This window comes from Mustela erminea, chromosome 8 (assembly GCF_009829155.1).
Source record: "Mustela erminea isolate mMusErm1 chromosome 8, mMusErm1.Pri, whole genome shotgun sequence".
Taxonomy (NCBI): domain Eukaryota; kingdom Metazoa; phylum Chordata; class Mammalia; order Carnivora; family Mustelidae; genus Mustela; species Mustela erminea.
This window is the reverse complement of record NC_045621.1, coordinates 86,533,866-87,628,731: the sequence shown is the minus strand read 5'-3', so window position 1 is coordinate 87,628,731 and position 1,094,866 is coordinate 86,533,866. Positions and strand designations below refer to the sequence as shown.

Genomic DNA, 1,094,866 nt, shown 5'->3' with positions numbered 1-1,094,866 from the left:
AAAACAATGAGATTATCAAGAAACCGGTAAAGAAAGTCAAGAAACAAAACACAGGTTATTTGTAAGACAACAAAATTGATGAGCCTCTAACTAGACTAGACCAAAAAGGGAAAAAAAAAGAGAGAGAGATAGAATACCAATAATATGAAATGTTGGGGGTGGGGAAGGAATGTCACTACAGATTACATAGACATTTACGAATCAAAGTTTTTTATGTTAAAAAACGTGTCAAAAATGTGATGACTTAGATGATAGACATTTTCAGAAAGTCACAAACTACCAAAGATTACACAAGAAGAAATAGATACCCCAAGTTACTTCTGTTTTTAAGTAAATTCCGTTTTTCCTTAAACATTTATGATTTCTGTCCCCCAAAACAATAACAACTCCATGCCAAACGGCTTTACTGATGAATTCAACCAAACATATAAGGAAGAAATCGTATCAATTAAATGGAAGCATCTCTTCATTATATACTTACTACAAAGGAAAAAAATAAAAAACTTCACAGCTGAGGAACCCAACTGACATCATTTTAACCAAGGGACTGATTAAAGTTAACTTTATCAGTAATAGGACAAATCCACACAAAGCACATCTTCATGTGATGCACCAAGAAGAAAGTATTACTTCTTTACTATTCCTGAAAAAATGTATGTAACAGAATTAAATCATATTGTACAAGGTAATTATCGTGTTCTCTACAAAATTATCAATGTCATGAAACACAAAGAAAAACTGAAGAAATCCATACCTCAATTCAGCATGCCTGGAATGAAATTGACTATTTCTCCCCAAACATGTTATTACATCTGATTTTTTAAATTATAAGTAGTGGGAATGCCACACACCACAGTTCCACAGAAGATCAATCAGAGGATGACATTTTATTGACCGTCTTATTCAGTAACATCTAAGTTTATGAATTACTAAATTCTGCTAATTTTACTTCTGAAATATTATTCAAATCCACTCTTCATATTTTTATTTCTTTTTATTTATTTAATTTAAATTCAATTAATTAACGTATAGTGTGTTAATTTCAGAGGTAGAGTTCAGTGATTCATCAGTCTTACATAACACCTAGTGATTGTTATATCACATGCCTTCCTTAATGTCCCTCACCCAGTTACCTCATCACCCTACCCCACATGCCTCCAGCAAACCTCAGTTTGTTTCCTATGTTTAAGAGTCTCTTGCAGCTTGTCTCCCTATCTGATTTTGTCTTATTTTATTTTTCCCTCCCTTCCCCCATGATCCTCTGTTTTGTTTCTTAAATTCCACATGTGAGTGAAATCATATCGCAATTGTCTTTCTCTGACTGACTTATTTCACTTAGCATCTATCTACGTCTAGCTCTATCTACGTCATTGCAAATGTCAAGATTTCATTTTTTTAATGGCTGACTAAATATATATATGTATGTATATATCACATCTTCTGTATCTGTTCATTCATCAGTGGACATCTGGACTCTTTCCACAGTTTGGCTATTGTGGACATTGCTGCTATAATCATTAGGATGCGGATGCCCCTTCGCATCACTATGTTTGTTTGTATCTTTGGGGTAAAAACCTAGTAAAGCAATGGTGGGGTCTTGGGGTAGCTCTATTTTCAACTCTCTGAGGAAACTCTAATAATTTTCCAGAGTGGCTATACCAGCTTGCATTTCCACCAGCAGTGTAGGAAAGTTCCCATTTTCTCAGCATCCTGGCCAAACCTGTTGTTTCCTGACTGGTTAGTTTTAGCTATTCTGACTTATGTGAGGTGGTAGGTATCTCACTGTGGTTTTGATTTGTATTTCCCTGATGTCAAGTGATGCTGAGCACTTTTTTTTTAAGATTTTTTTTTTAATTTATTTATTTGACAGACAGATCACAAGTAGGCAGAGAGTCTCCCTGCCAAACAGAGAGCCCGATGCGGGGCTAGATTCTAGGACCCTGGGATCATGACCTGAGCCGAAGGCAGAGACTTTAACCCACTGAGCCACCCAGGCACCCCTGTTGAGCTCTGTTTGATATGTCTGTTGGCCATTTGGATGTCTTCTTTGCAGAAATGTCTGTTCATGTCTTCTGCCCATTTCTTTATTGGATTATTTATTCTTGGGTGTTGAGTTTGTTAAATTCTTTATTGATTTTGGATACTAGCCCTTTATCCAATATGTCATTTGCAAATATCTTCTCCCATTCTAACAGTTGTCTTTTGGTTTTGTTAACTGTTTCCTTTGCGGTGTCAAAGCTTTTGATCCTGGTGAAGTCCCAATCGTTCATTTTTGCCCTCGTTTCCCTTGCCTTTGGCAGTGTTTCTAGGAAGAAGTTGCTGCAGCTGATGTCAAAGAGGTTGCTACCTGTGTTCCTCTCCAGGATTTTGATGGATTCCTTTATCACATTGAAGTCTTTCATCCATTTTGAGTCTATTTTTGTGTGTGGTGTAAGGGAATGTATGTGGCTGTCCAATTTTCCCAACACCATTAGTTGAAGAGACTGTCTTTTTTCCATAAAACATTCTTTATTGCTTTGTCTAAGATTAGTTGACCATAGCGTTGAGGGTCCATTCCTGAGTTCTCTGTTCTGTTCCATTGACCTATGCGTCTACTTTTGTGTGAGTACCATACTGTCTTGAGGATTACAGCTTTATAATAGAGCTTGAAGTCAGAATCGTGATGCCATCAGTTTTGGTTTTCTCTTCCAACATTCCTTTGGCTATTAGGTTCTGTTCTGTTTCCTAACAAATTTTAGGATTATTTGTGCCAGCTCTCTGAAAAAAGTTGATGGTATTTTTAAAGGGATTGCATTGAATGTATAGGTTGCTCTAAATAGTATAGGCATTTTTACAATATTTGTTCTTCCAGTCCATGAGCATGGAATGTTTTTCCATTTCTTTGTGTCTTCCTCAGTTTCTTTCATGAGTGTTCTATAGTGTTCAGAATAAAGATCCTTCACTTCTGGTTAGGTTTATTCCTAGGTATCTTATGGTGTTTGGTGCAGTTGTAAATGGGTTCGACTCCTTAATTTCTCTTTCTTCTATTTCAGTTAGTGTTAGTGTATAGAAATGCAACTGATTTCTGGGCATTGATTTTATATCCTGCCACTTTGCTGAATTCCTGTATGAGTTCTAGCAATTTGGGAGTGGAGTCTTCTGGGTTTTCCACATAAAGTATCATGCCATCTGCAAAGAGTGAGAGTTTGACTTCTTCTTGGCCAATTTGGATGTCTTTTATTTGTTTTTGTGTTTGATTGCTGAGGCTAGAACTTCTTACTACTAAGTTGAACAACAGGGGTCATAGTGGATATCCTTGCATTGTTCCTGACCTTAGAGGAAAATCTCTGTTTTTCCCAAGGAGAATTATATTCACTGTCGGCTTTTTATATATGGCTTTTATGATATTGAGGTATGTTCCTTCTATCCCTGCACTGTAAGAGTTGTGATCAAGAATGGATGCTGTACTTTGTCAGATGCTTTTTCTACATCTATTGAGAGGACCTTATGGTTCTTGTCCTTTCTTTTATTAATGTAGTGTATCACATTGATTGATTGATATTCAGATGTTGAATAAGCTTGCAGCCCAGGAATAAATCTCACTTGGTTGTGAGGAATATTTCTTTTAATGGACTATTGGGTTCCGTTGGCTAGTATCTTGGTGAGAATTTTGGCATCCATGTTCATCAGGGATATTGGTCTATAATTCTGATTTTTGCTGGGGTCCTTGTCTGGTTTGGGGATCAAAATAATGCTGGCTTCATTAAAGGAATTTGAAAGTTTTCCTTCCATTTCTATTTTTTGAAGCAGCTTTTGAAGAATAGATATTAATTTTTCTTTAAATGTTTGGTAGAATTCCCCTGGGAAGCCATCCAGCCTTAGGCTCTTGTTTAATGGGAGATTTTTAATTACTTCTTCATTTTTTTTTTTGCTAGTTATGGGCCTGTTGAGGTTTTCTATTTCTTCCTGTTTCAGTTTTGGTAGTTTACATGTTTCCAGGAATGCATCCATTTCCTCCAGATTGCCTAATTTGTGGGCATATAAGTTGCTCATAGCATGTTGTAATATTTGTTTGTATCTTTTCAATGTGGGCTGTGATTTCTCCTCTTTCATTCATGATTTTCTTTATCTGGGTCCTTTCTCTTTTCTTTTTGTTAAGTTTGGCCAGGATTTTATTGATCTAATTAATTTTTTTTAAAGAGCCAGTTTGTGGTTTTGTTGATCTGTTCTACTGTTCTTTGGGGTTCTATTTCATTGATTTCTCCTCTAATCTTTATTAATTCTCTTCTTCTGCTGGTTTGGGGTTTATGTGTTGTTTTTTCTCCATATCCTTTAGGGGTAAGTTTAGGTTGTGTATTTTAGGCCTTTCTTGTTTAGCCAGTGATCTATTCTTAGCCTCTAACTAGTTGTTTTTAAGAATTTGTGAATATTTTAAATGTGTTCAACTCATAATTTTCCTTCCCCTTGAATTCCCAATATGAATTTCCCAATATGCCTTTATCTGGAAAGCAAATGCTGATGAGAAAAATTTGATTTGACTCTATAAAATTATATTTATTTTCTTCACTTCATTCATTTTAGCCTATACTTTTTCTCATTATATATCCCAATTTTCTGGTATCTCTCATCCACACTAAAACAATTAGCTGTAGCTGATTTGTTGGGCTACATTATTTCCTTTATTTGCCTTAGTATTTTTGAAGAACCTTTCTCTTCTTCCTCCTACTCATCTTCACCATTTTATCAACATATATCAATAGCAATAATAAAATGATAATAATAATATATCATTATTAAGTACCTTTTATGGGTCAGAACTCATTTTAGGTGTTTTACAATGTTCTTCTGTCACTAAACTATTACTACAATGAATGGCATGATGAAATGAATATTATCAAATTCAATTTATCAATAAGAAATTGAGAACCAGAGAGATTAGATAATTTATCCAAGGTTTTATTGTTAATAAATGGAGAAACCTGGATATGTGGAAAGAAAAGTCAGACTTCAAACCACATTTTATAGGTTTGTATTTCCAGAATATATTTCCAGAATATATTTCCAGAATAGATTTAATTAAAAACAAACAAACAAATTCATGTATATTGAGGATTTTCAAGTGAACATTTTATTATAAAATGGTATAGAATTTTAGAAGGCTGAGTCCAAAATTACAAAAGCAGAATGTAAGGAAAGAAACAATTTATTAACCAAATAGAATCTAAATTTGAGTCTCTGTCCATGACAACACTATCTAGCCTTACACTTCTCTCATTCAGTGGATCTCTCTGGGGCTCAGATTTTTTCCTCTTTCAAAAAGGAAAACATTGTTTACCTGCATGAGTTTTGTAAAGATGATAGCTGTTACCGTTATTTCAACACAAAATTTTAAACCAAGAAAGTACCGGAAGATGTTAGTAAACCATGTGAACTTAATATATGTATATGAATGTATGTATATATATATATATATATATATACACACACACACACATATATATATATATATATATATATATATATATATATATGGTTTAGAACAGGGTCAAAGTTAAAATTTTTTAATTTACTTCCCAAAAAAGTCATTCAACTAGTTTTTCATAAGGTGATTTTTCTGAAGTATTATATATCAATACATACTAAGAAATCAATTAAGAGATTTCTAATCTGGACAAGATGGTTTACAGTTGTTTTTCCCTGACTCTCTCCTCTAAGGACAACTTTATACCCTGGAAATGGTATGAGATGAACTCTGAAGAATGGTAAGAAGGACACTGGGATTGGGGGGAAAACACAGCAGCAGCAAGGCATCTTGGTTCCCCACCCAACAGAAGGCGGCCACCCAGATCCAGCATTTCTCAAATCTAAACTGACAACAGAAGGCAGGTCATTTCTCCCCAAACAGAATTCCCTCTGACAAAAGCAGGGAAGCATAATTACTAAAAAGATGGCCAGTTGGAAGCCCTACCCCAAATAAATAGCCAGGAGAGGTTTCTCATTTCCCACTAAGCCTGAAACTCCCCTTATCCACCAAGAGGTAACCACGTGGGCAGGCAGAGTTGGAAGGAGAGCCAATATACTGCAGGTGGTCTGGTTCAGGAAGCCTTATTGTACCTGCTGTACCCACACTCACCTTCTCTGCCGAGCAAAGGGGAATGGGCAACTGGAAATGGGAAAATGGATGTAGCCACATTAAGTGGCCTTCCTTCAGGAAGTCTTTTTGCTTCAGTGGAACCCAGATTCTTTCTCTCTGCAAGAGTCACTGGGTTGGGCTAGTGGGATAAAGAACCCAGCTACATCAAGGGCTCAGTGTGAGAAGCACCTATATCCCTGCAGGCACAAGACTTTCCTCTTCTATCCAGAAATACCCTGGAATAGAGGAATCCCCATAGGACAGTCCCACAATACCTTCCCTGCTGAGAGATACCTGGCAGCCAGGACTAAGGAAATTTCTTCCAATGCTGAGGCAGCACAAACAAGAAATAGCTTGGAGACACTGTAGCAACAGCTGAACCAGATTGATCAAAATAATACCACAAAGCCTCTGATAATTAAACTGACATTGGTACCAAAGCCCACAAATATGGACCAAGCCCCATGTATTAAATCTGTCCCCTAAAATTAAAAAAATAAAATGTCAAATAGACCCCAGATTCTCCTAATATAAGAGACAGAAGGTCTAGGATACAATTAAAAAAAAAAAATCACCCATCATAGCAAGAACCAAGGAAAAGCAACTTGAGTAAAAAAAGGCAATCAATCTATGCCAACACCAAAATATATCATATGTTGGAATTAGCTGACAAGACTTTTAAGGCAGCTGTCATATAAAAATATTTCAACAGACTATTATAAAAACTTGAAACAAATAAAAAAATAGGAAATCTCAACAAAGAAATAGAAACCATAAAAATAAACCAAACTGAAATTATAAAACTGAAAAATATAATGAATAAAAAATCTTGGATGAGCTCATTTGTAGAGTGGAGATGATAGACAATAGCATGAGTGAACAATATAATTGATGCAATCTGAAAAATAGAAAATAAATAGAAACAACAGCAACAGAAACATAAGCAGAGACTCAGGGACCTGTGAAACATAATGAAAGGTTCAATATTTGTATCACTGAAATCCTAGAAGAATAGGAGAAAGAAATTTGGACTGAAAGAGCATTTTAAAAAATGATGGCTGAAAACTCCCCAAATTTGGTAAAAGACAAACTTACAGATAAGGAGCTGAACAAATTTTATACAGGCAAACCCAAAGAAATCATGTCAGGACACATCATAACTGAATATTTAAAAACTAAAGAAAAAGAAAAAGAATTGAAAACAGCCAAGATGGATGGCATATTACCCATAGGGAATACCATTTTGGATTGGAGTGGATTTCTCATCTGAACATGTGCAGTCCAGCAGAAAGTGCCACAATATTTTCTAAGTACTGAAAGAAGATGACTGTGGTTACTAATCTTATAATATCTGGTAAAACTATCATTTAGGAATAAAGAGGAAATAAAGACATTCTAAAATGAAGCAAAACTAAATTTGTCACTTGCAGAGAGACAGATTGGCCAAATGAAGTTTTTCAAACAGTAAGGAAACCATAAAAGAAGGAATCATGGAACATCAAGAAGAAGGGACAGTGGGGAGAGAGAAAATAGGGGTACATACAATAAGCCATTCTTTTTTTCCCGAGTTTTATAAATCACATATGATGATTGAAACGAAAATTATAATACCATCTCATATTCAAAACAATGATATTTAAAATTGAGACCTAAATGGAAGTGAGATTTCCACACTTCACTTGAACTGGTGAAATATTGATGCCCGTAGCCTGCTGTAAGTCACATATATGTATTTTAATACTCAGAGTAACCACTATGGAAACTATACCAAGGGATACTCTCAAACACATTTTAAATAAATCAAGATGGAATCTTAAAAAATATCTCTACAACCCCACAGTAAAGCAAGAAGAGAGTAATGTGGTATAAGAACCAAGAGCCACAATTAGAAAGCAAATAAAGTAGCAGATTGAAACTCTGACATATCAATAATTATCTTAAATGTAAATGCTCTAAATACAACAATCAAAAGACAGATTGGCAGAATGCACCCAAAAGGATGACTTGAACTATATACATGTTTTGTTCAGCAAAGGGCTAACAGCAGGTTTGAAGTGGTTATCCTTAAAAGAACCAGCTTGTAAGACTGGCCCCTACCTGATGTCTGGAAACTTGGTTTTCTCTAATAAAAATGTCCCTCTGTGCTCAAACTATGTAAACAATATGGTCTGTACCAAACATCTGCTTTTTTGAGGGGTGGGAGGAGACTGGAATTTTGGTACACACCCAGCAAAAGATGCCTGCATGACCAGTTGCCAATAAAAAAACTCTGGGTGCTGAGTTTCTAAGGAGGTTTCCTGCTGGAAAACTTCCCACACTTGTTACCATAACACTTTGAGGAACTAACCACTCAGTGTGTTACTCCACTGGGAGAGGACTTTTCTTCAAGAGCTGCACCTGATTTTTTTCTGGATTTTACTTCGTGACTTTCCCTTTGATGAATAAACCCTTTGCTCTAATATATCATAGCTGTGAATCTGACTATATGCTGAATCTTGTGGATACTGCTAACAAATCATCACATAAAGGTATAGTGTTGAGACACCTGGACACATGCTGCTTATGAGAAATGAGCTCAAATTCAGCAACAGAAGTAATTTGAAAGTACAGATCTCTCTCTCTCTCTCTCTCTCCACACACACACACACACACACACACACACACACACACACACACACCCCTCATGCAAACATTAAGCAAGAATAGCAGGAATAGGTATATTAACATATAATAAAGTAGATTTCAGAGCAAAAAAATATGAGAGACAAAGAGGGTCATTACATATTGATGAAAGAATTAAAATACCAGGAAGTCATATGAACCTAAATATAAACACATCAACCATTGGGAGAAACTGGGCAAAATATTCAAGAAATCTCTCTGTATATTTTCTGTAACTGCATGCAGATACACATTTATCTCAATAAAAGTTTTAATTAAAGCTAGAATATAAAAGTCAGTCCAGAAGGCATGTCATGAAAAATATTTTGGGTTGGAAATCCTTGCTCAGTTAGTGTTACAAAGAAATAACTTGATTCATTTTCTTTATTTCATTTTCTTATAAGAATAATGCTGGGTTCACCTGCAGTGAATTTGTCCCCCCACCCCAACCCAAAATTTTAGGATTTCCTATGTAACTAAGTTTTGATAATTTTTCATTCACTGTGTTTGATTCGGGCCTCTGTAATGTGAAAGTATTTAAGAAATTTTCTTGTATCGATACTATTGTTATTATTAATAACTTTCTCTGACCTTTCTAATAGTTGAATTTTTTTTATCTTTTATCTTTTATGTGATATTTTTACTTAAACTTATTTTTATGTCTTACATTTAGGGAGATTTCTTCAAACATATTTTTTAGTCTTTTTATATTTTGCTTTTAGTTTCCAGGAAACTTATTTTGTAACTATTTCTTTTTCATAGTACCTTTCTTACTGGATGCAATATATACATATATATGTATATGTGTATATGCAAATATATATTCTCTCACTCTATCTGAAAATTTAAATTAGAATTTTGGTTTGTGTTATTTAGTTTTATTTATTTTTTTCTGTTTCCTAATTTTTATCTGCTTCAGAATTGGTTTTCTTTTGTTTATCTTGGTCTTTGTCTTTCATGTTAGGATCTTATGACAGTTAATTTTTCATATTTAAGTGAGCCAAATAAAGGTTGATTTACAGATATGTATACTTGTGTGAGTTTTGTCATCTGGAGAATCTATCTTCCGGATGAGGGTTAGGCACAAGGTCATTTTGCTAGGGAACACTTAAATGCAAGAATAGGAATGGAGGCACTTATGCCCATTAAGTCATCCTAATGCCAAGTAAGTCATCTCCAATTTAGTTTTATTTAAAGCAATGAAACCTAATTTTAGATTGTCCCAGTTGTGTGGTGGAACTGTAGACAGGCAGGGACAACCATTCCCATGAACTTGTAATCAACACTACTTTGCACTCCTGCCTTTGTAGCCTGGCAAGGCAGTTCAGCTAGCTCATCAGTTACAACCCTTTTTGCTTGTCAACTAAACTGTGGCTTTCTCATATCATCAGTCAATACTATGTCTACTGTTTTCTGTCTTCTAGAAATTTACTAGCATTTCTCATTTTTTCACGGCCTCCATTTGGTATTTTTATTGTTGTGGTTTATACTAGTTAGTATTTTACCATTATTTTAATGATGTGTCCAGATAAAGAGGAAATATGCATTTGTGTTGTCTGCAATTTTCAAACATTGGTCACCATTAAAGTAGTCTTGACATAAAAAATATAACTGTTGTACATTTTACCAATGGTAATTTAAAAATCAATAAAAATTTCTCTTTACCCACAGAAATATAATCAAAAACTAAAGCCATAATTAGATTTTGCCAAGCTAACAAATAATTAAATCATGGATTTCTTCTGCTTTACAATTCATGTTTCTTGTGATTTTTAGCTACTAGCTTTTCGTGATTAAAATAAGTAAATTCATTTTCTTCCAAAGTGTTTTAAAATCCTAACTAGAAAGAGCTTTGTTTATTTATAGAAAAGTGCTTTCCTATATTGTATTTTACTAAGTCAATGCTAGGCATGCAGTATTCAATCAATTAATACTTCTTTGTAGAAAAGCACAACTGTGATTTTTAATGTGCAGTGATGTGCAGTTTTGTGTTCTGTGAATCTCAGTTGGTTTTCTAACATCATCCCTCCCACCCCAAAATCAATCTCCCTTCCAACCTTGTCATAAGTTTCACTGACAGTAAAGTCTCTCATCTCATTGGAGCAGAAAAGTAAAAGCAGAATCATTGTTTGGAACTACTGGCACATTGTACATTTATTTCATTTAGCTCAAGAACCAAAACATCTAAGTCATCTTAACCATGCCCATAATAGCAAAATATCTTCTGAACCCTTCAATCTCTTAACAGCTACAAAACTTCAATTATGTACTTTTTTCCCCTTCTTCCTGACATCCTATTTCTCACTGAGGCCATTTTGCATATCTGTGTTCCTGATTAGAAGATGGAAACAAAGGCAATGTTGAGAATAATAACCTAGGAGTATACTTAAAAATACACTCCTGATTTAACCACTTTTCGTGAAGGCTTATGGTAGCATATAAATTTATTTATCATTTGGAGAGCTACTATTAACATTTAATTAGCAGTGAAGGAAGAGGGGAACAGAAATTTTGTGTTAAGGCAGCTTGACTTTGAGTAACTAAACACTGACATGGTAGCTTTCTCTTATTTCTCTTCATAGTTACCAAAAAAAAGGGGGGGGAGTGAGGTTTCTCCAAAAAAAAAAAAAAAAGTGTAAGGCAAAACAGTAAGTTAATATAATCTTGTAGTTATAAAATCACTGTGAAGATCTAATTCTCTAATTCAGCCTTAAACCAGGGAATGGCTTATTTTCCATGGTGTGGATTATAGAAAAATAAAATCCTAATTTAATTTTATCTTGCCAGTAGACCTTATAGTTTGGAGGAATCAGGGTGGGGTAGGAAAAGTGTCTAGGTTGTTCTAATATTTCTTAAGATTATTCTTTTTTAAAAACATTTATTTATTTATTTTAGAGAGAGAGAAAGAGAGTGAAGGGGGGGGCACGGCAGAGGGAGAGGGAGAGAATCTCAAGCAACACCCATCTGAACACGTAGCCCAATGTAGGGCTCAGCCTCACAAACCTAGGATTGTGACCTGAACCAAAACCAAGATTCAGGTGCCTAACTGACAGAGTGGCTTGGTGCCCCAGGGCTTTTATTCTTATTTCTTAACTACAACAACTAAATGAATAGTTGTTATTTTTGGCATTATCTCTGTTTTTATATCTAGAAATTTTATTTCTTGCTCAGGTAATAATTACACTAAAGCCTCTTATTTTCATATAAACTGTGTTTTATTCAGAGGGGCCAGCTACTATTAATAAACAATCCTAAAGTATCCTAAAGTATAATATACTTTAGGATAATATAAAGTAGTATCCTAAAGTATAATATAATAAGAACTTATTTCTAGCTAATATCACAGTCCTAATCATGGGGCTTTGCTCCACGGTGTTATTCAGGGGATCTTTCTTTCATCTGGTTTTTGTTTTGTTTTGTTTTTATAAATACATCTTTGAAAGTGGTTGAGGGGAAGAAGGGAAGTAGCTGTTTTGATCATTAACATCATTCTTAAAATAGTTTATTGCTTATTTCAATCTGATAATCAGGATAGCCAAAAATCTAGCTCTGTAACAAAATGCTATAATTCTAAATATGCTTTTTTTTTTTTTTTTTTTTTTCTCAGCTGTATTTTCAGTGTCAGGCCATGGTCAGCAGGATTATGAACTTTCTCCCTTTATTCATTTAAAAAGGGAAGAAAAGGGATGGGAAGGGACGGGAAGGGAGAAGGAAGGAAGGATGGAAGGGATGAAGGGAGGGAGAGAGGAAACAGAAAAGAAAAGAAAAAGAAGGAAAGAAATAAGAAAAAAGGAAGGGAGGGAGGAAAGGGAGAAAAAAGAAAAGAAAAGAAAAAGAAAAGAAAAGAGAAGAAACCAGTCTAGGCTGGCTTCATGGGCTTAAAACCTATGTAGATGGAGAAGTCTCCCCAGTCAAAAAGACACTGTGCTCAGTTCTGCTTTTGACATCCTGAAATTTTTAAATATTTTGTCTGGTGTCATATAAGGTAAGTCAAAGGGCAGGTGGAGCAAGTGCCCAGACAGAGCTTTGATGTACCATATGTGTGCCTCTTCCTTTTCCTAGCAGCACCTTTCCATTCACACGTTGTTCATAGTGCCCAGGGAACACAGAATTATTCCTGTTAGCCGGCAGAGGAGTCAAGATGGCGGAGAAGTAGCAGGCTGAGACTACTTCAGCTAGCAGGAGATCAGCTAGATAGCTAATCTAAAGATTGCAAACACCTGAAAATCCATCAGCAGATCGAAGAGAAGAAGAACAGCAATTCTGGAAACAGAAAAACAACCACTTTCTGAAGGTAGGACTGGCGGAGAAGTGAATCCAAAGCGACAGGAAGATAGACCCCGGGGGGAAGGGCCGGCTCCCGGCAAGTGGCGGAGCAATGGAGCACAAAATCCTGACGGAGCATATTTTCCTGGGGTTGTTGCCACCCTTTTAGTATTTTACTTGCTCCTTCATACACCCTTATCTGGACAAAATGACAAGGCAGAAAAATTCACCACAAAAAAAAAGAACAAGAGGCAGTACTGAAGGCTAGGGACCTAATCAATGCAGACATTGGTAATATGTCAGATCTAGAGTTCAGAATGACAATTCTCAAGGTTCTAGCCGGGCTTGAAAACGGCATGGAAGATATTAGAGAAACCCTCTCGGGAGATAGAACAGCCCTTTCTGGAGAAATAAAAGAACTGAAATCTAAACAAGTTGAAATCAAAAAAAGCTATTAATGAGGTGCAATCAAAAATGGAAGCTCTCACTGCTAGGATAAATGAGGCAGAAGAAAGAATTAGTGATATAGAAGACCAAATGACAGAGAATAAAGAAGCTGAGCAAAAGAGGGACAAACAGCTACTGGACCACGAGGGGAGAATTCGAGAGATAAGTGACACCATAAGACGAAACAACATTAGAATAATTGGGATTCCAGAAGAAGAAGAAAGAGAGAGGGGAGCAGAAGGTATACTGGAGAGAATTATTGGGGAGAATTTCCCCAATATGGCATGGGAACGAGCATCAAAATTCAGGAGGTTCAGAGAACGCCCCTCAAAATCAATAAGAATAGGCCCACACCCCGTCACCTAATAGTAAAATTTACAAGTCTCAGTGACAAAGAGAAAATCCTGAAAGCAGCCCGGGAAAAGAAGTCTGTAACATACAATGGTAAAAATATTAGATAGGCAGCTGACTTATCCACAGAGACCTGGCAGGCCAGAAAGAGCTGGCATGATATATTCAGAGCACTAAATGAGAAAAACATGCAGCCAAGAATACTATATCCAGCAAGGCTATCATTGAAAATAGAAGGAGAGATTAAAAACTTCCAGGACAAACAAATCAAAACCACAATGAGATATCACCTCACACCAGTCAGAATGGCTAAAATTAACAAGTCAGGAAACAACAGATGCTGGCGAGGATGCGGAGAAAGGGGAACCCTCCTACACTGTTGGTGGGAATGCAAGCTGGTGCAACCACTCTGGAAAACAGCTTGGAGGTTCCTCAAAATTTTGAAAATAGAACTGCCCTATGACCCAGCAATTGCACTACTGGGTATTTACCCTAAAGATACAAACGTAGTGATCTGAAGGGGCACGTGCACCCGAATGTTTATAGCAGCAATGCCCACAATAGCCAAACTATGGAAAGAACCTAGATGTCCATCAACAGATGAATGGATAAAGAAGATGTGGTATATATACACAATGGAATGCTGTGCAGCCATCAAAAGAAATGAAATCTTGCCATTTGTGACGACGTGGATGGAACTAGAGCATATCATGCTTAGTGAAATAAGTCAAGCGGAGAAAGACAACTATCATATGATCTCCCTGATATGAGGAAGTGGTGATGCAACATGGGGATTTAAGTGGGTAGAAGAAGAATCCATGAAACAAGATGGGATTGGGAGGGAGACAAACCATAAGTGACTCTTAATCTCACAAAACAAACTGAGGGTTGCTGGGGGGAGGGGGGTTGGGAGAAGGGGGGTGGGGTTATGGACATTGGAGAGGGTATGTGCTTTGGTGAGTGCTGTGAAGTATGTAAACGTGGCAATTCACAGGCCTGTACCCCGGGGGATAAAAATATATTATATGTTTATAAAAAAAATTAAAAATTTAAAATTAAAAAAAAAAAAAAAGAATTCCTGTTAGCCTTCCCAGCTTAGTGGACCCAGCATTTCTTGGGACCTCTGCATCCTAACTGGATCCTCTAATTCTTGGTAGCAAATGATAAAAGAGAAACATAAGAATTAGGAAGTTTTTAACTTAACTTAATTATTTTGTTTTAGTGTCCATCCCCCAAAGCAGCATATATCATCTCTTTCAATGTCATTGGGCAGGCCCTGGTCCTATAGTTTCAACAGGAACATCTACATAATTTGGGGGCCCAGTAGAAAATGAAACTGTGGGGCCTCTTGGTCAAACATTATTGAGAATTTGGTGAACTATAACAACAGAGCATTAGGCCAAGCACATGCCCTTCTTAAGTGCAGATCATCCAAGACTGTATAGTCCACATGCTCTGGTAGATGGCCCTAAGTGTCACTTAAATTCCAGGGAATCTGAGAAATGTGGTTCAACTGTTGTAACCTAGTGATGGAGTTTGTAAGTATATTACCAAACAAAGGATGCTACAACAAATTGCCACAAACATAGTGGCTTCAATAATACAGATTTATTATTTTATAGTTCTGAAGGACAGAAGTATGAAATGAATTCCACTGGGCTAAAATCAAACTGTTGGCAGAACTGTGTTTCTTCCTGGAGTTTCTAGGGAAAATCTATTTGCCTTTTCCAACTTCTAGAGACCAGTGCATTCCTTGGCTCATAGGCTATTCTTCCATCTTCTAAGTTTTCATCTTTCTCGTGATCCTTCTCCAGTCATATCTCTTTCTGACCATAGTTGGGAAAGATTATAAGGACCCATTTGATTCTATTTGCCTACCTGGATAATCCAGAACAATCTCTTCACTTTAAGGCCTTTAATTTGATCACATTTGCATGGCTCTTTTGCCAAGTAAAGTAACATACTTACAGGTCTAGGAGATGAGGGCATGTATCACTTGGAGAGACAATATTCTGCCACCACAACAAACTTATGGCATTGTTTCCATTACAGCTTGCTATCTCATGAGAGTTAGTATAAATTATTTCTTTAATGAATTCTACCCAAAGAAGTTGAGTTTCTGAAAGTGATTAGTTCTGTTTAAGACAGTATTTCATCATGGAAACTATGGCTCCTCTGATGGTTCTGGTACTCTTTCCTTTGTACATTCTCCCTAAAATGTTTTCCTTTTCAAGATCAGATGACTGCTATTTTTTTTTTTAAGAATGCCTGTGAAATCACTCGGTCCTAGATCTATTTCTCTACCTTTGTTGTGCCTAATCTTATTTCTGAAAAAAATAAAAATAAAAAATAAAAAATAAAATAAACAACCCCCCCCCCACAAAACTCCAGCTATCTGAATTACACAAAGATTGACTTACTGAAGTGGAATCAGGATGGGAGAAAAAGATGGAAAACTGTGTGTATATATCCTAAGTCCAAGAGTTAAATCTTGTACCCAAAAGTATTTTCTTAAAATAATCTCTTTTCTTTATGTTAAATGCAGTTGTTTTGAATTCTGATAAAAATGTAGCCTGCCAACTTATGCAGAGATTTTTTAAATCAGTTCATTTGGTGCCCCTCAAAAGCAATAAAAATTCCAGTAACTTTCTTCTCATTTTTTAATTAGTAGCAGCAAAATTTGTGAGATGTTTAAGGGCATGTTCAGACAATGTAGTGGGGTTACAGTGAGAGGAATATCTCATTTTATTCTTCCTTGGGCAACTTTGATTTAGTTCAAATACTTCTGAAAGAATGAAAGTCCCACTTGAATGCCTTCTGCTTGATTTCTACTACGCTTCATCTCTTGTTTCTTTATTAATAGGAGAATTTAGAGAAAGGATGAGTATTCACATTTAAAAAGGAAGAGAGAAATTAGAGTAGCAGTTCTAGACATTTTATTCTCCCCTCATTTCACCTCACCTGTGTCAGAAATAACAATGGGCACTCTGTAGGACGAGTTCACCAAATACAATCTCTGGTAATGGCTAAAATGTACCTGTAGGAAAAAGAAGAAAGATGACCCTCAGGTGCAAGTGACATCAAAGACCATGTTTGCTTATCAAGAAATTTTCATAGCATCAGATTAAAAAAAGGAAAACTTTAATTTGCATAGATTTGTATTAGGATAAATCATTTATATACTTTAGTATTAGACAACTTTCACGAAATTTTGCAATGATGATAACTAACCCTAACATCTTTTATTTTTTTTAAAGATTTTATTTATTTATTTGACAGACATAGATCACAAGTAGGCAGAGAGGCAGGCAGAGAGAGAGGAGGGAAGCAGTCTCCCTCCTGAACAGAGAGACTGATGCGTGGCTCAATCCCAGGACCCCAAGATCATGACCTGAGAACAAGGCAGGGGCTTTAACCAGCTGAACCACCCGGGCACCCCTAACCCTAACACCTTAACAGCATATAATCACATTAGTTTGATTCTTGCTTGATGTCTATGGCTGTCATCTACTTAACCTCTACTTTATATGCCATCACCTTTCAGAACAGAGTCAAACTAGAGAGCCCCATCAGAAACATGCTATTTTCATGGCAAAAGGAAAAGACAAAGATAGATTTTTTTTAAAAAAATGATTTTATTTATTCGTTTTATTTTAAAGAGAGAGAGAGTGTGTGCAAGCAGGGGGAGGGGCAGAAGGAGAGGGAGAGAATCTCAAGTAGACTCCATGCCGAGCACGAAGACCAATTAGGGCCCTGAGATCATGACCTGAGCCAAAACCAAGAGTCAGAGGCTTAACTAATTGGCCACCCCAGAACCCCAAGAACAAGATAGTTTGTGGAAACAGACAATAGCACATGAAGCTTCCTCTAAGAATAGACTTGTGCTATGTCTAGCTCATTTTATTGGCTGAAGTAAGCCACATGGACACACTTAGCACTGAAGAAAGAAAATACATTTTACCGGGCACCTGGGTGTCTCGGTGGGTTGGGCCTCTGTCTTCGGCTGGGGTCATGATCTCAGGGTACTGGGATTGAGTCCCACATCAGGCTCTCTGCTTAACTGGGAGTCTTCTTGCCCCCCCTCACATGCCTCTCTGCCTACTTGTGATCTCTCTCTGCATGTCAAATAAACAAATAAAATCTTTAAAAAAAATAAATTTTACCTACAGTGAGCTAATACAAGACATATAGCAATGTGCCAAGATATGTAAACCTCTAAGACAAAAGGAGAAAGAGATGCAAATGATTTGGAATCACAATGCAGTCAACCACACAAGTAGTAAAAAGGAAGCTATTTTCTTTTTCTTAAACTACTGAGTTCCTTCAATTACATCCCCTATGTTATAAAAGTTACAGAAATTATTATAGTAATTAGAGTAGAAACATTTGTTAATTTTTTATTAATTATTTTTATTAACATATAATGTATTATTTGCCCCAGGGGTACAGTTCCATGAATCATTAGCCTTACACATTTCACAGCACTCACATCACATACCCTCCCCAATGTAGATAACCCAACCACCCTCTCTATACCCCCCTCCCCCCAACAACCCTCAGTTTGATTTGTAAGATTAAATTCTCTTATGGTTTGTTTCCCTTCCAATCCCATCTTCTTTCATTTTTTCCTTCACTATCCCCAGCTCCCCTACCCTGACTCTCAAATTACTCATATCAGGGAGATTATATGATAATTATCTTTCTCTGATTGACCTATTTCACTCAGCATAATACCCCCTAGTTCCATCCATGTCATTGCAAAGTCAAGATTTTCTTTTGATGACTACGTAGTATTCCATTTTGTGTGTGTGTGTGTGTGTGTGTGTGTGTGTGTGTATACCACATTTTCTTTATCCATTCATCTGTTGATGGACATCTAGGTATCTAGGTTCTTTCCACAGTTTGGCTATTATGGACATTGCTACTCTAAACATTCGGGTGCACATGACCCTTCAGATCACTGCATTTCTATCTTCAGGATAAATACCCAGTAGTGTGATTGCTGGCTCATAGAGTAACTCTATTTTCAACTTTTTGAAGAATCTCCATGCTGTTTTCCAGAGTGGTTGCACCAGCTTGCATTCTCACCAACATTGTATGAGGGTTCCCCTTTCTTCGCATCCTTGCCAACATCTGTCATTTCCTGACTTGTTAATTTTAGCCATTCTGACTGGTGTGAGGTGGTATCTCATTGTGGTTTTGTTGTATACGCCGGATGCTGAGTGCTTTTTCATGTATCTGTTGGCCATCTGAATGTCTTCTTTGCAGAAATGTCTGTTCATATCCTCTGCCCATTTCTTGATTGGATTATTTGTTCTTTGGGTGTTGAGTTTGATAAGATCTTTATAGACTTTGGATACTAGTCCTTTACCTGATACGTCATTTGCAAATATCTTCTTCCATTCTGTTAGTTGTCTTTTGGTTTTGTTCACTGTTTGCTTTGCTGTGCAGACACTTTTGATCTTGATGAAGTCCCAATAGCTCATTTCTGCCCTTGCTTCCCTTGGCGATGTTCCTAGGAAGATGTTGCTATGGCTAAGGTCTAAAGGTTGCTGCCTGTGTTCTCCTCAAGGATTTTGATGGATTCCTTTCTCTCATTGAGATCCTTCATCCATTTTGAGTCTATTTTTGTGTGTGGTGTTAGGAAATGGTCCAGTTTCATTTTTCTGCATGTGGCTGTCCAAGTTTCCCAACACCATTTGTTGAAGAGACTGTCTTTTTTCCTATTCTTCCCTGCTTTGTCAAAGATTAGTTGACCATAGAGTTGTGGGTCTACTTCTGGGCTCTCTATTCCGTTCCATTGATCTATGTGTCTGTTTTTGCACCGGTACCATAATGTCTTGATGATGACAGCTTTGTAATAGAGCTTGAAGTCCAGAATTGTTATGCCACCAACTTTGGCTTTCTTTTTCAATATTCCTCTGCTATTTGAGGTCTTTTCTGGTTCCGTATAAATTTTAGGATTATTTGTTCCATTTCTTTGAAAGAAATGGATGGGATTTTGATAAGGATTGCATTAAATGTGTAGATCTCTTTAGGTAGCATAGACATTTTCACAATATTTATTCTCATCCATGAGCATGGAACATTTTTCCATTTCTTTGTATCTTCCTCAGTTTCTTTCATGAGTAGTTTATAGTTTTCTGAGTACAGATTCTTTGCCTCTTTGGTTAGGTTTATTCCTAGGTATCTTATGGTTTTGGTTGCAATTGTAAATGGGATTGACTCCTTAGTTACTCTTTCTTCTATATTGCTGTTGTGTATAGAAATGCAACTGATCTCTGTGCATCAACTTTATACCCTGACACTTTACTGAATTCCTGCACAAGTTCTAGCAGATTTGGAGTGGAGTCTTTTGGGTTTCCCACATAAAATATCATATCATCTGCAAAGAGTGAGTTTGACTTCTTTGCTAATTCAGATGCCTTTTCTTTCTTTTTGTTGTCTGATTGATGAGGCTAGGACTTCTAGTACTATGTTGAATAGCAGTGGTGATAGTTGACAGCCCTGCCATGTTCCTGACTTTAGGGGAAAAGCTCTCAGTTTTTCTCCATTGAGAATGATATTCATGGTGGGTTTTTCATAGATGGCTTTGATGATATTGAAGTATGTACCCTCTATCCCTACACTTTTAAGAGTTTTGATCAGAAAAGGATGCTGTACTTTGTCAGATGCTTTTTCAGCATCTATTGAGAGTATCATATGGTTCTTGTTTTCTTTTATTAATGTCTTGTATCACATTCATTGATTTATGGATGTTGAACCAAACTCGCAGTCATGGAATAAATCCCACTTGGTCATGGTGACTAATCTTTTTAATGTACTGTTGAATCCTATTGGCTAGCATTTTGGTGAAAATTTTTGCATCCGTGTTCATCAAGGATATTTGTGTGTAATTCTCTTTTTGGATGGGATCCTTGTCTGGTTTTTGGATCAAGGTAATGCTGGCCTCATAAAATGAGTTTGGAAGTTTTCCTTCCATTTCTATTTTTTGGAACAGTTTCTGGAGAATAGGTATTAATTCTTCTTTAAACATTTGGTAGAAATCCCCTGGAAAGCCACCTGACCCTGGGCTCTTGTTTGTAGAGAGATTTTTGAGACTGCTTCAATCTCCTTACTGGTGATGGGTCTCTTCAGGTTTTCTATTTCTTCCTGGTTCAATTGTGGTAGTTTATATGCCTCTAGGAATGCATCCATTTCTTCCAGATTGTAAAGTTTGCTGTAGCTCATAGTATGTTCTTATAATTGTTTGTATTTCTTTGGTATTGGTTGTGATCTCTCATCTTTCATTCATGATTTTATTTATTTGGGTCCTTTCTCTTTTCTTTTGGATAAGTCTGGGCAGGGGCTTATCAATCTTACTAATTGTTTCAAAGAACCAGCTTCTAGTTTTGTTGATTTGTTCTATGTTCTTTTGGTTTCTATTTCATTGATTTCTGCTCTGATCAATATGATTTCTCTTCTCCTGCTGGGTTTAGGATTTCTTTGTTGTTCTTTCTCCAGATGATTTAGGTGTAGGATCAGGTTGTGACTTGAGACCTTTCTTGTTTCTTGAGAAAGCTTGTATCACTATACACTTTCCTCGCAGGACTGCTTTTGTTTTGTTCCATAGATTTTGAACAGTTGTGTTTTCATTATCATTTGTTTCCATGCATTTTTTCAATTTCTTTAATTTCCTGGCTGGCCCATTCATTTTTTAGTAGGATGCTCTTTAGCTTTCATGTATTTAAGTTCTTTCCAACTTTCCTCTTGTGATTGAGTTCTAGCTTCAGAACATTGTGGTCTGAAAGAAGAATGATCCCAATCTTTTGGTACTGGTTGAGACCTGATTTGTGACACAGGATGTGATATATTCTGGAGAATGTTCCATGTGCTCTAGAGATGAATGTGTATTCTTTTGTTTTGGGATAGAGGGTTCTGAATATATATATATATATATACATATATATATATATGTATATATATATATATATTCCATCTAGTCCAGATCTCATTTAAGACCTATATTTTCTTGTTGATCTTTTCCTTTGATGATCTGTTCATTTCAGTGACAGGAGTGTTAAAGTCCCCTACTATTATTATATTACTGTTGATGTGTTTCTTTGATTTTGTTATTAATTGGTTTCTATAATTGGCTGCTTCCGTGTTAGCGGCATAGATATTTAAAATTGTTAGATCTTCTTGTTGGACAGACCCTTTATGTATGATATAGTGTCCTTCCTCATCTCTTATTAGAGTCCCTGGCTTAAAATATAATTGATCTGATATAAGGATTGCCACATCAGCTTTCTTTTGATGTCCTTTAGCATGGTAAATTGTTTTCCACCAACTCACTTTAAATCTGGAGGTGTCTGGGTCTAAAATGAGTTTCTTATAAACAGTATATTAATGGATCTTGGTTTTTTATCCATTCTGATACCCTGTGTCTTTTGACTGGGGCATTTAGCCCATTTACATTCACGGTAACTATTGAAATACATGACCTTAGTGCCATCGTATTGCTTCTAATTTCACTGTTACAGTATATTGTCTCTGTTCCTTTCTGGTCTACTATTTTTAGGCTCTCATAGTTTAGAGGGCCCCTTTAAATATTTCCTGTAGGGTTGGTTTGGTATTTGCAAATTCTTTTAGTTTTTGTTTGTCCTGGAAGCTTTTTAATCTCTCCTTCTATTTTCAATAATAGCCTGGAGGGATATAGTATTCTTGGCTTCATATTTTTCTCATTTGGTGCTCTGAATATATAAGGCCAATTCTTTCTGGTCTGCCAGGTCTCCATGGATAAGTCTGCTGCCAATCTAATATTCCTACCATTGTATGTTACGGACTTCTTGTCCCAGGCTGCTTTCAGGATTTTCTCTTTGTCACTAAGATTTGTAAATTTTCCTATTAGATGATGGGGTGTGGACCTATTTTTATTGATTTGGGGGAGGGTTCTCTGTTTCTCCTGGATTTTGATGCTTGCTCCCTTAGCCATATTAGGGAAATTCTCTACTATAATTTGTTCCATTATACCTCCTGCCCCTCTCTGTCTTTCTTCTTCTTCTGGAATCCCAATTATTCTAATATTGTTTAATCTTATGGTATCACTTGTCTTTTGAATTATCCCTCATGGTCAGTAGTTGTTTGTCTCTCTTTTGCTTAGCTACTTTATTGTCCCTCATTTGGTCTTCTATATCACTAATTCTCTCTTCTGCCTCATTTATCCTAGCAGTAAGAGCCTTCATTTTTTATTGCACCTGATTAATTCTTTTTTTTTATTTCATCTTCATTAGATTTTATTTCTTTTATTTCTCAAGAAAGGGATTTTATTTCTCAGAAATGGTTTCTCTAACATCCATGCATTTTTTGAGCTCAGTTAGCACCTTGATAATCATCATTCTGAACTCTAGTTCTGACATATGATTTTCCATATTGATTAGGTTCTTAGCTGTCGGTACTGCTTCTTATTTTATTATTATTATTATTACTTTTTGTGGTGAGTGTTTCTGTTTTGTCATTTTATCCTTATAAGAATATATGAATGGGAGAACAAAATACTAAAAAGGTGGCAAAGTCTCCAGAAAAATGTACACTACCAAATTAGAAGAGACCCAAATCTGGGGGAGAAGAAAGGGGGAGAAATGGAAATAAAATATATATGCACACACACACACACACACACACACACACACACACACATACATGTATTAGACTGGTGAATGGAAAGAGCCATCCACTTGATTTTGGCTGTATTCTGGTCTTTTAGAAGAAACCACCTCCCAAAATTCTAAAGAAAGAAAAATTTATATATATACAAAAATAAGGGCAAACATGATGAAGGGATGGAATATGACTGTAAAGCTGAAAATTTTTTAAAAAGTTGAAAAAAAGGGATTGATAAAATTTGTTGGAGAAAAAAAAAAAGAATGTGCTCAGGCTGGAGACCAGAAAAAAACAATGTGCTAGATTTAGGGTATATTTTGATCTACTAGAAGAAATTGTATCCTAAAATTTTAAAGAAAAAAAAAAAGCCCTATATGTATACAAAAAATAAGGTTTATACAATGAAGAGATAAAATATGACTATAGCAATGAAAGTTTAAAATTTTGTTAAGATAAACTAGTTAAAAAATTAAAAGAGGAAAGAGGAAAAGTTATAAAGTAGAATAAGAAAAAAACATAACATTTTAAAAAATTTAACTTTGCAAGATTAAAGGATCATGGGGAAAAAGCCATGAATTCTATACATTGCTTTCCCCTAGCTCTGGAGTTCCACTGTTCTCCTTGATCAGTGAGCCTGGTCTTGGCTGGATGTTCTTGCTCATCTTCTGCGGGAAGGGCCTGTTGCAGTGAGTATCACATGTCTTTGCCCAAGGTGGAATTGCACTCCCCTTGCCAGGGGCCAGGCTAAGTATCTGCTTGGGTTCACTCTCAGGAGCTTTTGTTCCCTGAATGCTTTCCGTAGAGCTCTGGAAGACGGTAATGAGAATGGTGGCCTCCCAATCTCTGGCTCAGAGGAGCCAAGAGCTCGGGGTCCCACTCTTCAGTGCACCCTCAGAGAAAAGCTGTCAATCCCTCCCATCACCCAGGTCTCCAGCCACACACTGTGCTCACCTGGCCTATGAACGAGCATTTCTATCTCTGGCACACAGCCCCATTTGGAGTCTCCAAACCCAGTATATTCTTGCTGCGCACTCCTGTTCTGCTCCTCCTGGAGGAGGAAGTAAGGAATCTCTCTGGATCTGCCAATTGTGGGGTCCCTGCTCGAAGAGTGGTGGCCCTACTGTGCCTCAGATCATGGTTTATGGTAACCACTATTTGAAAGCTCACTCCTTGGCTCCATCTCTGTAGCCAGCTTCCCCGCTCTGATACCTGGGAGTTCCACCACACTGAAACACTCCTGATCTTTCTGTGACCCCACAGAACCTGAGACCACACTGTCCCTATAAGGGCTCCACCCCCGCTTAGCCTCTGGAGAGATGTTCCTCAGTGGAGCAGACTTCTAAAAGTTCTGATTTTGTGCTCTGCTGCTCCCATGCTTGCCAGGACCTGCCCCTCCCACCACGGTCTATCTTCCCCTCCTTTTGGATTTACTTCTCCACACCTCCTACTTTTCAGAAATTGGTTGATTTTCTCTTCCTAGAATTTCTGCTCTTCTTCTTTCCTATCTCCCGTTGAGTTTGTAGGTGTTTGGAATGGTTTGGAAACTATCTAGCTGAACCCCTGGGACCTGATGTCATTTCAGTCTGCTACTTCTCCACCATCTTGCTTCTCCTCCAGAGTAGACACATTTTGATATGTTTAGGGTAATTATAAATTTAAAAAGCTAGTGTAAAATTTAGAGAAAGCTAGAATATTCATTGCAATACTACTGTTTTCCACCCTAGGGAGAAAAATACTTTAATACTTGCTCAAATACTTGCTCTTCTTTAGAAATGAATTACTAATTTATTGCTTGACTGTTAGCCCATGGAAGCAACTACATTTCTCAGACTTCATTGCAATTAAGCTGGCCCATTAGGTGTAAGTGGGTGGTGACAGATGACACTTAAAAATTCCTTGAGGATGGGACAGAGGGCTAATGTGCACCTTTTTGCCACCACTCCCTTGCATTTCCTTCTTCCTATCTAAAACTAAGAGCTGGTGGTGAAAATCTGTAGTTATTTTGGGCTTTGACTTTGAGAATGGAAGCTGAGTGCTAAATTCTTGAGGCTAACTATTAAAGGTGTGTTCATCTTTGCTGGCAATAAATAGCCTTCCTATTAGTCCTGGAGGGCTTACCTTTGTACTTCTTTTATGACAGGACAATATAAACTTCAATTTTATTTGATTTACTGTGATTTTCCATTTCTCTTACTAGCACCTGGGCACAATTATTATATGTTACAAGACTTAATTAAAGAATATTGATTAAAAATTGAGACGAGCTCACTGCAGCTTTTCTCACATAGACTTGTACGTATGGCTTAACTGGGAAATAAAATGATGCAGAATAAGAGGCCAAGGAGAACAAAGCAAGAGTATAATGTCCAAGACCAGGAAAAAGATTGAAACAATGCTATTGTTGAGCCCAATGAGTAAAACTAAGGAAATGGTATTGTAGTAAGTAAGATTATGTCTGTGTGAACCTTAAACATTTAGCTGTAATGATAGACATAGATATAGTCTTTTGTTATATATGGATACATATAGATTCAATATATAAATAAATAAAAATCTCTTATTTTTTACAGATAGGGTCAAATCAAAATGACTCCTCAGACACATACAGTGGGACACTGTAGAACTATGGGCCGTTAGTTAAGCAGATTGATATAATGTCTTTGGGCCACTTGGCACCACTGTCAGCCATTTGTTTTGCTTCTATGGACTTCTCAACAATAGCTTCTCCCAAGCAATGGGCACTGTTCAAATGGTTCTATTGGTAATGGGATTGGGGTTCACGAACACATGAGTGCCCGTTTTTTAAAAAAAATCTATTATTCCAGCATTTTTTTCCTCTATTAGTTCCTATTAGATATAAAACCAGAAAAAAAAAAAAAAAAAGAACTTCTCATTCCATTCTGCAGAATCTCTGTTCTAAGTATTCAGGATCCTTTCGAAACAGTGGGCTAAGTGGGCCCATCTCAGTATTTCTTAACTCCTATGATGTGCTGTCTTTGTCTATGCCCTGATTTTGTCCTCTCTCATTTATTCATCATCAGTTAAAGACAGCAAATCTAAGAGGCCTCCTAGTTGCTAAAAATTTTAACTGTTTAAATCTGCCAGAGCATGTATCTGAATTTAATATAGATTGAGAGAAAGAGCAAGGAAAAATATTCTCAAATGTCATGTCAGGAAATATAATACACCAGCATGATTTAATCTAAAGCAGGTGTAATCAGCGCACATAAAGTGATAGGTCCACAGAGGATGTTGACAACAAATTATACAGTTTTTTTAAAAGATTTTAATTAATTTTAATTGCAGGCAGAGAGGATTAATGGTAAATCCTTGTTTTAGTTTTTCATAATCATAAAAATATTTCAATGTGTCCAGGGAGGAATTGGAAAGATTTGATTGGTTGAAGTAAAGAAAGTATCATTAGTGTGTGGGGTTGGAACATGAAGAAATGAGAAGAAGCAGGAGCAAAAGGAGGTAGAGGAGGAGGAGAAAGAAGAGTATGTGAAGTTGTGTTTCAAGCAAGTGAGAGGGTGAAATGAACAAGTGTTGGAGGTGAGCAAGTGAAAGTTGGCTGAAGACCATAGGGTAATAAAGGAGCTGGACTTAAGCAGCTGGCTAAGGCCAATAAATCAGTGTGCTTTGGCTACTTGAATATTTGCATTAGTTTCTACTGACTGGAATTAGAAATTCACTTAAATATTTCAAAGAGGATGTGAACTAACACAGGGTTTGGCTAGTATTAACATCCTGGTTATGTGGAGATGTTTAGGTAACATCTTGGTTTTGTAGTGTGCTTTGGTGTTTTTATCTTAATGACTAAATGTACAATACTTTTGTATAATTGCCAAATAGTGGTAGATTAAAAATATTAAATAATTCTTAAAATGAATCTCCTGTCAGTCAATTAAATATTTTAAATCTTTTTAATATAAAGAAGCTAATGTTTTATTTGTACTTACATTCCTTTTTCTCCTGGGGAAAGAGGAATAATTATATATTTTTCCTACTTCAGAATCTGCCTCTTAGAAGTGTATCAGTTGCATTCAATTTCTTGCAGCTAAATGTGTCCATTTAAAGTTATTTTCTGTATTTACATTGCTGATGCTACTTAGCAGAATAGCTGGGTATCTTGTTGAAATAGAAATGTCCACACCAGACTCTTTTTTCCTTTCAGAAGTGATTTCAAGCCTGATAAAGAAAGAAATAGATAAAGGCAGCAAAGCACTTGTCATTTTTTTGTAAGTGCTGCACTTGTTTCTTTCAGGCATTTGGGAAAGGACTGAATATATATTATTTGATTTGTTTTACTATCTCTCGAAGTACATTTGGTTTTGTGTATTTTAAACAGAGAGACAGAAATGACTTGATAAACAATATCCATCAAAACAACTTGGAAACCACTTAAGACGTTGGTCTTTGTAAGAAGTCAAGATAGCTTTTCCATCCAAGTGGCTCTGAGTGCTTCTGTTAAAAGTATCTAGCAGGAAGGAGATGAGGATGGCGGTAAAGCGAAGCAGAAAGATTTAAGTTGGAAGTGGGATTTTAAATACTGTTAGTGCCTTTCAAAAGACACTCCAACCAGTAAGCTCCTTCTTGATAGCAATGGATTGTCAGTGTTTGGTCTGATGTTAAAGCACTGTTGAAAAGCTCATTAGCTAAATAGGAAATTCTGTTTAAAATAACAAACTTTCAGATGTTGTAGTTGATTCAAAGTGTCTTGCTCAAGGAAGATACTCAATTTATGTACATGAGATTGCTTTACTACTTTTCAGAAGACTAATGAGGACTTTCCATGTTGGAATATATGAATCAGCTTTGAAATATACCATGGCAAATATTTAACAGGAAAACACTGATTAATAAAGGAAAAAAAGAATGGATACTGCTTCAGTAAAATAATGGAGATTCAGGAATTTTGTAAAGAATGATCTAACTTGAAATTTGGCCAGAAAACAGTGCCTGACATACACCCACACCCTTCTTTGGCAATATGTTCTCTGCTATTTTAAATGGCCAGGAACAGCTGTAACATTAGTTTTGTAGCTAAGTGATGAGAAAAGGATTGTAAAATCAGTGCCCTGAATTCTAATCCTAAGCTTCCTATTTATTTTGTTTATGGGGTTATTTAAGTTCTGGACATTAGTCTATTTTGTGGAGGTCTGAAGGGCTTAATTGGTGTAATATAATTATTAAATTTTTCTGCCAAGTCCCAGTAAATTAGGATGACTAATCCATATGTAGTAATGATCATGTGTGATAAGAATAATACGTATGATCAAGAGTAGATGGATAGGGCGCCTGGGTGGCTCAGTGGGTTAAGCCTCTGCCTTCGGGTCAGGTGATGATCCCAGGGTTCTGGAATTAAGCCCTGCATCAGGCTCTCTGCTTAGTGGGGAGCCTGCTTCCCTCTCTCTGTCTGCCTCTCTGCCTACTTGTGATCTCTGTCTGCCAAATAAATAAATAAAATCTTTAAAAAAAAAAAAAGAGTAGATGGATAAAGAAGTGAAAGGAAACTCAGTCCTTTATCCTACAATCGGGGTAGAATTCAAAGGCAAACCCCTCTACTATCTCTGGAACCATCACAAAAAGTAGTACTGTCCCCCATGAAAGTCCTATTTTCAGTTGCTGCAGTTCATCTCGGTGTGTTCTCTTCCCTAAATCAGCTCCCCTCTTGGGCACAGTAATTCTCCAAATTTTCATGCTAAACTTTTGACCATGAGCGGCATGCTAGGCAGCAAAGCAGCATGATGGCCCCTCAACCACCCACCTGATGGACAGCATGATTTTCTTTGCAAGAGTAAGTGTGGCTCATTTTTGCAAACTGAGAAAATCACATTTTAAATGTCTCATCTATGGGCTGTTTGGAGCTAATTTGAGACAGTGCACTTCTCTAAGGCTTAAGACTTAAGTAAACCTTAAAATTATCCAGCTGACTTAGAGCACTGATAGATTCTGCCTTGTGCAAGCCAGTAGTCTACACCCTTGATCATATTCTTTTATTCCACCCATCTCTATTTCATGTCTCTTAATAAACAAAACACTCGATTAAAGAAAAAAAAAGAGAGAGAGAGAGAGAGAAAGAGACAGTAAGGGAGGGCGGGAATAACGAAGTTACTCCAGCAGCTTATAAAAAAAAAAAAAAAGATTACCTGTTATCTCTAGGTTAATATTTTCAGTGGCTATTTTAAAGTCTATTTCTTAATTTGAACTCACAGTAGCATTAGGTACTATTAATCCTTCTCTCTCTCTCTCTCTCTCTCGAAATTCCCTTGGCTTTCATGAACAATATACTCTTCTGATCTACTACACCGCCCACCTTTCTCACCCATCCGTGTTAATCTTTACTACTCTCTTCTTTTTTTGTAATTTATGTTTTTAAAGATTTTATTTATTTATTTGAGATAAGGCACACAAGCATGAGCGGTGGGATGTGGCCCAGAGAGGGAGAGGGAGAACCAGATTCCCTGCTGAAGCAAGGAGCCCGATATGGGACTTGATCCCAGCACACTGAGATCATGACCTGAGCCAAAGGCAGACGCTTGACTGACTGAGCCACCCACTCAGTCTAAAAATCTTCTTAGATTTTTAGATATCAGAAGGCCCTAAGATTTAGTCCTCTTTCTCATCTTTTTATTGTATTCTTTCTTCCTTGGCAATCCCATTGACAACCGTGGTTTTGCTTTTTAATTTCTTTATCTCAGAGATCATTTCTGAGTTCTAGACCCATATTACCCTCTTTCTGTAGAGCAACTGAATTGGAATATTTCAAAGGCAACGCCATTTCATTATATCCGAAGTTGAACTCAGTTTTTCTTTAAATATCATGCCCTCCTCTGACATTCTGTATTTTAATAAATGTGGTCATGCTTTATCAAACTAAGAAAATTAGAAATTCAGAGGTTCTAATTCTTCCTCTTTTTAAATTCTCCATACCAGATCTATTTCCCTGTTCTCTGTTTATATTTTCTAAATACGTGCTCCATCGTAACACCACAACTCTGGTTAAAGGCTCTTATCTCACCTGGACTACTAAAATAGATGCCATCTCATCTTCCCCTTTCCCCTCTGGACCACCTTGAATCTGTTCTTACATGGAAGCCACAGTGATATATTTTAAATATAAACTTATTTGTGTTCTTTTCTACTAAAACTTTTCAAAAAATGACCCATTATTCTTGTGACAAATATGCATTCAAAATTCAACTCCTGACTACCTTTTAAGATAATTTTAGACCATTCTTCCTCTCTCTTTCTATATTTCATCTATAAAAAAAATCTTTAAATCTAAAAATTCCACTTTGATCTTTCTGTTCATGCCATTGCACCAGCTCCAACCATCTTCTCAGATCCAACATCTTTCCCAGGTGAACCTAGCCCCTAGCACCTTATATAGCTCCATTCTAGCCTCTCATGACTCACAGTCATTTCTTCTTTGTCACAATTATTATAACTTATAATTATACATGCATCCCAAATTAGAAAATGAGCTCCATAAAGTGATATTTATATCTACTTCTATTCACCTGAATGATAACCCAGTGCCTGAAATACACATATTAGACATTGAAGATTTTTTTTTTTGAATGTCCAAAGGAACAACCTGGTTTATTTTGTATATCATCAAGATGAACTGCATCAATACATTTGTTCCGTGTTCTCTCTGTTCCCCCACTTTTTCACGTGGTAACTTTACTTTAATAGCATCTTTCTTCCAGTGCTGCCTCAGTGTCTTCAATGATCTATGAGGGAGCATAACACAAGTTTAAGAATATGTTCTCCGAAGAGGGATGTGTGGTTCAAATGACTTGTCTCCTTTCCTAGCTTTGGGAAACTTAGTAAACTACTTAGCTGCTCTGTTTTAAGTTCATCTGTAAAAACAGGGATTAATATTGATTAATATTGATTTATAAGATTATGTGAAAGTTAAATAAAATTGTATTTAAATCCCTTGGAAAACTACATGATATATGTTCAATAAATATTATCAAATGTTTTCAATCATATTTTTCATGTATTGGAAACTCTGAAGGGATATACAGGGCAATACTGGGGGGCAGATACTCTATTTTGGAGAAACTGGTTGGCACAAACAGTTTCATAGTAGAAATTTGGAATCTGTTCAAAACACTAATTTTACAAAATTATTTAACAATGCAGTTTTCATAAACATTAAGGGGAATACAGGAAAAAGATACTATCCTAGATTTTTAGGCCCTACTAAGGAGAAAAATGACAAAATACTGGTCAGCAATTCATCTTTTGTATAAATGCCTGAAGTTTATGCTTAAGTTGTAGCTTTGACTTGGTTATCAGACTTACAGGAAAAATTACTTAATTGGTTTCTATAAAGAACATGCTTATTCTAGACTTGATTTTTAAATAGAATATTCATTTTGATGAGGATTATTACAGTTGCAGAATTTTCTAGCTTACTTCAATATGTTTCTGAAAAAAAAAATTACAAAGTCTAGAAATAACCAGAATAAGAGGCAATTTATATAACAGTTGAATTATAATAAAACATGGTAGGTATTTTGCATCTTTTCTCTGATAACACTGAAAATTATTTACTCACAATTATCTTGTGGGTTTTCTGGGGTATATTTTGAATTGGTTACTATAGTTAGTTTGTTCTTGCAAAGAATTTTGCACTGCAGACCAATAATATAGACATACAGGAAAATACTTAATACTTCCCTTGTTCTAAGTTTAAATAGCACCCGAATCTACTATAGTCATCATTTGGTTGTACTATTTTCCTTTACCTTTTATAGCAATATTATAGCTTGAAGGCAGCTTCAAGTGTCTTTTGCAGAGATAGAGACAATATAAAAAATAAGAGTATATGACAGTCACGGACTCCACTGAGATTTTTGTCTTGTCTCAAATATATACTGCAAGGTACCAAAAAGTTATAGTTTTAAACAAAGCTATAGGCAAGAATAAAAACAATGTCAAGTATGGAAATACTATGAATGTTAAAATATTTTGGTTAATTTACATATATCCATATTAATAATTACTAATAAATTTATATGGCCAATTAACATATAAAAAGATAGTCAACTTCATTACTAAAAACATGTTCACAAATTTAAAAAGCAATATAATTTTAACCTAATATGTGAAAATATGTAACAAGATCATAATATACTGAATAGAGGTTTATATGTACTTACAAACTCAGTTCATGTACATAATACAACCTACTAAAGGACAATTTAAAAATACATATTCAAGGAGCGTCTGGGTGGCAGGTTAGTTGGTTAATTGGCTGACTTCAGCTCGGGTCATGATCTCAGGGTCCTGGGATCGAGTCTCATACTGGGCTCCCTGCCCAGAGGGGAGTCTGCTTCTCCCACTCCCTCTGCCTTTCTACCTCCATCCACCTGCTCATGCTCACTGTCTCTCAAATAAATAAAATCTTATATATATATATATATAATGTGTTAAAATATATGTGTATATATGTATGTATATGCATATATGCATATAAACATATATATATTCACAGACACACATAAAGTATTTCAAATGTGAATGCTCTCAACCTCATTTTTTATTCTTAGAAAATTTTAATGAGTATTTTTAGTTGTAGGAAATACTTATATAAGAAGTTTTTTTTTAAAAGCTACAAAGATAGAGTTCCCATACATCTCACACCCATTTTCCCCTATTATTAAGATCTTCCTTGGTGTGGTGCATGTGTTAAAATTAATATTGTATTGTAATTAATATTGTACTTAATATTGGTATTTAATATTGTAATTAATATTGGTACATTGTGATTAACTAAAGTCCATATTTTATTCAGGTGTCTTTGGTTCTTTTTTTAAGATTTTGTGTATTAATTTATTTGAGAGTGAGAAAGAGAGAGAAGGAGTGGTGGGGAAGGGTAGAGGGAGAGAGAGAAGCAAACTGCCAACTGAGCGGGGGGGCCCAATGTGGCCTAATTCCAGGACCTTGACTAAGATCATGACCTGAGCTGAAGGCAGACGCTAACCGACTGAGCTATCCAGGCACACCCAGATATCCTTGTTTTTTTATCTAATGTCTCCTTTCTTTTCCAAAATCCCTTCCATGTTATCATATTACACTTGGTCATCATGTCATCATGTCTCTTTAGGCTGAGTCTCTTGGCTGTGAGTTTCTCAGACTTTTCTTATTTTTCATGACCTTGATAGTTTTGAGGGGTACTGTTAAGGTATTTTGTAGAATGTTCCTCAATTAAGATTTGTCTGATTTTTTTTTTCCATGATTAGACAGGAGTTATGTTTTCTTTGAAAGGAAAACCACAGAGGGAAAGTCTATTTTCATTACAAATATATGTACTGTCAGCACAACTTATCACTATATGTTAAAGTTATAGTGGATGATCACCTGGATGAGGCAGTGTTAGTCAGTTTTCTTTACTATAAAGTGACTCTTTTTCTTCTTCCCATATTGGACTCTTTGGAAGGAAGTCGCTGTGTACAACTCACCTCCTTGATGATAGGCATTTACATAAATTATTTGAAATCTTTCTGCATGGAAGATTTGTCTGTTCTCTCCCATTTATTTATTTTTTCAATAATTTATTTACATTAGTATGGAGTCATGAAAATTTCATTCTAATATCATTATAATAACACAATTTTGAAAATACTTTAAATGTCCATCATTAGGGATTGGTTAAATAAGGTATGAAATTTTAAGCAATGGAGTATATCAACATATATATTGACATGGAAAGATATTATAATAAGATACTTATTCTTAGGAAAGTACATTTTTACCAAAAGACAAATAAAATAATATATATGGATGAGTATATTTATATGCGAGTATATTTTTAAAGATCTGAGATGAAAGAAAAATGTTGAAAGTGATTATATGTAGATGTTGGGATTATGGAAATACTTTTAACTTTCTGTATTATATAATTTTAAATATTTTTGTTTGGATAATTTTCATAGTGAATACATCATTTTTGTCTTTAATTTTTTTTCCACATTGAATTCTGTTTTAAATGCCCATTACTATTCACCTTTGCACAGTTTTACTTTCTTCTTGCATTCTATATAGTGACAAATTATTGCCTTAGTCCTGTTTTATTTAAATAAATCTATCCACCCATGGAATGGAAAGATCTGCTATTTGCTGCGTGTACTAAGTGACATGTCCTTTGCATGCATCCTCGGACTTCATGATGCAAATAGCCGTGTGTCATTAACATCATCATCATCATCACAGGAATGAAATTCCTAAGACTAAAACTTGCGATGAGTCCCACAGTTAGTAAAAGGAAGAGTCGTCAAGTTTTGAACAAGGACATGTTTCAATCCAAAGTTCATGTTCTTAGTCATTACATGCAGGAACACTTGCTCCTACAGAAGACTGCCCCCACTCACTTATTTAATGCCACCTGCTCTCTCTACCTTGTCTTTACACTTTATGTCAAAATGCTCTCCATGAATCCCCACTCATTTAGTAACTCATCCAAAGGAGTCATCGTTGTGTTTTCCCTTAAATTTCTTTTTTTTTTTTTTAAAGATTTTATTTATTTATTTGACAGGCAGAGATTACAAGTAGGCTGAGAGGCAGGCAGAGAAAGAGAAGGAGGAAGCAGGCTTCCTGCTGAGCAGAGAGCCCGATGCGGGGCTCGATCCCAGGACCCTGGGATCATGACCTGAGCCGAAGGCAGAGGCTTTAACCCACTGAGCCACCCAGGTGCCCCTTCCCTTAAATTTCAAATGTATTCATGAAGAAGTACTGCCCTCTGATTCCACACACCTATAGTTATGAGTTGGATGATGTTGCTAACAAATTGGGGCAGTATCAGACCATGTTATTACAAGTCACATTCATAAAAGCACAGTCTGTTGTACTGGTATGCTATATTTGTGATGCACCTAGAGTTTTTCATTAGCTGTTAATATTAACTCCAAAGAAAGAGAAAATATAACCCTTACCCCTTTAAAAAGGAAAACATAATTTTTAAAAATGAGTTACCCCTTCAAGAAAGAATTCTGTTTTAATTAAAGGCTAAGTATGAAGTAGTCACTCATTCTTTTTGTTTGGCCAGGTTTAATAAATTGTCTGTGCACCTGAATATTTTAAATACATTATGATCACAGACCTTGACATCTGGTGCAGTTGGGTCATGAGCGAAAGTCTTAACTGAGGTTGCATTATATAATACTCTACCATACTTCAGCGAGTTTTGCGTGCAGTTTTTTCCTGACACCTGAGGCCCTAGGAGACATGTCTCTCACTCATATTTAAGGACTCTGTATTCCTCTTACCCCTTTGTAAATACAAGTTTTAAATTTAAGTTTTAATGTTCTTCAGTTGCTGTTAACATGTTTTAGGTTAATTGCATGAAGTCATAAAACATGGCCAGTGTAGGAGATAGTTAAATTTCAAAAAATGAAAACTGCTGTTAATTACTCAAAATGTAAGTTCATAGGGAAATAGCTAGCTAGCTTTCTTTTTTTTTTTTAAAGTTTTCTTCCCCTGTTAGCTCCCCCTCCAACACAATATCTTGACGTTACATAATTCACAAGTCACATAACACAAAACTCAATGTTATATCTAATTTTGAGATATTTATTCATTTTCCTAGCAGTGGAGGTGATAAGAATCTTGTATTATTGAAAATGCTACTGATCACAATGGGTTTGCTCGCATTTTATGGGAGAGTGGGAGTGTTATTAGGTAATATTTTATATTGTCAGTTTACCATTGATAATAAATACGGTTGTTCCTCTCAACCAGTCACACACCTTAGATCATGTTTTACATTAGACATATGATGTTCATCAATACTTTGTGGAGATGGTCTTTGAAAAGTGCTTAATTGGGGACGCCTGGGTGGCTCAGTTGGTTGGACGACTGCCTTCGGCTCAGGTCATGATCCTGGAGTCCCGGGATCGAGTCCCGCATCAGGCTCCCAGCTCCATGGGGAGTCTGCTTCGCTCTCTGACCTTCTCCTCGCTCATGCTCTCTCTCACTGTTTCTCTCTCAAATAAATAAATAAAATCTTAAAAAAAAAAAGTGCTTAATTGTTGTGAACAATAAAAGAATAATAATTAGACAAGTTTCAGCCCTCGTCCACTTGAGTCCACTTAAAGTTTCTGTCAGTTGAGGAAATCTAAATGTGTATTAAATTTGTTATTGGAATACTTATGAATTATTCTCAACTTAGTAAAGAAGTTTAACAACACAAAACCAAAACAGAAACCCCAACAAGCTATGAAGTTCTGTAGGACTAAAGCATGATAACACTGAAATTATAGCAATTATCCCTTCAAATTGTGCCCCCAAAATGGCAGAATACAATCTTCCATGTGGAGGCAAGAAACAGGAGAGTTGCATATTTAACATTATGCAGAAAACATGTTAATAAGTAAGTTGCAAAATGGCATGAGTAGCAGATGAGAAGGCATTTAATCAACCAGTGTCAAACAATATGCTGTTGTGGTTCAGAGCCAAGAATTTTGAAGTTCATCTCATTTAATACTCATGACAATTAAGGGAAGTAACTGCTATTACCTTTATTTTACAAATGAGAAAGCTGAAGCCAAAGGTCATTCTATGTAAAAAAAAAAAATGGGTCAAAGTGTTAAGGAAACAGATCTAGGCAGAGGATGTCAAGAAGAAGGAAAAGGACCTCTTAGAGATTTCTAAACTTCTACAGAAAAAAGTGTCTTTTTATTTTTATTTTTTTGTTAAACTAAGAGACTTGATCCTCAGAAATTTACATATGTAGAAGTCAGCAATTACTAGATAAAAACAATTCTTCCAAGAGCTAAAAATCACAAGCCTCTATGAAGTTTCCTTAAAAGTTGCTTAAGTGATTCTGCCTCCCGTCTTAAGACCATGTGGCCGCAAGACGTTTAAAAACAAATGAATCACATCATTGAGCAAGAAGTCTCATTGATTACAATATTTTTAATGCTCCAAAGCATGTCACTTTGGGCCCCTTCCTCTATACCCACTGTCACATAATTACTCTACTGAAGTTTTTCTACTTGTGCTGTTACTTCAGGGAATGAAAATAAATGAAGTGGAAATGCATTGATGGCCCTGGTTAGTGAAGAGGTCAAATGAACTCCTGGCTCTGCACTTTGCAGCTACAGAAGGCAGTGGCTTTCACAGCCAATAGTCCTATTAAAAACATCTGTGACACAGGAAGTGGATAGTTGGTTCTTTGGGGGTTCCAGGAGCAAAAAGAAATGTTAATATCGTTTTCATCATTTCTGTACAAATGATCTTCTTACTGTTAATTAAGCAGGAGAGCTACAGAGGCAATGATAGGTTTGGCAAAGATAAACATTTCCTTTAAAAATATATGTAGTTTTAAAAGAATTACCATGTTTAGGATTGCCAGATTTAGCAAATAAATCTATAAAATACCCCGCTAAATTAGAATTTCATATAAACAATGAATGATTTTTTTAAGTATAAGTATGCCAAAAAATATTTAATAGTACATACTTATATTTTGAAAATTATTTATTGTTTATCTGAAATTCAGATCATCTAAGGATTCTATATTTTATTTGTCAATGCTACTAGAAAATGTATCGACTAGAAGACATTTGGAAAATATGGAAAATAAGATGATAGCTCAATAACACTTCAGAAACAAGAATGGATATATCAAAATAAAAATCAAATATATTAGCCTATGAGTTACCATTTTCAAGGCCAAAGCCTATTAGGCATGAAGGAAATGTCAGTTCCCTGAAATAAGGGTGAGGTGGCTTCTCTCTTCCCTGTTTTGTAGAGGTAAATGCTGTACTTTCCATAAATGATGTTGCTTTACTGCTGAAGATACAAAGGCTCACATATCATGTCCATTGCATCTTCTGGGTTTTCTAATCTTTATTACTGAGAGGCATTGGCTGATACTTATTTAGTTTTGACTTCAGACTTAATTTTGGTCAGTGTTTTTATGTATGCATAAGGTTTGTTTTAAAGGACTTAAACTTAGAAATTAAATGGCATTCCTGATTTTTTGTGTATGGCTGTGCCATTTACATTTTGTAATTTTGGCAGATGAAAAAATGAACAAAAAGGCAAATTTTCAAAAAACTCAATGAACCTTGTACCTTTAGACTTAATAAGAATGAGGTTCAAAATATCAGCCTAGCTGGAGATGAAATGACAAAGACTATCCACTCATGCTTATGAACATACACTTACTTGCTAAATTTAAGAGCAGCACCTTGCCTACACCCCTATTTTCTCATTGGCAAACTGATAGACAATATAGAAAGAATGTCAAAGCTGGGTACACTCCATGACATTCATGGGTTTCTCTGAAACATTCACAAGCACATGTCAGAGAGGCAGGACAAAAAGGTGGCTTGTTACAACAATCTATATAGAAGACCAGGACTTCATGCCTCAGAGATTGACAAGCATTCAGCTACTGGTCTGGAGAATGAGGTTCGAAACTGGAACTAAGTTTCCCTGAATCCCTAGCCATATGTATTAATTAACTCTGTCCCCCTCTAGCAAGAGTCTCAGAAGTTTTCTATCCTTCAGTTTGAGATTTTCACAATTAAATCATCTTCTACCCTGCTGTTAGGCTATACTTTTATTTATAAATGGTATTCATGTTTGGGTATTGTGTTAAAAGCTACACAAAAACACCAGGCCTATTTTCTCTCATTCATCATAAGCAAAAGTTGTTATATCTGGTTAATATTTTTTGCCCTCGTAGACCTCATATAGAGAGACATGTAAATGGATACACACATAAAATTCCCAATTTTATATATGCATGTTTAGTATAATTACATTCATAAAAATATTTATTTTCAAATGATTTTGCTGAATTCCCAAGATGATGCAGACAATAACTCCATCTTGGAAATATACTCCTGTTTAGAAGATTGAGAATGCACATTTGTAAATTTGTCACACTTTGGTCACATTCTTCTGTGCCTCATTTGGTTGGTGTTTGCCTAGTAAGCTGCAAGTCTCCAGCAAGAGCATGAGGCTTTCCTTGGGCAACTGTAGGTGCTCAATGAATAATTAATCACCAAATGAAGCTGCAGCAATTACCAGGAGGTTAGCCACCAGGCATCTGCTACTATCATGTGCTAGCTTGAGAGGAAAATAACTGACTGACATGAATTCGAGTAATTTCCAATGAAATTAGGACCTTCCTTTAAAAAAAAAAAAAAGTTGTGCTGCTGGAATCATTCAATAATAATAATAGTAAAAGGAACAAGAGAAAAATAATCAGCATTTTTTCCCAACTTTTAAGCAAGTGAGTTGATAAAAAGCCATTTGTTATCATCCATAAATGCATTTCCAGACTTTATCATTTTCTCAACTTCCCTGATGCTTTTTTGGCAGTTGTATTCTCCCCTCAATACCTCCCCATCCATTGTAGCCCCTTACTATACTGTAACAGTTTTGAGTTACTGTGTCTTCCTGAAACATTGATAATTTCCACCTCATACATTGTAGTGCTTACAACTAGGAAGGGAAAATTGTGATGTGTCATCATCTTGTCTTTAAGAGATTTCATTTGCAGAATTCTCTTAGTGCATATCTTCCTGTTATACTAAGTTAGACAACTGGAATACCACATTATAACCTGGCAAATCCTAACATATTCTAAATCACTAGCAAGAAGATCAAATAAAGGATACATAAGTTTGCTAGTCTGTGGTTAAGTGGGGGAAGAGGGGGAAGGCAGCAAATATAGAGAAATGATAGAGGTTAGAAATTGTGTTCTTTGAATAAAATTGGCACAACTGTGTTGGAACATTAAAACGCACTGGAGATACAAAAAGGCCAGACAAAGGAACACTGGAATCAGATAAATCTCTTCATCACATAACCAGAAAATGTGAAAGAACTGATGCTGAGGTATGTCAAAAGTATATTGAAGAGTTGTCTGAAACTTTTTATCACCCCCAAGCCTATGATTCCTTTGAGTTCTCTGGTCATCAGTTAGTCTGTTGTATGGGTCACAATATGTCACCTGATCTTCTGTCTTCTGATGGAGTAGATTTAATTTCTAATCAGGATAAAATCTGTATGAATTGCTTAAAATTGTCTTCTTTGAGACTTCTTGATCACTGCCTCCCCATATGCTTTCCTGGCCATTTTTCTTTTCCATGTTTACTGGTCTGAGGTGTCCTTTCTATGGGAAACCCAAAGGCAAGACACTGACTTCCGGATCTTTGACCCTCTGAGTGTGTGGCTCAATTCTCTGTAAGCTCTGGATCTCAATAAAAGTTTTCTTTGTCTTTTACTCTTTGTTCACCGTCCAAGCTAATATACATAAAAATGCTTATGAGGTTTCACATTGAATTTTTAAGTTAAACTCAAATGTTGCCAGTCATTTGAAAACTGGTTCTTCATTATCCCTCATGATGCAAAGCATTAACCAAGCCAGAGAGGTAGGTAAGGAAGTGGTGAGGTATGCAAGGATTTTTCCATAGAAGTGATTTGTAAAAGCATTGCTCTCTCTCTTTTTCAACAAATATCTGTCTTTAGAGAAACTTAAAAGTCACACATTATTTTCCTAGAGCGAATGCTAGAAAATATTATTATTAAATTTAGAGTATATTCATATCTTTAATTATAAAATAAACATCTTACTGAAGCGAGATTTTAGAAAAGATGACTCCAGTGGCACCTGAGTGCCTTGGTCCCTTAGGTGTCTGCCTTTGGCTCAAGTCAAGATCTCAGTCAAGGCCCTGGGATTGATCTCCACTTCATGCTCCTTGTTTGCAGGGAGTCTGCTTCTCCCTCTACCTCTGTCCCTCTGCCCCACTCATGCTCACTAGCCCGCTCTCATATAAATACAATCTTAGGGAAAAAAAAAAAAGAAAGAAAGAAAGAAAGAGAGTTGATGCCAACTTCTCTCAACTTTGTTGAAGTACCATCTACCATAAAATTCACACATTTAAAGTGCACAACTCTGGGGCGCCTGGGTGGCTCAGTGGTTGGGCCGCTGCCTTTGGCTCAGGTCATGATCTCAGGGTCCTGGGATCGAGCCCCACATTAGGCTCTCTGCTCAGCAGGGAGCCTGCTTCCTCCTCTCTCTCTGCCTGCCTCTCTGCCTGCTTGTGATCTCTCTCTGTCAAATAAATAAATAAAATCTTTAAAAAAAAAATAAAGTGCACAACTCAAGGATTTTTAATATATTTAGAGTTGTATAACCATCATCACAATCGATCTAGAATATTTCATTAATCCAAAAAAGAAACTCAAACTCCTTAGCTATCATGTTTCAACTCTGCCTACTTCTACCTTTATCCCATAGGTGACCACTAATCTACTTTCTGAACAAATTTGCCTTATTCTGGGCATTTCAAATTTTTGTGATTGTCCAAGCCATCTTTTTTCTTACGGCTCCCAGTGTTGAGGGTGCGCCAATACCTGTCAGTGTCCCATGGGGGAGGATCACAGTCAACACCTGGAAGCAAGCTGATGGATTACTTCATCTCCTCCCTCTGTGCTGGGTCTGGGTGTTTCATCTGGAGGGTGGAAGGGTGCTCTTGGACCCATGAATAAATAGCCTTTTTTTGTTTACTGTAGTCCTATGAGACTTGAAAAAGCAAGCTCCATTGACTATTAGAGCCAGATGACCTAGAAACCTAGAAGCCTGTCCCTTAAGTGGCAGCCACAAAAGCTGGGTTGTTGGCGGTGTGTACAAGGTCCTACTAGGGAGACATCGGCTATTTGGAGTGGGCTTGAATGAGAGGTAAAAATGGTGTCTGCTGGCTTTCTTGTTCCCCAGAGAGGATCACAGATAGCTCCCAGATGTGTGCTAAATTAGAAGCTTGACCTCTGGCAGCAGCTTTTAAAGTATGCAAATAGTCCTTTTTCAGGAAAAGACTAGGAAAGGGGATTTTGCTTGCTTTCTCTGTGTTGAACCCTTGGAGCATAGCCACAGTAATCCAGGTTAGTTCGAAGAAAGGTAGGCGGGGACAAGGGGCTCTCAACCTAAGAGGAAACCATCCTTAAAAGGATTTTATGGTAGCCTGTGAGGAGCCCTCCACTCTTTCCCCTCTGATAGGTAGATGACAAAAACCTGGTTGGATGACAGGCACAGGGAGGTTAATCAGATTAGAAGAGCCCATCATCAAATCCATAAAAACCCCTAGACTTAGAAACTTCTGTGGCAACCTTTTTAGGTCCCCTCCCTCTTCGGGAGCTTTGTACTATTGCTCAATAAGCTTTACTGTCGCTCAATAAACTTTGCTTTGCTGCCCACCACTCTTCATCTGGTCTACTTCCTCATTCTTCCTAGCAAAATGACCAAGAACCACAGGCACTGAAGGAAAAGAAACCCTGCAACAATGTATTCTTGCGAGTCTATTAAGAGCAATGTTTTCTGGGATGCCTGGGTGGTTCACTGGGTTAAGCGGCTGCCTTCAGCTCAGGTCATGATCCCAGGGTCCTGGGATTGTGTCTGGCATTGGGCTCTTTGCTCAGCAGGGAGCCTGCTTTCCCCTTGGCCTGCTGCTTCCCCTCCTTGTGCCCACTCTCTTTTTCTGACAAATAAGCCAATAAAATCTTAAAAAAATTTTTTAAAAATGATGTTTTCTGTCATCTGTGGGTATCTGGATGTAAGTTCTGTTGGCTTTAAGAACTAGATGTTTTGGGGGGACATTTCCTAGGTGGGAATCTTAAAAGTTGGAACTTTAGAGGTGGGGTCCAAACCCATCATTCCTCAGAAAGAAGCTGGGAATTGTAAGTTCCTTCCTGATTGAGGAGTGCAGGGTTTGGACATGGTCTTTCAATATAACCCCTAATTATGAAGTACTGTGGTCATATACACTCCAGTTATGCACATCTCATTTATGCTATTTTGTGGAATTAAAAAAAAAAATTAATCGAGGGCTCCTGGCTAGCTTAGTCGGTACAGCTTGTGACTCTTGTGTCGCTCTCGCCAGCAAGAAAGACTAGGAGACCTCAGCGAAGCAAGCTTTATTTCTGGGTAGCTGTTGGGATCTCTCTCTCCCCCGCCCGCGCATGTCTATATATACCAAGGTTGCACAACCAATCACTCGCAGCCACATAGATACAAAATCTTAAGTTCCGCCTACTGGCTCGCATCCAGCTGCCATCTTAATGGCGTGTTTACTTTCGGGCAACGAAAAAGTCATGAGGCCCCCACCGGCCCAGCCAGAGCAGCTCCGCATCGTCGCCACCTGGCGGCGGCGACAGCTTGAGGCAGTGGCGGCCGAGGCAACGAGCGGGCACGGTGGAGCCCAAAAGCATCACCGCGCATACGCTACAAGCCGCTCGGGCACCGACATCTCCCCCTTTTCTTTTATATTAGGCATGCAAGGCAGGAGATCGTGCCTGTCTTAGGTTGTCAGCTGCCATGAACATGCTTACCTGTCATCGGATAATTCCCCCTGGTTGGAGAACTCCTGGCTTAGGTTGCTATGTGCATGCAGCCAATCTTACCCGTCATTGACTACCGATCTAGCGCTGCCAGCCAGATTTGGGGACATGTACCAGCTTCCAGTGCCATGCAAGCTTGTACTAGCGCCAACTGTTGCCTACATTGTTGTTTATGTAATGATGCAAAACGGCAGAACATAAGGATTTACAACAGATACCCAATCCCGTAATGAAGCTATGTCAATCTTATCTGCTTAACTCTTTCCACGGATTAGCAGCAATAGAAAGGTCATTATTGGCCATGGAGGTTATGCAAAGTCCAGAAAGTGATTGGATGCATCCGGTCGTCAATAGTTTCTGGAGAATGTCCACTTGTTACAGATGTGGTGAGAGCTACAGCCGCTGCCGTTGCTGCAGCTGCAGAGGCTGCTACAGCCGCAATAATGGCTGCAGTGATCCCAAAGTCTCTTTTATGTCTTGAGAGCAATACAGGTGAATTGTTACAGGAGGGAGGATGGCGGACTCATTCGTCAGTGGCATGGGGAATGGCCAGGCTTTCACTATTGCCCATTGGTGCATCTGTTGAAGGGATGCTGGTGGCGCCAGGATCGCTATCAGGCCAAGCATCAGGACGGGGCGGGCCTTGTTGATCGATTCTTCTAATCAATCGCTCCGGGACCCAGATAGGCACTTGGGCATCCTGTGGAAAAAGACAAACAGAACCTCGGTGCCATCTTAGGACCGGGTCAGGGCCTCTCCATTGGCCCGTGAGTATATCCTTCCACTTTGCCTGGGCTAGAGTGCATTCGGTAACCGCCGCATGCCTGTCTGCTGCAGATGTACCATTATGGTCCAAGGACAAAAAATTTAAAATGTAAAGGGTGAGAGATGTAAGATCACGGGGTGACTTGTAGTCATCCCCTATTCCCCCTTTTCTTATTTTTTGTAAGCATCGTTTGAAGGTGCCATTGGCGCGTTCAATTATTCCTTGACCTTGTGGATTGTAAGGTATACCTGTAGTATGGACTATACCAAATTGACTTAGGAACTGATGGATAGATTTTGATGTATATGCAGGTCCATTATCTGTCTTTATTTGTTTTGGGATACCCCAATCTGCGAAGCATCGTAGGCAGTGTGTGATGACTTGTTTTGAATTCTCCCCTGTGAGGGGAGTAGCCATTATGATACCCGAATAAGTGTCCACTGATATATGTACGTACTTTTGTTGCCCGAATTCAGGTACATGTGTGACATCCATTTGCCATAGGTGATTAGCTTGAAGGCCTTTGGGATTTACCCCTAAGGAAGGCTGAGGGAGTAATGTGGCACAATTCCCACAGGTCCTTACTATATCTCTTGCCTGTTCTTTGGTGATATGGAATCTATATCTTAAGGTATTAGAATTCACATGCCATTTGCTATGGAACAGCTTCGCCTGTTCTAAGGTAGGACAAATGAGTTGGAAACGACTATTGTGGTCTGCTAGAGCATTGCCCTCGGATAATGGTCCTGGTAGGCTCATATGGGCTCTGATGTGATCTATAAAAAATGGTGCAGTGCGCAGTTGCACAACCTCTTGTAGTTGCCTTAAGATCCATGGAATAGGTGAATCACTTAAGGAGAGGATGGCTGTTTCAATATTTTTTGTTGCATTTACCACATATTGACTATCAGAAATAATGTTTAGGGGAGTGTCTGAAAATCTTTGGAGCACTAGGAGCACTACTAGTAGCTCTACTTGTTGAGCCGACCTGGCAGGAACTATGACTGGGTTCACGATTCCATTTATGATATAAGCTCCTGTGCCCTCTTTACTTCCATCTGTAAAGACAGTAGAGGCTTCTTTTAGTGGTGTCGATCTACTAATTTTTGGTAGTATGAATTCAATACCCTTTGTGAATTCTATAAGTGGGTGTGAAGGATAATGATTATCAAATTCTATTGAGTAAGAGGTGGTCAGTATCGCCCAATCATCTAGGGTAGCACATAGTAGGCGAATCTGTTCCTTAGTATACGGCACGATGCAATTGTCAGGTATGATTCCAAGAGTAGAAATACAAACAGTGATCAATTTGTTAGCTAGCATGGCTACTGCAACTGGATATGTTGTGATTATCTGAGGAAGAGTGTTTGGGAGGTACAGCCATTGTAAGGGCCCACCTTGCCATAGCACTCCAGTAGGTGAAGAAGGGGATGGAATCACTATGGCTTGGACTATCTGGTTAGGATCACATCTATCTGCTGAAGTCAAGGCAAGCCTGTCCTCCAAAATTTTCAAAGCCTGTTTCGCCTCCAGAGTAAGGCTCCTAGGAGAGTCTAGACGGGCATCACCCTTCAGAATATCAAACAATGGTTGTAGTTCTCCTGTAGTTATTTTCAGGTAGGGTCGGATCCAATTTATGTCCCCCAATAACTTTTGGAAATCATTGAGTGTTTGTAATTTGTCAGTTCTAATGGAGGCTTTTGAAGGTTTTACCATGGTATTGTATAGTTTCATGCCTAAATAGTCTTTGATGTTGGAAGCCTGTATCTTTTCGGGGGCTATAATTAACCCCCATGAATTTAGCTCCTTTTGTAACATTACTAAGGCTTCTGAAACTGTAGTAGAGTCAGATCCACACAACAATATGTCGTCCATGTAATGGTAACACATTAAATCAGGGTAAGTCTCTCTAATAGGCTGTATGGCTTTAGAAACATATAATTGACACATAGTGGGGCTATTAGCCATGCCCTGAGGGAGGACAGTCCACTCATATCTTTGGTTAGGCTCTGCATGATTAATAGAAGGTAGGGTAAAGGCAAATTTAATCGTATCCTCAGGATGCAGAGGGATAGAGAAAAAGCAATCTTTTATGTCAACCACTATTGATGGCCAGTTTCTCGGTAAGGCGATTATCATGGGTAATCCCAGCTGTATTGGTCCCATGTTCTGCATTTGCCTATTAATTTCTCTAAGATCATGTAAAAGTCTCCATTTACCAGATTTCCTTTTAATAACAAAGATAGGTGTATTCCAAGGTGAGGTAGAAGGTTTCATATGGCCCGCCTCTAACTGTTCCTGTACCAGGGCTTTAGCAGCTGATAGTTTTTCGCTAGTAAGGGGCCACTGAGGCACCCAGCAGGGTGTATCTGTCTTCCACGTTATTTTCATTGCCTCAGTGGCCCTTACCGAAAACCCAGGCCTTGCCCCTTATATTCTGAGGTGAAAGGGATGGTGTCTATTTTACCTTGCTCCTGTTTCCCTAACCCTTTTCCTGGTATGTATCCCATTTTTTGCATCATAGCTATTGATCAGGGGCTGTATATAGTTTCAGTTGTCAGGCGGACGCTCATCTGTTCCAAAACGTCTCGTCCCCAGAGGGAAATAGGAATATTGCAGACATAGGGCTGAAAAGTTCCCCTATGGCCTTCGTCATCCTCCCACTCAAGGGTAGCTGCACTTTGATCAGGACTTTGAGCGATTCCTAAACCCCTGAGTGTTTGTTTTGCTTGTGTTAGGGGCCATCTCGGAGGCCACTCTTGTTGGCTGATGATGCTCTTATCGGCGCCCGTATCCAGTAACCCTAAAAATTTCCTTCCTTGCACTTTGAGGGTAATTATGGGCCTATCAGTCATATCCAGGGTCAGGCATGTTAGGTCAACTCCCGTAGGCCCCAAACCTCTCGTACCTTTTTCTTTTCCTTTACTGGGAAAGGCTTCATGATGGCTAGGGAGTATGAGAAGTTGAGCTATCTTATCTCCTGGGCTAATTGCAGTAACTCCCCTTGGTGAAGACACCAGTATCTTGATCTCTCCCTCATAATCTGAATCTATTACCCCAGGGTGAACTATCAGACCTTTGAGATAAGTGGAGCTTTGGCCAAGTAATAAACCTACAGTACCATGAGGGGGGCCCCCTCTTAGATCGGAGGCCAATGCTTGAATGCCCATCTCCGGAGTTAGGACCATTTGGGTGGCTGCTCTGATATCGAGCCTTGCTGATCCAGAGGTTGCGCGCCTTTCTCAGAGGGAGGATACCACGTCCTGGGCATTTGCGTTAATGCCCCATATATTTGTGTTGGGCCCCGGGGCGCGGGGCCCTGCTTCCCGTTTTTTGAGTAATTGGATTGAATCCAGTTATTCAGTGGCAGGGGATTTCCTTGAATATCTCTCTGGGACCTACATTCATTAGCCCAATGATTCCCTTTACGGCAACGAGGGCACAACCCAGGTGCGGGCTTGACTGGTCTAGGAGGTCCTTTACCCTTTGGACAATCCCTCTTAAGATGACCGTCCCTTCCACAAAGGAAACAAGCCTTGGAAGAACTCCTGGTTCCTCCATTGAAACTTTTTATCCCTTGGGCTACTGCTGCTGCCACAACTTGGCCCTGAACAACTGTATCAGTGATGTCTCGACACACTTTGATATATGTAATCAGGTCCTTAGACTTCCAAGGGCGGATAGCCTCTTTACACCATTTATTTGCTTGTTCATAGGCTAATTGTTTAACAAGGGGCATTGCTTGGTCCACATCCCCAAATATGCGCCTTGCTACTTGGAGCAGACGATCTACAAAGTCAGCATAGGGTTCATTAGGCCCCTGTAACACCTTGGAAAGTTGTCCCTGCAAATCGCCAGAACCCTGTATGGTCTTCCAAGCCCTAGTGGCTGCAGCTGCTATCTGTACATACACCCCTGGGGGGTACCCAATCTGATTGTTTTGTCCCACAAATTGACCTCCTCCCATGAGCATGTCAATATTCCAGTGGGGATTCCCTGACGCGGCGTTACACCGGGCAGTTTCTGAGCTACACTCTTGCCAAGCAGTTTTCCATATCAAGTATTGTCCACCAGACAGAGTTGCTTTTGCCATGTTAGTCCAATCGTCTGGGGTAAGGTTCATGCTACCGACTGCTTCCAAAAGTGAAAGTGTATAAGCAGCCTGTGGCCCATAAGTAGTGACTGCTTCCTTAAACTGTTTAATAAGTTTGAAGTCTAGTGGTTGTTGAAACCTCTGTTGATTTTGATCTTCTAACACTGGGTATGCAAGAGGGGAGGGTTTAGTAAAGTCCGTAATGTCCCTCCATCCTGCATTTCTACATTCTGGACAACCGCATGCCCCTCGGGAGCATGAAGTGTTATATGGTGGCGGCCATTCTGCAGGAGGCGCTATAGGCCTACATTCAGGGGTAGGAATTCTTGACCTTCTGACAGAGGGCGCTAGGGAGTCATATTTTTTCATGGCTTCGCCAAGCTCATCTTCAGAGGAGCTCTCCTCTGAATTTTCTCCCCCTCTGCTAGATCCTGCCTTAGAGGCTTCTCTGACCTGCTCCTCAATAACATTTTTAACCGTTTTATGGTTAGAGTCTAGCGGAGTGCCGTCAGCCTTAAGCACCTCCGTCAATAATCCTCCCATCTTAGTAAACTTTGATCCCATTATTTCTTGTCCTATGCCTAGGAACCCTTTTACTTCTCGTCCTATACTTAGGAACTTTCTCACTTCTCGTCCTATACTTAGGAACTTTCTCACTTCTCGTCCTATACTTAGGAACTTTCGCACTTCTCGTCCTATACTTAGGAACTTTCTTATCTGAAATTTTGTGCACACTTACCGGATCGTTGCGTTCACTGAGCACTCCTCGGTGTAGGTTTCAGGTTTCCCGGGTTTCGGCACCACTTGTCGCTCTCGCCAGCAAGAAAGACTAGGAGACCTCAGCGAAGCAAGCTTTATTTCTGGGTAGCTGTTGGGATCTCTCTCTCCCCCGCCCACGCATGTCTATATATACCAAGGTTGCACAACCAATCACTCGCAGCCACATAGATACAAAATCTTAAGTTCCGCCTACTGGCTCGCATCCAGCCGCCATCTTAATGGCGTGTTTACTTTCGGGCAACGAAAAAGTCATGAGGCCCCCACGGGCCCAGCCGGAGCAGCTCCGCATCGTCGCCACCTGGCGGCGGCGACGGCTTGAGGCAGCGGCGGCCGAGGCAACGAGCGGGCACTGTGGAGCCCAAAAGCATCACCGCGCATACACTACAAGCCGCTCGGGCACCGACACTCTTGCTCTTGGAGTTGAGTTGATCTTGGTCTTGAGTTCAAGCCCCATGTAGGCTGTAGAGATTACTTAAACAAATAAAATTTTTATTTGATAATACGAAATGCAAAAATAAAAATCTCTACTTGAAATTCATATATCAAGGCATTACTGAAAAAAATAAAATCCCAGACTGGAAAACTGAAGTGTGTGCTTGAAAGAAAAAAAAAAAATCCCAAATCAAAGGAGTTAAGTGAAGTATTAAAATTGGTAGAAATTAAATTGATGAATAAAGTGTCAAAATTATCACTTCCAATTAGAATGGAAAGCATGGACATTGACATTGATATTCCGGAGGTGGGTGAAGGTTAAGCTTCACTGGTATCAAATAAGTAGTAAGTAGTAAGTAGTAGTAAGTAGTCTGAAAGTAGTAAATGAGTGTTTTTGCAATATCAGAAATTTTAAGGACATTTTTCTCTCATGCAAACTATAAGGAAAAGCTTCTTTATTGGACTGCCAGCCTTGAAGATTACTATGTATATTTCCTGGATTACTTAAAAAGCATTCCTACCTAGCAGGGACCTGATGCTGGTGTCAAATCCATCCTAATCTCTGTTTTTGAAAACAAAGTTTTGTTGGAACAAAGCCACTCCCATTTTTTGACAACAGTCTGTGGATGCTTTCACCCTGTGTGGCAGAGTTGAGTAGTTGTGACAGAGACCCTATAGCCCACAAAGCCAGTATGATTTTCTGGCCTTTTATAGAAGGTTTGTCAATGTCTGTTGCACAGTAAACTTTTTTAAAGTTAGTGCATGGGAAGCCTGGGTGGCTCTGTCATTAGGCCTCTGCCTTTAGCTCAGGTCATGATCTCACGGTCCAGGGATTGAGCTCCGAGTCAGGTTCCTTGCTCAGTGGGGAGTCTGCTACTCCCTCTCCCTCTGCTGCTCCCCGGCTTGTGTGTGCACTCACTCTCTCTCTCTCTCTCTTGCTGTCTCTGTCAAATCAATCAATCAATCATCAATCAAATCTTTAAAAAAAGAAAAAATAAAGTTCATATCACTTTTAAAATTGGATAACTAGGTTTTGTCATCTCAATAAATTTAATTGTATGTATGTTAGGATAGAAATGATAAAGGTAAGGAAGGAAAAGAAATAAAACCTTTATTGCTTTGGGACATTGCTGCTAATGACCAATTTCATGTTTACAATGACAAATCTCTGCAACACTCCACCAGACACAGTCTGCATTGAAATAAGGTTGCTGCAGTTAAATCAGTCTGGAATTATTTTCCCTGAAAATTTAGTATTTGGCCCTTGAAGTGAGTTTGATGAGACCAAGGGCTAAGCCTAGACAAATTGTTTCTATTTCATGCCATGTCAGACACCCACGGTTGGAGTTTTGGACATTCTCTCTCCCTCCCTCTCTCCCTTTCTCTGCCTTTTGGTCTCTGAGTCAGTCCCTCTCTTCCTTTTTGTCTTTCTCTTCCTGCATCTGGTCCTCTCAGTCTCTTTGCCTCCTCTCTCTTCCTCTGCTTTTTGCCGTCCTTCCTAATTCACAAAAGCCACACAAATTCAATTGCTGCGGCTTTGTTTCTACACTGTAACTTTCAATATTTTATTAGAAACCCCAATTGAAAGCTGCCTAATGATCCCAGGAGAAGCCCCTCCCAGTTTCACATAACCTCTAAACAATGTTCCAGAGGCAATCTCAGAGGGCCCCAGTGGAGCGGGCACTGCAAAGCCACCGGTGCAGGGGCAGTTGAAAGTAATATGCATTTTGGTTCCTCCTCTTTGCGTTTAGCACAGCCATGGGGTCCTACAGACGTTTGCTCCTGGTACTGCTGGCTTCTCACTTTCATTTTTATTAAAAAACTAACAAGGAGCATTAAGCAGCTCCCTGTTTAATTTCCCATAGAAAAGCAATAGTTTCGAGCAGCCCACTGGTGGAGGGATATTTAAATGCAAAATGCACAGCTGTGCCAAATGTATGCGCCCGAGCAAAAAGGGTTTTTTAATATGACAGGTTAATACCATGGATTTTTATTTCATTTGCCACTGAAACAGCTAATCAGAGAGAATTGGACCAGTGGAAGCAGAGGTGAAATTGGGTAGTTGTTAAGAGACAAAAGATATTGCTTGTCAACCTTCTATGGTTTTAGTATTATGCTCGTGAAGTGCTGCAGAATGGACCAAAAGTTATCCCAGTGAGGAGATGTGTTCTGACCTACCTTCACTTAGCTGAGCCTCTTGAAGCTTCCTCTGCAGAGACACTAAGTGAAAACCCCATTTTCACCCAGCCACGTGCTCAGGCCCTGCATCTGTCCTACCCAATGGGGGAAAATTTATACTAAAGCAAAAGCTAGAAACAATCACACAGAGGAAATCTTTAAGTCTTCCTATCAGTTTGAACACTTGGCTTCCCTTTGGCTCTGGGTAAACAGACACATAGTAATGTGAATGATTGTAGAAAAGAGAATGCCCTAAGCACAGATTTCATGAAATCTCTATATAAGCCAGGCATCATGTCAGAGGACCAGCTTAGTCCAGCCCAGCTTTAGAGGAGAACAATCCTTTAATTACATTTTTAACAGATGTCCCTGTTAAGCCACCCCACTTCCTTAGGCCAGGTTTCCATAATGACCTTTCTTTTTCTTTAGTTTGGACCATAGGCATCCTAGTGAAAAACCTTATAATGAATAATAATGCCTCCTGATAGGAAGCTTGGCAAGACCTCTCAGTGGTATTTAAGATCTTAGGTAAAGATGCAATTATGATGTTCACACCCATTAGGTCTGTTTTTCCTCCTAAAGAACAAGGTTTTGTCAACAGATGGTCAAAAAATATCTTTCAGTGTCAAAATGAATATTGACAAGTATGCTCTGAATTGTCTCTTTTAGAGTTTTTGCTTTTACTTAAAATGAATCTGTGCTCGGCCCTGGGGCACTTTCTCTGACATCACTATTCAAGTTCTATTCAAGCATTCAGTTTCTGAAGTCCAGACCCACTGCCACCTAGATCCCATTAGAATACAACTATAAAGTTTTCACACTTGTGTTCTATTTTTCAAATATTAGAAAGGTCAAGTGATTAGGGTTTAAAAGAGGCCATAATCCACATATCTGAGGGGATCAAGGTGTTAGAAGTTCCTAAGCAGTAGACAGATTGCTACAGAGTAAAGGAAGGAAATGTTTTCCATGAATTTGTTGACTTATGGCTCAGGGAACAGTTCCCTTGCTTTCAAATTGAATCATTTCTACTCTGTTACTCTTGACGAGCATCATGAAGGAAACATCTGAGGATCTGAGTGATGTTTTCAACAATAAATGGAAAATGGCCACTTACAAATGACTGCTTTCATACAGATCCTTCTTCTGTTAGCTAAGACAAAAGAAGTTAGCTTTCTAACATGGTGAGCAGAAAGAGAGAGAGAAAGAAGGGAAAAAGGAAAGGTAAAAGGAAAATGTATCTGTAGAAATTAACTACGGAAGGATTGATCTAGGGGAAAGGCCATTATATTTCCAGGGGAGGAAGCAGATCCCTGGAGTTTTATTAAGTAGACACCTGGTATATGGATAACTCTGAAATGGCAATGCCATCTCTTGTGGTTAAATGGTGCTATGCATGTATAATGCAACTTCTGAAAGCTAAGCCCAGAATACACATGGATAGCAATATTTGCTGCCGTTTGCCAGTGGTTATTGCATGTCACATTAAGTGTTTTGTAAAAAAATGAAATTCAAGTTTTTGTTTAGTGTTTAACGTGACATAGGTCAGTATGAGAACAGCTGAAGAATGATACTTGAGTATTAAGCCTTCTATCTAGAATCCGATTACTATAAAGTCATAGTTCTTCCTACTTACACTTTCTTCTCTCTTAGTCGGTGCTCTTGTCCTTTTGGTATGAACTCTTCTTCCCTCTCCTCATTCCTAACCACACATAGTCTGCACGCTGATTCAGTAGCCCTTGGTCCAACTCCAAATCAGCACAATTGAGTTTTCTCCCCAGCTTTACTGGGGTATAACTGACAGATAAATTGAAAATTTATTTTCATCTCTGAGTACAACAATAAAAGTTTACAAACACCCCCCTTCCTCCCTTTTTTCAGTAAATGTAAACAAGCCCTTCCTGCCAATTTACATGCCTAAAGTATTCATTTTTTTTTTCTGCTGGAGAGCTACACCAATGAACTTTTCCAAAGCTCAGCTTGTGTCCTTAATTTAAATAATAATGCTAGGAAGTAAATCCCATCTTGATCCACCTGAATGAAAAATGGCTCCAACAGCACAGAGGTCTGTTTGGCCAGCCTCTAAGTTCCTCTCCAGGTCTGGAATACACTTAGGCTCCGAGAATAGCTCAGTCCCCTTGAGCACAGTAAAAGAATGTTCACAATTAAGCCCTACAATTTATTTACTTATAATTATGCTTGTCTCTGCAGATTGCCTTTTCCTTAGCTTTTCAATGCCTGACTCTAAAGGCATTGTGTACTTTTATAGGCCCAAGTACCTTTTTAAAACTTTTTAAAAGTGGGCTTAGTTGTTCTACTAACAAGAACGTACTTACCCAGAGAAAGTGAGTAAGACAGGAGTTACTGAAGTATTAGAACTCTAGGTGATAACAGCAATGAAGTTCTAATTTGGTGAAGTCAAAGTGGGGAGTTTCCATCTACATTTTTGGTATTTTATTTCTTCAGCTTTACCCCTTTTTATAAAATGCCTACAGGAAGAAGGTAACATCTAAGAAGTAAAAGCATTTATAACAATCTAAAGTGATTTATTTATTCTTTAGAGAAAAAAATCATTATCTGAAATTAGTTGGAAGTGACATCAATGATGCATGACAAAGGAGGCATGTTGTACATATTTTGCCTTCATAGAGGGGACAAAAATGGAACCTTTGAAAGCTAAACAGAAGCAAAAGCTTTATTCCATTTTTCTTCTTAATATACTTTATCCTTTTGACAAATTCACAATATCATAATCTAAACTCCACTTCAAAAATATGGTTTGATTTTGGGTATACCCATGTTTCATGTTGCCCATCTGACACTCTTCTTCTCCTAGTCCTCTTTTTCTCCTTCCCCGTCTTCCTCTTTCCCTTCCTTTTTGTTTTCTTCCGAGAATGAGAGTCAGTCTGTAAGGATGCACATCTGTGTGTTTGTGTATAAGGGAAAGAGCATGCCTCTTCAGACATCCGACTTTGGGAATTTCAGGATCTGGGATCAGGTCAGAACCTGGAATTAGTTGGAAAAGACAAAAGAAATTTTTTGGCCAATAAACAACATTTGAGAACCATGGAACGTATGATTCTGCCAAGCATCAAAGAATATGCTAAACTTGATGGACAGCTGTTCAGTTGACTGTGCGAAAGAATCAAAGCGTGTAGATTCACTGGTTAAACTTATGAAAGCCTTCTCAGCCATGAGCTGTTAAGGGCAAACCGGAGAGAACAAAACAACAAGGGCTGAATAATACTGAGGCTCATTTCCTTTTCATCAGAAAGTGTTCACCTTCAGGACCTAAGAAGCAGTCAAACTGACCATTTGAGATAGGGATTGTCTATGATAACCACCAACATCAACCTCTTGGTGTTTGTTTTTATTTATGTTTTTATCTTGTTGTTCTTGTCTTCATCATTCCTAATTTTAACATTCTTCTTTTTTTTTTTTTATAATGGAAGTGCTGTGTATTTCTCATACAAATGTAGAAGACACCTATGAGAAAAAAAAAAAAAAAAGGAAAAGAAAACCGATACAAATTGGTACCACATGAAGACAGTCACTTTTAAAAAAATGTTAATTGATGTTTTGACTTGCTCCTTGGTATGTTCTGGATATTTCTTCCCCAAAACATTGACATCACCTCAGGTAGAGACTTCATCTTACATACATTCCAAAAATAAAATGAGAGAGTTGCAAAGGGCAGGAATTTCTGTATCCTTCTATCAACATCACAGAATACAGAAATAAGTAGAGAAGCTCTAAGTAGAACCAATGAAGGTTTGCAGATTTATTTAGCAGGGAAGAATAAGAGAACTAAAAAGCAATGAAGACATACTGATTCAGAAGGAATGTGGTTACCCATCCAGCTCTCCACGTTGCTTGCAGCTATGCTCAGCCTAATCACATGGAAGACATAGTAGCTAATAGTCAACTGCACCTCCAAAGCATAAATCTTTTTAGCTCCAGAGACAAAATATCTCAATAATGTGTGTGAGGAAGATGAGAATAATAACCGTATTCAATACCTACAGAGTATCTGTGCACCCACGTCTATCCTGGCAAACAATAGTCATGAAATAATGGTTGGTCCTAGGTTTGTGGGAGATTGGCATGGAAAAGGTCATAGGTGAGATGGCATGATAGCTGCATTAGAGTAGCATGTGCAGTGTATCATAACCATATTCATACAATGTGTTCATTTGAGGCTTCAAATACTCATTTATATTTAGTGCATTCTGTCTTAAGGATGTCTAGTTCATTCTCTGCATTCGTAAGGTCTCTGCCTTAAATGCCGTCTCCTTAGAGATTAATTCAGGAAATTTTTTTCCTGAATTCAGGAAATAATTTTTCCTGAATTTTATATTTTCAGTAGGCCACCACCACATACCCGTTTACTGTCCTTTGATCTTAATTTCTTCATAGCTGTTATCATCTGAAATTATCTTATTTGGCAAATTGTTCATTTGTTTATCTCTCATCTTTCCCCCAAAGAATATAAACCCAATGTCATCAAGGAAGTTGTCTATGTTCTTGATCATTGTATTACTAGATACAGAGCTTAAAATATTGCCTAGAACACAGCAGGTGTTTGACAAATACTTATAATAAAAACTTAAGTAAAGTGGTGCCTGGGTGGCTCAGTGGGTTAAGCCTCTGCCTTCCGCTCTGGTCATGATCCCAGGGTCCAGGGATCGAGCCCCACATCAGGCTCTCTGCTCAGCAGGGAGCCTGCTTCCCTTCCTCTCTCTGCCTGCCTCTCTGTCTACTTGTAATCTCTGTCTGTCAAATAAATAAATAAGGCCTTTAAAAAAAAATCTTAAGTATAACCTTAAGTAAAACCAGAAAACAAAACAAACTGGATGAATGTAAGAGTCATAGTGTCACTGATTATTTTGTCTTTTTTTTCTCTATTCTGAAAGCAATGTGTTAAAATTCCCTGCTGTTATTGTGGATTTTTCTTTCCGATCTATACTTTTTGTTTGTTTGTTTGTTTGTTTAAAAATTAAAGAGATTTTATTATATGCATACGGATTAAGAATTGGGAAGTGGAGAAGGGTATCAGAGGCAAAACAGCCAACAAGTACTCATAAAACATTTGACTTTGAACCAGTTTACCATCTTTAAGTTCTCTTTTATGTCTGTGTCACCTTTCCCACCTCTTCCTTCTTACCCGATATGCAAAGAGTCAGGGCTCAAAGGTACTCAGAGAACACCTGTTCTAGACTTTCATAGCCCTTATGTATAGCGAGGAGATCAAAACAAAGACTTCATACACGTTTCAGCTTATCAAATGCAGAATTAAGCAGGGGGAAAAAAAGCATGAAAATTGTATCTTTGTTTGTTTGTTTGTTTGCTTCCTTTTCACACAAAAAATAATAATATGGAGAGGAAGCCGTTGTTGAAACTTGCATTCTGCATCCTTCAAATAAGCATTGCACTCTGAGGAGGAAAGCAATGTGTTTTATTTTAACTAACACATGACATAAAATTTCTAGTTGAGTCATGGAAAGAGTGAAAAAGAGGAGAAAAATGAGCCAGACAGTGAGACGGTGCTGAATGCACAGATAATAAGGAAATGGTTTCCTTGGCAACAACAGCACTTTGGAAGGTTTCAGACAAGAGTACAACTGGGTACAAAGTATCTGATTAAAATTTATTGCAGGAGAAGGAAATTGTGCAAATTTAACAGTTTCAGAATATGCACTGTTAATCTGAATGTGATTGAGGAAAGTATATATATATATATATATATATATATATATATATATATGTAATTGTTCTAATTGATTTTATTTTATCTGTTTTGGTATGAAGTAGCATTTGGGAGGCCATATTAATCTAGCAAAGGAAGTTTTAAAGTAGTCAAAGGATATTTATACTTGATTTGTGACTTAAAAATCAAAATCCTTTGACAAAAGCAACAAAGTATATATCTTTAAAAAAAATTCAGACCTGTTATGAGACTCCTAATATCTCCTTTAAACTCCATTTGTTTAGAGAAGAATAATATTCAGTCCTCTTCATTTTCGGCCATCAAGAATAAGAATTATGGGTCATTTTCTATACATTTAAAAATAATCCATGCTTAGCATTTAGTTTTCAAAGCTAAAATGGGACTATAGATCATCATGATAAAAACCTATTGTCTAAACTTGGCACAAACAATGTCAACTGGTCGTTCTGATGGGCATATTCTATTACATACAATGATGACAACTTGGTATTTTTCATTCTTAGGCACTGTGCTACATGTTGCATACTATAAGGATATAAAGAATAGAGGGTTACTGGATCTCTAAAATGTTGCCAGTTCTGGGGAGAAAATTTTAAATGTCTTAAGCTAAGATGAATCTTAATAATATTTTAAAAATCCTGTTTTATATGCCTACTTGTTCACAAAATAATGTTTATTATAAAATAATTTTATAAGGATAATTCTGCATTCTAAGACTTATTTGACTGGCATTGATATGTAAGGAAACTGTGCCATTCAATTCTCATTTACCTCACCTTCCGTACTGGAGGTAAGCATAGGAACTGGTGAGTGAGCTTTAGTTCCTTTTTATCTGTGATTAACCACTGAAGTTTTCTGAGAACTCAGCATGCCTAAGATGTTAACCCCTAAATAACAGAAGTGATATTTCTATAAGGAAATTGAAAGGGGGAGCTCTATTAGCTTTTTATAATGTACAAGGTACACTTGGAGACTTTTGCTGAAAAGATGTAGAAAAGCAGAAAACATTTTTATTTATTAATTATGTCCTTAGTTACAGCTAATATTAAGAAATTTAAATAAAAGAAATGTATGCTTATACTTAATTTTAAATTTTAGCTCTCTAGGAAAAATATGTCAGGTCAAAATTTTAGCAAAGGGCCTGGTTTTGACTAATATAAATGATTCATTCATCCCTAATATGAGCAATTTCTAATGAGTAGAAAGCGGGAAATAAAATTAAAATGTTCCCAGGTGGTGGGTATTATAGAGGGCACGGATTACATGGAGCACGGGGTGTGGTGCAAAAATAATGAATACTGTTATGCTGGAAATAAAAAAAAAAATTAATAAAAAAATAAAATAAAATAATAAAAAAAAAAAAACTTTAAAAAAAAAAATGTTCTGCAGAACAGTGTATGGGTACCCGCATTTTCTTTCATTTACTTCTATTTCTGGTAAATTGTATGTAAAATACCATTGGTAAAAGGACAGTGGAATTTCTAATTCCACCTCTTTTATAATTATATTGGCAAATAAAGTGCTCTTGCCTTTGACTCTGAATTTTTACCATTAATTTTTTAGTTTATTTAAATTCTCATGTTAAAAGACTGTTATTTGTGAGTGAAAAGTCCTGTGCTTGGGTAGAATATAAACTTTTTTCCTCCATTTTATGAAATTGGTACAGTGTACAGATCACTACCACCTAAGTTAATTGAGTTGTGATTGAAAATCTGATGATTTATAGAGATGATTACTAATGTGCTCATTTCTAGTAATTTTCAGCATGATGTCAAATTTATTTTATTAGAACTTTTTTTTAAATTTTTATTTATTTTATTTGACAGAGAGTGAGACAGCAATAGAGGGAACACAAGCAGGGGGAGTGGGAGAGGGAGAAGCAGGCTTCCCGCTGAGCAGGGAGCTCTATGTGGGGTTCCATCCCAGGACCCTGGGATCATGACCTGAACCTAAGACAGCTGCTTAATGACTGAGCCACCCAGACACTCCCTAGAACTTTATTTTTTAAAAAAAACTTTATAGAGCACCTACTAAAGCCTTAATATTTGAATGGATACTTAGAATCTGAATAAGACGACTAGAGCAAGGGCTTTGCTCTGAAAGAAATTACATGCTCCCTAGGGGAAAAAGATATGACTGTCAAATTACTTTCACATCTCTGGGCCTAGATAAAAGTTAATAGTGTACCTAGTCATTAAGGTCTATCTGAAATGCCACTAATTCTATACCTGCACTGACTCATCCAGCTAGATACACTCTTGCACTATGTTTTCTTCCCAGTAAGATTATTCTTGAACTGATTATCATCAACGCTAAGATGTGCATTGTTTTCAGTTATTATCATGTAAGATCATTCCCATCAGAGAGATACTGAAAAGTATAGTAACAGGAGTAAGAAGGGACTTTTCTGTAAATCTTTTTGAGTTGAGCTGAAAATAGTGTTGCATCTATTTCTATGGTGTCCTAGGAAGCACAAAGTATGAATAAACAAACAAACAAGCAAATAAATAAATCGATAGATAGATAGATAAAATTTCATAAGCCAAACTGGTCTCTCCCTTTAGTCTGCTACATCAAAGCTGGGTGGTTTTCCTGAGATCAGTAACCAGCAATGTTATATAGTTTCAAAAGAGGGTGTATGATCCTAAAAACCAGAGGGAACTTCAGAATATTTATATCAATAATGCATAAGAGACAAAAATGGTAAGAAATACTCACTAGATTAAAAGTTCCATGGGGGGCGGGTGCGCCTGGGTGGCTCAGTGGGTTAAAGCCTCTGCCTTCTGCTCACGTCATGATCTCAGTGTCCTGGGATCGAGCCCCACATCGGGTTCTCTGCTCAGCAGGGAGCCTGCTTCCCTTTCTCTCTTTCTGCCTCTCTGCCTGCTTGTGATCTCTGCCTGTCAAATAAATAAATAAATAAAATCTTAAAAAAAAATAAAAGTTCCATGGGGGCAGAAACTATACTTTGTTCTATTTACAGCCAGATATCCAATGAGTCTTGCACTCAACAGGGAGACTGAATGAATGAAATATTATGAGTTAATACCAATTTGACTGTCATTTATTATGAGCTCACTCATGACTGCCTATTTTGTAAGTCATCAGGAGGTGACTCTATGTGTCTTTCATTCTAGTATGTATTTGTCTTTCCACCTATGTGTTAGTAACTGAGTCCAGTGTTTGGTGAGAGTCTAGTATTTTTAATGGTGGTCACAAGAGAGAAGGTGATTGATCAAAACATCAATTTTTAGGTTTTATTCACTGACTAAAACATGTTATTTGGTTTTGAGAAGTAACATTAAAGTTTTTCACTAAAAATTTAGTATTTCTAAGGACCTTAAATTTTATTATAGCTATGTTAATATTATGGGTACCAAGATATATTTTGAACTCTGACCCCTCTAACTAGAGGAATTTTACCTTGATCTAAACTATTTTACCTAAGCTCTTATTTGTATGTAATTAGTTTAAAATATCTTCAGAAGATAGAGGATGCTTTGGCCTACATTAAATTCAGAGATCCTTTCTATTAGTTTTTTAGACAAATAAAGCTGTCTGAAATTCAGTTCTAATGAAACACTCTACTCAAGGGCTTTGTGAAAGTAACTCTATTTATAACATGTCCTTCTGGAAATTGAAAGCAACCTCTGAATGGTACAAAGCTTCAAAAATATTGTTGAATGCTTCTTTGTCATTGTTAAATAAATACTGATAGGCATCAGTATATTCCAAGGAACTTTCAGAATTAGTATATGTAAGTATCAGGAATTCAATCCTAACTACACATTGGATTTAAGGATGTCTCCAAGCTAATATAGGTAAAATAAGTTATCTTCCTTTTACATATATGAGTTTTTTAAAACCAGCATATAAAAGTAATTTTGTATTAATTTTTGGAAGGAACAGAAATGTATGTTTTGGTTTCTCAGTAGGTTCCACAATTTCTGATGCTGAAAATGAACCACATGTTTTAAATGCATCAATCTGTAATCTCGCTTTTCTAAAACAATAGTAGACCCTTTTTACCTAGGGTCTTTGATTTAGCTTAATGACCCTTCATTTTCCATAAGTTCACATTTAGGATCATTCTCTCCAGTAAAGACCAAAATAGACATGACATGAAACCACATTATATGCCTTGGGTAGTCACCAACGCTTAAGGGTTTTGTTTTCTTTTGTTTTGTTTGTTTGTTAAAATTTTCCTCAGTAACTGTTCTTTCAATTATAGGAATACACAGTGACAACAATGTGGATAGCACAATTCTTTTCTTAAGTGTTTTGGTATTCTTACTCATTGTTTTCTTTTATATTATTTTACTGATAAATATACTAAGCTTAGGGAACAACTTATCTTTGCAGTCTCATCAGTTTAAAAGCTACATTTGATTTAATTAATAGGAGGAGTTTATGGGAAAAGCTTTTATCGATGGGCATTGGTTTAAGATATCTTGGCCTTTTGAGAATGATGCACTATAATAATTGGTCTAAGATCATGTTAGAGAGGGCAGGTCACTTTATATTCTCTCCCAACTGATAGAGGAGTCAGGTGAGGTTGCTTCCTGACATGGCTACTATTTATTTTGTCTGATATTGCCGACCTGAAGAAGCTATTTCCAGTATTACTGGGACCCAGAAGATATAGTCACTGACAAGCACAGTGTAAATATAGAAAACAAGCCAATTTCTTCTTATGTGGACCTCAGTTTACCATTAATTTTTCATTCTTGATTACATGGTAAATCACATCTATCAAATCCATTTTGTTGTCATCTTGAAAAAAAGGCAGTTGTGTGTAGTCATCAGGCTAATTATTGTTCTGGATGTAGGGAATCTATAGTCTACCTCAGGTTTTGAAACAGTGAGCCTTTGGCCAAATAATTTTATGCAGTGATTTTCAACTTGCACTGCACACTGTAGTCACCGGAGCATCTTTTTTTTTTTTTTTTTAAAGATTTTATTTATTTATTTGACAGACAGAGATCACAAGTAGGCAGGGAGAGAGGAGGAAGCAGGCTCCCCGTGGAGCAGAGAGCCCATGCGGGGCTCGATCCCAAGACCCTGGGATCATGACCTGAGCCGAAGGCAGAGAGGCTTTAACCCACTGAGCCACCCAGGCACCCTGTCACTGGAGCATCTTAACAAATCAGAATGTGCCCGACTGATTTCCATAGCCAGAATTTTATACTTCTTTGATTTATTTTTAGAAAATTTCCTGGTACAATCTTGATACATTTGGTATTGGGTTTGTTTGCTTTGCAAATAGACAATAGCATACTTAATCTAAAATTGAGAGGTCAAGAATAAATATTTAATTCATATCACTTTTAATAATAAAATGTACTTCCATCTTTTAAGTGATTTTGAAGCCATAGATAGACACTTTCCTTAAAGACATTTTGTATCCTCATTTTCTTCTTTAATGAAGTACTTACAATCGAATCTGAAAAACAAATGGAATCAGGTCTAATCCCAAATAAGATTCTTTTAGAGGGTGTAGACTCCTGATTCCTTTACCTTTTCTGTTAAAAATATACCTCTAAATGAAGATTTAAATGCGTTTTTCAAATTATTACCTAAAAGTTAAAAAAAAAATTTCATTAGCTGGTTATTGCATAATATATACCTTTTTACTATTATTCCATTGAATTTCTGAGTCTTTTAATTTACAGATTGCAGTCAGAAGGAATTATCAGTCTACAACCTCTTCTATCTGCAATATAGTAGGGAAGATATATACTAATAATCTTATGTATATTTTTACTGTATTTAACAGATGAGAAGAAGATTGTCTTGGACTCCAGGGATCTTAAAACCTAACAATAGAAGACATAGCAGTTGTCACTTCAGAAAATGAAAGAAATCTTTAATTAACCAGGTAATTAAATTACATGAAGGAGGGATAAAGTAGAGATTTTTTGTCTCAGAAAATGGAAAAGAGCAGAGGGAAACTGACATATAAATCATACATATATAGGGGCACCTGGGTGGCTCAGTTGGTTAAATGTCCAACTCTTGATTTCAGCTCAGGTCATGATCTCAGAGTCCTGAGATCATGGCCTTCCTCAGACTCAGCACTGGATATGGAGCCCGCTTAAGATTCTTTTTATGCCCCTACCCCCTCTCTCTCCCTCTCTTAAAAAAAATTTTTACACATATCGATTTAACTTCTCATGCCTTTCAATCTCTGACATATGAAACTATCTATGTCATCCTGATCTCATTATTTCTGGCTGTACCTTTTCCCCACACTATATCTAACTATGTGCATTTGCATAGGGTATGCGTCTCAATCTCCTTTGATGGTTCCAAATTCTCTTTATTTCCTGCTGAATTTGCACAAATCATTAAAGTTGATCAAAAAAGTCAAGCTGAGGATCATATTTTTCACAGTTTACACCAAGGAAGTTAATTTAAAGTTGAAAATGAAACATATATGATCAAATTAATGGGGAAACAGAAGCTATTAGAATCTCATCTCTAATATAGGGGAAGCTGCTGGACATAGACACAATCGATCTTTACCTGATAGAAAAATTTAAGACTTTCTGGAGATGAAAATGTCTTTTTGCCTCTTTGTCTATATCTTTTTGTCCTGTGCTTATCCACTAGGTTCATTGTATCAGTTACTATCAAGCTATTTTTTAAACTTCTATTTCACACAATCATAAATTTTTGAGACAAGAAAAACCTCCAGAGTCTCAGTCTTACTTCACCTCTCTCCAAAAAGATTTTCTTCTCACAATCATAGGCTGCAAAAAATGTTCAGAGTATTTCAGGTAAGTGTTCCACATATACCAGAACCAGATGCTATGTCACTCCTTATTTTCAGTCTTGAATGGAAAATTGTCATACTTTCATATCTTCTTGAGAATCTACCTTTTGATACAAACTTATTTTTTGCCACACGCACTCACAGATTTATTCCATGATTTCACTTTTATTCCATTATTTTTATTTCATGTTTTTGTATACATATTTGCTTTCTACTTCATTTTAATCAGTTTTCCTTTCGATTTTTCCTCCTTACAGTGTCCACCAATGAAAAATCTAGAAAGCTCTGTATCCATTGCTATTTGTAACCTAGAAATTACATATTGTCTCAGAATAGAAAAGAACTTAAGCTTAAATTACCTGTATCTATATTGTTTATCTGTTCTGAAATTCTCTATTTTATACTTTGTTATATTGTCTTTGCTTTTTAAATCGTTCAATTCAATTAGCACTTATTAATTCCCTGGTAATTGATGACATTTCACTATGGGTTGAAAGCATAGAACAATTGACCCTCAGGAATTTTACAATCAAATGTCAATATGCCACAAGCATCCATCAATTTAATTTGATTTAAAGTTGGCTTTTGCTAGTTACTTGAATACACCAACAGTTAATGGTTCCCTTCGGCGAACTAAATGTGAATAGTTATTATCCTTGCAAGTATTACTCCTGAGGTGAGAGAAAATGTGAGCTCTTATCATAGATACCCTCACCAACCCTGCCCACAACCTTCTCAAGACCTGACCTTACACATATTTGAAAGATATTTTACCATCCTTTCTGGTAGATAAGAACTTAAATTTAATTATAGTAAGTCCAAAATTATAGCTTTTGGGAAAGAGTCACATACTAAATCCAGGCTTATAGATAACCATAAAATTGAAAAAGTTGGTACTTAGACCAAAGTTAGAACTGACTTTTAATACCAAGTTATTGAGCAGCCCATTTAGATTAAGGGAAAAGCAAAACATTTCACTCATGGATTGCACTTTCTTTTTGAAGATTGGTGCCTTATTTTTTTTTTGTCTATTTCTTCTTTGAAAGATGTTATAAAATAACTTCATTATAAAATGTGTAATGTGTATAGTTGGTGAAGAAAATAAAAAATACATAAATGCTATTCAGAGTCATTTTTCAAATGCACCATCCCTAATCTAATATTCCACAGATTACAAATAACTTAAGTAAAATCTGCTCAGCCAAAATTTCTATTGTTTTCCATCATATTGAACGTGCACATCACAATAAAGCCTATTGTATTCTTATTGATGCTATTAACATTTTATTTTGAATATACTTTATTTCTGAGGTGTGAATTCTTTCCCTTTCCAATGGATTAATATTGGGAAACAATAAGCAAAACTTAAAATGCACCTATTAGAGAACTAAAATTCTGTAGGATAAATCATTTTCCAGAAGAGAAGGGAATGTTGAATATTCCATCAAGGTTCATTTAAAAATTTTCTATCTGCTGGACCTAGCCTCTTTGAAAACGACATCTTCTTTCATTCTTTTACTTTTCTTTCTCTTGGCATTTTCTTGCATCTTCACCTCAATCATCATCATAGCCAACACTAATTGTGCTACTTATCATGTGCTGGACACTGTTCTCACTGCTTTCATGTATTATTTGATTTACTATTATTATCTACACAAGGTAGATATTATTACCACTCTCCCTTGCACAGATTAGAAAAGCATATAGAGATTTACAGTTTTTCTTCCCACATCCCTATTTCCTGGAAACCCTCAGTCATTTTAGAATAGATGAAATTTGCTCAAGCTTTTCTTGAACAAAAACAATTAACTTAGGATTTAAAAAGCATAGTTGTTAATAGGATATGAGCACAATTTATGGATCTCTCCCTACTTACTACTTAAGTATGAATCTGGCCCTCATCTGAATAAGTTCAAGAACTCAGTGTTCAGCTCACTCAGAAAATGATCAGACCAGATCCTCTCTGGCATAAAAATTCATTCCTGTTAATCAAATATATAAAAATATCTCTGATACAAAAAAAATCTCTGATACATCAAAGTGTCAATGTATTAATTTGCAATAAGAAATTTAATTTCCTGGGGGCGCCTGGGTGGCTCAGTGGATTAAGCCGCTGCCTTCGGCTCAGGTCATGATCTCAGGGTCCTGGGATCGAGCCCCGCATCGGGCTCTCTGCTCAGCAGGGAGCCTGCTTCCCCCTCTGTCTCTGCCTGCCTCTCTGCCTACTTGTGATCTCTCTCTCTCTGTCAAATAAAATAAATAAAATCTTTAAAAAAAAAAAAAAGAAATTTAATTTCCTGAGCTACAGTGATATTTGCACTGACTAGAGTAAAGATGAGGACTAGTCTCATCCTTGAATAGCAAGGAAGGAGGGATGTGTAACTTACAATTCATATCTTATTAACACCAACACCATGTTCAGGCTCCCCTGGAGACTCATCCTAGGCACCCAACTGCCCTTTTATTAAAGAATTTATTTATTTATTTATTTATTTATTTTTTTTTTTAAAGACTTTATTTATTTATTTGACAGAGAGAAATCACAAGTAGACAGAGAGGCAGGCAGAGAGAAAGAGAGAGAAGCAGGCTCCCTGCTGAGCAGAGAGCCTGATGCGGGACTCGATCCCAGGACCCTGAGATCATGACCTGAGCCGAAGGCAGCGGCTTAACCCACTGAGCCACCCAGATGCCCCTAAAGAATTTATTATTCATAATCTCCTCTAGTTCCATCCTGCTTTCCATGACTATTCTCATATTCCTTAAAATATCACTATGCCATCATTCTGATTAGCTAATATCCTCAAAGTAACTTTTATTTTTTGTTTCCCTCCTTTCTTCCATGCATCTCTTTTCCCATCAAGGTAAGACTTTCTATTTTTCTGTATCTGTTGTAACATCTTTTGGTTTCCATTCCTAATGTTATCACTCTGATAAGAAATGTCACTATATCCTGTATAGAAAGTTATAATAGTCCCTGAAGTGGAATACCCAATAAGTTGTCTCCATTGCCACAAGATTCATTTTCTTAAAGTATAACTCAAATAATGTTATTTATTGTCACCGTCTCCCCCATTGCCTACTGAATTAATGAATATATTTTTAAAAAGCCTCACAGTTGAACATTCAAGAATGTTCAGTACTTTACTAATCTTCATACACCATTCATGGCTTTCTTAATTAACTCTACACTTTTTGGATTTACTCATTCTTTCCTTTTCCTAGAATAATACCCCTTCCATCTCTTGCCTACTGAAATTTTTATCACTCGACAAGACCATTTAAAGTCATCTCCTCCCTGGAGTCTTTTGGAGTTTCAGTAGAAGGATATCATTTATCCCTCCTTTGACTTCTCAAGGGACTACATTTTTACTTTTCTCACATATTATTATTCTTTCTTACATTAGAGAGATTTTGTAATCATTTGTGTTTCTAATAGTCCACTAGATCACAGCTTCTAAAGATCAAGGTCTATGTTTTATTCATTTTTGTTTCCCTATATTATCTACTTAGTAAATATTTAATGAAAGAGTATCCCATTTTAAATTAAATAGATCAAAGTGAAGCCCTGGGAGCCCCGATTTTTTGTTTTATTTTATCTTGAAACTTCATTTTTCTGACATTTCTCCCACCAAGGTTTATACTTTCTGTTTCAGCCTAATTTCCCATTTAGGTGAACAGCTTCAACCTATATATGAAAAATTGTAGGCAGTGGTTCCTGTCTAGACAGTATTTCATTGTCTTCAGCAATATTTGAGTCTACGAGGATCATCTTTATTTATTTATTTATTTGACAGACAGAGATCACAAGTAGGCTGAGAGGCAGGCAGAGGGAGAGGAGGAAGCAGGCTCCCTGCTGAGTGGAGGGCCCAATGTGGGGCTCAATTCCAGGATCCTGGGATCATGACCCGAGCTGAAGGCATAGGCTTTAACCCACTGAGCCTCCCAGGCGCCCCTAAGAGGATCATCTTTATTAAATGGATGCTATAAAGAGATGTAGTTTAAATGGAAAGTTAGTCATTTTTTAAATTTTATACATTTGAAGAATATTATAATAATGGTTCTTCTCAGTTTTCCCTTAAGATATCCAATGTCTTCCAGGGTTAAAATAATTTTAAAATTAAATTTAATTATCCTTTCACTCAGACACCATGGGCTCTTTGGAATTGTTTTTGTTTGTTGGGTTTTGGTTTCGTTTTGTTTTGGTTTTGTTTTTGAGGGGTTTAATGTAGTAGATGTCCTCTGTAGTTTTCCAAGTCAACATTTGGTAAGAGAAGCTGCTGAGTAGAGAGCATATGTAAGGAATTGAGATGTGCAAGCTCTGCATTGGGCATCTAAGTGCTTATGGTTTGTGCTCAGATATAGTGCAGTTTCGCCAATGAACTCAGAAAGCAGAGTGGGTATTTGGCATGTTCCTTTCCAATCTGTTTCAGTGTATTTTGTTCATGGTATGGACAGTCTTCAAATTTTTTTGTTAAAGAGATGAAATCTCACTGTACACAAACAGAGAGAATTATAACATGTCAGCTAATTAAAAAAGATGTCAAACTAATAAGAGTACCCTTTATTACAGGCACATATGGAAAAAAGCTTCTTGAAAATGTAATTTCTTTCCATTCTTTTAAATCAATGAAACATTTCCCTCCTAGAAGAATCTTGATATGTGTTGAAAACCCCTTTAGGAATCCTGCAATTTAATATACTTTATTCAGCTAAACATATTTTCTGTGTGTATCTACTAAAACAAAATTTGGGGCTTATATTATACTTTCTTTTCTCCATTTTTTGAAAAGACAAACAATAAACCCATGTCCAGTTTTGTTATTTTTTGTTTTCTTTTGATTTTATTAGATATAGAATTCATAGTTTCTCTCTCTTGCTGTCTTTGTCCCTTTAGGATTTAGAACTTGAAAATAAAATTATGAAGTGCTAAAGAAGGTCAAGATAAGTTAGGAAATGACAGTAAGTCTCATAGTATCTGGTCACTTGCCTCCTTTTCTTGTGCCACAAGGTAAGCAGTGCTCACTTGCAGGAATTAAATTTGAATCTATCTATCCATATATATTATATATTATGTTATGTACTATAATTATATATATATAAAACACACTTTTAAATATATGTTATGATATATATGTTACTATAGTCCAATGAAAAGGCACAGACTAGAAATTAAGAAACTCTCCAGTTTTTTTTTGGCATAGCTAGATGCATGTGCTAGCATACCTCATTTCCTCCATGATCAAATATGTAGCAAAATTTATTTGCTTTAAGTTTTTATGAGGTTCAACTGAAATATAAGCCTATGTACTGTGCAAATTCAGGTGGAGGCAGCAAGTTGAATTATAAAATAGAAGAGGGAAAAGAAGTTAAGTAGCTGAGAGGGAATAGATAGAAAATTTAAGAACATCTCCAATAAATAATTATCTTCTCAATTAAATTTACAGCATGATATTTCTAAATAAATCTTTCCTATACCTGGTTTCTTTTGGAGGTCAGTCAATGAAGACTGATTACAACATGTAAGTACTGATGATGATACTGATTGATGAAGGATGGAGCATATAGTTAAAGCTTATGTAAAGGCTGGGATAACTAATAGGATGATGGAGAGAAAGTAAATGTTGGGAATATCCAGGAGGTCCTTGAAGTTCTGAAAGCACTCCCTAAAATTTTTTAAAATTTTAAACTTAGGCTCTTATAGAACCTAGAAAAAATATTATTAAAAAAGGTGTAAAGTCATAGAGGCAAATAAAGAGCTTATTAAAAAAATACAGTCACTGGCAAATTCCAAATAAATACAGCTATATTATACTATGGATCCCAAGTTAATACCCCCTAATCTTTCAAAAATATTTCTAAAGCAAGGAGTGACTTCTTTTCATTCTGTTGTGTAACATGAATCAGTTACTTGTGATAATTATTTGACATCAATATTCACACCAATATCTGTGGTTTCCAACTGCAGTTAATCAAAAGTTAATATTTTAAGTACAAGTCTTTCTTCATCATCTCAACATATATTGAAACATATCTCCGTTACTACTAGTGAGTAGCTTGTTTTGTTTTGAGTTGCCATTAGACTAATTCCCTGCCACCCCGACCCCCAAAATAGGCTACCATGAGATGGAAGCAAATAATGCTTTCAAATCTGAGAATACTGGGTAAACTTACTTGCTTGTGAATTTTACCAAGAGGAAGCCTGTTAAAAGCTTCCCAGGCTTAGGCAGATAGGAAATACCTTTTGGAATGAATGCTATGTACAGCACTCCCCTCCATCACTGTTCTCCCTTCTTTTCCCAAAGGTCATCTCCACTGACCATAACTTTAGGCTGCAGTACCCAATACCCAGACTAAACAATCTGCAAAGTAACATGTTTTTCCATGGCCTTACCGTTTTATGCACACTAGCTAATGGTAGTTAATAGAGTGATGGTGCAGAGCCTTATTTTGTGTATAAATAAAGGATGCATAAAATCACTATGCAGTGACAGGGATAAAACCAAAGATACTGAGGAACTCACTGGAATATTTGAAAATGGGATTTGGGCATACATGCAAGAGAAAAAGGAAATGGTTGGGGAACAAAATCCACAGAGTATCATGATGGAGAAAGTCAAGGCAGTACAAATTTTAGCCACTTTTCTTTATAAATATTACACAGTGGTTTTATAAGGGGATGCATCTTAGTTGTGATTTTCTTACCAGTGCAGAGAAAAATTTCGAGAATATTCTCTGAACATTTTTCTTAAGCGAAAAAAAACTTAGTTTTGCTTTCTTTTAACATGCTTTTTAAATTGTATGTTCAAATATCATATTCAAGTAGTATTTGTAATTTGAATTTAAAAGTTACCATGTTGTTGATGGAGCTGAGATAAAGCCATCAAAAGCAGGACCTTTCTATTGAGTTCTACCAGCACTGCAGTGGGGTGTGGAGTGACAGTATCAAAGAGAACAGTCGCAGTACTGTAAAATATGAAAAATGATACATACTTTACATAACAGCCAAGAATCATCTTTAAAAATTGAATTGCTGAGTTGTATTTGTTCTGTGCTTTACAACTGATCCATTTGAAGCTAATGGTTCAAAGGGATCCCCCAGTCTCCTTTACATGCACACATTGCTAAAGACTATTTTTTGGTGCTTTTCCAGATATTGTGCTTATCTTTCAGTATTAAATTTCGTTTCAAAGATATATGTTCACTAAATTATGCAATGTCTAAGGAAGCATTTAAATTCAAACTACTGTATTGGGATATTTGGAGCAAAACTAAAATTGTATTTTTTTATGCTGTTTTTTCCTTTGGCATCTTAAGAAAATCCATGTCTCTGACGGAGTCCACATACTGCAAGAATGGTATGCCTTCTTTGTAATTTATCACTTTCTATATGATGGAAAGTCTCATTTTCTAAAAGAAATATCAGAAAAGTGAAGGAAAGCACTTTGTACATTATTTTATCATTTTACCAAGAACAAAAAGGATGGTTTAATACTTCCTGTAATTCCATTTTTGCCTTCTGCATACAAAGTAAGTTGCACAAGTTCAAGATTAACAGATCCTAATTGAAATGCTAAAAGACAAATATACAGTGTAATTATCCAGTTTGAAGTTTAACATTTTTTGAAGATATTTCAACATGAAAAAATCTGTTCAGAGACTTCTTAACACATGTCATATTATAGAAAGAAATGAGCACTGATTTTTCTAGATATTTTCAGTGCCTAACAAAATATGGTATTTTATCTTGACTTTGTAACCAAGCACCATATTTTTTAACAGATGCCATTTCTCTTCTGATTACTGTATCCCTTTATGAATTACCTCAGTTGGGAAGAGGAGGGGGAAAGCTTTTCAAGAAAAAATAAATCTATGCACCTGAAACATGCTATGTTTTGAAGATAATAAAAAAATGTATGCACACAATAATTTATCTTTGCCAATTTGAAAAATCATCAGATCTTTAAAGCCAAAATACTGAGGTCTTGGGAGATACCATAAAACCACTGGAGTAGTATATTTATATTTCTAAAGGTGGTATTCTTCTACCCCAGTAAAAACCTTCCCGTATGCAAACAATAATGGCAACAATGTAAGTTATCTATAAAATATTATGTTTTTATTATAGCATTGTTAAAAAGATGTTCTGGGTTACAATGCTGTTAGAAAGTGCTATCATGTTGTACATATGAAGTCTTCTAATTAGACTTGTCAATCACTGATTGATTACCACCGTAAGATGAAAGAGCAATTGCATCCCAGCAATTATATTATCTTAAGGGTACAAAATGCAATGTTCTGCTCTCAGCTGTCAGCAAGATTTCACTGAATGGAGGTCTGTTCTATCACCACAGGCTGTTCATAGGCCCTTCTGAGGACCTAAATGGAACATTAAGCTCTAGAAATATTGCTCCTCAAAAGAAAATATGTAGTAGATTGAAATTGACTAAATTTCAGTTGGTGAATGAGAAATACATGGCATTGCAGCTTCACATTCTGTAATTTTAGGAAAATAAGGTCCTTACAAACATGCAAAATGTCCCTAAGTGTTTCATACTCCCACACTGGTTCCCTTCTCAGCCCTCCCCACCCCTCTCCCCGCGCTGACTCCCTTTCTCCACATGTAAACACTTCCATTGCTGTGAGAAGACATGAGCGTTTCATATATACTGAACTTTGCTTCTTGGCTTTTAGAATTTTAAAATACTCAGTGGATATTTCTATTTCTAAATATAGTCTAGCAACAAAAGTATTCTTTTTTTCTCCTTTTCCTAAGGACAAAATATTATCAAGTCAATAATTATTTAATAATGATTCAAGATTAGTTATTAAATACCGCTTTTCACTCCAAAGCAAACTCTTTGGGGGATTAAAGACTTTCCAGTAGCATTGTTTTAGGTGTATCTTTCAAATCCAAAGTGAAGAATATGGTTTAGGAGAAGTATATGGTTTAGGAGCTCTACAACCATGATACTGCTAGTTCCTGTCGTTTTAAATATTTGGGGGAATAAAACAAATATCTAATTTGGAATGTGGAAGAGAGGTTTTTAGTTAGAGACTTATTATGAATTTACCTTTTTTGCTTCCAACCTTCCCAGTAAGGAATACTGGATGACCACCTAGTTACTATCGCTGTGAAATAAACTTACACCCAAAACTGGGAGTAGAAAACAGCACCATTTTCTTACACTCAAGGATTCTATAGGCCAAGAAATAGGATGGAGCACTGCTTCGCAGTGTCTGGGGCTCATCGGAGAAGATCTGAACAGCAGGAGACTAGAATTATTTAGAACTTTCTTCTCGTGCCTTCCTTGTACGAGGGATGAGATGACTCAAAGATAAGCATAGCCGGATCTGTCAACCAGAACACCTACAAGAGGCTTTCTGTGTGGCTTGATATTCTCACAATATAATGGCTGGGTTCCAAGAAAGAATGTGATATGAGTGAGTGTGAGGATGTGGAAAAAGCTATATGAGTTTTCATACACCAACCCCAGCCACATGGGATCACTTCTGCTGGGCTCTATTAGTTGAAGCAAATGCAAACCTCACTCACACAAGACAAGGAGACATAGAACGACCTCTCCTGGGGGGAGGCTCAAATAATTTACCACCATTTTAAAAAGCCAACAAAATTTCACTTGGCCACAAATTATTTATATTTATCACATGTACAAAATAAAACAGGCTCTCCCACGACTCTCAAAACGCCTAAACTCTTTATGGAATTAGGTTCAAATTCAAAAGCCAAGATCTGGTCACTTAAATATGGTCCAGGTATGGGGGATGCTCTTCAGTGTGATTCCTCTAGTCTAGTCCTGGAGTTCAGTTTCTCTTAGACTTCAAGCTGGTGAACTAAAGAAATGTGGTATCTTGCTTCACACACCCAAAGTACAATAGTGATGTAGGCATAGGCTAACTGCTAGGAGACAGATGTAGAGAAGGGAGAAGCAGAGGGACAGGAAGCACACAGAGGTCACTGTCCCATTACATTTCTAAGATCCAGCCAGTATAAATTGCCAGGCTCTGGATTAGAGCCCAGTCCTATCCCTTGGCTCCTGGCTATGGAATTCTCCAAGGTAGTCAGCTCCACCCTGCAGGCCCTTGTTGTCCTCTGTGGTCTGTCTTTTCTGGGAAAGGCAGCCCGTATTTGCAACTGTGTAGCTGTTTCAGCTTGAATCCTGCCTGGAAAAATAGGGAGTTCAAAGCGCCCCCCCTTTTTTCATTTTGCTCTGCTCTTACCATCCAAGCTGCAATAAAAATCTTTAAATTTTGTGTGTTTCTCATGTGCTGATTTATCATTCATTTCATTAGACAAAAGCCACACCTACAAAACTTTCTCTCTTGCACTTGCTGTAAAGGTGCTATAAGGGGAAATAAAAAAGTAAACCCTAAGAGTCTTAGAACCTTCAGTGTTCAACAAAACAAGTCCAAAAGAGACTTTATACACTAAAAGGGTTTATGATGCACGTCTTAAATCTTTCAGAGTCTTACAAAGTATGTTACTGTTATCCATTGTTTAATTTTTAGCCTGAAACCGTACTTTGCTGTTGCATCTTAAATTTGCTTTGAGACCTTTCAATACTTGAAAATATTCTGCTGGCAATAGTGGGTGTGGTTCCATAAAACATGCCACTCGAATATCTTGCTAGATGAAGCCCATCGACAGATAAGCCCAGGTGCTGCGCTCAGAATCTACAAGGTAAAGAATGAGCCCATGTCTCCCATGGGCTGGTCTCAGCAACTACGTGTGGCAGGCTTACTAAATTAAGCACATTCCTGTGAGAGGAAAGACTTCTCTCAGGAGACTTTGGCTTGAGGACTCATGAGGCTAGTAGAAATTCCTTAGAACTGTACTATAGTTGGGTAATCTGACTACTCCACACTTTTTCTCTCTCTCCTTCACAATGGACAGACCTGACTCACAATCAGATGTTTTCCCCAACAATTCTGGTTTCCCTACTCTTTTCCCTCACAGTATTTACTTGAGTAATTCTCTTGCACATTTGATCCCTAGAGTAACTGAATGGCACACATGATATTGAAAGTAAAAAATTCACAGTGGAAAGGTCAGGTAGAAAACTCTGAAACTATCTTCCTAAAAACAACATCATATCCTGGAGTGACTAGAGTTTAGAACTAATGACCTAAAAGGTGCAAGGGTTTTATTATATATAATCTCCATTTAATTCACCAACATGACCCCTGCAAGAATTTGATAGATTCTGAATAATGACTATAGACTACTGAAGGCTTAATGAAGTAGTAACCCAGATTACAGCTGCTGCACCAGATGTGATATCACCCCGAGAACAAATTAGCAAGACTTCAGGTACACTGCATGTGACCATTAATTTAACAACTGTATTAGATTCAGATTACAAAGGGATATCAAACGGTTTGCATTCATGTCAGTTAGACACCAACATTCATTTACAATTTGCCCCAGGACTATGTAAATACTCTTTTTTTTTTTAACCATAATATACTCTGAAGATATCAGTTCTGCCTGGACATCCCAAAGAACAGTACACACATCATTACATTGATTATATCACACCGGTGGGGACAGATTGAGTAAGAGGTGGCTTGTGGTCTACAGGACACATAAAGACCCATAAACCACAGAAACTGAGAGATAAATGCTACAAAATTCAGAGACCTACCACTTCTGTTAAATTTTTAGGGTTCTTCAGAGACAGGACAGGATATTTCCTTCAAAATAAAAGATGCATTGCTGTGTCTTATGTGCTCCATGATAAAGAATCACAGCATTTGGTAATAAGTCCCTTTGGGTTCTGGAGACAATGTATGTCAGACTTAGGAATACTGCTTCACTCCATCTACAGAATAACATGGAAGACTAGTTTTTCATGGGGCCTGCAAGCATCTCTGTTACCTGTAGCCCGACCTCAGTTTTCTTGGAACAAAGGAGTTTCCTTTTCCATGAGACTTTCAAGGCTAAAACCAAGAAAGAGCTAGACAAACCAATGTGATTGATCACCTAGTTGGGGCATAAAATCTGGCAGCCACTGCAGTGTTGTAGGCATCAGCAAAGGGGAAAATGTAGGGTAGAGCTCATGGTAAGCCCTAGTAAGAGAATAAAAATGCAAACCCCTGGAATTATGGGGGAAAGCCATGCCATTTCCAGCAGAGAATTATATCCCATATGAGAGTGAGAGGAGTTTAGAATGGAGAGCAGAGGAGTGACAGGATGATGCTGATGGCTCCAGGAGACGCTACTGTGATGGGGGTTATCATTCATCTCAATGACCTCTCCCTCTAAGTTTACTCTCAGGAAAAGAGGTCCCAGGGAATCATAGAAAAGCTGCTCTTGGCACATGTATAGAAAAGTATACTGTGCAGTACAAGCAGTGAACTGTGGTTGCTCAGAAAATACATAACCCAGATTTCCTGCCACAGGGCGTCTAATTGACAGATGACCACCGTCTGTCTGCCACTGCCGCCACTATTTTTGTACCACAGTCTTAATTCCCAGCAACTTTGGCCTGGCTAAAATTTCTTAAAACTGCACTATCGTCTAAGATTCTGTCTCTGCTGTCTTCTTTCCTTTTCTCTCTCCTTTACAGGTGTCATGCCTGTGTCACCGTCTACCGCCTCTCCCTCCCTCCGGAGACTCCCTCCTCTTTTTACCTTACAGTCATTTTGAGCCTCCCCTTCCCCCAACACACACACATACCACAAATCTGTTATAGGCTAATCTTTTTCTGACATCTGCTTCTTGGAGGACTTGAACTAATGCATTGCGGGTGGGTTGTTGCCTTTTAAAACCAGAAAATCCTGATTCTCAGTTTCTCTATGTTCTACTTGAAAAACTAAATAAGTTCTCTTTAGCTCATCACTCTCTGTTCTCATCTTACAGTGCATAGTTACAGAATATAATGGACATTTTGAACTTGTTGCCTAAAAATCTCCTTAGACGGATCTATCAGGTTATTAGGTACTTTGTCTATTTTTTCCATGTTACTGCAGGTGCTTGTTGTGCTTAATTCCTCATCATTATGTAACAAGAAATCTGTTTTCCTCCAGCTTCCAGTAACACCTTCCTTACATATTTTTGAGCCATTCCAACAACAATCTCCTCAAGGCCTACTGAGGCATCTCCCATGACCCAGTTCCAAGGCTAATAACATGCTTTCAATTTTTGCTTTATTTCTTAAATTTTTGTTTTATTGTTTTATATTTTTGTGTTTTATTTTATATTTTATTTTTATTTACCTATTTTTATTTATTTTATTATTTTTATATTTATTTATATATTTTTAAATTTATTTTTTATTTATTTTCAGCATAACAGTATTCATTATTTTTGCACCACACTCAGTGCTCCATGCAATCTGTGCCCTCTCTAATACCCACCACCTGGTTCCCCCAACCTTCCAACCCCCCACCACTTCAAACCCCTCAGATTGTTTATTTATATTTTATTTTATTTATGCTTTATTTATTTATTTATTTATTTATTTATTTATTTATGCTTTATGACTTTAGCCCATCTCAAGTTACCACATTCCATTTGAATTGTTATTGTTGCATATGAACCCATTTCCAACTAAGGGCATACAACATGTTTTTTTCTCTACTAATGAGACTACACTGTTTCCCCTTATGTAACTCAAATCCAAATTTTTCAAACTTCCCTTGTCTCTGCCTTGAAATTTGATTCTTATCTTTCTCTTATTCTTAACGCCAGTTCTCTTTTCTAGAGAGTTCAGTCCTTCCTAAATGCCTTCATAATGCCTAAATGAAATGGATTTTGTCTTTCTTCTCCATCAATCATGTTTTTGCTATGACAAATGGTTAAAAACCCAACTTTTCCAAAAAAAAATTGTCCTAACCCATCATTTCATGGTTCTTTCTCTTTGAATTTCTAAGTCTCCATGACATGTATGTTTCTAATCATATACCCTGTTAGCTAAATGAGAATGAGATACTCATTCCTATTACTTTTGTGTTATTTAAAATCTATTCCTGGATTAATAAATTGATTTTGTTTTGTTGAGCATTTTTGTGTATTTGATTTTTTTTTTCCTAATTCATGATGTTGATCTTCCTCAGATGTTTGTTGCTCATTAGCTGTGTGCTTTAGTTTGGGAGCAGAATTCTCCCATTTGCATTTTAGGCTGTGTGACCTGCCATGTTGGCTATGACATCCTATTTGGATCCTTAGCTTATTGGTGTTGTGGTAAATTTCAGTTGGATGCCTTGAAAAAAAAGTTGCACAAATTCAGTGCCTCAGAGAAATCCTCTTTATTTTGGTCAAGACTTTATGCTCATTGACCAGTTTTTACATTTCTTTTCTTATAATTTTTGTAGGTTGGAGATGGCAGTCAGTGATTTCATTGTGTGACCCATCTGCCATTTTTTTAGTGAAATTTTCTACTGTATATTTTATGTTATCTTCCACATTCTTGATAAGGATTATATTTTCATGATCTTGGCTTTCACAGTAGCTAAAAGAGTATCTTAAATGTAGTAAATGCTCAATGAATTTTTTTGAATGATTTAATTAAATATCATAGTTCTAATTCATGGTTTAATTCTGACATCTTGGAAATACAGTTTTAAACTGAAATGAAACACAGTATCCCCTTGGATCTAGAAAATGAGAAAATAATCGTAACTAGAGATAAATTTGTATATTAAGATTCACTTCAGAGAACACTATAGTTTTAGATTCAGTCTAAATTTCTCTAGCTCTTCAACTCCATTCAAAGCTCCATTTTACTCCATTCAAAAAAAAAATTATAGAGACTAATGTTTTTTAGGTATTGTTCTGGATGCTGAGTTTATAGAAATAGAAAAAATAAAAAAATAAATATCCTGCCATCAAGGAGTTCGTATGTGTTAGAGCACTGAGATGTTTTCAAGGAGGCAAGTATGCTGGAAGAGGAGTGAGAAGAACAAAAGCAGATGATGGGGTCGGAGAGGTTGTGAAAGAAAGATTGGGTAGAAACTTTAAGGCCACAGTGAAGATTTTGGTTTTTAATCTGAGCTATATGGGGAGCCGCAAGAAGATTTCAATAGGGCAATGACATAATTTTACTTCTATTTTAGCAGGATTACTCAAGTTTCTATGTAGATGCCAGGCTGCTATGTAGCTAGGAGCCTGGAAGAGGTAAGAGAAGAAGCCTCGAATGCAGTTAGGGTGTCATTGTCATTATACAGATAAGAAATGACGGTGGCTTGGTTCAGGAGCAATATTATAAAAGTTGGTAAGAAGTGGGCAGATTTGGGGCTAATCACTGAAACGTGAAGAATGAAAGGAGAGACGGGTTTTAGAAAAAGATCAGTGTGTGCTTTTTAAATGTCCCAGAAGTAATATATTTTATTAACTGAAACCATAAGGGTAAAGGAGAGTGTTCTAAAATTCTTACAGCCACAAGAAAATTTCTCTCCCATTTCAAAAGATATTTCAGTTTCCAAGCCTTTACTAGAATGGAATGACTACTAGAAGGACAAATGCTGTGAATGATATTGTTGCCTAGTGCCTCTATGCAATGGCCATTACCTTCATTTACTTTTACACTCCCCTATAGCAGTCATTTTCAAACTTTTTGATCCCAAAACACTTCTACCATCTCAGAAATGACTGAGAACTCTGGGTCCAACAAGGAGTCAGAAACCACACAGTATTTTAAATAGTGGAGGTTCAGTATAAATAATTATTATCAAGCTTTTATAGTAGAATAAATATAAAAATGTAAAGGTAACTCAGAAAGGTACCTTGGGGCTAGAATTCCTGAAAAAGGGTAAACTTGAAAAGATAATCCTGTCCACAGAGTTGGGGCTCAGACCTTGTTTAAGATGGTCTGAACAGCCAACTGGATGGTAGAAAATTTTGCTGAGTTCCTTGGCAGAGCTGGTCGAGAGTCACTGGACAAGGTATTAAGGACCCTCTGAGGAGCAAGTGAGCTGAAGCTAGTAGCCAGGCTCTTAGAGAGAGTCAGAGCTTCAGTGCAAGAACTCTAAAACCAGGAACTGGCCAGGCCTCCTTCTTTACAAACCTAGAATACTCTGTGCATGGCTGTGTGAGATGAAGGTAGGGTGGTCTGCTCCCTAAATGGCAGCCTGATGGGACCTCTAGCATGTACATGTATGTGCAGAGCTGAAGAGGGAATGCAAGGAACAGTGATTTAGGTTAGCCTGCAGATACTGCAGTGTCTGGAGGTCCTAGCTACACCACTACTGCCTAGCATTGAAAGTCACAAAAAGCGTGTCCTCCAGAAGTCTGGCAATGAAGTCACACCAGAAGCAGGAAGGAACACCTCCTCCACCTCTAGTGTCACTCCAGTGTTCTCATAGACCACGCTTCACTTCCCACTGACTGGCAAAGGAGAAACATTTAGAAGGAACAACTCTATTATCACAGAGAAGGCAAAAAGAATGAATTTGAAGCTGAGAGATCATAAAGTAATAATCGGCACAGACCCAAAGGAGTTTGGTTTATGTGGGTTAAATCTAGTATAAATTAATACTGAAAATTTTTTAAAAATATTTTTTAACTTACTTAAACTGATAATAATAAATCCACTTCATGTTTACATATAAACATATTTTTATGAAAAAATATTTTAAAAGTATAGAGAGAAGGATAACATTGACATATTTTAGATTTCTTTGATGTCTGGTTTGAAGGAAGACAATTGGATTCTTATATCTGCTTCTGCATTAAATCATTACAATATGTTGTTTTGGTTGTAGTATATTGAAAAAAATAAAATTCACCCTCATAAAAATATGTAATTAGAAGGTGGAAGAATATTTAATAGTCTTTTTGTATGATTATGGATAGTTTTCTTTGATATAACACCAAAAATTGATGAGGTAGTTTCTTAAATATTGACTACACTGCAAAATCTGAAACCATATCAATGAAACTTTCACACTCTATTGCACTAATATTCACTGATCAATCTTGTAATCTGAATAAACGTTAGCAATATATGACTTTATAACAATGTGTTGATCATTTGGTAAATACAGGTTCATTGATTTTTGCAGCTCTATTATTGACATATTTCATAATGGCAGATAAAAGTTTTCCAAAATTCTAATTTTCTCTTGAAAACTCAATTTTTCCCTTTGGTAGTATATACTGTCAGTTGCTTTATTCACTTGTTTATTTTTGAGAAAATATCGGACAAATGCGTAAATATCAGTTTGTCATTCTTTCAAGGAAAAATGATATTTCATGAAGTTTTTAGTTCAGTTCACAACTTAATCACACAAGGGCTTTCCTTTAGTCAATTATTGTACTCAGTATACTACAGAAGTACTTTATGCACACTTTCCATTTTGTCATACAGTATATTAGAAATAGGTACTCAAAAGCAAATATTTAATAAAACTAGTGCTTTTTAGTAATTTATAACTGAGAACATTTATAACTGAAATTGTCATTGTATTACTGCCAAATTGTAGCAGTTACTACTACAGTCCTACTTAACTTTTAGTATACGCCTTGATTCCTGCTAGGGCCCCAGCAGTTTTACCCACCATTACTTTTAGCCATTATTCTTTTCTTCATAATTCTTTTCTATACTCCCATAGATCTTTCAGTGTACTTCTTTTACTGCATGTACCTTACTCACTCTTGAATCATGTCTAATGATGTTTCTGTCTCTACCATATTCCCAAGCACCCTGAAGTCAGGTTTATATTTGATTTTACTCCATATTCCACTCCAATGATGCTAGTGATTTCCATTTAGTAGTAGTATAATAAGCACTGGTTGAATGGGTAAATAAACAGATTTTTTTTTTCCTAAACAGAAGACAATGTATGTTACAATTTTGTTGATGATCATTCCGACCAAGTCCTTCTGTACTTAAGCTATCTACGGTGTCATGTTTTAATAGATGTGTGCACTATAATTTACATTTACCAATACATAGGAGTAATCATTTGCCTACAGGAATATATACATGTGTGTGATTTTATTTTAATTATTGATTTATTCCTCTGTATCTTGTATGATAGAGTTCCTTGTGGACAAGGAATATGTCTTATGAAAGTTTAGTGTCTAGCCTAGTACCTTGTATGTATGAGTCATTCAAAAATTGATTGCTGCTGAGTAAATAAATAGATTTTTGCATAAAAAACATTCACACATTAAAAAGAGGCAATAAATGGTGCTGGAACAACTAGGAAATCACATGAAAAAAAATTAATCCAGACATAGACCTTACATGCTTCACAAACATTAATTCCAAATAGCTCACAGGCCCATATGCAAAATGCACAACTTTAGAACTCCTAGAAGATAACATAGGAGAAAACCTGGATGACCTTGCATTTGGTGATGACTTTTTACATATAATACCAAAGGCAAGACTCATTAAAGAAATGACTGATAAGTTGGACTCCATTAAAATTAAAAACTTCTCTGTGTAGAACACTGTAGAGAGAAAGAAAAGACCAACAACAACAACAAAAAAAAAAAAAAAAGAAAAGAAAAGAAAACAAGAGAAAGAAAAAAAGGAAAAGACAAGCCACAGATTGGGAGAAAATACTTACAAGACTTCTTTGTTAAAATATCATTATTCAGAACACACAAAGAACTCCTAAAACTCAACGATGAGAAAACAAACAACCTTATTAAAATATGGGCCAAAGGCCTTAATAGGCACCTCACCAAAGAAAATACACAAGTGACAAATAAGCATATGAAAAGATCATATGTCATTGGGAGTTACAAAGTAAAACAACAATGAGATACCACGACACTTATTAAAATGTTCAAAATCCAGAACACTGATAACACCAAATTTTGGTGAGGATGTGAAACAGCAGGGACTCTCTTCCATTGCTGGTGAGAATGCAAAATGGTATAGTCACTTCAGAAGACAGTTTGCAGTTTCTCATAAAACTAGACATACTCTTAACAATTCACATCATAAAACTAGACATACTCTTAACAATTCACAGGCGATTCACAGACCTGTACCCCTGGGGCTAATAATACATTATATGTTTATAAAAAAAAATTTTTTTTAAAAATCAGTGGTTGCCAGGGGTTAGAGGAGAGGGAGGAATGAATAGACAGGACAGAGAGGTTTTTAGGACACCAAATTACTCTTTATGAAACTACAATGCCACATGATCATTTTTACAGATACATGTAATTTTAAATTTGTCCAATGCCATAGAATGTACAACACCAAGAGTGAATTCTAATGCGATAATGGTATGTCAGTGTCAGTGTAGATCTATCAGTTGGCTCAGATGTACCATTCCTGTCAAAATGTTGATAACCAGGGAGACTATGCATATATTGGGGCAGGTGGTATATGGGAAATCTTGGTACTTCCTGTGCAGTTTTGCTGTTAACCTAAAACTACTCTAAAACATAGTCAATAAAAAAAAAAAGAAGAAAGGAACTTTCCTTGTATGATGGTGCCCACTGAGTATAATGCATACTATATAGATTACAAAACATATTCACATATAAAATTTTATTTTCCCTTATGATAAGCCAATTAAGTATAAAGCACAGATGTTATTCACCATTTCCTTCAATTGTAATTTCTCTACATTTATGCCATTGTTAACCAGTTTTGCTATTACTATTAAAGATTAACTTTTGGTAAACCTTTGACTGCATTATACATGTATACAAATGAATGGATTGATAATTAGTTGAAAATTTATGGCTTGATTACACTATTGAAGTTATAGTAAGAACAATAGTTAACATGTATTGATTATGCACTAAAAACTGTGCAAAATTCTCAGTATTGTCTCATTTATTTTCTAACAACTGTGTATAGGAGGTTATACAAGTATATTTTCACATAAGGAAATTGAAGCATAGAAATATCCAATAATTTACAGAAAGTTACAAAGTAAGCAGCTAGAACCAGGGTTTGAACCCATATACTCTATTCCATTATGCTCCTAAATACCATAACATAATGTCACCCTTTTTACAAAAATAATCATTAAATATTGAAAACATGATATTTTGCTAAGCATTCTAAATCAGACACTGATTAACCTTTTAACGGTTTGTAGCCAAAGATGACAATTTTGCAGATGAAGAACATACAGGTGGAGTTTGCATTGGCCTAAATAGCATGTTTTACATGACAATATGAAATTAAATAATTGTAGGGATTTAAATTCCACTGACTTATATCTCCCCTCTTATAGTAATAGACTAATAACCTACTGGGTCCTTTTTTCACTCAGCACTACTTTCAGGAGTCCCCAAGGGGTGTTAAATACGCTTATTAAACTATCTTCTCCCATCAGATATTGGCAGGTGTGATGGTTATGTTTATGTGTCATGAGAGGGTTTTTGGATGAAATTAACATTCACGTTGGTGAACTTAGGGTAAAGCAGAATGCCCTCCATAGTGTAGGTAGGCCTTTTCAGTTGAAGGCTTAAACAGAACAAAAAGACTGGTTCCCCCAAGCAAGAGATAATTTTCCAGTAGGTTGCCTTTGGATTTCATCTGCATCATCAGCTCTCCTGGGTCTGCAGGCTGCCTTCCCACACTGCAGATTTTGGACTTCAGTGTCTGTAATCACTAGGTAATTCCATATAATAATTTTTTTCTTTTCCTTTCTTTTCTCTCTCTCTCTCTTTTTAAAGATTATTTATTTATTTGAGAGAGAGAGAATGAGAGAGAGAGTGAGAGCATGAGAAGGGCTAGGGTCAAGAGGAGAAGCAGACTCCCCACCCAGCAGGGAGCTTGATGCAGGACCTGATCCTGGGACTCCAGGATCATTACCTGAGCTGAGGGCAGTCGCCCAACCAACTGAGCCACCCAGGCACCCTTGTCTTTTCTTGTCTTGTCTTTCTTTTCTTTTCTTCTCTCTTTACTCCTTCCTGCCTTCCTTTCTTTCTTCCTTTCTTCCTTCCTTCTTTCCCTTCTCTGAAGAACACTGACTAATATACCAGGCCCCATAATCAGTGACCTAGCCTGTCATGGTGGTTTATCTACACGTGATTTGTGACAAACTGGAGCAAAAAGTCACTCCCTTTCATGCACTCTTCTGCTGGAGAGCTCCCAGAGCAGACTTGCCTGGAACTCAGTGTTTTACACCGTTTTTCTGTAGAGTTGTTGTTGTTGTTGTTGTTGTTGTTTTGTTACAGTCCTCTTTCTCCTTGGGATCTATGAAATTGGGCTTGAATTACTCATCATGTTATAATCAGATTATATCTGACTGGGTATAAACTCTAGTTTAAACAGTTAACTCTCATGCATAGCTACTTCTTCTCTTGGGATAAGTTATTTCTCTCTGTTACTGTCAGGTTTGTGTGTTACACTCTTTTTCCAAGACATGCTTCAGATATGTCTGCTCCCTAGTAGAGTTCTTTCCTAAGGATAGCTTCAGCTGCCATGCAAAGAAAATTCTTTTAGGAATATACACCAGGACTCTAAGAATGCCCAAGTATGTCTGAATTTCAACAAAGGTAATATTACCCAACAAAGTTAATATTTCTGCAGTATGCTACAACATGCTGCAGAAATATTTCTTACTTTTGTTCTAATTCCCAAGACATTAATAGTCTGTGGGAAAATTAACCCTCTTGTATCCTATATGATGTAACATTTTTCCATTTGACACAATGATACAAATGACATATTGATACAAATGATGTATCATTTTTCCATTTGACCAGATGGCAATAAGCACAAAACACTAGAAATTCCACTAACTTCAACTTATGAACATGGAAAACTATAGTTTCACCCAAATTTTGTCTATGTAGGATGAGTCTTCTGCATGAAGGGTAAGGACAAATTCTGTTATGTTCTGTGAGGGAGTGATTTGATAAACATGTATGATGTGTCATCTGACAGGTAAGCACATATTTATAGGGACAGTGAGGTAGAATATGATATCTGAACTGTCCCCCAAAATCTGATGTACACACTAATATTAATCAATAATCTATAAAAAGATGAGATTAGGAAGAAAGAGTAAGAATGGAAGAATAAGCAATCTAAAACAAAAGTTCTGTTTAATTTTTTGAGAATGAACAATGACAACTAATTTGGGTTTAATGTTTAACTAGGTAAGGTCACAGCTGAATTTTTGGTTTTCCTCCTATAATTAAGTTTTCTACAAAGAAGTAGAATTTTAGAACCTATTTGAGGATCAGAGAAGAAAATGTACTTAGCACTCCAGGGGGTAAAAAGAAGATTCTCCATTAAGATAACTTTCTACCACCTATTCATTATCTATCTTACAACAATAGCCACCTCATCAGTGACTCATCTAAACCAAATGTGCGAAGAGTGCAACAAGCTCTGAATAGATCAAATACTTGTACTCCATTTGCTGGTATTAAAATACAGGTGTTAAGGTTGAGGAAATAGAAAATAAAAAAGTGATGGAAAATTTGCTATAGTTGTTGGCTCTAAGGAGTTTCCAAGTAAACCAACCTCACCTCACCAATCTGTTGTTCAAACAAATGCACTCTACTGTGCCCTCAGAGCTATGTCTACTCACCTTAAGGGTGCCCTCCAGGTGATCTCACGAGGTAACAGTAATGTACATCTGCCCGTGAGTTAAGATAAACTTCTACTACCTTATATTGGATGTGTCAGTATTTAGCTGGTATTATGGAGGAAGTATTTACTTGTTACTAAATTCTTTATTCATTTTTAAATCTCAAAGTATTATTGTTATTATAATTACAAAAAAATTACAATTATAATTAAAATTACAATTACAAAAAATTACAATTACAATCACAGGCAAAAATTATTAGTTAGAGAACCCCCCCCTTTTTTATAGAAAAAAGCTGTTTATGATTCTGTGTGCTAAAGCTTCCACACTAAAAGTTACCCTTCAAGTTAATGATACTGTTTTCTTAATAACAACTTATGAATAATACGCTAGTTTTGAACATTTCAGAGTTAATTTTAAATGTATTTAAAATTTTAAACTTTTAATATACATTGATAGATCTTTAAGAATAGCATTTGAGGGGTGCCTACGTGGCTCTGTCAGTTAGCGTCTGCCTTCAGCTCAGGTCATGATCCCAGAGTCCTGGGTTCTCTGCTCAGTGGGGAGCCTGCTTCTCCCTCTCCTTGTGCACACCCACCCCCACTCATGCTCTTTCTCTCTCTCAAATGAATAAATTAAAAAAAAAAATAAAAAAAGGATAGCACTTGAGTGTAGTGTAAAAAATGGCTTTCTTTGGGACACCTGAACGGTTCAGTCGGTTAAGCGCTGACTCTTGGTTTCTGCTCAGGTCATCATCTCATGGGTCATGGGATAGAGCCCTGCATTGGACTCTGTGCTCTGTGTGTCCCTCCCTCTCTGTCTGTTCCATTCTCTCTCTTTCTCTCAAAAAAAAATTTTTTTTAAACCTTTCTTTTGTATTGTAACAGAAGTTATTTATTGTTTTAATATGTTAAAATTTTCTTACTCTCTTTACCTTCATCAAGGGTGCACAGGTATATCTCTTGCTAATGCCAAAAAGCATTATTTTTCTTCTCCATATTTATTTTCTAGTCTTTCATTGTTATGATGTTTCCATTCAAGTGCTCAGTCTTACTATCCACAACTCTATTAATATGCAATAATAATAATCATCAGAAGAATTAGCAGTTTCAGGGGTACAGGTCTGTGAATCATCAGTCTTACACAATTCACAGCACTCCCCATAGCACATACCCTCCCCAATGTCCATCTCCCAGCCACCCCATCCTCCCCACCCCCCTCTCCTCCACCAACCCTCAGTCTGTTTCCTGAGATTAAGAGTCTATTATGGTTTGTCTTCCTCTCTGGTTTCATCTTGTTTCATTTTCCCCTCACTTCCCCTAAGATAGGCTGTCTTGTTTCTTAAATTCCTTATATCAGTGAGATCATATGATAATAAGTCAATCAGAAAGACAAAACATCCCATTTTGCCCCTCATCACATTCCTCTTAGTATTTATTTTTGTCTCCTTTCAAATAATCCTTTCATGCCCTAGGGCAAGCACTACTGATCACATACCTTATAGCCATTCTTCCCCAACTTTTCTTTGTTAATCTAACCACAAATTTACTTAGACCTCAGGTGGCCACCTGCTTTAGAAAAAGAGTGTCCTCCTCAGACCTAGCTAGAGGATGAATCTTGATTACTGAATATCACGGCTACTTCTCTCAAGCCTGAATTAAGAAGGATTTAAGAAGGATTTTTTTATATAAGAATAGTGTTGAGGATATCTAGGGGCTTCTGGAAAAGATTTCATCCCTCTTAGGAATACATTCTCTTTGCCTATTTTGACATTTCAGTGGTTGTGTGAGGGTGGTATGCTGAAGGCTCATCAGTAACACCAAAAGAGTCAAGTCTAAGGACATTAGCTGGTAGGAAGAAGACGCTTGCTCAGAAAGATTAGAGGAATTGGGTGTTTGATGATATCAGTTAGCCATTGATTTAATGAATTGTGGAACCTCCTCCCTTGGGACTCTTGGTGCATGAGGTCATGTGATATCTAGTGTCTAAGCAGGTATGAGTTGGGAATAGTACCACTTGCAGCTGAAACAATTCTATTGATACATCTTACATTTAGGACCCATGCGTATGTATTATCAGCTTTCACTTTAGCGCCACGACTTTAAATTTTTTAAGGGAAATGTTAAATCCCTGATCTCAGAGAGACCAGACATTGTTGCAGATAACTATTGGTCAGGGGCTATAGGGCACATTCTATAAGAATATGTACTGCTTTTTGCCTACTAAATCTGAAATCAGGAATTTCCATCCACCTTTGGTAACTCTACAGTTAAGCACTATATTTTAAAATGTAGAAGACTGAATAATGTTGAAATAATTAGATTTTTAATTTGGATATCATCATAGAAGAGCTAAAATTATCTTTATATATACATATTATTATACATTCTTTACATTATAAATACTTCAGACTAATCTATAATCTGTGTCAATATTATGCAAATGCTGAGATTCATAACCTAGATGTCTCACTAAATTTTCGGAGAACAACTAGGAAACTGCAGAATTTCTTGTTAGAACAGATGGTCTTTTGATTAATGCTTTAGTACATAAGTCTACCTCTGTTGAGTCATTTTAACAAGAAAGTGTTTAAGTGTTCCACCAGTTGGCTGGTTAAATTAGCAACAGGCTCCAGTTAAAGTGTAAACCACAAGCATAAATCCATTTAGTGACCCATGAGCAAGTGAAACTATATCTGCAAGAGTATTTCTAATAGGGATGATAGTGATTTAAGATTTCAGAAAGCAGCATGAAAATTTTCTCATTGCTTTAAATTCCTAGCCAGTGGCAATTATTATGTGAGACAGGTCTATGTTAAAAGTAGTTATTTAAATATTTCAAACAAATTAGAAATAACCAAAGTAATCAAAGTCCTTTGGATTTAGTCTTCAAAATGTTCTGAGGTAAGAAATGAAACGTCTCAACACCAGATTTAAATCAATGGAAATAACTAGAGGAATGATATTTTCAATTCACATATTCATAGTTCATTAGGTTTAATAGTGTGAAAATGTCATATTTGGTATAGTATTGGCATTACCTACACATCCCCTCCCATAAACAGCCAAAAACTTTTACATTCAAATAATTCTGGTAAAAAACTTTAAATTTGAAGTTCAGTTATGAACCCAGTTATTTTCTCTTAGAAAATCTAAAAGCTCTAGAAATTTATCCATTCAATTTCAATATAGTTCATTTCAAAGGTCTTTTTATAAAAATGAAACCTTTGAGATTAAGCTTTTCCCAACTGCTGCTTTCAGTTTTACCATATTACATAATTTTGCTAAAAAAAGCAACAACAACAAAAAAAGAGGCTCTTAAACTTTTAACCTTGTCCTATCGGCTAAGTCATAAGTTATCTGTTACTAGTGCTTTTTTATATTACCTGGAAAGAAGTAAATGCGGTGGATAGGTTTAGACTTCTCTGAGCATGTTGCTGGTGGATCTGTTGGTTTCAAAGTAAAAAGGTATATGCCTTGTACTACGTCCCAGCTTTTCTTTTAGTATCTTTATTAGTTTCCTTCAGCTTAATTACTTAATGATAGTGTAATTACTGAGGACTAGTAATGGTCCTCCATTATTGTAGTCTTCCAAAAGCCCTGGTTCTTTTAAGAAACTTATTCATAGACATGTGTGCTTTCCTAATTCTTAACTTATTTTAGCCCCCCAATTATACTTTGATATATTTGTTGGATGTCTACATAGGTAAAGTTAAGCGTCAAGTGATACTGAAGGGAGGAGATAAAACTGATAACTCAGATAAGAATTAGTCAGTACAGATCAGGCTACGCTATCTAACAATCACAAGGGTTCTCTGGTTTAAGGAAACAAAAGTTTATTTCTCTCTTGTACATAATCTGTTTTGGATTAAGACAAATGTTTAGGACAACCAGGGCCCCAGCAATTGAGACTGAACTGATCTAGGACTTTACCATATCAGCATGAGGCCTTGTCTGTTCTCACGTTAGGAGAAGAAAGAGCTTAAGAGTTATTTGTTGGCTTTTCCAAGCTTTGGCTGGAGGTGACACACATCACTGCTGCCCAAAGTCCACAACTCAATGGTAGTTACAGGGTCAAGGGGAACAGAAATGTGGTGGTACAGATGGTATGTTGGGCAAGTGCAACTGTGGCTGACATAGTGGGAATTTGAGAATAGTCATCCTTTTTAATAACAATGACAATGGCAAACACTCTACTAATGTTTCAGAAAGAGGTGTGAATGAATAATGGCAGGTTATGAGTCAGAGGTAAGCGATTAGTACTTGGTAAATTGGGGCTTCTTTGATTCATTGATTTTATAAGTTCTTTTTACAGTAGGAGGTAATAATTTTCATTTTGGAGAATATTAACGAATTGGATAGTAAATACATGTTAATTCTCCACTTGACCTTATAGACCTCACTTTCCTCCTCTTTTTGTTTACACTGCATTCATAAAACAAAAATTTAAAGAATAAAATTTGCCTTTATTTCAGAAGACATACATTTTGTATATTGGTTTAGTGAATCATGACTTTTAGACCCTCAATATATCTTATGATTATATGACTATAGGTGGGAAAATCAAGAAAGCACCTATAGTTTAAATGACTACCATTACTCTTGAATTTAAGCACATAGCTGGCTCTATGTCCACTGAATCCAAGTCCTGTGTTCATATCTTGCTTCCCTCGTCCTATAGTTTGAAAATATCTTCCTGTATGTTCATCTCATCCACTACATAGAAAACTCCTAAGGTCAAGCAACATGGATTTTTTGGTGTATGTTTGATCTATATTACATGGATTATGTATATGATACAGGTGTTTGGCCAGGAATTTAGTGTCTTCTGTATTCCAGAGGTCTAAAAAGGCATTAAGTCGTGTTCACACTCATGTATATGCTAATGTCATCAGGTCCAGGATCAGTCTTTTTTTTTGTTTTTATTTTTTACTCAAGTAAATTTAACATGTACTAGTATAATAGTTACAGGTGTATAATATAGTGATTGAACAGTTCTATACATTTCTCAGTGCTCATCAAGTACTCTTAATTCTTTTTATGTATTTCACCCATCCTCCTGGCAACCAGCAATTTGTTCTCTGTGTTTAAGAATCTGATTCCTTTTTTGGGGGGAGGGGACTTCTTGCCCCCTTAGTTTGTTCATTTGTTGTATTTTTTAAATTCCACACATGAGTGAAATCATATGGTATTTGCCTTTTCTTAACTGACTTACTTCACTTAGTATTATATACTCTAAATCATCAGGGTTGTCATGTGTTGTTGCAAATGGCAAGATTTCTTTCTTTTTGTGGGTGAATAATATTCCATTATTTATCTATTTATCTATCAATAAACATTCAGGTTGCCTCCACATATTGGCTATCATAAGTAATGCTGCAGTAAACATAAGGGTGCATATATCTTTTTGAATTAGTATTTCCATTTCTTTGGATAAATACTCAGTAGTGGAATTGGATCATATGGCAATTCTATTTTTAATTTTTTGAGAATGTCCATACTCTTTTCCTGTGGCTGCTCCAATTTGCCTTCCTCGCCAGCATTTCCAAAAGGGTCCCTTTTTCTCCACATCCATGCCAACACTTGTTGTTTCTTGTACCTTTTATTTTAGATATCTGACAGGTGTGAGTGATATCTCACTGTGGTTTTGATTTGCATTTCCCTGATGATTATTGATGTTGAGCATCTTTTCATATATCAGTTGGTCATCTGTATATCTTCTCATGTTCAATAGTTTTTGAAAGATGGCTGGCATTCATTATTGATTAACATATGCACTACAATTATAAACCCCTAGATATGATAATTATCCAGGATTAACTACTGATGACAAGAAGAAGAGAATGGGAGAGACACTGTTGTATACATGTTGCTTACATTTTATGATGTAATATTCAAAACAACCATAGTAACAAATGAGTTTACTAGCTCAGAGAAGTTGGGTAACCTTCCAAAGTCAGTGTTAAAGCAGAGATTTGATCACCTGTCTACCTGACTCTAAATGTTGTGTTTTTCCTCAATCTTATAATGATTCTCCTATAAGAATATTTAGTACTCTAGCAAATAAAAACATCATCAACAAAAATTGCATGCCTTCCTTTCCTCTTTCCTTAACATACTATTTACCTTCATACTGAATAGGGTTTTTTTTTTTTTAAGATAAAGGTTTATTTTGAGATAACTGTAAATTTGTACATAACTAGAGAAAATAGTACTTAGTAGTAGTAGTAGAAAATAGTACTATACAGAAAATAGTACTTAGAGACCCTGTTTATCTTTTCGCCAGTTTCCTCTAATAATTATATTTTGCAAAACTATGGTGCAGTATCAAACCTAGCATACTGACAGTGAGGCAGTGAAGACAGCATTTCCATCACCATGAATATCCATGATGTTACACTTTTGTAGCCACACCTAGTTCATTCTAGCCCTGACTTCCTCTGTAACCCCTGGCAATTACTAATCTATTCTCCATTTCTAGAATCTTGTCATTTCAAGAACTTGAGTAGGAACTTTATCCACCCTTGCCAGCAGTAAGCCCACCAGTTGACATTCTTTTTAAATAAGTTTTCAGTGCATAAGAATTATTGTTTAAATGTTTCCCCTAGACTCTGCCTCTGCATTTTTCTTCTTTAGTTGGGAAAAGTCAGAGAGCATAGCTGTCTTCCTGCTAAGTAGACATGTTTTGGAGAAATAATGGAGTTTGTGAGAGTGGATCTCTCTCTTAAATGTATACCAAAAAATTATAAAATGAACTATATTCTGGGATTTAAAGGGGGGGAAAGATATCCTGCTAAATCTAGTTAAATCATAGTTCTCTTTCTTTTCCAGAAAAGACTCTTGTGGAAATTTCTTTTTTAGTTTCTAAACTGGAGGTCAACGACATTTTTGACAAAGGAAGAGTTTTCAATATCTACTAATTTGTTTATAATAAATACATATTCATCAAGTGACTTATCAAGTAAATACATATTTATCAAGTTAATTTTTTTGAATTTTTAAATACTAGACACTGTAGTAATTGTGTATAATTGAAAATGTATTTACTGCTTCTTTTCAATTTTTAGTCAAAAAAGAGAGGGCACAAGGAGATACCATGAGAGCAGAAGAAAGAGGAGTCATCTCCTCTCTATCACCTCAAACATAACAGGATGAACAGATTCCTATGCTGTAATCGAATTTTCAGTTTAAGCATATTGGGACACAGAGCAGATCACTGTCTGGGCCAGAGCAAGAAGCCAAGTACTTTTCTATTTACTACCCACATTGCTAGTGTCAAGTTTGTATGTCAGTCTTTTACGTTTGTTGTTTCACTGAAGTGGCATGTTTTTCCAGCCAGCAAAAGTTACTGATTTGCGGGTTTAGGAGTGAAGCAGAGACAAGAATTTTTAAGTGGATCTTTGTGCTGAATGGGAAGTCGCTTTTTAGTATATTCCTGATCTACACTGTAGAGATTGCTTATTTGGTACAGTAGACCTGATCAGGAATCCACAGTCTTAGATAATGTAAAGTTCTAAGGAACCACCAGAATGTGTTCACACTTACATATATGCTGATGTCATCAGATACAGGTTCAATATTTTGAATCTAAAGTAGAGAAGCAGGCAAAAGGTGCCTTAAATTAAGGAAGAAGGAGTGACATCACAAAGATGGTGACATAAGTTGTTCCTGACTTCTGTCTCACAATAAGTATAACTGACAACTGTTTACAAGTAAGATACCACTGAGAGATCCTAGAACACCAAGGTGAGGCTGAAGTAATCCTCCCCTGACCCTCCACCTGCAAAAAAAGGCCAAGAAACACTGCATTAGAAGGGTAAGAGAAGGGACACTTGGGTGGCTCAGTGGGTTAAGCCTCTGCATTTGGATCAGGTCATGATCTCAGGGTTCTGGGATCGAGCCCCACATTGGGCTCCCTGTTCAGCAGAGAGCCTGCTTCCCCCTCTCTCTCTGCCTGCCTATCTGTCTACTTGTGATCTCTCTCTGTCAAATAAATAAATAAAATCTTTAAAAAGAAGAAGAAGAAGAAGAAAAGTAAGAGAAAATGCTACACATTGAACACATTGTTCCTCCCTTAGGCCAGCACATCACCATGCGGAGAGGTCTCCCTTAAGCCTCCAACTTCTACAGTGGGAAAAGAAAATTCAGGGGGTACAAACAGTCCCTGAATTGTGGGCACCCTTACCTTACTCTGATCTTGCAGCCTGGATATTGCAGAGGAATCTTGGAGTTCAGCTGCTGAGACTGTGACAAAGAAGAGAGAAGGAGCTGGCAACAGCCAGCAAATGGATATTGGCGTACCAAGTTCATACCTGCAGTGCCCAAGTAATAATCCCAACTGGGAGATTTGTTCATTTGCAGAACTAAGATGGGGATACACCCTGCCCAGGGAACTTGTTAGGGATCTTCCTGATTTGGATCCTCAAGGTGTTTTCTAACCCTATCTCATCAGAATGGCTGGTGATAACTCCTGGAATCAGTGTAGCCCACCACCACTTGAGCTAAGAGGAGGACATATAGACAATAATACATCAAAAGACATACACAAAAAAAGACAGAAGAAACAAGGAAGACTGGATCTACAAAACAACCACAAAACAAAACAAAATGACAATATTAAGTTCTTACCTATCAATAATTACTTTATTTTTTTAAAGGATTTTATTTATTTATTTGGCAGATAGAGATCACAAGTAGGCAGAGAGGGAGGGGGAAGCAGGCTCCCTGCTGAGCAGAGAGCCTGATGCAGGACTCGATCCCAGGACCCTGAGATCATGACCTGAGCCAAAGGCAGAGGCTTTAACCCACTGAGCCAACTAGGCACCCCAATAATTACTTTAAATGTAAATAAATTAAATTCTCCAATTAAAAGACATAGAATGGCTGAATGGATTAAAACACACACACACACATGCACACACATACACACACATGATCCAAAAACATGCTGCCTAGAAGAGACTCACTTTAACCTTAAAGACACACACACACAAAGAGTGAAGCAATGTAAAAAGACATTTAAAACAAATGGTGACAAAATAAAAGGTGTTGTGTGTAACTACACTTAAATCAGATAAAATAGATTTTAATCTAAAAATTATAAAAAGATACAAAGTCATATAGTGATAAAGGTGTCAATACATAAAGAAGATACAATAGTAAATACTTACACCACCAGCATTGTAGCACTTAAATACATAAAGCAAAAACTAATAGAGCTAAAGGGAGAAATAATATTAATACAATAATAGTTGGGAGCTTTAATACCTCATCTGCAATAATGAATAGATTATATAGAGAGAGAATCAGTCAAGGAACAGTGGGTTTGAATAACACCATAGACCAGGTGGAATTAATAGGCATATATATAACATTGTATCCAACAATAACAGAATACACATTCTTCTCAAGCACACATGGAACATTTTCTAGGATAGACCATACTTTAGACCACAAAATGAGTTTTAGCAAATTCAAGAAGATTGAAATCATACCAAGTAGCTTCCCTAACCACAATGGTATGAAACTAGAAATCAGTAATGAGAAAAATTTCCAAACACATAAAAATAATAAACAAGACTGTCCTGAGCAACAAATGAATCAAAGAAGAAATTAAGGAGAAATAAATTTCATTGAGACAAATGATAGTGAAAACACAATATATCAGAACTTGTGGGATGCAACAAAAGCAGTTACAAAAGGAAGTTTTATAGCAATAAATAGCTACAGTAAGAAACAAGAAAGATCTCAAATTAACAACCTAAGTCTACACCTTAAAGAGTAAAAAAAGGAAAACAAATGTAGCAGAGTAAAGAAATAATAAGGATTAGAACATAAATAAATAAAATAGAGAATAGAAAAACAAAGAAAAAGATTAACCAAACTAAGTGTCGGCTCTTTGAAGAAATGAAAAGCAAACAGAAAAACCCTTAGCTAGACTAACCAAGGAAAAAAAAGAAAGGCTCAAATCAACAAAATTATAAATGAAAAAGACTTTTTATATTTGGTACCACAGAAATTCAAAAGACCATAAGACACTACTATGAACTAAACACCAACAAACTGGACAACCTAGAAGAATGGAAAAACTGTTAGAAACACACAATTTGGGGCACCTGGGTGGCTCAGTTGGTTAAGCAACTGCCTTTGGCTCAGGTCGTGATCCTGGAATCCTGGGATCGAGTCTTGAATCAGGCTCACTGCTTGGCAGGGAGTCTGCTTCTCCCTCTGACCCTCCCCCTTCTCATCTCTCTCTCTCAAATAAATAAATAAAATCTTTTAAAAAAAAAAGAAACACACAACCTGCCAACACTGAATCAGGAAGAAATATAAATATGAATAGACCAATTAAAAGTAATGATATTGATTCAATAATCTAAGATCTACCAGTGAAGAGAAGCCCAAGGCCTAATGGCTTCACTGGTGAATTTTACCAAACACTTAAAGAATTAACACCAATCCTTCTCAAACTCTCTAAAAAAATCAAAAAGGAGGTAATACTTCCAAACACATTTTCAAGGCCAGTATTATCTTGAGGTCAAAATAAGAAAAGGATACAAGTAAAACAGAAAACTATCAGCCAATATCCCTGATGAAAAGAGATGAAAACAATTCTGAAGAAAATACTAGCAAACTGAATAATACTTCAAAAAGATCATATATCATGATCAAGTGGGATTTATCCCTGGGATGCAAAGAGGTTCAATATACACAAATCAACCAATGTGATACACGATGAATCAAAGAAATGAATTATGTAAAAATCTCAGTAGAGGCAGAGAAAGAATTTGACAACGTTCCATATCCATGCATTATGAAGACTCTTAGCAAATTTCACATAGAAGATACATTTTAGCATTATAAACACAATATATGACAAGCCCATAACTAACATCATACTCAACGATGGAGGACTAAAAGGTTTTCCTCTAAGATAGGAACAGAACAAGAATGCCCACTCTTACCAATCTTAATCAATATAGTTGTAGAAGTCCTATGTAGAACAATCAAGCAAGAAAGTGAAATAAAGTTATCAAAATTGGAAAGGAAAAAGTAAAATTATCTCTATTTGCAGTTGACATGATATTTTTATATATGAAAAATCCTAAAGATTCAACCAAAAAACTCTTGGATCTAATGATGAATTCAGTCAAGTTGCATGATACAAAATTAACACACAAAAATCAGTAGCATTTCAATGCACTAACAATGAATTTTTTGAAAAGGAAATAAAGAAATCAATCACATTTCCAATAGCACCAAAAATAATAAAATACTTATGAATAAATTTAACTAAGGAGGTGAAAAATCTTTCCTCTGAAAACTAAAAGGCATTGGGGAATAAAATCAAAGAAGATGCAAATAAGTGTAAAGGTATCCCATGTTCATGGATTAGAAGAACTAATTTTATTTAAATGTCAGTAGTGTAAAAAGTCATCCTTAGATTCAAGCAGTCCCTGTCAAGAGATTCCAACAACTGTTTTTTTTTTTTCACAGATTTAAAAATAACTACCTGACTAAATAAATAAATAAAACAACTGAAACTCATATGGAACCACAAAAGTCTCCAAGTAACCAAGGAAATCTTGAGGAAAAAAAAAGAACAATGTCAAGGTATACTGTAAAGCTATAGTCTTCAGAACAATATGGAACTGGCATGAAAATAGACAGTAGAACAGATCACAAGCCCAGAAATAAACCCATGTATTTATAGTCAAGTAATATTGACAAGGGAGCCAAGAATAGTCAATGGAGAAAAGACAGACTTTTCAATAAATGGTGCTAGAACAATTGGATATTTACATGTAAAAGAATGAAACTGTACCTTATATTTTAAACTACTTAAAAAAAAAAAAAAAAGAAACTTCAAATGGATTAAAGACCTAAAATTTAGGACCTGAAACCATGGAACTCCTAGAAGTAAATATAGAAATAAACCTCTTTCACATTGGCATAGGTAATGCTTTTTTGGATGTGACACCTAAAGCACAAGCAACAAAACCAGAAATCAACAAGTGAGACCACATCAAACTAAAAAGCTTCTATACCGCAAAAGAAAGCATCAACAATGTAAAATAAATAAATAAATAGATAGGCAGACAACAACAACAAAAAACCCACAAAAAAACCTACAGAATGGAAAAAAATATTTTCATGTCATATACCTAATAAGGAGCTAATATTCAAAATATTTAAGGAACTTACACAACTCAACAGAAACAAACAAAATCCAATTTAAAAATGGACAAAGGACCTCAATAGACATTTTTTTCAAAGAAAATATGTGAAAGACCAGCAAGTACATGAAAAGATGCTGACCATCGCTAGTCATTTGGGATATGTAGATTAAAACCACAATGAGATATCACTTCACACTTGGTAGAATGGCATCATCAAAAAGACAACAGATAACAAATGTTGGCATGAATGTGAAGAAAAGGGAACTCTTGTGCATTGTTGGTAGGATTGTAAATTGATTCAGCCACTATGGAAAATATATGGCAGTTTCTCAAATAATTACACACAAAACTACTATATTATCCAGCAATTCTATTTATTATTGAGCCATAAAAGAAACAAGGAACTTGTACCATTTGGAACAACATGGATGGATGTGAAAGGCATTATGTCAAAAGAAATAATTCGTAGAAAAACAAATACTCCATGAAAATCACTTTTAAGTGGAACTTTGAGTCATAGAAAAAGATCAGACTTGTGATTATGAGATGGACATTGAGAGAGAGAGGAAATTGAAGGTAGATAGGAAAAAGGTGCAAACTTTTGGTTATAAGATAAATAAGTACTGGGGATTTAACATACAATATGATGACTAGCTGATTCTTCTTTATGATATATAGAAAAGTTAAGAGAATAAATCCTGTGATTTATCATCACAAGAAGAAAACTTTTTTTTCCCACTTTTCTTTCTTTCTTTACTTTTTATTGTATTTATAGATACAGAGAAGATGGATATTAGCTGAATTATTGTGGTAATTATTTCATACTATGTCAGTCCAGTCATCATGCTGTACTCTTTAAACTTCTAAAGTGATGTACCCCAATTATTTCTCAATAAAATTGGGAAAAATTAAGAAATGTTCTATTGTTTCTGGGTAAAATGTGATTGGACTTTTCTAAGCCAGTCAGTTATTCCTCTGTGTATTTGGGCATTAGCTGGATTCTTACCTATCCAGAATGTTGTCAAGGTATTTAGGATTTACACAGAGGATTATACTAGAAAAGTAATGAATTCATCCTAATATGTAAAGGAACAGAAAATCAGAGAGTCATAGAACATTACAGATTTAAGAAATATTTTCTTGTTAGTATAGAAGAAACTAATTTTAAATTTGGAAAAAAAAAAAGCTACTATTCATTTGAGTGAACATATATGCTTGGTTGGATTTGAAATCTCAAAGCATACAAAATGCAAAGTTGAATTTACTTATTTATTTGTTATTTATTTATTTATTATTTTATTTATTTATTTGTGAGAGAGAGAAGGGAGGAACAGGTTGGGGGCTGGAGTGGCAGAGGGACAAGTATGACTGGAGGCTCCATTCCAATCCCTGAGATTATGACCTGAGCAGAAGTCAGATGCTTAACTGACTGAACGACCACACAATAATTATATGTGTTTATAATTAAAATATTTTGTGTTGATATTTGCAATTTGGGTAAAGTTAGGGTCTATTTTTGATTGGAAAATTGAATAAAAGAGCTGCATTAAAAATGTGATTTATTTTTAATTCTTTAATCAAGAGATAAAATCCATGTCTTCACCCTTTCAAACTGAATGGGCCTTTGCGACTGCCTTGACAAATAGAATGTGATGAAAGTGCTGCTTTATGACTTTCAAGAGTAGTTTAGAAAAGGCCATGCATGTTTTTCTTGGGACACTGGTATGGGAGCATTAAGCCATCATGTACTAAGTTCCAAATACCCTGAGCTGCTATATGGAGACAGATACCATGTAGGGAGGGGGAGGGACCAGCACCAGGTGCTTGAGTAAAAAATTCTTCTCTATATCCTAGTTTCAGCCAATGTCTGACTGCTACCCAATGAGATGAGAAAGAACTGGCCTACCTCAGTCCTAATCTCCAAATCTGTGAGCGAATAAATGACTGCTATTGATTTAAGCCACTTCTGTGGAGTGCTTTGTTACACAAAAAGAAACAACTAGAACACACAGACATCTCACTATTATGCATGCTTTACATAATGTTTAGTCATCAACTTGCAAAGAAGAAAATTTGGTCAGTTGATCAGTGGTTTGTTTTTCTTAGCTCTAAATATAATTTTCCATTAAGTTCCTAGAAAGAGTACATTTTTGGTGACTACCTGGAACTCTTCATGTGTGAATTTATATAAATAAGTTTTACCCTTAATTGTTAGTTTTTAATCTTGTGAATTTAAATAAATAAATTTTGCCCTTAATTGTTAGTTTTTAATCTATGGTATATTAACTTCAACCAATAAAACCCCAACTAATAAAAAGAAGATTTAGATAGATGATAGAGTTAGAGATATTCAGACAGAAGCAGAGATAAGGATAGGATAGAGATTTCTGTCCAAATACTAATCAAATCCCTAGATTAAAGAAATGTTTCATTATGTGTAAGAATAGGGCAAAGCAAGATTTGTAGTGCTGACAAACATGAATGCCTCAGTTGTTAAGACCCTGGAGATGAATAACCATTATAAGAAGGAATGAATGTCAAAAAAGTGAATAGTGAGCCAGTGCCCAAAACTGTGGGTGAGGATTTATCAACAAGTCAGGTTATTGAAGCACCTCCTTCCCACTGAAGCTATCCAAATAACACATCCTTTTCAATATGTCGTTGGACTAACATGAGTTAAAGAAATAAAATCTTAGTATTTCAAATATAACTTATTAACATATATTTAAGTTCTTTTACTTAATGTTTACTCATTTCATGCAGTCAAATATACTATTTGACTATATTTAAATATACTATCAGTATTATACACTACCAATTAATTAAAATATTGATAAAAATAAACTTTTTAATTTTGTAGCTTGAATGTTACAATAACATCACGTATAATAAAAATATTGCAATATCCTACACAAAAGTGATAGGAAAGTAATTACTTCTAATTAATTATTTCATAGATTCCATTTTCAGATTAAAGTAGGAATGAGGTAAAATACCTATATTTACTCATGTAACATTCAGCATCTTCTAAATATATCGGAAACAAAGAAAAGTATGAGAAATCCATATTTTTCACTAGTATAGAAATAATTTTAAAATAAATCAACATTATCAAAATGAATAAAAGTAAGAAAATTTCAAATATTCCATTCCTTTAAAAATTTCTTATGAACTTTAGTTCTGTGCAAATCAATTTTATATATATTCCTACATGTACATATTGTTGTATTCCATTAGATATTTTAATATAATCCTGTTAATTGTCTATATTTTCTATAATTTTTTAATGACTAAAGAGATTGGTTCTCATCAAGACTGTCTCTGAATTCTCATTGATTGTTCTGCTTTGGATAATGATAAATTTAAATGAATATTAATCTAAAAAGGATAGTAATAATTTCTAATTTGAAAAATAGATCTTAGCTTGTAAGGCAAAATTTATCCTCTAGTTATTTCTTTGGTGTTGTCCTAAAACCTCCCATTCCTTACAGGAATGAATGAAATTCATTTTATTAGGTGAACAAGAAATTATTTACAACAGTAAAAATTACAAGGTGATAAATATGAATCATGTGAAAGTTTAAATACCACAACCAGTGTTAATTACCCATCCCCAAGTGATTATTAGAATTAAAAAAGGAAATAAAAACTGAAAGTTTCAATATATGACATCCTGATAATATAAATTGTACAGTACTACAGTATAAGAGTGCCTCCAAGTGGCATTCATCAAAACTCCATACGAAAAACTTAAATACAAGAGCTTGAAGTTAAGCATTAGTGACAGAAGACCCTAAAGGAACACTATCCCTCTTTTCTTTCTGCTTACTTAAGATCTACTCTTCATATTTATAATCTAGTTTAGAGGAAATTCCTAGAGTATTTTTAAACATCCACGCTTAAGCCCTATTAATATTCAGAATTCTTGATTGTTTTTAAAACGTTTTTTAGACTAGATATAGTGTTTAGGTAGCTGATAAGTAATTATTTCATTTCCATTAAATTTGTACAGTAGAATCTGTTATTAGTAATACTGCCCTCTTTGCAGTGTTTCCTTGAAAATATTATCTATATTGCCCAGACCTAGTGTATAGCAGGGACAAAGGACTTATTTCTCACCTATAGAATCTTAGAGTCATTGGATCATCTAATTCCATCTCTCCAATTTAATTACAGGAGTTTAAGAAATTTACCCAAGGTCATCCTGGTTGATAATTAATGGAATGTGCCTGACAAGACTTATAATTCAGTATGTTTTCAAATATAATTGCTATGACATCAAAAATAGAGCTCTTCCCCATGCCCTAAACAAATTCATTTTTAGTAGTTTTTTCTTAAGTATTTTATTTACTTACTTGACAGAGAGCACAAGCAGGGGGAACAGTAGAAGGAGAGGGAAAATCATGTTCTCCACCAAGTAGGGAGCTCGATGGGGGCTGGATGGGTGCTGGATCCCATGATCTGAGCCAAAGGCCGACACTTAACCCGCTGAGCACCCAGGCGCCCCAGTATGTGGTTTCCAATTGAACCCTAGAACACCAAATAAATTTAGAAGTTACCTAAGGCAAAACACTCAGTAACTGACAAATGTACCAAAAGGTTCTAAATAGGCTTTAAAAAAATTACTGTGTAGTTTTGGGGACTTATTCAAGGTTTATGTCACAGATATATTTAAATTAGTAGAGCAGAAAGGATTCTAAGATAGTAATAGGGCAGTTGAGCTTAGAACATAACTTAGAGTTAGATCTGTTTGCTCTAAAAAGATAATCTTTGTAGGGGCGCCAAGGTGCTCAGTGGGTTAAAGCCTCTGCCTTCGGCTCAGGTCATGATCCCAGGGTCCTGAGATTGAGTCCTGCATTGGGATCTCCTCCTCAGCAGGGAGCCTGCTTCCTCCTCTCTCTCTGCCTGCCTCTCTGCCTACTTGTGATCTCTGTCTGTCAAATAAATAAATAAAATCTTAAAAAAAAAAAAGATAACCTTTGTAGTGAAAGTTTCAAACTCATTTCATTTGTAAATACTACTCTTTCCATTATTTTACCACTCTTTTCATGATATTTCTTCCAAATTTTATGTTTTACTGTTTATTTCCCTTCTTCTGTTTCATATAAATGATTCCAGGAAGGTATTCTTCTCTCTTTTCCCAAAGGTGTCATTTCAATGCTATTCTTTCCTAATTCTTATTCCTTTTCCCCTCTTAATTGCTTTTTATGGGTCTTTTTCTTTCTCTCCTGCCACTTCATCTACAACTTTCTTGGAATGAGTTAGCCAACATCAATAACAAGATTTAAAGTTATGTCTCTACGGGGCTATAATGTAGATATATCCAGAGTATTAAGTACAGAAAAGTGCCTGTAGATTTTCAAATAAATGTGTGAATATCTATATATGTAATATAAACTATTAACTTTTTAAACTTTTGAATGTCATGCTATAATATCTATGGAACTTATTTGTCGTGAAATTAGAAAACATGTTCTAATTTAATATTTACTGTTATTTAATTGCCAACTGCCTTTTAAAGGTTGAGCTCACACTGTATTTCCATTAATTTCTTCAGCTGTATCCCATTTTAAATATTAAATGTTTTAACTTCTTGCCAAGATCCTATTTGTTTCAAGTAGTCTCAAACAATGACCATTGTTTTAGTCATGTTTTCACTACCTGCCAGTCTGAGCTCATCTCAGAATTTCATTAGTACACTATTTGCTCCGACATCATTAATGAGGTTTCAAATAATCCCAGACTGACATTCATCCCTATGGCACCCAGAAAACATGACATTGTTTACCGTCATTCTCATTCAAGCCCATTGTCCAGATTTTAAACATTTCAACAATGCTCAATGCAAAGCCAATTTAAATTAACTTCTCTGAAAAAAAATTGGTAACTGAACTTTAATGAGGCACATCAAAACTTAGCTATAATTAATATAAAAGCTCTTCTACATGTCTATAGTTGTTAATCTTGCTTATTTCTCCCATGATTAACTATTCATTTGTTTATTTTTCCCGTACTGAGTTCCTCAGATATTTTCTTTGATATTTGCATTCATTTTGTTAGTGATGAAAGATACATGTCAACCTTCATAAATATTTCAATGACTTTTAGTTTGGTAAAGATTACTTAACTTTTCATATTGCATGCCAAATAAACCCAGATGGTATGCATATATCAGAACTAAATACATATAATTATAAAGTCCAAATTAATATTTTACCACATTTTTGATGACTTTTTTTCAGAACAAGGAATAAACTGAAAATGAATAAACCACATATTTTCTGGGCTTATGCTAATTAAATATAGCAATTTAATTCTTCAGAATTCAAAATTCTAAGGATAGAATCCTTTCTAAAAAGCAAAAAAATATATATGGATTAAACTAAATTATAAGATACTTAATTAACCATAATAATAATTATTTATTTATATTTATGGACTATTTACTTTTCAACCAGCTGTCAATATTCTATACTACATGTAAAAAAATGTAAAATTACTATTTTGTATGCACTAAATGAACATATTTATTATATGCACTAAATGATGTTGAAATAAAGATAAAGAAAATATATATTTTGAAAATTATGGTTGTTAGAAATTACTCAACAACTACTATTTGGTTATTATCTCACAGATATCCTAAAATCTGCGAAGATCTTATCTCCCTAAATACATTTAAGAATATTCAAAGACAGGAGTATATGCTATTGAAACAAATGCAGTGTTTTTCACTAAATAGATATTATTTGTTAAGTGACTGATATTAGTTGGCTGTATTCCCTGTAATGGTGGTAATCTACCTCTGAGTAACTAAATTAGTCAATTATTGAATTAAAATATCTGAGATGTGGCCAGTTATAAACTCTCTAAATGAGTTGTGAGTCAACAATGTTTGAGAATTATTGTCCTACAAACAACATGAGCAATGAGTGAATGAGTGAATGAAAAATATTTAGGTGCTGTCTAAGAGCTCTTGGTGAATAAACAGCAACAATAAATCTATCGAGCTTAGACAGAATAACCTCAGAATATTTTTGAGTTATTATCAGCCTCAATACAATGTGATGACAGAGAATTACTCAATTTATCTGATTAAATTGTCTATGTTGACTGAATATGATAAATATTGTAGCTGTTTAAAGACGTAATCAAAATGTCAGATTATAAATGATTTGTCTTATATTAAAATGACAGTAAAAGCTAAGAACTGATAAGAAATGTATTTATGTTCATTTCCAAAGATGTAAAGGTATCTATATTGGTAAAATTGATGTCAACAACTGACCTGGAAAATTAAGTCAAGACATATTGACAAGATATATCTGAATCTTTTGGCTGTCTCTCGATTCCAAAATTAATACTCCAAAATGGGAATTAGCTAATTTCTCCAATTGTCACAGTAGTAGAAATGTAAAGAGTAAATGTAAATTAAAAAAAAAAAAACTGCCATTAGTTCACACTTTATATTTGAGAGGATTTGTGGAAGCAACATGGTTTAGTCAAGAATATGAGTTTGAAGAAAGACAAATTTATATTTGAATTCTCTTTATAAAACTTGTTATTGCAGTGACCTAAACCAAGTCATTTCAGTTTATTTTCTCTAAAACAGAACAATAAAACCTACTGTGGGTGTAGATTGGGAGTTACTACCATATAGGATGATTAAATATGATGATAACACAATGTCTGAAACCTACTGGAGGCTTTGTGTATGTTTAGTAATCATTTCAAAATTGTGACTTACAACAATTACAATGATAAGAACCTAAAGACACCCAATTAATGAGGCACCGGGGTGGCTCAGTCAGTTAAATGTCCGACTCTTGATTTCAGCTCAAGTGGGTTCCATGCTTAGCAAGGAGTCTGTGAGACCCTCTCCCCCTCTCTCTGCTCTTCCCCCTTCTTGCACACATGCTCTCTACCCCAATAAATAAATAAATAAATAAATAAATAAATAAATAAATAAATAAAATATTTTGAAAAATACAAAATAATAAAGATACTACAGTTGAGGGACTAATTGCAGAGAGCAACTGAGGTTTTTCTCTGCTATAATTAAACATACAACCTTTTCTTATGTGGGTAGGATTCAGTGAGTTCACAACCTCTTTATTTGCTTCAATAAAATTTGTAATTCGTGATTTTGTTCCAGCAGAAATGCTATACTGAGGAAGAAGCAGATGTCAGGGCAATCTTCAGACATTCTGTGACTTGTAGCCTCTGTAGGGAGTACTTCTACAGAAGGAAAGTGGCTTTGATTAGACAGCCTAGTGGGAAAAGGTCCCTTTTGCACTGATGAAGACAGCCTATCTAATGTTTTAATTATTAGGTAACTGAAAATTGGCTGTTGGGGCATTAAGATATAGCTAAGAGGATACTAAAACTAAATAGCACACAGAGCTTTGTTGTCCATATTAAACATTATCATTAATATTTACATTGAATTGGGGCACTTGGGTGGCTCAGTTAGTTAAGTGGCTGCCTTCAGCTCAGGTCATGATCCCAGGACTGGGAATCGAGCCCCACATCAGACTCCCTGCTCCATGTGCAGCCTGGTTCTCCTTCCCCACTGCTTGCGCTCTCTCATTCTCTCTCTCTCAAATAAATAAATAAAATCCTAAAAAAAAATTATATATATATATATATGTATACACACACACATTGAATCAAAATAATTGATACTAAAAGATTGTAAATTACTTCTGCTTATGAGCCTCAGACATGGTCCGTAGAGGTCAAACCAATGACATATTTTACATAACTAATCTCATTATTTCATCAATGTGCTAATTATCTCAATATATAATCACAAGATGATAGTGATTGAAATACCAGAAACAGCCTTAACTATATCTTCAAGAATTGTGCAATTTTATCCAAGTTTGTATTAATATTTGTAAAGCAATTAGAAGATAATATAGAAAAAATATACGTGGAAAGAAATCCTATAGGAATTCAAGGGGAAAAATTCATAGGGTATAACTTGGGAAAGTTTCACAAGGAGGTGAGACTTTAATTAGAGAATGAGTGCCATGTAAAATAATTTTAAGTCATAGTTTTATTTCCCAACTTTGAACTTATATTCACATTTAGGAGGCTTTCACAATATACAATTTGGAGTGCAATTTGACTTTGAAACTCTTAAGTGTTACAATTTTGCAGACTGTGAGTCAACAAATTTAATAGAGAAGAAATAGTTAAATAAGGTCCAAAAAAAAAAGGGAGAAAAAAGAAAGACAACATGTTTAAGTGAAAGAACGTAAGGCTGTATAATAGAAGTGAAATTTGTAGTTCCAATGCACATCAAGTAATAATATTTAAGGACAAATTCCCGTTACAAAATAAATCAAATACTAAATATATGAAGAAAGAAGAATGAATCATTTAAAATATTAACAAAAAATTTAGGAAACAAATCTAAAAGGCATAATTTTTACTACAAAGAGAAAAATATATGTAGTAAGAAAATATCTTTGGCAATAAAATATAAAGGGAAGTCTTTATTGTTATTAATGAAATTGTATAATATATTTACAGATTAATTATCTAATGAAGATAAAGCTATTTGTTTCCACAGAAATTTTGTGACATGCTTTTTTTTTATTATTATTTTAAGAGAATAATCCTGTGTATCTATGAAAGAAAAGCCATTTATTTTTGGTCAAAATGCATCTGTGAGGAAATAATTTAGATGTTAAAAACAAACAAACAAACAAACAAACCCAGGTTGATATCACTAAATTTGGCTGACTATATGTTCTGTTCAGCCTTAATTTTCTTTTTAGGCTGTTATAAATTCCCATCTGTTAATCTTTAAAAAAAAAAAAAGACATAAAAATAATGATTCTTGGGTGCCTAGGTGGCTCAGTTGGTTAAGCATCTGCCTTCAGCTCAGGTCATATTCCCATGGTCCTGGGATAGGGTCCTACATTGGGCTCCCTGCTCAGCAGAGAGTCTATTTCTCCCTTTTTCTCTTCCTGTGCCTCTCCCTGTGCTTATGTTCTCTCTCTCTTTCAAATAAATAAAAATCTTTAAAAAATGGATTCTTCATTGGAAAATTTAATGTGTATTTTAAAACTTTTCAAAATGTGAAGTTAAAGTTATTCTGATGAAAAGATATCAGATAGCAAAATCAGAGAAGAAATCTTATATAACACAAAAAATAAAAAGTAAACCATGATATTTAAAATTATCTGACTTGAGGAAATTGAATAGAAAGATTTTAGACTGTATTTATTTAGTTATTATGAATTTGTGTATATGTTTGTATACAATAATAAATTTTATGTCTGTGTAATGCAAGTTAAAAACCACCTCAAAATTCTGGTTCGGAAAGATTTATAATCTTCCAGAGCTGAAGATATAACTTCGATAGGTATCAGGAATTGTGAAAACAGAGTTGTCACAATTTAATTACTTCTGTCATTTCCAGAACTGGAAAACCCAATAATATCATAAATCATTCTATAGTGGAAAATACCAAACATTTACATACATGTACTAGATATGACTTAGCAGCAGACCCGCTAAATGCCTACCTTCTATAAATTAGGAATTAGGAAATTATCTTCACTCCTCTTGACATCTATTTCTGCACATTTTTCTGCATCATTTCCCAGGTGATCTTATTCTATCCCTTTATAAATCAATTATTTTCTAAGCATAATAACCTTGCATTAAAACAAGTAGCCGTAGACATTTTAGTGTGAACTCAACAGAACCAACATTTATTGAAAACATAGTATTGCTAAAAGTAGTATGGATAATGTGGGAACTTCAAAGATTAACCACATAATTTATTTGCTTTCAAGAATATTGAAAGGGGGTAGATATAGATATAGTTACGGATAAAAACATATACATATCACAAAGTGTAACTTGCTGTTGACCATCAAAGTGTTTTAATTTTGTATAACAAAGAAGCAACTGATGAGGTGCCTGGGTGGCTCAGTCAGCGAAGCATCTGCCTTTGGCTCAGGACATGATCTCAGCTCCATGTCAGGCTCCCTGCTTAGTGTGGAGCCTGCTTCTCTCTCTCTCCCTCTGCCCATCTCCACCTCCCATTGCACTAGTTCTCTCTCTCACTCTCTTGATCTCTCTCTCAAATAAATAAATAAAATCTTTAAAAAGGAGAAAAAGCAGCAGCAGCAACAGCATCTGTGGAACCACAGAAGGAATTGTTTTGAATCCACGGTGGGGGGAGGGGGGGGAGAGTGCTTCAATCATCGCATATGTAGCGTTTGAGAGGACTCTTAGGGAATGTGTAGCTTTTAGTTGGTGACATACAAAATTCAGACAGGAGATATGAATGGGAGAGAAGGAACTCCAGAACATATTTTTTGAAGGTGTGGGGACAGAATATAGGATTTATCTTTTGGGGTAGAAAGGAGGAGTGTGAATATATTTTAGAGCAAGAAGCTCTTTCTGTAGCTATTGTGTATAGTTCTCCTGTCAGAATTATAGGACCATTTTTCACACCTCACCTTGAAATACTGCTAGTATGTCTACTATGCTGCTTTCAAATTTGGTGAGTCTGTCATATGTACAACTTTCATTCAGAAAACTGATTATCAAAATGAACAAACTCACTTAGGTTTCCTTTGATTATAAGTAATTTTATTTTAGCTAAGTTTTGGAATTTTCTTTGGTTAGATTTGACTAAGAAGAAAATTGAAACCTGGGGTCAACTTTATTTTAGTTGAGCTTCACAATACAGTCAATTGTTTTTTTCTTTCCAGTGTAATCTGTTTAAGCAAACAGCTTTCAGACTTACACAGGCTATGTAGATTTGCATTTAGCTAGGAAAAGCTGATGAAACTCCTATTCAAAAGTTGGAAATGTTTCACTTTCTAGAATTTAATATGTATTGAACTTCAATATGGTCATCTATAAAATTTTGATGAAATTGCCCAAGATGCACAGGGCATTTATTAATTGCTCATGATAGAATTCAAAATTTTACTCCTATGTAAAATTCATAATCAATTGAAATATAGTTGACATACAGTATCATATTAGTTTCAGATGTATAAGATAGTGATTAGACAATTATATACATTATGAAACGCTCACCACAGTAAGGGCACTTACCATCTGTCACCATATAAGGTTTTCATACATAATCAATTATTTTTATTTATTGTTTATTTATCTATTTTTTATTTTATTTATTTATTTGACAGAGAGAGCCAGAGAGAGAGGGAACACAAGCAGGGGGAATGAGAGAGGAGAAGCAGGCTTCCTGCTAAGCAGGGAGCCCAGTGCAGGGCTCGATCCCAGGATCCTGGGATCATGACCTGAGACAAAGGCAGATGCTTGAGCCACCCCCCAGGCGCTCCTCATAATCAATTATTTTTAAATTTATAGGTCTCAGGTGGATAGCACTTATGACCCAATAAAAATATAGTGGGTAAAATTGTATCATACTCAAAGAGATGCAAGGAGTAAATGAATGTGAGGCTGCATTGGCAATACAGCCCCACACTCTAAAAAGCAATCTTTTCATGGTTTTTCTGCCTGCTTTGCAGAGATCACATGGAATATCCAAGAGAGACCATATTGTTAGCACAGAAGGGCATTTAGTGTCTATTCAAGTCTCTTTAACTTTTCAGCAGAAAACTTGGTAATAACTTTGTAACTAGCTGGTGCTATGCCTGTGACTCTCATTTTTTTTTTTTTTTTTCCTTTTTAAAAAAAGATTTTATTTATTTATTTGAGAGAGAGAGCACCAGCAGGGGGAGCGTCAGGGAGAGGGAGAAGCAGTCTCCCGCTGAGCAGGGAGCCTGCCTTGGGGCTCAATCCCAGGACCCTGGGATTATGACCTGAGCTGAAGGCAGATGCTTAACAAATTGAGCCACCCAGGTGTCCCTCTGACTCTCATTTTCTAATGTGTAAATTGGAAGCCAGTGAAAAGAAGCATAACCAGCACTGCCTATTCCTAAAAAACCAACCCTCTCTCCGACCCATTTTACATTCTGCAATACCCATTTGAACATCCATGATGCATGAGGACTAAATGAATATTTTCAGAAATACTCTCTAAAAATAGATGAATGGATAAAGATGTGGTAAACACACAGTGGAATATTATTTGGTCATAAAAAACAAAATCTTGTCATTTGCAAGAACATGGATAGATCTGGAAGATATAATGCCAAGTGAAATAAGTCATATAACAAGACATGGAGGACTTAGAGAAATGGGTCCAAGGAGATATAATAATGAAAGGGCATCTGTCTTAGAGATGGTGAACAACAATGAACAGTGGTTCTCAAACTTGAATGTGAATGGAAACTATGGAGTTACTGCTCTGAATCATTAAGTATAGAGGGTCTTTTTTTTTTTTAAGATTTTATTTATTTATTTGAAAGAAAGAGCCATCACAAGTAGGCAGAGAAGCAGGCAGAGAGAGGGAGGAAGCAGGCTCCCCACTGAGCAGAGAGTCCGATGTGGGTCTCGATCCCAGGATAATGAGATCATGACCCAAGCCAAAGGCAGAGGCTTAACCCACTGAGACACCCAGGCATCTGAAGTATACAGGGTCTTAAGACTCTGCATTTTCATTAAGCCTTTGACAAAGAAATGCCAGTGTTGCTGGCCAGTAGACTGCACTCTGAGTAGCAAATGATAAGAGACACTCAGAAAACCTGGGAATAACCAGTGAGGCATGGAGACAGGGAAAAGATTTTTCATATATGTGCCCAAGCAGATGTGATACAGAACCTCACTGGGATCAGAAAGAATATTAAATTCATGCTCTGTTATGGCAAGACTTGCCACCCAAAGTAATTTACCAACCACACAAGTTGAGCCTTGATTCTGGAAATTACTCGGCAATTGATATTTTAGCTAAAAAATATCTACCTCTTTGTAGGCAACCTACCTGAATACCTAGAAAAACACCAGGTCCTAAGAAGAGATAAGAAATTGAAAACATTGAGAAGGAAGGCAGAATTAAGAAATGTGAATAAAAAAAAGTGATTAAACTATTTTCTGGAGAAAGTATGGTGGAAAATAAGACTGAGAAGATAACTGCTTTGGTCATCTGCATATAATAAAAGAATGTGGTTTTGTTTTGTTTTGTTTTGTTTTTCTTTCTGAGCTCCAGAATATCACTTTCTTTTTTTACTGTCCAAATATGTTTCTTTAAATTTTTTTCTGATATAACTTATTTGCTTCAAAGATTCATTTCTTTTTCTTTAATTTGTAGTAATATTCCCTTTTTGTATCACCAGGTAAGGACAGTCTATGAAACCCCAAACAGTGGACTTGGGCAAAGCAAGGACCTTAGGCTTTTCGGTTTTCTCCGGGCAGATCCAAAAGTTCTTATGCTCATTCAGCAGTGAATTAATGACACAGTCAGGACCAAAACTCAGATTTTAAATTCTCATTTCACTTCTCTCTTCACATTATCAAATGCCTCTTATTTATTTTATTTGGGTGTGATATAAAATCAAAAGACTTGGAACTAGAAGAGCTGGGTTCAAATTCTAGCTTGGGTAATCTTGGGAAATGTAATCTTTCTGAACCTATTACCTCATCTAAAAAATAAAGATAATTGTAATATTTCAAAGTATGGAAGATTATATAACATTTGGCTATCTATCAATTACTATATAAGAATAAAAATTACAAAAATAAAAAAATTAAAAATTTAAAAAACAAGTTACAAAAATAAGAATTATCATCAGGCATTTAGGTTGCTCTTATGTAAATAATCTACTGGGGATCATAAATTAATGTTTCTAATGCTATCCTAGTATGTTTTTATTAACCATTTTTCAAAACAAACCTCTCATTAATGAATTTATAATCCAAATAAAGGTTGTCTATAATTATTGTCTAAAAATACCATGTGTATTCCATACTAGCTACTATAACAACCTCTTCTTTTTTTTTTAGATTTTATTTATTTATTTGACAGAGAGACACAGCAAGAGAGGGAACGGAAGAGGGATAAGCAGGCTCCCCGCTGAGCCGGGAGCCCAATATGGGGCTTAATGCCAGGATGCTGGGATCACGACCTGAGCCGAAGGCAGAGGCTTAACCCACTGAGCCACCCAGGCGCCCCTATAGCAACCTCTTTTATGTTAAATATTAAATTTTTAAGAAGGTCTAATTTATTTTAAAATATGTTATTACTCATTTGTTTTTTATTAGGAATAGTTCTTCTTAGTGTTCTTCCCAGTGCTTTGGTGCCTAAATCCAAATATTTTTCTCACCACCCACAAATCTAGATTGAGGTTAACCACTTTTTTCCGATCTTTTACAAATATTGCTTCTGAAATTTCTCCTATAGAATTAGACAACAACAGGAATGAAGGTGATTTGATACATAAAATATTTTAATTTTCAAATAGTCGTAAGATTTAAAGTTCCATTTTGAATAAATGATTTCAACAATTACATTGTATTTCTTGAACAGCAATCCAACTCAGCAATCAAATGACTGAAATTTGACACTTTTGAACTGTCTCACTAATATCATATGTAGGTTAAGTTCTTTCTCTGTGGGGAAAAATATTATAAGAGGATTCCAGGATCTTCCGCTTGCAAGATCAAATAGAGAAGAGGCAAAGGAAGCTATAGAGAGGACAAGTGAATCAGCACTCACTTTCATTTCTGGTCATGGAAATACAATGGGAAAAAGGAGAATTTTACAAAAAATCCTCCACTCAAAGAAATACACAAGCTGAGATATTTCTAGCTGCAGTTTATTTCTAAACCAGTGAGACTGAAAGGCAAACTTCCTCAAACCCTTCCTGTTCCTCTCTGTTTAACTACTGACTACGATGAAATGTTTTAGGGTATTTTAACTCTTTGACTAAAAAGAAAAATTTTTAAAAAATCTACTTACCTATATTCATAAAGGTAATATTTCTGGGAGACCATAATTAAGGAATAATTTTCAAGATCTGATGGTGGGTTTCTCTAAAACAACAAAAATAAAAGAAGGAAATTTAATTACTCCATATCTGCCAGTTTTTTTCACATAAGCCTATGAAGTAGCCATTAACAATAAAGAGTATATGAAGAAATTGAGGGGCACCTGGGTGCCTCAGTGGGTTAAAGCCTCTACCTTCAGCTCAGGTCATGGTCTCAGGGTCATGGGATCCAGCCCTGCATCAGGCTTTCTGCTCAGCAGGGAGCCTGCTTCCCCCCTCTCTCTCTGCCTGCCTCTCTGCCTACTTGTGATCTCTCTCTGTCAAATAAATAAATATTTAAAAAAAAGAAATTGAGACCTAGTAGGTTATATAATTTGCCAAATATCATGCAGCCATTAAGTGCAAGAAGCTTGGATTCTCCAAAAACAATGGTCAGGTCACATTTCTTTTTATCCCCAGATATGTCATTACTTTTATGATGTCACAAAATCTTTAATCTTTCTGACTACAATTTATGCCTCCCTAAAATGAAGCTGTTTCAGTAGAAGCTCTCATTCTGCTTTGTAACTCTGTGATATCATGAGTCTGGCCGGGGCATACATTGATAGAATAATTGGCCAGTAATACAGGGTCGTGGCATCATCTCTGAAGCTTGCCATAAATGACCTGAATAAAGAAAACCCAAATATAATAACAGCTCCATTATAATTCACTCAGTAGTGTTCCTTTGACCTGAGAGAGTTAACATACCACCCTGAATGCCTTGTCTAATATCAGGCAGTAAATGAGGCATTTGGGAGATGGAGATCAGTGACATCCCTGCATGCACATCAATTGTACAATAATTAACTAAAACCAAAAACCAGGAAGTTCAAAAATTGAAATGCTCTCCACTGCACTTTTCTATCACCAATCATTGTTGTACATTATTGTACAGGATGTACTTGTGATTGAGGAGAGAAGCCTTGACAATTTAATGAAGAAAAGATAAAACACAGTAATCCTATAGAAGGAAAAGCTGGTCTCCTATTTATCAACAAATGCATTAGGAATCTTCCATCATTAAATTTTACATCAATAATGGTATGAAATGAAAAGAAATAAGTGCCAAATAGGTTTCCTGGTACAACTAAGGTTTTAGAAATTTAAGCTCTTATACTCATGTAAAAAAAAACAAAAATCCTCCTGATCTGTGACCTAATTGTACAGTGATATTAATAGGAATGGTTCTGTAGTTCTTAATCAAAAGTTGAAATCGATAAAGGATTTTCCTGAGTAAAAACTACAACATATGTCCCAACAGACTTGCACAAATAATATGTAGCATTTTTTAACTTATAAGGACACATAAATTAAAATACCACTGTTGAAATCACATAGTTCAGCAACAGAGGAAGCAAAATAGCTTAACAAACAGAACACACACACACACACAAAATGTATATTTTAAATATAGGTTCTTTAATTAAACTTCTGGAAGAAAACAGAATGGAAAATTTTGGACTAACCTTCAAAGATTATAAGGTAATTCTGTAACAGCCTTCCAGAATATCAGTAGATGAAGAGAGGCTGCAGATTACTTTAACCTCAAATTATCTGTATTTCCATCCTTAAATAAAAATAAATGCATTGTAAAACATTTTGCTTTGCTCTGCAAGTATTCAATTTCATATGTGAAATCATAGCCATGATGATGTCCCATATTCAGAACAATGTAATAAAAATAACAAAAATACAATGTTTAGCTATAATTGTAGAAAATTAAGATTTTAATTTTTAAGAAAAACTTACTGGATTTTAGTATTAATATGAATAATATTATTTTAAAAGTAGTTGTTTCAGTAAATTTTATACCAATTCTATAAATTAAAAAAAATGTTCAAAAGTTTTGGAGCTTCTCTTCATTGCTGTAACTCAGAACCAAAGGAGAAAAATAATCCGTTTTCTTCATTTTGTTTTCAATAATTTTAATCACCATGCTGATACATTTCATTCACAAGTTTGGACCCGAGTGGTTGTAGAATCTTTGGGAAATTATTTTTAATTTCACTGAAGTTGCAACAGACAGAACAGTAGAATTTGGTGAAAGTATCTTCCACTTCTGGCTAGGTTAAACTAGTGGGCAAGTGGTTTAAACTGTCAGACACTTTTTCTTAACTTCTAGGTGAAAATGAAATAAGTACTGAAATCAAAGAGCTGTGAGCATTGTAAAACAGCGCATTAAGAGAAATGTTATAAGATCTGTAAATATCTATAATTGATAGTTACTAATATTAAGGAAAAAGTTATTTTTTCCCATTTTATGGATTGATAGCAGGAATACACTTCTTCACTCCTAAGAATTTTCTTCTTACTAAGACTACTGAATAAGCCCAACTCCCAGACTCTTTGTGCAGATGTGTCCACATAAAGTGACTTAACTGGAAGTTAAATTTAGGAAGACTAAGTAGATACGGCTGTCCCTGCGCTACCTGTTTTCCTTCTCTTGCTGGCAAAGTAAGTTCTCTCTGCTCCTCTCTGCTTCAGGCTTTGAGGAGGGCTGTTTAGGAGGGCTACTGTGCAGGGCAAGTCCGCTGGATGCTGAACAGCTCCATCTGGCTGGGCGGGTCTGCATATTTCTGGGACTTATTGAGAAGACTGATTCGGCACACACGTTATGCTCTCTCCCACAAATCAGGCATTATCAGATACAAAGCGACAATTTAGCATCCATATTTATATTTTATAATCTCAATTATACCCCAATAAAAAAAAAGTAAAAAATAATTCTCTTCTTCAGTCCCAGGTGGAAGCTCTCAACATAGATATTGAACAGAATATACTGTAAACTCTCAAGGTAATTTGAAATAAAAATAAGAAAATGCATCACTAGCCCTGAGAGAGATTCAAATTAAAACCACATTGAGATATCACCTTACACCAGTTAGAATGGCCAAAATTAGCAAGACAGGAAACAACATGTGTCGAAGGGGATGTGGAGAGAGGGGAACCCTCTTACACTGTTGGTGGGAATGCAAGTTGGTGCAGCCTCTTTGGAGAAAAGTGTGGAGATTCCTCAAGAAATTAAAGATAAAATTTCCCTATGATCCTGCAATTGCACTACTGGGTATTTACCCCAAAGATACAGATGTCGTGAAAAGAAAGGCCATCTGTACCCCAAAGTTTATAGCAGCAATGGCCACGGTTGTCAAACTGTGGAAAGAACCAAGATGCCCTTCAACGGACGAATGGATAAGGAAGATGTGGTCCATATACACTATGGAGTATTATGTCTCCATCAGAAAGGATGAATACCCAACTTTTGTAGCAACATGGATGGGACCGGAAGAGATTATGCTGAGTGAAATAAGTCAAGTAGAGAGAGTCAATTATCATATGGTTTCACTTATTTGTGGAGCATAACAAATAGCATGGAGGACATGGGGAGTTAGAGAGGAGAAGGGAGTTGGGGGAAATTGGAAGGGGAGGTGAACCATAAGAGACTATGGACTCTGAAAAACAGTCTGAGGGTTTTGAAGGGGTGGGGGGGTGGGATGTTGGGGTACCAGGTGGTGGGTATTATAGAGGGCACAGATTGCATGGAGCACTGCATGTGGTACAAAAATAATGAATACTGTTATGCTGAAAATAAATAAAATAAATTTAAAAAAAGAAAATGTGTAAAAACAAATTGTTGAAATTTGTTACAAGCGTCTCTTAGTGACTCCTGATAAGCATAACACTTAGATGCTGTCCATGTCCTAGCAGAAATGTTTCAAAATTAATTCAGAATTACAATAATCTTTTAATTTTGTCAAGGACATAAATGTTTTTAGAGTTCTATGTTCAAAAAAAGAAAATACTATAACATTTTATGTGTACATTTGTGATTGTTTGTTTTCCAGATCAATAGAAATATAATGCTAACCATAAATGTGTATTTAAAGTTTCAATCCCTATAATTTAAATTTTCTGGTAGTCACATTTAGAAAGGTAGAAAGAAAAGATGTAATTAAATTTATTAATGTATTTAACTGACTATATCCAAAATACTATCATTTAGCATGTAATCCATATAAAACATTCATGAAAAATAATACATTAATTTTTTTCATATTACTTTTTCTAAAGTCTATGTGTATTTTACATTTATCTCAATTTGGACTAGCCACATTTCACATGTACACTAGCCATATATGTCCTGACAATACTGCTCTTGGTAACAGTGCAGGTGTTACCTTAACAGAATACTGTATCAAAACATCAAACACAGAATACTATACCAAAACATCAAACACACACACACACACACACACACATGCACAAGCACACACATGCACACTCAGGTATATTAAAGTAAAACCTTCGTTAACCAAAATGAGTGAAGAATGAAAAATTCAAATTGAATGCGTTTGATTGACTTATGTTTGGGATGGTTTTTTTTCCTGATATATTTGATACATAAAAATATTTATAAAATATATATATGATATATAAAATATATATCAATCCTCTTCCTTTTCTTGATTAGGTGTTATTTAACAAAAATAATTATATATTTAATATGTAGTTAAGTAAATATTTAAATGAGTGAAATGATGAACACTTTGTTTGTCTGTCTGTTGTATGTTTTGGAGGAGAAAGAGGAGATGCTTATGGACTGATTTACCTGCCATGCAATCTGAACTCATATTAATTAACTATATTTTTTTCTCCAGATTTCCTGCAACACAACTGATTGTTCATCAGAGCAGCTTAAAACGTCTCAGAGAGATTTAGTACAGTTGGGAATTCAGCATTAAGTTGGTTTTAATCATTATATTGAAGATCATTGCACTGATTGATTCACTAAGCATTATTCCCTCAAATTTTGAGGCTTCTTGAAAAACGAATGTACGCAGAAACTAAAACTACAACTAGATCAAACTTAGAGAAAATATAGATCAAGTCAAGACTAGGGAATCTTGGGATATAGATGTGCTTGTCATAGTGTTCTACAGTTACTCTCATAGAGTACAGAATTGCATTGTCTTTGCGGCAGCTTGTACAATTGCTTGATCACTTATATAATATTTGGTAAGGAAAAATGTTCTGGTGTCTCAGCGATACAAAAGTTTTCTCCAACTCAGATCTAAAATCAGACTTAACACTTAATTTGTCTGAGTTTTTTTCATCCATTCTTACTCCTAAGCAACCCTTCCAGAAAGACCCAAGGGCAGAGATAAACACCTGCTTGGCCTAGGTCCACCCTGCCCTCCATCCTAAAATCATAAAAAGACTCCAGCTGTACTACTTCCTGGGCAGGGGGAAGGGAATTCTTTCTGAATATTTAAGTATCTATAAATAGTTATGTAGTTTTCTGATTAAAATTTTTCTGTAGTTTTTGCCATCTTGATGCAAATCTTTAAAAATATCTTTTAAAACTATATTTAATTGTTAGATTCTATCTCCTGGAAATAAATCTCAAAATAAACTTCAGAAGCTGTGAAGAATGGTTTACACATGTTATGGCTGTAATTAAGTTAAAAATAAAGGTATGCGTATAAAAGTACTAAAAGAAGTCAAGTGTTAGTGTCATTGTGTTATGGAATATGGTTGTGTTGTTTCTTTATTTTGGGATTTGATTTTATTACACAATAATAAATCATAAACTTCATAAAATAAAATGAAATACCTATGGATATGTACATCAAATAAGGCACAGTGACTCAGAAATTATTAAAACACATACACCCCGCAATACAATCTGATGTTAAAACATAAATTTACAGTTTTAACAACTCCCAGAAATTTCACTCCTCAGTGCATAGCTTTCAGTATTAACATTGTCATTGTTTGGGGTCAAAATACTTAATCCCTATTTCAAATAACCTTCCCAGCAGAACTTGTTTTGCTTATCCTCATTCTTTTACTTCCAGGATAATATTATCTTTCAACAATTGTATATTCTTATATTTTTCACAGTGATTATGATTAAATTGTAAACTTGAACACAAAAACATAGTGCATTCTAAAAACTAATTATGCTAACATCTACTCAGTATGACTACTAAGGAAAATTCTTAATACTTTTGCATGCGTTCATTTATTCAGACAGGCAGGAAGGCAAAGTGATTATATTTTTGTATTTTTCCAAGTTTTCATATTGAACTGTTTTAGACAGACAGAAACAAAGAATATTGTAATATATCCATGTTCCCACCACCCAGATTTAACAAGTGCTATCATTTTGCCATTGCTGTTTCAAGTCTTTGTTTTAGAGATATATAGTGTTTCCTAAACAGTTAAAGCTTCCTACTCTTGTATTTACCCTTTATCCTCTTTATCCAAAGGTAATAACTATCCTCAATTTGTGGAGTTTCTTTCTAGGTATGGTGTCTAGTTCTAGCATTCTATGTTTATAAATAATAAATCACATCATTCTGCATTTTTAATTTGCATAAATAGCATATATGTTTTTGTGACTTATTTTATAGCACATTAGGGTTTTCAGGATTATTCCAATTAACCTGCTGGATCTAGCTAATCTATTTTAGTAACAATTTAATAATTCATTTTTCTAGTCCCATATTGATAAGCACTTTTTTTTTTCAGTATTGTTCCAAAACAACCAATATCGTAAGGAAGATCACAAACATCCTTATAATATACAGGTGACAGAGTTTCACCAAAGTAGGCACATTATATTTTAGAATATGTGCTGCCAAAGCTAGCATGGTAGGCACATTATAAACAGAAATTCTGGATTATGCAAGATGACCATCATCAGTTATGCTAGATAATGTCAAATAAAAATCCATAATGATTGTGTTAAGACATACTGCCTCCCACCATGTATATTTGTACTTATCCTCAGATGATCTTTCTGAGATTTTGACCGGACTCATAAATTAATATAGGGATCATTAATATATTTCTATGATGTATATGTTCAGTTGTTATGAACATGACACATGTTGGGAGGACAGTCCTCTATGGCCCTCTTGGATTCCTGCTACAAACCTTGTGGATGTGACAAGAATTCAGGGCCCTAACTGCTTTCTGGTAGAACTGGGAACAGATCGTTTCTCAGTGTTTTTATGTAACTGGTAACTCTAAGAAAAGAGATAATGCCTCCTCTCAACCCAAAAAACAAAACAAAAAATTCTTGCTTGGGGCGCCTGGGTGGCTCAGTGGGTTAAAGCCTCTGCCTTCAGCTCAGGTCATAATCCTTGGGTCCTGGGATCGAGCCCCTCATCGGGCTATCTGCTCAACAGGGATCTTGCTTCCCTTCTTCTCTCTCAGCCTGCCTCTCTGTTTACTTGTGATCTCTGTCTGTCAAATAAATAAATAAAATCTTTAAAAAAAAAATAAAAGTCTTGCTTACTGCTTTCAGTGAAAGCAGTGGATCCCTAAATTCTGTGTCCTTCTCCTATAATTCAGCCCACCTGCGTGTGTGCAGGCATCTACCTGTCATATCACTGTCTGGTCTTGGGCGATGAGGGCAAAGGGACCAAAGCAAATACGGCAGCATTCCTGCTGCTTCCTTAGTTGTAATCATTTGATCTCCAACTCGGGAGCCTTGTGCCTTTTGCCAGAATCTATGCAATAGCATCAGAGTAATTTGGCCTATTTTAAGGGGGGTGGTAAAGTAAGTCTTAGAGCTGATAGCATGTATTTTATTTATTGACGATTTGTAACCCTCAACACAAATTATAATTTTCTGTATAAAGGACTTACACATCTTCTGTCAGAAGGAAGGAAGGGAAGGAGAGAGAGAAGAAGACAGGGAAGGAATGAGAAAGGGGTGGAGGGAGGGAGGGAAATCGGGCCATGCATTGGCCAAATAAAACACATCTTTCGATCAGATTTGGGATTATGGTCTGCTAAATTGCCTCCACTGTGCCAAACTGTCCAATATGTGTTACACATGCTTTGTGCAAGCCTATATTATTCCCCTTAGCCCGTTTTATTGCAGTTATTTGGTTGCATTTGTTTTTCTTACTGTTACTCAAGAGTAGATACTCCATACTGATCTTAACGTAATTTATATGCTTGGCATTTGGTATATAATGTGCATATGTTATCTTTCACATATTCACTTATCAAGTGCTCTCTTTAAAATTGTGAAGTCTTCGAAAATCAGCTGTCATGGAATTGCCTTCGTTTCTATCTTACCAATTGGTATAATAGAGAATTCTCTGTGTGTAGTCATAAAATAAATGCAACTGACTGACAGACTGACTGATTATCCTAGTTGGAAGCATATTTTAAGATGTTCACAGCAGTTATTCTCGCTATTTACAATGATTATAATCATAATAATCACTTCCATTTGTATAATGTTTTATATTTTCCAAAACCCTTTGTATATACATTATTTAACTGGATCTCTTAGGAAGTCTGGACCTACAATAATCAACATAAATATTATCCATTTGGCAAGATAAATTGATTATGTATACTTTTACACATAAGATTAAAATAAACTAACATTATGCAAAAATAAAAAAGCAAAGGACACATTTGCTTGTTATTTTACCTATGGTGAACATTAATCTAAATCATTTATGTTGACTTTGATAAAGCTACATCTGTTTATAAAAGTTCTTTAATCTGTTTTACAAAGCAAGTTGCCCCTAGGGTATTGTTAGACTAAGAAAATAGGGTAAAACTATCCCATCTTTTCAGATTTTGAATTAGATAGCTTTGCTTAGCCACAATGTCTTAGGGCAGGGAATGTTACCATTCTCAACTTAATTTATAAATGTGTTCATAAGTGGGTTTTTTTTTCCTTCTTCTTCTCAACCCATTTGTAATATTGCTTACTACACTCAAGGTCTAAAATGTTTCTATGCTCAATCATCTTAAAGTGTAAAATTGTCTCTCAGTTTGAAGATCGCAAAGATGGACTGCATCTCTGAGAATAATTAATATCTGGAGACCCAATTTAGTTCTTTTTGTTCTAATGTTCAGCAAAGATCCTCATTTATCAATGTATGTTTCCCAGGTGTCACATTGCCATCTTAAAAGTAGGTCACAGGAAGAACACTATTGACTTTTAAGGCCTAGTATTCAAAGATGCTATTCCAGTGAAATTGCGTGTTCACAGAACAACGGCATCTAAAAGGTCATTTTATGGTAAACCACAACCACCTAATAATGATGACAGAAATCCAAGAAATGTTTCAAAATGGTAGAAAAACTGTCTTCAACTCAATAATGTATTTTACATTACATTTCAAATCTGGAGAATATATTTATGTATGCGTAGTAACTCTCAGCCCAATCTCCTTAAAGATAACACTTATCTTTAATTCATATGAATATGATGTCTATTAATATTTTAATTTAGAGACTATGTTTTTAGTAATGTATGCAAGGTCATTGAACGCACAGTCAGGTAAATTAACGAAAATCTGTCTTAATAGGAAGGTTTGGCATAAGCAACTTTATATTAGGAAAGAAATATTGGTAAAAGACATTAAAGGAATAAAGGAAAGAGGGAAGGAAGAAAAGGAGCAAGGAAAGAAGGAAGTGAGGAAGGAAGAGAGAGGGAGAGAGGGAGGGGGAAAGAGAGGAATGAGAGCCTAATTCATACATACCTTATCGAAATGCGAATCAAAGCAAATGTGTCCTCTACAGCAGGTTTGCTTACATATCACCAAGTAGATGAGAGTTTTGAATTTTGTGCGTTTCCTAGTAAAATAAAGAAATTACATTGTTTGATTCATTTCAGTATCCTAGACTGTTGCCTTTTGATTTATTTGTATGATAAACTAGTCAATGCCTATTCTATCCCTCAGTGTCCTTACTTTAAAGGGACACAGAAAGAAGGAACACGTCCATGGGGTGCCTGGATGACTCAGTCAGTTAAGCATCGGACTCTTGGGATTTTTTGGTTTTGTTTTGTTTTTAAAGATTTTATTAACCCACTTGACAGACAGAGATCACAAGTAGGCAGAGAGGCAGGCAGAGAAAGAGGGGGAAGCAGGCTCTCCACTGAGCAGAGAGCCAGATGAGGGGCTCATCCCAGGACCCTGAGATCATGACCTGAGCTGAAGGCAGAGGCTTAACCCACTGAGCCACACAGGTGCCCCCCCTCCACTCTTCGTTTTGGCTCAAGCCATGATCTCAGGGTCATGAGACTAGCCCCGCGTCAGGATCCATACTGAGAATGGAGCCTGGTTGAGATTTTCTCTCTCACTTTCCCTCTGCCCCTTCCCCCTTTTCTTTCTCTCTCCCTTTCAAAAAGTTCTAGAAATTTAAAAAAAGTCTATTAAAAAAGGAACAAGCTCTGACCTGAAGGAGATCATAATCTATGGGGAAAACAAGTACAGAAATAAGAGTAATTCTAGTTGATAGATACTAAAGCAGAAAAATTATAGGTTATTTTGGAACACTCAAGGATTTTTTCCCTTCATGTATTTCCACGTGTGGTCATTAGTATGACATTTTTTAATACAGAGCTACTGTCTGAAGTTAGGGCAACCCTCAGAAAGACACAGAATTTTCAAGTCCAAATAATGCTATTTTCCAATAAGGAAGAGGAATTCCTCCAAAGTCTAGTATCATATTCACAAGATAGTTGTACCTGGTGTTGCAGTCAAAATTCTCCACAGAAACAGAACGAGTGGGATGAGCATGTGTGTATTAGCATGTGCACAGGCATACCTCATTTAATCGCGCTTCGCTCTTACTGCATTTTAACAAATTGAAGGTTTGTGGTAATGCTGTGATAGCACCATTTTTCCAATAGCATTTGCTCACTTCATGTCTCTCACATTTTGGTAATTCTCATAATATTTCCAACCTTTTCATTAATATTGTATTTGTTATGATAATCTTTGATCATTGATCTTTGATGTTACTATTGTATATTATAGTTGTTTTGGGGGTGCCATGAACCACCCCCATATGAGACAGTGAACTTAATCATCCATAAATGTCGTGTGTTGTTCTGACTGTTCTACCAACTAACTATTCCACCATCTCTCTCCCTCTCCTTGGGCTTCTCTATTCCCCAAGACAATAATATTGAGATTAGGCCAATTAATAGCCTTTCAAAGGCCTCTAGGTGTTCAATGGAAGGGAAGCGTTGCACATCTCCTGCTTTAAATCAAAAGCTGGGAATTATTAAGCTCAGTGAAGAAGATGTGCTGAAAGCTTAGATAGGCTGAATGCTAGGCCTCTTGTGTTAAACAGTCAGCCAAATTGCAAATATAAAGAAAAGATTCCTAAGGAAAGTAAAAGCACTACTCTAGCGGGGCCTGGCTGGCTCAGCCAGTGAAGCATGCAAATTTTGATCTCTGGGTTGTAGGTTTGAGTCCCATGTTGGGGCTTAAAAATAATGAAATAAAAATACTTAAATACTTAAAAATAATAAAATAAAATATTTTTTTTTAAAAAAAAGTACTACTTCAGTGAACGTAGGAGTGATAAAAAAGTGAAACAGTCTTCTCGCTGATACAAAGCAAGTTTTAGTGGTCTAGTTAGAAGATCAAGCCATCCACCACATTAAGTCAAAGCCTAACCCCAAGCAAGACTCTTCAATTCTGTGAAGGCTAAGAGAGGTGGAGAAGCTGCAGAAGAAATGTTTGAAGCTGGCATGAGGTTTAACATAAATGTGCTTGATGTGTTGCAATATTTGTTTTATTATGGTGATCTGGAACTGAACCTGTAATATCTCCAAGATATGACTGTATGTAAATATATCTAGATATGTGTGTGTGTGTGTGTGTGTATACATAAGGAATTGGCTTACATGATTGTACAGGCTGGTAAGTCCAAAATCTGCAGAGCAAGCTGCTGCCTGTGATGCAAAGAATAGTTGATGTTGCATCTCTGGTCCAAAGGCAATCAGTCTGAAGCAGAATGTATCTTCCTCAGGGGACTCTGGTCTTTTCTCTCAAGACGTTTAACTGATTGGATGAGGCTTACCTACATTATGGAGGGTGAAATGCCTTATTGAAATTTGACCAATTTAAATATTAATTGTATCTTAAAAAAATACCTTTACAGCCACTTCCAGACTGATGTTTGACCCCAAACTGGCAGTTGGGGCCTAGCCAGGGTGACACATAAAATTAACCATCACCCTAGCTGAAATGTATTCTCTGTATTTATGGGTGTTTGGGCTAATAATTTCATGTGGAGGGACTTCTGCTAGAGCAGTACATCTATCTTCTTTCCCTAATATTTACAGTTCCCAGAAAAGAAGTAAGAATCTGACTGCCAGTGGCATGAGTATATCTATGCTTCTCATTGATGGAATTAATCAATTAAAAATATGAAAATACTGAAGACACGTTTTCTGTCTTTTCTCCATCTCAGGCACATGGCAATTCTCGTCTGGTACTAAAAGTGAACTCTTCTAGTATTGAGACTACAGAGAGATGCATGGTGTTAGCATGTTCTTCTCAATACAGATTTAAAGACCTACTCTTCAGTCAACTTTGTTAATATTGCAGCTAACATTTTGAATTCTATTTGCCTTCTATAAATTGTCACTTAAATTCACGGGGAAAAAGTGTACATATTAGTGTCCTAAAACCAAAGCAACTTGGTCTTTGTCTAAAACCTTGGGAAAGAGACAAAGACTGGCTCTTGATAACCACAATAACAAGTGGACATCAGTTTCTGGAGAAGTCATGTGGGTTGCTTTAGGTTTTCACCTAAATTAGTACAGCTGACATGGGATTGTCTCAGTGGGTCATTGCAGTTTATGGGCATTTTGTCTGCCGTTGAGTGACTATCATTGTAGACCCAGGAGCATCGGTTAATAATTAGGAACTGGCCTTGGAGGAGCTACATCTTAATAAGGGGAGAAGAGACGGAGATCTTTAATTGGTCTTCACTTGATTCTTACACACACCAAAATAAACACCCCTGAAGCCAATATTAAGTTACACAGAATGGAGTCTTAAAGTCTTAGTTAAAATTTCTTATATTAAAGCCTTTTCAGTGAATGAAATAATTTTCAGCTACTTTTATTGTATTTCTCAGTCAGACCTACAGCCCTGGACCTTATCTTGCCAAAGGAGTTTAAATTACAGAGCAATATGGTACTCCATGCCAGGCTTAGTTAATCAGCACTATAGCAGCTGTCCAAATTCTGTTTATCTAATGTTTAGAGCTGTTATCAGGATCAGTAAAAAGAACTGTGGAGAAATTAACCTCTTAGAATTACGTATGTCATCCACAGCGTTAGGAGTCATACTCTATACGTGATCTCAAGTTAGTTCCATATTTATTATGTATATAAAGATTAGCAATAACTTTAGATTTCAGGGACTCAGTTTACAGCTTCATTCAGGAATCAGAGAAAAAATTTACTAGTGAATGTATGAAAGGAAATGGGGATATTATTACATAAAACAGTGGCCTTCATTTATTTTTTTTTAACTTTTGCCCTTGTATGTCCAAAAGAATTTTGAGAACTTGTACCCTCAAATAAAACTTTAGATTGATAGTCAGAATCTGTTTATTGGTTAAACTAGTTGTGAAGATCATAGTTTCAGTAATATTGTAGGAACTGACACTTTAACATAAAATAACCTTGTTTAACTAGAATCAATGAGATCTAGTACTATAATACTGTGATGACTTAATGCCTATCATCTTTAAAAAATGTAAAATAAATAAGCTTCATTTTAAAAATGAAAAATTTTACACCATTTCTTTTTTCTTTGAACTTGTATTCCCATTCAACTTCTGCCATACAATTTTGTTGAATATACATATTTTCATGCTTAAAAGACTCTTGTATGCTATCCATTGAATTCCCAGCATCAACAAAAACATACATATAGCTAAATTTTTTTAATTGAAAAATTTCTCTTTGCCATAAGCTCTAAGTTTACAAGTTTTAATTAAATTATTCTTATAGCTATTTCCTTGAATTGAACAAAACAATAGAAATGTAATATTTGACAGTTACTCTTTAAACCTTGTTAAAAAGTATTAAATCTTTTATTGGGATAATTATAACTTGTAATTTTAGGTAAATCTTTAATTGGGATAATTGTAACTTGTAATTTTAGATAAATCTTTTATTGGGATAATTGTAACTTATAATTTTAAGTAGTTTCGTATACACAGATGACTCATTTGTGTCTAAATAAAAAAAAGCAGAATTTAAGGAGTTAGCCTAAATTCCATGTTTATCGTTTACTGTTACTAATGTACACGCTAAAAAAAAGAGGTTGTATTAACAAATGCAAAGTATTGTTTTGCTTTGTGGAAGTTTGTTATTTTTGTTTTGTTTTTTTATTTAGTAGTAACTCAATTCTCTCCTGAAACGCATGCCAAAATTCACATAGGCATTTATGATTGACATTATTAATGGTATATTATCTGACAAATTGATTACTTTCCCCTTTAATTTTACTGAAACTAGAGAATCAGAAACGCCATTACTTGTAAAAATAGCTAGGTAATCTGTCTTGAAAGATATATCCTAAATCACTGGAAAATATGTCATTGAGGCATTAAAATAAGTTTATCACATAACAATTATCCTGTTTAGTTGATTCTATTCATTTATCTTTTCTTCTTTGTTTTTCTTTCTCTTTTGCTTTGAGAACCTTGTTAATCAATTACATTTCAAAGTTGTGAAAGCTGTCTAAATTTCATTTCAACACATTCTACCAAAAAATATACATAATAAATAGTTTTTTTTTTTTTCTCAAAGTACACTTTTATCAGAATCCTAATACCAGAAATAAGGGTCATCTCATTCATTGAACCTGAGTCCCACCGACCTTAATTATCAAAATTAACCATTATCATTATCAAGTTAACCAGCCAATCAGAATTAATTTAATTATACAAAGAATCTAATATTATTTTCTAATATAAGTAAATATGTTAATATGATTTAAGGAAGTGTAAAAATGATATATAAAAAATGATATATAAATCCAATTTGTGACATATATTGCTAAAATTAGCTAAATCAAGATTAAAATTAATAGTGTCTAAAATAATTAACCTAGACTTTTTCGTAATAAGTTGAAAAACATAAATAATCCAACATTCTGTTTCCTATAGTCTTTAGTACCAAAAATTTGTGTGTGTGTATATATATATATATATATATATATATATATATATATACACACACACACACATATATATTCCCCCCCGAAATGAAGAATATAATAGGCACTATGTTTGTTGGGTAAATGACAGTGCATAACTGTGTTGACTGCTGGGGTACAACTTTTATTAGTAATAAATAAGAACCATGTTATAAAAATAAGAACCAACACAGAAATAACCATTAAGACATCACAATCAAACCGTTTGTATGTATTTAATGAAAAAAGAAAGATCTATACTATTTTTTAAAAGATGTACACATTTTAAGACTTTTTGTTAATCATTTAAATGATAATATGGTTGTAAATAGAATGAGCATTTCATGATATGTTTTGATAAAACGATTTAAAACATCTGATTATAACATATTCACTGAATCTGGTGGAATCATACAAAATATCTGTCTGTCAGTTTTCTTAAACGTAACTTGGAATATTTGATGGTCCTTGAAAAATGTTCTGATTTTATTTAAAATAACCAATATCACAAGCAGTACTGTTTCTTCTGTTAGAAGTTTTTGTCAAAGAGCCATCCCTGTGACCAAGTATTAAAATAACTGAAAATAATTTTTATAATCAAAGACAATAAAAATCATTTTTACATTCATAATTTTTAAACCAATGTTGTCTTTGCTTTGATCTTACCAGGTTTTTGCACATATATGGACCATGGAATTCATGAAGTCCCTAAATGAAAACTGCCATCAATTTTACTGTTCACACTACGTGAAGCATCCAGTTTAGAATATCTCAACAAATCTCCCCATTTTTAATATCTAATATCTCTAACATTTCTAATATCTCCGCATTTCTAAGTAATGCATTATGTAAAAGATACTGCATTCTTAAAACGCTAATGTAGATTTACGGAACTTTCAATCATCGTTAAAAGTTTTCAACATGGATGGGACTAGAGCGTATCATGCTTAGCGAAATAAGTCAAGCAGAGAAAGACAACTATCATATGATCTCCCTGATATGAGGAAGTGGTGATGCAACATGGGGGCTCAAGTGGGTAGGAGAAGAATAAATGAAACAAGATGGGATTGGGAGGGAGACAAACCATAAGTGACTCTTAATCTCACAAAACAAACTGAGGGTTGCTGGGGGGAGGGGGTTTGGGAGAACGGGGTGGGATTATGGACATTGGGGAGGGTATGTGCTTTGGTGAGTGCTGTGAAGTGTGTAAACCTGGTGATTCACAGACCTGTACCCCTGGGGATAAAAATATATGTTTATAAAAAATAAAAAATTAAAAAAAAAAAGTTTTCTCCAAAAAATTTTGTTTTAGTTGTCTCATGGTTAAGATCTCTCATTTTTACTTCCAGAACAGAGCATAGCTGCAAAATTCAGGATGAGAAATCCTCTCCCTTTTGTAAAGTGGAAGGACTACTATGAACTCACTAGGGAAAAGAATACATGAAAGTTGAGAAGGCAGAAAGTATGCCCCTGGGAAGATTTCTGTGTAGCTCCAGGAGTTCACACATCCCATTTTAAAGACCATTGACTTTAAAATACTCAGAGTACTGAGAATAAAAATACAGGCAAGACAAAAAATTCTCTGAAAATACTCAGTGTTCTTTGATGGAGGAAGGAAATAGCTTAATGGAATTATTACAGGCTCAATGATAAATAAAGCAATTACATAAGTCTGTGTTTGAAAAGCTCAATCTCTATCAAGCAAGTGTGCTGGAATGTAAATGCAATGGGTTTGGTTTTAAAAATATATTTCAATACAACTCTCAGAGAAGAAGCAATGGGGGAATGATAGAAATATCAGAAAGAGAAGGCTATTTTTTTTTCTTAAAAGAAAGGATGTAATGTTATAGGACAAGCCTGAGGTGAGGTAAGGAATATTAAGATGTGCCTCAGTCCACTGCTGCTGAAGATACGATAAGAAAAGGGGGAATTATTTTAGTTACTATTATGTATGAAAAAAATGCATGGGGATCAATGTTATAAAACCAAAAAAGAAAGGCAAGACCTCAGTGAGGAGACAAGCCCCAGGTACCAGATACTCAGAACTGTCAGGAAAATGGACCGGAAGAAATTTTCACTAGATTAAATATGAAGGAGACTATGTCAGATGAGTCCTGCTAGCTCTGGTTGCCAAATTACAACCCTTTTAACTTCGCAGAAAGTCAGAAATGTCCCAGCAGCTACACCCACAGAGCAGGTACATTATACAAAGATAAGCTTTCCCACAAGGAAACTTTAAATAAGGCAAATGTTCTGTTATAGTCTCATGAGATATTTCTTCCCCACTGGGTTTTAGTTCACGATTTGCTATCTTTGGACAACAATGGTAAGCTGACCAATGAGGCCATGCCCTAGAAGAGTTTGCTTCTTCCCACGGATACTTGTCGAGGCTCTCCTGTGGTTTTCAGCAGGAGGAGCATCAATTTTCTGTTCTATGTGATGAAGTACTGATTTCTGGGTAGAGTATTTTTGCCTCTGACAAGACTTTAGCAACTGGAAAGTTACTTACATTTCTAAAATGTATGATGGGAGCTTGTACTGTGCATTTGTATAGCCAGTTGAAAGAGTTAATACTGTTAGTACTCCTTAAAAATTAAGAAATGTGAGTTTGCATTGCACTAGTCTAAATTTTGAAAGTGCTAAAGAGCACCTAGGTTGTTGCTACTGAAAAGACTCCAAATATACCCAGGTTTAAAAAAAAAAAAAAAAATCTATTCTGACTAAGAGAGAGCAGAATAAGAAATTGGGAATTTTTTTCAAACTTTATTTTTTTTTAAAATCTGTAATTAATTACTCTGGACATTGATCATACTTTCACTTACGAGGAATGGAGATTTCATTTGGGTATTAAATTCCTTTCTCAGAATGTAATTCAAATCATAAGAATCTCTCTGTGGTTGGCATCTGTGTTGCATAACCTCTGTTGAGTTCTGTTGCACAGAACTGGATTCTGGACACAATTTGGACACATTTTGAGAGGAGGAGTAATAAACGACACCGTTTGGGTCTTGGAGTTAAATATATTAATGTTATTTTATGGCCTACTTTAAAATTTTCTCACGATTAGAGGTAAACTGATGGCTAGTGTCTCCCCCCAAAATACAAAACAAAACAAAGAAAAGGAGCAAACCTAGGAACCGTGGGGAAGCCTAGCCAATTTCTGGTCTCTTCCCCTGGTGGGCCAGCCATGTTTGACTACAAACCTAATTGTTAAAGTCTAGTGAGAGAGAAGAAAGTGTAAAGTATTGAGTAAGTGTATGGGGGACGGGCACTCATTCAGTACTCCTCCTATAAGTATAGAGGAGAGCAAAATTTTACTCTACCTCCCAGGTGGAAAAGTAATAGAAGAAACATTTCCAGCTGCATTGTACCCTCACTCATTCTGCCCCACGGAGGAGTGTCTTGTTTGATTAATGACTTCAGCAGAAGAAATTTAATTTCCTTTTATTCTGTATCCTTTTCTATATTTGCCTTCCTGTGAAGAGGTTGCATTTTGCTTGTTGCTTCAGGGCAGGATGTGGTCATCCAGGTGGGTCAATAACTGAGTAGATCAATCTGCTAAATATAGGGTTAGCTCACTTTTCCCACAATGATCCAAAATCATGTTCTTACACCAACCTAACTAGCAGTAAATGTAAATATGTCTGATCCCTAAATGTTTGATCCATGTCTGTATTTCAACTAGTTATGAACTCAGGAGGACACAGTGGGGATGTTATTGCTATTCTGGATAAAATACAGAGGTTTTGGTACTATGTGTCAACTAACTGGGCTTACTAGTTCCCTATGCCCTAGAAGTCTCATTGTTTCCAGCTAAGTGCTACATCTATTCTTTAATTTTCTCATGATCACTTTTTAATGACAGGCAGTATCAGTGCAAAACCTAATGTCTCTTGCCTAGAAACATCAAAACCATACATGAATGGTAACAGGGAAAAAGGAGAAAGTTTGGTTTCTAATAAAAAGTAGTCCGAGAGCAATATTTAAAAAGTTGCAATTATATCTATTGAATTTTTATTCAAATTATGAAAAGTCAATACTTTGTTCAAAAGGAAATAGTTATTTTCCTAAATTCATCTTACTCCAAAGTAATCAGCAGTAAAGAATGTTTTTTGACAAGTAAAAATCTCTGATTTAAATAATAACTTCTACTTTACAAACTCGACCTGGTTTCCATCAAAAAGACAATGGTAACATTTGTTAACATTGTTAATTTTTTAAAATAAATCACACAAATTGCAATAATTATACATGTGTTCCTATTGAACACATGTATAATTATTTTAAGCTAATGAATTTAAACTAATTAATAATTACCTTTCTGTTTTCTTCTGTCAACATCTTGCCCTCCAATTAAGAGATTTAGTACTTTTTAACTTATTATACGTATGAATTTTCCTCTTTAGCAGGACGCTTTGGCTGCAAGGAAAAGAAAAATCTATGAAACGCAGCCTAAAACCTAACACATGCAACAAAAAATATGAAGATTGTGTGGTCCTCCAAAATGGACCTGTCAGCAATATCATTAAGGTCCCAGGTTCTTTCCATGTCTCTGTTCAGCCTTTTTCAATGATTGGCTTATCCTCTAATTACTCTATTTTTTATCCAAAGAGAGCTACCATATGTTCAGGTGTCACGTGCATATAGAAGACAATATCCCAATCCAGACAAGTCTCTTTATTCACATGCATTTTTTTTCCAAAAACAAGAAAAAATTTTTCAGAAGTTTCCAGTAGAGCTCTTAATACTTTTGGCCAGAATCAGATTTCCTACACCTTTCTAAGCCAATAAAGGAAAAACAAGATGAATTATTTGGAGTGATATTTAAACATTCAACAGTCAGTATAGCATAATCACCTATCAGAACAGAAAATTACTAATTAAAATGAACAATGGTCATCAACCGTATGCATGAATATTCAGGTGTTTACTATCTATGTGATGGCACTAGGAGGTACTTATTATTTGCTTAGACTAATGGTTCTTAAATTATATTCCCTGAACCAGCAACTTCAGCATCATTTGTGAACTAGTTAAAAATGGAAGCTCTCAGATCCCATCTTAAACCAACTGAATTAGAAAAATCTGAGGGTGGGACCCAGCAATTTGTATCTTAGCAAGTTCCCTAGGTAAATACAATGCATGTTTGGATTGTGGATTTAGCCCAATCATAATCCCTAACCTAAAATGCATGGTCATCAGATAAATACCTGAATTACGTAATTATTATAGCCAGGTACTATAAAGCTAAAACTAATATTCTAATATGAAAAAAGAAATAAAGGGAGCAGGTATTAGATAGGAAACCAACGGTGTTTCTGTCATATTCACCCTTTCCTTTGTATCTTTAAAAAATACCTCCCTTTAAAAATATTACCTGTATTACAGCATGCATTGCAAAATACAGAAAAGTAATGAATAGTGGTCATATAACACACAAATTAAAGTAGAAAGTTGATCTGACATTGTGGTTATTTATTTATACTATGTTTGCTTAAAAAACCTGTAGTGAAAATAATCATAAATAATTATAGCTCTTTTTTTGTAATGATTATGTTAAGATAAAATAAGCTAGAGATATTTCAAACAGAAGTGAGTTAATAAGTTACCCGATCCTACCAATAATTACTGAACACCTATTACATACCTCACTCTATGGTATACACTAATTAAGTTGCATTTCTTCTTAAACCAGTTCAAAAATATACTCCTTCAATGTAAATGAATAGGAAGGGAATATTATGGTGAAGGAATCTCTCAGGTCCAAAATTCTTGGGGTCACGGGCTTCTTCTTTGGAGAGAGTCATTGCTTCATCATTGATTTATTAAGAAATGAAACAACAGTGATAGTCCTAGTATAGAATGGTTTAATACTGAGCACATGTACATAAAACGAATACTATTTTACTAATCTATAATCTCTTCAGTGGTTTCTGTCACCTTTTATGAACTCCCTGGAGGGAGTTACTTGTGATAATGCTTCTAGGGTGAGAAGCATTTTCAGAAGTTCAGATTTGCACTTCATTCCCAATTTCCCTACAGAGATAGGAAGATCACAGTTTTCTTTAAAAGAGATGTAAGTTAAAGAAAAAAGGCAAACTTTAAAGCTTTCAGGACATCAAACAGAATAATCAAATATTTTATAAAATATATATCTGATATGTCAGCCAATATGTGTTTTCAACAGAAGAAAAAAGTTGTAAAAATCCTCAAACAACAATGATTTTCAGGCATGCAAATTTAAATGTTAACTTTGGGCTTATTTTAATTCTACTGAAATATTTAAACTAGTTTTATCATATTGCTTCTTATTTCCTAACCCCTTTGACAAATACTCTTTACACAAAAAGTGAGACATTTGCAAGCTGATGAATCATTATCAATTCATGAGGTATGAATATGCAGTGAAATTTGCAGCTAAAGGATATTAATAACTTGCAAGTTTGCAATTATTTGTTAGAGTTCTTCTACCCAGCAGGTACTAGAACTTTGAACATTTTGAATTTGTCATATATTAATATTAGAATTTACCAGATTAAATTAAAAATTTATGGATTAAAAATTAGGTTAAAAGTATTATATTTGCTTATACATTTCTCCCTCATGTAGTCTTATTCCCATGCTCAATTTTAAGAATTCAATGTTTTGATTCAATTCTATGTTTTTCTGTTAAATTATCAAATATTTAAAAAGTAAGAGTCTTTCTAAAGTTTTAGCTAACACATTTGAAGAATATACAGTTATTCTGTTTGCAAAAAATGTAAGAAATCAGACTTGCAGAAGTATTAAAAACAGACTCTACTCTCTCCAGCCAAATTTCAGAGATTATACTTGAACAAAAATTTTGCTCATGATTGTGGAGGCTAAGTACATCAAGCTTATTCACTGAAAATAGCAACTCTACTAAACTGGAGAGAATGCATTATTTTATATCTTGCTGAAAAAAAATCTGGAATTAAAGTTGTAAATTGATATTGATTATAAAGTATCCTGATTCTAGAACTATTAAGATGTATAAATACTTTGGCTCTAGACTGATGCAATAAACTATGTTATAGTTGGTATTTTTCATTGCCATTTTTCTCAGAAATAAAAAAGACTTACGCAAATTAAGAGTGCACTACTACTAGAAAGTGTATTACGTTTTTGGAAAACTTTTTATTAGAACGATATCAAACTGCACAGTTCAGATTTTTAACTTAGTTTAATCCATTACTTTATGTTGAGTAAAACCTATACTACTAAAATGTTTTGTCAGAAAGAGTTACTTTAAGGTTCAGACCTAACAACACCACAGTAGCTCATCAACAATTTAGAATCTGGGACTAAATCAGAGGTCTAAATAGAGAGGGTCTTTTTTTTTTTTTTTTTTTTTTTTAGTTTATTTTTTATTTATTTTCAGCATAACAGTATTCATTATTTTTTCACCACACCCAGTGCTCCATGCAATCCATGCCCTTTATAATACCCACCACCTGGTACCCCAACCTCCCACCCGCCCCCCGCCACTTCAAACCCTTCAGATTGTTTTTCAGAGTTCATAGTCTCTCCTGGTTCACCTCCCCTTCCAATTTCCCCCAGCTCCCTTCTCCTAACTCCCCATGTCCTCCATGCTATTTGTTATGCTCCACAAATAAGTGAAACCATATGATAATTGACCTTCTCTGCTTGACTTATTTCACTCAGCATAATCTCTTCCAGTCCCGTCCATGTTGCTACAAAAATTGGGTATTCATCCTTTCTGATGGAGGCATAATACTCCATAGTGTATATGGACCACATCTTCCTTATCCATTCGTCCGTTGAAGGGCATCTTGTTTCTTTCCACAGTTTGGCGACCGTGGCCATTGCTACTATAAACATTGGGGTACAGATGGCCCATCTTTTCATGACATCTGTATCCTTGGGGTAAATACCCAGGAGTGCAATGGCAGGGTCATAGGGAAGTTCTATTCTTAATTTCTTGAGGAATCTCCACACTGTTCTCCAAAGAGGCTGCACCAACTTACATTCCCACCACCTCTCTTCGATAGAGAGGGTCTTAATCATTGCTTGTCAATGGCTCTCTATGGCCTACAGGAGTAAAGTGCAAACCCTCAGCACCATCTATCTGCAGGCTGGGGCCACATCTGTACCTCCCCATGACATCTCATCTAAGCTTCTCTGTTGTACTCCATACTACCACCACACACAGTAACAGCTTCATATTTCTGTTTCACAGGTGCCCTTCCACTATAGACTCCATGGAATATTCCTCTCCATATTTCTCCTCTCCAGGTAGCACTTCTTCTCTGAAAACTTTCCTAACCTACTTATAAAAAAGCTTCCCCTTAGCCACAACTGTTTCTGGCACCTATTTTATAGTGTGTGTGTGTGTGTGTGTGTGTGTGTGTGTGTGTGTGACTGTCAGCCTGTCTGTAAATTCCTGAAAGGGCAGGATAATGTCCTTCATCTCTTTTTCTCCTTTAACAATCACAATGAGATGTACATAATCAGCATTCAAAGAATCTTTTGAATTAATAATTATTTAATTGAATCAAATCTATACACACAGTTATACTTCCATCAAATAGATTAGATTCAAGTTCCTTTTCAGAATTAATTTTTTTTTAATTTCTTTGTTTCATCGTGAAAATGATAAGGCATAAGCATTCTTTTTTTTCTACTCGAGAAAGGACATAAGTGATCCTTTCCTAACTGAAGAGTGAGATACTTGCTTAGGACATCATTTTCGAAAGGAAACTTAGATGCTTTGTTATTAAATTTTCTGTCTTTTATTTAGATAGTATATATATAGGATGATAAAGAAGTAATTTATTTTCAGTGAGATTTTTAAGGGAAGTAAGGGACAGAAAGCTCTAAGAAATGTCTTAACAGATATTTCTTAGGACATAACCAAAAATAACTCCACAAAATTTCTCTTAGGTTGAATTGGAATTCAGATTTTATTTTCTCCTCTCTTTTAAAAATAGAAATGCAATAATGCAGGAGGATATGTAGGATTCTCCATTCGACACAAATATTGCCTATTCACACTTGCTCTAACAAGGAAACATGCTTGGCGTGGCTGCTTCCTAATGATGATTTCATTTCTTTTGACTAACACTCCTGACCAAACACATATTCTCCATCACTGTATAAAAACCACCAACTATTTATTCACACCAGCTCTCTTTCTTCTTATACTCTTTCCCTACCACGAAGAGAATAAGACTTTGAAAATACTTTCATTTCCTTATATCCCCACCAAGAGACAAAACTCTGGGAAGTCCTTTATTTATCTACTCCATCCCCACTCAGCAGTTTGCTGTGATTATTTAGTACTTTCAGTTTCTTATAAAAGTTTGTTTCTTCTACTTTGAGAAGCCATAACTTGGACTGATCATATATTTTTAGTTATTGTATCTTTGACCACCATTCACCACTGCATTATTTTTCTTCTTTTCCTTTCATTGAGATCACTGATCTGGCTAATTTGATGTTTGCTAAGAGTTTTGCTTGAATACTAAATATGACGATAATACATGTTATGAAGGCTTATGTATTTTCCAACATTTCACAGCTATGTGAAAGCTCTCTTAGCTGGGTAGAATATTCTTGGGTTGAAGTCCATTGGTCTCAAGAATCTATATTATCTTGCAGTATCTCAGGTCACTGAGGAAAAATTATGTTCCTTTGCTTATAACTTGAGTCTTCTATGTGGCAGACTGTACGATTTTTTTTAACCTTGGAGTTCAGGAATTTTTCCAGGATATACCTAGGTCTGTGTCCCACCCATACTGTCTGAAAATCAGTGAACTACAGTAATTTGCACACTCAAGTATTTGTTTACACCAGGGGAATTTCCTTCTTTCTTGGTTGAGTTACTGTTTTTCTTCCATCTGTTTCTTTTTCTCCTTTGGAAACCTCTATTATTCATATCTTATGTCTTTTGTACCCATATTCTTTGTCTCTTTACTTCTACTTCATGATTGTCATCTCTTTTATTTTTGCTCTGTGTTGTGAGGTATTCTTCTACTTGATTTCCCAGACCACCAATTCAAATCTCAAAAGTGATAATCTTTCCTTTTTATTTGTTCTTTGAAATGTTTGTTTAGAAGCATATTCTTTTACTTCTAGTAAGTTATTTTTTGTGTTGTGTTGACTCTCCACTAATAGGTAGATAGATAGATGGAGATAGATACATAGGTAATATATAGAGATAGATAGAAATGCAAATGTTGATATAAATGTATGAAACTGGAAGTATAGTATGCAATTATTGTCTGGATTTCCCTATAGCATTAAATATGTTTATGAGATATCTTTTTTATGGTTGTTTCTGTTTTACTAATTCTTTAGTACAAGTTACTAAATGTTTTGGCTCTTATTAGTGTTTTGCCGTTTTGACATTTCTGTGGTAATCCTGCTAATAGTGCATATTCTAGAAGTCAGTATACATGTGTGTTAGTATCTATGTGTTGAACAAGGTATGGGGGAATTTTTTCTCTGGTTACATTGTCCATTTTATGAAAAATTTATTTAATAAATCCATACTACTTTTATAATAGAAAAATTCAAAGGTTAATGTAAAAGCTTAAAAAATAACTCTGTTTATAGTACAACTTTAGCTACTTCACTGTTTACATATTTCTCAGTTCATTTCTGACCAGCCACCCTTTCTTTGATTACTGCCCTCTATCATTTGTATACAATTATATAATCTCTTCAGAATGGAAATTTCTTCCAGGTTAAAGACTGTTTTTTTTTTCATTTACATAGATATCACAATGTTAAAATGTTGCCTTGAAAAATGGCAGATAAACAAACAAGAAAGATGAATTAACAGATAAAATTTATACAAGATAAATTAATAGCTAAAAAGTATTCTTCTACGTTTCATTGTTAATACTGTGACCAGTTTCCATGCAAATGTTAGTTATTCAACATTGGTGAAATTCAGTGCTTAGATACTTAGATACTTCTTTCACATGAAAATACCCTAAAAGTGCATTCATACATGCATCTTTTTATATTTCTCATTTATTCATTTATCCATCCAACAATGATTTATTTATTTATTTGTCAGAGAGAGAGCGAGCACAGGCAGACAGAATGGCAGGCAGAGTCAGAGGGAGAAGCAGGCTCCCTGCGGAGCAAGGAGCCCGATGTGGGACTCGATCCCCTAGGTTCCCTGCGGAGCAAGGAGCCCGATGTGGGACTCGATCCCCTAGGTTCTTTCCATAGTTTGGCTATTGTGGACATTTGTGGTATAAAGATTTGGGTGCACATGCCCCTTCAAATCAGTACATTTTATCTTTAGGGTAAGTGCCCAGTAGTGTGATTGTTGGGTTATGGAGCGGCTCTAGTTTCATCTTTTTGAGGAACCTCCATGCTGTTTTCCAGGGTGGCTATACCAGCTTGCATTCCCATCAACAATGTATGACCGTTCCCTTTTCTCCACACCCTCACCAACATCTGTCATTTCTTGACTTGTTAATTTTAGCCATTCTGACTGATGTGAAGTGATATCTTCACTGTGGTTTTGATTTGTATTTCCCTGATGTCAAGTGATGTTGAGCAATGTTTCATCTGTCTGTTGGCCATTTTAATGTCTTCTTTTTTTTTTTTTAAAGATTTTATTTATTTATTTGACAGAGAGAGATTACAAGTAAGCAGAGAGGTAGGCAGAGAGAAAGGGAAAGTAGGCCTCCCACTGAGCAGAAAGTCTGATGCAGGGCTTGATCCTAGGATCCTGAGACCATGACCTGAGCCGAAAGAAGAGGTTTAACGCTCTGAACCACCCAGGTGCCCCTTGAATGTCTTCTTTACAGAAATGTCTGTTCATGTCTTCTGCTCATTTCTTGATTGGGTTATTTGTTCTTTGGGTGTTGAGTTTGGTAAGTTCTTTATAGATTTTGGATACTAGCCCTTTATCTGATAAGTCATTTGCAAATATCTTCTCCCATTCTGTCAGTTGTCTTTTTGGTTTTGTTGACTGTCTCCTTTGTTGAGCCAAAGTGTTTGACCTTGATGAAGTCCCAATAGTTCATTTTTGCCCTTGCTTCCCTTGACTTTGGCAATGTTTCTAGGAAGAAGTTGTGCAGATGAGGTCGAAGAGGTTGCTATCCGTTTTCTCAAGGATTTTGATGGATTCCTGTCTCATATTGAGGTCTTTCATCCATCTTGAGTCTATTTTTGTGTGTGGTGTAAAGAAATGGTCCAGTTTCATTCTTCTGCATGTGGCTGTCCAATTTTCCCAACACAATTTGTTGAAAAGACTGTCTTTTTCTATTGGGCATTCTTTCATGCTTTGTCGAAGATTAGTTGACCATAGAGTTGAAAGTACATTTCTTGGCTCTCTATTCTGTTCTATTTATCTATGTGTCTGCTTTTGTACCAGTACCATATTGTCTTGATGATGACAGCTTTGTAATAAAGCTTGAAGTCTGGAGTTGTGGTGCCACTAACATTGGTTATATTTTCAACATTCCTCTGCTATTCAGGGTCTTTCTGGTTCCATATCAACTTTAGGATTTTTTGTTCCATTTCTTTGATGGTATTTTGGTAGGGATTGCATTAAACGTGTAGATTGCTTTAGGTAGCATAGACATTTTCACAATATTTGTTCTTCCAGTCCATGAACACGGAATTTTTTCCATTTCTTTGTGTCTTCCTCAGTTTCTTTCATGAGTACTTTATAGTTTTCTGAGTACAGATTCTTTGCCTCTTTGGTTAGGTTTATTCCTAGGTATCTTATGGTTTTGGTTGCAATTGTAAATGGGATTGATTCCTTAGTTACTCTTTCTTCTATATTGCTGTTGTATACAGAAATGCAACTGATCTCTGTGCATTGATATTATATCCTGATACTTTACTAAATTTCTGTACAAGTTCTAGAAGATTTGGAGTGGAGTCTTTTGGATTTCCCACATAAAATATCATATCATCTGCAAAGAGTGAGTTTGACTTCTTTGCTGATTCAGATGCCTTTTCTTTCTTTTTGTTGTCTGATTGCTGAGGCTAGGACTTCTAGTATTATGTTGAATAGCAGTGGTGATAGTTGACAGCCCTGCCGCATTCCTGACCTTGGGGGAAAAACTCAGTTTTTCTCCATTGAGAATGATATTCGTGGTGGGTTTTTCATAGATGACTCTGATGATATTGAAGTATGTACCCTCTATCCCTACACTTTTAAGAGTTTTGATCAGGAAAGGATACTGTACTTTGTCAGATGCTTTTTCAGCATCTATTGAGAGTATCATATGGTTCTTGTTTTCTTTTATTAATGTCTTGTATCACACTGATTGATTTGCGGATGTTGAACCAAACTTGAAGCCCAGGGATAAATCCCACTTGGTCGTGGTGAATAATCCTTTTAATGTACTGTTGAATCCTATTGGCTAGCATTTTGGTGAAAATTTTCGCATCTGTGTTCATCAAGGATATTGGTGTGTAATTCTCTTTTTAGATGGGATCCTTGTCTGGTTTTGGGATCAAGGTAATGCTGGCCTCATAAAATTAGTTTGGAAGTTTTCCTTCCATTTCTATTTTTTGGAACAGTTTCAGGAGAATAGGTATTAATTCTTCTTTAAACATTTGGTAGAAATCCCCTGGAAAGCCACCTGACCCTGGGCTCTTGTTTGTAGAGAGATTTTAGAGACAGCTTCAATCTCCTTCCTGGTTATGGTCTGTTCAGATTTTCTATTTCTTCCTGGTTCAGTTGTGGTAGTTTATACGTCTCTAGGAAGACATCCATTTCTTCCAGACTGTCAAATTTGCTGCTGTATATTTGCTCATAATATGTTCTTATAATTGTATTTCTTTGGTGTTGGTTGTGATCTCACCTCTTTCATTCATGATTTTATTTATTTGGGTCCTTTCTCTTTTCTTTTTGAAAAGTCTGGCCTCAGGGTTATCTATCTTATTAATTCTTTCAAAGAACCAGCTTCTAGTTTCATTGATTTGTTCTACTGTTCTTTTGGTTTCTGTTTCATTGAATTCTGCTCTTATTGTTATGATTTATCTTCTCCTGCTGGGTTTAGGCTTTCTTTGTTGTTCTTTCTCCAGCTCATTTAGGTGTAGTCCTAGGTTTTGTACTTGAGACCTTTCTTGTTTCTTGAGAAAGCTTGTATTGCTATATACTTTCCTCTCAGAACCACCTTTGCTGTGTCCCACAGATTTTGAACAGTCGTGCTTTCATTTTCATTTGTTTCCATGAATTTTTTCAATTCTTCTTTAGTTAGCTGGTTGACCCATTCATTCTTTAGCAGGATGCTCTTTAGCCTCCATGTATTTGGGTTCTTTCCAACTTTCCTCTTGTGATTAAGTTCTAGCTTCAGAGCATTGTAGTCTGAAAATATGCAGGGAATGATTCCAATCTTTTGGTACCAGTCGAGACCTGATTTGTGACCCAGGATGTGATCTATTCTGGAGAATGTTCCATGTGCACTAGAGAAGAATGTGTATTCTGTTGCTTTGGGATAGAATGTTCTGAATACATTTGTGATGCCCTTCTGGTCCAGTGTGTCATTTAAAGCCTTTATTTCCTGTTGATCTTTTGCTTGGATGGTCTGTCCATTTCAGTGAGGGGGGTGTTAAAGTCCCCTACTATTATTGTATTATTTTTGATGTGTTTCTTTGATTTTATTATTAATTGGTTTATATAGTTGGCTGTTCCCATGTTAGGGGTATAGATATTTAAAATTGTTAGATCTTCTTGTTGGACAGACACTTTAAGTATGATATAGTCTCCTTCCTCATTTCTTATTATAGTTTTTGGCTTAAAATCTAATTTAGCTGATATAAGGATTGCTACCCCAGCTTTCTTTTGATATCCCTTAGTATGGTAAATTGTTTTCCACCCCCTCAGTTTAATTCTGGAGGTGTCCTTGGGTCCAAAATGAGTTTCTTGTAGACAGCGTATTGATGGGTTTCGTTTTTTTTAAAATCCATTCCGATACCCTGTGTCTTTTGATTGGGGCATTTAGCCCATTTACATTTAGGGTAACTGTTGAAATATATAACTTTAGTACCATTGTATTGTCTGGAAGGTGACTGTTACTGTATATTGTCTCTGTTCCTTTCTGGTCTACTACTTTTAGGCTCTCTCATTGCTTAGAAGTCCCCTTTCAATATTTCTTATAGGGCTGGTTTGGTGTTTGCAAATTCTTTTAATTTTTGTTTGTCCTGGAAGCTTTTTATCTCTCCCTCTATTTTCAATGATAGCCTAACTGGAAGAGTATTCTTGGCTACATATTTTTCTCATTTAGTGCTCTGAATATATCATGCCAGGTCCTTCTGGCCTGCCAAGTCTGTGGATAAGTCTGCTGCCAATCTAATATTTCTACCATTGTATGTTACAGACTTCTTGTCCCAAGCTGCTTTCAGGATTTTCTCTTTGTTACTGAGAGTTGTAAGTTTTACTATTAAATGATGGGGTGAGGACTTATTTTTATTGATTTTGAGAGGGGTTCTCTGTGCCCCCTGGATTTGATGCTTGTTCCCTTTGTCATATTAGGAATATTTTCTACTATAATTCACTCTGATTTACCTTCTGCCTCTCTCTGTCTTTCTTCTTCTTCTGGAATCCCAATTATTCTAACTTTTTTTGTCTTCTGGTATCATTCATCTTTTGAATTTTCCTCTCATGGCCCATAGTTGTTTGTCTCTCTTTTGCTCAACTTCTTTATTCTCCATCATTTGGTCTTCTATATCACTAATTCTCTCTTCTGCCTCATTTATCCTAGAAGTAAGAATCTTCATTTTTTTATTGCACCTCATTAATAGCTTTTTTGATTTCAACTTGGTTAGATTTTAGTTCTTTTATTTCTCCAGAAAGGGAATATCTAATATCTTTCATGCTTTTTTCAAGCCCAGCTAGCACCTTGATAATTGTCATTCTGAACTCTAGTTCTGACATCTTACTAATGTCCTTATTGATTAGGTCCCTAGCTGTCAGTACTGCATCTTGGTTTTTTTGTTTGTTTGTTTGTTTTTTGTTTTTTTTTTTTTTTGAGGTGAGCTTTTTGCACCTTGTTGTTTTATCCAGATAAGAATAGGTGAATGAGAGAACAAAATGCTAAAGGGGTTCCAATGATCCCAGAAAAATATATGCTAACCAAATTGGAAAAGACCTGAAATTAGGGGTGAAGAAAGGTGGGAGGGGATATATATATATATATATATATATAGATAGATACAATGTATAGATATATATATATATATACATCCCCTCCCACCTTTCTTCACCCCTAATTTCAGGTCTTTTCCGATTTCAGGTCTTTCCTTATTTCTTTGTATATATATAAGTTTTTCTTTCTTTAAAATTTTGGAAGGCAGTCTCTTCTAACAAACCAAAATACACCCAAAATCAAGTGTGGCTCCATTCTATTCACCAATCTAAAATATCTATCTATCTATATATATATATAGATAGATACAATATATATATATATCTATATATAGATATATGATATCTATATATAGATACAATATATATCTATATATAGATACAATATATCTATATAGATAGATATAGATATATAGATATATAGATAGATAGATATAGATACTATATATATATCTATATATAGATATATGATATCTATATATAGATACAATATATATCTATATATAGATACAATATATATACAATATATACATATACAATATACATATACATATACAATATACATATACAATATATATATCTATATATAGATATCAATATATATAGATACAATATATATCTATATATAGATACAATATATCTATATAGATAGATATAGATATATAGATATATAGATAGATAGATATAGATACTATATATATATCTATATATAGATATATGATATCTATATATAGATACAATATATATCTATATATAGATACAATATATCTATCTAGATAGATAGATAGATAGATAGATATTTTAGATTGGTGAATACAACGGAGCCACACTTGATTTGGGGTGTATTTTGGTTTGTTAGAAGAGACTGCCTTCCAAAATTTTAAAGAAAGAAAAACTTATATATATACACAGAAATAAGGGTAAACAGAATGAAGGGATTGAAGGGATGGAATATGACTGTAAAAAAAAAAGAATTAAAAAAGATTCTAAAAAAGGAATTGATAAGAAGTTGGTTGAGAACAGAAAGAAAAGACAAAGAAAAAGAGGAAAAACTGTGATTAGGCTGGAAACTAGAACAAAACCATGCACAAGATTTAGGGTATATTTTGACCTGTTAGAAGAAACTGTATCCCAAAATTTAAAGAAAGAAAAATCTATGTATACAAAAAAAAACTTAAATACAATGAAGGGATAGAATAGTCTATGACAATGAAAATTAAAAAAACGTTTTTTAAAAAGGTATTGATAAAATAGTTTAAAAAGTTTAAAATAGGAAAGAGGAAAATTTTTTTAAAAAATAGAATAAGAAAAAAATAAAATTAAAAAAATTTAGCTTTGAAACACCAAAGTATAATTGGAGAAAAGCCATGAAATCTACACATTGCAGTCCCCTGGCTCCAGAATTCTGCAGTTCTAACTTATCATTGAACTTAGTCTTGGCTGGATGTTCTTGCTAATCTTATGGTGGAATAGCCTATTACAGTGATTCTCAAATATCTCTGCCCCAAGCAGAATAGCACCACCCTTTCCAAGGGCTAGTCTAAATAATCTGCTGGGGTTGCTTTCCATATAGCTTTGGAGGAGGAGAATCAAAATGGCAGTCTCCCAATCTCCAGTAAGGAGAAGCCAAGAGCTCAGAGCTGCACTCCTCGGTGGGACCTCAGAGAAATGCAGTCAATCACTCCTGTCTCCCTGGTTTCCAGCCGTGCTCTGAGCTCACCCAACCTATGATGAAGCATTTGTATCTTTGGCATAGAGCCCCATTTGGAGTCTCTAAACCCAGCAGATTCCTGCAGAGGAAGAAGGAGGGCTCCCTGAATCTGCCACCTATAGGGTCCCTGCTGGAAGAGCAGTGACCTGACTGTACCTCAGATCATGATTTAAGGTAACCCTGAGATGAGAGCCCTCTCCTCAGCTCCATCTCCGCAGGTGGCTTACCCTCTCTGAAACCTAGGAATTCTGCCAACCCAGGCACTCCTGGTCTTTTTGTGACCTTGCAGGTCCTGAGAACACACTGTCCCTGTGATGACTCCACCCCCCCCCACACACACACACACTTAGCCTTTGGAGTATCCTCCTCAGTGGAGCAGACTTCTAAAAGTTCTGATTTGCCACTTGCCAGGAGGCAGCCCCTCCCCCAGGGTCTCTCTTCCCATATATTGCCTTGGATTCACATCTCTGCATGCTCTACCTTCCAGAAAGTGGTCAGTTTTCTGTTCCTAGAATTGCTGCTCTTCTTTTTGATCTCCTGTTGAGTCTGTAGGTATTCAGAATGGCTCGATAACTAGCTGAACTCCTAGGACCCAACAATATTTAGGTATCCTACTCCTCTGCCATTTTGCTCCTCCCCTCCAATCCCTTCCCTATCTTTCTAAAATGAGAAATATTCCAATGACATTCTTCTATCTCTCTTTTGCATCTTACTGGCCTGGTCTCCTCTAATGGTTCCACATTCCATTCTTCTCATTTAATCTTCTCTCGTTTAGCAGTTCTCCCAACTCTATACTTGAAATACCATTCCATCACCTATCACATGTTCAGGTACAATAACTCTGTTTATCCAAAAGAATTTGGGGGAAAAAAATAGGTCTTACTCTTTACTCGTTTCTGCCCTCACCAACATTCTAAAAAAGACTGATGCTTTGGGTTAATATTAACTGTAATGAAGTCTGCAGAAAGTTTAAAAGAAATCTTTTATCATCAGAGTCAGAGTCTCTAATTAACTTGGATGGACTGGATGGGTGTAAAAAAAAGGAATATGTGGAGCATAACAAATAACATGGAGGACATAGGGAGATGGAGAGGAAAAGGTCGTTGAGGGAAATTGAAAGGGGAGGTGAACCATGAGAGACTATGGACTCTGAAAAATAATTTGAGGGTTTTGAAGGGGTGGGGAGTGGGAGGTTGGGGGAGCCAGGTGGTGGGTATTATGGAGGGCACGTATTACATGGAGCACTGGGTGTGGTGCATAAACAATGAATTCTGTTATTCTGAAAAAAAATTTTAAAAAATGGAATAAGGCCTAATTTCTGCCATCAGTTGTGAACTGAAGTGATGTTCCTGTGTGCAGACTGAGCAATACCATAGGGCTGTGAATAGCCTCAAGCATTCTAACAGTGATGCCAATCATGGGAAACAACTATTGCCGTCAGATTATGGAAGAGCAAAACCACACAGGTAACTATATTTTAATACTCAAAAGTATTATATACTTGAAAATGGTGAAACACATTTGCAAGTGTAATTGGTTTGTATCCTGGTTTTTGGTATTTTCATCATTAAGAAACAATGAATCAGGCCTATGGACAAAATTTTTCTCTAGGGCTATGAAAGCATTAGCTTGAGCCTTTTGACTTTAGTACTCCCCTTGGTGTCCTGACAGTGAAGACAGAAAAGGTTTACATATGTAGTATCAAGCAGTCAATAGGAATAATGTCTAATGAAGACTACCACTTACTGTTATGGATGCCTTCCTAGGATCAACAGTCTAAAGGGAAATTATGTGCTGAATCCACCTAGACAACTCATTTTTCTTGGATGCATTTGAAAAAGAGAGAGAGAAAAAAGAAATACCTCATATATAAAAACAAAATAATTTTGTGAGAAAGACTATCTTCTTGCTATAGAGTATCAGCCATGCAGTTAACAACTTAAATTCTGAAATACTACTAATTCTGTGTAATGTAATATTGGAAGTGACATATCATTATGTCTCACTAAGAAACAAGCAAAATTCTTAACCAGGCTAAGGAAGTGTTCTCTATTGGTTCAGTCTGGATTATCTCTTTGACTAGCTCAATATCTTATATTTTTCAAGAGCCAGAGGGTTCTCTCTTGGAATGGCAGGGGGTGAATTGAATCAGTACACTGTATTGTATCTAACCCATATAGAATTGAAAATAATTTCTAGGTTCTGGGTTGCTCAGGATTTACATTCTAAGTGCTGTTTTAATTCCAATTAAATATAACACAGTCCATTGCTTATTTTTCACTTTACAGAATGTTAATTGCCTTTTGAATTTAAGAACACTGTCCTTGTGCACCACTATGATCCTCAAGCATGTCCCTCCTAACTTTGTGTCTGTGGACAATCACTTCCATGTTCCACTATCAACTGCTGAAGAGGGTAAGTTCTGTGGCCCCTTGTTTTAAGATTCAGACTGAAAAATTTTCCAAATCAAACAAGTTATGACCCTAATATTATTAGTCTAACTCTATTAAATTGTCTCCCTTTAACTTTGATTTTTTTTCTTCCCCTTTTCATATCTATGGCTTCATGTCTAGGCTGTTTCTTCAGTTTTCAAGTAACAGGAACCTACTCAAGTTAACTTTACAAAAACTAAGAAATGTAGGGTAAAACTAAAGCTGTAGCTCACAAACCTCAGGGAAAGGTAGAGATGCCAGCCTTCAGGGGAGAGGACTAAAAAGGTATCAGGAATTAAGACAGTTCCTCTGTAGTCCCTTTGGTTATTCTCATTCATTTTATCCCCCTCCTCTCCGTCTTCCCTCACTCTTTCAAATCTGAATCATTCTGAGAATCTTAGTTTCCACTCTCTGTGACTTCTTCTGCTCTTCCTTTACATGGGAAAAAAATGTTTGCCTAACTGCTTTGTAGTTTGGAAGTTTCAGTTCAGAAAAGAGCCCAATTTGACTAGTATCTCTGAATTCTCAGTTCAAAATTTCTGCTTGATCCAGGTGTCCATACCGATTGCACATAGCTATGTCCAGGAAAATGAAGTCACTCACAGCTATCACCCACAGTGCCAGGACCCCCACTGTTAGCTTGGCAGACAATCTGAAAGGTCTTCATTACACCATCTAAATACAAACCAAAAATTTTTTTCTCAAAATGTATCAAAAATAAACAGTCCTAGGTCATAAAGGAAAAAAAAAAAAAGAAAAAGAAACAGTTTCTAGAACTACTCTAGTCAAAAAGTATATTGATGCAAGTCAGTTTTCAGACACTGAATTTATATGACTAGGGTAAGTTTGTAGCTTCTTCAGGAAAAAGTCCCAACCAAGCAGCCTAAAGAAATAGAGGGCTAATATGTAAGATTAGGGATTCTGTAAGTTCCCACAGAGAAATTAATACAAAAGTAATATGAGGAAATCAAGCAATAGTTTCTTCTTTTGAAAGTGCTTGCATTCAAATTAGAGTGTGAGGCATATGATATAACAAAAGAACCATATTCTTCAGTTTGAAGTCCAGTGTGAAGTAGTATGACATGAATTAGGATTACTAGAAATAAGGGAAGTCAATTATTAATGTAGGTGGTAAAAGTTGTGTTGAAGACTAGACTTTATCCAGGCCTTTTGTTTAGATGTAGGATTGGCAACACACGAAGGGAAGCGAGATGGGGATAAACAAGACGAGTGTTACAAGAGTGGGAATGAAAATTGTGTGGACAGTGAATATAAGAGAAAACAAGTCATCGTCAGAGAAAATGTTGATAGGGCGAGAGTATTGTCAGATATACTAATTGCACAATTGTTCATTGTTTTCCTCTCTAAAACAATAAGAAAAAAAGTACATTTTTAGTATCAACAACTGGTTTTTGACATCAAAATGCCATAACCTCATACATAAAATATCACTGATATTATTTCAGTTTTTACCAACAGAAGGGGCTGGGAGTGGCTAAATGTTTTCATAATTTTCCAAATGGGTCAGTGACATATTAAATATACTAAAATGGATTTTGTTGTTATTATAATGCCCAGAAAATTATAGATGATTTATTAAACAGAGAGTTGGTAAGCACTTAGAAAAGAGTGGAGTTTTCATGCAACAAACTAAATTTAACCTTGTGTTTCATAAGATTTCCAAATAGGAAGATAAGACAAGTGCCGTAATGTAACACATCTTGATCACAGCGCGAGGTTCCATAGTGGCATAACATCCTTCAGAAAAGTGTGTCAGTCTTGAGGATCAACAAGAGAATCTAATTCTGCTGTTTAAACAAACAAAACCAATAGAAAGGTTACCCTAAAAATAGCTGATTAGAAGAAACCACTTTTTCCCAAATGCTCGAGCATAAATCACAATTATTGGGAGAGAAGATGAATCAGGTTTGGAAATCAGGTACAAGGAGTCTCGCCCAAAGCCAAGGCACAGGTCTAGTCTTCAGAGGAAATCACTGTCACCGGCAGTCTGAGCCCACTGATGCTGTGACAGAGTCGCGGGATTTTCCTTTAGGAACACAATTTTGTCTAGTGGTTAAGTATATGAGTTTTTAACAGGCTTTCTGTCTCCTTGGTAGCTATACAGCCTTGGGCAAAACATGTGTTTTCTTGTCTGAGTCACATGAAAAAATACCCAACTAAGATGGTCATTATATAAATAAACCAAACTGTTTACCATAGTACCTGAGACATAATAACTGACCAGGAGGAAGAGTAGTGTAGTTGTTAATTTACTCTATTTTGACCAGTAGAGAAGCATGGCTGGGGGATAATGACCTAATACATATTCATAGCCCGTAGGAAATATTAATTCTATTACGCATTGCTCTTGTTAGGTAATACACAGTGAAACAGAGTAAAACTTAATCTGTATAGCTCCATACATGAGATAGGAAAGAATAAACTGGAATTACAGGGAAATTGATTTCAGGTCAATATAGGAAAAACCTCCCTAAACAGTAGAGAAATAAGGAAATAACGTGCTTTTGAAAATCCAGCAAATGAGAATGGCTTTATTTGAAGTAATAAGAACCATAAATATCACCAAACAAAAGTTAAATGAGTATTCTTAATGATATTTTAGAAGCTCATACATTTTGTAGGATTTTAAATGCCCTTAAGGTCATTTCCCATGATGAGTGAATTGGCTTAGGAATACCCACCTACACTTGTGAAACATATTCTACAAGTTCATTTTGAAAAGAAGGAGGAGATTGGGTCAGCCAACTGCTAACAACCCACACAATATACTTACACAGTATTCAAGAATCTACTTTGTGACACATTAAATACCTTTTGTCTTACTTAGAAAGTTCTATTAGTGCTGCAGGAAAAATAACAATAAAATAAAGTTACCCTAAAAATCTTTTTACTTTGATGGCCAGCTTTGGAGCTTTTATGTTAACAGGAGTGAAAGACATACTTTTATAATATTTTACACATAGAAAAAAAAACTAGTGAATTTTTAGTTACCTTTTGAAAAGAATATCAGAAATTGAATGAAAATACATGGAGCTTTCAAAAATTAGGAGCAATTTATATAGTTTGATATCGATACCAAATTTTACTATTCTCAAATAGCAACATACCTTAAGGAATTTTTTTTTTTTTAAAGATTTTATTTATTTATTTGACAGAGAGAGAGGCAGGCAGAGAGAGAGAGAGAGAGAGGGAAGCAGGCTCCCTGCTGAGCAGAGAGCCCGATATGGGACTCGATCCCAGGACCCTGAGATCATGACCTGAGCCGAAGGCAGCGGCTTAACCCGCTGAGCCACCCAGGCGCCCCTACCTTAAGGAATTTTTAAAAGTGACTAATAAAGGAACTTTTTAAAAAGATTTTTATTGACTTATTTGAGAGAGAAAGAGAGAGCATGGAGGGGTGGGAGAGAGAGGGAGAAGCAGACTCCCCACTGAGCAAGGAGTCCTCTTGGGGCTGGATCCCAGAATCCAGAGTTGAAGGCAGACATGTAACCAACTGAGCCACCCAGGTGCCCCAGAACTTTATTTGTTTTAATGATCTTTTAAAATAAAGCAAATTATTCCTCTCATATGAAAAATAATTCTGGTTTCAAGAAAGTGCTGTAAAGACTATTTCCTAATCAAAATGCAAGGCAAGCTATGAATAGTATAAAATTAGCATTCTATTGATTTTCAAACAATTTCCCTTTCATGTGGAGAAAGCACATAGGAAGAATTGTTTTAGTGTAGATGAAGTCTTATTTTCTTCTAACTTATTTGTAAAGGAATGTGCTGAAATCTAAGAATATTTGGTTAAATTCTAGAAACAAACATGTAAGTTTCATTCTACCAGCCTGCTAATCTGGAAGAGTTATTTATCTACAAGGAGAATTACAGAAGTCCTAACAATAAGAAAGTCATGCAGTATAGAAAACAGCTTTTAATAAAGTATTGAGTTGGTGTCTTGCATTCTCCATTCAAAGACACTGGGACCTTGCATAATCTGCCCTTTCTTCCAACCTTTTCCCTGGAAAACTGTAGGTAAAATATCTTCTAATCAATTGTATTTCTTTTTTTTTTTAATTTCTTAAAATTTTTTATTACAGTAAACTCTACCCCCAACGTGGGGATTGAACTCAGGATCCTGAAATCACGAATCACATGTTCTATTGACTGAGCCAGCTAGACTCCCTTCAAATTTGCATTTATTTTTTTATTTATTTTCAGCATAACAGTATTCATTATTTTTGCACCACACCAAGTGCTCCATGCAATCTGTGCCCTCTATAATACCCACCACCTGGTACCCCAAACTCCCACCCCCTGCCCCTTCCAAACCCTCAGATTGTTTTTCAGAGTCCATAGTTTCTCCTGGTTCACCTCCCCTTCCAATTTCCCCCAACTCCCTTCTCCTCTCTAACTCCCCATGTCCTCCATGCTATTTGTTATGCTCCACAAATAAGTGAAACCATATGATAATTGACTCTCTCTGCCTGACTTATTTCACTCAGCATAATCTCTTCCAGTCCCATCCATGTTGCAACAAAGTTGGGTATTCATCCTTTCTGATGGAGGCATAATACTCCATAGTGTATATAGACCACATCTTCCTTATCCATTCGTCCGTTGAAGAGCATCTTGGTTCTTTCCACAGTTTGGCGACTGTGGCAATTGCTGCTATAAACTTTGGGGTACAGATGGCCCTTCTTTTCACAACATCTGTATCTTTGTGATAAATACCCAGGAGTGCAATGGAAGGGTCATAGGGAAGTTCTATTTTAACTTTCTTGAGGAATCTCCACACTATTCTCCAAAAAGGCTGCACCAACTTGCATTCCCACCAACAGTGGAAGAGGGTTCCCCTTTCTCCACAACCCCTTCAACACATGTTGTTTCCTGTCCCGCTAATTTTGGCCATTCTAACTGGTGTAAGGTGATATCTCAATGTGGTTTTAATTTGAATCTCCCTGATGGCTAGTGATGATGAACATTTTTTCATGTGTCTGATAGCCATTTGTATGTCTTCATTGGAGAAGTGTCTGTTCATATCTTCTGCCCATTTTTTGATATGATTGTTTTGTGTGTGTTGAGTTTGAGGAGTTCTTTATAGATCCTGGATATCAGCCTTTTGTCTGTACTGTCATTTGCAAATATCTTCTCCCATTCCGTGGGTTGCCTCTTTGTTTTCTTGACTGTTTCCTTTGCTGTGCAGAAGCTTTTGATTTTGATGAAGTCCCAAAAGTTCATCTTCGCTTTTGTTTCCTTTGCCTTTGGAGACATATCTTGAAAGAAGTTGCTGTGGCTGATATCGAAGAGGTTACTGCCTATGTTCTCCTCTAGGATTCTGATGGATTCCTGTCTCACGTTGAGGACTTTTGTCCATTTTGAGTTTATCTTTGTGTATGGTGTAAGAGAATGGTCGAGTTTCATTCTTCTACATATAGCTGTCCAGTTTTCCCAGCACCATTTATTGAAAAGACTGTCTTTTTTCCACTGTATATTTTTTCCCGTTTTGTCAAAGATTATTTGCCCATAGAGTTGAGGGTCCATATCTGGGCTCTTTACTCTGTTCCACTGGTCTATGTGTCTGTTTTTATGCCAGTACCATGCTGTCTTGGTAATCACAGCTTTGTAGTAAAGCTTGAAATCAGGTAGCATGATGCCCCCTGTTTTATTTTTGTTTTTCAACATTTCCTTAGCGATTCAGGGTCTCTTCTGATTCCATACAAATTTTAGGATTATTTGCTCCAGCTCTTTGAAGAATACCAGTGGAATTTTGATCGGAATGGCATTAAAAGTATGGATTGCTCTAGGCGGTATAGACATTTTAACAATGTTTATTCTTCTGATCCAAGAACATGGAATGGTCTTCCATCTTTTTGTGTCTTCTTCAATTTCTTTCATGAGTGTTCTGTAGTTCCTCAAATACAGATCCTTTACCTCTTTGGTTAGGTTTATTCCCAGGTATTTTATGGTTCTTGGTGCTATAGTAAATGGAATCGATTCTCTAATTTCCCTTTCTGTATTTTGATTGTTAGTGTATAAGAAATCCACTGATTTCTGTACATTGACTTTGTATCCTGCCACGTTGCTGAATTGCTGTATGAGTTCTAGTAGTTTAGGGGTGGAGTCTTTTGGGTTTTCCATATATAGAATCATGTCATCTGTGAAGAGAGAGAGTTTGACTTCTTCATTGCCAATTTGGATACCTTTTATTTCTCTTTGTTGTCTGATTGCTGTTGCTAGGACTTCTAATACTATGTTGAACAAGAGTGGTGAGAGTGGGCATCCTTGTCTTGTTCCTGATCTCAACGGGAAGGCTACAAGCTTTTTCCCATTGAGGATGATATTTGCTGTGGGTCTTTCATAGATAGTTTTGATGAAGTTCAGGAATGTTCCCTCAATCCCTATACTTTGAAGCATTTTAATCAGGAACAGATGCTGGATTTTGTCAAATGCTTTTTCTGCATCGATTGAGAGGTTCATTTGGTTCTTCTCTCTTCTCATATTAATTTGTTCTATCACATTGATTGATTTGTGAATGTTGAACCATCCCTGTAGGCCAGGGATGAATCCCACCTGGTCATGGTGGATAATCTTTTTAATGTGCTATTGAATCCTGTTTGCTAGGATCTTGTTGAGAATCTTAGCATCCATATTCATCAGTGATATTGGTCTGAAATTCTCCTTTTTGGTAGGGTCTTTGCCTGGTTTGGGGATCAGGGTAATGCTGGCTTCATAGAAAGAAAGAGTCTGGAAGTTTTCCTTCTGCTTCAATTTTTTGAAACAGCTTCAGGAGAATAGGTGTTATTTCTTCTTTGAAAGTTTGGTAGAATTCCCCAGGGAATCCGTCAGGTCCTGGGCTCTTGTTTTTTGGGAGGTTTTTGATCACTGCTTCAATCTCGTTACTAGATATTGGTCTTTTCAGGTTGTCAATTTCTTCCTGGTTCAATTTTGGGAGTTTATAGTTTTCCAGGAATGCATCCATTTCATCTAGGTTGCTTAGCTTATTGGCATATAACTGTTGATAATAACTTCTGATGATTGTTTCTACTTCCTTGGTGTTAGTTGTGATCTCTCCCTTTTCATTCATAATTTTATGAATTTGGGCTTTCTCTCTTTTCTTTTGGATTAATGTGGCCAATGGTTTATCTATCTTATTGATTCTTTCAAAAAACCAGCTTCTAGTTTCATAATCAATTGTATTTCTATAAGGATGTTGGCATATTATGAATCACTATGCAAGAAGTAGGGTACTATTATTTCTTTACTGTAACTACAGAAATAAAGTCTCAGAGGTACATACTGGTTTAGTGGAATAATTTTCTGAAACTGCTTTACATCTTAGTACTCAAATGCTCAGAATTTTAGGCACATAAAAAGTTTAAAGTAAAAAAAAATATATATATATATGTGTGTGTATATATATATATATATAACTTAGCACAAGTTAAAGGGACTTTATGAAATAGGTAATAGGAATTAAGGAGGGCACTTGCCATGATGAGGCCTGTGTGATATACCTGTTGTATCAAACCAAGCCTGTTGTATCGGTATATTGTACACCTGAAACTAATATTACACTATATGCTAACTAACTGGAATTTAAATAAAAAATTTTAAGAAAGGGGGAACCTGGGTGGCTCATTCGGTTAAGGGTATGCCTTTGGCTCAGGTCATGATCTCAGGGTCCTGGGATGGAACCCCACATAGGGCTCTCTGCTCAGTAGGGAGTCTGCTTCTTCCTCTGCGTCTCCCCCAGCTCATGTTCTCTCTCCGAAAGAAAGAAAGAAAGAAAGAAAGAAAGAAAGAAAGAAAGAAAGAAAGAATGAATTTAAAGATACAAAGAAACCTAGCAATAACTTCTGAAGTTATTATGTTAATATATCAAGCATATACTGAAAACATGAAAGAATAAGGGAAACCATTAAAAAAAGCATCTGATCTTCATCAGAGGATGAACCATCTTAAAGAATTGCACCATTATATTCATTGGGGGGGTAGATACAGGTTTACAGTAGCTGTGACTGGCCTAAGATAGTAAGGAAAAGGAATGAAGTTTATTTTAGGTCTGTGTTACTAGGTTTATTTTTCTTACTCCAAGTTTTTTTTCAAGATCCTGTGGTATCTTCATATCTAGCATATGGATCCTCTTCTCACAACTATATAAAAACCAGTGTGGAAAAGATGATTTGATTCTCTTGTCTTTTATGTTCCATGTCTCTCTATTCCTGAAGACACTCAATCATATACGGCCCTAAATAAAGCTGCCTGTTTTCCAGTCTTTCCTAATTGCTCATCAGAAAATATAATAGAATGACTAATTTTATTCTAAGGCAACATCTACAGTCCCAAATGTTGAGAGACACCAAATGTGTTAGTTCCAAAGACAAGGTATTAATCACTAAACATGTCTATGGATGTGTCTGTCAAGATATTAAGCAAAATAAATTTAAAGAGTAAAGAAAGGGAATATAATCATACAATACAATTATGAAAAGAAAGACAAATATAAAGAAGATATAGATAGGCTGCCTATAGGCCAATAAAAGGGAGAGGAAAAGAAATTAAAGAAGGGCCTAGAGCAGGTCAGTGCCATTAAAGCTTGCTCTGGTTCCATAAATAGCACCATAGATTGCCCACTCTGTACTGGAATGCAGTAAGGATTATATGCAAGAATAACTGCATTGTTGTATATTGTATTAGATTCCCCAATTAAATTAGGAAGGCCTTTTCCAAACTTAAAATTGGTTATTATTGTTATCATGTAACAATACAAATTGTTTTTGTACGTGAGCTCTACATCTATCTCCTTTTATCTAATTATATGTAAAATTGATATGTTTAATTTGATCACAGATTAATTTTTAACAATTCTTTTGGCTTAAAAGTGAAAAATTATTACTTACTTGTAGAAGTCAGATGACAGGTTACATTAGAAATGTGACCTTTGTTCCAAATAAGCAAATACTGCTGGGTCCAAGTTAAGCCAATTTTCTTTCAATCATCACATAAGTTACAAAGACAACCAGAAGCATCTTTCTTTTCTATATTTGGTATCATCAAGATGCTCCAATTGACTGAATATATTATGTTAGCACCAAATCTTGTTGCCAAGAGCTTTATCCGACAACCTCCGCATTCCTCACCCAACCATCTGTTTTTCTTGGTCCTTAGTCATAAGGAAAAAATTCTAATTTTTTGCAACACTCATATCAAGCTAACCTAATAACAGATTTCCATTGACTTTAGAGAATACTCAGCACTTGCATTCTTACCCATGGTGTGTGAAGAGAGATGTGAAAATGATTCAGAGAACTATGTAAATGAAGTAGTGTTGCCATTGGGAGCAGATACAGATGCCTTCACTCTTTAATACTCTGGATACCATGAACTAAGGCCAAACATTCTCATGTACTGAAACACATTGCAGGATAAGCTATTTTTAGGAAAGGACTGGAGGTACAGGCTGACTCTCAACAATGTACTCCAGTAAATATGTTTTCACATATCATTCACTTCATTTGACAGTAAACACATACTGCAAAAAAATTTGCCCTTGTGAATCCATCAATCATTAAAATTATTACTGGCCTAGATATCCATGATTTAATTACACAATACATCGACTCTCATTCATATCTAATAGCTTCACTCTGCTAACTCTTTCTAACATTTTCTTTCTCTAAACATATCACTGACTTTTATATATTCAAGTTTATGAACCCAGGCCATATCACATGAAAAATAAGTTCTCATATAGGTTTTATAATTATTTTAGCTTTGTTCAGTCACCAGAAAGTTAATGAAGACCTCCTATATCCTCTGGCTATGCATAGGCTAAGATATAGGCTTGTCACTTAAGCAGCTTCCACCCCCTTTAGAGATTATATATTGCGCATTTTTCTCTTCAAAAAGGTGGGAAGTCCTCTTCAATAGCTGTTGAGTATTTAATATCTCAATAAATAGTTTGTTTGGAAACTCAGGCACAACCCCCACGTTAATGGTGAGAAGAATAAATTAGCCAAGTGAATGGTTCTGTGAAAACACCTTCTTTTCAGCCATACCCATGTTACTGTATTCTTGCTTATTCATCATGGACTCTCACTGCATTTGAAATAATTTGGAAATAAAGATCAAATCTATTCATCTTTATTTTCCTCTAGGATCTAGTACAGTGCGTGGTACATAGAACAACATATTCAAGAAAAGCATTTTCTTGGCTATGAAGGAGAGAAATTAACTCAATTAAGCCTCTAAATGGCTGCTCCTTAATCATCCATAGTCTACACTAAATCAGTTTTGTGATTCTGTCATATTTCTATGTCATTACATTGTTCTGCATAGCAGCAGCATTCCTTTTGTTGTTTTTCCTCTTGACTAGAAACATTTGATCAAAAGATCTACAATTATAAACAAATATTTATCATCTTGACAAAAGAACATTATTATTCCATTCAGACAGCAACCTCTGTAACTGAGAGTTACGATAGACATCTGCAGAAATAGTCCATGTAAGTTCCAGTCAAGGCATTTGTGGATTTATTGGAAATACTTTCAAAATGGCTCCAGTGGTATATGAGATAGTGATAATTGTTGGACCAAGCATTTATGGTTTTCTGCAGTCTCGACTACTTTAGAAAACTTAGTAATCATCCAAAGTTACTCCCTATGAATGATTGCAGCCTTCTTTCAGGCATTCAATGCAAGCCTCATTGATTCTCTTCATGATTTATTAAGCCAGGGCACTTTTGTGGTTAGCGACAGAATTCAGATTTCACTGTAATATCTTTTGTAATGGTTTTCTAAAAACTTTATGGAAGAGAATGAAGATGTATATTGCCTAAATTAAGTGTGTACTTATTCAAACAAATGTGACCTGTTTTCAGATAATTTCAAAACTGCTCATAGTTAATGCCTACATCAGATATAGAATTATTTGACTTTAAAGTAAGCTTAAACATTTATGCAAATGGATTGCCTATATTATGTATATTAATTTTAACTAGGACTTGGTCAGAAAGAGAATGGCCCCATCAATAATGGCCAAGAGCTAGGAAACAGGTGGGTTAGAATATTTGGAAAGTCTATGGAAAATGGGCACTTATCCTCCAAGCGGATTCTGTTTAAGGAGTTTGCTAGGCAGTTGTCCTCAGAGGGATCTGAAAGCCAGTAGGGAAGACTCCACCATAAAGAGGAGGAACAAAAAAGAAGCTATTTCCCTGGAAAAATAAAGGATAGGAGAATGAAGGATTTGGGTTTAGTAGAACTTGAATATTACCCAAAGGACTGAGGAACAGCCCAATTATATGCTGATACAACAGGGTTGCAACAATTGGAAATGTAGCATAAAACAAAATCCTGGTCATAGTCAATGAAAAGTCCTGTTCTTAGTCCTGCCGTGTTAACCTCTAAGTAAGATCAAAAGCCTGGCTGACTGGAGTCTAAAAAGTAACTAGTAGCCCAGAGATTTTTTTTAAACCAACATAGGCCCCAAGATAGGCCATTTTGGCATGAAGATAAATTTGAGGTAAAAAGCAATCAAAACCCAACATATTTAGGAAAACCTCTTTACCCCCACAACTGCCAAAAAAAAAATGTAGATAGAGGACCTGCTCCAAGAGAGCTATTACCATAGAGGTAAATACACTAGGACATGAACTAGGTACTGTAGACAGAGAGAAACATAGCAAGGCCTGTTTGGTCAAAGTTCTCTATGTCCCAATTTTTCTGAGTGACCCAGCAAACATTTGTTTGCCAAACATTCATTCTTTTTCATCTTCCTCTAAATTGAATTTCTTCCCTTTGAAGTCCTAGAGCCCTACCCCTTGTCCTTAGTTCATAATGGCATATATACTTTCAAGTGGCCTGTTATTAAAATGTGTATGTCTGTGTGGCTTCCTCATATATGTATGAAATTGAATTTGATTTTCTTCTATTAATCTCTCTCATGTCAGCTTGATTCATATTCCAGGTAGAAGGACCTTGAAAAGTCAGGAAATTCTTGCTCCCTGACACCTACCCAAGGGTTTTAGATTCTATTCTATGGAAGAGCTAATTTACATGAGAAACTGAAATGACACAGCAGCAAGGGTCAGTGGGCTGTAAGAGCTGATAACTTGACAGACTCAGCATTCATTGCATTTACTGCCTAAATAAAGATTATAAAAAGTTAAAGGCATTTAAAACAGAGAAAGAGATTATAAGACTTCAGACGCTATCTTAAGTTCCTTGTTTGAAAATGCACAAAAAGATCATACCTTTAGTTTGCAATCTGTTTTGCTTTGTTTTGTTTGTTTAAGAAAAAATACAAAGGAATCAGGAATTTTCTGGCTTTTCCAACAAGACGGGGTGTTGGATAGAGGAAACATTTGTACCTGAAATAGAGTAATAATGGAAGTGTCATTTTCATTGTCTTTAAGTTATCAAGGGAGGGGTCCCTGAGTGGCTCAGTGTGTTAAGCTTCTGCCTTCGGTTCAGGTCATGATTCAGGAGTCCCAAATCCAGCTCCACATCAGGCTCCCTGCTCAGAAGGGAGTCTGCTTTCTCCCTCTGACCCTCCCCCTTCTCACACGCTCTCTCTTTCTCTCTGTGTCTCAAATAAACAAGTAAAATCTTTTTTAAAAAATTATCAAAAGAATGAACTCACTACCTGGAGAAAGGAACTGAAGGAAAGAGAGTGGGAGAGACAGAAAGTGACAGAAACCTTTGTGGTCATTTTCTTTCGCCTCTAAACCCACATCACGATTGACCTTCATTACTGTATCACTGTGTGTCACTCTTTCATTTATTGTGATTTTTTTTTCTTCTAAAATGTCATTTTTTGGAATGAAGGGAACAATAAAGAAGAGAAAGTAGAAAATAATGCCCTGAAAAGAAGTATTATTAGCTTTATTAGTGAAATGACTACATTTTCCTTCACCTTTCCCTACCTCTTTTAGCAATGCAAACCTGCAAAATCAGTCCACAGCTGCACATTGGCCCTCCCCACTCCGACCTAGGTATGAAGGAATCGGTGTGTGGTATGGGCACATAATTCAGAAATAAGATTTCTGAATGAGATCACAGCTTCTATGAAAAGGTTAATGAAACCAGGGCCTGCTGTGAAGAGCACATTACTTTATGCACAATAGTTGTAGGGAGGCTTCATAATAAATTATAATTAGCCTTTTCATAATGCACTTCACAAGTACCATTGATTTTGATAACCAGCTTTTTGAGATACTCAATATGTTTCACACCTCAAGATATCTAAAACATAAATAAACAAAATAAATCTGTACTGACCATCAGATCTAAGCTCTGTAAGAAACCATATGTAGAATTAGTAGGAGCAGAATCAGACTGAGGACGCCAGAAATTTTTGTGAGTTTATAAACATTTTATAAACTGATTAATTTGCTTGCCCTTCTTGCCAGCTGCCTTGAGTTTTCTCTCTCCTCAGCAGTCACAAAGATGCAAATATAGTAGCCTCATTTTGGATGCAAGAAGATGAATCTAGGTCATTAAATAATTTATGCTCTTGGGGCAGATTTACACCCTTCTGAACTCTGTGGGAAGAAGCTCAAATCCTTGCTTAGGTTTTTGACTTCAGAGTGTGACCCTTGAGCCAGTGTCTCAAACTGCCTGAATCTATTGTATCATCTATAAAAGCAGGAGCAACAAAATCTATTTTTCTATTCTTATGGATGTCGCTGCACATAACAAGGGTGTATATACTATAGCTAGAAAAGATTAAAATTTTATAAAAACACAAGATAGTGGGATTAATTTTGGCATTCTAAATCACTTATTTCTCTAACACTGAGGCCACTTGAGTCTATTCCTGAAATATTACGAGAGCATTTTGAGGATATGAATTACTCCTGCCAAGCTAGAAAAGGATCTTAATTATAACCGTAAGAATGAAATCTTTATTCACTCAATAAATATTTATCAAACACCTACTATTAGGTACCAGGAATTGTATTAGTTGATGAGTACGATGGTGAATGAAATAAACATAATCATTACCCTGATGGAGGTTATATCTAATGGTGAAGCAAACAATTTTATAAGAATTTCACTTAAATGATTCCCCCCTTGAGAATAAGTTTTTCTATGAAAAGCAATTATATTTTAAATTTAGGCCTATGAACATAGAACGATAAGAAATTTAGAGTCATTCAATTTTTTCTTTGAGTTAGATCTTTGATGACAATATATAGAAGAATAAAAGATTAGAAATCATAATACTAAACACACACTTTTTTTTTTGACATTATTTGAATATATATTTGGACAAAATTTTTCAGCTAACTTATTTCTACAGTCTACCAAGACAAATATAAGGGAACAAAAAGACATCGAGGCTGATTTATAGCTCATCAAAATCATCGCACTGGTAGAGATTCATCAAGATCAACTGAGTAATGGTCTGACCAAGTTAGTGAAAGTCAACATAGTGCTGACATAGCACATCTTAAACTCAAGAATGATAGCTTTGAATTGGTGGCTAAGAGAACTGATACTACATTTGCCTCAGTAAAACCTCAATTCACTGGACATTAAAGGAAAGAAGACTATGTCCATATCAGTTTTTCCGATTAGCAAAAGGATAAGCAGAAAACTTTTCCTAGCAGAAATTTTTGCATTTTCCTTCCTTAGTAAGTGTATAAATGATTTACTCTTTCATGACTCAGGTTCTTGTTTTGCTTCAGGTTCCTCAATTTATCTCCAAAGAGCCATTGAAGAAGCCACTTTATATTAAAGACAAAAATAACCTTTAGAGGTATTTTATACTTTGTGAAAAATGTGGTTGATAATTTTGAAATAAAAGTTAGATGAGAGAGATAATGTGATGTAGTGAATAAGCAGGTACTATGAGGGCTTTGAGTTCTCTAACTTCCTAAATTCTTTCTTTTTTTTTTTTCATTATTCCAAAATTTTTAACTTCCTAAATTCTTAAGTGTATAATATTGGGTGGTACTTCAGTTTCCTTATTGACGAAATTAGAATGATCATATTATCTGCTTCATGAGGTTGGCATAAGGATCAAGTAAAGGAACATTTAGAAAGGACATTGTCTTAGTACAATGCCTGCATCAGTTTAGCATATATAAGTGTTTATTAAGTGAATAATACCAACAGAGACAAATAATTTTCTTAGGTGACTCACAAATGGGTTCTAAAGCTGAATGAAAACAAAACAAAACAAAAAAGATTTTAAAACATATTTTGAATAAGAACAGTGTCATTAGAATAAGTAAATGACCCCTCCAAAGGTGGGCACTTAGAGGAAAACATTAGTTTGAATGTATAAGTAGAAGTATGCTTCTTAAAAGCTATTTTATTTCTCTTGAATTCCACCCTATATGATGGCCTAGATATGTCTGCTAATCATATCAAAGATTTCTTGTTGTTTAACTTCTTATGGAAGAGGAAGGGAGCTTTGAAATCTGATGACAAAATTGAGACCCAGTAGATTAGACACAATAAAGGTTCTTCTTTTTTTCAAATTAACAAAATGTCATTAGCTTTGTACCTAAAATCAAAAATGAAAAGGATAAAGTACAGTTATTAGGAATCAGAGCTAGAATTCATGAAAAATATATGGAAATATAGGAAGACCAGAATTATTTAGCAGTTGTGGGGGTGTGTGGTTATGTTTTGTAGAGGGCTTTCTTGCTAAAAATAACACTGTATGTCACAATTCATATGACTTAGAAAATATTGGAACTCTTAGGTCAACCCAAAAATCAGAATTTTGGAAGCTTCATTTTAAGATTCAATTGTGAGAACTGGTGAATTTAGAAATATTTCATATTTTAATTTCTTAGGGTATATTTTCCCACTTCCAGGAAGTAACAGGGAAAATGAAACTTTATCAGGAGAGAGCAGGGGTGGGGTGTTAGGGAATTTGTTTTGTTTCTAATAAAACACTAAATAATCAACTTTCTTTTACTTTATTTTTATTTTATATATTAGTCTGTGGTTTTTATCGTTATTGGAGCCAGAACTTAATTGGAGACTTTTAAAAGGTAGAAATGATATGTGCACTTTATCATGTAAAGATACAGCACATGAAGACCCTTCTAGGAAGTAACAATACTGAGCTCAGGGGATTGGAAACTCTTAGTGGAATTAACGGTTGTCAATTTGCTGAATAACCCACTCCACCCTGCAAATAAAAATGTATCACTGCGAGGCAAAGCTAATAATGCTGACATCATATCCTATCATTCTCTCTCCCCTCATTCCGTCTGCCCAACCCACTCTGAGATTATTGCTTTCTTGAATTCACTAAAAATCCAAAAATATATAAACAAATGTATATAAGAATTAGGTCACACAGCTGTGGAGATGCAAATAACAAATCTTCAGGGTAGATTAGCAGGCTGGGGACCCAGGGAACAGTTGCAGTTTAAGTTCAAAGGAGATCTGTTGGCAGAATTGCCTTTTTCTGGGGAGGTCAGTCTTTGTTCTATAAAGGCTTTCGACCCATTGGCTGAAGTCCACCCACATTATGGGGGTAATATGTTTTACTCAAAGTCCACTGATTTAAATGTTACTCTCATCCAAAAGCATCTTCACAGATACATCCAGAATAACATTTGATCAAATATCTGGGCACTGTTACTTAACCAATTTGACTCATCAATTAATCATCTTATCTGTCGTATCCCATTCATGACCATTGCACTATTTCCAACAACCATAATATTCCTTCTTCATAATATCCCTTCGCTCCCTCTCTCCTCTTCTGGTCTTCTCTATCCTCTATTTACTCCATGGTACTTATCACTACTTCACTGATAAAAATACACCCACTTTTTTTTGTTTGTTTTGTTTTTTGTATGTTGGTTTTTGTGTAGGGCCTAATTTTTCCTATTAAAATGAAATCAGAGATGTCTGTTTTGTTCACTGTTGCTAACTCTTCACATATAGGCACTCAAGCGTTCATTAAAAAGTAATAATAATGAATGAACATATGGACCATATTGTCTTCAATTAACTGATTTACAATAGGAAAATACCTAACTGCTTCATTAAATAGAACATCTGTATTTCATACAAATGTTGAGAATAGATCAGACAGCTCTCTTCAATGGACTGTATTGTTACTCTGTGCCACTAGCCACATAGTTCAAGCTATGCAAAGAGAGTCTTCCAAGGAGAGAACCCTGTTAGAAGCTCTGTTACTCCCCCTGAAAATTCTCTTCTCTATCTCAAATATATTATATCAGTCAGAATTAGAATAATTGATTGCCAGGGTTACAACTTGAACTGGCTTAAGCAAAAATAGGATCATACTGGCTCATATCAGTAGAAAAGAACAAAAGTTAGTTGATTTAAAAATTAATCGACTAGATCCAGGAGCTCAAAAAATGTGAATAAGAATAAGCAGTATACTCTGCAAATCTCAGCTCATTTGTTCATTCTGTCCTAAGTCAGGTACTGCCTTTGTGGTGGCCTTCATGCACACAGCTCATCTGGCAGAAGAGAAGAAACATAAAAATACCTCTTTTTTTAGTCCCTCCAGAAAACACTTCAGGATTCGCTCTGATTGAGGTCATATAAATGCTATGTCCATCTCTGAAACAATCTGTTTATATAAGAGGCGACGCTCAATTGAGCCAGGCCTGCTTTACATTCTCTACTGCGGTTGGGCATCAAGGAAGCTCTACTGAAGTGTCACCATATCAGAATGAACAAGTGAATTTTTAAAAATAAGCTTTCTATTTTAGAACACTCTTAGATTAAAACATTGCAAAGATAGTACAGAGAGTTCCTATATACTCTATACCCAGTTCCCCTTGTTTTTAATGTCTTACATTAATATGGTACGTTTGTTACAATTCATGTGCCAATATTGATACATTGTTATTATCATCATCATCATCATTATTATTATTATTTCTGAGAGAGAGAGAAGGGGAGGGGCAAGAGGGGAAGGGAAAGTCATTATGCAGAACCCAGACTTAAGGTGTAGGAGTTATGCTCCACCTTTTTGAAGATAGTGTATCTCTATAAATTATTTGGTATTCTTCTGCATATATATTCTGCAAAAGGCTATTTGTCCTCCCCCATTTTTTAATTTAATCAATAATTTATTCATTAATCAGTATAAACCCATGGATATTTATTTTATACTTAGGTTATAGTCCAATAATACATTATTTATTTTGTTGCTCAAATTCTTACAGCTGTCACCACTGAGAGCTCTTTTTATGTCCTTTTGACATAATTCCAACATTGTGGGTTTTTTTTCAGGATTTTCTTATTTTATGACGTTACACAATGCTGTAAAACTGGATTTTAAGGACAAACTGGAATTAAGATCAGAAAAATGGTGAAAGCATATATGTCCCAAGAAGCCCACGTGAGTTTGTAATGTATCAAATCCTTTATATAATATTAGACAAAGAGAATTTCTATGAAATGAGCTCAGATTTGGTTCTGTGATATGTAATGTTTTGTTTTTATTTTTTCTATCAGCAAATTCTGAGACTATGAGCTTATATATGCCAATGACTATTACACAGAAATTGTTTATTTAAGAAATGTCTTTGCATAAATAAGCTTTGAGGGTGACATTCCAACTCACACACTAAGCTCCATATTGATTGGACTTCTTTCAGCCTACATATCCATATTTCAGTATTTCCCACAGATGTTTTAAAAAAAAGCTTGATATTTTAAACAGTAGACAAAATAATTCTTCCTTATCCATTTTTAAGTATCCATATAACTTAAAGTGTTCATTTTTAAGAAAATATTTTACTTCCTAACATATCCACAAATTCTGTATTATCACATTTAAATAGTAAACCACCCATTTTATTGCATCAATGCTGATTAAATTGCTTCAGGTCTAGATCCTAGGGTATAAATTCTTACTGTAACATAGCAAAATAAGGCAGAAAAAGAGAAACTTACTGGGCCAACACCAGTTCTGTAGAGAATATGAACTTGGTATTTATTATTCTCTGGAACCCAGTCTAGTGTTGTTTTTAACCACCCAGTCCATGCTCTGATTCCTACCAATGATTCAGGCTCTGTTTATCCTCAATGTATGAGTATAGAATGACTGTTTATCCTACCTGCAGTCCCTTAGTCTGAAGTCATTTTCTCTCAGAAGCATATATTTACAGTTTCTTAGCCAAAGATTATTGTCTCGTAGAAAACTTCTATCATCTACAAACAAAATACTTTTCGATTTACTGTAATTTGAATGCCTTTTTTATGTATTAAAATAGTAATTATTGCTTGTTATAATTTTCTACTGGCTTCAGAAAGGTCTTAACATTATTTATTACTTTGGAGTCAGTTGAAAGAGAGGCACATCTCTGGATTCCTGGCCAATGGGATTGCTCTTATGGAAATCTGTGTTTCTGAGACAGTTCTTAATTTCTGTGTATATAGTATACCCACAACTGCATGACTCTCCAAGGTCATGTTTTGCCACTATCAATAACCTGTGGGCTTCCAGCCACCTTGGAAAATTCATCTCTGTGCCTTTCCTCTTTTGTGTGTTTCTCTCTCAGAATATCTTCACATTAATTCTTGGTTGATGCCTTCTAGGGCTTCATTCCCTGTTTGGGGTCTGTTGACAGTATTCCATGGATGACTGACCTGAAGCACTCTTATCACCTATAGCCAACAAGAAAGCTCCTACTCTTCCTCAAGGCCAGCTTTCGAAAAGAGGTTTACCAGAATGAGGCAGTTAAAAAACAGTAATCAGGGGCACCTGGGTGGCTCAGTGGGTTAAAGCCTCTGCCTTCGACTCAGGTCATGATCCCAGCATCCTGGGATCGAGCCCAACATTGGGCTCTCTGCTCAGCAGGGAGCCTGCTTCCTCCTCTCTCTCTGCCTGCCTTTCTGCCTACTTGTGATCTCTGTCTGTCAAATAAATAAATAAAATCTTAAAAAAAAATTTTATTAAAAAATTTAAAAACAGTGATCAAAGAATGTGTGTGTGTGTGTGTGTGTGTGTGTGTGTGTATAAGTGATGCTTTGAATAAGATGGTATCTTGTTATGGGATCAAGAAAAAAACAAAACAAACAAACAAACAAAAAAACTTGTGTTTTCACTTTAGAATTGACCCAATAGGGGCATCTGGGTGGTACAGTCGGTTAAGTGCTGGAGTCTTGGTTTTGGCTCAGGTCCTTATCTCAGGGTCTTGAGATCAATCCCAGGTAGGGCTGCAAGCTCAGTGCGAGGAGTCTGCTTGGGTTTCTCACTCCCTCTACCCCTTCCCCCTGTGCCCACTTGCACGCACATGTGTGCGGGCACTCTCTCTTCCTCTCTCTCTCTACGAAATAAATCTTTAAGTAAAATAAAATAAAATTGGCCCAACAGTATAATTTTGGGGGTAGGAAGTAGGATGGTTACACTTCCCACAGCCTTAAATAAAGATTCAGGGAAATCCTATGACTTCTGCTATCACTGAAGGATGTCCATGGGATACTGAATATCAAAAATACAATTTTAGTTAAGTAATTCCAATTAGAAAGCTGCATGTAACAATCAAATATTTACAATTTACTCTGGTGGATAGTTAGCTATGGAGTGAAAGTGGTGGTTAGCAGACTCATCAACCCTATTAGAAATATCCCTCCGAAAATCAGAAGCAACATAAAATACCACATCAAATTAAAATGAGCAAACCTAAAAGTTAGTTGACAATAATAATTTATTTCATAGAAATATGAAGCAAGTGAAAAAAAAATTGAAATCCCCATTAAATCCTTTTATCTTATCTTACTCAACCAGTTTAAAACCCTTCAGTGACTCCTTAATATCAAAAGAATTATGGTCAGCTTGTCTAGGAAGCTATAAAATATTGCATGATTTGGCATTGAATTCCTTCCTATCTTCACTTCTCACCAAAACTTTCTTTGTATTCCTTTGTTATCAAAACTCACCATGCTATTTCAAAGCTGTCATTTTCTATCATGCTGTTTCCTCTACTTGGAAAGTATTACTTCTAATATAATATAGCCAGTAAAAATTTCAACTTATGATTGCTGCATATTTAGAAACTTGGCTATCCCATTATGTTCTGTTTTTTCATTTGTTATGTTTTATTCATTGTTATATCCTAAGTGTCTAGCGAAATGTGTAGCACCTTCCAGACACAAAATAAATGCTTGCTGAATGGGTAATTAAAATAAAATAACAAAGGCAGTATGGCAAATGTTAACAATATGCATACTTAACTACTGATATTAATGTAACACTTGTACCTAGAGTAGGTTGAGTGGTGCCCTTCAAAATGCCATACTCAACTAAAACCTCAGACTATGACCATTTTTGGAAATGGGATCTTTGCAGATATGACTGAACTAAAAGGAAGTCATACTGGATTTGGTTGGACCCAAGTCCAATGTGCAATGTCTTTGTAATAGGACAGGAGACAGAGAAACAGAGGGAAGAAGCCCATTTGAAGATGAAGGCAGAGATTGAAATGATGCAACTCCAAGGCATGGAATGCCATCAGAAAGTAGAAAGAGGAAATGAAGCCTTCTTCCCTAGAGCTTTCAAATGGAGCACGTTCTTGCTGATACCTTGATTTTGGACTTACAGCCTCCAGAAATGTGAGGGAATAAATTTCTATTTTTGTAAAGCACCCAGTTTGTGGTAATTTGTATAGCATTCCTTCTAAAACTAATAACCAAGAAGTAATTTTAAAAATTAATTACACCCAATATAGATTTTCATTATTAAAGTGAATTTTGGAGATGTCAAAGGCAGCCTTTGCCTTTGCTCAGGTCATGATCCCAGGGTCCTGGGATCAAGTTGCGCATCAGGCTCCCTGTCCAGTGGAGAGCATGCTTTCCCCTCAGCCTGCCATTCACCCTGCTTGTGCTCATTCTTTCTCTCTGAAAGACAGAAAAATAAAGTCTCATAAAAAAAAAAAAAGGAAAAGAAAAGAAAAGAAAGAAAGAAAGTGAATTTTCTTTTTGTTCATGCATGCCTATATAAATATCACTGCATAATAATGCCCTTTGGTGATGTGTGCAGCTTAGCCCTCAACCCTCATTTGAACCCTAACATGTAAATTCCTCTTCCTAAAAACCATAATTCCTGAATCCAATGCGTACTCCCACCCATTCCTAATGCCTAGATAGTCCTATATTTCTTATATTTCCTTAAATTTCCCCCCATAGATCCTCAATTCATTCCCTCCGAGGTGTGTCCCTATCTGGAAAGTCTTTAAAAATTCTGTGTTTTCTGCAATTTTTTTCTGTGGTAGCATACTTTACAAACTCATGTTTCTTTCCAAAGTCTCTTATTCTCTTTCTTTCCTCCTATAGCTGATGTTGCAGTTAAAACATTTTATTACCTTTCATCCAGTCATACCATGCTGTTCTGTACTTGAAAGCTAAAATACCACCAACGAAAGAAGCACAGACTAATGGAATAATGGAAGAAAAAGAAAAAAAGGTAAGGGAATGATTGGAAACTGGAAGTTTTATAAAAACTTTGCTAAAAATCGCAATTCTGAAGAGGACTGCCATTTCACTGTCAACACTGCTATGACAAATACTAATGGCAAGAGAGGAAGTATGGAGGGTCTTGTTGCTCTTCAAATATAAAGCTCAGAGAGGGGCGCCTGGGTGGCTCAGTGGGTTAAAGCCTCTGCCTTTCGTTCAGGTCATGATCCCAGAGTCATAGGAACGAGCTCTGCATCGGGCTTTCTGCTCAGCAGGGAGCCTGCTTCCCCCTCTCTCTGCCTGCCTCTCTGCCTACTTGTGATTTCTCTCTGTCAAATAAATAAATAAAATATTAAAAAAAAAAAAAAAAAAGGCTCAGAGAGGGCATACGAGGGTGAGGAGCCTCTCAGAGGAGGGTTTGCTAACTGCAGGAGGTGACTTCAGCTCTGCAAATGGCTGACTGGGTATCCAGACCAACTCTTTGCTCAGGAGCTCTAAGAAGGTAGGGCAGCATATAATGGTTATCAGACAAATAATAACAAGAGTTAGTAAGGGAGGGAACAATTAGAAATCTTCTGAAAGTCAAAAGAGGCGAAAACCACAGAGACAAGCCCCGCATGTGGGGCTGCTCAGCGCTACATTTGGTACTTTGTAAGGTATTGCAGAGTAGGTCTTTACTGTTATTAGTTTAAAGCTTGGAGCTGCCACCTTTTCTTAACCGTGTGATCCAATATATGCCTAGGTTATAGAAAACAAAAGACTGAGTGGAGGTCTCTTCTATGTGTACGGAAATGGCAACATTTCTGCCTTGCAATCTAAAAGTTGTCTATGTTCTCACAGAAAAATGACACACATACGCAGGAAAGTAAGAAAGACATCTGAAAAATAAAATTAAAATTAATAGATTATATTAAAATTCCCTGGCTCATTATTAGCTGAAGTTATAGGACAATTAAGTGATGTCTACTCATGTCTAGTATCCCCAATGTGAGGTAGGTACAGAAAAGTGAAATTTACTTCTGTAAAAACACTCCAGCTTCAATTTACTGAACAATAAAACAATACTGTGGCTATACCCGTCTTTTTAGAGCGGACAGATCCAAGCATAGTACCAGCCTCAACTCATACCAAACAAATATTTATTGAAGAGAAAGTAAAATGGCATTGTAATGTTTGTAATTATTTCATAAACCACTAAGAGATGGCCTCAAGATCATCAAATGCATAGACCGAGTAGCCTGAGCTCTTTCTCAGAGCCCCTTTTGGGACTCCAACTAGGGCACTGTGATGACTTACTGACACTATTTCAAAAAAAGGACATGGATTCATCAGGAATCCAATTTGTTGGAGGTTAATAACATTTAGCATTTGCCTGCAGAGGTCTGTTAGCATAAGATTTAGAAAATGTGGATAACTTAGACACTGATGAAAGGGAAGCTAAAGAATGCCAAATTTAGGTGTGCCTCTTCAATGAGCAATTTCTATTAAGAAAAGACTATAAAGAGTCTCTGAGTATAGTTATTAGGAAAAGGATGAGACCCTAGAACCACTATACTTTCCTAAACTAAGAAACTAGACATGGCACGTTATTAACATTTTCACATTTTGAAATGAGGTTTTTATTTATTTCCTGACATTCTGTTGCGACAAGGTTAGGTCTTCAATTTTCTCTCCTGTATTATAAACAAAAGGGTACTCCGCAAATGCAAAAGACGAGTCAAAACTGATAAGATTCAGTATTTGTATCTTTAATAACATGTTAAGAATTAGCTAGACACATTGATAGCACTGGAGAAGCCTGTAGAGAGAATTTATATCATTCTAAATTGTTCTAAATAAAACAAAAGGGGATATATTCAAAAATAGAAAAATAATTGATTTCAAGTCAAACTTAAAATTCACAAAGCAAGTTAATATATTCTATAACTACTTGAAATGCTTAATTGCAATTATAAAATGATATTGGGGAAAAAACATACTAATGTTGTCCTGTATTAATAAAGAAATTAGTGTTTACAAGTTAACGCGGAAAGAAATAGAGTTTGACATAGTAACTGACTTAAATTATTATTCAACACATTTACCAAGCACTGCCAAAATTTTGCTAAGCAAACCTTATTGAATATCTGTCTTAAAAATGCTTAAATCAATAAGAAAGACAAAGTTTATTTGACTTGTAGTCAGATACTAATTCTACTTTCACTTTTTCTACAGGCTAAATAATTACAATTAACCACTGATTAATGTTGTAGTTAATGAGAAATTAAAGCATTCTTCCATTTTCTTCCTAAATCGAAAACAACATTTAGCTAAAATATATTTCACTGTTGACAGGGAAAGCAGAATAGTGAGCAAATATTTGTTTAAAGTTAAATGTTAATTTCAATCCTTTTTATTTTAATACAAAAATGTATTTTAAGCCCTTAATATTATTTCCAGGAGTATGAATATTTTAAAAATATATTTCAATTTGTTTTATTCTCAAAAGAAAATGATTAGATCTCTCAGAATCATTCAAGACATTATTTTTTTTCTAAATAAAAATCCATTATAATCAAAACAAAATTTTTGGAGAAGCTGACACAATCTTTAAAATAATATATTTACCTTTTATTTTATTTTCTTTCTTCAACAAGTGATTTAATTGCATTGTTTAAAACCATTTTAACTGGTATACGGTTGAGGAAAAAAATTGGGGAGATTTTGAAGATCAAGTTTATCTATAAGAGCAACGATTTTAATTATCACAAGATACTGTTGAGTGCTAGCTCAATTCGTTGGAGAAAGATCATGATCTTAAAAAGTCTCTTCATGGGGTGCCTGGGTGGCTCAGTGGATTAAGCCTCAGCCTTCAGCTCAGGTCATGATCTCAGGATCCTGGGATGGAGCCCACATCAGGCTCTCTGCTCAGCAGGGGGCCTGCTCCCCCTGCCCCGCCTGCCTCTCTGCCTACTTGTGGTCTCTGTCTGTCAAATACATAAATAAAATCTTTAAGAAAAAAAAAGTTTTTTCACTGTAACTTCTATAAGCTTTGACAGAATTAGCTGTTTTCCATACAAATTAGTTAACTAATTTCAGTGACAGAGTTAGATGAATTGAAAACTTACTAACACCGTGCTTTAGCACCAAATTCTTTTGTCACTATCAATTCCACCTTACCACCTATCTTAATAGAGATTCTATTTATTATGTGGGTGGAGAGAAGAGTTAAAAACATGAAGCATTAAACTGATCATGTTTTCTTTTCAGTGTCTTTGTTTCCTTTTGAGTCTTCACTACAGAATGAACAAGGTTGAGGAATGGTAGCATATTATGAATCTTCCATATTTATATTTATTTACCAATTTCAATGGATTATCCAGTCCAATGCAGGCAAGTTTTGATGGGGAAAGATTCACATTTGATGTCCTTGCACATTCTTATGTCACCTTTCTTTTCTTGGCTTATTATTTTATCGAGTGCCTGAGACCTTTATTCTGCTCATTGGTACCCAGAATTCCCCATTGTCACACACAAGTAGCATTTCCTCTTAAGTTAGAGCTATGCTTTTCAAAAACAGCATACTTCACAATTATTCTTAAGGAAGATAAAATTTGAGTCCCAGAGATGTTCAACATCTTACCACAGGGATCACCCTACAGGGATAATTTTTGTGATTATCAGATTTCGAACTATGTACTTTCTACTTACTCTCTTATATTCTGTTCTTTGATTAAAGGTCAGTGAAATGCTTTAGGGAGATGATTCTACACACCTCTAGAGAATGCCATTCCCAACGTAGAATAGATAAATAAAAACCCTGGAGTTGTGCAGTGCACAACATATGTGACCATACATGCTCACTCTGATGTATAACAAAAGGAAAGAAAAGAAAAGAAAGAAAGAAGGAAGAAAGAAAAAAAAAAGATTGCGTAGATTTCAAACAATGGTAATTAATGATTTCATGCAAAGGACTAGAAAGGAAACATCAAGAATGACTTTAAAACTTTAATTCTGAAAGATAGCTTTAATTTTAATAGAATAAAGGGACACAAGAAAAGTGGCAGCTGTGGAAAGGAAGATAATATGTTCATCTTTAGATACTTTGGATTTGAGTACACAGAGTACCTGTAGATAGATGTCTGCAAAAGATAGCTAGAATTATGGTGCTGGATCCTGAGAGAGAGAATCACTGAAGATTTGGATAATACCCACTGACAAAGAAGTAAAAATTGAAGTCATGGTATTGCCTGGAAATGGATTAGAGAAAATAGGAGATGCTCAAGTATGGAACATTGGGGAAAGATGGCTTGCTGTTCAGAGAAGTGAAAAGGCCAGACTGCAGTGTTAATAAATAAGGTGGAATCAAAAACTTGACAATGATACAGACATCAAGGAATGGGAATCTTTAAGGCAGAAGATACAAAACCTCTATGAAATGATACCAGGAAGAAATAGAGGATAAAATCCAAAAAAGATAAATTCCAAAAAGGAGCTCATCAGTAAAAATAAAATAGAATAAAATAAAACAATAAAGTAAAATAAAATCTACACCAAGATGTGCATGCGATCTGCTAGACTCACTTTGCTAAATGAATTTTCCTTCCCAATAGTCTCAAAATATACCATGTATTTTAGCCTGTGTCTCAAACACTTTGCAGATAAGATATATCCATTTAATAAGGGTGTTCAAGGTAGTTTGAGCTTGTCAGAATCTAGAAATCAAAAGAACTACTATATCTAAGACTCTATAATTCCAGAGTTGAAAAGAACCTGGATTTGACAGAAGGAGGTAGGCAGAGAGAAGGAAGAAAAGAAACAGAGTTTCCTTTATTTACCCTCTTGCCCTTTCCTTAGTGGTAGGAAAAGCTGAAAAACGAAGTTATGTTTACTGCCTGTCTCACATATTAAAATGTAAGCTTCCTGAGATTAAGGGTTTTTGCTATTTTGTATTTCCAGCATCTTGAATTGTACCTGACACCAAGCATAAATGCTGAATTAGTCTTTGTTGAAAACTTAGTATTTTTTTTTTTACATTGACCTTCCAAAAGTCAAAGTCCTAAAGATTTAAGGGTGGCTTATTTGATCAAATGTGATTCTTTATCTTATTCACTGTGTATAGAACCTAATCCCTACATAAGCCAGGGCACCATGATTTTGGAAAACTGTTTATGTCCAAAAGTTTTGCATGTACTCACATAATACATATCCAGCATAACACACAGACGACAAGCATGAAGACACAACCACTGGCCATCATGTCGGCAGAGTAGAAAGGAAAATTTTTAACAAAAAAGAACTAAGGTCTAATAAATTAGAAATATCAAAAAAGAAAAAAAAGAAAAAATATTATGAGATTTAAATGTTTAAAATGCATTCAAATCTGGCCCTGGTACTTTTCAATTTTAAATATTTTTGTGGCTTCCTTAAGATTTTTGGTATTCCATGTAGTCCATGAAGTCCTGCGTCATCTCATTATGGGCTACCCTCTTAAAATTGCATCTGAAAGGTACAGGTTTTGAAATACAAATTGCATATTTTCTTTTTTCTGGAGTCAAATCCATAGATTTCCTCAAATTTTAAAAAATAAAGTTAGACTTTAGACAAATGAAGATTTTTTAAAATCATGCTTTATTTTTACTTATACTCAGTCATTTTCATTTATTCAACAAGCACATATATGCTAAGAATATATATTAGGTGTATGCTATGTGTTCCAGGTAGGCCCTTGAGATAAACATAAACAGCAAATAGATGCAAGTTATTCATGCCCCTTTACATAGAATCTATTAACTAATTAATATCTGTAAGTGTTAAAGTTTTTAGTTTGGGACCAAATAGTCCTCTAAGTGTTTTCATCAACATTTCTTCACCAAAATTCAACTCAAATCATGTTCCAATGAATTCAAAATTTATTAACACAGAGATAAAAGCCATTCAATTACATGTTTGTGGAATTGTATTTAAAGAACACAAAACATTCATTTCTTATTATGTGGTGTAATATCATAAATTATTGATAGCTCTCTTTTTACTTATTAAAATATGCAGCATTTGGTTTTGATATTTTAAGTGTTTTACACATTCATAAAAATAAAATAGCACTTAAGAGTTGTTATGATCTCCAGCCTAATCCTGATGTAAATGTGTAAGTTTCCTTCTTGCAAATTAATAAGAAAAATACATAAAAACAAACTAATTTGAAGTCGTTCTTATCCCCTTTCACTCTTCATAGTGCTTCTTCATACTTCTATGTGTTAGGAATGTTAGCTCTCTTCGTATACTTAATGTGCTTCTTATTACTCTGTTTACAGAATATTAGTCTTGTGACATAAAGCATTATTACTCTTGTGGACAGTTTTTAAATTTCATCATTGTTTTTCTGATGTATGAATAATCAGGTCAAAGATCTGTCTAAAGCCCTTATGAGTTAATGGCTGTTGGTTTCAGATTTATTTTTTCTCCTTTCCACATTTCTTAATTCCATAAAACATGGTAGAGATAGGAGTAAATTGTGATTCCATTCCCTTTTTCCTTTTTTTTCTTTTTTTATAATTTTTCTACCAAGTTGGCCCTACACATCCTGTGGTGATAGTAAAAAGTGAAACTCTATTTTAATGGAGAGAAAGATCTTTATTTGTTTTTTTCCATGGATTCATGACTCATTGAACTTTTTTTTCCATGATAAACTAATATTGAAGCAAGTGCTTCAATATTAAGGTCATTCTTATGTAGTTAAAATGAACATTGTCTGCGGAACCCGGCATTGCATTTATCATCAAATTTATATTGTTTTGCTCTCAGACCAAATCATTTAACTGGTGGACCTCTAGCTAAATGGTTTTCGTTAAATATATGTACTTCATTTATTTTAAATACTGCTCTTAATCTGCCTGTTAAACACTGAGAGTATACTTTCCTGCACACATCCTCCTCCTCTTTTACTATGTGTGTACTCGAGCACATTGTAAGTCCATTTATTGGCTTCTTAACTAATACTTTATATATGTTAATATTATATGCTCTAAATCCCAGAATATTGTTATAATCACTCTACATTATCATGATTCATTTAGAATTATTCCCAGATTCAAATTATTTGCTTTTTTTTTCCTTGATTCATCTCCTAGATTCCCTCAGAATAATTTATTTTCCCTACCTGAAGAGCAGTTCTTATAGTTTCCTTTTTAGGTTTGTGCAGAGGTAGAATTGTTTACTCTTTGTATACAGATGTTTTTATGCTACCTTCATTCTTTTTTTTTTTTTTAAGATTTTATTTGTTTATTTGACAGAAAGAGAAAGATCACAAGTAGGCAGAGAGGCAGGCAGAGAGAGGCGGGGAAGCGGCTCCCTGCTGAGCAGAGAGCCCCCGTGCGTGCGGGACTGAGTCCCAGGACCCTGAGATCATGACCAGAGCTGAAGGCAGAGGCTTAATCCACTGAGCTACCCAGGTGCCCCTATGCTGCCTTCATTCTTAAAAGTGTTATCCGCAGTGGAGAAATTAAGCTTGGCAATTGTACCCTTTAGCATCCTGAAGATGCTCTACCATCCTGGGACCACTGATGTTATTAGGAACCATTCGATCTGGCCTTTGAGGTTAATCTCTGACTGCTTTAAATATTTTATATTTTATTTTCTTCATCAGTTATCGGAAATTCTCAGCCATTTCCTCATCAAAAATTTCTTGGTGGCCCATTTTCGCTCTTTTTTTCTAAAATTTCAGATAAAAGATATTAGACTTTCTCAGTGTCTCCTCTCTTACCCCTTCTTTATATTTTGGCTCTCTCTGCTTCCTTCTAGCTCTGCTGTGTCTAACTTGCTATAAAATCATTCATCTTCTTCTTGGTTTTAGTCATTATATTTTTCAGTTCCATGATTTCTAGTTGATTCTTACTCGTATATGCAGTATCCCTATTTATAGCTTCCAGTTCCTTTCTCTAAATTTTAAATTCATTTTTATTTCCCTGAACACAGGGGGCATAATTATATTACAGTTTATATCCAACAATTCCCATAACCAGACTTTGTCCCAATCAACTTCTGTTAAGTGTCATTCTACTAATTCTGGTTTGTGCATTTTCATTCTGCTATTCGCTTTATTATCTTTGTTTCTTTGAACAATTATCTTCAGAAATAATTTGAGTCCTCAGATATTTCCATATTCTTTCAAAAATGAGTTTGTTTTCTTTTGCCAGGCAGAAGCATGTGCTAGCCCACCAAATGCAGAGCAAGGGAGGTTGCCCTAGTGTTGCTATCTTCAGCAATCACTTAATATTAACTTGCATATTTCCAAGTCAGTGACTTTCCTGAATGATACATATTTCCTTCATGTGTCCTGAGGATTGGCACAATTTTTCAGTAGAAAGGTGGTAGTGGTGTTCTAGTTCTCAGACGTGGTTCTTGCTCTTGGTGGTCCAGGATTCTGACCCCTGTTATCTGCTGCCCCTCAGCTGTCTGGTATGATTGAAAATGACTGAAAATGCTCCTAAAAAGTGGCTCATTCTCTCCCTTATTATTAGATGAGGACCTCAGTGTATTAAGATGCTTTTAGGTCCAACTTTTCAGGTGCCTTTGATAAGAGGAGCTCAGAGTCACCTAGTTCATCATTTACTGGAAAATGATTTCTTTCAAATGTTAGTTTATCATAAAGTTTATTCATAGACATATTACATTTAGAATTTAACAATTTATAAATCTATATTGAGATATGAAAACTATTCATAGCCTCTGTCCTAACAATTCCTTGACAGTTTATTCTAAGGAGATACAACCCCCTTCCCCACCTACCACTGATTTATCCCACACAATAAGCTATGGGAATGCTTTATACAAAAGGATATTGATTATAACATTTTACTAAATTCTAAGAAAAAAGGGAAACAAATGGCATATCAAATAAAAGGGAATAGATGTGCTATTTATGATTTATCCATACAATGGGTTAATACTTAACAATGAAAACTAATATTTGCTATAAACATGCTATCTAATATCAAAATATGAAATTTCATAAGCTATGTGATTAACATTTTATAAATAGAAGAACCAAGATTATAAATCAAACACACTAAAAAGACATGGGGCACCTGGGTGGCTCAGCTGGTTAATGGTCTGACTCTTGGTTTTGGCCAGGTCATGATCTCAGGGTCATGAGATCGAGCCCTGAATCAGGCTCTGTACAGTGTGGAGTTTGCTCAAAATTTTTTCCCTCACTCCTTTCACCCCTCTTGCTCATGTTCTCTCTCTCTCTTAAATAAATAAATAAATTCTAAAAACAAAACAAAACAGAGACAGAACACCAGAAATCTGTATACTTATTCTGAATGCTGATTTGTATTTTCATTGATATCTTTAGTATTTTTTATTTATACAATAAAACCATACAACTCTTAAAATCAGAAAAATATTATTGTAGGTCTTTCTGAAAGAAAATATAGCAAAATACAATTAGTAATTTTATTTGGGTAAAGGGAATTTCAGGATCCCCCCCCCTTTGTCCAATTTCTTTGCATTTCATAAATTCTCTAAGATTAGTATGCCCAGATTTTGTGATCAAAATAAGATATAGTCTATTTCAGGAATGCTTGGGTGGCTCAGTTGGTTAAATGTCTGCCTTCAGCTCAGGTCATGATCCCAGGGTCGTGAGATGGAGTCCTACATAGGACTCCCTGCTTATTGGGGAGTCTGCTTCTTTCTCTCCCTCTCCCTCTGTGTGCTCTCTCTCTCTCTCTTGCTCTTACTCTCTCTCAGATAAATAAAATCTTAAAAAAAATAAAAAAGATATAGCCTACTTTAAAACTAAATGCTAAAAAATCAGTCTTTATTCCTTCCTGAAAATAATGTTGCAGATGCTCTTTTTTACATTACATAAAGCTGTCCCTAAAGTAAGGTTAAAAATTATTCAGAAGGACATGTGGTAAAGTTCTGCAAAGAATGTTCTAGGCAAATGACTATCTGTTAGAGTTTACAGTAATAGTTCACGAAGGTAATCAACAGGAGCTGGCAGAAATTTATTTTCAAGTTCTTCTTTTTTTTCCTCAAAATCTGTTTGGCTATTTTGCACTTACACCATGTAAGTAAGCAGTTTAAATAAAGTCCGAGTTAAAAATTTCATATGGAATTAATTTTTCAGTCACTTCTTCAATGTAAAATATAGCTAAAGAAAGGACAGCAGTCTCTAAAGGCTTCATATTAGAAGTAAAATACTTCCTGCTATTTGAAAAAGCAAACTTTCTAGAACATATCTTTTGTGCAATAAATACCATAATGGGAAAGAGTAATATAAACTAGTTACATAAAGGTACGGCCTTCTGCTCACGTAATGTGCTTCTTTCTTTTTGTGCATTCTTAAGTACTTTATCTCATTGTAAATGGTGAAAGAAAACACGTTTTTAATTCTTCATTATTGACTTGGTATCCAAGTCTCATGTTGTCCTAATCGATCAACTCCTATTAATTCTAGCTTTGTGTCCTGAGTCACTCCTGACAATGCCCACAGTTCTGTTTCTGATGTTGCAGTTATGTAATATTCATCTTGCATGGTATTTATAAAGGTACAGGTTTTAAGTTGTTTGCAATTGTCTTTAGTTACCAAAATAAAACAAACAAAACTGTATTACGCCCTTGAATTGTGTCTTGCATGCACTGCAAGCTAATTGTGTCCTCAGTATAAGGAAATAAAGGCTAACTAAATGGGCTACTAAGGTGGTTTGACTTGTTTGGAAAACAATGTCGTTCTTTGCAAACTAATCTGGTACAATTGTAATTTTTACTTTCTTCATAAGCTCACTTTTGATACATAAACAAATCAATGAATATCCTTATATCCTAAATTTATCAAGATTTTTTAAATCCTGTATTCCTCACAAAATTTGTTGACCAGATGGACCTATGACAAACTTGAAAATGAAAGTTTTAAGCACAAATACCTTTTTTTATGACTTAAGATACTTTACAAAATCAGTCTTTCTATCCATTCATTTATTAGTACCCCACCTTGTCTGAAAGATTTTGAGATATATGTGTAGGTGTGTGTGCATGTTATGGGATACAAGTATGAATAAAATTAAGGATTAAGAAAAGTAGGTTAAAGGAAAATAACACAAGGATAGCTGGAGTCAAATTAATGTGGCATTAATGCATGAAAAGCTCACTGAAGCGTTCTATGTATTTGTTGGATGAGGAATATTTGACCCCATATTTGACCCTAAATTAATTAATTCACATAAAATTAGTCCAGTAATTAAGGTGAAGTAAGAAACATGATGAATAAATAAGTTAGCAAGAACAAACAAAGAGTTGTTTAGGAGAAGTATCATCCTCTCTGATACTAAGATCAGAGAGAAATTACTTTTGTGAATTCTCAGGAAAAGCATGCTGTGTTATCTAAACAATTTTTAGAGCAATAAAGCAACTAGTTTCATTCACTCTTTCCTATGTAGCAGGCTCATTCTGGATAAATGGGAAAAGACCATTACTTAATTCAGGAGAAGCAGCTAGATAGGGGGATTTGAGATGAGTGAAACTCAGTTTATAAGCTCTACTCTGGTCTAGTTTACTTCAAGGCTCCTTCAAGGTTCTTTTCTTTAAATAAAAGTTCTCCCTATCAAGACTTTCAGTCATATTAAAAAGCAGTGATTCCAAGATTTTAATCCTTGACCAGTAGCTATTTTAAGGTTTCAAGTCAAGCAAAAAGTCACAGGCAGCTATTAGTCTATTGAGCTGACATACAGGTGACATGAACATTTGAAGTTGGAGTACCCTAGAAAGGATAGACCTGAAGATGGGGCCACTGTTCCCTGGCCACTGTGCAGAAATGAAGGAATACTAATGGGATGGATACAGTGGCTCTTAGGAAGTAGTTATGAATAGAGTCACAACTGGTGCTGTAACTTACAGTATGTGGGTGGAGCTCTGCATGACGCTCTCTTTGCTCATATGTTGCCCAACAGGATTGCTTCTGTGGGGGTTTGTTGGCACCTTTTCCTAATTCACACACAGTCTCTCTAGAATTCAGCATTGGCCAAGGTAATATGTCTTAATAGATTAATACAGGCAGTCCTTACCTGGCTCTGAATGCATAAAATTCAGTAACAATGATTTAGTTAAGTAACCACAGTCCCCCAACAATACAGTGTAAGTTTCAGTTACAGTATTGTGAGTAATTAGACTACTACAAACTTCAATATTAGCTCTTCAGTCCACAGATCACTAATTAAATAATTGACGTGCATCATGATCACTACCAACTGTGCTACTTGCTTCAAAGTTTGTTGGCGATTGATTCCTGAGTATCAGTTAACAAGTCCACATGCAAACAGCAAGGTATGTAATTATACTGACTTCTTGTCTCACTGTAGTAGATCCAGATGATATTTTACAAAATGGATAATTGAAAGGGAGATTGGTCAACAAGATCAAATGCTGGGGAAGAAAGGAAAAGAAGAAGGAAAGAAAGAAAGAAGAAAGAAAAAAAGAAAGAAAGGGAGGGAGGAAGGAAGGAAGGAAAAAAGAAAACAAAAGAGAAGAGAAAAAAAGAAAAGAAGAAAAGGAGGATAACATTGGAAGTAAAATTTGAATCAATGTAAATGGAGTTATAAGAAAAAGCTGAGTGTGCGAAGGTTGACACTGGGACCACTCAGAGAGTGAACTTGTTAACAAAAATGAGTAAAGCAGTTGTGATGGAAAGGATGAAGATGTCTCAGGGGAAGTGATGCCATCAAAAACTGCATTTAGGAACTCTCAAAGATACATCATAGCACTGAAGTATAAAGAGTAAAATGTTGGAAACTGACCAAACTTTGAAAGGAGTAAGATAATTCTCCAGAGCATAGAAAAGATGTTCACTTCATATGGTAAGTAACATGAAAAGAAGGAAAGAAAGTTGTTCAAACAACTCATGAGATTTTTTTTTAAGATTTATTTATTTATTAGAGAGAGAGAGAGAGAGAACGCGTGTGCATGTGTACATGAGTGGGGGGAGGGGAAGAGGGAGAAGCAAAAGCAGACTCCCCCCGCTGGGCAGGGAACCTGACCAGGACTTAATCCCAGGACCCTGAGATATGAACTGAGCAGAAAGGCAGACACTTACCAACTGAACCACCCAGGTGACACAAGATAAGCTTTTTTAAAGTAAAGAAATAAAACATTTTAATTTGCAATGTCTCTAATGTTTCAAATTATAGCATACTACATCAGTGTTAGTTTCACTAATTTTTCATATATCCACACATTTTAACCAACAGTAAGAAAACTTTTAATGTTTTGACAACAAATTTTAAAGCCCACAGAACAACGATAATTTTCCCATGGATTATTAAAATTGCTTTACACAGTTACAGCCTGTGTGGTCATTTTTATAGTCCCTCAAAATGACCACTTCAAGTAAAATCTCATCACCTTTTGGTTTAAGGGCAATTATGGTTGACTCTATTTTCTAATATATGTCTAGGTTCTCAGTAAAGATTCTGGTGAACCATTAATTATTTGACTGGCTCCAGGACAAGTTTAGTATCTGGAAATAATAATACAACTTGTTGGCTATTTGCAGAGACTCTGAGCAGGACCGGTACATTTACTGACATGTGCAATCCAGGTAGTTAACAAAAGAGGAAATTACAAAGACTAATGAACATTTGAAGATACTTAAAATTGCATTCAAAGAATCAGTCTATAAAACAGTGAGACATTTATCAGACTATAAATGTTTTACCTAATTATTTATTTGGTAAAATATGCATAATCAGGAAAAAGCAGACAAGTAAAAGGTAAAATTAACACCACAAATGAGCACTGCTTGAGACATAACAAACTAGTAAAGTTGTTTCAGGGAGAAATATCTGGATTTCCAAAGACCTAATTTCACTTTTAAAACTTTGCCTTTGGGGCACCTGGGTGGCTCAGTGGGCTAAAGCCTCTGCTTTCCACTTGGGTCATGATCCCAAGGTCCTGGGATTGAGCCCCGTATCAGGGTCTCTGCTCTGCAGGGAGCCTGCTTCCTTCTGTCTCTCTCTGCCTGCTGCTCTGCCTACTTGTGATCTCTGTCTGTCAAGTAAATAATAAAATCTTAAAAAAAATTTTTTTGCCTTTAAGAAAAAATTGGGGCACCTGGTGGCTCTGATTAAATGTCTCCCTTCTGCTCACGTCATGATCCCAGGGTCCTGGCATGGAGCCCCGCATCAGGCTCTCTGCTCAGCAAGAAGTCGGCTTCTCCCTCTCCCTTCCCCCTGGCTCATGCTGCCTCTCTCTCTCTCTCTCAAATAAATAAATAAAGTCTTTAAAAAAATAAAAAGAAATCATTATGAGTTTGTGAAAAAAGATTATACATAGCTATGCTCATTTTTACAGTATTTATAACAGAGAATGAAATAAACAATTTAAATATTCAATAAGAAAGAATTACTAAGTGGTAATGTTTTCATATGATGAAATGTCCTTCACTCATTGCAATTCTTAAAAGTCCTGAAATTCACTTTTGTAGACATCAGTGCTCCATGAAATAACATGGAGAATAGTATAAGTTCTATACACTCTAAGAGGAAGTTGTAAGGATGTAGAAGAAACTGATAAAAATTACTTAAGACAAGAGAATAACTACAGATCAGTGCTTCTCAAATTATGTATGGTAAAAAACCAGTGTTACTATTTTCCTTTTAATCCCAAATCACTGTAGACAGATACTCAAAAAAAAGAAAGAAAGAAAGAAAAATGTAAACCTCTAATAAAGTAAATTACTAGAAAAATGAAATAAAATGACATGTTAAACGTGCTATTTTTATTAGATTATGTCACATTTTTTACAAGTTTCTAAACACTCTCACTTCTTACACTTACCAAGTGTTCAGTGTCTCTCAACACCTTAAAATTATTGAGTATAACTGCATTTCTGAGGAAAATGGAAGAAGCTGAGGTATGTTTCAATGTTCTAGTTGTCACTGTTTGCATCAATTATGCTGTAGATATCACACCAAAATTAACTGTGGTAAAATTTATGTCTCTTAAAAATTACGGACTTATTGTATTTGTTTTTCTGGACCTCGGAAACAGAGTTGTATTAACCATATGCCTCCTTTTTTTGGCTCACGTTGATCTGAGCAATTTCTCTTTTGTTTTATTTTAATTTTGATTCTCTTTTGTCCCAATTCCCTACTCCCATTTTTCTACCTACCAAAGATGGCAACCGTTTTAACATGTTAGGGAGGTAGGGAGGTAGGTAAATATAGGTAAATAGATGGATGATAGATAGATAAATAGATAGAGCTATAATATCCCCTATTTATTTTTTTTGAATGTATCTTTTTAGGGATACCTGGGTGGTTCAGTCAGTAAACGTCTGCCTTTGGCTCAGGTCATGATCCCAGAGTCCTGGGATGGAGCCCCACATCAAGCTCCCTGCTTAGTGAGGCCTCTGCCTGCTGTGTCTCCTGCTCCCACACTCCCCCCACCTTGTGTTTGCACTCCCTCTCTCTTCTCTGATAAATGAATTAAATCTTTAAAAATAAAAAATAATTCTTTTTATTTATATACTTTCTTATATGTATTTTTGTGTGTTTTTAATTTTCTTTTCTCTCAGTACCATCTTTTTTTTTTTTTGGAGCCTGACGTGGGGCCAGGACCCTGGGATCATGACCTGAGCCAAAGGCAGATGCTTAACCGACTGAGCCATCCAGCTGCCCCTCTATACCATGTGAAGATCTGCCTACATCACTGTCTGTACATACCAGTCACTGTTTCTGGGCATGCTACAACGTGCATTTAGGATGCACTATAACTTCAAATACTATTTTCCCCTTGAGGCATTGGACCAAAATAACCATAATGCATTCACATAAAATAAATCAACAAAACAAAAAGAAAACCCTTGTTTTTAAAATTAAACAAAGCTCTTTCGTGTTCTTCAGCTAAATTATATAACATGCTAAAATAAGAAATCAAAGATTAGTCTGTTCTGGTGAATTACAATAATCTTCAAATGGTTTTGCACTTTAGAACCCAGGTTTATAAGCCATTATTTTTCCATACGCAAAGTTCTGAGAACAAAAGGTCCTTATCTGTGTAATTTTAAGGATGCTTGTTACATTTCTAGAGAGTTATTTAGAGAACTAAGCATTCTAATGCTTAGGCATGCTTAGGATTCTGGACGAACAATATAAAGAAATAGATGATAGATTCACCACATTTTGACAATTGGGTCTTGGCAGAAAAAATTTGGATGATTAAATACATGCTTGATATGACCCATTAAATTAGTCAAAATTTAAAGCAACTTAAAAGAGTTAAATTTCACTTGAGTTAATGTTCGACATAATTTTGTAATGGTTTTTAATAATAATATGCCATAAGAATATATTTTATATTTTTTGTTTTGTTTTCTACTATAAAAAGAAACAAGTCTTTAATGATATTAAGAAATTGTGGATAAAATAAAAATAAGGCAACAATGCCAAGACTAGTTACCGAACCCACTACAGATGGTCGCTGGTTTATGATGCTTTGACTTAAGATTTTTTGGCTTTATGGTGGTGTGAAAGTGATATGCATCCAGTAGAAATCATACTTTGAATTCCGAATTTTGATCTTTTGCCAGACTAGTGGTACTTGATAAGATGCTCTCCCGTGTTGCTGGGCAGCGGCAGGGAGCCACAGCAGCCAGTCAACCACCTGATCACGAGGGTAAGCAACCAGTCTGTACCTGGAGAATCATTTTGTTTTCATTTTCGTTAGAGTATACAATAAATCATTTGATATATTTAATACTTTATTATTTTATAATAATATTATTATTTTATATATTATATATTTATATATTACTATATTTATATATCATTATATATTTATATATTATTATAATTGATATTATAATTTTTTTTTCCCCAACCGTTGGCTAATGCAAGTGTTCTGAGCACATGTCTGGTAGGCTGGGCTAAGCTGTGGTTGTTCAGTAGGTTAGGTGTAGTAAATGCATTTATTACTTACATTATTTTAAATTTATGATGGATTTATCAGGATGTAACTCCATGACATATCAAGGAAGTTCTGTAGCTATGAATTCTTAAGAGAGTAAAGATAATTACCTTTCTCCACTAGCATCTAGCATCAGGCCAGGCACATTGGGCATACACAATTAGGTTTGATAATTTTGCTTAATTAATAATATTTGTCCTTTGGATTTTTAGGATTTTAGAAAGGAGGAAAAATTTGCAGAACTTGGGGAAAAGAAAGTATGTGACATTGAGGATATAATATTTAATGGTAGAATCAACATAGAGAAATGGTTCACAAGTGTACAGAACAGGAAATTTGAAGTAGGTGGTGGCAAGGAAACTTATGCTAATCAATCATCTTAATTGTAGTTTCTCAAGTAGGTTCCTTGAACCACAGAACATAGGAAATATTTTGAGTGACTGTTTTCTTCAGTGAGTTCTATTTAAATGCATAGGTGAAAAGGTAAATTCACAACCTTCAGTGGATGCCTTACAGCAACAGGAACTAAATCTCACATGATATTCTACTTGGGAAAGACCTAGAGACTGATATATATGTTATTTATGAATATATCTGTATTTATCTACATATTTATATCCATATCTATATAATTATCTATATACATGTCTATAACTATCTATATCTTATATATTTGTGTATATCTATCCATGTATTTATCTTCCTTGCTCTTGAGAGAGAAAAAGAAAGAGAAGTTATCTATTTATAATGAGAAATATGACCATTTCGTTTATCAGCTACTGATCAGCGTTTCTGATTGCAGCAGGCAGACCTTACATATAAAGGCTGATTATTATCAGAAAGATGGTTCTTGGAGTATAAAGTAATAGTACCATTGAGCCATAAGGACCTGATTTATATCTTTCCCAAATAAGACAGACTTGTTGCAAAGACTGAATGATTACTTGAAGCCCAGAGCACATTCTCTCTTCCCCGAGGCTTAGGCATGCTGCCATTGTTTGTTTTTCTAACTGCTGTCTTTTTACTGCTTTCCTGTAAACCTCTCTTTCAATGGAAGCACCCTCTTGTATATCTTTCAGATATAGATATCTCTTGTACATATTATTATGCTGAAAATGTGTTTGACTTAACTTTCTAAATAATATGGCTTGCAGGTTTTAAAGAAGGGGAGCCCTTCCCAGAAGCTTAAAATGTAAAATCTCTAATTGCATATCACATTTTAAATGTGATCTTTGCTGTGATATTTCAAGCATTTCATACATTTTTACTTTGTTCTTTCCCTTCTCTAGTGAACAAACAGTTGACAGGCTTAAGTCTAATGAGCATCTATTTGGGTCAAAATATTCTCCACTTTTGACTCTCCTAATGAATTTCAACTTTCACCTCAAATGTATTTAGGTTAAGAGCCCTGTAATCCGGGGCGCCTGGGTGGCTCAGTTGGTTAAGTGACTGCCTTCAGCTCAGGTCACGATCCCAGGGTCCTGGGATCGAGGCTCACATTGGGCTCTCTGCTCCTTGGAGAGTCTGCTGCTCCCTCTGACTTTCTCCCCTCTCATGCTCTCTCTCACTGTCTCTCTCTCAAATAAATTAAAAAAAAAAAGAAAGAGAGCGAGACCTGTAATCCTTATCATTAAAACCAATACTTTCATTTGCTATTTTTACTCATTTAATAAGATAAATTTAAAAATGCAGTAAAACAGTGGCTTTAAGTTTTTCTTGAGTAGAATCATCTGTTATTCAAATGACATGTGAGAGGAAAATTACTGTGTTGGAAATGCAGGGAGTGCCTGGAGGCCCAATTGCTTGCTGCCTCCTTTCCTCCAGGGCTTGCTGCAAAGAAATTTCCAAGGCACACCTGTGGTGCTGGACTGCGAGGTTTCAAAATGACTGCAAGACCCACCATCGATGATACATACAGTATTAAGATAGAGGGATGAGTCAGGTAGATGCCTGGTCTGTACGGCAGTGTTAAGCGTTTCCTTTCACGGCTGTAACAAATGGCAGCAAACTCAGCGACTTAAATAATACAAATTTATCAATTTACAGTTCTGCCTGCTAGAAGTCCAACCTGGAACTCACTGGAACTAAAATCAAGGAGGCAGCAGGACTCCATTTCTTTCTGGAGGCTCTAAGTTTTGAATCCATTTCCTAGATGACCTGGATCTTGGCACAATTCAAGTTCTTGCTGCTGTAGTACTGAAATTCCAATTTGCTTGCTGGCTGTCGGCTGGCAGCCTTTCACAGCTTCTAGATTCCACCTCAGTTCTGCGGCTGGTAGTCCTCTTCCTCCATGTTCAAATCCATCAGCCGTGGTCCAGAGCTATTTATGCTACGAATCTGTCCTTCTTTCCTCATCATCTTCTTACCCACCCAAAAGAAGTTTCCACTTTGAAGGATTCATAAGATTGGGCCAACAATGCAAAATAATGCAAAATAATCTCCCAATCTCAGGATAATCTCAAGGTCTGCATTCATCATCAAATCTTAAAGCCATCATCAAATCTTAAAGCAAATCTTCCATTTGCTATGGAAAATAACTTATTCACAGGTTTCAGGGATTGGAGTATGGACATCACTATTGTACTTATTGTACACCTAACAGTGTTTGTGTAGTTATTTGCATTTGTTTCTAAAGTGGAAGTTTTGTGATTTTTTTTTTTAATCTAAAGAGCTTCTTTAATCAATTTTTATGTCTTAGATATTCTAATTTTGAGGCTTTACCCCATGGTTTGGTTAATTATACCTTGCTTTTCTGTTAATTCCTAGTGGAGAATCTCAGGTCTCTATTTCCAATATTTTAACTGAACAGAAGTGGGGCCAACTTACGGTTATGTGATGTACCACTGAAGCGGGAGAGTTCTTGTCTCGTGGAGTTCAAGAATGAATCTTGCAGACAGAGGAGAGTGAGTAATTCAAAGTTTTTTATTAAGCAAGGATACAGAAAAATGCTGTTGGGGTGAGAGGGGTCTTAACAGGGCTGTCAATGTGGGCCTCCACTGACAGTCTTTTATTTATAACTGACCACGGAGCTTGTGGCCTTATCATTCTTATGATGTCTTGGCTGGAGTAAGGACTGGTGATAACATCTTTAATGGCTTACTTCTTTTTTAAGGTCTGATTATTCTTTTTTGGTCATAGGTGACTATCCTAAAAAAAAGACACCTCCTCCTCCCTGTTCCCATACACACACGCCTAGGGCAAGGTGGTCTGGTTTATTCACTTACCTCTGGTTTCCTTATACCTCAGCATTTTGGGAATTTCTGTGAGCCTGATCCCCTAGCCCCCTACCTATCTCTCCCTATCTAGTTAGTGCCTGTCCCTTACATATTCCTCCCCCGGAAATTCTAACCCTAACTGCCCATAGGGAATGCAATGGTAACTGGCTCTAGCTGCTTCCTGCCGAAATGGGGCTCCAGGAGGTGCAGCAGTTAGAATCTATGCAGAGGTCATTCAAGGGCCTGCGGAATGGCTCCAGGGGTTCATGATAGATAGCAAATGGTACATGGATCAGCACAAGCAAAGGGATAAATATAAAACAGGTGTTAGGCCCCAAATTGTGATCACATGCCTTAGATAAGATCCCCAATTACCAATTCTGTCAAATAGATCAGTGCTTATCTTGATCTTATTTAATTGATCACAAATGTCCCCCATTAATTGGGACACCTTGCAGGAGTTAACTGTTAAAACATTGTAATGTTAAAATAACACATGTGAGGAAATCCTCACTCCCCAAGTGGTGTAGCAGTACAATCAGTAGTGGTGCCATTCTCAAGAAGTCCTTCTCTGGGGTGCCTGGGTGGCTCAGTGGGTTAAAGCCTCTGCCTTCGGCTCAGGTCATGACCTCAGGGTCCTGGGATCGAGCCCTGCATCGGGCTCTCTGCTCAGCAGGGAGCCTGCTTCCTCCCCTCCTCTCTCTACCTGCCTCTCTGCCTACTTGTGATCTCTGTCTGTCAAATAAATAAATAAAATCTTTAAAGAAAAAAAAAAAGAAGTCCTTCTCTGACTTTACTTAATTCTTGAGTAGGTGGATCTAGTGCTGGGGAAATTTCCTCAAAGTCCTGCTGAGCAAGCATACTGCTTTGCTTATTTTATGTTGTAGTACTAATGAAAGTCCTGGAAGTCCGATAGGGAGCTTTGAGGCTCCTTTTACCAAGAGGGATGTTGTATGCTTGGCTAAAGCCTTTGTTTTCAATTGCACCTCAATAGAGGTGGCTTCTATGATAAATATGACTAAAAAATAAAACCATTAAGAAAAGGGGCGCCTGTCTCTGTTCAGCAGAGAGCCTGCTTCCTCCTCTCTCTCTGCCTGCCTCTCCACGTACTTGTGATCTCTGCCTGTCAAATAAATAAATAAAAATCTTAAAGAAAAAAAAAAAAGATTCTCTCTCTCTCTCTCCCTCTGTGCCTTTGTTCTTCCTGCTATAAAATACATAAAAAAAAAAAAAAAGAAAGAAAGAAAAGGGGTGCCTGGGTGGCTCAGTGGGTTAAAGCCTCTGCCTTCGGCTCAGGTCATGATCCCAGCGTCCTGGGATTGAGCCCCACATCGGGTTCTCTGCTCTGCGGGGAGCCTCCTTCCTCCTCTCTCTCTGCCTGCCTCTCTGCCTAATTGTGATCTCTGTCTGTCAAATAAATAAAATCTTAAAAAAAAAATCAAGAAAGAAACCCTCTGTTTGAGATCCAACCTTAACAATATCCTAATTATAAAAATCACTGGCAAGAAGGGGAAGATTTGTCTCAGGAGATAAGAGCATCCCTAAGTACATCATCCAATCCAATTGTAAAGAAAGTGAGGTCATCCATTATCTCCATGAGTCTATAGTTAACCCCATGTAATGGGGGGTATGCTCTGGCTTTAAAGAAATGATTTTGTCATCCCAGCCACATAGAACTGGTAAAGGTGCTAGTTGAGTTATTAGTCATTGGCAATCAGTCCCCTTTTCTCTTTCCAGCGGTTTAAATAATCATATGCCCATGGGTTCCTATTATTTTCCCCACAGGATAATAAGCAAGAAGGTTACCTATACATGAGCTATTGTGGCAATGTCTCTGAAGTTTACCTCAAGTTGTCTAGCTTAGGCAAAGTTGTTTGACTGAAAGACAATAAGAACTAAAATTTAACATCTGCAAAGTATGTTATTGAAACATAATTTTTCTCCCAATACTAACCCTCATTTTTTTTCAAAAGATTTTATTTATTTATTTGACAGACAGGGATCACAAGTAGGCAGAGAGGCAGGAAGAGAGAGAGGAGGAAGCAGGCTCCTCGCTGAGCAGAGAGCCCAATGGGGGTCTCGATCCCAGGACCCTGGGATCATGACCTGAGCCAAAGGCAGAGGCTTTGACCCACTGGGCCACCCAGGCACCCCTAACCCTAATTTTTAATCAGAAGAGCCAAATCAGGACTAATTTCTTTGTGAAACAAGTCCGGTTTTAATAAACCTGGCCTATTTACATAAGCTCCACAAGAAGAATGATAGATCATATAGATTTTTTTTAGAATCTGCTTTGCTGGGACTCCTACAAGGAGTCTCTAGATTGAACTTTTAGGAGCCTCTCCAGAAGCCAAGCCAAGTACTTGCCATCAGACATGCCTGCAATTCCTGTAGATTTGGGTAGATTCCTCTTCAGGAGGTCTCCTAAGTATCCTGAGGGGTTCCTGCACCTTCTAGGAAGACACATTCTTTACTCACCTGGTGAGGCTGCTGGGAACTCTGTAAACAAGGTGTCAGGCCAACATTTCCAATGACTTGATGACTCCATGTTTTATAAAGTCAACATTGGTTCCTCAAAGTCGTCTGGTCATATCGAAGTCTATGTGTGTCTCTCAAATATGACATTCCAGTCAAAGCCTTGGTAAAACAACCCATGTTTCCAATAGTGTCCTGTTACAAGGAGAACAGATTCTTATTGAACTTATGCAAATGACTATGATTGCCATGGAAGAAAGAATACTTACTGAGACCTTTTGAATTTTGGAAGATTTAGGTAGAGAGAAAAATTAAATGCTTCAATTTGTTTACAAATGAATACTTTATCACACTTTCCTAAATCCTAGATATCTTAAGAGAAAGTTTCCTTAATCTGAGAGAGCAAACATTAGAGAACCAGCAGTATTTCAAACAAGAGGCACAAAACTATAATCATCTTTTTAGTTCATTTAGTCCTGTGTTACTATTCTTGTTTAATTTGAATGCAACTTTAGTTACCTTTGGAAATTTTATCCATTTCAGTTTGATTTTAAATATCTCAAAAACCTGTATTTTCCCTAAAGTCCTCTTTATGAACCTCCTTGAAAATGAAACTCATTTTGCAAGAGAATAAGAACAATTATAAATGAAAAAAACTTAGAATGAACATGGTTATAAGATCTGATGATTGAGAGTTTACAATAAAGCTGGCAAAGAAATCAGGTTATTTTTGTGACACATAACACTTCAGTGATCAAAATATCAAGTGATAACCTTATATTAAAACATATTAAAACCTTAGGAGTTGCATATCATCTCTAGAATAGTCATAACACTTACCCAAATGTAACCTTAGGCTTATCATTTGTTTAACAGTGCTTCTGGAGTAACTTAACATATGAAATAAAATGGCCTAATGAGGCCAAGAGACTTCATTTACAATTTAAATCTTGGGGAGTTTGTTAAAACCATAGAAAGATTTAAAGCACATCCTAAATAGGATTACAGATTATTACAAAACTTAATTTGTTGAACCAAGGTGACAATAAGATATTCCAAAGGCAAATATATAGGCCTATATAGTTGTTAGTAAAACTTAGCTTCTTTAACATCGAGAAGTTTTATTTAAGTGATCAAAGACCTGTTTAAGGCAAAACAGACACTGGTTTTTCTGGGCAGACAATGAAAAGAACAAGAAACTTTGTTCACATTTTCTTATCAAGAGCAGACCGATAATTCAAGAAAACTTCGTCTTTTGAACAGAAAGAAAAGCAGAATTTCAATCTTATACCCTTTACTTTTAAAATACCTTCATTTTAATCTTAGTCCTTCCTGACTACATGTAAAATTCCTTTCCAAAGTTTTCCCTACAATAAACTTACAACTTTCCTTTATGTTAAGATTTTGTCCTAAACATTTTTCTCCAAACAACTATTCCCATTTCTTGGATCATTTTTTAAAATATAGCTTTGCTTCCTTTATTTCCATCGGTCTGATATAGGAAAGACATTAGAGTTCAAAGCCAATGACCAAGAAAGAATTCTTGCGATGTTTTTGGTGGAAAAGCTTGGTTTTATTAAAGTATGGGGAAGGAGCTGTGGGCAGAAAGAACTGCAATGGGGTCACAAGGGGTGCCCATTATATGCTTTCAAGTTGGGAGGGGGTTAAAGATAGTTTAAGTCTTTAAGACATTTTGGAAGCAAGGTCTTGAGGACCTTCAGAGAGCTATCTATTGTTAGAAGAAGATCATTTATTACCCTTTAATAAAACCTTAGCCATGAGATAGCCATCAGATGTATATTGGTGGGTCGTATGCTTAGGGGATGATTGCCAATCATATCTTGGGTGGCTTAGAGATAAAGGAAGTTTCCAAAAGAATTTTTATATGTTAAAGAAGGTTTATAGGACCCTGGGGATAGGGGTTCGACTAAGATTGCCTTTTGCCTTTAGCAAAGTATCAACAAGGAGGCAGTTGAGTCCTTAGAGGAATGTCACTTTTCCTGTTTCAAGGACTTGCCAATGGGCTGTAGGTAGTAACGAAATTTAATAATTTCTCTTCAGCTTTTGTTTTCCACATCAAGTCTTAAACATTTAGCAGAACTTTAACTCTTAGAAATATTAATGTCCAGTGAAAATTAAGTAGTAACCAATTGTGAACACCAGAATTCTTTAGATGATAAATTTAGGAATCAATTAAGCACAAAACGTGTTTACCAATATTTACCAATATTTAGTTTCTCTGAAATAAGAAGTTAAAAGCACAAACCTACATCTGATAATCAATGCTTTAGCACTTTATCCCATTTGTAAACCTACCATGTTTAACCCAGATATCTAATGAATTGAATCCTACTTATCATCCAAGAAAAACTCTAAAGTTTCAGGTTATCAAAGACTTTGAAGGCTATCTTAACAATTACCCATGAAAACTTTGAGACAGACAATTAACCATCATTTTAAGTCATCTTTTTGCTAACAAATTGCAACAGAGGAACAGAAGCTTACTTGACCTTTAGCAAACCCTGATAGAATAAAAGTTTTATATTTAATGCTGATAATTTTAAAGACATGTCTATCTTACTTAAACCAACAAACTTGTTAGTTTAAATAGTGATAAGTTAGTTAGATAATAAATTAGTTTAAACGTCTCACCTAGGCCCACTTTTAAAAGTCAATCAGTTTTATCCCCATTGTCATTTTTACCTGAAACACTGGTGGCGAAAACTGAAGTGAGAGGTGTATACAGACCACACCTGAGGTGGTGCAGAAATGGGGAAGGGGTGGGGGGGGGAATTGGCAGGGACAAAAGAGGTGAAGTGCAGTAAGAAGGCAGAAGCAAAAGGTTTCTGGTTCTAAAGCTCATCCACTTGGACAGATGAGCAAACACCATGTTCTTCCACTAATAAGTGGAATTAGTCAGTCCATGTCCGGCTGGGGAAGACAGGGGACTTCCCCGAAACCAAGAGAGTTTCAGTACCTGCTTGAGAATATTCCTTTAAGTCCCCTACCTGAGGTAGACTAACCACAGTTGTCTCCAATTCTCCACAATTCCAATTTCTCCACAGTTGTCCCAATTTTATCTGGGAAATAAATGAAGCTGAAGCCCCCATATCTTAGTAGGAGGAACAGAGAGAGAGAGTGGGAGTCAATGTCCCCTTTGCTAGGGATGGCCTGTGTTTCCTCTAGCAACCTGGGTTTTTTTGGAGGAGTCTTATTTGAATAATTATCCAATAGGTCAGGAGGGAGTTTATTGGTCTGGTTACCACCAAACATATTCTGCAAAAGGGCCTTAGGTCTGGGTCCTGATTGAGAGCCCTGAAAGTGTGAATGGACCTAGGATACCTCTGTCTATTCACCCTATTTCCTGCAGGAGAGACCTGATAGATCCCACTGAGGCCTTGCAGAAATTGTTACAGGAGCTCAGTCCTTTCCTAGATTTGCAATCCAAATTGTTCTCAGTGGGTTCAAAGGCACCCCAAGGGAGAGTCTTTGGGAACTGAAGAGACCATGCCTTGCCACAGAGGTCACACCTTATTTTACCTAGCCTTGAAGGACTACCATGTTTAACATATGGAAAATACTAGAAAAGTTTTACAAGGGCAAATTACCCAATTTTCCAGTACCCAGTCCAGAGAAGTCCCTAGGAAGCATGGTTTGTTTCCCATCTTGAGATCCCAGTAGGAGTTACCCTGTACCTATTATAGAGAGGTAAATAAGAAAGTGTCCCTACATTTCAGCTTTCCCCTGTAAACCAAGATGTCCCATGGTTTCCTACCCAAGGTGAAAGAGTGGCCTAAAATCTTGGGTTGCAGAGGGCTCAGGCCAGTGGGAATAGCCACTCTCACCCGTCAATCCTCTGATCCTTCTTGTCTCCTCTGGATTTCCCAAAAAAGTCTGGCCTATTCATAAGGGGCTTAGCAAAGTTAATAGTTTAAACTTTAATATTCTTTTTAGAAGGTTAAGAATGTGAATGAAACAGCTAGGGTCTCTCAGTGGGAGGAGAAGTGTGCTGCTTATGAATGATGCTTCCCCAGGTGTGACCCCCCAGGGCTGGTCTCTATCCTTTCACGTGTCTTGGAGACCCCAAGGTCACCAATGGTAACCAAAAGGCAGGTTCAGAGTGCTGGATTGCCTGCCAGTACTTATGTGCACTCCTCAGATGAACCTTAAACAAAGCAGGGAATCCTTTTAATGATCTCATTCTTTAGCACTGTCTTGATTGAGCTCTCATTATTTGGTCAAATAAATTCACTTGTATTCTTAGTTCCATGATGCCTGATCAGTCAGGCCAATTATAAGCCAATTTCAATTATGCTTCCTCACTTTACCCCTTGAGCACTTTTCCTGTCCGTATACTCGAGGTGCCATTTGTAAGCGTGGCTCTGTTGGAGGGTGCAAACCCCTGAGATTTAGCATCATCATAATTTCACATTTTGTTGTTGGAACAAGAAAGCCTCAACTATAGGATCCATTAAAGTCCCAGCCACTAATACAATCAACTGAGGAATTGGCAGGGTGTTTTTAATTTCCTCCTTAATCTCCTAAGTATTCCAATGGGAGTAAATGCCTAGGAAACACGGGGCTGCCTCCAACTTGTCATATAAAGAGATAGCTCTACTGCTGCTTACCAATAATTTGGATTTTAATTCTTGGCCATGGTTAAACCTAAATTGTGCCTAACAGAAAAATCATATGTGCTACCAGGTAACAAAAATTAGGAAAAGATTCTCCTCCTGAACTAAGTTCTCAGGAAAGATACTTTTGAAAAAGTCTTATATGTACATGGCAACATTCTTCCTGCAGTGAATCTCTGATGAAAAGGGCATACTGGTCACCAGAGATTGAAAGGGCCCACTACAGGCAAGAGCTCTGAAGTAGGAAAAGGAATTTTGAGAAAATCCGATGAACAGAAGGAGAACTGGGTAAGGTTAGGCCAACATACTCTTCTTTTGAGGAAGGGGGATTGACCAAACTTTTGTCTGGAAGCCTGTCATTTGATACTTAAGACCAGCGGCCAAGCTATTTGCCTTTAACTGGCCAACAGGTACCCAGTTTTGTTGTTTATTAAAAGAAGAGGTTTTCCAAGGGAGAGCCATCTCCTCAGAAAGAAAAGAGTCCACTTTTACTCACCCTTTGATGGCAGTGTTCTCAGGTTTTGGCACCAAAATGAAACCGGAGAGTGAGGTTCTTGTCTCACAGAGTCAAAAGAATGAAGCTCATGGACAAAAAAGAGAGAGTGAAGTGATAGAGTTTTATTGTGCAAGGATACAGTAAAAAGCTCTCAGGAGTGAGTTGGATCTCGACAGCGTGGCCAATGTGGGCCTCCACGGACAGTCTTTTATTTAGAACTGACCAGGGAGCTTGTGGCCTTATCATTCTTGTGATACCTTGGCTGGAGTAAGGACTGGTGACTTCTTTAAAAGCTTACTTCCTTTTTAGGGTCCAGTTATTCTTTGTTGGTCACAGGTGACTGTCATAAACACACACACACACACACACACACACACACACACACACACACCCCACATGCCTAGTCTGGTTTGTTCTCTTATCTCTGGCTTCCTTACATCTCAGTGTTTGGGGGATTTCTGGGAGCCTGATCCCCTAGTCCCCTGCCTATCTCTCCCTGCCTAGCCCAGGGCTCCCTTACTCACCATCAGCATAACAAAGAAGCATGCATTTTAGATTTGTGGCTGTCAGGTTGATCCATAACAGACTATTATCCTTTCTGCCAGCAATTTAGCCATAAGAGACTCACACACACATGCACACACGTACGCATCCCCGTACATATGCGTACATGCACACAGACACACATACACAACGTGGACAGTTACTGAAGTGGTAGAATTGACCCAGAGAAAGGCTGACCACAGTTTTGAATACACTGATGGGCCAAATTTTGACATGCTTATCTGAATCTAATTGGAAATTCAGATCTCTATACAGTCATTTACCCTTAAGTTCTAAGCCATTGCATTTCATCTGTTATTTATGATCTCATTTAGAGTTCAGAAAAAATCCAATACTTCCTGACACATCTTAATTTATACTTTTACCTTTAAGATCTGGTTACTCTTTGAACCAAGAGCACAACATTTATTCATGTGCACAGACGTTATGAACCACAACCAAAGGTGAATGAATGCACTTCTACAATAAATACGGAGTCATTGGTTCAACCTTGGTTTGAAGAGTGATAAAAACAGCACGACTCTTTCGAATGGTTTTAAGGGAGAATTTTCCCATGGGATTGTGGTTTTTGGCCAGCCCCTTCCTAGCATGAGTAGAGAAGGAAGGTGGGGATCCTAACAGCCATTCCAGGGTTCCTCTTGTTAGTTCTGGTCCTTGGAGACTGATGTGTGGCTGCCTACGAGAACTATAAAACCCAGCAGCACAACACTGAATATACCTAATGTGCTAATAAGAGAGAGAAAAACTTACTTTCTTTTTTTTCCTCACTTGGAATACTGAAGGGCAATAGGGCAGCTACCAGCAAAATGTCCAGAGACAAAGATCTAGCAACACAGAATTCGAAAGGTACATTTTCAAAAACGGTAAGCGCATGATATGCTTTCCTTGCATTCTCTAGGGGTAAGCTATTTCTCAAAAGCCAGTTCCCACTATGACTGGTACCTTTGGCCAAAATGAAATACTCAGTCTTTTGCACTCAGCTAAAGGAATCTGTGTATTCAGGAAACAGTGACTGAAAAAATTCAAGGCATCCTGATCAGCTACTGCCAATCACCATTTCTCACTCCACAGGGATTTATTTACTCAAAGGAGAGTAAAGCTTCGGGTCTCCCTTTAGGGAAGTTTCCTTCTCACTGCTAGAATAAGTCCAAGTAGATTCTTGACTGTCCTCTAAAATCCTGACAAGCAATGTGGAAAGCCAAGAATAGCACATTTCTGAAAATGGAAAATGTGCATAAGTAATAACATTATATAAGCTAAAGTTCACAGAATTTATTGAATGTAAAGCATTAACACTACATGTGTTTGGAATATCTCAGTTCAAAGGGCAGAATTTTAATGACTATCACAAATACAACAAGTACATTGTACATGATATGCATTGTTGCTTTCAAAGAGATTGATCCATTGTTGAATGATAAGAATGACAAAACAAGCTTCCAGCCCCAAAGGGTCAAATTCAGAAACATTTTGCAAAATCTCTTTCAGATTCACCTCAGACAATTGCATTTTAGGAATGATTAAATCAAAGTGTCATGATGCGAAGAGAAATAATAACAAGCTCACTTGGTAAACCTGTCATAGCAGAGGGAAGAATGAGATGATCTATTCTGAAACTAAAAATCTTTTTCACACGTTAGGAGGGGTACTATCAGGACAAGTTGAGAGTGAGGGAGTAATTATCAAATTTCAATCAGCTTTTCATTTCCATTCACTGGGCAAAAAAAAAATTCTCACATCCTGATTTGAGAAAGCACAATGATTTATTTTTTTAATGATTAAGTTATTCTAGAGGAAGAATAAACAGTGAGCCCCATCAACACTTAGATTAGTAGACTTTTTTTTTTTCCTTTAAGAAATGGGCTGAACACTAGTTGTAACACCATTACGATAGGCATCTGGAGGTGAGCATACAAATACCAATCAATTTTATCAGCATCTGGTAGATCTGAAATTTCTACACCTTTTTTTTTTTTTTCCTACTGACATAATTGTATGCTTTAGTGCACAGCTGTAAGAAAGAAATGAAACTCTTTTTACCTGTGAAGACTTATTCTGGTTCATTTGTGAAACTCCAAACTATCCCATACTGAAATAGTTTTAAAATATTTTTAGACCCTCATATCTATGGACAATCTACTTGGCTTGTAAAATTCACATGAGCCTTGCATTCAAATTTTGTATATTTTCATTGCTTCCATAACCTTTTCTCTTCTCCCATTATGGTATAGGTTAAGAGGACATAAGTATGTGTTAGAAGTAAACACTTGCAGCATAATATGTGTTAGCATTCCTTCACAAATAAATATTCCCCTGAAGAGCCAAACAGAGTAGAAAGGGCAGATAGAATGCATTATGCTTATTTAGTTTCATTGCATCATTTTATTTAGGGCCTAAAATGATCCCCTTAGCATGACTCTGTTTTCTTTTGGTCTTAGAAATTGCACATTGAGTTACTGAGGTCAACTTATCTCTATACAGTATCCTAAACCAGTGCCATCTCTTAATTAAACATAACTTTCTGGAGACAAGAGGTAGAGAGCAAATTTATATAAATCATACTGAAGTCTGGGAGCATTCTGGATTTTTTTCCTTTTCCTCATGCCCAATATTTAATTTGACAATAAAAATTCCTTTCATGTTGGCTTTCTCTGCTTTGTCTTCTAAGGCTCTAGCTTTAATCCAAGCTCTCATTATTTCTCACCAGGATTATGACAGTAATCCACCTGGTCCCTCTGCCTCCAGTCTTTATATTTATTCCGTCCTCTAAGATGATACTATAGCAATGTATCTAAAGCACAGATTTATTATTTTTTCTATCTTGTTTAAATCTTTTGATTACCTGGCTAATTCCTTGCTTGTTCACAATGACAGCGACTCTGTTCATGGTATTAAATAGCCCTTGGGCATATAACACCCGAGCACACAAGCAGGAGTCAAGCAACATCCCTTGAGCTGCCAGGACATGGAGTCTTCACAAGAAAGAACTTGAACACAGTCTGCAGTAAAAATCCAGATCTATTCAGTCACATCTAATGGAGAAGAACACATAGTAACCTGATTTTAGGAAGTACCAGCTGGGACCCAGAGAGAAAATCTCAAAGAAAAGAATGAATTTACCAATATAGACTCTATCCAACAGCAGGGACAAGTGTTTGCTAATATCTCTTAGCTATTTTTTGAGATGTGTGGAGAAGCCAAACTTGAGTCCTTTAAATCCAGCTATGTGCCCCACCCTCAAACTTATCTATGCACCCTTGTAAGGATGAATGCCTTGTAGTAAAACCCTATGTAATTACGTCAGTATGAATCTCAGGATCTCTAAAGCTAGGTATATCCTTTTATTAGTCAAACACTTAAAGAAATAAGCCTTTTCAAGCTTCTGGTTTTATATATAAGGTACAGGGATGTACATTAGGGATGTAATGTACAGCATGGTGACTATAGTTAATAATTCTGTATTGTATATTTGAAAGTTGCTAAGGGAGTAAATCTTAAAAGTTCTCACAACAGGAAAAAATTTATAACTCTGAATGGTGATGGATATAGCCAGAGATAAATGCATAGGACCACTAGCAGAACTAGCAGACATATTAATGTCCTGGGATTCAGAGGTAAAGAGAGACAAAACCAGAAATCACAGATAGTCATTTTGGAAACATGTTTATACCACATCCAGCCATTTTTTGAGAATTTCTAAAGGCACAAGAAAAGGAAGGAGGTTTTGGTAGAAATGATTGAGATAGCAACCTGACCTTATATCAGTTAGAATTTTTATCAGTTAGGATGATTTGGCTGAAAGTGAAAAAAGACATTTTGGTAAAAGACAATATGGACAATATGGCTTAAACAGTGAAGGTATCTGTTATCTCGTCACAGGAGTCCAAGGGTAAGTTGGCTCCTAGATTGTTAATTCAGGGGCTCAGCAATATCATCAAGGACGTAGACTCTGTGAAACTTTCTGCTCATTCGACTTCAGAATGTCACCTTGATCCTTCAGCTCACACCTTTTATGGATAAAGCAGTTGCAGACATCACCTTGTCATCTAAAAGTAGAAAAAGTGCTTCTTTAAGATCAGGGAAAATTTTCTCATACATATATACTCAGTACACCCTTCACATCTCATTGGCTAGACTAGATTATATGCTTACTTGAAATTACTTACTAGCAAAGGGAATGAGAACATCAAGGTAGATTCAGACAAATTTTGACTCAACCTAAGGAAACTAGGCTCTCATTAGCCAGAGCGATAGGGCAGAAATTATGGTTAGGTAGGCACAAATAGTGTCTGCAAAATCTAGGAGTCGCAAAGCATTGTGATCCGTGATTTGCAAACTGGGATTCTGATTCATAGGTCTGGGGTGGGGCCCAAGGTTCTTCGTTTCTAACAATTTCTCAGGCGATACTGTTGCTGCTGTTCCATGGATCACACTGTTAAGTAACAAGAATTTAGGTGATTGACCTAACTTTTTATTTCAGTGGCCTCAATAACCATCAGAATAAAGTCCAAACTCTTTAGTATGTCTGCTATATGCTGTCCTTGATGACATTCAATCTTACCACTTAATTCTCTTTGCTCATTATAACCTGAGTATAGGCTGTTTTCCCATATGGTCATGTAACATGATAAGAGCTATAAGAATTTAGTCTCCTATGGCTTTGTGCTCTCACATTTGCTATTTCCTCTGCTTATGATACTATTTCTTATTCTTTCTCCTTATTTCCTTTCTTCACCTGGATAAATAAATAAATTTTAGCAGTCTTCTTTAAATCTCAACTCTTCAGATCCTACTATGTGTTGTTAATGCCTTCTTTAAATCCAGTGACTCTATAATTATAAATCACAATGCAATATAACGATTTTCTTACTTTTTTTTTTTATAAACATATAATGTATTATTAGCCCCAGGGGTACAGGTCTGTGAATCGCCCAGCTTACACACTTCACAGCACTCACCATAGCACATTCCCTCTCCAATGTCCATAACCCTACCACCCTCTCTCTTGCCCCTCCCCCTGGCAACCCTCAGTTTTTTACTTTTCTACCTCCTCCATTAAATACTGGATTCTTCAATGAAAAAGGTATTCTAAATATTGCATGATTAAAATAAATAAATTAATCAATTAATTAATATTGCATGATTAATACAATGTCTGATAAAGAGTAAATAGTGACAGTTTTTAATTGATTAATTAACTTTCCCTAATATTCTGTATCTCTCATTCAGGTCTATCTATCTATATAGGACATGGCCCTCACCAGCTAGGTAACATAAGAACTGGAGTCCCATCCCCCCATTATAGACAATTACCTGGGATTATTGGCTTTGTTCTTGCTTTCACTCTACCTGGTTTTCATTCTTAACTTTCTTAGTTTCCTTCTTTACCTTTTCTTTTTAAAAATTTTGTTCTAGTAGTATTAAGAATATGCAAGTATTCTATAAATATTTTATATATTTTTTTTTGTATTGTGTAAATGTTTTTGTACAAATTAATGAATAAATCTTGACCTTAATGGAGCTTAGAATCTACTAAGAGATCTAAGATATGTGCATCTTACAAATCTAATGTATGATTGAAAGTGAGAAGTTCCATAAAAAAGAAATGCGTAGGGGCGTCTGGGTGGCTCAGTGGGTTAAAGCCTCTGCCTTCGGCTCAGGTCATGATCTCAGGGTCCTGGGATCGAGCCCCGCATCGGGCTCTCTGCTCAGCGGGGAGCCTGCTTCCTCCTCTCTCTCTGCCTGCCTCTCTGCCTACTTGTGATCTCTGTCAAATAAATAAATAAATAAAATCTTTAAAAAAAAAAAAAAAGAAATGCGTAAAGTGGTATGGGAGTTCAAAAGATATTCTAGGTAGGTTATCAAAGAGGTGTCAACAGGACCTTTTTTCAAGCTGCTGGATTGAGGGTCTCTGTTCTTCAATGACTGCATGTCTCTCACTTCCTTGCTGTTGATCCTCTGCTTGGGGCAACTCAAAACTTGGCAGTTGACTTTCATTAGAGTGAGCAATGAAGAGACAAGGGAAAAGGTGGCAAGATGGAAGCCACATACTTTTGGTAAATCTAATTGTGGAAGTGATATCTCATCATCTTAACCGTATTAATCATTAGAAGAGAGATACATTAGGTACAGTCCATATTCAAGGGGAGAAGATTACATAAGTGTAAATACCAGGAGGCAGATATCACCTAGAGACTGCCTGCCACATACATACCTCATGGAATTTTCATTAGAAATGAGACAAAACAACAGCAAACAAAAATAGAAAGGCAGCACAGACCCACCTTGAAACAATTCAAATGGCTGTTTTTCGGAAGACACTTTGGAAGGAAAGACAAAAGGAATAGTAAACAAGAAAATTGCAAATATGAGCAAATCTAAATGAGGGTTGACAGTATAAAACAACAATAATAGTTTAATGACTAATATGGAGTGTAATTTAAAAAACCTGAGAAAATTGTAAACAAAGGAAAATAGCAAGACATTAAGAACATGTAAAAGAGAAGCAACTGAAAATAAATTTTCTAAGACCTTTGTATGGTTTTTGAGTTTCCTAAATCTAAGTATGCATATTACATTTTAGTGGTAACCACTGAAGTAAGACATAAATGCTGTTGTTTCCAGAATAGTAGAATGAGTCTATGGCTATTTGTTTGGTGGAAAGAAAATATGACTATAAATAAAACCCAATTAGTCCAAAAAACACAAAAAATATGAATACTGGGAGACATGGAAAAAGCAAGGTAAACAGAAATCATAGAATGATAGAAAATGAAAGGTTTGGAAAGAAAGAAAGTACAAAGTAAAAGAGCTACCAATTAAGCAGAATCCATAGAAGATAGCACGGGTTACATAGAGGTCCCAAGGGAAAAAAAGCAAATCAAAACTAATGACCTGCTACATTTCACTAGTATGATTAGAAAGTTGACTTGTGGAAACAGTCAACAAAACAAATAGAATGGGAGAAGATATTTGCAAATGACACTACAGACAAAGGGCTGATATCCAAGATCTATAAAGAATTCCTCAAACTCAACACACACAAAACAGATAATCATGTCAAAAAATGGGCAGAAGACATGAACAGACACTTCTCCAATGAAGACACACAAATGGCCAACAGACACATGAAAAATGTTCATCATCACTAGCCATCAGGGAGATTCAAATCAAAACCCCATTGAGATACCACCTTATACCAGTTAGAATGGCCAAAATTAACAAGACAGGAAACAACATGTGTTGGAGAAGATGTGGAGAAAGGGGAACCCTCTTACACTGTTGATGGGAATGCAAGTTGGTGCAGCCTCTTTGGAGAACGGTGTGGAGATTTCTTAAGAAATTAAAAATAGAGATTCCCTATGACCCTGCAATTGCACTACTGGGTATTTACCCCAAAGATACAGATGTATTGAAAAGAAGGGCCATCTGTACCCCAATGTTCATAGCAACAATGGCCACAGTCACCAAACTGTGGAAAGAATCAAGATGCCCTCCAATGGACGAATGGATAAAGAAGATGTGCTCCATATATACTATGGAGTGTTATGGCTCCATCAGAAAGGATGAATACCCAATTTTTGTATCTACATGGATGAGACTGAAGAGATTATGTTGAGTGAAATAAGTCAAGCAGTCAATTATCATATGGTTTTGCTTATTTATGGAGCATAAGGAATAACATGGATGACATAGGGAGAGGGAGAGGAGAAGGGAGTTGGGAGAAATTGGAAGGGGAGATGAATCATAAGAGACTGTGGACTCTGAGGAACTAACTGAGGGTTTTGAATGGGAGGTGGGTGGGAGGTTGGGTGAGCCTGGTGGTGGGTATTGTGGAGGACACATATTGCATGGAGCTGGGTGTGGTGCATAAACAATGAATTCTGGAACACTGAAAACAAATTAAAAAAAATAAAAGTAAAAAAAAAAGTTGACTGTGATTTAATCAGAATTAGGGAATATGAGATGGATTGCTATTTAGTGAAAATGCACAAAAACTTCAGTTTTGAGGATTTTATTTAGGATTCAGCAGCATTTCCTGAACAACACTACTGGTTGAGTCTGAGTTGCCTATGGCACATCCAAATGAACTGTTCATTCAGAGTACAGAAGCATGGGTGTGTGCAATAATGGGAGAGTTTCTTGTCAGACAGACCATTGATTAAATCCCAGTTTTTACCTTTATTAGTTGTGTGATTTGGACCAAATTACTTTAGTGTTTCTAACCTCAGATTCTTCAACTTCATGATGGCCAAGAATATCACTGTTGAAAGAATTAATTCAACTAAACAAGATAATGAATATAAAATGTTTAGAACAATGCCTGAAACACACTGTGTGATTATTTTTTTAAGATTTTATTTATTTATTTGACAGACAGAGATCACAAATAGGCAGAGAGGCAGGCAGAGAGAGAGAGGGGGAAGCAGAGTCCCTGATGAGCAGAGAGCCCAATGTGGGGCTCGATCTCAGGACCCTGGGAGAGGCTTAACCCACTGAGCCACCCAGGTGCCCCACACTGTGTGATTTTTAAAGGAACTTATTTATAGTCAAATTCTATTCCCTTTAATGGCCATGATTTAAAAAAACAAAAAACAAACCTTATAAATAACATTTTATTCAAAATGCGGCATAAAATGAAACCACATCTTGAATTTAATTGTCCTTAAAACAAATCTACTTAAAGGCTAACATACTATGAGGTTTCTGTTGAAGTACCCCATCATGTGGGTCATATTTGTTAACATTTTCTAGGAGAGTGCTGTCATGAAGTCATATAGTTCTTTGCCACCAATACCAGATTTCTACTCAGGGTTCAGAAACAGTTTTTCAGATTTTATAGTATCAGACAAGCTTAACCAGGAGATCAGCAATTCAATAAATTACTAAAATTTCTTAGATCATTCATTTGAATAAGTAATATAGAATATATGAAGCCAGCACATTTCTATTATTCTTATCTTATATAAGAGGGAGATGACAGCTTGAAAAACTTCAGTTTGTATATGAATTCATGTCTTCTCAGTGAAAATATAAACTGAGATAAAGTCATCTAATGTAAGAGAAGGAACCTAATTAAATTTTAAAAAGAAAAAAGAAAGGGAGATACTTCAAGACAGTGTACTGTTCTGGCAAGAATACTGGGTAGCCTTTGACCAGGGAAATTATGCACTAATTTCAGGCCCACTTTCTTTCCCTTTTAAAAATGTTTTGTTTTTTGTTTTGTTTTGTTTCTTTTTTATTTAAAGATTTTTATTTATTTATTTGAGAGAGAGCACAGAAGGAGAGGGAGAAGCAGGCTTCCCTCTAAGCAGGGAGCCCCATGTGGGGCTCAGTCCCAGGACTCTGGGATCATGACCTGAAGCAAGGACAGATGCTTAGCTAACTGAGCCACCCAAGCATCCCATCTCTTTTAAAAGTTTTAAAATAATTTCAAACTAGTAATTTCATAAAATAAAGATATTTTCTTACATTATCATAGTACAATTACAAAATGCATTGTCTTTTTTATCTCATTTTCATTTTTGTCTCAGACATTTCTCTAGAAGTTTGATTTTGGTCCATTTTATATCTACCTGTTCTCTACTTAGCTTTTTAAACATAAGATACTGCTATAATACCTTTTATATGACCATTCTGCTAACTCAAAATTCTCTGTCACTCCTAGGTCAATTTTATAAGTTAACTTTTTATTTTGAAAGAGTTTGACTCACAAGGTATTGCAACAATAGTGCAGAGATTCTTCCTCTAACTTTATTCATTGATAATACCTTATATAACCATAGTACATTGTCAAAATGAAAATTGACATTGAGACAATACTATTAACTCAATTAGAAACCTTTATTGGAATTTCTCAGGTTTTGCATATATTCTTGTGTATGTGAACACTGAGTAAGGAGAATGGTTCTGTGAAAGTTTGTCACATATATGGATTTGGCTAACAAAACCATACAGAGGATAGAGATTGTTCCATACACATACAGAGAGAGAGAGAGAGAGAGAGAACCTCCTTCATATTACCATATTACTCTTTCTTAACCATTTCCTTTTTCCACCTCTAATGTCTTACACTCACTGTTGTGCTTTCCATCACTATAACTTTGTCACTTCAAACTTGTTATGGAAATAAAATAACTCAGTAAAACCCTGAGGTTAGACACATGCAAATAAACATAAAAAACACATGTTTCTAAATCTATCTTTATAGTTAGATTTCTATATCTATCATCTATATCTATATAGAACCGATTTTTAGAAAGCTCAAATCTCTCCAAATGACTTAGCTTTAGGAATGGCATTGCTCTTACTTAGGATTTGGAGAATATCATGATATTACTGCTTATTTATTTAACCATTACTTTAGATGGTTGTTTATGCAGTGGGCAATTATGCCTTTGGTTTTTCTAATTGTCTGATTTGTTGCTTTATTGGTTAATTTTGGGAGAAGGGGATTGGAGTTTCAACTAAGGATAGCTTAGTGCATTAATTTGAAGAAGCTCTCTCAATTATTGCAAAAAAAAATCAATTATTGAATTGTGTTAGAATAAGATAGGTCAAATATGAAAGAGAGACTATTACTTTCATATACTATAGCAAAAAAATAGCCAAAATATTTTCTATTCAATAGGAAACACCCTATGAATATTGTTGAATAATTGGTAGAAAGCTGGTAAATCCTTTCATAGATATGATTTAGATGAACTAATATATTTCATAATTCACATAGTTTAAATACTTAACATTTAAACTATGGTATTTGAAATAGTTTATATTTGTAGTAGTCAAACCATTACAAACACATTTTGGGGACTTAAGTAGTTACATTTGAAAGACTAGCAATCAACTTGTTAAATTTTTTGAGACTGTTTTTACTTGTAATTAACTAATAATTTTAGGAAGATGATCTGTAGTTAAGGTAACACGGAACAGAAAGTGGATAGTGTAATTATAAGAAACCTTGCCCTATATGGTCCTGTTTACCACAGTATACTGTGTTTGCTTTGCTCCTATAAGCATCGGAATGTAAATATGCTTTGACCTTCTCTTCTTTACCTTGCTGAGAAAAGTAATTTCAATAGAACATTTAAATTCTCTGAGAATAGTTTTCACAAATACAGTTGTAACTTATGTTTCTATTACTGTGGTCCAATAATCTATAATTCCTGACTTATTTCTCTATACAATCACTTTAAAGCAAAGTAAAATGTAAAATTGATTTCAAGAGAGATGAAACTATAAAAACATTATTTTTTTGTAGTATTCCAAAGTCTCTCCTGAACCTATTGTGTTGAGAAGATTTTATGTAGTACAGGAATATTTTCATAATGTTTATTCAGAAGATGTATGCAGATACTATTATTAATTCATTTTTAAAGGTACAATACTGGTGTACAAGTAAAGTGGTGAGGTACTTAAATTCTTCCATTATTACAGAATCATTTCTTAGAAAAATAGTCACATCACTTTAAGCACTTTCAGCCCTGTAGATTTTAATCTGTATACCATTCTGCAATTCTAAGGGTAAAACTTGCCAAAGTAAACCTATTTGACACAACAATATTGTGGAATGATAACAGATTTGATTTTCTTTCCATAGCTTTTTTTTTTTTTTTATACAATTTTAGTCTTTTTTTTTTTTTTTAAAGATTTTATTTATTTATTTGACAGACAGAGATCACAAGTAGGCAGAGAGGCAGAGAGAGAGAGAGGAGGAAGCAGGCTCCCTGCTGAGCAGAGAGCCCGATGCGGGACTCGATCCCGGGACCCCGAGATCATGACCTGAGCCGAAGGCAGCGGCTTAACCCACTGAGCCACCCAGGCGCCCTCCATAGCTTTTTTTCTTAACACCTGGATCTACCTATTAACTTAATGGCATCCATTGCATGTGTAGATGGGGTTTGGGAGGTAGGGGGCACAAGTGAAAACTAAACAACCAGCTGACCTTCTTGAGAGACTATTTTAAAAACTCATAGCTCATCCTGTAGTCTTAAAATGAGGCACTTTTAGATTTGAATAGCTTAACTGTTTGAAAAAACTGTGGAACTATGGGGTTTTTTTTATTTTTTATTTTTTAAGAAATTATTTATGTAAAAGATCAAGAGAACATACAAACAGGGGAGAGGCAGAGGGAGAAGGAGACAAAATCTCAACCAGATTCCATGCTGACTGTGGAGCCTGATGTGGGGCTCCATCTTATAAACCTTAGATCATGAACTGAGCTGAAACCAAGAGCCTGGCACTCAACTGACACTATCACCCAGGTTTCCCTGAAAAAAGTTTCAGTGTTTCATCGCAGTTTCCTACTTTTGTGTTTTCTCCAAAAATCAAAGCACATCGTTTATACCATAAACAAAAATGAAAAAAAAAAATTGATGGTGGTATAAGAGTAATTTCTGGTTACAAACTAAGACACATAGTTTAAAGGGAGAAGAGAACTGTGAGAGCAAATTAGGTAACTTTGAAGTCCACAAAATGAGACCTCACCCTTCCTCACTGGTTTTTATTCCCCAGGCTTCCTGCTATGGTCAGGAGTAGTTGACCAAATACCAATAGTTTGAGGGAAAGTAACTGAAGGACTGAGTTCTTAGTTTCTTATACTGGAGCCTGCAAGAAGAAAGTTCCAAGAATAAATGTCAGAGTAGGAACAAGCATATAGAGATCCCTACTGCCCCCCAAATTTTCTTGCACTCAGAGAATCACAAGAATGATCCTCAACCTCCACCCCAAGAAGAGCAGAGAGATGTCTAAAGGCTGTATATTTGATATGAGAAAGGTTCAGGAAGTCTAAATATTCACAGTGATAGGACCCCAAAGGCACAGGACCCCAAATTTGAACAATGGAATAGGAGGTTATGATTAAAAATCAGTGGGAATCATACACCATGGTAGAAGCCAAGAAGATGTTTGTTGATGTGAGGAAGAGTTATTTTTCTTCTATATGAGAATAATATGTGAGCCCTTTACTGAAATTTCTCATTTCTCTCTCGAGATCTGTTCTATTCTGCATTGCCTTGGACCTAGAGGCTTACTTGTATTGACCATCTCATTTGGGCTCTGTTGCCATTTGGCTCATCCTTGGATTTGGACAATAAAAAGCACTGACAAGAGTTGAGAGAGAGAGAGAGAGAGAGAGAGAAGGATAGGTCAAGGTATTTAATTACATTCTCCATCTCCTCCCTCCATAACTCATCTCACTATATCTGTTCTTCACAAGACAGACTTTGGCTATGACTATCTTCTTTTCTATGATATATGACTATTCATTTTCAGTGGGTTCCAGTTATTGACTTTCCTATTGTTTCTTTAGGTATAGGGATAGTAACAACTTTTCCCTCTCCAAATCCCTTAGTGATTCATCATTCCCTATTGATACTCCTTAAACTTACCCACACTCTGTAAATAATCCCATCTTTATATTATCTTCCTTTACTCTCTTCCGTGTGTCATTTATCACCTGATCTTGAGTTTAGACTACCATATGGCAAAAATAGTAGGAAAGGTGAAGGTCAAAGTTACTGAACTGATTAAATATTTATCAAGAAAACACTAGAAGCCATGAGTTTCTTTTGAATCAGTAGATTATTTTTCTACAAATAGAGGAAATGCTGTACAAAAACTAAGTGAAGTTCTATTAGAAATATAAAGAAACTTCACATTTTTTACATTTGAATATATGGACCTGAAAATTCCATCAACTACATACAAAAGTATTGCTTTTCAATTTTGTTTTGAAAGTAGTTTCAAAAAATAAATTTTGACTCATTCCAAAAGATATCCTTTCTTAATAAATTCTCTAGATTATTTTTTAAAGTTACAAAACTATAATATTAGTCTCAGATCAAATACTCATTTGCAGATAAATTTTCTCAACTTATTTAGAACTTGTTTGTAAAATCTATATTAGAGCTTAATTGTATGCTTAAAGAATCATTTGTGATCCAGAAGTAGTACATATGCAATTATTATTTTCAGCTTGGACTAGTTTTGAATTTACAGGCTATTGATTTACTGGAGTTTATTTAATTGGATGACTTACAAAGATTGAAAATTAAACCTACAATGTCTTTAAACTCAGTACCCTTGAACTGTGGTTTTCCTTTTCAAGGAGATATGTGAGCACACATAGATGTATATATGTGTGCATTTCTCTGTGTGCAGTTGTGTTGAGCAAACCCCAAATAAGATAAACCCAAAGAAATCCAGGACAAGACACATCATAATCTAACCTCTGAAAACTAAAAGCAAGAAAAAATCTTGATAGCAGCAGAGAGAAATGATGCACTGCTTATTTAAGAACACCAATTCTAATGACAGAGGATTTCTCATCCGAAACCGTAAAGGCCAGAAAAAAGTGGCACAACATTTTTCAAGTGCTGAACAAAAATAACTGCAAATTCTGCAGCTGATGAAAATATCCTTCAGGATGAAGACATTCTCAGATGAAGGAAACCAAAGAGAATTTGTCACTAGCAAATCATTAAAAAATGACTAAAGGAATGTCTATAAACAGTAAGGAAACTATCACAGAAGAAGGTTTACTCTTTCAGAAAAGAAAAAAAACCTCTGGAATGGGTGAAAATAAAGCTGAATAAAACAGACTATCCTTCTGATGGGTCTTAATACATATTTGATGATTAAAGGAAAAATTATACTTTTTGATGTGCCGTTTAATATATGTAGAAGAAACAACAAAGTCTATAATATTATAAAAGTAGGGAAGGTAAAGGAATCTAAATGGAAGTAAAATTTCTACACTTCGCTTGCAGTGATCAAACATCAATACCAGTAGACTCTAAGTCACATAATGTATGTTATATTATCCTGAGTGACCACTAAGAAAATAAGACACAACAATGTACTGAAAACGCTAAAAATAAATCAGGACGGGCCCCCCCATCTTTTGAGTGTTAAAATGCACCAACAAGGTGGCATAAAAGGAGAGGTATTTCAGTGTTTCCCTGTCAAGCAATGAATTCATGGTCTGAGATGTCCTAACTAGAGAGCTCTACATGAGCTGCCCATGAGTTTAATGTTAGATTTCAGATGCACAGGACAAGTTAACAATAAAAGAAGCAGGAAATTCCCACCAGGAATCCCATGGGGTGATATACAGTCACTCTAAATTTAGTCATGAAAAGTCAGCAAATAAAAAAATGGTGACCAAAAATGTCGAAATGCCAAGATCAGCAGAAATACAAAAAAAAAAAGGGGGGGGGGAGTTATACAATGGAATACAATGTTATACAAATACAAAGTTATACAATGGAATCTTTTTTCTTTGTTTTTGTGGTTAAAATATTAGTGTGTGTTGTTGGCCTTTTTTACTTTTTAAGTGATGATTCTTGTAGAAAAGTGATTCATCTTCACCATTCATACTTACTATTTGGGGAATCAGTGCTGCCCAGTGTTTAAGAATACAGGCTCAAAAGCAGTTTACATGGATGAATCCAGAATCTGCTAATTCGTAACTTCTCAAACTTCGTGTGATATTAACTTCTTTCAGGTTTAGTTTGCTCATCGGTAAACTGGGGATAATCATTGAGGTGCTCATCGATTAAATCAATGATATGTATAAAACGATCCAGTATCTTCTTGGGAAAGTATTTTTTGAAAATCAGTCAACTTTTTAATAAACATCTACAATGTTTATTTAGAAATATTTAGAAGGTGGTTATTTATTTAGAAGGTGGTTAAAGTCTTGACTTCCCTTTGGAAATTTACCTTCACTCCTATGTACCCTTTGAATCCTGAACAAAACAACTAGGAAATGACTCATTGTCACTTGGAACCTGGGTGAAACAGTATAGCAGAATCAAAGAAAATGCAGGCCTGCTTTGGAAAGAGTATCTCAAAGTATGTCCCCTACCTAAACTGAGTCCGCGCTGTCATGTGGAACAAAGAATAGCACATAGTTAATGAGTATATTATATGGCCTTTAGAGAAAATCAATGTAGCAAAACATAAAATAGTTTGAAAAAATACTGTAGAATTATAATGCTTACTCAGTATTAGGAAGATAAAGAAAAGGGATTACTTGGAAAGAAATGATTGCAAAGAAAAGCAAGCAATAATTTTTCTCACAGCTGAAGACCATACAATAAAAGACAAAAGCTGTCTCTTAGGCAGAATACTATGAATTCCAACTATGTACAGTGGAGAAGCTGACAGAAGACTAATTTCTCAAGAAGAAAATGTTTTAAAAATTAAGCACCTAAATCAATATGTCATTCTGGTTTAAAAGGAAAAAAAGTAGCATCTGGGGAGTGCAGTTTTATTTTTTAATCAAATGTAAATATAAAGTCAAAGTTCCTTTGCAACTTTAAGTGATCAATGTTACCATGAGTGATTGCTGTAATTTTTATTTTTGTTAGGCACACTTTAGTGAAGGAGTTAACTCTTTGTTTCTGGTAGTTTTATCAATAGTATGATCTTATTTTAGAATATTCTAAAATGGTAGAAACATTTGTCATTGTAGAAAAATCCTATTTATTTCAAACAATTTACAAAGTATTGACTCTATAATCAGAGGCTAATTTTTTTATAACTCATTTTAAAAATTAAAACATCAAAATTAGGAGTTCCCTTTTTTTTAAGATTTTATTTATTTATTTGACAAAGAGAACACAAGTAGGCAGAGGGGTTTATATGTGTTTTTAGTACAATATATATGTATTTTTCTTTTACCGAACATGAAATGATGTCAAACTTGTGAGATGAACAAGAGATAATTCATAAAATCACTTGAATAAGTTTCTCATTATTTTTCATTTTTTCCCTAAATTTCTAGAAATCTTAGTATATATTCCTTTTCCTTTTATTAAATTTCATATGTAAGTTAAGAAAAGATTTTCTATAACAAGTTCTGAAGTACATAAAACATAAAATAAAAAGAATATAAAGAATATAAAATAAAATAAATTTTATTCTAAACTGTCATTTGTTATTACATTTGCTTAAGAATATGATGACCATGTTTTAATGTTAGTAAACAAAAGGAGAAGTAAAATCTAGACAATACCATTCTCTTTGCATAGGACAGAGATTAATGTCATGCTTTGGACTTGATTTGGGATATTATATTTCAATTTTAAGAAACCTCCAATTGCATCTATAACCAAAGAAGCCCCAAATTCTCTAGGCACTAAAATTACTCTTTGCTTTAAGGTCTAAATAAAATGATTCAAACTGGATCTTACGTTGTTGCAGGAATTAGAATCCTGTCTTGAAAATTCATAAAGATGAGCTAGAAAGGGGAATACAGATGACTATATTCTTAATCTCCCTCACTGCAAACTTCTTTCCCCAGCAACTAGGTGACCATCTCCTACTATGCTATGTTCTATAACCAGAACACATGAGCAAAAGTTCTCTAAGGCAGGGCAATCACAAGGCTAAAACAAAATGTATAAGTTAATAAAACTTATCTAAGATTTGGGGGATGGGGTAGGAAGTTGGTAAGAAGAATCACAGCATGAAACAGAAAACAACCAAATAGTCAATGCTACACATAGAGTAGAACTATGAACACAGAGAGCCACATAGATGAACTCAAACACATGATGTTAAGTAAAAGAAGCCAGATTCAAAAGGTATGGTCCAATTTATATCATAGGCAAAACTCTACAGAAATATAAACGCCAAAACTATAGGGACAGAAACAGATCAGTGGTTGCTGGGGTAGGGGAAGGGAATAGACCACAAAGGGACATGAAAGTTTATGGAGTGAAATGTCAGATACTTTGTGGTGATGTTTACTTGGCCATAGACATTTATCAAAATCCATAGAACTATAGAACTAAAAAGAAGGATGTTTGCTAAATGTAAGTTATACTTCAATGAACCTCACTTTAAAAAAAATGAATATTGTGCCGTATTATTTTTCCTATCCCTTACCTGTACCTTCAGAGGACTGCCTAGAAGTCCTCTCTTCATGTAGCCCTAACCTCCTAATTGATTCTTAAACCAGAAATTCCAGCTCTCCTTACTCTTGGTTCCATTTCCAGGATCCCCAAATTTGTGTCTTCCTAATCCCTTCAAAATCCAAATGAATCATTTTGCTAAAAGAAAAAAAAAAAAAATCATTAGCAGGCTCAGACATTTTTGCCAATGTGATTGAGCCAATCATAACTTGCTCCCGTTTATAACCAAAGACATTTTGAAGTGGCTCTTTTCCTTTTTACTCCCCCCCCACACACACACACAAATAAAACAGCCACCTTTCTCAGAGGGGGATTTACTGCCCATCATTGACATCTCAAAGGCCTGTGGAAGCTTCACACTCAGTCTTCCTTACCAGTCTCTGCAGTCCCGGATGTACTTTTAAACAAGGGCTCTGCTACCAATGCTTTCCTTCCCTGACCAGCACTTTCAAGAAAAAGCAAAGGATTAAGTGCTAGAAAATTCATCTCCCACTTGAAATTTCTCTACAAACTGTCACGTCTGATTGCCCAGTCTCTTCAGTGACTAGGCATATTAATTGTTCAAAGGGCAAAAAGAACATGCTGCATTAATTTGTCCATTTATTTGCTCACTTTCCTCCATAGATTACTATTTAGATTTATTTTATATTTTATATTCAGAACTGATTCCATGTTAAGAGAAGAAAAATTAGTGTTAATCCAAGGAAATGAAAAATTTAAAAACTGCATTGCACGGCTACCTTTGTAAGTATTACGTGGTAGTCTTAAGCTTACAGATACAAGTGAGAAGATACTATATCCCCAGCCCCTCTGGCCCCTCACGGCCAGCCTTGAGGTGCCATGCCTTTTGGGAGATAACTCTCCATAGTACGTGTCTCCTTAACAAAAGGCCTTGACACCTATGTTAGAGGTTGTCTTATCAAGGATGTTAATATAGCAAAGGGAATTGGAAGATAGTGTCTCCTAGAGCAGTGAGAGATTTGTTTCCTGATCAGAATAATCAAAATAATGTCTCCCTTCAGTATGAAGTTTGGACAGGTCGGCTAGGAGCTCCCTTGAAAAGACTGGGGTTGCTAAGCCAGGAATACTTAGCTGTGACACAAAGACACTCCCTGCACGCCCACATCTGGGCCACCCCCTGTGGTATTTAAGGGCAAAAGGGGAAAGGATGTGACCTCAAAGCTCATGGTGACTGCAGTGCCCAGAGTAATGAAGTCTTGTGTTTCCCACCCATGAGTCCCAGGTCTTCTGCCAGCCTTCACAATACTGTGGTGATCTAACTTATTAACTGAGAAACAGCTTCAGCTCTCAGACCCTTTATGGTTCTCAGTAGTATGATACCCACAAATCTGTCCAGTTCAGATCTGTGGGACTTTGGGTGAGCTCATGTCACCTGCAAGCTACTGGGCCAGAAATACTGCCCAAACCACCTACCTACTGCTGTATCAAGACTGTTGCCACAGCTACCCTCAAGCAACTGCTCTTTCTACTATTCCTCCCTGGGCCATTCCCTACTGGATTTTTGAACACTGCTACTCAAAACATTGATGCCATCACCAGTGAGTACCCAGTTCAGGCCTCCTGAGATGCCCTACTGTAAATTGGTAAGGACACAACTTCTCTTTTCCTCTGTGGCTCTTCTGTACATATTTCACAATAGGATTGCTTGGTCCTGGAGCTGTTCAAGTTCATTTTGATTTTATAAATAAATTGGCTTTTTTCTCCAGGGTAAATATCCAGGATTAGCTGTTAACTAATTGAGGTGGGTTAGTAAGGCCAACATGGTATAACCAGGATGATTCCTCCTCTCTGGTTCTCCATCTTATTGCTGAGTCAAGCCTAGTTTGATGTGCACTCTCTCCCTTGGCATACATTCTTTACCAGAGGGCCTACAGTCACTGCTAAGTCACAGAAATATGAATGCTATTGTGGACTGAATTGTGTTCTCCCAATATTCCTATGTTGATGTCCTAACTGCTAATATGACAGTATTTGGAGATGGGACCTCTAATGAGGTAATTAAACAGTGTTGTAAGAGTGGAACCCTAATCCAATAGGACTGATGTTTTTATAAAAGAAATCTCTCTTTATGCATGATTTATTTTTCCTCAGTGAAGGCAGTCTATAAATACCGGATACTAGGTCAAATATGGAGGGAACTCTTCATGGAATATATCCAAAGTCAGGGACCTTTTTTTCATTGTTATTTGTTTATATGTAAGAGAAAAATGCAAAAAGAATAATTTGTAGAAATATTGAAGTGGTTTTTATCAAATGTTCAAGATGATCTTGGTTTGTTTGCCCTCACATCTATTTCTTGCTCTTTCTGACTTCTGCTCTGTTCACAGGCTGCATTTCCTAGATTTATTATGTTCTATTAATGAGGGATCAGGAGAAGCCAGAGTATATCTCCCCCTCCCTTTCCTCAGCTACTCCTCCAATAGCTCCCACCAGAAAGCCCTAATGGATTCCAGCCTCTGTTGGACAGTACTGAACTCTACACTTAAACATTGTCCTCCTCCCTTTGTCTCAACAAACTACAGGTAGTAATGACTTCCTACTATTGTTAATATCCGTTACCTCCCCATTCTGTCTGCATCCCCACCCCCCATAAAATCAATTCCTTAGAGAAAATCCTCTCTGTTATAAATTCTTTTTTTATTGAAGTATAGTTGACACAATAAATACTTTAGTTTCAGGTGTACAAATAGTGATTCAATAGCTCTGTACTCCATGCCATGCACATTACAGATGTAGCTAGCATTTTTCAACTTATTCATTTTATGACTGGTAGCGGTCAATTTTTAAAAATTTTTGCTTATTTTTTAATTTCTTTTCAGTGTTCCAGAATTCATTGTTTATGCACCACACCCAGCTCTATGCAATATGTGTCCTCCACAATATCCACCACCAGACTCACCCAACCTCCCAACCCCCTCCCCTTCAAAACCCTCAGTTAGTTCCTCAGAGTCCACAGTCTCTCATGATTCATCTCCCCTTCCGATTTCCCCCAACTCCCTTCTCCTCTCCCTCTCCCTATGTCATCCATGTTATTCCTTATGCTCCATAAATAAGCAAAACCATATGATAATTGACTGCTTGACTTATTTCACTCAGCATAATCTCTTCAGTCTCATCCATGTAGATACAAAAATTGGGTATTCATCCTTTCTGATGGAGCCATAACACTCCATAGTATATATGGAGCACATCTTCTTTATCCATTCGTCCACTGAAGGGCATCTTGATTCTTTCCATGGTTTGGTGACTGTGGCCATTGTTGCTATGAACATTGGGGTACAGATGGCCCTTCTTTTCAATACATTGTATCTTTGGGGTAAATACCCAGTAGTGCAATTGCAGGGTCATAGGGAATCTCTATTTTTAATTTCTTAAGAAAGCTCCACACTGTTCTCCAAAGAGGCTGCACCAACTTGCATTCCCACCAACAGTGTAAGAGGGTTCTCCTTTCTCCATATCTTCTCCAACACACGTTGTTTCCTGTCTTGTTAATTTTGGCCATTCTAACTGGTATAAGGTGGTATCTCAATGGGGTTTTGATTTGAATCTCCCTGATGGCTAGTGATGATGAACATTTTTCATGTGTCTGTTGGCCATTTGTATGTCTTCATTGAAGAATTGTCTGTTCATGTCTTCTGCCCATTTTTTTTGACATGATTATCTGTTTTGTGTGTGTTGAGTTTGAGGAATTCTTTATAAATCTTGGATATCAGCCCTTTGTCTGTAGTGTCATTTGCAAATATCTTCTCCCATTCCGTGGGTTGCCTCTTTGTTTTGTTGACTGTTTCCTTTGCTGCGCAGAAGCTCTTGATCTTGTTGAAGTCCCAAAAATTCATTTTGCTTTTGTTTCCTTGGTAGCAGGCAATTCTTAAAGTAGTTTTAAATTTTCTTATTTAGATCCTAATTGGATTATTTATTTTCATGTTTTACTATGCTCTGCCTTATTCTATATAAGACTTAAGATGATTTGGGGAGAAGTGTGAAATAAGAAAAGATATTAAAATTTTGAAGTGGATTTTTTGAAGTTGGAAGATGATCGAAAATAATTAGATAAAATAATGTCAAAAATAAGCTAAACTAATGAACAAAATTGATCTATACATTGGCAGTAGATGACCTATCAATTTAGTTCTAAACATTCTGTTGGTCATTGTCAAAAACAGAAATGGTCAGTTAAAAAATTCAAAAGTAGGTGGAGAGGAAACGGAGTCTATTGCTTATTTAATTACTAGGATCTACTGTTCTTTGCAACTTCTGCTTATGGTATTTATAAGAGCATTTACCATTTTATTTAAATTTTATTTTTAAGAAAGAAAGCACTGAAGCATTAGTGTGTCCTCTAGGTTTGCTTAGTGCACTCAAACTGAACTGTTCTCCACTGTTCCTGGATGAGATTCAGTCCAAAGATCCTCTAGGATGCATCTTGGCCATGCGGAAATTACAACATTGTTAGTCAAGGTGGGTTTTCATTCCTTCAGTGTAAAAATTCCGCCAGGATTGCTTCATGTTAATATTCCCAGCAGAGCTTCAGTTTTTTATTGAACAACAATATTTGTCCATTTTCCTCAAAACAAGGAAAGGATGAAATAAAAATTAGCCCTTACACAATGACAAAAATACCCAGGGATAAGAATAGCTTCCATACCCAGTGAATTGATCAAATTTAGGTACAGCTCTATCAGACTACTGGACCAGATTTTACCCTCTTTACTCATGGAGAGGCTTTTTCTTTGGCATTTGTAGACCTTTCCCTTAACAGGGATATCAGTAACTCTGGCTGTCAAAAGGTACTAAAGCATTGGATACTACATGCACAACTTTTATTGTTTTTCACTAATACTTAATATTTCACAGTGCCCACAATACCACATTATTTATTTATTTATTTCCCCTATTATTATTTTCAACATGGACATTTGTTGTACTGTACAAGAATTTCTTTAGGATGTATACTTAGAACTCATTTTTCAGGGTCATTAGAAGACATTAAATATAGACAGATTACTTTCCAAAATGGCTGATCCAGCTTATATTCCCATCATAAGACAAGATTTTTAAAATTTATTGTTTACATCCTTGTCAATGTTGTTTTATCTAATTTTCTAGTTTTTATTTACTAAAAGTGTAAAGAAATATTTCACTGATGTTTGGCTTTCTTTGACTAATTATGAATTTGAGAGCATTTTCATATTCTTTTAAGTCAATGGCACTTCTTTGTGAATCAATGCTGATCTTCTTTACCAAATCTCTAATCAGGTTTGCCTTTCCCCCTTGCTTGAATACCCAACTTTTGTAGCAACATGGACGGGACTGGAAGAGATTATGCTGAGTGAAATAAGTCAAGCAGAGAGAGTCAATTATCATATGGTTTCACTTATTTGTGGAGCATAACAAATAGCATGGAGGACATGGGGACTTAGAGTGGAGAAGGGAGTTGGGGGAAATTGGAAGGGGAGGTGAACCATGAGAGACTATGGACTCTGAAAAACAATCTGAGGGTTTTGAAGGGACGGGGGGTGGGAGGTTGGGGTACCAGGTGGTGGGTATTATAGAGGGCACGGATTGCATGGAGCACGGGGTGTGGTGCAAAAATAATGAATACTGTTGTGAAATAAAAAAAAGAAAAAAAGAAAAAAAAAAACATAAATTTTCATTATGTTAAATTCTAAGTATAAGATAATGGCAGTTCCAATTTCTCCTTCAGCCCAAGGGTATTCAGTAATCTTTTTTTACTTCAGGTGAATGGATTTTTAAACCATCTTTTAATTCATTATAAACATACATGCACATATACACAAACTAATTTAGTGTGTTTGTGCATTTAAAATTAACAAATTTGACCTCAAAATATTCCTACAAGATAATTATATTCAATATCCTTGTTTTAGAGGTAAAGAACTGAGGAATAGAGAAGTTAAATCTTGCCCAGCGTATAAAGCTAAGAGATGGCCAAGTCAAATTTGAACCCAGTGCTTGAATCTAGAGCTCAAACTTTCACTATGACATCCTAATACAAAGTCAGTATTGATCAAACATGCATAGAGTTTCTTAAAATGAAACTTTGGTAAAAAATAAATAAGTAACAAGAGAGATGAAATGTGATTTCTGAGGGAAATAAACATATCTTATTTTGATACCTCAAATATAAAATGTAACCATCCATTTCTAGATACTTTTTGCAGATACAAAATTAGAAGCTGTGTGACCTATTTAATGAAAATAAGTATGTAGGTGTAATAGACACATTTAATAACCTATACTCAGAAGTGATGTTGACTATTTTTGTTGAGATAAATTTCCAGTAAAATATCCAACGAAGTTGCCATTTAAATGGTAATGCTAATAATTACATTCTGGGTTCACACTTCACTGAATGGCATAATTTATTTATTTCCCCTGTGGTTAAAAGGGAATGCTTTTTTGTTCATATGAGGGCTCTTGATTATCACTTTTGAAATCTTGTTTAAAAACCAGTTTGAATGGAACAACTAACATCATTTTTCAGATGGGATTAAAAAATACTTTTTTTTCTGTTACTCAGATAACCATCCATCCTGGGAAACAAAGCATCTTCTTAGTATTACTGCCAGTAAAAATCATACAATTCCCAGGAAAGAAAAAATAGACCACCATGAGTAACTGTGAAGTATATTCTTTCACTGGTGGCTAGACTTCAGTACCTATGATCCTTACTTAATCTGTCATCTCTGAGGAAAATAAATAAACTCAATGTAAAATTTTCTGTTTTAGTTTATATCCTAAGTGTAGAAACCAGCATGCACTTGTCCAATGTATATAGGTTCATCACTATGCAAATAAATGAATGAAAACTACAGAAATATTGCATGTAATGGATACAAAATTTATTATGGGATAAGAAGTTTTAAATTTTTTGATGTGAACTCCAAAATAGAAACTATGTGAAAATCAGAAGTCAGAAGCTCGGTCACAGTTTAAACATAATGCTCGGTCAAGTATTAAACATAATCAAGAATTGTGTCAATGTTCAGAACTCGAGACAGCCTTTACAAGGTGTCCACTCTCCTAAACAAAAAAATATATTTACTAATTTACGTAAAAAATGTCTAGCAGGCCTTCACTTTAACGCTAGTGATTGTATGCTTGTTGAGGGAAAAAATGTGGAATCATTCATCTCACAATGTTTAAAGACTTTTCACATAGCCAGCACTCAATCAATAAACCAGACAGAATGAAAATATTCATAATACATATATCTGACCAGTAATTTTTATGCAGCATATGTGAGGAACTTTTACAAATCTATCCCAATAAGAGAACAATCTAATAAAAAATGATGAAAGTCATAAAGATATACTGCATAGAAGATTTTCAAATGCCAACATGTTCTATAGACATCAGGAAAATGCACATTAAACCAAAAAATGATGACATTTGTTACCCACTAAAATTGCCAGAATATAAAATACTGATACTATTAAATGTTTGCAACTATCTAGAGTAACTGAACATTCCACATACATGGCTCACGGGAGTGTAAAATAGTACTACTGCTTTAGAGACCTGTTTGAAGGTTTATTATGAATGTAAACATGTATCTACCCTATGTCTGAACAACTAAACTACCAGATTTTTATCAAGGAAAAAAATATTTATGTTTACAAAAGAATGGTACATGAATGTTATAGAGAACTTCTGTTTTATTGTCAAAAACTGGAAACAACCCAAATGTCCATCAACAAGAGGAATGGTTAAACGTACCACAGGATATTCACACAACACAGGGTTCAGACTACAACATGGAAATGAAGGAAGATATGTGTGTGTGCGTTTTTGTGTGTGCATGTATATGTTTATATATTGGATATGTATTTATAGTATTAACATATAACAATTATTGAATTTTATTTATTATAAATTTAGTTTAAATGATTGTTTAAAACACAGATATGGTTATCAATGCCCAATGGTTATGTAATGTCTAGTGCAAAATAGAAATGCAGGGACTCATTTAAAAAGCAAGGAAACAGCACCATTACTGTTCATCTTTGTGTTGCAGAAAGTCAGTTTTAAGTGCAAATAACAGCATTTAATAAATAAGTGGAATTACTGAAGTTACCCAGTTCATATTTCATGACTGGGACATACATGTGTATATTGTTCTTACCATAATGGTGGAAAGGTCACAGAGTAACTCAACTGGGTTTATTTTAATTTTTGATACAGTATAGTCAATCAATACTCTCCAAATTCGGTTTGCTCATTAATAAGTCACTGTTAAAAGGCAAAAGAGCTACGGGTTTCCCCAATATTTTCAATTTTTTTCTCAATGTCATCATTTTCATAAGTGGTTGGCTAATAGAGGGAAGTGACAAGACTAAGAAAGAATATGTGAGGAGTCTAGCTGTTCATGTTTCTTTGAACACTGTTACCTTCTTTCTGTACTAAAAACAAATTAAAGTGTGGCCTCTCAAGGCTGTCAGCAGTCCCACTTAGAGAGTCATAGACATAACATCCTTCTTCTGTACTTACTTTAAGTCTTACTGAACTTCATGCATTGTGATTCCAAACAGAATTCTGTGCTCATGGGACATCACAAAACCTGTATGTGAATGGGGTGACAAGGATTAACAGCAAGCATACATATAGCACTTATCTTCTTCTGCTGATATGGATGTTTCATTGTCCCATTGGACTTCACTTACAAAACACAAGTCCAAAGATAAAATTTTGATGAATTTCAAGATGGTGACACCAGAACATTAAGCCAAACATAGGTCCTTCTGAACTTGGGACCGTTTGAAAAATTGTATAGGTCACATATTCAGGAAACTGCCCTGAATACAAAGATAGATGATAGATAGATAGATAGATGATAGATTAGATAGATAGATAAATAGACTGATTGACCTAGGGAAGCCTCTTCAAAGGGTAAAAGAAAGCTCAGAGAAAAAAGATGTTGAGAAGTGTTCAAAATATAGATACATGTTGAGGAGACAAAGGAGTTTGAATGTGGGCTTTACAAAAAAAGGAAATAAAAACTACTCAAAGTTTGGGGCCTGGAAATTGAGAAAGATGGAGTTAATATTTAATCAAATAAGGACAGAAGGAGGTGGTTTGAGATATGAGAGATATTGGAAGTTCAATTTTGAATATATGAAGTTTAAGTGCCTATTCTACAAACCCATTATACACCCAAGTGTAAATGTCATTCAGGCAGTTGGATACTTGAGTATGAAGAACAGAGAATACTGTAGTCAACACAGTCATGGCATGATATTTAAAGCCATGAAAAGTGAGAAAAGCTGATGTAGGGAATAGTATATAAGGAAAAGAGAAACACTCCAGTATTTAGAGATCAAAGAAATGCCATGTGACCTACAATGGGAACTTGAAAACTGCCTTTGGCAAATGACTTAATCTCTCCAAATGTGTTCATTTAATACCTACTTTTAAGATGGCTAGTACTATCTAAACTATCTTAAGTACCCAAAAATACTACCTCCTTATTCCTGCCAGTGTGTCTCTATCCTCTGATTCATTCCCCACAGAACTAAAAAGAACAAAACAAATGAAAACAAAAACCTTAATCATTTCATTTATTCATTTGTATTTCCACTGTTGGCCTTCAAAGTACTGGTCAATTGCCCAGAACAGGAAATATGTCTTATTCACCTTTGTGACTTTACCATTGAACTCACTACAGAAAGGAAAGAAATTAATATTTTTCTTCGAAGAATGAATATATTCTTAGCAAATGAGTTCATTCAATTGCCCTAGAGAAGTCTTTACTGTAGTTTCTACTCCTCAGAACAATCAGGAATGTAACCTGTAAAAAACAATGTTTTACATTTCTCACAGTATGCTTGCTTTAACTTGATGAACTAGAAGCGATTTGAAAATAAATTTTTCATATTTTTCCTCCCTGAGTTAAAAGAAATGAGAGTAAAATCTTTAAACATGATAGCACTTATGGGAAATAAGTAACTCTTGCAACCTACTCTGAGATCTAACTTGAAAACTAAATGTTCTTTGACATTCTGTAAGATTTATAAAATGTCAAGATAGCCTCCACTTTGATTAGTTATTCATAACTTTGAAATGTTTCCATTTATCATTCATGTTCATAAAGAACCTCTCTCTGTTTTCAGTGTAAAAACAGACTTTTGCATTAGTGAGAAATTACATAATTGTGTGAAAGAACTAGACACTGAACCTAGGAGAAGAATATTATATCTACCCCTGTTCAAAGCTGCAAATCTCTGATTTGAGTTGTATACAACCAAGTCAAAATGCTACATGGATTTTGGCTTTATTATTTGCCTTTCTTGCATAGCTTTTATCAATGGCTAACCATTGAAAATATTCAGAACTTCCTAGAAACTAAAAGTTAAAAAATGTTCCTTAGGGTGCCTGGGTGGCTCAGTGAGTTAAGCCTCTGCCTTCAGCTCAGGTCATGGTCTCCAGGTCCTGGGATCAAGCATCAGGACCCACATCAGGCTCTCTGCTCAGCAGGGAGCCTGCTTTCCCCCCTCTCTCTCTGTCTGCCTCTATGCTTTGTGATCTCTGTCATATGAATAAATAAAATCTTTTAAAAAAAAGTCTTAAAAAAATCTTTTAAAAATCTTTAAAAAAGTAGTTAAAAAATGTTCCTAATATTTCTTTCAAATGGTCTTTACCCAAGCAGGTATCTTTTTGATTAAAGAGATCAAATGGCTGTGATGCCTATGAATACTGGCCATCCTAGAGGTGACTTCAGGACACAAACAGGAAAAATGAAACCTCTCTGAACATATAAACCAGAAGGATTGAAATGTAAAGAATTGGCCATGGGGTGCCTGGGTGGCTCAGTGGGTTAAGCCTCTGCCTTAAGCTCAGGTCATGATCTCAGGGTCCTGGGATTGAGCCCCACATCAGGCTCTCTGCTCAGCAGTGAGCCTACTTCCTCCTCTCTCTGCCTGCCTCTCTGCCTACTTGTGATCTCTCTCTCTGTCAAATAAATAAATAAAATCTTAAAAAAAAAAAATTGGCCAGATATATGATGTAATACTCCACAACAACAGCAACCAGGAAACAGGAGTCAGAGAATCCAGACATTCATAGTAGGAAACCACCATGTTACCCACCACCAGACAAAGGGACTAGGACTCAGGGATCAACATTACTTGGTAAAAGCTAGAGCATGTTCATACTGAGTGGTCAGCAAATTCTTTCTATATAAGGCAGTGGTTCTCAAATTTCATGTGCATAAAAGTCATACTGCTTAAGATGCAGACTCCTAGGACTTACCTCCAGAGAATAGGATTCCATAGAATCTGATTCAATGGTATTAACCATAGGAATATGAATTTTCAACAAATATCCTTGGTGATTCCAATATAAGTAGTCCATGGGCCGCATTTGTAAATATATTGTTAAGGAGTGATTTTTCGCAGAAGGTCTAACTATAACAAAACTTCTTGTTGAGAACAAAATGTTGAGTGGGGAGTCATAGAGTTAGAAGATGTTCAGAAAAGAAAAAAATTTTTTCATGCATCCGTTAAAGCCTGGATCTTCCATCTCCTTTTCTTAGACCCCTAGCAAATCCCATTCCACATATCTCAATTTAAACATTTGTACATAAAAATATATACTAAAGGATTTCTTAGATTGCACATAATAGAGAAAACCTCAGGTCACTTCAGGATTAGTATTAAGTGACTCAAGAGGATAAAAGTGAAGAAAAATATTTCAATGACTGCACAGCTGCTACTGAAAACTGAGATTGCAAATTATTACTTAAGACATCATATCTAACACGAGGATCTAACAGAAGATCCTGTGATCCAATTTTTTAATTCTCTTCTTATATAAAGGGGTCTGCACCTCAGTTCCTTTGCCACTCTTAGAACTCAGCTTTTCTTGTTACCTCTTTCTGTGAGTGTTTATCTTTTTCTTTCCATGTCTGCATCTTCCTCAAATGATTTATTCATCACTAACTCTGAATCTAAAGTTATTTATCTATCTTTATATTCAAAGTCCCTCAAAATGCTGTCATCAAGTAAATTAGGTAGCATCCTATATGGAGCCTATATTGAACAGATGTCTCAGATTTGTTTAGATTCTTCAGTAAGAATCCCATTATAGTCCTGCTTTAGGCCTACATGTCCCCATATTTCTTCATATAATATTAATGGACAGTTGCTCATGTAAATGTAGCAGATGACTAACTTTAAAATTTGCATTTTAACTTTTTTTCTAAATTTCCTTTTCAAATTACAGATACCATCAAACCCATGTGCTAACCAAACACCCGAAACAGACAATGAATTAGCTGCTGCTCAAAGGTTTCACATAAGGGTGATCTCTCTGTGTAATCTGTCTACCTAGTCTATCATGGCAGATCATCCATCGTTTCAAGGATCTTCCTCTCTAGGAAGTTCCAACTGCATCACTAAAACTTTAATAAATGCATACCAATGACGTCTGAAAGTTATATAAAATACATATAATTTATTCTTTCTCCAATAGAATAGCTACTCAAATATTTAAAAGCATCTATTACGGCTCTCCTAAGTCTTTTTTATCTTTAGCCTAAAATCCCCCAGTTCCTTTCATCTCCCTTAATGTGCCAGAGTTTTCAGACACCTCACTGTTCTGAACACATGCTAATTCTCCAATGCTGGTTTTACATTGTGATGTACAGTATTAGAGAAATTATTCCAAGTGTGAACTGCATAGTAGATGAGATGAATAACTTTCTTCATCTGGGTATGAGACTTTGATTAACACAATTTAATGCTATGTTATGATAATATTTTCAGTGGCACGATCAGAGCATTGAATCATGCTGAGCTTGTCATAATCAACAAAAACACGAGAATTATCTCTCCAAAGATGCTATATATCACTTTTTCCTGATCTTTATCCTAACTAGTTAAGACGGATGTCATTCTTTCCTTTCAAATTTCATAATAGTGATCCGATTTTCTTCTGGTTTTTGTAACAATCATTTGAAATATTGAGGTCATTTAATCTTACAACTGAAATGGTTTAGTTTTATCTATAGTATCAAAAGAAAGCCCAATGGACAATATAATCTCTATGGTCCAGAGTTAACTGACCTTCTCTATACAACAATTCTGTAATTCCTGGATTCTAAACTTCATCCATGTATATGCCATCTGAGTGTTTGACAGTTATAATTGGTGACAGTTCCCAGTTATCAAAAGATTAAAATAAAAATAATATTGCCTCAGGGCTCCTAGGTGACTCAGTCTCAAATAAACAAATAAATCCTAAAAAACAAACAAACAAACAAACAAACAGAAATAATACTGCCTCAGCTGATCTTTACAGAATCTCTGATGCAGAGAGCTGAAATTATTATTTTTGTTTTGAGACTCACAGATATCAAAACAATGTCTTTCTTAAGACATTACTTAAGACATGGTTTAATACACAGCAGAGGACAGAAAAGAATTAATATAGACTGACAAAAAGCAGACCTGGAAAGGGATGAAAGGATTACAAAGGGGAATGAGGAGTCTTTTATGGTGATGTGTATGTGTGTTATTTTAATTGTGATGATGCTTATGTCAAATTGCTCAAATTGTACTTATTTATATATGCAGATCATTATAGACCAGTAATACTTCCATAAACCTGCCAAAATAAATTGAGGGACTCAAGGACTTTGTTCCTGCTGATTATATCTATCAATATTACTCAATAGGTAGTTAAAACTGAGAAAGTTTAAAATTATTTGTTTATTCATTTAAAAACAGTGATAATTTCACTACATGCTAGCATAACATTTTTTATGGAAAAAAAACTATTTTCCAAGATACAGAAAAGTTAGTGAAAATAGAAAAAGTATTTTGCATTTTTGCAAATCTCTTTTTGCATCTGATAACAGAAGGCAACTAGATTTTCATACATTTTGACTTTCAATGTAGTACTAAATCTTGTATTGATTGATGTATCTCAAAAAATACTGCCTCACACTGATGCATAATTGGAAATCAGAGGAGTATTTTATTTTCTTATTAATTATTTCTAGTAACATATAATGTATTATTAACCACAGGGGTACAGGTCTGTGGATGTCAGGCTTACCCACTTCGCAGCACTCACCATAGCACATACCCTCCCCAATGTCCATAACCCAACCACCCTCTCCCCACACCCCCTGCCCCAGCAACGCTCCGCTTGTTTTATGAGATTAAGAGTTAGAGGAGTATTGTAATAGCCTTTTCAGATAATTGTGGATAGTCTTTGATGCTACACCAAAACTCAACATGTGGTGATTTCTTAAAGGTACATTGCACTGTAAAAATTTAAATATCATCAATAAACTTTATGTTCTCTGCTACTTTAAAATTTATTAGGCTACATTGCACATTAAATAGATTTATGCATGCATGAATGCATCGTGCATTATAAATTTGAAAAATTATTGATTACCTGTGCTCTAAAGTTCTTTCCAAATTGTGATCCATTTTATTTTACAATATCAAAATGATAAATTACAGTTTCACTTTGAAAACAGAGACTTTCTTTTCTCTATCCTATTGTTTTCTTGGTCTTTGAGGTGGTACTCTGATTCAGTAAATTAAAATATGTAAGGTCATTCCCCTTATGAGTAAATGCCTAACTTATGGTATGGTTATCTATCCTTTCATTTCAGTATATACTGTACATTCATAACATTCTAGCTATGGGACATGAGGCCTTCAAGATCTTATTCCTGCATATATTTGCAGCCTTTTCACCATCCTGTGTCCTACACTCAGTTTCCTGAATTCAATTTGCTTGTACACAGCTTATTGTGTTGCCACATATGTATGTCTCTTATTCTAGACAGCTCTTTATCCCTTTGATCAAAGAATAAAGAACACTTACTGTCTGGAAAGATGAGGTGCTTAACCATGACTTGAAGTAAGCCTCCTTGACCAGCCAGAAAAAGATGGGTGTCCTTTCCGTGTGCTGATATACAAATGATTCTACTACTTTCTTGGGCTTTATAAATTAAAGAATGGCACTCCTTCTAGTAGGATGCAGGCAGACACATGGGTTGGCAAAATCTTCTTAACAGGCATGTCTTCCTTTGATTAGACACAGCTCCATGGAGAGCTGGGAGGGAAGAATTGGCTTAGAGTTTACCTACCATGCGATGCTCGAGTACGAGCCACTATAAGAGCATAAGATACAAAAACTTTTCTAGACGTTTTGATCCTTTCATGCTACTGTTCATGAGTAAAAAGGTACACTATAAGCACCTTTAGGGAGGAATCTCTGCTTTGTACATATTGCCAGGATATAGCACAACATCAGATACATTACCAATGCTCACCAAGTAGGCAGAGAATAAGGGACTATTTGGTGGAAACCTATATACTAGAAGAAATGGCTCTCATTAGAGATTTCTCTTCGAGCTTAGGCCATGATATGTATTTTCCCTCCACTGTTAAATTCATCCCACCATCAGTCTTCACAGGATACGTTAGTGTGGGAAGCTAGCACATTAAAATATAATTATTAATGGGAAAAGTTCATATTTTCTTTCAAAATAAGAGTGTAAAGCACAACAAACAGACAAACAAATATATTTAAAATATTATTTTGGCTACTGGCAGAAAGAGAGGAAAACAACAATTTTTAAACCTGTTCTGAATTAACAAGAGTCAGAGAAGTGAGAATGTCATGGAAAGAACAAGGACTGATCATAATTATAGGTAGAAATCCAGCCTGTCATTTTTCTGGCCATATAAATTTGGGCAGATTGTTTAACCATTCCGATTTCAATTTGTGACAGTGACAAATCTGTGAAAAGGTGTACATTTTAATAATATTTAAGTCGGTATATATTATTTTAAAAATGCACAGTAGCTTTACTATTCCATAGGACATTTGACTTCAAATAGCCAAAAACATGACAAATAACAACTTGTAAAATTAGTTTGTTTCACATAACATGGAATTTTGAAAAGAAAAAGCTTAGAGCTGAAGGAGCTCAATATGCCAGGACCCATGGGATTTCTCTCTTCCCCACTCTTCCTTGGCTTTGTTGCATTTATATTCGTGCTAGTGAATTTTGCACAGGCATGGCTTGGCCTTCCTTCAGTGGTGGATGGGAAATTGAACTTTTAGTTTTCCAACACTTCCAATAAAAAAAGGCAAACCAAAAGTGGATTAGTTAAGTCTCTTAACTGAGAACAGTTCTGATGTATGCTATAGCAACTAACCTAACCACATTTACAAGTTTTCATTGAAATGTCTGAGATTAAATTTAAATGAATTTACCAATCATCTACATTATACTTTCTGCTCAAGTTGCTTTTATACTTTAATAATGAAAATGTCAATTGTGAAAAAAATACTCATTATGTCAACAAATCAGCTATTAGAATATCATGGATTCAATAAATATTAGTCATAAGACTCTCATATATAATTTATTGAAATGGATACTAGCTTTATTTTGTTAGATAATAATTGAAAGTAGATTTTAGCTTATTTGAGTTATTTATTACCATTTCAAAAAATTTATGGCAATTACAAAATATCTTAGATTTAAACACATTAAGTATTTTTTTAAAAAATCATAAATTTTTGCTAACCTATTGTTAGCTTATGAGTAATATGTAGATAATTTTCTTGGTGTAGCCATCAATATTTTATAACAATATGACAGTCTATCAAGTAGTTGCAGATGAGAATAGGCAATGAATATATTGTGGTAAGAAATTAGGTTACTATGGAATCTTATGCTGCTAGGAATGGAGTAGATCTCTAAATTTCTGAAAGAGTTGTCAGTAGATCAGAGAACTTTATAAGTGGGTGTGTCTTTTGTATTGACATCAAACCTTTTGATAATCATTTACAATATTTATTATTTATCATGCATATGTTTGTGAAAGTGATTTTTTTTAATTTTTTAATTTTTTATTTGTTTTTGATCCTTGTTTTATTTGTCAAAATTAATATGCCCTGCATATTAAAATTAAAGGAAACAACCAGATATGAAATATGACATAACCTTATAAACCTTCAACAGTGTCATATCCTTCATTTAATCAGTCAGAATTTTTTCTTTCTCTCTAATATCCTTAGTATTTGCCTCTATATCACCCACTAATTTAATCCTTATTTAAGTAGAAATCATTATGAAAGTATCATAATTACTTTCCTTTCCTTGATTTTTAATAGAAAACTAAATATTTCAAATAGTTCAATTCATTCCATAATAATTTCTTAGTAACATGTTACATGATTTCCCTTGTTCCTTTTTCTTTTTTCTTATGCTACATTCTGAGACTGTTTATCTTCTTTTAGTTGTTTTATTAATTTATAAATAATTTATGCTGTTTCTGAGCACTTGTATCCCAGGTGGGAAAAGATACATAAAATTGTGGTTTTGTGACAGATGTTGGCAAAGATGCAAAGAAAAGGGAACCCTCTTACACTGGTGGTGGGAATGCAAGGTGGTACAGCCACTCTGGAAAACAGTGTGGAAGGTCCTCAAAACTTTAAAAATAGAGCTACCCTATTACCCAGGATTTACCCCAAAGATACAAAAATAGTGATCCGAAGGAGCACGTGCACCCGAATGTTTATAGCAGCAACGTCCACAATAGCCAAACTGTGGAAAGAGCCCAGGTGTCTATCCACAGATGAATGGATAAAGAAGACGTAGTATATATAGTGTGCATATTACTCAGCCATCAAGAAAGAAAGAAATAGAGAGAGAAAAAAACCCTTGCCATTTGTGATGAGGTGGATGAAAGTAGAGGATGTTCTACTAAGTGAGATCAGAGAAACACAATTACCATAGGATTTTACTCATATATGGAATTTAAGAAACGAAACAAAGGAGCATAGGGAGAGAGAGGAAAAAAATAAAACAGGACAAAATAGAGGGGAACAAACCACAAGAAACTATTAATCATAGGAAATAAACTGAGGGTTGCTGGAGGGGTAGAGGGATGGGGCAACTGGGTGGTGGGCACTAAGGAGGGCATGTGATGTAACCAGCAGTGGGTGTTACATCCATAAAACTGATGAATCACTGAACTCTACCTCTGAAACTAATATGCTATATATAAATTAAATAAAAATGATATTATAAAAAATTATGGTTTCATGTACATGTCAGGTGTGGTATGGTGGGAGTCATGGAATTCAAGGAGATGGTACACAGAATTAGAAGGGAAAAAAATATATATACATGGGTTTATTGAAGAAGTATTATAATAGACAAGTAGTATCTAGAGATAAGACTAAGGACTGGTGCATAATTTTTTTAGCTTTATTAAAGTATAGTTGACAAATAGAATTGTAAGATGTCTAAACTAATTATCATGATGATTTGAAATATAGACACATTGTGAAAGTATTCCTGCTATTTAGTTAATTAATATATCCATCACCTCACTTATTTTATCTATTTAGGAACATTTAAGTTCTACTTTAGAAAAGTTCAATGATACAATACAAAAATGGAAAATAATTCAGCCATGAGAAAGAAGTAAATCCTGCTGTTTGTAACAACATGGATGGAACTTGAGGTCATTATGCTAAGTAAAATAAATCAGACAGACAAATACTTCATGGTGTCACTTGTACATGGAATTGAAAAGGAAGGAAGGAAGGAAGGAAGGAAGGAGAAAAGCCAACACGTGACATGTAATTTTTGAGAAAAAAAAAATTTACGCTCATCCCAAATAGGTCACAATTTTTTTTAAACTACCATTTACATGGAGTAAAGTAAATTTATGAGATAGACAAAATTAAAATTAAAATCTAATTATTTTTAGGTCTTCATGGAATCATCAGCACATTTCACTTCACAAATATGTAAGTTCTTTATTAATTACCATAGAAAGAATATTTCTATAGCTCCCAGTAAATATGATGTGTTCAACTTATATGAACATTCTTATATTACTCTTTATAAACTAGTCATTAAAAGACTAAATAAAAAATAATACATAATTGTTCAAAGATTTCTTCAAGTTAAAACAAATCACAGTATATTTTTTCTTCAAACTGTGCAATTTGAATGAGCTGGTTAATCTTGAAAAATAATGGTGAGAGGTTTTCTTAATTTATTTTGAGCAAAATGCTTTCCTTAGTCATCTGTTTTATTGAATTAATAAACAATTGTATCAAATGGAGATGGGTTTCAAACTCATTGAAAAAATATTAGCAAAAGAGGTCAGAGAAGCAATTCGTGGAAATATTTTAAGAAAATAAGTGTTTTTAAATTTCTTTAACAAAATTCATATTATTAATACATGTAATCTTGTCATTATTACTATTATTTTTGTCTTTAACAACTTTACTGAGATAATTCATATACTAAAAATTTGACTCATTAAAAGTGTACAATAAAGTAGTTGTAGAGTGTATTCAAAGTTGTTTAACCTTTAGCACAATCTAATTTTAAAACATTTTATTACCCAAAAAGAAAATCTGTATATCCTAGTAGTAACTCTCTATTTAACAACTCTCCCCATCAATTCTACCTCACACACAAGAACATAGACTTACCTTCTGTTTCTACAGAGACTTCTCTATTCTAGAGTTTTCAAATATAGGGACTCGTATATTTCCATTGTAAAAACAAAAGCAAATGTTTTCAAGGTTCAACAATATTGCAGCATGTATTAGTGCTTCATTTCTTTTAATAGCTGAATCATATTCCTTTGTATGAATATACCTTGTTTGTTTTTTAATCAAATTCATTAGTGGATGGGCATTCCAGTTGCTTCTCCTTTTTGTTATTATGAGTAATTTGGATATAGACATTTGTGTAGAGTTTCTTGTTGGAACGCCTGTTTTTAATTCTCTTGGGTATATTACCTAGGAGTAGAATTGCTGACTCCCATGTTAACTTTATGCTTAACATTTCAGTGAATTGCTAAACGGTTTTCCAAAGAGGCTATAACATTTAAAATCCAGCCAGGAATGTATGAGGATTCCTATTTCTCCACATTACTTGTCTAACTTATTTTAGCCATCCTAATGTTGTGAATAGGTATCTCCTTGTTGTTTTGATCTTATTCCCCTAGAACTATGTTAGATGATGTTAGACATCTTTTGCATACTTATTTGCCATTTGTGTATGTTCTTTGGAGAAATATCTGTTCTAATCTTTTGCTTATTTTTAAAATTGAGACCTAGCACATTATTATTAATAGTAAATGTTCAATAAATATACATAAAATAAATGCAGGTTTCAAAATAAAGTCTTCCCTTTTTAGGATTATTTTTGCTGATTAATGGATATTAAATTATAAGTGTTATTTATTTAAAAGTTCAGTTAAACATAAATATTATGGAATGATAGGATGGTTATTCATTTTGCAGATCTTGTAGTATATAAAATCTAATGAGTAAATAATGCCTCATGTCTCAGATATGATTTTAAAAACCCCTCAGAATCTTAAAAAAAACTATAAACAGTAACAAAAAGAAAAATATAACATCTAGGCATATTATAATCAAACTACTGACCAAATATAAAGCTAAAGCCCTAAATCAAGGATTACTAATCTAAATAAAGGAAGATAGGGGGAAAAACAGTTAGGCAAACAGAAAACAGAGTAAGTTTGTACATTAAAACCTGAATTTACCAGAATTGCATTGAATGGAAGTGGTCCAAATACTCCAATGAGCAAATGAGTATCAATCTGAATGAAAAAAAACGACACAAGCCTAAGTCCGTGCTGCTCACAAGAGTTAAGTTGAGGAAGACACAGGAAAGTAGACTATAACATGATATAAGCACATATAAAGACATTAGCCAAAAGTAAATCAATGGTTACATTAATATCATACAAAGTAGATTTTAACTCAAGCGCATTATGTTAAGAAACAAAATCCATCCAACTAAATATTAAAAATCAAATTGGCTTTATTCAATGATTCATGAATTGATCAGCATCCAATCCAGCAAACAGAAAGCTCTATTGAGCTTCAGGGAAGAAAAAGTTTTTTTTAAAGGCAGGGAGGGAACGGAAAAAAAGGCAATTAATAGCAAAGAATGCATTGTTTTAGGCAAGGTTGCCTTCCTAATGGAAATGGAATGGGCCTATCAGTAAATCACCCTCTAGTGCTGACCAGGAAAGTTCACGTTGGCTGGTTAAAGGTCACATTCCTAAAGAGGATAAAACTGCATGAGTCTTGGTTTGCTGCTGTGGGGCCTTAACACAAGTGATTACCTATGGGTTTTAGTTTTTAACAACCATTAGAGAAAAAAAGTACATGTCATAATGAAAACAAATTTCAAGAAAACATAACTAAATCATGTGTGTGGAACCACAGAGTCACAAAATAAGAAATAACAAATCCATTGAACATATCCATTTGTCCTGTTGATGAGGACAAAAAGCAGTGGTAACTCTCATAGTCAACTAGTAAGGAGGTACTACCACTACAAAAACTGACAGTATCTAATAAAGCAGAATATATGTTTGTTCTATGATGCAGTCATTTGTATTTATCCAATAGAATACGAATCTATCCAGTAGAAATGCTTACATAGCTGAACCAAAGAATAGATATGGAAATACTTGTGGCAGCACTGTAATAGCTCTAAACCTGAAATTGCTCAGATGTCTGTTACTAACAAAATAAATAGTGTACTCTATTCATACTGGAATGCTAAGCATTAACAAGAATTAATGAACCAGTGCTACACATAACTAAATGGATGAATCTTACCAACATGTGTTGAATGAATTATGTCAAACAGAAAATGTACTATATAATTCTAGTTATACGAAGTTTTAAAACATGGTGCTAGAAGGCAGAGAAGGTAGTTCTCTTCCTAATGACTAGGAAGTGGCACTTCTTTGTTCCAGCTATGTTCTATTTTTAGTTATGTGTGTATCTGTGCTTGTGGTTAAATGAATTTGGTAAGCATGGTGATACTTATTGAGCTCTGTGTTTATGGTTTGATCAATTTCCTGTATGTATATTATATTACAACTATTTGTTTTTAAAGTTACATTGTGTATTTGGCCCCTAGCTCCATGTAGAACATGTTTTCCTAAAGTTACCTTTGAAGTGAATCTTCAGAAGCACACAGAACTAATTTATAACAAAGGCCACCAAACTTACCATCTACGTGACCTGTAGGAAATTAAGAAAGCCCTATTGGTGGAAATTTGTTGGTTTTTTTTTTTTCAAAAATAATTGGCAATGTAAATGTTCTTACCCACCGCTGTGACTAGATAGATAAATAGACAAATATATATATATAATATCATATTGATATCTATATGATATTATGATATATATATGATATAATATATATCAGTATGGTATTATGACATACATAGAACTTTATAGGTACATGTAGTATTATCGATATCTATGACATCATAGATACATACATACATATGTAAAATAATACTAATTTTATTATATTAGGTATAGCACATATATGTATATGATATTAACAGTTTTGAAGATTATCCAAGAGATTATTTAAAACCATTATATCCTTTAAAAAAAGCAGTTGTTTTAATGATCATTACAGTAGAAAGTTCAATTTCTGAAAAAAAATATTTATAATGACAAGTAGATCTTTCTCATACTTTTTCGTTCTAGATCCTCTCCTGGGAAGTAATTGCTATGAACATGTTGTTTATTCTTCCATTTTTGTTTATATTTTTCCCTGTACATTATTCTATACCTTATTTATTCTCCCCACATAAGTAAATCTTGCAGACAGTACATTTTTGTACATAGGGATCTTTCCTTTCATTTTAATGGCTACATAAATTCCATTGTGTTAATGTAACACAATTGATTTAACTAGTCTTTTACTGTGTTTCCTGAAATTTCTCTATCTGTACTGCACACACTGCATATTTCATTATTTTACATGGGTGAAGATAGTTATAAGATGAATTCTTAAAAGTGAAATTGCTTAGTTAAGTGGTATGTGGATTTTTAATTTTGATTGATAGTGCTTCATAGTATTCCATTAAGTGGAAGCAATTTATATTCTCATTAGCCATGTATGACTTTAAGCATTTGTGTTTTAGAAAAATAATTTTGTCTTAAGTTGGACCATGGCAAAGAACAATGGTATGTGGGATGCTAATTCAGAAGCTAATGCAGTAATAGTCTATGCAAGTAGTCAGGACAAAGGCGATAAGAAGTGAGAGGAAGTAACAATTTCAAGAAGTATTGAAATTGAGTTGAGAAGATTGAGATAATGACACCTTTGAGTGCTCTATCCATAATGGCTTTAAGTGTATATCTTTTACTAAATCATCTGAACTGAAGTCCCAGTAACTTAAGAGACATCCAGTCCATTACCACCTCAACCTTTGACTTGTCAGCCTTTCAGTCCCTTTTGCCAAATTCTCACTTCATTAAAGTGCTACTAAAATAAATTCCTTTTGTCAGATGTCTCCACTATTCTCCATTAAGCCATTAATATGGGCTCTTCTCTCTCAACACCTTTGGCCTTAAAGGTTAGCAAACTTGAAGTTCAAGTATTTGGCCTTTATCATTAAAAGCCTGAAAAAAAGCTATTCTTAAATCTGTCTCCATGTTTAACCTCCAAATTATATCAGGCCCAGCATTAACAACTCTATATTCCCCAAAGGAGAGCTGTCCTCATAATTTACATGTGGAGGAACATTTGAATTTCCTCTAGAGAAGCTAAAGTTTATCAGGGAGTACAAGAAACAACTCTTGGTTATTTGCATAAATTCTTCACATTAGGCCAATCAGTATCCAAAATCATTTTGATATGCATGAGATACTCTTTCTTCCTGACCTCAGAACCCGATAATTCCTGTCACTCTTTCAAATGTGATTAGTTTATAAGTTTGGAAGAAGATAATGAAAGCTAAAACTGTGATGTGGTTTCTCTTGTTGAAGAAAAGTAAGATAGATTCTGTGATTTTGTAAAATGTTTATTAACCACTTTTGCTCGGACCTGTATTACCTTTGGCAATCTCATGCTGGCATGATAATCTTGCAGAGGTTTTCCCGCACTCTCTCCCCAGGTGGCATAACAAGCTGATGACAGCATATGACATGTTAGGGGATAGAAAAAGTGGAGTGATCCCTGGAAAAACAATAAGGGCTTGAAGTTGATCTTCTACCTGTAGAGATGTCTGTGGAAGATGGGCATACCAGGTATTTCATTCCGGCTTAGACACAAACTTTGCCATCATTATTATTTTTTTAAAGGCTTTATTTACTTGACAGAGAGAGAGTACAAGTAGGCAGAGAAGCAGGCAGAGGGAGAGGGAGAAGCAGGCTCTCTGCTGAGCAGGGAGCCTGATGCAAGGCTTGATCCCAGGACCCTGGGATCATGACCTGATCCCAGCAGAAGGCAGTCGTTTAACCAACTGACCCACCCAGGTGCCCCATTCATGCCATTATTTTTTGAAATCTGAAGCTAGTAGATACAAACTTGAGAGGCCTGGGGAGCAAACAAATGAAAACTAAGCTTAAAAAACCTGGGCTTTTGAAGTAGTCAGGATATTTTCTGTTTTCCAATTGTTTAAGACTTACATTCTACTTACAGGGAGGTTATTTCACTGTTTCTGGAAAACCATACACTGAAAATGTGCTTTTTAATTTTGAAGATGTAAAGCAGAGATGTGACTCCAAGGGCTGCACTTGCTCTGTAAGAAAATGTAGAGGCTGGCTACGTTGCGAGTAGACTTGCATATCTGCAGATTGTGCTTCCCTTGGAGGAATTTTTTTTTCTTTTTCCAATATGGATTTAGAATGTGCTGTCTCTGACAATTATGGCAAGCCCTGGGGGGAATCCTTATGAAAACAATAGCCACAAAGCATGAGCGATAGAGACCTCATAGGACTTAAAAATGGAAAAGCCCAATTAACTGTACATTGGAAATGAATCGGGCTTGGCTAAACAATGGACGATTGCACTGAACTGCTGATGTCGCAGATATTATTATTCAAGACAAGTAATTTGCTTGAGAGGAAAGTGGGTGAGGCATGGCTACTGTTTTCAAGACGTTGTTTTTTTGAAGTCATCAGGTCACCACACCTCTGTGTTTGGAGGTAGCATCTTCCAGAAGATGACAACCACCCTGGGAACAGGTGAAATTGGGGCAAAAAAATTCAATATGGTTTTTATTTTTTGAAAAATTTTAAAAAAATTTTGTGAAATAAATTTTGAAATAATTTTTGAAAATTATTTTTTTATTTTTTGAAAAATTCAACATGGTTTTTATTTTTTGAAAAAAATAAGACATATAGGTTGTTCTACTCTGGGTAGTAGGATTGTCATGCTCAAAAAACCCCTTTAAGTATGAGGGGGCAGAGAAATTAGGAGGGAGGGAAATTGACCATCACCACAGAGATTCAGGCTAGACGCTAAACAGAAGCCGTTTCTGTTAGGAAGGTCCTAAGAGTAAGGCTAGTTTAGGTGGTACTTGAGCTGATATATCTAATACTAATTGTAAGTTTCAAGGCAAGGTTTTTTTCTATTATATTTTAATTTTCAGCATCCTCAGTGGAAGATTAAGGGAAAGTTCATGCCCATGCTTGCAAAAGAGTACAAGAGAGAATAAAACCCATTCGGAAACAACATACTTGTTTTTTCTGCAAATGTTTATCATACCTGCTGTATACCAGGTATTATTCTGGATGCAGAATATAAACTGGTGCACAAAATAGTCTTAATGAATGAGGCAATGTCTCTCATAACACTCACATTCCAATATGAAGAGATTAAAAAACAGAGAATCACCAATTTAAAAGTAAATCACCAGATAATATAAAAAATTAAATATTAATGTTATTAAAATAATAAAATAAGAATATATATGTGTGTGTGAATTCAACCCTCACAACAGACCCTGATTTCCATTTGGTAATCTATGTTGTCCATGATCCATAATCTATGACACCATGGCGCCAGGGTAGGACACGTGACCTACTTTTAGGCAATCAGTACATTCTAGTCACTAAAATGATAGGCTTGGAATAGGAACTTGCCCCAAGATGATTCAATCATCTTGCAGTTTTTCCAAGAATTTCTGAGGCTACTGTATGAAGAAGGAAACATACAGTCCTTTGAGTGGCTAGAAGCTATATTTATATCTCGAAGGGAAAAAATCCTAAGATGACTGCAATAGCATTCGAGGCAATGCAGAAAGCCAGAAAGAAGCTTTGTTCTAGAGAACATTATTAAGTCAAACTTAAGCATTATCTGAGTAAAATGCCACCTCAAGTTTTCTAGTTATGCAAGTCAGAAAGGTCCTTTGCTATTTAAGCCTATTTTTGCCATGTTTATTCATTGTTACTTCCAACAACAACAAAAAGTTACAGAGTAAATTTGCCTATAGAAGGGAGACTAGCTTATAGTTCATCTTAATGCACTGACTGGCAATGCTTGTTAAGAGACCTGGAATTCTTATGGGAAAAGGAATAAACAAAATCCTCAAATCAGGTCAAAAGAATATAGAGTAAGATTAAAATACTCTAACAACATCACATCTTCTATGCCACAATTCATGCTCAATGATTTTTATATTACCCAAAATGTATTATTATATGTGAAGATTTTGTTCCAAGAAACGTGGAACTCCTTGCAAGGGACTCATCAATTTCCCTCACAATATTTCTCTAATGTAGAGTTATTCATATTTGACATAAGGCAGGAGCAATTTAAAATTCTTATAATCTCATTTATCTAAAAATATGAAACTATTCACTCCAAACAGACTAAATATAACTTGGCAGTGAGACACGTTGTCCTGAGCTACTTTAAAGTTCAATTCATAGAACAACTAAATGCTTAAGTCTTTAAGCATTTTTATTTTATTTTATTTATTATTTATTCTTATTTTCTTAGAGATTTAATTATTTATTTGAGAACAAGAGAGAGTGAGGGTAGGAAGAAACTTAGGCAGACTCCACACTCAGCATGGAGCCCTGCATGGAGCTTGATCTGACAACCCTGAGATCATGGCCTGAGCCAAAACTAAGAGTCAGATGCCTAACCCACTGAGCCACCCAGGTGCCCTGAGTCTTTTGGCATTTAAAAATTTTTTTTTTTTTTTTGTATTGGCAAACCTGGAAAGGAAAAACTCTTCAGGTGCTAACATGTATTTATATTTATATATTCTAGCTAAACTGTTTTCAAACCATATTGTCATTCTGTTAAGAATTAATATTTCATTTTACCATCAGAAAAAAAAATGACAACTAACATGACATCATCAAATGGGACAAAGTTTTGAGTTACTGTTTTAATAATAAGATTAATAATAGTAAATGATAGATTTAATATTGATTCATTATACTTACCCACCCATTCTAGCTTAGTATTTCTTTGGACTAATAATGCATATTTTGAGACACTAGCTTTCTGAGTTAGTCTGTGTCAAGAAATTACCTACAATAACCAATTGAGATGATTGATTAACAGACTGACAATCACTGCTTTGCTAAAAATGAGCAGATAATTAGCATGACTTCTCATAATAATTTGTGAGTTTTGTCTTGTTTTGTAATATTAAACATTGCACATATATTGGGATTACAGTGAGTAAACTTACATTAGGCACATTATCATCATTAAATGAGTATATCCTGCCTGTATAGATTGCGCCTGAATCAGGAGCCATGGCTTAATGAGCTTGATTTTCACTGGTTCTATGATTGCTCTCCAAATAGTCAAGTGTTCCTTAAATATATTTTAAACAAACAAGAAGAAGAAGAGAGATGAATAAGGAAGAGGAGGAAGAAGGGGAGGAGGAGGAGAGAAAGAGAGAGAGAAATGGCATATCTACCACAGACTATGCTAAAAACTACATTTTAAAATTTACTTTTTATAAAATACCATTAAAACGAAGTAAATGAATTTTTGTAAAGGTGGCGCTTACACAATGTTACTGGAAAATGAATCAACTTTAACTCTTAAATGCATTCTAGATTAATATACATTACTAGGAAATTCCTTTTGGTATGCACATCTATTGCTTGAAGCTACTAATTGAAATGTCCTAGTCACAAAGAGTCACCTTAGATACTGCAGGGTCATGACACAGGAAAGTTAAATACTATTTCCAGTAAATTTTTCTTGTGAAGTTAATGAAGTCTCAACAATTAGAGGTTTCCATGATTCAAGTAAAAGTCATATTCAATTTAGAATGGTCTTAATAGGAAGTAAAAGTTAGTATAACTGCTTTTAAAATATTATGATCTGGTTTTAAAATTAAAATATTCAAATATATACCAGTTCCTTTCTAAAAATGCTAAAAATCTTAAAGCAATGATTTATAGAGCAATTTATTTGGCACAGGTGATATGTTAAATGGTATTAAAAAATCTAATTTCCAGATGAGACAATGTAGAAAATTGACCAAATATTGAAAAGAACAATATTATCTTAATCTGGGTGACAATTTGTGAATTATCTAAAAAATAAAATGCCAAAAAAATAAAAAATAAAAAATAAAATGCCTCTACCTTTCAGTGAATGGTATTAATAGCATTTATCCTCAAAACTTACTCAGGATTTTTTTAATTTGAATTTGTATGTTAACAGCACTAAGTAGTTGAAGACACAAAGTAAGTTGGTTAACAAACAGTTCAATGGAAATATTCTTAAAGTTCACCACATAAAGGGATTTCACCATTATCTAATTTATGCCACATATGTGATATGCATAAGCATAGGCACATGTAAAGCAAAGTAATTCTCATGCTAGAGCTCCTCATTGCATTTTCAACCATGATCTATTGTGCTGAAAACAGATTCAAGTTTGGGTAGGGACTGAGGGAATAACTGAGTAGCAGATGTAAGGTAACGCTCAGGTATAGAATATGAATTCAAGAATGAAACGGAGAATGAGCAAATTTGTTACAGTAAATTAGACAATTTAAAGAAAGTAAATTGATACAAGAATTCTAGAAAACAATTCATCAACTTAAATCAACTTTAAGCTCCAAATAAAGTTATATATTTTTTAACCCACTCATCTCATTCTTGAGAATAGGTTCTTAAGGAAAGTATATCAAAATCATGAGGGATGGATATTGATAGTACGGAATGAAGATGATCTTTTCATTGACAACATTTATACTAGCATATGTTAGAAACAATCTAAAATTCCAATATTGTGTAATTAGCCTGCTTATTTCAGATGCACCTACTTGATAAAATTTTGGCATTAATTTACTCATTTAGCAAACATTTATTGAGCACACACTCCATTCAAGAAAATGTCCTAAGTGTTACAGATAGAGTGGTAAAAAGATTTCTGCCTTGTTGGAATGAACTACTGCCAGTCATCATCAATTATAATACTCTCCAAGGTGGTACACGTACATGGAACAATAATTATGAATTTTTCAATTATTGACTTTTTAAATAAATTATTTACTTAAAACCTTCAAGTACAGTGTGTAGTATTTTCTTGCATCCTTCAGCTAGCTGCCCTCAAATATAACATTTTACAAAACTAAAGTACAATGGTTAAAACCAGAAAGTTGAATTAAGTACCTGGAATAAATTTGGCAAGAGGTAAAAGACCTGTACATTAAAAACTGTAAGACATTGATGAAAGAAATTGAAAAGTACACAAAAAAGTGGAGAGATATTTAGTGCTCATGGATTAGAAGAATTAATATTGCTAAAATATCCATACTACCCAAAGTAATCTAGAGATGTAATGAAATCCCTATCCAAATTTCAATGGAAATAGAACAAACAATTCTGGAAATAGAACAAACAATTTTTCATAGAAATAAAACAAACAGTTCTGGAGCATCTGCCTGGCCCAGACAGAAGAGCATGGGATTCCCCCCCCCCAAGTTTTTATTTATTTGTTTATTTGGGAGAGAGAGATCTTGGGGGAGGAGCAGAGGGAGAGGGAAAAGCAGATGCCACACTAATGTGGGGCTTGATCTCACCACCCTGAGATCATGACCTGAGCCAAAATCAAGAGTTGGATCCTTAACCAACTGAGCCACCAGGTGCCTCACTTCAAGTATTTTCTTAAAGAAATAATTATGTGTGTGTCTGTGTATATTCAGACACATATATATTCCCACGCACATACACATATATATACTGGTGTACAAAGTTGTTCATGATAATAATAAAAAAAGATGTTATTTAAATATCTCAGAAGGGGCATCTGGGTGGCTCAGTTGATTAAGCATCTGTCTTCAGCTCAGGTCATAACCTTGGGGTCCTGGGATCAAGCCCCACATCAGGCTCCCTGCTTCTCCCTCTGCTGTTCTCCCCTGCTCATGCAAACACACTCTCTGTCTCTCAGGTAAATAGATAAAATCTTGAAAAAAATTTAAGATTTTATTTATTTACTTGAGAGAGAGAGAGCACAAGAGGGGAGAGGGTCAGAGGGAGAAGCACACTCCCCGCCGAGCAGGGAGCCCGATGCGGAACTCAATCTCAGGACTACAGGATCACGACCTGAGCCAAAGGCAGCCACATAACTCTATGAGCCACCCAGGTACCCCTAAATCTTACAAAAAAAATTTTTTAAATAAAATAAATATCTAGGAAAAGAAGAATGATTATATAAAAATGAAATATATTTATAGAATATATAGGTGTTTTTCATAATTAGTAATCCCTACTATTATAATATTTCTTTCTTTATATTATATGGTAATATTTATATATACAATGGTTATATATTTTACAATAAGAATATACATGTAAAAATATATATACTTTACATTGTCAAGCCACTTTCTTTGCTTAAAAATCACTTCCCACTTCTGTCTCATTTGATTGCACAGTAACCCCTTAAGAATGTGATTATTGTTCATTACTGTTCCCATTTTCCTGACAGAATAGTGAGACCTAAACTGATAAAGTGACTTACCAATATCTCACATATAGTGAATGTCAATTTTAGTTCTAACAATCACATTTTCTTTCTCACGGTGTAGTATTCTTTGTACTATATTATGCTGACAGCATATGAAGAATTACAGTTCATGGGTAATAAATATATCTCCCCACATTTATGCACTTTAAAACTTACATTTGCATAAGTAATAGCTTTAAGTACATAAGCCTGAAATGATTATAGCAATTTTTAAATTATTCAGTACTTGACAAATGTAAACTGTGATAAATACATTTCCTATAAAAAGAAAGATTGTCAAATAGCTAAACATTGAATGGAGCACCACCACCGATATCTCCAATATTTGGTTGCTATGAAGGACATTGAATTTTCCTGTAATACGAGAATAGCCCAGGGGTGCTATATTTAAAACTACATAGGCATTTCTATTAAAATCCCAGCTTTTCAAGGATTTATGCCAAAGCCATAAAAATTTTATTTGATAGAAAGGCAGAATTGAAAGTCTCTGTGGAGATTGTTTTCTTCCCTTTTCATATAAGATAAGCCTACCTGTTTGTTTTCTTCATGGAATCCAAACACTTTAACAGAATACGAATATCAGACAACTATTAAGCTCTTAATGTGTACCAGCACTCTACCAATCTGAGAAAATGTGAGCTGGTTATACTGTCTCAAGTCTTGCCTATTCCAAATTCTGTTCTTATAAATCTAAAGAGGTTTTTTTGCAAATGTTAATGGACTCCAAACTCAGAATATTTTGAGTGACTGTGCCAACACTTTATATTGAACAGAGAAATGAAATGTTAAGTTTTCCATGTTATTGAGAAAACTCTATGATTCTACTTTATTTTTGGAAGGGTGACCACAACTATCACCTGTCAGCTATCTCTCAGAAGCATATGAATTTAAAACTAGCTTCTGTAATTCTTTTTCTATTATTCAATTAAATATGCCTTTATTGAATCCTAGAATTCTTTGCTTAGAATCATGTTACTGCTATAGAAGATAAAGAGAAATATTGGAGATGGTTCTTTTCTCAAAGAGCTAACAATTTCATTGGGGAGATAAGATAAACCCATGAAGCAGTGTGGTTCAAATACAAAAATTGTAATCATTGTGAAACATTTGCTAAGAGCATAGATAAAAAATCCTGTGTGGTTGAATACAATTTAACTAGCTATTGCCTCACTCCCTCAGGACTTTATGATGGAAAGCAGTATGATGCAACTGTGTGTGTAAAGAACATTAGGAAATTAGTAGTGTTATTACTCAAAGTGAATGTGTTTTGTTTTGTTTTGTTAAGATTTTTATTTAAGAGAGAGAGAGAGAGAAAATGCCCATGCTGAGAGGGGAGAGGGGCTAAGGGAGAGTGAGAATCTCAAGCACATTTCCTGCTGAGTGGGAAGCCTGACATGGCTGACCTCCCGACCCAGAAATCATGACCTGAGCCAAAATCAAGAGTCAGAAGCTCAACCTACTGAGCCACCCAGGTGCCCCAAGAATCTGAGTTTTCTTTTCTTTTCTTTTTTTTTTAAGATTTTATTTATTTATTTTACAAACAGAGATCACAAGGAGTCAGAGAGGCAAGCTGAGAGAGAGGAGAAAGCAGGCTCCCTGCTGAGCAGAAAGTCTGATGCAGGGCTGGATCCCATGATCCTGAGATCATGACCCGAGCTGAAGGCAGAGGATTTAACCCACTGAGCCACCCAGGTGCCCAAGAATCTGAGTTTTCTTAACCAAAAGATAATAATTAAGCATGAACAGTGTTTTTCAGACTTTAAAATGACTGTTAAACTCCCATTCTTAGTCATGAAATCAGTTAAAAGGATCTGAGCCAGCAATCTTTCACAAATTGAAACAGTATAAAATAGATACATAGAAAATATCAAAGTGCACCACATAGTTAGGGTAAGTGTTGTTTCATGAAACTTCTTACTTATAGTGCATGTGTGTATTTGTATATATATAACCCACCATAAAATATATTTCCATTTGTGGGTCATAATAAATTTAAGTTTAGATCAGATGGACTAGTTTCATCCCATTTCTTAAGGTCTAGAGTTGTATAAATTCTCTCAGATTTCATCAGGCCATTGAAACACTATACCACATTAAAAATCCATGCCATTGGCTTTAACCTTGTAAAGAATATGAAGGTTGGTGGTATCTTGCAAGGGTCACGACCTTTCTAGTATAGTTTTTTCTAGCCTGGCACTCTTTTCTAGGCGTCGAGTCATATCTATCCTGGGACTGGTTGCCAGTACTTGAAATCTCTGTGATCAGTATATTTCATGCACAGTATCATGTGGACCCTGAAAACTCAAGGCTCATTCTGGGACCTCATAGTGCAGCACATTAACTGAATTCTTTCAACTTATAGCTTAAGGCAGGACTGTTTGTTTTGTTTTGTTTTTAAACAGAGATCAGATCTTGTCCGACTAGATGGTAGGGCAACAAATGCTGTCCCATCATTTTCATATTTTGGCACTTCCTTCTCTTCTTCTTCTGTTCCTAAAGAAGTTCCCCATCTTCCTCCAGCCAAAGAGGAACAGTCCTTAACATCAATCATTTGCTTATTTGCTGTTGGCCTCCAAAGTCCACCCTTCTTGGCTCTGCTATATATTTTAGGAGTCTTGGAGTCAGCACATTATATTTGTCAGGTCCCTTTGATATTTGGCTTTTCAAGGCATTCTTATCATTGGGAACCCAAACAGGAAATCAGAAAGTGGGAGGAAGATTTTGCTTCTGGGGCCTTTGATTTGGTAGTTATTGAAAATTGCTAGAGATATGGGGGGTGATATTGGACTTAAGCAATCTGTCAAAGGCAGCTGCCTTTTCAGTGTCAGTCTTGGTTGAGCTGAAACTAAAACAAGTATGACAGGTTCCAGTAGAACAGCAGCAGGCATAGCACAAGGAGTTTTGAGTATTATATCTTTTTTTTCAACTTTTCAATATTAAGTCATCCTTTTCTCTTTCGTTCTTCATATCCAGCCAACATTTATGTAATAAATGCTCCAGATTAAATCTCTTCTGAATTACTACATTTGATCTGTATCCTTACGTGAACCCTGACCGATATAGTCTCACACATGGTAAATCCTTCAGTATAATTGGGGACGGGAGACATGAGTGAACAACACTTCCCAGAAGAATCTTGTTTAGTCAGTCAGCTCTGGTTTAGTCTATGAGATAACAGAAGAAAGTGTTTGCCTTGGGTTTATTAGGCATTCGTTTGCCAAAGATTCTTGAAGTAGATTGTGATATTTTTCAACAAAATTTATTCTCCCTAGCCTTGATGCATTTGGAATATATTTCTCTGCTCTCTAGAAGTTGGGTATGGCTATGTGATTTCTTTTGCCCTATAGATGTGACATAACTAACAGCACTAAAGAAGTGAGCCCTGGGGTTCCCTGGTGACTCAGTCATTTGACCATCTAAATCTTGTTTTTGATCTCATGGGTTGTGGGATCAACCCCACAAAGGGTTCCATGCTCAGCAGAGAATCTGCTTGAAGATACTCTCCCTCTGCACCTCCCCCGACCCATGCACTCTCTCTCTCTCTCTCAAATAAATAAACAATTAAAAAAAAAAAAAAGTAGAGCCTTGGCCTTATGGGACATTCACCTATTACTGAAGCCCACTGGGGAGCTCCTGACTACCACCAGAAGAACATCACACCCCAGTTGGTTTGTGCCTTTCTAGTCTCAGAGGGAACATGCATAGAGCAGAACCATCCTAACATACAATGGACCTGCGACATGAGGTTGAGTGGCCCTTGTCAACCCATAGGCCTGTAAGCATAAGAATAAAAGCTGTCATTAGCCATTGAGATTTTGCAATTGGTTGATATGCAGACACTACTAATGTCATAGATTTCTACCATATTTTAGCCTTTCCTACCTTGTTGACTTTTCTGTATGTAATTGCTGACACAGAAAATTCCTGCAATCAATATCTGTGTAACCCTGACCTGAGCATTCTGACCTATTGTGACCTGCTATATAACATCTGGTAGTTTCACATAGAGGTCTGAAAAAATGAAAATGTGATTAATTTTTCAGGACTTGCACAACACTGAAAATAATAGACTTAGCCAACATCTTTAAGATTTAGCATTTCTTAAAAAAATACACTGTACTGCATTTAAACTAAAAATTTATTATCCTTTATTCATTCATTCATTCATTTATAACTGTTTCAGGTATAGGTGATGTGGCAGCAAACCAAATCAAGGTTTCTGCTCTCATTCTAGAGGTGTGGACAGCCTTCAAAATATAAATAAATAAATCTATAATATACTGCCATGGGCTGGAAGTCCTTTGGTCTTCTGACAATTATAATAAAATATTAGTAGGGCTTATGTCTGTGTGTGTGTGTGTGTGTGTATAATTATATATATAACTATGTGTATATATAGCATTATAATATGTATAATATTATTAAACTGACCTGCATGAGAAAAAAATTAGAAGTATGTTTTTGCTGTGTCCTAATTTATGACTTTTCTGGATATATTGGTTTATATATACAATTATGCATACTATTGTGTTTATATAGTATATATAATATATATATATATAAGTATATATGATATAGCATCATAATATTTATTATATATACACATGTGTACATATAATATATTATCTATATATCTATATTATCTATATAATATATAATCTATATATGTTATCCATATAATATATAAAATATAATGTAATATATACACAATAATATATATATATTTAATTGTATATATAACCCAATATATCCAGAAAAGTCATAAATTAGGACATAAGAAAAACATACTTATAATTTTTTTCTCTTATGGATCAATTTCAAGGACATAGAAAAACATTTTATTTATATAGCTCCACATAAAAAGTGAAGTATTTGAATTTATCTTATATTGTGTTTTGGATTTGAAAATAGTATAAATATTTTCCTTAGGGTTGTTTGATGGCTAAATAACTCCTTGGGAATTCCAACACAATATAGTTCATAAATGTTGGATAAAGCTATTTGACATTCATAAAGCCTTTCCTCTGACATCCTTACATGCTCTGTTATTATTAAATTCATAAAGGTAGCAATGAGATTTAAAAGCATTACCTGTGCAGACTATTTTCCAGTAAAAATACGAATAGAAGCCTTTGTATCTGGGTACCTTACAACAAAAGGAGACGAGAAACTTCCGGTGACTTAATAACCACTATTTACTCTGAAGTGGTAGGATTCAGAAAATTTTCACCACTATAATACTGTCCAGGCACTGAACAAAGAAAACTGCAAGATATGCCCTTTGTCCTTCAAGAGATTACAGTCTGAGAACATTTGCTTTGCCTTAAAGAAACGGATTTAAGTGACCTGGGGCCAAGCAGAAGTCACACATACAGTTCCCAAGCAGTTAGTAGCAGAATGAAAACAGAAATGGGAGAGATGAGACTCATTTTATATCTGTGGAAATGCAAACCTTCTAAGGGTAGGAAGAACTGATCTTTTCACCTGTGTTAAATACTCACAAAGCACAAAAGAACTTACGTGATTCCTGTTCAAAATCTTTCCACTGCAGTTCACTTACCTATGCTTCTCTTTTTTTTTTTTTCCCAACTATCAGCTGTTAAAAGAAATCATAGAAAGAAAGACAAAATATATTTTTTCTGGGAATAATAGAGGAAAATCAAACACATTACTGTCAGTGTCACACAGAAGACAACACAGAGAGAAGAATGTTTTCATAGTGGAGATAGCGAAAAAAAATATAAAGAAGACTGGATCACATTATTATGTATTATTTTATGATCGCATTAAGGCCTGTGAAGAAAACAGTGAGAATTAGAAGATACTTCAACCACTGAAAACTGCAGTGAAATGCAAGAGTGCGAAGACAGTGAGATTTTTTAATACACACAGTGTAAATATTACATAGTAATATTTAATACTCACACACATCAAACACACATTAAAAAAACAACTTCTGAACCGATCAACAGCATAACAACTAGAACATTTTATACCCCTGTGCTCCTCCTACTTGATTTTATCCCTACCCTGACTTTTTGTTATCATATCTTTCATTACAAAATAGGTTTTACCACATATGCATGTGTCAAAAGAAAAGACTGATAACTATAATTTAAATGTTTGGATAAAGGGGACAATAATCTTGAAGGATACACTATAGAGGATGAAACATATTACATATAATTTATAAAACATAAAAATAAAAGTTAAATGCAAAACCAGCAAAGAATATGAATAACCAATCTATAGAAGAGGAAACTCAGATGATTTATACATATATACAAATTTAGTAATTCTCAGTTGTAATTATAGCAATTTCAGTTTATAGAATAAATATTTTATCACTCATCAGATTAGAAAAATATGAAAAAACAATATGAACATGACAATAATGCATTGACATATTGTCAGGATATGCTATTTTCTTTCTTTCCTGATGGGAGAGTATAAGGCAGTAGAGCAACTTTGGAGAAGAATTTGGCAAATCTGTTAACATTGACAATGTATGTACTGTGACTCAGCAATTGAGTAGCTAAGTAACTAAGATAGAAAAAACAAATTCACATGTGTGTGTGGAGATGAACTAAAGCACTTTATGAAAAACTATTTCCCAAAATTAAAACCTAAAATGAGGGGCGCTGGGCAGCTTAGTGGGTTAAAACATCTGCCTTCGGCTCAGGTCATGATCCCAGGGTCCTGGGATCGAGCTCCGCGTCGGGCTTTCTGCTCAGCAAGGAGCTTCTCTTCCTCTCTCTCTGCCTGCCTCTCTGACTACTTGGTGATCTCTGTCAAATAAATAAATAAAATCTAAAACAAAACAAAACAAAAAACCCTAAAATGACCACAGCTCCCCAAACAGGAAAATAGTTAAATATAGTTTGTTTATCTGATAGAATAATATATAGCACCTATAAGGACCTAACTAGACCTCTAGTTAGCATAGACAGGTTGAAAACATATTTGAGCAAGAAAAGCAATCTGGAAAATATGTACACTGTAGTATTGTTTATGTAAAAATAAAAACCTGCACCAAAAACATATTTTTTTTATTCATGTATTTGGATATATAAACAGATCTTTGGATTTCTGCTAGAAGGATACCATGAAGGTCCAGCAAGGAGGGGACGACAGAAGGATGGTGATCAAGAGATGTAAGCTTCAAATGGAATATTCCTATGAAGAGACTAATGCAATAATATATTACTTGAATAATTAAAAATTAAGCCAAAGTAACATTGAATAAGAGGTATTTTTAGGGAAGTGGAAGGTTGAATCACACACTCAACCTGGTACTCTAAATATAATATATATTATACCTTCATGGAAATCATAGCACATAACGCAAATAATTCTTTCTTTGAGTCTATATTCACCTTGTAATTTATAGTTTTGATAATTATCTCCAAGGAAAGAATATGTTTACCTTGACAGAATAAATGACTTCATTGAATGTCTACCACGCGCCAGTCACTGTTCTACATAACAGGGCCAAAAGAGTCAACAAAATGGACCATAATGCTTGCCCTGTGGCACTTAACTAGTAATAAAGATGTTTTATGGGAGCAAGTCATTAGGAGAAAATTAAAACAAAAAGAGGGCCACAAAATTTGAGACAGGAGTAACTGAGAATGAGAGATGGACAACAGGATCATTAGATTGTTGTAGGTAGTCCTCAAGATTTTGAATCTGGCTGTTAGTTGGGAAGAACTTGGTGAGTTTCAAGAAAAGGAGATCTTAATAGAATTCATCTGGGTGCTGTGTTGAGAATACACTAATAAACAGCAAAGGCAGAAATAATGAGACGAGACTTTTTAGTGAGTTACTACAATAGTTCAGGCAAGATAAGATGGTGATCTGGAATGGTGTGGTAACAGGGAAGTGGAAAGAAAGGGTCCAATTCTACATGTGTTTTGAATGTAGAGTCCGCAGAATTTGCTGTAGGATTGTTGTAAAGGTTCACAGAACAAGGACAGAGATGAGTCCATGGCTTCTGGCTGAAGTTATAAATATCCAGTGATGATTAGTTGAAGCGGATGAGACTGTTGAAGGAGCAAATTTGCATGGCTAATAAGAGGCTGTGTTGAACATGATAAAATTGAGTTATATATTTCTTAATATATTACTGCTCTAATTCTTATTGTAAATTAATAATAAAAATTCTTGTTAATATATCTTTGCTTCTGACTGTGGTTAGTGTCTCTTTCTCTGTAAGATTGCACAACTATCAGGGCACAGGTATGATCATGAATGCAGATTGTAATGAAAAGAAAAAGACTGGGTTTTGTGGGGAGTTTCTTAGCAGCCAGCAAGTCAGTTTACTCTGTAATATTTCCAGCATCTACCTGCCTTCAACTGTCAAGATGTTGATGGAAAAATACACGTTACTAAGACTTGTTGTACCTATCTACTATTTAGCTTGGAAGAGAAAGGGGAACAAAGGTACAGATGATACCTTCCAAGGATGTTTACTTTGACGCACTAAGCAGGAAGGAGCAAATAGCAGAAGAGGAACTCTGTGTACAAACTTGGAGTTGGCTATGGCTGACCTCTTTTCACGTGCATCTTCCTGAGGGTTACAGCACAAGGAAGCAGTCTTATCAAATTCAGTTGTTTTCTGTTTCATTTCCATTCACCCCAGACCACTTGTTTATCTTTTCCTGCTTCAAAGGCTTTAGCAAAGAACAAGTGAGACAAAGCTTCTTTTGCTAAAGATGTTCATCCCAGATTGAAAGGTAGTTAGCTATAGCAGTTGCTACTGAGAATTTTATTTTCTAGAGCTTTCACTGTACTTGGGGGGAAAAAAAGGATAGGGAAGACATATATTTTACAAGTAGATTTTATTCAGAGAATGCGAGTGTATTAGGACAAATTAGAAATTTGATATTTTAGATATAAGCAATAGACTAATTTAACTTATAGAACAAGAAGAAAAACGAGCTTACTGAAATTTTTACTTTGTTCCTATTGAAACAGTGATATTTGAATAGGCTCACTTTATTACTCTGTGTCATTAATCATGACATGCTGATTTTTTTTCACATTTTAGCATCTTTGCAATGGATATGTATTGAAACAAATAATGTCTTAAAGCAGAATCAGCCTAGTTGCAGCTGGGGCATAGCTGGAATTACCTGTGCATGGCAACCATCAAAATGCCAGATGAAAACTTGCAGAAGGATGGCAGTGGCTTGTAGGAAAGCCCAGAGATAATACTAGAGTATTTTTTTTTTTACCTCTTTGACTCCATCAGAAAAGACAATGTTTAGTAAAAGTTCCTGACATAGGGGTGTCTGGTGGCTCAACTGGTTAAGCATAGGACTCTTTTTTTTTTAATTTTTAATTTTTATAAACATATAATATATTTTTATCCCCAGGGGCACAGGTCTGTGAATCGCCAGGTTTACACACTTCACAGCACTCACCGAAGTACATACCCTCCCCAATGTCCATAACCCCACCCCCCTTCTCTCAACCCCCCTCCCCCCAGCAACCCTCAGTTTTTTTTGTGAGATTAAGAGTCACTTATGGTTTGCCTCCCTCCCAATCCCATCTTGTTTCATTTATTCTTCTCCTACCCACTTAAGCCCCCATGTTGCATCACCACTTCCTCATATCAGGGAGATCATATGATAGTTGTCTTTCTCCGCTTGACTTATTTCGCTAAGCATGATACACTCTAGTTCCATCCACGTTGTCGCAAATGGCAAGATTTCATTTCTTTTGATGGCTGCATAGTATTCCACTGTGTATATATACCACATCTTCTTGATCCATTCATCTGTTGATGGACATCTAGGTTCTTTCCATAGTTTGATTATTGTGGACATTGCTGCTATAAACATTCAGGTGCACATGCCCCTTCGGATCACTACATTTGTATCTTTAGGGTAAATACCCAGTAGTGCAATTGCTGGGTCATAGGGCAGTTCTATTTTCAACATTTTGAGGAACCTCCATGCTGTTGTCCAGAGTGGTTGCACCAGCTTGCATTCCCACCAACAGCATAGGAGGGGTCCCCTTTCCCCGCATCCTTGCCAGCATCTGTCATTTCCTGACTTGTTAATTTTAGCCATTCTGACTGGTGTGAGGTGATATCTCATTGTGGTTTTGATTTGTTTGTCCTGGAAGCTTCTAATCTCTCCTTCTATTTTCAGTGATAGCCTAGCTGGATATAGTATTCTTGGCTGCATGTTTTTCTCGTTTAGTGCTCTGAATATATTATGCCAGCTCTTTCTGGCCTGCCAGGTCTCTGTGGATAAGTCTGCTGCCAATCTAATATTTTTACCATCGTATGTTACAGACTTCTTTTCCCGGGCTGCTTTCAGGATTTTCTCTTTGTCACTAAGACTTGTAAATTTTACTATTAGGTGACGGGGTGTGGGCCTATTCTTATTGATTTTGAGGGGCATTCTTGAACCTCCTGAATTTTGACGCTTGTTCCCTTTGCCATATTGGGGAAATTCTCCCCAATAATTCTCTCCAGTATACCTTCTGCTCCCCTCTTTCTTTCTTCTTCTTCTGGAATCCCAATTATTCTAATGTTGTTACGTCTTATGATGTCACTTATCACTCGAATTCTCTCCTCATTTTCCAGTAGCTGTTTGTCCCTCTTTGCTCAGCTTCTTTATTCTCTGTCATTTGGTCTTCTATATCGCTAATTTTTTCTTCTGCTTCATTTGTCCTAGCCGTGAGAGCCTCCATTTTTTATTGCACCTCATTAATAGCTTTTTTGATTTCAACTTGGTTAGATTTTAGTTCTTTTATTTCTCCAGAAAGGGTTTTTATCTCTCCAGAGAGGGTTTCTCTAATATCTTCCATGCCTTTTTCGAGCCCGGCTAGAACCTTGAGAATTGTCATTCTGAACTCTAGATCTGACATATTACCAATGTAATATTGGTAATATGTATTGACTAGGTCCCTAGCCTTCAGTACTGCCTCTTGTTCTTTTTTTTGTGGTGAATTTTCCGCCTTGTCATTTTGTCCAGATAAGAGTATATGAAGGAGCAAGTAAAATACTAAAAGGGTGGCAACAACCCCAGGAAAATATGCTTTAACCAAATCAGAAGAGATCCCAAATCGTGAGGGGGGAGAAAGGGGATAAAAAGAGGTTCAGAAAGAAAGAGAGAAAAAGAAAAGAAAAGAAAAGAAAAGAAAAGAAAAGAAAAGAATTAAAAAAAGAAAATGAATAAAGAAAAGTATAAAAAAGAAAAAATATATATATTAGATAAACTGGTTAAAAAACGTTAAAAAAGAAAAGGGTAAAAGTTAAAAAAAATTTATCAGAAGAAGAGAAAAAAATGAAAAAGTAAAAAAAATTAAATTAACTGCAAGACTAAAGAATCATGGGGAGAAAGCAATGAGTTCCATGCTTTGCTTTCTCCTTCTCTGGAATGCTGCTGCTCTCCTTGGTATTGAAACCGCACTCCTTGGTAGGTGAACTTGGTCTTGGCTGGATTTCTTGTTGATCTTCTGGGGGAAGGGCCTGGTTTAGTGATTCTCAAGTGTCTTTGCCCCAGGCGGAATTGCACCGCTCTTACCAGGGGCCAGGCTGAGTAATCCGCTCGGGTTTGCTTTCAGGAGCTTTTGTTCCCTGAGGACTTTCTGTAGAGTTCCGGAGGACAGGAATACAAATGATGGCTTCCTGGTCTCCAGCCCGGAGGAGCTGAGCTCCCAGGGCCCCACTCCTCAGTGCGCCCTCAGAGACCAGCACCCAGTAACTCCTGTCTGCCTGACTTCTGGCCGCGCTCCGAGCTCACGGAGCCTGTGACCGATTCAAGGTAACCCCGAGCTGTGAGCTCACTGTTGGCTCTGTCTCTGTAGCCAGCTTCCCCGTTCTAATACCCGCAAGCTTTGCGACACTCAGACACCCCCGATCCTTCTGTGACCCTGCGGGACCTGAGGCCATGCTGACCCCGCCTGGGCTTCGCCCCAGTTTAGCCTCTGGAGCGATGTCCCTCAGTGAATTTTGTGGATTTTGTGTTCCATTGCTCCATTGCTCTGCCGCTTGCCGGGAGCTGGCCACTCCCTCCCCCCCCCCCCCCCGGTCTATCTTCCCATCGCTTTGGATTCACTTCTCTGCCAGTCCTACCTTTCAGAAAGTGGTTGATTTTCTGTTTCTAGAATTGCTGTTCTTCTTCTCTTTGATCTGCCGAGGGATTTGTAGGTGTTTGCAATCTTTAGATAAGCTATCTAGATGATCTCCTGCTAGCTGGAGTAGTCTCAGCCTGCTACTTCTCCGCCATCTTGACTTCCCCCTAAGCATAGGACTCTTAAGTTCAGTTCAAGTCATGATTTCAGGGTCATGATCTCGGAGTAATGCGGTTGATCCCCATGTGGGGTTCCACACTCAGCGTGGAATCTACTTGAATTTCTCTCGCTCCACCCCTCCCCTGCTCACATGCATTTTCTCTCTCTCTCTCAAATACATACATAAATCTTTAAAAAAGAAATCCTGACACGGTTTTTTAAATTAAGCTAGATTTTCATAATTGTGACGCTGTCTTAGGAGCTCATTACTAAAGGATTTTAATTTTTCTGTGAAAGATTTTAAGAAATGTTGTCTCCTCAGTACTCTAGAAGATAATATTAATGACTGAATTGAAAAATTTCTCAGAAAACTTGCAGTTTGACTGTTAAAATTTCAGAAACAACTCAACCAATTTACCTAGAATGTTCTTTACTTCTATGAATGTATTATATTCATAAAAGATTAAACTCTATGTCTACTTAAATTTAAAAGAGCTCTTTTAGTATAAAAGTATAAAATATGAGTCTAAGTGACAATGAGCATTGAGTTATAGTTTAATTGGCATCATCTTTATTAGAGGTAACTGTGTACTTTACAGTCAAAGAATTACGGTGTACACTTCACAGTGATGGTTTATTTTTTCTTTAATTTTATTATGTTATATTCATCACCATACAGCAGTACATCATTTTTTTTTAAGGATTTTATTTATTTGACAAAGAAAGAGAGATCACAAGTAGGCAGAGAGGGAGGAGGAAGCAGGCTTCCCGCTGAGCAGAGAGCCCGATGCAAGGCTTGATCCCAGGACCCTGAGATCATGACCAGAGCCGAAGGCAAAGGCTTAATCCACTGAGCCACCCAGGCGCCCCCATCATTAGGTTTTGATTTAGTGTTCCATGATTCATTGTTTGCATGTAACACCCAGAGCTCCATGCAGTAAGTTCCTTCCTTAATACCCATCACTGGGCTCACCCATCCCCCTAAGTCCTCCTCTCTGAAACACAGTGATAGCTTCTTATCAGAAGCAAGATCAAGTTAACTTAAGAAACTGTGATGCAGTAGGCAATCAAGAGGTCTATTTATGACACTAAATCATTGGGAGACATATGGTGGTAAATATAAAATTTTGCTTTATTTTTCCCAGTCACTGATGCAAACATGGTAACAGTTCATTTAGGAAATAAATGATCTGTCAGAAATAATTGTAAAAATTCACTTAGCACCTCAAATGTTTTTATGATTTTTTTTTGCCCTGGCTCCTTATATACAAAACAATAATCCACATGAGACATATTTAGAGTAAGTAATTCTTTTATCAAAAATATGTCAATGTGATTCAAAATAGCAACTCCTAAAATTAGGTATCTAAAGAAGCTCAAATTTGGCATCATCTCTTAAGTGAGTGAAGTTATCTCTTCAGGGACCAGAGTTCAGATGATCCTTTTAAAAGACCAAAACAAAACAAAAGGGACTCCTGGGTGGCTCAGTAGGTTAAGGGTCTGTCTTCAGTTCAGGTCATCATTTCAGGGTCTTGGGATCAAGTCCCACGTCGGGGTCCCTGCTCAGCAAGGAATCTGCTTCTTCTTCTGCCTGCTGCTCCCCTTGCTTGTGCTCTCTCTCTCTGACAAATAAATACAATCTTAGAAACAAAAAAACCCAAAAAAGTCTCCATTTGTTTCTTTGATGATAGAAAAATAAAATTATTACAGTAACTAAGATACTGCTAGTCAAGTTGTTTCTCTGACTACCACATATAAGGATAAATAACATCCTAGTCATGCTCTGCCATCTGCTTCTACATCATTAGATTAGCATTTTATTACTGCGTTGTTGTGGTGGTTTTTTTTTTTTTCATGGTCCTTTTCCTTACCCAAACCATAATCTCTATGAGAGCAAAAGACTGGTCAGGCTTCTTTTTCTCCTAGGAAGTGTATGAACTACAGGAAGTTTTCAATAAAAATGTGTGGAATGAGTGAAAAATTAAGTGTTTGGAAAGATCTCTGAGCAAAATAGCAACTACTGTATAAACACAATGTATCACTGAGAATGAGTTTAAAGATAGCATGATCCTTACCCTATATTTTCACAGGCACTTGTTTAATGGATGTGCTTATTTGGGGGCAAGTCTGTGATAGCCAGGGAAGGAGGTTTTCAGTCTAAAGGTTAAGGCAAGGGTTAAGAAAATCAAACTTAATATTTCTTTTATTCTCCTGTTTCTCTTGTTTTCATCACATCCTGGCATGATTTAAGAAAAATTTTAATGTCATATTTTCTATGACATGGAATAATTTGATGATGGCTTTAAGAAGAGTTTTGAGAGTAATTTTTATATCATACTTACTGAAACTTAAATTACTCTGTTTTCTTTTGAATTGCTATGGTTATGTGTTTCTATTATAAACTTTCAGAGGTTTTTTACTGCCTTATAGTTCTGTTGCCTGTTGCTTAAATTTGGAATATGTGTTTTAGTTATTAACTGAAAATTACTAATCTATGTTCTAAATAATTTAATCTAAACAAGTTGCTGTTTAACTTTTAAATTTAGGTTTAGATCTTTGTATCATCCATTTATGGAATAATTATTAATAATTTTATATGCAATTTTGTCTGCAGTACACATTTGACCTTAAGCTAAGTGATTTTTCAAAAAACAGTGAATAAATAATATACACATATGGACATTAGAGAAACTTAGTCTTTGAAGTTTATTTTTCTTGTTTTGAGGTTTTTTTTTTTAAACAATAAACACTTGGTAAGTATATTTCACTTCTGGATATATACCTGATCACAGTTATAGAATTGATCAAATTTTTAAATTATCAAACAACTATTTTTTTATGATTTTGTCCCTGATTAAGCAATCTGATGCAGAGGGAACATTAAAGAAGGCCTGTGAGTTAATTTTTAGAAATTTCAAAATTTAGCATCATCTCAAGTTCTAAGATTACTTCTGCAGAGATGAATATTAGCAGTCTAAACACTATCTAAATGATTTAACAAAAGTCCAATGCTCTCTTTCCTGTCTCTTTCTCTAGAAGTCTGAACTATTCGGGCCATGATAATAATACTAACAACGATTCACATTTTCGTGTCTTAACTACTGCTTACTAAGCACTAGTACAACTATGCATCACTAAAGCACTCAGTATTCTACACATATTACCTCATTTAAACTCAAAAAAGCCCAGCTAAATAGGTAATATTTTAGTCTAGGAAAACCAATACGGAGAGGTGAATTGTAAAAACCTATAGTTCTCTATCTGTGTATTTCTACTTTACTTTTACACAGAACACTACTGACACTTTTTGTCACCAAATGTGTGTAAGTCTTTCCAATACACAATGCAATTTTCCATGACTCCCATTGAGTGTCCTACAATTTAACGTAGGTCTGACAGTATCTACCTAGAGACATTGTGCAACCCACAAAACTGATCCCACCCCACTTCACAAGTAGTAATTCCCAGGTTACCCAAGCTTCTGTGAGATTTGACCACAAGTTGGATATTTCTGCGAACCTCTGCTTGGGTTCGATTAATTTGCTAACACTGCTTGCAAGAGATGGTCTTAGTGCTCTTAGTATCCCTTGTAATATCTTCTGTTACCTCACAAGAGATAAGGAGACTTTCCTCAGATTAAAGAACTTTAAACACAGATCTTTCCAACTCTAGATCCCAGATCTTGACCATGGGACTATAAAGAACTACCGTGCCATAATTATTATCTTACATGATATGACTTTGTCAGTTATAGAAGACTTTGTTTTCTATATGGAATGTGGTTGGTAAAAACCATTGTTCTAGCTATTCCTAATAGTCCTAAGTCTCAACCAGCTGACTTGAGAGGACGTAAACTGATCTATATTTGAGAAAATGCCAAGATATACTCGCTACCACCATAAACAGATCTTTAAATTGAAAAAGGAGACCTCTAATATATCTTCCTTTGTTATTCTAAGTAAAATAACCCATTGTATCTTTAACACAAAACAATTTGGCTCAAAACTTTCAGTGTAGATGATTCCTTTGACCCAGATGGATTATTTTTTAAATTATTATTCATTTGCTTTACAATATTTCACATTAACTAAACATATTAGAGTGTGAGTTTATTAAAAAATAATTTATAGAGGTGCTTGTGTGGCTCAGTCAGTTAAACTACTGCCTTCAGCTCCAGTCATGATCCTAGGGTGCTGGGATCGAGTCCCGCATCAGGCTCCTTGCTCAGTGGGGAGCCCTTCTCCCTTTGCCTCTGCCTGCCACTCTGCCTACTTGTGCTCTCTATCTCTGTCAAAAAAATAAACAAAATCTTAAAAAAAAAGAGTTTCTTATTAAAAATATAAGCTTCAGAAGGAATTCATATCTTTATCTTTAGATTATAAAACTTTCTTGAAATAAATACATATTTTAGTAAATGAACAGCAGTATTAACATAAGTATCAGAATATTATTAATCAGCAAAAAATAGAGATAAGGCATATGTGCAGATAAAATAGTCACTTGTTAAGACAATTGTTCTGCAGTTGTCTTAGAATGAATTTGATATGTGTGGTAAACTGAATAATGACCCCTCAAAGATGTGCTTGTCTTTAATTCCCACAACCTGTAAATGTGCCTCCTTACAGTGAAATTTACTTAGATCTTAGGGAAGACAGCTGTTAGAACGTAATGGAATGGAGCAGAGGGAAACTAAAGAACAGATATCAAAGGTCTTCATATTAATCTGCATGGAGATGCAGTCATCTTTATCGAAGGAGAATGCATGATATCCAGGATTCTCAGAAAAAGACACAAAAATATTCAGAAGAAAAAGGTGGAATTAAATATCTGCAAATCTCAGAAAATGAGACGCTATAAGTGTATCAAGTAGTAAGAACACCCCTGCTTCCCTTTTCTACATTCTGTCAACACACATCTTCCTCCCCTTTGATCCTACCTCTAGAACCAGAAACCACTTTCAGCCACTTCAGCAAGGAGGAATATGAAAGGCCAGATGGGTAAGCCATGCCTTCCTTCCTCATGTCTTGCCAAAATAGATCTCAGTTGGGATGGTGAGCAAAGATTTTATGTGAAATTAAAATTAGTTTTCATTATTAAATAGAATTGGACTATTTTCATATTTGAGATTTTTTTTTAGTTCAAAGAGGCCATAAAACTATTTCCATTGTACAGGAACACATTAGAACTGGCCAAAATCTGGGATTGAAGATCTAGTGCCTATGGAAGGTTTATGGAGACAGTAGAAAGCAAAATTTCTTTATGATTATACATCATTAACTCTAAATTATAAAATATTATGATTCATTTAATAAACAAGAGATGTTGATAAATCACTTAAGATTCTTAAATTACTTTTTGACCAAGAATTTCAGAAATAGCAACATGAATAAGGTCAAGTAGTACACAATTAACCAATCCCATTTTTTTTTTTTTTTACAATCCTTGTAAAAGAGGTTTCAAAGTGTTCTCTTGAACAAAAAAACACTGATGATAGAGCCTCTGGTGATAATGGGCCTGGCAATGCATTTCTGTGTTTAACCAAGAACCTTATGTCAGAATGACCTTTAAATATTATGAATATTTATAATAGGAAGTGTTGTACCTCTTTATAAGTATAATTAAAAAGACTTTAGTCCTTTCCATCTGCAAATAAATATCATGTCTCTGTTGCCAGTTTTATTAGTATTACAAGTGACATTTTCATTACTATTCCCCATGAGAACCCAGGACAGGGTGGCAGCAACTCCGGATTCTTTTTGGCCCTGTTTCTAGGTAACACATTACCCTAGAAATACTATCTAATTTCCACATTAAAAACAACAACAACAACATATTATAGCTACTTCAAATAGGCCAGAAAATGATTTTCAAGTGATAGACATGTATATAAGATATGGTTTCCCAATATCCTCTACTATGCGTTACCTTGTACTTAAATGAGGCTTATTTGAAGATTTAAAGTTGCCTGGATATAAGCAACCAAAAAAGAAATTTAAACAATACCATTTAGAATATTGCCAGAGAACAAAAATAAAGAATTCATTTAATGAGAGACGTGCATACTGCTATTGCCTGTGTAGAAAAATGCAAAAACCTACAGAGAAAAATTAGAGAAGAACTAGATAACAGATTTTCCCTGTTTATAGATCATGTCTCAGGGCTTTTCAATTAACGTCAAGCTAGCCTACAGAGTCAATGCTATCGCAACCAAAATCCCAATGGGCACTTTTTAGTAAAAACTGGCAAGGTGGGAGAAGCTCAAATAAGTAAGTATTCATATGGGGAAAAAATGAGCCCTCCCTTCTATCTCACATGATACATAAAAAATAATTCAATCGGGAAATTCATAGAGACAGAAAGTAGGAGAGTAGTTACCAGGGAGAAAGGAAAGTTGAGTTATTGTTTAATGGGTACGGAGTTTCAGTTTGGGTTGATGAAAAAATGCTGGAGATGGGTAGTAGTGATTGCACAACAATGTGAATATATTTAGTGGCAATGAACTATACACTTACCAACGGTCACGATGATCAATTTTATGTTTTAGATAGATAGATAGAGATGTATTTTAAAACCAGAATTATAAAGAAACAGCAATCGAATCTTTGAAAAGCAACATGGCCCTCATAGCGACCTTGGCCCTAACTTATCTGTGGCTTAACAAGTAGAATAGGAAACCACTTTGCCTCACTCAAAGGCTCAGGATAAAAGACCAAATAAAATAGTGCTTAAGGACTTGAACGTATACATCAGACTAGTGGAATTAAAAAATGCATGGCAGGTTGAAAATGTGTACTTAGAACTCTGAGAAAATGGAATAATAGAATTTCCATTAGACTGAGACTCCCTTGAGATGCCATTGCTGGCTTCTTACACAATATGTGCAGTTTAATGTATCTCAATTATACTTCAATAAAGCTATGAAGAAAATAGTGCAAGTTGAGTGATAGAAGGGAATATAAAAGCTAAAGATGTAAAACTTGTGGAATAAAAGAGAAGAACATCTTTGTGGTAGAGGGTAAACAAATATTTCTACAGAACACAGAGCACAAAGAGGACCAACAGTAACAGAAAAGGTAAGTAAGACCCACGGTGAGAAAAGAGAACGTGCTCATCAAAAGAAATTATTGAAAAAATAAAAAAGTAAAACACAGACTTGGATACTTATGTTTGCAATATGTATATGTGATAAAGAATTTGTTTCTAGAATACGTATTTTAAAAATCTCTAAAGCTCAATAATATAAAGATAAGCACACAAAAAACAGGGCAAAAGACTACCAGACACTTCCCAACCAAAGAATATGTAGCTCATCAATAAACACATAATAGGCATCCCACTTTTATTACTCATCGTGGAAATGCAAGTAAAGCCACATCAAGAAGTCACTTTGCTAGAATAACTGAAATTAAAAGGAATGAGAATACCACATGTCCACAGGCAGGTGTAACCACTGGAACTTCCATATATTCCTGGAGAAAGGGAACTGGTACAATCGCTTGGAAAACTATTTGGCATTTCACTATGAAGCTTAAGTATATCTGCCCTGTGATTCAGCAAATCCACTCCTAAATATTTTCCCAGGAGAAATCAAAACCTACAGTCCCCAAAATACTTGTACAAGAATGCTTAATACAGTTTTATTTATAATATTAAAAATTGGAAACAAACTACAAGACGAATGGATAAACTGTGGATATTTACATAGGGAACACTGGTCAGAAATAAAAATAAAAACACAATCGAGGTACATGAGAGTGAGAAGGAGTCTCAAAGAAACCATGTTGAGAAAAAACAAACAAACAAACAAAAACAGTTATTTAAAGTTCTATTTATATAGAGCCATAGACCTGAAAAAATTGTTATCTAGAAATCAAATTGTGATTGGCTGGCATGGGGAGAGATTAAATGAAGGGTGCAGGAAAAAACATTCTATGGTGATGGAAATATTTCCAGTTGTAGTCCGATCACTAAGAGCATGTACTTGTCAAAACTCGTTGCATTAAACACTTAACATCTTTGCATTTTGTTCACATTATACCTTGTGATCATTAGCTTTACGTCAACATGGAGGGTATTTTGGGATGAGATTTACATTTAAATAGGTGAACTTCCAGTAAAGCACATTGCTCTCCATAATATGGTTAGGCCTCATTCAGTCAAGCGAAGGCCTGAAGAGAACAAAAGGACTGGCCTCCCCAGCAAGAGGGAATTCTTCAGCTGAATACCCTTGGACTTCATCTGTACCATAACTTCTCCTGGGAATCTGGCCTCCTGGTCTATACTGCAATTTTGGACTTGCCAGCTCCCATAATCACATGACCTGATTCTTAATAATAAACCTCCTCTGTATAAACACATTCTATTGTTTCTGTTTCTCTAGCTAACACTGACTAATACATACCTCAAATCCAGAATAGTATTGAGTAAATTTACCAGGGACAATATACTAGTTCTGCAAGAAAATCCTTCCAAGATTTCATTCCAAGCTAAGATCAGAGTACACGCTTCAGAGATAGCCAAGAATACTGTTTATTTTTCTTTGTTACTCTTTGTTATTTGTTATTGTTTATTTTTCATAGAGAAAAATAAATATTGTTTATTTTACATGAAGAAAAATTTGTCTTTATGAAAAATAAACAATATTTATTTTTTCTTTATGAAACGTGAATATTCCTATTAGGAAAATCAAATTTGAGATTTTATTCAGTCAATCCCATCAATTTATCTAATCCAACTTCCTCCTTCCCAAAGTTTCTGAGTCTCTATCCTAAATGAAATCTATTTCTACGAGGATATTTCAATTTGTCCCTACTGCTAGACCACAGTCCTCTGGCCATGCTTCTGCCACAGAGTCTTATGCTAGGCATCGCCCTTCTGGGGTCTCAGCTGGAAGTGACTGGAGTTTAACAAGGCGCCTCCATCTTGGGAGAATCTGAATGTCAATGTACCTGGAAATCCCTGCCAACCCATTGGCTTGTAGACAGTCTTCCACCAGGTTGCTCTACATAGGCATACCTTGGGAGTCAGCCAAATGCTTGAGAAATTTTCGTGCAGCTTTATATACTCACTTTTATGAATTCACCTTCCTCCAGGAATTTTCTGCCTCATGTCTTATCCATTTTCATAGGAACAAACTCATCTCTATAAAATTGGTCATTTGGGGGGCACCTGGGTGGCTCAGTGGGTTAAGCCTCTGCCTTTGGCTCAGGTCATGGTCTCAATGTCCTGGGATCGAGCCCTGCATCGGCTCTCTGCTCAGCAGGGAGCCTGCTTCCCCCCTCTCTCTCCCTGCTGCTCTGTCTACTTGTGATCTCTCTCTGTCAAATAAAGAAATAAAATCTTTAAAAACTAAAAAAAGACAAAAAACAAAAAAAAATTGGCCATTTTCTGCTGTCCATTCCCATGAGCTGAAAATGGAAAATAACGTTTGAAGAAAACAGCCCACTTACTCTAGTCACACCACCTTGCTTCCCTTGTCCTAAGGATGGGAGCCTTACAACCCAACCTTACTTGTTCTCCAGTGCTTTCTTTTTTAAAATTTCTTAATTTTTAAAAGATTTTATTTATTTCTTTGACAGAGATCACAAGTAGGCAAGAGGCAGGGAGAGAGAGAGAGTGAGGAGGAAGCAGACTCCCCACTGAGCAGAGAGCCTGATGCAGAGCTTGATCCCAGGACCCTGAGATCATGACCTGAGCTGAAGGCAGAGGCTTTAACCCACTGAACCACCCAGCTGCCCCTCTCTGCTTTGGATAGTTTGTCATAGTGTTTTCAAAGACTTCACAGCTAGAACTAAGTTTATCAGAGCAATCTCTAAAAACATAAATCAAATCAAGTCAACACCCTGCCAACCAAAAAATCCTGTAATGGCTTCCCACTATACTTTGAACAAATTCAGATACCTACTCTTAATCTAAAAGGGCTGCATAATCTGACCCTTGCTTACCTCCCCTAGTTCACCGAGTCACTGTTGTGCATTTCTAGGGCTACATGACTACATGTCCCCCAGACACTATAAACAGTATAAGGCCCTTGGTGCCTGGGCCCTTTATGTTTGCTACCCTCTCTCCTCTGCCTGAAACACTGTTCTCTGACTCTTACTGGTTGATTTCTTCTCATCCCTGTGGTTGAGCTAACTGTAACCTTCTCAGAAAACTCCTCCCTGACTGTATTGTATAATTCTGTACTCTCTGGTTATTCCTTATTTCTATACACTGTTTTTTTTTTTTTTTTTTTTTTTTTACTTTTCCCTCTCAGTTGGTATCATGATAAATCACAGAGCTAAATCATATAAAAAGAATCGGGGAAAGTAAAGGGAAACTAAGTAGGATTTAGCTACTCAGGGAAGGGGAGAATATAATTACAACATCTGCAAAGTCACCTACATCAGGACCTAATGAGAATATTCCAGCCCACGAGAAGAATATAAACAAAGAAAGCGCTGGATTTGGGCCACATTCTACGGTGTTCCATGAGATCTTCTAAAGAGATCTGCTTTCACCCTAGAACCAGTGCTCCAAATGAGCATTTATTAGAGCCTAAAACCATTCTTAACCAAATTTTGTTTTGCTTTTCACTTAATAGTATGTTGTAAACCAGTTTCCAAATCAGCACATATGCACCAATACTGTTATGGTTAGTGGTTAGTACATTTGGTTAGTACATATGGTTAGTACATTTAAACATCCCATATGGAAGACTTTAAAGGTTGTTTTTTTTTGTTTTTTTTTAAGATTTTATTTATTTGAGATAAATAGAGAGAGAGAATGAGCAGTGGGGAGGAGCAGAGGAGAGAGAGAGAGAGAGAATCAGACTCTCTGCTAAGGAAGGATCCAGTCAGTTAACTGATGGAGCCACCCAGGTGCCCCAAAAGTTGTTTCTCAAATATGGCTATGACTAAGGTGTTCTTGAGCTTCTGGGAGAGGTGTTTTGTGCATTTCTTTGATTATATTTTGAATACTTCATTCTCAGAAAGTGAAATTTCTGATAGGAAAAATATGTACATTTTTAAGGTTTTATGTCATTGTTGTCAAATACTCAAAATAGAGTTAATTTACAAATAATCAAATACAGTCTCACACAAGAGTTCCAGTGTTTTGTTGCCTCCTTTCCAAACAGGATATTTTTGGTTTTCAATATTTTTGTCAATTTGGTGGAAAAATGATACCTCATTTTGATTATAAGATAAATTGAACTTCTTTTACTAAATTTCTTAATTACAGTTCAACATTTGTGAACTATCTTTGTGTGTATTCTCAACCACTTTTCTGTTTATACAGATGTAATTTTTTTACTAAATTCAAATTGCTTTTTATGTATCTAGCAAGTTTTGATAGTCTGTAATAAATGATTCACAAACATGAAGTTACTTTATTTTTATCAATATTTAGACTAAATTTGCTTTGTGTGTTTTTATCTCCTTCTATGCAAATGTAAAAAATTAATATTTGGTGGTGCATTTGTTCTCAATGTAATGGATCTCCAAAATACTATACATACTCATTTTGCAGTGAGATTACCAGAACTTCCTTACATGTGTGGTACAAGTTTTTAAAGTTCTTGACTTTTTTTTTTCTTTTTAAGATTTTATTTGTTTGACAGAGAGAGATCACAAGTAGGCAGAGAGGCAGGCAGAGAGAGAGGAGGAAGCAGTCTCCATGCTGAGCAGAAAGCCTGATGTGGGGCTTGATCCCAGGACACTGGGATCATGACCTGAGCCGAAGGCAAAGGCTTTAACCCACTGAGCCATCTAGGCACCCCAAAAGTTCTTGACTTTTATTTTAACTTTTCCCTATTAATACTTTCAGTTTTATGTGATAAATCTGTCTTTTTACTTTATGCCCTCCCCTTGATTACTTGGAAAGTATTTCCCTACCCTAAGATGCAGTCAATTTTCAAAATCATCTTAAAATTTCATTGAAATGTTTATTAACTACATCTAGAATTTATTTTGATTTATGTGGCGAAAAGGGAATTTATGATTTCCTAAATAGAGGCAAGCCATTGCTGTATATGATAAGTAATCTTCTTTCTCTACATGTTTAAGAGGTCAATTTTATGAAATACCCAAGTTATACATGTAAGAGTATATGAATATATGTGAATCACCCCACATGCACATATCCACATGCATGCAAACACCTGGATCCAGGCATTTTGCCCTGATTAATTGATTACCCATTGATGTTTACCATAGTACTTCTTACTGACTATTCATTAAATTACATATTATATTAGTCACTAAATTTCACTCGATATTCACTTGGTAACCAAATTAAATAGTTGAATGTAGTATATAACATCTCAGCTTTACAAATATATTTTACAATATTGTAAGACAAAGCACCATTTATTATTCTTGTTTTCAAAATTTTTTTTATTATTTTACTTCATTTTCAAAAGCGGTACAGTATTGGGGCGCCTGGATGGCTCAGTTGTTAAGAGTCTGCCTTCGGCACAGGTCATGATCCTAGGGTCTTGGGGCTGAGCCCTGCATTGGGCTCCTTGCTCAGTGGGAAGCCTGCTTCTCCCACTCCCACTGCTCATGCTTGTGTTTCCCGTCTTGCTACGTGTCCCTCTGTCAAATAAATAAATAAAATCTCTAAAAAAAAGTGTTACAATATTAAAAGATTATCTCAAAACACATTACAAAAATGTTACATTTGACACAAAAAGGAGAGTCATCTCAAGATTGGAATAAATATAGGGAGAAATGTTTTCTACAGGACTGGGATAAAACTAGATTCCAAGGATTTGCTCAACCCTATTATCATTCATCCAGTGCCTTACTGAGTACACACAAACCTTTCAGTAAATATTCATTGATTGATTGAAAAACACATTTGAAACCATTTAAAGTGTGAATTATTTGTTCAAGTTGTACAAATAAAATTACACAAATAGAAAACTCCCTTTTACAAGTTTATGAGACATGAGTTTGAATCAACAGTTGATACATGTTCATTGGTTAGTTGTAAAAAATCTCAATTGTTTTATAGTATATACAACAAAGTAGAAGATACAGTGAGTCTCAAAAAGCTTGTAATAAAATCAAAAGAGGTAATGTGCATTTAACCATTACAGGGAAATTAAGAATTCTGAGGATAAGGAAATTTGCAAGGTCTGGAATTTCCCAGGTTCTGTAAAGAAGGCTAAAGAATGATGGCATTTCTCCTTGGGGCCATAACAATTTACAGGGCAAATGTCAGCACAGTGGAGATTCTCCCCTCTAGTACTCAGGACTCCTAATAAGAGAGTTTTGATGAACTATTCCCCTGGAAGCAAGTAAACTTCTTATGTACATGACAATTATCATAGGTGGAATTATTTGTGAAAATATTTCCAAATATTTGGAAAAAAACAAAACATATTTTTAGTTCCTTTGTGCATAATGTGCATTCCCCTTACCCCCCTGTTTTTTATAAAACTTTTTGCTTTCTTCTCTTTTTAAAATTCCATGTCCAGGTAAGAAACTTGTGTTCATGATGGAGGGTATCAACTAAGTATTCAGTTCTGTATTCTATAACTCGTAGTGCTGCCCAGCTGTTTAGGTTATCTATTTCCCACATAGACATACTGTAAGCACAGCATATGCTTACAAAAGAAATAAGGAATCGCAGATAAAATATATTTAAGCCCACCATATTGTTATGCTTGTAGACATGATGTCGGGATCTCTAGGGGAGTAGAGTAGGACCTTGAATAGGTTTGACTGTTGGTGCACTAGACTAAGATACCTGAGAGAAAAAAGCAGAGCACTAAAAAAAAAAAAAAAAAAAAAAAAAAAAAAAAAAAAAAAATGGGGCGCCTGGGTGGCTCAGTGGGTTAAGCCGCTGCCTTCGGCTCGGGTCATGATCTCGGGGTCCTGGGATCGGGTCCCGCATCGGGCTCTCTGCTCGGCAGGGAGCCTGCTTCCCTCTCTCTCTCTCTCTCTGCCTGCCTCTCTGTCTACTTGTGATTTCTCTCTGTCAAATAAATAAATAAAATCTTTAAAAAAAAAAAAATAGAATAAACTAAAATAAAGCAAAGCCCTTAACAACTCAATGAAAAAAATCTATCAAGATTAAAACCTAAATATTTAGATAATACTTCACATTCTTAATGTATATATATTTTCTGTCCTTAAAAACCTCTATAATATTTTATGTTTGAAGAATTAAGTTCCAAAGAAAATGCTTCACAATAGATATATCACCTTGAGCTTTTTATTTCATATTTTATCCTGGCTTATTTATGAATTATCTGCTCCATTAGGTCTTTACTCCAATAACCTTAGAAGATCCCTTGAGATTCCCATTCTAGTGCCTATAGGGTGATATTTATACCTTTCAGAAATAAATACTTTTATTTTGAAATTGCTTATGAAGGGGTTAAGGCAGTTAATCACATTTTTTTAAACACATTTTTTTTCCCTAATGAAATACCAAGAGAATGAAAATAAATAGATGGATTTATGGATGTATACCAAAACATCACTAAAGCTTAGTCGACTCAGTATACGAAGCCACTTTAGTAATCAGTAGAGATCACTGTCAAATCCGTTGGACAGTAACTATTGAAGTCAATAGTAAAGTCAGTCAGAATCATCCCTCCAACTACATTGTATCCTAGCTCAGTTATCTAGCCTCTGCAGTCATGGTTCCAGATAGTGAACCCTTTTTGTCACTATCATTCTCTTTCATTCTTCCTCTTTTATCTACAAATACTCTATAGAAAATAGATTTATGTAGCCCAGTTTTAACACTAGAGTTTCAATATAAAAGTGAAACAATCTCTCTCTCTCTTCCTCTCTTAAACCAATTTAAGAAAGGAGAGAGGAACTCCTGAGGCCCAAGTGTCCTCAGTAATTTCTTTTTGGTTTTGCTATGTGGTAATGGCTGAAAATGGGCTGTTCTTAGACTCAGGATGAATTGCAGCAAGGTACACACTTCTCAGGAAGGCCCTGAGAGCTAATAGATAATTTATGCTGGGGATATAATTTCACAATAATTTAATAGTTATCAGTCATGTGTTAATAATTATTCTTCCTAGCAGTTCACAAAGGAGAATAGGGGTGCAGAGTATTTAACAACTAAGACATAGTCCTTTGGACTTCTTTTTTTTTTTTTTAAAGATTTTATTTATTTTATTTGACAGACAGAGATCACGAGTAGGCAGAGAGGCAGGCAGAGAGAGAGGGGAGGAAGCAGGCTCCCTGCTGAGCAAAGAGCCCTATGCGGGGCTCGATCCCAGGATCTGGGATCATGACCTGAGCCGAAGGCAGAGGCTTTAACCCACTGAGCCACCCAGGCACCCCATAGTCCTTTGGAATTCTTAACCTTTTGGAATACTGATGTTCTAAATCCAAGTAGATAATCCAAGTCTTAGTGATTAATAGATCTTTCCATGATTTTCTGTTCTGGTCTACCCTTGCCTCTAAGCTCTCCCAAAGAACCCTCACCAATAGGGAGTATGATGGTCATGATCAACTAATGAGAATCTGTGTAAATGTATATTATCTATTAATATCAACTTTATGATGACTCAGCTACAATACCTCTCCATTCATGACTGGCATGTTAAGAATAGTACTACCTCATATTATTGGTATAATTAAATGAATTGATACATTATATTAAAGCAGAGTAAGCACTCAATAGACATTAATTTACTCTTCTGTCTCTTGCTATAGCTGCCATGTTGTAAACAACTGTATTGGACACCAACCTGCATGGCAGCCTCACCTTCCTGGTCCCTCTCCAGGGCCCCATATCCTTTGGCCGATTGCAGCAATAAATTTGAAAGCATGTGGGAGTGAGGAAGGCATAGAATTCCATGTTACCATTTTGGTACAAGAGTTAAATAGGTTCTACCCTAAATTTCTTTCTACAGGGTTATGACTGAATCACAATATAAAAAAAATTAACTGAAAATTCATAGTTAACAAAGGGGGATACAGTCAGCAGCTAATTACAACTGCTGATCCATGTGGTTTATTTCAGAGTTCACTGGCCCAGGATTACCTTCAAGGATCGCCTAACAGTGTAGTATTCTAGCTGACAATTTGCTTGCAAGTAGCAAGGTCAGTTTGCCTCTCATGATCAGAAAAGTGGTGGAATATTCTCTTCTCAGTTCAATTATTATGAGGTCCAGAGAGAAAAGTTCTCCCACCAAAAGCTTGTCTTTTCAGTTCCCATTTTCTTTTTTTGTCCCAGAATCTGCATTTTCCTCTGAGTCATTTTCAATAAAATCTCTGATCTCTGCAATCTAACAATACAGTTTAAGGTAGTTTAATCCATTCTAAGTATTCTAAAGAGAAGAAACATTTCTACCATCTGTCTCCTTCTGCCTTCTCATCCAGTCAAAAAACAGCAACGAAGTCAGCACACATAGAAAGTTCTCCCTAAATCAAATGAACACAGGTATTTGTTGCTATTGTATCAGCACAGTATTGGTCACATGATGTATGCTTTGCTAATGTTCGGAATCCATGATACAGTAGCTCACTGGCCTCATTCAGCCCCTACTTACTGTGTTTTTCCAGAGTTTTACTTTCTTTCTGAATTCCTGTGTCTTTTATTTACCAGGTTTATTGTTCATTCCCACCAAACCATTAAGTTCTACAAGACCAGGGTTTTCTTGTCTGAAGAATCTCAAGCACTATAAATAGTATCTTATACATAGCAGGAACACACTAATTATTTATTAAATCAAGGAATATGTAAGTAAAGGAGTGAGCAAATGTACAGATAAAAAATTTGATCACTTCAACATGAATAATATTGGATGAATTCTAAAAATAACTTGTATTTGTGTTTTCCAAAGCACTCTTAAGAAGACCCATTTAATCTTCTCTCTCCTTTCTCTTAGAGAAGTCTCATGCAGTTTCTACACATAAGTAGTTTTGATTGATTAATTATATTTTTATTAAAGTATGAGAAAATAATGTGGAAAAAAAACCACTGGAGGAATAATTTATGTGACCAAATGTAGGTATTTTAAAAATATTCTGATATGAGGTCAACATTCATCCATCAACTCAACATATATTTATTATATACTATGCATCTGGCTTTGAAAAAGAACAACAATATTACTGACCTAATTGTAATAGTTGTAAGCATATACACAAACTGAATCACTTCAGAACATGCTAATGCAATGAAAATTTAGGATGTCACAGGCATGAGGACCTTGCTTTTTTTGGTCAAGGCAAACAGGGAGATAACTTCTGAATGGAGGCCAGAATGGAGATATTGCACATACTCTGAGAAGGCTAGAAAGAAAAGTTTTTCAGGAAGAGAGAAAAGCAAGTATAAAAGACAAGAGGTGAGCAAACTGGGCAGGTTTGCAGAATGGAATGAAGGCCAAGACATGGAGGAAATCACAGAGAAAGAGAACTGTGATGTGAGTTGAAGTCAGAAAGGTATCTGGGGTCGCTTGGGTGGCTCAGTTTGGTAAGTGCCTTCCTTTGGCTCAGGTCATGATGCCAGGGTCCTGAGATTGAGTCCCACATTGGAATAGTCTGCTCAGGGGGGAGCCTGCTTCTCCCTGTCCCTCTGCCTACCTCTCTCTCCCCCTGCTTGTGTTCACTTGCTCGCTCTCTCTTTCTCTCTCTGTCAAACAAATAACTAAATAAGTAAAATCTTTTTTTTTAAAGGTTTTTTTTTTTTAAAGATTTTGTTTATTTATTTGTCAGAGAGAGAGAGAAAGAGAGAGAAGGAACGCACAAACAGGGGGAGAAGCAGGCAGAGGGAGAAGCAGACTCCCTGCTGAGCAAGGAGACCAATGTGGGACTGGATCCCAGGACTCTGGGATCATGACCTAAGCTGAAAGCAGATGTTTAACTGACTGAACCACCCAGGCATCCCTCTTTTTTTTAAGATTTTATTTATTTGTCAGAGAGAGAGAGAATAAAATAATCTCTTAAAAAAGGGAGGAAGAAAGAAATCAAGCAAGCAAGCAAGCAAGAAAGAAAGAAAGAAAAGACAAGTTAAGACTAAACCATGTACTGCTATGTTTACCATGGGAGGAGTTTCACCTTTCTTTCTTGTTGACCTGTACTTCACTAGAAGTTTTCATGTTTCTAAGTAACACAATTTGATTCACAATTTGATTCACTTTATGCTTTTAAAAATATCCTAGCTGTGAATAGAAGACTTGCACTAGTGAGAAAAATATTTTTATCATGAGTAGTTTTCTTTTTCCTATTGAATTTTTCAGCAAGAAATAGTAATAAAAAGATAGTGTATTGAATTACCATTATAATCTACATATATGTCTTGCTTTTCATGCTTTTAAAGTCAAAATCTTATTCTTGAGCATTGCAAGTACAATTTTTTAATACTATTATTAATTCTTGTCTAAAATGTGTTCATTTCTTCACAACTAACCTAAATTCTCTAGGGTGTAGAAAAAAAAAAATTAATGACAGTTACTCCAGTCCAAGGATATCACTTTCTATGGAAATAATCCTAAGTCTTGGTTTACTTCAATCCTTTTTGGTGAAATTGCACATTAACCCTGGTAGATTGCAATGAGTAAAAATCATCAATATTTCACTTCTTACTCTCCCTAAAAAACTAAAATCTGACGGGCTAAAGTTAAAATTTAAACCACGATGTGGTATTAAATTCAGTTTTGGCAGTTAGTAGATATTTTTTATCCTACAACAACAGATGTGACTAAAAGAATTGATCTTGTTGACATGGCTACCCTTGAATGGATAGAAATCAATATTAACAATATCATCTACCATTGCACATTCTGGCAAGGAAATTTTTACCATTCATAAAGTCAGGTAGATCTTGTTTTCCATTGTAGTGTCACAGCCTACTTCTGATGGAAAACATTTTTATCTGCAATTGGCTAAGTCATTTATCTTAGTGAGACAGCACGTGCAGCAGACAGCTTCAGCAAGTAGATATAAGAAAACTGCCATCATTAATTATCCTGAGGGCTGAAATTGGGGTCCCTGAGTTCCTAGTAGCCAGCTCACAAAGAGGGTAATAAAACTTGTGATTCAAACATAATTAAGAGCAATATATTGTCAATGCATTTTTCGTCACCTCTTTAAATGCAGGATCAACTCTAAGTCTATGTGAAGCTGATTGGTATGCAACCAAATTTCGTAGTGTTTAATGTGGATTTACTACCAGTATTGCATTTGAGCTTCCTGACAGGTTCCATGACAATCATTCATGTGTTATGGGTACTAGCTCAGATCTACACAAACCGATAAAATGGAGCACTGAAACAATGCTGTAGGTAGTTTTTCTCCCATATTTTGATTTATTAAAATTTCATGAGAAAATTTCAGAGTAACACCAAGTTTCCATTTAAAACTATATTTCCTGTAGGAATGCATAGGTGGCTCAGTTCGTTAAGTGGCTGCCTTCGACTCAGGTCATGATCCTGGGGTCCTGGGATCGAGTCCCACATCTGGCTCCTGGCTCAGCAGAGAGCTTGCTTCTCCCTCCCACTCTGCCTGCTGCTGTCTCTGCTTGTACTTTCCCTCTCTGTTAAATGAATAAATAAAACCTTAAAAAAATTATTTTAAAAAAACCCTATTTTTTCTGTAAAGTTCATTTAAATTGCAATTATCCATTAGCACCAACATTTTGATGAAGAGGACATAATTTCAGAACATCTAATTGAATAAATATAATTTTATGAAAAATTTGCTGCACCTTTCTCCCTGATATAAGATATACAAATCTCGCTGACCCTTGTGGTTAATTAAATGTTAATTTAGCATTTATGCACTTTGCTATTGACCCTTATATTTTTCTATTGTAAACTTTATAGTTTTTGAATGCATTTCTACATATGCTTGTCTAATTTAATGCAGTTAGTTTCTGACTAGACTCTGATTTTTCTACTTGATGAGATCTATAGAATTTTGCTATGCTATTCTTAATATTTACACTCATTCATCTCTTTAATATTTTCAGTCTGTTTAACACTGAGTTTGATTTTGTGGATAATTTATTTTTTTTCTTTAAAATTACACCGCATTTCTACTAAATTTAACCAGGACTTTTATAAATTGATTTACATATTTTCATTTTTCCTAAGTTAGAAAAAAAAAATGTCCTTATGCAGTGAAAGCCTACTCCACTTTTATTCAGAGAATTTCCTGAGTACTTAAATCAATGATTAAAATGCACATACCTGGAGCAAGATGGCAGAGGAGTAGGAGACCTATATATCATCAGTTTCCAGGAGTTCAGCTAGATAGTTATCAAACCATTCTAAACACCTACAAACTCAACAGGAGATAGAAGAAAAAAAATAACATCAATTCTAGGAACAGAAAGGCAACCACTTTCTGGAAGGTAGGACTTGCAGAGGGGTGAATCTGAGGCAATATACAGGAAGAGAGACCACAGGGGGTAAAGCCAGCTCCTGGCAAGTGGTAGAGCAGAAGAGTACAAAAATCAGAACTCTTAGAAGTCTGCTCCACTTAGGGACATCACCAGAGGCTAAGTGGGGGGTGGAACCCTCATGGGGACAGTGTGGACTCAGGAACTATGGGGCCACAAAAAGACCAGGGGTGTCTGAGTGTGGCAGAGCTCCCAGGCATTGCAGTGGAGAAACCAGCTGCAAACACGGAGCCGAGTAGTAGGCTCTCACCTCAGGGTTACCTTAAACCATGATTTGAGTCGCCGTTGGGCCACTGCTCTTCCAGCACAGACACCACAAGTGGCATATCCTCCTGCCTACTCTGGAAGGAGAGGCATGGGAGTGCACTGCAGAAATCTGCTGGATTTGGAGATCCCAAGTGGACCTGTGTGCCAGAGACAGAAATGCTCTGTCACAGGCTTGGTGAGCTTGGAGTGCAGCTGTACACCAGGGTAATGGGAATGATTGCTTTTCTCGAGGGTGCACTGAGGAGTGGGGCCCTGACCTCTGAGCTCCCACAGTGCCAGAGATTGGGAGGCTGCCATCGTCATTCCCATCGTCCAAAGCTGTACAGAAAGCATTCAGGGAACAAAAGCTACCACAAGAGCAAACACGAGCAGATTGCTCAGCCTGGCCCCTGGCAAGGGCAATGCAATTCCACCTCAGCCAAAGACATTTGAGAATCATGACAATAGACCCCTCCCCCAGAAGATCAGCAAGACCGAGTTCATTAATTAATGAGCATGCAGAACTCCAGAGCTAAGGTAATGCAACACATGGAATTCATGGCTTTTTCTCCATGATTCTTTAGTCTTTCAAACTTAAATTTTTTATTTTATTTTTTCTTATTCTACTTTTTAAAAACATTTCTCTTTCTTATTTTAACAATTTTTAACTATTTTATCTTATCAATACCTTTTTAAAAAATCTTTTTTAAAATTTTCATTGTTATAGTCATATTCTATCCCTTCATTGTATTTAACCTTATTTTTTGGATACTTATAGGTTTTTCATTCTTTAGAATTTTGGGATACAGTTTCTTCTAATACATCAAAATATACCCTAAATCTAGCACATGGCTTTGTTCTGATCAAAATCATGGTCTCCAGCCTGATCACATTTTTCCTCTTTTTTTTTTTTTTTAAACCAAATATTTATCAATTCCTTTTTTAGAATCTTTTAAAATTTTCATCTTTATGGTCATATTCCATCTCTTCATCATGTTTACATATATATATATATATATATTTCTTTCTTTCTTTAAAATTTTGGGAGGTAGTTTCTTCTAACAGACCATAATACACCAAAAAATCAAGTGTCATTCTGCTCTATTGACCAGTCTAATATGCTAATATATTCTTTTTTTTTCTTTTTTCCTCCTTTTTTCTGCCCACAGTTACAGGTCTCTTCTGATTTGGTTAGTGTATATCTGTCTGGGGTTGTTGCTACTTTTAATATTTTGTTCTCTCATTAATCTATTCTTATCTGGATAAAATGACAAGGCAGAAAAACTTATGACAAAACAGAAGAGAAGAAGAGGAGGTACTGATGGCTAGGGACCTAATCAATATGGACACAAATTATATGTCAGAACTGGAGTTCAGAATGATGATTATCAAGGTACTCACTAGGCTCAAAAAAAGCATAGAAGACACTAGAGAATCCTTTTCTGGGGAAATAAAGTCCCTTTATGGAGAAATAAAAGAACTTAAATCTAACCAAGTTGAAATCAAAAAAGCTATTAATGAGGTGTGACAAAAAATGAAGACTCTTATTGCTAGGACAAATGGGGCAGAAGAGAGAATTAGTGATATAGAAGACCAACTGAGGGAGAATAAAAAAGCTGAGCAAAAAAGGACAAACAACTACTGGACCATGAGGGGAGAATTCAAAAGATAGGTGATACCATAAGACAAAAAAAAATTAGAATAATTGGGATTCCAGAAGAAGAAGAAAGAGATAGAGGGGCAGAAGGTATATTGGAGTGAATTATAGTAGATATGGCAAAGGGAAAAAGCATCAAAATCCAGGAGGCACAGAGAACACCCTCTCAAAATCAATAAAAATAGGTTCACACCCTGTCATCTAATAGTAAAACTTACAAATCTCAGTAACAAAAAGAAAATCCTGAAAGCAGCGTGGGACAAGAAGTCTGTAATATACAATGGTAGAAACAGTAGGTTGGCAACACACTTATCCACAAAGACCTGGCAGGCCAGAAAGAACTGGCCTGATATATTCAGAGCACTAAATGAGAAAAATATGCAGATAAGAATACTACATCCTGCTAGGCTGCCATTGAAAATAGAAGGAGAGATAAAAATCTTCCAAGATAAACAAAAATTAAAAGAATTTGCAAACACCAAACCAGCCCTATAGGAAATATTGAAAGGAGACCTCTAAGCAATGAGAGAGCCTAAAAGTAGTAGACCAGAAAGGAAGAGAGACAATATACAGTAACAATCACCTTACAGGTAATACAATGGCACTAAAGTCATATCTTTCAACAGTTGAAATGGGCTAAATGCCCCAATCAAAAGACACAGGGTATCAGAGTGGATAAAAAAAAACAATACTCATCAATATGCTGTCTATAAGAAACTCATTTTGGACCCAAGGACACTCCTGGAATTAAAGTGAGGGGGGTGGAAAACAATTTACCATGCTAATGGACATCTAAAGATAGCTGGGGTGAAAATCCTCATATCAGATCAATTAGATTTTAAGCCAAAGACTATAATAAGAGATGAGGAAGGACACTGTATCATACCCAAAGGGTCTGTCCAACAAGAAGATCTAACAATTTTAAATATCTATGCCCCTAACATGGGAGCAGCCAACTATATAAACCAATTAATAACAAAATCAAAGAAACACATAGACAATAATACAATAATAGTAGGGGACTTTAACACTCCCCTCACTGAAATGGACAGATCATCCAAGCAAAAGATCAACAAGGAAATAACATCTTTAAATGACACACTGGGCCAGATGGACATCACAGATATATGCAGAACATTCCAACACAAAGCAACAGAATGTACATTCTTCTCTAGTGTGCATGGAACATTCTCTGGAATAGATCACATCCTGGGTTACAAATCAGGTCTCAACCAGTACCAAAAGAATGGAATCATTCCCTGCATATTTTCAGACCACAAGGCTCTGAAGTTAGATCTCAATCACAAGAGGAAAGTTGGAAAGACTCAAATACATGGAGGCCAGAAAGCGTTCTGCTTCTTTGGAAATTAAAAAAGAATTTTAAAAAAATTCATGGACACAAATGAAAATGAAAACACAAGTGTTCAAAATCTTTGGGACACAGAAAAGGTGGTCCTGAGAGGAAAGCATATAGCAATACAAGCCTTTCTCAAGAAACAAGAAAGTTCTCACATACACAACCTAACCCTACACCTAAAGGAGCTGGAAAAAGAACAGCAAAGAAAACCTAAACCCAGCAGGAGAAAAAATAATAAAGATCAGAGCAGAAATCAATGAGATAGAAATCAAAGGAACAGTAAAAATAAATAAATAAATAAAATAAAATCAATGAAACTAGGGGCTGACCCTTTGAAACAATTAATAGATTGATAAACCCCTGGCCAGATTTATCAAAAAGAAAAAAAAAAGAGGACCCAAATAAATAAAATCATGAATGAAAGAGGAGAGATCACAACCACACCAAAGAAATACAAACAATTATAAGAAATTATGAACAGCTATATGCCAGCAAATTTGATAATCTGAAACAAATGGATGCATTTCTAGGATGTATAAACTACCATAACTGAACCAGGAAGAAATAGAAACCCTGAACAGACCCATCACCAGGAAGGAGATTGAAGCAGTTGTCAAAAATCTCCCTACAAACAAGGGCTTTCCAGGGGAATTCCACCAAATATTTAAAGAAGAATTAATACCTATTCTCCTGAAACTGTTCCAAAAAATAGAAATGGAAGCAAAACTTCCAAACTCATTTTATGAGGCCAGCATTACCTTGATCCCCAAACCAGACAAGGATCCCATCCAAAAAGAGAATTACAGACCAATATCCTTGATGAACACAGATGTGAAAATTTTCACCAAAATACTAGCCAATAGGATCTAACAGTACATTAAAAGGATTATTCACCATGACCAAGTGGGATTTATTCTAGGGCTGCAAGTTTGGTTCAACATATGCAAATCAATCAATGTGATACAATGCATTAATAAAAGAAAGAACAAGAACCATATGATACTGGGGCACCTGCGTGACTCAGTGGGTTAAAGCCTCTGCCTTCGGCTCAGGTCATGATCCCAGGGTCCTGGGATCAAGCCCCACGTTGGGCTCTCTGCTCAGCAGGGAGCCTGCTTCCCTCTCTTTCTGCCTGCCTCTCTGCCTACTTGTAATCACTGTCTGTGAAATAAATAAGTAAAATCTTAAAAAAAAAAAAAGAACTATATGATACTCTCAATAGATGCTGAAAAAACATTTGACAAAGTACAGCATCCTTTCTAGATCAAAAGTCTTCACAGTGTAGGGATAGAGGGTACACACCTCGATATTATCAAGTTCATCTATGAAAAACCTACAGTGAATATCATTTTCAATGGGGAAAAACTGAGCGCTTTTCCCCTAAGGTCAGGAACATGGCAGGGATATCCAATGTCACCACTGCTATTCAACATAGTACTAGAAGTCCTAGCCTCAGCAATCAGACAACAAAAAGAGATAGAAGGTATCTGAATCAGCAAAGAAGTCAAACTCTCACTCTTTGCTGATGATACGATGCTTTATGTGGAAAATGCAAAAGACTCCACTCCAAAACTGCTAGAACTCATATAGGAATTCAGTAAAGTGTCAGGATATAAAATCAATGCATAGAAATCAGTTGCATTTCTATACACCAACAGCAAGACAGAAGGAAGAGAAATTAAAAACTTGATCCTACTTACACTTGCACCCCAAACCATAAGATACCTAGGAATAAACCTAAACAAAGAGGCAAAGAATTTTTACACAGAAAACTATAAACTACTCATGAAAGAAATTGAGGAAGACACAAAGAAATGGAAAAATGTCCCATGATCATGGATCAGAAGAACAAATATTGTGAAAATGTCTATGCTACCCAAAGCAATCTACACATTTAATGCAATCCTTATCAAAATACCATCAATTTTTTTCAAAGTGGAACAAATAATCCTAATATTTACATGGAACCAGAAAAGACCCCAAATAGCCAGAGGAATGTTGAAAAGAAAATCAAAGTTGGTGGCATCACAATTCTAGATTTCACGCTTTATTAAAAAGCTGTAATCATCAGGACAATATGGTACTGGCACAAAAACAGACACATATATCAATGATGCAAAATAGGGAGCCCCAAAAATGGACCCTCAACCCTATGGTAAACTAATCTTTGACAAAGCAGGAAAGAATGTCCAGTGGAAAAAAGACAGCCTCTTCAACAAATGGTGTTGGGAAAATTGGATAGCCATGTGCAGAAAAAATGGAACTGGACCATTTCCTTTCACCACACATAAAAATAGACTCAAAATGGATGAAAGAACTCAATGTCAGACAAGAATCCATCAAAATCCTTGAGGAGAACACAGACAGCAACCTTTTTAACTCAGCCACAGCAAATTCTTCCTAGAAACATCACCAAAGGCAAGGGGAAGCAAGGGAAAAAATAAACTATTGGAGCTTCATCAAGATCAAAAGCTTTCACCCAGCAATGGAAACAGTCACCAGAACCAAAAGACAACTGACAGAATGGGAGAAGATATTTGCAAATGACTTATCAGTAAAGGACTAGTATCAAAAATTTATAAAGAACTTACCAAACTCAACACCCAAAGAACAAACAATCCAATCAAGAAATGGGCAGAGAAAAAAAAAAAAAAAAAAAAAAAAAAAAAAAAAAAAAGAAATGGGCAGAAGACATGAACCAACATTTCTGCAAAGAAGACACTCAGATGGCCAACAGACAGATGAAACAGTGCTCAACATCACTCGACATCAGGGAAATACAAATCAAAACCACAGTGAGATACCACGTCACACCAGTCAGAAAGGCTAAAATTAACAGGAAACAACAAATGTTGATGAAGATGTGGAGAAAAGGGAACCCTCCTATACTGTGGTGGGAATGCAAGCTGGTGTAGCCACTCTGGAAAGCAGTATAGAGTTTCCTCAGAAAGTTGAAAATAGAGCTACCCTACAACCCAGCAATTGCACTACTGGGTATTTACCCTAAATATACAAATGTAGTGATCAGGGGCATGTACATCTGAATGTTTATAGCAGGTATATATAGGTATATAGGTATACACAATCACACACGCACAGACACACACACTGGAATACTATGTAGCCATCAAAAGACCCAAAATCTTGCCATTTGAAACAACATGGATGAAACTAGAGGGTATTATGTTAAGCGAAATAAGTCAATCAGAGAAAGACAATTATCATTGATCTGTCTGATATGAGGAATTTGAGAGGCAGGACGGAGGGGTCATAGGAAGTGGAGGGGGGATGAAACAAGATGGGATCAAACAAGAGGGAGACAAACCATAAGAAACTCTTAATCTCAGGGGTAAAAAAAAACAGCGTTGCTGGGGGCTGTGGGGAGAAGGATAGTGTGGCTGGGTTACGGACTTTGAGGAGGGTGTGTGCTATGGTGAGTGCCATGAATTATGTAAGACTGATGATTCACAGACCTGTGCTCCTGAAACAAATAATACATTATATGTTAATAAAAAATGCAAATACCTGTTATAAATGTCTCCACTGACCCATACCCCACTGGATTAAATTTAAAGTATATTGTAATATGTAAGTTTGCTTCAGGTAGAATTTCTAAGCTTGATTTAAAAAAGTAAAATTTATAAATCATTCTGAGACATCTATGATTTATAAAAACACTCACTATTTACCTGTCATGGATTAGTATTTGTGTGTGTGTGTGTGTGTGTGTGTGTGTGTATTTTAAGTCATCAGTGGATCTGGGAGAATTTGTTGGCTTGGCATGATCATGGCAAAGCCATGTTTCACCAAACATGGAAGAAAATAATGAAAAACTTTCTATGTATCTTTTGTTCTGATCTTTTCCCCCTTATTTTGCCATTGACTTAAAAATGGAGACAAGATTTGGTAACACTGTTTGCCAATTTCAGCAAAGATGTTGGTGTTTGCCTTCTCCTGTAAAGTGTACATACCTGTAGAAACACAATACAACTTGAGCACATTGAAATTTTCTTCCTGGCTGTGAGTAGTGTGTGTGTGTGTGTGTGTGTGGTGAGTAGTGTGTGTGTATGTGTGTGTGTGTGTGTGTGTGTGTATGGTGAGTAGTGTGTGTGTGTGTGTGTGTGTGTGTGTGAACATGTGTGTAAAGTATTTAGGTTTCATACATAATTGGAAAGTCAAGAGTATGGGAACACTGTATAAATTGAAGCAGGAGACAGAGAATGAAGGAGGATACCTATAAAGAGGTTTCCCCATTTCATGATTTCCCCTGTATTTGCCCTTCTCATAATTCAAACGATTATACATGTTTGAAACAAATAGCATCATAAACGTCTTAAAAACGCACTAACAACAACTCCATCCAGGTTTTCAAGGGAAATGCTGGTGGTTTCGGAGCTTTTTTTTTCTTTTGACATCTGAGGTCATCATCAAGTACAACCATTAGTCTCTTTGGTGTCCTACTAAGTGACAGGATTCTGATAGGGGCAGAACCCAACTGACTCAGTGTAGCAAGTATCATACTTTTGACTCATATGCAGACCTTTTACTTTTACAATGCCATCTGCAGAGAAATAAATCATCATAAAGTTGACTGAGTGTGTCCTATATTCATCTGCTTGACTGTGTTTGATGTAATTGACTGACAACAATAAAGAGAATTAGAGAAAAGAGGCATCAGTATTGTCAAGTGGGTGTCACACACAACTTCCAAAGGATGGTCAGGATATGGATGGCCTGAGAAGAAAGAAGCCATCCAAGGAGAACAGAAACAGATAACACAGAAAGAGCATGACAGCATGGCATCTGTGTTTGTGTGGGGAGGGCATTGCATGTGTAAGAAGAGAGGAGGAGTATTTCTCACAGTTAAAAGGTAAGTCTGATTGAAATAGATCAGTTGTTAACTAATAGGAGATGGTTTTAAGACTGTAGATTTCGCTGAAGTTATTGGATACCATAATTTGGGTTTCCTGTCTCTCTTTCTTTCTTTCTTTCTTTCTTTCTTTCTTTCTTTATTTCTTTCATTCATTTTTTAAAAGATTTTATTTATTATTTGGCAGAGAGAGACACAGCAAGAGAAGGATCACAAGCAGGGAGAGTGGGAGAAGGAGAAGCAGGCTTCCCACCAAGCAGAGAGTCCAGTGCAGGGCTAGATCCCAGGACCCCGGGATCATGACCTCAGCCAAAGGCAGATGCTTAATGACTGAGCCACCCAGGCACACCTCGCTTTACTTTCATATCACATTTGTCATCTCAGCACAGTAGCACTTGTAGCATACTGAGGAAAAGCTAATTATCTTGAAGAAAGCATTCTGTATAGTCTGTGGCTTTCATGTTTTTTTCCTGCTTTGTTTACCAGAATATGAACCTAATAGAAGATCAGTGTCCAGACAGAATCAGGACATTTATAGGCAGCAAAAACCTCAAGTGTTTTTAAGATATTGTATAAAGAAAATGTAGAAAATACATGAAACCATATCTGCTAAGACAGCTACGTATATTACTCTAAATATTTGTAAACCATGAACTACAACACCCACATTTTTTTTTTTTATTAGTAAAGAACAAATGGAATTCATTGGCCAGATTTTTTCTGATGGTCTGATTGGATGTGTTGCCTGTGCATCTCCCTCTTGACTCAAGATTCTTGTTATAACTCAAATAGTTCTTAACATTTTCTTGTTAATTCCTCCAACCGCTTTTGACATTCTAGCTCTTCTTTTTCCAACTTGAATATTCCTGTGTGTACGATCTTTCTGTAGGGCAGCAGTCTTCTGAAATGCGAGAAATGTTTTTTTAAACTTCTCTTGGATGATTTTGTGAATAGAGTCAATCTAAGCAGAAAAAAAAATGAAAGCCTATGTGGCACTTACCTAGGTTGATTTATATATTTATTTTTAATTTTACTTATTTTTTAAACGATTTTGTTATTTATTTATCTGACAGAGAGAGAGAGAGAGCACACAAGCTGGGAGGAGAGGCAGAGGGAGAGGGAGAAGAGGAGTCCCTGCTGAGCATGGAGTCCAATGTGCGACTAGATCCCAGGACCCTTACATCATGACTGAGCTAAAGGCAGATGCTTAACTACTGAGCCACCCAGGTGCCCCATGTTGATTTTTTTTTTTTTTACTTCTCACCTTTGAATTATCTCAGTGTTAGAAACTCTGTGCTCTCTTGAACACAGAGCTTGATGTGTGGCTTGATCTCTTGACCCTGAGATCACGACCCTGAGATCAAGACCCTGAGCCAAAACCAAGAATTGGATGCTGAACCAACTGTGCCAACCAGATACCCCTAGTGGAGATAAGTTTCAACTCTATCAGCCTGTCCAGCACTCAAGGACTCTGCAGAACAAGCTTTACTAACTAGTCTGTATCTGCCATTATTTTCCCATATATTTGCTTCCACAATTGGCTGCACCTTGAGATTTAAGGTTCTTTTCTCCTGTCCTGTCACTTTTAGAAAAATGTATTATTTCTTTGTTAAGATATTACATAAGCCCAGTTCTAACCAAATCTTTGAGTTACCCATCTCTGGGTACTCTCAAATGCCACATGGACTTCTGAACCTTTTAATAAACTTTTGGGTTTTTTTTCCCTCTTATTTATCTGTCTTTGGCCAGTCTAATTTATGAGCCATCAACAGGAAAACCTAAGATTGGTAGAGGAAGATATTTTTCCTCCCCTGGGTCATTTAATTCCAAAACCCTGTGGATCCCTCAGCAAATCTTTATGGCTATGTAATTTCATTCCATGCCTAGACATAATATTCAGTATAAGAACCTGTGTGCTAGCTATACAATGCTGAGAAAATCCTTTGTGCACCCAACCTCCCCATACGGTATAGCTCTAAAGATGGATAGCAGCAACAAACCTAGTGAACCCCTGTGCAGAGAGTGAAATAGGAATGACAGATAGCATGACAAATAGAAGAAAGAGTCAATTAATCAGTCAACATTGATGCAGGGTGCTCCTACTACAGTCCATGCTGGTCATAAAAATAGGGGATGACGTAGGCCTTGCCTTAGATCTCCTGACTTGGAGATCAAATATTTATTCTAGTATTTCTAAATATTTATCTCAATATTCCAAAATTCCCAGTTTACTAAATTCTTAATTTTTAAGAGCAAATGGTGACATTAAAAAGAGTTAAATATGAAGGTCTTGTGGAATCAGCAGGCCTGACATGTTTAAGGAAAATTTTTTTTGGTAGGACTTCTGTAGCAAGATTTCTGGAACAAACATGAAAGGTATTGTATGAAGCAGGAACCAAAGTATCAGAGAAGCTGAAGACAGACTAATGGTGGCATATTCTGGAAATAGTGAGGAAATTTCACGTCAGAGAAGCTATCACCAAGACAGAGCCTGAAGTAACAGAAGACCATCTGTTCAGCCATCAGAAATGCCATGATTTACTCAGCATTGGGGCAACAATTCAAGGGACAAGAATGAAATGTGTTGAAAAAAATTTCAGCAATTAAGACAGCTTTGAAATCGTGTTTCTTATGGATGGTCTGTTGACATTCTGCACGTAATAGGTGTCCAAAGAATGCCAGAGAATTATTGTCTGGTCAGAATAAAATGTGTCTCTTTAAAAGCTAAATTAAGGCTTTTATCTCCTGAATATGTTCTGACTTTGGAGATTTAGGATGATCAATTTCTATCACTGGTAGAGAGCCATACTCTGAATATTGAGTTGAAGATCTATCATTTGCTTGAGCTCTATTACAGTAGTTTAGTTTTTAAGACAACATTGCTCAAATAGTTTTCATGCAGGAGCTAGATAATAGATTGTAATACAGATTAGAAGACAATGCTGTCCATTTCTTCAGGGTACAAAGCAGGTGCAGTTATGTCTCTGCATGTGCATCTGATGCTTATGTATTTTAAATGTAAATTGTTTTCTTTAAAGAGAAAATACCATATTGAATACTGATGCAAAAGGATTATTTATTTGTGCTTTATTTTCCTGAATTGTGAAACTCATTTTCTACCCCTAATGAGAGCCCATGAAATGTTCCACAATGTTTGCAACAAATCTGGCTTTTGAGGAACAGATTTATATAAACTGTAGCTGGAATTTTTCTGTGTCTATATGTAATTTCTTTCTTTGTACAATTTTATGCAGGGTTATTATAATTTTATCTGTAGATGTGTTTAAGTATGTTTTGAGTAGTACGGAAAAATCAAAATTGGAAATTGAGCAAAGTATTCAAGATGAGTTCTCAAGACAAACAATCTTTAAATAATGAATTTTAGAAGACAAAATACTCCTGAAAAGGGCTTTACTATATAGAGCTCTATCTGAACAATTTCAAGTTGTGATGTGGTAATGAAGACTTTTCTATAGGACTCCTTACAATTATCATCATTAAGAATAGTGCGGACATTATATATAATAAATGCTGAAGAGTCCTTCTTTGAAACTAATGGCCAATATAACAGAAATATTTACATGAGCATTTACATGAACAACTTTGTAATGAAGAGGAAGCCCAACTGTATAAGAACAAGTTGACTTCAATCTCAGTTTGAAGTTAAAGCATAATTTGGGATCACAGTGAGCATCTGTAATTACAGACGTGCTGTAGAATGGTATGTGTTCTTTTTCTGAAACTATTTCTGAAGAAGATAAATGAAGCATGATGGTGTACTTTTTCACTGGTTATATTTTCAATACCTCCTTTGTAATGAACCTAAGGGACTTGAGAGAAGAAAGACCGATACATCTGGAAATGGAGATACCAGAATTGTCTCTTTATGCCATGATGAGCAAAAAAATAATTGAATTCATCAGGGTAGCATAACTACAAAAAACAGAAAGACCATGTATTAGTATTGTTGTAAAAGAGCTTGAACTCCACAAAAATCAAGTAAAAATGTGATAATTCAAAAGAGAATATGAAAATAATAACAGAATGCATGTTCCTACCATCCTACCTTCTTAATTCCAGTTATATCCTCAAATATTGCTCCTGAATGAAACACTGCTGAGCAGACTGTTAAGGTCTCAGACTGCTGGGTAGGGAGGTAATGAAGGTAAGCATAATTAAGGGTAGTACTATCTAAACTCTGGGTTCTGAATAGCTGCTCTAATACTGTGCAAACCTGGTTTGAAGTGTGGTGGTATGGGCTCCTTTCCCTCTGTAATGCATCACATCTACTCTTCTAAAAAAATCATAGGCCTAGAGACCTTCGGAGGCAGGCCCTGTCCGGATAAGCCTATCACATGGGTGAGCCCAACCGAATGCATCTTTTCCAGATAAGCAGTTCTGAAACAGAAAACTAGGAAGTGGTTGAAGCAAAACAGTAACTCATGCTGAAGTTTCCCCACATAAGGACAGAAAAGCAGAACCCTTGCTCCCCAAACCCAACCCCAAACTGGAATCTGGGGGGCGAAAAAAGAAAGAAAAGAAAAGGCACCCAGAAAGTTTACCTTCTCTTAGCCGGACAGATGCCTCTGGACCAAGTGTGGAGAATTCTGGGATGAGAAATCAATACTGAGGATCCTGGAGAATCAACCCATGGCCTGCTGAGAAGGTTGGCATCTAAATAAGTGTCTGGTCCTCAGAGTTCCCTGGTCTTGGGAGAAATGTTGGAATGTTGTAACAGTAGACACTCTCTAATCTGCATGTTGGAGAAGAGCAAATTTTTCAACGACAGAGACTATGAAGTTGAAAGCGTTCTTGATGGAACTTCAGCAAAGGACAGGCACTGCCAGCTCCCACGTCACCAATGCCCAGTTGTGGGCCTCAAAGCACTTCCTGCCAGTTACATCGCTCAAGTTACCACGATAACGTGATCTGAATTATAAAGGCAAATAAAGCCAGGAGTAGATAAATGCTCAAGGGAATTCAGCACCTAGACACCAGAAGAGAGTTGAAAAAACACCAAATAGGTAAGTTCTTTTATGAATTTGAATTTGGATTTGAATTTGAATCTAGCTTTGAAATTGAATCTGGAGGAAACCCATGTCGACTGTTCTAGAAACCAAAAGGGAACTGGAGATGAATTCAATTCTTTAACAATAAGGCTTTCAGTTTCTAAACTATGTAATTCTCTAATTTAAAAATCAGAAGAATTGAAGTACATGGTGATTATTAAAATTAGGCTGGTGTTCCATAATCTTAAAACAGTAAAAATGTAAAGAAATTGACAAGGGGCTTGTAATGCGTATCTGGGAAGTCTGCCATGTGAAATACAGAAGTTAAAGAAAAAGAAAATGAAAGAGGTTGGAGAAAGACGACAACTACTGAAATGGCAGACAATTTCCCACACCTATGCACATATGTACACACACACACACACACACACACACACACATACATCCATCCTGGATGCTTTGGCAGAAATTCTGTATTCTAAAATTAAAAAAAAAAAAAATTAACAAATTTCCAGCAGAAAAATGAATTATTTGCAACCACCCCCTCCATTTGCCAAAGCAGCAATCATAGTCTATTAGTCCAGCTTGTAAGGGGCACTTCTGTCTCCTACAGGAGCTGAACTTGTCTGTGTCTTTGCTGCAGCCAGGTCCCGAGTCTTGTATGTCTGTAACTTCAGCACTACTCACCGCTCCTTTCTTCCTTTCTTCATTCCTCCCTCGCTCTTTCCCTCCCTCGCTCCCTCCCTTCCTTCTTTCTTTCCGTCTTTCTGATATTTATTTATTTATTTATGAGAGAGAAGGAGAGAGAGAGAGTCCATAAGCATGGGAAGAGGCAGAGGTTGAGAAAGAGAGAATCTCAAGCAGGCCCCACACTCATAGCAGAACCCGACTCAGGGCTTGATCTCAGGGTCCTGAGATCATGACCTAAGCTGAAATCAAGAGTGGGACACATAACTGACTGAGCCACCTAGGTGGCCCCTCGTTTTTTGTTTTATCTATTTCCTATCCACAGAAATGCTTTTCATTTCTTATGATACCAGCTATGATTATTTTTTCTCTTTTATTATATTATCTATTATTAATTGGGGGCTTATATACATGGAAATCTTCTCTTTTATACATACACACACTTTATTTTATTCCCTTTCAAAGGTTCCTAATCCCAATTCCATTCCACTATAAGCATCTAGTCTTGTTCAAAATTTACATTCTTCCCAAATCACTATCCATTACTTATTTACATTACTTTGGATTTTTGAATAATATATAGCCTATTTGGGTGTGTTTTATGCTCATAAACTCCATTAGGCAATACATCTTGTTATGTAATACATATCAGGAAAATTTTAGGATTCTGGCTTTTACTGAACATTTCATTTTTGATATCTATCTATGTTGATGTAGGCAAATCTTATTCTTTCTACTGTTAGTTTATCCCATCATATGTATATCACACATTTTCTTTAATTTCTTTTCCTTGACAGCATTTCTAAATCCTTGCTCTCCAAAGCATGCCAGAGATGGACATTGTCACATCTTTCTCTCTGTCAGTGTAGGAGCATTTCTGCAAGAAATAGACCTAATTTTCAGCTGGATGGGGAGAGATAGATCTTTACCCCTGGGGATGCTTAGATGTCCAGTTTTTGACTTAGCCAAGGTAAGGGCAGTAGAATATCTCATCTTTTGTTTAGGGTTTGAAACTCCCCTGACAACATGCAAGGTTAGCTTCTTTACTGATAGTTTGCCACTGGCCTAAGCATTTGGATGAGCCTGACTTGACTACTTACCACACCACTGAAAGCTTTTGGAGGAGTCTCTCCCAAAGATAACTCCTTCGTGCAGGTCTTGGCAGCTCAAGCCAGAAAATCAACCCACCCCCAGAGCACAGAGATTAGGCCCACAGGAGTTCATACTGTGGATATCTCTGAGATCTCTGATGCTTGCTTGCATTCGCTAAATAAAAGCCTCAAGTGGGTATATATTTTGGGTCTGGTGAGTTAGATCAAATATCTGAACTGGGAAAAACAATACAGATCTATCCCCAGGACTGGAATAGATGATTCATGGAGTGTATCATCTGTTTAATTTCAATAAAACAGATGATACACTGTATAATTTCAATAAATTGCAGAAAGTTCTCTTTGTTGGCTTTACTAAACCAAAATGTCAAGGACTTTCTACTTTTCCTCATTCCCTCCAACTGTGGATGTCATCTGAAATTTTTAATTTCTATCGATATGATTGATATATAAAGGTATGTTAGCATGACTTCAGTGTGCACTTCTCTGAATCCAAAAGTGTTATATATAAAAATTTTATACTTATAAAAATATACTTTTATATTTATATATAATATACTTATAATATAAATATATAAATCATATATAATATATTAATATATCATAAATCTATGTAATATATATAAAATACATATTTATAAAGATATATAAATATACTTTTAATTTATATATAAATAGAAAAAGAGATATATATTTTTTGAAAATGTGGGTACTTTTCAGGTTTTCTCTTGTGAATTTATATTCTTTAATCCCTTGCCCATTTTTTAAAATTGTGTGTGTGGTTTTTTTTAAAGATTTTATTTTTTTGAGAGAGAGAAAGAATGAGTGAGAGTATTAGAAAGGCGAAGGTCAGAGGGAGATCAGACTCCTTAAGGGGCTGGGAATCCAATGCAAAACTCAACCCCAGGACTCCAGGGTCATGACCTGAGCCAAAGGCAGTGGCTTAACCAACTGAGCCACCCAGGCACCCCTCTTTTTTCTTGAGGAATTCCTTAAATATCCTTGATATTAGTCTTTATCTAGTTTGTTACTTTTCTGTTGGCTTAATCTATTATACTTCTATTTCAATTCCCTCTTTCATAAAGTAGAAATAGTAATAGTACTTCTAGCTCCTTTTTTTCCTCTGAAGTTTAAATGGGATAATGCATGTAAAACACTAGTACAGCATTTACATTTGGCAAGAATTCAATGCATACTGGTTATCTATTAAGCTTTTTCAAATTAAGCTAATACTTTTGTTGTACCTAGATAAACATATAAACTTAGTTTTAAATTTAATTTTAATCTACACTTAAATTGAATGATTTCTTCTGTATCATATTTAATCCAGGACTGAAGTCTCAAGCTAGGCACAGGAAGTTTAGAATGTAGACTATAGTGACAAATGGAGGAGATGCAGCTGGGAAATCAGAAGCCATTACTCTGCACTTGAACTCATGTTAGCTGGGCACTCCAACCTGTGTGAGCAGGGGACTCTGCCCTTCAAGCTGACCTGCCTTTCCACAGTAAGCTGACCTACTGATGATGGAGGAACCCACATCTCTTCATTTGGGCACAGTTTTATCCATTGGATCCATATATTTGTATTTTCAAAACAGCAACACTTTCATCACCATTACTCTTGCCCCTAGTGTGTGGTTTATCATCCAACATGTCAAAATATTTTGAAAAAGGTATCATGTAATACAAAGTCTAAGTTGTATCTGATCTCTTTCTGAAGAAGAAGAAACCTAAAAAGGAAAGAATAAAATACACCAGAATGTCTTGATAGGAAATAGAATCATTCATAAAGTCATGAGGCAAAATATGTTTTCTAAAATTTATATTACAAATACTGGCAAACAGATAGATAAGGAAAACAATGGGTCAATTGGAATGTTCTAATAGGTGCATAAAGTTTTCTCTCAGTAGAAACTTTTCCTTTTAGTTACTAAACAAATTCTCCAAACATTGAAAATATTTCAGAAGTTCTCAGGAAATGATAATAAAGTAAACTGCTAGTATTTGATAAATTCCCACCCTCATGTCTTTTCTTGGCTCTTTCAATCAATACCTCTGTTCTTGGCCAGATTCCTTACCAGCAAGGAGTTCTGGGAGCATTTTATACTCACTTATCTAACTCAGATCTGTATAAGATGCATGCTGTCCTAAATTGTGTATGTGTAGCCTAGATTGATAAAAATATTTCATCCCTTCAAATTAGCTCCTGGAGTACTCTGTTAAGCAGATGAAAGATGACATCAAGGCACAGAGGAAAACACTAAAATGTGAATTCCATTAGCAGAGACAGCCACAGGCAAGGGAGAAAGGATGTGGCTTCATGTGTGTATAGATTTTTCTCTGGAACCTTCTTTGACTTTCCTAAGCACAATCATCATCACCTCTTCCTAATTCCACTGGATGTACTTTCAGAATACTTTAATTAATCTAATTATAATCACGTTCTCTGGAGATCTGTTAGATCACATGTATATATGAAATAACTACTTTTTTTTGACAGCTTTCAGGCCAGCTATTGACTTTTATTATATTAATCAGTAAATTTCAATTACTTAATCAGGTTAATTACAGAGTGTTATAGACTTAGGGACTGTGCGTATGTTCAAGCTTTCCAAACTGGGCTGACCCTCTTATATAGTTCAGTGACCAATATAGCTGTACTTTTATGGCGTTTGGATTATCAAGAAGCTCTTACCAGAAAACACGCCATTCTGTAAACCATATGTCGATATGTTCAAGTCTCAGAAATGTAATAGGGAGTGTACCTTTTATTGTATTGTGCTGTGATTGTATCATAATCAAGATGTAGAATGCAAGAAGCAGTAGTAATAGACGCACAGGTCACATCTCATAAGCCATGAGTGAAGAGATCTATTTGGAGGAGTGACAAAAGGAAAGGCTGCGAGACAGGAAGAGAAGAGGTAAAGGAGAATGAGGACAGAGCTTGAACAGAGATCTGCAGTGTAAAAGAAATGCTAGAGCAGTCAGTGTAGAGGCTGTCAGCAGAGAAGGCAGTTAGGATTTTCCTAATTGGCAGATCATTAGAGCTTTGCCCAAGACAGGACTCAGGAACGAGTAGAAGTGGAAGTGAGACTTAAGGATAGCTTGCAGTTAATGAGACACATTAATGGCATTACTTGGTGCGCCTGGGTGGCTCAATCGGTTAAGTGCTGGACTCGTGATTTCGGCTCAGGTCATGATCTCAGAATCAGGGGAATCAAGTCCCATGTAGGACTCCATACCAGTTGTGGACCTTGCAGAAGACTCTCTCTCTCTCCCTTTCCTGCCCCTTCCTCCTGCATGCATGTGTGTGCACACACTCACTCTCTCTTTCTCTCTCTCTCAATAAAAAGGCATTACTATTCTGCTCTTCTCTTTAAAGTCAAGAGAACACTTCTTAGAAAATGGAGATGAAAACTCTTTCTTTAAAAAAACAGGTAATAGCTATAATTCTAAACCAGAGATTATGAAGAATAGCTGTTGAATACAGTAATGCTGCAGACCTTAGAAGTCTGGGAGAAGTAAGGACACTCATACATCTCGTGTTAGCCCTAAATGGAGTTCTCTTAAGGCAGGTGTCATAGTTCTATGGGAAACAATAAAGAATATCTTATCCAGAGCAGTAATTCTGGACAACCTGATAGACTGAGGAGCAATCTCTACACTCTATTCCACTCTAAGTGTTGGAAAGAAACATAAGACAGGAAGAGAGAGGACATAGATCAACCATTGTCATAAGAAGTCATTGTCAGTGGTACAGAGGAAAGTGCAACAGCAATTGGCTTTACACACAAAAAGATCTAGCTAAATCATCTCACAACACAAAAAAATCTTTGTCTCTTGGACCTACACTCTAAGCCATGCTGATTTATTGCTTCAACAACAACTAAAAGAATTGGACCACACTGGGTAGCTAAATCCCCTAGATCTCTTGGGTACCTGTTAGGCTTCTGAGCTACAAAAGGCTTTAATTCTCTTGGAACATAATCAGTCAGTTAAAATATCATGGGAATCATTATAAAATAGACAATAAAATCTGACTGGAGTATAAATGAAGGCCACAGAGTTTAAGAGAAAAGCTTGAGACAGTTTTGGGGAAAGTACAATCAAAAGAGAAAAGAACATTTCAAACAGAAGGAAGTAACTGTATAAGGGGAAAAACAGAGGTGGATGAGAGAGTTGCGGCAGTCAAATTTTCATAGTAAGTTTAGCATGGCTGGCCATTAATGTGCCTTGGGAAAAGGGGCCAAAATGAGAACTCCAAGTCAGGCCAAGTCTTAAAGAGCCCTCTGTAAGCCATGACAGGCAGTGATGGTGGAAATGGGATGGAAGGAATGAATAGAGAGTAGTTGGTCAAAGTGAGGGCTTTATGCTTTCTGTAAAGCACCAATAGGATGATGATTCTGTCATTTTCATAGTCATACAGGTAAAATTAAAATAGGAAATAATTCCTCCTTCATATTTCTTCCTGCTGATGATTTTTGCTCTGTATTAGTGTCTTTTATTTAAATTTTAGTTTCTCCTACTTAGCTACCTATCGTGTTAGTAAAACATTGACCTACTATTGCATTCATTCTGTGTTAGGCAGTGAGTCCAAAAGTTCATTCTTACAACCACAGTAAAGATACAGGGCTCTTGTAGAAGGCAGATTAATAATTAATAATGATGACAAGGAATTACTTTTGTTCTGTGTCAGCTAATTGAAAGTTAGAAGTCAAACAATATATAAACTTTCCTAATGGAGGTAGGTCCTATGTAAACTGGGTAAGAGATGTAGCGACTCTACAAACTACTCCCTGGCGGTGATTTGGATCCCACAACATCCAGACCAAGAAGCCCTCTTGTCATGCAGAATAGCTTGAGGTGCTCTGATCAACACAGGGAAGGCTATGAAGATCTGACTTTTTCAAACGCCTTTTGAAGTCTTCTTAAAATGAAGCATAATAAAGGTGAGTATCTTAAACAAATGTTCTAGAGAATGCTGTATCAAGGCAACAGGTCCAGAGCAAGTGGATTACGGAATAGCTATCAAGGGGCAGCCAAAGTGAGAGAGGAGGAATTTGTAAGGAAGCAAGAATCACAATTATCTATCTATTTATTTGTTTGTTCATCTATTACCATTTAACCAGTGTTGAGGAATTTATAGTATGTGTTAAAACATAAGAAGTTAAAAAATAAATAAGTAAATTGATCGATGCAATGAATAAATTATTGCACAGTAAATACAGAAGGAAGTTAGAACACAATGATGCAAACCAAAGGTCCCACGAGGACAGTAAGGTAGAGCAAAATGTTGATTTTATCCTCCCTAATACTCAAAGCAAAGAGTAGCACCTTTCCTTTTTTTTTTCAACAACTGAGACCTGAATATTTCTTCTATGATTTCTCAAATCAGAATCACATTTGATTTGAAGTAGAATATATATGAAGTAAAATTCATGTTTCTGCTTTTGTAACTTCCTCTTCCCCCAATTCACATGAAAGCAGAAAGTCAAATTGGAATTCTCTAAGAGTTAATAGCCAAAAGCAGTGAGGTTCAAGTGTACAGCCTGAGATAAAATCTAAACTTCCTGAAAAGCCACCCTGATGCCAAATGATTTACCATGTTCCTTTAAATGTCAATGAAACCTGAGGAGGCCTTCCCTTGCTCCAGGATTAAGTGTGTGTGTGTGTGGTAGGTTAAGAAGAATATACTTATCACCTCTTTCCTGAGTTCTTACTTCTACAAATTTATTTCACTTTATAGACTATCTCATTCCACTACAGACTGTCTCTTTACCCAATCAAATCATGCTGTGCTAAACACCAAATCTAGTATTTTATTTCCTGGCTCTTTCCACAGTTTGGTGACTGTGGCCATTGCTGCTATGAACATGGAGGTACAGATGGCCCTTCTTTTCACTACATCTGTATCTTTGGGGTAAATACCCAGTAGTGCAATTGCAGGGTCATAGGGAAGCTCTATTTTTAATTTCTTAAGGAATTTCCACACTGTTTTCCAAAGTGGCGGCACCAACTTGCATTCCCACCAACAGTGTAAGAGGGTTCCCTTTCTCCACATTTTATCCAACACTTCTTGTTTACTGTCTTGTTAATTTTGGCCATGCTAACTGGTGTAAGGTGGTATCTCAATGTGTTTTTTTTTTGTTTGTTTTGTTTTTTTTAAGATTTTATTTATTTATTTGACAGAAAGAGATTACAAGTAGGCAGAGAGGCAGGCAGAGAGAGAGAGGAGGAAGCAGGCTCCCTGCTGAGCAGAGAGCCCGATGCAGGACTCGATCCCAGGACCCTGAGATCAAGACCTGAGCCGAAGGCAGTGGCTTAACCCACTGAGCCACCCAGGCGCCCTCTCAATGTGGTTTTGATTTGAATCTCCCTGATGGCTAATGATGATAAACATTTTTTCATGTGTCTGTTAGCCATTTCTAAGTCTTTGGAGAAGTGTCTGTTCATGTCTTCTGCCCATTTTTTGACATGATTATCTGCTTTGTGTGTGTTGAGTTTGAGGAGTTCTGTACTTGACCATTCTCTTACATCATATACAAAGATAAACTCAAAATGGATAAAAAACCTCAACGTGAGGCAGGAATCTATCAAAATCCTAGAGGAGAACATAGGCAGTAACCTCTTTGACATCAGCCACAGCAACTTTCAAGATATGTCTCCAAAGGCAAAGGAAACAAAAGGGAAAATGAACTTTTGGGACTTCATCAAGATCAAAAGCTTCTGCACAGCAAAGGAAACAGTCTATAAAACAAAGAGGCAACCCACAGAATGGTAGAAGATATTCACAAACGACACTACGGACAGAAGGCTGATATCCACCAGTGAAAATCTTAACATAGTTACCATTTTTAAATGGTATACAAATTTTTCTTTCTATCTGCTCCATCCCAACTTAGCTATACTAACTTTACAGAATGAGCTGTTTAAGAGTAAATTTGTAGCATTTGTTTGACCTTTTTGCCTCTGTGCTCAGAGTATTGAGAGGGCAAAAATTTGCATACATCCCTTAAAGATGTGAAATCATTTTCTGGTCACTAGTTTGACTTTTTTTGCCTCATTCAGTGGAAATGGTAGTGTCCAGCTGAAATACTTCAGGTGTTTGCCCTTTGAAAAACTGATAGATCATGTCATATTTAAACAATAAGGTAAGCATTCTCTTCTGTTGAAGATACATATACTTGTATACATAAACACATACACATATTTATTTATTATATAAGCATATTTATATATGTAAATATACTTACGTACATATTCACATATTTAGATATTAAAATAGTATTTTCTTTTTAATTATTAAATTAAAATTAAATATTAAAAGGATAAAATAGTATTTTAAGCATTAAAAAAGAAAAATCAGTGAGGATTGGGCAAATCCTAAAATTTATTTATTTATTTGTTTTAAATATTTTATTGTTTTATTTGACAAAGAGAGAGATCACAAGTAGGCAGAGAGGCAGGCAGAGAGAGGGGGGAAGCAGGCCTCCCGCTGAGCAGAGAGCCTGATGCAGGGTTCCATCCTGGGACCCTGGGATTGTGACCCAAGCTGAAGGCAACGGCTTAACTCACTGAGCCACCCAGGCACCCCAAATCCTAAAATATAAAACAAACCAAAACAATAAATTGAACTGTATTTTATAGATGTAATAAAACCACCCTGAATGGGGAAAAGTTAGAACTAATCTAAATAACTTTTTCAGTACTGTGTGACTGGAGGCATTGATACCTGGCTACAATAAGCTTATCTAGAGAACAGATTTGTTTTCTTGATTTTCCTCTCTAAAAGCCCCTTGGAGGAATGGCTGATTGCAGGGCTGATGCTGGAAAAATCCAAGATTAGCCTGGAACATCTTATGCTACAAAGTAAGCAAGTGCTCAAAAACAAAATGATGGTGACATGTCAGAAGGACATAAGAACCATGTTGAAGGAGCTCCCACTGGCTAATGAGAGACAATATGAGCAACTAAATTATCCCAATGATGGAAAAAACTAACCTGGTGTGCTTCCTAATGAAATTCCCTGAGAAGGTCTTAATGTCACTAATGAAGCATTCTTGCCAAAAATTCAGAACCTAGGTCAAATCATGTGGAAATGGCAGATAATCTTAAATTGAGGAATATTCTATAGCATAACTATTTTCTGCACTTCAAAATTATTGGTATTTTATATGAAAAGACAATCAACAAGCCTATGGAAATATGCTCAACATCACTAATCATTAGAGAAATGCACATAAAGATGGAGGTTCCCCAAGAAATTAGAAATAGAACTACTGCATGATCCAACAATCCCATTTGTGGGTATATATCCAAAAGAACTAAAAGCAGAGTGTTGAAGAAATATTCACACACCACGTTTATAATAGCATATTCACAATAGTTGAAAGGTGGAAACAACCCAATATCCGTCAGTAGATGAATGGATAAAATATAATGTAGACATACAATAGAATATTATTCAGCCATACAAAAAAAGGAAATCCTATCACATGCTACAACATAGATGAAACTTTAGGACATTATGGTACATAAAATAAGGCAGTTAAAAAAGAATATTGTATGATTCCACTCATATGAGGTATCTGAAGTAGTCAGAATCATAACAGGAAGTAGAACGGTGATGGTCAGGTGCTTGGGGAAGGTGGAAAGGGGAGTTGTTCAATTAATATACAGTTTAAAGATTACAATATGAAGAATTTTTGGAGAATGGTTCAACAACAATATGATATACTTAACATTACTGAACTGTGCATTTAAAATAGGTTGGGATGATAAAGTTTATGTTATGTGTTTTGGTCACACACAAACAAACACCAAAAAAATGAAAAAGAAAAATGCTATAAGGACAGGAAAAAAAAAAAAAAAAAACTGTTCAAGAGAGACAAGGCAGGGCGCCTGGGTGGCTCAGTGGGTTAAGCCGCTGCCTTTGGCTCAGGTCATGATCTCAGGGTCCTGGGATCGAGTCCCGCATCGGGCTCTCTGCTCAGCAGGGAGCCTGCTTCCCTTCCTCTCTCTCTGCCTGCCTCTCTGCCTGCTTGTGATTTCTCTCTGTCAAATAAATAAATAAATAAATAAATCTTTAAAAAAAAAAAAAAAGAGAGAGAGACAAGGCAGTTAAATTTACTGCATAATCTTGGATTTGATGCTGTACTTCAAGAGACAGTTACAAGGAACATTCTTATGCCCAACTGGAAAAAAAAATTGAATAATATTTGTTTACTAGATAATAGTATTATATTAATGTTGAATATCCTGGTATTGATAACCTAGTGAGGTTATGTAAATGAATATCCTTGTTCTTTGAAAGTCACACTTAGGAAGTTTTAGGGATAAGGGGATATGATATTTCAATGTAGTCTTAAATGTTTCAAGAAAAGACATACATTATGTGTATTGGGAGTGTGTGGGTTTATTCATGAGAGAGAAAAACCAAATGTGTCAAAATGTGAAACTGGTGAAACTTGGTAGAGGATATACAAAATTTTTTGTAGTGTTTTTGCAACTTTTCTATAGGGGTAAAATTATTTCAAAATAAAAATTAAAAGTATCAAATCAATAAGATATGGTAAATTGATAAATCTTCAAAGATCTATTAAATCTTCAAAAATTTAACATATTTTATATATCATACATAATCAAACCAAATAGATCAAATTAATTAGCTGCATAAAGTATCAAATAACCCACCAGCAAGCCTGTGTCTAGGGATTGTGTGAAAACTGTCTGTACCTAGCTCTGATACTTATAATTTTCTTCTTGTTTAAATATAGAGAAAAAACTAAATTATGTGTTAATTACAAGTCTTCATGTAAATAATCAGGTATCTGGGCAAATTGACATGCAAACACATATTAATAGAGAACTATTAAAATTCCCTTGCCGAGACATAACATATCAATTGCCTTAAATACCTCTGTGAATTTAACAATGAAATTTGATGTAGGGAAAAGTAAATAGGTTACAGGAATTTTAGTTTCTAAATGTATTTTAATCACCAACTAGCAAAATGGCATTTGCTTATAATACTATGTATAGAGGTTGGGAAAGTCCCTGCCCCTTACTGGGAAATTTTTCTAATAGAATATATACCTCACAGGAAGGAGAAAATAGATTATTTGTATATAGCTTAGTGATTTATTTGCACATTAATGTGTTTTGCTTTCCTTGCTATGGAAGTTGGGGTGGGGGAGAGGGGAGAAGAAAAGAGAGGAGGGGTAGGACAAGTAGGGAGGAGAGGGAAGAAGAGAGATGAACAGAAGGCAAGGGGAGAGGGACGGGGCAAGGGGGGGACCAGGAAGAGAGGAATGAGGAAGGATATTTTGGAAGAAAGTCAGTCAGGGACTGCCCCCCACCCCCACCCCAAGAGAAAACCACTGTTAAAAGGATTTTACATCACCCTGGAAGGAGCCCATGTGTCCCAAACCTGGTTGGATGACAGGGCACTGGATGGAGGAATAATCAGATTAAAAACAGCCTGTCTGCCTTATGCTCAAGTTGACCGCTTCATTGGCTTCCCTGCTGCACTGGGAAGCCTGCTTCTCCCTCTCCCTTGTGTTTCCTCCCTCGCTGTGTGTCTCTCTCTGTCAAATAAATAAATAAAATCTTTAAAAGTAATAATACATAAATAAAAACAGCCTGCCAACAAGCCCATAAAAAACCCTCGATCTAAATACCAAATCATCCACCCTCTCAGATCCTCCTGTTTGGGAGCTTTGTACTACAACTTCACGTTACTCTCCCTCCGTCAACCTCCCTTGGCTGCCTTCACTCTGTCTGGTCTACCTCTTCATTCTTGGAAGTGGCATGACCGGGAATCACAAAGGAAAATAAATCCTGTAACAGGAGAGAAAGGGGGAGGGAATGAGAAGGGGGAGGGAAGGCCAATGAAGGCAAAAGGAAGGGGGGAGAGAAGGTGAGGTAAAGGTAGGGAAGGGAGGAATAGAGAGAGGAAATGGAGAGAGAAGAGCAGAGCGGAGTTTTAAGTGCGTTCTGCCCTTTATATTTTTCTCTCCCCTGTAAATGAGATTCTGCCTTCCTTGGCTTCAGAATAGAAATTACTTGGTAAGAACATCCTGACAGGGCTTTTTAAAAAGATTATGTTATGTTATATTGGTTACCCCCCACTTGGAAGGGCAAAGAATGTTTGGGTGGGCAGGGGGGTGGGGGGGGAAAGAGAGGCAGAAGGGATAAGAGAGAGGAAGCTAACATGTTCCTCTCAGGGTATTTTGTTACACTTAAAACATCCAGGAAAGGAGAGTCCCAATGACTCATTAAATCTCCCTCTGTAGATGTGATGATTGAGATCCTAAAACATTCTTATTTAATTTATAATATAGATTAATTAGAAAGTTTCTGTATCCTAAAGAGAAGGAAAAAAATAATTCTTCCTCTATCCTTCTGGGTTCATCTGTGGGACCCTTATAATAAAAGAGAGATTAACAAGAGAAAAACAAGTTTATTAACATGAATACCTCAGGTGTACTTGGGAGGTACCCAGGGAAAAGTGAGTAACTCCCATAGATGGCTCGGATTCAGACTTAAATACCATCTTAAAAGGAAAAGGGGAAAAGAGCTGTAGGCCTCTTAAAGGGGAGTGAAGGACTATCAGGAAAGATATGGGCCCTTAAAAGTGTAGGTAAGAGATACAATAGTGACGAAGTTGGTCTGGGTGTGGTGTTGACTTCTTAGTCCCCTCCCTGAGACAAGAGCCCATCTTCCAGGGTTGAGGAAACTCCCAGCGAAGGAACTGACAGCGGAATCCTTTTTGAAGGATCTGTCCTCAGGCAGATAGGGGAGTTCGGAGAGATCCTCTTTAAGTTCCTGCAGCTGAAGATAATCAATATACCACAGGGACATATGTTGTGGTGGCAAGTTCTGAATTCTTGTAGTCACATTTTGGAGGAGTGCATTCTGCTGTCCTTCAATGCCTAAATTTGTGACTGCAGGCTTTTATCAGTTTTTTCACCAATGTGGTCCGTGAGGTTGAGGTCTTCTTTCGTTTCTCAGAACACTTACTAATAATAAGACCTGGATTGGCCACCAAGCAGCTCTGTGTTCAGTCTCATCACCCATTTCTACTCATGGAGCACTTAGCATTAGAGTGTCATAGTTGGATGTGTAGCCTAGGATTCTTACAGAAACAATTTGACGCGCTGACTTTAATTTGGTAAATAATACAGTAAACCCCCATGGAAGTCCACTATTTGCCTGGCACTGGTTTAGCTATGGTAAATAAGCCCTGAAAAATAAGGAAAATTTAAGGATTACCCCTGAAGCGGGAGAGCTAGTTTCTTGTCTCACAGAATCCAAGAATGAATCTTGCAGACAAAGGCGTGAATAAAGCCATAGAAGTTTGTTAAGCAAGGATACAAACAAAAAGCTCTCAGGAGTGAGGGGTTCCCAACAAGGTGGCCAACATGGGCCTCCAGGGACAGTCTTTCATTTAGAACTGACCAGGGAGCCTGTGGCCTTATCATTCTTGTGATGTCCTGGTTTGAGTAAAGACTGGTGATTACATCTTTAATGGCTGACATCGTTTTTAGGCACAGGTCATTATTGTAAAAAAGACACTCCCCTCCTCCCACCCCCGCCCCCCCATACATGCTGAGGGCAAGGTGGTCTGGTTTGTTCCCTTATCTCTGGTTTCCTTACACTTCCACGTTTTGGGGATTTTTGTGAGCCTGGTCATGGAGCCCCCTATCTATTTCTCCCTACTTAGCCCTACTTGTCCTTTACTCACCTTTAGGAAGAGAAGAATTTCCCTCATATCCCTAATCATCAATTTTGGCAGAGAGACTGAAACATTTTTGAAAAAAGTAACTAATTAAACAGATATTTATTTAGCTGTATTTTATGGACAAGGTGCTAAGGAGGGTAAAATCAAAGCCTCTACCTTCTAGATATTTACCGTGCTATAAGCAAGAGGATATATGTGTAAATTAATAAGTCAACAGAATTAACACAACAGTTTATCCTGGCAACAAAGTATTTCTTCTTCTTTCCAAAAAAGAAGAAATGGAAGCTCAATCTATTTTCTTTTTCCTCTATGTCTGGCTCTTCAGTGAACCTTGTTTTTATCACTCCTTCCATAGTTTGCTTTTTCACAATTCTTTTATATTTTCAGGGCAGGATATTTCTGGCATTTAGCTTTGTGCCTGTTGCAAAGAATATGCTTAATACTTTTTTTTTTTCTTAATGAATGAAGTGTTAAAAACAAGAGACTAGACCCATAATGTAGTCACTTACACTAACCCCAAACCACATGGAGATTTAATTATAGTTTTGGATCCTCCCCATCCCAAATGGAATCTTAAACCATTCAATCAGGAATTATCTGATCAGCAGTAATTAAATAATCCACCTGAAAACCCAAGCCATGCCCTAAGGGAAAGTGACCCTGTCATAACTAATCTGCCTTTTTAATCTAGTGTAACATCTTTGTTCCAGCTTCTTTCTTCCTATGGGAGCTCCTTTCTTTCTGCTAGGTTGGGTGCAGCCTGATTCATGAACTGTTGAATAAAGCCAGTAAGATCTTTAAAATTTGCTTAGTTGAATTTTGGTTTTTAGTAGAAGGTAACAAATTAAAAAAGAGATTGACAAAACATAAGGGACAAGAATGTAGCTTAGAGCTCTAAGCAAATTCCTTAACAGTGGTGTTAAAGAAGCAAAATTCAACAGAGTAAGTTTGAAGATCTGATTAGATTTATTAAAGGACTCATGACTTGGGCAGCGTCTCATCTTGCAAGTAGGGGGCATCTTTTCATAGGAAGGAGAGAGGGGCTAGAAAGTTTCCAGCAAAAGAGAAGAAAGGATTGTTTCAGGCAAGACCACTTTCCCCTTATGGGGAAAGACAGGGGATCTTATCATAGGGCTGATTAATATTCAGATGGAATGGTTTCTAATACTACCATCAGAAGATTTTAGAAAAAGCAATATGACCTTGATAGGTCAGTCTGTAGCTCTATTTCTGTCTCTGTATCCACAGTCAGTAGTTGATTCTTTACCAAAAACAACACATACTCCAGGCCAGGCTCACTTCCTGGATATTGGAATTGGTCAAATCTTCCAAAAGTTCTTAAGCCCAAGAAATAAAACAGAAAAAAAAAAAAAGTGGAAATTTTGAGACACCCAGACCATATTCAAAGTTAATATCCTTAATGAAATCCTTCCTTATCCTTAATAAAATGATACACTACTCACTTTGTAGGATTACTATAAAAGTAGGATTGAGGAAATGAAATATATTTTCTTTTCTTTGTGCAATTACTTGTATTAAATTAATTTCATGTGTTTTATCCCCCTCTTTTGGAGACTGAAGGGTAATACTCTTTGTCTGATTAATGTAAGGAGAAAAAAAGAATGTGTCATTTACTAACTTATGTGTCTTGTTATTCTAGCTTTCTACATGCCTTGCTTTATATTTTAGTAATTTTGTTAGAAAGGCAATTTTAGGTCCATTTGATAGATGGGATACTGAGCTTCAAAAAGGGTGGGTAAATTATACTGAGTTATACAGTAGACACATGGTAGAGATGATTCAATCAAACAATGCTTTACTTGGTATGTTTTGGATGCTCAAAAAGGCATAGGCATGCATACCAAAGGGATTCAATTATTCAGGCCCAGTATATATCTTTATTATTTTTTTTTTCATTTTTAAAAATTTTAATCTCAGTAGAGTGAGCATATAGTGTTATCTTGGTTTCAGGTGTACAGTAGAGTGATTCAGCAATTCTGCTCATCATGATAAGTGAACTCTTTTAATCCCCTGCACCTATTCCATCCATGTCCCCCCCACCCCACTAACCATCCATTTGTTCTCTACAGTTAAGAGTGTTTTGGGGGTGCCTGGGTGGCTCAGTCATTAAGCATCCAACTCTTGATCTCAGCTCAAGTCTTAATCTCAGGGTTTAGAGTTCAAGCCCTGTGCTGAGCTCCATACTGGGTATGGAGTCTACTTTAAAAAACAACAACAACAACAACAAAAAAAACGTGTTTTTGGTTTGTCTCTTTTTTTTCTTTCCTTTTTTTTTTAAGAGATAGTGTACATTCAATCATTCGATGGGGAGGTGAGGTTGGGGGGTCAGAAGCAGAGAGAGAGAACCTTAAGATGGCTCCCTGCCCAGTGCAGAGCCCAGCACAGGCCTCCATCTCATGCCCCTGGGATCATGACCAAAGCCAAAATCAAGAGTCAGAAGCTTAACTGACCAAGCCACCTAGGCACCCTTATTTGTTTCTTAAATTGCACATATGAGTATTTGTCTTTCTCTGACTGGTTATTTTACTTTGCATTATATTTTCTAGATCGATCCATCCATGTTTTGGCAAACCAGTCTCTATCTTTAGTCCTCTGAAACTCTTTTCTCTTTGATTTTATACCTAAAAGGGTATTTACCCAAAGACCCAAAATTGGGGATAAGCATAAAGAGATAACAGAGGTAGAACAATAGACAGGAAGTCTTAAAAGGATAATTTGCATTTATGAAGTTTTCCAGGCTATTTCCACTTTATCTTTAAACTCTCTTTCTTCCTTGATTGTCTTATTAAATGACTAGATTGATAATCTAGAAGTTTTTAAAAAGTACCTGTTGAGCAATATATTCTAGAATTGAGAACCTATATGAAAACTGCTGACTAAAATGTTCATCTGTTAAATGTCTAACTGCCTGTGGACTAGAAACTCACAGTGCATGTGACCATGGGGCATAGCCTCAAAATCCAAGTTTACCTTATTCCTGGAATTGTGAAAGAACTTCTCTGTATTCCTTAGAGCATTCCAGAGCCCAAAGCAAGAAGGAATGCAAATTTCGAAAACCAAGCTGTTGGGCAAACCCATTGGTTCAGCTCAAACACAAACAAAGATACGGTATATAGTTGGTGGGAACTTCACAGAATATAGCTCTCCTTCCCAAAGTTCCAAGTGTTGGAAGGCAGAGTCTGAAGGGCAGAGCTGCTTAGGGGACTTCACAGTAAAGAAGCACCACCTCTTTGAAAGAGTAAGAGCAGTATTTTGCTGAATGTTTGACAGTGACTGGAGTTCACTATCAGTTTAGAAAGAGGGGAGGAGCTAAAGTTAGCTCAAAAATTGCCCACAGGGTAGAATCTGAGCAGAAGTCCCCTGAATTTCTCACCCTGAGTTCTGACCTGTAAGTTTTCCAGGAAAACTTGAGAGATTTTTTTTTTCTTTCTTCTTCTTCTTTTTTTTAAATAGGAGACTGGGAACTGTGGACCCCATCATCGGAATCCTAGCTGGTAAGCACAAGACGCTGATAATACACTCTGTACATAGATACATAGTCACTGATTTTTCCAAGGGAAAATTCTCTTTGCTAGAACCTTTGTACAATGTTTTAGATGTTTCTTTTGCCAATTTCTTCTCTTTTTATTTCTCCAGATTATCTTTATAGAAATGGCACAATCCTCTAATGCATAAACTCCCACACTTTAAAGTGCTGGGTGAAATAGAGATCTTCACCAGTGTATTGCCATCAGTAGTACTGTGCAATTCATTTAGTAAAAGGGGATTACATTTGACTAATTGAAGTTAATTCTGTAGTTGAGTTTAAATGGTAAGATTAGATGATTTTCAGGTCTTTTAATAAGTATCAGGTCCTGTGTTTTCTGGAAATTCCATTTGTCTTATGGTGCTCTGAGTCATATTCAGTACTTATTTGGAGAAGTGAAAGATGTCTATGAGCTAGGTTTCTTCCCCTTTCATTTTATGAAATATTTGCCTAAGAAAGGAGAGTTGATAACACTTTTACTGCATGGCTAAAAAAAATTCTTTTTCTTTCCTGCTTTTGTTTTGAGGAGGGTGGGGTGTTTTTTAGGTAGTAACATTACAGCAAATGTGTTGGTCTTATTAATGTGATGCTGAACATGACATATGCGGTGTCAACAGTGAACAATGATACATTTAAAGAGTACTGCTTTGTGCACGTGTATTTAAATAGCATTTTCTTTCTTTCTCACTGAAAAGCTTTACACTTTTCTTTATAATCTGCTTTGCCAGGTTCTAAACTTTGAACTCATGTGTGATTTGCTCATTTCGTCATGAAACCTGAAACTGTGTAAAGATTAACCCCTGGGTAGTCATGGTCATTTATTTAACTATTTAACTTTAGATGCAGAGGTGACTAGAAGATCCTCAATTCCACGATTCGATGAAAACCAATTTTTTTATAAAGGTTTTAGCTTTAATGTCATAGCTCCCTAATAACATTGACAACACAACTTACAAAATTTAAAAAGCTAAATTGAAGGTAAAATGGCAATTTCCATCACAAGGTCTTACATTTGAAAGATAGTATGGGCATATCTTTCATCTCTTTGTAAAGGAATCTACCTAATTCATTTCATTTGATCCTAATCATGAACATCTGAAGAAAATAGAACTTAAATTAGTTTTACATAACATTGCAGCACAGAAAAGTTAGGGGATTTGCTTAAAAACAAATGTGTGTATATGCCCACCTTCTTAATAAATGTACTCTTTTTTTTTTTTTTTGAGATTTTATTTATTTGGCAGACAGAGATCACAAGTAGGCAGACAGAGAGAGCGGGAAGCGGGCTCCCCACTGAGCAGAGAGCCTGATGCAGGGCTTGATTCTAGGACCCTGGGATCATGACCTGAGCTGAAGACAGAGGCTCTAACCCACTGAGCCACCCAGGCACCCCCAACCTTCTTAATAAAACCAAAATTAAACATGTGAAATATAAATTTTGCAGTTTTTTTAAAAATTGGATTGATTTTTCTTATTTCAGAGCAAGATCATGTCCGTTTATTTGCAAATGGTAAACCTACAGGAGGCACATTAATTGTCTTGGCTGGGAGGGTGAGCGCAGAATGAAGCCGCAAAGGACTGTGAGTTAATAAATTACTTCCTTGGCCTGAGGGCACTCAGGTATTGTGGTCACTGAGGATTGCCTTCACTTCTGGCATTGGCAGTGTATTTTGGCAGATGAAACTCTGGGTGTTCTCTCCAAAAGCCTGTTTCCTCGGCATGTATTTCAGTATCTGTGCAGGTGAGGTTGCGACATCTGTGCTCCAAGAGGCCCATAAGTGAGACCAGACTCTTTAACCTCTGCCTGGCTGGAACTAAATTGGAAAGATTAAAACAGTAGTTAGATTAATTGCCTGCTGTATTTTGCAGATGGAGTATAAGGCTGAAAGAAAAAAGAATGAAGTTAGCAAAAAAAAAAAAAAAGAGAGAGAATGACCCAAAGAAATATTTTTTAAAAATCATAAAGTAAGATCAAACAACAAATAAAATAAGAGGGGGAGGAATTCTGTCCTGTGCATTCTACCCACGTTCCATGCCAAAGACAAGCATGGCTTGACTCCGCTCCTCAAGTGAGGTGTAGTCCCAAACGGTGGCTCTGTTATCCTTCTCTGAACATTTTTGTTTCTAATCTGTTGAGTCCAGAGGTTGGTCTGGAAGTAGAAGAAAATTACTCTGATCCCTCAAGATTGTTAGGAGGATTAAATAAGAAACAAATATAAAAATACTAATGATTAATATGAATATTTTATTTTATTTATTTTAAAGATTTTATTTATTTGAGAGAGAGAGAGTACAAGCACGAGACAGGGAAGGGTCAGAGGAGGAAGCCAACTCCCCGCTGAGCAGGGAGCCAGACACAGGACTAGATCCTGGGATTCCGGGATCCTGACCGGAGCAGAAGGCAGTTGCTTAACCATCTGAGTCACCCAGGTGCCCCCCGATATCTTTTTTAAACAAAGAAAGTTGGATTTTACTGGGAATATGATGGTAGCAAATTAACCTGTATATTGAGGTAACCTGTTCAGAATTTACTGTCAAGTCCAGTGAACCCTCAAAGTTCTGACTCTCCAACAAAATTCCTAAATATAAGGCAGATCTCTTGATTCTTAGTGTCACTGAAAATGTTTTTCTAATTAATTTCACGTGGTTGGAGTAAGAAGGGCATCCCTTTATGAATAGTCCTTAATCATGTGGAATAATCCAAGCTATTTTGTGCATCCTTATTAAATTGCTGTTTTAGGGGAACATTCTACCTAAAGGCCACTGCTCAGGGATGGATGGAATTAAACCGCATTTAAGCCTCCAGGTAGAACATATGTAGTTCAGTAGGGTAGATCAGCAACTCCATCTAGCCACCGGAAGTAATGTGTTTATAGTAAAAACAGGCTTGACAGGCAGAAAACAGCTCGTGGGATTCTCAGGACAGCCAGTTCTCTAGGTGACCTTCCAGGCCTTATACAGTTTGTTGCGTGGAAGGATTCAGTGACTCTCCAGACTAGTTCGTCCTTCCGCTTTCAGGAGATAGAGCTGTCCCATTCCCTGCCATTGCATAACTAATTCAGTTCGTAATTGCTTCTGAAATCACTTCATATTTTTAACAGTCAGTGGTTCTGTTTGACTTTAAAAAAAATGAGTCACTCATGACAATACTCTTTCTAGACCCAACCGTCTTACCCTGCTTTCTATAGTGTTAAAAAAATTGTTGCTCCTGTTTCCAACTGAATAAATAACTACCTCCTGGCTCAGATTCCTGAAAGAATTTATTAGATGTTCAGCTAAACACCATCATGACTGTTTGGCTAAAGCATTCATAGCAAGTCATAGTAACTCACAGACCATTGACAAAACAGTGCATTGTTTCCAGTGAGTCAAGTGTCTAGAAGGGATTTAGTCAGTTGTGACCAGGCAATTGATAATGTCAAGTGGTAGAGACAGTGTCCTCTCTATTCAGAAAGCAGGTTATTTCATCAGAAGGCAAGAGATGGGAACCCATGCAGAATCAGATTGTAGGTATGACAATGTATTTCAGCTTTCCCAACCATAGAGGCATTTAAGTAAATACAGTATCTGACAGGATACATTACTTATGAATTAAGGTGTGCTCTTAAGTGTTACAGGTATCCAGGGGAAGAAAAACTACTTTTAGTTGAAACAGCATGACAGGCCTCAGGGGAGGGGAAAAAATAGTGTTTGAACTTTGAAGGTGACTAGGGATTTTAGAACATTTTAGGCAAAGGGAATGACCTGGGGGAAAAAACTGCAGAGGTAGAGAAATTTTGTGAAAAAGACTAATAACTAAGTATGGTCAGATATTAAAAAAACTGTCAACACCAATGTTGAAATCATTGACTTTTGCACAAAAGCATGGATTAGAGCAATTGAAAGCCATTATCAAAGCTAAAAACAAGCTCAAATCAAGCTCAGTATCCTGTTTGAGAATATAAAGAACAGCAAGCTTATGAGGGGAGATCCCTGGCAATTGAGAAAGGAAGAGGTCAAATGAATAAGCAGAAGAATTCCAGTTTGTAGAATAAGAAGTATGCTTGTTTTACCGGCATGGTATAACATTCAGACATGCAGCACTTCATTGCCTAACACTGGGTGTGTTGGTTGGGGTGCGAGAGAAGAAGACGGTGAGTTAGAAGACAGATGATTGATTTGAGATTTAAGAGGCTCATCTCTGTTAGTTTTAGGTACTTCTTAGGATTTCTAAGCTTTAAGTTTAGTCTGTGAGTTGAAAAATAATCAAGCTTCTATCTTTTGATCTAATTTTCTTCTGAGCTACAGATCCAAAGGTCTAATAGCCAGTTTGTCATTTTTACCTCAGACTTCATATGTCCTGAATAGAACTTGGATTTCCCTCCTCAGAATTTTTCTTTCCTAGGTGTTTCTTACTGCACCACTTTTAACATATTTGCTCAGATCCTCGCCAGGGAAAAATCTATCTGCCTTTTCTCTAAAATATTAATGGATGCGCACACTTCTCTGCTGTTCTCCTCATCACATTTAAGCCACCATCATTTTCCCCCGAACTACTAAAATAGCCTGAATCTGCCTCTCTTTTCCAACTCCTTCTGACTCATCAGAAAGCGGAAAAAGTGATTTTTATTTTGTGCAGAATTATGCCCTGTCACTTTTCTATTCAGGACTCTCCAACAGTTTCCCATTACACTTAGAAAATTATCAAACCCCTTACTAGCTTCAGAGTTCTTCATAATTGACTTCTGGCCCTGCCTTTTTTTTACCTCATAGTGTCTCCTTCTCCCCTAATTTCCATACTGCATTAGCTGAACAGGCCAGCCTGTCCTCACTGCAGGATCTTTGTACTTTCTGTCATCTTCGGTTCCTGGTCTTCACATGCTCAATTCCATAACATGAATCAGATATGCATGTAGATCCCTGCCTCAAAGAAATGCACCTCGCCCTCTCTCTGAGGAAGTCATTCCATACCCTACTGACTCTCCATCCCATGACTCTGCTTTTTTAATTCATAGCTCTTGAAACTCTGAAATTACATTATTTAATTATAAATTTTCATTTTCCACTAAAAAGTAAGCTCTACAAATGGATTATTTATGTACCATCTTTCACAGTGCTGTTTCATCAGTGCTTAGAGATATGGTTGGTGTTCCACAAGTGTTGGTAGAAAGAGAAATGAATGGAGGAATGCATGAGTGGAGCCATAAAAATATAAATTTGTAAATCACGCTACCTGAGAAATTTTCTTCCTCTTGATACTATTCTTGCTCAATTTAAAAAAAAAAAAAAACTAAAATTTTGGGAAATATAAATAAATCAGTATAAAGAAAGCTTGGATAAAGTTTAAGAATATGTAGTTAATTTTCTATTGTTACTTTTTTCCCTCCAGAAAATTAACCTTTCTTTCCAAAATTGTGAGAAATTTTAAATGATTAAACAGTGCAAAATGTAGTTTTCAGAAAATGTCACAGGGTCCTGCTTTGTTCCAAGATGGAAAATACATAGATTTTTTTTTTTTTAAGATTTTATGTCTTTATTTGAAATAGTGAGCGAGAGAGGGTGTGCACAAGGCAGGGGTAGGAGCAAAGAAGGAGGAGAAGCAGACTCCACTGAGCACGAGTCTGCTGGGAGGCTCAATCCCAGGACAATAGGATCATGACTTGAGCCGAAGTAAGAAGCCCAACCAGCTGAGCCACCCAGGTGCTCCTGGAATATATAGTTTTTGAAAGAGAAGTTTCTTTTTATCGGTAGCCGGAAAACCTCTTTGCTCCTCATATAGCAAAAAGTATTAACATTATTTAAGGTAAAGTTACCTTTTTTATCGATATTGTTTTCATTCACAATGAAGAATTTGTTATGGTTCTGTTGTATATGTGTACCTGATTTTAAAACAGTGATCCCAGAACCACTGGGAGTAAAATAATGACAGTGGGATAGGAAGAAAGATAAGCGAGGTGGGTTCCTGTTCTCTATACTTTTACAAAAGCATCTTTACTCTTATCCCCAGTAAGACATTTAGAGGAAAAGGTGATGAACTTAGATATGTTTGAAAGTCACTAATGCGGGCCCTTTTCCAGGAAATAAGAATGGAAAGAGCTAACAATTATTAAGCCCTTACGCTGTCCTCATCACTATTAACTAAATGTCCTTCAACATCCCCAAGTTACTGTCATTTTCTTTATTTCATACATGAGAAAAACTCAAGCAGGAGGCTTAATGCTGTTTGATTAATTATACTATTCTGAGGCTGGGAAGATGAGAATCTTATTTAAGACAAAGGCTTGGCTAATTTTCTACAGAAAAAAAAATGATGGTGGCTAAATTATTTTTAATTGTTTGTTTTCATTTTTAGAGAAACAACTTGTAATGGAGCCTTCATCTCTTGAGTTACCAGATGACACAGTGCAACGCATTGCATCTGAACTTGGATGTCACCCGACAGATGAGAGGGTTGCCCTCCGCCTTGATGAAGAAGATAAGCTCAGGCACTTCAAAGAGCATTTTCATATCCCCAAAATGCAGGATCTACCTGCAGGTAAGAACACTGAAAGGGATTTTATTTTTCTTAATTAATTTATTAATTTATTTTTGCTACTGCCTGTGTTTATCATAAATCCTTGAAATCATTGTTCTGTTACATAATAGAGCTATTGTAATTATGTCTGAAAAACAGCAAGTTCCTGGTGCTACTAAATCAACCTGTCAGCCTACCTAAGCCTCAGATTCTTTATGTTCCTTCTCTTCTTCTGAATAAAATACTTACAGGGTTTTTATACTGTCATCTACTTCTGTGAACAATAGAGTGACTGATTGAAAATTATAGGCAGACGCATTTACTTGTTCTCTAAGCACTTAGAGCTCAAAACAATTTCCTTTCAATACAGTATTAGAATATCTCTTATTTTGTGGTGCCTAGTTTATGATAATATGATATTTGTCTTAGAGAAAATATTATTTTGGGATTTGAGTATATTAAGAAGATGTTATGTGAATAACCATCTTGGTGTGCTATAAAGATGGCATGTATATGACTTGCCCCCTCCCCCCTAAAAAAAGAAAGAAAAAGAAAAGAAACAATCAATTACTAAGAAATGCAATACTGCATTTTTTTTTCTTTTAAATAACACAGTAAGCTGACTCTGTTATTAGTTTGGGGGATGTCCTATTTTAAAAAACAGCACAAATATAAAAAAGCAGCTTTTCTAAATATCTGACTTTGCTCCATTTTACATCAGTGAAAAAGACTACCAGGTTGAATAGAATTGATCCACCAAAATTATTTTCAGATACTTTATAATCCAGTTTAACTTTGAGTTTTCTTTAGGTTAAATGAGGAAGATATAATTTTGGTTACTCATAATCCAAAAGCATCAGTTAGTATGATTTTAAAATGAGATTGGGTCACATAGCTGTCCTGTTTGGAGTATATGTTATAATGTAACTCAGGAAGGCACCCTGTGAAATTACAGAAGGATAAAATAAGAGAAAGCTCTGTATCTAATTTAAAGGTGCTTAATATTAATTGAGGTAGACACTGATATAAATGACAGTTCTAGGACCTAATAAAATGGGATAAGTGAAGGGAACTGATATCACAGAAAAAAAAAATCGAGGTCTTTCTAGAATCTAGAATGAGAGGGCATTTTGATTTAAATCTTAAGGGATTAAAAAGAATTTTGTGTGTGAAAAATGAGGAAGGTAAGTCTAGGGATATTCTTTCAGTGATGTGAGAGAAGTTTGCCTGGTGATGTATGGCACACAGGGGAAGTCCCTTGAAATTCCTATGGCCCACCTGAGATAAGTCTGCTCTGGTGACCCTGCCCTGATGTGCTCTCCAGCCCATGGGCTGCTTGGGAGATCTGATGGGGTTCCTACATGGGAGACCACAGCAGAAGCCTAGAGGGCCACAAAACTTTAGGTGGCCTTCTCCACAGGCACCAAGAACTACAAATCAAGAATTAGGGTTCTAGAACTTTATGACATTTATTGAAAGTTTTAATTTCCTCAAGATTTAGAAAGAATTGTTTTATTCCTTTTAATGAGTAATAGGAAAAGCAGACATAGCAAAGTAAGCAAACAAAAGTACTAACAAAATCTATCCCGCAAGGACAGATGTTGGTATCACAGAGAGAAGAGAAAACATGACAGCAGCACTTGGTGGGTTTGGAGAGAAGGTGGCCAGTGGTCTAGGGTGGCTGCAGCTTGGTCTCTCTTGGAAGAAGAAGGTAAATAATGGCCACATCTAGATACACATTTATGAGCAAGGACTACTTCCTGCACGTGAGAAGTGATGCATTAGGAATTTCCTGTTGTCTTGTCTGTCTGTCTTCTCTTAAGGTGACTTTCTTCTATATTATGCCATCAGATTTGAGATAGAGCTCAGCCCTGAATTTCAAGTATTGAAATGAAGGGGTACATGAAAAGTTAAAACCCTGTTTGAATGTATCACTTACTCTGTTACTGAACCTAAGACTCATTGACTAACATGACTTCAACCTCATGCTGAGTCAGTTTTGTTGCAACAAAATATGTATTAATTACCTTTCCACAGTCCTCTTGTGCCTCAGAACTTTGCTTTCTATCCATCTTTTCCAGCACAGTGGGTTCAAAACCCAATGAACAAACTGTGTTTGTCCTGGGAGGGGCATGGTGGTCTGACGTTGCTATGACAGCCTGCTCTAACTTTTACCTAGCTAGGCAAGTTTAAGAAGCAAGTAGCCTTTCAGCCAGTGTTCCTCCATGTGGAAAAGAAAAAAGCTGCTCCAAAATGTGTAGGGACTTTCCCCAGCATGAAAATTAGATTATGTTAAGTGAGCCTAAGACAGGTCCAGAATATTAGTTTCCTTCTCCCTTTAATATAATGTCCCTTTTGGGGCGCCTGGATGGCTCAGTGGGTTAAAAGGCCTCTGCCTTCGGCTCAGGTCATGATCCCAGGGTCCTGGGATCGAGCCCTGTGTCGGGCTCTCTGTTCAAGCAGGGAGGTTTCTTCCTCCTCTCTCTCTCTGCCTACCTCTCAGCCTGCTTGTGATCTCTGTCTGTCAAATAAATAAATAAAATCTTTAAAAATATGCAACATGGGGGCTTAAGTGGGTAGGAGAAGAATAAATGAAACAAGATGGGATTGGGAGGGAGACAAACCATAAGTGACTCTTAATCTCACAAAACAAACTGAAGGTTGCTGGGGGGAGGGGGTTTGGGAGAAGGGGGTGGGATTATGGACATTGGGGAGGGTATGTGCTTTGGTGAGTGCTGTGAAGTGTGTAAACCTGGTGATTCACAGACCTGTACCCCTGGGGATAAAAATATATGTTTATAAAAAATAAAAAATTAATTAATTAAAAAATATATATATATATATAATGGACTTTTAACTTTAATACAGAAATTGATTGATTGATTTTAAATATTTTATTTATTTACTTGTCAGAGAGAGAGAGCACAAGCAGGGAGAGCGGCAGGCAGAGGGAGATGGAGGCTCCCTGCTGAGAAAGGAGCCAGATGTGGGACTTGATCCCAGGACTAGATGATGATCTGAGGTGAATGCAGACATTCAACCAGCTGAGCCAGCCAGGTATCCCCAATAGAGATATATATATATTTTTAACCAATAGAGATTTTTTTTCAAGATTTTATTTATTTATTTGACAGAGAGAGATCACAAGTAGGCAGAGAGGCAGGCAGAGACAGAGGGGGAAGCAGGCTCTCTGCCAATCAGAGAGCCCGACATGGGGTTTGATCCCAGGATCCTGAGATCATGACCCGAGCCGAAGGCAGTTTCTTAACCCACTGAGCCACCCAGGTGCCCCACCAATAGAGATTTTTAATACTGGCTCAATATAGGACTCTTCTACTAACATTTGAGATAATTTAATCCAAACCCAGGTAAAGATAGCATTATATGTATTATATATGTAATCACTACATTAGACTGAGTTGATTCTAGAATCCCGATTATGGTTATAACATTTGTTTTAATTAGATATTCAATAGGAAATAACATAAAAATTACCATCTAGGATAAATTCCTCATTCCTAAAGAAATATAAAGAAAAGGAAAATGAATTGATTCAATAAAGAATCTAAATAATTTATTTGTTCAAAAAATAGTTTTGAATGATATAAAAATTTGACTTCATTAACCCCCAAAGTCCTTCTAAATTCATTTTTGTCAAAATCCATGGGTTCCTGACCAGCCCAAAGAGGATTACCAGGGAATTTACTAGAATGTGCAGGTTCTTGAGTCCCAAACCAAATTACTAAATCATAGACTCTGAGGGGACCCCACTCATCTGTTCTAGATCGCTTAGGATGGTACCACAGAGAGAAGAATCCGTTCATTCTTTTTTTTTTTTTTTTAATTTGACAGACAGAGATCACAAGTAGGCAGAGAGGCAGGCAGAGAGAGAAAGAGGAGGAAGCAGGCTCCCCGCAGAGCAGAGAGCCCGATGCAGTGCTTGATCCCAGGACCCAGGACTGGCAGAGTATTTAACCTACTGAGCCACCCAGGCGCCCAGAATCCATTCATTCTTATTCCCACTATACTCTCTCTAGGTGCTTGTTACTTGCCAAGTGTTCATTCTTTCAACATGTATCTATTAAGCACTTACTCTGTTCAAGACGCTATTCTCAGAACAGTTTGTCAGTGAACTAAAGAGCAAAGTTGTCACATCCCTGAGTTTGTATTCTAGTATAAGAAGACAGAAAATAAATCAACTTAGAAACAGTGTGAAAAATACCCTACTCCAGGTGGTGCTCTTTAGCATCCTGAGGACTGCCGGGGTGCAGATAGTGTCCATCAGGAAGCCTTGATGAGATGACACCTGAGCAGAAACAAGAAGGACGTAAGGAAGTGAGTCTCGTGATCGCAGAAGTGAAGATGAGCCTGGGGAACAAGGCTCGCCAGGCTCAGAGGCAGATGGTGTGCAAATTTCCTTTGGCCCCAAAGAATCCATCAAAACACTAGTACTTCCCTTCTTAATAAAACCTTCCAAGAACATCTAAAAATAATATTGCCTCTCAAGTTAATTTGCATAACACTGTGAACAAGATGTTCTTTAGTAACTCTGAATAATGAAAAACAAAGAGCATAAATAAACAAGTTTTGAGCAAATGAAAGGATCATGACTCCCAATATAGACTTAAAAAATTCCAAGGAAAGGCTGTAGGTACAACCTGGGGTTTTTCTGGTATTCTGCCAATAAATACAATGATTGCTCAGGGTTTCTAAGAGAAAGTTTTATCAGAATAAGGTTTTTTTCCCCCTAACTCTTGGATAGTTTCTGACATGTTGCTAGAGAAAAGGGTCAAAATTATTTTTACTCAGCTGGTATCACACTTATTTTTTAAAGATTTTATTTATTGGAGAGAGAGAGAGAGAGAGCATGAGGAGGGGGAGGGTCAGAGAGAGAAGCAGACTCTTCTCGGAGCAGAGAGCCCGATGTGGGACTGGATCCTGGGACCCCAGGATCATGACCTGAGCTGAAGGCAGTTGCTCAACCAACTGAGCCACCCAGGCACCCTGGTATTGCACTTATATATTCAACATTATTCTAAAGGCCATACCCCCAAAATAACAAACACACACACACATGCATACTTGCATGCACAGAGAAAAAGGAAGGAAGAAAGGAAGGAATATGCAAGACATAAATATTGGAAAGGACTTGTTTAAATTCCTTGAAATTATTCCTGTTTGGAATATCTTTGTTTCTAAATCTCTGAGAGAATATCGGATAGTTCCATAAGATATACTGGTTTGGCAGCGATACAAGGCGAAGTTTGTTGTTGTTGTTTGGTTTTTATTTGTTTTATTTTTTCTATTATTTTTAATTCAAATTCAATTAATTAACATATAATGCATTATTTGTTTCAGGGGTACAGGTCTGTGATTCATCAGTCTTATACCCAGTGCTCATTATAACATGTACCCTCCCCAATGTCCATCACCCAGTTACCCCATCCCCTCACCCCCATACCCCCCTCCAGCAACCCTCAGTTTGTTTCCTAAGAGTAAGAGTCTCTTATGGTTTGTCTCCCTCTCTGGTTTCATCTTGTTTCATTTTTTTTTCCCCTCTTCCCCTATGATCGTCTGCCTTCTTTATGACCTACCTATCAAAGTCCAAAATGCCTTCCATTTATATTTATATTTCTCCCAGAAATAAACAAGTGTCTCATTGACATCTTTGCTCATTTGATAATCAAAAGTTTTTCTTTCCTTGTTTGAATTTGCATATCTTGGATCAGTGTTTGAAATTTGTTTTAGTAAACTCCTTGGCCATTTGCTCAGTTGTAGAACAAGTGACTCTTGATCTTGGGGTCATGAGCTCTAGCCTCACACTGGGCATAGAGCTAAATTAAAAAAAAAAAAAATTATTGAGTTGTGATTTACCATACCATAGAAGCCATTTTGTTTTATGCTCTACAAGATAACTCCAGGATTATTTATCTTAAAACTGAGAGTTTGTACCTTTCGACTACTTTGACCTCTTTTGCCTACCTCTCACCCCGCACCTCTGGCAACCAACACTAATCTGTTCTCTGTCTCTGAGTTCAGTTTATGTGTTCATTCATTCAGCCAGTCAGTCAGTCATTCAATCGTTCAGTCATTCATCATTTATTTGATTTCACTGATGGGGTCCATTATCAAAGGAGCGAGACTGATACAAAGCGAAGGTCAAGCAAAGCTTTTTTTCGCGCCGGTACTGAGAATCAAACCCACCGGTTAGGGCCATCTCTTACGGAGAGAGAGAAGACTTCCAGCCTCATAGACTAGCTTTTATAAAGCAAAGGCCATGTGGTTGAGCCTGGCCACATACAGGTGGCCAATGAGATTGCAACACACAGAGAAAGCTGCATAGTCATGTTAGGTCACACGCGGGTGGCCAATTGAATGACAATTTACCCTATAGTAGCTGTTTGAACTAGCCTATCACTCTGGTGAGAATTGGCGCCCAAGTTTGGCACCCAAAAGGCAGGGTCTACATTCTTTGGTGGTTAGGAAGATACTATGTGTGCTTTACTGATTGGATGTCTCCACCTGGTCTGACCTGTCCTTGCATTCTGGGCTCTGTTATCTCCATCTGACCTGACCCGTCCTTGTATTTGGGCTCTGTTATCAGGGACTGGTCGACCATATTTTACTGGTTTCCCAGACTTGTTTTTAAGTAAGTTCCTCTGGGGGGCGGGGGGCCAGGGTTAGCTTAAGTTTTGCTGCACAAACAACAAAATGGCTGTTTAACCGAGATGGAGTCGCTCTGGCTAAGTAGGCCCTTACATCCATATATAAGTGATACCATATAGTATGTCTTTTTCTGACTTACATCATTTATTATTTTTAAGTGCACAATTCAGTAAGTGTGTGTAGTTTGATGACCATCATCAGAAACTCAATTCTTTACTCCCCTTTTCCACCCCACACCCAGGTGGCTGGTCATCTACCAAACCTGCTTTGCTTTATAGAGAAGATCATTACATCAGAGAACGTCAATTTAGGAGTAAATTGTACTCGAGAATATCTTTACACAAGAAGTTTTTTAAAAATGGTTAAAGAAAACAATTTTGATGATACAAACTTTATCTATCACTTCATAAAGCTGGCAATTTCTGTTCCCTAGGATCCAGGGAACTGCAAAATGGGGTGAGAGGGAATAAGCTTTGATAGGACAAAAAATAAAGAACAAAGAAGAAAGAAGTAGAAAATAATATGATTTGCCATGGCCATACTCAGACTTGCTTGAGGGAAGGAGGAATAAGAAAATAAGTATGGAGTTCACCATTGGCTTGGCATTCAAGTGTTGGCTGACAGTATCTTCTGCTTTTCTAGTCATGCAGAACGTAACAGGCGTAGGAAAGTTACCTAAGTTTCAGTTTGCAGACGTGCCAGACTAGGCAGAAGCAGCTCCATCTTGGGCCTAGAAAGTTAATTCAATAGTATTCTCATCACTGTTCTTTTCATACTCAAATATTCCCTTTCCGTTTTATCACATACCTGAGAAAGATGAGTAAATTGTCAGCCAACTTTAATAAGTTAAATTGAATGCTATCCAAATAAGATCTACTATTACTGTGACTCTGTGATATTATCCTGTTAGACAAAATTGACATAGAAAACTGCCATGCTGGAGTTTGTCTCCAGGGGTTCCGTGTAAAGTAATAGAGCCTCTTCAGTTCAACTATTGTTAGGTTCAGGAGTTAGTGACAAGCATGAGGTATCAGTGAACAAATTGTAAAAGAGTATGCTTTTCAGCATAAACTGGAATCCTTTATTTAATGGAATTTAATGGAAGCTAGCATGTTAAGTAAAGGCTTTATCCAGCTTTAAGAAGATGTATATTTATGACTATGTGATTTTAATAATGAAATATATTTTATTTCTATAAGAACAACAAATAAGGGCATTTCTCAGTTAAAAGTTTAATTTTGTTGATACACTGAACTTCTCATTGCACTTGTATTCTGCAATTTCATGGACTTGTCATATTGCCTTTCCTTTTGTATTAGACTATTTGCTCCCTGAAAGCAGGGACTGTAGTGTTTCTGTGTGTGTGAGTGGAAGCCATCTAGGCAGACCCTAGGGTAGAGGTGGCCAGTGAGGTCTTAACCCACAGAGAGAACAGCATTTGCAAAGACACAGCAAACAAAAGCATAGTCGCTGAAGAATTAGAAAGTGTGTGTGTGTGTTAGAAAGTTGCACACGCATGTACATGGTTTTTTTCCCCCCACTGATATAATTTTTGAAATTTCTGCATTTATACATAGCTGTGAAAATACTTCAGCTTGGAGCCACAAAATTGTATATTAATATTGGTAATATCACTGCATCAACAAGGTACAATCATATTGAATAGAATTAAGGAAATGATGAAAATATTTTTGCAGAAATCCAAAAGGAACTGTAAAAATCCAAGTAAATGCTTTGGAAGTGAGAAAAGAGATTCAAGAAATATTTTAAGTACTCACTGAATAAACCTGAAATCATTATTCATTGAATAAACCATTAGCTGGGAGAAATAACTCCCTTGTTCAATGCATTCGCATTTGAGACTGTTATATCTTCTTGTTGAACTGATACATTTTCATTATGTAATGTTTTACTTTATCCCTGGTAATTTGTTTTCTCTGCAGTCTACTTTATCTGTTATAAATACACTGATCTAGGTTCATTTTCATCAGTGTTTTCTTGGCATATCTTTTTACACCTTTTAATTTTTAACCTATCTATATCATTACAATTGAAAAATAGACTATAGGCAGAATATAGTTAGGTCTCTTTTTTTAGTTCATTCTGGCAATACATTTTAAATGGTGTGTTTCAGACTTTTTATGTTTTAATGTAAGTTTAAATTTAGATCTACCATTTTATTATCTGTTTTCTGTTCATCACTTTCTCCTTTCTTTCTGCCTTTCTGGCTTTCACTTTGATCATATGATTTTTTTTAACATTACATTAAGTTATATAATGAATTTTGGATTATAATTTTTTTGTGTAATTTTTGTTTGCATTAATGGTTGCTCTAGAGATTATAATGCACATAATGTAAAGTTTACAGGATACGTATATTATGTTAATAATAATTAGTATATACTAAATACATATTAAAAACTTTTTAGTTGATTTAGAAATATTTTATCATGTAAGAAAGGATATAGAAAACTTACCAGTGTCTAATTATATAGTTCTCTTTACCATCTTTTTTTTTAACTTGATAGTTGTCATATATATTACATCTACAAACACTAAAAACCTAATCAGATAATGTTACCATTGTATTCTTTTCAAAATTTAAAACTGTATATTAATGTATTTTTTTAAGATATTAAGGAAGAAAAAAGTCTTTTACATTTACCTAGATATTTACTATTTCTGTTGTTCTTCCTTCATTCCTATAGTCCAAATTTCTCCCCAGTATTATTTCTTTTCATCCTAAAGAGCTTCCTTTACTATTTCTTTTCTTTTTGTTTTCTTTTAGAGAGAGAGCTAGAGCGTAGAGGTGGGGAGAAGCTGTGGTACAGAGCGGGAGGGAATCTTAAGACTCCATGCTCAGTCCAGAGCCCAACACAGGGCTTGAGCTAACAACCCTGAGATTATGACCTGAGCCAAAATCAAAAGTCCCAACACTTGACTGACTGAGCCACCCAGATGCCTCTCTTTCAGTCACTTAAACATTTTGTTCCATTGGTTTTTGTCCTTCATAGTGTTTGTTTGTTTTTGATTTTTTAAATATTTTATTTATTTATGTCCTCCATGGTATTTGATGAGAAACTCCTAGTCATTAGAATTATTGGTCCCCAATAAGCAAAGGGCTATTTTTCTTTGGTTTCTTTAAAGACTTTTTCTTAGTCTTTAATTCTCAGCAACTTGATTATAATGTGTCTGGGCATGCATTTATTTGAGTTTATCCTCCTTGGAGTTCACTGAGATTTTTAAGTGTATACATTTTTACTTTTGACCAGTTCAAGGCGTTTTCAACCATTATTTCCTAAAACATTTTTTATTTTTTTTTTGCATCTCATTCTTTCTTCCATTCCTTACAATGTCCTAATAATACAATCCTTACAATGTCCTAATAATACAAGTATATCCTAATAATACAAGTTTAAATATCCTTGAGACAGTGTTCATTTTCTTAAATTTCTTTTTTTTTTTCCCCCGATGTATAAATTGGGTAATTTCTATTGACTTGACTATAAGTTCATTGACTCTTTCCTTTGTCATTCCCATTTGCTCAGGTGTCTTTCCTTTGGAATTTCTCATTTTCATTTACTGTATTTTGTAGTTCTGAAGTTTCAGTTTATTTCTTTTTAAAATACTTTACTTCTCTGCTGAAACTATCTTTTTTTAATAATTTATTTATTTTTTTCAGCATAACAGTATTCATTGTTTTTGCACCACACCCAGTGCTCCATGCAATCCGTGTCCTCTCTAATACCCCCCACCTGGTTCCCCCAACCTCTCAGCCCCCGCCTCTTCAAAACCCTCAGATTGTTTTTCAGAGTCCATAGTCTCCCATGGTTCACCTCCCCTTCCAATTTACCCCAACTCCCTTCTCCTCTCCATCTCCCCTTGTCCTCCATTTAAAACAAACAAACAAACTGAAACTATCTTTCAGTTTGTTTGTTTGTTTTAAATGGTTTATATTCACTTCAAAGTGTCTTTCCTTACATCTTGGATTATAATTACAATAACTACCTTATAGTCTTCGATAATTCTAATATCTCTGTTGTTTTGGGATTAACGTCCATTGATTTTCTTTTCTATTAAGATAGATTGAGATTGGGGTGCCTGGGTGGCTCAGTGGGTTAAGCTGCTGCCTTCGGCTCAGGTCATGATCTCAGGGTCCTGGGATCGAGTCCCACATCGGGCTCTCTGCTCAGCAGGGAGCCTGTTTCCTCCTCTCTCTCTCTGCCTGCCTCTCTGCCTACTTATGATCTCTCTCTGTCAAATAAATAAATAAAATCTTTAAAAAAAAAAAAAAGATAGATTGAGATTGTTCTGGTTTTTATGTTGAATAAATTTAGATTCTAGACACTTTTGCATCTTATAAGTCTTTGTCTTTTTAAATAGTATCATGAATGTTGATATTTCTTGTTTCCTTCGGTTTGCTTTATCAAGCAATCTACCCAGAACCCTTCTGTGGATGGTGATTCCAGTGTTACTTGGATCTGTCCTGTGTGTATGACAATCACCAATTTAGGATCTAGGGTCAGTTCTGACAATTTTGTTAGTAATACTATTAGAGTTAGATCCATTCCAGCAGGGGTAAGCACAGAAGTTCATATATAACTTTATATGATCATTTTCTTAAGCTCTCAGTAGACCTAACAATTCCCTGCTCCTAGGGACCCATCTTCATTTTCCTCTGGCTAAAAAACTGAGACTTTCATTTACTTTTTTTTTTTTTTTTTTTTTTAGTGCACTTCCTATGACTATGCTTGTCTTTGGTGCCCAGAAGCAAGAGGACAGAGGGAACCAAACAACTAGAGTTAATCCAATATTCTTAGAACCATTCCTCCTCTGGCTAGAGAAAAGTGTTTCCAATCTCCATGATTTGGGTGCCTGGGCAGCCACTGTCACTATAACTGCCACCACTGTCACAGGGTTGACTAGTGGTGACCAAGAATAAGAACAGAAAAATGAAAGAGTAAAGGAAACACCAACAAGATTTCTCTCTCACACTCTTTCTCTCAGCCCCTTAGTGATTCTCTCTACACCTCTGACCAGAAATAGGGATAGTGGGCTTCTCTTAGAGTTCTTAGGGCTCACACTCACTCCATGGTTTGGAGTTTCTGGCCCTCTTTGAAAACAAGCCCTGGGAGCTTCCTAAGAAGTAGAAGGAAAATACAGGAAACTCAATGTCAGTTTGGTGGTTTTTCAAATGCTGGTTTTCTTCTGCCTGGTATACTCACTATCATTTATTTTTCAAACTCCTCGGATTCTAAAATTCTACTCAGTTCGTTTTAGTTGTGTTTAGTGTGTCAGAATGTACTCCAAGCCAAATTGGTTCTTAGATTTCTCTAAGTAGTGTAGAAGGCAATTACTGTTTTTCTGTGGTTCAAGAAAAAAAAAAAAAAACATTTAAACTATACTTAAAAGAAAGAACATTTATTTTAAAACTTTTCTTTTTTTAAAAGATTATGCTAGCAAACTAGTTTTCATTCTGATGACCAGAACCAGAACTGGTCCTTGGGAAATTTGAAATGCAGTACTCTGTGTATCATATAATAAAAGTGATTAAGTCTTGGCTTCCATTGGTTTACATCTGGATATTTTGTTTGTTTATTTTTTAAAGATTTATTTCTTTATTTGAGAGAAAGAGACTAAGAGGGAGCATGTGCATGATTAGAGGGAAGGGCAGAGGGAGAGAATCTCAGGCAGACTCCATGCTAAGCACAAAAGCCAATGCAGGGCTTGATCCCAAGACCCTGAATCAAAATCAAGACCCACTGAAACCACCTAGGTTCCCCTAGAGATTATTTGTTTATTTATAAAATTTTGACCTAGTTCCTCAGAGGACTATTGTCTCAGATTTATAGACTTAAGCATTAATCCCAGTTAACCAGTATTCCAAATTGCCAGGATTCAGTTCAGTATTGCCAACAAGAATAACAACAACCAAAAGCCACCATAATAGTACCACAAATATTTAGATTGAGACAACTTCATAATTAGACAGTTTTTATCCAATAAATTCATATTATCTGATTAAAATCTTCTTGGCATTACCAGAGTTCCAAATAATCAAAACATGAACAAACACAGTTTGAATTTCTATGCTTTCCATTACTGATTATAATACAATCATCAACAATTTCATGTTCACCAATCTGTAAAAACATTGTATATCTTCAAGGAGAATCTGCTTAAAATTTTTCCTTTCCTCTTTAATTTAAATTTGAGAACAAAATTTCTTTTTCTTTTTTTAAAAAATATTTATTTATTTATTTGACAGACAGAGATCACAAGTAGGCAGAGAGGCAGGTAGAGAGAGAGGAGGAAGCAGGCTCCCCACTGAGCAGAGAGCCCAATGTGGGGCTCGATTCCAGGACCTTGGGATCATGACCTGAGCTGAAGGCAGAGGCTTTAACCCACTGAGCCACCCAGGTGCCCGGAAAACAAAATTTCTTTTTTAAAATAATAAACAAATCAAATGGACAGTAATAGTATGTTAAAATTTTAGCCACTTCTGAAGTGAAACAGGCAGGATGTGGAATTTTCTTGTTTAAAAGAAAAACATTAATTAAAAGTAATATATTTAAGTAAGAAGGAATTTTTTTTAAGTTAAAGGTGAATATGTTAGCAAACTTATCTTATTCTAATGAATAAATATCTCATAATCTGATAACAAAAATTAAATAGAATAAAATAAAGGAATTTGCAATGCTGAAAGGAAATCCTTATTTATTTATTTATTTGTAAATATTTTACTTATCTATTTGAGAGTGAAGGAGAGGGAATACACGCAGGGGAAGGAATAAAGAAACGGACTCCCCACTGAGCTGGGAGCCTGATATGGGGCTGGGTCCCAGGACCTGAGATCATGACCTGAGCCAACGGCAGGCACTTAACCACTTAACCAACTGGGCCACCTAGGTGCCCCCTGAAAGGAAATACTTAGATTTGTTTCACATATTGACACTCCCATTTAGTGTTGGTTTATGTGCACATAGTACCCCCTTGGCATACATAAGAAAGATATACACAGCTACCTTATAAGCAAAACTTAATTAATTAATAAACTTAACAAAAATTAATACTTGACTTCCTTCTCACAGCATATTTATTTTAGAGGGGTGCCTGGGTGGTTCAGTTTATCAAGGCATCTGCCTTCGGCTCAAATCATGATCTCAGGGTCCTGGGATCCAGCCCCAGGTGGGGTTCCCTACTAAGTGCAGAGCCTGCTAGTCTGTCTCCCTCTGCCTCTCTTGCCTGCTTGTGCATGAGTGCTCTTTCTCTCAAATAATCTTTAAAAAGAGGGGCATCTGGGTGGCTCAGTCAGTCAAGTGTCTGCTTTTGGCTCAGATTGTGATCTCAGGGTCCTGAGATCGAGCCTCAAAATGGGATCCTTGCTCAACAGAGAGTCTGCTTCTTCCTCTTCTCTGAGTCTGGATCTCTCCCCTTCTCCTGCTGTCTCTCTCTCAAATAAAATTAAATCTTTAAAAAAATAAAGAAAAATAAAAAACAAATAGTGGATTTTAGAAAATACTCTTTATATAAATAAGTCATTTTTAAAATTCTTGGGATTTACCTTTGTATTTCAGTCAAACTAGAGGATTACATCTAGATTTTTTCTCTTTATATATAATAAGGAAAAAAATAGAATTACTTTATAATTACTCTGCTATCCTTGCTTTTGAATGATTCCACATGTGTTTTATTCCTGAGTCTTAAAATACCTTAAATGGTGTAATTAAATTGTAAATTATAATAACCAGTTGCTATATTAAGTTAAAAGTAAAGTATTTTCTGTGACCTTCAGTAATGCAGTTAAATTTAAGAAATTTCAGTTTGGGTTTGGTTTTGTTTTTAATAAGGGGGCTTGTGCCAGGTCTTCTGAAATGTGGCAATATAAGGAATTATTTGGAAAGATTTTAAAAGGATCTATCTAGGCCCCAGACCAGACCAGTGAAATTGGAGTCTCTGAATCAAGCCTAGGCATTATATTTTTATAAAGCTCCTATTATGATAAACTAGTACATAAAAGATCACGAGTATCTATTTTTATATATCTATGTTTTAAATTATCATTTCATGAGTAGATTATCAAAACTAGTTTAAAAAGTATTATACTCACATATGAATAATTTTAAAATAAATAATAGCTTATCTCTTTAAAAGAAAACAGCTGGTACTGGTATCCAACAATGTATTTGCAATTGGATTAATATTTGGCCAAATTTGATAGCATTAATTGGATGCTTCAAACATGCAAAGTATATTTATTTGTGGAAGGCAACTTTACTGAAGACTTTAGAATAGTTAAAACTCAAATTTTAAAGTAGCTTCATTAACATACCATCAATTACTGTAATAAGGGGGCATATTTCTTTTCAGTTAAGTGAGCCCTACTGCAAAGTAGCAGAATTTAAATCACTTCAAGAAGACCCTACCTGGGAAAAGATTTATGGTAACATTAGCAGAAAGAAATCTTGACACACGGCATCAAAAGGTGGGAGGTAGTGGTAGCGGGTAGGATCAAAGTTATTAGCTAGAGTGCACAGGACTCCAGTGAGAAAGAATTTGTAAAGGACCCACAAAAAGTATGTTCTAAGGGAAAGAGCTGCTAATAATATAAAAGCACCGAAGCCAGGTTAATGTTTTCCTGAGTCTTTTTTTTTTTTTTTTTTTCCTCATTCCACTGGAGGGATTGAAGGTAACAGCAATGAGGAACAAGGGGAAAAAAAAAAAAAAACCACACACACACAATAAACGTATTGTTTGTTTCAAACTTTTTAAATTAGATCAGCCCTGAGCTGAGGATGAGAGAAACTTGAAATCCAAAGTGATGTCGAACTTTTGATTTATATTTAAGAAACAAAAATGAAACTGTTCCTGGGTTCATCTTAGAACATATAAATAAACTAAAAAAGTAAGAACATGAGGTCTAGAGTGATGGACATTTTTGCTGCTGTAAAATGTTACTCAGAAGCAATCAAGTGATTTCCAGAATCATGAGCTCTAGTACAGCAACCGTTAAGAAGAAAGGAGGCTTTCAGACAAATGACCATCATGGTTGATTTAATGCCTGACTGAGGTGAGAGGTGAGTGAGGCCTGTTTTAACCAGATGTACCTTTAAGGAGGATGTCATGAGTTGAACTGTGTCTCCTAAAAGAGAATATGTTGACATTCTAACACTTAGTACCACAAAATGTGACCCAGTTTGGAGAATGGAGTCTTTTGTCGTGGGAAGCGAGAGAGCTAGGTTCTGGTCTGACGGACTCCAAGAGTGAATCTTGTGGACAAAGGAGAGTGGGTAAAGCCATAGAAGTTTATTGAGTAAAGATACAGAAAAAGCTCTCAAGAGTGAGAGGGATCCCAGCAGGGTTGCCTTGAGGGGCTTTAGGGTTGGTCTTTTGTAGAAAGCTAACCAGTGAACTTAAATCCCTTTAACGTGGGGCACCTGAACGGCTCAGCCATTGGGTGTCTACCTTTGGCTCACGTCATGATCCCAGGGTCCAGGGATTGAGCCCCTTCTCCCTCCCCCATGCCCACTGCTTGTGTTCCATCTCTGCTGTGTGTCTCTCTGTCAAATAAATAAATAGAATCCTTTTAACATAATCTTTTGTTATCACCATTGAACAAAGACTAGTGATACTGCCTTCTATGGCTTACCTCCTAGGGAGTCTGGTTATTCTTTGTTGGTCACAGGTGATTATCATTAAAAAAAAAGACCTCACAGGCCTAGGGCTAGTTTGTTCCCCTATTTCTGGTTTCCCCCAGCTCCACATTTTTGGGATTTCTGTGAGCCTGACTCATAGCCCCCTATCTGTTTCTCCCTACCTAACCCCACCTGTCCCTTACTCAAGGTTAACTGAGGTCATTAGGGTGAGCCCTAATAGGATGTGAACTATATAAGACAGAGAACTAAAGAGACAGACAGAAATGTATACAGACATGATGTGGGGAGAACATGTGTGGACATGAACGGAGGCATTGACATGTCACGTTGAGAAACCTAGGACCCACCCTTCATAGCCTTCAGATGGGCAAATTGCCAACACCTAGATTTGGAATTCTAGTTTCCAGCACTATGGAGATAATACATTTCTATTGTTAAACCATTCAGTTTCTGGGATTTTGTTACAGAAGCCCTAGCAAACTGATACAAAGGATTTGTAACAGTGATGCATGCAGGTCTGTTGGAGGACCCCAAGAAAGGGACTAGCCAAGAGGGTCTTGACTTCTTGCAGGCTGGAAATCAAACATGAGCTAGTAGGAAGTAAGAGTTTACTGAAGATATGTAATACACGAGAGAAATGGGGACAGCGCATTCTGGAGACTCAGGAAGGAAAAGAGCATGAGTCTTGTTTTTGCTTTGAGTCTAGGATTTTTATTGGTATTATGGTCTGGTGTATGTGAACTTAAGCATCCAAGAAATAGAAAAAGGACAGACAGGGTCCAGGTGTTCTTTTCATAAGGAACTCATTCCCTGAAGCCAGGGTTCTTGGTATCAAGGTATTTGGAGTCTGTGGTCTTAGAGAACATTAATGTTAATAATTAATAGTAATTAATAATTAATAATAATTAATGTTATTGTGCTTGAAGACTCCAAAGTTAGCATTATGTCTCGGTCCTTTAACAAGGACCTGTGCTATTTGCGTTGCAAGGCATGTGTAGAGTGGGATGGGGGTGCAGGTCCTAGCAATAACAAGCTGGAGCAAAAGGAAAAAAAAATGGCTTTTTCTATGGGGTCCCTTCAGTTTCTGTGTCTCAACAGGAAGCAGATGTTTCTGGCTCAAAGGGTATTTACAGAAGATGGAGACTTGACTGTAATGGAAATTCATCATGCACTCTTTCAACATGCCCAATCTGTGCTAGAATTTGGAAAATGACCATTCAAACCACGATCAGAAAACATTTTTTTGTAATAACGTTCTGTGAGAGGACAGTCACATTTATTTGCGTATATATTTTTATGTTTTAGTGACAGGAATGGGTCATTGGAACAGATTGAATGGCCCACGTGTATTTACTTTCTGGCTCTTTACAGAAAAAGCTTGCCTTGCCCTGACTAGAAAAGGTCGCCGCTTAGGGATACTGCCTACAAGGGGACAAAATGAGCATATGTAGCAAATGATCTGGTCTGGACACAAAAATCACAGGGGACATCAGTCATGATACCTCTCAGTGTTTTGATTCTCAGAGTAGTAGACTAGGGCGGTGTGGATCAAGAGGAAGGCACTGAGACACTTCACATTTTCATCCCTAAAACGCGATGGAGCCTACTCTAATGGGAGAAAGATCTTCCCGAAAAAAAGAAACAGAGACACTAAAAGAAGAGAATTTGGTGGGTGGGGAGTTATAGTCCTGAGGCATTATGACTTAACCAGAATTTGGGACCCACCAAAATGACATGTGTTAATAAAACAAAAGTTTATTTTGAAAAGAGAGAGAGTACAGTAAGCTCCTAAAGTCCTTTGTGAAAAGGCCACTGAAGTAAGAGAGAAAACCAAAAGGAATATTGAGAAATTTCAAAAGATTATGTGCAAATTGGCAACTCCTACTTAGGAGAACTATGAATGCCATCATTACTAAAATACGTATTTTGGCAGAACATCAAATCCTCAATATGCTTTAAAGAAGTTGTCAAAAGATAGAATGTTCTGGGGTGCCTAGGTGGCTCAGTCAGTTAAGCGTCTGCCTTCTGCTCAGATCAAGATCCCGGGGTCCTGGGACTGAGCCTGGCATCAGGATCCCTGCTCAGTGGGGAGTTGGCTCCATTTCCTCCCAAGAAAACAAACCATTACTGCAGTTCTGAGAGAGAGAGAGAGCGCTACCTACAAGTCTAGGACCTATAGGAGATAGCACACAGGTAGAGGAATGTATCTTAAGTAAAACTTGTTTGAAGGGCAGGTGAATTCATAATTTATTCTACAGAATCCAACAGTAAAATAAACTAGTTCCCAATGTTTCTTAGAGTTAGGAGGAATGAGAGATCACTAGGAGAAGGAGGATCTTTGATTTGGTGCAGTTAAAAAGACATTAATATCTTCCTAATGGCCTGGGTTACTATACTTATTTAAATAACTTAGTTCAAATTTGAGTCATGTGACATCAGTTAAAATATACAATAACAAGTATAATTTGCAGTCCCACACTGGGGGTATACAAATGGTATAGTTTTGCATTTTTAAAGAATGGAATCAAATTAGACACCTACCAGATTGGATGGAAAATCGTCATTCCTTTATTTAGGGATTTGCCTTCTCTCTTCCTAGGGGTCTGCAAATATTTGGAGGTGTGTTGGTACCCAAGGATGAGGTTTGTGAGGTAAAGATGAACTCTTTTGTTCCCCCCTACCCGAGCCTCTATGGCCAGTAGAGGGCGGGTGGCTTCCCCAGCAGCTGCCTCTCCTTCCCACCAGTCTCTTACCTGGTCCCCAAACACACCAGCAAAGCCTCTTTTGGCAGGCCTGGGATCTTCAGTGGAGCCAGCTGGAGAGGCTATATTCTTTGATTCTCTCAGTCCTATGGAAAGCAGTTGCATTAACTTGGTTCACATGCTTTTCCTTCAACCCTTGGAGGCCTCTCCTTTGTTTTCTGTTAACACGCTACTAGGCTCTAGGGAAAAAGGAAAACTTTGTCCTCTACCTTTCTGAGTGCTAGGCCAAAAGTCTGTAACAAAATACAAATTAACAAGATAAAAGCATATAATTTTTATTTTAAAATACGAGTTTTACGTGAGAGGGGAGACTTCAAAAGGAAATGAAGACCCAAAGAAGCGATTAAACCTGAATTTTTAATGCTAGGTTTGATGAAGAGTTGACATTAATGGGAAAAATGTGACAAGATAACAGAGGATATGAACTGAGTGTAGTAAACTGGGGGAAACAGGTAAGGCCTATTTTCTTGCCTTCCTCTCGGTGTCTTGGAGATGAAGACATGTAGGGAGGGCACCTCTCACATGAGGGTTTTAAGACCTGCTTAGGGCATGGTGGGAAAGTCTTTCTTACACATGCAGCTTCTCAAATTCCCTCAGCTTAAAATACTCAGTATGTCAAGGTGCTATATTTTGGTTTAGTGTGTGCAGCCGTGCACCCCCAACACTGCCAAGAACAGTTTTTAATAACTTAACCATTTTTCTGGCATGAGACAAGCCGGGGCTACTTATCTTTCATGTTACACAGATCCAGTGGGACTAAGGTGGAGAGTGGTAAGCGATCTCTTTATTCTTGCGGAGTTTATAAAATACATTTTCTGGTTACTCTGTTCTGTCACATTACATAATGCCAATTGAATTCTCACATAATACCATTTGATGGGCTTTGAGACTTTTTAAACAAACAACTTAACCAAGTTAGAGGAATGTAGTGGCAAGGGACAAGATAATTTAGTTTACAATTCTGCTTTTCTTCCATACTGAACATACTTTAAAAATGACTTTCAAAATATAAGCAGCCCTCTATGTATTTGTCTGTAAAAGCCGTGAGCAGTGAAGGAAAAAGACAAGACAATAGGAGCAGAGTCTGGGTGATTGACTCCTCATGCTGGGTCATTGATGGGGCTGACACGCACGGAACATGTTTTGTCTTCAAACATGGATTGGTTTGCTAATAAAACTGCATTTGTTGTTGTCAACAGAGTGTTGTAAGATACACAAATTACCAAAATTCTGATTTATTTGAATAAGACATAGATACAGAGAACAATCTACCTGTATATATATTAATATTATGTGTACAGAGTGAAAAAAATGTACAAATTCAATATATCTACTTCAGATATGTAAATACTCATTTAGATATTTTTTATTTGCCTTATCTACAACACCATTTATTACAGAGGTTTAGAATGTGCCTAGACTCTGGTAACCTGCTAGTTTGACTAGATGGGCTGATGAAACACTTTCTATAAAAATTCCATTTCTAACTTTTTTTCTGTTACCTTCGTTTGTTTGTGATTAGGAATAGTTGCTAATTTAGATTTCCTCTTGGCACACAATAAGTAAGAGATCTCAACAAAAGTCTCTGTAAATAAAAATTTTAAAATATAAATGTGAAAGATTATTTTTCTGAAAACTTGATGTTATCCTTGGGAGGAATTATAAGTTATTTATTATCCTTATTGGTGTTAGTTATATTAATTAGTTGTACTGGATTAGCAGTGCCAAATGAAAGAGGTTAATTAATTGAATAAGCACTTTTTTCATTTCTTTCTGTTTCAGTTGATTTATCTTTAGTGAATAAAGATGAAAACGCCATCTATTTCTTGGGAAATTCTCTTGGCCTTCAGCCAAAAATGGTTAAAACATATCTGGAAGAAGAACTAGATAAGTGGGCCAAAATGTAAGTATTATTTCAAAATCTATCATTTGACATCTCATACGAGAACTTTATTTTTTTTTCCTCCAAATTTTTATTTTAATTCCAGTTAATGTGCTGTGCAATATTGGTTTCTGGAGTAGAATTTAGTGGTTCATCAGCACCCAGTGCTCGTCACAAAAATTGCCCTCCCTAATCCCCATCACCATGTTACCCCATCCCCCACCCACTTGCCCTCCAACAACCCTCAGTTTGTTCTCTGTAGTTAAGAGTCTGTTTCTTGGTTTGCTTCTCTTTTTTTCCTCCGATGTCCATTTGTTTTGTTTCTTAAATTCCACATATGAATGAAATTATATGGTATTTCTCTGATTATTTCGCTTAGCATAATACTCTTTAGTTCCATCCACATCATTTCAAATGGCAAGATTTCATTCCTTTTGATGGCTGGGTAATATTCCATTGTATAATACACACACACACACACACACACACACACACACATCACATCTTCTTTATCCATTCATCAGTCAGTGGACATTTGGGCTCTTTCCCTAACTGGCTACTGTTGATAAATGCTGCTATAAACAGTTTGCATGTATCCCTTCAAATCATTAATAACCAAAAATCACACTAGGTTGCCTGTTATTTGGAAAGGAGTACAGTAGGCTCCTAGAAGTTTAGGACGTAGAGAAATCTTAGGAGTCATGTCATTCAGTGTGTTCTCATTTTATTGATGACATAAGTTAGTGACAGATTCAAAAGTAAAACTTTCAAAGTATTAGAAAAAATAGGTCCCTCCCCCAAGTTGATACATCTAAATCATACATAATCATTATATTTTATTTAGTGACTAATAAAGGAGTTAAGATTTAGAATTTAATTCTATGTTTTCATGAGTTGTTCTTGCTAAACTTCATGACACCAATTTTTATAAATAAGAAAATTAAAATAGTTGAGGGGGAGAAAAAGATTAGTGGAGCAGAAGGTACCACCTGTCCTCCCCAAACTGAATGTGCTTATTGAGAAGTTGCTCCATTTGGGCTTAGCTAAACAGGTTTGCTCCAACCACGCAAGAATCTGAAATCTTAAATCCTTTTTTTCCTCCATCATTTCTGTTCACTTTTACTCTTCCGCCTAAGAAACTCCCCACATTCCCTGCTTCTCTGTACCCCTGCAGACCGTCCCTAATCCCAACCCTTTCAACCCTGCTGATAGTCTCTCCCCAGCAGCCCCTTGTATTAATAATCACTGCTGGGGAATAGGCAGTTGAGAGGTATCTGTTTTCATTAGCTTCATATTCTCAACCATATTATAAATCCCTTTAGGAAAATAACTTAATTTTATGTGCTTTCATCATTCCTCAGTAGTTACTAATAAAGCTGGAACTGGAAATATTTAAGAAAAACTTTTAACTAATAAAAATTAATTATTTTATTTAAAATATTAAAAATAAGACACATGAAAACGTGCTCAACATCCCTAATCATAAGGGAAACGCACATCAAAATCACAGTGAGAGATTACCTCATACCTATCAGAATGGCTAAAATAAAAAACACAAGAAATACCAAATGTTGGCAAGAATGTGGAGAGAAAGGACCACTGTGTAACTGATGTTGGGAATGCAAACTGATGCAGCTTCTGTGGAAAACAGTATGTACATTCCTCAAGAAATTAAAAATAGAGCTACCATGTGATCTAGCAGTTCCACTCCTGGATACTTGCCCAGACAAAACAAAAGCACTAATTCGAAAAGGTGTATGCACATCTGTGTTTATTGCAGCATGTTGTACAATAGCCAAGATACAGAACCAACCCACGTGTCCATCCACAGATCAATAGAGAAGATGTGGGGTGTATGTATATATATGCACATGTATTACTCAGCCATAAAAAAGAATGGAATCTTGCCATCTGCAACAGCATGGATGAATCTAGATAGTGTAATGCTAAGTGAAATAAGTCAGTCAGAGAAAGTTAAGTACCATGATTCCACTCATTTCTGGAACTTAAGAAACAAAACAAATGGACAAAGAGAAAAAAAGGAGGCCAAAAAAAAAAAAAAAGACTCAACTAAAGAGAACAACACACTGATGGCTACCAGAGGGGAGGTGGTAGGGGGTGGGCAAAAAGGTGAAGGGCATTAAGAGTACACTGCATGGTGAGTACAGAGGAATGCATAAAACTGTTGCATCACTATAGTGTACACCTGAGGCAGGTGAACTCGATATGTCCATTTTGCTTGAATTTTTAAAAAAAGAAAAAAAATACTAAAAATGAGTAGAAATAGTTTAAAAATATGTCCTGAATATTAAAATCTGAAAATAGACACAAGGAGGAAGCCAAACCCGAAGGTCAGAAAAAAATGAATGCAGGAAAATGAAACTAAATCAGGTAAGAACTCTGAACAAGACATTTGGCTCTTATTCAAACTCCAAATGTCTTCTAATTCTTCGGTTTTCATGCCTCTGGTCTTTCATATTGGGAATAGTACCTCTTTTAAGGTTTATTTTACATTGACTGTGCTAATGATTACTACCACAGGCATTAGATTACACTGCAAAGTTCTTAATTTCAGTGGTTAAGAATATAAATTTGTACCTCAATGCAAAAATCATAGAGGTTTATATAATTTATTAAGCCTGTTATAACTGTATCTGCATAACTTGTATGCATAAATTGAAAAATAAATATCACCACATGTGGAAGCATTTTGCACTAGCAGGTTTTAGTGTTTAAAAAATGAGGGTCATACTTAATAAAAATGGTTAATATTCATTTTTGGCCTTAATATAAAAGAGAGCAGAGAATTAGATTGAATTTGAACTTTAGAGTGTGTCCTTGCCTTTTGGATATTCATTCAGCAAGGCTGTGCATTTTTATCCTTTAGGCATTTAAAAAAGATGCCCTGCTATCTTATTCATCTCTTTGTGATTACCTTGGTTTATTAGACCGGTTGATTATTTTTGAGACTTTAAAGTTATATTCCAGGAGAGTGCCTCTCTGTCATAACACCCTTCTATTGTTGTTAACTTCCAATTTTACATTTTACCTTGTGACAATAGAAAATTAGAGACTCTTAATGCCTTCTACTTATTTTTCATTAGACAAATGATTCAGTAAAGAGGTGCATATTAATGCTTCAGGCAATGTAAACTACATTTAAAAGATTCTGAGAGAAAGATCAGAGAGCTTCTAGTTAGCTTTATTTTATCTTTGCTTAGATTTATTTAGTCTTCTTGCTTTCAGTGGTGGTGGGCCCAGTCAGTGTCACACCCCCTGTCTCCTTGTTGATGTCAGTGGTGTTTGAGGGGCAAGGTCAGAATAATGGGGTTCTATCCCACTGTCCATCTTTGATCTCAAAAGTGTTTGTTCATTATTTCTTTGGTCCTAAATTGTTAGCTTAAATTTTTTCTCTGGCCTTTTCCAGCTAAGGTTCTGTTGGGAGGAAAACTTCCTCTATCAGTTTACATCCTATTTGTTGAGGGCCTGTGGATTCATCGATAATAATGGGTGTATCTTTCCTGGCTGGAAGATCCCCAAGAGGGAGATGGGTGGCATCTGAATTTGCACCTCCTGGTGATGAGTCACTTTCCATCTGTGAGTGGGCTAATGGCAGCTATATTTTCAGAAGAGTCTCCTTAAGTCAAGGAGTGTTTCTTTCTTAGGCCGCTGGCTGTTCACATGCTTTTAGTTTAAAGTAATAATCTTGCCACTGTGGAAGGGCTGTTGTTCCCTTGACTTCCCCTTCTGAATATTGCTTTTGTTTTTGTGCTAAATATCCTCTCACATGTTTGGTTTGCTTCTAGATGCAGGGCCTCCCATTATTGTGATGAGTGTTCCTGATTACCTGTCCTCTTCACCTTCTCCAGCCCCATGTCTGCCCTACCTCTTACCTGATAACCAAATCAGGCCAGTGCCTTTCTCTCTTCTTGACCAGTGGAAGATTTTGAGAAGGACTGAGTCCAAGAGAGCTACACAGTTAATAAATACACCAATGCAAACTGAAGTTAACTGCTTAACAGGAAAAAAAATTAGCAATTCATAATCTTGACAGTAACATAAAAATCAGAGTATCCTTTGACTAAGTGAGATATTTTTCTGGGATATTGATAACAAGTCTGACTGGCCATCCAAGCCATGTAAGGTAAGAACTACCACTTGGCTCATGGCTGTTAATGTCCTTGTCTCTATCTTTTATGTCCTATCACAGCCATACTACCTACCTATCTACAAAATAAACTGTTACTGACCATAGGGTAGCCTGATTTTATTAATTCATACAGCTACCAACTTTGATTACTTACGCTAGAGGAAAGTCAAGAACAGAGGCATACTTAGAAATATTTTTGGTGCTTAATGATTTCTTCTAAACCTTTTTAAGTTATTTAAGACAGAGCAATGAAAATAAAGCACTTCTGTGGGTTTTTAAATGCTTATTATTTTTATCTTGCAACTGTGTGGTTTCTTAAGTAGATTACTTCACTTGGAAGAATTAAATTTGTGCAATAACAATATTTCGATTTTTTGACATTCTGAAATAGAAAAATGTCATGGTGATTTGACTCATTTGATATATAATAGTTAATTACCAGCCAAATGAGGTTATAACAGTCAGAAGTAACATTAATAGGGGTCTGTGAGTTTGCCAGAATTTTTTTAGAACATTTAATACTACATATTTATATATTATGGATTTATTAGCGGCCCAGATTATTTAAAGAAAAATAACATGGACTAATAATCACAGTGGGAAAGATGGGCTAGAAGAGGAAGATACCTCCATTCTGAAGAGCACATTGTAAGCTGAGAAGCGTATATCACATCCCTAAGATACAACCACAATATTTTAAGTCTTCTGTGTGTCTTATCTATTTGATAAATGGTTTTCTTTCTTTTCATAGGAGCAAAAACTTGACCCAGTTGTGTCTTTATAGGGATGTTTCTAAGCCCTATGTGACTTTAGGTAGGCTTACTTAATAAGAAAATAGCCCACTGAATTACATGTTAGGAACAAGCTACACGGTTAGCGGGCAGCAACTGACTTGATGGCAGTGTGTGTGTGGGCAGGCGTGCTCTTACGCTCTTGAGACACCGCTGTCTCATTCAGTTGATGTTTTTCTTTAAAAAACAAAGTGTATTCGGGCGCCTGGGTGGCTCAGTGGGTTAAAGCCTCTGCTTTCAGCTAAGGTCAAGATCCCAAGGTCCTGGGATCGAGCCCCACATTGGGCTCTCTGCTCAGTGGGGAGCCTGCTTCCTCCTCTCTCTCTACCTGCCTCTCTGCCTACTTGTGATCTTTCTCTGTCAAATATTTAAAAGTGTATTCTGGGAAGAAAAAATGCTCCCTCTACCCCCCCCCAATTCAACAACTGACCTATAAAATAAACTGACAAGACATAGATTAACAAGAATTAATAATTACTCCTTATTAATTATTAATATTATGAGCATGAGGGCTTCCTGGGTGGGGGGGAGTGATTACAAAAAAAAAAAAGAAATCCATGAGATTTGAGAACTTACATGTCATCTTGATAGGGGTAGGGGAGGAGGATATAGGCCACTTTAAAAGGAGAATAAATGATTTTTAGAAAGGATAAAAAGCACTTTGAAGATGTGATGGTTTGTGACAAAATCTTCTGGGTGTGGTCTCGACTCTGGGCTCCTCTCTGGGGACAAGAGTCAATCTTCTGTGGTTGACGAAATTGCTGAGGGAGGGATTGATGGTAGTTGAGTTCCTTTGAAGGACCCGTCTTTAGGCAGATGGGAAAATTCTGAGGAAACTTATCCCTATATGTGCTGTTTTTCAGATGCCTTCAGCTCAAGATAATCTTTATGCTAAAGAGGCAAATTTTGCTGCACCGCCTTTCAGTATGAATAAGAAAGTACGACATGTTAAAGATTTTCCTACATCTCTAGATGTAGGAAAATGTAGGTGGCTAATCACCAATGGGGTCACAGATTTAAAAAAAAAAAAAAGTGGTGGTCTTAAGGATTCTGAGATGTCTTATTTGTTTCCTTATGGTGGAGTGGGGGTTGGGGGAGCAAGGAGGAAGAAGCTTTTAAAAGCCTGGCTACTACTTATTTTGTAGGATGGTTAAAGTAGAGTCTTCTTTCAAAGAGGATCCTCTATTAACTTCCTAATTTGATTTTACATCCTGAAATCTAATTTCGTGAGCAGATAGCCCTCCCTAGACATCTCAGAGAACACCCCACTTGGGGGAATGATTAATGCCACAGCCTTGAGGGAACTGTCTGCCAGGCTCTTTTCTTTTGCAGCACTGGAAAAGAAGTTTGCAACTACGTTGCAAGTATGTTGGGCAGTTGTGAATGAGAGCAATGTAATCTTTCTTAACTCTGATACCTATGTTTAAAACTGCACTGTCATCTACATCAAGCCTTTATAAAGACAGGCCACTTTAGTTGGAGTTTATTGGGATAACAACTTCCTAAATACATTTCACTACCCTAGGCTTAGTAGCCTACAAAAAGGAAAGAAGCAGACTGTGTGTGTGTGTGTGATATTTTAAAGGTGGGGGGAGATGCCAGAATTGCAGGAAGAAACATACTCTTAAAGATTATTACCATGGTGTCTACCAGAGTGAGAAGTAGGTGGCCTGCTAGTCTGAGACATAAATTCTCTGAGGCAGAACATAGAATTTTACTACCTAAATGTAATAAGATGTATTGTGCTATCAGCAAGGCCAGGAGCTCTGTGTGATTAAAATAAAAAAGGATCCAAGTATCTGCCTTTAACTACCATTTAATGATAATGATTTTTGTCTTTAGCATTTATATTGGAAGTCAAGAAAGAGGCAAGCTGCAGGCTATCTAATAATAATATGAATAATAATCACTGGCAATTGCCCTTCTCTTCCTCCTTAGTTCTTACAGTCGCTGCTTATTCACAGAGAAAGTCCTTTTCCTTCATCTCAGTTTATACGGTAATCAAAATATTAGTTTAAAAATTGCATTGTACCCCACATGCCCATGCTGTAGATTTACAGTAGGGCAAAGTCAGAAAGGGGTGCTATGGGCCAATCTCTTTTACATGTTATCTTACTTATTTTTCACATTCATCCTTTCAGGTACATATTGCCACCCCTTTACTTTTATTTTTACAGGCTTTATTAGCTTATAATACATGTAGTCTCATAACCAGTGGTGACCTGGAATTGGCTCAGACCAGCAATGAAAGCCAGTCATTAAATATTGAGGATTTTAGTTAATGCCAGGAAATGGACCACAGGGGATATTCACATCATGAAAATCAACAAAGGCTAAAAACAGGGCTCCATTCGTCCTATTACCCCACTACTCTCTTGGGGAAAGAAAATTATTTTCCCCAGACCAGACCCTTCTGAGTTCTTAGCTGAGACCCTTGTAATAAAAGACAGCTTAGCAGGAGGAGAAAAAATGCACAAGTTATTAGAATGCATAGTCCTTGTACACATGGGAGACAAAACGTGGGGGAGAAGGGACCCCGGCCCACCCTCCCAATGATGACTTAGAATTCAGGCTTAAATCCTATCTGAATAAGGAAAGGAGAGGAGGATGTAGGCCACTGAGGGGAGAACATGTGATTTTTAGGAAAGGTGACAGAGCCCTTAGAGGAATAGATAAAAGATAGGATAGGTTGTGACAAAGCCAGTCTGAGTGTGGTGTTGACTTCTGGTCTCTTCTCCCATGACAAGACTCGATCTTTCCTGGTTGATGAAACTCCTGGAGAGGTGATTTTATGGCTACTGAGTTCCTTTTGAAAAATCTCTCTTCAAGCAGATAGGGGAGTTCAGAGAGACCCTCTCACTGCACTTGCTGTTTTTCAAGTGCCTATAACTCAAGATAATCAGTCTACCACAGCAACATATTTTGGGGTGACATTCTGCTACCCTTCACCTCTAAGAGCAAGTTTACCACTCACTCCTGCCAGCTTACTGAATTTCAGAGTATAGATTAAAGCACAGTTTGCACTATGCAGAAAATACAGGCTCATTCCTTTCTCCAGCTTCAGGGAGTTTTTGAATTTCTAGGGAATTAAGAATTAATTCTGGGCTTCCTGCCACAAGTGTGCCCCCGCACGTTTAGTCCCTCCCACCTTGATTCTTTGTTTCAGTTTCTTCTTCCATATTTCAAATGTATTTCCTTCCTCATTTAATGAAAACTTCTTGAGAATGGAAATTCTCTTACCTATTCTGTGTTTTGCCATTTATGCCTGCCGAGACACTTACTAGAATAATAAAATTGAGCTAGAATACGGTAGATGAAATTGCCAGAAAATAGGTAAAGCTGTAATGTTGGCTTTGATTATTGCCAAGTTTATTTGTCTACTTAAAATGTCATCATAAATACAGTCACATTTTATACACTTTGACTTGGTGTACAGATTATAACTATGTTTAAAAACCGAATTTATAAGAATTTTAATTTCTAGCCTCAAAGAATAGTAGCCATGTTTTACTATAGATATTACTGTGTGCTACAGGTATACAAGTATAATGTTCAAAGAGTCTTAATTTTCAAAATAAAGAAGAAAAAAAATAACATCTTAGGTTTTAAAATAGAGATAAAGAAAAATAAAGAAATAGTCAGTCTCTGTTACCCTCCAACAAAAAGGAAATTAGAGAAATTAAGCAATGACAAGTTAAAAAGATAGAGTCCTCAAGTATTACTTTTGGTTCTAAAGAAGCATGATTTTATATAATTACTAAAACATTACAAAGACTTATTTATAAATGAGTAGTTGCTAATGCTGATGTATGAAAAATTACACACACACACACACACACACACACACACACACACACACAAACAAACCTAATAGAGTTTATGCCCCTTTTCAATTTTAGGGGAGCTTATGGTCATGACCTAGGAAAACGTCCTTGGATTACAGGAGATGAGACTATTGTAGGCCTTATGAATGACATTGTAGGTAAGTACAAAATGGATTTTTCCCAAAGGAATCATAAAAGCATTATCATTTAGATATAAACCTGGATTATAAAGTCAAAATCTTATTGAAGAACATCCTGGTTTTCTATTTTTACCTGTAACAGTAAAGAAAGAATGAATATACTATTAATTGAGACTTGAAGGCTATAGGGGACATAACTGGGTTATTTGGCACAAAAATAAAATATTTAATTATGTTTTCTTGCATATTTTAAAAGTAATATGTACTCCCCAATAAAGAGAACATGTATTGTGTTTATTTATAATTAAACTGATTTTTTTTAGGATTTTTTATTTATATATTTGACCGAGATCACAAGTAGGCAGAGAGGCAGTGGGGGGGGGGGTTGTGGGAAGCAGGCTCCCCACTGAGCAGAGAGCCCCACGAAGGCTGGTCCCAGGACCCTGAGATCATGACCCAAGCCGAAGGCAGAGGCTTAACCCACTGAGCCACCCAGGCGCCCCAAACTGATTTCTTAAAAATCAACTTAAATGAATTTTATAACATTTCATTATATGATAAACACTAACCTTTACGTGCTAAACTCCTAAAGCACCAAACAGGTTTTGGCTCATTTCAGTTTAATCCACAGTGACTAATTCTAAAATTAAGCTGAGGATTGTTGGAAATAATATGGTTTTTGATATTCTTTGGTTTATAATGTGTTTTCTAAAGTGAGTTATATATACTCTAGGTAAAATATAAGATAGTTTTAGATGGCAAACGTGTTAACATTTAAAAAGAGAGTAACTTAATTGGGCTGAATATTGAGGTTTGTTTGAAATCTTACATGATATTCAGGGTATTGAAAATAATTAACGATATGTTAATTTTGGAGTGGGATCTGTTTAGAGGACTTTGGGAAATCCCAAGTTTCATAATGCTTTTTCAAATCTCACTCCTTTATTGCTTCATCCCAATTGCATCTTGGTCAGAAGACAATAATCACATGTGAGCTGAGAGAAAGTGGAATTAGAGTGAGGACAGTAGAACCTATATCCCAAAAGAATTACAGTAATTGACAAACCATGAAAACCTGAGAAATACCTTGTTTATTCAGAAATGATTTTTGAACTTCTGCTGTGTGTCAGGACTTGTGGTGTAGGCCCCGAGGATAAAATGGTAAGTAAGTAAAATAGTAAGAATCCTCATTGTCTTCATCTCATGGGATGTCCTTATGGGACTCCCATACAGGAAGATAGTCCCCAAAATGTAAAATTAATATATACATATAATCATATAACACAGAGAAGTTAAAAAAATATCATTGACATTAGTGCTTCAAAAGAGGGAATGGTGGAGGGGACTGAACATAAGCAATTAAGTACTCTATATTTTTTTTCCCTGAATTCTCACTAAACAACTCTTACTGTATTTAAAAAAAAAAAAGGCATAAATTCCAAAGAACAAATAGAGCAAAGTAGATGATGGGAGCATTTTGTGAGTTTGATAACAAGTGGGTAAGTGGTAACGCTTTTGTGGGGGAAAAAAAAGGTAAATCAAACCTTTATCTCCCAACGGAAAGGAAATAGAAAGCCACCCACTTTACACCGCAGAACCTTCAAAAGTCTGGAAATTACAATAAGCGTCTCTAGAAGTGGGAGTAAAATAGGAATAAAAAAGAGAGATGTGTTGAAAGTCTGTTTAAAATTCAGATAGCATGCCAGCTCCCTTTGCCCGTTTTATGCTGCCAGGTGAATCCTTCTCCCCAGATGACTGGGTGAGTCCCTGGAGAGGGGAGATGAAGACTCCCGAGGGAGGATGTGTGTACTATATTAGTCTGCTCAGGCTGTCATTACCAAATACCACAGACTGGGTGGTTTCAACAACAGACGTTTATTCACAGTTCTGGGTGGAGGCCAGAAGTCAGAGATCCAAGGGTTGGTTAGTGGTTGGACACTGTTCCTGGGTTGTACATGGTTGCTTTCTATGTCACCACCTGGCCTTTCCTCTGTTCACACTCAAAGACAAAGAGAACTGTGGTGTCTCTCTTCTTACAAAGACACCAGCCCTGTTGGATTAAGACCTCCCACCCTTAAAACTTCATTTAACCTTTATTGCCTCCTATAGGGCCTATCTCCAAATACAGTCGCATTGGGGTTTTTTAACATATGAATGGAGTTTTTAACATATGAATTTCAGCAGGACACAGTTTAGTCTATAACATATTCCTTGGTGAAAACAAAAGAATTAAAATAAATGTTTATCCACTTCTGTTCTAATTGAGTATCCAGTATTTATGCAGGAAATTGGAACAATTTTCTCTGTGATGTTTGGACAACCTAAAGATTCTTTTTTTTTTTTTTTTTAAGATATTATGTATTTATTTGACAAACAGAGACAAGTGGCAGAGAGAGGGAGGAAGGGAAACAGGCTCCCCGCTGAGCAGAGAGCCTGATGCAGGGCTCGATCCCAGGACCCTGGGATCAGGACCTGAGCCAAAGGCAGAGGCTTTAAGCCACTGAGCCACCCAGGGGCCCCAACCTAAACATTCTAAAGTTTTCCCTATACAGTGGCTCAGTAGGGTCCCCTCACAACAAACCGAACCACATGCACAGTGGAAAAACGCACTCATGTGTGATACAGCCCAAATTACCAGACTTCTAAGGAAAATCCATTTTTAGTTTATGAACCATAAGAATGTATTACCTGGTCAAGAAGTTGAAAAAGAAAATAGAAGGGTTGCAAGAAAAAGTAAATTGTGTTTCCTACTAGCTATTACTGAGTAATCATTAGACTATATACATTTCTGTTTTATGTGGTTATATTATAGGATCAGGATATTGACTCCTAGTTTAAAATAACAGATTTAAGTACAAACCAAAGTGATCACTTCTATTCCAAACACATGGAGATGATAGAAAAACATTGGAGTAAAAAACATACAGCAATACTAAAAAAATAATTAATTAATTAAAAAAAATAAATCAGTAAAAATTTCTACCAGAAATGCTGCCATTGATAAGGAAAAGAGCAGTTGGAAGCCTGGAAGCACAGTGTTTTCAGGGCAGCACATGAAGCCAGGCTGTATGCACAGAACCTGAATCCAGACCCTCTGGAGGAGCCCCAGGGTGAATCTTCTCAGCTCTGAATGCCTGAGGTTGGGACCCAAGGCCAGAGTGGAGGTCAGTCAGGCAGGTGAAGGGGAGAACCTGGCATCTCCTACCAGGCTAGTCAGGTTCTTGGGAACAGCACTTGATCGGGTGTTAGTATTATATATTATATTATATTATATTATATTATATTATATTATATTATATTATAAACAATAGAGGATTGTGTATATTCTGATGGAGCAAACTACCACCTAAATAATCCTGGATTGTATTTAAGGGTATGTTGTTAAATAGTTGTTGAGTGATGCTTTCATTTGTGTTCATTTTCTAGAAGCTAATTATATGCATTCAAATGTCTAGCATGGAAAAGACCCCAAACAAACCTGGATTAATTTGACCTGAGCATATATGTTCTCTTTAGCTGTGGCTTTTGTTTTGTTTTGTTTTTTTCCTTACTAGGTTTGCTTTCAGAACATAAACTGCATTCTAATCCTGTTATTTTATGCTTAATATTTATCATCCTCTAAAAAGGGAGTTAAGGATGTTTATATACAGGCCAAGGAAGTAGGAAGGTGATACTATTTGGTGAGATTTATTTATGAAGCTAGTAAACCCTACAAAAAGGTTCCTTTGACCATTTAAAAGTTTATAGATCTGGTGAAACTTATTAAATATGCAAGTATTTTATTTGCCCAGCAAATACATCACAGCCATCACTGAAATTTCAAATGAGTCTTTCTCATTATAATTACTAAGGAAGATGGGAAAAAACCCCACTAGTTAAATTTATTTAGAAAAATAAAAGGATTCAACTTATTAAAAAATACATATTTATTAACTCTAGCTTTGGGGACTTTTCTGTGCCTTTGAAATACCATACAAAATTATCATACATATGGGACAAACTTTATTTTTTATGGTTTTGTTCTGAATATTATATTAATTAAATTACAGACATTTGACCCTAATGATACGAGCTATAAAAGATAACAATTCCTGGGGCGCCTGAGTGGGCTCAGTGGGTTAAAGCCTCTGCCTTCGGCTCAGGTCACGATCCCAGGGTCCGGGATCGAGCCCTGCATCAGGCTCTCTGCTCAGCAGGGAGCCTGCCTCTTCCTCTCTCTCTGCCTGCCTCTCTGCCTACTTGTGATTTCTGTCAAATAAATAAATAAAATCTTAAAAAAAAAAAAGATAACAATTCCTTATTGAAATGAGCACAGTCACTTTCATAGAAATGAAGCTCAAGAAACAATATGTATTTTGTTTATTACATATGTCATAATCATTATGTATTATAAATAACAATAAGCATATATAGCATATAAGTTATTTAAGGTAGTCTTTCCAAAGTCTCAAGTCATTTATGACATACATATGACAATATTTTATTTGAAATGTTGTCAGCGAACAAAGGTAATTTTTAGTTCAATTCTGAGTTTATTAAATGTCTGTTTTGTTCTTTACCATTCACATTTTATCAGGAGAAATATTTCTATTATTTTTTTGTTGACCAAAGGAATGTGAATTGACCCTCTACAAAGTGTATTAGAAACAAAATTTTAAAAACTTGATACTTAGTAACTATTATCTCTTGTTTCTTTACTTTGTAAATTGCATGTATTAGAGAAATGGTTCTTTTTTTTTTAAGATTTTATTTATTTATTTGAGAGAGAGAGAGCATGAGAAGAGGGAGGGTGAGAGGGAGAAGCAGACTCCTTGCGGAGCAGGGAGCCTGATGTGGGACTCGAGCCCGGGACTCCAGGATCATGACCTGAGCCGACGAAGGCAGTCGCTTAACCAACTGAGCGACCCAGGCACCCAAGAAATGATTCTTAAGATGAAAAATGAGAAGTTCACCCTATTTGTTTTATTAGGAATAGATTATTTTAGAAAGTGTTTTTAAATATATTTGTGTTTAGATTATCTTATTTGTTGCAAATCCCACCAGTTTCCCTTTTTGCCTGGGTCACTAGGAAATTTTGAGAAAATTTGATTAAATTAAAAGTAGCAAAGTTTCTGTTTTACTTCTGCATAGATTGTACTCTTTTTTTTTCTTTTTTTCATCATTCTTCCTCAGTTTGTAATCCAAGAAACCTCAAATCCTGCTTGGAAGTGGAGGCTGCATAAATCATGAAATAATTAAAATAATTGTGTGACGAGTACTGTAAAAACCAGCAGAAGTCAAATTTATTTTTGCTACCTGCAAGCTCCACACATGTGTCATGAGCAAACAGACACATTGTATATTTGGGGCAATGATCGACTCTTCCAGGTTCTTAAAACCACAGTCTTTATTTCACCGTAAAATTTCCCAAAAACAAGTAACAGGCAGATAATAAAAATTACTGTGTGTACGAATTGATAGTCTGGATAGAGAGCAGGAGGAGACAATGAGCGATTGTATTTTTTCATAGACATAGAAAATAATTTCAATTTCGGATGAGAAAGAAAACTGTTAATAAAACATTTTATATAGCGCGAACAATTCAGCAAAACATGGAATAAGTTTCCCTTATAATTAATGTCATATTATCAAGATGCTAGAAATAGAATTGCTGAAGAATGTTATTAGTATTATTATTAAGCCTACTTCTCCTTGGGTACATAAAAATCATAAAGGGCTAGATACATGCATTTCAGCTTATAAAAATGTTGTAATGTAGACATAAATTTGCTTTATGAAACTTGGGGTTGACCCTCTGAGAAGCAATAATCCCTAGAAGCTGTCTCCAGTTAACAAAACCTCATGCGCTAGCCACCTCTGGAGGACACGGGAATTTACAACTTGAAAGAGTGGAAAGTTCTCAGACTTAGCCTGATTACAAACCTTATAAGCAAATCCACAATAACGTTTGCATCTGCTTAATCAGTTAGACAGAACGTGGATGGCGGTTCAGAGATCATCATGAATCCTCTTACTGAACACTAAGCAGCTTGGGGCCCTGTCATCTCTTGGCAAAATTTTTGAAATTAAATTAAAATTAGATGCAGAAGAATGTTGGTAATGAACATGGGCCTCCTGTATTTGATTTACAGGGAGTGGATAATGTAGACAACGCTTCCCAGTATAATCTGGAACAAAGGTTTTAAACTTTTTTTTTCCTAAGAGAGAGTTAAGATTTTGTCTTATTTTCTATCTATGAGACTTGAGGTGAGTTAGTTCATCTCTTTGGACACCAGTTTCCTCACTGATAGATATGGACAATTAAAGTAGATAAGTTATTGTGTGGCTGTGAAGAAGATGTGAAAAAAATACAAGTAACATATTTAGAAGTCTTGGCACATAGTAATGACTCAATAAACATCTGTGTGCCAGGCATTGAGGTAAGAAGGCTCTGCTTGTATTTAACTAAGTCACACCTTCTGGTAAAGCAAAAAATTCTGTTCAATAAATAAACAAGCAGGAAGGCACTCTACAGATGAGAACCCTGGCTCATACCCATCTTGGATGAAGTGATTCAAATCTTGACATTTACTGCAGTGAATTGTAGATGATCTTCTAAAGTAAGAACTCTTCAAATCCTGATAAGCTTTCAGCAAGTTTTTTAAGAATTTTTGCCCTGCAATTCTTGTAGTTCTCAATGTTTCAACAGTAATTCAAAAAAAAAAAAAAAAAAACCTCTTAGGAAAAAGAAGAAGAACAAAGGAAAGTAACTTGGAAGAATTTGTTTGCTTAATTTCTTTTTTATTTTCTTATGGGATGCTGATGATAATGAAATCTCCTACAAGAATAGCTCTTGGTTTCAGAAATGCAATTTGTACCTAAAGAAAAGAGATAGGTCAAATAGATAAATTTTCCTTTAAAAAAATGCTAAAAATCAGTTTGATGGGTGGTGTTTTGGTGTTAGGAACCCTTGATTCTTTAGTGTCCATAGGTTATATCTGAAATAAACATTTGCATTAATGTCCTGAAATTTTAATATTTGCACCGTCCTCAGACCTGTGTACATAAGCACACACATTAAATAGACTGACCATCTCCTTCACAAAGTTCATTTGCAAGTGAGGTGAGCATTTCGTGAAGTGCTTGGTTGAATTTGGAGTGTTCTAAGATGAGATCCTTTTTGTGCATGGTGGCAGACAAATTATTCAAGTCAGCGAGGGATTATTTACAAAGAATTGATCTTAGTGTTAGTATGCCACTGAAAGTGAGGGAGTAGGTAGCACAGGGTCAAGTGTATGTCTACCTTAATTGAGCCTAGCACATCTGGTTCATTACATTCTTTGATCCAAAATGAACAGTGTATTGTTTGGAGGACTAAAATTTTCAAGGAATGTGCAATTATTTGAGTCAGATGCAGTTGTAAAGCAAAAAACAGGATGTCCAACCTTCAATACAAAGTTTCCTTCTCTTCCTGCCTCTCCAAGTTCTTTGTTTTCATTTTGGGGTGACTCACATATGCATTCTTCTTTCTTCTCATTACCTTCCTTCAAATGCTTCTCTTTCTATGAATTCTGCTCTCTTTATAAGATTGGTTTTCCTTCCTTTTCTCCTTTCACTTTCTCTGCCAAAATATTTTTTGGAATAAGTGGTTCTCAGAAAAGATGCACGTGGAGAGCTAATGGATTTAAGGATGATATTAGATGAGATATCTTAGATAATGCTTCATTTTAGAGATAACAGGATAAATTCATACCATAATGCAAAGAAATAAATATAGTAAAGCTGGCAGCATTTCTTCTACATGTTTCCAAAAGATTTTCATATTGTAGGAGAAGACATATGCCACCATATGCAACATAAGGTTATCATATTCCTATCTCTAGTATGTCTAGGACAAAGTTTATTTAGTGCTAGGAATATAGAATGAGCTTGGTCTCATGTGCCTTGACTTCAGACACTGTTCACCTTACAAGGACCAGAGATACAGCCTCTAACTGATTGTTTACCAACATTGCACATCAAATGGAGAAATCCATCTGTTAAATGCAACCCGAAGTTTTTCTCGACTAGATGGCTATGTTGAAATAGAAATTCCTAAATTATGCACTTAGCTGCAGTGGCCTGCCCTCAAGTGGACTTACCCTGCAATCTCCCTGCATATTAAATTAATCATTTTACTTGCTGTCTCTTCCTCTAAAATGGAACTCTTAAGAGAAGTATCTCTTTGGATATGAAATATAGGACTTGTATGACACATTTTCCCTAACGCCTCACACAGTTTTACAAATAATGGCACAAAACCCATTTTTCTCAGTGATAGTTAAGGAGATTTTCCTATTATACAGGTCTAAATGCTTTTATGAGACATTGTAAGAACTAAAAATATGAAAGTACTGTTGTTATTAAACTCTGAGTTCTTAAGGATCCAGTGTATGCTTTGTCTTTGGGTCTATTTCTAGTATGCAAGCCCTCATTACTAAGCATTAGATCAGATTACAATTGTGTAGTGGATATCTTAATTTTGCATGTGTTCCCCATCAGATAATACCTATCTGTATTAATTATCTTGCATCTCAGTGTGTATGAATAAATCCCAGAGCTATTTAGGTCTTTGTGTTTTGCTTTCTAGCTCTTTTGTCTTACAAACGATTATATATCTCACTGTAAAAACAGTGAAGTATGTTTGGCAAACTAGCTCTCTTATTAAAGGTGCATTTTAATTGGGTATTAGAAACAACTAGCTTTAAAAATGTGATTGGCCCTGCTTTCTTTTGAGATACATTTACCACAAAAATGTACTCTATGGGAATTTGGCAAACTAACTGATAATAGGATAAATCATTTTTATTTTACAGGAAAAAGCAAATGCGTCATTATTTTGTTGCTATTATTTACTATATCAAAAAGCAAATATGATTTTAGTCAGCTGTGTGCATGAGAGTCCAGATATCGCTTTGATAAAATGAGTCAAGTGGGAAAACTTCCATTTCTTTGAATGACACATCAAATATGTCCTTATCTCTAAAAGCATTAAGGATGAAGAAGTGAAGCCTCCCTACCTTGTTTTTCCAAGTAACTTCAGCACTAATAGAAAAATCTAAATTATGATGTGTTTACTTTGCAGGAGCCAATGAGAAAGAAATTGCCCTAATGAATGGTTTGACTGTTAATTTACATCTTCTGCTGGTAAGTATCCTTTCCCACCAATGTTTAGTATACACTCATTTGTAGAATCTGACATTTTTCTATCTTTAATTCATGAGCATCTGGTGGTTTACTTATTTAAAAATAAGTTGTGAGGTTATTTTCATTTTTACCAGGAAATGCTGGACTATGATAGAAGGGCTTCTTCATAATCATGGGAGAGTTGACTCTTGCAAAGAGAGTTAGAATAATGAACAGTTCTTATCTCAGAGTATAAGGAATAAAAGTTACAGTGGGTTAAAAGCAAAACTGCTTGCCAGCACACAAAATGATGTACAAATGCCAGCAAACACTGAGCTCTTCGGAAAGATAGTTTGCCAGTATGCTGGACTTCAGCAGGGTTGGATTCTGGATCAGTTATATTTTTATGGACAAATTTTGGGGGAATAGGTTAAAAAAGATTTAGAAAATAGAATGAAATTGGAGAAAAGGGATCTAATACCTTAAAAGAGTTACTGTATTTCAAGTGCTTCCTACTTGCTTCCTACTTCCTAAGTACTTAATAAATATGTATACCTTAAAATGTCAAATATATACTTGATTTGGAATATGGTGTCTATAGTAACCGCTTGAGGCTTTGAAAAAATTTTATTTCATTTTTAAGTGAATTTATTTCATTTTTGGAAACATGTCTATGTGACCAAAGCACACAATGAATATATTAATATTAATATTAATATATTAATAATTAACACATTAATAAAAATGAAGAAATGATTGTTAAATATCCCTAAAGGAACACGTTCACAGAGTATGTTAAACATGATGGTAAATAGCATAGTTTTAAGTTCAGACACCTCAGGGTTTGATTCCTAGCTAAGTTACTTCACATCTGACTCTGGACACAGTTTTGGTGATTTCTACATCTTCATTTTCTCTGTTATGAAAATGAAGACAAAAATACCTACCTGAGGTCCCCCTGGGTGGCTCAGTAGGTTAAGACTCTGCCTTCAGCTCAGGTCCTAATCTCAGGTTCCTGGGTTCTAGCCCTGCATCAGGCTTCTGCTCAGCAGGGATCCTGCTTCCCCCTCTCTCTCTGCCTGCCTACTTGTGATCTCTCTGTCTCTGTCAAATAAATAAATAAAATCTTAAAAAAAAATACCTACCTGCTACGTATATAAAAGGGTAAAATGTGGTAATGTGTGAAAATTGCTTCAGCACGTTGGCCAGTGATCCACACTAAGTCAACAGTAGCGATCATTTCATTGTTTCTGTTGGCAGGCAGTGTTTATTCTCTAGGAACTGTGGGGAAAAAGGAAGGGCTCCCTTGAACAAATGAGCTATTTCTCCCTGGTGCCTCTAGAAATGTCAAATGTTTCATGTTAGGGATGAGGCCCTTCCAGTTAGACCTAAAATAAAATCCCATAAAGTAATAAGGCAGTGGAAATATGTACCAGAAACCAAATCAGCAGTATAAGATGAATCACCATAAATAAAATAAAATTAATGTAGAACATAGTATCCAGTCTTACAATAGAGAAATTACCATTAAAGGCATTGGAAAGGTAGTTTTTCAATTAAAATTTAAGTAAAGTTTGAGAATTTGTTTTTATCTCATGTAGTCTCCAAAATTTGCTTTTCTATTGATAAATATAATGAGCTAGTACCTTCTTTTATTTTATAATTCACTAGAAATAAGGCTAATTGGGAAAGGAACCCTTGACAGACATCTAGATGTGTCATTGAGTCAGGCCTTTAAAATGCCAGGATTATAAAATGAAAGTATGGTATAAACTGAACAAATGTATAAATTGTACATTAATGGTTTTCTCAATAAATCCATTTCATTGCAGTTATCCTTTTTTAAGCCTACACCAAAACGCTATAAAATTCTTCTGGAAGCCAAAGCCTTCCCTTCAGATCATGTAAGGATTCTTCCAATTATATTTATATTCTTTCTTTTCTTCCTAGAGGAGCACACCATTTGCCTGTGTTGAACAGTTTGTTCTCTAGTCTTTTTCCAAGTAACTTTACAATAAAAAGATCTGTCAAATGCTTTTGATTAGGTGTTTTTAAAATATAGATTGTAGCTTTATTTTTTTTTGTCCAAGTAAAACATGTGTTAGGGGAGGAAAGGTTTGAATGGGAGCATTGATTTATTAGTCTTTTTAAAAACATTGAGCGAGCTGCTGGTTTAAATCAAGTGCAGTTATAAATGTTTTATTAATTCTTGTTGCTCTTTTACTTTATGAAATCAAATCAATAATACCCTAGTGCTTAACCCTTTAGCTATATAGAATAAGAATAAAACTTTAATTTGTCCATAGCATGCTAACATAATTATTGGTGCTTTATTATCAAAAAAAAACATTGATTAAGGATTAAAAATATTTCTTGTGATTCATTGTCTTGCTTCTTTAAGAAACTTGATCATTCCAGACATAGACATGGATAAAGTTGCATATTTCACTTTTAGTGTTAGGGAAAAATTTGATTTCTGTCTCTCTATTATCACTGTTAACTGTTAAAATCTATGTCATTTAACTGTGTCCAAATCAATAGCCATTACTTTACTGAAAAGGATCAAAACCCTGATGTTGAGAAAGAATTCAGGGTCCCTAAATTTCCTGTTCCCATTCATATCTTGTACTGTTAGTGAAGGGAACTTTCTGATGTTCTTTCCTTTTATTAATGTTACTCTTTTTGGGGTAAGCCCTTCCTATAAGCTAGTTCAAATGTAACAAGTCCACACTCCTCACTCTGGTTATTTTGTAAACTCCAGTTTTGACTTAAATTAGGAGATTTAATATCTACTACAAATCTCTTAGAACTCCCTGAAGCCTAGATGGCCCCTGTGCTTCCATCCAATTTCTAAGATACAGTGTTTCAAGGAATGTTCTGATTCCTGCATATAAATTAAATTAAGCAGTTCTTTTCTGGTGTATTCTTTTCAGTCACTTTTAACCTTGACCTTAGATTCAATACAATAATATGCTTTTATTGTTATTTTATTATCTCTTTCAGAGTTATTTCAATGTACTTCTGTGCATTGGATTTGATTTAATAAATCATTCTTCTTTTCCAGTATGCTATTGAGTCACAGCTTCAACTTCATGGACTTAACATTGAGAAAAGCATGAGGATTATAAAGCCAAGAGAGGTATATGAGAAAGAGAAATAAATATTCATTCTGTTTCTCTTTAGTATTGATTTTTTTCTTCATTTTCCTCAGAAGTTTATTATCCCCATTACTTTAATGGAACTTTCAAGAATGTATAAAAGACGTATACTTCTATTACTGCTAGCTCATTTTGCTTAAAATGGAGAATTAACTTGGAAGTATATGTATTTTTATTTTTCGAGGGGTAGTCATAAGCAAACTATTTTCCTGTGAATACCACTGGAGTTTGCCATATTCTTTAGTGGGATGGAAAGGGACGGCAAATTGCATGTGTCATGTTCAATTTCAAATACCATTGCCTTTGGATACCTTTAAAATGATATTTGTTGAAATTGAATGATGCTTATCTTTTATATCTCTTTTTAATCTAAGTATCAAATATTTTCCTTTGTGCTTGGATGGGGGTGGGGGATGTAGAAAGAGATGCAGTGTAGCAGAAAGAGGCTGGGCTTTCTGGCCTGGCTGTTAGACCCCACAGAAATCCCAGGCTCAGCAACTTAACTGGGTAAGAGACTTAAAGAAAGTTACCTTATCTCTATGGAATTCCTTCATATTTAAAGAGGTAACAAAGGAAGCACCTAATCAGGGTTGACATATGTTCAAGATCTAAAATAACTGTGCACTTTCCATTAATAGAGATGTAAGGCCAAGTTGTACAGACTTTGACATACCAACCCTGCAGCTTGTGTAATTTGGCACCAAGAGATCCACACAGAATAAATTGTAGGCTTCACAAATGATGCTCCCAGGCTGTTAAGCCAATGTTTGAACAATTATTTCTTTCAACCCAGAATACTTTGAGAAATTAAAATCTACTCCATTTAGTTCTATTTGCCAACATGCAGTCAATTAATGGGATAGAAAGTTCTCATGCCTGCGACAAGGTATCTATTTTATGTGTCATATATAAATTGATAATTTCTAGCAAAAACGAAGATAGCCACTAATTTATCAGAAGTTCTAATGTTGAAAGAGGTAAGTGGTATGGAACCTCATGATTTAATCATAAATCTTGAGAGCATTCTTTAGCATTACTAGATTAGAGCAGGTCATCATCAGAGAGAACCATATTCTACCATTAAGCTGTACATTTCTTTTGTGCTTTATACTGATTCTTTAAATAAATAATTAGTATATAAAGTACTTCATCTTCTGCACTTTGAAATTATGGTGGACAAGCCATTTTAGAATTCTTTTAAGAAAAAAAAAGAGTTTTGGGTTGCCATGTTACTATTTTTATTTGGAATTTGTCTTAGAATTACTAAGATCCTTCTCTTTACATATAAAATACGTATCAGCTAATAATTTAAAGATTTCAGTATCAGTACTATTTTTTTATAGATTTCAGTTTTTAAAATAAGTTCCAGACTTCTAGTAGAAACTAAAGTATGTGCTATATTTGTGATAATATGTGCTTAACATGAGACACAGTACTTGATAAATAGCAAGTATTGCCAAAAATTAAAAATAACTGAAGGAAAATTTATGAATACCTTAAGGAGCTTCCTCCAAATATTAATGGAGTAAATGATGCTTTGACCTCAAAAAATATGTCAGATTTAGCACTGGAGAAAATTTATAAAAACTTTTTAAATAGATAAGAATGATAAGATACAAGGAGATACTTTGTGTTTAGCAGATTTCTTTTTGCTCTAGTTGTTTGCAAGACCAAGTTTAAATTCACTCAGAATTTCCACTGAGTAACCAATCATTAGTCTTAGCTGGGAAGAAGTGGAAAAATTAACCATGATAATACTGAGTTTTACTGATATTTCCCTTCATTTTCGGAGCTTGATTTTTAGACTGGTGTGGAGGAGAGTTTACTCGTGGTTAGGTTATACTCAGGTGAAAGGTATGTGTTTTTTATCCTGGAAAACATAATGTGATTGATTAATAATTTCCAAGAAAATTTTACCATTTAATATTTCAGGGGCTTCTCATACTTCCTGGTATTTTACTGGATGGGAGTAAGGAGAAAACAATTTGTAGGCATGCAAAGAGTAAAGATTAATTGAAAAACTAAAGAATAAAGCAAGTAGGGTTTTGCAAAGACAATATTTTTTTTTACAATTTTGTTATCATTTCTTATAATAACAAAAGGCATGCTTAAATGCTGCTCCCTCACCAGACTTTTGAAGACCATTAATTGGAAAAAACAAAAAAAACAAAAAAAAACCTTTTCTTTTCTTTGAGTGTTCTTATGTGGGCAAGAACTCAAGGTGAATTTTAGATTGGGAAATAAGACGTGACAAATTTGTTATTGTAGATTGGGTGTAACTTGTGCCTGACTCAACTTTAGGGTGAAGAAACACTGAGAACAGAGGATATTCTTGAAGTAATTGAGAAGGAAGGAGACTCGATTGCAGTGATCCTGTTCAGTGGGCTGCATTTTTACACTGGACAGCTCTTTAATATACCTGCCATCACAAAAGCTGGACAAGCAAAGGTATGTACACCATTTCCCCATCCCACCTTGCCCTGACCATCACTCTACTGAGTAGTCATCTAACTGCACTTCTAGTGAAATAACCTTTGTGTGTGTGTCTGTGTAAAGCTATTTAAAGAGTTTAAAAAAAAAAAAAGTAAGAACTTGCATTAAAAAAAAAATCTGTACTCTTTTGCTTTAGGGATCTTTATTTAAACCTTTTCTTTGTCACTTCTGTTGTCTCACTTCTTCATTACCATCTGCTGTCCCAAAGTTTGCCTCTAATCAGCAAGACAGGTGAGCTTCCTACAAGGTGATGTCATTGGTACTGAGTTAGTCCTTTAGCAGGCATGAGACAGAATACTTCGGATAATAACTGTATATGCCAGGATTTTTAGAAGCACAACTCTGGGACTTTGTTGTACTCATTCTCAATGTAGTTCAGTTCTCACTTAAACTTAGGTGCTTGAAGAAAGGGAGATGCAGAATAAAAGTTAACAATAGATCGCATTTGACACAGTGTACTTTTAAAAAGCCACTTCATTCTTAAGACTCTTGAGAAATTATGATCCTGCCAATAATGAGAGATTTTTCCTACATTTTTCCAAGTCATACATAACATCGTTTACTATTTTGAAATTGTGTCTCTTTATGTATGTTTGTAAAAAAAAAGAAGAAGAAAAAAAAAGAGTATTTTTAGTTTTTGTTTGCCTAAAAAAATGAAATTAGAATAATAATATTCAGCAGCTATAATTTGTATTTAAAATCCTTAAATTTCAGTTCTATTTGATTCAACAATGAAATTATGCATTTAAAAAGGTGACAATGGAATTTTGTTCTGAACATTAATAAGTTACAGGATTAATATATGTGTGAGGTCTCGTTAATATATTCAGTTATTGAAGCTAATGAATAGAACTAATGAAAAGAAATTTAGCACCGTTATCAGCAGTCTCTAGGAACTTCCAGCCATGACTTCTAACTGGTTTGATGGATAAGTGTGAAAGTGGTGCATTACAAAAGATGTAAAGATAATGTCTTCTTAATTTCGGCATTAAATGTTAAACACCAAAATAAAGGGAGGTCAATAAAAAATTATATTTTAAAATGTTATGCAAGTAATCAGCAGTCCCTATTCCCCTTAGTATACATGCATGTCTCATTAACCTTCATTGAAATGAGACAGGAAGATAGAAGACAGACCACGGGTTTTGGAGTCACAATCTGAGGTTTAAATCTTGGCTAGGTCATTGTATTGTTATATTATCTCGGGCAAGTTACTTGACTTTTCTAAGCCTCTTTTCACAAGGGTTAATTTGGAATAGCTGGACCCACTTCATGAATTCGGTGTTGAGAAGGAAGACTGTAAAATATGTGCTGTATTGCACACATTCTGCTTCCATGAAGGCTCCTTTGCACCTTGCACTGTCCTCAACAAATACGAAGCTATAGAAAGTGGCTCAGATAGACATTTTATTTCCAATTGAAAAGCAAAATAAATCTGTTTACCTAGGTGCTTTATGTAATTCTCATTCCTAAGTACTTTGCTAAAACATTCTCTCAGTATTTTCCAGGCTTGCTTTTACTTAAAAAGTATAATAAATGCCTACCATGTGACACTCTGATTAAGCCTTCAGTCAGATGAAGGTAAGAATGAGCAGTGCCATCTCAGTGTAACTGCACAGAACTGATGGATACTATGGGAGTGAAATTGGGATTGAGTAGACTTTAATTTAACCATTATCAAAATTATTCTAATGCTCATTTATACTCTGGCTAGACAGTTTCTCCCATTCCCAGTGGAAGGTTGAGAGAAGTGATTTTAAACTGTAGACTTACATAGCTCTCTTGGGTGGTCTGTGCAGATAAATCTGAAGAGAAAGAAAAATTAAAGGTGTCAATCAAAAAAGAGGAAATTCTAGAAAAAAAAAGGCCTTAAACATCACTGTAGAAATTGCTAAATAAGATAATAAAAAAAGTTTCTGGAAATGAAGTATGGCAGGAACCAAATTGATACTGAGAAGGAGCAAGGAAAGTCAACAAGAATAGTGGTTTATTTCATAACCATGTAAAAGGGAAGTGGGAACAGGAATTTTGAAAAAATATATTAACTAAAGAAATGTATGTATTATACCAAAAAGAGTGCAAATCATAACTAAGTGGCTTGATGAATTATTTTGAACCCATATAGTCATCACCCACATTAAGAAACTTCTAGAACATTTATGCTGCACAGAATCCTCAATTGTGCCTTCTCTAAAATACTGTTACCTCCCCTCCAAAGGTACCACTCCTTCCTCTAGCCATATATATTAACTTTATCCATCTATAAATGTGTTAATATGTATCTTTGTATCTGTCTTACTGGCTCATTATTACGTTTCTGAGATTCTTTCATGAAGTATGTAGTGGTAGTTTTGTGGGGTTTTTGGTAGCAGTAGTTTCGTTTTTCTTTTCATTTCAGTGTATTGTTTCAGTGTATGAAATCGATCACAATTCATTTTTGTTTTCCATTCTGATCAGGATAGGTATTTGGGGTTTATTTCCATTTGAAGGCTACTGTAGTAAGCGCGACTCTGAATATTCTCAGACATTAGGTAAGCTTTCATACCAGTTTCTGTTACATACATACTTAGGATTGGAGGTCTTGGAAATAGATATACATACGTCTAATCCTAATTAATAGTACCAACTTCCCGAAGGGTTGTACCAATTTGGTATATACTCCCATCAACATGTACGAGAGCATCTGTCACTCCACATCCTCACTGATAGCCAATCTGATTAGTTTGTAGTCGTAATGCTTTGTAGTTTTAATTTGCACTACCCCTGACTATTGATGAGGTTGGGATTTTTCAAATGTGTTTTTTGCCTTCTGAGTGTCTTCTTTTAAGAAATACGTGTTCAAATGTCTTGCCCAATTTGCATTTGGTTTTCTGCCATTACTTGGCTATAGATGGTATAGAAGTGGATTTTGAAGCATAGAAAAAATACAATATTTCCAGTGATCATATAAAAAGAAAAATTAATTAATCAAAAGAACAGTTTTGATTCATATAATGAATTTCAGATGCAGAGGCTTTTCTTAAATGAGAAGGCCTGAGGTGGTAACAAGTAGGGCTGGCCAAGGAAAATTAAACATAGTGTCAAGTTATAAGGGAAGGCCAGCATGTGAAAAGAGATGTCAGTTTGAAGATACATTTTCCTTTTTTGTCTTTGAAGCTATTTACTTTATTCTATATTATTGGCCAACCCACTATTTTGGAAATTTGCCTCACTTTCCTATTTCTACATTTTTCATATTCTATCAGTTGTTCCTACTAATCATTTCTTCTTTTCTACGCACACTGAATGTAGTTGCTCCTCATTGTCCTTTGAATTATTATCCCTAGAGATTTTAACCCTTTCCAAGATTCCACTCTTGTTGCCAAGTGAAAGCTACAGAGTACTCCCATACTCGAAAAGGATTATTTGTGCTCCTCTCCCTATTCTATCTGGAAATCCTATCTCCACTCTGAAATCAGTAGGCTCTAGTTTTGTTTCCCCTAAAAGGACCCTCATGTTTCATGCCACCACCCTTCTGGACCTTTAGACTCAATTCTGACATTGTCCTCCTCTTTGCCTTTTCAACCAGTCACTTTTTAATCCCACCTTCTCAGGGTTGGTCTTTTCTTTAATATTCCTGAATTAAATTAATTAAGTTTCTAAGCTTCAAAAACAAAATCCCAATGAGAAATTGGGCAAAAGTTGGGGATTTCTTTTTCTCGCCATGAAAGATTTGAGTTAGGAGGCTGCTGGGATGCACTGAGCAGGTGAGGAATGTCTGAGTGGCATCTCTTGGGTTCTCTTGGTTTTTTCTCAGGCTTCTCACATCGTGGTCACAAGGCAGTTGTCCCAAATCCAGATATGATTCTATTTAAGACAGAAGGAAGGAGAGAGAAGTAGCAGTGCAGCTTCATCTGTCCCTTTCATCCAAAGTGCAAAATTATTCCCAGAAAAAGCTAGCAGATTCCTGCTTATGATTCATTGCCTTCTGAAGTGGTAGCTTCAAAAGAGCATGAGTAAAGAAATTCTTAACCTTTATGGTATTATAGTAGAGACAGGCTAAGAAGAAGGGTTTGTTTAACAAACCCACAATATTTATTACATTTCCCATTTTCACCCCCAAAGGGACATCATTGTTTTTAACTTCCTGCCTCTTTCCTCTTCCAATCCTTCCTAACTTCCTCCCCTTTTTTCCCCTTCCTCCTTTATTTCTTTCTTGCTTTATATTTTATTTTCCACCTCATTTCACAAAACATTTGAAAATGAGTCACAGGAAATTGATTAGACAGAATAAGGGAATATAAAGGGAGAGAATAATAGGAAAATCTCTGAATCATCTGGAGAAATGAATAGACTCCCCATAAATTATAATGTCTCAGCTTGGATTAAGATAAAAAGTAGGTAACAAATAGAAATTATTAAAAAAAAAAAGAAATTATTTTCAGTGGAAACTCTTGGTATATTAGGTAGATTAGGTCTTGGTAACTAACTAGTAAAGCTATAAATGCTTTCATTGTGATAGATGTTTATTTATTGTTCATGCAGCAGCCAGGAATCAGCTTTCTCCCATGAAATGATACCAGGTTTTCAGTCACTCAGGATTGTGTCCTGTGGCTTTCATACCCTGGATCCTTTGTCTGATTCAGCCAAAACAATGGGGTAAAAGGATGTGAAGGGGCATGCTAACTTCTTAAAGGCATTGACTTAACCATGGCACAATTTATTTTCACTCATATTCCTTTGACTAACACATGGACATTTCTGTGAAATAAAGTATATTGGTGTACTCAAGAATAATAGCTACTAGTTTTGCCGCACCTGAAACTCAGATGTTTTGTCTTCCTGATAGAGCAGGATACTTACTTTGAGGTGTAGGGTAGCATTTACCTTAGTAAAAAGTTTAGGTAGTAGAGACAAGTCGGACCTGGTCTTGAGTCCTTGTCCCTTTCCTTAGTTTCTAGCATACTTTGGCTTAATTGACTTACTGATATGACTTTATTTCTCCACCAATAACTGAGGAAGGTAAGGGTGCTTGTTTTCTAGGAGAATTAAACAAGATACTATTCCTAAAATATTTCGTATTTAGTGCATTGTAAGTAACCAGTAAATGTTAGCACTTAACCAATATATGAGAAAAAGACATATTGGAATATCCAATCTACCAGAAAAAGAAGTAATGGATCCTTAGGCAGAAAGGGAAACATACAGAATTATAAACTAAAGGCTCTCACTGGATACTTCTGTCCTAAAATATATTTTAAAAAATGACAATCTGAACAGCATGGCTAAAACTCAAGAGATTAGATTGAACTTTAAAAAGGTTTGGTAATGGACTAATAAAAGTTTTGATAAAAGAATGCAGTGCCAACTGGTTATACTCTACATTCCTTCCTCAATGCCATATAAAATGGTCTACAACTTACGGGCACTTGTGGGGGCTGGCAGACAGTGAGTGACAGATAAATATTGATTGCATCAGTGACCCCCTTAAACATTTTTTACATCATTTTACTGTACCTGTATGCATGCTGGCACGTTAGTTGTCTTGTAGCCTACTGAACATTAAAATGCAAATGATAAAAACAACTGAATTTTGCAAACTTGTGTTTTGTTTTATTAGCTTCTACCTTGTGTCATTCTTCACTGAGTATGAGTACAAGCATCTCTTAGACCCAACCATAAACTGCCTAAATTATTAATAAATAATGATCACAATTATAGCCCCAACAATTTGAATAAGAAGGCAGAATAGGTAAGACAAAAAGAAGGAATATAAGTAAAAACACCATTATAAAAAAAGATGTTGTAGTTTAACATCATTTAGTAAAATCTGAAGTATCTCAACAACACTTACATATAAATGGTCACCTCCCCAAACCACCCATTTATCTTTAGGAAAGGACTAAATTCTTGTTAAAAATAATTTGGAGACACCTGGAGAGGACAAATAAATGATTGATCAAGCATCAAAACTCTACAGAAAGTTTGGTTGAGATGTTTCTAGTATTGGATATTGGGAGTCAGTTCTGTAAAGGACGATAACAATAGAATAATATCAACAATACAAGGAGTTCCTGAGTGGCTCAGTCAGTTAAGTGTCTGCCTTTGGCTCAGGACATAATCCCAGAGTCCTGGGATGGAGCCCTGCATCAGGTTCCCTTCTTCCTCAGCAGGGAGCCTACTTCCCCCTCTCCCTTTGCCTGTCCCCACCACTCATATGCTCTCTCTCTTTAAAATATTAAAACAACAACAACAACAAAAACACTTGCATGGGACTTGAGCAATGGATCAGCTGGGAAAAATTAGTACCAAATATGTTTGTATATAACTATAGTATAAACTGGCATAGTGTATGAATTTTTAATGTGTAAAAATTATTGTTTTCCAAAAAGGTTAATATGAGAATTTTCAATATTAAGAAATTGTAATGAGTACAGTTATTCTATTAAAGTCACTACCATTTCACCCAATAGGATCTTCTCATCAGTGCATAAGAAGAATTTTTGTCTCTATACTTTCTATAGTAGAATGAGACATGCATTTGGATTTTTCTTTCATTCTTTTGTTCAGTAAATATTTTAGTACATTAAAATAATGGAGGTCCAAATAAGAACACTTAGTTTAGCCTGGAATGTCAAAGTGACCTTTTTAGAAAAGAGAATTGAGCCAATTCTAGAATTATGAGTAGGAGTTAAACAGGCAAAATCTCCTTCAGGTGCCTAGCTGTGTGGTAGGGCCACTCTACACAGCTTTAAAAAATTGATTGGATTACAAGAAAGCAAATATTTTAGTATAATTTGATTGTAGAAAGAATGTAGAATTTTAGGAAAGGTATGACAAGAAATGAATCTATAAGGCAGACAAAGGTAAGAAGGGCTTACTAAGCTATACTTAGTCTTGAGCTTTTCCCTAAAGACCTACAGAGAGCCATTGAAAGCTTTGAGATAATAAAGAAACTGCATTTTGTTTTAATTTTTAAAAGAAATTTTCTGCCTACAAGAATGGGCAGGAATGGGATAAAAATGGGCAGAAGTTAAAAGGCAGTTGCAGCTGCTGTGCAAGAATTTGAAAAATCTCTATCATGATACAGTTCAGCATGGGGTACCAGATAACAGATTTATCTCATACTACATGAAATATTTTTTCTGTTCTCTCATGGAAATCATTTTTATTTAACTTTATTATCTCCATCATGTTAAAGACAGGTTTTATATAAACATCAGAAATTAAGTATCTACATTGAGCTTCTGTGGTTTCACCCAGATTTAGCTGTTCATAGAATTCAAGAATAATAGAAAGACCATGGGTGTAGATACAGGCACAGAGATAGAAATAAAGGAAAGAAAATGACCTAGAATTTAGGCAAAATGCCTCATCAACTAAATATCCTTTACTTTGAGAATAATGAAGGATTATTCTGTTCAAAAATATACAGTAAACTCTATCTGTAGTCTTAAATTCCTCCAGGTTGGATCCTGGAATCAATAAGTCAAAGTACGTTGGTAAGGATCAGTACCCAAGAATCTAAAACTTTTGAGCTGTTTTAAAGAAATTTTCCTCAGATATTTTATTTAATTCAAGCTTTTCATTAGATAGACTGTGTGAGAAAGACTGATTAATTCTTAATAAAAGAGGAATTTGGGGACTCATGTTATTTTAGAATCACTGACCTGGCCAAAGCAAGCCTCCCCAAGGCCAGTCATGATTGTTGCTTCACTAACCACTCTCATCAGGGCCACAGTATGTAACTATTTTTCCAGATTTAGTTTCATTCAAACCTACGGCCCCCAAATGAAATACTGCCCTTAGCTTTATTTATTTTTTTTTTTCTTATCCTGTAGGTGATATGCGTTTTATAAAATATTTCAGTCCTCTATGACCCAGGCTACTTTCTCCGGTATCCCATTTTTCATTCCACTTGATTAGTCAAAGGAAGGGTAATGGTAGTCTTTGTTAAACTGAAAAAATGTAAGTGTTCCAACATGAAACATATAGACTAGTTCTAATGTCTTCACTAGCCACTGTATGAAATGGAAAGTCAGTTCTGTGCCTCATGGCAATGAAAGTAGAATTTCAAAATATCCTGAAGCAGAAAAAGAAAAATAAAAACCAAATAAAATGTGAAAGATTTCTCTTAATGTCCTCTTTCATGATCTTCTTCTTTACTCGGTTAAATTGTTTGTTCAAGCAAGATTGGGAATATCAAACTGAGTTGAGGTCAAGAGAAAAATGCTGATTTTCTTAGCAAATTATCTTAAGTGAGGTGGCGAACAAATAAGGTGACTGTCACACTGTGTATAAAAATAAGCTTCAAGAGAAGAAATTTAAGAATGATGTCTTCGACAATTATCCTATAGACTTCTTTGCAATATTGTCAAGTTAAGTATTATGTAAATTTAAATATATGAGTAAATCTAGTTGAGAAATTTGCCATGGAAATTGACACAGTAATAACTGGAACATGTGAATAATGGTGCTTTCATTTTACATCTAAATGGGGTTCTCAATATAGGTATTACCTTATGATGGTTAAATTAAAGAGCTGCTTTAAATTCACTTTTAACAAGAGAGATAGATAAAAAGATAAGTAAATGTTGATTAAATGTCACACATTCAAAAGCAAAGGCCTGTATCTGGTAATGCTGTGATTAGATCTGTGTATCTCCTATTAGATTCTCTGCCTCATGGTTATCCCACATGATGACCACTGTTCTTCTATCATTTGTGAAATAAAATCCAAATCACTTGAGCCTTTATGATTTTGCATATACCCAAATTATCAGTATATTCGCTTTTGCTCTACTTCACATAACTTGTTTCAGCAAAACCAAACGCTTCCTGTTTCCTGCCCAGATGGCATACTTCCTGTCTTCATGGCCTTTACTCTTAGCCTCCCCTCCTCTTAGAATCCCCACATGTGAAGATTCTGTTCCTCCAGCTTAACCACTACATGCTTCCCAGGTTACAACGTGTCCTAGAGATTTACTTTGTCTAGCTGTCTTTCTAAATGCAAACATGGTATATTTAAAATAAAATTATCACATGCCAACAATGAAAAATAAAAAGGTTTTATTTAAAAATTCCTAGTTTCTGGTATTATCTAAAAAATTAGAAGGTTGACAATACTGGGTCATCATTCCTGTAGAATGAGTGGCAAGGTTGGCTGACAGTGCTTCCCATGTACTGGGATTTGAGCTCTTCACACAACTCCTGCCTGTACCTGGAGCTGAAGCAGTGAGAGCTGGCATACATATTTATGCTTATATTACAAGAAATGATAAAATGAAGTACTTCTTACAGGCCCATCTCATATACTTCTTGACTAACTCCTATAGAAAAATGAGTGTGCAGTCCTTGACCTTCATCATCAAGATTTTCTTGCTCCTCCATGTCAGGTGAAATCTGTCTTTTTATTGTATTTTTGTAACACGAAGGAAAATGTATTATCAGCCAGCTTTTGGACTATCTTATAATTATTTTTATGCCCATCTTAAGTCTCAAATTTAGGAAGCTTACGTCAGCAGAGTGCTCAATGACTTTTTGAGAGTGGACCTTATAAACTTCACAGACACATGCTAGTGCTTTGCATATAATCACCTACCTTTAAATATGCACCCGTTTGGCCAGTGAGTGAATAATTTATGCACATCAACAAGAATTGATCAGGTTAGTTTTATGGATTACATACTATGTAAAAAGCACAACTGTATCCCCATTTAAACAGAACCAGAAAATTTGGAAGAGTTATTTATAATGGATAGGTATTCTAAAAAAATCAAAACGTGTTTTGTAAATTTTGAGTTCTTTTAAAAATTCCATTTCTGTTCTTTGACACACTTAGGACATGCAGACTGCTCCATTAAATCATTAAATATTAAATGAACTAAATTAAGCTTGAAAAATTACCTTGAGCTATTTTTCCCATCTTGAGTATCTGAAATAAATCAAACTGTTTTGTGTGAGGTCCTTGCCAGCTGGAGAAAGACTCCAGAAGAGAACAGTACTACTCAATTTGTTTTATTTTTTCCCTTCCGTTTTATACTTACTTGTGACAATAAATAGAGATGACAATTGCTGGGTTTTTTCCAGTATAAGAAATAGCCAAAATTTACTCTTGAAAGCACACTCTTTGTTATAGTAAGACATTTTCACCTGCAAATTACACAACACTTTTGAGTCTCAAGATCTTTTTGCCTTTTCTCTGTCCTAAATCCTTTACTCATTCCCTCCACAGAGCTGTTGGCTCTGTCTCCCATCTTCTTAACTAACACATTATTTTTAAATTTCATTAAGAAAGTGCTTCAGTGTTCCCTACCTCCTATTTCTCATCTCCAGATTTGTCAGTTGCATCAATATCTATTTCAAGAAAGTCTAGCTAAAAGGATGAATCTTAAGTTTCTACAATAGTGCTCTACAGAAATGTGAGTAATAATAGGTACTTTGGGGAGGAAAATTTCCTCTACCCTCAAAGATTCTTCTGGCTGGTCTAACGATAAAATTAACAGAGACAGGTTAACAGAAAAATCAGATTTGATTTTGTACGTATGGGAACCTTACATGCATGAGAAGTTCAAAGAGAAAAGTAAAGTGAGGTATATATGCCACCCATCACTAAGGAACCGGATAGAGGCCTGGAGCTTCAAAGGGGAGCAGGCAATTCACAGTGCAACGAGACATATGTTTGATGATATTTAAATGTTTGTGCTGACATGAAGATGGGTCACTCAGGTAAGATTTATCTCTGGTAAGGACCCCTATTCTGAGGAAGACGCCCAACGTAGATTCTCCTAGGGGGTGAAGAGAGGGGTAAAATTTTAAGCTTGCAGTCTTGCTTGCCTTTGGCTCAAAATAATCCACATGCCAGTGTGGCACAATTTGGGGACAAATGTTCCAAACCCTTTCATATGAAAAGAATGAGAAAGATATTTGAAGAGCCTAATAAATTTAGGCTGGATGAAAGACTTTCAGAATAAAAATTCACTCTGAAATATTTACAGAGATAGTGAGGCACCTCTTTCAGAGATCTTTACTGAGTATGATGATGATGATGATGATGATTTTAACTTAGCATCTATGTGTGCTTTTGAATCACAGCACTTCAATGAATTTTGGAAAATTCAGTGCTTCAAGACTATGTCAAGAAAACCTACCAGCTTTCATCTTCCTCTTTGTTCCCGCCTTCCTCCCTAATTTTGAACTTCTTTGGGGAATCCCAACATCAGAGCTAACTGGGTCACCTATTACTGTTAATCCACTCTTTGTTCCTACCATCTCTATAGTGTTGGCCAACATACACAAACACACATACACATTCACTCACTCACTCACACACATGCTCCTGTAACTTTTTCTTTGTTCACTTGCGTCAAAGTTTCCCATCAGTTTTTCATTTTAAGGTAACATTGTCCAGATATAGCACTGTAGTTCTTTGTCTCCTATGACTTTTATAAACTCACAATATTTAAAGACCAACTGATACGGTGTGAAAGCTGCCATGGGAAGGTCACATTCTCATTACTAGTGTACATTACTAGCCTCAAAGGAACTTAAAGGCATCTGCAGTTTACCCATCATGATGCCAGTGCCACTGCCAAGGGCGTCCACTGGTGTTTGGACATGCACTCTATAGGGAACATGCAGAGGCTGGTATGTATGAATGGCCACAGGCTAGCTGGCAAGCATCTGCAGGCATCTCCCAGGGCTCACGGGACCTACAACCATGGGTGATTACTCAGGTGGCTCAGGACAAATGTTCTTTGCTCACCTTTAGTATTTTATTACCTAGCAATTATATGAGCACACCAATGATAGCTGCTGACTGTCAGCTCTGTATACACCCACAAATACCTTACCTTATATAATTAACCTTTGCACACCAAATCTTCTACTTATTGATGGTCTTCATAATTTATAGGATTTTTTTTTTTTTTTGGTGAAGAATGAACTAATACTAACTAATGTCAGTCTAAATCAATTTGAATGAATAGTTATGAGTAAAAAATTAATGTGTATTATTCCATGTTTCATTTTAATAAATAATGAATCAAAATTGAGAGACAGTAAGCTACCCCTCACATGGAAATCCTGAGATTTAATAAAAATCTATTAATATAGAAGAATAATATGCACAGGCTGTGTGTATTATTCCACTGGTTAGAAAAATGTTAGTATTATGCTAGAGAAGATGGCAAGGGAAAAAAACGCATGATATTCCTTGTTTTATCGAGAGGGATTTTGAACATATTTTTGACTACTGTTAACTATCCAGTAAACTTCATTTTAAAAGATGCCAAGTCTGAATAAATTGCTTATACCATAAAATTGCAACAGGAAGAAAGGGCTTCAAATAATAATCTTTAAAATTAATCATCAGTTTAGAGAATATTTATTAACAATTGTATGACCTTTTTAAATTCATTTACTTATTTATATTTAGCAACTATTTAAGTCAATATCATGTAAAAGTAGAGGACAATAAGATTGGAAAATTGCTACAAGAGGTCTATGCAAACAGCTATCGATAAGATAGAAGGGAGAGTTTGACAAAGGAATCTTTCATAGAAGTTATCTTTTTTTTATTTCTTATTTTTAATTTTTTAAAAGATTTTATTTATTTGACTGAGAGAGGGAACACAAACAGGGGGAGTAGGAGAGGGAGAAGCAGGCTTCCCACCCAGCAGGGAGCGGATGTGGCTCAATCCCAGGACAGGACCCTGGGATCATGACCTGAGCTGCAGGCAGAGGCTTAAGGATTGAGCCACCCAAGTGCCCCTAGAAGTTATCTTATAATCAAAACCCGAGATACCCATGCAAAGCGAAGAGGGAAAGAATACCCTCAGACAGAGAAAGGTTTTTGCAAGTAGAGGGAGGTAGAAAAGGGGCACCTGAGACAAGAAAACTGGAAAGGACCGGGTACTAAGGAAAGTGAGTTACATTCTGAAGCTAATGGGGTTCTTTGAAGGGACATAAGGTGTCTTATTCAAAAGTGCGATTTAGCAAATTCATTGGAAGTAGGCAGGCTGGGAGTATTCATAATGGTTAGATTACCGCACTGGTCTGGAGATTGACTACAAAGTGAGGCAACCTGGTGGCGGACCACTGCTGTGCTTGTACGTGGTTGTGTCAGTATGATTGTGAGCTCTTGCGGATGATTTTAATACAAGTTTATTGAAAAATATTTGATTTTTATTTTAGAAATTGCATAAAGTAGGCACTCAGATGTGGAGTTTCTGTTTCCGCTTATTCATATTGTTTTTCTACCTACCCTTAAAGAGGTAAAATAATGAAATTAACAACTGGATGGCTGTGGAGAGGTTTTGGCGAAGTGTTTGTGTTTCCTTTATTTTTAAGATGCTGCCATCTAGTGAAACTTTCAAAAAATCACTTCATGGTGATCTCATTCAAGTTTGTTATCTTCTGGTCCTTTCCTCAAAACAATTACATTTTAATAATTTATGTTTCCGCCATCCATGGGGAAAGAATTGAACATACATTAAAACATACAGTAAGAGCTTCCAGTGACTTTTTTTAATGGGGTACCGCTGATGTAACTACAGGATTTGTAATAATGAGATATGGTAGGTTGAAGTTAAATGGCTTCTTCACTGCACCATTCTTTACAAGTAATGGATAACAAAATAAAAATGCTTCCTTTCCTATTCCTTAAGTTTTCTAAGTTGAGTTTTAAAAACAGATAAAAATGGGAAAAGAATGGGAAAAAATGGAAAAAACAAACATCGTTGCCTATATTAGTAATGATGGCAAGAAAAAATATTTTAAATTTGGAAATCTGTTTTTTCTAAGTTGAATTTCAATATTAAAATGTATGTTAAAATAGAAACAAATCTCTGTGTATGTTCATTGAACCCAAGCATTAGTTTGCAAACCCAGATCTTGATCTCTAAGTCTTGATAGATTCTTTTTTGTCACTCTCAAAACTTAGGTTAGCACAGAGCATCTGTTTTATTTTTATGACCTGTATTGCTCATTTTTTTCTGTGAGAAACAAAGTATGAATTCATTCCCCACCCTCCGAAAAAAAACCCTCACAAAATCAGATTCTTGTACTGGTAAGAGCTCTTTCTTCTATGAGGTAACTAGCTCTGGCCACATCATAAAGAGTAAGGTTTCTAATGGACTCTTCAGTATACTGTGTTTTCTTTATGAGACTAATGCTGTAGTTTAAGGATCAGCAAATCTTTTCTGTAATGAGCAAGATAGTAAATATTTTTGATTTTGTGACCCGTTATGGTCTCTGTTGAAACAAACTCCTCAAAAGTTGTCATAGATGATATTTAAACAAATGAGACTAGTTTTGTTCAAATACAACTTTATTCATTAAAAACAGGTCATAGTCTGCATCCCTCTATGCATGGAAAGTACCTGTAATAGTTAGTTATTCTTAAGAGGTATTAGAACAATCTAAAATTGGTCCCTCTGCAATTATTTACTTCAACAATTTCAATCAATATGCATGTTTCTTCAAACTTGGAGGAAGTGTAAAGTTTTGAAAATGTAATTGTATATGCACTTAGTAAGCTAAAAATAGAAAAGCTCACAGGTAAAACATTTTTGCAGGGTGAACTATCACCCCATTTAATGATCAGGGATTTTTTTTTAAATTCATGTTTATGTACAAAATTGTTTTAATATGGAATAAGTCACTATATTCTCTAAGTAAAACTTTTACCATTTTGGTTCACAGAAAATTAGAGGTTTTAATGGTAAGCCATTTAAGTGAAAAGTTACTACTTGGTACAATTTGGGTAATACAATCTATTGCTTCAGGTTGTCCTTCTGGGAACTTAATGGAGACAGAGGCTTAGTTTCTAAAACTGAATTCTACTAGGCAGATATACAAAACATTTGGATCATGTAAACAAGTGAAGAACTAAGAGTCAGTAAGAAGCTGTTAGGGTCTCAAGTCAGTATGTAGGGAGAGCACAGTGTAGAGTCATCAACAGCATTTTTATTTGGTCGTCTTTGTGTCATCTGATCTAGGCAATACTTAATCTTAGAGATCTGCCACTCTTGACTGAACTCAGCCATGCATCTCTGGCCAACTGAGGGAGGTGGGGAGATCGGATGAGTCACGCTGAGCTCAGGTGTGGGTGACTTTGATCCCCATTTCTTCCATCTTCCATCTGAGCCAAAAGGTTGGCTACACCAGTGCTTGTTGCAGAGATGGCAGAGGGCAGGACAGTTCGAGCCTTATTTATTCACTCAAGTCCCTTGGAATCTCTGCTTGTATTAGATGGGCTAACCATTCCATTGGTCACAATACATCACCTGGCTAAGCCCAGGGGCAGAGAATTGTATCTTGTCCACAGTGGGAAGAACTGAAAAATTACATGGCAAAGGAAATAGGATACAAAAATGGGAACCATTAGGGCAATTTACCATAGTTTGCATATACTTGAATTAATTAAATGTGAGCATGATGTGGGCTTAGTGATAACTGAAAACTACTATTCATCAGGTAAGTAGGATACACTAAAGCAGAGATGATTCTCAAAGTTTTTAGTAACAAAAACCTTTCTACACACTTAAAAATCACTGAGGACCTCAAAGAGGTTTGATACTCTGTTTATATATATTTACTATATTTGTAAGTAAATATGTTTATTCATTTATTTAGAGCAACAATTACAAACACATTTCATATTAAATAATATGCTGTTAGGGAAACAAAACCATGTTTTCTAAAACAAAAAGAAAGTTGTATATTTGGGAAATCTCTTTATTGTTTGGCTTAATAGAAGACAGCTGGCTTTCTTTATCTACTTCTGTATTCAAGCTCTTCCTCCTTTTTTTTTTTTTCTTCATGAAGCATGAAGAAAATTAGTCCTCATGCTGATAGATAGTTGTAAAAAGCGGAAGTATTCTATTGGCTTCACAGTTTATTGTGAATATTGTTTGATACTGTATCAGAATTTGACCAGTGATAGGCAATGTGAAATCAAATTACTGAGCTTTCTGCACTTTGTTACATTAAAATCCATTGTTTGGTTTTGCACTTGGAATAGATCTTCTATCCATGTGTGATATGAAACATCAAACATTGGTTATGTGAAAAAATATTAGCTCATTTTTTCCAAATATTTACATAGTTCATTAGGTATTGCTTTAAAAATTATGTATTACTACTAAACTCATCAGAAATGTCTTTAAATATTGGGAAATGGTCATCCTCATGAAAGTGGATACAAATTTTCAAAAACCTAATTTCTCTTGGAAACTACTTTTTTTTTTTCCCATTGGCAACAAAGACTGAGTTGTTTTCCTTGAATTGACGGACTCATTTCATTCATTTTCAGAAGAATGTCTGTCAAACAGCCAAGTGTGAGTTACTGTTGTTTGTCTTTCAGTTGTTTTTTGATGCAAAAAATCATTCTCTGTGAAGTAAAAGTGGCTAGTTCAGCTTGCAACTCAAATAATTGTATAAGTACGTTATTTTGAGGCAACTGTCTTACTTCAGAATGTGGTCAAATGTTTTATGCATACTCCCACATTAAACCTTAAACCTCCGAGAATTAAGGCATTGAGATCTAAAACAAATTAATCATTTTTACAGCTTTCTCAAGGAGATCTTTAAGTGAAACTGTCTTGTTATTTCCCCCTGCAACTGAATGATCTTGACCTGCAGTGACTGCTAGTGTAATTTGATGCCTTGATTTGTGCTAACCTGCCAGCAGTTTTCCCATAACTGCTTTTGCATTAGCAGTGCAAATGTCAACACAGTGATGAAGGTGAAAAATGTCTTCGTATTATGAAAACTATCTCAACTTGAAAGGATCTTTAAAATGCCCAGTGTTTTGTGGTTCAGACATTGTGAACCACTGCACCAAAGAATAAACTATAGTTATAGTGCAATCGTTTGTCAGATTTTCTTAGAGATATTTATTCTTACTATTTCTAATCATTAAGCAGATTTAAAACTTGGTCTTATGTCCTTCCCCAGGGGTGTTTCGTTGGCTTTGATCTAGCACATGCAGTTGGAAATGTTGAACTCCACTTACATGACTGGGGAGTTGATTTTGCCTGCTGGTGCTCCTACAAGGTACAAATTACTTAATATATTTACATCCTTTTATCACACATTGACATTGATCTAAATGAAACACTGGCTCAGTGGCCAGTTTTAACTATTTGGGTTACTTCCTCTATTACTTTCATTACTGCTTTTTCTGATTTTAGCTCATTACAAAGTCATATGATACAATAGTATAATAATTAATTAAAATCAGGTATTTTCATCTACTGTACAGTACTTATTCTCTCAATTACCTGGTTTCTATAAAAGTCAGGAGATAGGGTGGGGGAACTCCACATTTAGAACTTAATTCAAATTGATTAGGTTCTTATTTTTTGTTAATAATGTTGTGAAATTTCTACTATCTAAAGATAATTATTATGGAATCAACTTTTTATTGACATCTGAAGACAACTGACAGGAATCATGGAAATGAAACCAATTTTATTTTTGTATTTTTTATTTCTTTTTAAGATTTTATTTATTTATTTGACAGAGGGAGACAGTGAAGAGGGAGCACAAGTAGAGGGAGTGGGAGAGGAAGAAGCAGGCTTCCTGCCAAACAGGAAGCAGGATGTGGGGCTCCATCCCAGGACCTTGGGATCATGACCTGTGCCGAAGGCAGATGCTTAACTACTGAGCCACCCGGGTGCCCCTGAAACCAATTTTATTTTAACTTAGTGTTTTTAAAATATGCTTTTCTATTATTTAAATATTTTTGTGACAAAATAATTGAAATGAATAAACATTAAAATTAGATAGACTTCATTGGAACTGTATCTATTAGTTGGCAAAATTTGGCCAGGTAAGTAATAGGTATTTATTCTCAATTGATAATGCTATGTTTATTTTTTTTTCTTTGAATAAGGTGATGCAAAATTCTACTTTATTATAAAAGCTCAAATAATCATACATTTTGAGCTAGTCAAAAGTTGGTTTCATAACAAAAAAAATCAAATGATTTCATTATTTATTTTTGTCATACAATTTAATTTCTTTTCAATCCAGTATTTAAACTCAGGAGCAGGAGGTCTTGCTGGTGCCTTTGTCCATGAAAAGCATGCCCATACAATTAAACCTGCGTGAGTACCGTCTTTACATTCTTCGGTGATGAATAAATTAATTTGCGTTAATAATATGCTAAATTTATATGAGTTCATTAAGGTGGTATCCACTAAGAATCTGGATTGATTATAATTATTACTCTATTAACAATGATGCACTTTATCAGAAATAAATGCTTTTCAAAGAGTTCAGTTGGTTGAACAGAAATTTAATCACAAAAAGGGAAGCTTCAATGCTAAAAATGAGTCACTGTAATCATGTGGAGCAGATGGTTTAATGCAAAGAGACGACTTATTTTTGTTCAAAAATTAGACTTCAGAAAATTTCAGATTCCTCACATTGATGAATAAATCAAAGGCAACCAGAGCTATGCCTAATCGAGCCTTAAATGTGGTATGTTATTATTAAAATTACATCTACCTTTAAAGCTAGAAACATTATACGATAGTCTTGTAAGGATTATCTTCTGTCCTAAAAGATTTTATAATCCATGAAAACTGAAGAAGCTGAACATCGAACAACACAGGCTGACTGCATAAAAAGCAATACTTTTCTACTTTATATAACTTTTTCATTTTTTAGAGCAAGTATAAATGCAAATGTGATCTATTAACACATACATACATTTTTATTTGACTGGGGAACTTGTACGTTTGTTTTTATCTGGTGTGGAGATACAGATACAATATTCTGCAAAAAGCTCCTTTCATAGTTGTTGTGTCAGAGTGTGTGTGATGAAGACTGTCTAGACTCATAATAGGTAATATAATAATGTTTGATTAGTTTCCTGAGTCTTCTCAGCCACTGGCTGAGTGGAGTAATCTTGACAAGAATTGAAGCTGAATTAGTAATAAAACTTCGAGCACCTCACATTTCTGAGGTTTTACACATATAAATCCAAGAAATTTAAGATGATTTGCTACAGATCATTTAATCATGTCGAAAATTTCTTCAAGATTTTAAAGTTTTAAAATTAAATAGAGCATTTTCTTTAGACAGGTATTTTGGCAGGAAGACATCTTCCACAAATACACTGTCAGTACATTATATTTCTCCCTATGTCCCAAATTCTCTGAAAAGAACATAAAGCATTACTATGTTATAGGAGTGCCATGCCTATTTTAAAAGGTCTCTTTCTCATTTTTAGCAAACCCCGCTGATGGTGTTTTACCTAGCACAACTGTTTGCCATGTAGACAGTATATAGGATATGTCTTCCCCTGGGTGAAGCTTCACTACTCGCATTTCCCACTCTCCACTTGTTTAAATTGTAATAAAGGATCGGACGTATTACATCAACCCAAAGACAAGCTGGTGGAGTAGTTGGGGGATATGTACATAATCTACACAAATTCTCAAGAATGTAAGGATCAGCAGTTAAATTCTGATCTTAGAGATAATGTCTGTTGCATTTGAGAGTTCTTTTATCACTATTTACCCTTCATGGATGAGGAACCAGAGAGGGGGAGGGGTTGTAGTGGGCAGAATCCTGACATCTTCTAGAACACTGTATGTGTTAAATTTTTGGTCCCAGGAGAAAGACTGTATAGACGGAACAGCTTCATATTACTCCTTGATCACTCGCTGGTCTATAACCTGAAGAATGTTCCTTGATCTCTCCGTGTTGTATCCTTTATATAGAGGTCATACCAACGTCTACCTCATAGGCAATGATTCTGAGAATAAAATAGGATAGTGCACTTGTACAATGCTAAGCACAGTGGTTTAAGCATTATCTGTGGTCCTTCATGGAAGTTAAATCGTTTGTTGCTTCACTGGATGTTAACTAGTAGACCTTGGACTAGTGGACATAGTAGAGATCATTTTTCTTAAGTAGAAAACACAATCTCAGAGGTTATGGTTTATGACTTTGAAGACATTAAACAGTTTTACATCCATAACCAAGTTCATTTCATCAGACCTTTGAGAAACTGATTGTGTAAGTCTCCATTCCAGAAATTCTCTCTTGTAAAGGGCTTACCATCTTCTTGGTTCCTCATTCATTAATAAGTTGAATGAGCTCTTTGTACGAGAGCCTTGCTTTTAAATTTTTTGAGAATTACACGTTATTATCTGTTGTCGCATTTTAACTCTCTGGCTTTGGAGACTGACAAGACTCAAATCAGGCTTGACTCATGAAGCCCTCTCTACAGAAAACCCCAGCTGGTGGTGTGTGTTTGTTGTTAAAGCTTCTTTTTCTATCATGCCCAAGTAATTAATTCCAGTGGCGCCAACTTCTATCCAATAGTGGGAAGTAACTGCTATTAATGTAACAAACTTTGTGGAGTAAACGCTATTGCTTTTTTAAAGGGTGACATCTAGTGGCTAAGCGTGTTATTGCAAATAAATAGTATACAAATGACATTTCATTATCCAGCCTTTTATTCTTTCTCAAGAAGTTTTAATTTTATATATTTAAATTAGTTGTTTTATGTTATTTGAAAATAGTGCAATATTGTGTAGTCAAAGCCTTCAATAAAGAAATGAAACCAGGATGAAGGTCAAAGTTAAGATTGGGGGCAGGCTAAGTTTGTGATTAAACAGAATGCAAAAATGTTCATCAAGGGTGGTGAAGAAGGGCATTATGGAAGCGACTGACCCACCCGGTGTAGAGAGTGGATCCCAGGATATGTAGCCCTGCATTCTAAAGTTTAGTATTCAGTGTATAACTTTGAAGTATTTCTTATATGTTTCCATTAGCAACTGGTAAATTACATCTGTACCAAGAATTTCACTACTACTTCTTCTTCTTTCTTTCTTTCTTTCTTTTTTTTTTTTTTTTTTTTTTTTAAATAGGCATTTTGGCCATTGTTCAAACAGATGACCTAAGACTTTTTCTAAGAACCTTTTGCCAGTAAAGAGAAAGAGTACAGTCCATAGTCGATCCGCTGCATTAAGCATCATAACTCAAGCTGTTTTTCTTAACTAGCATTTGACCTTGTCCTAGTTTATCACTACCTTTTCTCATTCCAGTGTCATATTCTAAACGTTGTCTGTAGCTAAGAATTACTCTAAATTAGAACTGGTTGTGAGTAAATGCTACTTTTTTTTTTTTTTTTCGTTCAAGGCTGACTGCAACTCAGTCTATAAAATTAATAATAATCATTCTGAGATATAAAGGGAAATATTTTTAATTGTAGGTATTTGAGGATCAGAAGTTTGTCACTAAAAAAAAAAGGACTTAAATACTTTGATTTCCTTTTTTACTTCATAAATGTTGACTTTCCTGGTATACTTTAGATCAATACTTTTTAATTTTAGGGGATTCAAAAATATCTGAATCTCATAAAGTGATTGTTCTGTAAGAGTCCATAGACTGCAGTTCAACACCCCCCCCACCACACATAACACAATTTTTTTTTTCTTTTGAGAGACTAGAATAAGAGCAGGAGTGGATCATATGTGCTATTAAGATTCCTTCTGTCACTTATTTTTTCCCCATCCATTCAAACCATGCGTACTAGACAATGGCTGTTCTTCACTTTCCGTGCTGGCATAACAAACCTTCAAATACTCCACTGTATTAGATCCCTTGAAATGTCCATTTCCCCTGGGATTGTGTGTGTGTGTGTGTGTGTGTGTGTGTGTGTGTGTGCTTTTTGAGTGACCAAGAATGGAGCATACTGATAATTTTGATGAAAATGCTAGAAGTTTAAATCATGCCAGTACATTTCCATAATCAGCTAGAGGTGTTTGATTGAGGCCTATAAATAGAGCTGTCATTTTTAAGGCTTTATTGAGGGCTTGAATCATCTCCTTTATTTTAAAAAGTCATTTGTATGCTAAAAAGAACTAGCCAAAGAGGCTGGACAACCTCAGTGCATAGTTAAGGCAAATTTTAGAAGTCAGAGATGTAAGTTATTACTACTATTTTTATTTGGCAACTTAAAAAAAAAAAAAAAAGAAGAAGAAGAAGACATGCCAAACAATATTCAGGAACGTCTAAGAAAGGATAAAAAGAGGCATGAAGAAATATGCCGTGCTTGGCCCAACTGGATGATTAATGTTACGAGGGGAGATCATCTAATGCACATTTGTTCTGGGGAATGCTGACTTGATACATTGATTCTACATACTTTTCCAGGCAGTGTTGAAGAATGCCATCATCCAAAACTTAACCTATAATTTAAACCTTGTTTTGGTTTCTTAGTGATCCTTTCGGAATTAACTACTTATCACAACCTTGTCTAGTACCTGCGTAAGGTCTCCTTGTTAAACGCTAAAGAATAAGAAAGTGTAGGTGACACCAGTAAAGTATGTAAATTCATGTCTCTAGATCCTTTAAAATGTGATAGGCCAATATCTATAGATTTCTCAGCGTTTTGACAGAATCTCTAGTTCAGATTCTCCCAGGGTATCTGTTCTACCCATTTAGCCTGTTTCTTACATTCAGTTTTTAGTACGAACATGGATCACTTCTTAGCCACGACTTTTTGACTTCTCAGCCATATTAGATATCCTTGCCCATCTCCCTTGTCAGTGGTGCTTCCCACCCACAGCCCTAAGCCTCCATTGTGCCGTTTTCTTCTGCTTCTGCTCCAATTTATGTGATGACTCTTCTATATTTTACAAAGTTTACCCTTTCACTTTTTCACTGATTCTCTCAATGCCTCAACCCTTGGCCCCCGAGCCCAGAAATACCTCATGCACACACGATTTCAACAGTAGGCATTTGTAGAAGACACAGCTTTGCCACTTGCTTGCTTTTTAGCTCTTACTTTAATCTGACTTCAGATTACAAGATTTTCTGATTATCAAAGCATTAAACCAGTTCCCAAAGATACACGGTAATGTAGGAAAGCAAAGATTGTCATAAAAGGAAATTTTCCCTTCATCTATATCTACGAATTATTGTAAAAAGTTTTGGTCTTTTGCTGATTATAGAATGTTATAAATATCAGACAACACAATGAAAACATAATGAAAATGGATTGTAAAGTAAAATGTTTCAAGAGATTCAAAATTTCCTGGTGATACTAAAGTGATACTTTAAGTGATACTAAAGAACTGCTGAATCAAAAAACTATGGACAGTGAGACTCTGTCAGAGTTAGAACCAGTAACAGATGAAGTAGAGGAAATTAGACACGGTACTTCAAAAGTAAATGACTTGAATATCAGGGATTAAAAGGAAATGATGAATGCTTCAAAAATTTTTATAGAAATGATCTTTTCTGTGGTCATGCCAAAAAAGTTAAATGTAATAGGAAACTTTGTATTTTTCTATCTCAATATTTTTAAAAAATACACCAAAAATGAACACTTTATTATTTTTTCTTTCTAACAATTAGCACATTATATTTTGAGTTTATCAAATTACAAGTTAGTTTTTATGCAATCTTTAGAAAGTATTTATTTATTTAAAAGAGAGACAATGAGCAAGAGTGAGAGCGTGAGCGGTGAAGAGGGAGAAGCAGGCTCTGCTGAGCAGGGAGACCGACGCAGGAATCAATCCCAGGATCATAACTGGAGCCTAAGGCTATTGTTCAACTAACTGAGCCACCCAGAGGCCCCTAATTTTTATATAATTTTAAACTTATTTTTTAAGAGCTTCTCAATCACCTTTAAGTTTTCCCATTAATTACTATAAAATATGGTTATTGGCTTAAAGTGAATTTTATTTTAAATGGTCTTTTTGCATTGGTCATCAAATAGTGAAGAGTTCCAGTATACCCATGTATCTCTCTAATCGCAGGAATTAAACATGGTAAAACTTCCGTTTTATCTTACTCCCAACAATTGTCCTTTCTAAGGTACTCATTTCTTTGTCATGTAAAGAGAATGATTCTGAGTCGATTAAGAAGACATGAACAGATGTAACCAACACATATTTTTGTGCAAGTAGCTTTCACAGGTGGAAGTAAATATAAGGTATTGCTATGATTTTAATTTATAATCCACTTGGAGAGATTATTTTAGTAACTGAATAAATGATTTAAATGACAGGTAACATAAGGTTAGAATATGTGCCATAGGCAGCTTCTTAATTGCTAGGTGAGGGGCTCCTGGGTGGCTCAGTCAGGCATCTGCCTGCGGCTCAGGTCATGTGAGATCAAGCCCCCCATCGGGTTCCCTGCTTGGGGGGAGGCCTGCTTCTTCCTCTCCCTCTCCCTCTGCCTGTGTTCCTGCTCTCCCTATCTCTCTGTCAAATAAATTAAAATCTTTAAAAAAGAAATTGCTAGGAGACTTATCAGACATTGCCATAGGAGCAGTGGAGGGATTAATGTCTAACTCAAGTGCTTTGGAAAAGCTTGAGTAAGGTGGGGGGAAATTTAGTTACAAATCCTCTGCTAAATGGAATGCTGTGTTAACTAAGCGAATAAATTTACTCTCTATTACTTTGAAAGCTGAAATTGTTGCCTATGAGAACGACTTCACTTGGTTAGTTTCATATTTAAGAAAATATAAAGAACAATTACTTAAATGACATTTCTTAAAGGGATATATCAGGTAATCATTTCCTCCTTATACTTTTTACTAGAATTTTTATGGAATCTGAATTATTGGCTTAACATTTAAAAGTTTGCTTATTATCATAAAATTGCTCTATATTCCCGTTCTACAGTATTTTAGAAATTATAAACAGTGGTGAAATCGAGTTTGTTTCATGCTCATACCTAATTTCAAAGACATGCTCATGGATTAGGTTATACTAAGTCCTAGTCCCCAAATCTTAACTGTGAGGGGTCCAAGAGATCGTACTTTGGTTGAAGAAAACTCATCTATGGAATCATGACATACAACATACACGTATCTTCATTCAGAAACCATTTTAGATTAGTAACTCTAAAATGATCCCTCATCTTCTGGGCTTGACAATTTGTACTATGCAAAATTACCTAGGTGGTTTTTCTGTGTTGTGAATTTAAGCTGTGATCATAAAAATAACATTTATACTGTGAGGTGTGATCATGATTAGAAATAAGTTCAGTAAATAATATCTTTTTTTTTTTTTTTTTTTAGCTCAGGAGATAAAGTAATCCTGGCTCTAAAGGAAAGCCAAAATAGTAATTATCAGTATAAAAAGATACATGAAAGCCATTGTTCCTTGCAAATCATTCTTCTCAGATAATGATGACATAATCATTAATTTGGGGAAATTGGAGTCTTTTGAAATCTCAAAATTTATTTTCTCTTCTAAAATTGCAGTCTAGTGTCTCTGAAGATATATGAGGTCAATGAACCTTTCAGACACCAAAACTAAAACTTGTCAAAGAGCTTCAGCTCTTATTTTAATAACTGCAAGTTTTGCCCCTGAAGTGACCTTTGAAATCTGCAGGGGGTTTTGTTGTTGTTTTATATTAACTATGAAGAACTATTGCTAAACTTTTATCTGAGAAATATACATGTAGCTCTCTTGCTCTTGAAGATTTGCCAAAAGAGCCATGCTACAGTGATAAACTGCTGTGCGGGGCAGTATGGGGAACTTGGTCGTTAACACACAGACCCAATGGGTCCAGGTACTTCCAAGACTGCCGATAACTTCACAGATGATAAGAACTCTTGTCATATATTGTTCCAAACAAAGGTCTGAGCTCATGTGATGGGTTTTCTTTTTTTCTTTGTTTACCTGTGTTTTCTCGATGCCAAAGGAGAATATTTGATTGGGAAGAAATGATAATTTTCTCTAGAGTTGAGGTCTCGCTCTTTGTCATGATCCGTCCATGTATAGAGAGTATGCCTTGCTCTTATCTCTGCTCCAATCAGCTTTGGTTAAGATCTCAGAAGACTTGGTAGAAGTTTGGTACAGGCCATGGAAACTTAGGCAGAAAATGGCCTTGTTTTTTTTTTTTTTTTTTTAAGGACCCTGTGATTCTTGTGAGAATTCATCTTGATGTGTTCAAGGTGATAGCTTAAAAATTGATTATAAATTAATTTTAAAATTTTTGATTAGAGTGACATTGTCCTATACTTGATCTTAGCCAAAAGGCCAAGAAGTGATAGACTGACATTGTCCTTATGATCTTTCTTTACTTTCTTAATCTGGAGTGCCCCAAAAAATACTTTTAAAAATTTTGTTGTTGAATATATGTCTTTCTTTACTCTTAGCATAATAGACAAACCATCTTCTAGCATATGGAAGCAGTTCTACTTCGCAAGTTATTCTGAAGGGGGCATGATTTTCAAAATACTGTCAAATTAAATATGCATTTCCATATGCTTCTACAAAGACCAAATATATCCAGGAAAACTAGCTACAGACAATTAAAAAAATCCTTCATGAGTATTTTAATCAACATTGCAACTGGTCCTTTCAGAAGTCCTAAATTCAGACATCTCTCTGTTTTTGTGCTTTTAACATCAATATTACCTCAAAGGATTATAAACCAGTCTTTCAAGATAATGATATATTTCCAGAAAGTATATACAGAAAATTTTCAAATGATTTAGTTGTTAATAAAGCTTTCCTACCAGGAAAATAATTGACTTAGCTCTTTTAAGGATACCATGTTATTCCAAAACTTTAGGAAATAATTTTCATTAACCAAAACTCATGATATCAGGAAGTGCTTTTTTTATTTTATAACTACACTTGTCATACTCTTAGATCTCTGGACATACTTGAACAAACCTCCTGTTGAGTCAGATTTGAAGATGTAATGAATATGTAACAGAACCAAGTGAAGCACTCCAAACAGTATTTACAGATGAGTGAGCAAATGAGAGGAGGAAAAGAAATTGAGTTTCGTAATACCGTCTCATACTATTTTCCAGAGCTGCGTTAAATCAGTAAACTTAGAAAGTGCAGAGCAATTGTGAACAGAGGAATGTTTTTTTAGAAAATAAGATTTGATAGAGATCTTTTCTACTAACTCAGAGCGAGTTGGTAATATTTTACCTAATATTGCGGACATGTCAAGCCTTTTAATAGTCATTCTTGGCAACTAATTGCTGACATCAAGGGATGAATGTACAATTTACGAGCTAAGCAACCTGTTTTGTCAGTTTTTGAGATTTTTGTTTGTCACCAACACCTTTGAATCTTCTTCTGTCACTTAGCTATGCTTTTACTTTTCCTCCGAATGTGTGAATGTGCGGGTTACCCACTGCCTGGAATTACACCCTTCTTGCTTTTGTTCTCAGTTGGTTTTTTGTTTGTTTGTTTGTTTGTTTTTGTTTTTGTTTTTTTGTTTTCTATTGCTTTCTCTTATCCTTATTCTTATGTACTAGCTCCACCTTCCTTATATGTACCTGAATTATGTCAGGATTCCAGTATCTCCTTGAACTATAGCAGTTGTAGCTTCTGTGTCCAAGCCTTTCTTCTCACTCTGCAGTGTTAATGTGCTGACGTGAGGAACGGCCTGGGAATGTGATTGGGAGATTGGGTACCTGGCAACCAGGCCTAAATCCTACCCAATGGATCTGCCCTGAGGTCAGAGTTTCAGTACATTTAAACCCTTCTGGTTTGTGTTTGGTCATCTAAGGTGTTTTGATTAGCTAGAAGATACTGTCAGTGGGGGCTGGGAGAAACAGCTTTGGCTGATACTAGGTGAATAGAGCGTGGAGCAACCACAATGGAGAGCCACCCCCCTCCCCCGAAAAAAATAAATCTATGATTGTTTATAAAACGAACTTCGTATTTTCAGTGAATATTGTGGAATAATTTTGACTTATAATTGTATAACACTCCTGTAGTACCTTCACAGTCATTAAATGAATATTTATTGAGCATCATGTATTTATATATATTCCAGGCAATTTTTAAAGTGGGATGTATGGGCAAACAAAGCAAAGATGCTTGTCCTCATATACATTCCATCAAGAGAAGACGAACCATACCTAGAATAAGGGGAAAATTATTTAATGTGTTTGAAGTTGGTAAGTCCTTTAGACACGTGGAAAAACAGGAGGGAAAAGAAGGTATGAGAGCACTATCCATGGAATCCTTGGCAACATGGCGTATTTAAAAGGTGTTCAAGAAAGCCCACACTGGGAAAATAAAATGTGAATGAAGAGGTGAAGGAGGTGGGGTTTGGGTCGAGCAGTTATCTGGTGAAGTCAGTTCCAGGCAGAGGGAGTATCTAAGCATAAAAGTTCTCAGACATGAATGTGTCTTGAATATTTGAGGAATAGCAAAGTGGCTAGCATGGCTGGAATAGATTGAGCCTACTGGAGATTAGTATGTGAAATTAGAGAGAGAGAGGGGTCCAGAAAATGTAGGCCCTTAAACAAGGTTATATGAAGACACGGGCTCCATTCCCATTTGGCCAGAAATAGGACATGACACAGCAACTTGCAAAATGATCCTTCTGGTGTCTTTGTTGGGAACAGGCTATAGGACAGACAGTAAGGGTAGACTTTGGAAGACCAGCTGGGGAGCCATTACAGAAAGCAGGCAGGGGATCACAGTTCAAAGCAGGAGAGTAGCAGAGGAGGTGATGAAAAGTTGTACGGATTAATGATCTATTATAAAAGATGGCAGCACTCTGAAAGAGGTCAAGAACAGAAACATATATATGTCAGTTAAAGGATGTCAGCAGTCATACAGAAGTGAGCTGCTCACTACTTAAAATATGGTCATGGCTAATGGAATGAAGAAAGCAGGATAGAGTTAAAAGTTATTAGAAAGTTGAGCCAAGAGGACATAGAAAGTTTGTAGTTAGAGGGGAAGGATTAATTGGATGTTTGGGCAGAAGGATGCTAAATCATTAATTAAATGTCATGTAGTTATTTCATTTATTAGCTAAAAAACTATTTCTTGAGATCTACTGTAGGCAAAACAGTATGCAGTACAAAGGGTATACAGATATGAAAGAGCTCCTACTGTCCTTTCTATGTGACCAGCAAAAGGAAGGATAGATTGGAGAAATCTTTGTTGAGGAGGGGATACTTGAGCTGACTGCAGAAATTCTCCCAAGTCTTACTGAGACTGGAGGGGAACAGGCAGCAGGAGCGTGTTCAAGGCAGGGTGGTTTTACCTGCATCCCAGTCGGAGACCAGGAGATGGAGTTCCTTGCGTTCCGAATAAGGAATGTCAGTTCTTATCTTAAAGACAGATGGAAGCCATTGGCGGTTCACATGGAACAAGTTTACAGACTCAGGTCTCTTCAGCTCTCCTTGTGGGGAAAAATAATTAGGCATGCGGGATTTGCTAAGATTTCTTCTCGCTTTTAAGCTGTGATTGTCAAACAATAAAAATGAAGCATCAGAACACAGTGGACTGCATCTAGGAATACGTTAGAAACTGAAACCAGTTTGATGGAAATATGGGTGTCATCAACTATATCGATGACTTCAGTGACCTTTATCCCCAACCACCCTTTTGCGGTAGGTGGATGCAGTAAAGCAGGGGTTAGTCCAGACAGATTTGTAACAAACTTGACTGTAACCTCCTCTCTTTCCTTTTCTCAAGTATAAAGGACTACCATATGCCTATTTCTTAAGGTTCAGCTGCCAAAATTTTATTATGAAAATTAAGAATATATAAAAGCTATTTGAATGAATAGATTTCTCATTACTTCTGAATAAAACAACTTTTGTGGAACTTTTTGATTCTGCGAAACATAATTTTTTGATGAGAATCTTAGGTGATATACTTTTACTTGAGCCTAGGTTATACAAGGCATTACGATATGAGACGACAGGCATTCAGATTTATCTCCAGTTGCTGTTACAGATTTCTAAAAATAAGCAATTATGATGTACCCCAAATATTCCATGTTTTTTTTTTTTTTAGCAATGTTCTAACAATTTGATTCAAAACATGTTTTGAGGCCATGAAAGCAGTCAGACTATTGTATTTAGTTTTCAGTTACGACTTTGACTGAGAGAAAGAGAGAAGGCTAGGGATGGAAGAGGAAAGGACTGAATGAGGAAGATGAAGGGGGAGGGGGAGGGAAAGAGGATGAGAAAGAGGAAAAGAAAGAGGAAAAAAAAAACTTCAGTCAGGTTTATATTCCTAAACACAGACTAAAATTATTAAATGTATGGTAATAAATTGTCAAATTAAAGGACATTATGTAATCAGTCTTTTGTGGAAATGTACTATTTAGAACCGATTGTGATGTAATTTTCTCATTTGCTGAGTTGCTCGAGTGATGAACTGCATTTTTAACACAGATTAAGGAGCCTGGGCAAAGTTGTTTTGGTGAGATACAGGATAAGGAGAGGTTAGGGGTTTGTGGAATAAGTTGAATTAATTCAGTGCATGAAATATTCAGGGATTCATACTGGAGATTCTGCCATTAAAGTCTTGCTAAGAAGATCAAGGAGAGTTGGGTATTTCATTTCCTAACTCTTAGCATCCAAAATCATATTCAGTGGATCCCTGGTGGTCTTCTCTTAGTGAATTTGAATATCCTGCCTCAAAGATGTTTTTATAATAAGTGATGCTTTCCATTTGATAATACCTATTTGAAACTCCTTTTAGGAAATTTATGATGTTCAAAGAACACAAAGCATATTAAAACCTTTATTTTTTATTATTTATCAGACCTCTTCCAAAACCTTCTCTTAGAATTCTGTTAATGTATTCTAAGTAAATGAACTCCCTGCTTGATTTTTAGTTTTTGGTGGCAAAAGATTAAAATTTCTAGTCCAAGGGCAATGAGATTGCATCTTAATTGTTATTGTTCATATTTCAGTTTGTAGAAATGATTTATGGCCCTGATGTGATAATAGCTACTTATAAACTAATTTAATGGTTTTTAATTTTACTTCATTAGCTTTGGAATATTGGCTTTATAGAATTCATGCCAATATTTCATTTAGATTACCTTCCTTTTGTATTTTATTTTGTCTTTCCTATGCTCCATATGGTGGGGTCTTAAAATGAATTTAACTTTCCCTTAGATTTTTTGTGATGTATTTTGTGCTTGAATGAATTTTTTAAAATCACCATTTCTTTATTTGACTATGAACAATCCCCATTCCGACAATAAAGAATTCAATGTGCGATATACAAACAATATGCTTTTCCAAGTTTACTAAATTAGATGCCTCAGTCAGTGCTCTTTGAAGAAAAGGAACTGATTACAGAGATTATTAAAAAAGAGAAAGTAAAAAATATATATATAGAAAAGTTTTCAAGAAAAATATTGTATATTTCTGACAACTCAGAAACTTAAGTGCATTTTTAAGTAATCTGGGGGATAACTGCTTTTATAGAATCTCTGATTGATTAAAAATATATATACCCCAGGTGATTTTTGCATTTGCTTGTGAATATTCTTGATCATAAGGGTTTCAATGTACATTTATGTTTCAACAACTAACACTTGTGTTATTTTAGACTGTTTATCAAGAGTCTTGAAACCTCAGTATCCTCATCTGTATAGTGAGGATAATGATAGTATCTAAATCATAGTATTATTTTATAAAAATCAAGCAACTGCTTAGAGCAGTGGCTCATAATGAAATCTCAGTTAACATTTGTGTCTGTTGCTTTCAAGAGTAGTAAACAATTGGGGCGCCTGGGTGGCTCAGTGCTGTGGGCCTCTGCCTAGGCTTGTGGTCCTGGGGTCCTGGAATGGAGCCCTGCATTGGGCTCTCTGCTCGGCAGGGAGCCTGCTTCTCCCTCTATCTCTCTGTCTCCCTCTCTGGTGACTTGTGATCTCTGTCAAATAAATAAATAAAATCTTTTTTTAAAAAAGTATTAAACAATTACAAACAATATTAAACAATTATAGGAACTTAAATCAGGAGAAACACATGCATCCCTAAGTTAAACTTGTTGGACCATTTGTATGTGTTTACTTTTTATTATTATTATGATTTTTTAGATTTAATTAATTAATTAATTAATTAGACAGAAAGAGAGAGAGAGCAAGCAGGGAGTACAGAAGAGGGAGAGGAGGGTAGAAGGCTCCCTGCCGACCAGAGAGTTCTAACATGGGGCTCCATCCCAGGACCCTGGGATCATGACCTGAACTGAAAGTAGATACTTAACTGACTGAGCCACCCAGGTGCCCCTTCTTGGACCATTTCTACAAGACTAGTTGAGGAGTCAGTCACCTGGATTCACATTGCTCACATTGTTCAATTGGAAGATAATATGGGGGAAAGACTTTATCTCATACATATTATTTTGGTAAATAGAATTTTTTTATCATTTTATTTAAATTAACACTTTTTTTTCAAAAGTTTAATCTAGTGGGCGCCTGGGTGGCTCAGAGGGTTAAAGCCTCTGCCTTCGGCTCAGGTCATGATCTCAGGGTCCTGGGATCGAGCCCCACATCGGGCTCTCTGCTCAGCAGGGAGCCTGCTTCCTCCTCTCTCTCTCTCTCTCTCTCTCTCTGCCTGCCTCTCTGTCTACTTGTGATCTCAATCTTTCAAATAAATAAATAAAATCTTTTTTTAAAAAAATTTTAATCTAGTTAGTAGGGTAAGAGTTACAGTAGCATAGGATTTTCTATTAAAAACATATCACTGATGTTGTTTTTCATGAAAATATTGAATAACCTGAAAAATGTCAGACATTAAAGAAGAAATCTCAATACTTTCTTATTTCACAAGGGGTTATGGGTAAAAATAAGTTTAATAAGAAAAATGTCATTTTTTTGTTGTAATATCCCATTCGAATGATTAAATTTCTTTTTATCTAGTGAAAGTGTACAGCAATTAATTTTAGACAGTTGCAATCATTTCCCAAAGAACTAACATTTAGAATTTAATTAAGATTAAAAATAGATACCCCCATTATTAAAAGAACATGGTAATTATGGATACTTTGTATCAGAATAAAGATGCAAAGGAAGAAAAGCAGCATATGAAAAATCAGTGATGGTTTGAAACAGTTCACAACTAATGGCCTCAGGACTTTGGTGCACATACTATGTAGAGTATCTCTACCTGCCATTTTTTAATGGTTACATGGCATAAAACTAAGAGAGTTTGTATTTACAATTTGTGGAATTGTTTTGATGAATATTTTCTTCAAATAATGGCTTTGATCACTGAAGTTATTGACATTACTGTCTCATCCGTAATCAGACTGTAGTGCCGTGTTATGTAGAAAGTTACATTATTATCTCCCTATGCTAGTGTACTTTGATCCCATTTACTACTAATTGTTGGGGAATTATGAAGAGCCTCTACGAAGAGCTGTTACTTTCTTTTCTTTTGCTTCTCTTACTCTCCTTTCCTTCATTTAATAACTTTAAAATTCAAGTTGATGAAACTGAACTTACCTTCCCGAGTCTACGGTTTCATTTCTTTGAGGGTCTCAGTCCACTCAATATCTCACTCCTAATGGAATATGTTGGCAACTCTGTCTTTTTCAGCTGTTGGTTATATCAGACATCTAGGTTCCAGTCCATTTTCCTTCTGTCAATTTGTGCCACCTCAGTATGTCCCCTGGATGCTTGCTTCTCCATGAAGACTCACAGGTCCACCCACAGTTACAAAGGAAGGGGTGATACAAGGCATGAACACCAGGAGGCAGGGATGGGAGGAACCCACCCACCCTTTTGTTGAATTAATACCTACTTAATTAGTTCCTACCCCCAGCCAGTCCCAGTAGATTTTAAACTCTGTGGACAAGGACCATTTCTGTTCTAGCTCACTGTACTGTCTCTTGTCTGTACCTTCCTGCAAAGTGTCTCATTAACTACATGTGAAGAATGACTGAAATATAGAAAAACTTGCTGTCCCTCCTCACTGGAGGGGGGCTCCTGTGGGTGTGGGGGTGGCTGGATAGGGCCAGGGGAATGCTGAAAAGATTTAAAGAAAGAAAGAAAGAAAGAAAGAAAGAAAGAAAGAAAGAAAGAAACATTGATTTATTCTAATAAGCTTCAAAAAAGAAAAGTAATTTAATTAGGAGCAGAAATATTAGAAGTAAACTCACGAATAGTAAGTGTCAACTTTACTCTAACTTCATTAAACCATTGACCTTACCCATGTCTATTTTAGCTCCTGCTCTGGGTGTCTCAGCTTCTACTTGCTTATTGGCTTGTTAAGATACTCTGAACCCTGTTCTTCAACTTCCTTCTGCTGATGCCACCTCCACCACAGGTTCTTGCTTTGGGTCAGGGTTCCTGCTTATATATACTGAGCAGGATATGGTCTTACTTAGTTATGTTCCTTTGGGTAATCACCCAACCTCTGTAATCCTTCCTTTTCTCAAAAGGAAGTGTGGAAATAATACCTACCTCAGAGTGTTATTGCAAAGGTTAAGTGAAATGACATGAAACTGTCATGCCCATTTCCCAGCCAACATGTCTTGGTTTGGTCCTTTTTTGTTAAAAGTTTGTTGCAAAAACCTTGATTAAACCATGTCTTTTGAATAAGATTTCCTGTTGGCATAAGAACCAATAATTTGATTAGCTACATCACTCTGAAAGGTAGTATGGGCTTATATAACTTCCACTCAGGAGTGATGTGGGTGCTGGGGCCAAGGGTGATGAATGGGGAATAGTTAGAATCTCCAATGGGGTCTAGAGGCTGGTTCCCTTCATACTAAGCCCTTACATAGCAAAATACTATCTCCTCAGTAAGCAAATGTAAAAGAAGTATATCATCATTAAGTAATGAGACAGACACTTAGAAACAATCATAATATCCTTTTTGAACTTTTTCAGATATGAAGTTAAAATGCTTTTTATAGATTCAGTAAATATAGTGTCAAACACGATAGCCTGACCTCAGTTACGGAATCCGTTGTTGGTTTTTCTTTTTTTTTTTTTTTTTCCCCTCAGAAGAACACATTTTTCCCTTCATGTAGTCACTTGTTTCTTTCACATTTAGGTTATGAACATGTCACCAGTACTTGCAAGCACAACCTATCATTCCTCCTGTGATACCATGTTCGCACACTGGGTCTTTGATGTTGCTCTCAGATACTCCCAGCAACCATCATAACTCACGCTCTTGAATTTTTAATATCCCTCCACAAACAGAAATGACAATACCTAGTCCTTTAGAAAACACACAAGAATGAAATAAAAGTTCCTAAAGAGGAAAAACATATTGAAAGCTTCTCCCAGTTTTTATTTTGATCCCATTGAAAAGGACTGGGAAAAAGACACGTTGCCCTTAACTTTCATGACCTGTCTCATAGACACTATATTGGACTTCAGATTTTTAAAAATGAAAATGCAAAGAGGTAAATTCTGAATGTTTCCATAGAAAGCATTTTGTGCAATATGTTATTTTTTGATATGTAACTACAGAAGAAATGATTGTCTAACAAACTAGCATTTTTCTCACCTTTAAAATGGCAAAAAAAAAAAAAAAATGAAATAGTCAATGCCTCTGTTCTAAATGATGGTAAATGGTTCTAATTCATTCAGGCTAGAACTTATTCCCTAACTCCTCCTTTTTCTGCAAATATAATCTGAGCCTCAGTGAGGGTGAGTCCCCTCCGTACCTACGACAGTTCTATACTGCTATAAGAATGGGCTTTTCAATAAATACACATCACAGAAAACGTAAGGACCTCACATATAAACAACTACTTTATATAGTGGTTTTGCTTTCCCAGCCAATTTAACTCACTAATATAGCTCAATTATGTGTTCAAATTAAGATAGGCCCTGATTCTGATATTTAACATAAAAACATTTCAGGGGGCACCTGGGTAGCTCAGTCGGTTAAGTGTCTGCCTTTGGCTCAAGCCATGATCTCAGGGTCCTGGGATTGAGCCCCTTATCTGGATCTCTGCTCAGCAGAGAGCTTGCTTCTCCCTCTCCACTGCCCCACCCCACCAACTCATGCTCTCTCTCCCTCTCTCACTTGCTCGCTCTCTCAAATAAATAAATCTTAAAACAAAAAATTTCAGAACTTCGGTAAGTATACTTTTAATTTTATTATTGATTATGGTTACCATCAGAAATTTGATAATTCTTTAAAGTTATATATGTAAATATCATCAGGTCATAAATTTTATGGGTAAATAACTATTTTAATTTTTTAAAAGATTTTATTTATGTGACAGAGACACAGTGAGAGAGGGAACAAGTAAATAAATAATCTTTTTAAAAATAAAAAAGAATCAATTCATTTAAGATTGAATGGCATAGTACAAAAAGAAAAAATAAGAGTGGACAGTGGAGGTGGGAGGGAATGAGCCCACATAGTCTGTGTGTGCTAGGGGTGGAGGACACACCACCTATTGGGGACATCATGCGAAATACTCAGTGAGCCGGACAGAATGAATTGGTATGTGATGATGATTCGCAGCGTCCATCTGTGCAACTGAAAATCTGACCAGTTTTCCGATGCTAGAGATTTCGTGACCAGTGACTAAAGAACAGTAACCTCCTGACACTCTTAAACTTTCTCATGTTCCCCAAGGCACAGTGACATATTAAATGTAAGTTTAGGTATTTGTCATTTACATATGTGTAGAATATTCCTTCTTACTTCCTAAGTAGGTTTTCCCCCCTGTTTTCTTTATTTTGTTTTGTTTATGAGATAAACATTGGCAATATGGAGGATCACTGAAATGTAATCATAGATTTTTGAGCACATAAATGAGACCATTTAAAATATCTCCCTTCAAAACAAGACATTGTGGGAGGTACTGGAATAGATCATATAGAATTGGAAATTCAGATTTTAGTAATAGTGAATAGTGTCATTTAGAAAGAGTGTCAACTTCAGACAATGAGAAATTCATCAGTGGACTCTGAACTAAACTCAGTGGCTTGAATTGAATTTAGTGTAATGCCACATAAATGGTCTTGTGAAAACTGAGGCATTGCCTTTCCTATTTTCTGCATTGTGAAATATATCCTGTCCCCTTTACTTCTTCTCGTTTGACCATTCAAACAAAATCTGTCGTTCAGCTGTAAGTCTAAATGCCAACCTGTTGTGGAATACACTGTGCTCTCAAAACTTACTGTATTGAAATATTTTGGCAAGTGAACGTTTTTAAAAGATTTATTTATTTATTTATTTGAGACATAGAGAGCACAGGCGAGCACAGGGGTCAGGAGGGGCAGCAGGTGAGGGAAGAGGGGAATATCAAGCGGGGAGCCTGCCTTGCGCCTTGATCCCACGACCCTGACTGAGATCATGACCTGAGCCAAAATTCAGAGTCTTCCCCTCAACCGACTGAGCCAGCCAGGTGCTCCTGGCAAGTGAACTTTTAAAAATAAAGCTTGCCCTGAGGCTTTTAAAAGTAAAAGTGGGCATCGATGTAGGTAAAATATTAAGTTCATTACCATCATGTGAAATCTCACAGTTAATGATTATTTCGGTTGAAATATGTTTTTCACAACTGAGGCAAAATCTCAGCTGCAGCCATAATTAAAATTCTGTTGTGCCATTGATACATCTTTCAGTAAGTGAATACGTCATTTAGAAAAATAACCTCCTTGGGGTGCGTGGGTGGCTCAGTGGGTTAAGCCTCTGCCATCTGCTCAGGTCATGATCCCAGGGTCCTGGGATCGAGCCCCGCATCAGGCTCTCTGCATGGCAGGGAGCCTGCTTCCCCCTCTCTCTCTGCCTGCTTCTCTGCCTATTCGTGATCTCTCTCTCTGTGTCAAATAAATAAATAAATAAAATCTTTATTTAAAAAAAAAGAAAAAGAAAAAGAACCGCCTTATATTTAGTAGGATTATTAAATTATTCTTTTCTTCTACTGTACAACATAAGCTGAGGCTTTTCTCAGTGTGTATGGATTTCATAATCATTTTGAGAAAAATCTTAGGTATTTGTTATGAATCTTTTAAATCAATGCTTAATGCTTCTTGAAGTAAATATCCATTATGATAAACTTCAGAATCTCATATAATTTATTTTATGTATCATAAAATTTATTTTCTCTCAGTTTATCCTATAAATGGAGTTCAAACTGTTGTTATGTGAGCTAATATTTACATTAGATTAGAGAAAGTTCTGCCTTGTGTTCTAACCACTAGAAATATTAACTTCAGATAATGATCCTTTTACAGTTTGGTTCCTGTTTTTAAATGAGGTATTTTAAAGTGGAAAGAAAAGCAAGTTTTTAAAATGTTGAATAAATTTCAGATAATACCTCTTCAGTACATTATGGCTACATCTCAAATGGGGGGGATAATTGTCCATTGTATAACATGGAGTAGTCTGCCTTTAGAAAGTCACTCGACTCCCAAAGAACCTTGTCCTCTCATAGCTCTGGTCTTGCACATGCTACTTTGACCATCTGGAAGAGTCCTTCCTCTTTTGCCAAAATATTCTTTCTTCTACTCAGCTTCCTCTGCAGTCTTCCTGACCATCACCATGCAGGTTCAGCTGCCTTAATCAGTGCTTCACTTACTGACTGCTTAATCACACATCACATCACCCTCCTTACATACACTCATCTACAAGTTGTGAGAGGCAAGTCCCTGATCTGATCAGCTTACGTTCTAGTTGGGGGAGAAAAATAAAAATAAAAATCAGCAAGTATTCAGTACACACGGAAGATACTCTACATTCTATTCTACACCTTCTTTTTGTTTCATGTCGCTTATAATCACTCCCGTTTCAGGACATGGAAGTCTTTCTTGTTCACTTTTAATTTAACAATTACAAGACATTTTATTATGTAGATTTACCATGATTTATGAAACCAACCTAATATTGAAAGAATTTTAGGTTCTTTTCTATCTTCAACTGTTGCTGAAAAGGATGCGGTGACTATTGAACTATTCACCTCATACCTGTCCAAGTTCTGGTGAATAAATTCCCAGAAGTGAATTTGTTAGGTTGGGGGGTATATGTATTTATAACTTTTATAGCTGTTATTCATTTGTTCTCCGGGGGTGGGGATGCATCGGTTTACACCCCACAATAATACATGAGTTACTCATCACCCATGTTAATACCAGGAGAATGTATAATCTGTTTTAAACTTTAATCAATCTAAGAGGCGAACAGTGGTATCTAAGTGTAGTTTTAATTTGTATTTTTCTTATCTTTAGTAAATGGAGAGGTATTTTTAACATTTAAGAGGCATTTTCATTTTCTATATGATCAATTCAGATCTTCTGGTCATTTTTCTTGGGTTATTTTTTATATTATTGGTCTTTAGATATTTTTATACTAAGAGGATTAACTAACCTTGTGACATGAGTTACAAATGATTTTTTTAAAACAGATTGTTGTTTGATACAATTTTCTCTTATGATTCATTAGTCTGTGGAGATAACCCTATGACTTTCTCTTTAGCTTTTTAAATGTAGCAAATTGTATGTTAATTGATTTGTTAACACTGTACCATGTTGTTTTTATTCTGAAGTTTTGTAACATAGTAATATTTTATAGAAATATTCGACTTCATTGCTTTTCTTACTATGATTTTTTTCCCATATAGCATTAGCATTGGCTTATCTAGTATCCAGTTAAAAAATAAAATAAAATCTTTTGTGTTTTTTGCTGGGATCATCTAAATCTGCACATTAACTTGAGGAGCATTAATTTTTTTCTTTTTGTGGAATATTATTCAAATCTTTCTTGTTGTTTGGATTCAGGAGTGTTTTAAACTTTACCTTGTGTAATTCTGGAACATTTCTTGGTACTGTATTCACTTGTTGGCATTTTAAATTTTGGATATTTATTTATCATATTAACTTTGTGTCAAACTACCATACTAAATAATATGTTTGTTCATACTGGTACAAAATCCAATAATTTGAAAGTAGTCATACTTAACTTACTTATTTCCGATTTTTATAACTGCAAAATCTTAGTATTTTTTATTGTAAAGATTTTATTTATTGGAGAGAAAGAGGAGGATTTTTTATTGTAAAAATTTTATTTATTTATTTGACAGAAGAGGGAGGAAAGAGCAGAGGGAGGGGGAGAAACAGACTCCCCGCTGAGCGGGGAACCCAATGCAGATCCCAGGACCTTGAGATCATGACCTGAGCTGAAGGCCAGACGCCACCCAGGCATCCCAGCAAAATCTTTGTCTTAATTGAAAGCATGTTTAGTGCTCTCCCTTAAGTGCAAATTTGACTTTTAGGCTGACAAAAATATATTTCATTGCAATAATTGTTGTCTTACTACTATTTTGTTTCATTTTAGTTTTCTTTTAATTAACAGCAGTTGAAGAATTTTGAAAATGTCTTTTAGGGTCTATAGAGGTGATCCTATGATTGTCTTTTTAGCTTTATTAATGTAATAAATTGTATATTAATAAATTTGTTAATATAAAACTGTTTTTGCATTTCTTAAATAAATCACACTCTTCATAACACATTATTTTAATGTGTTTGAATCTGTTTATGATTTTTGTATTAATATTCTTAAGTCAGATTGGCTTGTGCTTTTTTTTTTAATGTATGCAATTCTGACCTGGTTTGATATTAATGTTATGTTTGTTCCCAAAAAAGTGTAACTTTTTCCTATACTCCTTTCATTCTTGCCTTTTTTTTTTTTTTTTGCTATTTATTCTGTTTTTTTTTTTTTTTTCTTATGCTCTGAAGTCATTTAAATAACCTTGGAATTATTTACTCTGAAAAGTGGCAGAATTTCCCTGTGTCATCACCTTCTTTTAGGAATTTTAGGTATTTGAGAGATTTCTTTATTTCTTTTATTAAAACCTACAGGCTTTGATATTTTTTTCTTTGCTGGAATTTGTTGGGATAAATAAATTCACCTAGAAAATTATCCATTTTAATTTTAAGCTTTAAAACTGACTTTACTGGTGCCTGGGTGGTTTAGTCAGTTAAGCATCTACTTTCCCACTGAGATCATGATCCTGGTGTTCTTGGATCAAGACCATGTTTGGGCTCCTACTCAGCGGGGAGTCTCCTTCTCCCTCTGCCCTTGCCCTGCTCATGGTCGCTCTCTGTTGCCCTCCCTGTCTCACTTTCTGTCAAATAAATAAATAAATCTTAAAAAAAAATGAAATAAAATCAAACTGATTTTAGCAGTCTATTTTGATGTTCTTTCTTTTCCCTATATTGTGTTTATTCCTCCCCGCAATGTTTTATTTTTTATAGCTACACTAGTCTTGTGTTTTCTCAATTCATTGATATCTTTCACTCTCACCAAAATGTATTTTTTATTTATATATCATTGTAACTTAGCTTTATGTTTTCTAACCAATAATTCCAGCTTTTATCTTTTTTCATTCTGTATTATAGTTTATTTCAGTTTATTTTCTTCTGTGTGGATTTTTAGTCTTATGATTGATTTATTTGCTTTCATTTAAAAAATGTTTTCTATTGATCTGACATCTAAAGCTGTGAATTTTTCTCTATGCACTATTCTAGCAATACCCAAAGATACTGATCTATAGTGTTTTCATTATTTTTAAAGAAATTCTACCATTTCAGTTTGATCATAAAAATAATTTGAGATAACTTCCCAAGTAATTGAGTAATTTTTAACTTACCAAGTAATTGAGTCTTCTTGGTTTTTGTTTTTGTTTTTGTTTTAAGTTTCTTAATAATTTCTGATTTTATTGGATTATAATCAGAAGACATAGTCAGCAATATATCCACTTTGGAAATACTACATTATTTTATAGTTAATTTTAGTCAGTATTTTATGAGTACTTTTCAAAAAGCTAAAATCTTTATTTCAGGGATAAGTATCCAACATCAATTAGATTTACCTCTTACTTGATATTTTGTTTACTTGATTTACCTCTTAAATAGAAATTCATAATTGTTTTGTCTTATTGTGATTATATTCATCAGCATTATAAAACGCCCTTCAAACCATTTAATTCTTTTTGGTCTGAATTTCATCTTGTCTGATGTAAAGATTGCATCCACCCATGCTTTATTTTTCATTTGCCACTTATATCTATGCTCACCCTTTTAGTGTGTTTTTTTTTTCTGAATCGCTCATTTAAACAGATTCTCTTTGATTTATTGTTTGATGGTTGTGTCTGGTCTTAATTCAGTGCCATTCAGTGTCATTTTTTCTGTTTTTAGATCTTCTTAGTCTTCGAACACGAGATATGTTTTGCTTTTTTGTTCATTGCTTTTCAGCAAATAGTTCTGATATTTTATATTTTTAAAGATCTTTTGAATTAATTAACATACAGTGTATTATTTGTTTCAGGAGTGCTGGTCTGTGATTCATCAGTCTTACAAGTCACAGCACTCACCATAGCGCATACCCCCGCCCAATGTTCATATTTTAGTTAAAAATTGTAGTCTTTCCTGTTTTCTTCTATTAGTTCCCTTCCACAACCAATAAAAGATTTAGCAGGTCTCCTTTCTTTCTGCCCAAATTCCTGTCATCCCATGGCTTAGTCTGTTTTGACTTTGTTGGTGTTTAGTGATATTCTTAGATCTGATTATACTTCTGTTATTTGATTTATCAAGTTTAAGTATAGATGATCAATGAAATTACTTTATTACCCCCATTTCGCCAGTTACCCACTTTCACATTGTCCTACAACATTCTCTTTCATTATGTTTTGTCACCTTCATTTCTACATTTCTTTAATCCTAGTCCTATAATTAAATGCATTTGAAAGTCACCACATACCTTTTGTCATAATGTCCTCAGGCATCTCTTGGCTAACTTAACTTTACCCTCATTTAGATTTTTATGAAGCATTCATGGGATCAAAGAGGCACATGCACTCCAATGTTTATAGCAGCATTATTAACAATAGCCAAACTATGGGAGGAGCCCAGATGTCTATTGACTGATGAGTGGATAAAGATGTGATGTGTGTCTGTGTATGTATATGTATGTATGGAATATTACTAAGCCATCAAAAAGAATCAAATCTTATCATTTGCAACAACGTAGATGGAACTAGAGTGTATTATACTAAACAAAATATGTCGGTCTGAGAAAGACAAAGGCCATATGATTTTACTCATATGTAGAATTTAAGAAACAAAGCAGATGAACATATGGGAAGGAAGAAAAAAAAGGGAAGCAACCATAAAAGACTCAGCAATAGAAAACAAATTGAGGGTGGGGATGGGCTAAAGGGGTGATGGGCATTAAGGAGTGCCCTTGTTATGATGAACACTGGGTGTTACATATATGTGATGAACCACTAAATTCTACTCCTGAAACCAGTATCACATTATATGTTAACTTACTGGAATTGAAATAAAAATTTGAAACAAAAAATCAAAACAGGGAAGAAAAGAATTCATGGCAAAATACTAGCTCATCTCTTGCTTGATCAACACCATAATCTTTATACAATTTGGCTTATCCACACATAATATTCATGCATTATGTTTTTTTTCTATGGTGGGGGATATTATATAGATATTTTTACATTATCCTCATCATTGAATGGTTGCATTTGATAAATTTGAGACAAATCTAATTTTTTTTCCTTTATTCTGTCCTCACCATTTTTGCGTGGAATCCCATTTGCTTTCTTCATGTTTAATATCCAATAACCTTAACAAACTTAAATAAAATAAATAAAACCACTCTCGATAACAATCCTCAATTCACTCAGTGTTGAATTTTTTTCAATATACCTGATTCAAGTCATTTTTTATTCAGTTGTCTTGAATTACAACTTTTTAAAAAAAGGTTTTTGTGTTTTTTATTTTTTTGCTTGTCTTTGGAAATTCCTTTTGGTTATAACACAACATCTTTGCTTATTATAACATTCTCTCTTGACCCTTTTAAATCCTTTTAATTTCTTTCTTCATTTTTTTTTCCCCCTTTGGTTTATTTTTTCTCACAGCTGTCCTCTGACCTGGGTGTCTTTTCTAGTTTCCTAACTTCCTTGCATTCTTCCCAAACTCTTTGTTTCTGTTATGTGTTTTATTTTTCTTCCCTGATTTTTTCTTGATTTCTGCAAGCTTGTGTTCACCCCTCCTGTTGTCAAGCTATACCAGTCCTACTCCTGCATTTCTACTGGGTAGTTTTGCATTGTGTGAAATATTACTTCATTAAGTTTCTGTTGCTTAATTTACTCCACTCCTTGCTTTTTATGTTCCATCAGCTTTCTGGCAACCTTTTCCTGGTGAATGTTGTGTGTGTGTGTGTGTGTGTGTGTGTGTGTGTGTGTGTGTGTAGATTTCTCTAATTTTACATTTTTCTTGTAAATCTTTGTGACTGCAATACCCAGTTCTTTCTTTCAGAGGTCTTCACTGAATGAGTTGAATTTTCTTGGATCAGCAATCTGGGAAGACACCCGAACTGGAAGGGGAAAGGGACAGGGTCGTCTTTCAGCTATCTCATTCTCTGACTACTTCCAACTGTTAGGGCTCCTCTGGTTTCTTTATATAAAAATGTCTTTTCTTTTTTAATATAGCAGCCATTCTGAAAATGGTCCTGCTCACCCCTGTATTTTGCTTAGGATTTTATCAAGGGGGTAGCTTTTGAAATTAAAATAAGAAAATTTGGCCTTCTCTTCAGAAAGTAGAGGAACTTCCTGGAAATTTCCTGGAACCTCCTCAGTGTTACATCACTTGGACTTCTGCTGCTCTGCCCTGGTTCTTTTCTTCCATTGCTCCTACACAGTTTCTACCCATGTAAGCATTTCAGCCAGAGAAACTGTGGTCTTGGGGTAGGTGGGGAGGGGTGTTTGACAGGTTTTGAGGATCAATCACTTGAAATGAGAAAAGAAACACTAAAACTAAGGTCTGGGAGTTATGCTTGGACTAATAGGCTATGAATTTTTGCCTTCAAGAAAAGGGAAACCATGAGATACTTCAAAGGGTAAAATCATTAGTTATCTATAATCAACTTTTGTTAACTAATTCTAGATATAAAATTTATATATATATAAAAATATATGTATGTGTATATAGAAACATATGTGTATATATATATTCAGAGTATAAAAATAAGCTAATTTTTAGAATTAAAGTTTGAACTAATGAATATGGGTTATAAAATTTTAATTACAGATTTTTTTCTGATGCAACACCAATACATGCTCTCTAGAAAATTCTGGTATAGATAAGAATAAAACAAGTAAAAGATTTTAAAATTTTGACCAGAGTTAAATATAAATGCATTATGTTTTATTGGCTTTTTCATATTTTATTCTAAAATTGTAATAATATTCTAAATATTGTGATCTCCATTTTATCCTTTTTGAATATATATTCTTTTAAATAGGATTTTTATAATGGCTTCAGTAGTATTCCATTGTATGAAAGTAGTATAATTCATTTTATCAGCTGTTGACATTATAAATAGTATTGTACTCGTGTCCTAGTACATAAATCTTAAGTTACTCTGAATACTGTAATCCAAATAGTCTTTTGAATAAATTAGAAAGAGTAAAAGTCCTGGGACAGGAAATTACACATCTTTTTCATATAAATTCATATAAATTCTCAGACTGTACTCTTGATAGTTTTTTTTACTTATTCTCATGATTCGACAAAGTCCTCATGAGACTCTTGAGTGGCTCAGTCGGTGAAGCCACTGCTTTCCGCTCAGGTCATGATCCCAAGGTCCTGGGATTGAATTGCACGTCAGGCTCCCTGTTTAGCAGGGAGTCTGTTTCTCCCTCCCCCCTGCTTATACCCTCTCTCCCTGACAAATAAATAAATAAAATCTCAGAAAAAGAAAAAAAAGAAGATAAAGGACTCATTTCTTTTTTTTTTTTGAATCTTTGATGAAAATAGGCCTCATTTTTTTTAATGATTTTGCCAATTTGATACATGAAGTATGGTCTCATTTTTATGATACTTCACATTTTAAAAATTATTACTGAGATTGAGCCTTTTTTTTCTGAATTTGTGAGATATTTACATTTCTCCTTTTATAATGGCTGGGTAGCTTCAGAGACATTGCCCCTTCTCTGATGAAAAACTGGGTGAAAACTGATAGGTGCCAACTAGCACTCTTTTCCCCATCATTGGTTTGTTTTTTGTGTCTGTCTTTTCAACATAGTATTTTAAATATTTAGGTCTATCGATATTTGCCTCTGTATTTCCTTTTGATTTTATAGTCAGAAATTTTTCTTTTCAAAACCATATAAATATGTGAATATCTTTTCTTTACCCTTGCATTTTTTGCAATGTGACAGTTATAACTCACTAAATTGTTACAGGATCTGAGAACTGCTCTTATACTTTTTTCATTTAAAGAAAAAGATTTTATATATTTATTGGAGAGCACGAGAGAGCACATGCAAGCAGGGAGAGGGGCAGAGAGAGTGGGAGAGGCAGAGAAGCTCAAGTTGACTCTGCACTGAGAGTGAAACCCAACCAGGGGCTTAATCTCATAATCCCAAAATCATGACCTCAGCCAAACCCAGGAGTCTTAACTGACTGAGCCACCCAGGCACCCTTATTGTTATATTTTCTGTCATGTTGCATTGGTCTCCTTGATGCTTCATTCACTGGTCCTGTGCACATTAATTTCATTACTCTTAGAGCATGCTAATAGTATTAGATAGAACACACTCACCATTAGAGTCTTCTGTTTCAAAATTTATTTTCACTCATACATTCTACATAAACTGAAAAATATTTTGCCCAATTTTAACAAAGTGCCTTTGAAATTTTTATTTTGGCAACATTAAAGCCAAAAATTTCTTTAGATAGAACATAGTACCAGAAATATTGAGTTACTATTTCTCAAACTTTATATTTTTCTTTAAGTTCTAATTCTTTTCCTCTAATATGCACACACACACATTTATATGACTTCATGCTATTTATTTATTAATCTCACTAAAATATGACATGAATCAATTTCCTTAGAAAGTTATTCAAAAATTTTTACACAATTATATAGGTTATTCTAACACCATTTCTCATTAAGGAGCCTATTGTGAAAAATATATTATTGCATTAATTGCTTCTTCTTTTTGAACTTACATATTTGTTTTAAAATTGAAATAAAAGGTCAACATTTTGTTCATTTGAAATAAGAAAAAGATCCTTAAATACAGATTTTCAGATGATTTAACATCAAAAAATAATATAACTAGTAATAAGAATAAAATTGATTTTTATCCTCATTCTTGATAAGGTTATAAATATTAATTGCCTTATGATATCATCTAACATGTATATGCTTAAATATTTGATGACTCGCATCACAAATGGTTTTGGTATGCAGACCCCAGATTCCTGTGTTAATTGCAGTTATTTTTATAGATCAAAATATCTGATGTTTTTATTTATGTTTTAGGTTAGTGGGATGGTTTGGCCATGAACTCAGCACCCGATTTAAGATGGATAACAGTAAGTGTATTCAGTTTCACTTCCCAAGTCATTTCATTTTACCTTTATTTCAATTTTCATCTGTCTTCGTATGATATGTAATGTACATGCCTCATGGAGAGTGCACTTTGAAAATGCCACTGAGAATTCTTAAAATAAGAAATGACATTTCCAGAGTGTAAGACTAAGTGTTTGTAGATTTTAGCATGAATTTGAGTCTATCCCTTTGTAGGGAGATAAGCGGAAGGGAAATGTAATGTACAAGACTGAGATCTCATCAACACTGAGGACCCAAAACATCAGGCAGTGAGGACAGAAAAGAATGTTTTGCTTGTAGTCAGACCCAGAGAGACAGGTGTCAATCGCACTTTGCTGCTTAATCGTTTTGTGATGCTGCACAAATTACATCATCTTGGGTTTTTTGTTTTCCTTCTCGCATATCTAATGTGAATAATAAAATCTGTGTCTTTCGGGGTCTGATGGGAAAGTGAGACAGGTTCAAAGCTGTAAACCAAGTAGCACATACATAATAGTGCTATCGAATAAATGTTCGTTTTTAGCTCATTTTTGTCAGTTTTTCCTTTTGTGGCTTTTGCCACACACCAAACAATAGCAGTTGAACCCCAGCAGGTAGAAATAAAAGTACACCATGTGCGGCGTGCTGCCCCACTGTCCTACTTTTTCCTGAGTGACTGACTCTATTCTTCAGACACGTTGGAGACAGAAAGCTTCCTAAATGTTTTGAGAGTTTCAGTTCAGTTTGACCCTTCAGACTGCTACCAACCTGAATTAACTATTTTAAATAAATTCACATTTGCAAAAAACAAGATATAAATGATTAAGTCGGGCTCTTTCATTCAAATCAAGAAACCTGTATTTTATCCTGGCTGCTGGAATCATTAGCTCTGTGGTTATGCCAGTTACTTAAATCTTTTGTGATGGGGTTTCTTATCTGTAAACGAGAGAATTGGACTATATCAGGAGTGGGCAAAGTCTCTCTCTGAAGGGCTAAAGATGAGATCTTTTAACCTTTTGTAGCTATGCTGTCTCTCTGGCAAATACTCAGTTCTGCCATTGTGCTTCCAACATGGTCATAGACATAAATGAGTGAATGTGGCTATGTTCCAATGAAACTTTGTTTAAAAAACAAGTCGAGGGCCAGATTTGGTCCCCAGGACATAGTTTATTTAGCCCTGGATTAGATGCGTCTCTAAAGACCTAGAATACGTTCTAATGCTCTTTAAGTCAGTCTTCGCTTTAATTCGATCTCCAACTAGCAATCTTAACTCTATTGCATTCGATTGGCTACTATTCAATCTAATTGATTCTAATTAGGATATCTATTATTAATTTACCTTTTAAATATGTCGTACTAAAATCATTTTTTTAAAAGATTGTATTTATTTGTTTGACAGAGAGAGAGATCACAAGTAGGCAGAGCAGCAGGCAGAGAGAGAGAGAGGGGGAAGCAGGCTCCCCGCCCGGCAGAGAACCCGATGCGGGGTTCAATCCCAGGACCCTGAGACCACGACCCGAGCTGAAGGCAGAGGCTTAACCCATTGAACTACCCAGTCACCCCTTAAATCATTTTTTTAAAAGCCTTTGTCCTCTCCTAGTAGAAGCCAAATGACCTAATAATCTTAGTGCTGAAAGTCACCTTCCTAGGTCATTTCAATCACATTTCTGCCTTTGGATGGCATTACAATTACAAACCATTAAAATCTTGATGTTTTTCTCTCATTGACATGGTTTTCTAGTAGAAAAAGCAAAGCATGGGCAGAATAAGGAACGCTGATTTGGGAGTGGGAGGACAGAGGATGTGGTTCAGAGTAGAAAAGATCGTTTTTATGGTCTAAGAGCTCTAGGATTTGGTAGGCTGCTATGAAATGGGGGCAGGGGAGACAGACATTGCAGGTGAAGGAAAAATATGCCACTATTTTAGGTCCATGGAGTCTCTTTTAAATACCTCAGAAAACTTAGTAATAAAAGGTTTTAAATATTACTCTTTCTCTCTACTACCTCAGTGTCATTAAAAAAAAAAAAACCCACAGAGGACATTTTTTAAGGTGCATTCTATTTAAAAAATGACATGATGTTTAATTTTCAGAACTACAGTTGATCCCTGGGGTCAGTGGATTTCGAATTTCAAACCCTCCCATTTTATTGGTCTGCTCCTTACATGCTAGTTTAGAGGTAAGTGATCTATGCTTCAACTTCACACATCTTATATTTTTTTAAAGATTTATTTACTTATTTATTTATTTGACAAAGAGAGAGATCACAAGAAGGCAGAGATGCAGGCAGAGAGAGAGAAGAGAAAGCAGGTTCCCTACTGAGCAGAGAGTCCGATACGGAGCTTGATCCCAGGATGCAGGGCTTGATCCCAGGATGCCCAGGACTCTGGGATCATGACCCGAGCCGAAGGCAGAGGTCTTAACCCACGGGCCACCCAGGCGCCCCTTCAACTTTACACATTTTGACCAATGTCTTTACTTGACTGTGACCTGTCGTAGGACCATCTCTGCTAAACAGCAAGATTAATGTGACTGTGTATAAACAGTGATCAAAGGCCAATGTTCTTCAGGACAGTGACTGTGGCCTAATTGCCATCTTTTATTTCTATCCCCAGACTCAGCACGGTGCTTGGCACATAATAAACGTTGGCACTTGATAAATGTTTTGAAACTGAGCCAGGGAATACATGTTTTCAGTTCCACTTAGAATTTGTATGAACTTAAGTAAGTTGTTCAATCTTCTCATGGTCTCTCTATTACAAAATAATCATGCAATATTTAATTCTTTTTTAATTTACTTATTCAGCATTTATCTATTAAAGTATTATGTGCTGGACATTGTTGTGATTACTGGGGACTCTGCTGCTGCTGGTTCTGGGAGTCAATGAAAAGTGTCTTGTCACAAAGTGCCATGTCACAAAACTATATACTTAAGGAAAAAATATAGAATCATTCAAAGTAAGCCAAAGATTGAGTAAGGTTGTCTCATGAGGTTAAGCTGATTTTTTTTTAAAAGTGGAGTGTCTGTGTCATTATATTCTTGTATAATCTCTACTATTACTGCCTTAGTATAGATTTTTTAGTAAATTCATACTTATAGTTAAAATTAGTTTTACCCTAATCAATGATATTCAAGGAATCAACTTGGTTTTCTAGATGTGCTTATCTACCTTTCTACCTATTTATATAAATATATACTTACCTACTCTACCTGTCCATTTATGTTTATGTTAATATTCATATGTATATCTATGTAACTTAATTATTTGGATATTAATTTCAGTATGAGACTAAATTTATTTAAGTAAATATATATTAAATAATTATATGATATATAATTAATATTAATACATATATTAAGTAAATATATTTTTATATACATACATAGAGTAAAATATATTTTAGGTAGATATGTACGGGTTTTTTGTAAATATGCATTTCTAACAGATTTTAAATATATAGCTATTCAAAAGATAATTTGACTTTTTTAACTTAAAGTGTTTTAAGATCATCTAGTTTGTGATATTTTAGGAAATCCTGTTGTGGAGTATTTCGGAATGAATGAATGGATAGACTTCGAAGATCTTTTCTCAGCCTAAATTCTAGAATTTCGTGACCATGCAAAGCAGTTTCTCACTTTAGCCACTGGGTGGCAGTGTCAAGTTCTTTTTTTTTTTTTTTTTTTTTTTTTTAACTACAACCTCACCACTCACAGTGGTAATTAACTCATTTCACTTCATCCCCATTTAAGAAGCACCTTCTCAGTGTGACCACTAGATGGAGCTTGTGTTGTTTACGCTTTTTAGGCAGGTTTTTTTTTTTTTTTAATTGAAAATAGACCCAGTAACAAGATTTTCTCAGCCAGTGAAAAAAAATTTTTTTAATTTTTTTAATTTTTTTGGGGGGGGAGTAGTGAGAGAATCTGCTTAGCAAGTTAGATAATGATATTTGAATTGTTTTTATGGTATCTATTCAGAGAAACACTTCTGTTAAATGTCTTAAAATAAAATAAAATTTTGCTCACTTTGCAAGTTTGTATCAGGAAGAAAATAAGTTTCAGTGTGAAAACACCAAGGTGTACCTTAGGAAGAACTAGTACTTAAAGTTATTTGGTCTGATTTTCCTTATCTTTGCAAATGGGTTCTCAGCCAGATCTAGAAATTTTAGACACTCTAACTTTCATATGTTTCTGCAATGGACTGGTTTCAAGTATTTACCCCTTCTGCCATGAGAAAGAAGTCACATTTTCAGTTTTTCTACCACTGGTTCTCCAGGCTAGGCTTGAATGATAAAAAGCACAGAAATGTTTACCGCCACATCACACTGTATTATAGTCACCTGGACAAAGTTTTTGTTTTCAGCTGGAATCTGAAGATTGATTTATTTTCTTTCTTTAACACTTAATCTTAGCAAAAACACTCTAAAACCAACAAGAAGTGGGATTGTACTTCTCTGGAGCATCTTATCACTTAAGTATTTCTCTTGAGCCTCTTACAAATACCTTAAGTTATTTGCTGCTGGGCTCCATTCTAACCAAAATTATTATTATTATTATTTTTAAAGACTTTATTTATTTATTTGACAGACAGAGATCACAAGTAGGCAGAGAGACAGAGGGAAGCAGGCTCCCTGCCGAGCAAAGAGCCTGATATGGGGCTCGATCCCAGAACTCTGGGATCATGACCTGAGCCGAAGGCAGAGGCTTTAACCCACTGAGCCACCCAGGTGCCCCTAACCAAAATTATTGTTAACTAATCCAGCATTGTGTTGAAAAAGTGTTTTTTGAAATTCTTCTTCCTCATTATAAATTGCAAAATTCTGAAATGACAAAACAATGCATCTCTTTGCTTCTTATTCTTTACCTAAGCACTAAAATGTTCTACTCCCTAGATGCCACATGAGTAAGCATGAGGGCTGCCGTTATGTTGTTCGTGCCCTTGTTTACATTATAGTATTATAGGAGACAGGTAATTAAAGTTCAAATAAATGAGAAATAGATGCATGAATCAAAGTGCCTTTTCTTGTAGCTACTTGTCTTTCAAAAAATATCCAGCATAGTCAGAAATCAACTGAAGGAGAGATTCTAAACCTAAGAATCAGTGCACATGGATATGATACCAGTTTGACAATATGATCTTTTAAAATATTAATAATGATTTTGTTTATAATGACTTGTGCATTCAGTTGAATGATGGTATGAAAAATAGCACCTTATAATCATTTTCAAACTTTTTTTTATATTATTGGCTATTTATACCACATATTTTTTCTTTTAAGATTTTATTTATTTATTTGACAGAGATCACAAGTAGGCAGAGGCAGGCAGAGACAGAGGAGGAAGCAGGCTCCCCGCTGAGCAGAGAGCTTGATGCAGGGCTCCATCCCAGGACCCTGGGATCATGACCTGAGCCGAAGGCAGAGGCTTTAACCCACTGAGCCACCCAGCCGCCTCTATACCACATATTTATATAGTACAAATAGAAATATGTATGGTACAAATACGGTACAAAATATGGTAGGAACCAGGAGGCATACTGTAGCCCTCATAGGGACACTGAGTGTGACCTTAGTTGACAACTGTCACTTGACTACATGTACTCTTGAGTTCATTTGTCTCATTTTTAAAATGAAGATATTTATAGAAAATTACTTCAGAAATCTCAGTCTTCCAACTGCTCACTTGAAATAAAAAATATATCTGTTGTATTTTGAAGGGCCATGCTTGTATTCAGTGATAGGTAGACGATTTTTAGACTTTTCAGTATATGATTTATAATGAAATAAATAGCTCCAAAATACAAAATTGGAGCATTCAATTAAAATATACAGCAAGTAAAAAGAAGTGTACTGTGTGATTCCTCAGAAAGTGATTAGGTGGCCAATTTTAAGAATTTTAGAGAAAAAAATGTGACAGTAGAAAACATCATACTATACTTATTTTTTCTCATTTAAACTTCTCTAACTTTTTTAGCTTTGTATTCATTTTTCTTGGTAATAAAAATAACCCATGTAGTTGAAATTCTGCCAAAAATTGTTATAAGCTGAATATTTTCAAACTACAGTTTTCAGTTTTTCTAATTAAAAAAAAATTCTTTCTCAGTACAGAAAGCATAGAAATAATGAGATACCAAAAAGAAATTTATTGTATTCTTCAGTTAATTCCTGTTATCCCCTCTTAATATTTTTTAAAAATATTTAATTTATTTATTTGAAAGAGAGAATGAGAGAGAGAGAGAGAGCACGCATGCATACGAGAGTGGGGAGGGGTAGAGGGAGAAGCAGACTCCCCGCAGAGCAGTGAGCCTGTTACAGGAGTGGATTCCAGGATCATGACCCAAGTTAAAGGCAGTTGCTTAACCAACTGAGCCACCCAGCCACAACCACCCCCTTTTAATATTTTTATGTGAGTTCTCAGAACAGACCTTTACAGCCTCTGACAGGATTTTAAGAGTGGCTCATAGTCTAGCTGCCCTTACTGTGGTTTAATGATGGAAAATGGTTTCATATTTAAAAGTTATTTTATTATCAAAGAGTAACGGTATGTTAAATTTGGGACTACTTGTCATAAAAAAATGGGTTTCTAGCTATCAGAGAAATCTGCAAGAACAAAATCTCCTTTAAAAAAACCTATAAAATTAAGTAATATTCCCCAAAGTCTTACTAACCTAAGAATACAAATAAAATATCATTAAAAGTAGTACTTCACACATTGCTCCTACCTGTATCTTATGGGGCTTATAGCAGAACCAGAAATTTTTTCAGAATTATTTCTAAATCAAATGTTCCTTGAATTACTATTAATCTCCAAAGAGAAGCTCGGAAAAATTCCTCTCCTATTCTTTTACTCCTACCCTGCCAACAAAACCACTGGTGGGTTGTGCTTTGCTTCTCTCTGCCCCTGCCCTCTGTGAGAATTGATTCTTGCTATAGGCTCTCTTGGTCCAAAAGTTCGCTGTGTTCCCTTGAGTCTGCCTTGTGCCAGATCCACTCACATTTTGTTTTATAGCAGACAGTGAAGAGATGGCTCCTGTCAGATGCCGTGTAGTTCGGGCTACCTGAGTGACTCGGGTTACCTCCTTGTACTGCCCATCCCAGATACCTTCTGAGATCTACACACCTCGACCTGCTTCCACAGTCTGTGATGTGTGGTTGAGGACAGAGACCAATGCCATTCTGTCCCGTTTCTCCCATCTTCCTTGGATACCGTTACCTTCGATACAAATCCCTTTTGTCTCCTTCAGCCAAATCTGCAGCTTCCGTGCCATACAGATCAAGGAAATCTTTGCCCAGATGGTTTGAGTTCTATTAGAATGCCTGCTCACACATGCCCCGCGCATACACAGAAATAACTATTTTCCCAAGCTTCATAAAGTCTAGATGTCACTGAACAACCCTGTCTTTGCTCTGTGACATAACATGATACAGAAAAGGGATATTAAGCGACATGCCAGTGCATCACGCTGTTTGAAGTTCATTCAGTTCTTATATGTAGGATATATTTTTAAACTCTGCTTGACCTGAAGAGATAAGCTAGAAAAGCATGTCTGTTTTGACCTCTAGTGTTCCAACAACAGCTACTGTGTGCACTTGTCACTCATCTTAATATAAAACACCTCGGGCAGCAAATGGCATGTGTTCACACCAGTGCTGGAGTTTAGCAGGGGAAAAAATGATGAAAGAAGAAGGAAAGATAAATGGAAAGAGTGAGAGGGAGAGAGGGAAGAGAGACAGAAACACACACACAGAAACGCGAGCCTACCGGCCTCAGTACTAACATATATATTATCTAACATCACTTGCTTCCCTGTCTGACAATACTTGTTTTATTATTTAACTGCTTATTTCCTGACTGTTAACTGGGGAGATTCAGGAATTGGTAGGACAATTAAAAGTAATCTCGGTCACACTGCCTTTCGTATGTACAAGCGTGTTTAGCCCTTATTATACTGTGTGGATCAAAAAACTATCAGAATTAAAAAAAAAAAATCTTCTTGATTGTGATTAAGTAAAATGGTTGTGAGGAAAAGGTTTGAATTCCATTATGTTTAAATGCATTTGTTAAGGTATGTTTTCTTACATTAGTTATACTAAGTTGACTTAAAATAACTCTAAAAGAATGTTATCCTAACTTATTTTTCTTCTTCTTCTCTTGCAAGTATTGTTTAAATGACATTTGTACGGTTTTTCCTGTCACAGCAACTTTATATTTGGCTTTCAGTGGCCAAGCATTTAAAAGAGGACATGTTTTTACGAAGGATTATCTAAAATGGGATGTTTTTGGAAAGGTCGAAAGTGGGCATTTCCTTTTTTAACATGGTTCTCGGTTAATTTTTGCTTCGTTGTACATCAACAAGACACTGTTAATCAGATTGCTTCTTTTTCTGTAGATCTTTAAGCAAGCAACTATGAAAGCATTGAGGAGAAAATCTATTTTGCTCACTGGTTATCTGGAATACTTGATCAAGCATTATTATAACAAAGATAAAGCAGATACCAAGAAACCATTTGTGAACATAATTACTCCAGCCAGCATAGAGGACCGCGGATGCCAGCTTACACTAACGTTTTCTGTTCCAATAAAATGTGTTTTCCAAGAACTAGAAAAACGAGGAGTGGTTGTAAGTATATCTCTTGCTTTGCTACCCGGTTTTCTCTCTGGGTTGCATGTTGGGGATAAAATTGGGGTTCTTTGGTTAATTTACTGTTGCATGTTATTTCACATCGGTCAGTCAATGAGGATAGATTGCCAACTAAATATTCATCACTGTGCTAACTGAAGGCATAGAGCTCTGTCGTTTCTGATAAAAGGGAAGAAGCCACAAATTTTGAATATAGGAACCCGTCTTCTATAATTTATTCATTCTTTTCATTACAGTTTGAGCCGAAAAAAAAAATGTTTCATTATAATCAATGAGGACATGTTTTCACTAGTTTTTACCAGTGAGAGCCCAAATATGTATGTTTATTGAATATACAGAATTAAATAACATAACAGTGGGGAGGAAGAAAAGAAGTCAGTTTTATTTAGCTGTTTGTTTGAGCCAAGGCATTCCAACCTTGTCATTTAGTCAAAAAAGAACTGCAAACCCATCTCAGGTGTGTTAACATTGTAGGGAATTTTTTTTTCTTTAAACCCTGAGGCCCTTAATGATCTGTTTATAGTCTCTTGAAGAAAATAAGCGTTAGTAGGGTCATTTCAGGAGAAATGGTGGTCATGTATCTATCTCCAGGGACAGCGTAGTTTATCGTGTGGTCCTGTCTCTCCTGAGGAGACGGTATCTCAGATTCCAGAGGCACAGATCCGTATCTCAGTGTTCCAAGTCAAGTTTTACCATTTGTAAGCTGTGTGCTCTAGGAAAGTTAATTCACCTCTATTGGTTTGAGTTTTCACATCTGCATTTGGGGGGCAAAAATGCCTCCAAAAGTTGTTGTGAGAATTAAATGGTCCAGTGCACATAAACCAAATATTGAGTGTACTAACTCACAGTGGGTATTTTTTTGAAGATCCGTCATAGCGATCCTCAGTCTAGACCAAATTATTTGGGTCCATTTTGTGACATTTCAGAGATAGTGCCAACTCCTTACTGATGTGATAAGAGATTAAAGGATCCAACGTAAAGAATATTGACTAAAACTCTCCATGTCCCGGTATGTTCATTTAAATTCGCCCAAGGGTTCTAGTCTCTCCAGAGTCTCCCCACCAGTAAATTATATCCATGACTTAATGAACACGTCAAGATGATTGCTGAGTAGATTTCAGGACAACTTTTGGATACACATGATATTCATATTTTAGCTATTATTAAGAGGAGAGTTTCCGTTAACACAGAAACATGCTTTACTTTAAAAAAAAAATGTTTATATATTAAGTTTTAGGGAAATTAGCATGATTGTTTTATGTAAGTTTATCTTGAGTGTAGATTTTTCATCATGTGAGTAATGATAATGTTATTGTGACTTTATTTCCTACCCCCCCCCCAGTGTGACAAGCGAGAACCAAATGGCATCCGAGTGGCTCCAGTTCCTCTCTACAACTCTTTTCATGATGTTCATAAGTTTATCAGTCTCCTCACTTCTGCACTTGACTCTGCGGAGATCAAAAATAGCAGCGTTTTCTAGAACAACTTCAGCAAGTGTTACTGAAAGTTTCTATGGTTATTTTATTATTATTTTCAAATTTTAATGATTAGAAGTTTTCCAAGACTGATTACACATACTTGGCAATGAATTATATACTTTACAGAAAAATCTGAAATGTCTTTTCCAAGAGTCTGTGATCTGAGGAATCCACATGTCTGTCCAATTTCTTCATACTTGGTGGATCAAAGTTTTACTGGTTTAAGTATTATGTACACAATGTTAGCTGTCATATTTTGTGGTCAGTGAACGTTTTATGTTGACTTAATTTATAATTTGACAACTTCATAATATGTGTGCAGTTCTTTTGTGTCAATTTTAGAAATGTTACTTTAGTTTTAATTTACCAAAGAGTTTCTTATAGTCACTATAATTTCACAGTCTGATAGATGCATGATTTTGCAGTATTCCATCCAACTCTAAGGAAGAAAAAATATATTTTCTAGGACAGTAGCCTTCAAATATTTTGGCCATGGCCCACACTAAGAAATATATTTAATCTCAGAGACTAGTATTTATATGTGTTTATACCTTATTTATTGATTCTAATATACAAATTGTATCATATTTTAACATCTGTGAAAGAATTTATTTTTCAGTTTTTAGTCAACAATTCTTATAGTTGCCACTGACCATTCTGTCATGTTACCATCCCTGGCATCAGCATGCTTCTCACAGTGAACAGATGATTTTTAAAAAGAGGCATCTATAGAAAAAGCAGAAGTGTCATAAATTATTGGTCTTATCTCTACTATTTATTATTCACTTTCTCTTATTACAGTAAGTGTTGGTTGAGACTTATTACATTTATTTCCAAGCTAACTCTTGGGTCCTAATCCATTTTACAAAGTTTGTTCCTTATTTTTTTAATGGGGACTTGTGCTGATAGAAGTCTGTCCATGGTACCTGTCTCTGCAGTGGTGAAACGAGTCATCCTGAGATACTTGCGACTAAGAATTAGAATTAGCAAATGAGTGCTTCATCTCTCCCCTTCTGACCCGAATCTATGGGCCATTCTTTCCACTAGGAAACTACAGTCACACTCAACCCTATAGGACTTTCCTGGTTTTCAGCTGTTGTTGCTACAGCTACTATTCATGAATTGGCAAAATAGTCTACATTCATATACCTGGGCAGGAAGAAGGAATGACTACAACATAATTAGTACCCCTGATGAACAAATTTGAATGAAATTAACTTAGACAACCGTTAGAGTTAAATAAAAAGATGCAGAACTGACAGCAGTATCAGCACCTACGGTGATAAATGTATTGAGTACTCGCCATGTACCATGTATGGTGCTGATCTATTCATACGTTATCTTATTTATCTTATTTGACCCTGCACAACTTCACAGAGAAGAAATCGTTTTGAATCTCATAGAAGTAAGCAAAACAGACATGGTTTCAGTTCTCAGGAAACATGCAGCTTAGTGGGAGAAAGAGGTAATAAAACATACAAACACCCAAGTAAATATATGATTACAAACTATAGGCTTTATGAAAGAAAAACATGATACTATAAGAGAAGGATCTCAAGCGTATTAATTAGATGGCCAAGTAAGGGTGTATGAAAGTGATTGTAAGTTTCAAGTTCTTAAATACCGTGCAAAAAAATTTTTTAAAAAAAGAATTCTTGCTAATCACATTAAAATCACATCAAATTATGTATACAAATTATTCAAAGAATAATCAATACTATGTCCTCAATCACACAGGCTAGGAAGCAGAGTATTAGAAATGCCCTTCCTCCCCAAATCCAGAGATAACCATCGAATAATATTTTGTGTTAACCATTCCCTTATTTTCATTGAAGGTTTATATCTATGTATATACCCATAAAAATACATTAGCCAACACTGTCTGTGTGTGAACGTCGTGTAAATATAATTGTATATATTCTGCTTCTTTTACTCAAAACCAAGTTTTTGAGATTTACCCATTTGTTACATACAGCTTTGTACCCATTTTCATTGCTGCTCAGTGTTCTGGTATATAATTGGAGTTACTAATTGTGTATTTATTTTTGGAGTTACTCATTTTCCATGACTAATGAACATTGAGTTTTTCCAAATATTTTCAACATTGCAACAATGCTGCTATTAACATTCTTGGTACACAGGTTCAATTTAACATTGCAACAATGCTGCTATTAACATTCTTGGTACACGGGTTCAAATGTTAGCCTAGGACATATAACTCTGAAAATGTTGGGTCATAGGACACACACATGTTCAACTTCACAGTGCAACATTAAACTCTTCTCCCAAGAGGTTGGACCTCTAACCAGTGTTAACCAGTACTAACATTTCCTACTTCTAACCAGTAGGAAATGAGAGTTCTCTTGATCCTTGCCAATAGTAGCTGCTGATCGCTTTTGTCATGTATGCCGGCTAAAATAGGGTGATTACTGAACTAACAGAATGAATGTCTAACTGCCACAGAAGTAGGAGGAACATAATGAATACATATACATACACTGCAGTTTATGCTTCCGAAACTGTTTTTTATCTGTGGACTGAGCCAACACTGGAATTTTACCTGAGTTTTATCTTTGCTCAGCTCTTTTCCTTTCCCATGTTGTCTGGGAACTTGTCTGAAGTTTTTCCTGATGAGCTCCCTTCAATAAAACATAATAATCCAGGCTCCGTCGGTTAAGTGTCAGAATCTTGGTTTCCACTTAGGTCACTATCTCGCAGGTCGTGGGATTGAGCCCCATGTGTGGTTCCATGCTCACTGGAGAGTCTGCTTGAAAATTCCCTCTCTGACCCTCCTTCCACTCACTCTCAAATCTTTTTAAAGAAAACTATATTAATACAAAGCCCAGCCAAAGCTCTGTTTCTAGGAAAGCCAATCTGAGAATTTCTTTCACCTAGTGTTAATAACCATAAGCCTTTTATATTCTATATCTAGCATATGGTAAATTTCAGCTGTTTCTGTTGGTTTTCACAAATAATGCTTATTTTCTTGTGTGTATTCTACTTGTTAGCTTTTCTTTTTTCTTTCTCTTTTTCTTTTTGTAGGTTAACTTTAAACCACTTGTTTTATTGACAAGTGGTCAAAGGGTTCTCAAAGAACCCTTGGAATTCTTTGAGAACTGGGTTAAAGTATGTCTTTCTAAAGATACTCATTTTTGCTTCTGCCAGTTACTCAGGGTCATTTCTAACACAAGAACACTTAAAATCTGTAAAGATTATTTATTGGAGGGGGGAGGGGGAGAGTGAGGGAGGGAGAAACTTTAGCCGACTCCCTGCTGGGAGCAGAGCTGATGTGGGGCTCCATCTCATGACCCTGAGATCACAATCTGAGCCAAAAACAAGAGTTGGATGCTTAACTGTGTCACCCAGGCACCTCTAAAATTTTTGTTTTCAGTGTTTTCAGATCACATGGGTAGTATGAGACTGGATGTGTTAATTCTCACAAGGGCCAATTTAGAGTTGCAAATTCTCTGAAGATACTAATTTTTCTTGCTGTTCTTTTACATATTCTTTGGTTGCCAACATTATGTAGGACTCTTGGATCAGTTTACTTAGTTGGCTGGTCCTGAGCTTGTTCAATGTCTCATTTAGTTACCAGCACTGAAGCTCAATGACTTCAGGATATGGCAGAAACTCTTAAGATGGAAACCATACTTTTACTTCCCAGGTTCCTGCTTTTATTTTATTTTGGGGTTCTTCGAATTTCTTACTTTCATGCCATCTCATTTTAAAAGGCTTTTTCTGGCCACTGATTTTTACTTTTGTTTTCCAGTATCTAACCCCCAGCAATATGTCAAATTGTCATGTTTTATGACTAGAAACAAATATTAGGCACTTCCTATTTTCCCAGTAGAAAATGAATTGTGCCTTTTTTTTTTTTTTATTTCCAGCATAACAGTATTCATTATTTTTGCACCACACCCCGTGCTCCATCCATACATTGGGGAGGGTATGTGCTTTGGTGAGTGAATTGTGCCTTTTTAATAGTTCATGCACATTTATATAAATGCAATTCTTTTAGAGTAATACCCTTGGGAGCTATGGTAATACATAGAGCTGTCTGTGTAACACTAAAGTAAACTTACCATACAAAACTGACTGGGGGAAAGGCTGGGTGTGAGGGCAATAGCTAAATTTCCAATTAAAGAAACTTTTTCTACAGATATTTTCTGCTAGGTAACTTTCTCCTTGAGGTCAAAACTGTGTGAGTTCACATTCCAATTGTGTTCTGCTTTTGTTCTATAAACTGAAATTGTTAGAGCATTGATTTTTGAGTAAATGTTTTTTGCATCACCTTAAGAAAACTGCGAACACCCTGAAAGCATCATATCGTAAAGCACATCATTGGACATCACTGAATTAAGGCATCCTTTAACTGAGATAATGAATTTGATGCTTGTGTGGGTCATTAGCATCTATATTATGTGTTTTTGAAAGATAAAATTCATGTTCTGCCCTCTAGTGATATATTTTAATCTCAGCAAGACATTTATAAAGAGGAGTATTATGGACTAATGCATTTAAACATTTATGATATGTTCTAGTTTATTCCAAATATTTTTATCAATGCTCCAGTTTTCTAACTTCTGACTCTTCTAATTTCAGCTCCTGAGTCTTTTTGATATTACCTTAACTTTTTTTTTTAATATTTATTGCTTTTGGTGTAAGAAGATGCATGCTCACCTTGTATATTTCTTATCTCAATCCTGACATCACTTATTTCTCTAAGAATATGTGTTGCTTTTGGAAGACAATGATATTTAGAAACCATAATCTCAACAGTAAGAGTGCTCATTATAATCAAGTTAATCATAGTTTCCAGGATTTTCAGTTGGCAGAGTTAGGAAATCTATATTTTAAGAGAAATTATATTTAAAATTAGACAGTAACTATGTCCTTAAAGTGGCGCATCATGAAGGAGGCAGCATCACTTGCACAGTAGTCTCGGGAATTGATGAACTTGAGTCCAGTCAAACTCTTTGGGCTATTTTCCAGTGTAAAAAACTATGGGGCATAGAGAAGTTAAATGGCCCCACAAAGAAGCAAATGTGGGGGATGCTACATGGCAGCTCACTGGGTTTCCATGTAGTGAAACCAAAGAGACATTAGTAAATGCAATTTGTGGATTTTCTTTGGATCTTGATTCAAAGACCATTTTACAAGGAGTAGTAAATCCAATTACTGTGTTTCAAAGGTAATGTGAGGCCACCTGGGTGGCTCAGTAGGCTGAAAGTCTACGTTTGGCTCAGGTCATGACCCTGGAGTCCCAGGATTGAGTTCTGCATTGGACTCCCTGCAAATTTGCTGCTCCCTCTGACCCCTCTCCCTTCTCATGCTCTCTCTCTCACTCCTTCTAAAATGAAATAAAATAAAATAAAATAAAAACATTTAAAGGCAGTGTAATAACTCTTGTGTGTATGGTGATAGCACTAGTATAGGACCAATGAAAATGCATATTTTTAAATAGATACATCCAGCACATGGGAATGAAATGATACAAAGTCTGGAGTTGGCTTTGAAATTCCTCTGTCTCCCCTCTCCCCAATAAGAATGCTAACAAATAAGTTACCACACACTTAATCCACCCACATTATCTTACAGTTCTGCCCGTTACAGTGTCAGCATATATCCCACTAGATCAAACTCAAGGTTTTGGCAGGATTCCTTTCTGGAGGCATTAGGGGAAATTCCCATTTCCTTGCCTCTTTCAGCTTCTAGAAGTTGCCAATATTTCTTGGTTCTGATCTCCATCTTCAAAGCTAGCAATGTTGTATCTCTCTGACACTTCTTTTTTCATAGTCTAATAGCCTCCCTCTTCCACTTTCAAGAGCTTTTGTTATTACATTGGGCCCAACTGGATAATCCAGGTTTATCTCTGTGAAAGCCAATAGATTCATCTTAATTTCACCTGCAGTCATGATTCTCCTCTGCTATATAATGTAAAATATTCATATCTTCTGGTTATTAAGACATGAACCTCCTTGGGGGTCATTACTCTTCACACCACAGGAAGAAATGATGGATGGGAAGGAAGGAAAGAGAAAAATGTATGACAAAATCTTGATAATTCTGAAGAATTTCAAGATTCTACTTTTGTTAATACTTGAAAAATAAGCAATAAATTGTGATGGCTTAGAGAAGAATCCTGAATAACTTCCTCAAAAGTCATGATTTTAACAAAATCATGTATATAATGTTTTCCACCCATATTCTAGGATGGAAACAATCCCTCTGTCTCCACATGTCAAAAAATTTATCTGTAATTTTCTTATGATGGATTTTGAAAGGAACATATCTTACACTATATTTGTATATATCTTTTCTCCCTATCTTAATAAAACTTGGTTAATATTTTATGTCTTGTTTTATTTTATTTTATTTTAGTACGTCACTTGGTACTTACCACTTGTTGAACATAGATTTTGGCACTTATAAGCAGGTAATTAATGAGAAGTGTGCAGTTATAACAAGTCAAATATGATACCCATTTTTACCTTGAGGCCACCACTGGTATTATCACACTGCATCTTCCTTTGTCTCTAACGGGACTCAAAAGCCCTCTTCCAGTGCCCTATCCAGAAACAAACTTGAGAATGAGTTCCATTATCATAAATAATAATACTCTAAAGCATGTCTTCTCACAGAAGACAAATCAACTAACAAAGAATTCCTGGGTCTCTGTTGAAATCTCAATCACATATATTCACAATAGTATTTTAGGTGAAAAGTACTGCATTTTTGTGCCAATATTTACTAAACAGAGGTCTTAATTTTCTCTTTCCCCGTTTGTGAGAGTTTCACTTTATGCAGCTCTCCTTGCATTCTATTGTGTTAAAACAGCAAGCTTGTCAAGAATGGAGACATTGCAGTGATATATACAGAGTCTATGGGAGACATTTTCTCTATGGGTTAAAGTAAGTAGTTGGATCAAAGTCAGGACATAGATGCTACAGCTGGTCTAGGAAAAAATGGCAATTAAGAGGAAAAAAAAGAACAGAAAGAGAGAATCACAGACAGTCTTTTTTTAGGAGGCAACAACAGAACCAGACTGTTTGAAATTGGTAACTGACTCCAAATGTCACATTTTTTCACTGAATTCTAAATAATATTGCTATTTTATAACTGTTACTTGGTTGTATTGATGGCCATATTAACTTATTTCATAACAAACTCGCTACATATATTTTTATACACTATATATATTTGTTATCTTTTTCTTATATTTCCTTCTCTCAACAATACTTAGATTTGAAGAAAAGCATGTTAAAGTTTAAAGGATATTTCTTCAAATGGTTTTCAGTTCAGTCAAAGCTGACACATGTGATCAGTTTTGGCACTTCTGCTAGTACACGTGTGATTATTTATTAGAAAATCTCAAGTTCTTTAAAGATAAAATGCAAAACTGTAAAATAAGACAAGAAAATTGTTTTCAAGTACTTCCTTTGGGAAAGTTGTGTAAGTTACAATCATATAAGGGAACAAAACTAGTGTATACTAATCTCTATTTCTGTGTTATACTATGTATCTATCTCACAAAAATAATAGTAAATGAATATAAGTGGCATAAATACAGAAAGACCCTCCAACTGATAAGGGACCAGTGTCAACACACTTTCAAAGCAGGAAGTTAGAGGAGACTGGCAGCAGGAACCTAAAACATAATTCTTTGTGTGACAGAGAAGGATAGGGAAGAGTAGTGATCTGACTCAGGTCAAAGAACCATTGAAATGGATACTAGTTGGAGGTAACAGTTCTTTCTGAAGGCCAGGTGCAGGTGGGATGGTAAACTGGTGGTTGAAAGTTTGTAAAATTCGCTGTTGGACCCCAGATCCTTTCCTCCAACCTGTGCAATCAGATGTTGCATCTTTCCCACACCCACAAAGGCGAGAGTTTACTTCTAGAAAGGATGAACTACTGTAGTTCTGGGCTTAGGGACACGAGGACAGCTGAAGAGATGGATGGACCATTTGTCTGAAAAATGGAGTGATTCAGCAAGATTTTGTATTTTAAGTGGGAAAAGTCCCAATTTACTTCCCCCACTTGGCTCCCAAGAAATTATGCATGTACCCAGGATCACATCCACCATTCCTCCAGCCCGCCTGAGGAAGATGATTATAAGTACCTCTGGGAAAACTATCCAGTACAATCGATAAGAGTTACAAATCCTTGTATTGGGTCTCATTGTGGTACAATGCTGCCCACCAATCAAAAAGTTCTGCCCCTGCACAAAATGCTTGCACCTGGTTTTTAGAGTTCCAGTTTTAAAAATGAATGAACACAAAGTATCACCACACATTCGACAATAACATTTAAAATGCAGGATAGAATCCAAAAGAACAAACAGAAAAACAAATAATACAATGGAAAAAGAAAAGAGGAAAAAGTGGGGAAAGTTATAATTAATAATTTCCAAGAGAAAAAAAAAGAAAAACTATGGAACAAGTGAACTATACACATAAAGAAAACAGAGAGCAAGGAAAAGCTCTTGAAAATTAAAAATAAATCAGAAATTAAAAATTCAAAGGAAATTCTGGAATAGAAAATTGAGGAATTATCTCAAAAGCAGAACAAACAATCCATGCAATTACATAATTAATACAAGAGGTCAATGCTTGTTTAAGAGTAGTTAAAAATGAGAGAACAGATGAAATAGAAAGGAGGAAATTGTGTGAAAAAAAAGAAACTCTTCAAGAACTCACCCCAAACAAAGGTATATCTTCAGAATAAAAAGGGTCATTGAGTATTAAAAATAATAAGTGTATTTTTTAATGTAAATTGCATCACAAGAAAAAATTAAGACATTGGGGATAAAAAGAATATTCTAAAACTTTACAGAAAAAATTAAATCATGCTAGATATATCAACAATCACAATAATATAGAGACTCTAATCACCAAATGTAAAAAGAATAATGAAGTAGGCTTTTAAGATTTGGAAGACAAATTATTTTCAATTTCCAAGCCAAAATATCAACTATAATGATACCATATTATCAATAAATGTGAAGGTAGAATAAAGATATTTTCAGGTAGACAAGGTCTTGGGATGTTTTCTTCCCACATATTATTTCTCAGTATCTACTGAGAAAGACTGAGCCACAAAAAGGAGAAAAGGAAAAAAAAAAGGCAAGATTCCCAAATGATCATGAAGAGAAAGTCCCAGGACAGCAACAGTTCATCAACCATAGACAGGAACCATATTGGACTAGAACAAATGCTCAGAGAGCTCCAAGGGAAGGATGGATCTCTCTCTATCTCGTTCTCTCTCTTTCCCTTTGCCACCACAAACTGATGAAATACTTAATGTTTGTTGTAGTTCACTGTTCTGAGAAGAGTTTTAAATTTTGTTAGAACTAATTTGAAGATTCAAGTTAGTACAGTAACAACATCAAGCAAATTTAAAAGAAGGCATTACTAACTGTAAAAAAATGATTGTACAATAAAAGAAACATTATCAGAGTAAACTGAATAGTTAGAAGATATATCCTCTAGGTCTAAATTTCATATTACAAAAATGTTACTTTCTCAGTATTTTTTAACATATGTTCCTATTCTGTCATATATTCACAATACCAGCTGTAAATAATATTTATGCAATTGTAAACATGCAAACAATATTGCTGTAATCTAAATCATGATTGTACCATATTTAGGGGGTGAGTGAAGAGAAAATATATTTGTGTCTATGAGGTTGTAGGCATGGAGAGAAGGAGATCTATAATAACTAAATCCTCAATTTCTGGAGTAGGAAAAAAATAATGTTGCAAATACAGAAGATACAGAAAAACAATAAATTCATATTATTTAAAAATATGGAGCTAAACAGAAGTAGAAACAGCCAAAGTAGTCAAAAGCCATCAAGTCTTGGTTAGCAGGAATTAAAGGGAGCTGTGGTTGGGTCAGGAGGCTACTATTTGGGGCATAAAAGTCAAAATATGCAAAGAAGTACACTGTAAGAGTGAAGTTCACTGATTCTGAAAACAAACTACCAGTTTCAAATATTGGTTCTATACCTACCATTCATGTAATCTGGTGACTTCAATGCTCAATGCTTTCATTTCTGTTTGTAAAATCAGATAATAATAGTACTACTTCATAGAGTTGTTCTGCAGATTAACTGGTTAAATACATGACATCATTTAAATAATATGGGGCACACATTACTAGGACAGGCAGTACTTAGCAACAGTCTGTTATTTACATGAATTACTTTAATAAAAAATGTAAAAGAAAGCATAAGATATTGTGCATATGTAGAAAGTAATCAGGAAAGAAGAATCATTGTATTAAAAACCAAAGATTAATGAAAAAAGCTGTCTTTACCTACTACTGTGTGTTTCTTATTATCTAAAACAAAGACAAGAGTATTTCATTAATTATACTTAATTATGAAAGATTAATTTGTGTCCATTGTAATTATCAGAATATAAACATATCGCCTAGGATAGGAATTAAAAATAGACTTTTAGAAAATCAGAATCTCATTCACTGAAAGGAATGAAGACAGTAAAATTGATTTCAAACTGAAAATTAATGTTTGTCTGAAGCCTAATTAATACTTAGGCTAATACTTCTTCTGTTCTTCTTAGTTAGTCCTATACCTGCTTTCAATATGCTCATGTGGTAGCAGCCATGCCCTTTATGTTTCAACTTATTTAAAAAAAAAAATCCTAGGGGCATCTGGGTGACTCAGCAGGTTAAGCGTTCCGATACCTGATACCGGCTCAGGTCATGATCTTAAGAGTCGTGAGATTCAGCCCCACATCCAGCTCTGAGCTTGGTGGAGAGTCTACTTGGAATTCTGTCTCTCTCCCGCAATCTCTCCCTCCCACCTGTGGGTTCTCTCTCTCTCAGCTAAATAAATATTAAAAAAAAAAAAAAAAAAAGCAAGAAAAGGAGTACCTGGGTGGCTCAGTGGGTTAAGACTCTGCCTTCAGCTGGGGTCATGATCTTGGGGTCCTGGGAGTGAGTCCTGCATCTGGCTCTCTGCTTCCTTCCCCTCTCTCTCTCTCTCTGCTTGCCTCTCTGCCCACGTGTGATCTCTCTCTCTCTGTCAAAGTAAAAAAAAAAAAAAAAAGCCCCCCCAGATTAAGAAAATACTCAATTCTCTCAACATATTTTAACATAAGTCCCTAACTGTTTAAATATAGAGTATTTTTTTTTTCTCCCTAGCAGAGGTTAAGGATACAAATTTTTCTGAAAAATCAACTGTGCTTAAAGAGACGCTGTCACATGGAGGAAAAGCAGGTAATGTTTGGATTGTGGTGGTTTATTAATTGTAACATGCAGTAAACCATGCTTGTGTTTTTGTTTATATTTTCAACATACAATATAAATAAGAGCACCTCCAGATATTCTTTTGGCAAGCACAAAGGCTGTTTATTTGACAGATGATATAGACAATAATGTATGGCTCATAATTAGGGAGAAAGCTGTAGCTTAAGAAGTTCTGATGGCATTCAAACAGTTTGTGTGTAACTAAACTAAGGCTGTTAGTGAATGGCAGCTTTAAAACATTTTAAACATGTGGACAAAAAATTGAATTTTTATTATTGTAAATGAAAAAGGAAGATTTCTGGAGAAGCTAGACAACATACTGTAATCCAGGCTTGAGCAAGTTGAGGAAGAATGGTGTCATATAAATAGAAACCGGCTCTTCCCTTGATGTATTTCAATACATAATCTGGAAAAGAAGAGAGCTCTCGGATGACACCATGCATCTAGTGCAGACATAGAAGGGTTTTTTCCTCTGAATATCAGAAACTCAAGGAAGAATCACACTGAGACCTATTTATCTCTGCAAATCTAGGTGTATCCTGGAAATTTTGAATTTTATGAAAAAAAAAATAAAGTCAGTAAGTTTGTGGATATGTGTGCGATGGTTGAAAGAGAGAATGAGTTATCCAAAGGACAAAGCTTAATTCAGTCATTGCCACCAGACATGACAGCATTTCAAGACACGTCTAGTAAGTACTAAATTGGGATATAGGAAAACTATATGATAACAAAAAAATTACCTTCATAGACTTCTATTCATCCAACTCATATTGTAGTTAGCTATTTGTTATGTACAGCTTAGGAAAGATTTAAAAATCATACTCATAATTTCTTTACATGAGAGAAAATGAAGAAAGATAGAAATAATACTGTAAGAAAGGAAGGAAGAATGGAAGGTCTACTGCATTCCCTTTGAAACATTTGCCATGAAGAAAATTTAATTCATTTTATTTATAATTTTTAGGAATTTAATAGAGAATCATTTTTTTAATACTGAATCCTGCATACAGTAGGTACTTTTAAAAATTCACTATATATTGAGGGCCTAAGCTGATTGGCCTATGTTAATGTAAAGATGTGTACAGAATGGCAAAAGTTAAAAAAAATAGTGATAATACCAAATTCTTGTAAGGATGTGGAGAAATCGAATCACCTATACAGTGTTGGTTATAACTTAAAATGGTATATGTACGCTGCAAAATAGTTTAGCAGTTTCTTCTAAACTAAAAATGTGCTTACAACAACCCAGTAATGGTACTTTGGGGAATGTACAACAGAGAAATGGAAACCTCTTTTAATGCAAAAACATGTATGCATGGGTGGCTTAATGGGTTAAAGCCTCTGCCTTTGGCTCAGGAGCATCCTGGGATCAAGCCCCACATCAGGCTCTCTGCTCAGCGGGGAGTCTGCTTCCTCCTCTCTCTCTGCCTGCCTTTCTGCCTACTTGTGATTTCTGTCTGTCAAATAAATAAATTAAAAAAAAAAGAATTAAGAGAGAAGTAGCTACAAAGGGTTGACATGAGGTAGCCTTGTGGTAATAGAGGAGTCCTATGTCTTGATTTTGTGGTGGTTACATGATGCTGCCCGTGTGATAAAATTGGACAGATCTACATACACATACACACAGAGAGGAGAATGTATATTACTAACTGGTGAAATGTGAATAAGCTTTATGGATTATATCAGAGTCAATTTTCTAGTTTATTATTGTACTATAATTATGCAAAAAGTCAACATTGGAAAAAGGTGGGTGAAACATGCACCAGGCCTCCCTGTTGCCTCTTGACAACTTCCTGTGCATCTATATTTATTCCAAAAACAAAGGCTTGTTTAGAAATACGGTAATAAATATTCAAAACATTACTTCCTAGTCATTTTACTAATTCTATATTTTTGAGTTTATTTATGTTTATTGTATCTGAATAGTAGAAAAATTATATAATGGCATAGATGTCTCTTTCCAATTCTTCATGCATAAACATTACTTGGTAGGTTGAAATCAGCTATGGTGGCAGTATTTACACCAGGGGAATTGACAAACACTGCAAATCAGGTTTTGATTTTATTGTATTTTTTTCTAGACCTGAGAAAATAATGATAACATAGATATAACTTGTAAGTATATTATATCTGTAGCTTCTACAATGTGAATAAGAAAAAACTGAGGAATGTGCTTTCAAAGTTCAGAAACCATGTTGTTTTAGCAAAATGTCCTGCATCATTGAGGAATGAGTTAATTCTTTGTTTTTCCCACCTGCTGCTTACACGTTTTTGTAAATAAATAATACACTAACATTCATTCTGGAAGTATACTCTGATTGCTGGCTCTTGAACATTTACCAACACACCACTGCTTGGAATGATCATGCGGTTCTGTTCTGGAAGTATCTACAAGGGGACATGGGTGAGTAATGAGAGTAATAAAACTGAGGATGTGGAACTCATTGTTAGAATTTAAGCTTCTGTAGCTCTAGAGTCTGTTGGGAGTTGGATAGCAATAAGGGAGTAGACTGAGCCATGTTTGGAATTGTAGGCAATACATGTGTGAATTGGGCAAACTGTGTTTTGGGTTGGGGGGTGTCCACATGCAGTTGCCCATCCAAGTATCATCAATGATCTATTGTAGTCTCTACACACGTAAATGGTATTAGGGACTATTTAAAACTCTCTGGTAGGTTTAATGAGGATTCTATTTAGTCAGAATAGACATACATTCTTCCGGGGATAAATCTCTGCTCAGGTACTGGCCAAAAATTATCTGGTCATAACTTTGCCAGGAAAGAGAATTCTTGGGGGACTCTCAATAGGTTTCTGACTCATGGTTGAAGCAAAAACCATCTACTTGTCTATTTCAGTTTTCTCAATGTCAAGATTTGGGTTTCCCTCCTCCAGGCTCCAGGTAGACAAGAATATGTGTACAATGTGTCCTTGTGAGTGAGTTCTGTTGAAACAAGTATTTTAGCCTCCTCAAGTTAAAGTTGCTTCTGCAATGATAGAAGGACATTTTGAATTCTTGATTTAGTTATAAAGGAGAATTGTAGATTTCTGAGACCTCTATGGAATTAAATAATGATACATTGTCTATAAAGTTGGGAATAGCAGATTCTAGTTGTTCAGATGCTGAGGAGAATGAGTTCACTGCAGTGGGAGATCATGGTTAACATTTTTCTATACTGCATAATAAGTTGTAGCTCAATATGTCTTTACTACCAAGTCTTATTAGTGCTGGTGGGGAAGATGATGATTCACAGAAAAGGGAACCTTTAAACAATAAAGAGTGAGAGCATTCAGAACATCAAGAGGGAAGTCTACATTGGTTTAAATATCTAGTTAAGCTATTTCACCCCCTGTTTGTTAAATGAGGCCACTGTATTAAAATGACTCTAGCAAAAACTTAAAATTTCTCGTAGGATTCTCCCAACTCCTTTAATTTCTCAGTCGACTGATAACACTCCTAATGGCCCTGTCTGTATTCTTTCCACCCCCTTATGAATGGTTTAGTTTGGGTAGTAAACTACCCTGCCTGGGGTAGGCTCCTAGACTCATAGTCTCACTGCTTTACATCTTTACATTTGTACTTCACACTTATGGGTAATACATTTCTGTGTGAGCTGGATTCCAAAGATGGTGAACCAAGCCACCTGGTGTTTAAGATCCTGTGACCTTTCTTCCCACATAGAAAAATGGCTTTGTGCTATAACTGGCTTTGAGCAATAGAATGTAGTAGAAAGGACATGTAACCTCCAAAGTTTCATTTTAAGAGCTCTTCAGCTTCCATTTCTGCCACTTTGGATGTTTCTCTTTGAAGCCAGCTACCATGTTCTGTAGAAACCCAAGCAACCCAATGGAGAGTTCTACATGGATATGAACTGAGGTGCTAACCAACAGCATAAACTGAGCTCTAGCATGTAGCCAGCACCGATTACCAGCCACATAAGCAAGACCATTTTGGATTTTTATCTTGTCCCAATACTTCAACTCATATCATATTAAGCAGAAGAATCACCTAGCCAACTCATAGAGTTTTAAAATATAATAAACTATTACTATTTTAAACCACTAATTCTGAAATAGGTAGTTACCCAGTTATAGATTATTCAAACAAAAATTATCACCTAGAAGTGAGATGCTAATATAACAAAAACTTAAAACATCTGGTATTGGCTTTAGGTAGGACCAGGAAGTAATCAGAGCTAGAGGGTTTTAAAACTGTTAATGGAAGCAGTGCCTGGGTGGCTCAGTTGGTTGAGCATCTGCCTTCGGCTCAGGTCATGATCCCAGGATCCTGGGATCGAGGCCTACATCAGGCTCCCTGGTCAGCAGGAGCCTGCTTCTCCCTCTCCTCCCCGCTTGTGCTCTCTCTCTCACTATCTCTATCACATCTGTCTCTTTCTCAAATAAATAAAAATAAGTTCTTAAAAAAGAAAAAGACTCTTAATGGAAGTTGGAAGTATAGTGAATACATTGACATTGGAGGCTTGAAAAAAGCTGACCCATTTTAGTTAGAGGTACCATATTTGGTAAAGTGGTTGCTGTGAGGTAACATGAAAGGTAGAAAAAATATCTAATTCATCTGTATATCTAGCTAAAGTTTCCAGACAGAATGTTAAAAGTGTTGACAGTTTTAATTATTGTTTGTTTGTTTGTTTTCTCATATGGTAAAGAATCAGATCTAGAGACATGAACTACAGAAAGTACTACTGTTTAACCCAACAATTCCAAGACTTCCAGGGTTGGGAAATAAAATTGTTTCTCAATTATAGAGTTCTCCATCTTGAAAAAGATTCTCAAAACTAGTGGTAAATATCAAATCCTTCTATTAAACATAATCTGAGTCTCAAAATAGATGACAGGTACAGCTGTAAAACCTTTTACTGAGATTTTCCAGACCTCTCAGCTAGACAAAATCACTTCTATGATCTTAGCAGTGTTTTTCACAGCATTCTAACTCTTAGTCAAATATGGAATGTAGCCTCTCTGGATGTTTTAGCTATTGGAGTGGATTATATGATTCTATTTACTGGACTGGATCATAATTTGATACCAAAAACAACAACAAAATCAACCCTACACTTAAAAAAAAAAAAAAAAGAGAGAGAGAAAAATATCAGACCTAAAGAAAACAAAACAAAGTTCAAAATGAAAATAGTTTTGGATGCTTAGGTGGTTCAGTTGGTTAAGCATCTGTCTTTGGTTCAGGTCATGATCCCAGGGTCTTGGGATCAAGTCCTATATGGAGCTCCCTGCTCAACAAGGAGCCTGCTTCTCCCTCTGCCTGCTGCCTGTCCCCAACTTGTGCTCTCTCATGCACACTGAATCCTGCCAACAACCCTTTAGTGAGGTTGGAAGAGGATCCCCACTGTCCAAATCTTAAGACGACTGCAGCCTCAGCAAACACATTGATTGCTGTGCTGTGAGCAATCCTGGTTTGGAGCATCCGGCTAAGCTGTTACTGATTTTCTGAGCCACAGAAATTATAAGATGATAAATGTTTAGTTTTAAGCCACTGATTTTTTAGGGAATTTGAAACATAGCCGTAGATAACTTATGAAAGCAGGATGCAGGTTGAGAAAGCTACTAAGCTTCAAACAGGGTCTGTTTCTCATGGAAAAGAAGTTAAGACTCAGAATGTGGAATCAAGAGAACAGAAAGTACCTGGGTGGCTCAGTGGGTTAAAGTCTCTGCCTTCGGCTCAGGTCATGATCCCAGGGTCCTGGGATCAAGCCCCACACTGGGCTCTCTGCTCAGCAGGGAGCCTGCTTCCCCCACCCTCTCTCTGCCTGCCTCTCTGCACACTTGTAATCTCTGCCTGTCAAATAAAAATAATAAATAAAATCTAAAAAAAAAAATAAAGAAAGAACAGAAAGTGAAGCCAAGAACTAGAGAGGACCACTCAAAGGAATAGAACTGAGCCCTGACAGAGCACTGGTGGCATAATTATGGACCAGTTATTGCCTCCATCGTTTTCTCTCTCTCTCTTTTTTCTTTTAAAGATTTTATTTATTTATTTGACACACACACACACAGAGCACAAGCAAGGAGAGTGGGAGGGGCAGAGGAAGAGGGACAAGCAGGCCCCCCGCTGAGCAGGGAGACCAGAAGTGGGCTCCATCCAGGAGCCAAGATCATGACCTGAGCTAAAGTCTGACACTTAACCCACTGAGCCACCCAAGCACCCCTCTTTTACTTAATTTCAACTAACTTTCACAGCTCAGTAGAAACTTTCCTTTGCCTGCAAAGAAATGCACTTGGTTTATGCACTTGATTATACTTTTATTAAATTACATTAATTAATGTATAATATATAAAATACAACAAAACAATAAGCAATATAATATTTAAAAATATATAATATTAATATAATGTTAATCAATTTTAATTTCCTTTGCCCACAAGGAAATGCACTTGGTTTAGGCACTTGGCTATACCTTTATTAATGCTTTTATTGCACTCTATTGTAATTTGAATCTTGTAACTATTGAATCATGGCTGATTCACCTTCATATCCCCAAAGCTTAACACAGTGCTTAACATATTAAATGAATGAATGGATGATTTTTAGGACTGATGACGGAACTCTGAGATGTGAACATTTGAAACAATTAAAATTGCATGAATGAAAATAAAATCTTGTTGTAACCAAGAGTTGCTTTTGTTCCTTTTTAAATTATTTCAATTGAGTTCTTAGAGGTTAAAAACGTCAAACATTTCTCTAATAAGTACCATTGTTTTGTCTAACAGGTATAATGATAAATACTAGCTCCATAATGACTTTAGTTAATTGTTTGCTTAATGTGTGCCAGACAATTGTCTAAACACTTTTCATTTAATCTCTATTACAATCCTGTGAGATAAATACTTCACTGTGTTCATATTATACATAAAGTGGAAGAGATTAAGTAATATTTCCAAGATCAAAAAGCTAGAAAGTAGAAGAGTTGGGATCCAAAACTGTCAGTCTGGCTCTGGAGTTCACATATTTAACAAATGTATAATCTTTTTTTCTCTCAGAGCACACGGATACTTTGGTTTATTTTAATTATTCACCTTTCACATTGTGTGTGTGGTAAACTCATAAAATACTAACTTTGTACATGCATTTTCTCAAATATGAATTAAGATAAATTACTACTTACTTCATTCACTTCTCAGAAAAAAAAACAAAGAAGTATTTTATGAGCTCTGGGATTCTAGTATGAGACCTACCGTCACAGGCCGGTGATATTCAGTAGTTGCTTTTCTGTCTTAAAGTCATCTTGCAGGTGCCTGGGTTGCTCAGTCAGTTGGGCATCTACCTCTGCCTCAGGTCATGATCCCAGGGACCTGGAATCGAGTCCTGCATTGGGCTCCTTGTTCAGTAGGAAGCCTGCTTCTCCCTCTGTCTCTCCCCTTTGCTATTGCACTCTCTCTCTCTCTCTCTCTCTCTCTCTCAGACAAATAATAAATAAATAAGTCTTTAAAAAAACTCATCTTGCTACTTCTCTGTCATTTATTCTTTGTCAACTGTCATCTTTATGTACTTATTATAGTCTTAATTATACTGAGTATTCCAGACTCTACCTCTATAAAAGGAAAAACAAACATAATTTTTAAGGATATTTAAGTAACTATATAATAGATATTGATTGATCAGAGTTTAGTTTTCTCATCTTAAAATGTAGTTCTACAGTTTCCCTAAAAGCACTGAGGGAAGGACAACACCAGAGCAGAAGGTGGTGCAGGACCCACATCACTGCATTTCCACCGAAGCTAATCTGATTTCATCTGATTTACATACTCATTCTTCAGAAATATTAACTAACCCGCACCCGCACCCACCCCACCCAGCCTACCCACCCTACCCACCCCCCAGGCTAGAGTCACTGCCCTCTGTTGGCTGAAAAATTAGAATGAAATGCAAGAACAGATACCTTCATCCCAGGCCAATGGAGCTCAGAGTCCAGGGGGAGACAGGCATAATGGGAATGCATTGCATATATTAAATGAGTTTGGTAAGGGCTATAAAGAAAAAGAACAGAGTGCATAAAGGGAAACTGACAAGGGAAAATTTTACTGATAGGAAGGTCAAGGAAAGACCCATGGAGGAGGTGATGGTTAAATGAGAGCTGGAGGATGAGAAATAGGAAGCAGAGGGTCTGGGAAAGAGTATTCTAAAGTATGGGAAGGGTCCGTGGGGAGTTAAAGGGCTTCATGTGGAAATAAGCTTTAAAAGTTTTTTAGAAACACATTAATAGGCAAGATTTTCTATTTAAAAGTTCAAAAAGTTTTCCTAAGTTTCTTAAGGTCCTTCTCAGTTTGAAAAGTATAAAGCTCAACGAAACAAAAGAATACATTAATTTGCAAGTGTTTTCTGAAAGCTAGTTTTGGTGCTCCTGTAGCTAGTTCAGTTAATATAAAATAGCAGGCTGGGCAACGTCGGTCTGAAGTTAGCGGTAATCACGTGAACTGAAATAACTGTTCAGTCTTCGAACGTTCCTTTCATTTAATCAGTTCTCTTCCCGAAGGGACATGGTTCTCCATTTGGCCCTACGTTGACAGCTCAACTAAAAGTCATTACAACAAGGTCAGCAAACGATGGCCTGGGGGCCAAATCCAGCATCTCTTTTTGTTTATCCAACAAACCAACAATGGTTTTTATATTTTCAAATGGTGAAAAATAACATTTCATGATGTTTGATAATTACATGAAAATCAAATTTCATTGCCAGCTTTTTGGGGAGTGGAGGGAGGACTTGGCCATGCCCGCTTGTTTATATGGTGTCTATGAGTGTTTTCAGAGCTGCGTGGCTGTGACAAAGACCTCACCATCCTCGAAGTCTAAAATGTGTACTCTCTAGCCCTTTACAGAAACAGTTTTACGGACCCCTGCATTAAAGCGTAGTTCGTTGAAGTGTCATCAATAATATACTCCTGCCACTAATCTTCGATTCAATTACATGCCCTCGCTTTTATTCTAAATCCTAGATGTAAACGAGCTGCTTTTTCTACCTTTAATTTTTAGGAATAATATCCCATTAACACACCATACAATCAAATAACTTTATTTCCATAAAGTATATGATTTTTTTTGTTGTTGTTTAACCTTAATTCTTTAGCAACTTCCTAAATTTTATTTTAGGGTACTGAAAAATTTTCTGAAATTATAATACAAAAAGTTAACATTAGGTGTCAGTATTTTACATATTATTTAGCAAGTGTGTGGCAGTGAGAGAAATGTATTGGATTATTACAGAAAGCATTTCCACTAGAAAATGTTATCTCTTGTTAAAATGCTTGCCTTACCTTTTTATCCTTTCTTACTTCCTTTTTTTGATTTTTGTATTAATGACATTATTTTTTATGATACCTACAAACCAAATTTTTGAAACTCTTCATCATTTTTTTAGGTATCTACTGTTACATTTTTATCATATGTCTGGGAGTGAGAATAGGTATTAGCGTGGTACCAAGAAGTATCTTTTAAATGTCCTCTACAGTAATTTAAATGAGATTTCAAAATAGAGATCAATTAGTGGCAGGATGGTTTTGCAGGAGAATATCAGGGAGGCATTGTAGGGAAGGGGAAAGGATACTAAATGTGAATTCCTTCTTTAACTTTATCATTTATAACATTGTGACTGTTATTTATAACATTGTGACCTTCTAATTTATAACATTGTAGGTCAGAAAAGTAAATCATCTAGTTTCTACTCTGTAGGGTTGCTGTGAAGATCAAATACTCTAACACTTACCCACAAGTCAATTGTCAAAGGGTTGGCTCCACAGACAACCCACAAACGGTAACACTTCCTTCCCACCATCTCCTACTTTTCTTCTATCTTTAAATTATTTTGAGTAAGTGGATTGATATAGCATATGAAAGAGATCTAGCATATGGTCTTCAAGAAATAGAAATTTTCTCTTCTCTAATCACTTAATCATATAGTCTTATAACTCTGTGTATGTGTCTACTGTGTGTCTCATGTCTTTTATTTGTGTTTATATCACTAAGCTTCAAATAATTTCCCACATAGCTGGAGATTAAGTAAGATCAAATCTATTCCATAACTTTAAATTTCTCTGAAAATAATTTAGTCCGAGTTCCTTTTAGTGTATCCCTAGCTATATGCAGTATATAAGCATAAAAGATTCCTAAAGATATCAAAACTATGTTGACCTCTTATAAATCAGTAAGGGAAAAAAGCAAAGAACATGACTAGACAATACACACACAGACACTATTACAATGATCAATAAATATTTAATGTAATATTCAACCCCAGTAATAAAGAATAAAGTAAAAATGGAAACATTAAGGTTTAATAACTAACTGCTTTAAAATGATCATCTATTTTTTCTTTTCTTTTTCTTAAACAACTATACTAGATTAAGGGTGGCTAAGATTTGTTGGCTGCTATTCCAACTAAGAAGTGGAATCTAATTCTCTTCTTGAATCTGAGCTGACTTTAGTGATTTGCTTGACCAATAAGGTGGGTGCCTTTGAAACTGTCACAGAAGCCTTGCTATTTATACTCATCTCTTGGAACATTCTCTCAAGGGGAAGCTGACTGCCATGAGGCCCACTAACTTCACAGTGTCGTGCTCTAACCAGCACGCAGGCCCTCCTATCAGCAGAACCCACTGACCCCAATCATCTAGTGATCTCCTCCAAAATTCAGATATGTGAGTGAAGAAATCTTAGCTACTCTAGACAAGTTCATTTGCCAGCTGAATACAACTGAATAGCCTCAGTTGATGTCACACAAAGTAGAAGAGTCACTAAGCCACGCCCTAACCAAATTCTGGACTGAAGATTCATGGGGTATATTGATGTTAGCTTCTAAATTTGGGGGTGATCTGTTAAACAGCAAGGCATAATCAGTATAATTGGGACAATCCCATTGTCATGGAGTGCATGGAGAAGAGATCAAAAGCCTTAATTTGCCACATAACTTACAATTTGGGGGTAGAGTAAGAGAGTAAGAATTTAAACATTAATACTCAATTATGCAGAAGTATAACATCGTCACCTCCTACTCCTAATTAATCTCTGTCTCCAAAGCCCAAAGAAGCAGCTGGAGGTAAGGATGGGAGGGTAGTTTAATTTGTTAATTAAAGGTATTCTCCCCCAGCCCCCGGTTTTTTTTTTTTCTTTCTTTTCTTTCACTTCTTTCTTTTCTTTCCTTTTCTCTTTTCTTTTTTCTTTTCTTTTCTTTCCTTCCTTCCTTCCTTCCTTTTTTTCTTTCTGATTTTCTTTATTTATTGGACACAGAGAGAGCAAGTGAGGAAAAGCAGGGGCAGAGGCAGAGGGAGAAGGAGGATCCCCACTAAGCAGGGAGCCGGATGAGGCAGGACTCAATCCCAGGACACTGGGATCATGACCTGAGCAGAAGGCAGACCCTAAGGGGAGTCCCCCAGGTACCCCCAAAGGCATTTTTAACTCATTTAATGGCAAAACCTGATCTGGTCCAAAATCATTTGATGTGAACTTACATAAGGCTATTTATTGCTTTTATATATTGCATTTAGTGTGATTATTCATATATTTTGCTAGAGTTATGTTAATGCAGTTAGTGGTGCTATCCTAGACCCCACTGGAACTATTAAATATTTATTATATGATGCATGTATTTGTAAACCCAGAAAATTCTAAATTCTAAATCACAGTGGACCCAAAACTTTCAAATAAAGGGGTTTGAGCCACTGTGCTACAGAGTTAAACATGTCATTTCAGGAGTTAGTCTGCTGGGTTTAATTTTTCAGTTCTACCACTTACAAGTGTATGACCTTGGTCAGGTTACTCAGTCTCTGCACCTTAATTCCCCCATCTGTAAAATGGGGACAACAGTTGAATGCTTATCATAAGGCTTATACAAATATTATTTATAAAGGTAAAACACTGGAATCAACTCAAATGTACAACTCTTAGGAATGGTTTAATTAAGCCATCATTAAAATTCTAATTTAGAATTTTTAAAAAATTTTAAGTCCTAAAATGCTCTTATCCAACACTGTAAATTGATATTAAAATAGTAAAAACATCTCTCCTGCCCCCCAAAAACCTAAGAACCAGAAATATTCATCAGTATCATTAAATCTACTTAAGAATGAACTAAATACAGGCATATTTACCACGTTTTATGCACATAAAGAGAGAGGAGGGTTGTAATCCCAACTAAGAGGATTAGTGAAGACTTTTTCTCCTTTTGGGGTGCCTGGTTGGCTCAGTGGGTTAAGCCTCTGCCTTCAGCTCAGATCATGATCTCCGGGTCCTGAGATTGAGCCCCACATGGGGCTCTCTGCTCAACACGGAGCCTGATTCACCCTCTCTCTCTACTTGCCTCTCTACCTATTTGTGATCTCTCTCTTTCTCTCTCTGTCAAATAAATAAATAAAATCTTTAAAAAATTAAAAAAAAATAAAAACTTTCTCTTCTTTTTAGTTGTTAGAAATATACCGAAGTCCTGGGGCACCTGGTGGCTCAGTTGGTTAAGCATCTGACTCTTGATTTCTGCTCAGGTCATGGTCTCAGGGTTCTGAGACTGGGACTGAGCTCCGCTTTGAGCCTGCATTGGGCTCTGTGCTGAGTGGGGAGTCACTTTCAATCTTAAAAAAAAAAAAAAAAAAAAAAAAAAAGAAAGAAAGAAAGAAGGAGAGAGAGAAACCCTCAGGTGTCCCAACTTTTTGGGTTGTCTTTAAGGGGAGGAGTCAGTGAATCAAGAAGGAAATGGTGTCATCCAAGTACAGTGGCATTGCGGCCGAGAACAGCTTTCACTTTCAAAAACTCAACTAAACATGCCCAGTCAAAAAAGATTAAAAATAAAGGCTAGCCTATATTGTGTGGGTGACCTATGCAGCAACCCATTCCACCGAATGAGTCGAGGACCCAGGTGAGCACGACAAGGCTACTACAAATTCCGATTCATTTCTCAGATGCCTCTCAGGACACTAGCATGTACCACAGTGCATGGGATTCCAGTGTTTAAAGAGGAGATTATTTTCTTAATAACATTCCCCCCCACCCCAATGCGGTCTAGATGTTTTATCTGGAGATCAACCAAAGCATCCTGTTTTCCAATAATAAAGGAAAAGCTACTCACTATGGACTTATTAAAAGAGGAGAGGGCTTCAATATGTCACCTCCTTTGTAGATTTGTGGTTTGTTTGGGGTTACTGGAGCCCTTACATCTTACAGCCCCACAACTGACAGATATAGAAACTCAGAACCAACACAGTCGAGCTCGAGAGCCCTTAAGTTCTCACTCTCTGCCCGTTTCTTTCCCCTCCCTCTCCTCCACCGAGTTACCTTGAGGATTCCACAATTCTCAGCTGCTAAAGGTCCCTTTCAGTGGGGTTTGCAGATTTCTGTTAGCTGCTGCGGCAGCGTCAGAAACCTAGTTGTCTCCCGTGAAAACACAGAAGAGTACCTCAGAGGATTCTCTGGCTTCCGTCACTACACACTTATTTTAAATGTGGGAAATGTAGAATTGAAACCAGGATCTAGTCATTGATTTGCAGGAAGTGTGCGAGCAACCTTTAGCATAAAATCCATCTCAGCTAGGAAGATGTGGTCCCGCTTGTGGAGCGCTTGCTTTGTTCTCTCAGTACCTTCTTCCAGTGCTCTTATGCTAACTTTGAAAAGAAGGTTACTTGATAGGCACCTAGATACTTGATATGAACCTAGTCCCAACTTCCTGCAACCTGTGGCGAGGGGGAGATAGTAACAGGATGCCCTTGACCCTTGATTCTCTAAGTCAACGTTCCCTCAGTTGAATAGCTTTGTTTTGTTTTGATTTTCTGCTAGGACAGTAAGTTTTGAAAACAACGTAGGAGTGGGGAATTAGGGGAAACGGAGCAATCTCACCGTACTCAAGAACTTTTACCCAATCTATAATAATAGATTATCAATTAATGTAATTAATATTAAAAATCCAAAGAACGGGGACGCCTGGGTGGCTCAGTTGGTTAAGCAGCTGCCTTCAGCTCAGGTCATGATCCCAGCATCCTGGGATCGAGTCCCACATCGGGCTCCTTGCTCGGTGGGGAGCCTGCTTCTCCCTCTGCCTCTGCCTGCCATTCTGTCCGCCTGTGCTTGCTCTCTCTCCCTCTCTCTCTGACAAATAAATAAAAAATCTTTAAAAAAAAAAATCCAAAGAACGTCTTTTTCCTTAACCCATCTAACTGACATGCTCACAGGAGCAGTTTATCTCCTATAACTGGATTATTGCTTCCTCCTCCATAGCTATGTGCTTTTTAGATTTTGTTAATTAATAATACTGAAAATAAAATTTTTAAAAGTCGTCTGTTTCCTGGCCCTGAAATACTGAGTCATCCTTCAAGAGCAAGGCTAGCCTGGGTTCACTGGGTTCCAAGGCCTCATTTTGCTTGTGTACCTTATTCAGCATCTTTGGCTGCCTGCTTGCCTGTTGTATCCAGACACAACCTTTCCCACTAAGTGGAGAATCAGGTACTTGTCACGTATTTTAAGGATCTGCCAGCATCAGAAACATGAAAGAGTCTTCTCAGATCTTTTATAAGCAGCCAGCCAAGGGGGAAAAAATATCAACCACGATTCTCCAATCTCTGGGATGTCACTTAGATGAGAACTGACTTCAGGTCCTACCCCAAACTGTGGTCCTTCCTCCAAATTGCTATAGGTTGTGTCACTGTGATTCACCACCTCCTCAGTGAGCCTTAGTTTTCTTCAAGTTTGTCCCTAGGCTGGTGTATTCATTTTCTGTTCCTGCAGTAACAAATGACTACAGATGTTGTGGCTTAAAACAACACTCATTTACTGTCTTACAGTCTGTAGGTTAGAAGTCCCACACAAGTCTTCCTGGGCTGGTATCAGAATGTTGATAAGGTTGCATTCATTTCTGGAGAATCTATTTTCTTGCCTCTTCCACGGTGTGGAGGCTGGCTACGTTCCTGGCTCACGGAGCCTGATTCCGTCTTCAAAGCCAGAAACACTGCATCTCACTCTGATCATGGGTGGCTCCAGATCTCTGACCACAGCCAGGAAAGCGTCACAGGTTTTAAAGAGCCACGTAATTGGGTGCACCTGGATAACCCAGGATAATTTCCCCATCTCCAGGTCCTTGACCTCAATCATACCTGCAAGGTCCGTTTTTGCCATGTAAGCTAACATATATTTATGGTTTCCAGGGATTAGGGCATGGGCAGCTTTAAGAGTCATTATGTGACGTGGGCCTGGGGCAAAAGGTCAAGAGAGAATCCTTTAGACATTTTCAGTGCAAAAATGTGTTTTTATTAGGCAGAAAGAGCTGCACTGGGATTGTGAGGAGCAATTGATTACATACTTTTAAACTGGGAAAAGTAGAGATAAAAGAAGCTTCCAAAAGGATTTTCATATGGTAAGCAAGACTTACAGGATCCTGGATGTCTGGCTGTTGTTAAGCTAAGGTTGCTTTTTACCTCTAGATAAGCCTTGAACATTCAGGCTCTTTTTTTTTTTTTTTTTTTTAAATTTTTTTTGAACATTCATTTGTGAGTTCTTGAGGAATGTCATATTGTGTCTTTCTCAGATATTTATCAATGGGCTGCAAATTGTAAGGAAATTTAGTTTTATCTATGTTTCCTTTACCTTTGTTGTCATCAGTTAAATTGCCTGTCCCATGTGGTTTCTGACCATTGCCCTTTCTCTCTTCCTGCTTCCTCTTTGCTGCCCTGTGGAGTTCCTGCTCCTTTTCACCCTGAAACACTTTGCTTCCATCTCTACCACCTGTCAGTAATCACACTGACCCCCTCCCCCATTTTGCTGAATGGTTTCTTTAATCTAATGAGCCTAGGTAGAGAGTATTCCTATATACAAATATATATTGTGCACACACACACACATATTCAGAAATCTGTGCAAATAGCTCATCTTGCTTGAAAATTGTGTGTCGTTTTGGGGTGGGCAGTGTCCTTGAAGGTAGTTTTGGGAGTAACTAGAAGTCTAGTCTGAATTTGCCTTTGTTGAAAGTTTTAAAAGGAAAAGAAAAAAATGCAGTTCTTTCGTAACTACTAGAATCAGGTCACAAAAAAATTTTTTTATATATAAGTACACAAAATTTAGTAAGTTTAATAATTTAAAAGATTTATAAAGAAAAAAATTGTCCCTAACTTGGTCGGGGACAGACCTTTTAATTCACAACAGCCTTCTGGGAAGAAATTAGCATCCCTGATAAACTGCTTAAGCAATTTTCAGATAAACTTTTAATGGTATTAAGACCTCTTCTGGGAAACAGTTGTCATCCCACTGAGCTGAATGATAGCTAAGAGTTCAACGATCTTTCACCAGACATCTTTTATCTTTCTCTTTGCTTATAGTCTAAAAGAGTATCTTACCACTTTGTGTGTGTGTGTGTGTGTGTGTGTGTGAGAGAGAGAGAGAGAGAGAGAGAGAGAGAGAGAAAGTTCAAAATTGTCCAATTTAGGACTTACAGCAAATTGGAAATAAAATTTGATCAGTGCATATAACTAAGTATGTTATTGGTATTTGGTCTCATTTATAAGCACAATATTCTAACCATTTTAAACTACAGTTGGGAATTTAACACTTGATTTTACTTATTAAATATTTATATTGTCTGAAAAGTTTTCCAAGTACTTACATAATTATTTAAAAATTTAGTAAATCAAATTTATTTATTTATTTATTTATTTTAAGATTTTATTTATTTGACAGAGATCACAAGTAGGCAGAGAGGCAGGCAGAGAGAGAGAGGAAGAAAAGCAGGCTCCCCACTGAGCAGAGAGCCCGATGCAGGGCTCATTCCAGGACCCTGAGATCATGACCAGAGCCCAAGGCAGAGGCTTTAACCCACTGAGGCACCCAGATGCCCCAGTAAATAAAATTTAAAAGTGGAATAAACCTATGCCTGTAGATGTTCTAATACAGTATATAAACTTACTGAGATCGCAAGTTAAGATTTCAAGTTGGAATAGATTTCACAATAACAAGTTTTAAACTGGAGCTGCAAACCTCACCTATATACTAAATTATTCTAAATATATAGAATATACTAAATTATTCTAATATGCTATTATCATCATTATATTAAGTTATTATTATTATTCTAATATGCTAAGTTCTTCAAAACATTTCAGATATTTAAAATAGCAAGTATGCATAGTTGGCTTAACCAAGGTTACAAAATATTAATATCATAGATGTGTTTCTCTTAAATATTTTAATACTTAATTCTAAATCTAGATCAGGTTTTAAAAAATCTAAAGCAGGTTTTTTAAAAAAAGAAATGCTAGTGGTGTCTGGGTGGCTCAGTGGGTTAAGCCTCTGACTCTTGGTTTCTGTTCAGGTGATCATCTCAGGGTCCAGAGATCCTGCTCCTGCTCAGGGCTCCGTGCTGAGCATGGAGCCTGCTTAAGATTCTCTTCCTTTCCCTCTGTCACCTCTGCACTGTGCTCACACTCTCGTTCTAAAAAAAAAAAAAAAAAGGTACACATAATGAAACAATTACGACACTCAGCACAGCTTGGGGAATTATCTTCCCATGAAATTTTTGGAATTGCCTTTCATTTTTCTGGTTCTTGGAGACCAGAATAAGGTAGCAATGGATTCTTATCTGGGATTCTGAATGACTTCCCAAGTGTATATGTAGAATCCAAAAAGCCTTCCTAACTTAGAATGGGTGGACTTAGATGTGAGTCATATAATTATCAAATTTTGAAACAAAAATCTGTAATCCTCACTGAGGAATTAAACTCAATTAGATTTTGCATTTCTTTTTATGGTTAATTGGTGTCTCCATTCTAGGTCTGAAAACCCATGAGCTGAAAGGATTTTCACATTATCTTAGTATCATATAATTTAGCAGATATGAAAATGATATCATCATGTATTATTATTATTGAGTCATAAATTCCAGGGTCATCTATGACTATCTTTTCTCCTAAGCTCTTAAACTTTTTGCCTCTCATCTCTGAAAACAGTGCCATCAAGCCTTATTTTCCTCATAAGGCAATAATGCAGGCTGCTGAGTCCAAGGAACCAGAGGAGGGTTCCACAGGATCAGCTAAGAGGGTCCTTGGCTTTGCCCAGGATAGAAATCAAACTTGAGCTGAGAGGAAGTGAGAGCAAAGTTTATTGAGACATCGAGAGAATGCAGATACAGTGTCTGGGAGACTTGGAAAGGAAGGAAGAGTGAGCCTCATCTTAGCCTGGCGTCTGAGGTTTTCACTGAGAACTGTGGACAGTGCATCCAGGAGCAAAGACAAGTGTTTAGGTTTCTCCAAGAGTCACTTACACCCTGGAGCCTGGGGTCTTGATGAACTGGTGGTCTTGGAAACCATTCATGGCAACTCAGCCCTGCCCCGTCACTCACTCCTTAGATGTTATCTGTGGTGCTAGAAGACTCCAAGAAATCATCAAGTCCTTCACCTTCACAGGAGGAATATACATTATCCGTTCTATGAGGCGTGTGTAAGGTGAGGGTATAGGTCCTAGCAAGAATAGAAACAGGAAAAGGACAAAATAAATAAATAAATAAATAAAAGTTTTCATGAGGTCCCTATAGTTTTTCTGGATCGATAAGAATAATAATGTCCAACGCATAGATTTGTTTAAATACTAAATTGGGTATTTGGAAATTTTTTTGGTAATAGAATTAGTGTTGTTATTTTGTTTGTTTGTTTGTTTGTTTACCACAACCACTAACTAACTAGCCTTTACTGTGTTCTCACTTCAGGTCAGATACCACAATAGGATCTTTATATTAAGCCACTGAAACCTCTAAACAATGCTACATGTTTGGTAATACTAATATCTGCTTCGGGACCAGGGCTTTGGGAGCCTAAGTTCTAACTTCTGGTTATGGCCGCAGTTACGTTGTTACACAGGTGGAGCAGAATTTAAAGCCAGATCTGACAGCCTCCAAGGGCAGCTCTTTTAACCTCTCTTCTATATGAGCACTGGCTTCAGAGCTTGGTAAGTGCCCTAGGCAACCAGGAAAGGATGATCAGTGTAAACCGGACCAGCCAGAATCTCCTTTTTTTTACACCATCCTTTTCCTTTTACCTCCACAAATGCCCTTTTATTGCTGTTGGACTCTTTCATCTTTGCCGGGCTTATATTACCAAATGTATATTAAGCTGTTCCAAGACAGGGAGTATGTTTTACATTGTTTCAGTTCCTTGGTGGAGCATGACACCATATGCGTGGTAAGTGTTAGAAAAGCAGCAATGAATGACTTGGGCAAAGAGTTCAAACAACAACAAAGGAACACTGATTTATATTATTTAGTGCCGAACCCAGAGGAGACATTTTACCGGGGTAGTAGGGAGTGAACCCTTTAAAGATGTATTTTTGTTGTTGTTGTTGTTCTGCTCTATACTTGGCATTTGCACATACTTTCTTTCATTCAAGCCTTTTAACAACCCACCACGATCAGTTGTATTACTGCTATTATCATTGCTATAGAGACACTAAAGAAGTTAAGAAACTTGTCAAAGATAAAAATCAAGTAAGCGTCAGGCCCAGATTTTGGGGCCTACTGTGTCTGATTTCAGCTATAAAGGGAAAGAACATTTCTTTTGTTCATAAAGTGAGTACTGAAAGCTGTTTATTGTTGAAGGTATTTGCTACCACAATGCTGAACATTCTTAGTAGAACCCTTTGAACCAGGCTTCTGTATTCTTTAACAAAATCGATTTAAATGTAATACCTTTCAGACTTGGCCAGTCATTGGAAGGAATGAAAAATAGACCAAATTGATTTCAATGGCCTCCTGCCCCTCCCTTTAGGCACGCCTCATCCTCTAAGCACCTAAGGGCTATTTATCACCCAGAGGGTCCTCAGAGCTGTCCTGTGATACCTTCTCCATTCTTTTAAAACAAGTCTAAGGTGGAACTTTGCTGATATTTCATTCTCAATATGGTTGACATTAAACTCACTCTTTCCCCAAGTGCCCCATATAAACCTTGCTCCTGATTTTCCTCCTGCATGCTCTGTGACCTTGCATCTCCATGACCTTCCAGCTATACGTCTGCCCAAGCCAGATGGTCATGTGTTGACTTCCTTCCCTGAAGCTCCCACATGAAATCAATCACCACATTTTATTGACATTACTTCCTACCACTCCTAGAATTTGTTCTTTTTTTTTTTTCCCCATTTCTACTGTCAGAATCATAGTTCAGTCAGTATTTCTTTTCCTACCTTCCTTTTTTTCTTTCTTTTGTTCGTTCGTTCATTCTTTCTTTCTTTCTTTTGCCTTGGACTAATGAAAATGGACCTTTAGATATTTCTCTGTTTGGGATCATAACTTACACTTTGAGTTCTCTATGTTACAGCCAAAAATATCTTTTTTTTTTTTAAAGATTTATTTATTTATTTATTTGACAGACAGAGATCACAAGTAGGCAGAGAGAGAGAGAGAGAGAGGAGGAAGCAGGCTCCCTGCTGAGCAGAGAGCCCGATGCAGGGCTGGATCCCAGGACCCTGGGATCATGACCTGAGCCGAAGGCAGAGGCTTTAACCCACTGAGCCACCTAGGCACCCTGCTAAAGATATCTTTTAATGGGAAAATATGTTCTGGTTGGATCCCTTTTTTATGTTGTCACTATTTCCAGGAATCTGGGGACAGAATACATTTGTGGCTCTGATAAACTTTTAAGCATCGTATTTCAAATTCACCTTTTCCTCCAAACTGCTCTTTGGCCAGAATTAGCCAAGTTTTCTCATGCTTTGTGATATTTGCTATTTTCTGTTGAGAAAACATTTCTCATGCCTGGTCTCCAGCAACATTCCACACCTCCCTCAAGTCTCAGTTAAGTCTTACCAACAAAATCCTTGCTAATGGGTATCGTCCTTACTTCCTGTAGCAGGCTTACATGAGCTATCTAAATATTCTCATAGTCAAACTACATACTCTTTTTTCCCCATGTATTTTCATGGAAGCTTTGTACTTCTTGGTTTTTACCCCCATTGTATTTGTCCTCATGTACATGGACAGAGATCTGGAATAGAGTAGGCACTCATAGAATGCTTGTTTACCTGAAATATTAAACTTATTCATCATATTTTTATTGATTTAATGTAGGAAATGTCAGGTAACTGACACACAAATTTTTACTAGGTTTTTCTATTTTAGAAATTACACATGAAAGGCAAAAAACAAGAAAATTAATCACGCCAACTCAAACTAGAATATTATGCTTGTAGGAGTTTGAATAGCATGAGAATGTAATGGAGAAATGTTTGTAGTAAATGTGTACTAAATTAATGGAAGAACAGTTAATGAAAAGCATTTATACAATACTTGTGTGACACAATGCTGTATATTTTACTATTTGACTTCTAGCTCTTTTTTTTTTTTTAAGATTTTATTTATTCATTTGGCAGAGAGAGATCACAAGTGGGCAGAGAGGCAGGTAGAGAGAGGGGGGGAAGCAGGCTCCCCACCGAGTAGACAGCCCGATATGGGACTAGATCCCAGCACCCTGAGATCATGACCTGAGCCGAAGGCAGAGGCTTAATCCACTGAGCCACCCAGGTGCCCCTACTTCTAGCTCTTTTTACAATGTAGCTGGGCATTCAATTGGATGGAATAATTTGACTAAACAAGTGGGACACTCAAATTTAGATTAAAAAAAAGAGAATCTTAAAGATAAGATAACAGGGTCCTCAAATAGTAAAGCTGGGACAAGTGAAGGAATATAAAATGCTCAATCAGAATAAAAAGTTCAAAAAAAAAAAAGTTCATTTGTGTGATATTGTGACATGTGTCTTTCACTGCATTTAACATCTTAAACAACAGAAAGTTGCATAAATTCATTGAATTTTATATTGGCTAGCTTGGATAAAATTATTAAAGACACAAGTATTCTACAAGAATTCTGGTGGGTAACACAGGTCTAGACACTGTTTTGGCCAGTTAAGTATTAGGTGGGTTTTTTGTTTTGTTTTGTTTTGCTTTGTTTTGTTTGTTTTTTGCTTTTGTTTGTTTTTGTTTCTATCATGCCCCAAACTTTCACTCAATATTGGTGACACATTTTATTTACACTCTCTGAAACCTCCACAAATGACTCAGTTATAGATCAGTAATTCATGCTTTTTTATTCTTTGATTTTATTACCTAAACTTACTCTTCTAAGCATCATTTTATGTTTCTAGTTAAATATAAGTGAAAATTGATTGGAGTATTTCTCAATGGAATTTTATCTTTATTTCATCATAATTGCTTCATATTTGAATAATGACAGATGAACTGCCTCATTCAATTGCAGTTTTAAGACTTTGAAGTCACAATAACAGCACAGGATTTAAATCCTCAAGCCATTATTATAGCAGAAAAGACATTGGAGAAAATGAAAACTTATGGTGCTATAATTTGCTAGGAGAAAAAAAAAAAGACTGCAATGGCTAAAACATATTATTTCCTGGACAATTTCTAACCTAAGCCATTATGACATAAGAGTGAACTGGACAGTCACATTGTGGTGCCACCTTCCTAAATTACTTCTAGAGCAGTATTTTATAACTATTGAGCCAAAATTCACATAGCAAGTAAATGGCATCACAATTACTTTGCTTCAGAATGAAACATTATCTCAGTGGCATTTATAATTCTATTCAGCAACAATTCCGTATTTCACCAATAGAGATTTCATCAGATCTTTTTCTTTTTTCTCTGACATTTACATCAAGAGCTGAGTACTTGTTAATACTCCGAGGTATGCATTTCAAAATTCTTTTTGTCTTTGTATTCAGTTTTAAGTAATGAATCAAACAATATGCAGAGGCTAAAAGTACAAAACAGATCTCGCATTTAAAATTTCATTAAACATGGCTAATATATTTTGCAGTGGCTGATTTATACATACAACACTTTCATTTCTTGACGAAGACACTACATTTCTACCAGTGTGGCATCAAAAGTTTTTCAAAACCTCAATACACAGTGGGATGAGATGCAAAGTAAACGGAATAAATGAAAACACAAAACACTAGCATAATTCAGAGCACACAAAATAACACACATAATAGGAAATATTTATAAAGGATTATAATGAGTAAAATGAACATGACAACAGCTCCCATTTGAAATTACAGAAAGACCTCTTTTTAATAGGGATTTTCTTTAGCCAGTTACCAAAGCAAGCTGACATTCCTAGCAAGTCAATACCTTTTTTAAAGAATGGAATGATATGAAAAAAAGTAATTATATATTATAAAAATTATATTTTGGAGGTGCCTGGATGGCTCAGTTGTGCAGCATCTATCTTCGGCTCAGGTCGTGATCCCAGGGGCCTGGGATCACGCCCTGCTTCTGGCTCCCTGCTCCTGAGGAAGTCTGTTTCTCCCTCTCCCACTCCCCCTGCTTGTGTTCCCTCTCTTGCTGTGTGTCTCTTTCTCAAATAAATAAATAAAACCTTTAAAAAAAAATTATGTTCTGTACTAACACTAAATTTGGTGCAGTTAAAAAACCCCTGGATATCAGTTTCTAGGCTAATAGGAAGAACATCATTAGATACTTCTTCTTTAAAGGATCCTAGCACACTATGAATGAAGCGCCAGAGGCAGGAAAAAAAACACCTGATATTTTCAATACTAGTGGAATCTATTTAAACTCTAAAGCCTTGTTTGTTTCCTTCCTGACATTGTTTAACTACTCAGACGTCCTATGTCATTTGGGCTCTTGAAGAAAGTGAAACTGACTTGACTGCTCAGTGTGCGCACCCAGTCAATGTCTTCTTATGTTGCAGGCTATTGAGGAAATTGCCAATGTTTCTTGGATCTTGGGGATGAATTTACAATGAAGAAAAAAAGAGTTTTATAACATACAATGACATAACCTATATGTACATAAACTTAATTGATTAGTAGCTATTTTTAGAAAATATTGTTGTTTTGGGGCACCTGGGTGGTTCAGTGGGTTAAGCCTCTGCCTTCGGCTCAGGTCATGATCCCAGGATCCTGGGATGGAGCCCTGTATCAGGCTCTATGCTCAGTGGGGAGCCTGTTCCCCCCAACCCCCCACCTGCCTCTCTGACTACTTGTGACCTCTGTCTATCAAGTATCTTTAAAAATAAAAAGAAAAGAAAATATTGTTGTTTTATTTAATCTGTTTCTATCTGATTCCCTTTAACAGTTTTAGATTTCTGTCTGAATTAAGGGGAGCTTTGTTTGATGCACTTTACCTTTGAATTGAATTTGGTCAAGCTTTGTCAAATTGACTGATTAATTATAATCAATTAATGTGTCTCAGTTTATTGTAATTCAAATCTCCATTTTCCAACTTCTCTTTCTTGAGGTTCTTTCTTTAAAAAAGCAGATCAGGAAGATTCCTACCTTGATGTGTACTTAGGAGTAGATGTTGCCAGCAACTGAGTGGTGCCTAAGACGGCAAGACAGAAGATGATGAACTGTGTGAAAACATATCAAAGGATTTGCCTTTCTGTGCTCAAATGCACAAGGTGATATCTGGCATCACAGGTCTAGGAAACTGTTACAAAGAAAACTATCCCTGTGGTATGTTCACATCACATTTTGAACCAGATTCGTAGGTTCTAGACACTCTCCCCTATCTTTCAGCTGTGAGGCACAGGCCTTTATATTTCCAGTCCTTCCACTGAAATAACTCCTTGACCTCTGTGCTCAGCACCAGAAGAATACTCCTTTTCCTTATTCCCTCTTAGATCTGTCCCTAAAGTTTGCAGGCCCCAGAGCGGGGGTACAAATAGGGACATGTATGTATGTGTATATATATATATAACTTAATGCTTAATACTTGAAACTTATAAAACAAATTATTAATAAACTATTAAATAATACCAAGTTCTATCTTCCTACCTTGATTCACATTCCTTTATAATGACCTGGAAAACTAGATTCAAGGCTTGAATTTTTGTGCTCCTTGGACTCCACTCGGAAATGAGAGTTCACGCCAACCCCCTGACCTTGGTCTTCAGTTTGAACCAAGCTCTCTCTTCCTACTCCAGGCTTCCTCCCTCAGCTGGAGGGACTTCACTGGGATGCTTGTCTAGCTTCATCCAACCTTTCTCCCAAATGGCTTTTCCTTAGTCAAGCCTGAGGTCTGGCAGCGTGGCCAACTTTTGGAAAGATGGAAGTAGGGCTTAGAAGATGGCTAAATGCTCTTGGGGCAGGAAGTTCCCAAATCTTCAGTATCTGTAGATGTCTAGATGTCTGGAGATCGGACTCAGCTGGGTACATGAATCTAGTCTGTGGACCCCTCACTCATGGAGAGGAGGACTGCTGGAAGAGAACCAGAGTACAGCCCTCTGAAGTATGGGTCTCTTCAAGGCAGGGGCTCCGTTAGTCTCAATTGTATTTAGAGAAGAAGCACCCTAAGGTCATTCATATTAATATGTGAATGGTCAAAGATACTAATTCCTCAGTAGGGTTGAAATGACCCCCTACTTTTAAAATAAATGAGGTCACCAACTTTTCATATTAAAGATCTATTTGTAATGTGGTTGTTTGAAACTTGTCAGATGGGTCAGCAAAAGCGTGCTTAGTTTACAATATAGTTGGAATTCTAATGAAAAGAAAAGGAGAGACCACACTAGTTTTGTAATACCAGTTAATTAAATTATATAGAAAAACATAAAACAAAGGAAAATAAGCCCAGAAGTCTTTTGATTTCCTGTAATTCTTCGTAAAATTTGAAATTTCCCAGTAATAATTTTTGATCATGACTATAGCTGCTAATACCCCGGGACCATTCAGATCAGAGTCTCCTTAACTCAAGGGACATTGAAATTCAAGAAGAGAGCTTGAAGAATAAGGTGTTGACCCTGTGTTGATTTGCAAGTTTGCATCTAAAGCATTGCCTTTGAGCAGGGTTGACATCCAGCCAGTTTTAAGTACAAGTCTAGATCTGTTACTTATGAGGACTATCTATTAATGCCAATAGTCATCTGGTCAATACGTATGACTTACCACTATTTATTTATTTAAAGATTTTATTTGACAGAGACACAGTGAGAGAGGGAACACAAGCAGGGGGAGTGGGAGAGGGAGAAGCAGTTTCCTGCTGAGCAGGGAGCCTGATGTGGGGCTTGATTCCAGGACCCTGGGATCATGACCTGAGCTGAAGGCAGATGCTTAACGACCGAGCCACCTAGGCACCCTGACTTACCACTGTTTAAATATTTTGAATATCCTTGTTTAAATATTTTGAGTATTTCTTCATTGTCTCTGGGGCAATTTAAGAAGTAACTTACCTGAAACATAACCTCAAACAAGCTGTACACCGGAAAAAATAAGAAATGTTTTTTTAAAGATTTTATTTATTTATTCGAGAGAGAGAGTGAGAGAACGAGAAAGAACATAAGTGGGGGGGGGGGAGTGATGGAAGCAAAGGGAGAGGGAGAAGCAGACTTCCAACTTAGCAGGAAGCCTGATGCCATGAGGCTCCATCCCAGGAACCTGGGATCATGACCTGAGTGGAAGGCAGAAACTTAACCAACTGAGCCACCGAGGCACCCCAGAAAAATATATTTTAAATACAGTAAAATATTGCAATAAATCAGAATCAGATATAAAAAGAATGATATTGGTCCTCCACCATTCAACCTTTCATTAGGAAGCTTTCATCTCTGGGGAGGGTGGGCAGATGGCAAGCAGAGGCAACACTGACTCAGGAGATGGGGTGTGTCCTCCATTTACAGTAATTTCCTGCCCAAATCTCATCAGATTTGGCTGATGGAACTAACCCAGCCTAGCTAACTAACCATAAAAACCATGTAACTGAGATTTCTGAATTTATTACTTATATTGAGGAAATCCCAGGCTGCAACAGAACCCAGAATAGTCCCCATCTATATGTAAGCTAAAGTGAACAAGTGCCATGAGGTGACACCAGATCACAGATGAACATGACACTGATTTGGATTCTGTAGGTAAATGGGTCTCAGAACTTCTAGCTGGCTGGATTGACAGGATAGCCCCTGTCATTTCGTTCACCTTATAATAATTGGGTCCTAGGTTTTGTGTGATTTATTTTTGTTTGGATCCCACTTATCTTCACTCAGAGGGATTTTACTGTACAAGTAAATATAACAAGAAGGAAAAAAGATGGAGATACCAGTTTATCAGTAAAGCCAAATAGGAAAGTTTAACACAAGAGGTGGAAGCAACTTAACAAGTTTGAGTTCGGACAGATGGCTACCAATGACGAAGGATGCCCATATGTAATTCTACAGACTAGATAACTCAGTTATGTCTCCCCATACTAGTAGCATTTCCTCACTCTCTGACATTGACCTGCACAAACCAATATCTCAAGGAGTATTTTCCTGAATTAAATGGAATAATAAAAGTAGCAGCAATCCATTCACCAGAATGATATTTGTTAACAAAAATGGTATAACAAAACTTTGATGGCTCCCCTTCAATTTAATAATAAAATTTTAGGATTGAGGATAAGTTTTAGGATTTAGGATAACATGATCTCAAACTAAACCCTGGCCTCATTGGGGATTTACCTGTAGATCACTCATATTAATATGTTACTTCCTTGGATTTCTTGATACGTGCTTATATATTTATGTGTCTACATACACACATGCATATAAATTCTAGACACACAGTACTATTTTTCATTAATTATGTAAGATTTGCTTCATTGTTTATAGCTGAAGCTATAGTATCATGCTAGATTTTTGTGTCTTACTAGATTTTGTGATCTGTACAGTATAAAATAAAAATAATTGTATTAATTATTTTATAAGATCGTGAACTCTGATTTTAGAGATAAGAAACAATGGTTTATCTAATGGCTATTTCCCCCTTTTTCCAAAGTAGTAAAACACCAATTTTCTTTTTTACTGACAATGTGCCCGGTGAAAAAATCACATTTATAAACCTTTTCTTTTGGTCAGTAGTGACCAATAAGATATATGAAAATTGTTCATCTGTAACTTACAATTTGCTGGTAATACTCTCCTTACTATGAACTAAAATATAAGAGTGATATAACATTAGAAGAACTCATTAATAACACTGGTAGATTCTTAAGTTTTTAAATAATGTTCAGAGTTAAATTGACTTTTTGAGTATTGCTAGCATCAATTTATTTATTAGAATGTTCACAAAATTTATATGAATCTATAAATGAGATTGAAAGACATTAGAGTAAGAGAAGAAATCAAGTTATTTTTCAACATTTTCTTCACTGTGATCTCTGCATGGTCATGCTCCATCAGATACTAAAAGAGTTTTAGTAAAGTTCTTTGAAAGGAGTGGGAATATTTCCTGAGACATCAAGGAGTCCATCTCATTCATTGTGAAATTATCTACTTATAATTAATCAGGATATATACAGAGTGAATTTTTCTAAATATTTGTATAATATGATATAGTTGGGGTTAAAAATGAACACAATCTTTCATCTAAAATAAAGCTACTCCTAATATATCATTTTGAGAATTGTTTTACTTCTAAATTTTTAATTATTCTAATATTTTTAGTTTACCCAAAATATATATGAACTTGAAGAGAAAAAGTATATGCAGCTACATCTTTTCTTTGGAAGAAGTAATCTGCTCCATTTTCATATTTGAATGTTGATAACCAAATTTGAGTGAAGCAGTTAATAATTCTTCATCTTCCAAGTATTTTTGGGATACAGTTTACTTCATAATCTCTGCAGATTAATTTTGAATATGTAAGAAAATTAATAGATTTTAACTCAAGCATTATATTATTACAATGTTGAATGGGTCAGAATATGCTGAGATCAAATTGCATTTAAAAGTAAATACTATCGGGGCACCTGGGTGGCTCAGTGGGTTAAAGCCTCTGCCTTCGGCTCAGGTCATGATCCCAGGGTCCTGGGATTGAGCCCCACATCAGGCTCTCCGCTCAGCAGGGAGCCTGCTTCCTCCTCTCTCTGCCTGCCTCTCTGACTACTTGTAACCTCTCTCTCTCTGTCAAATAAATAAAAAATATTAAAAAAAAAAGTAAATACTTTCTGTCTTCCATACCCAGAAACACTCTCATTCAGTAGGTCATTGGATGGACACTGAAATTTTTACACACATACACACCCGTATTCCCAATCATTATGGTAGAGAAGTTTTGACTAGATTTGGGGAAAAATCAGCAAACAAACAAGCACTGCCCTCAAACTTCTAGTTAGCCAGTAAAGGTTTTCCAAAGAGATAACCATTGGAAGTAGAGAGTATTTTTTCCCTCCTGATCAACAGTATAAGTTTTGTCCATTGTGTGTAAGGATAAATATATGTTTTCAGTTTTAATAACTGAGCATTATCTTGAGAGTGAAAATGTAACCTAGCTGAAGAATCATTATAGGATTTTTTTCTTAACTGGAAACTTTTCCCCCCAGCTGTCTGCAGAAATAGATTATTTCTCCTAATTTCCTGATTTAGTTATAGTCATAGTGTACATAAAAACAGATTTGATTTTCTTGGAATCAAACATAAAATGAAAGCCAAGGCCTTATCACTGAAACAAGACAGCAGTTTTGCAGAGCTGTGTACATCCTTTGAACTCAGATGACATTGTCTCAGAGGAAAAGATGTTTGATGAGTTTTTTACACTTTAAAGCTCTTGCTAAGGAAAATGAGCTGGGGATCTCTTTTGGTAGAATTGAAGGGGGGGTTGGATCATTTCGTCTTCAAAAGATGAGGGAAAAAGTGTCATTTTCTATTTCCCTTAAGTATTATTCTTTCAAATACTTGTGTGACAAGAGGTTCAACAGGCTTAGATTTGGGGTTTTAGTTTTCCAGAAATGCATGGAGGACTTAAATGGCCCTGTACATCAAAAGGAAGAGACAGAGTAAAAAAATCCCCCTAGAAAGAAGGAAATGGTGCAGCAAACTCTTAAAAAAATAAAATATAGTTCATAAAATTGCTACAGTGATTCAATATCCGACAATTTAAGAGGAAATTAACAATTAAAACTCAAAACTGAATTAACTAACATTATGCACATCTAATTCAAATTGTCAATGATAAACCAAGAGAGAAATGCTCTTTAGAGATGGAAAGTTTTAAATGCACTGGTTCACTGAATGCATATATATTATGTGCTAAGTTCTGTACTAGTTGTTGTGTTTATATGCTGAGGATGAGGTCAGGTCAAAGAAATAAAGAACAATGAGAAATAAGGTCATGTAGAGTAGAAAGAAGGAGGAAGTGATGAGTGACTGAAACGATGAACAGTGCAAGTCAGAAGAGTCAAAACTGGAAGGACTGGACATGTCGACAAGCGTGGAGTCTGAGATTTTGTACTACTTACAACTTAGTGTGCTGCTGTTTCATAAATGATGGCAGAAGACAGAAGATTCCTGGGTCAGACAAAGGACATGGCAGGTAGCATGGGCTTCATGCCCATATCAGTTTCTCTTGGTCCTCAGGTCCCATGGCAGCAATGTAGAGGAGATGGGCTCAGGTGGAGAAAGTGCGCACAGTGGGCTTGTGCATCAGAGCAGAGAGACCTTGAAATTAGCAAACCCCAGTTATGTCTAAGGGCAAACCCGCTCAACCAAACTTTGCCCCAAAGGGAGACGAATCTTCATTCTCCTGAGCAATGAACAAACTTCTCTTTGCTCCAGGGAATGTCACTACATCTTCCATGGCTGTTTGCTCTACAAAATCCTTGAAAAGCTACTCGAGAACAAAGCTGTTGATGCCGCTGGCTCAAAGAAGGCCAGAAACAGGGGACCCATAGAAGATGCAGAAAGGATAGCAATTTCAGCTGGCATTCCTGCACCATTTTGCCACCAGCTCTTAACGGGCCTTTTCTTTAGCCCGAAATATCATTGGCACAAATCATTCTTCCACACGATCTTTTTAAACTCTGATCAGCTGAGTTATTCTTGAATGAAGGAAACAGAAGTATTGCGGCCAGTTTTTAAGACACACGCGTTTATAAATCCCATGAAAACTTGTAAAGACATAGGTTTTTGGGAAAACTTTCAGGCATTTTCATCATATGTGTTTTAAGAGAGATTTTAAATTATTTCAATTAATTATTTTTGTTTCTTCTGCTTCTTGTCACTGTTTTAGAGGAAAATATATCATTGTGGTGTTTGCCAAGTCTAGCAGTTTTGAGCTATTTATAATTATCTCCATGTCCTAATCATTTTCATTTCTTCTGGTGAACAAAAACAAGGCTCTTCAGCCTCATTATCGTGTCCTTTCACAGACTCTATAACAGTATAGAACCTAACAAGATGGAAATGCTTCTATTATGTTTCAGCATGAATCACAGTAGGGATTAATTGTAATCTAAAATCTTGAAATAAAAACCCAAACTCTACTCCTGATAGGTTATGTAACATGTTTATTTTCTTTAATTTCATTGTTAGTTTGGGAAATAATTTTTTAAGTTTAAACTTTGTATTGTTACTTCGAGGTATATTGCTTCATTCCGCCGGCAGAGAGTAGTTTCAGTGATAGGTGATAAATTATTTAACAACCAACTCTGAAAACCAAAGCCCCAAGCTGTAGCATTTGCTGGGTTTGGTGGTGTAAGCAGTTCCAGCACAGCCTACTTCAAGCTACCAACGCAATGTCATTGAAGAAGGGTTGAAATAGTATGTGCACATGTGGCTTTTGCAAGTTTATCGGAGTCCCCCTCAGCTCATCGTTTGTTGGACTGTATCTTCAATTACTTATACTTTCCATCTGTAATATGGGTCTTTGGAAAATAGGAAGGCCATAGTTTAATTTGCAGTTGGCCAAATAAAGTGTATGTGCTAGTAAGATGGCTGCCATGTAACCGGAGAGAATACAGTCCTTTTCTATTGGTGAATACGGGATTGATCAGTTACCGTATGTACCAGACTAGAGGGCACATCTCCAGCAGTCAATACCTTTGGGCATGTGCACACAGGGTTATACTGATTAACTCACCAACTCGGTTCTAGAAAACTCCACTCAGAAAAGTCTCCGTTTATGGAAGTCATTCCTGAATCTGCCTTTCACCCCAGTTCACCATCTTCTCTTCTATGTGTTTCTATCACATCTTCAAATCTTTTTATCAAGTTAAGGAAATTCTTAGGCTTCATCTCTTTATATGTTACTCTCCCCCAACTTCTCTATCCCCTTCCTCTGTGTCAGAAGCACTCCATGAAGGGACACACACAAGTTGTGAGTCTTTCCACAATGTCAATTTTATTTAAAACATAAAGCAAAGTTAAGTCACAGCTATAAAGCAAGTTCAGGATCTAAACTCAAAAACAATTAACCATGGGATTAAACTTGGCTTCTTCCACAGCACACAAAGCAGGATGGAAGACAGGCCACACAACGAACAAGACAAACAAAAGGGCGCAGGGAGTGAAGGATCTAAACGCAAAGCCAGTCTGGGGGCGTGCAACTGGGGTAAGGCATTGGTCTGATCGGGTTCAGCTCTTGGCACTCACTGCTTCTGGAGTTCAGGCAGTGAAGGATCTCAGTTCTTTTCAGAAATCCATCAGGCAGAGCCTTGGCAGCAATTGCCGTGCCTTTTTAACATGGCAGACATAGATCTTATCTGAAGAGTCAGACGGCTTGTTGCCAAAATCATTCCCTTTTTAAAGGGCTTTCATCAGTTTGGGGTCTCTGCAGAACTCCTCTGGTTCTTCTCATTATCAGCTCTGGGGAGTCAGTTGACATTGGTCTGGGTGTTATCTACTAGCTGCAAAACCTTCATTACTTGCGTCACTGCTTGACACTGGCTCTTGCTTGACATGAGAGACTCCATTTTGCTCCCTAGACTCTGGAACTCCTACCTTTAAGATGCATTCTAACCTTTCTCTGTCCCTTAATCATTCTTTGATATTTTGCTTTTTTTTTTCCCCAGCACTTTTGCCTTCTTCTAGGAGTTTTCTTTAATTCTATCTTTTTTCTTCACCCATCATTGATTTTAATATTTCCTTTGAATTTTTAATCTTACTATTTTTTTTGGTCTTAGTACCAAATTTTGCTTGAGAGGAAGTAATGGAAAACCACATTTTTTGGTGAAGAGTTCAGAATAATTGGCATTTATTACAACACAATTGGCATAAATTGTGTAATTTGTTAGACATTTTACATGTGCTTTAGTTTTAGAAATTTAAAGAAAACCTTGCCACCTACAACGTTATTAAAATTTCAGTATTTGTCATCTACTTATTAGAAAGTAGACATACATTTTCAGGTTATTTCATTTTTAATGATGTGAAATATTTCTGATATATTTTATATGACAAAATTCTTTTCAGAAGTATAAAGAAGTAATCTTTGGTTTCTAATTCATTTCCACAGAAAGGAAATAAAGCAAAGAAGAACAATAAAAATTATAACCCCACTAATTCAAAGTACTGGTTGTTTTTTAGCTAGAAAAATAAAGTGCATTCTATCCATGATGATGCAAATGATCCTTCTAATGTATTTCAAGAATGAAAAATTTACTTGAAGTAAATTATTTTCTAAGTTGTATTTTTTATGAAGAACTCAAGAATATACAATGGTTGGTCAAAACTAATCTCTGATAGTTACATCTGGAAAAGAATCATGTGAATGAACAGCCTTTGATTTATAATGATATGCTTATATGTTATCAAGAAAAATGATGTAATGGCAGAATATTTCAGTTAGAAAGCATTGTAGTATAGGAATTGTATTCAAATTCATGGCCCAATATAGGTATACCTGTGGGAAGAGGGTCATCTACCTACTATTAGAAAAATCTCTGGTAATCAAGAACATGAGTCCTTAATACGTATTTTTTTTTAATTTTTTATTTTTTATAAACATATGTTTTTATCCCCAGGGGTACAGGTCTGTGAATCACCAGGTTTACACACTTCACAGCACTCACCAAAGCACATACCCTCCCTAATGTCCATAATCCCACCCCCTTCTCCCAAACCCCCTCCCCCCAGCAACCCTCAGTTTGTTTTGTGAGATTAAGAGTCACTTATGGTTTGTCTCCCTCCCAATCCCATCTTGTTTCATTGATTCTTCTCCTACCCACTTAAGCCCCCATGTTGCATCACCACTTCCTCATATCAGGAAGATCATATGATAGTTGTCTTTCTCTGCTTGACTTATTTCGCTAAGCATGATACGCTCTAGTTCCATCCATGTTGTCGCAAATGGCAAGATTTCATTTCTTTTGATGGCTGCATAGTATTCCATTGTGTATATATACCACATCTTCTTGATCCATTCATCTGTTGATGGACATCTAGGTTCTTTCCATAGTTTGGCTAGTGGAAAACAGCATGGAGGTTCCTCAAAATGTTGAAAATAGAACTGCCCTATGACCCAGCAATTGCACTACTGGGTATTTACCCTAAAGATACAAACGTAGTGATCCAAAGGGGCATGTGCACCCGAATGTTTATAGCAGCAATGTCCACAATAGCCAAACTTAATACGTATTTTTAAAATTTTGTATTTGATTCCTATAAAAATATGCCATTTTTATGGAGCTCTGGTGTTTCTGATGGAACCTGTTTTATTTTATATTAATTATTTTATTAACATACAATGTATTATTTACCCCAAGGGTACAGGTCTGTGAATTGTCAGGCTTACACACTTCACAGCACTCACCATATCACATACCCTCCCCAATGTCCATAACCCAACCACCCTCTCCCTACCCTTCTTCCCCTCAGCAACCCTCAGTTTGTTTTGTGAGATTAAAAGTTTCTTATGGTTTGTCTCCCTCCCAATCCCATCTTGTTTCATTTTTTCCTTCCCTACCCCACAAACCCCCCACACTGCCTCTCAAATTCCTCATATCAGGGAGATCATACGATATTTGTCTTTCTCTGATTGACTTACTTCGCTCAGCACAATACCCTCTCGTTCCATCCACATCATTGCAAATGGCAAGATTTGGAATCTGTTTTATTTCTAATCTTTGTATTCAACTTAAATATCCTCATTTTATAGATTATTTTCAGATATCCTATAAATTTAAATTCTGAAGAATTTCTATTTGTCCTTTTTTTTTTTTTTTAATTTAATGCTAACTTCTGCCTAAAAGTTGATCCCTCTGGGGCTCCTGGGTGGCTCAGTTGTTAAGCATCTGCCTTTGGCTCAGGTCATGATCCCAGGGTCCTGGGATTGAGCCCCATATTGGGCTCCCTGCTCAGCGGGAAGCTCAGTTCTCCCTCTCCTACTCCTCCTCTTTGTGTTCCCTCTCTTGTCTCTTTTTGTCAAATAAAAAAATAAAATCTTAAAAAAAAAAAAAAGTTGATCTGTCTTCATATGCAGGGTCATTCTCATTGTGAAAGTACCCTAGACAGGGAATGAAAATGTGTGGATGGGGCTGGACTTCCATGCTCTGTGTGGATTGAGGAAGTATTTGCTACACAGCAGTTTTGCATTTGCTTTTTCCAAAGGCCAACCGGTTTCACTGGTCTAAAAGCAGATTTACATGGATTTATAGGCTTAGAGTTTTCAGTATTGGAGAAGATATTATGCGTCTGGATCCTTGACATGAATTAATTTTCCATTTCTCACAAAAGACTCTTTCTTTCCCCACATAGAGCCCTAGTGTTGCCCAACTTTCTTGTTTTTATCTACTTTAATGTCTCTTCTGTGACAGTCATAGCCATTCTAGGGTTTTATCTTTAAGCAAGAATCAGTTCTACATCCCGGCTTTGGACCAGCCCAGTAATGTCTCTTCATTTGCTCAATGAGCAGGAAAGTCTCTGACCCCAAAGACTACATGTCTCCCCAGTCTGCCTTAGCAGCAGCCTGCAGTTTTTCTCCTTTAGCTTCGGATTTCCTTTTTAGTTCTGTCTTTCCATGTGTTCACTTTCTTTTCTGGGATGCTTAGTTACATATTTAATATTTTTAATTCATAGTTTTTCTTGCATTTCCAAATGTTTGCAGTGATACGATGGAGTGCTATCAGCTCAGTAGGAAGTATTATTAGAACAAGAAGTCTTTCCAGTACAGCTTGCACATACTCCTCTAGTAGGAATGGTAATGCTTTGTCAGTAACTTGTTTCCTTTTCACCTTCTTTCATTAGAGTGATATACTCAGGAGCTCCCAGAATAGAGACCAGGGGGTAAAGTCTGTTCTCCTGGGACCTGGCGAGATACAGATAGCCAGAACCCTGGGGCTCCTGAAGTACACTTGTGAGAAAAGAGCCTTAAAACTTCTCCTTGTGGCCACTTACGCCAATCAAACAAAGACAGCTTTATCCCTGCTATAATATCGAAATGCATAAGATGGAAAGAATAAACCAAGATGTGAGGACAGTGCCTTGATAGAGGTAAAGGAGACAGAGGGAGGTGAAGACTTGTCTCTAAATTCTTGCCACTTAGCACACTTACACACACAATGTGCATAAAAACTATTGTTCTTACTTGGCATCCAGTGCCCTGCATAATCTCACCCCCACTGTCTGCTTTCTAGGCACACATGTCTTTTTGTTATTATTCAAGTTGCCAAGCATGTTCTAATTTTGTGTTTCCTCTTTCTTCTGCCTGGACCACTGTTCAGATAGATCTCTCTCTCTCTATATATATATATAAATATATATATTTATATATTTATAAATATAGAGGGAGCTGGATATATATATATTTATATCTATATCTCTATATATCGATAGATATAGATATATCGATATATAGAGATATAGATATAAATATATATATATCCAGCTCCCTCTTTGACCTTTTTAATGTTTTGCATCAGAAGTCATCACATCAGAAATGTCAGTACTGAGAACCCCATTCCCATCCACATTCATCTGGTTGCCCCCCTTTTTCTCCTGTTTCTGTGAATTATTTACGACTTGATGCCAAGCCCAAACATTTTCTTTTACTTACTCAAGGTCATTGCTTCAGCCAGCATCCCTTTTATAACAATAAATTTTCCCTTTTTATTGTATCACCCCAATCAGCATAGAATCAAGTTATTATTCTCCCATCTGCAAAACAAAACCAAACCAATCTTCTCATCCATCTTCTCTTACCCCTCAAGACATTGCATATCTAACACATATTTTAGATTATTTTTTTAGAGAGTTGTATATACTTAACTATTTGCTGATTTTGCTTTAGTTTTTCTATAGCTCTTACTCTTGGATATATTTATTAATCTGTTTCATATCCTTATTTGTTTATTGTCTATCTCACACCACTAAATGACATTAAAAATCTCTGAGAATTCCTTAAGAAATTAAAAATAGAGCTTCCCTATGACCCTGCAAGTGCACTATTGTGTATTTACCCCAAAGATACAGATATACTGAAAAGAAGGGCCATCTGTACCCCAATGTTTATAGCAGCAATGGCCATGGTCACCAAACTGTGGAAAGAACCAAGATGCCCTTCAACAGATGAATGGATAAGGAAGATGTGGTCCATATACACTATGGAGTATTATGCCTCCATCAGAAAGGACGAATACCCAACTTTTGTAGCAACATGGACGGGACTGGAAGAGATTATGCTGAGTGAAATAAGTCAAGCAGAGAGAGTCAATTATCATATGGTTTCACTTCATCGTGGAGCATAACAAATAACATGGAGGACATGGGGAGATGGAGACGAAAAGGGAGTTGAGAGAAATTGGAAGGGGAGATAAACCATGAGAGACTGTGGACTCTGAAAAACAATCTGAGGGTTTGGAAGGGGCGAGGGATGGGAGGTTGGGGAAGTCAGGGGGTGGGTATTATGGAGGGCATGTATTGCATGGGGCACTGGGTGTGGTGCTCCAAACAATGAATTCTGTTATGCTGAAAAGAAATTAAAAAAAAATAAACTCTAAGAAATTATGTCCCTGGAGGTTGGTGCCATGAATTTAGTAATTGCTCTGTTTATATTTGTTGAGCAGATGAGTAACTGGGAGAATGAGTACACTCATTTTTTTTTCTATAATCGTGTAACACTTGGTTGAAAGAAATGTCATATTTCTTTCATTTCTCATAAATAATCTAAATCTGATCTTGTCCTCAACCACTTTCTTTGGTGAGAAATTAAATTTCCATCAAACTTTGCCCCCAAAGTATACACACAACTTTTAACCCTTGAAACTATACAAGATTCCCCATTTTTCCCAGTGGTCCTCAGGGGAGCAGCTCAGGCCTGTATGAATGTCTCTGAAATGCTCCTAGTCCAAGTTCCAGGGTATAATTTGGAACAGATGGTTCTGATGCTTCTGGAAGAACACAGGGTATGGAGATGTATATCTATTCTCCAACCCAGAATCTCACTCCTAAAACCTCTCTTTGTCCCATTTCTGCTCATTCTAGTTATCATTCCTATCATCCTACTTTACTGACAACACTATTGCAATCAGAAGAGAGTTTCCACCAAGACCAGGTACTGAACCTACCTGTGTATTTGCACCTTGCTCATATGCTCTGGCTTCATTCCTATTACAATGAATGAATTGCCCATGTGTCCATCTAAGGTGGAGTCCAGTACCACTGCTTGTACCGATTTCTGCTCCTTCGCTTGAGGACAGCCTCCTATAGTACTTTTTTTTCTATTTGGCATCACCAGGTTTTCCTCCTATAGGATCCTATAGGATCCCCGAATGGCATAAGCACTCTACTATTCTCCTATCTAAAAAGAAAGGACAAGGAGCGCGTGGGTGGCTCAGTGGGTTAAAGCCTCTGCCTTTGGCTCAGGTCATGATCCCGGGATCCTGGGATCGAGCCCCGCATCGGGCTCTCTGCTCAGCGGAGAGCCTGCTTCCTCCTCTCTCTCTGCCTGCCTCTCTGCCTACTTGTGATCTCTGTCAAATAAATAAATAAAATCTTTAAAATAAATAAATAATAAAAAGGAAGGACAAGAACTCTGATTCCATCTCTCCCTTAAGAAGTCACACTATGTGGATCTCTTACATACTGGTCAGATATTTTCATGAATTATTTATTTAAATTGTTTTCTTATTTCGAGTTATGTTTTCTATTGTTTTTCTATTGGTTTGCACAAATCTTTTGTCAAGCTAGGTATTTTCTACTAGTCTGTTATTTTTCTATAAATTTGTCAATACTATTTCATGATTAAAAGAAATTCTCAATTATTGTATAGTCAAATCCATATATTTTCCCTTTTTTTTTTTTTTAAATTTAGTGATGCTACTTAAGAAAGCTCCTTTAAGGGCACTTGACTGTCTCAGTCAGAAAATCATACAACCCTTGATCTCAGGGTCATGAGTTTGAACCCCTATGTTGGGTACAGAGATTATGTAAATAAACAAACAAATGAATAAATAAATAAATAAATAAACTTACTGACTCTATTTCTTGATTGAATTGGACGGATTGATACATTTATACTATTTGTATTCTTATCTATGAACATAATGTATTTCCATTTTATCTTACCATTCTCTTAGTTTTTTCAATTGACGTTTAAAGAACTTTTTAGAGCATTCTGATTTTAGTATGATTCACAAGAAAGGCTAACCTTTTAAGTCTATTATTTCTGTCTATTATTTCTGTTAGTTTAGAAGCAAAAAGAAATAGCAGGTGTGAAACTTTTCTTTACTATTATTCAGTTTGAGTTGTGCTGCATAGCAATTAGTTAAGAGATAGCTAGTAATTTAGAAAAAGAGGTATGGAGTTGAAGATTCTGGGTTTGAATCCTGGCTCTACTTCTTACTAACTGGGGCAAAAATTTAACCCAGTTTCCTCATTTTTATTTATGTATTTATTTTTAATTAATTAATCTATTTATTTATTTATTTATTTGAGAGAGAGAGAGAGACAGAGCTAGTGACAGGGAGCACAAGCTGGCACAAGTTGGCACAAGCTGAGAAGCAGATTCCTTAATGAGCAGGGAGCCCTATCTGGGGCCTGATCTCAGGATCCTGGGATCATGACCTGAGCCAAAGGCAGATGCTTAACCAACTGAGCCACCGAGGCACCCCAACAGTTTGCTCATTTAAAAAAAAACAGTATAATAATAATGCTCAGTTCATAAAGTTGTTGTGAGGATTAAATAAAAAAGAAAAGGAAATTTCTTGATACAATTCATATAGGAAGCCATCAAAAATATTAGATTAGAAAGAGTAAACACTTTAAGCCGCAAGTGTCAAAGCCTTAAACTAGAATCTCAGTCACAGTCATAATTAAGTTTGTCTCCTTCTAGAGACCAAACTGAAGTGTATCACTGCCTAAGTTGCTCACTCCCATTTTATACAAAAAAGGTGTTTTTGTTTCTGTTTAATGTCTACTTGTTCCTAATCAAAAATAAATATCAAAAGTGTATAACTTCATATAGGTATTCTTATTTACTTATTCCCCATAAGGGCAATATGATATTTCATATTTTTTCCTATTCAAATATCTGATATTATTGCCTATATAAAAGGAAAGGCCCAAGTAATTTTACTTGTTCTAGGTTTCTGAGACTGACATGGATTTACAAAAGCTTAAACTACATAGGACGGTGCTAAATTTTTCTGATGCTTCTTAGGAGGCATCAGCATTTCCCAGCTCATTCTTATGTACTTGTCTATACGTCTTCATCATTTATGAAATATTTAAAATCCATGCACCTATTCTTGTTGAAGGAGGTCATCAAGAGATGTGGCCCCTGGTTGATTCCCAAGTTGAACCTGAGCAACGGGAGGCTCCTTGCTTCTTCCCTTGTCCTTGGAATGTGCGCTTTGTTCACCGTTCCTGCAATGAGAGACATTTTTAAGGATGCAGTTTGAGAGAGTAAGGTGTTATTGAGACCATCTGGACAGTATATGTAACTAAACTCAATTAAGGCCTGTATATAAACTTCTAGGATTCTGGTGAGACAGTGAGAGTTCCACTCATCTTTTTTTGGCTTCCCTTGGTAAGCCTTATATCTAAGTTCCCTTGCTTATTAAACCTGCCACCTACCACTGGAGGGCCCTGCTTCTTTCTTCAACCTCTCCCCACCCTCCACTCACTGGGGCCAGATTCAGATTTTTCCCAGGAACTTCCCAGTTTAAAACCAACAGTTGTTGAGCCAACAAGGAGATGGAAAAGAGGCATCCAGGGAGAAAGAGGCATCCAGAGAGAAAGAGGCCATCCTGATCTGGCCATCAGATGGCTGTGGATTGCCAACCAGGGATACCCCCTAGAGTGCCAGCCATTTTAATGTGCTTGTTGGAGGATCTGCACATAGTGCATTGTGGCAAAGAAGGAAATGCATGGCTGCCACAGCAGTCTGACCTGTACTGTGGGTGACTTGGCTGGCTGCTGATGCCCAGCTAGAGGCTAAAGCCTAAGTTAGAGAGCTGGAAGAAGAGCTGAGGTTGGAGAAGGTTGTGTGGTTGTCCGCTATTCTGCTGGCTCTGGGGCTGGCAGACACGGTGGGAGAGTAGGACAATCATCTGGAGACCTCAGCATGCCATTTTTGCAAAGCTAGGAGGGCGTAAGCTGCTGTTGTTAAAGTGAAACACTTGTGACAAAGCCTGATTGGGATGCTAAGGGGGTGGAATCCCTGGGAAAAATGAGAAGATTGAAGAGGAGGATGTTGTGATTGACAGTGAAACGGAGGAAATATCCCTTGCCCTCTGACCCCTAATACAAAGGAAAGCAAAGGCACAACAACAGCCACCCCAGCTAGTGGGGTAGCCTCCAATTTAGGAAATATTTATTCCTGATGAGAGAATACATGCCCACTGACCTTACTGATATAGCTGCCAAGTTCCAACAAAAGGTCAGGGATAATGTCCAGGCACAGTGCTGCTAAGAGATACAGGGTGCCATGGAATTTCTCGGACAGGGCAGAGGGCAAACAGATTGAACAACATCACCATGCACTCTGTCGTCTGGTAGCACCTGCAAGGTGCTAGGATGATCGAAGTTATTCACTTATAGATTGGATTATTCTAGTCTGAAGGGAGGCTGGGCCCAATGAGAGAACATCCCCTGGGCACATGGGATCCTGGAAATCTATAAAGGAGGTACAAAAAATTCTCAGGGAGTTGGAAATTAGACAGGCCATCTATGCCCCTATCTAAGGCCCTGATCAGACCACATTCACTGTGGGAACAAAAGCCGAGATACTCTAGTCTGTCCCAGCACCTGGCATAGGACCATGGATATCAAGGTCCCATACCATGATGTGAGTGGATATCCATGGTCCCATACCATGATAGCCCAGCACAAGAGAAAGCATTTACAATGTTGGACAATCCATTGCTGATCCAGGGGCAACTTAACAAATTCTAAGAATTGGTACAGGCCATGGGAAAGACGTAAGAGAGGGAGCTCAGAAAGCCAAAAAGTTGTCCCAATCAGCTGTAAGAGGTCCAAATAAAAGTAACCCAGAAACAAATGTGGTTTGATCTTTTGGCTTCTGGAACCCCTCCTCAAATGATAGACTGCCACTCCAACACTGTGTTGGTCAGCCAGTGGAAAGCTGGAAAACCTAAACAACAGTTCAGACCTGCCCCATCTGTCCCTACCATTCCTGATGTCCTGTTCGCTCCAATAGAGGCCTTAGGGGTACATCCCTATTCAGGATGGGTGTCTCCCATGCTCCAGGTATAGGAGGCATGCCAAGATTGCCTCCAGATAAAGCCACTGGCAGTGATGGGAAGCCTCATGTTGATCTCATTATTCATTGATCCTTCAAAATAAGTAAGAAGTGATGGTTGTTTTGGATACTGGAGCCAAATGTACTCTAACACATGGTAACCCGCTAAGTTTTCTGCCCCTCCCCCCCGTAACTATTAACAGTTACAGAAGACGAAGATCCTTTTGACACTACAAATTCTCCCCCATGAGAATATGGAGCTTTTATCTCTTCGATACAGAGAACATGTTGGGCACTGATCTTCTACAAGCTTAAACCCTGCAAATTCTATTAGTGAATTCTGCCTTTAGGTTAGAGTAATCAAACCAGGATTGAAGGGACATGCCAACTGGGAATGAGAAAATCTATCACCCCTGTGAAGAATGGTAACTGTCAAACAATATAAATTGCCTCAGTGGGTTGGGAGAGGAGGCATAAGAAAATAAACTATCTAAGAATGCATGCACTGAGTGGGTATTGTATGCCCTACCCATAAAGCCCTCAACAGCCCAGTGTGGCTGTTAAAAATGCCAGATGGATAGCATCATGGCAGATGATGGCAGACTACTGAGAATTAAACAAGGTAATTTTAACCACCCCCCTAATCCATTCTGCTATACCCACCATTGTTACCACCCAGGATACCTTGTTCATGGTCCTAGAAGTGTTTCATGCTGTGCTAGGCTTAGCAAATTCTTTTTCTAGTACATTCCTGGCTGCTGAGTCACAAGATTAATTTGCCCTCACATGGGCACCAATGGACCTTTCAAGTGCTTCCCCAAGGCTACATGCATAGCCAACAGATTGTCAGCTGATGGTAATAGACCTGTCTCTATTTTCCTTCCCTACCTCAGTGAAATGGGCCCATTACATTGATAATATAACATTAGCATGTGAAGACTTGTCTCTCCTACAGGGTACTTTGTAGATTTTGTTGGAGCATCTGCAGGGGACAAGATAGGTCCTGAACCAACAGAAAATTCAAAGCACAGGCACCACCATAAAGTTTTTGGGAATCATATTGTTGGGTAAGATGTGAGTTGTCCTAGAAGCTGTGATAAGATGCAAACATATCCAACTCCTAGGAGCGTAAAAGAGATACAAATCTTGTAGGGATTTTGGGAATTTGGAAGACTTTTGTACCTTGCCTGGCACAGTGCCTCTGTTCCTTACACCACCTGGTAAAGAAAGGAAACATGTGGGACTGGAGATCAGAGCAGCAAGTTGCCTTTGCTAAGATCAAAAAACACTGGAGAAGTGGATTAAAGCTCTGCCCAGGGCTACCATTTAAATTAGATGTACCTGTGACTCTGGAAGGTATGGGTTGGACACTCTGGAAGAGATGACAGAAGGAGACATTGTTCCTAGGGTTTTTATCCCAGATCTGGAAGGGATCAGAAAGATCCCTTATATAGAACCTATAGAACTATAGAACTATAGACCTATAGAACAATAGAACTATAGAACCTATAGAACTGTAGGTTATAGAACTATAGACCTATAGACCTGTAGACCTATAGAATAATAGAACAATAGAACCTATAGAACTACAGAACTATAAACTTGTAGAACATTAGGTCCTAACAGTGTACACAGTGCTCTTCCAGGTAGAGCCTCTTATGAAGGAACAATATATTATGGTAACAACTTCCCTTCCTACCAAGTGTGGGTTGAGAATATGTTCAATCAATCCAGCTCTACCACGGCTCAAACTCCTCAGTTGACTGGGTGGCAAACCTATTTGCAGCAGAGGAGTGTTCTGTCCAACAACCCAGTATCTCTAAAAATGTGAGTGCTACTAGGTCCTGTAGAATATGCAGATTCTTTAAATGCCCCCACCCTATTCCTATGCTAGGCCCTGAGACCTGCAAGGAGGGAGCAGGGGAAATTCCCACTGATGCCTGGTATACAGAGGCCTGGAAACAGGGGACTAAACAGATGGCTTCCTTGGCATTCTCTCATGAACCCTGGTTGTTAATCCTTTGCACTGGCATTTGGGCTGTTCCAAAGAGATTAACCCCATGACTTGAAGAGTGGAAAGCCAAGGAATAGGTGATCATGGATAAACCCTTGTGGGGTCAAGATATATGGAAAGGCATTTGAGTTCACCTGCAAGGGGCTGAGGGAGCCCTTGTTGTCTTCCACATCTGGGATCATAAGGCACCAACACCTTGTGGCAGTGAGGAAGCTGAGGCCCTAGCTCAGGCACAAGCTCTAACAATGAACTCTTCAGTAGATAAAATAGATTGGATGCAAGAAAAACAGCCACTGCAGCGCCTGGGTGGGATGAATATTGCCAAGGATACCTGATTGCCCTTAATATACTGACAGCATGCAGTGTGTGATCTAAACTGTGCTGAAGGAAGTTCCAAAGGAGTCAGGGACCATAGGCCAGAATTCCCAACAGGTAAAGAAGGCAAGTCAGTAATATTGGTCTCTGTCCTTTTAAACATTTTATTTATTTTATTTGTTTGAAAGACAGAGATCACAAGTAGGCAGAGAGGCAGGCGGGGGTGGGGGAGCAGGCTCCCAGCTGAGCAGAGAGCCCGATGCGGGGCTCAATCCCAGGGCCTTGGGATCATGACTTGAGCTGAAGGCAGAGGCTTTAACCCAGTGAGCCACCCAGGGGCCCCGTCTCTGCCCTTTTAGTGAGCGTTCTAATTATGCCTTAGTTTATATGGCCACGAGTCTGGACTAACCCAAGCTTTCCTATTTTTGTGTAAACTGTGCTTCCACTATTAGGGGATCAGAGAAGCTGGGTACTGTGTACGGTGGACCTCGTCAAATAAACAACAATCAGAGGTCACATGTTAATAATAGTCGTGATATGGAAGACGGAGCAAAGGACTATGACATTGAATGAAAGTTTCATCCTCTAGAAGCAGCAAGCATCAGGACTGATAGAAAGGAAAAATGGAATATTAAAGCAACAGATCAAATTACTAAACCTGCCTAGCCAAATGGCCTAAAATACTGTCCCAGGCTTTAATACATTTAAATAATTAACCAGTAAGGCCTGTTGCCCAAATGCCAGCCTAGGGACCCCTGTTGAGACACTGAATGCCATAGGTATGGAAGTCACAGGAGACAGCTATTGCCCTGACTCTCACCATTTTATCAGTGTGTTATTTTTCTAAGAACAGGAGGACCCATCACACCTGGAAAAGGCATCACTTCTGGAAATGTACAATAGAACATCCTACCGGGATAGGTGAGTTACTTCATATTCCTAGGTGAAGGGTGACTACTTAGTCTCCACTAGGGTCCTATCATCCTGCTATAAGCCAGACCTACAAAATGCATTATACTTGGATTGGAATATGCACCATTAAAAGAGGGGAGATGTCCTATCTCCCTATCTTGCACATCCTGGTCTTGCACATCCTGTCTCCAGTCCACCTCCTTATGCCTGACCGTGCTGCATGCCCAGACCAACATGTGTGATATGTACAATTAGGTCATATTTCTAAAGCTGCAGCCACACTAACAGCTAAGATCAGGCCACAAGTATAGTTCGTATAGGAGGGGAAGCCCTTCTCATACAAATTCTTACCAAATATGTCTTTTTCAACCTTAAACTTCTCCTGTTTGTACAGTGTCTAATCTTGGTATGGACACCTGATAGAAGTACTTTTGTAGAGTGGGCTCACTCATCTGCCTGCCAAAGGAATCAGTCTAGCTGTTGGGCACGTGGGCAGCTGCCTCTGTTCTAGCTTGTCAGGATTGCTGTGGTAGACATCACTGCTCCAGGGAGATGACTGAAAAGCCCTAAAGCAATACATTAAGGGAGAACAAGCTAAGACTAGTGTTCTTTTTTTGTTGTTGTTTTGTGTCTTTTGTTTGTTTGTTTTTAAAGATTTTATTTATTTATTTGTCAGACAGAGAGAGGGCACAAGCAGGGGGAGTGGCAGAGGGAGAGGGAGAAGCAGGCTCCCTGCTGAGCAAGGATCCTGATTCGTGACTTGATCCCAGGACCCTGGGATCATGACCTAAGCTGAAGGCAGATGCTTAACAGACTGAGCCACCCAGGCATCCCACAGCGCTCTGAAGTTATGTGATCTTAACAATACTGATCCAAAAACCTTGCCTGTGGCACATACCATCGATAATGGTAGGCGTGGGTATTCTTTTCTGGTTAATCAAACTATGCAGGCAGCCCATCACACTGCTGACCAAAAGGACCCTGAAAACACCACTGATAGAGTCATGAATGACTGTGTCCAGATTGGGATGGGTTTGTGTGGCTCACCCTGGGTTATGGACATTTGAGCACCAAGGAACTTCTAGGTTGGGTACAGAAAAATCACGCTAAACAGAACAACCCCAACACATGTGGGATAAGGAATCTGTATCACAGAAACTCTATAGTCATTTCATCATATCAAAGAATAGAGTGGCTGGTTTGGCACTGACTGGCATGGCCTCTCAGGTATTTATTGGGTAGCCTCAAATAAGACCCAGTGGTGATGTGGCACAAACCTCTGGCCATGGCTTCCATCTAGTGGTTGGGCCACTACCCTCTGGGGTTTTCCTGGATACACGGGAGAATAGACCCCATGGTAACAAAAATGGCTAATCTTCCCCTCAAGGCACATTTTGTTTTCCATTGAATCAATCACTTGGCCACAGCCTTTGTCCCCTCCATGGATCTGCAGGACATTGTAGGACACATAGAAACTTCTACTAAATCTGCCCAGAAAGTCTTAAATGACATCCAGCAAAACCTGTCTCTACTGAACCCTGAAATGTCTCCAGGGAGAAAAGTTCTCCTCCCAAATCAGATGACCTAGAGCATCACTATTGCCTGAAGAGGAGGCCCTTGTGCCATTCTCCAAAGTGTATGTTCATACTTGTTGAGTCTGCTGATGTATCTTCTTTATTAAATCACATAAAACTACCAGAGAACAGGGGTGCCTGGGTGGCTCAGTCGTTAAGTGTTTCCGTTTGGCTCAAGTCATGATCCCAAGGTCCTGGGATCGAGCTCCACCACGGGCTCTGCGCTCCGCGGGAAGCCTGCTTCTCCCTCTCCTGTTCCCCCTGCTTGTGTTCCCTCCCTCGCTGTGTCTCTGTCTGTCAAATAAATAAATAAAATCTTAAAAAAAAAAAAAAACCACAAACCACAAGAGAACATTCTGAGGGATTTGAACCCCAGCCTAGGGACTGAAATTAGTGGTTTTAAAGCATGGGGTTCTCGGTTACCAAATAAATAAATAAATAAATTTAAAAAGTTACATATTTTAAAAATCATTATCTTAACCTATTTTTTCTCCTATATGTTTCTCTATTGTTGCTGTGGTATCTGCTTCCTATGCAGCCAGCCAGACACCCAATTAGCCAGCTCCCAGCTAGTAAAACTTTTTGTTGACCACTCAGCGCTCATTATAATAGAGAGGGACATAAAAGATTTTAAGAGTCAGTGCGGAGAAAAAGAATGTCAGAGGAGGTCATCGAGAGAACTTGACCACAGGTTGACCCATGAGCCACACCTAGGCAATCAGAAGCTCTTCATCCCCTCCTCTGTCTGGGAAATGTACATGCTGCCCACAGTTCCCATAGTTCACACAGTGGGAGCTTCTTCAAGGATACAGTTTTTGTTTTTTGTTTTTTGTTTAAGATTTTATTTATTTATTTATTTGACAGAGAGAGAGAGAGATCACAAGCAGGCAGAGAGGCAGGCAGAGAGAGGGGGGGAAGCAGGCTCACGGCCGAGCAGAGAGCCCGATGCGGGGCTCAATCCCAGGACTCTGGGATCACGACCTGAGCTGAAGGCAGAGGCCTCAACACACTGAGCCACCCAGACATCCCAAGGATACAGTTTTGAGAGAGCAATGCATTGATGAGACGATCCGGAGGGTTTATGAGAGGGACCCAGGTAAGGCCTCTATATAAACTTGAGATTTTGGTGCAGAGAACTACTTGTCCTGTGACGGCCCAAGACCAGCCTTGTATGTAAGCTCCCTGGCTTATTAACCCTCCAACCTTCCAATCTGGAGGGGTTGCCTCTTTGGTCTCTCCTTGGCCTCCGTGTGTACAAAAGGCAGTTTCATATTTCCCTGGGAAGCCCCTAATTTGGGGGACCAACGCTTTTATTCCGGCAGATAGATGGCTTTCATTTGTGTCTTCCCTTATATCAAAAATAACCTGAATCTGAACATAAGTGGCTTGGTCAAGGTTAAATAAATAGAGTGTCAGAACTGAGGCCTGAATTCTGCTTTCCTCATGTTCAGTGTCATGTTCTTTGCAGTTTTCCTCAGTATTAAGGACAGTACTGAGTAGAAACCTTCAGGGCTCTGCACACTTGAAAAGGTGCATCCCAGATTGATAATCAATAGATCTTGGGTCCATCTGAAAAATAATTTTGAAAAGGAAAAGTCCTGGAGAAAGTAGATTAACTTGCAAGGGACATGCCATCTTTCACTTGGGCTATATAAACCAAAAAAATTTTTTTTTAATGATTGTCTTTATATGTGCCAACCATTCCACACCACTGAGAGCTATTACACACTTTTCTAGTTCTAATTGGCTTGTATGACAAGAGATTGTGATTTAACTTTCTCATATGTTTGAAAGGGGAGCTTTTCCTTTTGTGAAACTCCCAGAAATCTCACAAAACCAGCCAAGCCTGGACATCCAGGAGCTTATTTCTTGAACTCCATGGTTCAATAAAGATGCACAAGCCATTGTTGTTTTTGAGGGCTCCCCTCCACCCAAAATATGTCCTGGACTAGTTAAAGTGTGAACCAGATGAGCACATAGCAGCTTGCCAAAAAATGTTACCCTTTCCATCTTTGATTTTTCTTCTGAAATCAGGCCACAGAAAAAATCATTCAGCTAGAGCAAATCTGGTCAGCAGATTCAGGACTGCTCAGGAAATTGCCACCCCAGTGTGAAAGCCACCACCAGAGTAAGGGTCAGAACATGGGCTATATAAGTACCCTTCTTTCCTCCAGGTGGCATCAGGGCCCTGGGCTGCTGCCAGCTCTCAAGTTCATTAGCAACCTTCCCAAAACCTTGGATTCACGACGTGGAGCACCTCTTAGTAGGTCCATCCATGAGTGAGAGAGAAGTGTCAGCTCTGTGAATTGGAAGTGGCTTCTCGGCTTCCCAAGTCAGTAAGCAGAGCTTCCCAATGGTATGTGGGCATGCCCACACCGACAGAGGACCTTAGAGACTTGGGTTTTGAGTTCTTGCTAGAAGGCAGAGAAAGAGGAAGTTCCCTGAGTGCTTCCCCGCCTGCTCCTCCCCCTGCTATATTTTTAACCATGCATTTCCCCCCATTAAATCAGAATTGATGAAACCTATATAAATGTAGTAATGTTTGAAAATTGAAAAGTACGTTGAAAAATAACAATATTCTTGACTATACAAGGCAATTTCTTCAAATCGAGTAATGATGTGATGTGTGTGGTTAACCGTATCTACGCAGGAAGTGGTTTTATTTTAAAGTTTTTGTGCTCACCCCCACCCCCTGCTTTTTTTTTTTTCCCTCCAGTACTGAAATTAAGCAGCATCCAACGTAGGCCTATTCTTACGACATGTGACTTTACTTTACTGTTTTCCGTTTTTGTTGAAAGAGTCATTAACAGTTGGAAGTTGATGGCAGTTTCAATAACAAGTGAACACCGAGAAAAGGTAAGTAAATTTTAACCTTATACTGAACAGAAAATTTAAACTTGAAAATGTTTGGCGGTGTCCTACGGTTTTGTGTGAACATACAAATATTTCTACAGAAATGGGTTTCACCTGTGATTAAAACATCGGTTTGTTTCCTTTGGTGTAGAAACATTCTTCTTTTCATATTTGCAACTGTCAAATTCAAAAGTCCCTTAACAGATATTATACTAGGATCTTTGCTAAGATTTTATACTAAAATATTAAAGACAGACTAAGGCATAGTTTGAGTTTGAAAGTACTTTCAAAAATACTAGAGAAAATATGGGACTTCGCATCTCTAACTGGTAGTTTTACGAACTCTCATTTAAGTGGCACCTTTTTACAAATATGTGTACTATTCAGAATCCAGATAATGAAAGATAAAAAGGCACTTTGTAATAATAAGAAACAATACCTGAATTGCAACGTGTAAGAGCTACTATAAAGTGTTGTGTTATGTTAACATTAGAAACCTTTGAAAAAGTGTAGTTTAGTAAATGTGTAGTTTATTAAAGAGCTGTTAAAAGGAAGGAAAGTTTTAAAATGCAAAAGAGAGCTCTCTGTTATGACACTTGAATATTTTAATTTTTCTTAAATTGTATTTAAAATATAGTGTGAAAGGAGGGCAAGTTTCTATTTCATAAGCAAAACTCTCTGTTAAATAAGAAAGACATAGCTGACTTTATCGAAGGTTACTTTTGGGAGACAGGGCAAATTGGAGCTACATTTTTGGTATTTATAGAATTAAATAATTTTCCTTCTTTGAGATTTTCCAAAATAATAACCTTAGAAATGAAAAAGATTAGTTAACCACAAAGCGATGAGAACTTTTCATTAATATTGACTTCTTGCTTTTACAAAATGTCTTTGTGTTCCATAACATATGAACAAAAAATATACAGTACTGCTAATCTCAGAGACAAATACCTAAAATAAATCTGAATGTATATTTTTGAAAGAATTTTAATAAGAACTCCAGATATGATCCACTCTTCCCTAATAATATTTTTATTGTGCTGTTGAATGGGGTAAGTGATGGCTCCACAACACCGATTTTTTGTGTTATTAAAAAATGGTTACAGGGTTGATAAGTGGCAACAATTCTTTTCTTGTATTATCTTTCATTGAAAGACACATATAAATGTTTTTTGATATGGTCAATTTAGTAGGAAATTATTTGGCATACTAGTACACTCTATTTTAAGACCTCTTCAGTTGTCAATACTGAGGCTAGCTACTTGTTGACTATTAAAAGGCTGACACACACACACAAAAAAACAGAGATTAGGACTTGGTGTTCAATACGTGTTTTATTGTTAGAGTGTAGGGAGACCCTGGTAATATGTATTTGCTTTGATATTCTGATTAGTTTTTCAGTTGGTTACATTTCCACACAATGGAAAGCATTATTTAAATCTGTCTTCAATATTGTGGTTCTGAACCTCTGCATCTACAGAAGCTGTACAATTCAGATAGTTTTGGTTGATATGTCATTACTTTCATTTTATTATAAAAGAACATCACATGAATAAACATATGTAGTACTTATGCATTACCAAGAGTGACTGTCCACATAAACATATGACTCTGAAAAAATGTCCACTGCAGTTTTTTAAACCATTTCATATTTTTAATAGCCAGATTCCTTGTTAAATGATTGTTTCTTGAAGAAACTGTCAAATTAAAATATAAATATCTTATGAAGTATGTGTAAAACTAAGAATGAGTTACGTAGCTCAGTATGGATTTATAAAGAACAACAATTAGCACCGATGGACATATAAACTGAGGCATTCTCAGAATTGTTTGTAAAAACAAGTAATGCATTATCATTTGAACACACAGACCGAATCCTAAAGAGAGTCAAGTACAAATGAGGTATTACTATAGGTTACTATACCTTTATACATTTTAAGTGAATAAATAAACAAATTTTGGTGAAATGAAACAATGCAGAAAATCTTATTTGGAAAGTAATTTCAAAACTGATTTATGAAAAGTATATCATGCTTTTCCACTTGGGGCCAGCATTCAGCAAAATTGAGAAAAGAGAATTTTTTTCATTGATATTCCTCCTTTATTCTTTTTGAATGCTTTGATTTGGAATGGCCTGCTCTGTCCCTAACTTAGAATCTCACAGCCTTGGTACCTAGAAGGACAGACCCCACTTGGCTCCTTCCATCCTACTTCAGTTGTCCTTAAAACTTACTCATCCCATTTCCCAGCACTTAGAGCATCTGATAAAAATAATTCATGCTCACAGGAGAAAGCTACAGAGCTTTGTTTCTTTTTACTTCTTAGCCAGGCCTCCCCTCCCTGGTAAAATTTTAATAAGGTCACTCAATAGACAAATCCAAAGGGACAGCTACATGTTGAAGACTTCAGTCAGGTGAAGAAAATGATACTATAGCAAATAGTTGGGGGATGGAAGAGTGTTTTGTTAACCATTGGTCCTCTTAAGGTATTTAAACACAGTGTGTCTTATATGAAGGGTCCACAGAGATGTGTTCATTCCTCTAAGATATTCCTGAATAATATATACACCGTTCTTGTAGAGGATGAAAATTAATTGCACTATGCCTTAACACTATTTTCATATTCACATACACTTAGAAAATACTTAAATACTCCATTGTTTAATATATATGCATTTTTAAAATAATTTAATATTCTGAATTTAAAACTTTGGATACCAGAAGCATATTTTTTTGCACTGAACAATACATGTTATTGAGCTAGAGTTTAAACTATACTTACAAGTATTCTAAATATCAGTTTAGAGTTGGCAAAATGCCTTTTTTTTTTTTTTTTCAAATGATGGAAAATGAGTTGAAATTAGTTTAGGCAATAGAGATAGTCACTAATTTGTATAACTTTAAAACCCAAGGAAAGCAAAGTCAGGCATGGTAGAATCTAGGAGCTCACATGGGTTTTTGATTGGGTTGTATTTTCTTCATTACTCAGATTTTTTTTTTTTTTCCCAATGTGCTATAAGCCCTCTCTGACAGAAGTTCACAGAATTGACTAGAAAGTGTTAGGTTTACATTTGACCCTTTCAGATGTGTTGCAGAATTTTGACTTTCCCCTATCACCACTGTAAAGGTCTCAGATTGAGATCTGATTGGGCCAAATTTTGTCACATGACCATGGTAGAGCTAATCATTGACCCTAAGACACTAGCACCATGAGTGACTGCATTGGGTCACGGGTCTTCTCTAGCATGGAGGGGCCTCCTGAGCCTGCAACACATGTACTCTTTGCTGAATGGAGGTGCCTCCACACAGAAACTAAAATACTTTCCCCAGAAGAAAAGTGACTTTATTTCTTATAGGTAAAAGCCGCAGAACTCTACTATACAGCCACAAATGGTCACACTTAAAAAAAGTGCTTATTCAAATTCTCTGAACTTTATAATCAGACAGAAATACAGTATCAGTTTAAAGGTAGGTTTGAATGAAGCAAGCGTTTCAATTAAACTGAATTTTAAAGTATTTTTCAAGAGCTACCTCATAGATGAATACTTGTCTCAACATTTTTCTTCTAGGAGTTTATAATCTAATATGATTGTTACATTAATAATTATTATAATACAAGTGAAATTTGTCCAATACCATATGAGGATTCAGAAACTCATGAAACATTTTGTATTCCAGTTATGTGCCAGGCAGTAAATTAGAGAATTTCCAGGCATTATATCACTTGATTATATCCTATCAGAGAAATCAGGACAGTTTGGGAGGAAAGATTTGTAGTATTTTTCAAAGACAGCTAGGATTTGGGATTTGAGAAACATTCCAGGGAACAGAAAGGGGATATGTCCAGACACAAAAGTCAGAGAATTTCCAAGGAAAAATGAGCTGACTAGTTTTGGTAGCTACAAATACAGTAGTAGGAGATAAGGCCAGAAAGACGTTTGAAATCCTAAGAGAGGAGACCTGCTGAGCAGATTATGATGAAAGGTTGTAAGTAACAATAGTACTGTTAAGCAGGGGAAATACATAATTGAAAGTCCTCATTTGGATGATGGGCTAGCCAGCATCCGGATTTATTTGCTTTTTGCATAGATCTCCCTGCTGGTGGTATACTCCTCAGGACAGTTTGCAGAAATAGTTGCAGTCAGAGAAGGTAGATATTCCTGTAAGGTCAAGCGCTGGTTCCCCTCTCCACGTGCCTTGAGGTCCTTAGACAGGCTGTGGTTATAATGATTTATGGACGTATTTTTGTTTTGTTTTGTTTTGAATTTAAGAATAGGTGATGCGGCAAGAGGTTCAAAATCAAAACCTAAATATAAAAATTATAGAAAATAATCTTTCTTCCATTCCCATTTCTATATACCTCTATCCACCCCCCTTAATCCAATAGGGAACCACTTTTCATAGTTTTTTTTTTTTTAAATCTTTCACAATTGCATATACTTATATATAATGAAAGTGCATATATCATCCCTTATTATATTAAAGGTAGCATATTATACACACCTCTCCACTTTGCTTTTTTTTTCCTTTTAATAATATCTTAGAGATATTTCCATAGTAAAAATGAGAAACTGTTCAATTTTTTCTCCCTCTTAGTATTCCACTGTGTGGATGTATCAGATTTTATTAAAAGAGTCATGGGTGTCTTCAATTTTTCCTAATGTAATGAATGTGTTAATGAAATTGTGTGTGTTTTCAAATATATCCTTGGGATGAACTTCCAGGGATACTATTTACTTATAAGCCAAGAGACAAAATAATTTGTCTCTTGGTTTATAATCTAGAATGCTGGTCGAAGCTCTGTAGCCAAACTTTTCAGATTTTGCTAATGGGTAGAAAATTGTATCGCAATGTAGTTTTATGGGTATTTCTGTTATTATGATTGAGATTGAGCTTGCTTTTTAAAAGATTAAAGATATGCTTGTTTTTCTTCCTTTTTAAAGAAGATTTTATTTATTTATGAGAGAGAGAGAGAAAGATAGTAAGAGGGAGGAGTAGAGGGAGAGGAACAAGCAAGCTCTATGTTTGGCTTGGGGCTCGGCTCCATCTCAGGACTCTGCAATCATGACCTGAGCTAAAACCAAGGGTTGGACACTTAACCAACCCAGCCATTCAGGTGCCCCTACTTATTTTTCTTAATAAGATAATGTATCCTTTCTCAGTTTTTTAATTAAGGACCAAAAGCATTAATGAAGTTCAAGCTTTAGAGGGAGATGTCAGAGAAGTAAGAAATTGGGGATAGCCTATGTAAAATACTCTTTTTTTAAGTCTCGAAATAGGTAGTAGTTAGAAAAGGGATGAAACATGAATGTTGAAGTGAAGGAAAAGAGAAAAGGAATGCAAATGAAGGAAACAAAGGCAATATATCCAGAAAGCTGACAAGGTCTCAGAGACTAAAGACAGTTGCATGTGATCATGAGCTCAAGTAGATAAGTTACCAGGTAAGTTAACCTGAACCTGAAGGGAGAGCGCTTTAATGAGTGTGTATGTGGATGATGGGATAGAAAGAGGCATTGAGGAGGCAAAGTGAGGAAATATACACTTCATGGTTCCAGTCTCCTCTAACATTGTAGGAAAGCTCATCTGATGAGAGGGAATATTTACAGAATGCCAAAGAATAAGCAGAAAATCTTATTTTTAAAATAGAGACCTTGTCGATTACACATACTACTATTGCAGGTTTAAAATTGATTGTTATTTTGGTGGGCATCAGCCCAATTCAATTCAATTCCGTAAATAGTTTTAAACTCTAAGTACACTGTGTTGTGCTAGAAATTATTGGGGACACAAAGAATCAATGTGCTATCTAGCCAATGAAAACTTTTTAGGTAATTTAGTGCACAAACACAAGAATTTAAGCATAAATCTAAATGTATAAATGCAGTGCTATGGAAATATCACAGGACATTTTATTCTCAGAGTCTTAGACTCATTTTGCCAAATTAATGGTGATTTACATGTCTTTATATTAGTAAACTATAGTCTACTATAGTAGACTATGTGAGCTGCATTTGATGCAATTGAACATTCCTGCCCTATTGAACCTCTCCCTTCATTTGACTCCTGGGTATTTCATTCTTTCAGTTTTTCACCAAACTAACTGGACGCTCTTTCTCTGTCTCCTTTGATAAATCTTCCTCATCATTCAACTCTAAATATTGGAATGCCTTGCACTCAGTCTTCAGATTTCTTTCTTTTTAGCCTTGGCTCTTGTCTTCTAAGTTTATTCCCAGGCAAATGTCTTACCATGCCATGAGTTTAAATATGATCTGTATTCTAGTTGTATCTCGAGATCAGAACTTTTTCTTAGCATTTTAACTATAAACACAACTAGCTACTCATCATCTTCACTTGAATGTCACTCGAATGTCTCATTGGGATAGCAAAATGATTATGTTCAAAACTAACCTCTTACTTACTCCCTTCTTGCCCCCAACCCAACTTGCTTCTTCCCTATTTTTACTCATCTCAGTTAATAGCAGCACCATTCATCTATCTGTGAATTACCTTCAGTTATACTCTTACCCACATATTTCCTACTCCAAACCACATTCAATTCATCAGCAATAAGCAGAGCCTATAAAATTTTGATTTAGATCCCATTATTCTATTTACTTAACTTTTCTCAATAGTGGCTCTTGGAAAGTTACATATTTTTTTCAGACTCAAGGTTCGTTATTTTTTATCAAATTTTTGTTTGTTAGTTGGTATAATGACTTTTCCTCAAAAAAAAAAAAACCTGTTAAATGAATACAATCTGTGGCATGTAGTAACATCGCAATTTTAGATAAAACTATACTCATTAATTCACTTTCTACTTTTAAGTGAGAGAGAAATCATATAAAACATATGGAATAATTTTGGTTTGCACATGTTTCAATGCCCTCAAGAAGGTTGGAGAGGTGGCAACTTCTAGAACCTTCCAGAACCTTCCACTCAGGGTTTTTTTTTTTTTTTTTGACCCTAAAGATGTTTTTCTGTGGTATCATTGACTATTAAGTACACTCCATGGGCAAGAATACCGTAAGTCTCACAAACATTGAAAATATTGTCAGAGGAAATAATACAGGAAAAAAAGACATTTAATCAATACAAGAATCATTTCTATGTTACATTTTAGATATAATTTATTTTTTATTTTTACTTAAAAATAATTTTTTATTACTTATGTGAACTGGTTTACTTTATTCATATATTTTTGTATTTATAAATGTTGATTGTATATCTTGGGCTTTTCTTTAACAGCTTTTCTCTTAGGAGGAATGAATCAGACATTAAGCAAGGGGTAAAATATAAACTGAATTATCCCAAATCCAGTTACCTTTTACCACTTCTACCACTGATACTACAGAATCTTCCTGACTCATCTTCTTGCTTCTACATTTCATACCATACTTATTTCCTAAGAAGTAGCCAGAGTGACCTTCTTAAGACTTAAATCCTAAAACTTCCCCAGTTTAAAAAAAAAAAAAAATTCTAAATGACTTTCTATTTTATTTCAAATTAATTCAATCTCCTTTCATGACTTGCAGGGCTCTCTCTTTTTCATTAATTTGCTTTCATTTTTCTAAATAGCATTTTGGATATAGGGAATTATTATTATTATTTTTTGTCTACTTGCTTAGTGGCTATTTTCAACTTAAACTGAATCGTCTATGAGCATATCGACCTTGTCTGTTTATTTGCTATTGAACATCTAGAAAGTAGAACATGGTAAGCAGATGATAAACTCTCAATGAATATTTGGTTAGTGAAAAAATAAATGATATGAAAGTTGACTCTGGACTATAGAGTCAAAAAGGCTTTCTGGAGATTTGTGACTTCTTCTGGGTCTGAAAAAAAAAATAGAATAAATTTAGGAAAAGATAAGCTAGAAAGAGAAGCTAGTTCAAACCAATGACAAATGATGGGTATGTTTTGAGTAACCTTGCAGTGATGAAAGTTTGGATTGGAAGACTGAATTCATTATATACTATAGTGCCTTTCTGAAACTCAGAAGAAATGACCCACCATCTGAAAACATACTGCCATAAACTGATGCAAAACACCAATCATCTCCAAACATTTAAATTTTAAACTATTTCACTAAAAGCATTAATTTTATGTTTACTGTAAATTAATTTCTTAAACACAGAGAGAACTTTTTGTTCTAGTCTCTACTGGTGTAATGCTGAACTTAGACTCAAATGAGATATCTACTTAAAAGAGCTCTGAAAGGTTGAATACTCAGGAAATTGGGTGCTGAGTCAAAGGGAAATTTATCTTTCTGCATTAGTTTTTTATTATAATGTAAAGGCTACAGTCAAAGCAATGGAATTCTTTTTTTTTTTTTTTAAGGTTTTATTTGTTCATTAGAGGGAGAAAGAAAGAGATCACACACAAACAGGGGGAAAGGCAGAGAGAAAGGGAGAAACAGACTCCCTGCTGAGCTGGGACCCCCCCCCCACACACACCCCCTCCCCTCACCCACTCCACCCCGCACTGTGGGGCTAGATCCCAGGACCTGGAGATCATGACTTGAGCTGAAGTCAGATACTTAACCATCTGAGCCACCCAGGTGCCCCTGAGCAATTCATCTTTCTGCTAAAGGCAGTAGAAAATCAACCAATCTGAGTTTCCATATAATGTTACCTATTCATTTCAGGAAAAAAAGACATTTAATCAATACAAGAATCACTTCTGTGGTACATTTTATATATAATTTATTTTTTATCTTTACTTAAAAATAATTTTTTTTTTTTGGTTGTCTTAAGTGGAATACAGGAGAAAAATGAGTGTTGATTACCCCAGTGGTATCTCCAACACTGTGTTGGGTACTATGGTGTTACAAAATATAGACAATTATTTTCTCAATCTCAAGATGCTTACAATAGTGTGAGACATTCATCAATATACATTAGAGAGGCATTGTAAACAATGATCATCATAGCTATGATTATGATAGTATGTATAATGCATGTTATATATTGGGTGTTTTGCCTACCTAATAGTATCTGATAGCCACAAAAGTCATGTAAAGAAGTTAGTACGTCCATTTTAAAGATAAGGAAATTAAAGGTAAGTGGCTAAGTGCCCAAATTTACAGGGCAATGTGGTAGAGTATGTCATGATTTAGAGGCATATTTGAGATAAATCCACGAGAATACAAAAATCCATGTTATTTTCACTCTGCCATGCTAACAATTTCTAAGTCGATTAAGTGTTAGGAGTTAAGCAATGCTGGACTACATTTGTGAGGCCCTAAGGTCCGAAAGGGTCTAAAACGATCCTGCTTTGTTTGCTGTCTAAAATGATACCATCTGTGGAAAACCTGTTTCTTGTTTGCTGCGTATATTGCCTTCTGTAAAGATGTTATACAACATGTGAGGAAGAAAACAATTTTTGCCTCTGCTTCTGTCACATTGCAGGTGCCTTTTCTATTTCTTTTTTTTTTTTTTTTTTCCTGTAGACCTATGTTCTCTCCTCAGCCTGCAAACCCCCCGAATACTTTCTTAGATCTTGTAGCTGATTATGAAAGCAACTAGCTACAAATGGGTATTCAGTATTTGACATGTGCCTTGTCTAAACTGAGTGTAAAATAACCATATTTTGAAAACTCAGTACAAATAAAAAGAATGGTAACATTTTTATATTGATTATATGTTGAAATTATAAAATGTTAACATATTGAATTAAATAAAATATATTATTAAAGTTAATGTCATCCACTTCATTTTTCTCCTGCAATGTGGTTGCCAGAACATTTAAATAGTTTCCCGTTACCTGGCTTGAAATTGGATGAATGAATAAATAAATAAACAAATAAAATTCCTCAAAGATAGTCCTTAAAGTACTATCTTTGCCCTTGGCCTTTCTCCCAATGCTGTTTCTCATTTTTAGTTGTCCCTTGATGCCATTCCATGGAATCCCAACAGCAGTTCAAACTGAATATGTCGCCAGTTAGCCCCTAATCTCCCTACAGAATCCTCCTCTTTCTCCTGCTGACTTGATGTCCCTATTTTTGAAATTACCTAAACAAGTAAGCTTGGAATCTCTGTGGACCCCTGTACGCTGCTTATTCCATACACATCCAGTCAGTTGCCAGGTTTTAGGGGCATCCATTTCCTTCTCTCCATTTCATTTATTGTCACAGTTATTAATTTGGTCATCCATTAAGTCTTGCCTAGACTATAGCCAAAGGGGTCTTACTTGCCCTCATACTCCTGTTTCTCTTACTGCTTTACTTTGCCTATTTCAGATTCACTTTATGTCTTCAGGGTGATGGTTGGGTTCAAGTTAATTAATATATGTATATTCTATTTAGAGTTTTAAAAGTGATTTTATGTACATTATTTTATGTGATCATTCAGCAAGCTCGTAAGAAAAGCAGGAGATTTTCATAGATTTAATAGAAGAAGACAATGAAATATAGAAAAATTGAATTGTTTCAAGACATGTCAAGAACATATTTTTCCTAAGTGTTTTCTGGTTTCTGAGCCTGTGCTCTAAATACCTTATTATCACTGTAAGGGATTAAAAAAAAAAGTTCTGGAACAGAATCTGGTCGATTGATTGGATGGAGAGAAGAGAATGAGTGCTCCCACAACCTGGCATTTATGCCTGTCTGAGATCTCTGGGCTCCACCCCTTGCTAGATACAGTCCATGGTATTTTGTGCGAGTTACTTAATCTCTTGAAGACTGAGTTCCCTCATCTAAAAAATGGGGAGTTTCCTCATGAGTTAAGACAGAAAATAACATGTGTAAAGAACTTTGCCTAGTTTGTAGCAGAAAATCATTGCTTTAAAAAAGTTTAAATGTAGTGTGAATAGTAGCTGTAGTAGTAACTGTTTTATCAGGTTGCCTAGAATCCAATGATGACCACAGTTTTCCTTCATTATGATCTAAAGATCATGGCAGGATAATTCTGGTTTATTTCAATTCTGAGTATTACGATAACATTATGAAACCCATCAAGAGCAATTTCTTGCGATTAGTTTCATTTCCTCAATACAGCTGCGTGGGGGAATATAGTATGGCCGTGTGAAGGAGGAGAAAGAAGGCTCTTTTCTTGTTTATTTACCAGTTTTTGGTTGATATGGAAATTTTCCTTCAAGCAGTTCAAGTTGTGTCCTCACTGAAGATACCCTTTAGTTTTGAAGAATTAATCCATCACACAGAGCAATTTATTTATTTATTTAGTATTTATTCAGGCATCAAAGCAAAGTTTATTGGGCAGTAGTACCAAGCTCCTGAAGAGAGGGGACCTGAGAGGGTTGCCCACACAGAGCAGTTTATTTATTTTATTTATTTGTTTTTTATTTTTAAAAGATTGTACTTATTTGTCAAAGAGAGAGACAGGGAGCACAAGCAGAGGGAGCAGCAGACAGAGAGAGAAGCAGACTCTCTCCCAGCGTCCTGGGATCATGACCTGAGCCAAAGGCAGCTGCTTAACCAACTGAGCCACCCAGGTGTCCCCACACAGCACAATTTCAAAAGTGGTAGAGAACCATTGACTCTTGGACTTGAAATTAAAGTGAAGCAAAGAAAAACTACAGATAAGGAGAGAGACAAAAAATAGAATTCTCCTCACGCATTTTTAGTTTACATATGATTTTTCCTAGAGTGGTAAGGTGGTGACAGAAATGGTTCATGAGGCAGCTATGCTGGGGTCCTAGTAAAGTGATTCTGAGAAAAGGAAAAATAAGAAAGAAATTTGGAAGGTCCAGAGTCTAGGTTGCTGCCCCAGTTAGAGAAGAGATAGAAGTGTTTTGTTTTTTTCCTTGGGGAATCCTGCTCAGGATACTATGTGTGGAGGTTGAATGACTTCGTGGATCTCAGTCCTAATTCTGAAAGCAGTCGGTGTCAGCATATTGGATTAATGAGAGCAGTGTGTCAGTGGGAAGTGACGGACCAAATGCCCAGTGACAATGGTGCTGTCTTTGGAGAACTGGCTTTATATCCTATAGACCAGAAGGCTTTAGGGTAGAGGTCTAGCTTTAAGAAGGGAGATTAGTAAGTGGGCCATAGTTTCAGAGTGAGAGAAATCAGCTTGAAAGGAAGACTATAGACTGGTCAGTATGGCAGGTGGGTGGAGAGGATGCTTTGAGGCTGGGAAGGTGGGGGGGGGGGGTGACATGCAGTAATTGTTCTGACTTCCCCTGACTGTGGTGCACTGTATCCTAGGTCCGTGTGGCATATTTTTATGTAGAGAAGTAGGAAGGAAAAAAAAAGAATCCAGTGACACTTGGGACTGGAAATCGCAACCATTCTAACAGGGTGGCCAACCTGAACTTGCTGGAAATGTTGATGGTACTAGGGGATTTCGGGCAGACACCTCTACGATGCCCTCTCTATAGTACGGAGCCATGCTGACACATGCAGTGTCTGATTTAAAGAGCTCACAGCCAGTTTGGTCAGAAGAAACACATAACTCAAATAGAGAGCAGAACACAATAGAAGTCAGGATCTAATTATCTGCTAAAACGTAGTAGGAGCAATAAAGGAGGTGAGAGCAGGGAGGGAAGAAAAGGGCAACCTGCTTGGCCGTAGCAAAGAGCACAGCATAGTACCTGACTCCTGGCAATGTGTGATCATGCGGAAAAAGTTATACAAATAGATGAAATAATACTAATCTCTGAGGAACCTCTTTCTAAACCAGTGGTACAGGTACAGTCTCTTGGTTTCATTCTCCATTTCTAATCCCACCAGTGTGGGCGGAAAAATGAGATATAGAAAATTATACTGATTTAACTTGCAGCAGAAACTGCTATATCGGAGAGAACTTGCCCTGTTTACAGGATGTAGAAGCTGCCCCTCCCCCCCGCAGCCAGCTGACTGTTACCATACATCCTTGACCAGTTTTCTACGTCTTCTGATTTTTCAAGGGGGGGACACACAGATCTGCACATGTTTCTCTTTTTTTAAAATACAAATCCTCATTTTTCGATTGGAAACTGATTCAAAACATTCTAAAACATTGTTCAGGCCCAACAACATATGTCTGTGGGTTGAATTTGGTTGGCAGTCTGCCAGTTTTCCACCTCTTCTTGAATTTATAGCTACTCCTAAGAAAGCAGGAGCATAGTGTCATGATTAGAAAGAACTAGACTCCTCCAGATAACTTCCATATACAGAATAAATCTTAATAAAGGCTCAGAGACTCACCAACACATTTGATTAGTCTACCAAAGAAAATCCATTTTTGTGTAGACTTTTCATTGAGGCCCTTGTTTCGTTTGTCTAACTTCCATGAGTGGGTTCCTTTTCCTAACTTGAAAGAACCGATGCTGTTCTATTGCTAATGTTCCTCAAGGCATTTTTTTAAAAAAAGATTTTATTTATTTATTTGACAGAGACAAATCACAAGTGGGCAGACAGGCAGGCAGAGAGAGGGGGGAAGAAGGCTCCCTGCTGAGCAGAAAGCCCAGTGCAGGTCTCAATCCCAGGACTCTGGGATCATGACCTGAGCCGAAGGCAGAGGCTTTAACCCACTGAGCCACCCAGGCGCTCCTCCTCAAGGCATTTTTTTAATCATTACAAGATGGCTCCAAAAGTTAACTTTTCTAAGTAATAACAAGTAGAGTCATCCTTAATTTGTCTGGTATTTTCAAAGTCATGTGATATAAGATATGGACCAGAACTTGGGCACTCGCACAGGTGCATTGTTTTAGGGGAGATCGAAGGGATGTATATATGTTAGGTGGTGAAGATAATCTAAACAACAGTTTAAACACATGTACACACTCACATGCACACACACGTACATGTGAAATCCACAGCGTGCTAGATGAGGAAATGTGGGATGGGTGTGATTGTGTAACCCATTTCATCATACAAATTGTGAATAGATGGGCATCAGTAAGCCTCAGAAGTAGATAAGACAAAGAATGTAAGCAAATAAAGGGAGGACAGAAGGAAAATAAAAATTACTGTTGAATGATTTTTAAATAAAATAAGTAATCCTGATAGCCATTTTAAAATTCCAGACTTTTTATGCGTTTTCTTTTGACTTCAAGGCAGCCAAGTCCAGATTCTGTATTTTGCTTTGTGAGGAGCCTAAATTAAAATAGATATTTGGTTATACTACCTCAAATTATAATAACATTCACTTAACTGGAACCTAGATGGATAGATAATGTATCTAACCATCTCCTCTCCCTTTTCCCTCCTGGGGTGAGGTCCCTGAATTCCACTTTGAGGAAAGAGAAGCACTCCTTGTTTAATTTGGGGCTTCAGCCCCTAATAACTCCTGGGTGGAGATTCCTGGTAATTCACCTGAAGTTCTTCAAGAAATTAAGGCATTGAAAGAGTCTTTTCAGCCTAGAAAGGAAAAGATACATTTTGCAAAGTAAATACACTTGGCATATTGAAGGATACTCAAAGGCAAGAATTTAAAAACTCAATCAAAAACTTTCAATTTAAATACTGTGAACTAGTAAATATTTTTTGCCATTTTGATATTCTTGGCTTCATGAAAGAAAGCCTCATTGCCCAAAGATTTCAGATTAAGTTTGAATGAAAACAACAAAATTTTGTGGAATTTGTTTGTTCTCACACCAAACATCCTTTGAGGTTTTACAATCAAGAGAAATGTTTTCCAAAGGTTTAAATTGATATTGTTTTACTCACACTTACCAAGTTCATGATATAAACATTAAAAAACAAATTAAAAAAAAGCACTCATGTTGAAACACTCACAATAGACCCAGACTGCTTGTAGTATGATCCTATTGGGTTTTTCCTTTATATGAAAGAATTCATTTTTCAGTATCTACCTATTTAGCCATGTAGTCACTTCTCTTCTCACTTTTCCCAACTATGATCAATACCACTTCCCCAACCACCAACAAATTCCAAAGTGAAATGCATTTCCAGAAAACTTAGAACAACAATATTTACAAATATGACCTGAGTAGCAATGGGGTTTAAACATAAGAAGATACTGTAGTAATTAGTCATAATTTTAGAACAACGCAGATACAAAAAAAAAAAAAAGAGCTTTATGTAATTCTAGAGACTTGTTTGTCAGCACAGTTCAGTGTGCATCTCAGTCACTGGGGTGAAGGGCAAACATGTAGTTTCTCAGACTCCTTTCTGGTGTTGTTGGACGGGAGTCTTTGGAATGTGTAGTAATGTAGTAAACTCTGCGTGTTTATGAAGCTTCTCTTATTGATGCTTGAGAATCACGGCTCGATAGCTTTCTTACTCCTCACTAGAAAGCCATTTGTTCCTTTACAGCTGAAGTTATTTCTGACCCTAACTCCTGGGATAAATCTTAGCTTAATGCAGGTAGTCTTTAGCTAATTCCAGTGGAAAGGAGTTCAATGTTAAATTTATAACAAGCGATCATGGCATCGGTCTGCAGTTGGAATGTATTCGTGGGGTGTGTTTCCCCTTATTTACCAGTCCCAGTCCTTCAGCAAGTCATGCCCTTCCTCATTAGACATTTGTTTCGTCTTCAACCACAACTTCTTCTGCTGGTAACCCGGTCATTCATGGCCTCATCCTCTTGGTAGGGTTTTTCCTTTATATTAAAGAATATCTCTACTGCCAGTCTTCCTTCTGCTGAATTGAGATAGGTCTGAACAAATATCCAGTAATCAGCCCTCTGACACTTGACAACAAACCTCCTAGTTGATAACAGTCTGCAAATCTGAACTTCTGAGTCCTGCCCTTCTCAGATTACCAGTGGTTGTTTTCTCCTACCTGTCGAGTAGATCTTTCTATTCAGCATGAACCCCAACTGCCAGTGTTTCTTGATATATGTGATTATTGGACACAACTGCCTCTCTTGTCAACGTTTGTGGATAGGAGAGCTCTCCAGTATCTGATTACTCCTAATGAAGAGCCAGATCTTGGTCCTTTCTCACCTCAATAAACCATGAGAGATGGCTGGTCTTTCCAATTAGAGGAAATCCATGTATCTATATATATTTCATATATGCATATGAAATATTTATGAATTATCTCTATAGAAAGATACCCTATCTTAGAGCAAACACAGGAATTATTTCCACAAGAATCACGTTTCTAAAAATAAAAGTTGAAACAAATCTTTTTAGAGGAAAATATAGGAATAGTCTTTGTGGTCTTGGATCAGGCAAGGATTTCTTAAAAGGACAAAAGAAAATCACTAATCTTAAAAGGAAATAAATGATAAATTAGACAATATTAAAATTAAGAATGTCTATTGATGAAAATATTCTATTAAGAGAGTATAAAGTAACCCAAAAGTGAGAAAACATCATTATTGCCACATATGTATTTAAAAATGGCTTGTATCCAGAATATAAAAATAACTTCTACAAATCAGAAAGGACAAAGAACCTAAAAGAAGAACTAACAAAAGTTTTTTTTTTTTTTTTTTATAAGCACTTCACGGAAGCATATTACATAGCAATCAGCCACACAAATAAATGTTTGAGTGAAATAAACTCATCAATAAAAAATACATACTCTAGGTTTTCCATTTAGATTAACTTTAAAAATAGGAAAAACTAAGAAGACAGAATAATGGTTATTTTTAGTGGGGTGGGTGGAGACTGTGACTGGAAGGTGGCTTCAGGGGTGTCTGGGATGCTAACAAGGTCGAGTTTCTCAGTTTGGGTGTGGTTACACGAGTGTGTTCAGTTTGTGACAATTCGTTGTGCTTTGTACACAAGCATAGGCCTACACACACACACAAACTATTTAAAATGTATTTTATGCATACATTACTGAGCGAGAAACTAATTTTTTAAATGCATTAAAGGAAATTTACTGAAATATTTTATTTTAATGGTGTCATTGTCACAACAGTGGACAATGACATTACTGTCCATTTTCAGACGTGTCCTCTTGGCACTGAAATCCAATCCAATCAATTCAGACTTTGAAGACAGGAGCATTAGGGAAAGACTAATCGGATACAGTAACAAATTTGCTAAATAAAACAAATGTCAGCCATATTTGACTACTGTCAATTACTGACTCCTGTTAATTACTGTCAAACACTAATTATACAATATGCAGCTTCTCCATATTTTAACCTGGGCTGGCCAAGATAGAGCCAGAGGGATCCCGGTGTAATACAATCAGTGCGTGATAGGATTTAATCCGCTTGATGAAAGGGCTTTGCAACTGAGTCACATCCTTTAGGAAGCAAATGCTATGGAACATGAAATTCCAGGAAAGGAGCAATCACAGGTTGAAATGTACTTTTTGCCCTTGGTACTCCTCCAACAAAGATCAGAGAACCGGCCCTGTCCCAGAAAGTATCTGAGACTGCTTGTTTTGTTAGTGTTTCCTCATACTGAGGCTGCTGAGCAACTTGTTCTACAGCCAATGTTTTCTCCTTAAGTGACATTTCATCATCCAGTGCCCTAAGATAGTCACCCTGTTTTCCCTTAATTGATACTTGTACGCAAGAGGCGGAAAATGGCTCAGCATTTCTTGCTAGATTAGGTCAAAACTGACAGAGGAAACAGAGGGAGGATTGCATTACTTATGCCCCTTATGGTTCTCCTGTGTATCAGGAGATTGCCATTTCATAAAATTTCTTATGCTGCCTAAACATAATTACAATAGCACAGGCATTTTATTCCTATTTGCTTTTCAATTTTGTACTACTTACCTGATCACTGGAGGGAAATTCAGAAGCAGTTCTACTAATCTTCACTTCATTTTTCTTCTTTGTCCTCATAATAGAATTGTACCCTTTGATAGCTCTTCCTTAAGTGCTTCATTGTGTCCTTCCTATGAAGTTTCCACCTCTCTCTTCATTTCATTGGTGACCGGAAGCATTAAACATGCACCTGGAGGTTCAAAAGGAGGCTCCTGAAGTTCTGGAGTATTTTTTTTCCCAGATCACTTCTTGGGTGCTCTTATCATAAGATCAGTGTTCACAAATAGATGCTATGCTATTTATCCTGATTGGAAGTTCATTAAGAAGCACCCCATGAGAATGCTACCATTCTGCAGAGGCTGGGGATCCATTTCTCTGGGGGTCTCTTCACCAAATCCTTTGCGAGGTCATTATGCCTGAAACAGATCATCAGACGTTCCCAGGCTCTATAAGACAACAGCCAGATTCTTTACTAGAAATGGCAAGATTCTCCTCATCTAGCCCTAATGACTATCTTTCCCTCACTTTCCCGCCTCCCATTTGCCATCATTTGTTGTGGATGTTTACTCCTGTTTTCCTTAAATCTGGTGATCTCAGCCTGTATTGCCCTTGATATCCCTTCTCTGCCTTTTGGATCTTATTTTTATACAACGTCAAGGTCAAATGTCACCTTCGCCTTAAGATTTTCCTCAGTCCCATCCGCCCTTGCACTCTTATCCAGAATCCATGGTGGGCAAACGTGCTAATATCTGTGCCTGGGATTTTCAATAATTGTTGTAGAAAATGCGGGACCTAAAAAGTCTATTTTTCAGGTAAAGTCTCAATAAATACTTGAAATGTAAATCTATTGCTTTGCTTCCAATAAGACAGAGACTAGAAGGCTAAGGTCCCCAGGGGATGAGAGATGGCAACAAGATACCATGATCTAAAAAAAGATCAAAGTTGCCTGTCATACAATTTTGTCTGGGACTTATTCTACTTAAAAAAATGTATTTTACTTGTCATTTTCACCATTTGAATGCCCACGGGTAATGACAATAACTGTATTAGTTTATCCATGCAGCTGACTTGCCAGACTTTGTCAGTAAATGCAGAATATCACCCTGATTCCCTGATTAAGTTAAGTTAAATAAATGCAAAGCCTTATTACCACATTTCCTATATATAACACCTGCCCAGTCAAAGACAATGTTACCCAATGGGGTGGCTATGGTCACATTCCTTTACTATGATGTTCTTTTCTCATTATATTTGACATTTTTGAAACTGAGTTTTATTGCACTCTCTCCGCGTATGGAAGTGGTCTGGGGAAATTAGACTTAATAGAGATGTAGAAGCCACAGGGAAAAAAGAAAAAGAAAGTGAACTGGAAGGAAACTGAAATTAAAATGTTATTTTAGTAAATGGCTGCTGTGGTGGAGACGACAAACAATTGCGATGCAAGTTAATTACTGACCTGTCAGGAAAGTGTAGCACAAAGGTTGTGCCACACATTACTGGAGCTACCACGGCCACAAGTCATTTCCACAGGGGAACAAACAGACCGTGCTCTACCACAGATCAACATAAAATCTTTCCAGGGGATAGAAATGAATTTCTCACAGAAGTAATATTTGTCTGTGGAGTTTCCTTGAACTCCTTAGCAGACCTGGAGAAATAGCACTTCCCACACATTCTGGGAAAGGAATGGAGTCATACGGCCACAGAGGGCTCCTGTGTGTTGAGGGCACCATAGCTCTTGGTGGTTGGGGTGACCAGATAGCTCACTTGCCACGTGTTGAAAATTGAGGCTACCACCCATGGGATGGGAATTCCCTGGTGGCACACTCGGAGCTTGCTTCTGTGACAGTTCTCACAACATCTTCAGTGGTGATCCACGTCAGGCAAAAGTGTCCTTCTATTTGGAAAAATAATATGAAGCACCTAAAGGAATTTGAAAGTCAAAGAAGACATTCTCTATTGTCAGAATGAATAACTCTGCTAAATTTTAAGATGGTCATTAAACATACTCATTTAATTTATAAGAAAGAAAAAAAAGGCTTATTCTGAAATGAAAAAAAGATATTCTTTATATTTTTAAAAATTCCTTTTATTCTCCAAGGATGGGCCTCAGAAAGCCCGTAAAACATTGCTTTTTTTTTTTCTTTTTTCTTCCTGCCCCAACTTATCATGCAATAACCAGAGTTCATTGGACCTTAGAAACACTGGCCAGAGTGAGTTATAGATATTTTTTTTGAATCAGAAATGGACTTGATCAAAGACATTTTCCAATTGGCCTTGCTAGGCTATGTACACTGGCATTAGGGATTTCCTATATTTGTATTCCATTTATATATTCAGTAAACATTTGCTAAGTCTCTATTGTTTTGTGAGGAAGCACAGGAAGATTTCCAAACACTTAAATTGAAAGATGTACATGATATATACCGAATATAGCTCTATGACGATCATATGATCTCCCCAATCTCTGTCAGACTTCCTTCGGAATTCTTCCTACCTTCTATTTCCATACATGGTTTCCATTTGGCTTGGGGGGGGTCTATGACTAAAGCAAGGACATTTGATGAAGCGGGACATAGGTTCTGTCCTGGAGCTGCTTTGACCGGGCCGTGGCGCTGTGGGGAGGACACTCGGCCTACTCGAGCTTCGCTTTGCTCTGCTCTGCAGCATGGAGAGGGTATCATCGTGTCTTTTCAGTTTCTCCTCACCCAAATAATTCTTCATGAACTTTTATTTTTAATGCTACTGATGGGAAAGAGATGTCAAAAATACACTTTCTAACTCAAAAGGGCAAGCTGCTGAGCCTTGGTGTAATTAACAGAGTGCAACAAATAATTGACAGAGCAGCTATGAAATTTACGATTAGACGAGTTATCACATCCGCTCCTCTCTGGGTATCGGCCGTGGTAGTGGGAGAATCAGACCCAGAATACCACGGAACCTCGTTGGCTGAACGGAGCCAGTTTGCGTGGCTCTTGCAAACTGCATTATCATCACAGTTTCCTGTTTTTAAAGCAGCATTGAAAGTGGAACTAGTGCAATATCAAAAGCTCCTTTCGCTCTTCGCTTGGTACAAATAAAATCAGGAAGTCTAGAGAAATTGTGAAGCCAGTCCTAAGTGATTTACATTTCAATTTCTCACTCAGGGATATTTATTTGGAGAGTTTTGTGAAATCAATGGATATTTTAGACACAGGCAAAACGGACTATTCTTCAATATTTTCATTAGTCATTCACCACAGCTCTCTGTGCCTCCCGCAAGAATGTAAATGCATCAGACAACACTGTTTTCTCTAATAAATTTTGATAATAATGATGATTATGATAATCATAATGAGTAGATGATATGTTATAGGAAGAACAAGGGGAATACTGAATAAGCATCTAGATCACAGGAAACTTAATATAACTTGTAGTTAACAAAATGTTTGATGTCACTAAGTGGGATATAAGTAAGCAGAGACAAATATTATTGATTTTACAATTTGCGCTATGAAAGAGAGAAAGTTGAGGGTCAATGAGGGAAGAAAACCGGGGTGGAACAACAGAATTATTCCAAAGGCCTGTGAATGTTCCTGGAATAATAACACAGAAAAACTCACACACTGCAGGTCTTCCCTGCCTTTCTGACCAGCACCTTGTGAAACTGATGTGTGTGTTCCCGCAAGCACATCCCCTCCCTGATGCTGGGAGCCAAGTCATGCTGGACCCCGGGGTGTGAGGGTTTGCCTCTAGGTTGGGCAGCCTTCATAATGGAGTTTGTTCCCCTAGGGCCTTCTTCCAGAAACACTCAGAAACGAGGCCACCATGGCAGGGCCCTCACATCGCACAACTCCAGGAAACACCATTTACTAGAATGTAATGCCAGTGTCCTGTCCCTGATCACGAATGCTGCCTCCCTTGGAATTCACTTAAGATCAGACGTGGAGTAGACTGACTGTGGCTCTTCTGTTGCAAGATATTTCTCCCATGTAGTCAGAAGAGTTTCCAGAGATTCTGAGATGCAGGTAAATGCCCCCCTGAGAGTTAAGGGGAAGTCTGACCAGTCCTTGATGCCCTTATGGGAATTAGTTTAAGCATTTCCCTCCCATCTACATCTTCGTGATTCACCGAGAGGACAGATGTTTAAAGGACATACGTAAGGAAGAATGGATGGTGGAATTTCAGAAATGCTGACTCTTTGGATGAGATGGGACCTGAGTAGGTGCTGCAGTGGGGGGCTTTGGCAGCCCAAAATGAGAAGGATCATAGAGTGTCTACTGGAGGAACAACACAGTAGTAAGGATACAGGCAAGGAGAAAATGAGTAGTTGAAAGAGGGTGAAGAGATAGGGTTATAAGTGGAATCCAAATGCAACTCAAAAAATTTTGCCTAGAACGGCCTTCTCCACCTTGTATGAGGCTCCTAGCAGGACAGATGGAAAGAAATCATCTCCAAACCCTCAAGTGCAACAGTTTAAAGTTTCACGGCCATTAGTACAGCTGTCATTTCAGCCCCTTCGATTTCCTTCCTCCTCTGTCTTCTCTCCTTCCTCTTGCACATCCCTGGGTTCTGCGGGCAGGGGCCACCCACAGGTCCTGCACCCTCTTTCTAGTGCTCATTTTATCTATACAACACATTTGTGTATTATGCCGAGGAAACCCCTCTTCCTTCATCGCTCCATCAGAGCATCTAGAATACCAGCCCCTTACAGTCCTGGCTGGGTTGGAAGGAAGGGGCTCTCAGTCAGTCCTTCAGCCCCCCAAGAGGCTCGCGAGAGGACAGACTCACTCACGCTGAGGTTAAATGCTGTTTTCTTCATGAAAGCCATCATTTCTCTTTTCCTTGAGCTTTCTTGGTGCTATGTTTTTTCTTGATAGTACATTTCACTCTCCACGTTGTCTCACAGTTCTTTGCATACTTTTGCATTGCTGAGCCCTTTGTCTGAAATGCCTGGCCTGTCCTGACTTAGCATCAGCCCCAACTTTGCAGACTTTCTTTTCACCTCCCAGTTCCACCGGAGTTTGATGCCATTGCTCCTCTCCCCACCTGGACACAACAATATTCTCCTTTAATTATTGCTTTGTTTCTCCATCCTCACCAACCTGTAAGACACCTGACTTAAAAAAAAAAAGAAAAAAGAAAAAAAGAAAATCTCCAGCCTCTGATATAGTACATGCCACTTGGGAGACTCTCCATAAATGTTGAAGGGATCATTTATTTTCTGCTGGTGAAAATCTTTAAGAGGAGGTTTTGTGTCATATCTATTCTTCCCAGAGATTTTGTGTCATAGTGCTCTGAAAAGTTAGAAACTACCAACTTTAGGAAATACGAGAACAATTATGAAATAGTATTGAGTGAATGTCATCGTAGAACACAAAATACGAGGGAAATTGAATAAAGAGAAAAACTAGAGTGTCTTTGAGGTATCAACAAAATGTGAAGATGGAGAAAGGAAGTAATGGCGAGAGGAGAGGCAGTGTGGGGAGAGAAATCACCTTAATATTAGAGTAGGGGAGAAGTCAGCCTAACAAAAATGTCTGTAAAAGGAAGATTCTGGAAGTTTTTCTTCAGCCTATCCCCAAGAAAATAGGTGGGGAAGCCAGATGAGAGGTGTTTTAAGTAATCCGGCCTTTTGACAGTAACTCATCACTAGGCAAATAACGAGTTGATTGTGAAATCATTACAAGAATGCAAATGTTGACTTGACTTTGAAATTTGTGCAAACTCTGAGGAAGCAACATGTTCTATAAATGGCATGTGGCCAGGCTATGTAAATACAGCGGCTTCATGCTCTTGGTCAGAAGATAGTGGCTTTAGCCTAAGTGATTTCCCTCACCAACGTAACAGACACACCATCTTTTTGAGTTTGAAATATCAAGGCTTACATGCACTCAGAAGAGAACCCAGATTTTTCTTTTCTTTTTTTTTTTTTTAAGATTTTATTTACTTATTTGACCCTGAGAGATCCCAAGTAGGCAGAGAGGCAGACAGAGAGAGAGGGGGAAGCAGGCTCCCTGCTGAGCAGAGAGCCAGATGTAGGACTCGACCCTGGGACTCCAGAATCATGACCTGAGCTGAAGGCAGTTGCCTAACGAACTGAGCCACCCAGGTACCCAATTTTTAACTTTTTAAAAATTTAAAGTACAGTTTACACAAAAATGTTTTGTTAGTTTCAGGTGTACATCATAGTGATTTGACAAGATTCTACATTATACTGTGATCACAACAAGTATAACTACCATCTGTCACCAAACATCTTTATTACAATATTATTGGCTATATTTGTTTTCTTGTGCCTTTTATTCCATGACTTATTCATTCCATAACTGGAAGCCTGTACCTTCTTCTCCCATTCGCCCATTTTCCCCATCTCCCCATACTCATTCCCTCTGTTAACCATCAATTTGTTCTAATTATAAGTCTTATTTTGTTTTTTGTTGTTATTTATCCATTTTCTTGTGTTTTGCTTTTTTTACGCATGTTTGAGTAAAAACTTATGGTATTTGTCTTTCTCAATCTGACTTATTCACTTAGCCTAATACCCTCTAGATGTTTCCACGTTGTTGCAAATGTAATGATCTCAGTCTTTTTTCTGGCTGCATCGTATTCCATTGTGTGTGTGTGTGTGTGTGTGTGTGTGTGTGTGTGTGTGTATACACACATCACATTTTCCTTTTCTGTTCATCTATCAGGGGACATTTAGGTTGCTTCTGTATCTTGGCTGTTATAAATAATGCTGCAATAAACATAAGGGGGCATATATCTTTCTGATTTAGTGTTTTTGCTTTCTTTGGATAAATAGCCAGTAGTATAATTATCGGATCATACAGTGTTTCTATTTTCAATTTTTTTGAGGAAATCCCATACTGTTTTCATAGTAATTGTACCAGTATCCACCAACAGTGAATGAGGGTTCCTTTTTGTCTGTATACTCACCAACCCTTACTACTTCTTGTGTTATTGACTTTAGCCATTCTCACAAGTGTGAGGTTATATCTCATTGTGGTTTGGATTTTCATTTCCCTGATGATTAGTGATGTTGAGCTTCTTTTCATGTGTCTGTTGGCCATCTGTATGTCTCGTTTGGAGAAATGTTCATTCAGGTCCTGTGCCCATTTTTTAATTGGATTGTTTGTATTTTTTTTTTTTTTTTGGTGTTAAGTTGTATATGTTCTTTATACATTTTGGATACTAACCCTTTATCAAGTATGTCACTGGCAAATATTATTCTCCCATTCCATAGGTTGCCCTCTAGTTTTGTTGATGGTTTCTTTTGTTGTGCAGAAGCTTTTTATTTTGATGCAGTCCCAATAGTTTATTTTTGCTTTTGTTTCCCTTGCCTAAAGAAAAATATCTAGAAAAATGTTGCTACAGTTAGTATCAGAGAAATTACTACTTGTGTACTCTTCTAGGATTTTTATGGCTTCAGGGCTCACATTTATTTCTTTAACCCATTTTCAGTTTATTTTTGTGTGTGGTGTTAGAAAGTGGGCCAGTTTTATTCTTTTATATGGAGCTGTCCAGTTTTCCCAGCACCTTTTATTGAAGAAACCGCCCTTTTCCCATGTCTATTCTTGCTTCCTTTGTCATAGATTAGTTGACCATATAATCACAGCCTTATTTCTGGGTTTTCTACCCTGTTCTACTGACCTATGTGTCTATTTTTTCCCAGTATCATAGTGTTTTGATTACTACAGCTTTGTAGTACATTCTGAAATCTGGAATTGTAATACCTCCAGCTTTGTTTTTCTTGCTCAAGATTGGTTTGGCTATTCAGAGTATTTTGTGGTTCCGTACAGATTTTAGTATAATTTATTCTGAAAAACTCGTGATTTTAATAGTAGCATCCTCAAAAATATCAAAGATTCATAGATTCACTTTGTTATTGTGTTTACTTTCTGATTGGCTATGAAATTAATAGCTTTAATAATAATAATATACAGAATAAAATCAAAAGATTATTGACCTATACTCGGATATATGGAAAATGCATTTACTTTTTTTTTTTAAAACAGTTATCTGTATAATACTCTACATCTTATTCAAGTTAGAAGTAGAGGTAAGATTCCCTATGTCTATATTAGTAGCCAAATTTGATACATTTTAAAATCCTTCTCATCAAAACAGCTGTCATTATATTCCTATGAAATAGTGGAGATGAGATTTTCTTTTTTTATTTCTTCAGATTTTTGTTTCCAGTCTTGTTGAAATAGCTCTTTTATTCTCTACTACATGAGTTTTTATAATATATCACTCATACAGAAGCATAAAAATGGAAGTATGAACAAAATAAAGAATTAAGAAACTTAAGTCAATTTAATTAATTTAGTTAAGGAATTTTTTTTTTTTTAAGATTTCATTTGTTTGACAGAGAGAGATCACAAGTAGGCAGAGAGGCAAGCAGAGAGCGAGAGAGGAGGAAGCAGGTTCCCTGTCGAGCAGAGAGCCCAATGCGGGGCTCGATCCCAGAACCCTGAGATCATGACCCAAGCTGAAGGCAGAGGCTTAACCCACTGAGCCACCGAGGCGCCCCTAGTTAAGGAATTTTTAAAACAACTTTCCTATAAATGTCTTTATGAGATATAACTGAAGTACAATAGCATAAGTACTTACACAGTTTGATCATTTTTAAATACATGCATACAATTGTTAAAGCATCACCATAGTTGAGCTAACAAACATAACCATCACCTAAAAGTTTTCTCATATTCACCATAATCCATTTTTTCCTTCATGCCATCTTTAGGCAATCACAGACCAACTTTCTATAATTAAATACTGGCTTGCATTTCCTAGAATATTATATAAATGGAATCATAAGTACTCCAAAGGTACTTTCTTTTGGCCTGGCCTCTTTCATTCAGGAATTTGCAATTCATCCCTGTGGTTGCATCCATCAATAGTCTGCTCTTTTTATTGCTGAGGAATATTTCATAGTGTTGATTAACTAGAATGCATCTGTTTGCCAGGAGGGGTCTTTTTTTGGAACAAAATACAGGTCCTCCACTTCTTCTGTCCTTCATTCTTGGGAAAAATATTAGTCTCTCTGAACTTTATTTTTCTCTTCTAGAAAGGTATGAGTTGAATGCCTATCTCATGGGAGTTTTGCAAGAATTGAATCACTGACTGTATTGCCTGGCCAATAGTAAATACTCAAAAAATATTAACTTTGCTAAGTTATCTCTCCATTGCCTTACTGGTATCAATTATGAAGTAACACTTTGTCTCCTATTAAAATGTTTTCATTCTTTTCTGACCATCTTAGTGTTCACTGAGCTTGAACATTACCATGATGCTGGCTAACCCCATTGTCTTCCAACAGCTATAGGGGTACCAGTACAGTTAGCTCCCTAAAATACAATCTTTCCCTTGGATTATCTGGTTTGTGATTGATGACAAGTTTTTCCAGTGTAGACACATGTGCCCAGACCAGCTCTGTAATGTCTGTAGGTGAGACAGGGAGACAACAATTAGGCCAGAAAGGGGTCTGTTTCTAGAAGCTTAGAAGTTGTATTTGCATTGCACATGTTCTCTTTTAAATGACATGATATGCTCCTTGGAGGGGCTTGTGGAGAGGGGCCATTAAAAAGGATTATGGATTTGGGGAAGCAACCAAAGCCCTCCCAGTCCACCCATGGATATTGCCACGGTTTAGTTCTCTTCATTTGCTTTTCCAAATTATTGTTTCCTCACTGCTTTTCCTTTAGCATGTGCCTGCCCTGAATTTTTCTGCCTAAATCAGACTTAAAAGAAACATCAATAAATAGATGGCTTTGATTTTCTCTTTTTTCATAGTCTTCATCAACATTATGTCCAACAAAGCTACTGAATCTAGTTCAGTTGGCTGATGGCAGCAGACAAAGGACCTTAATTTCCCTTCTTGGGTATTGTGAGTGGCGGGTCAGGGCTAGGACTGAACACCACACAAAGAAGGCCAAGCCAAAATATTTCATGGTCAATGGGACCAGCTTAGTGTGCCCTAAAGCCAGGTCTGCTCACTTACATATGACCTTGTCCATGTAGGTTTTTGGTCACTAAAAAAGGCTGCATGGGAGTAGCGTATAGGGGTGGGGTGGGGTGGAATGGGTGGGTAAAAGTTCGGTAACGTTGTGAATGCAAATAGCATGTACCCTGAAGATACTTAGTTGGCGTTTCTACATAAGGAAGAATATCGTGTTGCCATTAGAAATCCCTTAATGGAATTAGGAACCACACAAGCATGGCTGTGCTGGCTATGAACTTGGAAGTCCTCCGGCAGGTATAGTAGTGTCCACATTCAGAGACCCGAGTTGATAAAAACAACTGCAGAGTAATTACCTTCCGCATATTCAGAGGGTGGAGATGGTTTGATTTCTGTACCTTAGTGATGAACAGGAAACTGCACCCCACCAAGTTTTTCTTGGAAAAAATAAATTTAGAATAACACAATGCTTTTATATTTTACCAGGATAACGCTATAATATGCAGAAATCTATGAATTCTGATACCTCTGTGGAAACACTGAATTCCACCCGTCAAGGCACCGGAGCTGTACAAATGAGAATCAAAAGTGCCAACAGCCACCACGACAGGCTGAGCCAAAGTAAATCCATGGTCCTCACTGATGCTGGGAAGGTCATTGAACCCGTAAGTCCAAAACCCCAAAACCCTCGTGTTCTGTGATACAGAATTTTGTTAAAAAAGTAAAAAACAAACAACAAAAAAACTAATTAGCTTTGTTTTATTTGTTTTCCTAATGTGCATGAGAAAACTGTTTTTGTAATGCATTTTATCTTGCCTACTTATAGTCATAATAATATCCCCAGTTGTGAGAGAGGAGCTGGGCTTAATCCAGAGTGATAAAGTGGATTTGGAGCTAGACTGAAGAGCACCTTTGACTCATTTTAAGGGCCTCCACGCTCATGCTTCAGTGTTATAAAAATAATGAGGTTATGCTAGCATGTGGCGTTTGTACTTCCAAATACAGTACATCACTTTGAAAAGCCAGAGGCTAAAATTAGCTAAGAATGAAATGAGGGGGGAATCTTCAAAAAAAAAAAAAAAAAAGTGAAAATCTCTTTCTTAAAATCTCCCAACAATATATAATATTGGAATTACGATTTGATTTGGAATGAGCTTAAATGGTGTGGCGATGGAAGGTTTGGAGAGGAAGCCATTTTGTCTCGATAATGTGTCATTAGGAAGATTTGAAATAAAATAGTTAGAGATGAACTCTACTGCCAATTGTGTCCCTGCCCCTGCACGCATCCTGAGCCACTAAACACACTGATTACGATGAGTCTCCTCTGGTTAATTTTCTTCCATAATGGTGGTAACTTGCAGCTGAGGCCATAGGATGTTACAAAATTATTTATGCAATGTTAGCCACTCTTTTGGACCCCAGATCTATTTTGTTTCTCGCAGTGAGAGCGAGAGCGGGAAATAGGTTAGCTGGGGACAGACTGTGAGTCCCAGTCACTCCGCAGAAACATGTGAGCTATTAATTGAGTGTTCTGTTAATATCGTAGGGGCCTATGAAATATTCAGCTCCCTAACTGAGTTATTAAATGAGATAAACTTGCTGAGTTGCATGTCACCGATTATATTTATTCCCTGTTTTCACTCGAATTTCAAGTGCGAAATTAACCCACCACATCTCAGGAGCTTGAGAAATACATAGTTTTAAGCATGCTTTCTTCAGGTATTATAGACTAATTCAGCACAAGGAAGCCAGTGATTATAGGTCGGGGGTGGGAGCTCCATCCTGAGATAAGGTCCCGAGAGAGATGTGCTTTTCTTTCTTTACTCTCCCGTTTAAAAGTATTGTCTGCTGGGAGGCACAGCACTGCCTGCCTGACTCTGCCTTTAAACCAGCTAAAATGTTCCTCAACTATGAACTTGAGACAGTGGTTAGAGTAAATTATTGGAATCTCTGTAATGTATTATCAGTAAGAACTGTACCTTTGAAAAAGTTTAAAAGTTAAGTATATTTAATGATGCCTAACATATTTTATTGGCTGTGTTTAACAAAAGGCACTATGCCGCAGTTGTTTTTGACAAGCATGAAAACATCACAGCATGAGACTGCAAAAGGAATTATGGAGAGAAATTACAAGTGATCCATCTCTCAATGAATTATCCACCTCAATAGCCCGCAGAACTCAGCTACCAATTAACACCTACTTTATTACATGTTGGGATGTACTTAATAACTTTCATGTGTTTATGCACTATTACCTTGACTGATGCCTCTTGTACAATTAGGCATAATTGGCATATCAATATGCAAAAGTTAAAAGGATTAACCCTCTTAAAACTAATGAGCATTTCTGTATCCAGCTGCTAAATGAGACAAAATTAGCATTTTTCACTTTTGGGCAGGATTTTATCATGCAGTTTCTCATTGTTGATATTACCTTGTTACATAACTTTAGTTTGGGGGGTTATATGCTGGACTGCTAGAGAAGAGTTTTCCAAAGTTAAATTAGCTATAATTATCCCAGCTTTTGTTTCCGCATTCTTAGCCTGGGCAATATGTATTCCTCGATAAGGAACAAAAATAAAAGTTACTTTTGGTTATGTGTACTCAGTGCATAATTATATAAAAGGGGTATTTTAGTGAGGATATGTCATTTCACCGAGAAAACTTGGCTCAGAGCTACTGTACTGAAAGCCTGCCACGGCACTAATTTTCTTTCTGTCTCGGTTCTTTTCATCTCTTTTTTCCATGCACAATTTTCTGACTAGATACTGACAGAATGTAAAGTATTTTGGCATATTTATTCAAACAAGCCTGTTAAAGATATCTGCTCAAGCTAAACTAAGAACTTGATTTTTCAGAAGTTGGAGGTTGGGGTGAGGTCAAGGGGGGAGATCTTGAACTTAGGAGAGGTGGGAGGAAGTGTACTCTAAAATGTGTGCCCGTGTCACACATGGCATGGCTTGTTGTAACAGAGACACTTACATTTAATCTGAACAGAAAAGAAATTAGGACTACTTCAAGACATATACATACATATATGTGTATATCTGTTTTGCGTTCTATTTCATATACATGGAACATATATACTACGTGCCCCCTGGCATAACGGTTATGCAAATCTAATATGGACTTATTGGAGTATATAACGTAAGAATCTGATATTGTATTTGCAACAATTTAACTTGTTACAGAAAACGATAAAAGGTTCTCGGGTCTAATCAATTGTATAATTTTGTCATTAATGCATAAAATCCTCCTTATTATTGCGTTCAATTAAAAATACTGCTAACAGGACTGTGAACTTGGAACACCATATAAAACTTTCCTGGATATGTCAGAAGAGCCTATGTTCTTGGTATCTTAAACGGAGGAGCAGTCTGAAATGCCAGGAGAAACATTTATTCGACTCTGTGCTATGCAAACACAGGTGAATTTACTTATTACTTTGAAGTTTTCATTATCTAAGGGCTGCGTGGAAGCATTTCAGTAAAGCAGGTATTAATTCTCCATTAGTATTTCCCTGGCAGTATGCGCCGTTTTCTTTAAACACCCAATGATCATGTTTATGTAGTTAATAAGGCCACTTTGCTACCTGGCCAACGCTGGAGAGGTGGGAAGCTTGGGCACGGGAGGAAGTGGTTAGCCAAATTGCCTCTCTGTAAGAGAGATCTGGAGACCTCCGCTTGGTGGGAAAGGAACGCTCTTTGGTCTCAGTGATTTGTTGTCTCAACCTGAGCACCGGAGTGAGACCTCTTAAAGGTGGACTGCTTATTTGCCCGAATGTGCGAAACACAGAAGCAGACGGCTTCGTGAGTGTAAATGGGGGGCAAGTGAAGTGTGCCTCTTTAAGGGCTGAAAGGCTAATGTACAATCCAGCAAATAGCTACTGGGGAAGGTTTAATGTGGCTTTGATGCTATTTATAAGAGGGAAGCTCCAGCCTACTAGACAGTTTAGAATAGATATTAATGAAGAGTTTAAATAGCCCAAATCAGGAAAATTGCAGACATAGGATTTGCAGACAGGAGCAGTTTTGGCATTTAATGCTGGTGTCTTAAGCAGCCACATGTATGAATATTCACCGCCTCCTTCTTGTAAACTCCGCAGAAGTGCAATACTTTATTCATGGCCCTCGTGGACAGGGGAATATCTTCTTATTACTGTTAGGATAAGGACTTAGGTTGAGCCATTCCTAAACGCTAACGTACACGACTCCTTCTGCTTCCATTAACAGACTGTTCATGTTCATTTTTCTTTCTTAATATATTATAAAGAAAAAGAGGAAACAATTTTCTTTTGTTTCTTACTTCTGTGATTATAGGATACTTGCCAAAGTTGTGGCTAGCCAAAAAGGCAGACATAAAAATTGCTACTAAAAATATAAGCCTTCTGTTTAGCAGAGTTTTTGAGAAATATTATGAGACTGTAGGACTTGTCCATGTTTACTTCAAATCACGCTTATAGTTAGGTTTGAGGCTTTGTTTGTATAAATTGTCCTGAAGTGGATCCTGATATTTAATTAAAATGACACTAAATCACATTGAATTGATAAGACTTGGCATCTCAAACAAAGGTAATTGCCCGTATTGGTTTTCTGCAAAAATAGCGCTGCTTGGAAAATGTGCAGCCAACACAGACTGTCAACTCCATTTATAGATCAATATGTGAAAACCATTGATCAGGCAGGCGCGTATAACAGTAACACTTTGCATTTATTTGTTGTTTTTATACCACATTAAGGCTTACAGGATTATAGGCTTCCTAAATATTTTGACTTCCTCATAAATATATGATCTGTTGCATGTTAATTAAATGAGAGTCTGCAGCCATTTCTAAAATTGTTTTTAGTTTGATGATTTCCTTTTATTGCTGTGGATCGTATGATCTGAAAATGGATTAGTTTCCTTCTGCATAAAGATTATTAAAGCTTATTTTAATGTGTCCTATTTAGTGTGAGATGTGGCTGCCTTTTTGCTTTGAAAAATATAGATACAGACAATTATTTTCTCTTAGCGAGTGGCTGATCTTTTTTTATTAACTGAGCATTCTCAGCGCTCAGGGTAGAATTATTTCCTGACATATTTTGCACACTCTGTAGATAACGGGTCTTCTTGATTTCTCCTGATAGAATGTTTTTGTTTCTTTCCCCCCTTCTCTTTTTATCTAGCTCTGTTGTACAGGCATCTGATCAAACATTATGTAGAAAATAAACTGATCATCTCAATTAAATTCTAGCCACACACAAATATGATTTGAATTCTATTTTTCTCATTCGAGAACAAGCCTTATGAACTGTTCTTGTACACTGCATTCTGCAGTTAAGTCTTTCTTATCTCATCAATGTAAGGACAGTGTTTTGTTCCTAATCTTTATTGGACTATTGTGGATGACAGTTGTAAGCCATTTTGGTTTATAAGGCAAAGCTAGAAGACAGTGGAGGGAGACTCTCCATAGATCCAAACCTCAGATATGACTACGCAATAATGTGTCTTCCACTGCAATTTTCTTTGCCACTGAGAGGTCAATTTTGTTGAGAAATCTTTTTATATCCTCTATATACATCAGGGGCGCTGCTTTCAAGACAATACTTGTCTTTATATACAATACTAAAGCAGTAATAAAAGAAACCGGATTTCAGAAATAGGAAAAAAGTACTCATGAAATCCAAGGGTTACCTAAGGTGACCAGTGTGCTGGTGACCGACTCAAAAGTTTATTAGCTAGAATTCGGACTTTTACATGATCTGCGCTCGTGGGTGGGGGTGGGGGAAGTTGAGATTTCTTGCCTCGACCTTGCTTTCCCATGGCAGCTCATGCAGTGCAATGTTTACCTGTCATTTACCAGCACACACTGGACTTGCCAAAGGCTCGGAAAGTTTACAATCACAGGGGAGAGTCTGCGCTTCAGAGAATGAGCGGAGGCTCTTGAATTCACGTTTGTGGCTGCGTCGTTTTCATTTTAACTTGAGCATAGCTAAATTTGTTTATAATCTCCTACTGATTGAACATGGCGCTGAATGTACATGAGATACATTTTTTTAAAAGTTAGTCCTCTGATTACTAATTTGAATCCAAAACTCTAACCTTGTTAGCATCTGGACTTATTTCCATAATAACAACCCCTTCAGAACCTACAAAGTAATGAATAATTGACAACAAATGAAATGTTTTGATAGTTGTCGGCACAAAGCATGTTTAATGTTTTGTGTTGCTTCCTAGCTAATTATGTAGATGACACATTTGTCAGACCTTGACTGCCATTAGAAACGTGTTTCCAGAGGGGAGAAAAACAGGCTATTCATAGAGTAATTAACTAGAATGCTCAATGACCTGTGAGAGATTCAAATCGCTGCCAGTTCAGACATTGTTTTGTTACAGAAGCAGAGGGGTAATTAAAATTCCAAATTACAGTCCTATGATGGAGCATTTGTTTGTTGACAGTATACTCTTACTCTAGTTTGTTAATTCTTTTTTAAATTGCTTCTAATCCATTTTATAGCTTTAGGAGTTCCGTCTTTGAATTTACTGACAACTAATATTATGGTAAATTGTACTTCAATGGAGGACTGCGGGGCTTCACAGTTTCAAGGGAGCACAAGGTGGGTGGGACAAAGCAGCTCCTTCCCTGAACGGACATATCAGGTGCTGTCAGCAGGAATGCCATGAACTCGGAACATCTTGTTAAATGCTACGCCTCCAATTCTGTATTAAGGGAGATGTCCCGGCAGAAAATGCAGAGATAAAAGGAAAGCAGTGACAAGCGTCTTAGGAGGGAAAGAAACCTGGTCTCTCACTGAGAAATGATGGATTCAGGGGTAGTGCTCCCAAGGAAGAGAGAGGAGTTGGGGCTGAGTGTGACTTGGGGAAGGGTGTTGAGTTTAATGCAGCAGATGCAACAGTCTGCAGGAAAGCTCTCACAGATCATTCAAAAAGGAGGGCTTATTTTGCAATAGTACCTTCCCTCTCAGGTTGGTTAACAGACCTCAGGATAATAGGTATTACCTGTGAAATTTGTCAAGGAATTATTGGCACGCGTTTACAAATCCAGAAGGCTGACATAGTCGAAAAAATTCAGCTCAAGTGAAATATTTACTTAGGTTGCTGAAAGTGAGAATATAGTTTTATTAAAATGATCTGACAGAAGTCACACGGTGTTTGATGCAGGCGAACTGACAGAGGCATCCAGTGAGCGTTGATTATCCCGAAGTCACTGTCAGCTAGGATTGATTTTCACTTTCTCCGTTTATGTAACGGTTCCTGTAATACAGCTGACCCCGAATCACGTTACCTTGTCATTTCTCTGCATGGATCAAGAAGAGATGAGCTGAAAATAGCTAGACACTGACCTTGAACTTGCCAGAAAAGTGAGAAGTGACAGTGGGGTTTTTCTATAGTTCATGTACAAAGATGAAGGCAAACTGTTCCTCTGTTGAGTTCACTGTCGCAGCACAAGGGGGCAGAGCAGTACTAGAGATTACAGGTAAAACAGCTTCTGTAGCAGCATGGAAAGGCTCTGAAATACCACGTTAGAGCCAGAGGTCTCATTTTTACATCTTAGTGTAGACATAAAGGAGAATTACTGATGAATCAAAATCTCGGGTCCCCTGATGTTCATAATCAGTAATCTAAAAGTGTACATTCTAATTAAAAAAAGGTTACCTAATACTCTGTGTGGCAGCAACTACGCTATTTCGCTAAATTATTTGCAGCACCTCTTACTTAATTCATATTATACTCTTCCCTCGTGAAATAACTTTGGAACCGTAGTCAATATTATTAGGAGATTTTTGGGGCAAATTCCTAAGTGGATAGGTGTCATTTTAGGTATAACTGTATCAGAAGATGGGAACAGTTTTCATACTTACTAAGTATCAAAATCCCAAGACCAACACCAGACAGAGTTCTGATGTGCGCTTGCAAAGAGGTAATGTGCAAGCTGCAAAACAATGTTTATCCCGTGATTTACATTTGTCTACACTTTGTAAGTTTCCCCTTTTAATATTTGTCTTGGTTTTCAAAGATGTCCTTTAATAGATCATCATTATAACCTTGGTTAATCAAAAACACCGTGTGTTGAACACTGTCCTTTGCTTGTGAGCCCCTGGTTGAGCTAAATCATTGTTGTATTGATACTGAATGTTTCTCATAAATGGCACCCAAAGCGCTTGCCAACTGCAGCAGAGAACTGAAGCAGGTTGAGAAACAGAAGAAGAACAAACACTGATTTGATTATCTCCTAGGTTGTAAATGCCTTATGTAATGGCAAAATAGCATCTTTGCCTGTGTGATCGCACAATAACATTGTAAACCTCCACAGCAACAAGATCCATTCTTGCACATAGTGGATTCTCTCTGTGTACACAGGCACACACATATGAGTCTTTTATACATATATACACATATAATATATAGACGCATCTCTATATTTCTACAGATATAGATGTAGATATAGATATACAGAGAGAGATGTATAAAATATTTATGTATTTAAGCTCACACACATATACATCTATTATACATATATACATATATAGTATATATATGCATATCTCTATATCTCTATAGCTATAGATGTAGATATACAGAGAGATGTATAAAATATTTATATATTTAAGCTTCTTTTTGTATTCTAGGAAAAATAACCACATGCATACATTTACAAGCTGAAATATCATGCTGCTTCAAGACCCCTCTTTTGTAAATTTAACTCAGGACGAATGGACAATATGAAGATCTGAGAAATAAGTAGAATTCCAATATGTTTCAAGGATGGAATAAGTTGGAGCACATTCTGCTGCTAAGAGTGAGGTTGAAAATATTCAGAATACCTGGGTCATCACAGAAGTCTGTAATATCTCATTTTGGGCCTCCTGTAGAAGAAAATAGGTTTGTGTGTCAAGCGTACGTCCTCCAAGTTAGAAAATTTTGATATGCATGTGTCTGTGTGTGTGTGTGTGTGTGTATGCGTGCGTGCGTGTGTGTGTGTGTGTGTGTAAGGAGGGACGTATGGTGCCTTTACAGTAGTGATTTGCTGTGTCTAAAACCACATCTTTGAAGGCAATCCTGAGGACCATTGCATTCCTTTAGAGTCCTTTGCATTCCTGCCCCTCAGAGCAGACAGAAGACCTCCTGGGTGCCCTCTCTCAGGTGGTAGGACACCCACCCCTAGATGGTTGATAAACTTCTGCCTCTGAGGTCAGGGCAGACATAAAGGTGTCGGCTGCTGAGGCACTTCCCCCAGAGTGGCTTGTCCCCCTCCCTTCACTGTGTAAGGCTTCTAATAAGGGACTCCCGTCCCTGATGTGTTCAGATTCGGTTTATTGTTACCATCTGTTTAATTACCTTCTCAGGTTTGTGTTGAGAGGCATGAAAGTATTTTACCCAGCCTTTGAATCCCTGTGTTCCTAAAGAGATGTGGGTAAAGTACGTGTCAGTTTTCAAAGAGCATATTAAAAACTGATAAGCAGAACCATCTCCAAACAATACCATATAAGGAAAATGCATTATTTTTTACATTAATGCTTGTTGCAAGTAATTAGCAAATGTACAGTGATGTGGCACTCTTCTAGGAATGATGCCATCTTCTTTACATACAATCTCATATGCTTCTCCTTTGAGGTGATGGATTTTTATGATTCCCATTCACTTCCAATGCACTGGCAATAAGTTTATTGGAGGAAGATATTGGGGATTGAGTTGTGATAGAATGTATGGTTATCATTTGTCAAACCGGTTTAAGGATGTGCAAAAGTGAAAGAGAAATCGTGTGCTCAAAAAACAAGAATAGAATCTTTGGGGAAAGGTGAGAAAAAAAAAAAACAGAGGAAAATCAGAGTTATTTTATTGTTTTCCTCTTCCTATTATTATCATTATTGTTATTATTATTGTTGCATTCCACATTTTTTCTTCCTAGAGCAGCACCAGCATGTTGTTTCTGGTGGCCACTGTAGTTACCATGATATGGTACATTTTCCACATGCAAATGTCTTTGATAAGAAGAATTACACTGGCTAACCTTCTCACCCCAATTATGTTTGACTTATTTCATATACCAGTGTTTGGGTGAAATTTAAAAAAATAAAATGAAACAAAACCAAATTCAAGTGTTTAAGTATCAAAATATTTTAAAGGTCTGACTGTGAAAACCAAAAGGAAATAAATCATGTGGTTTTACTTTCTAAATCAAACAAGCAGCCAAATGGCTACTAATGTTTCATTTTTATTTATCCCTTAGGAAGTGATTTCAATAACTGAACACTTCCCCCCAGATTCCAAGATGGTATTAGATTGAGAATGTGTTTGAAAACGTTCAGAAGTGGGAGTCTTGTTTTTATGTCCGTGCCCTTTTACAAGAGCCAAAACAGAAACAATCAAAGTACCATTGTCTTTCTATTCCTTCATGAAGAAATCAGTGCTATTCTTGCCTCACGATCACATATTGTTTCTGTGAAAGAAGAGGAATAGTGATGACACTAACTTTCCTCTGTGACTTTCGGTCACCTGACTTGTTTTCTTTCCCATGGGCTAAAAGGAAGCTGTAGTTTCAGTATTTCCAATGAGAAGGGACATGTGTCTCCTTGCATTGAATTGTCATAGATCATATCATGTAGCACAAAGTGACCCAATATAGGAAGATAGCAAAACAAAGTGACAGTTTTGTTTGCTCAGATATAAACACCATCATCAAAATGTGGGGGCAAATTCTGGAGCCCCACAGCCACATTGCAGGAATTAAATAGCCGGAATGATATTCTGTACTTAAATAAAATGTATTCAACGCATAGTCTATAAGCAGCAGTGAAAAGATAATGAACAAATAAGCTTAGCTCAGTTTAGACAAACTGAGTGCAACTACTCCCGTTTTTAAAATCCAGGATAAAGTGAATTGGCTGATACTTGATAATACATCACCCGTGTGGTCTTCCCTATTGATCATAGCCTGACAATGGGTAACCTTTCATGGCAACTTCCTGTTTTACCATGAATTATTGACAGTGTTAATGCCAATAACACATGATCAAATAGACAGGAAAGAAGTTTATATTCCTGGATGTGCTATCCTTAATCTCCCAGCTTTTAATATCATAGTTTAAAAAAGAAAAAACAAAAAAGAATGAAAGAAGACATTTTCTTTCTTGTCTTGAAAACACTGATGAATTAGCTTTTACTTTCACACAGATTATTAATGTGACATCCTTGTAATTCTCATCTACAACACATTTTGGGCAATAAAGCCCCATATTTAAGGGAATATTAGAATGGTCATTTTTACCCCTGTGTCCTCTATCTCGTATAACAAAATCCTGGGGTTGATACTCGAATGGTGTGTCATAAGGTCCCTGAATTAATAATTTCCTGCTCACAGAGTTGTCATCATCCCAACCTTGCCTTCAAAATTCCCATGGAAAGGGGGCAAGCCGGTGAACAATGTTCATTCATTCATTTAGTAGTCCCTTATTTCATTCATTCGATAGATATTTATTGGTACCTACTGTATGTCAGAGACTGCTTTGCCCACTGAGGGTACAAAACAGAGAGTCTTGGAGGATACTTTTTTTTTTTAATTTTATTTATTTATTAGAAAGAGATAGTGAGAGAAGGAATACAGGCACGGGGAGTGGAAAAATGAGAAGCAGGCTTCCCACTGAGCAGGGAGCCCGACTCGATCCCAGGACCTTGGGATCATGACCTGAGCCAAAGGCAGACGCTTAAGGACTGAGCCACCCAGGTGTCCCTTGGAGGACACATTGAAGTGAGGTAGTGTCCTTATCCTGGGTAATAGCCTCAGCTCAATCCACTCGCTTGCTCACTTTGTCCCCATACCTCCTCCCCCTCAACACTAGTATTAGTGTCATGTGCCTTCCATCTTCTCACAAAGATTGTATACAGTATTTAAAACTGGGCCTGTGATCTCAGAGACCTTTACTGTCACTTCTGGTAGATATATTCCTGTGGATTGTAAATCTCAAAGGAGATACCTTTTTTAAAATTTTGGTTTTGTGGGACTCCTCCCTGATTCTAACCTGCTTTACACTCTATTTTGCATGCTGTGTGTGGGTGTGTTTTAGATTTTTATTTATTTATTTTTTGAGGGAGAGAGAAAGAGAGAGTGAAGAGCACAAATAGGGGTTAAGGGACGAGGGAGAGGGAGAAGCAGGCTCCCCACTGAGCAGGGAGCTCCCCTTCTGACTTGATCATGACCGGATGTTGAACCAACTGAGCCACCCAGGAACCTCTCGATTTTGCATAATTTGCCCAGTTTGTTGTGTCTTAACTCCTTTGACATACACAAATTGTTCAAGTACTTTCTTTGGTAACAAGTCAAGATGCAAGTATTTTTATCTGGTTAAATAAAGAATATCTCTTTCATTCATCCTTTGTTCTTATCCCCCCTTTCATTTCTTAATGAATTTTAATGATATGCTTTTTTATTGGAGTCAAAATAATCTTTATGAATAAAAATTAAAATGTTAGTATATTTACTTGACATCTATGGCTCTCATTCAACATGAAAATCGAACACAGACCCAATTTAGACTTTTAGAGAGCTTTCAAAATGTTCACCAAGTTCTTGACTTTCAAAAAAAATTTATTGTGACCTTTGCTGTGGGGCTCTTGCTGAACATTGTCCTCCAAGTAGCTATGATTTGTGGAATTTTGTGGGGTTGGAAGGGATGATCTAATTTACAAAGCTGCGTAAGTAGTCCATCATTAGCGCTGTTTCTGTCTAAGGGGAACATTCCATTACAGCTCTTAAAACACATTGCCAGACATGACACTACTGTGTACTTGTACTAAAACAAAGGTTGATAACACAGACCATGAAACAAAGACTGGAGAACATAAGCTCAGTTGAAATATGAATTATTTTCAAGCTTAATTTGCTTAGGAAAGAAAGAAAGAAAGAAAGAAAGAAAGAAAGAAAGAAAGAAAGAAAGAAAGAAAGAAAAACATCCTTTGAAGAGTAATTTCTTCAAATAGACAAATTAGGGGAAAATACAGTAACATCCAGGTAGTGAAATGAAATAATCAGTTTCAAGACTTAGCTCCCCCTAAGGCAAGGTGATTCTTAGATCTGATTATTTACTCATCCACAGAATAGGCTCCATCCAGACCTCACATTTCCTTATTTCTCATACGTGTGTTTAAGTAGATAAGGATCTTGCTAAGAGAAGGGGCAAGGAAGCAGGGATTAAGTTCTGGATGCGTCGAAGAGAATTCTTTTGTTCCTTTTGACTGTGAATCTAAGCTTCTCTCTGCCCAGGCTGTCCTTTCTAAATCTTAGTTCCCCAGCTCCTGCTTAACTGAAGCCAGTCTTGGAAGATCCATGCTTTCCAAGTTCACCGACTTGAACTCTGAAAGCTTCCTTCTGCCTGTGCTTCAAGGACCTGTTTAAGGACAAAACTGACTTCGTATACACTATTTACGTACTGTAGTAAGGATGAGTCTAATGCAGGGGTTACAAATAAGCAGCTGACCCAGTTTTGTCCACAAACAGTTCATTTTGTTTGGCTGGGATGATTTTTTTTTTTTTTTTAATTTTGAACTTAAAAGTCTGTAGTTGGAGTTGTGTCTTCATTAATTTATATTACCCGTTTGGCCTTGAATACCTGCTTGGCATTTCAGTTTGTAATGTTAAAGTTATTTCATTGACTGGCCTATTCAACAGTGAGAGCATACTGAGGCAAGTCAGAAGATGACAATTGTTAGTTATAAATTTGGAAATTCAGAAGATGACAATTGTTAGTCATACATTTGGAAATGTAGTCCCTACCACATTTCACTGACAGTGTAAAAACATTCTGTTATATAGCTAAATATGAATTTTCTTATTCAGATTTTCTCATTTGGGTTTAATTTCAATTTTAGACTCTTACATTATTATAAATTAACAAACATCTTGCTGCCTTTTATACAACACTAAAAAATAACTGTGATTATCTATGGAAATGGCGTTCTCTTGTCACCAAGTTATAAATATTCTGTTTATTCTGGGTTATCTATGATTTAACTTTTGTGGGTTTTGTTAAATTGTTCTGAAAACTTGATGAGAAGCTACTTTGTATTTAAGTGAAGCAGTGCGCTTCTAAATCTTATAAAAAAGAATCGTACCAGGACCTTAAAAGTGAGAAATGATGCTATTTAACAGTCCACAGTATTATACAAAATTTAAATCAACTTAGATTTAGCTAGTCATCTTATTACTTACCATTTACTTAAAATTCCTACTAAATAAACTTAATTTGAAGACTTTTAAACTTTGTTAGAATTTGTATTTCTTTTTCAGTGGATATGTAACATCCCATAAGAACTGAAACATACATAAAAATGAATTCCACTGTCTCAACTCTGCTCCCTATAACCAAACATTCTTTTTCTGAAGCATGTGCTTTACCAACTCAGAAGCTGTGTGCCCTTATGGAGAGAGATTAGGTTCACACGAAGAAGGAAAATTATCTTGGAAACAAACATCAAAGTGCTCCCAGAGATCTCTAGATTTGCAACTTGTATGCTTAATTCAACCTAAAGACCTGTTTTACTTGGCCCACTTATTGCATTCACCTTCATTCCCTTTAACTGAGTTGACATTTTAACATAGAGAGCTTTCACATAAAAATTTATATATGTGACATTCTCTCAAAAGAAATCAGAAAGTCTGGCTTTACCAGGCTGGCCTCCCAATGAGCAGGCAGGAATGGCTGGAAGTGAGTAGCTGCTGACCCATCTAGATGGGACAAGTGCCCTCTAGTTCAGAGCAGTTGGACTAGATAGAATTCCTCCACCGGGCCATGTCACCTATCTGACATGTGAGTTAGCAATTACAGCTGGAGCCTATGTATTCCAGCCTTCCTTCCTTGCCCACTAAGGATAAAAAAAAAGCTGAGTTGTCATTTAGAAAACTACAAAATTCCCGTCTCTTTTGAGTATGACTTTCCAAGTTGCCTCTTCAAGATGGGAATAGGTTTTGAAATAGGAAGCAATGGTTCTTTCATATGTTCAGGTGCTTATCTATGTAAGTGAAATTTCAGAAAACTTTATCCTTTGCTGATTCCCACAGACACTAATTAGTGCCCCCTGGGGCACACATATTTCCAATGACAAATCAAAGACTCAGTCATGGGGAGATGTGGCAAGCCTCCGTCCCTGGAGTGGCCCCTCCAGGTTCAAGCAGAACAGTCAGTAGCTAGTGTCTTGAAGAGGTTGTAATGCCCCTATTTGTTAGTTATGAGTTTTACATGTTCAGTATTTTGACCAGTAATATTTGACTCTAGCCGGGATTAGAATTAATTTTAGGTAACATAAGCCAGGCATGAATCATGCTGTCAAGGAAATCTACATGACGGTTAACTTTGGAGTGTTTTGCCACTCCGTGGGAGAAAATAGGAGTCTGATTATGAACATGAAGCAGATCTGGGCAGATCTCGAGGACAATCCTGGCTCTGCCTCTTATTTACTATGTTACTTTGGGCAAATTTCTTTTTGGGCACTCTTATACATATGTTTAAATTAATAAAGACATCAGTTACCTATAGAAAAACAAAGATTAAAGGAAACAACATATATAAAATGCTAAGGTATGATACCCGGACACCTAGGAATTGTTCAAAGCCTATAGAAAATCAGTTAGAATTAAGCTTCTCATTTGTATGAAGTCCTATGGGCAGGTCTGCCTTTGTAGCTTTGGGCTGTTCTGTGCCCCTCTGCCTTTGGGTCATCACCTTTCAGTAAACAGGCTCTCAAGAGTCACCTTATTCTGAACCATTTTGATTCGAACCACCAGAGCTCTTCCTACTCAACCTATTGACTTATTGAAGCTCCTGATTCTTAGACAAACCTTCTCTGATATGTGGTAATGCCTGTGAGGTTCCATCATCAGCTATGACTCTAGTTAGCTCTTACCTTCCAATAATACCAATGTTTGCCATTTGGAGCATCTACTATGTACTTGACACAGGGCTAAGTGCTATAACAATGAAGATCAGATTAAACTTTCATACCAACAAATGAAACAGAGATGTGATTCCAGGAATGTCTGATACCAAAGTGCAACTTTTGGCTGTTCTGAGCAACCGTCTGTATAGATCTTAACCCTGAAACCCTATTGTGTAGGTCCAATACTGAGATTCTCTTATGTTCAATCTGGCCCAAAGACCAAGTAGGATCAGATGCGTATTCTCTTTTATGCCAACTAAAATTCAATTGAACTTTTAAGAACCAATTAAAACTCAATCTCTTATCCAAGATTTTCATCTGGCTGGCCTTTTCCTCATCTGAACTCATATAGCAATTATCCATTTGATTAATTATGTAATTATTCATTATGCACAGCTTTAGTATGTTTCTTTATAATTTATTTTGAAAACTTATTAACCTTTACTGTTGTTGTTCAACTTTTTGTATTTTAACATTGCATATCTCCTATTAAAGTGAAAACTCCTTAAAGGCCGACATTATAGACATTATGTCTAACCTCGACAGATTCTGGCTGAAAACAAGTTATATATATGCACACACATACATATATGTACATATACGTACGTATGCATACATATACATATATATACTTTAAAAGTTACTTAAACTTTTAAAAGTTTAAAATATTATGTGACTAATAGCATGTAATGCCCTCTTCTCTACTTTCTGAGCAAAGCATCTCTAAAGACACAGAAGGGGCAAAAACACAAGAGTAAGAAAAAATGAGAAGCTAGGGATATCATAATTATAAGAATGAAGGGACTGAACTGAGGGGAGGAAACCCCATTAGCCCATCTACACTTTGTTTCATGAACAATAAAGTCATCATTGTATCCATTAAGGATAAAAGAGGCTCATGTCTTCAACTGCCTGTCTTTTAATTCAGAGATGGCTTGTGTGCCAACCAAAAATCAGGCAAGAATTCCTCTACTGCACAGCCATTGTTTTCTGAAACAGAATTCTGTTGCTCTTTATCCATTCTCATCATATTATAGCCACACAGAAACTGAAACTCCCAGAAAACTCCCAGTAATGATAGTAGGGGATGGGCAGTGGGATAAGGGGTCCTGGGAACTATAATAACAAGCATGTTGCTGAAGACAGAGCTGGAGATACACCAGGAGCACTAGTAAAAGGGCAGTGTCGGGACTTAATTTTATATACATAAATATAATCAGTCCATTGTCCCCGAGGATTAAGACCTTTGTAAATGCATACATAAATAACAGGCTTAATTTTTTGTGTAACAATAATCTAGAGGTAGTAACCTCCAAACAGTTGTAGTGCTTACTAACCAAGATATCAAAGACACTGGCTTCTTTTCCCTTTCCCTCACTATCTTTACAACGTGGGTTATTTCCTGTTGCTGATCTTCTCACGGCCAGCAGATGGCTGCTTTACCTTTAACATTTCAACTGCATGGATTCCAGGCAGGAAAGATAAGCAAAGGGCAAAACTGTGCAAGCTGAACCTACTCTCTTTTAAATAGCTTTCCTGAAAAGCCAGTTCAATGATTTTTGCTTCTATCTCGTTTTTCAAAACATTTGCTTCAAAGAAGAATGGGAAAAGTAATTTTTAATCAAGAGAGTTCACGGCTATGAACACAATAATATCAGATAGAGATGAAGCTAGTAAAAGATCAGAGTTAAATGATAGAGTGGATTAAGAGTGAAGCGGGCATGGGGACATTCTTCAATTGTATGTTGAGGAGTTTAGATTTTACTACTTGATGCACAAGTGTAGGCCACTGAATCTTCTAAGCAGATGAGTCTCTGCTTGGTGGAGACTAAGTTAGGTAAAGAAGGGGGGAAAGAAAGGGTGAATACTATTAAGGAGTCCAAACTATTCTTGACCCAATAGATCATGGTAGCTTGTGCTAGATTGATTGAATAAAGATATATGGAAGGGGGCGCCTGGGTGGCTCAGTGGGTTAGGCTGCTGCCTTCGGCTCAGGTCATGATCTCAGGGTCCTGGGATCGAGTCCCGCATCGGGCTCTCTGCTCAGCGGGGAGCCTGCTTCCCTCTCTCTCTCTCTGCCTGCCTCTCTGCCTACTTGTGATCTCTCTCTGTCAAATAAATAAATAAAATCTTTAAAAAAAAAAGATATATGGAAGAAAGCAAGTTAAAGAATATTTTGAGCATAGAACTGAAAAGCCTTGCAGATAGGTTGATTGTGGGTGGCAAGGAAGTGGAAAGGCTTCTGGGTAGAAGAAGATTTTCTTCTAGATAGAGAAAATGGATTGATGATAGTGCCAGTCACTGAGATGGGAAGAAACAAGAATGATATGGATTTGACAAAGTGATTAGATTTAGTCAAATAGTTAGATTTGATTGCAGGAAGTTTGAGATTTCAGTGACATAGCAAAGTCAAAGCATCAAGGGCATAATGAATTGGAGCTTAAGAAATAGGTATTCCCCAGAGATAGAATTTTGATGCCAACAACAAACAGATGATATTTAATGCTACAGAAATAGCTGAGATCCAATTAGGACAAATGGTAGGCATAAAAGGAGGCCCAAATATGCAGTTTATGTCTGCAAAGAAATTTAAGGAGTGACTAAAAAGGGGGATATGAACCAAGGGTTGTGCTTGGATTTGAAGAAAACAGTGATGCCTGAGAAAACTAAATAAATACATATATTTCACTTAAGTGCTTGTAGATTCAGTTTCTTTGAAGGCAGAAATATTTCATAGGAATTAGAAATTAGGCAAAACTAGTGAGTGGATCTAAATTTTGGTATTATGACCTAAAGATATAATAGTAACAGGCATGTTGTTTGTTTCATGTGTAGCAATTTGTAGTCATATATGAATATACATCCATATATGTTTATCCTTATACATTAGAATAAAATCTAAGCAACATTCGAGATCTTTACATGTTTTAAATGTTATTTTTCTGCTTTTGATAGAAGAAAACTAAAAATTTATTTTGTGCTTTTAACTCCCAGAAAAGGTATCAGACTCTAGTTCAAGAGAAGCAATCTCTCATTGCAACATCACAAGGAATAAGAAAAAGTAAAAATGTCTGGAAAATGATAACTGGCTTCAACATGCAAAATAAATGTTCAAAGATAGAATCAAAGGGCAAACATCAAGGTAAAGATGAAGAAACAAGCTACACACAGATAATAAAGATAATCCACAAAACCGAAAAAAAAAAAAAACTTTAATTTTGTCTTGAGTAAATTGAGTAGATATATTTTTGAACTTTACTTTTCATTTACAGTTTGCCCCAGGATAAAATGATAAGCTCTATTAATCAGAAAAGGTTAATGGCATATTATTTCTTTGGTAGATTGGTAACAGTCTCTGAACTAAGTTGTTTGTAACTCTGTCCAAGTATATTATTGTACCTCAACAGCAAATCACGTGAAAATGTCAGCCGTATGTTTGATTTTACCCACTTAAAGAAACAAAAAAAAAAATCCCACAAGGAACATTATAAGATAATGGAATGTGTAAAATTAATCGTTTTTCAAGAGGTCTTTTCCAGTTTTATTCTCCTTGGTTGAATGCCTTTCTCAACTTGGCCCTCAAGATATGCATTCTCTCCTTGGAAGATGTGTTTGTGCTAGCTGTCCCAGAGCCCACTTGGAGTCAACTCGCATTTATCAAACAATTCCCTCTCATCCAAATATTCCCAGCGTAGTCACTACCAGCAACTCTCCTTTATTTGTACTCTCTATTTGTACCTGGTGGATTCTATATTATATTAATTCATAAAACCAACTCTGCCAGACTCCCTACGGTTACAATTATTAAGGCTGTAACTGAAATGATATCTTTCATATTGATCTTCAACCAGAAGTTCTTGTCCTGAAGCTTTTGTTTCACATTAAGGCACTAATGATTGTCTCCACCAAATGAGCAGCTTTAATAGTCACAAAAAGCTGAATGAAAAGACTTTGATCATCATTTTTGAAAGTGCTATATTCAACATCTTTTCCATCCATAACTGGCAAACACCAACAAAGCTTTTTTTTTAAACAAACAAACAAAATGATTTAAAGAGACTTTATTATTTTTTTTTACAGAAATTATCTTTTTGTTTGTTTTTGTCAAGTAATTTTTGCCCTACACACTCTATTTGTTTTCTAGGTCACACAAAGACTGTTTGCCTATGGGTTCTTTTAAATATTCTGATTTTTAACTATTTTTAAATCTTTCTATAGGAACTGAAGTGTTATAAATTCAGTTGAAATGAGAGAAAGTAGGAAGCACTTTAGAGTGTCTATTTGATTTATCTGTTAAAAGAATTGGTACACATTAATCATTGTAGGCTTCCCCATGTCTGGAGGGACAGAGGAACTACTTGATGGTTCTTTCATATTCACATCTCCTCCTGGAAAAAGTAGAGTAATGATTCTATAATGAATCCCCTATATAAACACGATGTATCCTGAAAAAAATATTAACCATATTTTTGTAATTGATCAGATGGGAAAAAATCTCTTTAGGTATTAATTAGACATATTAGCGTTATTCACTCAACTGCTAAAAAAGTAACAACACTATGGAGACTTTTCATATCCAAGTTTTAAATCACTTCATATTGTAGACTCTTAATTTTCCCTGGGAACCTGCAGATGCATAATTTGAAAATGGACACTCTGTAATGGTAGACTTATACATATATGGAAAGAAAACCAGAGAGGGTTAAAAAACATCAAGACTGAATTTTTATGGGTCATTAGCTCTTTAATGCATCTCAAGGGCTCCTAAACCAATGACCTGAGAGCCTTGGGAAACTTCTAGTCTGACCTGAATGGAAGAAATAAGGAAGAGCACAAGTATTACCAGTGCTCAATGCTATTAAAATATCCACAGAAGACTAATTTGAAAAGTATTAACCAGTAGTAAGTTAAGGCCCATCACAGATCAAAAGGGGACAGGAAACTATTGGTGAAAGGAATTGGCAGATACGCAGGGAGGAAAGAATGGAAGAAAAGAAGGCTGGGACAGAAAAGGACCTGATAGCCTTTTAAGGCCTGTGGCTGGCAGAGATCCTTGTGATGATGATCTGCTTCCATTGGTGTTTCTCCCCTTAGGAGACAAATGCCTGAAAAATGGAAATGCTGATGTCTCCAAGGATAGCGAGCAGGCTTCTGCATAGAAGGAGGGTAGAAAAATTATCCCCACCAACATTATTTTCAACTACAGATCTTGGGTGTGGCTAATGGGCTTGAAAGTCATCTTCATGAGCCACTACAACTCTTTTAAGGCTCCTTTCTTGAACTTAGTGCGATATTTTCAAGGAGACTAACTCTTGGAAACCTCTAGTATCTCTAGGGCTATAAATGATGATCCTCTTGATAATTTGACCTAATGCTAGATGTAGTTTCAAAGGAAAAAGAAAAAGCCAAATTCAAATCAAAGAATCAGAATAGATAACTATTTGAATAATAATGATAAAATTGAATACTATAATATGTAATAACTTAAAAATTAATATTTTATGGTACATTTAAAATAAAACATATATCACCATCTAAAGAAAACTTTTTTCAATGTTGGGAAGTTTCAAGGCAATCACTGCACTGTCAAGCTTGAACACAGTTGGGTTCCTATATCTTGAAATGTTCTCCCACATCACCAACTGATCATGTGAGAAAGAGAGATGACCTCATTCCCTTAAGCAAAATACCTCAGGATGATTTTGTCACAGTTGAAGGATTCACAAAGACTGTTTTATATTGATGGAAAATGTTAAGTGGGCAATAATGAAGGAAACCATTCTATTATTATTATTCATCTATACAACAAAAAATGTTTTTCCCCTTAAAGATTTGGTTATAGGTTTCAGAAGCAATTAAGGAAATTACTCAATAAGAATATACATCTATACTCTCAGGGTCCAGGGATACAGCCCCATTCTGGCTCCCTGCTGAGCAGCAAGTCTGCTTTTCTTTCTCTTCTCTCTCTCCCTCTGTCCCTCCCTGCACCACACCCCCACTCATACTCTCTTTCAAATAAATAAACAAAATCTTAAAAAAATTTATCTATTGTTTGTTAATTTAGAAAATTTGTTCAATTATTCAAAAATAGGGTGGAACTGATACTCGTATGCAGGACATAAGCTATTAATAAATTAATCATTATCCATCCAAAACAAGTCTGGGCTTTGGGCAGCTGGTTAAAATTAGATAATAGCAAAGGAAATCTCCTTTCTCCTGTCTTCTCTCTCACTTAATATTAAATAGTGACAACTAACTAACAAATAGGAAAATCTACATAAAAATCATCTTATACTGGTCAGGTCTCTTTTAGTTGCAAATGTAGAAACCCAATATTAACTAATTTAACTAGAAAAGAAGAAGAGAATTGGCTCCGATAGCATGTATTAGTTACCTATGGTTGCATAATAGACCGTCCCCAAATGTTAATTTAACTCACAACTCTGCAATTTGGGCAGGACTCTGTAGGGATGGGTCATCTCATTGGCTGGGGCAACTTCAGACCTGGAGGATTTACTTCCAAAATGGCTTACTCACATAACTGGGAAGCCAATGTTGTATTTACCGGAAGCCCAACTGGAGCTGAGAGGTAAGGGTGGGCAGCTCTATTCCTTCCACGTGGGCCTTCTATGACCTCATTCAGTGTCTTCATGGCATAGTAACTGGGTTCAAAGAGTTAGTATTTCAAGAGGACTAGATGGGAGTTGTATGATCTTTTATGTACTAGTTCTGGGAGTTATATACTGTCACTTTTGTGGTAGTTAGAGGCTTGCTAAATTCAAGAGAAGGGAATATAGATTCTTCCATTGCTTTCTTTCTTCTTCTTCTTCTTCCTTTTTTTTTTTTTTTTTATTTGAGAGAGAGAGCGCACAAGAACACATACAAGTGGGGATGGCCAGACAGAGGAGAGAGAGAATCTTAAGCAGACTCCATGCCCAGCACAAAGCCTGACTTGGAGCTTGATCTCATGACCTTGAGATTATGGCCTGAGCTCAAATCAAGAGCATAACCAACTGAGCCACCCAGCCACCCCAAGAGAATATAGATTCTTAATGACAGGAGTGCCAGTGTCCTGTTTAAGAAGAATATATGGGGACATCTGGGTGGCTCAGTGGGTTAAGGCCTCTACCTTCGGCTCAGGTCATGATCCCAGGGTGCTGGGATCAAGCCCTCCATCAGGCTTTCTGCTTGGTGGGGAGGCTGCTTCCCTCTCTTTGCCTGCCTCTCTGCCTGCTTGTGATCTCTGTCTGCCAAATAAATAAATAAAATCTTAAAAAAAAAAAAAAGAAGAAGAAGAAGAAGAACATATGGAATAGGATATCTTATGGACACCTGGGAAAATAAAATTTGACATATAATTGACATTTAGAAATGCTCTGTCCACTATGTACTCTGAAAAACAACCTGAGGGTTTTGAAGGAGCCAGGGGTGGGAGGTTGGGTGAGCCAGGTGGTGGGTATTGGAGAGGGCACATATTGCATGGAGCACTGGACGTGGTGCAAAAATAATTAATTGTTATTCTGAAATTAAAAAAAAAAAGAAAGAAAGAAAGAAAAGAAATCCTCTGTGCCCTGCCTCTGCCTAATTACTGATTTCTTTTTCCCCCACCACACAACAGTCTTTCTCAAAAAATGGTAAAAGTTGACAGTTCATATGCTTAGAGTGGTTTATTGTAGAAGAAATAGTTCTTCCCCAGTAGCTTGAGCCAGAAAAATTCCAGGTAAAGAATAATTGGCTTTGCTTTGGTTATGTAGCTGTTCTTAGACCAATGGTTGATCAAGTTGGGTGGCAGATAAGGACTTAAAAGGCCAGGTTATGTTTTGGACAGTACCCACCAATATCATTTCATTAGATTAGGAATGGCTGTTCCTACTCTCATTAAAGAGGGATTGCATTCAGGACACAGAACATAAAGAATATTCACTATAAAATTTGATAAAAGAAAGGTGCTTTTGTATTTTCTACTTTTTTACTTTCTACAGTATGTTCATTTGTCCATTCATTCATATACTTATGCATATAGATCCAACAGGCAAAGTTCTCCAACAATGGTTCTCAAAAGGTGATCTAGGCATCCTTGGGGGTTCCTTGCCTTTTGGGGGTATCAGAAGTCAAATCCATTTCCACAATAATTCTAAAATGTTATTTGCTTTTTAAACTTATTCTTACATGAATATACAATGAAGTCTTCCAGAGGCCATAGGACATGTGATATCACAATAGATTAAATGAAGAAGCAGATGTGAGATTCATGCTATCATCTATTAAGCCAGACATTAAAGACATTTGCAAAAATATAATGTCTCTCATATGACTACATTTCTCTTATTTCAAAAATCGTTATTTTCACAAATTCATATTATTTACATTGCTAAGTAATTAGTTTATTCTTGTTGTGTTCTTAATTGGTACACTATACTGTCCTAGATTTCTCATGATTATCTTCACTTTCTCCCATGGGCATGAGTCTATTGATGCTGGATACGAGGCAAGGTTGCTGTGATTTTCTCCATTGCCCAAAGAAGGATTTCTTTTGAAGAGAAGGGAAGAAGAAACAAAGATTATATCCACTGAGCTAGACATCCGTGTTTTATATACATGGTCTCACTTAATTTGTGTGCCTTAATACTGGATTTTAGTAGCATGGTAACTAACCTAAGGTTACAGAGCAATTGATGTTGCCTTGGAATGAGGATGCACATGCCATTGTGTGAGCGATGCTGTCAGCAGGAGTTTTTCCTCTTTTTCAATCTATTTGAGATTTATCCTTGTTTATAGTCAACTAGAAGTGTGCAATAGATTCGTCAGCTTTAGTTTGATCTCACCAGTATGTGGAGTAGTCCCTTTAATTTGATGGGGCATTACCAGTTGCCTTTCTTGATTTTTCCAGTTCTTCATATGCTTTTATCGTTATCTCTTTTTTACAAGCAAGACAAACCAGAACAGTTATTCAGGACTAAAAACAAGGGTAGTTCCTTTCTTTGGGCCTTTGTTCTTTCATTCTGGAATATGTTTTCCATCTGTGGTATTACTCAACATTGCTTTTCAATCCTAAACTGAGACCACCAATTTATTTACTTGTTTATTTTGATAATGACATTGGAGTGTCTAGAGACTGATACCAAAATCCTAGAAGTAGGGTCTTAGGTCTTCCCTTATTTGGAAGGGGAAATGTCTTCTGATTCCTTATGCTAGGTTGCATATCATTATTTAGGGCACCCAAGGAAATCATCACCATTCCCAGTGCAGTGATTACAAAATTTGCCTGATCATAAGAATCACTTGGGGGAACTTTTAAAAAAACACAGATTCTTGAACTCGATTGCGGTCTTACAAATCAAAATCTGACTTCTACTGTTCACTAGGTGCCAAAGCTTACAGGCTTAAGCTAAACTAGCAACAACAACCACCACAACAATAAAATCTAAGAGTCATTTGTATGGACCAGCCTATGTTTTGAAATTCATCCTATGGAACCAGTTACACAACAGCATGCAATGTCAGTTTGCATTAAGAAGCTAGGAAGGTTGGAGTGTCTGAGTGGTTCAGTCAGTTGAGCATCAGATTCATGGTTTGTCTCGGGTCATGATCTCAGGGTCGTGAGATAGAGCTCCATGTTGGGCTCCCCACTCACTGCAGAGTCTGCTTGAGGATTTTCTCTCTCCCTCTTCCTCTGCCCCTCCCTCAAGTAAATAAACAGCTCTTAAAAAAAAATAGAAAATCTGAACATATGTCTTAGAAAATCTATACTTTTTATTTCCAATTTTTTATTTAAATTCTAGTTAGTTAACATGGGATGTAATATTGGTTTCAGGAACAGAATTTGGTGAGTCATTACTTTCATATGATACCCAGTGCTCATCATAACAAGTGCCCTCCTAACACCCATCACCCATTTAGCCCATTTCCTACCCATCTCCCTACATCAGTTTGTTTTCTGTAGTTAAGAGTCTCATGGTTTGCTTCCCTCTTTCTCTCCCTCCCCTTCCATGTGTTCATCTGCTTTGTTTATTAAATTCCACATATTCAATCCTATGGTATTTGTCTTTCTCTGACTTATTTTGCTTAGCATAATACACCCTAGCTCCATCCATTCCCTCACAAATAACAAAATTTCATTCTTTTTGATGGCTAAGTAATATTCCATTATATATATATGTTATATTATATATATATGTATGTGTATATATATATATATAACACCATTGTATATATATATCTATATATACCACTTCTTCTTTATCCATTCATCAGTCCATGGACATTTGGGCTCTTTCCATAGTTTAGCTATTGTTGATAATGCTGCTATGAACATTGGGGGTGCATGTACCCTTCAAATCTATATTTTTCTATCCTTTGGGAAAATACCTAGAAGTGCAATTGCTGGATCATAGGGCAGTTCTATTTTTAACTTTTTGAGGAACCTCCATACTGTTTTCCAGAATGGCTGCACCAGTTTGCATTCCCACCAACAGTGGAAGAGAGTTCTCCTTTCTCTGCATCCTTGCCAAAATCTCTTGTGTTCTGTGCTGTTAATTTTAGCCATTCTGTCAGGTGTGAGGTAATAGCTCATTGTGGGTTTGATTTGTATTTCCCTGATGATAAATGTTGTTGAGCATCTTTTCATATGCCTATTAACCATCTGGATGTCTTCTTTGGAAAAATGTCTATTCATCTTCTGCCCATTTCTTAACTGGATTATTTGTTTTTTGAGTGTTGAGTTTGATAAGTTCTTTATAGATTTTGGATACTAACCCTTCATTAGATATGTCAGTTCCTAGTATCTTCCCTCATTCTTTAAGCTGCCTTTTAGTTTTGTTGACTGTTTCCTTCACTGTGCAGAAGCTTTTTATCTTACTTAAGTCCCAGTAGTTCATTTTTGCTTTTATTTCCCTTGCCTCTGGCAACTCATTTAGGAAGAAAGAGTTGAAAGAGTTTACTGCCTGTGTTCTCTAGGATTTTGATGATTTCCTGTTTCACATTTAGGTCTTTCATCAATTTTGAATTTATTTTTGTGTATGATATAAAAAGGTGTCTAGTTTCATTCTACATGTTGCTGGGTTCCCAAAACCATTTGTTGAAGAGACTGTCTTTTTCCTATTGAAAATTCTTTCCTGGTTTGTCAAAGATGAATTGACTGTATAGTTGCAGGTCTATTTATGGTTTTTCTAATCTGTTCCATTAATCTATGTGTTCATTTTTGTGCCAGTACCATACTGTCTTAATGAATACAGCTTTGTAATATAACTTCAAATTCAGAATTCTGATGCCGTTAGCTTTGCATTTCCTTTCCAGAATTGCTTTGGCTATTCAGGATCTTTGTGGTTCCATACACATTTTAGGATTATTTGCTCTAGTTGAATGAAAAATATTGGTGGTATTTTGATAGCCATTGCTTTAAATGGGTAGATTGCTTTGGGTAGTATAGACACTTTAACAATGTTTGTTCTTTCATTCCGTGAGCATGGAATATTTTTCCATTTCTTTGTGTCATCTTCAATTTCTTTTATAAATGTTCTACAGTTTTCATAGTACAGATCTTTTACCTCTTTGGTTAGGTTTATTCCTAAGCATCTTATTGGTTTTGGTACAATAAATTCTATACTTTTTAAATACTTTCTTGAACAAACCTTTCCCTGACTGGAATTGTGTGAGATAGAAAGAGACAGATGGACAGAGGCAGAGGAAAGACTGAGACTGAGACAAAGGTGGAGGGAAAGAGAGGAAAATATCAAGCTATTGCAGATTCAAAATGGTGTTTTCCACATGGCTTTATAAACTTTGTAGGGGCTTATTTTCTCTCTTGCTGCTGTTCACCAGAAAAATTCAATTTCTGCAGGGCTGAAAATTAATACATTTTCAGGGACTGGTTCTGGAAAGACAAATGTTTAGGAGTAAAAGAAACTCAAAGACATTTTAAGCAATCAGGTTTGCCAGTTGGTTCAAACACTTGGCACAAACAAGGTCACACAGGATTGGGATGAGAAGCTGTTCTGTGCTAAGAGATCTGTGCAAATGTAGCAGGGCCTCCACTAGGTGAAAGGGATGCTGATCTAGTCTCAGGAATGAGAATGAACATGCTCTCAGAACAGGCAGCCCTTCAGAAACCGTTTGGGGTTCAGAGAAGGCACTCTCCCTCAGAGGGGAGAAGCAGGGTACCAAGGACGACCTGTCAAGGATGAGGGATCCCTCTTAAAGATTAAATCAATTCTAAAGGCAGGGAAAGAACATAGGGAAGGGCCACAAGGGTTCTCAGATTTAGGCCTAACGTTAGAACAGAGACTTAGGGTGGCTGCTCAGCAACTCTGGGTCTTGAGAGCCTTACTGAATATTAATCCTCTCAAGACAGTGGGGCTGACATCTACTTACTCCTGTGAGGACTGGCTCTAGAGTCATTAGAAGATCTGGTCTTCAGAATCTAAGATAAGCAAAGATAAGAGAAAGTCAGCAGAGTTGTTGGGTATTGTCAGATATTGTAATTTCTTCATAATGAATGAATTATTTATCCATAACCAATGATTAATTATTATCAACTTGAAGGGGTCCATGTTATTAGAATTACAGAGACTTAAGTTCTTCTCTTTTGGCTTAAGCCATGTTTCCTCTGTGTAAAGGGAACAATGATCAATGAGGAAAATAGAAATGACTTTGCTGGGCACCATCAAAGACTACTATTTTTCTTTGTACTGATAATAAACATATCTTTGAAAAAATAATCAAGTATATTAAGTGTCTAAAAGGGATCAGATAGGAAATAGGAACACATGAAGGGGAAATAAGCATGAAGCCACTAAAAGGGTCACACAGTTCTGGTCTGAGTATGAGAAAAGGACACTTTTAAATGGTCTGTAGATTTCTTTGTTTTAGATTGTATCCCCCACCTTTTTTTTTTTTTTTTTAAAGCAGAAGATAAAATGCTGTCATGTTATAAGTTTATTTCCTTGAAGCAAAATTTACTAAAAGAAAGAGACACTGTCCTTAAATTGAAGTTTACAGTTGGAATCCCATAAAAGGTAGTCTTTGTACATCATCAAGCCGGCATGGCAGGGGAAAAGACAGGAATGTAAGATCAGGCCAAGCAGGAGCTTCTCTGCTGTGACTGCCCTTGCTCTTCAGCGCTCTCGCTTTTTCTTTGACTAGTAGCCCATGGCACTTGACGGCAGCTGGGGAGGTCAGCGATCCGGCAGTGCAGTTTCATGAAGAGAGGACAGAAACACGTAACCCAAAATGACACGGCCGCTGATGTAGCTCGTTGCCCTGCTCGCTTATATTTTGAAGGATATCCTGTGAGCTGAGTTGCAAAGAATAGCATTCGACAGGGTGAAGGGTTGCATACACTAAAGAGGAGGCAAGATTTTTGGCGAGGAGAAAGTCTGAAGGACAAGTGCCTTTAGCATCAGCCGAAAGTCTGTCTGTATAAATATGACCTCAAAATATCGGACAGCGCTGCGTGGCCAGTGGAGGGAGAGCAAACTGGGCAAACTTACTCAGTTGTGTTGCTTACTTGGGAATTCTGCTGACAGTTTTGACTTGAATAAAGCGGGACATTTTTTTTTCTTTATTTTTTAAGAGTTTATTTATTTATTTGACAGAGAGCACAAATAGGCAGAGTGGCAGGCACAGGGAGAGGGAGAAGCAGACTCCCCACCGAGCAGGTAGCCCGATGTGGGACTTGATCCCAGGGGATCATGACCTGAGCCAAAGGCCGCTGCTGAACCGACTGAGCCACCCACACGTCCCAAGCTGGACTATTTTCTTGAGCTATATGCCAATCCATACACCACCCTGACATTTTGGGATGGAATAGTCCAATGGAAAGAGAGCAGCAGATTTTGCTCTGTGTAGCCTCAAAGAAGCATTGTGTGATTTGGTAGAGGATCAGATGACCAGCTGGCTAATATGGAGTTACTTAATATCATTGTGCTCCAGTTTAGTAAGCAATGATACCTCTTCAAGAGGCTGATTTTGTGGGTCACATGTCTTTGAATGTAAGTAAAAAAGAGATATATTTATTATAATAGTAATTCTACCTGGCCTCTGCAGGACTCAACACAATGTTTTGCTATAGAAATCACCCCAGAAATGCTCATCTGAACTGTAGCTCAATTTCCCTATCTTTCAAATGGATGTAACAATTTCTTTCACATTGTACAATACTGCTGCTTTTATGAAATGGGATAATATATATAAAATCATTTTGAGAAATAGAGTGAAATATTTCTATTTATATTTTAACATTCAATTTTTAAAAAATCTATCCCATACCGGCCAGATACCAAGTACTGTGCTATTCTTTGGGGTTATTAGCCTGAACTACGTGTAGTCTCTACCTTAAAATAAAAATACATTTCTTCTCTTTTTAATTTACTTTATCCTTAGTGAAGCTTTCTTTGCTCCATTACTTTGAACTACAAATGCAGATTGAAGCTCATATACTTTGAACTTTTTTTTGGATTTTTTCCTTGCTTTAAGCTTTTGGTTCTTTCTTTGATTTTTGATTAAGGTCATAATTACATGGAAGGTGTTTTCAAAATATGCTCTTCTTTAAGATTACATAATATCTCCTAGGAGTACAGCTAGATGGCTATAAATCACAGCAAATTAGCAGTTGTTCCTGACAGTGTGTTTTCTATAAGTATGTTTAGAGTCCCAGAAAGAGTTGAGATTCTTTCTCTAGAGATAGCCTTCTTTTGTGGTTAGGATGAGTTTTGCCTTCTTCCCCATGCATTCACTATAAATCCCCATTATTAATTGCTGTTGTAGGGAATCTGTTTAGTCTTTATCAGTTTCATAGGGCTTTACAAATCATGAAGTAGAAATTTTAAGTGATGTTTCGTAATATTAAAAGAAAAAGTTTTCTATTCCAAATTTATAAGAAAGGTATGAATATATATTTTAAAAAATTTTTCCAACCCCAAATTCATTTGTTTCACCAAGAACCTTCCAAATCCCCATCTTACTCCTTTTTTTCTTTCAACAGAGACGCCCAAATTAACATCCCATAGGTTCCTGCAACAGGTCTAGCAAACTTCAACCAAACTCCTGTAAAGGATATTTAATAAATACTTTCTACATTCCTTCAGGAAATCTGCCATTAAAGTTTCTGTAGGACTTGTGGTCAAAATTTCAAAAATAACTCAACTTTTCCTTTTTTATTGCTGCTTGATTTGGGTGTGTCTTTCACAGTGGCTAGATGAGGAAAATCAAATCAGTGGTAAAGCCACAAATTACCAGGGAAACTTGAGAATATGAAATATGAACAAAAACATATTTTCTTTATTTAATGATTAAAACTTAGCAATCTTTATTTAAATCATCCCTACTTATAAGGAGCAAGAATTTGCCTTTTGCTTCATGAGAAATTTTATTTGAAAGATTATTAAGTTAAAGCATTCTGTTTTAAAGTTGAGCCATATATAGTTTTCATTTTAAGAGTTATATTACAAAATTTGTCTCTATTATAAAAATTTCCTTTTAGCATGTGACCCAAAGCATCAATTCCTAGGATTATTTTGCATCTGTTTTATATACAATGATTTACATTTCTTATTTCTCATTTTTGAACTGCCACTGATTTCAGATCCCTGTCCCCAAATCAATATAATGACCATTCTATGTCCCTTTATCTTTAAACTATTCCCACTTGGTCCCATATTTTATTAGCCTTCACATTTCCCTTAAAATATCTCCTAAATGAACCACAGAGGACTCTCCCCTAAATGCTCAGGATCACAGTTTGGGAACCATTACTCTATGTGACTGATTTCTCCCCAAACAAACACTTTGATCATTTAAAAATGATGGCCCTTGCCGAGAGCACTAATGAGCTAACTCGTACATTGTGGTGTGTACACAATGGAGGATAAAAAATGGGCTCGGAATTAGACTCCCTCTTTATTCATCCAAGGGGAGCATTACTGAGCGAGTTATTTTTTAAAAATTAATACAATTTTGGCAGCTTCCCTTCATTTGGAAATGAAAAGGTTTTGAGTAGGTGAGGAGTGACAGGGCTTTCTCTTTCTCTTTGCAGATTTCTATAAAGGGCACAGATATGAAAAGCTTTCTGTGGACGGCAAGGAATCAGGGAACTAGTTGCCCCTCACCCACTAATAACGACCAAGAGATTATTTCCCAGCCCTTTCCACTTAATGTTCAGAAAGACAAATGTCATGTTAAATAATAACACGGATGTTTCTAATATGGTGCTAAATGCAAACATAAAGCTTCTTACTCTTTGGCTGTTGGTTTGGCAAGGCACATTGGTGTAGGTAAAATGCCTTCACAGGACAAAAGGAAGCCAAGCCAGAGGGAGAAGGAGAGGGACTAGGGTTCCCACTTCGCCTTGCCTCCTCCTTTGACCCTGACTGCTCCTGTGCACTTAGGGGGTGCATTAGAGAATGAGTTGTCAGGTGGAAACCCTAGAGAGCTCAAAGGGTGACACCTCTATTTTCAGAGGACTTATGTTTGGGTTCAAAATTCAGGAGTTCTTTTGACAACAATAATAGTAGCTAAGCTTTACTGAGCATTTACTATGTACCAGGTGCTCTTATAAGCATGTTTGCAGTATTAACCCATTGAATCATGCCCTAACGCTGAGGTATAAGATATGCTGTATTTTGTAGATGAGGAACTGAGATATAGAAAGGTTCAGTAACTTGCCCTAAATCACACAGATTAATAGTGAATGCAAGGCTTGAATCGCTGATTATTACCATTGTGTTTTTGTAACAATTATTTTATGCTGAATCATATTTACAATTCTTTTCATATTTAACTTGTATTTGGGATCTGGTAGCCCAGTGAGACATTTTTGGTGGTGTAGATTGATTGCTGAGGGCCCTAGTTGGGCGTTTATCCAATTAGGTGTAATTGCCTTCTCTCTCTCTCTCGCAGAACTATTTGAAGAATTTTTTTTTTAAATGATACATCACACTTAGCTTGTAATTGGCTGTTATTCCTTATCAAAGTTATACATGAACTTAAGACATGGATGGGATGGATGGAATTATCTACCAAAGTTTTGACTAAATTTAGCATTCCTCTGGCATCTTTTTTCCTCATTAATCCCACTTCCTAGAGGCAACTACCTTAAGCAGTTTTAGTTTTTTTAATGGTTATTTTTTTCTTTTTTACATTAACCTTCGTACTTTGCAATATTATGTATATACTGATTTTTCCTGATTTATCTATTGTAGGTATTATATATTGATTTTCTATTATAGTTCAATCTAAACTCTCTTATACTCCAGATCTTCCCTTCTTCAATTTTTTCAATTATAGTTATATCACCTTTTTTTTCAATTACTAACTGCCATTGCTGTGTTTTTCTAAGTATTTGCTGTTGAGCCAAGAATTATTATATAAATATCATTCCTTTGGATTCAACTTTCTTTTGTGGAGTCAATGATTGCCTTAATTTAATTCGCTCATATTTCATCATATCTATAGCTAATTTTCCCAAAGATGTCAGCAATCTGTCAGACTCTTACCAACCCTTTTCTCAAACACTGAAACATGAAATAATATATTTCCCTTTTCTTTTTATAAGTCTTCTTCCTATTGATATCCATCTTCTTCCTTCAACTTGGACTGAAGACTCTTCTTCCCTGATACACATCTCTGAACATGTGACTTCTCCTTGCGATGTTCCTATGTCTGTACGTCTTATTTCCAATCACTTTTTTCCCTTGGTCAAATCCGTCATGTTGCTAAAGTATTTTCCTCAGTAGTTTCCTAAAAAGAATGTAGTGGAAACAAATGCTTTGAGTTTTCCTATATCTGGAGATGTTCTTATTCAATTCTGCTTTCTGATTCATAGTTTAACAGGCTACATGATTCTGAATTGGTAATATTTTCTCCTTAAACTTTGAAAGCATTCATCTAGCCTCTGGTCAGTTTTTGAAAAGTCCAACACCATTCTGATTCCCATTTGTTTGTATGTGATCCTTGATCTTTCTCTCTTCTTACTTCTTTATAATTGTGTGACATACTTCTTAATGTATTACACTGGACACTTGGTAGGCTCTTTCAATCAGAAGGCTTATATCATAAAATCCTGGGACATTCTGTTGTACTTTATTTTAAAAGTTCTTATGATGCATTTTATTTTTTCTTAAGCTTTTCTATAAGGTAGATGCTGAACATCCTAAATCATTTTATTTCTTCTTTTTTGTAATTCATCTCTCTGTATTTTCTGTTCCCTGACACAATTTATTATCTTATTCTCCAAAACTGTGTTAAATATATTTATTTATGTTTTTAATTTTCCAATGCCTTTCTTTATTATTTATCCTGTTTTTATGAATCTTATATGTTTTCTTATTTCTTGCTATTATTATCAATAACATTTTTAAGCATTTTTTTCTTTCTTTCCTTGGTATTATTTCTGCTTATTTTGAGTTCCATTTTATATTTTTGATATTCCTTTTCCATCTTGGGACTTTCCTCAATGATCTTAAAGCAGAGGTTATTTTATTCAGCAGTTAGAACAGTGCATTTTACATACATAGTGCTCAATAAAGAAGTATATAATCTACTAATTATAAAATATATACAGTGTATTATATAGTATTATATAATACAGTATTATATAATACACTCTATATGCTATAATTATTATTTTTAAGTATAGTATATAAATGTTATGCTATATATGATGATAATCAGATAATAATCAATTTCTTGTGACCCATGCCTACATATTCATATTTTTAAATTGTTGTCAGTATGTCACAACACATGCCCTCCTTAATACCAATCACTCTGCTACCACCTCCCCCCACCTCATTCTCCTCTGAAAGCCTCAGTTTTTTTTCCCAGGGTCCATAGTCTCTCATGGTTCGTCTCCCTCTCTGATTTCTTCCCCTTCAGATTTCCCTCCCTTCCCTTATGGACCTCTGTGCTAATGATTATGTTCCACATATGAGTGAAACCATATGATAAGTGTCTTTCTCTGTTTGATTTACTTCACTTCCCATAATCCGCTGTAATTCCATCCATGTCGATGCAAATGGTGGGTATTGTGATGTGCACCGGGTGTTACATGTAACTAATGAATCATTGAACACTACATTAAAAACTAATGATGCACTATATAGTGGCTAACTGAACATAATAAAAAAAATAAAAAGTGAAAAATAAAAAATAGAAAAAATGCTGTCTGTTTATTTAGAGTTGAAGTGCTGTGCTCGTTGACAGACGAGCTTCTCTGTAGAATGCATAGAACATGCAAAAGAGACTTTTTGTTTTCGTTTTCGTTTCTTTCTTTCTTTCTTTCTTTCTTTCTTTCTTTTTTTTAAGATTTTACTTATTTATTCTAGAGAGAAGGTGAGAGAGAGAGAGCACAAGAAGGGGATAGGCGCTGAGGGAGAGGGAGAAGCAGGCTCCCCACTGGGCAGGGATCTCAATTCGGGTATCCATCTTGAGATCACGAGATAATGACCTGAGCTAAAAGCAGATGCTCAACTGATTGAGCCACGCTGGTGCCCCACAAAGAGGTTTTTCATGGAGGATATCCAAATTTCAGTATCTGGTGAACTTTGAAGCCATTTTTTCTTTTAGAGAAAACTCCTCAAGTCTTCTAGATGAGGGGATACATTTTTGTTTCTGGGATTTCTGGGAGAATGGTTGAGAATAGAAGGAAAGTGTTCCACTGCTTAGTAGGTAAATTTAATCCCCTGGTTCATAGTCCCACCGTCCTGTCTGATCTCTGTGATGCCAGGTGACCCTGAGTCAAGACTCCTGAAGGTGTCTGGTTCAATGTCTCTGTTATACGGATCTGGCAACAGTCATCTGGCTATATGCAATGAATGAGTGATCCCAGGAGCCCAGCTTTTCTGGATGATGACTGTTATAGACAACCTTGACTTTGTCTTTCATGGACGCTTCCAAGTGATGGCTATGAACATTGTGTCATTAATACCCATCTTCCATGTCTGGAAACACTGAGGTTGTATCTTCTTTCATTATACAAAGTAATTACATTTTCATATACATTTTATCTTCCAAAAACCTTTTGAGATGTATCACCCACTTTTGCTCACTCTCTCATCCTTTATAAATACATTTTTTTCTTTTACTCTAATTTTAGTAAACAGAAGAGATTAGTGTTTGTGGTCAATCCATCACTTTCAACTAGAAATCCATCCTGGAATCTTTATGGTATAGTATGGTATGATACCGTATTGTATGGAATGGCACCTAGTCATTTCCCAGTTCTCGGATTCACCAAATACAAATCGGCAGTACTACTTTTAAATGGATATAGTAGTAAACTGGATACACCTTTAGTCTACTCATCTTCCTCATATCCCAAACATTGCTATCATTATTTCTTCTCAGATAACATTCAAGAGGATTATATAGATTCCTTATTTGAAATATGATGAATATAGAAAATAGGAACTTAGGTGTAAAATAATTAAGGGAAAGTGTGGTAAACATTAATGCATATTTTAATCTGTGAATAGTGCAAAAACAAGCATTTCTTGAGCGTCTATATCAAGGGCCAGTAGCTTCAGCATTTAAAAACTTTGGAGTCAGAATGCATGAGTTTTTGAATGAGATGAATCTGGGTTAAGCAACAGCTTCTCATTCTTACTAATTTACAGTCTTTTCTCACTATCCTTGGATTTATCATCTATACAACGAAGGCAATAATCATAACTACTTCATAGCATGGATATTGCACAGTACTTGTTAAACATCACTAGCTATAGGGGAGCCTGGGTGGCTCGTCGGTTAAGTGTCTGCCTTCAGCTCAGGTCATGATCCCAGGGCCCTGGAATGAGCTCCACTTGGGCTTCCTGTTCAGCTGAGAGTCTGCTTCTTCTCCCTCTCAGGCTCCTACTGCTTGTCCTCTCTCTCACACACTCTCTCTCAAATAAGTAAGTAAAATCGTTAAACAAAATAAAATAAATACCACTAGCTGTAGAACAAAATTATTTGGTTCCTGCCTTCTTTCTTAATGGTGGATCTCAGTTAAGTTCAACTTCCTCCAATACTGGATTTAGGTGACTTGATTTTGATTTTGGCCTTTGAGCAATGGGAGATTGGAATTTACATTTAGATGATGAGACTTTGGACTTTGAAATGCTATGATGGAGTGAGACTCTTTGGAATCATGGAAGGAGATGATATATTTTGCTTGTGGGACATGATTTGTTGAGGGCCAGAAGTGGGATTGCAGTAAGAATTCTAGAATGACTCCAAGGCTGTCACCTCCTGGTGTGTATGCCCAGTATAGCCCCATCTCCTTGAGCGTTTAAAGGTTCTTCTAACAAAATGCTTTCAATGTATCCTAGAAGGAAATGGCTGAAATTTCTTAAAGTAGAGAAACAAATCACTTTTGGAGGAGGGATTTATTTATTCTAGAGAGAGAGAGAGAGAGAGAGAGAGAGTGAGCACACGAGTGGGAGAGCCAGAGGGAGAGGGAATCTACAACAGGCTCCATGCTGAGCACTGAGCCTAACTCAGGGCTCAATTTCACAGTCCTGAGATCACGATCTGAGCTGAAACCAAGAATCAGATGCTTAACCGACTGTGCCACCCAGAGACCCCAAGAAACAACTTGTTTTGGCAGAGTTTCTAGAATCATTGAAAATGTTATTAATACATTAGCTTAATATGATCCACTTATCAGAAGGACTACTGGGAGAGGGAAGCTACAATTAGTATCGGGGAGATTATAATGATGATGACTTACCACAGGGTTGAAACGGTATATGTATTCATTTTTTAAAATTTCTAACGTAATCCTACACGGAATAAGTAGTATGCTATGCAATAGTTTGCAGTTGAGGGAATAGAGGCACCAGGAAATAAAGTAATTTTCCCAGAAGGTAAGTGATAACAGAACATAGAACCATTCAGAATAATAATCTACATAATTATGTGATGCTCTTTAAAAGCAAAACTGTATCTATCTACCTATATCTACACCTACCTATAGCTATGCAACTTCTCAGTTTCTCCTTATAGAAGAGGAAACTAATCCTCAAGCATCATATATACTACAGAGATCAGGAAACTATTATCCAACTATTACCCAACTATTATCCAGTATCAGTTATTTCAATTTTAGTCTAATGAGGGGATCATTTTGAAAATTTGACCTGATTTCAGGAAGGAAAGATGACAAATCCCCTATGAGAAATTATAAGAGCTTATCTGGAAAGGACCCCTGACTTTTGAAAAGAATGATGAATATGTTTCCAACAAGATAACTGTAAAACAAGACATTATAGGCTATTGAAGTTTTGGGTGAATGGAATGGAATAATAGGTCACATGTATAAAGAGATGCAATATGAAGTTTGAAATGGGCAATCCCATAATATGTATTCCATACTATGCTAAATTTGGTGAATTTAAAGTTGAGTAAAACATGATCTTTACCCTCAAGATTCCCTAGACAGGACATCTGCTTTTCTTCATTTTCAATAAATTAGTAGTATGTAATTCTTACTGTTACACCCTCAAGGCGTGATAAATCATGAGGAAAATGATTTGCTCTGGGAACTCTGACAGTTACAGCATAGTAATCAGATTGAGGAGTCTTGGATGATTATACCTATTCTTTGTCTATTTTCATGAGAAACTTCCCCCAGATAATTCCAAATTGAGTTTCATGTAAACATTTTTTTTTTCAAAGTATACCAACTTACCTCTTCTTTGATTAGTTCTTTTTAAAAGTATATACATCTAAACAAGTGGTGCTAACTTGAAGGTCAATCAGGAAAACAGGATGAGGGATTTGTCTTTTATGAAAATGCGCTGCCTTTGAGAATTTTTTTGATACCAAAAAATGGCAGATTTTCTCTTATAAACCGTATGTTCTTGCATTTCTGATATCTGGAATGAGTAGCTTGCCAGAAACATTCTCACTCAAAAGCCAGACTAACCCATGAAGGTGTCCAAAGAAGTCTGTTCTGATTACTGAAGATGTTGAACCAGTCTTGACTTCAAACAGTAGATATTTCCACACTTTAGTGGTATATGACAGCTCTATTCATTCCACAATGTCACATTCTTTGGTTTTGGCCATTGGGTATTTATGCATTTCTGGCTTGGGAAGCAGAGAAGCCTAATTTGATTCTGGAGCCAAAAGTTTTTAGGCCCTGTTCCTTTGGAACTTGGACTGGAGGATTTTGGCACTGCATAAAGACTAGGACAGGGCAAGTAGTCACACATAACTAACTCAGTCAACAGAGCATATTCAGGGAGAAAGATCATGCCTGCACATTGGATAACCATTCTCCAAGGCAGACTGACAACACCCTGAATTCAATCACCCTTTAATAAACACACAAGGAAAGCTCGGCTTTAACATACCTTCGGGCGCTGCTCTCCAATGCTGCCTGATTGGTTTGAGTGCCAGAGGCCAGAATATGCAGATGCAGCCATTACTGTTGTTCTTACTTATGTCTGTCTGCTGTCTGCTAACAAGCGTTCATATGCTTTGGATCATTAAAGTCACAACCTCTTATGCCAATCTATTCCTCTCTACGGGTTTGCTGTAGATCGGAAAGAGAGATGCTATTTTTGTTTCTTTCTCTTTCCATGAGGACCTCCAGTCAGGGTTATTTTTGAGGTCTGAATATCATAGCTTGTCCCGTTGCCCCCACCGAGCATATAAATCGTGTTCCCGTTAGGCTTGTTCCTTTCGCCTGATTTATTTCATTTACTATTGTATGTGCCTTTCAACGCGAGGCGCGAGGCAAGTGATCTGTGCTGGGGCTGTGACAGGAAAGGGGGCTCTAACTTAGACTATTTTCTGGTGCCATTGCTATCTGCGAGAGAGAGAGAGGTCTGCTGTACTTACACCCGTGCTAAATTTCTTCTGACAGACTCCAGGTGGTCGGAATTTTCACAATCCAACCCATTTCAGTGTTAGAACTTGTCATGTGGGGCTCTGTGGATTCTCTCCTCTCTTTCATCTTACAGTGGGTGGCAGGTCGGGTCCGTTTGGGCCCCTACCTGCAGAAGGCCATGGGTGTCCACAGGTAAAAGCAAAGGTGGAGAAACGCGAGTTTCACTTTCAAGAGAAGGCACCGAGGCAGATATTGTAGAGGGAGAAAGAAAAAAATTGTCACTTGTAGTATTATGCAGGCTGCCCATCTAAACCCATCATTGCCTGGCATCTACACACTAAGGGCAAGGATCCAGCCAACTTGTGAGTGGGCATCATGCCATTTGAGCAGATGGGCACGGAAGTCGGCAGCCAGTAGACCATGTATGTGCATCAACGGTGGGTGTTGAGGGCACGATTCCCAGAGGAGAATGTCCTAACAGCTGTCTGGCCTGAGCCAACATACTTACGACCAAGGAAAAGTGCCATCCTTCAATCCTGCTGAGTTGGATTAACCTTCAGAACTAAATCTGCTTTTTTCGGCAGCAGAAGGTGAGTTTGGGGTCTCTGAAAACCTCAAAGAATACATAAAGAAAGGAAACCGGAAAGATACAATTATTAGATATGGACTAACGCCGCCGAGCGCCTTCATGTGCATATTTTAGATATTTGACCAAAAATCTGTTAAATCTTGAAAGAGTGGCATAGTCGTTAAAAGCCTTGCCTCCCACAATGCTTGTAGAAGTGACCTTTCCACACAGGCAGAGCATTTTCAGGGAGGTAGTACATGTCCAGCTTAGCACTAAGAAATAATGATGTCTGAGGAAACTTGTCAGCAGACTATAGAAATCAAACCGTGGATAAATATCTTTGTCAAACTTTACATATCATGGATCAAACCTGACATATGGTGGATTACTTTCCAAATGACAGAATTTCTTCTTCAGTGATTGAACATATACCTGAAAAAGTAAAAAGTAAACCCGGTATTTCAACTTAAGCACGTCGGGGCAATGAAAGACTTCTATTTGAGACTGAAAATAAAACCCGATTCTAATTTGTTTAGTTTTTAGACAGTTAAACATTGTAAAACTAGATATAGGTTGTTTCTGCCCAACATAGTCAAATGGTGATTTGACAATGATTTGTTTAATCTGGATAAAATAGATGGACTGTTTTGACCATTCGGAGTCCCCAATAATTGTTCGTTTACTAGTTTGTTTGTTTTGAGGTGTTTATCAGATAGTTTTCTTGGTATTGTTTTCTGCTGTCTTGAATCTTTTTATTTAAAAGATTACATATGACTTGCAGTTGTGGAGAAAATGTCAGTTCGGCCCAAGTGTTCTGTTCCCTTTTTTTTTTTTTTTTTAATCATCAGAGTAGTAACTGTTACGGAGGGTAAAGGAGGTAGTAAGCAAGCTGTATTATTTGCTGGCAACAGTAACTTTAGCTATGGCTCTAACAAAGTATATAATGCTTTAGATTTAATACCAATAATAGTATTATGAGTAGAATAAAATGTTTATGTGTCTATTTTAGCACACAGTTTCTCATTATACCAACTTGGAAATTCTTGTTTAAATAGGAAGGAACATGCAGAGAAAAAAGTAAAATAAAAACTAAGACAATATATAAAAGTACTTTGCCTGGAAAAATGTAGAAAATTATGTTATGCAGGTATGGCTATGTTTCTTGGTTCTGGTAGTTTTTATCTCAAGAGCATGTTCGAAAAGCCTACAATCGTAGTGCGTCTAAGGACTGTATGAATGTCACTTCTCAACTGAGAAAATTCTTGGAGAGGAACATTCGACCGAAAGCATGAAAAAAGAAATGAGAGAACTAAAGGAAACAGTATGTAGCAATAAACGAGGCCATGTGCATGGTATATAACTAATTTTTATTTAAGCAAGAAGGTGTGAGGCAGTTTGGTTTTCCTCTTGGAGGAACACATGTGTTTGGGACTAAATAAAGCCAGGGAGGAATATTAAGAAGTTAAACCATTCCAGCAATTGCTTCTCTTTGGCTATCTGGGAGATAAGAAAATGTGGTTAAAGCTGAATTTAACTCAACTAGACTTAGCTCAGGATTGAAAGTCTGGTGACCACCACTGATGACCCAGATGTTGACCAAGGACTATTCAACAAATTAAAAAAAAAAATGCTGAAAAACTTTAATATGTCCTCCAGAAGGTTTTTGAATCCTTCCCTTTAATTTTCTGCAGGAGATGATAGAGATAAGGGAGAGCGTCAGATTTCTGACTATTTATAGTCAAAAAGGCTTATGGAAGAGCCAAAAAAGAAAAAAAGGGAGCATTTGCTTATGGATGTCCACTATGGTAACTGAATGATATCATAGGCAGAGGGAGAAGGCAATCTTAACAGTGAATCAGTATACCTGTGGTACCTCAATAAGGAGCAAAAAAGAAGAATTTGGTTTCTCTATGGTGAACGTCATTACCTTCTATGGAGATTTATGAAAAATACATACAGTTAATGGATGAATAATTGTGATTTTACATGTGTGAATTGACACGTGTCCACAGATAGATAAAAATAGAAGATTAAATGCATGATAAAATAATACCCTCATATATTAACTTTCTTTTTCTCCTAGCAAAAGCATTTACCTACCACATACACATGATTTAAAAAACACAGCCATCTTTTAGGTTGATGCTTATTATATCTAAACAACCAAACTGTTGTGAGTACAAGAAATATTGGCCATGTTTCCACATTCCCCCAAAAAATAAATAAATAAAAATTTCACCAACTTTTCTTAATTTCTGATTGTCATAGCTTTACGAAAACAAATTTGGCAAAACAAATGAAGATTTGAACATAAAAATTGGGATACACTCCCCCAGTGAGGGGGGGAAGCTTTTGAGACACCATGAACATAAAACCTAAACTTAACTACAAATTTATTTCTGCTTTTTCTCCAAGTATCCAGGGAGGTCGTTAATGGGAGGTATGCCTCAGAAAATGTATATGTCTGTGAAAATGCTGGAACTAACTAATGCTTTTATTCAAGTGATTTTTATTTCGACTCCAAGCCACAAGATATAAACTTTCATCAAAAATGGTAATCTATTTAAAATCAGAGCTATGTGGAATGTTTCATGTTTATGTATAACTTTCATAGTAGACCTTCCTATACCAGGAAAATAATATGCCCAAATTCTGTTATTTTTACTTCGTACCAAGCACTAGTCCCACCCATCAGTTTCATATTCTTTAAATAGATTAAAATGAAAAAGAAATGGAGGGAAAAAATGAAAACACTTCAAAAAATGACTTTTTAATTTTTTTTCTTTTTGGAGGAAAATATATCTGGAAAACTTAATTATGATGTATAATAAGAACAAAAAAGGAATTTAAAGAAAAATATGCATTGCACATTCTCAGTACTTCATGCTTCCAACTTTGCTTTGCACAATTATAAAGCTAACATACCTGAGAGGGGACAGAAAAGGAGTGGAGAAAGTGGTAGGTGAAAACAAAGAAGGAGAAACACATAGATCTGATCTGAAAGTAGTTCAGTGATATATTCATCTGATTGATTTCCAAAAAAAGCCAAGCAGAAGTCATTTGTATTTCAAGTTTTTTTTTCCAATGATATCTACAAATCATTCCCATTTACTGAACATAATAAATCAAGAGGAAGATTACATCATTGCAAAAAGATGAGGGCTGACTTTTCCTTCTCTTCGAAGGAAGAGAACAACTCACGTATTTATTGTTAAAGCTCAAATTTCTTAAGATACAGAACACTGTGATGAGAAAACAGTCAAGACACAACCATAGCCCCCTCAAAAGAAACTGTGAAGTAACATTCTTAGTAAATAGACCAGATACACTTTAAAATGGCTAAGGTCTCTTTTTACAAAATACTGGAAGTAAATTGAAAATTACCAGTTCATAAAATTCTCAAATGAGAACTATAAAATCATATTGAAACCAAAATATCATAATTTAAGAGTGTACAAACTAGCAAAAAATCAGGCTGTGGACACTTAAATAAATATGTGGTAGATAAACATACATGTCCACTTATGTTTAGAAAAAGGATGCGTATACTATTTCAGAATATTTGGAAGCAAAAGAGAAAGCGAACATACGTCGTAAAAACCGTTTTTAGCCTTCCTCAGAAGAAATGATTCTATAACTCACAGAGAAAATAATGTATCAAAATAATGTTGTATCAAGCTACTGCTAATATTATTATTGCTATTCAAGTTTTCCAAATTCAGTGATTAGTTAAGAATAGCTGCAAAAGTGAAAAGGACCTGAGACTGAACAATGGAGCCCATGATTGCTAGCATTCTGAAACTTACCCAGAAACAATTTGTAGAGTAAAGCATAGGTTTTTAATATCAGATACATTGAGGAAAAATTGGGACTGTCCAGAAATGAAGTACTCTTCTTGCAATACTAGTATTAGAGATATTTAGTAAGATGAACAAATACAACAAACATGTATATTTTGAACATCTACTATTAGAAATTACTGGCATATAACTGTACTAAACATGCAATGTTTACTGTCTAAATGAATGGTTCATAAAGGCATCTGATGTCTTAAGCAAAAATGTTTCTCAAGAAAGTGTCCTGTAATAATTCGCAAAATTTTCAAGATACTACTAATAAATTATTGATAGAGAAGCATATACAAATACTGTAAGATTTTCTGTTATTTTATACTACGTATGGCTTAGGAGAGCCTCTGTTCCCTTCAAACTTACCTCAGAAAGTTTTGATTGACCTTAAGTGTTCTTTATAATTATTATTTCAATTAAGTAAATCACATAAAGACAGCTCTCTTGATATATCTTAAATTTTCTTGATATCCATGTAACACAACTAAGCAAATTTGGATTCAGAATTTCCTAAATCATAAGTCTCAGGGTAATCTGATTTGGCATGATAACACATTTCTGTGCCTAATGCTTAACTGAGAAGAGCATTAAAGCAAAGACAGGTGATGAAAGTTCTCTTTTTTCCTGCATCTCCATAACTTGGTTGAACATGATAGATTGGCTAGCTTATTGATTTAGGAATAATCAGCAATATTACTTTCCCTAAAGGAAAATTAAGATAATTCATAACAGATTTGAAACCTGATTTCTAGCTTCCTGTGTAAATGTGTACAAATTTATAAGTTTGACTCAAACTTCTTTCTCAGAAGTAACCCCTTATGCATGCAGATAATCTCAACTTTGGAGTTCCCCAAGAATGTAATGACTGCCTTTATGCATATACATTATATTGTTGGTGAAACAATAAAGTACAATAGTTGAAAGTTTAGATTCTGATTAATTTTCAACCATGCTGGGGCTCCTGGGTGGTTCAGAGGGTTAAAGTCTCTGCCTTCTGCTCAGGTCATGATCTCAGGGTCCTGGGATCAAGCCCTGCATTGGGCTCTCTGCTCAGTGGGGAGCCTACTTCCGCTTTTCTCTCTGCCTGCCTCTCTGCCTACTTGTCATCTCTCTCTGTCAAATAAATAAGTAAATAAATCTTAAAAAAAAAAATCACCCATGCCTTTTACTAGCTCTGGATCTTCAAAGTTACTTAAACTGTCTGTATCTGTGTTTCTACATTTATGATAAAGGATGAGAATTAAGTATGTTAATATATGCAAAATACTTAGAACAGTGCCTGGCAAATAATAGGCACTGAGTACATGTTAACAGCCAGTAACACTGTGCCATTTCTTAATTTAAATTCTTATTTATACCATGGACCCAATCGTTCCTTTTAAAGGTGAAATAAACATGTGCTCAGTAACTGGTCATTTCTGTTCTGATTTCTTCTCATTAAAATTTGTTTCCCCGGGGGGCACCTGGGTGGCTCAGTGGGTTAAAGCCTCTGCCTTCGGCTTGGGTCATGATCCCAGGGTCCTGGGATCGAGTCCCACATCAGGCTCTCTGCTCAGCAGGGAGCCTGCTTCCTCCTCTCTCTCTGCCTGCCTCTCTGCCTACCTGTGATCTCTGTCAAATAAATAAATAAAAATCTTTAAAAAAAAAAAAATTGTTTCCCCGGGTTGCCTCGGTGGCACAGTCAGTTGGATGTCCAACTCTTGGTTATGGCTTGGAGAGTGATATCAGGATAGTGAGATGGAGTTCCCCACACCCCCAGTCAGGCTCAGATCTAATGTGGAGCTTGCTTGATGAGACTTTCTCTTCCTCTGCCCCTCCACCCCTCCCCTCTACAGCTACACGTGCATGAACTCTCCTTCTCTCTCTCTAAAATAAACAATAAATAAATAAATCTTTAAAAAAATCTGTTTCCCAAATTTCATTCATTCACTTACTATGTTTGTGGAGTTTTTTTTTCCTCATCTTGCACACTGCATAGTACTTATTTAATTACATTATTTATACTCTATTTTAATGGAGAATGTACTCATACCACTAACGAATGGCTTTGTGTTTTAAGTTTTTCTGCTAAACCTTTAGATTGTGTAAATGATAATGAAAACATCCATCAATTAGAATCATCTGTTGTGCCTCTGGTAATATATACCTAATGCATTTTAAAACATTGTTTAATAGGAAAACTTTCTATACTGACAAGAAGAGACTATTTAAAGGCTAGTGGGCCAATATACCCATCAATATCTAATAATGATAAGACAAAGGAAGGCATGGTTTGGCCATAGAAAGGATGGTAAGATGGACACAAGTGAATGCCCAGGTGCTTATTTATCAATGCTGTGGAGACATTACTTGATACTACTTTCTCAAGCCTGAGGTATTTTATATGCTGAGAGAGTGATTTTTAACCTGAGACTGAAAATCCAACAAGTTTCAGAGAAATGGAACAAGAAAAAATAAAATCCCAGAATTCTTCTACTCTTGTAAATTGAATGTAAGACATATATATTAAATTTTCAGTGAAGATAGTAAAGCCTATTTTAATAACTAATAGTTAAGAGAAGTAAGTTCCAAATGTCTTACAGTACAAAATAAATTCCTAGTTCCTTAAAAGGTTTAAATACCCAGTATATATATGTGAATATACATATAAATACACACACACACACACACACACACATATATACGCCTTCATTTCAACATGAATTAAGATCAACTATGGTTGTTTTATTTAGGGTAATGCTAGCAGCTGTAAAATTCTCTAAAATACACAATGGCTCCAAGAAAGAGAATTTTTTCTTTCTTTCTTTCTTTTTTAAAAGATTTTATTTATTTGACAGAGAGAAATCACACGTAGATGGAGAGGCAGGCAGAGAGAGAGAGAGAGAGGGAAGCAGGCTCCCTGCTGAGCAGAGAGCCCGATGCGGGACTCGATCCCAGGACCCCGAGATCATGACCTGAGCCGAAGGCAGCGGCTTAACCCACTGAGCCACCCAGGCGCCCTAGAATTTTATTTCACATTACAAAACAGTCAGAAAGAAATTTTCTATAGGAACTCTCTGTGCTTGCTACAGCTTTTCTCTAAGTATAAGATTATTCCAAAATAAAAAGTTTACAGAATAAAACAAAATGCATTTTCCTGGCCTATGTTTGGCTTTTCTGCACATGGGGATTCCGAGTCTTCTTCCATCTCGCATCTTCAGCCTCCTGCAGGGCCTTTTTCGGTGTGCACTTCCAGCCAGTACTCGAGGAAGGAGGGAACGTAGAGGGGAAACACTCACTGGTTAATAGTTTTGAATGGGGAAAGCTTCTCCTTGATTCTGTTCGTATCCCGTTGGTCTGCACTAGCCATGTGGCCACTCCTAACTGCAAGGCAGGCTGAGAAATGCAGTCTAGATACATGCCCTGGAGAAAGGACAACATTTTGGTGAGCAGGCATCAGGGTCTGCAACAGTCCCCCCTGATCCCTTCGCCATAGATCAGTTTGCACCTGTCTTCCAACACTTAGACATACATCTATCTGCCTCCCCAAAGAAGATCACCCAAAGTCCCATGCAGTTACTACATTAAACTCCAATAGCAGAATAACAGGAGAGAAATAACTTTCTCCATCACACCAATTTCTCTCCAGGGGGTTAGAGGTTTAGAACTTGAAAAATGAGTTCTCTCTTCTGTTTTTCCCATTACAACCAATAGACAATGGTAGAATGAGAACTTGATAACTGCAAACACTCCCTCATTTGTAAAGGAAATAAACGGAACCAACCGTCACTTGACTCAAATGACTATTAAGCCTTGCTGGGCAGGCCCTGTGAGACCTCTGCCCTCGCAGCAGAGTCAGTTCCTGGCTCTTCTGGCTCTCCTTTCCAGAATGATTCCCCATGTCCATTGTTCTCCAAGGTTTCTGGCTCTCCTTTCTTGAGGCTCTTCCTTCCCCGTCATCCCCCACTGGCCACATTGAAAGTGAACTTGGAAGAGAATGGCTCCCTTGGAGGTTGTACTGCCTTCACAATGAGGTTTTGTGGAGCAAATACAGGGTTCAAAGGTTGTCTAGAGTCACAGGTTTTTGAGGCCAGGCTTCTCGTTTCTTTGGTAATACAATTCTCTCAAAACCTGAAAAGGGTTTGATTTAATCCCTTCAGTCAGTTACATGTGCCAGTAACCAGAGTCAAGGGCATCCAAAGTTCTTTTCTAGACAGTTTTTGACCTGCTTTATTCTTTAGTACCTTACACTCATCCTGCAGTCTCTCTTTCTTATTCTTTCTTTTCCTACCTCTCGTGTCTTCCTTCCACCTTACCCTGTCCCCCCTTCATACTGGAAAATTCCTGTTTAGTAAAATACTATTATTAATTAGAGCTTCTGTTTTAAATTATCAAACAATACAATATTTCATTATAAATTCCTTCTTTTTCTCTTTTTGTTTTATTATAGAATCAGATTATGATGCTTCTTTGGCAGAGACAATAATAGGCATTTTAAAAATTTTGTTCCAAAAACACTAATCCATTGATTATTGTGTTTGTAAATATATTTGTAGAAGAGGACATGAAAATTCATAGAGTATTGACTCTGAAAAAGCTGAGCTCACATCATATCTTAAACACAAGGTGTTTCAACATTAAATATTTTGTTCCATAGCAAATAATCCTGAAATGTGAAGGTATAAAACAATGATTTTTTGTTTATGTTTTACAGAATCTGGTCAAAAATTCAAATAGGACATAGCAAGAATAGCTTGTCTCTACTAGACAGTATTTGAGGCTTCTACTGGGACTGGAAGCTTGGGGATGACTCAATGGCCGGCAGAGGGAACCATCAGAAAATATCTATACTCGTACGATTGGCAGTTGATACTAACTGTATGCTAGAACCTCAGTTAGTCTCATAGCCAGAAAACCTATGAAATCTCTCTCTGTGGTCCCTCTGTGTCAGATGATTTGGGCTTCATCCCAACATGGTGAATATTTTCCAAATGTGAGGGTTCTAAGAAAACAGGGATGAAGTACATGACATTTTTATGCTCTAATATTATGTCATGTAGTGTTATGTCTATCATACTTTTTGACTGAAACAGGCATAAAGCTCTGCCCAGGTTTGAAATGAAAGAACATAAACCCCACCACTTGATAAGAGGAGTGTCAAGGTTACATGGGAAGAAGAGTACACAGAATAGAAGATATTGTTGCAGCCGGCAATCTTTGAGTATACATTTTATTCAAGTTAGTTAATGTCTAAGACATTTACTTTCTGTTTTATATCTACTTTGACTTTTTGAATGAATCTTAATATGGTTATTTACCTGTGTACTCTTATTAAGATATGCTCTTTAAAATCATTTATAGCTTTTTTTTTGGAGAAAAATAATCTAATAATATCTAATGCCAATATTTTTGCAGATATCCCGACACAGAAGGAATCATTCACAGCATGCCTTGAAAGATGTCATTCCTCCATTGGAACAACTGGTAAGTTTATTTCTTTGCAATACTGTATTATTTATCTACTGCAACAGAATAAATTATCCCCAAATTCAACAGCTTAAAACAACACACAATACTATCTCATGTTTGTTTGGATCAGGGATCTAGGCATGGTTTAGCCGAGTCCTCTAATTCAGTCCCTCAAAAGATCGCAATCAAACTTTAAGCCAGAATTGGGGTCGCATCAGAAGGTCTGACTGGGGAAAGGTCTGCTTTACTGGTTGTTGGAGGGTTCAGTTCCTCCAGGAATGTGGTCCGGAGGCTTCTCTCAGTAATGTCCCACGCGGGCTTCACCAGTATGGCAGCTTCTTCACAGCACGCAAACTGAAGGCAAAACCTTTTGTAACCTAATCGTGGTAGTGATATCCCATCAAATTTTCCACATCTTCTTGATCAGAATCAAGTCACTAAGTCCAGTCCAGACTCAAGGAGAAGGAACTGCACAAGGCTGTGACAAATAGGAAGCAGAGATTATTTGGGGCCTACTGCAAATTTTAACACTTTTTTTTTTTTAAGAAAAAATTTGATCCTGGGGAGCCTTGGTGGCTCCAACTTGTGCTTTCAGCTTGGGTCATGATCTCAGGGTCATGGGATCCAGCCCTGTGTTGGGCTTCACATTAAGTGTGAGTTTGCTTGAGTTTCTCTCTCCTCTCCCTCTGCTCCTCCCACTCACCCTCTCTCTCTCTTTCTAAAATAAGTGAATAAATCTTTAAAAAAAAAAAAAGAAAGAAAGAAAGTTTAATCCCTTACCAGTAGATTCTAAGCCCACTAAAGCAGGGATTTTTTTGTTTGTTTGTTTCCATTTTTGCTTATTGTTGTATCTTAGTGACAAGAAAGATGCCTGAAACATTGTAAATAATGTGAATGAAGCATTAGAGATATCCTAAAAACATATAAGCCCACGATTCCTGATATGTTCTGACACTTCTTTCTATTAGTGACTCCTTTTTGATAAACACCCCTTTATTCCATGCTTATCCTTCCTGCTAGATTTCACATTGACCAACATGCTTCCGTCTCCATTGGCTTATAGGATACTGCATGAGATGACTTCACTCCTCTCTTTTCCCTACTATTCCATCCCTATTATCTTTGGGCCTTCTCATCCTCAACAACAAAAATACTTATTTTTCTAGTTCAGTTCTCTTATTTTCTTTCATTTTGCATGTTCTAGATCCCCCATCTCCACTCTGGCCATTGTTCCATTACTTTCTTTGTTTTAGAATAAAAATTCTTTACAAAGATTGTCTTCTTTTATTGTTGTCAATTTCCCCCTCCTTTATTTCTTGAACCAACTTCATTTAGGTTTTTATCTCAATCACTAATCGCCTATCAAGGTCATCAATTGCTTCCATACTGCTAAATCCATTGGTAAAGTCTCAGTTTTCTCATTAGACCTCAGAATTTAACCCAACTGATAACTCCCTTTGAAATATTTTCCTCATATGACTACCATGCGTAAACCACTTTCTCATGTATTTCCAATGAATTTTACAGCCACCTGTTTTCCATTACCTTTGCTGGTTCATCTTCATTTTGTAGCTCAACTTAACTTTTCTTCTTGTTATATTTATTCCCCACTGAGTATTATTCAGTGCTCTGGTTTTATGTATTGTGTTACACTAACCACTTCTCCAGCGTGGACCACTGCTCTAAAAGCTGTTGTTGTAGGTTTTGGCATATTCACTTCTATGTGTAACATACATTTCAAACTTAACATATCCCAAACTGATCATGATTTCCTCCCAAACTTGCTTCTTTCAATCTTCTCCATTTCACTAGATGCTAATTCCACTCTTCCAGGTTCTTCAGTCAGAACTCTTAAAGTCATCTTGGGATGCCTGGGTGGCTCGGTCAGTTAAGCATCTGCCTTCGGCTCGGGTCATGATCCCAGGTTCTGGGGACTGAGTCCCACATCCAGCTCCCTGCTCAGCAGGGAGCCAGCTTCTCTCTCTGACTGTTTCTCTCCCTGCTTGTGCATTCTCTCTCTCTTTCTCTCTCTCTGACAAATAAATAAAATCTTACCAAAAAAAAAAAAAAAAAAGAGGATAACTCTTAAAATCATCTATGCCTCCTTTATTTTTCTCACAACTTAAACATCTGCTAAGCTGTTTGCTCTGTCTTAAGAATATATCCAGAATCCTTTCCCTTCTCACTATCTTTATGCTGTGTCATCTCTCACCTGATTTACTGCAATGGCCTCCAACTCATGTGCTGCTTTCACCCTCACCTTCTACTTTTTATTTGCAAAACAACAGCTAGAAGAATCTTGTAAGAGTGTAAGTTAGGTCATGTCACTAACTTATGATTCAAATTCCGCTCTGGCCTCCAGGATCTCCCAGGGTAAACGCTGACATGAATGCAGGGCTCACCTTACCAGATCTTTACAGGTGTCAGCTATCTCTCTGGCTTCACCTTTCCCTTCTCCTCCTGGTTCACTCTGCTCCAGCCAAGCTGACCTCCTTACTTCTCTTACAGGGCCATTACACCTGCTCTTTCCTCGGTCTGGTACAAAATAATTCATTTTGTGCCCAGAAACTTGTAAGACTCATTCCTTCACTTACTTTGACCCTCTGTTCAAATACCACTTTTTAAGATAGGTCTTTTCTAATTTCCCTAGAAACAAATAAACAAATAAGAAAGCCCACCATTTCCGTGGAGACTCCTTTTCTCATACCCCAATTCAAGTTTCCCCATGGAACTCACAACCATTGGGCATAATACAATTTCTTTCTGTTTTTTATTTCATTAGAATGCTCTGTGAGAACATGGGTACCATCTCCTACATTCATAAATCCATTCCCACGAGTCTAACACTTGTTAGGACATGTAAGAACTCAGTAAACGTATGTTAAATTAATGTACAAACGGAACAGGTAATGGTTTTTGTTTTTACTTGCAAGTTCATAGTACACAGATCTCTACTTGTGTACTTTCTATGCATTATCTCATCCTATCTCTTGAAGTGCTAGCCAGTCATTTTTTCTTCTGGGTCTCCTCATCATCGCAGAAGTGAATTCTCCCAGATTGAACCCATCATCACCTTGTTCCCAAACTGGTTTCCCTTTCCATCAAGCTTCTCTTTATGAGTAACAAGCATGTATCCAGGCTTCGAAGGCACTTTCTTGGAGCCTCTATTTTACCTATGGCCCATCAAGCAAGTCACCATTTTCCAAAGCAGTTTGTCTGCTATGGGTGTGGTGCCCACATTTTTCTTTGTGGTTAAATGGACATCCTTGCCCATGCCTTCAAATGCTTCTGATGGCAGCCCCCAGCCCGCCCCTGGACTCCACCAAGCTCCTCCCACTGATGCTGCTCAGCAATTCCACACTGGTCTTCTGGAAACTGTACCTTCATTACTTCATTTTTCCTTGTCAAAGCACTCAGTAGCTTCTTATTCTCCGTGACATTAAGTCTCTAGATGTCTCTCATGGTCCCTGATTTACCTATTTATTATCTACTACCAAATACATACCCTCAAGCAAGGAATGGTAACATGATTAAGACGTGGCTCTTACCCTCAGAGTGCTTGGATTTTCTGTGACCATTAGTTACTTCATCTTGGCACTTTTCTGTATTTTTCACCCTCAGTTTATGGGTAATATACTTGTTCCATGTATATTACCCTGTAATGCTTAGAAATTAGAGGGTCGTGGTCTGTATTTCCTTTATTACACCATACTTCTCCTTATATTGTTTTCGACAATAGGACTTGCTCAGAAAAGACATGTTTGTCAACTGATTTAATAATAAGATATGAAAGGTGTATTAAAATCATACTGTTGTTTCAGATGTTAATAAATATATGCCTGCTATTTGTAGAAGTTCTCTATGAGAAAAATTCTCTGAAACCTGCTAGGCTGGGTGGGGAAGGGCAGGGGGAGAGAAAGAATTACAAGCAAGTTCCATGCCCAGCTCAGAGCCTGACACGTGGCTTGATCTCATGACATTGAGATCATGACCTCAGCCTGAATCAAGAGTCAGTTGCTTAACCAACTGAGCTACCTAGGCACCCCCCTGTTTAACTTTTTGTTATCCATTACCATTCACACCAAGAATTGAATTCTTTTCCAAAACCCATGAAGTTTCCTTTGTGTCTGACTAATCTAAATTTATATTAGTTTTACCTAGCTGCACATATTTGTTCTCACAAATCTGGTATGTTCCTTATTTTCATCTCTACTACTCCCCTTCCTTCCCACTATTGCTTCTGGAGTCAGCCAGAGGGTCTCACAATAGTTTCCCTTAACAGTACCAACCAGGATGAGCTACTATAGATGCACTAGTATACATTAAAACATTTTAGAAAATAATAAAATTCTTTAAGTTGGAGTTATTACTCATTATTTTTACCATATGGATTTTTGAGCTTATTTATATCCGACACTTTTTGCTATATAAATCTCATTTCCTTTATTTCAGAACTCCCCTGAATATTTTCTAGAAATCATGAGAAGCCTTGGCTTTAAGCGAAACTGGCAAAAGTATCTCATTAGATCTAACCCCTTGGAGAAAAAATGATTCACTTTACAAAAGTGGAATCTGCCACGGTCGGTGCGCCAATAGATGCTATCACTCTCCGGTAGCCAGGCTTCACCTCTCAATGCTCCCTTTAATGAAGTAGATTATGATCAACATGGTTAAAAAGAAGCATAATGCATTTGTTTTGAATACTGGCAAGAACACATTTCTAGCTGGAGTCTAACATCTCATGGCAGAGACCACCCAGTTCACTGACAGGTGACGTCATTCATGCCACATGGTATACAAATCCATATGCTATCAATGCAAGAGATCTAAATTATTTTCTGAGAATCCGTATGGGTGCTTAACAAGTGCTGTAATGCAGCAAAGATTTTACACACAAAACGTCAAATATACTAATATGCAATTGTTTCCCAATCTTGTATATTTCACGTTCTAACTGTTCATGATACCTCATTATTTTCAGGGCACTTTCCCTTTTTCCCTGAAAGAAATGCTCCACAAAAATAACTGTGCTTATAACATGCTAAATTTTTATCATCTTTATTTTTATCAAAAGAGTCTGAGACAGTCTATGGATAACCCTGCAGGAGTCAAAAGCCTGTGGCAGGTTTTAGAGAATCATCTGCTGCCTCCTGAGCTAGGAGGATTTGTAGGACAGAGCTCAGGAAGTTGCCATGGCTTGGGGGCAAAGCAGGCTTTTGCAGATAAACCTTAAGTCTCAGATTCTACCTTTTGGAGCCAGATATCATTTTGTGGATTAATTAATACTTGTGAGGGCTTTGAGAATGAAAGACATTGTAAGCATACAGTGTTTTCTTATTTTAAAACAAAGGACAGCCACTTTGGGGGGAATAATTCTATTGATCAGGCTGTGCTTTCCTTAAATAGTTAAAAAAAAAAATCAAACAAAATTTCCAAAAGCTCTTCAGACTTTAAATATTTGACTTTAGTAAGATAAAATTAGGTTTTCTGAAATAACATCCTCCCAGACCTTCAAGTTGGTAGTGTGCTAATCATAAGTTATATAATTTAATAAATCTAATAGAAACCATCTCCTGGTTGTTGTTTCCTGTGCCCTTCCTTTCATCCAACAGAAGTGTCTTTATTAATTTCTGTATTTACTGAGGCCATCCTTGTGCTAGGCGCTATGCTAAATTTGTGGTATGCAATGACATACTAGATAGTCATGTCCCTTTCTTGAGGAGATTTCATTCCTTCAACCTAAAAATGAAGAGTAGTATTAAACAAATAAAGGAAGGCATCATTCTTTAAATGCAAATTACAAAACATGCTGTGGCAGCAGAAAAATAATTTCCCATGAAGGAAGGGCTAACCTAGCCTGGATTAAGGAGTCTTAAAAGCACTCTTTGAAAGGGACATTTAAATTGAGATTGCAGGACACACAGTTTGTCAAGCAAAGAATTTGAAGAGGTTGTGAATAGGAGGAAAAGCAAATGTAAAGACCTGGAGGTGAGAACAAAATTAGTTCATTTAAAAAAAAAAAAAAAAACTGCAAGACTTCCTCGGTCGCCTGGGTGGCTCCGTCAGTTGAGCGTCTGCCTTCAGCTTAGGTGACGATCCCAGGAGTTTATCTGTGCTCTCTCCCTCAAATAAATAAATAAAATCTTAAAAAACAAACAAACATCAAAAAACTACCAGACTGCCATACTAGACTTGAATGTAGTGAACAAGGGAAGTGGGTTGGGGGGTGCAGGGAGAGGGAGGCAGTGCTCAGATGATGAAGGGTCTTAAGGTGATGGTAAGGAGATTACAAGCCATTAAAAGACAGAAACAGGTTACAGTAACATCTCCCATTCACATTTGAATTTCATTTAAGTCTAAAGTAGAGAAAAAGAACACACACACACCACCAACAACAAAGGCTATTAACATTGAGCAATGCTTTCTTCCTTACTGCCTAGAACAAAATTAGGTTATAACGAAACAATTGAATTACACTAATAAATTGCCCAGACAGGAACTGGGAAGGCCATTCCTTTCTGAATTCCAACGACAGGCAAAGAAAGAGCAACATATTTAAATCAAAGATACAAAGAAATATAACTTAGGGAAGAAGAAAGAAACTAAGGATGAGCAAGAAGTGGGATACAAGAAAAGCCTCCAGAAGGCTGAGGAAAACTCTTGAGACACAGGAAAGTCCCCTCATCAGCCGGTTTCCCAAACGGAACCTGGACTTGTTTGGTGGAGGCCAAATGAAACACACTGGTTACAAGATGAAAGGCTCAGGGAAAAAGCCACGGGAGTTCTTCAACATCCAATAGCAGCTTTTTCAAGATGACATTTTGATGAGTTAGGGGTAAATAAATCAGAGACATGTGGGTAAAATTTCCCTTGAAATACACAGGGGTTTAAAATGATGGGGAAAAGCATTTGGCAACACATAACTTGTGCTTTGCCAAACCCAGCATTTGAAAAACGGTTCAAGACATTCAGCAGAACCCCAAAGCCCAACATGTTCTCTCATTCTCCGAGGAAGCGGGAAGGGCAGGATGTCCATGCAAGCCTTGCACAACATATATACTAATGGGCATAAATAAGTTATGATGGGCAAACCATGCCTAACTCTGAAACCTGAAATCAAGACCAGCCTCTCTGAGAATGCTTAGTGGTTTTTTCCAGACACCGCTCGTGTACGACAGAGAATCATTTTCCTTCACTTTTCTTCTGCTCTCCTTTTCATGTAGGCACTGTATCCAACTTGAATTTTGGTTTACCACTCTTGAAAAGTACATACACAGTAAATTATGTTCTTATGTTAGGCCGAACACCATATTTCATTCTCGAGCTATATGTAAAGTAGCTCTAAAATTAAGCATCTAATTATTTTTAAATTAGTGCTTTATATACAATGTACGGATAAGCTGGATTTTTAAGGTGATTTTGCCCCCTCTGCTTTCGTTTCCCTTCTTAATGGATTGTGTCCACTCCAAGTCCATAAACATGGTCAGTTGATCTGTTGTTGCAATAAAGTTACAGCCAGTATAGAAATCACTGGAGACTGAGAAGAAAAATGGAGGCAATGAATCCCACAGAAGAGAGTGGCCCAACCTGAAGACAATGTCACAAGAAGGAAAGCCAATGGAGATATTCAGGATGAATATATATAGCATGGTGATTATAGTTACTAATATTACAGTGTATCCTAGAAATTTGCTAAAGGAGTAGATCTCAGGGGCTCTCACCACAAGAAATATTTGAAAAAGTAACTATGTGAGGAGATGGATATGTTAATTAACTTGACTGGAGTAATGATCATTTCACTATGAATATCAAAACATCATGTACACTTTAAATAAATGTAATTTAAAAGATAAAAAAATAAAACCAATAGAAGAAGAAATATCTATTTCTGTGAATAGTGGAAAATAAAAAAGAGATTGAAGAAAAAAGAGAAGCAGCATCTGGGGGTAGGTAAAATGATATAACCAGATGTGTGTTTTTTAGTAGAAATCATCCAAACTAGCAAGATTATCAACAAAGTACTGTGATTTTTAAAAAGTTCAGAAAAAAAATATAGCCGTTACCTTACTATTAAATAGGAAAATTGGGGCTCCTTGGTGGATCAGTGGGTTAAAGCCTCTGCCTTCGGCTCAGGTCATGATCCCAGGGTCCCAGGTTCAAGTCCCACATTGGGCTCTCTGCTCAGCAGGGAGCCTGCTTCCCCTTCTCTCTCTGCCTGCCTTTCTGCCTGCCTCTCTTCCTACTTGTGATCTCTGTCTGTCAAATAAATAAATAAAATCTTTGAAAAAAAATAAATAAATAGGAAAATGATTAAATGCTACATCTGTTTGAAAATGATGGCTTCAGGGTTGTGCTTATAGAGAGATGATGCAGAGTACTCAGAAAGGAAGGGCAGTCAGTCATACAGAAAGTTTCACAGGGGAGCTACGTTTAAAAGCTCACTCCAGTTTAGGGGTGGCACCTGCCTCAGATCCACCTTTGTGGATCTAGAAAGATTTCATTTCTCAATGGTCAGGATCTCTTGGACCTATCTCATAGTAACTGAATTTATAAGAGGCTGATATATAAACAATAACTCTGATTTATAAATTTATAATGGGAGATATACTAACACTGACTACTTAAGTCACCCATGTCGTACATCAAAGGACCTCAGAAGCTGAATTAGGAGTCAGAGGGTTGCCCATGAACACAGAATCAGAACAAAGAGTAAAAGAACAATAACTTTAAATATATCAACAGAACAAGTATTGTGAAGCATAGGGCTTTGTGATTCTGGTGTTGAAAGTCAATCCCTTCTCAGGAAAAAAAAAAATAAGGTCAATCCCTTCTCATCAAAATCTGGGGGAAGTCTTCGATTCAGTTCATTTCTATTCATAAAGATACATTTTAATAGAATTCTTGTGGTGGATTGGTGTAGATGAAAGCTTGTTCCTTTTTATTCTACTTCTTTTATCTGAGAACAACATGAAGTCTTCACATAATAAATTGCGGTGTCTGTACTTACGGTTACAGGCTGGTCTTTCTTCCACAATTGTTACCATTAATCAAAGGTTGTCTTCTGCACTCCCGCCTTGTCTATAGCCTCCAACTTAGGTTGATAAACAGGTGCTATCTGGGTATCCCACTGCCATTCATTCTTCTCATCTATATCTCAGCACAGTTGTGTCTGCTGAGCACTTCTTCAATGTTAGCAGACTGGCTGGCATCCAATCTGGACAAATTGCTGATCTTCCCTGCCACTTAACATTAAATAGGGTTTCTAAGGGACATTGGACAAATAGCTCAAGAAGCCAGATTCAGCATCTAAAGATTGGTTGACATTTCTTAAGTATACAAAGTTCAGGGAGTTCCTGTACTTTAAAGAACTTTAAGTTGGCCTGAAACTTGGCATACAGTATCCTAAAGTTAGACTTAAAGCTACACATAATTTTCCAAATTACAAGAGATAAGATTATCTGAGCCTTAGATGACCAGCATTCTCAACTGTAGTTTAAAGATTATCATTCCCTTCAAACGATGGGATTAACATAGAGAAGGAATAAATAATTAGAATAATTAATATGGAACCATATATAAATCTACAAACAAAATACATAGCAATCTTCTGCTTGTTTTAATACTTCTTTCAGCTCTTGTGAGTCTTCCAGAATAACTGATTTCTAGTGTCTGAAACATGGTGAGTTATTTCAAAGCATTATGACAAGAAATAATAAAGTAATTAAATCTACCTCATGGAACTGTTGCTTGCCAGCAGGGGACTTAAAATAATGCTGTGCTTTCAGTGTAGGGAGACTGGTTAGAATTTTCATTTCCAGGGCAGAAGCTGGTCTGAGATGACTAGAGGGGACTACGGTATACAGTCCTCAAAAGAGAAGAACACAAGTATTTTGCATGTACGCTCACAAGCACATAAGTCCCCAGAAGATTAAAAAGGTCTTATTAACCTTTGCAGTTCCATTGCGAGCAGAGCAGCTGGTATTTAAGGGTCAGGGGATGTTACTGAATGAAAATATGTTGAAAGAGTGAATGAGGATACATGAAGTATAGAAGAGGCAATTGAGAGAAATGAACACCTGATCCCAGAAATGGGAACACACACGTGGTGATTGTACATGTATATAACTACATGTCAGTAGGTGTAGATATGTAAACACATATATGGTAGTTGTAAGTATTGTAAGCGTGCATAATCCCAGGACTATTAACTACTTCTAATGACCTGAGAGGCAGCTTGGACTTTGGAAGATGACATAGGAGAAGAAAACTAACTTGCTACTCACCTCTTTCCTTTTTCTGGGGCCTCTCTGTGTCCATGGCTAGAAGCTTTAATGGATTGACCCAAGACCATGGGAACTGGCTAAGCCTGTTTGATGACAATGATGTCACAATGAGAAGACACAACTGTGCTGATTCTATTGTCTACGACAATAGCATCTTAACATGAGATCCAGCCCCTGGCCTTAATCTCAATATCCTGAAAAGGTCCAGGCATGTCTGGAGAAACATTTCTTATAGATTCGAGGAGAGAGAATTTTTAAGTATGTATCTCAAGCTTGCTTGTATTGGTCTTTCCCTGAAAGAGTATTAGTTTTTTGCTTTTGCATTTCTCTTCCCTTTTTAAAGAAATGTCCATCAATAATACATTCTGGGCACTACATGTCCACCCAGTAGTCTTTTAGTGAGTTTTTTGTGGGGAAGAAGGCAATACTCTTCGTTGAGAACTCATGCATCGATTTTTATGATAGGTTGAAAAGTTTGTAGCTTTTTAGTAGAAAATTCAGAATTTGGTAACTATTTTATTGTCATCGGGAGAATGCTTTAATAAAACAATAAATTTCGTCTATGGTTACACAACAAAATTTCTCAATATACATTACTAAAGAAAGGGACCATCTCTGTGATGCTAATTGCTACTGAAAACATCTTTCTTCCAAACATTTGTAGAAACCAGTGATGCCCAGAGTTAAACACTGAACTTATTATAGAGGTTTTGGGGGGTAGACAAACAAAATTTTCTGGCACTAAAAAAAAAAAAAAAAAGAAGACAACATACATAGAATAAAAGGTGGGAAAAACAAATAGATGCATCCAAGTACAAAAATATATCATTGAACATCATGATTCTAAAAATTATCCAAAAGACCTCTGTAGACTCTTTTAGACTGTAGATAATATGCTGAAATAGAATTTTCCAGAAATGTAGATATGTGAAAAACTTTGCTAGGAATCATTATTAATATCTTCATTATTATTTATTAAAAATGTATTCATTAAGTGGATTTTAAAAGGCAAATAATGTGCTATGTGTTAGGAATGTAACAATGAACAAGCCAGAAAAGATCTCACCCACATCAGAGTCTTGTAAATAGCCAGTTCATTAACTGTTGGAATTTTAGAGGTTTTGGGAAAACTCATTCATCCCCAAACATATCTTCCCTTCACTTTTCATAGACAGATGGACTTTTTGGCTTTTTCCATTTTCTATAAAGATTTTTTAAAACTCTAAAATGGTCACTCATGCCTCTACTAATTTGTTTAAACAATATTTATAATTGTGTTTATTGGTGTCAGCAAATACTGAAGGTGCTGGGAATCAGGGTGTAAAAGGTACAGTCATGGCACAGGTGCAGGTACAGCCACATACAGTAGTCCCCTCATCTACGATTTCACTTTCCACAATTTCAGTTACCTATGGTCCACAGCATTCCGGGAGCAGACGATCCTCCTTCCAACATATCCTTGGAAGGTCAATAGTAGCTTAACACTATGTCACAATGTCTACTTCATTCACCTCATTTCATCTCCTCCTGTAGGCATTTTATCATCTCACATCCTCACAAGAAGAAGGGTGAGCATACTGCAACAGGATATTTTGAGAGATAGAGACCACATTCACCTAACCTTTATTATAGTATATTGTTATAATAATTACTTCAGTTTATTATTAGCTACTGTTTTTAATCTCTTACTATGTCTAATTTATAAGTTAAACTTTATCTCAGGTATGTATATATAGGAAAGAACATAATGTATATATACATGGTTCGGTACTATCCAAGGTTTTGGGCATCCACTGGCGGTCTTGGGATCTTGGTATCCTCTGCAAATAAGGGGGCACTATTGTAAATGGACAATTATAATACAACCCAATAAGTGCTATGATAGTGAAAATGAGGATTTGGGACAGGGGCATCTAGAAGAGATTACAGAGGAATCTTGGAAGGACCCTCTAACAATAGACAGACAAATTCAATTTTAAAGCAGGTTTAGTGTATTTAGGAGTTCTGGGATGGGGGACATGGTGGAGTGGAATATTAGTTGGAGGGAAACATACAGGGTGGAACTGAGGGAATGTGGTCCTTTAACCTTAAGCAGGTGACTTCTAAAAGCTTTTAGCAGTTAAGGTAGGGTGGAAGATTGCGGACAATTCATCTCTAGTGAAAAGACGGAACACAGGGTAAGGACTTGAGAGACAGGTATGTGGGAAAGATGGGAAAGTGGCAATAGGGTTCTCAGAAATGAAAACACCTACCAAAGGCTTCGCTGGGAGTCAACTCATCACAATTCGCATTGTACATTTATTTAGCCTAGAACTCCACAAAAACCTCTGTGAAGTGATCACAAATTGTTGAATCTCCTTTAAGAAACTTGCGGCTGTATTAGCAACGAAAGCCAATAAATACAAAGAGGAAAGAAAGCAAACCCGCATTATGGAAGAGGCTAATGGAACGGTGCTGCTACAGTGTTTCTTGGTCCTGAACAAGCTGCATGAAGTGTCACTGTTTTAAATGCCCTTTCATGGTTCAGCTGGCTCAGATACTTGGTTCTACTGAATTCTTTCCACTTCCTGGCTTCAGCCGATGCATGAGGTGGTGAGGATTAGAAGGGACAAAGAACTTTTCTGAAGATGATCAGTAAAATTAAGGAAGACATTAAATCTGCTTTTGTTTTGCCATTTTTAATCACTTTTTTACACAAGTGACTTCAATGCCCAGGAGGAAAAAGTGGGTAAAGGTGTATCACTATCTAACAAATCATTCGCATTACTCTTTGTAATCTTTCTTTTGGATATTTAACGGCTTGTAATGACTTTGATCTTGCAGGCACTTCCCATAAGCTATATATGCATTATTAATGAGCTTCTATGACTGGAAACTTCCATCACTGCAGTGACTATTGGAAAGCATAGGTTCATTCAAAATAATAATGCATAAGGGCTTGTCACCATTTTAATGTATGCATTCTTCTTGCAGATGGTTGAAAAAGAAGGTTATCTGCAGAAAGCTAAAATTGCAGATGGTGGAAAGAAACTAAGGTAATAAATGTTCCTCCATTCACTTTTACATAACTATGATAGTTCTCCATCTCCTCCACTTGGGTCACTCTGTTGTTTAGAAAGGAAGGCCCTATGGTACAAGACTAGTTTATTTCCCTCTGTTATTACTATGCTCAACATTATTTTTAATATAATTACAATTTTCCAATAAAGCACTACATTCTATATTGTTGCACATAATATTAAATGAGGTGCTTCTTGTCCTCCTGGAACCTGAAATCTTAAAAAGCATGCCAATAGATAAGATAAGGGGTCTTGATTTTTAAGATTAACAGATTAATCATTTTGCAATATATAAAAATCTCCCTACAATACACTGGGAGCATAATTTTTGAAGATTGGGGGATTTGAAATATATTTCCTGCTCAGATAAAAATCAAAGGAAAATAAAATCATCCGTCAGGTAAAAAGTTGAATATTGCCATATTTGGAAGTGAAATTGACACAGAGTTGGTAAGAGAAATTAGAAAAAGAAAATAAGAATTCCCGTGCCACAGCACCAGTTTTTCCCAGTTTTTCGAAGGAAAAAATGAGGTTGATAGAAAGGTAGAGAAAGATGCTAGACCTTCTCTATGGATGGGTTCTTTAGAAATAATCATTTCCATTTTAGAATGTTTTCTATTTCTTGAATACATACTATTATGTGCTTTGCTTTGTGCTAGGTGATATGTAAGCTACAAAGATATGTAGAAGTGCTCAAATTGGGAGACAAGGCATTTGCTTATGACTGTATTATTAACAGTTAAAACCATAAAGGATGAAAGTACTAATTAGCTCCACAATGGGACACTTGTTAATTGTATAATGCAATTCATTACTGGAATGGCACTCTGGCCAACAATAGACCATAAAGTATGCTTTTGTTTGCTGCCTATAATGGAGTATGTATATTTTTATTTAAAGGAAGTAAAACTGGAGAAAACAATCATCCATAATTCTCCCAAGCTATTTCAATTTTAAAGAACAAGCTCTATTTTTGGCTTTTATTGGGTTTTAGTCTGGGATAATAAACAGGGCCTTGAACCCTCTTCTATACCGGTTCTGCATAGTTACTCTGCAGCCACACTCCCTGGAAGGGTCCAGGAGAGAGGGGACTGGTCCCCATGCCAGTGGATAATCTGGTTTAAGGAGTCGGACTCTGAAACGGCGACAGGATGATTTTTTGACTTTGGCTAAGCCAGTCTAGTGTCCCCCTTTCCCTTGGACCTCATTCTCAAGTATACCAACTCAAGGGAGTAGTATTGAGGATGCAGCAATGACTTAAGAGAATAAGACCCTCTCTTACCTTACAAGTTACATTCTCATAAAGTCTAAAGAGGGACAGGAAAGGACCCAAGGACTTGTTTAAGTTACTACTTCGGCGTTCACTGAGGCTTGGTAGGAGAGAGGAGGTGAGAGCTGTGGTGTCAGCCTCAAGCCTCATGCGTTGAAGAGGAGGAGATACTGAAAGGACTTCCAGAAAATAAAGATGATGCCCCACCAAAATGGTTTCATAGCTGTTTTGCTCAGAAACCATCCTTATAAAATCTTTTCCTAGAGGTTGGTGTCAAGAAAAAGCAGAGGAGCAGAGCAAGGCTCTTTCCCCAGCTAACTCGCACGAACACATTTTTAGGCAGTTTCAGTCGGTGTGTATACCATTTTGTATTTGTTCCATTTGTTGTTACTTTAATCAGTTTGCAAATCATTTTTGTGCTCGAGTTTAAATTCATATAAACATTAGTTTGTACTGCATTTCACTATTATTTCAATCAGTTTGCATACAATTATGCATTCTTTCAGATTTTTTCATTTAAAGCTATATACATTTTACTATTTTTTTTTTTTTTTTTTTTAACATCAGGCACAGAATTGGGTCAATTTTACTGCTCGGTGTTTGGCTTTGTATTATCATCATTCTGGGTGAGAACCTTAGCTGGTTTTATTTTATCCACAGTCTCCAGTCCTCACTTTAGTGCCCTGTAGACTGTTAAGGTTCATCAAATTCACTCTCCATATGCTTGGTGTGGTTATATGTGTGGCATTCTAGCAAATAGTGTGTAGTTGTTGAGTATGTGAAAGTGTCCTAAATTCCAGACGCCTTTTTGTGTTATAAGCTTCACTCTGTTTCTTACTACTTTTATTTAGTGTTAGTGTTTGGACATGGGTCAGTATCTGTTAAAATGAGTTCACTTCTTCCAACTGCACCCATTTTTCCATTGGGTACATATACCAAATTTTACCTAATCTCTGAGCAGTGGACCCCTATTTGTCCCTAACTCTTTCCATTTCCCCCAAACAACCTTGCGATAAGCCACACATATATCTCTCCTTAACAGCCATTAGGTATTGTCTCTGGGACATATATCCAGGAGTGAAGGATTGCTTGGTGGTAAGATACACATTTATAAATCCACTGAGTCCTGCAGCCAAACTTCCTCCTGCACGAGCGAGCACACGAGTTCACACTCCTGCAAAGCAGAAGGGAGCTTGTCCTGCCATCATCTCATTACAGAGCATTGTATAGCTCTCAGTTTCGCAAGTTGATGGTTGCATTTATTTTTATTCCTCTCATTGGCATTTCAGTGGAGCATGACTTCAGCCACTTAGAGTTGGCCAGGTTTTGCACTCTGAGAATCGCCTAGGTGTCAACTGTGATGATTTTCTATTAATCTTCTCACTTTATTTTTGAAAGAACTCCTAATGTGATAGAGGTAGTAATACCTCATCAACTTTGGACTTTGTAAATATCTTTTCCAAGTATCTCATTATCTATTTACCTTGCTGATGAAAGTCCTCAGTGACCAAAAAACCTTTAACTTTGGTCCATATTGTTCCGTAATTTTACTCTTTATTATTATTTTTTTTAATAAACACTTAATGCTGTAGCTATAGTCACCATGTTTAATAACATGTAATATCCCACCGGCTTGATGACACTAATATACCAAACCATTGCTACACTCCTTTTTTGTTTGAATTTTAAGTTGATTCCAGTCTTATACTAAATATATTTATGCTAAATATATTTATACTAAAATAGTTATAATAGCAGCAAAAACTCCTATTATTTGTCAATGTTTCTTTATTTTTTAAAGATAAATGCTAAGCCTGGAATAATTGATTAAATCACATAAGCGTTTTTAAATGTTATGTATTGCCATATCGCTTGTCCAAGGTGTTGGTATGTTTTAGTAACTAGTAACAAAAGGGTCAGTTTAATCATAACCTTGAAAAATTGTGTCATTTTTATTCCCTAGAAAATTTAGAAAATATTAAATAGTATACCATAGTTGCTATACTTTGCATTCTAATATAAATGTCTTTTGATTGCCTTTTGCCTACTTATCAAAGTTACTTTGTATCTGTTATACATTTTAATGAGTTAATAAGCACTATTACTAATTGCTTATTCTGTAAAATACTTAGTTAAATGCTTCACCGGTAATACTGAAATGATACTCTAAGGTAGGCTATATTATTATTTCACTTTCAATTTTACAAATGAAGAAAATTGATCATTGGTATTAACCTCTTTTCTCCCAAACCTTATTGTATGTATAGTTAGTACCTGATTTTAGCCCGGTCCTCTGTTTGTGGTAGGTTAGTTTTTTCCTCTCTTGCTAGAAGATTCTTAGGGCCAGGACACAAAAACGGCCCTGTTATTTCATACCATTACAGTACCAAGGGTTTCAATTATCAGTTAGAAAACATCATTTTATTAATCTCTATAAAGTTTCTATTCGAAAATTCCATGAAAGCTTATTCCCACCATGCATTGTGTTTTTATTTTCCTTCCTTCCTTCCCGCCTTTTCCTTTTGTTTAGCCTTCCTCATTTATATATTTTTCTTTCTCTCTGACAAGAGTTGGACCTTTCTCTCTGGATATGAACGAGAGTGGGTAGAAGGAAGGAGAACTCATGTGCTATATCTTACATAAAGGGCCATAAGTTTAGCCTTGTCTTGAAATGGCGTTCTATAAATTATCACATGATACGCAGACGGGATTGGAAGTTGGAGACATTCAGCACTCACCTTTAATTATTTAATTATTAACTTTGAAAAATATGTTTTGCTTTTCTATGTTTTAGTTTAGGAATTCCTGCATTTGGGGACTTCCATCTCCAAAGGAGGCAGCCCAGGCCACTCTGAAGCTCTGTGAGACCCCAGTGAGAAGCTGTTTTCAGTACTTGCATTTATAAAAGGCACCTGATGGCGTGGACACTATGTCCTCCAACCACGCCTGTCACTTTCCCTTCATGCCTGTCCCCTTTATCATCTCGCTGGTGGCTATGTACATCTGATCACATCTAGCTATCCCTCTGCTCTACTCTTTGGAGGCATGGAAAGCACTTGGGATAAAAAGATGAGCAGAAAAGGAGTACGGGAAGAAAAGGAGTGAGGGTAGTAGAGTGTTATGTCTACTAGCGCCCATTTTCACCCCAGAGCCTAGAAGTATGAGACTCTTGTTTTTTTTTTTCTGAATTTCATCCATCCATTCTTCCTTCCTTCCTTCCTTCCTTCCTTCCTCCCTTTCTTTTTTGAACAGCTGTTTCTCAGAAGAGACTTCCGTTAGAACATGATGCCAAAGGAACCTGCTAATGTGAACTTGTTTTTTTTCTTTAGCACTTTCTGCTCAGGAGCCCAATATATTCTCCCAGGCTGAATTGTCTTTCTCTCCTTTTTTGCTTGGTAGTGAGGACTGGAGGGAAGATTTGGATAGTACAGAATACAGAAGCTACGTTGTAGAAGTTTGCTTTAGTCTTAGGATTTCCAACATATGCTCTGTTATAATTCCCAACATCTAATAGCTCTTCGGATGTACCAAGATTTTACATTTTTTGCAATAGTGACAGAGATGTGTATATTTATACCTCAGGGTCTCTTTGGCCCACTTTTAGCAGTGGTAATTTACAAGAGACTCGGAGTATGAGAGAGAAGAAATAATTTCCTAACCCACCAGTTTGAGAATGAGTCAGAACACTTAACAGTGACCAAAGGATTTTATGCACAATCAGTCAGGATTTACTAGAGTAAATCACTTTCACTCCCACCACTGTGGGAATCATGTCAAGTCCAGTGTGATCAAGTCCGATAACAAAGGCAGGTGGCCCAAGACAGTCTGAAATTTATGAAGTTGTCTCATCTGTATTTTCCTCTGACTTTTGGTTGGCCACCCGTCATTACCTAAAGGAAGCATAGGAGAGGTGGGTGTAGGATATAAAACAAGTGAATGTGTGAAACCTGAGCTCAAGCTAACAAATGCTTATAATGGTAACGAATATTTTAAGAACTGTTTTCCATCAAGCGGTCTTCAGAGAAGCAATTACAAAGCTGCTGTTATTATGTGCTGCCACCTGGTGTCCGTTCTGTAGAATGCAAAGAGTTTTCTGCCTGGCTGATGGCTGTGTTTTTTTGGGGTTTGGGGGGATTTCCCCAACTCCCACCTCCCACCTCCCACCTCCACAACTGAGGATTTGTTTTAGGAAAGTTTTGTGAAGTGTCTCACTTGGATACAATGTCCCACCAGTTGCATACATATACATAATTGTCATTCAAATTTAGTTCTTCCCCCTCTGATTGCACTAAGCACCTTTTCCCACCTTCAGTGTGACTTGTTTTTGTTTTTTGTCATAAGAAAAATAAGATAAATACTTGCATTTCTTGAGTGGAAATCTGCTCCCTGCATTAAAATCACTAGTACCAATATCAATCCCTCACCTGACTGTTACCTATCAATTTGTGGGGAGAATGTCTACCTATTCCTAACACCTCTGACTTACTGAGGTTGACTATTTCCTGACCTATGTGTCTTCCTTAGCCCTAAATCTATCCAATAGTTTGTGGGTTTTTTCCCTCTGTGTGGAAAAATAGAAAAAAAATGTCAATACAGTTTTGATGATGAGTTGGTGAAACATTCATTTATTGGCTCCCACTAATGGATAAATTCACCTGCTAGCCATCTTGGGAAGGTAAGGATAGGTCTGCAACATTCCAAGCCAGGCTAAGAAGTGGCTCAGCTCCAAGAAGAAAGACATTTAAGTGCTTGTTTGACAAAAGTTCTTTATCTTCCTTTCTCAAAGTCTATGATGAGGCTCTGTGTAGACATGCCACAAATGACTCAGGAAAAGCTACATGACCCCTGCTCTGAAGACAATGGATACACAGGCGTGAATGTGGTCTTCAGGCTCCGGGAGACTTGTCTTGACTCCCATATTTGTGAGTTCTATGCCCTTGGGTAGGATGTAGACTCACTAAGTTTCAGTTTGCTTGTCTGTAATATGAGGTCTCACTAAGTTTCAGTTTGCTTGTCTGTAATATGAGGTCTCAAACCCACCTCCCAGTGCCATGTGCTTCCATGCTTCTTGCCTGTGTCCCCGTGGGTTAAAGGGAAAATTCAGGGAGGTCTTCTTATTGACTTTATATATTCAGACCTTATAATTTTGATTGTTCTGTGGTAGATGTTCAATAGCTACTGTGACTGACTTTGCATTTCAATTACTTAACAAGGCCAAAATACCAGGTATAATTGCCAGCACAGAGTGGGGACCAAGGTGTGCACAATAGCTCCTCTCACAGACACACCTCTGAGAGGTCAGAAAGACCTCAGGAAAAGTTCAGGTTTTTCCAGTAGAATTATAAATTAGAAGAGAATACACTAAACCAGAAGCAGTAGATAGTTGTGTTTTTTGTTTGTTTGTTTGTTTGTTTGTTGTTTTTTTTTTCTTTTAATGCTAGGAATGACATATTAAACCCCTAGGGAACTGAGGAAGAGAGAAGAGAAATACAGGAGATTCATGCTTTTGTAGTGCTTGTTACTGAGTAGCAAACACAGAGCAGGAAAAATCTAGAGATGTGACATGAAATTCGAGAGTCCATATATTCTTTTGCTCAAAAACCTTTAATGAGCACCTACTAAATGTCAGACCTATTCTCGGAAGTGGAAAAGCTCAAAGAGGTTTGCGATGATGTCCATATCTTTGAAGGAAATAGGGGAGTAGGACTTTCTCTCCTTTCTGAAAACCGCTTTATCCTTGAAGGGTCTATTTTAGAAGTCTTAGCAGAAACTGTGAGACCCACCTGTTCTGGCTAAGCCCTTCAAGTTTGCAGGAGTAATTCAATTCCTGAGTTGTCTTTCAATATACCGGACAGAAGTCACCTATAAGGATTCAGTTGCAGAGAGAAAGTGTTAAAGGTTTGAGTCAGGGCAAAACCTTGCCAATTGACCCTTTTCACAGCTCTCTCCAGAGCTGACAATGTCATCCAAGAGGCTCCTGAGTTACGGTAACAAGGTGACCAAGCTTTTCCACTGATATCTTGAGAACTAGAGGCAGCACAAACCAAACCCAGTGGATGCGGAATGAACAAGACAGATATTGTGATGCAAGTGGTCAAAAGCCCAGAGTACATCATTCCCAGAGTCAGGGTCCAACTTAAGTCATAGGTTAAAAGTTGTTCCCATTAGCGAATTCTCAGCCACTCTTAGACAATAAGCTTTTGACTCCCTTCCTGGTTGCATGATTGTCACTGACTGCACATGAGTCGGCTCATCACAGACCAGAATAATTCCCCAACAGAAAAGAGACAGAGGTAGCATCATTAGGAGCACCCCCCGCTTCCAGCTTCTTCTGAGGAGTTGAATGGTGCTTTGCGTGATTCCTTTAAATCAGTGCAACTTCTAAGGGAAGTGGAGAGTTTAGAAGTGGTGAGCCTTTGCTCTGTCCTTCCAATTAACATCAGGTAAAGTAGTTTATATGGAAACCTACATGGCTTCTACCTTGTCACAGACTATACATACTGGCTTTTATAATGTGAGCATTTCAACTAAAACCATGGTGAAATCTGACATTGACAATCTCCTGAACCAATATAGTTATGCTTAATTCTTAAAAAAAGACAGCATAAATTAGTGACCAGATTATAGGCTTCAGAGTTAGAGAAACTGGGTTTGACTCTAAATCTGACTGGCCTGAAGTAAGTTAACTAAACTCTGGGAACCTCATTTTCGGTGATAGTAAATGGACATATTAGTATCTTCATTATCTTTTCTTGTGGACCTAAAGTTCTCCTTCTTTAAAGAAATAATTTATTTTCTAAATAAATATAAAAAATAATAAATATATATTATTAAATATATAATATATAATAAATATAAAAGAATAAAATATAAATAAAATTAAAATTTATTATTTATTTATTTATTTGAGAGAGAGAGAGAGAGCAGCACATGAGCAGGGGGGGAGGGGGAGAAGCAGAGGGAGAGAAAGAGGGGCAGAATCCCTGCTGAGCAGGGAGCCTGATGCAGGGCTCGATCCCAGGACCCCGGGATCATGATCTGGGCAGAAGGCAGCCACTTAACCAACTGAGTTACCAGGCACCCTGGACCTAAACTTCTACTAGTCAATCAAACTTTAGTAGGCACTCAAAATAATTTATATTAATTTTTATTTTTGAAAAGAATGGAAAGAACTGAAATGAAATTAGGACATCTAATTGATAGCAGTATTTCTTCCTTTTGAAATAGAATTGTTTTAAGCAAGTTGAAAAATCTTCACTTTTATTCTAATACCGTAGAGACGTAATTTATAAATTCAAAATGAAATAGAGTGTCAGAGCGATTCGTGTTACTAAGGTTCTGAGACCTGCAGGTCTTTCCCTCTTTGACTTGTTCATCACATTCACCTACGAGAGAACATTTCATAGCAGTTCAAAGTTCTAACAAAGAACCGTGAGATAATTGAATTTCATGCAACTTCATTTCTAACCGGTTCCATTTCCAAGTTTAGGGAAGGGAAGAGTAATGCCAATACGTTCTGTAAACGATCAACATCTGAAACAGATTCAAATCAGAGCCATTTATCCAGGGCTTGCTATAGACTAGAAGCAAATAAGGTATAGTATCTCCTGCCAGGAGATGAAAAATATAGTGGGAAATATAACAGGCAGGTTAAATATGGGTTCCATCAGTCTGAGGGTGTTCCATATTCCCTGATCACATACTGTCAAAATAAGAGGTGTAGATCAGCAGTCCTTCCAATGTTTTTCTTTTCTCTATTTGGTGTCAGCTAATATTATGACCTGCATAGAGACAAGGCTATGGTTGCTCTGATTCATTTTGCTGCTCCTGGTGCCTAAAAGGAGAAATGGGCTCTAGGGGAAAAGAGGGTAAAGGTCTATGTGGTTTTCTGTGTTGTTGTTTTTCCACCTTTTTTCATTGTTTGATAGAAAAATGACTCTTCATTAGAAGACAATTGGGCCCAAGAACATAATGTTCATATTTATATGCTGGAAAGCTCATGGTTAAGAAAGCTTCGGGCATGTAAGAGCAATCTAATCTTGTTGTAAATATTAACTTTACTGAATCAAAACTGTCCTTTCAACCAAACCCGAAATTCTAAGAAGCAAGTGGAAATAACTACACAGAGATCTTCAATGGTAATTTTAAACATATTTTGTGTAAGTTTTTAGTGACCTGACTAAAGTCTTTCCATAAACTCATTTTTCTACCACTTTTATAAGATGAATTCAGTTATTTTGGACTGTTAAACCAAAACCAACTGCAGCAGTATGATATAATGGATAGAAACTTGAGTATATTAATCTCTTTAATGTTTTGCGACTTACAAAAAAGGCATTCTTTTTATTTTTTTAAGATTTATTTTGTTATTTATTTGACAGAAAGAGACAACGAGAGAGGGAATACAAACAAAAGGGGAGTGGCAGAGGGAGAAGTGGACTTCCCGCTGAGCAGGGAGCCTGATGTGGGGCTGGATCCCAGGACCTGGGATCACGACCTGAGCCAAAGGCAGATGTCTAATTATTGAGCCACCCCCGGTGCCCCCACACAAATATACACGTATAATTGCTTACGTAATACATGTTCAATGCAGGAAACTTGATAAACACCAAGAAATAGAAGGAAAATCAAAGCTGTGATTTTTATCACCTGATTTAACTATTGTTAGCACCCAGCTCTTTTTCCCCATGCCTAGGAGTTCAGTCATTGACTCAATGAACATGTATGTGTATGCCTCCTCTGTGCTAGGCACTCGGGAGTACTTCTGTAAGCCTGAAAAGCTTTTGTTATTTGAGGGACTTTTTTAGATAGGGAGAGAGATAGAGGTGAAATATACAAAAATTACCTTCTTAGAAAAAATGAACAGGATGAACTACATATTGTATTATGTAGATGAACTACATATTGTATTACGGTCGTTATTAAAATCTTCCCATATCAATATTCTTTTATAACATAGGGCTTATTATTTCATTACAGGAATTTATTACATGCAATTTATACAATGACTCTTTTAAGATATATTTTAGGTGCACAATATAGACATAATGGTGCACTTAATTCTTGTGCCCACAGCCTTAACAACTTGTGAGATAACTACTTTAGGATAAATTTAAATTCATAGGAATGTACTTGTTTAGTCAAAAGACAAGCACATTTTAAATGATTTTTTTTTTAAAGCATATTGCCAACTTCACTTCAGAAAGATGTGATCATGTACTCTCTCACCAAAATTGTATGGGAGAATCCATTTCTACACCCTTTCAGTAACCCTTGGTATTATTTCTGCTAATTCCTGCCAATTACATTGGCAAAGAGGGAAAAATAATTTCACTGTTTTTATTTGCGTATCTTTGATTTCTAGTGAGGTTCAACATTGAAAAAAATATTGGGCTGCCTAGGTGGCTCCGTTGTTTAAGTGCTAAATGTTGATTTCGGCTTAGGTCATGATCTCAGGGTCCTAAGATCCAGCCCCAAGTAGGGGTCCTCACTGGCCATGCAGTCTGCTCACAATTCTCTCTCCTCTCCCTTTGCTCTTTCTCTAAATATTTATACATATATATATGTATATTTATACATATATATGTATAAAATGTGTGTATATATGTATAAATATGTGTATATATATACACACATATATATACATATATATACGTATATATACACGTATATATAAAAATATATATATACGTATATATACGTGTGTGTATATATAATATATATATTTTTTTTTTTTTAACTAGGCAATGACACATTAGCTGGTTAGTTTTTCAGATTCTGAAATATACTGGAACAATGAAAAGAAGTAACAATGAAGGGAGGGATTCTGACTTCTGTTTTTACTTTGCTATTTTTGGCTTTCCGTGGAAACAGACTCTTAAGTCAGGGACATGGATACACAAAATTTGGAGTTTTAGAACTTGAAAAAGATTTTGTGAGGATCTCCAAATGAGAAATGTTTACTATAAATGTCATGATTTTTAAAAATTACAGAAAGTCTTTATCGTTACCCAAATTCCATACCACCTATAGATTTTAATAAAGAAAAGACTTTAATGAAGACTAGTTAAAAATAGTCTCTACTCATTCCAAATGTTGCTGATACAATATCTATGAATGATTTCTTCAAGTGATAACGCTTTTCTTTTTTCTTTTCCTAAGGAAAAACTGGTCTACTTCCTGGATTGTTCTTTCTAGCCGGAAACTTGAATTTTACAAAGAATCTAAGCAGCAGGCTCTGTCTAACATGGTAGGTAGTTCTGTTTCTACTCTTATCTTCACAGAACTATTATTGAATTAAAAGTTTGGTTTCATCAGAAATCACACTAAAGCCTCCAAGCTACAACGACTGAAAGCAGGATGGAGGAAATGACTCAATAAACTTTTAATCAGATGAAGGGAAATAGAACTTAGTGTCTGTTTTAGTAAGTGGTGCATTTGGAGAATAATCACAGAATGAGACGAATGGTGAGCAGCTATCTAGTAATGTGAAGGTAACACTTTAAATTAAGGTGCCATTTATAAATGCTTTATTCTTATTTATGAAATGATCGCTAAATGCAGCTACTTGCTCAAATAATGTATTATAAAGTATGTTATAAAATGCATTAGTAATAAATGCTTAACGGATGAGACTATGGGAAGCTGTTTTAAAGAATATTATAAGACGTAAATCCTATTAAACCATGTACGTGCATCTTTAATACATGAATTTAAGTTGTTATCTAGCATGCTATAAAGTGCTTCATACATTAATAAATAATAATAAACTGTTTATAAATGGCACCTTAATACAGGGTGTTACCAATGAGGAAACACTCTAAGTTAACCAAGTGATTTTTTATCTTAGCCTAACTGCGACATTCACTATAACCAGCTAACCTTTCTGAATATTTCTGACTCCGTCTAATGGAGCTAATACAATTTCTGTATCCTGTAGTTACTACGTAAAGTGAAATTTGTAGGGTTTCTCTGTTGTACCTGGAGGAAGGCCTCACGACGCCCACAGAGATTTGACAGTGACAGGAAGTAGGAGCCATTCCGAGCTAGTTACTGGGGCACCTCAAGCTCAAAACCTTGCTGCCCAGGCCCCAGAGCTGCCACGCCCTAAAGGAGACAGTGGGCAGGCAGCATGCCTGACAGCCTCCTGATTCGGAAGGACACCGGCAGGAACCAACCCGCCATACCTCATAGGCCTGATGGGCGACAGGGAAAGGGGTCACTTGGCAGGAGTTAACCACAATGAACTAATTTGTATTTGGCAGGTAATAAAACGACAGCAAGTTCTTTGCTTTCCAGCCACTAGTCCTGTTTGCTATGTAATCCTCTTTAAATAGGAAATAGAAAATCATTTGCTAGGAGATGTTTGTTTGTTTTTAAATAGAAGAACAAAAGGTAGCGTTTGGCTTGTTCCTGATAATTGCAATAGTCTTTATCCCCAAGTGGCTTGCTGATTTTGGAGTCTTGATGCGGTCCAATCTGTAAACTAATTATAAATAAATTAAAAAATACATCTCAATCCTTTGTATTTTTAATTTAAACTGGCTCAGAAATTTGTTCTAGCCTTTTGTTTGTTTTTATTTGGGGGCTATAGTAAGGTTGGGAAAATCTTTTTAAGAACAATAAAGTACCCCTAAGGGCCAGTAACAAAACAACTCCCATCCACTCAGGGGTCCTTTGTCTTCCCTTTGAATGACTTCTAAAAGGGTAGTCACGGGGTGCCTGGGTGGCTCAGCGGGTTAAAGCCTCTACCTTCGGTTCAGGTCATGATCTCAGGGTCCTGGGATCAAGTCCCGCATCGGGCTCTCTGCTCAGCAGGGAGCCTGCTTCCTCCTCTCTCTCTCTCTGTCTGCCTCTCTGCCTACTTGTGAACTGTCAAATAAATAAATAAGTAAAAATCTTTACAAATAAATAAATAAATAAATAAAAAGGGAGTCAGGAAAGGGAGGAAAAGTCACTTGCCTGGCCAGTGTGGCTGCTGAGAAGATGATCTTCCTCCTGCTGGGTGTGAAGAGTTCCACTGGAGCAGCATTTATGTGAATGTTCTGGGAGAATGGAGAGATTAGATTCCAAATTAAAGCATTTGCTTTATTTTTATTTTATTATTTTAATCTCCTCGTCCCAGGACCAGGAGATATAATTATCAGCTGTTTAATTTTATACAGGTGAAAGAAAGCTCTTTCCTAGATCGCAGGCAAACCTTTCAAGTCAGCCCACTAATTGCTTGCCTCCAGTTCAACCTTCAGAGTTGTAAATTGACAATAGATTTTACTTTTAGAAGAAATTCGTTAATTTCTTAATTTTTGGCAGTCCCTATTTATTACTTCTGGCCCCGTTTTCAATGCTCTTATGGTTTTCTCCCAGGCACTCATCTTCAAGTGAATTCAGGGCAGGAACTAACTGTGTTTTGTGGTAATGAGGAAGAGAATTACAGTTCATGTTTGTCCTGCATGAATTGTCGTGCTCCTCAACTTCTTGGATACATTTCTAACCAAGTATTAAAGGCCTAGTGGGATAGCCCACATTTACCAATTCCAGTCTCAGAGAAACGATACGATGATTGCCAGGCCTTGATTAAAGATGCTGTGGTTTTATTTTGAAAGAGATTTATGCTCAAGTTTCTGAATTTCCCTTGCACCCCCTTACACATGTCTTGGTATTGTTCATTGTGCTTCTGGGAAGAAGTCTGTCCTTTCCTCCAAGGGGTCAGTAGAAAACTGAGTAGTACAGAATGTGGTTTAAAGAGTAAATGGCATTTTAATCTTTATAGGAATGATCTTTGAATGCTAATGCGGTGGTAAGACAAAGCAGCAAAGTAGCTAGGAGCAGGGCTTTGAAGTTCAACCACAGGGGACTTCCTTCCAGTTTTGCTGCTTAGGACCTGACAAAGTCATTCAACTTCTTTGAGCTTCAGAATCCTCATCTGTAAAATGGGGATACTGATATCTGCCAAGAGAATCAATAGAGAATGAAATTAGTTAATAAAAGAAAAAATAAGTAGTAGTGTTAAATTAATAATATGGTCTCATATACTCTATCAAATAAATAAATATATTCTATAATATCTAATACAGGGCATGAGAGAATTATAACATATTTTTACAGCATATTAATTTTGTCCTTGAACTGATGCAGACACGTGTAGAAGAGAAAAACACATTGATTCAAGGAATACCAGTATATATGATCTCCAAAAAGAGAACTATGTATCCATAGGCAGCTTAAGTGTTGGGTCAAAGCACTGAATAGTTCTTAATGTGAAGCCATCATTTCCATCTGGGACTCTAGATGTATCTCTTGCATGACCATAGATGCTTTCCTGGGGCCCTCAGCCTCTTCCACTGGCTGCTACTCTGTGACTTTTGCATTTAACACAGCATGCCACAAGATGTGCCTGATTCCACATTTCATGTCTAACTCTTTCTTTCTCACTGAAATTCTTTCAGTTTGCACCCAAGTCAGATTTCTATCAAAAGCAGCACCCTCCCGGAACTAGACACAGAATCATTTCACTGGCGTGTGTAAATGAGAGATTCATAGGCTTTGGGTCCTCAGTGACCTATTCAATGAAAAAGAGGGCTGACTCATTCTATTTTGCTTGTTTGTTTTAAGTAGTGTTGGGTCCATGGTCAAAGAAACGAGACTGATACAAAGCGAAGGTCAAGCAAAGCTTTTTTACGCGCCAAGCATTGAAACAAGGCGACCCCTCCCTGCCTCACAGGCTAACGTCTATAGAGCAAAGGCCATGTGGTTGGTCCTGGCCACACACAGGTGGCCAACGAGATTGTAACACACAGAGAAAGCTGCACAGTCATGCTAAGTCACACATGCGTGGCCAATGGAACTACAATTTACCCCATAGTAGCTATTTGAACTAGCCTCTCACCTTGGACAGAATTGGCGCCCAAAAGGTGCCCAAAAGGCGGGGCCCACACTCCTTGGTAGCTAGGGAGACAGTATGTGCGCTCTACTGATTGGATATCTCCACCTGACCTGACTCATCCCCCACATTTGGGCTGTTATCTCCACCTGGACCTGACCCACCCTCTATATTTGGGCTTTGTTACCTGGGACTGGTTCCCAGACTTGCTTTTAAGTAAGTTCCTCGGGGCCTGGGGCGGGGGTGGGGGGGTGGGGGGGTTGGCGAGCAGGGTCAATTTAAGTTTTACTGCATAAACAACAAAATGGCTGTTCAACCCGGGTGGGGCCACTCTGGCTGAATAGGTCCTTACAGTAGGACATTCAGGGGTAACCTCCCGCTTACTACCTGTCCTTTTCTAGCAGGAAGGGCATCATAGAATATCCCAACCCCAAATCTAGATACGATAAAACCTCATAATGCAATGCATTAGTCTTTACCAAAATGGGAAACCACCCCCCTTCTTTGTCTATATATGCTGTCTCTGTTTTGTTCACTTCACCTTGGACCCGAGAAAGTTTGGTTAAGACTGGCTGGCCCTCCTGTGTGAAGGAGCATTTGAAAACCACTGGTGTAACGATGTCCAAGGTTTCCTGGATTACGAAAGAAAGAAAGATGCTCATTTCCTCACCTTTTTTTTTTTTTAACCCTATACTGATTTGTAACTGACTTTAAATATTTGAAATATATTCATTGGAAAAAATGCTGAAACCATTTTTAGTAAAATGTATAATAAATATGTATATTTTAAAAGTCATTAGTCAAACTCCTACACAACCACCCCCTAAATCAAGACTCTGTCAGTTTTCTAGAAATCTCACTCCCTGCCATTTGTCCCTTTATCATCCAGCTTCTTCCCTTGCCACATAGGCATTTTAGTTATTATTTTATAATGTTCATTATCTTCCCACCTGTGTCCACAGCCCTTAAGAAATGTAGTTTACTTCTTCTGGTTTTGAATTTATATAAATGGAAACACAGTGTATGCTTCTTTTATTTCTTGCCTCTTTCTTTAAATATGTTATGCTTCTTCTTTTCATTTTTTTTTTTCTTCCATGTTTTTTTTTACACTGGTTTAAGTGATGTCATTTGTTTCTATTTTGTTAGTGGCTTGCTTAGCATTACAACATTGATACTTACCAAAGCCTAAAGCTAATCAAATGCTTTAACCTCTTCCAAAATATTACCTTAGAATATTTTTAATCCGTGTATCCTCTTCTCAGCATAGATGCTATTGATTTTTGCTATTGTAATTCTTTTTTTTTTTTAACACCATCAAACAGTATTTTTGTTTGAAATAGAGTAAGTGTTGATTTAATAGTTGCCATGTTCTTTGCTATTTCCTTCTTTCTTCATTTTCTACTAAGCCTTTTTCTTTTGTTTGAAGTATATTCTGAGAAATTCCTGTAACAACCTAGCTCAGTGTTACTTGTTTCAAGTATCTCTATTTCTCCCTCATTCTGGAAATATATATATTCTTTCAGGATACAGAATTTTGAGTTGGCACCTGCTTTCTTTCAGCACATCAAAAATGTTATTCCACTGTTTTCTGTCATCTATGTTGTGATCAAGGAATTTACCTTAGTTCAATCACTGTTATCTTGATGCTCATAGTATATTTATAATTAACCTTTGTTTTTCCCAGTTTTAATTCTTCGTTATGGATTGTTGCCTTGAAATAGTTTATGACTGTCACTACTATATTTTAGAAAAGTATCTTATTATTAACTTATTTTGCTAATACCTTTTCAAATGAATCTTCTTTTATAGTTTCTCTTATTTTTTTCCAATTCTTTAGCTAATCCACATTGTCTTCTTAGTCTAGTCCACATTTTACATTCTTTTTAAATCTTTTTTTTGTTTTTTTTGTCTTTCTGAAACTGCATTCCAAACCATTTCTCTTGATTTATCTTGTAGTTCTTTAATTCAATCTCCCTTTGTGATAACATCTTTATTTTCAATTATTGTTGGTTTTCATTTCTAAAACTTTTTTTTTTAATTTATAGTGTCATTTGTGATAGTTGTCTTCTGCAGGACATTTTCCAGATTCTTCTTTTATTTTGTTAAAATTAGAAGCCTGTAGTTGTTTTATATTCTGTGTCTTGTGACATAACATCTGAAGTCTGGATCAGTCTGTTTTCTGTGCTTCTCACTCTGTTGCTTTGTTTCCCTTGTGTGTCTGGTTATTTTGACTGTGTGCTAATCATTTAGGCCTAGGATAAATATTCCTACTGCAGAATATTTTGCATTTTTCTTTTGAGGTCACACTCTTGGTAATTGATTAGCTCATCTAAGTTACCAGTTTAAACTCTCAAATTGTGTATACATAATAGGAGCATATACAACTTTTCAGAGACAGAATTATTCTCCAGTCTCCCTTTTTATTTTTTTCTCATCTCTCACATTGCTCATCTACAAAGGCAGTTTTCTTTATAATCCCATGACTTATAGAAAGAGAACAAGTTCAGCATTGGTTCTCCTTTATTCTTTCATAAGAACTCAGGCAGCCCCTTTTCCATTATTCTGCGAAGTCAATTGATCAAAATTCAATTGTATAGTATAAGCAAATGTCCTCAGGCAAAGAGCAATTATGTTGATTTGATATTCAGCTTTCCTCTCTGGTTCAGATTCTCATTTCCCAAAAATATTTACCCTAGCAGGTCCCCACTATCTCATAGGCTTTCAATATTTTTAAGGTAATTTTTAAAAAGAAATATTTTTTTTCAGCATTTTTCATTATTTTCAGTGGAGAGTTGATCTAAATAGCATAGTTTCTCATTTACAATCTACCTCACTTTCATTTAAATATGCATTTGGTTAATCAAGTTTGTGCTATTTATATAAGCCTTGGTAGGAAAAGACTTCATAAGAATATGTATTGAAATCCTACAATGAACAGCTTGCTCATTAGGGCTACATATAAGGCATAGAGATATAATCAAGATATAGTCTTTGCTTTATAGCATCTTTGCCAAAAAAATAGGGTGAGATGAAATAAGAAACATAAAAGAGTTTTTCTGAGATTTAAAGGAGGGAGAGCTCACATCTGTGAAAGATTTGAATTGGGCCTTGAAGGATGGTTATAATTTCAATATGTGGAGATTTATGGGCAGGGAATTCCAGTGAATTAAAAAATATGAACGATGACATGAAACTGAGAATGGGCAAGGTCTGTGTGCTAAAAAGAGAAAAGAGGTTTTTTTTTAGTTTGGTTGGAAGATAAGATTTAAAAAAAAAAAAATAGCTTGAGAAATGTGCCAAGGACTGGGATTTGCTACCAGGGGCAAATCTTTAAGAAGACAAGCCAGTATTCTCCAAATATCTTCACCCTAGAATAATCTATCATAGCTGTTCTTTTTAATAAATATGTACTGAACAGGAGTATGACCCAGGTGTTACATGTCTTCAAAGGACTAGGCCTACCATGAAAAAAGGCAAGAGAGGAGGTTGATTGTTCTAGGATCATGGCTTCATCTCATTTAGCCCAAGAAAAACAAGTTTTGCCTCCAAAGGCAGCTACATCATATTTGCTTTATCTGCTTAAAGAAGTCCTAAAGAAATAAGAGTTTGTTTTCTCCTCTGAGGCCTGGACTCACACCCCATGCATGTCTCAGGCACACCTGTCTATTTTAGTGTCACTGAAGTATTTCAATCAGCTCCAGCACTTTCCAGTACAATCTTCCACCTTGGTACCTGCTGTGCTGTGTGATTTTAGATCTTCTGCTTGATATGGACTGGAACCTGACTCTAGCCATGCTATGTGACAAATATGCATTCTTGGTTTAAAAAGTGATAGATTGCCTTATGGGAGAGAAGCTTTGTAACTTAGGGCACTCATTCATTTATTTATTCTATAAATAATTAACAATTCCTAACAGGTATCACACAATGTGTTTTTAAACCCTAGAGATATCAGATGAATAATTTATGATCCTTGCTTTTAAGGTGCTTGTCTTCTGATAGAGGAGACAGAATCAAAAGTAGGTTTATTATAACAATACCTGACTAAAGTGATTATATATATGGTGTGGAACCATAGATCTAGTCACAATTAATCCTTCCCCAGAGAAACTCTTTTTCCAAGTGATGCTCAACCTATATGTCTCTCCACTTGTTCATTCTGCAAAATCACTGAGCATCCTTGATGTTTTAACTGCTAGGCAAGGTGTTATGAAACATACAAAAATGAATCAGACTCAGATCTTTCCTTTGAGGGTCTAGAAACAAAAAGTATGCCCATAATCCAGTAATTGTGGTGAAAAAGTAGACATTGACAATTGCTCCAAAATGGTATGAACAGAGGCTTGAGTTAGTTCTATAGTAACTCAGAAAAGAGAGATTGTTTCCAGTTGGAAAAGATTCTAAATATATGTCAAGGAAGTGACAGTTGAGCATGTTTTTGAAGGATGAATAGGATTTTGAGGCAGAAATGGGATGAAAAGGACATTTTGTGTAGAAATAAGGGAGTAACCAATGATAAAATGTAGGAAATTAAATCTCTTATTTATTATACAGATATGTATTGAAATCTTGCCTTGTCCCATGCACTATGTGCTAATCATTTGTCTTGAAAATGATTCTTGGAAGTTCCCTAAGGCTTAGGGTACATGTCCTTCATCCAAAATATTTTGCATCTCTTCTATGAGTTGCCTTGTTGCTCTTCAACATATATTGTGGCAACCTTTCACTGGTAGGTGAATGTACCTATCAGTGAAAGGTTGCCTCAAGATAAGATGAGGGAAGCAGGCACTCTAGTTTGGGTAGAAAGTCCATGTGGAAACACCTTAGGAAAGAACTTGAACAGGATTGTGAGCAGACATAATTACATTCTGTAAGCACCCTGGAGCCCTCTGCAAGCAATACCAACTATCCTCAAATTAGGGCAGATTCAGAGTTTTCAGAGACAGTTTTGAGGAACTAAGATATATATTTTTTTTCTACTTTTAACACAAAAAAGAAAGGACTTCTTAAATTGTCTGGGAGACATTTTCTACAAGTCTGGTGAAACAAAAGAGAGCCATGAGGCCTGTGCTCTTATTGACAAAGAAAATGGCAAAACTGCTAAGTTGTCATCAGTATGGCCCAATGCACTTAGTGAATCACAGGTCATCTTCTCACTCAGAAAATACTTTAATATTCTCATATGTCCTTGACCATTTACAATATGGTTCTCTCTGAAGACATCCTAGTGCAAAAAAAGCAACCAATTCATCTGAGAGAACATGAGCCTAGTAGCACATCAGTGGGAGCCAGTAGCAAGCCTGGACTTGTTTTCATGTGATTCCAGAATATATGTTTGGTGTCATACCTACTAAAATAAACACACTATGGAAAGTTTATTTGTGGTTTAAGAAATTTCTCTTGTCTCCACATCCATCAAAATTCAGACTTAGTGGAACTTACACTCGTCAGTTAGCTATTTCTGTTATATTTATCCCACACTGCTCATGAATCCTAGTTAACATAAACTTAGTCTGACATAAATTCAAAACCATTATAAACATTTTAGGCAATATTTCTCCCGCAAATTGTATGGTTCTGAAACTAGTATGTTCAGTATGGACCCTAGATACTCATTGCTTGTGTAACTCTTTTTTGGGAGGAGGGTGCTACTTTTATTTTTTTTCTCTTCACATTGTACTGATAATTTTTATTCAGAGGCCAACACTGGCATATTTTCCTTTTAATAACAGAAAACTTTCCCAAGACATTTAATAAACTATTAACCTTTTCAAACCACTCATTCAGCCATAACCTTGAAAGCAAAAAAGAGTAAGATAAAAGGCCTCATTAAAATAGTTTGTTTACTTTTTTAATATTGTTTACTTCTAATGCAAATAATGAACACAAGCATTAATTAAATAATGTAATACATCTAATGTTCATTTACTGTAGTATGGCTTTAATAACAAAATGGACTTATTTATAGGAGTAAAATGATGTGATTTAGCAAAAAGATGAAAATAGTTTCAATCAGAAAGCTATTCATGAATTATTGAGTATTCTGTGCAAAATGAATATGGAATTATTTTATCTTTGTAAAGTGAGTATTGAGCCCTTATTTGGATCCCTGCTCAAAAAGATCATAAACATTGGAGGGCAAACAATAGATCTACCAAACTTAGCCTAATGAAGGCATCTTAAATTTCTGCTTAATCTTTTAATTCTCCTAATGATAGTGCTCTGGCAAAGTCAGCATGGTTAACATCGGGACAGTTTTTAGCATTGCGACAGGCTGTACTGTCATATGGCCTCATCGGACCTTTAAAAATTAGAAAAAAATAATAGTCCAAGACCTAGAGGATGATGGGTAGAGATGGGAAGAAAGAAAGAAAGAAAAGAAATTGAATTCTAGTGTTTTATTAGCATAAACATTGTAAGGAAAAAAATGAAATCAAGTAATCAATATTACTATAAATGAAGCCATGTACTCTGGTTATAATTCTCTCAAGATTTAGCTATTAACCACAATAAATTCTGTATCTTACATAATTTTTAATAACCACAAAAATCTATGAAATTGATAGGATGCTTTATAAATGGATAATAGCTTACTGTCCAATAAACCTCACCTTAGGCTCTCTCAGAAAACTATTTTAATTATGAAGTTTGACTCTCTGTGGTTTATCATTTTGGTCAATGTAATGTATCTGATTTAGAGTTTGCATTTCTCCAAGATAAAATAGACTTTTACTTCACAGTGCAATTTGAGATTAACTGAATATATGTATTTGGTCTTTCTTAACGGTTCACTACTGAGGTGAAATGCTCTGGGAAGCAGTATACTGTATCAGGTAGAATAAATCAGATCACCTGGGTTGAGAATCCCAGGTTCCCATTTTATTTTAATTTTTTTAAGATTTTATTTATTTATTTATTTATGAGAGAGAGAGAGAGAGAGAGACAGCCCAAACAAGAGCGAGGGAGAAGCTGACTCCCCACTGAGCACAGAGCCTGATGTTGGGTTAGATGCTGGGCTTGATCCCAGAGTCCTGGGATCATGACCTGAGCTGAAGGCAGATGCTTAACTAACTGAGCCACCCAAGTGTCCTATCAGGTTCACATTTTATTTGTTCCTATAGTCCTTGAATATTTCAATTGCAGTGTGAGTTTAATAGGAGTCCTTACCTCAGACAGTTTATTGTGAGATTATGTGAGAATACTGATACGGCATGCCTGGCACACAGCAATGATAAATACCAATTACATTTGTTATTATTGATTTTATTACTCCATGGAGCAATAGAGTATAGTGGCTAAGAGAGAAGTCACTGGAACCCAATAGAATTGGATTCAGATGTTCAAATTGCCACTTACTGGCAGTGTACTTAAAATCCCTGCCTTCATTTTTCTTAACATAAAAACTTCAGGTAGGGAAAATTCCTTCTGTCCAAATACAATCTAAAATTTCTGCAGAACCTCATTTCTTACTCATACCACTGTCCAAAACAGGTATTCCTGGTCAGTTTTCTGCCATGTGGTGCTTTTCTCGTCTTTTGGGTCCGCAGACTCCCTGTGGCAGATGAGAGAAAGGTAGAGAGAACATGAGAAGGTCTGTATGCTCCTTAAAGCCATAAACCCGGAAGTGATTCACATCGTTTTTGCTATCAGTCCAGTGATGACAGCGGGTAATATGGCCACGTGTTGTTGCAAGGGGGACTGGGAAAAGATGGAGGCCCTGGCTAGTGAGCTGCTTCCCTTTGACAACACAATGGTGGTGTAGCACTACTCATCTCTGCCACAAGGATCAGTGATCTCAGCCCAGGTTCTCTAGAGAACGAGGCCTCAATTTCATGCCCATCCTTTTTTTTTTTTTTTTTTTGAAGGCATGAATACATGATTTAGAGAGTGAGGCACACGGAAGTGAGGCAGGAAATGATGGGGGAATAGTGGAGAAGCTGTGTCATCAAGCAAGCTGCAACTCTCCAGTGAACCTCAAAGAGACACAGAGAATCACTAGGCAGCTGCAGCACTTGACTTAGAAGGAAGCTGCAGGTAGGCTGTTTGAAGAAAGCATGAGGCAGTCTGTGGGAGAGAAGGAGGGATGGAGGAGAGTTATGTTTCTTCTCATTTCCTGTTTCTTTTTGGTTCACCGCCCAGAGTCTTCACTGCCTATATCAGATGAGTCCTGGGCACACTCTTGGATGGCTGCTCAGAAAGCCAGATTCTATACCCTATAAACTGGTAATTTATACAAATCTGAAAATAGATGAGGACCCAAAAGCCCATCTGCACTCTGGCAACCAGGAGGGAGGGCCTCGAATTCCAGAAAGGTGACTGACCATCCTTAGGAAGTGGGACCAAATGGGTTCAAGCAGGTTGGTTATGTGCAGGGACAGCTGTGGTAGACTGACAGGATGAGGGTCTAGGTAAGGACTGAGGGAACACCCAAGGCATCGAAAAATGTGTCCAAGCTAGTCACCTTGCAAAAGTAAATAATAATAAATAATAATGTAATGCAAATGGAGACAGTATCAGCATACAACAAAAGTAGACTAAATAGAAACTATTGTATTTATTCTGGCAAGATTTGGATTCAGAATGGAATGCAATATATCTGTTCATTTCTTGAAAGGGATAGGATACTTTTTCCTCAAAAAACAAACAAAAAAACCAACCATACAACATTCTAGTGCCCAAAGTCTCCAACAAAGGTTTGCTTTTCTGAAAATCTCGGTTTGATTTGGTCTTGTATATACTGAGAAATTTCACTGTAGAAACAATTTCAGTTATTATTAACATCATTTATATTCATATACATAAAACCCACATCTTACAATCCAAGTATCGTCTTCTGTGTTGACAGCGGCCATACTTTAGACATTAATAAGATCAGGTATCCATTCAGCACTCTTTCCTAAATCATTTTGCCCAAATGAGAATTTATAAGTGAGTTTTATCCTCCTTCATGAATGATTTTCCAGAATCAAAACCAGTTATGTGATAAAAGTTAATTCCCCTAAACAGATTTTGTGTTTTATGTTTCAAACTGATAAGGACAATCTGAGTCTATATTCTGGAATAGCAATTAATTCAAAATAAAAAAAATGATAGCTAATAACCTGCTTCATCAAATCTGAGACTTGTTTTGTTTTGTTTTTTTGTAACCCCATCTAATGATAAGGGTAAGATAATGAGTGGTCCAGCGATTTGTTACCTATGCGTATGCCCAATCTTCCTCATGGAAAATGCCATCAAGCAAAAGAGAATCTGGCCGTTCCTATTTTCTTAATGTGTGTTAAAGGGTCTCAAATTTCCCATAAAAAATGAAAAATGTAATCCTAAGGTTTAATCTAAAGTTTTACTCTAAGTTTTAATCTAATTTTTCTCTGGAAAAATACAAAAAGGATACCTTGTCAAATATTTTTGGAGAATAGTAAAGATAAACTAAAAGAATAATAAAAATCAGAAGTGGACAAGACTCAGGATCAGTTTTTAATGGCTTTACATTGCCCCCAACAAACAGGTTTTTATATTTTATTGTCCAGAAGCAGTAACTTTCTAAATAATTCTATTTAAGTATTTTCAAGCCAGTCATTTATATTTTAAGTTTACCCCGGAAGAGATATGATAAGTACACTCTTAGATTTAAATCCAAATTTAGTCAATTTTTAAAAAGTATATTTTTATAATGATGTACAATATGATCCATTGGCATCATGTAGTTCATTAGCAGACTTTTTCTTGTGTTTTATAGCTGTAGAATCAGAAATATGTTTTCTATTAAAGGATTCTTTAATTTCAGACTTCTTGAATAAAATCTTGACTGTCTTCCAAATAAATTCAACAACTTTTCTGAAAAACTTGTTCCAATGTTTAACAATGTTTAAATTCTGAAAATTTTTCCTTCTAATAAGTCTGAGTCCTTGGCATTGTTCTTCAAGCCTAGATCTCTCTGCTTTAGCTTTGTAACAATGAACTACTGAGCAGGATCATTTTTACATAGTCCTCTCTGATATATCTTAGTTTTCTCTTCTTGAAGCTGATATATTTATTTACTTGAATTTTACTCAAATCACCTTAACTTTTTCTGGTATACTTCTGATCCCAAATCCAATCATTTGCTCCGATTGTGACTTCAGGTCATTTCCTATTAAAGATCAATATGAATGGGGATATTGTGTTTTAATTTTATTAACTATTAAATTGCATTTTAAAAAATTATCTCATTTTGTAAACTATTATCCTGAGATGTTTTATTTATTTTGTAAAGAATGTAAGTTTTCCACTATAATTCTCTATTGGATAACAAAAAGAATTGTAACAAAATGGATTTTAGAATAGGGGGGATGGTGGGAAGGAGAGACTAAAGGAACACCTCATGGAGATTATTTTGGAATTATATCATCAAAACGAGCTGGAGTGGGACAAAGAAAAAAAAAATGTGTTCCAGATGAAAAGGGTGCATCCAATGTATAGAATTGGGAAAGTGTGGTGCCTATGGAACCTGCCATGAATTTAGCATGGTTGGTTGTAGAAGAATGGAAGATGGAGGGAACTCATAAGGATGGTTGGGGAGTGATGTAAAAGAGCCTGTATAGCTTACTGAGAGATTTGTACGTTATCCTGTTGGTAATAAGTTTTCCATAAGAAATATGGTAAGATTTGTGTTTTAGAGAAAAGAGTCAAAATGTAGAGAATAAAATGAAATCGTTTTGTGTGGTCCCAGAGGGAACAGTGAGAGAATCCAGGTGAGAGAAAAATAAGAGCTTAAACGAGGCTGCAGTCATGAGCTGAAGAAAATGGAGCTCGTTCTGGAATTCAGGCTCCGCATTGCTTGTTCTCTTGTAAACAGTAAAGGAAAGAGAAGAATGAAGAAAAGGTGAAGTGGATCAAGGGATGGTTAAGCATGACAAGTAGTAGAAAAAAGGGGGCAAGTCTAAGGCAATGATTTCACTGAGGTGTCTGTGCTACATCTTAATGGTGGTTAGTTAGGAAGCACAGTTTGGGGGCGCCTGGGTGGCTCAGTGGGTTAAAGCCTCTGCCTTCGGCTTGGGTCATGATCTCAGGGTCCTGGGATTGAGCCCCGCATCGGACTCTCTGCTCAGCGGGGAGCCTGCTTCCCCCTCTCTCCCTGCCTGCTTCTCTGCCTACTTGTGATCTTTCTGTAAAATAAATAAATAAAATCTAAAAAAATAAAACAAAACAAATAAAAGAAAACACAGTTTGGCTCATTAGTAGGAGCTGGAGGCCAGAGGAAAAATTGAGGTGTCAACATGTTCCAGGTGATGGATCAGATCAGAAGCAAGACGAAACCCATAAGAAGGAATAAACTATAAGAAATAATGACCTGGAACAGTAAACCAGAGATTACCAACACTTAAGAAGTGGGAAGAGGAAGAGAAGTCGGAGAAAGAAACAGAGAAGGGACAGTATAAAAGGTGAAATAAAAATTTAGAGAGAAAATGTCTCCATAGCTGAGGGGCAGATTTTAAGGAAAAGGAACAGAATCTAACAGTTCAGAGTTCAAGTAGAAGGATGATGGGAGGGAAGGCATCAGATTGTTTTTGTTGACTTTCATGGTTAAAACATTTTTTAGATTGGATAAGGAAGGGAGTAAAAGCCTGCAGTGGGTTGAAAAGAGAATAAAACATGAGCAAGCAGAGAATGTGACTGCAGAAAACTCAAGAATCCTGGCAATCATGGAAAATAAATTGGCGAGATTGAGAACAAGCAAGGTTGTAGGGTTGATGCTTGCATATATTTATGTATTTTTTTGAACAAGAGTGACATGAGCATATCTGTGGATATAATCTGTTTGGGAGAGAGAGGTTAAAATTGTAGGAGAAAAGGGACAACTTAGAAAATGAGGAACAGGATTGGATAGAATTAGGAACTGAGCAGAAAAGCCATGGGCTGAAGGAGGAACATCTCTTCCTCTGAGGCAGAAAAGGACATGCTTTGGAAGTGGATCATGCACTGTATGGCAACAATGGGCCAGGAGATTTTGATGTTCATAGACGCCAGTGTCATGCCAGGCATGGGAGTTCATTAGACAGGTGGACCCAAATCACAGACTCCGATCCAAACTTCCAGGAGCCAGAACAGAATATGGGAAATTATGACACTTACAAAGAAGGGATAGAAAATGTTAATTCTCATCATGTGACCTAGTAGGAGGAAAGGTTGGGTATGGAGAGGAGAGGAGGTCATGTATTAGGTTATGATCAAGAACTTGGGACTTGGAGTTGGAGGACAGTGAATTCCTATCTCTGCTCAGGCACACATTAAGTGCATGAGCTTGTGTAACCACTTATGTAACCACTTAACCACCCACTGCTTGAGTTTCTCCACATTATAAGTTGAAGGCGATGGTAACAACTGCACAAGACTATTGTAAGGAGTAAATGAGAAATAGATACAAAGCTTCAGAAAGCATGACAGAGAGGGATTTATGAAAGTTTGTGTTTGTACGTTAGTTCATTTTGATGACAGGACTCTGAAATTGGGAAGAATGGTGAATGTTCCAGCTCAAGGGTTGTATGAACACTGCAAATTAGGAGCATGCCATCTGATGGGCTGCTGGAATGTGGTGAAGCTTGGAAGAGAGGTGTTATGAGGAAGAACAGAAAGTGACTAGGAACACACAAAAAAGTTTGCTAAGTGTTGATGACATTGATGTTGGCAATGATTTCATGGATATGTTAAGTGTTTTTTTACCGTGTTTTTATTTGTTTGCTTGTTTCATTGGTTTTTTTTTTTTTCCTAAGTAGAGTTAAAAACCCAGCAGAAGAAAGTGGCCATTATTTGTAATGTTACTTCTCTGAGTAGTCAAAAGTTATTTTGCCAGAATTAGGGGACATGAGGAAAATGATAGAAGAAGGAAAAGTGGATGAAAGAGTGGAGTGGCTCGTTGCATGGGGGGGAGCAAGAGAGTGAGAAATGGGGGAGCATTGAAGTCGTTGGTGAGTTGGGGACATAGGTGTGTTTATGGAAGGAAGTGAAACCAGTAAGGGCCCAGAGGGGTGCATACAAGGCCTGGTGATTCCAATCACTTCAAAAGCAAACATAACGGGGTGGGAGTGATGAAAACTCAGAACATGGGATTTGCTAGATGAGAAGGAGAATGAAGACTAATGAAATGGAGAGAAGGGGAAGCAGTGGGTTTATGGAGAGTGCATGAGTCAAGGTCAGGGTCATGGGAGGTGACTGAATGATGGGCAGAGTTCAGATTGAGATAAATCCAAGCCAGAACCAAAGCCATGGGATTTAGTGTACGACGCTGATGTGAAGAGTGTGGTAGAGCTGGATGGTGAGAACTCTGGAAAAGCTTAGATTGCTTTTTCCCCATAAAGAAAAAGCCTACTGAAAATTACATAGAGTTTGAAGCTGGTATAGGATTCTGAAAGGAAGAGTGAGTATCTTCCTTACCTCTGGAGTCCCAGTGCCCAGCACAGTGGCTAACACATTGACATATAGCAATTGTGCAGTTAATGTCTATTGAATGATTCTGTGAAATACTGGGTTCAATCCACATGAGTCCATTAAACTGTTTTTCATTTTTCCATATTGAAGCAAAGACTGCTTAAGAATTAAACCAAATATAAATCTTAATTGTTACAACATGGGGAATTTTTAGATGCCCAAACCTTCCTTCCAAAGCACAAAAGCTAGTTGCATTTTGGTATTTTTCCTTCATTTATGAATTCAGCAAATATTCATTGAACAACAACTCTGTGCCAGGCACTGTTCCATACATTGGGAAAGATAGTGGAGGAAAAGGCAAACCAGGCCCCAGCTCAGGGAGCTTAATTTTAGTGGGAGAAAAACAGACAGCATATAAAAATATAAATGTTAATTTCAGTTAGGAAGAAGGCTGTGTTGAAATTAAAACAAGTAGTGAAATAGAGAAAGAGTAAGCTAGAAGACAGCTCTCTTTTCTATAAGACAGTCAGAGAAGACCTCTGACAAGGTGACATTTATCTGGGACCTGATGGATAAGAAGGAGTCAACCATGTGAAGACTGGGAGGTTTTCCAGGTAAACAGGTGGTGTAAAGGCCCAATGGGAAGATCGAGTTTAACAGAGAAGGACAAAAACAAGACCAATATGTCTAATAAGAAAATCATCTCTTTCCCAAAATGTTACATGTTTTAACATGCATGTGATCACAGTGTATATTAAATTCTCAAGGACTGCATAGTGGTTAGGAGCAGACCCTGGAGTGACACTGCCCTCTTTTAATCTGGGCTCCTCCTTTTCTACCTGTGTTACCTGGGGAAAGTATGCCTAATTACTCTAACATATTATTACCTATACCATGATGATAATAATATTATTTACCTCATACAGTGTTAAAAGAATTAAGTGAGTTGCTAGTTGTAAACAGAAAAGTGCTTGGCACATTAAAAGTGTTTCTTCTAGAAAATAATTCCATCTTTTTTCCCTGACTGCATTATACGGGGAAAATAATCTCTTTTGTTACATACTTTTAATGATTATTTCTGTTATTCTGAGTATCCCATAATCTAATTAATGGGAAGAAGAAGCAGGGTGTTTTCATTTATCTACATCATAAATCATTCAACAATGAACATCGTTACCATGCTTTGAGATCTTCCACAATAGTGATCATCTGGGGGGCAAAGAATGGGTAAAACTGTAAAAATATTTCACTGACGGAAGCATCTGGAAGAGGCATCCTCGCCTTGATCGGCTTCTCATGAGATTACTACCAGATAACAGAAAAAGATATGCTATCCATGACTGTCCTGTCAGCTGAATTTTATCCTGAAAGGAAGTTATGCTTGGTTTCTACAATGTTTCCCTCTTAAGAAAATTTTATTGAGTTGCCAAAAAACAACAAGAACAACAACAACAACAAAAAGCCAAAAAACAAAACCCAAAAACAACAACAACAACAACAACAAAAAACAAACCCAAAAAAAAAAAAATGAACCTCACAATTTACTGTAAATCCACCATTTTTCTGGCCTTTCAGGAAAAAAAAGTCTATTTCTATTAAACATATTGAATTGGCTATACTGGCTATGAGTCAACAATTGTGAACAGATTTCTTATAACGTCTTTGCCGTTCTTCCATAATTTATTGTTTTATTTATTTGTTTTTTAAAGATTTACTTATTTATTTGAGAAAGAGGGAGGTAATGGAAGGCAGGGGAAGAGGGAGAAAGAGATTCCCCAAAGACTCCCTACTGAGTGAGGAGACCAACGTGGTGCTCGATCCCATGACCCCAAGATCACGACCGGAAATCAAGGGTCAGCTCACCTAACCAAATGAGCCACAGGGAACCCCCATAATCTCATGTTTTAAAGTAAAGTTTACTGTTAAAATATTGTCTAAAATATTATAAGCTTCTTATACTAAAATTTTAAATTGTTCAGTGGAAAATTGTTTGAGAAAAATACTGAATTTATAGAGAAAATGAGAGTTGCTCAGAACATCTGAAAATAGTTGGAGTCTTTGAAACATGGCATTACTTTCTTTGAAAATAAAGAAATTTCTCAAACAAGCGAGCTTTTGTTTAATGTATTGAGTTCTTCAAATTTAAAGTTATATAAATATGATACATTTGAATCAAATTAAAATGAAGAAGCGGGCCGCCTGGGTGGCTCAGTCAGTGAAGCATCTGCCTTTGGCTCAGGTCATGATCCCAGAGTCCTGGGATCCCTGTTTGGCAGGTAGCCTGCTTTTCCCTCTCCCTGCTTACGCTTTCTCTCTCTCTCTCTCTCAAATAAATAAATAGAAATCTTTTAAAAAATAAAATAGAATATGAAGAAAAAAATATAGATAATGCTCCCATTAATTAATTATCATGAAATACTGAAGCTTTAGGTCATATCCACATTGTGTCATGCAAAAGAAAGCACATGCTATAATCCATTTGGTCTAAATTAAATGTATTGAATAAAAATATATGCATACATGTGTAGTCTTTGATGTTCGAAAAAGGAACTTCTAAATGGTGCACAGTTGGCATCTAATAAATATTTATTAAATTTGGCAGCTTTTTTTCAGGTTTATGGAGATATACATGAGAACATTATAGAAGTTTAAGGTGTACTGAGTGATGACTTGATGTATGTATGTATTGTGAAATGATTACCATGTTAATATTCGTTTACACATCTACTACATCACATAGTTACCTCTGTGTGCGTGTGCGTGTGTGTGTGTGTGTGTGTGTGTGTGATGAGAATGTTTAAAATCTACTCCTCTGGCAACTTTCAATGATACAGTACAGTGTTAACTATAGTTACCATGCTGTGCAACTGACCTTGAGAATGTACTAATTTTCAAACTAAATGTTTGTACCTCTTTTTTTAAAGATCTTATTTATTTTGAGAAAGAGATAGCATGAGTGGGAGGAGGAGCAGAGGCAGAGGGAGAGAGAAAATCTCAAGCAGATTCCGTGCTGAGTGTGACGTCCAATGTGGGGCTCCATTCCACAACCACATGATCATGACCTTAGCTGAAACCAAGACTCGGATGCTTAACAGACTGAGCCAGCCAGTCACACCCTAAAAGTTTGTACCTTTAACCAACATCTCCTTATGTCCCCAGCCCCTGGTAACCACTTTCTGTTTCTAGGAGTTTGCCTTTTTTAGATTCCACATATAAGTAAGATCATGCAGTATTTATCTTTTCCTGTCCCACCGACTTCCCTTAGCATTAACACCCTTAAGCTTCGTCCATATTGTCATGGATAGCAGGATTTCCTTCTTTTTAATGACTGAATAATTTTTCCATGTGGATTGATATTTATATCTGTATCTATGTTTTTATCTACATGTCATTTTCTTTATCCATTCCTGTGTCAACACTTAGGTTGTTGCCGTGTGTCTTGACTGTTGTATATAATGCCACAGTTATCATGAGGGTGCAGATATCTCTTTGAAACTGAAAAAAAAAAAAAAGAAAGAGAAAGGCTTTATACTATAAGTATGTATAGCTGCTAACTCAATAAACTTTTACTTCTCCTGATAGGCATCACCAATGGTGTATACTTTTTATTCTTATTTCAATTTTGTTTACAGAAAACTGGGCACAAACCAGAAAGTGTAGATTTGTGTGGAGCACACATTGAATGGGCCAAGGAAAAGTCAAGCAGAAAGAATGTCTTTCAGGTAAGAATGTTACATATATTAAATTTACTCTTATTACTTCTAAATCTGAGCTCCCAACATATACTTCCTTGTTGTGATGGTTTCATGTGCATGAACTAGTTGTTTGAAGGTCACTGTGAAAAACTGATTTCACCTCTTTGTTGAATTTTAGTTTGTGGCTTTTTCTTGGTTACTGGTTGCTATCTAAATAGAAAATATATGTTGTATCTTGATTAATTCTACAGTGAAAGTCATTGAATGTTGCATTGTATTTGATAGCTGTTTGGGGTTCAGACCTAGGGTGTTTGACTTATATAGATTTATTGTAGAACTTTCAGATATAAACTTTTGGCATCCATTTCCATTCTTACCTGTAGTCACACATTACATTTACCCACGTAACTTAGGGGTTGGAAAGAGCTGAACAGCTACAGAAATTGGATATTTTTGTATTGCATAATTTAATTTTGGGGAAAAAATAACTATGGTTAATAATTTCAATCATGTTACATTGAATGAAAAGAACCAGATGAGATCCTTGAAAGAAAGGAAATGAGAAAACTGAATATTTCATATATGATGTTACTAAGATCCCGTTGGCAATTAATAACTTTAAATTATGGAGGTTTATCTTTTTCTATCTTTATGTAAGATTTAACTTACTTTTGTATTTCCAAAGTAACTAATAATTTTCTAGGTATATTTTAGAATTTATAACTTTAGTAGCCAGGAACATTATTATTATAATTACTATATTAAATGCCTTCTAAGACCATTTTTGTTCATGAAGAAAGGTCTATTCCATTCTTAAATTCATCAGTGAAATTAATATATTGGGTCTTACAGAAGTGTAGATAGGTGACATTTCCTGAACTCTCACTGTAGAGAAAAAAACTGGTTTCCAAATTCTGCATTTCTCAGACGCTAACCCAGGTCTACCAAATAAAGTAAACCCACGTTAACATTACTAGAATAAATTATTTTTCTGGTTCTACTCTTATTTTATTCAGGCATTCATCTTCTATGTGCTGAAGATTTATTTCTTTTTACCAAAAGAGAGAAAGATATAAGAAAAAATAAAAAAGAAAGAAAGAAAACTAAACATACTTGTCTAGAAATCAAAGGACTAAAATCAGCCTAAAGTGATTAGAATCTGAATTTACAGAATTGAGAAAAGAAAAATAAATTTTGTTTTGAAGAGAGGAATTGTGAACCAGTGAAACAGTCTGACTCCCAATTTCTTATTCTTTTTGTTATTCTGTGATAAGTAAAAAAAAAAAAAAAGAATAGAGGTCATATTCCTAGCTTTTATGATAACCTAGATGATCAGTATGAATAGTTCTGAATTAGGTTAGGTGAGTAGGTGAGTTAAGTGGTGGTGTTGTATTATGTATTATGAGTTTAGAATCCTTGTCCCCATGTCATAAAATAAAGAGATTAAAATTTGACATTGACATAATTCTTGGACAATAGAAACTCTTGGGAGTTGGTCTAAGGTAGCCTTTTTCAGTTCCACTGTTGATCTTTTGAAAAGTTAAGTTAGATAAAAAATGAGGATGACAGTCGAATATATACAATGTATACAGAACTGCAGATACGGAAGAAGAATGTTTATGCCTAATTTTACAAGGCTTTGAACATAATTTACACAGATATATATTTAAGTCATTGTATTGATATGTATGATAATATATATTAATGATATGAGATTGACCTTTCCTTATATGACTGACTACCTCCTGATATAATTTTTCCTTGTTTTTCATATTTCTGAATATGAAACAGCTATTTCCCAAGATATTAAAACAAAATAAAACCCAAATATTCTCACTTTTGGTAGCTTTTTGGAGTAGTTCTGCCGGCTACTTTTGTTTGTAAGGTACCAAAGCAGTATATGGGACCTTAGGGTTCTTACATCCAGCTCAACTCTTTTTGTCTTGTCCCCTTGTAGTGTAGAGAAACAGGAAAGAAGTGATTATAAGGATGATGTGAATAACAAAGCTAAAGAAAGATTCTGATTTTATTTCCTGCTTTGTTCTTTTTGGGGTGAATCATGGTTTTCTTGTCATGCTGACATCTTTTTATTACCCAAATATATGAGCTGGGGTAAAATTTACTAATACGTATCCATAGATACAGACTACGAGGGTAAACCCTTTGTGAGGAACAATATAAATAGCTTTTATAGTTCTGTTAACGAAAAAGCATAGGAAAGGATTTGCCAGAGAGCTAAATCTAGATGACTTGCATCAATATTTGATTAGATACATTAGCTGGTCTAACTCTCAAATGATCAGAATAAACATGATTATATCTCAAAAACATGGCATTAAGGCATTGTTGGGTGTTTGAGTGTGTGTGTACAAGGGTTTCATTACCTGCAGAATAATGAAGTGTTTCTTCCTGACTGAAAAAGACCATGTGCTACATCAGAAATAGCTTTAAAATTCCAAGTTTGAATTAGGCTTGGTGTTCAATCTCAGCCTATGAATTATAGATTACAGATAGCAAATGACTATTGAGATTTTTGGTTCAAGAAAAATCAAAGAAGAGCAAAATTAGAAATAATTTAAAATTTGAAATCTGTCTTTAAAAAGTTGATGGACTAGCAATTATATGCCACCTAATTACAACGTCTGTAGAGAAGTCGAACTTAACACGAATAGGAAAACAAATAAAAAATTATGCGCCTGGAAGACTCAGAAGCACACATCCGTGACACACACACACACACAATGGAAAGATTTCATTTGTCTCATTCATTTGTATATGCCATTGGGACATTTGAGTTGTTCATTTTCTTTTTGTATTAAAACCCAAATATCTTCCACAGCTGAAGTCTTTACTAAACCCCTTGATGTAGGTTCAGTCTTACTTGATTGGTCCATGGTAACATAACAGTGGCGGTATTAATTCAGTTTTAAGGTTTGGTATTCAGCAACTCTCAGTAAGTCAGAATGATGCTTGCTGACTGAGTTCAAGAACATCTGCTTGTTTTATAACAGAAAACTCTTGGGCCTAATTGGTACTTCTTAATAATAAATGATATATATATAATAAATGATATATATATATCATTTATTAGATTATTATTATTACATTTAAAATATATATAAATTTAAAAATCATTAGCAGCTTCTATAATAAAGCATGTATAGACAAGTCCTAATATGTGTTTCCAAGGTATGACTGTGATATAATGTATGTGTGTCCATGTGTATACCTGCATCTAACAGCTCGCCTTAGGAAAGAGAATGACCATTTCCATACGCATACACACAAACCCAGAGAGACATTTTGTACTTGTAAAAAGGTCACGCAAATTCTAAATTGTATCAGTAAATGTTCATTGCTGCTAACCTTCATTTAATTCTGCGTTTAGCATAATTGTCAAGGACCATCACAAGTTTGATGTAGCTTGAGAAAGCGTTTAGCAGCCGCGTGATTTGTAATGAACTGTGGTACCAGTTTTCTTAGTTAACTTGAGAGCCGCACGAGGTCTTCATCAGGGAAAGAGTGAATAAAAAGATTTATGTTCAAATCACATGTTTTAAACATTCCTGCTAAGTGCTAGTTTGCTCTTTGGTGTTTAGCCTGAAATTTAAAGCACTGAGGATTAAAAGGATTACAACATAATCTTAAATAATCCTAAATGTCATTTACAGAGAGATAGTTGTAATAACTAAATAAAACCGTGTTACAGGATGGCAGTATTGTCGGGTGGCGTCTGTGACACAAGTGGTGCCCCGTCACCTTCTCCTTCCTCGAGGATACGGCCGCATTTATAAAGCTGCTCAAGGGGGAGTTCAACTGAGCAAATGACTGCAAGGGGATTTAAAACAATAAGTAAATTTTTCTAACCATTAATATCTTCCTGTTTCCAAAGTGTGAGGAACATTTTTTTCTTAATATTATTTATTTATTTATTTGACAGAGAGAGAGAGATCGCAAGCAGGCAGAGAGGCAGGCAGAGAGAGAGGGAGAAGCAGGCTCCCCACTGAGCAGAGAGCCTGATGTGGGGCTCGATCCCAGGACCTTGGGATCATGACCTGAGCTGAAGGCAGAGGCTTAACCCCCTGAGCCACCCAGGCACTCCAACATTTTCATTCAGGTTTTCTTCTTTTCTTCAAACAAAAGACTCTCTCCAAGTTAAATATTTTTGAAAGTCAGGGGAAGGGAGTTCCTGACACAAAGACCAAATCCATAGACGCTCCATGTCTAAAACACTGGCTACCTCCAAGGAGCTACTCCCTTTTAAATAGAGGATGGTCCCAAGCACTGTAAGGCATTCCGGGCCATTTAGCTTAGCACATCCATGTTCTTTACTCTTATGTAAATGAGTTTTGTCTCCTCACAGAGAACACAAAGGAAGAGACTATGTGGCATACTGCTTCGTAGTCATTGCACCGAAGGACTGGACTCCTTTCAACTCGTTCAGTGGTTATTGCTAAGGCTAGATTGGCATTCTGTCAGCTGAAAAAAGAGTTCACTGTCAAAGAACCGTTAGGTATTGTGTTCACAATATAGGCTCTGTCCTCCAAGATGATTTCCAGAATGTCCACTCTATTCCCTTTTGTAAACAGGGGTAAAGAATAAGAAACATACTTTCTGTTTCCTTGGTCCTTTTCATTGCAACCTATATGATGGGAGATGATTATTTAAGATAGTGAAATCATTTATACCCTAAATATTTACTGTTTCTTACAGTGAGACAGTAACTAGACCTCAGTTTTCCTGAGTTTCCTTTCAAATAAAACTTAAAATTTTACCCATGGGCATGCAGCAGACTCATTTGTAGATTATGTGCTTTAAATAAGATAATTCTGCTATTAATGAATTATGGCTGATCAGAACTATATCAATTGCCTGCTTGAAAGGCAGAAAAAAAGGCAGTTAAATGACTCAACTAGATGAAAGTCTGTTTTCTTTCCCTGGCACCAATTTAAAACCTCGACAAAAATCATGGCTGAATTTCCTGGATCTGAGATTCCCTTTTTAGTATGTAAATATATCTCAGGGGAACAGGTTCTGTCCCCAAAAGTAAGGTAAATCTCAGAGTAGATTTATCATTACTTGTATTACTTTTCTGACTTCGGTTGGGGTCTTCTGGCTATAATGTATATTAAACATATTCATGTAGTATTTTCCATGGATATGCTTTACATTTAAACATAATTTGATTGCTCTTCCTGATCTGAATATGTCTTAGCTTGAAATGTTTAAGTACTCCTTAAGTTTATTAATGTGAAGATAATTTAATAACATCTTGGAAAATGTCATTTTAAGCCAAGAGGAAAACTACTGGTATTTTGCTTTTATCCATTTCCTTCTGTTAAAAGTAGTGGTTTAAAATAAATCTGAGCTTTTACCAATTTTCTCTTTCATTTTTCAATGCTTGTAGTTAGACTAAATGCAAAAGGATGATTCTTCCACATTCATATATGCATTAGATTTCGAGTAAAGCTGGTTTCACTTTAGAGAATTACTCACAGTATCTTAAAAGGCATGGCATTAAAAATAAACCAGAGTAAGAGCAGCATTAATGTCTAATACAGTCGTTTTTATTTTTGTTTTTGTTTTTCTTCCTAGCTTCTCCCCAATCATTTTATCTACCTATTAGGTATTCATCTATCATTAAGAAGGTACAGTGGGAACAGCACATAAGTGTGGGGACATGGCTCCCAGTTTGGCTCTGTCAGTTTTAACTGTATGTAAAACCCAGGAGAGGGTCCCTTCCTCCAACTTAGAGTTTTTCACAACAAGTAAGAGATAACAGTTCCCTCACCTGTCTCCCATCTGTGTTAATGTGAAGGCAATCTGTGTTTGAAGGCAACTCCAAAAGGTCAATTTTAATATAAATGCAACCAGGTATTATTATTCATCTATTAACCCTGTCATCTCACAAAGCTTTGAGAGAAATTCCAGATGTGGATTTTGGAGGGATCTGGACAGGAGAGATAGATATGTGTAAGACACAATTCACGGTTTCCGTTCCCCTTCTCTTCTTTGTACTGCCTTGTGAATTTAACCAATAGACTAGGATTTAATATGTTGAGTGAAAATCTTTTTGTTTATTTTGTAACTAAGAATATGTGTCCTCCAACCTTACAGAAATGATTTTTGGATATTCTATTCTTATAAATAGTGTAATTAATGTAATATCTAATCAATAGAAGTCAATTAATTAATGGCTTATGCCACTAAATACTTTAAGTATTTTGCCCTGAAAGTCTCTACCAAGCTATTGATGGCAACTTGCAAAAGGGGACCTAGAGACAAGCGTGGCAACTCTGCTCAAAAATGAAAGTGAGACAGTGGTAACTCTCTTTATTCCCCCACTGAGAGATTGGGACAATAATGATTTTCTTATTGAAGAAAAGATATATGATTATCTTTATGATTTTGCCTTCACTTTTGCCAGTGGGATTGCAGAGAAGAATTTTGATGAATGGAGTGATATAATTTTATAATTGAGACTTTGATTTAGGAATATTAATGTCAGGGGTGCCTAAGATTCACAGCAAAGGAAAGAGCCTGGTCGCAGGAAATAAAATTGACTGTGAGAATCCAAGGTGAGACCTAAGGAACACGTGAGCCTGACTGATGGAAGGAAAAACAGAATCAGGTTGATGGATGGAGAGTACATCCTTCAAGGAAAGAACATGCCTATTTGTTCAGACCAGGTGACTTGAGGACCACTGTCCTTTTAAAGGTTCAATTTTTGAGGAATCAAGCTCTCTGAAAAAAAAATACAGTCTCAAGTATCCAAATAAGATACGGAGAAACTGAGTATGTTATTAGAGGCAACAGTAACAAGCGTGTGTTTCCTGATGATCCCACTAAGCTTAGGAGTCTATGAGGGTATTTGCATTTGCATTTGCATAGCTCTTTTATTCCACTTGCTACTGAAGGGCAAGATGTGATCTTGTTGCATTCATTTCCTTTTTAACCATTATCAAAGCTGAATGCAACAGGGTGGCAGTACAGCTTGACAATAGCCATGGTAGGAAGTTTTAGTACCTAATCAGTCCAGGGAACCAAGATTTTAAGACTACAATATAAAATAAATAAAAACTTAGAGAAAAAAAAGAAAATGACAACTTGGTTTCTTATCCTGCTAACATTTTAGTGGAAGAATGGATGCATGTGACCTAATGAGCTTAGATCACTGTTTAGCTCACTTCACACTGTCTCCGCAAACTGCTGGTTCTGTCTGTCTGCTCAAAGATTAGAGCTGTGCGTTTGGAATAAATTTTGGATTTTAATTTGACACAAGGCTTAATGCAACATGCTATTCTTCATTGGTTGACATGATGTAAACCCCCACCTTTCATAGAACATACTCTGTTCCTTGAGGTGTCCGTAGTACCTGTGTGATGGTTGCCATCACAAGGGTACCACTAGCCATGCGTGGGTTGACAGTGTAGTTCTTCATGTCCACAGAAGCAGAGTGTGGTTAAATGAGCTACACAGGATCAAACCTGGAACTTCAGGCCATGCAGGCTCACCTGAGCAAAAGCAAACATAGCCAGTTGGGAATTTCACGAGGCCTAAGCAGAATCACCAAGTGTAACTGTTTCTCCATTTGTGACTTCCATCTTGTAAAGTCCAGAAAATATTACATTGATACTGGCAAGACAACATTCAAGACACTGGATACCCTTTCCATGCATGTTTCAAAACTCTTATTTTATATTTTTAAAAGAGAGCAGCCATGTTTATTTCATACTGAGTATGCTTTTTTTTTTTTTAATAGTGAACAGGCTTCTTCCAGAAAAAGGAACAATTTAATCCCCAAAGCTGGTACATAATAGATGGGGCCAGTAAATGGTATCACATTTTACAGCTTGTCCATAAGGATGACACAGGGTAAAATAAAATTGAGTGCTTTTGGATAGCCTAGGATCACTGGCAGATAAATAGCCAATGCCGTTCAGTTTTTAGAAACATAAGGTAATGAGGCTGGATCTGAAGGCAAGAGAAAAAATACATATATATTCACAGTGTTTATATGCCACAAGCCACTGAGCAGGAGAAAAATCTGGGCAGTGGTGAGCACAACTCTCCGACCTCAGAGCAATGTTTAAGGGAGTGTAAGAAAATAACAAAGCAAGCATCCATAAACAAAGGTTTGCAATGAACACGAGGGAGGGAGCCCACTAAGTTTAAGATGAAAGGAAAATGCCAGCACTCACACAGATTTGGAGAGGCCACTTGTAGAATCTATGCATAGAATCTCTCAATATATGAGTTAAATGTGTTACTAAAAATTTAGTAGAAAATAAATATTCAAAAGCAAAAAATATAAAACACTGCAGAAGAGTGAAAGATTCTTGGTATTTGAAGGAGAGAGGAGGCTGCTCTAAATTTTATCTTGACAAAACAGGACGTTGAGAGATGACCTAAGTGAAACAATGAAACAAAATGCCTGATGGTGGGGAGAAATCAGGAAGGGAGCCCTTTGAACTGTTTTCAGATTAACAGATCAGATAAAGACCAAGAAAGGAACATTGACATCAAGGGTTTAGATGGATTTCTGTTTTTAGAAGAGCACTATTAGATTCTTGGCTTCAGTCCCACCAATTTGCCTAACATTTTATGCGCAACATTGGGTAAATTCTACCAGCCTGACTTCCTTGGTGACCATGTGTAAACCAAAAATTTTAGTGGCAAAATCAACAAATTTACTGCAAATGGCTCCAAAAGGGAAAGAAACACTGATGGCGGGGCGGTGGGGGGGGGGGGGGTGCCGGTGCATTATACTTGATAGTTTTTGTGTTTCTTTTGTTAACTTGAATTTAAGCAAACCTATATTTTTCAAAATTCAAACACCCATCATCAAGTAGAAGACAAGCTTCTGATATTTGAGATCTGTGGTAGATTCGAAATCAATTCGTAGAAGAGGAGGTTATGAATATACTCTTTTGATGTGTAGGATGTACCAATGAGGGTGGCAGGAAATTAAGTGAAACCCTTCTCTTTTGACAGCTACACTGGAACATTTACAACCACAGATGTTATTTGTCCATCAGAAAGGAAAATATTTGTTTCAAGCCACAGGCATTTTCTACCACAATATCAAAATGAAATTCAACAGCACTTTGATGTTTAATGTGTAAGAAAATAAATATTTCGGGGGACCCAAATACTAGAAGGCAAATAGACCCCACAAAATGTAATCAGTGACATGAAAAAAATGGCTGACTTCATGATGAACAAATCTGTCCTTTTACTAAAGTAAGGATTGTTCTATTATTAACATAGGAAATCTTAGATGGACTGCACAGAATGCTGCATTATTCATAAAAGCATTGCTGCCATCTGGTGGCGAGTCCGTGTTTCAGCACTGACTTCACTGGTTTGATTTTGTCTGGGCGCTCTGGCAAGGTATTTGAAGGAGGGCTTTCTTTCTTTATGTCGTAAAATATAGACGTGAAATCCCCTGGCCCTAAGTATCAATCATCTGATGACAGTCCTCTCTCTCTGTCATAGAACGAAGGATTCAGAGAAGTCAATGGCTCACTTGTGTATCTTTTGTCCTGAACATATAAGTATCTTAATATACTTATCTAAGGAATTTACCCTTGGCTGTTATTGACTGATTAATTTTATAGACACTCATGACTGTTAGAAAATAAACATATAGTCAAATATTAGGAAGATTTATTGAATCTAAAGATACACTGTATTGCTTAAATAAGAATGTACATGAGATGCTATAAATTCCTTATCAGGATCCCAGCATGAATTTTTTTGTGACCACTCACTGAGTTTGACTTCGGAAATAACATAATTTACAATGTCGAAAGAGAAAAATGTATAGGACTTCATAAAATTCCAGATTTCTTCCCAGTCATCCAACTGCTATATTAAAGAAATCTGATTAATTTTTAATGACTTTAGAGACTAATGAATTTGTCTTTCTTCATGGATTTACAAATTAAATGGCAAATATTTTTCAGCTAAAGTACATGTTTTATCAGAAACAAAGGACTTAAAATGTAAGTTAAGAAATTTTGCTGTTTCTGAAGCACAGTGCGTTAACACATTCTTAATTAGAAGCAATAAGTTTACCTTTGTATTTTTAGTATATATTTTAAGTTTCTAATAACTGTGGGATGTCTCCTTATACATAGTGAAAATTCTCATCCTTAAAATGGATATTTGTACAGATCACAGGTCTCTGAAGAGTATAGGAGATAATGAGTTAATATTGCCCCAAGAGGAGAGTTGAAGTTTAATCCCAGATACTCAGGAATGATATCCAATAGTTAATACTCAGTTTCTAGTGGATATTTGCCTATATCATTAATCCCCTTATGATTCAGGAAAGTCAGATAACAAAGAGCTATTGCACTAAATTTAGAGAATTATAATATTAAATGACTATTACCCTCTGCAAGAAAACTTGTTAAGTGCCTATTTTTAAACGTTAGACTGTGGGTTTTATTTTAAGTTTCTCGGTTAAGATTTTCACTGTGAATGCATACTTGGTATTACCCTTGTTACTAGCTTCTTTTGCCACTTAAAATGTTTCCTTCCTCACATTCCATTTGACTCTTGGAAGAACGTTGCTCATCTTTCCTGGGAAGATTGCTCAATTCCTCACCCTTACTCTATCTCTCTTTAGGAAGAGGGTATAAAAAAGCACCACCAGCAGTACACCTTACAAAGCAAGTAAAATCCATAATGATGGTGCCCCTGACCCTTTCATCTATACATATAAAATTTCTAGTAAATTGTTCTTCCAATCGACTTGGATACATCCCTATGGTGGTTTCTAGTGGCTCCATAATAGAGATCAGGATACCTCAGTTTGCAGTCATAAGTTGTTAATATTTATTTCAATAAAATTTGCTTTTTGGGCAGCTTTTATAGCTACTTAACACCAAATTCCCATTTAGTCAGGAGGCTCATTCATATACTATAATGAATGATGTCACCTTAAATCCTTTAGTGTGTAATTGCTAGATGTTACATTTTATAGCAGGGCATTTGATGGTGTATTTGTTTATGCTAGATTTTATGACAGCGACATCTGTATCTCAGTGGAGGGGTGATCCTTTTCCTTTCAGAGGAAGCTAGTTTTGAATTCTTTTTAGGCAAATAGTTTTGCCATATATGCCCTCTGACTAGGCTGGGTTCCCTGTCATAGCAATGTTGGAGACTAGGAATCGTGTTGTAACTAGTTTATTTAGGAGGTAATCCAGAAAGCAGGAATTTGGTACTGGCAAGGGTGAAATGGAGAAATAAGAAAAGACAATGCAGGGCCGTTACTGAGTTGCTCACAGAGTGGCTAGGATGCCTGTCGGAATTTTCCACCCAAGGATTGACAGGACCAAGCGTTTGTCCATCAGCTTCTTACCACTTTGGTGATGGTTGCCTCTGGGATGGGATAAATCTTCTTGATTTTTAGGTTGCCCATGTATGGGTATTCCAAGAAGGCTCCTTCATGTGCCCTACTCCTCTGACTCTGAATATTCATGGCAGAAAGTGGCAGATAAGTAGCAATGCTTGAGGCAAGATGTAGCTAATACAAAGGGATTTGAAGCCTAGGTGGTGTCACAGTAAAGGCAAGAGGATGTAAGACAGGACACAGGAAGTATCCGATATAATTTTCCTTGCAATATTCAAATTGACTTGTACCTCATGTTGAGTCTTACCCATTGTAGAGTCTTCAAGATGGTGGCTGGGTTCCATCTCCACAAGAAAGCTGATTTAAAAAAAAAAAAAAAAAGTTTAGTGGAAAAACTACATTCTTCTACTGCAACTGTGTCTGAGACCATATTCGATGTTCATCATCAACTCATTCTAGATTTTTCTCAGTATCAGTCAGATCTGTTAGTTGTGTTTACCTCACGAGTTAAATCAGACCTTCATACCTGACAGCCCTGAATTCTTAATTTTTTTACATTGCCAGGCTCTGGTTCACTGCACTAGAAAGTTCAGTGCTTTCACTAGGCCTGGAAGCACCTAGATACAAATCAGTGAATCTCCTGAGTTCCTGAATCATTTCTCCTGATCCCATTGTGCAGAAGTTGCCTGACCTCCTCATTTTAATTAGGACCAATTATCCCTGAGTAGAGTAGCTATTTGGTTTGCCTGCTGGTGAACATCTTTAGTATCCATAGTTACCAACCAGTGGCTATAGCTTTAAGTTCAGTGATACCATTACTAATTTCTGGTAGAAATAAATCTATCTCCCATCCCTCGAACAAGAATTTTTAATTCAGCCAAAGTTGAAGAACGTGGAAATGTAGATGCTGTCAATGGGTTACTAGCAGGAGCAACTCCTACTTCTACCTCTTGGTCCTTAGATTCATGTAGTCTGGCTACTGGGGACACTGGGACATGTTTCAGATATTGATCAATATCTATACTGTGCTTGGAATATGGCACCCCAATCAAACAGTCTTTTCCCCAAACTACTATCTTAATTGGAGTCATTATTTTATTAGGTTGATTATGTCTACCAATGGATCCCAGGATCACGTGTCCAGCATTGTACTTGCTTCACTTTCTTGGTTTGAGACAATGTTGTGAATGGTCCTCTGTTGTAAAGTTGGGCATTCTTAAAATTATGGAATGATGGGGGCAGGAAGAGGCATCATAGACAACAAGGCAAACCCATATCCAGAGCTGATGTCGATTCTGGTGAGAATGAATCCCTGTTTCCCAAGGATGGGAAAGGTATGTTGTAGTCAATTAGCTATTAGGCACACCTGGCTGGTCTTCTTGAAGGGCCCAGTGCCTGCCTACTGCTAGAAGACTGAGCAGTCAGAAGTGGTGGGAGTTACATCAGTATTGGGGAAAGGTTGGCGTTCTGTATGGATGAGTGCGCAGTCTCCATCTCTGCCACCATGGCCACTCCATTCATCATGAGCCTATTTCACAAGTTATGAGCTGCTAAAGACAGAGGTTGGAGGAAACTTTGATTAAATCACCCAGTACACTGGCTCACTCTGGTAGACATCACGACATTAAAGATGAAACACAAAGATCTGCATGCTCTGTGCTCACTCCCATGAGTCTACTGATGTTTGCCAGACTTGGTTGTCCCTAGTCTTCCAGGCCATCTTGTTCTAGGCCTCTGACTGACCAGCAAAAACATTCTCCACTTTCTAGAAACCAGTCTATATCCTTACCTCAGGCTACCCTATCTCTACAACTCAAATTTATTGCTTCTATCTCTTCCTGGAGATTTCTTTTCACCACTGTCTTACACGGTGACCCCAGAGTAAGCCTTTGGTGTACCTACAGTCCATTTTTTGATGTTCTCCAGCATGTTTGAGCCACCCATGAATCAAGCTTCAGTTTTTTATGTTTTATCAGCTGGCTTTGAAAAACCCCAAGAGGCCATAAGTGGAATCTCAGCGAGAGGCCCTGCTAAAACACTGATAGATAAAATAGAAGTTTCAGCTATATGTTCATGAAAGTTATGTAGGCATCCTGGACCTGCTTGGACCAAATCCTGAATACAGCATTTCCATCCATGGGCTGCTGCCCAAAATTACATTTTTGTGGATTTGGCATTCCCCAGCTCATCATGGGAAGCTGAAGTTACATAGTAACTTGATATACTATGATAAAATGCTTAATCTCTATTCCAACCTAATAATAGTCCAGGAGTGACTTAACAATGGTGGCGATTTATTTACTAGAGGAGGTACAGCATTGAGAACCCAGGAGCCCATATTTGACCCTGCCACAAACTCCATAGCACATGATACTCTAATTCTTTACTAAATTTTCTGTCATAAGGACCCAAGTCAAGAAGAGTTGCCCCGTAGTCTGGAGTTGCCACAGGTACTGCTAAGTTATGGGTATTTTGTACACCACAAAAGGCATCCAGAAATATGCTTATGGCCTGGTACTGTAGGTTGAGGACTTGTGGTTGCATTGCTATATGAGAATATCCAAGTGTGACCCAGATTCCTGACTGTAAAAGAATAAATACTTGGTTTAAGCCATTAAATTTTGGCCTGCTTTGTTACAGAGCAATAGCTGATCAATACAAGTAATACGTCTACCAATAAAATTCAGTAGCTTGATTTTCATGAAAAATGATGACAGATTTGAAAGCCAATTTCAATCTGTATAAATGGCCTTTTAAAAGTTATGGAACCACAGTTCAAGTGTCAGTGTCTAATGATTAATGACCAAGCACTGGCTCCTTACAGGCTTGTGGAGTCAATGAAGGTAGTGGCGTTTCATCTGGTCATGTGTCTTTTCTATTACATAGTTTGTTTATAGAAATAGATGCCTAACAAAGTTAACTTCCAGGAAAGATGCCAGGTTACACAGAACCATAGCAGAGTCTTAGAATCACTTTGGGCTTTCACCCAAAGTTTTTGCAACATTAGGTGGAGGCAACATAATTTGGCTTGAAAAGTTACAAGGGAAAAAATGACAGCAAATGCTCATGGAACAGCATGTTCAGTGTCTTCAAGATAGTATCTTTCTTGGCTTCTTAAAAAATCAGAGGGTTTTTATGTCTAAACTGGTTTTTAAAATAGTCTGGACCAACAGGATCCAGGGTTGTCACAGGTCACTGTTAGGCCAGCAACCATAGAAGTTCTAACCTAAAAACTGAGCTCCAAGACCTAAAAGCAGATAGAGCTACAGTTGGGAAATCTAAATATAGCCAAAAAGTTTTGGCACCTCAAGACTTTCTGGGAGAAAGAAAAGAAATTTAATTTCTGTGCTGCTGATGGAAAAGCTTTCAAATGACCTAAGAAAATGATTCTTGTCATATTTTCATTGCACATGACAATTTTTTGTCTGTTCCTAAAAGTTGAAAATGACCCTCCATGTTAAAAACCATTAGTGAAGAAAAACATAAAGACCACATTGCTTTGGATTTTAGAATTAAAGATTCTAACATTTTCTTTAATCTTGAAAACGTCCACAGAGAAAGTGCTGTTATTATTCCTGATACTTTTCAGAAGATATTTATCTGTGTATGATAAACATGCATTTCCCTTAACTGCCTTCATCAATATGATTTTTAGTTTCTTTATTTCTTCTCAAAATGTGTTTATTTCAAAAATGTTTAATATATTTAATTCATTCAGTTCTTTCTGAGTTTTTTTTAACATAATTAAACCCAAAGACAAGCATAGTATATTCATATTAAAGCTTCATGATACTATGACTACTATGTCTTAGATTAAAATTTTATTTGAATTATTTAATTAAATTAAATTTTAAAATTTCAGTAAGGTTTATTATTTCTAAATCTGTGTTAGGTTAAATTCAGGAAGAGAAACTGATGAAAAACTGGAGATAAAATTATTCAATTACATCAAGGCCTAGGTTTTAAATGATACTTTTATCATAGTTATTTTAGAAGTTGTGTGTTCAGTTATTACTTTTTCACAGTATTGAGTAGAACTCCAGAATCTTGGAAAAAGTCAGTTTTCAAAAATGTCTAATTTATGTTTAAGAAATTGAGTAACACTCAACTATTTCCCATTTATTCCTATTATGTCCCTGTTTCACAGTTTATTTTATTTTATTTTATTTTATTCACAGTTTATTTTAAATCAATTTCCCACCCCATATAAAATGCCATTTGATAACACATGTTACTTTATCTTATAAAGCCAAGCAAAATTATTTTTTTCCAGTGTAATACAAATCAAATCATGAAAATGTCTTTGATTGGAGAAAGTAGCTGAGATATTTTCAAACACAAGATCTAAGAAAGGAACTAATACTTGGATTATACTTAACTTGCTATTGATGAATTCTACTAACTTTTCTGGAACACAAAATAGGGCATACTGAATGTGGTCAGCAGTTGCCATTTTAAGGAATTAGATCATTTTACAACAGACACGATTTGGAAATCTTATAGATCTATGATTGTTAATTCATGTTTATTACTTACTTTGTTCGCTTAGCATAGGATTTGTTAAATTTACTTATTAAAGGGGAAATATTTCTGAGAATGTAATCATTTTCTGTGATTTCTATCAGAGGTAGAGAGATATTAGAGGGACCATTCGTATTATTTAACATAGGGTTTCTACTTTAAGGACAAAATCCTTATCTTTCATTTTTTTTTTCTTAAACTTTGCTCAGTATTCACTCTTATTTCTTGAACAAAAGGGATATAATAATTTAATGAAGAAAATTTTAATGGAAGGACACAAAGGACAAAATATCATCTGAGTTCTGATTTACTATAATTAAACTGATGTTTCCTTTATTAGCCAAGATAGGGTAAGTTACTCTTTAGGAACAGAGTTCTTCTGTTTGGGTCTACACTGTCCTCACTCCGAGTTCCATGTTGATGGAATAGCCTCTCTCTGAAATAGGTATGGCCAACCACATGCTAGCCTTTAAATCTCCTACCTAACATATGTCAGGCCTGTCTTCATTTCATGGGACTAACGGAGTCCAGAGTCAACAAAGCACAGATGTAGAACCGCCCCCACCTGCTGGGAGAGTTGTGATATACATGGTTAACTAGTACTAGACCCTACCACAACTAGATCCCTCCACGAATCACCTGATGCCACCTGCTCAGTCTGAATAAAGGGCTGTTGTTGTTATTTAAATGAAATGAAATTTCATCAAGCCATTCCAGAGATAAAAGCACATTTAACATAATTTATTGTGTACGTGTCATTGAGGGTAACATAATGACTCACTTAAAAGAACCATTCAGCTCCTTTAATAAGCACTGTTGAGTGTGAAACTGGAGTTCAAGTTATTCATAAACTTATGTCAAGCTGCATACCTACTCATATGTTTTTAAAATTAGTTCAGAAATGTTGAGAACTTAGAAAATTTCCATCCAGAATTATTTAAGCCCAAGTCAGATACAGGAGCTATGGGAACTTAAGGTGAACGTTCAGAGTGAGATGCTTTTGGAGGATGACCAAACACAAGTAAGGGTAGGAAAATGCTTGCAGTTAGTAACTGACTGGTAATAGGTGATTCCTTTTTACAATGGTAAATGAATATATGTTTTACATCATCAAATAAGTGTGTGTGCTAGTTATAGAAATTTCGATACCATCTGTTAAGGTATAAAGTTGTGTTACACGTCATGCCCAGTATTATTATACTGTCAGGAAATGATCTGCTGAGAAAACATACCTTAGAGTGGTTTTGTTGAAAAACCAATTGTTTTCTGGAATATACATATTTAGCATGGGAAATCATGACTGTTTTCCTTTCCAGTTGTATGAATGATATCCTTTTGGGGTATATACTAAAGAGATCATATCAGATGGGATGGAAGAAGAAATGAGAGCCATCAATATAAATGGTTCAATAGCAAAAAGAACACATTTTCATCGGGAAAAAAGCCATCTATATTTTTAGAATGAGGCATAAACCTCATTTTTTAATGCTCTAGAATTGTTACAACAAGTAAAAACTACTTTAATTTTAGCAAAAGTACCAACTAATGTCAGTGAAAAATGATTGCAATTCAACTCTATGTATGTAGCCATCAAGGCAAAGTAATTTTACAGAGTGTAGTGGGTTTTTTTTTCTTTGAAAGCATCAGTTTTAAGTCCTATTTTTCTCATGTAGAGTGTAGTGGTATAAAACACAAACAAAAAGGCCCTCAAACAAAAGTCCCAGTAAACCAAGTTGCAATTAGCTGCCACTCCTGGGAAATATTCTAGTATATGTTGCTGGCACTTGAAAAATCTACACCTTCAGAGGAAAGGCAAGAAAATTCTGTCAAACAATTAAACTGATTGGAATTCCCAAGAATGTAAAAAAACAAAATGAGTCCTATGTTAGAAAAAGATGGCAAATAGTTTTGTATATGGCTGTGAGTTGGAACAGAAGGAGTAAAAGATTTTTTTGCATCTTGTACAAACCAGTCATTTTTTTTTCTTTCAAACGAATGTAATGCCAATCAGGTAAAAACGCTTAGTGCAGATATGTGTGCGTGGATCTATATATAGTACTTGTTATATGTGAGTGCATATATTATATATCTCACAGTCTAGATTCAAAAATATGATTAGCTGAGTGACCTCTAAATTAGCAATAGAATGGCATGCTTGGTTTTCATATTATTAAATGAGTGAGATGGTTGTTGAATCTATGCGAATGTACATTTGACAACCAAGTTAATTAAAGTAAAATATGGATATGTTATCATTGAGTAATGTAGAAGAGACCAAGAAGAGAACAAATATTTAGCTTAAGAGTGAAGTAGGAAAAAATGGCATTTAAAGCCTAAATTAGGACCAACTCAGATTTCAATGTTGTGTAGACATTTCTGTTTTGCTTTGGATATGATTTCCTTTGCATTTATGTTTTAAAGTAAAATCTTCGCCTACCTTGAGATCAGTTACTTTTTATCTGTATTGCCTATTTTTGAAAGGATTTCAATATTTTCACACATTTAGCATTTTGATCCACTGGTGCTATTTAATTCATTCATAATTTATTTTGGTATGGAGTGACCCAACTAGTCAAACAAGCAATAATGTACTTTGTGACTAATGCATCATTCTCTATGGTTTTATGATGCTTATCTTTTGTCATACATTATCTTCTTTTATTAATACGTGTATTTCAGATACTATTTAATTTCTTTGACATTGCACCCAATATTACTGTTTTCACTATTGTAACCACATAATTTATTACAGTTACTGGAAGAGCAAATCTCTCCGTTAGCTTTATTTTTTCAAAATTATCTCAGTATTACTGTGTTGTCTTCAGGTTTTAGTATAGTATGAAACAATCTGATTTTGTTCTTTATGAATAACCCATTTTATCTCCCTGTTCATATCTTTATTCTAGAAATTTTAAAAAATCTTACTGATTTTTCCACTACTTTGCTAGTCACATTCAGAAAATTTTAACGTACACTGAAAAGAGTTCGAGCTCAAAAAGCTTACTTTTTGTTAATTTCATGTGACTGATGATCCCATCAAGTTGTATTCTTTCATCTTCAGTATATCTACCTTTCCGTGAAATTGCCCCTTCCTATCTATTTTTCATATGTATTATTTTTATGTCAAAATTTCTCTCTTTGTCTCATTTCTCTGTATTCCAAATCACAGGGTGTTTCTCTCCATTGTTGATAGAACTTGTTGCATGTAAGTTCTGATCTTTCCTGCATCTAATAAAGATTTTAATTTTGGGGTCTTGCTTAGGGTCTTGCTGCCGTGTTTTCTGTCTTCTGGCAGCCATCGGCACATCCCTGCATAAGCAGCCCTTTCTCTTCCCTTTCCGGCCATATAAATTCCAACTTTTTTCTTACCAAGAAGGTAACCCAGGTACATACTTACAAGTTTTATTTTCAGAATAATTTTTTTCCACAGATATTGTCCCCTGTATTTTTTAAGCCTTGTTCCCTTCTTCCAGCTTGCAGACTATCTTGACAGGACTCAGGTTTTTATATCTTATTCTTATAGTTTTTTACACCTTCAGTTCTGCTTCAGTGCTGACAGATTCACTCTCTCCCACCTCTCCGTTGAGGGGAAATCAATGTCAGTTATCCTTGTCTATGTTCTGCTAATTATAAGGAGATGGATTTATTTGTGAGAATTTCAGAAATAGTTGTTGGTTCTTTTTTCCCCAAATGTGGGCATAAATCTTTAAGCCTCTAAAAGAACAAACCATTTCGTGGGTTCCTTTTAATTTGCTGTCATTGTCAATGTTGCTTTTCTAGTGAAATCTTCTGCTAGATCTTTTGGCCCCCTTGAAACTGACGGTGCCAGGAAAGAGGACATGGGTGGGAGAAGGATGTGACTCGTTCTCATGGCCCCAGGAAACAGCTCCCTTTCAGGAGATACAGGTCTGATGATCACAAGACTTTGCAGGGAGTAGTGCAGGCCAAACCACATTAGGGAAGAGTCAGCAGGGATTTTCTTAATATCCATCCTTTTCCTTTCTATATTATACTGCTTAAAAGATGAAGCAACACATTCACCGCTAATCTCAATCCAGATGATTGTATGACTGTAAAGTATTTAAAAAGAGTATTATTACCAATCTCTGACAGACTGATATCCTCAATTTCCAGTAGTACAAGACTTGTTCTTTTCTGTATTTTTATGAGTGTTTCAGTAGAAAAGTAGTAATTAAATACAAGTATTAATATTAATATATTTATATAAATATATATTTTATAATATTTATAAATGTTATAATATATTCTGTAATATATACTTAAATAAAATATAAAAGTGTTAATATTTAAATACCCGATCAGTCCTGATTCTGGCTTTTAATAGGCTACTTTTTTAAAAATTTAAACTTAGCCATATCTAAAGTAATTTCTTTTTGTTTTGCACATTGTGATTTTTAAAGTTTGACAATGGAAAGATAATGTCAATTGTTTTTATTTCATGTGTTCAAGTACTTTGTCTAGATTTTGTGCTGTGTATCATTTCCTTGTTCTTGTGTGTTTCAATGACTTTTTTAATTTATAGATTTGGTTAAAGAAATTATTCTGTTTTGTCTACATGATCACTCTATTTGTAAAGCCAGTGTTATTTTTAAATATCTCCACTTAAAATATCGCTACACTGATATTTTTGTCTTTAAGTTATTGACTTCCAGTAATGAAAGTAATTACGTTGGGAATCTTTTGTTCAGTAAAATAAATGATGAAACAGAAAGATGAAAATAAGGCAACACATTCTAAACAGAACCTAATACATATTTCTGGATAATTTGATGGTAGTGTTTGGTAGTAATTGCTAATAACTGCTTTATTTTACAGTATAAAAGTTTTATTATAACTGATTATTAATAATAAATGTATAAAAGAGCTACTTATTAATTAGGTGAGATTATTACAAATAAAAATTCATGATGCATGTCCTAAAGCAGAAAATTACATGACTTTTTTAAAAGATTAAATATTTCAGGGTACCTGGGTGGCTCAGTGGGTTGGGCCTCTGCCTTTGGCTTGGGTCATGGTCTCAGGGTCCTGGGATTGGGCCTTACATCAGGCTCTCTGCTTGGCGGGGAGCCTACTTCCCCCTCTCTCTTTGGCTGCCTCTCTGCCTGCTTGTGATCTCTGTCTGTTGAATAAATAAATAAAATCTTTAAAAAAAAGATTAAATATTTCAAGATGCTGGTTAATATTTTATTTGTAAAATCTTTAGTTTTATAAATTTTCTCTTCTCATCTTAGTTATTTTTAAAACTACTTTTTAATTCGTTTTAATTCAATTTAATACATTTAATTCATTCATCTATTATTAAATGCTGGTCATTTCTAAACATCCCATTTCCATATTTTATTCTATAAAATTTTATCCACTTAATAATTTCCTCTCTCTTTATTACTAACTTATTTCCTGGTAATTCCAAAGAGCCTAGGACAAAGTTTGACTCATTGTAGGACTTTAACTTTTTTCAATGAATAAATATATTTTGTACTTTTTTTCTGGAATTCTAGCAACTCCCAGATTACATTTTTATTAAGGAAGAACCTTTAGTATAAATGACCTTTCTAGAAAAGTAGTATTTTCAACATAATCACTATACATTTTATCATGATCACTGTTTAACTTTTAATCTCAGGTTTTATGTAAAATGTTCTGTGCATCTTTTGTTATCTATGTCAGTTAGATGAACGCTTTACTTGGTTAAGTACTCTGCTGTTTATAAACAAATAAATTCTATACCATGCAACTTTGCAGCCTTGATGAAAGGTGGCAAATGCAACTCTCTACTCCTTGTTATCTGTAACTAAATGAGTTATCTAAGCCCTGGCTGGCTTCAAAGTCCAGAATTTTAGCTATACAAAGCTGTCTTTAATAACTAGTTTGTTTTCATAGAGAAAAAAAAAATCCAAAGTACTACATTAATTTTCATTGTTGCATTAGAACTAGTTTTCTCTGGTCTTCTCATCTGTCCTTCATTAAGTCACATTCTGTGGTATAATGTTGCAAGTTTGGAAATGCAAAAACAGTTCAAGAAATTGATTCTATTTGTTCTTTCTGTTCAATAGACCTTTGATCTGAAATGTTCAATGGTGCCTGGCTGTTCCACGCAAGCCACTTTCAAACCATTGTTCGCATTGTAATGGCCTTGTTATCAGGTTGTATGAATTAATTCCATCACATTAGGAGGAGGAAGTTACCCTCTCACGGCACAATCTAATAACCGTCTCGTGTTACTGGCCAATTGATTGGGTAACAAGACGACACACCACATTTATAATTCAGTTGTTTTGCAAGGTGGTCTTAATTTCAGAATTTCATAATGGCAATAATAAATTTTGATTTCCCCAGGACACCTTGCCTAACTGGCTTTGGGAATGTAACAATATATAACTGAAAAATGTCACAATGAAGCAGGCCACCACTCTTGGTAATTCCTGAATCAAGAAGAAAACACTGAAGAAACCCTTTTGCACAATGAAAGAGCCACCCACAAACAAAAGCAGAAACCACCCACACACTAAAAAGGCTGAATTTCTGGTGTTGCGGGGGGACTACTTAGAAGAAATACCAAACTTCTTCAGGCAGCCGCTGTCAAACCTTAGGCAGATAGGAGTTCCTGCCTTGAACTGCTGGAGGAAGGGGAGGAGATCCCAGGGCCCCCAGGCTGACCATGCCTCCCTGAACTATTGACACAACGGGCAAGGGAATGCAACAGCATGTTGTGCTGACCTCTACGTCACATATTGTTGACCTTGGCCTTGGTGAGATGCGGTTATACGGTTAATTTGAAAACAGTAATTTAGAAACTGTTCAAATCGACATATTAACAAAATAATTGTTTGATGAGCAGAATTCATCTCTCTGCTCGATTAAGTTTGTATATGTGAAAACAGGCCCATTTATTAATTTGCTTGCTTTCTTCAGAAGATCCAGTGAGCAGATCTTCCCTAAGCTTCTAGCTCTTCAGGTTAGCTGCTTGAGAGATGCCCTATGTGAGGCAGCTTTCAGGTCTACTTCTTATGACACAGGTGCTTTAACTCAGCATCCTCTTATCTATGGGTTTGCTGTGGCCGTATGCTTGGTGATAATGTGTGACGATAATGCATGACTTCTTTAAAACCACTGATAAAACCCTCTTACCCCACTGCTTGTTTGTTTGTTTGATTTCCCAGTGCTGAACCAGGTCCCTGCCTGGCTTACCGTCACATGGCCTATCTTCCGGTTCAACTCCTGTGCGTCCTTTACAGTGAATTCTCAGAGCCAGAGTGGACATCGCCCACCTCTGGACTTTGGTCCTGCATATGACCGTATAAGGGTTGGTGTGGAAATTAAATGAGATAACTTAGGCAGTAGGATCCCACGCCAAAAGCATTCTGTAACCATTAGCTCTTCTTAATGAAGACCGTTTATTCTGCCCACCATTCCTAATCTCATTACCCGTTACTAAACACTATCGTGAGGGCTCCACACTGTCGGATACTTCACACGTATCATCTCTACTCCTCACAGCCAAGCCGCCAAGTCTGTAGGTTGGTCTGTTTTCTGGTTAAAAAGGAGAAAGGGAATTTACCGGGAGTGTTAGTGACACTTGTCCCATTTTATGCAGCTCTTAGGGCAAAGCTGAGGTTTGAACCCACAGGTTGCCTCTTGGGCCCACACCGTCAACACTTGTTTAATCCTGCCTCTGGAATGCCAGCTTTGCTGTCCTTTCACATTATTAGTATCGTTAATCCTGTTGGTTAGACACTTTTTGCTTACCACCTGGCATTTTTATGCGTTTCTCCACAGGCCTATGCATCCTCTCTCTAATCACACGTTACACCTTTAGAAAGCACCGGCCACAGGTACTACTATTCTTTCTTTCCTTCCTTCCTTCCTTCCTCTCTCCTCTTCCTCCCTCCCCTCCTTTCTTCCTCTCTTTCTCTTTTTTCTTCTTTCCAGTGTCTTTCAGTATCTGACATGGTGTCATGCCTAGTGATGCTCCAAAATCATGTTTATTCTTTGTTTAGTACGATTTTATGTTTCACTGAAACACGGGCTTCGCATTAGGCACACACTGGAAATGAGCAAGCACTGGAAGAGTGGCTAGAAATTCCATCACTGGAGGCTAAGCCAAACCATCTTATCATTCGTCTACTTGCTTGGATGCTTCATGTTTAAGTTCTTTGTAGTTTGTTTGTTTGTGTTGTTATTGTGGCTTGGGTTTTGAACCTGGAGTTTATTGAAATACTGCCTTAGATGCTTTTGAGCTTTCTTTCCTTTTTCCCCTCTAGTATGCCCAGGGAACCTAAGGGTAGAAATAAATTCATTCTTACCATTCGCTTTTCAAATAACAAGAGATGAACTAGTTTATTTTTCATCTGTTGTATACTCCTCAGTAAGAAAATATGAGCAGTTTCATTATGTATCATTTGTTGCATATTTGTTTAGTGTAACTGGCAAACATGGCTTGTTTACTTGTTGAAACATAAGTATGAGGTGGATACATTCAGGAATTCACACCAGGACTCAGAATGTACCTTTCTCATCTGAGAATTATGTATGCTCCTGCCGCATGCATGGGCTGAGTATTTGCACAGGTGGAATTTTTTAACCTTAAGCTATTAGCCATCTTCAGGCCCCTGTCTCGGAGAATTTTGAAGCAGTGAGACAATAAGAAAATCTCTAGATAATACTGTCCTGTCTCGTTTATTAAATTTATCTGTTTATAGGTAAACTTCAAAATTGGCCATTCAGACCTACACAGTGCATTGTGGATACAGCACTCATTTTCATCAACTAGATGATCTTTGGATTTTTCTCTAGGTCCATGATACCTTCAAACTCTCTGCCTCCTCACCCATGCTTTTCCATTCCATTCTCATCAGCTTCTGTGGGCCCTTTTCCTGCCCAGTACTCCATGTGGTTTATTTTGGGAACAGTAGGTAGAACGTTTTTCTACTCTATGAGGAAACTTATGTGGACACTCTATGCATTTCTGGCATCTCTCAAACCTTGTGCTGGCTGTCTCAGTATTTCTATACTGGGGATAGCAGCAGCTCTGAGACTGCATCAGGAGTAATGACAGAGAAATCACTCTGAAAACAATGTGTTCTAGTTTGTATTAGTGACATCTCGGCTGTATAGAGACCCCCACATTCCTGTAGTAAATGATGTAGAAATTGTAACTCATGTAGAAAGTAAGTACCAAAATCCAACAGTTCTAGTTAATTCAATAAGTCAGTGAGGGCACAGTCATTGAGAGCAGTCATTCCCTCTCCTTGTCCTGACATCCGCTTTGTGAACTTGTCTGACTCATGCCCATGAAGACCTGGTGAGGTTAAGCAGATTAGGCGACTTCTTATACCTCTTGAAGATCAAAGCAGCCTTTCCCCCATGGCCTCTGAGTGTGTCATGGACAGAACCAGTTATATGGCCACTCCTGCACTGGGACGAGAGAGAGAAATGGTATATTAGACGGCCAGGGAGGAGGACTGGCAGCTGCCGTAATTGGCATTCCACCAACCAAAAAAGAAGAAAGTGACTTGTGAGAGGGAACAGAGTACCTATTAAATTAGTCCTCTCTTTTAGACTCTATCCTTGGCATCATCTCTTCTCCTGTGTGTTTCATACCTGAATGTCTAATTACCTGGCCCAAATGCGGATTTCCTTCCTTTCACTACTGGAAAGTTCCATAGTCCCTCAGATATTTCTATTCTGATACTTACAACACACATTCAACTGCTTAAAAATACTAAATTGACAAGGACAACAATTTAAAAATACAAGAAATCTTCTTTCTTATAGTTTCATAAAAATAACCTCTAGCCTCCTGGCCCAGAAACCACCGCTAAATTCACAATCACATTTTGAGATATTTTGTTCTTTGTACCTAGAGTTACTAAAGACTTTTTGGCCAGACTACATGTAGGATGGATTAAAAGAAGGCAGATTTAATATACATTGTAGGTGCTCTTTTTACTCAAATAGCAGAGAATTTAGAGTCCACTTATTTAAGTGCAAACGCTGCCTCCTACCTAAGTCACTTAATCAGGACACTTTAATTTCTACAATCGCTGAATTCAGATAATAATACCTGCCCCCTATCTACCTCTCTGGGAAGCTGGGAGGATTAATTAGATAAAGTATTTAAAGCTCCTCAGAGAGAAGTGGCATATGTAAAAGATGTTATTATTTCTAGGGAAGAATGAAACAGTGTCTCTTTTATGGACAGTCCATACTTTTAGAATTTTTTCCTCTTATTCATTCAGCTGAAGTGCCAATTTGGTGGATTTTAATTCATCATGTGAGACCCTTCTCGTTCTCAAGTAGTTGCACTTAAAGAAAAGATTGTCAAGTATTGCCTTCGATGACGGGAACAGCCTGTGATTTTGGAGTTTCTTTGAATATTTCAGAGCATTGCCTTGCAAACGGGTCTATATGCCAGAATCCGGTCACGTGTTCAAAAACAAGCCCAGGGCTGCATTCAAGACTGTGACCTGGGCCAGTTTTTGAGGTCACGCTCAATCCTGATTTCTCCCACGAAGCGCTTGCTAACACCAGCAATTCTTGCTGAATTTTTCCTTCCCTGGGAGCTTTTATGGCTAGAAGTGTCTTCACTCCTCAGTTTAGAACGGGTTCTCAAACCCAGGGCATGTGAATCCCATCTGAGTTCTGTTCGGAAGACAGCAAATCGTCCAGAGGTTGTTCAGCTTTGTGCAGGAGGAGAGAACTCTCTCCCACCCATTTACAATAGAAATGGGCCAAGTCAGATCAGAAAGAAGACAAATTGAGAGCATAATCTTTATTCATTCTCATATAAACCTTGTGAAATAGTTTACATTTAAATATCTTTTTTAAGCAATAAGTTTTCCTATTTAGGTCACACAACCCTCTCTCTCATTTTCTTCTAGAATCTCACTTTTTAGTTATGCACTGAGCATTTCCCCACTTTGTTTCTCTTCTCCTTTTTAAAGAGGTTTAGCTATGCTTGACCTTTACATTGTTTTATTGGACATTGAACACCTTTGTTAACTCGAACAAAATTCAGTTAGCAAGTCCTTGTGTGTTTTAATGACTGCTACAGCGGCTCGCTGTTGACAAATCCGTGTCCTGTCAGGGGCACAGAAGCCCATTAGAGATGGAGCTGACCTACTTTCCCACAGAAGGGTGGAAGCAAAGGAGTCCAGGAGTCTACTACAGAGCTTGGGAAATGGCTGCCGCCGGGGACTTCAGTGTCCGCTCTAGATCAGCTTTCAACAGCCTTGGATCATTCACTCTGCCTAGAAATAAGTTCAGTCTTCCATCCTTCATAGCTCAGGAGAAGATTTCTTTCCGAGCAAAGGGTTACCTACGGAATTTTATCTGGATCTGTTTTTCAAATGTATAAGCTCTTTAAAAACACTTAACATTTTCTTATTTTCCTCATTCTTCTAGTTCTAAAGGGAAAAGAGAGAAATGGGCCTCAGGTTTTACTCAGCAGCTAGTCCCAAACTCGCTTCAGCGGCTGGCCTCCATGAAGTGAGCGGCTCCGGAGGGGAAGCAAGGGGAGGTTGTGGGGAGCACGCTGCCCGCAGCGGGAGCCCAAGCTCCTCCACCTTGCCGGCTGCAGGGAGTAGAAATGAAAACCAAGGCTCAGGTTGCGTCCAGGTCCTGTAATCGCATGGAGACACTATAGAGGGAAGAAGAGACGAGACAAGAGAGGATGAAAAGGGGAGCTTTTAAGAACTGGTGACACCACCCTTGAACCTGGGTCACGTATTAGACTCTGGCCCTCCTGATCAGAGACTCCTCCACCCTTGGTAAGGCTACCAATGAGAGTGTGTGGAGATGGAGCTAGCACGGCAGAAGGCAGAAATGCCTCTTTCCCTATAGTGCTGCAGTGATGGGCTCTGGTGGTGCCAGATTCATTGACCCCAAAAGCACTATGGGTCTGTAATGACTTCTTTGGAAGCGGTGACTATGGAGAGGGATGCCAAAACTAACCTAAAATGCTAAGTTTTAAGGATTTGATCAAGGATTTACTGAGCAGTTTTGAGAAGGCATTGAAGATCAAGTATGTCCTTCATATCTATCTCCTACTTTATGAAAACATGAATATTGGACAATATGTAAGAAGGTATCCACACTTGTAGTCTTTGAGATGCAAGTTTAAAAAGAATACTCTCTTTGTTGTTGTTGTTGTTATTGTTGGAAGAAAGAACATTAGTAGATATATTTGCAAAAAAAAAGGTAGTAGAGTTAATTTATATTGTACATACACCAAATTCTAAGGACTTTATTTATGTCAGTTGATTTAACCCTTGGAACATCTCTGATACAATGATTGTGCCCATTTCATAGATCAAGAAAAAGAAGGCTCAGAGAGCTCAGGTCGCTTGCCTAAGATCATAGAATAAATAAGGGAGAAAGGCCAGGCTTAAACTAGGGCACTCCATATCTAGAGTTCTTCATGTTGACCACTCAGCTACACACATAAGGAAGAGAATTTTAAATGTAGAAAATACCAAGTTCTGGGGCGCCTGGGTGGCTCCATGGGTTAAGCCGCTGCCTTCAGCTCAGGTCATGATCTCAGGGTCCTGGGATCGAGTCCCGCATCGGGCTCTCTGCTCAGCAGGGAGCCTGCTTCCCTCTCTCTCTCTGCCTCTCAGTCTACTTGTGATCTCTCTCTGTAAAATGAATAAATAAAATCTAAAAAAAAAAAAAAAAGAAAAGAAAATACCAAGTTCTACTTACTCATACATAAAATACATATAGGAAGAATAATAATCACAAGATATCGTTAAGCTATGCTAATATAAAGAGATCTAGCGCTGAGATAAAGTCTCTTCTATGGGAAGTCCCAACAGCAAGACAAGATCAAGAATATTAGTCTATAACCTAGAGGTGGGTCAATATTTCATCTACTGTTAGGATTTCTTTGCAATTAACAGTATTTGCTTAAAAAGAGAGACCTGTTTTGTGAGACTTTGAGAATGCTTATGTGGAAACAGGAGCTAAATGGCAATGAACCTGAAAGAAAAGAGAGCTCTCAGAATCATGGCTCTTCCAAATGAAATGTGGGTCCACAGGAAACAGGCCTGCAGACCCACTTTTCTGAACACTCTACTGAAGCTGCAGATTCAAGGTGATCGGCTTTTAAGAATGATATTTCATTAGATGAGGACATGGCCATCAGACATCCCTGGACAAATGTACTTTATTAAATGTAACTTGTGCTTCAAACACCACAATTTTCACTAACCATTAGTGATGAACTTCAAATTTTCTAGTTTCTATGTTTTTAAATCCCCATATCGAGATAAAGAAAAGAGAAAACCTTCTTACTTTATTCTTTTTTTAATTCTTTTTGATAGATGAACTATGTGCAAGTGTTACCTAGCCAAAAATATTTTTAAAGTTGTCTATGGATCCAGTATTCATAAGCGTATGTAACTCCCTTACTCTCAGACTAAATGAAGTTATGATAGATGCAACCCTGTGAGGTTACACTCTACTGCATGAAAGACTTCTTTCTTTCAGTAGTTTTTAGTTTTAGCAACCACTCTTAGAGTTCTCTCTTAAAAATTGTGTTCCTAGTCCTCTCGTACTTCCAAGTAAATTTTTGAATTCATGAATCATAGTATTTATGGTATATGTAAATTTTGATTCTCCGACAAAAAGTTGGTAGACTTTCAATCTGTCCTCCAGTAGAAGAGCCCCTATTTCTTTAATAGTAATGATTTTGATCATGATAAAATAACAATAGGAATACCATTTGCAAGGCAGGTAACTGCCTGTCATTGTCCTGCATCATTATCAGGTAAATATTAATCCCCTTACTTTAAATATGAGAAAACTAGGAATCAGAGAGGTTTAATAACCTGCCGGATTTCGTATACCTGATAAATAGCAGAACCAAAATTTGGATTCACATCAGTCTTTAAAGCCTTGTCACCCACCCCACACCCCACCTTCAACTAGTCAACTAGTTCGAAGTTTGGCTTTTTCCTGGCTCCTCTGCCTCCTTGGCTTCACACATGATTCAGTGCTGCCGCTTGCTGATCTCCCCTGGTAGTACACTGTAGCCAAACCTTCGATACTATCCAGTGGAAAAACAATCAGTTCTTGTTGGGAGCAGATCATTTTGGAGTATTGATTCTAAATCTGTCATTGTTTTCCATGAAAGCTAAGCACAGAGTATAAATTGCCACTCACCACATAAAGTTGATGACTTTCTAGGCCCAAATGATTTGACAATTTGTGATTTCACCCCCAGGAGATTTTTTGCTAACATTTTTCAAGGCAAAATATTCAATCCCTGTCCAAAATGATCAAATTTTGCCCTGAAGCAAGCTTGTAAATTTTTGCAAGGACTTGTGAAACTTCACAAGGCAAGAGATCAATAATTTCACACTGTTCTGTTCTCACCGCTTTCCTCGATGTACACTTGTCTGAAACTGCCAAGACGAGAAAGTAAAAAATTTAAGGGACAAGTAAGGAACTCCCTCACCATCATTTATAAAGTGCTATATTTAAAACAAAGGTGATCGATCTGCAGTCAAAAATTTAAAGAAAGGCAGAACATTCAGTTTAGATATTAAAAAAAAATAATAAGTCTACCCAAAAAAGACAAAAATGTGCGTCTTTATTCTAGTGATATCTCATTGTGTATATTCACATACTCAAACATGGTTTTGTTTTCTCCCTAGTGTGTCTGACACTTATTTGTCTTTGTTGCAAATGAAGATTTAGGCAAAGCACCTGACTAGGTTTTGTGCTCTTATTACTCCAAGACATCCAAACATTTTGTTCCTACTTGTAATTATATGAAACTTTTAATAACTTACCTTTCATTTTACACACCTCTCTCCCCCACAATAAAGTACACAAATACATTGAAGCAATAGTAAGGAAGACGATATCACTCTTTCTTTCCACACTTTCCATCTCCCTCCCTCAGTTCTTTTTCTCTGCCTGCCTCATCATTGTGAATATTTTCCCATGTTCGGCCATTGCTCTTTCGTTCTTCTGGTTATCTAACTACTCCTTCGGAAAACCCACCCACGTTCATAGCTTCAGCTCTGCTTTTACTTGAATGAGTCCAGAATCTCTATCATCCATCCTTTCCTCTCGTGGCAGCACTAGTCATTTATTTCCAAGGGTTCACCCAACATTGCTCTTTTGATTCACCCCTTCTTCCAAACCAACATGCTGAATTTTCTGTTTCACCCCAAACCATGTCCTTCTCCAGATTCCTTTTTTATTTTCAAGAGACGAGACATGTTTACAATCACTCATACTTGGAATCTCCGACCCGGGCACCAGGATGGCAACAACTCAGAAACATTTCCAGAGCCAGGAATTAATTTGGGATTAGAGTAGCACCACCTTCCCCCTTCACCCTCAGCTCCTTGTCCTGAGAGCCTTTGCCCCTTGTTACTACTCTGTGCCGCCTAATGGTCACCATGTAGAGAGTCAGGCCCAGCTTTTCCAGATCCTGCTTTTTCAAAGGAAAACATAAGTCTTGAAATCTTTGAAGTCAAGGAAATCTTTCAGATATGTTTAGATGCTGTTAACTGTTGAACAAAATTTAACCCTGTAGAAGCCACAGGAAGTTCGTACATGAGCATTTCTATCTCAAGGGCTGTCCGTTTGTGACTATTACACAGACATGGAGATAGAAGGCAACTGGAAAAAAATACAAGTGAAAGGGAACTGTGAGAGGACCTTGGGCCATGTGGTACAATGCCCTAGAAAAATGGGCCAAACTAATTTAGCCAGCGGTGTAACGGACATTGAACTGAAACCCATAAACCTGAAATTAAAAATCACACATTCTAAACCACTGAGCATATGATACAAGTAGCCAGGAACTACAAAAGGTGATCCTGATTCTTCAAAAATAAGGTGCAGATTATATTTATTTTTCCTTCAAGTTTCTTCCAGGGTTGACAAATTTCCAACCAAAGACTAGTAGATTTTGGTGAATATGAAGCCCACATGTCTCTAAGTCTTACTTTGTTCTTTTAATTTTTTTTTAGAAATAATGTACATTTGATCTTAACAGAGCTATTGTAATCAACTTTTGGAAACAAATGTCTACAGACTTCTCATGTTAGACTTTTGGAGATTGATTCAAAAATATACACTATATTGATGACATAAAGCAATCTATAACAAGATCTCTTAAGACATCAAAAAGACATGGGCAGATGAAATTAAACATATATAAATTCATCCAGTGGTTACTTACAAAAAATTAAAAATTTGATTCAATACTTTTACACTTGAGGGTTTTTACTTGTAAGGTCAATACCGACTAAGGAAATTAAATAACTGTGAAAGCTTAATTAATTCAATATTTTTTTAATATACTGCAAAGAGTATATTTTAAACAAAAAGGAAATGAAAAGCATAAGCATACAAAGACATAGTTAAGATTTTGTAGAGAAACATTCAACCTACCAATGCAAAATCCTGTAAATTAACTGTAATTTACAGTTAACTAAATTAACTGTAAATCAGCTGAGTGGCTGAATAAATAATACCAATTACATTCTGTGTGTGTCCTTTAGAAACAATATTTTGTTATTTACCTAGATTAGGTGGCAAATTGATTTGATTAGAAACATCTTAAGGATAAAAATGGAAAATACATTGTGTGAAATACTATGGTATAGGGGCTTTTGAATTTTTCAGAGTTGTCATTGATCTGTATGAATTAATTTTTAAATTAGAAAATACCTATTATTTTGTGAGAAGGTGCACATTTTTTTAAATCCAGAAACTAAATTTCCAAGTTAATATAGTATCAGTTTATTGTACTTCATATTTCCAAAGCACAAGCATTTCAGAACACTGAAAGACTATATTTAGAGTAAGATCTACATATTCCATACAGATGGAATAAGTCCATGAATATATGTTGGTATCATCCTCGCCAGTCCTAATAAAACTCTATCTTTAGTGTGTTTGAACAAGGCTTAAGTTATACATGAAAACTGAAACATCAAACCATTATATATACCCTTGAAGTGTAGATAAAATAATTTTGCATCCATACAATATTTTTAAATGTTGACTTTAGCAAAAACTTAAAAATCCCCTGAAATTTAAAATGAAAATTCATGATGCACAAAATTGTGAAAGAAAAAAAAGTCTTCTCCAAATATCCCATAACTTTTTTGAACAAAATCTCAGTGTTGTGATTTAATCTTTCTCATTTACATTTGCCAAGTGTATATGAGTTGACAGTGTTTCCACGTGCAGTACCACATTTAACCTGCACAGTAGCCTCCAATGGAAGTGGTCTTATTATACTTTTAATGATGAGCTAAGAGTCTTGTAGATACGAATAACCATCTTTATCACCACACATCTAGGGGAAAAAATGGCAGAATTAAAGCCTTAAGCCCTGGTTTTCTGAATCCCAACCCAGAGCTTTTTTCCCCAAGAGATCATGATCAGCTCTACCAACCTTTGTTCAGATCTCTACTTCTGCCATCTGCTTTAAAGACATAATAGCTGAGGGCAATGTAAATGCGATCATTTCAAATTTTTGCGTTTCTCTTTTTAATTTGACCCTTGTTGCATTACCCCATTGTCTGAGCATAGCTTAACTAGAATGTGAAATTCTGTTTATATCCATATGTGTATGCATAGGAGTACACACATAGATATGTGTACATGTAATGAATCCTATAGAAGTAAATTTATTGCTTCCTTTTATTTTCTCTGGCAGAAAGATTGCTAGCTGTTAGGAGGGAAATCTGCTTTTGATTTTAATGAAAAATCTACCCTAAAAGATATTGGAAAAGATCAGTCTTAATCTAATTATCTTGACTTATGACAAGTAATTTCTTCCTTTCTCCGGATCCATCCTGTTTTTGTTTGATTTCATTGTAGACTTGAAATCGTAGTTTAGGACAGCAGCTTGCCACTCTGAGAAGAACTGATATCCCAGATGTGTCCTTAAAAGCTCCCTCCCCAAACAAAGAGGACAACAGGGTGGGGCTTTCATGTACTTCTGATCAAGTTTAAAGAATTCTCTGAGACTTCTGTTCTGTGTATCTCTCCAGGGGAGGCTAAACCTTAATTTTGGAACTGTCTCCCGTGCCTAGGGAAGGATGCTTAGTGTCCATTTCTGCAAACTGGCTTTCTGATCTTTCAAATTTGGGAAGACCATATCAGAGTCATTATTTGAAAGATTATCTTCTCAAGTCCCTGGCGTTCCCTGGTGGTTCTAGAATTGATTCATAGTCCTTGTACACACTGTGTGAGTACACTTTGCACTGATGAGAAGCACAATGAACCACCCCAGTGCACGCCCACGTGGGAAAAAGTGCCACATGACTCAGTAGTACATGAATCTGCCTGGGATGGTGATGGAAAGGGTCACAGAAAGCCAGAAGTCCCGGGGAGGGCACCAATCACATGTGCGCTCGTCCAGTTCAGTCTTGAGTTCATCCTACACCTCCCCCAGCAGGCCAACCATGTTTTCTTTGGAGTCACGTATACAATATGCAGAATGGTTGTTCGGGAAAAATCCATGGCAACAGCACATACTGAGCTTGTTCATTTTATTTGGAAAAAAAAATTTTTTTTCCATTTTTTTCAGTTTTAACTTTTTTAAAAGATAGGCTTCTTTAGATGTACCTGATTCAAACTTGAAAAAAAAATAGTGCTATATAATTTTTATATTTTTTTATTATTTAAATTCAATTAGCCAACATATAGACTGTACAATTTTTTTTAAAGATTTTACTTATTTATTTGACAGGCAGAGATCACAAGTAGGCAGAGAGGCAGGCAGAGAGAGAGGAGGAAACAGGCTCCCCACTGAGCAGAGAGCCTGATGCGGGGCTCGATCCCAGGACCTTGGGATCATGACCTGAGCTGAAGGCAGAGGCTTTAATCCACTGAGTCACCCAGGCGCCGCTAGACTGTACAATTTTTAAAAGCAATAGCTTACCATGGGCTTTACGAATAACCTAAAGGCTATTCACTCTTCCCTTTAGAAACCTTGGAGGCCTCACAAGAAGTGTGTTAGGGGGGACTCTGTGAGTGGAAAACCAAAACCATAACCATACGCAAGAGTAAGAAAAATAGGATATGCACAAAATAAAAGGATATAAAAAGTGATACCAACTATCCGAAATGTGCAAGGGAGAGGAGTAAAGAATGAGTTCAAAAATAAGCGACGGTCAGCCTAATATAGACTGCTGTATGCAGAGACCGTTAAATATAAATTGAAAGGTAGCCAGAAATCGAAAAACAGAGATACACAAAAAATAAGGAGTAAGAGGCCCAAATATATCACAAAAGAAAACCAGCAAACCACGAAAGAGAGCAGGAGAAGAAAGGATCAGAGAAAAACTACAAAAACAGCCGCAAAATAAGTAACAAAATGTCACTTAATACATATCCATCAGTAGTTACTTTGAATGTAAAGTAAAGGCTAAAGGCTCCCATCAAAAGACATAGGGTGACAGAGTGGAGGAAAAAAAAAAGACCCCATCTGTACTCTTCCTACAAGAGACTCACTGCAGACCTAAAGACACCTGCAGACAGAAAATAAGAAACATTTAGCCTGCAAGTGGATGTGAAAAGGAAGCTGAAGTAACAGTATTTACAACAGGCAAAACAGACTTTAAAACGAAGTCTGTAAAAAAAAAAAAAAAAGAAAGAAAGAAAGAAACCTTGGGGGTATTTTTCTGTACTGTGTATATTTTCATCCACAAGAATATTTTCTTCTCGTCCTCCTGAATACCTGGGACTTTTTTTTTTTTTTTTTTTTTTTAATTCTCTGCAGGTATCTTAGAGGACTGTTTAAGACCCTAACCATTTCATCTACTCTTAGCTTCACCTGAAGGGCAAAATCCCTAAGATCTTGACACAAATGCTGATAAATACACGGGATTATTAAAGGTGCCGTCTCAGCAGAAGAGGTTGCCTGCCGCCTTTGTTCTCAAGGCGGTACATATTTCACCTAGCAGCAAGAAACCCAACTGCTGCCACAATCAGAAATCTCTGAAATGTCTTTAAGCTAATCATCTCTGAACATAAGCCTTTGTTGTTATATCAGACCTAGATGCAAGGCACAGAAACCTTATTTTTTTTTTTTTAATCTTGTCCCCCCCCCTACCTTGCACAAAACAGCATCAAGCCTGTCACGACTACCAGTAAGGTTCACTGATCTGTCAACATTCACCCCTGATGAAGACAGTGAGAGAGATCCGTAGCTCCGGAGAGTTCAGGAGAGAACCAAACAGAGTGTTTGCAAAAGAGCATTTTTATATGTTTTCTTGTGACAGCACTAGTTTAACAGAAAATAGTTGGAGTGTGCCAAAAAAGGGGAAAAAAATGAAAGACAGTAGTAGTAAGTTAGGCTAGCATGACATGATGGATCTGGGCTATGACAAACCGAATTGGAAAAAAGCTTCCCTGGGGACCAACTATACCAGGTTTGCTGAATTGTATTTCTTGATTTCTTACTGTGCAACAGTGCTTTTTACTGTTAGATTGACTAGGCTTCAGAATATTTTTAAAATTGTACAAATCAAAATCCATGTAGCTTAAAAATGAAGGATGTAAAAGGTTTAGGAGTTTGATGTATTGAAAGGCATTCTGTATTCCCTCATGTGAGTATTAAATATACACTTTGTCTGTTTGATGAATTTTAAATCTTCGTGGAAGGCAGTACACACGATAGCAGTTTACAGGGCTGAAAACCCTGGTCGGGAAGAAGGACATAGATTTGCAGAGATTCAAAGCTGCTTTCCTCTTAACCCACCCAGATGTGCCCAGGAATTACAACACGCAATCTCTGTACATTCTCATTTGTTCTGAGATGTTTGCATATAGGGCAAGTAAAGGTACCTGAAAGCCGAGCCCCTCTTAACAAAAGTGTGATGCCTTATTCTTATTACTTGTTCTTTTAATTCTTATGTAGTGGCTTTCATACAACCTAGACCAGGTGATTTCTTAAAAAAAAGTCACCCATGTTAAGCTTTGAATGAATACCTCCATGAATGGAGGTATATTAGATTCTCTTTCCCTTTTCAGTATTTTAGCCATGAATAATAAATAATTACAATAAACAATTTGGGTCTGATTTTACAGAAGTTTACAACTAACTTGAGTAATTCGTGAAATTGTCTGAGTGCAAAGTGTCAGTATTAAGTGACAGCCAAACTCAAGGAAGATAGCAATCTATCTAGCAGGCTCAGGTATCACAATCCCATGATGTTTCCCATCAACTGTTCATGTCAGGGAGAAGGTGTTGAGAAAGTGGTTGGTGAGAATGAGTTTTGGTTGAGATGTAATAAAATAGAAGACGTAAGCATTGAGAAATGAAAGTTACATGGCAAGATGTACGCTCAGAAAATATTCAGGTAGGAACCACACAGACTAAAATGCTAATGGATGGCAAAGTAAAGAAAGAGAATGATGTGTTTTAAGTGTTGAGGAAAATAGGGAAATTTCTAAACTGGAGTTTGCTGTTCCATCTGGGGGAAAGAAAAAAAAAAAAAAAAGCCCGCTGCTTTTGAAATCATTGATACATGTAGGAAAATGGAGCAGAATTGCCAAGTCTTCTGGTTTTTCAGTAGCCAAAATCTGGATTTTTAAATGAACTCTCTTGATTTGAAACATTAGAAATAATTTTTAAAATTTTACACAATATTATGTGGATCAAATAAAATACATCTGAGATCTGTGTTTTGGCACATATAGTTTCAGTGTGTGACTTCTTTACTAGTTAAAAGAGGCAGCTTGAATTATAGATACACATGTAGAAAGTCTTTGACTTTTTTAAGAATGTGGAAAGTGAACTAACTATTCTGGCAAATCTAAGAAATAAATAGTTTTAGCAATAGCTGGCTCCAGTGGGTAAAACAAAAGAAAGAAAAGGGATTTAGAAGTCAAGAAGATGCACAGGTTATTGTAGAGGTAATTAAGGTGGCTAGGACGATGGCAGGTAACAAGGTAGAGAAGAGTAACTTCAGTTAGCTGCAGAAATCATCGAAGAACATGAAAGATTTTCTGGGAGGCCTTGAATGACAGAGAGAAGAAAGCAACAGGGTATTCTAAACTCGCTAATGAGATTCTCAGTCTGGGGAAAAGTAATACTGTCCTGTGGCCTGAAAGCAGCACTGGGCAGATCACAAGGCAACGCCAAAGTCTAGGCAGAAGAAGTAGAGAATAACCAACAAGAGCAAAGAGAAAGCCTAAGTGATTTTGACTTGGTTTGATAGTTTATATAAAAAATATATCAATTCCATTGGTTACCTGAACTCAGTTCTGTCAAAAAATATGCTAAGGACTTACAATTTATAAAGTATCAGATTAAATATTTTTGGAAAGTACGGGGACAATAATGGACGTGAAGACACACTGTCCTTAAGGTGTTTAAATCTGTATGGGCGCAGCAGACACACACACACACACACACACACACACAGGCATGAAACCCTATGTGTTTTGTTTTATTTTTTTAAGTGCTATGACAGAAAAGCAAGGCATTTTTGCATGGCAGTTCAAAATCAAATGATTGTTTTCAAAGAATTGTTTGGATGATATATATGTAAATCATCCAAACAATATGTAAATCAGAGTTCTCCAGAGAACCAGTAGGAAATACATAGATAGATAGATAGATAGGGATTTATGATGAGGCATTGCTTACATGATTATGAAGACTAAAAGATCCTATGATTTGCCACCTGAAAGTGTGAGACCCAGGAAAACTAAAGGTATAATTCAACCCTAGTCTAAAAGCCTGAGAAGCCAGGAGGAACTGCTGGTGTAATTCCCGTCCTAGGGCAGAAGATGAGATAAGGTCAATCAATGAGGCAGGAAAAAAGGGACAGATTTCTCCTTCCTTCATTTTTTGTTCTATAAATACCACTCAAGAATTAGATGATACCCGCTTACACTGAAGACAATCCACTGAGTCTACCATTCGAATACTGATCTCATCTGGAAACACCTTCACAAACACACCCAGAAACAATGTTTAATCAGCGCACCCTGTGGCCAGTCAAACTGACACAAAAAATTACCCGTGACACCCTGTAATGGTATTTTCCCTAATTCTAAAGAAATCCAGTGCTTTATTATCTGGTGGGTTCCCTCAGAGAATCACAATAGCAAACCAGGAGGAGTGCTCTGGAAGATGTCAGGTGATCTGGATAAGACCTTCTTTTGTTGAGATCTGGTTCAGGTTAGCACTCAGCTAATGGGCGCTAAGTTCAAAGTTTTAATTAGGATGGATTGATCTGAATTCAAATTGATTTAGTTTGAACCTTTGCTCTGTGTATCTACCCATTTTATCATTCCCTGCTTGGATATGGCACCAAAGCCCACTTCCCCGTCCTCGAGGCTGGGGCTGAGATTATCATTAAAAAGTAAATTCTTGGTAAAAGGATCCAATATCCTTAGGACTTGTACTTGGATACTGGACAAAGTTAACTAGCAATTCATTTAGGTAAATAGACCAGGTTTTAAAATTTGGGGATAAAAATATTTTAGAAGCTAGGAAGTTTCAAAACACTTTTGGAAAGCTGTAACTAGTTCTCAAAGAAATGTCCATTTCTCAGTGGTGTTAATGAACAACTATAGCCAAGTGTCCCCAGATTAATAATAGTAAGTGTAAATAACAGTTGGCTTTTCTGTCCTACAAACACATCCTGTTCTTACTGAAACACAGTTGCTTGGGCTTTGCAATGATTTACCAATTTCATCGGACATTTGAGGAAATATTAGCTTCTAGCCCATACGTTAGAATATTGTAAAGGACAGAGTTAAGATAAATCTATGGTTTCTGTGTAAGTATGATTGCTGTTTTTTTAAGTTAAATTAATTACTCATCAGTGCATTTTTCAATATCTAATGCAGGAAGATGCCAATACTACTCAATTATTTTGATCCATTTACACTTTAAACTAAGGAAATAGTAAGGATGCCACCCCTACTATTCATAGATTGGTATCCTCTTTGGTTTTTGTTTTATTTATGTGTAAATATGCATAGTTCAAAACTTGTTAGTAGCAATGCTAATAATGTCATTTATATACTTCACCTTGTCCATTTAAAATGGATAGTTCTATTTATAGAGTAACAGCCTGTAAAATTGAATTAAAAAATTTAATAGAAAAGGCAGTCCTTTTGAAAATTATTACAATAGAAAGAAGCGTAATTTTTTTCTTAAACTACTCCTAACACAAGTTTTTAAAAAAATCTTTCTTTAGTTCCAAAACTTTAAAATAGTCTTATTGATTTTTTAAAATAATTATTTATGTAAAATAATTTATGGCAGAGTTTTCAGTATTTGAAATATATATTCTTATAATAGGAATTTTACAAGACCATTAATTTTAGCAGTGCTAGGAAACACAACTATAATTTAGGAGCTATTGTTGATTGTTTCTACAAATAGATATTGACCCCATTAGTTTTAAGTGATAACGTTACTAAGCCAAAGTATTAATCCAATGGTAGCAGAATTAGTGATTTTAATTGGTATTTTTATTCAAACCTTTCCTTTAGCATTTAGATTTCCTTTAGCTTATCATATATAAATATAAATGTAAAATTTAAATAAATTATCTTAGAATTCTTATTTTTAAAGTCATTACGGAATTAATGCCTGTGGAGGCTCCAGTGCCTCAAGTCCTTTGTTCTAGTCACTTTGGTATGCATTTGGGTCTGGTGATATTGATGCCATCCTCTCGGACATTGTTTCATTAATCAAGAGGGCACCTGGGGTTCAGAGAAGCCTCCCGTGGCCCAATAATCAATCACTGAGTCATTTATTCATCAAGTAATGCTCTCAAGGAGAGGAAGTCATCATCATCATCAGTAGCAGCAACAAAACAATACTAACAACTAACATTTATTGGGTCCTCATAATGTGCCAAGTGTGGCTCCAAATTCAGTGGTATAAAGTTATGTAGTCCTCACAACAAATGAAACAGTTTGGAAAGGATTTTACGAAGTTTCCTCGCTGACTGTGCTACTGTAAAATAATTACACATAGAGCATGCATTCTCCATTTATATTCTTATCTTGGGACCCGTAGATGCTCTGGTGGCACAGGTTTGGGGGGGTGCTTGATGGTTACCCTCAAAAAATCTACCACCAACAAGAGTGTGATTTGTATTCATTTTGTCAGAGGTTAGATTAACACTGATTTCAGAGTTTTAAACCACCTCAGAACATCAAGGATGGCAGGCTTTGTGGATGGCATAATCCCAGAAGTACCTGATGAAAGGCAGGGATGACAGTGCCTCAGATATGGGTCTGCAGAACTGGGTGTTCTGGGAGGGAACGTGATATATGTGTTGTAAATACTTTGTGTTAAAATGATAACATGGTGATGGACTGTCCATATTCACACCCAAATTTAGGTATCATTTGATGGTAGATACCAAACACATACAAGGAAATCTATCTAGAAAAAGAAGTCTATCTATCTTTCTTTCTTTCTTGTCTTTTCTCCTTCTTTCTTTTCTTCTTCTTCTTCTTCTTCTTCTTCTTCTTCTTCTTCTTCTTCTTCTTCTTCTTTTTTTTTTTGCCTATTTTGTTGTAAAATTGCATACTTAAAAAGAAGATACAACAGAAAAATCAAGGATATTTATTTGGAGCACTTTACTATAAAACCATTTAGGTGCATTTGACAAAATTTCAGTAAAGCTCTGGGAACTCAACTCAATGGTAAACTAGCCTTGCTCATCTCTTTACTTAAAACTCCTTTGGTGTTTGTCATAGTGATAAATCATCATCTCCCCCAAGCCTTCCTTTTCCTTAAACCTGAATCTTAGTAAGCACCTTTCGAGAACCTAAGACATTCTGCTGCAAATCACTTACTTTGGAACCCAGAGCATTTAAATCTATGGATGAGTTGAGAAGCCCTGCTGAGTACGATACAAGTTTAACACAATTTTCTTAGAATATAAGTACCAAGTAGGCAGGAAAATATTACCACTTGTATTTATTGGGTGCTTTCTGAAACTCTGATACTTTATGAGTTAATAATTAATTTTTGTTAAGATGGGTACTCTTCTCTCCAATTTATTGATGGGCAACAGATTAGTTGGGATAACATTAGCTACTGGAACAAAGAAACCCCAAAACAGATAATGGATCAAACAGAATAGAACTTTACTGCTCACTCTTGTAAAGTCTAGCATGGGCATTGGTGATCGCAGGCTGCTTTCCTGCAGGCAGAACATCAGGGACTCCTAAAGAATTCCCACCAGATGAACCGAGTGTCTTGAACTTGTGGCTTCTGAGGTCACTGTGTGCATTTGCATCAAGCCAGAGAAAGGAGAATGACGAAGAGGAGGGGCATACTTGGACTGGAAGGGACACACAGCACTTCTACTTGTGTTTCATTGCCCAGAACATGGCTTATCGTTTCAAAACAAAGGGAAAGGTCTGGTGAATATGGTCTCTGGGGGAAGCCACTTCCCAGCCATAAATGTGTACTGTGGAAAGGAGACCACACATACTTGGTGTGGTCAGCATCATCTGCCAAAGTAGTCCAGAAATATCAGTGATTATCCCAAAGAATCCTGGGCTGGTGCACTGATCAGTGACTGAGGAGTAAGCGCCTTCTCTCCTCCCACCCCAACATCCAGCTTAAGGGTCTGCACAGTAGGGTCACTGGTCTCCAGCCAGTTGGACTGTGCTGCACTTAGAGAGAAACCAGAGGGGAATGTAATTGAATACTAAGCTAATAAGAAAAAATGTAATCCTAACAAAATAATAGCCCTAAGCACTTTAAATGTGTTAGTTTAATTAACACTCAAGGTGATGTGAAAGGCAGCTATTTTTATTAAGTCCATTTTACAGTTGGGGAAACTGAGGTGGGGGGGGCGTGAATAAATTTTCCAAAGCCATATGGTTAACATCAACCAGAACTGGATTTAAATCTAGGAGGTCTAATTCCATGAGACTATCATATCTCCCCTGAAGGAAAGAAAAATGTCATTTGAAAAGAAAGAAGAAAATTGGGAGGAACAGTTTCTTCCTGAAAGAAACTTTCTCTAATTAGACTTGGCTTAGGCCACACAGTTTATAATCGTGTGCAATTCATCCCAGTCTGCAGACTCTTCTTCTTCCTACCTTGTCCATATCCTGAGGACTCGGCAGAGGGCAGAATGTTTAGATGACCTCTAATCTAGAGGAATTTAGATTCTGTTGAGAGGAAAAGAGATTTTTAAAACCGATTGCCTAAGACAGTCATGATTAAAGGACAAATAAAAGGCAGGCAGTTAGATTTCCAGGAAGGGTGGGACTATTACATATGGATTGTCAAGAGCTTGTTCATGAAGGATGTGAGACTTTAGCTGGTCCTTTTATGAATAGAGAGGAAGTACAGAAGGTTTCAAAGGAGAAAGATGATAGGAACAAAGATCCGGGCGGATAAAGACAGTATTTGTAGCAGCATGGCTGTAATAGAAGGCAATTTTGGGAATTAGTGAGAGTTATATCTTTATCCATTTTCACTTTAGAACTTATTTTTGCATATATTTTTAATTCAATGTAACCATCTGGTGAGGCCTGGCACTCTACGATTTGTTGCAGTAGTAATGTTTATCTGAAGAGCTACGTATGTAGGCACAGGAAAATGAATACTGGGTTCTGGGAACAAAGACTGGGGACGGATTTCCAAACAAATGCCACCTTCTACTCATTTCAACAAGTGTGAGAGCTAAGGAATGTGCTTTACCGTCATTACATTTCTGGGGCCCCGAGCTGGTTACAGAGAACCTTACCAAGTTCTCAGTGTTCAGCCTATCCTGCTTCTAAGTAACTTTGGAGTAACTGACCATTCTTCTGTACCTACATCACTTTTCATCTTCACCTTTTCACGCAGAGAACACTTCATCCTTCTTTCCAATCAGGGGATGAGCCCCTGGATGACCTTGAGTGAGTTCTGAATTCTCTGAGGAACCACCCCTGATTATTACCGTTTTTCTTTGTCAATCACAGGGCACTTTCAGTGACATCATTGCTGTCTTCAGTATGATGCTGCTGCTGTAGGCAGTATGAAATTGACAAGGAATGGCACCAGGAAGAGCTGAAAGGGCACTTCTGCTTTTTTGATGCATCTGACACCTGTAGTTACAAGAAAGAAAACAGCTTTCATAAGCATATTGCTGGGTGATGTAGAAGGTGAACGATTATTTAGAAGTAGCTTTTCAATGCACAATAGAAGTCAAACTGCTTCTGTGCACTTTTACCGGGAGAGCATCTCCCTAAGTAGGAGCAATCTGGTCAGATAGTTTCCTAGAAATCTCTGGATCCAGAGTTAGGTTTCAGTGAAAATCCAGTGTAAACCTCAGAACCTTTTGGCCTCTGAGGTATAGGGATCCTTTCTTGCTCTGATTTTCCTAGAATATGCCTTTTGTTTTAGCTTATATGCTTGCTTGTGTTTCTTCTATTGTAGGAACTATATTATAACTCGAAAAGCTAGTGTCCAAAGTGAAAAAGAAAGAAAAACATACCCTTGTTTCTTTTGGGGAAACCTTTTTTAAGAGTGAGCAGACACATCTCTTTAAATTGAAATTAAAATTATTATTATTATTATTGTAACAGGAGGGCTGTCATGTAAGCCTTGGCAAGTGAGGGGACTTAAATCCTCATAAAATCTGTTATACTGGTAACCACGGTAGTTTTAGCGCTAAGTGGACAGATTACAAAATTGGGAAATGATTGATCATACTGGCTAATGATCACATCCCATCGATAGAGCCTTGAACCTAAACAGTCATACTGAGTCCACCGTATTCAGTAGTTGACTCGAAGTCTTCACCCTCCTTAGCAGCCGACAGTGCAGATGTTGTCCTGATAATTCTGCTAGGTGGCTTTCATGACATTGTCATCCTGATCTTTCTTCAGTTCCCTCACCATGATTTCTATATCATTCCTATTTGGCCTCTCTGTGTGAAAGAGTTATTTGTGTCTTCAGCAGCAACTCAGAACATTTTCAGGCACCACCGTTGACTTGTCTCTCTTTTCCAGTTACATCCTTCTATTCCAGGCTTATTATAATGAGTGCATGAAGCATCATAAGAAAAGATATCATCCGTCTTACTTACAGGCCCTATGGGAAAGAAAAAGAAAATTCTCTGTGTAGCTGTTTGCATGTCTCCTAAACCATGGCAACTAAGGGAAACTACAATTACTGAAATAAAGTTCTTCATCCTAGGCTAGGCTGAATAGCCAACACAGAGTCTCAGTATTTCATTTATATGCAGTCAAGCAAAAATAACAAACAAACAAAAATCCCCAGAAATGTGTCAGGTGCCAATTACTAGGCTATCTACTAGGCTATCTCATTTTGTGATCTCCCCTTAACAAATGAGAAAATTGAGGCATAGAAAAGTTACATAATTATCCTAGGTCGCACAACTAGTAATGGCACAGGAATTTTTATTCTTCTCCACAGGAGTCCTAGATTTTAGATTGATTTTGCATAGTCTTATATACAGAGCACCTTGTTTGGACCTTTTGCTTTGGCCATTTTCCTATATTCTTATATCATTTTGTAGATTCACCATTTTAATTCCTAAATTACATTGCACTGGGTTAACAAGTATCATCCTCTTTAGTGAGAGTCTCCTATATTCCCTGGCACATATCTAGTTATCAATTTATTTTTCACTTCTTGATCACTTCTGGCTCTAGGTCACATCCTATCCTCCGATATCTCATCCACGTGTGTATTACTCTACTGATGTTGGTACTTCAGTCTCATCTATGTGTCTCCATATGGAAGAATTAGTAAAAACATAATGTTACATGTTGTAATGAGCACTGGGTATTATCCAAGACTGATGAATCACAGACCGGTACCCTTGAACTAAATATGTTATATGTTAATTTAAAAAAAATTTTAAAAAAAGGTAATGTTAGGATTCTACCTTAAATCATTGTAATTCCTAGTTAGCATCTTCAAATACTGAAACTCTTTATTATCCTCTTAACACACCGTGGTATTGACAGTACTTTGTTGTACCTTATCATTATAACGTCATCTCTGAGAATTTCCACTTATATCATTATAAAATGATTATGGCAGCTTCCCTAGGTCTCATTCACGTGAATGGAAAATTAGTGCCATAAAGAAATTTTCTAATAATTATTTTCCAAAACATATTGGTGCTTTTCAAACTTAAACTCATTAAACTGATTTGAATCTCACTTCAGCAAATCTACACTGAGTGTTCTTATTAATAAGTCAGTCTCATCCAACTTTTAGGTAAAGATTTAATCAGAAAATATATTAGTAAAATTCACATGCATGACCTTAATCTCATCATGTATTTGGCAATAGTGTATATAGATCTCAATACTCGGAAGTAAGTATCAGCATAATTATATAGTAATTTAAGTTGTCAAAATAATTAAAAAATAAATAGTGTAAGAGATACTGTGCTAGTTGTTTTTGCATTCATTATCTTATTTAAACAGGCACAACTTCCTCCTGAGAACTTTAGTCGCTATTTTACAGAGGTGATGATTGAATGTCACCGATGTTAAGTAACTTTCTCTGAGTCACACAATTAGGGTGTGGCAAGAAAGTTTTTGAATACACTTCTCATAGATTCTAAAATCCTTATTGTCTTACCTCTACCATTCTGCTACTGTTCATTCACACTTGAGCCTGAGTCCTCCTTCCGTTGTTTTTTAAATCACAAGAACAAGAAAGAGAGGCGCTGAGCTGAGTTTGCTATAATGGGAAGTAAGTACTGAGTTTTCTGAAGTTCTAGCTCAAGATCTAAAAAATAATTTAGAAATGATTCATATTTATTTCAATAATGTGCCCATTAAAATAAATATTGGAAAAAATACACATTGCACTAATTAAAGTCAGCATGCAAAATGCTTTATGCAAATCTATGGAGAGAAAGACACAGAGATAGGGAGAGTAAAATCTCAAGACTACAAAAAAATTTGTTTATGTAGTTATATTTTCCCAGCGGCTAAGATTATAGTAGCCAACATTTTGAATGGAAATACGCTAAGTTTTTATCACACTTTCCTATGGCTTTTATGTACATAATTTGTCATAATGCTTCCTTGATGACCTTTTATTAAACAAGTATACTATTAGTTACATGTTATTGTAGAATGGCTCTTGATGCTTATTAAAATGTGAGAGATTATTGAATCCTACATTAAATTTTTCTCAGATTTTTGTAGATTTTCACCTCCTATTTTGTCCTATTCTGGCACTTTTTTGTAATGTCATTCTGTGACATGTTCTGTCCCCATTTTGTCTTGAGTTGAGAAACTTAATTTCTTAGAATTCTCCCTCTCCCACTCCCCTTGCTTGTGTTCCCGCTCGCTGTCTCTCTCTCTATCAAATAAATAAATAAAATCTCTAAAATAAGATAACATAAAATAAACACTAATGGGCCTTAGATGAAGATGTAAAACACTTGTAAAAAATACAAGTGTTTTTCATGATTAGGTAACTCAGATGGTGAAATTGAAAAAACAAACAAACTACTGTATACGACTTAAGATGATGTTATAGTGAATTATGGGTTATGTATATGTACTTGGATACACACACATACACAAATGGAGATATATCAATTGATTAGATAGATAGATAGAGAGACTGCTCTTTAAAGATTTTTAAATGGTGAATATGATCCCACTTGGTTAACCCAATCAAATGTTGACCAAAGTGATGATGTATGAAAGCTTAAGAACTCAGTTTCTGAAATACTATTGTGCTAAATTCTAGACTCAGTTATTTACTATGAGCGTGACCATGAATGCATTTTACTTTTGCTATTCTCAGTTTCTTCATCTGCCCAATAGACCTAACAACCTTTCCTACATAGGCATGTTGAAATGATCACCTGAGAAAATGAGCATCAGGTCCCTTTGGAGAGCATTCCTGGTGTTCCATGGCCATAGTCTCTTTCTCATTTCTTCTATGTGATTCTATACTTAAAGTATCACCATGTCATTGTCAGCACTACCACACTTGTCCCAACAAGACATGATTAAAGAGGACCTTTAATGAAACTGACTTTCAGATTTTATTTTTTCCCCCCAAGTTAAATTTTTTTGTTAAGTTTTCACATAAAAAAAAAAAACTATAGCAAGGTATAAATAATACTTCTTGCTCTGACTAAAAATAATTCTGACACTTTATATTCTTTTTGAAAATTTCAGTCCAATGTGGTGTGAAATTCTGGGCTGAAAATCTGCATTTCTGGTGAAAATACTTATTTAACTTAGTGGCACAGATAATATGGAAGGTGGGAAAGAATTCTATTTTATGATTTTATGACAAAAATTGCTTGGAAGAAGGAGATCAGGCATTCTCTAGTTTGCAGATGACTAAATTCTCTCAGGTAGTGAAATACCAGTCCTTTTTATTATACATGCATATCTATTCCTTTCATTTGAACTAAGAAGAATAGTCCTGCCCTTTCACAAAAAATGACCCTTTTATCAAAGAGAAAATACTCAGCTGAATAAATCATGAGCTTGACCACAAATAAACTCTTGTGGTTTTATAATCTAACCCTTACTTCATAATCAGTAAGGATAAAGATAATGGCTTATATCCTTGAGGATAAATATAATAAAACTGCTCCTTTGTAAATAAGTATGAAATTACAAGGTAAGTCTGCACATTCATAAGATGCTAGGATCACTTTCTTATTTCTAGCTTGTCTTTTTAACTTTTTAAAGCAGATTGGACTAAAATTATGGTTACTCTTAAGGCAATGCTCATTGAGTTTTATGGGTACTTCAGAATCATTATTTGAGTCTTATTTGAACCATATGAAATTGTTATTTTTGTAGGTCACAGATGGCCAAATCTTGGCCCTTCCACACCTTTAAAAACTTAGTACCTTAAAAATCAAAGTTGGGCATAATAATGATGAAATTTTAAAGCCCAAATTGTTTAGACATATCAGACTTGAAATGCAACCAACCTTCTTTTTACAATGTTTTAATTGTCAATGGACTCTTGGGAGAAAACACATCTTTTATATGAAGCAAGTAGTAGAATATCAGTGCTTCAGGGAAAAAATGGTCCTTCTATACAAATGGAATTTGAGCAACTGTTATAAACAAATTAAGGGTAATTTAAAATATATAAATATCATTTAGTGCCAAAAGTATGCCAGTCAAATAAATCTAGTTGATACTATATGCTTTAAGATATTTTCTAAATAAGTGTATTGTGTATCTTATAAATAATTTATTTCATTATAAAAACAGTTTGTGGAATACATCTAGATTGAATTTTTAACTAAGTTTTAAAAAAAAATACTTTTGCAAACACCTGTTCCCCATCTCTACATTAAAAACTATTGGAACAATCTCAGTAACATTATTGGGCATACTGTGAATTTCTTACATCAGGACATGCTACCTTTATTCAAACAAAAATGCTATATTAAGGTAAGAAATGCCTTACCATACTGACCAAAAATGTAAGAAAGACCTAGAAAACCTTTCTAAGATTTATGGGTAGGTATTAAAGAGATTAGTCATCACTATAGTGCTGAGATTGGTAGAAATAGGAACAAGTACATATATAGAGAAGAGGAATACAGCAAAGGGTTCAAATCATGAGGTTTAGAGTGAGTTAGAGCTGTGTAACAATTTTGACTCTACCAAAATTGGCTATTTGATGATGGGCACATTATGTGTCATCAATTATGTCATCTGATAAATAGGGCTGACAGTAATACATGAACATACAACTCAGGGTGGTTATGTGGATCAGGATTTAAAATATGTGTAAATCGCTTTGCACAGTGTCCAGCACCTACGAAATACTCAAATATATTAGTCCTTACTGGTATGGTGTGACTGATCTGGAGACAATCAGAAGTGTGCCCGGGTAAATGGACTCCAGGTTCTGATCTCAGACTTCTCTCTAATTCAAACACCTCTTTAGGAGGAACAAGGATTTATTTTCCTGAGTGTGAGTAACCCTTGGATGGTCTTTTTCCGTTCACTTTCCTCCCACCCCTTTTGCCAATATCCCACCAACATGCTGATCCTTCAGATGATATACTATGTTGTTAGATCTATGACATTGCTGTGGGGTGGGGAAAAGTTGAGAAAGAATCAGAATGGGGATGAAATAAATTATTACCCAACAGATTTGATAAAAATAGCCGTACCAGAAACTGAATTAAGTCATACCTAAACTTCTATCTTAGAATTGATTCATACTCTTAAAATTTTTCTATTTTTTTTTCATGCGTTAAGTAGACTACCAGTACAAGGGAAAACAAGCAGGAGTTTAAGAGTCAGACAAGATTTAGAGTGGGATTCTAGGTCTGCCACTAGCTCACTGGTTAACGGGCAAGTTACCAACTCTGTAGGCTTCCAGTTCTTCAGTAAAAAGAAGATAGTTTTTATCCAGATTGCAGGATTGACTTAATGATAAGAAAAAGAACACACAAGCACACATGCACACACACACACACACACACACACACACACACACTACACAACACAGTGCCCAGCACATATAAGAGCTAAGGTCAGTATTACAATTGCAAGTCTTTATACTGCCATTGACATGCATGGTTTTAAGTAAGGTGGTTTTAAGTAAGAAAATGATATCCTATCTGCTAACCTACCATGAAATTCTAGGGAATGAAATAGTGGCAAAATCATTGAGCAAATCATGGGAGAAGAGATGCATGCTAATTATTCAGTTTTAAGACCTCTTATAATATTATTATTCCAAGACAATACTCAGTAGGCTTTCTAGGAAAACAGAGATGGTATCTACTTAATCAAATTATTTACTCATACATCAAAATATATATGTATTTTTTAAAAAGATAGCAAATCAGGGCAATGGAAAGGATAAGAAAAACAGACACTAACCATTAGAAACTAATATTTTTACTACTACTGAAATGTATATTTTGCTCTGACTTTCCTGGTAACCAGAACAAATTAGTAGGAAAGTAATTCCTTCTAAGGAAAGAAAAGTTTTTCTTGACTTTAATTCTGAAAAATATTATCTCCTACTATTCTTTATGTATGTTAGAGCATTATCAAGGAAATTTTCATTTTTGTAGTTAATATAAGTTTCCTTAGTAAAAAAAAAAAAAAGGAAAGAAAAAAGTGTAATGTTAAAATATGATTCAAGGAAGATTTGTTCAGTTAATGCGACCTAATAAAAATATTCCTGTAAAATCAACATTTCTCTTTCATGCCCTACCTCCGTTTCTTAAAATTTAACTGGAAATATCCTATTCAAAGCAGTCAAAGCAAGATGAAATTTTAGCTACTATATGGGAAAGTACATACATAATGCAAATCAATGGATTCATTTAATACAAATGTATGGAGACTATTCCCAGTTGTTGACTCTAGTCAACAGAGAGCAGAGATTTCAGTGTACAAAAGATTTGCGTTGGATCTCAGGGTCAGGAAAACTCAGCTCAAACCCAAACATGTCAAGGTAAATGCAGGCAAATCACTTTGCCTACCAGAAGAATTATTTTTCAATTTTTAAGTAAAGAAATCAGACTAGGCAGGGCGCCTGGGTGCCTCAGTAGGTTAAGCCTCTGCCTTCGGCTCAGGTCATGATTTCAGGGTCTTGGGATCCAGCCCCGCATCAGGTTCTCTGCTCAGCAGGGAGCCTGCTTCCCGCACTCGCTCTGCCTGCCTCTCTGCCTACTTGTGATCTTTCTCTCTGTCAAATAAATAAATTAAATCTTTTTTCAAAAATTAATTAATTAATTAATTAATTTTTTTAAAAAAAAGAAATTGGACTAGGCAAGTGCCAACTTGTTCTAGAAGTATGACCACAAGAAAAGCCGGCATAAATAAGGATTATCCATAAATAAGGATTATTTATCCATAAATAGGGATTAAAAACAAGTCCTGTTCCTCTGTGAGGAGAGTGGTCTGATTTAACGATTCTGGTGGCTAAAAAGGGTTGGCTGGTGTAAATACCTTGCATTTTTCAATGAAAAGAGGGCAGGTAACAAAAACTATAGGTATGCATCAGGGTGTCTCAGTCTAGGGCCAATGGTATTTTGGAATGGATGATTCTTTGTTTCTCTGCACTGTAGACTATTTAGGAACATCCCAGGCTTCTACCCCCTGAATACCAGTAGCACTGTTCCTTGAGTTGTGACAACTAAAAATGTCTGGAAATGCTTAGAAACGTTGAGAAAAACTGGTGTATATAAACTGGTTTTATGTGTGCGTGTATGTGTGTACGTGTGTGTGTGTATGTAGATAGATAGCTTTAACTGCATATTTACTTTTATTGTACCTTAAATATATGAGATCAATCATTTTCAATTATTAATTTTATGTTCTCCCATGACATACGAGATAATTAACAGAATTAGCCCAATGGTCACTTTTTATTTTGAATATAGCTTGACTGGAGTCTGAAAAAAATCAAGTGCTTTCTGGAATTACAGCTAATGTACTTCATTCCATTGCTTATAGTTTTTGATAAAATCATGCAAACACAAGCAGTCTGATGTTATTTTTTTTGTTGTTTACAGTATTACTGTGTTGTTTTGGTTAACAGAATGAAAAACAACACTGTAATACTACAAGTAAAAATGTTTTATTCTTAGTTTGTTTCATCAATAAAAGCTGACATTTTTGCAAGAAAGATGTTATACTATTGAAATTAACTCTTAGTCAATTGTAAATAATTGTATTATATCGGTATGTTATCATGAAGATTAGAAATCATTTCCTACAGAATCATGTTTTTGCTTCCTCAGCACTGTTTCAATTGAAAGGAATTTGAATGAAGTGCATCTCATTACTAACATAAAGTAGATGGAGCTTGAATAATTTTTATATTTATTTTCCATGGATGGCTATTACATTTCTTATCCTATCTATCCAAATTTTATAAAATAAATTGTTTTAATCCATTCTTTGGAGAGGAGCAATGAATTTATTTTTGCAAAAGCTATGCATCTGAATATATTGTAATATGCATAAAGCTCCGTTAACACAGTTATTTATATAAAAAGTGTAGCTGCCTTACCTTTTATTTAATTTACATACTTTATTTACTTTCTGACAGGTTCTTCTCCTTGCATTTTTATTTACATACCAAAAATGTCTTCAGATAAGTCAACTAAAACTTTAATGTGCTGTATAATTTAAAACTCCATAAAATGTTTTATGTATTACATATTTTTATATGAATTTTTAGGCTGATGATATAGAATTTTGGAAATATTTCATCAAAGATTCCTATACAATAACACCAGATTTCTTAAATATGATGGGAAATAGAGTATTGTCTTTTGTCTGAGATCATCTTTAGAAAGAATTCTAAAACTTGCGCTCAGTCTATTTGTTTCATACAGGGAAAAAAAAATCTCTGGGTATTTTTAAGGATTTTTTTTCTTAAAATATTATCAAGAACCTTATAGAATAAGGGAATCTCATCTCACCTCTTTAAAGAATTTGGTACCTTTGATCTCAGCTATCCAAAAGATCACTATTCTTTCATTCAAATGTTAGAAACAATGTTTCCCTTATGTGTTTCATAAGCTGTAACAGAGATCACTCAGCGGTGAAGCAACAAGGCCACGGTGTATCAATATAAAGAGGTTCAGGTTTAGAAGTATAAACTTAACCTTCATCCCTCCCTTTTTTGTATTTCCCTTTTGTAAGCATGGTTTGTATTTGCATAACCCACCATTCATATTCTTGTGAGTTCATGATATAAATAATTTGAAAAATTTCATTCAGTTCCCCCAAATTATTCTAGTCATTATGGATGATTCATGAGAGGATTAATCTCTTGGATGTGACATAAAACTAGAGAGGAAAGACACTACCTATCATATCATTTGCAGTTAAGAACATGCTGCATATCTTTAAGCCTTAGTTAAAGTGCTTATAGTAATTGGGTGTGCATGCCTTAGCTCCGTTAAAACCCAAACAGCAATATGGGAGAGTATGGTTTGTTTTTTAAATGTGCAAGGAAGGAAAATTAGTGAAATCTGTTTAAGTCACAAAACTGCCTCATTCAGGACCCAATTCAGCAGCATGGAAAAAGTAACTCAAGTTAACTGTACTCTTAGCATATGTCTAAGCTCACAAATTTCAATTCACTTCAAATTCCTTTCTTTTCCCATGGATCTGCCTACAAAGAAAAGAAATACAAAGATGGTAAGCTGGTTCAATAGTTCATTAGCTCTAGATTCTCTCAAGGTTTTCAGAATGAGAATGTGTCCAGTTACAGATCCAGTCCTTTATGTGTTGGAATGGGGATACACGTAAAAAAAAAACCTCTCTTCATTTTACTATGGGTCTTTCCTCTTTTCCTACACTCCACCCTCTACCACCACCACAGGCATACACAATTACATACATGCATGTGGAGTTAAGGGTATAATGTATTCAGATTTTATCCATGCAGGGAAAATTTGGTGGAAGAAACAAAACTAAGCTAATGAACAGTGGGTTTAGGTGTTATACAGAGACTGTGGTTTAGTGACCTAAATTGCACCATAATCTTTTAAAGATTAGAGTATTTGGGTAGGAAAAAAAAAAAAGATCTCTCTTTCTATAATGGCATCTCTGTATAAGAGGATATTATTGGATATAAGCTGCATGGTAGCAGCAGATATTTCTATCTTCCAGTAATTCAGAGTAGTTCTCAGATACATCCGAGAAGTAGCACTGAAGAATTAGTCTTCATTTATAACCAAACATTCTTGAATAACATTTTCTTCCAATTTTTGTTTTAAAGGTCTAACATTTGATCGTATGTTTTCTTTAGTTAACTTTCTATATTATATGGCAATCTCTGCAGTTATTTTTTTCAAAGATAAAAAAGAAAAAAAAAGCATGCTCAAAATGTAGAAGTTATTTTTGCAGTAACGTATGTCATGATTTTTAAACATTCAGGCCTTTAAACTTTTTTTATAGTGTATGTTCTTGCCAATCCCAGCACAGTTCTACAAAGTAAAATATTTGGCAGTGAATTCATATTAACAGATGGAACAAGAAATTAACACGTTTTTGCTTCGCTAATTCACAGTTCTTTTAATACGCTAATTCTAAATCACCTGTTCTGACTTTGACAGGCTACAGACACCTGTTTGGGGTAATATTCCACAGCTAATTATTACACGAGAAATTCAGTTTCCAACAAAAGGGTTTCTGTGTGAAATTGTCATAGTTAAAAAATTAGTAATACCAAACATATACAAATGTATTTCAGATGTCTTAATTTAAAGACAGTTAATCTACTACTTATCTTTAAGTAAAGAATGAGATATGAAAACTAGAGACTGTCCTCTTAGTTTTTGAATTCTGTCTATCACACTTTACACCATGGTTGCACTGATCAAGTCAGAATTTCTTCCCAGTTGCAGTGATTTACTGTATTACTGTATTTTAAATGGCAGGAAAAGAGTATAGAATTTTCAAGTGGCTGGAAAAATTCCTAACTGTATGTTAAAAATGACTCAGGAGAGTTAAAAAAAAATACTGACAGGATGAAAGAGGAAAAAAAGAAAAACTTAGCCTGGGTGGCATCGTATGGAAGGCAGACAATAAATAAATAGGAAGTTCGCTGAACTGCGGAGTTTGAAGTGTGACCGGCTCACAGGAGACACCAAGAGGACCACTGAGTGGTTTGCTAAAAGAAAAGCCATGTCATAATGCCAGGAAGTTTATGGATATAGAACTCAAATGCCCTACCCCCACCCTGCTTCTTATATTTCAAACTCTAAACAAACTACCCTTTTCCACAAAATCCTGATTTTCCCAGTCTCCCCACATTGTTCTTTCTTATTCCAACAGGGCTATTTCCCTCTGTCACCTTTGATGATTTCCTTTTTCGCAGTGACTTTTTCACTTCAATTTCCCCACAAAACCTGCTCCAGGGGAATGTGGAGGCAAAGACTGCATATGTGTGGGAGGGCAGGTTGGTGGAATAAGAAGCAAAAATCAGAAACGTAAGGTTTTTCGATGTTTGTAACATAACGACAGATGCTGAGGTAGAGTCTATCTTTAGGTTTGCCAAAGGTTCCATTTTGTGTGTCTGTTTTTTGATTCTCTCTAATTGCTGTTCAGCTTTGTGTGTGGCTTTGCTAATGTGTCTTCCTTAGCCACGTTAGGGAAGCAGAGAACTTGTCGTTTCTTTAATTAACCTTTATGTCTTAGAACCCAGATAATAGAGTTCATCGAGCAGGCTCTCTTGGAAGTTTTAAGATTCATGCTGTTGTAGTCTGCTTTGAAAAGTTATTGTACAAGGAACTTTTTTTTTAAATACATTTTTATTTTGCAAGACTTCAGGTGGATGAGGAGAAAGCTTGTTTTTCACATTTAGCCTCCTTGTAATTTTGTTGTTTTTCTCTCAATTGCTGCTCTAGAAAGCACATGGTCTTTCTCTAAAACCCTGCTTTATGACATTGCTATTTGCAGAAATTTAACTGGCAGCCCACCCCAGGAAGATAAAATCCTGTTTCATCCAAGTTTGGTTCGCCTCCTACACCCACACCTGAAACCATATTTCTGCCAGAGCCTACATTCTGCTAAGGAGGAAACCAATCTTTTATAATACTTTAACATACGTGAATTTTATTTTATTTTTAATTAAAAAATTGCATTTCTCATCCAAAAATGCTAGATGACATTTAAAGCTAGAAAAGAGTTTCCAAATAACTCACCTTTACAATTAACTCTTATCAGAACTAGACAGTTATTTCGCTGCAAATGGCTATGACGTAGCTGTGAAGTTGAAAGGCCTCCGTCACCACTCAAGTTCTTGGTGAAGTTCAGAAGCACATTATCCTACAGGATTTGCTCAGGGCTCAAAGTTTGGAAAAGAGTGACTCGTACAGAACTGGAGTGAAATCAACTTTTATTTTCAGTTAATAGGATGCCTCAGGAATAAACTTCCTGGTCTTTAAGAGAGTAAAAAAAGACTCTAGGAACTTGTTCAGAAATCTCTCAAGTTTTCCTGAAAACAGTTTTAGATATACACTTGCTACCTCTAAAACAATTTGAATGAATTAGGTTTAGATTACAACGCAAACTATGCAGGATTTGACAGTTAAAGGAAAATGACCTCGGACAAGACTATTTGGGATTCACATTCCATGTGAAATTCTTATGGAAATTGTTCAAGACGATGAATGACATTATGATGGACTTCAAGTCACCTGTCCTCAGTCAAAACACTCTAATAAATCAGTTAATTAATTAGAAAAACTACTAACTAACTAACTACTAACTAACAAATCAGTTAATTAATTAGAAAAACTACTATCTCTGATCTATCCTACTTTAATATACTCCTATAATGTCTAAAGAAGTTATATCACTTTCCCATGGACAAATGCAACTGCATGTATTTTATTTGTGTTTAAGTATATATGTACATACATATGTACACACCCGCACATGTACACATATGTTTTAGGGAGCCTGTTCAGTCCTTTAAAATATATTTTTTAAAGATTTTATTTATTTATTTGACAGATGGAGATCACAAGTAGTCAGAGAGGCAGGCAGAGAGAGAAGGAGAAGCAGGGTCCCCACCAAGCAGAGAGCCTGATGTGGGCCTTGATCCCAGGATCCTGAGATCATGATCTGAGCCACAGGCAGAGACTTTAACCCACTGAGCCACGTAGGTGCCCCTGTTCAGTCCTTTAAAGAGGATTGAACCAGCAGTGACTCTTTAATCTGTTATAAAGAGTTATTGTAGCAACAATTATATTTTACTTAGTCACTTTCTAAGCAAATAAATGTCCAACATATCAGACTTATTTAAAAAGGAAATATTTGTTTTATGTAACTAGCAGATGACATTATCACCACTTACATCTTTATACATATTTTTAAATGCTTACATATATATAACATACATATCTATACATAGATATGTATGTGTGTGTATGTGTGTGTGTGTGTGTGTGTGTGTGTATATATATATATATATATAAAGCTTAAGGTGCTGTATTATTCTTTTATTTATAAAACATATTTTTTAAAAAATTAAGTAAACTTCATTTAGAATATTCAGTTCTGGGGTACCTGGGTGGCTCAGTCAGTTAAGCAGCTGCCTTAGGCTCAGGTCATGATCCCAGGGTCCTGGGATTGAGTCCCACATTGGGCTCTCTGCTCAGCAGGGAGTCTGCTTCTCCCTCTCCCTCTGCCTCCCCTCTGCCTTAATTATTATCCATGACCGGATTGCAATATTCCTAGGCCAAAGACCGTATCTGACTTATTTATCATCAATTTTCTAGTCTTTTCAGTCATGGGTACACATGATACACAGTAGAAGTTTAATAACTCAAAGTTAAATGATCGCAGGGGTGGATCAATGGGTGGATGGATGGATGGATGATGGATGGGTGGAAGGAAATGAATCCTGGCAGGTAATGATACGACAGTGAAAACGAGGAGAAAAAAAAGCACACACATATAAACACAAACGCTGGTAACCCAGACGAGGAAAACTAAAGATTTCAGTGACTTCATCTAGCAAACCTTTATGAAATATCAGGCACTGAGTTAAACATGAGGCTGTAATGATGAGGAACATTTAATAGTGGTTGGCCACATGGGGTTTACTTTCCAATGGGGGAGGTACAAAGAATAAATAAATGAACATAGTGATGAAGATAATCACCTTATTTGAGTATTGTTGTAAAGATAAAAAAAGAAAAAAACCCCTGCATGATGACATAAGATTCTCTCAGGTGACCACTTTAGATAGGATAGACAGGGAAAGCTCAAGAAGAGACCTCTCACTGGGAGTCAATAATGTGAAGAAGGAGGAAAAGAGCGTTCCCCTGAGCATAGGCGGAGAGCTCCTGATTGCTGGCAGGGCTGGTGAAAAGGAGTCATGCATGCTTTAAGAGAGTCAGTAGAGCCTCATCGGGAGACATTCTTTGTCTTCCTTACTTAAACATACATGGGACTCGGGGCACCTGGGTGTCTCAGTGGGTTAAGCCACTGCCTTCAGCTCAGGTCATGATCTCAGGGTCCTGGAATCGAGCCCTGCATCAAGCTCTCCACTCAGCGGGGAGCCTGCTTCCCCCCTCTCTCTGCCTGCCTCTCTGCCTACTTGTGATCTCTGTCTGTCAAATAAATAAAATCTTAAAAAAAAATATATCTATCTATCTATATATATATATATCTATATATCTATATATATATATATATATCTAACACAGTTAACGTGAGAATTTCTGGGGTAGTATGTTTGAAACCCAGATAGCCAGAATCCTACTGTTTTGCCAAGGGGTGGGACGCAGCTGTTTGTATATTGTATATTATAAAAGCTTCCCAGGTGCTTCTGTATAGGATACAAGAACAAGATACAAGAACAAGAACAGCAAGAATACTATCATCTTGTGGTTTCTCCTAGCTAAAAATGACAGTCACAGAAAAATACTATTAACCATTATAGAAATAATCATACCATTGAGAACACCGCTAAATCTACTCTTTGCAACAATTTTAACAAAGGAGACAATCTGAACCATGTTATATATACCTGAATCACTTTAATCTCCCTCAGAAATAATTATCTATTAAATATCTACTTGTATACATCAAAAATTTTCAATTCGAATTGCTCCAAATAGGATAATTACTTAAGGAAAATTATAACTGGTAAGTCTGTTCTCCCCAGTTTAGACAATCAAACAGTCATCTACTAAATGTGGTCCTCAGACAGCATTATCAGCGTCTCCCAGAATTTGTTAGAAACGCAGAATTCCAGGCCACCCCAGACCTACTGAATCAGATCTGCATTCTGACAACTTCTCAGGCAATTTGAATGCACAATAAAGTTTGAGAACTTCCTGAGCACTACTTTATGTGCCCAATCCCACATTTGAACCCATACAAGCAATACAAAATGACCAGAATTTAACTATGTCCAGCAGGATCTAAACTGTTATAGCTGGGAAGAAAAAAAAAAAAAAAAGAAAGAAAAGAAAAGAAAAGAAAAAGGAAGAAATCTAATAGTTTTCAGAGATTTTAATTTGAATTTGCATGTGAGCCTAAGTCCTAAGTCTGGTTGGTAATTCTGACCTATAACATGAGATTTTCTGATCAATTTGTTTCCAAATATGCAAACTCACTGTAAGGGTAACATAATACTACCATCAACCCTCAATAGATAGCCAGAATCCCACCATTCTTTTTAGCCTAGATTATAATAAAATCACTTTCTAATCGGTTTCCTCCTTCCATATTTGCTCCTATTATAGTTTTTCTTCCAATAAATTGTTAAACTCCATGACTTCTTACCTTTTTTAAAAAAGAATGTTTTTAATTTTTAAAAGTAACTCTGCCCCCAATGTGGAGATCAAACTCACAACCCTGAAATCCAGAGTTGCCGCCCATACCATCTGAGCCAGTCAGGCACCCCACCAGCTCAGTGACTTTTTAAAGACCTTTGGCTTATTTTTCCCCTCCCTAGTTTATCTTTGGTAATTACAGCATATGTACTTATGGTGCCTGTTCAAATGGTAACACTTTAAAAAAATTTTCTTGAATACTTCATTTAAAGTAGACTTCGCATCCACTCCCCCCTTTCTCTCTCCACGTGTATCTTGCATTTTTCTCCATGGTTGTTATCCCTCCCTGTAAGTGCATTATATCATATTACTAACTACTTAACTGTCTACGTTCACAGTGGAATCTAAAATCCAGGAGGTAGGGACTTCATCTTTCATGTCCACCAGTGATTAGATGTATGCCACATAAATAACAGAGGAAGAAGAAATAGTTCTTGAGTGAAAGTTGAGTGAAATTAGTAATTCTAGGATGTTCAAAGTTGTGTGGTTATATCATTATCAGAACTATTTAACACCTAATATATGTCACTGGAGTAGACTGTAGAGAATGATATATAAAGCAGGATACACCTTCTGGAGATGAAGAGTACAGCTGAGTAATAAATAAATGAATAGAAATAGGGAGGCATATCATACACAAGATAAATTCTTCAGGAGCTAAAAGACGAGTTCAGTGGCAGGAAGTAGAAGAAAGATCATTTTGATACATAGGTCCTATGGTAATGGCATTTTCAGAAGCATAAATGGCAAGCTTTAGAGTTGAGATAGATGAAACATTATTCATCAAACTGTAGAAGTACGTGTGGAACCCATGGTTAGAAAGATAACCAGTGAGCAGTTGATGGTGACTTCACCACCTAAACCAAGGAACCTGTACTTTATTCTCTGGACTTTTTTTCTTTTTTTCTTTTTTTTTTTTTGAGAAAAGTGTCATGTGTTCAGAGTAGTGGTTTAAGAGGATTCGTGCAGAACTTTCGGAGGATGCACTGGCTCTGGAAGAGGCTGCAGGGCCACACAGCTGGCTGGGAGATTCCAAGTCATCCATGGCAGGTAGCCTAGCTGAAGGAGTGGCTTTGGGAACAATAGGTATTAAAATGAGTCAATGATACATTAAATGATAGAAGAGCACGTAACAGCGAGAAATACTGTGGGAGTATTTGCTACCATCACCATCTTTATCACTATTACCACACGTAAACATATCACAAATCTTTTCCCCAATCAGAGCTCCAAGGGCACCAATCTAAGCTGTGTAGAAAACAGTTCTTCCCGAGATAAGGATATTATCATTTTCTGGTGATTTAAAACGCAAGTCAGCGAGCTGCATTCTACAATGATATTTCTGGCAATTAGAAACAGAAAAATAGGAGTTCTCTCTTATCCTCTCAGAAGAAGCCATGATCTCACCCCTCCCCCCATAAAGGGCCTTTTTTTCTTCTTTCTTTCTTTCTTTTTTTTTTTTTTCTTCAAATAGTCAACACAAAAGATAAGAGTTTTTCCTATGTTGCCAAGCGCCTTTATTTGTTTGTTGGATGGGAAATCCCACATACATTCTTCATCGTTTCCTCTTTCTAACAACAGTTTTCTTAACCAAAAATGAGCATATTAAAATCAACCTGAAAGATCATGAGGATTATTAAGTGGTGAAATATAAATTGAGGCTTGGTCTTCGTGTTGGAGGAGGACTTTAATAAACACTTGTACTTTCTTCCCCGCCAACACCTTGTATGTTATCTTGACAATGTTAATTCTCAGAAATGCTTATCAAATAAGTGAACATTGTTGAATTTGCATTACGCATTGAACACTTATTTATTTAAAGATTTTATTTATTTATTTATTTATTTATTTATTTATTTATATGAGAGACAGAGAAAGAGACAGAGCAAGGAGGGGAAGGGGCAGAGGGAGCAGCCAGTCTCCTCTGAGCCCAGAGCCCTGCTCTGGACTGGATCCTAGGACCCTGAGATCATGACCTGAATTGAAGGTGGATGCTTAATCAACTGAGCCACCCAGGCCCCCTAGCATTAAACTTTTAAACCATTGACCAACAAATTTGCAAATGCCCAGATGTCAATGTCTTCATACAAATATCTTCTAGTGTTAAAACTTAACTGTAAGCTGGACATTTTTCTCTTTGTCTCTCTAATCCACAAATTTCCCTTCCTATATATTTGTATAGTTATTTTCTTTTCCTCACAATATTCAACTTCACGTAATTTCTTCAGTGTCTTATTTCCTGGCCCACAATTTATTTGCTATGATACGTTTTTTGATAATTTTGTATTGATTTCTCTATGTGCTTTTTAATCCCTTTTGCTCCCTTCTTACCAAATGGAGTAAATTTTTTTATTGGGTCCCACTTTTATTTTATTAATGCTATTAATTTGTAATTTTAAAATATGTTTATAAAAACATAAATTCTTGATCCCACATTTTATGCACCCTAAACCACTTACTCTCTGCTATCTGTGCTTCTTTTCTACTTAATGAAATTTTTTTCCAGTCTGCTCTGTAAACATATTTCCATCTCTTCGCACAATTTGTCTGTGCCCGAGTTATTGTATTCCTAATTGGGTTAGAAAGCTCGTCTTTATGGGGCCTTTTACGTGTTCTATGCACTTATGGTTGTCGGTAAACAAAACAAACAAAAATAATAAATAACAGGTGGGTAGCTAAATATATAATTGACTGGGAATCAAGCATTTCCAGAGGAGGAAAAGGCTATGACAGAAGCAGTCTACATAGATGACACCGAGTCCAGTAGGAACACAAATGGTGCTCAACTGCCACCTTTAATAGACTAAAACCTGTTATTTTTCATCAATAGAAAGTAAATGTTTTTACTTATCTACCATTTTTTTTCAGAGATGTATTGTAATAAATGTTATTATTACCATACTTATTTTTACAGCACCAAACATGAAATCTCTCTTCTGTCTCATCATGATCCCCTTCTCGGTAGGTACAGAGAAAGATGGACCCAATGGAGGATGATTAAAACTGTGTAGGTGCCTGGGTGGCTCAGTGGGTTAACCCTCTGCCTTCGGCTCAGGTCGCGATCTCAGGCTCCTGGGATCAAGCCCCATATCGGGCTCTCTGCTCAGTGGGGAGCCTGCTTCCTCCTCTCTCTCTCTCTCTGCCTGCCTCTCTGCCTACTTGTGATCTCTGTCAAATAAGTCAATAAAATCTTTAAAAAAAAAAAAAACTATGTAGGCGATAACCAAAACTTAGAAGTTTCTAATCTAAAATAAATAAGCTGGTTAGGATTCCTTAACCTTAGCAATTCCCTCTTCTCATCTCCTACCTCCTACCTGACAAAGGAGGGGCCATGATGACAGTGGGCTTGATCTGGGGACATCACCAACCACAAACATTTCCCCAACTCCACACCCCGTGATGTCACCATGTTAGCTTACAGTGGCCTGCAGTGGGAATGTGCATGCTCTGGATATTAGTGAAGGCTACACATCACGACTTTCCCCCAGAGATGGACAGCGACTAGCACAGCACTGGGGCAGGGCCCAGAGATCTGTGGCAAAGACACCCTGGAAATCACTTTGCTTCAAGCTTAGAGGGTAATCCCTGAGAAACAAGAAAGGCAGATCCTACGATCTTGACTAGGCTGAGCAGAATTCAGGGATTAACCAACAAGAGGCTATTCTGGAAGAAAAGATCAAGAACAGAGTTCAAGGTGAGAGTACGCAGGGAAGCCTGGGAAAATTCTCTGAGCTGGGAAAGGGGGAGCCTCACATCCTTTTGTATCTGACAGCGGCAGTCTCTTAAGGGGAAGGAGCGGGTGGGGCTCCTGGGGGTTGGGTTTAAAGCTTCTAAGGTGAATGGGGTGCAGCATTAAACAACAGTGGATTTTTGAGGGTCATAAGACTGCAGAGGAAGCAAGACTCCGGACAAGTAACAGATGTACTTGGTGAGACTAGCTTGCTTGTACCCAGTGCAGACCGTCTCCCCCACACAGACCTTTGCATGGGGCCCATCAGCCCCCACTCCCTGCAGGTCGAAGGCACAGCCACAGCCCTGGGAGCAATGGAGAGCCCTGGCTCCCTGAATTCCTGACTCTAGAAGCCTATGACCTTTTTCGTGGAGAAGGATAAGGTCTCAGCAGGAAGATATTGTGTAAGAGGAAAAAGGCCTTGGAGCACCCAAGCCAGAATGCTCAAGTGTGTACAGAGTGCATGAGCACATATTCAGGTTAAGTGCCTCTCTCCAACATTAATTCGTGGGAAGTATAGAGCTCTTTAGGATGCAAGTAATAAAAGCTCAACTCAGACTTGTGTGAACAAAAAAAGAATGAACTGATCTGTCTCTCTCCTCTTTTGTTGTCCGTTAGAATTATTTCTCAAAAGATTTTTCTCCCATAGAGTGTTCACACGGATGTGTGCTTCAGCATTCAGGCAATCAGCTGAGGAGAGATTTCCTATTTCCGGAAACTTTTGGCAAAAAGTCTTCAGGGGGCTTCTCATTGTCTTGGCTGTGGTCACAAGCCCTTCCCTGATCCAACAAACCGGGGGCAGAGAAATGTATTTTGTCCTGACCTGAAGTCGGGACCCACATATGGACAAGAGAACAGACGCCATGAACTGAGAAAGGGAAAGGGGGTTTTCTCAAAGGAAGAGGTACAGACTGGACATAGAGACACATCCTCTATAGTTGTCTTCTCATTAGAGTCACAGAGAATTTAGCGATGACTTCTAAGTGTAGATAAAAGCTTAATTACAATGACTCCATCTTGGACATTATTTTCTTTCTTGTTAGTGTTTATAAGCTCATTTTCATTTTCCCCAAACTTCTCTAAAATTTTTCTTTCCTACACATGCACACTGCTTTTTCTTTCTATGTCACTGGGCAAGTTTCCAGACAGGCTGCTCAACCCCTGTGTGCCATGCCCACCCTCCTTTTGGCTTCCAGATCTGTACCAGGGTTGGGTTTTCTTGGTGGCTGGTCTCCTATGCAATTTGCTTCTCTCAAACTGGCTGAAGCACTTAGGAGAGGCTACGTTGCTTCAGCCAAAAAAAAAAAAAAAAAAAAAAAAAAAAAAAAAAAAATCCATTGTTTAAGTGAGAAGGGACTGCTTTATTAGCAGAGAGAAGCTAATAAACTTTCTACCTAAGGTATTATTTTTATTCATAACTCTGAAAGTTTAATGAATCAAAGACTAAGTTATATGCTCTGTAACTTTCTATAGCCCACATTAGGTAACTTATAAAATGAATAGTACAGAAATGAGAGAATAGCAATTACTTAATCTGAAAGTGCAATTATGGACTTCCTACTAAATATAGGAATACAACACAATAATAGAGTAATGGATTAAGAATATTATTCCTAGTAAATAATAGTAAATAATTACAAAATTAAATGATTTCATTTAATTAGAATTTTGAGGATCAAAGAAGTTTTGCAACTTTCCATTTTAAAAAGTTGCTTAATGGAAAAAACTAAAGGTCAGCATTACTATGGACAGAATGACCCAAAACCTAGAGTAATTATTGCTGTCACTGAATGGTTTGTTTACTTTTTGCCTGTGCTTCCTGACGCTTGTATATGACATTGGCATTGAGGAGGATGAATTGATTTGTGAAATGTTTGTTCTGATAACTGGAAAAATGACTAAGGTGGAGGTTTCATGTTATTGTAAGTAACCCATTTCTGTACGCAACAATATGAAAATAATTCCCTACCTTTTAATGTTCACACCTCTAGTCGTTAGCCAGTTTGTTGTCTATCTTAGATTAACGAATATCAGCTAACTTTGGAAATAATTTGCCTGTCCCCTGACTGCACTTCCTGGTTTGCCTGGGATGCATCTGCTTGATGCCTGTTTTCCCAGTGTAATTTTAAATGTACCTCCTTGCACTCCATAAAGTGTTTTAGTTCAGAGAATGTAAATAAGCTAAGTTTATGGTACATATGAGAATTATTTTTGTTTTGAGATGATGGAATGCTTGCCAAAAACAGAGGAATTGGGTAATGAATGGGGTCATAAAAATAGCTTTCTTCCGAAATCTTTAACATTTGATGAAGCTAGATATGTACATCGCCCTGAGATGACTGAGAGAGAGTCTATGAATATAGGAATTGACTTGCATTTGATGATCACTCTTGCTCAGCATGCAAAATAGCAAACATCTTAGACGGGAATGAAATGTCCACCCGTGTGAGGAAATTTATCTCAAGATTGGACATGAGTCTTAGAAATGATTTTCTGTTTTATTTTCTAATTAAAGAAAAAATCTAGACATGCAGACAATGGGCCATGTATCAATAAATTTCAAATCTTTAAGACTTCCTGGAAATGCTTTATATTTTCCTTTGGAAAAACTATATGAAGAGATTTAAGCATGGAGGAGAGGCCAAAACCATGTGCTATGTCCTTAAAGATATCTGGTGTTCAAATCTCAGCTCTATCACTTATTATTTCAGACTATTGTACTTTGATTTTAAATTGCATTATTAACGTACTGTGCATGCATAGAAAACACACTCTCATATAAAGCTTCCTGGAAATCACAGGTTGGCACACGATCATTTCTTTCCTTGGTTATAACAAGCATTAAGGTTAGTATTTGTTTGTCTGGTAGTGTGTTTTCCCACCATATTTTTTTCTTCCTTGGAGTTATGACCCAATCTGTGTGCACCCAGAAAATAGTCTATGGCTTTCTTTCAGTGTTTACATATTTAATTCCTGAGGTGAAATACCTGCTAAAATGATTTATGTTTGCTTTTGATGGACCTCCAACAACATAGAAAGTCTAAGATATTCTCCATGGCAGAAATACTTATTACTTTGTAACCTAGTAGTTATTTGTGCTGCCTTTTAGTGAGGCAATAAGGGAGGGTAAAACTGAAACTGTTAGTTCAGGTTTAAACATTCACTGATACTTTTTTTCCCCCCAGTATTATACAATCTTAGCTGGGGAAAATATGTACATTCGTTTTGAAGCCATAATCTTACTTTCAGTTTGTATGCCGGTCCATTGTGTAAATATGAATTTTTAAGCAATTTAGCATTTCATCGAAGTAACAGGGCACTTGATTTTCTTTCATCCATATGAAAACAATTAGGAAAAAGTGCCACTTATCTTAAATAGTATTTGTCAGATTTTCTTCATCAAACTTGGTAAATACAGATCTCTTGACATTTTGATGAATTTTCATCACTCTGTGGTAAACCTAAGTGACTAGGCTGTGGCCCGTGAACAGCTTTTGTTTCTATGTGACATTAAAATGTATTTTTTTTAAAAAAGCAAGATTATAATGAATATTCAAAATTAGATTCATTCTCCAGCATGTGCACAATAGGTCAGAAGTCGTGGCTGGAGAACACTTACTAGTCAATCTCGAGGTTTTATTATTTCTTATGAATCTCATCTTTTCACATGATTCAGAGATATAACTATCAAAGAGGAAAGCCAGCTAAATATATACAAGTTCCAGTCTACCTAGACAGTTTGAAAATTCATTTCACATGTGGTTAAGTTAAAAGTTGGTATTTCTCCCTAGCAGTGTATTGTCTTGACTCAAAATTTCTTGGACCGTATGTTCGAAACAGTTTGAAACAGACATTATAAATGAAGAGTAATCAGTTACCATAGTTCAGAGCATTTTCTTCAAATACTCTTCAATTCTGTTCCAGCAGAATTTTATTTACTCAAATATAAATCTTTTTTTTTAATACTCTAGAGCCCCATCCTCAACAGAACACCTCATTTTAGTACAATTGTTTTTATAGTCTGTCACAGGGTGATGATGATAAATGGAAAATGATTAAGTATATTGTTTGTCAGGTTTCTTCTTTCACAATTCAATAAATATTCCCAGAGTCCTCCCTTGTCACCTTACTCATAATGATTATCAAGTGGAAGATATGCTTTAAATTCAAGAATGAAATCTAGTTTTCATTTTGGTTGCTCTTCTTTGCCAAATGTATAAAATATGAATTCAAATTTTGGATGCCTATAAACCAATTTAATCACGTAGATATATTAAATCTTTTATTTGGGGGCTTGAACTATTTAATACTTACATGAGGGAAAAAAAAACCACTTTGAGCTTTAATTCAGTGGGAGGTTTATCTAATTCATTGAGGGGCATATTCATAATATAATTCTTTTATGTTGGCTGCGCTTTTAAGGTTTAAAACACTGGTTTCCACATGTAATGCACTTATTCAATGAAAATTTATTACATTTACTAGTTATTAAACCCCAGAAACAATTACTAATGAGAATAATGAGAAAGAAAAAAGAGAATAAAACAAATTTTTTTCCTAAATATCACCCACACTGGCCTTTGTGTTCTCTGAAATTTCCACTTTTTTTTTTTAACATTTTTGATACTAAGTTATAAAGATTCTCAGTTAAAAAGGCTAATTTTATTATTTCTTTGTCTGTTTATTTCTAAGCTTCCTTCTTCAAAATAGTCTTAAAGTCACTTACACATTTATCGCATCAAATATAATAAGGCAATAAGTTAGAGATATTTAAACAAAAAGAGACTATCACTGGGGAAATTAGGATTTGCACGACCTACATTTTTATGGCATTTTATGGCTTTCAAGGTCCTTTTTTTATTTAAGATTTTTGTTACTATATTCTTCCTGTTATCCTGTGCGTAAAGCAATCCAAATATTTGGTTTCCTATTTTTCGATTAACACCAATGAAGTAAGAGTCTTTACCGTTTTTATAAGTGAGGAAATGAAGGTTCAGAGACTTCAAATACCTTACCCAAAGTCACACAGCTACTTAATGGTAGAGCTAGAATTTGAACTTGTCTGGTTGGCTCTACAGTGTGCTACTAAGAATACTGAATAGCTTTATAAGCTGAAGCTCTAGTCCATGTAAACTCAGCCAAACCTTTGTATCTTTTGGGTCCAAGCTAAATCTCTTCTTTAATGGGGCCTCTCCAACAATTAAAGCCATTTCAAATGATCGTTTTTTGAGTTATTGTACATGGCACTCAATTTGACATGTAATTATAGATTGTTATCCAATATTATTTATGAGTGTATGCATTCCTGACTTCTCTCCCTTATGATATTTAAGTAAAAGCAAATTATCAGTGTATTTTGTATACTTGCTCACTCTAAAATTGCCCTTGATTTCTGAATGACACAACATTGCCCTCACCAAGGTTTCAGTAATAACTCTACTATGATTGATATGGTGTGGTAGATGAATTCTCAAGAGGGCTGCCATGATCTCTGCCCCCTGGTCCTGCAACCGTGACTAGGTTACATTATATGGCAAAGATGCTGGTATCACTCCCTTGATTTCATTATGTTTTATGGCAATAATGAACAGATTTTGCAGATGTACTTAAGATCTGAAAACAATTGACTTTAATCAAAAAGGAGATTTTTGTGGGTGGGCCTCGTTTAACCAGGTGAGCCCTTTAAAAGAGATTCTAGGTGTGAATGAAAATCTACTGGCCTTGTTGAAACAGGCAGCTATGCTATGTTATGAATTGTGTATGGAGAGGAGTGGTCTCTAGGAGCTAGGGCCTGAGCTCTGTAACCAAAAGGAAGTGAATTCTGCTAATAATCATGTAAACTGGAAAAAGAATCTCTGAGCCTCAGAAAGGATAGCAATCCAACCTGACATCTTGATTATGACCTGTGCAATCCTGAATAGAGAACTCAGCCAACCTGTGCCTGAGCTCTGACCCATGGAAATGGTGAATTAGAAAAAAAAAAAAATGTATTTTGTTTTGAGCTGCTAAGTTGGAACAACTTGTCCCAATTTGTCACACTGTCATAGAAAACCAATACATAATGTCATATCTAATACACTATAAAACTTGTTACTTTTTATGAAAAGTAAATATATATATTATATACATAAACTTGTTAATTTTCATGAAAATTATATATATTATATATAAATTATGTATATATTATATGTCTTATACATAAATTATTTATGTACACACACACACACAAGACATGTCTAGTTTAGCATCAACATCTTTATTTTAGAGTTTTAATTGCACAATCTTCATTATAGTTTTGGAGCCACTCTAAAAAGTTTATGAGAAAACATCTTTTAAAGGAAATTGCCTGGTAATTAAGAATATTTTCGGGGAGGGGGAAAGAAAGTTGACATTAAGCTTAAAAGTTTAGTGTCTATTTGTTGAAAGCAAAAGAGAAGAATTTAAGTAAAAACTGGCCTACAAGATCTATAAAGTATAAACAATGTAGTGTCATGTTAATATTTCAATGCCCCTGCTTGAAGATTTTTCTAAATATGTCTTTCTACTATACTACCATTTCCCCCATCAAAATTTAACATGTAAAATAAATTTGCATATAGAAATAAAATTCTCAAGTATAAATGTATGAGACAAATATATGACATATCCATAGTCAGAAATGTGTTCAGTGTATAAGTATTTCATAAGTAGCCATTGTGATTCCTAAGCCCCTGTCACTTTCTATTTGAGTAAAGTATATTTTGTAGGCTTTTGGGGACATTATGTAAGGACAAAAAAAACTAGTGAGAGTTTTGTAGTAGCATATGCACAATATTACTACACTGCTTATGCAATTTCTACCTATTACCCAAATGGAATTATGATTTTTTTCTAATCCAATTTGTCCTCAAGGTTTTATTTCTCCATCAGTGATATATTGGAAAACTCCTGTAGGCAATAAATACACACAAGATGAGTTGTAATTTTCCACTTCTAAAGTCATATGTCTGGTAAGTGTCGATGTCCCCAGATCAGTTTGGATGTCCACAGGGAAAGCATTTAGTTGCACATTAAACATAATTAGCCTACATTATATACATACCGTTTTTAGTTTTCCTTATTGAGGCTGTTCAAGTAACTACTACTAAACTAATGTCACTTTCTCCCTAAAGAATATCATTTCTTTGGTGTGAATGGTCAGTTGATGTCCTCATTCTGCCCTTAATTAGAGTTGGATCTTTGAGCTGCTCATGTATTCATTTACTTTAGCTCCATAAGGAAATTATGACTACAGTAGAGATTGCTAGGAGGATCAGATATATATTAAAGAGCTTTGCCAACTACAAACCCGTTCACAAGTCAGAGTTGTCTGTGTTCTACATGATTTAATATGGAGCAACTAAATGTGTATTTCCCCATGGGATCTATATTTTAGCAATATATTTTTCATTATGCCCTATTATTGGCTATTGTACACTGACTGACTTTAAGACCCCTTAAGTGAAACCTTCCTTGTTGCTCCTCTTCCCAACCTTTCCATTTTGTAAAAAGACATACCCCCCTTACACCGCTAGGGGACCATGGACCTATTTGTTTATACGCTTGTCCTTTGATTTGTCTGTCTCGGCTCCTAGCCTATCAACTCCTCAGAGCAGGAACAGTGTCTTGTGCATTTTTGTTTTGTCAAAACCCAGCAGAGCACATAATGAGTAGTAATCATTCAATAAAATGCTTTTGATTTTCCTTTGAAGATGAAATTATGAACAAATAAGTAAATAGTGAAATTTTTAACTGTCAGATCGAAGCAAAGTTTATTGAACAATGTCTGCTCTCAGTCATCAAGTTAAACTTTCTGAGAGGAATATTATTTATACTAAAACAATAACAACAAAAAATACCCTTAAGAATTATGCGAGCAAAGAGTCTGAAGTGTTATAGCCACTGTAGAAAGGCTAAGATAATCTCTTGGTGTAAGAAGGGAGACAACTGGATACTTTAGCAGTAGAGTAAGAGTTAATACCATTTTTTGAGTCTGACCTTAGGTTTAAATTGTGATTCTGATGTTAATCATTATTAGACATAAGCCTCACACCTCATAAATTTAGTCCGCCTGTTTCCACGATCCAGAGCCACGTTAAATAAAGAACAGTTTCACGAAGCATACATTTCTAGAGGGTCCTTTCTTCACTTTTCTCAAATTATGTTTCTTGTCATACAAGCTACCTTTCATGAGCTGTCATGAAGCCCCAAGTATAATAATGCAGATGTTTATGTCAATAAATGACCCATCTCTCTTTCAGTCAACCTGGTTTATAAATAAAACTATATCCCCTCCTTACTGATTTATATCATGCTGAGATCACAATGTCAATTCAAACAAAGAAATGGATGTTCCAGGAACTAGGCATACAAATGTATTATTTCTTCTCTTTTAAATAAGTAAAAAGAACTAATAATAATGTAACATCATTGCCTACCCACTAACAGCAGCCTGGAATAAAGAAAAAAAAAAAGTCTTCATCTCTTTGTCTTGATGGTGAGATATTACTAGCTTTCATAATGCTAGAGGTACAAATGTTCTCATATTTAAAAACAGTTTGATAAGATCCATATCTCTTGTATATTTCAGTTGAGGTATTTTGTGTTTTATATTGCATCTAATAGGCCTATTCATAAATGAAGAGTATATGGGGAAAAGATGAGCATCACCTCATAACAAGACATTGAGATAAACTATCCAAAATGATGAAAGCTCCCAAATGTACATGGCCTTTATATTCATTGCTTTTTCTATTCAAATATCAAAGTGCTTCAAGTGGCTTTGATGACATACTTGTGAATTCAGCAAGTGTTCACCTTTGGCTCTTAGAGGCTATGCAGATTGCTTTTACTTGTTTGGCTGGAAAAGAAGGGCCAAGAGTGTGTAGTGGATACATAACACCTTAAAACAATTTCTCACATTGTCCTTAGCTACTTTACACAAACTTGCTGGAATTCTCCCCACAAACTTCAAGCAATGATAAGAATAAATGTCAAATATTATTAGTTCTGGAGTATAACTACTAATTTTGGTTTCGACTACACAGTACATATAAAAACCTTGGAACATTTCCAGTTGTCTTCACTATCATTTAGTCCTTAAAACCCAGAACAGACATTTAAAATGAAAAAAAAGAAAAAAAAAGTATACCATTATATTGTGGCGGCAGATGCAAGTTAGCATTATCGGAAGATGAATACTTGTAGCCTTCACTGGCAACCTGATCAGATATATTCTGTATAATTAAATAAGGGATGGGTTTAAGAAATAAAATTACAACATCTTGGGCAATGCTTTGTGAATAATGAAGTAAGCAGAAGAGAGACGATAAAAAGTCCAAGTGTGATTAGCGGTTGCTCTTCATGAGAAATTTTTTCCACCTCTAATTTGACTCCTCTGCAAAGCTTTAATGAATACTTTCTTCAGTGATACTGTTTGTTGTTTTAAATATCATCATGGACTCTTTGCAATGTTATTACCATATGAAGACGACACATTGGCGAACTTTAGAAAATACCAAGCGGCTCTTGGCATGATATGTCTATGTTAACTCATTTAAACCAGTTTTGGGCTCTTTCGCATGAATGTTAAGGTTATCGCAATTCCAAAAAGAAACTGGAGTTTTCAGAGACTTGCCTTGTGAAGAAAAAAGACTTTGAAGGAAGCAAGAAATATTAGTACATCGAACAAAGTGACAGACAAGGTAGTTTAACTTGTTGGTTTGTTTGCTGAAACTCAAAAGTAAATATACTGGAGCTGAAAGTGTCCCATTTTTATCCGCCTGCTGCCGTAATGGTTGTGTTACTTCAGGGCTTCTACTTCAATAATTGATCAGGGTTTGTATAGCACCGGCTAAGAGCAAAAATAAGAGTGTTGCTTTGAACAAACTGCTGCAATGTGATAGCATTAGGCACAGAAACAAGATTCGGGAAATATAGATATAGAAGAAACAGGAAAAAGATGGATACATTGGGTGGTAAACACTGCTCCAGGCTAGAAAGTAATGAGAATTTTTCCGTAGAGAGTTTTGACCTGCTATTCAAAAATTGTTTCTTGTCTTAATAAATCCTAAAAGTGTAATTTACTTGCAAAAGGGAAAGAACAAAGGCACCAAAATTTTTTTGATAACAACACTTGTTAAGGTTGATAAGTTGGGTTCCAAATGTGTGAAGAAAAATGGGTGACAGTTTGTTTTAAGGTGACAGCCTAAGTGTTCAGATACTTCCATCTTTTGCTACTTATCAAGCAGTAGCCCCATTGTAGCTTCCACTGTATGTTTGTGTATCTGGACTACGCCGAAAGGGAAGGAGCTGGATTCATCTAGAAAATGTACTTAGATCTATTGGTAAATTGACAACCACAGATCTCTATAATTTTTCTTAGGCTTGTAAAAATAAGACTTGTTTTTTTTTTTGGTTTTTTTTTTTTTTTTTTTGGTCTGTCTCTAATTGGTTTTGCATTGCAAATAAGAAACACCAATCCTTTCAGAAAAAATTTTTTTTCTTGAGTTTCCAAAGACAATAGTTATTATACTTTTCTTCTTTTTCTAATTTGAATCTCGTAGGATTCACAGAGGGATCAGTTGGTAGGTGCCAACCACTGCGTACATGTCTGTGTCCATTTGACCAAAACGTGCATTTGTCCTATAAGCTAATACAAATTTTCATTTTGACCTTCTTGATTGTGCGTGTGCACACACATGCGCAGTCAACTTAAAGACTGGAAAGCATTAGGTGGTTAAGTTTTAGAGTAACTTTTACAGCATTAGGTACTGTAACCTGCTACTGTAGTGTGGCTATAGTGAAAAGATGTAAAACAAGATTGCTGAAATTTCATCATTGTGTAGAAAAGAAACTGTGATGTCAAAAATAATGTGATTTTTCCCCATTAACATCTATTTCTATTTTTTCCCCATTAACATCTATTAACATCTATTTCGAAGAGGTTATTTATTCATTTTATGCCTAATGAATTATCATGGAGAAGAAGAAAATTAAGCAGTTTTGTATTTCAGACTAAAAGTAAGCAAAAAAGCGTATAAAATAATGTGCTCTCAATTATGGAGACTCTTCAAGGTAAAAATGATATCCCAAATAATTGCTTCAGACCTCTACTTTGTATGTACACACACCACTTTAATTAAAAGGCAAGCATTGGGTTGCGAATTTTATGATCCAGATTGGCTTTTCCACCACGAATTCTTATAATGTTCATAGAGCTCCACAATCGAATGAGTTTGAAATGTTGAACTAAATAAAGATAAATAGATGTTTTCACTAAAGAAATTCTCCTGGACTTTATGCTGTTATACTCTACAAACCTCCATGCAGGGCCAGGAATGCTGTGTTCCCAAACATATCTTGTCATGAGCATTTTCGTTCAGAATCTCAAGGGACTAGTGAGTCTTGGTACATACCTTGAGAGATACTGATCTTGACCTATACCAGCACCAACCCGGATTAGCTGTAAGATGAGAAAATCACTTTCCTTAATTCTTTGGCTTGCTAACTTAAAAAAAGTTTATAGAATTCCCAGTATATTTCACAAGAATTTAAAATACTCTTGAAAACTGTTGTAATAAAATACTATTTAAAATGAAAATGACGAAACTGTTAAATGCTGAGTCAGAGCGGTTGACTAACCTCGCTAACCAGCTAAAACCATTTATTTGGGCAGTCGTCTCCCTGCATGTATAATTTTGTTCAGGATTCAGCAAATTTCTCTATAGCATACACTTTAGAGAATCTCACAATGAGTTGAAAGCATAAATATTAAATGTTTAAATGCCAAGGAACTGTTTAAAGTGATTTGAAATTTTCTTCTATTCGTTTCATGTACATTTATTATGCCAAGAAGTTACCTAGGACCTGGGGACACAAAACTGAAAAACGCAGGATCTGTATGTAAGGAGATACATAGGCAGGGAAGACACACACACAAAAATAATAAACAAGAATCATTCGGTGTGTTAAGGCTTATGGTGTGCTGGAAACCATCGAGTCCGATGGGTGCGTGTGGTAGGGGTTGGGTAAATTATTCAGACTGGGAAAAGCAGATAGTAACATTTGAGCTGGTTCAAGAAGGAATTGAAGGAATTATTTAGGCAGAGAAAATATATTCCAAGAAGATAGGATGGCAAATACACAGGCATGGAAAAAATCATGGTATGGTTCATGATCCAAATATAAAGCTCATGGGGAGGGGAAGGAAGCAGGAATGGCAAGTGAAAACAATGACAGAGCTTTTAAATGTTATGCCCGGGGCGTGGATGCTTCCCTTTGGGCACTGGAAGAACCACTAAAGGACCTACATATGTGAGAGGCGTGATAGATGATGGAGAAAAAGCCAGCAATAGAGGACACCTGTTTTTTTCTGACCTGTGTGAATGCAGGAGAGCCCGGCTACACATTAGGGATAGAGTTCAAAGACTTGAAAATTTGTATCAGCTAACAAAGTTTACCGAGGACAACTTCTCCTTGTTATGGAATTTAAAAACAAAATAATTAGGGCACCTGGGTGGCTCAGTCTGTTAAGCACCTCACTCTTGAGTTTAGCTCAGGTTATGGTCTCAGCATCCTGGAATTCAGCCCCACATCAGGCTCTGCATTTAGCAGGGAGTCTGCTTGAGATTCTCTCTCTCTCTCTCTCTCTCTCCTTCTGCTCTGCCCTCACACGTGCTCTAAAATCTTAAAGAAACAAAAACAAAATAATTAGTTATTATGTGGTTGTATTCTCTATCACTGACTTTCAAATAGTTCATACCCTCTGAATCATTTGCTTATGGTTTCTGCAATAAAGAAAACACAGTGAAGAGGAAATGACTTCATTTGCTTGGTGGAGATATTGGTATGAGAAGCCCTAGGAAACAAACCAACTTGACTCTCAGGAATTTAGGAAAAATCCTGGGAACACAGTGAGACAGTGATTGAAAACCACTCTTCTAAATATTGAAAAATCACACATGAACCAAACATGCTAACTGACTTACTTTGTATTTAAAGAAGGCTTTTTGCTTTAAAAAATTCTTTAAATTCTTGGTTTTCTTTCATCATTCAATAATATTTACTGAGAGCATACTACTTGCCAGGCCCTGGCTAGACACGGGGGAAAACAGTGGTGAACACAGACAACATTGCTATGCCCAAGTAGTTTCTAGGTTAGAAGGAAGACAAGCAAATCACTCCCTAAGTCAGTATGAAGCTACCACTCCATAAAGTCATCAGAGAGACCTCCAAGGTGCCATGCACAACTATGCAGGTGGTTGATCTGGTGAGTCTGGCCAGTCTGGCTTCCTGTGGACAGGGTCATTCATGCGAGAGGGGCAGAAGGTGGAGTTACATGGTGAAGGAGGGAAATGCCAGGTGGATGGAAGAGTATGTGCACAAGTTCTATGAGGACAGTGAGCGGGATAAATCTAGAGAGCTGTCTACTGGCTGGTCTAGCTGGTGGAGGGTAGGGGGTGGGGAGGCAGGTGGTAGCATGTGAAGTGAGGGAGGTGAGAGGGAAGGGCCGAGATTTTAGAGGGTCTTATAGGCTGAGTTAAGGAGTTAATATTCATCTGAAGACCAATGGGAAGCCATGAAATGATTGAAGGCAATGCAGCCCATGAAGGCTTGTTTTTTGAGGTGACAAGTGGCATTGTTTCTATAGGGTACTTGTGGTGAATATGTCAAAGTTTGAGTTACATTAGGGCTTCATAGATTTTTGCCTACACAGGTTTCTGACTGCCACTGATCTAAGATTCAGGGATTTTGAGGAATTTAACCTAATGTAAATCACCCTGGATGGAGTTTTCTTTTAGATTTTCATATTTCAGGATCACAGGATTTATTTTCAAAATAACTCCAGGTCAACAAAATGACTGGCAAAATATCAAATAGTATATAAAAAAAAAAAAAATGGAAGGTGTGCTGCTTATATGATAGCAAAATTCTACCAAAACACTGGAAGGTTGAATGCCATTGACCTATGATAATTAACTTGAAGAGAAAAACACAGTGTTAAATTAATTGCTCAGCTGGAAATTATTTAGTAATTCTCTGACTTTAAAATCCCAGGAGTTTTCTTCTTGTTATAATATTGTTAGACGTCTTAAAATCATCTTAAAATGTAAATTTTGGAAGGCATCGCTTTCCTTCACTTGTAGCTTGCAAGTGTTCCTCTTTGTGTCTAATAATAATAATAACCAAGGTTTGAGTGCTCAGTGTATAGTGAACAATAAATCTGAGCATTTTACATGATCTCCATCATGTTATCTTCACAATCGTTTCCATAAAGTAGTCTTTTTACTCTTATTTACAGACAGAAAACAGGCTGTAGAAGAGATGACTTATCCAAGCTCGTACCAGGTAGTGAGTCACTGAGTGGTTTGGACCCCCAAATCCTGTAGATCCCGTTGATTAATTACAATAGCATTCTGCCTATAAAAATAAGTGTAGAGTTGTACGTTTCATAGTGCTCAATAAGCTTCTAACCTGTGGGAAGAAGAAAAGGACTGGTATTATTAGCTCAGGGTTACTTGGGTGGGATTCAGTGGCCTTCTGTAATGAGGAAGATTGTTGACAGAGAGAAAAATAAAAGATCACAGCGATTAGAATTGGTTAATGTCAGCCTATCTGACATTGAAATACTGTGAGTTAGAAGCATCCAGAATCGTCCCGACCAGTAGAATCTGGACCCTACATGTGGCTACTTGGCAAGCAGTCGGAGATAAAAGAAAGCTTTGTAAAATTAGTATTGACAAATTGTTAGCTAATAGGAGTAAAGAGAGTTTTGGAGGAATGGTTTATGTATTCCATTTAAGTACCTTCTTGCTGACCCAGTTGGCCTTTTTGTGACAGACAAATAAAAGGGAAACCTCACACTAGGGTGTGACTTTTGACTCAGCCTTCTATCAAGGAAAAGGAAGTACACAAACTTGTGCACAAATGCCAGGGAGTCGAGATACCTGGTTCAAATTCTGCTTCAATTACTCACTTGCTGAGTGGCTATAAGCTAGTCAAATTTCCTTAATCTCAGTTTATCTATAAAATTAGCATAACAGGACTTCCCTCACTGTGTTGTTATGAAAACCCTGGGTTTACGGGGTTTCAAAGTCTGTCTTCTTTCCACTATGCCATGCTAGATAATAGAAAACAAAACCCGAGGCCGTAATAAACAACGGATATGAGGTAATGTGCCTTCTATTGGGGATAACTATTCATTTTTTCATTGCATGCTCATGATAGTCAGACTGGAGTCTATTGGCTATGCTCCTTAAATATCAAGCTAACTTTTATTTTATTTTTTTTTTTTAAAGATTTTATTTATTTATTTGATGGAGAGAAATCACAAGTAGGCAGAGAGGCAGGCAGAGAGAGAGGAAGGGAAGCAGGCCCCCTGCTGAGCAGAGAGCCCGATGTGGGACTCGATCCCAGGACCCTGGAATCATGACCTGAGCGGAAGGCAGCAGCTTAACCCACTGAGCCACCCAGGCGCCCTCAAGCTAACTTTTAATATTTACATGAAGACTAGGAAAGGGGTCGTCGTTATTCCACTGTGGCTGTGGAAGGGGAGAGTTGCATAGAGAGATTAGTGACCTCTGGTAGAGGCCCAGCTTTCCCAGGTGGCCATCCTTGATCAAGTATCTTTACTTCTGGCCCTTCGTTTCTAAAGGGAAGAACTAGATGACATACTAGGCCAGATATAATTCATAAATTGATGATTGGGTTAAGCAAATTTTGATACAGGAGCTAAGCAAAGAGATATAAAGAGCTAGCAAGATGAACTACAGAAAGAACAAATGATACTGCTTATCATTGACATCAAGCAAACCTATAAGGTGTCAGAAGTACCTGGCTATGCCCAGATTGGGTTATGTTCCAGAGAATCTTGAATGTCTAGAAAGAAGTCTGGAATTATTCCATTAGGCAACAAATTCACCAAACAAAGGCAGGTCTGAAATCTCTGTCATATCAGCATATGTGAAATCCAGACCTAGACCTTTCTGTTTGAATGATCTTGGATTCCATCTTGTTTTCCTTTGGTGTCCATGGCCTGACCTACTGAGGATCTGTTGCTAAGATTCCCAAGCTATGCTGTTATGTGTGTTCACATAAAATACCATAATATACTTTAAAATGTAGCCAGCAATTGTATTCAGCATCCTGACTGTAATTTGCATTTGGATTATTTAAGCTATCTTGTGTCTCAACATGTGAAACTCTCTGTGTAGAGTATTTTGGGCGTCTCACACACAGCTCTCACATGGTCCATGAATCAACAGGGATCTTCTTTCAGATGAGTCATGTTTCCGTTCTTGATTTTTAAGTGCCTCAGTCACCTAACCCAACGCTTGTGTTCTTTCCTTCTCTTTGAAAACTATGATCAGCATGTTTAAAACTCACTCTTCTTAACTATGGAAACAATACAGATATGACAGAGACGAAAAATATGGGTCTTCTGTTTCTTGCCTCTGAAGAAGTAAGAGCCTTTTGTTCCTGGGGCAGAAACCTGCAAGGGTAGGCTTTCCACACTTTTGTTTTTCTGCTTGAAATAAGGATTAAGCTGCAGAACCACGGAGACATGGGGACAGATTGGAAACCACTTAAGAAAGTGACCAAGAATAAACCAGCAAGGCAAGAGGGGGAGAAGCTAAAGGAAAGAAGATATACAAGTGCTGAGTTTCAAATCAGAGTTTGGAGGGGTTCTGTTGGAGAGAGTAGGGTGATTTTGAGGATGCCCCACCCTGTGAGATAGTGGAAGAAATTTGAAAAGAGATTTTTTTTCCTTCTATGATATGGGTGTTATTACGTTTGATGGTGGAAAGAGATTTTTGAGGTACTTCTGTCTTCCTAGTATACACTGTCTCTTGCAGATTACATTATCCTTCCCCTCCCTCCATTTTTACCAGGGGATTTTTTTTCTTTTTTTTAATTTTTAAAGAAATCTGTACTCTTCCACAGGGCCAGGAGAATGCTGAGGTGGACCAGCACATAGCAGCATTGTTCGAAGTGATCATTTATTAACCTTATATCTGGCAACTTCTAAGTTGGAGAATTCATTCCATGGTGGCATGAAGAGCAGGGGTGCTCCGCATCTATACTCTCATTTTCCTGCAGGCAAACAGTGCTGGTGGGAAGTTTTCGTTACTCTATGAATACCATAAGCATATGGTTCTAGTGGCCTGTGTGGTAAAGGAAGGAGCTTTGAAGAAGAGAATCATTGAAAAAATAGTTTTCCATTCTTATCTTTCTGACATTTGGCTTGACAGTGCTAAAAAGAAAAGTTAAAATAAAAATGATAAATATTAAAAAAGTAGACATGGATCTAGTAAGAAACCAGAATACTGACATTTTCGAACTATGTCAATTTACGTAGCTTTACGCTTTCACTCTTTGGAGGACATCTGTTCTTGCTTTCAACTTAATTTTGAACATTGACCAATTGTTTTCCTTTAAATATAGGGCCGTCCTCTCTTGTTTGTGGACATAGTTACCTACTGGCACTGCCTTTGTGTTTCTATCATTTTGTCATTTTTTTTGTATTTATTTACTTTTCTAGCTTCCCTTCTTTAGGGACTTTATTGAAAGGAGGAACTAAATCACATTTTTTTTTCCATTTTTATTATCTTAGAAAAAGGCCTACTTAGCAACCAACCATCAAATGTCTGAAGAATCATTTTTAAAAAACATTACTGAATTTGAATGGGGATCTTGTATATTATTTTCTACCATCATACAGATATTTTTTTAAAACCCCATCTACATGACAATTTTACAGATAAAACTAACAGACTTAATACATCTCTGGCAACAGGAGCCAATACATGAGGCTCTCCCCATGATCAATAATTCCATCAAATACACTAACACATTTTTGGGGAAATTACTCTGAAATTATATATAATCAATCTCTTTTGCTTCACCCTCTGATCCCTCATGGCCTTTTCTTTTCCTTCTTGGTTGTGGCTATTCTTAGTCTGAAGCAACGAGTGCATTTGAAAGGAATGGAACCAGAAATCCCTCTCCATCAAATGCTACCTTGCCAACATCATTCTATTTTCCCCTTGCACATAAGCTATAATGTCTCACTTATACTCTGCACTATTGCTAAATAATGCATAGAATATCTCTCCTCAATTTCCAATCAAAGGCATATTAATTATTGTTTCTCCCTTCTGCTTATTTAATGAATTCAATGACTCCAAATTGCTATGAACAGAGTAATAAGAAGCATTATTAAAATTATGGAAAATTAAGAATTTAACAAAATCCTGGTTATCCTTAATTCTCACCAATCTACTTTATAAGTGTCTTAAAAGGTAAATTGTTTCAGTTTGGCAACTTGAAAATTACATTATTTTGAACTTGAAAAAATAGCTTTTGTCATTAAAAGTAAATATAAATCCAATTTTCTATTTGGCCTGTCCCAAATCCTTCACAATGCACATGTGTTATGGCAGAATTGGGGTCAGTTCTGAATTTATGTTTCCCAGCTCCAACAGGATGCATTGTGAGCTCTATGTTCATTTAAGAACAGAATCTTACCCATTGTACATAAAGACAGTATAGACAATTATGATGATTTGGAGATTTGTGAAAATTGAAAGCTATATCCCAAGTATCAACAGATGCTCCTGGGCTTTTCATGGAAATGATGGGCCTTGCTAGTGTTTTGTGGGAAAAAAAAAGTTTGCTCATAAGGGAAGTTTGTATGTCAAGAAATACAGGACAGGATAGTCTTTGGAAGGAAATAGTCCTCATTTAGCAGTATAATATTTCATAAGAGAAAGAAGTGCCTGGAACTGGAAAGATGATTTATTTTTATGCTATTAATAAAGCCTTAATAAAGGGATTTTTAATGTGAATATGCCATGATCATTCTCTCTTCTATGGCGATAGAGTAATTTGCCTACTTAGAGGGTATTCTTCCAGACACGAGATGATTCTTCAGTGTTATTGTATAAGTAATTGCATTTTAAAGGCTATAAGCCTCACAGGGTCCATGTCTAGCACTAAAGTTCTAAGAGGCAGAAATAAATCACAGCCTTCCACCCATTGCTCTGACAACCTTTAAGTTTGCATAGAATTATTTCTTCCTAAACTCCAGACTCCATCTATTCACTTATTTCTATGTGCCTGAAACCATGATGGGTTCTGGATGAGGCAAAAAAAGGAGAGAAAGCCTCAGAAGAATAAGACTGAAAACTACTGGGGACACACTGTGAACATGTGATTAGTACAGATCTTGACTCAAAATCTCTCATTTGGCGATCCCTTCCCTGGCTACAATATCAACAATATTAATCGCCCCTCCAATAACACATATCTTCTTTGCTTCGATCTTTATTGTTAGATCTTAGCACTAATAATGGGGCGCCTGGGTGGCTCAGTGGGATAAGCCTCTGCCTTCTGCTCAGATCATGATCTCAGGGTCCTGGGATCAGCCCTGCATCCGGCTCTCTGCTCAGCACGGAGACTGCTTCCCCCTCCTCTCTCTCTGCCTGCCTCTCTGCCTCCTTGGGATCTCTCTCTGTGTGTCAAATAAATAAATAAAATCTTAAAAAGAAAAAAAAAAGAACTTAGCACTATTTAACCAAAAAATTATGTAATATATTATATAATATATACTATAAAGATATATACTATATAAATTACTTGTCTTATTTATTTTCTGTGTTTATAACTTGAAGGTAAGTTTCAAGAGATTAGAAAATCTTGCCTATTTTGTTTAGTGATATATCCCCATCACATAGCACATACTGGAAGCTTGATAGGTAGTTGCTGAGTAAATGAAAATGGATTGATTGGCAGTATGGTATACTTTTAGAATGATATGGAAACACAAGTGGAACCTAGCTTTGGCTAAAATTTATATATAGGGAAATTATATGTGATCTGGATTTTGATGGATGGGTAGGAGTTCACCTTGCAGACAAAGCAATGTGAAGAGAAGCTAACGCAGGAAGGGAGAACATACTTACTACGGAGTGTGGAGATGTCAATTCTGGGATAGAGAATAAAGTCAATCAATGGGCATTGGGGGTATTCAGCCAAAAGTGGAGTGGTCAGGAAGGGTGTGAGAGAAAGGCTAAAGAAGATTAGAAAACAGGTAGAGACTGGACTATTGAGATTCTTTTATGTTATGGCCAGGAGTTGGAATTTCATTTTGAAGGCCATGAATAATCTTTGAAGGATTTTCTGCAGGGAAAGATCAGATTTGCCCTTGAAAGATCACTCTGTTGGCAGCGTGGAGAATGGATCGGTACTCAATATTTGTTGAGTTAATGAATGATTTCTCAACATTACTTTAGATCTTTCAATTTGGTGATTCTTCAAGCTTTACTATAAATATTGACAGACTGGGAAAGTAAATAACTCTGAATGATGGAGCAGTTCTAATGAGGAGGACAGGATTGCACCTGATTTTTCAGAACATTAAAAAGGGGGAAATTTCCCTAAGCCCCTCGTTGTCTCCTCAACTTTTCCTATCTTTACACTACCCTTGGTTATTCCTGTTAATAATCTCTCTTCTCTGAAAATCATTAACTGTCTCAAACAGAAGCTTTCTACTTTAAAAACAAAAACAACTTTTTGACTTTTTGCTGCCTGCCAAGATTGATTTGCTACAAATCGAGTTTAGCGATGTACTTCTTATTCATTATAGAAAGTAGTTAACGCAAATTTAAATATCAGTGCTCCCCACCACAGATGAAAACAAACTTATATAAAAAACAGATTGCCAGCCAGGCTTTAAGGAATCTCTGATATGCATACATTCAGAATGATTACTCGTTCCAAATCCCTTCCAATAACACACCTCTCATTCTCTCACCTCTCCTAGTACTATGGGAATTAGATCTGAAATGAAAAATAATTTTCTCAGATGGTTCTTGGGAAGAGGTTTGCATCTTTTTTTTATATATATATTTTATTTATTTATTTGACAGAGAGAGATCACAAGTAGACAGAGAGGCAGGCAAAGAGAGAGAGAGGAGGAAGCAGGCTCCCTGCTGAGCAGAGAGCTTGATGTGGGACTCGATCCCAGGACCCTGAGATCATGACCTGAGCCGAAGGCAGCAGCTTAACCCACTGAGCCACCCAGGCATCCCAGAGGTTTGCATCTTTAACCCCAAGCAAAGAAGTAATATAGATAATTTGGCATTTCTTCTTTTGAAGCCTGATACGGTTAATATCTTTACCAAGAACAAAAATTATAGGTAATCTCACAATTCCTATTTGTATCTAAATGTTAACAAATATTTTTTAGGTTATATAGATTTGCTTAATATGAAAACAATTTTTTGACCTAAGACTTTAATTATGAAATTATTTATTCAAGAAAAAAAAATTAGGTAGTGAAGTAGTACAGCAAATAGTAAGGAAGTGCTAAACTAATTTTCCTTAATTGAATAAAATTTCTCAGGCTGGATTCTACAAACCAGCATGAACACCATGTGAAAGTTTTCATTTGTCATGAACAAAATAGCATTTTGTGGAAAACTTGACATAAAGTGTTTAGAAATTTATACAGGGCTGGTAAATCCTGACCATTCCAAGGAAACACTGAGACTGTCACACAGACCATGGCCTGTGAAGGGCATTGTTTCTGTCACATTTATATATCTTACGCTGTAGGCTTCAGGCTGATAGGAGTGAGGAAGATCAGCAGGACCCCCCAGTCAGTGAGACACAGTCAGTAAGACAGAGCTCACTCTTCAGTGAGAGGGGGAGAAGGACAATGAACAAATAAACAAGTAAACTACAAGAAATATCTGGGCTCTGATGAAAATAAAACTAACGAGGAAGGCTGCCAGGCTATTCCGTGGTCAGGATAACCTTGCTCAGAAGACAAGACTCCCATTTGATCCTTGGTTTTCTCAGAAGGTTTCTCTCCTTTCAACAGTATGCAGTTCAATGGCAACAAACCACACCCGTGGCTCAGTGGTTTGGGCTGATCATGTACTGTTTATTTTTTTTGTATTTTTTACCCTACACTGTTAGCATCTGAAAGTTACCTCCCTTTATTAGCAAGTACATTTGCTTTCAATCTGATTTCCTGTTAATGGCATTTAAAACTACCTCAAAAAATGTAGATTACACTTTCAATAGTTAAAATTATCTTACGGGTTTTGAGCATGTGAAATCAGAGAAGAGCTACAATTAGCCTAAGCCAGTTCAAGCTTCCCCCACATGGTTTTACTAATACCCTTCAAATTCTGACTTCTGCCATTCTAGCCATATGTCTCTTTAAGCAGATACACTCTGGAGTGCCAAAGTGTGTCAAGGACATCGCTAGGTTACCGAAATCATTTTTATGTGCAACTTTTTGTAATATTCCAAAGTACTCTTCCACCTGAACCCCACCCCAACCCCTAAAATATAATTTTAATAACACACATTAAAATGTCATGCTGATAATAAACCCAGAGATATATTACAGGGAATCTGTCTGCATTTTTTTTTAACGCCTTTTGGCACTAACATAATGGCGTAAGCACATGGACTCACACACATTGCCTGAAATCTTTTTTTTTTTTTTTTTTTTTTGCAGGTTTTGGGTACAAAGTAGTGCAAAAATTCATAATGATGTTATTCAGTGCATAAATGTCAATTTAAGAAAGAGCTAGGAGGGTAGGAATATAAATTTGTGTTTGAGAGATATACTGAAAGAGTAGAACTATACATATATGTGATGTGGCTTTTTGGTTTCTGATCACAGCTTTATCATCATATTATCCTGTGTTGCTGCTGGGGAAAGCAACAAACAGTGGCTTCTGCCATCTCAGTTAACAGAGATCTCTGGAAATTGCACCTGTTCATTATAGGAGAAAGCCTTCTGTGGGCAGAGAGGAGGAATTCAGTTTTATTCTCAAACTGTTTCCTAATTCTTATAACTCCTGCATATTTTTTTTGAGTCATGATTGTACAATCTGCTACCCATTTGGGGATAAAAACATTATTGAAATTGAGCATACTAACTTTAACCAAGCTGCATTTTTTTTGTGAATTGGGTTGTAAAGTTGACTACCACGATAGAGCCATGTCCTGTAAAAAATTAACATACACACGGACACACTCACACACACACGTATTCCCTCACAAACACACCAGGGAGGACATCATTTAACACTTGGAAGCTCATTACTCTTCTAAAATAAAGAGTTAATTTTTTTTTTTCCCTACTGCTTTTCCCATCTTTGAAACACCATGAGTCACGGTGTTTCCCATTTAACAAACACCACGGATTCTTTATTGTCTGGGAGACTTCCATGTACTGCGATAAATTTGAATTAGGTATGTTGTGTCCCAATTGACAGCAGTGATTAAGCCAAAAATAAGTGCATTCTCCTTTAAATGTTAGCTGCCGCATCCAGCAACATTCCCTACATTATGCTATACTGAAACAAGTCAGTCTGCACAGACCAAAATGTTGATGGATATACAGCAGATCAAAAAGAGGAGAGTCATTTTGAAGTGCTTGCTATCTGTCTGAGACGATAGGCTTCTGAATTTGTACCTCTTTGCAAAAGAGACTTCACATTATTTTGTCAGTTTGTTTCAATTTGAGAGGTGTTGAAAATTGATATTCATTTTTTTGATATAACCCTTAAATTGTACAATTTAAGAAAACTGACTGAAAGAGATAAATTAAATGGGTAGAAATATTTTCAAATCAAAGACCAACTGACATATATAAAAATGATGTATGTTTCTTACATGGTCCACAGGGAGAATTCTGCAGGCTTGCTATGATCTCTACAATTTGCTTCAGGGCAAACTAGATTCTGGGATATTCTATTATCCCTTTGGTCTGTTTATCATGGAAACTGATGTACAAATGGAGAGTTCTTTCTGGTCTCTTTCTTTATATATGGTTGGAACTGGTAAGAATTCACTTATCTCATGTCCTCACCTTCGGTAAAGTGCGACAGAAGAGTTCAGTGACCAGTAATCAATTATTATTGAGAAGCAATCAATTGCTAATTTCCATAATTATGCACATCTAAACACTATGAACAAGAAAGAGAAACAAAGCTGCACTCCAAGCATTGCCTTGTTAGCAGTATTTTGTTAACACAGGCTCTAAAAAAAGCTGCCGCAGCTGGTACCACAAATGTGTTTCCAGTATTCAGGCCATCAACGTGATTCGTCGCTAAATGTATAGAATCAGCTTCTTGCTAAAAACTACAATTACAGGTGATATACAGATTGAAATCACAGGGCTGGTTTGTCGAAGAAAATTGTCCTAATGATGGGTTTTCGGATGGGGAATGCAGCTCTTTTCTTTCTCTGTGATGGGTTGTGAAGGCAGCTGCACCTGCCTCTATGCTGTATTCTGCCGCACTTAATGATATCTGATGATATCATTAGGCAAAGTGTTCATAAACAGATGTTGAGCCTGTGCCTAAATGCTGTCAGATGAGCGGTTGCTGGCCTGAAACAGTATTATTTATATAGAACATTTACGTTTGTTATGTTAATAACCCCACTATTAGCTCTCTGGATGTTACGTTAGGAATGTAAATGTAGTTAATATGAATAACAACCTCTTTACTCTTTGTGCTGCAGTTGAGTATAACTTTTAGGCTCTGGGAGAGAAACAAAGCTACCCCCACCAAGTCCTTTTGACTTCTTCTTCTTCCTCTTCTACTTCTTCTTCTTCTTCTTCTTCTTCTTCTTCTTTTTTTGGCACCATTTGAAATTTTGATCAGAAGATAAATGGTAAATTTCATAGGACAGATGTTAAATATTAGGATTTGATTTTCCTAATCGTTAATAATTTCAAGAGATTCTGATACCTGTGGGTTTTCTTGTGTGAGCCCAATCTGACCCTAATTCTTTAGAATGGCTATGGCGGACACCAAATTGACAAGTATCCGTTTCAATGAGAAAGACCTAAGCAAACTGTTGGATATGGATCCATTTTGTTTCAGCTCTTTCTCCTGACACAACCCCTTTTCTTTTCCATACAACACGTTGGGACACTAAAGTCATATGTCATAGCCATTCTGTTCCTATCTGTGTTGATGATTTAGGCATTACCTGGATGTTATCTTCACAGTGCCTAAAAATGTCACAATTGCTGTCTGTGTGTGTGTGTTTAAGCCAGAGTTGAATTTTATATCTCATAGTTAATTCATGCAGAGTAACTTATGTAAATTCTGACAGTCATCAAATGTGCACTAGTTCTACGAAATGCTGTTCTACTGTGATAGCCACATTATTTTTTGAAAGTGTCTTTGTCATTTTTTATGACATTTTAACTCTTTCAAGAATTTTCAATACTGAAAAATTGCACTCATCTATTTTCGAGATCAGAAAAATTGTCATTTCGAATTTTTAATGAAGAAAAGAATAGTGTTAAACTGGTGCTTCATTATAACCATAATTAGAGGTTAGAGTGATTTTTGAAGTGTCATTCTCACCTCAATTAATGCTTATGAAATCATTCATATTGCTAGAACTGACAAGGATGTCCATGTGTGTTTGTTTCGGTCCGGAGGTGTGAACAATGTACTCAAGGTACGTGTTTACATATGTAACTTTCTCCTTTTCATCTTATACTTGAGGATAACCTGAGTTACTTGCAATTTTAAATAATCGCAATGCAATCTGAGAGAAGGTAGCTTTTCCTATGCCTACCTGTCATTTCAGTTGTGATCTTCCAGAAAATTCTAGACATTCCAGATTCTTTTTGTATGGAGATTTACTATCGTCTTCCAAATAAGGAAATAGGAAAAGTAAATTAAATCAGAGAATATTCAGTTCCATATAAAGTGCTTCTTAACTATGATGTTTACATGGATATTTTAAAAAAATCTCTAACTTCTTAAATTGGAATACTTTGAAGATAACTTTTCTTAAATCATGGCTCCAGGTAGTAAAACTATAAAGAACTTTGCCTGTAAGAGAAATCTGGGTGCTGGAAGGAATGAAATAACTCTCAACATATTCTGAACAACACGTGTGAAGTATCTTTTATAGGGAGAAATCTCTATAAAAGCAGTGAGTAAGGTGCTCCCACCGTTATGGCATTGTATTTTGATTTGCTTGACACCTCTAGAAGTTGTTCAGAAGAAACTTGAGGATTGCCTTTTTATTTGTTCATCCAGTCAACATTTAGGAAAGTTAGCCAATAAAAGTGTTCATTCTGAACTCCTCAGAAATTTAGATCGATCTCAGTGAGAGGATAAAAGGAACTGCTGAAAGCATCAACTACTGTTGAAACAAGATCAATTCATCAAAGTCTATTTAAGAGGCGTGGAAGTCTACCACTCTCTCCAAGAAGTCTTCATTTCCTTCAGTAGCAGTAATTCTGACCAGTTCCTTAGGATGAATGCATGTCCTTAATGGTATATATTAATAGTATGCATTAATTTCTCTTCATTCTTAGAGATGGTAAATGATGTAGTCATCCAGCTTGTAATTTTCCAAAATGTTTCTTGTGTTGAATTTGGGTGACGGCCACTTTGTAAAAATATCTCTTCTGCAGCCAATTGGTGCATCCTACCCCTCTTTTTTCCGAAGTGTTTTTATTTATCTAGAGAACTAGACTTCTATGGAAATCTTTTGATGCATAATAAACACCATGTGTACTGGTTTGATGACATGATTTCCCTATGTGGAGGAATTGTTGTTTTTCCTTGTCCCACAGTAAATTCCAGAGTTCAAGTGGAAGGCAGTGAATGAATCTGGAATCAAGTGATGTGAAGTCTAGCCTTGGCTTAGCAAATCACCCTGTATGTTTGAGCAAATCCATTACCCTTCTGGGCCTCAATTTCTCTGTTGTAATATATTTATGCCATCTTATTCTCTTCCTTCTTGGAAGGATATCTCCACAGATTAATAAAATATTAAGATCTATAGAAGAATAGTATGAGTCCAATTTCAGTTGAAACTTTAGTGGTAGTTAATATTGTTAGACTAAAATATATTAAGTCATTTTGAAAAAACTCATTAAAATAAACACATTACAGAATACCTCCTTGTGATGATAGCAATAATAATTTTGTCATTAGTTAGTTTAGTTTTTTTTTTATTATTTTCTTAATTTTTTGTTTATGCCCCTGCAAGGGGGGGATGTACACAAAAGGAGGCATACGAAAATATACTTTGCCAACACAAACAATACAGATTCATTTATTTTCAGAATATTTACCTCCCCCCTCAAAAAGTGAAAGCCACTTAAAAGAAATCTGCTTTTTTGTGGTTATAATTAGCTTAATTTTTAGCATGTTTCTATACAACAGATCTTTGATTCACTGATATGGCAGCCTGTGTCTTCCTAATGTGTATTCTCAGCTGAAACACCAGGGACTTGTAGCACTTGCCCGAGTTTCAAAGTCTGTGATAGTTAGGACGTTTCATGTAGAACTTTACACTCTAACGAACATAAGAAAAATGTTTGCCTTTTAAAAGTAAGGCTGGGGCGCCAGGGTGGCTCGGTAGGTTAAGCTTCTGCCTTCAGCTCAGGTCAGGATCTCAGGGTGCTAGGATCGAGCCCCGCATCGGGCTCTCTGCTCAGCAGAGAGCTTCTTCTCTGCTTCCCCCTCTCTCTCTGCCTGCCTCTCTGCCTACTTGTGATCTCTGTCAAATAAATAACTAAAATCTAAAAAAATAAAAAAATAAATAAAAGTAAGGCTAGTATCTTCAAAAATGGGTCATAACTGGTTTTATATTAAAGACAAGTTAGAATAACTTAGGAGTTGCTAATTCATTCAATATTTATTTTACTACTTATTTTTCTAATTTATGAAATTACTTGTTTTGTGATGGGCCTCAAGGAGCAAATAGAAAATTTAAAACATTTAGTCAAATGTCACTGCTCTCCTTGTGTATTTTCCTGAGCTTTATTAATATATCCATTATGTGATAGTATGTATTTGAAGCCTATGTGAAAGTATGTGGTTTATGTTGTGCCCACAATGTCATCAGGGGCTCTGCGAGAGGAAATTTGGAGATATGCAGGTCGGTAGACATGCCATAGCCATTAAAGTTAACAGTTTAAGAATGGATAAAGTACGCAGAGGCTGCTTTTGCCAATAAAAAATGCAAAAAGTACGTGCATTAATAGGAATTTCTACTTGTTATTTTAGCATATGAGAGGGCTATTGTTCCATTTCCCACAGTTTTGTCTTGGTGCCTTAGTATAAAATGGCCATGAGTAATCATCGAGTAAGAAAAGTACTTTGAAGGATGATTGTCATACAGGTTTCTGCTAGGGCATATCCTTTTATTGGGTGCTTTAATATTTTCAGGGAATTGTCCAGCAAATAACCGCTACCTCAAAGCTGATTTTCACCTAGAAGGAAGGAGAGTGAAGAGGAGGAAGAGGAGAGAAGTAGAAAGCAAGACTACCGAATTTCTAGAGAAAGCACTAAGTAAATTCTGCCTTCATTAAGCAAAAGTCTTAACTAGACAAAGTACGTTTGCTATGATGAACAGAACTTGCCCCAAGTGGTCAGAAGCACCAGTTATTCAGGTCCATTTCTTCTATAAGAAAGGGCTTTTTAACTTGGGGGGGAGGAGGTCCATGCTGACTGTGATGGTGGCCCAAATTTGGGCCCTTGTAATTACTTCAGCTTGCAATTAAGCAGCAGACTTGTGGTGGGAGGATTAATGTCAGAAGATTCTCCATTTTTCAATCTTGTGTCTACATCAATAAGATTGAACTAATTACTAATTGGCATTTAGAAAATGAACTACTTTGGTGCCCTGGAACTTTGCAGTAATGTGGCATGGAATTAGGAATATGATATTTCTATCATAGGTAAATAAGAATGGTATTTATTCCTGGGGGTATAGGATCTCATGATGACATTTTTACCTATAAAATAGCCAAACATATGAACCATCAGAGAAGTGTTTATAGGACCAGGTCATCAGTTAGAAGATGGATTTATTCACAAATTATGGATCTCTTAGAATGTATTACCTTGGACAACATTGTTAGAAACTGACATCATTCATCAAGAATTAAGACAAAGCTTCATGTGGAATGTCCCTACCTTCCAACCATCATCATAACAATACTTTGTGGTTTTGATTCATATTGTATTGCAGGATTTTAAAGGTTTGTTTTCCCCATTGCCCAGAATACCTTAACATATTTAATGATTTTCAGGCTTTTATGGTATATTTTCCAAAAAAGTTTATGGTTTGGGAAACATCTATTTGAGAAGCTTTCTTTACACACTGTCACCATCTAAATAAATGAATAAACATCATCAAGAAGTTACTATTAGAAAATTACATTTTTAGGGTTTAGTAGACCTTTAGTAGATTTGCCTTTTCCTACCTTCTAGAGTCATTGAAATACAATAATAATCTTCAAAAAGTTGTTCTCTCCAAAACACCTAAATATTTGGGGTTTAATTTCAATCATTCATGATTAGCGTTATTTTTTAGAGTAGTATTTCCTAAAACATGTCTCATTGTCTCCATGATGCTTTATGGAAGAATTATCCATGGCCAAATAAATTTGAGAAAGTTTGTGTGCATTATTACCCTCATAGAGAGTCACAGTACAAATTAACATTGAAAAAGAATATGAGAAGTTCTGCATAAAAACATTTTCTTGCCTAATTCCATTTTAAAAAATTTATATAATTATGGAATCCTTTCCTCCTTTAGATTATATGCTGCAGAACCCAATTCACTCAAAACACTTTTTTTTTCTGTTTTTTTGTTCTTTTTTTTTATGAACGGGATCGGCAGATTACTTACACGTAAGTAATCTGAGTCATCTTAAAATTTCCAATTTCTTCCACATTCTCTGAAGCTGCCAATTGAATATCTAAAATATGTTACCCAGTTGAATATAAATCCTTCTGAAGGAGTGGACAAACAATCTTTGAAATTTCCACAACATCGTTTTTAACATCAGGACCATTTTGTTCAAATTTTACTTTAATAAATACTCTAAATTTTCAAGTTTATGATTTATCCTACTATTGTACTGACACAAAACATTGAAACAGAACAGAACTCCATAAAATAATTTAAGGAAACATTCTTTTCAGAAAAGGAAGAGCTATGCCAATGCCTTTTAGGAAATTAGCAGGTGCCTGAGCAAGAAATGACTGGCATTAAGGTAAGGGCAAGATGAGGCCAGGCCTTCAAGAGAAACTGGTTGAGTTTGCTTTTTCAGCAAACTAGGAAAGTACACCACTGTATTAATCAACCCTGTTGATTAATAGGTTAGCATCATACTCGTTTCTGCATCTATATTTAGGCTGCACAGTATTTGGTATGAAGGTAATTTTGCATTCCTACAGACTTTTCTATTTTTTGAGATTCTCAAAGCCAGTTATATAAATGAAGAACCTGAGTAGGAATCATGACGTGGCAGAGAAATCTAGAAATACTGCCTATGAGTCTTCAACTTGAAACAACAATGATAAGCTTCTTTCCATTCCAGGGATTTAAAATTATGAAATGGGTACAGCCTGGTTTCATTATATGTGTTGATAGATTGAAAAACTTAGGACATGTAACTCAGAAACTGTTTTAGATACACTGAACTTATTCTGAGGTGTCTTAGTAATCGGTTCTTATTGCAAAATATTTTCTTAGAATGTCAGTAGTTGTTTTTCAGTTCAAGAATGACAATAAACAACTCGCTAGAATGACAACTGGTGCCCCACAGTTGTAATGACGGAGGAGGCACTTAAGGCCCTAGAATGATGCTTTCTACATAGAATATAATTCTATGTGCTTTAGGATGATTTTTCTTAAAATAAGAACCCTTTGTTTGCATCGTCTTCAGTAAAACCTAAATGGCCCTCTGAAGTACTTCCCGATAAATGAATTCCTAAAGGGAATGACAATTACCCTCCATTCATAGATTAAAACAAGAAATTCCTATCATCTCCAGGCGTCTTCACACTTTCACTGGAAACTGGTGAGCTCTGAGGTTCAGCATAGGAGGCAGAGTTTGAAACTGCAGCTCCTCCTCCCAAAGAGCTCCGCTTACCTCAGTTGGAGTGAAAACGTAGAAATCTGTGACACAATGATAGTGGCGCTATTTGTGCAAACAAGTATCTCGTTGAAAGCAAAGAAGCACATTGCTCAAAAGGATCCCTTAGAACCTTGAAAGAAAAGTATGGCTGCCTAAGAACACACTCGTACACACAGTAGTATTTCAGCACTGCTGGCTTAGCTAACAAACAAAATATGGTTCAAATGGCTTAACAATCCTAGAAACGGAAGGCATCCGTTTAATGAGGTCTCCTCTGCTTGAAATTAAAGTAGAAGGAGTTTTACGGAGAACAGTATTCAATAACAAAATATTAAATGATAAACACAGATTGCTTAAAATCAGACGGGCCATTTTAAGAAAAGCATTTTAGCTCATCATGATATGTAGCACCTTATTTAAATTAGGAGGTGTTAATTCGTAGCTTGAATAATATATTAATATAATATGTAAAGTGAATGGCATTGTTAATCACAGTCGCGCCTGGAACGACTTTGCTTCTGTGCACTGAATGTTAATTTTGCAAAACATTAATTTCAAAGATTTTGCAGCAGTGCTTTTGTAATTAAATATTAATGTCACATGTTATTGCAGTAGCATGTTTATGAAAGCCGGCAACACTTCAAGTCAACTCATTTGTTTTTATATTTATTCTTGTACATCTGCAATCCCTTCCATTTCACAATTTCAAAGTGAAGGCCATTTTGAATAGTCAATATGTGAACATTTTTCATTGTAAGCGTTTTTTAACATCCAACAGGGTAAATATTTAATGTTGTGTTTTTAGCTGGTATAATTTTTCAGAAAATTGGCTATAACTTTTAACAACTCAAAGGTACCTAAACTGTCTCCAGTTTTGGCTTAAGTGATCTGAAAATAAAGTAGCAATAAATGTGATGAAGCTGTGTAAAAATATTTAAGAATTAGAAGGCTTTGTATGAAAGTTTGAAGTTAGAACTGTAATTTTGTGCACAGGATATTCCAGCGGTTACTCATTTTCATTATGGCACATATTATCTCAAGAAAATTTAAAAGATAAGATTGACTTTTGGTTAACTTTGTTCAAGTTCCATAGCTAGATATAGAAGAGAAAAATCACACTCTGCAAGGATGTACTCCATCCTCTCTACATGTTTTGAAGTGATCTATCTGCTTTAAAAGACAATCCATTTTATACTCCAGCTTACTCCAAGAATACGAAAATATATGTGTCATTATATTGGTTTGCCCATGACTATTTTGACCAAATTGCTGCATCTGGTGATCTTGCTCATGATACTCTCCCAATCTGCTAATTGCATGAAACCTAAAATCATTTCCATTTTCGAAGCTTGACAATAAGAAGTAACATTCAAGGAATTATATTTTAAAGCCATGATTTTCACCTGTCTAGTAAAGTCATCTTTAAAAAAATCAAATCCCTTAGATACATTTTTTTGAATTATGGAGTGAGTTACCCAACTACAGGAAAAAAAAAAAAAAGGAAAAATCAAGATACATAATGTTTGGTTATGGGCACATTTAACAGTTAAAAATTATATCTGCACCTGATGTTGGATGTTAACAGCTAATGCCATTTGACAGTGATGAAATTAAAGGATGAAGAAGAGATACAAACTACATTTTACAAGCATGATGGGCCTCCAACAATGCCATTTAAATATTATTTGTCACTATTTAAAATGAACCTTTCCCCTTTAAGCTATGCCATTACGCTCATTTGTCCTGTCACCGCTGACAGGCTATATGAGTCACACACAAAAATGGTCATTAGGTACTGCATCTTCATCTTATTTAAAAAAAAAAAAAAAGAAGAAAGAAAGAAAGAAAGGAAGCATTCTGATGCCTCTAAAAGCCTGTAATTATTTTCATCCGAAGAGATAGTGTTGCTTGGAAGGTAATTTAATAACCTTTTGCATGTACCTGGGGAATGCCTCTCCAGGGGACCAAGGTGCCGACATGCCATTCAGTCGTCAAAACATGACCTTTAATGGTTGCTTGGAGAGAAGTTAGCATGGAATGTTGTACACAGTGCAATGCTAATTCTGCTTTCTAATATATGCAAAATTTAGTTCTTGAGCAATGATCTTTGTAAGATGAATTAATATAGGTACTGCTCCAGGAAACAAAAGAAATGGCACTGTGAAAGGCTCCCTCAGCCCATGATCTTTTGTACTTCAGTCTGAAGTAGCTAACAACTTGCACAATTTGTATAAAAAATGGTGCGAAACACTCCAGAAGTTGTTTGCTTCTTTTCCCCCTTTAAGTTGGTTGATGAATTCCATTCTATATACTATGGAAATGTAAAATAGGATTAAAGGGATTTCTTTGTTAAGTTTATTCCCCAAAATAAGGCATTGGCCCCAACTCCATGAAAAAGAAAAAGAAAAGCTTACCTTTAATATACCCTCTCTGTTTTACAACACAATCTATGTGGCTTGCTGAAATTACTAATGCAGTTACTGAGTTAATTAAAAAAAGAAATCCTTCATGGATTTTCCCGTTAAAATATGATATTTTGAACACTTGCATACACAAAAAGATGCACAGGCTGTTTCCTGTGACAACCAGGTTCAGAAACTCCTTATTTTGGTAGTCTGATATTAGATCCCGCCTTAGTTAGAAATGCTGGGATTTCAACTCCTACCCCTGACATGCCATCCGTCAATTTATTAGCACGCTGGTGCAGTAAGCCACTGAACAGGCTATATCAATTCGTTTAGTTTTTTTCTTTAAAATGTCTGTAATCCTCAGCTCTGCTCTCTCAACCGGTCAGCATTAAAGATTTATGTTGCACTTTTTTTCATTGCCACACCTGAATATGGATTACTTAAATGGGCTGTAAATAATTCATATCTGGGAATAAGTTTCCATTACTGACCAATGTTGTAATTTAATATACTGTATTATGGGTTATACAATTTTAGATTGTTTTCTGTGTGTGCATTCAGCAGTCAGGCAGACAACAGTTTAAGTAAAAAGGGTGAGATGTTTGTTCAGCTTATTTTCATGTTCACTGTGTGTGCTCAAATCAGCAACAGGGCTAAAGGAAGCAGAAAGCTACTTTCTAATTGCGTGTTTTTCTGCTATTTATGGAAATCCTTTTTTTTTTTTTAAAGCACTTGACCTGAAACAAATACAAAAATGTGTAATAGCATATCATTGATAAATTCAAGAAAGAAAGAAAATGTGTTAATGTAGGTGCCTAGAAATCTCTCAGTTCTTGAGAACTGAAAAATAATCTTGATTCTTGAACCCAAAGGTTAACTTTCCTGTTCAATGCTTGCTTATTCTATGCCTAAGATGGCCACAATAAAATTATAATTTATTTGACACTTAAGTTTGAGTGAGGCAACTGGATCAAATGTGCAAAATGTTAAAGTACAAGCTCTCTTTAAAACATAGGCGAGTGTTTACTCTTAAAAGAGCTTTAAACAATTTAAGATTAAGTTGAGTATAGTAAAAATTAATAATAGATTAATACATGAAAATCTATGAAGACACATAAGATAATGATTTAAAAAGGAATAATTTAAAAAGATGAATTAAAAAGTCGAATCAGAAAAGAAGGCCAGCATAAACTAGGGAAAAACATGCTGTGAATAAAGTCTGTTAGATCTTGAAATAGGAGAACTGCTAAATAATGCATAGTTTTATTTTTCTAGAATTTGCATAAACCTTAAGAGAGTATTTATTTGTGTAAAACTTGATGTATCGAGTAAGGAGAATGAAAAAATGGCATTCATTTTGTTTTCATTTTGGTATTTAGGAAAAATATTCTGTTACATATGGACTACTTAGACCTAATCATCTGACTGAATGTGATGTGTGTCTTGAGCCAGGTTGGAAAGGGGCTGGCTGGAGAACAGTGCCCTGGTCTTGCCGCAGGCGATGCAGGTTGGCCCATGCTCTGCTGGGGAGCAGATGGTGAGCCAATGCTTGTAGTCACACTTACCTTCCTTGCTAAATCCATAATCCCTCACTGGACACGGAGCCAAGGCAGGCTTTGGAGGCAGAAAGGAGGTTACAATCTGGACTTGGGTAGTGACTGCCAGAACTGAGAAAACAGCTCAGAAATTTCAAATGCTTAACAAGTTATCTGTCTTGTCCCTAAGCCAGTGCAGCATTTTTAAAAGTAATTAAGACATGATTGAAAATGTGTATGCCATCTAAATACAAAAATCTTCAAAAATCATCAAAACCAATAATGAAAAGCCACATTTAATATGACATTATGCAAAAATACATTTAAAATAAATTATATTTTTGTGATTGAAAGGGACTATATAAAGTAAAAAACAGGAAAGACGAAGAATTTGTTTTATAGGAAAAGGCTTTTTTACCCCCCTTACAAACCTGGACCTTATAGAAGGAAAATATTTCATACGTGCAGCATATTTATAGGATGTATGAAATATTTTCCCTCTATAAGGAAATACATAGCTCTGCAACGTCTTATTAAGCATATTAACATATGCTCCTCTATAAGTTATTCTTGCAGAATATTAAATGATTAGAGTTAATTTTCTCTATATATAATACTTACGCATGTATATGTATGTTTTTATATGTGTGAGTGGGGTTCATCATCAACACAGACATTATGACTCAGAAAGACAAAATAAAAATATTGAGTGGGTAGCCAAATTCTAATCATTTATAATAAAAGGGATAGTAGCTGCCATCTGTTTAATGTAAAAAAAAAACTGATAAAATGCATACATATCTAGTAAATTGAAATCATGGAGCAATTCATGTAAAACAAAACATATATAAGATATCAACGTACTCCACCCGCGTGAGATTGACTTAAATATGTACTATCTACATCAAAATCTGATATAAGAATGAGCAAAATCTTTTGATTGTGGCTTGTGCTCTACCACAAATATTTTTTAAAAACATGTTTCAGTCTACTTAGTGGGTGTAGGGAATTCCTTAGTTATCTCCACTGAATTTTCATGGTCCTCATTCCCTTCGGCAGCACCCTTTCCTTGCAAATCATCCTTAGGTGTACTCGCATTGGAGTTCATTGGCAAGAACGAATGTCATCGAGCCCGTCATTAGCCCATTGTACCACCTACGCAGCCCAGTTTGGTAGAGGGTCACCAACACTGTGTGCACGTGTAGGAATAACTGGAACACTCACTCCGCTTTGGAATGGATCTTTTCCTTTTTCTCTTTTGCTCCCCCTTTTTTGAAAAGTATTAATATCTTTCTTTTTACCTAAGAAACATCTTGATTTCTTCTCTTCATGAATCTCTTTGGAATTCATTTCAGGCCAGTGCCCCTCTGTCACTCAATATGTCCTTTCCTGGTAATACTACGTTCTTCAAAAATTGATATGAAGGGATACACTTTAGAAAATATAGAAACATCTTTTTTCACCTCACCTTAGAATATAAGAAATGTGGCTTGATATGCAATATGTTTAGGCCAGTATTTACAAAAGGATATGTAAGAGCAAAAACCTTCACTATTAATACATTTTATAAATATTACATATAGTTGCTATCATATAATTGACTTTTTAAACTTTTATTTCATCTTAGTCTATGTTGAAAAAATAAACTCTAGTATATAATGATATTCACAGCAAACAAATATTTTGTGATTTTAATAGGAAAATTTTCCTGTAAAATGGCATCATAAAGTAGTTCACCCCCAAACCTAAGATAAAGACAGGTCTTGTGATATTTACATCTATTTATTTTTTTTCTTTTTTGAGGGAGGGATAATTTCATAGGCTTTTAAACAGACCAGAAGGTGACTGAGTCAATGTAATTTCTGTTTTCAGATATGAACATAAAGTAACCAAACTTTAAAATTTGCTTTTAACGATATAAATTTCACATTTCTCTTAATATCAAAACATTAATCTAGACCATTGTGGGCACCAACAATTTAAAAAGCAACAAAGGAACAAGAGATGGAAGATGTTTTACTAAGAGCTGAAAACAACACAAAGAAGTATGAAACATGGTTTTTCCCTTCAAGAGTTTCCAACAGAGGTGCCTGGGTGGCTCAGTCGGTTAAGCATCTGCCTTTGGCTCAGTTCATGATCCCCGGGTCCTGGGATTGAGCCCCCGCCTACTTCTCCCTTTCCTCCTGGGTTGTGCCCACTATCTCTGTCTCTCTCTCTCTCTCAAACAAATAAATAAAATCTTTTTTTTTTTTTTTTAAGAGTTTTAAACAAAGACATTGGACTTGGTAACAGGAGACCTAGGTTTATATTCCTTCTCTGCTACTTGTTGACTATTTGCAGCTCTGGACCTCAATTTCCTCATTCATATAATTAGAGTATTTTCCTAATGATAACTAGTATATGATCATCTACAAAACATTCTGTGACTATGTGAAGCTGGAGAGACAGTCTGAAGAGGTAAATAACAAAGTGGAGTGCCAATGAGTAGCGCAATACAGGTGATGTCTCTGGGCCATACATAATTAATTATCAAGTAAATAGTTCAGGCAATATTTGACACTAGTTAACAGGATGAACATTTATATGGGTTCCTAATGTCTTATGTTTTAACTCTTCTATCGCATAATTTTTGATGTGCAATTTGAAGCATATTTTGGCTAAATTAAATTGAGACATTAACAATGGAAAATGTTTCAAATATAAGCCTCCAAGCAAAATTTTGTGTTGCTCTGTACCATGTATGAGTTCCATGCCAGGGAGTGGGGGGAATCTAAGGTCTTGGAATTGAGCAAAGAGAAGAGCTATATCTATAGACACTAGGGAGAGAAAGTGAGAAGCAGAAGTGAGCACAAGCAAAAAATGTACTGCAGATTGAATTAAAAAGCCAATTTATTAATATCCTTTGAGGTGGCTTCTGATCTCCAGTTAAATCTTTAGCATTCTTATATGTCACCTATTAAGGTGAAAAGAGGCATATGCTAATTCTTACATGGTATATAAAGCCTCCAAATAATTATTATATTATCCATCAACATTATCACAAACATAATCAATTAAGAGAGATTTCTGTATTTCCTTAAAAGGGAATAGTACTTTTATGGCAAATGACCTATTATAGAATTATAATGACTACGTTGTCAGAAGTTGTGTCTCTTGGATAAAGCATAAAGCAGAGATCTTGATGTTAATGGTCATGGAAGATTCTGTGTTGCCATCTGTCAGGAATTACTTACCAGTTTTTGCTGACCGAGTTCCAAATTAAGGGGCTCCATTTACTGGCTCAAACTTACCCATTATTTTAATTATAAGTAGTGGATATCTTTACTATTTATGATCTGTTACAAAATACATGGACTTAACTATCTACTTCCTTTTCCTTAGTTCAGGTACTCATCATTTCTTGACTGAATTTCTATACAAGTTCTTAAATAATAATTGTATCAGCTTTCTTGACTCACTTTAAGCCATACTTTTGGGGCTGGCTGCCTGTCAGATTATCCTAAAATGCAAATTGTGTTCCTCCTTATCTACTTTTCGTAAATTCTCCATGAATCCCCATAGCTTTTAGAAAGATGTTCCAACTCGCCACTGTAACTTTCAAAACTCTCCATGATTTGGCTCCTGCTTATCTCTCCATATCATCTATCTATCTGTCTATCATCTATCTCTGTGTCTATATCTCTATTTGTGTATCCTATGCTGCAGCTAAGTTCTAGCCATCCTAGAAGCATACCTACAGTTACCAAACTTTGCACTTTCTCCTTTCATTGGTTTTTCAAAAACTATTCTGTTTACCAGGAATGTTCTTCTACATAGCCACATCTTCTAATTTTTCTCTCATCAAGCTCTTTCCTATATTCCATTTAGATGATACATTCTGCAGATGGCCATTCCTAATTACTCTCCAAATTCTTGGTGGGCATGTTCTTCTAATATGCTTCCATAATACCCTCAACTGTCACAATTATGCATCAGAACAAAATTGTCTGTTTCTCTGTCTCCCTCATTTAAATGCAAACTTTAAGTTCAAGGATTAGGTTACATTCCTCTTTGTACCTCCAAGGCCCAGGCTACTATGTGCAAAAGGCAAAAGGCACAGTTGACCTCTCCATTCCTGAAACACCTTCTTCTGTTGGTTTCTTTGGCATCAGTTTCTCAGGGATGTTCCTTCCATCTCTTTAGTTTCTGCCTCTTCCTCTCCACCTCCTACTTGTAGAGTTACCCAGGGCTCTGTCTTCAACCCCTTTATATCCTGAATGTCTATAATTGCCTAATTGATCTTATTCAGTACTGTGGCTTGAAATTATTATCTACATGCTGTCTTCACTCCAATCTCTACATCTGGTCTTGATCATAGATCTCCAGATCAATACATTAAACTGCCTCTTTGATGTCTCCATTTGGATGGTTTGTACATACCCTAAAGCAACAAGACTAAATAAGAATACATGTTTTCCTTTCCATTCAAATCTATTTTTCTCTTGGTATTTCCCATCATGATAAACATACCACTCCAACCACTTGGTTGTTCAATGTAAAGTCGAGGATTCATTCTGGACTCCTATAGAAACCCAATACAATTAAATCACCAGTGTGACCTCTTGGACCTACATCAAAATAGCCTGAATGCATTTACCTTTTTCTATCCCCATTAAAACATTCTGGATCCAAGTTACCATCATTATTGTCTGTAATACTGTAATAATCTTCTAGTTGGTCACCATATTTCTGTCCTAAGCCTCTTGTCACCCATTCTTCAACAGAAGCCAGAGTGATCTTTTGAATATGTAAATGAAATCATGCTACTTACCTAGTCAAGCTTTACAATAATTTTCATTGTATCTAAAATAAAACATTAATATCTAATTCCTATTTTAGTACATCCTGCATAATTCAGCTTCTTAGAAATATTCTGTCCCATCTCAACCCAATCTCTCTCTTCTCACTTTGCTCCAGCCACACTGTTCTTTCATTTTCTTGGACATAATAACTCAGTTTTTTCCTACGGGTTGTGCCCCTACTGTTTCCTCTGAGTAGAACATTCTTGTTCTTGATCTTTGTATAGTTTCCTTCTTTCTGCCATTCAAATTTTATCTCTTTGCCAAGGCTTGTTGTTTCTAAAAGTCACCACTTAGTCCTTTGCTATTATATTGCACTATTTTAATAGTTTGAATAATACCTACCATCATATATTTCTATTTGTTTGTTTGTTAATCAATATCTTTTGTCTGTCTTCTTCAAACTCACCAAAATGCCAGCTTCGTCACGAAATAGGACTTGTCTGTTATTAAAGAAATTTCTGTTGTTTTCCTTCCTGGAACATTTACTTGGAAATTATTTTGTCTTCTCATAGAAATGGTTTAGAGATCATTTGAAGAGGAAATACTCTAGCACACCATTTATTTATTCAAGAAATACTATTTTCTGAAAAATTTGAAGTCTAATAAGAGATATAAAACATGAGCATAATGTTTGTAGTATGTCTGTTGCAATTATATGCACATATTATAAGTACCAAATAAATGCTGAAACTTCAGATGAGGAAGAAATTATGATCCAATGAATGCCTAGTAGGGGTCATGAATTACAATATCAAGAAGTATTTGTAGAGACTTAACATGTTCAAACAGTGAAGGAAGAAAGGAAAAGAAGAAGAGGAAAAAGGAGGAAGAAGAGGAGAGGGAGGGAGTAAGAAGGAGAAGAAGAAGGAGAAAGAGGGAGAAGGAGGGAAGACAGGAAGCAAGGAAGGGAGGGAGGAAGGAGGAGAAGAAAGAAAGAAAAAGAAGGAAGGAAGGAAGGAAGGAAGGAAGGAAGGAAGGAAGGAAAAGAAAGAGCATTTCAAGCAGAAAGAAAAATGTAAGCAAGGTATGAGTAAGGAGATCATGAGATATGTGACCCAGTTTAAATAACTAGTTTCATTCCAGTGAGGCACCGAGGGCAAGAAAGGGAGTTGGATTAATGGTGGTAGTCTCTGGCCCTTCTATCACAGAGGATGTGGCATGTCAGAATAAGGAAAAGAGATGTTGTTCTGAAGATCTATGTAATATGAAAGACAACTGATCATCTAATTTTCGTTAAAACCCTATGACATCTAACTCTTCTATTTTGTCTCATCTTTTTTTTTTTTTCTAAGATTTTTATTTATTTGTTAGAGAGAGAGAGAGATACAGAGCGCAAGCACAGGCAGACAGAGTGGCAGGCTAGAGGCAGAGGGAGAAGCAGGCTCCCTGCCGAGCAAGGAGCCCGATTGGGACTCGATCCCAGGATGCTGGGATCATGACCTGAGCCGAAGGCAGCCACTTAACCAACTGAGCCACCCAGGCGTCCCTATTTTGTCTCATCTTGTGACTGCTTCTGTTCCTACCTTTGGCTTCTGTTCCACCCCATCCCTAAGGGATAAAGTCAGTAAGATGACAGTCAGAACACCTTTTAGGATAGAGTGAGTGCTCAGTAAATGCTTTCCAAAGGAATCCCAAGTATTTGTCCCGTGGTTCTGTTAGTCTTGGAGAAATTTGACAGATTAAAAGTTTTCAGACTAAAATCTCTAGATTTTTTATTCAGATTTCTTTGTCTTTCTCTTTGGTGGGTAGTTTCTGTGGAAAATGCCAATAACCTCATCTGGAGATTGCCACAATTGTGCATTTTTAAGCATGTCATGATCTGCACCCAACGTTCATATTCATCCTGACTCTACTCCTTATCTTTTCCATGTTTGTTAATAAATTCTCCAGGAAGAAATTGATAAAGCCCAAATTATAAAGCTAGAATTTCCTCAGATTAAATCTTGGCTCCTCAATTAGGACTTCAAGGATCTCAGGCACTACTTTAAAACATCTCTAACTTTAAATTGCCTTATAAAATAAGAAGAATCCTATATACTTTATAAAGAACTTACTCTGTGAAGTTGCAATCACAACTATGTTTTGGCTTTAATGGAGAAATAGTCTAAGGATCGGGGGTGGGCGGTATATAAAACATCGTGACATGCTGTAAACAATAGATGTTAGCTCCCTTATCACCTCTTAGTTTTGACTTCTTGATTTTTCTTCTGGAAATTTCCTATTCCTCATTTCCATCTGTGTAACCCATCCTTCAATATACGAACTCACTTTATTCTAAAAAATTTAAAAAACCAGTTGAATGGAAGGTTTACTGTCATAAATCTCTCTGTTTTTCCAATTCCTTTGGCATTTTATCTGAACTCTTTCATGGTGGTTTTCAGTCTCTATCTTGATTATAGCAGCACAGATAAATGTTTTCTCCCTTATGCGTCAAATTCTCATTCAAATTTTATACCCTTACATCATCTAATACGGTATTTTTTTAAGCAATAAATCTTGTGTATATACATGTTGAATCAGTTTTCTTAATAGTTCTTTTTTTATGTAAAACTACTGAAAAATAATTTATGTTGTGGAAAATCTAAGAAAGTGTGTATAGAACTGCCTAATAAAATAAATACTTTGTTGTCATCAACTAGATAGGACAGTAATAAGATGTGAGCTTTCTTAGTTTCTAGTTAACATATTTATAGCATTCAAACTATGTAAAATCTATTGTTTTTTTTAATAATTACTTAAGAATATATATGTGAAAAATTTGGATCGCAGTTGAGTTTCTATGTAATAGAAGAAAGATCACAAATCCATAATAACAATAGTGTGCTTGTTTGATAAAGGCCTCATAAGAAAAATAACCTTTTATGTTAAGATTAGAGTTGTAGGTAGGGTTGATCATAAACTTAAAATACCCCAAAATTATGCATTTGAGAATCATGTTGTCATTTTTTTGTGTGCATTTTCTTTGAAGAATTGAATTATCTAGTCTACATTTTTTTAGCTTAATTCTTCAAATAGTTGTCTGGAAATTGAATTCAAATAAGCTTTAAACCAAAATTTAAAATCTGAAGAAAAGAAAACCAATTGAAAAAAAAATACCAGTTATGTAATTATTTATTCCTCCTGAATTTTAAAATAAAATATATAAAGCATGACTTAGATATTTCTTTGTCTTCAGCAACTTCTTTTAACTGTACTCCGCTGTCCTGGTGTTTACAGCATTTTTCTTAAAGATACTTTGCAAAATATCGTTTATGTTCGTCACGTAACTGGCAGGTTTGGGGCTCTATCCATCAGCTCTGAAAATGCTTATTGTAGCCGATGTGCAGTAGTAAATTGTTTAGTTTTACCTTTTGTTTTTAAATAAAATGAAACATGATAGGAAAAGAAATACACTTTAGTTGATTAGACATTCCATAGCAATCTTAATTTCCTTCAGCATTTCTTTTCTATCTCTTGGGAAATGTATGCCTGTGTTTGCCATGTGAGCCTCTCCGCTATTTGTGGACACTGAGGCAGAAAAAGAATTAATTTTGCTTTATCAGCTCCTTTACCTTTGCTGTCAATAAATTATCTCTTCCATCTTTTCAAGGGTCTGACCTCTTGCCTTTCCTACAGTTGAAAAATGTCATTTTATTTATCTTTATCCTGGTTACAATTATCCTTTCATTTGCCACCTTTCCTTTCTTATCATTTTGTACCCCTTTCACTTCATTTTATAATCCTCTCCATCCTGTTTTGAATCTCATGCAGCTTACCCTGTATATTGTTATTCCTTATTCTTGATTATTTTTGTATTTTCTTGTTCATACTAATTGGCTCCATTTTTATTTCCAGTATATTTATTACTAAGTGGCATTCATTGCCTTTGGGCATACGTTAATTTATCATTCAGGACTTTCCATTTGCTCTCTGCGTCTTTTCTTTATATATTTCTTTTTGCAACCTCCATTTCACTTCACTTTTCTCATATGTGTTGGTGTATTATTTTTGTTGCTTTTTTAATATGCCTTCATATCTGTAATTCATGCTTCATGTATTATTAGGAGGGTGTATAAAATAAACCACTGTATGTTTGTCACAAACAGCATTACTTTGGATCATCTAAAAATAGATTTAGATTTGCTGTACTGCAATTTGTCAGCCACCTTCTTTACAGCCATATTATAGGGTTTACCTAAATAAATAATTAGAAGACAATTTTGAAAATTAAAAGGACTATAGATACTCTAATTTATGGGCCAGAGAAGTCAGGAAAGGGGATTTTATTGGAAAGTGAATGAACAAAATGTTAAACATATAACTTATTTCAGGAGAGATACGTTTAGGCCTTTTGAGCTATTTAACAGATGAAAAGGTAATAACCTTTTGAGCTATTTAATTGAAAAGAAATATGTACACATATACATATCTTCTATATGTCTCTATCTTTTGTACCTATATATGTATATCTTTTATACATCTTTTATATATCTTTTATATACCATATACATATATAATCTTCATACTTTTCTATGCTTTTATGTGCATATTAAGTAACATTTAAACCAGATATACTTTCTTTAGAGAAGTCCTTGAAAAGCATGAAACTTAATGAGGCAAATAAAAATGTACCATATTGCAGTGCAATGTGATAACTATTGTATGTTTAAGTAGAATTATACTAGCATGAGATTCAAGTAAAGAGATACAAGGAGTATCTTAGAAGATTTCCTAGAATAAATGACCTTTCAGCTGAGTGTTAAAGAATCAGACATACATTGCCACCTGGAGATAAAGGGAAGGGACTCTTTGGAGATATTAAGCTATGCTATAATTCAAAGATAAGCTTCAATAGAAAGAGTGGCAAGAAATGAAATAAATAAATAATTGTATGTTTTATGAAGAAATTTAGATTATCCCTTGATTCCATGGAACTCATTGGAGATTATAAGCAGAGAAGTGGCATAATAAGATTTGATTTTTGAGTACAGATGAAGAAACTGTGGGTTTGGAAGTACCATGGCAATTTGGGGTGGTTAAAAAAGTAATAATACCATTGAGAGACAATGTAGGCCCAAATTGAGGCAGAAACTGAAGGAATAATTAGAAAATATATGAGTCATTTAAGGGTTCAGTCAAGAGAATTTGGGAATGTTTGGACATAAGCACAAGAGAAAGTAAGGGAGACAGCATTTTTCAGTGGAATTTAGGACGACCTATTTAATTTAAATTAGAAGAATAAAAGCCTGGAAGTGGTTGTCTATTAAGTCCAATTTTATCCAGATAGATGGTCCAGTATCCGTTGACTATTTCCTTCACAACTACCTTATGACGGTAATTAATTATGATTAAAAGTTGATTGACTTAAACATATAATCAATGGGAAAAATAAAAGTAACTAAATATTAGATTAATACTTTCTTTATTGCATAAATGAATAGTGACACAACCAGTCTTTCTAACATGCAGCAAGGAAGCCCAAAAAAACCAATAAAAAATATTGCACAGACATTCATGCAAAATGAACACTGATGGTAGTAAATTCTAAAAATGGCAGAATTTGGTTCTAAATCAAATGCAATTTCCACATTTGCATACTATGTTAGAAAGCATCTTATAACTATGTTCATAGTATATTGTTCAGCTCATTTCCATAATCTAATTCAGTGATACTTATGTTCTTCAAATAGTATTCACTGATCATATTTTATCTCTTCTTTATTTTAAATTGTGGTTCTGTGAACTATAGACCACATCAGGGAAAGATTGTAAATATCATAAATATTATGCCAATTTCCTTAAAATGGCAAATTATGTAAAATTTATTCTCTACTTTTTCTTAGAAGAACCAAAAGCAGACAAACCTTTGAGCTTAAAGGTGGATTTTAATGCTTTTAATTACAAGCATGAATTTTTAAAAATCCTTAAATTTATTAAAAAATAATTATTTTAAGGAGATAGTCATGGAATATACAAATTTTTATTTTAAAGAGACTTCAGTTTGGTTAAATTTCTCCTTCAAACTTGTAGAAATTCTAGTGTAATTGCTGGTTGAATTTGTAGTAAATAATGCAGGTATTTGTTCCATCAGTATAATATACTATTTATTCATGCCATGTTTATTTATTACCAGCAAAATCAAGATTGTGATACTATATTGAGACTGTCATGGGGACAAAATACTGTACAAGGTTCTTTGCAAAGACCATTTTATGTAATTCAACAACCTTTTGGAGAAAGAAGGCTTATTATTATTATTATTGTCATTTTTGTTGTAACTTTTTATTGTTTTATTTCCCAGAAATTGAAAGTCAGAGAGGTTATATAGTTTGCCCTGTACTTCTCTAATTGCAAATGTAAATCTTGGATTGGAATCCATATCAGTCTTCTAAAGCTCATGCTCAGTTCTACTGGGATATGCTGTCATAATTTGAAAGTATCAGCACTTTTTTTTTTTAAAGCGCGCGCGCGAGAGAGAGAAGAGAGAGAGAACAAGCTTGAGCCAGGGGAGGGGCACAAGGGAAGGAAGAGGGAGAGAATCTCAAGCCGACTTTGCACTGAACATGGAGTCCTAAGTGAACTCCATCTCAGGATTCTGAGATCAGGACTGGAGTCAAAACCAAGAGTCAGATGCTTACTCCAGTGAACCACTCTGGTGCCCCTCACAGTAGCACTCTTATTTTGTGGGCAATAAGCAAATAGGGAATAGGTGTTAAACAAAAGAATTCCTATTTGGTGCAGAAGAGCTACATTACTTTATGCACCAAAGAATGGGCCATATGAACCCCAAGGGATAATAACATGAGCCTTGAACAACAAACAAGACTTGTGCAAAGACACCAATGTCCTGAAATGTGTTCAGCCCATGTTTTCCTCTTTAATATCAAAACAAAAAAATTAAATGTCATTAATTAATTATGATTCTGATATATATATATATATATATTTAAAGTATTTTATTTATTTATTTGACAGACAGAGATTATAAGTAGGCAGAGAGGCAGGCAGAGAGAAAGGGGGAAGCAGGCTTCCTGTTGAGAAGAAAGCTCCATGCAGGGCTTGATCCGAGGACCCTGAGATCATGACCTGAGCCAAAGGCAGAGACTTAACCCACTGAGCCACCCAGGCACCCCTGATACTTATATATTTGTAAACTGTTTTTTTTTTTTATTTATTCAGCTCACTCCAATAAGCCTATTGTATCATAAGCCATAATGGTTATATTACATACACACACCCATAGTTTTTTAAAATTATTTGATTTAGTTGTGATATCTTATAAAATGTTATAAGAAATTTACTGTGGCATATAGGTATTTATGAAAAAATTACACAATTGAAAGATAAAAATATTTTGTGTCACTTCTAAAATTAATTGATCTATTAATTATAATATGTAACTGGAATTCTGAACTCTTACCAAGCATCTCTTGAAGGAAGAAGGTGGGTATGTTCTACTCATGTCCATGGTTTGTACATACCCACTGCAACTTCACATTCCTCTCCCCATTGACATTGTGTGATATTTGAAGCAAGTGTTGCATTTTCTTTCATTTATTCTTTTCTCTTTCATGGCATCCTATAAACCCATGAGAAAAGTGCAATCTTTAGCTTTTCCATGTTTCAAACAATTATGCAAGACAAGAGGCCTTGTTTCCTTAATCACTACATCTTTTCTCCTTTGACTATCTTGGCTCAAAGTGACTATCAGGATATTTGCATAATATCCTTTGCTTAATTTGGGAGAGTAGGTTATTGGTAAGAGGAGGAAGCTGTTTTCATTTATTTGTTGTTTGTTTTTTGTGGTAGTGGTGTTTTGGTACTATAGAAACCTATTTTAGTCTGCTTTTGACGAAGAATGTTATTAGATGTAGAAAGTAATAAAAAATCATTGATTAAGTAAATTTCTGAAAGGCATATAATAAATGAGGATTACTTGGTGAGAATCTCTTCTCTAACAACAAAGAAAGAATTTTGTATGTTATTCAGTGATCTCTGGAGTTTCTATATGAGATTTTAAGCTGGCATATTCATCCCCATCCCTCTCCCCACACACACTCACATGGATACAATAGAAATTAGTACATTCAGGGGTGCGTGGGTGGCTCCGTTGGTTAAGCATCTGCCTTCGGCTCAGGTCATGATCTCAGGGTCCTGGGATTGAGGCCCGCATCAGGCTCCCTGCTCAGTGAGGAGCCTGGTTCTCCCTTTCTTTCTGCTGCTCTTCTTACTTGTGTACTCTCTCTCTCTCTCAAATAAATAAATAAAAATTTAAAAAAGAAATAAATACATTCAGCATAGATAAATACAGATTTAGTTTGGTTTAGTAGCAGTTTAGGCACTAAGCCCAACATTCCATTTTTTTTTTCTTTTTCTCCCCCAAGGCTAGCTTAAAAATCAGTACAAGAAACAGTGCAGGCTCAATGTGAATGTTAGAATTTTGACTAATAGTTTTATGAAAGATAGGGCTTCAAATCCTTGTTTTGAGAAATTTGTCTTTGATTGAAACATGGCATTTTAACAAATGGTACACTCGATCAACTATTTTATGATATTTCTGGTGAGCTACTCTAAAGCAATCATTTATCTGTGTACTGCCAGAGCTGAAGTCTTCAATGAAAGCTTTCAATTTGTGCATCCTATTACCAGGAATGTATCCAGAAGTGACTTAATGGTTTATTTCTTAGCCCAAACAGCTAATTTTATTCCTTTGACTTTCACAAAAATACCATTAGTCTTTCAAGAATAAGGACTAAATATTCTGTTTCACCAATACCATCCCAGCTTTTAGTTAATTCAGGTATATGTATGTGTGTGTGTATACATTTGAATTTCAAAAATTGCTTATGGATAAATTAAGATGAACAAAGGAAATAGTGAAGACACCACATTACTTTGGGTTTTTGGTAAATTCTTATATAATTTTTAAAGTAGACATTCCAAATGGACTCAGAAGTTTTTAATTGTTGTTAAGGTTTAGAAGATCCTTTCCTTAGAACTTTTGTACATAGTTTAATTAAGAATTTGATGAATGGTATGAATATTTGCCTCAGAAAAAAAAATGCACATAAAGAATTTCAAGTTGTTGGGGCACCTGGGTGGCTCAGTGGGTTAAGCCTCTCCCTTCAGCTCAGATCATGATCTCAGGGTCCTCGGATCAAGGCCCGCTTGGGCTCTCTGCTCAGCAGGGACCTGCTTCTTCCCCTGCCTCTCTACTTGTGATCTCTCTCTCTTTGTCAAATAAATAAATAAATAAAATCTTTAAAAAAAAAAAAAAGAATTTAAAGTTGTGGAATTCCTGAAGGTCATTCATGGGCCTCCTTAGAGTCTTCAATCCCAATATTATATCAGTTAGTATTTATTAAAGGCCTACCATTTTTAAGAAAGCTTGAAAGATTTAGTATACAAAAACAAATGGTATTAAATAAAGCATACCCTACTGAGAGAGCTACACACTTGAACAAACAACTGTATCAAAAAGATATATACATATATATATATATATATAGAGAGAGAGAGAGAGAGAGAGAGAAGTAGCACATACTTACCCAGGACTATTTATATGCCAGATAACCTTATAACTTCTTTTATATGCCTATTCATCTAATCTTCAAGACCTTGTTAGTCAGGTATTGCTATTCTCTTATTTTATAGATGAGGAAATTGGGACAGAATGATGATAAAATTTGCTTAAAAGAACATAAATACTAAAGTGGCAGAACCAGGATTCAAAACCAGGTAGTGTGTTTCAAGAATTCATGCACTTAAGCATCCTATTTGCTGCCTCTCATAAAAATATAACAGAAATGTATAGAGTGACATGAGATGACAAGGGGAAAGATCAATCAATCTTGATGGTAATCTAGGAAAAGTCTATGATGAGCACATCAACTTGAGTTTGGCATTGAAGAAGGAGCAAAAATGATATATAGCACCTAGTTTGGGATATTTTCTCCTTTTAAAAAAGTGATTTACCATGCTAACTTTATCATTAATAAAGTTGTATGTCTCCTGATGAAAGAGTAAAACATAATAATAATTGATTTATTCATGAACAAGAAATCCCAAATAGATGAAACATTCCTTAGACCTAGCAAAGCTGCAAAACCATTTTACTGAGGTTAAACTGTTATTAGAATCATGGCTAGCTCTTAAAAATAGTCCCATAACAATAAATCCCAAATGTTGTATATCTATGAGGTAAAATTATCCTGTTAATCACATATAGCTGGGTTTATAATTGTGTTACTTCTCAAACAGTTGGCAAAGGGCACTGCAAATTAAGTTGTTGAAATCCATTATAATGGGTGAAATAAAAGCCAGTGGGTAAGAAAGAACATATTTCCTAAAAGGGAACATTTTGCTCATTTCTTACTTTTAAAAAATGGGTCATAAAAATATTATAGGTGGATTATGGGATGTTGTTATTGGAATGTGACATGTTACGTAGTGCCGTCATTAGTAGATGCCTGCTTTCGCCAACCTCCCATCTCATTCCTTTCTCCATAACAACCCTCTCACCCCCAACAACCCTGCCTGATCCTCTATGGAGATGATCCTGTTTGGGACTGGAACAGTAACTCTTACACACAAGAGAATCAATCTACCCTGTGGCCAGAGTAGCTACCTATTGAAAGAGTTGTTTTCCCCCACCAGATTAATGACTTCTCTAGGACAGGTACAATACCTTCTCCATTTGCATAATCTCAGAATTTAACACTGTTAATGAATATTTGCCAAAAGAATTAATGACTAAAAGGGAGCAAAGATGAACAGACGAAGGCCATCACAACTTGACTGCAAGGAGGAATCACTCAGGGATCCAAATTCGTAAAAAGCAATGAACAGCCACAAGTTAGACAGAAAGGAAATGTGGCTGGACGTGTTGTATACACATAGATGTATACCTTACAATGTATTCTAAATTATTTTCTGGCAAGTGCTGATAGTATGACAAAATCTCTATTTTCTAAAAGCCAGATGCTTATTTAAATTTAAGGCTAATGTTCAGCACGGTCACACTAAAATATGTGTACTACTATTAATTGTATTACTAGCATTATGCTAGAATTAAAACTCTCTACCTACTGGTGTTTGGAAATGTCATTGGCCTCTCCTCCTCTCTTCACTTCTCATCCTGCCATTCCTCCCTAGAGCCCTATTAAATATGAGTTTTCCAAGTTCTTTTTTGTGACTTTTTATGGTCTGAAAGTAAGTAATCTGATTGGTGATGAAAATTCAGAACAACATAGCCCAAATACCTTGGGAATCAGAGTTCTGCCAAGCACTTAGGAACTAAGAAAAATATACTCTCTTGCACATGTGGAATGCTGAGGGGAAACTGTGCAGCTCACTCAGTGTTAGAACAACAGTGCCAGAGTATCCAGTGGTGACATGCGTAAAGACATGACCTCGCTGGAGCTCCAGTGATTTAGAAATGAAACTTTAGACTGCCCTGTGAAAGTTGAAGATGCTGTTTCTTTAGGAAAGAATGGAAATTGTGCAGACTTTAGGTAAAGACAGCAAACTCATTGATAACACTGCCATGGTTAAGTGTTCCTACTGAAAACTTCTATCAGCACTCTGGCTCTAAGGAGTTGATTCTGGAAGCCAAGAATAGTGAAATGCCGACTAAGAACCCAACTTCTCCAAACATTGATTAAACGGATTTTATTTTTCCTGTTGATGAGTGCTTGGATCTGGGAGTTCTTTGGAAAAGCGCAAACCCTGCTTTAAAGAAAACCTGTTGGCAAATAACAACAGAACAAGTTCACAGTTTTAAGTCTATTATGCAAAGAAAGAACAAACGCACATTCGGTAGGACCTAAAGTGCATATTCGCCCATTTTCCTTTCTGATATATGCAACGTCCACATTTTCCATTGGGTACAATTGAAACGGATCTTTAAACTCGTGATTGCTAGGCACTGCATGACTTTTCATACTATAGATCCATTCCAATATGAACCCTTTAGAATGCTAAAACTGGAGAGTTGGACTAAAGCATTTTGAAGATAAGTTTAAGTTCAGGGACAGAGGAGTAAAAAGCTTTTCATTCACTTTAAGCTAATCAGGAAAATCAATTAACCAAAATTCCTCAGAGCAGTCTATATAAATCTGTAAATTTGAGTTTTACATTATTTGGATGGTTTGTGGCTTGTCCCTGATAGTACCTCCTGAACAATGTTCAAGTCTATCAATCGTCATTGAATAGAATTCACTCATTGAGGCCCATTGTGTCTGGCATTTTTGAGGTTCTTAAAATCACAATCCTTGACTGTGAGGGGGGTTTTCTAGACCATGGGCTAAGCGCATTTATTTTCCTTAATTTCAAGTATATATGTGTTAAGACTTAGAACACACAGAAAAAAATTCAGGAATGAATATATACCATGGAGGCTAATATATAAGCATTAGAAAATCTGATCTTAATTAGATTACTTATAAAAGTTATATCACAGTAAATCTATTAACATTATGATAATATTTTAATAATTTTATTTAGTATCTTAATTATTCCCCATTTTCTTCTCACTACAACTCTCTCACTTTTTTATGTTTTTTTTTTTTTGAGCTTATAAAAAAAGGTGTAACCAATCTTAGTCTTAGGTGAATATTTTGAAATGTTGAAAATCTAATTTAATAAAACATACTTTCCCACTCTTAAAAAGCATTATTTCTTTGCTTTTTAGATTACACATATGCATTAAGGTCAGATTGCCAACCCCTAAATACTGTTTTTTGTATTGTTGGTAATGGTAAATATTTTCCTATAATCCCTTTGAAATATTTTCCTCTGGAAGCCATAAACTGAAAAATACCAGCCCATTTGCTTGGCATTAATATGAGATTCTGTTCTCTTATGGGGGAAGTACAAGCTTTGGATTTCATTTACAAATGGCATATATGGACCACTTTCCCTGACATCTAATAAAATTTTCAAAGAGAGGATAATTTTAATAAACTGTGTCTTAAAACATTTGGATAAAATTGTAATCCTATAAAGAATAAATACTTTTTTTAATGTATAGCCAATATTTAACTAATGAAGTTGTATACAGTACAGCAGAATTTAATATAAAAAGAAATGTTAGTGATCATTTATTCTAGTTTCTTGTTCCAATTAACATACTTCAAAAAATAACTCTAGAAACTTCAAGAACAAAAAATTGCTAACACAGTTTCAGCAATTTTTCTTTGTGATTAAGAAAGATATTATTTTTTAACACATTATTACTTTAGGAAAACCACAGAAAAAAGTTTTATTTGTTTTTGAAATGTTGGGATTATAAGAAAATATTTACCATTACCAACAATACAAAAAACGGTATTTAGGGGTTGGCAATCTGACCTTAATGCATATATGTGTAATCTAAAAAGCAAAGAAATAATGCTTTTTAAGAGTGGGAAAGTATGTTTTATTAAATTAGATTTTCAACATTTCAAAAACAAATAAAAAATGAATAATTGTTTTCAAAGCATCCATTATTAAATATATTAAATAATAAAGTTGTGTTTTTCCTTTCTACCTTTTTCTTTAGATACCTATTTTTATCCTATAAATTAAGATCCTATAGATAATTTTGTTTTCTGACTTTCTTTCACTAAATTTGGAGTATGAAATTTCCAAATCACTAAATATTTTTTGAAAAATGATTTAATGGCTATATAGTTTTATGATAATTAATATTACAACTAGAATGTCAAAGAGGTTTGAGCTAGGGTTTTACATTAATTTTAGAGCAATAAATTAGGAAGGTATTAATGGCATACATGTATACACATAAATATATGTTAGAACACATACATATATATATGTAAATATATACACACATATGACTTTGCTTCATAACTCTTCCAATCATGACTTTAGTACTTTTATACTTCAGTCTTCTCAGTGCATTTCTCAAAGGCTAATTCTTGGAATAATCCTTAAAAATTGCCTTTTATATATCTACTTTAAATCTTTCTGGTAACTTTTCCTTTCACAACAAACATACCAAAGTATTATCTCCAGTTAAACAATAGTAATTAATTTAATATACTCATTATATCATAATATCCAATGACTAGATAACTCTAGCTTTAGAAATAACCTTGGAGATAAATATAGAAAGGAAAACAAACAAGCATTATGTACTAAGATTTATCAGAATGTTGAAGATTCCCCTGAACCGTTGGTTTGGTTGTGTGTCTTTGGGAGATACGTTTTAATTCAACAAAGCAGGTGATCTGATAATAGTGACTAATGTGAAAATGAGATCATAAAGCCCGATTTCTAAGATCTTATAGAAATAATTTGTGGGTGATTGGAAGTTCAAAGCCACTCTTGAGTCTGGAGGTATTAAGCAGTTTATTAAACAGCTATTAAAGTACTTCTAAAACTTTAAGAAATAAAGATACTTTTCTATAAATCTGGTTTGGTATTAAGGCTAATGTTATGTATCCATGTTACCTCGTGGCATATTGAGGTCAATTCCCAGTTATCTATCCAAAATGGTAATGCAGTGTATCAAACTCATTTTTCTTTCCGTTCTGACTTCTCTCTCTGATAATAGGGGTAGTTTATAAAAGAGCCATAGTCACCCATAGTGCCTTAGAGAAAAAGATATATTCAAAATCAGTGAAAACCTCAAATCACTCAAAAGTATCATTTTAGCTAGTTTTTTCAACATCTTCTTGTACATCATCCTTTACCAGTTCTGCTAAAAGTAGAAATATTGATTGATGCATTTTATCTTCTTCTTCCTCCACTGCTGCCCTCCAGCAGAGATTCAAGAGAAAGAAATGCCTTAGAGTCAGGTTGCTTGAGGGAATGAAGTCAAGGGCTGGAATTATATTCACAAACAAGATAATTGATCTCGGAAGTATTGAAATTTGACTGCACAGGAGAAATAGAGCAGATAAATGATAAATGTTACAGTTTGTAAATCAGATAATTTAAAATATTGAAGGGAAGAGGCACACTATATGATGGTACACATAATGAACCTTGGAACCATGACTTGGTTGATACCTGGTTTTGTTTTTTAATGGAATGGAGATATCAAAAATTCCAAAGTTATAGCAAACTCGATGGCTCGTTTTGGAAATTTTGATTTCCAAATAGATGCAGATTAAAAGCAGAGAAGATTGATTGTCTCATGTGCCTACAAGTCTCTGATACACATAACAAAAGTACACGTAAGAGTGAGAGTTGAGAACTCAGTGTGTGCACCATGCCATGAGTAAATCCTCCTCTAAACGCACATTTTGCCTGTTGGTACTGATCAAGGCTGCAGTTGAAGCCACAGTGAAATGATTCACGCTGGTCATTAACAAGGCCATTGCCAGCCATTTTATAAAGAGTCAGCTTCACTGTGGCCTGGTTTACAAAATTCTCTTTTTAGCGTCCTGAAAAAAAATCTGAATTTCTTATTTTCTTCCTTGTCTTGTCTTCTGAGAAGACATATTGTCAACTCTAGAGAGGAGTGAATGACCAAAATTTCTTATAAAAGTTAAATTGAAGATCAAGGAGTCCAAATGACAAAATTTTCCTCCTTAGAGAAGATACGTGTGCTTCAAAATGCTTGAGTAAGGAAACAGAATGGCTCTGTGTTTTTCAAAGAGGTGAAAGAAGTCAATATAGGTAGGTACACTTCAAAGAGTTTCTTAGTCCACGTCCACTAAACAGATATTCATGGTGCCAAAAACTGGGTGCTCATTTGCAGTCCTCAAAAATATGCAGTAGAATAAAGCAAGAAGAACAAAATTGCCCATTTTTGTAAGGACCTGCTTTGTGCACAAATTTATACTAGGTACTTTGCAAAAAACAAAACAAAACAAAAAACGGTAGAGGAAAGAATGAAGATAAATACACAGACCTCTGATTATGGCCTTTGAGCAGATCTAATGTAATTGGAGAATTGAATATGCATGTGATTGTGTAAGCAAAACAGATTAAGTTGATTAATAAGGAGTACTAATATATTATAATGATATGTTAGTACTCTGCTTCTTATTAGTCTCCTGCTTTATCTGCTCTGTTTAAAGTAACAATGTAGTATAGTGGAAAGAATGTTACTTTGTGTTTTCCTTTTCTGGCTTTATTATCAACATATAGCCTGACCATGGGACACTTGTTTAATAGCTACCATTGATTTGTTGCCTGGGTGATTTACATACAGTGTTTCATTTGGTCCTCACACCTACCCTGTGATGTCCATAGCATCTTGACAATACAGGTGACAGTCTAGTTTTCAGGGAGAGCCTCGCTTTATCCCCATTGTCTCAGCATACTTAGTTGCATCCTCTTTTTACCCTCAAGAGTGTCCTTGTTTGGATGATATATTGAATTGATGTGATGAGAAATGTGATAGACATAATTGAGCAAGTAGTGAAGGCAGATTTGATCCAAGGCTGTTGATGGCCAAAGCCCATACACATAATTCTATCTATAATTCTATCTTTTCTCTAGTTAAATTGTTTCACTGCTTCTTTGTGTATAAATAAAATTTAGCCATTAAAGTAAATGATCTCCAGGATTCCTTCCATCTCTAAATTCTAAGACTCTAACTTACAAAGAGACAAATGTGTGGGCTCATGATCCTGGGATGAAAACTTTAAACCAGGGTTAACAAACAGAATTGGGAAATAATGAAGGAAAGAAGGGGAGACAGAATGGAAGATTTAACACATTATTCAATTTATAATAGAAGTATAGCTCTGAATGGTTAAAAAGTCAGCCTCTCTTAACAATTTGCTTGGCAAACAGATATCCCTTGACATAAATTAAGGGAAGCTGTATTTCCCCATATCTTCTGTGTCTAGAGCATGAAAAGAACTGACATCTTGGTCCTTATATTTTGAAAAACAAAACAAAACAAAACAAAAAAACAAACTTGTGGTAGTTTGCATTTACTTAAATTCTACTTCATAATATAGTGAAATCTTCATTAAAGCTCCTTATTTTGCAAAGTATAATATTACTTATAGAAAATTGTTTGGCTCTCCTGTGATTTTAAGGTGCACTTCAGTCTCCCCAGATGATTCTATTTTCCTGGGGAAAGTTGATGCATTCCCGCCAGCTTTGACTTCTCAAGTTCCTTTCTTCAACCTCATCTTATTGGATGCTTGCCATCAATATTAAATTGTCTTAATCCCAATTTTTCCACCTATTGCTGCTTTTGCAGTTGGCGCTGATTCTTACGCCCCTTGAAAGGTACTTGTGTGGCAAAAGACTGAAAAAAAAATTGGCAGTTGCTGTCAGGGTTAATGTAGAAAAATAAATCTCTTATATTGCCAGTTTGGATTTACTTTTCATTTTTAATGGCCCCAACAGCTGTTAGAGGAATCCTCCACTTCCTGCACACTTCCATTTTTACAGCTGGTACTGCTTGACTGGTTCTTGACTTTGGGGGAGCCGTTCCTGGGTGTTTATACAGTGATTTACAGTCACCCGCTCACGATAGACTCTGACCATCCTTTAGCTTTCTTCCACAATTTTCCCTGAAATTGGATGATGTCACAGTCACCCCACCTTTTACCAGTTTTAGCCAGGCCAGTGTTTCCTTTTACCAGTTTTAGCCAGGCCAGTGTTTCCTGACAATTGATTCTTTTCTCATTGTCCAATCGTTCATGCCGTGTTTTGAAAAGTTTGGACGGTTAGTTAAAAAAAAAAAAAAAAAAAAAAATTAAAAGGAAGAGATACAAATGAGAGTTGATTTTCAATTTAGCAAAATAAGCAATCCATCCTTTTTGGTACCTTTCTTGGTATCTTTTCCTTACTTTTTTTTGAAAGTACTCCTGACCGTTTGCATTTGGATGCTTCACTTCCTTAGAACTCTTTCCCCTCCCCTCCCCTCCCCTCCCCTCCCCTCCCCTCCCCTCCCCTCCCCTCCCCTCCCCTCCCCTCCCCTCCTCTCCTCTCTTCTCTTCTCTTCTCCTCTGAGAGATTATCCCCAGAGGCACTAGTTTCACCATCAGTATTAGCTTCCCAGGGCTGCTGAAACAAAGTAGCACAAACTGGTGCCTTAAAACAACAGCAGCTTAATGAAGCACAGTTCTGGAGGCTAGAAGTTAGAAAACAAGGGGTCACTGGGGCCCTGGTCCCTTTGAAAACTGAAGGAATCCTTCTTTGCCTCTTCTGGTTTCTATTGGATTGCTAAGAGTCTGACATCCCTTAACTCCCAGCTCCGTATCTCAAACCTCTGCCTTCATTGTCACGTGATACTGTCCCTGTGGGTCCTACATAGTGTTTTCTCTTTGTGTCTGTTTCTGTGTCCAAATTTCCACTTTTGATAAGAATATCAGTCATAGTGGATCAGGACCTGCCCTAACAACCTCCTTTTAACTCAATTACCTTTATAAAGATTCTTCTCCCAAATAACGTCACATTCTGAGGTACAAGGGATTGTTATTTCAACATATCTGGGGAGAGGGCAACTCATTCAATTCATAACACTAGCTAAGAACAGAATTCTCCTCATGCTCGTTTGCAAAGGAAATATTGACGTCTTTCAGAAATTGGGAGGAGTCCAGGGAGCATCAAGTTCTACTCGTGGCTGCTGTCTTGTCTGTGGCTGCTCACTTACTCTCTCTCCGTTTGAGGGTTTCTATAGAAAAGACAGAGTCAGACGCAAGACGCTGACCGAAAGCATTTGCTTAAGTCTTCAGTTCTGATTATAAGCAGTTTAAGTATTTTTCTAATGTACTATATAAAATTTGTTTGGTAAACATCCTAAAGTGAGAAAAGAAAAACTAAGCTATCCAGCATTGTGAAAAAATATTACCAAGGATCGGTAACTCCAGCCGTGGTTTAATTTTCCTTCCTTCAAGTATTACCTGTATTTGTATCAAGGCTGCAGATGATACCAAAGAAGCTTATCAGCCCACAATTTACTTCCTTGTTCCAGTAATCAATAAAGTTTTTTAAAAAACATTTTGAATGATGCTAGGGAGAGAAAAAAGAACACATTTAAAATATATAAAGACTTTTTGAGACAGAACTATTAGAATACTTGCCTAAGAAGCCCTCACAGTTTTCTTCTGATGACAAATAATTTATGATTGTCATTGCTACCTCTATTAACTTTTTAAAAATTTTCTTATGGAAAATTGAAGAAAATAAAATGTTTTACTCAAGCAGGTATTTTGGCTCATTTACATTGCAGTAATCTGGCAATGTTTTTATTTGAATGCATCTTTAATTAAAAACTATGGATAGCCTTCAGCAGAAAAAGTATCCTTGAGGTCAGTAATAAAATTAAAATGTTTTAGTGTCAGAAAAGAATTATATTTGGAAATCTTCTATTCTAATAATACAACTATAACCCTATGGCAGATCCAAACCATCTCTCACAGAAGTGCTCTTTAAAAAGGAATTATGCAGTTCTAAAGCAATTCTCCAGTGTGTTGATTTGATTTAAAGGGGGGGAAAAAGTTGATTCAGGAAACTATAGAAAAAAAAAAAAAACACAAAAGGTTAAGCCAGCTGTTCAGACAAAACCAGTAATTATTTGTCTAAATTATTTTGCCTACCAATTCATTTGCTTTGACATCACACAGACCTAGTCTTATTTGCATATGGTAGCTGCTACAAGACCACAAGGTATATTGCACACTGAGTTACTGAACAAGTTACAGTGGGCAAATCTGATGAAATCGGGATTCTAGGGGCAGGATGTACAAGACTGTGTCTTGGAGAGAATGATGAAGTCTTTATAGCAGCTTTAAAGAAAGGAAAAGTATGGAGAGGAAACTGAAACTCACGGCCACCTGCGTGCTCTTCTGGGGTCACCCAGGAAGGTTCTTGCTGTCCCCACGTGGCAAGAGAAAGGTCATCATTAGGATCCCTGAGGTAATTCAACCTTGCAGATGACTATGTTTCCACTTGGAAATAGTTGCACAGTATGTAAGTGAAAAATAGTCTACGAATTTTATTTTAGAATTTTATTTTAAAAATTTCAGGACATTTAAACACACAGGTTTTGATTTTTTTTTTCTCTTCGTTGATTTTTCATGGAGTTGATGGAGATAAAAAGATCAGCCTGGCAGCTTGCTGGCATGGAACTGGAGTGTTTAGGGTTTGTTTTGCCTTTTTGCAAGATTGGTCCACAAGAACTTTAAAAGGAGAAAAAGACGATGCAAATTAAATACGTTAGAAACGTATGTCCCATCTGTTTTTATTTCATTTTTAGAATAAGGTTTTCATACCTTCTTTTATTTTTATATTCTATGATACCACACTATAATGTTGGCCACCTCAGAGACAAACTAAATTAGCTATCCTGACCATATGGAAAGGAAAAGCTTTACCAGCTAAGGAAACAAATTTAACTCAGGCAAAAAGGCCTATGTGTTTTAGAGTTAAAAAAAAAAAAAATGCTGCTAACTACATAGTAGGGGAATATAACCCACCTGCATAAGTAAAATTCGAAAAAGAGTTTGGGTATTCCAAAATAGCTGCCTCTTTTCCTGGCGTCATTCAGGAATCACCCATATTTGAAGCATACTTCTGTTGTACACTATCATCTGGATTTATTTGTAAGTAAGCATAATGGAAGGCATGGAAGTCCCTTGAAAGGTCTACTGCTCCTTCCCTCAGTTGCCTCCAAACAGAATTAAAACTAACCTATCTGGATGAACCTTATCCCATTATTTAAAAAAAAAAAAAAAGGTGAAAGAAAGAAAGAAAAGAAAAGAGCTTCAAAACATTTCAGAGAAGAAAACTTTTCCCCTAATGTCCACTCCATAGACAATTGAATAAGAAGATGTGGTTTTATAGAAAAAAGAGATTTGTTTATTTCATTCTACAAATGCCAATATTGTAAGGCATTTGATAGAAGCTCTAGGCTACCATTTTATTTTACTTGGAGAGAAGCTTCTCATAATTCACTATATAAAACTGATGGTTGCTTCAGAAATCTCCCAATCTGAGGTTTTTATATAAACCACAGTGAGGGAACAGAGCTCATAGAGGTCAAGCATGTGTTTTCTAACCACACAGAGAAGAGGAGTTCTGCCCCGATCCAAGGCTATTTCAGATTGACATGTGCGGTTATTTACAATGATTGAGGGCATCAGGATTTATGCACAACCTATGAAGAGAAGATAAATAGATTGGTGGAGAAGATTCAGCTAAAAAAAAAAAAAAAAAAGCATCAACCAAAATGTTTGCTGTCACCTAACTGTAACTTAGCATGGTTGAGCTAAGGCCACTCAACTTTTAGAGTACTGAAGTTAGAATTCACTTTATTTTATCCAAATAATAGCTAAACTTATAAGTGAAGGCATATGTGTTGAGTTTTTCTATGGACATTGAAATGGCTTTTTTGGGGGGGGGGCACTTCTACTGGAAGGCATTTCACTAAAATGCACACTGATTACTAAAATTACCTGAATGTATTCAAGATGTGTCTCCGTGTTTTTTCTGTACTAAAGGAGGTGGAATTACAGTTATAGTTCCCTTTCTCAAATCATGGGACACTCAGTGTAACCATTATCAAGCCTGTAAGATAACTTTCTGACTCTCAGACACCAAACTTATAGAATAGTTTTGAAGTGCCCTGTATTTCTTCTAAACCTAAGCCACTTAATTTGCACCAGATAAAATAGACTAATTAATCAAGCAAAAGTAATTTTGGTTTGAAAGACATCTTTAGGCACACACTGATATAGCCTTTTTAGGTTTTCTCCAATCAATGTTTGTATTAATGGTAAGAGTCCAGAGGAGATAGAAGCTTAAGCACCAGGCTGAGACCATCTCAGTCTCAGCGGCCATCTTTGACAGTGGAACATAGTGTTAATGCTCTGAACTACATAAATAAATACTTCCTCTCTATTGTTTCTTGGGACTTCTTAATGTTCATATTCAACTCTAATCATTGTCATGGTCTTGTTTATGGCCAAGCATAAAAAATGAATGGTTTCCTTACAACATACATGATGTAATTCACATTATCGATGAGGAGAGGAAATGCAGATGAATTCCTCTTGAGGTGTATTACAAGCTGAAACCACTCAGCCACCAACACAGAGTGGGATATTATTAAGTAGACCAAAAATGGACGTAGGTTTTCTGAAGAAAGAGAATTGTTAAAAATCTAAATAGATATGGCTGAGTGTGCTATGTGTATTCACTCTGACCCAGAAGAACATGCGGTATGTCAATAAGTGGTTTTTTTGTTTGTTTGTTTGTTTGTTTTTAAACTTAGAGTTTGTTCTGCAGTTGAGGAATGAACTTTTTGTAAAACCTATAGGGAAAAAAAAAAGCACAATTGTCTTGGGTTAGAAGGAAGAAAAAAAAAATCAATGCCTACTGATGACCCATGTTCAAGAAGTTCTCTTATTAAAAAGTCTCTTAGACTTTTCTTCAGGTAACAAAAAAGTGGAATATGTAGAAGGAATAGACTGGGGTTGATCCTTTTTACTGTTTTTCTTTCCCCATGTGCCCAAAAAGGGTAATCGGGAAACAAACAAACAAAAATATTATGGAAAGACACCTTGTGCATACATTTATCTCTGTTCTAAATGGCCAAGTCATCTTATAATTTTGCACAGAGCTTATCTATTCCAGAACACAAGTCCATACATAACAATCTCATTACCTTGTCATATAATACAATATTTAATCAGAAATAATTATAAAACATTAATCAATAGGAAAAGATGAGTTTCAGAAGAAACAACGTAAGAATTACACATTTCTTTTTGCAATAGAGGAATTTCACTGACTTAATTAAGGTAATTTAGGAACACCTATGAATTTTGAGTGAACATAATTTTTACTTAAATGTTCTTAACAACTGCTAACAGGTAGCAAAGGTTTTTGAAGAATTAAACAGGATGTAAGAGTCCAATTCAGGAATTTCCTTAACAGTTGTCATCAGATCTTATCTTTGATGACTTTATACTTAAAAAGAATAGTGACTCAATTTCAAGAATATTGATAATATGAATGCCAATTATTGAACACCCACTATGGGCCACGTCCATGCTTTTTGCATTTATTAATTCACAGGATTCATAAAATATGTTGATGTTTTGTTATCATTGGCATTTTAGATGAAAAAACTATCACACATTTTAGATGAAAAAAACTAACACATATGAGCCTAAGCTCATATAGCTAGTGCCTCACTAATGACCAGGTGCAAAGCAGGCACAACACTAAGCCATTAATAAAAAAGAATAGAGCAAAATATTAAATGTTTCCAAAGTAGGAAAAATTAAAAACACCCTCGTAATACTTATTATAAAAGTGAGAGAAAAATGTTGAATTCTTAAGTGTCATCCAATTTTTTTGCCTCTAGCCTTATCATGGGGTGTGAGAATATACACATTGTCAGGTGGGATGTTATTGAGTAGACAAGAAAACAGCCATGGGATTTTCTAAGAACGAGGATAAACACACACACACAAGTACACAATAATAAATAGATATTCAGAAAATCTCTTCAACAGCCTCACTTAGACGCTTCAAAGATTAGCTTACCCTTTTCTTTCTAAAATGTACTGTAGTCTACACTAAGCTCAATGCTCACAGCTAATATTCCACTTTCTGGTATGTCTGAACTATTTTGTGCCTCTCAGTTGAGTGGAGTGGTTATAAAGGAATGTTTTCATTTTTTCCCTCCAAACTAGTTATATCATTTTTATGTATAGAAATACATGATTTAATTCAATAGAAGTATATGATTTAATTCAATATCACATGAACTGATGACATAAGAATGTTCAAAGAAAGGAAGCTATTGTTTGTATGAACACCAAAGGTGAATGCTTTGGAAAGACTTGATAAATGAGTTGCTGAAAGAAATTACTCGAAATTAGGTATGGGCAAGACAACAGTGACAAGTTGAAAAAGAAAATCTTAAATAAACCCCAAAACACAGAAGGATTCTACACTTCGTTTATTTTGTGTGTATCATAGAATTTGCACTCTACTCCAAAGAAATAAAAAATAGAAATTCTAAATCTATTACAAAGAGATTTATGGAAGAGATAGAGCAAATTTTGATATTCAGACAAGGAAAAGCTTTGACTCTATATGAAATACGTGTTTTTTAAAATTTAATTTAGGTGGGTGATATGTATGTATAATTCTATAATAATTCCTCATAACTTTTAGAATTAAGTATCAGTCCTAATTGCTACAGATAAGAGTATTTTTAAATGATGATTAGATCTAAATTTGATACTTATTTTGTTAATTTATAATTTAATTCTATGTTAAATGTAGATTAAGAAAATTCAAATTTTTCATAAAATTCATTTGGAATTTTTTGAAGGTTTAATTTGATCATGTTATAATGAACTACAGACATCTGCATGAATACTTTTAAACCTCTATTTTATTGCATACCAAATGGAGAATTCACCTTTTTAAATTAAATTAATTTTTTTTTTTTTTTTTTTTTTTTTTTTTTACATTTGGTAAACTAGTAGTTTAGAGAGAGGATCAGTCTAGGTAGTCCTTTACAAGTATCTAAGTAGATTGAAACATTTTCCCATATGTCTCACTCATTTCAGTTTTTAAAAGGAACATGTTGAAATTTGTATTTTCCTGCTTTTATTTTTAAAGCCATCACTTGTTTTTGCAAATTGTGTTCAGTATATGTTTTCGAAACACAAAAATGGCACGATTCTGCATCTTGTGCATTTACTAATAAGCCCAGGTCTGCACCAGATGGGCAGGTGAAAATGTGATTATGAGGTGTGCGGAGATGGTCCCATCTCTGTAATACACGCCTCTCCAGGTTACTTGTGCGTCTGTTCTGTTCATGAATTCACTTTATGCCTATCCTTAGGGGTACTTGGAGAAGCAATCTCATACCACAAAAGGTCTAGAAGAGGAAAAGTTCTCTCCTTTAACACAATCGCTATAAGTGGTTCTCCTTGTTTCGTAACAATCAAATAGAAAGATGTCAACATTTTTCCCTGGCAGATTGAGAAGTTTGATGTTGAAATATTGGACTCTGTGTGTGTGTAGAGCAAAATTAGGTAAGTTTGCTATTTAGTAAGTAGATGCAAATTGAGTCATCGGCTTACTGCATCATTTTGGGGGGAATAACACATGGGGCAGACAAAGCGAAACCCCATCCAGGTGGTTGAATTCCCTGCATATTCATTTGGGTTGAAACTTTCAAATGTCAGGTGCCTGGAGAACTCATTTAATGAAAGGGTTATTTCTGCCAACCAGTTAGTAGTCGATATTTTTTTTCACCAGAAGTTGTGAAATATTATTTATGTATGTAGAAGACAGGGGCTTCCTGCCGTTGTTGTTTACTTGTGGGTTTGGGCAAGTTTCCTCCTTTCCAGAAAGCAAGTTTTCTATAAAAGCAACTTTGCAACAGCCTTACTCCTTTTGTTTGGTACCCCAGGCAAAGAGCTTTTCATGGCATTGAAATCATTTTCATTTAAAAACAGGGAGCTCAGATGAACCAGTTCTTTATTGAAAATATAAAAAAAGAGAGAGAGAGAGAGAGAGAGGGAGAGAGAGGCAGTAAGGTATCCTTGGTTAACTTTTTAGTTATTTAAAAGTAGCTTGTTGAAGATTGAATATTTCTATGTTTCACTAGAGCCTTTAAATATAAAAGAGATATGAGACTATATCTGACACCATCAGGCATATTATATTAAAATTTATGAACAACTTCATCAAAAACCACTTTCCCTCTCCTGCATAGAGACAGATTTGTTCTGACATAAACGTTACATGGCTGGTTGCAGCCTCAGATTAATGCGAAGACCCTGGCGATTCCTTTTAGACGTTATTTTATGAAATAATACCTGTCAGCTGCTGCCTGATCCTAGAAAAGGGGGCAGGTTTTCCAGGTCATCTTGCCATCTGTCAGCTAAAGCTCATCTGTCCCTCCACATTACCACCTGATCTGTGCTAACAGGCCTCACAGGGAGGCCTGCTTCATTGGCCCAGTGGGAACCCGGGAAAGAGACTGTGTGAGGACATCACCTGTGATGCTGAGATTTAATTATCGCTGAAGTGATGAAGATGTGCACGCAGATTGAAATGCTTTTGAATAAATTCATGGAGCAGGATATGCTGTGCCCCCCTTTCTCCTCCCCCCTCCCTTCACTTCTCCCTCTTTACCCCCAGCCCTCAGCCTAGTATGCTCACTGGTTCCAACAAAAGCTTTCTGATTCACCCTCAGATAGATATTTGCAAGTACAGCCTTGGAAACACACACACACACACACACACACACACACACTCACATACACACACAGACACACACACGGACACACACTCACACACAGACATCGGGCATACATACACAAGCACCCTAAATATGACTACTGAAGTAACCTACAGGGAAGGAACAAACCATGGAGTCAGGAGAAAACGTGCCTCAGCCTTTTACAGCAAACCTCGATTATTTTCTGCCAAAGTTCCGTGTTATCAAATTTTAAAGCTGTATTGATTGTTGCTGGCTTGAAAATCAGATTTCATTGTGGGGCCGGCTTTTTACCTACGGTTTTACTCAGCCTGTGGTAACACCAGTACAGAGTTACCTGGGGTCCCCTGTGGAGAGTTAATGCGAGGGTTCACAGTGGAGGTGCAAGTGTGGTAGAACACAAAAGGTAAAGAAGGGCACAGAAAGCCCCCGGAAGCCCCTGGGACTGTGGGCTCCCTCACGCTCTCAGAATCAATACCCTGCACAAAAGTTATTACAGGTCCGGGCCTTTTTGCCGTCAAAGCTGCTTAGGCCGTATGTGGCATTAATTCCCTCCTGTACAAAAATGTACTTGATAATCACCTGGCTGAAGAAAGGATTTAGGGCTAGAACAGCAGATTTCCTCACAGATTACAGAATAAAACCTAGTTTCTTGGGATAAATCAGGATAATTAACTGTAGTGAAATACGTTACTTTCATTGGTTCATGCCCGTGTGATACCTTTGTTAGACGCCACCACAGAGAAACAGTAATGCCATTATGTGAGGTGAGATCTGATTTCTACCCTGTTCTAAAACATGCTATGCTGTACAATACAGATTTTTATTTTCTTGGTTTTGGGAAACCTGCCTTCGGTCTGGAGGCCAATTATTAAGCAAGCACTTAACTCAATTGACTTCTAATTATAAAGTTACAAAAGCAAATGGTACACTACAACTAATCCCCATTCTTACCACCTTGTGAGCACAACCCCATGGCCCTGATCCACTCTTGACCACAAGGCTGTCAGAGGTTTACAGAATTTCCTGCCCACCATCACTTTAAGGATAGGAGACCCCTCTCCCCGAGAAAGAAGGTTTGAAACAGCCAAAAAAGACCCAAGGGTTTTCCAGCACAACAGTAAACTGAAATTGTATATTTTCTTTTTCTTTTTTAAGGGAAATCATGAGCAAACATTGCCTTAATTCACATTTCAAAAATAATTACTAAAGATTCAAGACATTTATCATGTTGTCATTGGAACCTGGGAAAGGTTATTCTTGTGGTACTTCAGGTCACAAACAAGAATGTATTATTAGAAACTAACACACAGGCTATCCAAGAGATTCCTGGGGGAAAAAATAGAGGTCCACTGGTTTTGAAGAAAGGTGACAGGAATAAATTAGGTAACAGGGGCCCGTAGAAACTTATCAGGCTCTCAGTGGTCAGTTTCCAAAGTAACTTCTATCCATTATATTATGTAGCTCTCATGAGAACATATGGGGAAATCACTGATAGTTGCTCTTGTATTTTTCCAAATACTACTATTTTTATTCTCTGAGATGAAGCTTTCGTTTTCCAATAATTCCAAAGAAAATTTAAAAAATACAGAATATAAATATGGAAACTTAAAAAACTGGAATATTATCCTGTCAAGTCTTTTGCCAGCTGGTCCACGTCTTCAACCTTTTTTTTAAATTTTCAAACACATATATATTGCAATTGTAATTCCGGAAGAATTATTGTATACTTTGTCAATCAATGTATTATTGGTAGGTTTACAACATTAAACATTCTATTGAGTGTTACGTCCCACCCATATCATGTGAACTTTCACTCAGAAGGGCAAGTTTAAATAATGAGTGTATCCCTTCAATATATACCCTTTTGTTCATGGTCACACTTGCACATATACTCTACTTACAGAAGACAAATGAAATTTATTTTGGATAGTTTTGGATGAATGTGGTTGTTTCAGCAGCTTGAGGTAATGCTATGAAATCAGCAAGTGGAATAGAGATGGATGAAGTTTTAAAGAAGCACAAATAGAAAACTAATGAACCTGCTGAGAGTTTCTTGTTGTTTTGGCTTTCAGAGGTATAGGACAATTTCCGTACAGCATGTGTGGCTCCTTGACGTGATTTTGACCTCTGAGTGACTGGTCTAGTTTTCAACAAAAGTCATCATTTGAGAATTGTCAGTATTCAGTGAGAAAAATGTCATATTCTGAAGCTAACTCATTGAAGATGCATGTCCCAAGATAGAAATCTTGACAGATAAAGTGCTTAAAATCTCATAGTCAAACTTAAAAATATAGGGAATGTGTTAAATATATATAAATTTGAGATGAATATGAAAAAAAGGGTTTTTTTCAGACACATCTTAGCTTTTTTCTCCCTTTTCTACCAAATAAATTATAACATTTATATACTTACTTCCAAAAAGATTATTTAATATATGTTTCATTCTAAAGGTCTCTGTTCCTGTTTTCAGTTTTGGATTTCTGAAATTAAAAAAAATTTTTCAAAAGTGACGCCTAGACAGCCCAAAAGACCTAGACAGCCAAAGTTAGTCTCTCTTCTGCTTTGCCTAGATTATAAGATTTAGATTACTTTCAAATTTTATAGTCCAGGTACTAACATTTTCAGTATTGCATTATATGCACTAAGAGCTAGGACTTATATCACCAATTGTGATTCATCCTCTAGGAAGGCATCATTATTAATATAACTAAGAAGAATGCAATCTATCCATAATTTATCTTTTGAGAAAACTCTCCAGATAATTTACAAGAAATCTTATGTTATTACTTAATTGGTACTTAAGAAATGCAAAGTGAAATTTGGGGGAAGCCATTAAGGGAGGTGTCTTTCACAGGACTGTCTTCCCGGTTGGAATGTAATTGAAACAGAAAGAAACACTTCAAATTGCTATTACCGTAAAGCCAGTCTGACTGGAGGAAGAAAAATCCGCTGAATGTGTCCATGGAGCGAACCTTGTTTTGCAGTAACCTTTGCTGGCATCGGCATTCTTCTGTGCCAGAGGGTGAGACCCACCAATGTCACGTCAAACCTGTTTCTGTGGTTTAGGACACAGCAAAAATTAACACATGTTCTTCTAAAATCTTCACCCTTTGCTAAAACAAGGCTATTAATTGTTGACGCGTATATGCAGTGATCACTAAGTAAGCACACAGTACATACTATGACAACTTAATTAGAGCTTTTCAAATGGACTTCTTTGCTCATCCAATGTGACAAACACTTAACAACTTCCCTACAACTTCCAAGCTACAACCTCATTATCATTCCGTATAAACTTACAGACTCTTCTCGATGAAGTAGCCATAAATATACTAGCCTATGAAGCTTGCAGAGATGTCCAAGGTGACAGCCAAAAGTAGAATACAAGTGATTCTCTTCTTTGTTGGCAAGCTGGAGAAAAAAATTAAGATTATAAAATACAAATCCTATACCTACAGTTGTGAACCCTGGAAAAATAGTGAAGACCATGGCCAGAATACCTGTGAAATATACAGTGTAAACATGGCTTCTGAGGGACCCCTATTAAATATCACAGCTGTCCTATATCTTCTGCAAGTCACCAACTTCAGATGCACTGTCTTCTATCTACTCAAAAGAGTAGAAACGGAAATATGGAAAGGGACTCCCAGGTAATGGCAGCCATGTCTCAGGAGCAGGCATCTTTTTTTTTTTTTTAATCTTATTTAAAGACCTCCAAAGTATAATGAGTCATCCAGTACACATTAATATGAATTTTATTTCACATTTTGAAATTGTTGTTATTATACTAAGAGACTGAGGAAGTCCCAGATCACGTGGTAAAATGTATTTTCAGAGAGAAATGAGGCAGCTTATTGGTCAGAAGTTTCTCCTTGCCACAAATTTTGAAAAGGAGTAGATAAGAGATTCCAAGACTCCATCTTATCATATCTTCAAGAAAAACTAAGTGTGAACATGTTCAAAAATTTTCAGGGGGGATAGAAGGAAGAAGTCAGAGAGGGATTGAGAACAAGAGAAAGAGATTGTTAGGCCGTGCCTGAAAGACGCTGTCTGTCTTGGTCCCCTACTAACTCCTGCAGTTTAGCAACAAAAACAAACATGAATAAGATAAACTTAAAACACCCGGAGTATACAATGTGAAGAATTTAATAATTTTTAGGTGCATAATTGCTAACATTAATGGATCTTGAAATGTATTGGAAAAACAGCTATTACTATGCAAGAATATTAAAGAAGGATTAAATCTGATTATGGGGGAGAGGGCAATGTAGACATGGCGTTTGATCTTGAAGATCTGTGTAGGTATTCAACAGGCAAGGAGGTGAAAGAGGGATCACTCTGCTGGTCAATAAATTTTGATTTCTTCTCGTACCAACACTCACCTAGAACTAAGAATTCATCCGTAAAGAAAACATAGTCCCTGACCTCATGATACATATGGTTTAAATGGAAAGGCAGATGCTTGAGAGAATACAGAGTGCTGTTCAGGAAAAGTAAAAAGTACAATAGGAACACACCAGTGGTTATCTCCAGAAGATCTCCTTCTTATATAAAAAGCAAAACACATACTTAGGGTTAAAGGTTGTTTTCATCTTTTATTTATTTTGGAGAAGGAGAAGGGTAGGGGCAGAGGGAAAGGGAGTGAAAGGATATTAAGCAGACTCCACGACCAGCGAGGAGCCTGATCTCAAGACTCTGAGGTCATGACCTGAGCCAAAATCGAGAGTCATAGGGTTAACTGACGGAGCCACCCAGGCGCCCATAATGCTTTAACATTATCTAGTCTGGAGGATCAAGGAAGTCTCTCTTAAGGAAGAGATCTTTCAATTTGCAACAGGAGAATGAGTAGATATACACAAGTAAAAGAGGCTAAGAGAATGATACACACAAGGAGCATCTTGTTCAAAAATCTTGTGTCAGGAGAGAGTGTAACATGTCTGAGGAGCCAAAAAGATCTGGAAAGAATGAAATGAGGATCAAGCATGGTAAAGCATAAAGCTCTGAGGTAGGCAGAAATCAGATAAAGCTCTGAGGTAGGCAGAAATCAGAATAATGCAGGTGCTTGTCAGCTACATTAAACATGTTTCAATTTTACCTAATGGCAGTGAGATGCCATTGATAGTTTTAGCAAGCAGCGACAAGGGGAATTCACACTGCAGAGCAAGTCACCTAGTGGGGTGAGGATGAGGATGAGTGCTAATCAAAATCTGAATCAGAATGCACACATTCCAGGGGACACAAGCACTCCCTTCATATTGTATTAACTGATAATGCTAGAACTATTGGTGTTTATCACTCCACCATGGACATTGCCAGCTTCTGAGTAAATTTTATTTCTCTAAAATTTCATCATAAGTCAAAGAAGCTTCACTAAGGGTGTCATCAAAAAGGAGGTGAGATAATGGTGCACATTTAGTTTCCAATTTTCTGAGTCTATTTTGCTCAGCTATGTTTGAGTGCAATGAAAAAAAAAACCTTAAACTTTATATTAGCATTACCTCTGTGCTTTCATAAAATTCTTCTATTTTTTTTAAAGATTTTATTTTATTTTTTATTTGACAGAGATCACAAGTAGGCAGAGCAGCAGTCAGAGAGAGAAGGGGAGGCAGGCTCCCTGCTGAGCAGAGAGCCCGATTTGGGACTCAGTCCTAGGGCCCTGAGATCATGACCTGAGCCAGAGGCAGAGGCTTTAACCCACTGAGCCACCCAAGTGCCCCACATTCTTCTGTTTTAACAGACTAAAGACACAATAAGAGATATCACCAGAAGGTCATGCATCAAATCATAGGATGTTCTCTGGGCCATGACTGCATTTTTTTTTTTTTTAATAAAGACTTTATTTACTTGACAGAGAGAAACAGAACACAAGCAGGGGCAGAGGCAGAGGGAGAAGCAGGCTTCCTGCTGAGCGGGGAGTCTAATGCTGGGCTCGATCCTAGGACCCCGGGGATCATAGCTTGAGCTGAAGGAAGAATGCTTAATGACTGAGCCACCCAGGCACCCATGCATTTTCAATAATATATCAAGGAATGTTAATTAATGGGCAGCTTGAATCAGGAATACAGAATCACCTGTTATGGGCTTTCATAAGCAGTAAGTCCCCCACTGAAGTGGTCCCCAGGGACTAGAGTAACATATAATTTAATTGTGTTATGACAGGCCCTGTAAAGGGTCTGATCCAATCAAAAGGAGCCAATTGTTTTTAGAGTATGCTCCATGTAAAGACTCTAAATAAAAAGTGATTAAAATCATTTAAAAAAGAAATCAAAGCTGGCATCACTAGTAGCTTCCTGAGTGATTTCATGAACTTTTTCCTCAGGAAATAAAAATAATCTTGAGCACAACCCATCTATTGGGATATTTTTTGCTCTGCTAAATGTGCATCAAAACCCAAGTGATTATGGCATATTTAGTCAGAAGATGACGATCCTAACATCCAATATCCTAGGAGTCGCCTGAACTGCATTAACAATCGTGATTATAATAATTTCTTTCATGGATGTAAGTTCTTTGAAATTCGTAAAGGATATTTATATAAATTATCTCACAATTTTTCATATTTAACAATAGAAATGACAAGATGTAGTAAGACTTCCTGACACACCCAAAATTAGAGACAGTGGAGGAGGTGGGAGACTCACCGGGTTGTCTTTGACATTTCCTTGAAGATAGAGTTCTGGTCCTCTGTGAGACTTTCCAACTTTCCAGAACTGCAAAGAGTAGAAGGCCAACAGAATACTTTTTTTTTTTTTTTTTTTGAGCTCAAGTATAACCTATACATGGAGGAAGGTTGATACAGACTTTTTGGCAGGACAGTATGACTGGGAGTCAGATGACATAAAACCCTAGACATCGTATGGGTAATTATTCCACCTCAGTGAATGAAGCAGATGTGGGCATTTCTGATTTATGTGGACAATAATGATAAATAAGAATGATGACAAAGGTAAATATGGACAACACTGATAAATAAGAATGATAAATACGTTTTTGGCTGTAGTGTTTGTATGATGAATGTGGGAACAGTTCTTATTTTAACATGATCTTTTAATTGCTATTAAAAACTACTAAATTCCACACATCCTCAATGGAAAATAAAATTGATGTATTAGGGATACTTCTATGAAAGTAACTAACATCTTAAAGATACTGGGAACTTAGAACTTTGTTGAGTATTGACTAAAAATAAAGAAAAAAATCCAATAGGACCATCAGACTTTTTACTTGCAGTCTTTCTATTTTCTGTTTAATTTGTTTTTCATGGGTAGGAAGATGTGACAAAATTTAAAACACTGCAAATCTTAACACTTTAAGCAAAACTGGACTCTGCAATGCGTTAGATGTGGTAGGGTGCTGGATGCCGTAAATTTCCACTAATTTTGAAATTTTCCTAACATAGAGGTCTACCTCCCAAAGTTTCATCTTCATTTGGAATATTAATTCCTTTGTAATTATTTGGAATGTGTACAGACAGATTCATATCTTCAGCGAATTGATTATAAAAGTTCTCAAAAAAAAAAAAAAAGGTTAGTGACAAATTATTTTTCTGAATCGTTAGATGGGAGTTGATTGTAGTCCATGTCATTAACTCCATGAAATGTCTGCTTTCTGCCTTGAACAGTGCTTTCTTAAATAACCTGCCTTTAAAAAGTTTCATGTTGTATGGAAAGTTCCATATGTCTGAGTCATCTTTATTTCATCCTTCCACACTGTAGACATAAGAGCAAGAATCAGATTTTGTATTCCTCAGCCTGAACTGTTAGACATCACAGTAGACTCAAGAGGTGCTGGTTAGGGTGACACTGTTTTGTGACTCGTGCAAAGTTAATGTACCCCTCATGTGTGGATTAAATATCATTCAACAAAACACTGGAAGAGAATGGACTTTTCCAGGGTTTTATTGTCCCTACCATTGCTTAAAGTGAGCTGCCTGGCTGGGGTTTGGGAAGCTCTCAGCTCTGAGCTTTTGTAGTTGCTAACTTGGCTTGTCGTAAACGCATCCGACCTGTATTTCCATGTGCAGCATTGTTGATTTTCTCCAGAAAACACTGAGGCACACTCAGTTCATAGGCATAGATGATTGGGTTAAGAGCTTCCTCCAAGCATAATGCTGTATATGATTGAATGTAAATGACCGACTCTGATCATCACCCACACAGTGGAATGGAAATAAGAGTTGCCGAATGGTCCTGAATTTTCTGGTTCATAAACAAATAGAAAAGAGCAAACCTAATATATTGAGTTTTATGTGCAGTTTGGTCAGGAGACAAACTTTTTTCTCCTCATGATGTTTAATGAGAAGCTTCCCTCTCATTGTACTTCCATTTTCAATTTAAACTTCCCTATCCAGATAATCAATTGCTTATAATAAATAGAAAAATCCTTAAATTTTTTGAAATGGTTTCTGGCATCTAATTACACAGGATTTTTTGACCTGGCTAGACAGATAACGTTAACACAGCTTCAATACTAAACAAGTCTGAACATGTGTGCGCTTGACTTTTATTAAACTCCTACTGAAGAAACAGATTAATTGGAGGCTGATTCACTGGTGAACAGGCGTTAAAGACAGAAGGACCTTCTCACATTTTGTTCTGTTATCCAGGCTTATGCCACATCTCAGGTTGGCAAGGAGATCCCAACTGCAGTGTTTTGAAATATAACTGAAAGAAATGGTAGAATAACAGGTGCAAAAAAAAAATGCAAACCACTTATAAAATGTTGATCCGATTCCTTCCTTTTTCTCTTGCCAAATGGCCACCTGACACTTTAGGGACTCAGGTACTGCCCAGATAGCCTTTCACATACTAATGTTATGAGGAGACTGACTATGGAGGCTTACAGTGGTCATAATTATTCCTTATTCCATTACTACATTTTTCTTCCTTTTAGAAAAATTTTTTGGAAGAATGTAGGTACAAGCTGTGAAGAAACCATTTCAGATAGTCTCAAAGAACATTGAGGCTCAAGAAAATGCCCTTCTTGGCAGCTTTGCTTCTATCTATAAAAGCTGGAATTTTATCCCCTAATGTTTCCTTTGCTGTTTAATGGTTGATATCTTATAAGATAAACAAGGCAGAAAATACATGATAGATAGACAGACGGACAGACAGATAGGAGGATAACAATAAATGCACTAGGAATTAAGTTGCCCGTGAGTTGAGGAAGGGACCTATATGTATTTGTGGAATATAGTTTACAGGCTTTCCCATGTATTATCTCATTTATAGTATCTCTGTGAAATAGGTGTCACAGATTTTTACAGCTGGGAAAATTGCCTCTTAAAAAAGTTAAGAGCCTTCCTAAAGTAACTCACAGAGTAAGTTAGGCAGCCAGGACTCCAACCCAGACCATCTGACTCCAGGTCTGCCTGGGGCTTTTCTAGGAATGTGCCCCCTGGAAAGCCCCTTAATCTTTCTGCATCTAAATCTTTTCTTCTGTCAAACAAAGACTTCCTTGAAGAGAGGCTCTGTGAGTTCCCTTCCGGTTTCAAAATGTGATTTTGAGATTTGATGATCAACTGTCTGAATGATAGAAATAAGTGCCAGATTAGTCAACAAATACCTGTTGCATCTTGACTCCAGGCAAGTGTGATTTGTTCCGAAGACCCTCAGGTCAACTGAGGCGCAGGATCTGCTCTAGGTCATACCCCTTGGAGGTTCTCTTAGTCGGTTTCTTCTTGACAAACCTCCATCAGCGTCATCATTTTCCTCTGTAAATGCTTCTATGCAAGTCATTAACATAAATGTTGTGTAAAGATTTTAGTGTTAACATGTTTAAAGTCCCAAGTGTTAGAAATTAAACATGACTATGGAAATTTGGATGGGTTGCATGTTTCATCACATTTTAAGGAGTTTAAGGCTCAGTAAAAGGGAAGAAAGCAGTCAACTGGTTCAAAGAGAAGGATGGGAAATTTAGATGGTGGTTTTCTAGGAGTTTGGACCTCACATTATCCTATTTGTAAATAGGATAAAATCTATCTACTTTAGAAAGGCAGAAAGGAATGATTAGTTGTTTACTCGTTTATCTAGACCCTGTATCTTTCCAGGAAAGTTTTCAGAAAGCCCATATCCTTATGTTTTCAATGTCAATTAAATGCCCTGAGACCGCCTGGTAAATATTAGCTATCACATTAAAATATTCAAGTGCCATGTACATCATTATATCAGTTCACTTCAAACTAAGATAAACATTCATGCATCTGGAATGAACTCCCAGGACAAGAATAATTAGTATCAAGTGAATCCCTTGTTTTCAGTAAATACCTTGAAAAATATTTTGATTGACTATACTTCCTGTCTCTCCATTTTTAATGGATGGACAGGTTGTTCAGCTCTTCTTACTTTGGTTCTATCCTGGATAATAAATAGTTGACATGAAATACAAAAGACAGACTTGTGGGATGTTTTCTAGTCTCCATCACTAACTACCAGAGGAGTCAAGTAGACTTTTCTATGTGGGCTTTGCAACAGCTGATTGGAGACTTTCTGATCTTTGACTACATTTCAATTCCAATGTAAAATGAAAGTCCAAGAACTAAGTGAACTTTTCATTTCTCCACATTCCAAGCCTGGTAAAACTGTTCCGCTTGCTAAATGATGTTATAAATATCGAGATTAGTTTCTTCTAAAATTACCAGTGCCAGGTGCATTCCATTTCTCATGTCATATAATATTCTGTAACCAGTGTTCACAGTTTAAAGGAAGGTTTAACGAACGCGTAGACCAAAAAAAAAAAAAAAGAAAAGAAAAGAAAAAAAAAGAAAAGGAAAAAAGAAAGAAAGAAAAGAAAAGAAAAAACAAATAGTAAAGACATTTAAATGTGACAGCTGTATCTATACAACCTAAATGGGAGATGCTGAAGAGAAAGGGTTTTTTTTTTTTTTTTTTGGTCTTGTCTGGTTTGCTTAGATGGAGTAAATAGATAGGGGTAGGGATTATAGTTCTAAAATAGCTATTGTCTCCATCATAAGTGGATATAAAAGTTTAAATATATAAATCAATTACAAAACCAATGTTATTGTATTTTGTTAGTTGTACTTCCCATGCATAAAATCTCAGCACTCAAGATGTCCCCATAAAATCTCTCACTAAACCTTTGTTTTAAAGTATTCGAAAGGACATCATTCCATGTGGGAATATTACATACAGCCACTGATTCAACAGTAACTGAGAACTTATGTACAAAACATTCTTTACATATTGACAAATATTTCTAAAAAATGAATTGGTATTTTTTGTTGTTGAGTGTTTCATGAATGACCTTTACCTCTGTAGACATATGCAGTTTTCAGTTTTTTGGGTGAGACTTTCAAAATATTTTTTTAGAGTGTTCAACGTTAGCAGTGACATTTTTACAGTGATTTCAGAGCCGTGTAGTTTAGAATATTCTATTTGCTTTATTTCTAATTACTTATACCACCCTCATTTTAAATACTGTGCAGATGTAATTGACAGTGATGATATACAATATGTATGAAATGAGCTTTTCTCTATCGGTGGTGTGTGTCATGCAAGACTCCATTGCAATATTTACAGTTAAACTAAACTTTTTAGAAGGAGCAAAATTGCATTTGTTTTGCAGATTTGCTCATCATTAAATGTGAAACATTTCACATTTGTCTTTTTGAGTAATTGGCTTTTTAAAATGATAAGGTGCTCTGAACACTTGTTATGTGGATAGGTCTGACGTTGTATCCCAGAAATCCATATGCCATACAGACAGAACAGAAGAAAGATATTCACAAGCATGTCACAGATTGGACTAAAGCAAGCCAAAAACCCAAGTGCCATGGCATTAACAATAGCACCAGATTTACTGTCACGATCACAATCTGTGCTGCATCACAGACAGAAGGAGAACTTTTGATAGGTAACACCTCAGTGTTTTTTTAATCTTTTTGGCAAATTATCATTTATCATTATATTTTTGCCTGCCATATAATATTATTACAATGACATAAAAAAAAAAACACCAGGATAAGTTTAATAGGCCCCAACAAAAGAACTGACTTATTAGCCAGGCCATGTAGGATTAAAGAGAGAGAAAGGGAAACAGAGAGAGAGATTTTGTTGTTTTATTACAGATCAAACTAAAGCTGGAAAAATAGAAAACAGCTAAGGTGCTGGTGAGGATTTTAGCTTTTGGAGTTCACAAAAGGAAATGGCTTATTAATGACAGGGAAAACAAAAGATTTATCCGTCTTGAGAACTTGAAAATGCTGATGTTTCCAAAATATGTGGTTTCCCAGGATAAAAACTCAGAGCTAATTTTATTTTCTGAATTGGAAGGGGGGTCGGTGAGGATTATTTTGAGATGTGAAATTGTCCAATCCTTTCTGGTCGGTATGCATTTACCCCAGGATGCAGACATGAAGGGACCACAATTCACAGGATGCCCCAATAGGTACTAAAAAAAGATTTACAAAATCACAGCTTGTGACACAACCTCATGTTGGGCTGATTGAAGGAAAAATTCTAGGAATATTGCACAAAGCCTTCCGGTATCTGATAGAGAAACATCAGTTGATTATTTTTCTTAATTGAAGTCCACTTTGGGACCTCACTGAAAAGAATGTTCCCATCTATCTTTTAGCTGTCTACCTGGCTAAGAGACACTTCTGGAGAACAGCCTCAATGGGTATTATTTTCATATAGAATAATGTATCCTAAACTTACCCAGCTTTGCTAGCATAATTAAAAATATTAAAGCTAGGTTTTCAAGAATATAATAGGATTCTTAAGCAGAACCTAAACAAAATTAATTAGTAAGATACTAAGCTATTTAAGTATAGAGATGTGGGAACAAAAGAATATCAGACTACAAATTAATTTGAAATTGTGTTGGCTAAAATGAAGAAAGTTTGATAACTGAAATAAATATGTATATTCTAAGGAAGTAAATAAATAAGTTTTTGTCCTTTTCAAACCATGTCTCTCATCAAAATTATGATAGGATGAACATTTTCATTCCTTAGTCTTGAAACCAAAGAGAGTGTTTGATTTCTAGTCTCATGTCACTTTGGAGACCTGGGCACACTACTTCCTCTCTGCATTCCACTTGCCAGTGTCAATCTTCCTTAAAGTCCTGAAGATTATTTACTGTTGACCACTTCTAGTTCACATGCCTCACTTTCATGGGACTTAATATATTTCTTGTAATTTTCAAACTCTGTCAACTCGATTTTAACTTATTAATCATTAGCCCTGAGATAGTCTAAGTATTGTGAGGCTTGCAAAAAAGTGCATAATAGTACTGCTTTCAGAAAAAAAAAAAAAAATGTTGTTGCTAGGAAGCAAAGAAGAAACAAGAAGAAAAACACCTAAGATAAAATATAACAAATTGCTTCAATTGTTTCTGAAATTTTGTAATCCATGATAACAGTGGTGTTATGCTCAGAAATTAAAGAAATATATGAGTGAGATACCAACACAGACCAGAGAAGGAAAACTGGAGGTTCAGGAGATATCTGAGGAAGAGGGAAGGGGAGAAGGGGAGAGATGGTGAGAGGGAGAAGGAGAGACAGCAAGGGAGAGAGAGAGAACCCGAAAGGAGAGGGGGTAGGTAGACCATGTGTGGATTGGGGCCAGGGGAGGGCAAGGGAGATAGAAAGGGAGAGGGAGGAAGTTCAGGTACCATTTTTATCAACTTTTATAAAACAAATTATATTACAAAATTTTTCATTTATTTTTATTGTTGTTATTATTTTATTTCTTCTGTAAGTATATAAAGCTGATATAAATGAGATTTAAACTTTTCACCAGAGGTATTATAGAACAACTGTATATACAAGATATCCACTTGGGAGCAGCTCAGTGAGGATCATGTGTGTGATACTGGGATATGAAGGTTTGTTTTCTGTGTTTTGTTTTTTGTTTTTTGTTTTTTGTTTTGGTTTAGGTTTTTTTTTTAATTTTTTAAAAAATTTCTTTTAAGATTTTATTTATTTATTTGACAGACAGAGATCGCAAGTAGGCAGAGAGGCAGGCAGAGGGTGGGGGGGAAGCAGGCTCCCCGCTGAGCAGAAATCCTGATGTGGGGCCTTATCCCAGGACCCCAAGACCATGACCCCAGCCAAAGGCAGAGGCCCAACCCACTGAGCCACCCACGCGCCCCTGTTTTTTTTTTTTTTTTTTTAAGAAAAAGACAAAGGAGCCTTATTACTCAAAATTTCTGTAAGTGAAAGAATATTGAAATTTCTCCAATTTAAGTAAAGAATCCTTATAATGTTATTTTTTAAAAGGTAAGAACCTTGGTGCATCTATGATATTAAAGAGATATTGAGGGACCCCTGAGTGGCTCAGATAGTTAAGCATCTACCTTCAGCTCAGGTCATGATCCCAGGGTCCTGAGATCAAGCCCATGTCAGGAGTCAGGCTCCCTGCTCAGTGGGAGTCTGCTTCTGTCTCTGCCCACCCCCACCCCTACTGATGCACACATGTGGGCACTCTCTCTCTCTCTCACATAAATAAATAAATTCTTAAGAGAGAGAGATTGAAAGGAAGTGGGGTGCAGAGTCAAAGTAGTGGCAAAGCTTGGCTTAAGTAAATAGAATATGGATTATACTGATGTTTCTGAACATTCAGGGATGAAGGAAACATTGTAAATGATCATGTATTGGGGGAAAAGGAGATGGAGAAAAGAAAAATGATTAAAAACACAAATTGATGAAGTAGATGTTCGTAGCACTGGAAGAATTATGAAAATCCAGAAAAAACATTTTAAGGAAGAAATTTTTATTGAAGAAATAAAATTTGATAGAAACCCTGAGATACGTTTAGAATATGAATGGATCTGTTGAGGGACAGCTCTAGAAATCAAATTATAGACTAAAAATTTTGATGGATATCACTTAAGTTAATCTAATAGAAAAATATATATTATTTTTAAGATCATGTTTATCTCCTAAAGCATGGTATACTTATAATTTTCAAGTAAATGTTTAATACTTCATATGTAGTTCCATTACATTTGTATTAGTTTAATAATATTATATTTAAACTCTGTTCAGCTTAAATACAATATAAACAATGAAGTGATGATGGATTTATTCATTATTGGAGTTCCTACCTTGTGGGTACAAGTGTGGGATAGTTCTAAGAGAAGATCTGACACAAAGCCACCAAAGAAAGATGGATATCTCACTGGGCAACAGAGTTAATGAGACCTGGTGAATTGAATTAAGCTTGCAAAATAAGAAAAAGTAAATAAGGAGACCCTTAGTTACGCTCTTGAAATGAATTTTATTATTACTTAGTGATAAGAACTTCTGCCTGTTATTCTTACATCTTAAGTTAACTGCTCTTTAAGTTCTCTTAAGTTCTCAAGAGATAGTCTGTTGGGTTACACTACATGGAATTTCCTAAAGGTCACCTGAGATGAAACTCAGGGTATCAAAATGTATAACTTCCATTTCAACACAATTTGTAGTTAGGTTTTTCTCTTTATAATGACTCAAAAGTATGAAGATAATTTCTAGGAAGTAAGGGTAAATTAAAAAAAAAGAAAATATCTCTAGGCAAATAATTTGAAATACAAACAAATCCTTTCAATGAATTTTATACCAATTTGTGATGGGAGAATGTATTTTAGGAAGTACATTTAATAAATTTAATGATGGGGCACCTGGGTGGCTCAGTGGGTTAAAGCCTGTCTTCAGCTCAGGTCATGATCTCAGGATCCTGGGATCTAGCCCCACATCGGGCTCTCTGCTTGGCAGGAAGCCTGCTTCCCTTCCTCTCTCTCTGCCTGCCTCTCTGCCTACTTGTGATCTCTGTCTGTCAAATAAATAAATAAAATCTTAAAAAAAAATCTGATGATATAAGATAGACTTCCTTATAGAAAATAATTGAGTATGTATTAGCAAGTTTTTTGGCTTCTGTTTGTTTTCCATTGTGGTCTTCATCATATTTTGTTTATTATTGTGTGTTTTCTACTTCCACTGTTACGAGAATGCATTATACTTGCAATTATCCCTATGAAATTAATACTTGCTTTATTTACTTAAGCAGAATTGACTTCCCTTTTATGTAAAATGAGAAAGCTTTTTAATTCCTCCTACTTGGTCATAAATTATCTATACATTTTACATTTTTATATTTTCATGTTTACAATATTCATGTTTTTCTGTCATTCTAATTTTCAGACTGTTTAGCTTAACATTTCATACACCTTTCTCACTTGAAAATTTATTTTTTGAACTGTTTAAAATTGGTTGTTTAGAACTCTATTTTATTTATTTCACTTAGCATAATGTCCCCAAGTTTCATACATGTTGTCGCAAATGGCAGGATTTCCTTCTTTTTTATGGCTAAACAATATTCCATTGTAAATATGTACCTCATTTTCTTTACCCATTTATCTACTGATGGATACTTAATTTGTTCCATGTTTTGCCTATTGCGAATAATGTTGCGATAACATGGGAGTGCAAATAGTTCTTCAAGATAGTGATTTTATTTCCTTCATAAATATACCCAGAAGTAGAATTCCTGGACCATATGGTAGCTCTACTTTTAAAATGTAAAAGCCGTGTTTCTAAACCATTATGTCCTATAATTAGAAATTAAAAGCAAACAAAATAGCTGAAAAGCATCTCTTGCCTTGAAATTAATAACATCTGAACAAACAGAACACACTTTTCTGAAAATATTTGGGTTAAAAGAGACATAAAACTGGAATTATGCACTTTAAAAATGAGCATTAGATTATAAAACCTGGGAGGGTGTGATCAAATACTAACTAATAAGAAAATTTATTAACTGAGGCACATTTATTTCTACTTATAGAAGACAAGAGATATGAGAAAACAACATAGAAAGTGTTCATATCATTACTGGTGCACTCAAAAAAAGGAAATTTCAGAAAAACAACAGAAATATCCAAAGATGTGACAGATGAAAATTTCACTGAAATAGGGAGAAACCTGAATTACAAGTAGATAAAATGAGTCAGCCAAGAAATTTTGTTATAAAATTTAAATACTAAGAGACACCTTTGCTGAAATACCAGACTTTATGTATAAAGAAAAAAGTACCGTAGACCTTCGGAAATATGAAGTCACTTGTTAGAGCAAAACACAGGCTAGCTTTAGACTTCTCCATATCGATTTTCATATTCAGAAAATCATGGACAAAACCTAGTGGCTTTGATAAAAATGAAAGTGTTATCCAAGTACCCAGTCAAGTTTATGTTCACATACAAAGGCGTCAAAATACTCAGCATGCTTTCCCTCCCCGTACTAGAAAACAAACAAACAAATAAACCTGAATAGTCTTCATATAGATATTGGCTTTCACTGTTTTGGGGGGAGTATGGAAGGAAAGTAGAATTAATGGCTGTATTCAATATACCATCTTCATTAAATCTTTCCAATATTACATCCAATAACTGATACTATATTTTTGTTTTCTTCAGCATATCATTATACCTATTCCACTCTTGGTGAATTTATTATGGTTTAATATCTCCAATAATTTCTATTTTAGCACTCAATTCTTATTCTGAGCTTTGAAAATTCTCATTTTATGCTTTTTCTAAATCAATTTTTCTTTGATCATCTATGCTTCTTTTTACGTCCTTGTTTCAATAGGTCCAAGTTCCTATATTTTTCCCTGAGAGTGTAGCTTTTTTGGATGACATTTTCTCCTGTTTCCTGGAAGAATTTTTCTTCTGATGTGGGATTTTCAAATCTGACTTTTATTTATTTTTTATCTGTTTATCCCCCCTCTTTTTTTGAGGGAATGAGAACAAGAGTTGCAGTGTCTGTGCACAATCCCATATGCCATGCTCTCTGCTTATTAATCTCCTCAGGATAGAATTGGCTGTATTAAAACCCAAAGTATTTAATCTGAAGAAAGCTGCAAATTCCTTCTTCGACAATCTTAATCTCCCTCTCTCTCTCTTTCTTTCTTTTTCTTCCTCCTACTTCCTTTCCTCATTTTCAATCCACATACTGAATTCTTGCACTTTCCTATTTCTGGATTTTCCTTCTATTCCTTCTTTATTGAGAACTCTGGGAAGACTATCAGTTTCTTCCAGCTTTAGGCTACGAGTATCTAAGATTGCAGCTATTTTTGAGACCATATTATTACTTCTTAGAAATTGTTTACTCCCATCTAAGAGCTGAGATTGGAACCTAATTTCTCCAATCTCTTTTTTCCCTTAATTATGTAATTAATCTTCAAATCATTTTTGCCAAAGATAAGTTCAAATGAGTTAGAAACTCCACAGACACTGCATATGCTTTTTATTTTTTTTTCACTGCATATGCTTTTTAAATACATCAACATTATGTGTGTGTTTAAGAGTCTTTACTTTGTAGATGACAAAAAAAGATAAGAAGTTATCTCTTTAAATACAGACAGTATTTGCAGCATTTGATTAGTTTATATGTAAGTATAAAACAATCATATTGACTTTTGTAAGTTGAAAACAGAAGACTTGATCACTATGATAATGACATGATATATTAGCCTTTCAAAAGAAAAAAAAATTGTTGCCATTTGGTGAGGAATATTGCTGGCTTGAATCAACCCTCTTATTATTTTGAGATTTTTGTTTAGTTGGGACTATTGATAGAAGAGGAGGATATATTCTTTTCCTTTAAATCTTTGTTTGAAGTTTGTATCTTACATGTATTACATACAATATAAAATATCCTGATAATAACATTGTTTAATTATGAGGATTTGATATAAAAGGCACTGGTCTCTGACACTTTCATTTTTTTCAGAATGAAGTGAAAGATGTATTACCAAACCCATTAAGGTGCCACCACCTTCTAGAAATAGCTTACTGTAAAGCAACGTTAGTTCAGAGAATAGCTAGTCTATGTAAAGCATGTTCTTCAAAGATACAAGTCTAACACATTGACACATATATCACACACCCACACCTACCAATGGAAAAACAACAACAACAACAACCACCTCATTAAATTTAATGAGGCAAATGGTGCTATTTTTGATGGGACACTAATGAGAGAATCTTTTTTTTTTAGCCAAATAGAATCTTATTAATTTATGTCAGAAACAGAACTGGAGACACAGTCATATTAGAAGCATTAATTTCATAAGGGAATATCTCCAGTGGTCCTTTAACTGGGCTTGCTCACTTGTTTAATCAAACTTGTTGAGCTTCATGTAAATGTTACATGCTTTAAGATCATTTTTATATCATAAGATAAGCTCCTTGAAGACAAGAATTACGATTATTCACCTATATATCCCCTATTATATATTTATTTTTTAATGTAAATGAATTTGAGATCATAATTTTTTAAAACCCAACTAAAAGTCATTCTGAAACTAGTATTCAAGTGCATTATTTTAGAAAATAATATAGAAATCCTGGACATTGATAAAATTTTAATTTAAATTTATTATAAAAATTTACCACTTAAACTCATGGTAAATTCTCTTATATAATGAAATATTCTTTGTAACACAAAAAATCTACTTTATTATGTATTTTGGTAAGTCTGAGGCTACACCTGGTATTTCATCAGCCACTGATGTGGAAACATGCCCATAGTCAAAAATTCATCTTTGGGACAAATGTAAAAATGTATTCATTCATCGACATAGTCTATGTGGTCATCTACTACAATACTTCCCTTCTATGTCAGCATTTTCTAGTATTCTGGATAGAATACCAACATCCCAATCTGGAGGGAGGAAAACATGTAAAATGTGTGATTATTCATTCAACAAATACTTAATTGAACGTCTTCTTTATGCCAAGCCGTGGTGTACATCTATGTGCCAAGTATTAGGGTGGCTGCTGAGATGCAGCAAATAATCAACAGAAAAGAAGTCCACCCTCATGGGGTTTACATTCTAGTTTGGTGGTCTGAAATAGGCCAAACAATAAGATAAAGCAAAATATAATGACGTTGTTATGACAATTAGAAAGTTAAAGCCAAAAACAGAAATAAGAAATTTCATTAGGGTGGCCAGAAAAGGGGACATTTGAATAAAATCTGAAGGAAGTAAGGATTAATTAAAGTTAGGATTAGATTTAGGAAATGATTTATATGATCATGTTATCTTCAATCACGGTGATAATGAAAATGTGAATATAGTAGGAAAGGCTATACTATTTATAGAACTTTAAAAATTATATATTTCAAAGACCATGGCATGATTTATATTTTAAGAACCAGAGCCTTTAGTTCCGTGCATAGTAAACTTAAAAGAAAGTGTTTGTCCAAATACAAGTATTTAGGGTAATCATTAACCAGCTCTATGAAGATGATAAATTAGTCAATTTCTTGTTCACCAAAACAAAACAAAACAAAAAACCCAGACTTCAGATCACTATATATGGACATTGTTTCTCTAGTGCAGTTAGCACATTGGCTATAACTTGTTTATGTGTTTTTCTCCTATTATTCTAACAAGAATTAAATTTTCTACTAATATTAACTGGTAATTCATTATTGCCACTTACTACTTTTTTTTTCTCTTGTTCCTTCTAAGATATTTTTTTCTTGCTCTTTAGATTTCAGCTTTTAATTGTGATAATCTGTGGATGGCTTTCTTTGTAATTATCCTGCTCAGGATTTGCAGTGATTCTTGAATCTGTGGCTTGATGTGTTTAAGCAGTTTGGGAAAATTCTGTCTATCATTAAATATAGTTTTTCCCCCATTCTCTCTCTCCTCTCTTGCTGGGACTTCCATTATCTATCTCACAGATCATTTCTTTCTTTATTTTTTTTCCTTCTTTTCTTATTTATTTATTAACAAATAATGTATTATTTGTTTCAGGGGTACAGGTCTGTGAATCATCAATCTTACACAATTCACAGCACTCACCATAGCACACACCCTCCCCAACATCACAGACTTTTTCCTTGTATCTTATGATCTCCTCACTATTTTCTAGTCTTTCATTTTTTGTGTTTCAGTCTACATATTTTATTGTGACCTAATTTCATTTCATTTTTCTCGATATGTTGAATCTGCTGGAAATCTCTTAATTTTGTTATTATATTCTCAGTTCTAAAATTCATTTCATTCAATCAATTATTTCCCATTCTCTGCCAAAACTCAGTCTAATTTTTTTTGGAATATATTATATGATGTTTTACAACTGGAATATCTAGATTGATTATAAATCTATTTTTCTCATTTTTTTTTTCTATTTGTTGTCAATTGTTTACCTATTGCAAACCTACCTTTTTAATCAAGTGTGGAACATTGTGTCTGAAAAGTTAGAGAGATAATTTAAGAAACTGGCTAATATTTTCTTTCAGAAGGGATTCACGTTTTCTTTATGGCAGCTGCTTTAGACTAGTTGCAGCTCATCTTCATCCAAGTAGAGGTAAAGCTAATTCAGTACTGGGCTTCTGCTTTTGTAAGGGCGGGGGTATTCTGACTCATTGAATGTGCTTGGGCACAGTGCTTCAGGGTTCCAAATGAAATACACAGAGCCTCTCCACCAGGGTAGATCCTAAACTCCAGTTTTGTTCCTGAAGCCCTATGAGATCACTACCAATTCCGATGAACTTCTCAGCATACTAGCCATAGCTTTTATTTGAAGGATATCTGAAGGAAAGAGAGACTAAATTCTAAGCACACCTCTCTGGGCTTCCACTTTTTTACAATCTTGGTTTATAAATTTTCTGTGCCTTATTGTCTGTTCAGTTTCTTCAAAGGGAAGTGTTATGTGTATGTTGTGAGTGTGAGTGTGTGTGCTTCTCTGGTAGAGTTTGATCTGAAGCCAGTCAACCACTGCTTGAAACTTTTGTTTAATGACAAAAATAATGGTGGAATACAAGTAGTTTTAGTTATTTATTAACTTCATGCATTTATTTAGAAATAAAAATATAAATAATTTAACAAAGATATAAAAGTTTTGACATAAAAAATCAAAATAACCCCAAATAAAATGTAATTGAGAACCTTATAGAGATAAAAGTAAAAAATGATGATAGAGCTATTCACAAATGAAGCAGATTTTATCAATAAAATTAAAAGCTGCTCTCTCAAAAAGAAACAACAATAAATTTGTAAAAATGACAATTATAACCAAGGAGAGAGAAAAGACATTGTGTTAGAAACAAGAAAACGACTATAAAAAAGAAATTATTTTCAATTAAATTTGCATAAAAGTTGGTTAAGAAAATCAGAAAACCTAGATGAAATGGATTATTTTTAAATTTATTTTTAATTTATTTTTATTTTTTACTAACATATAATGTATTATTAGCCCCAAGGGTACAGGTCTGTGAATCACCAGGTTTACACACTTCACAGCACTTACCATAGCACACACCCTCGAAATGGATTATTTTTAAGTCAAATTTGAATCTATAAATTTTATTCAAGAAGTAGAAACACTGAATAGAAATTTACCATAGATGAATTTTTTAAAAGAATAAAATATCCATACCTGGAAAAACATCAGGAACAAACACTTTTTATAGATATATTTCACCAAACTCAAATACCAAACGATCGTCATATTACATAAACACTTTCTCATAGAAATATGGAAAGCTTCCTAATTTATTTTATGAGGTTGGCATAACCTAAAAACAAAATCAAACAGGGATAGCTCCAAAAAGAAAACTAACTACAAGCAAATCATAATGATGAATAAGATGGTAAAATTTCTAAATATAATATTAGCAATCATATCTTTTTAACCAAATGAAATGCTAATCCCAAAAGTTAAATATCTCTAACATAAAAAAAAAGTTTTTGTTCATTCATACTATAATTCATTAAAACAGAAAAACCAGATGCTATCTTATTCAATGTTAAAAAAAATGCAATAAAATTCAATACCTGCTTAAAACAAAAGTATGCCGGCAATAGAAATAAAAAGTTTTAGAAGAACAAAAAACCCTTGACATAAATGAACATATAAAATTAAAATCCTCATATGATTAAAGACACTATGAATAAAGGAAAGGAAAGAAAAAATGACAGGTGAAAACAATTTATTTGCAAGAACAGAGACAGAAAGAACACCTCCAAATGATTAAGAGAAGAAGAAAAATGACAAGAAACATGCCAACCTGAGGGAAAAAATTGAAAGAAAATGTAAAATAGAAATTAATTAAAATTGCTACTGGGCTTATGGGGAAAAGTGTTTACCAACACTAAGAAGCATAGCATTGCAGCCTTCCGTGGGACACCATTTTCACTCATCAGGTCAATAAATATTTGGAAGATCCATAATGTCCAGTTTTGAAAGACCGTTATTAGTATAATTGCAGTTTTGGAGTAGAATCTGGCAGAATTTATTAAAAATTCATTGTCTACAATCTTTGATTCTGCTCTTCCACTTTGAAGAATCTATCATACACACTTGCACTTGTGTAAACAGGTATGTGTCCAAAGTGTTCATTGTAGCATTGGTTTTTGTAATAGAGAGCAAATAGATTAAACACCTACAGGTAGGTAATAAATAAATTGAGGTAAATAGGGAATGGTGTTCTGGGGAAACTAAGCAAAGGTTAGAAAGAATGGTTTGCGAATGTGGGAATCACTATTTATATGCTGGTACCATGTAAAAAATATATATATATCAGAGATGACACCTGGTAAATGGTTAGAATGAAAGAAGAATTTGGACCCAAAGGAAGCATATTCCTCTCAATCTCTTTGGTCTGAGTACCATGGGGAAGGAAGAAGCAGTGAGGAAGTCTCAAGTCCACAACTGCTTTGAGGACACACAGTTGTTCTTGCACAAGTGGTGCTTACATTACACATGAAGAGCCCCTACCCCAAGCCCTTCTTGATGGCAGTAATCGTTGTGGATAAATTATGTCCAGTAATAGCCCAACTTAGTTTTCAGAAATCAGCTCACTGGTCTTCCCAGCCGTGATGGACATTAAATGGGTTTTTAAAAACCAAACTGATTTTTGAAAATCTCTTATGGCCAGGAGAATAAGAATAGCCAGTTTGTGGTTTAACGACATTTAGACTTTCTGTAAACTCTGGTGGAAGGCCTTTTTGGTGGGGTATGCCTGCTGTGGCTGTATCGCTAGAAACACTTCACGGTTCCTTTTTGGAAGGACTGGATTTATGTGAGCAATTTAAACAAATATCGGTAATTACACTGCAGTAAAATAAAACTTTAAGTTAAGAAAATATTGTTTAGGGGTATAGCAAAGAAGACTGAGAAGGATTTATGAAATTCGGAAAAAGCCAGGAAAAGAGATTATTCATGAGAGACGGTTAATTGCCTACAGCTACTGAGGTAGCAGATATAAGGGAGATAATTACAAGGGGGGTCCACATCACTTCCTACAAAGCAAAGAACTTTAAAAAGAACATCTATTATACTCAATAACTTAATTCATTTTGCTCTGGATCCCCCATTTCTTCGATAGGGAGGGAAAGGAAAAACAAAAACGGAAATACTTACACCTGCCTATCATTTATCTCCATCTTCCTTCCCATAACCTCTTCAGGAATCTGCTCTGCCACCTCATCTTTTGCAAGATGCTAAGTGACATGAGACACTTATTTAGCCTCATGATGAATGAGAAAATCGTTTCTACTTTTCTTGTCTTTCATATATTAATTTAATAAATACTTAGTAAGTGCTCACTCTGTGCCAAACTTTATTCGAAGTCCTGGAGACCCTGTCGTGAATACAGAAGCAAAAATCGCTGCCTGTAACAGAGTTTACATTCTAGGGAGAGTCATGGCTTAGTCTCTGTTGTGGTTGGTCTGGTCTGTGCCCTGCTTTTCTCTGTCCTTTCTTATTCTGTTAAACCTGCCTGTTTTTGTTATTGTTGTCCGTTTATTTTGCTTCCTTTTGTTCTCTGTGTGGCATCAAGCTGCCAACACTGCCCAAATTTGTGATTTCTACCATTTACTTGTACTCTGAGGTCCTTTTTTCTTTTTTTGGATAGCACATGAGTTTTTGAGAGGCAGGCCACAAAGTGCTATCGATAGAGCCCACGTATTTGAACTTGAGCTATATTTGCTCAAGCTCTACTGTCTCTTTTATATTCTGGAGTTGTACTCGAAGTCATAGTCTCCTATTTTGTCAGATAGTATCAAGATACAAAAGAAATTAGAACAATATTCCCAGAATTTGAAAATGGGATAAGATAAATCCAAATGACAAAATACTACATGACTATTAAAAAGGTAGTGTATGAAGAGTTTACAGTATCTTGGGAGATAGATTTTTGGAGAGAGGTAGAGACTTAAGTCCAAAATTAGAAGAATGTTTTTGCAGCTGCTGATGGGGAGGGGTTTTATTTTTATCTACCCTGATTAAGAACAAGAAACTCGGAAAAAACAAAAAACAAAAAACAAAAACAAAAACCAACCGAGAACAAGAAACTCGGATCAGTAGAAATGGTATGTTTTGTTTATTAATAATTCTATTATTTATTATCAGAAAATGAATATGGCTCTGGATTAGCTTATTCCACTAGTTAGCTTAGAGTTATTTACATGGACTGTGGTCTATGGAGAATGCTTACCATGGGCCAGACAATGAATAGAACAGGGGAATGAGTGGCCTGGGGCTCCCTGGGGTCATCAGCAGAGAGACTGTTGGCTTCATGCTAAAATGCTGCAGCACAAAAAAATGTTCCCCATCTACTTGTCCTGAGCATTTTCTCTCTTTGGAGTTATAGTTTTCCTTTTTCTCTAAAATACATATTACCTCAAGTTTCTCTCCATTCTCCTATCAAAATTCTGTTTTTAATACCTAAGACTACATGTGTTTATATGAGTAAAACTATAAAAATGTACTGAGAGATATATGCAAAACCTTAAAATAGGGAGACGTTCTTGGTTTCTGGAAAGAAAGTCTTGCTCTTTGCAAATTTTGCATCTTTTCCAAATTAATGTACAATACTATCAAAATCCCAATGGGATATTGTGGGAAAGAGAAAAAAAAATAAAGTTTATTTAAAAGGTTTAGAGTTGGGCACCTCGGTGGTTCATTTGGTTAATGGTCTGCCTGGGGCTCAGGTCATTATTCTGGGGTCTTGCGATACTGGAATGGACCCCACATTGGGCTCCCTGCTCAGTGGGGAGTTTGTTTCTTCCTCCTCCTCTGTCCCTCCCCCTTGCTTGTGCACTCTCTCTGTTAAATAAATAAAATCTTAAAAAAATAGGTTTTGGTGTTAGAAAGAGTTTTTAAAAATCATAAAAGGAGTAACAGTGGAGACATGCACAGTGGAAAATCTAAAATAAGAATAATTAAAAGCTGAAATAATATAAGTCAAGGAGAAATCACAGACAGAGAGCCCATAAAAAGAACATGGCATCTATATGATAACAGGAGAATCACAAAACTACAAGGAGAGAAAAAATTAATTAATGAATGGTGCATTATAAAACATTATTTGGAAAAAATTTTAGAACAGTACATGCTTATGTACTCATAAAACTAAACATATTTAAGAAGAATTAAGTATACAAATGTTTAAAAAATCATAACAATAGTGCAAAAATATAAGTCGAGATCTCGGGCGCCTGGGTGGCTCAGTGGGTTAAGCCGCTGCCTTCGGCTCAGGTCATGATCTCAGGGTCCTGGGATCGAGTCCCACATCAAGCTCTCTGCTCAGCAGGGAGCCTGCTTCCTCCTCTCTCTCTCTGCCTGCCTCTCTGCCTAATTGTGATCTGTCTCTGTCAAATAAATAAATAAAATCTTTAAAAAAAAAAAAATATATATATATATAAGTCGAGATCTGATATCTGGATGGTTAGGAATTTCTAAGCATTAAAACATTAACTGGAAAAATCACAAAAGAACAATTCCAAATTTTACAATGTAAAAATTAAAAGTAACACTTTTATATATAAATAATTTCATTAGAAGTGACATTCAAAATAAATTGGGGACAATATTTGTAGCAATTATGACCATAAACTTAGTACTCTTTAAATAAATTTTAAAATCCTACAACTGAAAAATGTAAAAGAATACCATCAAATTCTAAGAAAAAATGCTAATTATACATAAAATACTATATTACTTGGATAAAATATGATTTGAAATGGTCTCATTCTTAAGTTTTCATGAGGTAGAACACAACTGAGAAAAATCTTTAAGAAGAAATTAGGAATGCATTTCAGTAGCCTTCTAAAAGTGTATTTATGATGTAGTAATTCTCTCTAAGGCTCTCTTCTAAGAAAAATAAATAATACATTTATTAAATTTTATTTAAAAATAAAAACAAAATACAATATTGTATATTTAGTTTGACCTATATACAGCTAATATAAAATGTATGTATCATCCACATTCAAAAATCTAGAAAGAAGTACATTAAATATTAAAAGGTTGTCTTGAGTAATGTGATTAGAGGAAGGTTTTAATTTTCATTTTTCATATTTCTAATTTTACTTATTTTTAACATTTTCATAAACTGTATTTATTAGATATAATTTATTGTAATACATTTTCCAATGTACATATTATACCAATATCTGAACAAATAACTATACAAAAAGATTATCCCTCCATTTAACTGTTTAAAAGGCTTCATCTAAAGGACTAACCTGATCATTATATTTCCAGTCCTGATACAGCAGATCTAGGGAATTAGTTTGTCATCAAAAGAGACTTCTTAATGCTCCTAGAATTGCACTACATGACAATTGACAATATTGTCAATATAAGTTTTAAGGTCAGGTCAGCATACAGATGCTGACGTCTCACCTATGGGTAATGCAGTTCATCAGTATATAAGGAAATTATCCAAGTTTTTCAAATGTAGTGGCATTTTTAGAATATAGTCATGATAATGAATTACATTGCAGAGACTCAATTTACTGCATTGTTAAGCCTGAGAATTTTGGAAAAGAATGTCATGGGGAGAGGGTGGAAAACAGAAAATCAAAAGAGTGTGATCTCAGAGCAGCAGTCACCACGAGCTGTAGTCTTGTGGAAGATGACATAGAAGATTCAGGATAGCTGGGGGAAATTTTATTGAATATCTGAGCTATACCAGCTCCATTTTGTCAGCCTTCTGCCATCATATTGTCTGAGTTACATTATAAGAACACTACATTCCATACGCAGCATTATACATCTCTGGTAATTTTGATGCATAAAGGATAAGTAAATTTTGGTATGTTTTGTTATCACAGCAGTGAGTGTTCTCTGAAAGCCTTGATCTAGTCCAAGCCTTGGCCATAACTTACCAAGAAGTCTTTGGAGTTTACCTTCAAATCTTACCATCATGAGCCCTTTGAGAACCCTGACTTTCTGTGATTTTCTTCAAGATAGCGTATCAGGTATCTGTCTGACATCATGGGAGCATGAGGGCATCTGTTGATGGCAAGGAGAAGACCATGGAGTCATATTCTCTGATAATGTTTATTCCACATCTGTGATTTGTGTCCTACAAGGCTCCTGGGAATTAAACCACATGTGCTGTATTTGCATTAATGGGAACTTGAGAAGAAGAGGCCATAACACTATTAAAATGTTTAGCTTTCCCTCTCCCATCACACAGACACATGCTAATAACTACTCCCAGACTTTGTATCATGGTCTTGCAGGATGAAGCGTGGAGCGTGCTCATTGTTTCAATACATGGGACTTGAAAACAAATAGCTGCCCTCTCTGCCTGTGATAGTTTGCCAGGCTTTTAACTTATTTGGTTTTTCTCTCTTCGGATCATGGTGAGGTATCTCAAATGTATTCCAAACAGCACATTACCCCCAAGCTTTGTTTCTTCCTTTATAAAGAAACTCTTGCTTTAAGGTATATTTAGAAAAGCCAGGGTCTAAGCCAAATTCCAAAGAACCACATCCTAATTCTACTTTGAAAAGGCAGGAAATGACTTACCAGAACAGAATCCCCTATCCAGGGTTACTGATCACTCAGGCCTAATTGCTGAAAACATGACAGATATTCTGGAGTCTTTCCACAGGTTTAAATAGTCAACTGTTAAATTATATATGGAGATATTTTGAAGCATCTTATAAAGATGAGAGAGAGAGAGAAAGAGAAAGAGAAAGAGAGGGGTGGAAGGGAGAAAGTCGAAGAGCAGAGCTTGACGATTATTTCATCTTTCATGATCCGTAGGCCAGTGTTTTTCAAATTGCATTTAAGACCCTTTGGTGGTGAAGAAATCACTTTAGTGAGTTGGGACCAGTGTTGTTTTTTTTTTTAGAAATCAGTTAAAGGAAGAATGGACTAGAATAGAAATGCATACAGTATCTCATATACCTATTGTAAGAGGAAACGTTATTTCATAAGTTTTGTTCCAGTATATGATATATACAGCTATATACATGTGTACACACAAATGCACAGACTTATAGTATGTGCATTAAATATTATATAGAGAATAATAGATGAATGGATGGGTAGATATAGGTAGATAGATAGAATTGTGTGTGTCTGAGGAAGAGAGGGAGAGAGAGTCAAGGAAGAGGTATGAATTGGCAATGTAAAATATATTTCTTACCAAGGATCTTGGCCAGGAAAGTTTGAAAGCCATCATGAGACTTTATCTCCAGGTTAGTGTCTTCTTTAACTTTGAAATGAGTTGTTCTCTTAATGTCTCTCTCATCTGTTTTCAGGTAGATTCACAAGCTACATATAAACTTAATCTAATAAAAACAAACAGTTTTAGAAAACTTTATGGGTAAAATTTAGGAAAATATAAATCCAATGCCATGAACCATTCACTAAGAGGAACAAATTTCAAGCCAGATACTGGTTGTAATGATGGGAAAATATTCTGTTTAATGCCCTGCTCCTCATGTTTCTAGAGACTAATAAACCACACAATGATTCAGAGTGAACCTCAAAAATTAGGGGAGCAACTCCCTGTGTTGATGATCTTTAGACATCCTTTATTCAAGGATTAGGATTATTTCTTGGGCTCAGGAAAATCCAGTTAATGGCAATAGAACCATGTTGATGAAGCAGACAAAAAAAAAAAAAAAAAACTGTAGTTGAGACAGGTACTAGGGAAAAGTCAGACTGCTAATATTGGAAGAAAGTGTGTCTGCTGGACTGAATACAGGAACAAAAACTAAGACGACAGAATACAGCCCAGGCTGTTAGAGTTAAGAGTGTGAGTTCCAACCTGAAATAACAAGAATATTTCACAGGCCAATTTGATAATCAATGAATACACTGAAATGGCTCATTTTCAGATACTCATATGACCATCTGCCTTGAATGCAAGTATGGATTATTGTTTGGTTACGTGTCTAGTAATTTAGGTGGATGAGGCAGATGGAAGGTGGAGTTAAAGAAGGGGGGGGGGCAGAGAGAGAGAATCAGAGAGATGCTCAGCAGAGCCCCAGTTCCTGAAAGGGATACTGGCAAAAGGACTCCTGCCAGCTGAGAGGGTCTGGTGTACTATGTAAGCCACCAGACTAAGAAATCAGAAGCCAAGAAACAGGATAAGGATACACTTACAGAACTGAGCTTCAGCGAACGAGAACTGGCTGTATTCTTACTTATCAGGACTTGAGATCTGTGGCAAGCCACCTTGAGGTGAGATAAAGATCTGAATCCAAATACTGGGCATGTCAGAAGGTAGCATCTAAAATTGAAGGCAGGGAAACAAGCCCCTTGAACTGTGTGAAAAGAAGGGCAAAAAGGCTGAGAGTCAGAACACAAGGAGGCCATGGAAGAGGTACTCTACATCAGACAGAAGTGGTGTATCATCTTTTCAGAAGAGTTGCCCGGGAACAGCCTGGGAAGACAGATTTAGGCAGATGATTAGGGAAGTTGCAATACAGCTCCAGCTTTAAGCAAATGCCTCTGCTCCTCTAATCCTATGCCCAGTTCGATGGATAGATCTGCTCAGGGATCTAGCATTGCTCTCCTCTTGCTTAACAGAACAAACCAAACATGGTTTCTAAATTTAAAGGTCTTCTATTATCTGAATACTACAATTCTACAGTATTAACCTATGTCAACTGAGCTTCCATTCATTCCATACCACTTTTTTGAGGGCCTGTGGTCTTCCAGATGATCCCCTAATTTCTGGGGTCACGTTGTCTTTGCATCAGGGAGTTTAAAGTGTAGCAAATATTAGACAAGAAATTTGATTAGTTCAATAGTGGGATAAGCGCCATGATGGAGTACGTATGGATGACCAGAGGGATACTCCTTTTTTGACCTCCTGAGGTTAGAAAAGCCTTGCCTGAGTAGGTAATATTTGGCTAGTTTCCTGAAGGAAGAGAGTAAGTTTGTAAAAATCCAAGGAACCCAAAGAATCAAATAACAATAACCATAGTATTTAAGGTACTAACTATGTACCAGGTACCATGCTAAATTCTTTTCCTAAATTACATCTCATATGGCCTTCACAATGGTCCTATGGAGTATTATTTCCATCAGGTTATAGGTGATGATACCGAGACACAATGATTCTAAATAACTTGCTCAAAGTTATATAGTTAGAAATAGAGGACTTGAAGAGAAAAGGTTGGAGAGAGAGAGAAAAGTCTTCAAGTACTTGGTGGTCCATATTAAAGAATTTAAGTTTATCTTTAGGATAACAGGAATTCAGTCAGTTACTTTTAAATGACATGTGACAGGTATGGGTTTGGAGATCATCTACTCAATGTACAGAATAGCTAGCAACTTTCAAATTGCATGTGGAGCTCTATAAACAGATTCTGGGGCCCTACTCATAGGGTCTGATTCTTTAGGTACCAGTGAACATGAGGATCTACTTATAAAGTTCTCCAAGGAGGAGTCAAGAATTCACTAATAAGAGGATGTAGAGAATGGTTTGTAAAAACACAAACTAGCAGTAGAGAGATCAGACCAGGGGTAATGGTGGATTACACTGAAATAGATACCAAATAGATACTACATAAGTAAAGATGTCTGAACTAGAGATATCAATTAAGGCTTTATCAGTTTATTACTCAGATTAAAACAAAATGGAGTTGGTAATGTCACTCAGGAATGTGTCCCTAAGTAAGAAAAATCAAGAATGCTGATGGACTCCTATTAAGGATGAGCGAAGGGAAAAGAATCTACAAAGAGGATTTAGGGATAGCTTATGAATGTCCTCTAGAGATACTATCTTCTTTCCTGCCTCTCACTAACTGCACAAACTGCTCCTGTCATCTTCCCTCTCCCTTCCTTTTCTTCTACTAAGTCTCATTTGTCCTTGTAAGAACCTTCTCCAACCTCCTTCCTTGAGGACTCCAGTTCACCCATGGAGAAACAGTGGTTTGTTCCTTAAAAATGAGTACATATGTTATGCTCCACAAATACATATGTACTCATTTTTAAGGAACTGGAAATAAAAAAAAAAAATGAGTACATAGGCTCCATGTTGAATCATAATTATTGTTTCTCATTGTTTTCCCATGTTGGTGTTATTTGTCACACTGGATTATAAGCTTCTTAAGGGCAAAGAGTTAGCAAAAGAGCTAATTTACTTTGGAATACCTCACAGTTCTTAGAATTTGACATTAGTAGGAATCCAGTAGGTCCCTAAATATCAATGGCTATTGAATTGCTCCCCACTGTTGTGTATGATAAATAGTGATCTATATGTCCCATTGTATCCCTATTGGTCCCAAATAGACTTACTGTCCTGGTGTAACAATTAGTAATACGTCTTTTGCTTTCAAAATTGTCACAGTTTAGGCAATAATTTATGTAATCACCTTATAAAGTCACTAATAATGCAACTAATATTTTTTTAAGTCCATCATTTTTAAGTGGTTCTATTTTTAACACAAATATTACTTCGGCTGGGTGGGAGGATTAAGTGTATTAAGTGTTGTTGCACACATTTAGTATGGAGTAATGTGTATATCATTCCAAATGTCAAATGTCTCCATTATTATAATTATTGTTGTTATTTATTAACATATAATGTATTATTTGTTTCAGGGGTACAGGTGTGTGAATCATTAGTCTTACACAATTCACAGCAATCACCATAACACATACCCTCCCCAGTGTCCATTACCCACACCCAATCCCTGCCACTCCATCTCCTCCAGGAACCCTCAGTTTGTTGCCTGAGGTTAAGAGTCTTCTGTGGTTTGTCTCCTCCCCAGGCCCATCTTGTTTCATTTTTCACTCCCTTCACCCATGACTCCCCACCCTGCCTCTTAAATTCCTCATATCAGTGAGATCTTATGATAATTCTTTCTCTGATCAACTTGTTTTGCTTAGCATAATACCCTCTAGTTCCATCCACATCGTTGCAAATGGTAAGATTTCATTTTTGATGGCTGCATAGTATTCCTCTCTCTGTGTGTGTGTGTGTGTAAATGTATATATGTATATATGTATATATATGCATATTATATATATGTATATTAATGTATATGCATATGCACACACCACATCTTCTTTATCCCTTCATCTGTTGATGAACATCAAGTCTCTTACCATAGTTTGCCTATTGTGGACATTGCTGCTGTAAACATTCGGGTGCACATGCCCCTTCAGATCACTACATTTGTATCTTTAAATATCTATCCTTTGCTCACCTGTCAGAGGTCATTGTCTGTCATATAATCACAAGTGTTTTCTTTTTTCTACCATATAATCACAAGTATTTGTTTAAATACCATTAAATTATATTTTATATACCATTGTATTATATATAATATGACACTAAACCGTAGTTTTTAAAATGCTAGATATTTTTTCATGCTTGTTTAAAGATAACCCTTTTGAATAAACAGTGAAGGATTTCTCCAATAGGCAGAATTATCATTTCTGTATATTTTCAGAAAAAAATTACTAAATCTTCAATTTACTTAAGCCTAGAATTCATGAAAAAAGAGAAGTTTCTTCTTATTTATGAAGTTCCTAATTATACATATGCTTAATGTATCATCCTTCATGAATAATGATGCTGTTTTATGGAGGGCAAAATCTAGATCGTGAGGTACTTGGTCAAAAACAATTTCAAAAAATTTTTGAAATCTAAAAGTAAGGTTTTACTATAGTATTAACTTCTTGAATTATATAGATTTGGAATCCAGACACCAAAAATTCACCAATTGAGGGTCTCCTGGGTGGCACAGTTGATTAAGCGTCCCAACTCTTGGTTTCAGCTCAGGTCATGATCTCAGGATCATGAGATTGAGCCCCACATGGGGCTCCATGCTCAGTGCAGAGTCTGCTTAAGACTCTCTCTCCTCTCTCTCCCTGCTGCTCTCTCTCTCAAATAAGCAAATCTTCAAAAATATTCACTAGTTGATCCCCAAATCCTCACCTAATATTCGTTATTCTTCCCAGACTATATAGTGAGACAGTACAGAAATAAATAGATACTGTTCTTTCTTGTGATCTGCACATTCTCCAAGGGGAATTCTCAGTTCCCTCAGTTCCCAAGTCAAGGTAGAATTAATCCTATGAGAAGAGTTCATTGGTGCCCTGGCTAATCTGCATTTACTAGAATAGCACAGAGGCGCTCTGTTTATGTCTGACAAAGTAGTTATAAATCACACTTCTTCAGATCATAAATACACATTTATCTTTAGAATATATCACCAACTGAGTCATTTTGATGTAAATATTGCACCTCTTAAATATAATGATGATAATAGAGGCTGTGAATCCACAGATTTGTGTGAGTGCTCCCTTTTCAATAACTGAAAATATTTAAATCGCGGAAGCTTTAACATCCTATGGGGAGTGGCAGACAGATGTGTCAATAGAGTGAGACCTACAAAAGTTACGACGGTTTTTTTCTGAGTAATGAATAAGGCGACTCACTGGCTTATGTAAGGAAATTATCGTACTTTTCTAAGTGGGTACTTTTGGGTTATGCTGTGACTGGGAGCTCAGAAGTGACAGACTCAGTGGAGGTTTGGGGGGGAGTGTCCTCAGCTCCTTCACGTCTTTCAGTGCTGTCCTCACATGGAAAGGGCCCTGTGGCCAGTGATTATAAACAATACCAGGTGGGCAGTGGTCTGCAGATTTTCACCTGTGGAAATCATCTAGCTTTCTGAGACTGGTAAAGAGATCATTCTTGGGTAAGAAGTCCCCAAGATTACGGAGAATCCACTTTGTGGTGGCATTGTCATTTGTTACTGGTTGGCATCCTTGTCTGGAAACTGTCTTAATTTTACTTGAAGAATAAAGCACAGATTTTAATATGTATTTTCTGTTCTTTGAATGTAAAAAAGTATATAAAATACACCTACATTCACTTCTAACTGTCAGTATTGTAATTCAGCAGATTTTTGTTTTTCACTGAAACCTGGAGTTGAATTGTCTTGAGCCGGAAGGCATTCAAGCTGCTGTTTTCCACTCAGCTATATTTCTCTATAAGCATCTAATTGTTTCAAAAAGTGATGTACAGTATGCAAAAACCTGAATCTAATGCAAATAAGTCTGTACAGCACTAAAGTTAACAGGTGTTCTCATTAATGTAAGTAGACATGGAACAATTCTTGAATGTTTTATAAACACTCATAATCATGGCCAAATATGTTACAATAGCATAGAGCTACATACTGCAACATCTTTTATTCTTGTTGTGCAATCTCAGCACTTATTAATGGGAAATGTGTAAGTAATAAACTTGTGGTGACAATACCCGTTTCTGCGCGAGTCACTGTATCTTTAATTAGCTAATATTTTTAAATAAAATTCTTGGTAACAAAACTATTGCCACTTGTCCTCCCACAGTTGGCTTGTTTATTAATGTTAATAGTGTTTTAGTGAAATTCATGGCTGCATTGTTGATTGACAAGCAATGAGCACCTTTGCATCACTGAGGTTCTCTAAAGACTTGACCCATTAACCTAGGTATTAACTCTTAAAAATCTTAAACTTACATCTGGTTTCCCACGTTATCAACTCTCAGTTAGAAAGGTCCATACATAGGGTGAGATGCTTGGTTGATATAGTAGATTATCCTTGCAGAAAACATGGTGGCTTTGTAATATAATCAAGAACATTCTATTCTAGAGATATGTATGGAAATATAGACCCACTCTTTGTGCTTCCTGACTCCTCCAAATTTAATCCTATTGTCTAAAGTCTAGGACTTGTTGAGTAATGGGAAAATATAGCCCCAGACTGTGGTTATCAATCTTCATAATGGATTGCCTACTCTACTCTGAGAAACATGATATTAGTAGATGTCAAAACAAACTACTTGCATTGCCTAAAAGAACACAATGGTCTTACAACCTTCAAAATGTTATTACAATGGATGCCTTTCATGAAGATGGCACTGAAGGTGAAGAAGGAAGCCCCTGTCCCTCCCAATGCGAAAGCCAAAGCAAAGGCTTTGAAGGTCAAGAACAGGGTACTTAAAGACATCCCCAGTCACAAAAGAAAGATCTGCATGTCACCTACCTTCCAGGAGTCCAAGACACTGCATCCTCAAAGGCAGCCCAAATATCCTTGGAAGAGAACCCCCAGGAAAAACAAGCTTAACCACTATGTCATCATCAAGTTCTACCTACTACCAAGTCAGCCATGAAGAAAATAAAAGACAGCAACTCACTTGTGTTCATTGTGGATGTCAAAGCCAACAGGCACCAGATCGAACAGTTGTAAAGAAGGCCACTGACATGCCCAAGGGTAACACCTTGATCAGGCCTGATGGAGAGAAAAAGGCCTGTGTTCGCCCGGCCCCTGACTATGATGCTTTGGATATTGCCAACAAAATTGGGATCATCTAAACTGAGTCCAGCTTGCTAGTTCTAAACCTAAATTTATTTACCATAATTTTTTTTACAATGGAGGATGAGTTAAATATACTGTGGTATATCAAACATTATCATATAATATATTCACTGAAATGCAGAAGGCAGATGGTACTCGTCTATTTATTATTTACTTAATGCCCCTTAGGTGTGGGTTATGCAGCCACACAGTAGATAGACAACTGCCCTTGGTTTCAGAGTGAATATAGTGTAGTAGGGGGAATGGAGAAATCAACAGATAATTGTAATGCAGACCAATATTTCTTATAATAAAGTAGGATCAAGATATCATGGGAGCTCTTAGGAGGTGTATCTATTTCAGAGAACCCTTTTCTGAAAAGGCGACATCTAAATTGATCTGAATGAGATGACAGAGGAATCCAAGGTTTCTGGGCAATGGAAAGGTACTCTAAGGGAAGAAATGAAAATGAGTATGGGAGAGCTTGGGAACGAAAAATTAAATATGGCTGAATCATAGAGACGCAAAAGGAAATACAGAGCAAGGGGCTGCACTGTGGGTAGGTGGCAGAGAACACAGGGTCTGGTAGGCTGAATTAAAGCTTGCACGGCAATGTAACATCTGTGGCGAGTCTCAGAATGTAACCAAGCAGAGGAATAGGGTGATTAGATCCAAATTTTAGAGAGATCACAATGGCTGCAATATGAAATACTGGCTAGAAGAGAAAGTGTGGATGAGATGGGGGAGAAATCAAAAGATACTGTTATTAAATCCAAGTAGGAGATTATGGTAGTACAGATATTTATATGCATAAAAATTTTTCATGACACATTTTCATTATAATATAAGCACATATACAATGTTAATCCATGGGTAAAAAAATATTGAAGGATAGACAGTAATTTAGTATACTTTGGGGAAAGGGAGATTGTAAATTTATACTTTTTTGAGTTGTTAATTTTTTTAAATCGGGCATTACATAAATAACAGACATAATGAAAATCATTCCAATTTGAAAAGAGTGGGAGCTGCAGATTTCCAAATGCCATGGGACTAAATGTGTAATTTTGCACAGTGAACATAGCTCAGATTAAACACTGATCTGTGATTGGCAGTGACTGATTGAGAGTTGGGTACCAGCAAACATGAGTCCTAGGATGATTACCTTATCTAGAGGCGACTACTCCTCCCAAATTTAGAAATTAATGTTAACAGCAATAGAACTCTAAACTGGTATCTTTATACACCAACTGCTTCGATTAGTCACTTTTTCTGTCGTGTTTCATATGAGCACCACAGGCAAAAGTTTTGGTGTAGCTGACTGCAAAACTGTGGAAACTGCTAAACTATCTACTAATTACTTAGATAGTATTCTTTCATGAATATTGAGAAGACTGTTTCTCAGTACTTAAAATATTTTCCTACTGATAAAAGAATGCACATGAGTTTTTGTCTAACATTTGTTTGATTGAAATAAATTTGGGGTTTGGGTATTTCGTTTACAAATAGAAAGGTAAATTGAACAAGTGATATAGACGTGACTATACGCTATGGGCCAGTTTTATTATGCAGAACAAATCTGTGTGAACCAAATTATTTGGGTGTCAAAGGTACAACTCAATTTCAATTAAAAAGCACTGTTTCTTGAAAGATTGGCCTTAAACCTTAGATTTTGGAATGCCCTTGAGATCTGTTGTGTATGTAGCCCAACATTTGTTTACTTTCCATTAAATAAGAAATTGCTTACGTGGGCAGGTTATTTTGATATGATGACACCACTGAGGGTTTCAATAAATGTACATGCAAATCAATCAACCCCAAATACATTGAAAACATATCCAATAAACATCTGGAAACTAATGAACACACATTTGTTAACACAGAGGGAGTTGTGGAAATTCAGGATCCATTGGTGGCTAGCCTGATTTAGTAGCATGTGGATTTAAGAATATTTCATGGAGTCAAAAGAAAGAATGGGTAATTATAACATGAGGTTCAACATCTTTAGATATGTAGAACATTTTCCGTTGCTTAAAACAAATATTCCCTAGGAAAGTATAAAACATTTTTCTGACTTGCAAAGTTTTTGCAGTCTATCATTTAAATTACTTAAATAAAGGGAGCTTTACTGCTCCCCAAAGCTAAGAATATAACACCCTCCATGCATATTAGCTTGATCTTCCTGACAGACCAGAAAAGTGTTTGTGTGTGCCAATTAAAACAAAAATGGATCCCTAGTGGCTTGTTCTTCACACAACTTCTGAAGACGGCTATCATTGTTTGCTAGGGTAACCCTGGATAAGGCTGCTATCCAAAGTAAACAAACTTTTCAAAACTTTCATGACAGATGGGGGTTACAAATGCATTTTAATAAGAGAGTTGCCAAAGCAACTTTTTCCCCCTTATAATCAGCATATATTTACTTAACATCTAGCAACATTGGGAACACAAGGCAGATCCTTTCTCACAAAATGTTTTAACAAGAAACATTTTTGGAAAGACAAATTGAAGACCTTTTACTTCTAACTGATATTTTACCCATAGTTTAATGTTAACTTTGCTCAACATGTTAAGGAAAATGTTAGGAGTTACTCAAACCAGACTGTAATTTGAGATAGACATGCAGCTTGATAATGTAATTTCTTTGGTGGTCATAAACACCTTTGAGACCAAGTAATATAACTATTAGTATAACCATGACAACCTTTATTTGATCAGCTATATCAAATGGATATTTGTGGAGTGTGATGCAAGATGAAAAAAATGTGAATCTGGGGGTTTTTATTTCTTCAGTTTTAGGTCTTGAGCTCTCACTATTATGTAGCCAAAATATATACCTATATTTTATGCTGTTAGAATTCAATAAAGATAGAGTCAAAATTAACTTCAAAAATAATTTATATTCACTTCAAATGAATTTAGTATATTTTGACATAAATTGTTATAGCTACTTAATTTAATTCAAATATAATGACTTCATCATGAAGTCCAAAGTGTCTCCAAATACAATAGTAATTAAGTTCCATTTCTTTTAAATGGGTAATCCATTTATTTGTAGAATCACTGTAGCCATATAATTCAACATTTTTTAGGAGTGTTTGAATATTTGGCATATTTTATTACACATTTCCTACATATAGTTTCAGCTTCATTAAGATGGAATCAATTCTCCTTTGGTTCATAATCAAAGATTGATGATAAGCAAAATATGAATGATATTTAGATCAAACGTAGGATTGTTTTAGTCCTTTCTAAGATTTGAAGGGATTTTTTTTGGATGCCCCAACCCTGTTTTAGATATATTTTTTTCATAGTAGAATAGTGGTTATTTTTCAGGAGCGGGGGGAAGAAGAAAACAATTGAATAAGGTGATTGCGTGATCCTTTAAAACTGGGCTACCTTTAACGTAACAGTAAAGAAGCAAGACTTTTTTTTCCTAAGATCTGCATTCCATTCCAGATTTCACAATTGAGACCAACTCACTATAGTCCATTTCACATATGCATAGAGTCCTTGACTATAAGATTGTTTGCTGAGGACTAGCAAACTAGAAATCAAGATCTTTGTAATCTCTTAATTCTATCATTATAAAATGATGGCAATTTGATAGAATGGCATTCTCATTTTCCTCATTTGCTTCATTTTCTTCATTTGCAAAATTACTTTATGATATTGGAGGGAAGCTGCATTTGGAGAATGTTTATTATGTGCTTTGAGATCATTAAAGCTGATATCACTTTGCATACCAAGTGGTAGTGTTCATATCCTTAATATACTAAAGTTCTGATACAATCAACCTTTAAAGAATAACATATCATGACCAACAGTTTATGTGTAATTCCATGATGTAAATGTGTCTGCAGTAATTACTCTGTCCTCTGAAATCTTGACATGAGCATTGTCTGTGGCATTCACATTGGGACTTGGTATAAGCCATTTTCTATTGTTATTTATCTTTATATGCATATGTCCTATCAATGCAAACAGATTGTGAGCTCTTGAGTGTTGGGGGGGCATATCCTTAATTTCTAGCAATGTGCTTCCCACTTAATGGATGCTTAATCAATCCTTGATGACTAGAGGTATATCTGGTCAAAGACACCCTGATCAGTCTCCTGAACAAAGAATTATTTGCAGAAATGATTCTGTGATAGGAAAAGTGCTGCTCTCAAAGGGGGGAACACATATCACTCACTATTTCTTGCACCTTTGATAGTCTCAACATGCATTTGAGGTCAACTGGAATGGAAATAGCAAAAATACTAAGCCATCAAATACATTTAAGTGATAAGGTATCTATCCATAGCATAAAGTTGTGCACGGATCATTGTCATATACATTTGGTTTTTATTTATAAAAGATTGGCAATAATTAAATTAAAATGGCCATAGTGTTTACTCTGTGGAGTCATGAATAGTTTTAATCTACTTTTTTGCTATCTTTATTTTTTCCAAATTCTTCATAAGACATACAATTATTCTTATAATTAGGAAAAAATGTGGAATTCTATAAAGTTTTTGTTTCTATTCTGGTAAACTAAATTACAGAAATTTTTAATAGTTTAATGCCATTTACATGTTATTTTTCATTTAAATTAAAATTGACCAAGGGAAAGACTAAATGCCAGACTGTATATAGACAAGGGCGATGCTTAATTGACGATACTGAAAAGGGCAATACTTAAACATAGACATTGCTCATGAAAACTCTTCAAAGTTGCCTAAATTAGCCTAACAGTATTCCATGTGTTAATTAAAGCCTGAAAAACACATTTCTTCTCTCCTCACCACTTACTGGTGGAGTTTGGAGCTGGGAGATAACCTGCTTCCATCTTCAGAAGAACCACAACAAGGACACAGACCTAGGTTCCTAGCCTAGAGGAAAACTGTTGTTGAAATAATACCAATATTCTTCATCCTGCTCAGTGGGTACATTCATATGATTTCCTAGACATCCATGTGACACCAGCAAGCATTCAGACACATCCTGATTGAGTGTGAAAAGTTTGAGGAAAATTTCCCCAGACAGGTAATTAAAGATATCTATTATTGGCAACATTGGCACATTTCACTAAGACTGCTTTGGTGCCAGGATATATCCCTTCAAAATAGGAGTTGGTGGCAAGGACGGATTTCAAGAGATGTTTGTCTAAAGTAGGCTTCAAAGCAAAATGGAGACCAGCCACTCTTGCCTAAACCCGTTGTGCTTTCTCTTAAGTTCCATCTTCATCCACCTCGCGTCAGCCAGTTTTTCTCACTTAAGCAAAACATGATATTGCGAGAATACATTAGCATGGCTTAATATCAGATCTTTTATGCCTGTTATTAGTTTTACATCACTTTAGATTGTCATCAGGAATTGTTCAATCAAAAGGTTTAGTCAAAGCTAACAGTTGTTACTGATGTCTTTTTCCCCCAAGAGTGTTGAAAATTCGATTGTTCAAACTGCAAATATGATTCAGCAAACCATTTATCAGAAAACCTTAAGGAGGTAATGTAAAATGTGGATGGAAACCTGAATTAAATGGACTTGAGCAGTCAAAGACTTTCAAACTGCTTTCCTGTGAACGTCTGGGATAAAGCAGAACAAAGTCAATTACTGACTGTAATTAAGAAGTGGATGCATTTAAACTGTAGAGAGCAGTAGCAGACTTCTACAGACTGCCTTGTAACTGGAAAGATTAGTGGAAAGACAGAGGAGAGACTGTGAACTGTATCTTCCTGATAGTATATTTTGAATGAATTGCATTCATACAGTTCCCTGATCCAACGTCCTCAAATGAATTCATAGATCACTGATTATGTATGATTAATGCAGTAATATATCTGGATAAAGAAACTTTTAAAATGTGTTTTGTTTTTGGTTGTGTTGGCTGTAAAAGATTCCCTTTCCTTGCATAGCATGCACCAAAAATGTGAACGTATGGCTGAAGTACTTACATTTTATCACTGTTTGAATTTACTAGATTGAAAACTGAACTGTGAGCTCTTACCTAAACCCTCAGCATATAGTAAATCTAATTATGTTTTTTGCTTGTACTTTGGAATGTTTCTTTTTATAATTTTAATAATGGTTTTTTATAATGGCAGAAAAATAGATTGTACATTGTGTTTGGGCTAATTTGTGTTTCTTTGTGTATGTTATCAAATTGTGATATTCTATAATACATTCATAATCAAAATATTTAAACTTAGGTTAGGAGGAGGGTAGAGGTCAGGGACATTACCGGTTTTCTTGGGTTAGTTAAAAGTGACCTTATATTTCTAGATTACTATTTCTGTGGCAACAGTTTATAAAGTAAATATTTGGAACTTAATGTAAGTAAAGAACATTGATAGGGTGTTCAAATAATTAGGCAAACATCAGCTTAACTGTCTTTTAATAGATAAATAAGACAGAGGACTATTTGGAGGCTATTTTGAGCCATCCCAAATCTTACATGCAATTTTACTTAAAAATTAAAAAAAAAGAGCGAGCGATTGGTCCCAGTAGTCTGTCAAATTCTAATGTGGATAATTAAATTCCTCTTAGTTTTTAATCTTTCACTTCTCAGAATTGCATATACTTAGTTCCTCTTGTTACTGTTTTAAGACGTGAAAACACCTCTCACTCAACAATGGTTGCGTCACGGGACAGCGTGATGTTGTATCTCTGAATCATTTTTTCTCAAAATAAATGAAGAGTGAATATATAAGTATGGATGTAATCGAAAATTTCCTTAAAACTCCAGGATCATTGTCATTAAATGTTGCCGTAAGAATCACTGAACCCTTCAGACTGAGCTATTTTGGGTAATAATCCTCGCTTTAATGATAGAATTATAAAGACATCCTGAAAAGTGATTAGTGATTTTCTGAACCTGTGGGCACATTTCAGTGTTCACCTCCGATTTAGAGCAAGGAAGTCTGAGAAGAGGTGACTAGCCCCTGATTGAGTATTTTGAAATGGCAGTCTTCTAAACCTTTGAAGCCTTGCTTGATGTGTGACATTAGTTGGGCAATGTTCATCTTCCTGTTGAAACAAAAAGTCAATACAAAGGGAGAATCTTCACAGTTCAGACCGATGGCCTAATACAGAAAGCATGTCTACACCCACCCTAATCAATTTCGTCTCTAAGTAGCCTTTTCTGTGTGAAATCAAGAGCACCGCTCTGTTTCTATAGGGTCACATTCTTCTCTCACAATTCTGGAGAGGAAGAGATTCACTGTAATGAAAAATGTATAGTTACATGTTAAATATTGCCAACTACTTAATAGCTCTCAGAGTCTGGAACGGGGATGTTCACTTGATAAATACTCTCTGTGAGAGGTTCAAATATGTAAATAAAGTTTTATTCTAATATGGTCCGTTTGTGGGGACATTAGTCCTTTATTACTTTCCTATAGGCCTTTAGGATAGGAAAGTAGAAATAGCCAAATGTTATTCATTTGAATGACCTTTTTGGAAAAGTCTGCATTAGTCTCTTTGGTAAATAATCTGTTTTACAGCCTTCCATAAAAGGAAATCAAATATAGAGATACTATTAGATTTGAAAAAGACAAACAGGAAAGAGCCGAAAGTGCAGAATGAATTCTGACACACCCGGGTGCATTTTTCTGAGGTTCTGACTTAAGTGGGTACTGTCTGCATCGTTCTGAACTTCCTGACTCGCTTCTCCTTGAGTTGGAGCAATTCAGCTTGAGTCCTACTCTGAGTTAATCGTTCTATTATTAAAACAATAATGTATTTGTTATGACATGAAAAAACAGTTTATAGAGAGCAGTTCAAAATGATCCTGGTCTTCCAGTTCCCAGAAAGACAATTACTGGAATCTAAGGAAATATTGTGTTGTATTGAAGTCTTGTTTTTTAAACTATATATATATATATATATATATATATATATATATATACACACATATATACACATATATACACACACACGTATATACATATATATGCATATATCATATGCATATATGATATATATGTATATATATCTCCTTTTTTTAATGTAAGACTTTATTTCATATGGTTTGCTTACCTGTCGATTTTTTTTTCAGATCACAACAGTATCAGGAAATGAGTTCCTTCTGCAGTCAGATATTGACTTCATCATATTGGATTGGTTCCACGCTATCAAAAATGCAATTGACAGATTGGTATGTATTTGTTTTGGCTGTTACCTTTATTAATTAAAATGTTGTCACTTAAATTGTGTTGCTTAGGCATATAACCACATATTTAAATAGATCCTATAGATCGAGAGATATTAAGTTATTTTAAGTTTAAATAAAGTCCACTAAAAACCCATTTCAACAGATGTGATTCCTAGAGCTAAATGTCATTTGATTTCTCTCTTTCAAATGAAAAACACAGTGTATTCATTCCCCCCCGCCGAAATAACATGGACATTCATTTACAAGAAGCTGTAAAAAGCACACAAGCACTTAATGACTACTGAATTTTCACATTTTCAGTTTATGTTGTCTGTAATACACATTCTTGAAAATAAATACCAGAGTATTTGAGCCCATACTAACTGTTATAATACCAGTAAATAATAATCCTTTATACTGATTTTCACTGTTCTTCCAGTGAAGTTAGATTGTTCTTCCCATGAAAATTATGAATCTAAAACTTCAAGAAATTATCCAAAATCCATAAATTTGGAGTATATTTTTAAAGAATCAAATTATTTAAAACTACCATTATATAATGATTCTAGACCAAACATTTAATTTTTGGATTACTAATATTTGCAGAATCTTGAGGAAAAAATAACTATTCTCAGGAGCTTTTAATAAGGTATACAATATGAAAATACTGCATTTTCTGTATGATTTTATTTCTATTTAATTGCAGTCTTCCTTTATAACATTTTGGGACTAAAACTTTAAAAAATAACAAATTGACTTTTCTCCTTCAACTGTCTAGTCCCCTTATCCAGGCTTGCTTGAGTGCTTACCCCCATGGCTACCCACCCACACACAGAGTTTGTTGTTGTCATTAAGAGTGGACTCTGGACTCAAACTGCTTGAGTTTGAATCCTGGTTCCATCCTTACTAGCTGTGTGGCCTTAGGCAAATTACTTATCTCTTTGGCTTCAGTTTCCTTGTCTGGAAAGCAGGGGTAATGATGATATCTACCTCACAGGATTACTGTGATGATTAATTGAGTTAATACAAGTGGAGTGCTTGGGGTAATGCAAAACATTTAGTAAGTTTTATATACATAGAGCTATTATTAAATTTGAATATTGAGCTTAGCATAGAGGACCTGTCCTAAAATAATTATCTTAGTTGAGTCTTCCCTTTAGAATTAACATCAAAATAGATCACTAAGCTATTTGGTAAATCCGTTCTTCCCTGTAAAATTATTTAGTATAATTGTTTGTTATTTCCAGCCAAAGGATCCAAGTGGTTCATCAAGAAACCTGGAATTATTCAAAATCCAGAGATCTTCCAGTACTGAATTACTAAGTCACTACGATAATGATATGAAAGAACAGAAACCAGAGCACAGAAAATCTTTAAGTAAGTATTTTTTTTTACTAGCTGATTTTAACTTTGTCTAAATGCATTGCTTATGAAATATAAATGCATGGAAATTAAGATTTGAGCCAAACTCATACTACCCATGGAAGATTCGTAGCCATTTCCTGGCCATGGATTCGTACACTGGAGGGCAGTCTGGGTGCTTTGCTCGCATCATTGTTGGTAAGGCCGTTTGAGAAAATAATTGTTCCAAGGTCATGGTCTCTGCTTACAGCAAACCTCTGAATCTCTGAGTAATAGCCATGGCGTTCAGACTGGTGATTGATTTTGAGAGTGGTAAATGTCAAGCGTCTCCAAACCTTGGTATGCTGACTATTTGATTTCCATACATTAAAAGATGTATGAGTGATTGCCACGGGTTGGCACAACTTCAACCAAGAGGCTATGGAACTTTCCACACTTTCAGACCACCAGAAAGATTTAGATATGTGGGTTATGAATTATATGTTCTCCAGGGTCACATCAAGTTGTAATATCCTGAAAGAAGTGAGTTTGGAGTAAGAAGCACCAATCTCACCATATAGTGATCTTGAGTATAACTCTCAACCTTGCCCAGCCTGCTTCCTCCTCAACAGGAGGAGGGTATGAAAATGTGTCACGCATCTCACAGCTGGTTTGGGGGGTTTCGGCCTTCTAAAAGGTATCTCTGAAATCAAAGTGGGAGTCTAAGAAATCAAAGAAAACTAACTTCCCAAAGTCTCAAAATTTATAGTACCTTTCCTGGATCACCTACCCTCAGCCTTCTGAATCCCTATTTTTTTCTGCCATCTCCCTCTGATCTAAGATCAGTGTAGTTACATTCTAGCTTTTTGATTTAAAGAGAACTCTATACGTAGAGAAGGGCTTCTAACAGAATATCTACACGTATACATGAGTACATGAGCTAAATGACTATGTATGTATATATGCATAAGTTTGTGTGCATTAGGGAAGACACATATATACATATGTATATATAAACATAGATGCACTCTCACATGCATATGACAAGGAAGAGAGAAGCTATTTATATATAATATATCTTACAGAGCTAAATTATTGGGATATTAAAAATCTAGAAATAGCATGACAACTCTGAGTAGAAGCACCCTTTCAAAATGAAGTCATTATTCAAAAACTCATACCATAATTTCAGCAATTGCTAGAAACATATTTAGCTAGCCAGTTGTGTTAGGTTGGAGTTTAAAATGATCCATGTTAATGTCTTAATCTGTATGGTGTTTTGTAAATTAAGTTATTTGCGGAGAGTTAGCTGTGCCATTTAAAAGATTGTTCCATAGGTGGTACAGTTTGGAGTTACCTCATTTGAATATTTCCCTTTAATTCCTGGTCATCATTCCCCTTTGCTTAATATGGAATCAAATTTAAGGTAAGATTTTAGAATTAGAATTGAATTGTGAGTATGTTAATGTTAATTATATGACCATTTTGTCGTGTGCATGTGATGGGATACATGAGGCAAAGATTAGTCGAGGTTTGGAGGATACCTTGACATGCGTCTAGAGACTGAAGCTTAGGAGAAAATAAAGATTTATAAAAGTGTTTGAGAAACAGTGAAGCAAACGGATTCTATGTTCAGGGATAGTCACTTGAAATGTTTTAGGATGATACAGGGGGAGAAATGTTCCTACAGATAGAATACCAGCTACTCCTCTTTAGAGTTTATTTTTGATTGGGAAAGACAATGATTTGTGTATTTGGGGCTTAAATTCAAGCCTTCCTAGAGAAAAGGGACGAGGCATATGATTTATCTATTCGTTTTAAAATGTAGTTAATTCTCTAGGGACCTCATATTCACCTTTTCCTTTGCAGTTTAAAAATAATGATAGCCAGCAACCATTGAACACTTTCTTTTCACCAGGAATTATTCTAAGTTCTCATTTGTGTTGACTTACCTAATCCTCCCACTAACCCAACGAATCAGGTGCTACTACTAAACCTATTTTAGAGATGAGAAAACTGAGGCATGGAGATTAAGGCCATTTGTACAAAGACAAGTTACAGAGACAAGTTTCAAACCCATGCAATTTGAGATTAGAGCTTATGCTTTTAATCATTACACTACAGTGAAGTCAACAAAGAAAAGGTAAACTTAATTTATATCAACTTTAGACTTGGATGGAAATGCTACATTAAAAATGACATGCATAGAAATCAGTGAACTTAAATAGGGACCCAAAACATATTAGCAAAAGAACTAAAACCAAATGTCTCTGGAGTTTGGTGTCACTATTAAAATAAAGAGGTCATTTAGTCTTTAATGTTAGCCCTAATTTTAGAAAATGCTTCATTTCTATATTTTGATGGATATTTATAGTTGTAAGCCCTTTTTAAGTCTTAGTAATTTTTTTGCAGTGTAGGATACTGTTAATATCCCTCTATTACTTTAAATTAAGTTTGTTCACTATTTATGTGTTGCTTTTCATTTGAAAGTCATAATGATTGACACACCCACACAATGTCAAATTAGATTATGCATTTGAAATAATGATTGGCATATTTTATATTTGATGCTTTTTAAAATATTTTTTCAAGTAGGAAGTATACTGTGTGAAACCCCCTCTGATATCCGTCCTAGATTTGAACACCCAAACTTGGATTCTTAAAACATGCATTCAGTTTTATGTTACCCTCTTGAGATTAAACAATTATGTGGAATTAAAGATTCACAGACTCCCCTTCCTTATTAGTAGTCTAAGCACAAACTTTATTGTCAGTTTGCTGCCTTTGGCTTCCTGTGCCCTTGATGTTCCCATAAGTTTTGTCGCCAAGATTGTAGACAGATAAAGCCAGAATTACTTTTTTTAAAGGCATGTGAACATCATTAGCAGCTAACAGGTGGTCATTTCATTGTCCAGTTTCTCTGGGTAACATGGGAAAAAATATGTACTCTCAATGAGTGAATTGTGAAAGTTAAGTGCTTAAATATACTTTCCTTTTTAAAATATGATTCTAATCTGCCAACATTATTAAGGACTAATCAGATATTTTAAGATATCAGCTGAGTCTAACAGACAAGAAGCCAGAAAATTCAATGTAAGGGCCAAATCACTGTGGGAAATTCAGGACACCAGCATGGGATGAGAGCGGGAGAGCAGCTCTCCAGGGAGGGTTGTTAATGGAAAGTGGAGAGTCAATCAAAGAAAATGCTAGCATATTTCTCCAAGGAAAGAGAAGTATCTTCCACGAATGGCAAAGAGGAAAGGCCCAAATATAAATCCTGTATCAAATAAACCTGGAGAGTTTTCTTAACTTTTCTGAGCTTTACTTTGTAGATCTGTAAAAATGGGTCTACTAATGTCCTTGCATGATAGCATGAGAATTTGAAATTAGACATGTAAATATTTAGCTCCCAGCAGGCCCTCAATGAGTAGGAGCTCTTATTATTATCTTCTCTGTCCCGGAGCAGATGGTACCAAAACAGGGCATGAGCCTAGGGTCGTATCTAATGGAAGAATGGAGCAGGACACATATACTTGACACCCTTTACCCAAGTATAGAGAGAATATGGGGAAAGAACCAGAATTGGGTATGGGAGTCATGGCTACGAAAATCTAAATAGGAGCAGCTGGTCTTTCTCCTGGCGAGTCCCCAGGTGAAAATGGCAGCCAGGGCATTCTTGGGAGCAGCGCACCAGGAAATAATAGAAAGGAGCCAAGAGATACTCATGGTTCTTGTATGCCCAGAAGAGCTGGTCATGAAGTTCCAGTTGATGGAAAGGATTCAGCATCTAACCATTTCACTATTCCTTTAGGCACAGCTCTAGTTTATTCATCCATTCATGTATTCATTCTTTTTAACTAACAGGTATACCTGAAGGTACACAACTAAAATTCATGACTTCACTTGTTTGCACTTTCCATTTTTTAAAAAATATTTTCGTATTTGGGTTATGCTTCACAAGTGGTATACTGTGCGCTGATCAGGGCTAAACTGTGAAACCCATGCATGGAGACCTTGGGTAACTTGTATATGAAACTGATACTTATAGCATTATAAATAAGCACCCCAAAATGACAAATGACCATGAAAAATATAAAAAAGAATAAGATCAAACAGTAAGAGAACTGAAAGAAAATGAATTTTCTTCTAGCTGTCTTTCAACGAACTTTTCATAAACAACAAATGTATTCTGGATGCAACCTTTACAGTATTTAGGTCTCATTCCCCAATTTCATCTCCCCTTAGTGATGTGTGTAGTAGGGGTGTATGTACAGAGCTACAGGGATAAAGACAGGAATGAAAAAAATGGGGTGAGATATTCATACAATGTAGAAAATGAAAATATCTGTGAACCCTTAATAATATCTTTGTTTAAAAATTTGCCTGTGAAGTAATCATGATCATGCCAAGTGAAAATAAGTCTGATAGAGAGGCAGTTATTTTTTGTACTAATCTAAATAATTATAACACTGGTCACCCACAACGTAAGTAGACTGTGTCCTCAAAATCCAATTGTAAACTGGTTGCTTAGATCTCAGCACATTTTCATAAGGAAACCACGTACCAGCCACAAAAGGACACTTGAACCTTATGCAATCACTTAGAATGTTGTTTTTAGGGAACAGCTTGTTCTGAGTTTGTTGCACCTCTGGCCCTAAGAGCTAAGACTTTCCAGTAGCATTGCTTTCCATCTGGTTTCCCTTTTCCTCCTCCCCTGCTCCTGTACCTACCCCACCAAAGCAATTAGAATAAACAGAATGACTTTGGCTAAGAGGCTCCTGGACCCTGAAAATCCTCAGTGGTGTCAAGGAGGGAATGCAGAGCCTCCAAGCCAGAATAAAATACTGGGGAAAAGGGAGCATGAAAGGAAGGAAAATTTTTTAACACAGGCAAGGAAGTGAGTTCTTGGCAGGAGCAGATGCTCTTTGTACAAAATGTGTGTAATGACAGATTAAGTCTGGTATTGTCCTAAATGTTAATATTTGATGAATCTAGGTCATATCTATAGGAGTTATCATGATGCTTTTGTTTTCTGTATATATTAAGAGTTTAACAATTAAAAATGAGTACACACAAAGTATTACTCATGGTTATAATTTGATAAGGGAATATAGATATTTTCTAATTCTGGCTTGAAAATTTCTAAAGATCAAATTTTCTGATTATGAATTACATTAAGACCTCCTTAGATAATTTAAAAAAACACTAATAACTCTTTATTTTCCAATTTTTCTCCAAAAGTCTCTCTCTATATAGTGTGTGTGTGTGTGTGTGTGTGTGTGTGTGTGTGTGACTATTGTGGCCTTTCTAATAGCAGTGTAATTAAAGAAATTTGTAACATGTTTATTATTATCCAAAATGGAAAAGTCATACTAGTTTTTTGGATGCATATGTAACTAGCAATTGTTTAATACTCATATTGTGATGTCTGTTCTGGAGACCCATATAAAGACATATTTTAAAGTTGCTTATTCTTCTTAAGAATTTTGTATGAAACAGCCTAATCTTGCCAATGCACAAAAATAATAAGATAAATAAGCCATCTGCCAAGAAAATGAAAACAACATTAAAATTGCACAAATAAATTGTATCTCACCCTGAAGAAACAAAAATCTCCTACCTGGGAACAACAAAAAAGTCATAATATTTATGTAGAGTATTATGGGTTATTGTGTTGTCAAAGGGACAAAGGTTTTCGATTTGGGTGAGATGGTCAATCATCTGATTCTTGTTTTTTCCCCCCTAAAAACAATATTACTATCTTGGCACCAGTTTCAGTCAGTATGTATGTGAGAAAAATAAACTATTGAAGAAAAGTGTGAAAACAAAAATTATTTTGTTTTCCTATAGTCATAAGACTGACAATATCAAAGGAAAGGTGAATGTCAGTTCTTTTCTTGATTGTTTTCCACAGGTCAAGGGAGTTCTTTATTTCAGAATATTTCTATAACTAAACAAAAATGAAAAATTTTAAAAGAAAATTTATGTTGCTAAAACAGGAGGATTTCAATATTACGGGAAAAAAAAGACAGTAAAGATTAGACACACACTTGACAATCAGGCAACCAAATTACTTTGTCAAACTGGTTTTATTCATGAAGGTTACAGGGCCTCACTGAGGCACTGTGTGACTACAGAAATTTTCTGACATGTGTTCCAAAGGTACTTAGCAGCATTCCCAGCTTTCCTGGGACCCATAGATTACAGTTTCTTCAAAACATTCAGTTCTCCATGAATCATTTGATAAGAGGACCTAGTTATAAACTGAGCAAAGAATATTCTGATTAATCTCCTCTTTCCCATGTAAGGGGTTGATCTTGCCCTCTGAACTGTGGGTGTCCGTTGTCATGTATCTTGTAACATCAGCTACTCTGAGAGTCTATCTAACCCTATCAGCACTCAAGCACTAGATCACCCCATCTCTTCCTGACCCTTGCAGTAACTCCATGACCGTTTTTTCCCTTAGATAAACTGCATTTAATCAATTTCTGATTTCATTAGGTCAGATGGCATCTTTCTTTCAATAATAGGCCAAATCAAAAGGGCTCTTCGGTCTAACTCTTGAGCAATATTTCCTTAGCATTAATACACTACTGTGATTGTAAACAATATAAAAAGTGCTCTTTGATCTCCTTTGAAAGTTTCTCTCCATTTATTCTATGACTCTAGAATGGGTATATATTAACACTTCTTGTAAAGTTTTATCGTATAATATTTGTTCACTACTGTCATATCACGTTTAAGCTATCTTAGCTAAACATGATATTTAAGGGGTTCTTATAATGAATCCCTGTGTAGGGGGGAAAAAAACATTCTTTGAACACATATGGTCGCCTCTTTTTGTATACAGAATTTATTGGGTCTACTCCTTTTTGTTTCTGGAGTATAAAAGCAATGTTAGTTTTCTTCAAAATCCTAAAAGAAAGTAATTTGCTTTTTAATGCATTTATTTTGATGTCCCAAGTAGATCTAATGGTATAGTTAGGGGGGAAAATTATATAATCTGAAATTTTCTTGGAAAATAAGTTTGTTTCTTACTACTCATCATAAAATCCACATGCATGCAAGGAAGATCAGGTGTTGCTTTCACCCAATGTGTGAGATGTATCCAAAAATGCCATCTGTGTCTGTCCAAATTAAATAAAGTGTGATCTGTAACAATAGGACTCTTAGCTTCCTTCAAGAAATGTCTCAGGGGTGACTTGGGGAAAGGTAAATCAGTCTGCCAATTCATCTTTCCTTGATTATTTAAATAGAACCTGAAGCCACGTACTCTTGCTACTCAATTTCCCTAATATAAATAAATATATCCTTTTTGTATACAAAATTAATTGACCTAAAAAAGTAGAGGCCAAACGGAAGATGCTATGGCCAAATAGAAAATGTAAGGACTGGGATTTTGCCATTAGAGATGATGTCCTCCAAAATTGAAGTCAAAGGTTAAGAGCAATTTCTAATCAAATTACTGCATTGAAAGGATTCAAGTCAAAGTTCCTCAATAGAAACCTCTTCATGACCTACATCCCCTTCTTCAGTTTTTTCCCACTACTCCCTGACCCATGGTTTATATTCCAGAGAAACGGTGCTTATCATCCCTGACATACACTGGTGTATGCTGACTCTTGCCTGGAAGTCAAGGCCTTCCTTTCCTAAATTAACATTCTTTAAGACTCAGCTCAGGCCATGCATTCTCTTGAAAACTTTACAAGATTTCTATGATAAGTTAGGTGATCTTCCTTGGTTTTCTTATAATGTTCTGTCCATATCACTATCACTGTAATTACCAAAGTGTGTTACAATAAGCCAATGCCAAATGTCTGTTTGTCTACCCACTAGACTGCCAGACTCTAGAAAGGGTTCTGTCTTATTTACCCTTATATCTGCTAGTAGCAGAGTGGCTTGATTATATTTGAGATTGTTCAAAAATGTATAGTGTTAAGTTGTTAGTAAATGAATAAGGATATTCACATGACCAACATGAACATACTACTTGCTGTGTGCTAAAAATCATGATGAAATTTCTGAAACTTATTTAGGAACAATAATAAACCAGTCCTTGTCCTGACTACTTGTAATGGTTTGACATTTTAAGGTCACTATTTATGTGCCTCTTTCAGTTTTCTCTTAGAACTTTAAAATTTCAAATCAATGATATGTTTTCTGCAGGTCACATGTAATGTGCCTAATAAAATCATCTACAAATAAGTGCTCTATTCTGTGGTGAGGATAAAAATGACTAAGACCTTGCAGGAGAGGAAAGGAAAATCCTAATCCCTTTGCTTAAAGTCACTGTCTTCTCAACATCTTTCTCTTATGTATGCTAGCCCCTACTTTATTTAAGAGAAAACTCTGGTTCATTCTTACTCTTTAGGCTCTTCTATGGACCCTGACAGAATTTTCAAGGCCCTATTGGATGCGAGAAAAAAAGGAGAAACTCTGAAGTGTATCAGAAAAAAAGGAGTAATAAAATAAAAAAGAGTAGTTTGCAAAATTTTTGTTTTTCTGAAAATTTTAGGAGACTCAAAAGTTTTCTTTAAGGTCAGTTTATTTATAAAAATCTGACTAAAAACAGAAGCTTATAAAAATATTACATGTAACCTTTTCCAAAGGTTGTATGATTATTGTATCAGAAATTTGGGTCTAAGAGTCCCCAAATTTAAGTATAATTCTTACCTCTGGGATACTAGGTATAAGACTTGGACCAGTTTCTTAAGTTTCCCAGAAAGGACTTTCCAGATAAATACAATGGATATTTTTTTACATAAATATAAAATAAATATATGAATATGTATATGATTTATATATGATCTAATAAATATATTAGACCTAATGATAATGTAGATACTAAATCTAGAATATATCCCAAACTTTGTTGATCTATATTATAATATAAATATTAGATTCCAAATGAGTGTACTCTGAGCAAAATTATCATGGCTTTTGTTTGTGTACTATAAATTCTTCAATTCTTCTCTTTTAGAAATACAGCAAGAATGCACTTTGCCACTGATTTAAATAGTCAACAAACTCAGATTAAACAAATGCATAATTTATCAAGGGCCTAATTTTTAAATATCTTCATCATTCTGTTGACTCATGGCATCATAGTACTTTTATTTTAGTTTCCTTAAGGGATTCCTTAAGTGTTATGAGTAATAAACATTCTGTTTTGCCTTTCCTGAACGTGTGAGCCTGAGGTTATGGCGTTGCCTAGAGATTAAGCTTCACCAAGTGTCAGTTGCCTTTTCCATTCTTGTATGAAATGGCAAAATGGTGCAATAGTAGAACTTTGACAGAGATTTATGGATCACTTAAAAGCAATTAAAGATTTCGTTTACTTTTAGTATTATATGTATACATACATATATATGTGTGTGTGTATATATACATATATACATGTATATTCAAATCAAACCAAACATCGTAACACATCTGGTGATAAAGAGGTGGCATTTTTACTAGAATAAGAATATCAAAACCACCTGAATATAGAGTCACTCACAGGGAATAAACTGGAAGATGCTGTAAGTCTGGTCTCACTAAAACATACACGATCAAAAGACTGGTGAGCATGCCTAGATACCCACCATGTCGGCTCTATCTGAATTAAGGGAATTTGATACCTAGGAGAGGCCGTTCTAGCTGAGCAAGGTTTCAGTCTTTTGCTGAAGCCAGGATCTTTCTATTCTGTTAGACCACAAGTGCCTGACGGTATAAGCCTCCATATGATGATAACTCCTCATCCCCATTACTTAGACGAGAGTCTGAAACACAGTGGTTTTCCATATTTTAAATGTCTCAGTGAATGAGTGAACAAATGACTGAGTGAATGAGATGAAGAGAAGAAACCCATTGCAAATTTAATGTCCGAGGAATAAAGGGAAAATTTTTACATGCGAGGCACTGACCCCTTCCTCACCAGCCCAGGCCCCTTGGCAAGTATATTTCTTTTCTTTTTTATGATTTAAATCCAATTAATTAACATATAGTATATTATTAGTTTCAGAGGTGAGTTCAGTGATTCCTCAGTCTTACATAATACCCAGTGCTCATTACATCCTTTGCCATCCTTAACGCCATCCCCCAATTACCCAATCCCCACACCCCCTCTCCCCTCCAGCAACTCTCGGTTTGTTTCCTATAGTTAAGAGTCTCTTATTTTTGCCTCCTTCTCTGTTTTTATCTTATTTTATTTTTCTTTCCCTGCAACATGATCCCCTGTTTTGCTGCTTGTATTCCACCTCTGAGTGAAATCATATAACCATTATCTTTCTCTGATTGATATATTTCACTTAGCCTAATACCCTCTAGTTCTATCCACATCATTGCAAATGGAAAGATTCCATTTTTTTGATGGCAGAGTAATATCCCATTGTATATATATCCCACATCTTCTTTATCTTGTTCATCTGTTGATGGACATCGGGGCTCTTTCCATAGTTTGGCTACTGTGGGGATTGCTGCTATGACCATTCAGGTGCACGTGTCCCTTCGGATCACTTCATTCTTATCCTTGGAGTAAATACCTAGTAGTGAAATTGCTGGGTCATAGGGTAGCTCTATTTTCAACTTTTTGAGGAACCTCAATATTGTTTTCCTGAGTGGCTGCACCAGCTTGAATTCCCACCAACAGTGTGAGAGGATTCCCCTCTCTCTGCATCCTCTGAGGCACTGACCTGTTGATAGGTGTTTTAGTTTTGGTTCCTCAAGAAGCAGTTCCTGAGACAAGGATGTGAGCGTATATAATATTTTTGGAAATTGATACCTGGAGACACAGGTAGGAGGCGATGGGGGGCCCAGGGGAGAAAAGAGCCAGGGAAACAAGGCAGCCAATAAAGGGAAATAATAGGTACCCGGAATTTAATACTGCTGTGAAACTCTGGGAGTTTGTTTTTCATAATGAGAAGAAAGAAATGGCAGAGAATAAATAAAATGGATACATATTAGACAGGAAAGAAAGAACTACAGATCAAAACATGTTGGAAAACAGCAGTAGATTAGTGAGGCTGGAGTGCACAAAACATTAGAGCAACAACTGGAGATCAGGTTGGAAATGAACAGGGAACATTGGCAGGGGGGTCATGCATGAAGTGCTAGGGGATTTGGATTTTATCCTATAAGTAATAGGAGCCTAGCAACAGACTTTTCAGAAGGCAGGAGATATTAACAGATCTGATATGCAAAGTGATCACTTTGGTGGAAATGTGGAGAATGGCAAAGAGAAAAGTAGCACCAAAAACGAGTGAAAGATAAGAGATAAGAAGATAAATTAGGAAACTGTTACAGTGGGCCAAGTCACATAATGCAGGCTAAAACTAGGCAATGAGAACAGAGAAGGGGAAAGATCCAGGACTTTCTGCGGGGATATTGATAGGTTTTCTTGACACGTAGTAGAAGAATTATTGGCAGAGTCCAAACACTCACTGCATCTGTGGTTTGGGGAAAACATCAGGATGCCTAGGAGTTTGGCAGAATTTGCCCCCAGTTTCATTCTTTCAGAATCCTACTAGATGGGGTTACTTAGGTCCATGGACCAGCAGAAGCAACACCATCATCTTGGAGTTTATTAGGAAATACAGTATCTTCTGCCCCACCTGAAATCTACTGAACAGAATCTGCCTTTAAACAGCTGATTGACATGCACATTGAGAAGCACTCTAAGTAGTTTTGCAAGTTCAGAGCCAGAGTGGCTTTTGAAACTTTGACAAGCCTTACTCATATAGAAGAGCTGGGTATTCTATCTCTGTGTAAAATAACTCTGCATATGGTTATTATCATAGTAGCCATGCCATGACAATGATTATAGGTGGGGACTATTTATTTAATCTCATCAATCGCTTTCAAATGGTGACTGTAGACTGAGAGAGAACCAATAATTAAACACTTTCTTTGTAACTTGTGTCTGTGCCACACCTAAGTCATGAACTAAGTCAGTGGCTCTGGCCAAGCAAAAACAACAATAACAAAAATTAAGCCAAGAATAAACTACCCTCACTGAAGCAAACAGCCAAGAAAGCAAAGCTCCAAACAATTCCCTGGATGTCATCCATGAATTCCCTAGATATACGCATGTACAAAGTCCATCTGAAATGCTATTTACCCTTTTTTCCATTGGACTCTTTCTCTTTTGGGGGAAACATACAATCTCATATACAGCCATCCTTCCTTTATTGATTGATTGATTGATTGATTACTTTTCTAAATGCAAGAATAATAGTAGTTTATTGCTTAAATGTCTTTTATTTTTATGTTGTTCTTGGGTAGTTGAGTTAATTTTGCCCATTGGTCTTTCAAGTTGTATGTCATAATCCTGCATGAGCCAGGGTTTAGCTGTTTTACTCCCAGAGTAAGCTTATCTGTCTTGCCTGACAAAACAGTCAAGGCCTACCTGCCTGCAATTGAGTGTAGTTGGTACGAAGAGTTGCAAAGAAAGCCAATGTAGGCTCACCATTGAGTTATCAAAAAATAAAGGACAAATTCAAAATAAAGTCTGATTAGTCCTTCTCATAGTGTAAGACTTTACTCACCAAGAAGAGCTCACAGTGACTGTCTTTTGAAACAAAAGCCTCGTTTTCTTGGGTCTGCCTTTATCTGTTCTAGGAAAAGAAAACCAAAATGGGAAAATGATACTCCTTTTCCAAGTAAGAACCTTCCTCAGAAATTTGCCCCTAAAAGTCCAGTCTTAAAAATGTTTTGGATGGCAATGAAACAGATCGAAAAGACTTTCCTCAAAATCTTAATCCTGCCTGGATTCCCTTCACTTATTTAGCTTTATGACTCTGGGATATCTTACATAAGAATGATTAATCTTTTTTTTTTTTTTTTCCTTAGTCAGTACCTGGGTCTGTTACTGAGGTTCCATGCCTTATTTTTTAAATTAGGCATAACTGATTCCACAGAAGTGGTTGGCGGAGAACCCATAGAATTTTTGCTTAACTCATTTTTATTGAACAGAATCCAGAATTTTAGTCAAGAAGTGTTAGATATTAATCACATGTGAGTGGGATCATTAAAATTTCCTTTACCTTCCAGAACAGCGGGTCATTATAGAATCGTAAGAAGTGAGCTCACTTAATAATCTTTACAATTACATAAAAGCAATCATTTTCATAAGTCTTAGAAGAAGCTTTTAACTGTTACTTAAAGAGCATATCAGAATACCAGAAATTATTATGTTGTGTTATTATAGATGTGACTTGAGAAGTGAAGAAAAAAAATCTTCTCTTACTCAAGGCTCTTAGGAGCTATCCTTTCCAGATTGAATAGTTTTGTTTAACACAGGTTATGATTATACTTTTTACACAGCTAGAAGAGACCTTCCTGCTGAAATAGAAATTCTAGTATCATTTCTTAATTATTACACTCTTAACTTTATGGAAAAATGCAATAGTTTCTACTGCAGTAGAATTTGGTGCAGTAGAAATTGGTGACAATTTAAGGTGAGTCAGTAAGGAGAAAAACTAAAACAAATCCCTCCTCTAAATTATTACTGCCTTTCCCTTTTCTTTTCTTGTAACCACTTCTCATCTTTGACTTTGAAACCCAACAGTTTAAACTTGGTTCTTATTTCAGTGGGCTAATCCCCTTTCATAAATCATGCTCAAGAGCTGAAATAATTTGCACATCATTTAAAGAGTATTTGCTTTGAAATATTCACCTCAAGCCCTTTTGTATATCCTTTCTCTCTAAAGATTTGTAGTATTTGTTTTGTTCTCTGAGGTATAAAAGACCTGGATAAACTTTATTCCTGTTGTTTCAAGATTAGTTAACGAAAATGCATATTAATTCAGCAGGGATGGGAACAAACCTCAGTAAAGATGATCATACATGTGCCTCACGGGAATAGCAAAGTACAAAATGTCAGTCTTCAAATCTCCTTGGACTTGCTCAAAAGAGCATTGAGGGATTTAAATTTCCAGAATATGTCTACAAATGTATTTTCTTTGTTGTGGAGAACAGGAGCTATGCTGATTATTTTTCCCCAGATATTGATTTAATTTGTATTTGAACGAAAATTAAGCTATCCACAAAGTGGCTCTTCAAGAATACAGAGAAAAACAGCCACGGCAAAGGAAAATTTAACATTAAAAAATGATATGCCTGATATGCCGCTGGATTCTTAATTTGTTTTGTTTCAGACCTCAAATCCCAAAATAAAATTTAACAGAACAATCTCTTTTCCCCTAAAAGTAAGTAGAATTGAAAGGACCTCATAAAATCAGAAGTAAACATATTTAAAGTTCAATGACACCTTTCTGTGTATAAACTCCAGTTTTACAGTTTGCTAGTAAACTCAGAAAAAAATACTGATTTCTCCAAATAGTGTATCTGTTTTTTATGTTAAGATGTGCCCTGTTCTTTTCTTAAACTGAAAATGACCATAAACTTTGGCACTTAAGTGCTTATCCGGAAATGACTAAGTAGATTTGGGGGTAATAAATCACTCATAGGGATCCAGCCACCCACAGTCTTGTTCCACTTCTCTTCTTTACAAGTGTAGTAATAGACATTTCCACAGTCCTCAGGGTGCCAAACTTTGCACCATTAGGAAAATCTGCAAGTGGCTTGATTTATCTTCCTCACTCAGTTAGCTAAGACCCAACTAAGTAAAAATCAGCAGGAATAAACTTGACTTGTTAAACTTTTTTAATAGGGAGATGCAACAATTAGAACTTTCCTCCTTTGCCACTTCAATTTACTTTGGATGTGAAGCCCCTTGTGAAAAATATTCAGAGGAGATCTCAAATGATAGGTGCATGGCTGGATGATGCTGACTCGGAGTTTTCATTATACACAGAGGATTGTCTGCTGTTTGCAATTAATCCAGACACAATCCTCCTGGTACTTGGGGAGGAATGTGGAAGAAATAGCCATTTTATAAGTTGTAAACTCCTAAATTACCCTAAATTAGAGGCACTATTAATCGGACACTTAGATATAGACAGGATCTGCTTATTGTGTAGGCTCATCTTCCCCTGATGGAGAAATCAATTAAATATTTAGGATGTGGAATACCTTCCAGGTTGGATAATGCATTTCATTTAGATTATGGCCCTCCAATCCGAAACATTAAAGGGGATCTTAACGGATGGAAGCACATTACTGTCTCTTGGATTGGGTGCATTAACACTTTAAAAATGAATGTGCTTCCTAGGATTTCCTATTTGTTCCACCAGCTGCCTGTCGATGCGCCAGATAAACAGTTTAAGGATAAGTATGTAAAAGATGCATGTGCAACACACTGTGTGTTGAGGTGCACTCTTGTAGGAAAAGTCCCCAACTGTGGCCCCTTTGGAGGGCTTTCTCAGTACCTAGCAACCTCAGAAGACAGGGCTTATTTGATCATGGGAGAGTGGGAGGGAAAGTCAAAAAGGGGATGCAATTAGTCCTCTCACAAAGGTTCTGTGGATATCTAATCTGGTATTATTCCTTTCTATAACTTAATTCATAGCCAGTGATTATTATAAGAAAATACTCGGATGACATGGTAAAATTGGAAATAAGCCTAAGCTTTCCCATTATAAAAATATTTGGCATGAAGATAAATTGATTTGATTCTCACCCAAGGACCACTATACGGGGACCCAATTTATGAACAATATTGTAAGAACAAAGCTCTTGCATCCCCCATGCTACAGAAACACGGTAGAGAAATAGATGGTGTCTTGGAGTACTTACCAGGCTGTAGGCTGTGTCCTGAGGAATGTACATGTCCTCTCTTCCTTAATCCTGTCAATGACCTTATCAGGTACACAGGTGTTATGATCACCCTCATCTCATCTGTTGGGTGAATGAGACACTGAAGGCTGATCAAAGTGGTCAAGATTACACAGCTAAGAACTGACAGAATTAGAATTCAAAACCAAGCACTTTGACTCCACCGCCTGGAGTCATAACCATTGTTTCACGAGACTCTGGGTTCTAGAGTGAGGCTGAAGGTTTCTGCTACCTACTAGTTCTATAAACTTTGAACATGTCACTTAACCTCACTTATATTCTGTTTTATAATCTTAAAAACATCAGTAATAGTAACAGCTATCTCACTGAGTTGTTTGGAACTGCAAGTTTAGATTATGACACTTAGAGCAGTGCTTAGCATAATGTAAGTACTCAATAAATGTTAATAATAATATTGGTACAAGTATTTTGTTTTCTGCCATGTATTTTTGAAAGGTCCTCCTAATTTGGTTAAGAAAAAGATACTTTAGAGATAAATGATTGAAATCTTTAAAGATGAACATACTTTTAAAAATTCCCTTGTATTTCTGGGGAACGAATAGTGTATTGAATGACTTACAGAAGACTATAATCTTCCTGAACTGAGTCAGATATTTGTCCTCTTTTCTTTCCATTTATAAAAGTCTTGATTCACAATTGACACAAATATATCATATTGAGTTACTCAGTGAAAACAAATTTATCCAATCATAAAAGAAATGATGAAGATGGGGTCAATTTCTTTGTTTCTAGAGACAAACTCGTCATGCCAAATCTGATAGAACACATGCTTCAGTGTGTTTGCCTTGCTTCAGAAGACAGCAGAAAACTGAGCTAACTGGTATAATTACATAACTTGGATAGTCATATTGAGAGGGTTCAATGTTGGCACTAGAATATGGAATTATAAAGTTCAATGAAGTTGCAGGAATTTAACTGAAAAGAAATTACTTATCAGCATTTTGACAGGGAATAAACAAAAAAGGAACAAATTGATCCTTTCAAAGTTGGGTGGAAAGAACGTTCCAGAAGCCTTCCTTTGTAATCACTGTCATTGAGAAGCCCTGAGGCCCCTTATTTGTTAGTAATTGATACCTAGACTTCAGGCTCAAATACTAAAGACAACTGCTATTTTAAGGGCTTGTCAAGAAAGTTAGGAATTAGTTGGAGTTCTTTTTCCTACTCAGTCCACCACTATTTTTTCACTATTGGGTCAAGTTTGTTGTAAATCAGGGGTGAATCAACCATATGCAGATACTTCTACCTTTTAAATACATTTGGAAGAGTACTGGGGTAAAATCAGAATCTAATACTTAAAACAACCAGAAATGTGCTTTATTCAGCTAGGAAAACAGACTGATCAGCAAACACTCTATATTGGATTGTTTGTTTGGAGATCCTAACAGTGGAGTGAAGCTCCTCCTCTATTCTTAAACTCTACTTTTCTTCCACTGAATACAAAGAAAGAAAAGGACTTAGATAGCATGAGAATAAAAGAATGGGACCCAGGCCCAAGCAAATGTATAAGCCAGTCAACTCAGAAGTCAATGAAGAAATAAGTTGCCTAGAACCATACTCTTCCCAATGTTTGTGTTACATTCTTAATATAGAGGGATTAGTAATTTCTCTGTATTATAATATGTTCATAATATAGATGGATTAACACAGATCAGGATGATCTATATCTCGGGACAGAGGAAAGACAAAATAATCTCTAAAAAGCTAAGATCTTTATTTGCGGTCTAAGCAAAGATGACATAAAATCTAAAAAGCGAGATTAGTAGGAGAACCAGTCAGTTCTGACATTCACATCATAGGAATTTATTGAGAAGTTCTTTTTGTGTGCACTGTTTGAAGCATGGAAGTCAAAGAGGTTCCCGATATTATCTATTCTGCATTGACAAAGAGTGTTTATGGTCACATTTTAAGTAAATATTTCCTATTCTCTACCAAGATGATTTAGTTCAAAGATGAATTTCCACATGAAATGTTCTTAAAATATACCTGCTTGATTTTATCAACAAAATGAACACAATAGTGACCAGTTAAATATACTTCTGGAAAAGTATTTTGCTGAAGTTTATATCTCACTGAGTTTATCAGAAATTTTGTATTCGTATTAAGGACAAACTCTCATCTATGTAGGTTAAGTATCACCATAGACCATGGTCCACCAAGAGTTAAGGGGATTTAATACATGAAAACGCTGCAAGCTTGAGTTCTGTTGTATTTTTTATCCTCAGTGTTCTAGAGGATGGAATCATTTCCTAGCTGTTTCTAAAACTAAGGATCTGTTACTTTCCATTAATAAAAACAGTGTTAAATTACCTAGAGCTCAACTGTTAGGGAGCTAGAGCCACCTGCACAATCAGATTGGGATAGCTCACCTGGTTGTCCAGCAGCAGTATAGTAAGGAAAAGTGTTGATGCTAGAACCAGATGGTATTGGTGTAAGTCATGGCTCCACCAGTACCATCTGTGTGCCTTGAGTAGCATGTTCTTGTAGATTGGCAGTAAGGACTAAAATCATTTTTTCCCTTAAAGTGTTTAGAATGGTGCCCAGAATAGAGTAGTCTTGAAATGTTAGTTATTAATATTAGAGATTCCCATTAGGCCAAATAAACTTAACAGTCCATATGACTTGCATAAATTTAAAAACAAAATGGTAAAAATATAAACCACAGAGTGACAAAGTAATTGGGGATTGTAGAAAAATTGAGAATAATTACAAATGAAATAATAATTTTGAATTTTCTATTGTTTTATGCATTAAAATTAAATACATTGGGTAATGATATAAAGTAAACAAAGATATAAAGTAATATGACTAAATTCACTTCCAAAAAGCTAAAGCATTCTCTTCCTATAGGAGAAAAATTTTTAATTGCTCTTCACTTATTAACATCAATATTAATTAAAAAAAATGTATAAAAGGCAGATGTGCCATGTGCTATTCTAAGAATACAGCATGTATATTCTTATTTCTCATCTTTCAAACACCTTATGTATTAAGAATAATTTTATATTCATTCACAGAGGAGGAAACAAATATTTTAGTTTTGGAGTACAGAATATAACTTAAGCAGCCTAACACAAAACACATGTTGCATCTTTTAGCTTTGTACAATTTTGTTTTTAGTTTCTCTTGCCTTTTTTTAATTTTACTTGTTAATATGTATAAATAATTATATTGTTCCATGATTTTTTTACATGTGCTTTGAAAGATAAAAAGATCTTTATACAGATATAAATGCATGTGTGTGTGTGTGTATATATAGTATACAAAAATAAATTTCAAGGGCCATATTGACAGATGGAAAAGCACAAGGGTCAAGGGAAGTTGATTTAGAAAGTAATATATAATAATAAAAATTAAACTCTAACATTTATTGATTTAACAGATGGTGAGATAAAAAGTAAAAACAAAATCTTAAAATGTAGTATGATTTTTAAAATTAGTGATATTATTTTATGAATTTATTCTGAAGTTTTGTTATTTTCTAATTATATTTTCTAAAACTCTTTTAATTTCCCAAATAAGTTACTACTTTCATTTAGCAGTTCCTCTTCAGAAGTCTACATATGTATGAATATTTAGTATTAGAACATAAAATTTAACCTTAGAGAGATACTTTTAAGTTATGGTGGAGGTAAAAAACATATTTTACATATTTGTATTATTGACTCATAGGTATATGTCGAGCTTTGTACCCTAAATACAGACAGTGCACATTGTTTTCAGTTATCCCACATAGTATTTATTATTATCAATCACATACTAAAACTGCAGACATTTTTGAAAAATCCCAAATGCAGAAATTATAAAGAAATGTGATCCAGATAAGATATAATAGAATGTAATAAAAATTGAAATTCATAACAAGATATTTTTTTAAATGCCCAAGTCATTGTTAATTAAAATAATATTTCCTTCAATTGCTTTTATCCTAAGGAAGTGTCCATTAAATATCAAATTCAATAGTATGCAACCAAAGATATATTCAGAGGCAAATGCATAGCTTTATGTATTTTTAATATTAAAAAGAAAGTAAAATGAGTTTGCATTAAACTCGAAAAACATTTTTTTAAATAACTAAATATAACAAAAGAAATCTGAAAATAGAAGTGATAAAATTTAGAAGAAACAACCAACTAGAAAACAAAAAAATAAATCATTATTGAACTAAAAGGTGGTTCTTTGGAAAATAATCTTATTAAGAAAGAAATAAAAACTGAAAAATCTAATTGAAAAGAACATAAAACACAATTAACTAAAATTTAAAATGTGAAGCAGATACAAAAGAAGTTAAATTTTAAGACAATAGTATACAAAATTTTATTCTGATAGATGAGAAACCAATAGGTTATTGGAAAAGCAACCAGAGTAATGAAGGAAAAAGTAGAATATCTAAATACGGTCTTTCAAATTCTGCCTCTGAGTTTAAATCTGCCCAAGTTTACTGATTAGTGATATCAATTAGTGATATCAATTTCCTAAAGAATAGGTAATTTTCATGCCATTACAAAGCACACAAATAAAGAAAAAAGTCTTAAAATGCACTGATAATCGAGGAACTGAAAATTAAAGAAATAGAGGGTATGTTGCCACCACTGCAGCACAGCGACCACGAACACTAGGAGTCTGCACAGAAAGGACCAAACATGACCAGAATTTCAGTGCTGATTTTCTACCAAGTTTCTCAAGGGCCTCTGCTCTGGAGATCTGCACACAAACTTTTCAAGCACTACCAACAGTGTGCTCAAAAAACAATAAAGAGGAAGGATATTCCTATTGAAAGACTGGTGATTATAGGTCATAAGAAAGAATGGCCTAGGGACACACGGGTGGCTTACTCAGTTAAGTACCTGCCTTTAGCTCAGGTCATGATCCCAGGGTCCTGGGATCAGTCCCACATCCAGCTCCTTGTTTAGCAGGAAGCGGGCTTCTTCCTCTGCCTGCCGCTTCTCCTGCTTGGCGCTCTCTCTCTCTCTCTCTCTCTCTGACAAATAAATAAATAAAACCTTAAAAAAAAAAAAAAAAGTAAATAGTCTGAAATCATGCCCTTAACAGTTGAAAATGGACTTCTCCTATCTGTTAAGAACTCTGGATTTTTTCAAGTAAGAACATTAAGACATATCAGTTTGATAAGTAGTTTAAGAGAAAGGAAATTTTTCTTCCTTCTTAATGTTTTCCTTTTCATTGTGGATGAACCATTACTCATTGCTTTGAAGTCAAGACTCAGTTGCTTTGGAATCTCACAGCAACTAAATACAACACAGAACAATTTTTGGAATGATGGTTGTAATACTTGGTCAGTGATCAGTTTAAGATAATATATGTAAATAATTTTTTTAAGATTTTATTTATTTATTTTAGAGAGATTGAGAGAGAGCAAGAGACAACGAGAGAGAGAAAGAGAGAGAGAGAGAGAGTATGAGTGGGTGAGGGGCAGAGGGGGAAGCAGACTCCCTGTAGAGCAGAGAGCACAAAAAAGAACTCAATCCCAGGACTCCAGGATCATGACCTGAGTGGAAAGCAGACGCCCAACCAACTGAGCCACCCAGGAGTCCCAATACATGTCAATAATTTAAAAAATGGGGGCGCCTGGGTGGCTCAGTGGGTTAAGCCGCTGCCTTCGGCTCAGGTCATGATCTCAAGGTCCTGGGATCGAGTCCCACGTCAGGCTCTCTGCTCAGCGGGGAGCCTACTTCCTCCTCTCTCTCTCTGCCTGCCTCTCTGCCTACTTGTGATCTCTCTGTCAAATAAATAAATAAAATCTTAAAAAAAAAAAATAATAATTTAAAAAATGGTAAACTGCTCAAGATGGTTATAGCCACCTCACCTCTCATCTTCTTAATGTATCATACTATTTTTTTTTTTTTCTTAATGGAAGCAGTTGGCTAGAACTTCCTTAGCCTCAAGGAACTAATGCTCTGAAAACCATTCTAGCAACATGACTTCAATGTGCAGAGACACAGTTTTATATTTTTATATATTAACTTAATAGTTCTGAAGATTGCTGGTAGCTTGGGTTAGCTTAGAGGCAGACAACTTTTAATAGTCTGTCTCCTGCCTTAACAAGGTATCTCAGAGTAAGGCTTGAAGACTTCAAGAAGGTCATGGTGAATGTTGTCTTAGAGCTACAATGGAGTGAAATAGGATGACTTGAGTAGCCATAGAAGACCCAAGTTGCAAAGATCTGCTTTAGCCAGCATCCAATCCAAGTCAAAGGGTGAAAGCATTTGCATAAGATTAAAATGCCAAAATGATACATCTAGTTAAATAGGAATGCTTTTCTTGCCTTGTTTCTGCATTCTGCCCCGTAACATCTTGAATTGTAAAGATGGAATAAGTCATAGTATTTCAAATCTATCATTTAAAAACAAAAACAAAATTAAAAAGAAGAAAACATTACATTTTTTTCATGTATCTTGTCATCAAATATACTTCCTTGCATCAGAAATATGCAGATACAAAAGCATATGCATGTGTGTGCAGGTTTATATATAACTATTCTATCTTTATTGTATATAAAAGCTTTCTGGGAAGCAATTTGAAAATGAGTACTAACAGCCTTAAAAATTTGTGGTCTTCAAACTAAATTTCAGTTCTGGAAGTCTGTTCAAAGGAAATAATAACAACAATCTAAAAGTCTGAATTAAAGTGCTATTGAGCACAGTGAAAAAATTTGCAAAGATCCACCTGCAAGCAGTGGGCACCTGTTAATAAAGTCCTGCCTGGTGCATTCATGTGATGGTGTATTATGCAGCCATGAACATTTCTGCCTTCAAAAAAAAAATCACGGGGGTGCCTGGGTGGCTCAGTCGTTAAGCATCTGCCTTCGGCTTAGGTCATGATTCCAGGGTCCTGGGATCCAGTGCCAAGTCAGTCTCTTTACTCGGCAGGAGACCTGCTTCTCCCTCTCCCTCTGCTGCTCCCCCTGCTTGTTCCTTCTCTCTCTCTCTCTGTCAAATAAATAAATAAATAAAATCTTTAAAAAATGTAATCACGCAATGATTGTGCATGGCGTAATGTAAAGTGTGGGGAAGAAAAATAGGCTACAAAACTCGTTAAATAAGAAGTATGAAAGCAGGACCTGATCTGTTTGTCCAGAGATATATCCCTGCGCAAAGTTAGGGCTCATAAATGTCTGTTAAATATGTGAATGAATATATGAGATAAAAGAAAAATATACAGAAATAACAATAGCAACAGTGGTTAACTCTAAGTAATAAAATTACCTTTGGTTTATTTTATTGTTTTATTCTCTGTTCTTTTTGTATCTTCTAAATTTTTCATAATAACTAGATGTTTGTTTCTAAATTCAGGAAATTTTAAAAATGGGGCATTATTGCAGAAGGTTTACATTATTTTTTAAAATTTATTTATTCATTTGAGAGATACAGAGAGAGAGAGAGCACATGCAGGGGAACAGGCAGATACAGATTCCCTGTTGAGCTGGGAGCCCGATGTGGGGCTCGATCCCAGGACCCTGAAATCAGGACCCGAGCCAAAGGTAGATGCTTAACTGACTGAGCCACCCAGGTGCCCCAAAAGGTGCACATTATTTATTGGGAATGTGCCTTACAAAGTGCTTGCTATATTGTGCTTATGAGCATTTGGCTCTTCTCTGCTCAGATTTGAAACTCTTGGGTCTGTTCACTTCAATTTTCTTCCTCAAATTTCACCTGCTCAGACATGTGACTACTATATATACAATCACACACACATATATATTATGTATACATATGTGTGTGAGTGTGTATATATATATATACATACACACATAATGACTACAATACATGCTACTAGTTTTATTCCTTTTCCTTTATCCTTTCCATGAATGAAAGCATGAATGAGGCATATCTGAAAAAATATAAATCTAGACACTGAAAACATAATTTCTCATCAAAGAGTCAGAATGTAAGGGGTTAGAAGACAAAGTACTTGAACACTGTTGAATTATAAACTTCATGGTATACTAACCAGACCTTAGATATGAAGCAAAAACTGTGATCTGCTGTTTTGATATGGTAATTGCATTAGGATTGTTATTCTCTTTACTATCCTTTTTTTCCCTCTCAGTTGTATTTAATCCAAGAAGTGATTCAGTTTTCTAGGAAGATTTTACCCAGGCTTTGATCCTTTCTAAGTAACATATATGGGTGATTCCTCCTCTCATTGGTAAGATTGACACGAGAGAATGAGGAGAAAGCTGACATATTGCCATTTTAGAGGACACTTAGGAGAGGAATCCAGCACAGATGGCTCCAGTTGATTCTCTGCATTGTGCCATCATTCAGGGCAAGGGCCCTAGACTGCAGGGGCAGGAGGGCTGGCAGCTCACGAAGGATATCTGCCACCTTTGACAAGAGGAGCAGACACAGAAAGCATAGATAAAACACCTAACAGCAGCCCTGGGAGAGAGGCCCCTTTCTCCAGCAAAATTTCCCTTTCATTGGAAGGAAGACATTAGCCGTTTCTTCAGATTTCAAAATACCTCAGTGAGCCTAGAAGGCCAAAGCAGACCTTCCCATGAAAATCCTTGAGAGTCTTCTTCAAGTTGACTTGTACTGTAAGAGCATCTTTCACTTTGGCACACCTGTATGTCAGTGAATTTTAGTGTGAGCTCTTCATTTCCCTGAATTTAGAGGAAATCCCAGGGGAACACAGATATGTATGATTTCTTCATTTGGGCTAAAGGCATAAGAGCTAACATCAATTTATTTTTGTTACCATTAGAGAAATGTGTTCTTTCCACCATCATTAAAAGGAAGCAAACTAAAGTAATGGAATCTATGTACAAATGTAAGAAATTCTCTGGGAAAGTTTAAGTTGACAAAAAAATCAACTATTATTCACCTCTTCTTCAGCATGACCTAGAGTATCTTTTTCTATAGAGAAAAATGGAATATATATAAAAATGATGCTCATTAATTCTGCTTCTGAAATTGCCTATAAATGTAATTCCCTTTTGGGATGTCAGCTTACTACATTGAACAAATAACCATTGACACCAGCTCCAACAGGACTGGAAGTTCATCATTAAAAATGGACTATGAGCAGGTGCACATGAAATGTAGAGATGGCTGTGGTCAAGTGTAAACATAAACTGCGACTGACTCATCATCTCCATTCTGCCAAGGATTTTTGTTGCTTGCTTGGGTTTTTATTATTACTATTACTATTATTACTATTACTATCATTACTGCTATTATTATTATTATTATTTTGTTTTGGGGTGGAAGTTTTTCTTTACAAAAATGACAACTTAAAGTCTTTAACTTTGAAAAAACACTTAAAGAGCTTAAAAGCCTACAGAAAAGAGATAGTTCCTAATTGTTAATTCTCCCACAAAGACAAAGATAGAAAAACACAAAGCTTTATTGAAAGTTTGACACACTTCGCAGTCCCAGTACACACTTACAGAGAACGGAGTCCAAGCCATCCATCCATCCATTCATGCAATATGTTAGATACTGTTCTATCCACCTGAGATATAATTGTGAACAAAAGAGACCAGCTTACCTTCTTTAAAAATGTCCCACATGTGAAAGAATGCAGGCCCCAAATCACAGTCCCATGCACTGAAGGTGGCAAAGTAACCGAGATTATACCTAACCAACTTCCTACTTTTATAAGAGGCAAAAGTTACACCAAAAAGGTACTGTATAAGTTGGGGTTCAATCAGAGAAGCAGAACCACTATCAGTAGGGGAACGGACAGATGCCCAAACAGATAGCTAGAGAGAGCGATAATAAGGAGCAATTGTGGGGGCTGGCTTAGCAAGTTTGAACTCCATTGGGCAAGCAGTCTGGGGAAATCAGACGGGAAATCTTCAGGCAGGAGCTCTTTGGAGTCTCTGACCTCAAGGAAGGCATAAACCCTCTTTTGAAGAGCTCACTTACGATTAACTTAAAGTCTACTGATTACAGACTTTAATTTCCTCTGCCAAATCCCTTCATAGCAGCACCTAGATTAGCGTGTGATTGAATGACTAGGGTCTGTAGTTCAGCCTTGTGAGGCGGGCACATTAAAAAGCCATCGCAGGCACATATATTTCCCCAACGTCACACAGCTGTCAAGTGGTTGGGCAAAATTAGAATTTGCTCCCCTCCTCTGCAGTTCATTCTGTGATGGGGACACCTGGCAGAAACTCACACACTTCTCTGTCCTGTTCATGAAGACATCTCCCTTCAACAGCGAAATTCTACTTCGTCTGTATGTCTCACCCTTTTTCCAAAAAAACAAGTTTATAATGTGACTTATAATTCTTGGAATGCCTATAAATTCAATTATATTTTAATCAAAACCACTTATTTAGCTTTGATTGGGTAAGACTGATGACAGCCAAGGCCAGACTAGCTGGAAGTTCTAGATCTTGGAAATAAAGGCTATTTTCCTAGAAGACTAAGTTAAATGACCTCTTTCGATTTATTAAATTGAGGTTAAGAAAAACAAGGTCAGTGATAATTTCTTTAATTATATTTATTTTAATGGTGACCTACTAAGTTAGATATATATTTGATAGAAATAAAGAATAAGCTGATATTGGGGCCCCTGGGTGGTTCAGTGGGTTAAGCATCTGCCTTCAGCTCAGGTCATGATCTCAGGGTCCTGGGCTTGACTTTGGAGTCAGGATCCCTGCTTAGCAGGGAGCCTGCTTCTTTCTCCCTCTCCCTCCACAGCCCCTGTTGCTTGTGCGTGTGCTCTCTCTCTCTCTCTCTCTCAACAATAAATAAAATCATAAAAAAAGAATAAGCTGCAACTATAATAATTTTATAGAAAATGGAGTTCTAAATTTGAGTAAACAGAACAAATTGCATTAGTGATTGAGGACATACACTAGCATAACCTAAAGTGAATTTTTATTAATATAGCAAACATTATGGCATACATGAAAAGCAAAAATAAATAACTACCTTAATAATTCTCTCTATATTCATGTAAGTCTAGAAAGCTATGATTGGTCTTGCCAGACAAGTTATTTATCTTTCTAAATGTAAATAACAAATTTCTAGGACAATTTCTCAGCAAGACAATTTCTTTTACAGTGGAAATGAAATAATCAGGGCTGGTATTGCTTCTTGTTAATTGTCAAAACATCTCGAGAAGTTTCTTCTGGAGAACTATGGCTATTCTTGAGATTTCTATTCTGAGCTGCACCCTCATAATGTGTCTTAGTTTCTAATTTTTTCCCTTTACCATAGGTACTCATAATGTCAAAATCCCATTGATTAGATTTCCACATCAACTTCTAATCTTTTTATTGGATAATTTTCCTCTACCTTGTAAGAAAGTCCTTTTCACCCTTCTAAAGCAGTGATATGCTTTCCACAATCAAGTATTTATTATAACAAATTTTATTTTTTTAAACTTTCTAAAGACCGTTCTTTTAGATAGTTCCTTAGGTTAATGGACACGTTTCCCCTTCAAAATTTTGAGATGGGCACCTTTTCTCCCATTGTTCCCTCAAAATGTTTCTACTGGCCCCCTCTTTAACACACTGCTGTAATTTCTCTGTCTTCCCTATTTCTTTCCTCCTTATGCTCTTCCTATTTTTCTTCTTCTGTGGCTTTCCATAAACATTTTAAAATACATGTTAATAAGCAGTAGCCAAAAGATCCAAGATGAGCAAAGGGAGGGCAAAGGAAACAAGAGAGGGGGAAGCAGGAGGAAAGGAGAACAGTGGGTGCCAAGGTCAGTCTTAGACTAGTTTCTGCGGCTGGCTCTCATTTCCAGGGCTGGGCCAAAATCCCACATTATTTATGCTAAGGTGACCAGCTCAGAGAAAAGCAAATGTCTTGGTAATAAGAAGTCTACAGTCCTAGAATCATAGATAACTGCTATAATCTTTACTCTCAGAATCTGATGAATATGGGCTATTAAATGTATAGGAAATCTAGTCACTAAATCCTTCCTCATTGTGTTGATAATCTGCATTTTTAGGGTGTGACTGACACAGTATTTTAAAATCCTCATTTATACTTTTTTTTAGCAGAAAGCTATGCTGATATACTACATACAATAAAAGCATAAAATGTTTGAAAATATAATTACCTTTTAGACACTAAGCAAGTGAGAAAAAGTATAAATATGTTTTTCTTTTCATCACTACTTTGACATCTCAGCACGTAAAAATTAACTAAGGGCCACCTTTTCTTATATTAGCAACAGTGACATTTTTAATTAGCTTCACTATCTCCATTTGTGGTTAGGTATGACACTTTTCAGAAGCCCAAACTCACATCTACTCTCTAGTTCCTTCCTCGAAAGAAGACAGAAACGCCTTCACGTGCCTTGGATGCCTTGTGTCCCTCCCGAGGACTCTGTTTAACAGATAGCCATGTTTGACGGTCAACAAACCAGATTCTCCAATAGCGGTGAAACATAGAAACTGAATTCTTTCTTTATTTCTCCTCATTCCAAAAATGGTTTCTGTTGTGTCACTGTCTCTGTAGTTTGCATTCGTCACACTGGCTGGAGCAAGGCAGGTGTGGGGTTGTTTGGGGTCCTAGCAGATATCCCCAGGATGATAAAGTCACTTCAGAGAAGAACTTTTATTTTGATTGGCTATTGTGTTTTCAGTCTGTCATGGTTCCCTACTTCCATATAGGAGGACAAATTATTTGGGCCAAACAATACAGTGCAGTTTGGAAACAATTGGCTTTTATGGGCACAATCTTATTCTTTACATATCCATTTTTTTAAAATTGTGAAAATTGAGCCAATTTTTTTTTTTCAAAACAATGCAGTTTCTCGAGACTCATGGAAAAGACAGCTTGAATTGAATATTTTTTTTTTCAATTTCAGCTTATGAGGGAAAAGAGTTGGTTGTATAAACTGCATATATATTTGCCCAAGCGTTCTTGCATTGTGTTTTGAGTATTAGTGGAAAGGAGTATTTTAAGTGATGGGTTTTGTCTTCTGGTTTCCTTCTTCAAGTTCCTGACTCCTAGTCCTATCCTCATAAATCAAGCATATTCAGGCACAAAGCAGGTAATTGAGGGGAGCCATTTGCTCGGTAATTCCATCCTCTCTTTTGTGCACACATTTGCAAATGTAAGTGATTTGCATCTGTGCAGACACCCTTGAGGGGCTTGTCTATCCTCACGTCATTTTTAGACATCCAAGAAGTTTCTTTGTCAAACTCTCGTTCTGTGATGCCAGATGGTTGATGCCACCCCACAACACCATATTTTGAGCAAGGAGGACCAGTTTAGCAGGTAGATGAAACAACACCCATTACAATTATTGTCACATCTCCCGGTTCGGTAACAGCAAAAGTACTTCTCATCACATGTTCATTCCAAACGCAAAAATGAGTAAAATTGATATGGTTTTCCTTTTACACTAAGAATTGGGCACAGCTGCTCCCTTACAAACGTTAAAAGAAGCAAATACAAGATAATAACATCTTTAATTTCTCATGTTTCTCAGCATCTCTTAGAAAAATAGCTTCGTGATACATGTCTCTGTGGCCTGAAAACACCTACGTTTGCTACACTTTTAAGCACCGTTTTCCTTCGTATTATAATACGAGAGAGGAGAGATTTCTAGCAAACATAAAGACTTGGGGATCCAAGGAAGTGGATCTGAAAACTTGAAATAATGCCTCATCATAGTGTTCAATTCCATGATTTCTTCTGCAGTCTTTCGTTTGATAGCTCTTCTGTACCATTCATTTGCCTTGTCTGGCAAAAAGGTCAAACTAATAGCTATGTGCATGGCAAAAATTCAGTAAAGAAGAACATTTTAAATACGTAAAATAGACTTCCAATTATTTGTTCTTTCGCATGAAATTAAAATGCATTGATCACATAGGTAGCAGTAGTTAGCTTTGGACTATACAACCTTTAGGGATTTATAAACACCATAAATTAATGTATAAGTACAACAAAATGGGCATTTCTTACTTGATTGTAAAGCCTTATAATAAACCCAAACGTCCAAAACTGTTGTAGCCCTCCATCAAAAAGATTAGTTAGAACTTGGTGAGAACACCTTTAGATCACATCACAGACATAATACACAATTCAAGTTATTAACTTTTTCCATTTAGGTTTACAGATCTTACAGATGCAACTCTTAAAAGAAGAACAAGATTTTCATGGAAAAATATGAATTATCCAGTAGTTATATTGAGTCTTTGTTGCTAATGCATAAGGGGTTCAGAACCATAATGACGATATTGGGCACTTAAGTCATTAGGCTGTCATATTACAGCAAAATTATTTGTAGTATATAATCAGTTTCCTTTTTTATATTACACAGATCTAAGCTTAGTTCATCTATCTTTGCCATTACAGTACTACTTTGTTATTGTAAATACCTATTTTTTAAGGATGATTTGAGTATGTTCATTGTAGTTCAAGTTCATGTTTATTAGACCTTTGCTTTCTTAAAGCTGGGAAACATGATCGAGGGAAGTTTGCAATCTGCCTCACAGTGTCTTGTTTGATTATGTATTGCTTCATAGTGTCAATTGCTATATAGTTTATATTTTCAGTACTTATATGCACACTAAAAATTTCAAGGGGAATGGGAGCCACTTTTCTTTTTTCTTTTTTTCCTAGCAACATTTTCATCCGACTTGCCATATTTAAGATATGATCTTGCTTTTGAAATTAAAACAGAATTCTGTTGATATTCAATTTTTCTTTAGGGACTTTTAAAGATGAACATTTTAAAATGATATCTGATGAATATTTTCAATAAGAACAAAATCATTTGGAGGAAAAATAAAGTTGGTCCTGAAAGCTTCAGCTGAAAATCAAGGTGAATATGGCTTTGGTTTTGATAACTCATTCTGGAGTTTCATAAACTTATTAGAAATAGATACTATTATTATTCAACTAGTCAATCTGCTTTCTCAGAATTCCCTTTGCTTGTATTCAATTATTCAATGTCCTGATGGATTGGTTGTTCTATTATTAAATCCTAGGGTTTATGGCACAATATAGCTCACCTGGCCCATAGCACGCTATGGGTTCCTTTCTGAGTGGGGTGTGTGTGTGTGTGTGTGTGTGTGTGTGTGTGTGTGTTTGATATAAAAGTGTGTGTGTTTGATGTAAAAGTATATACTTCTGAGTTTGAATAATTTTTGGCTGAGACTATGTGAATTGATTCCCATACTGGGAAATGGCATACAAGTAAAATCAGTAGTCTATTCAAATCATTGTACAGTCAAGTCAGCTAAATATATGGCAATTAAGAGCAAAACCAAAACTCAGATTGAACAAAACCAATTTATTCTGTAGTCAAGTATATAATATGTCTGAATGTGTGTGTCTCTAACTTTTTTCCCCAGACCAAAACCATGGTTTGAGGAATACACTGTAAATCAGACAGTGCCTACCCAGTCTTTCCTATATTAAAATGCATCATCTAAAACTGACCCTTTGTGAGAATTTAAATTTTGTACTTTTGTCATGAGTTTGCAAAAATATACTTCTGCTACTTCTGCTTAATAAGAAGATCAATAAGCATTGCCAGTTTGAAATTATTATAACTCTCCCGATCACAGAAAGCACAGATTATAAACTTAAAACACCTAACCCCTGAAAACCTATAGTTAAACCATTCATTCCTTTCAGATCTATTTTAGTGTTTGGGTATAAAACCAGTTGGGGAGATGACCAGCATGTTTCATAGGGCGCATACTGCAACAGAGCAGCACTTGACATTAGGCATAGTAAATTCAGAAGCCTAATTACTGCAGAAGAAAGAATACAGTGTAACTCATTTGACCCATTCTAGCAACTTGCGATACAGTGAAAGTCATTGTGCTTTCTTCCTAATTGTTATCTGTCACGAATCACTGGATCCCCACTCAAACAGTCCTACTGAGATGCTAACATAGAGCCAGGGGAGAAAGAATTGGAAATACAACTTGCATCAGAGAAAGTCTCTGGTTTTGGTGGCTCTGATATCTGTTACAGGCACATGGCTTTGCAGTTGAAAGCTTTCTCTTCTGACACATCCCTGCCCACTGTTGGGATAAGGCTCTCTCTTAGTCTGGTCACCAGACCAAGGACAGAGATGCCCCACCCATGGGCTCCAGGGAGCCGTCTCTACACAGACACATGCTCGTGCTCAGACATGACACCCAGAGGCTTCCTCTAGAACTGCACTGCCCAATGTGCTTGTCCCTAGCCACCTAGGGTGATTGAGCATTCTAAGTATGGTAGTCGGAATTGAGATGCACTGGCTATAGGTGTGACATACACACCAGATTTCAAAGACTTAGCACAAGAAAAAGAATTTAAAATATCTCATGAATAATTTTTATAGCGATTGCATGGAGAAATGATAATACTTTGGATAGACTGGATTAAATAAAATATATTATTAAAATTAATGCCTGCTGGTTCTTTTTTGATATGGTTATAGAATATTTATAATTACATATGTGGATGGCACTGGTTTAGGGGGTCTACGATCTCAGCCCCATGCTAGGCCAGAATCAGCCTTCCCAGGAACCGCAGCACCTGCTCCTCAATCAATTTCTCTTTCTCTTTCTCTTAAATTGATACTGAGAGTATCAAGTATCATCCTCATCATCCTTGTCATCCTTGCTATTTTTCACCATGCAGTTTTTCCACCTTTACACATTTTCTCCTTTCATCTCTCATTTACCTTCCTCTTAATAAATACCTTCTAGAATAATTTTAGTATATCCTTGGATTTATAAGTATTCTCAAAAATACTCAATGGGTTTTATATGTTAGTTCTCTTTTTCTTATTTAAATAAGATAGGAAGGGTATGAGTGATTTCATACTCATGTCTGTAGATAGGTAAATAAGGAAAGAATACCACAACTTTTTCTAGTTGTTCATGGTTTAAAGAGAAGGACCTGGAGCCAGGGTCTGTTTTTCTTCTCAGATCTGTTGCGGATGTAGATACAGGGAGTCTTTCAATGGTAATAAAAATTATAATTTTCCTTCTTTATAAAATATTAGGTGAAAATTTACTTTCCTGGAACATAGGTTTTATCTACACATTAAAAAATGTTTTAAGAAAGGAATTAGAGATTTTATTTTTCTAAAAAAGTACTTCAGAGTATTCTTGAATTCATTCAATAAATGTATGCCGAGCAGTTATCATTTACCCAGCACTGTTCCAGATACTGGGATTAGAACCTCTGAAAAGTAAATATGAGACAGGCAAGAATCCTGCTCTTATGATGCTAACATTCTAGTGGGGGAGGGGGAAGATGTCAAAAAGGAAGTAAAAGATGTATTGGTGAGATAGTGATACTTTAATAAAAGAGAGAGAGAGAGAGAGAGAGAGAGAGAGAACACCTAAGTGGGGAAGGCTTATGATTTTGCATAGAGAGGGAGAAGCGACATTTGGGAGAAGACCTACGGAAGGGATGAATATGTAGATATCTAAAGAATGCATATATCAGCATGTGCAAAGGCCCTGAGTTAGGATGTGCTCAAGAAGAAGTGAGGCCAATGTATTGAAATACAACTTCTAGCAACAATAAATATAATCGATCATCTCCATCTCATGGTATGGTATGGATGCTTATCAAGAAGACATTCTGAGTTTTCTTTTGCTCTACTGGTCAGAGCGAATCTTGCTTAAAGGTAGTGGATATGGCCCTATGAACTACAGCAGCAAAGCGAAAGGTCTTCTACCTACTAACCTATTTCATCACCTCTGACCCATTCTCATACTCATAATTCAGCTCCTCAGGTCTTTAGATTTTTCCCCAGAACTGACATTCCATCTGCAATTAATCGAATGTTAAGGGTCTTTATTTTATTTTTTGATATAGAAAAGATGTTTTAGCTGTGATTATTAAAGGACACGTTTGTGTGCCCTGAGGCTGCCTGGCATGGGATGTACTTCTGACACGATTCTGATAACAATTACCATGATATAAGGTAATGCTGTTGCCATATTTATCAAAGCAGACCTCCTGCCATTTCTATCTGGTTAGACATAAGATTTCAATCTTAAAGTAATGTACAAAATAAGAGACTTTTATTACCTTTTTTTAAAGTTATTATTATTAGCAAAAGTGGTAGTAGTAACCCACACCAAGCCTTCACCTGCAAGGATTTATATTGGTGGCACATTTATTTCCACAAAATTGCAATTAATAAACACTCATGCACTTTGAGAATTTGGTATGCAATGTGCCAATGTGTAAGAAAAAGTGAAAAGTGTCTCAACAATTTCTAGGGCTCTATCTATGTCATATGAATATAGCTCTTTATTGATCACTAATGTTAATATAAGCTTAACATAACTTTTATATACATACTCCAAATTTCTTCAAGTTTCCGTATCTTCTTTCAGTTTAGACAGACAGGCATTGTGATTTTTAATTGTTGGCTCCCAAAGCCCATTTAACTCAGCTTAACGGAGTCCAGTGCAACCTGTAACTTCCATTAATGATGTTAAGGATGATGAAGATGAGGAAGAAAGGGAGAAAAAGGACAAAGATGATAACCTATCTGTATGCATACAAAACATAGTGATCTTTTTCATCATAATGTTTAGTCCTTACAACACTGCGATTGAAATATTTATATCCCTATCATACAGATAAGGACATTGGAATTCAGGGCCATGAAGTCACACTTTCTGAATGGTGGGTCTGTGAACTCAAGATACGATCTCACACAAAAGCCTGTGTGCTTTCTACAATGTGTTTTGCTCAGACACCATGCAATTATTAAACTTTTTTTTTTTTTTTTTGACTGACCTCTGACTATGTGTCAGGCTCGATGAGAGTATAGGGAGCACCATTAAATTCCAAACTGTACCATGGAGCTCTGCCTCACCCCACCCTCAGTCTTGACTCCAGTGTGTATCCCAATGGCAGTTTATTTCATGTGGCCACATATTGGCAAAATAAATATTTTGCCAAAACCCTTTGTGACCCAGAGCACATAATTCTCCTTTGGTCATTCCCTCGCAATGGAGCAATTAAGTTCAGTTTTCCTTAGCAAGGGCTCTGTTCCAACCCCCACCCCCCCACCCCCGCCCCGGCTTTCTTAGCCATTACATAAGCCAGCACCTGTTTGTGTTGTCGGGAATGTTTTCAGACTAAAGTCCACAGGTGTTTTTTTCATTTTTTTTTTTCCTCTCGTGCTATTGAATGAACATAGCTACACTTGCTTTCTGATGACTAATTTAAGGAATATTTCCTGGTGGAAATTTCCTAATTGAACTGTTTGACAAAACAGGGAGGGAGTCAGATCCTGCTAGAATATTTCTCCTTTACTCTTGGTTCTGCTTTGACAGTTTGAAGGATTAAGGGATAACAATGACAGTAGTTCTTATTATTACTCAAGTCTTACCGTGCCTTTCACACCATCCACAGTGTCCCTGTTGGAATAGATGCTGATGACTACATCTGTTGTGTTATTTAAAGTAGATCTTTAAGTCAAAATGAGGATGTGTGTGCGTCGCCTCATTTGAGTTTGCTTAATGTTCTCCAACCAGATTTTAGAAATAAATCCCCAAATGCTTTTTTGCTAAGTGCATTTTCCTTTCAGTTTTAAACCTATGTGTATTTTAAAGGTCATTTAATCCACTCATTTCCAGTTCCTCCGGTCTTAAATCATCACTGTGTTATTTTATGTAAGAGGTACTTAGTGTCTCAAGAAGCTTTCGGAGACCTTAAAAACCCAAAGACATTTTTCTCTAAGACCAGAAGTTCTACTTTGTCAAGAGTAAACATGCTTGAAGAAAACCAAGATCTGAGCCTGTTCAATAGTCCAAAAGTTCGAATTTCAGAGGAGTTGGAACTGTGTGAAATGCATTTTGTCATCCATAGTTCAATCCTCTCTATCCCCTCCTGATTTAGGCCGTAACACATGGGGAGGATATCCAGCAAAACACTCTCCTCAGTGACATCTGTGTCAGGAGGAGTGTCCTGGCAATTGGCAACAGGATCCTCTCCCCTCAGGGAAAGGGAAGGCTTAAAACCCCAAATAATAATAATCTATTACAGATTTCAGGTTACCAAAAGTTAAAGAAAAGGATAATAGCAAAACACTTAGCATTGCTACATGTCAAAAGAAAGGCTACTGTAAATTCTCCTCTTGGGGCACGTATTTTTCCTTTTATTAAGCATAATTATGCATATACATGTAAATATATTTCCATATTCTCTTCAAAACTTTCTAATTCTAAATATGTAGAATAAAACAATTATATGATTTCACTTAGATTCAAAGAGAAAATTCCTGGTCACTGGAAGAACCAGGCCAGTAGTGGGCGCCTACAGCAACAATATTGGCTCCTCGGGAGCAATCTTCTGGATTTAGGGACAATGTTTCTAGTCAAATTAAATCTGAGATTAGACATAAGGATATGCTGACAAAAACCCAGAAATGGTGGCTGAGAAACTTGAATCGAATCTTTACCTTTCTGCTCCTTACTACATGGACTTAGGCAAGTGGCTTAAACAATTTGGGTGTCTTTTTCCTCATCACAGAAGTCAGGAGCATCGACTCTGTGTTCTCTCTAGTTCACTCCAGAGTTAATATTTCATGTTTCTGGAGCTCCAACACGAACTGTGCCCAAGAATGGGGTTATCTGATGGTCAAAAAGCAAGAAAAAGCTTGGCAATTTGATTACAGCGAACTCATTTAGAAAAATAAAGATTTGAGATAATAACTAGTTCTTGACAGAAAGTAAATCTCCCATCACTATTTTTTAACGGAAAGATGAGTTCATCTGAAGCTGTGGCTGGAAAGCAGACAGCAGTGTCATTTGACACACATACAGTGACCACCGTCGCAACACAGGACCCAGCGAGATTCAAAACGGGCAACAAATAACGCCGCCCGAATCCTGACCACATCAAGTGTCAGGATGATATGCGCCTTTATGGGTCTTTTCCTGTTTTTTCCCCTTCTTTAGAAATGTATGTTATGAATTATGATTATTGCCGCGGAGCCAAGTACTCACCGGGCTCCAGCTAGATCTTTGTTTAGCGAGCATAAGCTCACTGCCAGCTGCAAACTGCAGCTGTCTGTCAGCATTTGTGAGGACAAACTGCTCCACTATCCCCGAACACTTAGCCATAGACTACATACTGTGTCCTCAGATCTGCTCAGCATACCCCGTGCATTTCCAGGGCACTTCTCGTGGGGGAGGGTCTCAGCGGTTCACACGCAGAGTGGCACAAATAGCTAGAAGCTGATGTCAAGATGATTCCCCTAATAGAAGGTTCTGTCCCACGAAAGCTGTTTTGTGAGGGACTCACTGACTGGCCTGACATTTCCTGATCTTTCGCTGACAAAAAGCATGGGAGGCTGCCACTCTGACAACTCACTGTTCTTCAGGACATTGTGACCCCTGCGAAGAATGCCAAGAGAGTGGACCCGAGGCCAGGAGCCTGTCTCAGAGCGGCGGAATGTGGGAGTGAGAAGGCCACGGGCAAGGGGCAAAGCCAGAAGAAGGGCATGGCCCAGGGTGCTGACTGCAACCATTCTCCTGAGCCATAGTGTGGGGCAGGAGGCAGGACTCAAAGGGATCCTTATCTCGGGAAAAACCCTAATCTAGAACTTTCAAGTAAACTTGGAACTCTGTTGCTTAATAAGGGGCTTTGAAGAATGACATATTTTCCTCATGTAGCATTTACCACCCTTCTAAGCAAAAAAAAAAAAAAAAAAATTAATTTCTAGGCACACTTAGGAAAAACAGAAAAACTGGCAGCCCCATCCCACACTGAATTCAGCATTTGTAGAGTTAACCAAAATCTCCCCCGTTTTATCATCAGAGTGACTCATGTGAGCTGGAAGGATCGTTTTTTAGAGGGGTGGCAATTTTAGGAATACCCTGAGAATTATGCTAAGAATTTAGGATTACCCTGTTTTCCCCAGGCATTTATATACAGTAAACTGTGAGCGTCTTAAGGAGTAAAAACTAGGACTGAAGTTTCTTTGGGCCCAGGAATGCTCCTAGGACACTGCAGAAAGCACGAGATATGATCAGTCAGTACTTGTGGAAGGTATGTCGTTTAGGTTTTGTTTAATAATAATATTTTCAAACAAAAAAAATAAATCTGGAATTCTTCCCACTCTTGGGGTATTATAAGAACTGCTCTTTGTTATGTAAAAGCATAATTTCAGTAAGAAATGTGCCCTCTTGGGAAGAAAGGAACAATGCAAATTCAAATTAATAATAAAACTGTACAATACATAGCATATGGCCAAAGTTAGCCTGAATCGCTCACTGGAGAAAACATTCTAAGGTTTGGGAAAAGTCACATCCCTGGGCTGTGTGTGTGTGTGTGTGTGTGTGTGTAGTGTTGTGTGTGTTTGTGGGCAGGGCAACAATGACCCAACATCAACACTTTCTTTCCCACAACTGAAACATACGCATAATACTTAAAATAGTTTCATTCAGGGGTAGAAAGCATGAAAGTCACAGGATCATTAAACAATAGCAAAGCTCTGTTAGTCCATGATCTTTCCATATTCAAGAAGATTGTAAAATAAAAACAAGACTCTGCAAGGGATCGATATTTTCCAAAGGAATAGCCTCTTACAGTACAAGACTATCTGGCGTGCTAAGTGCCTTCACTTCTCTCTGTGTTATACTTTGCTGCTTCCTTCATTGAGAAACCTTTTTGCTGGATGTGTTACATACGATGAGCTGGGGTGTTATAATAAACAGAGAGGAAGGCTCAATAATGTATTTCAGTTAGGAAGAAGCACTTGAAAGAAATTGGTTTTGCTATACACATGATGTGAGCCAATCAATAGTGGTTTAGTCTGACAAGCACTGTCAATATCCATTGTCACAGTTCAGAAAGTCTTTAATGGATAGTTCTTCAAAACCCAATGATTTCAACACATGTTCAAAGTCTTGAAATATACTCTACCTGGCAGAAATTAATCACAGATAAACTCTTGGGGTTGAATACAAGTACTTTTTTTTTTAAAAACCGAGAGTCAAATAGCAGTGAAAATTGTATCTATATTAATATGTATTTAATGTTATGTAAATTAATATATATTTATGCAACAGCTAAGGTTATAGTCTAATAATGCCAAATACATAGTAAATTCCCAGTACATGTTGAAAAAAATAAGAAACACTGGGATGGAGGATGAGGAGGGTATTTTTCATACCACCATCTTCTGTCCACTTACTGATTATTACAATCCTGACTATAATAGAAAACATCTCTCATAACCTCATTTTTCACAATTGTTAGTGTTATTGAATGTTTATTATACACTAGATATTGTGCTAGGTGTTTTGAAAAGAATGGGGGCATTTAATTTGCACACGGTGTAGGTATTATCAGCCCCATTTACCAGATGAGAAAATCAAGACACAAAGAACTTACATTGCTTGAATAAGATTTGACCTCTGTTAGGAGACAGAGTTGAGATTCAGATTGAATATCTAAAAACTATAGTATTCAAAAGAGAGAGAGAAGAAATGAAGGAGAGAGAAAGGAATATATATTTTTTTGTTACTGTTTGTTTGTTTTTGGAAGAAGCAACATTAGCTGTTGGAAGGAGGTCATAGATTAGTGGCTCATATATGCTTTCTCCCTAAATACTGATCCTGAAGCTTTACTCCTATGAAGCTACCAGGAATAAAACTAGCAGACTCTGTGGCTGTGCAGAGAGAAGAATGAAATTTCCTGACTTGGCTGAGAGACGTGCTACAGAGTTTATAGATGAGAATGCATGTGCTCATACTAATGTGGGCTAGGTATAAGTCTGTCTGTCTTTGAAAACAATTATGTGATGACAGGAGTCAAGAACTGGAAAATTAAGAGATCTGGCTAGGTCCCTAGCCTATTTGCTTTAGAGGGAGTCCCAATCCCCACCCTGCATCTCTACTTCTCTATTTATTCTTGTCTTGCTACACACAGCCACCTGGAGCATGGAAAGTGATTCTCATATTTTCCTACAGCCCAATAGCAGAAGAGCTCAATTTGTGTTCATGGTGGTTACGGCTCTGCACAACCCAGATGCCATCTTCAGCTGCTCTGACTGGCAATCCACAGAGTATCCAGTCATCAACTCTGTTGCTGTCCTGTGATTCACTAATCTCACCAAAGGCAACTCATTTTCTCTTTTAGGTCTATAGTGAAGCACACCACCTAGAATCATTTCAGCCAGCAATTTAAGTACAGCAGATAATTTAAGACCTTCGGCTGAAAGTATTGAAAGTACTTGACTATAGTGGGAGGCTATTGCCATCTTTCTATGTCCTTAGGACTTAGCATTGCCAAAAAGATGGAGAGGCAGCCAGTGGGGCAGGTTAGGAGTTCCCATGGGCTCGAACTCAGGCAGTCCTGCATTTGATTTTGACTCTGCCACTTAGTTGCTACGTAACTCTACCTCTCTGAACCTCAGATGCCTCATCTGTAGAATGGACAACAATAAGAGAACCCATGATGCTGAATGGTTATGAGGATTAAAAGAGTTGTAACATACTTGGTACCGTTTTTGTTGGTCACGTTGCCAGTAGTCTAAGAACATCAGTCATTATTAATAACACATGTGGTATTAGGATGATCAGATTGGCTATTTAAATTGGAAATTAAGTCTGCTTTGAAAGGAATAATACTATCCATATTACAACATTTAGGATTTAAGAAAATGTAAATATATATTTATTTAAATGTCATATATAAAAGTTATAAATTATATATATCTTATATATATACAAATTTAACTTTTCCTACAATCTACATAAATATCACCACTTCCTCTCAAATACTGATGATTTATCTTAAGATATTTCTCCAACTACCTATGCCTGAAATATATATTTTTATGTCCTAGTTCAAATGTTTATGTTTTGAAAAATTCAGGATAGATTGTTGCATATTCTTGATCACACATAGGGCCAGGAGTTTAGAGATTAGAAAGAAAGCTTCAAAGTTGTCATATGTTACTCTCCTCTATACCCTCTAAGAATACATTTTCACAAAGGTACAAACAAATACACACGCACAATATGTAGTGGTAGCTCTCTCTATTTCTGTCTATCTGGAAGGAAGATTTAAATACCACCCACCCAATTCAAATACTGCTAAGCATGGTCTAGTATCTGAGTCAGTATGTAAAATCAGCATTGAAATTGCCCAATACTCTTAAATATGAATATCATTTCGCTCTCCAACTTGGCTTTTTTCCCCACAGAATTCTAAGTGTTAATTTCCTAGAATCTTGCCATGCTGTTACCTCTAGGATGGAATTGTCATGCCTACAGACCCTATTGTTTTTGTTTTTGTTTTGTTTTGTATTTTTGTCTCTGATATTTGCATTCATCTGTAGGGCTCTTCTCATTTGATTTGGCTGTGGCCTGTTTTCTGTCCCCAGGAAAGAACCCATTCCTGTATTTAATACACGATCTTTTCTCATGGAAAACATATTTCTACTACATGGTGCCCTTGGTCTGGTTTAATGCCCTATGTCATTGTTTTTTTCTTTTTCTAGTCATTTCACTTTCAAAAGCAGCTACTGCCTGAGCTCAGTACCCACTTACTTTACGAATTTATCAAAGTTTTGAACAAGTGAGAAAGTTTTACTGACACTGTATTGACTCATAAGAAAACAAGAAAAATCTCTAGTCAATAGAAGATATCTTGATGATCTTAATCTTTACATCTTACACTGCATCTGATTCCATTTCTGGAAAAAAATTATCATCATTTGTCTTTATATACACTATAGGTTTTTGCTATTTAGGTCTATTTTCTCTTTCTTCATTCCTTTTTTTCCCGGACTATGTAGTATTTTCATAACCATTAAAGCAAATATCTTTTTCAACTCTTGTTCACAAAAAAAAAAAAAAACAGATAGACTTAAAATTGAAGGCAAATTACATCTGTGGTAATATTACTCAATATTTGCACTACAGAATTGAAGTTAGCATCATCGTCATCATCAAGAAAGTTATATAATTCAAAGCTATACTAAATGTTATCAAGAGTTTAAACAAAATGCCCTGACTCACACTATAGGAATACAAAATCAACCTAGACACACTGCAGGTGTGTTATCAGCAAAATAAAAGTATTAGACCTATACATGAAAGACAACAAAGATTTATATCATAGATAGATGAATGTCTTAAAAGCAGAACACACGGATACATTTATTACTGAGAAAAACAGTCATGGAATTTCCATATGGCTGAATGACAGGGACATGACAATAAACTGTCAGCTCTTTATCGACACTGAAAATGGAAAAATAGAGTTACATTTGACCACTTCAACTAGATCATTTAGTCTAAAAGTCAACGTTTTTCACTGTATGAATTCTCACTTATCTTTAAATGGGTAGATGACATAAATAAGAATCCTTGGTTAGATAACATCCACCTACCCTTCTGTTTCGAACTGATCATTTATTTTGTATTCCTACAATATCTACGTGGGAATTAAGTGGTTAAAACAAAGCACTGATGTTAAAACGCTCTGCATTCCCTCTTCCAATTATTTCCAGATTTAATCGTGATTTGTGTTTCAAGTAAGTCACTTAAAGTTTCAATAATTTAGTTTCTCAGGCTACAAGCTAGGGGTTGAAATTATGACTTCTGTTTACATCGAGCATGTGAAAGAGGTATTAAGTGACCAACAGTATATTAAGCCCAAACTCACCCTCTCTGCCCACTCTGGCACAGGGAGGTACGTGCAAAGTTTTGCAAGCTCCCAACCGCATGCTGGAGAGGGCAAAGCAGTGTATATTACAGCCTTCTGGATTAGCACAAGCCTGTATGTCCTGTAAATGAATCAGACGGGAGGCTGAAAAGAGGTTTTAAAAACTTGATTTCTCTTTTCAATCAATTTTGGGTAAAGATTTCTTGTTTCTGTAATTTAGAAAGTGGTACAACAAGGGCAATTTCTGGAACAAAAAGGTCATAATTGGAAAATACAAGTGGAGACAATTCAGAACTTTGTTATGTAATCCATGTGATGGTTTGAGAAGTGTTTTGGAATCTGTTGGGATTAAGAGCCTGATATAACCTTATTTTGTCATTTCTTTCTTGATCTCCCTCCCTGGACACTTCGGTGTGGTAAGATGATTATAACTGCTGCCAGCTTTGCCCTGAACCTCCTCCTAGACTCGCAGTATCTGGAGCTCTCTGCAGCTAACACAACTCTCTGTCTACACCCAAGGTCGATCCCTACGTAAAACCTTACCCAAAACGTGACAAGTAGCTTCGAAAGTTGTTTGTAATAGCATTTCCTTTAGCAACATTTCTGAAACGTTAGCTCTCCAGTATTTCCAAATTTAAAAAAAAAAAAAAATAATAGTAACAGCATGTAAGTGTAACATGGGAATACCGCGAAAACAGCAGTTTGGCAGGAAAGTGGGCTATTTCAAAACAAGGTCCCCAGCAAGAAAAATTCTGGCAGATGCACAATTCTGGATCATATTATCCAAACTGTTGGATTCTGGAAAAATTTGAGGGTTTTCTTTTGTGGTTCTCATCCCTTAATAGAATGGTAGTGAATGTTCATCATCCAAAGTGTGTTCATTCCCCTCCCATTACTAAAGTTGAAAAATAAATATACAAAGGACACTCATTACGATAAGTTTTCCCATCCTAGAGCTGGTTTTAATGCCACAATGGCTGTGTGGAGTGTAAAACTTGTGTTGTGCTAATGCCTATTCTCATACGCATTATTTATTGAAGATCATCTTTAAAAGTCCTCAATCCTTGGGGTGAGCATAGCATAACATATAGAGAAGTTGAATCACTATGTTACACGCCTGAACCGAATGTAAAATTGTGTGTCTACTGCACTCAAAACAAAACAAAACAAAACAAACCCAAAAAAGCCCTCAATCCTAACTATTCTTTGGTGTGAGCAACTTTAAGGAAAGCAATTAAATCTCTCAATGGGTTAAGAATGGTACTCAAAGCTAATGCCTTTGGCCTGCATGTCGAGACTTAAATTGTATATTTTTATTGAAAATTCTTAGGCTTTCAAAAATATTCTGTTTGGGCTTGAAGGAAAAGATCACCCATCAATGGGAAAAAGAGAGGAAAGCATAAAGGAAATAAAAGTAAATTCTAGAATACCCGGAAAGCTAATCCAATTCAGGTTAACGTTTTGTGCAGATAAAAATATGTAGAATTAAGAGTGATTCCTCTGTAAGTCAGATTAAATGCTTTAGCATTTAAACCTGTATTGCTTTAGTCTCTTTTCATTTTTGAATAAAAGTTTAAATGGGAATGGGAAAAAACTGCTCATTGACTTAACATAAATCTTTAAATTACAGTAAACTTCACCCTCAAAAAGTAGTTGAATCTCTGAGGAAATAGAAAAGGCTGAATTCTATTTTTCATAAATGATGGATTATTGTACCACACTGTGTATTTTCCAGTAAAGTGTCCTTTTATTTGCACTGTGTGATTACAAGTTTCTAAAAGTATGTGTGGGGTCACTTGGGTGCTGTGGGAAAATGGAAGGAACACTGTTCTGTTAAAATCAGTAGTGAAATCAGAAGCAAACTATGTCCTGATTATCATAGGCATGTGTTTAAATTTTGCCTTCCTTAATTGGTGATGTTGTATTTACTTAAAATGAACATTTGGCAAGTTTTTTCCTCCCTTGACACACAGAAAAGCGTAAACTGTTTTATAAGTTTGGCTGTTTAAAATCAGATTTGTAAAACCACAATATTCAAAGACTTTTACTGCTGTTTACAGGGACCCCACGATGGACTTTACTTTATAAACATGTGCTTTTTACATTTTTAGTTCATATTTATAGCGCTTTCAAGTTACTTGCTTAATAAAAAGTATGCTGTATATTGTAGTCATCTATTGCCTTGAACTTTTTCTGCGTTACTCTTCTCAGAACAAAATGAGTGGAATGAATGATGGTAAAGGGCTTGTAATTTGACTTGTCATCTGAGGATGATTATTTATAGCATCAGGAAATAGAAGTGGACACTCTAGTCTGTCTCCAGGAAAGTCATCAGTACAGGAACTTTGGAGAGTTGGACCGTGTTAAAATCAACGTGATCACACCCAAGACCCTGCTACTTTCTCAGTGTGTGTGAGAAGGAAATAAGACAAAGCATTTAAAAATATTTGTTCATGTTCTTTGAAAAAGCAATGTACCTTACATATGTCTCACATGTAGAGCTAGAGGGTGGTATTGAAAACAGTATATGTTTTATATTTTATATATAAAATATTTTGTATCTATATTGTAAGTGTTTTATAGATATTTTATATAGAACATTATAAAGGTAAATACATAAAATATATAAACATATAATATAAATATATATTTATATAATTATGTAAATATGTCCATTAAATATGTTTCTGTATATTTAATATACATTTATTCATATGTTCGAATATATATTTTATAGATGTAAATTATATAAATATATAATAATATACAAAATATAAAAATATATTTTATGTTTATATATAATATATATTTTTATATTTTAAATACTTTTATATATTTTAAATTATACATTATATAAAAATATTATATATTTGTGCATATATATACATATATATGTGTGTGTGTGTATATATATATGTATATATATATAAAATTAATACTATCACCAGAGTACCTAAGGGATTCTGAAAGATATAACTCACTATATAATTATTTTCATAATCTTGCATTTATACTCTATGTACTTTCTAATCACATCATTTTAACTAGTTCTAAAAAGGCAGTAAAAAATGCCTCCTTTGATTCTGTATTTCTTGGCATTCTGTCATGGAAAGTGACAAGATTTTGAGGTGAGACTAGAAATAGAAAATATTACTATTGGTAATCTGAAAATTTAGATTGATTGGGCCATATTATTTCAAAAGGAGACTTAAGGCCAAAATTACCCTGAGAAAGATTTTTTTTTTTTCTGAAGGATGTTAAGTGTTTGTTTCTTCAGTCTCCAATTCTAGAACCCAGACGGTGGGGCTTTGATAGAGCTATCGTTTGAAACAGATGATATACGACTAGTGGTCACTGTAGTGACTAGATTCGATAAAAATTGATAGGATATGATAGCATATTCATAGTATATGTGCAGTATATTAAGATGCTTAGAATGACTCTTTCAATCATACAATTTTGAATCAGTTAATGCCTGATATTCAAGGTCCTATAAAAGCGTTTGTTGCTTGCATGGTTTCTAATGGCACTTGCTGTTTTCCCAAAATGACCTGAAGTCAGTTCTTTTTCTAAGATTCCTAAGTCTTGTACTTCACACCATGCTGTATTATAATTACATAGACCATATGCATTTTTATCCACAACAGTTGAATCCAGCACTGCCATGCATATACTAGGTAGTCAATTTGTGTTTATTTTTTCATCATCTAATATCACTGTCCAGAAATATAATGTGAGCCGCATGTGTCATTTAAAATCCTCTGGTAGCCACATTTTAAAAAGCAAAAAGAAATATGCTCTAATAATATATTAATTTTAATAATATATTCATTTACCAACAATATCCAAAACATTATTATTTCAATCTATAGCACAGCTTGCATTTCAACTACCCAAGGGTTGCAGGTAACTGACTGGTGGCTACCATGTTGGACAGCACAGGTCTAAAACAGTGTTGCTTCATTTTTTTTTTTTAAGATTTTATTTATTTATTTGACAGAGAGAGAGATCGCAAGTAGGCAGAGAGGCAGGCAGAGAGAGAGGGGGAAGCAGGCTCCCCACAGAGCAGAGAGCCCGATGCAGGGCTCAATCCCAGGACCCTGAGATCATGACCTGAGCCGAAGGCAGAGGCTTTAACCCACTGAGCCACCCAGGCGCCCCCAGTGCTGCTTGATTTTGACTTCAGATACACATGGAAAATATTTGTACAGCCCCCCAGAGTGAATGAGCAGGACTGCTCATAGCCAACCAGAGCTGCCCCTGGGGCTCAGGCTGCGTTGTTTCTACTCAATTACCCTGAGTATGGAGGGATATCGGTAACTCTAATCCTACGGAACTGGTATGCCAGGAACAACAGCTGGCAATCTCTGGTCTACAGCAGTGGCTCCCAGCCTTTTCAAGTGACAGACCCATTGACCCTCCTCCCATGATAGTGGTTGTACTTTTACAACCAATTCCTTTAACAAATAGATAGCAGTTAGATATAGAGGTAGATGATAGGTCAGATATATATGTTATATATAATATATAAATATAACGTGTAAATATATATACTGTCTGTTATTTACTATACACTATATATACTCACATACTATATATACTTTATACTGTTTATGCTATATATATTATAGCAGATAAATATCAGATAGATCATCGATCAGATATGTATGTTTTATATATATAAATGCAATATAAATATATATACTATTTACTGTATACACCCACTATATATATACATATACATACACTGTTTGTTAAGAGATATATTATTAAAATAATACTTTTCTTTCCTTTTTTTATTCTTTTCACAGTTTCTTCACATTTTCTCAGTGTATGAGTAGACCTTCCACAACCAGTAAATGAGAACTTAAACAGATCCTGTAACTTTTCCCTTCAGTTTAAGGCAGTGATTTTCAACAGGGAGCTCTTCCCCCCCCCCACCCCCCAAGAAGACATTTGGCAATGTCTAGAGACATTTTTGATTGTCACAATGAGGAGGGGGTCCTACTGGCCTATTGCGAGCACAAGCCTGAAAGGCGTCTCAACATCTTACTTGTCCTGTACAAGAATTGCCTGGCTTAAAATGTCAATAGTACCAGGATTTAGAACCCCACTTTAAGGTAATAGAAAATATTATGGTCCAGTTAACTGGCAAGTATTATCTCGTTTCAGTATTTAATAGTGTCTAATCCCTTATGATAAACAAAACTCTGAACTTAATTTAAAACTAACTCCAAGGTGCCTATGTGGCTCAGTCTGTTAAGTGTCTGCCTTCAGCTCAGGTCATGATCCCAGCATCGTGGTTTAGAGCCCAACATTGTGCTCCTGCTCTGCAGGGAGCCTGCGTCATCCCCTCCTCTCCACTCATGCTCTCTCTCTCTCACTGTCTCTCTCTCTCTCTCAAATAAATAAATTAAATTAAATTAAAGCTCTACTCTTCACCTAGCTGGGAGGAAGGCAAGATGTTTTCCTCTTCTGTCCTTCACTTCTCACTTTACCCCAAATCCCCATCTTGCTAACATGTTTGCACTTACTTTGTGGTCAAAGCTAGGGACAGAAGAAGGTTTCTCACGATCTGGGCCAGGTAGACTTTTATAGCAAACGCTCTCCTATAAGCATTTCTGTGGGTTTCTTGGAGACCCCACAAGGAACATTTGAGTTCAAGTCCTCTAATTCAGGCAATTTATTTTTTTCCAGTTGCACCTCTCTCCTGTCTTTCTCTTTTTTTTCTTCTGAGATCCTCAGGAGCAGTTAGGATGGCTCATGTCCAGCTATCATACAATGATAACCTAGCAAATGTTTCCTACCCAATAGCTATTTTTAAAAAACAGTTGATTAAAGCCATTCTACTTTCAATGAGTAACTGAACTTCTGATATTTTTTTTCGCTTTTCATTCTTTCACCTATACTCCAATAAATTAGAATACCAGATAAAAATCTCATTAGACTGTTCCCATATTCAAACTTGACCATGGACAAGTTACTTAAACTCTTTGTCTCAGCTTCTTCATCTCTAGAATTTCTTACATACTTAGAAATATCATTGTGAGAATTGATTCAACAAATATTGAGTGAACATTTACATTTGCATGCTAAACAATGTTTGAGGTATTGGAGACACATTAGTGAACATTTACAAAAGTTTATAAATCCCTGGTGGTCTAGTGGTTAGCGCTTGGTACTCTCAAAAGCTTACAAAAATCCCTGCCCACATGGAGCTTACACTGCAGTAGAATTAAGTTAAATCATGTTAAATGCTTAGGAAAGTATCAAGCATGTAGTAGGGTCTTAATAAAATTTACATGCACTATTATTAACCTAATTGAATGATTGATTTATTCTAAAATATGATTTGAGAGGAAAAGGGCCTCTAAGAACCTAAGAAAGTGCCCCCAATCCTCCCAGTATGTCAGCAATTGGGTTAAGACAGGGAAGGGCCCAGTCAAGATCTATTCTCTTACGGAGACAATGAATTCTTATCAATTATGAATAATAAGATACTTTGAATGTATTTAGACTTTGTACTTATGAAGGTCCAGACCTTAAGTGTTATGTTCATCCTGAAATTCACAGTCTTTAGCGTGGGGCCTGATGATCAGTAAACATTCAGCTAATATAGAAATTTGACATACCCCTATCTTTGAAGATAGAGCTTAGGATAGAAAGCTGAGAGTGGGGGACCAAAGAAGACCTGGAAAAAGTCTGACGCAAATTTGTTTCAGAATTTTACCTAGAACTGGTGGTGATTTCACATCAATTAAAAAAAAATTTTTAAATATCCACTTCAGAAAAAGAAATCACCTTGAGTTAACATAAAAAAGAGGATTGACAAAATTATTTGGGCTTGTAGGATGTTTGAAAATGCCTGAATTACCCACAGGCTGTATAGAATCATGATTAACTGAAATGAACAATTCTAAGAGTTTTTTCCTTTATTTTGATGAATTTTCTTTGGCCCTTATTCTGTATGTAGACACAGATAAGTGGAATTACGCAGATAAAGGTTAGCATGTTAAATGTGAGCAAGTGAAAGTGAAAATAAATTGTGAATGGTTGGAACTAACCACATTCTTATTGCACATTCATGTGGCAATAGAGCTAATAACTTCATACAGGCAAATTTTTACTCATGAGCTGTGTCTAAACAGAAGGGCTTGAGTTGTTAATTCCAGCAGTTCCATAACTACTGCTTTCTATTCATATTTGAATAAAGTAATAATAATAAAGGAGAAATTCACCAAAAGCTTTTTTTTTTTTTATCTCCAGTGTTCAGACTGCATCATAGTGCTTCTGATACAAGCGACAAAAACCGAGTTAAAAGCAGATTAAAGAAGTTTATCACCCGAAGACCTTCGCTGAAAACGCTGCAAGAAAAGGGACTTATTAAAGGTATAGGACATTTTATACTTTTACTGTAACAGTGATAAATGAATATGCCTCTGTGTCCATAGCTATTCAGCTCTAAAGAAATATTAGGATATTTTATTCTTTTTAGGTTGTTTATTGAATGTTCTGCTCCACAGCAAAGGAAAAACAAAACAAAACTGTTGTCTGGAAAACTAATCCTGAGAAAGTAAAGGTTGCAGCACAGTGTCATTGAAAACAATACCTCAGTTTTGCTCTCAGTGGAGCTGGGCTCCTCACCAAGAGGCAGAGGAAGGTATCCTGGTGGCCCATTAGAATGAACGCATGTTACCATGTGCCTGGACAATCCAGGTGCAAATCTATTGTTCCAGCGTGCTTAATGACAACAGGCCTTTTCACTCTCAGATGTGTCCTGATTTGGATTAAAAGTTACCTGATCACCCTACTCACAGTCTGAAGTGAGTGCTAAGAAGGTCTAAGACAACCTTGAGTCATGAAAATGTATGGATTTGGGAGCTGGGGAACTAAAAGCTCAATCTAAATGGAAATAAGTAGGTATTTTGCAAATGTATCTGTTATAAAGAACAAAATATTCTAGACTACCCTAGCCGCCACAATAGAAAAACATAGACTCTGACACTAACCTAATCAGAACTCAGACCTTGGTGCTACCAATCACTCACATTGACATTGAACAAGTTGTGATCTCTCTGAAGATCAGATATCTCATCTGCTAAATGGGGATACTTATACCCACCACTGGGAGGGCCATTGAGAGAAATACACGAGTTAATCCATGTAAAGCATTTAATAGAGTTTCTGGAACATACGTATTCAATAAATGTTCTCTGCTCTTAATGCTATTATTATTAGCTACTGTTGTTACTCTTGTGGTGCCAAGGAGATGAGAAAGAATGAATGAATACATAGAACCAGTGGTAAAGTAGATTTCTATAACTGGAAATCACTTAAAAATTATAAAGGTAAAATGTATTATTTTCCTAACAAGAAACCATATGCATCGAGTCCATTATTTCCCCTGTTTTTTAAATTTTCTAACTGATGGGTATATTTTGAAGATTGAATACAAGAAGAAATTTGAAAATTGAATACAAGAAGAAATTTGAAGATGGGATAAAATACCCTTCTAAAATAAATTCTGAGAACAAAATTGAAAGATTGATCCTTATGGGAGTCAAAAGGTGATTCAATACCCGATCATGTCTCAGTAACAGGGCAGAACAGATCTTAATATTTTCAGCAATACGTAGCATGAGAATTATTTAGATAAGTTACAATAACTGTCTCTCCTATCCATTTCAGTCAATTTTTAAACAGGGGAATTTATCACAAGAATCATCTGGCATTTTGAACCAATTGTGGAAGAAGAAATTTTATGAAGCATGAACATACATATCACTAATAGGGTGGAAAATTCTTAGAATGGAAGCATTTGGGGGTAAAACAAGCAACCAGCTTTGAATCAGACTTTTACTCCAAAGATGTCCTTTTCAGGGTCACTTGGATCTCTAGAGATCCAACTTCATATAAGAAGATACCAGTATCTTCAGTTCTGTCTGAGAACACACCCCATTGGTTATCATTTCCTTTGAGAGGATTCTGTTGCAAGTTATCTGCCACTTCGGAAAAAAAAACAAAAACAGAAAACCAACTTAGTAGCCCAAACAATTGCAAGTTGACATAAAGTCCACCTTTTTCATGAATGTAGCAAAATGAAAAGGTTTTGAATTCAGTAGCAGGGTCTGGGCCCAGTCAAAATGCAGAAGAATTCACCACAGCAGTGCTAAAGCACTGGTCTGAGAGGGACTGGAGGCCACATGGAGTTTTCATACTGACGTCATGGAACCACTGAACACACTCCGATGTGTACATTTCCTATCTTAGAGCTCCATTAAATTTCCACCATAGCTGACCAATGAGTCAGTATTCATTAGGAGGGTTATGGAAAATCTATGTGAAATTCTGATTTGATAAGCTTCCATTGTTGTCTTCAGTGGAATTTTCTTCCAAATACAGATCAAGTTATGCAAATATAATCACTTCTTGAGCTTGTTTCAGTTTTAACTGCGAATTTTTTAAAAGCGTTTACTGACATTTTTTTCTCTTCACTGAGTAAAAAGCATTAAACCAATTTTTAAAAATACAGGCCCAGTCAAATTTAGTACTTTAAGTCTTTTTGTCATAGCGTATTTAACACAAACACTTAGAAAAAGCAATGAAATCGGTGTTTTTGATCAGTTATAAAAAATTATAAAAAGTCAATGAATGATTAATGGTTAAATGGTCTCTCCAAGTAAAATGCCTTCATTCTTTCAAGGAGAAGACTTACTCAGAAAGAGAGGTAATGGCCTTTAAAATTGTCCTCAGTGTACCTGCTCATGAGAATACATATCAAATTCTTTCAGCTCTCTTATCTGTTAGATCTAGAATGAAGTCTTTCACAACAAGGTTTCAGAAAGCTATGGTGACAGTTTGGGTCTTAAAAGTGTGCTTCCTGACACCTGGGAGGACTCTGCAGGGCTGTCCCCCGCTTTGAAAGGGTTTCTTACTTCTTGATGTAATGTTACCAACAGGTTGAGAGGCCTGAACTTTGAATTCAGCCAACCTGTATCGAGCAGAAGCAAAGGAGCAGGAAGGGTTGTGCCTTCTTGACTTCATAATGCCAGCAGAACAATATCCACAAAGCACTTTATGTGAAAAGAGAGTTGTCCCGATATCACACAGTCTGAACTCAGACACAAACTCTTTATTATCTATGTTTCGCATTCATGGAGACCTAGCCAATATGTGATTTCATTGGGTGGGATCTAGATCTGGAAACAGTCCCTTGATGGGGCTGCATTTTCTACTTTCTTTAATACAACTAATGAGAAGGGTACATTATAATGTCAAAAAAGGGCAAGCCAATAATTATGGATGATCCCTCAATGGAAAGAAATCTTAATAGCTCGGGTGAGTGTAGCCTTCATTGCACCATGGCAGTGGTGGCTTCTGAAAAGCCTTCCATTTCTCCAATGGAGAAATTTCACATTTGCCAAGGGAGTGGCAAGTACCTTTTAAATGTGAGTTTTTGCATTGAGCATCTCATCAGAAATAAAACTCAAATCAGTTGAATATGTAAATGATAGGCAAGAAGGTGCATTTTAGGGTGGTAAGTGTGTTTGAGTATATTTTCTGCTTGGTTTTGGACATGAAGTAATAGCTCTCTATAAAGTGTCAGCCAAACTACCTTATATAATCTTTCGAATAGCAGCATTGACATCCAAAAATAGAAAACACTTGGCAATGCAATTTCTAAAAAGGATAATAATTGTTTGTTTGTTTGTTTGTTTGTTTGTTTGTTTTTGGAGCAATTAGTATTTCATTATGTCAAAATGATAGAATTAGAGAGGACTGTGTTTAGATGGTAGTTTCTTTCATCTTCCTTTATGTGGATAAAACCATAATGGTGTTATTAATAGAAAATGAAAGTAATGTTTTATTGCTTTATTTTGCAATCGATATTATGAAGCAAACAACCTCTTTAAAGATTCAATAGTATGGCTGCAAGTTTTATGATGAAAAGCAGGCTTTCCTGCCTCATCCCAGTTGGTGCTCCTTATGGGGCACCACTTGGCACTATTGCTATTTGTAGTTCTGGTTGTTGACTCCATAACTTCTGTTACTGTTATTTGGAGTAGAGGTCAGTTGGTTTTTGTCAATATATACCTTATCTTTAAAATCATAATGTCTTGACTTATCAAGCTTAGATGTTATCTCAGATTTCTTTTACAATAGACATGAATTTGACTCGGTTAAAGCAGACCTCATCTACCCGGCACTGTTCCTCCCCAAATACTCACAGTCAAGTAGACCAGATCTTGCTCTTTTCAGTGGCTTTTTCTGGAACATCCAATATACTTAAATCTGTACTTATTTTTCTGTTAACCATGGAAAGCTAAAACTTAGGGTCTCCATTGACGAGACAAGAAAGACAGGATGTTTAGTGTCTTTTCTCCTCTCATCTCCTCTGTCTTTGCTATTGTAATTCTTACTTCTCAATGTGGTTTTAATTTGAATCTCCCTGAGGGCTAGTGATGATGAACATTTTTTCATGTGTCTGATAGCCATTTGTATGTCTTGATTGGAGAAGTGTCTGTTCATATCTTCTGCCCATTTTTTGATATGATTTCCTGTTTCATGTGTGTTGAGTTTGAGGAGTTCATTATAGATCCTCGATATCAACCTTTTGTCTGTACTGTCATTTACCAATATCTTCTCCCATTCCGTGGGTTGCCTCTGTTTTTTTGACTGTTTCCTTTGCTGTGCAGAAGCTTTTGATTTTGATGAAGTCCCAAAAGTTTATTTTCGCTTTTGTTTCCTTTGCCTTTGGAGACATATCTTAAAAGAAGTTGCTGTGGCTGATATCGAAGAGATCACTGCCTATGTTCTCCTCTAGGATTCTGATGGATTCCTGTCTCACGTTGAGGTCTTTTATCCATTTTGAGTTTATCTTTGTGTACGGTGTAAGAGAATGGTCGAGTTTCATTCTTCTACATATAGCTGTCCAGTTTTCCCAGCACTATTTATTGAAGAGACTCTTTTTTCCACTGTATATTTTTTCCTGTTTTGTCAAAGATGAATCGACCATGAGTTGAGGGTCCATATCTGGGCTCGCTACTCTGTTCCACTGGTCTATGTGTCTGTTTTTATGCCAGTACCATGCTGTCTTGGTGATCACAGCCATTATAAAAACTCATTATTTCACAGATTTCTATAATTATGATTAATTTATAGATTGATCCTAAAAGTTAAAAACCAAAAACCGGTATTCGTGCAATTACAATTATATAAGGTTGCTTACTGCAGCTCCAAGTACCAGACTTCATTCTCTCTTCTCATAATATCATGACCTCTGTGATCTATAAAGAAAAATCCCCCTTGATCGTGATGAAAAAGACTCTCTTTTCTTTTACATTTGAAAGTTGCATTGGATATTTATGCTGCTTCACCCTCACAATCATGCCCTCCATTTGCCCCCCACATTCTAGATCTAAATGTGAAGAAAAATAGGCACTGAATTTACTTTATATTGATCATGTAAATATTATGGAATTGCTAACCAAGTCATGTGCTAGATTTGGACTGACATATCCATGGGTTCAATGTTATGACTTAATGGGCTACGCAAATTATAATGTTCTTATTTTTTAAGTTTTTATTTTAATTCCAATTAGTTGACATGCAGTGTTATATTAGTTTCAGGTGTACAATATAGAAATTCAGCCTCTCCATACGTCACCTGGTCCTCATCACAAGTGCCCTCCTTAATCTCCATTGCCTCTTTCACCCATCCCTCCAGCCCCACTCCTCTGATAACCATCAGTTTGTTCTCTATAGGTAAGAATCTATTTCTAGGTTTGTCTCTCTCTCTCTCTCTTTTTATAATATTCTTTTTTTTTTTAAAGCTTATGCTTCATCGCTTCCTTAAATCAAGCCATTTTTTAGTTTGATCCATTTTTTTTGTGTTGACTGTCTCATACAGGTATTTTCCCCCCGGAGTTTCATTTTTTCCTTGCATCTGGGCCTTTATGTCATCAGGGACGTCAATCTTCTCAGTGAAACAGTCTATGTATTCTATTCTGTGACTCCTTGCTTTTGATTGAGTTTATTTGAAAGTATAGCAGCTTTAGAATTTTACTAAGTTACGTTTAAAGCTGGATTCTGCCTTTTACCAGCTCTATAACTTAATACTGGGTCACTGACTTTTTCATCTACAAAATTTATACTGTAAAATTTAAATAAGATGAAATATGGAAGAATTTTACACAGTGCCCAGCTTATCTTAATTATTTGGCAGTTTTCTTCCTTCCATCTTTTTTTCTTTTCGCCTTCCATTTCTTCCCTTTTTTCTCTCTTCTTTCCTTTTTTACTTGGGTTAATGATCAAGATGGCCCTGGGAAACCATTTTCTCAAGTATTCCTTTAAAATTTGAAAAACCAATCCTGGCAAGTGTCACGGAAAGGCAGTAGTAACTTGCTTACTTCAAGGCAAGTGCATAGATAATTTATGGTTGGCTCATATTTATCTTTTTGGTAATTTTCATCATGGTACTCTTTATACATAAATGGGCATGAGCTAATTTTCTTTTCTAGCTACACCCACTTACACAGTGTCATCTAATTGCTGGAACATTTAAGTAATTACCCACACAGACACAACTAATTGTTTAAGGTTTCCATCACATGAGAAAATAATGTCTTTGAAATTATAGTACTTTTATAAAATATGTCAATTATATTGAGAAGTAAAGAAAGATTTGCCATTCAAATTGCAGATACAAGTTATCAACCCTAAACTTTCAACAGTCATCTTTATGAATGGCAAAATCATTGAGTTCAGAGAAAAGTATTTTTAAAATGATTTGTCAGAACCAATTTGTGACAGAGTAAGCTACCTGCCACATTGTTAATTTAAGCAAAATATTTATGAGCAACACTACAATATGCCTTTGGGTAGAGATACGCTCCAATTTTGCCACTTTATCAGTGTTAGTCTGAGAATAATTGTATTTGAATTTATATACAGGGGCATGGGTCTATCATTGCTTGGGCCTGAAATATTCCCACAACTTCCACAATATGCACTAATGTGCTTAAAAATATCTTGTAAATCTTCTTTTCTTTAAACTTCTTTACGGTTCATAATTGAACTGTGATCCTTACGTGTGAGCTATGTCATGATTTAATATAAACCAAAATTAATAGCCAACCTTAAGCTTCTTTATCTTGGCCTACTAGCTTCCTGGTTCCTTTGCATTTACAGTTCCCAGGCAGTTTCTGTTATTTAAAGGCCCTTGGGAGCAAATGTGTTGGTAATAGAGTACCACATAGCTATCTTTTGTTCAATAATAAAATACAGGTCACCATGAGAGATGGCAAATGTTGAGAAAAAAATGCACCTGCCTAGCAGGTTAAGCCCATGTCTTTTAAAAGCTCGTTATTCAGGGAGGAAATGATCCAGGTCTTATGAGATATTAAAAGCAAAATAACTTTGGAGCAACAAGAGAAAAATGAGGTCCAGAAATGGGAGTGAATTAGGTAAGGGGAAAAAGAATGAGCCAGACTAATAAGTTGGTTTCTCTGTGGTTCAAGAACTTCCTTTCTTATGGAGAGAGACCTTTTACACAGGCATTAGTTAGAATATAATATTTAAGATGATGACTTACATATAACTGAAAAAGTTACATATAACCAAAAGATGGTTTTATCAACAATTTCCTGGTATAGTATACTATTTTGGGGGTATTTGTGTATCATAATAATGCCAATGATAATAACAATAATAATAATTGTAATAATAATATAATAATGATTCTTCTTTTTCCTTTCTTTAAATTACATTTCTTTCCCTTTCAGTCAAGCCCTCAAAATCTTTCCCATTTTTTTAAGTAAGAGAAAATGCCAGATAGTATCAGGCTTCAGCCCTAAAACTGACTGGATGCCTAATAATAGCCATGCTAAGTGCTGGGAATATAAAATGAATATGACCCAATTGATTCAAAACCAGCATTTTGGCATTTTGTTTTTAGCCAGTGGTCTCTAAAATCCATATTAATTCTTGCTATGGCAGTAGATACTGGTTTCATTTATTCCATGGACTATCTATCCTTAAAATATTGCCCAGAGTTTTGGCATACCTTATAAGGTTGGTCTAATCCTGGTGCCAGTTTGAAATATTGCCTTTAAACCTTCCATTTTGAGGACTGACACATTTCCATAAAATAAGAAGAAATAGAGCATGAGGACCAACAAGGAACCAGTAAATACAGATGGCTTTTCTTTCATAAGAAAGGGAATCTATACCATGTTTTGGGCATACTCTGTGTTTTAACTCAAAGTGTGTGTGTGTGTGTGTGTGTGTGTGTGTGTGTATAGATTATAAAAAAGGGTACAGAATCTCCCCCCTTTCATCCCTGACAGTGCACCAGCCAAAGTTTATGTGTTCTTGGAAGCATATCCTCAAGTCGTTGCAGATGACCAAAAGTCAAGCTAATGTGCTATTTCCTTCTTGTGTCAGGAGGCCGCTGCCCTCTGGAGAGGGGGTCTGTGACCATTTCAGTCCTCTAATCATATCTTAAATCTTCCCTCCATGAAACCACCTGAGAGAAGAAAGAGATGTGGGGCAGCAGTGTTCACAAGAATCCCCCTTTTTAAAGGTTAGCATTTATTATTGATACCCTGCTGTTCTCCAGCAGGTGCTCTCATACCCCAGAGTTCCCTCATGACTCCTTAAACCCAGCTTCACAGGCGGTGGAAGATTCTTCAGCTTAGCTCCTGTTAGCTTTGTAGGGCCTCCATAGGCCCTACAAACTATATCCAAAGCCAGTGCTGGTTATTCACTTTCTCCTTTGTAGTTTTTATAATTCTCCTGCTCACACAAAGTACTAGCTGGTGATTTCATTTTGTGTTGAAGTAGATAATTGAGGGAGAGGAAAACAGAATTTCATCGTGACCTAAACACTGATACTTTCAACAAATGTATGAATAAATGCTTCACGGGCAGTGAGATGAATTGAATTTTCCGTGGTGCTTGAGAAAAGAGGTCCCAGCCCTTTCTCACTCATGGTACTATTGGTATTTGAGTCCACACTATGGGCTCGTTGAATGTGTCTCTAAGGATAGAATCTATCAGATCTCTCACAACCAATATCTCCTCATCGGGATCCACATTCAGCAGATGTGTGAACTGTTACAAGCCCAGGAAATATTAATATCAACAATTCATTTTGACATATCCTAAGATTAAGATACTGCTCTTTTATTTCCTTTAGTATCACTGACAGTTCCGTCTGCAAATCTTTCCCCTCAAATTCATGTCTATTATAAATCAACAAGAGTCCACAAATTCCCAAGAGAAAGAAGAAAAAAAGAACTGTGTCACGTTATTGGGGTGGTGGTGGCAAATTTTGTTCCATATGAAACTATCCCTTTTGAGTTATTACTCTACCTGAGTAGCAACAATAGAGCGTAACTGTTCTCCCTGTAAAGTTTAGTCATCAGGAAAGTAACTTGGTGTTGCAGAAGTGCTAGTCCAGCATTTGCTATTTTCCTTTGTGGGAAGGAGACAAAAGACCATATCTGAATTTGGATAATCGTAATTGGTGGTCTGTCAGTGTTAGTCAAATTGCACTATGGAGAGGTATGTCTCCCAACTTTTCTTTGAAATTGACTGTATTGCTGTAAGTATGTTTTATCAAAGCATTTTCTGGGGCAACAGATCTGAAAACATAAGCTTTATGTAGCATTGTTCCTCCTTAGATATTTCCCTTTAATATGTCCTTTCTTTTTGAAGATAAAATAAAAGTACATAAAAAGAGTTCTGGGAATAGGCAGCTATATGTCGTAAACACCCTTCACTCCCCCTCGCCCAAGGCCCCCAACCCCAGAAATTTGGAAATGATTTGATTGAAGCGATGACTGCCTTGATCATGTTTGAATACTCCTCCTTCATTGTCTTCTTCTCTCTATGGGAGGCAACAGCCCTGTCATGGAGTCACTCCTGGGACAGAAAGAGGTATTTCAAGCAACCATATTTTCCAAACACAAAATTGAGACACATGGCCTGACAATGACATAATATTTGAAGTAGGGACTGTGTGCAAAGATCCAGAACATATGGTTGAAACAGTTTTCTTATAAAAAGCAACTATTAAGACACTCTCTAGATTCTTATTCACAAAAGGCACATTCTTCCATCGCGTTTTTTCTCATTTAGAAATATTACCCACAAATCAGAAGACTGACTGGTTTGCCCTCAAACATGTTGCTTTGCCAGTGCGAGGAGCTCCCTGTTGACTGGAAAGTTAAATACACAGCCATCGAGGAAGCAATGCAAACCAGACTGCCAAACATATTATGAATATGTTGCTCTTCTTTAAAATGCTAGTTGGTTTTTCATACTGGAGTATTGACTAACTGTCTGTGTTTGATGTATGGTTTACCAGCCTGATGTCGACTTATGGTTAGAGCTTAACTTGTTAGTTCTGCTTTTGCAGCCAATTCAGAATAACTACAGATGCCTCGAGATATTAAAATTGACTGCTCAAATGGACTCAGTGTGGGAGTTTCATTGGTTTTAAATTGATAACAGCTGAAAGAGTGAATGATTATAGTGTACATGGGCATAGGACACAGCTCTTTCATAGAACTCTTATGAACAAACTCCCTTAGTGTGGGAATTTTTTCTTTCTTTTTATATCATAGTTATTTCTAAGCAACCTTGGGTTAAATTTTAAAATTGCACAGGCGTATGCAGAAGCCTTCCGAAGAAATAATTCCTGAGAAACAGACAAATTTTGATGACGTGGGTTTCTATTCTGGAGGGAACATTTAAAGTTAAGTAGCATTCCATAAGGTGGTAATTGTGTCTATTTCCCAGGCATCGGAGTTAAATAAGCTGTAGGGGAAGCATAAACTGTCATAATAGAAGGGTTTGGAGTGTTGTGTACATCTCTTTCTTCAACTCACACAAACCGGAGCTCCAAAGTGCCTTATCACAGATAAGTCAAACAAAGCCTCTGCTTTGCTTTCTTATTCTCCCAGGAACAGTTATTATTGTTTTCATTATTTAAAAAGATGATCTGAACACTTTCTTCTCACACCGGAAAAAAAGAACACAAAAGAGAAATGAGGAAACTTTTCTCCCCTCCTCAAATCAGCAACACTTATATAAAGAGGTTTTATGAAAACGCACTTTCACAATTTAATAGCAGCTTAGGGAAAAAGCCCTACAAAGAAAAGAATTCAGAGAAACTTAAAGAAGTTTATAAGAAAGAAATATCTGTTTATACATGCCTTCTCCAACTTGTATTTTTTCCAAGAGTTCAGTGTCCTTCCTACTTAATACTAGGACCTAACTCCATCCCATTTTCAATGATCTCTTGCATTTTACCTTTGATGTTCCATTATAAATATTAGAAGTGATTTTTATATTTGATAGAAAACATCTATCCAAATCAATAAGGTTAAGTTAGGGTTTGTTGAAGAAAAATAAAGCCACATATTGGGTACCTATTTCATATATTTATTTTTTAAAAAATTGAACATTCTGCCCAGCTAGCATATGGCAGACATGTAACTAACACCTAGTGCTAATGACTATTTGTGGAATTGGAGATTGACTCGACAATAATACCAGCAATGTGTATGTTCAGACATGTAAGACAATCAAAATATTGTCTGATTGTAAAACTCAATAAGTCATATATATTTGGCCAATATTTATAGGAAAGTGTGTTATATATTTATTGCTCAAATTTCACCCCAGATTATAACCTGTGTACCTGGACTAAATCTTAAAATTACCCAATTTGATGTCTTTCTGAGATGCATATGGCCATTGAGTTATGCTTTGTGCTGTGATGGATAACTTGCATGGATAGCCAGCTAAGAGGCTGCTACAAGGATTGACATTTTCATAAGATCCAATTCCCTCAGAAATGTAAGAGCAAAAGAGAGAAATTTCATTCTCTTTCAACAGTTGTTGAGCTCCAATTTTTTAATGATTTTCTTATCTACCCATATTAGACAGGAGGGAGATTTTAGAGAAGATGTCATCCAAGTTAAACACATGTGAAGGTCATTAACTTGAATATATCACTCCTAACTTGTCCCTTTGAACTTGGAACTCAAACTCATAGCAGGAAAAGAAAGGATGGAGGGGGAAGAGGACTGGCCTCGGTTAACCTCACAATGAAGGAATCTATCATGCAACCAGAGGCTGAGAAATAAGAAAGCAGATGGGCTGAAAAGAATATCTTAAGGATATCTTAATATCTTGAGTTTCCAGATAATCTAAATTTCAGAAAAGCCATCACCTCCCCAGACTCCATCATTATTTGCTCCATCTCATACATTCATTTCCTGAACAGTATTTTGTTGAACAGAAATTCCACATTTATGAACAGAAATTCCACAATTCAAATGCACTGGGACCTTGAGCATGTGACAATTTTTCCATTTAAAAAAAATTAATTAGCATAGGAGAATGTTCAATATTATGTAAAGAATTTGACAGGACCTCACTTAATGTTTTTAGAAACAATTAATATGTCAAAAGAGGAAATAAGAGCCTGTTTGGGCTATAAATATGTTTACATAATTACCAGTTGAAGAAGTCAAACATTTTAGGGTGAAAAAAACAACAAGGTTAGGCCCTCTCTTCATCAAAAACAGAATTCCCAATGATGTCAGATATCTCAAATTCTCTAGCATAAGTTCCCTTTATTCATGAACACACTTGTGTGCATACCCTTTAACCAGAAAGATCACATATTTATAGTATGAATGAATAATCTTGAAGAAAAGTAATAATGGTTAGAAATACAATGCTGATCACACACAAGGAGAGACAGTCACATCTATGTGTGAAGTTATGCCCAACTCAAGATGTCATGGTAATATGGAGAAAGCATTCCCATGGTGGCTGTGCAGTATAGGAAGAGAAGTATTCCAAGTGTGATGGTGCAGTGCCACATACCAGGCACTGTATGTGGTAGTAGACATGGCTGTCTCATTCTCTAAGACAGAATGGGAAGCAGAAGCCCTGGCCAGGGAGTTGTGGCCTCAGAAGGGACTGTTGGGCAGGAGATGGGTAGTGGGGAAAACAAGTACTGGATCTTGGTCCAGTACCAGAAGGTGAGGAATAAACAGCCCATCTAAAGAAAGTTGGGGATATGGGACACTCATTACATTTGAGGAATTTTGGAGATGATACTTCTGAGTAAAGTTTTAGTGGAAAGCACTTTCCTGCGATAACCCAAAGCCATCTGTTTCTACAATTAGTTAGTATAGTACGAACACTACCAAAAGCCCAAAGGAAACTTCTGTCTCCCAGATGCAATTCTCTCAGTCAAGAGTCTGAGAGGCTGGCATGGATATGTGTGTGGTGTTTCAGTTTCATATACCGAGCTGGATCATAGACACTCATCTGAGATCTGCTAGAAGAAGTCTGTGCTAATCGATTTGGCACACCATCTGGAGACTAGAAGTGGTCTAAGCAACCTCTGCTACAAAAGGTTCCCAGTCTGTTGCCCCCATTATCACCAGCCTAGAATCCTAGACTCCTAGAATATCTAACAAGAAATGCAGCTCTTTCTTGGGAAAAAGAGATACCTGGACAGAAAACTGTACCTAGTTTTATATATGTTTAAATACATAAAAAATGCTTGCAGTAATGAAATATATGAAAGACCATTTTCTTTGTTGGATCTGGATACATATGGTGTGAAGTGATAAGGTGGTGGTGACAAGCTCTCCCTAGCTATTTGAAAGAGCTATATGCATTCTATTTTACTCAGGAAAACAATGTATTGCAGTCATTAAGCCATAAAGATCACTGAATTTTGAAGTAGATTTGAAGTCTAGTCTTGGCTCTGCTATTTACTTGCTTTGAGGCTTTGGACAAGGTAATGAAATTTTCTGTCCTAACACTTTCCAGATAATACCTCTTATGATTGTTGATACTACACAAAGAGCAATTAGCATGGCAAATAATAACTCTTAATTCTCATACTCTACTCCTAATTCTACTCTCTCTATGGCATGATATATTGCAAGCATTTCTCCTGAATGCAGAGTAGGTATTCTGAAAATTGCAAAACAGATCAATTAGGGTGAGATTTTTGTGGCATTGCATTAGTAAAGCCAACATTTTGAGCATTCTGTCTGCCTCACATTGTTCTTATATAGCTTGATGTGCACTCTCCAGTAATAAGGATGAAGGACAACTATGCTTACTTTTTTTATGTTTTGATTGTTACTCATATATATTCTTTAAATCACTATGTTCTAAGAGGATACAAAAATGCATAAAGCAGAGTTGCCTACAAAATGAGTAAGGGAGATAAAATTACAACAAATACAACATAATATATCAAATGTCAAAAGCTTTAGGGACATTGAGGTCATGGATTTGGGGAAATTACAAGTGAGAAAAGTGTGAGAAGGATTCAGGTTTCCTTTATTCTGTGGTCTTGAAACTGAATCTTGACTCTGAGCCTTTGGACATGTGGAGAGCTGGTTGAGACGTTCAAGGTGTGCAATCGTAGGAAAGCATGGGAACCATGCTTTGTCTGCAAGGTAAAGGGTTGGATGAGAAGTGTCTGTGGCAGGTATTTTGAGCAGTGCCAGGTTCAGAAGTTTGTACTTGATTTTATAGGCAATTTTATTATTCATTTAGTGCTCATTATTCATTTTTACTCATTTGACAAACATTTACTGGGGACCTCCCATGCAGAAAACAATGGGCTGCATACTGGACCCAGATGTGTGAGATGAGATTCCTTTCTTACAAACTAGTTATGTTAGCACTGCTTACAAATATTCTATATTAAAAAAAGAAGCACTTCCATACCCTGCAAACTTGTCCCACTTTGGAAAGCTAATGAAAAGACGTTCTTAGTGCTTTTTATCTAATTTTACTTATTTCCTATTTAACAACAGTGGGCCATGCCCCAGCAGCCTGTGGATATGAATGAAATAACAGATATTAAGGCACAAATATCCTAAGTTGTGACTACCAGTTGTATAGCCATAGCAACTCAGACTTTACCCTTCTCTAAAGTCTCCTTGACTATTTCTGGGAGCACCTGGAAAGTATTGCATTTGATACCTCATTACCTACAAACTGCCCAAGGCAGGCATTTCACCACAACTATGCAGCCTGTATCTTCTGAGACATGACTTCCTCCCCTCTTGGTGCTGTCCAAGAGCTTCCAAATCTACAAACCCTTCCACATGCCGAGCAGTACTCTGAAGCTCTGGTTCCCACAGCATTTTTAGATTCACTCTGTCTCCAGAGCAATGGGGAGACTGCTCGTCTTAGCCACTGGCATGTTTCACCTGGTGTTTTAGGACCTGAAGCAACAGCTCTTAGGCTAAATCTCACAAAGTGAGAAATGGCTTCTTTCTAGTCCATGTGAGATCTTTCCTCAGAAGAAGTCAGATCTACTCCCTGGGACTTAGCTGGGATACATTCACAATTTTGCCATCTCTCTTGAATTTCCCTTAACCCCTGCAAGCTCAGAATTCCTCTTAAGTCACTGTCTTTTCATCCACTAATACCAACACTTCAGTTTCTATGTCTGGGTGATGAACATCATTGCACTAATTCAGTAGGCAAACCCAACTGAGCTATTCCATTCCACCCTTACGTGCACTCCTTCCCCGACAATGGGCGGTCTGGTTAGCCAGAAAAGTAATATAAAGAGTGTGCAATGAATCCAGAAAATGCTCAGTACACAAAGTGTATCTCACAATGAGATATCTATTTATTCAGTTACGTGGGCAGCTTCGGGCCAGGATAAGGTGTTCTAGAACTGTTGTTGCATAGTCACTTTCTAAAGGGAAGGCTAAAAAAAAAAAAAAAAAAAAAAGTAAGGGCTAAAAAAGAGAAACGCACTATATTTGACTGGAAGCCCAAAAGAGACAAAATGTTTCGGAAACATGTGCATCATGGCCTACTAATTTAGGCTCATAACCCCCTCTCTCCAATTACATTCCTGGAAATGTTTTTTCAATTTCTTTGCATAGAATAACCAGAGGACCACATTGTTCAGAGCCGCCCATGGGGAACAGGCAGACCCGCGCAGAGCTTGCACCACACCTCCACGGAGCTGGCCAACACTTCCACAGAACCACACGATTCCCTGGCTCCTAATATGGTTTATTATAAAATCCTTCACCTGCCTCAAAGCACTTTTCATCAAAGCTGCTTTTAAGCTGAAGCTGAAGACCAAAGAATGCCTTTAACAGAATCCTGAAATAGCTTTTAACCCGAGGCTGAGGAGAGAAAGTGCTTTTAACCTAAAGTGCTTTCCTCTCAGGTACTTGAGCGTGTACCTAGCACTCAGCATTAGTGGCTGTGAGAACACCCTTAAGACCCAAATGAAAGAGACTCCATTATAGGTATTCAAACCCGTTATATTAATATATTACAAGTAATATTTGGAATCATTAAGCAGTTTTACTCCAACTAAATTTGAATCTTTTCTTATTGAACTCTGCATTCATGCAAATCAATTGAAGTCTTACCACCTGGGATTCTAACAAATCTATGCTGATATTAGGAAAAGTATAGTGTTTTTCCTAGATTTTACTTTTAATCAGCATGAGTCAAAACGGCCACACCTTCTCTACCCTAAAAGAATCTCTCAACTTGTATCAGTCACTGAGTGGTATTTCTAGCTTTCGTCTATATTCGTTGGGCTGACAAGGTAAATGAAATCATTTAAAATTAATTCAATCAATTATCTGAATAAATTTTATGGATCAAGTTTTCTCCCTAGACTTGTCACTCAAACAAATAAAAGCACTGATTTCACAGCACAGACGGTCCCTGACTTATGTGGTTCAACTGAATATTTTCCAACTTTATGATGGTGTAAAAGTGATATGACTTCCGTGGAAACTGTGCTTCAAATTTTGAACTTTGACTTTTACCCTGGCTAGTGATATGTGCTATGATACTCTTTTGATATTGTCAGTGACAGCGAGTCGCAGTTCCCAGTCAGCCACGGGATCATGAGGATAAAGAACCCATGCACTTGCGACCGTACTATACCCATACAGCCATTTGGTTCTCCACTTTTAGTATAGTATATAATCTATTTACATGAGCTCTTCACCACTTTATTATGACGTAGGCTTTTTGTTAGATGATTTTGCCCAGCTGTGAGCTAATGTAAACATTTGAGCATGTTTAATATAGACTGGGCTAAGCCACAATGCTCAATAGGTTGGGTGTAGTAAATGCATTTTTGTCTTATATTTTCAACTTGCATTGGGTTTATTGTGACATAACTCCATGGTAAGTTGAGGAATATATGAGTAAAGTTCCTACTAAGTCAAGTAAGTAGACAACCCAATTGATAAAAAGCTTTAACTTCAGAATAATTACAGTAAGTTATGTGATTGAGCAATTGAATTTTATGGACGGTTTTCTATTTTAAGAATATAAAGTGTATATCAGTATGGGATAAGGAGGCAAAACTTGATGTCTTTGAATTTTATCCCCTTCTTCTTTTGCTAGTACCCTCTGTAACTCCAATGGAATGAAGACAGGCAAACCAAAAACAAAAAATATCACCAATTTAAAATGTAAATAATCAGTCTTTGCTAAACAAAAGTTAGCCATGTTAATAATTCCAAAATGCGCTAAAGCAAACTAAAATGAAATATATTTTCCTCCAATTTAACTGATCATGGCACAGTCTTTAGATAGAAATCATATTTTTTGTATGCATTGTTTTCTCTTACTCATTCTTTCATTTGGCAACCAGAAAAGAATGTGATAGAATGGGAAGAAAGAAAGGAAGAAAGAAAAAAAGGAAAGCAAGCAGTAGAAATACAAGAGGAAGAGTGGCTCCTGGGTGGCTCAATCAGTTAAGCATCTGCCTTTGGCTCAGATCATGCTCCCAGAGTCCTGGGATCCAGCCCCACATCATGCTCCCTGCTCAGTGAGGAGCCTGCTTCTCCCCCTGCTTGTGCTCTCTCATGCATGCTCTCTCTTTCAAATACATAAAAAATAAGGAAGCACAAAAGGAAAAAATTACATTTATCTTGTTCACTGTGTATTGTTTCCTTCCCCTCGAACATTCTTTTCCAGCTTCCTCCACCTAGTAAACTTACTCATTTTCATGCTTCCAGCTTAAAGTTACCAACTTCCTAAAGCCACCCTTGTCTTCATCCTGAGTTAGTCCTCTCTTCTCTTTATCCTGAATTATAATTTCATCATTTGATTATTGTACTATCTTCTAGCTGGACCATGAGCTGTATCTTATAGACTAAAGACCATTTTACTCCATTTTACCTCCTGAGAAGTTGTTGCCTGGGAAGAGGTAGAAAGGAAAGGAAGAAGGACACAAAATCTTTCAGTGATTTTACAATTACTCTTTATTAACAATTTCATCTTCCTTCTTCTGGAAACTCTTATGTCAATGGACACTCCTCTGATGGGCCTGTTCCCTCTCACCAGCCTCACAGCGTTGGGTTACCCTATGTTATGTTCTTCGACTTCTCCTCCCTTTTCATTCTTCTCCTCAGACTACTGGGCATTATTCAAATACTCCAGGGCTGAAATATTGCAGTCCAGTGCTTCAAGTTCTATCTATAGGCTTTCTAAACTTAAAACTTCAGCCTCATGCTCCAGACTCTCAAGACTCCAAACTTGCATGTTCAGATGTCTATTTATCATATCCTGGGATGTTTGGTTGACATCTCACATTTATCTAGAGCAATCCAATCCTTGATTCCCCGGCTCTGGCATGTTCACCTCAGGAAATACTACTGCCAACTGCCAGCTGGAGCACCCTATGTTCTCTTCTCTCTCCTGCTCTCGTCAGCAAAACCACCTTAAAATATATTCCAGATTCAACCACATTTAGTCAGTCCCATTGTTACCAGCCTTATCTAAGCACTGTTACCTTGCCCATGTCACTAACCCCTTACCTGGCCTCTCTGTGTCTTCTCTTGACCCTCTTAAATATAGTCTCCACACAGCAATTAGAAGGACCATTTAAAAACATCAGTCACATTATTTCACTCCCATGGTCAATAATTGCTAATTAGTTAGAATAAAATCATACTTAAAATACTATCTGATGACCTTTCTGTGACCTACAAGGTTCTACCTGCTTTGGTCCCTAAGCTACCTTTTCAGTTTCATCTATGTTTGTCATCTCCCCCAGCCACACAGGCTTCCTTAATGCTCCCCGACTACACTATGCTTACTCCCCAGTCTTATGCATTGGCTGCTCCTCTGACTGAACACTCTCTCCAAGTATAGGCATAATTCACACTTTCACTTCTTTTGATCTTCACTCAATGGCATAGCCTCAGAAATGTCTTCCCTAATAATACCTCCCTCTGGCTCTCCATCTCCCTGTCTTGCTTTCTTTTCTCATAGTACCCGTCAATATTGAACATTATCATACGTATATTATATATTAATGGGTTTATGAGTTTGATTTCCCATTTATATCTAAGCTGTATGAAGCCAGAAAGTGCTGTAGGAGGGCAGAGAGTGTTCTATTCATTATTCCATCCTTGGCAGGCATTGATAAATACTCAGGGATGGACACAAAAGATGAATGAATACAAAAATTCATGAAATATTCACTTGATCAGACCACTCTCTATACTGTTGTTTGTGATTCTGTGCACATGCATGTGGAGGGCAGTATGCATGTTTATGTGTATGTTTGTGTGTTTTGTTGCTTTGGGTAAACAAAAGGATGGAGAAGCATAGGATAAAGTTGCTGCCCAGAGTAGACCTCATTTGAGGTAGTAAACTCCTTGTTTAAGATATGAATTTATTTCTGACTAGTGGACTCCCCAAAATGTCCATTGTGTTAACTCGACCAAAGTTGAGTTGAGATCTATTTCCATGAGAGTTTAGAAGCTTAAAAGAAGAGGGCAAAGATGAGTGGGTGGCTCAGTCAGTTGAGCGCCCCACTCTTAATTTCAGCTCAGGTCTTGATCCCTGGTTTGTGAGTTTGAGCCCAACATTGGGCTTTGTGCTGGGTGTGGAGCCTACTTTAAAAAAAAAAAAGAAAAAGAAAAAGGAGCCAAATAGTACTTCCATGAAGTACTATTTGGGATTGAGGGTAAAATTTTGAAAGGTGGGGTCAGCTTGAAGCCTGAAAAAGGAAGAAAGAAAAGGAAATAGGAGAAGGTGGGGAAGAACTCCTTCATTCTGTCTGGGTGACAGTGGGCCTGTCTCAGAATTTCACCTTTGGGCTGCTTGTGTCAAGATACTACTCCTGCATCCAACTGTCCAAATTTGATTGGAGGCTGCAGGCTACAGCCTTCCCTTGTTTGGGGATATCTTCTCCATAGTCTGCGTAAAATCTCCTCCAGGCCAGTCCTTCCAGAACAGACATTATCATTATCCACCAGGGACTTTAAAATCTATTAGGTTAATGAGCTACACAAGTATGAATAAACATGTGGGGGGAAACTATACACAAAAGTGTATATATTTAGAGTTTCTATTTATTTAGATTCCAAACTACTTAAAAGTTAAAATAATTATGCTTTTTTTTCCCTGTATTTGACTCTTATGAGAAAAAAAAAAACACAAGTAAACAAGGCAGTAAGAGAAATTTACTTCACTTGCAGTGTATATTAGAGATTCAGCAGAGAATCAGCCCAGTTTTTTGGTGTCTGTGTATCAAAAGCAGTAACTGATACTTTTAATCAAAGCCCGAAGGCATTGTAAAATAACACAGAACCTTATGAAGCACTTAATACAGATTAAATTCAGTAGTGTTTTAGCATTAAACATGTTTTTCTGAATCTTAGTTCAAGAGATAAGTTTGGGGCGCCTGGGTGGCTCAGTGGGTTAAGCCCCTGCCTTTGGCTCAGGTTATGATCTCAGGGTCCTGGGATCGAGTCCCGCATCGGGCTCTCTGCTCAGCAGGGAGCCTGCTTCCCTTCCTCTCTCTCTGCCTGCCTCTCTGCCTGCTTGTGATCTCTCTCTGTCAAATAAATAAATAAAAGATCTTTAAAAAAAAAGAGATAAGCCATCTGTAAATTATAGTACTTACTTAAATCACCCATTTCTCCAAAAATTATCAGTAAAGCTGCAATAAATTTATATGATGAGGCCTTATATGGTGAGTATTTTAAGGAAGAAGAAAAAGTAATAAGGATGGAAGTGGAGAAAATATAAAAGATAAAAGTAGAAAGGGATTCTTTGATAAGTAATCTGAAAGTTTTCTAGAAAACTACTCTCGAAAAGAAAACCAAATGTTACTTATAGTTTAAAATCAAAGCTAAATTTTGGTTAAATTGCTGAAATTACCCATGTTGGAAATATTACTTTTGCCCTTCAGTATCCACTGCCCCTCCCCATAGCAACTTATTGGGAGAGGATGTGCTTATGTGCATAGCATTGTGGAGGGAGAAATATTTCAAGTACAGGCTACCTACTATTGAAGCCACCAGGGCTATGTTTTTTCTTATCCCAACACCATTTTTAACATAGTTTTAACTAACTGGGCATCCCATCTTGAGCAATTGAAGAGTGTAAGTCATCAGAACTATGCTGGTGGTGGACTGGTAACGTAAAGAGCATCCTGACCTAGCCATCAGAGTTATAAGACTCTGGACCCAGCAGCATATTTCATGGACTTCCTTGGGACCTTTTGTCTGAAACATCTCCAAGACTGGTTCTCCAGCCTCGAGTAATTACTAAATTACTTTGAGTTCCTAGTAAATTCTTTTTTTTTTTTTTTTTTAAAGATTTCATTTATTTATTTGAGAGAGAAAGAGGTCACAGGTAGGCAGAGAGGCAGGCAGAGAGAGAGGGGGAAACAGGCTCCCCACTGAGCAGAGAGCCCGATGCGGGCCTCGATCCCAGACCCTGAGATCATGACCTGAGCTGAAGGCAGAGGCTTAACCCACTGAGTCACCAGGCGCCCCCTAGTAAATTCTTGGAGTTCCCACTCACTGTCATTCCTTAATATTTGAATAAATTCTTTGTGTAAGATAGCCCCTGGTGGCGGGGGCCTAGGTGGCTCAGTCAGTTGAACATTGGACTCTTGATTTCGGCTCAGGTCATGATCTCAGGGTTGTGAGATTGAACCCCATCAAGCTCTACGCTGGGTGTGGAGCCTCCCTGAAATTCTCTCCCCCTCTTTCGCTGCCCCTTCTCCCCCTACTTCGCATGCGTGCACAGGCACACACGTGCACTCTCTCTCAAGAAAAATAAATAAAAGATAATAAATAAATAAACAAACCCCCAGTGTTTTCTGTTTTGTTTTGGTTTGGGTTTTTTTGCAGCCCAACCCCTTAAAAAATATACCTCGTGACCAAAAGGATGGGTGGGTCTAAGCCCCTTGATTTGTTATTATTGTTTCCTGTTCCCCTCTATGTTCTTCATGTATGTGCAGTTCTAGGTGCTTTGTTTTCCTTTTTAAAATTTACTGGACTGGCTGCAACAGCATCCCTGTGTCCTGAAAACAGAATAATCATTTTGAAAAGCATGAGGAGACTGTCTTCCTGGGTAAATGATGATAACACCGTCACATTATTTGAACATTTAACTGCCTCTATTGAGTAGTTTTCCTCATAGTTTTGATTCATTTGGAATCTAACTGACAAAGATCCCATTACTGGGTGTTCTTTCCATAATTTGTCAAAAAATATATAGCAGAGATGAGAGAGAATGAAGCTAATTTGTAATCTGGGAGACTTAACCTGGTTATGCTGATGAACTAACTAAATCGGTCAAAAGTTTGAGAGCTTAAAGATTAAAAACCACCATTTCCTAGTTAAACTCTAATTCATTATGTAAACAACATGATTTATAAGTGCAGTCATGTGGAAGGTCTATTTGTTTTTCTCACCAAAAGATGCTTTCAAAGAAAAATTGCTGAAAATGGATTTTCTCCAACCAATGTGTTGCCTGCCACCCCTGGTATAAACGCTGAAGCAGGAGAAGGAAGACATAATGATCACACTAGCCAAGGCCATAGGCATTTGTGGAGCATTTCAAAAATATTGGCACCTCAAGCTAGAGGTGTTTTCTAAATACAAAAATTTGTTAAGAGAGGAATAAAGGATTACCAGTGAGCCCACAGATGGGAATATAGGTAGGGAGTCTGGAGCTCGGGGTTCTGGGTTGCTCCGTTTTTTTGGAATAGCATAAGGAAGGGGAAAGCAGAAATAATCCTTCATGTTGTGCCAGGACAACAGGCATGGAAGTTAAGGGGGCAAAGCTAGTTCATTAATGCTTGCCAAGAAAACAGAATACTTTCTCTCTCCCTCCCCCTTTCCTTATACTATTTTAAGATAGGAAGTTCTGTGGTTCAAACACATTCCTGCAGTTTAATGGTCCTCCTTGGTATCAAACCCTGGATTGTATCAAATTTACAGATGGGTGACAATTCCACCACAGCCCTGAAATTTGACATTGACATGTTAGCTAAATCTCTATGATATATTTTCATTAGATAACACTTTTTACTTTGCAAAGCCATTTCTTGTGCATCATCATCTCCTCTAAGTTATATGATCCATCATTTTATGTTGAAGGCTAGTGTTGTAGTCAAGATTCCTTTCATTGTAATTGATAGAAACTTGTCCATACTGCAAACGTAAGAATGGAATTTATTGGACTGCTTAATTGAAAATTCCACGGGACAAGGATAGCTTCAGGCATGATTGGATCCAGGGGCACAATTGCTATCAAATCTTTACTTCCTCCATCACTCAGCTTGTTTTCTACTCTGTTGGCTTAATTCTCCCGTATGTTCTCCCAGAAGATGGCAACATAACTTCTAGAAGCTCAGATTCATATCCCAATAGTTAGTCAATTCCTCTAGAAGTAAGGTTTCTTCTTTCCCAGTAGCACTAGAAAAAGCCTTAGGATTTCTCCACTGGATCAACTTGGGCCATGTGTTCATGTCTGAACATGAGGAAATTCATGTTTCTCCCTGGAGCTAAAGGTGGTGGAGTCAGCACCACTCAAACCAAATGGCAGCCAACACGAGAAAGGCATCATTCCCTAAGGAAAATCAGAGTGATCTTACCAGAGAATAGGAGGATAGTTGCAGGGCCAGGAAAAGCAAGACATCCACCATACTTTTCCCAACCAGTGTCATCTGTGACAGTGGATCTCACTGTTTAACCAAGGCTGGAACTTTCTATTATGGGCAATAGAAACCTTCTGGCCAATGCTATGTTCATGCTCTGGTCAAGTTTATTTGGTTGCAATAAACAGAAGTTCACTCAAAAATATTCAAATAAAATAGGAGCTATTGTCACAACCTAGGGTATGTCATGACACCTCATGGAAGAGATAGATGATCTCTGGAGTTAGGCATCAGAAAGTGAGGACCTAGGGTGAGTCTGCTTCATTCACCTCTCTCTGCAAATTAGTTCCTGGACCGAGTCACCCATTGCACACAGCGATCTCCCCATATGGCTGCCCCTGGCATCCAGTGTCTAAATCTAGGCAGTCTTGCTATTTAAGTCTTACTATTTACTATTTATGGCGCTAACTACCTCAGTCTGTAGTATCCCACTTCTAATCATTGTGAGGGAGAATTTTGTTGCCTTGGCTTGAGTTACAGGTTTGCATTTAATCAGCTTCACCACAGAGATTAAATTCTTAATTCCAGAGCCATACTTTCTTGGGTGAGTATAGCCAGTTTAAAGAGAGGCTAGAATTAAGAAGGCAATTTTTGGTTTTTCTGGTAACTAGTAGAAGCAAACATCTCCCTTCTGTCTAATGATGTTGATCATATCAAGACTCTTTTCTCACCAGGACACTTGGCAATCATGAGGGGAGTTTCTCAATGAGGTATTGCCTGTGCTTGGCTGGACCACCCAGTAAGTGGCAGTGATGCACCTCACCCACCTCCCACTTTAGAACCAAAAAGTAGCCAGTAGCACACCTCATTCCCTCCAGGGCATTATGGCAGAACACCCAGCAGTTCACGTTCACTCCTATCTACCCTGCTCAAGATGGGACCCAAATCCCACCTTCCTTTATAATTGATGAGTTCCTAGCACTAAACTTCTTAACGCAGGAGTCCATTTGATCTTTTCACTTTTTTCCTCATGGTCATCAATGGCCTCTGAGTTGTCAAAATTCAATGAGAACTTTTCACCTTTATCTCCCATCATCCTTCTGCATCTGAAATGCTTATCCACGTTCCTGATAACCAGTCTCTTTATTATTCTGCAAACTCTGAGGGTTCCTTCTGCATGTCAGTCTCTTTTACTCAAACAAGAAACTAAGAAGTCCTCTCTTCTGCATCCAGTTAACAAATCCTACAAAATCACCCCTTCTTTCCATTGTCGCAGGTCAGCTTCTTGTCTTTTTTCTTTCCCTAAAGCCTGATACTTTGTAACTTTACGTAGGATTCAATATTTTGCGGTCCATTCCCTCGCCATAAAATCAGGTTAATAGTATCTACCACCAAAGAGTTGAGGCTTGGTGTAAAGATTTAATAAGTTAGAATACATAAAATACTTTGAACCATGCCTGGCTTAATGTAAGAGTACAATGAAGCTTAACTGCTGTTATTACACAGCCTTGAGATAGCACTAATCACATTATATCATAAATGTTTGTGAGAGTTACCCACCACCTCCCCAGACTATAGGAGATCATGCTTTATGCATCACTGCATTTTCTGGCTGGAGAACAGTGTCTGGCTTAAAGTGGGCATGTAATAAATAGTTACTGAATAAGTGAATCAATATTTGTATTCTTTACAATATCCAGCACATGACAGATGCTCAAGAAATATGCACTGAGTTGAACTTGATAGAATTAAATGGATCTGGAAAGAACACAGAGTAAAAACTGCCATCATATTAGGTAAAGCACAATGAGTTCATTTTAAAGGGATAGAAATTTCCTTTAGGACTCCTCCTTGGAGTGAATCTAAACTGATGCAAGATTCCACATTCCTAACAAATTTAGAATTGTTTTCTTTCTTTTTTTTTTTTTTTTTTTTTTTTGCTCACTAGTTTCAATTTCCATGTCCTGTTAATTCTCTTTGTTTTCATTCTCAGAGCATAGCTTACTTCACCAACAACCTGGACTCCTGTTAATGTCTTTATCAGTAAGCTACTGCTGCATAACAAACAAATACAAATCTTAGTGACACACAACACAAAACATTTATTTCTCATATGTCTATGGATCAAGTAGCCTGGGGCAGGTTTTAGTGGACAGATCTATTCTAAGTGTAAGGCCTCAATCTGTGCCATGTGTATTTATTCTGGATCCCAGACTGAAAGGGCAGCATCTATCTAGGGAAGTTCTTGGCAATAGCAGAAAGCAGTCAGGTGGGTAGAAATCTGTAATGCATTTTAAGGCCTCCATCTGGAACTGACACACTGTCATTTTTACTCACACTACTTTGTCCAAAACAAGTCTATAGCCAAGCCCAACATCAGTGAAACAGGAAAAATAAGTGTTACCCACCGTAGTGAGTTTTACCACACAGTCACATGGCAAAAGGGGTGAATGTACAAATCTACTTCAGAGAAGAGAAGAATCTTGAAAAATGATTACATTTACCACAACTCTATCCTGATTCTGGTATCCATAACACCTTCCAAGGTGATCACATTAGCTTCTTAACTAATCTCCCTGTGTTCGATCTTCTCCACAATCAATCACAATTGGTTATGAATATTTTGGCTGTAGGGGATAGAATACCTAGTTTAAAAGGACATATTATCTCACATAGTAAGGAATTTGGAAAATAATTGTTTTAAGTTTAGAATTTCAACAATGTCATTAAGGTCTCGGGGTTTTTTTGACCTTTTTAAATCCTGTTTGCTTTTGTCTGCAACCTTGTTGTCTCATGGTGATAAGATTGCTGCAGTAGCTCCAAGCATCACATGATTGCACAGTGATGTTCAAAGCAGGAAGAAAAAGAAAGAGTTCCTTCATACACCCCTTTTCTTTCATCTGGTAAAAAAGAGAGAATGAGAGAGAGAGAAAGAGAGAGAAATCTCTTGTAGCTTCCCAAGTCATTTCTCCTTACATTTGACTGGTTAGAGCTAACTAATTACCCAGAGCAGCAAGGAAGGAAGAAGTCAATAGAGAATATTTTCAGGCTCTGAATGGACTCTAAAAACAAGAAGTCAGGAGGGGAATAGTGTATGTATAAGATATCACTGGTGTCTGCACACTTTCAAATAATTTAACCTACCTAACTAAATATTTAAAACTTTTATAACACCATCTTCATCTTCTTTTAAAGCTTAATACATCAAGATTTCTGTAAACAAGAAAGAGTGACTGTTTCCCTCAGCACATCTCATTCCTCACACCATTCTCCCCATCACTGATGTGTTTGTATACCTTCCTTCCATCTTCCCTAAATGGCCTTTTGTCACGTCTTTTATCTCTTCACTGGTCTTACTTTTCCTTGAGGATTTGTTTCTTCTCTGGGAAGTCTTCTGTGGGCACCAAAGGCTGGTCTGATGTTCTGCCACATGTCCAATAAATATTTGAGAAATTGATTTGAATAATAATTTCCATTAGATGTTTTTATACTTTATAGCAATCCTTCCAGACTATAATTTCTGGCCAATTTAAATTATTCCATCTGAAGTTGTGGGCTATTTTTCTTAAATAATAGTTTATGTCATTTTATTTTCCTATAGTGGTGGCTCACTTTTTTTGAACAAATCTTTGTTACTTGACCAAGTATTCAAACCAAATACCCATGATTATTTCCAACTTCTCTACACTCTGTTATTATGTTTTGGGCTTATCACCTTTTTGTCTCTTTGATGAAAATGTACATTTTCATATTGAAATATATTCATGCTTTTGCTTTAGTTACTTTCCTCTTTGCCAGGTTGTCCTTAATTCAAAGCCATCACCTTTTCTAAGAAATGGATGAAAAACATGACTTCCTTCAAGTCTCACCACATTCCATTTTGACTAACCCTTTGTAATATTTTACTTACCATTCTGTTATGCTGCATTTTATTTTTCTCCCCACTTCCACTACACATATTTTTTAATGTATTGAAGACCTCCACTGATGATTAAGACAGTGTCTTGATGTCAATCATTTAATAAATGATATTGAACTTCTAGTATATGTCAAACATTGTCTACTTACTAGGGACCCAGTAAGAAAGGAAAGAGGTGCAGTCTTTATTCTCCTGGGTTTTGCATTCTAAGCAGGGGAAAACTAATCAGTAAGCACATCAATCTAATGTACTAGGCAGAGATAAATGCTCTAAGGAAAGTAAAACAGGGAAGTATCGTGGAGCGTTCCTATAGCAGTGGGGCCATTTTTAGAAAAGAAGTAGGTATGAAAGGCTACAAAAGAGACCTAGTGCAAGTTTCATGCAGAGGTCATAATAAGTGCAAAGTCCCTGAGGCAGAAGTGTGCTTGGCATAGACAAGACTCAGTAATGTGGACAGAGTGGCTGCAGGCAAGTGATGAGGGGGAGAGAGGAGAGAGGAAGCAAATGAAATCAATTAATGGGTGGAAGGGCAGGTCATGTATTACCTTGGAAGTTGTAATAGGGAACTGGAGTTCACTTTGAGCAAGACAGGAAGTCCTTGAACTTACCAAGTATTTGATTCACTATCAGTAATAAATATCTATGCTATTTTTAAAAAATCTGGAAATGGTGGTGATGATTACACAAGAATGTACTTAATGCCACAGAAATGTTCATGTAAAAATGCTTAAAATGGTGAATTTTATGTTATGTATAATTTACTGCAATAAAAAATATCTGTGAGTGAATCCTGTGGGCCAGAGTCTATGCTAAGCACTGATGACTCTGCAAACCCATAGAGAACGTAGACACTCCAAATCTGCTTTGAGAAAATACATTCCATATATCATAAATGTAAGTACACAGTGCAAGGTAGTATAAATTGTGTTTCAAATGAGAAGACTAGGCTAGGATTTCAGAGTGTGTTCTCGGCCTTTTGGCTAAGATCAAGTGTGGAGAGATGCCCTTTGAAATAAAAGGATCTTACTCAAATAAGTTTGGGAAATCGTGCGTCCTCCAGGCCTTTGTGGAGATTCCCAGCGCAGACGGGCCTGTCACAGGCTGTAAAAATACACATGAAAGAAACCTGTTTAACTTTGTTTAACCCAACATTGCTAAACCATTTTGATCACAGGCCTTTTTTCCCCAAATTGCCTATCAACATCCTGAGGAACTGGTATTCCAAAGAACCGATGCTAAAGGAGACACAAAACCGAGAGAGGAAGAAAAGAGTTTGTGGATAAAGTGTGGTCAGAGCTGAGCTATAAAGGAAAGGGGATACTTAGATGAGGGGAGAGGAAGGGCATTTGAGGCAGGAGAGATGTTAAGAAATCCACTTCAAAGTAAATCTCCTGGAACTTGCCTCTTCAAAGATCATTGACCCACTGAACAAATCTTCTAAATATACTTAAAAAATTAAAATTTTGGTGATCATTAACAAGTTTCTTTTAAAACACTCAAGACACCAATTCATTAAGATTAATGACTTTGTAGAAGTTTTCTTAATTCATTGTCATTATTTTATAAACAACAAAGTTATGCCCAGAGAGACTATAACTTACTCTGTCATCCCGGCCTAATCGATGGCAGAGTGTTCGTTTTCTTTCTCTGGGCCCAGAGTCCTGTTCCATAAAGGAGGGAGTTATGGCCTTTGTATCTCTGCAGTAGACCCTTTGGAATTCAAGCAAAAAAAAAAAAAAAAAAAAAAAAAAAAAACACGATTCCTATGCAAGACACAGATTTCAGCACACAGTGGATATGGAAACAGAATCAAATTAAAGAACAACGCAATCTTGGATTTTAATGAAGCTCATCTTTGTTTCTTTTGCAGATCAAATTTTTGGCTCTCATCTGCACACAGTGTGTGAACGTGAAAATTCCACAGTTCCACGGTTTGTAAAGCAATGCATTGAAGCTGTCGAAAAAAGAGGTGGGTAACTGAATATGCAGCAACTTCCCCCCCATTAGCACACCGTCTAAACAACCAATGCTCAAGTTAACGGTACCACTTGATTTGTCTGGGAAGCCATGCAATTAAAACTTGACTTTTGTTAATCGGTTAAGAGGATCAAATTTCTTATTAACTTCAGTTTGTTTTTACAATAGGGACATCAGTAATTCCCACTAATGTTCTTTCTTTCTTTTTTTTTTTTTTTAATATTTTGTCTGTCTGACATGCTGTTGATTCAATTGCAAACTTTTTGTTTTCAAGCCAGTGATAAAACATTCATAAAATATCAGCACTCACAGTGTTAGAACCCTCCTAACATTCATGCTGGTAGATGTTGTGCCAGAACAATTTTTGGTAAGCCCCCAACATTACCCAAGTGAAGCAAATAGCATTCCTACTTGCAAACAGTGATATCCTGTCTTCCATGTGTTTCTGTTCAGTATAGAATATGGCTAACTGGTTCTCCTGGAACAATTAACAGATGCACCTCCAGTGTTAAGACGACCTTTGAATCCTATTTTTCAGCATTCTGTTTTTCATGCAAAATTATTTCATCTTACCACAGGGAACAAGACAAAACCCAATTGACTCATCATTTCTTTGCTGGTCTATCTGTGGGGTGTTTTTCCTTCAGACTATGACTTCATTCATTCAAGGTCATTTTCCCTGGAAGATACATACAGTAGATGCAGAAACTCAAAAAATGTATTGTATAAAAATGTGAAGCTTCATCACCATCTGTTACAAGTTTACAACATATTCCCAGGATCTAGGGGGATATATATCATGTAAAAGATAGAGGTGTTTTCAGAAAAAGAATTGGTGAATCTATTCCCATTTCCAGCTCCCAGTCTCTTAAAACAATAGAACCAAGGGGAAAAAAGTCTTTACCAAGTTATCTACTAGGAAAAAGCCATTTTAATTCTCTGAATGTTACCTGGCTTTATTATAGAAGCATAATAAAAATGGCCTGCAATTTCCAACTCCTGGAAATTCATACTTTAATTATACTGTAAGGACAGCCTTGGGATCCTATTATTCCCATATCAGTATGGAATGAGAGAATAACAAGAAGGGGACGAGTGGGTAAGGAAAGTAGATAAAGAAAGGTGGCTTTGGGGGAAAGCGTATCAACACATCAGAGAGGAGTCGAGAGCTCACAGAGGGCAGAAAACAGTACAAGCAGAATGAAGGCAAGGAAAGCTATCTGTGAGGAATGGAATCATTTGGAGTTTAGAGAGAAGTGTGTTTTTATTGCATGTTGCAATCTCATTTAATTTTATAAATTCATAATTTAGGAATAAATATTATTTAATAAGTACTTAAAGCCAGAATGGATCACTGAGAATGTTATAATGTTATTATTGCCAATAGCTAAATTATCATCATTTCCAGGAAATCTTCACCCACTTACTAATACTCAGCACCGACGGTGTGAGCACTATTATATTAGAGCAAATATCCGAATAGGACTTTGGGGGAGCTGCACATAATAAGACGTGTGCACATATAATAAAAGGACTCTGTACCTCTCTATTTATGTACATACCAGAGGCAAAATGAAAACGCTGCTAGATACAGCCTAGTGGTGTGCAGATACCATAATACAGTAGAGTAGGAAATACCTATAAATAGAAACTGTATCTTCTGTTCACGGCATTTTGTTGGCGATTTTTAATAAAATAAGACAATGTTTTTGCTGACAGCAGCAATCATATCTGGCATTATATTTCATTGTCCCAATGTTTACTCTTAGAATGAATTTGTAGATCCAGCACTAAACACGCGCTAATCACACATATGATTATTAAAATAACTCCTAAGCATTTTAATGAAACTCAAAGACTTTACAATTCCACAAAGCAACTGATAATTCAGAGCACTTTGGCAGTGTCAGCTTAAAGGAACTCTATGGAAATATTCAATAAAAACTCAGAAGCACAAGATAAACCTCTCCCATCATGGCAAGATTTACAAATGTGTACTTTTGATTATATTTTTCTATGATCATTTTGCTGGATTAATATTCTTACATTTATACGCCAATTCTATTTACTCAAAGTGTTGTTTTTACTAAATTCTGGCAGAAAGCACCTTAGGACAGAAATAATTTATGTGAATCTAAGTCCAATGTTTATGCAGGCTTCCGATGACATTTTGTGCCGGGGTTGGTATTAGGAAGTAGCATATAAAGGTGCCAAGTCTCTCAGCACGGCTGGGACTCAGCATATCTAGAGCCCTCCTTCTAATGGCCAGATCCTCCTCCAGCCAAGATACTCAACTGCAGAGTCATGGGAAATGCTTATGGACCAGTTATGGGAAAGGCACATTTAATGAAAAGTGTGTGTTTACTCTCAACAGTCTTAGGGAAATGGCCTCAAAACTCACTATAGCAGGACACCGGGTGTTATAAAAAGATTTCTTTCCTTTCTCTCTTTTTCTCTTAAGATTATTTCCCCTACCTTTACAAAAGAATCATCTGTAAATTGTAACCGTATTTTTTTAATGCTTCTCACATGCTTGATTTTAAATGAAACAGCATCAGGAAGGCAGATCTCACCATTGATTCATAGATTCATTGATTGATTGATTGATTGACTCATTCATTCATTCAGTTATTTGTCTTACTTGCTTGCAATTGACAGACCAAATTGTTCATGCTCCTGTAGTCTACCAGGGAAAATCTACCCAGTGCTTGGCATAGTTGCATTCTTTAATCAACCCTAGTAAAGTGATATTAGTCACATTTTAAATTTTACATCTCACAGACATGCCTAGAAGAAAATCTATTAGTGAGCCGAATGTAAACCAATTTAGCGAATCACTTGTTTAGTGTGTTTCCTTATCTTGATTTGGTTTCCTTTATTCCCTTAAACCACCAGAGCATTCTCCCCCTCACCGACTATTATAACCAGATTAAAGTTATTTCTGTGGTTTCTGACCTTGTCTGCTCAGCCTAGAGAATATACACAGAGCTTGGAGGGAAACTGTAAAGGAGCATGTTAGTCTTTAAAGCTCTTCCAAGGGGTTCGTTCACGCTCGTGTTGCCTTTACAGTTGTAGAGCGTGAGTAGCGTAAGCAACCGAAGGTTTACGTTTTTTCTTCCAAAGCAGTTTCCATGCAAATATCAAGTCATTGTTCAGCTAGTGCTCAATACATATGATAAAATGACCCAAAGACTGAGGTCATCCAGTACTTTTCTTTGAGGTCCGATGCAGCAAGCATGCAGAAGGAGGCATTGTGACATACTGGGAGTATGTAGACCTAAGCAGAGAAGTCCACCTTTCACTACTTTGTAGAAGATTTTGTATAGCTTAGGATGACCCCAAAGTGTATAGAAATTGCTTACTTAAAAGTAAGGTGAGGTGTATTGCTCAGAAGACAAGGGCTTAAGAGATGTGACTTCCTGTATATAGTTCACCCTTGGTGCAGTTGGTATTAAGAGCTTAACCTGTAGTTCCCTTCATGTAAAGCGTGTAACTGGCTGACTACTCTGGGAAGATGTGTCTCTGGGGAAGAGCCCCCACACAGTACCTAGCATACTGGAAGCACTCAGTAAATCCTGGGTGAATATGTAACACATACGAAGAGTTTGTTGCATCCAGCAACAAGTAGATCTCTAGTGCCTACCCATGTGTCAGTTTCCACACTACCAATTGAGTATCTAGAGGAAATAAACATTAAGCAAAAGGACAATTCACTGAGTACCAAATGATGATGAGTGTTATGAAAGAAAAGAACAGGTACTAGAAGAGAAAATAAACCTTATAGTATTCTTTTTTTTTTTTAAGGTAAAAGGAGCTTGTTTGCTTAAACAATCACATAATAGTGAGTGGGGGGAAAAGGAGAAAGGGCACAAAATTGCAGTTATATAGGATGAATGAATCTAGATATCTAATGTACAGGCATGATGACTATAGTTATTCTAAGACAGTGGATTGCAGGTGCCCTCATCTCACATACACACACACACACACACACACACAAATTAGTAGATATGGAAAGAGATAATAGGTAATTAGCTTGACTGTAATAATCACAGCAAATCATCATGCACACCTTAAATATAACCAATATACTAAATAATGAAATATTACTTAATACTAAATGTACAATTAAATATATTTTAAATGGCATGATCAACCCTGAATAATAGACATATATTTGTCTGGCTTCAGCCTTCTGCTGAGAGCAGAAGTTTAATTTTACCTTATTTCCCAGGTTATTTTCCTCACATAGCATACCAGTGCAATATAAGGAGTCATTTCATGTGAGATATCTGAAAGACAGTCCTTTTCCACACAACAATACCAAACTTTACGGAAGACTTCTTTCATACGTAATGGAGTTAACTAAATGAATAAGTATATTTCTATTCTAAATATATTTTTAATATACCTATATACGTTTGTCTACAAGGGAATAGGACTCTTTCAAAAGGTTAATTTCGTTTGGACCAGCATTCAGCCTTTGGAATCTGGTTTAACGACACTTTCTTCTTCCATGAGCCTCAGTCCTAGTCAGCATGCCCCCGGACTACTCACCAGCGTTAAAATGGCACCTGGAGATCGGTCACAAATGATGTGAATGTACTTAACACTACTGAACTATACATTTAAAAATGGCGAAGATGGTAAACTTTATATTATGTGGGATTTTTTTAACCACAGTTAAAAATCAATGGTATCATGTCTTGCAAATTTGATGATTCCAGCTATAAGCTACTCTTGGCAGATGCTAATCAACAAGTTTGTCCTCTTTCTTGTTTCTGGAACTCAAAATACTATGACAAGAATGATACACAAAGTTACATTTTTGACTTGGTGCCCAAAAGCCACCCTGAGATCCATAACCTTGTTTTAAGGATTTAAGAAAGACCTTTAGTCTACTTCTGAGAAGGTCCTTAGCCTCGAAAACTTTATCTCTCAACTTGACTTCTTAGCAGCTGTTATATTTTTTTTGCTGTCGTTTGTTTGACAGGATCCAGTTATAGGTTCCGATGTCTGTTTAAAGAAACAAGGAGGCTGTTGGCTTTAAAATTCCCTCATTGCTTGTGTGATCAGCATTTTCCCAGGCTTTTCTACATAGTTTGCCAAGCAAAGGGACTGACCTTTTGTAGCAAACACTTTTTCATTTCAAAATGCTCACTTTGATTTTTGTCCCATTTTATACTCATTCCAAACTGTTTACAACCCACTAAAAATGACTGTGAATTATATGTTTGTGTAATGGATTCCTTTTGTGGTCAGAGTGGAATGTTTACTTTGAACAATTAGTTATCTTTGGGTAGATTATAGTGACTTGGAAAAAGAATGGCTAAAATTATTATTATACCTTAACTATTTCTTTTTGGTAATTCCTCTGCTATTACATGAAGTTTGAGAGAATGTCACGCCAACAAGCCCATGGCATTGTAAATGTAATCTATTTCTCCAATGGGGGAATATTTAGGCATAATTGTTAATATTATATGAAGGTATAGTTATATACTAACCTAGGGATACACTTATCTGACTTCCAAAAATTCAGAACATCAAATATACATAAATACATGGATCTTTAAATACATAAACTAAATCCATGGATATTCATGCTATATAGATATGTCAGATTTGCATATTAGGTAAGGTATGCACATGTATGTATTTATTATATTATATACATATTATAAATACATGCTATATTATAGCATAGCTATTATGCTAAGACATACCAAGCATTATACTTATGAATATAACTTCCTTGATTCTCGATTCAGTGCACCAGTCTGTCTCTTGAGATCCTAGCAAGTGCTCACTTGCAAAAATAAAACTTTACAAAGTCTTTTCCCAGTGCCTGAGAATCCAGACCCCTAAGGTACAGATCAAATTGCCTTCACTAGACAAGCTTTGCTCCCAGTTCTGCTAATTCTGTGCTGTTCATTCTTTCCCACTTTGGGATAATCTATTATGGTTGGATCCAGGCACGCACGAAAGGCTGATACTTCCATGAGGAATGTGCAATTTGTACTGTTTAGTTTGTGACGAGATTCTTGAAAACTTTTATGATTCTATCTTGTTCCAGAGAGACTTCTGCTTGCTAGTTTTATAAGCAGTGAGTGAAAAAAAAGTAACAAAAACAAAACAAACTGATAAAAATTACATGCTCCCAAAAAAAAAAAAAAAAAAAATTCAAGAACTCAAGATAAGCACTTTTTCTTTTTCCCCAGAGAATATTTGTGGACTGGACAAAAATGTTTCTGAGGAGGGCACTGACCTGTGTGTTGCCTTTTTTTTTTTTTTTTTTTTTAAGTGCTTGCTTTTCATGCCTAAAGTTAGGCATCCACAGTTAGGCAATTACTAAAGAACCGATCCTCAAAGCAGCTCTGTGCAAGTTTGCAGCGAATTCTCCTTAGAATTTCTTTCTGAGTTAAAATTAAGCCCAGTTTCATGTTTTTGTGTTTTGTTTCATTTTGTTTTGTTTTGGTGCAATACCAGCGACAGCCACCTTCCTGACAGCCATAGTGTTGTGCTGGGTCCAAGTTGGAATTGGCTCTTCGGGGTAATCGTGCTGGGGCCTCTGTGTTTGTAAGAAAGCCACATTCAGGGCTAAAGGGGAAGACAAAAATCAAAAAAGAGTAAACAGGAAGCAGCCAGCAAGAGTATAAAAGAGACACTGGAAAAAGACAACCAGAAGAAATCAGAGATGACAAGGTGGAGAGAGAGAAAAAAAGCTTCATTTTGCAATTAAGAAAACAAATGTGCATAAAAGGGCACTCCTGTGAGGTCCCTTCATGAAGAGAAGACGGTGACAGAGCCAGTTGCCAAGTCAACTATAGTTACCCGAGACCTGCTTCTTTGTTTCAGAGAAAGGTGTTCCCACTCGAGAAAATACTTTTAAGTTTGATCTGGCAGTGAATGGCAAGCTTACCCTGAATGTTCACAAATTCTGCGTATACACATGGTTAGAAATCAACTCACTGTACTTATTGGTGACATTTCGTGGATTTTATCTACATCGAGCAGTACACAACAGTCTTATTATCAGAAAGAGAGCTTAAACATAACAGAAGTTAATGGAGGAATAAATGTGCAGTTCAATAACCAGCAAGGCTATCTAACGTATCCAGCAATGTGGCTCTGGTCAAATCAGTCAGTGGATATTCCCACACTTTTGCTTCCAGAATGCATGAAAATAAATAATATCTCTTCCCAGATAAAGCCTGAGTCTAATTTCCAACCTCCACCCCCGTTCCACCCACATGTTAAAGTTTAGGTTCTTACCATACTTTCCCTTTGAGTCAGTTGCAAGGAAACAGAGCCAAAATTAATGCCCTAGGAAATTAGTCTCTTATTGTGTGAATGGAGGATTTAAATAATGCAACACCTCCTCATGTCAAGATGTAATAGTCCAAAATATCCTATAGTGGTGTCATTTATATGATGAGAGTTCTGGGTCTGGAAGTTTTTCTATTATAAGCCCCCATATTCAGAAGTTAATAGTTCAACCATAAAAATAATCTTGGCTGAAAGTTGGCAGGATGTTTCAGCCTGGAAGCAAATGTTTACAAAATTTGAAAAAAAAAAAATCACATGCATTTGGAAAGCTTTCAGGTTTTCAATAAAAAGGCGCAAAAAAAAAAAAAAAGAAAAGAAGGCAGACAGAGATTTTTTCAAATATTTGTTGCCCTGGGATTCAAAAATGGATCTGTAGTCTTTAAATAGAATTTTTAAAAATTCTTGTTGCATAATGTGAACCAACTGATAAAAAAATAAATTATCAAAAAAATTACCATGCTCTCGCAGAGCATCACTTTGTTTTGTGAAATAATCTGTTGTTTATCGGTTGAATGAGAATCTATACATTATATTTTTATAAAAATTTCTCTAGAGATTAAAAATTTGTGATAATTAAGAAATTTTTAATAAATTCAGAAAGCTCTGAAGGAGAACAAAATATTATACTCTTTTGTGGGTTTTCTAATAAATAATGTTCCCTTTTAAAATGTCTAGGAATTTCTTTTTCCAAGGAATTTTCACACTTTCAAGTGAAGTGTGCCAACTTAAGCACTAATCATTGTTCTACATATATATTTTAAAAAGACATACAGATTCCAGAAGTAGTTCAGTAGGTCCATACAATTGAACATGGCATATTTTCCTCTGTAGAATGCTTTAGAGTAATTGACTCATTCCCCTGAAAAGATGCAGGTCTTACAGATTCTTCTAAATTCTGTGAAAGGTTATCTTACAGTCTGTGGGAATTAGAAGTGTGTGTTTCTTAGGTTCAAGTTATCTTTTCTTTGTTAGTTTTCCACCTTTTTGCCGAATTTTGTAATTTTCAAGCCACTTCCTATTTTTAGTGCAGGCAACAACAACAACAAAAAAGTCAGGAGCAGGACACTTTGAGAGGAAAAACTGCGAAACCAAAATAGCTCTAAAATGATATTGCTGGAAGAGTTCTTGAGCTTATAGTAGATTGCAGGCCCAAAATGTAAAATCGCACAATTTTTTATTTAATAATAAGAATGTCCTGAGTTTTAGAGTGAAAGCACAGCTTACAGAAAAAAAAAAAAAACAGTTTGAAACGTTACCCTCACTCCATCCTGTGTTACTTCCTATAGAGGGCATGGATTTATTTTTAACTTTTCACAGTACCTGGCACATAACAGATTCTCAATAAACGAATGAATGGATAAATTACCTTCAACATTGCCTAAATCTTTGTGGAAAGCTGTGCATCATTGTTACAGCTACATATGGTTGAAGCTTAAAAAAAAAAAAAAAAAAAAAAGAAAGAAAAGAAAAATCAATGACCAACAGTTGATTGAAGGCAACTGTATGATTTGCTTGGTTTCCCAATCTGTTTTCTAAACATGTAAACCATTCTGATAATAGTGTATTATGTCGTTCTAAACGATATTATTTTCTATCTATACTCAGCTACACCAAACATTTGAAGGTATGTTTCCTTAAAGATTTTATGTTCATCAGTTTTGGGGAACTACATTTAAGTGCACCATGCAGCAGCTAATAGAATACCCATTCTCTACTCGTTTCATCAGAGGAAGTCATATCCCATTTGACATTGTTTCAGCACCAATGGCCTGCTGTTTTTAATCAAGTAACTGAATGGCAGCTAAGACTACAAGTGACATGCCTCGGAATAGTCAGGAGTAGGCGCAGGTCTCAAAACCACAGAAAGTAGAGCACCCTAACTTTTCCTCTAATTCAGACTTGGACTAACATGCTGTCTCTGTTCCGTGTTAGTTTACTTCCTGTGAACATCTCACCTTCTTGGTTCAGTGTTTATTTTTTACATAAACCTGAGGAAAGTTTTATCTTGATAATAATCTCTTGAGTTGAAAGAGTCTGTCAAAGAATTTGAAATAAGATAGATAGATAGAAAGATAGATATACATACATATATATTTATAGTCAACCACACAGACCTATCAGTTGAAAGCTAATGAAGACAGGCTACCAATACTCTAAGATCTAAATGATTTTGCGATTGGATATTGATTTCATTTTCTCCAAATTTACTTCATGACAGAAAAGTTAAACTCTGCTGACATGATGAAAAGCTCTCTAAAGACTTTGAATATGTAAGTGCCATTAAAATAGGACTGTTATCTTTCTTGTCTTTCAAGGGACTATCTTCTTTTTATGTTTTGCATTTATACTGTTTGGGTTAACAACTCTTTAGTGTCCCCACAGGGCGGTAGAACACCTAGCAGACAGTATTGTAATCACTGTAGTAAGGTTTCTTTCCTTTCATCTTAAAGATCAGCAGTTGGTCTGTATTTGAAATTGCATGGCATAATATTGGAGTCCATGTGCTTAGCCCAGAGTCTGACAGCCTAAGTAATGTGTGTTTTCCTCTGGATTTAATTCCTGACTCCAGGATTTCTCTAGCCATTCTTTCAGTATAATGTCAATGATACCAAAACCTTCAATGATTTCTTCAATGACTTCAAAGTTCCTATTTCAGAATGACTTCTCAAGCTATGTCTTATTCTCAGAGATGAGATCTAAGAACAGGCCTTCTTGAATTTTCCTCCAGCATCTCAAACTCAACTTCTTCAAACTGCATTTATGACTTTCCCTAACAAACTTATTCGTCCTTCTATATTCCTTAACTGAGCCAATGGCATCATGGCCTGTTTTTCCCATTCTTTTCTTTCTTTTTTTCCCCCCTCCATTCTTCTAAGAAGAGATATGTTGGATAATTTCTACTGTTCTCTCTACTTACACAGAGCATTATTCACCAAGTCAAATAATCTCTCCTTTCTTGCTATCTCTTGAATTTGATTCTTTCTGTCATATGCTATGGGCTTGATTAGAATCCAGTAATTTCTTTTGAGAAAAACCTCCTAATTAATATCATTGTCTTTGTTCTGTTTTCTGTCCAGACCACCTTTTTAATCCTGACAACATTATACCTCTTGAACACGAATAGAATTATGTTATGCCTTCTTCAAATATCTCTCCAATGGTTTCTTTTTTCCATCAGTATAAACAAAATTCCATCCTAATTATCCCCATAAACATATGACCTCTGTCTACTGTCCAGTTTCATATTCTCATAAGCTGCTTCCTATGTTCCAGGAATATAACCATCAAGTTTTTCCGAAGGTTGATATTTTCCCATGAGCTGTCCCTTCTCTCTAAGAACCGTCTCTTTGCCCATCCATCTGCCAAATTCATATTCATCCTCTTGTACATAGCACAGGAGTCCCCTTCATCAAGGAATATTCTCTGATTTATATCCTCAACCACCCCTCTATGGTCTCTTGAACATTCTTAGGATTTCTCTCTGCAGTGTTCCAATGAGAGCTTTGCTCTCCCCAGTATAGTCCTTATTGCATGGGGCTGTGATGGCTGATGTCTTTACCTGTTTTTCTATCTAAAGTATGAGTCCAAGAGTCTAGGGATTGTGTCTGGTTAATTTCTGTCTCATCAGTGCTTAGCATACCAAAGCTGGCATATGGTACAGGCTCAATTCACGATGAATAGATGGATATTATCCAAAATTCCTTTTCATCCATCTATCCATGCATCTATCCTTAGGGAATCAAATCCTGTAGGCTGAAGATTCATTGAATTGATAGGGGAGATAATGATTAGATAACACTTGAAGCATAATTTGAAGTCATATTATCCAGAAGGAAGAGAAACTACCTTAAAAGTGAAAGTAAGGATTTTTTTTATTGTTTTTAGCATGGCCAATATGTATTTACACTCATATCAATATCTATATCCATATCTATATCTATATGACACACCATATTAGTAATAGTCTACAATAGGATAAGATAAGACAGAAATAGAACAATGACTCTGGTGTTCAGGACATGTTTTAGACAAAACAGTCTTTCTTATCCTTCATAGGGTGAAACCAGTCTCTCAACACATAGTGTTAAATTATTTTGTGAACCTGAACCATGAGGGATTCAACTAACTATAGCCAAATTTGATGCTTTTGAGATCTAACAGTATCATAAGAGTAGGACTATCGTCTTTCTGGTTCAGAAAATTAGGTTCTTTTATATGTAACCCTCTGGGCATCGTGCCTACTTCCCTGTAAGTTTGTGTATAATTTTTCCCATTATCACCCCCTAGGTCTCTTTCACCATCACCACTTTCCAGGCATCTACCGTCCACTGAATAGCCATGTTTCTGATTATCTTTTCCCAAATGTATTAGCTTGCATTATTTAAGGCTAAATCTCTTTTTATTATTTCCTGCTCATATTTCTAAACTCCTTAAGTCCATTTGTATGATTCTTTTGTCTTCACAGATGTCCACAGTTCCTCCCAATTTAGTATCATCAGCAAATTTAATTAATGCTCTGTTTACCTCTCTTTCTAATGAAACCAGTCCCCTGTTTCATTTCATCATACAAAGTAAAAATATATTGGCAATAAAACAGTCCGAAGAAATGTTCTCTCACCGTAGGAGGGGAAGTTCAGGATACAGCAAAGAACCGTGTGGTGAGGAGTGGACAGGGCAGCGGGGTGGTGAGCTAGTTTGCTATTGCCCTAAAGCAAAACCTTTTTCACAGCAACCACATTTGGCAGATTGCTGAGTTGGTGCTGGTGTGTGTGTGTGTGTGTGTATGTGTGTGTGTGTGTGCGTGTGTGTGTGTGTGTGTATGTTCTGAAAGGTAACTATATTACCCTAACTGAGGGCTTTTTACTAAAGATATATTTATTGATACATGAAAAGCATATTTAAAACTATATATACAAATACAAGTACAAGCTGGTAACATTTAATCCATAGTGAAGCTACAAACCTAGATATGGATACATATATCTGAATATATAAAGACTCACAACCATTTTCCTTTGTCTTTGTCTAACATTCACTACTGTCTTTTTATCTTAGTTTTTAATTTGATAAATGGTTTAGATCCAAATTACCCATTATTTGTTAAACATTTTCAAATAGTGAATTTGAGTTCCATATTTAAACCATTGGGTTTAAATCGGATTCCTTTTAAAGTTAGACTTATAGAATAAAGAGAATTTTTATTCAGTTGTATTCAATAGACAAATGTCAGTAAGAGAAATATTTTAACCTCTAGAATTTATAGGCTAGAAAGGTGAGCTTCATCACAGGAAGAGGTTTTAACTTGTCAACACCGAAGTGAGTAAGTTTATGTTGAAGGTATTATACCATTAGTCTTTAAAGATGTAGCCATACAGATATGGGTGATTTACATAAGAAAAACAAAGACAACATTTAGTAAAAACCCACTATGTGCCACACACAATGCTAGTACTTTCCAACATGAGCCAATACTATATACTTAAAACCCATGTTACTTACTACCTGATATTCCATAGACTATTCCAAAGTCCAGTAAAATTTCAGAAGTTTTTGCCATGTTGCACATGAAAAGCCAATCTTTGAAATATGAATCAATTAGTATAAATCTATTGACTCGACTCTAGAGGGAAGAAAAAAAAAAAAAAACAACCTTTCAGGTTTATGCTCTGATTAGGACGGACAGATGGTAGACCAACATCTCTATTGGTATGTATAGAAGGCAATTCACGCTCTCAAGTGTTGAGATGAAGGCTGATATACACTTTACATATAGCACAAGGTCACCAAAGATGTTATCACCAAGAGATGACGGTAACAAAATAGTGACTGGGAATACTGTTAAGTAGTCACAGCCTCATATTGTTTTTCTAGTGAGAAAAATCTGATGCATAATGCATTCTTATGCGAGAATTTTCTCAGATGCCAGGACTTTACAGGCATAACTTTCATAAGCTTTAATGGGAGTTTCCTGCCAGCACCTGTTACAGTATGGAGTTCTTACTTTTCACACATAATCCAAGACTGGCTTGGAACACTGACTTGGAAAAACTAATATAGTGAAACCTTCTTATAATGTTTCTTCACATATAATGTTCATCTTTTAATTCTTGGTCTGATATATGTATGTACATGTTTTCCTTTCAAATTCTTTTCCCACCAGAAAGGCTTTTTTTTCGCAAGCTTTTTATGGGTAAGAGCAGAATATATATTTTAACTGGGTAAACTACTAGAAAAGATACATAAGGGGGAAATTTATTAGGATAGAAATTAAACTAATGTTAAAAATCAATTCTTCCTAGCTGGAAATAGTTCTAGAAACACTTTGGATTCCCAAGGAGCTGGTAGAAACAATTAGAGTGCCGTGTGCAAAAAACAATCACCATAGATCCAAAACAAGGATCACAAGTCAAAATAATATAGTTTGGCCATATTTTCCTGTGTCTTTACAGAATGAAATATGGGAAACTCTAATATTTAAAATAATATTGCGTTTAACCCTGTAGATAAATCGGTAGGGTAATATTTTGTATAAAGGTGAGTTAAAAAGAACTCTCAAAATTTCATATTTTTATAATTAACTGCCACAAACTGTATTACCAAAACAAAGAAAAAATTAGTATATGTGTTGCACTAAAACTGTTGGAGATGGCAAATATACGCCGTTTTATGAACAATAACTTTCCTTTAAAGGTATTTGCAGTCTCCTCTTGTTTACTATTTCTAACATTCATGCCATATAAGAATGAAAACAGAACTTTCTACTCAAAATCCTGAATCATTTATTGTCTTTGTCCCATTTGACAGCATGGTGGGCAGAGGAAATGGTTTTTATTTGTTAAACATTTTCAAATAGTGAATTTGAGTTCCATATTTATAACAGGATATTATAGTTAATGTTGATAGGTTGAGTTAAAGTTGGAAGAAGTCTGAAATCCTGATACCATTAAAAGACAATTACAAACCTGTGAGTGAAATTTGTCACACGGGAGAAACATGGGTAGGAACAAGGACAACTTCAGGACAGATCAGAATGTATTTTGGGTTCTCATTTGCTCCCTTCTTTTTCTTTGCTAGATTGTTACATTACTCTATAATGTCCCCTTGAGCACTGTGTCTGACCTCCAACACACTCCTGGCAAACCTGCCTCAGGAATATCATTTATCCCTTAACCTGAAGTTCAGACATCCTTAAAACTCTTTCGAGTGCTACCTTGAGTAGGTTGTTTTAAGAGGTACCAACGATTTAGCATTAAATGTCTTTGTCTCCTACTAAAATCTTTTCCAAGCACCAGGGAAGAAGGGTTTTATTCTGCTTTGTTCTTTTTGATAAGGCAAAGAAAGGTAAAGGGAGTTATACTGACACCTGTTTAAGGCATGCTATAGTTCCCAAGCTTAGTATCTTCCTCCTCTCTAAATGTTTTGCTTGTTGCATACTTTGTTCTAAATTTGGGCAAAATAAGGTCATTATTTTCTTTTGATATTATAGCCATGAATTAATAGAAGTGCATTTGTTTCTGGGTCTAATAGTCTTTGTTAGGGTTTGTTTGAAAACTTGAGAGTAGACTGGGAATCTGGAACCTCATGAGGCCGTCATCATTCAGGGCAGTTTTTCTCCTGCTTATGAGTCTTAGGCTGAGTTACTTGGGGGGAGACTTAAGGTCACTACAGGGTTGAGAGGTTTTTGATGGAGCCAGTGGTCTAAAACAGGCAGCTCCACACACAGCGCAGGTGCAGGAGAACGACACGGTGGGAGGAGTCTCCAAGACCGTTTTCTGCAGGCATGGTGCCGAAAGAAGAAAGGCCTGATTTGCAGAGATCTCATGATTCCAAGGACAAACAATGTATGTCTTCACAAAGTTTCAAACTGTAGAGCAAATCCCCCTATGGATTTATATAAACTCAGCTCTGAACCTCAGTTTAGAGCATTATACTCACCTATGTGAAAAAAATCATTGTATAAGTTGTCTGAAGAAAGATAATTTATTACACTTTTCACGTGATAGAAAATTGTGCTAATAAGAGTAAATTATGTTTAAGGATAAAATGTGTTTAGACAGGCTGAAAAATGTACCTTCCTCTTTGATATCTTTAAATATAGTAAGGTATTTCTTACCATTTCCCTGTATCCTGATACATCTGAAAATGGAAAATCCAGGCAGAGTAAGCATTTGGATAGTGACAACTACCTTGGATTAACTTGAAACCAATAGAGGACACCCACTTCCGCTTTCTGTTTCTTTCCCGTTGTGTATCACACTTGCGCTCTTATCCTCTATCTTTGTCTGTCCCATACCCTACACAAGTGAAGTCTTGTTGTACTTTCTCTCCCTGTAGCTGAAGTCTGCTGTCAGGACAACACCGAATAGATTAATCTGCACTAAAGTGCACGTGATCAGTGAGGTTTGACATGCAATCCTTCCAAGGGATTTGAAGACAAAGGAATAAAATTCTAATTGCACAATTTTAGACAAAAGCAAAATTGTATAAAAATTGTCACTTTAGGACAGAGCTTTTATCCCCAAACTTCTGAAAAGATACCATAAATATAGCCTCTGTAATTAATGTTCAGACTAACCTTGGGGACCGATGGATATAAAGTCCAGGTCTCCAAATGGACATCTTTCATTTCTAACTTCTGCAGCGCTTCAAGAGTCAGCTAGAGTGAATCATCATGGATTTTCTAAAATTCTTAAGATTCAAAATCTGCCAGCCCTTAGGGAAAATGGGGGAAATTGAGACACTATTTAAATTTCATACAATGGAAAACATGAGATATATTTGTAACTTGGCTTCTTACCATTTAGAAAATTACATCTATGGGATAGACACTCAATAAATATTATATTAATGAACATGAACATATGTAGCACATCTTAGTTTAATATACCTTCTTTCTGTAACAACGGATCAGAAAGAAATGATAGATGCTAAATATGCATACACACCCAGAAATAGTTCAATAAGACGTTTTATGTAGAGTCCTGTGACAAAATCCTCCAGAAGCAGGAAATCTGGTTTGTATTACACCAGATGAGTTTAAGTAAGGAAACAATTGGTATTGGAATGTCTTTTTTTAAGTCAACAAGTAATGTTTTGAGTACCTGGAGTGTGTGCAATGCTTTACTCGATGGTTAACAGCCCTCAAGTAGTAAGGAATAAAGCTGAGGAGGTAGGTCTCTCCTGTACTACCAAAAGGACTTGCCTTACCTCTCTTCTTGCGGAGTGATGGTTGAAGTTAAAAAGCCAAACCCCGTGCTAACTTTGGGTCTTAATCTCTGCATTTCTTTTTGCACAAGACCTGCTATCATGAATTTACAATGCTACATATTGTCCAACGATAGTTAGAGCTTCTAATTAGGGGAAGGGATTATGTCTTTTTGGCTCCATCTCAGAAACCTTGTATTTGTATTTTCAGACCTGCGTGTGATTTGTCTAATACTAGAATAGTTTGTAAAATACTTTAATTTTGAAATTTCTACTGTGTCTCATAAAGATTTGGAATCTGATATCATGGGTCTTAAAGCATGTTTCAGATAAATTAGAGATACGCAATAGTGCATTCAAGGATACTCAATAGTTATTGAGTATTTACAATACTCAATAACTATACTATACTCAATAGTTTTATCTCTCAATCTCTTTCAAATGAGGTTATAGGAATATAAACCCATACTGTAACAAAGAAATGTAATCTATGGCATGATATTTTGGTAATGAAATAACTATCATTATTGTTTTTGTTTATATAACATACATAGTCTTCATATGCATATATGTATACATATGCACACATACAAAATAGTCAGAAATACATAAAATAATAAAGAAAACCAGAATCATTTTTATAATCCCACCATACACAGATAATTACTATTAATAGGGTAATGCATAATGTATATATAATATATATACCATATAGTTATATATAGTGGACTGCCTAATATATATGTATTATATATAACATTTTGCATAACTGTTTGATGATATAATGTGAAAACTGAATATATATCATAATGTTGATATATATTTCCTTTTAAAGTTGGCTATAGAGCACATACTAACCTGAGTGTATTGCTCAGATGTGTTGCATGTGGGAAGATATTAGAGATTGCAAGTGCCATTGTTACTAACTCATCGATCTCTGTGCAGGATTTACCACTAGTGCCTCAGAACAATACTAGCACTATAGCTCTGTAATATCTGGACCCTGTACTCAGTCCATTGCTGTAACTCCAGTGCCTACCACAATTTTGCCGTATAATAAGTGCTTAGACAATGTGTTAAGTGGTATGCAAAGTTGGAGTTCACCAACTCAAGGTCTTTCTATCCAGACTATATTGGAATTTTCCTTTCCCTCTGTTGAACGACAATTTAGCACAGGTCCATTGGCCAAAAAGGGAAGATTGTGTGCTAGCTGTATCTCTCTGTTTAGCAGAAGTATTAACAATACCGACATGATACTCTCTCCTGTATTAGCAAAAAGAAAATGATAATCTTATATTTCCTGAGAAAAGGAAGTTTAGTCTTTTTAGTCTTACGACCAGGAGCATCTTCTTTAAGTAGAGAGGAGTCTAATGGCACCAGAATTTCTCACAAGTTTGTCCGTGATCTAAATAGGACTTCAATAGTAGATATACTCAAACACGTTTATAGTATATTTTGCCTTTGTGTCTGGAATTCTGCTTCCCTACCCCACTTTAGAAGCAGCAGCCAGAAGGGCTCTCTCTCACCTGAATGCTTAGCAGAAGCAAACCATCAAAACCCTCCAGGAAGTGGCTAGCTAAAGGGTCTGAATTAGAGGCACCTCCCCAAAGAAGATCAAAAGTTATGCTCCACCAACACAGAGACACTGAGAAATGGTTGAATGTGTTCTAAATTAAACTGCCCTGGTGGTGAGCAGAGATCTGCCAAAATCTTTCAATTAATCACTTTTACCTTCAGGGCAGAGTTAGGCTGAGAGTATTTCAATAGGTTTTTATTGGAACAGGGTTATTTCAGATATTAAACTATGTTGCACAAAGTAAAAATAATGTTATTTTTAAGTTGCTACTCTTGTTAAATAAAAGTTGGCAAGCAGTCTTGGGGTCTGTATTGTGTCTGTGTACTTGTGTATGTGTGTGGCTTTTTTCTGTGCCGTAAGCCTCATTGATTTAAAAAAGTGAACAGCAATGAATTAGGTGGTAAACATATTCATACAATCATTTTCATTAATAATATGTTATAAGTAATAGAAGAAAGGTTTTAAGTGTATAATTCTGTGCGACACAATTGAGATATTTTTTTCCTACATCTTCAGCAGTAAGTTAATTAGAATCACCTGCATTTCCTTGGGTGGACACCAAATGGATTGCAAACAAAAACAGATTAAAATAGCTGCTGGAGCTCATGGCATACAGATGACAAGATTCACAAAAAGGACAACGAGGCACTGAAAATGTTCGCTTTTCAAACAATTTTAGAGGAAATTTAGCTCTTGCAACTTCTCAGTAAAAGCTGCTTGTAAGTGTTTTGCTGAAAGACTAGAACAGCTTTGTTTCTGATCCCTTGATGAGTGAGAGAAATGTTTAAGAAAGATCACTTTACAGAGAGATTCAGGCTGAAATGCGATGACTGTGATTCAAGCCAAGCCAAAAATTACAGTTCAGAATGAAAGGGGAGGGACGTGGTTTGGGAATCCATTTTCCCACATTCCTGAATCTCAATCATCCCCGCCAATGTTTTAAAAAAAGTCCAATGGAAAACAATGAGGTCACTTTGTTTAGATGTTTAAAAAAAAAAAAAAAAAGAGGTGGGGGATTGAAAAGAATGAGAGCAAATATATGAATTTTAAATTATCTATTTCAAGTATAATAGGATTAAAGACTAGATTTTATGTAACTCTGATGACTTCATCACCAAAGGAACCATTTTTCAGTGTTTTCTTCTTGTTTGTGTTGGTAAGCTTTTTAGTGCATGCCACTAACTTATGGAAAAGTTTGTAGCTAAAATTGTTGAAAGAAAAAGCATGCATGGGCATAGTCTACAAATCATTCCTTCCTAAGCTCCAAGCTTTCCTTAGGAATAGCATATTCAGGAAGCTCGTTTTCTTTCATTAAGCCTGCTCTACCTATCCCACAGTGGTGGTCACCCATGGCTCTTTGAAATTCACCTTAGGCTAATGCATTTGCTTGCAAACTACCAGATGATAATGGCTGACCAAATTAGTCTGTTCTTATTACTCCTATTTATTTTAAAGAAACACTCTGAACAAGTCACAATACCAAATTTACATCAGCACAATCACTGCAGAACAATAACAATGGAACTCAAACATAAAAGAAACTCAGAGTATGAGATGCAATGAACCAAACACAACCTTCCACTTCCATATCTTCCAGATACATGAAGTTTTTCCTCAAGATGAGAGCTCTCACTTAATCATAATCAGAATCATTGGCCAATATTTGTCTGTAAGACTAAGAAAAGAGAGAGAGAGAAAGTAAAGAAAAGAAAATAACATGTAAGAGAATTTATCAAAGACTATTTCCAGGTACTTGACTTTCCACTTTGCAGAATTCATTTCAGTTCTTTACCTTTTGTCCTGTCAAATCAAGGACATTGGGTTTCCTATTCACAGGCGGATTCAAGGTCTCTTAGAGATCCTTTTTACCTTGAGATACTTTGAGATACCTTGAGAATGAGTCTAACATTGATATAATTCTATAAACCATATTTGTGTCTACTATCCTACAGTCTTCATATTGTTAGGTCTCAAATTCATGGCTGGGTTTAGACAGATATGGAAGGATCATCGTTAAGACATGAGGAGCCACACATGGGATGCCATCCTTAGGCTCTCATTTCATTTTACTCAGGTCTTAAGGAGGGTATACAAATGACTTTCACCCATATCACACTGGTATGTTGTAACTTCTTTTCCTTTTGTTTTTATCCTTATTTGCCTATCAATTAGTAGTCTGTACATTTAAAAGCATGATTTTAAAGGTAATTGGCTCAGTGGTATGTCTAAATGGAATATGAGCTGAATGAAATGTATGGAGGTCATATGCAAAAATAAGCCTAATACATAAAAAGAATTACAGTGAGTGGAAACCAGGAGCTAGCCCTCAGTACTGATGCGAGTTTTCACAGGACTTTTTGTAAACTGCTCTCACTTTTCTGGACTCTGATGGTATGGATAAGCATCTCCAATTCTGAAACAGTTAGTGAAATATACGATAAGAACTAAGGAGAAATGTAAGGAGAAAATTCTAAGAGTGACAAAGGACAGCGCACATTGAGGAGATTTGCAAATTAAGGAGGATGGCTTTTGTGTCTCTGGTAACATTTAAAGAATTTGGTGTGATTCTCCTATACCTCTCAAAGTGTCCAATGTCCGACTTAAAGGAAACTAGAGAGATGGGAAACTGATTCAATAAAGGGTTTTCCAATTCTTTTCTAACAGTGTAACTCTATACAAGAATAATAATAATAATATTTAATAATAGTAGGGGCACCTCGGTAGCTCAGTTGGTTGAGTGCCAGACTCTTGGTTTCTGCTCAGGTCATGGTCTCGGGTTGTGGGAGGTGGGGCTTTGAGCTCAGGTCCAGGTTGGCTTGAGAGTCTCTCTCTCCCTGTGCCCCTCACCCTGCTTGTGCTCTCTAAATACATACATACATATGCAAAATCTTCAAAAATAATAAGATGAATACTTAAAAGTTAAGAAAGTCAGCCATCTGCCACCCCCATCCACAAATACTAGTGCCTAGATCTTTTCAAGATATAAATGGTACAATACAGGACCACCAAGAAACACAAGAAGTAATGCTCTTAACACGGGATATTTTGTCCTTTTCCTCTCCCAATTTTAGTTTATCTTCTCAGATGTTCAAATAGGACAAAACTGGTTAAGAGGTCAGGCCTAGGCAAATAGCAAATATGAATGAATGAATGATAAATACACATGTAACTGCTTTTGTCTAGCATCCTAAACAATATTATTTCCTATAACACCTTAAACAGATATGAGTTTCACGGGGGGTGGAGGAGGGAGACATGGGAGAGTAGAATTTGATAATGATCCTAACTACATAATTGTTCAATGACTAGTCCTTGAAGAAAAGCCAACATCTCTCCTTCTGCTCCAAAATTCTATGTTTGATAACATTTTGTCCGTAGTACCATATATTATTTACTCTGTGCTCTTTTAACTTTAAGACATTAATTTAAATCTGGAATTTAGTCCTTATCTAAAACACTAGCTATATAAACAATATGAAATAATGTCACATTTATCAACATCACAGGTCATAAACAGTTTTCTCAGAAATAAAAAAGCACCCTTCTCTTAGTGACCTCTTTTTTCACTCTACCATTTCTTAAAAAAATTTAGCAACAAATATGTATCTCTTTCATATCTTTAGAGGACTAAAATTCTTCTTTTCCCTATGAATCTACCACAAAATGTCTGTTAGATGAAAAACTCATTTCATTCAGACATAAGTCATTGAAAAAAGACTATTACCCAAATCAATCAAACAAATATAGTGAAGGAAAGCTAAAGATAATGTATAGAATTGTCAAATCACTATGTGGGGTACCTGAAACTAATACAACATTATATATCAACTATACTTCAATAATCAAAATTAAACTAATTGAAAGTAGATGTTTTGTCAGATTAAAAAGAAAAACTTACTCTGACAATTGTCTCTATAAGATTTTATAGCAGAGATAACAAGGAGGGTAGGAAAAAATATCAAAATGAGATGAAAATGTAAAAGAAAGGGCTTATGAAACAAATGGAAGAGAAAAAAATAAATCACAGTAATAAGGGAACCTGTGAGAAATCGTAAGTGATAATATAATAAATATGAAAAAGGACAGGAGTTGGAGAAATAAAAGAAAATGAGGGGTATACTTATCCTAGGCCCCATAGTAATGTGTTTTCCCCACATTAGAATTAGAGACACATGAGTATTTCAAATGTTCATAATGTAATCCCAGGTCATTTATATCCCATATGCCAACAGAGAAAATTATTACACAGCAGTTATTTTCACAATCAAATGAAACTTTAGTATTCAACTTTAAAAAGTCTATCTTTACAAAAAACAATGCAAAGCCCTATTCAAGCTGGCATACTGAAAAAAAAAAAAAGTCTGATTCTTCTTCCTCAAAAAAATCCCGATGAAATAATAGAAAAGATATGCTGAAAAAGAAAGAAAATAATAATGGTGCTGAAAACAGAAAAGGTGCCACCAGCCAACCAGAAATAGAAATTCCAGGAAGACAGAAAGCAGATGGGATCAAACAAGTGGAGAAATTACACCAGAAGAAACACCATTCCCAGACAGAGTAATTAGGCACAATTCTTTCCAGGGATGTTCTAGAGAATATCCAAACTTGGAGTTGAATAAAAAGAATAGAAACTGGCAAGAGGATAATAAATAAATAATTCAGTCAACATCAGACCTAATATCTGGGAGACCTGGGCCCCTCTCCCTGTATCCTCGACCAAGCAATCACCGGCAGCAGCTGCCGGAGCCTGAGAATAAGTTCTACAAGGACAGAGGAGAGATAAGAAAGAAAGGCGGCCATGGAGAATAAGGTAACTCAAGTCCTCTCTATATAATAGACACAGAGTTAGAGAGCTTTGCCCAGGAACAAAACGGCGCAAGTATCCTTATCCAAAATAAGGTCCTCCCTCCCTTGGTAGCTGAAGAACTAGTAGCTTACTTCTACTCACCCCTTCGTTCTACAGGAAACCTTCATTCAGTCTGCCCATGTGAGATTGAAGCCAATGGAGGAGAAAAGAGATGTGAGCAAACAAAAAATACCCACAACCCACCATATATTGTAATTAATTTGCTCTTTCAATCTTAAGGGCAATCTGATATTGGAACAGCATTCATCTTAAAGTAGTTTTAGATGGAAAAGAAATAATAGAGTAAAGGATCAATCAAGAAAACAATATAAAAAATTTTCTGACTGAAAGGGCCTAGATGTAGACACATCAGAGTAAAATTTTACTTGTATAAGTTTAAAGAGAAAAATCTTTAAAAAAAAAAATCTTGAAAGGCAAAGCAATTGACCTACAAAGCATCAATGATCAATTTAATAAAAAACATAACAGCAGAGATACTAGAAGATAATGAAAGGTTTTTTTTTTGAAGTTAGAAAAGTAAAAGTTTATAAATCTCCAAGTTTATGAAATCCAAGAGAAAGTAATAGTGGAACACAAATAGTTCCCTGGGACCTCAAGCTGCACTATCCAATTTGGTAGTCACAAAGTTACATTATTTAAAATTAAGTAAAACAAAAATTCAATTGTACTAAACACATTTCAAGCACTCAGTAGTCAGCCAAATGTGGTCAGTGGCAACTGGTTTGGACATGTAGATAAAACAGGTAGAGGGAATATTTCCATTGTCGCAGAAAGTTCTTTTGGGCACTGCTTAATTTGAGGAAAGGAAGGAACTTGCAAAAAAAAAGTACATATCAGGCCTTTTGGGAGAACAACTTTGTGAAGCAAAATTTTAGTGTTGAACCCAATTACTCTTCCTCCTCCTCCTCTTCTTCTTCTTCTTCTTCTTCTTCTTCTTCTTCTTCTTCTTCTTCTTCTTTTAGTGGTAGTTAATACCGAATTATAGGTAAGTCACAAAATATAGATAATAAAATAAAATAATCTAAACTCTGAGAATACAAGCAATAAAGTAAGGGTAAATTTGGGACCATGAGGGAGAGAAGGGGAAGGAAGGGGAAATGCACTAAGTTTCTTATTTTTCTATAGCACAGTGGTAATTTGATCTAAGAAATAGAAATAGGCCAGTCCAGAGAGATTACATAAAAACTATGCACTAGACTCATTGTCTTTTATAATAGGGAGTCAAGAAATACCACTCAAAGTTAAATTAATAAACAGAAATATGACACATTAACAGAAAAGGAGTAACAACAAAAAGAACTAAAACTGAGTTGTTAGCAATAACTATCTTTGGATAGCAGAATGGGGTAGATATAATATTTTTGTATATTTTGTGTGCTTTAATTTTCAATTTTGCCTGAGAAGTATATTTGCCTCTATAGTGAAAAAAATCTACTCATAATGGCTATTATAAAATCATAAAGTTAACATGTAGAAAAATATTATTGTTTGACAATCAGAATTGTGTCAACTATTTCCTAAGTTAATCATTCTTGAAGGATGGACATCTCACAAGAAGTTATTAATAGTCAAATAAAGCCGGTAAATAGATGCAGCATAAATACCAGCCATTGAGACAGAGCAAGAATTAAATTTAGAGTTTCAGATTATATCCTATTCTCTCAGTCATTGAATTTAAAGTGTGAGAACAAATAAGTTGGCGATAGAAGGTTGGAGATAATATAGGGGCGGAGGAATAGGTCAGAAAGGCGCACTAACTTCCCCTCATGTTCAGCTCTGAACTTGAGTAGGACCTTCAGAAAGACTGAGAAAGAAATGTGCAGCTCTTTGGGTGCATACTGGGTGTTCCCATGCTCATCGGTTTTGGCCAGAGGGGAAAGCCAGAAGACCGAAGAATTGCGAGAATGACTCTTCTTGCGGTAGCTCTGGCCTCCCAGGAATTAGGAAGTGCCATAAATCTCAGGAGAGGGGCTGTTTGCATAAAATTCCCAGCCCACAATTCAGACTCCAGGGGTTCAGATGCATTTGTTATGTTCCAGAAAAACAAGTGAGCTTTTGGAGCACACCTCTCAACCAGGCTCAAATTCTCCATCTTCGTGGTTTGCCCATCATTCAAGCTACCAAAAATGCTACCTAATACGCAGTTTGCAACTATTTTTAACAGGCTCATCTGCATTGTTAAAAACTGCCTGTATTTTGGCAGATAAGCCAGTCAACTCTGGAAACAGTGCTGGTCTCTTAGATTTCTTTTTGGAAAGTGTCTAAGATTTATAGTGGGAATTACTCATGACAGCTGCATTCTTTCCACTGGGTTTAGACCACCATTTGGTCTAATAACTCCTAATTGTGTGCCTATCCTACTCTAAGCTTCTTCAGAAGAAAAGGTGGTGGGGGGGGGTGGGTAGAGTAGGGGAGAGAGACTTCTGTGAGTTTCCTATAGCAATACCCAGTGATTTCTGTCAATGGTAAACACTATTTTGAAACCTAAGAAGGTCAATTGATGATGAACAAATAAATGACCTTTCAGTGAACATGGATTTCTTCAGAGAATTTTTCATTACTGCCATTAATGCCAGTTTGATTGAAAAAAAAAAAAAAAAAAAGAGAATGACAGTTTCAGTTTCACCATGTTCCCAAATTATTTTTAGCATAACAAGAAAAGTTCTTGTCAGCATCCAGTCATGGTATTTTCTTGAAAAAAGTACCTTTCAAAGTGATTTCTCTCCAAACTTCACCAAAGCACAACATGGGTACCTTGAAGACATTGCACATTTAAAAATCATACGAGGTCTAATTATATTTCCCAAATAAGTAGTTTCCAATCCAGCAAGGATAATGTGGTCATGAAAAGGATGTCCAAATCCACCAATTTACATTGGTTTGGCTTGGCATAACTTTCAAAGTTCTTGGAGCAAAGAGAGGATGGCACGTGAATCACTGCAATTTAGGTCATAATTCCTAGGACTTTGGGTTTGCCACTCTGTGAGGCATTCGGGGGAAAACTAATCAACTTCAAGACTGTACCTATATAATTTATCACTGCTAAGATTCCCTGATATGTTCCAGATTATTTTGCAAAATGTAATACCCTCCTTTTTAATATGTACTTTGTCATTTTCACTCTATTTATGTAATTTAAAAAGTATGATAGCAGGGGAGCATGAGCCGTTTGAAGCAGGAGCCACTAATGCCAGGGACGGTTATCCTTCACAAGATATATGGTGTTGATATCTCTGAATCTAAAGGGCTTGGAAGTTGTGTCAAGTTAGATTCAAATTGCATCTAATATGTTTTGCTTTACTCCCTCTTACTTTCTGGTTTCTATCTTAAGCCACAAAGCAGTTTCTCTGCTGTGACTTAGTTCTATAACCACAGTGGTGGCACTGGTCTGAGTTACACTCCCTGTCTCCATCCCCAGCCCTCCCTCCTTTTATCCCAGAAGAAAATTGGGTTATTAATTTAGGATGAGGCCGCTTTGTTTAAACAGTATAGTGTTTTCCAATTGCTCAAGCGTAATATATCCAGCCCATACTGCTCTTTCAAATGTTTTTGATTACCCAACTTAAAAAAAAAGAAAGAAAGAAAGAAAAAAAAAAAAAAACCCTCTACTGAAATTTATGAAACACCAAGGGGGGGTTACTTCTCATGTTGTAACTTTAAATTTCTAGAAAAGGAAAAAAAATCTTGTGGACCCTGAGTAATTTCAGTAATTAAAATTCATTTTACAGCTCTAGACAACCTATGCATTTCCAATAACATATAAAATAATTAGGAAAAAGTCCCAGGTTCAAAATAGAAGTGTGCTTGATTTTCTACCTTAAATAAAGAGCTGTGCAGATAAAGTAAAACTTAAGTAAGGTCCTTATTTGCAACAAAAATTCATCGACATCCAAGAAACATCATTTACTATTCACCTCTGATAAGTGTCTAACTAATTAGCAAAACAAAAATTGATCCTAAAAAGAATTATATAGTAAATTTTCTTGTTTATATTGTAATAGATTATAAGCAACATTCCACCTTGAATTGTTATTTTAAATTGGGCTACTTTAACCAATTCTATAAATAGCTTATGAAGATTTCTCACTTGGGGAATGTTGGTCTGCCTAGTGCATCAATGTTTCTATTTACTAAAATATTCTTTTTCTTAAATTCTTTCAAAGAAATTGATAACTCATGGGAAAATACCAGACCTCTTTCAACTCGTGAAATTTTGTCTGTTTGTGGTGGCAAGCAAGATGACATTATTCACCAATTATGGTTTTGAATGACCTTTGTCCAGTTCCAATTCCAAAATTATTACCAAACGCCCCAAACTTGCCACCAGAAAAATTTTTGTGCAGATAATAAGGAGAGCCACTGAAGGTAATTTTAAAGAATTCCCCCAAAATATTTTTTCTAAGAGCTACATGTTCAAAAAAATTTAAATATAACCCCAAGAGGGAGTACTTTGAAAGGGACATAATTAGTTGAAAGCGTTAATATTTTTAAAATCTATTTATTTTAAATATATTTTAAATAAATCTATTTTATTTTAAATAAAATCTATTTTATTTTATTTAAATAAAATCTATTTTATTTAAATAAAATAAAATTAAATTAAATCTATTTTATTTAAATAAAATCTATTTATTTTAAATTTTAAATTATTTAAAATTTTACAGGTTAAATCTACCTACTAAACACTAGCTAATGACAAAGCAAAGAAAGCAATGAGTAACATTGGGTATATTTGTATAAACTGAAGACCAAAATAGTCACATACTAAAACTAGGAGTTAAATGTTAAAAAAATTTTTAATTAGGGTTATTGTTATATTTCAGTTGTCAAGTGCACATTGTACTTACAAGCAAACACACTGGGGTAACTTCTGATTAATGGAGCTATTTTGTGCATTAGGAAGAAATAATATATGTGATTTTTATAAATGTGTCTTATACACACATGTTGTCCAACCCCATCCTAATTCCTCATAAATTCATAATTCTCATGAAGGGACAGAGAGAGTGGTTTATTGTTAGATTATTTTAGAACTACAAAACTTAAACCAATTAACATTTGCTAACAACTCTTCCCTTTTATTGATATTATTCCAAATTTCTCTATAGTTTTTCACATGGAAGGGTAATAATCATGAAGATGAATAAGTGGGCAGAGAGATTTATAGCAAAGGGGAAATACTTTGTATCATTCTATAATGATGGATATATGTCATTATGCGTTTGTCCAAAACCATAGAATGTACAACACCAAGATGGACCATAATGCAACAATAAACATTGATTATGATGTATCAGTGTAGGCTCCTCAATTGTAAAAATGTATCACTCTAGCGGGTCGTGCTGATAATTGGGAAAGCTATGCATCTGTGAGGGACAGGAAGTATATGGGAAATCTCTGTACCTTCCCTTCAATTTTGCTATAAACTAAAAAATGCTCTTTAAAAGAGTATTAAAAAACAGTGAATGATTGTTTTGACTTTTATCATCAGTGCCAATGTTGCAAGTTATGTTATTCTACCCTAAACTATTGATGAAATATTTTGCACGATGGCAGAAATGTTCCTACTATAAAAAGAGATCATTTCATGTCAGTAAAGAGCTTTACAAAGCCCTTATTTCATTATATTATGGCAATAATTTCTACCGTCTTATTTAACACTTATGACTGAGAATTACAATGTTTAATGATGGTTCTATGCCATTTCCCAAGAGAAACAGCTAAGATAGTTGGGTGGTAGCCTCATCCCCGGGCTCTCTGAGGGCCTGGAAACATCAAGAAACATACACTCTTGACATTAAAATTATGTTATTCACATACCTTAAGGACAATAACAGTGTTTCAGTAAGTGTTTCTCTTTCTATTTTCCTGTTTCCTCATTTTTCGATAATTTGGTCATGGAAATAACTAGATGCTATAAATAAATGTGTGGAAAACAAATGTTGAGTATCCAAATCCACTGCCAGGATATGTTATTCGGAATTATAGATGACTGGTTTTAAAATACTCTGAAACTAATTTCAGCATTTTGTCAAAGGTTTTTTCCTTTATTATCCCTCCATAATAGAGTACCCCCATTACCTGTAATATCCCAGAGATTATTAAACTAGTTACATACAACTGGAATAGAATTTTCTTCTGTAATTTAAAATAGTTTGACCAATGCATGTTATGCTATAGGATTATAAGAAAAAGGGAATGGAACTGAATGCGAGGGGATGGCACAGGATAGGACAGAGTAGAATGGAATAGAATAGAATAGAATAGAATAGAATAGAATAGAATAAGGAAGGTGGGGAGGGAAGGAGGAAAAAAGGAAGGAAGATTCTTTAAATCACTTGGGTTATTTTCTGTCCAGGAAGGGGCAATCATTTATATCTGAAGGTTCTTCTCCTACCTACCACCAGTTTAATTCCTGTGTTTTCCTTAGAACTGAATCTTAACTATATGAGTAACATAACTATAGTGTAAAATCCAATGCTATCTATTACTCTTCTATGATTCAACTAGATTCAAATTTGTTGATGATTGGCTGTGACTGAATTTTATTATTAGTTTGTTGAATTTGAATTATTGAAGATTGCTTGGTTTAGAGAAATTTGTCTTCTCTGTGAGGAAGGGATATTTGGTGTTGATTTACTACTACCTTCCTTCCCACATTTTTTTTTTCTTTTACCATCTCAGTTCTTTTATGAGCAAATATAAAACATGCCCTTTTATTTTCAGGTCTAGATGTTGATGGAATATACCGAGTTAGTGGCAATCTGGCAACAATACAGAAGTTAAGATTTATTGTCAACCAAGGTAAGTGATTTCTTCTCTTCATTTTTTTCAGTAGTTTCATCTCTACCAATATTTCAGACTTTGTGCTGTTTGTATTATGAATCTATAATGATTAAAGTTTTGAAAGGAGAAAGAGAAATTTGAAGAAATGAAACAATTATCACCAGAGAAATAAGAGATAGCCAGTTTACTTGGAGATTAATAGACCAGAGAGAAAAACCAACTAAGAGTTTATGTGAAATAAATAATTAGTGGAATATGACAAACTGAAAATGAAAAAAGACTAACAAGAGGGTAAAAGAAAGAAAAATTGCCTAGCTTTGAAAAATTGTTCCTGGCATATAATAGACACTGACTGTATGTGGATAAATAATTGAATAAATGAATGATGAAAGCATAAAGGTCAAAATCATAGATGTTAGAAAAATATGTAATAGGTGAGTAAGAGAATTAAAAATTAGGAAATGCATATATCATCAAAGAATTACAAATTAAAACAATAATGCAATACTACTAACCATCTGTTAGGATAGCCCAAAGCTAAGCCACCAGCAGCACCAAATGTTGACAAGGGTGTGGAGCAACAGGGATTTACATTCACTGCTGGCTGAAATACAGAATGGTATGGGAACTTTGAAAGATAGTTTGGTAGGTTCATGTGAAAACATATTCATATCATACTATCCAGCAGTTGTGCTCCTTGATATTGACCCAAATGATTTCAGAACTTGTGTTCACACAAAAACCTGTGCACCAATATTTCCAGCAGCTTTATTCATAACTGATAATACTTGAAAGTCACAAAGATGTCCATCAATAGGTAAATGGGTAAACAAACTGTAGCACATACATATAATGGAATATTATTCAGTGATAAAAAGAAATGAGCTATCAAGTCACCAAAAGACTTGGAGGACCCTTAAAGGCATATTGCTAAGGGAAAGAAGGCAGCTTGAAAAGGTTTTGTATGGCATTATTCCAATTCTATGACAATCTGGAAAAGGGAAAACTATGGAGACAATAAAAGATCAGTGGTAGCAAAGGATCTGGGGGGAGATGGGAATGAAACAATGAGCACAGGAAATTTTTAGGGCCGGGTAGCTATTCTGTTTGATATTATAATGGTGGATAAATGTCAGTATCCATTTGTCAAATCTATATAATATACAACACTGAGAGTGAAACTTAAACTATGAGCTTTAGTTAATGATAATGTATCAATATTGCTTCATCAATTGTAACAAATGTACTGCACTAATAAAAAATGCTAAAAATAGGGGAATTGTGTGTTGAGGTACAGGGTAGTGGTGGTGTATGGGAACTCTATCTTTTCCCTTCAATTTTCCTGTAAACCTGAAACTTCTCTTTAAAAAACGAAGAATTTTAAAAAATAAAAACAAAAAATAAGAAATGTTCTAGAAGCAGGCTAAAACATCTTAAGTTGGTTAAGTTTAGAAGCCTGGTTGAAATAGCTGTCTCTCCAAAAAAATCTCTGTACATCTTAAAAGGTAGGACTGGGATCATCTTTGTCACCTCCCCCATTAACCAAGAGTAGCCCTAGGGTGTGCATAAAGGGAGGTTTTAATTAATATTTGTTGAATAATGTGTGTATGTGTGTTGCAAATAAGAGAAATATTAATACTGAGAAGCATTAAATCCTCCAACAGTTTAATTTGAGTTGAACCACTCTTTTAAATGTTGACTGCAATACTTCTGGCCAGCGGACACATGATTTTTATTTCTGAGAATCTTTATAAGTGCGAATCTCCTTAGCTCTGTTTGCTCACTAATATGAACCTTTATGTTTCACAATTAACTCTCCTTCCAAGGCAAAAAGAGGAACAAAAACAAACAAACAAAATAACAACAAAACAAAACAAAACACCCCAGAACTCAGCTTTACCTCATTTATTCATATTGGCCCCTTTTGGACTGAACCAGAATGCCCCCTCTATGAGGAAAAATTGGATAAAATAGGCCCAGCCTCATTTTCGTTCCTGCTTATAACCAGCTAAAATCGTTCTTTTAATATATTTCATACTGAAGCCATATCCTGATTGGGATTCTAGACAGCTGGGCAACACATTTCTTCTACAAAGAAGAAATCTCAAAACAGAAGCCATGCTAGAAACAAACACTAGTTGCATTTCCTGCCTTTAAAAAAAAAAAATTATGCTCAGCAGTTTGAAAAGGCAAAAAAAAAAAAAAATCTGCAATGAAAATATGAAATCTGTCCATCTCCTCTTTTGCAATCCAGACTTCCCCATCCTGTGAGGCTGTGTAACTGCTCATGTTTCCACGAGAGTTGACAATGTAAAGCTGGACAGAGGCCTGAGTTGGTATCTGGTAGCACAGAATTGTCAGTAAACTGTCTCCCTGGTTTATAGCACTGTCACAATGCAGCATGCTCAACACAAATTATGCTACATTAGGACCTTTGATACTGGTGATCTCGTCCAAGTTGTGTTGTGGAGTTTTTTGAATTAGATGATAAAAGAATGCCTACACCAGCCTGTCTCAAATTTTGCTAATCAGATTATCCTCTGAATGAAATCTCTGGAGTGGACCCATAATTTTTGGTGCTAACGCCATACCTTCCCCTCCATCTGCACACTGGTCTTGAACAACAGAGCTGACTTAGAAGAGAATCAGTGCTGGATACAAAGAGGCTGACTGTGTAAATTGTAGCCTCCCCTTCGTGCATGTGCCTGTGTGTGTGCAATGAAAAAAAGGTGGCAGTGAGTGATAGATAATTCCATGAAAAGCATAAAGCGATATGTGAAATGCAATACATTCTTTTGTTTGTTTGTTTTCAAAGATGGAACATACATGATTTGGGCACACTCCCTTTGTATTAACACCTTTTGTCTTCTTCCTGTTCACATTCCACAATGTATCCCTTTTAGTGCGTTCTAAATATACATTTTAAAAATGAACAAGTCCTACCCACCATTAGGCTAGACAAATGAAAACTGATTTGGGGGATTTTCAAGAACAGTTCAATTGCAATTTATGTATTTCACTAACTTTCTTGAATGCTATAATCATCAGCAATTCTAAATACACCAGTTGAATGATTCAATTTGTTTTGGTTTTCTGTTTGACTCACTAAATCAGTAGGAATTGGATACCCTCATTATACTTCCAGATCAGATGACATACAAGTTAAATTCAAAGTGATCACTTTTGAAAAGCATGTTCTAATTATAACTAGTAATGATGATAATAATAATAATTATTATTATTGTAAAAGTAGCTAACATATTTTCATAACTTACTATGTGCCAGGCACTGTACTAAGTGGTTTACTTATATCATTTAATTTAGTGCTATCTACCTTCCCATAGAATAGGCACTATCATTGTTCCCATTTTAAAGGTGAGGAAACTGAGGTTCAGAGATGTTAAATAATATCCTGAGGTCATATTTCAAGTAAGTGAAAAAGGACCAGATCATCATCCTTCTGACTCAGAGCATTTGCTGAAAGCCACTATTGCCATTGGGCATTTCCCATTCCTTAATTGTTGATTACCTTCTTACAAAAGTGAGTATGTCTTTCATGCTATACACACTTGGTATTCACTCTATGTCTACGCAGGCTTTCCAGTGTTTGTAAGTGACAGGTACTGCCATAGCAGTTTCACTAAAACAGGTCAAGAAAGAAAAATGTGTAGGAAAATGTCAAGCATCCCAGTTATGAAGAAGTCTGGCATTGCCATTCTCTGTAGGGCTTTATGTATCTGTGTTTGGACCAAGAAACTACTTTCATAAAATATCCTATTGCAGCCTTCAGCAGTCATTGAGAGCTCTTGATTTCCTGGGCCATCAGTGCATGAATAAGCAGTGCTCTCCCTTGTTTACTGTATTTGGTGACAGCTTTCAGTGACATTTTGCTGATGCAACTTTTCCACTCTATGAGGGCATCCCCCAAAGAAAACTGGTCCATGACCTTAGATGTCAACCTGTCAACAGCCTATGACACTGTGTTGATTCTTCGGAATGATCTGTGACCTGATGGTTTTCTTGCTTGGGGGTCCTTCTGCAAATGACCGACTTCAGCAGTGAGATGCTGCCTAACTGTCTTGAGAACTTTTGACAGTGGGTCTTGGAAATCCCATTAGGTTGAGTTCCCCTCCTTCTGACATCAACATTCTGGTTTCAGCTGCCCATCTAGGCTTGTTGCCCAAACTCCAAATTCAGTTCAGACTCTCTTTGGTACTGCTTAGATGTTCTCTTTCACCCTTTAAAAAAGGGATAAGAAAGACTGGCATCCTTTTTGGAAAATGTCTTTGAAGCTTCCCAAGCCTGTGAGCCAGTGGGAGAACTATGAAGCACTGGGGCAAGAACTGAGTGGGAATTTTCCAGACTGGTATTTCTTAGTACACAGTAACAAGTATTCCCTCTAACCATTTCTCTGAACTGGAGGAAGTTACTTCCCACCAGGATTTTAGACATATTTTCCATATATAGGAAAAAAATTTAAAGGAAGAATCTTAGGGACACCCTCCTTCACTTTTTCACACCCGGAGGAACAAAATATATAAATGCTGTAATCTACGTGGCCAAGAATCTTAATTGGGTATGTGGGTGTGTGGGCGTGTGTATGTGTGTGTGTGTGCATATGATTTTGCGTGTGTGTTGTTTTAAATGGGAGAGGGGTTTTTTTCCCATTAATTTACAGTCTTGCACTTTGCATATCTTTATTCACCCAGATCTTATTGGCATAATAATCCAAATTAAACATTGGCTTAAAGAGATGAATTTGCTTATTTTGAACATGCTAAGAATAAGCTCCATTGAAAATAAACTATTAGAGAAACAATTTCATGTTACCAACTATATCTAAACTACTTTTATATAGATTTGTGCCACAATGCCAAGCAAAGCATTAATGTTAGAGCTACCCCCATGCTTTTCATATTATTTGCAGCATCAAAAATTGAATAAAAGAGGAAGGAGAGAAAGAATGTGAGCAACTGGCAGTTCAGTTCTTATAAAATAGCCCTTGTATCAAGTCCATTCACTTTTCTATTAAGTGCATATAGTGCACTTAATATAGTGCGCTAAATATTATAGTGCCCTCTTATTATTTTTAAAACAAGGTATTTTCTTAAGCCTATTTCACTCTGACTGCCAACCACAGCGACAACAAAACAAACTGTTATTTGCTTTACCCCATCCCGCAGGGCGGTTTTTTGGTAAGTTGCATCATTGATATTGCACCTTTTTGGTTTCCATGTGACAAGATTATCTTTTAACAATGATTTATTTTTCCCATTAAAGCCAAAAAGATCACTTGATCATAAAAGGGCCAGACTCTAACATCATTCAGGGTTTTGTAAACTTCTGTAGACCTCATTTTTCAGCTACATTGAGTCAAGGAGCTCAAAGACTATTGATGGCAAAGCTTCTATTGCTTTCTAGCTGCTTAAGAAAATGTATTGTCATTTGTAAATAATTCTGAAGGAAAGCCAAAACAACAAGCTCTTCCCATTCATTCACATTTTTATAGTCTTTAGTTTTTACACAATATTCCTTTTTTAAAAGATTTTATTTTTAAGCAATTTCAATACCCAGTGTGAGGCTCAAACTCACGACCCCTAGATCAAGAGTCACATGCTCTACTGACTAAGACAGCCAAGAGCCCCAGGTTTTACACAATATTCTATTAACAACTTTATGAATACTTCTAGTATCTAAAATGCACAAATTCTGGCCACTTTTTTTTTCTTTTTTTTCTTTTTTTTTTTTTCTGGCCACTTATTTTAAAGCAAAATTATATCATACATTTATGGTGAGTTATACTTTTAATTTTTACATGCCAAGCAATAAGGAGCCTACCTGACGCGGTGGTGAAAACAAAGGCAGAGACCATCCAGTGAAGAGAGAGCACTGGATGGGAGTCCAGTGGATGGACCTGCCTCTTTATTTTGCTTCTGACCTATTTGTTAGTCTGATGGAAACAATTTTAACTCCTTTGAATCTCAGACTTTTTATTTCCAAAATGGGAATGAGAAAGAAAATGTGAGGACTTTAAAAACTTTGAATCAGTCAAATGATAAAGTACAAACTTTAAGATGTTAGATGAAATCAGAACAATACAACTTAGTTTTCTTTATACAATCATAATACTAAATATTAATAATCAAGTATGGTTTGGGGCTTCCATGTGATTGAGTTTTCTTTGATGATATTGAGATTCCTTTTCTAAGAAGAAATATCATGTATGGGAAAGCTTTGGAGAATCCCTGCTATTCAATGATTTGTTTCACTAGTCAAATTCATAGGATTTGGGGGTTCCTGAACATAAAGGAGAAATTTAGTTTTATTTTATCAATAGGCTTTTGAGAATTTACCAATTCCGAAAGAATAGCCCCATCCATGTTCACAGGAGAGGGTAAGTAAAATCTACTGAAATTTCAAGTCTTAATTCATTTATGGCTTTTCATGTAGACTTGACTGTTGAGCCCAGAAATTAAATCAGTCAGTTATGCAACCGCCAATCCCCAAGGAAACCCCCAAGGATATTTATAACAATTGATCATCATTATAATTCATCATCATCACCAACAGAATTAAGTAATAAAAATTAAAAATTAGTGGGAAAACATACCAAGTTTACCTCTGCTCTTAACTCTGCTTGGTGTCACTGGTGTGGGCACTGACTACATTTCAGGACTGTGTCAGTTATCTACTGCTGCATAACAATATTATTTCCAGCTTAACTATTTAGAGCAACACACATTTATTATCTCTCAGTCTTTGTGGCTTAGAAGCTGGGCATGGATTAGCTGGATTCCACATAAAGTTATTATCAAGATGTTGGCCAGGGGTGAGTCCTCATCAGGAGGCTCAGTTGGAGACAGGTCTGCTCACATGATTATTAGGATTTAGTTCTTTGTGGTTTGTTGGACTCAAGACCTCAACATTACTGGCCTTGTGGACCTCTCCATAGACTGCTTGTTCCATCAAAACAGCAAGGGAGAGAAACTAGTATCTAAAGCAGAAGTTAGAATCTTATGTAAGATAACCAAAAAGGGTATACCTCATCACCTTTGGTGCTTTCTAAAGGTTAGAATCAAGTCACGGTTCCTACCCATCATACCCCAGAGGAGGGGATAATATAAGGCATAAACACAAGGAGCAGGGGATAATTTAGGATCATGTTAAAGTCCATCTTCCCCAAGAATCAAGTTGAGAGCTTTTAAAAATAAAGATGTTGGGGGCGCCTGGGTGGCTCAGTGGGTTAAGCCGCTGCCTTCGGCTCAGGTCATGATCTCAGGGTCCTGGGATCGAGTCCCGCATCGGGCTCTCTGCTCAGCAGGGAGCCTGCTTCCTCCTCTCTCTCTCTCTGCCTGCTTGTGATCTCTCTCTGTCAAATAAATAAATAAAATCTTTAAAAAAAAATTAAAAAAAAAAATAAAGATGTTGGAGGCCAGTCATAAAAATTCAGATGCAGAAAGTCTGGTGTTGGATCTATATGCATGTATTTTAAAAGAAAAACTCCCCAAGTGAGTCAAGTACATCACGAGCCCTGTGAACCCGCACATGACCTACAAGCCATAAAATATACAAGGTTTGTATTTGGGTAAGGTCAAATAGACTATGAACTCCTTTCTTTGATACAATTTCTGGTGATGAGAGGTTTTCTCTTTGAGTATTGATTGATGTAGTCATGCTCACTATTTTTTATGAACTCTGTGTCATAAGTTGGAGTAGAACTAAAAAAATGCCATGGATATAACATGTATGTTAATAGTATGATGAAAATCATAGATTTTTTTTGTAACCACAATCTTTTTCCAATGTAGATTCTAGAATAATTTTTTAAAAAAAGATGTTTTACCTAAAGATTTGCTTCAAAGAGCTAAGGAACAAATAATATTTTAAAATGTAACAGAATGTTGCTGATGCTGATACTAGCTAGCATTTAATTGAGAAGCTACTGCATGGCAGGAATAGAAAATTAGACTTTGCTTTCACACTCATAAAAGTTTGCAAGGTAGATAAACTTTTTGATCCACATTATTCATACAAGAAAATCGTGGTTCAGAAAGATTAAGTAACTTTTTTAATGCTGCAATATTAATGTGTTTTGAAGCCAGACAGTGAATCCATTTTAAACTTACTCCAAAGAATATATTGCTGAGTGCTTGATTCAATTGACCATGGGGGAAGGGGCAGGAAGACGTGTTCTTCTTTTTAACATCAAAGAATCCAAACCACTTATTCTTGTTATAATACTATACTTTCTTGGTGTCCAGTCCATGGGACCCTATTATAAGAGAAAACTTCATTTAAAGGATCCTTTTTTTTTTTTTTAGAGATTTTATTTATTTATTTGACAGTGAGAGACACAGTTAGAGAGGGAACTCAATCAGGGGGAGGGGGAGAGGGAGAGGGAGAATGAGAAGCAAGCTTCTCGCAAGTAGGGAGCCCAATGCGGGGCTCAATCCCAGGACACTGGGATCATGACCTGAGCCAAAGGCAGATGCCCAATGACTGAGCCACCCAGGTGGCCCTTAAAGGATCCTTTTAATGAGTAACTCCTAACTGCTTGTGACTTCATAGGAAGTTTGATTCATCACTGTATCCCCAATATAGCAAAGTGCTTGATACTGTATATGGACTGAATAAAGATTTATTCCTGCATAATAAATTGATGAACTTTCAATACAAACCAATCCCATGTCAATATTCATTGATATGTTGTGTTATGTTCCATTTCTTGGGTATCTCAGTAAAGAAAACTCAAGCTCTATTTTGCATTATGTTTTCTCCCAGACTCTTATAAACAAGCATTTAATTTTAGATTGGATAAAAGAATCAAAGGACAGAAATGAAGAGGGAAGAACCATGTATCCCCATTTTCTGCCTTCATATGACAAAGTTTGAGGACATACGGCTCACTATTCCTTCACAAAGTATGATATTAGCAATTAGACAAGTCGGAAATGAAATTGGGAGCAGTGATATAACTCAGCTTGCCATCTCGGCTCTCCAAAACGTTGGGCATGACCACGTAGACAGAAAATCTGTATTGGATAATAGCAATAAAACTATTGTTCTTATTAACCCCATATACTGAATTTTTTAATTTTGAAAGAATGCTTTGTTTTTGTTTTCACACAGGAAGTCCCTGTTGCTGGTAATTTTGGCTTCTGTAACTCACATTTATTTATCTAGCACCTTTTTTCTAAGTGTTCCATGTAATTTAGAAGCATTTTCTAACAAAAGTGTGCTATGGAAAAATAAGTATTCTCATTACCTCAAAGCTGCTTCTAAAAAGAAAAAGTAACAGGTGCAAGGCTATGAAGAATTTTTTTCAGGTTTCTATGCAAACCCTCAAGATAAAGTGTCCAGAATTTACAAATATGGGGGACAGAAGTAATGCTCAAGTGAAAATCTGAATGACTTAGACAAAACCCGTTCTTTTTTATGCCCTCATATTCATGGGCCCACTGGAAAGAAATGCAGGTATCCCTGTCAGCTTTCTTCCTTTCTGAGGGTCCCAGAACATCAGGATCGGAGGTGAGCTCCGTAAAATGTGATTTTAGCTTTTCCATTATTCATTCATTGACAGACACTTCCAAAGCTTTTACCATGTGCCAGACAACATGCAGGATGCTGGAACAACAACAAATACAGCACATGGCATTCTCAGGGACATAGAGCCTGTATTTCCATGGTTATTTCCAATCCAATAGCCAAAAAGACTGGTGATCTATTTGGTGTAAATTGACGAGAAGATTCTAGTATCTTCAGTCTTCACAGATTCTTCCTTCTTCTCAGCTCTCTGATATCACCATGACCCTCTCTTTCATCTCATTATTTTCTATCCACCTGGGTTTCCTTCCTCAGACCCATCAAGTTCTTTTGTTTACCAGGACCTTGACTTTTGCTCCTGTCTACCTAAAATGTGCTTCCTTCAGACCCTGACAAGATTTTCTTTCCAACATTCAAGTCATCTTCTCAGCAAGACTAAGACATCTGGAACATGGGCTTCCATCCTACCCATTCAGTCACTCGCCATCCCAGTATCTTCTTTGCTTCCAAACACATCTTCTCTGGAACTGGCTTGTTTCTTTGTCTGTGGCTTCAGTGCCACCCCTCCTCCTCTATGCGAGCAAGACGTTACCTATTTTGGTCACCCAGCTCTTAGGGTACCTAGCAGATAATTCTTTTTACATAAATATTTGCTGAATATGAATGGATTCAATAAGTGAATGATTAATGAATAATGTTAGATGATCAGTGATGGTTAGATGAAAATCTTCAGAATTTGAGAGTCTCTATGTAACCAGTCCAAAGAGCCATATATACTTGTCCCCATATCCACCTCCACCTGAAGTCACAATCTGTTCAGCATGGACCACACAGGAGCGGTGTGGAGAAAAGAGGAGGCAGCTGTCAAGCTGAGAGACCTGAGCCAGCTCTAAAAGCCTGGCCCTTTAGGCCAAGAAAGACTGTCTGAGTGAGCAATGGATGACTCCCAACCCAGGTGGTACAAAGATCACACTAAGGACTGTCCCCTGCTTATGTGAATTCCAAGTGTGATCCCTCTCAGTGTCATTGCATGTTGCCAAGGCTCTGTCAAACCCGTAGCAGTCTGATAAAGGACACCTTGGGCTCAAATTGCGAGTGACTGTCCTAGACTTGCCATGGTTCAAATAAAATAATACAAACTGCAAAGTGTATGAGAAGAATCAGGAAAGGAGCAAAATGAGCTTAAAGAATAAAATACAGCTTTAATTTGCCTAAAGAAAACTTCATATGGGGATTTAATCATTCACAATTATTTGTTGAAACTTCCTATGAAGGGCACCTGAGTGGCTCAGTTAAGTGTCTGCCTTTGGCTCAGGTCATAATCCCAGGGTCCTGGGATCAAGCCCCACATTGGGCTCCCGCTCAGCAGGAAGCCTACTTCTCCCTCTCTCACTCCTCCTGCTTGTGTTCCCTCTCTCGCCGTGTCTTTAAAATCTTTAAAAAACAAGAAAAGAAAAGAACACTTCCTATGAGCTCTCTTCTAGGTACTGAGAAGAACCTGGGGGAATCAGGCTGTGGTGGAGTATTCTTCTGTGTCAAGAGATTGATAATAAGCAAATATATAAGATCCTTACAAGTCATGGCCAGAATCAAAATAGTGATGTAAGAGAGAATAACTGATGAGGTTAGGAGGAAATGTCCTTAGATTGGATGGTCTGGGAAGGTCTCTGTGAAGAGGAGCCATCTGAGTGGAAACCTGATCTGATAGGAAGGAGAGAGGGATGCGGAAATGTGGGAAGAGAGCAAAGCAGGCAGCGGGAAACGAGTCCCAGGGAATGCAGGTTGTATGAGATCAGAACACAGGTCAGAGAGATGGGCAAAGCTTGTCCAGTGAGGCCCTTGTAAATCAAGATAAGAAGTTTTGTCTCTCATTCTAAGGCACTGCAGTGTGGGAGGGGTAGTTAATCAGGAAGTGATCTGATACTATTTATGTGGATTTTGTTTTTTTAAAAAATCATTCTGGCTGCTATGAAAAGAATAAATTTTACAGGGCAAGAGTAGAAGCAGAACAGTTAGGAAGCTGTTACAACAGTTCAATTAAGATATAATAATGGTAACGGATTTCTATGAGATAAACTCCATATTCCAATTTGTCTCATTTTCCATGTGCCTTTTGAACCAATCTTTCTTTCTTTCTTTCTTTCTTTCTTTCTTTCTTTCTTTCTTTCTTTCTTTCTTTCTTTCTTTCTTTCTTTCTTTTTCTCTTTCTTTTTAAACAAAGTGCAATGAGAACACTAGAAACCCCAGGTCAGTTTCCATAAGACCCCTTACTAACTGTGATACTGTGCCCAAGAAGTCACTTGCCCTTCCCAGAGTAATTTTCTTATCTTTAAGGGAAGACTATCCATTCTCTTGAGATGAGTCAGTCAACATGAGATAATAAATACATTACACTGGAAAATGATACACCATATAGAAATGGAAGTTTTATTGAAATGTGTCCTTCACAATCATCCTAATGGAGACATCTATTATAACCAAATGAGGTATATTGTTTTTTAAAGGAAAGAATATTTGATGAAGGGCTCATCTTATATTCTTCTTAGATTATTTAAATATCTCTCACATTTTCCCTGGATTACACCAACCCATAGGAACTCTTTCAAATCCTATGCTTGCACTTTCAACTACTTAATATACCATAATCACTTATTATTATTACATACTTAATATATATTAATATGTAATTAACATATGTAATTATTTTCATTAATATTATGATTATTGTATAGGTGTGTCATATATCATTAAATCATGTACATATCATATCTCCTCAACACACTGGACTGCTAAAGAAGAGAGCTTCTGTTTTTATTTAAGTCTATCTGTCCTACTTCACCTCAAAGAATATCTTGCACCCAATAGAATCTTGACACATTTTAATTAATTTATTGATTAGACCCAGGGTTAGGTCATTTCCTCAAGCCTCAAGAAGGTGAGGCTCAAAAGGACTATTTTACTGTGTACTGCTGAACTCTGTTTCTGAAACAATGGCAAGACCTGTATAAAATGTTAAGAAGTGTTGGTGATTTTTATTATCTTCTTTTTTCCAAACTATTCTTTAATTTTCTACAAATTAGCATTTTTTTTTCTTTAGCACATATATCTTTTGAAAGGAGATTTAGTTTGAAGAATTAGGTGAATCTTCTTTAAGAGAACGGAGTTTACTCCTTAGACCATACCAAGAGAATGTCGGTATATCAAGTTGTCCAAAACACTTCTAAATGCTGACTCACTAGATCTTTAGAAGAAGTCTATCCACTTCACAGATGAATAAAAGTCCCTATGAGTTTAACTGAATTGCTTCAAGTTGCATTCGTTTATTCAGTGTATCTTTCTAGAAGGCAATATGTGTCTCTTGGTACTCTAGAGAGAACTGGAATGAAAGTCTCGCTATGGTCTTCTGACGTCTGGTCTCCATCTCTGAGGCACTCAGGGTGAGCAGGATATCCAATAGTCTACTCAAGATAATGTCTGGAAGACTCTAAGGGGCCCACTGGAATCATTTTGCTTAAGTAACAGTCTTTCTCTGTGTTACACCATATCATCTCATATTTTACATTCCTCCAGATTGTTTGTCTTTTTGTGGCCTCCTCACTCCCTGCTACATTTTTCCTCAGTGAGTACCCTGCTGTCCCTTCTTATTAATCTGTTCCTTCTGTGTTCTGACAGCCGTCAAGGATTCACTTACTTTTCTCTGCTCTTCCTCTTAAGTCTGTTGGGATTCACAGTCCCATCAGTGAAAGAGACTGGAATATGTATGTACATTACTGTTTGATTGGTTGCAACAGAAGGAGCAACATATCTGTCTTTCTGAGCAAGAGGCACACCATCACCGGACTTGCTGACTGATGAACTCACCTCCTTAAGACAAATCTCATGATTTCTGGAATAAATCTCAGTAGAAATTAGCTTCTTTTCTACTCCCTTCCCCTAGCATTTTAGGCCTGTGTTAATACTGGTTTTCATCTATTTTGCATCAAATCTCTCTCCCTTTCCCAACTGTGAATGCTGGAGGGTGAGATGTACCTCACAGTGACCTCTGAATTCCCCATCATGCCCATCGTGTGCCAAATGCCTTAGAGGCCTTATAGGCCTTGTCATTTCAGTCAGGAGAAACACATGCCTTGGAATCACTATTGCAGTTTTAGCCCCAGAGATCTAACTGACTAGAAACTGGGCCCAGTCATCAATCAAAGTGTACTTCAGAAGCCTCTCTGGTCACTCTACCCTCACGCCTGACTCCTTCAAGAAGTCGAGTTTTAATAAGCCCAATTTCTCCATACTCCTACCCAAAGCCCCCATCTCCTCCATTCCTTCCCTCTTTCTTCCTTTTCTCTTACCCCTTACTGAACTTCACCATCCCCATCTGCCAAGAGTCTGCTCCCAAGGTGACAAGTCTGTTAATCTGAAGGGTCTAGGTCAGGCTCTCTGCTAGTCCCAAGAAGCATAAGGTAAGGGATCTCCTATAATCAGAACAATAGTGAGGATATCAAGTTTGTCCATCAGGCATTTCAAAAAGTAGTATTGATCCAGCTCAAATCGAACCACTGGTCTAACTATAAAGCTAGCCTTGCCTGAAATTTTATTTTTATGGCTCAAGAAAATGTCGTATCTCTTCTATGTTTATTCTTACTTCTGAATTAATGCAGCCCTCCTAAGTCCTAAAGCCAGTTGTCTGAGATCATTGCCCTCATTACTGATCTGGTTACCTAGGAATTCCTCCTAATTAAAAATTTTTAAAAGATACAAAACGCAAAAGAATGTTTGAAGCACCATCGAAACACTTTAAAAGTGAAGTATACTAGCTACATTAAATTCAAACCTCCAAATTACAAAAACGGAAATTCAAAAGTGGAAAAAATTACTTCTAGTTACCTTTATCTGTTTCTTTATACCACCTTGTGTGTTTATAGAAGAATAACATTCAGGTAGGATTCACTTCATTAGGATATGAACAGAAAATGCTAACTACAGTGCAGCTTCATGACTCAAAAGTCTGTAACTGGTATTAATGAACTTTTAAAATGCTAATTTTCCTGCTTATCCCAACAAAAGACGCCTTAAAGCAAAATCTCTCATTTCTTATCTGCTAAAAGCAATGTGTTTGCATCCCTTACAAAATAAAATGGTTGAAATAGGGTTTTTGGATGGTTTAAAGTTTCCAGGACTTCTCTTGTTCACAGTTATTCTTGTAAAGAGAAGAAATTTATAAAATCACATGCCTTAATGGTCCCTTTGCTAGAAAATGGAAATATTCCCAAATATGTTCTACTGTAGGAAAATCAAAAATAACGTGGAAACTACAAATATGTTAGCCAATTGAGAATATTTATTAACTAAATAATTTAATAATAAAGAAAATGCCTACTTGATTAATTGTTGCAGAGTAAAAATTACAATAAAACTGTCTTGATCAGTGCTTTGCAGAAGCGCCATTACTGTCTGTGCAGTTGTTTAACAAGGATTTAATTGGAAAGATAAGTGAATGCACATTTAAAAGTATTGTTAATGTGCTTTATAATCACCTCATCCTTCACAGTATTGACAGCACAAGGCACAAACCCCTTTCTGTTTTACAAGTATTATTTTCCATATGTGCACAATAAATTCTGAAGCAGTAATTGGAAATTTTATGGGTTCCCACATACCTAGTATAGTGGGTGCAGAGGTGCACTCTCCCTTTCTAAGAGGTAACCCAGTTCTAGGTTGGAAACAAGTGACCAATCTGATTTGTATATTTCTCCCATTCACTGCAGGTCATAATCATATTTTGTCCCCTTCTAGAAAAAGTTGCATCTCTTCTATTTTATGTATTCTAAAATCAAGATGGAAAGGGGGGGGGGAAGTCTGGGTTGTTCTCAGTCTGTGACTGTATTTTCTTGAAAATGTGTATAATGGAGGTCCTGGCCCAGGATGGTCTCTGGACTACCTGGCTGTACCTTAAACACCATTTTCTGAAAATTGTTACACCCAAACACATAAAAGGATACCAGGAAAGGGGCAAAGAACATCTTCGAGGCACCATCTCTTCCTTTGTGCATTTCCACATGCACACGCACAGACTTGCCCCTCAGCTCATAAATGCCTTAGAGTTTGGAATCATCTGCTCAAAAATTCATTCAGTGCATAGGTTTTCAAAACAGTATGAGTGTCATGCCTCAGATTTCTGAGAAGTGGCTTCCAGAATCCAGAGAGCTTCTTTATTACTGAGAGTCTAACGTTGCTCTAGAAGCAGAACATTTGCCTTGCCCTGCACATCGAGGAAGACTAGAAACACCATGTACCTGGTGTTCAGGTACATGATTTATCTGTTGATTCTGAAAGGGATGCCCTCCCCAGTTTTTAGTTCAAAAAAGAAAAAGAATGAAAATATGAAGCTCATCTTGAAAATGGTTATGAACTATAATTGAACCTATTTCAAAGGCACAGATTGTTCCAACTGTCTGTTATCTCTCTGCTGCTAAAGGCTGCCCACCTGATTGTGAGGAGAGTGGAGAGTCCCCAGAGTGTCTCATGTGAGTAACATTAAAACCCTGAAAAGATACATGGGACACGCTTAATGTCCCCCTCCTCCACGCCCCATCCTTCCAGAATTTGGAGAAATATCTGTAACTTTAGTTAACTGCAGATTTTTTTTCCCATAGACAGCAAATGCTTCAATTATGAAAGCCTAGAAATTCTTCTGAAGAAAATTTTCATGAGAGTCTTTTTCAGTGGAAACCCTTTTGCCCTCTTGATAAAACACATTGCCTCATATATTGGCATGGGGAAATTATTTTTATCTTTAATTTGGCTATGCCTCTAAATCTCTAAACCTCTCACATTTACATTAGCTTTTTATGCTTACAGAGTAAAATAGATATATATTGAGTTTCATATGTCTAGAGATTTGCCAATAAATGCTAATATCCAACCATTAATAACAACTCACTAATCACGTGACAACTTTTTTATTCCTTCCTACATAGGTATAAGGTATAAGATATATATAAAATATATGAAAAAGATATGAAAATAACTCTTGGAGTGTGTACCTGAGTGTACCTGCATTCCCTCTCTTCCTGTATAAACATACTTATATACACACATATAGATGTGGAGATGGATATAGATATAGATATGGGTATATTAAAATTCTTCCATGCATGTTTCACTTTTCCTGTCTGTGTACTTCTGTGTTGTGAAAATCAGATCCAGTTACACAGAGATACACACTTCAAAGATGATTTTTGCTTCTTTTTCAAATTTCTTCTTCAGAGGCATGGATTGTAAAACCGTTTGTTTCGGGTGAAAGTGTCTTTGGGACCAAGACCTTTGCATGCCCCATTTCAACTAGACAGCAGAGACTGGTGCAGTAACGAAATGTCCAGCTGTCCTTTAATTAACTGAAGTGAGGAAAATGTAATGTTTTGATGAGAGAACCAGGATTCTGTGCGGGATAATGGGAAGACTATATGTTTCCGTGCCTTCCTGCATATGACGGAGCCATGGGGTGCAGGAAAGAGATGAGGCTTTTTTATGCTCCAGTAGGGGGAGCTTTCTTGTCCCCACTGTACAAACAGCATGGTGCATGTGTTTAAATACGCCATCCTAAAATGCAGACTTTTCATTTTCATTTTGCAAGTGGGAAATTTCACTATGTGATGGGCACATTACTCTTCTTAGCGACACATTTTGTGCAAACTCATTTGGGAAAGAATAGGAAATTTAGAATACTGCCTTCATATTTCTTCTGGAAATGTTAGCCTGAATCCATTATTTCCAAACCTGATGAGGATTACAGTTCATTTGTACTTCACAGCAACCCATATTGTATTCTGTTTTGTGAAGTAAATAAGAGATGATACCGTGCTAATAGCGCCTGTATTTTGTTTTCCATATGAATAATCTTATTCTGGGGGCAAAGGGGGAGGAAAAGGAAGCAGGGACTGGAGGACTTGATTTAGCCTTCTCTAGATGGAATGTGTTATTTTGACAAAGAAGTGCCCTGAATTATTTTATAAATAATCTAAACTGGAGGAGGTGGAACATAAACTCACTTAGGTCACCGAGTACATCCATATTCAAATGACAATATAAAAAGCACTGCTCAGTAACACCCGAATCTATATCTCTTATTTAACTATGTTTAAAATACTCATGGACAAACCTGATTTGATGGCAGTGTGGGTGGGTGCTTATGTGCTGATGAAGGAAATTCTTTACATACAAAATAATTTCCCACCATCACTCCACTACGCCTGCAACGCCACAATTAGGGAATCCATTTATCTGGCTAAGGCAGGAAAGGCAAGTCATTCCACCTCTTACACTAAATATGGTTGATTGCTGGTAGCTGGTTAGATAGTTATGCTAAGAAGGATACTGAAACATTATCCTAAAGAAGTGAGAGTGAGTTCTCTCATCCATTAATGAGGTATGGCACAGGCACTATTTGGGAGGAAAGAGAAAGCCTCAATATGCGTGCCACATACTTTCTGCTTCTGCATTATGGTTTTAAATTAATAAAATTTGACGATTAGAATGGAAGTATCAGGGGTGCCTGGGTGGCTTAGTCGGTTAAAGTTCAGCTCTTGGCTCCGGCTCTGGTCATGGTCTCTTGGAAGTGGACCGAGGCGGCATGAGACTCTGGGCTCAGTGCAGAGTCTGCTTCAGGTTCCCTCTCCTTGTTCACTTGCTCTCTCTCTCTCTCTCAAATGAATAAAATCTTAAAAAAAAAAAAAAAAAAGAATGTATGTATCACATGAGGTTTCCACATTAAGAAAATACCATGAACACAAATCTGTTTATCAGGAAGAATAACATACAACCTAGCATACCTCCAAGGGACTGCATCAAAGCATAGGGAATCTTGAAAGAGTCAGAAGAGGAAAGGAGTATATTCTAAACAAAGAAAAACTCAGAAGAAATCTTAGGAAGTTTAAGAGGAAAAAAAAAATGGACTCAAATAATGAGTTAGATTTTTAAAAACCATTATTTTGCTTAACAATTTTACCAAGACTAGTCCTGTTTATCCACTTGTTAAATCCTTCCCTTGGTGTAAGGTATGACTGGACTATTTTTGTTAAATCTTATTAACTATGTGACTCATATATTATTGAGTTGATTCCCATTGGAATGACAGGAAGTCTAAAATTAGCTTCTCTAAATAATGTCCCATTCCAGATAATGACTTCAGCCAATGACCATAAACACCATCTTTCTGTCCATAAAGTTATTGTCTAGCTGTGCATAGAACTAACTCACTGAGAGAAAAACAAATCCCTTGAAATAGAGAAAAACTAAAATGATTTGTCTAACCACAGTCTTCCCACTTTACTTTCATTTAGTTTGGGCTCAGATTGGAAAGATTTATTTTTATTAAGACAAATTTTGGGGGGAAAAAAAAAAAAGAGGAAACACACCATCTGCGCCTGATCTTGGTATTCGAGTTGTCTCTTGGCTTTTAATATATCATCAGTCCATTCCTTATATCAGCTAAAATACCCTTCATCACAGAATATAAAGGTTGACTTTCTCATCAATTGACATATTTGGTCTTTCGATATACAAAAATGTAGTGCTTGGAAATCTCGGCACCATTCAGGAAATAAAATAGTAAATAAAAAGTATAAGTAAATCAGTTACGACCCTTGATTTCAAGAGCCAGAAGGCCAATCCAAACTGTCTTTGGATTTTTTTTTTTTTTTTTTTTCTGTACCTGGAAAATTCAGGAAGCACCGAAGATTTAAGCCTCTCTAAATTCCGGGATCTAGACAGCCTCATTAGGACCTAGCTTCTCTTGATCTCTCAGTTCTGCCATCCTCCATGTTAACGTCATTCTTAGTCCTCACATAGTGTAAAATGACTGCAACATCACTGGCTCAGCATGGTCCTTGTTTCTAATTCATCAGGAATCTCTTTTCTGACAGGCTTGACTACTCGTGACCGAAGTTGAGTCATTACCAATATTCCTGACTCAGCCACTCTGGCTGAGGGAATAGAATGTGCTGATTGACTGAGAGGAAGGTCACATGCTCATACTTGGAGGGGTAGGTAGAGTCCCACCCCGTGCACGTGGACGGAGATGAGAAGGAAGATGCTCCCCTGTGAGAACTTAGTGCACTGTGTCTGGAAATAAGATGTTCTGTCAAAGGATTACATGAACTTTAACAGTTGGAACAATGAGTCCCAGGCCATGGAGACTGGTGTGTGGAAGAGATGTCAGGCATTACTCTAGCAATGATCTTACTTTCAAACAGTCCCCAAACATGCTTCAAACTCTTTAAGTAAATTCATTTCATGAGGTTTGGGGGCTTTTCTTTTTTCTAACAGTAATTGGTTTGGGAGATGATGTACACAAAGTGTGCTGTCATTGAGAGGTTCAGGAAGGGGGTAATTGCTTCCCAATTAAGTTGGTTAGCTTGCTCAGGCACAAGCATGGGCCCTCACATGTGCTCAGCATTCTATTAATATATAATCTTTGAAATGTTTTAGAAGCAAAACCCACATGCTTTCAAGGTATTTTAAGCTACTGACACTGAAAAGAAAAGAAAAGAAAAACTATCCTTAACGCCAAGCACATGAGGGTATACAAGCATCCATGGACCAAGATATATAAAATTACAACATAGATTATGAAATAGAAGGTAGTTAACCTTGGACCAGTAAAGATAAATATTGGAAAGGTCAGGGCAATGATGTAGAACTATGTACCTGGGAACCAGTTTAAGATGTGATAACAAATGTACTTTAGCAAAGGTTCTGACACAGTAGTGTTGAGATCTTTATTGCCTGCAGGGTGCCCAGAAAACTTCAGTGATTCTCAGACATGGAGGAAGGTATTTTGTGGTTGATTTTGTTTGTTGTTGTTGTTTTTGGTCATTGTCAGTGGCATCTGTGCAGAAGAAAATGCCTCCATACAATAAGAAAAAAACTGTTTTTGTTGTATCAAGAACACATGACAAAGCATTCAAATATAATGCAAATAACTGCAAACCGATGCATCCAGCAGTTTAAAAACTGAATAAATAATTTAGCTTTTACACATGGGCAACCCTTGCTAAAAAAAATACAAATCAGAACCCTTCTGTTTAAATCTATTTTATTTTGTTAATAGATGAGCTAATATGATAGGCATTTAATTGTATAATGTATTATTAGCCATTTTCCCTGGCATACCATTAACTTTAAATAGTATTAATATTTAACATTTCATAATACACACTACAAAGTTCTTATTTTTTCCAGCCAAACAGAAAATGTGCATTGATAGTAAATCTCTTTAAAGTGGGTTTTAAGATGCTCAGTATGCAAAACCTGTTCCATTTATACTGTTTGATCAAAAATACTCAAAATGCCACAGCATAATAAGGCAAATGCTGTAAGATGACAATGATGCCAAAACTGTATTATGATTTTGTATTCAAATACAATGTATTGCATAATTAGGCATAATTATATAATTTGAATATTTAAGAGAGCATTTAAAATATGATAGGAGGCATTTAAGTACATTGACTTCTCAGGGATGGTTCAATCAAGAGGGTGTAAAGTTGCAATTAATATTTGTTATCGAATGGCAAACTCATTCAAACACAAGTTAGCTGGAAGAGGACCTACCTGTAGCTGACTCCGATCATAAACATTGTCTCAGCAAATCTGAATCTGATTCGAAACTGATCTACAAGTATCATTTTTTCCTTGACAAAATTCTGATAGTATTTAGTTAGTTGAGTTAGGATACAGTACTTCAAGTCTCTGTGTGGGTCAGTCTGACGCCCTGTAGTCCACGGATATAGACTATGCCCTTAACTCGGAGCAGCATTCTCAGAAATGTATGTTCATGATCATGAGGGAGACTCACCCAGACAGACTATATGAAGTGACACAGATCCATCTCCATTTCCAGAAAGACTGTTCAAAGGACATACCCCCACATAAAGTAAATCAGCCAGATTTTTGGTCAAGAGAGGCCAGTGTTAGAAGGCAACTTTTTAAATAGAGCATGAAGCTTGATTTCTCGTTAATACATGTTTTGGCGGAGCGCAGTTTTAAGTGAGAAAAAAATTAAGATCTTGAGCTTTGCCCAGCTGTCCCCACACGGAATTTCTTCCTCCATTATCAGCGCTGGAAAAACGTTTGTTTGTTTTATTAAGAAAGAACATCGGGAGCTCACAAAAAGCTTTTTATTTCTGATCTTGCTTAAATTTTCAATGATCTGAAAATAGGGCCAACAGACTAAGTTTATGGCATATTCTAAAATTAGAGGAGAAACTCTTGCAATTTTTTTCTATTTCATTTCCATTTAGTAGTGACTTAATTGGGGGCCCAAGATAGATCAGTAAGAGAAATTGTCCCAATTCAGAATATTCAATATGTCAATTCGTTCAGAGACTTGTGCCATTGCAATTAAACAGAAAATGAAAAGACAATTTAAAGATTTCCTGTTTCTGTTAGTACCAAAACCAGATAAATTTCTCGAGTTCATCACTTTCTCCAGAAGCTGACCACATCCAATTATTTTCAACCTACACCCAACGTGAATCTTATGCTCTTGGGAACGAATGTTATTGTTACACTCAGAAAATGGTATATTTATGTCCACCTCCATGACTTGCTGGTGCCAACAGATTCCATGTTCTGGGGCTTTGTTTTCCTGATATTCCCTGGCTTAACCCATTTCTCAAAACTCAAGTTCCAAATTCCTTTAATGAATTCAGTTTATTTCCTTATGCTTCCTTTTACACTCTTATGTGTGTTATAATAATTAATGCATTAAAATACCTTGATGTAGTTTTAATTTCTTGTATCACTGCATATACATTGCTACATAATTCCAACTAATATATGTCGCTTATGTCTTGTGTCCCCAATGAAAACCATCTAGATCCTCATGGATAAGATCATATTTTATTTTACAGTTTCTGCCCTCAAAGTGCCCAGAAAAGTAATCATGACATAATGGTTGCCTTATAATGATGATGATAATGACTACTAATGTTTATGGAATGCTCACTATGTGCTAGGTATTTACCCAGATATGCTTAAAAAGCACCTGTGTTTTCAAGCATAGATGATCAATGATTTAACCCACATGAAAAGCCAAAAGATGCAGGAACCAAGCCACATCTATTTCAATGTACTGTAAAGGTTAAACAACAATGTACTGTAAAATTATCTGTAACTTCACTTCACAAAGAGCTGTGTTCATGGTGTCAATCCAGAACCTTGCTAAGCTTGCTAGAGCATAGCTGTGCCCCCCTGCACACCTTCTTGTCCCATGCTGAAATACACTCTCACCTCATAGCCCCACAAACACCTGCAAATCGCTGCTCATCCTGCAAATGTCACTGTCTTTCTGAAACTGTTCTTAAATCCCTCAGACAGAGGTGACCTCTACCTCCCTCCCTGGGACTTCCTCCCTTTTATCCATGCTTTTATCGTATAGTGTAGTCATCTACTTATTTATTTGGCTCTCCCCACCTTCTCCCTTGAAGAGCCGGAATTCCTATGGGCAAGTATCCTGTCTTCCCCTTGCCTCTGCTACCTGACGTGAGCATGAGTGCGGAAGTGATGTGGCTAATTGGGTCTTACGTGAGTCCTTGCGAAAAGAAAAAATGCAGTTTGTGAATGAAATTAGCAGTTCCAACTTCAAAAATGGCACCTTCTGGCCCCTAGGCATCTCCCCCAAGATCACATTCTCAGAATCGTTAGAAAAGCCCAACTCTCCTCTTCAAAAACGATTCCTTAAAACAGTCTAAGGATTGGAGCTGCTTTCACAATTCCTTCGTTGATGGCAAGGGGGTTGGAAGATACGGAGCAGGGCCATTTCTTGCCTGAGTGACACTAGATTAGGTTAGACTAGGTTAGGTTAGTTTAGGTAAAGTTAGGTTACATTTCTAAAGACTGGAAAGTGGTAACTGCCATTTAGCGGTCCTTCATTTCAAATGTTTCTGATACAATAGAGCTCCTGTTTCTCCGTGCTGAGCAGGCCCATTAGAGTCTAATATTGGACTTGATAGAAGATGTGCATGTCTTTTACATTATAAGGCTTTATATTTCAAACCTCTGTACCTTGCATCTATGTGTTTGACAGCTGGTGTCCTGCAAAGCAATGGCCAGTAAGAGGCATGATTGCACTAAATTGGAAGCATGAGGCAAAGGGGTATTTTTATTGGGGGGGTGCGGGAAGGAAATTTGAGGGTAGTGGGTTAGAAGAAATCATCCACAGATGCTGATCTCTGTACGTTAGTGGATGGGATTTTTGAATTGTGGTAATTTCTGTTTCTGTGACAGTTCATCAAAAATTGAGGGCACCACGTTTGAAAATTACCCATGGTTTCATTTCCAAACTAGATGCAGACTCTGTGCCTTTGATTATTAGAATTATTCAACTCACTCAGTGGGGCAGTGAGGAGGGGCATTGGTAAATACTCCCCCCACCGATATTCTGTAAGACATTCGTTAAAGAAGCCCAAGGCAGCAGAACAAACTCCATCACTCTTTAACAAGTGTTATCTAAACACACAGCAGCAGCCGATGAGTGAGCCAAAGTGACAATTTGGAAATTCATTTCTCTCCTTCAGAAATGCCTATGTCAGTGAGGGGGGCAGTCAGACTGAAAGATGTGGAGACAAACTTCTTTCTGCTTTTATGAAGCCTTTTTCGCTGCACTGTGGAAGGCAACTCAGCGGATGTTTACAGGTGTCTCTCTTCTCTTCCAAAGTTATTTTTTTTTTCTTTAATAATATAATGTAGGTCTCATACCAGCTTGCCAATGAGTAAGGTGAGGATAATACTTCAGAAACTTCCCACAAGTAACAGCAATTTGGTGACTCCTTTCACAAAAGCTGCTTCCCTTTTATTCCACCAAACGCTGACTGGGGTCAAGTCCCAACTTTTTCTTCAGGGATAGGGGAGAATCCAGACGGAAGATGTGTGGAAAGGGAGAGGAAACAAGTGTGTGTTGGTCATATCTACTGCAAGAGAATCGTCTCTTCGCTGGTCTGGTGTAGAAATTTGCTGCCCTCCTGGTGTTGCTGAAGGGCACACGAGTACTATTATAAAGAGACAGGACTTCAGTTGTAAGAGGGCTTTCAAGAGAAGCAAGCTGCTGATTCGCATAGGAGCATGTCAAATATTATTTAAGTGGCCAGCAATGTAAACATCATGCTACTAACACTGAACAGTTTATCACATAAATATAATTGTCTTCTTTTAGAAGAATAATAAAAGCTGAATCCATATGTTACATATTATTTAAAATTGTTTCTGCAAGATGTATTAGTCCCATAGAAGAAGCAATTCTTCCACCAGAGAAGGACAACAGCAGTTTTATTATATTAGATTGTCATTTGTTTAATTTGGTTGTTCCCAGTAGTAGTTTCACAGATTTTTATGAACTGTTACTTTTATAGAAAGTCAAGTTACTCATGATGGATGGTACTTGCATTCATCCAAAAAAATAAATAAATAAAAAGAAGAAAAAAAAAAAAGAAAGGGTCAGAAAGGGAGGTGGCATGGATTTACTTAACAGAATCTGCTTACATCAGCATTTCTTAATTCTTGGACAATCGAAAATTAATGTAGGGAGTTAAGTTCTGTGAGGGATATTTCTAAGATTTTGTTTGAGTTTATTTAAACATGGAGACCAAGCTAAAGGTGAGACTGGAAGACCTCTTACGAGCAAAGATAAACTAACAATTCTTATATTTAGAACTATTTATGAATAAGAGTTACCCAGGGTTGTTTTTTTTTTCTTTTTTCGAACTGGGAACTACAAAATACTAATTTTATTTACTTAGTTAAAATGTCTGTTACTAATTTTAGGCATTTTATTGGTTAAGGAAACTAGTTCCTCCTGTCATTCTTCATAATTTCAACTTCATAATTTCGACTATATTTTAGTTTTTACTTACATGAAGTGGGATTTTTCTAGGTATGCTTGAAGTTTTAAAAACTGAAATAAGTGATATTCTCCATTAACTGATGGGTTAAATGAATGCAGTATGGAAAAATACCACCCAACAGCCGCCATTACCATTTTTTGAACTGTTCCATGTGTATTCTATTGAAGTCAGATATTTGAGGAGTGTCATGAGAGTAAATGTTCCAACGTATTTGAGTAAACCTTTCCCGAGAGGGTTCATGCAAAGCAGCAATACTGATTCCCAGGAATTAGCAATAGATTCCAAGTCTTCTGGATATCAGGTAGGTAAATATTCACAATCAAATTTGTTTGCCTCATCCTGGTAAAATTAAAACTCTAGAAGAGAATAGCAACACTATTGCAATAAAATCTGGATACAGAGTTAAATTCCCACCATATAAACACTTAGCGCATATCTATCAAAGCCAATTAAAGCCAAGCTATAATTCAGCAAAATAACCTTTATCCACGTAAATAATTTAAATCCTACATCTTTTATTCTAAGTTGCAAGATTTTAAATCTACGTACTTGAATAATTCTGAAAATGAAACATGATCAGATCAGAACCGCTGGATGGTGAAGTCTGTACTTTTAAATAGTCCCAAAAAGTTTATATGTGCCTTGGAAAAGCTTACAAATATATTTGTGCTTGTATTTTACTTTTTGCTTTGAAAACAATTTTACATTTTCTAAGTGTATTGATAAAGGCTTAGGAAGATGGATCAGAAATCTACTGGGTGTTAAGAAATCAGCCTGAGATATAAAATGTTCTTTCTAAATTTAGACAAATGCAAGATAAAACCTACAGAAGGTTCCTCATTCCATGGATTACTAAACTCAAAGAATGCAGACACTTGCTTAGCTCCATAACTTTTCTGTATAATTGTGTATTGACCGACATTGAACGATAAAATCACCCCATCCTTGATCTTATGCAGCTGTGTTGCTATAAAAAGAGTATTTTTAAATATTCTTTTTTATATTAAAATACTAAGAAACTGTTACAAAAACTCAAACAATAAAAAGGGACAAAGAAAAATATTGTCACTTGGTCATTCCATAAATACACACCTACATATATACATAAATAAATGCATTAATAAATCTCATTCTAGATGACCCTTTCCAAATTTATTGATATAACAGACAGATAAAAAATATGATTCTGCCATAGTGGTTATTCCTTAATAAAAGGTTTTATGTCTGGCTTTAATTGAATTTTAAGAAGAAAGAGAAATTTAAATGAGCTTGAAAGAATGGTTAAACTTCAAATAAATATCTATTTGCCTTGAAAAAATATCAATTCTTTAAAAATAACCTTAAGAAAAACATTAAGAAATTGAAACCCATAAAATTATTTCCATTTTTGACGAAATATCTTGTTCTTTGTCTATGAGGAAATTAGTGCAGGTATGCTTCCTTTCAAGATGATCTTCCTGTTTATTTAGGATTTTATGATCCTTGAGATTGATATTTGTAATCATTATCCCCAATGTTGTTGAGACTCTGTTCTATGCTGAGGAGAAAAAGCTCATACCTACTCATTTTGCCAAGTTTTCTCCATGTTTAATGTTCAAAATTTCAAAACATATTCATGTTTATTTTCTGTTTATTATATTTCATCTTCTAGTTCCTTTTCCAAGAAAGGATCATGAGCAGGTTTCCCTAACTTTTCTGAACAAATATCTCTGAATTTTGCACATCTTTGCATCTGGTGCTGACTGCTACTGTGAATGTTCCTTGTGATATGATTTACCTTTGCTGCTTTAAAAACTAGATGGCTTTTTCTTTATCCTTAAACCTCAGTAGCTCTATTAGGATATGTTAGATGAATTGTTCTTTACCAATTTTTCCTGGGAAAAATTTTATCTTTTTTTCCTTTCAGTAAGCAAATATGAATCCTTTTCTATGGCCCAAAACTTTTTCTATTACATCTCTGCTTTTTGCTTCTGTTCCACTAGGTTTTAATCTTAAGAGTCTTGTCTTCTGTGCTATAGTCTCCTTTATCCATATATATAAAATTATTCATTGGTGTGTTTTATGTCTTTTTTAATATTTTCCTTTTCATTTTGTATAATATCATTATATATATATATACACACACACACATATATGTACACACACACACCTATATATATATATATTGTTTTACTTCTACTTTGACGTTGGTTGTGTTTTTTGAATTGCACTTATTTTTTGAGCTCTATCAACTTGCTTTGAATATTTATAGCACTTTTTAAAAACTCTTTCTGATACATTATATGTAAATAATTTTTTGGAGCTATTTATCAGAATTCTTGAATAATTCCTCTTGTGATTTCTTGTGATTTATATTCTTCTTTCCTTTTATTCTTGTCTAATCAACGATCTTATGGTGCTTCTATAATCCTTACTTATTTTTCCTGACAACTAATCCTTGAATAGGACCATTACCATCTATCTGTCATCTATCTATTATCTATCTATCTATCTATCTATCATCTCTGTCGCTATCAGCAACACAGCTCTGTGTATTGGAATCTAGCAGTTTCTGTCTCTTATCCTTTCTTCATGCAGTTTCATGTCTGAAGCCCTTCCCAAGCTAGATGTCTGGGGAGTAAACAATAAAACAGTCTTGTCTTCTATGCCCTCTTCCTTGACTTTCTGTGGCATAAAATTACTAGTATATTTTCCTGCTCACAGGATGCACCCATTCTCATGGCCTGATACTCTAATCAAATAATCAGATATCACTGTCAAGACTATGACCCTTTTAAGGAAATCTCTCTCCTCTTCCATGTCTGAAGTTTGTACTGGCTCAGATTCTCTCCTCATTTTGGTACAGACGCCACAGCATTTCACAGTACACATGACTGTTTATGGTTTGAGGCTATGGCTATTTTTGTTTTATTGACCACTGAGGGTTTTTGCTTCTTGTGGTGTTATAGCTCCCTATTTTTCAGTCTTTATTGTTTTTGGTGTGCTTTCAAGACACTCAATTCAGATGCTTTTTAAAGGAAATAATCTAGAACCCAGCTCCTCTGGACTTGTAAAGTTTGTGTCATTTTGTTTTGATCTTACTTCCAGTACTCCTGAAAAAAAAAAAAAAAAAAAAAAAAAAAACTTTTCCTTTCTAATGAATTAATTTAAACAACTCAAGTATATTACAGATGGTCCCAACTTACAGTCAATAGTACCACTTACAAATTTTTGACTTTACAATGGAGCAAAAGCAATATGCGTTTAGTAGAGACCGTACTTTGATTTTTGAATTTTGTTCTTTTCTAAAGCTAACAATGTTCTGTATTTTCTTTCTTGATGTAGGGCAGCAGCAGTGAACCACCACTCCCAGTCAGCTATGCAATCATGAGGTTAAAAAACCAATACACTTAAAACCATTTCATACCCATAAAATAAGACTGTTTTTTACTTTAAGCACAATATTCGATAAACTACAGGAGATATCCAGCCCGTTATGATAACATGGGCTTTGTGTTAGTTGAGTTTGTCGAAGTGTAGGCTAATGCAAGTGTCCTGGGCATGTTTAAGTTAGGCTAGGCTAAGCTATGATGGTTGGCAGGTTAGGCATATTAGACGGGTTAACCCATCATAAGTGGAGGAAGATCTGTACCCTTTTTCAATTTCCTTTTTGCTTTAGTTGACTTTATCCCTCCAAAAATGAAGGATAAAACTTTCCTTTCTTTCATCTTCTCTTTTATAATAGTTTCTGGAATGCCAGCCCCTCCAACAGAACTGAATGGAGACATACGAACACACCCTTGGTGGGCTAATAACCTTGCATGCTGATCAGACTTATTATTGACCTCTAGCGCAAGCCAACAATTTGTCACTTCATTAAAATGATATAAATATTTATTAAACATACTTTTAGATACAAACTCAAGTATGGGATAATGGAAGAGCAAACAAGAAGTCTACTATTGTTAGCATGTCCACTTGCAAGCCCCATTTAACAAATCAGAAGCCTTTCCTTCAACTCTGCTCACTCTCCTTAGAAGACTATTGAATGATATCTTGTTTTTACTTAAGCGTTACCACTTGTGATTTTAGATCCTCTCTTCCTTCTGAAATAGTGTATCAAAGAACCATATGTAATTCTTTTCCTAAGACAAGTTCTAGTAAAATAAATTCTCCCTGTTCATTATGTTGTAAGTGATGTTTTAAAGTCCTCTTTGGGCAGATGCTCTGGGACACCAATAGTACCTACTGGCCAGCCTCTCCATTTGGCTCTTTACCTTTTATGACATTCTAGAGCAGCCATCTCAATTGCTCTAAGTACTTATGTTTTCAAATAGTTTCCCTTTTCTAAATAAATTGGAGAAAAGTCAAGATTTCCATAAAAAGTCACATTCCATTGCACCTCAGTTTGCTTTTATGGGCAGAAGAGAATGATATAGATTCCAAGCCAGTTAGATTAGGCACCCCATCAGAAATTCTCTCACAAACCAACTACACTGTGTGGAGCAATAAATGATTCTAGAACTTGCTCTTTCCTGCTGAATTTAATTCATCTGCTTCCTGGCTTGGATAAGTTCTCTATGCTCTCTGAGTTACATTCATGTTTGTCCTTTCCAACCATCTGTCATCTTCTGTGGCCTTTTCTACTTACTTTTTGATTAAAGACACTGAGTCAAGACTTTAAAAAGGACTTAAGGGTATCTTTTGCTGGTTTCTCTTCATTTCACCTATTGACCTAGACTTGAAAAAGCCCACCTCTGGGCCATTTTCTCTACCTATTCCTTCCTCAGAGAACTTGCAGTTCAAATGTCACTTGCACTCAAATTATTCTCAAACATACATTTCTATCATTTAGTTTCCATCTTTCAACATATCATTAGAAGGGTGATTTTCATTGCTTACAAATATATCTCCACCTAGGTGGTCACTAATGACTGGAAAAATAGAGCAGCTTATCTCTGTTCCAAGAAATCCACCCCTTTTGTGTACACTCCACTGCCTACAAAAGTCAACTGCTCTTACTATCCTAAGATGACAAGTTTGAGTCATTCCCAATATTTGTTTTGTGACTATCTCCACCACTATAGCCTTAACATTTATTGAACATTTATTATGTACTACATGCCATGGTATGCTTCACACCTATTATTTTATCTAATAATCACAGAACACAAAGTGTTGGACATTACCCCCTCAGTTGTGCCGATAAGGAAGCTAAAGCTTAGTGAGGTTAATTTGTGCAAGGGCCACAGCTCATATGTGACAGAGCCAGGAACGAACCTGGGACTGATGGACTCTAAAGTCAATGTGCTCTCAGTCACCATGTCTTCAGTTTTCTCTCCGTAAGTCTAGGGTGGGTTTCTTGACTCTGCAGTCACTGTCCTTTCAACAAACATAAATTGAAATGTCATTGTGTCCCAGGAATTAGGCAACAAAATATAAAGATGAATAAGATGTGGTCTTTGTCCAGAAGGCTTTGGGAGCTAGTGAAATCAGAGACACTAAAATTCTGGGAGAGGGGGCATTTTTTCTTCGTGAGTTGGTGAGTATTATTGTTGCTATTTCAAAAATTAATTCTTGGTAGATAATACGTAAGTCTTTTCTCTCCCTTGACATAGTACCTATTATAGATGATAATCTCATCTGGGGAATATAAGGTTTCATTTTTTAATATATGTTCTACTGATGAGCTGTTTGTTCATAAAAATTAGGCTTTGTCCTCCTAGTGATGCTTATCTGGGGTTGGGGTATTGTGTATATTCAGGAACTGGAAAAAAACTGTTCTTATAAATTTCCAGGGGTGCCTGGGTGGCTCAGTGGGTTAAGCCTCTGCCTTCGGCTCAGGTCATGGTCTTAGGGTCTTGGGATCGAGCCCTGCATCAGGCTCTCTGCTCAGCAGGTAGCCTGCTTCCCCTTCCTTCTCTGCCTGCCTCTCTGCCTCCTTGTGATCGCTCTCTCTCAGTCAAATAAATTAATAAAATATTTTTTAAAAAATTTCCAAAAGCCACCCTTTGGTATACCACATTCACCTCACTGTGTACAATTACTTTATTAACTGTATTTGCTATAAGTCTTTCCCGCCAACTTCTATTCCATTCAGAGGATCCTCTTCCCCAGTCCACTTGACTTTGTTTCCAGTTTTCAATAAAGTTTCCAAAATACATCCAATAACTCCCAAAATTAGATTGTGACAATCAGCACGTTTACGTTCTAGGCACAAAATAATGTGTGCTTTAAAATGTGGGTTCTGGAATCACAGTGCCTTGGGACAAATTTGAGCCTTGCTGTGTAAAAGTGGCACAGCTTTGAATAGATGAAAACTTGTCAAGACTCGCTTCCTCCAAACCAAAAAGTTAATAATACTTCCTACTTCGTGAAGTTGTGATATAAAAGGCAAATGAGGTAAATGGTTATTATTATTTTTATTATTATTCTGCAAGTATTGCTGGGATAAAATGTCTTGTAACTATTTTGGAAAAGACTTGTGTTTGAAGAAACTTCCTTTTACCAATTTGCCCAAATAAAGCAGCACAGTCCATCTGTCCATTTCAAATGTTATTTATTGTTATATATTTCCGGGATGATATCCTCATTCTGAATGATAGTCTAATACCATTCAATAATTTCCTCTTCTAATTTTTTTTCCTAAAGTGAATCCTAGTATTTCTTAGGATCATATATGAAAAAAAATTTTTAATAAATAATTTATTTTTTAATATTAGACTGATATAATTAGGTGAACTACCTTTATTTTTCTAGATATTTATTACTTGGTGTGTGTTTAACTTCAAAACTTAGTAAAAAATTACTGTATCGTTTTGGAAAATCTCCAGTCAAACTCTGATCTTTGCCTATGATGTATCTGGTTTTATTTAACCGAAATGGGGGAATTGAATACTTTTAGATTTTTCTGCTATTCTTAGTTGACTATTTGACTTTCGTTGTGTCATTCTGTAAGAAACCTTGACAAGTTAAATTTATCCACACAGAAACCTGTAGTTAGGAGACCTGCGAGACGACTATAATTTCCTTCCCATTAGTTTCAATGAATTCCATGCACGTGAGAGAGAACACGGAGAGTGGGGTCTGGAGCCCTGTGCTTCCCGTTGTGCAGGTATATTGAGGAGAGATATAGTCCAGGTCTCCTTACATTGTTCCTCTGCCACACATTACCCTTAATCCTCCTTTGAGCAAATACAGACTAGAGAAGCCATGCCAAGAATTGGAGACTTAACTCTTTGAACACAATAGGCCTATGGACATGTAGTTTTCTCTTTGCACAAAATCTGTGAAATAGTTAATATACAAATGTGTCTATTGTAGCCAATGTAAACCAGAAGAATTGAGCCATAGCCAGCATTTATTTAAGCATCATTTTTGCCATCTGGATTCTTTTGTGGAGAAAGAAATATTTGAGGGGAATTGCCTTTGGTCACAAAGGTGATTTGACTTTCCTCCCTATTTATATGTTCATCATCCTTAAGGCGCCATTGTTCGAAGTTCCATAAAGAGGCTTTTTTTTTTTTTTTCCTTTTCCCACTGTGGCTCTAGACTTTAGGTAGCAGGAAGATCTTGAAGACTATGTGGAAAGTATATCAAACATTTCTGTGGAAAAAGTACATTGGCCATATATATGTAAAAATCAACCAAACAACTTAACCAAGGTAAAGAAAAAAAAGATATATATCATGCAGCCAGTCACTCAGAGAGGGCCAAATCACCTCTACTCATTGGCCTCTTTCCTAAATCACGAGCCATGTGATATGGCAAATTATTTGGATTTCAGTGATCAAAATCAATATCTTATTGGCCACATATGATCAGCTGTTTTAGGTCCTATTTCGATCCATTCCTTAGCACTGAAGCAGAAAACAAAATTATAATTAGAGCCCAGAAATCTTCTAGGCTCCTATGACCTATGGAAAAGGAGAATAATTCAAAGGCAATAGGGAGCTTCTATGACACAAATGTTTTGAAGATTAAAACTTGAGAAGATTGGCATTCACATCTGGGAATTATAAATTTCATTCTGTTGTGAGAATAAAAAGCTTTTACATCAGTATGGCTTAATTTATTTTATTGCTATGTTTATAGGATTCAGAACCAGTGGTTATTTTATGATTATTGTAAAATCAGGTAATTTTTATCTCATGTGAGAGCTCTTTAATAATACCGTATTAATTAAATCTCTTATCTGAACCAAGGGTTTCAAAGGTGTAGCAGGCAATGAGGCAAAGTTTGTGGGATTCTAGTCACAGACTTTATTATTTTAAGGTATATTGAGATAAAGATATTTATTTGAGTACTAACTCTTGGAACGTATAAAATACCCACAACTAAAACTCTCTTAGACCAACAATAAAGTTAATAGATCAACAAATGCAAAATAATATAATTCATACAAAATATTTTTGTGCTATTTAGGTACACACTGAAAGAATGACTGGAGTGGAAATTAAAATTACTAGTATATAATTCTACATTTTCACCCCTAATAGTCTTAATTAGAAATCAGTATCTTATTTAACTCTTGAGCAAGAATGTGTGGTGTTTAAAAATTAAGAGGAAATTATGAAGTCAGAAGGTAAATGTTAAGATATATATATATATATATATATATATGTGTGTGTGTGTGTGTGTGTGTGTGCGCACATGTGTGCGTGTGCGGATATATTAATCTCATCATTAAAAGGAGGAAAAAAGAGCCTTTAAAGTTTCCATTATCCATTATGTCAGGTAGCAAATATCTTCTCAATGTAACTCCAGACATTAAATCTGTCGAGAGGAATGCTGTAAAATAAATGTCTGGGATACCTTCATAAACAAAAATCTTATTTCCATAATTCATACAGCTGGCTGGCATTTATTGGCACGTCAGGTGCAATGGGGACATTTCAGGAACATTAACATGTACAGCATCATTTGTCAACAAAGCAACAATGTAAGCAAATCGTTCAGAACTCATACAGATTTACAGCTTTCTCTGCCAGCTGCTAATTACGGTGTGCTCGGCCTATTTGGTATGGTCTTTTTATTGGAAAATGACAAAGGGGTTATAGTATCCCAGTTTGGAATATAGATGTGGCTTTTAGTAATATGAGTGTAATAGGACCATGTAGCTTGGAGTTGCGATCCAGTTTTGCTGGTCTTATAATTGATCAGCTTTGATTGATGAAGGACAAAGAGAAATTCACAGCCTATTTCATTTCTGATGTAACCTCTACAACAAAGGAAAAATACGGAAAAATATCAAAAATCATATCATAGCAGTTCTTACTTTTTTCCCCTATAGAACATGACATGTAATATTCACCTCTCGAAGAAAAGCTGTTGCGTTGATTGCTAATGAAACAAATGTTACGAGCCTGTACATTTCACTTTCTAGGTTGTGCTTTGAACAATCAGGAAACCCTTCCATAAATATGCTTAAATAATGTTAAGGTTATGACATGTGGGGACAAATGTCAGCAGCGTCAAAGTTAACATCTATAATCACCCCCTGCTTAAGTTGTTCAGTTTTAGGAAAAGACACAACTGCGCAAGCAAATGATGGAGTGTCGAGTCTACCTTCAAATTCCCTGGATTATGTCAAGATATATTATAATCCATAAAATGAATAGTGGTGCTGCCTTCATGCCCATGATGTAAATCTGTATTTAGAGATATAAATGCCTTCTATTCAACCAAAATATAAAAAGTTAAATTGGTAAATACTTATTCAAACATTATTTAGATTTATCCCATCCCCAACCTTATTAAAACCCATTAAATTCCGGAGTGAACAGATTTGACATTCAGCAAATCAATTGCTGTCAGAGCAGCTGAGTTGACCAGATATTAAAATATTTGAAGCTTTACTGGCACCAGGTCTTCAGAGAAGAAATGTAGTGACGCATTCTCAGAGGTGGTAATATCAGGCCAGCAATGGTTGACTGGATTCAATGTACACTATACTAAATAAGTGTCTTCTCATATTCTTATGAATAAAGATTCCAACTTCAAAAATAGTTTATGGATAAACGGAGTCCCTCTATTTACATAATCCTCCAGTGGAATCTCTTACAGTCGTCTCTTACACATTTGTCACTCTATTTATTGGTTGTTGGTTTCCAGCTCCTCCACTAGAATAAGATTCCTAAAACCAGAAAATGTACTGTGTTCATTTTTACACCCGAAGGTCCACAACTGCCTGGAACATAGTAGATTCCAAACTAAAGCTAATAGAATGAATGAGTATGTGTGCAAATATTGGAGCAGCTCTTGATAAGATAGTGATGAAGGAGAAATTTGCTTCAACATTTTGCCCAGTAGTCCTTCCTTGGCAGTGTCCTCTCCTAAAGCCTCTAAGATGTGTATTTCCCATACATTTTTGTCTTTTGTTTTTGTTTTTGTTTTTTCCTAAAACCCACTCTTGGGGAGCTTGGGTGGCTCAGTGGGTTAAGCCTCTGCCTTAGGCTTAGGTCATGATCTCAGGATCCTGGAAACCAGATCTGCACCTGGCTCTCTGCTCAGCAGGGAAACTGCTTCCCCCTCTCTCTGCCTGCCTTTCTGCCTGCTTGTGATCTCTCTCTATCAAATAAATAAATAAAATCTTTTAAAAAATTTAACAAAAACCCACTCTCAAGAAAGTATGTGATGCTCACAAATATTGAGATATAAAGAATCGTTAAAAACATTGTCTTTTCCAGGGGAATTTCTACTCTAACCAAGTTTTATCTCTTAAACAAAGATTGAATCTTAATTTGGGGATTTCAAGCATTATTTTTTATGTACAGAAAGATATTTAAGGTGAAGGTAACATTCTGATTTTCTTTAATAAGAGAGACGATCTCGCTTTCCCCTCTCTCTCTCTGCCTGCCTCTCTGCCTGCTTGTGATCTCTGTCTGTGAAATAAATAAAATCTTAAAAAAAAGAAAAGTTAAAAAAAAAAAGAGAGAGACCATCTCAATTTTTGCCTAAGCCTACTGTGTGCCAAAAGAAGAGGTCACATTGACTCTACTCTCCTGGATTATATGTCATCTAGGTTGTACCAGGAATTAAAGCACAGTCCCTAGAATGGAAATATGGTTTGCTAAAGAAAAACGCTATGGTCTAATGCACATTAAAATGAAATTTTTAACTTGAGTCAATATGAAGAGTAGCATGTAGATTGCGATATCTGAGCAGAGCCTTTTCAACCTATATTGTCATTTCCTGTGTGGAACACAACTTTCTACCGAAGGTAGAAACAAGCAAGGGTTTTTGTCGTTGTTGTTGTTTTAATTTTTTTACAGTTTGAAGAATGCTAAAACTTTCAAATCACATCATAACAACCCCAGAGAAATGGGGTTGAGGGAATCAGATCATTTGGAAGAGAGACACAATAATTATTTGAATAAAACCCACTATTTCTAAATGTACCCAAATGCCTAAAATGATTACTTCTGAAAATAAATTACTTACACAGAAACTAGCATTTGTGTTAACCCTTACCCAAAACTGTTATTTTCATTTAGAATCATTAAGCCAGTGCTTTAGAATATTCTGTATCCTCCTTCCAAATAATTTAAGTTGCACTAATTAATGATTCATAGATACTTGAAATAGAATGGGTTGTTTACCTGTTTGTTATGCAAAAAGTCTTCAGAGAAAATACATCCAAAATTCTAGGAACATTCTTACGCATTCTTAATTATTTTTAGAGATATCTGTTTGTCTTCACAAAAGTGGTATTCTAACTATAAAACCCTTATAACAAAGCATTAACTCAGATCCTCTAAGGAATTCTACTAACAACCATTTATTATCTTTAATAATACATAAGGATGCTATTTGAAATGATCTCAAAGTTGACTATAATTTTATTTCTCACTAATTTAACCTGACCTCTCCTTTTCTTATCCTCTCCCCACCCCTCTCTCCAGCCACTACCTTCTCCCTACAGTGATACACATCTTTAAACCACTGAAAACATAAATATATGAAATGGAAAAGAATTTTTGAGAATTAATTTACAATTCAGAAAACATGGCAGAATCCATGGCTTCTCTTATCTAATTATCACTGTTAATTTGTTTAAATAAAAAATATGATAATAAAGAGATGCAAGTATAAAACTGTCATTCTTTTCTAAGATTATGTTAAAATTCAAATTTATGGTGTGTATTTTATATATAACACATATAAGCCTCTAGATCTTAATACAGGTGCAGATGTAGGCAAAAAGTCTACTTTTAATCCAGTTTATAAGGAAATGCTCTGATGTGGCCTTTCTAAAAGAGAACAGGAGGAAACCACCCAGCATAGTGATCCCTTTAAAATATTAGTCACCAGGTTGACAAGAAGGAGCATTTCATCAGCCCAATAATTCCCTCCTATCATTCCCTTCTCAAATGCAATTTGAGAGAAAGAGAGACTTTAAAATCGAAAGGTATACAGTTTAAAAAATGGCACGAAATTAATACAGAAAGATGGAGAAAGACATTTGATAAGTAAGTAGCATTTGCATGCATGAGAAAATGACAGCTAACAGTGCATAACCGTTTTTAAAGATCTATGGCAAAAACAAAACAAATACCTCCCATTCTCAAACAAACAAATATGAGAGTTTAGTATCAATAGAATCTCTAGAAAAGATATTATAAGGATGTAATCAGGAAGAAAAGTTAAGTTATCCCAGAACAAATACCTGAAATGCAAGAAAGGTTTAGCAAAGAACATCTAAACTCTTGGGCCAATCTAAAGAAACTGTATAAAGCAGAGAAATTTGTGGCGTGTAAAGCAAAAATCTAAGTAGGGATAAAATCTTGATCAAAAATAGTATATAAAGTGGGCAGCAGAGAGCACAAAGGTAAAGACTTTCAAGTTCTTCATTAACTCTGGAGGGATGTAAAGATTTGATTGTAGTAAGTGAAATACACATGTTAAAATTTCTAGGCCACTGTGCTTTGTACACAGCCACCACTAGGGGATGGGGGCTGTGGGGAAAGAGAGTAAGAGCTGGGTTGAATTAACCACCGGATCAGATTGGCCCACATCTTGTAGGTCTCCTTTATCACTCTCTGCATCTTCTGCACAGCAGTGAACATTCCACCCTTTGAAAAGAAGTCTTTAGTGTATTTTTGTTGAGGATAGAAAGTGTACGACCAGCCTATGGAAGACAGGACTCTTAAGAAATGTAAGACAGGTAGGGGTATATTTCTCGCTGTTGAAAAGCAAACTTGAGAGTCTTCAAGAGAAAGAGATCTACGCACTTCCTTTAAAACAAACAACAGCAAACAGGAACAGAAGCAATGTAGAAATGTTAGCTATTAAGAAAAATATGTATTTGTGTTTCACAGAATGCTTCCACTTGGAAGAACAGCAACAAACCATTTAATAAACATGGATATTTGAATAGTGGTGTTGCTGCTCAGAGATGATATAGACTATCTAATTTTTCTATCAGCAGAGAACAGCATACTTTGAGAAATGTGCACATCTGTAAGTTCCTATTAATGCACATTTCTTTCAAAAATAAATTTGAGCATGAGCCACCTGAATATTTCCTATTTAGGAGGGCAAAAAATGACCTTTGTCATAGCAAAAATACAACTTAAAAATTGTCAATCAGAAACAATAAACTATAAAGAAACGAAAAAAAGGCATCATTACCTAACCAGAAAAATCTACCTTAGAGACCAGAAGATATTTTCAATCCAAAATCAAATATCTGATATTTTCATACAAAATTCATGATATATTTTCAGTCTAACCTATTTTAGGTTCTTTCCATTGCCTCTGGTAGACATGGGTCACTTTTCTCTGATTTTTTTTTTTTTAATTTTGCTATTTCCTATCCTGTGTATCTGCCTCAATGATTTTTAAGTGGCTAAACTGTTTGCTTAGAATTCAGGTGTTTTTCTTAGCAGATTATTTCAAGCTGATGCTGGTCCTCTCACATACTGTTGAATTCCAAATGTCCCCCTAAAACATAACCATGAAAAGTCATTTCTTTCCTATCCTCATCAACACTTCAGATAGTTAATAGCTGCAGGCACATGTTATAAAAGAAGTTGCTGAAGAAGGGAACTTGAAGTGAATTTGGCATAGAGTCATGGATGGTACTAAACACATGGATGAAGTTATTTACTAAGATTTTTCTTGTCGGCCTGATTTGGCTATATTTTCAAAATTGACACATACTATGCTGTAGACTTCTATTTTCACTAGCTGAGAAACAGAATGATTGCAGACTTTTGCATGTTATGCATTTTTAAATATCACCGAGTTAAACTTAGATTTTGATTCCGTGCCCAGGACCAAGTGGAAAAATCTCCATCTTCAATAGTTCCTATTATCTTTTAGTCACAGGGCCACGTACTGTATTTCTTCCATGAGTAAAACTCCTACTTGGAATTCCAAGCATTGCATAACCAGAAGAGTATTCATATTCCATGTTACTCAGTAGACTTTCAAATCCGTAATAGACATTTTATCCGCATGATATTCTTTTTAGCAGTTAAAGCTCTTAAAAATCATAGTTTAGAATGGAGCCAACATTTAACCTATCCAAAAAATATTTATTAAACACCAGCTCCTACCACTAGGATCACAATCACAACTACCACTTTACACAGTTTTTCACTGTTTTTCATTGCTCTTATAAACCTCATTCATTTAATGACTGTCTGAAATTGCCTGCCGTCTTGAAGGAGCTTTGAGTCCTATGAAGTAGATTAAACCAACTGTTAGAAGAAGTACCTTTAAAAAAAAAAAAAAAAAAAAAGAAGTACCTTTAAAGTGTTTGTGAGTAGTTAGGTAAATTGTGCCAACTAATGCAATATTTTTGATGCTTTTGGCAAATTGACAAGTGATCTTGGGTAAAAGATTCACGCGTATAGATGTACATTTATTTTTTATTATATTATATTCCTTTTTATTCCAAAGGGTTAACTTTTTGAGAATTAAGCAAATGCAGCTAAAATAGTATTTTAAGAAATATCACCTATATGAATGGCATATCTTGAAACAGGTCATATTAAAAACATGACCTATTTCTAAAGTAAATGACCTATGCCATAAGGTAAATTTGGCCCATGGGCCATGGTTTGCCCATCTTGATACTAGTTACACAGTAGTTCTGAAAGTTTGGCTGGAGAATATTAGTGGCCATGAAAATCCCTGGATTAGTATTCTCAGGTTTGAATAACAGAATTGGAGTTTGGAGGAACTTCAACAACTTAAGTTGACTTATTCTCCAAACCCGATTCAGTTTCTCCTTATACCTTTAATATTTATTTTACAATTTTACAACGTGGTGGTCTCTATATATGTTTTGATTTCATGTGTTTATAATGTTTTGTTGACAGCCTGTACTGGTGTCTCTTCAAAAGCTTTACTTTTCTTAATCTTGGAAGGTTTCTTGCTGGGGAAGTTAGAGGAGACATGATAAGTAGTCAAAGGCAATAGAAGAAACTTAAAAACTAAATGCTGTTTTCTCTGATACAGTTAGTATTCACACACTTTAAAAATTTGCATCAGTCAGAAATCAAGCAAATGTCACTGGTTGCAAACAAAAGGGAGGAGGCAGCCTTACCATAAGCTTGACCATTTAAAACCTGCGCTCTGTGATTGTTCTGTCAAAGTGTGTTGGAGACTCTCAATTTTCCTCAGTAAACCATTTATTTTTCATATCCCAAACACGAGAATATAATTGAACATTTTTACTTCCTCTGGTATTGAAAATTTTTTATGATTAGGATTTGAAGTTTTCCCTCCTAATTCTTAAAAGCCTTATTTCAAGCAGCATTCTATTAAGTGTGTCTTACTTAAAATAAGAAAAGTAGTATATAGCTTGCCTGGATTTTTTTCTTTTGTATATCCACTCAATTGTTTGTGACTTTCTTAGGAATGATTTGTTAATCTTACTCCAGTCTCATTTATGTGCCTTCACTTAGCAATGAACATTGACTACTGGACACTTTATCCTAACCCTTTACAAGATACATTTTTCAGGTTTTCTTTCTTTCTTTCTTTCTTTTTTTTTTTTCATATAACATAAAACAGTAAGGCATTCATTAATCATTATTAAATCCATTCTTCTCTTCCTCTTTATTGAATTCTAAAGGCAAATCAGCTAGTCTTTTTTTTTTTTTTTTTGGCATGCATCAGCAAAAGTATGTTATTATGAGGTATTCAAAAATAATACATCTTCATAAAACAATATAGGTGGAGGTTTGAAGAAAAATAAGGAAAGAAATTGGAACCATCTGGATATCCAAAGTAGAGAAAAGTTTTTGCAAATGGTTGTCATGTACACATTACAAAAGTAACATTGTATGGTTTGCTAACAGGATAGGAAATCGCCGCTATAAAAAAGTTTAAAAAGAAGACAGTTCTAGAGTGTAACGATTCAACAAATATATTATTCATAAGACCTATACTTAGAAGGAGAGTTGAGATTCACACTTCTCAGGTCAGTAGGGATTAAACATATCTCAGGGCAGATCGGCCTGGCTGTGGGAATGGAAGTACAACTGTGTTCCAATGAAGACAGGAGGGGCAGATTTTTTTTTTTTTTTTAATTTTTCGGCAGTGTAAGTAAGTGAGTGTAGGGAGAGCACCCCTTACTGATTTGCTCCTAAATCAGCCTGATGAATGGGAAAGGGATTCCATGAAAGAAAAAATACGAATACATGCTTTAGAGATAAGAGGGGAAATGTAAGGAAGGCAGGCAGGCAGGCAGGCAGGCAGGGGGGAGGGAATTCCCCAGAAATAACCTGAACTTTCTCACATGTGGATGTTAATTACAAGAAGTGATGTTATCAGAAAGTCATTTCAAAATATATTACTTAAATATTAGACCACAAATTAGGGGCACCTGGATGGCTCAACAGGATAAGCTCTTGATTTCAGCTCAGATCAGGACCTCAGGGGGGGTGAGACGGAACTCTGCCTCAGCTCCACACTCAGTGTAAAGTCTGCTCGAGATTCTCTCTCCCTCTGCCTCACCCCTGCTCTCTCTCATTTCTCTCCCTAAAATAAATATGTAAATCTTTTAAAAATAAATAAATAAATAAATACTAATACACAAATTATAACTTGAATTTAGGAAGGTTGTCCATCCAACATAAGCATTTTTCTGGTTTTCCTTCCACTTGTTTTTACCGCCAAGTAACCACATGGGCAGGGTGTATGTCTCTTCTTAAATGAGATTAGTAAAGGTGATCTGATCAATTATTTTTAAGCCAAACCAAATAGGCATTCCCTAATTTCACCTATCAGCATCATGTTGGCTAGCTTGACAGAAAACTTATTTAAAAAGGCATATCAATTTCATATATATGTATATATAAAATATTTTTTTTACCTTGAAGTCAATTGAAAACAGAATATTTCTTATTGATTTTGCCTGCCCAGCTGCCTTATGTAGTCAATGGCACTCACACGGATGTAAATAGAATGAATCAACTCCTTGCTGGCCCTGGGCCTCCTTGAGTCATGTGAAGTAGGTTTCTGATTCCTTTATGTTCAGGCACAGCCAGGGAGACAAGAGCGCTACTGTCTTCTGCTGGTACACAGAGTCACCTCAGGCTATGCAGGAAAAATGCTTTCTTCTTATTTTTAGACCTGAATCAGTCTTTGCCACTAAATGTATTCTTGTGAATACAGATAGCACTTTGTTGTCATGCTCATGGGAAGGCGATGGGGGTAACCTGTTTGCACGCAGCTGCAGGCCACCTGTAGAGAAAGTCAAATTAGGGAGAGACCCCACTGTTTTTTGCATTAATGCTTTTTGTATTGTTGTTTGACTTTTCCCCCCTCTGTCTATGTATCTTGTTCAACTAGGGAGATCGGGAGCACATTTTAAGGCCTTCTGTCCCTTTAAGGCATCTAATGATTGAAAGGACTCTAGGATTTGAAAGGCTGTAAAAACTCCCCAGTTACCAATGAATGATGGCAATACAAAGAATCTTAAAGCTGTTGAAGTTGAAGTAGCCTTCTTACAGATTTAGTTTGTTTGGTAAACTTCCAGCAGCAGCTCTTGCAAAGGTACTGTTCAAATATTCCCACCTATCTGTGCTGCTTCTCCTTGTAAAGATTTATCATGTTCTCAGCGGAAAAGTAGTCATCCGTATTAGCAGTTGAGTTTGTTGCAGATAAGAAGGAAAAAATTCTGAAAGAGAAAGGATAAACTTGTCTTCTTCCCTTCCGCATCTACCAATTTAAAGTTTCGAAAAAGAAGCCCATAAATGAAATATCTACATTAGCCATAAATATTAAAGGAGGGAAATGCGCAAATAAAACTTGTTTCTGGAAAGCTTGATTTTGGCTGATTATCAAAACCCATTTCCTGACAATGAGATCCATTAGACTACAAAATAATCTCTCAAAGCAGTGGTTACATTGCTTATAAGATTTGACGTGCAAGGTTAGGCTGAAGACAGCCACAGATAGTTTCAAATGCAGTGTTGTATTCCAGCAGTTGGAAAGACCAACACTTTGGAGCCTCGTTGTTCCTCATTTTTGTTTCTTTAATTGAAAATTCAGCTTGGAATGTAGGATTGAAATTTTCCAAGGTTTTGCATCTGGACACTTGCAAGAAAATTGGGATGGAATTGTGTGGACAGATGTGGCTACCACTGTGCATCTCCTCTGTTCTTCAAACATCTGAAGCAGGAGATGGCAACAGCTATCATGGACAGCGCTCTCTGCTCAGCTTTCCAATCTCTATGGAGCTCCCATGCTAGCTCAGTTAAACATCATGGGGTTCCAAAATTCAAAATTTGGATTATTAGCATTTTGACAATATGAATTTATTTATACAAAATGCCTTTTCAGAGAAAGTATTGCATCCAGGTAGCAACTGAGATGGTCCCTAACAAATCCATCCAGATGAGGCTCCAGAACATGATCCTGAAGACCCCGATGCGATTCATTCAATACGTAGAGGTTATAGGCTCCTACGAAAATGAAAAGATACATAATTCCATTTGCTGCAACTGCATAGTGACATTCAGATGACTTTAATTCTCAAATACATGGAACATCCTGGAAGTTCTTCCTCTGTGCTTTCTCTTAAATGTTCTACCCTCTTGAGCATCTCTATTCTGGTGAGGAAAAATTTGGACCAATGATAATGCCTCGAGAGCTATTCTGCAGTTTTGTAGGTGGTTTCTGGATACATTTTCTTTAATAAATGCTCATAACACTCCAGCAACTGAAACTAAGAGATTAAGAAACGGAGCCATGATCTGGAGTAGGAGTTCTGACCTGGCTCCTTGCTGCTCTTTTCACCTTCGCTCCATCCCTGGGCTCTCCCGTGAAAAGCATTTTCCATTTGGCATTCTCTTCCAGTAGGACTGGCATCTAATTTGCATTTTCAGCTGTACATCCACGTAAAGAAGAAGTCCTGAGGGAAGAATATAAAACTTCCCGACTGCACAGAAACCAGGCACTCTAAGAAGTGTTAAGGTGTTTGGAATCGAGGGTTGGAAATACGGCTGTTCCTGAGGAAGAAAACGATAAATGATCCCAAAATAACAGTTATGCCATCTTCTACTGCTATGAGGCAGATTCAGGGCATTTAATGTCAGGACGCTGAAACTGATGGACTTCAGGAAGGTTACTGAGACCTACCTTAAAATCATTCATCAGTGTCTTTCAAAATACTTGTGCTTTGAATTTGAATGATGTTACTATTTTTATCCCTGGATGTTTCCTTTATAATTCAACCTAGATACAGCATGACAATTAAAATGGAAAGCTGATTTAAATAGCAGCAATGATGCTATAATGGTGCAAGAAAACGGGTGTTTGACTCAGATTTGGTTCAAATTCTGGTGCCCCTATTTATAAGGTTCGTGTCATTATCTCACTGAACTTCCATTGACTGTCCTCTAAAATGCAAGGAATGCCAGCTAATAACTTTTTCCTAGATTGTTGTGATTATTAAATGAGATACTGATTGTGAGAGTGTTTTATCTGTCATGCACAATATAAACACAATTCTTATTATATTTTGCTTCAATTGGCTTAGTAAAAATAATTTCTTAAACTATCAAGATAATTACCTCTTTAGCACCCAATTCGATCTTTGTGTGCTACTCAGATTAGCCCGTATCAGGTAATTAATTAACAGTGAAATGGGAAAAGTATTTAGAATTTGCAAAGTTCTTGAACCACTGTGTAGGGACAGCCTCTACTTTTGCTTAGCTTGTGTATAAGACATCCATATCCAAACTTAAAGCCTACGTTGTAAAGAAGTTTTTAATGCCAGAAATCCCATATGGTTTTGATGTAAGTAAAAGGTGTACATTTCCCTCAGGGTCAAGTCTAAAAATTGGACCACTGCCGGCTCTGACCACATGTGTAAGGATCCAAAGGACCTATGATCTCACCTGCCTCATTCATACGCCATTATTTACTCCACTGGCCTCTTTTGAACAGGTGTGATCTTGGCCAAACATAGTGGATGAGAAGGTTAAATAATAGTAGGAAAGTTATTTCAGATGAAAATACTAAATTATACGAATTTTGACATAATGCAACAGAATTATAACTACATACATAATTCAAATATAAGCCATCAATGTGGAGGATTCCTTGCAATTACTTCTTCTCCCCACTGAAATGTCAGTCATTTTTAGTTTTGATTTTTGCAACATTTGGAAAATGGTTTTCTTACCCATATAAGCAATTACTACAGATATCTTTCAGTCACACTCCTCTAACTGGGGAAGAGAATTAACACCAAAATTCTACTATGTCTTTTTTTTTTTTTTTTTTTTTAAATTCTACTGTGTTTTCAAAATTCTACCATGAGGGGCAGAGTCAAAGAGTCACCAGAGCCTTAACAGAAACCTCCAGATTTTACTTCTTTTATTGGTATTTTTCATAATACTTGTCTTTGGACTGGGAATATTTGCCAGAGGAACTTTGCTTCCTGGAGCAGATATTCTGATATTTTAGAACCGCAAGATGTCTCATAATTTTGCAAACATGTATGCGTTATCAAAAGCCCTGTGAATTACGTCAGTTAAATAGCAGCTATCTATTTTTTTCTGATTGCTTTTTCATTTTAATTACTCCCGTTTCCTGTCTGGACCTTAATGTTTCAGAGAAAGGAAGGCAACTCACAGAAGAAAGAAAGAGAGTGATCTTTCACTGTGAACTACAAAGCTTCATAGGTCCTAATTTGGCCAGTGCTTTCGCTGCACAGCCCTGGAATGCTGTTTTGCAATTTCAAAAGTGATCACACTCAGCTTCCCAGAATTTTTTATGCACAGAGGATGCCACAGGAACAAGGACAGCCTTGTTAACAAGTTGCAATCTCTCAAAAACAAGATAGGATTCGGATATAAATCATCATTTCAACTCACAAAGCTATGTTCTCCACCCCACTAAAGGACTTCATTTACATCTAAAATGGTTAATACTGATCTCCACTAGAACTCCTAAGTGGAGGAATGCAGCTGCCATGTGCTTAGTGACTCTGGGGTTAGGGAAAAATGACATCACCAAATTTAAGCATATTATCATGCTGACATAGAGGCACCTTGTTTTCTCTTCTGTGGATAGAGCAAGGATTGTGTTCTGTGTCTTGTTTTTTTCCTCCCAAAGAATACCTTTTCCCCCCAACTTAGCAGCTGCAGTATGAAGGGTTGAAAATGTCACTTCAACTAATGATGAATGATGCTTGACCTCTGGACGGGTTACTCTGAATTTTATGCAATGCCAAATTAATATGAAAGATCCCAACTCAAAGGACTTCGGCTGTTAGGAATTGCTTCAAGGATAAATTTGTGCAAAGCAGTCTGTAGCTTTAGGGGGTTTTTTGTTGTCATGTCCTTGGTGGTAGAGGGTTGGGGGGGCTGGGTTCACGTTCTGTAAGCAAGGTGAAAGAGTGTGCTAAGACTTCAATGTGAGATTAATATCTTTTCATACTGGAAATATTGTCAGTAAGCAGAACCAGTTTGTGAAAAAAAAATTCTCAAAAGGGCAACTGGCCCACATGTCTTTGTTGTTTTTATTTGAATATAATTAATTATGTAAAGCAATAGTTAGTGGAAGATGAACAATTAGTAAATTCTGTCAAGTAGTCACAGAAATTACTAACTAATTGAAGGACTGGTCCTCTATTGTGTCAGAAAGCAATGCTGAGTGTCATCCTTTTTATCTTTTTACTTTGTTGTTTTCACAGATCCCCTTTTTCTAAGATGTATGTTTCACAGCCAACTAATAAATAAATAACCCTGGTTGTAATTTCATAACATGCAAAGGGGTTTGAAATAAAAACACCTGTTTTAATTAGCATTATGGTTCGTTCACTTTAAAAAAAGGGATAATCCTGATGCAGTTAGCTGACATTTTTAAAGCTTTGAATTTCCATCTGTATCTTATATTATGATGTTTCAGGATTGTCATGAGTTAATTATGTTAACTTGGGAAGCATTGCTTGCATTTAGAATGAAAAAACTTCAGCTTGAATAGACAGAAAAGCAGATGCTATCTTTCTTGTCAATTGCTTTGTTGTGGGCTGCCTTGCAACTTTTTGTGTATTTCTGGATCTAAAAGGAAGTGTAAATCTCTATTTATTTTAAGTTTAACATAAACTACACAATTTCAGTATTCTTCTGTTTTGGCTTTACATGTCTTGTGTATCTTCACATGTATAGCTTTCCTGCCCCCAAATCCAAAAATCCACAAATTATCTCTTCTTTAATTCTTAATTTGTTTTATTGTGCCTAGGCATTATGGAGATTAGAGCATAATAAAATGTAAGAATAGGACAATTCTGTATGGCTTGGTTCTTTCTCCAGTTAATTTTTCTACCACCTTTTTGCTTTTGTACATCAACCTTTTAAATGGTACAAAAATACATGTAGCATCTGGGCACAACAAGGCATGTTAAGGATGGAGTAGGCACTCTAAGTAGGAATTTCTATGCTTTTGTGAGCTTAATGTTCCTTTAACATAGAGAGCAGCTGTGTTTATGTCAATAATTATACATTGAAATAAGTGCATGTACATGTGTTTCTTTATGGGATTAAGGATGTTAGGGATGTCCTTACACAAAAGATTTTGTCCCCACCCATAAAGTTTCTACAAAACCAAGTTATACTATTTTGAGATTCTGAAATATTTCTCTGAGCAGTAGGACTTCCATATTTCAAGTGACGGACCATTAGATCCATTAGATTGGATTGATCTGCTTATTATTTTCTCCTCCCTTCCCTCCGCCCCCATCTGTTCTCCAGTCTTCACTATCTTGTTTAGTACCCAGGATCTGACCTGCAAGGTCCCCTTGCCAAAAGGTTTCCAACTAGATTGGGCGAATAGGAGGTATCTGCAAGAGAGCAGAGGGCAGGAGGACACAGTGCGAGAATGCTGTGATTGTCAATGCTTAATCCCCAAACTAGAGTTAGAGGCAACAAATACTCAGCTTTTCAAAGCAGAGTGAGATCAAGGAAAATTGGATGGCTCTAGGCAAGATTTCTGGAGATGTGAAGGCTTTCTTTGGGCTTTAAAGAATGGGTAGGATGGGGTAGAAGGAAGGGGTCAGTTTTAAAGTTGGTCAAGAAGGAGCAAGAACCAAAGTGGAGAGGTTATAGTGTGCAATTCTTACTTGGGAATAGCAGGTACACCAGTTTAAGGGAAACAGATGATCGAGGTCTTAGTGAAGTGAAAAGTTAAGATTAAGTGCTGTATTATAGAATCCTTGAATGAATGGAAAAAGAAATCTTAGTATTTTTTTAAAAAGATTTTTAAAATTTATTTTAGAGAGACAGGGTGTGCAAGCAGGGGGAAGGGGAGAGAGAGAAGGAGAGAATCTCAAGCAGACTCCCCACTGAGCAAAGAGCCCAACTATGGTCTCCATCTCAGGACCCTGAGACTGTGACCTAAGCCTAAATCAAGAGTTGAATGTTTAACTGACTGAGCCACCCAGGAGCCCCAAGAATCCTAGTCTTTAAAATACATGACAAAGGTGTGTTCAGTATATAAATACAATCTGCAAATTATATGCATTGTGGAAATTTATTCAAGAGCCTTATCACACATTCAAATTAACGTATGGCTGTTTTATCACTAAAAATAGCTCTGTTCATTAAAGGAAATGTAACCTAGATTTTCAGAAGATAATCTTCCTAAAACCATCTTATGTCTTTAACCAACATTCATCATTTAGTACTGTTCTCCGAAATATTTTAGACTAAGATGGAGAGTTATAAATCTGACAGTTTATCTGTACTTGACCAAACAAGTTTCCAATATGATCACAAACTATTGACTTGTTGTTTGTAGAGATACAACTACGGAACGTGGAAAACACCTATCATTCCATGTGTTTCATTCCTCTCAACTTTACATGAATTTTGCCCTCTAAAGTTTATGCCATAGTCTTTGTTACTAACCAGTAACACATCAAAGAGCATTGGGTTTGCACTGATAGGTGTTCTTCAGCAGAGGTGACCTGAATCACAAAGTATGACTTTGTGACTGCAGTAGAATTTGCGTTGTCAAACGTGCTGATTTGTATAGAGGCTGATCATTGGGGATCAACCCTTAACACCAGAATCCATGTTGTTGGTTGGATATTTCTTTCACATCATAGTGTGGAGCTGTTTGTTTATACCCTTGTGTAAAAATAATTATATTCTCACTTCCAGGACATAAATTTGAATGGCACTCTTCACTTCTTGCTCTTTCTATTTCTCTATGACCATTTTCCTCCCTTATTATTTTAGGTAGTCTAGCAAAATAGTTTGTGACTGCGGCAACAGTGTTAGAAGCAGCTATGGCATTAACTTCCTGTGGAACTTGAGCAAATTATTTAAATTCTCTGGTCCTTAGATCTTTACATGTTAAGTATGGATAATACTTCTTTGCTTTGTTGCTATGGAAGGTAAGTAAGATCATGTGTTCAAACTGCCTGTCGTGGGACACCTGGGTGGCTCAGGTACCCTGAGCCTCCGCCTTTGGCTCAGGTCATGACCCTGGAGTCCCAGGACTGAGCCCAGCTCAGGCTCCCCTCTCCCTGTCTTAGGATCCCCTCTCCCCACATCAGGCTCCCTGCTCCCCCTTCCCCCTTCATTCTCTCTCCTGTCAGTCTCTGTCTCAAATAAAATCTTAAAAAAACAAAGCAAACCAAACCACCTGTCACAGTGATTAGCACATGGCAAGCGCTAGGTTCATGGCTTTTGTCATCATTGTTATTATTATTAAACTTTTACTTCTATTGGTTAATTCTCAAATTGAACTATCCAATTTTTCTCTCCCTTTACTAAGCTCGTAGTCAAATATTCAAATGTCTACCGGACAGTGGCACATGAAAATGTCAAGAGCATACCCAAACCAAACTCCCTGGCATCTTATTGCCAAGAACAAACTGAATGAATGAAAAAAACCCTAGCTACTCTTTCTCAGGTGTCTGACATAAGACAACTGCATCAGCACATCAACATCCTTTTAGCTAGAAATAAGAGTTGTACTTGATTCTCTTTTCCTTTTATCGCCACTACTTTATTAAATTTCAAGGTGTCACATAGCCTCTTTTTTCATTTCTACAAACACCACTTAGTTCTGGCCTTCCTGACACCTTGGACTACTACAATAGCTTCATAACTAATTTGCATCTTCCTACTTTCTCACCTCTCAAATGCATCATTATATTCCCAAAAGACTCATCTCCATAAACTATCCTCCGAATGATTCTCCATTCAAATTTTGGCGGTTCTCTCTTGACTAGGGGAGAACGTTTAAACAGTTAATCTCTCAGCCTGGCAGTTAAGGAATTCCACCAACTTCCAAGCTGAGTTCTCACATTTCAAAACCCACCTTTGCACTACCCATCAAGAGGCTGCTTGCCAATAATCAAACTTTTATCCATATCGTCTCTGTTTGCTAGAACATTGACTCTGAGACATTAGCATGCATCAGAATCACCTGAAAGACTTGTTAAATCACAGATAGCCAGCTGCACTCCAGAAATTCTGATTCAGTAAGTCTGGGGTGTAATGTGGTAATTTGCATTTCTAATAATGTCCAATGTGATACTGAAATGGCTAGTCCTGGGATCACACTTGTAGAACCTTGGCCTACAACATGCTTTCTCCCCCCACCTCGGTCATCAACATTCTATGACTCCCTTGCTGGGAGAAATCCCCCCTGCCACCTCAGTCAGAATGAACTAGTCCATATTCTGTGATGACAGAGTGACTGAGGTTTCAGGCTCATAGTCAGATGGACTGGACTGTACCTAAATACGTGAGTGAACTTGGCCAAGTTGTTTAATCTCTGGACCTTCACTTTCCAGCCACTAAAATTGAACTAATAATAGTTCCTATAGCATATGTTGGTGTGAGGATAAAATGAATTAATACATGTGAAGCACTCACAATAGGGCCAGGGAAATGCTCAACTGTATTATGTTACCTAGTAGTTTATCTCTTTAATCTAACACTTCACTTAGCCATATAATGTTTGGGGTTCGCAGACCTAAGTCCTTTTTTAGACACTAAGCTCCCTGAAAATAGAGACCACATCTTTGTGTATCCCAGAAACATAGCCTTGGGCTTAACACTTTACAGGTATGCAGTATAAAATACTTTTCAATTAAATCAAAATTGAGGAAGTTTACAAAGGGATCTTAAGTAAGTGAAATCTTCTAGAAAACAATAAACAAGCCATCATTTCTTTTTCCCCCATCATAAAGGTGAAAAAAAATGAAGCCAATTATTAATAATACATTGAAAGTAGGTTTGCTTTTTCCTTTGAATTTTCTAAACTCTATAATTAAAATGACTTCAAATTGAAAGATTGTAAAGAAGAAATTAATCTTATTGGTAAGTAAAAAAGCAAATCCCCTGGTTGATGATAGATATGACCTGTGAGCAATAGTTACACTTTCATACTTTCTTTTCTAACAATCAGCGTGTGGAGACCAGCATAATCCAATTAATTGTAATTCCCTTTTGTAGAGTCAGTAAAGTAGTGCATGATATTGAAACACCATTGAAGTCTTATCTCTGGTCAGATAATCCAAATAGATTCACATTTCCAACTACCAGCAGGTCTTTCTAAACTTTAGGAAAATAGAATATTTTGACTTCCCTGAACCTATGATAAATGTGATACACAATAATTGGTCTGTGAACTTTAATGCCTAACCATCAGTTTTCTAGACTTCTTTCTCTCCTATGTAACAACTTCATCAATGCACCTGAGGGTCTCTTATTTCCTTGCTTCCTTTTAAATAATTTTTCCACAATGAATATGCTGTATTTTAACACAACAGAGCCTCTTAACTGAGCTCCTTGCTCCGGTGCCTCTTGGACACACCGCCTCTCGTGCGTTCACTCACTCTGATCCATTCCACTCATACCTGCCAGAGCACCTCGCCAGAATGTCACTGTCCTGCTGCTGTCATCCAGCCCACTTCAATTGTAAGGTCCTCTTCCTCTGACCTGTGTCTTCCTTTTCATCCTCAGCCATCTGAGACAAGGAACCTATACATCCATGCCCTCCAGCAACTTGTAGTTCCACAAATGCATGTTCCTCAGATGTTGGCATGACTGTTACTTCTCTTGTTCTCTGTATCCCTCTTCCGCCTTCTCCCTCATCCTCTACCCGGCCATTGTCCACATGGCTGCTCATAAACTGAGGTAATTGCCATGTGACTCCTCATCTGGGAAGCCTCCTTTGACCACCTTCCAGAGGACACTAGACATGCATCTTCTATGTTCCATAGCCATCCACACTAAGTTATATAGTAACATTTTCCATGTTCTATTGTAATTTTTCCCCTATATCCTGCAAGTTCTTCAAGCTTAGGAACCAGGTCTTCATTATGTATTGTTTCATCCCAGCAGCTATAACACATCCAGGAGAAAATGGGAGTTCAATGAATATTTGATAAATGAATGAATGAGTGACTGAACAACCTACTCATATCTTCAGTACTAAGTGTTTTGAAAGAGGAAAATGAACAAAGAGAACACAAAATTGTGCTGCATATGTGCGTGTATGCAGACCTGCTGTTATCACCATTATTGCTATGCCATTAAATAACCTCTACTATCAAAGGTGGTTAAAATCGGACAATTTTATCCATAAATAGTAAAAGGGAGCTCACCAGCCATGAGACACCAGGCTAAGCACTTGGGATACAAAGATTAATATGAACAAACTTTTTTGGAGGAGGGATACCAAAGAAACTTTTGGGTTAAACCAGTAGAGTTAAATTATTTAGGGTGTGCCAAGGAGGGACAGGATTATCAGGGAGGATTAGAAACATAGGAAGCAGGATCTGAAATGAAGCCAAATGTAGGCCATAGTCAAGATTAGCAGTATAGGTATTTAAGTAACATCAGGAAACAGAGGCAGAGACCTGAGAGTTAGTGCCAGATTTGCTTAGTGTTGACTGGAAGAGAAGCAAGGGGCAGAGTACCTCATCACAGAAGACTTCGTCTTCCTATATCCATCACTCCAGCTTCCTCCACTAACTTTTGTGTGCTGTCTAATGAGGGAAGGTGTATGGTGAGGTTAACCCAAGTGCATCTCTATTCTCTTTTCTAAAAAGAGAATTTCCTATAGGCCAGAACTTCCTGGGCTACTTGCTTGGAAACGTGTCTCAGTACTAACAGGTCACCTGAGATCATAGCAAATGATGTCTTCCTATCTTTCGACAAGAAGAACTGCAGAAAACCCTTAGACTTAGGAGTGTTACATAGCTATCATCATCATCATCATCATCATCATCATCATCATCATCATCATCACGATCTTTATTAAAGAGGTACTTATGAAGCAACTAATTGAGCATTTCTTTGTATTGAAGCAAAGAGAAAGTTATAAGGGTTAGCTTCTTCCCTAAAAATAGCACAATCTTAGCAATGATGTTAAGGAGAACTCGAGAATTGTCAGGACTTCAAGAGTTTTTTTATACCATTTTTGAAACATCTTGCAATCCTCATTCTGTCCTTAGAATTGCCTTTCTTCTTACATTTCTTGCATTTAACACAGCATTGACATCTAGTAGGTGTCTCATAAATTGTTTTAATGAATGAATATGTTAATTAACTTGATCAATACTTAATTTGTTTAACTGTATACTACTAATTGCTGAAATTGACATAAGTGGTAGAATTCATTCATTTATTTTTGGCATACCCACCCATTTTTTTATTTAACTTTTCTTTCTGTTTCTTCTTATCTTATTTCATCAGAATATGGTTACTGTTGTTTTTTTTTTACTATTTTTTAATTTAAATTCAATTAATTAACATACAGTGTATTATTAGTTTCAGAGGTAGAGTTCAGTGATTTATCAGTCTTATGTAATACCCAGTGCTCATTACATCATGGGCCCTCTTTAATGTCCATCACCCAGTTACCCCATCCTCCTGCTCCCGTCCCCTCCACTGAACTTCAGTTTGTTTCTTATGATTAAGAGTGTCTTATGGTTTGTCTCCTTCTCCGATTTCATCTTACAGAAAATAGTTATTGTTATTGGGGCTTATTTTCTTATTTGTTGTTATTGTTGTTACACGTTTGTTAAATATCAATGGTTTACCAGTTATTGTCATTTAAAGATTCAAACTTTTTCACTTCATTAACCAAGGTTTTTATGTGTATTTTTAGTTTAAGTCTCTATGCTTCTCCTCATTTTATTCTTTATTTAGTATTTTTTTCAGCTATACTATTAAAGGCACAATTTACAGACATCTGAGAAGAGTGATAGGCAATAATGAATACATATTCCCAATGAATCATAGTCTTCAAATATTGTGATGGTAACATAATTGGTGCGTTAGCTATGAGGGCAATTTGGCAAGGTCTATCAGTATTTTAGATATAAACACAATGTTTGATCTAGAAACTCCAGGTCTAAGAATTTGTTCTGTTCACATAGTACATACTTATACTTAGATATAAATGGTCTAAGAACATGATAACTTACACTAGTACTATGCAAAACATTCGACAATTGAAAACTGATTAAGTAAATTACTGTACATCCATAAAATTAAATATGCAGCTTTTAAAAAAGAACAAGGAAGCTCTTTATGTCCTGATTTTGAATAATATGTATGATATATTGTCAAGGGAAGAGAATCAAGATGCAGAACAGTACATAGATTATATCGCTGTTTATGTTTTAAGTGGTGGTGGAGGGTAATATTGCTTGAGTATACAGAATGGGCTTTAAAAGGATACATAGGAAATTGATAATATGGGTTTTCTCTAGGGAAGGTGAACTGGCTAGCTAGGGATAGACTAGAAAGAGACTTCTGCAGTATGTATTTTAAATCTTAAATTGTATGAATACATTTTCATTTTCAAAATAAAATAGAAAAAAAATTTTAAATTACAATAAGCACCACACTCTTCGTGTTAAACAATGTGGGTTTTCAAGTATGTTATCAGGTGATTTGACAATTTTTATCAACTACTTTTATAGCTCCTTTGTAATAAAAACAGCCCACATTGTGAATTATTTGTATGAATTATGATTCTCCAAAGTTATGGAAGAAAGGGACGAAAGGGTGATTTTATGGTCCATATCTTTGAAAGCTGGAGGACCCTGGAGGAGCCAGACAAGCAGACTCTCCTTTGAGGTGGGGAAAAAAAAAGTCTCTAAAGTTTTTCATTTACAAAAACAAAATAACCAGTTATCGATAATAGATTCATGAAAAAATCTGTATCACTCTTCTGGACTAAAAATATTGCACAGATACAGAATTAAGAAGATCGTGTTAGTCAATGTTTTCACAAAGAAACTAATGCATGGAGCTCTAGCTATTCTGTCTATGTTTATGCAAACAGTTGTAAAACTTACAGATCTCCCAATTCTGATTTCATATGCCTTTGAAGAATTCTGGCAGCTCTTGTGATACGAAATAGAAAATTTATTTAACTACTTCCATGAATCAATTAATCAAGATAATTTAGGGGAAAAATGATCTTCAATGATTGCCAAAACATTCTCTTCATTTTTGTTATCTTTAACTGATATCTAGGAATAAAATAGTTTTGATGAATGAGAGTAGCACCATCTTAGTCTACCAATTTTTTACCTTTTATTTCTATTTTCCTGATGAAATATTTCCAGACGGGAGACTTCTAAACTAGGAAAGAGCCCAGTCCTTGTTGCTAAATGATACAATTTCTAACCCCACAAACACCAACCATGTAGTAAAGGGAATAATAAAAGCTAGAAATTATATTAGATTCTAGGAACATTTGCCGAAGTCTGGCCGACCAAGAAGATAATGTCCAAATAAATTTTCTAATAACATTATAACAAGCCTATACTAAATCGTTTACATCCATTACTTCACTTAATTCACACAAAATTAGGAGGGAGAGCTGACAGTTCTCATTGGACAGTGAGGAAGCCAGCACTTTAAATAAGATGGACACGGATGCATGTGCATATACCTGCAATAGAAATGTCATCTGTAGGTGGGCATTTATAGAATTGAATTGTATTTATTTCCTAGATACCATTATGGGATATCTTTTGACCTGACTTCCTGCTTGATATTTACAAATGTAATATAACTTTGAGGGAACAAATAGCAGTGGTGTTGAAATTTAGAGCCGATAACGAAGGAAACTTCAAAATGACTTTGTTGAAATGTAATCCTACGGATTCTCTACCCTTTGGAATACGTAACGTATGAAATCGTCCATGGAATTCAAACAAATTCAGAATCTGTTTGGTGAAGACGGTCAAATAAAATGAGCCATTGTGTATGGTGTCTGCAGAGCACAAAAAGCCTTTGACTGAATGGAAATAAGAGCAGTGTTGGAAGCTCTGAGTATGAAAGGAATTAAAGAAATATATATTGGTACCATGAAATATATCCTCTTTTTAAATGTATGATCCTCACAAATAAAGTCAATTTATTTTTGTGAGTGGTGACGGTGTTGTTAGACTCCGAACAGGGCTACCTCTCCTCAGATCCCTAGATGAAAAATATCTAAAAACCTGGAGAGAAGCATAATGTCAATAACATCATTTTGTAAGGTGGCATTATACATGGAGTTATGATGAAGGGGCGATGTTTTATGGTACGCCATTATAAATTAAAGATGCACAAAGCAATGACACATTTGTTATACTTTCCATCTGTGGTGCTTGCTTTACAAGTTTCAGTTCTACCTATTTATTATGTTATTATTTACATTCAAATGAAATCTGAGGAAAAATTAAAATAAGACATTCTCATTCCTGACCCAGTAACTAGCCTGGATATAGTAGAAGGCTGTTCTGCTTCCTTCAAAGTGAGTAACTAAAGATATTTTATATTAGCCTGTGACATTATTTACATGCCTTGGGCTTCCTGAGTGACTTGCAAAGGAATATACACTACACAAAATACATAAAAAGCAAGCCAACATGGCATGCTAAAACATCCCATTAAGAAATGAAAGCTTGTTCTTTTTTGTCTTGTTTTGTTTTGTTCTTAGTTTTAGTATCTCAGAGAGTTTCTGGTTATTTCCTTTGTTCCTCCCTCTTTCTTCTTACGATGGCCACACAAAACTATATTTTGTAGGTCAAGTGGCAAAACCACCCAGATCCAACTACGTTCTCTCACAGTAAAGTACCCATTTTTAAATGTAGGCCTGTTCATTGCTTCCTGGAAGTTACTATGATAAATTTAAGGACCAAATCTCTTTGGTTTTGGAATACAAAGCTTCATTTTTAAACCCATTTTCCTCCTTCTTTGATAGATACCATGGCCATAGATATTTGATTTAGCTTGCATTGAGTGTTTCCTGGGAACATTTTAAATATTCCCTAGTATTTTGTGTCTGAGGTTATAACAGCAATGAAATGTGTGCACTTTAGAAGTAGTAGCTGGAAAAAAAGAATGAGTAAGAAAACGGCAATCATAATTTTATTCTTTGTCTAGAGGCCAAGATAGAGAGCATCCTGCATATTCTTAGAGCAAATCATTTGAAATTGTTGGGTTGAGTCTAAGTAAACAAGCTACTATCCAACTAATTCCAGCTTCAAACCTGTTCTCTGAATCTAGATAATTGTTTTATTCATCTGTAATAACCTAATAGCTTTCTGTCATTTCTATTATATTTCTATTTCTCTTATGTTTCCTAAGTGTGGCATTCCTCATGTGTTAAGAAAATGTTTAGATGTGATCCCAAGGAACAGGATATCTTTTCCAACATAAACTTTTGGCCATTATATTTATTTCTTAGGGCTGCCATAACAAAGTTCCATAGACGGGGAGTTGGGTGGGATCAAACAACAAAATATTTGCAAGAAGTCCAGGATCAAGGTGTTAGCAGGGTTGCTTTCCTTTGAGGTCTCTCTGCTTGGCTTGTAGAGGGCCGGCCGTCTTTTTCCTGTTTCTTCACACAGTCTTCCCTTCATTACATGTCCATATCCTAATCTTCTCTTTGAACAAGGATGTCAGTCACATTAGATTAAGGCCCACCCAATATGATTTCACTTTACCTTAATTACCTCTTTAAAACACCCATTTCCAAATACAGTCACATGCTAAGTTACTGGGTGTTAAGGACTTCAAGGTATGAATTGAGGGTGACACAAGTGAGCCCATAAAGGTCACACTGCACATTGTTGGGGGTGATAGGTTTATTCTTGGAGTTTGTTCTTGCTTGTCTGCAAAGTCAACAGGGTCTCATTCTAGGGAACAGACGTAAGATGTAAAATGTCTAGAACTTAGTCTATATTTACTTGAATAATATTTCTGAGCACTTGGTGGAACCGTCTCCTTTGAGGAATATAAAATAACCTCAACAGTTGTGGCTTTGAAAAGCACAAAATACACCCCCAGTATGTTGTCTGTATTCTATGGTTATGTAATACAAATCAAGTGAACTAACAAATTAACTGGACGTTTTGTCAAGTTATCTAAAATAATGTCCTCATCAAAGTCTCATGTTAGCCCCAAGATGCTCTAGAAAGGGCTGGAATGAGTGCAGCATGGAAGGGTGTTACTTTGACACAAGGTTTATATCACTGTGTTTGAGAAATTGGAAGCTCTCTAATATACTGGAAATCACACTGAACTGTCACTTTAAGGGGCCAAAACAACAGAAAAGGTTGAGCTAGTCAGATGATTCAACCAACTCCCTTTTGATCCACCCCTTTAAGTGTTAAACTAAAAATCAGGGGCGCCTGGGTGGCTCAGTGGGTTAAGGCTCTGCCTTCAGCTCAGGTCATGATCTCAGGGTCCTGGGATCAAGCCCCGTATTGGGCTCCTTGTTCAGCATGGAGCCTGCTTCCCCCCTGCCCCCACCCCGTCTCTCTGCCTGCCTCTCTGCCTACTTGTGATCTTTCTCTGTCAAATAAATAAACAAAATCTTTTAAAAAAAGTGTTAAACTAAAAATCAGCTATGTCCTTATCAATAAACAGTTTGTCTTATCCACTTTAATAACTAATCTTCCAGTTTGATTTTATGGCCCAATGTATTATTCTTTTTCAGATCAGTAGTCCCTCTGGCATCTCTTTCATGTGGGCTCTGGCTTTCATGTACCCAGTGGGACTTTCAGATAAGGTTTCCAAATGGTCATCTGCCCTGGAAGCAGATACCACATCCTTTATGAGAGTTTTACAATGTAATAGGTTCTTGTCACTATATTAATGAAATCTGAGCTCTTCTCCTCATATCCTGGGGAAAGTTGGGGTGTCTTTTCCTCCTTTTTATTACAACAGTAAAAGAAAGTTGGAAAGAAGCTTAGAAAGGGCCTGGAAAAAACTACCAGGTAAACACGCACTTGCTCTTCAATACACAAAGATGTACCTCTCTACTCTGACGTCACTACTTGCTTCTGGATAGTTCAAGTTATCTGAAGTCACATTTCAGTCAGCGCAGTGAGTTTAGTTAAAATCAGAGCAGATTTTGTAACTTCTGGTTCTACCAATCTATAGAGCAATGTATGAGGAAAGTGGCGTTTGAGCTAATAAACATGCCCTTTTCCAGAGGAAATTACCAGGATTTGCTGTCACTACCAAAGGTCCATCTTTCAATTCTCCATTTTAAGAAAGATTGTCCCTAATAGTTGTTATCTATTTTTTCTTTCAAATATAAGTAGCTTGATATAGATGTTTTTGTTTTCTTAAAATAAATAAAATACACAAAAGACCCTGCAAGAAAGGACATTTCAAGATGGCCTTATTGAGGTACAACATGTAGATATGTCTTGGCAATCTCATGAAAGTCACATAGTGTTTGGATTCTAGAGCTTGTACTATCTTCAGTTCTGTATAAGTGCTTTAAGCCAAAAGCCATGACCAAAGTGAATTTAAGAAAACCTAATTAGAGGACCAGGAGAAATCAGCACAATTAATAGAGTAAGGATTGTGAGATATCATGATTCAGTCAGGCTTCTTCCCAGTATTGGACTCCAGCATGTCACATCTCTATTGATGTCATGTCACACACTACATCACACTGAGGTAAATCCCCTAAAACAACAGGATGGTTGATGCTGATTGCCTAAATCCCTGATTTTTTTTGCCTTTTTGGCCTTTATTGACCTTTCTTGTCATAGTAGAATCAGCTATGTTTGTTTCCTTGTGCTTTCTAGATGTTTTAAAAAACTATCCTTCTGCCTGTCTTCATTTCTAAGAAAGTAAACAGATATATGGTGAATTAGTGGTGAATCCAGGCCTGGTGTTCTGTATAATCTCTTTCCTACTCTATCATATGTCCTCTTCACCTCTTCACATGGCAGCTTGCTCTGTGCCCTGCCCCCTTCCTAATGCAGTTCCTTTTTATTGCCAGTTTGCTTTATATCTGTTTCTAGTAGAATCTCTTCCTCCTATGAATTAGTAATTACAAAAGATCAGAGTTGGTTTATAGATAAAAGCATAGCCTCAAGTAGACATTTAGGGATAAAATGTAAAAGTTCTATCCTGAAGTAATAGTCTACCCTTGCAATGACCCCTTGCAATGACCACTTAACTTACCTCTTCCCTTTAAGCTTCTGCCAGCCAAGATCAAGTGTGAACATAGTGCTTTTGAGGGGTGGATGAGTTTGCTGGCTTCTTACTCTGGACTCATCCCTTGTCAGTGATGGAAGAGCTACTTAACCTACCCATGCATCATTTTCCCTGTCTGTAAAATGGAGATGATGATAGCAATAGCATGGTTCTCACACTCATCTTGAGACCATTACTTTGGATAATGAATCTGAAGTGTATAGCATAAGTCCCAAGTATTGAGTAAGCACTACGGTTGGTGACTGTTTTTGTTGCAAAGCACCCTGGAATGTGGTCACTTGGATCTTATTCTGTAAAAGGTTTTGATTTTGTCCATTATAATGACCAATTCTTAAGTTCATAGCAAGGAAATCTCAGTGTGAGTGTTACCTAGTTTTGTACTTCTTCGCCTACCTCAGGTAATGTTCAAAAATCAATATTCTTTGGGTAACTTCTATAGATTCTTACAGCTCGTTACAGTGGTTCTCAGTTGGGGATAACTTTGCGTCACCGGGAGACGGTTGACACTATCTGGGATTGTTTTATCGTCACCACTGGGAAGTGCCACTGGCATCTAGTGGGTCAGGACCAGCGATGCTCCTACACCCCAGTATACACAGCACAGCTCCTACAACAAAGGATTATCTAATTCCAAATGTTAATAGTGCTTTACTGTTAAGAAATCCTACGCTATTGAAAAAAGAGAGAAGCACAAGACATCACCACTGCTAACAGATTAGTTAGAAAGTGTCTATCAAATAATACAAATGTGTTTATAATGATACCTGTTAAAACCAAGATACAATTATGGTCAGTTCATTTTGTATATGGACATAACTGCATGTTTAGATAAGTCACAATGGCCTTGGAAAATACTCCTTAAAGCCCTCCGGCTTACAAGTAATCTTAAACTTGGTCGGTTAGGAAAAAACTTAATATAAAAATTAGATTTTATATTTCAAAAGATTCTTTCCAACTGCTTGTCATACTATTTGTTTAAGCTACTTGTAGAGGGCTACACATTGTTTTGCTTTGTTTTCTTTAAATGAAGACCACATAGTGGGAATGCTGGCTTAAGTAACACAAGCCATTCTTCTTATTATATGTCATTTCAAGTGGATATCATCAAATGGTATTTATTGGTAGCAAATTTTCTTTTTTACATATATTGAACTATCCCGTTTTTACAATCATTTGAATTAACTGATGTTTATTCAGAGAGGACAAATATCAATGGTCAAGCAATTGTTTGTTCTTGTTGTTTTCTTGCTCCAGATAAAACCTTTCTCTTTTTCTTATCTACGGAACACTTTCCTTTGGCAATCTTGAACCTGTGCACCAGATTGGCATTTTGTCTTGGACTTTTCTGATAAATAGTTGGTTAAGATAGTTGTGTGTGTGAGAGCACGTGTGTGTGTGTGTGTGTGTGTGTGTGTGTGTGTGTGTTTAGGTTTCCACTTAAAGTTCAGTGCCAAAGCTACAGTACTTATACATTTTCTAAATGTGTTTTAAGCAATAAGTTGTACAACATTTTTAGAACATGTGTTAAGCTATTTCTCTAAGAATGAAGCTCTTAACAAAACATAAGCACTCTGCATGAGATCTTAGCAGCAAAGTGCTTAAAAGATAAAGTAAGAATTGGTACCATGGGAAGAACACCAGCTGTAGAGCGCACAGGTCCATTATGAGAAGTATGGTAGTGGGTAGGGAGAAAATGATTTAATCAGGAGTAAAACCAATTTTATTATAAGGGCACGCAGGGGGTGTGGCACCATAGTGAGAGGGACATTTCAAAATATCTGACAGATTTCAACAATGTGAAAACCCTGTTCTTTAAAGTGACAGTAAACCCCATCAGGTCTCCCTTTTTGATGCTATTGTTAACAGTTGACTGTTTAAAGCTGGCCTGCTAAGTTGCTGTCGGCCTATTTCAATAGTACGTAGCCAAAGAAAAGACTAATTGTTGAAATACAATCAATCAAAGATGATTGCAGGGCAGAAAGAAGGTCTCCTCCACTGATTTTGTTGTGGATCATATTATCGTGTATGACTGAGGTAAGAACGAAGACTGAAAGGGAAGAAAATAGCCCATTGGAAAGAAACAGATCCACCTTCCTTCCTTCTCTTTGCAAACACCTTATTGAACAGGAGCAGTCACTCACCAGCCCTGGAGATAATAGTCCATTTAGAAAAAGAGATCTGATAAAGATTTCGGCTAAGATTTTAAAAGGACATGAACACTATTAGCAAAGCAGCCCATGCCGAGATTCCCCACAGTGACAATTCTCAGCTTTTCTCACATTTTTGGTGCAGATTTTCCTCTGCTTCATAAAACTGACACCAAGGGGGCACGCGAATGCGAACCCAAGACATCGGGAGAGGAACAAAATTCCAGTTGACCGAATACCTGTTAAGTTCTGGCCAGGATACCAGGCTTTTCACTTAACCACCCCCTCCCAGGTTGTTAACAATGATTAGCTTTAGGTTTTTTTTGTTTTTGTTGTTGTTGGCCCAGAATTCAACATCTCTTTCACGTTGCAAGCTTACAAAGACAAACACTACAGATCAGCCCCGATGCTTTTCTGCTGCGCTTCCTTTTAGCAGTATGTAAAGCTGTCCCTTTCAGACCCTGCAACATCCACTTTTGGGGGGAGAAGGATTCAAGACTTTCCTTTTAAGGGCGAACGAGAAAAAAATAATTGTCCAGCATCCCCTTATGTCTTCTAAAAACTTCATTTTGGCATTTATGTTATTTAATATTTAAATGTCTCAACTCAGTCAAGCTTCCCAAGCAAACATGTCTGTTGTTTCTAGGCGGAGTTGGTAAGCACTTGTGGTTTGTCTTTAGTGTGTTATCATTTTTGACAGCTTTGCATAGCCTCCGTAGGCCAACAGGGGTCTGTCTAATATTGTTGCTGGGCACATTTTCCTCGCTGAGATGAAAACTAAAAAAAAAAAAAAAAAAAAAAAAAAAAAAAAAAATAATATATTTTTGAAGCAGTAAGAAGGAATTAATATCCTTTCTCACTCAGTATTCTATTCCTTGCTGACTTTATATTCAGCAAAAAAAGCAAAAAAAAGTGTTACCCATTATTCCCTTGTACATAGCAAGGCTAACACATGTAAAGCAATAACTCATTTTCTATTGCCATGTTTAGCATATGTCTCCTGTTGGCTCAGCAAGGCCTTTAGGCCGGTCCCTTGAGCCGGCCATCATTGGCAACTCTTAGCCCCTCGGCCTCAAAACCAAATAGCTTTGAATCATGTTGAGCTGTGATGCTAATTTTCATACTGATGCATTATGGGAATAAATGTATCTGACATACTGTGTCAATGGCACTGTCTCTTTGTGTCTCTTGTTTTTTTGTTAGCTGCATTCCTACAGATGGTATTCCATTGAAAATGTTCCCTTCCTACGGAAAAAGGGAAAAAAAAAAAAAAAAAAAAAAAAACACGCACAGCACCAAACCTCTAGGTGCAGAAGGCTGTTAACGGTTGCTGATGATAGTAGGCAAACATTAACATAATAATTAGTGTCTTGTAATTGTTTCATTAAAACCAGTTGTTCCATTTCTCCTCGTGTTTTCCCAGAAGAGAAGCTGAATTTGGACGACAGCCAGTGGGAGGACATCCACGTTGTCACCGGAGCACTGAAGATGTTTTTCCGGGAGCTGCCTGAGCCGCTCTTCCCTTACAGCTTCTTTGAGCGGTTTGTGGAAGCGATCAGTAAGTACCCTCACAGACAGGAGTGCTTGGTGGAGGAACCTAGTGGCGTGGAGTTGTTAAGTAAACAAAGAATGACAAGACTAGCAATGGCGTAGACGATAATGCCCCCCAACGCTCCCCATGGTTCATTTTTATTTTGTGTTTTTGATGGCTTATTTGTCTTTCTGGCCCTGCAATATTTTCTGAGTTTTGTTTTGTTTGTTTGCTTTTTGTTTTTTGTTTTTTTGGTTTTTGGTTTAAAAAAAGAACAGGGTAACCTATTAAGAGTGGTCAGTTTTCAATGAACCCTCCTCAAATGAAATTAGCTTCTGGAATCTGTTTTAAAGGGATGGCCTTTGGCAACTCAGTGCTTACCTTTGGAGTTTCAAGGAGTTTGAGTACAAAGAGGTCTTGAAAAAGAACTTAAGTGACTTTGATTTTGTTTCGTTTCATTAGAGGTGTTAAATCATCAGCTCGGGCATCACCTTCTCGAGGTTCCCTCACCCATCACCCCCCAGTACTAGTAAATAGCTACAGTTTGCTTATGAACGGTGTCATATTCAATTAAATAATGGCAGCTTTCTTTGGCTAAACTGGTGACTTTGTGGGAGGTTGAATTATATCACATACTAACCAGTAGTCATTGGACACTCACTCCAGGAAGCTTCCTTTTCTATTGTTTTTGCATTCAGAACACACACACTTAAGTAAAAATCAGTAAATGAATGAGTGAATGAATAAAAATCTTTCGACGTGCAAGGAAACTTTTGCTATTGATGCTTCCAGAAGCTACTACTAGTACATCTAAATTTAGTATCTTAGGGTACACTTACTATAATTGTGACAGCTTAGAAAAAATTTCCTGGCAAGCAGGCTGATTTAAGGAGGAAAAAGAAAGGAAGAAGAAAGAAAGGTAAAATTAAAAAGCTTGCAAGCCTGGCAGGAGCTTAATTAAAGTCCAAATGAGAAAAATCTCCAAGAAAAAAAAAAAAAAAAAAAGCTCTGCTTAGGAGGTCTGATATGGAGTGACTGTGTGTGCAGTGTTCCCATTAGTGGGAGTGGGAGTTTGGGGGAGCCCATGTTGGAGAACAGCCCCTTAATATGCCCTTTATTCTGTTTCCCATTTCACAAGTCTTCATACTTGTTTAAAGTTCTGACCACCAAATGATATCAAGAGGAATATAGCAGAATTTATTTCCCTAAGGTCTTTCTCTTGCTCTCTGCTCACAATGTCGGATTTTGTTGTTGTCAGCATTGCTCTTGTTGAATATATAGTAACAGGTGCTCTAATGATGGGTTTTGAGGTGAGGCTGGACCTTTTAACCCTGGTCATGACTCTTTATTTCATGAGCTTCCTGCTTCTCAAGGAGAACAGTATTTATGGTTCCCAGGCTCAACTTTTTAAAACGAGAAATGAAGAAAATAATAAATAAGCATGCATTTCCATAACAGCTTATTCTAATGTTGTGTCTTGGACCCTGGTAGGCAAGCATGAAAGATGACTCGTGATGTTAGAACGGTATTCTGGTAAGAAGTCAGGAAACTTGCATTTCGGTAACTATTTCTGATCGTGTATATTTAAAGAAGTCATAGAGATTTCACATCAAGACCTCCAGACTTTTAGGTGAGGATTATGTTATTTGTAAACATACCAGTACACATGCTGATTTGAGGGCTGTGATACAGAAACCCATCATTTAAGCTTCCTTCAGTTTGCCTGATTCTAAAGATACAAGGTAAGCCATTCCCTTAGCTTGGGAGAAAGGGGAAGCAGGACCTCAGAACCCACATGAGGGCATGTCCTTTGAATTTCTATGACGAGTAGGACCATCTCTGCACTCTCGTAGACTCATTCCCCCTTAACAGAATTTCAGAAACACGAGCACAGTCCAAATGGAACAAGGCAGAATTAAAGAGACAGCATGCTATAGTGATGGATGGCTATTGCCAGAGTTTTGGGCAATGCCTGTAAAATGGGTTATGGCAAAAACAAAAGAGATAGTGCTTAAGAAAGTCCTTTAAAACTGTAGGATACCTTGCAGATGCTAACAGTGTTTCTTTAGCTGAGCTTTGTCTGAGAATGTAATATAAAAACAAGGAGAAAGGGTTTCCTTCGTTGTTTAAGGCAAGGAGAATCAACCTAACAACCTTGCTTTACCTAACTCAAAACAGTACCTATTATTTCTTACTATACAAAATGGAAGGGCTAACCAACATGGTTGTATGGTGGAGAAATATGTTACAATGTTGGACAGAGATTATGTGCACGAACCATGTATTTCTGGCAGAATCTTGAAGTCAGTTCTGGTGTTCTAAACTCAACCAGTGTCAGGTCTAAGTGGTAGTTCCTATTTAAATATCCTTAACCAATGGGAGAATGGCCACCTCCTTTTTGGCAATGATAAAACTCCACCAGAGTAGTACTTCTATCCCAATGTGTACCCATCGAGTAAAAAATCTTTCAAAACTATGAAGACATCTATGTCCAGTCCCAAAGGGGTGATGGGTTTTATCGTAGCTCACTGCCCTCTATAAAATCTACACAGTGAGAAGCTCAGTAGACCTGCCTGTGAGGTCTTGGCCTTCTTTTGAAAAGGAACCAACCGGGTGAAGGAAATTCATGGGGAAGATGTCTATCCATGCTGGCTCTGGGCCTTGTGGCTATCTGATCTCCGCCTCTAGCTCTGTGCTCTGTAACTTAGGAGGGTGGGCCCTCGCCAGCTACATTTCACAGGTGCTCTCGAGGGCTGGCTTCCAGCTGCCACAGTCAGTGGAGGTGCTGCCAGCACAGAGCAGAGGGAGACCCAAGGAAAAGACCAGCTGCTTTGTTAGTTTATTCTCCACCCCCTCTCCCTTGCCCACCCACCTGCCTCAGGTGGTTTCTCTACCTGAAGGTCCATCTTTTCCATGGCTTCAGCTTTGACTGGAGAGGCCTGCTCTGGTTCCAGCTGCCATCTAGTTATGCGGACCCTTCCCTCTTTGCCCATCCAGCCTGGTAGTAGCTTCTGGCAGGGGCTGGTTTCTCCATTACTTCAATCTTCCTTACTGGGCTCTCAGCTTCTTCATCACATGGGTAACCAGTTCCCTGCATCGAATTAATTCCCTCTGTTTGTGTAAATACTTGAAGTGGTTTCTGCTCTTTGGTCAGACCCTAGGAAAACACCATGTCAGTCAATGTTACGGTTCATGTCGCTATAACATTATTTCCCTTTTCTCTTTCATTACCCCCAATCCTAGGCTTAACATTTTTATTTGGGAGAGATTGAGAGATCTGTTATCCTTTCATGACATAGTTTAAAAGTGAATAGACCAAAAGGAATTTTACTTCCAACTGGAATGCTTTGCCCTCTGAGGAGGAAATGTTATTTCATGTACAAGCAATTAATGACCACTTGTGCCATTGGAATTACTGTGAATTCTTGTTATACGTTTGAAAGTCATCATTACATATTCCGGGAAAAAAGAACAGAAGGCATTTACTTTTTTAAATGGTTTCTTTTTGGACCAAACGCAAACATTAATATGTAAGAACCTGTAATTGCCATAGTGATCCCCTTTCTGATAACACTCATTGGGGTAACAAAAACACCAGAGATTGTTTTATATTTCGGAATCCAAGTCCTGCAGCTATTGATCTGAAATTCTATATTTGAGGTCAATGCAACTGGGTCACCGCAGGTTATTTCGTGGGGATTTAACCCGCTGACTGCAAGGACTTAATTCCCTGGAAATGACTTGTGCTGAAAGCAGTATTAGGACTGTAAATGTGAACTCAGACAAAAACACGACCATAGAGTTTTATGATCTGTGATGCAATCTTGGAACTAAAGTCCTGCCAGGGGTCTGGACATTTCCAGTATATCTAAATCCTAGGAAATGTACTAAGCTTACCTCTACTCTTACCTTTTTCATTCTGGTAACTCTACATATCCAAAGAATAGAGATGAGTAGTGTCTTTTCTGATTTAATGTCCGCATTACTACCAAGTCCCTAGGATAGGGACAGAGAGGAGAAAAACTTGTCATTTTTTTTTTTTTTTACAAATATCTCACTTAACCCTCAAAATAACAAAGCAGGGGATATAAGAGAAGGGAAAGATCCTGTGGAAAATAATTTCTAGTTCATCCTGTTACTACGAGAATTAACTAGGATAACATTTTCCTTATTCTATGTTAGGTACTCAATAAATGACTTGAAAGAAATAAATTCTTCGGAGGAATAAAGTGAGTTATAAAATATTTCCCAAGTTCACATGGCTCAAGAGATTAGATTCAGCATTCAATTCCAGACTCTAAAACACAAATACTTTTCATCTTCATACATTGCCTTTGGGGGACCATTAAGAAGAAATCTTGCTTGAAAGATAACTAACTAGCTGTTGGCAAATACCTGTTGGTATTGTAGGCAAATATAACTTCCTATAGAGGACCTACAAGTCCTAAATAAATCCACAATCAGTTTTCTCTTTCTTTTTTCTTAACCAAGGTTAGAATTAAATTAAATGATCAGAAATTTTGATAATGGAGTTTTAAGTTAGAAATAAAGTAGAACTTTGCAAGGATTGACAATGTTGCAATATTTACTACTCAACATTAAAAACATCCATGCTTTAATGTTATTCTCTCTGAATATTTTTAACTCTTTACCCTATTATTTTTAAGACCAATTGTTCACCCCCTCCTTTTGAAAAGTATTTAGCTCTACACAAGGTTATTTTCCTATTTCATATGAGTAACTATTTCTTTTTATTTTAAGATTTTATTTATTTGAAAGAGAGAGAATGAGAGAGAGAGAGAGAGAGAATGTGAGAGGGGGGAGGGGCCAAGGGAGAAGCAGACTCCCCACTGAGCGGGGAGCCAATACAAGACTGGATCCCTGGACTCCAGGATCATGACCGAGCTGAAAGCAGTTGAGTAACTATTTCAAGCTCACCTTTTATTAGAGTTCTTTTTCCGAGGTTTTCACTTGTATCGAATTACAACAGGCAACAAGCCAAGACTGCTTCAGGGTGCTCAGCCAGGGAGTCCTTCCTGCTCTCCTGAGGACATGTGCATGAGTTTTCTATTGCTATTGTAACATATTATCTCAAACTTGGTGGCCTAAAAATAAGTCATTTCTTACGCAATATTTCTGTATGACAGAAGTCTAACACTGGTCTCACCAGGCTAGATGCAGTGTCCACAGGTCGGCCAGGTTCCTTTCTAGAGGCTCTAGCGGAGAATCCATTTCCTTGTCTTTTCCAACATCTAGAGGCTGCCTGAATGCCTTAGCTATTGGTCCCAGGCCGTCACCTACACAGGCAGCAGTCACATTAAATCACATCGCCCTGACCTCTTCCATAGCCACGTCTCCTTCTGCCTCCCTCTTCATCTTTTGAGGACCCTTGTGATCACAGTGGGCCAACCTGAATAATCTAGTATCATTCTCCCACCACAAAGTCTCTCTCTTCATCACATCTGGAAGATCTCTTTTGCTCTGTAAGGTGACATAGGCATAGGCTCTGGGAAGTAAGGTGGGAACCTCCTTGTGGAGCCATTTCTCTGCCTACTACATACTTTTTCCTCTCCTAGCTTACACAAGCATGGCAGCAGCTCCACTTCCATGCCTCAGAAGCTCTTAGTCTGGTAGTTTCCATCTGCCTCCTTTCAAATCCAGATGATCACAAGAGTCAAGATGACCGTGAAACTGTAGCTTGATTAGTAGGTGAGAAGGGGGTAAAAAGAAATTACTTCATGTATTTACTTATGAGATGTGTTATTTATCATTTATGAGGGATAGGCTTAGAGATTTGACTCAAGCCTGAATCAAAGCTCATTTATTCAAGGACTTTCTGATTATTTTATTTTAGGCACCTTCACCTCAGCTCTTTGGTACTCTTACTAGAACATGTGAGTTTGCATTTGTTGGTTTATTTAGTTTCTGAAGTTGCCCCTGTGTGCAAAAATAATGACATTTCCTTCCACTCCTGAGCAATGCTCTCTGTATTACCATCATGGGATGGCAACTGATGCTAATCATTTGATCAAAATGACCTTCTGGTTCCAATATCAATTCCTTTGTCATCTTTTCCAGTCTTCTGAAGTAAACATTTTGTTTATATATAAATATATATTACTCATTTTAATATATAGCATTTATATTTATATGTTATCATTTATAAAATGGTTATTTTATATATCATACTTATTTTATGTATATGCATATACATATATAGATACATACATGTATAACACTTGGAGATTAGGCAAGCCAGTGGTAAAATGAAAAAAATGATGGTGTTCCATACAAGTCTTCCATTTAAAAGCTGTCGTCACACACACATTTAAAGACAATATATTTTTTAATGCCCAGTTGTTTGTAAACATTGATTAACTAAGCAGTAAAACAAATTGTGAGAAATGGTGTCCACAAGACTGAAGACCATCAAAACGCAGGCTGTTAGTCACAAAGGTAGAGCAAACCCTATGTGAATCCTTAAATACAACTCATAGTCTTGTGTCTCTACCAGTCACAATAGCCTCATATAAAAATGATTTAAATTAAAGGCATTGCCTTATGGCCAAAAGTATCTATTGCATGTTCTAAGGTTTTTTTTCTCCCCCCCGCCCATGGTCATCATGCCATTTTACCTTTAAAGTATGCCTTCAATAAGTAATTGGGGAAGGAAGCCAGTCAAGTATATTTGCAAATATTTTCTTTACTCTTGACTTTATCTTGCCCTTTGGTCAAACTATTTCTGATGCATCATCAACTCCGTGATGACACTCTTTGGGAGAAAAGAAACAGAGCTTGCAAGGCACTTGACTACAAACAGTTGCTAAACATTGAACCCATGATAGTGACAAATTGCCTTAAAACTGTAGAAAATAAAAAGCAGGGTTTAAGGGGTCACCCTAAAGAAAGCAGAGATGTAAAAATAATGGAGTATAAAAATATTCTCTGCAGCACCATTTCAAGGAAATTTGAAATTAAAATAAAGGTAGATTTTACAAGTACTCCCCTTCCACTAACATTTCCACTACAAGCTAACACTCTCACAGACTTGGCGGGGGTTTTTGTTGTGGTTGCTTTTTAATCAGTGTGCGTGTATGTGTGTGTGTTCTAGCAAACTAGAAGTTTTATGGCTGATGCCTAGCTTGTCTCTTAACTCATTCTAATTATATTCATAATTAAATTGTAAAAAAATAGTTGACTAGAGCCAAATGGCTTGCACAGGTGTCTTTTTGTAGGAATGGTTTAGTGCTAGATAATAAACAACTGGACCTCCATCTACTTAATTTGGCTTAATGAAAAGTCCTTTATAAGTAAAACTAGAAGGTGATTCAGAACTCAAATTGGGCCTTGACTCTGAAATTAATTGAGTGGTAAGATATCAGCTCCATTAGAAAATGTGGTGCTTGCCTTTTTGCTGTTCCTTAAAACTTCCCTTTTCCTTGCACTCCTTTCTTCCATATCCTTAAGGGGTCACTTTCAAAGCATTAAACTTTTCAAACTGAGCCAGCAGCCGGTCAGCCTTCATGAGTCAGCTTCCGAAGCATCTCCGCTCCAACGGAACGGACGTGCTTTTAACAAATATATACCAAAATGCAGAATTTCTCCTCAATATCTTAGTGGAAAACAGTTACCTTAAGCCATTCCCCTAATGGTAGATTTAAGTGACTGGTTTTCATTGCCTGTTACCAGGTTCACTGCATCAATAGATGTTAATGAAATGGAGAGTTTGTGGCCTTTTATTCTACACGGAGGCTCCTGCCTCATTTCACACTCTCGGGTTGACACCACATTGTGATCACCACTGAGGGGTCTTGGGAAAAACTCTCTGCCCACCCACCACCCACTCTGACTCTGGCCACAGCTCCAGAAGGAGAATGACTGCCTCTAATTCCCCAGTAAGGTTTTTTATTTCTCTCTCTCTCTCTTTCACCTGATACAGTATGTTTCTAGGAATAGGAGCTAAATAATGCAACTGGTTGACCATCTCATTTCAAAGAAGAGCCACATTCTTTGCAAGGTCTTCAAATCCCTACGTGCTCTGGCAGCTCACAAGTTCTTAGACTTCATTTTTTACTGTTCTTGCCTTGCCCATCTCATTCAAGCCCAACGCTGTCCTGGCTCTTCTTTGAACACCACCAGTGCATTAAGGGTCTTTGCTCAATTCCTCTACCAGTGGCACGTCCCAGATTGCCACTCATGTGTTCACTCCTCACTGAGGTGTACTCTCATCAACTAAGCTAAAGTTTTTACCTGTACGACACACCACCATGTACCAACATATTATTCAAATACTGACCCCACTATTTACTACCTGTAAGACCTTGAGCAAATTATTAACCTCCACACCTCAACTTCCACATCTATAAAATGGATGTAAGAAAACAGTATCTCCCTTGTGGGGACTGAAAGAATTTAATGGAATGCTCACCGCAGCAAAGCACTTACTTACAGATTTCCTGGTATGTGGTATTCAACGAATGTCCGCTAGTCTTATTAAATTAGAGTACAATCAGGCTATTCTTAAGACCACACTCTCAAATGACCTTTCTGTCCATTCCTACATCTTTCCATGCCTCCAGGAAAGCTTCTTACATGACACATATGACCATCGTGATTCTGCTTTAATGTTTGTTTCCAGAATTCCAAAGGCTACCAAACATGTTTAAGATAATATTATAAGATATTGTCTTGCTTCACAGTCCAGGGACTTCCACTTTCTTATGACATTTGTTATTGGTTCTGCCAGTCATTCCCGGTTCCAACCCCACATGATTTGTCCGAAGTCTGTCACTTTTTTTTACAGGACATACATCCTAATCGTAACCCAGAGGCCAAGCTGCTTCTCCAACCTGACACTGCCTTGGTTCTATTAAGTATTAGTAAATCTGTGACATTCCCAATGGCACCAGAAGAGACAAGTACAAAGTAAAGCCTTCTCCCAGGTGGGAAATGAGCTGCCTGGTAGTATATCCTGCATTTCAGCCTATGAAAATTATAAACTCATTGGTAGGTGAAGAGTTTAGGGTATGGCAGAGGAATCTATATACCAGCTTGTGCAAATATTTGTAGCCCTGTACATCTTTCTCCCAATGAGCCATTTAAAAAGTCATCAACTAAACCACATTAAACAAGAAGTCATCCCTCCCCATATGCATGCGTACACACGTACTCACTGTACAAACCTGAATTACTCTATTTTTATTTTTCAGCTCTCACAATTTATGATATTCTAACTTTAAAAAGATAGCATTATTATTATTATTATTATTATTATTACTTACAATTCTCTTAAGGGATCTTTCGTATTAACCTCCTGTGAGCTATTTTCAAAGCATGCTGTCGAACATAACCTGAAGCCCACCTTATTTTCTCTTAACTTGTTCCCACACAGTCACATGCTCTTATTTGCTCAAGCCCCTGTTCTTTAGCTCTCCACCTCTCCGTCCATAAAATAATTGTTTTCAAATAACTTCTAGGACTATGGCCGGCTCCTTGAGAGGTAGCATTTTTTTCGCTTGACTCACTCTGCCTTTCGCTTGACTCACTTTGCCTTGTCTATAGTTCAACTATAGACGTGGTGGCTGCTGGAGTCCTCTAGCTGCCTGGGGAGTTCTGCTCGTGTTGGAACTGCAGAATCCAGAATCACCTCACTGAGAACTGCCGTGTCATTTGAAGAATGGAATTTTCCCCTAACAATTGACCTACGTGATTTCTACCTAAACTTTGGGAAACATACACATGGAAAATAGGTACACTTTGATGGAAAACAAGCAGCTGTGCTGCTTTTAAAAGTAAAAGTAAAAGCAATATGCTTGGAAGATGAAGGCAAGAGTATATTTTTAAAAAATCCGTCAACTGTAAAAAAAAAAAAATTATATTGGATACTTATGAGAGTTTCCTCCTTTTGTTGACTTGCACTCTTCCATTTAAATGTGCAGTCCCCATCCCCATTTTATTTCATGCAACATCTTTATTATTGCATGAAACTGGAAATTCCAAAAGGTCAAATGCCTGAGGCCTTGAGTTTCTGATTATTGTTTAACCAGCCAGCTCTCGGACCCTTTCTCTTTTTGTCTCACTTTGAGTGTCCAGCCAGTGAAAAGTTGACTCTTTGAGATCGCAAGTCCATTCCTCTGCCAAGTAAGGGATGGGCAGAACTAATTATTGCCATCTGTCGTGCTGGTGGAGAGTGGATACTTGTCTTACCAACAGATGAAATCAATGATTTTTGGAGCTCTACCCCAAGTCCCTACCTAACCACAGTGGTAAAACTGTTCTTTGACACTTTTGTGTATTACTCTTTCAATATCTAACTGGATATTAAGAAGGAACCATTACCTCATTCAGAATTTTGGGGGATATTTCTATTTCTTTGTGCTCTTTCTAAAAATGTTTTAGGAAAAAGAATGGAATGATCGTGAGCAAATACTAGACTCAGGAAGTCCTCAGAAGCCCTTGTCTGTTACGTTTGAATTTGTAACGCTTAATACTTCTGAGACCTGGATCCTTGAATGAATATGGAACAGTGTTAGCTGAGCAGAGGATCCAAAGCCCTCCACAAAGAAAAACAGAGTAGCTAGACCGTAACTTCGAAACTCACATTGGTCAGTATCAGAATCCAAACGGCCTCTTTCTCTAAGCGTCTTAATATTTGAGAAGGCCTTGGGACGCCTGGGTGGCTCAGTGGGTTAAGCCTCTGCCTTCAGCTCAGGTCATGGTCTCAGGGTCCTGGGATCGGGTCCCGCATTGGGCTTTCTGCTCAGCAGAGGGCCTGCTTCCCCACTCCACGTCTACTTGTGATGTCTCTCTCTGTGTCTAATAACCAAATAAAACCTTTAAAAATATATATATATGAGAAGGCCTAAAATGTAAACCGCAACCCCTGTTTAATGTTCACTTTCCTTTCTCTGTTCTTTCAATAATTCTCACGAATTAATGTTTCCAGACCCTTCATCACTCAGATCACCCTCAACTAAGCGTGGTCCTCCAAAGTTTAGAAATTGCCTTGTTGGGCTTAGGCTGCTCTAACAAAATACTATAAACTGAGTGCCTTAACAGAAGTTGATTTCTCACCGTCCTGGAGGCTGGAAGTCTGAGATCAGGGAACCGGCCCTGGGTTCTGGCAGAAGCCTGCTTCGTGCCTGGCACAGAGCTGCCTTCCCACTGTGTGCTCACACCTTGGAGACCAGCAAGCTCTGGGCTCTTCCACTTCTCACCAAGACACTAATAGCATTTTGGGGCCCCACCCTCATAATCTCATCTCAACCTAATTGTCTCCCAAAGGTCTGACTTCCAAAGACCATCACACTGGGAGTCAGGGCTTCAGTAGATTCATTTCAGGGAGGGAAGTGGGGGGCAAAAAACATTGGATCCATTACATAAATCAGACTTCAGTGGAGAGCTTTCAATGTATAACTTTATCAATGCAGGATAAACTTCCCTCCCTTATTCTGGCAATAGCTTTCTATTCCTGCAACACAAAATTTAATTAGCTTTTTATTAATGTTATTTAATTATATTATTGGAATCTGAAATTAAATTTCAGGTCCCAGGTGTCACTTTTACCCACTTCTCTCTCATCCGAAGTTGGTATGTTTTTAAACTCCCAGGCAGAACTGCGCGTGTGACCCTGGACCACTGTGCTCTTCTCCTCACGAGTCCTGCACAGGGGCGTTTTGCTTTACATCTTACCTTTTGCCCATGCACAGAACTCAGCTCACCTGAGTCACATAACAATGCAACTGGGACCCAAACCTAAGTGTTTAATGGAAATCATTCAGTTTTCCTCTCAGCATTCTGACATTCACAGATCTGAGCATTCTGTGCACATTCAGGCCCTCGAATACATTTCAAGAGCATGTGGTGCAGTCTGGAAGGCCATTTGAGACAGTGGAGAATTGAGAGATAATTTACAGCGTTTGGGGAAGAACTGCAAGTACTGTGCCAGGAGGAAGAATTGTAGAGAGGGGCATTCCAAATTTACAAAGAGGAATTCTTCAGTTTTTTGAACAATTTTAGAACTAATTTGAATCACAAATGTGGCAAACTAATAGAGTTGTGTTAATACACAGATAAGCCCCTCATTGCTTATTTGAAAAAAGGATTTTGTCTTGACCATATGATTTAAAACAAAAGCGACAGAATTTTGTATTGTTTTCTGTATCCACAGCAACATTTCAGGTACTCATCCCTTGGGCCTGGGTCAGTAGAAAAACTTTTAAATATGAAACTACGCACCAGGGCAATACAAACACACCTAACAGACAGGGAAGGGAATGTTTAAAGTGTGTGTAGAAACAAGGCACTAGGTCCTCACTACCTTTTCTAGCAAGTGAATTAAGAAATAACATCATAAGATTTTTTCACAACTTTCATCATAGGTGTTATTTAATTGAAAGGGAGGGCTACTGTACAGCTTGGCCTTGCCACCCATGTCAGGGGCTAGAAATGTCTTCATTTTTGAGTCTCTAAACTAAATTCATTATTTCAACCCATCATGTTCATGACAGAAAAAGCACAAATATAGCAAAAAGTTGACACTGTGTCTACTCACTTTCAATGATGTTCCTCGTGTTAAAACATATTTAACCTCTTTGTTGTAATGGAGAAAACATACAGAAAGCTTCACAGATCATGGGAGTATCATTAATTGGGATTTTTTTTAAAAAAGATTTTATTTATTTATCAGAGAGAGAGGGGGAGAGAGCGAGCACAGGCAGAATGGCAGGCAGAGGCAGAGGGAGAGGCAGGCTCCCTGCTGAGCAAGGAGCCCGATGTGGGACTCGATCCCAGGACGCTGGGATCATGACCTGAGCCGAAGGCAGCTGCTTAACCAACTGAGCCACTCAGGCGTCCCGGATTTTTTTTTAATAGAAGTGATTTTCCAGGTTTGTATGTTAGTCATTCTTTTCTCTGGTAATTGTAAATTTCTCTGGCAATTGTAGATTATCTCTGTTGAATTTTTAAGTGCGAAACTGAGCAAAGCTGTCTCATGTCTCGATACGGAAGAATACTATATTGTTTTCCATCCGTAGTCCGACCTAAGTATCTCCGAGGTAGAGACCACATCTTAATCACATCTGTAGGGCCAGCTCCAGGCCAATATAAAAACATAAAGTGCTTTGTGGCAATGGTTTCCTGTAATTCCGTCTTTAACAACCTACAGTAATGAACAGCAGTGGCCTATTGACATAAGGGGTGGGAAAGGTCATTGGTGAGTAGGTGAATAAGACAGGTGAAAACTGCTTAGTTTAACCTATTTTACTGGTAGTAAATGTAAGGATTAACTTCTTACAGTTCTTCAGATACACTTATCTGTCTTTTAAGCCCTGTCGCACAGCTCCCTTTAAAAGAATATGCCAACTGTGGTCTTCCTATTTTCTCTATGTCAAAGTACTATTGCTATAGAATTTACAGAGTTCATCTCGGTGGTTAAAAAGTTTATGAGACAAGAAGGGGAAAATTAAATGAGCAATAAAGTATCTTGATCAGGCTAGTGAACTTTTGCAGTCTTCAAAGGGTTACCTGAGCTCCTGCTCAGTCAACTTGCCAGACTTAAATGCAGAGCAATGGTGGAGAGAACAGTGAAACTGTACTATAAAAATAAATTACTGTCATGAATATTAAGCAACAAGAATATAATAAACATGACTGTTTGCATGATTCTGATTTATTGGTACTGATATGCGTATAAATTATGACACTAAGTGTTTATTCTAGTTGTTTTAGAATATGGGCCAAACAAAGCTGGGTGGACACTTCCCGCAGACCTTTCCATCTGCCACCCAATTCCTAATTCTCTGCTCCTGTTGCTGTGTTTCTTATGTCAGTGGCATCAGGACCATGTGTGAGCAGCCATTCCCTTTAGTTTACTTTGCAGGCTGAAGTTGATTGCCTTTCCAGGATCTGGTATTAGAGCTAGCATCTTGAAGTTTCCATTCTCTCGCAGTGGACTAACTCCAGCTGCAAAGTATCCTGAAGGCCATTCCTATGTGCTCTGTTAAACAGTGCTCACTTTTGACACAAGAGGGTTTGTTGCTGTATTTATAAACGTTTGGACCCAGATCTGGGATTTCCCAAGGCCGAGCAGCGCTGCATTCTGCATACTTGGTTAGCTGTGGGTGTTCTGGATCACCAGTGCTGAGATAGTAAAGACAGAGAGACACAGAGAGAGACAGGCACTCTGTGTATCCGCGGAAAATCTGGAAGTACCTCAACTGCCATCAGATAATGACACGTGTAGCACAATGTTGGTCTTGCTGATTTTCACAAGTAGAAGTTATTAAGATTTGCCATCAGTTTTAATTGGCACTATTTGGAACCAGATATTTGTTAAACAGATGGCCAGGATAAGGTATCACGTAAGAAAGTAGCATTCTCCTGCCTCAGGTTTTTAGCTTCTGTGTTACATCTCATCAAAGTTTACTTCTCCACTCTCTAACATTGATGAACCTACAAGAGAGAGAGACACAGATTTAATGACCTTAACAAGAGCTGCAGTGTCCACGCAGGGAGCTCTGCTCTACGGGTGTAAGCTGACAATGTCTCCAGAGAACAGCTAATAGAAAGACACCTGGCTATAGAGGAAATGCCAGCTCAAGGTCACGATGGGGCAAGAATTATTGGCTACTTAGAACTGGAACTCCCACAACATTCTTGGAGGACATTTTAGCTGTACGTATCAAAAGGCTTGAAAATGTGTACACCTTTGTATTGGCTGTCACACATCTAGAAATTTACCTTAGGGAATTTTCACAGATATGTACAAGACTGTGTGCAAACTTGCTTTCCAAAATCTTATTTATAATGGTGAAAAATGTAAAACTAACATATGTCCCAACTTAGGGAAGTTTAAATTTTAGCACATTCATATAATGAAATATTATACATTTGTTAAATTGTGTTGTAGGAAACATTACTTCTCCAAGTAAAATGCCAATAAGTATTAAAATAGAACACAAGTGTGTACAGTATGGACCTATTTTTAAATGTGTATGTAAATATTTGTAAGTACACAAAAGACTAAAATTCTTTCCAAATATTAACAGACATTATCTGCAAATGCTTATACAGTCATTGGGTTTAGTCCTCTTTTGCTTTACTCTTCAAGTTTCTGCACTAAGGATAAGTACATTTATAATGGTAGGAAGGAAGGAAGGAAGAGAGAGAGAGAGAGAGAAAGAAAGAAAGAAAGAAAGAAAGAAAGAAAGAAAGAAAGAAAGGAAGGAAGGAAGGAAGGAAGGAAACTCTTCAAGTTTCTGCACTAAGGATAAGTACAGTTATAATGGTAGGAAGGAAGGAAGGGAGAGAGAGAGAGAGAGAGAGAGAGAGAGAAAGAAAGAAAGAAAGAAAGAAAGAAAGAAAGAAAGAAAGAAAGAAAGAAAACAGAATAAAACAAAAGCGTAAGAAGAAGGTGGGCTGACATTGTTGTAAGACATCTCAGAATCAGTTAGTCTAGGGATCCTAAATGTGTTTTCTACCCAAATCGCTTTGATGGAAACACATTCCTAGACCGAGTCACAGATTTTAATTCACTGCTCCTGGGGCAGAGTTCAGAAATTTTTATGGAAACACAATTCTAGGGTGATGTGTGGTCAGACTTGGGAACGACCAATGTCAGTCTTTTCTCCTCCATAATGCCAAATGGAAGGACAGCAAGCATTCCTTCTCATAGTATGCAGACATTGCAACATCTTATATCAAGCCGAGGTGTGTAGTCCTTGAGGGAGACACTAAAGAGGTAAATTCCCTGAACTGAAGAGGAAGATGCAACCTTATGTGAGCTAGTGGCACAGTGAGCGATAAAGACAACCACTGCTCTACAGAAGGGAGAGCTAAAAATGTAGTGGTTGGACTGCTTTCACTAAAGGTTCCTTCAGTGTATATGGAGTTCCAAGGGCCAGCCAGGGAAAGAAGGTTAGCTACGGTGTTAGCCCTTATATGAGGGCTGTTTTGGGGTGAGTGAAGAATCTGAGAGGAATACAATCAAGACTTCAGAGGTCACTGCAGAAGATAAGGGGAGGACATACGTCAAGCCAGCACTGTAAATCCCATAAAGGTTGTGGCTGGCAACTGTTGTATTTCATCCTGCATCCTCCTGCCTAATACAGTACATTCCTCAGAAACACTACTCAGTACGTACTTGGCCAGTAAATTAACAAACTAATTGTGGAGAATTCAGTACTACAGAAGGATTTAACATTTAAACTACAGCAATAAAAACCCCTTTAAATATTTTTGAGGAAAGTAGTAAAAAATTGCAATGACGTTTTAGAGAAAAATTTTGGTGATAATTGGCAAGATGTGTTGAAGAGAAGAGATTGGAGGCAGAAAACCCTGTTGTGTTGTCCTGGTATTACACTCAGCTACCAATCAAATGTGACCTTGGGCAAGTGTCCTACAGTTTTTTCTCTCTGTACAGTGATTAAATGATACTATATCAAAATTTTGAAATTGAGATCTTTGGATATACAAGAAACGCATGATTCACTGCCCAAAGGATTGGCCAAATTTCTGTGTTTTTTTTGCCTATGTATTTTCTGGAGCAAGAGTCTCCGAAGATTTTCAGGAAACAACAACAACAACAACAAACCTAAAAAGTGATAGAGTAAGTACTACTCAAAGTATGGTCTGCAGACCAGTAGCACAAGACTCACTTAGGATCTTAATAAACATAAAAATTCTGAGGTCCCATTCCAGACTTTCTAAAAAAGTGTCTCTAGGGAGAAGCTCAGGAATCTGTTTTTATAAGCCTTCCAGTTTCTTTGAATGCATGCAAAAGTGTAAGAAGCACCTGATAGTTAGATGCTACTCACCAGCTTAAAAATCTCCGACTACTTTGTAGGAAATGAAAGGAAGAAAGAGAGAGAGAGAGAGAGAGAAAGAAAGGAAGAAAGAAAGAAGAAAAAAGGAAGAAAGAAGAAAGGAAGGCATATATTACCAAAAATAAATGAATAAAAGTTGCAAGGGTTTGATGACAACTTGGATGTAGAATCATGGCAGGTTTCAAACCTAGAAACAAAGAAGTTATGATGATGAGTTGTTTTGTGTACAACAGAAGACTGGACCAAACACAACTCATCAATGAACTGGTTTTTCTTCCTGATAGTATTCTTACAGACATAGGATTAAGAAAGTTCAATGTACCTTTGTGCTTGGTGAAATTCTTCCAGAATCACTCAATTGATTATGGCCACTGAAACACTGAAGAGCTGATCAGAAGTTGAGAGTGATCAGAATGAAAATGTTGATGAAATCGAAGATACCACGAGATATATTGATTGTGTGTGCATGGGGGGAAAAAAGATGAAAACTGTAAGAGTAATAAGTTTTGATGAATATGTATAGTACAAAATTCCTATTCATAGATGAGATTGTGTTAAGTTTTCAACAGACCATTGAGAAATAACAACAACAACAACAAAAGTTAATTAGACCAGCAAAATTAAACCCTGGCTAAATTTGATATATGCTTTCTAGTTCTACAAGCCAAAGGTATCTTTAAAGTAAATGAAACCAACTCCTGATTCAAGAAAGAGAAAAGATATGCAGATTGAAAAGAACTTGTAACTCTGAGTCTACACTATCATTAAGTGTACTTAGATTTGTACCATATAATTATTATGATTGTAGCAATTAATCAATCAACTGATTAACATGTAGGGTCAGCAGGATCCCGTGATCTTATCTTGAAGCTTGAATTAATTAATTACACTTTCTTCAACATTATTATTTTCTATTTGTGCACCCGGTTTGTGCAAGTTGCTCCTATTGACAAAACGTGGTTTAGCCTCTCTACTTATCACAGCAGGTATGGCCCTCACTGAGGTACTTTTGATGATATAAATGTCAGAATTATAGGGAAATTGGAATATTTTCAGTACTTCCTCAAGTAATTGCTTTTTTATTTTTATCACCAAATGTTTTATGTAAATTATACAAATTAATAAGATTAACTCTGATGATTTTTAACATAAGACCAAAGGGCTTTTGTCTGTCGGAATAAGTCAAATCGAACCACACTATTGTGTATTATATAATAATTGTATCATTTAGGCAATTCAGCTTATATTGCAAGAAATACCCAAACCCCCACCTTGCAAACATGTTGTTTTTTTTTTAATATTTGAGGCATATTTTCAAATATATTCTCTTCTGCTAATGTTTGGTGAAACGTTTAAAGCCATACTATTCCCATTTGTTACATCAGAACACAAACTAAAACACGTTCAAAGTGGTTTGTCCAGATTGCAGAGAAAAGAACTGGAATAGAATGACTTTCTCACCAAATGTGTAGGGAGATTTCTTGAGCAGGCTCTCCTGTTGAAAGTTAGAGGCAGTAGGATGAACGGGACATGGAGTCACCTTCATGGAAGTCACTCTCTAGCAGGTGAAATGGTCGTGGGGTGAGACATTACATGTGCAAGAGGAAGGCGAAGCTGCAAAAGGCCATGAAGTGTGAAGGTATTCTCTTGCACTGCTCATGGGGCTTCAAGACGATACTCTTGACAAGAGTCCTCCGTATTAAAGGAGGTGGAATGCTAAAGAAATAAATACTTTGTGATCTAAGACCTGTTGCATATATTAAAGCTGGCTTTCTTTTTTTTTTTTTTTTACCTTCTTACTAGAAGCCACTTATTAGCAGGGCCTGTCTCAGTTGGAGGCTCTGCCTTTTTGCTTACAGACTGTCTGACGCCTTTATAAAGTGGGCCACTGCATTGTTGATTACTGCTCACCAGGGTGGTCCGTGAGCTGCTGTTTTCTGCCATCCCACAGTGAGACAGCATCTTCTGAAGTTCTGGTCTCATATGTCCTTAGAGAATGGTTTGTGTTTCCTAGGAAGCTTAACTCTGGATGATTTACATGTAACATTTTAAACTCCTGTTGTGTAATGCCTGGGCGAAGATTTATATGCGCTGAAAAGTGTTTTTCAGGTCTGTGTATAGCGTTAAGTTATGCATCATATCATCTGCCGTCACTTATCTGCACGCCTGGAGAAGCAGGGTTCGTGTGATGCCCAGTAACGAGGATCTGAAAATCCTACCTTCTGCAGAATAACTCCGGGCACAAAGTTTCTCTGGCTACTTACTACATTCTCATAATCAAATGATTAAGTGTTGTGTCAACCCAAATTCGATGTGTTTAATTCTGACTTGAAAAGAAACAAGACAGAGGCAATTGGGATAAGAGGAGAAATGGTCAGTTTCCTTCTGCCCAATTTGAGTTCGTTTTCTCCCATTTACTCTTGCTTTTTTCCAAGTGAAACAGCACATTTCCTGGATGTGAGAGTTTGTCAAATGATCACAAAAAAATTCCAAAAACAGTTTCAAGCCACTGATGGAAAGGGAACATTCATACTTACTCCTCTGAGGATTAAAAGAAAAGTGACACACAAAAATCCATAGAGATGTGGCTATCAAGCTACACCCCCAACTCACACTGGCCATCTCTGAATATGATATTACTAATACACTACATGTGGTGGGTGTGTGGGTGTGGGTATGTGTGAGAGGTATCGTTGCCGTAGTGTAAAAGAGTTGAATTGGCTTCCACTTGACTAGATGAGAGCTCTTAGTTCTTATTTTGAAAGCAATCAATTGAGCATGGTTAATTAGTATATCACCAAGTAGTTAAGAAAAAAAAAAAGCCAAGCACTTATTAGAAAGTATATTTTGAATCTGCTCACATTACAGTGCTGATCGAATGATTATGGAAAGAATTCACCCAAACTGTGGTTGTTAGGTGATTTCTGTACAAACACATTTTTCTTCAATTACAGCAAATTATTATAGTTATTTTATGTGGTGCTATAGTGCTGCCTTTTTGGGAATCATTGAGTTATAAACAAAGAATACATTCCAATACCCCAAATAATAATTGTAAGAGGACAAGCCAAAAGATCTCATTTGGGGGAAAAAAATTATCTTAAATTCTGCTCCTAATCTGTCCATCAGAGCTCTTTTAACTCAGTTTAAAAATATGCAGCACTTTTATGTAATGTTTAATTGTAGTAAAAATTCAAAATAACTATCAATATTAACTAGCCATCTCAGGTTTATATTGTGCCACTTTATTTAAGGTAAGCCTTTCACTTGAGTGTCTCGGTGTCCCAAATAAATTAATTTTTCTCATTAATATGGAAAACGAGAATGGATTCCATATTTTCACAGACATGCCCTTTTCATTATATTCTGATGGTGTATAACACTCTTTTCAAAATAGTTCCAGAAATCTAGCAGCCCAAGAGAGCTGAGTATTAATCCTCAGAATATCAATCCACTGGGAGAGTTGATACTCCACCACCCAGGTCGTTCCCCGCATATACTAATAAGCTCAGTGGGAATCTTCTTAACCTTGGGCAATGTTGACCATTTACAGGATTTGAGGCTTACAAACAAAGTACAAAGGCAAAATCCACATTCTGCCCTGATGTTTGGATGACTTCTTGTTACTCAGTTTCCACATCGGAGCTGCAACACCCTTCCATGCCTTAATTTGAGTTATTTGTGAACGGAGAATCCTAGGTGTGCTTGAATGCAGGAAAACACAAATGCTAAAATTTTATATTATTGCCCTAATTGTTCAAGAACAGTATTGGGCAAGTTCTAAGTATTAGTAGCCCACTGAGGGGAACTCAGACTTTGGTATATTTTTATCTGCCTACAAAAGACTGACATTTTAAAGAGAAATTTTCTGGGTGTTTTTATGTCAAAGACAAGAAGCATTGTTCTTCTTCTCATGTCTGTACCGAAGAGCGTAGGACTGGATTTGCTCAGATCCACCTGGTGATCTGGGTAAGAGGAGTCCTTGCTTATTCACATCAACCAAGTCTTTGGGATATCTTTTTTTCCTTTTTCCCTTTACTATAAAAACACTTCAAATCCCCTTTAACTAAGTGAGAATCTAGGTCAGAATCCAGATCGTCAAAAATAATAGCTTTAAATTTTCGGATGAAAATAACTGCCTTGTATCCAAAGTTATAGTAGCTGTTCCCACCATGGGTTATAATCAAATACAACATTACTGTGATTTTCACCCACTCATGGTTGTCTAAAGAAAAACCCTTGCTTGTAAAGATGTGTTGTTAGCACCTTTCTTTATCTTTATTTCTGATTTTTATTTTTATTCCTTTTTGCCTTTATGGGAGTGAACAGTAGCACAGTCTTTGCAATTCAGTTATGTAAGATAGAGGCATGTCTGTATGAACATAAGGAGACATAAGAGGGATACTGCAATACCAACCTCATAGTCAAAACCACACATTTAGTCCCACACCAAGTGACTTATAAGCAAGTCAAGGGATTTCTCTCACCTTGCTTCATAACCTCTAGTCAGCATACTCACCATGTTTTGGTGCAGTCAGGGTAAGAAAGTGCAAAGCGTTTCCTCATAAATCCTGTCACTTCTTTTTCAAATATTGCATAAAAGCAAAACTGTTCTTGAACAACAAGCTGAATTCTCTTCCGTTTCATTCATTCATTCACTCATTCCTCTTCATCATCATCATCATCCTCATCACCATCACCAGTTAAGGAACCAGCAATGTGGTTCTGTATTCTAACTGGTATTTGTTGAAGAAGCAAACAGCTAGAATTCAGATATCTTGTTCATTTCAAAACAGTTGTCAAATTCTCCTTTGGACTGGAAAAGAAAACTTTGAAGAAATTGACATCTCAGTCACTGGTTAGGAAGTAAATACGGAAGTGCAAAATGGCATTTTTAAACAAAACTGCTTTCCTGACCATGACTGAATTTTCACATTGTCAGCACTTCCATTATAAACATTTTTTTTTTTAGTTGAGAGTTTATAACACAAATGTAAAGATTTGCTATGGGCTAAATCTCAACCCAAGAGCAAATGTTTATACCAATTTTGAAAACAATCAGCTTGCCCATTTGTAGTTATGCATGTGTTCATCATCTGTTATTGCTTGTCCAATGCTCTCCAACTTCTGGGAGAAAAAGCAGACATCTGGAGAGAAGAAACAATGTTTGCTTGCCGGCAGATGTAGTCTGTTTTCCACAGTCATTGAATAAGGAAGGTATCAAATAAACATGTGCCCTTTAATACAAGGAAATGAAAATGACAAAATCCTGCATGCATACCAATACTGTTGAAATACCAAATTGGGCAAAGAGGTGGTCACTTTGGGACACTAAAATTCAGGGTTATACCCATTTTACAGATAGAAAGAACTGGAAAACTACCATGAATCATAGCAGTGAAATACCCACTCCTATAAAGTCCATCATAGTTCAGGGACTGCCAGAATAAATTGAGAATAATCACTTTGATCAAAACAATTTTTTAAGATAGGAACAATAAATATTTTCCATGATTATAAATTATTGCTTACTTCCCAGTTTCACATTGTTTGGGCTTTTTCCCTCTTCTTTTAAATTTATTCAGTAGCCTAAATACTCAATTAGTACCTTACAGGGGAAAAAACAAAACAAAAACCAGAAACTCATTTTTATCTGGAACAACTCTGAAAATGTTCCCTAATCGCGGGTCCTGTTAGGTTAGGGAATCAATGATATTTCTATACAGACTTTTTTTTTTTTTTTCAAAATAATATGATAAAATTTCAGGAGGTCCTTTTTGTCACCTCCATTGGATGGTACTATGGATAACAAGAACAGAGCAGGTTCATAAGTAATTTAAGTTCTCTTCGTTTAGGCTCGAATTAGCTTCACTACATCAACTAAGTCATATGTCCTCTCGGATTTCATATTTGAGGTTATTGAACAAAGTAATCTCTAACCATCTCTTCCTGCTCTAAAGTTCTATGGTTTTGTGGTGCTATTCCTTACAGTACCTTCCTCAGATGTTTGGAGTTCCTTGGAGAATTAAGTTAAGGTTTTTGTCTGACTTTCTCATAGTCTTATGTACTCTACTTTTTAAGCATTGTCCAGTGCAAGAGCATCGTCAAATGAAGGAAACAGGAAAACACCCTTGCCTTATTTCAAGGAAGATAAAACTAAAGATCTTTTTATGTAGCAAATCCTGACTGCCAATACAATTGATTTGGTGTTGATGAGGATTTCTATAGAACTGGTGACAAAATTAAATTCTTGCCTTAATCAGTCATATCTATATGCTAGCAGTTAATCAACCTCTATATAATGTAAGTTTTGAATTCTAATTAGTTATTATTTTATTACCAAAACCCTTAAAAATACTATCTTCAAAATTAACTCCAGAGTATGTTTATATGGCACTCATCTCATGGTTTGTTTTTCCCCAGATCAGCACATTCCCATATGTTGTCCATTTTTGCTAGACTAGAGATACTTTTCCATGGTGGCCTGGAGAACTCTTGGAGGGAAATCCCATGTCTCAATGCTCTAAGTAGATTTTCAATACACAAAGCTAACAATTACTTCTGTCTTGTTAACAACAAAAAAATTCAAATGAAATGAATTCACTGCAATATATGTTTCCTGGTTTTACCCAGAGGAAGACCAGGGTACAATTAAGTTTGGTTGCTATTGTTGTACGTTTTTGATTAAAGCTATAGTAATGAAAAATAAAGGTGCTGAGTATTAGAACAATTCGTATGGATTTTTTCCAGCTGTACTAAGGTGTAATTTGGTGTGCAAATTTAGTATACAATTTGATAAGTTTGACAAAATTTGACCTCTGTATACAGTGTGAAATCATCACCATAATCAAAATCATGAGCTCATCTTTCACCCCCAAAATTTCCCATGCCCCTTTAGAATTTCCTCCCTCCACCCAGGAGGCCCCTCCTCCATGACAAATTATTTGCTTTCCATCATTATAGATTAATTTCCATAATTATTGATTAATTTCCATCATTATAGATTAATTTGCATTTTCTGGAGCACTATGTAAGTATAATTATACAGTAGGTACTTTTTCTTGGTCTGGTTAATCTCATGCAAATAATTGCTTGATAATTTATCAAAGTTGTATATATTGAGGGTTTATTCCCTCTTACTGCTGAGTAGTATTCTACTGTATGGTTATATAACAACTCACTTATCAATTTACTGTTGGTGGATATTGGGATTGTCCAGTTTTTGGTTATTACAAATGAAACTGCTATGAACATTTGTGTATAAGTCTTTGTATGGACATATGCTTTCATTTCTCCTGTGTAAATATCTAGGACTAGAATGACTAGTTCAGATGATGGATGTGTATCTTTTTTTTTAAGGTTTCATTTTTAAGTAATCTCTACATCAAATATGGGGCTCAAACCCACAACCCTGAGATCGAGATTTCCATGCTCTACTGACTAAGACAACCAGGCACTTTTCTAAAGTATATCTTTCTAACTTTATAATTAACTACCAAACTGCATTTCAGAGTAGCTATACCATTTTTCATTCTCACCAGCAGTGGGTCAGAGTTGCAATTTTTCCACATCCTTATCAACACTTGAGGAGGCCAGTCTTTTTAATTTTGGCCATCCTAGTAGGTTTGTAGAAGTATCTCCTTGTGGTTTTTATTTTCATTTCCCTTTTTTGCATGCCAATAATGTTGGGCATCTTTTTATGTGCTTATTGGCCATCATTATGTCTTCTTTGGTAAAGACTATTATCAAATTTTTTCTCATTTTTTATTTGGTTGTTTGTTTTATGATAAGAATTTCAAGGCTTATTTATATATTTTGGATATGAGCCTTCTCTCAGATATGTTTTGGAAATATTTTCTCCTTCTTTGTGTCTTCTCAGTTCATTCTTTAAGTAATGAATATCAAAAAAAAAAAAAGGAAGAAGAAGAAGAACCTCTTAGTTTTGATGAAGTTCAATCTATAATTTTGTTTTACGGATGTTTTTGGTGTCACATCTAAGCATTCTTTGCCTTACTTCATGTCACAAAGATATTCTCCTATGTTATCTTTCAGAAGTATTATGGTTTTAGAGTTTGCACTAGGTCAGTGATCCATTTTGAATTCATTTTTGTGTGAAGTTGAGATGTATGAATCTACTCCTTTTTGCATGCAGATATCCAATTTTTCCAGCAATCTTTGTTGAAAACTATCCTTTACACTCAGTTGCCTTTTCACCTTTATCAATAGTCTGTTGTTCATGTAATGATAGATTTATTTTGAAACTATTCACTTTGATTCATAGATCTACTTACCTAACTCAGTGTCAGGAACACACTTTCTTTAGTACTATAAATTTATAATAAGTCTTAAGATCAGGTAATGTTAGTCTTTCAGCTTTGTTCTTTTCAAACTTGTTTTTACTATTCTAATTTAGGGGATAGCACTTTTTTTTTTCTCTAAAGTGACAGAGAATAACAGTTTAACATTGGCAAGCCATAGTGTCTCTTTTGTAAGTGTTCAACTCATAGGCAATATTTAAACAAATGGACATGGCTGTGTTTCAATAAAACTTTATTTATGGGGCACCTGGGTTGCTAAGTGGCCTAAGCTTCTGCCTTTGGCTCAGGTCATGATCTCAGGGCCCTGGGATCAAGCCCCACGTTGGACTCTCTGCTCAGCGGGCAGCCTGCTTCCCTCCCTCTCTCTGCCTGCCTCTTTGCCTACTTGTGATCTCTATCTGTCAAATAAGTAAATAAAATCTTAAAAAAAAAAAAAACACTTTATTTACTAAAGCAAGTAACAGGCTGGAAGTGTAGTGAAGGTTAGAATTTCCTGACCCCTGTTGTAGGTCCTTGGCATTTCCACGTGAATTTTAAAATCCTCTTGTCTATTTATACCCCCTCCAAAAAAAAAGTCCTGCTGAGATTTTGATTGACTTTGAATTGAACCTATAGATCAATTTGTGAAGAACTTATATTTTAACAATATGGAGTCCTCTAACCAATGAACAGATTATATCTCATCATTTATTTAAATCTTCTTTAAGGGCACCTGGGTGGCTGAGTTGGTTAAACATCTACCTTCCGCTCAGGTGGGACTGAGCCTCACATTGGGCTCCCCGCTCAGCAAGGAGTCTGCTTCTTCCTCTCCAACCACCCATCCAAATAAATAAGGTCTTAAAAAAAATCTTTAATTTCTCTTAGCAATATTTTACAATTTTCATTATACATATTTTATACATCTCTTGTCAGATTTTCTTGAGTATTTAATACTTTCGTTACTATTAAAAATAGTATTTCTTATTTCAATTCCTGATTGCTCATTGCTTCTGTATCAAAATACAATTGATACTGTGTTTTGTTTTTATATTCTGGAACATTGCAATACCAAATTATTGGTTCTGATGGTTTTTTGGCAAATCATTGAATTTTCCACATATATGATTATGTCATCTTTGAACTAAAACAGTATTACTTTTCTATTTCTTACTGGATGCATTCTATTTCTTTTTCTTGCTTCATAACACTGACTAAAATCTCTAGTACAATGTTAAATAGAAACAATGAGTGTAGACATCTTTGTCTCTTTGCTTTCTTTAGGTAGAAATTATTTACTCTTTTACCATTAAGTGTGATGCCAGCTGTAGGTTTTTCCTTCTCTTCTATCCATAGTTCCAAGACTTTTCATAGAGCAGATGTTGAATTTTGCCAAAAGTTTTTCTGAACTTATTCAGATGATCATATAGTTTTTCTTTTTCAGTTTGTTAATATAATTAATTACATAGATAGATTTTTCAAAAACTAAACCAAACCTGTATTCCTGGACCAAATCCCACTTGATCAGGATCTAGTATCTTTTTATATATTACTGTCTTTCATTTCCCAATCTTATGTTTAAATTTTTGCATCTATGTTCATGAAGGATATCATCCCTTAAGTTTTTTCTCCTTGTGATATATTTGTATGGTTTTCTTGTTCACAATCAGGCTAATGCTGGCCCTAATAGAAGGAACTGAGACATGTTCTTTATCTTCAATTTTGCGAGAAAGTTTTGACTAAAAATTCAACTTCTTGCTAGATACAGAACTATTCGGGTTATCTATTTTTTTCTTCAGTGAGTGTTGGTACATTTTGTCTTTCAAGGAATTTCTCTATTTCTTCTAATTTGTTAAGTATATTGGAATAAATTTTTTTAAGGATTTTATTTATTTATTTGACAGACAGAGATCACAAGCAGGCAGAGAGAGAGAGAGAGAGAGAGAGAGGAGGAAACAGGCTCCCTGCTGAACAGGGAGCCCGATGCAGGGCTCTCCCAGGATCCTGGGATCATGAACTGAGCTGAAGGCAGAGGCTTTAACCCACTGAACCACACAGGTGCCCCTGAAATAAATTTTTTCCATAATGCTTTCTTATTCTTCTTCTAGGGTCTGTAGAATCTATAGTGATGTCACCTCTCTCATTCCTAATTTTAGTAGGTAGTGTCTTCCATGATTTTTTCAAGATCATTCTAAGGGACAAAGGAAGGATGCCTCAAAGAGAATACAACTATTTAGGAAACTGATTAGACTTTAAGAAATGTGAAATAAAAGAGGTAAGAAATAAGACATCTTCAGGTAGTAATAAGTATTCTCCCATACTGGGTTAGCATCCCCTAACCCTCGTCCTTTCCCTCATTTATAATATTTTTGGGGAAAGTAGTTGTTTAACATCTGTTTTATTTACTCCCATAGCACTAGAACAGAGCATAGTACCCGGAACATAGTAGTTGCTCAAAAAGTTACTTTCTGAACTCATTATAAATGAATTAACATAGTTACTTACCATATTTAGAACGTTTTTCTATGATTTACTATGGAATCTAGCTTTTATCCTTAGGGAATGCCAAATCCACTGAAAATTTTATACAACTCCATGACATATTGAGATTTGCAGTGTGACATTATATTTAGGGCATGGAAATTAGTAGACAAAGGAAAACTGGGACTGGGGAGGCAGTTAAGGAGCCATTGTTTATTTATGGAATACTTGGGAAATAGAATTTGTAAAATTTGTTTGAATACTTACAGAAGAGAATGAGGGGAAATTAGATGTAGAGAATGAGAGAAAAAAAGGAAACAGAACAGATTCTCAGCAATTTGTGTAATTTGTTAAATATGTGCCATTACGTAAATTTAAAAATAATGGAGTAAGAGAAACCTTTACATATTTCAAAAAGACAGGTACCCAGTTGTTACCTATATAAATCAGCACTTTAATTTTTTTTTTCCTTGAAACCATTCTCAATGAGGTTGCCATGGCTAACTTTTTAAAACAAGGTGAGAAAAGTATGTATACATATAGATTTCATTATCTATATAGCACTGATTCGGTACAATGGATTCATACAACAATTTCCCAATAAGTGAAACACCCATTAAGTATAAAATATTTTGAAGTTATGTCTTTTCAGCACAATTATTCTAAAATATATCACCTCCTTCCCAAGAGCATTTTAAAATTTCTCTCTCTCTCTCTTTCCTTATTTTGCTTCCCATTATGGGAATGAGTTTTATAAGCACACTTTTTTTGTTGTTGTTGTTCAATAACTTAAGACTAAAAAAAAAAAAACAGTAACGTAAAACACAGAGTTTAAATGACATTTCTGATGTCACAAGTTAAAACTGTCAAACTCAAGATTTGAACTCAGGTGTTTTTATTCTAAGTCTGGTTTCTTCCCACCTTCCTGTGTTATCTCCATCTATATTTTAATATTATCCAGTGATGCTCTCATTAATTTGTTAATTAACTCTCAGGACAAAACCACAATAAAAATTTAGGATAAGAATTCTGTAAAAATTCATGGTTAAGGTAGTAACATATTTCCCTAGGGCAGCATTTTAAGGAAAAAAACTAAAATACGATGTTATGAGAAGATGATGGGCATTGTAATCAGGCCAACTTGGGTTCAAATGTGGGTCTTACCTCATACTGTGTGACACTGGGTGGCAAGCAACCAATGCTCAGCGTGTCAATGGTCTCATTTTTAAAATGGGCATGTTACCCAGATAATAAGGTTATTGTAAGTGTTATTGTAAGTATTGATAACATCAGCTGTGTACTTATGTAATGATGCCTGGCATTGTAAAGTGTTAATTTCCCTTTCTTCCCCTTAGTAACGAGTTGATTTTAGGATCTTTTATATATCATTGCTCAATGGTGCTATGTCACTGCTAGCGGTATGAAAGATTTTCCAAACCTTTAAAAAAATCATAACTTACCATCCAACTTGGAAGCAGTATGTACATAGATTGAAAATATGAATCCATGTCTTCCTGCTCATATAAATCAGCAGTTTCATTGTCTTTCCCTGTAGTTATTCTAATTGAGGTGAAGCAGGAAAAAGTTTGAGAAGAAAAGCCAAGCAACTCAGCATTCAGTATGGCTATTTTCTGGATTTATTTTAATAACTGGAGCATACCATTTGGTTTTCTTCTTGGACCGAGGACAATTAACTTCTATGTGGTTTTCACTCACTGCAGGTCTGGTTTAAGCATGTTCTAATTCTGAACTGATTAAGTGCAGCTTGATTTCTGGATGGCAGTTGTTTATAAGTTATAATAGTTTTCTTAGTTATTGTGTTGGAATCCACAGTGATGCTTACCTTGTATACAAGATGATGTCTTTGTCTGCAGAAGTCATCTTTGACCACAAAACCCACAGCTCTAGGGTAAAAAGACACCACAAATGTCTGAAAGTGTCAACATAAATAACTATCAATAAATATTATGGAATATAGCAAAAGCATTTGGCTTTTATCTTGCTAACCTATCAGAGCTAACTGTATGGCTATTATTGTCACAAGAGATGCTCTCAGTTTAGCTACATACAGTATTTATAAAGTGCCCATCACCATGGTATCTAAACACTTGGGCGATCTAATTAAGCTAGTCCAATTACTTGTGTAGAAGTAGAAAAGGTGCACTTCCTTATATTCCACTCCACTGGAAACAATTTGATTGTGTTTTTAAAAGCAAGAAAAACCTTCTGTGAGAATAGCTTTCTAGGCCTCTTGTTCCAAGATTAAAAGCTTGTCTGGGTAAAGAAATGACTGTTTCCTATTCCTGAAGGTGATAATGTTCGGAATCAAGCTACTCTCTAGTGGTAGAAAACAGCACAGCCCAGAGATCTTGACTGAGAACATTCTACTCCCTTTTCTTTTGAACTTCACTCTGGGGGCAGGTAACTGAAAAGTACTTTCTAAAAGCAGTTCACCTGAAGGTGAATTATTTCCAAAGACCTCCTTGGTGGGAAAGTAGTGTTCTCCCCTGGCCTATGGACTCAGATTCCTTCTCCTCCTCTCTCACAGATTTAACTGGGTCAGACCTGAACTTAACCTTGATAACCAAAGCCACTTCTGACAGACAGGAACTTAGGACATATTTTCTGGCGTGTGTGTGTGTGTGTGTGTCGGGGTGATTATTAGCCATGAACATAATCACTAATAAACACTTTTAGAATTTAAAGTTGATCAAAGTTTGTTTAAAAGAAGTTTCTGTGTCCTGAAGTAAACATGAATACCGTGCTTATATAGAAAAATAGTATGTTGCTAACACATACCTCAGGATAAAGAACAGTTATCCTTCAGTACTGCCAAGACTTCTCTCTGAAATTTACCACTAATTCAGGTTGATGGGAATCTAATTTATCTGATATCTTAGTTTATAATAGTTTTCATAATGAGGTAGCAATCAAGTCAATGTGGCCTGCAATGTTTCAAAGTATAATTTAAAATTCCTATAACTAATATTTACCTTAAAAAAGGGTAGACTATTATTTTGCTCTTTGGTCATCCCATCTATATTGTGCATATTATATTGTTTGCTGCTCAGTTCAGTTTTCTAGCAATCTTATCTCCTCTTTGTCATCTCCAACATCCTTGAGTCTCTACATGTGCCTCATGGATTTCTTCTTATTGTGACAGTGGACATAGTTACGAATCTTTTTTTAAGTTGATTTTCTTTCAGTGCCTCCACTCTTCTGAGTCCATTCTATTAGTTTGGAGCTTCTCTTTTACATACCCGTTCTTAAGAGTAAGACTTTTTTTCTCTCTTTCAATATGCGTTTTTTGGGGAAATATCTTAGTTCATAGAACACATCCCTGGGCAGTCACATCCATTCCTTTAGCAAACTATTCCTTTCCTTTCTCATCAGAATCATTTGCAATTGTCTTCTCAGGATTCCCTTTTTTAGAGTGTCTTTTTCCTTTTGAGTCATCTTCCTATACAGAAATTCTCATCAAAGGATCTTAAACAACTCTTCCCCCCTCTGACCACTAAAACAACGCATGTAATTTTTGAGCATCAACTTCATGTTGGTGTGTGGCTTTGGTGTGGCTTATCACATTTATTCCTTACAACTATCTTATAAGGTAGGTTAATTAGTACCAGTATAAAGACCGGAGTTCAGAGAAGACAAGAATTGGAGTAATGGACAAAGTAGGGTGGAGTTTCAGATATATTTGGCTCAGAAGCCTTTGTTCTCTAATTATTCTCTACTGTAAATTAGAGTAACTTAAATATCCCTATATTACTATCAAATACTATGTCAGCTGAATTATACTGGCTGCAATAGATGGAAAATCAGCTCAAAGCAATGAGAAGATCTACTGGCTCATGTCACTAGAAGGGGCTACTGGAGATCGGCCAAATTAAAGGGTTTGTTGATACAGGGATTCAAAGATGGAATCACAGACTCAGGCTCGTTCAGAAGCTGTGTTGCCATGCACAGGGCTGGTTTCATCCTAATGCTAATTGTCCTCATTGTGCAGGATTGTACCCTCATTTTACCACCAGGAGCAACACAAACTATGTCTTTCCTGTTATCTCTGGTGAGAAATAGAGGAGCACATTCACCAGAGATGTGAGCAACTGTTTCCTTTCACTTAATTTATTTGAATTCTATCACACATCTATTTCTTAACAAAGCCAGGAAGAGTACATTGAATTGGATTAAGGAAAGTTGAATCCCAGATCAAGGACTGGGATCTGCTAATGGTGAGCCATAAATAGATCCCTGTACAATACAATTCAGTTTAGAAGAAGGAGGGGAGGATCAACTCAAGGTAGGCAGTCAATGGGTATCTCCAGTCCAACTCATTGTCTCAACACTCATATGCCACCCTTCTGTTACCTTGGAAGCTTTTGTATCTGTTTGAAACCACTCACTCATCTCTAGAACTTCATATAGCAACCAGCCATAGCTGGCTCCAGGTATAATATCTTTCTCAGGTATAATGTAACTTCTCTAACCAACAGACAGCTATCGGCCACCGGAGCACTTATTATTCAAGTATAGGGAAAGAAGGGTTAGCTACAACTCACATTTCTATTTGTAAATGTGAACAATGGAAAGCAGATGGCAGGTCTTCTCCATAGAATACGTGATATTCTCCTGAGGAAGAAAAGTGTGAGTTCCTTGCCCTGGCTGCGGAGTGATTTTCTGAGTCAACCAGTCTGGCAGCATCTGATTGCACTTTCTGGGAAAATCTCACCCATTGTCTTCCATGGTTGACAACTGAAAAAGCTATGGTGAAGGATATCCTTCAGCAGCATCTTCACCCCTAGGAATCCTGGGAGATCTAAAGTAATTGTCTGTCCTAGTCAGACTTATTTGGTAAAAAATCCCTTTTGAAAGTTGAGAACACTTCTGATTTATTTGTTTCTTGTCATTTGTATCATGTTTCAATAATTCTAGAGATTTTTTGTGATCATATTCTGGAAATTTCATTCTCTTGGCAACAAGCTTCTGCTCATTTCTCTGGTGCTCTGTTTAATTGATGCTATCTTCATCTTAGAATAGTTGTTAAGAGAAATTGAAGGAGTAACTGGGTATTCTTCCTCTTATGGAAGACCATTAGAAATAGCCAGCAGAGACTAACATGGTCTATGTCTATGGTTCCAAAATACCACAGATTGAGTCAAACCAAATTTTTTGCTGCTGTGTGCCAAGAATAATTATAAACTCCATAGCTTGAAATAATGGGGTACTTAGTGCTCACTACTACATTCAAACTTTCTTCTGTGTAAAACCTGGTACTCAAAATGTCCTTGATTCTGTTCTTAAAAATTATACCTTGTACTTTCTCCCTCCTTCTTCTGCTTTCAGTATAATTCTTCAGTTCTTCAATGTCTTTCCAGCTGGTAATTCATTCTTCAAGAATTCTAGGAGAGCCAATGGGACTATCAATTGCCTTTATGAAAAAGATGATTTTGCTGACATTACTTTCAACCAGATTTCAAAGTTCCATATTTCTGGGCAGTGTGTAGAGAACCAAAAAAGAGATCTTCACCCTGAGAAGTTAAAGCATAATCCATGGTTTAACTGAACCAAGGACTGATATGTGAAAAAAAGGGAGGATTTTATAAAAAATTATGAGAACGAGAATTAATCCTAAAATGCATAGCTTCTGAATTATTAGGGGAAGATATCAGGAAATCCCTCATTTAGAGAGAGATCTGCATGAATTCTAATGAATTGTACACATGATATGTCTCCACTGGAGTTATTTTTACTTTAGTAAAAGAAAGCTAAATTCCAAAAGAAAGCACCAAATTGTCAGAGATAGAACATGATAGAAACCTACCATATATATTTCCTTGAGGGAAACCTAATCCCTGACCTATTATCTAGAAACAGTAGCAACAAGGAGAGTTTGTGATGACCCGTAGATAACATAGGGATGTGTTTTAATTTCACCTCATCCTACATTGTATTCATTTTCTATTGCTGCTGTAAAAAATTACCACAAACTTAATCACTTATTATCTTACAGGTCTGTAGCTTGCTTAGAAGTCTGACAAAGGTCTTAGTAGGTTAAAATCAAGTTTTTGAAAGGTCTGTGTCCCTTTGTAAAGACTCTAGGCAAGAATTCATTTTCAGACCTTTTCCGGCTTCTAAAAGCCTCCTACATTCTCCAGCTCATGGCCCCCTTTCTCTGTCTTCAGAACCAGCAAAGCAGTGATACCTATATCTCTCGGAATATCTCCATACTCACCATCTCCCTCTGACCACAACCAGGAAATCTTTGTTTTCAAGGAACCCTGTGATTAGAAAAGCCCCACCCAAATAATCCAGGATAATCTCCTTATCGCAAGATCCTTAATTTAATCATATGTACAAAGTCTTTTTTGCTATGACCCACTTGGGTTCCTGGGATTAGAACATGGGCATTTTGGGGGTCAATTATTCTGCCTATCACACATGTTAAATAGGATATCCCATTGCTTAAGAGATAGATACTTGAAATCCTGCATTGTTCTTGCACAAATTAATGAAACAACAAATGTGTAGTCAATGTTAGCTATGAATAGAGAGAGAAGTAGGAGGACATGAGGAGGGGTACAAGGGTGCAAAAAAAAGAGACGCCCCACTTAAGGACTATGTATTTTATTCTGAAAATATGATTACTGACAATAACTACTTTGAAAAGACATGTGCCAACAGAGGCGTGTTGATTTAATCTTCAAGAAAATGCAATTTATCGTAATTTGGAATAAATCATGGTAAAAGTTCAGATAGGAACAAAACATTGAAGAGAAGCAGGAAGGGTTTAAGGTGTGCATTGTTGATTGAGTAATGCAGTAATGGAGAATAGTTAACATTACTGTTAAAACTATATGCAGGCTAACTTTCAACTCTCACAAGATAGAAAATACTATGGAGATATTCATCTGAATCTTGACAATATGTTGATGTGACATTCCCATCGCCTCCTAAATGGTTTCCTGACTGCCTTGATTCTATTTTCTTTTTATTTTCAATCATTGTATTGTGTTTAGCATACAGAGCAAAATTTGGCGACAGCTTTGCGCTCTGAATGACTAATGAATTGTTCATCTGTGTGTAGGATCTCCCTGGTGCAAACTCTGTGTGAGTCTCTATTTCTCCCTATTCAAAGATGACATCGTTGATTGTGGTGATATTACCCATGTATGCAGATCCAGCTGAAAAGACAAATGAGAGACCAGCATTCCTTTCTAAAACCCCATGCCCTTAAACTATGTCCTTTGTTTGCAGGCGCAATCTGCTGTTTGACAAGTCTGTATTCTGACTCTTCCTTTTTGTGCAGTCTACATGGCCATCTAGCTCTGAATAAGTCACCCTGTTCCTTTTTCTACTGTTGATCTGCCAGTTATTTTTGTGTTAGAGGAGCCCAGAGTTCTGATGTACTTGTGGTTCAAGTCACCCTTATTCCAATTCTTTGATGAACAATTCCAACTTTCTATTTGAAGCTGAATACATAGAAAATTCCTTAAAGTCAAGGATACAGGCAATGAAGGCCATGGAATCATTCAAGTTCATAACACAAAACTTGGTTCCCCGTGGAACTTCTCTTCTTCAAGAGAATCTTTAAATTTTATATAGGAATAAAATATAATTTCCAATATAGTCTTCTCTCCTCTATGAAACACCAAAATTTTAATTGTTTTTGGATATTGGGATCAGTAGCTAAGTTGAAAATTTACATTTCTATCATACCTCAGATCCCTGAGTTTGGACCTTGAAATTTTAATTATAAGTAACATTTATTGAGCATTTATTATGTACTGAGTATTAATCTAAGTACGTTAAGTGTCAGTTTAAGCTTTATAACAATCCTAACAGATGGATGCTATTTTTATCTCTATTTTACAGAATAAAAAAAATTGAAGTACAGAAAAGTTATTCTTGTTTCCTCAGTAGAGGGACTGGCATTCAAACCTAGGCTGTGTGGTGTCAAAGTCAGCTTATTTATCCACTAAGCTACACTGCCTCTCCCATGTCTCTTATCTTGAGCATAGCTGGACTTAAATATGTTACTTGTACCAGGATGGGGCCCAATGTGAGAAACCAGACTTAGAATTAAGGCCTAGAATAATGTCTGAAACACAGTAGGTCGAATGAATAAATGAATGAACAAACTAAACTTACCATGTCATGCATCAAACTTTTGAAGACCGACACAGTGTAGGTACCACTTGGAAATCCAGAAAGTTAGTGAGTTTCACAGCCATGATTTGTTGAACACTAGCTATGCATCGCAACTGTGCTAAAGGCTTTCTATAACGTCAATATAACTTAAACAGCATGATGAGGCACCTATCATTCACCCCCTTTTAAAAATAAGGAAACTAAGACTTTGAAAATTTATGTAATTTGTCCAATATCTTGTCAAGTTCACACCACTAGTAATTTACAGACCCAAGATTTAAATCCAGGTCTCCCTGGTTCCATGATCCAAAGATTTAACCTTTTGTGCCCTAACAGTGGGGCTTCAAGTCTCCGTCAGCAGACATAGATCACATGAAGCCAGAAAGGCAAATCTAAGATTAGGTTATATTTTATAATTCACACAAGCAACTGACAGGAAGAGAACCACAGGGCTCCAGTGACTAGAGGGACTCAGGATATGTCTGATCTCATCACCAACACTTAGATCCAGGCTAAAAAAAGGGCCAAGTTGGGGTACCTGGATGGCTCAATTGGTTAAGCATCTGCCTTTGGCTCAGGTCATGATCCTGGGATCCTGGGATCAAGCCCCATGTCAGGCTCCATGGGGAACCTTCTTCTCCCTCTCCCTTTGCTGCCCCCCCCCAGCTTGTTCTCTCTCTCTCTCAATCTGCAAAATAAATAAATAAAATCTTAAAAAAAAAAAAAAAGGACCAAGTGGAAGTCCAATGTATCATATGAAATTAAATTTCAGCTAAGACAGGAAGCAAAGGTGACATGCCTTTTAGGTAGTATATGTTGGGCATGCAGTCCAGAGTGTCTTCAGTGGCCACTGCTGCTTAAGATCAGAGCAGACCTTGGACACCAGGGAGGAACTGAGTCCGCTGGTGGCAGTGTTCCATGATGGACAGAAGAGACTTAAAACTCTAGGAATTAGGCTCCACCTAAAAAGGCCCTTGTTACTTCTTAAGCTTCTTAGAACAAATGCTGCCTCTGCCTCCCACCACATTCCAGCTCCCTTTATTTATGTCATCTACTTTTTTTTTCTCTGTCATAGTGCAAAGACCTCACCTCTTTCTCTGTATTTCTAGTGCTACTGCATTTCTTCTTGGTATCAACATATATTCTGTGTGATATCTATCATATCTTCTATTGGAAGTTGAATCAGTACAGATGACAAAACCTGGGTTTGAAGATTAGTAAGACTGATGATACAACATCAGATTGAGTTTTCTCTTTCTGTGTCATACTGCCTACCAGACCAGCAGAAAGGCAGTACAAAGGACACACAAAATCAAGAATATACATGAGGGTGCTTCTATCTGCCCCTGCCTATTCTATACAACAGCATACGACAAATTTCATAGTTTCAACAACTTGCTCATAATAAGGGATCCAACAGGTCACTGGAGACCAGAACCCTTTATGGGCTTCCTAGTATTTGGACCATTCGACTGCTGGTGGTGATCACATCAAGTTCACCTTATAATCGTTATTTCTTTCTGTGCCACAGTTACACTTACCAAACTCCTCAGTGTCTCCCATTCCAATATCATTTCCCCTTCAGGCAGTAGGACTGATCCTGTCCTATCTATGAAATCTAAAGAAACAGAATATGATATATGAAACTATTTATATATTTTAAAAAATAATTGTTTTGCATATTGCAGGTTTCTAAAGATGAACATATTATCTCTATTTAATGAGTAGATAAATTGACCTGACTCACTAAACAGAATGGGTTAATTGGGGTAAAACCTCAGGTGCAGGCTAAAAAAAAAACCATTGGCAGAAATTACTAGAAAATAATTCTCAAGAATATTCATTAGTTCTTCTGGCTTTAACTACACTACCTTCCTTCTACAACTATATTTTCTTTGAGAACAATGTGTTAATGGCATGCCTACTGAGAAAATGATGTGTGAGAAAGCTGAATAAAATAGTCTATGTTATTGGTTGAACAATAATTGAACATTACTATGAACAATGTTCATACATGCAATGAAGAAGTACCTTTAGGTTTTGTTTTGAGGGGTCTTTTTGTGAAACTATTATTTTGGTTCAGTAGCTCAAAAGTTAGGCTTTATTAACTAATTTCTTTATATCAGCGGGAGATTGGCTTCTAGATACAAATGTGTGGTTTTCTGAGTACTTCTACTTGAGTGGCTATTGAAAGGAGTAGCTCCTTGGAATGTGTCATTAGTAATGGCTCTTTTTGACATATCAGAGCAGTTGGATATAATGCATCATTCCTGATTTAGGAGATAATTTTGGCCTTAATTACAAAAGTAAAAGATGATTGATTGGACTTAGGAACCTCATATTTATGGAACATCTTAAATAAGATTATGTTGGGGGAGGGTCCTAGCAAAATTTGGGGATACATAAAGAAATGACAAATTTATAGGTGTCCCATTAAAACAATGATGGCCAAAAAAAAAAAAAAGAGAAAAAGTCAAATAATTTGCTTCGGTAATTATCGATAGTCAGCCATTATTATTATTATATAGCCATGCCTTCAGTTTGTTTGGCTGTGGGTAGTTCCACAAAATCAGGTTGTCTGTCATTTATTCTCATCTCTATGTAATCTTTAAAGACTTAATCATCCAGGATATTCAACTGCCTTCCAGTACTTTATTTGGAATGGTTTGATTTTCTTTATGTATTTGCTTAAATATAATATAGAATATTTATGTGGGTAAATTAATATCAATTGTTTGGTGTGATTCCAGACTGATGACATTCTCCTCTTACACCTTGGCTAAAGGTAAGAGAATTATCATTATTGACCTACTCAGGTCTCCATGATATAAGCTTTTTATAAGTTTTTATGTATACCATAGACAAATAGTTTGTACTTCATGACATAAAAAGCTCACTAATAATTTTTATTAATATAGCAGTAATTATAAACTAGGCCATGACATCCCCGCTCTAATAAAAATATTATTTTGCCTGAATAGAGGGAGATGAAGACCATTATTTGAGATATATTAGTAGATTTTCATTTTAGAAGAACTACCACAATTAATGGATATAAATGTAGGCAAATCCCCTACATACATGTGTTAGAAGACCCATCTACAGATATTACAATAATACATTCAGTATTATTAGTTTATTTTAAAATTTAGCCAAAAAGTGCACTTGTGTTAAACTGGTTTTATTTATTTATTTACTTACTTACTTTTGAACTGTTCAATTTTGTAAAAAATGTATAGAACCTCAACTTAGCCTTATTGATTCAGGAAATGATGGAAATGCTAAGCCAATAAGGCAGAATACTTTTCCTACGAGATTGGGTATTCTTCCACTTGTCATGGTACCGTTTAATGGTCCAGTCTGAGAATAAGTTAAACCAATATTTACATTAATTTGCTTTGCCTACAGTATAAATATCTAAGGGCAATGGTAAAACACATAATTTAGAGTTAGTTACACTCTAATTTGAATACAAGCATATCAAGAAGTTACTTTGCATTCCTAATCTTTGACTCCTGAAAATTTGAGTTTAAAAAATATATATCAGGAAGACAGTGTTTGCTTCTCTCCATAATGGAATACCTGCTAATGAACCAGCTCTCCTACTCTAAACAACTATGCAATTTGACAAAATGTAAGAGGTCTGAACAACACATCATCACCATGATACAATGAAGATTGCTAGAGATGTAAAGAAGCAAAAGATACAGCCTACAATCAAAAAAAAAAAAAAAAAAAGCAGACAATAGAAACAATACTTAAGATGACCATGACAGTAAAATTAGCACATAATAATTTTTAAAAAGGTATTACAAATACATTCAAAGACTTAAGGAAAACATGGCCTTATTGGTAAACAGATTGAAAACCTCAGCACAGAAATGTAGAAAAGAAAAGAAGAAGAAAGTGACAGGAAGAAAAGAACCTACTGGAAGTTCAAGAACTAAAAAATGCAATTTCTAGAGTAAAATTTACTGAATAGGCTTATCAATAATTAGGTACCTATAAAGCATTAGTGAACTTAAAGGCATATAACAGATATTATCTATTACAGATATCTATTTTACATATATATTTGGGGAGAAATGACCTAAATTTCCTATATTTAATGAAAAACTTCAACTTATAAATCCAGAAATTTCAGCAAATCTTAAGTGTACAATATATGGAAGAAAAACAAAAACCCTAAACAATAAATTTGAACTTAAAGTCAAAGATGGAATTAAAAATTTTAAAGTTTACAGAGAAATCAAAATATAATTTATTCATATACGGAAACTACATGAATTGGGACTAACTTCTCACTAAAAACAAAGGTAAAACATCCTTGAACTGCTGGAAAAAAATCAATTCAGTGTCCTGCTATTTCTATTCAAATTTCTACAATTATTTCTACCCAGTACAATAAGAATTTTAAAAGTTTGGAAAAATAACTCACAGATCACATTATTATTTGCACAGAAAATTCTAAGGAATCTATAAAAGACATTGCTGGAAATAATATGCAAAATTGTAAAAGCTATAGGATCAAGATCAATAAAGAAATACTACTGTATATCTGTATGCAAGCAAGCTTCAAACAATTAAAAATTGAAATTTTAAGAATTTAAATTAAAAATTACATTGGAAACTCCAAAACAATGCTTAGAGAAAATTTGAAAGGCCGCAATAAATAGTGGAATATTCCATGCTCATGGATTAGAAGATTTAATATTGGTAAGAAGTCAGCTCTACTCAAATTGATCAACAAATTCAACAAAATCAAATTTCAAACAAACATTTTTATAGACATTGATATGTTGAATCTAAAATTAATATGAAAATGAGAACAGCGTAGAACAGTCAAAACAATCTTGAAAAGAAGAAAAAAATCAATGGGAAAGAAGGAAAGTAAAGTCTTTTCAACTTTTCAACAAATAGCACTACAGTAGTTGATTAAAGAGAAAAAAAAAAAACTTTTATTCCTACATTACATACACGAAATTAAAGGTTGACCATAGGCTTAAAGGTAACATGCAAGTCTACATAGCTACATATTGCATATTGTAGAATACATGCAAGACTTGGGAAGTAGGCAAAGATTTTTTTTTTAATAATCTCTATGCCCAATATGGAGCTTGAACTCACTACCCCAAGGTCAAGAGTCACATGTTCAACCCACTAACCCAACCAGGCACCCCTAGGCAAAGATTTTTTAGACAAGACATATAGAGCAATAACCTTAAAGGAAAAATGCGTATTGACCTTTACAAAAGTCACCATTAAGAAAACAGAAAGCAAGCAACAAATTGGAACAAAAATGCTTATAACACATATATCTGACAAAGGCCTTATGTATATGTAGGATAGAAAAGCATCTTACAAATCAAGAAGACAACGCACAACTCTATAAAAAGATTTAACGGAAGATTTAAACAGACCATCACAAAAGAAGACATGCAAGTGGTCAATGAACATATGAAAATATGAAGTTTATTGACATTAATCATAAGGGCACATGGAAAATGCAAATTTAAGCCACAATGGAATACAACTTTAACTCATTAGAGTGGCTAAAATTAAGAAGACTAATAATCCCACATATTGGTGAAAATAGTAGCTAGAACTCCTATACATTACAGAGGACAGTATAAAATGACACAATAATTTTAGAAAAACGTTAGGCTGCTTCTTAAAAATTGAACATACTCCTGTCTGTAACTCAAAAATTGTACTCCTACTTATATACCGAATAGCAATAAAAAAAAATTAATCAGCAACAACAAAAACTTGGATAAGAATTTACAAGCTTTGTTTTTATCCTAGCCAAAACTTCAAAATGACTCATATGTTCGTCAAAAGAAAAATTTGTCAGCAGATCACATAATGGAATACTATTTGGCAATAAAAAAGAACAAAGAATGCACACAATAAAATGAATCTTAAAAATTTTCCTGAGGAAAAGAATTTAGACACTAAAGATTATATATCTACATGATTACATTTACATGAAGCTCAAGAAAAAGCAAAATTAATCTATTATGACAAAATCTATTATAATGAGTGTAATGGTTGCATATGAGAGAGATGAAAACGGAAAAGATGTCTGATGGAAGTTTTGGTGGGTGAGAAAATATGCCATACATTGTCCTAATTCAACTGAGTTGTTGGTTACATGAGGGCTTACATTTGTCAAAGTTAATCAAATTGTACACTTAAGTTTTGGGCATTTAACTATATGAATTTTACCTCAACTGTACTTCAACTAAAAGCAAAAAGGAAAGTAATTGAAAGCTCACAAATGGTTTGTTTCACTACTGTTACCCTGTTCTGATTCTTCATGCTTCCAGTAGTTATCTCCTTCAGCGTTTCATTAATCCTGATGGTGCCAGTGACTCTAAACTTAACTCAGAGCCTCTGAAAGTGGTGGAGACCCAGTCTACCAGTTAGTTAGGCAAACTCTTAAAGCAAGGAAATGAAATAGAAAATTTAACCTGATGAGCATGCCTGCGGATCTCTGTGTTGTGAACATAAAATTTGGAAGATGTTGTTGGTGTACTTAGGTAACTAAATCATGAGTTTGGATACCAGAATCAATGGTTAAACTAGAGAATATATATTGCTTTATTTATCTTTTGACTGTGGACTAGGAAATGAAACAAAGCTCCCTGATTATTGGAACCCTCAGCTCCACTTTCATGCAGCCTTTCTGGATTCCTTCAGATAGCTCAATTTTTCTTCAAATCTTCATAGAAATTTATACTTTGTTACCGTGCTTTGCATTTTAATTTTGTCCATGTCATATCACCCCTCCTAGCTGGTATGTTCTAAGGCTAAAAATTGTTTATTATCTCTGTCACTTATAGTACCTAACATTATTTAATTTAGATCAGGAGCTTGGTAAAGATTTTAAGTATTTGATGGACTGAATTTGATTGGTCTAGATGAAATAACTTTGTAGATAAGAGAGTCAGAGATCAGACAATATTAATAGGGATCCAAAGAATTGAATTCATCTGTGCTGTCATATAATAAAGTTATTGAGGACTTATATGAAGAAACTGAGATTAAGAAATTTTTTAAAAAATCAAAAATAAAGAGGGTTTATTTCTTCATGCAGAATTCTACCATGCTGTTACAGAAAAGACAATCTATAATTGATGTACAATAAAAAGTAGAAAGTGGTGTGAAAAAAGAGAAGGAGATATTAATTAAGAATTAATTAAGAAGGAGATATTAAAGGGGAAGAATATGGTTGCCTCTATTTGACTCTCCTGTTAGAGAGCCTGGCTATTCAATCACCAAATTGAACTCGTGTTTACTGTATGCATGCTGGGAAAGCCAAAGTAAATACTAGTAAGAAGTTCTAGGGATTTTCTTGTCAATAAAGAAAAAGGAACCTTGTATAGAGGAGAACATTCAGCATTCCTTCTAGAAATCAAGTGTGACTGAATGGAACTGATACCAGTATGTGTTCGTTCCTTTTTTCCTAACTACAGAGACCATTAGCCTGTGAGGAGCCCTGGTTCTTCATTGTATTTTTGTCCCTAACTTGAGAGATGGCTTGGTCACTCACTTAAAGCCTCGGTAACACCTAGCTTTTACACCCGCAAAATTAGAGAATAGGACAGAATGGTTTCCAGGGTATAATCAACTCTAAAAATGTCACGGTTCTATGTTCTGTGGCTTTACTATTCCAATTATGTCTGATAAGATTTTTTTATGTGATTTTGGTGATTAAAATGAGGTTGTCAGGTTTCCCAAACTCCATTGATCTCTATGCTAATTTTACTGGTAATATTTTCAGTAATATCAATGTTAAAGATCTTTTCTAAAAGTCAAATGACTTTTATACTTAAGTATATTTAGCTTTATCCTAAGTATTAATGTCCATTAAAGCATACATTTTAAGTGTTATACTTTCCTAATACTCATTGAAATAAATACATAACCATTTATGTTACATACATAACTGTAATACTGTATGCTACGTCAAGAAACACTACTTTACTATACGAAGAAAGACTCATCCAGTATCTTTGCCCATTGACCATCAAGCATAAATGTTATCAGAATAGGTTAACCTGTATGCAGCAGTATCTATAAAGACTAAAAAATATATATGTGGTGCACTCAATCAGAATCTTCTAAATCCTGAGATTCAACTCTTAAGTGGGTATGTGCATTACCTGGAAAACAATTTGCAAAATAGATTTTTAAAGTTCAGAGTAAATTGGAGAAAAGGCTACATTACATTTGAACCTTAATAAATACTTAATAACCCATAAGACAAATAGCCATGAATTACTAGAATGATTTCAAGCACAGTGCTTCTGCATAGAGCCAACCTGCTCTCTTATTTTTATTCATTATAAAACAGGAATTATAATATTGCAAAGTTTATTAGCTCTGTTGATTTGTGTATTTTATAAAATAAGACATTTGAATAATATGGAACCAGAACCATTAAGAAAATCTATATCCTTTCTCTTCTTTCTCTTCTCTATTTTGTCTCCCTTGCGCAAGAGAGCTGTAAACTGTCTTTTGCATAGAGAGGGAAAAATGTGAAGATTCCTCTAACTCTGCCCTCTTTTATGGAGGTTGTTTATTTCTTGAATGAGGTGTGCATGTGTGGGTGTGCATGTGTGCGTGCACGCACTTGTGTGTGTGTGTGCACGTGCATATGCGTGCGTGCGTGTGTGTGTATGTGTGTGTGTGTGTGTGTGTGTGTATGAGCTTAGGTCCTCAGGTGGAACCGTGGTTCCTGTGCTTTCGTCCTCGAAGCTGTTTTTCTGGAAGGGAATGGAGGCAGCTGTGTTTACAGCTCAAGTCTTGGCATACATTTACCAGAATCTATTATTCATATCATTCAGTATCAGGGAGAGATCTCAGGCCACCTGTCTATCTGACAAATTCACCCTTTTGTGAGCTTTCTGTTCATAGCAAATTATGTTCACATTGATGAATTGAGTTTTTATGAGCATTGCTAACTAACATTCTCACAGAAGGCCAGGGGCAAGAGCCTGCAAGTGTTGCTGGTTGGTCCACAAGTAAATGATAAAAAAAAAAAAAAGAAAGAAAGAAAAAAAAAAAAAGAAAGAAAAAAATGGTAGTGTTTAAAGACAATTTGCCATGGAGGGATAGTTAAATCATTTGGCAATGCCTTAATATTTATAATTCCAAGACTTTCCATAAATTATTGCAAATACTTTGCTTATAACAAACAAAAACACAGGAAAAATCCACACATTATTTTTCTCTGTGGCACAGAATATTTTTAAAAAATTGTTCCACATTTTGACAGGTAACCATTGACCAGGGCAAAACATGGAGTGGTTGAAGTATGCCCAGCATTAATAAATCCAGCAATTTTATACTATAATGTGGAAAACTTGCAGCAATTATGGCTTAAATTCCAGATTCGTATTTCCATAGATACAAAATGGATTTTTTTTAATCTCTAGAAATCCTATACTGGTTATAAAGCTAAGCCATGTGGCATGAGTTAAATAAATGAGAGCAATCTTTCACAAAAGACTAACAGAAATCCTTCTAAATGGTGGGTGGGGAAATACCCAATGTTCATGATAGAAATGAAGATTTCCTTCAGTTTACATATAGAATTGGTTCTTCTCTCAGGCTTCCGAGAGAAGTCCCCTGCATTTATTCTGACTCTTATTCTGCATTTCATTTAAAGCTGCTGAAAAAGAGGAGAGAATTTCACAAGAAAGACACATTCTAGTTTTACTATACCCACATTTCAAAGCTCTAATTCAGAATCTACTTAAAATGACAAACCTGTTTAGGTGGCAGATCTACTAGTCAGTATATATTTAAATTTTTTTTAAAAAGCAACAAAACAGATTTTACAGGAGAGTGAGGAATATCATCAATAAAAATCCATGTTCTCTCTTCACTACAGAACTGTGACCCTGTCATCCCCAAAGTCAGATTATTACCTTTGATAAAGTACAATCTTATTCTCTTAAATCTTAGTAAAAGTCAGTGGAAAAATGTTAAGCTCTTCACGGTAGCCTGCCAAAATGTGTCAGACACATCACCTTTCAATGCAAAGACACCATAGCACAAAGAACACTTGGCATTATCCCTTGAAAATGCACACCTTTCGGAGGAGCAAATGGGAAGTGTAGTCTGTTAAACACCATATGTGAGAGAGACACACCCGTCTCATTTCTCCTTCCAAATGCTACAAGCTGCTACCTCGATGTGGTGTGTATGACTCTGGGTGACAGCCAAGTGGCTACCTGGTCCCAGTGTCAGGAAGCCTGTTGACCACTTGAGTGTACTGCTCGATATGATACTATGCTTTTGTGTCTCTGAGAAACAGATTGCCTAGACCTTTGTGTCCATGTAGTGGACTGTGTGAACCTTGCAACCTTACCAGTGACTGCCATGGCCCTCAGAATAATGGGTAAAATGAGGAGACTGGGTTTGCCCTCCTTAAAGTATGGGGAGATGCAGAAGCAGGCTATTATTGTTATTATTATTATTATTATTATTATTTTACTTTTCCTTCCTGTCTAAATATATTACCAATAGATGGTTCTGTCTTATTAAAAATAAATTTTCAGAGAGTCATAGCAACAAAAATGCTGCAGTCATGGGTTTGATTGGAATTTTCTGTAGTAAGCATGGTGATCGTTCATTCCCGATTCCCTGTAACAGTTTGGCTTTCACAGAGTCCATCGTTTTAACCAACCACGTTCCTATTTTTGTTTGGAAAATATGATAAATACAGCTTTAAGGCAACAGAACAAATTTTTATCTTCAGTAATTTCTCACTGTAAGAGAGAATGGAAATTAACACAGGAGATAGGGATTGAGGGTTTCATCGCTCAGTAACCCATGTGAGAGAAAAGTGCCTTCTTTGGTGGCAAAGGCGTGGCAGGCAGCCTTCTGCAGCTCAGTGCCATATTCGGAGTATCACGCAGCTGAAAGACCACCATTTTGCTCCCTGAAACTGCTACTGCATTTCAAGCATTGCTAGAAGGCTGAAAGTTGGCTGCAGCTAGCAGAGCATTGTTCTTTTTTTAACCCATGTGATAGGTATCTTCAACAGTGTCAAACAAATTTGTAGAGCTGGTGATTAGTTGCCCAAAGAGCATAATGTATGCATTATTAATTAAAGAAGGTAAGTTTGGCTAATTGTCATTTCTATACAGTAGCAGTGCACTAAGATACATTTTAACAATCTATAAATAATTGATAATTTTTTTTCTTTCATCTTCCTTCCTAGTTTGCATAAAACTAATGACTTGGTAAATGTTACTCACTTCAAAATATTCCACTGCTTCTATGAAAATTAAACTAACACTGTAACCTTAGCAAATAAGAAGATTTTTTTTCTTCTGTTGCAGGTTAAAAAAAGATAGGAAATATAACACTTGTAACAAAAATGTGATTCTGTGAAATCCAAATGAGAATCATAAATAATATAAAATCAGCATTGAGAGTGTGACTTTAATAAATAGGATTGACTTTTAAAACATGAAGATGCATATATATACACAGTCACATATATATTCCAGCACCCCCAAGTCTTGCTTGTTCAGCTTTCAAGAGCCTAAAACTAGGACCCAAAGGTTTGCTCCAGGATATCAGCCATGCCTGGTGCTGGTGTTTTAATACCTACTAGTAACTACATGAATAATCTTTTAAATCTGGTTGGCAGAAGACACAAATCTTTTCTTAAATGAGATGTTCTAGGGTAGTTTCTGTATGCTTTGTCGATTTGACTAGAACACCTAGCCGGATCCTTGTAGCAAGAGGTTTACTGCAGCAAAAGTATCTACTCCTCCCTTTTTTGAGGAGCTCTCTGTTATTTTTACAAATCCACAATCTGTCAGTCTTGTGTAATAGCATAAGAGCTTACTCTCTAATTTTCAATGCAACCGAATACATTCTCGGAGTTATTGATGGCCCTATAATTTCACGTTTATTTTGTTTGGAATACATTGTGGTTAAAAAAAGATTTTTTAAGAAGACCTACAAACTGAAGTATTGCCTAAGTGACATATTGTTACTTAAGCCTTCGTTGAGTCTTACATATGCTTCATTATGATAAAAAACAGGTTGTAAGGACTGGTTCTGTGACCTTTTTTTCTCATTTTAACCCTACTGATATGTCACCCATGGCAACCTTAAACTGATTTTAATAGAGTCGATCCTATTATTCATTTAAATTGAGGTGCAAGAGCACTTAGACCAGGAAAATTTGCATTCAGCAAATGGGGATTTGATGAGCAAAAATGATAAGATATATGTTGTATAACATGGCCTATTTTGCTAGCAAATAAACAGCTCTTGAAATTGATAAACTTCAGAATATTTTATCCTCAAATGTTTATACATAAATGATTAAAATGCATTAGCAATTCTGCTTTTGAAAAAAAAAACATATTGGGAAAACAACACAGTTGTGTTGCTTAAATTTGTAATTAACAAATTTATTACTAATTCTGTTCAGTTCTTTAATATGCTGCATTCCTGAAGAAGAACATTAATACACAATGGCAGAAAGAAGCTAATTTTAAGACTTTGGAGAAATGAATGTCTTTTAATGCTGTGTGTTTCTCTTATCTACATGCCACATTATTGTAATAAGTACATTCAGGAATAATTTCTTTTCAAATATTTTTACAAATCTTGCTCTTATTTGCATGCAAGTAAGTTGTCAGCTTAAATCTTTGAAATGCAAAATATATCTCATTTCTATATTTCATCAAGGAGCCTTTCATGTTTAATAAATTACAACTTAGATCCTCCAAGACTTTGTTTTTCATTAACTAAAAGCAAAAGGATACATTTAAAATCTTAATCACAACCTGCAAGGGTATTTGCATGTTGCTGATATTTGTCTTGATGGGACTTTTAATATTTGCAAACTAATCAGGATAGCAAGGTTATACCAATAATTTCTGAAGACAAAAAACTTTCTGCATTATTTTCTTTATTATATTCAGACAGAAACTTAAAAAAAACTTTCAGTGCCTTAGCCCCAATAATCTGTATTTCTCTGCACATCCTCTTCTCCTAAAGATTTTAATTGGAGAAATGGCCACATCTCAGAATCACTATCGAAAAATGTGTAGAAGAATGTCACATCTGGGTTCGGTCTAGTCTTTTATTAGTGCTCGATCAGCATGTACTGGACAGAATTGTTAACAACACAAAACAAGCAAGGTAAATCACCCAACATCACCACCCCAATAACCACCTCATGGTTCTGCGTAGAGATGCAGATCCAGGAGAAATCACAGATCACTCATTTAACTTAACTCCAGTTTAGACAGGAGGTAAGGGTGCTTCTGCTTTTTTGGCTATAGTTGTCGTTTTTATTTTGTCCAAACATCCAAACATCCTAGCTGATCTTGCAGAAAGTCTTCTGGACTCTGAAATAAGATGGATCATCTCATCTCAGCAGAGGCAAAAAAAAAATCTTGACAGCACGATATCCTTTGGGGGTTGTGGGGGGGGGGGAGTGTCCCATGGGCCACAGCAATACAATGTCACAGAAGAGGCAAACTTCTGCTGAACTTGCTACCCTGAGACCTTCGGTTAATCTTTTGCTCTAGAATGGAAGATCAAAAATCCCGAGCAGTTTAAAAAATATGCAGCTAATGTCATGCAGTTAAACTGATGTAGCATGCATGTTGTTTTGCAAGCTAACAGGTTAAATATGGCTTTGCTTTAAGATTCCCATCAAATTTCGTTTTTATAGAGAAATCTCTGAAAGCAGAAGGGGTTGAGGGAGGGTGAGGTAAAAAGAAATAAATCATTGTAGTCTCAGGAACAGTAATCCTTGTTGAGGATTTTGGCTGATTGATATAAATAACATCGTCCCCGCCATCTGTCCGAAGAGGGACCTTTCCAGTCAGTGTTAAGCTGCAACGGCAGAATAATTAATGAATGGTGTCCTTTGTGCTGGTAATAAAGACAAGACAAATTATGTTATAATCCAACTGCTGCTCATTTGTCACAGCCAAATAAAATGTCAAATAAAAGTGAGGGGGGCACTGTGTTTGTTTAATGGACTGCAAGCTACCTGTTTCTATTGTTGACAGACAACCAGAGTGTAAGTTCTGTATGTTGCAGGAAAGAAAAACCTACAAACGGAATTCATGTTTCCTGGGGGGTGGGGGTGGGAATGTAGGGAGACCATAGGGGAGGACTGATAGATAAACACTGAAGTAAGTTTTAATTAGAGAGCTCTAATACCACCCGCTCCTTTGAGTAAGTTGGTTGCGATTACAGTGCAAAGCGCTGCCTGGAAAAGTCCAAGTTCAAAACACAGACAAGCTATTTGCAAATCTGTAAGAATTTGGTAGGGCTCTCATCTTGCATTTTCAGGATAGACACATTCATCCAGTTGCTAGGAAAGCCAAATAATGAAAACATAGCTGGGATTTAGCAAGTTCCACTGGGAATTACCTATGATAGAGGGCAGGGCTGCACTTCCTCAGAACATGCTCCTGCTGTAAAAATTCACAAACCTGGCATTCATACAGGCATCTGTCGCTTGCTCTAATGCCAGTTCATAGTATACATACAAACATCTGCTTCCGTGCACAAAGGGATACAGAGCGCTTGACAGGTCTGTGTTAGCAGGGTTCGCAATGCCAGTTCTTTATGCAAAAACCCTAATGCTTCCCGTCAAGCCATTAGAAGTGATACAATCAGCCCAGGCCCCATTAAGCCATCAGTGTCCACCTGTGATAAAGATGGCCATTTGTTTTCTTAAAGCCCACTTAATGTCTGCTTAACTCAATTTGTCAGGAAATGTAGAACAATTTCCTCACAGCCTGAAATTTGGTAGTGGTTCAAAGTCAAAAGGCCAGGTCTAGTCCTATTCAAATGATATAATAAACAGTCTTCAAATCGAAATCTCCCTTGAGGAGCTGATGTTTACTTTAAAAAAAAAAAAATTACGTTAGCTAGAAAAGAATATCATTTGCATGCTTTATTATTATTTTAATTTTTATTTCTAAAGTCCTGGAATATGTCTACCAGTGAAAAGGGTCACTGCTTGATTACAGGAGAAGATAACTTTATTCTTTCTTAAAATTCAGCCAAAAATTGGTTTTAGAAAGAACCGAATGGCCTTTGCAAAATACTAGTCTCCTACTATAGCAATCACTTCCAGCCTCTTTACGGAATCCCATCGCAACCTGTGTAAATTTACTTATTAGCTGAATTTTGTTTAAAACATTCTCCATATTCTTACGTTTCTAGCTACTTGTTAGAGATGGTCTTTCTATATCCTTTAAAACTAAATGATTGCTTTTGAAACTTTAGTTTGAAATGGCTTCAGTCAAAGATGGGGGTTCACTTTGCACCCGTCCCAACTCACTTTAAGTCACATGGCCAATTACACATGCATATATATGTCTAGTCATCAAGAAGGCAGAAAGGAATCAGAAGACGTTTCTAAGATTGACCATTAGGGGGCCCTCTTAAATATTACAGATACACTGGCTTCCTACCGTTCCAAATTAGTGGTCCTTACAAATCTAACACCAATTTTGAATAAAATTTTAACCAAAAATTTTAACTTTTGTTTGTCCAGCAACTTTCACAATCAGAATATTTAATTTTTGGTTCCTTGTGTTTCTGCTTCTAAGAATTTGGCCCTAACTAGTGATGCTAACTAGAAAGTATAATTTCTCACTATGGACATAAGGTGAATCGAAGAACTAAATCAATTATCTGGATAATTCAATCAAAACATAACAGATATTAACTGGGAACCTAATATAGACAGAAAAATTGGGGCAAAATTTAAGGATATATATTAGCTGGATACTACCTCTCTTTGACTTTACAAATAAGAGAACTTTAATGAATACAGTTTCCAAAAGAGAAGAGAAATTGCATGGCTTGAAGGGGTAGGGTGTGGGAATTAAATGTGTGCTTCAGCATGGGATGAACATCAGCTTATTTTTTCACTTAGAAATATTACTAGGAATTCTCATCGTTGAACTAGCACTGTGCTGATAGGTTTTATTTTCCACTCTTCAGAGAGTCAGTCCAATAAGCAATATAATATTCTAAGAAATGAGTGGATTGAGGAAGAATTAGAAATTAAAATTTGGAACTAAACTATATTTATATACAAGGCCCTGCAGCATCAGCCATCTTTCTTCAGGTTGAATAGTACTATGAACTGTGGTAACTCTCTGTCTTCTGTCATCTCACTGCAAGCACCCTGTACCCAATATTTTCATTCATAAGAAGGAAGCGTCACTCTCTGACTTTGCTTGCTTGATCCTGGAACATAGTCACAAAGAAAAAGATCAACTGCAACTGAAATACCTACAGGAAACTCTAGTACATTATTTTCTTAGAAATGGTTTCATCTGCAAAAGTAGCTTATTTTCCCATGCCTTGGAACAACTAAAGGTTATCGTCTGTACCAAACACAGAGAATCATTTTTATTATCAAGTTAGCATACACTCATTCGGAAAATGCATTTTAAAAATGGAAGGAAATCATCCTTACTCCTATTATTCAAAGAGAACTTATGGTTAGTATTTTGGTATATTTTCTACTAGCCTTTTTAATTAAGATATAAAGATATATATAATTATATGGTATTTAAGCAGTTATACAAATGTATTTTAAATTGTCTCTTCTAACAGATTATAACAATAATAAATATTTATTGAGGCTAACTAGAACAGAAAAGTAAAAAGAAGAAAATTAAGATCACTCCAAATTTCAACACCGTATTTTGGGGTATTTCCTTTTGACCTGTTTGCTTGGCATTTTTGAGGCTAACTTGAACTTGAAAAGTAAAAAGAAGAAAATTTAAATCACTCTAAATTTCACCACCATATTTTGGGGTATTTCCTTTTGACCTGTTTGCTTGGCATTTCTGAGGCTAACTTGAACAGAAAAGTAAAAAGAAGAAAATTAAAATCACTCTAAATTTCATCACCATATTTTGGGGTATTTCCTTTTGACCTATTTGCTTGGCATTTTTTTCTCTAGCCTACTTAATTCTTAAAACATATGTAACATGGGAAAATTCGTATACAATTCCTATTATTACCTGATTTTTTTCCCCGTCTTTATCACTTTAACTGTCCCCAGACTCAGTTTTTTCAACACAATTACTATAGATACAAAGCATGTTTACCAAAGAATCTTAGCAATGGGAGTAAACATTCTGCTGTTCTCCGAAGCTTTGATTTTTAAGAGAGGAAGAGAAGTCTTGTTTAGTAACTCTCTAGTACAATGTTCCAATAATGGTGTTTGCTAGCAAATGCCAGAACTCAATAGCACCAGCCACTGTTTTAAATGGTCATCTTATGTCCCCAGAGCTTTCACCTGAACTGTGAAGAGAAGACCACTCTTGGTCTGAGAATGAAATAGAAGCCAAAGAGAAATCATCAAATGGTGCCTTCTGAGTTTTGGGTCCAAACCAAATAGATACTTAGTTTTGTTTATAATATTTCTGTTTTCGAGTTACAAATTTTGATTCATCATTCAGTAGGCTTACAAAAGCCTTCCAGTAAACTTCTCAAGAAAGCTGTGCTATTATAAATCTCTGCGTGGACGAGAATGTCTTTCTGTTGTTTTAACATGCAAAAGATAACATGAGTATGCACACAGTTTGGGACCACAGTTTTCCCCCCTGTAAACAGTAGATACTGCTTTGTTTTATTTTAGAATTTAAGGAAATAAGTCTTGGGAAAGCCTGGATGTTTACTTATTTTGTCTTCTTTTTGTTCGAATATTTGTGGGATTATGCTTGATTTTTACCACTTCAAAATTTTGCCAAAATCCATCAAGATAGTGTCTATACTCAGTAATGTTTTCTTAGAATCTGGCCATCATTTTAAAGACTGAGATCGGGTTTTTATGCACAGAATTTTGTTTAAATTTTTTTCTTTGATTATTGTATATTTTTCAAATGTTCTGAGTTCTCCCTCAAGTATACGTATAGATCATAGATAATCTCTCAGTTCTCTGACTTCCAACATGTCTTTTCCCTATCATTTTTATGTTTCCACATACTGGGGAAGCATTTCTATTTTGTTATTTGTATCACTGACCTAATTTTTCTGCAATTTAAAAAGAGTTCTTCTGCATTTTTAGTTTTAGCAGTCTTTCCTCACTATCTTTCTCCTTATCATCTTATCCTAGTATCTTTCCATCTTACCCTATTCTCTCCTTATGGCTTGCTACTTCTTTTCATTAGAATTCTTGATGTTTCAAATTCTATTGAAGATGTTAAATGGTTTCCTATTCACCTCATGGACATTGTGAAAGTTATGCACTTCTGAGCACTGTTCTCTTATCTGAAATGAGTGTTTTTAAAGGTCATGCATGGTTGTACATTTTGTTGTGTTTACTCATCTCAAAAGGTAGAAATGTAACCAACACTTGTGTGTATTGTCTTTGATACCCTGTTTCAGTTTGAATCAAATCCTTGTCTTGGAACTATACTCAGAGGACAAATTGATAATCAGAGCTATTTTATTAAATCTTACCTAGCATATTTAGTATCTTATGGCCCTACCATTCTGATATGGAATTTCCCTTCACTATATTCCTTAATTCACTATACTCTAAAAGATGAAATACATAAACAAAACATCAGAATTCCAAGAATTGATTCCTAACAGATTTTTTGCCAGTCTCCATCCCTCCTATGGGGGACAGCAGTTTCTATCGTGATCTGTGCCATTATCAGAGCATCCTTTCTGTCTTCCATTCTCAAGCTCCTCAGTTCTCTTATGAAAGCTGCTATCTCCAAATTGTTACAGGGGAAAAGAAGTCCTAATCTATGGTTAGAAGGGAAGAGGACTGGTGAGAAAGGAAAGAAGGAAAACTTTCATACTATTCAATAGCTTTAGCTTTGAAGAAAAGAGTACTGGGGGTTGAGGGGCGGGAGTATGGGTGGCCCAGTTGGTTGAACGTCCACCTCTGATCTCAGCTCAGGTCTTGATCTCAGGGTCGTGAGTTCAAGCCCTGCACTGGGCTCCATGCTGGGCATGGAGTCTACTAAAAAATAAAGAGAGAGAAATAGAAAGAGTGCTACTCAGTGTTCTAGGCTGGCATAGATCCTGAAACTGATTTTGAAATTAGACTGTTGAAGAAAGGTAGATTTTTTTTTTTTTTCCTATCTGTTTCCAGAAAGTTAAACCCTCTGCTTCAATAGCTCCATAGCAGAGGTGGTCCCAGCACTGGCATTTTCCAATTAAATTTAATCTGTCTCGAAGGAAATTATTCTTAATTCTTTGACACCATGTTGATCATCTGTTCCTGTTTATTTTAAGAATTCTAGTCCATTTTCTTTGTATTCAAACATAGCTTGTGACAGGTTTCAAGAGGTGGTTAGATGTTGCCAACCAGATCCCACTTTAAAAAATCAAAAGTCAAGATTTGCATCACCTCTTTTTAGAGGACATCACATTGAAAGTTTGCATTCAAATTCTCCCTTGGAGTGTGACCTCTGCTATGACTTCTTCTTTACATTTGTGTCTTTACCTGGAAATGGTAACAGGTCTGAAAGGAGGATATTTATTTTTAGTCCTGCCGTTTGCAAGGCCCTTTGAACTTCTAAGAAGATGCTTAGAATCACAAAATGTAAATCAATCATTTATCATAACGATAGATTTTTAAAATCTTATTTTTCCACGTGAGGAATTTTTTTCCATTATCTAAATTACACCTTAGTTCTTTATAAAAAAGGTTTTTGGACTTTACACCGCAGGAAAAAAGTTTCTATTGGCTTGAATTTCTGGTAAGGTGGTGTGCGAATGGCCTCAAGTTATACATTTGCAGAGGAAATACCATCCAGATGCTCAAGTCAGCCTTTTCTTGGCAGACGACTAAGAACCACACGGAAACAGAGTCTAAAAATCTCTAACAAAAGAATTCCACATTCTCTTACCTTTGGAACGGCCATTAATTAAAAGAAACAGTCATATCCCCTGTGTTCAGAGTTTAACTACTATTAATCAGAGTTCACCACACAATTAACACTTTGAACTGATTAGCAAATGGAAATCATAGCAAGAAATTTTGAGGTTAGATTAGCGAGTGGACGTATTCTCTTACCCAACTCCACTGTACCTCGTCTTTTTCAAGAAAAAGAAAAATTAAGCACTCCAGTCATAACGAACTGGGCAGATTTTGTTTTTGGTGAGGTGTTTGCCGTTACATATTGCACATAATGTATGGCACCGTTAGGAGGAAAAAATTGGAGTCAAAGTGGCTGGAAAGTTAGGTCTGCTCTGTAGCACTGTGAGATTGTTGACATCTGCCGAGGTTGGAGCGCTCAGTAAGCAGGAAATGGGGTGTCACTCTGAGTGGTAGTTTACCATTATCCTGGCATCCTAATGAAGTGTCTGCAGTGCACAGAGCTTCTGGATGGCATCTTAACGCACGGCTAAGCAAAAGCACTTCTCTCCCTGTCACTGTCATCCATCTGCCTGCACCCTACTGTAGCCAATGGGATGGAACCATGCTACAATGTGCTATAAGCCATTTAGAGTTGCACATTGCATAATCAGTCCCATCAAATATGTAAAAAATGGCTATTATTGGTTATTTTCCTCAAACTCTGGCACCTGGAGTTTGATACATTAAAGTTAAACTTTCCGAGTGCCGTTTGTGCTATTAATTCCACTTTCCCTCCACTATCTAAATGGGAATGAGTTGCATCCTCATTGTCTTAAGTCCTGTTAATGGATTGAAAGAGTTGTATGAATATTCATTAAAAAACTTCACTGTACATCACACTTGGCGAATTCATCAATTTGCAATATAATGGAATGGTCATTTTCTTTGAGATCACCATTTTTAAGAAAAGGACAAAGAATGAATCAACTCAAATCGCAGATTGGTTGTTTCCTCTTAGAGCACATTATTTAGTTTGCAGTGATTGTTTGAGGTCTTTCAATAGATTTCTTTAAAGGCACAGTGCAGTTCACCAAGTACGTTTATATTTTGAAGCTTGTTTTGTCAAAACCAATGATTAATTTTGGTGCTTTAACATTACCTCTGGTGAAACTCTAACGCAGCGGAAAGGAGGATGTCCGTTATTAGGTGGCATAAGTAGAGTGAGGTGTGTGTAAGCCTCTGGAAACTTCTAGATAGACCGCATATGGTCCTCCAGACATGGCTGCAAAGCAGCTGGGCTCTCGTGGCAAGATCTGAGGTGGTAAGATGGCCACAATGTTGAGAAGGAGCTTTCTGTCATAGGCAGGGGCAACAGGAATCTGCCAAAATGGGGGTGGGGTAGGCTTAGATAAACAAGAGGGCATAACATAATTCGGTTGCATCAGGAATTTTTTTCACAGACATTAAAACTATGGTAAACATAACAGCGGGAGGCTTGCTCTGCAGCACAGTGGGAAGCTTAAAGCGTCTGCCTGCGCTGTGCCTGGCTCGAACCACTGCTAGAAGTCTCCGACTTTCATTAGCACTCAACAATTCACCCAGTTCCCCAGAAAAGGAGAAAATCCAAGCAGCAAAGCCCCCGGCTAATTATTGTAAACGCTCCCAGGTTACAGTATTTGGGGGTGGGGGGGCAATAGTGGCAGGAAAATGTTAAACTAGAACAAAAGAGTCATTCTGAAATAGAAGAATAAAAAGCTGGTTTGTTGTTTGTTTGTTTGAAATCAGTGTAGCCTTTTATCCGATTGGGAGGGCGGTGTGTTGGAATATGGGACCACCCCTTTACAAGGAAATTTGAGATGACTGAACCAAAGTGCGTGCAACTCATTTTGAGCAGTAAAAGTACAGGTTAATCTCGCAAATGACCTTCTCTAACCACCCCCTCCCGCAAGCCGCACCCAAATTTATGCAAGCATGTCTCACAGGTCCCCGAAACAGAAACTGTTTCCTTTGGAAGAAATGTGTAATAATACAAAAACTAATGTGTAACCAAATGTAACCAGGACAGCAAACGAATGCACATCCCTGCAAAATACAGCACATCAGTTTCAAGTTTTTATCCCATCCCTTTATGAATGGACTGACTTGAGGGAAAAAATATATTGTTTTTATCAAAGGGACAGTGGTCTGCTACTGACACCCACAAACATGTAAAATGGGAATTTTTTAATGGCATGTAGGTGTTTATTTTTGCTACATCCAGCCTTGGGAATCTGATTTCTTCATTCATATCCCCCCAGCTGCTGTCAGCATTGCAGCACATCGGCTTTCCTTCATGTGCGAATATTTCTCCAGAACTCATTTGCAAAAGAGTAGAAGCAATATTAAAACACCACATCCAAACCTCTTTTAAACACACAAAGAAATGGGAAAACACATCAGAACTAGACCATTGAGAAAATCCTCCTTTCAAATTTACTGTTTGCTTCACATGCTAGTATAAAATATCCCACCAAGTCCCGTTTGTGATCCATCTGAAACAATCTTGATTTGCTTAAATTGTCACATTCTTCTTGCACATTTCTTCCTAAATGCAAAAATGGCAACGAATTCTCCTCCCTCTTCATTATAAAAGTGCAGAATCTTTGGCTTGTTTATTCCTAATGGAACACTTGAGAAAGAAGAAAATATATAAATATCTCTTTCAGAAGATTAGTTGTCTCATTCTTTTTAAAAGAGAGGATTTGTTCATTTCTTCCCCATGGTAAACAACTCGGGCTTTTCATTGTAATTTTCCATTGTCAAATTAATGCATTTCACTTTACTGACTTGGTCCCGTGTTTCTAAAACATTGCACCTTTTAATATCCTTATTTCTTCTACATAATACATTAATGTGTATCATTAGGACACAGACAAGGATAGGACCTAAGATCCTTTTTAAACAAATTTGTTGGAGGAAACTTCTACTCTGTTGTAACTTCCTAAAATAAAGTCTGGAAAAAACTCGCCATCCAACAAAATAAAAGTATATTTCACTCTCCATGAGAGCACATTTCCAAGCTAAGGATTTCAAGCAAGAAATGGCATACGTGTTATAAGTATTTCAAATCAAGCATCAGAAATTTGATCGGATCTACTGGTAAATACTCTATTGACAAGATCAGAAACAGCAATGTCTGGCCACCGAGACGGAAAAGAAAATAAGCAATTAAAACAACAACAAAAAACAACAACAAAAGTAGATAGTTTATCAACTTCAATTTCTAAAGTACTGTGCAGTCCCTTTACAGAATGTGGAGGAGAGTCTCCTAACTACAATGAAGGTAGGTCCATATGTTCACCTACCACATATATAGTTCTTCAAAAATTATATTAAGGATATTAATGAAAAAAATAGTTAATATTTTCAAGAAACTATAAAGAGTAAGAGAGAAAGAGAGAGAGATGGAGAGCAAAGCAAGCTGTGGAAAAAAAAAAAAAAAACCTGGGCTCAGCAGCTTTCTAGGGGAAATGGTGAAATGTGACTATGTGATTTATAATGAGAAAAGGTATCTACAACATACAATTTTCTACCTAGCTGCAAATAATAATTCATAGTGATGTCCCTTCCAGATAAAAGACCTTTGCTATGTAGGACCCATGTGGTAAAATGATCATGATAAATGTCAGACCAGTGCAGGTAACGGCTTTACAAACCATTAAGATTAGCTGGCTCTTTTTTCCGATGATAACAGTAACCATGCTGTGACTCTATGTGGTAATAATATCTCAGTCCTGATAAATGCCAGAGCCAGGCAGAGGTGTTTATCATTCCCAGTTCAGAAATGCTGACTAAAGTTACCACATGTTGCCTGTTTTTCTTCTTTTACAATAGTCTCACAATTAAAAAAAAAAAAAAAGCTGAATCATAAAATTATTTTATTCCCCATTTCTTAAAGGATTTGGACCCTGTGCTATTAACTCTCCATGGTTCTCACTGTCACTGTGTGGCCATGTCAAATGGACTGGCTGGAAAAAAACAGTTCACCATACTAACTACTATCTCCTCTTCAAAGGTCTTTTGCTTAAAATGAATAGTTATGGATATGCTTTAAAAAATATATATATATGTATATATATATATATATATATATATATACATATATATATATTTAACCTAGAAGACAGCTCATATTTGACTTAATTGTGTGACAGGTCTTAGTTGTTTTTAAGTGAAATTTTTTAAAATCCCCTTAAATTTAATTTATCTACCAAAGGAAGGATGTAAACACATATTAAAAACTTCAAATCTAAAAAAGTATTTATAGGATTTCTACCCTCATGAAAAAATATAAAGATATATTCATATAATATATCTATATTTATATATTCATATAAATAGCTACTTGAATATTTGAAAAGGATTATTGGTTTATGATTAGAAAGACATCAAATGACTCAAAAAGTTAATTCCTGGGTTGTTGTTGTTTTTTTTTTAAGCTTGTAAAAGCAGATATACTTGAATAAGTATAGTTTAAAGAAAATTCTCACAGGAGAACTGAATTTCAAAGAAATAAACTAGTGAGCTTTGTTTTCTCAGCACAGACTATTGCCTGAGGATGAATTAGTATCATTTGTAAGTTACCGAAATATACTTGGCCACCATGACACCTCCAAAATTACTTTGGAAACAAGAAATTCTAGAGAGGAGAATACAATCATGCTTTTCCCGTGAAGATTGCTACTGGGGTGTCAGCCATTGCTTTAGCCTTCAATTCAGACAAAGAGGGGCAATGCTGCTAACCTGAGGAAGAGGGGTGTAAGAGACAGTATTAAGTTGGTGAATTTTAGGAAATACCTTATCCCGAAAAGGGTTGCACCAAAGCAATCATTCCGTTTTTTAAAAGTTACTATTAAAGCTTGAATACTTTTCCCAAAATATTCCTCCCTTAGTGTGAGGTCAATGCCCCTGAAGTCCCTAGAATAGCATGGATACAGTTACATGAAAAAGAAAAGGGGATTTTTATTTTACTACTTTCCTGAATGTATTGGGGGAATGTTAAGAATATATGAAGAAGTTAAGAATAATAATTCTAAGGCCTTCAGAAAATGATTAAACAAATTTTTACATTTGTTGATTTAATATTAAGTACATTTCTCAATTATTGTGAATTTTTTTTTTATTTAATGGGCTAACACGTCAGAAGCATTTTGAGTTTAACAACCAACTTAAAGGATCCCTTCAGTCAGGAGAAATATATAAACTTCACTGATATTTATATTATGATGTGTCTTAAATTTAAATATCTCTAATGACATCTTTTGTGTTGTATCTGCCCCCATGGGCTGTCAAATGACAGAAGTCAGGGATCAACCTTGTATCTGCCACAGGTTGCACACAGCTCTTAATTAATATTTTGTCTTCAACCATGTATACATGTATGTGCTCAATACTCTAAAAAATTATTTAAGAACTCGTTTTTTTTCTTTTGATTTTCTAATTATTCACTGCCAGAGAGTAGGAGTGGAGGTGGAAAGAAATCACGGCTGCACTTAACAAGATTAGGCTTGTTCCCAGCAGCATGCTCTGGATGGCCTGCCTCCCCCCGCACAATGATCAGAAATGGCCTCCAGAAATGATGCACGCCATTATGCTGAAGCTTTCCTCACAGGTTAGGTAATCCATGGTCTTATGGCAATCAATTGGCCGTAATATTTTTATTACTGACATTTATTAACTATGGAGAGTTATTTCACCTTTACAGTTCCTCCTAAAAGCCTTCTTTATTCAAACATCAGACAAAATATTAATATCTCCTAGAAGTAGAAACTGAATACAAGTGTGCCAATGAGGTGATTTATTCTGAATTCTCTGATGATTCGTGCTACAGAAAGAAAGAGGTCTTACCTGAGTCAAGTCGATGCAGTTTCTACCATGTCTTTCCTGCCCTGCAATCTACAGACCTCTGCTCTCAGTTTGAACTGGTATGGGCTTTTGGGGGTTTTAAGGCATATAAAGCATCAAGAATTCAAGCAACATATCATATGGTGCCCCAAAACATATAGCAGAACATGAATTCTCACCTAGTTCTTTCAGACACCTTCATGATATGTAACTTCCCATATTTTAAAACAAGAGTTTGAAGTATATGTCTTTTTGCATGGATTTATGAGTCCTGAATTTGCCCCCAGTTGTTCTGTCCCTAAAGTGAATGTAAGTTTAAAAAAAAAAAAAAGTATCAAGCAATTGTCATGACTTGGATGATTCCTCAACACCTAACTCAAGTTTTATAATTAAAGGCATATCCTCAAAGGCCTGTATTCAGTTGTAGAGTACACTAAAAAATAAAGTGTTGGGGCGCCTGGTGGCTCAGTGGGTAAAAGCCTCTGCCTTTGGCTCAGGTCATGTGATTCCAGGGTCCTAGGATCAAAACCCACATCGGGCTCTCTGCTCAGCAGGGAGCCTGCTTCCTCCTCTCTCTCTCTGCCTGCCTCTCTGCCAGCTTGTGATCTCTGTCTGTCAAATACATAAATAAAATCTTTTTAATAAATAAATAAATAAATAAAGTGTTAATTGAAGATACCCATTCATCCTATAAGCCAGGGCAGTCTCTCCCTAAATTCTGAAATTGTCATGATACAAAAAAATATAAATTGATTTGAAACTCAATTGCTTTCTTCCAAATATGGCCTTAAACTGTAAGTGACTACTATTTTTTCCGTACAGGATGCATTATACATCCCAGAATAACATTCAGAAGCAGAAGAGTTGAGATATTGCTGACCTTTTTAAAACAAAGGGCTACAGTGTCCTTTAAGAATTTCAGATAAATAGAATGAGTAGTGCGACCAATATATTGGCTGCTGCGAGAATTTTGTCTTTTCTTCCTCTGGGTGAACCTATATAACAAAGAAGAACTAATTCTGGAATATGACTTAACAACATGTGGTTAGAAATAAGTTAAGAATAATAAATGTATGGATGGTAAGGCCAGAAAAGTCTCCAGGGATCACCAGGTCCAGAGTGCACTGTACTGCACAGAACTCTTTCCATCATTCTATAACTTTATCTTATCTCTTTGCAGAAAAGGCATTTGGTTGTAAATGTCCTTGTTTTAGTAGCAACATTTCATGCAGACAAATGTAAATGTAACTACCATAAACTATATATTTTTTAAAAAATGTGTCCTTAAAACCATGAATCAGGGCAAAACTATAAAGCCATATCCTTATCATATCATTAAAGGCTATTTCACACCATGTAAGAGCTGTAACTTCTCTAAGGAGCCTGGAGTTGTTTATGAAGAAGCTCATTTACAACAGAGCTTGGTGAGGTTTGAGATTATGGGGCCAAGTGGGTGAGCGATGGGCAGTAGGAAGATCATTTACTATTTTAATGATATGCATCTGCATTATATGTATTTTTGCGTAGACATTCTTTGCCACATAATGGTGGCAAAAAAAGAAAAGAAAAAGCACTGTGGGAGGATTTTGTGTGCAGTTCGAGCTGAAGTTATATTCACTGTTTAGAGACTGGCAAGGTGGCTTGGATATGGGTTGAGAGCTAAAACAGAGGTATTAAAAAGCATTCAGTAGATACAAAAATAAGTCATCAGGGAATGAAGTTAGGAGCAAAAGTGAGAGAAAGGGAGAAGAATTATGGAGTTCCCTATTATTAGAATTATTTTGTCTCACAATTTTCCTAAGAGATTCTCTAATTCTCCATGAGGAAAAACTTCTCCCCCTCCTTCAGGTCATAATGCAAAAAAGTCAGAGATATGTCAGAGTCTTCTCAAAACTCTCAGTACTTCACAATAATGAGAAACCATATGCTGAAGGAGAAATATTAATAGAAAAATGCTGTCTTTCAGATGCTCAGTGAATCAATTGAAGACAGTTGACACATCTTTAGTAAGCTGTATATGAATCTTAGCTCATTAACCAGTCCTGTATTATGTATGCAGATTCCCATTCCTTATATGACACATCAATAAACCATATCTGAAAAAGTGTCATTTCGATTTTAATGTAACCAATTGTATTTTTAGATGTCCCTCCACTTAGAAGTGTTTGTGCTGATTTCCTGATTTCATAAGCTATGGAAAAATGGGTGTGGTATCGATTTGAATGGGAAACCACTGCCTTCCTATAACCTTTTCAAAGATTTTATTTTGATTATGTTGTAAGGAAAGCTAATTTCTCTTCCTTAATAATCTTTGAGCTTTCTCTGAACCATTGTTCAGTTCCCCCTTCAGTACTGAAATATAACTTAGCCACAGACTTGTGTGTACCACTATTCAATTGTGGAATTTCTCAAGTATGTGTGAAACTAGAGAAAGAGGGAAAAAAAATATTCTTATAAAAGAGCCTTCATGTAGAATGTTTCTTATAAGCGGATATGGGAACCACCATAGACTTTTATAAGGATTCTTAAATATAACTGAACTGCTCACCAATCAGATCATCAGCTTCCGGTGATCGCAAAGTACCGAGTGCATTGGAAAGTGTCAGGCTTCCGTAGCAATTGAATTGTCACCCACGGGCACCAGCTCAGTTCCAGGATCAGCAACTACATTTGGAATGGTCACTGAAACCAGAGAGAATGCTCACTGCTGAAAATAAAAGGTGAACCAGACCCAGCATGGGCCTCAAAAAAGGTGAAGGGGAGAAAAGGATGAATATTTACAGAGTATTTACTTTTCACTGGTCATTGTGCTAGGTATGTTACATACTATCTTGTTGAATCCATAAAACGGGCCTTTGAGATATTATTCAAAGAAAATGAGAACTTGTCCCAGACCACACAGCTAATAAAAAGCTGTTACAGAATTCAAACCAAGGTCTGTGTATTCCAATCCATGTTCACATCTTCCATTTACTCGCTAATTCCTTATTCTTTCACTTAACCCGCTATATGCCAGGATAAGAGCTGTCTAGCTTTCTAGGAAAACTCCCAGCTAAATGGGAGAACTTGACAGGCATTCAAGCCATAGAAATACCATGTGAAATGTTGTATAAATAGAATGTCCTAAGTGCAATGCAACACAGAAGAGGGCAAAGGGACTCTGTCTAGGGAAGTTCGTTGTTCTCTTACTTAATGGTTAAACAAACTTTATTAAAGTTTTAATTCCTCCTCAAAATATTTGCAAATTCAAATATTTCCAATTAAGCAACCTCCATCCTTTCTTAAACCGGAGTCATATGTTCCCTAAAACTGAGGTTCGCCGGATGTAACCGTTTAAGACCACTCTCCACTTATCGTTTTTCAAACTTAATTTATGGCTGCTATCACTGTAATCTCCAGTGTTAACTGATCCCTTTTTTGGAGGCTTTGACATTGATCTGATCATTACTTTGGCAAGAGATTTCAGTAAAATTGGAAAGGTTTCCTCTCCTCTCCCAACATCATTTTTATTGTTTGAACCAAGTGGTTCACCAGCTCCTCGGGTAAATTATACTAGTAACATCAGGCCAAACTATGCAGAATGTAACCACCTTGTGAATACTTAAATGTGTGTATATGTATTTGTATATTGTGTGCATATATATATATATATATATATATATTTTATTTTATTTTATTTTTTTACATAGAATCAGTGGTGTGGGTATTAGTTTCAGATGACTAGATACAAAGTATCCATATAGCCCTAAGAAACTTTGCCCTGGACATCCTATACCAATTTCACTCTCATCTTTATTGAGTTGTATTACTTATTTTCCCGAGTTGGTTATACCCCATAATATCCAACTGGTCCTATGAAGCATCACATTGTCTTAAACATCATTAAGCTACAAAGGGGCTTTCTACCCTTTTGACAGAAAGATTTTATCTGTTGTCTGCTATGATGTTGCAGCTGGCTTTTCTTTTCCTTTCTCTTTCTTTTCTTTTCCTCTTTTTTTTTTTTTTAATTTCTCTCTCCACCCGGCCCCCCATCACTTTCATTTGCAGTTGTCTAATCCATATTTTGTTGGAACTCTTCTAAGAATAACTGCAATTTTGAAAGCTCTGACTGTGGGAGGCATTATTTATAGGCCTTTGTGGTTTTGGGAGGAAGAAGAGAAGTTTCCAAGGCAGAGTTCTACTAGGAAGATTGCCCCCCACTCCGCTTTAGCCAAATACCATCTTTTGCAGGATATTTTCCTATAATTCCTTATTAAAAGTTTCTTTTGCAACAGTATATTTTAAAACTGCCAGTTTCTGAACTAACTCTTTCTTCCCCACTATGTCAAGTTTATATATCTAGTAACAGGTGATAATGAATTGGGCTTTGGGGAGCACGTCGTATTAGGAATTAGGCTTTAGTATAAGAGACTTGTCTTCAAAATCTTCAGTACACTCTGGCTGGTTTTCTTACGTTAAAGAAACTCAGAGACAGAGACTGCAGGACTAGTCGGACTGCCCCACAGATTCAGGGACGTTCCTTTTAGTTCTATGTTCTACAATACATCCAGAAGGATGGCACACCATTCCATCTACATTCTGGGGAGCAGAGTAAACTGGCTACAAACTAAATCAGCTCCCTGCATAGGGCCTCACCAGAAGTTCCTTCTATCGCTTTGACCAAAGGCTTTTTGGCCAGACGTGGTCACATGGTCGCTCCAGCTGCCAAGGAGGCTGGGAAATGACCTCTTTTAGCCAAGTACCTTGCCATCCCCTCAACAATGTATTGTCTTGCTAAGGAAGGAGAGAATGAATATTGGGTGAGTGTGTACCTTATGTATTACCGCCGTACATAGTCTTTTCCAAAAGTGACCTCTTAAGGATCACTACAAGCTCTGTGCTAGAGGTTAGAGATAGAATCTAGAAAAGAAATGTACCCAACTCAATGTATATAAAGTTTTTAAGTTCATTCAATAATTATAGTTCTAAGTCCTGGTTAAAATCATGGTGAGATGAATTCTCTAGGTGCTAAATAAATCGATTCTTATTATGCCATTCATGCCTATAAAGGCAAAAAGAAACAAAGTGAGGGAAAGCAATCTATGTGGTATGTAGTTTTAAACAACTTCTTATATTTTAAAATGCATATGACTAGTTATTATGCTTTCAGTTTATATTTTTTGTGCTTTTTTTTATTTCATAGCCAAAACAAAATGTGTTAGGGAGAAAAGACAACACATAGTAATAACAAAGATTATTTCCCCTTCCACAAAATCAAGTGAACAATAGAATATTGGTAATTGAATCACACTGTGTCCTCATCTGTTTGTTTCCCATTGCTGCTATAACGAATTATCACAAACTCAGTGGCTTCAGACCACATGAATTTTTTATCTTACATTCCTGGAGGTCTAAAGTCTGAAACCATCTTCAGTGGGAAGACATAGAGGTGTTGGTAGCCCTGTGTTCCTTCTGGGGGGTTCTCCTTCCTTGCCTCTTCCAGTTACTAGAAGCTGTCTTACTACTATCACTCCTTAGCCCACGGCCTTTCATCACATAGCCATTTATCCTTGTGTTTACATTGCCACGTCATTTTTCTCTCTTTTCTTTTAACCACCTTTGTGATTATACTGGTGCCACTCAGATAATCCAGAATAATCTCCCCATCTCAGAGTCCCTAATTAAATCACTTCAGCAAAGTCCCTTTGGCCATAGAAGACAACATATTCACAGGTTTCAGAGATTAGGGCAAGGATGTCTTTGGAAAGCCATTCTTCACCTTACCCCATCTTTTAAAATAGTAAAGCATTTATTAAACTGATCCACTACCTGATCTTAACAAGATTATGTCAAAGCCACACTGTTGCTCCTTCATATAGCTATGATCTACGTTAGAGTTCAAATAAAGAAACTTCATGATAATGGTGTTGAATATACCTATTCTCTTTGGCTGCTGACTAAGTCTTTGTCCAAACTTCTCCTAAGAAAATTCCTTCATGCAGTTATGAAATCTCATTCTTTTCCAATTTTTTTTTTTTCAGAAAAGCAAGACTACAACACAAGAATTGAAACTATAAAGACTCTTGTGCAAAAACTCCCTCCACCAAATCGTGACACCATGAAAATCCTGTTTGGACATCTAACTAAGTAAGTTGTAAGGCTTTCTGGTGGGATCCTCATATTCTCATTTCTTACATAAGCAAGTATTTAATTTCAAACCTCTGAGACAAGATTTTCCAAAGGCATCTATCTCAAATTTTCCCCTTAGCCAATCTAAGTATTCTCACAGAAGCTGGAGAATGCACTAGAAGTAGGAAGGAGAACCTACAAAAGGAACTCCTAAAATAAGTTATTATTTCTGTCTTTTCAAAGAGTAGATATTTGTTGATTCATTGTCATAACTTGACCTGGAGCCCTAGGGTGGACCATCTTTACTTTGTCATCTAGTATAAGGGAAGAGCATGAAATAATTCCTACATGAGAGCAAAACATAGCTTCATCATGTACAAAATGCTATGGCCACAGATAAGTTACTTACACTATCTGAAATTCATTTTGCTCATTTGTAAAAGATTGATTCTGATTGGTAAGGTGCTATTCATGTAAAAAGTTAAGATAAGAGTATGAAGGCAGAAAAAAACAAGACATGTAAAGGCCCAGGGGTCCACAGAACTTGATGTATTCAAAAAACAGAAAGCATGCCAGGATGACTAAAGCTTAATGAACTAGGGTTGGTGGGGGTAGGAGTTAAGGTCATAGCTATTAGACTGACTGGTGTCAGATCACAAAGTTTCTTGTGGGCCTCACTGAGAGATTTCAATTGTATTCTAAGTACAATTACAAACCATAAAGAGTGCTAAATTGAGGGAGTATAAGAGGTCACTCTGGCGGCCATGTGGAGAATGGATTCCAAAATGGAAGCAGGGAGATATACCTGTAAGGTGGCAACCATGGTGGTCCAGACAAGAGGCAATGATAGCTTATATAGAGTCCTTAAAGAGATTAACTGGTGACGGGTCAGGTTGGATCTGCTGCTGGTCAGAATGCAGTTGGAAAAGGAAAGGTGAAATCAAGCATGTGCCTTAGGGTTTGGGCTTAGGCAAGTGAAAAATGGCAGTACAACACAGATGGGATGAATAGGAAGAGGAGACTGGATAACTCCATTTTGGATGCATTAATTTTGAAATGAATGTTATTCAATTGCTCTCTGTTAGCACCTTCTTTAGATAAGGCAGAGTGCAATATAAGCGATGAAGGTTTAGCTTTCACCATGTACTTACAGTAACATTGAAGCCGGATAGAGTGTCAAATAGACTGGACAATTTTGCTTTTGTGAGACTTAACCTCCTTGATCACCCATTCCTCGGGTTAAGTCATTCCTACATATTGTTGAAATGATCCATTATGTGATTTTTTTTAACTGTGAATTTAATACATATAATTGTACACACAGAAAATTTAAGCAATAGTGGTGTTTATAGATTAAAAAGAGAAATTTGCCTACTGGTTACTCTTAGCCTTCTGAGGAGAAGTAACTAACATTTTTGTGTCCATGAGTATACACATATAAACATATGTATATATGACTATTATTGCATTCAACTTTATCATACTGCACTGATGGCTCTGCAATATTTTGCAACTCACGGACAGTCTTCCATTTTATTAGACAGACTTACGTGACTCTCACTAATGATGACATGACATTCCATAGTGCGGGTAGTCCATAATTCGCTTGATCAGTCACTGCATTAGGGAACATGCTTTAATATAATCCGTCATATTAGTTTCTTTCTTATTTACCCCAGAGGAGAATGTGTGCCAAAGTTCAGACCATCGCTTACTGCTAGAGTGTCCCTTCTTATCACCTCCATACACTGGCTATAATGGGAAACCTAGTGTGACTTAGTGAGAGGAACTTGATTGGACTTTAAGGAAACAAAGAGAAAGCTCTAGAGTCAAATCCCTGTTCTATACTCCTTTTATGATCTCAAGAACATAAAATCAGATTAAATAATATCAATCATACCTTGTGGTCATGAGAATTAAATGAGATAATGCATATAAAATGCCTGGCACAAGGTAAGCATTCCTCAAATGTAAATTCTTTTCCCATAGGATCCAGATATATCATGAAAGAGGTTTCAGATTACGAGTACATACTGGAGTGCTTATGCTAGTAACTTTAACTGGACAAAGTCATAAAACAAATGGAAAAGTATACTCTTTAATGCTATGTAGTACTTAGTCTTGGAGATCTTGAGAAATATCCATTACTTGGTCTCAATTATTCCTGTTTTTTTTCCCCCAACTGAACAAACAGTTATAAAAATGAAGAAACTTAGAGTCAGCTAAATCCGCCTTCAAAAAAAATAAAACACACAGATGAAAATCCATCCAATTAAAAACCTTGGCAGGATGAGAATCGTCCACCTTCAGGCCACGCCATCCCATTATTATACCATCTTCACTGCATTCACATTACCCGATATTTCATTATAAATGAGGAGAAAAGTGTTCCTTGCTAGTCACCAACCTTTCTGGAGTGGTGTGACCATATTCCGCCCTACACTGATTTATAAACTGGGTTTAATTATGCACAAGTGTGTGCACATGATTATATCTTGTTCATCATTTTTTGCTAAGTTTTTTGATAAACAGCCAATTGTGGCATGTCATGAAAGCTGAGAAGACTAAATAAGAAGATTGTTTAATAGGAATTTAAAAATATTCATGTTTGAAAGAATCATTAGAATGTTTTCCTTAGTCCTGATGCATTTGGTAGTTCTTCACAAAATGTACCGTCAACACTTGTATGTAGTGTTTATTTCAAGTTGTTGCAAATATATATATTTTGAAGTTTGTTTAGTGAGGGTCAGGGAATGTAATGAAGTGCCAGAAATTCCACTTGACCTACGTACTCTGTAGCCAACGAAGAGAACTCCATTTTTGCACAGCACTGAATTAAACGTTCCCTTGAAAGCAGAGCAACTACCAACTGAGAAAGCTTAATACAGCCCAATTGGACTACAGGGTAGATGTCTATCCCGTCAGCAAAAGCCAGAAATTGTAAAGGGCTGTGAATCCATTAAGCATAAGATTACACAATGGCTACCGGGCTGAATAGTCTGAGTCCAGGGTCCTCATTCTTGATCAAACTCAAGGTCAAGTTCTATACTTCTGCTGTGATAACATGAGACCAGAAACTCAGAATAAGCTATCATCTCAAAATGCCATCAACCAGAAACCTTTATTAATAGCCACTTTCACAAATTGACATTACAGTGATAAGTACTGTAAGGTCCTGTAGTACCTTCTGAATCATCACATAAATGGCAAGTTCTATCTCTATAAAATGTGTGTCAAGTGCATTTTCCTTTAGCCTGCTTCTTTGGAAAGGCAGAGAGGCAAAGTGAAGATGAAGTTAATGAGGAAGGAGGACCTAGAAAGATAAGGTTTAGTTGCTGATGGGCAGTAGTTAGAGATAAAAAGCCAGGCAAAGGAGTTACACAAGCAATAGAGAACCACTGAAACTTTATCTACGGGACACGTGTATGATGTGCTCAGTGTTTATGGAAGTAGTCCAACAACAGAGTGTAGGGTGAACAAGAGAGAAGGAGAAAAGAACCCAGGAGGCCACATGGGAGTTGTGGTTGTATTAGAGTGATGAACATCAGATGGAAAGACATGGCCTAAATCTTGAGAATTTTCAGAGGAAAATCCCATGCAATGTTTATCTCTCTCATTTCTTTATCCCCATATCCAATCAGCCATGGAGTTAAGTCTCGGGTTTCAATGCTGGGTGCTTGTGAGAATAGTCCCTCGAACAATAGTAATAGTAATAGTAATAATGATACAAAAAGAGTGTACAAGGGTGCATACTTCTTTTCTTTATTATGAAAATACAGAGGAAAAGGAAGATGAGGTTATTGAAAACTAATCAAATAGGATGAAGCCCATTCTGTTGAATATATATTGAATTAAACCCTTTATATGCTGCTAGTTAAGATGTACCAACCGGCATGATGGGAAAGCCATATATGCAATATATCTCAAGAATAAAAACCTTTCAAATCTTCCTGTCTTTTGAGCCAGTCATCTTAAGTAATGTGGAGGCAGTTTCACATGCAGGTAAAGTTACTTATGACAGTTCTATTTGCACTGGCAAAACCTTGGGAATAACCTAAGTGTCCAGTGATAAGGAAGGTTATATAGACCATGATGCATCATATCAGCTTAGTGAAATGTAGTTCATAGATAATGGGGTTTTTTTTCCTTAATTTGGAGATGAGTTAAAGTCAGGGGTACAATTTTTATGTAATCAAAAAGAGTATAATTCAATATGTAGGAAACTTGTGCGTCTGGAAAAGACTAAAAATTTTTGTTGCGATGTCAATATTTCTTTCTTAGAGTCATTAAGTTATGAGAGTTTTTCCCCATGTATTGCTTCTGCTCGCCTAATAATGGGATAGAAGGCAATATTGGGGTTAAGAAAACAGGTAAAGAGGGTAGGCTTTGGAGTTAGGCAGACCTGAATGTGAGTCTTGGCTCTGCCATTTATGGAAGGTATGACTTCAAACAAATCACCTCTAAGCTTTCATTTTCTCATCTGTAAAATGGAGGTCATAATAGAACCTATTTCTCTGGTGAGGAGTAAGTGAATAGTGTTTAAAAAGAGTCTCACACAGTACCTATCACTTGCTGTGTTCTAAATAAACATTATACATCAGCATATATCATTTTTATAGGGAAAGAGAGAGAAGATAATTTTTTAGTAAAATAAATGTAGGAGGGATTATTGAAGCTGGGTCGACAAATTTCCTGGCTTCCAGAAGATTTTTTATTTCATCACAGAATCTTTTTCTGAAACCTGAGTCCCCACGCAGGCCTGACTCACCCAGTTTCCTCTAGTTCCAGTGAGGCTAATTTCACCCGTTTGACCAACCGTATGACATCCCACACCAGGCCCAATCCCTTGTGAAATGCCCAGACCAACTCTACACTGTCCTTAACTCTCCATCAACCTGATCTGCATCTTGACCCATGTTCGCAGTTCACACTACTTTTACCATCGAAGTGGTAGCTCGCTACGGTCGTCTGCTCTACCTCAAGTCTCAGGCCGGTGTGAGGAGTTTGGAGATAGGGCACAGGTCTACTCTGCTTCTTGTCCAGAGCCTCCCCTGTTACAGCAGTTTCCTAAAAGACAGATCTCTTGCCTTGTAGTCTTACTTATCATATGATTCTCACAGTGAGAATTTCCTGCCAGACAGCACAGCACACTGGCTTCGTGGGAGCCTGGGAAGTGAGACACATTGAAGCATGGAGGGCCTTATCCTGTGCCTCCAACAGTCTGTGTAAACACTCCTAGAATCCTGTCAACTATATATCTACCTGATATGCGGCACTGGTCTTTTGAAGTTCTGGCATTCCAGTTGCCATTACCATGAGTAAGGTGCTCTAGCAATGGCTGCAGTCTTTCCCCACAGTTTTATTTCCAGGATAAAAAAAATACATGAAACGTACAGCAGAAAATTTAGAAGTAAATACAAAAAGTATTCCCACCAAGCTAAACTGAACTCATTAGCCGGATTAACTTTGTGGCATGAGTTTTGGAAGCCAAAACAATCTCACATTTTTGAGTGAGGGAGCACATTAAAAAACATTCAGTTCCCACGTAGGGATGCATTGTTCAGAGAAAGTCAGAATGTCTTAGAAATGGGTTGCTGTTAGAAATGACTAATGCCATTCACTGATTTTCAAAAACAGTTTTGGAAGAATATATTTGCTGCAGACTTGGGACGCAAATAAATATTCTTATAGGAGGCTTGTGCTTTATAAAATAGGTTGAAAAGAAAGCTAAAAAATCTTCCCTGTTGCATTGACTCTAAGAAAATCACCCAGCTGTTCATAGAATTCCAAGGTGAAGGAATGATATGGCTGAATAGACAAATCTCATGGAAACATGCCAGTTGAATGCCTTGTTGAAAGGCAAAACTGTTGGGCTGTGGCTATTTTGTGAGAGTAAACTGATATTTAAAGCCTCTCTGTGGTCTTCATGGGTGTTAAATAAAATATTCTACAAGAGCATGTCAGAAGCAACTCCAAGGATGATGACCTAGAAATGTAAGTGTTGCATGAGGAAACAATGGTAAGGAAATAATTCAACCACCCTGACTTCAAAATGGCACAGTGAGGACTTCTGATATGGCCGGGGCGGTGGGGGGGGATGGATGACACATGGCTAAGGAATGAACTTGAAAGCCCATGAGTTCTTATCCTTCTCTCTGGTCTTCAAGAGCAATGGCTGGTGAAGCTCCCTGCCTCCCATCAAGGCCTCCGAGTGCTCAGCTGTGGTGTGCTTTGGAGCACGCTATGTTTTTCTGTCCTGTCTTCTGGCACTCCACCCTTTTTCTGTACACTTTGGTCGCTCACCCAACCATAATACCTGATAGCCAACGACTTGCAGGCCATGGGTATTTTTACTGGAAAATGAGGAACCTGTACAAATTGCTATTTTCTCTTTTCTCTCTTTTTCCTTTTCCGTGTGTGTGTGTGTGTGTGTGTGTGTGTGTGTGTGTGTTTTTACCCCTGAGGGACAAAGGCTGCAAGTCGTTTGAAATAAGCCAGAAGTCTAATAGCTCCTTTGCTTGTGTATTTGAAATGGCACCCTAATCACTTTGAAGAGCTAATGTACTTCCTATGGGTCTGAAATATCTCAACTGGACTCCCGTGGCAGAATTTGGCCTGGTAGTTAAGAAAATTAATTACTCTGATCGTGAGGATGAAGCAATAGTTCCCAACTCCCTGTAGTAATCATTAAAATGTCATCTACTTAGGAGACATCTTGGCACAGGATTTATAAGGTTTGTGAGCTGGGGACTAAGGTTCAATGATCCTTCCAGTGGTGGATCCTTGTTTTGGAGGAAGGCTTTGGGAGATAAGGTTTTTAAGACAGCAGTGAAATTATTACTTTAGATCTTTTAATTTAACATTTGAATGGTAACATTAGCCACTGAATAATAGGAAACAAAACAAAACTTAAAATGACTACTGCTCATTTGTCACTGTGTTCTCTGTGGTTAGTGGTGGTCCATCCCATGGGGGTATTTCCCTTATAAAAGGTACATTTTTTAAGTTGTCCCATCCTTCTCCACTATGAAACTTGGCCTTCTACCTAATGGAAAGAACCAGGGATCTGGAATCAAAAGACATAGGCTCAAGTCCCAACCTCAGCCCTTAGAAACTACAACATTAAGAAAACCTTTTGATGTCTTTAACCCTCCCTTTCGGTCATGTGTGAAATAGGTTGAATAAATTCACACTTACGAAAATGTTTGTCAGCTGTGAAATCCTATCTGTCTATTCCTTTAGAAAGTCTTAAATGAGTTCCCACTATATTCCAGGTACTGGACTGGGTCATAGGTTGGCCAAGTATGGTCTGCTCTTGAGCTACATACAGCTTGCTTCCTGTTTTTATTTTTAAAAAAAAGTATTATTGGGGTGTGTGGGTGGCTCAGTGGGTTGAAGCCTCTGCCTTCAACTCAGGTCATGGTCCCAGGGTCCTGGGATCTAGCCCCGCATTGGGTTCTCTGCTCAGCAGGGAGCCTGCTTCCTCCTCTCTCTCTATGCCTGCCTCTCTGCCTACTTGTGATCTTTGTCTGTCAAATAAATAAATAAAATCTTTAAAAAAAAAGTATTATTGAAACACACACACACACACATTTGTATATTGCCAATGGCTATTTTCATGCTATAATGGCAAGGGTTAAATAGTTGTGACAAGTTGCACAAGGCCAAAAATATTTACTATCTGACCCTTTACAGAAAAAGTTTGTCCCTCAACTCAATGTTAGAGGCATAAGGAGGACTCCTACCCTCACTTCTTCTATGGTCTCCTGGCATAGATAAATTAGTCAACAATTGCAATAAATATGGTGCAAAATTGCAAGACGTTTTGAGAGCCCCATGCAGGAGCTGGAATTTAGCCTAGAGAAACCAAAGAATGCCTCCCAGAGGAGATGGCACAGGCTCTCTGTAAAGATGTCGGTTTGGCGACAGTAGGTTGGCTACGAGCAGAGACCAGGTACCAAGACATGTGGATGAGGAGAACTACGGTGTGGTGAAGAACGAGTGAGTCCTCTGGCATGGTTAGAGGATTAACAAGCATAAAAGAAGTAACAGAACATAAGCCCAGAATATAGTGAGCTAGAGCTAGCCTGCTAGCTAACAGGCTTTGTTGAGAAATGTGAAATTCATTCTTTAGACATTAGGTAAATCATGGAAGGTTCAGAAGCAGGGAGATAAGATGATGTGATTTCTATTTATAAAGATCACAGTCTTTGGAAGGGGGAAGGATAGCCTGTAGGAAGGCAACACTAGAGATAGTGAAACCAGTCGTGAGGGCACAAGCTAGAGATCCCAACTAAAGAGGTGATGGGAGGAACAAGGACCTGGGATGGATACAAGAGGCACAGAGGAGGTGAAATCAGTAGGATATACTCACCAAGGGTATGCAAGAAGTTAGGAAGAAGGAGGATTCCCAGGTTTGGGGCTAGCTGAGTGATGAGACCCTCAACTCATATAAAGGAAAAGCGTAAAATTAGAGGCAGGAAAGAAGTTGAAAGTTTGGGGATGCGATGTGGGATTCTTGATACTTCACTAGCGAATTCCATTTGAGGATAAATAGTATCTGTTGGAAATGCAGGGAAGGTGATCCCAATCACCTGGGATCTAGGTATGAATTTGGGAGTCATCAGTTTAAAGGCAGAATGGGGTAAGGTCACAAATAACCCCAAGGGACAATGCGAAGCCAGAAGAGAGCTGAGGACAGTCTCCTGGGGTTGTCTAACATTGAAAGAGTGGTCAGAGGAAGATGCTGGGGTAAGAGTCTGAAAGTGGCATGCATGGTGATAGAAAATTTGGCAAAAACAGAGGCATTATATTTTGTGGCTGACATTATTACTTCTACACAGGAGACCTGGTAAATTCTCATAGTAATAGGACATCAGGCAGAATTTCTGGTAATATCTGCTACTGTTCTATCCTTCACCCTTTGGTTCTTGAAAAATCATGGGAGTAAATATAATAGCCAAGCAGGGAAAAAATGTTATCCTATAGCATAATCAGGTCCTGAAAAATACTGATAAAGATGGGTATTATAAAGAATTGAACAGGTTCCCTCTGCCATTACATCCTAGTTTCCAGGAGGGCAGCAATTTGTGTCACTTGGATCCCTGCTATTTTCTCAGAGCTGAGTACAGAGTCCCAGACGTTATAGATCCTCAGTCATTTCTGTTGAACAAACGGGATCACATGACTCCACTGAACGAGAAGATAATAATCAAATAGCCCATAATGGTTCCAGTTAAGATCAGCTGGAACCTTGCCGGCTTGGTAAAGTGTAGACTAGAACCAGGGAATATTCCATTTTGATAGTATTGGTTAGTAACCTGCTCCTCTCAAGTGTCTCTCTCCTCATCTGGTATTTACCTTTTCATCATGATGAAGAGAAAAGCAGCTTTAACTGCAAGAGAAGCAATATTAATATTAAGATCGCATGTTAAGAGACCCTGAGTACAATGAATGAGTGGTCAAAGAGGCTTCCCCTGCTGAGGGAGGCTTGGTCAGGGAATGCGTGAGTGCCCGTCAGGGTTGGAGTCTATGAGGTTAATTGGCTGCAGTCTAGGGTGAGTTTCCAGTGCTGCTGATTTCTTAATCGTCTGGGATTTGTAACAGATCTTCGGATAGAAAAACTTCTTCATTTCATATCTTCTATCATTGCTTCCACCACAAAACTAAAGCATCTTTATCACTCCTGTCTCCTACCAATCCAACCACCCTATCCATCGTTGGTTCCAGATCCACTATTGACTTCCTACCACCTGGAATTAATGAGCACTAGGTGAAGCCAATGAACAAAAGTGATCTTGGTTACAAAAGTTTGCCCTCTGCTATGAAGTATATAAAAATTTTGATTCCCCTGTTTAACGGAGCAGACACGGCAAACTTCAAAGTGGAAGGGAGGAAAAAAAAAAAGCAACCAGACCTCAAGTCACCTGATTTCCAGTCCACTAGACCACACTCTGCTTTCTTGCCAATACCAATACTCAAATGTGTTTCCAGGGAAGAAGGAATGGTAAAACAAAGAGTGAGAAAGACCAGCCAGCTATGATAGAGGCACAGGCCTATCCTTCGAATTCCCTTTTCTTAATTGAACACCAGCTATAATCCCAGCTCTTTAAATAAAATTACCTAATTAGTAAATTGACATATTTATATAAGGGGTTTTCTGGCTGGCTGTTCTCTCCCCCCCACCCCATCTTCCTCCCTCTCTCCTTCTCTCCCTGTAACACATTGCTTTCCACCCAAAAAGCACCCGGGAAACTTGATTTCTGGGGTTCTTTTTAAAAACAATTTCCAAATCCACATTCATTAATGCTGCGTGTGTGTGTGTGCGCGCACACGCACGCAGCCTTAGAGAAAGCACGTTCTTTTAAAAGGCAGTGATGGTTCTGCCTTTTACCACCTTCTTTCTCCTCTTTAAATGGAAAGCACTGAACCCAGATGCCCAGCCACGGAAGATATTCTTCCAGAAGCAGCATCTGGCTTCCTGGCAAGCCCTTCAGGCAAGTTGTTTGGGGAGCTTTGCAGTTGTCTCTCGGTCTGTCACGTGTATCAGAGACCGTGGCCTCTCTGGCTGGCATGTCCAGGCAGCTGCCAATTCCTTTCAGTTCACCTTTAATTCTGAGAACAAGCTCCCTCATTTTCATTTCTTACCGGACTTGTTTTTTTTTTCCCCACTGCCTATACGAACTCTAGGACAAGACGGGTTTCTCGTTGCTGTCTGCCTGTCAACTTCTTTTGCAGGCCTCTGTCTTTTGAACCTGAGTAAAATCCTTAGCCATTTAATACTACATTCAAAGAGGTGACTTTAAATAATATTTCATAGCCATTTCTTGTCAGCACAGCTCCTTGTAAACTGTGGGGTCATTCCCTGAAAAGAAAAGCAAAACATTCCATTGGAGTAATTTATTCTGGTCTGTACACAAGACATGAAAGTATTCTTGACATTTGTGTATTATTTGGTTAAATCATGTTGGCTTCCCACATCCTTGTCACACCATGAACAAAAGAGCATCGCAGGACTGGAAAACATGAGGCAACACGGCAGCATTACAAATAGCACCTGCTTCTGGATACTAAATTTTTTAAAGTAGCTTAATTTTTTTTTTTTACCTGTATATTTTTTGGTTTTTTTTTTTTTTTTTTACTTGCTAAGGATTCTGTGGTTTTTTTTTTTTTTTTTTTATGGATAACTGTTAAGAACACAGAGTCCGATGGTAGCCCACGCACGAGGAAGCCGTGACAAGGTGCTGACAAGTCCAGCAGCAGTACCCAGAATGCAGAGGAGAAAGCAGAAATTAGAGCTGCAGGGTGACATCCAGGAATAGTTAACACAGGGTAGCTGCACATTTCCATGTTGTTGGATTTTTTTTTTCCCCCTCATGCAAGAAAAAGTGCAGATTATATATGAGATTTCTGATCTCAGGACTGTATTGTCTAGGCTCAGAAAAGATGGGACTTAGCAGTGGACAGGAGGAAATCTCAGCCGGTAATAATAATTGGTCTGTGGTCAGTGGCAGACTCGACCTACCCTTGACTTCAAAGAGGTACACACCTGAAATCATGGGCTTAACTGGAATAAGAGTGCTTGGGGATCAAGGAAATGAATTTAGGGGCTGTTTGGATCAGGACTTTGGGAAAATCTCCTTTGAAACCACTGGTATGACAGTAGAGCTCAAATTTAAGATTAGAATTTTTAAGTCTGTTTTATCTCTGCCTCAGTGACATTTTTGGGACTATAATTTTTTCCTCAGGTGAATTTGTTAGTGTTCACAAAGGAGGTTGAAAGTCATGCAGAACTTAGAAACTTTATCCTAAATATTGCCCCTTATGTAGAAATGACTGTGTCTCACTACCAGTAATCTCTTCTCTTGTATCATATTCACATTCTTTTTAACCAGGCTATTCTCTCTAGCATTTTCCCCTTTTTTTTCCCGTGCCTTTCCTTCCTTATCTCATCATCATCCTTAAATTCTTTCTCCCATTCCCCTCACTCTGGGAACTCTCTTTGCTGTCAGGCTCTGTTGCCTACATCCATCCCCCATTTATTCAGGACACACAGTAGTTCCATATCGAGGAACTATCGTGAGAGAGTGGAACTGGAAATGAGAACAATTTTATCAGGATGACAATCAGCCGCTAGATGCAGTGCAGTTATTCAGCTGTGATGTCTCCCTCCCTGCCCCCGCGAAGTTCAGTTCCCTCACCTCACTCTCAAACGCCCAACTTTGTGGCTCCAGCCCCTCCTCTTCTCGCGAGACTGGCAAACCAGCCTGTCTTTATAGGGATTCTGTTAGCCTACCCATCTGTTTGAGGAAACCTCTGTTCTTTTATTTCTCACTTGCAAAGAGACAAGTAGAACACTCAGGGACAGAGCCATAGCAAGGAGTAGGCAAGACACAGGTGCTGGCACCCTGGCACTAATAACACTTTTTTTCCTGCTCTCCGTGAACTGACAGTCAGCATACACTGCTTAATAAATAATTTTCCCTTCATCAGTTTTTTCACTCCTTCATTCATTTCCCTCATCAATTAATTCCTTGATTTCCCATCATGTTTGGGAAAAAAGAAATGATCTCTGCTGTAAAGGAATGTTTATCTAATTAATTTATGTCTCTATGTTTGGACATCAGAACAAATTTCCTCACACAGTGAAAAGATATACAAAGTGATCTTTTACCTAAATCTGATTTCCCCCCATTTGAACCCCTCTCTCTTCTATTAGCAATTATTTCACATCCCAGAAAAATTCTACTGTTAAAAACACATCTCTTCTCCAATGCGAGCACGACTCTTCCTCTTGGCTCCCTGCTCACCCATCTTTTTCCATTTCTTTTTCACTTCCAACTGCCATTCCTGGGTCATAAGTGTTTCCCTGGTACTGACCTTTGTGTTACTGGAAGGGGATTCCATTCACTTTCCCAGGGCCACGTTTCCTGTTTAGAGTTGGAGATCCCCACAGAGATAGTGAGGCATTTTATGGGTGGTTTACATGTCCCACTATATTTTTCTAACTAGCAAGAAGAGAAAAATAAAATGTGTGCCCTCTTCTCTCTGGCCTCACTCTCCATTCATATCACACTGAAAATAACCAATTCCTAGAGTGCCAAGCTCTTAAAGTAATTCATACTTCCCTGGCAAGGACAGGAATTTATCCTTCATCTTGGCGGAGGAAGGCCCATTTTACGCACCCCTTATCACATTCTTGCTGTTCTCTGCCAGACTTTCCCCCCACCAACACCCTGTAATAGGTTAGGTGGGCCTAGAAGCAAGTGGCTACACAGGGAAACGAAAGAAGCGTACCTTGCCACATTCTAGGAATTTAGGATCCCAAAGAACTTGTATCCAAGAAATGGTAATATCCAAGTAAACAGGCATGCGGTCGTGCGCGCGCCCCTGGGAGGTGGAGATAGAGGGGGAGGGAGGAGAGGGCCACAGAGACGTTTTGTTCATCACGAACGCAGCCACCTGAAAAACACCAGCTAATTAGCAGTCTGTAGCCACACAACACAGCAGTTTAGTGCAAGAAGTGAACAATACTTTACCTAATTGAAACTACAGAGCGGACTTAGGTAGACTGCATGCAATTACACAGATTGGAAGTCAGCCAGGACACGGAGGTTAACAATCCCTTCTCTCACAAAAAGCACCACGGGAACTTTAATGACCACAAGTGGTAAGGGCTGTTATCCTGCAGTCCATCCAAAAGGCCTCACCTCTCACACCCCAGATTCCATCAGAAGCGCTTAACAGTGTCCACTAATTGGTTGGGGGGGGAGGGCGCCCTCTATGGGCACAGGTGCGCTTGTACCATGTGACTAACTCACCTTTCCCTGACTAAAACAGGCTTTCAGGTACTCGAGTGGAGGGGGCTTCAAAAAAAAAAGGGGACATTTGGGTGGGTCACATGATGGACTGTGGGAGCTGCAAAGGCTGCGAAGTCTCCTCAGCCAGCACTACTGCAGCCTAAGCATTCCAGAAAGTTCTAGGTTAGAATTCCTTAAACTTGAGTGTGCTTACAAATCCTGTCACCTTGAGAGCTTGTTAAAACTGTAGATTCTGATTCAGGGGACCTGGGATGGGGCCTGAGATTCTGCATAGAGAATTAAGTCCGGAGGTGCTGCTGATCTAAGAACCACACTTTCAAAAGACGGTTCTTACAGGGAAGAGCTCTCCCTGAACCGCAGAGTGGGGGCTGGGCGAAGAGAAAGAGGACTTTCAGATGAGTTGAACACCCAGAATAATCAAGTTCATTTTCATGTGTCCCAGGAACTAAAGAAAAGAAACATGAGAGTCCAAAATAGTAAATAATCCAATCCAGTCCTAAAATGTACTCATAAGATGACCTCTCTTCCTGAGGGGTGGGAGGAGGCACAGCGTTTGATCCCTGAATACGTTCTGTGAAGGAGATACCTACCCTGAACAGTGGTGGGATTTTCCACTGCCTGGTTAGTGCTGTAGCAGAGACACACCAGCCAGCAGCGGTCTGTGATGACCTCCCAAGAACCAAAACGGTCTTTCAAGATGAATCAAGAGAAGACAAGAGAGCAGAATGCAGACCTTCAAAGCTGGACCAATGGACAGTGAAGGGAGTGATAATCTTGCTTCAAAGCTTTGTAAAATAGAATCAGAGTTGCTGAAAAACATCAAAGAATGGGCCATTTTAAGCTTATATTATGCAAACTTAATTTATTGCTGCATACTACAGAGGCTTTCATGCTAAAGCCTGCATGTACCATAAAAGATTTAATTGTTAGTTGGATTAATGATTATATTCTTTATCTAGTTATTTCCTAAGTGCTTCTTATACTAATATCTACATATTTTGTGACTTCTTAATGATAGAATTCACTTTGGATGTATGGAAACACACACACACACACACTTAAAAAGCAAGACCCAATTAATCCCTGGTAAAAGGAGTATGGGTTCCTACATTTGGACACACTGTAACATGCTGTAAACTAGATAAGGCTGGAGTTTAAATACACATTTATCCTAATATATGGCTCATCATTATAGCTGCAAAAGTGCTATTACTTGCCAAAGATATATAAATTTAAGATATCATTCAAAAACATATCATTTGAAAGGCTCAGCTGTCTAAAGCCAACATGATAAAGTACTAATTCAAGAAGGAGAAGAATATAAGCACCATCAAGGAATCAACAGGATCTATGGAGTGTCTACTTTGTGTTCCATACTACACTGGAGAGAGCGAGGAAGATAAAAGAAGTATCAAATCAAAAGTATCAAGTTGTACCTTTGCAGAGCTAGGAATCTAACAGGGGACAAAGCACTTAAAAAGAGAGAGTAGAGAATAATTAACTGTTAAACAGTAGGTACAGAGAGAAATAGCCTAAAGAAGTTGAGAAGTCTTCAATGAAAGATAGAGATCGAGTTGGGTTTGATACATGGGTGGAATTTTGGAAACACGGGCTTGTTCCATGGGTCAGCTTGAGAAAGGGCCCAGGAAGCCAGGATGTGGCTGTGAGCAGCCTATGCTAACCGGGACAGGGAGCAAAGGAGGAGGAGACTTGAGTGCAGGGAGGAGCCCAGTTATGGGTACACGTGCAGAAAAGTTGGAATTTCATGTCTCAGATTCCACTGAGAACCAAGACATGTTATTGAGGACCTGGTGAAGGGCTTCTGTTTTTTAAGTATCTTAAATTGAGCAGTATCTCAGTATCTCAAAGTTATTGAACAGTCATGTGAAAATGGATTTGGTGGTGGGAGGGCTAAAGAAGGGGGCTAGAGCAAAGCCAGTTAAATGGAGCGGTTATCTTGCCATGACCAGAGAGCAATTATTCCCGTGTTGTCTGTGGAACTCTGTGGGAAGAGTGCAATGCCTAGACAGACTCTCATGGAAGTCAAGAGTACTTGGTGGGAGGTTTGATGTAATGGCTGAATGACCAGAAAGAAAGTCAATGTCAGGGTGTCCAATTAGTAGACTACAGAGAATGACGATGTCACTGGTAGAAACTGGTCAACTTTGATGGAGCACCAAGTAGGCACCAGGTATTGTTCTACGAACTAACGATACATTAATAAACTTAACAGAAATCGTTTTGCTCCCATTGAGTTTATGCCAGACATATAATATAAACAAATAAAACAGATCTGTGTATAACGAACAAGGAAACGCTACCCATATTAGAAAGTGGTGGGTGCTAGGGAATTCAAAACAGTGGGGCAGAGGAGGAGAATCAAGAGGGGTAGGAGGGTGGTCCGCAGAAATAATTAAGGTCTGTTGGAGAGAAGGTGAGATTTAAGAGAAGACGGGGAGTTACTGAGGTAGATATTTGGAGTCAAAGCATTCAGGCAGAGAGGACACTTAATACTTGGCGTCTTCCAGCTACAGAAAAGCAAGAAGGCCAGTGTGGCAGGAGCCTGGAGGAGGTGGGGAGAGGAAGAGGAGGGAGTCTCATCGTTGACAAGGCCTTTGTGAGAAATTGATCTTTTGCTCCCAATGAAAAGAAAGGCACAACCAGTTGTAAAGCTGGGAGCAGGCACGGCATACACAGATAGATATCTGTTTTAAAGGAATCAGGGGGTGACTGGCTGGCTCAGTAGAGCGTGCAACCCTCAGTCGCAGGTTTGTAAGTTCTAGCCCCACGCTGGGTGTAGAGATTACTTTAAAAAAAAAAAAAAATCTTAAAAGAATCAGTGTGCTGAAAACACATCCTAGAAAAAAATGGAAAACTATTTAAATTATCCAGTCATGAATCTAATTGGAAATAGCTATTTGTGGGTGGGAAGTGTTTCAGGCATTCACCTCTGATGGTTTGAGAGAATCTGAAAAAATGAATTCCAGTCCCCAACTTGGGAACAACTTTAGGCCTGTCACTTTACTTCTCAGCCACTGTTCGGTCATTTTCAGCATGGGAATAATTCTTCACTTTACCTAACTTGGGTGTGTGTGTGTGTGTGTGTGTGTGTGTGTGTGTGTGTCATCGAATAAGACAAATAAAGTGAAAGCCAGTTCTATATACTATTTTAGAATTTGACAGGTTTGGAAATCCAAACACAATATCTAGCCCAGACGCTTGATATTGCACTAAATCCAAGAAAGTAGAAAGATCACTGGATTAAGAACCAGCAAACCGAAGTTTATGTCCCGAAGATGATTCTTGAATAGTGTCACTTGGATAGGAGCTCCTCGGAGTATCTGTTTTCTCTTCTGTGTTAAAGGAGGTTTTGATACTTACACCTCAAACAACTTCCTTCAGAGTTATCTGTAAATAAACCCATTATAAGCCACAGAGCACCGAAGAGATGAAGGCGTCCTGCTCTAAGCTCCTCCTGCAACCACTGACAGATCTACCAGCCAATTGTAAAGTTGTAATTAATCTTTCCCTCAGCATAGGTTAACTTTAATTCCTTAAGAGCAGGAATAATTTCTTCTTGGAGTTGATAGTGCCCTGTGTAACTAGCACAGGCTAGTGCAACAGAAAATATTTAACAAATCATTTTAGCAGGTGGGTAAGTGAAATTATGATATGAAAGAAGAGGCAGATTTAGAAATCAGAGTTTCAGGGTTAGTATTTCAAGTTGTGTAAGTGAATGCACTCACCAAAAGAGTTTAGAGCCTAAAAACAGCGCATAGTATTAAACACCGCTTTAGGGACAAGCACAGGAAGAATCACTAACCAGCGAAGGGAAGCAAAGTAGAAAGTAAATAGCTAATTCAGAATAATCAACATTATAAAAACCCAGAGATTATCATCAAATACTATAACTCAACAAATAACTTCCGCTCCAAAAAGATCCAAACAAATTTCAATTAGCTGTCATTCCACCAGTCAGAAATCTCTCATAACCACCCATTTATCTAATAACCACCCTCTACCACAGAGATAACTCAAATTCCTAATGAGAGCCTCAAGATGCAGAAGTTCCTTGTGAATCATCAAAGGGTGGCAACTGATGTCCATTGTAATTTTAATATTAATTGTGGTGTTGATTACTGCTAATCTACAGATGATGATATAATATAAGTGTTTTTCACCAGAGCATTTGCTTAGTCAGAACCTTATACTCCCTGGGTTTTCTGAGTAAAAGAAGTTTACTGGGTAGGCAGGAAAATTGCACACAAAATCATTTCCCCAGTCTGTTTCTGAAGTACACACTTACCAGGCCATCTTGCAACATACCTAGCCAATAATCTTCCTCTCTACTCCAGAGCTCACTTTGTTGTTCCTTTTTAACTGACGTTTTGGAATTCACCTGAAAACACCAACATGCCAAGACAAAACTTGGCCTGTGGAGGAGACACCATATTCAAAACCAATCTGGAGAAAACAACATACTCGGTAGTTGTTTTTTTTTTTTTTTTTTTTATGATCTTCACATTTATTTTCATCATGATCACACTTTGAGGATGATAACCCAGTCCTAGGAAAACCGGCCTCTAGGCAATGAAGAGTTAAGACTGGAAAGTTCACTCCCTGTGCCCTTTTTTCCATCCCTCCTTCCCCGCGGTACCACAAAATGAATAATGCCTTAGACATAGTTTTTGCAATGCTAATATTTGAACAGTAAAAGATACCTTAAGACCTTCATCAAGATTTTTTAAGGCCTCATTTAATGTCAGTGTCAAGGTTCTGTGAGGAATAATTAATATAACAAAACAAGGTCTATGTGCCCATCGATTGCCAGGGGATTTATGCAGGTGACTCATTAATGCTGCAGGGGATTCTGCATGTAAATCCCAAAGCCTCGATAGGGAAATGGGACCCAATGATTTTTTTCCCCCTATAAAAAACACAAACAATGACAAGTATAAAAGCAGATAACCTGAATATCTATACAAACCGCTATATGGCTTGTAAAAGTTTTCCATTTACATCCTGTCACCTCTTCTTCTCACATGTATAAAAGATGGGACAATTATTTCAACAAACCTACCCATATAAATCAACGCAGTTGTGCTGTGGGAAGACTGGGTGTTTAAGGCATTTAATATTTCAGCATTGCCAGATTATCACCCGGATCCATTTCGTTTTGTGGTCAAGTGCATGATTAGCACTGTGACAGGATATTGGCCATTTTCGTATGAAGATCTGCAAATCCTAGTAAACAAATACCAGTTGGAAAAATTAAGAACAAGTCTGTGGACTGGAATGCACCCTACTTGTAATGGGAACAAAAAGCTGGCAATCAAATCTAAAGAAAAAGCTAAATCACAGCAGAATGACCTACTTTAAGGCATTTGCCAAAGAGGCAGTGTTTTTAGACAGCTCTTCTGAAGTAGCGTCTTTCTGTCTATGCCATCTGCAGATTTATTATTGCCTGGAAAAAAAAAAAAAAACAACCAAAAAAAAAAAAAAAAAAAGCTCTATTTGAATGATACTAAGAGCCTGGTCTATAGGAAAGATTCCAGTATTGTGGGCACCACACCCACACCTACTGATGTGGTCCAAGGTTTTGCTTTAGAGGCACCTAATTAAGAAACCCTGACTCATTTACATGGAGACGTTTGATCTAAATTACACTCCAAACCGCACCAAATTGGGAGCATCTGTGAATGTGAAATGTTTGTTCCCTGTGACGGCTAGAACAGGGCCAGCTCTGGACGGCACATGTTCAAGTGACGAAAAATATTTCACATGTAACGTACTTCTGAGACCCACTTTTCCACTAATAATTCATAGTGATCCTAACCAGTATCTGTACTTCCACAATTATTTCAGGCTGTGAAAAATTATGTCACTTTTTTTTTTTCTACAGCTAGGAAGAGGTGGAAGACCACCTACTTGGTTTGTTGTCGTTGATAAAAGGCCTTCAGTGCAGCCAATAGCAAAGAGGCAAAGCTGGATGGTACAGAGGCTAATACACACACACACACACACACGTGTGTGTTAAGATATATATATATCTATCTATATATATCTTAACTTGGAAACCTGGAAATGCAGAGCCATCATCTAAAGGGAGAAGTCACAAGAAGATCCCTCTCATCACTGCCTTGACTTCTCCGAGTTCCCACTTGACTTGCCAGTTCTTAGCAAAACTTTGCCTCTCAACTCCTTCAAGGTTGTATTTGTGTCCGGGACACACTGTCCATAAACATGAGGAGACTGACATGTTGAAAGTCACATTACTTTCAAGAAGAGGGCATTCGGGCACAGGCCATTTCAATTCCATCAGGCAAAATGTCTAGAAAGTGAAATAAAAAAAAAAAAAAATTTGCCTTTGGATACTAGGACCAATCCTCTGCACACAGTCTTCAGGAAGAGGGCTGTATTTCAAGTACAAACAAATAGTATTTGATGGCTGTCGACCCTACACTTCGGCCACTTTACTTTATTAGGCCATGTATCACCTATATTTCAGCAGGAGCCCAAAGAACAAGAAACTTTAAAAAATAATTCCAGATTTTTTTTTTTTTTGGTCTAAGAAGGATATTAATGCATTGATCTGATGTCCTGTTTTTTGCAGTAGCTAGAATGAGATTTGAATATATTAATATTTTCAGCAGCAGAGCCCAGGGAGCCCAGTTAATCACTTACGCATGGATACATAGATATACTTCAGTCAGAGGTAAGGTTTTCAGCTCTCGTGTTGGTAATGCTTAGAGAGATCGAATGAAAGGGGCGGTTCTCCCTGAGTCTTTGTTGTGGGCATGCATTGTGACAGTATGGAGCCAGAGTTCTTCTGGTTGTCTACACAGCCTGGATTCAATAAACTGTTATATATGCATATTATGACAATGTGGTCAAGGAAACCAGATTTTTTTACTCTACCTTCAAGTGCCTACGTAGCCTAAATCTGGTGCTTATTTTTCTTGTCCCCATTCAATATGTTAACATATTCATAATTTAATACAGGTTATGCTTGCTTTATAATTAAAGTTATGGACTTGGATGGGAAAGCATTCAGACTACACTGTATGAAAAATATCTTTGTTCTATATTGTACTGCACGGTTCGGTGTGAATCCTAAATCTGGATAATCCCAGAATCTATTAGCTTGCTATGGCTGTTCTAACAAAATACCACAGTCTGGGTGACTTAAACAATAGAAATTTATTTTCTCACACTTCTGGAGGCTAAAAGTCCAAGACCACAGTGTCAGGGATTGGCTTCTCCTGAGACCTCCCTTCTTGGTTTGCAGATGGCCATCTTCTCACTGTGTCCTTACATGGTCTTTTCCTCTGTGGGTACACAGACCTGGTGGTTTTGGTCCCAATTTCTTCTTGTAAAGACAGCAATCGTATTGGCTAAGAGCCCACCTAATGGCCTCATTTTAACTTGATCACCAAATATAGACACATTCTGAGGTACTAGGAGTTAGGGCTTCAACAAATGGATTTGGGGGTTGGGCAGTACATAATACAGCCCATGACAGAGACCAGGGATATTTATATCCATGCGGCTGACATGCCTGATGCCAAATGTGTATTTATTTGAGGCCAAAACTAAAAGTTAAGTTCATATTTTTAAATCCGTGGTGTTTTTCCAGTATGATTGTCAGTCACTTTCTCCATCAATAAGAAACAAAGATGACTTTAAGAAGGTTTAGGGGAACAACAGCAACATGACTCTTCTCATACCTTCTTGCTAGACTGGAAGGAAGCAGTTACTGAGTACAGTAAGTGTTACCACAGGGCCGGCCCAAGCCCCACCCCGCCTTCAGGGACCCCTGGTCTAGAGGCGTAAGTGCCTCACTCTCCATTACTGCCGCCCTCCATTAGGAGCAGATAATGCGAGAGATACCACTTTCACAATAAAACAGTGCACTTACACCACACCTTTCAACTCAGCATTTCCAAATGCTTTAAAAATCATTATTATTTTTATTATTTATTTGTGGAATCCCAGCAGTCTACTCAGCACTGGGAAGTACAGTCAAAGCCACAGAGCTACGGTCTCAGTTTCGCAGACTTAAATGACGCTCAAATCCGCCCCCTCCTTGATGTGCCAGTAAAAAATCTGAAGGTGGATGTCTGTATGTGCATGCTTACCTTGAGAAAAGGGAAGAGAAACTTGTCTGAGTTACCCTGCTACTTGAATAGCTGAAGAAATTTAGCAAAGAGCTTTTGTAGAGTGTTGTCCTGACAAACCAACAACAAAACCAAGAAAAAAGCAAGATAGCAAATACATGGCTTTAGATCTAAAATTCAGAAAATGGAAATGAATTGCCCTCATCAAGGGCAACTACAGTAACACTTTAAAGGGGTTATTAAGCAGTGCAGGAAGTGGAAATCAATCATGCTCTGCATATTGTTCAATGGTCATTATTTCCTGGGTCAAATCTGCTTGACATTCAATTTAATACAGTCTTTCATCAAGCTGAAAAGCCCTGGAGAAACTTTCACTGGCCACCCACATTTTCCAATAGGACTGTTGCCTGATCCACCTCATTTTTGTTTTCTGACTTATCATCGTTGCCTATTTCTGCCTTCTACTGAAAGACTTCTAGTGCTTTACATGACTTGTGAGGTGGTGGTGGTGTCCATTCCTATAAGGAATGTGTTGTCCATTCCTATAAGGCTAGAAGCTGGTCCAGTGTCTGACCCATAGTGGGTTCTCAATAAATAGTTGTGAGATGAGGGAACAAGTTTTCATAATACTCTTCCAAGCTGTCTGAAAGTGCATTTGACACATCTTGCTCCCTCAATGAAGTTCTAAACTAAGACAGATGGCAACAAAGCAGAGATAGTCCAGATGCTAATTAAAAATCTAATGAAATAATGATTTCAGTTGCTTTAAATCAAAGTGACCAAATGCATTTGTAGAAAATATATGTTGAAATCTAGCTTGCCCTAGTCTTGAATTTAGCCAATGAAGGTATTTTTTGGCAGGGGGGTGGGGTGGTGGCGGCGAAGTATGAGTTCAGGAATTTTTGTGATGATGGGAGGCAGAAATCATAAACTGGAAGGGGTTGTGGACATGGGGTAGGACCATGGGGGGATCACTGGAAAGTAGAATAGAGATCATTCATTGGACTCAGTAGATCACAGGAGGCAAGGGAGTCAGGGAGGTAGAGAAAAGTTGGGTTACTTGGGGTGTTCTGTGAAAAGTAAAGACTATCAGGTATAGAAACCTACTTTAAGGATATTGTTGGAAACATAAGACCATCATTAGCAACATGATGGAGGAAATAATAAAGTAGAAATTCAGGAAATAGGAGCTGCCATAATGCAGCCAAAATAAGGAGGATGTTTATCGTGTCTTCTGGGGTTAGTGCTGCTCACCACCCTGGGCAGTACTGTGTGATCCCCAGAGCTGGGAGCTGAAGTTGGGCCTAGACACACACAATAATCATCCATAAGTCACAAAAGCATGTTTCCTCTGTCAGAGGAAAACGTGCAGTATTCCTTTTCTTTCACTCTCGCAAGCTGGTAATGCGGAAAGACTGTATATCCTTGTCTGTCCGGCTGTGCTGAGGCTTAAACATCCTGAGCCCCTTAGAGGAACATGCTGCAAAGCAGAGGAGAACAGGACGCCTTCTGAAAATGAGTGAGCTAGAGCCACTGAGAAGCTGCTGGGCTCATCTCGAAACCCACCAAGTAACAACAGCCCAGCCAGAAACGAAGTTCAAAAGTCAAAAGTGTCTGACTACCCTAAATTGAAAGAACATCCAAAAATCCAAATTGCGTGGCGTGGCTCAGGCTGCTCTATTACAAAGTTCATACTTAGATTTCACGTGTTTGTATTCCAATGTGCAGTGTCTCTTTAAAAATGGAACTGTTGAGTTTCAAATCAGGAAGTAGCAAAGTGGCCTCGCAGAGAGCATATGGAAGGTTTTTGTTTTGGGGGGTGGGGGAAGGAGTTGGTTTTGTTTTTCGTTCTGTGGAATTTCAGTCCAATCAACACCTAGGCTGCTCCTTAAAAAAAAGAAGAAAGACCCTTTATCTCCTCTCTCTCTCTCTCTCTCTCTCTCTTTTTCCCTCTTCCGCTCTTCCTCCCTTTCTCTCATCCATCTTTCTTCCTTTTTTTCTTTCTTTCATGATTCAGTGCACAGGCATCTAACCAAAGACATCCAAAAGGCAAGTCGAGGTACAGCAGCAATAGTGAGCATCTAACCTTTATTCTCACTTTCAATAGGGAAATGCTTTATAGGTCTTCAAGATGTCAGCGCCCAAAAGGAAACTGTTCAGTCCTCTCATTTTAAAGATGAGCAAACCTGGGAAAGTCCCAGGTCATCTGGCCAGTTCACAGGCCCTATAGCACAGGTTTACTTTAGTGATGGGGGAAAAAAAAGGAAATGAGCCACCTTGAAGGCACTTGAGCTCCAACTGGCCAGCTATTCTGGGTAGTTAAATGCAGTTAGGATTCTTAGATTTGCAGTTTCCAAAGAGGATAATTTCTTTATCTTTTTTTTTTTTTTTTTTTTTTAATGAACAAGCAGGGAGGCGGATCAGAGAGAGAGAGAGAAAGAGAGAGAGAAGCAGACTCTCTGCTGAGCAGGGAGCCTGATGTGGGGTTTGATCCCCACACCCTGAGATCATGACTTGAGCCCAAGGCAGATGCTTAATTGACTTAGCCACTCAGGTGCCCCTAAAGAGGATAATTTCTCATAAAGGTCCCCTTTCAATAAAACTGCCAGTACTTCCTTCCCTTCTTAACTTTACCTGGAATTCTAATCATTACTTCCATGCTTGAATGTGTCACTCCCCCAGACGAATGAATTTTCTCATCAATGCCACCGTACTGCCTGCAACCCCATCTGGAGCAGTTGGCCCACACTCTTCTGCTCCTATCCAGGTTCCTCTCCATGCTGGCTGCCCATCCCAGATCTACCACTTCTTCAAAGAATCTGACTCAATGCCCAGATCTTTTAAGATTTGCTTGATCAGAGCTCGGGCCCTATCTGGAGTGGTCTTCCTTACTCTCAACTCATAGCCCTCCTTATGAACAGACATCCAGGTGAATTGGACACTTACATACGGCATAGTGAATGTAATAAGCCAAAGGCTATGCTTGTTCTTTTTTAATTCCTCCAGGATGCCTAGCATGAATAGACACAATTTATTGAGCACTAACTGCACATCCCATTCTTTGCTGGATATTCAAAATACATTATCTCAGTTTAGGAACCTTGTAAAATAGACAGTATGCTCAACTGATGTAGCCAAAATCTAGCATCCAGGGGCACCACTTTTCCCCTAAATCTGCCAACTAAAATGTGGTGGGGTCAGTATTAGAATGCGGGTGTGTCTGAATCCAAAGATCCTATGCCGAGCTTCTACGCAAAACTGCCTCCTGTCTGAGTAACCTGCACATCAAAGTCACTAAATATTTGTGAATTTCATGAATAGATGAATGAGTAAGTGAATTAATATGGAATCTGTTCCCTGTACCAGCCTGACTTGCAAAAATGAAAATAATAAGAAATTCTGAATCTTGGTGCCTCTGAACAAATGTGGTCACATAGAAAGTACAGGAAAAACAGAAATGTTTTCAGAAGTTAGCAGTGAATTTGATCACTGATAGTCTACCTGGAAGTGATATGACTCACAGGGAATGAAGCAAGGCTCCAGTCAAACTTGGCAAGCATTTGGAAGTTTAGCTCATGCATCTTAAATATTCTACTAACCTCAGCCCTTCTTTTCCCTCTGCTCTTGTTTTCTTACTCATTTTAAATGTATTTTAACGTTTTTATATTGAATGCATGTTTTATATACAGTAAATGCTTTTATTTGCTACAGTGGAAGTATAAATCAGTTTAATGCATAATAAAATTAATTAAGAAAATAAAAATTGGTGCTCAGATTTACAGAACAAGTTCAGAAATGTTTACCGAGAGGATAGAAGTGGTGGCTCATGCTTCATGTATCATTTCAGCCAAGCAAAAGACTATAATTATGAAGTTGTATTTCAGGGAAGACCTGAAACGTGTGGTGTTCCAGGAGGGTACTTAAAGCTACAACCTGTCAGTATTAAAATCAGAAGAGTTTAGTGGCCAATGAAAGAGATATGGGATTTTCATAGAATTTTTAAAAATCCCAGTAAACCGAACAAATAGCTGAATTTTAAAATGAGTTTTTCTTCAAACACCATGAGATTTGCAAACTGATATTTTAAAACACAGAGATGAGGGCTGATTAAGACTGAAAGATATGGTTTTCTTGAAGTTTCTTGGTGAATTAATATCAAGACAATAAAGAGAAGCACATTTTGTGACCGAGACCACCTTCAATTGTATTTCCTAATGGTAACAGGGGATGGGAATCACTGGTCGGCTCCACTCATATCCCATGAATACTTCAGGGTTTTTTTGTTTTGTTTTTGAAGATTTTATTTATTTATTTATTTGACAGAGATCACAAGCAGGCAGAGAGGCAGCAGAGAGAGACGGGGGCAGGGGGGAGGCAGGCTCCCTGCTGAGCAGAGAGCCCGATGTGGGGCTCAATCCCGGGACCCTGGGATCAGGACCTGAGCTGAAGACAGGCTTTAACCCACTGAGCCACCCAGGCGCCCCAATACTTCAGGTTTTTTTTTTTGTTTTTTTTTTAAAGATTATTTATTTATCTATTTGACAGACAGAGATCACAAGTAGGCAGAGAGGCAGGCAGAGAGAGAGAGAGGAGGAAGCAGGCTCCCTGCTGAGCAGAGAGCCCGATGTGGGGCTCGATCCCAGGACCCTGGGACCATGACCCGAGCCAAAGGCAGAGGCTTAACCCACTGAGCCACCCAGGCGCCCCAATACTTCAGTTTTGATAAAGAAAGGCCTTGTTCAGATTTCTCCAGCTGTGGTAAGCAGCGGGGACATAAACGCGACTCTCACTTCATTGGAACCAACTTAATTCAGTGAACCAGCCATGGAAAGGGAAACAGTTAGGAAAAGGGAGAGAGTATTTCTTACCAAATTGTCATTGCCTTCTGCTTTGTCAGTGGGTATTATTGTCTACGACAAATTCTCAGGGGCCTCCAAAGAATCAGAGTCAAGCCCTTTTTAAGAGTGCTGAAAGGATGGGTATCTGATTTGTTTTAACTGCACGCATGTGTGTGACCAAATAAAGCAGATCTCTGAAGAGTCTTTTTCCAGATGGATACACGACATTTGTACTTTATCTGAGCCCATTTTGGAGAGTGAAGGCTCTTCAAAAGTAATATAATCTGTGGGGACTGAAGGCTTGATACTCAAGAACCCAGATTTCAATTTCTGGGGACATCAGTGAACTGTACCTCCAGTTACTGATTTCAATTCTAAAATAGAAAAATTAAAGCCGCCCCGACTTTATTTTTCATTAAACAGTGTGGCAAGTTCGACAAACCTGTGTCTCCAACTCATGTGTTGTAAGACAAGCTACCATAAATTTTCAGCCAGAACCTACCTTTAGATTTATTCGGAGACTAGAAGAATTTATTTCCGTTTTTTCACTTCCTCAGTCTATGGAGTTACAAAGCAAGAATTTTTGCTCCTCTTTGTTAAAGAGTCCTATCTATGAAGACAGAGGTTTTATATCTTGAGAAATCTTCAAAGTCTGTGACAGTCATCATAGAAGTCAAACTGTAATTATCGTATCTGTGATCTATTTTTCTTTAGAAAAAAATAGCCTGATCTAAGTTTATTTTTACAAAAAAAAACCCCAAACTAAATATAACCTAACAAAGCCTACAAACCCAAATACATCTTTATTCTAAATTTAACTTGTTTTTATCTTGGCCTACCCTCATTTATGCTAATATTTGATTCATAAGCTTCGTCTTAAATGAAGTGTCCAACCTGACTAGTCTAGATGTGAGAGGGGGTGCTCACCTTGGTTTAGATGTGCGTGAACACTAACTTCTGCTTCAAACAATCACAGTCCTTTTCTCGGCACAGATAGCCAGGGGCAGCAGCAAGAGGGTGAAGGAGATCCATCATGAAATGTCCAGTGTCAATGTGTTCTCCCAATTTACTTACTGACCTTCAGCATGCAGCCACACTCCTGACCCTCACGAGAGGGAGCCTGAGGGGGAAATGGCACTGGGTACCAATTCCTATGTCCTGTTGTTCTGTGGTCTCAATTAAGTGCTAATTAATTACCACTGGCATCTTTGGCATTGCTTGTCAAATTGCATTTAGGAGTATCTTTTCAGTGTTTAAATATCAGTTGTCCAAAATCCGCAGCTAAAAATCCCGTGTGTGACTACATCCTTTGTCTTCCTTTTCAAAACTGTGTTTCAAAATTAAGCAAATATATCTATAACCGCTGCAGGTAGCTTTCAAATACAACAAGTAGGAGTTGGTATTGTCAATTTTGATGAATAGTACTTCATTAATACACATCCTGATATTCGGTCTCCACCTGCACTTGCTGATGTCGCCTGGAATCAATTAACTCATATAATTTGATTTATTTTACAAAGACATTTTGGGATGTGCTGTGCTGATGATAAAGGTCCTATTTTAGCAGTTCTTGATTGCAAGTTAGATTGTACCTGAATGGATTTCTGTTTCTGCGTGGATATGTATACACGAGTGTGTGTTCTGCAAGTGACTGGGAAGCAAATACTGCTTGAAGAAGTCTTGAATTAAAGAATTAATTTTAAAACATGGTGGGGGGTATTCCTCCTCAATATTCTGACTTTCTCTGAACAGCCCTAAAAAATACAGATTCCGAAATGTTATGCATTCTCTCTCAATCAAGCTATTTTACTTAGCAGGTTAGTGAGTCTTCTTTTAAATCAAAGAGCAAAACGGGTTACTAAGCCCCAAAATTTAAACACTAGCTAGGACAAAGATATTAAAGCCAAATATTAGATTCAGATATATGCATAATTTTGTTTAGTTTTGCTTTCCTTCAGATGTGATTTCTCTTTCTCCCCTAAATATTTACAAGCCATGGTTTCTGGATCAATCCATTTGATCCCAATTATGTACATTATGAAAACAGCTCTTTGATTTCTATAGATACTTGAGACATGCTTAGAGTGGTACAAGCAACAAAAGTCTACTCAAACTATTCAGGCAAAAAAGAGAATTCATTGAGTTACTTAACTGGAAGTTCAATGATTAGCTGTGACTTTGGATATGACAAGATCCAAGTGCCCAAAATTGCCAGGAATCTGCCTCTTTCCAACTCTAAACTGATCATCTCTTGGTTAGCCTCATTTTCACTTAAAATCTTTCCTCCTGGCAACAAGATGATAGCAGCAGGATTGTATCGTGCCAGCTTAGCATCCTCAGGGGCAAGTAAACTTCTCTTTTGTTGTGGGAATAGAAAATTCCCAGGAATAATTCTCCTTGGACTGGCTTGGATCCCTTGTTTATTCCATATTTGTTCCTAATCCATTCACTGTGGCAGAGGAATGCAGGGCTCTCATGAGTCAGACGTGGGATACAAGCCCATTTCTGGAGCCAAGGACAAGGTCAAATCCACTCAAAACACAGAGACTGGGAATGGGGTAGAGATAGTTTGCCCCAACGATGGTCTTACCACAAGCAAGAAAAAATAATGAGTAGAAAGAAAAGAAAATTCATGTGTCCACAAGAGTAAATTATAGCTACAATCTTTTATTTTCAAAACATCACACCCTATCTCTTATCATAATACTTCAATCAATAGAAGTAAATGAAGGCTAAATCACATTAAGGAGCACTGGTGTCTATAAATAAGGAAGGTTTCCTATCTCTTATTCCCATTTTCTAGAAAACTGACATCGAGGTCCATCCAAGCAGAACCGAAATAATATCCATCCATCCATGCATTCCTTCATCCATGTAACACTAATGAGTCTGTATGGTGAGATAGGTACTGAAATAGGTACTAAGGCTACAAAAATAAATAAGACAGCTCCTTAAGGAGTCTGTATGTGGAAGTAATGCACTATAGTACAAAGATAGAAGACTTTGGAATTAAATAGAGCTGAATTTCAATCCCAGGTCTTTTTCTCATTGGTTGCGTTAATGTAGAGAAAATTCTCATTCGTTCTGTGCTTCAATTTGCATATATGGACAATATATATGATCTGCTCAGCATAAGGCCAAGCACATAAGGTAATTGTTCAACAATTAATAGTTATTACTATGTATATCAAGTAAGATAATGCAGATAAAACAGATTTGTTTACACAGTGCCTGGCACATAAGTATTCAGGAAATTGTAGTTGGAAACTATGATCATATGAAATAGAATAAGGGACTAAATCTAAGAGAAAGCAAAATATTAAAACCTAAGAAGTAGGGGTGCCTGGCTGACTTAGTCAGTGGAGCATGGGACTCTTGATCTCGAGACTGTAAGTTCAAGCCCCGCCTTGGGTGTAGAGATGACTTAAAAATAAAAATCTTGAAAAAGAGACCCAACAAATAACTATGATGATAGATGTGGGGAAAACCTTAAGAGTTCATCCAGACCTACCCCCATCTTTGGAGAAAAACCTTTTATAATTTTAGATAGAGTCAGATTTATCCTCTCTTCAAAGAAAGTGCTTCCCAAAGCAACTCTCTTTCTTTTAGCTTTCATATTTCATCAGTTTACATAATATTTAATTAAATTACGTAATTATAATAATAAGTACAACTGGCATCAACTTGTCTGAGACTCTCTCCTGGGACTTCCTTCTAGTGGGAACAGATGCGCACAGTTGAGTCATTAACTAGCCACGAAGATCCAGTGTATTGTGGGCATTGGTCAGTGTATTTTGCAGAGGAAATAGGGAGCTGGCTAAGTAGAAGTCAGCCAAGAGAACTTCTATGGTCTTTCAGCCGCCTTTTGCTTCTCCTCATCTTCTTGTATGGCCCTAGTCTTGAAAACTTGGCCTATTTGGTATATTTAGTTGTATTTGTAAAATCTTCTGTAGCTGATAGGCTTTAAACTGTATAACCAGAAGTTTAAACATGCCTTCTGGAATCCGTTTTGTCCTTCCATAGTCACAACTATGTATTGAGCAAAATAAAGCAGTGTGAGTAAAAAATGATGGAACATGAAGGGCGCATACTTGGTGCTGCCCTAAATCCATTTCTTTCTTTTTTTTTTTTTTTTAAAGATTTATTTATTTATTTGACAGAGAACACAAGTAGACAGAAGCAGGCAGAGAGAGAGGAGGAAGCAGGCCCCCTGCTGAGCAGAGAACCCGATGCGGGACTCGATCCGAGGACCCTGAGATCATGACCTGAGCCGAAGGCAGCAGCTTGACCCACTGAGCCACCCAGGCGCCCCCCTAAATCCATTTCTAACTCTAGTCTTAAATAAGGGGTTATATGTTCATTTCTGAGAACAAGAAGATAGAAACTTGTCTCACACACTGAAATGACACTATCCGTTGGGTAGAACCTGAAAGATCAGGATATGATTTCCACACGCATCTGTCCAAATGCATAAAATTAAGGAGACATTCTTTGTACTCTTCATGGTGACCTCATGAAGATTTTTGAAACTTATTTGTTTAATGTCTTTCAAGCCTCAAAATCAGAGTGCCACAAAAGTGGAAAGTGTTAGCAGCATATGTATTTTTAATATGGGGGTTTGGAGGGATTAATGACTCTGTTAAGTTTTAGATAAGGGTCATTAAAGGCTGAAATCGAACGACGTTCTTATGTATAATCAGGTACAACTTCTGAGAAGAGAATTTAAAGTAGTTCAGTCTGTGACTCAGTTAAAATTTTATGATCAGAGGAGAAAATAAGCTATCATGTGGAATTGGTCAAATCCAGAAGGCATATGCCTTTCACTGGTGGTCCGTGAGGTATTAAAGAGTCCTAAGCTATAAAAGCATATTCTAATCTTCAACTGCATGTTAGAAGTTTGGATTTTTCTCAAGTACTCACCGGCCACCCAGCACACTCCGGTAATAAATAAGATGGCTTGTTGGTTAAAGTTGACCTGAACCAGACCGATTCTTTAAATTTGTGTAACCTCTAGGCCTCTATTGGAACATCATAAATATTGGCTTATTTCACTATTTTTTAAAAGATTTTATTTATTTACAGTAAGAGATAGAGAGCACACACTAGCAGGAGGAGGGGCAGATGGAGAAGAACAGAGAGAGAAGCAGACACCCCACTTATCTGGCAGCCTGTCTCAGGGCGTGCTCGATCTCAAAACGCTGAGAGTCCTACACTTAACTGACCAAGCCACCCACACACCCTGATTTCACCACTTATGTTGAATATGTCTCCTGTAGCCATTATAATCTCAATATTTTGGTGTAAAGAACAATTTAAAGTTTAATAATTACTTTTGGTGAGAAAAAGATTTATGAGCCAAAGCATTCTTTTTAGTCTGTTTTTCTTTTTTTTTTTTTTTTTTTTTATTTCCAGCATAACAGTATTCATTATTTTTGCACCACACCCCGTGCTCCATGCAATCCGTGCCCTCTATAATACCCACCACCTGGTACCCCAACCTCCCACCCCCCGTCCCTTCAAAACCCTCAGATTGTTTTTCAGAGTCCATAGTCTCTCATGGTTAGTCCACCGATTGAAATAGTTACTCAATCCAAATCATACGCCCTGCAAAGAACTTACGTTAACAGCCATTTGCACAGACTGGATCATCCTTCTTAACACTGGCTTTAGGTGCCAAGGAAGACACTCTGGTCCCATTCCTTGGTTCAAGGCTCCACCCCTGGTCTAAGCAACTTTAAGGAAATATGGCTAGGTTTACCTACTGGGAGAAAAAGGAATATTCGGGTGAGTGCTCATGGAAAATGTTGAATGGGGGTGAGGGGAACTGCAAAAAGAAGGTGAAACCAGGTTATAAGAGAGCTAATATGTCTTAGTAAGGAACTGGGATTTGGGCCTAACAGGCAATAGAAAGTCACTAATAGTTTTCAAGCTGAAAAGACTGATCCACGTAATGGGATGAAGAGAACCCTGCTGCAGGTCAGCTCTACCTTGGAAGTCTCTATGACCTGTGTTTGGGGACAGGCAAAGACAGCCATTCTGCCACTGAGCAGAAAGAGACTGCAGCCTAGGCAAAAAGAAGCTGGCAAAAATTAGGCGAGGAAGTTGAGCTCCTCAGCAGTCGGTCTGGGGTTCAGAGCTGAGCTCTGGTCCTCAAGGAGAAATGAAAGGCAGAACCAAGAATCAAAACCACAGGCAGAAGTGTCGTCTGGGAGAACTGGGTGCATACAGTTCAGTCCTGCTGCTCGCTGGAATTAGTCATTCCTGGCAGGATCCATGGGCTCTTCTGAAGAAACAGGTACAGCTGAAGCAGGCAAGCAATGGTACTGTGAATCCTTAGGAAATCTCCGTTGTCAGTCTCAATCAGCCTTCCTATCAAATTTAAAATAAAATGTGTTCAGACCTCTAAACCTTATAAAACTAGAAACCCAGTGTCTCTTAGATTATCAGAAAGGATTTACCCTTCGTCTAGTTGTTTCTGGCTTGATTTCCTCCTTCAGCTGAACCCACCACTAACACACGTCTCACCACTTGCCAGTGGTGCCTGACCTTGACAGTTCCTTTGCTTTGCTTTCGAAAAGCTCACTCCAGGATAGAGCACTGGGTAGACGTTTGCTGAAGATTCGTGGAAGATGGAAAGATTACATGACACCGAGCCTAGCAGATGATCCCAAATTGAAACTTAAATGATGGGCATCCCCATTACTAAAATGCACTTTGGCCATCCTCATGGCTAAAAAACGTTCACGGGTTGTCTTTTCCATTGGGCCTCCCAGTTCCCACCATGTCACTCTGCCCCAAAGCTCTTCTTTCACATTCTTTCTTTTTTGTATACAAACTTCCTAAGTTCATGTCATATTTTAGACAGAAAATTTGGTTATCTTTTTCTGAGTGTGTTCTAAGGATTTTCTTTCCACAACCAAAATGGTCCAGCAAAGCATTTTGTTAAGGAAGAAGGGTGGGGATACTTTTTCTCCCTTAAGAGGAATTCCGTTGCCAGCTAATAAAATGTTTCTTCCTAATATACTTAAATCCATACATTGAACATAATTGCATTTTTCTTTTTTCTTCTTTTTTTTAGAAATAAGCATAATTGTATCTTTTTAAGTTAGGTGTGGATTCATGTAACTAAAGTGACCTGGAACCGGCTATTGGGCTACCCCTGTATTGTACTGACTTTTCCGGCTATCGCTGTCTAACTGCCTATTCTGAACAACAGTCACGTCAGAATCTACCTCTTGACAATTTATAGATTCAATGTTATTGAGACAGGTAGAGAGGTAATCTCAGCAGCGAGGCAATTCCCTTGGGCTATTACACATGCAAGATATCTCCTCAATTGAAAAACGCTACTGGAAGATTTCACTGTGAACTCCAGTAAAGAAAATTCTTGAAATTGCAGTGTTGAAACTAGTAAAAGGGCGCCATAAGAAGCAACATTCTCACCAGGTTGTTGATAACCGCTTGAGAAATTTACATCTTGAGACTGTGTCAGATGATAGTGATGCCGAGTACCAGATCAACGATTCTCCGGGTCTCTCAATTCACCTCGTCCCAGGTCAAGTGGGGACAGTTTACTGTCTTATTGCAAAGTAAATGTGGGCCCCAAACGGTTAGCTGTACAGCATGAGCCGTTTCATGTCATGCCTAAAAGAGAACGAAATCCTCTTGGGAGACCACGAGCACCCAGTCTACACAGCTTCCAGTGTGAGGACCACATTTGTGTGCTTGAGAGTTGATTTACAACTGCCTCTTGTTTTTCAAAGACCAAAACCATCCTACCCATTTTGGGGGGATATAGTGAAACTGTGGATGATCCAGAAAAGTAAAGAAAACCGTCAAGGCTCTAGCAGCTCTGTTCCATGTACTGAATTACTGCGAAACTACATGAGTACCCAATCATTCATCCCTCCCTCCCACACTGAGACCACCCCAAGTCACTGAACCGAACAATGACAGCGAGAGGTAAGAGACTAAGGCAGCTCACTCACCCTGAGCAATAGTGGTCACTTGGCAGACAGGGTGAAAACGTCACCTTAACAGGTGACAGACACGTGGGCCTTGGCTGGGGCATTAGTGAACAATATTAATGAAGACTAATTAGATAGCTTTTGTTGAAATGTTTCCAAAGTGACGAGCAAAATAAAGCCAACCCAAAGAAAATATTTAAAAATCTCCCACTGAGCATGCTCAGAGAGAGCATTTTAACTTCTTTTATTTTTAAAATGCTCAACCATTTTCTTCAAAAACTTGGCTTGATCTTCCTGATTCCATGATAACTGAAGTCATGCCAACTTTGATGTTTTTAGCTTCAGCTGTTTGAGAGCTATATGTGATCCCCCCAAAAGGTTGGAATGATTTTTTTTTTCCTGAGTGAAGAAGAAAGCATATGTTTTAACCCTCATGTGCCTTTTTTGAAAAGGATGAATTAACATCTTATAATATTTTACCTTTGGGCTTTAAAAAAAAAGTTGAGTTTGAAAGTCAAGGAGACATTTTTTGGAAATTAAAATAGAGACACAGGCCTTCAGGATCGTCTATGGACTTTGTCTGTTTTACCAAATACATTTAGTGACTCGCATGTCTGCTGGGATTGTTTTTAACGTGGCCTCAGAGACAAGGCAGTTTGGAGTCTTGAGCAAGATGGACCACACACAAACCTAATTTCAGGACATCAAAAGAACATAAAACTAATATGCAGAAACACTGGAGCATCTTGAATACATTTTTTCTAACCAGATAAATGACAAAAAGAATGGGGAATAAAAACGAATTTAAAAAGCCTTAATCCACCTGACGGTCTAATTTTCCCTTTTAACTTCTAGAGAAACAGGAAGGGAGGAGTAAACAATGAGATGTTGGAGACCGAGTAGTACCAAATGTAATTGCTCCCATTGAAAGAGAAAGTAGTCTGAGGGGAGGATTGTCAGTCAGGGTGACTTGTGAGAACCGTGTCTACATTCTTTTCTATTACCCACCACACCAAGTCTTCTCAAAGATCTCCTTAGGGAGCAGCTGGTCATTGGCTCTTCCTAGGACACACCAGAGATGGCAAGAAAGGAAATCGGGATAACTAAGGCTGATAAAATTATTAGCTAGGATGGCAGACAATAGTCCCAGTAACGCAGGAGGAGTGTGTCAAGCGGCTTCAGGCAAGCCCTGTGTTTAGTGCAAAACTTACATGGGAAATAGCTTCTGATCTAGGGTTCGACATCCCCAGCTTACCACAGATGGAAACACTGGACGTTATCAGAGCTTCCATGCAGACCTAGGTCATTTCTGCAGAGGACTTCACAGTGCCAAGTCTATCAGTATCAAGTTAAATTTCAGTGAATCACAACTCCCACTATATTCTGGTTATGTACCCGAAACTCTGGAAGAACAACAAAAGGAAAAAATTGGTAAAGAAATGACAAATGTCTCACTCTCTTATAATGTCAGAAGAACTATGGGCAGAAAAAATGAAACCAGAATGAAAGAAAGGTTTAAAAGGAAATTGACTCTGTGTTTACAAAAGGATTCCAGTTCTGGGTGAACTGTCCAACTCAACCAGTTTCTTTGGAGAAACATGATTAAAGTGATGACTGAGGTGTTTTGTGTCCTAGCCTCAGTTTCCTTTATTCCCCTCTGAGTCCAGGAACAGCCAATCAGAAAATAACCTGGCCTGGAGGCTTGTCAGTGATAATAATTGAAAACATCTGTCCATGTAGCAAGTGTGGGAAGCCAACGCAGTTCCCTGACAGAGGGAGTTCTCAGACAGCAAAGCCATAACCACGACTGTGCTCATATTCTCCTTCACAGACTTTTCTCACTGCCAGCTGTCTTTATTCTCCTGCCAGGAAAGCAAGGGGCCTGGGGCTCTTACCCAGGCTGGGGTTAAGTGAGCTGGGACTAGGGGAAGGAGGGGGACAGGCTGGCTCGGAGCTCTGGGTGTGGAGACAAGGGCTATCTGATTGGGTAGTAAAGAGACCTAGAGCTGAGGGAAGAGAACAACAAATACAAAATCCAATGAGGTCTGAGAAGGACAGAGGGACAACAATAAAAGAACAGGTTAGATTCTGCACCCAAATGACATGGGTTTAAATCTTGGCGCAACCATTTTTTGGTGACATTAGAAAACCTGCCTCAAGTTTCCCATCTTTGAAAATGCATATAATAATAGCACCTATCTCGAAAGACTTCTGTCAGGGGGCGCCTGGGTGGCTCAGTCGTTAAGCGCCTGCCTCTGGCTCAGGTCATGATCCCAGGGTCCTGGAATCGAGCCCTGCATCGGGCTCCCTGCTCAGCAGGAAGCCTGCTTTCCCTCTCCTAGTCCCCCTGCTTGTGTTCTCTCTCTTCCTGTGTCTCTCTCTGTCAAATAAATAAATAAAATCTTTAAAAGGTAAAATAAATAAAAATAAATTTTAAAAAGACTTCTGTCAGGAAAGATAAGTAAAGTGGCATATTGACTTAAACAATCACTGTTTTCTTCCCACAAATATTGCTCATCTCCTGGCCATGGGGATTTTTAAAAACTACCTTGCCAACTTGTGCTGCCTGGCTTCTTGGGATCCCTGTATTGACTCTTTCCTTGTAACCCCCACACTGTGGACTGCACTCTCTTCTGTCTGATCTAGCGGACTTCATTTCACCCCCACTGTCCAAGGCCTCCCTCCGCCATCCCAGAAGTCTGGCAGATTCTGCAGCTTGATGCTGAACCTATCAAATGAATATCTGGTCAGAAGAATCCCAGTAAAACATTATTTTAGCCAACTGAAGAGAAAATTCCAGGTTGTAGGTTAGAGAAAATTTAAAACAAGGAAAGTTGGAGCAAGAAGAAGACAGAAAATAAAGTTCTTAGTAGGAAGATGTAGATGTTTTCCTTGCCTACAGGGGAAAAGAAAAAAAAATCCTCATTGAGAATATAATAAATCAATACGTTTAGAAAGAAAATATAAAGAAAAGATTATAAAGGACAACTTTTAAAAATACCAAATTATCCAGATCATTTCTTTGTTTAAGATACTCCAAACATAAATTAACCACCTCTGGAAACGACATTAACAGTCACATCACCACAATTGTATTTATAACTAACTCACAGTTATTTGATGTATGATATTCACTTGGAAGCTAGAAGGAATAAATCCAGCTTGCAAAAAAGCAGAACTCACTTTAAGGGTGGGGCTTAGGTCCTGAGAAAATCTTGTTCGACACATGGGTGGCAAGAAATAATACAAAGGGAGAAACTTGGGGAGGCCGGCTTTGTATCATTAGTTAAGAACAGTTATGTATTGTATATGTATCCAACATAAACACTTGGCTAAGGATGTTATTCTACTGACAGTGTTTGCCTTTCCTTATGGTCATCAGCTGGTGACTACTGCTACTTGGCTGGGAAGCCCTTCATCCATAAAGAAAAGCACCATAAGTAATAATGAGTGTGCGTTTGTGTTCGTGGCGAAGGAAGAATTCAGATTCCACAAGAGATTTTTTTTTATCCAGTTGAAATGAATCAAACTGTTTAACCTAATTGGGCTTCTATAAATCAGGAGTGTTGTCATATTAGTAATCCTTCCAGATAAGGCATTTCAAGGAGGCGCCATGCAAGAGTAGAAATGTATAAACACAAAATAAATAGAATCCGTTCACCCTTCTATTCAGCAGCCTTGTATATCTTCCCTCTTTCTATTATCACTATTTAATAAAATTAGCACTTAAGAACTGACATTAGTAGATTTTTTTAACCATTGGGAGACTATATTTTTTCCTTTCTATGACTCTGTCTTCAATATGTGCATACAACCACAGGAAGGCTTGATCTTTTGATGATTGTAAGGTCAACAGAACATGGGGAGTAGGGTGGAGGGGTAATGTACATCCATTGGAAACTGGGTTTTAAAAACCCATATCATCAATACTGTACACCTTTTTTTTTTTTTAAAGAAGCAGGTATGCATGTGTTAATCTGGAGAATCACCAAATCATATCTCTTTTATATATTTCTTTAAGTCTCCTTCAAATAGTTGCCTTTGAAAACTAATTCTAATATATTTCTCAATTCACTGTTTGTCTACTTTGACCCCTCTAGACAGCTCTAATTTTCTCTCTCTCTCTCTTTTTTCTCTATACCCACTTAAGGGTAACTTGGTTCAAATCCCCCAGAGGCAGTTTGCCTCTCAAGTTCCCAGATTTCTTCTCATCCAGGGATACCTGGTATTACTTCTATAGATGTATCTGATTTCCTTTGGAAATGACTTTTGCACTGAATGGCACATTCCTGGCACTTGTGCTACCATTCTCCATCCAACTCCAATGTGCGCATTGTTGTTGGTCACACGGCCTTTCCCGCTGCAGCTTCGGTTTCAAGGTCCTTCCCTGCAGAGCAGACAGCTAGCATCAGCCAGGTAAAGCAAACCTGTGTGCCTCCTCTGCCAGAGCGGGTCTCTTGGTCCATTGCCACCATTCTTTCATAGGTGTTATGAAAACAAGAACGCAGAGTACAGACACACCCTTATGCTTCCAAGAGAACAGGAGGCTCATGTCTGTTTCCTTAAAAATCCCTAGTGCCTGTCTTTTTGTTTCATTCTTTATTTTAATAAATAAATGTATATCTTATTGTAAAGATATACATACACACCCTTTACATACCATATAAAGAATGCATAAACATATACATGGAAGTATACACACATAATGTAAAATATTATTACAAACCCCTAACATTTCAGGGTTTCCTTATTTTGCAATTGACGACTATGCTTGCCATGTGTTTCCAAGCCTGTCAACTTTCCTTACAAATTATTTCAAGTTTGCGGAAGAAAAAAGGGCTTAAACTTTTTTTTTTTTTTTAAGGTTGCATTGTTCAACAATAGGATTTAGAGCACAAGCGATTAGAAATCATCCAGCCCAACTGTCTACATTTACAAAAGGGGAGCCTGACACTCAAGAAAGCTTAGTGAATCCCTCAAACCCTGCACATGGTAAAAAGCAGAGTCAGGGGAGAAAAGCAGGCTTTCTGTTTCTTTGTACAATCTTCCATCCAAGCAGGAAAACTATTGAACTCTAATGAGACGAAAGCTTCCTCATGGAGTCACCTGTTCCCCCAGGTTTCTGTGGTAACCTGGGTGGGTAGGCCTCTTGGACTACTACGCAATTCCATAGGTCAGAGAAATGGATTCTTTCTCACTTGGGTGATGTAGACATCATCTGTCAGGAAGCAAGACTCTCCAACACAAACTTCATAACTCCTGAATTCTATTTTTGACACCTTAACCTAAAGTAATTTCACACTACCTCATAAAACCTTTGAAAATGGTGCACTCGAGGATGATGTTTTGCACTTACTGAATTTCCTTTTCCAAAAAAGCCTCATCTACATGTTATATTCGATTGTTGTGTTTCCAGATTATATTCTCTGGTCATTCTCTGTAATTTTTTCCAAAGAAAGTGAAAAAAGAGAAGACAGGACAAAGTAGAAAGGGAAGGAGGAGTGACATGGAGACAAGGAGAGACTTAATATCATAGCTGATGAACTTGGCTCTCCCTCTTGGACGTCAGAGAGAGTGGCCAAGAGGACCGTGGACAGCCTTGCTGCAACTGTAGATAGAAAAATATGGGGGAGTTCCTAATTTCTGCTCAAGTTAGCACCCTTTCTGCTAGAGCAAAAAGGCATCCAGATGAGGAAAAATCATAACTTTTCAGTCACCTATAAAGTAAAACTATTTATAATCATAAAAAAACATAGAATGTCTAAACTTTCTACTGCAAATGAAAATAGGAGTAAAGCTGAAGGTGACATACCACCTAAGGTCAAAAATTCTGCAATCTAATTGAGGGAGATAAAACATATGTGCATGCAATAACTTAGAGATAAAAATAAAACACGTCAACAACAATGTAATACAGAATGTTTAAATGCCAAGAAAGCAAATAAGGAAGTGATCAGAATGCAATTTTTAAAGGCTCCCTAGCAGAAATAGGCTTAAATATGATTTTGGATATGGTGAATGACACAGAGTGCAAAACAATTCAGATGTGTATGGCCATAAGGATAGATGAGTGGGGAAATTGACCTCTGGACCCTGAGTGTATGCAATCTGCTGTCATTACCTTTTTTCTTCTTTTATTTCTTTTTAATTAATAGATTTTATTTTTCAGAAAAGATTTAGGTTTATAGAAAACTGAGCAGAAACTATAAAGAGTCCCATGTACTCCCCCTGCACAAACACAGTTTCTCCTATTATTAACATCTTGCATTATTGTGCTACATTTGTTGAAATTGTTGAGCCAATATAAATACATTATTACTAATCAACATCGATGGTTTGCCTTAAGTTCATTCATACTGTTGTAGATTACATAGATTTTGACAAATGTATAATGACATTTACCCACCACTGTGGTATCATACAGAATAGTTTCATGGCCCTAAAAATCCTTTGTGCTCTGCCTACTTCTCCCTCTCTTCCTGCTGACTCCTGATAACCACTGACGTTTTACTGTCTCAAGAGTTCTGCTTTTTCCAGAGTGCCAGATACATGGAACCATACAGTATGCAGCCCTTTCAGACTGGCCTCTTTCACTTAAATTTGCCTTTAAGATTCCTTCACCTCTTTTCATGGTTTGATAGCTCTTTCCTTTTCATCACCGAGTAATATTCTATTGTATGTGCAACCATTTGTTTATGCAATCACCCACTGAAGAACATTTATGATCTTTTTAAATTAATTTAAAAGCAAAGTTTCTTGAACTTAATTTTTAACTCAACTTTTTTTAACCAATGCATTGCTCAGGTAGGAAATAAGGTTCTCAGAACACATAATCTTTTCACATTGAGACTTCTTTGTCTAAGGGTGTAGGTTATAATTTTGGGAAACATGATACTAGACTATCATTTCTGTCCTTAAACTTGAGTCATGGGCCACTTTATCTTCTTGCTCCATTCTTTGATGGTGTGACAACAATGAATTTTGGAATATACAATCCAAAAATGAGAATTATAAAATTAAGTTCTGAATTTTTAAATGAATGTGGTTATTAACAGAAATCCGTTGGGAGTCATGTCTTTTCCTTTCCTCTAAACTACAAAGATGTGTTGTTTTCACAATGTATCAGAATATAAGTCTGAATTTGAAGGTATGCTTTTCTCTCTTCTTTAGTTACAGTGTTACTTATGCCCCCCCCCAAATTCCATGATTTTTCCAAAAGTGACATCCTAAGCTGTTGTTATTCTCTAAGTTGAAGCAAATGTCACCCGACACAACTGTGTCTTTCTTTTTTTTTTTTAATATTTTATTTACTTATTTGACAGAGAGAGAGATCACAAGTAAGCAGAGAGACAGGCAGAGAGAGAGGAGAAGCAGGCTCCCCACTGAGCAGCGAGCCGGATGTGGGGCTTGATCCCAGGACCCTGAGACCATGACCTGAGCTGAAGGCAGAGCTTTAACCCTCTGAGCCACCCAGGCGCCCCTCTTTTTAACATCAAATAACATTGATAACCTAATTACTATTACAATAATAATTATGATAATGATGATGATGATGATGTCGATGAAGGCTGCCCTGCCCCTTGGAGGTAATTTACAATAAAAGTCATTTACTTGGCTCCATGGTTATATATACACATTGATTTTAAGACAGCACACTGGAGGCTTTGCCAGAAAAATTTAAAAGTTCAAGTAGAAAAAATAATCACAATATCTTTCAGTCATTTGCTGCTCATATTTGTGTCCTTAAAATGCACAACTAAATGCTTTCTGCATACAGATATCACTTGGTAGGCGGGGTGTATCTTATTACTGGGTTATTTTCCAGTACATTTGGCGTAGTTAAGGTAAAGCGTATTAACTTTCTCTCAAAATAAAGACGAAAACAGAGTTGTAGCGGCCGTGAATGCTTCAGCCATTGTCAGGAAGTTAAGAACTGACAGGAGGTCCAAATAATCAACTCTGCCTGGTGCATATACCGTAGTTTTCCCCTGGGATATCTGGTCTAATCCTACAATGTATCTGACTGGCATGAATGTAGAATTACTTTCAATAAAGATTTTATTTCAAGCTTGGATGATTTCCCCAAAAACATCTTGTCACTAAGGCAAAGTATATCATAGAATATCTGATTTTTTTTTCCCCTACAAGTCAGCTTTCGAGGGGGAAAAATACACATTTCAACTCAAGCACTCAACTCAGGTCAATTCACTGTAAAAAATCACATTTTAACATTTCTGGACTGATTAAAGATTTGCTGTGTTAAAGAATCAGGGAACTGTCAACGGAAGCTTACCCTAAGTCTGCAAATGAAAAGAATAAGTAACACATTTGCTCATCTACAATTTGCACTCTCCCTGCAGTAGCCTCCAATCGAAGAGCAGGCAGGACAGATGACTCCATAAGCTAACACCCGGCTTCTAGAATATTTGTCTTTTTGCAAGTAAGGAACATTTAAAGGTCACATCTTCCAATAAGTATGAGATTGTTTCCAGGCTATATGAGAAATACGAATGGCTTGGTCATGATCACACTAAAATGATCTTCATTTCTCTATTTATTTTTTCTCTGTCTTTATGCTGTTCTCTTCCCTCGTGATGCCAAATTAAGTCAATGTGCTCAAGAAAGGGGAACAGGACAGTTGCAGTACATTACTCTACTTTGAATTCACTGAAATGTTTCATTTTATGCTTGCTTACATTCTTCCAGCCTTGGTGTCACTTTGTTTAATTTAGGCTTCGTTCACATAATCTTAAACATATCTTATGTTACCTGTAGGGTTTCACCTTTTAGTCACTAAAAGTACACAAATCACATGGTTTAGTTCTAATGGAATAGGAGTAATTATTTTAATATCTAATAACCATAGCGTGTTATAGTTATACAATCTTTTAAATTCAAAACCTCTCTTATCTCTATTATTATAGCTTATGACTAACACATAATATTATGATAAGATGTATGTGCAAGAATGAAAACTCAGCAGAGAACACTCAAGAGAGGCATAGAAAGGTCTAGATTTGAGTCTCGAATTTTTACCTAATTGACTGTATGAACTTTAGACAGGTCATTTAGTCAAAAGTCTTTAAAATGTCTGAGTTTCTAAAAAGCATCACAGGCAAATTTGGGGGCCACACAGCAGCCAGATTTGCCTGAGATGCTTTTTAGAAACTCAGAGACCTAGGCCTCAATCCAGGTAATGAAATCAGGATCTCTATGCAATTTCTTTGCTCTTTCAAAAACTCTAGTCAAAGTAGAAAGCCAATGAGTCCTAATTTCCCTTTCCTTGTGTATAAACTAACAATTGACAGAAGCGAATGGAATCACATATGACAAAAATTAACATTTCTATAATTTGAGAAAAGTTTTGCATGCACTTTTCACTTAATCTTTAAAACAACCCCAGAGTTTAGTTTCACCATTAACCTCACTTTCTAGTGAAATCTGAGGCTCAGAGAACTAGATAGGACTATCTAAGACCATATAGTCAATACATGGAGAATAAGTACTGAAGATTCTGAGATTCCAGGTTCTCCCTAGAGCAGGAGTTCTCGTCCCAGACACAAATAATCGCACACAGAGTTTTTACCCTACCGAGACCTAACTACAGTCTAAATGCAACAGATTGTCTGTGGGTGAGTCCTGGACATTGATATGGTTTTGAATGCCTCACACATGACATTAACATGCAGCCAGGCTTGAGAATCTCTGCTCTAGAATGACCAGAACATTCTGGAAGATATGAAGTACTATATGTGAGATGTGATGACTTTACCCCAGGTTTGTTTTTTTCTCCTACAATGTTAACTACAATATTATTGACTATATTCCCTATGCTGTACTTTTTATCTCCATGATTTATTTTTTTAAGATTTTATTTATTTATTTATTCATGAGAGACAGAGAGAGAGAGAAAGAGAGGGAGGGAGAAGCAGGCTCCCTACTGAGCAGGAAGTCTGATGCGGGACTTGATCCCAGGACCCCGGGATCACGACCTGAGCCGAAGGCAGATGCTTAACCAACTGAGCCACCCAGGTGCCCCTCCATGATTTATTTTATAACCAGAAGTTTGTAGGTTTTATCCGAGTTTTGTTGATGATAAAACAGGAATTTGGAGTGGAAGCGAATGATTCATGCATGCAGAGCTGGTCAGAGCTAGACTCTGAACTAGATTTTAGGTCTCCTTTTCTGAAGCAGTTCTCTTTTTACTAGAACTTCTCTGATCCCCCAGAGCTCATGACTATAATCACAGGTTGGATTTCGCATGATGACAGTTATCTTTGAATACCAATGGAAGGGGTGGAACTAGATGGAGAAGAAAGAGAAGTCAAACTCTGATGTGGCCCAACAAAGTCGAGCCAACCCGCAGGAGTTCTAGAGCATCTAGAGCCCATCAGAGTTGTCTCCAGATGGACGAAAATGGCCTGGCCCATTTACCCGCACTGTGATCAGTCATTGGCCATGGGCTGTCTCTAAGACTCTCTTGGGGTTAGACTGTCTTATCTGAGGCACATTTTGCCAGGCCAGACCACAGAAGTTCACTGCTAACACCTGCAGCTGGAGCAATAGTCCTTGAGGAGACACCAGGGCAGCACCCTAGTGCACTCCTTGTGCTGTATACATCCATTCTTTGTGTATGTTTTGGGGGCAGTTCCCCAAGGCTCCTGTAGGCCTTACGTCCTGATGAAACGTTTGAAGAAGAAACTTTAGTAAGATGAACCCAAGGCCTAGCAGCTGCAGCGGGGTCCTAGCCCATGACTGACACTCATTGTCTCCGTCCTCCATGGTCCTTTCTAGTTGTCCTCAACCTTAGTTATCACCTCTGCCGGTCATGGTGGCTGACTTGCTGCAACAAGTCAGGCCTTCATCCCTGAGGGGCCCACGCTCTGATCACCATGTCTTTTCAAGGATCACTGCCCTATGTATTAACCGTCTCTCTCACAACTGGGTGACAGAGAACTTGGAGACCCCGTATAGATCATCTTGATGTCACACGTATTTCTCTCTGTCCCCATGATATTACAGCAACCCAAACTCCTCCACTTGATCAGGGTTAATGAACCCTGCCTGGATGGTTATTCTCCTGGCCTGTTGATCCCTGGGCAAGAAGCCCCAAGTGCTCAGGAGCAGCAGTGACCCAACAATGACTAGATATATCATCCTAATACAGTGACACAAGCTGAATCACATCCTTGGGCACTGCCTATTAATTTTGTTCTTGGGGATCCCATATTCTCTGAGTCAGGTCCTCTTGACTGCTGCTGGGCTGGGCTGTGCTGCTTATTATTGTAACTGCATCGACCTGGCTTGTAGCAATTAAGTCCTCCCATCTAGCTTCTATTATTTCGGTGTTTTATCATCCTCATAGTTATCCAAAAGCCTAGTTCTATAATGGACATTCCTACAGACAACTGTGATTTACAAGGTAAAAACCCTATAACTGCAAACAACATTTTTGTAGAGTATCAATGGTGCTTAGCAATAGCGCTTCAATCACATTGGTCTTGTGGTAACTATCCACAAACTCGCACCATTATTTTTAAATGCTTAATACATTACACCAACTCCTAGTCTCTCCTCCATGGATATAACATCTCAATTCACTACCAGTGAGAGTTTCAACAATTGGACTGCCACCCTGTGCCAAGACCCAACTGCACTTGGCTGCCACCACTGACAGACTCTTCATTGCCAGCCAGGCAGCAAGTGACCCAGCTCCAAATCCCTATCTTGTGCTGGCTTTCTTGGAACACTTTTGGAACCAATAGTCACAGGTTATATTCTCTACAGGGAGACCCTGAAGTGAGTTTCACACGGTATTTACTAGGGATTGACCTCTGTGGAAAGGAGATAGGGAAAGGGAGATAGTGGGAAAAGCATTGAATGGAAGAAGCTGAATAGAGTTGTGTACCCAACAAAATCTCAGCCAGCTCCACTGGGAGCTCTGGAATCCCTGCAGCCCATCAGTGTTGCCCCATAGTGATAGGAATTGGCCACTTTATATCTGTAGTGGGTCAGTCAGTGCCCTTGGGCAAGGTGGCTCACTGCAGTTGAAGTAAATCTTGAAGAAGACAAGAGAGGCCATCTGCTAACCTTATTTCCTATAGCCATGCAGGGAATCTGAGTGGCCCATCTCTGTATTCAAAGCAGCCACCATCATTATCAAATTGGTAAATATAGGAATGGCCCATAAGTGGTCTGGAGACTAGGAGATCCTTTTATAAAGCCCAGTATAGTGCTCCATCATGATCCCTGAAAAATGACATGCCTCATCCTGCTCATAGAATTTATTATAACACATGATTACAAATGGTTGAGCTTAACAATAAAATCATGAGTTGGTCTGATATCCATATGTACAAGGACATATGTAGAAACTGGCACACTTTATTTCTCTACCACAGTACAGGTTATAAATTTATGTGTGTAAAAGCTAAATAAATAGTTTCTGTCATTGAGCCAAGCATTATATACATTTTGAGGGCATTTGTATTTCTGCAGATACATTGAGCATTTTACCTAAAATGGAATTTGGTGGTGATTTTAGATGATATCATTATCTTTAACATCCATAATATAAACCAGATTAAAATTACATTCTATTCTAAGTTCATTTCTCTAGTTTTGTTCAAACTGGGTACATGTTGGGAGCTCATTGTCAATAGTACATAGGAAGGAAAGGCACGCCGTATAATTACAGGCCTCTAAAAAGCTCTCCAGAAATACTCTCTCTCTTCATTTCTGCCTTCATGTTCTCATCATCACAGAGTAGGTATGAAACTCAGGTGTACGGGAAATGTAATTATTGTGCCATAATAAAAACAAATTTCCTTTTCAAGGCACTTTCCTCTAAATGATTAAGTCAACTCAAGAGTGTCTTCTAGACATTTTCCTGGGCCATTTCTAGTTCTGGAAGTCTGTGTACAGCCTAAGCATTGTTGGGGCCACGTGAAGCTCCCATTTATATAGTATTTCAATAAATACTTGGTGGCCACCTAGTACTCTGAGCCAAACACTAATACTAATCTTGTATCTAGGGATACAGTACTAAACAAAAAGAGATGAAATCCTGGTGCTTAAGATGTTTACATTCTACTGGGAAAAAAATAATAAAGCAGATAAGCGTGGTAGAAAGTTGTCTGGCTCTTGCCATCTGTCCGTGCTGATTTTCATTCTCTTCTGGTTTTCTGTCTTCATCCCCAACTTCCAGGTCCAGGTCTGGTTTCAGTCACTGTTCAGGGAGAATTCTGTGAGGCTATCTTATGTCACCTTTACCTATATCTGCCATGCAGGAATCTCATTCTGTTTCTGAATAGAATTTTATTCTATCTACTGAACATGAAGAACTTTGGAATCCTGTTTATCCCTAGGTGTTCCCCCAATAAGAATCTGAGCCCATATGATCTCAAAATCCTCAAACCTTCTAATAGCTTGTATTTTCAGGGAATGAGGAGGAAAGCTCAGGACTGGACTACTTCTGTGAGACCTCACCAAAGTCTCAGCTCTTTTCCCTCTAACTCTCCTTCTTCCAGTCCAGAGAATCTCTCTCTCTTGTCTGGCAGCAGAGTAGTCTGGCTCTTCATCTGCCTTCCAATCTACTTCGATGGTTAGGCCATGGCTGCAATTCTGAGTCCTTGCAGACAGCTCAAAGATCTAGTCTTTGGAATTCACATGTCCTCTCTTGCAAAACTCGAAAGCATGTTCTCTGCTTTTTTTGAGCTCAAAATGCTGCTACTCAGCAGCATTGGGGAATCTTGGAAAAAGGTGAGAAGAGCAAGGAAAGCTGGGGAAGAAACCTCAGTTATTATATATTATCCTACCTCATCTCAAATGATAGTTTGACTTTCCCAAAATGTCCATTCTTTCGTTTTTATCTGGGAGCCCAAACCACATTTTAGATGTCATGCAATTTACCATCTAATAGAAGAACTTGACTGTCACTAAACATCTCCTGATGGGGGACTCATGGCCTTTTTATGTCCAGAATATTTAATAACCTTGACAGATGCTCAAAGTATTTTTCTGATACACTTACAGAAACATCAAAACCAAACATTAATTGCAGTGATATCTAAGGGGTGGAAATATGAGGGGATTTTCATTTTTTATTTCAAGTTGTCTGCATTTTCCTAAATTTTCTGTAATAAGTATGACTCTTTTGAAGCAGCCTGGTCTGTTTTCACAACTTGAATTATGCATGTGAAGGTGAAGTTGGTCTCTGGGCTAATTTCTAGTAACTAGATTTCCAAAAGGATTTCTAAAAGGAAAGTTGACTTTTTCTTCCATATCATGGCTTTCTGCATTCAGTCATGACTTCACTAACTATTCTCTATTCCAAATCAAACACCTTCAGTGCCTGCATTCACCACTGGTAAGCACAGTCACCTTGGTACTCTCTGGTCGCGCAGTGCCTCCTCTAAAGTCAAGTGTCTGTAAAAAGTATCTAAAACTGATTTTTTCTCAGAAAGTAAAATTAAGCATGGAAGGTTGAATGATGATACCAGAATGGTAACTCATTCTCTTTCAAGCTATTCTGGAATTTCTGAAGCAAGGAGACAATTTTCAAGAAAGCTACTGAAGGTTTGATACAGATGTCCTTTGTGGGAAGTAAAATAGCTATTCTCCTCACCGATGTGAAAAGGAAAACTAAAAGGCTGATGAATTCTGACTTCACATATTGATAGCATTCCTTTTAGTTGTACCTAACATCACAAGGCAAATATTTAAGTTCTGCATTTCCCACTAATATTTCATAATTAGATGCCTTATTCTGGTTGGCCTAATTAATGCTGGTCCACGCACAACTCCCAATATTCTGAATAAAATGTTTCTTTGACATACTAGTTTCCTTAACTGCCTTAATGGACAAATTCAGGTAGAGAATAATGATGGTCTTGACATGTTTTCCTTTCTAAAGATAATCCCAACATATTATATATTTGCTAGCCTTTCACCCCAAATCAATGTCTTCCCAGCTACCATTATCAGTAGCTACTGCTAAATCAGAGCTCAGGAGGCATAAAAATTAAGACTTCTCTCACTGCTAGCATGGTCAAATATGAATAGATAAAACCACTTTAAAGGAACCTAAGCAAAAGCATACCTGAAAGTCTCAACTTATTTTGCCAATAGTGTATTTCCATTCATAATGAGAAACAAATGTTTTCAAATGTTTAAAATACTGTGTGAATCTGGAAAAAAAAGTAATACAGATTAATTTGGTTTTCTTCTGCCTAAAACACCCTTCTCAACTCTACAAATACATCCTTGGATATGAATTAGGTGATTTAAAAAATCATAATATGTCTCACAAGACTTCTTATTGACTCTAACTCACTTCTCTCTCTGTCTTCCCCAGGCGCCAGGCCTCACCATTAAGAAACCCCTTGATTTCAAACTTAAAATTCTTGACTCTCAATTATTTGTGGAAAGACTATCCATATCCCAGAATAATAAAAATCTGCATCTTAATCTATGCTCTGCCATTTCCTACACAGCTTTGATCAAATTATTCAATCTTTATCAGGCTTACTCTTTTCATCTGAAAATTTTGTTTCCCATCTGAAAAAGAAAAAAATAAAAGATAGGCAGAATATCCCAAATACATAATAAAGTTAAAATGATTTAAGCAACAAAGTGTTCATTCAGAATATACACAGAGATCATCAGCAAAGTAGAATATTTCAGGAATGTGTGTCTGTGACTAAAGAGAATGTCCTCAAAATGTAACATCAAAAATCAATGGAGAATGGGCAGTTTATGCAACCAAATATTATTGGGGGAAATTAGCTAGCTTTTACAAAAAAAAAAATTTAGATTACCATCACATTTCACATACTAAAATATATTTAAGATGAATTAGAGGGTAGGTTGAAAATAAAATTATTTTAAGAACTAGGAGAAAACATTTATGGTATTTATCTAATCTCTTTAAATGAGTGAATTTTATAATAACAAAAACAATGATAGAAATTCCAAAAGGAATAGTACTAGGATTATACACACAAAAATGTAAATAAATAAAATTAAACAAAAGAATTGGGAGAATATGAGTACAACAAAAATAATGAAATACGAAGCTTCTTGATACATGAAAAACTTACAAATCTATATACCCAAGGATGTTCACTGTGGCATTGTCTCTAATGGCAAAGAATTGGAAGCAACCTGAAATCCAACCAGCATGGGAATGGTTAAATCAATTAAGGTATTTCCATACTATGAAATGTAGCAACTTTTAAAAAGATGAGGTATTTTTATATATACTGACTTGGAAAGATGCCCATGATATATAGTTAAGGGGGAAAAAGCAAATTGTAGCATATTACGTATTTTTTATTTTATTCTTTTTAAAAAGAAAAATACACATGTATAAAGATGATAGATGATGATAGATAGATAGATACATACATACATACATGCATGCATGCATACATACATACATACATAGGTAGATAGAAAGAGAGAAAGAAATACAAACATCCAGAAAGAACATCCGTCTATTAATTATAGTCATCAATAACAAGTTTGACTAGAAAACAGGAGGGTTTTTTTAACTTTTTTACTCTAGATATTCCTGATTAGGACCTTTTTTTCCAAAGACTATACATTAGTTTTGTCAAACAAGATAAGTAAAATGGATTAAGCTAACAAACAAAATTACATGCTCTTAATAAGAAAAGGAACAGAAGATACAAAGAGCTATTCGTGGAAAAGAATACCCGCCATGTTGCTGTTTGTTTTTTCTTTAACTTCACACACATTTCCTAAATTCAAAGAATCCTAAGTTCAAAGAATGACAGACCATTGAAAAATGCCTATCAATTGGCAGCTATTTTAAAAGGAGTAGTACCAGATGATGATGATGTTAACAGGACTAGTAGGCCCTCCCACATGTTATCAGATTTTAAGAAAAGAAGAGCTGTAACTTAATGATCTAGTGTGAGTCCTCAAAGTGTGGTCCCTGGCGGAGCAGTATCATCATCTGGGAACTTGTAAGGAATGCAAATTCCCAAGTCCCTCCCCACACTTGGTGAATCAGAAATCTGGAGGTGGAGCTCAGCCATCTGTGTTTTAACATGGCTTCCAAATTAATCTCAAGAATGGCAAAGTTTGAGAACCACTGATCCAGTCGTTACATTTGCACTATTTTACTATAAGGCAAGGTTTCTCAACAGCAGGACTTGATATTTCGGGCTGGAAAATTTTTTGTGATGAAGGGTTATCCTGTGTATTGTAGAATGTTTAGGGATATTCTTTGCCTCTACCCACTAGATGCCAGTAGCAACTCCCCACCCAGTCATGACCATCAAAAATGTCTTGAACATTGCCAAATGTTGGGGGTGGGAATGGCAAGGGGTCAAAATTGGCCCTGCTTGGGAACCACTGCCTAAAGAAATACTCTAAAATGTGGAGGAAGAATACATGGAACCGTGTTTTTATATATCCGTTTCACTTATACCAAGGAATCATAGAGTATATGGTACAACCATTCTGTCCCACATAAGGTAACAAGGAAATAATATGTATTACATATGTAAGACATGAAAATTGCTCATGATTGAAGTGAAAAATTCAGGGTACAAATTATATAAAAGGGATTTTCTCAAATACCAATGAAAATAAATTATTTATACTTCCTATCACCCAAATGTTGGCAGTGTGACTCTCCTACTCAAAACACAAGCATGGATTCGCACACTCTTGGAATTAAATCCTGAACTTCTACCAAGGCCCATGAGACTCCAGCATCTCCTACCTCCTTTGCCTCACTCCCCAGTCTTCAGCCACACTATCCCTTTCTCTACTTGTAGAACCACCAAGCACAACCTCACTGAGGCTTTGTACCTACTATTCCCTCCCTGGGATTTTCCCTCCCTTTTATGTGCAACTAAGCAGGTCTCAGCTCAAATCTTCCTTCTTTCAAGGGCGCTCCCTAAGTACCCTGTCAACTACATGTCTCATTTCCCATTATCTCTGCTCATTAGAATTATAGGAGAGCTACATTATCTGCAGGCAGATGGCCTCACCCATATTAAGTAAAGAAAAATCTCTGGACTTGAACCCTGGGTGGCTAGGATTTTTTAAAATGTTGCTGAGATCAGTGGAAGAACTACTTCTCTGTTTTTCTTATACTTCAGTGGCTAAAATTGCATCATATATTAATTGGTGTATTGTGTTGTCTGGTTCTCCCACTAGATTAAGCTTCATATGGGCAAAGATTTTATCTATTTTACTCATTGCACTATCCCTGACTTCCAAAACAATATCTGATACCTAGTAGGCACTCAATAGATTTTTATGAATGAATAATAGTTACATTTAGTTACTGCTTATGGTTTCTGGTGGGTTTTTTTCTTTATTATACTTTTCTAAACTTTTCAAATTCTAATAGAATATGTTACTTTATAATCAGAAAAAAAGTAAATTAAACCCGCCATTGAAAATTATGATAGATTTGCAGCACAGTGGTGAGCACGTGACAGATATTTAACAAATGTCATTAGTGTTCCTTTTTGATATGATCTATTATGCAAGGTCTTTGTCTATAATATCCCATTTTTTCTATGGCATTGTTACCTTCTAGAATACATATTCCCCCAGAAATAAGTCATTTTGAAGCCCATGGGCTATTCACTTTTTTCTTTCCTTTTTTTTTTTTTTACTTTATCAAGTCCCCCATCTTGTTAGATGATCAGAATATTCTTTAAAGATACTTTAGATCTTTATCTAGAAGATCTAGGGGGGAAAAGGTATCTAAAAGATACTTTGAGAACTCCCTATAATGTCCAATCAATGAGTATGAAACAAGTAACTAATTGAAAATATTTCAATCTTCTGTGCTGAAGTCATTATAAAAAGAAATTTACTAATCGCAAAGAGTAAGGCCATGTCAACTATGAATATGGAACTGCTATATAAATCTCCTTTTCCATAAAGTGCTTTGAAAGAATTATATGCACATGGTTTTGTTTGTTTGTTTTTTCATGCACATGGTTTTAAAGTTTATTTAAAAGCAAAAATGTCAGAATATAGCCATGATTCCCATTAAGAAGGGAAATGCTTTGGAAAATAATAATATAATATTTAAATACAAAATTGAAGATTTTATAATTAGTTTAAACCAATTGGTTTGTAACTTAACATACTAAAAATGGCTGAATTACCAGTGAATGACTATGTCAACACACATTAGTGTTAAATACAAAAACACTTGTGGAAGTTCTTCTGCTTTTGCAATATTTGAAATTTTTTTTCTAACATACAGCCATGATTGTGAGGGAGAAGACTGAATTCCTTCCTAGTCCCCAGTCATATAAGGGAAAGAAAAAAAAAAGACCATTGTAAACAGCAGCATACTTCGTGCAAATTGAGGGTAGGCAAGCTATGGTTAGCAAGGATCCCCTCAAAATAGCTGTAGCACATAGGAATCATAAGTCAAGCACATTGAAAATTTATCCTATTTTTAACAGCTTCTCTCCACTTAAGTGGTCAAAGTCACAAGTAACATTTTGCTGTCAGAGCCTAAGCTGTATTCTGTAAGACAGGTGTGAGCTGATGGCAAGAAAACATTGACCACCACAATTTCCCCATTCAAGTTAACCAACCTAAATTTATGTGTGTTGGAAGATAACAGTATTCCAGATATAGGGAAAGGAGCACTTCTAATACACCTCCAATAACTTGAGAGTTGTCCTGCAGGCAATGATGTGGCTTTCAACTTCCTTTGCAAGTCACTATGGCAACAGCAAAGCACCTCATTAAGAGAACGTTTGCATCTGTATATTTGTTTGGAGCTGAACTATTATTAAATGCTTTGGTCTGCTTAATTCAGCATTAATTTTGAGTTTTATAGTAAAGTTCTCTTTCAGTCTGAGTCATTTGGTTGTGATTTAAAGCAACTAAGAAATTTCTTCAGGTTAGCAATTCAGCTCACTTTTGGAAAAAACTTACCCAGCAGAAGGCTGCAAGGATTTTTTTGTCTGGGGTCCAGCATCTGTAGCACTGGATCATAGAGTATTTCTAAAATAATCTTAAATTGATGGATCATTGCTCTTTCCATTTGGACCCAACAAAAAAGTAGCTCTGGCATTTCCTCTCCTTTTTGTGCTGTAATCTGTATATCACTTTTTCAGCTCTTACCAGAAAATGAATTCTTACCCATTTCGAGATTTTATAAACTTGAATTTTACTTAACAGTATTAGAATTGCTTTTATACTGAATGTATATCAAGTTCTATTTCATGAACAAATTTTAAAAATCATAATTATTTTTGTCAGACTATTTTAAACTAAGCAGTATTAATAAGTAACCATTTTCAAAAAAGTGCCATTTGGGGTCTTTTTCCTTTTAGTCAAGCTTTCAGTCACTAGACTTTGAGCTCTTCATGTTGCTTAGAATCTCTGTGGTAAGGATTTCTAGGAATAAATTAATGGTGAGTAAACAACCATGCAGAGGAATTCCCAAATATTGTTATAAGATCTGAACGTTTTCTCACCTCCTTACCCATCCATCAATTCACTGTACATTAATCTTTCAACCATGTCTTTGCTCTCACCTTTCTCATTCAGATGTGTTCTTTTGCCTTTTGGTCTTTGTTTTGCCATAGAAGGGGAGTTTCTTTCACTTCGTTGCTGAAAATGGGTTAAATCATAGCTCAAAATTTACAACACTGTCATGGAGTTTAAGGCCTAATGAAATCTAAGCCCTATGAGAGGTGTGGAACTTTCCAGAAATGACCACAATCTGACCTCTTTGAGTTAGCTGCTACAGAGTTCCAAAGCCAGGTGGCATGGGAGGTAAAATCCATCACATTTTCAAACTTACATGGTAGGCCTTTAGCAGAGCAAGCTAGACCAGCATTTCCTAACACATGCTTCTCGGGAAAGAGAATCTATGGCATCCAAGTCAGCTAGAGAAGACATGAGTCAAACAAAGATGGGCAGGGATATTTTTTCTTCAGGACTGTTCAGAGCCTTTATTATGCTACTGTGTATTGTGAACTTCCAAGAAGAAGAAAAAATGGCATACAACTTTCTCCAAAACCCATTTTACTCTGCAATGCCTATCTTTGCAAATCATATCACAGAAAGGGGGTTTTGCAGAATTCACTTTAGTGAAAGATATCGTCAGATCCATAGTGAATATCTACATGGTTACTGAGTCAGATCCTCTCTTCCAAAAATACGACTCAACTGCATTTTAAGCTACTGGAAGTATAACTTAGTTGTTTTTGAGAGTTTTCCATCTTTGGTACTAGACTGATTTTTTTTTTTTCTATGCATGGCTTTTCTTTCCTTCAGTAGCCTATGGTTCTCCTCTACATGTGTTTACTAGCTCAAATCTTTAGAAATAATGGCACTTTCAATATCCAGCTGGTCCCCACAGTGAGAGTGGGATTTTTGATACCCTTTGATTTGAAGTAAAAACAAAACAAACCAAACAAACAAAAAAACCTCTAAGATTTAAATAATTTTTCAGGACAATATTCTAACTGTATTTTGAAATTGTGGTTGATTCCCTATGTGGTCCTAAACCAACCATTTAACTATTTAACAGTTTATTGAGGTAGAGAATAGGTAAGTTCACATTTCAATAAGGAAGTTTGTAATGCCAGTTGGGGGGACTTCTTTGTTAGCCACTACTAGAAAGGAATCTAACCTAACTTAAACCTTGATATGAGAATGTTTTTGCCTATTTACATAAATCATATAATTTGGTAGATGGTGATTTCTACCCCAAATTCGTCTTCAGGGCGCCTGGGTGGCTCAGTGGGTTAAAGCCTCTGCCTTCGGCTCAGGTCATGATCTCAGAGTCCTCGGGCTCTCCATCGGGCTCTCTGCTCAGCAGGGGACCTGCTTCCCTCTCTCTCTCTGCATGCCTCTCTGCCTACTTGTGATCTTTCTCTGTCAAATAAATAAAACCTTTAAAAAAAAAAATCATCTTTATTCTCAGCATCTTTTCTAACCGAAAAGTTGTTCAACATTTCAACGTACCAACTACTGGTTGGTTGATATTCAGAAAAATAATTGTCTATGAAATATATATATGTGTATATCTATATACATATATGTATATATGTATATATGCACACACACAAGCACACATTCTTTAACAGTAAATCAGAAATCATGTATTTTATTTAATACACTTCCATATTGTCTTATTAACTTACTTTCTTGACTACATTTGATTTTTCTGAAAGTTGTTGCAAGTAACTCGATTTCCCAAAATTAGGAAAAAATTCCAAGCTGTTAAGGAAATTTAACCTGCGGTAATATAAATCTAACAAGAATACAAAAAACTATGTGTTGTTTAGTAAAATCTACAGATAACAAGATTATTTTAAAGCACTCATAAGTTAAAGCTGGTTTTATTAAAATCAAGTAGAAAATGTGCAGAGAAACGGACCGAAAGGATGCAGGTTTGAGATGGAATGAATGCTCCACATTCACACATGCATAAAAGCACAAAATGAACATTTGTCCACAGGAAATTTAGGAAACTGATGCATTGGCAGAAATCCATTACAAGAGTCCTCTTGCATAACCCCCTGGCTAAGATAGAGAACTCTTTCCCTGAGGTGGATTCTGACAGGCAGATCTAGCCTCCTACTCTCCATTCTATTTAAACTCAGTCTTGGTGTTCTCCTCTAGATTTGGTCCTACTGTGGATTCAAAGACCAGGCCTTTGGCTGAGCAGGAAAAATATGAAGAACTCTGGGGGAAAACTGAAAACGAGTGTAACCCCACTTCAGCTTTCTTTCGCCTCTCTCGTGGCCCATGTCCTATATGCTCTAACTTTCTGGAATGCCCTGGAAAGCTGAGTGCCTCCTCCCCTCACCCAAGCTCCTCCACATGCAGACCTCTCCCAGCATCTACCCTGGTACCCTCCTGACAGCCCCTGGGGCGCTCTCTCCAACAGTCTGCTCTTGGGTCTCCCTGGATTTTTAGCCTCACCTGTGTGAGTTTGATATAATTCTGTCTCCCAACTATGCCAAACTTCACTGTTCCTGCTACTAACTGAAATTACAGCTGTTACTGAATAGGAAAATACATCTTCAATCCTCAATTAATCTTCACATTGTCGCTTTCCCTTTTCAGTCTCCCTGGACTCTGGTCCTAATCTTCCTCTACCCTGTTGGCCAAGATGCCTTACATCAGTGATTAACCTTCATTCTTGCATACTTTCTTGTTTCTGTTTCTACCTTCTCCGTGTCCTATTACCTTTGAGCCCTGCACTGTGCTACAAAAATCTTGCCAACTTAGATCTTTGCTAGCTCTGGATAAAGTTGTTAAGGCAACTTTTACCTAATAGGTACTCTATTGATCAGTTACATTCTCTTTCCATATTTGCCTTTAATGAGTTGTGTTTTTTTTTTTTTTTTAAGTTGTGATGGAGTCAATGAATGAGTATCATAAAAAGGTCTTATTTTAAAATCAAGGGCGAAAACTGTTTTACCTCCACAATAAATCTTACTAATGACTTGTATAATAAGAAACTCTGTGAAAGGCTCAAGAGAGATCTTAAATTGAGGTAAACAGGTGTAGTAAAGTGAAGCAAAGGCTCACTCACTCAGTTTGTCCCCACTCCAGGTTAAATCATTCTATAGGCTTTTGGTAAATGCAGTAGCAAAGCGAGAGTTTCTTATATTCCAAAGGAAACTTTAAGCTCGAAGTCTCTGATAACTCATTTACAATCTAAAATATGAGAACCCCTTCCAGAATGTAGCCAAGTCAACCACGCTCATAGGCACAAATGCTCTCCTTATAAAGCAGAAAAAAGTGAAAAATGGAGGCAGGATATCTTGAATATTCAGTCTAAATTTGGAAGTCATTTTGCACACAATAATCTATCAGAACCAGGCTGTTAATCACAATTCTGCAATAAGGTATACAAATTCAGGCCTTCTATAGAAGGATTTTATAATCTGAAGGAAGGTGGCAGAATGAAAAACCAGCCTGGTAATTAAGAATAGGAGTCCTAACACACACACATCACAGCAATGATGTTTCCAAAGGCACTGGATTCAGACTCCATGGGTTTATACCTCAGTTCTGTGTGACAGCAGGCTCTTCACCTCTCTCGGCCTCAGGCTTCTCACCTGTAAAATGGGCTGAATAACAAAAGCCACCTTGTGGGATTATTATGGGGATTAAATGAGATAATACCATGGCTTAGAACAACACTTGATTTTTTTTTTTTTAAGTGATTATGTCAAGGGCATTTGCTGGCCATGAACTTGTGCTGTGGAGGGTCATAAACCAATGGCTTTGGTCCTTCTCATTCTCATTCAAGAGAGAGAAGTCATGGCTTCTTGGTCTCAGAAGTGGTCTTTCAGAGATCTGGGTTCATGAAGAGATGGAAATAAAGCAAGTCCAGGATTCCAATGTTCCACAGAAGGCTCTGAGATGGAGACCCCGTGGCCTTGCAATAAATTTCGTTTGCCTCACTATTATTCTCTACACTCATAGTTCCCTGGGGTCCAGATGTCTGGTGGAATGCAGAATTTAGAATTCTTAGCACCCTGTTCTTCTATATGCTAACCTTATTTCCTTAACATGGCTAAAACCTTGTCTTCCTAATGAAGTATAAAATGAAGTAGGCTTCAATGGTAAGAATAAGTATCATTGTTTAAAAGTCTCAATATCTAGGATGGGACTTTACCTTCCTTTTAAGAGTCCTGTACTGAAGCAGGCAAGGCATTACCATTAATAAAACATCCTAATGTTTCATTGGTATTCCATCTCCCCATATAGTCCTCACACAAGCAAACATGTCTTTGATTCCAATGGGACCATTTTCCTGTGCAAATTCTATAGGATTCCAATATTTTATTGAGGTGTGAGCTAAAAGGGATGTCCAAAATGAATGGAGACACTTAGAATTTTGCCGTACACCTAAATATCTCAGAACCTACCCTCTCTACAAAACATCATACAGTTAGCATTGGTCAGAAACACTTTTCTCATTCCAATCACTAAAAAGTTGTTAATTTGGAGGGCCTATGTCAACTTTTTTCCTTAACTATGCATATATTATTCTATTTACTGTGTTTGGATTCTTCTATATTCTAGGCATGTCTCATCTATTTCTTCCAGAGATTATAAACATTTTCAAAGGTCGAATCTTGTTAACTCTCTACAGTAATTTTTGCTGTTTATTTATTCTTTCATTCCATATTTATTGAGCATTCACAATGTCCAGGTACTGTGGGGATAAAAAGTTGGACAAGGTGATGAATCCTTCTCCCCAGAGTCATAGGTTCTATTTTCATACAATGAAGCATAAATAGGTTTTAAAATGTCATGGCAAAGTTGCTGTTTTTCTAGAACTAGAAAAACGTTTTGCCTGTGTTGCATTCTCTGTTTTGCCAAAGCCAATCATTGCCCTTATTTCCTTTCTTGAAATTGAAATTGAAAAAAGAAAAAGAATTCAAGAACACAGAATTTTATCAGTCAAAATTAGCCACAATTTTACTTCAAACTCATAGAATCTTCTCTTCATCCCTCTCTCCAGGATTGTGGCCAAAGCCTCCAAGAACCTCATGTCCACTCAAAGTCTAGGAATTGTATTTGGACCCACCCTTCTGAGAGCTGAAGATGAAACGGGGAACATGGCAATACATATGGTATACCAAAACCAGATAGCTGAGCTCATGCTAACTGAGTACAATAAGATCTTCGGCTCAGAGGAAGACTGACAGACAAGACAAGTGACTGAATATGTTCACATCTGTCTTGATGCCTAATATTTTTACATTTCTGTAAACATATTTCTGAAATATTTTTTTCCTTTCAAGCGACAGATGCCTCATTTTGTGAAAACTTAATGATAATTTTGTGTTTAAGTTCCAAACATTTGAATAAAATAGTTGACAATATTTGCCTATATGTGTTCTACATTAACCCCTTCATTGCTGTTCCTTCTAGCACTTCCAGGCATTCAACTGTGCATGCTCCACACTATAAAATAATGTGCTGAGCACAGCACATATCCAAAAAACAGCTTTAAAACTGCTCCCAGACATTAGATGTGTAATTGCATAAGTGTTGAGTTTTGCCAGTATGGGTATGTGTGCACACAGGTGAGCCTGCTCCCTACCCTGGCTGCCTCGGGCATGTTCCCATACTCCTGCTTGCACAGGAGTAGAAACAAAGGGAGAAGGAAGTCAGAAGTTAATCACTTTTAAATAGACCAACAACAAAAAATCAGTTTCTCCACTAAAATAGACATATTTCATCTTTCAGGAACATTTTTGCATGTGCAAATATAAACTATAGCCCAGTGATCCTCAATGCTGTATGGTGAAATTTATAAATACAACATGTTGAATGCCAATTTTTCTGAAGAGAAATGACAGTTCAAAACATTTGCCACTGAAGATTTTATATATATACAAACACACACACATACACATGCACACAAACATATATATATATGCATATATATATACACACACACACACATACACACACACACACACTATTTGCAGTCCCATAAACATACTGTCTTATAAATTAGAAACAAAATTAGTGCCTTGGAATTTTGATCCTTATAATATACAGGAATTGCATGACCACTCATTTTTAAAGTTAGCATCCATTTTGAATCTTCATCAAACTGTATATCTTCCTCTGCCCTGGCTATGTCATTTTATGTAGAATTTTTATTATGCTTCTGAGGATGCTTTATTGGTGAATTACATTAAATCCATCTAGAAGAAACTTTTTTAAAAGCCTCTTTTTTTTTCATATGCCCTAAGGATTACTTGACTAGACTTGGATTGCTTTATCCATTTGATGGTTAGTTTCAGTTATCATGGATAAACAAAAGGGTAACTGTCTAGAATATATCAAATATTGTTTTATTTTTGAAAAGTATGTTCTAGCTGAAGACATCTCATACCCAGTTTTGTGAAAGTATTTTGCTGATAAAAATGTAGACTTTTGTTTGACAGCTTTTTAATCAAATTCAAAAGGAATAAATAAAATTAATCCAGTGCAATAAAGAGTAAGTCTAGTTATCGATTTGGTCATAAAATGAAAAACAAAGCATGTAAATAAAATGTGTGAAGCACAGATTCAAAATCAAACCCTTCGAGCAGTAATGAGCTCAGAGACATCGGCTGTCTGCGTAGACGGGGTACATGGTACAGGGAGAGAGTCTATTCAAGGGATAGCCAGATGTGCGGGAGCTCCGGCATCCAGGGAGCTGCCTGAGAAAGAAGCTACCTTGCCCGTCTTGAATGTTTTCATCTTGGCAATGGTGCCAGTAAGTCGGCTCCTGGCCGAGAACAGAGAAGCAACCACAATAAATGCCGAAGAGAGGTTTCATCAAGAGGGATAGATACACATACCACAAAGCCAAGGCACATCACATGAGTCGGAACCCCATGAACTAAAGTCACTGGTAATGAGGAGCTAATAGGCTTGCCAGCCTTGAGTTCTTATATGTAAAGTTGTACTTACGCATTTCAGAAAAACATGGAGACAGGAAAAAAGAGTCTCTTGTATTCTAGTTCAAGTCCTCCTCATTTCCATGACATTCCATATTCTGAATTACATCTCCTCCAAGGTTTTAATTGCTTCCCTTTTTGAAAGGGGGAGAGTGGATTTAGTGGTCCCCACGTTTAAATCATACCCCTTCCCGTGGCCCTCTTTAAAGTTGTTCTGGGAGCACCAGCCAGAAAGAAGCAGCACTAATAGCCAAAGAGAAGTGGCACTACCTGCTTTGAGCAGGGACTCATAGCCCCTCATCTCTGCTGCTTTCCAGATTTATAATCTTCAAAAGCACCAGCTTCTTCATTTTCCATCTGATGGGATTTAGCCTGATTCAAACCCCAGCTGTGTCCCATCCTTGCCTGCTAAGGGCATTTAATCAGAGACTATGTTTCCTCTCAGGGACAAGATCATTCCACAGTACTGAGGCAAAACGCCCATCAGAGGCTCCGACTTGCGCACACCAAAGGCATAAAAAGGGTTACACCAAAAGGCCATTAGATTCCAGAGCATTCCGAAGGCTGTAATTATGGTAATAGCAACTATTCCAAGTTTAAAAGCCAAGAATGTAGATATACTAGGTTGACCCACCAAGGGGTTATATTTTATAAAACTGGTAAGTATTCTTCATCAGGAAGAGATAAAAAAAAAAAAATTAGCACTTCTTAATCACCTTATTTAAGGTGCAAGTCTATATACTAATATAAATAAGAAAAATTCCCACGCTCTGTAAGTTCCACAGTCCAGTAAGAGAGAAAATCATCTAAAGATTAATAGAAGATCAGGGATCTCAGTAACCTTAATAACTATGTCACCCCAGGGTTAGGTACCTATACTGAAGAGATGCTCGAAAAGCATTCTGAATGAACGAACAAGCAGAAGCTAGTGCAGAAACATTAACAAAGTTCAGTGGTTGACGGAGAACCAAGTAACAAATTGTGCCTGGGGTGAGTCAGGAGAAGTTTCACTGGGAAGGTAACCTTTTTCATCTAATTTTAACCAGTCAAATAAGATCAACGAAGGAAAAATGTAGAAGACATACTAGGCAGCAGGGATGGCTTGAACAGAGTCACAAAAGACCCACCATCTCCAAGGTAAAGAGAGAAGCTCTGTGAAGACAGGAGGAAGAACATGTCTAGCAACTTTGGAGGATGGAGCTAGGGAACGCTATTGGGGTCAGATATAGGACATGATAAAATATGCATGCAGTAGGCAGAAGAGACCCAGCAGGTGTTGTAAAATAAGAAAGTGAGAGAAAAACTTTATTTCTTAAAAAAAAAAATCTCTAAATTTACAAGTGGACACAAGAAACCAAATACCTTGAGAACATTAACATTTTCTACTGTACGTGTTTGTATGAGTGTATGTATGTGGGTGTACACTTTTTAACATTCTCCATCATGCAATGTAATCTTGTGCCCTCAGGAGCATTCCTCTATTATGATGACTAAATATTTTAATATATTATAGCTGATAACTTGGCCTATAGAATGGAAACACAAGCCCAAAACAGTCTCCCTGGAAAAGCCAGCTAGTTGGGTACCTCCCGTTCCGGCATCGATTTACCTACCCAGGATGTGTGCCCCTCTTCCGCACTAATACAAAAACTTTGTGGAGATGGTATTTATTTCACCCTATATGTTGAGGGTGTGACTTGACTTAGCGTGTGCCACATGACAGGATCACCCCGCCACAGCTAGTAATTGAAAGCCATATGATGGTTCTCCCTATCCAATTAGAAAACAAAGGATCCAATTAAGAAAAATTAGAAAAGCTGTTAAAAAGGAACAATCACTTGCCAATGCTGCTTGTCCTTACAGTTTAACACAGCTAGAAATTGACCTGTACTTCTCTTTTCCACATTTATTTTTGTGAATTATAAGTTAATCACCCTGTCAATTCCTAATTAAAAGGCCCTGTAAAGATTTTCATCCAAAAGGACTTGTCGCTAAGAGTTCTGGGTCACACTGCTCTGTTGTCAAAAATAAAAAATAAAACCAAAACAATATCAACACTTTCCTTGGGAAACTCAAATCTTAATACCAAACAACAAAGACTTTCTTCAAACATAATAATCACATACAATTTCTTCAATTAAGATGTTTCATCTTATCTTTAGAAATAGGTGCACTTTTTTCTTCTCTTTCTTTAAACCAAGGGTTGCAATCTCAAATGTTACTAGGGCCAGGCGGGTAATACAAAGGAGTCAAGAAGAGCAGGCTTAAGGCATTATGAAGCAGCTGGGGAAAACTCCAGTTCAAACCCTGGCCAAAAGGGTCCGCTTCTCAGCTCAAGCCGACATTGCTTATGTGGGAATATGGGCACAGTGTTGCCAGACCTTCAGATCTTTCATGACAAGCCAGAAATTCAGGAACTTATGTGAAACCTGATTTTCAAGGGCACCTCATAAAACACATCAGAGCAGATGTACCCCCACGGTTCTCCATTTTTGTACACTCCATATTAAGCCTTCCAATGTTGCAAAGTCTGCTTTCCAGAAAATGGGTGGGGCATGAAGCAAATGGTGGAGATATGTGAGTGAGCCAGAGCAACATGTAAGAGAAGAAAATGGAAAAAATAGAGATGGAGAGAATGAGACAAGCAGACATAGGAGGACTGGCTTTTTAGGTCCTGGGTAAATTATTTACTCTCTCTGGGTCTCAGTTTTCCAACCTGTAAAATAGAATACTTGCCATATCTGGCCTCTTAGGACTGTCTAACAGGATCATGTGATGGAGATGAAAACAGGTAACACAGCATGAAAACCTAAGTTGTTTCTAATGGGTGTGGATGATAGATCTCCGGCTTATTGACTAACAGTTAGCTTTGTGAACTTCTAAGATGAGAACACCTGGGTGGCTTAGTTGGTTAAACGTCTGTCTTTGGCTCAGGTCATGATCCTAGGGTGCTGGGATCGAGCCCCGTGTCAGGCTCCCTGCTCAGCGGGGAGCCTGCTTCTCCCTCTCACTCTGCTGCTCCCCCTGTTCATGCGTTCTCTCTCTCTCTCTCTCTCCCTCCCTCCTTGTCAAATAAATAAATTATTTTTAAAAAATAAAAAAGTTACGATAATGAGAAGGTTAGGATCAGATGCTAAAAAGCCTTGAATGCCATACCCAGAGGTAGTATATTAAGTCCGTAGTCAACTTTGAGACCTGAAGGTTGTTTAATAGAACTACTAATGCAGGTCTGAGTTCAGACAGTGGCAGCAGGTATGATAATCAATAGTATGGAGCATGATCCTACTGAACTTCTGAACTTCTCCCTAATCATAGCTGCTAAGTGCAAATCACTATTTGTTCTTACCCAGAATTCCTAGAGCAGGCCCATTTCTGGCTGAATTACAGAGTAGGGGGCGATTCTGGTATTCCGACAATGATTGGTCATTTGACAGTAACTACCCTAAGATATTTTGCCAAGTCATACCCAAGTCATGTAAAGTATACACACTATCACTTTCTGCTTCTGGCATGATTCCTGAATGATCAGAAGGTCATTTCTCTCTTACCTGCCTCTGATTTTTCCCTCCTTTCTTTTGGAGCAATATTGCTCCATGGGCCACCTCCAGGGACCACAAAGTGAAATTAGATCCGGGGAGACTACTTTGATGAACTAACATTTATGGAAGGTTTGTTATGTGCCAGGAACTGCACTTTACATATATACAAACATATTTAGTTTTATTTAATCTTCACAGCTCTATGGAGTAAGGTACTAATATTATCCCTGATTTATACGTGAGGAAATTGAGGGGGAAAATAATGAAGTTACCCAACTTCATGCAGTTAGTAAGTGTCAGGTTTCTGAATCTTAATAATATGGCTCCAGAGGCCTCTGCCTCTACTACTATACCATATGCTCACTTTGTTAAGAAAAGGAGCAGAAGAAAGCACATAAGCACATAAACACCTGAAGCATTTATATGCCTATGTGGGTACATGGTCACTCTCTTGTTACAACACCTGAAGAGAGTTTCACTTTCATACTAATTTTCACCAAAGAACAAGAAAGATAATTTTTAATTTTCCCCAAAGAAATATACAGCACCTTTGTTGTCATAGCAAAATCTCATTCATGTTGTTGCTTTTACACTTTTAATATTCACGCACCATTTCCTCTTCCTGTATGCTTTATGGACATTGTGCTTACCATTTTACCACATTATAGGGGAGACAGAATGGAAGCGTCCTTGCCCACCTCTTTAAAAGTACCTGTTTGAAAAAATAAAAAACAACACAAAAAATAGAAATGCCTTTTTGGTGGCTTCTACTCTATGTTCCATCATTTTGTCTCGTGTTGGACTGTATTTGTCGATGTTGATTTATCATCCATGATATCATGCTGCCTAATATTGTATTGAAATTCAGTCTGGCCCCGTAGAGGTCCTGTGCAAGATGAAAAACATGAGACCCCCCCATTCTTCTTCTTAGCTATAATCGAAAGGAGGGCAGCCATTAAGACACGCTGTGCCTCTTGCTGCCGGAGAGTGATCCTGAATCATCCAAATGATGAGAATACAGAGAACATCTTGTACAAAAAGATGATAATTTTGTATAGTAGTGTTGTCAAAATGAAAATGTCTAGCTGTCTTGGTGAGAGACCTGGCAGGAGAACACACACAGACACACACACACACACACACACACAAACACTCATCATACACATGCATTCTCTTTCTCTCTCTCTCTCTCTCTAAAACACACACACACACACACACACACACACACACACACACACACACTCATCCCTTATAGACTTATCCAGCTGAGTGTTGTTATCTTATACTTGAAACGAGGCATGCCGGGTCCACAAAATTCTTCAGCGATCATCTGGGCTCTAGAGAACATTCCCCCACTCAATCAGGAGAGTGCCAGGAAAGCAGTGAGGGAGCGAGAGGTGACACAAGCCCATTGTGGCTGCTCAGTCTACACTTGTTGGATGAGTGAACCAAGGTAAACATCCACACCATAAGCCACACTAAACACAAACGTGATCTGCAATCAGGTTGCCTACCAACTAGTCACAGCAAGTTAAATGCCATCTCAAATCACCGGAGTCCGTCCTGATTCTTATGCCCACTGATAAAAGGTCACCAAACAGATAGTCCTCCAACAAACTCTCTTGCAGTCTAAGACTTCTAAAAATCCTTCTATCCCATAGCTCAATGACAGAGAGACGGTGAGATTCACGAACCTAACTCTTGCAAGTCTACCAGCAAATTCTGACGACCTGGCTTCAGTTCTGGAAAAGTCCAGACATCTGTGACACGCAGCAGCATCTCCCACTCGCCTTCCCTGCACTGCCGAACGTAAGGTTTATGTGGGAGATAAATTCTACAGAGCATAGGATTTCTGACCAATATATGAAAATCTCAAAAGCCAAGAAATCTGGCAAATACAAAGCATTGGCCTGAAAACTCCTCACTTTCTTCTGGCACCGTTTAAGCTGACAGGTTTGCTTGAGACACACACACACACACTCACATTTGAAGAGCAGGACTTGCACTAACCATTCTCACGTCACCAGCAAAATGTGTTCTAAGTCCATATTGTGAAGCATACTTGAGGACGTGTGGATTTTTCCACATCATTTGGTGACATTTTACACAGTTTAATTTCTGCTCTTTATTGCTAGACCCTACCTTTTTTTTCCCTTGCAAACATTCCACCAATGGGATTTCCTTCAGCATTTTAACCCTGGGCTCAGACTCTTTCCTCTCCTTCAGCATCTCTCTGAATTGCCACTGCACAGTTTTGCCAGGATGTGTCAAATTCGAGCCTCCCCGATTGAAAGCAAGGGGATAGAGGAGTTGAGCTGCTGAGGAGACAAGAGTTAATGGACTAGAGACCAGCCTATGGCTCTGACAAGAAGCCTGCAACCGTCCCTCGAGGCCAGCGGGGAAGGCTCCGGGGAACCACGGTCCGGCTCAGGATGACCCCCTCCTCGGTCTCTGCAAAAGTCCAGGTGAAAGGCAGCTTTTAAGTTGGAAGGAGTGAAGGATACAATTGAAACCAAAATTGGTTCAGGCTCCCATTTTTCTAGCTATCAGCTCTGAGGTCACAGTCACTAAAACTGGAAACTTAAAAATGACTTCAAAAAGGCAAACGCTAACTAGATTTCACACTGGATTTCATTTTACTTGGCATTACAGAAAGAATGCAGGTATTAAATAGACTGTTTCCTGTATACAATAAGGTTAATTAGTAGTGAGGGATGGAAAATCAGTGTAGACATAACTCTTTTCGACAGGTATCAAAAATAATCCCCAGCTCCCTACAGACCCCAGCTGCATTGAAAGAGGAGCAATATAAAAGATTCTTTAAGCACAAAATTTTCAAACATTCTCCAGGTGTCCTGAGCACCAGCGACACAGAGACCCCAAGCACAAGCTGGCTCCTGGATCCACATACCCATCCTTTGCTCTCACTTGAGGCACAGCCACTGACCTGCTGAATTTTAAGGGGTTCTCCCCCCCCCCCCCCCCCCCCCCCCGCTGAAGGCCGTCCAGACAGAGCGCCTGGGATTGCAGAGACAGGAGAACAAAAAGAATATATTGCGGCCCGAATAGGACTTCCCTAAGCTCCTTATCAATAAGGTTAATAAGGGTCTATGCAATTTACTGATCACGAAGATGGAACAGCTCTCCTCACACTCCACATTCTGTGCGGAGGCTGGCTTTCAAGGCTTTTCACAGCCAATCACATAGAAGCCCCTTTGCCAGCACCCGGAGACTAAACTCCGGTTCACTCTCCGGCCTCTGTGAGATCTGTGGTCTGTGATTCCACTTCTACCTGCCCTAGTTAAGCAGATTAACGGTTATGTCCTAGAACGTGATCTAGGAGGTTCTTTGGAATCGAAGCTGGAGTACTCAGATATTTCTTATTTAAAAAAAAAAAAAGGAAGGAAGAAAGGAAGAAAGAAAAGAAAAAAAAATGTATTTCTGAAAAATGGATTCCTTTTTTCTCTTGGTTTAATTTTGTTATCCTCAATCATACGCATGATGTAAGAAAAAAATTCCAAACTTCTATCTTCTCTATAAAATACATGTCATATCAAAAAGGTGACAAGAGGGGGGAAAAGTAATTAGTGAGTTCACAGAGTTCAGTAGAAAAGTTAAAATGGAGTAACACATTACTTTTTATGTTAAGATTTCACAAGACAAATCTTGCCTGTGTTTTAATTGCATGTGACCCTGGCAGTCCGACTCTGAAATGAAGTGCCGTAAAATTAAAGATGACAGACGCTCAAAACAAGTCTTGTGATCTTGATTAGACTACAAAGACCACACTCTCTCTCTGCTGCAACTCAGATATCATGGACTGTTTTATTTGGGGAATTGCTTCATTAATGCCTTCTTTGACTAGACATGTTTATTATTAAAAAAAATATATCTGAATATGGTGATATCTTGCATAACTAAATAATTCCCAAAAAGCAAGTTATAAATGAGGAGTGTTTAAATAACCCCGAGACCTAATATTTTTATAAATGTGTATATATGCATGAATATATATATATACATGAATGTGGGTGTCTGGAGATGTGTATGTACATAGTATATATCCGTCTTTGATATATATATTACCTACTCTAACGTAAGAATCTATGATAGCCTGACAAGCAGAGCAATTAATCTGTCCTATTTCCTTGTAGTCATATGCACTTTCTTAGGCCGAGAGAATGTATGGAACTATGCATTACCTTATAAAAACTATTTCTGAGAAACACAACTCAAAATTTTAAACTTTCCAAACATAGTCTGAGAACAGAACTGGATTTGACTTCATTTTTCTTTTTTCTCTAAGATTTTTTTATTTATTTGGGACAGAGAGAGAGAGAACATGAGCAGGGGAAAGAGGGACAGAAGCAGAGGGAGAAGAAGGGGAAGCAGACTCCCCACTGAGCAGGAACCAGATGTGGGGCTCGATCCCAGGACCCTGGGACCATGACCCAAGCCCTAGGTGGACGCTTAACTGACTGAGACACCCAGGTGCCCCCATTTTTCAAAATTGTTACCAAACCATTCTACCTAAATGATATAAGACATAGAACAGATGTTTTTAAATCCCACTTCTCCCTTGTTTAAAAAAAAAAAAAAAAAAGTTGCTGGGGGCAAGTCCTTATTGTATCACACTCTAGGTGTCTCCCCTGCACGTCCACCACATGGACCAGATAAAGGACCTCTTTCAGTCCTTTAAGCCTCTGGGTCAGTTCTCCCCCTCTTACCCTGAGTAGCTCAGATTATTATTCATCTACAGAATCACCTACATTCTAAATTTTTACAATTCTATTATCTAGTCCCATTTTAAGAGCACTATTTTTACTTCATATATTTCATTGAAGGAAGCAAAGGGATTTGTGCTGGTTATATGGATGTCACGATTGACAGAAATATATGGATTCAACCTAGAATCAGACCTGGGAATCTGGTTTCTCAAGTTTACTTTTTTTAGTATCTGTGATTCCAGGAAAGTCTCTATACACATCTGTTTCGATTTCTTTAAATTTCAAATACGTATAGCAATTTCCCCCCTACCTAACAAACAGGGCTCTATTGAGAAAATAAAATATGATGGCATATGTAATATCTTTTTGAAACGTAGAAGACATAAGGCTTCCAAGTCGGTAGTATTTTTAGGGTAATTATTCTATCAATGGTCTTCAGTATACACAATAGTCTTTTTCATTTACAAGCCAAGAGGTCCTTTAACCTAAAATAGTGTCTTCAAACAGTCTACATATCTGACTTTAAAATGAAATCTTTGTCCCTGCAGAGCTTCTCAACGTCATCGAAAATCCTCAGGTGTGGTGTATGTTGTGTCTGTCACAGGAAAGACTCTATTCACCAGAAGAACCCAGGATTATGAACATCACATGTTTTTTAGAATGTAATTGAGCACAGCAATGAAAAATTATGTTATACTGACTTATATATACTTCCCATCCCTTAATCTCCCTCTGCCT

General features: G+C 36.5%; 2 protein-coding genes and 2 long non-coding RNA genes across 11 annotated transcripts; 2 read left to right on the top strand and 2 right to left on the bottom strand.

Annotated features, from left to right (window-relative positions):
* Window positions 1-295,129: 295,129 nt before the first annotated feature.
* KYNU (kynureninase) lies at window positions 295,130-425,416 on the top strand. Of its 7 annotated transcripts, none has more exons than XM_032356223.1 (15): window positions 295,134-295,723; window positions 320,128-320,310; window positions 341,156-341,276; window positions 350,096-350,178; window positions 359,264-359,325; window positions 361,137-361,208; window positions 362,369-362,443; window positions 364,764-364,910; window positions 381,894-381,992; window positions 382,974-383,047; window positions 411,979-412,031; window positions 414,118-414,203; window positions 420,412-420,642; window positions 422,006-422,178; window positions 425,184-425,416. In XM_032356223.1, the coding sequence occupies exons 1-14, from the start codon at window positions 295,666-295,668 to the stop codon at window positions 422,141-422,143; spliced, it is 1,482 nt and encodes a 493-aa protein (XP_032212114.1). In that variant the 5' UTR covers window positions 295,134-295,665; the 3' UTR covers window positions 422,144-422,178; window positions 425,184-425,416. The 7 variants fall into 7 exon arrangements, with proteins under 7 accessions (XP_032212120.1, XP_032212114.1, XP_032212113.1 ...); XM_032356225.1 differs by lacking the exon at window positions 425,184-425,416 and adding an exon at window positions 313,724-313,764 and having other exon boundaries at window positions 295,608-295,723; window positions 422,006-423,779; XM_032356228.1 differs by lacking the exons at window positions 295,134-295,723; window positions 425,184-425,416 and adding exons at window positions 302,224-302,456; window positions 313,724-313,764 and having other exon boundaries at window positions 422,006-423,779.
* A 57,760-nt stretch (window positions 425,417-483,176) lies between these two features.
* Window positions 483,177-1,084,287, top strand: ARHGAP15 (Rho GTPase activating protein 15). 2 transcript variants are annotated; one of them, XM_032356220.1, is made up of 14 exons: window positions 483,177-483,485; window positions 511,493-511,671; window positions 560,556-560,624; window positions 573,866-573,927; window positions 585,383-585,470; window positions 606,137-606,226; window positions 780,633-780,731; window positions 781,976-782,105; window positions 831,665-831,787; window positions 861,152-861,250; window positions 890,961-891,038; window positions 955,966-956,100; window positions 1,023,578-1,023,683; window positions 1,083,924-1,084,287. In XM_032356220.1, exons 2-14 carry the CDS (start codon window positions 511,507-511,509, stop codon window positions 1,084,105-1,084,107), a joined length of 1,428 nt encoding a protein of 475 aa, XP_032212111.1. In that variant the 5' UTR covers window positions 483,177-483,485; window positions 511,493-511,506; the 3' UTR covers window positions 1,084,108-1,084,287. The 2 variants fall into 2 exon arrangements, with proteins under 2 accessions (XP_032212111.1, XP_032212112.1); XM_032356221.1 differs by lacking the exon at window positions 483,177-483,485 and adding an exon at window positions 514,299-514,433 and having other exon boundaries at window positions 511,581-511,671.
* LOC116597907 lies at window positions 535,291-551,364 on the bottom strand. The gene is made up of 3 exons (XR_004288847.1): window positions 551,254-551,364; window positions 550,757-550,969; window positions 535,291-535,466 (listed from the first exon to the last, which is right to left on the bottom strand). It is a non-coding gene; the product is annotated as an uncharacterized LOC116597907 (long non-coding RNA).
* Window positions 845,328-851,167, bottom strand: LOC116597908. Its single transcript, XR_004288848.1, has 3 exons — window positions 851,097-851,167; window positions 849,500-849,505; window positions 845,328-845,339 (listed from the first exon to the last, which is right to left on the bottom strand). It is a non-coding gene; the product is annotated as an uncharacterized LOC116597908 (long non-coding RNA).
* Window positions 1,084,288-1,094,866: the final 10,579 nt, after the last annotated feature.

Coding starts and splice junctions, on each gene's coding strand:
- KYNU (XM_032356223.1), top strand. CDS start 295,666: ATGCTCAAGGGAATTCAGCACCTAGACACCAGAAGAGAGTTGAAAAAA. Junction 350,179..359,263: donor CCTTATGAATGACATTGTAG/GTAAGTACAAAA, acceptor TTTACTTTGCAG/GAGCCAATGAGAAAGAAATT. Junction 359,326..361,136: donor TTAATTTACATCTTCTGCTG/GTAAGTATCCTT, acceptor ATTTCATTGCAG/TTATCCTTTTTTAAGCCTAC.
- ARHGAP15 (XM_032356220.1), top strand. CDS start 511,507: ATGCAGAAATCTATGAATTCTGATACCTCTGTGGAAACACTGAATTCC. Junction 573,928..585,382: donor GATGGTGGAAAGAAACTAAG/GTAATAAATGTT, acceptor TCTTTTCCTAAG/GAAAAACTGGTCTACTTCCT. Junction 861,251..890,960: donor TGAAGCTGTCGAAAAAAGAG/GTGGGTAACTGA, acceptor TTTTATTTTCAG/GTCTAGATGTTGATGGAATA.